This window comes from Periplaneta americana, chromosome 2 (assembly GCF_040183065.1).
Source record: "Periplaneta americana isolate PAMFEO1 chromosome 2, P.americana_PAMFEO1_priV1, whole genome shotgun sequence".
In the NCBI taxonomy this organism is placed as follows: domain Eukaryota; kingdom Metazoa; phylum Arthropoda; class Insecta; order Blattodea; family Blattidae; genus Periplaneta; species Periplaneta americana.
Window position 1 is genome coordinate 94,801,705 of NC_091118.1, and position 1,153,433 is coordinate 95,955,137.

The window sequence follows — 1,153,433 nt, forward strand, 5'->3', positions numbered from 1 at the left end:
ATTTTATTTTATGCATATTATTTGCGTGTACTTTTGTTTGCAGCATTATATTATTAATAACGTGGCAATTCTTATTTAAATTCCGAAGGAGTATTTAGTACATTTTTTAGTTGTTCTTTGCGAAACGTGTTATGTCCACTGATAATATTTTGTTGGTTTTTTGCGACATTTTGTTCCTTATTATCTTCTCTATCGATAAAGCTACAAACAAAGCGACTAAACGTGTTCTGTTCATGGTAGAAAACGATGGAGAAGTTAGGTGCAGATGCAAGGAATGTTTTGTCCTCCTACTATACAGTTACATAATGTATTAATTCCTCAAATATGTAAAATGTGTTTTGTTCAATCATAAATCCTCTGCTACCACTATTACATCTGCAACCAAAGTAATTACTGTCCAATAAATGAGTCCTTTGTATATAACTCATGCTATTTCTTCTTTGTTGTGGTACCATGTTATTTTAATGATTTGAAGAGAATTTTAAAAACAATGTTGTAATGTTTTCAGCATTGAAGAACAGCTATGTACTGATTATTGTTAACAGGAAAAGTGCTTTTGTAGATACGATTGGAGTTTTAATAGTTGCCATTTAATAGAGTGAATTGACAGTAATCATGAATGAGGAAAATAGAGTGGCAACCTCATACAACAAAGTAACACCTGCTGCTCCCGACAGAGCTCGAAAAAAAGACGAGAAATGAACAATCTTTGAAAGGAGACAAGGTGAAACGAATGAGATTAGCTATGTTCAGTTACTGCCTACTGTATTCAAATATTAGTATAAATAATTTATTTTATGCTCTATGATAACTTGTTTAGTTTATTATAGTTTCTATAATGCATGTAATTTTACAATATTACTTTATATTGTTTCTGATACACTGCAAAAGTTTCCCAAGACCCCCAAATTGTCAGCATCCACAAATTCAAAATTCAAATGCTTTGAATTTACATTACAGGATTGAGATGAATCAACCAGAAGTTCTTTCAGGAGCCAGATCTACACACAAAATGAAATGGTTCTGAAGTATGTGACGGTGCTATCACCAAAACGCAAACGATCTCGCAAGAATTCTTTTAGCAAGTCTGTATCAGTAAAATGTTACTGAGTAAATATGAAGAGAGGATAACGTTCACTCAGGTATGTACAGAGCGGTCTATGACATTCTCTACAACAAACACTCGGCAGCAAGTGAGCCTGGCACAGTGTCAGCACTTGTCATTCCCGGTGAACGGGGTCCGCCACAGTTGCACGCTACAGTTTTTCTTTCTTTGTCCCTGCTTTCTCTCTCTTTCCCTGCCTTCAAGGACACAGCACATGATCACATTGCAACAGATAGCTGCTCTTCAGTTGTCTATGAGCTCTGTTGGCGTTTGTATTGATGTACCTATGTCTTAGATGAAGATTGAAGATTGTGGCTTAATAACTGTGGCTTGTAAACTTTTGTGGTGCCATACTAAGCCACAATCTTCATTCTTCATCTAAGACGTACGTACATCAATTCAAACGTCAACAGAGCTCATAGACAACAGAAGAGCAGCTATCTGTTGCAATGTGTCCTTGAAGGCAGGGAAAGAGAGAGAAAGCAGGGACAGAGAGAGAAAGACTGTACCGTGCGACTGTGGTGGACCCCATTCACCGGGAATGACAAGCGCTGACGCTGGGCCCACTTGCCACTGAGTGCTGTAGAGAATGTCATAGACCGCTCTGTAGAAATAATTCTGTTCCTAGAAGCACTTCAAATAGGAAGGTCTCGTCTTCAAAATTTATGTAACAAATTTCTCAAGCAAGGTGATTGGTTAAAAAAACAAGAGGTGGCAATTTTCGAAATAACAAATTTGCCCATAAGAGACAATCAGTTAAAATATTAATTGAGAAATAGCCATCTCAGAGTCACTACTGCAGATCAAAAAATGTAAACCAGCCATTTAAGCATTTCAGCTATGTGGGATGAGTAAAGAAAGCTCATGACTAGGAGCTTCAGGTCAATTATGAATACTTTCGAAGTATATTTGTTAATGAGTACAACATAAGCTTTGCAAGTCCTGCAACTGATTGTTGTTCAACATGTTTATGAATGAAGGAGAAAATTAAAAACTGTGCAAATCCTGCAACAAAAGATGATTTTCGATTACACCTTAAACTGTATGAAAAGCGAACTGATGCATTTTTTCTTCTACTTAAGTCTAATGAAGAAGAGCATCTTACATTGAGCTATGACTGCCAAAGAAATTAGAATTAGTAGAATCTATTCCCATGATATCAGCCTCAACACTAAGTGCAAATTATATAAAACATTAATAAGACCAGTCTTGCTGTATGGATCTGAAACCTGGGCAGTTGGCAGTGCCAACAATTGTAGGCTGAGTATATTTGAGAGAAAGGTTCTGAGGACGATATACGGACCAGCAAATGATGAGGTCAGTTGGAGGAAAAGATATAACTATGAATTATACCAACTTTTAAAGAACCAAATGTTTGCAGAGAAATTAAAGCTAGGAGAGTCAGATGGCTGGGCCATATCTGTAGGAACGATGAAAATGATCCTTGCAAGAAATTGACTCTCACTATACCTTTTGGCACCAGAAAAGTAGGGAGACCTCAGCTAAGATGGCTGGATGAAGAGGAGAAGGATATAATAGCAGCAGGTGTTAAAGGATGGAAAACAAAGGTGTTAGATCGAAGGACATGGAAAAGCATCGTTGGGGGCGGTCAAGGCTGGAACCCGGCTGTAGAACCAAAGAAGAAGAAGAAGAAGAATCTATTCCCCATAGAATTGATGTAATTAAAAGTAAAAGTTGGCCTATAAAATACTGAAATTCCCTCTCTAAAGAGTGAATGTAAAAATAACGTGAATATTTAAAATAAGTGTTCTTTTTTTCTCAATAAGTTTTTATTACATTTATTTACTTCTCAGCATAAATTAGTTTAAAATTTTCTTGATATATTTTTAGCATAGAATGAATACTTCTCTATGTAGATGGGTTCTGTTAAATTGTTGTGCGTTTATCAATATGTTTCATCATATGAAGCCAGTTGTGTAGACCAATTTACAGACAGTCATCCACGGTGCGCCATAGAAGACTGGTCTTCACTACACCCACTTTGAGAAGAGGTTGTGGGAGATTTGTTAGGATACCTCAGAGGAACAGGAGCTTCCGGAGAATACCTGTGTTAATGGATGCGTGCTTATGCCGGAGATCGAACTTGGTTTCACAGGATTGAGTCCAGCGCTATAGCCACTGGACCATCATGACGGTTTTGTATAATATGTATAAATATTATGTATATATATATATATATATATATATAAAAGTGCTCTCCCCATGGGCAGGTCTTTCACTGCAAACCCAGCATTTTCCAATCTTTCCTCTTTTCTGCCTTCTTCTTAGTTTCCACATAAGATCCACATATCTTAATGTCGTCTATCATCTGGTATCTTCTTCTGCCCCCAACTTTTCTCCCGTTCACCATTCCTTTCAGTGCATCCTTCAGTAGGCAGTTTCTTTTCAGCCAGTGACCCAACCAATTCCTAAATATAATAATAAATTATTTGCAAATAAAATATAAATATTTTGTGTCTATTTATGGAATTATCCGATTTACATCTTGAACATATTGCAATATTTGGTTTTCCCCGTTTGTTATAATTCTTACAACTTTATATGCAGCATTCAGAAGCCACCAGACTGAGGATCCTGATTTATGAAGGGAGAGTAAATGTAAGTGAAGGAAAAATGGAGGTAGTGCTCAAATGGTATTAATAGAAATCAAACTACTTTTGTATATTCACTAATATAATTTTTTTTGTTTTATTTTGTTTCTTTTGTTTCAGGCCCCGCTCATATCCTGTGCCTCATCGTGGCGAGCGGGTGAAACAAAGAATGATGCATGATGCCAGTTTTATTAATGGCTGAAAGTATTTTTCCATTTTCCGTGACTTGCCTTATTTACGACACTCGATATTTTAATTAATTCATGTTTAGGCCTATAACAAACTTCTAAGATGTCACATAAAATTTCTTAGTAAAACTTTACCTACCAACACAATAAATACTGTAAAATGGAAAGGTCAATGCGTCCTTCTTTGGCTAAACAGGATAACTACAAGTATGCCCGTGTGCACCATTCTCGATTAAAATTTGACCATGGTTAAGTCGGCACTTGACCATCTTCAACGCCAATTTGCAGAGTATCAATCTCGATCAAAGTTAAACAAGCGAGTTGATGATGATCAAATTTGATCACGGGTATGGGACCGATTATCTTGAATTGAACGTGGTCAAGTCGAGAAAACCAAAATGACGGCACGATTTGACGTACTTCATGGAATTTAAGATGAAATGATGTATCTTGAACACGCAAATTACTGCGGAAATAACAGAATTGGTGTTGTTGTAGAAAGAGTAAGTTTGTAGATGAATAATAAAAATGTTCTTTTTTCTCAAAATAGACTAATATTTTATAGCCTATATGTTTCTCCTTTGGAAGATCGGGACTTTAATTGAGGACAAAATATTATTTAGGCCTAATTGTCCAATTTTATTAACATAATAATAAAGCAGTTAGGCTATTCTACCGGTAATAATATAGCAAAACTAAATGACCATTTTGTAGAATGCGAGATTATCACTTATTAGCTATAGATTTGCCGTTTGACCTAGGACCTACATGACGTTTTGGACAATTAGGCTATTTACGATTGAATTAAGAGAAATTACACGGATACCTTCCTTTCCCTCTTACTCCAAAATTCCAACCTTGTGAACACAAAATAAATGGATAAATTTCAGAACAAGGATAGTTTCCTTTCCCTCGTACTCCAAAATTCCAACCTTGTGCACACAAAATAAATTGGCACTAAAAACTTCCTTTTCGCATGCATGATGATGCGTAGCCTATTCGACATATACAGACGAATTGTTTGTTTTTTTTTTTTTAATTTTAAAATAATTGTTAGCGAGGTATCCTTTTTAGTAGCCTATTTCAAAATAATTGTCAGTGAGGTATCCGTATACTGAAATTTTCCCAAATAAATTTTTGGCACTGAAATGTGTCTTTTCGTAAGCAAGATGATGAGCATTCGACAAACACAAATCTCCTCTTTTTAGTAGCCTATTTCAAGATAATTGTCAGTGAGGTATCCGTATATTGAAATTTTCCCAATTATTATCAATAATATGAAATAACCACTGTATAAATTACGTTACAAATTATGTGGAATTATGTAAACATGTATAACTCATGTGAAAATTGTGAGGTTAAATCCAACCAGGTAGCTTGCTTTTCTCTTAGAGAACTTCCGTCAGTACTTTTATTCCGTAGGCTAATATGGATGCATAATTGCTGACGAGTTCTAAAGGAATTCCCAATTCGAACTGTGAGAAGTTCGGTGCTCTTTTCTTTTTTTCTTCCATGATTATTGAAACTTGTTATATGAAAACTGCGAGGATGTTTGAAAGCAGTCCGACAAACGAAAACGAAGCGATAATTGACAGAGAGCGTTCATTCGCTGTTTTATACGCGGTAACCTAGCACTCAGATTATTCTTCTCAAGTGAGCGTACCGTCAGCTGATGGTACTGAGTTGATCGAGGGAAAATGTCGGTGCACCGCATCTGTAACTTGATCATTGTCAAGAATTAACCATGTTTCCGTGATTGCTGATAAACAGACTAGATGATCGAGAATGGTGCACACGGCCAGTAGTGGTACATACATAAGGCCAGGTCATGGACGCTGTTGATTGGAGACTCATTAAAGTAAGTTAGAGATTACAAATTGACTTATTTTGTTTTTAAATATAAATGCATCATTGGTTATAATTTGTATCACACATCATTGACTTGAAATTATTTTTTTCAGTAGAAATATTCAACGAAGTTCACATGAAATAGGTTCATAGTGAAGTCTTCTTTGCATTTGTTTCCATTTTCTCCTTTCGTCCATTTTCCCTGTGACTCAAGGTTTCTTCATTTCCACACCTTCTCTGTATTCTATTGTTTCTCCTGCTGGTATCTTTATACAGCTTTTTAGATGAGTCCAGTATTCATTGCTATTCTCAAGTGTGGATTTGAATGTAGCAGCTTTCTCTTGAAAATTTCTTCGTCACCTGTTTTCCTCTTCTTCAGACGAAAATCTACTTCGCTTATCAACACGACATAGTCTTAGTTAATACGGTAAAGCCTTTGCATTTTTTTAGCAATTTTGGAATCTTTCCTGCACCACTATGTAGTCTAATCTGATATCTGATTGGGCATGTCCAGATGTATCTTCTTCGTTTATGTTGTTGGAATAATGTATTTTCAACATTCACTGTATTCCTCTTACAGAAATTCGCCAAAGATTCTCCTCTGTCATTTCTTTTCCCAATCCACATTTTCCAACTGTTCTTCCATCTTGTCCTTCTCATACTGCTGCGTTCCAGTCGCCCATTAGGATTACGCAGCTCCCTTCTTCTCCTTCTCAACTATCTCTTCTATCTTGTCATAGCTTTCTTCCACTTCCTAATCTGCTAATCCACTACGTGGCATGTAAATTTGCATAATAAATCCACAAAACCAGGGTCGTCTTATATGGCAGATAAAAGAAAAAGAGATACCGGTATTACAATTCTACATTAAAACCATTATAAAAAAACAACAGATCACATTCGTTGTCTGAGGCAAAGAGCTCGTAAAATATATCCTGACTTTCACTGTTGACAGCGCCATCATATAGGTCTCATTCTGAATGTAACGAGTCGGTTTCTACTTTGCCATCACCAGTCCATAACAAATCGTCCTCTGCTATCCATCGCATTAGAAATTCCATATTTCTTTTAAGAATTTTATCATTGTTTACACTTTTACTTTTTCCCATGGCAGTTGATAGTTTGGGGGTATTTTAAAGGACAGATCTAAGCAAAACCATAATATTGTGCTTCAAATTTATACCTCGTATTATCTGAAGACTATCTTATTTGCGGAAATATATGACAGTATGAATAACATTGGTGGACAACTGAATCCTATAAATTCAAAATTCCCTATATCTACTTTCACAAACTGAAGGATGAGTAGGATGAGTAGTGAAAAATTGAGGAAGTTTTCAACCCAACAGTGATTTTTAACAAACCTTTTGCTTTAAATTTAGTGGCTTTCTTAATTCAAACTATATAAATCATTATAATTTATCTCTGCAAGCAATATGTGGGCATAACTCAATTATGAACAAAATGGTCTTTAGGGGGTTTTGAATCTAGAGGATTCAAGTCATAGTTGTCCGGCTTTTTGTTACTGCTACAGAAAAAGATTTTTATAACTGTCATGAAAAACAGTCATGCTGTCTTCTCCTGTTATTCATCTTCTTGATTAATTCCTCGTCACATACAAGGGCACGAATTTGAGGTCCATTGATCTTACAAAGCAGAAAAGGCTGAAACTATAGGTTGCAAACAATTACAATCAGTATTCAATGCTCTGACAAACTGTTTCATCAAGTCAAACTTGATGTGAAGTGGGGGAAAAATGATTCTGTCTCGGCTAACGATTGGTTCATTCATAGTGTTTGACGTGTCTGCTTCCAGAGTTTCTACAATCATTTTGTCATGCACCTTATCACAAGGCTAATGATCTTCATCACCACGTTCATTTCCTTCATCTTCAGAAGAGGCAACACCATTAACAACTGGAACTAGGAGTTTCTCAGAGTGCAGAATAGATCACAATGCTGAGGGAATACTGGGATAGGCGATCACATGCTGGTTTTTCTTGCCAACACCCTTTGTATTGATCAGGCAAAAATAGCAGTTACTTGTGTGGTCCTTGGGTTCTCGCCAAATCATGGGAACCCCAAAAAGCATATCTTTTCATTTTTCTTTTGGCCATTCACGAAACATTTCCTAACAATAAACGCTCATTTCTTGTCTTGATCGCCAAGGAGAACTTCAAAATAGGTTTTAGAGGCACGTATCACAAAGGATGTTACATTGCGCTTTTGATGATAAAATGTGTAGCAGCCACATGCTTGAAGAAGTCATGATCTGATTTCAAAAGAAGAAAATAGATGTTTCATTAATATGTAATTTTTTTAGATTAAAAACTGTAAGATAAAAAGTGATGTTTGCAAAACATAATTGGTTAGGGTAGATCCAAGCGTCGTTGTTCATCTATCCCCAGTGTAAATGCCAATGGGTGTCCTTTTTTGCAAAAGTTCAAAGTTTCAAATTGCATAATAACTATAGCATATCGTTGGGTTACTTCTAAAACCTCTAAGTCCAATTTCTCCCAGATTTTGAAAGCTGTGTATATTTTCAAAGAGTGTCTGCTGATAACACTTCGTTAGTCTATAAATGTTTTTATATTTTGTAAACAACCAGTTGTTAGCTGGGATATAAAAAAATAAAAAGTTATTTTGCTCTCCTGTGTAATTTCCTCAAACGCAGTTAGGAAGTTTTCTAAGTAAGCGCACAATATACAGGAAGACTGATTTCAGATTTGAAATCAGCGTCAAAAAAGTACACAGAAACAGTTGAAAAATCAACTGCAACAGAAAATGAGAAAAAATTTGTTCCCCAGCATAATATTCCATAATGGTACTTTTAGTAAACTTTCTAGAAATCATAATTTCGCAAGTTAAATTTCAGACTTGTGTGAGATCCAATGGAAAGAAAATGTTTCATTACTGCTACAACACGCACACACACGCACGCACGCACGCACGCGCGCACACACAAACACACACACACACGTGTTCTGACCATAGGCAGGTCTTTCACTGCAAACCCAGCATTCTCCAATCTTACCATTTTCTGCCTTCCTCTTAGTCTCCGCATATGATCCACATATCTTAATGTCATCTATCATCTAATATCTTCTTCTGCCACGAACTCTTCTGCTGTTCACCATTCCTTCCAGTTATCCTTCAGTATAGGCAGTTTCTTCTCAGCCAGTGACCCAACTAATTCCTTTTTCTCTTTTTGATCAGTTTCAGCATCATTCTTTCTTCACCCACTCTTTACAACACAACTTCATTTCTTATTGTCTGTCCACTTCACACGCTCCATTCTTCTCCATATACACATTTCAAATGCTTCTAGTCGCTTCTCTTCACTTCGTCGTAATGTCCACGTTTCTGCCCCATACAATGCCACACTCCACACAAAGCACTTCACTAGTCTTTTCCTTAGTTCTTTCACCAGAGGTCCGCAGAAGATGCTTCTTTTTTATTAAAAGCTTCCTTTGCTATTGCTATCCTCTTTTTGACTTTCTGGCAGCAGCTCATGTTATTGCTTACAGTACACCCCAGTATTTGAAGCTGTTCACTTGCTCTACTACCTTATTTAGAATTCGCAAGTTCACCTTCTTTATTTTTCTTGCAACAACCATGGTCTTCATCCCATACTGGTCACAGCTGTCATTCAGCTCCAGTAGCATATCCCTTAATATCGTCTCTTCTTCTGATAACAACATCACATCATCAGAAAATCTTATGCACTTTATTCTTCTGCCTCCTACTTTTACCCCTCCCATGTTCTGAAAACAGTTCTTCACCAAATCCTCTAAGTAGATGTTGAACAGGGTAGATGATAAAGGGCATCCTCTCCCTATTTCACTTCCTTCTGACATTTCTTCTCCTATCATGACTTTGTCTCGTTGTTTCATATATAGGTTACTGAACAGCCTCCTATCTTTCCAATCCACACTTATTTTCTTCAGAATGTCCATCAGTTTGTTTCAATCCACTTTGCCAAATGTCTTTTCTAAGTCCACAAATACTATACACTTCTTTATTCTTCTCTAGGTATCTTTCGCCAATTGTTCCAATTGCATCCCTTGTACCTTTTCCTTTTCTGAAGCCAAACTGCTCTTCTTTAAACTGTCTTTCCATCTTAGAATATAAACGTTGATTCAGTATTCATAGGTAAATCTTCACCGAGTGCGATATCAAGCTGATAGTCCTAAACTCCTTATATTTCTTAGCATTATTTTTCTTCGGTATTGGCAGCAACACCATCTCAGTCATATCTTCAAGTCATTCGCCTTTCTCATATATTTCGTTGCATAATGATAGAATTTCCTTCTTGTCTTCACCCAAGCATTTCATTAACTCAATAGGGATTCCATCAACTCCTGTTGCTTTCCCATTCTTCATTCCCCTAAGCGATAGTTCAACTTCTTCTCTTAAAATAGAAAATCCTTTTTCGTCTTCTGATGTTGCTTCATCTTCTATTGCTAACTGCTCAATCATCTTCTATAGTCGCTAACTACTACAACATAATGTGGTTAAAACCTATATGTTTACATTGAAAGTTTTAGTTTATTTGAAGACTACTAGCATAAAAATCACAAAATATTTGTGAACTCGTACCAACTTTCAAGTTTCTTTTCATAACAATAGTGACAAACAAGCCATTACAATGTGCTCAATGTAAATAACATATACAGCACTGGAAGTTTTTTAGGAAAATATTAAGGGGAGAGTAGGTTATATTTATGAATGATACTTATTTGTTTAAAAAGGCAGCATGATATTGAAACATAAAATTGATTTAATAATAAATACTGCTTAAAAACTGTAAACACAGAGCACCATCTCAATATAACATTTCGTTTGTTCAATGAAACAGAAGACATTTTGCAGAAATTGTGTGGTGATTATTATTGGAAAACTCTACATTGTGATAATTTTACATATTTTCTGCTTAATATTCGTACACATTTCACTCCTTCTAATGATAATAAAAATAACTTAATAAACCAACACATCTCAAGGTTAACAGCACATTAGTTTTAATAACAATAATTGGACAATATTATGTACAAATCTCTAAAAATTAAGAAGTTGTTGCATATGTATATAAGCTCTTCAGACTGAATCTTCTTGTAGTGTCATTATCTTAAGAGGGATTTTATAGGGTATGTCATAAACAGTACACTAATTTGTGTGACACGTAACCAAAAACCTTCACAGTTTTACGGATTTTGACATCAGTTCTGTAATGAGTACAGTCTCCTCTTGAATTCTATGAAGGCAATGAAAGGATATCACTTCAAGTTAATGAAAGTGGCACAAGGAGTTGCTTTCATTCGCATAGCAATCTAGCACGACAGACTGAAGCAATGGACATGACACTGCACTTATTATAGAACCACCAACATGTGTCTATATTAAAGCTAGCAATTGTTTGTGATGCACCCTATATATGACTCTATTTACAAAGGAGTATTATTGACAGAAAGGAGTTGAAATTAATATTATATGTAAATATATTAATGAATACAGATTTTAGTGTTTTCTTCCTTTGTGCGAATTGATTGGAACTAAGAGCTGATTGTATTTAAGAAATAATGAACACAAATACTAACGAAAGATAAAAATAAAACGCATTACTTAATTTATACATATTCAAGAAAATGACTTCAGTATTACATGAGAACAGAACATAAAATTTATTTTTACATTCCTCCAAATTCTGCCAATATCTAGTATCAGCATGAACACATTTAATGCAGGAAACCCCTAAAAACTTCTTGGCATAAACTACCTTCTGGAAAAACTGTATTCCACAATAGAGAACTTTTTTTCACATTATAAAAATGTTTAAATATTATATAGTAGCGCTACATCATACATATTACATACTGAGCAATGATAAACATCTGTCAAACCATCTGCAGCTTGAAACTCTCAAAATAGCAAGAAATAATTAATACAAAAAGAGATGTACCTTCAGTGCACTGTTTTCCTGTAAGTCTGATAGTATAAACACCATTCTGGTAGAAAAAAAAACATATTTCAATATGAGTCGGACTTCAGTTAAAAATATTTCATTGTAAATGGAACAAAAAAATGTTCTATCTTACTTTGGTAACAATATCACATTCCTTTCATAATAATAATAATAATAATAATAATAATAATAATAATAATAATAATAATAATAATAATAGTTCTAGTAGTAGTAGTAATTATTATTATTATTATTATTATTATTATTATTATTATTATTATACGATTTCATACTTAGGCATCTATTTTTAGGTCATCGCAAATGTCTCATTCCTTTTGGTATATCAGTTGTTTTGGAATTCTGTCTTTAGCCCCTCTTAACAAGATGTTTCCAATTCGATCTGTAACTTTGAATTAGTTGCAAAATTGGCTGCATTTTTAATTAATCTGGACATCCAAGTACGATTTATGGTCCACAGGTTAATGACCGAAGTTCTTCTCGAGTAAGTTGCCTCTGTTTGTGATCTTTGTTAATCGTATTTTCCAGTGTGCATGCCTTGTTTCCATATACCAACAATGGACTTGCTAATGTTCTCTAAATCTTGACTCGAAACAGTTCTTGCACTAAAACAAAAAAACGAACCAGTTGCGCAACAGCCCATGTAGGGCCAAGGATTACTGGTACCAGCCGACTGCTGGCCTCACATCCACATGCCTCAGTGGTGGTGAAAGATCATCTAACCAGTACGGGCGTAAGGTGTGGTTAGTGCGATGATCCCCCAGCCATTATTGCTGGCTTTGGAAACCGGATTTCACTATACACTGTAATTCCCTAAATTCATCACGATGTTGGATTGCGCTGGCCGGCATTTCATGAAAAAATTTTCTTCTCTCACGAAAACTCCAACAAATGCTAGTCCAAATCATAGAGTTTGAAATCACGTGACCAAGGCGTACGACTTTTCTATTAAAGGGGATTTAAATACAGAATTTACCAGCCATCTCCTCCTCGGCCGGTCCCGTGATCACTTGATCACATTTCCGTCCCCCTCGCGTATGTGGTACCTAAGAGGTTACGTCCATTTTCGGTTTTCCCCTTCAAAATTTTCTAGAGCTCCTTCAGTGGAGTAGCATAACCCGGAGTGAGACTAGTGGCCAACAGGCTTGGAGCTCACATATTTAGTTTCGTACAGTCCCCAACCCCTTGCAAGGACGCGTTTTGCGTACCTTTTAAATTTGTCCTCCCAATTCTCCTCTCCTCTCTCTCTCTCTCTCTCTCAGAATTTACAATTTCCAAAATCGATATAATCTTTAATATTTTCATTAATATTTCTTATAATATAAGATTATTATAAGCTCATTTTAAAAAATGAATAATTTATTCAGTCACTCTTCTATATTGTTTGTTAAAAGTGTTAAATCTCTCAGCAACTTTTTCTTCACTATTATTCGTTGGTTACCAATACTTCCAAACAGGGCCATGCACAGGATTTTTAAAAGGATGTTTCAAGAGAGAAAACATTATTTTTTCCATAAAGTGGTTTGTAATAAACTGTTTATTAATTATAATATCATAATTTCAAATGGTGTGTGTTCCTCTAGTACGGTATTGCATATTACATTGAAATAGTTTACTAGTACCGGTACTTCACTTTATAACTCGTTGATTTCTTTTTAAATGTGGGGAAGCTAAACATGCAATCCATCTCCCTCGTGCAGGGCCTTGCATCCAAGTACGAATATGTCTATACTTAAACTTTCCGAGATTTTGTGAACGTGGAATGTTATTTCTGAAGCTGGGGATTTGAAAGGTGCAATTCATTTGTCCTCAATGATACATGAGAATGACGACTAACAAAATATAATTTTTATGTGGGTGAGAAATAACCTATAAAATTGTCTGCGGCACTCTATTTAAAGGTCGGGTACATATACGTGATAGAAATATATTACATGGGCTCCCCAGTTTTATTTCTCTTCTGAAAGAAGTCATAAGGAGCATTTTATTGTTCTTAAAAATCAAACTCCCGTGACCGAATTTAAATCCACGAAGTTCAGATCTAATGACAAGCTCTTAACCACTTGATCACGGGGATGATTATTAGATCAGAAATAATATAGGCCTAAATTATGACATTATAGTAGCCTACTTTTTAAGTTTTATAGTGCTCCAAGTATTTAATCTGTCTCAAGGTGAAACTTTCTTTAAAAAATTACTTCTGATAATGATATAAACAGGGTGAATTAAACACGCACTATAGAGGTTTCAATGCTAAAACTTATATATTGAGATCCAAGTGATGGAGTTCCCAGCCGCGCACACAAGGTCACGAATGTTGTGGAGTTTGACAGGGAATCCTACCAGCAGTCAACAGCCCAGTTTGGTGGAGTGTGGCGGTATTGTTCATATGCTGTATTCTTTGTGAAGTTTGTGAGTGAGTGTTAGTGTTTGGTAAATAAAGAAAATGTAATGGCTTTCACTGCAGCTCAGAGAATTCTTACTGTGGAACATTTAGTGGGAAAGGAAATTGTAAATTGGAGTTTAGACGAGAGTATCCAGAGACAAGAGTTCCTTCAAAATCGTAAGCTTACACACTTCTTCATAAGTGGAGATATGTGAGACATAAAAAGAGCTGTACCGATAGACAAACCATAGAAAATAGGGCTTTCGTGTGCAACTAGTACATTTTGCACATCTATGGAAGAAGCTAGGCTCTAAATAAAATTACAATGAAACATCATTTTTCTGAGCGGATTGAGCAAAGGACATACTCTTTTTTTTTAGGGGGGGGGGAACTAATTTTCAAAAGATATTGCCACCTACAGCCTTTTTTATGTCCAGTCTTCTTATTATATGGGATGAGTAGTGACAAAACTGGGCGACTGATGGCAGCCTCCACTTTTCATTGTGTATAACCTATATATTTATATACAAGGTGGGTCAAAAGTCGCTTTCCCCAATATTCGTTTTAAAAAAGTTTCTATTTGTACACATATTATAAAGATGTCATAACTTGAACAAACGAATAGCTGGTGTAATAAGTGGTGGGTTGGCAATCATGTTCATGTGTCAACTGTTTTTCCAATGTCATGTCTTGAAAACAATCTAGTTTTGCCGATATGCAGTTGATATGACAACAGGATGGAGCACCACCTCATATTGGTGTAGGAGCGAGGACTTCTTAAACCAGCAATTCCATGAATTCCACAACAGAATGGCCACCAGATCATGCAACCTGATGCCATGTGATTTTTCGCTGTGGGGTACCATATCCTGAAAAATGATGTTTTTGCTCAGAAACCGCAGGATCTGCATCAGTTGCGACAGATGATCGAACAGACATTCGTGAAACTCGATGAAAATCGTGAGTTATGTTCTGCCAACTGTAAATCAGTATCTAAACATTGTGAATTGTGTATCGAGAAACAGGGCCTCCATTTTGAACAAAATCTGAAAAGGAATGTGTTATCAAAATGTAAATTGAATGTAATTAAATATAAGAAAGTGTTTAGGGAATGCGACTTTTGACCCACCTTGTATATGTCAGTATAAATTCTACATAATCATGCATTCTCCTCTTCTGCTAACACTTGTAATACCAACTAAATATAAACTCTACAAATAAGAAAAAAGCAAGGTCTTTTGACAATTCTGACTATAGCATTAATCTCGATGTGATTTGAAAGGAAAAGTGTAAAACATAAAATTATCGACTATGGCAATAATATGTTTCATTATCCACAAATAACTATACCTAAAAACATGTTATCTGTACTACAAATAAATGGAAGTACATTTACAAACTTTCCAGGAGAACAGTGTAACACCAGAATCATTATATTTTTTTTTTCATAAAAGGATGAAATAATGTTAATTACTTTAGTAAAATTAATTAAAAATTTTTTTTTACATAACATTTTCAAAAAGATGTACTAGTAGTTGTGCACATTGCTGGATATAATTTACATAACATTAAAGATAACAAAATCTTATGGTGACAACAGCAAATACAAATGATACAAAAACTATTAGAGTAGTAGGGTAATATGATGAAACTGATTATATTACTTTCTATCTCTCCCCACATTATTACATAAATGACGCATATATACACAATTTTACATATGAAAGATCAAATACAAGTGAGAATTATTGACAAATTAAATGGCTTGGCAAATGTTTTCATTTCTCATATTATACTAACTCTTTACTATTTACTCATTTATCCCATTCTGTTAATGTTATGCATAAGAGCTACAGTATTTTAATTACTTTTGAGTTTGTAAAAAGAGATAAGAAGAACTTACAAATAGTTTCAAGAGAAATATCTTAAAAATCGAAGACTTTTATAGTAATGATTATAATATTTTTATAAGAACATTCTTCTGTAATACTAAATTACCTTCGTTTTAGTTTACTAAATTTTCCCAACAATTCATTACTTCATAGCTACAATTTTTGTTTTGATTATATTTTGTTTCACTGAAACTCATGAAGTTCAGTAGCAGTACAATGGAGAATATGCAATGATCGGATGTTTTAACAGACTCTTAACACAATCGTGTTATACAAAGGCATTCAGCTTGTAGGATTGTTAAAGGTGACAACAAAGCTGTCACGTTTATCTACACTGTACAGTCTCTAGAGTCCATGCAAAACGAACTATAACAGTTTCTAATATATCTAATTATATTGACCAAATATAAGTTAATATGAAAATGTTGTACAGATTACTCCATTTTGTATATTAAATAAGTAGCCTACTGTTGAGAGTACGGTACCGGTAATGGTAGAGAAGAGATCATATTAGTTGTATGAATAATAATAATAATAATAATAATAATAATAATAATAATAATAATAATTATATGGTATTTACAAAAAATGAAATTAGTGTTACCGGTACTTTGATGGTTAGGCCTAAGACTGTTTGAGAGAAAGACAATTGTTTATAAATCAGAAATCTTTGCACGATTTTCCTTATAACTTGGTAAATGGTTATGACAAAAAGTAACAGAATCCTTACTACAATGGAATAATTACCGTTATAAAGATATAAGCCTATCTCCTTTCTTACAAATTATTTTATTATCATAGATCCTAGGTCCCTCACTTTTTCCTTAGTAGTATGTACGGTACCATAAGTGTTTCATCAACATAGATTATGAAGTACACAGTTTTTAAAGTAAGAGTGTAGGTGCAGGTTATCATCATTCTACAATGAAAAAAAAAGCAGATGAAAATAAGTAAATGATTATAATTACAAATAGACCTATGTAACAATGTTACTGGTACCATAATTTTCAAACTGCACTCCCATCACTGTGGTATCAGTACCTAATGTTATCTCTATACAAAATTAGGTACGTACCTAATGTTAACTCTATACAAAATAACACTTAGGCTACATTTAACATACCGGTATAGGCCTACTTCGATAATATTTACATTACTGTACAAATTATGTATAATGGTAGCAATATGGAGTAATCTTTGTGGATAATATATTTAACTGCCTTCCAGACATCTGGTACGAAAGTGTTCTTTGGTACCACAGAACGTCCCATATTTCCATTGCACACATAAACAAATGAAACTTTTAATCATTGTAACTGCAATAATCACATTACCGGTATTTCACTGTTACATTCCAGAGGGAATATGGATCATAAATCTCTAGTATTATTTTCTATGTAATTCATTTTCATGCAATTCAGAAGAAGATATTAATTAAAGTTCATTACAGTCGTTTATACAGTAGCTCATAGATTGTTCTATTCCTAAACCATGTTCTTTAATTTAACATCTCTGCAATGAGACTTAAATTTTTCTTTCGTATTTAATCTGTTATATGTTTATCATTACGATTAGTAATTATTTTAAATTAATATTACTGTGTTGCTTGTTATATTAGAACTCAAGGATTATTGGTAGCTATAATATTAGGAGGCCTGATCATTATACACAAAGAAAGTAACACTTAAATAACAGCAACATGTTCAGAACATTGCAGGTTATGAAAGCAAATATAAAGACTAGTGGTAGAAGTGCAAAAGATAGGTAGCCTTATAAATATTAAAGTGTTGTGTGTGTTTGTATGCACATTTGTCCATGCGTAGTTATCTATACATTATTAAAAACAATAACATGAAAGCATATAACCTTCTTTTACAATTAGTCTAAACTCCAAAACTTCGACAGGAAAGTCACCCATGTGTTTAGAAAAATTGAAAAATATTACTACTAAGACTACAAAAAAAGATTCAGCTTTGTAAAAAGCATTTTTCATTATACAAAAATTATGTTTTTCATTCTTAACATTTTTTTTGAAATGTTGCATTTGCAAGTGTACACATAAAAACGGTGTCCATGCAAAACGAACACACACACATGAGCCAGCAAGTAAGGCAAAAGTGACTTTTAGATTCGATTAGTCTTATGTTTTGTGTGTTAACAATCAATAAAGAAGTACAGAAACCACTGAACAAAGTGATTAACTATAATAAGTAATATAATTAAAAAAAAATTAAAGTGCGAAATCCACTTTAATAATTAATGTTTCTCACTAAAAACAAGTGGAACTATAGTACCGGTATAATACAAACTCTAACGAACTACTTGAACTGGTCTACTGATGAGTGAACATTCCTCACATATAAAATATAAACCAAATAGGAGGAAAAACTAGTGAATTAGGTTAAATTTACATTTTCCATGATCAATAAGTGAATATTAAACCTCTGAAACATATATACAAGGTGAAAGACATCAAAAAGCTTGGGATATATTATATAATGTCCCGATTTTTCCAATGCCTGACAAATTAAACAAATATCGGCACAATGTAACAGACATTAGTTTTCAAAATAGTCTGACAAATTCTAATACATTATCAACAAAAAAAAAAAAATCATACTTTTCATATCAGCACGTCATCGAATGTGATTTAAATAGGTACACTTGACATAATTTCTGATTGGTGTACAGTATCACAGTTTCAGTATGTAACTGGTTATTTAAGATTTTGTAACCTTCGTTAGCATAAGTAATAAAAGTTGTAGACAAGTACACCTTACATGGTATGAAATGCAAAAGTATGAGTCAGAAAGAACCTGTAACGCCGGTAAGTCACATAAATTATTTCCTAATAATGATATGTGTATGTGCGTGCGCCTACACATAGTAAATTGGGTATTTTACATTTTATCTGTATGGCCACCAGCCAGAAATGTTTTTGTTTTTAACAATCTGGATCTTTAGAGAAGAGTATAAAATCAATTTATGAAATGTTGGTTACACCTCCATTTAAAACTTAAAAAAAGAGAAAAAGACTATTAGATAAACCATAAGTAAATAGTGCCTTTCTGACCCATTACATTTCACGATAATGTCATCTTGTTACGAACAAAGAAGAAATATGTTAGTCATAAAGAAAATAATTATTTGTGTATTAACCACTACTAGAATTATAATATGCAAATCCAATTTGTATTTATTGCAGTGGCGACTCATCATATAAAAATTTGGTCGTTGCAATTTGTTGAATGTCAGTCTTAGCAGACTTTTGACTTCCAACATCTTCCCTATAGAATGCAATGAAAAATGTTTTGTGTAGTACTAAAAAGACTATCGAATATATTTTTACTTCCATTTATAAATAAATACTCGACACACCACTTATGTGACCAATACAACATAATTATAGCAGCCACTCATAGATTTTTCGTATAAAGTTAGTGCATAGAAAGTCAGCAAAAACAGCAAGCATCTCATGATTACATTGCATGAGCATCCAACGAAGCACAGAAATTATCCATAATATACTGTAGCTTTAGGGAAATTACAAATTAGTATACATGCACTGTTTAATTGGGCTATATTTAGTGGTGTTGCAAAGGAATAAATAACCATGAAAGGTAATTTTATTAAAAAATAACATCATTATGTTTTCATATAGACCTAACAGGCAGTTGCGCAAACATGCAAAATTGTGAGAAGTCGCCACTGCTAGATTATTATTCACTACACACTGATGTGTTTTTAAGCTGTGACCTTGAGAAGTGACATCGATGCAAATTTCTGAGTCACATAAACAAAATGCTCGAAGAATGTCTTTCGGGAATTTCATTATATGTTTATAACAATGCAATTTCACATGAAAAGAACCTGTATTTTTCAATTTAAAATTAAACTCTCACAACAACAACAACAATTAAGAATCAGTGTTGTGGGCACCTGATTGAGGACACTCAGCATATTCCTTTAACATCAGTTCTTCACATAATATTGCACTACAGATTCCTTGCCTGTGTTATAATGTTGCACAACTAATTGGACTAATATAGGAACTAGAATAAATACCCAGTATCGTATTTCCCTTTATAAACACCTGTACCAGTACATCAAAATATGTTTCAATAGCTATCTTTATATTCTTACTGTAAAACGAAGAAAATAATAATATGAGTGGCAAAAATCGATTAAAAATAATCATATGAACATCATTATATGTTTCGTGTTCCTGTACTGATCTCTACTTTCTCTCTTTGTAATTATATTTTTTTCTCCTCCCATACTAATATTACAGTACCGGTACCTAGTATATTTTTAATACCGGTACACAAAATTTCAGTCTTCAACAAAACTTCTTAATATCTGGCTATTATAGGCTAGCTCTTTATACGAAAAATGTGTAGAATAAGCTAAATCTTTAAATGTTGACAAAATTCCAAAACTAATACATTTATTTGATGTTCAAGTTGTAGCAAGTTAATGGTCACTAAACTATTCCAAATAATTATGATGCCGAGACCAGCTTTCTGGAGCTGTAACTGACTGAGCAGTCCAAACCCTGGCTAAGAAAAATAAGAAGGAAGAGGAAAAAAAACTCCAAAATGGAAAGATTTTACAGACATGAAAAGGTCTGACAGTTCAACTCGTGAACGTGAATTTTTATAGTTCTTCTATAAATACAGATATTTTGTTAAAGTTCAATTTCAAAAAAACATTTAAATAAGCCCTAAACAACGCCCAAAATCAGAAATGCTATGGAACTAGGATTTGCACAGTTATTTCTGAAGATTAAGCAAATATTTTAAGAAAATATTTAAATTTCAATAACAATGAAGTGCTATGTTTAAGATATCACATACTGGTAAAGTAATTTCATTGAGTATATTGTATTAGAATATTCAATTACTTTGTGATCATTTCATGTAGTGAATGAGAAATATAATCTGTCCACTAGAATATTCTATGGAAAGTACATAAATAAATAAATAAACAAAAAACATGCCATAAACCAATTTCACTGTAAAAAAACAAAATAACTTTCATTAGAGATAAATACCACATTCTTCACAGACAATTATTAGAAATGCATACAGTATTTCTTATAATTCCATACCTTCTTACATGCAAGAAAATGCAACTAAATTAGTCACCAGTTTTAAAACAGTAAGTGGATTTTAAATCAGGTCAATTTTCTTAGTAAACATACTTTTTACTTTTTCTTAAACTGTGGGTTTTGTAATTAAGACTTAATAACACAGAAAAGAAATCTGAGTACTGCATACTTATATAATAGCTTATTTAAAAAAAGAAAGATTATCCTGTCTCCCTAGGCTATATTTCAGAAGTCTGTGCACTAGCTTTTGTTTAATTTTTTCTTAGAAAGTAGTAGTACCTATCAACAATAAACTGAAAGCTAAAACACAGACTTGTGATGCAACACTCTCACAGCTTGCAAGAAGTTATAACTGGAAGCATGAGCAGGTCGGAAGGAAATCTGCACTCTGCAGTCTCATAATACCAGGTAGAAAGACGGGAGAACAATAAATACAAAATTAAATCAATTTGAATTTTCACTCTGGCGTATGATGTTAAAGCTGCGATTAAAACAACACCATGCCTGAGATTATATAGTTTAATGTAATAGCACATTTTGAATAGGCCATAATTAATTCTTGACGTTCCTGATTACATGATAATAAAATTATTAACGTAACATAGACCTAAGCACAGATTGTTAAACACAAAATAATCCACCTCCCTCCCCCTGTTATCTAGGTTATTTTTACAGTTTGACGAATAAACTTATTTTAATTCAGGGAGACATTAAGAATGCAATAAGCAAGTAAATCTGTATCAAGATTCAAAATTATTAATGTGCAATTTATAATAAAAACATATTAAATAATAACTTTCAGAATTATTATTTAAGTTACAAATTAGGGAGTTCACAGCTCAAAACATAACCTAACAATCACTTCTACAATCATGTTACCAAGACCTACCAGTACAGTACATCTTTTATGAATACAAATTCTCACGCAGTCAGTGTAATGTAAATCTGTTCTATACCAGCATCATGTAATTGAAGAAAGAGTAAATAATTGACTAGCTTCTTTCCTTCTCTTTGGGCTGAAATTGTTCAATGAGTGCTGGCATAATACTTCAAAGGATATTCTGACCCAAGGTTCTTGATTCTCACTTACATTTCGTGCTTAGCCATGCCATGTTGTGTCATGTTTGCTAGTTGTTTTTAAGTTTAAATTTACATCTCTGAAGTCAGCTGAGTTATTAAGTTATGGTACCGGTACTTGTATGTTTTTTTCTTCACCATGAAGTACGCCATGATTCCATTTTTCTAATTTCTTCATCTATGATAAATTATATTCGTCATTTCATTTTAAATTAAAGTGTCACTAAGTAGCAAAAAAAGCACATACTAGTACCATAACGATATCATTCCAACAAACTTGTGAAAGTCTTTCAACTAGCAGGTTAACTTCTACACAACATAAATTGGGCGCACTATTACTTTTAGATCAATTTTTACAAAAATGTAATATTGTTTATAAAATAACAATATGCTAACAACAGCCTAAAATTCATTGCGTGAGCATTGTTATCAGAACCACCATTTTGTTTTTTCAAACTTGATAATTATTTTATTGTTATAATCTGTATTTACAGTTCAATAAATTAAAACACAAGAAGCTGAAAAGAACAAATTTTATTTGGCAGACAATATGCGAACAAATTATCAGTAACAGGGATTGATTTTTGGAGGAGGATTGCTAGGAAATCACACTCACAATCAGAGATAAAGTCAGACATATCGCTGTTCTGGAACAACAATGACGCAACTGCAAAATTGGGTAGATATTAAAAACTCCCATATCTGACTAGTACTATCTAAAAGTAACGAAAATGTATAATATTTTGCTATATTTCGATTGTCATTTTTTTTTTCCAAATATTTGTTATTTATTTGTAAGTTACGGGCATACGTATTTATATGGAAATAAGATTCTGTTTTTTGCTTCTCCTGAGAAACATTCTACATTCTACTTACGTCTTTGTTCCTCCGAAACAGCAATATGAAAAACAGACAAAACAGACAAATTAAGGAGATAGAAAATAATGTATTAAGAGGTGTCCACCACTCCTCAAAAAAAACAAACAAACAAACAAACAAACAAACAAACAAAAAACAAATTTAAATGTCCGGACATGTGAAAAGGATAAATGACAGAATAGTGAGGGTGATGAATTGGAGCAGTAGAAGGTAGTGAAACATAGGGCACAGTGGATGGAGATGTACGAAGGAGCATGATCAATACAGAGTTGGCAGAAGAAGGTGCTGATGACAGGAATATGTCTGGAAATAAAATTTTGTTTGGGTTAAAGGAAAACTACGGTACTTTATTGTAGAAAACTGACACTTTTTTTTTAAGTCCTAAATAATTCAGTTAAATTAATGAGGCAGAAACGAGTAAATTTGGGCTTTTTTATGTTTAACTGTATATTTATAATTATTACAGTACCGGTATATCATTTCTTACAGTGTATAAGTTACTTTTATAGAAACGAAGAGATCACTTCAGAAATTTCCCTCCTTGACTGATGATGCAGGTATACAAAGTTATTACATCACTGGCAGTCTAAAGTTCACGTAAGCTTATAACATCATAATGAGAGCTAATAATGTGTTTAAGATTTAAGGTAACTTTATTTTACAAATAGTTTGTTTTTGTGAAGTGTGCAAATAATCATAGTGTGGAACGACCACTGCATGCACTGATGAATCAACAGAATACATCATACAGCTGGTACTTCGTTGCACAGTGTCTGTGAAATTCTACATTATGTATATTATTATCATCAAACTTTCACAAGATAAAAAACTTTCCCAAGTAGTGAAGACTAATGTTAATTATAATATTTTGTCTGATAAGCAAAAGGTACCTATGAATTTTGGCACATAGTCACAATACTGTAGCAACCTAACTTCTTGCAAGAAAGTGAGAGAGAGGGATATTTATTATTATGATATGTAATGCTCAATCTTAAACCTATGATTACCCAACAGCACATCAATGGATTATTGAAAAGTTGCTTAGTAATACATTATATTTTTTTTTCTCGATTTTAAAATGTCTTATTAAGAGAGGTTATTCTAAAAATATTGTAAAGATAATTATGCACTTGAAACTCTATTCATATAAACAACAGCTGCAATATTTGTTACCATTAACATTACAATTACTATTCATTTACCTTTCGTAGCACCTTTAAATACTAAGTTTAATGCTGAGATAAGTGCATATTTTAACATAATGAGGTCTGTATTCAAGTTCTGTATGCTGGATAGGCCTTCATATCATAAAAAATGTACCTCAAATAATATATCATATTTTGTTTATGCCCATCCGAAACAACTCTCAAACAAATATAAATTATGCAATAATTATGCAGCAGCAGCAATGGAAATAAACAGAAAGAAGTAGTATTAGTAGTAGTAGTAGTAGTAGTAATAGTAGTAACTTAGTAGTAGTAGTGTGGTGGTGGTGGTGGTGGTGGTAGAAGTAGTTGTGATAGTGGTAGTAATAATAACAGATATTATGTGCACTACTGAATGTCAATACGAGTATATTCTGCATGTATCATAATGGTAATTTTGCCTAATCTTTCGTAATTTACTGGTTTGCTGCCAATTCAATTACTTTTTCGTTTTTTATTTTTCTAATTTCATGCATTACATTGGTATTCTACTGTCTACTTATATTAGCCCAGATACAAATATCTTATTTTTTTCAAGCATCTGAAAAAAGAAACAAAGAACTTCGAAATTTTTAAGAATATAATTAGGTTTGCAACTGAGTGCTGAGATTATATTTCTCCATTTTTTAACTACTGGTACTTTGAAGTTCGAAATATGTAAAAAATGACATCTCAACAGTCGTTTACTGACAATCCCATTCCAGGTAATAAAAATGTGTGAATGTTGGAAACATGAAGGTACCAATCTCGACAGTCAGTACAAGTTCACTTGGTAATTGCTAAATTGATCATGTGAGTTCCTGTAAATATTTTTTTCCAACTAAATCACTGCATCTCAACATACGATTGCAAAACCTCCACAAATCTCGTTAAGAACCAAATCACCATGAATGTCTGGACTCTCGATCTGAAGTTCTCCATAGGAACATAAGATACGTTATTTGTAAGTATTGGGTATTTGATTAAACATATGCTAATTTTGTATATTTATCACTTTAACGTATTATAGGAATTGGAACATACTTTTGATCAGTTCCCTAGATATCAAATGAAAATTTTATTGGGGGATTTCAATGCTAAAGTAGGACGGGAGGATATTTTTAGACCAACTATTGGAAAAGAGAGCCTACACGCAATTAGTAGTGACAATGGAGTTAGATTAGTCTACTTTGCCACATCGAAAGATTTAATTGTCAAAAGTACAACATTCCCCCATAAGGATATACATAAATATACTTGGACTTCTCCAGATGGATTGACACACAACCAAATAGATCACATCTTGATAGATAAACGGAGACATACTAGTATAGTAGATATTCGAACTTTCAGGGGTGCAGACTGTAATTCTGACCATTATTTCGTGATTGGAGAATTAAGAGAAAGATTATCAGTCGCCAAGCGAGTAGAGCAACAAGTTAATATTACTAAATTCAATATTTTGAAATTAAAGGACGAAGAAGCTAAGCAAAATTATCAGGTCGAAATTTCGAATAGGTTTGCCACTTTAGAAAGTTCCGACGAAGTTGAGAAAGAATTAGATGTTAATAGCGTGTGGGAAAATATCAGAGATAATATCAAAATTGCAGCTGAGCAGAGCATAGGTTATTATGAAACTAAGAAAAAGAAACCGTGGTTTGATGAAGATTGTTGCATGGTAATAGAAAGAAGGAAACAGGCAAAATTGAAATTCTTACAGGTTCCAGTTGAGGAGAAGAGAGATAATTATTTCAATGAAAGACGGGAAGCAAGTCATACACTTAGGAATAAAAAGAGAGGTTACTTGAAGGAAAAACTGAATGAGGTAGAAACAAATAGTAAGAATAAAAACATTCGAGATTTATATAAGGGTATAAAGGAATTTAAGAACGGATATCAGCCAAGGGTAAACGTGATCAAGGATGAGAACGGTGACTTGCTTGCAGACTCTCCATCAATCCTAAACAGATGGAAAAACTATTTTGCGCAACTACTAAATGTACATAGGCCAAATAGAAATGAACGGGACGAAATTGAAATACAAACTGCTGAGCCATTTATACCCGAACCCACGCTTTCAGAAGTCGAAATTGCGATAGAAAATCTGAAAAAGTACAAGCCTCCAGGTATCGATGAAATTCCAGCAGAATTAATACAAGAGGGTGGAAGTGCATTATATAGCGAAATTTATAAACTTGTACTTGCTATTTGAGAAAAGGAAATTGTACCAGAACAATGGAAGGAGTCCATAATTGTACCTATTTTTAAAAAGGGGGACAAATCCAACTGTGGTAACTTTCGAGGAATATCACTTTTGTTGATGTCGTACAAAATTTTGTCCAATATTCTTTTGAGAAGATTAACTCCGTACGTAGATGAAATTATTGGGGATCATCAGTGTGGTTTTAGGCGTAATAGATCGACTATTGATCAGATTTTTTGTATTCGACAGATAATGGAGAAAAAATGGGAGTATAAGGGTACATTACATCAGTTATTTATAGATTTCAAAAAGGCATATGACTCGGTTAAGAGGGAAGTATTATATGATATTCTTATTGAATTTGGTATTCCCAAGAAACTAGTTCGATTAATTAAAATGTGTCTCAGTGAAACATACAGCAGAGTCCGTATAGGTCAGTTTCTATCTGATGCTTTTCCAATTCACTGCGGGCTAAAGCAGGGAGATGCACTATCACCTTTACTTTTTAACTTCGCTCTAGAATATGCCATTAGGAAAGTTCAGGATAACAGGCAGGGTTTGGAATTGAACGGGTTACATCAGCTTCTTGTCTATGCGGATGACGTGAATATGTTAGGAGAAAATACACAAACGATTAGGGAAAACACGGAAATTTTACTTGAAGCAAGTAGAGCGATCGGTTTGGAAGTAAATGCCAAAAAGACAAAGTATATGATTATGTCTCGTGACCAGAATATTGTACGAAATGGAAATATAAAAATTGGAGATTTATCCTTCGAAGAGGTGGAAAAATTCAAATATCTTGGAGCAACAGTAACAAATATAAATGGCACTCGGGAGGAAATTAAACGCAGAATAAATATGGGAAATGCGTGTTATTATTCAGTTGAGAAGCTCTTATCATCCAGTCTGTTGTCCAAAAATCTGAAAGTTAGAATTTATAAAACAGTTATATTACCGGTTCTTCTGTATGGTTGTGAAACTTGGACTCTCACTCTGAGAGAAGAACATAGGTTAAGGGTGTTTGAGAATAAGGTGCTTAGGAAAATATTTGGGGCTAAGCGGGATGAAGTTACAGGATAATGGAGAAAGTTACACAACACAGAACTGCACGCATTGTATTCTTCACCTGACATAATTAGGAACATTAAATCCAGACGTTTGAGATGGGCAGGGCATGTAGCACGTATGGGCGAATCCAGAAATGCATATAGAGTGTTAGTTGGGAGACTGGAGGGAAAAAGACCTTTAGGAAGGCCGAGACGTAGATGGGAGGATAATATTAAAATGGATTTGAGGGAGATGGAGTATGATGATAGAGACTGGATTAATCTTGCACAGGATAGGGACCGCTGGCGGGCTTATGTGAGGGCGGCAATGAACCTTCGGGTTCCTTAAAAGCCATTTGCAAGTTTAACGTATTATACCTATTCATTTACCCATAATTTTTTCACGTAACTTATCTAACAGGGAATCAAGGCTGGTAATGGTTTCTAGGTAACTTATGCTACTGCAAAAGACACGTGAATCTTGAGAAATGCCAGCTGCTGGAACATCTTGACATCTCTGCCTGCAAATCTATTCTCACATTAACAACATGATTCCTGAACAATGCTTTTCACAGAAAAAGTAGCAAACTATAGGGGATGAAGTTGAGTTTCCAGAGACTAAAAACTGGAACTTCCAGCTAGGGGAAGGACATCCCAACAGAAAATTCCTAGTTCTCCTGGTAGGAACTTTTGTGATGCAATGGAAATCTATCCGTGTAAAATAAATGCTTATACAAGTACACAAAGTGACTCATTTTTACATGCATGAGAAGTTTTTTTTTTTTAAATGAGCAGTCAGGTGAATTTAAAAAGAAATCTCACAAGTGCAGTAATGCGTCACTTTGTTTTGTTATATACCTATATGATTTTTTTCATTGATGAATTGTTAAATTATTTGAATGTATAATAATTACCGGTACGTCACTGTGTTAATATTGTAAATTTTCGTGTTATTTTACCTGGTTGACTAGTTTCAACATTGTTTGCGCCATCCTCTGAATCCTAGTCAATCAGGTAACATAACACCACAATTTATGATATTAACACAGTGAAGTAGTTATTCGTTCAAATAGCTTAACAGTTCATCAGTGTTTATGTAAGTGTTAAAAGAGTGTATCCAAGAAAGATTTTTTCATTATCAAGTATTTTTAATAAACATTGATCTGAATTTTTCAGTTGGTTGCAGTTAAATTTTCAAATACTGAAATAACGATTATAATTCCGTTGCTAAGATTGACATTACTAAGGTACTGTACCAGTATACTAAGCAAATAACAAATAATCATCAGTCGCCATTATCTATTGGAAGAAACCTTCAACTGCATATGATGTGGGTATAAAGTCACCAATAGTAGGCCTACCATAATAAATTATATTACTTTAAACTTTTGCACACCATACAAAAATACACACTTTGAATACTCAAAGGTATGACATTCTTTGGATTAGTAGTGTAAAAACGTATTTTCTCATAAGACTCAGAACGAAAATGACCGAACTGCTTTTAATGGAAAACAAGCATCGATAAATGGACAATGCTGGATTTTTAATCTTTGAACCTGAGATAAATAGAAGTAAGCAGGTATATATATATATATATATATATATATATATATATATATATATATATATGGAGATATAGTATAAGAAATAGCAATGAGACAACAGGATATGTGTGTTCTATTAGAAACAAAACAAAACAAAAAAAAATTAAGGCACTAAATATCTCGAAAGTATTTAATGATAGGCCTACTATATATCAGTAGTCTTGTGTTCCGGATAATGAATTGGTAAAATGCAGTGTGACAGTTTTAATAAAAAGAGACATTTAGGTTGTAAGTTATATCATAATATAATATGCTTGGATCTCAAATAGGATAGCAACAATGAGATCTGAAATTGAAAAAAAAAATTATATGCCATTCATAGGAGTACATGCACTCATTGATAATTCTGATTAATCTCTAGTTTTATACACACTGAAGTAAATAAAATGGTTACGGTATTTAATAGCATTGGGTGACCTATATGCTAGATCATCAGTTCCCAATGTGTGCTCTGTGGAGCCCTTTGGGCTTCGCGAGTGATTCTCAGGGGCTCAATCTGCGACAGTTATGAAGATGACAAAAATTGCTTCTTCCATCTTGCAGTGTAGGCTACTCAAAATCCTGTGTGAAAATATGGGAAGTATACACAAGTCATTGTTATTCCACACAGAAGTGCGATGGTTGTCGTGTGGTAGAGCATTGTCCCATTTACTTGAACTTCGAATAGAAGTTTCTTCACTTTTGAATGACCAAAACAGTTTGCTAACAGATTATTTGAATGATCTACATGGAAAACGTCGAGAATAAGGATCTGACATGTTTCTCATTGACTTTAAACTTTCCTTATATAAGAAAATAACATAACTCATTCTTAGCAATAATAAAAGAACACCTTGACACTTTGCTTCAAAATATGAATTTATACTTTCCAAAGGACACTCAGGAATCGATTCTAAATAAATATAAGTGGATTGTAGATCAATTCTCAATGAAGTTAAAACTAGCAGCCCTCACTGTGGCAGATGTGAGATCCTTATAGACAAGGTTTCGGACAGCCAATGCCAGGCATCTTTTAAAAGCAAACCACTTCCCGAATTTTGGGCTCAGGGGAGGATATTTCGATATTAAGTTCAAAAGCTAAATTGCTCTTACACTGCCTTTTGGTACTACGTACCTCTGTGAAGTCTTCAACTCACTTTTGTGACACTGAACATTGACAAACTCTGCCGCAAGAAACAGGCACATTCTTCACATTAACTTCGGGTGTAGATGTAACATTGTACAGTAACATTTTTAATTATCTTAACTAGTTGTTATATCATTTCGTGCAGTATGTCACAAAGAAATTATAAAAAAGTTACAAGAGCTCAAGTTTCTAGCTGATACAGCTGTTGATACAACTGACATGTCGAGCAAAATGCAGTTAATAATCGTCTTCTGTTACATTTCAATAGGAAAACCCGTGAAAAGATTCTGGAAATTTAAAAATCCATTACATAATGATGCACAAATTTTGGCTTCTTCCATGGAGACGACATCCGTGATTTCAACGCACGAAATTACAGACAAATGTATGAAGGATTTGCACCTGATTCAAAATCAATTAGGCTCTAGTTCGATAAGTTGCTTACGACCGGCAGTGTCCTAAAAAAATCTGGTGCAGCTTGGCATTCCGTGACAGAAGAAAAGGTGGAAGAAATTCGAGCGGGATTTCAGAGAAGCCCGAGTAAATCCATTCACCAGGCAACAAGGCAATTCAATGTGCCTCTGATAACTGTGCATCGAGTTCTGCATAAGTGGCTTCGGTTGTATCCATATAAAATGCAGATTGTGCAACAACTGAAACCAAACAACAGACCATGTCGTAAGGAATTTCCTATGGAAATTCTCGACTGTATTGACATGAATCCTCACTTCCTTGACAACGTGCCGTTTTCAGACAAGGCAATGTTTCACATATCGGGAGTTGTCAATCGGCATAATGTATGGATATGGGGATTGGAAAACCCACATTTGTACAAAGAACATGTCCGTGACAGTCCGAAACTGAACATTTCGTGTAGTCTAATGAAGGACAAGATCATGGGCCATTTTTTTTTCCGTGAACCTACAGTCACAGGCCCTGTGTACTTGAACATTTCGTGTACCCACAGGTAGTTGCTCTACAACCTAATATCATCTTTCAACAAGATAGGGCTCCCCCATACTGGAGTATGGATGTTCGGGGGTCCCTCAATGCAACATTTCCTAATCGATGGATTGGACATGACGGACCGATATGGTGGCCACCACATTCACCGGATCTAACACCATTGGATTTCTTCTTCTGGGATTATGTGAAGGACCATGTATTTGCAATGCCAGTGAATGATATAGCAAAATTACGAACCCGAATCCGTGATGTGATTGCCACAGAACAGGTGAAATGTTAGTGAGAACACTCCAAGAAGTTGAGTACAGGTTAGATATTATTCGTGCTACCAATGGGGCACATGTAGAGGTGTACTAGTGTGAGTAAAATAAAACCTATTAGTTTGTCTTGAATTCTCTGTAATTTAATTGCCCTATCATTTTTTCGTTTTATGATTAATTGAAATCAGGGAGGTTTGAATGGAACACCGTGTATAATGCATATAGGAAGATTGTTTTCGCTTGCAATGCTCTCCATCGAAAGGGACTTCATACTAGGAATCAGACACTTCAAGTAATAACTGATCACTTTTCCGATAGGAAGGGCAGAAGGATAGATTTTCAAAACAGAGAGGACTATATTTATCAGCAAAATTGAATATTTATAAAATCATAATACTGGTACTGTAATTAGGACTAATATTTTATTTATATGGTACTTTAGCTAAAGTTGTTCTTGCTGACATATGAACATTAGGCCTATTGTGAAACACCAGATTTTTAGGTCATGATCCACCACTGGTGATATAATAATAATAATAATAATAATAATAATAATAATAATAATGGCTCGTACAATTTAAGAATAGGTCTAATTGTTGAGAAGATACATATCTACATCTATTGTTAAGCTTCAATTATAACATTTATTTTGTGATGTTCCCAAAATTAAGGAATTTTTCAGGTGCCATCAAAACTTCTGCCTTAGGAAGAAAGAGTAATAACATATGCATAAATCGATAACAATATGTTTTACTTATAATAATAATAATAATAATAATAATAATGATTTATTTAACCTGGCAGAGTTAAGGCCATATGGCCTTCTCTAACACTCAACCAGGAGTAAAGACTGCGTTACAAAAACACTACAAATTAACAAATTACACTACAATTTTACACACAAAACTGAATAAGATAATAATAATAATAAAAAATAAACAACAAATAAGAAGAAATCAGACATAATATATAACATACAGAAAGAAAGAAAAAAGCATAATAATATGTGAACAGCAGGTCAAAATAAATGAGGCATACAAAAAAAAAGACAATTATTCATAATAATAATAATAATAATAATAATAATAATAATAATAATAATAATAAAGAAGAATAGTAATAATAATAATAATAATAATAATAATAATAATAATACTAATAGTAGTAATAAAATAGTGCAGTACAAAGTATACAGTGAATACAATATTTCTAAGTACACACAATAAGGAAAATTAAGATTATATATAGCTCAACTTATCACATTAGAGATATAACATTATCGGAAAATATGAAAACAAAAATATAAAATAAGTTGAATATCATTAGAACATAAAAAAATGTGAATACGTGGAAACATGCAATACAACACTTGTCATAATAGTAAGTTAGTTTGGCAACTCGTCATAAGATAATTTTCTAACTTGGATTTGAAAGAATTCAATGTTCGGCAGCCCTTGACTTCAGGCGGCAGAGAGTTCCTGTGACGAGAGGTAGCAACAGTCAAGGATGAGGAATACAGAGACGATGCGTGAAGTGGAATTTCTAGCGTGTTATCGCGTTGTGCTCGAGTATTAATATTATGATAGCGAGAGAGAGTATGAAATCGAGCGAATAAATAATAGGGGGATGAAGAGTGCATAATTCGATATAAGAGAGAAAGTGAGTGCAGATTTCTCCTCTCATGTAACCTAAGCCATGATAACTTCTTGAAAGAAGGTGAGATATAATCATAGTATCGAACATTACAAATGAAGCGGACGCACGCGTTATGAACACGCTGTAGTTTCTGAGCGGAATCAATCCTGAGATCACTGAACAAAACGTCGCAATAATCGAAGTGAGGTAGAATGAGTGTCTGTACCAGCGTCTGTTTTAATTTAGATGGATAATGATACAATCTTTTTAGTGAATGGAGAATAGAGAATGCCTTCTTACATGTATATTTAATATGCGTATCCCAATTTAGATTAGATTCGAAATGTACTCCGAGATTTTTTACGGTAGAGCTAAACGGGATGATTGTTTTATTCAGTTTCACAGATGGAATATTCAGGTCGTTGACTTCAGGAATTAATCTACGGTTCGCGAACAGAATAGCCTGTGATTTACATGCGTTTAGGTTAAGCCCAAATTGTTGAGACCAGGAAGAGATGGAATCAAGATCTTCATTCAGACTATTAATGCTATCGTTTAGTGCGTCGGGACGGGCTGAAATATACAATTGAACGTCGTCTGCATATATTTGATATCTGCAGTGCTTAAATGAGTTGGAAATTCCATTTATATAAATAGAGAAGAGCAAGGGGCCTAATACTGATCCCTGAGGAACTCCTGTGTCTACAGTATGCCAGGATGAGAAACGATTATTAGATATGACACGCTGCTGGCGGCCAGTAAGGTAGGAGTACATCCAGGTGATAGCACTATCAGAAAGGTGTAGCGTTTGTAGTTTAGTCAATAGTAGATCACAATGTGTCTAAATAGGTGTATGCGAATGGATGTGGTCACTTAACATGTCAGTAAAAATATATTTTAAATTGAATCTTAAACTGATGGTCAACTTGTGTGAAGTTTCGAAAAACATTTTATCAGTACTGGTAGTTACAAAATAGAGAAATAGTATAGCAAAAATAGTTACTTAAAATAGATAGACGGACAGGTGGACAGATGTGGCAAAATTCTACAGTGAGTCCCAGCGATCAGTATTTCTGTTGACCAGCCAGAAGCAGGTCCCCCCTACTCCCGTGAGTTAAACAATGCTTTACCGGATTGAAACTTATGTACCAGTACTAGGATATGTTGAAAACAGCGTCTATATCAGCCATTTTCAACTGGTGTGCTGCAACACACTCGTGTGCTGCAAATGATCCACTGATGTGCAGTGGGAAAATGAAGATAGTGAAGGTTACTGTAGCAAAAATTGGAAAAGTAAAAGTGAAAAGAGTAGTAAAAAAGTGAGTTCACAAGAGTCAACTATCAGTGAACCCAGCATAAACACATTCCCTCCTAAAACCCTCAAATCCCTCTCCGGTTGGGAAGTGAGTTTACTGTGGAATTTTAAATTACACCTTTAGTGTGCTACATGTTGGAAAAGGTTAGAAATGCTGTCCATATATAAACCAGTAAGTAAACGTCAGTCACTTTGCTCTCTCAAACAGACATAAAAAAATCTATGTTCTCTTGTTGTTCCTATTTTGTGTAACACGTTTAATGTGATGCAGTTTGAGGCAGTACCAAAATTGAATAGAACTGCTCACTGACAGACTTGGACATAGAGACCCAGGGTTCCTAGGCAGTTAACAGAGTCGGAGCCCCTTTTTGGTAATTTAGCAACAACAAACTTTACTTTTATTTTTTATTTACTTAACGTACTTTGACGTTAGAAAATAGACACGCAGAATAGGAGATTTAGAAGTGAAATAGGCAAGTATCAACTATACTTTTTTACACATTATAATTTTTACATTTATAATTTCAAGATACATTGCCATGTGACGAACTTTCTTCTCTCCAAAAGAACTGATGACCTCACTAAAGTTCACAGACTGCATGATTTCTAACTCTTATGTACAGCACACAGAGTGAATTAAGCCTGTTCTATGGTAGATCTTATATAATTCTTTACTCTCTTTAGTGCCGAAAACTAGGATGCACAAAATATAATTGTTTTAGTACAAGTATATACAGATATATTAATTTGTCCTACAGAATTTATCTGTAATATTGACACTTATATACTTTATAAAATATGAAGTAAGCAAAGAAAATAATATTGATGTATTATCATCATTGGCAAGCTGACAATAATCAATAAGTTAGGAATTACACATCTTATCTTAAGCCTGCTCATGGATATAAGTATTATTATGATCAAGATGCAAGACAAGCAACTCAGTGCAATCAAGCGTTGAATAATAATAATAATAATAATAATAATAATAATAATAATAATAATAATAAATGTTGTATCCTCCATCTAGGATTCTATCCCCACAACCCTCAACAGAAATATTAATTCGCAACCCGGCACAAATGACAGTTCTATTGAACAGTTTGACCTTGGTGTACACAACAGCAACTGGAGCGCTATTCTCACATTTGGATAAATGTCAAAAAAGCCTTTGTCCAGGATGTATTTTCCGTGTCTTGTGTCCTCAATGTGTACAATTTCGTCTCCTATGTATACAGGGTGGAAGTGAAATAACCTTGCAGATTAAAAGGGATGATAGGGTACCTATATTACGTTTTGTGATTAAATGCTTGGTTAATTAGAAAATTAAGTTTGAAGTTTCAGCAGTCTAACAACATCACCACGAACACACGGTTCTCGTGATAGAGATGTAAGAGGTCAATGAACTCGGTAACTCAGAGTGTCTTACTTGATGAGTTGATGCTGTATTGCAACCAACTCGCAGCGTGCAATTGCTTGAATTTAGAGGTTTTTAAAATTAAATTTACACGAAAACCATCCACAATATTGAAATATGCCAGAGGGATAAATTATTCTTCATTAGTTTTCCTATTGATATGAACAAAAATCACGATCCTATTCGCAATAGTTACTGAATAAGAGGTTGTTAAACAATTTTTCTGAAAAAAACTATTAACTTTCTACCAATATGATATTACAGTTATTTGTTACATACATCTGAAAATCTGCAAGGCTATTTCACTTCCACCCTGTATATATATGAAAGTTTTAGTGTACAACAAATACCACTAGCACTATTATTATTATTATTATTATTATTATTATTATTATTATTATTATCCCTGGCCGAGGCCCCCTCCGAGGTTGGGGCCCTAGGCAGCTGCCTAGTTTGCCTAGGCAGAAGTTCGCTGCTGCTCATTGAAAATATACACAAAGTGAATATCATTATAAAAATAATATTACTATGTCAGCCATAGCATAAGTTAATTTGCATGTTGTAAAAGACTTGCTTAAGATCAGTCTACAGGTCTGGATGTTCTATGTTTCTTATATTTTACCGAATCATAATTTCCAAATAAAGATACGAGAGAATTGATGTTGCTGTACAATTTATAATAAAATCTTGAGGAAGTCTCAATAAACAGTATTTTTAAGAAAGGTATTTCTATCTTCTATCACATATCTGAACTGCTTTCGTGAACCAGTTACTGCCATGTATGATACAGACAGATGCGTTTTACACATTTTGGAGAGGCATACGAGTATACTTTTCTTATTCTTTCCCAAAATTTATGTCGATAGAATGATTTGGTTGTTAACTGCTGTACCGGTATTGGTTAATAAAAAATCATACAACTTAGGTGAGACAATACACCATTTCTTACAATCCTAATGAAACCTCGAAGTCTGATAATCCTATCTGCCAAATATCTGAATGCACATTTAAAAATTTCAGGCCTATGCACTTTAAATAGTTCTTCAATAAAATTCTACTGATACTGAAATAAATTAAGTACGTTATTCATTTGGGCAGAGTTTAAAATATAATTTAATATTTTTATCAATGTTAAATGTTATGCTTTATTTAACGACGCTTGCAACTGCAGAGGTTATATCAGCATTGCCGGATGTGCTGGAATTTTGTCACGCAGGATTTTTTATCAATAAATGGAAAAATAAATCAATAATAAAGGCATATTATGTAATCAATACAAATATCGCTTAGATGGGATATTTGTATTGATTACATAACATGCACTTATTATTGATTTATTTTCTCTTTAGTGATAAAAAGTATTAAATTGTCATATTTTAAACTCTACCCAAATGAATAACATATTTAAATTCATGCAACGTAAAGAAAATCGCTACTGCTGGTACCTAACCACAAAATTGAATATTCAGACGTTCAAAGTCATTACTAATGTCAACATTAATATAATAGTAAAAATATCAATGATATAGAATAGGCCTACATTTCAAAATAAGAAATTGTATTCTGGTGGAAAACGTTTATAACAAGTTTACACAACAAGGGAATATGGAAAAGCTTCGCTTATAAAACGCTTTTAAGCAGGTACTCTTCAGGATGCAAACTGAATAGGCCTACAACAAACTTTTAGATTTATCTTATAGTACCGTCGCTCTTATTTCCGGCAGCCAATCACGTTGCAGATCAGCTACATTTAAACGTGTGCGCCTTGTGATTCGCTTCTGATAACGTTATACACTTTCTAAGGCTCGATAAATACCGGTACTCAAAATAATAGCCCGCCATTTTGGCTCTTTCGTTGACGTTCGCAGAAAGCATACGAGGGCGTTATTCGCCGCTTAATTATTTGCTCAATTACAGTGCGTTTGATTTATCATCATAGGAGCTACGACATGATGTTTAATGGTGTGGCAAATAAAGTCCTCGTCTGGTAGCTCGGCAACAAAAGAACAAAAATGGCGAACGATACTGTCTACCTAGACTTTATAGAGCCTTCACTTCCTAAAGCGCAAGCAAAGAGGAGGAGTCACGCCGGAAATAACAGCAACACGACTATAGTACTAGTGTAACAAAAAATAGGCTATTATCAATTTCAAACTAAAGTGTCAAGCATGAGAATTTTATTCTTATTTTTATATAAATGGTTTGCACGTTTTTATAATACAAAGAAATTAACGAAGATGCCAAGTTTGATATCCATATCTTTAATTTGTATTAGGCCACAAAAGAAAAATGGTTACTTTCGGGTTCACTTCAGCATAATGTTAGTTTCATGAATGTCGCTTCTATGGCCCAAAAATAAAATTAATCGTATTGTACATTACACATATTAATAAAACAAATGTTATTTTACTTACCAGAAGGTGTACATTTGTTTTGAAAAAATTGTTTGTTCGGTAATTTGCAAGAATTGTACGGTAATACAAAAATTCAATATAAATATACATACGTAGCCTATTAAATTTTCTCCGAAATCAAATTGTACTTCATCTTTAAATTTATCATTGTTCTGTATTCTCTCCGTAAATCATATTGTATCCTATTTTTAATTTAACCTCTGCTTTGTATTCTGGATCCTAGTGGTCAGCCATAGATGTCAGCCAGATGTCCAAAACTATGGAATTAGTAGTAGGCTATATTGAACGGAATAAAAGATTATCCTTCTAAGCTGCTACTGTAAATTGATCTACAAAAGAAATCTGCTATACTAAAATTTTCTTTCATATATTTAGGATTTTGGCTGAAAGGGGAGCTTTTATAGAAGTCAATCTCACAGATTTTATATACATTTTTTAAATACAGTATATCTGCATATTCTTAAGCAAGCAGCCTAGTGTGGAGGTTCATTTGTGCAAGTCAATGGAAGTAAGCATAGCAGATGCATTTACCTGTGTAATAAGTGAAAGAAGCCGGAGTGAACTGGAGGATATTGAAATGAAACAAGATTTAGTAGCATAGTTGTGAAATATACGAGAAGATAATAGGAATGATTTGGGAGTGTTTTGGAATGGATTTGAGCGAAGGACAAATTGTGGAAGTATTTGGAATAGGGAGAATAAATCTAAATCGTAATCCAGATCAAGTTAGGCCTATACTAGTTAAATTCAAGAGAATGATAACGAAGGATAAGATCGTGCTAGGGAACACTTCCATCAGAATGGACAATGACTGGAGTTATGAAGTAAGGAGCAGAAGACGGGTTTTGGCCCCTTCCCTGAAAGAAGCTAGAAAAAGAGGTCAGTTTGCAAAACTGTGTAGAGACAAATTAAAGATTAACAACTTGATCTTCAGTGTAGAAAAATGTCTTGAAAGCATTAAGGAGTCGGAAGTATATTCGGAAGAAATTGAGAGTAATAGACGAGTCCTGAAGGAGAAAATTAGGGGAATAGTGTCGAGGAGCATTGGAAATGATATCAGCTTTGGACAATATTAATGAAAATAGCAAGGTAAGCACGACACCGAGGTCATCAGACAAACATGGAATGTGAAAAGAAGTAATCTTATGCGATCAAGAGAAGCCTATGACGTCATCTGACAAGCAGGAAATATCAACACGTAGTGGAATTCTACAAACGCCTCAGAATTCGTGTAGTCAGCATTTTGCGGCGATTCCAAGGCGAGTACGAGAGTTGCGGAGTCAAGTAAAAACAACTACAAGAAAGCAAAGAAAAATGGAACGAATCCAGGGAACAGTGATGAAGGAATAAAGGTGAATAGTAAAAAGACACATTATGATTTAAGGAATTGGTGTAGTGGGGAAGTAATGGGAGAAAATACAAGAAAAAAGTAGATAGTAGGGGGGACAAGGATATCAATAGTAAGTGAAGTGAAGTGGGGGGAGGGTATAAGTGTGGGGGACAGTAGTGGAGAAATGTGGAAATAATAGATAAATAGGCTGGTAAACAAGAGGTGACAAGAAACATTTAAAAGGAACATGAGCGGAAGACAATGAAGTAAATGACGTGCGTAAATTTGCTATGTAATAAGTTAGCATGGCACTGTATACAACATTGTGAAGTACCATGTCACCGGAAGTAAGTGCTTAACGATAAATATATATTATATCATATCATTGGTCTCCAACATCTAATATTTGTTATAGCATTCCATCTCAATTAAAAAAAAAAAAAATTAAAATATATCCTCCTTTATTCTCTACTGAAAGTTGAAGTTGATAGAATACTGCCTATACAAACAAGTGTTATAATATGCACCAATTATATCTTATATAGATTATAAACCATACCAGATTGTACTATTTCGGCACTTTTAAAGTTTCAGAATTTCACTTTTTACAATACAGAACATCTCCTCTTGAGCACTAACCACTCCTTCTGTCTTAAAAAGTTGTTGGTATATTTTGGGCTACATAGTCATATACAGAAATTGTATTATTTAACTGGCTTAGCAATTTTAATTTCTTTGTCTTTTGTTTTGGATCTTCTGTCTTAATTTTTAATTTATATTGCATGATTATTAATGCAATCAGTAACAGTCAAGCAAGAAGAAAGTAAATTATAGCTAGCTTATTGTAAGCTCTTCTCTCTGGGCAGGGCTTTTGATGGAGAAGTGAGAGCCATAAAAACTGCTCTCCAACAATTATTGCCTCGGTTATCAACATTTTCAAATACTGTAATTCTGTGTGACTCCCAAGCTGCAATATCCGCCATCACCAACAACTCTAACTCTCCACCTTGTCCTGATACACACGAATGCAGGAAAATAATTAGGAACTTTACTGACCAAAACAAAAAAGTGATCCTGCAGTGGATACTATCCCATTGTGGTATCCCCGGGAATGAAATAGCCGATTCTCTTGCAAAAAAAAAGGCACTAAAAACCTGCCCTATGTTTGTGAAGTACCCTACAGTCGAGCATCAACCATCATACGACAGAAGGTAAAGGACACTTATAAAAAATCTCTGAAAGATAACATAAGCACCTCTGAATGGAAAGACAATGTCACTTCGGTACCAGATTGGCCAAGGAGAGAAGCAGTTGCCAAATTTCGATTAGCAACTGGACATGATTGCTTGGGTAAACATCTATGTCGCATTGGTTTACTCCACAATCCTAACTGCCCACTCTGCAACCAGAACATCGTAATGGACTCAGACCATCTAATGGATTGTCCCAATCTGTCCCTAACTACAATGGTAGAGAAGTATTGGGAAGCAAGAGAGAAGATGATGGCCCTCCAAATATAAAAATTGTTACTCTTCCTATCATGTTCTATATCTATTTATGTACTCTTCTCACTGTTTGTTTGTTTATTTGTATATTTGTTTACTTGTTTCTATGGATATTGCATGTTGCCATTATCAGGGCTAAAGATAAACTCTACAGCCCTGCATTAAATAAATAAAATAGTTAGCTTACCTTTCCTTTACATTAATTGGAGTTAAGTCACTCTTGCAACGGAAACATTTATATGTACTATAATAGTCTAGTCGTTCTTATTTCCAGTGGCAGTGAATCATAAAATAGTTTCGGTCAGATAGCACGTTGGTTTAATAGAATTTGTTACCTATGACGTTATGCTAGTGACAAATGCTATCACATTGTGAAATACGCTGTACGAGTATTCTACAGTGGTCAGTTGTTTTTAAAATATTATTAAAGACATGCCCATTATTCAAAGAGAAAAATGTATTAAGTTTTCACTTCCAGTAGGCCTACAGTACTGGAATATTAGAACATATTAAAACCACAAGAATATTGCTCAACTGTCCAAACTCCTCTATGCTTAACTGAGAAACCATGCACTTGTTTAGACGTTCCTTCTTGAAATTTTCGCTAATATTAACAATAAATTCTCTACCTTGTGAACTGATAGTCTGTCGACTCTTCCATGACATTTCATACATTAAAACCCTGCACTTAACACATAAATTACAAAAAAAAAAAAAAAAAAAAAATTATAATACAACATAAACTGATGACTTCACAAAATTAAATAATTAATTTTCCGGCTTGCTATACTCTGAAAATATGGTTATATGAAGGGATAAGGCCAAAATTTACCAATGCAGTAGACAGGGTGAGACCATGCCAGAAATAAGAACAATGGGACTATAGCCAGCACAGAATGGCTGATGGGATGGCAGAGGTGACGTCATTATGCCATCTAGTTCCGGTATAGTATTACAAAATAAAACATTATGAGAATTCACATTACATATCTATGTTACAATAGAATCATTAAAATCATTACTTTAGGTTACCTCATATTATTAGAGTTTAAGTTAGTGCTTAAAGACATATTGTTCTCATTCAATATATTATATTTAACCCACTGAAACTAAAGCGCTTAACAATACAAGATTTAAAAAGGCAGTGAAACTTATTTTGCTTTCTCTTCACATGCCATTTACCATCACCGTTTTTTTTTTTTTTTGTATACTGCTCTTTTTATGTACTGGTATTTCATGTAACTGGGCGAGGTTACAGAAGAAGAAGAAGAAGAAGAAGAAGAAGAAGAAGAAGAAGAAGAAGAGGAAGAAGAAGAGGAAACAGGAAAAGAAAAATATAAACATGACAACGGTGCAAACAGTAGGCTATTTACAAAATCATCATATCAGTTCTTTCATACTTTGTAAATATTTGCTACGAGACTACGAGACCTATTGCATTTTTATACGAAAGAGAGATGCAGTACCATAATGAAAATTGTTTGAAAATAAAAATAGTACCCAGCATATATTTTAACAGTCCCTCATGTTTAGAATTAAAGAGCACCAATATCTATCATATCTAAATTCACTATAAAAATTACAAATTTAACACAAAAAAAAACATTGTAATGATAAAAACTGCACATTAAATTGAAATTGTCATTTTGATCAGATAATGGACGGACGAGAAAAGAGCAAAGGTCGTCTTCTTTCCCATTGCCCCCGAATAATAATATTCTCATTTTAACATAATGACAAATGATAAAATGAAAAGAAAAACAAAACACTATTTTAATTTCTCTATAAATGTCATATTTTTGTAACTGGAGTTAAGAACACCGATCAAAATACCCCTCATTTCTCGTGAAAAACAACAACTGAATAGACTACAGTGGACTATAGTGGACTTTATGTTGTCAGCAAACAGCTGGATACATTCAGAAGATTGACCGATTGTAACTGGAGTTAAAATACAGTGCACTAAAAACTGGTTGAAAGAAATAGGAAATTTCAGTATGGTCGATGAAGTATGACAGAATCAATATCTAATATAAGAAAATATAATAAAAAGACTTCAATTAAAAAGTTAATGATTTTACTTATCAAATAAAGGCATAATGGATATGAAGAATTTGTAATCGATAAAAGTTAGTATTATATTAATTTTAACACTTACAGTATCTGTAACAAGAAATTTCAATCAGAAACCAGTACCGTAAATGTTGGCACTAAATATTCCATTAAACATAATTTCTCACCTATTCACTAGATATAATATTTATACCTAAAGAATATTTAAGTATATACAAGTCCCATTAAAGTATGAGAGAACTGAATTCATCAGGGGGGGAAAAATGGTAAAGGTATCCCCATAACATGCCATGAAGGCACTTGGGGGGCATGGAGGTAGAGCCCCATGCTTTCCATGACCTCGGCACTAGAATGAGATGGTGTGGTCAGCACTAGAGTCGGGCAGACTGCCTCATATTATCACCCGTTCTCGGTTGCGTAATCTCCACAGTCTCGCTTTAGTGCGCGCGTACCGAATGTAGCCAAATGACTCATTGATAGAGTACACGAGATTCTCTTGGTCCCGAGATTACCGATACTAGATCACTCCCGACAGTCTCGGAGGTCTAGACGGGACTGTAGTACTGATAAGCAAGCGATATCGCTCGGGCCGCGCTCCTATAGGAAGCATTGGCTTATACATTTCCCGGTTCTTTAAATATATATATCATGTCGTAGCTCCTATAATACTTGATCAATCGCGCTGTAATTTTTTGGATTGATAGCTCAATGTCTAAGGAAAACATAGGGAAAAAATCGAACTGAAAATATGTTTTGGAAAGTGAGAAAAAAAATATTAACTTCGATGGAGATTGATGTGTTCAGAATAGACATTTGCAACTTCACCTTTGTAGGCTGAAAACTTTTTTGTTTTTCACGTTAGATGGGGGGTCAAAGCGAGAGAAATGTTGAGAAAGGATGGAAATTACTTTTAAAAGTGATGGCCATTCAAAATTTTTACCGGTTCTCGAATAACGGCGAGTTAACCTGTTAGCGCAGGACTCATGACTCAAACGTTTGTTCCGTAAAATTTGTACGGAACCCTTCAACGCATGAAAACTCGTTATTGTCAGGGGCGTATTTTGCGGGCTACCGGGGCTACCGGCGGTAGCCCAAGGAAATTACAAAAGAAAAAGTTTATAATATAACATAATGTAATAATTTTGTATTATTAGTTTTACCATAGTAATTAAAATTAAAGTAATTGTTAGATATATTTTGTGTAATAATAGGGTCAGCGGTAGCCCAAACCCTTTAACCAGTATACGCCACTGGTTATTGTACGGATAGTATTAATTGGTATTTTAATAAAGGTAGTTGAAAATGAGGCTATATAGTCCAAGATGGTTTACACTTTATAGTAATTAGGCTATCTTTTATAGCAACTAAATAAAAAAATTGTTTGTAACACAATGATATGAAACATGAAAATATTAAAAGCTGGTTCACAATAAACCGAGAACGAAAACGGCAACGAGAACTAGAACGGAAATATTTTTAAAATAAATGTATTTAAAGGTAAGCATTCACAATTAACTATTCTGAATGCTCACATTTAAATACTGTACATTTATTTTAACATTATTTCCGTTCTCGTTTCCGTTCCCGGTTTATTGTGAACCAGCCTATACTATAGAAAACTACACTTTCTATTGGTGTGCACGTTATAAATTATTGTTACAGAATAATCATTATTGTATTCTAGCCATGTTACAATATAAAATTATATAGGCCTATAAGATTTACAATAATTATCCTATGTTATAGGAACGAGAATAACAAATTAAGAATTAATCAGATTTCTAATACTTGTACCAAATGATAACTTACAAGACAGTAATAAATAATAACCATCATAATAATCCTGATAATCATAATCTTAATCATCCTAATGATTACGATAATGATGATGATGACAGTAATACTAATAATAATAATAATAATAATAATAATAATAATAATAATAATAATAATAATAATATAATGATAATAATAATAATAATAATAATAATAATAATAATAATCGCTGTAGAGTAACGGTTGGCACACCTGACTGTGAAACGATCGGCTTCCGGTTCGAATCTTGGTTGGGACAAGTTAAGACTGGTTCACAATAAACCGAGAACGGAAACGACAACGATAACGGAAATATTGTTAAAATAAATACATTTAAATGTGAGCATTCACAATTAACTTTCACGTTCCCGTTTCCGGGCTCCGGCAATCTTCTCGTTAATTGTGAATGTTCACATTTAAATACATTTATTTTAACACTAGTTGTACCCATGCGCTCCGCTGCACTTATTAGAAATAAATATAAAGTAATTACATAATTAAAATAGAACATTGGGTCCAGGGAACATTCGTGTTTGATAGAAGAATAAAGCGTTTAATATGTTACTTAATTTAAATTGTATTTAAATAATTAAAATGCTATCATTTTGGTCCAGAGACCACTCATTTGGTGCAAATAAAACTCGTTTAACATTTTTCTAAATTTGTCTTGAATGCATCCTTTAATAAATCACTCCAAATTAATAGAGTTGATTGTGTAAAAATGTAAGAATTCACGATCTCCTATGCACTACTGCCATAGAACGAATAAATATGTTTTTCTTCCTACTAAAAAATTTAATAGTTTGCACATAGCAGTTACGGAACAACGACGCTATAATCTGAGGCGGCGGTGAAAATGTATTGTATTGTTATTTTAAAACTCTTTTATATCCTTAAATATCAGACCTATCAAAATTTTGCCAGGAATAAAACTTATCAACAATCATTTTTGAAGAACCTTCTGTTATGTAACATTTTTCACAAAAATCAATAATAAGCGAGATATTTCGGTTTATTTAATTCAGGCCCCCTTACAACCGCCCTTTTAAATAAAGTATTTTGAATGCTACATAGCCTAAAATCTAAGTTACAACGAAATTAATTTATATTCCAATTTTCACTGAAATCCGTTCAGCCATTATCGCCTGAAAAGGTAACAAACATCCAGACAGACAGACAGACAGACAGACAGACAGACTTAAATATCAGTCCTATCAAAATTTTGCCTGGAATAAAACTTATCGGAAATCGTTTTTAAAGAAATTTTTGTTATGTAACATTTTTCACAAAAATCAATAATAAGCGAGATATTTCGGTTTATTTAATTCAGGCCCCCTTATAACCCCCCCCCTTTTAAATAAAGTATTTTGAATGCCATATAGCCTAAAATCTAAGTTACAACGAACTTAATTTATGTTCCAATTTTCATCGAAATCCGTTCAGCCATTATCGCGTGAAAAGGTAACAAACATCCAGACAGACAGACAGACAGACAGACAGACAGACATACAAACAAAAATTTCAAAAAAGCGATTTTCGGTTTCAGGATGATTAATTAATTATATATGTTAACACCAGTTATTTTTGGAAAAGCGAACATTACCAGAAAAATTTCGCTTACAGATTTATTATTAGTATAGATTATTTCTCGTTGTCGTTTCCGTTCCCGGTTTATTGTGAACCAGCCTTTACCTGGCTGAGGTTTCTCGCCTCAACCCATTGAGAGCAAATGCTGGGTAACTTACGGCGCTGGACCCTGGACTCATTTCGCTGGCATTATCATCTCATTCAGACGCTAGATAGCTATAGCAGTTGATAAAGCGTCGTAAAGTAACTAATTTAATAATAATAATAATAATAATAATAATAATAATAATAATAATAACCCTCTTTTATTCTCTGTTGTTATGATAAAGCAATATAAATGACACTCAGGAGGAAACGCAGAATAAATATGAGGGGAAATGCCTGTTATTATTCGGTTGAGAAGCTTTTATCATCATCCAGTCTGCTGTCAAAAAATCTGAAAGTTAGAATTTATAAAACAGTTACATTACCGGTTGTTCTGTATGGTTGTGAAATTTGGACTCTCACTTTGAGGAACAGAGGTTAAGGGTGTTCGAGAATAAGATTCTTAGGAAGATATTTGGGGCTAAGAGGGATGGAGAATGGAGGAAGTTGCACAACGCAGAACTGCACGCATTGTACTATCACCTGACATAATTAGGAATATTAAATTCAGAGGTTTGAAATGGGCAGAACATCTAGCATATATGGGCGAATCCAGAAATGGATATAGAGTGTTAGTTAGATGGCCGGAGGGAAAGGACGTTTGGAGAGGCAGAGACGTAGATAGGAAGATAATATAAAAATGGATATGATGGTAGAGACTGAATTAATCTTGCTCAGGATAGAGACCGATGGCGGGCTTATGTGAGAGCGGCAATGAACCTCCGGGTTCCTTAAAATGCATTTGTAAGTAATTATGATCAATTTGTGAAAGGATCTACTCTGTTTCGTAATTCTGTCCTTCCTCTTGCAAAAGTGTTTCCATTTCACATGCAGCATTTTATCAGTTGGGAAACAAAAATATCTTTTGTCAGAGTCTTTGGTCCTTTATAATAATATAAATAAGTATTAATTATTTTATTTCGTCCTTACACAGCACAATAATTACCCATGCTGATGAAGATGCCGTTGCATAACAACGAAACATCCAGATGTGAACGCGCAATATAATAATACAGTCGTGTGTTATCCATTACTATAGCGTATACAAAACACTATCGAAGATTAAATATGCAATGTCAACGAAATGCTGATAGCGAGAAAGTATATCATAGCTCCAATCATAACTTGTTATTGTTTTAGACTAGCTTAGGATTAGGTAACGACTGAAAGTGCTACATTATTTTGCTTCTCCAGAAAGGCAATAAGTAGTTCATTAAAATAGTGTGCCTTCTCTAAGAATGTCGACAATCATAATGTGCTGTATTATTGCATACCACACTCCTGTGCCTTCTTAAATTACTTCATGAACATTAATATTTTTAAGAAAGAGTCACGAATTTCAGTGATGAGCGGCAATTAAGCCGGCAGTCAGTGTACGAATTTCGTAACGATAAGTCGGCCGTGCGATAACAGGCCAGGACCCGGTATTCCTCGTTCCCGAGAGTGCCAATCTCGAGAATACGATTCTCGGAACTGGCGTTATCGGCCAGCCAGTCTCGCCTACGAGACGAGCGGAGTAAGAGGCTGTTTGCCCGACTCTAGTCAGCACCACGCTCTGACCGCCTTTTACCCCAGGGAAAGACCCAGTACTCAATTTTATAGGAGGCTGAGTGAACCTCGGGGCCATTTTGAAAGTTTGGCAACGAGAAAAAATGATATCTTTGAAATACTACAGGCACTTTTATTTTCTACTCTTTTTGGTTTTTAAATATTTAAAAAACGATTTTTAACTTCTAGATCACATTACACTAAATTTATAAATAACACTGAAACAATTATGAACTTTGTGCAATCACAAATGTGTGATCCAGAAACTGAACACGTAAAGCAAGTGATTACTGAAATTTTTAAACAATCATTACAATGTAAATCAAATTCTGCCAATGACCCTCGCATCTAACTCCGCCAACTCTTCATTTCTTCCAGAGAAAAAAATAAATCAGTAGACCAAAGTACCAGGAATTTCGATACAATAGAGTTGAAGTTCAATAAAAATTTCAGAACTGGCATTTCGTAGGTAATTGTTTTGCTGAGAGATATTTCAGTCAATCTGTCTTTGAAGTTCAGACATTTAAATAAAAACATTGTACCGGTAAAAAAAACAAAAACATTTGTGGTCAAAGTAATACAATTTATTTTTTGACAATATTACCATCACACAAACAAATAAATATAAACCAAACACAATCAGCAAGAATATTAAATCTCAGAGCACATAGTATATTGTTAAACGTGACTAGGGTTGCCAACTTTTTTTTAAGGAAATACGGGAGATTAAGGAATCGACAAAATTTCATATAGAAAATTGACAAATTATTCCGTTGAGTTACTAAAAAAAACAATTTTTTCTATACTTCGCCAACTAGGCTTAAATTAAGAGCATTTTGAGACAGATTTTGTCTCACGTAATAGTTGAAGTCGATTGCAGTTTGCTACTCTGATTTGATTAGATGTGTTGTGCTCCTGTCTCAAACATCTGTCTAGTTATTGTTCATGAGATGAAACACCCTCTTTGTATGAGCATTACTACTTGGCATGCTTAGAACAAAACTAGCCAGTTTTTCTAAATTTATAATACTGATTTTGTTTGATTTTAAACAGGTGGTACTAAAACCCATTTCTGGCAAATATTACCTTCTAAAAAGACTGCAAATTTTAATGCATTTCTTGAACAACAAAATTCATCATATAAACAACCATCATTCATGGCAAAATCAAATGTTTATAATAATGACTTTTACTCGTACATTATGCAAAAATAAGGGAGAAAAATGCTCGAAGAGAAGAAAAATACGAGAGGCGGGAGACTTAAAAATTAGGGGCAAATATGGGAGATCCCGGGAAATATGGGAGAGTTGGCAACCCTAAATGTGACAAAAGTATCAAAGAAAAGCATGTAGCTACCAATTAAGTACATTATTATTAGGTATTTTTGTAGAAATAATTCAAAATTTTAATTTCATCCTCTGGTTTCATTGATCCTGCTATAGGAAAAGTTACAATAAATTGAGACCATTTCAGATGTCCACTCTGAGCAACATAAATGTGTCATGGTATATAATAAATTTCCTCATAAAATATATATATATATATACCGGTAATTAATTTATTAAAGAAATGAGTGATAAATATGACTAAAGATTTGAATTAATTTCATACAAGCTGATTCTGATATATACAATAAACATAGGTACCGATACCGGTAATGTTTTATGAGTCTGTAAGTAAAACTACTAATTGCAAAAAAGAATTTTGAGACTTTATTATTAGATTATATTGAGTTTGATAAATAAAACTTAATTGAATTATTCAACTGATACCTATATACCGGTATGAATTCAAAAAGATTGTTTTTAACACTTGCATAAAAATAATAACGAAAAGCATATTACTTAAAGGAAAAAAGGAAAAAACTCAAAAAAAGAATTAACATACTGTATGTTATATAGGTCTGAAAGTATAAAATAGTTTTGTCAGTCAAAATATGTATTTCATTGTGGTAAATACAGGTATGTCTGAAATTTCAATTGACTGGATAGTTACCAGTATAACAGCACCTATTAAAGAGTGCTTTCCTCCTTGAATGATAACAGAACTTAAATCTTACCTTCGAAATGTCTCTTTTCTTAACACAGTTCAGTACAGGAAAGAGTCCAACAAGAACTTTTCCAAGTGACAAACCGCCACTGTTTGATCAAAAATTATGTAAATATTTTTGTACCAGTACTGAGAGTAACTCTTGCCAACTAAGATTTAATTGAGTATTTAAAAAAAAGTTATTAATGTAAGCATAAAAATACAATGCAAATTAAATAAATATATTATACTCAAAGCATTCTCAATTATGTATGGTTCAAGCTTCTCAATATGTTCAGCGTGGTGATAGGGACATGGCGCAAATACCCAAAAATACCGCACCACGTTTTCCACTGCATGTAATTTCAACAAAACTTTATCCAAAATTATGTGATAAGGGATTAAGTTTGTTCCAGATTTATGTTATCTTTCTTTAAGAAGCCCTTTACTTTAATATCTAAAATAAGAGAACAGAGATGTTAGCTCTGTCAGTAGATTGAAGAATGCCTTAGGAGTGGAAGGACATTAAATTTTTCTCTTCATCGTAACATTCACAATAACTTCATGACTCATTCACCCTGCTCCTCTCTTTAGTGCTGCCTTCAATTTTCTATCTCCGTACACACCATATATACTCATAGGATTTATATAGGATAGTATGTACACAGTGCTTTTGGTTAACAGTGCCAAAATAATGCAAGTTGTGAAAGATTCTTTAGTTTTGTATTTTGAGATACAATGTCATCTTAAAGTACTATTAAACCACAAATCTCAGGAAAGTTCCCAAAGCATATAAATTTTCTAGGATGTCATCCAGTACTGACAGCTGATAATGACTATAGTTTCTGAATAAGCGTCATCCTATTTGGAAGACGTTTGTTTCCACAAATCGCACATCGAGTCGTTGGTCTGTGAAATGTCAGTGCGCAATGAGGACGAACTGAGTGCTACCTGTGACGTCATGGACAGACGCTAGGAATATCTGATAGGATGCTGCAGAATTTCTTACATCAGTTACATCGCTATAATGCTCATTACTTTAAAAAACTGATAGTTAAAATGCATCTGCGTAATGAAAACAAACAAATAACAAAGCATCTTTGATGGCTGTGAAATGTCATGCTAGCCCATGAAATTTATTAAATAACGAAACTACTTGTAGAAACGCTTCTCACACCTACGATGGGACATCACACCTGAAAGTTTCAAGGTCTCATGAAGCCTTCAGCAGGCATCTCCAATCACAAGTGTCCTACCTCAATGTACGGGTAGTGTCTCAGGATTCTTTAACATACAACATTGACCTGACAAGGGAAGTGTCACACTCTGCATACCGAAACTTGCCTCGAAACTTTGGTAACATATCCGATGTGCTGCGAGAAGACCACGTGAAAAATATTAGCTGCCTGTTTCCACTGCAAGGTCCCGAAATAAACCCCGGAATTATGCATATAAGCAATAGGTAAGTGGATAATAGTCGCTACAAGCTGGAATGGACAGCCCTTCCTGTGTGCAAGCCACTGGAGCCGTGGCAACCAGCAGTGAACAGAAGCACGTGAGTCAAGGTCAGTAATACAAGCAGACGTGTACTGGGTTAATATTAAATGTATCCAGTACGATGTTGAGGGTTGTGTAAGAAAGGAGAACTGTTGCAATGAGTTCCACAGAGCAAGACATAAATCTGGTTAATATATTTGAGTTCGCCACGAGTTATTTCCGTAAGAATGATGTTTCATCTTCGGAAAATTTAAATCCGAAAGAAAAGGAAATGGCTCAGTTCATTCTTGAACTGACTGAACATAGTTATATAGGAGTGGACCGGTATGAGGAGACAACTCTTGATGTATGTGAAGAAAGTGATAGTAATATCGATTGCAAGATCCTTGCTCCTGCCACAGGTAATGTTGCAGGCCCAAGTTTGATATTCGAGTCAGACAGTGAATCCCCAAAAGCCACTGATACAGTCAGTCTCCCTGCAAATCGTCCAGTTCAAGCTATGTCTCAAATCCTGTAAAAAAAATGTAAATGTAGGTGTAAGCATGCACTACAAGAGGAAAGCTGTGCAATTCTGGCTGAATGAAGGTGGTAAAAAGCGCCATTCAATATCATATGTTTGCAGGAACTTCCATTGCATTATGTCGGAACGACAACTGTATTTATGGAAGCAACAGGTGGAAAATATATCGACACATCCCATAGAACATAAAAAATCTATGTATGAAAATAATTGTGTTTTAACATTCAACCAATACCAGTCACTTCTGTCTCTTGTTTATTCTTCATTGATACCATGAGACGTGAGAGAGTTTACTTCATTTCACACACGCACTTCACTCCGCTCGCCAGTGAGCTAGGAATGTTCAACTGTGCCGCGTTATCGTCTGACCAAAGAAGGATTCCAGCTTCGATTTCGGGGCCTTGCAGTGGAAACAGGCAGGTAATGTTTTGCACGTGGTCTTCTCGTAGCACATCAGTTATGTCACTAAAGTTTCGAGACAAGTTTCAGGATGCAGGGTGTAATACTTCCCTTGTGAGACACTCTAAAATAACTAAGCATTTCAGTAGAACAAAGTTTTTCAATGCCAAAAGGACTATTACTTGGCTTCTTCTTTGTTATAAAATATTAAGCCTATTAATTACAATTTTTTTATAACTTATAACATAACAAATACAATAGCTTTACAGATATACCCATAGTCATTCATACTGGATACTTAGTGAAAAGAAAACAATGCGACGAAAGTATGATTTCATATAATAATATACTCATACAAAATATGCTTCACATAAAGTAAAGACTAGTATAATTATATTAGTAAATTTGAGGGAGGGTGAAAATAAATTTTAACTGCTTAAATCAATTCCATCAGCTCCAATAAACAAACTTATAGAATGTCCAATAAGACTATTAAAGATTTTAGTAGTTTAATATTTATGCAATTATTCAAACAAACAACAAAGTAAGCAAAGTGTAAGGAACCATATTCTGCTTTTTATGTTACAAATAGCAATACACAAGAAAAAAAAATATTAAATATAACTGTGTGTTAGAAGTACAAAATATTTACAAAACATTTCAAAGAATACAAAGAGTAGGTACTAAGCACTATATAATGTAGGCTCTAATCAAATCAAATCAAATCGCTTTTTGTAGTTTTTTTTCTTTTCAATTAAATTCTGGAGTTAATTTGGAACATGATGATTTGTAACGCAACATGTTCCTCACTATTCGTTTTCTCTTCTTCAGTAACAATGTTTCACTGCATGATCTTGTAATACGTCAAGCACAGTAATCCAAATGCCATTCAACAGTTATTTTTTAGCTCTTTATCTCCATCTTTTCATGAATTAGGAATAGGAAATAAGTAACGTTTAAAAGTTTTTTAGATAGCCTACCATAAAAACAATCATGAACAGAAGAATTCTACAAAAAGTAGTAGTAGTAATAATAACGATAATAATAATAATAATAATAATAATAATAATAATAATAATAATAATAATAATAATAATAATAATAATAATAATAATAAAAGCATTAAACAATTAATTAATTGTAAGTTATAGTAGAAGAGAGTAAAATTATATTTTAAGCGCAAGTGTGGTATACATTATTTTATCCATTACTGGTACCTAAATTTCATGACTGGTATATAAATTTAATTTTAAAATTCACACCTTCTCTTTGTAATGTGTTGTTTTTGAAGAAGTTATAAAAGAATGAATGTAAGGATTTTATTGTTGCTAATATGAAACTTATTTTCAGTATTTGATCTTTTTCCCATCGATCAACAAACACTTTTTGACTTCGATCCCAGTAGAAGGAAAATATACTTAATAGCGGCAATTACAAAAATAATACTAACGAATAATACATTTTACATTACTACTTCATTGGTGCCTAAAAGCAGAATCTGACTTAACATATAGTATATTATGTCAATCAATAATGTCATTTTTTAGCAAATGTATAGATCTACAGTACATTCCAAACGATTCACTACGAGCCTGCATGGTGGTAAGTGTGGTCTGCTGATGTAGTGTTAAATTGGAACCCATTATATGGAGTAAAAAAGACTTCAAGCGCATGCCAGCTGTGTGAAGAAAACTTATTCCAGAACAGACCTCAGTGAGCAGTTATCTGTTAGGCATTTACATATGCAGTTGTGGAATAGAATGCGTAAGATTATAGATGTTTCACTTTGTGGTGGCAGCTCTCCTATATCCTTGTTTTTGTGAATGTTTGTTGTTTGTTGTTTTTCAGAATCGTTGAGATAAGAGGTCAGAAGGTGTGTATGTTCTAATCTTTTTTCTAGTTAGAGTTTTTTCCTCTGTAAGAACATTACATTTCTTATTTGTCCTTTTATGTAATATTGAATCCGTTTCCCTGAACTTTTTAACGAGGTTTAATATTCAGGTTCTATGCGAAACAGAGACACCTGGAAATTTTCTTATAAATTACCTTCTTACTTTCCGACAATCACTTTTTTTCATGTCAGTCTGCTCCATAAAAATTCTTTGCTAGATTGTAAACTTTTCTGGTGTCATTTGTATAAACTACACTAATATTATAGATCTACCACTGTGGTGACAGTCTGTTGTTTGGAGCAGCCATCACATTGAGTGACACATGCAGCATAAATGTAAAGAAAGATATCTTGGTACAATCAGAGTGTAATAAAAATCTTGTTTACACAAGCTGAATACTTCTTCTCATTAATGTAGTATGATGAGATAGGTGGAAGTAAACTTTTCTCACCACACGATTATAATGATTACAAAATTCCCACATCGTGCATGGAACTCCTCTACATGATGTGGAAGTTGATGTGCTGTCAGTGCTCAAAGAATAGTAGGATCTATATTTTTTGACGACACAATTAATGCCCAGGAACAAAGGTCAGATATATTAAAGCCATTTTTTGAACAACTGAATGACAAAGTGTCTGTATGCATATTTATACCTGTTTTTTGAAAGATGGGACATGACAATTAAGTGACCGAGCTTGGAACTAAAGCCCTATGTTGCCAATACGGACTACCATGCTGTCAGCTGATGGGATTAACGTTAGATGGCTGACGTTAAAACATTCATTGACAATTTACGCAAAGGTAAAAAAAATACAAAAATCGACAAAGAATGAAAAATGAAACATATCAATGCTAACATTGTGTACACAACAAATGGTGCCAAGAGAGCTATTGAGACTCACCACGTGGGAACTGTATCTTTGACAACACAACCATTGTTACCATAGCAACAGGCCTACCACGCTATGTGACATACAGTTGTTTTTCTGATCGCAGCGCTAATGTAATGTTCCATCTTAAAAAAAAAAAAAAAAAGCAGGTATAAACAAGATTTTTACCTCTGACTGAGGTTCTGGCTGATATGTATATCTACAGTATTATCAGGCAGTACATCTCATTTGACGATATGAGTCAGAGGAAGAAGAATTGTTTGTATGCATCTGAAGTCTGATTAGTGGAATATGTAGCTAATTGGCGATGTATGCATTGGAGGGGAAAAGGAACTGACTACTCTACCCCATTATTTCCTGGCCTAGTTGCCTCATGAGTGATGCCTTATTGGTGTTACTTATGAGATTCAAATCTGTCTTTGGACGTTGACTAAACAACAACAAACAAGATTTAGCAATTCCACATACGGCAGATGGGATATTGAATTATATAGAGGATATATTCGAAAACAGAATTATAAGCAAAGGTTGTGGCACCCAAGATCTTCCAATTTGTCGGGTTGTGATTTTTATTTATGGCGTAACCTACAAAAAAAAGTTTACAAAAGCAATTCACACACAATTCAGGTACTGAAGACAGATCACAAAAGAAATTGAGGAGATCACAGGAGAAGAACTGTATGTGTAAATGTCAATTTCCTGAAGAAATGCATGGAATGTGTAACAGTAGAAGGGAGTGATTTCCAGCACCTCTTACAACCAAGGTATGTGGAAAAATGGGAAATTTTAATAGCTAATATTATTTTTCAGAAATTGAAGAATTGTGTATATTTTACTCCATGAGAGCGGGTACTGAAATATCATCGCACTGCCGCATCAGCATGCTGCATTATCTGCCATGCAGGATCAAAATGAAATATTTGGAATACTCTGTATATTGTAAAATAAAGAGAATACAAAAAAAAAATAAATAAATAAATAAGAAATAAGTTGAGTGACCATGATTTTAAAAATTAAAACTTCTAAGGCAAAGTACATTTTTACTGAACTGCACTAAGCAGTGTTTTATTTTCCGAATTTATCTCCCTCCTTTAAATTTAAAATTGCTGCAGTATCTACGAGTTACTGATAAAAAGTACATTATTTTTTTTTAAGTTGGTCATAGATGGAATACAAGTACATGACATCCCTACTGCTTCTTTCTTTGAAACAATCTAGGTTATGGCTGTCAGATTAGGAATCCATTTACATCAACTCAGCTTAACATAGCATATACTTATGAGGTTCCTTTCAGCCTAAATAAAGATGTAATTAATGTAACAAATGGAAAAAATTACACCATTTCTTGTAAAAGCTATGAATTAAAGTCTTGCTTCAATTAATAATATGAAAAATATATTGGATGTTTATAATTATGTTCATGGGTTAGGTATATTAGTTCTACAACATCCAATAAAGAGATAACAATAGTATAATCTAATAGCTATTAACTCCATTCGTATAAAATTACATATATAACAATTTATATTCTCCAAATCGGACTTTTTAATTTTCATTCGTGATTTAGGCCATCTGGCAAAAGTTTACACTGATCAATTTTTTATAACTATGCGAGCACCTTCAGTTCGAGTAAATGACATACTCCAATACCGAACATGCCACACGTCTGTGTAAATGGATTCTAAATCTGAGATATTCTAAACCTGACCCAGGGAAGACACTGATCCTTACTGAGATAATTCTCAGAAGCAAGCATCTTGATGCCTTTGCAGTAAATACTAACAAATTATAGCAATTTAACTCAATTGAAGTTATTTCGTATTCAGCGTGTGACCAGCTTTTATTCATGTTGATAGCAGGCTAAAAAACAAGTCTCTCAATATTAGTAAAGTTTTAAGCCAACGGAAATATTTACATAATTATGATGTTTAAGAGTGTTTCTATTACAGAAATAAATGTGCTTTGAATAATATTTCCATTTTTACTTGCACTTAAAGAATAGATTAATATACAGTATATGTTTGAAAAACTTTAAGTACAAGTATACAAATTTGACAATCCAGCACATTTGGTTTCATCTAAGAAACTTTTCAATAATCTGATTTTGTGCAACAAAATGTCAACAAAGTAAACATTTCACTCTAAGTTGTGCGGAAATATTCTATTTCTTCAGAGTTAATATAAAGTTTCTCTAGAACACATTGAACAAAATAAATCTGTTAACTTGTGAAAAATTTATCAACTCTTATCCATTAATATACTAGCTGTTTCTTTCCCACCAATACTGGTACTGTACACATTCTTTAATTCCACCACTAAAATTGTAGTGATTCATTTCATTTTTACAATTTATCTACTACAGTTTCCATCTGCAATACATCACTTCATCTTTCAGTCAACAAGATTGCAATTTATTAACGAATTAAGTGAATTTCTTCAGATAATACACAATGAACGTGTGCTGATAATTTTATTTTATTATAAAGTTTGTAATGTGCAACATGTATCTTTGCAAATCAATACATTGAAATTGGCTGTTTTATCATTTTATCCATTATAACTAATAATTAATAATGAAACAATAAATCAGCTAAAAACTGCCAAGGATCAGCTGAGTGGGTAAAGCCAACAGTTTTATTACACTTCACTTCAGATAGATGGCCAATCAAATTTGCAGAGTGTTCACTTATAGCTCTATACATATTCATGTGCGAATTACAAAGGAAAAGAAACTTCTAAGTTCTTTGATTTCTCAAAGTACTTAGAAATTAGCTTTAAACAGGCAATCACACACAGAACGAAGGAAAAGAAAGATGACAAGAACAATTATTAAATCATAATAATTTCTTATCAAATGGCGGGTACTAGATTGATCATAGTCACTGGCCTCTAGGAGTAATGCATCGGAGCAGTCCTGTCAGCAACTGAAATCTGTACACTGTTGGAAAAAGTTTGAGGAGGATTCAGCACACGATTCTGGATAGGAAAATTACATGTGATTATTAGAGCTTCTTTTTACCCTATCAACAGTGGAATGGGCAAGGTTAGAGAACAAATTCTTTTCAGGACCGCAGATACCCATTACAGGCTAATTCTGTTCATGCTACACCATGGTAGTTATTTATGATTCATGCTGAAATAGTGGAAAAATGAGTATCCCGCGAAAATCTACTTAAAATGCAATGCTTGTTTTGACATTTTACTTTCACTCATCAGACTTCCAACCTGATTTCTAACATGGAAAGTAAATGCTGTAACTAGGGTTCTATATATTAGTCCCCTTTGAGGGGAAAAGCTCGGTCTGGGAACTGTCCTCGTACATAGGCTGCTTTATGGGCTCATTGTACTACCTGGGATGAAATGGTGTGCATGCTATAAAGGACCTTGTGGGCCACCTCCAAATTCCCCTACAGCCTACAGAATTCTTTCTACCTTTCTACCATGAGTCCAGAGGAGAGCCGCGGTACATAGCACTACCACCAGCAACTAATGACCACATGCCATGGGGTCCACGTTCAGTGGTGGCCCACAGCCGATTCTACTCAGAGCAAGCCCAAAATATGAGAGAGAAATGGAGATTATGATGAAAGAGGGAGAAGTGTAATTATGATGGTGAATGTGTCCGAGGTCCAACGTTGAAAGCTGTCCACCAATTCTGTTTCAATTGACTGAGAGAAAATGTTGGAAAGAAACTCAACCAGGTAAATTATCCGAACCAGGTTTTGAAATCGGGCCTGCTGGTTTCACGGTCAGAAATGCTGTTACTCTATAGTGGTGGACCATACCTAGGGTTGCCAGTTTTCATACTGAAAATAAAAGAGAATTTGGTATTTACTGCAGGATTGCCAGCATTTCCAAACTAAGGGCGAAAATTATTTAAAATTATTGTCTAACTTACACCAAGACGATATTATGAACATTTTTACCTTTTAAATGGTTATATTATGTTTCAATTCATTTACATATTATATAACTGACCTCAAAAATATTCATTTCGAGTAACACTCAAATTACTACTTCTATTTATAATTTGATTTGCATTTATTCATAGATTTTAACATCATCTTTCACATATCTGAAGAAATCTTTACAAGAAAAGTTGAAATTGTAATTCAGATTTAACGAGATCAGCAGAAGTTTTGCTTTTTTACATCTGACGACCATTATTATTCTTACATATGAAAACACTAAGTATGGGGTTGAATCCTGGAATAGGCCCTACTCGTCATTCTTGATACCCATTGAGGAATAAATCAACACTTGAAGGTAATAAACAATACACATTGTACTTCTTATGACACAGGGATGATGCCGCACAAGAGAAAAGGAAGTAGACAAGTAGCGTGGCTGCAGCAACTTCTTTTCAGAGACAAAAACTTACATCACAGAATCTTACTAATGTAGGGGAAAAATAATAAACAGGAAATATTAAATGTGAAGGAATCCAGTCCATAGTGAACAGTGGATCAGTATACACGTGTGTGGAGGGAGTTCGGCAGTGAAGAAATATTGTAGTAGAGGCATTGACACCGACATCGCGTAACAGTGTAATATTGGCGAATATTGAAGAAAATAACCAAGCAGTAGTAAAACTGGAAGCAAACATTGAAGAGATCTACAAGAAGTTGGAAACTGTACAGAAGGAAAACGAGCTAATGACAAGTAAGCGAAATATCTAGAAGAAGATCAGAGAAGAAAGAACTTAATATTTTTTGGAATCGAGGAAAAGAAGAAGGAACAGGCATTGGAAATATACGAGACAGTAATGAAAGTGTGCTGGGATTGGTTCAGGACTGCTGTGAGCAGTGGCGTGTGGTGATAAATAATCCTGGTGGTGCACAAATATTTATTATGATTATGATTATGATTATCATATTATTATTATTATTATTATACCCTATTATTATTATTATTATTATTATTACTATTATTATTACTATTATTATTATTATTATTATTATTATTATTATTATTATTATTGGTACTAACTACGACATAACTATTAATATATGTTATATAGGTATAATTTACATAATTTAGTTAGTCAAGAAATTGCAGTTAATCAGTTCCCTATGTAGGTCCAGTAATAGCAAAGTAAAGTGTTCAATTTCTATTGCAGCACACCGTAAATAATATATTTTTTTTCGCTATATTACGTTTTATAACACAGTTCACACGTTCACAAGCATTCGATACGTGTGTCGTCTCATCAGCCTTAACTGCTAAAAGTCAGCAGCATTCTTTATTTCTTTGAAATCTCATCATGGCATACATCCAAAATGGCTTATTTCGTGCTGTATAGTGTTTGATGTGCTTTCAAACACTGTTCCTCTTTCCAAATGTTCCTTAAGAGTGCGTCTAATTCAGAACTAAAACTGACGAGGCCAAGAAAAATACTAGCATTTCAAGATGAGTTTCCGTCTTCGTGACCTCTTAAAGCCAACTCAGAAGCTCCACAAAACCGCATGCACTTATCTGTTCTTGGTAACTTTATCATTGTGAAGTTCGACAATCTAATTGAATCCAATTGTGTCTGTATGTTTGTTTGATCCAATACTGCTAATTTAACATTATTGTTGATGTGTGCAGCTGAAGAATCGTGTTTTTAAATTTTCGTTCATGTGCTTTAAATCAATCATATCTGCAGAACGATAATCAAAATTATGTAGTTACTACGCACAGTCCTAAATTAAAACAGAAAAATAAATAAAATTCATAAAACGCACTTATTTTTGTCAGTAAATGTTCGCCGTCTATCAATAGGCAAGGAAAACAAAATACAGCGTCTTTTACATTGCAGCCACATATTGCATTTTTCGTTAAGTCCGAATGTTGAATTTTCTTGTCACTTCTCTATTACTGTTCTTCGTCACTTATAATTTTAATTCATGTGTAGGTCTACCCATCTTCTTTATTTTTATCTTTTCGTGTAAAGTTCTTACAGAAAATTACATATTTAAAAGATTTTGCACACTATTCATTGCAATATTTATGATAGAACGGGCCAACAGCTACTGCAGACAGCTTGAGAACACATCTGAAAGTGCTCCTAACCCCGCCTACGCACACTGTACTGCCTCCCTACCATGCTCCAAAGCCTGCCAGTGAAACTCTACTACTGCGCATGCTCGATTGGAACAGTGTGCCGCAAGTGTCGAGCGGTAAACATAAGTCCCAGGCGTCAACAAGACCGGTACACGTGCAGTGTTATTTTTACATAGTATTATAATAAAGAATTATGTCGCTCACATAGTCTATGGCAGCTCATTGATATAACTTTAAAAACGTGTGTTATTTGAAGAAGTGGTGCATTGCTCCTGTGCTCCTTAAGAGAAATCGCCACTGGCTGTGAGTGATGGACAAATAAGAGAAGCATACAGAATCGGGAAAAATGGAAATAGACCTATTCTAGTTAAATTCTCAAGTATAATGGCAAAAGAAAAACTTTCGAGCAAACGAACGTACTTAAAAAAACTCAAATATTAGACTGGAACATGATTTTGAATATGAAGTAAGATGCAAGGCTACAAGGAAAAATGGTCATTTCGCTAGATTATACAGAGACAAATTAAAGATAAATGGGAAGATGTTTGATGTGCAATTCTGTTTGGAAAATTTGAACCATACAGAAATAGAGACAATGAAAGAGAAGATAAGGACCATTATAGTAAAACACACGGTGGGAGAACTATTTGAAAAATTAGAAGGTGGAGAGGTCATCACACAGGAAAGAATAGCAAGCGATGGAATGAATCAGTCAGCAAGTCACATGAACCAGGAAGAGAGGCCAGCGACCAGAGTAATGCATAGTGTAGCAACAGCAGCAGACGAGGATGTCAACAAGCGATTAAAGAAGAAACAAGAGGGTTGCACTAAAATAATGATGACGGCATCAGGTAGACAGGGGAGAACAGAAAAACAGAAAAGACGGTAAGGCAAGGGTATAATAGTGAAAAAGGATAAGATACAAGTAATAACCAGAGAGTGATAATAAGTAAGTAGTGATACAAATATAATAAAGAAAGTGGGCATGGAAATGTAATGAAACTGTAGAAACTATTTCGTCTGAAAATATACAGATTAGATTAGTGAGAATAAGTGGTCAGTGAACGTTAGTGATTCAAGTGAATACATAAGTTAACAACTATGGAAGAGTTCAACTAATGTAAACAATGTTGGAAACAATTAATAAGAGCTTGAGAGAAGTGACTGTTTAGTTAAATGAGATTAGTAAGAATAAGATAGATAACTAAGAAAGGGAAGGGTAAATAGAAAAAGAAGGGAGGGAAACAGAAGTGAGTGACGTTATAGAAAAGTGATGAGGGTCATTTATATGTAATAGCCAGATGTTTAAAAAAGCGTAAGCAGAATATTATGTACCTAAGGGAGTGATGACACAAATGCAAAAATGTGAAGGGCCATCACGACCGATGTATGCTGGTGGAATAAATATATCATATCATATCAAATGTGAACGAATCAGAGGCTTCGTGAGACATGAACATTTTAGCAGAAAAATGCAATAAATAAAACGAAATTAAACTTCATGTAGATATGGGAGAAATTTTCTTAAATACATGAACCGAGAGACTGAAGAAAATTGTGTGAAATATAGAAAACCCCAAGAAATATGAGAAACCTGGCAACCCTAGCTGTAGTTCATCAGCTATCAGCGTATACCGATCACACGTTAAAAAAGTTATGATTTTTATTCAACTTCACAGAATCAATCTAATTAAATACATGTAAACAATATATTAAGTTCAACACAATTTGCCCCATTTTTTAAATTGTAATGCTTATTTTTTATTGAATCTTAAAAAATAATTACGGCCACAAATTTTGTTAGTATTCTGCAGAAAATATATTCATCAACGTTGCTGTCGCCGTAATTGTCGTTCCAACTTACTACATAATTTGAACATAGGCCTAATTGTTTTTTTTTTTTATTTTATTTCTCATAATTGATTCTGCTATCATTTATTTGGTCACTGGAATCCTCACTCTTGTCCCTTATATTGTTCTTTGAGCAGCTCTTGTAGTTAGTCATACATTCACATTGTTCTATTAATTTTTATCGTACCATTGGTATTTGTTATGTTTAATTCCCTTTCGTAAAGAAGTCAGCATTTTTATATGGCTCTTTTTGATTCCATACATTACAACTCAATCAAGACCAATCAGTTCATATTGTAGTTGATCTTGAACTCAATATATAGTACATGTTTCCTCCCACAAAACTGTATACAAACCATAATTACTTAATTCTGTAAAAGGTAATTTCACAAATTCGTAAATAGTTTTCGTACTTGTACCTGAAATAAAAGTAAAACAAAATCTTTAGTACGGATAATGGAGTTTAATATTTTATCACAAATATTCTCATCAAAGTTTTGTTATTCTAATATTATTCGTTACTGGTACCTATCTATTAAGCATTAGTCAGTAAGTTAACTCGGAACCAATATACTGTACTCACTTTTAATTACAATGTTCATGACAATCATGACTATTGTATTTGCATCATTGAAATATAAGATTCCATAAAGCTGATAAAGTAAACGGAAAAAATATATATATATATGTTCAAATACCCTACGGATGTGAAAAATTTTATAAAAATTATACAACTACTGATACAGAACATATCACTATGTTTTATAATAAGCCACTAAGCAACTTCTTCAGCCATTCACAGTACAGTAAGAAAAATATTTCTCTACGTATCAATACCTAAACACGGAAGTGAAAGCATGATATGCATTTTACATATGCACTTATCTCAGCTTTCAGGATTGAAATATGGTGACCATCATGACCAGGCTTCGCATTTTTGTCACGCTGAATTTATCGAGGAATACAGTCTTTTATGGAGGGAGTTCAAATGTTTGGCACTCACTGCATAAGTAGCAGTACAGTAGGCCTATGGTGAATGTAAAATATAATGGAACGTATCATGACAACACTGCAACTTAATTTTAATGGTTCGCACAATCGAAACATTTTGAACAAATGTTTGCCACGCCATTAATTACAATTGAATTTCAAAATTAATAAATTGACAATAAATATACAACAGAAGTTTTATACATATATACAAATAATAATTTACACTTATTTATTGAAATAACTACTATTACAATGACAAAAAATATACATTCTAAGAATATGTTACCATTCCTTAAACAAAAATAATCATTTTCAAATTCCGAAATAAACAACAGCAGTATAGATATGTTGTTGTTGTTTTCTAATGTCAGACGTTTGACAAAGTCATTTGACCTCTTGCACTCCAATATTTTTCAAAGATATTGTCATGATCAGCCACTGAAGCACAGATAGATATTGGTGGTGGGATTTGTCACTTGGTGCACCTCCTCTATGACTGAACAGGATCACAATGAACTCATTAAGATACAAACATACATAACAACGTGCGCTTCTATATTACACAAGTCAGAACTCGTAGAGCTCTTGTAACCTGCTAGTGCCTTTGACTAACATCATTAATGTACCAGGAGAAACTACTCCATCCAATATAGCTCTTGTGACAAACATGCGAAGCCTGGTCATGACAGTCTATCAGATATCAATAGAATGATCACATGCACTGAAATTGCTGCACAGGTTTCTGCTTAGGGGAACAGTGATTTCTAAAGTCAATACAGTGTAATTTACAATCACAACTCACAATGAGAAATTTAAAATATTAACATAATCACTAATAAAATGAATAAAGCAACAACACAATAATTGGGAGAGATAACGTTTCAGTCTACATGTCGATAGAATTCTGTCATGCCTTTGCTCTGAAAACATTACTCAAATTCAAATTATTCATAACGATATATTCACTCAACAACCACACAGGCAATAAACAGAAATAGAGAGTGTAGAAATATAGTAAAGAATAATAATTCTAGCAAGACCTGACTATAGGCCTACTTCTTAATACTTTATACGAGGCGTGTTCTTAAAGTAAGTTCCGTTTTCAATTATAGCCATCGCATCTCTGCAATTGTTATTTTGCGCATGCGTGTTTTCTTCTTCAGTCCTCAGGCAAGCTGTGCATGCAGTTTCAGAGCTTCAGTCCATGTGTGTGGTTAGTTGTGATCAGTTGAAATGTTTAAAGTGATCGAGCACCCCGCCGACTGTGAGATGCGGTCTGTTATCCATTTCTTGAATGCGAGGAACATCAAACCAGCTGACATTCATCGTCAACTTTGTGAGGTGTATGGTGATGATACCATTAGTGATGGAATGGTCAGGAGATGGGTTAGGAAGTTCAATGAGGGCCGCGTCTCTGTGCATGATGAGCAGCGTACCGGTCGGCCATCTTTGATCAATGACGATTTGGTGCGTGCTGTCGATGAAAAAATTCATGAAGACAGGAGGTTCACAATTTCTTCGCTTTCCTTGAATTTTCCACAAATGTCGCGGAGTGTTCTCTACAAAATTGTGACAGATCGTTTACTATATCGAAAATTGTGCTCACGATGGGTACCCAAGATGCTCACTGAGGAACACAAAACCAAACGAGCTTCCAGTGCATTGAGCTTTCTCACACGTTACAGTGAGCAAGGCGATGAGTTTCTTGACCATATCGTGACAGGTGACGAGACTTGGGTGTCTCACATGACACCTGAATCGAAGCAGCAGTCCATGGAATGGAGGCACACTGCATGGCCAAGGAAAAAGAAATTCAAACAAACCATGTCAACACGCATGATCATGTGCACTGTTTTTTGGGACAGAAAAGGAGTCCTACTCATCGAATTCTTGCCTCAGGATGAAACCATTAATAGAGAAACCTATTGTCAGACCTTGAAGAAGCTCCGTCGCACAATTCAGAACAAGAGACGTGGGATGCTGAGCAACAGAGTTGTGTTGCTTCATGACAACGCTCGGCCACACACAGCTCGTGACACCCAAAATCTCATCTCGAAATTTGGCTGGGAACAAATTGACCATCCCCCCTACAGCCCAGATTTGGCTCCGAGTGACTTTCATCTCTTCCTGCACCTCAAGAAGTTCCTCGGTGGTCAACGTTTTGATGGCGACGATGAAGTGAAAACAGCAGTGTGGGAGTGGTTCGCATCGCAGGCGGGCGAATTCTACAATGAGGGGATAGAAAGACTTGTGCCACGACTCGATAAATGCCTCAATAATGATGGAGATTATGTTGAGAAGTAATTGAAGTGTGGGGAATACAACGCAACAAAAATGGTTTGTAAATATCTTCCTGTTTACTTGCTTCAGCCTTTTGGAACTTACTTTAAGAACACGCCTCGTATATAAATTTATTATTTCTTTCTTTTAATTCTTGTTGTTTTTAAAAGTTATCAATCAGTTTAAGCCTATTTAAATTATCTTTTATTTTAATTTCTTGTGCTAAATCAATGTTCATAAAATCTTTCGTAATCACTGATAACTGGGGAGTATGTTAATATCAGAGACTGGATGCACTTTTACTTGTCATTATGTGCTCTGTTCCTTATAATTAGACGGTGGGCTTGGGATAGCTTTACGGTGGCAATAGGTTGATGCACAACGGAGCTTAGACATGTGACGTTACTCTCATAGGTACATTCCGGTCCGCCGAACCTAAGCCAGCAGAGTACTGTGCAAAGTCATAGTGAACAGTTGTCTGATGTTAGTGTCGAGGTTGTTTGTCACAGTGTTTACAGTAGAGCATCTCGTTTAGGCACAGTGAAAACGTAAACAAAGTGCAGGTAACGTGTGGAGGAGGTTGAGCCGTACAATAAACACGAGGGATGCACAAGTTTTAGTTACAATTAATTATATTAATTAACATTAATTGACATATTTTCTAAAAACACACAAAATAAAAGAACACAAATTGCATAACGTTATCATATACACATTTTAACAAACAAGGAATTGTAATGTTGAAATAATTCAATATAACAAAACAAATTACTTATATGATGTTGCTTTCAAGCAGCATTCTTTACGGTCATAAATTTCATTCTCTGTATGACGAACATAATATCACCGTCTTCTGTGGCCGAATTAACAAAACTACAGTATATTGGTCTGAAGTGACAACATTATTTCCTAAACATAATAATTATCCTTTCTCAAAGTTCAATTTATTCAGGTGCAGTACAGAAGATGGTGATATTACGTTAGTCATACAGAGAATGAAATTTATGACCGTAAAGAATGCTGCTTGAAAGCAACATCATATAAGTAATTTGATTTGTTATATTGAATTATTTCAACATTACAATTGCTTGTTTGTTAAAATGTGTGTATGATAAAGTTATGCAATTTGTGTTCTTTTGTTTTGTGTGTTTTTGGAAAATATAATTTCAATTAATGCTCCTCCACAAATGTAACTAAAACCTTGTGCACTCCTCGTGTTTATCCTACGGCTTGTCCTCTCCCACACGTTACCTGCACTTTCTTTACGTTTTCACTGTGCCTAAACGAGACACTCTACTATTTGGTAATGTGTACAAGTGCAGTGTCGAAACACCAGTCATATTATTTGCATTCACCTTTGACATCCTGTGATGTTGAACGGTCATTCTCAAAATATGAAAAACTGTTTGAGTGATCGCCGCAGGATGTTTCAGTTTGCAAATCTTCGAATGTATTTTGTTGTTCATTGTAATGCCAGCAACGAAACCGAAGAAGACGGAACCTTGCACGTCTAAGGTACCGGTATGTATTCATGTACTTTATTTTCAATCATAACCAGACTGTACTACCTTTGTTTATGTCCGCAGTGTGTGCCCAGTACCGAGTGTGAAAAAGCTATAATCAATGCTTACATACAAGTATCCCGGTTCCACCCTCTACTTATAATAATTATTGCCAATATATGAGCATTTCTTATGTTATGCTCTATCAATATGAATCATAATTTATGACATAATATTAGTACCAAAATTGAAGATAAATAATAACCAGTTTAGAAGCCACATAGAGCTGTATAAGTTGTGCTGCATACGGAATAATGAATAACTTACCAGTATGACATATCACAAAAATAATTGTAAATTACAAACTCTGATACATAAAAAGTTAAAACTACCGATATGTTCTCATGTTTACTGCAGTAAACTCAAACAGGATTGATTTCATAGCCATATTTAAGAATCCAGACACAAACAAAATGAAAACCAAAGACAAGACAGCGAGTCTTACTGGGCCTACATGTACGATATTACTAAGCATGTTACTAGGATTCGGATTCTATAATATACCAGTAATCAACATTAAATTTTCTTATAATTTCATTTTATAACTGAGCAGATCTGTTACTTATCTGAGTAAAACATTTCAAACAACTTTATAAGAGCGCCCAGCACTTTTTACAAAATATCGTACCTAAGTCAAACCTGCTGGGCAATAACTTAAAATGGGTGGGAGCATTTCAATTAATGTATGATCATACACCTGCGCAGCTAGCAGGAAACAATATAAGTTGGATAACTAACTGGTACTGTTAATTGTGTGATATACAAAATATAGATAGAACGTCTTCACCAGTAACCACACTAAAACCAGCCTTAATTCTAAATCAAGAAAACTAAGCAGTTCGTACAAATAACTGGAATTCACATTGTTATATTGTACCGTACATCTTATAACTTTCGGAATAATCATTATTTTAAAGACTTTTTCCAAACTCGAACTAGCTGAAGAAATTCACATTTATAATATAAAACAGAAAACTGCAATCAATTACGTGATCCTTAGAGGACTAAGTTATATTAACTCTGTACAGCCAGAACTAATCAGCACAGAACTTACTGAGAGAAATATTATATTGGCACTCTGCCATGATAACATTTGTAATTACATCACTTTGGTGTGTAGAATATTTACTTTGAGCATCATTAATAGTTTGGGTACATTTTGCAAAATGATTTGTTAGGAACCCCAAGGTGGTAAGTTAGTCTTTATGATACATATTCGGGAAGGTTGCATATATATTTTTTTTTGTGATTTTTTAAAGTCATTCTTACATTGCACTCTTCTATTTCAACATGCAAATAGCATTCAAAAGTACAAGCCTATACAGCATGCTTAAGACACATTGCAAGTAATTCACTGTCATCAAAAACTCAAAAGGTAAAGCAAACAATCTCACATTTTTCGATCCTTTCCTGTCAGCGTAATGGGACCCTTCGTGAATATCTTGTTTTATTGTACATCATTATATTCTAAAAATTATATAGATGCCATAGAAAGACTGAGTGAAATAAGGACATACCCAAATAAAAACGAAACTAGTAAATATGACTCTTATTTCACTCAATTTTGTCTTTCTGAAGCCCATTACTACCAAATTACCTTCACACAAACATTTCCTCTTTATAATAACGTCAGGTTATCTGAACTTGTGTACAGTGGCTATGCTTGAACACTGTATGTACACAATAGAATTCAGGCAAGTGTCAAAGAACTGAATTAAATATAGTCTATAATCTTAACATTTGTTAGGAAAGTTAAGTTAGTATGAATCTTACACCAAATAATGACTAAAGTTAAACACTGCATTTGTATGTCTTCAATTGTAACAAATAAAGGTGAAACTAGAAAGCATCTATGACAAAAATAATGTCACTGTTAATCAATGTCAAGATTTCCTATTTTAAGTAGACTAAATTTAAGTCATATTTGACTCCATGCCTGATTTCAAACATCCCACAAGACTATAAGTGTATATAAACTGGAATAGGTAACGCTAGCAGAACGCTGAAAAACAGCTTTGATGTGAGTTGCATACCTTGTAATATGAATATGGTACAAATCATTCTACACTATGATGAAAAGTTTCTAATGGGATACAAAGGATATTAATAATGAAAACTTCATATCTTTCTGGTGGAATTATACTATTTTCTGATGTTATAAATTCAAGCTTCACCCAACTGCAGAATCCCCTTAATCCATTTACATCTGAGGAATTTTTTTAATAGATTAGAAAGTCATCAAATATGGAAGAGTGGGCTTCCATGTGAAATACTAGCAATGAGAATCGAGCAATGCGATTGATTATATCTAAAGGAGAATGAACACTATGAAATGGAGGTGGTTTTTGTTTCTTCTTCTAACCGATGCCAAACATATCCAAGCCAAAATTACCTGCACCATTCCTGAGCACCAAGAATTTGTTTCATTGATTACCTTCTTTCTATATATACTTTTTGTGCTTGCAGGACTTGGTTACTGGAAGAATCCTCCGAGCTAAGAGCACCCCGTTATTATGAAGCGGTTTTGGTCTTGTTGAGAAGGTACCGCAGCTGTTCTTGTGCTCGCTGCAATGGGGATTTGGACCGGTCAAATGGCTGGTGGTGTGGTGGTAGGTGCAACTGGAGGGGGTCCCGTAATCTTTTGATGTCTGCTTCTATTCTTGAGACGTTGTCTTTCAGCTGGTTGTAGCGGTCCAGGTCCAGTCCCACTTTACGGGCGCGTTTATGCAGTATTATCAAATGTTGGCGATCCTTCACATCAGGCAGTAGGTACTCCTACAATAGAAAAGACAAGTAGTGCTCAGTTCCTCACATACCGAGTTGATAATGGGACAATGGTGAAATGAGAAGGAGAGAAGAAACTGAAATATCTATTAAATTGAGAAAAATTCGTTCCAGGACTGGCAATCGAATCCACACCTCTCAGCTCTGTGCGCTGAGCGCTCTTTCTACTGAGCTATGCCAGGACATGATCCACGGTGCTGGCCGAACTCTTCTCATTCATATCATCAATAACCTATTATAGAAACTGAAGTATTCGCAGGCTGCTTCCCTCCTACTAATTACAGAATCTGCAGCACTTCCTTCAAAACTCGGTTTTTTTTTTTAAGCGGGGGACAAAATACGTCAAAGAACTTATAATGGTTACCCCTGAGAACTTCATCTACAATGCATTTCTTGTGTTTACCTCTGATTGAAAACCTAGCACTGGAAGCTTTATCAACCTTGAGAAAGTCTTCAGAATCTTCATAATGATACAACGTAGTTACTTCCGATTAGAGCATCAAATGCCATTTCAATCTCACAAGGTATATATATATATATATATATATATACACACATATACGTTCACTTGGGTGGAGAATTTTGCCTGCATTCTGGGATCTGGATATTTTACGTGTCATAAATTTACGAATTTTATTGCTTTTAGAAATGTATGGTCCTTTATCAGTCACATAAAAGTATTAAATCACATAGAATGACATGTTGAAATTAATTACTTTTATCATATGGTTTCAATCTAAGAATCTTTAAATCGAAATGCGCTTTTAGTCTTTCATGGTGACTGTGATAAGAATTAGGCTTTTGGGTATTCCACCATCTTCTGGAACTTGAGTGGCATCATTATGTCAAGTTCCAGGACACGGTGAAATACCCATAAACCTAATTTCAATCTTTAAATAAATTATTCACATATTAAATATTAGAACTAAAACTAGACTAAGCTAAAAACTAAACACAAACTTAACTAAAATTTAAACTGAACTAAATGGAACTACAGTGTAATGAAACCAAAACGAAATTACAAAGAACTGAACTAAACGAAAAGTAAAACAACATTAGAAACGAGTTCTGATCTCACCTGTTTAGTTAGGACATAGTAAGCATATGCAGCCATGGCTGTGCCATATGTAACAAAATACGTGACGGGCTCCATGATATCCCATGAGTACTCCCACCAGGTTAAACGGGCTAGTATGCCAAACTGCACGGACATGAGGCCCAGCCCCACCCATGTCAGGATGGTTGTGCGTCGCTCCGCGATGGCCTCAAGCTCCTGGCGTTTCTGTGGAAAGGAAAAGGAGATTTTCCAGGCATCTTCTCACCTTATTATCCCAACATTATTTCATTCTTCATTTTAAAATGTCTTTTAGCTTCGGAGATAAGATTTCATTAAGCTTTAACTAACAACTGGGGTAATTGCAAAATTGTATTTCAAAATACGTACAGTAAATTTGTATGTGCGAAATAAAGTCTGCTCAATTCACCTTGTAGGTTTCTGGACGTAACGATGTTACAGGAACTAGTCTTATGCATTGATCAATAGGAGAATTCTATTCTCTTGTTCAATCAAAAGTTATTGTCAGTCTTAAACGAACACTGTACTAAAAATTTACATTTTAAGTTAGTATATTTAAAGAACGAAAAATGTTAAAAGGTATTAACTGTGACAACTAGATATTTCTAAGACAATTGGTTCTCTTCATACTCAGATTAAAGAATTTCGCGTGACATCACACTGTGGACATGCTGTATGCTGTGTGTGCTAAGTCACGTCATTATTCCTGAGTTCTAAATCTTGAAAAATACATTCTTTTCAGTTTCTCTGCTTGGTTTTTTTCTTTTTTTTGGAGAACTATGTTTTGAGGGGTTAACTTTATGGTTATGTCTGGAAATACTTAAGCGTTGTCTTTATTTTAATTCACATTAGGAGTTATAAACGAAATTAGCTCGAATTTTTTATTAGTATTATTTTCTTTTAGAATATTACAACATCCAAAAAAAAAAAAATTCTGTTACAGGACTCTTATTTGGTTCTAGGGGAACAATTCTAAAAATTTTTGTTAACTGAAAAAATAAATAGAAAATATGAAAAGAACTGCAAGATCAAATAGTTGTCACAATTTACTCTGTGGCAATTTTTAGAAACAATTTTAAGGAATTACTTCTACATAAAACAACAATGCATTATATATCAATATGTAATACTATATTCTTCTTCATTGTTGAAATATTTTATCATTTTGTTTGAAAATTGCTAATTTACAAGGTATGTCACAATTTCATAATTTACTTTACGTATTACAGGAAATTTATGTCTTCACGGAACATGTCTTCTGAACCCATGTACTCATATTGTATAATGGTATAATCTGTATGTACTTTTGTTAGTGTGTGTATAATTTGCAAATTCTAATATGAATCAGATTGTCAAATAATAATTTTATAGATCCATTCTGCTGCAGATCACATAATGTAATTTTCAAGGCTGCCAGCATGTTTAAAATGGATTCTATGCTTCACATCGTCTATAAACTTTCTATTAATGATGATTCCAGAAATGATATTATAATCTTCAGAACTACAGAGTTTGGCAGACAAAACTAGCCCGTCTCATTTCATTTGAAATTATGTTGGCTATCCTATCTTCCGCATGTTTACTTACATTGTTGTTTGTTACATGCTATAACTTACAAATGATTTATAAACTGTGTTGTTTGTTGTTGTAATGTAAAGAGTTGTTTTGTGAATAAGACAAGTTGTTTCGTGAATAAGCATGACATATTCAATACAAGAGCGAACATGTACATACATAAGAGCTCTATTACGGAAACACGAGAATTATTCAGGGACAAATATCCACTTCGTCCAATACCAGCGAAAAGCAGCATTCAAGATTTTGTGCGCAAATGGTGTATGACTGGATCCATTGCAAATGTAACAAGGAACAGAGCGCCTTCTGTCCGGACACCTTTACTTTACAATTCAGGAAGTGATGAATAGAAGTCCTTGAAAGTCCACCACGAAATTAACTCAATAGATCCACACGAGTAGGAGAACTTGGTGACGTGTGTTGAAGGCTTTGAAATTCAAACCCCAAGTGACAGCTGTGCAACAACTGAAGGAGCCTGATAAGGATAAACGTGTAAATTTCTACCACTGATTGTTGAATATAGTTACAGATGGTCGTTTGGACCCGATGTTGTTTATCATGACTGATGAGACTTGGTTTCATCTATCGGGATATGTAAACTCCCAGAACAGCAGATATTGGGCGACAGAAAATCCTAACCTAGTGTACCCTACATAACGAAAAGATCTGTGTGTGGTGTGCTGTGACTGTGAAATATATTATCGGTCCAATATTTTTCGAACCACAGTCAACACAAATGTATACTTGACCTTCTTAAATGAATTTTATCCTCAACTAACAGAAGAGAAGAGTAATTACTGTTTCTTTCAACAAGATGAAGCAACATCTCACACATCTTAGAAATCACTTACGCATATTCATCAGATGTTAACTGAAGAGTGGACTGTGGGCAAAGTCTTGTGGTCACCGTGGTCACCAAATTTGTCGACATGTGACTTTTATTTATGGGGGTACTTGAAGGGAAAAGTGTACGAGCAGAATCCCCATACTATTGATGAACTGAAGGATAACATTAGGAAATAGCATCCGGACTATCACTCTTGAGGAATTTCCACGTATCTATATGAACCTGTTATGACGTACACAGAAGTGGCTAGATGTTGGTGGAGGGCACTTTCAACATCTATTATGAAGGTTAGTACAAGACACATTCATTTATTCATTTTATTCTATTTCTTTGAAAAAAGTTTGTTTCAAATCAAATGAGACGAGACGGGCCGGTTTTATCTGCCCAACTCTTTATATCTGATCCAGTGTGTCCTCCTTTCTTGCTCCTCACAGTACTTCTCGTGGCCATCCTCCCATGTGTGAATACTGAACTTCACTAGCAGGTAGCAGAGAACCACCAGAGATGGCTATGTATAGATTTCTTCCAATCATGTAACACAGAAATTTTACTGTCCTGGTACACTTTATTTTCTTCATTAAAGATTTTCCTAGATTCCAAACGCCAAATTCATGGTGTATGTTAAGAAACTTTGTTTTCATTATAGCTCTCTCGCCTATATGTCTGTCAGATAAAAACAATTTTACAGGCAACTTCTCACTCACTCACTCACTCACTCACTCGCTCGCTCAGGTACCAGTATCAGTAATAGTTTTTCGCATGCAGACTCTTTCATCATTCTGAACAATCATGAAAATCAAAATTTTGTCCAATATTCTTTTGAGAAGATTAACTCCTTATGCAAATGAAATTATTGGCGATCATCAGTGTGGTTTTACGCGTAATAGATCCATTACTGATCGGATTTTTTGTATTCGACAGATATAGGAGAAAAAATGGGAGTTTAAGGGCACCTTACATCAGTTACTCATAGATTTCAAAAAGGCATATGACTCGGTAGAGAGAGAAATTTTATACACGAGGCGCATCCAGAAAGTAAGTTTCCCGATTTTTTCCCCTTGAAAGTAAACGTAATTAGCCGTGTCAATTGTGCATGCGTAACAGATCTATGATGTATCAATCATATGCCAGCTGGACAGGTCTCGCCTGGTGCCAGTAGCGTGGCAGCAGTGGTCCGAAATGGAAGCTCTTATTCCTTCTCCCGCCGCCTGCGAGGTTCGGTCGGTGATAAAGTTCTTTAATGCACAAAGCATTGTGCCAATTGAAATTCATCGGCAGCTCTGTCAGGTCTATGGGCCGAACATCATGAGTAAGCAGATGGTGCGTCGCTGGTGTAGGCAGTTTTCCGAAGGTCGTCAAAGTGTCCATGATGAAGAGCGCAGTGGGCGACCGTCCCTCATCAGTGATGATCGTGTTGAGCTGGTGCGGCAGTGCATCATGGAGAACCATCACTTCACAATTACGGAGCTGAGCAGCCATTTTCCGCAGATATCGCGATCCTTGTTGCATGAGATTGTCACTAAGCACCTGCTGTTCAAAAAAGTGTGTGCCAGGTGGGTGCCGAAAAACCTGATACCCGAACACAAAATGCAATGTTTAGGAGCAGCACTGACATTTCTGCAACGGTATCACGATGACGGTGACGAGTTCCTCGACAGGATCGTCATGGGTGATGAGACTTGGATTTCGCACTTCACCCCGGAAACCAAGCAGCAGTCAATGCATTGGCAGCATAGTGAATCTCCAGTCAGAACGAAATTCAAACAGACGCTGTCGGTACAGAAAGTGATGTGCATGGTGTTCTGGGACAGGAAGGGCATTCTGCTCATGACTTCCTTCCAAGAGGTGAAACAGTGAACGCTGACCATTACTGTGAAACACTGCGATAATTGCGACGTGCCATTCAAAACAAGAGGCGTGGAATGCTTACTGCAGGTGTTGTGCTCCTCCATGACAATGCTCGTCCACATACGGCTCGGCGCACAGCAGCTGTTTTGACGGAATTTGGCTGGGAGTTATTTGATCATCCACCCTACAGTCCTGATCTTGCTCCCAGCGATTTTCACGTTTTCTTGCACCTCAAGGAATTCCTGTCCTCCGGTGAGCGTTTTGGCAATGACAAAGAGCTGAAGACGTCTGTCACACGCTGGTTCCATTCACAGGCAGCAGAGTTCTACGACAGAGGGATACAAAAGTTGATCCCACGATACGACAAATGTCTCAATTCTGATGGTGGCTGTTGAAAAAAGCTGAAACATTGCTGTACCTGTTGCCAATAAATGTTTTCCTGAAAGTGTGTGTTCTTTTTTTTTTAAATAGGGAAACTTACTTTCAGAATGCGCCTCGTATAATACCCTTATTGAATTTGGTATTTCTAAGAATCTAGTTCGATTAATTAAAATGTGTCTCAGTGAAATGTACAGCATAGTCCATATAGGCCAGTATCTGTATGACACTTCTCCAATTCACTGTGAGCTAAAACAAGAAGATACACTATCGCCTTTACTTTTTAACTTTGCTCTAGAATATGCCATTAGGAAAGTTCAGGAAAACAGAGGGAGTTTGGAATTGAACAGGTTACATCAGCTGCTTGTTTATGCAAATGACATGAACATGTTAAGAGAAAGTCCATAAACTATTAGGAAGAACAAGGGAATTTTACTTGAAGCAAGTAAGGAGATAGGTTTGGAAGTAAACCTAAAAAGACAAATTACATGATTATGTCTCGTGGCCAGAACATAGTACGAAATGGAAATACAAAAATGGGAAATTTATCCCTTGAAAAGGTGGAAAAATTCAGTACTTTGGAGCAACAGTAACAAATATAAATGACACTCGAGAAGAGATTAAATGCAGAAAAAAATATAAGGAAAATGCCTGTTATTATTTGGTTGAATAGCTATTGTCATCCAGTCTGCTCTCGAAAACGCTGAAAGTTAGAATTTATAAAACAGTTATATTATCAGTTGTTGTGTATGGTTATGAAACTTGGCCTCTCACTTTGAGAGAGGTACTGGTACATAAGTTATGGGTGTTCAAGAATAAGGTGCTTAGGGAAATATTTGGGGCTAAGAGGGATGAAGTTACAGGAGAGCAGAGAAAGTTACACAATACAGAACTGCACACATTGTATTCTTCATCTGACATATTATTAGAAACATTAAATCCAGACGTTTGAGATGGGCAGGGCATGTAACACATATGGGTGAATCCAGAAATGCATATACCCATAGAGTGTTAGTTGGATGACTTAAGGGAAAATGACCTTCGGGAACGCCGAGACATAAATGGGAGGATAATATAAAAATGGATTTGAGGGAGGTGGGAAAAGATGCTAGGGACTGGATTAATCTTGTTCAAGATAGGACCGATGGCAGGCTTATGTGTGGGCGACAATGAACCTCGGTGTTCCTTAAAAGCCAATTCTAAGTAAGTAAGTATTTGAGAATTACTCAAGTTCATTATGCTGTATGTACAATATTTTGCGGTAAATCCCGGAGAAGTATAATTACTGTCCATCTCCAGCTAAAAATAGATACTGGTAGTCTTCTTTCACTGCAGCACTACAATTAGCTTATTTTTCTTCAAGACATGCATGGTGAATAACAGGTTGCATAAATTGTTGTACAAATCTATAGAAATAACACCAGATGAACAGTAAAAGTTTTATTGCTTGTACGAAATTAGTATATATATAAAACATTATTTTAGTGCATATAAATAAATTCCTGATGCAATGTCTATATTACCACAATGTGATTTTTTCGCCTGATGATGAACAGTTATAGGAATGACCAACATACATAGTTTTAACGCTACACCTAGCAAGCCCCATTCCTCTTTGTGCTAGTTATGAGTCACGGGTGCAAATTAACAACATAAAAATTGTTGGAAAATGCTACATTTAAGCACTTTTAAACATCACAGGCGGGCTTGTAAACAAGCAGGCATTACAGATATGTTAAAGAGGTTCAAATCATCAAGTGTTACTTCATCGTCTTCATAGTTGCGATGTTGATTACACTACTCTTCATGTCACATGGCCGCTATTTAAAATTGTCGTAAGGTTAAGAAAACTTTTAGTATTTTTTACAATATTACGTTTTACAATAATATTATGAACTGATGAATGTATATTACCGTATTCAGTACTAAAAATGAACACTGTACGTATTTCAAAACTTTATTTTTAAATACCGGTATCTAATATGAAATTACTAAATTTCAACATGGAAAAAAATGTTTGTGCAGTACAGTACAGTACATTATGTCTTTACATAACCCATAAACGTATTTTCAAATTATCCAGCATTGACTTTGTCCCATAGTTGCCGGATACGAGGAATTCTACTGTATTATGTATTATCACTAACGCTAAAAAAAAATTTGAGAAGTGGCAATATTATATAGAAAAAATGATACTGGTACCGGTACAATTAAACATTTTTGTGCCTTGATAATAAAATTGATACTTACTTCCTCTAGGGGTTCCAGTTCTACTTTAAGTTCCTCCAATTGTCCACAAAGTTCACGTTCCTTGTTCAACTGGTGTTCCTCTACATTCAGCGCCTCGTACAACTGATTCACCAGATTCCGAACATCAGATAATCGACGAACTTCTTCCTAAACAAACCATAATATAAACTTTTTCCTGGAAAGTGTTAGCATGCGTTAATTTTCTTCAGTTAACGAGAATGATTTTTCACAAAAATATTCCACTTTTCTTTTTGTTATAATCAACTTCATAAATAAGTTTACAATAATAAGTTAATTGCCAGAAAAATATAATACAATTATATAAAATGAAGTACTACATTTACAGGAAATTTAATTTCGATAATAATTTGATTTTTTTTTTCAAAATAATACTGTATTCAGACTTAATTTCACCGTAATTTGAAAAAGTATACATGAGTGGGTGTAACGTAATTTTCTCCTGAAAAATTACATTTTAGTTCTCTTGTAGAAAATAATATGGCAAGGTAAGGTAATGTAAGATAAGATAAGTTAAGATAAGATAGGTAATGTAAGATAAGATAAGGTAAAGTAAGATAAGGTAAGGTAAAGGTAAAGTAAAGTAAAGAAAAGAAGGAATCACTGCACATCCAGAAGATTTGTCAAAAATCACTTTTTAGGCCTCAGGGATACATAAAACAAGAATTTCAGTGAAATGTTCTTAATCAACTTTGCCAGCATCACGGTACTTTCTCTTTATGGTTGGCTAGTTCATTGTGCGCCCTATATGCGATTATTGTTCCAGTCCAACAATTGGCCCGGGTGGCATATTTTGTGGATCCGATAATGACAAGCGGGCCATCCTGTGTCAACTCTCACAGAGCCAGTTCCTATTTCAGATAAATCCCATGGCCCAGAGCCCCAAGTTCGTAAGTTCTATATCAGCACCAGAGGCCTGTAATATTTGAGCCGTTCAGAGCAGAAGTGGTGTAAGTCAAAATTGGGTGATGAGGTTTAAAGTAAAAATTCTATAAAAGATAGCGCAAAGTAGTAATGAATTTGTACAGAAGTATCAAGTGTGGATACTTTTTGAAAAGATCTTAATGAGCACTATTCAAAAATAAAAAAATATATTGGGTGTTCCATTTAAAATAAGAGAATTGGAGTTACTTCCGGTTAAACCGGAATTAGAAAAACTCGGTAATACCACAGTCTAATAGATACAGTCACGCAACTCATACGTATAAAATATGCCAACATTTGACAGCTGGCGCGACAGTAGCCCTCTAGCGGCAGGCAAGTTAAAAGTGTGCACACGACATACGATAACACATCAGAAAACGGGTTTTGCGTAATTTATTTTATATTTTTATGCTATACAATAAGTGTATATGGTTCTTACTAATTCTACTTTAGAATCCTGGAAGAATTTCACACGCAGTTAATCTACAAGTTTCAGAAGCTGGGAATAAACGTAATTCTTTCTGCTCCTTACAACTGAATCATGGCCCTGATCACGTATCATGATTTGAAATAATATAATTGTTTGTACGTGGATGGTTAATTCAATTCATTCCTAAATATATTTATAAACCATTGGAACTCTATATTTCCTGTGAGAAGAGTCAAAATTGTAGGGCATATTTCATATTTGAAATATAAGTGCAGTGAAGTGACGTATCGTGTAGATTAACGTCGACAAGTGTTGTACCGGATAGTGAAGTGATAAAGTGTAGTGTTGGTCCATTGAAATATTGTAGTGTGGTGATACTTCAAAGTAGAAATAATTTAAAACATAAATAGTGAAGTTTCATCTAGACCGAAATATAAGTGCAGTTACGTGTCGTGTAGTTTCAACGTCGAAAAGTGTGGTATAGTGAAGTGATAAAGTGTAGTGTTGGCCTATTGAAATATTATAGTGTGGTGATACTAAAGGGTAGAAATAACCTAAAAGTAATATACGTAAGTACATTAAATTGAAAAGTGAGTGAAATTGAATTTGTAAATAAGGTACAGTATATACATAATGTGTGCTATGGCTGCTCTGTCTGGAAACTGTCGTAGTTGTAGAAGGATTGTAGTGAAAGGATTGGTATGTAATAATTGTAATTTCTGTTTTCATTGGAAATGTATAGATATAGATCCTGATAATTTTGTTGACAAAGGTAGTTGGGAATGTAGTGATTGTATATATGATAGAAAGATGCGCGATCAACTGGAGAGAATCAGAGCCCTAGAATTGGAATTAGATGAGGCAAAGTGTGAAATTAATAAATTGAGAGCTTTGAAGGATAGCATTAGTGTTTCGAATAAAGAGAGATCTCACACTTGGATGAAACCGAAGAATTCCAAATCTAGGAGTAGACGTTTCTCTGCGGATGATGCTGCATCAATCAAACTGACCAACAAATTCAGTGCTCTTCAAGCAATGAATGTTGATCAGGAGAACTCAGACCCAGTATCGACACTAGTAAAGGTAAGTCAGAAAACAGATAAGGTTAATGATTGTAGGAGTAAAGTATTGATTTTAGGAAGCAGCCATGCAAGAGGTATTTCCTCACTTTTGAAGTCGAAACTGGGCGATGAGTTTGAAGTATCTAGTGTATGTAAGCCTAATGCTCCTCTCAAGAATGTTGTTGAGGATATGATGAAATTGAGTTCAGAATTTTCTAAGAGGGATCATGTAGTTATAGTGGGTGGGCCAGGTAATAGTATTGATAACGATTGTAACTATTCTATTGAGAAAGATGTCAACAACATAATTGAGATGAGCAGCCATACCAATGTGGGATTTCTCAGTCTTTTCAGCAGGTACGACAAGCCGTATCTTCACAGGAGGGTGCGGAGCGTGAATATGCGGCTTGAGCGGGCTCTGATGAGACCTGGGGCATCACACATTGGTTTGATAGATGTAAGCCCTATAAGAAGGTATGAATATACGTCACATGGCCTGCATCTGAATGGTAGAGGCAAGGAGCACCTTTCGGTTCTTATTGCTAATAGCATCAGAGGCAGCCATGTTAAAAAGCAGAGTTGTAATATTCCTGTGTTAGTTAATGCTAGGGCTTCTCCTTTTTTAGGTTAAACCTCCCACCGGTAAGGTGTTTGAAACAAGTTCAACTAAATTGTAAATGCTCTGATGTTTCTAGTAATGAACACAGTAACTTCACTATTTTCCATCAAAATATTAGGGGATTAAAACAAAAAACTGATGAATTGATCACTTCTTTAGCAACTCAAAAGCATAAACCTCAGATATTATGTATAACTGAACATCACATGAAGCAACAGGAAATACTACAACTGTCTTTACATGGATATGTATTAGGTTCCCATTTCTGTAGACATGTCTTCCAAAAAGGGGGTGCCTGTATTTTTATCAGAGAGGATCTATTATTTAGTAAAATTGATATATCTGATTTTTGCCTTGAACAAGATATTGAAATCTGTGGAATACAAATTGGTTATGAGATATCAAATTTAATTATCTTATGTGTTTATAGGGCGCCAATGGGAGATTATAAGAAATTTACAACTAACTTAGATTCATTATTGAAAAGACTTTATAAACCACATACCGAATTTGTAATCTGTGGTGACATAAACATAGATTATCTATCAGAAAGCTCACGTAAAAGAAAATTAAACTCACTTCTTGAAACTTATAATCTTAGTCACACAGTAAGTTTTCCAACCAGAACACAAGCTGGAAGTAGTACTGCCATTGATAATATATTTATAGATAAAAGTAGATTGAATTCCTATTCAACAGTACCATTAGTCAATGGCCTGTCAGATCACGATGCACAAATTCTAAGTGTTTTCAATATGAGTGAAAAATTCCAAAGTGTTAATCTAAAAATAAAAAAAAGGATTATAAATGCTGAATCTCTTCATCATTTAAATACATGTCTACAAAATGAATCTTGGGAAAATGTATATAGTACCGATACCATTGATATTAATACTAAATTTAATGCATTTTTCACTACATTTACGAATTATTTCAATGAATGTTTTCCAGTCAAGGTGGTGAAAAAATGTAAAAGTAAAAACACGTGGATAACTCAGGGAATTAAAATATCATGTGCTAGAAAAAGGAATCTATATTTAATGAGTAGGAATAGTGATGATCCTCATGTTCTTAATTACTACAAGAATTACTGTAAAACTTTGACAAAAGTTATAAAAGATGCGAAGAAAATGTATCTGAATGAAAAAATACAAAATTCAGATAATAAGATTAAACCTATTTGGGATATTATTAAAAATGAAACTAATCGATATTCAAAGAGTGAAAATATTACTTGCATTAAAATCAATGATAGTAAAATAGATAACCCAAAATCAATTGCAAATCATTTTAACGACTTCTATATAAATATTATTCAGAACTTAAACATTCAAGATTGTGCAGAAGATGCTGCACTTGGTTACCTAACTGATGCATTTAACACTGAGTTTTTAGGTCTCAAATTTATTCCCACTACCGCAGCAGAAATCATGCATGTGATAAAACAACTAAAAACAAAATATTCCTCTGGATATGATGAAATTCCAAGTAAAGTTCTGGAAGCTTGTTCTGAAATATTATCCCCTCCGTTAAACTATCTATGCAATTTGTCAATGCAATGTGGTATTTTTCCAGAAAGACTCAAATATTCAATAGTAAAACCAATATACAAAAAGGGAGATAAATGTACTATTGCTAATTACAGACCCATATCATTATTAACAACATTTTCAAAAGTGTTTGAGAAAGTTATGTATAATAGATTATATCATTACCTGGAGTCCAACAATATATTAGTTTTAGAACAGTTTGGATTTAGAAAACAAAAATCGACAGAGAATGCTGCTTTTAGTTTGGTGGATGAAATACTAAATTCATTAAATTCGAAACTACATGTAGGTGGGATTTTTTGTGACTTGGCTAAAGCATTTGATTGTGTAGACCATAGTATATTAGTAAAAAAATTGAAGTTTTATGGCATTAAAGATGAGATGTTGGGTTGGTTTACATCGTACTTATCAAATAGAAAACAAAAAGTAGAAATAAATGTACCAAATAGTCATAAAGTTACTTATTCAGAATTTAGAAATATTAAACATGGTGTTCCGCAGGGGTCAATTTTAGGTCCATTGTTGTTTCTAGTTTATATTAATGATTTAGCCTTGACCATAAACAATTCATCCCATGTAATTTTATTTGCAGATGATACAAGTGTAATTATTTCAAGCAAACAATACGATCATTTTATAAACACTTCTAATACAGTGCTGAATCTAATGAATGAATGGTTCCATGCAAATAAACTAGCACTTAATGTTGATAAAACCAGTGCAGTCAAATTTAGTACACACAATAGTGCTCAGGTTTCCTACAGTATTCGATTAAATGGAACTCATCTCAAAGAATCTATAAGCACAAAGTTTCTTGGTTTAGAATTGGATAATCACTTGAACTGGAAAACGCATATAGAATGTATTACTCGTAAATTGAGCTCTGCCTGTTATGCATTAAGATCCTTATCTACTATTGGTGATATAAACTTACTTAAAATGTCATACTTTGCATATTTTCACTCTGTAATGAAATATGGATTAATACTCTGGGGTAACTCGTCTGAAGCTAAACACGTTTTTGTTTTACAAAAGAAAGCTATAAGAATAATGGCCGGTGTGCATAAAAGGACCTCATGTAAAAATATTTTCCGAAACTTAGAAATCTTGACTTTACCTTGTGAATACATTCTTTCCCTAATGATGCTGTATATTAAGAACCAAGATAAATTCAGTACTAATGAAGACATTCATCATTTTAATACAAGACATAAATCAGATCTTCATCTACCCTCTGTTAGTCTAAGCTGTTTTAAAAAAGGAGTTCGCTATTCATGTATAACAGTCTTCAATGCACTGCCTAATTATCTTAAAGATTTGAAGAACAACGAGAAAAGGTTCAGAAAAGAATTAACCAAATTTCTACATACTCATACCTTCTACACAATTGATGAATTGTTTATGCTCGTGAATTGAATTATTCTGCTTAAATGACATGTACAATTTTATATAGCTCAACTAAAATATGTTTTTATATTGACTTAATCTGTTTACTATGTATTGTATTTTTTGTTTAGCATAACTGATGAATTGTATGTACTGTAAATTGAATAGTATACTGTATAGGTCAACTGATGAATTGTTTAAGCTTATAAATTGAATTAATCTACTCCATATGAATTGCATAGCTTAACGAAAATAAGTTTGTAAATTGAACTAATTTGATTGTATATGTTTGTATAGTTTGGCTGATGAATTGTATATGTTCTTAAATGATTACTAGTCAGTGTAGCTCTACTGATGAATTGTATACAGACCTACTGTAAATTGAATGGTAATATGTATAGCTCAACTGATGAATTGTTTATGATTATAAATTGAATTAATCTACTTGATATTAATTGCACAAATTTGTATAGCTTAATGAAAGTATGCTACTTTGTATTGTATATATTTGTATAGATTTGGCCGATGAATTGTACATGCTTTAAATTGAATAGTAATCTATATAGCTCTACTGATAAATTGTTTGTGTTTGTAATTTGAAGTAGTTTGCATGATATGTATTATCAATTTCTGTATATCACAACTGGTTGAATTGTTTATGCCTTAAATTTAATTAAATTGTTTTGTATTATAATATAGCTCAACTTATGAATGATCGTTTGCGTTTGTAAATTTAATAATCTGATTGGCTATGTATTGTATACTTTTAGTAGAGCCATCGATGTTGGTCAGTCGACAGACTCGCTGGGCTGCTGATCCGGAGCTGCGTTCGGGCTTGGGTTGGACCCCCCTTTGGACTTTGGTTTCTTCGGAGGTTTTCCCCAGCCGTGGGACTGAAGCCGGATGGTCTATGGCGAGTCCTTGACATCAACCCCTTTGATTTGATTACCCCCTTTGATTTGATTACCTGGTTGGGTTTTTCCGAGGTTTCCCCCACCGAAAAGGCAAATGCCGGGTAATATTTTGGCGAATCCTCGGACCTCATCTCATCTCACTACATCTCGCCAAAATGTAAAAAAATGTAAAAAAATGTAAAAAAATGTAAAAAAATTGTACAAAATTGTAAAAATTGTAGAAAATTACTAAATTGTAAAACTATAAAAATTTGTAAAAATTGTAATTGTAATATTGTAAAATGTTGACATGTTCCACATCTTAAAGCTTCATTGCTCATGTAAGATCTATGGAATAAAATAAATGAATGAATGAATGAATGAGTAGGGTACATCGCGTGGTGAACTCCTCTCCCTATTTCCTGAGAAATTAACTATTTTCCATATCGCAAATTGGGGTAAACTCGGCCGCGGAGGTAAACTTAAAAATAAAAAAGGGGAAGATTTAAACCTTAATTTGACAGACATTGAATTATGAAGTTCATTATTTTTCAATTTTTTTAATTATTATTTTGAGTCGCTAATAGTGCTGATATTACGGTTTAAATTTTTATGGAAAGTTTACCGCATTTTACATTATATTTCCAGTTTTCACACATAAGCTTAATTTTAACTTACCCTACCTATATAATACGTAATTTACATGCACTTACTGTTATTATGACGTAGGTGAGAACAAATGAATACACAACTTTGTTGAAAAAATTGTAACTTCAATTAACTCAGAAAATGTAGGCCTAATTTTATTTTCAGAGCAGAAGTGGTATAAGTCAAAAATGGGTAATGTGGGTTAAAGTAAACATTCTGCAAAATACAGCGCAAAGTAGCAGTCAATATTGAATTTATTTAAACTATTAGTAGTCAGTGAATAGCACGAAGGATATATTAATTGCTACTTTGCGCTGTATTTTACAGAATGTTTACTTTAAACCTCATTACCTAATTTTGACTTATACCACTTCGGCTCAAATAATCACTGGAAATGTAAAATCAACACCAATAACAGTCATGCAAATTATTACAGAAAAGATTGCTTTTTATATTAAATTTAAAAAGGCTCTTTTATTTCTTGAGAACTTAATACGTCTGCCACATGAATCTACACCAACACATCAGAAATTTATCGACACAGTCTGGATTTATTCAAGAAGTGAATATTTTGCAAAAGGATTATAATACACCATGAATTCTTGAAAAAATTAACACCATAATCCCTACTTGAATGCAATATAACATTCAACTTTTGAAAAATATAAAGAAAAAAAACCACGAATACAAAAATTATGGCATTACTTGCATTAAAAACTGTAGATACATTATCCAAAATCGGAATGGTTACACATTTACACATGATCTCTGCAAAACAATAATATACTGTAACAGGTATTTACTTTGTTTTTATTTAAACTCTCCTTCCAGACATACAAATAGGTAATTGATAAGTAATAAATGTTTTATAGAACACAATACGTAGGCTACCTACAGCGTGGATTATAGGTTATGACTGAGTTATGATTTTCTCTTGGTCTTTAGGGAATCTGAAGAACGACAAATTCGGAGATTTAAACTTGTTGTTACTGCAATTTTCGTCATTGCACACATTGCCTTTATTCCGACGCATGATTAAAACATAATTATAACATCTCGCATACCTTTAAAGCACGTGCTGGCTGTAACAACCCTATGACCAGTGCCTTGCCTGCCGCACGAGCGCTAGTGTTGTGAATGTTGGCAAAAAAAGTGTTGAAGTTGCGCGACTGTATATATTAGACTGTGGTAATACCATTATTGAGTTCTTAGTATATGATTATCCCCACATACCAAGTTTCATGTCAGTGAACCATATGCTTTAAAAGTTATTTAGGTGGTGCGGGACTTTTAACTAACCCTGTTTATGTATTTACACTGTATATAAACTTATATGTATAATATACAAATGGTGTAATTGCATTCATTAGATTAACGTTTATAATATTATAATTTGTAATTTTGTATTATCTGTGATCATTAACACTTAATCTCAGGATACTGAGATATACTTTGCATACTTCCTCTCAGTAATGAGTTTTGGAATAATATTCTGGGGAAATTCCACAGATAGTAACAATATATTTCTATTACAAAAAAGAGTAATTAGAATAATAGTAGGTGCCAAATCTAGGGAATCTTGTAGGACTATTTTCAAAAAACTACAAATAATGCCCATGGCTTGTCAGTATATCTTTTCATTAATAATCTTCCTCGTATGTAATCGTGAAAACTTTGTAACTAATTCAACAGTTCATAGCATAAATACGTAAAAAAAAATGTCTTTCATACTCCATCGGCAAGTCTATCGTGCTATCAAAAAGGAGTGCGTTATATGGCAGTAAAAATTTTTAATAGCCTCCCTATCGATATAAAAAATGAAACTCAAAACATAAAATTATTTAGGGCCAAATTAAAGAAGTACCTAATTTCTCACGCCTTCTATTCTGTAGGTGAATACAGGACATTCAATAACACTTCATGAAATTGATACTAAAACTATGTGTTGTACTAGTAGACAATATTGTAAATCTCGTCAGTATATATTTCATCTAGACTGTGACTATAAATTAAGATTTTATAATAGTATTAAGTTTTTTGACTTGTTCCATATTTTAGCTGTAAGCATGTATGAATACCATGGAATGTTAATAAATACAATACATTACAACTAGGTATATTTCAGCATTATTCAGATAAAAAAAAATCGTTGGTATACACTAAGAAACGAACCCTCTCTCTTCTATACAATACGGAGAAGACTTACTGTCTGAGGTATTGAGAGCCGAAAGTTTTCATTTGTGCTCGGTGTGTCGATCTAGTCATGAAGGTTCAAATGTAGATTTAACTACACGATTTATGTATATATTTATCTATTATGTACGTCACATTACCATATATTTTTGCAGTTTTTGAAGTGAATTTTGGAACGATGCTAGCAACAAACCAAATGGCCTGAATTTAAGTAACTCAAATACACGTTTAATATCAGTGCTCTACGCTCCGATCATGCGCAGTGTCTTACATCTGAGACTTAAGAATATTCCATCGTCTCGTTCCTTTTTTGGGCAACTGTACAGTACCGGTACATCGCGATATATAAAGCAGTTTTGTTCTTCTGCAGAAATTCAACATTCGCGAGTTTATGAACATTGAACAAATTGCAGTTGGTGACGATACCAGCGAACTCATTGTACAAATTGCAATAATAATAATAATAATAATAATAATAATAATAATAGCTAATTTTATGTTTACGACATTCACTGTAATTTTCTATTATCTACTTTCCTTTTCACTGGACGTTTATTGACTAATCATCGTACGAAGATCCAGAAATTATGCTGACTCGAAAGAAGTAAATCGTTTCAAGAAGACTGTCACTATTCATCTTCTTAATGTCTGGGTGACAACACTCAATTTAAGCGTCCACATAAACAAAGTAACGGCATAATTTTGCTTTCACTTTGACATCCATTTCTTGTAACTTGATTATATGAGTTATGTGTAGCTACTACCATATTATTTTAAGGTTTCTCCAACCTAACCTAAATTTTAATCCCACAAAATGAAAGCATAGCTAATCATGAAGTCATGTTAACTGCAGCTGCCTTGGAAACTTGATGTACCTACAGTAACATGAATTGCTACGAGTAGTTACCTTAGTCAGCCTTTCTTGTCGTGGGGTATTTACTACATATACGTTATCGTTGACAATTAGTTTGAAGTCGTCCTCCATTAGAGCTTCTATCGTATTGGAGGATGCAATTCGAACATCATCTGTAAGAAAATAAGAAATCCTTATTCAAGAAGTCAATGTATTCAAGTACTATATCCACAACTATGTAACATAATAAACATTTCATTGAATGATTCTGTAATCAAACAAAAAGCAGTTAAAACATTTAGATAAATTCTGACTTATCTTGGAACATCCATTTCGAGAAGTTATTAAATAAATTAAGTAAATTAAGTTAAGCGTTCAGACTTCTAAGTAAAACTTGTTCTAATGAACTTCTTAAAATGAATGTGTATACAGTTTTTGGTGATCTTAAGAGTATGACATTCATAACTTTACTATAGTATACACTCATGTTTATCTTAAGATGAAATGTTAGAGATAATTAAATCCCGCTTCATACTCCTGGTATATAAATATTCAATAATAAGAAATAAAAATATCTTACCCGTGCTGTTCATTTATATACTAAAAACAGTTTCTATTTTACACACACACATTATTACCTAAAAAAGCTTCGCTTGTTATAGATTCGATACCAGAGCAGCAGATGATCAGCATTTATTTTCCTATGGACTTACCAGGAGTGGAAATAGTATTTCACGTACGGAAATTGCACATGGGTACAATAAACTACCTTTCTATTTAAACAGTCCCAATCTAAAGTTATTTAAAAATAAAGTTAAATCCATTTTCTTGAACAGTACGTCATATTCAGAACAAGAGTAGGCTACAAGGAACTAGATACATTTTGTAAACAACAAACAGAGCACGAGATAAACTTATACGAGAAGAAAAATAACTTGTGTAAAAAAAAAGTATAGTAATACATCTCGAGATACAACAGAATTTTAAGATACATGCAGAAGTAGGGTAAAGGTTGGTGGTAATATCGTGATACTAATAATAGTATGACAGTTCTTTTTGAGAATTTTTTTACAATTTTACTGAGCGAGAGGAAGATCGGTTTTTTTCGTCACAGTATTAAGGGAATGTTCGGGGACAAGTTTCTGCACAAAACAGGTTCTTCTCTCGCTCAGTAAAATTGTAAAAAATTCTTAAAAACTGTTATCATAATATTGTCATTTTCATAACATATTATTTACGGAGATTTTGACAGTACGGTATGCAGCTAGATTAGATTTATTGCCTGATATATCTAGCACTTAGTATTGTTTGCACTAGCTGTTATAGCTCTGGATTGAAGAATTTGAAAAAAAATCATATCTCGAAAACTAGGCTTTCTCCGGATGTAGAAATTTATATGAAGGTTTATTACTTCAAATCGAACGTATGGGGGAGCAATCGTTGTGAAAATCCATTATCACTTGGTGAGCTTTCCATGTTAGTTCATACGTCTCATCTTCTTCGTCGCTACAATATTTTGCCTGTTCGCATGTAATATTTAACTTACCTTAACTAAAACAGACTGAGTCTTAACATTACAACTAGGTAAAGTTGCTTAAACGCGAATGGCTCGTGTTGTTCTTGGCGGTTAAAAAGCCGCAACATCCATGAACTAAGAACCTAGCGTGAACAGGGAGGGGTACAATCACTCTCCAAAATCTTACTCATCTCGATAGTCTGTTTCCAACCTCTGTCTTAAAGGTTGGACAGCTGGGTCTCGAACAGTTAAGGTAGTAGCCTCAGAAATGAGACTGTTCACAACACCAGAGTAGCCGAAGCCAGGATGGTTTTAATTACAATATCTGAGAAGTTTGAAAAGTATAAACCTTTAACACAAACTGTATAACGGTAGAGAAGTGACAGACCTAAACTGCTGACAGCTACACGATCGATGCCACGGTCCTCATGACACAGCATGGCCAGGAAGTCGCCAACAGTGTTGCTGATGGGTCGGAGAGTGAATCGACATCGTTCCCTGCGAGATGGCAGCGGGACAGTTACCTGCGGCAGTCCACGGAAGTACTCCACGGTCACCTCTGCAACAACAAGAAAACGAAACACGGTCATTAAATTAAAACTACGCTTAGGTTACTGCGAGCACTAAGAGAGTATAAGCACAGTCTAGTATATACAGTCACGAAGCTTGAGTTGTGAAGGTACTAGGAACGACAGACTGTGTAGGTACTATTTCGCATTGTCTGTAATGAAGCGATAGTAGCGATCCTAGTGGTTAGCAACTATCTATGGATGCATATTTACTACGTATAGAGCTTCGTGACTGTATATATTAGACTGTGGTTTAAGGTACCGGTACATCATGCTTCATGGTTTGTCGAAATTATACATTTTGCAGTTCGTATGAGAAGTTTAATGCTAACAAACTGGTGTTATTTGCATAAATTGTTGATATATCTATGACGAATATTGAACAATAACAACAAATATTATTACGATGTACCGAAGTACATATGATATTTCCGTGCAGAAATCCTGCGTCATCATATGATGAAGGATGAGTGGAACAGAGAAATATCATATGTACTTCGGTACATCCTAATAATCCTAATATTATATGATATGCGAAAAATAATCACTTAGTGATTTAAGACGGCGCTTATTTCGTCGGATCCCGGCGACTTAGTCACTTATAACGAGTGCACCTCTGCACATGTGTGGACATTGTGCCACTGTCATACATGTATGACGCAGTGCATGAGGGTTGGCCACCAGAGGGAACCCAAGAGGTGGAACTTAAACTGAGAGGATTCAATCCGACATCGGGATGGGAATCCGGTGTGGCTCAGTGGATAGAGCGTCAGCACGTACAGCTAAAAACCCAGGTTCAAATCCCGGTGCCGGAGAGAATTTTTCTCTGTTCCACTCATCCTTCATCAAATAACAACAAAAACTTCGTACTTCAGAATAAAATAAACATGTTACCCCGGTTTTCGGAAACATAAAATAAAAATATAAATAACAAGTATAAAACAGTACTAGGCATAGGCGGAGAGAGAACAAAGCAAAACCACAGAATCCTGATACAACGAGATTATGGGGGACATCATTTATCTTCTCCCCCCATTGTAGCTTGACCTTGGTACAGTTTATTAGAATATGATCATTTAATAAAGGTACGGTATTGTAAAATAAAAAAAAAATTGTAACAAAATATACAGACAATTTTACTTTTTCTTTCCTCTTGTAAGGAAGATGGACTCGAAGGCTTGCACTTCAGCCTGAGGCTTATTGTGCTTACCACTCCTATTCTATGAATGATTGGGTAGCCGAACGGCCGCGGTCTTGTACAGATATAGCACTCCACACCGTGAACTCAACCCGGGCTATTGTATGGATGATGATATGCGAATTAATGATGAGTCCGAGGTCTAACATCGAAAATTACCCAGCAATTCTGCTTCAATTGGTTGAGGAAAACCCCAACCAAGTAACTTGTCCAAACCTCTCGTTTCATGGCCAGACGTGCTAACCATTACTCCACAGCGGTGGACCAATTTTACATTTACTTTATCTGTTTATTTAAAAGAGCAAGATATCATATGAAATGTGAATTCTAATTATTTTATTTAATCTCGTCTTTAAGTTTAACCGGGATCATTTTTCTTTTTTTCTGCATTGTTGTGCAGTATGTTATTCATATTTCTTCAAGTGGCTGCTTGAACAACTGCAGATTTCCAACACATCAGTACAGGCTGTTACAAAAAAACATTATAATGCTTCCATTCCTCAGATAAGGTATAGAAATTCTTAGACATTCAGAAATAAAAGTCTAGATACATAATTCGTCAATTTAAGCACAGAAATTTAATCATAAAAAAAAGAAAAATCTTTTGAATTCAGTATTTTCTAACGTTAATAGAAAAAAAAAAGAGTTCGGCCAAGTTTGGCGGGACAGTGCCCCCCATGCCCCCCCGCTCCTAATAACTCCGCCTATGGTACTAGGGTACCACCACATCTACTCTATGCAATGTATTCGAACACCTTTAATCAACAATAATGTTCGCAACACGCCTTATTTTTACATATATTAAGTACACGTACACTTTAAGATTGTTCTGATACAGTTTTGATTAACAGTAATTGCAATTATGTTTTACTTTTCAAAAACCCAGTATATGCCTAACTCAAGACAGCGATGATAATGATGATGACGGGGAGGATATAGTAGGGGCGTAATAAACAACCATATACTTAAGAGAGAAGATCTTAAAATCTTGATACGAGGTTTAAGACAAGTCTGCACTGCAAGTAGGTTTGCTTCCTACATCCTGTTCAGCCTCGTGCTTTTCAGAGACTTTGGTTCCGGAAGTAGACAGGCATCACGTAAGATGATGTTACTCATTAATCTACTAAACCATCAGGGTTTTCAGTGCGTGAAGAGGTTATTTGCGGGCCCACTTCTCGCTGTACACTCACTCAAACCATAGGTAGTAGCGTCGCGTGGGTGTTCACATAGATGAGACTTACAGGATCCAGCAAAAGTTTATCTCTGACGTTCACTGATTGCATGGCTGTGCTGTTCGAAAGTAATCAACCATCTCTTTGCTTTTGTTTGCGTTTTCATAGCTATCATACTATGTTACCAAATTTATTTCCTTGGTTCCTTTTCTAAAATTTCTACGAGTTTTTACTTTCCTGCCTTTCGGTGTGAGCTTGTATCTCAGAAAGGTGATATAGCACGAACTTTCTGTGCTATAAAAATAAACTTTATTTTTCTCTATAACATTTGAAACTAATTATTAATTCACTATTTGTTTATAATTTATTTGAACTAAATGCATAGATAAAAATCTTGCAGTTAATCTTCCTTTACTTCGACGTGAGACATCTATGTTCGAGCTTTAAGAGTGAAAAATTGCAACGTTCTGACATCAAATGTTTACCCTGACGTCACTCGTGGTACCATGTAAACAGAAGTGGAAGATGAACTTCGAGTCTCGTGATCTTTCCATTTTCTATTAATATGCCAAGAGAAAAAGTCACTATTTTTTCACAAGTCCTCCAGCATTCCTTCACTCCACATGCTAACCTATAGGCCTAAGACGGACAAGTACATGACGAAATAACTAACAACTTTTGTAATACGAGCACATGAATGTCGTGATGAAATTTAACACAAAATGTATTGAACTTACCACACCAGCACATTATCTAAATTCAGATTCTGTAACATTTTTACTCGATCAGAGTAACTTAATAAAATATGAAGTTTTAGATAATACGTCTTCGTTTTTATCTCCTTTACAATATTAAAAGTATATAAAACCCACTAATTTACATACTGCAAAGATTTCTCTACAATACAGAGTAAATGCCGTACTTTTGCTACTCCTATCTTTACAAAAACCTGACTGTTCTTCCTGAAAAATAATTTCTGTATGTATGCAGTTAATCAGTTTCTTAAAATTGTCGCACGTACGTACATAGTTCGATACAACAGTGTACTATGTCTCATCCTTGTTTTGAACATTGCTTGTGAATACTTATTCGTCCATCTTCCCTTTAATTTTTCTTTAGATCAGTGAATTATAATGAATACATTAAAGGCCATTCGTTATATCGTGAAAACAACTGTATGCGTGCCGCCGTAGCTTATACCAAGAACCTTATGGTAGGGGTAAATGAGCTAGCTGCAAGTGGAAGCATTACGAGGGAGGGAAGCTTCCCAGTCCAATTTATTCTTCCCCGACGCTCAGGTAGGTTTCATGAAATGACGAATGGCCTATACACTACAAATGTCCAGCCGTAGCCCAGCCAGCTGTGTTTCTGGGACTCGATTTACATCACACTGTGTGAAGTCTGTGGTAAACAACGAAGGTTGGCTCAGATTTTGTTAGAGCGCAGTTTTACAGTTTCTCCTTACATTTTAATTATATCATTGCTCTATTACTACCCTACCATTTACCATCTTCAGTTACGATATATATATATATATATATATATATATAAAATTAATAAAAGTTGAAGTATTTCCTTCTCCTTCTAACATAGATAGCTTTTTTTTTTGTTCCGAACGTACTGCAGCTTCAAGCTTATTGTGCTTGTAGGTGGAATTGGTGATGGCGGGATATTTGACAAGTTCGAGGATACGCCATGGGATTACCCGACATTCAATTTACAATAGGGTAAAACCTCGGAAAAAATAAATGAGGTAATCAGCCCAAGCCGGGTTTGAACCAAAATGGCTACCGTCTGAGGTACGCCGTTGGCTATGAATGCTGTCTGATGTGTCCCTTATTTCCATGGAAAATACCCTTTTTCCCCAAAGGTAAAAGATGTCATTCTTCGTTATCAAACTCATCATAACCGATAAAGATAAAAATAAGAGGTGAAGTTAAGGTATACATAAAAGGTAAAGGTAAAGATAAAGTTGAATAAGCAAAATTAAACGGTAAAAATAAGTTGAGAGATAAATGTGAAGATAAGGGATAAAGATGAAGATAACTGGTAAAGCTATTCATGAAATCTCAAGGTGAAGATAAAAGTTAAATATAAGCGGTAAAATATATAGGTAAATGTTAAGAAGAAGTTAAATGTAGGAGGCACAGGTAAAGATAAAGTTAAGAATAAAAGTTAAAGATAGGCCTAAACTGTAACACTTTTTAAAATTTTTATAAGTGGTAAAGTTAAAGATATGAGACAAAATACAGGTAACAAATTACGGATGAAGTTACATATAAGAGATAAAAATAAAAATTGAAGATGAATGTAAATATGAGAAGTGAAAGTAGAGAAAAACGCTAAAGATAAAGTTAAATATAAAGGTTAAAGGAAGATAAGAGGTAAAAGTAAAGATGAAGTTAAAAGAGGTGAAGTTAAAGATAAAAGATAAAACTAAAGACAAAGGTTGAAGATAAAGTTCAACATAAGAGATACAATTAAAAGTAATAGGTGAAAGTAGAAATAAAAGTTAAAGTTAAAAATATAAGCGGTAAAAGTAAAGATACAAGTTAAAGAATTAAATTATGTTTTATTTAACGACGCTCGCAACTGTCAAGGTTATATCAGCGTCGCCGGTATGCCGGAATTTTGTTCCGTAGGAGTTCTTTTACATGCCAGTAAATCTACTGACATGAGCCAGTCGCATTTAAGCACACTTAAATGCCATCTACTTGGGCCGGGATCGAACCCGCAACCTCGAGCACAGAAGGCCAGCGCTATACCGACTATGCTACCCAGGCCGACTGAATAATATATATTATAGATGAAGGTAAAGATAACTTCTATCTTTACCGTCTAGGATTTCCTGCGTCAAAACATGTCTCCTTCTCCTATGCTTTTGTCTTGTATACTTCCAGCTTCTCTAAAATTTCTAACAAGATTATGCACTGCAGGAAAACTAAAACTTTTACACCTGGAAAATTCTCTTCAAACCTTCTTTGCTCCTGTCCGGCAGAGTTAGTGAGTATACGAGGAATATAAATAAACGCTGTCTGCTGTGAAGTAAAACGAGAAACTTCCATTTCAATCATACAATAGACATAAAAGATATTTTTGCTCATACTGACTTTCAGATCCCGCAGGAGAGTGAGTGCAATTATCTTACTATCATCTTAGACTTTGACCTTGATATTAGTCATCGTACACAGCGTGAGACGCGTAAGAGAAACACAGAGCCAGTAAAGTGCTGCCTGGTAATAAGCTTATAAACTGGACCCTCTGTATGAAGGTAAAAGTCGTATCTTTTGAGCCTATGAAGGCCCACGCGAGAGCAGTAAAGAAAACTCCAACTTCCACGAGCAGAGTACGGGATAGTAGTGATCAATATTTTGTTCCGGCCACTTTGTTTCCACTACTCATTTTATTGGAAAGTGAGTGAGCTATCAAGCCTTTCTGTAAGGTCTGGAAAGAAGAAAATTCTTTACCTCCGCAGCTATACATCTGAGAGAACTTGTGGCACAGCGACCCGGTTCCTGCCAGTTAGTGGAGCGCGCCCAATCCCTCATCTCGTGCTGGGGTGCATTCTGTTCCGTCTTACTTACTCCGGAGCTGCTCTCGTGTCTCGTGCAACGCACTGTAGATGAGGACTGTCAGACAACAATATCTTCATTACTACAAGAACTGTGGTACGAAAAAAAAATCCGAAAATAGCCCTACTTGTTTCCATCGACACTGCCATTAACAACATTTCCCTCAGCTACGCTTTCGCTATAAACTTCTTTGATCTTTCACACAATCGTTTATACTTGTTATTAATTTCCTTCAGTGCCATCTTCGTCATAATTTTCCTTTTCACCACCGTTTATTCAATCAACTTATTTTCCACCTTATTTTCAACTTTCTCATCATCATCGTAATTTTCATCTTCACCGCCATCTTCTTTCTCTTCGTATTTTGTTCTCCCTTCATGATATTTTTCTTTGTTTTTATTAAAATCGTAGTTTTCATAATCAAAACCATCACCACCACCACTACCATCGTCAAAACTTTCTTTTCTTACTGTCTTCTTCCTTCATATTTTTCGTCTTCCTTATAATCATAGTTTTCATAATCCAACAATCATCATCATTATCATTATCAATATCTTCAAAATCATCATCACCACCACTACCAATACCTGTTGTTCATACTTTCTCCTTTTCTTCTTGAGCTTCATCCCATTTTCAAGAAAATCATTGATAACAACCATAATCACTACCATTATTTTAATATTTTTCTTCCTAATTATCTCTTTTGACGTATTCCTCATTAACTTCACCATACCTATACACAGAGCCTGAATTGTATGTAATATGAAAGTGAGAAATATGTAATAAATATGTATACAAAATATGTAGGCTCTATGTAATAAAAAAAAAATGTGCAACTTTCTTCTTTAAAATCCGAACTAGACATTGCACGTCTATTAGCTCTTCAAGCGAGTGAGTCTGGAGCTTGGTTACACGCATTACCATCTCCGCACATCGGCACTCTAATAGATAGTACATCCTTTAAAATCGCAATGGCTTTACGCCTTGGTTATAAACTCTGCCAGCCACACCAATGTATTTGCGGAGGAATTGCAGATATTTACGGCCATCATGCACTCAGCTGTGCGAGGAGCAAGGGTCGCATTCCCAGACATACGTATATCACTCAATGATATCATTAAAAGATCTCCGACTTCTTGTGGCATCCCGTCTCTTTTGGAACCACCAGACAGGCCTATTAGACGCGCAGATGGTAAACAACCCGATGGTCTCACCTTAATTTCATGGTCTAGAGGAAAATCTTTAATTTGAGACTCCACTTGCGTTGACACTCTAGCTTCATCTCACTTGCCGAATACCTCCAAACGTGCAGCATCTGCTGCTGAATTAGCCGTGAAGAAAAAAGTCAATAAATATGCTCATCTTTTAGACAATTTATCTTCATCCCCTTTGCTGTGGAGACCTTCGGTCCTTGGAGTCGTGACGCTAAAGTTTTGGTATCTCAAATCGGCCAAATTTTGATCTCCATTACTGGTGATCGCCGTTGCACTACTTATTTGCGTCAACGCTCAGGTATTGCTATTCAACGCGGAAATGCAATGAGCGTTTTAGGTACTCTTCCCGAATCCAGCCCTTTGGACGAACTCTTTCTTCTGTAAAATTTATTAAGTATTCTGTGTGTAAATACTTGTATTTAGTATTATGAATTTAATATTAGCACATCTTGAAACACTGTATTAAATCAATCTATTTTGTATTGTCAGTCTGTTAAACATTATGTTACATATTAAAAAGTAAAACTTAAATATCTGAGCTTTATTAAATAGATTTACTTTACGCTGATTCTGATGTAAGAAAGGTGAGCTTAAAACACTTGTTTTTGTGAGATCTATTGATTGTCATATTTTGAGACACCTATTGATTTTCACATTTATTTCGATGTAATATGCATTGTTTTGTTTCTATCCGTCCTTCGAACAGTGACAAATCAATACGTTTGCAATTAAAAGAAAACAAAATTTTATACCCACAAAACGAAACGAAACAAAACAAAGCATAATGAACAGGATAGGAATGGACGATTTACCTCCATACACATTTTTATTACATAAATTTTCGGTTGATTCTTTGGAGGCACAATTAATAGGATGTAATTAAATGTATTTAAATAGCAGTACAGTAATTATAAAATAGGTCCCACACTTCGCATTGGGATTTGTTTCTTACACTAACATTATTTACCTTCATTCTCTGACAGATATGCAAATTATCAACATGGCAAAACAATGTTAATTCTTTAACGAATTGATAAAATTGAAATCCTTAAACAATTCCCAAACTCGTATTACTTGAGCAGATAGAGATTAAAATGATAAAACATATGAATTTGTATTATTTTTAAATAGGCAATATAATTCAAAATATGCAAAATATTTAAAATACAGTAGTGGCAAAAAACCGGACCGACCATTGTAGCTGATTTCAGAGTCTTGTTCACTCGAGAGCACGATAGACTAGTAACTAAGACTTTCGTGGTTCGAATGCTGGCTGGGAAGGAAACTTTTTTTGTTCCTTATTCAAATTTATTCCCAATACTTTTCGATTGCTGGTAAAATTCATGTTCTGGGAATAATAAGTTAATTAAGTATTAAAATATCGCTGCAATCGAAAAGTATTGGGAATAAATTTGAATAAGGAACAAAAAAAAAGTTTCCTTCTGAGGCAGGATTCGAACCACGAAAGTCTTAGTTACCAGTCTATCGTGCTCTGGAGTGAACAAGACTCTGAAATCAGCTACAAGGGTCGGTCCGGTTTTTTTGCCACTACTATACATAAAAATAATACACAGCATACATTAAATATCTAAAAATGCTAAGGGCATTCATTAAATAATGGCAACATAGTAGTTACTGTTTCACACTGAATTTATTTAGATTACTTTTGGCATTACATACTCAAATATAATCCCCTGCCATGTAAACAATACGTTGCCAAATTCTTGGAAGACGGCGCACTCCATCTGCAGCATCATTTCTGGAGATCTCTTAATGATCGATTTAAAGGTCTTGTGATGTCAACTCTTGATTGAAAGCGAATGCCTCGCAGGGGTTCTTTCATCTTCGAAAATAATTCATAATCACAAGGGCTCGTGACTGGTGAATTTGGTAGGTGTTGTAGTAATTCCCAATTTCATCTGCTTAACAAATTGCGCACTGTGTCAGCGACATGACAGCGGGCATTATCATGTAACACAATGGGCCTCTGCTGAATGGCTAGGGCTAGAAGTAGTTTACGACGCAATGCTGGGCGCAAATGATGTTCCAAGTAATAAGAATAGTAAATTGCATTAACGTTCGTACGAGGAAGTACAGGATGCACTAAAATAATGCCTTCATAATTATGACACACAATAACCATTACTTTCAAAGGATCCTGCAATGCGCGGCATCTTTTTGGGCGTGGTGATTCCGTACGTCGTCGTTCATTTGATTGTCGTTTGAGCTCAGGTGTATAAGAATGTGCTCATGTCTCATCGAAGAAAGGCTTCACCTTCATGTCCATATCGCTCCAGATGCAGTCTTGCTGTCTCCATTCGCTGCCACTTTCCAATTTCAGTTAGACTGTGCGGAACCAAGCGGGCACAAACTTTCCTCATTTTCAACTTCTTTATTAGGATTTTGTGGACAGACGATGCTGCAATACCAAGTTCCATGGAAATCTCCACACATGTCCAGCGTATGTCCTCTTTCAATAAAGACCCTACCAGCCTCAATATGGAAATCGTCTGCTGCAACGATGGGTCTACCAGCGCGTTGTCTGCGTTAACAATTCTCCCTACCTTGACGAAATGCTTCCATCCATATTGCAATAGTTCGGTATATTAGGACTTCTCTCCCACAAGCTTCTTGTAATGCCGTAAAGCTCTGGGTTGCATTTTTCCTCTTGCAACTTGTATTTTTATTAAGCATCTTTGTTCATGTCTACTGAATATCTTTAGGGCGGTATTACTTAATACAAATCAAAACAGTCCCTGTATTCACAAAACATACTTACTTAAAGACTTGTAATACTCCACATTTATGCAACAATCGTTCCTCTATTACGCACTAAAAGATTCCGATGTTCACCGCTAGAAGCGTTGTTGCCATTACTTATTGAATGTCCTAGTATGCCACTTAAAATGTCTGAATTTGTATATTTTTAATGTGATTCGACGATATATTTGTTTTTATATTTGATGACTTAGCTTTCTTCATATGCCGTGTCCAAGTCAACTCCACGTGGAATATAAAACAACGTTGTCATATCGGGCTTTCATTTCAAAACTTCCCAGTCTAAATAATTACTAATATTTATTTCAATTAAATTAAATTTAATTTAAACAAAGAACGCGTTGATTTAGATATTGAGGGGGAAATTTAAAACCAGTGTTAATTGCATTTTACGTTCACCCTCTCATCCCGCACACCCCTCCCCCTTGAAATTCCACATGGCACCTCTATATTGTTGTTTGTTGTTTAGTAACTGTCCGAAGACAAGTTTGAACCTCATGAGAGACTTATTATTGGGATGTACCGAAGTACATATGATATTTCCGTGCAGGAATTCTGCGTTATCATATAATGAGAGAAAAATTATCTCCGGCACCGGGATCTGAAACCGGGTTTTCAGCTCTACGTGCTGACGCTCTATCCACTAAACCACACCGGATTCCAATTCCGATGCCGGATTGAATCCTCTCAGTTTAAGTTTCACCTCTTAGTTTCCCTTTAGTGGCCAACCCTCATGCACTGTCACAAATGTGTGACAGTGGCACAGTGCGTATAGAATCACTTAGTGATTTAAGACGGCGCTCATTCCGTCGGATCCCGGCCACTTAGTCACTCGTGGTGAGTGCACCTCGGCACATTAGTGTGTTGGACATTGTGCCCCCTCCAATTGCATACATCGCTAACTAATAACTTGTTACATTAGACCTAAGATGTATACAAACAATAATTATTGTTCTTTCTCTGACATATATCGTCAAATGAGATGTACTGTCTGATAATAAATGTAGATACCAGCCAGAATCTCAATACGACTAGTGCTGCTCAACGGACGAATACTACTGACGGAGGAATCGAATATTATGAATAAAGCTCTCGTCCGGTGATCTCCGGTACTACCGTAGGTGGTAGAGAGAGTATACGGAGGGATGCGGAGCTCCGGAGGAAAGCGACAATCGAAAGAGAATTCTCAAGGACGACCAGCAGGCCGACTGAACGACGAGACTGGCGGTATTTGTCAGTGGGATAAAATGGCACTGAAGCGGGTATCCGTGGAAATTCTTTCATTCAATTTAAATTAGCAGAATTTTGTCAAGGGGGTTATTATTAAAATTGTTTACAATTTACATGATCGGTCTTTTAAATGTGTGTATTATTATTATTATTATTATTATTATTATTATTATTATTACTGTTATTATTACTTACTTACAAAAGGCTTTAGAGGACACGGAGGTTCATTGCCACCCTCACATAAGCCCACCTTCGGCCCCTATCCTGAGTAAGATTAATCCAATCTCTACCATCATATCCTATCCCTCAAATCCATTTTAATATTATCCTCCCATCTACGGTTCGGCTTCCCCAAAGGTCTTTTTCTTCTCAGGCCTCCCAAACTAACACTCCATATGCCTTCTGGATTAGCCTATATGTGTTACATGCCCTGCCCATCTCAAACGCCTCGATTTAATGTTTCTCATTATGACAGGAAAAGAATAAAATGCGTCCAGTTCTGCGTTGTATAACTTTCTCCATTCTCCCGTAATTTCATCCCTCTTAGCCCCAGTTATTTTTCTAAGCACCTTATTCTCGAACACCCTTAATCTCTGTTCCTCTCTCAAAGTGAGAGTACATGTCCCACAACCATACAGAACAACCGATAATACTCGTATAACTGTTTTATAAATTCTAACTTGCAGTTTTTTTTATAGCAGACTGGATGACAATAGTTTCTCAACCGAATAATAACACGCATTTTCCATATTTATTCTGCGTTTAATTTCCTCTAGAGTATCATTTATATTTGTTACTGTGCTTCAATATATTTGCATTTTGTCACCTTTTCAAAGGATATATTTCCAGTTTTTATATTTTCATTTCGTACTATGTTCTGGTCACGAGACATAATCATATACATAGTCTTTTCGGGATTTACTTCAAAATCTATCTCTTTACTTGCTTCAAGTAAAATTCCCGTGTTTTCCTAATAGTTTTTCTCTTAACATATTCACGTGATCCGCATAAACAAACAGCTGATTTTATCCGTTCAATTCCAAACCATATCTGTTATCCTAGACTTTCCTACTGGGATATTCTAGAGCAAGGTTAAAAAGTAAAGGTGATAGTGCATCTCCTTGCTTTAGCCCGTAGTGAATTGAAAAAGCACCAGACAGAAACTGGCCTATATGGACTCTGCTGTAAGTTTCATTGAAACTCATTTTAATTAATCGAACTAGTTTCTTGGGAATACCAGATTCAATAAGAATACGTATTATATAAAACTTCTCTCTTAACCGAGTCACATGCCTTTTTTAAATCTATAAATATCTTATGTACTATTCCCTTATACTCTCATTTTTTCTCCAATATCTGTCGAATAAAAAAAAACTTGATCAATAGTCGATTTATTACTCCTAAAACGACACAATAATTTCATCCATATATGGAGTTAATCTTCTCAAAAGAATATTGGACAAAATTTTGTATGACGTCAAGAAAAGTGATATTACTCGATGATGATGATGATGATGATTATTATGATATTATATTATATTACTATTATTATGTTACGGTATATTTATTAATATTATACTATGTTCTAACAGAACATATTCATGAATATTATGTAAATACGGTATATTTATTAATATCTATACTAATAATAAATCTGTAGCCGAAATTTTTCTGGTAATTTTCGATTTTCCAAAAATAATTGGTCCTAACATATATAATTAACCACCCTGAAACCGAAAATCGCGTTTTTTAAATTTTTGTTTGTATGTCTGTCTATATGTTTGTTACCTTTTCACGCGATAATGGCTGAACCGATTTATATGAAAATTGGAATATAAATTAAGTTCGTTGTAACTTAGATTTTAGGCTATATGACATTCAAAATACTTTATTTAAAAGGGGGCTTATAAGGGGGCCTGAATTAAATAAATCGAAATATCTCGCTTATTATTGATTATTGTGAAAAATGTTACATAAAAAAGTTTCTTTAAAAATGATTTCCGATAAGTTTTATTCTTTACAATATTTTGATAGGACTGATATTTAATGAGATAAATGAGTTTTAAAATTAAAATAACGCCATCTAAGACGGTGCAATGAATTAAGAACAAATGACTTCGTCTATAAGGGGCCTTGGACAACAACAATCGAAAGCTATTAAACATAGCCTACAGAGAATGTTTCTGTGTTTGTATGAAGTAATATCAGAAGCTATATTAACCGATTTGTATAATTAATTATTATTTCACCATTGGAAAGTGTAGTTTCTCTAGATGGACATAATGCTATAATGTTATTACAGTAACGTCTGAGTAAATCGAGGACAGGTAAGATTAAAATAGCTTCTTATGCACAGAAAATTTGATAGGCTATTTTGTACATTCGTTTTCTGTATTTCTTAAAATAATATTTATGTACACTCATTTTAATCTCAGAGAATTAACGAACAACGAAGGTGTATTGATTTAGTACGCAGTAATAGTACGTTAGCTTAGCAATCAATTATTTTATAATTCAAATTTTAACTATGCTCAATTGAATCGTGTTAAAATACATAAAATATATATGCAATAAATGCAATGCAAAAAAAAATTGGGTAATGAGCGAAGCAGATTATCTTGCGCTGTTGTAAAAGTTGTTCCCTGGATCAAACGTCCTATTTTAATTATGTAATTACTTTATATTTATTTCTAACAGGTGCAGCGGAGCGCACGGGTACGGCTAGTTATATAATATAATATTCTAACAGAACATATTCATGAATATTATGTAAAAGTGTCTTCCAGAGTTAAAGGCAACGAAGAGCTTGAATAAATTATTTTTAAACAGTGAACCTTAACACATTCATACCACACGTTTCTTCGGTTCCATTCCGAAATTCCATTTAATATATTTTACGTTAAACTCAATAGATTAGACTAATTGGAAGTAATTATTTGTGAATATGTTTCTAGGAGAATTATAATAAATTGCTTACATTAGCTACTGAAAAACTTTACTTTTGCTGTAGATTTCACAATAATTGCATTTAATGACATTAATTTGATCAATAACATAAAACTAAAGCCTTGGTTTTTGTGGACTGACGCATGCGAGTTGCGAGGTGCGACGCCCGCATCGCACAAATTCGGACTACACGAAAGGTAGTGAGTGGTTTCTATATTTCGTGTAGTCCGGATTTGTGCGATGTGGGCCTCGCACCTCGCAACTCGCATGCGTCGGTTCAGAAAAACCAAGGCTTAACACGCTCTTCCATAAATGCTATGAATTTCAATTGTAGAAAAAAATCTGTCGGCTAAAGTAGTACTTCAAGCAAAAAGAAGAAGAAGAAGAAGAAGAAGAAGAAGAAGAAGAAGAAGAAGAAAGAGAAAGAGAGAGAGAAAGCGAGTAAAAAATTAGAGAATAAACAAAAATTACACACTTATTAAAAAAATATTCCGATTCGAACCACTACATGATCCGAATAAAGGAATGCTCAGCGGAAAGTGTATGTCTGCGCCACAGCACATATAACCTGCGCGGCATCAATCGGAGGTAACCCGAAGGTCTCCGACTGAAAGCGCGCAAACAACTGCTCCGGATAAACCTAATCATGCGCAGCACTAAATCAGACGCTACTCGTATTTAATTTTGAAAGAGTATTCAATTGTTTATACATCTCATTTTTTTTTCCTAATGCCACCACGTTGTCATTAAATTTGACATTTCTGGTCTCTCCTGACACTGGGTTATTTGTAACCCACTTCTGAGGTTGGGGCGCCTGGAAGGCGGAGTTACGCTGCCTCGACGATATTATGATAGGATGATTATGACGTACCAGGAGAGATCTTACATCTGAGCCTAACCTAATTTTAAGACCATGGACGAACACAAACATTCCCTTTAAGGAAAAATTCCTGTATCCTAACCGGGAATCGAACCCGGGACCTCATGAACTTAGTCAGAGGCTCTGACCACTAGCCCATGAGGTTGGTCGCATCTCATTTATTTGTTCATACATATTTTGTTTTCTGTTGTCACCTGGCAACCTGGATTATTATTGTCGGTTGTAGGATGAAAACAGTTTATTTTGGACTATTTCGTTTATATGACGTCATTCCATTTTCGACCAATGAAGTGTAATGAAATTTTGAATTCCAACCAATCACAGTCAGATTTTGCGATAATTTTTGCAGCTAGATTTATCGCTATCAATTTATCGCATGGTCGTTTTTTTGTTTTGTCGTTGTCGCCAACTGTTTCCCCGTGAATTGATGATCATGAATAGATTAAGATACAACTACACAGTTAAACGTTTCTTTCAACTTTAAAGCAATGAATGCAAGATTAATATTTAATATTAATTAATATATTTACGCAGTGAAGACGACGTTCAAAACAACGCACAATATAGACACAAAATCTTCATGCATCTTAATTTAACGTACGTTTTAAACTTGATTCTTTCAATATTCTTCCCAGATTGCATGCATACGCGATTGGAATATTGAACTGTGTAGATGCAGCTTTAGTTCCGTTACATAGTACAGCGAGAATGCATTTGTCGAGCTATAAAAAATGCTTTCCTGTAGCACGTAGTAACGGTCGAAATAAGGCAAAGCTGACACTGGTCCTGCTCACACAGCTAACCTTACCTATTGTAGCCTATAAAATACATCTTCATCTTCTAATTCCATGTCCATTGTAGGCTATTCGAAAAAAATTATATTCCTTCATTCAGATTAGATAAATGCGTTTTCAACAATTCTTCATTTAATTAATGTATTAATTAGGTTACTATAATTATATTATAAAATTTTTAATTAAACCATGATTTTAGCAGATAATGAAAATGTATTTATGTTATAATAATAAGAGAAAAGTTCAGTACATGTAATTAACATTGTTAAACCTATATTTCGCTTTTCGCAATTGGCATTACTGAATAATAACATCGAATATCTTTATTGCAGTAATCGATATTCATCTATTTCAACTTCACAATGTCTGAATAGGTTAAGTATTCGTAAATATACAATTATTAACATTTTGTGATCGAATTTTAGGGATATATTATTTACATTTTTATTTTATTCACGAAATAGTCCTAATAAATGTCACTCGAGGTCTGAGATTTCCCAGATAAATCCACTCGCTTCGCTCGTGGATTTATCGGCAGATCTCAGACCTCTCGTGACATTACTACAGATAATTTCCTAAATTTAATTACTTAAATTTACTAAATTAAATATTCAAAATGTGCTCCATTGTTGTCTAGACAGTAAAGGCCCATTCACAATGAAAATTAAACATAACGTAAGCGTTAGCTTAAAAATGTAAACGTTACGGTAAAATCAAGAGCATTCACGATGGGAACATGAACATAACCGCAAGGATACTTGGTAACCATGGAAACATAACAACGACGCCATTTCCTCATATTCTGTCGTATACTTCAGTGCTCCACGATTGTGTTCTGTTTGCAAATCACGTAAGCATAAGCATGAAAGTTTGGAGTTTGCAAACTTTCATGTTAACGTCTTACGGCAATGTTTATGTCAATGCTTATGTGAATCATTGTGAATGATCCCATTTGGTAGCCTGGGCGCAAACGTCTGTGTTTATGTTACGGTTATGTTTAATTTTCATTGTGAATGGGCCTTAATACAGCCTATTTCGGAACTCCTCTACATAGCGTTGCCACAGTATCAACACCATTATCCTAAATAACGTAAATCCAAACTTTGGCTTTTATTATTCTCTATCCAGTTTAAAATTTTTAAAGAATAGATTTATAACACACAACGATAATATTCCTTAAACAATAGTCTTTGTGGTTTTATTCTCTTCGGCAATAACAACAATCCAGACTAACAGGCGACTATATAAAATAAAATATATTAGAACAAATTAATGAAAGTGATGTATAAATCGAATACTCTTTCAAATTTAAGTAATACAGGTATGCCATCTGAAGGGAGTGTGGAACTGAGGGGGTGAAATTTAAAATGCAATTAACACTGGTTTTAAACTTCCCCCTCAATATCTAAACTAAGGCGTTCTTTGTTTAATTTAAATTTAATTGAAATAAATTGTTATTTAAACCGTGAAGTTTTGAAATAAAAGTCCTGTATGGGCCTATATAGGGATAGAATGTGTAATTACATAAGATCCTGACTCTATGGACAATGATCATTACCAATATCACTACTTCCATTTTCTCTCTTTTTTCTCACATTTTTTAAAAATAATTTTTCGTTCTTTTTGCAATCTAAGTCTTCACTGTCATCATCTCCTTCTTAAACTCTTTTTATTATATTTTATCTCACATCACATTTCATTCATCCTTAAATTCTTTTAATTCACTTCAGCATTTCATCATTGCCATTTCCACAGTCTTCTTCTCTTTCTTTCTCTTCATCTTTCCTTTAAACTTCACTACAATAACCTTCACGGTCATTAACATCTTCACCGCTACCACTATCACTATTATTACTATCTCTCTAAAAAGGAAGGGATTGCGATTTATGTCCCGATACATTCTATGAGATGCATAGTGGATACATTTATAACTTGGCAGGTTTTCTTTTCTTTTGTGGATAACACTAGTCAACTTTCTTTCTATAACCTCGATCAAAATACGTGAATAAGGGGTAATTTGAGCACCTGAATTAGGAAAAATCATTCAAATTACTCTATTGGGTCACATTTCTGAGTTATCGGTATGTCCCTCTAATACATACCTGCACAAACAGCGCTCAACGAGCGCGCGTGCTCCTTCGGAGCGGGAGAGCTGTGTTTACCGCTCGCCGAATCGGAGAGGAAGATAGACATAGACTTGCTCTAGGTAGAGGAGAGGGAAACGACCGCTCAGCTATCTAGTGGAGTACAGTGCGTATTCTCAGTAACTGTTTCACGTTGCTTACCTACTGCTACAGTACAGTATGAAGAAATCTAAAAGACGGAAAAGTGGTGATGAGGAAAATTCTTTCAATGTTGCATGCTTATTTTTTCATAGCTGCTGGAGTAAATACTCGGTGCTTTATCTGCCACAACATTTTGAAAGGTAGAAAGGAACGTAACATGATGCGTCATTACGACTCCAGACATAAAGATACTAAATATATTAATCTTCAACAATTTAAATATCTCTCTTCAGGGAAAAGTCCAGCTCAGTGTTGATATGTTGAATAAATGACGGGATTTCAGTCGTAAACTTACGCTTTTCGTAAGTCAGTTTCGGGAAGGTAATATGGCTTACTTTCGAACGATAGAAACTGCTCATGGTGAAGCCATGTTAAACGATTATGTGCAAATATTAATTGAAATTCAAAATGAATTTAATTCTATGTTCCAAGATCTTGTCTTAAGGTCCACACCTGTGGAGTAACGGTTAGCGCATCTAGCCGCGAAACCAGGTGGCCAGGGCTCAATTCCCGGTCGGGACAAGTTACCTGGTTGAGGTTTTTCCGGGGTTTTCCCTCAACCCAGTATGAGCAAACACTGAGTAACTTTCGGTGTTGAACCCCGGACTCATTTCACCGGCATTATCACCTTCTCATTCAGACGCTAAATAACATAAGCTGTTGATAAAGCGTCGTAAAATAACCTACTAAAAGTCTTGTCTTAATTGGAAAGAAGTTTAAAGTTATCATATTAAATTCCTTCAACACCAGTTGAAACAATGTCATATAAGTTACAGGTGGGCCTGGTTGGCGCAGTTGGTATAGCGCTGGCCTTCTATGCTCGAGTTGCAGGTTCGATTCCGGGCCAGGTCGATTGCATTTAAGTGTGCTCATATAACCTCGGCAGTTGCGAGCGTCGTTAAATAAAACATAACACTTAGCGATTTACAGCTCGGACTTATTGATCTTCAATGTGGCCTAAGGGCCAAAGATCTTTTGAATAATACTACTAGCCTGGTTGAGTTTTACAAGACTAAACATTAGCAATAATATCCACGACTACACAGGCTGGGTGTGAAAATGATTGCTATGTTTGGCTCAACATTTATATTTGTGAGCAACTGTTTTCTATAATCAACATTAATAAAGGCAGGCATCGAACATCTGTAACTGTGTTTCATTACGACCAGTAGGCTACTGTTCCTTTCAGGCGCCAACAGCATAAAACCTCGTTTTCATGTACTGATAAATAAAAATATAACAAAATGATATTGTACATTTAAGTAGGTATAACATTTCTATTATTTCTGTAAAATAAATATTTCTGTATTAATTACTAAGTCCAAGATAGTTTTGCAAACACTGAAGGGGAATTCATTTCATGAACCTCGTAGTACTTCCTTTTGTGTATATTTTGTACGAGATCACCACTTCTTCCAGTCCACCCTATTCAGAGCGCAGCTAATACCTGCATTCCGCTCATGAGCTGTGAGCCGGCTCGGAGAGCGCAAACCTTGTGCAGCCTGCTCTAATATGTATTAATTTGCGTATATTTAAGAACACCCTGGCCGATGTGCAGTTATTATTCCTAAAAATTGGCTCTTATCGCACATATTAATAAAAAATATCAAACCAAATTTGATCTTAACTTATAAGACACGTAAAAAATTTTAAATAAATTATAACAACTCGTACTTTGAATCAGAAGTATGATTTTGTCGACTTTCTTTTGTAGGTCGAATCTGGCGTTTTCCTTTAGGTGTAGAGAAACGAGAAGTGGTTCCACTAATTCTTCATCATAGCTGGGTTCCAACGTCTTTGGTAGCGTTTTGACGTGAACACATGTTTAAAATCAGGCCGACATATGGGCTACCAGAACGAAAACGGCGATGTAGCCTAACGTTTGCAGGGTGATCCAGTCCGACACTATAACTTAGTGACTAATAACACGACTGAAATAAATGTGGTCTCGTTCGATCGGGCATACGATTAAGATGCGACCATGACCTTGAGTTTGCGCCGCGTATGCGTATGGCACCGGTTGGGGCCTGTGGCGACTGGAGACTTGTGGACATAGGCGAAAATTTCCAGGCAGTAGCTACAATCTCGCGACTCCGATGTGCTAGCGCGCTGATTTTTATGCCATACAAAAGATCTCGTGTGATTTACGTGAACACGTCTGGCTTAAATCGGCCCTGAGCCATTTTGGGATAAACAATTAAATGTTTGGTTTCTGTAGTAAAACTTGAAATTTTTGTGAAGTAAAAGTAGGAGTCGCGGTCACATGATCTTTAGACTCTCCAAATCATAGGCATTGTAAAAGGCATAGCTCTCGTCTTTCCATTCTGCCACTCGAATAAAATGACAAAGCAAGAACAACATATCTTGGTGGCCCAAAGCCTGATAATTTTTCTTCACCTGTTCATTTTTCTATATACGCTTTTAACACTTATATCTTGATAACCTAGCGGACAACAAACTAGAGTTTGTAAGCTTTTGTAACAGTGGGTGTAATTTTTTTCTTTTGTCATTTAGGAGTGAATTTTCCAGAAGAACCTTAACAAAAATTATTCAGATGGTTTTTACATACTTTCTTCAAAACTGCTTGAATGAAAAGACAGGATATTGAGGTACGGATTGAAGGACCGCTCAGGTACCATTGTTCTCTCCCGCGGTAAACCTAGCCTATATTCATCACGGGTTTCTGACCTACGCAGTTATTCATAAAACAATATACAAGTCCTTACTGAAAGACAAAATTATTTTTTCAGCGATCAGTGGCGGTTTTTGAGATTAAGTAACGTGTACGATAATGTCTGTTTGTTATATTTGTTTTCGTTCATAACTTCATTTCATTGTAACTCAAAAAAACAGAGCCCTACAGAGATTATTTGGTGATATATTCGAATTTAGAGTATAAAAGTCATGATCGCGTGTTTTCGTTCAGGTTACAAAATGGCTCTTCAGTAGTTTAACCATTTTCTCCTTCCAGTCTTATAACATCAATGTTTTAGTGTCGTCTTAACATGTAATGGTCTCTATAATTTAAAAGTCGTAATATGATCTCAATGAATAATGACAGACTTGCAAGAAGAATTTTTAAAACAAAATCAGAGGACAAGAGAGGAGTTGGAAGGCCTAAATCGAGATGGGAGGGCAAGGATCTTAATAGGAAGGAATGGAAGAAGCTTCTGGAGAAGGTCAGGGCCAACATTGGGCTGTCGAGCCATTGATGATGATGATGATGATAACATGAAATGAATAATAATAATAATAATAATAATAATAATAATAATAATAAACACTGTCCAAAATTCATTATGGTGTATTTTCCTTCCACAATAAAGAGGACTGTACAGCTATAAAAAAAAAGTGGCCGCACTCGTGAACAGCGAATATTTTCTAAGTCCACTTCGGATCACGGTGATGTTACACGATGCTCGCGCTTGTAGAAGCAGTTTCGGAACTATGGAGTTATTTGATATGTGCGTCTTGTAGAATAGCAGTAAAGTGCTCACTTAATGATTCGAAGATTTTGAGTTCGCGCCTTGTTCAAATTATCATTTTATTTTATTATCATTCTTTAGCGATATAAATAATATTTAAGTTATCATTTGTATTCTGTTATCGTTCTTTAGTGATATAAATAATATTCAAGTTATCATTTATATTCTGTTGTAGTTCTTTAGCGTTATAAATATTCAAGTTATCATTTGTATTCTGTTATCGTTCTTTAGCGATATAAATAATATTCAAGTTATAATTTATATTCTGTTATAGTTCTTTAGCGTTATAAATAATATTCAAGATATCATTTGTATTCTGTTATCGTTCTTCAGCGATATAAATAATAATCAAATTATCATTCATATTCTGATATAGTTCTTTAGCGTTATAAATAATAGCTTTCCAAGTTATCATTTATAATCTATTATCGTTCTTTAGCGATATAAATAATATTCAAGTTATCATTTATATTCTGTTACGTATTTTAGCGATATAAATAATATAAATTTAATGGTAGATTTGAAAAAATACAGTTGCATAATACCAGTATTAGTTTTTTCGTCTTATATTATTACATTATACTATCCTGTAACACAATAAAATGAAAAGGAATGACGAGGATTTGAGCCTGAGACGTTGACATCTGAATTCAGACGTTCTTCCAACTGAGCCACGGGGGCATAAGTAAAGAAGCATAATAATATGAGGAAAAATTGCCCCAATCCCCCTCCAAGACATGCTAATGATTTGTGGAATCTCGTTCAGGACATGTCCACTCGACTGCAAAATGTGATCAAGATTAGAGGAAGCTGGACTAAATATTGAATCGTGGCTTTTGGTTTGGCTTTCTAACTTTTAATTGTTTCAATTTTCTAAGGCAGACGCCAGTATGCTTATTTTGTTTATGCCATGAAAGGTATTTTTTTGAGTATAAAATTTGTTTTCTTTCTTTCCATTTCCAGCCATAATGTCATAATAAATAATTACAAAGTCATGGCATACTGCAATTATGAACCCGATGTTAATTAGGCCTACTAAAACAGTCATAAAAGAGAGAGCAGCAATTATATTTCCTCTCCATTAAAAAAAAAAAACATGGAAATCACTCAGTGGTGTTCGAACGTACGACCTCACGAATACCAGCCCGGAACACTACCATTATGCTACAAATGTAACACACAGAATACTTTAATTATAACTGTATATAGTAGGCATCGTGGTCCAACAACATGTAACATCGCCTGTCTCCGAATTGTAGCGGAGATACCCGAAGGGAACTTAGTATCCAGAGAGCGGCCACTTTTTCTTTTGACAGCTGTCATTTTATATTTTGCAGTGTCCTATTTTCACGTAGCAGGCTTGGAGCAGGCTCTGGGTTTGAGACAAGCAACACAGATAGGGAAAGTGCACACAGACCTATGTTCAGTATTCATAGGAGGAAAGTAAATCTTCTCCATTCTTCTCTGTGTTCGAACGTGAATCTCCTTTTTTCGCAGCCATACTCCATCTCTATGTCAAAGTATATAGCAATTTGTTTTATTAGATTTATTTTTTTTATCTTTGGAATTATTCTAATTTTTATAGGATTTTATTTTATTATTAATGATATAATTTATTTTATTGAATGGGATATTATTAGATTTAATTCTGGATCTGTTGTTATAACATTTTTATTTGATTGAATATCTTTAATATTTATGGGTTTTGTCTTTTTTATTTCTTCTTTTGCTTGCATTTTCGCATAAAAATGGCCAAAGAGACAAGTTTGGAAATAACATAGTTTTTTTCTTCGAAGAATTACTGATGCTAGTGAAAGCTTGAAAATAGTATGAATGCCAATTTAAGGATAAAACTGAACATATTTAATATAATATACGAATTAGATGAGTTAAAATAGAATGAAAGACAGAACAATGTAAACTGGAAGATGTATTTTATGAAGAGAAACCTGCAGACATAAGATCAAGATGAAGCCAACCTAATACTTTATGCTTTCGAGTCTTTGTTGAGTGTTACACATACATGATAATAATAATAATAATAATAATAATAATAATAATAATAATAATAATAATAATAATATCCTTTTTCTACAGACATGAAAACAAGAATTATAAAAAAGCTGTCTTGGAGACGAAGCAAAACTTGTAGGAGACGATGACGATGACGATAATGATGATGATGATGATGATTATTATTATTGTTATTATTATTATTATTATTATTGTTATTATTATTATTATTATTATTATTATTATTATTATTATTATTATTATTACATTTAAAATTGAGTAACGGTCAAAATTACTCTTACGAATTAAATTAATTTATTGTTTATTTAACAACGCTCGCAACTGCAGAGGTTATATCAGCGTCGCCGGTTTGCCGGAATTTTGTCTCTCAGGAGTTCTTTTACATGCCAGTGAATCTACCGACATGAGCCTGTCGCATTTAAACACACTTAAATGTCATCGACCTGGGAGTCGGGATCAAACCTGCAACCTCGAGCACAGACTACGCTACCCAGGCCGACTACTCTTACGATAAATGTTAACTGAACATTTCTGCCCTCCAATATAATAATCCACAATGTTGGCATCTCAATCCAGTATCGTGAAAATACGGCGTTGTTGCATTCCTATAAGTTGAAGTTGAGATTTGGCAGCTCTGATAAATCAGAACATAAGACCTGAGATTACTGCAAATAAAGAACACAGATACAGTGAAACAAATGAATGGACAAGAACACGATAGATCTTAGTAAAGGCGACATTCAACTGCTGCTCGCAACAGGAAACAAAAGAAGGTAGTCACGCTAGTTCTCTTCTTAATAAAAGTCTAATAGACGTTCCGCGTGGGAGATGTTTTAGGTGAAACACTTTTAAACATCTCTCAGAAGTTCTGCTCTTCAGTTACCAGAACCTCAAGATCCAGGAAGCAACCGCTGTTGATATTTCATATACCAGGAGTACTGTGCAGTGCACTCTCTATAATTTGAATAACTCTTTTTATTGAGGTTATAAAACACTTGACACAAATTATAATCCCCGTTTATTGTTTTTGAAGGTTACTGTACTATTTTGTGGCTTTGTTTTGATTGCTTGTGAGTGCTTCTACCCCAAAGAAATATTAATTCCTTATTTTAAGGATTGTGTTAGATCAAACATTACGGAAGTGTAACTAAAACAATTTGTGGTATTGAAAAGTGAAGGACTTTAATTTTAAACGAGTAGCCTTAGTGACGTCACAATAGGTGGTGTTCAATCTTCGTACGCCGATGGCGTCGTCCAACAGGGCAATGGCGCCGTTGGCGAAGCGTCGTGGATGGAGAAGAAAACGTCGGCAAAGAAATCGCCCAAGGAGAGACAATCATGGATACACGAACACGAAATACGGTAAGTCAACCGTAACTTCAAGGCATAGATGTAATTTAATTTTCTTTGAAGTAATTTGCCTGATATTTCGTGGATTGATGGTAATTTAAAGGATTTTTTATTCGTTTCTTAAAGCCTACAATAGGACCTTTCGTACCCAGAAATGTCACACTCCAAGATACCAGAGATATGATTCCTTCCAAACAAGACTGCAATATTTTCCACTGCTACAGTTACGATATATTTGTGTTGTGTGACTGATGGTTTCCAAAGCATATCCGATGTTTTTCGTTGCTTATCACCTTCGCATCTTATTCCCAACGACAAAACTTGCTCGGTATAAAACGATAACTATAGGCCTATTCGTTATTTATTTTTTGTTTTAAATTTCTTACCGACATCTCTTATTCATGAGAATGTACGAGTATAATAATATCACTATGGCGTTTCGGTAGGTTGCATTACTTATTTTCCGTATCTTTAAGAGTCGTCAGTAACGGTAGGCATTGTTTTAAGTTAAAGTATTAGATTAAATCGTGTAATTAATAAATTAATACCTCTATCCTGTTTATTTCTCCCCTTTATTCATCTTCGTCATTGCGTAATATCTTGAATTCTATTTTATATTTTCGTCTGATATTTTACGTGGTAAAAGAACACATTACAGTAATAATTTTGATGTAATTATCTCAAGTTTCCTTTCTTAGATTGTTTGTTTTTACCTTGCCTATTGCAAACGGTAATCTCAGTTCTTATTTAAGGTCTACAATGAACGACAATCGTGTTCTTCGGTAGCGCAACAAAAAAAAAATGGTCTGAATCACTTACAAGAACTTGACTAATGCTCTTCAGATTCTAAGGAGTAAAAAGGCAGTTCTCAAAATACTTACATCTGACTCCATTCAATTGAGGATATCGGATCAGGATCAGAATCCTTCCTCCACTATCTACAAGTGATATAATCGATGATAAACCGATTGATATTATGAGTAACCCTATATGAATCGTTTACTGTAAAAACACCAGAACCGACATTTTTTACAAAATGCGTTTTTTTGTGGATTTTAATTGCCAACATGAATGCGTATCTTTTAATATAAAAACCTTGTATCTAGCATGACTTGTAAAAAATTGGACAAGAAATATGCATTTATTGTAAAAACCCCACAACTAACATCATATATGGTGTTTTTTAAATAAACTAGTCTGCCACGCTAGCTGACAGCAGCACTGTTGCAACCCAACGGCTGATTTCAGTCACAGCCGGATCAGTGTTTTGTTCTGTCTATTGCTGATTAAGTGTTGCCCTTACTATTATTATCTGTTTTGAGTATTTTGTTACAAGATGGATAGTTCAATTGATGAAAATGTTGCTAGTGAGGATTATTGAGAACTCGTCTAAGTTCAAGGTAAAACGAGTCACAGCTAATGATGTGGTTAACTTCAAAGCTTGGTGGCGAAAATTTTATAAGCTATCTAGCATGCCTGATTCATCTTACGTACCAAAGTATAAAAAGGTACATTTTAAAATTTCGAAGGAGAATGAGTTTTTTTCACTGCAATGAACAAAAAGGTAAAGTTCTTTGTAAACAGTTCATTGACAGCATTGTACCGGCAGAAGTATTCCCCATTCGAATTCCTGAGAAAAGTGTCTGCTGAAAATTGAACTGCCAACACTCCTAGCTCATAACGGCTTACAACCGATCAATGTTAAAAAAAAATGGAGGACCTTAAAAAGATTTTGCAGTATATACCGAATGAAGTGAAAGGATTTTACACAGAACTGTACACGTGGACTACCACCAACAAAGATAGTAATGACAGTGGAAGCGAAGAGTAGAAAAATAATAAGTCCTGATAAGAAAAATTTCTGTTGCGACAGAAAAAACTTTAATTTTTTGTGATTTTATATTGTAGTTTTTACATACATTATAAAGTTTGTTCATACCTACTTTCATGCACTCTGATTCTTGGACAAAGGCAATATTTTGCTTAGTTTCAGTTTGTTTGTTGGAAAAACCCCACAATATCCCAATTAATTTCATTTTTTGGGGGACTTTATATATATTATAAAATACAACTAATGGTGAATAAACCTCATATTTAGCAACTAATATCACTTGTTAAATACATTTTGGCAATAAAAATAAAGGTAATGAAACTAATCAGTTTTTATTGGTTTCCCAAAAGTTTTGTTTTTGTCACTTGTGGGGTTTTAGAAATAAACGATTCATATTTAATTCGCATTTTATACTGCAGAGGCTATTCAGAAACGATGGGAAGAAGATATGGCTTTAATGTTTCAGGGGTGGAAAAAGAAGGGCAGGCAAAGTGACAGTATTGCATAGTATTTTTGTTCACTACAGAGCTCAAAAAGTCCGCCCAGAATCAAACCGTGATCCTATTTAGTGACAAGTCGTGAGCTTATATAACTATGGCTGGGCCGTAGAATATGAATTCTACTTTACTCGTATTTTCGGCAAAATTATGATCTCTTTCTGTTGGCCTCAGCTCTGGCGCAGTCTCAGTTTTTCATTGCAGTTGGTCCCTCGACTGTTTCAATAACGCGTGATATAAGATTCGGGGTGGGGTTGCGGACTCGGCTAATCTGCGCCCTCTGCAACGCAAAAATTGCGGGAACGTCGTGTGATTCAAAGAACTGGATGGATAGGGCTCAGGGGACCGCGTGACGTTCATTGAATGGGGAGTGCCCTGGAGTGCTGCCAGAAATCTCCGGGGCCTCCTCATCAGTCAATACTGCAAGAGAAATTCCCAAATAGCGCAGATTTCATAAATGCGTAAGTTTGGTTTGCCTCTCTCGTTCTTGTTACCAGTCACTCACATACCAACAGCAGAAGATAGTGATAGGCAAATATAGGCCTAAAATTTTACATAATATGGGGAGCATAGTATCAAAGTTAGACAACTTCATTTTTTGTCGATTTCGAGAGATCGATTGTTTCTTATAGAATTTTGTATGCCGAATGCGATTCTGGTACTGTTTAGGTTAAAAAAACGGAGAGAACAAAGCCAAAATAGCACTTAATTGTGCATTTTAGAGTCAAAATGTAGACAACTCCACAGTGGCTTGGTTTCAAATTAGGGCAATTTCTTCAGCAGACAATGTGAAGCCCAAATTCGTACCACCTTTTCCCATCACGTATCGCGAATCCAACATGGCTGATTGTTTACATAATCGGTTTGTGGATGAATAAGACGTACTGTTTTACGTAAATTTTCTTTCTAAAATTATGTTACATTGTTATTTCAATAAGAATATGGAAGTTCATGTCAAAGAAGTTCCTCAAAAGGAAGCGAGGAAGCTTCGTTTGGTTGCATAAACAGACAACTCCACTTTTTAAACTTAAATTGTGATCTGAATATTAATTTTAATCACATTTTGAGACTGCAAAAATGTTTCTACGACCCACGAGAATGTTAAAAAAAATGTACGTATAACAGTGACATTGGTTTCCAAGGATCTAGTTTTTCGCCTCTCCTATAAAAAAAAGTAAAAGTGGAGTTGTCCAACTTTGATACCAAGCTTCTCATATGATATATGATATATATGATGTCAACATTTACAACCATGTAATGTGGATCTCACAATTTTTGTATCCGGTGCCACAATTACATTCGTTACAGATATACTTTTTGTAGACGCTCTTATACTTGATTCGACCCCCATTTAAATTGATCAGTATTAAATCCTAACAACTTAATTTAGATCATTCAAAATTTACACTTTTACGACTCTGTTCTTGATTTTCAGTACACTTACATCGTACCCACACTGTTTCAATAATACTTGTTACTAAAACGTACTATACCATTGTCCAATAAGTTCGTTATTATGTCTGGTTCTTGTGTACATTTCATTTTCAGATACCACTAATTTTCTACATGTATACTTCACTATCCTAGCTAGTCTCCCCCGCCACACTCCTAATTTATTTTCATTATCTCTATCGCTTTACTTAATTCCTATTACACTTCTCTAATTCATTCACAATTGACACTTTATCACTCTGTTCTTGATTTTCAGATCACTTAAGACTATATCGAGGACACACTGTTTCTAATAATACTTGTTACTAAAACATATTACACTATTATCAATATGCTCGATTTTTGTCTGTTTCATGCGTACCTTTCATATTCCGATCTCACTAATTTTCCACATAATATACTTCGCCATCCTAGCTAGCCTCCTCCACCATACAGTACTCTTAACCTATTTTCACTAACTCAATCGTCTTATCTACTTACAATTGAACTTCCTCTTCCACTCCTCTAAGCTTCTCATATATATATATATATATATATATATATATATATATATATATATATATATATATCAGTCGTTTCAAACTTTAACAGTAGCTCAGTTAACTCACATTTCACTAATGGAGACGTTCTGAGATTTGCTGTAAAAAAATGCGGTAGGTTTTCTTTCTGCATTTCGGTTTATTCTTCATCACTCACCAAAACATTTTTACGTCAATTTTCTAGTTTCCTGAATATAATTAACTCGCTGAACACGAATATACCTTTCGTATTGCACTAATAAAGATTTAAAAAAGTGTAATTAACTTTCTTTTTAAATTCGTTCATTATTATGCTTACAGAAATAAATTAGTGTGACATCCAATAGTTGTGTCAAGTGTGGGCTCCACTTATTTAGTTGTAATCAGAAAAATATATTTCCAAAATTCTTGCTTTGGAGTTATCTAAAATAGGCACAGAGAATCTGTTTTTCTGTAACGTCAGTATGTTTTCGACAAATAAAGACTGTAAACTGTCACCTGAGTCAATTTGTTATGTTTATGGCCATTACATTTGCCATAAACTGGTAAAATATAGATTTATCCAATGAAAAAGTTCTACAGTGCTTACAAAGCATGACTTGAAACGCTGGTCGAAGGTTGTAGCCTATATGTCGTTTGCAATTCCTCAAATTTGAATAAGATTTTCAGGCTATTCTTGAAACATCTACTTTGTACGGTAGATAATATGCATACGGTAATATTACAGTAACACAAAGTTATAAAACAAGAAACTTTGAATATCTCACTACACATTCATACAAATCAACTTGTCAATATTCATCTGACGAAGAAAACAAAAGAGCATTACTTTCAGGAAGTGGTTACAACTCTTGTAAAGAAAGCATAAGTATACAACCATTTCCTGACAATATGAAATGGTAACATTATAAGGGATTTCTAACAACAGATATAAAAAGGGTCAAGAAGATGACACATGTTGATCTAAATGAAGGGTTGGAAAGCAATGGTGGATCCTTAATGTTTAGGTGACGGGTTTGGACTTTTTCCATTGCTGGTTGTCACAATCAAAAAATTAAGACAACGTTTCGAAGGGTGGTTCTCCCTTCGTCTTCAGGTGGAAGGAAGGAGAGATGGGAAAAAAACCTACTGTTGGGATCGTTACGTACAGCTATTCTGTATGACTGAAGGGAGAACCACCCTTAGAAACGTTGTGTCTTGATTTTTTGATTGTGACAACCAGCAATGGAAAAAGTCCAAACCCCTCACCTAAACATTAAGATGACACATAACTTTCTCATCAAGCCTTTGTCGCGTTTCATAACAATTCAGTTCATTCACCGAGTTGCAAATGATTTTACTATTTATGGTTTAAGTAATTTTACAGTTATTCGAAATGTCGTTTCCTGCATTGCAAACAAGTCATTCTTTACAATCACAGAAGAAGACATTGAAAGCCATGTTTCATATCATATAATTAGTGTAAGAAGACACACAATTAATTTTGCACACATTTACATAAAGCATTTTTTGTATTATTGCAGTAATTTATAATACTATGCTTTATGCAAATTAAAGCCAAATAAGAAATGTATATAATTACGGCCGGGTAGTCTTGCTTACTTCCACTGCAAATATGGGCTATTTAGCCTGTTCCGTCTCAAAAATCATCTAGAGTTTCCAATAGACCCTTGTCGTCCCACGTGGTTTGTATTGTAAAATCTATTTTGTAATTCTATATGGATTAACACGTATATATTACAAATTTTGTTCCAAGTTAAAAGAAAAACGGTAGTAATGACATTTCTGCTACAGTCCCTGGCCAAATTAATACGATCACTAAATAATAACGTTCTTTTTACGGAGACATGTACTTTTCAACACATTAAAGCGTATTTAGGAAGATAGTGAGTATTTTTTTGGCGAAAGGGACTCTTTCAAGAGAGAAAAAAGTGCTAAAATGATTGTGTATTGGTATCTCTGTTAACATGTTGGAACCATTTTATGATTTTAGTAGAAACAGCGAGAAACTCTCTATTTTTCATTATAATTGAAGTTACTTGTATTGCTAAAAATAAAATAGCAATTTGAAACTGATATACTGTTTTTATAGCTGAGTATATGTAATTAAATTTCATATCCGTTTTGAAACTCTTTGACAGTATTTATGCTCAATTATGGTTAAATTAATTATTTTTTAATCTGAACTAAAAATTTAATAATTTAAGAAATGGGTACAACCCTAGATCATAATACCCAAATTGCTCGGCGTTATAGGCTTTGGCGGTAATAACTTTTGTCAGGTTTACTATGCTGTCATCTAGTTGTTACATAAGGAGTCACGTCATAACTCCATTTGAATTACATTAGCGACTGTACTGCCATCTCGTGTTCGTTTACGGCGGACGGGTGGCGATCCTGGCAGTTGTTTTCTTCAAAGTGCAACCAATTTTAACATAGGAATGAGCAATCTATATGTGATCTGGGTTACAACTTAGGACCTGACATGAACTAAAAGGGGAATTGTTAAAGGTCTTTTGACTGAAACTAATATTTCCCAATGAGTAATAGCAAGAAAATGTGGAATTTTGAAAACTTCACTGTGTAATATAAACCGTAAGTTACTTGATCTGATAACTTTGCAACTCAACCACAAGGGTAAATGTGAAAAGAAAAAAGAAGCTGTCTCCTCGTGGTGAACGACTTTTGAGAAAAATAGTATTAGAAGACATTACATCAACAACCACCAGCATCAGAATGAAAATAGAGAATGTAGAAGTCTCCATGTCTACCAGAACAGTTCGTAGGAGACTAGCTGACTTGGGCTACAAAAGTTTTAAATCTATTCGAAAACCAAGAGTTTCTACCAGTATGATGAAGCAACGGTTGGAATGGACTAAGAAGTATAAGCATTTCGCCGTGGAGGATTGGAGATCATTAAGTTTCTTAAATTTCCCTTGATTAAAGAAATTATATTTCTAGTTTTAAAATTTGTATACAGTATTTTTTTTTTTTTTTTTTTTTTTTTTTTTTTTTTTTTTTTTTTTTGGCTACGTTTCAGTGACGAAAACACACTCCAAATTTTAGTGAACAAGACACAATTTGTTAGAACCAGGTCTTGAGAAAAATACAATGAATACTGTGTGATGAACAGCAAGCATCGAAATTGAGTAATGATCAAAGTTCTGCAGACTTGTTTGATTCCACAACTAGGGGATCGGTTAAACAAAAATGAAGAGCCAATTTTTATACAAGATAATGCACCCTGTCACATGGCGAACACTGTCAAGGCTTTTTTTTAAAGAACCTTAATATACCTCTATGAGTTTGGCTGGACAACTCGCCAGATCTCAATCCCATAGAAAATATTTGGATCCTTCTGAAGAGGAAAGAGGCAAGACCATGATACTAATAAGTAAGGAGCGGATTCCTATGTAATTAAATATTTTTCTTGCGTGTGATAAAACACAATTAACAAAGTTAAAAATTCCGAATGTCAAGTTTCAAGTTTAAAACCCGAATTTTATTTCACACAAAAGCACATATTTTCACAAACAATTTATGTAAATACATATTTTCAGGAAATTTATTATAAACACATAGGGTAAATCTTGGAGTTTTTTTACTTAAATAATTTTTTACAAGAACTTTTAAATATTTTAAAACTAAATACATTATATCACTCAAAAATACGTCATCTTTTTAAGAATTCTTGGTTGCTTCGTGTTTCTATGGGGTGTGTGGTGTATCCGTGATCCATTTTTGTAATAGTATCGCCTCAAGTTCTGAGAACTGCTAGGTAGCATATCAGTGTTGTTATATGAGAATAAATTAACATGGACAAGCAGGAGAGATCTTGCAACACATAATTAGGAATGTTTATTGTTGCTGAAGATGATTTCATTCCGCGCTTTGTTTGTGAAACACAACGGATAAGACCTCGGGTATAAATATTATTTAATTTAAACAAATCTCTCGCCTCTCGCTCATGCCTATGAAGTAAGGAAATACATCTTGTTGTGACTCCCCGTTATCGGACCATAAGCATAAGCTGCGTAGTGTAGACGTGTTGGCGTCGCTATTGGAAGCTTTTCTCCGACATTGTCAGTCAGTAGCTAGAAACATTTTTTTTACGTTAAGACGTGTGTATATTAGCCTCCTAAGATGCCTAAAATCAAATCGAGTTTAAGATCGCGTCTACAGCAATATGTAGATGAATTTAAAAACATTTTTACTACCGACGGAAAAGTGTTATTTTGCCAACCATGTGGCACATCACTAAGTGCAGATCAGAGCTCTCAGGTAACCCAACATTCGTCTGGAAACAAGCACATTGCCGCTGCTTCACGTGTGCATTCACGGCAAAACAGTGGATTTAAAAAAAATGTGTAAAGTTGCTCAAGTATTGGAGGGTGTGCCTGTAGGTGAAATTGACGGTGTAGGTGTTTGTGACATTCCTCTCTTTAAATATGCACGTCTGACGTCCTATGATGTGGAAAGATCGTTTTCACAGTATAAGTCGTTGTTCAGACATAATGGGCATGCATTTGTGATGGAGAATTTGGAAATGACCTTTGTTGTTCACTGCAGTTCTCGGACAGCTACTAGCAACTGATACTCAAGTGTGATTGGTGAGTACCTAGTAACATTTTTTTTTTCAAGCTAAGTAAGGTATTTTTGTCATATTTAAAAATATATTTTTTTATTTTTAGCAAATATTTTCGTACTTTTTAGCACATAAAAATAAATATATTTAAATTTTTAGCACATAAAAATCCGCTCCCTACTAATAAGATTCATTTAACTGAAAAGGTAATGTACCACTGACATCACAACCAGCGCTTATATGAGTTTGCTATACATAGCATGCCTTGCAGGATATAGGCTGTGATTTGAGGCTATGAGATGTTTGACAAAATATTATTTCAATGATTGACTCAGGGTAAAATGTATTAGGATATTTAATGTTCACCTGTCATCAGCGTTATCCTTCAGTGTACAATGTACAGTCACAAATAACGCAAGAAAGATAAATAAAACGTTATTTTAATAGTCTTAGCTCATTTCCTTGGCTTTTCTCAAGTAGTCGTATTCATTTGGCCAGGGACTGTAGGCTATATGTTTGTTGCAAATATTCGTCGACAGGAGCAAAATTGTTGAGCGCTAGATCAAGACTGAAATAGCATAAATTTTATAAGAATTTAATATTGTAGAACACAGTCATTTCCTAATCAAATTCAAGTTCAGCCCATAATGTCCCCTCGGGGCACGGGCCTCTTCCTAGGAAAGCGGCTGATTAAGGCGATCACGGTTGATTTCCTAATAAGGTACATTAATTGATTGTGGCTAATGTCTTTATTTACTATATTGTTAATATGATACATTTTCGTGAATAATAATAATAATAATAATAATAATAATAATAATAATAATAATAATCTATACTAATAATAAATCTGTAAGCGAAATTTTTCTAGTAATTTTCGATTTTTCAAAAATAATTGGTGTTAACATGTATAATTAATCATCCTGAAACCGAAAATCGCTTTTCTGAAATTTTTGTTTGTATGTCTGTCTGTCTGTCTGTCTATCTGTCTATCTGTCTGTCTGTCTGTCTGGATGTTTGTTACCTTTTCACGCGATAATGGCTGAACGGATTTCGATGAAAATTGGAATATAAATTAAGTTCGTTGTAACTTAGATATTAGACTATATAGCATTCAAAATACTTTATTTAAAAGGGGGTTATAAGGGGGCCTGAATTAAATAAACCGAAATATCTCGCTTATTATTGATTTTTGTGAAAAATGTTACATACAAAAATTTCTTTAAAAATGATTTCCGATAAGTTTTATCCCAGACAAAATTTTGATAGGACTGATATTTAAGGATATACAAGAGTTTTAAAATAACAGTACAATACATTTCCACCACCGCCTCAGATTATAGTGTCGTTGTTCCGTAACTTCTATGTGCAAAATATTAAATTTTTTAGTAGGAAGAAAAACAAATTTATTCATTCTAAGGCAGTAGTGCATAAGAGATCGTGAATTCTTACATTTTCGAAAGAAAGAAATATAATTAAGTTATATATAGCAGATTGTATTATTTTCTGCATCACTATTTAAGTTATTTAATAGAGCAAAAATCTGAAAATCGATATGTGACATAGGAGTTATGGTAGGAACGACAACGATGGCTACAATGAAATCAAAACAAATGACTCCGTCTATTTAAGGCGCCTCAATTACCAATACCAAAAACATTAATCAAAGTCTATAATCAGTTACATGAACACAAGCCATCTACAGCACACAATAGAAACAGGAACTCAACAAGAGTAAAAACGGCCTGCTGATATACCCACACTTTCTAAACACACGACATAACCACAGATGTTAAGGCGTGAATAAAATGCACTTAACAAAAAGAAAAGGATGCACAGTAAGGTTAACATAAAAATGATCTTCGTACACAATCAACTCTATTAATTTGGACTGATTTATTAAAGGATGCATTCAAGACTAATTTAGAAAAATGTTAAACGAATTATATTTGGACCAAAATGATAGCATTTTAATTATTTAAATATAATTTAAATTAAGTAGCATATTAAACGATTTATTCTTCTATCAAACACGAATGTTCCCTGGACCCAATGTTCTATTTTAATTATGTAATTAGTTTATATTTATTTCTAATAAGTGCAGCGGAGCGCACGGGTACAGCTAGTAATAATAATAATAATAATAATAATAATAATAATAATAATAATAATAATAATAATAATACTTACAAATGGCTTTTAAGGAACCCGCAGGTTCATTGCCGCCCTCACATGAGCCCGCCATCGGTCCCTATCCTGTGCAAGATTAATTCAGTCTCTATCATCATATCCCAACTCCCTCAAAACCATTTGAATATTATCCTCCCATCTACGTTTCGGCCTCCCTAAAGGTCTTTTTCCCTCCGGTCTCTTAACTAACACTCTATATGCATTTCTGGATTCGCCCATACGTGCTACAAGCCCTGCCCATCTCAAACGTCTGGATTTAATGTACCTAATTGTGAAGAATACAATGCGTTGTGTAACTTTCTCCATTCTCCTTTAACTTCATCCCTTTTAGCCCCAAATATAATAATAATAATAATAATAATAATAATAATAATAATAATAATAATAATAATAATAAATAAGCTGTGAAAACTCTTGTCTGATGAGTTCACAATATTGTACCACTGGACCCTGTTCTGATAAACAATTTTCCAATTACAAATTTCTAAAATTTGTAGGTTCTTCTTCAGATTGTCCAAATATCTAAGCATGTTGGAAACATGGTCTATTTTTCTTCTTTCTGTACATATTGTTATTCAAGTACGAAAATCATTCAATGAATTGGCGAGCGGTCGGGCAAGTAGATAGATAAGACTCTTTCACCTACTTGATAGTACCTTTCTTTACTACTCTTCCTATCTTCCTACACAGTTATATTTGTTAGAAGTATGAACAACTCTCGACAGATTAAGGTATACTTGGCTCGGAAACATGACGGCCTCTCTTCTTGGAATTGGTAATCCCTCATAAACCCCCATCCTCTACTCAACCCCTAGCCGCGTGGCAGAAATACAATAGATCCCAGCATTGCCAAATCTAACAGCCATTGCCTCTACCTGATGGCTTTCACCCGTTCTCAGTGTCTTTGTCGACGTGTTGTTTTATACCGTTGTGCGCCTCAATATGTCTAATTTATTCCGGCCATGATTAATGAGTGTTGGAGCAGATGATCCGCAGCTAGGCCTCCTGATACACCTGAAGATCACGACAAGAACAACAAATAACACCGTCGAAGAAAACAGAATATCTTATTTGCAGAGGAGCGTAGCTAAGAAAACAAAGTGTTAAAATTGTGTCTAACGTTAGAAATTCTATCCATAAAGTAATCGAAAGTTCAGGCAATTTAATAAGTATAAATCTTAATCACTTAACATCGGACGCAACCGGCGGAGTTGGATATATGGGCATAGAAATTAAGAATTACGGTTCACCAACTAAAGAGAAAATAAACAAATTAAAACAGAATTCGGTAAGATAGACGATTTTATACGTGATTTACTTCGCCGAACATAAGTGAACAGTACGCGAAAGAGATATGGCCAACAGCAACACCGTCCTTAGCAACCTAAATATGACATTATTCACAACAGTGCTTAAAAGTTTTCTAACTTACAGCAGTGAATTAAATGTTTTTAAATCACTCTCTACATGACAACCAACATATTAGCATTAATTAAAATGAATGTAAATGAACTTCTTCGCCAACAACACATTACAAAAAAAAGCCCTACAATTTAAAATTAAATTTACATACCAGTAATGAATAAACTATTGTATAATACACTAGAGTAAACAGATTTTATGCGTTCGTGGAAATTATCACCCAAGGCGAAGCAGATAAAATCTAACTTTACTCTTTTGTACTATAAATTCTATAACTATTCAATGATCACAATTTCAGAAAATTTTACCAGCGCAACATTCTTAATTAAGTATAAAATTCTGGAACTTCAATAACATGAGAATTTAACACTTATTATAGAAGTCTGCATTTTTTTGTTTATTTAGGCAAAACATGTTAGTGAAAATATAAATATAAAATGTTTTTAAAATAAGTTTGTTCATTTTTATACCAATTTTGTTTTAGTAATTATAAATTAAGGTATATTTACGAAGATAATATAGTCTTTCTGAAAATCGCGGTTTCACGGAACACAGTTTGAAAAACGTTCGCAAATCACAATGACTTCAAGAATTGACAACTCGGCTAAGGGTTTATCCCTTGCGCGTGCCTGCAGTTAACTGGTGAAGGGGATGAGGGAAGGTCGTGCGAAGTATATACGATGACTACATACTAGCCAAAGTGAGAGGGGACTTGTTGAGCACGCTACACCTAAGTATTTGAATTGCTTGAACAAAGAAGGAGCTCTTGCATGAGCAGTCGGTTTTCCAAATCGGTGGCCACAGTCTTTCTAACCGCATCCAGACCTATAAGCCGTATTGATACCAGGATCGGGGGTGGGGGAGGCCCGTGTCATTAATCTTGCTTCTACCCCGATACCCAACACAGATGTAGCCACGGCGAACAGATCCCAATGAATTCCCAGGCCTCGCAACAGTTGCCTCTATCGACTGTAGAGTCTAGCTTTAATAGCACACACATAGTTTTGAATTGATATAAAGTATTTATCAAGTCTCTGTGACTCAGTGGTTGCGTTACGTCTATAAATCTAGATGATTCGAGTTTCATTTCCTGTAAAAAGGTGAAAATTTGTGAAGAAGAATAATATCTGTAAATGATGCCGAATCTTTGAATAAATTTAATGTCAATCGTCAACACACGGCAAGAAATATTTCAGAAGAATAATGAAAAACAGTGGTCGGCAGATTATGAGTTTGTGACGATGGAGCATGTTCACTCTTGCTGAGCACGTCAAGTGGAGCAGTTGAGTAAAACCATGATTTTTAACAACCATGCAATGACGCCTGCGTCAACGTGGTAAGGCACAACGTGAAACCAAAAGTTTGACGTGTGCGTGACGCGCATTATCGTGGTTTTTAACAGACTGTCATTTTGTGCATCTCGCTAGGAGTATCATGAAATTCGCGCGTTTCGTGTTGACGTGGATCCCACTTGTCGCCACTGTTGCTTCAAGAGGAGGAGGGTAGTGATGATGATTTAGGACTAGGCCTACTGGTTTACTGTGCAACTGAGTGTGCCACAAATATATTTAATAGCAGGAAAGGCTACATTTCCAGGCATTTCCCTTGGCAATCCTGTCCTTCTACGACTTTTGCTAACGTCATAAATAACAGGAAAAGTACGCAAACAATCCATTAACCCTTAAATTGGCAAAGCTTCATTTCTCACACTAGTTTATTAAACCTTGTCGGACTGTAAAGAAAACAACTATCGCAATGTCCATATTTTATATGTTGTACAATATTATAGTATTGTGAAATTTTAATTTTCCTACCAATTCTTTCTTACCAACGCCTGCAAATTGCTTGCAAAGACAAACAACATATATGTTTCAAATACACGTGATTTGACCAATGAAATACAAGCAAGTCTGGATAAACTTGGATTGGCAAATATTGACTCCTCTGATCAGATAAACGTATCATCTTTACGAAAACTCCTACGAGACAAAGAATTTGATTCCTGGTGTACGTTGCCTCAGAAAGGAAAGGGAGTTATTCTATATAAAGAATACACGCCTGGTAATAAATGGCTATCTAAACCGAATGGATTGACCAGCAGCAAATGGAAGGACGCTATTAAGATGACTGCCAATGTATGTCCAATACGTGCTCTTCCAGGTAGGTCTCCGAATGGAACCCACTGCCGACATTGTCGGAGTGAGAAAGAAACACGTGCTTACATTCTGGGAGCCTGTCCTCATGGAGAACTACTGAGGAATAGTCGTCACCACAAGATTCGATCCCTCCTAGCATCGGCCCTACGAGGAAAAAACTACCAAGTAGAGGAGGAGGTCCATGGTTTGTCCACAAATGGATCTACAAGGCGCATTGACATCATCGCTATCCCGACAAGATCAACAAGCGGATTCATAATTGATCCAACTGTAAGGATGGAAACATACGAAAATCAACCTGCTGAGGTACATCAGGAAAAATGCGACATATACGACACCACTATACCATATTATAAGGAAAAATATCATCTAACGTCGATCGAAGTTATTGGATTACTGATTGGGGCTAGAGGAACCATCACAAAAAGATTCGCGCATTTTTGCAAGCAGTTTGGTCTAGGAAAAACTCTTGTCACTGAAGTATCTATGTCTGCAGTGAAGGGATCTATAAAAATCCTAAGAAACCATCTCTACAGTTATATAGATTGAGCTCTTTGCTATGGCGATCTGCTCACTTAAGTTGGGTCTTGCAACCAGTGCTAAATAGACGACTGTGATCATCCAATAGCTAATAGATACTAGGAAATTTTATGTTTCTTCTGGAATTAATGACGTTTTGTTTAGTCTTTTCCAATTATTTCTAATTGTGCTATTTCTTATTCTTTTTCTTCTCCATTGTTTTATTTTTTTTTCCATTATAACAATAATTTTATGGTAAGCTTTGTCTTCTAGGCAGCCTTCAGTTGGAGGAAGCTGAATAAAATTTATTCGAAATAAAATGGTCTATTAAAATTATAGCATGTCATAGGATAGTAGTTAAGTATAACATATGGGTTGCATTCAAAAAGTATTGATTATTCAATCTATCTTAAATAAGAAGCAAATAATTTCAATCAGCCTATTAATCTGTTGTATCCTATAACATGCTTTGTCAATTTAAGAGTTAAAGATTTCTCTTCAAACTCTTCTTTGGAACTGTAGGCCCAAAATACAAGAATAATACTGTACAGAAATTCCAACCTCTTATAAAGGTATGGCTGTAGGGTCGGAAGTACAGTATATACACTATAAAGGAGTATTGCTAGTTCGTATTTATTTAACTACGCCCCCATATGCGTCTGATATCAGATGTTTCTGGATACTTAGTTGTGGTGTGGGAAGCAATGCATAATATGTCCAATCACAGAAGCCTTAAAATTTTTAGTAGGTTATTTTACGACGCCGTATCAACATAAAGTTATTTATCGTCTGAATGGAATGAAGGTGATAATGCCGGTGAACTGAGTTATAATAATAATAATAATAATAATAATAATAATAATAATAATAATAATGTTTTATTTTCGCTGGCAGAGTTAAGGCCATAAGGCCTTCTCTTCCACTCAACCAGCCTTAATCAATACAATACATAAATTTAAATTACAAATATTTACACTACACTTAAAAGGTTCTCCAGCAATATTCTTCACTACACATTTATTTAAATTTAGATAAATCTATAAGGTAAAGTAGTAAATTTATGAGCTAATTTAATTCAATGAATTATAATTAATTTAATATTTGAGATAGCTAGTAAAATGATGAAAATTGATTTAATATAAGCTTACTACGACTATGTTACAGGGAGAATATATATATATTTCTATTTCTATAATGAGAATATTAATGTAATTGCCATTAGAGGTTTTGTAAATCTATTTAGAGAAATTAATGATAATAATAATAAGAATGGACAGATGTTAATTTCATTATAAGTAACAAATATTAATCAGCAATTCATCTGTTAAGTAAGAATTTATGTAATTTTGACCTAAATGAAGTTATTGTCCAACAACCCCTTATATCACTCGGAAGCGAGTTCCAATTTCTAGCAACTGAAACTGTATAGGATGAAGAATATAAAGATGTCTTGTGGTAGGGTATAATGAGTAAATTGTTATGATGAGATCTTGTACTTAACTGATGATATGCGGATAAATTTTGAAAACGAGAAGCCAAATAGATTGGGGTAGCGGTGCGCAGAATTTGAAATAAGAGAACAAGAGAATGCAGGGCTCGTCGATCGCTTAGCCTTAGCCAAGACAGAGTTTGGAAAGACGGGGAAACATGATCATACTTACGAATATTACAAATATAACGGACGCACGCATTATGCACACGTTGTAGCCTGCTGTTCAAATTTGCATTTAGGTTACTTAATATAATATCGCAGTAGTCAAAGTGTGGCATCACGAGTGTTTGTACAAGGATTAATTTTAATTTATCAGGAAGAAAGTGCTTCAGTCGCTTTAATGAGTGAATAATGGAAAATATTTTTTTGGAAATGTGATTCACTTGTTCATTCCATTCCAGGTGACAATCCATATAAATACCAAGGTTCTTCAAAGTCGTACTGTGTGGAATAGTAGTATTATTTACAATTATCGGTGGCAAATTTTGTTTGTCACACTTCGATCTTTGATGTTGTATTAAGATTGCCTGCGATTTACTTGCATTTAAATGAGTCCGTGCGTTTTCGACCATATGGATATAGAATTCAAGTCATCATTAATTTTAGTTATGGCGTCATTTATGTAGTTAGGTCGAGTATGCAGATAGATTTGTATGTCATCAGCATAAATATGGTGTCGGCAGGATGTTAGATTAGAAGAAATATCATTAATATGAATAGAAAATAGTAAAGGTCCTAGGACAGAGCCTTGTGGTACGCCAGTCTCCGTGGTACGCCAAGTGGAATAACGATTATTAATAGACACGCACTGTTGGCGTTCACGAAGATAGGAGTCCATCCACGCTAAGGCATTATCAGAAAAATGCAGTACTCTTAATTTTGCAATTAGTAAGTCAACGTCTACAGTGTCGAAGGCTTTGGAGTAGTCTAAAAGTGTTCGGGGTCCAGCACCGATAGTAACCCAGCATTTGCTTATATTGGGTTGAGGGAAAACCCCGGAAAAAACCTCAACCAGGTAACTTGTCTCGATCGGGATTCGAACATGGGCCACCCAGAAGCTTTTAAAGAAAACAAAACAAATTTAAGCGCAGAGTCTCTTGATGACTACTGCAACGGTAAATAACATGTGTGAAGGGCTAGGCGCGCAGTTCAATAGGTGAGTACTTGCTTCCTTTAGGTATTATTTGATATTGGAAGATTTAACCGTAATGTGCACCATGCTTACCAAAATATAGTTGATGTCATTTTATCATATCTGACGTGTATCCTATAAAACAGCATTACCAACTCCCCTGTTGCCATTTCGCTGAATTCATTACTCGGCGTGAGAGACGTGTACGGGGGCTAGGTTAAATATAATATTTACGAAGGAGCAATATTACTATATAGTGCATAATTAAATTCCGAACCCTAATCATTATACCACAGTGCATAACACATTACTGGGTGTCACGTCGAAGTCAAAATCTGCCGCATTACACAATGTGTCTTGCGCAGAATAGCTGCGCAATAGTCACGAGCGTGGCTGTTAAAATCCAGCCTCCTAAATAAACACAGATTTGACTTCTGCATGCCGCATCGCGCTCTCGGAGGCGTCATTGCGCGAGTGTTAAAACCCAAGGCTTTACACAGTCTCGAAGCGGCAAACAAGTGCAGTTCCGTGGCGGCATGTACATTATACTTCGGTAGAATTAGTGAAGTGAATTAATACGAAATTACTGTCCGTAGGCATGAAACACAAATCCCCAAAACAAAAAGGGTCTGACTAACTTCTATAGAAACTTCCCCAGGCAAGTGTCCCCCCCCCACCTTGCATAGACTTGCAGCTAAGATGTTGTGCATATATGAGTCTACTTAATTAAGTGAACAGTTCTTTTCGTGCATAGAAATCTGAATACCTCAGCACGGGAACCAAATATCAGATCTGAACTTGAAAAGCGTTCTTCACCTATGTATTAGCCAAACAATGACCCCAAATATCTCAAAACTATCGATGGAGAAAATAACAAAAAAAGCCAGAAAATATGGTAGGCTTGCACATTAAAGTGCCTCATAAAAGCAGGCTACCTGTGGGAGATTAATTATGTGTTTTAGAGAAAATTCCTTCTAACATGGTTATTGTACTAAATACGTCTATTTTAATTTGTGTAGTAGCCCGAATTAAATGACAAATTTTCTCTGTTATCATTTTGGAAGAAACATAAAAATTTGGCACAAAGGATTATAGTGTATTAGTAGAAAGTTATCATTTTCATTTGTGGGAAAAAAACGTTTCTATACTTCAGTTAAAATGTTACAACAGTTTAGTAGAAAATGTATCTCTATTAAACTTATTTATAAAATGAAATATTTTGTCTATTGTAGTTACCATATTAATTTAATCTTATTATAGAAATTCTACTTCCAGAATATAATCTCCCGACTTTACCGCTCCTGATTCTTTATGGGAGTACTTGAAAGAGTTTTCTCCGGTAGACTCCACAACATCGACCACTTGAAATCACGTATAATTAAGAAACGTGTAAAAAATCATGAATCCCTTTCGGACAGACTACCTATTTTGGAAATCTCATTTTGTAAGAATTTTATCTCGCTATCACTAATTCCAATAAACGTTAGAAAACCGGTTGATACAGGGTCGTTAAATAACCTGTAGTAGAAGTAGCAGCAATAGTAATATAAATAGCAGTAGCAGTAGTTGTAGTAGTAGCTCTAGTTGTAGCAAACTTTGCAGTTTCGTAATTAAAAATACATACGCTTACACCTATGTTAGAAAATCTAAATGCCTCCTTACATCTGACTCCGAACTCAGTGTTATTTTTCACGCAAGACGCTTGGAGCATAGTTCCCAATTAAGGAGAATGTTTTCTGGAGACGACTTCCCCCTCGACAAGACGCTGTGTATAATACCTCCACCTTGTTTACTCTAGCCACCTATTCCTAAATCCGGACATCTTAAGCAACATGACGAAGTCGATGTCTCTGCTGACAACATGGCGTCAGATTTAAATATCATTAGTATAAGACGCTGTGTAATGCTCTTGAGGGGAGGAGTAATTACTTACGGAAATGAAATGGATCTGCTCTCCCGCCAGAGCGTCCAGCAACGATCGAACTACTGGTTGTGCAAAAACTCAGCATTCGGTTTAGTCCTATGGTTCAATTTCCTTCCCATTTGAATTGGTCACTTCATCTCAGTCGTATTTTGCAGCGTTTCTGTTTATAATGAAGCATCAGCTAAATAATTATGACCTCTTCCATAATTAACATATGATACAGCCATTTATATTACCTGACATTAAAAATATTATAATTATGATATTAACCACAAGAATACTTCTTACACAAATAAGACGTCCATTAGCAATAGGACTTATATTACTAATTCAAACAATTATTGTATGTATAATAAGAAGAACATCACAAAGACTTTGATTTCCATACATCTTATTTCTCACGGACTACACGCAATTATTGGAACAACCTTCTTAATAACATGCCTATTACGACACTTAAGGCAGTGGACAGCTGAAAATGGTGAATTTTGCAATTTTTTGTTTTTCGTAGATTCGTGTTCTTTGAAATCTCCTCTTTTAAATGTGTGTTTTCTCATTCCAAATAGTTTTAATAATCATTTAAGCAAAACATGACGTGAGCGTGGCTGTCTGGTTTTTGACATTTCACGGATTTGAACTGTTACATGCAGGGATTCTTTGAAAAATTTTGTGTTATGGCTAACCTGGTAGCCAGTCTGCTTGTAGATGTCTCTGATGACTTCATTTCATGTTCCTCTTTATTTGTTTTGAATTTTGATCATATGTTTTGAACAGGTTTTGTAGGGATAACTCTGAAATTTTACTGGATATTGTGTTTGATTTGTATTTATAATATTAGGAGTAATTTATTAAACATGGGAAGAAACGAATACAAAGTTTTTAAAAAGAGAAAAATTGTGGGCAAACCAAAGATGGAAGTGTTGTAGTGTTAGTAGGTGAAACAACTACACATGTAAATAAAAACAAATGAAGATTGTGAAGTGAACAGTTCACACACAAAAAAAAAAACTAAAAAGTGCAGAAAAGTATCATAATAATTATTTATTAGCTCAGTGTTCTGAAAATGACGTCAATGAAATATTTAATTTGAATATATTACATGATATTTTTTCTAAACTATACATGTTGTAATCAGTGTGGTAAAGGAAGATTAGAACTAAAAACAAAAATACACGTTGGACTAGTTGCTGAAATGGAACTGAAGTGTACAATGTGTGAATTCAATAAGTTATTTTGTAGTTCTCCTGTGTCTGAAAGGGAAGGTGAGTGCACTAATCCAAAAATTATACGACATTAATTTACGCCTAGTGTTTGGCTTACGAGCAATTGGTAAGGGACCAGCAGCAGGTAATGTCCTCTGTGGAATATTGAATTTACCTCCTCCTCCAGCAAAATTTTCAAAATACAATGTTCAAATTGGGGTTCGAATCCCCGTCGGGGCAAATTACCCGATTGAGGATTTTTTCCCGGGTTTTCCCTCAACTCAATACGAGCAAATGCTGGGTAACTTTCGGTGCTGGACGCCGGACTCATTTCACCGGCATTATCACCTTCAATTCAATCAGACGCTAAATAACCTGAGATGTTGGTACAGCGTCGTAAAATAACCTAATAAAATAAATTCATCTTTAGGGACTAGGAAAGCTTAGTAAAGACAGTAATTCTTTTTTTTTTTTTTCTTGAGTTGCCGAGATCTCCTTAAGTCTGAAGCAAAAAGGAAAACCCGAGCAATGCCGGGTGCTTTTAGCTAGTAATGTAATAACGTTGAACTTCTACTCTCTGTACATGTTTATTCAGACACCAAGATGATAATTTTTAGCAAAAGGATTAGTTTATTGTAAGTATATACCTTCTTAGGATATATCCACACTGTGTATCAGAGAAAGCACTATATTAAGTTCCTCACTTTGCCTCATCCAAATACAAACTGCGCGCCAGCGTAAATGATCTTATCGCAGACATGCAACTTTCGCTCTGTTACGAGGGTCCCCTAACAGATGTAAGCTTCTATCTACACTTTGATATTATACTTTGGAGTATTATAAACACGTCTATATAAGAATATAGCATTAAAGACGGGGTGTGAATAGAGATGGGAACGATATATCGGTTTTTACGAAATACGGATATTTTCGTTTCGATATAGCGATATATCGATATCAAAATTTTGATTCAATATATCGTATAATATATCGGTTTTCTCATAAATTTATCGATTTTTTTTGTGGAATTATTGTCATCAACAACAACAAAATCCACACTAGACAACTCCGATAGTTGGCGCTAATGAAGGTGCACAGTTAGATAGTTGTGCAACCTCACTCAGTCAGTACCTTGTTCTAATTGGCTGGACTGGAATTCAAATTCAAACTGTTTAATATGCAGCACCAAATTCAAAATGCAGCGTGTGCGAACGTGAGACAGACGGGAGGTTTATCTACTACTGTTTCAATATTGTTATTAATGTTCTCCAATGCAGGAGAGAAACTCCCACCCTGAAAGGGAACCGTCTGACCTCAAAACAGGTATCAAAAACTTTTATTTCTATAATCTGAAATGGAAAGAGGAACAAGGATTTAATACCGATGTGACATTTGTTTATGTCCAAGATGTTTATGCACAACCTAGTGCTGACATTCTGTTTTCTTATTATATCTTTTAGTGCATAAAATTTTATCCTTATAATCATCACCATTGTTGTTTGGAATGTTGGAGTGTAATAATAATTTGCAATGGTATCATTACTATAGAAGGATTGTATCAAATAAAGTATGAAGTTTGTTAAAACTTGTAACATTTTAAGTACTGTTTACTTACATCAAAAATAATTAAAAACTCTGTTTACTTACATTTAAAAATGATTACGTTGTTAGGTAGAAAGGAGCATTATATCTGTGTCCTGGATTGAATCCTATATAACATTAGAATAATTGAATCGTGTTCTAATATCAAAATACACAACCGTGTAGAGTTCACTTAATTCTTTCCCACTATAGACTATCATTTAAGTTCCCTTGCCTCCATTATAATTTTGATTGAGGTTAGGACCTACATCATATGGTATTCAAAATGTATTGTTTATTGTAACAATTTTATATTTATGCTTTTGACTGTTATGATGTTAATTTCAATGGTAAAGAGGAATGTTAAAATTTAAGTAATTTTATTGTAAAACAGTAAATGTACACCTTAAAATGCAATTTGCTTATGGAATAGCGATATATCGATAATCGTTCGATATATCGATATATTTTCTGTGATATATATCGTTTATCGGATTTAGGTTTGCAATATATTGCAATATCAATATATCGGTATTTAATTTATTTTCTCCATCACTAGGTGTGAAAAATGAATTTTGGCCGGCTAGATGCTTGAAATTACACACTGTGCATCGTTCGGACAGTCTTTCATCATAAATGGAAAAAGAGGGTGTTAGTACCGACAGACTTTGACTTGAGTGAATACTAGTGGTAAGCGCCTAAGCCACAAGTCAGGTCCTAGCATGGCTAACTAGTATCACCACACTATTTCCCAAGTTGAGCAACCAGCAACACTACAAGACACAGCGCGAACACCGCCTTTATATTGTAGAAATCGTGTTTATATAGTAATGTTAGGCTACGCGTGACATACACAAGAGATAAAAATTATACAATTGTTGCTAATTGTTTGAAATATATACAGTATTTTTCTTTCATACATTAGCTAGTTTATATATTTCTCTACCAAATGGCACTGATTTTAAATTATTTAACCATATGTGGGAGAAACTGCAGTTTGTGTCCTGCTAGCAGTAGCGGCCATACCATGCTGAAAATATCATTTCTCGTCCGATCACCTAAGTCAAGCAAATTTCAGCGCGGTCAGTAGCCTACTTGGATGAGTGACCGCTTGGGAACACAATGTGTCGTTGGCTATATTCTGTCATTTTGTAGCTCCATTATTTGTTTATATTTTACCTACTCTAAATTGCTAATTATAATAAATGATTGAGTGATAAAATGAAACTTATAGGTATCTGAAACATTCTGCGAAAAGGAAAAGAAGCTCAGTTAAAATTTGATGTTTTTAGAAGGGGAAAATTAAAATTAGGGGAAAATTAACACTACATTTTTCATCAAATCACCGTGCTCCAATTCACATTAACAGGATTACAATATTTGATGGTTTTAATTATGAATTATTTTTCAGAATGGTTTGGGTTGCATTCAAAAAGTATTGATTACACTGGATAACAACGAAAATGTTTCTCTCGATATTTTAATTGTTTCTGGTTCAGTTTTTTTGCGCTGATTTCAAATCTGTAATTACTTTTTCTGAAATGATAACGGTTCCAGAAATATAACGATATTCTTAATTATGTTTGTTATTCGTTAAAGCATGACTTCTAGAGGTGATTGCAGGAATTCACTGGAGTCTTTCTGTTAGGTTTGTGGATATTACATCAGTACAAAGCAGAAGAAGCATAACATAAGACCTGGCACCAAATATTATACAGGTCACAATGTTTACTTTGAAGTACCAATACGAGACCAAGACAATTCATGGGCACCACATGTGTGCTGTGGTTCCTGTAATATGACTTTGGAAGGATGGCTACAAGGATTTCGAAAATATATGCCTTTCGCTGTTTCCAGAGTTTGGAGGGAACCAACCAACCAACCACCATGACAATTGCTACTTTTGCATGTTCGATATGTCATATTTGAAAAATTTAAAACAACGAGAGAGATTGCAGTATCCGGGTATCTCATCTTCTATTGCTCGTATCCCGCATGGTCAAGGTTTACCTCCAGCTGTTGACTCAAACGAATTTGTATGGCCATATACCCATTCCCGAAAGAGACTCAGACTACAACGACAGTGGCGTTCCAGCCAAAATCATCATTTTCGAAATCAGAAGGAACTAGATAACCTTGTACGTGATCTTGAATTACCAAATCGAAAGGAGAGCTCCTAGCATCCTGTCTACAAGAATGTAATTTGCTTTATGAAAGCTGCAGGATCACAAAATATAGGAAGCGGCATCAAAATTTCGCACAATACTACAGTAATGATGGTCATCTCTGTTACTGTTGTGACATCATTGGTATCTTTGGTGAAATTGGAGTACCGCACAATCCCATTGAATGGCATCTCTTCATAGGCAGCTCACATACAGTACTAGTTTGAAGGCTGTGTTGCTGCACAACGGCAACTTATATCCTAGCATACCAGTTGATCACTCTGTTATATTGAAGGAGAACTACAGCAATGTTAAAGAGGTACTAGAAAGGATCGCGTACGAGCGCCACAAGTGGGATATTTGCAATGATTTCAAGATGATAGGTTTCTTTACTGGGACTCCAAGGTGGATTCACTAAGTATCCATGCTTCCTCTGTTTATGGGACAATCGAGCAATAGGAAAACACTATATCCAATGAGAGTAGCCTTTACGTAACAAACTTGTTCCAGGATAACTGAATGTCCTACATGAATCTCTTATTGTGAGGGAAAAGATTTTGCTACATCCTCTCCACATTAAATTGGGAATGGGGAAGCAGTTTGTTAAAGGTATGGACTAATAGCCATATGCTTTGCAATATATTCGCTCCATATTTCCACGTTTATCTGATGCAAAGGTAATTGCTGGAGTGTTTCCTGGACCTCACATTAGACAGATGCTGGAGTCCATAGAGTTGAAACAAAAATGATACCACTCAAATCAAGTACCTGGCAAGCATTTTGTGATGTGCAATAAGAAGAGTCCAAATTACCGAGAGCAGATTGAGAACTTGCTACATACATATCATAACTTAGGTGCAGAATGTCAACAAAGCTGCATTAAGTTATCTGCACTCCCATTTGAACTTCTTTATGCAGAATCTAGGCGATGAATCTGAAGAACATGGAAAACGATTCCACCAAGACATGCAAACTATGGAATTGCGACATCAAGGAAAACGGGATACAGGCATGATGGGAGACTACGTGTGGGGTTTGGTCAGGGATAGTAATCAGCAACACAAAAGGAAAGCACGATCACATCTGCATTTCTAACATACTTAATTCAAGACTATTATTGTATAAATATGTACTGTCCATCGTAAATATTGTACTATATAGTCATTATTCTTTCTGATAGGCCTAATAAATATGCATATTACTTAAACATATACAGTTAATTTCCCAAAGAATTATTGATGCTACAATGAAAATACTGATATTTCTGAACTCAGCGTGTGTGATTTATCGATATGAAACCAAAAAACCAGGAGAAACAAAAATTTGTTCAAAATTTGTTACCCAGTGTTATTCAATCTATCTAAAATAAGAAGCAAATAATTGCAATCAGTTTCGACGTTTAAAACAAAAGATTTTATAGCCTCAAAGAAAATAAAGTCATAATAAATATTAAGATTTCATCCAAAAACAATAAAATAACCATCAATTATTATATATAAGGGAATTCGGGGGAATATGGGCACGTGGGGAATATGGGCAATATTAAGTTTTCATGTCAAAACTCTTGCAAAGAATGATGTTTCTTCGCTAATAACGGTTCGTATAAAGTGAGAGTATTGTAATGGTTGCTGTACGATGCGCGCTATGCAGTACTGTCTCGTATTGTTGTTAAAACAGCCATCTAAATCGTGAGTATTGACTTCCAAGTATACTAAAATTTCACAATACTTATTTTAGATATGTTATATGCAGTAGATTACACATGAACTTTAGAAAATAGTTTAAATCTAATAGTATACATACAAAATACACATCTTTAACTGCCGTTTTCTTGCGTCAGAAGTTGTTTTGTGAATATTTTACGGTAGTGCCAACTGTTCAAAGTAAACCCTACATGTCGGAGTAATATGGGCGCTAATGTTCGGGGGAATATGGGCAAGCATAACAGTTCATGAAAATGATTCTTCAATCTTGATGAAAATGGCCTACAAATGATTACAAGAGCGAAAGATATCATTGCACCCAAAGCACACAAAGTGATGCATTGCATTTACTCTAAAGAAAAGGGAAAAACCATTACCCTTGTGGCATGCTTCAATGCAGCAGGGAACTACTTTTCTCCAAGTATCATTATAAATCGAGTGAGGACAATAATGACTGAAAGAAGAGCTGCCTGCTGCCAGTAAGTTGTACTCCAACAAGCAGTCTGCCTACATTAACGGAGATACGAGGTATAATCATTAAATTCCGAGACCTTTCCCATAAGTGGAAATAAAACTATCTCATTTAAATGTGGCTGCCATCACCTTCAAGGTAGTCCTCTTGGGCAGCTATATACTGATCCCAGCGTGTCTGCCATTTTTGGAATGCCTCCTGGAAGTCGCGTTCTTGAAGTCTGTCAAGCACCTTCTGCGATTCGCGTTGGATCTCCTCCACAATGCTAAAACGGTGACCCTTTAGCTTGAATTTCATTTTCGGAAACAAAAAAAAAAGTCGCAGGTGGCCAAATCTGGTGAATACGGGGGTGAGGAACGACGACCATCTCATTAAGAGTGCAAGACTGGAGTGTTGCGAGAGCTCTGTGAGCTGGAGCAGTGTCGTCATCGAGCATCCATTTGTTCTTTGTCCAGAGCTGTAGTCATTCATATTCAAAATAGACGTGAGGATCATTATGCACAATTTGTCGAAATTTTTTGACATTTTCGCCAGTGTTGCACGTGCGTGGTCGACCTGACATCTCGTCGTCCTTTAGCGATGTTTTGCCATTTCTGAAGCACGAGTGTCACTCGAAACATCTTGCCTGAATCACTGCTTCATTCCAGTAGGCTTGCTTCAACATTCCATGGGTTACAGTTGCCGATTTCCCAAAGAATTTGACGTTGGCTCTCTGCTTCAGTTCCGAGTCCATCGCATTTCGCAAGTGCGCGGATGCACGTGCTAACAAAACCTTGTGTAACACAGGTTTCAATGAAGAGAGCGCTTCGAAACTTCGTGTCGCGTCTTTTCAAGGTCGTCTAGTGTCACTGCTGCGCACGCGTGTCAATCACGTGATCCCTTCGCCCACAGCAGACAAAATCTCGGAATTTAATTATCACACGTCGTATATTTTTTCTCAATAATCAAGAACTTCGTTGCTTATTTCAACATCAGTAAGCATGCACCTGCAATTTTGATAGTAGATGCACGTGATTCACATAGTTGTAATCCTGACACTCTTAACTTTGCAACAGAAAATGGATTATGCATGTTTTGTCTTCCTCCACACACCACAGCCTGGCTTCAATCAGCAGATAGTGGTCTGTTTGGTCCTCTGAAGAAAGCTTACAACAGTAGTGCTACAGCTTTCTTCAGGCAACATAGGAGACATTTTACGAAGGTCGAGTTTGCTTCCATTGTCAAAGAATCATGGAACAGATGTGTCAATGTATGTCTGCTGTAAATGCCCTCCGAGCTTCAGGCCCTTTTTCACTGCACATGAGTGTCATTCCTGATTATGCTTTACATTGGCACTGCAGCATCAGGTGACAAACCTACAATTCATACAATTCCTTCAACTGATTCAAATGTATTAGAATCTCCAAACGTCATTCATCGCCAAAGAGTCACATCATCTGCCAAAGGCGTTACGCAATAACCATCACAAATTGCATATACAATATATAATATAGTTAATACAGTTATATTTTCAAGTATTTTAAGTGTTTTTCACTTCTTTCAGTTGAATATGATTCACATCATTAATGCCCTTTTTACCCCCACACTCGGGGGAATATGGGCAAAACACATTAACTTGCATTTTCCAGTTTTACTTGTATACAATTAGGAGTAAGCAGTTAGGATTCTTATATAATATAGCTAAATAGTTAAGAAACATATCCCAGCTGTAAAATTATTTATTAGAAAAACCCGAGAGATATTGCACCCGAAATAGTACTAAGGTGTCCATATTCCCCCGGTTTCCCTTACATCAAGAATTATAATATGAACAGTTATCAGAACAATATTTTTATTAATTCTACTAATTGGCCTATATCACGAATGAAATCAAGGCTGTTACTTTTATTTTATTGCTAAAATCTTCATTATTCTTCAAGAGATGTTTCTGCCAATGATTTGAGTAATATATCCTCTATTTGCAGATCTCTTTCGTTATTTCCAGCAAGATTAAGAGAAGTTAAAACTCTGTGTCTTTACTAACACTTTTACGTTGTTTGATTTGTTTCTCTAACACATCTCACTGCAGAGAAAGAACCCTAGCGCTATGTCCATTTCAGAGAAATATTATTCTAACCCCTAACTAGGCGCATTCAAAACCCTCACTAATTGATTACACTAAGGTTTCAATTAAAAAATCCAGGCATTACCGAAACTCGAACCCGAACCACCTGCAAAACAGGTTGTTCTACCACCACGAAGCCATTACAGGAACAACTGCTCGTATGTTGCATAGTTTTCGATACCAGATTAATTTTTGTAGTGCACTAGTCCATAATTGTTCAGGGTGATTCAGGACCTCTGCAACAAATCCTGGGGATCGATAGATCTCGCAATGAGTATCATTTTTCGTAAAACAACCCATGTTCTCCGATGCCTTGTGTAAGAGCTACGCGACATAAAAAATACAGGTCTTAGTGACATTTGCAGTTAATTATGAAATGAATTATTCATTTATTTCTTGAAGTACCTTGCGGACAGGTTACAAGTGTCCTTTCATTTTGCTGCCCTGTTTGAATGGAGCGCTCTTCGGAACACGCTTCCGCTGCTCATGGAGGATATACCCTTCACAATGTCAGAGGACATGTTATTCAACATAACGTCCCAACGCATTTCAACCTAGTTGTATAAGCACATCTGAACAACATCTACGGAGAACAATGGATAGGGAGGGCTGGACCAGTTGCATGGCCAGCATGATCACCCGACTTTACGCCCTTAATTTTTTTTGGGGTGGGACATGTGAAGTAATACACCACTCAAATTGACACGACTATGCGAGTATTAGCTGCTTTTGATCAAATTCGGCACAGACCGATAACCACTGCTACGACGGTGTAATGAATGTAATCAGATTCAGGGTAGACACTTCGAACACCTGTAACTTGTTAGCAAACATACTTGAAAAATAATTAATTTCATGATTGTTAATGTTACTAGAAACCTTTGTTTCGATGTCGCTTGGCTCCTAAACGAGGCATCGGAGAACATGTGTTGTTTTACAAAATATGATCTTCATTGCGAGATCTATCGATTCCCAGAGTTTGTAGCAGAGGTCCTGAATCACGCTGTATGTAATACAGTTCATCATACCTTTACGAGCCTAAAAAACTTTTATAGGCCCTAGGGCCAAAAAGCTTTTATAGGCCTTAGGGACAAAAAAGTCGTTTTACTTGTACTTAAACTCATATTTTAATTGGGAACTACTTATCTTCAGCTTGTTTGGCTGTAATAATAACTCCAGAAGGAATTTCGGTTTCAAAAGATCCCGACATCATTTCCAACATAACAGAACATTGCTTATTAAATTCAGAGACTGGTAACTTAACAACAAAGAAATAATAACATCATGCATGACCGCCCTCAACGAATAATTTTTATTCTACAATTATTTTTTTCCAGTATATACAGTCCCTCAGATACCAAAACAAAACACGCTAAACAAGACATAGGAAGACAAAGAGAATTTCTAACTTAAAACTCTAATAAAAAAGTTTTAATTTATCCAATTACGGACTAGTGCGTCACAAAATAATGTATGAACCTTTGACGAAATTTCATGTTTAAACTCTGGCCACTTGCACCCTCGGGTCAGAGGCCGCCCTCGGCAGCAACCCCATAGCCCTCGCTATAAACATCTTCATTTCGCCCTTGATAAGTTATATAAACTACTATTGTGGCACACATATTTTCATACTGGGTAATCTATTAAAGTGATACGTTTAAAGTCCATTTGAATCACATGAGAGAAAAACTGTAACATCTTTTTTTCAGCAATCATAGACGTCATTTCCCAAGAAGTTCCGAAAATTTATTATAGGCGCAGCAACATGGCTTCCGTTATTGCATCAGTCGATGGATGAGAATTTCCAAATGAAATATAACGAAATTATGACGTCATACGCTGATAACAGTCAGTAGTGTAAGCTATTAGAGTCCACATATACAAAGGTGGTTGGTACTAAAAATAAAAAAATGAAAGAATGCATTATTATACAGGGTTAGTTAAAAGTCCCGCACCACTTAAATAACTTTTGAAGCATACGATTCAGTGACATGAAACTTGATATGTGAGGATAACCATATACTAAGAACTCAATAATGGTATTACTGAGTTTTTTTCTACTTCCCGTTTAATCGGAAGTAACTCCAACTCTCTTATTTTAAATCGAACACCCAATATATTATTTTATTGTTGAATAGTACTCATTAAGAGCTTTTCAAAAATTACCCACACTTTATACTTCTGTACAAATTCAGTGTTACTAAGTCAAGGAAACAGAAAAGTGTATCGAATATTAAAATAATAAACGCACCACCTAAATAACTTTTGAAGCATGCGGTTCAGTGATATGAAACTTGGTATGTGAGGATAACTATATGCTAAGAACTCAATAATGGTAATACCGAGTTTTTTCTACTTCTGGTTAAACCGGAAGTAACTCCAACTCTCTTATTTTAAATGAAACAACTCAATATATATTTTTATTTTTGAATAGTGCTCATTAAGAGCTTTTCAAAAAGTACCCAGACTCAAAACGTCTGTACAAATTCAGTGTTGCTAAGTCAAGAAAACAGAAAAATGTATCGAATATTAAAATGATAAAATACTCCTTCCTTAACAAAAACAAAACAAAGCTAGCTCACCTTCTAAATTATATGTTGAAATTGGTAGACCTCATCTGCTTTACAATGTGTCACTCGATCATAGAAACCATTTAAGGAATGATTAAACCAGGCTTTAGGAATATCTTGCACCACTTCCATTTTTATTTAGCAACACTGAGTTTGTACAGAAGTATCAAAGATGTAAAGATTGAAACTGATAGCGTTTACAAGAGTCAGTATTGCTTTATTTCGGAACCGAAAAATTTGTCCGAAAAGAAAATGAAAGTAAAAATGGTGAACCGGTGAAACCAAGACTTGTCAAAAGGAGTGGAAAAGAACGTGTGAGGCAGTAGTTCTAAAATTTTTAAGGCGCGACTCATTTTTGGGCGAGACTTCAGTTTGCGACCACCGTCCCCCACTACCCTACTAGTTCTTGATTCTATTCCAAAAATACAAATCCCTGTAAAATCATAAACAGCTATATTTACTCAAAACACAGTGGATACCACCGGAAGTACGATTTTAAACAACAACTTTTTGAGTATTTTCCGAAAGAAACACAAAACAAATACGATAGTCACAGATAGACATTGAATTCTTTGCGTTCAACTAAAGGAAATATATATATATGAAGGAAAAACTCACTGAAATATGTAGAATACCTACTGTTCAAATGTTGAAACTAAACCTTTTTTCGCGGGCGTTGATCAGTTTTGCATCAAAGAATACCTCGAGTTTGCACAAGAAGCCCTGAAATTTTTTATAACATTAATTGCAACCTCGTAATCAACTTGCTGTAAAGTGTAGATAGAAACAGCTTTAAACTTAAATATTACAATAAAACATCCAAAACAATGTCAACATAAATATGTGGATTGATTAATCAGGTAAGGTGAGTTGGGGTAAGTGCATTTCTGGGGCAAGTGCAACTTCAGTCCATATCTCTGTAATTTATTTGAGATTTGTTCTGCCACCTCAGGGATTGTTAACCTTACTCCCTGAACACGGTTCACTGCCGAAATACATAACTTAACAGAAAACATTAATAAAATAAAGTTTGAAAAGTGCATCTGTAGTTCAAAGAACATAGAATACGCACTAGCCCGTTGATATGTTCTATCCATTACCACGGAAAGTTACAGCCTGGAGATGCTCTTGGGGCAACTGCATACCCTCAACATTAAGTTATAATGGTATTTATTGTTTAATAAAACATGCTTCGACAATTTACGCAACTGACAATATGAAAATACATAGAATTAACCACTTAATGTATCAATAAAATCTTATTTTAAAATTACAAAGGGCTGAGGTGTTACTATGCACCAAAGTTGAACTTTCATATTTAGGGGATGCACTTATCCCAACTTACCTTATGTAATAAAGTATTAAGCCTAATACTATGTTTTTCTTCGTTGCCTATTTTTTGCCTATTTAGTTGTTTATAATGCCTTTTTGTCTGCCTCTTTTAAAGGTTTATAATGTTGAACTTCTGGTTTTAGGTGATCAATATTAAAGGCAATGATAAAAATATTGTAGTTATTTTAATAATATTTAATTTAATTCTTATTAGCAATAAATTGGTTACATTTGTAATACTATGTGTAACAGGCTATGGTATGAACAAGACCTGAAACCTACGAACTTACTCACACATCAAGAATGAAGACGTTTGATCAATCTAAAAAATTCATAAATCGCGTAACTTTATTTTTTTACCTATTATTTTGGACAAATAACTATTATTATCTTTGTTCGGGTACTTAAGAATGTCATTTTAGTTATATCTGTAGAGACTTTTATTCATTTAGTAAGTTTAAATGGCTTTGTACCTTCCTGTACAAAAAAACATGCTTGTACAGTTTTCTGTACTTTTCTCGACGATAGCAATTTCCTTTTTCCAGTATCCTCTTTCGCATCACAACTCTGACTCTTATATTCAGGTATTTCTAGATCTAATCCTCTCTCTCTTTTACCTCGTCGATACCATTCACCTATCTTTATACGGAGTCTGTAACACCCCAACCTTTTATACATCAATGTTAATTTAATTATTCCAAATTTATAAAATCCATCAGAGAATTCTGAACATTAATTACTTAATTAAATGTTCCTGATTTTCTTTCTGCTCGCGAACCTCGAAAATGGTCCCCAACTTCCATTTCTGTAGAAAGCACTTTTCATTGTCTTTGCTTTCAAGTGTCAGTCTCCGATCCATAATATGTTGTTACATTTTATTTTCAAGGGGTACTGACATATAGGGTTGGCCTTGGACTTTAGTTATGAACAAATCGAAAGGGATAACTATGAGAAAGAGTACGTTGTTTGATAAATAATTACTTCATATTTGGTAATAAAAAGTTTAGCCGATTCTACATTGTGAATTTTTAAAAAAAGATATGTGGGATTTCAATTTTTATAAAACAGAGTACTGATCGGTGATAAAGTCGGCGACGGATACGTTGAGGGATCAGTGCCGTCATACAATGTGGTTACGGAACTAAGAGAGGAAGAAATGAGATCAAAGATGAACACAGTGTTGGAAGGCCTGTTTCTGTGAATATCGAAGCCGTGCATGACATGATTTCGGAGAGCCGACGAATTGGGCTGAAACGTATAACACAATTTTTCTTTAATTTCATACGAACGTGTCTTTCACATCGTACATCATGATTTGGATATAAGAAAATTATCTGTTAAATGGATCCCTAAATGCCTGAACTCTCATCACTGATCAGAAATGGCTCAGAGTGACAATTTCCAAGACGCTTCGCCGCCGTTTTGACAATGATTGTGCTAACGTTTTGGATCGTATTGTAACTATGGACAAAACATCGGTCCATCATTACGATACAGAAATAAAATTCACTAACAATCAAAAGAATGCAGAAACTCCAGTTTTCCTCGCCCAAAGAAATTTCACGTTAAAAATTGGCAGGCAAGTACCTCGCATCAATTTTATGGGATAAAAACGGAATAATTACGTCAGACCACTTAGAAGAAGGTAAAACCAGTCTACTATATACAGTCACGAAGCTTGAGTTTTGAGGGTGCTAGAAACAATAAACTGTGACGGTACTATTTTGCATTGCTTGTAATGAGGCGATATTAGCGATCCTAGTGGTGAGCAACTATCTAATGTTTGCATATTTACTACGTATTGAGCTTCGCGACTGTATATACTAGACTGTGGTAAAACTATGACGGGAGCGCATTATTCTTCATTATTAACTACGCTTCTCACTTACTTACAAATGGCTTTTAAGGAATCCGCAGGTTCATTGCCGCCCTCACATAAGCCCGCCATCGGTCCCTATCCTGTGGAAGATTAATCCAGTCTCTATAGTCATATCCCACCTCCCTCAAATCCATTTTAATATTATCCTCCCATCTATGTCTCGGTATCCCCAAAGGTCTTTTTCCCTCCGGCCTCCCAACTAACATTCTATATGCATTTCTGGATTCGCCCATACGTGCTACATGCCCTGCCCATCTCAAACGTCTGTATTTAATGTTCCTAATTATATCAGATTAACTACGCTTCAGTAAAAAAAAAATTGTGGAAAAACGCGGTGATAAATTTCCAAAGATGTGCTGTTTTTAAAAGTCTCTCGTTGTGTTGTAGAATATTGATGAAGATTGTTTTAAATTGATTTAGCCCCTTCAGGCTATCACTTGCTACTTCCGAAAAGAAATACTAGAAAGAAAGAAGTTTCCAACGAATGAATCAGCAGTAGCCTAAGCACTGTGAAAGAGTGGCTTGTAAGAACGAGACAAACTTTTTTTTCAAGCACAGAATTGTTTTATGGTCGTTGCACTTAAATGTTAAGTATTTTAAAGTGATCATGCTGAATTAGTAAAAATTTGTTTTGAGATAAGGTAACTTCTTCCATGTTAGGATAAGATCTTAGAATACCCTCACTCGAACTCAGAGTCACTCATTTATTCACTGGTAGGATTACTTTCATTCACGCTTATATTCACTCCACACTGAGGCTGAGGTACTGCGCTACAACTGCTATTACAGGATAAGGACTTGCTGACATCTTAAGACACCAGGTATTAGAATTCCATGAGGAAATGCATTCTACCTCTGAAGATGATTCAACAAGACGAACAGATATCGTTGTACTAATGGAAAAAGCAACACAGGAAAAATACCATACCCGACTATTAGGTTTGAAAGAGATTAACAACAGCCAAAATTTACTAATGGTGAAAAGGAAAACCAAATATGAACCTCGCATTCCTATTTTTGCAAGCAATATAACATCATGGCTAATCGTTGCCCAATACATGGAATTCTTTTTGGAGTTCGTGGTACCATCTAAAGTAGCCCAGGGAGCGGATTCATATGCACTAAGAAACGGCAAAATATGCATGCACGCATGCATTTAAAAACCAGGATATATGCACTAAAAATAAGAGAAATATTCACTGTTAAAAGTGGGGGGGGGGGAACTTTTAGATTTTAAGCAATTTGCTATTATTGATTTCCTGTTGTATTACTCGACCGAGGCGAGTGGAGCTGCGGGCGTAATGTGAACTATTGCGATGCGGTATTACGAAACAGGAGCAGTAGCGCCACGGCTCCGGGCTGCAGGACTCCACGGCCTTGGTCGAGTAATACATATGAATATTAAGACATCATTTCATTTATTTCTGCTGGAGTTGCATAATATTCTTCCAAATTGTTAAGCAACAAGCTTTTTATATTATCTTCGCACAATAATAATTTTAAATGATGAGAAGTTTGTTTCAACATCATGACTGCCGCGGAATTGCCCACAATGATTCGCTGATAACAGTGCACTGTCTGTATGTTGTCATATTGCAATAAATGTTTTTTACTCGGTTATTTAACGATGCTGTATCAACTACGAGGTTATTTAGCGTCGATGGAATTGGTGATAGCGAGATGATATTTGGCGAGATGAGGCCGAGTATTTGCCATAGATTACCTGACATTTGCCGTACGATTCGGGAAAACCTCGGAAAAAACCCAACCAGGTAATCAGCCGAAGCGGGAATCGAACCCGCGCCCGAACGCAGCTCCGGATCGGCAGGCAAACGTCTTAGCTGACTGGGCTACGCCGGTGGCTAATAAATGAAATATATCTGTAATGTGTTTCAATGTATGCGTTTCTTCTGTATTCCATTTTTGCTGATTTTCCGTGTTCTTAATTTTGGTTTAAGCATTGAAATGCTTAAAAACAATAAAATATGCTTTTATATGCGCTAAAAACTGAAATATGCATTATATGCTTAAATATGCACTATAAAATATTGACATTTAGTTTTAAATAACTTGAAACACATGTATACAGAGTGTTAAAAAAAAGTATTCAATATTTCAGGAGGTGATAGTATGCATCAAAAAAAGAAAATAATGTCTAATAAACATGGATCCTACGACACATACTTTCTGAGATCTGAACACTTGTTCATAAGAGGTGCTCAATGTGACGTCCATTCACGGCAATGCATTTTTCTGCCATACAACACAGCAGACTACCAGATAATCATACCGTAGTTGACACCCCTGGCATGGAATACCGATACGTCGCAAGGAATACTGAAAAAAAAGTCTGGTTGCGGATGAGCGGGGTTCAGCAGAGATGGTGTTGTGTATTTTGGTAATCAGCATGTGCAGGCTGGTGAAAATCCCCATGGTGTTGAAGAAACAAGGCATCAGCACCGATTCTCAATGAAGTAATGGGCAAGCGTTCTTGGTGATAAATTAATAGGGCCATACGTGCTACCACAGAGATTAACCGGGGATCGTTATCAGGACTTTCTTATTAACGGGCAGAGGAATGCATTGCCATGAATGGACGTCACATTGAGCAACTCCTATGAACAAGAGTTCATATCTCAGAAAGTATGTGTTGTAGAACCCATGCTTATTAAACATTATTTTCTTGTTTTGATGCATACTAGCACCTCCAAAAATATTGGATATATTTTAACACTCTGTATAATAGTAGCATATAATATGCAACTAAGGAATAAAACATGCAAATATGCTCAAATCCGACCCTTACTTGTGGCCTTTTAAAATAAATTATGTTTACATTTTACAATATTGAGAAAATGCTTAGAGAAATATTGAAGGATTCAATTCAAATGTTGTAATTTAATTTCTTTTTCAAATAATATAATTTCACCTGTTTCATTATCTTTTGACAGTTATTGTATACTTTTTCAGTGCTTCACTGTATTTTTTCTTTCATTGTAAACTTCTATTTATGAATTTATTTTCTGGATCCTTGTGGTCACCTTTATTGAAGGGTAGTTAGTTTTATTTCTAATAAATCCTATACATAACATCAGTCATAGGTATAGAGAATCACGCTGGTTACGGGCAACCTGTTGCAATAGTTTTAAACTGGCTCGGAAGTACTCACTTATGATTACACGTACTTGCGGCTTCTATTATTGTCGTGTTACAAACTGCCGACCTGCACGTTACTAAGAGCACGCGGCGCTGTTCACACGGGGCCCACAAACAAAAGTACGAAATACAAGTAAATTACATATACGGTGCTTATTATTCAACACCGGTACTTCGCTGGTATCCAGTCAACAGCTTGCAGGAAATTAAGTGAAAGCTCAGAACGGAATATGTGACAAACATTGCCATAATTCTGATCTAAAATGAAAGATGGCGCATGGCATAAGAAGTGTCAAGATTAAGGTTTGTTGGGCTGAGAAGGAAGCGGGTCGTGGCTTTTTGCAATTGATATTATTCCGGCATTTGCCTGGAGAGACTTGGAAAACCACGAAAAACTCAAGTCAGAATAGTCGAAACTTGGCATCGAACTCCGTATCACCCGAATGGAAGGCAGACGTGCTAAATACGGCATCGATTAAAGTACCACTACCACCAGTAAATGGTAACGCAAACATATTGTCGATTTTCATAAACAGAAAAATAATATTAGAAATGGTTACACTGTACAGATAGGTTTCGCTATGTCATGTGTATTTGTGGGAAATGAATTACGTACACACACAAACGCATGCACACACACATATACTTAAGCCATACAATGTATAAATGAAGTCAAATATATTACCTTGGGGATTATTATTCATTTAATGTTTTGCCCAAGGGCAGGTCTTTCACTGCAAACCCAGCATTCTCCAATCTTTCCTATTTTCTGCCTTCCTCTTTGTCTCCTTATATTGTTTATTGTTGGAAAAATAACATATACAAAAATACAATCTTAATTCTTATTATGATCCATAATATCTTAATGTCATATATCATCTGATATCTTCTTCTGTCCCGAACTCTTCTCCCCTTCACCATTCCTTCCAGTGCATGCTTCAGAACGCAGTTTCTTCTCAGCCAGTGACCCAACCAATTCCATTTCCTCTTCCTAATCAGTTTCAGCATCATTCATGCTTCATCCACTCTTTCCAGCAAGCTTCATTTCTTATTCTATCTGTACACGTTACACGCTCCATCCTTCTCCATATCCACATTTCAAATGCTTCTATTTGTTTCTCTTCACTTCTTCGTAATGTCCACGTTTCTGTCCCATACAATACCACATTCCATACAAAGCACTTCACTAGTCTCTTCCTTAGTTTTTTTTCCAGAGGTCTGCAGAAGATGCTCCTTTTTCTATTGAAAGCTCCTTGAGGATTATTAAAGAAGTATACAGAAAACTGAAGTTTAACTCTTTGAATGTAGGATATAGAAAATGATTACATTTACATGCGTCCTTTGAATAATAGTTAAAAAAAGTTTATTTGTAATATGATAAAACAAATAAACTGTTGGAAAATTCGTACAATTTACAATACAGTATGATAAAAAGAGTGTCACCTCCGTGACGCTCATTCTTTTATCCTCACTAGCACTACATTGCTTTCCCCTCATTCGCAATGAGTAACTTTGCACACATGTCATAGAAGAAGAAAGTAACTTTGTCGTGATTGAAGGTCTACAAGTTTGAAACTGAAAATCCCACAAATACAGTAAGTTAGCAGAAACTAAGGATTAACAATGCGATAAGTATTTGGCTGGCGAAATGTCAGTAGTGTAGGCCTACCTAAACACAAATATCAAGAGTCCCTATGTTTTATCAACAATGATTCTGAACGCAGCAAGTATTATTTTTGTGCAAAAAGAAAACAAATTGCAGTGTTCATATAACGATGCGATAATGATAATCTGTCCGAATTTTGCGCATGTTTTTTTTTGTGATCTAAAGTCCTAAAACAATTCGGAAAACCGCAGTAGGGGACAATAGTTTATATGCTCGCTTGAAATTACATGTCACACAACCCCAACCATTTTCGCTATCAGATAGGCCTACACAGGGGACAATGTTTTTTTTGTGGAGGCGGCCGACAGATTTCTGCGAGCTAAATTGATGGTTACTGACACGAGATTATCGCCATACAATATGGCCGATTACACCATGTGGGAAGCGACACATGGGACGGCAGTGACAGAGCGAGCGAAGGGCTTTAATGGCTTGCATACCACAATAACAGAAAATCAATTCTGCAATGACAGAGCACGTCGTAAGTAAAGGTCGTCGTCATCATCATAGTCATAATCATCAATGCCAACCCTCCTCACCATCAGAGTTACGAGGGTGGATGGAAAAGTAACGCACAATAATAAAAAAAAACGTTTAATACATAAACAAAAATAAAAAATAGACAAATGAACTAAAATCTTTTAGCTACCGGTACTTTTATACATAGTCGTCAAGTTTCTCAACACATTTCTCCCATCATGGTACCAGTTTCAGTATACCCTGTTCATAGAAGTCCGTTCGGTTGGAGTATAGCCATCTGCGGACAGTTGATTGCACTTCTGCATCGGTCGCAAAGCGATGGCCGACCAGGAATTTCTTCATGGGACCAAACAGATGAAAGTCCGACGGTGCAAGGTCTGGACTGTATGGTGGATGCTGGAGCACGTCCCAACCAAATGTGTTGATTTTCTCACGAACAGAAGCCGCAACATGTGGACGAACATTGTCATGAAGTTTGAAATCTTCAGCATTAATATTACGGTGTTTGTCACGAAGGGTACGACACAACTTTACCAACGTTTGAATTAGGCTGAAGCATTCACAGTGGACCGTGTTTAGCAAAGTCCACCAACAAAACACCATGCGTATCTCAGAACGCTGTCACAAGCACTTTGCAGATTGCGTCTCTTTGAATTTTTTCTTTGCTGGGGAAGCAGCATGTTTCCACTTCATAGAGGCCTGCTTTGTTTCGGGCGTGTAGTGGTATGCCCAGGACTCATCACCAGTGACAATTCCTTTCAGAAAGTCATACCCTTCTGCAGCGTAATGCCATAAGTGGTCCAAGCATGTCATCATTCGCTGGCCCTTGTGGGCGTCTGTCAGGTTCTTAGGCAACCAGCGGGCACAAACTTTATGAAATTTCAATGTGTCATGCACGACATCGTACACCGTACCGTATGAAATGTTGAACTGCTGAGATAAGGTTCGCAGTTGGATACGCCGGTCGTTCAAACTTGCCGCCTCAATGAATGCCTGTGACATTCCGTTGGGTTGCAACTGTTACCGGCTGCCCCGAACGTGGCGAATCACAAAGGTTCTCACGGCCGTCTGCGAAGAATTCGCACCACTTGGAGATGTTGCTACGGTCCATACAGTCCTCCCCGTATACACCACACATGTTCTTGCGAATTTCACTCGCATTATGTCCTTTAGCCCACAAAAATCGCACAAAACTTCGCTACTCTTCACAAATTGACGACAGTAACATGCGCGCCATCTTTGTTACGTAGTTCACGCTTCTCTCGCTAGAGTTGCACATGCAAAACAAATTGTGTTTTTAGTGAAAACTTCAAACTATATCTCGGTGAAATGTCAACATCTCAGCCACAATACCAAAGCAGAAAAAAATTATTGTGAGTTACTTTCCGATCCACCCTCGTATCAGACTTTAAAAAAATGTTTTAATTTATAGTCGCTCTAACTGTGACTGTTGACATCTCGGAAATGGATTTAAACCCGTAACCTTCCGAAAACAAGTCCAGTGTTTTGCCAGTGAGCCACCTTCTACGGTACCACACTTATGCTTTATTTAATTGTTGTACTTTACTTTTTACAAATTATGGTTTATCTATGTCTTTTTACTATTTTTACACAAATTATGATTCTATATAGTCACATAGAGTAAACTGTGCGTTGTTTGAGTGATTTTCGAATCTGAACGATAATAATGTTTTTTATATTACTACACATTTTATTTGACGAAGACCATGGCCATAGGAAGAAAAGTAAAGAAGATAAAATTCCTAATTCTAAATGAGGCAGTAGAGCAAGTGGACAGCTTCAAATACTTGTGGTGTGCTATAAGCAGTAACTTGAGCTGCTGCCAAGAAGTCAAAAGGATAGTAATGGCAAAGGAAGCTTTTAATGCAAAAAAGAGCATAATCTGCTGACCTCTGGAGAAAGAGCTAAGAACGACACTAGTGAAGTGCTTCGTGTGGAGTGTAGCATTGTATGGGGCAGAAACATGGATATTACGACGAAGTGAAGAGAAGCGAATAGAAGCATTTGAAATGTGGATTAGAAAAAGGATGGAGCATATGAAGTGGACAGACAGAATAATAAACGTAGCTGTGTTGGAAAGAGTTGGTGAAGAAATAATGATGCTGAAACAGACCAGAAAGAGGAAAAGAAATTGGCTGGGTCACTGGTTGATAAGAAATTGACTTTTGAAGGATGCACTAGAAGGTATGGTGAACAGAAGAAAAGTTCGGAGCAGAAGAAGATATCAAATGATAGACGACATTAAGATATATGGATCATATGAAGAAACAAAGAGGAAGGCAGAAAATAGGAACTTGAGAATGCTGGGTTTGCTGTGAAAGACCTGCCTTTGTACAGGACACTATGAGTGAATGAATATTTATTTTTAAAGTGTATGTTGAAAGAAGAACACAAACTTCAAACCTCAAAGAATTTTTGTCTTTCTGTCTTCTTTTTAAAGTATATTTTACAGAGCTGAAGAAACAGAATGGAATAAAAGTAAAAACACGAACAACGATCCTGGAAACTAAATTTTAAAATATCTAGCAGTTGATTTTATTTGTTGCAAAATGCGGTTAAGAATTCTACTTCTACAAAAAAGATAACTCTTCTTTCATACAACATAGTCGTCTCGAATGACATTAAGATACTAACTATACAAGGTAAATGAAAAGTTCTATTTTAGTACTAAGTGAATACACGAATAAATGAGGACAAATGAATAAATAAATAAATACAAGAATTAACACATAAATAAATTATATATAACTATAAGAATTCAGAACTTTCCGTTCTGCTAGCCTGGAGATATGAATTACACTTATGTAGGCCGAGTAGTTGAAAAAGGAATCTATTTACTCTTATTATAAATGACAGGCGAAGTTAATGAATTTTTGCATGAACGAGAAATGGTTGATACAGATACGGAATTAAAGAAATGGGCCGAGTTTTAGTAGTAGTACTCCTCTATGTCGGCAACAAACTTCGCAAGACTGTTCACAAGTAGCATACATTTAGGCGCTCTTGTTTACTGCACATGCGCAATGCGTTGTATCTGTAACTTAGTAAAATTAGGCGGACCAAATTTTATTTCTGGGTCTATATATATTTGCTTGAAGTCTTCTAATTCGGCGGCAGGATTCTTTTACATACATACATATTGTAGATATACGGTGCAGGATTTCTCGCGTTGCTGTCCTTTTGAGGAATGGAACATTAAAGGTTTTTATCGTTATAAATCCACCGCCCTTGGCCGGATTTGAATCCCAACAGACATGTGAATATGACTAACAATGGTGTTTTTTTTCGTTTAATGATATTTTCAGCACTGTACGTGACACACCTATAGCTAGGCAATGAGTCACAAAAGATATTGCAATCATCTACAATGACAATGCCCATACATTCACGTGACTGAAGTCCAAACGTAACTTAGTAACGACTGACCACAGTCCGATTATGCACAAATAAGAAACAGAAGGCTTTCTACGAGTACCTCGGCATGTTCTGAATTTCTGTTTAGATCATTTTTCATTATCTTTCCTCCTCTGTTGCTCAAGCAGTAGTATTTCTAATTATAAATCCAGTGAACACGAGTTTGATTACCAGGAAAGAAGTACCGGTAGATATCTATTTTCCTTTTTATAGAAATTTAATGTACCGGTAGTTCCTTGTCTAGTGTTTGATTCGGGGAACTCGATTTCCTTGCGTTGACGATAAGTAGATAAAGGCACAACCGAATTCCTTGCCGTTGTGAAAGCGTGTACATCAGGGATGAGATGATATTAGCTCGCAATCACAGTAGAAGAGCTCGACCTTGATCACGAGCGCATAGGGTCCCAACATAGACATCAGGGATGTACAGTTTCCCTGGAAAAGGATGAGACGATTGAATATTCCCAAGTCTCAGATGTAAGACACTGCGCATGATCGGAGACAAGAGCACCGATACACAAGATAACGATTATTGAGTTACTTAAATTCAGGCTATTTGGTTTGTTACTAGCATCGTTCCGAAATTCAATTAAAAAACTGCAAAAAATATGATAATATTACGTAAATGAAAGATAAATATATACATAAATCGTGTAGTTAAATCGACAATGGACCTTCATGACTAGATCGACACTCCGCACAGAAAGGAACGCTTTCATGTCGTTTCCATAGCTCAGACGGTAAGACTTCTGCGTGTTGTGTAGAAGAGTGCGAGTTCGATTCTTAGTCTACACAACAATTTTTTTTGTCTAAATAACGTTGAAATAGCTAAGTCACGTTGAAATATAGTTTTACAAAGTCCTGAGATTAAGTGTTAATGATCGCAAACAATACATAATTACAAGTTATAATATTATAAACGTTAATCTAATGAATGCATTTATACAAACACATATATACAATGTAAATGCATATATATTAAAAACTAACAATTAAAATGAAATTAAAAAAATATATAATAATAGACAAACTTCTACAAAGGTTTAGAGTCCTTAGGCTATGTCATTTGTTGAGTAATTATTACAATAATTTATTAATAGCTTTCCCATATGTGTAAGAAATGCACTCGCACAAAACAATTTTTGTTAAAAGTATGGCTTTGGATTATTTCATTCTCACCCCTGCAGTTAATTTTAACTATTTTATCTACGTGTTTGCATTCAATTTTATTCATGTTATGATTGAATGTATAAGCACTGTTGCAGTTATTGACTAATTACATATATTAATAATAATTATTAAATACATCTGTTAAGTAACCAATTGCAGTATCTTTTGCAAAATCTTGAATGTTTAAGTTGTCAATAATATTTCTGTACTATATACTATAATACGTTAAAAGAATTTGCAATAGATTTGGGATCCTCTACTTTATAATCATTGGTTTTAATGAAAAAATATTTTCTTTCTTAGGATATCTACAAGTTTAAATTTAATAATATTACGAATAGGTTTAATTGCATTATCTGAATTTTGTACTTTTCTACTCAAATATATTCTATTTCCCTCTTTCATAATTTTTGATAAATTACACTGTACTTCTTGCAGTATTTAAGAACATGAAGATCATTACATTGCAACTCATTACATATAGATTCTTCTTTTTAATACATGAGATTTTGAAGTCCCTGCGTTATCTACATGTTTTAACTTTTGAATTTTTTCACAACATTGAGTGGAGAACATCCACTGAAGTGATTATGAAATTAAGTGAAAAATTCAATATATTTACTCTTAATATCAGTAGTACCAGTATCATATATGTTTCTCCAAGATTCATTTTGTAGACATAAATGTAAATAATCACTAGATACAGCAATTACGATCCTTTCTTAGTTTTTAAATTAATATTTTGAAATTGTTCAGTGACATTGGAAATACATAGGATTTGTTTATCATGGTCAGACAAGCCATTGATTATAGGTTCTGTCGAATAGGAATTCAGTCTAATTCTGTGTACAAAACGTTTATCAATGGCTGTGTTACTTCAGCTTGTATGCTATGGGAAAATGACCCTACGAATAAGGTTTCCAGTTTCAAGGAGTGAATTTAATTTACTTTTACGGAAAAGTTCCGAGAGATAATCTATGTTTATGTCACTACAGATCACAAATTCCATATGAGATTTCTAAAGTCTTTTCTTTACAAATTCAGTGTTGGCTATAAATATTAAGAAATATGAATGATTGTAGTTAGAAGTCTGATTTACATTATAAAAAGCAATAAGTTACATTCCTCGGCAAGATTCGAACTTTCGATGTTTGGTTTTGTCGTCCAACGCACAACCACGCACCTATTCAATGCTTATGTTAGTAACATACAATTTAGCTGTAGCAATGTGGTGTCATAACTTGGGGTTTGTTTATTTAATGTAATTAGATTTAATTTGATTAGTTTCGCAACAATTGGACTTCCTATTATATCCTGTTATTTAGATATTTAATTTAGGGTTGATTTATTAACTCTTATTATGCAAGATGCCTCTTATTTCAATAATTCTATATCATGTTAAATAGTCATTGTCTACACTAAAGTATTATCGTCATCTCTCATTTCTCATCGTAATGACGAACCGACGTGACATGAGACAGCGAGTTATAGCTCTAGTTGAGGCTGGATATGGGGCTAGATCTGCTGGCCGTTTGGTCGGTGTTCCTGGAAGTACAGCCGCGAGATGGGTTCATCGTTACCAAAATTTTGGGGAGGTCGAAAATCGCCCTATTCCTGGATTTCTTCATTGGAAGAGAATGCTCTTTTATTCGAGACAGTTCGACAGGACCCCTTTCTGACTGCTAACGAAATAAGAGCAGCATCTAACTTTCCCGGCTCTTCACAGACTGTGATCAGCAGGTTGAGGAACCGCGGTATTAGGAGCCGGAGGGCTGCGCAAATGGAAATATTGGGGGAAGCACAAGCTGTCGACCGTCTTGCCTTCGCTACCAATCGAGTGGATTTCGATTGGAGAAATGTAATTTTCTCCGACGAAACAACCATCTCGAGTGATTACGAAGGTCCTGTCCGTGTCTATCGTGAGGATGGTCTCCGACATGATCAGCGCTATGTGCACCGACGTGAAAGATCGGGGCGCTTTAGCATATCGTGTTGGGGGTGGATGTCTTACGATGGACCTGGCGTTATAGAACGCATCGATGGCCGGTTTAATGCGGAAACTTACGAGCACATTCTGGAAAATATATTCCTTCCCTCCGCCCGAGAACGTTTTCCCGAAGGAACATTGCTGTTCCAGCAGGATAACCATCCCGTGCACTATGCCGCAAGCATTCAAAGATGGTTTCAAAGGAGACCCGAGATCGAAATCATTAATTGGCCTCCGAAGTCACCTGATTTGAATGTCATCGAAAATTTATGGGCGGAATTGAAAAAGAGAAGGATAGCCACCTATGCCCACCGACGCCCTCGAAATCGAGACGAATTGTGGGATCAAGTTGTTGACACCTGGGAAGATCTCGCCTGGGATCAGAACTTATTCCACAATCTCGTGACATCCATGCCGGATCGACTTAGAGCTTAATAGAAGCTGATGGCATGTGGACAAGATTTTAAGTTAACAGGTCTCTTTTTGTTTCTTATGATTTTTGTTTGAGGAAGAATACTTTTAACTTCCAAGTAAGATTTATTTTTTTTGACGAGGTTCAGCCCACTTGTAAGACCCAGAAATTGGGCATAAATTATTCCATATTTTTCGACAAATTAGACAGTCGAGGAACTCTGAACAAATTAATTACACCTCAATAAAAAAAAAAGTTTTACCGGGGATCGAACACGAGACGTTTCGGTTATACAATGGAACCGGCACGCTACTATATGAGCTACCGAGACAAGACAGTGATAGCAGCAGTCCAGAATGTAGATCCCTTAGCAGGCATTTGCCATTCGGTACAGTGAAGCAATGATATTTTGGGACTCGAGCTATGTTGTGAAATCCTGGCCTTAAATGGCAGTCTTCTTCGTGATCCTTAGTCTGGTCCTTGTCCTTGTTGTGGTCCTTGTAACAATTCTTGTACTATCTGTCATGTTATGTATCCCTACGTCGATATCGAGTGAACCGCGCTGTAGAACTTTAACTTCCGACGACCAAGAATCGTCTCATTCTTTTTCAGGGTAACTGTACATGGACATACATTGAATAAAGGAAGTAATTATTACGTTATTACGTCACTTAATTTCTGGCTATGTAATAGTTATTTAATATACATGTACATATATAAACAAATCGCAAAAGAGAGAAGTTTTAAAAACAAAAAGACAAAGAGAAAAAGTTAATTGTTTGTAAACTATTTTCTCGTTAAAAGCAGTTGCTTACTCTGTAAATATTTCACTTCACTGGTTACGAGAAACTAATAGGATCTATTTACTTGACGTGTGTGAAATAGAATATATTGATTGTGTGATTGTGAAAATGTAGTCCATACTCTCCATCGTGATTACAGAATGAGTTTTCTTAGAGTGATTTGTGAAATGCACATAACGCGGAGAAACAAATTCATTAAATTATGCTATTGAAAAGCCATCGCAATTTTTGGAGCCAATCATTTTAAGGGGACACGTATGATTTTTTTAAAACTTCCACAATTTTCACCTAAAAAACTACATAAACAGATCTACAATATTATCATGTCATTAGGTCTAATAGTTTTGAAATTATATATTGTTTTTCAATATAAGTTATTTTATATTGATGTCACTAAAAAAGGCTCCTTGCATGAAAGTTTTCAAAATGATTAGTTCATATGTGCTCAAAATCTTGAAAATAGTTATAGGAATAAAAATTAATTAGCTTAGTTTTGGTGTTATATTATTTTAAATATATTTTATATTGACGTCACTAAAAAGGCTCCTTGAATCAATGTTTTCAAAATGTTTAGTTCATATGTGTTCAAAATCTTGAAAATAGTTATGGGAATAAAAATTAATTAGCTTTTTGTGCTCAGTCTAAATAGAGAAACACAATTCATTTTTTAAATTTATAAATTTGCTACTACAGCATATTTAATCTAAGTGCAATATGAATATGCCCCGAAGGAACGTAATATTAATATTTCATACAAATGCTAGTTAAATTTCATTTATGAACATTTAATTCACCTGTGTGAGAAGTTTCAGACCAATATGACAATAACTCTTGTGCAATGAGCTTTTTTATGCAATAAATTGCTTAAAATTTTAAAGTCGAGAAAACAGCATTAAAAAGACAAAGAAACATTTCTCTCAACTCACGCACCATATATTTGGCCACACGTAATTATATGGTTAGATCATTTAAAACAGTCTCAAATATAATTACGAACATAAAAACAAAAAAACGTGGATTTTCTTAATTTTTCAACATTATTTCAACACAGTGTCCCTTTAAATGGAGTAGAACCTGTGATGTCTTGTCTGAAATCAATCTCTCTTCTCCAGAATAATGTCTAAGTATATCTGTGTTTGTGTTGTGTTCCGTACTGACGTTTGGCATCTTTTTTAAAAATATATTTTTTTTACTTATTAAACACTGTACTGCACCGCCATGTCCATTATATACAGTATATAAAAACTGAACATTTGACTTACCATTAAAATTTTTATTGTAATCTCTCTTGCGATCTGTCATGGTCTGGAACGTTGTATGTGCTGTACGTCCTTTCTTACTGCTGTAGTAGCAAGCAGAAAAGCGCCGCTCCTATGAAGAGACCTTAAAAAAGCCCGCGCTCGGAATTACTAGTAGGTCTAAGAATCGCATTCCTTGTATATCGACGGAACGATACATTGAAAGTTGCTCTAAACGTTTTTACAAAACACTAGCCATCCATAATATATAGCCTACTATGTACAAACTATCGTGTGTATTCCAATTATATTTTCTTGTTTTCCAGTAAACTACATACATATATAAGATAGTTTTAGCCGATTACGTTTCAATTTTTCATCCCACAACATTTACGTAAATCTGTAAAAAGCCTTGCACTTGATTGTTTCCGGGTTTTATCTAATGTACATGTAAAGGGTTGCCGATTCCATTTAGGTCAAACATGGATGCAGAAGATTAGTTCCCTGGGTCTGAGCACTATCTGTACGTAAGGAACGTAATTCGGAAATCAGTGCTTGAATGCAAGTAATATTTAACCACACAATAAATTTTCAATGCTATTTCTTTTCCTACAGAGAAGGGCCCGAGGGCTTGCACCGCAGCCTGAGGCTTACTGTGCTTGACTTCTTAAGTACGCAGGACCGCAATCCTGTGAATATCGTGATTCACTCTTTGGTGCCATCTATCAATTCAGCTACACACCAACCAGTTCCGAGGATTACGCTACGAAAACCCCTCCATGCCCTTCGAACTATTGCAGCTTCCTCAGATGGATACCGTCTGTATGCAAGTCACGATACTACATCCTACTACATCTTTGGTCACCAGAAACTACTGAAATATGATGAAGTTGATATTAATAAAGGCGACATGAGTACGAAGTTCAAACCCGAAAGTTACCCAGCAATTCTGCTTCAATGATTAAGGGGAAAACCTATCCACCGTTGTGGCTCAGGGGTTAGCGAGTCTAACTCCGAACCCAGCGGGCCCGGGTTCGATCCCCGGTCGGGACGTGTTGCCTGGGTAAGGTTTTTTCGGGGGTTTCCCCTCACTCCTATGGATGAATATCAGGTAACTTGATCAGGCGATTGGAACCTCACTCATCTTCGCCATTCCCTTCCCTCCCCTACCATCCTGTCATTCATCATCTCGTCACTTCTTCTGGTATTCAGATCGCTCTACAAGCGGCCCTCCGAAGCTGCTGGCTCTCTCTACCGGCCTCCGTGGATTGTATTCATGTCATGATGGATAGCTTCTGCAACAGAACCCGAGGCAGACCTTCTCGGGGGAGGACTTCTGCCTCGGACCGCTAAGGGAGCCTTGGGCGGGGGTTGCCGAAGCAGGAGTGGTGCATGAACTCTGTTGGCTGTAGGGACCGGTCGTTAAGAGGGTCAAGTGGTTAGGTCGGTGAGCGTAGAAGATGGGTGGGCACGCAACTCATCTCATGTAGGGGGTGTACAATAGACCTGAGGTCGTAGTACGTGGGATGTTCTCTCTCTCTCTCTCTCTCTCTCTCTCTCAGTGGGAAGGAAAATGTTTTAAGAAATAGCAAGGCATTCGGTTGCCTTTTCAAATGATCCACATGAAATTCCAGTAGTTTCGCGTTCTCCGCTATGAATTCGAATTCATTGGTTCGTTTTCCGTTTACTTCAGCGGTGGTTTTGCGTCATGTTGAACATATGATAATGAAAGTGGTGGTGGTGGTGGTGATGACTGTGGTCATCATTATCGTGTTGGCAATGATTGAAAAACTGTTGGCCAAGAGATAAATGTGAGAAAAGTGCAATTGTTGCAATTATTAAAAATTCAAATCTGCTCACTGGAAATAAAGCTCAGAAAACCTTCAGGCAATCGGCGTAGCTCAGCCATAAGAGGGTCGAACTCTTGCTCGAACCTGGCTTCGTATACCGCTTTAGCTGACTGATAACTAAGCTTTAATTTTTTTGAAGTTTTTCCCAATTGTAAGGAGGTCAGGTAAACTTAACGGCGGATCATAGGGTTCATCTCGTCAATATCATCTCTCTATCCACCTATCTACAGTCGGTACAGGGGTGATAGGACACATTATATGTTCAAAAACAGAATAGTAATCTGTTGATCTAAAAGAGACGTTAAAAATGGTTAAAAGGTATTAATTTCTTATGGGATAAAATATAAATGAGTATAATCATTTTCAGACGTCCTATATCAAGCCAGGCAACCTAATAGAGCAAGGACGGATAGGGTTGGTGATTTCACACTCAACGAACAGCTGATAAGATCTTGCCACAACTGGAACAGAGTTCAACTACCTTGAGAAGTCTATTGTTGCCGGAAGCTGGTATAACTCACACTAATTCAACAGCACTTGAAACTCAATGTAACTTTACAGTAATTAAGCAGATAAGAAGTTTGAGCGGTAAAGAAGCTGGCCATAAACATCTATCGCTGCACTCCTACAACACAAATTTCAAGTAAATAAGAGTAGTAAATGTCGCAAAGCCAAAACCCAGACATTTCAGTAATGAAACCTAAATGAAAAGATGGCTCCCCAATATTTAAAAATAAAGATATCCGTATGCGTGTGACTTGAGGAGCACAGAAAGCAGAAAGGTGGAGTTATTATGTTTTCTTTTCCTCGATACTGAAGTACAGGATGTGGTCAGCATCACCTCTAGCCTCGGTATTAAATTCTAAAGGAGGTTCAACGAAGTCATTCTGGAAGTTACGAGATGAAAAACCCCCACTTCACCTGGGCCTGAACACAAACTCTTTCAACCTGTACAGCGCTCCACCAGCAGAGCCAACTTAGTTTCAAACTGTCTAATACTTCGTGCTCAAATATGCAAATGAGAATTGTAGGAATTAGTTTAATAGCCTTTTGTGGAAAGTACTTGATTTGTCAACCGAGGAAGTACGTTCTCTTTATACCTATAACATGAACGTGAACCCAGAAGTCATGATAGTTTCAACAGACATTCCTTCTTAACCTTTTAATTGTAAAAAAATATAGATATGTGCTGTGAGGTTGAAAAAAATTAATTCAATATCTTCACATAGGTCTAAATACAGAGTGTTAGGTAACCACTGCACCAAAATGAAACTGGTAATAGATCATGAGGAGAGATTTGAAAAGCTAAATAAGTTTTTTTTTTAACATTCATCGTTTTAGAGAAAATCGTTATGTTTCTATGACAGATTTGGCAACATCACGGCTACTGCAATAACTCCAGCAAGCGCCGTCTCCACTATGGCAGGGCCGAGTTAGTAGTTTAAGACGACGTAGATCCGTAGCAGACGTAAAAAGAAACAACTTCTAGCATTCGTCTTCCTCTCTCTTTAAGGTAGGAAGGGAATTAGGTAATGCACTCGTGGCTATGTGATCACAATTTTAAACGGAAATACGCATCTTGTGATATCAGAAATAATTTATAATAATTTTTACGGACAATTTTGTCGTACATGAAATTAACACTCCCGAAAATAAATCGTTACAGGACACGGTATTATTTACATGTGATTTTATACTGAAAAAGGTTAAATTAACGTACGGTAAATGTCAACACAGCAAGTGAAGGTCAGATTACGTCATTGAAACATCCCTTACCTTCCCTTCCCCCTCTGCTGTATTCAGTCAGAGGCACGCGACACTGCGCAATGATTTTATTAAAAATTCATGGCTAAAGGGTTTGATTTACAAAAAAAGACTCAACACACTAACTATTCTGATTATTCTCATCTATCTGCTTGTATAGCAATCAGCCATTTCTCTTGGGCCGTTACCGCAATACAGCGCTGCAAACATAGGGTAAAGACTATTTTTTTGCTTCTTTAACGTGCTTCATCTAAGTTGTGTGATAGAAGTTTTGTTATATTTAACATGTAGAATCACCTCTAAAATTTTGGTGCATCGGTCCTCTTCCATCGGTCTTCTTAGTTCAGTGTTTTTTTCTAGTTGCTGGACAGCTATTCATATCCAATATACAGAATGCTAAAAAAATACTATTACAAACTTCAGGGGGCTATTCTTCACCAATCACAATAAGAAAAATGTCCACACATATAAACAAATCTGTCTCATTCCTCAGCTATTGTCCACGGTGTATGACACGGCGGATCTCTGTGTATCGCGTCATGCTATCGGGTTGTGTTGTGGTTCGTATTATGTTAATGTTCTTTTGTTTGGTAGACAATGGCAGTAACTCGATACTTATGTGATCTATGTTATATATCCATGTGCGACGCCACCTGGAACACTTTTCTTCAGGTCGTTGGATAGACCGTGGTGGACCTACTGCATGGCCATCCCAGTCACCAGATTTTAACCCGATAGGTTACTTTTTATGGAGCCACTTGAAGTGTGTGTGCAGTGTATGTGATCCCAGTGCCTAATGTGGACGACCTGTGAAGACAGTATGAAGAAGTGTATAACACATTTCGGAGGACGCCAGAGATGTTCGCCAGTGTTCGACGATCACTGCAGGCTGTTCCCAGGCGTATATGAATATGGGTGGGATGCATTTTGAATAACGGTGACATCAGGTGGCTGTAACTTTGTAACCGATCGTTGAAGAGCACGGATGTATGTGAACTTTGTTATGAATTTCTCTCTAATAAATCAATTCAGGTTTGTAATAGTATTTTTAATATCCTGTATACGATCATGCAGAAAGTTTACAGTAGAGTACAACAATTTCGTGTCAGGAATATTACCGAAACATTTTAGACCCATTATGTCGGAATTGCACAAACTACCATTTTACACAAGATCGGCGCCGTAAATTCTCTTCTTGAATATAATTTTTCACTACTTACATACCAAATAGTCAGGTGAAACAGTACAGAATTTCGTCTCAAAGATATCTGGTTTAGAAGAATGATTGTCAAGTACGGAATTATGTATCGAATCGAACACTTCAGACAAATGTTTAGAGTTTAGAAGATCTACACAGATTACTGTAAAAAAGCTAACATAAATTCAGTCGTTTAGCAGATATAAAAAGTGGCACAAGAGTGCCGAAGTACGATATTGTCTCACACTATATTAATCATTATTACTTCTTATAGCGAAGAACGTAAACTCGTTCGGTCAAAAAATCCTCAAAGTCCTTGTGAACAGGTAGATATGGATTCAGATTCTCAGTTTGGCAGCAATAAATGAGAGGCAGATTTCACTGATGGTGTTTGTGAACTAGTAAAGAAAACTAAATATGGAATGAAGAAATACGACAATTTAAAAAAAAAAGGTGATTATCTGGTTACTGCATAAAATGCATAATGAGAAAGTACATGTAATTTGCACACGCACCGTTTATTACTCAATGCGTGACACCCTTGGCCAATTTTATGCTACATGTAGCGTAAATGATACACAAAGCAACTAATTTAGCGCGCGTACCACTTAAAAGAGTACGCTTTCTAACGGGCCGTAAGGAATGACCTGGAATTCGAATGCGCGAAAAAAAAAAATACCGTAAATTAATAAATGTATACAATTTATTTTCTATTCTCACTTTCCTTTTTGTGTCCCATTCTCATCATTTCTATCTTATCTCTCTCCCTACTTTAAATTATTTTTCCTATTCTTCTCTTCCACCACTTTCATTTATTCCCTCAATCTTTACTTATATCTTTTCATTTTTTCTGTGCTTTTAAATATCTTCTTGTCATTTAATTCTAGTTCTTATTATGGACGTCAATTAAAATACTGATTGATGTTTTTATATCAGGACTATCCAAGAAAGGTGTCAGGATGGGAATTAATAGTTCTCCCTCAGAATCTATGCATTTTCTGTTCTCTTTTCTTTGTCAACCGCCAATTGCTAGCAACCACCTACTGTGTCTCGCTCAGTTGCCACACGGGTAGATCGTTTACAAAAACTTGCCCGAAGCTGGAGTGCTCCAACGCCAACAAACCAACCAACATCAGAAGGGATGACGACTCTTCCTAATCCCAACACTAACAACAGGAAGAGAATAAGTGGGCAGAATAGTTTTGATTGGGTGTGAAGCTCATGAGATGATGTGACGATGTAAGCAATCTCATGTTCCATATGTACAGTTCAGAGTTTTCGCCTAATGAAATTCAAGAAACTGCATTTGGAAATTATTGTGTTCAATTCGTATTTAAATAAATATCGTGTTTTATTTTTAGAATTACGAGGATGAATCGAAAATTTTTTGCCCTTATTTTTTCTTTCCAGTCACATTAATAAACATACAGGGGAAATCAAAATACAGACAGTGCTCTACACTTTATACCAGATTCTTTGGAGCAGACCATAATAAGGGTTTCGATGCATCTCATATTATCGCTGTGCTCTCATTGGTCGGCAAGTCATTACTTAGCTGTGAGCGTTATAGACACTAGCGCGTGCATATATCCTGGTTACGAGACGGTATTCAGAGACGCGTCCACTACTACAGTTCTATTGCGTCTAGCATCTGTGCGGTGTATGAGCAGACGACAGCAGTACAACTAGTGACTGATGCAAGAAGGTGTGTTCAAAGACACATTACTTTAATTTTCACTTTCGTTATATGAACGTAGTCGGTCACTTAATTCATACACAGACATTTAGTATCGTGTGAACAGCGCTCTCTTGCATTTCGTTCCGTTGGTTATATCTGCTCCAAACACATCTGGTATAGAGTGTAAGTATCTTTACTATTTTCCACATACCGTAGTCACCACTGCGTTCAGGCATTTGTTCCATTGCAACACTAGTCTGGAGATGCAGCTGTTGTAGAATTCGGCAGGTCGAGCGCGGAACCACCTCGGTTTCCTTTTGTAATATTGTATTTGAGGCGTGTAGTTGCAAAATCAGACACATCACTTTTTTTTAGAAATGAGTTAATGTTATATTTCATATCTTCATATGATTCTACAACTGCTATAGCACTGTTATGCTCCAAAGCCAGATACATCACATGGATTTGTATGATGAAAAATAGTAATGGTTGCAAATCCTTGGTTCCTTGCAAACGTTTTTCCTTCATACTGAAAAATTATGTTTTATTGATGTATCTGTTTTTGCAACTAAACGCCTCATTTTATATCCTCTTCAATTTTGTTTTGCGGGGTTAATAAAGTTTATACGAGTAAATATTTAAAATAGTCAATTTGTCCATAGTTCTGTCCATTAATCAAAATAAAATTATTATCCTGTCCATTTTCTAAAATAACTTTCTTGTTGTTCACACATTTGGTTTCCTCGTAATTTTTAAGCCCACATTTTTCCGCATTTGTCAGAAGTTTTTAAAACTTCATGAAGTACTTTCAAAAATGTTCCTGTCATTACCACATCATCAGCATATCGATGGTGTTTAGGCTATGTAAAATGCCTTAATCCAATTTTTTTAAATTTGACTCTTTTGCTGTAATTAGTTAAAATTTAATTACAAATCATGAAAATATGCTTTTTGACAATTATGACAATAATGTAACGCCAAATAATGTGTTAAATTTAATTATAGCTGTTTCTGAAAAAATTTTCTTTTGTGGGATGAGCCCTTTTACCTGAACACTATCGACTGGACAGTTCTATTAAAAATGATTCCTTTGGGGTTATTTCCAGCCTCCTCACCAATGTCTCCAGATCAATATAGAATACTATTGTGGAAAGGGAATCATCTGTTCTCCGTTATAAAACTCTGAGTTAATATATTTTGTATTTTGACTTTATTACTATTTTCAGTGTTAATTTACTGACATTAATCAATTTATTTGGAATACCAAATTATTTAATATGTTGTAACTGGTGAATTTTTATTCAACTTTGTAGGTCTGCTTAAAAACAACAGATGCTAATTAGGAATGATTAGATTACGATGTTGTAATAAAGAAGCAATTAAGGAATCAATTGCCCTCGGTGATCAAATGGTTGGCATTTCCGTTACTGGATGCAAGGCATGCGTGCTGAAGTCCGACTAAGAGCGATGATTTCAAAGGACGACAAATTCCTCGCCATGGCTTCCTTCGGAAAGAAAGTAAATTTGGTGATGCTGTGTTTTAGATTTACGGCATACTAAAGAACCTCGTCCTTGAACGAGAAGGTTACAGGCAAGATAATCAGGCGTTCTATCAGACAATAAACATTATAATCTGTCCTCTGAAAATGGCAAAAAAATATTTAAAAATTAAAACATCGGTCACCCAAGTTTTCTTCCTTCCCTGAATAGACGACTGTGTAGGTCTATAAATATACACATCGGTCTGTATCCGTGAAGTGTAGGCCTGTTCATTATCATCTCTTATCATGCATTATTCATTTACATTTTTTTAAATAGTTAGTTACTTGTGGGTGCTGTACTTTGGTACTACTTATTCAGTTATTCTACAGAATATAGTTTTATATTAGAGAATTGAGCTGGCTACATGGAATAAGTAAATTGAGCCCGAGGCCAAGAAGAAAAAGAAGAAGTTCTATGAGATTATTGCAGTCTCTAATGCTCGAATCATACAAATAAGTATGAAATCAACTTCTGTCATCGTTGCGAAGGTTTTGGAGATCTATACAAGGTATGTAATATTAGTGGAAAAACTGAGCTATATCAAGGAGGACTGGTTGAAAATGCAGTGGGAGTATTTAGAATTAATCAGTCTTCATGTTTTTTTCTTGTTCAAGCCGGCAGCTCCTTATTCTGGTCTTCCCATCGATTTTCGGTTGCCCATTTGTTATTTTCTCTTGGAGTCGGAAACACTTTGTACAGGACTACTTCAGAATTCAATGTTCATCTTGCTCTTCAAAGCGGGTAACAAGTTGGAGCAGCAATTGTCAGTGTCTTCAAGCAGACTTTTTATTTCACGGTTGTTCCTTATGGTTACATTTTCATCATCCTTCCTTGTCACTCCAGTTACACTCATCGCAAATCTCACTTCAACTTCTGAACTCTACTTCTCCCTCTGCTTGTCATTACTCAAGTTCCGCGTTGATAGATATGAGCTTTGCTGCTACTGTTTTGTATAACTTTAACTCAGTATTTTACTTTTATTGTTTTAGAGTTCAGTTTATAGTTCCCCACATAATTCAAATTGCTTATTTTATGAGCTATATAGGGTGTTTCAAAAATACGGGGCATAATTTCAGGTATGTATTTCCCACATGTAGACAATCAAAATAGTTCATTACAACATGTGTCCGGAAATGCTTTATTTCCGAGTTATGGCCTTCACAACATTGAAATTCACCGGAACGTTTTTCTTTCCGCAGGTCGTTGCCGTCAAAGGAGACATTAAGAGGGCACTCTCACAGTTCATTCCGAGGCGAAGGTTACATTCAGTGTTGTGTAGGCGTTAGACTGTGCGACATGTATTCAAATCAAGAGCTGGCAGAGATACACTTCATGTACGGTAAGGCGGACGGCAATGCTGCGCTGGCTCGTCGTTTGTACCAGGAGAGGTACCCACAGCGATAATATCCAGATCGGAAGACATTTGTACGTCTCCATTACCGTCTGTGCGAGTATGGAAAATTTAACTCTCCTGGTTTGAGAAGGGGACGACCAAGATATACAATTCCAGAAGTACAGGAGGAGATTCTGGAGGCTGTGAACATGACTCCTTCTATCAGCACACGAAGGGTAGCGTTGCAAGTCAATGTTCCTCATACGACTGTCTAGAGACTGTTGAAAGAGTATCAATTGTATCCTTATCATTTGCAACGTGTACAGGCTTTGTCACTAGCAGATTACCCTGCACGAGTTAGGTTCTGTCAGTGGTTCTTGCAGCAGTGTGGTGTAAATCCGAACTTTCCTTATTTACAGATGAAGCACAGTTCACACGAGATGGCATAACAAATTTCCATAATCAGCATGTATGGGCGTATGAAAACCCACGTGCAACTGTTCCATCTCATCACCAGGTGCGGTTCTCCCTCAACATGTGGGCCGGTATCATTGGTGATCGATTAGTTGGACCCCATGTACTTGTAAACAGACTTACGGGGCAGGCGTACACAAACTTCGTGGAAAACACCATACCTCATGTTTTAAAAGACACTCCAATGATCAATCGTCAACACATTCACTTCTTGCATGATGGCGCTCCTGCACACTTCAGTCGTACGACTCGCCGGTACTTGGATCGAAGGTTTCCTGATCGATGGATAGGTAGAGGTGGCCCAATTGCTTGGCCTCCACGCTCACCTGATCTGAACCCTCTCGATTTATACTTGTGGGGCCATTTAAAATCATTGGTTTATTCATCTCCGGTGCCTGATTTGGAATCCCTTCGGAATCGAATTGTGGCATGTTCTGAGGACATACGCAATACTCCTGGAGTTTGGGATCGTGTTCGCAGATCAATGAGATATCGATGTGAGATCTGTATTCAAGCAGGAGGTGGACATTTTGAACATCTTCTGTAATGACAACGACATGCGGAAAGAAAAACGTTCCGGTGAATTTCAATGTTGTGAAGGCCATAACTCGGAAATGAAGCATTTTCGGACACATGTTGTAATGTACTATTTTGATTGTCTACATGTGGGAAATACATACCTGAAATTATGCCCCATATTTTTGAAACACCCTTTATTATTTCACCGAGAAAAGATACAGTGCAAACAAGAAAATTATATATAAATATACTTGCTCAACAATAAAAACTTATGAAAATACTGACACTTCTAATATTAGCATTTCTTTACCTTCAAATAAGGCGTCAATACCAGACACAAGCAGTATGTTGGAATTATCATGTACCTCCAGCTTGAGGTTCACAAGAACAAACTACAGTAGGCCTTACATTAGTGATGTCAATGAGAGCGCATACAGAATGTTGGATAGTTTTTGAGTTATGTGGGAAACGCTTCATCACTGCACAGTAAACTGAATTTTGAACAAAATGTAGACTAAATAATTTTTTAATAGTAAAAATATTTTTTCATATAGCAGAAGGACAATGTTTTACACATGCTAATTTTCATTATTGTATATGATAAAGTAATGGAGGAAAAAAAGTTGAATATTTCCAAAATTTTACTGCTGTAAGCTGTGCCTAACCCCTCAAGTCCACAACGTTTGATCTTGCTACTTAATTTCAACGTTTGCACACACGCATTGTGAGGGAGAAACAAATACGAATTTAACGTTTGGCTTTACGTAGGCTAGACCCGGGACGAGTTCGTACACTTAGGCACGGTTTGACCCATTGTGCGCCTTTATATGCGATGATTGTCCAAGTCCGACAGGTGGCCTGAGTGGCAATCGTGAACCCGTCGCTGACAGGTGGGCCATCCTACCTCAGCCCCTGATAGTCAGATCCCGCTTCGCGAAGGAATAGCCTGATAATCTCCGGGGGCCCACAGTCCCAAGCCCTTCCTGATCAGTCGACGTTAACAGATGGACCATCCTGACTCAGCCCCTAATAGAGACAGGTCCCGTCCACCTACGCGTAGCTTGAGTCCCAGGAGCCGGGAACCCCACGCTCTCCCTATATCAGCATCGGAAACCCGTACTACCCCCCAAGACTTAACCCCAGCCTATTTTGATTATTGCGAATGATAGATGAATGGAAAGCATTGGTGGAATGATAGAGGGAAACGAGAGTACGCCGAGAAAACCCTGTACAACGTCTGCTTTGTAGACCATAAATTTTATCACGATCTGGCCGGGGATCGAACCCGGGCCGCCTGGATGGAAGGCCAGCATGCAAGTACTGTAGCCACAGACGCGGCGAATATAATGTTATCGGTAATGGGTTTGATAAACATGTGTGTGCTCACAAAACACCACTAATTGTAAAGAGACTCATGAGAGGTCATCGAATTAGGTCCATTTACAGTACGATTATTTAGTCCTGACAGTCACCGGCAATCTGTTACGCCAAAGGATGTTCAGGTTAGTCTGTTATCTGCAGTCAGAGCGATCGGATGTCACGCATGCGTATAGCATTGTGTTTCCAGTACTGTTAAGCTGTACTTCATTCCTTTACCGACTTGCTCGCCCTTATCTCTACTCCGGAACTCTCCCCACTACTCCTATTACTTCCCCTCTTTCGCGTCGCTGAGCTGTCAGGACTAAATAATCGGTCTATAGATAATGTTTGTACCAGAAAGGGAATGCCAATTTATTTATCTGGCTCTTGCTTGGAAGGAAAATGAAAATGTTACGTGAAGATATCTATGGGATGGAAGTTGCGCCCAGTGAAGACAGAGAGCTGTAATTTCAAGCAGATACTTCCCGTTTGAGTTCTCGACCGAGCTTGTAAATGTGTCTTATGCCAGATCATAATCAATTCTTTGTCTGTAATTATCTTCAACCTTCATTCTCTCAAGTTTACAGGCGTCTCTACATGTTTCGAATACAATAAAATTTCAGTGTAATTACGATATTAATTTCGCCATTTTTAAGAAGGAATGAAATATTAAACAAATCTGCCTTCAAGTACGAGTAGTTTCGTAACAGCTCTAACAAGGAATAGCTATTGTTAGGAAACGGGATTAAAAAGAAATTTAAAAGTTAGGTCACAGACATAGGCTAACTAAAGCGTGTATTTTTACCTTCATAGGCTACTATATTCATTCCAGTTACATTCACTGGTTGATATAGCTTCTTAAATCAGGCCTGTCCAGACTTTGAGCCCCAGGCGCCTATTTAGCTGCGCCAGTGCGCCGACAAACACTACAGAGCACCAAGACTCCACCACGCGATTATCAGTAGTAGTGGAGGACAACCACAAACACACCCTCCGAAAATGGGTTGGCTGATTTGGCGATTTTAAGAATATTTTGTAGCTCGCACGGAGAGACGGTCTTAGGCCCATCACTTCAGATTCTTGCAAAAGCAAAAGCACTATGAGAATGTCAAGCTGCCATGAGAGTTATTGCACACACAAAATGGCCACAATTTAAAACCAGCTACCTCTATAGGTGGTGTCAACTGTAACGCCTGCTTAGAGCGCGGTCTTTCGGCTACCCAATCATTCACAAGAATAGGAGTGGAATCCACAATATCATAAATATCAGCCTCGCCTCGGGCTGCAGTGTAAGCCTTCGGGTCCCTCCTAAAAAAAAGGCCTGCTTAAGTTTGCGCAGCATCATTTCATGATAGATACCTACCAGAATGCCGTAAGCACTGACGTACGCAGAATGCTGTCAAAGGGGTCAGTAATAAAATTGTTTATAATTTACATTACCGGTATTTTAAAGTTTGTGAATTATTATTATTATTATTATTATTATTATTATTATTATTATTATTATATTAATTACGGCATATTTATTTATATTATGCTAAGCTGAAATGTAACTTTTTCATACCTTTCCTGTATAATAATAATAATAGCCTACTTGTGTCATTATTATACTTACACAATAATCATATATATGTATATATATATAATCATATATATGTATATATATATAATCATATATATATATATATATATATATATATATATATATATATATATATATATACTGGTGTTCATTTCGAAGTGTGTCATGACGTCACTGTTGTGAGTCAGGGATTTGATGCGAGTTTCAGCTTTTATGTCAGAGAAGTTGCCTATATTCAAGGCATTCAATCTGAACTTAAGAACGTGTACGGTATAACTTCAACGTCGTAGCAACAGATGGCGGTCTGTACGGTCTGTGTGCTACCATAACCTCTTTCGAACTGTGTTTTGCGCGGGAAAGTCGTACGCACGGTATCTGTTATCATCGGTTGCGTACGGCAACATTCCACAACACAAATCAAACGCTCCGTGTCCATGTTGATCATCGAAGTTAATGTCAATGAATACGTAAGTAATCGTCTTGACCCTCTCCTCATATCCCGACAGTAAGAAAAAAACTCACCTCAGTAGAATACGTGTTTCTAAACAGTTCACATTCCTGCCACTACCGGCGCTATCGTACGTATCGGTACGTACTCTTCAGATTGAACGCCGTAATTGCTAGGCAACGTCTCTGCTACATACGGAATTCACTTTTGCGGAAGTGTAGGAAGATTGAATTCTCTAGGCTCATCGGCTAGCCACATGACGCCATACAGCGAGCCATGACACACTTTGAACTGAACACCCAGTATATAATCAATAGTTATCTATATATGATAGGTAGGAGGTAGGTTTCTCTATAATAGAGATATCTCTATATATAATTTGAACTGGTACTGGAAACTACGAGAAAACGGCTGCACGGATTGTAATGAATGACCCGTCAGTTTCAAGCTTGGCATCCAAGGATTTGCAGAAAAATAGTAACTTTCAGCGAAGTAATAGCTTTCCTAGATAATTTTTCTATTTTCCAAAATCCATCTTTCGTAAGTTTTGAGAACTAATTGTATTCCAGCATAAAACAAAACACACACTTACTTACTGGCTTTTAAGGAACCCGAAGGTTCATTGCCGCCCTCACATAAACCCGTCATCGGTCCCTATCCTGAGCAAGATTAATCCAGTCTCTATCATCATATCCCACCTCTCTCAAATGCATTTTAATATTATCTTCCCATCGGCCTCCCCAAAGGTCTTTTTCCCTCCGGCCTCTCAACTAACACTCTATATGCATTTCTGGATCCGGCCATACGTGCTACATGCCCTGCCCATCTCAAACGTCTGGATTTAATGCTCCTAATTATGTCAGGTGAAGAATACAATGCGCGCAGTTCTGTATTGTGTAGCTTTCTCCATTCTCCTGTAACTTCATCCCTCTTAGCCCCAAATATTGTCCTAAGAACCTTATTCTCAAACACCCTTAACCTATGTTCCTCTCTCAAAGTGAGAGTCCAAGTTTCACAATCATAAAGAATAATCGGTAATATAATTGTTTTATAAATTCTAACTTTCAGATTTTTTCACAGCAGACTGGATGATAAAAGTTTCTCAACCGAATAATAACAGGCATTTCCCATATTTATTCTGTGTTTAATGTCCTCCCGAGGATCATTTATATTTGTTATTGTTGCTCCCAGGTATTTGAATTTTTCCACCTCTTCAAAGGATAAATATCCAATTTTTATATTTCCATTTCGTACAATATTCTCGTCACGAGACATAATCATATACTTTGTGTTTTCGGGATTTACTTCCAAACCTATCTCTTTAATTGTTTCAAGCAAAATTCCCGTATTTTCCCTAATCGTTTGTGGATTTTCTCCTAACATATTCATGTCATCCGCATAGACAAGCAGCTGATGTAACCCGTTCAATTCCATACCCTGTCTGTTATCCTGAACTTTTCTAATGGCATAGTGTAGAGCTAAGTTAAAAATAAAGGTGATAGTGCATCTCCTTGCTTTATCCCACAGTGAATTGGAAACGCATCTGACAGAAACTGGCCTATATAGACTCTGCTGTACGTTTCTCTGAAACACAATATAATTAATCGAAATAGTTTCTTGGGAATACCGAATTCAATAACAATATCATATAAAACTTCTCTCTTAACCGAGTCATATGCCCTTTTGAAATCTACGAATAACTCGTGCACTGTACCCTTATATTCTCATTTTTTTCTCCAGCATCTGTCGAATACAAAATATCTGATCAATAGTTGATCTATTACGCCTAAATCCACACTGATAATCCCCAATAATTTCATCTATATATGGAGTTAATCTTCTCAGAAGAATATTGTACAAAATTTTGTACGACGTCAACAAAAGTGATATTCCTCGAAAGTTACTACAGTTAGGCTTGTCTCCCTTCTTAAAGATAGGTACGATTATGGAGTCCTTCCATTGTTCTGGTACAATTTCCTTTTCCCAAATAGCAAGTACAAGTTTCTAAATTTCGTTAGATAACGCGCTTCCACCCTCTTGTATTAATTCTGCTGGAATTTGATCGATACCTGGAGATTTATAATTTTTCAGATTTTCTATCGCAATGTCGACTTCAGAAAGTGTGGGTTCCGGTATAAATGACTCAGCAGTTTGTATTTCAATTTCGTCCCGAACATTTCCATTTGGCCTATGTATATTTAGTAGTTGCTGAAAATAGTTTTTCCATCTGTTCAGAATTGAATGAAGATCTGCAAGCAAGTCACCATTCTCATCCTTGATCACGTTTGCCCTTGCCTGCTATCCATTCTTAAATTCTTTTATGCCGTTATATAAATCCCTAATGTTTTTATTTTTACTATTTCTTTCTACCTCATTCAATTTTTCCTTCAAGTAATTTCTCTTTTTATTCCTAAGTGTACGATTTGCTTCGAATTATGAATGCCGAATTATACTTTGAGCTGTACTTAACAGGGCGTTTCTTTTCATTAATTTATAAGTTCCACATTTATGTAGTCGGAAGTTGTAGGATTATCAATGTTGAGATTTACTTTAATAACACATTTAATTGGGTTGAGTGATTCTGTGAGGAAGTGCTTATTATCAGTCGTGTTTTAATGTTTCGGGTTTGTGTAGTGGGGTATGGTGCTTCATTCGGCTATAAATTGAGAGTAATTTGAAAATGTATCCTCAGTGTGTCAATTATTATACTGATCATTTTTGTTATATATCGAGAAGAGTACAATAAAATCAAACAGACAAACCGTAACAACTTTAATTGAAAAGGGCTTATGGGCTATATTTTGGCTGCAGGGTAGACCAACAGAAAAAAAGGTTCTCCTCATTCGTGTTGTGTAAATTATGTATCTCATATTAGAGAATGGTTAGAAAAACCAAAAATGCTAATGTCACTTGCAGTTCTCATGCTCTAAGCACTTTAATAAAGACTGGCTTCTTCTAACAAAACTTGTACCAGGAGAAAAATAATGTCATATACAACTCATTGACTGAATTATCCAAAGTAATTTTGTCCCCGCTTCATATGAAGCTAGAACTCGTTAACATTTTCGTAAAAGTAGCTGTAAAAAAAAGAAAAAGTTCAGCTACTTCATTAATACATTTACTCGGATTAGCGAAGATGTATTTATCGGATCTCAAATTAGAGAGCTAATGCCCACATAACTTTGGCTGCAGTGGAATTAGAAGCATGGCTGACTTTAAAATATGTCTGTGTAAACTTTTCAGACAGTAACAAATAATAAAATTATAGAGGATTAGTTGAAACTGTTAGAAGCATACAGAAATCCTGGGTGCAATATGTGTCTATAAATTAACTTGTTACATTTCAAATGCTGAGCATGTTAGTGAGAAACACGGTGAAAGTTTTCATCTACACATACTGAAATTGAAAAAAAAAAAAAAAAAAAAAAAGTTACGAGGAGAGGTGGGAACACAACTTCAATCAACCAATCATTCAAAATCCTGTATCTCCTCATGAGGAGCATAGGGCATTCACAAAGTGCCTCTATCGGACCCTATTTGTAGCCAACTTCTTCACTTCGCTCCATGTTTTCCCCTCCCTAGTAATTTCCTCCAAAACTGTTCTCTTCCATGTATTTTTTGGCCTTCCTCTTGTTCTACTACCCTGGAGGTTCCAATCCAAAGCCATTCTTTCTACTGCTCCATCTTCTTTCCTGCTTGAGCGCCCTATCCAATTTCACTTTCGTCTTTTGATTTCTATTGTGATTTCTTTCTGATTTGTTATCTTCCATAGTTCTAAGTTTGTGATCATATCTGGCCATCTAAATTTTTTAATTCTTCGTAAACATCTATTAACAAATGTTTGCAGTTTATTTTGTATAATTTTACTTGTTTTCCATGTCTCACAACCATATAATGACTGATTTCACATTACTGTTAAAGACTTTAATTTTTGTCGATCTAGATATAATATAAGATTTGCATATTGGGTACAACTGGACAAATGCACTATTTGCATTTTTTATTCGGTTCTTTACATCCTCAAAGGCTCCACCATCCTTGTCAATTATACTACCCAAATATGGGAACACAACTTGGTGGAGAGTTATTGCTGGATACTTATGAGAGAAACGTCAGAAGAATAAATAAAGTGAGTCCACACAGGAATTGGCTTCATACACGAGTTGAAAAGCACATCCAAGTATATGTTTTGTTTTCTGTAACACTTAAAATAATTAACAGTGATAAATTACATACTAATTTTATTACTTACATCTTTTCGTTTAATATTATGTGCCATTAATTTTCGTATGCTAATAACAGGAGCAGTTTTGCGCCTCTGGCGCATGGCGGCCATCCAGGTCACCAGCCTGATGCTAAGTCATCGACATCAACATACAGCAAAGTTTGCATTATTTAGGAAGATGACGTCGAGAAAATCTTCCATGACATGCTGTTTAAATAAAGTTTTATCAGTATTAGTCAACTAATTCAAAAGTTATTGGATGAATCACAATATGCATAATAGTGATCCTATAAATCAAAGGCATGTTAAGAATTTGTATTTAGAACTGATACAACCACAAAACCATTGCATCATTAAACTGAAATGTTCCATTCATTAATCAGAGTTAACCTTTAACGGTTGGAATGAGTGGAGACAATAGTGAGGCGTCCTTGTGTAACCTGAGGTCAGTGAATTAGAGGCAGTAGCACGCCACCTCGTGCCCGTACACGTTCATGTCATGACAAATGAAACGCGAATACCGTGACGCGGATTCGGCAGCACAATGACGAAGTCACACAATACAGCGCGTGGATTAATGTTGTGTATGACATTCCAGCCACCACATCCAATAGGTTGCATTCTTTCTTATACTGGGATCTGCACTGTTTACTTTCAAATATAGATATACTAGTGGCTTGTGCAGCAAATGCTGCAAACTAAGTTCATTAGACGTTCAAATAAAATTTTTCCAGATTTATTTTCAATGAATACCAGACATTTTGGAAGTTATTTGCTTCCATAATAATGAAACATACTCCTTCTGAACATTTTTTATGCCAAATACTTTTTCTTGAATATATCCATCTCAGTTTTTGAGTTTCAACGTGAAAACCCAAGTAAAATTGTCAGGACGATTAGAAGGTTTTTCATGTGGGAGTAAAGCGATAGCTATTTCAGGTTATTGATTGTTGGTTTGTAGGCCTCTTATTTCATCAGTATGTAATACCTTTTGGTCTTTCCTTAGGAACTGTAATTTTTGCGCTCTCTCGAGCCAATACTGAAGAGAATGACGCATAGAAATATCTACACCATACCGCCATTAAGTATATGAAAAATAACCAACCCCACTTGATTAATAACTACAAAAATATTTTATTTTTATTAACAATATTATCTTACGTAAGTTTTGTAGCCGCCACTCAGTAAATTATAGAAAATATCAAGACCTAATTTAAGATATTCTCTAAATCTACTCATATAACCCCAAAACGTTTCACTTTCATATCAATAATATAGGATTAATATGTATAATTAATGAAAAATAGTCACATCATGGCATTAACTATAATAATATTTCATTTCTAATGATAATAATGTCATCAAACTACCTCAAGTTTTGTAGATTTTAATATCCAATACACAGCTGAACTCAGAAAATTATACACCGCAAAATCGGATCTGTAGGCTAAATTATTTTTAGTAAGTCTTGAAGTTTTTAATAAACAATTGAATTTGAACTTTAACTCTAATATTTAATATGTCAGCAATCCTGCAGGTCATGGTCTTAATGTAATAGCCTGTTGTTTATTGTAATGTGTTTTGTTTTATTCTGAAATGCACATGGTCGACTTGATGCTCCCTTTGCTTCTCTGTAATGGAGCATCAAGTCGGCCGTGGAAATGCAATAATTAGTTCTCAAAATTGACGAAAGATGGATTTTTGAAAATAGGAAAATTATGTAGGAAAGCCAACGCTTCACTGAAAGTTACTATTTTTCTGAAAATCCTTGGATGCCAAGCTTCAAAATGATGGGTCATTCATTAAAATTCGTTCAGCTGTTTTCCCGTAATTTCCATTACCAGTTCGAATTATATATATATATATATATATATATATATATATATATATATACAGGGTGATTAAAAATACGGGGCATAATTTCAGGTATGTATTTCCCACATGTAGACAATCAAAATAGTTCATTACAACATGTGTCCGAAAATGCTTCATTTCCGAGTTATGGCCTTCACAACCAATGCACACTTCAGTCGTACGGCTCGCCGGTACTTGGATCGAAGGTTTCCTGATCCATGGATAGGTAGAGGTGGCCCAATTGCTTGGCCTCCACGCTCACCTGATCTGAACCCTCTCGAGTTCTACTTGTGGGGCCATTTAAAATCATTGGTTTATTCGTCTCCGGTGTCTGATTCGGAATCCCTTCGGAATCGAATTGTGGCATGTTCTGAGGATATACGCAATACTCCTGGAGTTTGGGATCGTGTTCGCAGGTCAATGAGACATCGATGTGAGGTCTGTATTCAAGCAGGAGGTGGACATTTTGAACATCTTCTGTAATGACAACGACCTGCGGAAAGAAAAACGTTCCGGTGAATTTCAATGTTGTGAAGGCCATAACTCGGAAATGAAGCATTTCCGGACACATGTTGTAATGAACTATTTTGATTGTCTACATGTGGGAAATACATACCTGAAATTATGCCCCGTATTTTTTAAACACCCTGTATATATATATGTACAGGTTGGCCCTCTCGAACGTCCCTGATTTTTATTGTCCATGAAATGAAGACCAAAGGCACAGAACATTTTTTATCGTGCTTATTGAGAAGTTCAATTCGAATACTTTCGTCACTGATGTGGATGGCACTGTCGATGTGGAAATTACGAAGCATAAGAATTACCCCTATAAGACAAGAATTTGCAAATGACATCCGACAGCTCTTCAACGAAAAACAATTTTTTTAGTCATGTTATGTTTTCTGACGACGCAACTTTCCATTTGTCTGAAAAAGTTAACCGGCACAATATCCGAATATGGGGCTCTCAAAAGCCCTCGTATAGTCATGAAGCATATTCCAGACATGCTCTGAATTAAATGTACGGTGTGTTCTAATGTAGAATATGATAATTAGAACGTTCTTTCCCATTAAGCATATTGCCACAGCATCTCAGTAATACAAAAATATGTATTTCCACAAATTGCACACAAACAGTCCAGGGTAATTCTCCATCAACAGCGAGCACAAAATTACTGGAGCATTATTGTGCGATGGATTGGATACAGTGGTAAAATAGCGGGTCTTCTCGTTCTCCCGACATTGCTCCGTTAAATATTTTTTCTTTGGGTCTACGTCAAGGACATTGTGTGACTGGCCTCAACAAATTTATGTGATCGCATTGTGGAAGAAGTAGCAACTATCACATCAGATATGCCATAGAGAACCTGGACTGAAATTGAGTACTGTTCAAGCTAACGAAAGGGCTTCTGTAGAAACCTACTACTGAATGACTTTTTCAAATTGCTTGAGTTGTACTACCTACTGAAGGTGACACAAATGCTCTCGTATTTAACTTTTCTTTTGAGAAGTGGTTGAAATCAGGGAAGCTCGACTGAGTCACCTGGTACAATGTTTGTGAAGTTTTTGTATAGGTCTGTTTGCTTAAATCTTTTTTTTTAAGTATTCCTTCAGTAATTTCTATTGCCTTCACCCTTCCTAGTATTTGCACGTAGCACCTGCATTGCAAGCCAAGGCAGCAATGATAAATATGCAAAATAATAACAAGTGATTCTCAAGTTAGCTACAGAAGTGAAACAACAGCGCAATATACTAAGAGGAAGTCCAAGAGCATAATAGGTATACTACAGATCAAAAAAGACAAAAGGAGGTTAGCTTTCAGTACGACTATGTAAAAATTCGATATCCCTTGCTTTCTCTCAAAGAGGAAAATTAATGGATAAGGAATGGTGAACAGGAGAAGAGTTCGGGGCAGAAGAAAATATCAGATGATACACGACATTAAGATATATGGATTATGTGAGGAGACAAAGAGGAAGGCAGAAAATAGGAAAAATTGGAAAAAAAAGCTGGGTTCACAGTGAAAGACCTACCCTAGGGCAAAACACTGAATGAATGAAAATGATCTAATTATTGAAGAGAGGAAATATCACAGATAAATACAGCCTAGAGGAGCCTGATTCGTTATTTAGTTGCTATCTTCAGATGTGGCCGATGGAGTCCTCCCTAGATTATGTCAGTTTAGCAGTGTTAGGTTCTTAGGTGATGAAAAAGTTTTGGGTGGTGATACAGCGGTTATGATTGGCGAAATAATTATTTTAATCAAGATGACAAATACAAATACAACTGCGAATAAATACTCTAAAATTAAATGTACAAGGTTTCTCATTTAAGCCATTCATTTTTATTTAGGTACCCCTAATATCAGTCCGGTCATGTGGGAAGTATTTAATGGTTTTGCAGGCGGAATCAGTGGCGTGTATAACGTCCATTGACATCGTCATGTAAATGTTACGGATTTTAGTTTTCATGTGATAATTTTATGTTAAACATGTACAGTCAACCCGTTATGTTAATTATTTACTTTTTTTCTGCTTTCCAACATTTCTTACAGTCGCGTTTTTCATTGGATAGTGTTTTATCGAGTCATTTGCTCTTCTCATATTTTTTCTTAATACGTAGACCTAAGTTATCTCCAATCCCTCAAATTAATTTCTTTTGTTTTATTCCGAATAAAAAGCGGACATAATACGAAGGTACCTGTAAAGAACAGACAGCATAGAATTTTAACACAATTTATTAATTTATTTAAAGCTATTTTGAGTATGTCACGTCTAGCGACACTACCATGAGAACGTCACAACCTGGTAGACGTTAGATTCAGACTATGGCATACCAAATGATCTACGACATACGAGATCAGTGACAACCCGCATAGAGCTGGACAATATCGACGTATACTGCTTGCTGGAATACTTTATATTAAATTTTTGTCGCTATCATTCACTTCTGCTGTCATGAGTTTCAGAGATTCGAACCGTGAATGATTACCGAAGACAGGATTCAAGCTTCTGTAGCTACGGTACTGCTATGGAACATTCTGGTTCATAAGATGTTTAATAGATAATATATTTCCGTTTTAAAGTAGTGTTAACTAGAAGTTTCTAAAAATCACCTCCTATCGGAGTTCGACATTAAAGAGTACGAAAAGAAGAACCGGGAATCGAACCTCACAGGCACTCTCAATACTCATAGAGCCCATTACTCTGTCTGAGAATCATTAACTACCTTGAGAGATCCGCGTATTAGAAGTTAGTGTTTCTTTACTCAAACACATCATATAAATAAATATATTAATAAATCTACCCGTTTATATTTATTATTTTAGTTGCTTTCAATCATTATTGAAACTAAAATATAAACGCTGCGAGTTAGAGAATTTCAACGACGAAAAGTGTCTAACCCTAGTCGTGTTGTGCGTGATGCCTAAAAAAATTCATGAATGGCTTCAGTCATACACCCTGTACATTAAAAGTTGTTGGCTCTAGGAGTAGGCTATATTTAATGCGCGTGTTTTGTTAGTAAATATAGCTGAATGAAGAGAGCATTCTACGTTAAAACCCGCTATTATTCCGTTCTAAACTGTTGGTAAAGGAAGTAATTACGGTGATTATGAAGACCTCTGGTTAAGTTTTAAAAAGATCACACCTATTCAAAACTTCACTGGTCCACAGCTTTCTTTGTGTACAACAATCATAATTAGAGCTACAACTTCATAAGTGCATTTTTTTTATTCTCTCACTTAACTTCGCAGCCACTGGTGTAACTCAGACGCTTTTGGCTGCTGATCCAGAGCTGTGGGTTCGATTCCTGCTTGGGTCATTAGCTGGTTGTTTTTTCCAAGGTTTCCCTGAATTATTGTAAGGCGAATGTCAGGTAATCACGAGGAGTGATCCTCGACTTCATCTCGACAAATATCATCTCGCTATCGCCAATGAAATCGACACCAAATAACTTTGCATTTGGTACAGCGTCGTTAAACAACCGACTAAATATGTAAAACTTGAACTTATTGACCAACTGCGCGGTTTTATTGCGTCGATGGAATTGATTATAGCGAGATGTTATTTCGTCAACATAAGTTCCAGGATTTCCATGGCATTACTTGACATTCTCTTTAGAGATACTGAAAATCTCGGGAATCAGCCAGGTAATCAGCCCAAATGGGAAACGCACCCACGCCCGAGAGAAGCATCGAAATAATACAAGTCAGCACGCTAATTCGTAAGATATACCGGTGGTGGACCTACGAATTATTATTGTTGCATTATTTATTGATAAAGTATATTAAGGGGACCGGGAATCTCCTATCTTAACACATAGGGGAGACCCGAGCAAAGAGAATAATGCCTATTTCTTAGAAACGCCAACAGGTAACGATTTCTGCTATGTTGGAGAAGAATCCCAACCAGATTTTGCTGCTGGAACTGAATTTTCGTCATTCTAGTTAGTGAGAGAAGACGTCAGCGTATGTTTCAAGAAAATTGACTGTTTTCTTAAAATATTTCAAGGTAAGAGAAACATATGTACAACATACAATACTGCAGAAACTCTTTGTTATGTGATAGTAATAAATAAATAAATAAATAAATATATATATATATATATATATATATATATATATATATATATATATATATATATAGGCGATACAATTACTTCTAAAGTACCGCACTTACGAAGAAGATTATTGACGTTTATGTTTGTATAACCTTAAATGAAAAACGAAGTGGCGTCTGCGGGCAAAGTGAACAGGGCAAAGTGGATAACTTATCCGCTTTGCCCTGCCACTTTTGTTTCACTATTATAAGTGTTAGCTGTATTTTTGTGTGTATTTTTCTATTGTAATAAAGCGTGTTAGATCATTTTACATAGTGGGGGCATTAAGTCACACTAATTAAATTATAAATCAGCAACACTGATCTTAATTTTTACTTTAAAAGGTCGTAATATATTTTCAGAGAGTTTAAATTTTCTAGAGGAAGACAAAACAAGCGAAATGGTCTGAAGAAGCCATGAAGAAAGCACTTGAAGAAATAAAATCTTCCAATCAGTGGTTCTGCTATCTGGCCATACAATCATAATGTGTTTGTTGATGAAGAATTTGTTTCAGATCAACTTACAGATCGCCCACTTGAGACAGAAATCAGCGAAACGACAGCTGCCTCAGATTTAACAAATTCTGCGGTGCCAGCTTCTTCAGCGGCTGAAGAAACAGTTAATGCTCACTCAGAATCAAACGCCTCTATGATGTCGTTATCTTCAGAGATTGAAGGAATATTCAATACATCAATTACACTCAGATTTTCAGCTCCGGTTACACCAAAACCCTCAACATCGTCAGCAGGAGAATCCAAGTCCGTTCTTTTGATTTAGACCAGTGCCAAAAGTGGATGCTCGATAGATACGAGGTAAACGAAGAAAATGTCAGCGCTCTTAAGCTCTTACATCTATACCGATTAAAAACGTTAGAAGAGAAATAACTTACGGCCAGGAGCAAAAGCAGAAGAAATTTAAGCCTTCAGTGCCAATGAAACGTCGACTTGTTCAAATTTGTATTTTGTACTAATCTAACGTGCTGTAAAGGGCTGTAATAACATTTCTTATCGTCTAATATGACTCATTAACATCGTGTTTATGTGTTGATTTAATTTTATTATCAGTGAATAAAAATTAAATAGAAATGTGAAAATGTTATAGGGATATTCACTTTGCCCGGGTTAACTATTCGCTTTGCCCGTGTACCCGGACAAAGCGAATAATTAACTATATTTTCTTTCTCAAATCATATCACTGTCCGTAGGTACGGCAAACGAATTGCTGTTTTGTAGATATGTGGACAACATGTGTCACAATCAATGTCATGAAGTTTTTATTTCAGGAGCACCAAAATATGGCCTGTGGCATTGTTATTCTTAGCTTATACGCTTTGCCCGGGTTTCCCCTATTTTAAATTAATGACATTTACTATGCCTTTTCTCTAAAACTGTTGGGAGTAAAACAATGAAACTTTTAGAGCTTATTTCTAACATTCTTATAAGTAATCCGATGGAAGTAAAAATAATATTTTATAACTTTATGAATTTTTTCTGAATATGTAAATTTTTACCTACTTTTTTGTATGTTTTTCAAGAAATCTGCTTTAAAAACCATTATTTTTCAAAACCTCTATGACAATTTATGCTACAATACCAACTAAATACACACAGAAAATTTGAAATAAATCTAACCCCTAGAAGCTGAGATATGGTACACTTTATACAGAAAAATACAAACTTACGGAAAATGGCTGCCGAAGTTATCAGAACATCCAAGCTACATATTTCTCATCTTAGATAAAAAAAATAAATATATTTCAATAATAATAATAATAATAATAATAATAATAATAATAATAATAATAATATGCATAAATGATATACTGTTGGAAAGAAGATTTTTCAGAATATAAATCAATAAAAAAAAAACAGAAATTGAAATTTTGAGCATATTACAGGTACCCGCCAAAGTTATCAGAACACCCGAGCTGCATATCCCTCATCGTAGATATATATTTTAAAAATATATTTCCATAATAATAATAATAATAATAATAATAATAATAATAATAATAATAATAATGTGCATAAATGATATACCGTTGGAAAGAGGATTTTTCAGAGAATATAAATCAATGAAAAAATTGAAATTTTGAGCATATTGCAGGGTCCCGGCCCCAACTGCCTTCTGTATTTTGTACAATAATCAGATCGTCTGCTTGAGCTAAAATGTTAATACCTGCCCTTCCAATTCTAACCTCATGACGCTTCTTCTTTACATATGTGTCGGATTTCGTCCACATAAATGTTAGAGCAGGCGATAATACATACCCTTGTATTACACCCTTTAATCATTGTACATATGTTCACCAGTGTATTTAGGTAGGCTGAACTTGAAACATGTGCCATTGTAGAGATTTCTTATATAGTTCATTAAATGAGTTGGATATCCATATTTTTTTCCACAGTTTTTGCCTATCTACTTTATCAAAGGCCTTCTCTAAACCTATAAAGATGCCAAATAAGTGGTTAGATTTTACTCTATTATTTTCTCAATAAGTTGCCTAACAGTAAACAAGTATAATACGTACCTGTGCATGATCTTCAGAGTCTGAATTCACTTTGCTTCTTCACTATTAATGTCTCTATTATACATTTTAATATCTCGCGATATTAAGTAAGCTATTAAAGAAAATAATGCACTTGTGAAACAACATAGCTCAAATTATGCTTTTTTAAGTTGATGGTCGTCTAACATAAATGAAGCTATGCGGAGACTAAGACGAAGGCATGAAATAGCAGACTGAAGAATGCTGGGTTTGCAGCGAAAGACCTGCCTTGGGTAGAACACTATGAATGAATGAGGTAGGTGGGTTTCATATAGAAGGCAGTGCATCAATGAGATTTTGAGTGAATATGTCCCTATTCAATCTTAACCATAGATCATAAACACAGTAATTTCCTCCTTTATCAACAGTTTTGTGAGAGTGGCAAGAGACGATTATTCCATCGGAAACAGGAACCTGGAAGACTCCAAAAATGAGATGAAGAGACACATTTTTGATAAGACAGGAAAATAGCCTAAGAAAAGTAGAAGAAGAAGAATAATAATAAGACTAACAGTCGGGAAGAAAATACAGTGAACGCTCGATAACTCGGACCCCGATATTTCGGACTTCGGATAACTTCGATCAAATTTTTCGAAAATAAAATTGTAATTATGAACGTGATAGACACATTCTGGTAGGACTGTGCGTGAGATAGAGGAGAAGGTCCAAATATGAGCTACCAGTTTCATTTTATGTAATTTCTCGAAATAAGTACAGGAATAAAGCAGAAAATTGCTTGCAAGTAAATACTGGAAATATATTCCTTAATACTAAATCAATAACAAATGAATATAAATAGTAGTTTTAGCACAGAAAAAATATTTTACTGAAGTTGCAAAATTCATGATTTTAATAGAGTGGTCCAAATATGGGCTACCAATAATATTTTTTTTAAACACTTAACTCAAATATTGGGAATTAACGTAAATAATAATTATATTGTTTGACATCATTTAAATGAGATTTAAGAGTTATGAAACTGTAAGATTACATATGTATTGTGTAATCAATTAAAAAAAATTCAAACTGAGGAAGAAAATATTGTTCATCATTCAAACAGCACAACTTATTTACAAAAGTCACACATGTACTCTTCTTTCTCTGCACAGTTACTATGTGCCCACATGCAATACATAAAACACCTTATCCACAGTTCACCGGCAGTGTCATCGGAAAACTTTCCATCACAGAACATGCATGCTGTATCTTCATCGCCCTCTGGTTTTGTTTTGCCTACAGGACAATCAAGATCACTCTCACCACTCTCGACAAGTTCCATAGGCATACCTACATTGGGCTCAGAATCAAAATTCTCTTGTTGGGATTTCCTTGCTTTCCTTTTCCTTTCCCTTTGTTCTTCTTTCTTTTGAGACCCACTTGTGTCTTTCCTCCAGCTTCCACTTCATCAAGATTTAAACATCTCTTTGCTGACTGAAGTCTGGCAGTAGTTTTATGCAGTGATTCTGAAAGCCCAGATTTGTATGGGGTTCCAGTTATAAGGCAAGAACCCGCACTCTTTGCCCCACGATTACTCGCCTTCTTTGACGCCACAGGAAGCGGTGATATATCAAAAGGGCTCACTAGAGTAGCCGTTGATGGTCCAGGAAGTTGACTGGGTGTCCCGGGCTGATCTGACTTGTCAACAGGAGGCGAGATAGAAGCTAGCTGTTGAGACGAAGTCGATGGCTGCGGTACAGATTGTTGTAGAGATGCTGACATGTTGCCATCTTTACTGCACGTCTTCCCTGATTCCGCTACAGCTGCTAGGAAGTCTGCCTCAGAAAATATGTTTCTGTTTGGTGGACAGATTCCTGTCTCCTTGAAAACCATTGATGGCAATTTCCCCAGTCTGAACCTACAGATATGCCTTTCCAAAGAGTTCCATGATGTCGTAGGCTGTGACAGGTCTTTGGTTTTTACGCAGCCACAACCTTATTTCCTCACTGTAATAATTCTTCAAAGGGCCCATGAATGTTTTGTAAAGGGGCTGCATTTTATGGCTTGAGTGAGGCGGAAGGGAAATGATTGTGATATGATTAGCTAGTGCCATATCAATGACATCCAAGTTTCGAACATGACTGTAATGGCCATCCAGTACAAGGAGTACTGGAGATTCTTCTTTTGGGACAACTTTCTCAATGAAATGGATGAGCCACTGTGTAAAAATATTACTTTGTACCCACCCAGACGGTGGGCAAAACCAATGGCTCCCGGTGGACTTCCTCTCATGAGCTGATCTGACATGTTCTTCCTGGGAAAAATCACTGCTGGTGGTACAAAGTGCTCACTGGCACTCATGCAGGCAATGACGGTGATTGTAGCACTCCTTTCCGCTGAAGTCAACGCTCCTACTTGCCTCTTTCCTTTTCTTCCAATGACATACGGTATTTTGCTTTGCACTATTGTCAGGCCTGTTTCGTCCACGTTGTATACCCGGTCCTCCGGATAATTATGTTTATTGTAGGCTTCTAACAGAAGATCAAAAAATTTTCCTACATTTTCCCTATTAAACCCTAATGCTCTGGCAAATGAGGTGCCGCATGGTTTCCGAAGAGAGAGAGAGAGAGCATTCTTATGGCGTTGCAAAATAAGATCTACCCAAGACCTTCCTGCTTCATCTGATACGAAAGGGTGAGACAGATTGTTCTTTAACGCAATCTGAAACGCCATTCTCCTCAGATCACCAAGACTGCACCCAAAAAATCTTTTTTCCATAGCAAGTAGATAAGCTACAAGAAGTTTCTCCAGTTCCTCTCCAAGAAAGGGATTTCGTCCTAATTTTGTTCTCGTAGCATCGGCAGGAGTGACTAGTGTCTTTTTAGACAACATTTGTAACGTTGTGCGAGGAACATGGAAATATTTCGATGCTTTTAGAGTTCCCATCTTCCCCTCCCTCACTGCAACTATTGCTTTCTCCATGTCCTCAGCTTCCCATAATTTTTTAACACCTTTTGGTACATATTTTGGTTTTGATCGTGGCATCCTGAAAATTCAAACCGATTTTAAGTCTTTCTGTCTATTAAAAAAATGTGGTCTGAATATGGGCTACTAGCCCGTTTTCGGACCATACAAAGTAGCCCATATTTAGACCATCATGCTACTAAATTTAAAAAAAAATTATAATGGTTATACCTTGATGGAAGTAAACGAAATTTGCATCGCTGTACAAAGTCCTATCTATATACTATGCAACTGATGTAACAGAATATTCGTAAGTTATGTAGAATAGTAGCAAAAAATTATAAAGACTTACTGGTGAAAATTCTAGTAGCACCGGAACCACAAACAACACTTTAACACAACCTACACACTTTCCCTTGTCTAGCGGACTGGAATCGGCCAACAACCCCGCTTTGTGACCTTCAGAGGAACCAATTCCCATATTCACTTCCAGAGTGCAGCATCATACAGTGCCGAAAACCACCCTAGCCCGTTTTTATAATAGCCCATTCTTGGACCTTCTCCTCTAATGGTTCGCAAGCAACATCAAACGTTTTCACAAAAGAAGATTGACATCTTTTTCAAACGTTCTGCTGGGAAAAACAACAACAAAGTGGCAGATCAATCGCCATCATGCTCCTATAATAGACCAATCGAATTACAGTAGACTCTGATTAATGCACTTTGTCCATTACCTGTGTTATTTGTGTCTCCGTTTTACCTGGCATGTATTGATAACCTTGTTGTATTAAAGTTCAGTATAATATTGCTACTTAGTGTTCATTCCTAACGTACTCGTACAACTTTATTTCCCTTCGAAAGATGGACTTTTCGTAACTCGGACAGAACTCTGTCCCCTTTAGTACGAGTTATCGAGCGTTGACTGTACTGTAGTAGCGGGTCGGGGTATTCAACTTTGTTAGATTCCCGATTAAAGACAATAGAAAACGTTATTCTTCATGTACCGCATTAATTGGAATCAAGTATTAACGGACTAATAAAATAACATTGGTCTGTATATCGGTCATTGTTACATCTTAATAAATAATTACGTGTAAGTGGAATCGATGTTGTTTCATGCAGAGATGACATGATTCTAAGAATAGACTAATATTCCTCGCCAAACAAGTCATTAACCTACTTCTGAACATTAATTACTGAAGTCCAATCAGACCATATCCACACGTATGAAGAGTTTCAGTCTAATAAGTTTCAAATCAGATAACATATATTTAGCATACTTTATCGTTACATACAACAGAAAGACTAAGACATTCCAAATGACTAAACAGGAGAAAAAGCTTACAGAAACAAACTCACAAGACCATATGGCAAAAGACCCACAATTAGGACTCGTATTACCGGTTAAAATCTGTATAGGTCTACCAGTCGGCCAGCTTTGGTACTGTAAATTTGAATTTGGAGTAGCAGTGTTCTAAACATATTTTTATAAATTTTGAGAACAATTAGGTGCTGTGAAGTAACTAAGGAATAAATCAGTAATCGTACTTGAACTAAAATTTTAAATTGAACTTCCACAAATAAGTAATAACTTATAACAAAATTACTTTAATAGCTATGTTAAAAACACAGTAAGAATGCTCTTATAAAATTGTTTCAGTATCGTAAAAATGTTTTCAGAACTTCTAATGCAAAAATGTATGCAGTTTATACACTGACGTGAAATATATCATTTTTGCTTTGTGTAGAACAAAGTATCAAGGAAATGAGATCTGATTCTCAAGAAGTTCTCACGTTTCAATTACATTTGGATTGCGTACAATCTCTCAGTTGCATATTCAGTAATATTAGCGATGTGTTGTGGTTTTATAGCTTTCATGTGCACTTAATCATAAACAACTGGTTTATAATTAATATTGCAAAACCTTTACTCGGGTATTAATGCTAGTATTTAAACGTCACAAAAGTCCCCGGATCTAGGGTACGCGTATTGGAAATCGTGCTTATAACATAATTAAGAAATCGACATTAAATCATTTTTTAGACATCCACTAGCCCTACTCAACGCCAGGCAAGCGTGTTAAAAATTGGCTATCATATGCTAGCGTCGAAAAGTAATTTTACCACTAGCAAGAAGAGTATTTTTAACAATGATTTTCAATTGTCTTTGCACCGAATGTCAGTTGCTTTCAATCAGATGTCACATGTCAGCTTTCGCAACCGATCAATAAAGCGGCTCAAACAAAGTCGGGCCTAATTTTTAAAATAATTGTTTTCGGATAAGAAATGTAAACATATCCTATGAAATATATTGCTCGAACAACAATTTTATTATAACTGTCTGAAAAAAAAAGGATTAAATGTAATTAAAAAAATTACAAGGCTCGGTTTTGAACCGAGGACCTCTCGATCTGCAGCCGAATGCACTACCACTGAATTATACTACTGCTTACTTCTTTATGTGATAAAGTTCAACTATTATAATATCCAAACTTAAATGCAATCTTTAAAATTTGTAGGTACAGTAAATAGCTATTTTCTCTCACTTCAACCGTAAGTATTCTCAGTTCTCGAAACCGATCAGAAATTAAACCTTCGTTAAGTTCTATATATTGTGTTGTAGTGCTGGCTAACATAAGACGGTGATGTTGGTGAACTGATAAGACGATAACAGGGAAAACGGGAAAAACCCGAGAAATGCCTCTGTCAACAATAAATAAATTTTCTATGGATCCGGATCTCAGGCCTGAAATAGTTGCGGATTCAAGAGTAGCGAGAAAATTCATATACAGTGAAACCTGCCTTTGCGGTCACTCCATTTAAACGGCCACCTGGCCAAAAGGCCAATTTTCTCTGGAACCAATTGCATTTTCCATAAGATCAATACAAATTCTCTCTTTATTTAGCGGCCACCTCATGCGCCGGCCAGCGGCCGGGGTCTATTTGGATTGGAACCTGACTATAACGGTCACTGTCCAACAAAAAATCTTTTCACGGATACTGTCTGACCTGTTTTTTCGATGGTTAGAGGACAGGAAGCAATAGCTAAGTGTACAACAGTACACCCTCCATATCTATGGGGTTAGTTGGTTACTGTTTTATGACTCTTTCGTCACTTTCCACTCCGACCCTGCACAACTATAAATTCTTACTCGTTTTTTTAAGGATTGAAACACGGACTTTTTCTATGGAAAATGTCACGGTATGTTTTAGGTAGTTAACCATTCGATTTTTTTCTACTCTTTCTATCTTTCTCTATATGGACTAGCTTTTACGAATTTTTCTTCTTTTCATTCACTTGATTCAGAGGAACTGTGGTTAGTTTGAGAGAGAAATCATGTCTAACAATAAATTTAGAGTGGTGTTAAGTTTAGAGGTGAGACGAAAAATGATTGAAGAAAGTGAAAAGGGAACATCTGCGAGAAAAATTGCAGAAATATTCAAATGTGGAATGACACAAATAAACGGTGTAATTAAGAATAAAGATGAAATATTAAAAGAATGGGAGGAAGAGAGAATCTGTGTTTAGTAATGTGAATGATTTCGTTCACGAATGGTTCATGTGTGCGAGGGCGAAGAAATTGGCAATAAGTAGGCTTATGATTCAAGAGAAAGCTCTTGAAATTGCCAAAGAACTCAATGTAAGAAATTTTGTTGCTAGTAATGGGTGGTTAGTGTTTCAGAAAACGGCATAACATTGCATTTCGTTGTGTCAAGTGAAGGCGGTGACATTGCAACCAATGTTATTGAAGAATGGAAAAAAAAAAAAAAAAAAAAAAAAGACTGCCTTCAATTCTTGCGGAATATGAACTCAGATACATTTACAATGTTGACGAAACAGGTTTTTCTTCAGGGCCCTCCCTAACAAAACTTAAGTTTTAAGAAAAAAGAGTGTAAAGTGGGGAAGTTGGCAAAAGACAGAATAACTCTGCTCTTTTTTTCTTTTAATGCTGCAAGAACCACTCTTAATGATAGGGAAATCATTAAAACCGAGATGTTTGAAAAATATTGACATGGGCTTATTGGAGTGAAGTGGACTGCCAACAATAAAGCTTGGATAACATCATCATTGTTTGAGAATTAGCTATGCGATTTCAAATCTAAGATTAAACAACAAAATCGCATTGTGATCCGTGAAATTGGTGTTTCTTCCCAATACACCTCCAGTTCCTTGATCAAGGTATTATCCAGCCATTTAAACTGAGGTACCGCAAGCGAGTTTTGAAAAGGCTAGTTGCAAGAATGGAAGAGGCTGACATTAATACGCATGATTGTTGTACGCGCACAGTCCTAAAAAGTCAGTGAAATTCAGCATTTACATGCTGATTCATAAAAAAACCGCAACCTTAATCCAGCGGGCACCTGATAAAACGGCCATTTTACAAGGTAACTTCAGATAGCCGCTTGAGAGAGGTTTCACTGTATTATGTTATACAGAATGTTCGAAAAATGCCGAGCAAGAAAAACAAGACGTGAAGGAGGGATTATGACATGTAGGCCTATGTACAATCAGGACGTGATGGGCCACCGGCGTAGCTCAGGCGGTAGCGCGTTTGTCTGCTGGTCCGGAGCTGCGCTCGTGCGTGGGTTCGATTCCCGCTTGGGCTGATTACCTGGTTGAGCTTTTCCGAGATTTTTCCCAACAGTAAGGCAAATGTCAGGTAATCTACGGCGAATCCTCGGCCTCATCTCGCTATCACCAATTCCATCGAAACTAAATAACTCCGTAGTTGATACAGCGTCGTTGAAAATCAATGTTAAAATACTCTTCGCACTAGTGACGTAGACTACCATATTATGAAAATCATTTTTAACACGCGTTGAGTAGTGATATCTAACAATGACTTCATGTCGCATTCTTATTTATTTTATAGGCAGGATTTGCGTATCCTATAATTCTAGAACCAAATAAAAAGTGATGAACGTCAGTAGTTTCGTAAACATTCGCACTATTCCTCATTACCGGTACGAAAATTAATTGGAGTCTGTTTTGCATCAAGTAATTTTTAGTCACTTCGTTTAATATGCATGAAAAATAAAATGAAAGAATTAAAATCTCAAAATATAAGTCTATTACAAGGTAAAAACTGTGTGTCTTCCTTTTAGAAAATGTAATTTCTGCCTTTAATGTAAAAGAGATTCGCAATGTAGAAAGCATTTGCGCCTTCTTTTGTATCACTGAAGAGCCAGTAAGCCAATTAAAGAAGAATTTACTCCGAGTTCTAGCAAATATTTTCCTATATAATAAACCCTCATAAATTTGATAAAACAAAACGGATGTCTCTAAAGTACGCCGTGAAAGACTGCACTCACATTTATACTGTACTTAGCTGAGGAGGTCGACTTGTAGCGTACTCTAGTTGTTTCGAGAACTTTTACTTCGTTGTACTTAATTACACTCAGGGACGAAAAAAACCGGACGTCTTTTATGTCATAATATGTTGATCACATATTTTTTGTGTATAATATTATTGGTAAGCATTTGTTGTTATAGCGATGCATGGAGTATGTGTAGTGTTTTTGTTGTCATGTAGGTAAATAAACAAGCCATTCTTAGCCAATATTCTGTTTTTGTGTAGAAAGTCTTATTTATAGCAAATTTATCTTGTGTACATTTTGTACATTATTACGTTAATTCTTTACGACGTGTTGTGAACGTTTCTAATGATAAGTACAGTCGTCAGATTTGTCTTTTTAAAAAATACTACCAGAAGATGTGCCTTCAGCAATAGCACTAAACGATGACGGACGCAGTGTACATTACATCGCAAATGTAATGAATATGGCCAGAAGCAGAGTCCATGATGTCATAAAACGGTTTACAGCAGGCCTGCACAAACAGCGCTCAACGAGCGCGCGCGCTCCTTCGGAGCGGGAGAGCGGTGTTTACCGCTCGCCGAAACGGAGAGGAAGATACGTCAAAATGACATAGACTTGCTATAGCTAGAGGAGAGGAAAACGACCACTCAGTTATCTAGTGGAGTGCAGTGTGTAAGCCTAATCTCAGTAACTGTTTTACGTTGTTTACCTACTGCTACAGTACAGTATGGAGGAATCTAGAAGACGGAACATAACATTTAACATTTAACGATTTACAGCTCGAACTTTTGATCTTCAATGTGACCTAAGAGCTAAAGATCGTTTGAATAATACTAATAGCCTGGTTGAGTTTTACAAGACTAAACATTAACAATAATATCCACGACTACACAGGCTGGCTGTGAAAATGATTGCTATGTTTGGCTCAACATTTATATTTGTGAGCAACTGTTTTCTATAATCAACTTTAATAAAGGCAGACATTGAACATCTGTAACTGATGTTTCATTATGATCAGTAGGCTATTGTTCCTTTCAGCTACCAACAGCATAAAACCTCGTTTTTATGTACTGATAAATAAAAATATAACAAAATGATATTGTACATTTAAGTAGCTATAGAATTTCTATTACTTCTGTAAAATAAATATTTCTTTATTAATTAATAATAGTCCAAGATAGTTTTGCAAACACTGAACGGGAATTCTTTTCATAAGCACTCGTAATAGCACTTCCTTTTGTGTATATTTTATATGAGATCACCCCTTTTCCAGTCCACCCTTATACAGAGCGAAGCTAATATCTGCATTCCGCTCATGAGCTGTGAGCCGGCTCGGAGAGCGCAAACCTTGTGCAGGCCTGGTTTAGAGAGACACAAGAGTATCCAGGAGACCAGGTTCGGCCATCTACGAGGTACAAATCAAAATGAAGATAAGCATATGGTGATGTTAGTCCTTAGGAAGCGCACCCTGCCAGCTACGATTGTAACCCAACAATTTGTTTGTATGCATGGACGACCGATTTGAACCAAAACAGAAGAAGGTTGAAAGCAGAAGGACTGATATCAAGTATACCTGCAATTGGTCCTAGGTTGCTCAGGATGCACGCGTTGAAAGATTGCATTTTGCACGTGATCATAGAAGTTGGAGAAATGAACAATGGAGCTGTGTCTTGTTTACAGACGAGTCCCGTTTCAATTTGCGTTCACCTGATGAACGAATAAGAGTTTGGAGACAGACGAACGATTTTCTCAATGCTGCTTTTCTGAAAAATCATCATTTGGGGTTGGTGCAGATGATGATTTGTGCAGAAATATCTATGAACGCTTGTACTGAGTTAGTCTTAATAGAAAATGGAAGTTTAACAGTGATAGATAAATCAATCAATATTTGGTTGTTCATGTAGTGACATTTGGTCCCTATAAAGACCACAATTTTCTCTTAATGCACGATAATGCACGCCCAAATGTTGCCCACGTGGTCAGAGATTATTTCAAGAGGTGGAAATACATGTGTTGCCATGGCCATCAAGGAGTTCCGACATGTATCCGATTGAACGGAGTGTCGGAAAGACAGCCACCGCCAGAAAGCTTACAGGATTTGCGGCGAGCACTTCTTCAAGAATGGGAGAACATTACACAAGAATACATTGTTAACCTGATCCAAAATATGTCAAGAAGTATGAATGCAGTTACTCAAGCCAGAGGAGATAACACGCATTATTAAAATATGTTTTTAACGTTTCAAGCACTGAAGAATTAACTCAAAATTGAAACAAAAGTTGCCATGATGATTTATGTCTTTCGTGGCTTTTCTCCAGAGGGTTAAGTTTTCATCCTGTTATTGTGATTTAGTGTGTTGAATTAAACAAAATTTTGTTTAAATGCGTCTTCTTTCATTTTAAAATAATTAACTACAAAGACAATTGTGTATTTTATTACAAAATATAAGCACATTTAAAAGTGTCCAGGTTTTTTTCCCCCTGAATGTATTAGACTAATCAGTTCATTTACTGATTTTTTTCTCCCCAATGTACGAGTATGAAGCACAGACAAAATATTATGGCAATGCAAAAACTGAAATAATTGTTTTCAACATCCCGAACATGCCGTCACGGCGGTTCAGTGCTAACACGCTAGGTTTATCAGCCATGGAGCCCGGGTTCAAATCTCGATCGATCCACCCTGAATGTATAACTTGTATTGGGCAAGCCCGTGGTCCAGGCAACACAAGGGTTTTCTCCTGTACTCCTGTTCCCTTGTAACATTTCAACAATTCTCTATAATCATCATCATTATCATTCATTACGAGTGCAATGTAGATTCACCGCCTGTGCTGCACTATAAATAGTGATTCATTTTGAATAATGATTACTTTAACTGCTACCCAATATGAATGACAATGAACGTGTATTTTTATTGACGTTCATGTTTTAGTGTAAACATGTTTTCGACCGTCTTGAAATATGCAACGACTACGACACTTCAATACCATGTGAAAGACACCTAGAAAATAAGCATGTATTGCCTCTTGTCACACTTGAAAATTAGTCGCACCAGCCACACGATAACAAGAGTTACACAATGTGTTCGTTACTATTATAATTAGTACAATAAATCCTACCTAGAGTTGAGTTGCATCAGTCGTAGTACTTCGGCTGCAATCAGCCTACAGCATCCATCTTCTTACCAAAACGTAGGCGTTAATTAAACAGTAAATTATACTGGAACCTCAATCAGCTTCAGAACCTTACAATCTCTTCTGGTAATATTCTTTCTTCAATATTTATTTTAAACAATGAATACTTTCTGAGGTTTAATAGATTTATTACTCTACCGTATTGCATTTTAATCCGGAGAGGGGAAGCAGAGCGCTGCTAGTCGGTTCTTTTCCGATAGTTTCAGAAACGAAAAGAAGTGCAGTCACTCTCCTAACACTAGACAGCAATTCACAATTAGAATGACAAAGTAAGAGAATACAAGTAATACAAATGCAGTAGAAAACAGACATAAGCCTACTTACATCCATCCCACGGGGCGGAGGATGTTGGTGCATGCAGATCTGTCTGAAGGCAATGTTACATGTCAAGATCGCAGTCTGTGTCACTACACTGCACTTCGACTGTCACTAGAATTGCCTCTCGAGATATAATACGACTGGCCAGAATGTCATCGATGAGTTTTTTTTTTTCAGTTTGATAGTACTTATTTTAAATTTTAATTACAAAGCGATCTAATTTTTGCCATTAACATAACGACAGATAACACTGTCTTTGTAATGAGGCACACTTCACGATGCAATAGGCAATCAAATTCACCAACTTCAATTTACTTAGATTTGCTTGTGTGTTTCTTTCCTGATGATTTAATTTTTTTTTTATTCGTGAGTAACTTACATGCTAATTTTGAATTTCTTTGTATTTTACAATCGTGCATTCAGACTCTCCTGAAGCAGAAGCACGTTATGTTGCAATACTTCAATTTCCCGGTTTACTTTTCTCCGTCAAAAAACTTCATTACATTTCCGATTACGCAATGAATAGTAGGTTCTCTTTTGAACTCTTCACAAGTAAATCATATGCTAGAAAGAAGAATACAGTCAAATCTTCCTATAACGATGTTTGGGGGAACAAAGAAAAAATTGTTATAAGAAGGATTTTAAAAATAAGACAAATTAGTCAGAGGCTTTCTATTCAGCTTGCTTGTGTGTATATTATGGTACAAAGTGCTAAAATTATCAATTAAACCCTCTTAATACGCTGCCTATTGTAAAGTACCGTCCTATATTTTTTTAAAGAAATCACTTACGTCAGTTTGTTTCAGAGTTCTCTTCATGGAAATTGACATACATAAAGACCTTATTAACTCCAAAGACAATAAATATTGCACTCTTCTGGAACACCACTAATGCTGTATCACTTAGTACCAAACTTTTCATTTTACCGGGCTTTATCGTAGTAGAGAGAAAAATACTACACTGGGGACCATTAAAGTGTATCGTTCAATAGAGATATATCACAACAGAGGATATCCTTATATAGAGAGAATTTTTCCATTGAAGGAATACATTTTATGCCGAGAACTAAATTTTTAATCGCAATAGAGGGGTTTGTCGTTATAATGATAATCGTTATACGGAGATTTGACTGTATACAGACGGTGCACCACTATATTTACGGTTCCATAAGAGAAACTACCCCCCTTTATAGGGAGTGTATTTAAATATAATTAATAACTTATCTCCTATCTAACAGATTTTTATGAAAATTTATACAGAAGTTACAGGTAGAATATATTTTTTGTCTATAAAGTCTGATTGTGTTTCTACAAAAGGAACTGCACCTTTATAGTGGTGCATTTAGACAAAATTGATAACTTATTCCTTATATAATATACTTTTTATGAAACTTTGCACAACAATTAGGTCTACAGATAGCATAAAGAGGTAATCAGAGTTTGTACACAAAAAATATATGCTATCTGTAACTTCTGTACATAGTTTGATAAACATGTTATGTAGAAGAGAAGTTAATTCTGTGTGAATGCATCCCTATAAAGGGGTAGTTCTTCTTATGCTACCTGTAACTTCCGTACAATGTTTCATAAAAATCTGTTAGATAGGACAGAAGTTATTAATTTTGTCTAAAACCACCTCCTATAAAGGGGTAATTCCTCTTATACAAACGTAATCAGAGTTTGTACACAAAAAATATGTGCTGCCTTCTTACCTATAATGTCTGTACGAAGTTTCATAACAATCCGTTACAATGCAGAGAAGTTATTAATTTTGTCCAGCTAGATAGCCTATGTGCTTTAGCACGCTGTGCAACGTATCGCTGTACGACCAACAGAACAGCCATTTACAATATATCTGACCATTTGAAAGATTCGCCCACTATTACTTTCTAGGCGTGAGAAAATCTACATTGCAATAACTACTTCATAATGATTAACGGAAGATTCCACATGTTTTTCTTTTTTTTTTTTATAATGTTCAAACTCTTGCCAATCGATTTTGTCACTACCATTCTAAAAAGCCTTTCAGGCATTCTTTTCTACCGCAACCATGGTTGTCCAAAATTTATTTTCCTCTATTCCTGCCACTCTAAAGCATGCGTTGTTCCGGTAACTATGTTATATCACTGTAAATGTGTATGAACTCCTGTGTAACCCAGTGATTTTAACAGATTTTGTAAACATTAGCATTTTTCTAACACTAAGAGTATTCTCTGCAATAACAATAATGCATACAATATTAAAAATAAAAATGAAGATTAGGTAATATGACATGTTGATATTAAAGGGAAATTGCTTCCATATTTACAATCAGCACCACAAATTTAGACAATAACAAACATTACAGTATTAGATAAAATATCCTATCAGTAACATTTTGTAGGCTGGTGTAATAGAAACGTATGGAGATCCCTAAAGCTGTGGATCTATGGTGTGAATTGCAGCTTTTCATGCAGTGAAATGAAAAATTCCAGACCACGTTGCACACTCGAAACTTGACAATTATCGGCGACCGATGCGGCGCAGAGTGACTAATAGCAGTACGGTACGGAATCCAATAACAAGCATCCCTGCTAATTGTGCCTAAAAGCGCTCCCCTTCATCAAATCTTTGGAATTTCCACTTTTTTGTACATTTATTACCTTCGCTCCAATCATTTTTACACTTTTTTAACTCCAATTTAACGACGGTGTTGGAAGGCTGAGATTCAATCAATGAAATTAAACGAAGGAATGAAGAAATCCAATAACCGATCGATACCAATTCATACTGGACTAAAGGAAATATATTCAGTGAATGAATGAATCAGTCAATAAAATGCACAGAAGAAATTATATGAGCCAAAGTAATGCAAAAGTGAGATAAGATAAGAAGGATAAACGTTTGATATAAGGCAAGAATAAACGAGAGATACGAGAAGGAACAATAAACGAATGATATGAAAGGGAGAAATAAACGAGTGATATGAGAAGGAAGAATAAATGAGTGGTCTGAGAAGAAAAAAATAACAATTGATACGAGAAGGAAGAATAAACTATTAATACACTAGTAACGGGAACAAAACATGAACGAATGACAAGTGAAGGAAGAACAAACGAGTGATACATTACTAGCGAGAAGAAAAAATAAACGAATGATACAAGAAGGAAGAATAAACGAGTGATATGAGAGAGAGGAATGAGGAATAAACGAGTGATATAAAAATGAACATTAAACGAGTGATATGAGAAGGAAGAATAAATGAGTGGCCTAAAAAGGAAGAATAAACGAGTAATATGAGAAGGAAGAATAAACGAGTGACACGAGAAGGAAAATAAACGAGTGATATGAGAAGGAGAAATAAACGAGTGATATGAGAAGTAAGAATAAACGAGTAATATGAGAAGGAAGAATAAACGAGTGACACGAGAAGGAAAATAAACGAGTGATATGAGAAGGAGAAATAAACGAGTGATATGAGAAGTAAGAATAAATGAGTGGCTTGAGAAGGAAGAATAAACGAGTGACACGACAAGGAACAATAAACGAGTGATATGAGTAGGAGAAATAAACGAGTGATATGAGTAGGAGAAATAAACGAGTGATATGAGAAGGAAGAATAAAGGAGCGGCCTGGGAAGGAAGAATAAATGAGTGATATGAGAAGGAAGAATAAACAATTGATATGAAAAGAAAGAATAAATGATTGGCCTGAGAAGGAAGGATAAACGAGTGATATGAGAAGGAAGAATAAACGAGTGGCCTGAGAAGGAAAAATAAACAAGTGATATGAGAAGGAAGAATAAACGAGTGATATGAGAAGTAAGAATAAATGAGTAATATGAGAAGGAAGAATAAACGAGTGATATGAGGAGAAATAAACGAGTGATATGAGAAGTAAGAATAAACGAGTAATATGAGAAGGAAGAATAAACGAGTGACACGAGAAGGAAAATAAACGAGTGATATGAGAAGGAGAAATAAACGAGTGATATGAGAAGTAAGAATAAATGAGTGATATGAGAAGGAAGAATAAACGAATGACACGAGAAGGAACAATAAACGAGTGATATGAGAAGGAGAAATAAACAAGTGATATGAGAAGGAAGAATAAATGAGTGGCCTGAGAAGGAAGAATAAACAAGTGATATGAGATGCAAGAATAACAATTGATATGAGAAGAAAGAATAAATGATTGGCCTGAGAAGGAAGAATAAACGAGTGACACGAGAAGGAACAATAAACGAGTGATATGAGAAGGAGAAATAAACGAGTGATATGAGAATGAAGAATAAATGAATGGCCTGAGAAGGAAGAATAAATGAGCGATATGAGAAGGAAGAATAAACAATTGATATGAGAAGAAAGAATAAATGATTGGCCTGAGAAGGAAGAATAAACGAGTGATATGAGAAGGAAGAATAAACGAGTGGCATGAGAAGGAAAAATAAACGAGTGATATGAGAAGGAAGAATAAACGAGTGGTATGAGAAGGAAAAATAAACGAGTGATGCGAGAAGGAAGAATAAACGAGTGACACGAGAAGGAACAATAAACGAGTGATATGAGAAGGAGAAATAAACGAGTGATATGAGAAAGAACAATAAATGAGTGGCCTGAGAAGGAAGAATAAACAAATAGTATGAGAAGGAAGAATAAAGGAGTGACACAAGAAGGAACAATAAACGAGTGATATGAGAAGGAAGAATATAGAGGGATATTATATAGAGGTATATACGAGTGACTAAGAAGGAAGACAGCGGTGAGAAGGAAGAATAAACGAATGATATTAGATAGAGGAATAAATTAGTGATGTGAGAAATAAGAGTAAACAAGTAAACAAGTGATTTGAGAAAGAGGAATAAACGAGTGATACGATAAATAGAAATAGAGACTGATACGACATGAGATACACAAATACACGAGTGGTATGAGAGAGGGAAATAAGCTTATTGAAATACTGCTCATTCTGTACAGTAGACATCCCGCGTAGGCCTACCGTCACCTGCATTGCGATTATCATACCGCAAATCAATGAACAGAATGGTACGGACTTATTGAGTTCGACTCCCGGCGGGGGGACTATGATTTCAGTCAGTCGCTTCATTCGATTTGTGTGTTGACCTCCATTCGACAAGGAGGGAGAAGAACTCCCGAGTAGTCAATGCAGTCGGGGCAACTTCCCTTCCCTTATTTCCCCGAAAGCCGTACTGAGCAGAAAGGGAGAATCACTTCTCATTAAAATTCCTGAACGCTTGCCTTCGTTCTCATAGTTTGTGTTTGCTGACATCGATGAACGACCATTTCTTACATTTTAACAAGATAGGCAACGCATGTATGTACTACAGTAATTCACACATTTGTCATGATTAAAATCTTATATTACGTATTTGATACAGTAACAGAGAAGAGTATTCAGTTCAACTTATCTCAAAGGAGTGTTCAAGATACACGCAAATAATATCTAAATTAAAAACAATTATGTAGTAACATGCTAATTCTTCTTCTTATTTTTCTGTGATGCTAATTTATTACTAATACTGTATATTCTGACATGCCAATCCAAAAAGTTTCTGGACACTCTAACGGAAGAAGTCAGCATTGTTTAATCTTCTCGTAAGGTACTTGGCGATCTGTTTATTCCGCAGTTATCACAGGAAGAAAGCACCACCATATTCCAGTACTGCTACGACTACTAATACCAATAATTAATAATAATAATAATAATAATAATAATAATAATAATAATAATAATAATAATAATAATAATAATAATAATAAAAGTTTTAAAGGGTATTTTCTGGTCATCTTGCTATAATAGTGCATGTCCATCGTTCTAAAGAACACAGAACAAAGGACGATCGGCTGTTGCAGATACATATGAACACGAGCACTACTCATTTCATTCTCAAAATTATTAAACATTAGACTACTACATCCTCTTTTTTATATCCCCTTTTTATACTTATGTAATTTATATATTCTATTTGTATTAGCCTATTATTTAACTGTTCTGTGACCGATCACAGTGGCGTGTGAGAATGTAAGACCGGGGAAATTTCTTGTGCACGATTAGATACAGTATTTAGCGACAAGCTTATGGTCTCGAACTTCAAGATTCATTGGGAGATACATTCTTTGCTGTTGTTAAAATGCAGTCCTAAATAAATTGTTGGAGATTTTTTTATTAGGAAGGGAGGTAAAGCTTGTATTATGTTCTATTACACTTCCTTACGCATGACATTTTATGTTACAAATAAACACAGTGAAGGTTTTAGTAAAGAAATACTGTCTAGATCTGCTTTAGAACAGCTAAATGTAAAAATGGAATATCAACAGGTTGAGACTGATATCAAATATCGTTAGCACGTTTTACGTGCGAATTACACAATTGCACAACATACGATCGATAGCTAAGAGCATTTATGGATAAATTTGAAATGTGGCAGTATCATGTATAACATAGACAACTTCACTTTCTTTGACTATAAACTATCTTGAAGAGTGATAAGAAAATCACCTTATCAAATATAAGACCCTACTTCAAGACCTACAGCAGGTAAGTTTGGAGAAGCAGTGATAATTGACAAGGAATCGAGATTTTTCTCAAATCCTTTTGGCTTACAGCCGATAAAAGATCCTGAAAGTTTATAGCTTGAACTGATAAATCTACAGAACAGCATGTCACTCGGATTCCAGCGAAATCAGGAATCGAACTGTCCGTAATGCTGCCTAAGTCTGAATTTCCAAATATATTCTTTTCTTCCATATATATTGTAAGTGCTTGAGGCAGAATTTAATACAAGATAGAAGTGTAAAAGCTCTCAATGTACAGAAAGAGCTCAGAAGTAAGTTTATTTCATCTGCCGTGACATGTAAAAAATTACTTCCTTGAATTTGTGATTGTTTGCGAATACAGACTTGCCTTTGTGAGAACAGAGGAATACTCTTTAACGTACAAAGACTTGTAAATTCTCGCGTTCTATGTTTAAAATAAAACATATAATAAGAAATATTAACAAACAGGGCAATAATAAATAAGTATTGCAGTTATATTTGTTTTATTTTGAAAAGGTTGTATTCAGTTTGTGTTTCTAGTACTACACTAATTTACAAAGCTAGGAAATAATATAATTTAGTTATGTATGTTTAGGTACAGTCTGTCTAAAATTAATATAACTATTGTACCATGCGTCATTCTGAAATTTATATCATGGAGTAGATATCACGACCACCTACATGAGCCGCCAGAGCGCACCGTGGCAATGAACTGCTTTTGCAGAGAAACTACAAACAACTTGTAACTGCTGCGGCTGGCTCCGTCTGTCTTCCTCTCTTTTAAGGTTTTTTAACACTTCGTGAGCACGAGTTGCCCATCCATGTTCATAGCATTCTCCGATCACTGGTAGCTGACAGGTGACTACAGAAGAGGCTAGCTTAAAAACGCACGAAGCACCCTACATAAACAGCGAGTCTTACCAGAGTCGATAAGAAACTGTAGGGGTGGGGTTAGTACAATGGACCACAATTTGTCTTAACTGTGTTCTAGGTCATAATGACCCCTCCCGCACATAAACACTTAAATGAAACCGATAAGTATGCAAAAAGAGAGACGTGAGCGGCTATCCTCGGTTTTGTATACAATCGTCTCTATTTTAAACATTATCACGTCACGATGACGTACTGTTGGTTAATTCAGACAGCTGATGCAGTCAGCCAGCAGTCCGGTAGAAACGTGGATGGACCTCGTGTCGAGTTTCACAAAGTCAGGCTTGGATCAAGGGGAAAGGAGAATGCATGAGATAATTCACAGCACGCGAAGCTACCGTCTCACAAACGGTGAAGTTATAGAGTAGTTTCCATAGAAATCAGAACAGCAAAAGATGGACATAATTACTATTTCTTTACAGCCGACGTTTAAGCCAGGACTGATGCGAAACGATCAGTCGATTACAGATTCGGCAGATTGGAATGACAGATCTCCGAAATATGTGAGATGTTAAAATCAAACCGTATTTTGTTTAGGCAGTTACAGAATTGGCAGTAACTCAACAACCAAATTCCGAAGCTCTTACATTAATTTCATATTTTATAATACTTATTCTGGGTGCTAAAATTAAATAAACAATAACCCAGTATTTTATAATCGGTTATTTAGTCACTTGTACCCACTGCATGATTATCTAGCTTCTCTAGCGTCGATGAAGTAGGTGACAGCGAAATGGCAGACTATATTGGCCAGGATACGTCACTGCATTATGACACATTCGCCTTACAGTTGGGAAAAAATCTGAGAAAACCCAACCAGGTAATCAGCCCAAGCGGGTTTGAAATCCACGCCAGAACGCAGCTTCGGAGGAATACCGTTCGCTACCCCTGGACTACACCGGTGACCCAACTTATACACATATGTAGGTTGTAAACAATATAAACTGCCAAAATTAAATTAATCTCTGTGGTAGCACGTATGGCCCTATTAATCTATCACCAAGAACGCCTGCCCATAAGTTGATTGAAAATCGGTGCTGATGCCCTGTTTCTTCAACTGCATGGGGATTTTCATCAGCCTACACATGCTGGAAAATTCACAATATCATCTCTGCTGAATCCCGCTCATATCCGCAACCAGACTTTTGTTTTCAGTATACTTGCGACGTATCATTATTCCATGCCAGGGGTGTCCACTACGATATGATTATCTGGTAGTCTGCTGTATTGGAGGGCAGAGAAATGCATTGCCATGAATGGACGTCACACTGAGCACCTCCTATGAACAAGTGTTCAGATCTCAGAAAGTATGTGTTGTAGGACCCATGTTTATTCGACATTATTTTCTTGTTTTGATGCATTACTATCACCTCCTAAAATATTGGATACTTTTTTTAATCACCCTGCATAGGCAGTACATATTGGTCTACTGAACAAAATATTTAGGGAAATTTAATTGATTCTTATAATTTTATTTTTAATTTGTAAAATACCATGTTTTTAAGATCGATAGTAGTTTAATTATTGGTTTACATTTCGACTGAACGTGAGTGGCATTGACAATGACCTTGCGCCCAACACATACCAAACAAACAGAGTAACAAACGACTGCTGCAGCGAACATACCAGGCAAAGTAGCCTAAATAATGAGTATCTATTCCTTTTTTCCAAAAAAAGTCAGGTTCACAAAATACATTTTTTCTGGGAAAACAATGAAAGTTACAGAAAAACAACATCCGACCAGGATTAATATTTGCAAATTCGTTAAACTCACCAATACTGTCCGGTTAATTTAATTAATAGACAAGTAATGTGCGTTTCCTATTTCCTATTATCTTGCATTTTATTTCCATAACAACATGGGTAATAATTCCTCTAGGTTGGTTTAGTTTATAGTTTACCTCCGTGCCTACGCTTCCTTGCTTATTGCGGAAGGTATAACTTTTCCTGTAAAGCAGCGATCATCAGCACAGTGCACCCTGGGGCTAGCGCCTCTTACCCGCGAGCACGCTAGTGCATCCGTGGCTGCTGGCGGGTATGCAGTATTCCAGTGGCGGAGTTTCGTTCGTGCCAGAAATTATGTCAGCAATAATAGTTTAATGATGCACACAGTGTTCACGTATGCATTACAATAAGCATATTTTATATAATTAATAAATACTCAGCATGTTCGTTTATAATGTCAATATCCTAAAAAATATAGTATAAGTCTCTTCTGAAATATTGTGGGGTCTAGTGAAACAAGAGGACGAGCCGCAAATCCTGATATGTCATCATATCTCATCATTTCACTGGGACTTTTACCTTTCATTTGAGCCCAAGACTAAATATGTGAATGAGATAGACAGATCCGAGATATTGATACAGACGGTTTTTCGAAAAATTCGTAATTTAATATCTGTCGAAATTAGATTTCTAGAAAAAAATATACATGGAACAAATTTATTTTAGAGATAAAAGTGCCCGAAAAATTAAAAAAAAAATTGGAGATAGCAATATGAAATCTTGATAGGTTTGAAATTGAATGGCTCTTGTGCTAGGGCAGGAAAATGAAACAAGACAGCTTCAGTCCACATAATAATAATAATAATAATAATAATAATAATAATAATAATAATAATAATAATAATAATAATAATACCAATAATAAATATAAAGACTGCTATGATATTCATTTCATTTTTCTGAATTTCAAAATATTTCATACTAGTGTTTAATCAGCATAAATGCTATTTCTATAACAAAACTATTTATATTAAATTTCAAAACTCACGATTAACTCGAAAACTTTAAGCAATGAAAACATTTCGAAAACAAATCTGAAATCACCGCGATGATTTCTATGAGAATCCGCAGTTCTAACAGACAAAAGTTCAGTCACTCTGCATACGGAAGTCCGCCAGACCAAAAAGCTCCCTTGTAAAGCCGTAGGAACACGAAAAGTAGTAAAGATTGTGAATAGCAACCACTTTTAAAACTAATTTTCATTCTTTCTAAACATTTCTCTCGCTTTGACCCCCATCTAAAGTGAAAAATAAAAGTTTGCCACTTACCAATATGTTAGGGTGTTAATGTCTATTTTGAACAGGTCACTTCGAAGTTAATATTTTTTCTCACTTTCCAAAAAAAAAAAAAATATTGATTTCGAATTTTTCCCTATGTTTTCCTTAGACATTTATCTATGAATCCTAAAAATTACAGCGCGATTGATTGACTATCATAGGAGCTAGTGATGTTTAACGGTGCGGAAAACAGCGTACTCGTCTACAGCTACTGACTACTCTCCGCTGATCGCACGCACCAGCTACGACTGCTTTCTCCCTTTCCTTTCTGCACCACGATGTATATTCTGATACACTACTTACCCTATACCCATTTCAACGAGTGCTGACGACCACTGCTTGTAAAGTCTAATAGAAACTGCAACATAAGGTAATGCAAGCCGCGCCTGTAGATCAGCGCTAGAGCGCTCGGGAGGCCCCAGCAATGTCGGCATGGAATTTGTGAAGGACAAAGCAGACATTCTAGAGGGTTTTTCTTTTCTTTCGGAATGCTCCAGTTTCATTCTATCACTTCGTCAACACTCTCCACCTTCCTCTCATTTCATCTATCATCTGCAATAGTTAAAAATAGGTTGTAATTAAGTTTTGAGGTAGTACGAGTTTCCGAAGCATAGCAATATAGAAAGGGCATAGAGCTCCAGGCCCCTGGGGCTTTTCACTAGAGTATGCATTTGGTTACTTTGAGTACAAGTTTGGTGTACATGGATTATAGGCCTACTAGCTGCGCTTGGAACGGAGAGCTCTGACTCGTCTCCTCGCTCCATTTCGTGGGTTTGGTTTACATCTACTTATTCCTATAGGCACTGAACAATAAGAATAGTACTCACGTATTACTCGATCGAGGCCAGTGGAGTCCTGCAGCCCGGAGCCGTGGCGCTACTGCTCCTGTGTTCGTAGTACCGCATCGCGATAGTTCACATTACGCCCGCGGCTCTACTCGCCTTCGTTGAGTAATACAAAATATATATTTGCTTAAAGCCACCTTATCGGCAATATAAGACTCTCACAATACGCAAAACGAATCTAAATTCTAGACAGGCCTCCTTTTTTGTTTCATAATATATTTTTCATCCAAGAAGTAAAAAGTAATGTTCATTATTTTTCTCATATTTTCAGTTTTTTTTTTTTTTTTTATATTTAAGTTGAACTTTTAAAATAAATTCAAAGTGAAAATGAGTTCAGAAGTAAACAATACAAGTTTTTGGAAGGGTTGAAATTTGAATTTTCACAATTGAAAATGAGTTAATATTGACATATGTCAAATAATATACTTCGGCCCTAATATTTCAACTTTTGCTCGTTTATAAATGTTTCTAGGTTCCTTTTGTCTCCATGTATTACAGTCTCTAATGACAAATTGTAGAAATTAATTATGATTAGGCATAGTTCTTTTATACGTGTACGTTTTAACTGGGCATAGACTCTCTACTTACACATGTATAAATACATATATAAAAAATATGGAAATTACAATAATAAAATAAGCCACAGTAAAAAAAAAAAAAACAAAATTATTTACGACCACTTGCTTCACGAGTCTCTACACATTACGAGTGACTGTAAACATTTAAAATATTTCAAATGAAAAATTTGTCCTCCTTCCTGATAAAATACATCTTCTCCTTCCCCAATGAAGTGCTCGCTACCAAATCCTTCCCTTAGAGCGCTGATCTCCAAGCGCCTAGCTTTGTTTGGTTCGTTTTGGCACGTTCACTGTCACTAAACAGCAAATCTGAATTGTGTAAACTGCACTATACTCCATAATACCGATATCTGTACTGTTGTGAATTGCTCGGAGCCTCTAGGTAATCAAACGCAGAACTCTACTTATCAGATACTCGTCTGAAAATAGGAGCTGGCTGAGGCAGGATTGTCCACCTGTCAGCACCGGATTCACGAATATCATCCTGGCCATTGTAAGCCCAAGTGTATGTATCTATCTCAAGTCCGGACCTGGAATTCCAGCCATCCGAGTAATGTAAACGTCGCGGATGACATATCACAACTACTTCGATAAATTGGCGTCTTTGCTGAACAAAGCTCGAAATGGCTACCTTCCTCGGTGTAAATGCGAAGTGTGGCGATAAAATCGAAAAGTATTAGAACAGCTCAGCAAGACTGCTCAATTGTCAATTTCGAATTTTAGATATTATGTAAAGTATCGAGTGGTGCATGGAGAGCTTAACAACCACGTAAACAGTAACAAAAATAGTGATGCAATGCAACTAAGGTGAGGAGAATGTGAGGCATGAAGACTTCATTGTAGGAATTATAGGCCTATTTACTTTTCTTCGTTATACCCCTGATCACATATAACAGATTGATTGGCCTAATCCAATTTCAAGAGAGCAACTTTTATTAATTTCACTATGCTGCCATCTAGGGACTCCAAAAGAAGTCACGTTATAACCCTTATTGGAATTCCATGGAGTAATAGCTTGGAACTGTACTTCCATCTAGCGGTCGTTACCAAAAAAAAATGAATTTTCGACAGTGGAGGCTCTAGTGGTTGTTCTCTTTTTATGTTGCCACTTCATAACATGGGAATGGCCAATATGTACTTATATGTGATTAGGAGTTACATTAAAAAAAGGTTTGCATAAAGCTTATCAAAACTACGGAAAAGGGGAAAAATTTGAAAAAAAAAATCTCATATGTGAATTTGTCTCTACCATTCCGGATAACCTGTACAGTATAACAACATCGGTCTGTAGAAGCTAAATGCAACCTGGAGTTGATCTCCTATAGGCCTACGTGAGCGACAAATTATACTTGTCGGGAATTAGAATCAATAGTAGAAGTAAATTCCGAAAATACAAAGTATATGATTATGTCTAGTGACCAGAATATTGTACGAAATGGAAACACAAAAATTGGAGATTTATCCTTCGAAGAGGTGGAAAAATTCAAATATCTTGGAGCAACAGTAACAAATATAAATGACACTCGAGAGGAAATTAAACGTAGAATAAATATAGGAAATGCCTGTTATTATTCGGTTGAGAAACTTTTGTCATCTAGTCTACTGTCAAAAAATGTGAAAGTTAGAATTTATAAAACAGTTATATTACCGGTTGTTCTGTATGGCTGTGAAAATTGGACTCTCACTTTGAGAGGAACAGAGATTAAGGGTGTTTGAGAATTAGGTGCTTATGAAAATATTTGGGGCTAAGAGGGATGAAGTTACAGGAGAATGGAGAAAGTTACAAAACGCAGAACTGCACGCATTGTATTCTTCACCTGACAAAATTAGGAACATTAAATCCAGACGTTGGAGATGGGCAGGGCATGTAACACGTATGGGCGAATCCAAATATGCATATAGAGTGTTAATTGGGAGACCGGATGGAAAAAGACCTTTGGGGAGACCGAGACGTAGATGGGAGGATAATACTGTATTAAAGTGGATTTGAGGGAGGTGGGACATGGTGATAGAGACTGGATTAATCTTGCACGGGATAGGGACCGATGATGGGCTTATGTGAGGGCGGCAATGAACCTCCGGGTTTCTTAAAAGCCATACATACATTTCCGTAATACTAATTTCAGTTGTAAAAGTTACAAAAATTTCAAAATAGGCCGATAAAATTAATTTAAATAGGATTTTTAATTCCTTTAACGGACCACGACTAAGATAGAACTCGTACATAAAACTCGATATGAATTTTACAATCTAGTCATCAGCTGCATCACAACTGATCCAATGCATGCGAACAACAAACGATTAGTTTCCAGCAACAGGGAAAGTGGCAGACTATGTCACTGACTGTGTAACACCTGTCAGCTTGAACCGATTTCACAAACAGACCAATGCAACTCTCACTCGCAACCTGCATCGTGCACAGTAGCATTACGGTTACGACTTGGCTCGGCTTGGCTTTTCGAGGGCTGGACCCGGGACTGCTCCTTAAGCTTCGGCGGATGATCGATTTGGCGCCGAAAAGTGGAATTGTGGACTGTGTTGCTGAAAAGAATTATTCATTGAAACCTATCATACAGCATCATCTGCATCATTATACGTGCAAACTTTACAGATATTGAACATCGGCCCCTTTAGGCGAGAAGCCAGAGTAGCCAGCTACAGATGGACATAATTTACATGTTAACAAAATTCCTCAGCCTATTCACATCCAGGATACGAAGCCTAACGTGTACAGTGTAAACAGTAGATAATTTTTATTATATACATGTCCAGGTCTTATCAGACGTAATCGCAGAGCCGTCCGACGGAAAGACTGGGAAGACAATGAGAAGCATGCAGCGTCATTATCATACGGAATAACGCAACAATGCTGCTATAGCTGCATTTTTTTTAAGAGTCAAGGCTCTGCAAGCAATTTGTTTAATACTATTATGGCCAGTTTCATCAAGAAATGTTTAATTTGGCTTAACTAGTGTTCAATTAACAGCCTGTTTATTTTTTATTTTATTTAATGTATTTTCCATTTCGTCAACATCATTTTGTTTAAAACAACCAACACTTAACTGTAATAGTCGTTATGTCTATTTTAACCACTCAATAGCAGTTGGTAGTGATTTTGCACATATAAGGCAATTTTTTATTGGGTGATATTATTCTTTAAATTCTGTACTGTAGAGTAAGTCATGAAACATGTATAAAATCATAACCTGGTACAGTAGGCCATGATCGATAAATAAAAGACAAATGAAAGTTGTAGGTGACTATTATTGAATAACATTATTACAAAGTAAGGTTGTAGCACTAATGCTAACATATGACTTTTGAAAGAAGCAGTTTTAATATAATACTCACTGTGTATTTTGAAACACTATTGACATTGGCTATAGTTAGTTGAAAACAGCTGGAATCATAGAATCAGGAGTGAATAGTAGATGCTGAATTGGAGTAAGTGGTCTATTTCTGTGTGCAAGAAATTAAAGTCTGGTTTCAATTTCTTTTAGAGGCCTACTTGTTTTGAAAATCTATATTGTCACCAATTGAGTATCATTCATAGTATATAAATAATCATTTCTAGTTATCATTTTCTAAATATTCAATATATAATAGCTCAGTATCAAAATAAGTAGCCAATATGATAATCAGTTCACTTATATTAGCTTTCGAAAATGTCTTTTAAATGTTATGTTAACAGTCATTCACGAAATATTCCTTAAAGAGAACATAAAATATTATTTTCACAATTTCTATTTGAACAGCTGTGGTGTCATCAGCTATATTCAACTATCTGTTAAATGAGTTAACTGCCTAAAATATTACATTTAAAGTTAACAAAAACTTAACAATCTGTTAAGCTAAACTAGTGTTGAAGACAGGAAAAAACTAAATTTAGTAAACTGTTTAGAGTTTAACATTCGTCAAATGTTCTAACAATACTTGGAGAAACCGGCCATTACTCTTTCAGCTTAACAGTACGATATATAGGTACTTCTCCCAAAGACTTCGCTACTGTTATAACACGCGTAGGTTTAAGCTATCTCTCATTGCGAACCTCGCAGCTGGTGTAGAAAAGGAGTCTCTATAGACTATGGATACTACGGCAATACAAAGTGGATGATCCGTTATGAACTTGGCTCTATTTACCAACGAAGTGTTACACTTTTTACATAAATACGTTACAAGTTTCAGTACCGATATCTGAAACTAACAGGTTGATACTTAGGTTCGTAGTGTTTATTGTTTTCCACGGCAATAGCATCTTTAAGGAATTTAGTTACATTTATTTGCCGACAGGAGGGACAAGTTTATCGCCTCAAACGCCACCTAGTATGCAACTAGTAATAACCAGGACGCGAGAGAGGAGAAATTTATCCCAGAGGCTCTAATTAGGCTTGGAGGTCTTTAACGTGCCGGAAACCCCAACACGGGACACACGGTTTAAAGTCCCTCAGGGACTTGTGTTTCGGATTTTTGCGTCCTGAAAAATTCATCGCCCCAGCAAGTTTGAAAGCACAACCCTTGAGTTTAGGAGAGAGCGCTTTATCCCTATGCCAGTAGGGATGACATATAATTCTTTATGTGTTGTAAATTTGCGACACTGGCCTTCGGGGTTTATTTCCTTTTACAAGGAAGCAATTTTATTGCACCGGCAATTCCAACACAGGTTACAAATAGCAACTTTGGATATCAGACAAAGTAGATTCCTATTACACCGTGTGGCATGAAAGTCACTTGCCAAATGTGAAAAATAATATTATTTTCAAATGATAAATATAGGCATAACAAATTATTTTCTTTGGAACATATCTCTTAGTAATTACATTTCACCATGGAATACCAAACAGTATAACATTATTATATTGCATTATCCTTAGGTAAATATAGCCAGGTTTGTAGTCATATACGAAATCCATTAGAATTCCTTTCAACAATTCGTCACTTGTGTACTGATACACATTTCCATCAATCATGTAGCCTAGTACTGCACAAGACACCACAATTTCTTTAGCACTAGGGTTATTGAATTCATGCATCCGTCTTTTGTATTCTTTCAATCAGTATCGTACATTCTGTGTATGAACATACCCATCCATAAAAAATAGGCATGTCATTTGTCACTGAATAAAACATGCTGAAGGAAGGATTGGTAAATACGCAAACACCGCATGATCCAGCTGCAGTAAGCCTGCATCTTCCGTACATCATCTTGCATTGTGTGTACATGCTGCAATTTCTAGGAGTGGAAACGTGCCGATTTAAATATCGTGCGAACAGATACTCTGATACAATACCACTCTCTCAAGTCTAATAGAGCACTGACCTTTTAGGGCTGACCAAAATCTTTGCAATCACATCCAATAAATGTTGTTCGTCGGTAGTCGATTTAGGAATCCCACTTCATTTTATGTCGATCATACTAAACGTTATTTTAATTTATGTAATAAATTGCCTATACATTGGTGTGGTGATGAAACTTGCCCGCAGCTTCCCTTGTCCACTCGCTGTTCACGAGTCAGCATGGTTTCTTCTTCAACGCTTAATGAATATAATTTAGCTATAGGGTATAATTCAAAATAATAATGATCTCTCATGCAGCTCCTATTAACTCCAAATAACTCAATAAACGAAACAAAATGCAGAGACATCATTTTATTTTTACTAACATTTATAATATTAATCTGGCTATACCTTTGGATTAACGGCTGAGAACCGGAAACACAGTTTGCTACCTCCTTTTACGACTGGAGTTCGATGATACTGGCGTAAAATACAAACAAATCACTTTACTAAGTATAAGAGGGAAGAAAAGTAGTTCATACATTTACGTAAACTAGGAAATATCGCGATTTTGAGTTTGATAATTTTCATTAGGTTTTTGTTTAATCAAAATATAATAACTTACTGTATTAACAATAAGAGTTATTACTCACGAACTGAGCTATCCATTCGGACATATTCATTATGCAGTGTATATTATACTGTCTACAGCACATTAGCGTACAATTTAGAGAATGAAGTTAAATTGAAAAATAATCATAATGTGGATATTTCAACACATTTTTGAAAATGGTGGCCGATTCATTTCGATACAGGCTTCAGTTCTTTTGTGAATATTATGGCACTACACACTAATTATTGTACCTAATTGCAATTACCAGTTTCATATTGAAATAATTCTGTACCTACTCTATAAAAGAGTACCTTACGTACTGTAAATTCAGTCTTCATTTCAGCCCGATCCGAAAAGATAAAATTACTCAGACATGCTATCTACTGTCCGTCCAAGTGGTTTTGTCGCAGGGTCGTAGAAGGGGGGGGATTACGTGACAGTTAATTATTTAAGGAGACCTTTTATTTAAGTTATTTTAAACAGTTGTATAATATTACGTAGACGTCCAATTCATAACAGAAATTAATGTTTTCAGAAAAGAGCTAAGATAGCCCAGCCACTAGCCTTTACAGAGGGGCGAGCAGAAGCGGGAGGGGGGAACCGGGATGCGACGTAGGCAAACGGACGACAGTACCTGTGCGAAAATGTGATTCAATATTGAAAGCTCTTTCGTCACTGGAAAACGCGAACATATTTCTGGAACGTACTATACTCACTAACTCAGTATACGCGGCCTTGATTCTGTATGGAGGACGATTGGAAGTTTACTAGTAGAGGGGGTGGGAGTGAATTACATTAAAAAACTCAGGTACAATAAAAACTGAAGTAAAAATAAAATGATGTCCCTGTACAAAGTAGCAGTAACTTATTGTTTACCATGGCCTACCTCATGATTAAATCACAAAACATATATATATATATATATATATATATATATATATATATATATATACATAAACGAAATATAGCAGCCACTTTAAAATAAAATAATGCATTTCATTTGGCAAATGACTTTTTGTATCACACAGTATTAGAGCAAACTCAGTAAGTCAGTAGTCTGCAATGAACATAACAGATACGTAGATTGGGTCTTGTTTAAAAAAATTACATTAATTTTTTTACATTTCTGAACTACTTCTCTTTGTGATGGAAGCTCACAAAGAAAGCAAACATTACGAGTCCCGATTTTATTTCGAACACACTCGCTGCTTTCAATCAGCTTTCCCTGCACGAGATCGTCATCTACGTCATATTTTAAACGACGAGCAGTTTCCACTCTCCTGAATAAAAATCTGCATCTGTGAGACCCATTAAACCCGTTTAGATGATAATGAAGCCCTCGCAACACAAAACTCTCTTTCTTTCTTCCTTTCTTCGAGTCGTAGCGCGGACTGGGAGCAGGAATAATCATTACAGAATCCCTGCTCTTCACTGCAGCACGGAGGCTGTTGTGCGAGCTCTGATGCATTGACACGACTGTATGAAAAATGACACAACCAAGCCTCCATTCACATTCGTTCCTTTACTAACGACGAACAGAGATAACAAAATATTACAACAGAACTGAATTTTCTGGGTTGGCATTCATTATATTAAGGTTAAAACCTGTTGTCCGAACAAGCAAATACTGGGAGTGCTAAATACGATTTCCAAGTTTAAGTTAACTTAAACACACGATTTGCAGGGTACAACACTTCGGCACTGCCAACACTACTATATGTTATGACTAGAGATCGGATTTTAAAAGGAAAATTTTTCATCAAATAAGGACAAAAAAGGGAAAGTTACAGCCAGAAAAAAAACACATTTATGGATATACATGGCACACACACAATCTTACATTTCTCTCTTCACAACATCAGGCAAGTGTTGTATTTTATATACTAAAAAAGGACTTCAAAAAGGACTATATTACTCCCTCAAAAAGGTGCTGTTTTAATGGAAAACACACTTCAGCACATTCATGGATACACATAGCACACACAATCTTATATTTATCGCTTCACAGCATAAGGAAAGTGTTGTATTTGATCACATTCAACATTTCAATATGTTTCAATATGATTCTACATCTTTGAATGCAGAATGTCTTTGTAAATATAAAATGACCGCTCAACATCAACTGAAACCAGAGGTGAAAATTTTCTTTTTATCCTGAACTCTAAATCAGCACACTTTATTAGTTTTTCAATGTCTGGAATCAGAAGGAGAACGATATTTATTTTCGCTTGCTCAAGGCCTATCGGAAAAACTAGGCTATAGGAAAATTATCTAAATTTTTGCGATATTCTGTCAAAAAATGACCAAAATAAGAGATGTTTTTAAAAAGGGAGAAAAAAGAGAATATGGACTAAAAAAGGGAAAAAGGGAAGTCAAAACCACATAATTTAGTCGGTGGAAGATAATTTTGAACATTGTAATCAATTAGCCTATTTCATGTTTCGTGTTGAAATAAAAAAAAGGGATTCCGTTTAAAATCTGAACTGAATATTAAGAAAAGTAGGAATGATATTTCTCAGGACAGCTGAACATGCTTTGTTAGGTCGCCAAAGACACGACTGAATTCTATAGGAAATAGAAACAATCATATATTCAGGGGATGATGTTGTTGTTGTGTAGTCAGCTGTTCATAGACAGATGTGAACCTCATACGTGACATCAATAAGGCACCACGTATGAGACAACTAAGCCTGGAGATAATGGGGTAGGGTGGTCAGTTTTCTTCCGCCTCCATTTCACACATCACTGACTAGATACATACTACACTAATCAGACTAGGATGTATACAAACAATTGTTCTTCCTCTGACACATCGTCAAGTAAGATGTACTGCCTGATAGGCATAATAAATGTACAGTCTTAGAAAAAAGTTTTGTCGCACAGATACTTTGTAAGTCCCAGAAAGGAGGCAGTGAGCATGATCAGACATACAACGAAACAAAACTAATTATATTACCTCAACTAGTCCTTCTCTTGTGACCCAGGTCGCACGTCCTCTGATCATGCGTACTGTCCCCTTTCTGAGTTTTACAAAGTATCTGTGCGACAAAACGTTTTTCTAAGACTACATATCAGTCAGTACCTCAATCGGAAGTATTCTGGGTATGGTCCTTAGGAAACTTCTTCCTCTCCGGGTATTTTAAGTAAACTCGTTTTCTATACATTAATTTCTTATCCACGTGTAATGTGCATTTGATGTCAACTTAAAATGACCTGGAGCATGGCCTTCTAAACGTCAAGGACTTAAAATTACCTGGAGCATGGCCTTCTATACGCCAAGGATAATGGCACACGGCCATGCCTACACACATTGTTGTGATAGACTGGAATGATAAAATGCCACGCAGCCGCTTAACATCTTTTTACGTTATTTTGGAAAATTACAAAATAACGTAAAAAGATTACCTGTACATGCAGGATTATGTTTTGTAAAAAAAAAAAAAAAAAAAAAACGTTATTGGAGAAGAGAAAAATTGCTGCCTGGTTTGAACTTGGAAACAGTGGCGCCCAACTGAAACGTTTATTCCGTAGAAGAAGTGTTTCCAGGCAGGTGAATCGGTCGCACAGGCCAAATCCGTTGGCCTCCGCGATCACCTGATTTTACTCCCCTGGACTTCTTTCTCTGGGGATTCATCAAGGATCGTGTCTATGCGAACAAGTCATGCACCATTCCTGAATTAGTGGAACGAATTGAACACACGATACAAATGGTTACGCGTGACATGCTTACCAGAGTCTATGAAGAGTTGATACAATATGATTTATATTTATACATTAGCAGAACGGAAGACATTTTGAAAATTATACACCATAATTTGGCAACAATTGAAACTGTTTTTACATTTATGTGTTTTAATAAAGGTTTAAAACATTAACCATTCCTTCGTTAATGGCTCTGGCCGCGAGGAGTGGGGATGTTTGTTTCCAAATAGATTGTACAGCACCAGAAATGGCTCTTTCTCGTGAGGATGAACATCATTTTAAAAAATTATCCAAAATAGTTATTTTTCGATAGACTCGTTAATTATGAAAGGCCCTGTATAATAATGATGATATTGAAGAAGACGATTATTCTCTTAGTGTTTTCCGTTGTGATTCAAACAGTATAGAAAATCTATAAATTTAGAGATCCGGATCAGTTTCCCAGAAAGAAGTACAAATTGCATGCCTTTGAGAGAGACGAAGTTTAGACACACCGAAGAATATGGCTCAAAATCTGCCAAGAGAATGTTATTGTGTGGTGGACAGGGGGGGGGGGTTGAAGTAGTTTTCCCAGCAGTGCTCTCGTGTACGCTATCGATTCCACCATTTCTTTTTATATCACATTTATCCGTTCAATAGGTGCAAGAAGCTTTACGAAGTTTCATGGAGCAAGTACTCATAGAAATCGTTCGGTATGGCATAGCGAGAGAGAGAGAGCAAGAAATGTGGAGATGCATACAGACGGACACACAGACAGACAGAGGAACTATACCAAGTGCGCGTCCCTTATCTTGTATTTATTTGCTCTTCTCAAGCCGAGTCCACACTACTCTATCGTGTTCTCGCGTGACTTGCAAGCTCTACGTGGCTCGGTGAGACTTCGGATCGAGCTCCTCTGGTTTACGTCCATGCTAGAGTTGAACAACGATCGAGAAAGAAAGACTAACAGCGCCCGCAAAGCCGAAAACCCGCACGACAGTATTGCCTATACCAAACCTTCATCACCACTATCAACACCAGCTGCTGTCACACACTGACTTTATCACCTACTGACGTATAGCTAATTCTACCTCAATGAAGGAGAAAGCAATGGTGGATTAATCAGAAAGATAAGATATGGACTTCTTCCATTGCTGATTATAAATATAGGAATTCATGGCGTTTCGAAGGTTGGCGCTTCATGCGTTTGAGACTAATTTATCACAGAGTTGTTATTGGTTTGGTTTACCGATGTATACCGGAACGCGGTTCCTTGGCGAGGACTGTTATTGCGGCCCCCGGTGTTAGAATCGTATCATCACAATTAAACTACACAAGCTGTAGGTCAATTACGCCACATTCCACGCAGTCTGAAAACTAATTGCAATAATTCATTCGCAAACGTGGATTATCTTGTTTTAAAGTATACACTGGGGTATAGTGATAATCAGTTTCGAAGTACGGTTTATAATCCTTTACTTTATTGCGCGGTCTAGTCAATGTTTTTATTCACTATCCACCTTCAACAATTGGATATTCATGTGTAGCTAGTCTTTCTGGTCATGAGTCAGCACGTCGCAAAACCACAGTCCCCTTGAAAAGGAGAGACAGTTTGCCTTCTCTACCAGGAATCGGGCTAGGGGTTTGCTGGATTCGTATCTAGAAACGTTTCCTATGTGGTATAAACATCATAAATTGGGTACGTAGGCTTACATTTTCATTTCATACTTATGTATGTGGATCTAAACATGCCAGAAGATTTTTTGTCTCACATACAATTCGTCTCAATGTGTCTCTATCTGTGGCCCACTCAACAGATCTTCCTGTAGTTACTAGAGCTCGCAGGGTTTTGGTTCTTCCACTAAGCCTAGATTCTCCAAGTGGGCGTCTGCCACATCGTTCTAATTCGAGGAACATCTTATTAGGGAGATCTCACCTAACTGCAGAATATCCCCTAGCGAACACAATTGTCTGATTTTGATAACTGTTGTAACATTCGGTTCTTGATACATACTTACAATTTCTCTACTTTCTCAAATTCTCTATTGTCCATTTTCCGCGACTAGACCAGGCATTTATGTAAGTTTAAGCATTCAATGGTCTAAATAATTCAATTGCTACTGAATTTCACATATGGACTATAGATCGTTAAGAATCCAGGATTTCGAAAAACATCGGAACAGCCGAAAATGTACAAGATTTTAATATTGTGTATTTTTCTACTTTTGAACAGAGAACGCTATTACTGGATATTAATTTAGTATATTTGTTCATTTTCATCATGTCTACTAATCGTATTACAGAATACGTGCTGGTTCGAGTCCTCATGGAGAAGGAATTTTCCGATGAAAATTTTCGACCAGTGTATGGAATCGGAATCCACCAGCATTGTGATTAATTTGGGGAGCTACAATAGATAAAGAAATCCGGTTTCGAAAACCAGCTATAATGGCTGGTGGGTCATCGTGCTGACCACACAATACCTCCGTTCTAATCGGATGATCGTTCACCTCTACAGAGATATGTGGACATGAGGCGAGCAGCCATGTGGTTGGCCTTGGTCCTTCATGAGCTGTTCGCGCCACGGATTGCATTTGTTAATTTTGCTGTCAAAATTTTGTAACTTCCGTGTATCAAATAAAATATTCAACAGAAATTAAACTGGAAATATATTTCAGTAAACCTTTCTTCCGTAACTAATTTCCTCTCAAATACGTCCCTGCACACTCTACAGCTTTTGTTTTGTGCGTGTGTGTGTAAACACTGTACTTATTCATAATTATAGGCCTATTACTCATAAATTAAATATGACCATTACGTAGGAAATACTCCACAAGATCTAAGAACCCTAATACTCGTGAACGATGTCCATCTTGGATATCTTGTTACCATGGTAACCAGCCTGAAAAGAAATAATAATGCGAGCGTGGGAAGATCCCATGGAGTGTGACGGAATTCTCCCACGAGTCTGTAGACCTCGCAGGACGCTAAACACCTCCGACATGAGGAACGTGTTTAGGGTCCAGTTGCAGCAGCGAGCGCGTATCCCTGTATCGATTCGACGCATCGCGTCGGACTGCCCAACAAGACGCCCGCAGTCTCGTATTAATATGCGTGGCAAACCAGGAGACGCGAAAATACTGCACCGGGAGGATAGGAAGAAGTTCTGAAAAAGTGGCTATGAGAAAGGCGGAAGAATGCAGATTTTTGGGAATTCTGATTTCTTTGTTCTGTCTTCATCTTCCGTCAGTTCAAGGACGGTCTTGACTTTCCAGTTCCGAGACCAATGGAACTGTTCTCTCCATCTAGTTCCAGGACGTTGTGTGTCGCGTTTTCCTAGAGATCTACAGGGACATCATTTTATTTTTACTAACATTTTTAATATTAACCTGGCTATATCTTTGGATTAAAGGTCTAGAACCGGGAACACCGCTTGCTCCCCCTTCCAAGGCTGGAGTTCGATGATACTGGCGTAAAATACAAATCACTTTAATAGGTATAGGAGATGTAAACTAGGAAATATCGTGATTTTGAGTTTGATCATTTACATTAGGTTTTTGTTTAATCAAAATACAGTACTGTATTAACAATAAGTGTTTTTACTAACGAACTGAGCTATCCATTCGGACGTATTCATTATGCAGTGTATATTGTAGTGTTACAGCACATTAGCGTACACAATAGAGAATGAAGTTAAATTGAAAAATAATCATAATATGGATAGTTAAACACATTTTTGAAATTGGTGGCCGTTCATTTCGATACCGGCTTCAGTTCTAATGTGCATATTATCGCACTATAGACTATTGTACCTAATTCCAATTACCAGTTTCGTCCTTCGTACTAGTAACTCAAGTTGAAATAATCCTGTACCTACTCTATAAAAGAGTACCTTACGTACTGTAAATTTAATCTTCATTTTTGCCCGATCCGAAAAGATAAAATTACTCAGACATGTTATCTACTGTCCGTACAAGTGGTTTTGTCGCAGGGTCGTAGAAAGGAGGGGGAATCACGTGACAGTTAATTACTTAACGAGACCCTTCTATTAAGTTATTTTAAACAGTTGTATAATATTACGTAGACGTCCAATTCTTAACAGAAATTAATGTTTACAGAAAAGAGCTAAGACAGCCCGCTACTACACTTTACAGAGGGGCGAACAGAAGCAGGTGGGGGAAACCGGGATGCGACGTAGGCAAACGGACGACAGTACCTGTGCGAAAATATGATTCAATATTGAAAACTCTTTCGTCACTGGAAAACGCGAACATATTTCTGGAACGTACTATACTCACTAACTCAGTACTGCACACGCGGCCTTGGTTCTGTGTGGAGAACCATTGGAAGTTTACTAGTAGAGGGGGTGGGAGTGAAGTACATTCAAAAATTCAGATACAATAAAAATTGAGGTAAAAATAAAATGATGTCCCTGTATATAATAAAACTTGGCATTCTTTGTATGTGATAAGTCTTACCATTTTGACTAATAATTCCACGCTAATGTTTTTTAGCCAATCAAAAGTTCATTGATAGTCAACTGACCAATTACAATCGAACTACACTGATAGTTTTATGCTGCTCAAAACTCATAAATAATTTTTTTCGAAGAGTTCAATTGTTTTATTCAAACATGTTGAAAAGTTTAAGAGAAAATGCAAGCAATTAAGCGCTTACATTATACGCAGATCAACATGGAACTGTCATTAATTATAACAACTGTACTATTACTATTACCATAAAGTGAGTTCGCAATAAAATTACGTATAATGTATAAATTTCAAATAAAATAAGTAATACCTAGTTCAATAAAAGACATTAAAGGTATAAGTATAATAATTTTCAAAATAAAAACATAGCTAATAACTTGCGAATTTCACATCAAAGTGTTACAATATATTAATCTCAACACGAATTTCACAATATGGTGTTAGAATATATTAATCTCAAATATTCACTTCTTTTATTGCAAGGAGGCTAAGGTTTTTATTGTCTCAAATATTTATCAATGAATTTCATATTTAGAAGGCTTGTGTATGTATCTATAACCTCTGTTTTCATAGAAAAAAATAATGAAATGCACTCATGAAGGAAGACTAATTTGCATGTGAAAATTGTGGTCGTATACCACATAACAATTACAATAAACAATTATATGAAATAATAAAATATATACAAGTATACAAGGGTTTTTATTAGCTAAGTGAAGTAAGAAATTAAATAATATAAAAACGTTCGTCGCAATATAATAGTCAACTAACTTAATAAGAGATTACATGTATATTATTAACGACAATGAGGAATGGGGTTTGGTACTACACAATGCATGTAAAATTAGTAATTTATAAATAAGTCTGAAGGAAATCTACGAATATGTGAACTCACTTCTCAATAACGAAAATGTACTGAAGTGAAGCGGCATTCAAGTAAAGAATCAATGATTTTTGTCTAAAATTATTATATTTCATGTACGGTCTTAGAAAAAAGTTTCGTCGCACAGATACAGTCCCAGAAAGGAGGAAGTGCGCATGATCAGACATTCAACGAAACAATCTAATTTTATTACCTCAATTAGTCAGCCTCTTGTGGCCCAGGTCGCACGTCCTCTGGTCATGCGCACTACCTCCTTACCGGAACCTAGGAAGTATTTTTTCTAAAGCTATACATCATTCCCGAATAAAAAGAAATATACTCAATACGAACAAAATTCGTGAAATACTTTAGCAGACGTCGCTACACAGAAACAATTAGCAATTCCAAACCACTTTTCTGTATTAAGGGGTTAGGTACAGCTTATAGCAGTAAAATTTTTGGAAATATTCAACATTTTTTTCTCTATTTTTGTACCTTGTACAATAATGAAGTTTCATACGTGTAAAACACTGTCCTGCTATATGAAAAAAAAAATACTTTTACGATTAAAAAAATTGTTTATATATATATATATATATATATATATATATATATATATATATATATATATATATATATATATATATTTTTTTTTTCAAAATTCAAAATGTGCAGTTCACTGTGCAGTGAAAAATCGTTTCCCTCATAACTCATAAACTTGTTAACTTTTCATGTTCTCTCTCTTTTATTTTATTGCTGAAACTCATGTTTACAATATCATCCTCTTTCAACTACAAAGGCATCACTTTATTTTTACTTCAATTTTTTACTCTACTTCACTCCCACCCCCTCTACGAGTAAACTTCCAACCGTTCTCCACACAGAACCAAGGCCGCTTATGCGATCATAGTAAGCAGTACTGAGTTATGGGGTGTAGTACGTTCCAGAAATAGGTTCGCGTTTTCCAGTGACGAAAGAGCTTTCAATATTGAATTTCGCACAGATACTGTCGTTCGTTTGCCTACGTCGCATCTCGGTTTCCCACACTCGCTTCTGCTCACCCCTCTGTAACGGCTAGTGGCTGGGCTGTCTTAGCTCTTTTCTGAAAACATTGATTTCTGTTAGGAATTGGACATCTAAGTAATATTATACAACTGTTTAAAATAATTTGCAGTTCATTTTTATGTTCAGATAGGTCTGGTAATATAGTAATATATATATATATATATATATATATATATATATATATATATATATATATATATATATTTCAATCATAAGACATATCTCTTTGCAAATGTTTATTTGCTATGAAGATATTAAATATATATTAACGTTTTCGTCGAAAGTGTTGTATATACCTGTAACATGAGTTATATGTATATACAACCACTTTCGACTCTTTCAAACTTGTATTGTATTGAAATCAATTATTACAACCTTATATATATAGCCTCATACATAAAACTCATGAAGATTCAATTACCATGTACATTATACTGCTCGTTTGTCAATTCATTCAAGTTTCAGATCACGTATTTTATTATATCTGATGATGCCAAATAAGGCGAAAACGTTAATATATATTTAATACCTTCATAGCAAATAAACATTTGCAAAGAGATATGTCTTATGATTGAACTTATATATATATATATATATATATATATATATATATATATATATGTTGTACTATGTTTAAAATAACTTAAATAAAAGGGCCTCGTTAAGTAATTAAATGTCACGTGATTTCCCCCTTTCTACGATCCTGCGACAAAACCATTTGGACGGACAGTAGATAGCATGTCTGAGTAATTTTATCTTTTCGGATCGGGCAGAAGTAAAGATTCAATTTACAGTACGTAAGGTACTCTTTTATAGATTAGGTAAAGAATTATTTCAACATGAGTTACTAGTACGAAGGACAAAACTGGTAGGCTTAATTGAAATTGGGTACAATAGTCTAAAGTGCGATAATATGCACAAAAGAACTGAAGCCTGTATGGAAATGAATGGCCACCATTTTCAAAATTGTGTTTAAATATTCATATAACGATTCTTTTTCAATTTAACTTTATTCTCTATATTGTACACTAATGTGCTGTAGACAGTACAATATACACTGTATAATGAATACGTCCGAATGGATAGCTCAATTCGTGAGTAAAAACACGCATTGTTAATGCAGTACTGTATTTTGATTAAACTAAAACGTAATGACAATTATCAAACTCAAAATCGTGATATTTCCTAGTTTACGTAAATGGATGAACTACTTTCCTTCCCTCCTATACCTAGTAAAGCGATTTGCTTGTATTTTACGTCAGTATCATCGAACTCCAGTCGTGGAAAGGGGTAGCAAACTGTGTTTCCGGTTCTCAACCGTTAATCCAAAGGTATAGCCAGGTTAATATTTGATACGTGTATATTAGAAATGTTAGTAAAAATAAAATGATGTCCCTGTACATTCCTTAATAAATAATATATATTTTTTTAAATTTTGTGTTAGAAGAAAATACTGATATTTGACCATTTTGTAAAATGAATTTATTTTTTATCAACCTATCAAAGATAGAGACGTGATCTTGCATCATATTGTAGATATGACATCCATAAAAACGCACAAGAAATTTCATCACAGAATGTTGGATAGTTTTTTAGTTATATGGGAAACGCTGCATCACTGCATAGTGAACCGAATTTTGAAAAAAAAAAATGTAATTAATTTTTTAATCGTAAAAATACCTTTTTCATATAGCAGAAGGCCAGTTTTTTTACACATACTAATTTTCATTATTGTACAAGATACAGTAATCGAGGAAAAACACGTTGAAAATTTCCCAAATTTTACTGCTGTAAGCTGTACCTAAGCCCTTAAATCTTCAAATATATTTTTGCAGCTAAATGTTACTTCCCCTTTATATATACATATAGTATAATGTTAACACAGTAAAAATTGAGATACAAGAAAAGAATTAAATGAGTGTATGAAAGGAGAGAGAGGAAGAAGGAATAAAGATACGCAGACACATTAACCTGCATAAAAGTGTCGAAAGAATTTAAAATTGAGTAACAGGTAAAATAAGGGGGTTGGAAATATGGTAGCCTACCACTCTAATAAAGGTTATAGTTGTTTATTCTGTAAACTTTCTTAATGGACACCGCACCTCAGTGGTTTCGCCAGCACCCAATTAGGCAGCTATATAGAGACCATTACGCGGTTGACCGCTTCGGGAACAGGGAGACCACCTGGCGACTCCTCCCAAGATCAATGCAATGCAGGACCGAAGTCTAGACCTGCGACGAATCGGGCGCCCACTCAAGTCTCGGAGAAGACAAGTGCAATTCATCTTGATAAACTGTAACAAATATGCTGACATTGTCTTCACAATTCGAGATAGTAACACGATCCCCGATGCTGGAAATTCTCAATGATATATCTCGTACTCTATTCTATTCAGTCATATTCCGGGATAATACTTCAATACGTCACTATGAGCCATTCCAAATATCTTTCTCTTGAATGAATTACTGATATTTCATCTTTATAGATAGAGTGACCAGACGTCCTCTTTTGTCCGAACATGTCCTTTTTAGGCCCTTGTCCGGGATCCGGGGGGATTAAAAAAATCAAGAAATGTCCTCCTTTTCGTAACTTATATGCCTGATATTTTGAAATTATCAAATTTGATGCCTTTTTAAAGTAATTTGCCTGTAGGTGACAGCAGCATCGACGAAATATACTCTTTGCCAACGATCATAACTCTCTTTGCTCCTCCTTCTTATGGTCGTTGCTTACAGGTAGCTAGTAAATCGAGAAATCGAGGTGCGAATATAAATCTAAATAGATATTTTCTCTTTCCTTTAATAATTATTATAGTTCCCTTGACTTTCGTATGTAGTTAACTGTAAAATCATTATTATTAAGTTTTTTCGTAATTATTTTGTAATAAAGTAGATATTAATTAACATACTTTTAAGCATAATGAAAGCCTAAATCTGTACTGTAAATATTTTTTAATAAAATATATATTGATGCAATTTAAAGTACAATACAGACCCAAGCCTAAATCTAAGTACATATTTTCTGCCCTCTTTTCTCGAACTATGTCCTTTTTGAAGCTTTGTGTCCTCTTTTTTTTTTATCGATGTGAATCTGATCACCCTATTCATAAAAGTACATGTGTACGAGTTGCTAGAACATAGGAAGGTAGAGCTCATAAGCTTCTTGAACGACACAAATGATATGGTCGTCATCAGTGTCCGACAACTTTTAAACACCAGAAAATACCCGGTATTAATTTTACGGCAGATCGAGTGAACTACGTAGTCGTTCTGACATTGCATTGCAATACTTACATATTTTTAGTTCTGTCCCTATATGACGAAAAACTATTTCTCTAAAGATACTCTATAAACAATTTGAATTACAAGAAGGATTAGAGTCCAATGCGAAACGAAGCACAAGAATAATACAAGAGAAAAATGATAGTGATGATATTAAACCCACGAAGTTATGCACTGACTGCAATGAGATAAGTTATACATGTTTTATATTATTCTTGAATAAATTATCTAATACATATCCATGCTTGCCTAGTTATTAATGAGGATAAACTCGGCACACTTCAATTCAATTGAAATATATGTAGGCCTACAATTTTTAACACAAGAGGAATGTAGTGCTTTAAGTACCTAATTAAGATAGTATTCTGTTTGTTGTAGAGCAGTGATTCTGAATCCGCCGCAGAACAGTTAATGTGGGCCGCGAATAATAATAATAATATTAATAATAATAATAATAATAATAATAATAATATTATTATTATTATTAATATTATTATATTATTATTAATATCATATTATTAATATTATATTATTATTATTATTATTATTATTATTATTATTATTATTATTATTATTAAGAGAAGAGATTGGTGACATTTTGGTCATTTTTCAAGGAAAAAACATTTTCAATTATTTGCAGAAGAAATAATCATTGACTTTCATATATATATGTTGGCTATTTTTATCAACAGTAATCTCACTAGACGTTTTGATTTATCTAGAGAAAATCAAAACTCGAGTGGGATTTAATTGACTATTACACGATTAGAAGAAAGTATATAAAGATTAGAAGTAACGAAGTACTCCAATACAATAAAATATTACGAGTAGGCTAATTGACTTACGAAAATACAACTGTCTTCAAATGTATTATTGTACCATCTCAACATTACAAATATTACGCTAGATGCATGCTAGATGGCAGTAGTGAGCAATGCCTTCTCGTCGAGAAGTTCTCGATCTATTATACACGATGACAATGTTACTAGTCAAGAAGACTTTGTTGATTCAGTTTTATTTTTATTAAAATGCAACATTCCACTTCAATTATCCGAATCCCAGTAATCAACGTCACTTGGCAGATGATTTTCAATAAATCTTAATATTAAACAATCTCTGATACGTGACTATCCATAATATCATAGCAGAAGCTATAACATGACCTAACTAATATACACAAGTCTTAGAAAAGTTTTAATTAACGACGATGACATAAAAAATAAACATGAATAATTTTAAAAGGAATAATTATTGAATGTACAATTTTCAAATTTTAATGTGGTTGGTGGTTCAATTGATGTTGGACATGTGCGTAATAGAAGTGGAACTCGTTGATTTAGGCGTACATGGTGTATTCAACTTATTCAGAATTTCCGAATGAATAATTTTAAAAGGAATAATTATTGAGTGTACAATTTTCAAATTTGAATGTGGTTGGTGGTTCAATTGATGTTATATTGGACGTGTGCGTAATAGAAGTGGAACTCGTTGATTTAGGCCTACATGGTGTATTCAACTTATTCAGGATTTCCGAATGGTGCTCTTCATTTATTTGTATATCGGATTTCAGAAGATGCATAGGAATGATCAGTGATTTTTATTAATTCTTGTTCTTGAATGCCAATACGAGTCATATTTTAAACTGCTGTGCATCGACTGGAGTCCAGACCAGCGCAGTTTCAAACAAAGAAACAAATGCTAGGGACGCGATAAAATTAAACAAATGCTAGGGACGCGATAAAATTGTGCGATAAGCTGCCATGATTGGTTGAAATACGTCCTTTCGTACCGTTTTATTGGTCAAAAGTAGTATGACGTAGTAAGAGTGTAATAGTCACCATAATAGTCCTCAAAATTCATGCTTTAGTTACCTATTTCACAATTACAAACAGGTTCTCGTGAAGGAAAATCGATATTTTAAAGTAATTTTTCCACACGTTTACTTTCACTGTATTTACTCACATTCAAATAATACTGTACTGTAGACTCGCAATAAATTCATGCTAAAAAATTAAAATTCTTACTATATGTTCAGAAAAGTGTGATTAAGAAAATAGTAACTAGACTTTCCTGTATACAGAATGTCCCATTTATCTTGTGCACCTATTATAACTTTTTTGTTTGGATAGGTATTGGAATTTTTGTTTTTGAGCGTTATGTTAGAACGAGGGACTAACATGAGTGTGGAGATTTGGTGCATGTAATTACATTATGGTACAAGATACACGTGACGACATCAATTTTTCAAATAGCATTACATACTTTAATCATGTTGCATTGATTACACACATTAAGACGAGATTGAAAATGCATCACAATGTCACCTTCCTAATCAATAACAAAAAGAAACAAAAACATACTTTCAATGTGATAATGTTATGCTTTGAGAGTCACACAAGATGTTCCAAATGGTGACCATTCACATTAATGCACATTCGAAGGCGTTCCCCGAAAGACCGTATAACTGCCCTGCACGTTGCTGGCTGAATGGACACACAAGCCTGTCGAATGCGTTGCTGCATGTCGTCTGGTGTTGTAAGAATGTTCTGGTACACACTGTCCTTTACAGTTCCCCACAGGAAGAAGTCGAGTGGCGAACGGTTCGGAGAACGTGTAGGCCACTGTATGTGGATTGTGGCGTCGACAGTTGTTGTGGTTTGTTTACATGTTAAGAGAGCAAACACACGACTTGTACGGACGTCAGTCGTCTTTCGTTTTGTGTAAGTTAATGCACAAGATGAATGAGGCACCGCAACAAACGGCACATTCTGATGGCATTCATTCTGCATTTTGTTGTTATTGATTGGGAAGGTGACGTTGTGATGCATTTTTGAACTCGTCTTAATGTGTGTAATCAATGTAACATGATTAAAGTACGTAGTGCTATTTAAAAAATCGACGACGTCACGTGTATCTTGTACCATGATGTAGTTACATGCACCAAATCTCTACAATCATGTTAGCCCCTCTTTCTAACATAACTCTCAGAAACAAAAATCCCAATACCTATCCAAATAAAAAAGTTCTAACAGGGCACAAGATAAATGGGACACCCTGTATAAAAAAATTAAGTCTCTAGATTAGAAAATGTAGAAACAGAAATGTCATCCATTTCATTTCTTAACTGCTCTTTGGTCCTCCAAAAGGCGATTGTCCCCAAGATGACAATCACTGTTCTATTGTACATTTAGGCCAAGGGGCCGCATTAAAGTAAAGTGAGGAAAAAGGAGACTCATCATGAAAAAGATTGACAAACACTGTTGTAGAGTATTTTTAATATATAGACCTACTCATACATAAATGAAAGGCAATAACAGCTTCGAATCTCACTTATGATATGGATGATGCTCTACGGAAAGTTTATGTTCCTGTGTTGTCATAAGTGGAGGTCAGGTAACATGTCACAAGAGTCCCACCACGTTCGTTTAGTGTCAAATGAAAGATTAGTATTGAAGAAATTTGTGTAAACTGATATCTTTTTAAATTTTAAACTTTCGGAAGAAATATGAGTTTACTATATCTGGAATCAATAACTACTACCATTAACCTTAAGAAATCCACGCTGTGTATTATGAACAATAGAGAATTAATACACATTGCTGACATTATCAAAAACATCTGAATAATACAGAGTGTAATAAGAAATATGTTACAAACTTGGTGTGATATAGCTCACTGAAAGCAACATTTTTATTAAGCAACACCCCTCTTCCGACGCATTCGTAAGGAGTTATGCGTCCTAGAATCCAGAACTCCTGGCGCTTGACTATAAGCAATCCAATGGTAAGAACTACAGAATTGAGCAAACAACACTACAAATGATTTTAATGTCATTTTATATAAGTATTAATAAGTACAATATTGTTTAATTGGATGGTTTTCCCCATCTACAATCTTATCAAGTTGATAAGTTTGTAGACGAAAAACCATCCAATTAAACAATATTGTACTTATCTTATCAAGTTGATAAGTTTGTAGACGGAAAAACCATCCAATTAAACAATATTGTACTTATCTTATCAAGTTGATAAGTTTGTAGACGGAAAAACCATCCAATCAAACAATATTGTACTACAAATGTTCAAAGTGCCTTCTCCTACTTTATTGTTATCATGACATCTATCCAACATTGACCGCCTTACATTTGCACACATGAGAGAACCATTCCTCATCTGCTGGAAAGCTTCACTGACCCGATTAATCAGTATCTCTTTCGTGTCAAAAGCGCACAGATTCGCAACTCCTTTGACATATTCTCACATGTAAAACAGGATTCAAGTCCCACACTCCCGAGTCATATGTCCCCAAAGGTTTTCTTGAGATGCTCCTACTTTGCAGAACTGAAGAGTAAAAGGGCATCATCATGTTGAAGTCACTTCGTTCCGACAAACAATGAGTGGGATGTCTTTCAAAAGTTAATAAGTGTGGTTTGCAGGTAAGCATGATAAACTAGTCAAGTCTTACGAATTGGGAATATGTGAGGTCCTACCATGCGGATGTCTGCATTCCTGCCCAGATGTTGAAAGAAAACTGCTGAAGGTGATATGACATTAAATCGTAGCTTATGCGAGTTCTCATCATCTCAGAAGTGTCTGTTTCTGTTGCTGCAGTAACACTTTGTTGGAGTATTGGAGAAAACATTACATGAAATGGTGATGAGTAAGGCTAGGATTTGTATGTAATTACATGTTTTTTCCCTTTGCATATACATAACTACAAATGATAAATGTTCACGAATTAGAACTTTACCCACCATATATGAAAATTTATCATTACATATTTTACATATTTCATAATAATTACATATTTTTACTTTCTTTTATGTAAAACTACATATTCTGTCTCTTAATTAAAATAAAAATGTCGTAAGAGCAATAGGTCTTAAAACAGTCTATATGACAATATTTGTTCACATTAGAAACTCTGGTACCTGACACAAACGGATTTTTCAAGTTATTCAAAAGCTGCTGAGAAACTGTCAGGGAAGAATTCTATTCACTTAATACCGTAGATAAGGATAGCTACACCGCTGGTTTTCCAGCATTCCAAGAAATTGTAAAGGGACTGGCGGAGAAAAGGATATGGAAATTTACCTCACACCCTGCTTTCCTTCTTCAAAGTTTGCATTACTGTAGAAAGGTCATCCACCTTATTTTATTTTAGTTGTCCAGTGAGTGCCTGAGGCACTCCTTTTCTACCTGTTGTTTGGAAAGAGCGTTGCTATCTTTCCTCCCACCCCGCAAAGAAAAAGTGCACCTCACAAAATTTATTCTTAAATTTGTACATTAGTATTGGTTTGGCAACAACAGCGTTTCATTACATTTCACAATTGATGGCTCCTGTAGCGTCAAAATTATCATCGAAGTTAAAATCGTGGGTTAAAATAGACGATTCGTTCACTACTGACGGTGATGTGGTTCTGTGCCAGGCTTGTAATAAGAAGATAGGATGTTCAATGAAATCCTAACTTGAGCAACATGTCCGCAGTGCCCTGCATACTAAGAATAAAGCACTGCAAACATCTAAAAAAGCAAGTGCTTCTGTCTCAAATGCAACAGTCTTCAAATGGAAGGAATGAATTCTTCCATGACATGTGTAGTGCTATGGTTGCCGCAAATATCCCATGGTACAAACACCAGGTACCTAAATATCGCGCATTTTAGAGAAGTATTGCGGGAGGCAGATACCTAACGATTCTGCGCTCCGAAAAAAACTGCCTGCATTTGTGTTACGAGGAAGTGCTTGCATATGTGCGACGTTATATAGGCAGTAACTATATATGGATCGCCGTCGATGAAACTGCCGATATAAAAGGACCCTATGTTGCCAACCTTGTGATTGGTAAGCTGGATAGAGAAATATCCCCCACACCTTTTCTGATTTCTTCGAAAGTGTTGGAACACAAATCATGCAACAGTGGCTCGTTTTGTGAATGATGGACTTAAAGTGTTGTAGCCTGAAGGCGTTCAAGAAGATAAAGTTCTTGTTCTTTATTCTGATGCTGCTGCGTACATGCTAAAAGCGAAAACTGCTTTACGTGTGTTCTATCAAAATATGATCCATTTCACCTGTCTCGCCCATGGACTGCAACGTGTCGCCGAAGAAGTGCGAAGTAACTATCCACAAATGAACAGAATTATTTCAGACACCAAGAAAGTGTTCGTTAAAGCCCCCCAACGTGTGTTGTACTATAGGGAACAATTGCCAAATATGAAATTGCCCCCTGAACCTGTCCTGACTAGGTGGGGTACGTGGATCGAGGCTGCTTGCTTTTATAGTGAACATTTTAAAGAAGTGAAGTCTGTGATAGATTCGTTTCCAGGGAAATCGGCAGTTTCAGTGAGAGAGGCCCAAAGTGCCTTCAGTGATTCTAAAGTACAGTGCCAATTAGCATATATTCAAAGCAATTTTGGATTCATTGCTGACAGCATTATAAAATTAGAAACTCGTGGGATGCCTTTGAAGACATCACTGGACATTGTGGAAGGTGTTAAGTCAAAGTTAAGTGCTGTTGAAGGGATTGTTGAAGAAATTTGTATCTGTTATGGGAAGAAACACTGGCTTCTCGACATTGACTGCAGAGTGCAAGATCCTCAGCGGGGAAGAAGAGAATCCTCCAGACGACATCTCTCCTTAAAAATTTCATCTACTTAAATTTGCACCAGCAACGTCCTGTGAGGTGGAAAGATCATTTTCTGCGTAAAGGAACATCCTCTCTGACCGACGGCATTCCATGACAATGGAAAGCTTCGAGATGTATCTGATAGTTAATTGCACTTCGAAATGAAGTAAGTAGATTGAGTTCTGTAAAATAATGTTTATTGGACAGATCGCTTAAACAGTGACTATGAAAATAATTGTGTAACGTCTATTATATATTCGCATTTTTCATACAGAATAATGGAATTTATTAAATTTTACATATAATTTCGACATGTTTAATTAATTAATTAGTTAATTATTGTATCACACTTTATTTTGCAAAATATATAATTAGGCTAATGAAATGAAGGGCGCTTGAAATACCTTAATGTTTAATGTAAAATTTATATAAAATTGAATTTTAATGTACTTTAATATTACATATTTTAAGAAATTGTTGTGTAATATTACATATTTAACTACATATTTCACCTAATATTGTTACATAAATATGTACATATTTTGCATGTTGATATTACATAAAAATTCTAGCCTTAGTGATGAGAATGAAAAAATACGGATGCAGACACACGCTACACTGATTTGTGACTAACCCCCGCGTCATGGACAATGGCACGAGGGTTTGTTGAAGGCTCGTTGGCAATTCTGTCAAACAGATCTTCTTGAAACTGCGGTGTCACGCTGCAAATATAGATCAAAGCACATAATTACTAATTACAAGAGTTGTGGAATAAGTATTCACTTGAAATCATCTGAAAGAAGAAACGGCATCTAACTTGATGGTGATCCGATTATATCTAATTGAAATATGGGGGAACAAGGAGAGATGAGCACAAAGCATTAGGGTAATTGAAACGTCTGCAGAAGAGACGGAACTATTACTAATAGCGACCCGTACAACACAGGGGTGACAACATTACATCTTCACGAAGAAAACAAGTTTTAGGAAATGCGAAAATGATGAATATTGTCCCCTTTCCACTTATCCACTTCTACTCTCCTTGCCCACCACCATAATAAGACTCTTCTTCTTTTCTTCTTCTTCTTCGCAACATTTTACCTCATTTCACTATTTATTAATCGTTTCTCCTTTTTCTTTTACTTTCACGTTTGAATTTATCCCTCTTTTTTCTATTCATTCTCTTTTTCATTGTTAATTTCTTCTTCTATATGATCACCACTATGCTAATCTTACCCGTCATTCACGTATTCTCCTCTTTTCACCGCCAGTCCTTCCTCTCGCGATTCCTCGCCTTGTCCCATAGCACCACTGTCATTCTTACTGCCATACATTATCACAATACTCAACCTCATCTTCTGTTCTTCCTCCATTCTTTCTACTGCCAGTTTTTTCCTTTTTATTCTGTTTGTCCTTATCCTATTCCTCTACATATTCATAAAACATAAACATTTGTTGTCCTCAGTGGTCTAATGAATACCGTGATTGCCTTGAATATGAAGTTCGCGGATTCAAACCAGGCCCAGGCGATCAAACCCATAGCATGGCTTCCTTCGAAAGGTAAGTGAATTTGAAGGTCTCGTGTCGTAGATTAGAGGCTCGTGAAATAATCCTATCCCTGATAGAGGACTCGAGCCAAAGTTTGTTGATTTATTTGTAGGTGACGTAGGAAATTTGGAGGTAGCACAATGGACTAATATCAGTGGCCCAGGCGAGAAGCGTTAGTTCACAGCGTACCATGCCACATCCCAGACATTAACATCATCGTCACCACCGCCACCACCACCACCACCACCACCACCACCACCACCACCACCATCATCATCATCATCATCATCCTCGACTCTCTTTTCCATCTTTTGTTGCTGTCTTCACTGTCACATTTTCTTATTCTTATCTTCTTATACACCGCCATTTTCAAACGCTGGTGTCCCGCGAGAAAATGAAAATAGTGAAAGTTGTCGTAGTAGAAATTGGAAAAATAAATGTGAAAATAGTAAAAAAAGAAAAACGTAAATCCACATGAGTCAACTATCAGCGAAAGTGACACAAGTCAACATTCAGTAAACAGAGTGTAGATGTTGGCAGAAAAGAGAATGACTTACGCGCCGTCAGGGTTACAAGATCGTACAAACCTTGAATTGAATTTATATTTAGTGTGCGACCTTAATAGATCTATTGCGTTGACCCTCAAGCTAGGAGAATTCTCAGGTTCCTAGCAGGCAATCCCACACGTCTCTTGGCCAGTCACCAGTCGGTGTTCGGGGAATGCTAAGTTTTTTTTTTTTTATTTTAGTACGTTATTTTACGACGTTTTATCAACATCTAGGTTATTTAGCGTCTGAATGAGATGGTGATAATGCCGGTGAAATGAGTCCGGGGTCCAACACCGAAAGTTACCCAGCATTTGCTCATATTGGGTTGAGGGAGAACTCCGGAAAAAACCTCAACCAGGTAACTTGCCCCGACCGGAAATCGAACGCGGGCTACCTGGTTTCGCGGCCAGACGCGCTGACCGTTACTCCACAGGTGTGGACGGGAATGCTAAGTAATGATGACGGAATGGAGAAATGTTGACGGAATAATGTAGATGCCAAGTATGGAGAAACGGGAGAACCTCCCAAAAAAAAAAAACTCCAATTGTGACCTTTTCCACTACAGGTGTCACTATGGACCAACCTTAAAACATATCGTATTTTATTTGTTTTTATGAAAAAAAATTCCCTCTCTACTTAGGAACCACTAGTTTAGATTATATGATTGTGCCGCGGTATTTTCAATTACAACTTTAGTGTGCTACATGTTGAAAAGGGTTTAAAACGCTCTTCTACACCAATGTCACCACCAACAATATGATCATTATCATCATCATTGCTTATTCCATTTCTACACTTTCCTATTCTTTCTCTTTTCTTCTATTTCTTCTTTCTCCTCAGTTTACTATTTATTTTCTCTCTACTCCTCTTTCATTTTCAACCCTGTACTAGTATGACCTTTGACAAAGACATCAATAATTATTCTCGAGATTGCTATTAGTTAGTCTAGAACTAGTGTCAAAAGTTCAAACATCTTGGAGCAACAGTAACAAACATAAATGACACTCGGGAGGAAATTAAACGCAGAAAAATATGGGAAATGCCTGTTATTATTCTGTTGAGAAGCTTTTGTCATCTAGTCTGCTGTAAAAAAATCTGAAAGTTAGAATTTATAAAACAATTATATTAGCGGTTGTTTTGTATGGTTGTGGAACTTGGACTCTCACTTTGAGAGAGGAACAGAGAATAAGGGTGTTTGAGAATAAGGTGCTTAGGAAAATATTTGGGGCTAACAGGGATGAAGTTACAAGAGAATGGAGAAAGTTACACAACGCAGAACTGCATGCATTGTATTCTTCACCTGACATAATTAGGAACATTAAATCAGACGTTTGAGATGGGCAGGGCATGTAGCATGTATGAGCGAATCCAGAAATGCATATAGAGTGTTAGATGGTAGACCGGAGGGAAAAAGACCTTTGGGGAAGCCGAGACGTAGATGGGAGGATAATATTAAAATAGATTTGAGGGAGGTGGGATATTATGATATAGACTTGATTAATCTTGCACAGGATAGGGACCGATGGCGGGCTTATTTGAGGGCGGCAATGAACCTGCGGGTGCCTTAAAAGCCATTTGTAAGTAAGGAAGGACTAGTGTCAACAAGATAACCTGAAAAATGATCTGCCTAGAAGTATTTTTGTCCATTAAAGTGATAGATCTACTTTTATTTGTTCCAAACTCAAATTGTGTCTAAACCGTCTTAGTAGCTCAATTGGTAAAGCACTTTCTTACAATGAATGCGGACTCGGGTTCGAATTCCAGTGGTGATTGAGTGGAGAAAGTCAATGTTCCTGAAGGTTATTCTCGGGGTTCTTCCGTTTCCCTTTACCGTTCAATGCCCTGTCCATATCAATATACATTAGGAATAAGAATACTTTGAAATCCCATAAGGGCAGTAGTGTGTAGAGTGAGCTCGAAAGTAAAGTTCACTTGGGGAGCCCGTCCAAGAGAGCTTAGTTACACTAGATACCTGTAAACTAAACACACAAGTATACAAACTTAACATGTATCCTCTAATCTAAGACATACACTATAAGTAGGTAATGGTGCACAGTTTATTTAGTGTTCATAATGGCCCTTTTCATTGTTTTCCATACATGCCTGTCCCTCGCTATCCACTTGCTCCTTGAACTCTTCTCCTTTTTTTTTTTTTCAATGCGCGGCTCCCACATGGTCGAGGCATAGGTCTATCTATTACAGCCCATCCTACTAACGCGTCCGAACCATTTCCATTTGAATTCATTATCATCATTTTAATATCGTTAACCAAAACGGTGTTGGCGTGACGTAATAATCTCACTGGCGTACATAATATGGCATCAGCATGAGCAGGAGCAGGAGCACTACGACTTCGGGGTTGAAGGGACTCCATCACACGCTACATCAGTGATGTCAAAGCAAGGGTATTTTTCTGACCTTGACGTCGTGCGCGGATATGATGCGCTAGGTATGGAAGGAGAAAGAATTATGTATATGACTAAGTAGCCTGTTGGGTTAAAAAACAGTGGTGTAGAAACTTCAAATGGAACGTCAAATTTTATGTCGTTTTTTATACGGCTTCTCTCTGTTTGATATTATCTATAGGCCTATTGTATGTAAAACAAAAGTACTAACACCAATTTATTAATATTGCAGTTATGTTTTAAACGTTAATAATATAATAGAGATAAGAAGGAATATTCGTAGTACAACTGTACTGTATTAAGCAAATGAAACACATCTTTCATAAAAAAAAAAGTGATATCCGAAAGAAAGAGATTGAGTATGACATTATAAGTTGGAATTGGTATTGACGGTATCTTTAGCCTTGTAAAAGTAATCAATAAATTAATTAAAACAATATTATAGTACAAAGCAAAGTTATCTAGGTACTGTAAATGTACTGTAAATGTTCTAAATGTAAAATAATATTACATAACAAAACTTTTATCGCATTATGCTTTTAAGTTGATTCTGGTGCGCAACTTCCTATCATCAGAATATTAAATTATATTCTCGAAATCTGCTGAAGCTATAGAGCTGTCGTTTTTACAACACAGGGACACATACGGTATCTTTTGTTTATGATGTAACAATAGTTGCTTTGTTAATTCATTTCCTTACAAACATTTTCCATGCGAATATTTTCAAAATTTTCAATTCTCTATCTTCAGTAATACGTATTTTCGATATATTAGATTTACGAAAACTTTGTTTCAGTACCTGTAAGGTTACTAAATAAACATATCTTTAAAATTTCACTTTTTTGTAAAAAAAAAAAGTTAAGAAATGGTTGCGTTTGAGTAAAAAAAGCAAACTTGTGAAAAAGAACATTAAAATTAAAATTTGCATACATTCCTATAAAGCACTTATAGTTCTCAGACAAATATACGAGTAAAAATTAACATGGATATAGTTTTAATAAGTTCTCTTCCTTTTATCCATTGGATCAGTGCTGGCTATCCCCTGTATATAGCTCGACCAAGCGGCATATACTACCTCTTTCGTCTGTCTCTTTCCTTTTCGGTGTAAAGCGCTCAGGCTCTCCTGAGCTCTAAAGCGCGCGCTTGCACCTATGGACATTAGTTGACATGACCGCCCTACAGGGATGAATGGACGGATGACACCACGATATCTACAAGAAACAATCATTTTTAAGTAAAGGACTGGTAAGACACTATAAGCCCATTCGGGCTTCTCCTCCGTACAAAGAAAAAAAAAACTATCTACAATGTCATTGTCGATTCTTGGCGCTACTCTACAATCGTCGTTCTGATATAGGCTATGTTATCAAAAGTTGAGGAATAATGATGGATCTATATACAGAATTCCACCACCATCACCGCCGCCGCCGCCGCCACCACCACCACCACCCGACTGCAGGTTCTTTCAGCTTGTAGAATTGTAATTGAAAACATATTGAAATCAACGTGACTCCAACATTAAAACGTGCTCTTTTCAATTTATTCTATATTTTCAGATTAGAAAATTTTAATTTTTCTAGATAAAGCTTTCGTTCGTATTTTCTGGCTGCGCTTATGATCTCTTAATGTAGGTTTACACAAGTAATTCATCTTGTAAATCCCAATTCGACCGTTTTAATTAATCGCAGTTTTTTCTTATCAGAGCCCAAGTCCTGTAGAATATAACATCTTATATGCACTAAATTATTCCATGTGGCCAGAGGCTTAACTTCATGATCCTATGGAAACCGTCCTTTGTATTTTTATCGCCTAAAATCCATTGTTCCAGCTAACAAGTATTATAATGATCTCAGAAAACATCTGAAGTCCTAATTGCTGTTCAGGAAAACTAAGTCATAATGCATACAGTATTAATAAGAACAGTATTAATATATGCCGCTGAGTCTTGGACATTAACGAAATCTGATGAGAGGCAGCTTGGAATATCTGAAAGAAGGATCCTGAGGCATATTTTTGGGCCAGTGGCAGAAAATGGGGTCTGGAGAAGGAGATATAATCATGAATTACATAACTTATACATAAGTTACAATGAACCAGACATTGTTAAATGTATAACAATCAGAAGGCTGGAGTGGGCAGGAAATGTACTTCGTGCCAATGACAGAATGATAAAGAGGATATTTAATGCAGTGCCAGAAGGGATCAGGAAAGTTGGAAGGTCTAAGTTATGATGGGAAGAAGGAGTGAGAGAGGATGCAAAGATTACTGGAATTAAGAACTGGGGGAGCTCGGCACTAAATAGGGAAGAATGGGGAAAACTTCTTCAGAAGGCCAAGACCCACAGAGGACTGTCCTGCCAATGATGATGATGATGATGATGATGATGATGATGATGATGATGATGATGATGATGGTGATGATGAAAATCCATCCTTCATGGCCAGGTTTGAAGCTCCGTACGCTAGGACTAGAGATAAGTACGGTATCTATTGCATAATTGAGGTCGATCCTAACGATATGTAGCCTACTTACTTATGGCTTTTAAGGAACCCAGAAGTTCATTGCTGCCTTCACACAAGCCCTCCATCGGTCCCTATCCTGTACAAGATTAATCCAGTCTCTACCATCATATCCCACATTTCTCAAATCCATTTTAATATCCTCCCATCTATGTCTCGTCCTCCCCAAAGGTCTTTTTCCCTCCGGCCTCCCAACTAACACTCTATATGCATTTCTGAATTCGCCCATACGTGCTACATGCCCTGTCCATCTCAAACGTCTGGATTTAATGTTCCTAATTATGTCAGATGAAGACTGCAATGCGTACAGTTCTGCGTTATGTACTAAATTAAATAAAAATCCCCTGTCTGGAAAATCCGGGTACATTTATCTACAATCAGTCTAATAACAGCCTACATATTGCTTTGACCTACATAGGACGCTTACGAACAAATAAGAAATATGAGCAGGACTGAAAGAAGCTCCATACGAAACACTTATAAAAAAGCGACCTATTTCGCAATTACATTTGCGGCTCCTTCATGTGGCAAATAGTTTTTATGACACCCGAGTAGTACATGGTGTGGCACCGAGTACAGTGCGGAAATGTCTGGAGCGGAAATTTAAAATGTTCTCGCGTAATTTCGGAAATGCGATGTGTAATTATGAACTGTGCTCCCTCTAGCATGTCTCGCATTGTTTCCCTCCCCTTCTGGACGGAGTAGCTCAACTTCATGCGGTCTTAACCTCCACGCGATAACTACGCGGTAAGTCGTATGAGAACGTACCGCTAGAAATCTTGCTCAGTCTCTCATTATGAAAGTAGTCTACAGTAAAATATATCTACATACATACCAAATCAAACAGGATTTGTTGTGAAATTATGCTACTGTGGGGTAGGACTTCTCGAGCTTCTAATCGTATTTTACGAAATGCAGGGAAAAATAAATGGGCAGTCTAGAACTAGAAATTGTGGGAAACAAAAGATTGTGGCGTACCCTGGGGAACGACTCTATCGAAAATTTGATCTACATAACTACATATGAGTGAATGAAGTAAGTTAAGTACCCACCACCATTAGTTAAAATTTAAAATAGATACATCGGTCATTCAATAAATTAGTGGCAACAATGTTTGCATGTGGCGCTATCAGCGGTAAATGATGCAAGCTGATAACAATGAGAAAGAAGAGCATCTGAGGTGTGTTATCTGTCAGTTTGAAGACAATAATCTCATTTATAAGATATTTGTAGTGAGTTTAATTTGTAGACTGTTATCCGTAGCGCTCTAAAATGTTTAGAAAATCGAACAAAGATGCTTTTATTAAAATTCAGAATTGCAAGAGGCAAGAATGCTCGACAATGTCATACAGCATTACTGAAAGCTGTAGAGATACTTCACCATATCGTACCGTGACTAGGTGGGCACATGTATTTCGCAACGGGAGGGAAAATGTTCATAAAAAATGTGGAGCTGGCAGACCGTAATCGGCAAGTGAACGCTGTAAGAGCGCTGCTGGAAGAACATAGTTGTTGGTTATTTTGACGGAATTCTTCTCACTCATTCAGTTCCTGTCGGAAATCGTGTGAATGGTACATATTACAGTTACTTTCTGGAACACCATTTACAACCAGCTGTCCGCAGTAAACGCCCAAATCTTCTGAATTCTCATCCTACTGTGTTACATGATGGTGTTCGCTCTCACATAGCTGCTGCTGCTGTGGTTAATTTACTTCGCAGATGGAACTGAGAAGTTCCGAAGCATCCTCAATACTCTCCAGATACGAGTCCATATGATTTTGATTTTTTTTTCCCCCGAAAATGGAATTACCACTTAGAGGAGTTCGCTTTAGAACCAGACAGACAATTATAGCAGCAGTAGAGCAGTCTGTTCGAAGATTAGTACAAGAAGACGCTGTGGATTGCATCCGTCGTCTCTCCGAGGTGTCGAGGCGGGTCTGCATGTTGAATGAGATTACTTCTGAGCACTGCAACAATGTGACTGTTCCAAAAATGTTTTATTTGTTGTTAATTCAAATGTTGCGACTAATTATTGTTTCTACGTCTGGGAACTCAAATGGAATTTGTAACGGACGCAAATTGTGTTGAGAGACGTTTCTGCCAAGGTAACATTTATTATACAGGATGAATCTTAAGTAATGTCATTAATTCTGGTGGTGATTCCCTGAGTAAAGAGCAACAAAAAAGTGAAATGCCATTTTTTCTACAATTTGAATAGTTTTCCAGAAAAACGTGCATTTTAAAATGCATGAATTATGACATATTGCAACACTGCGCGCTGAAACATACATTTGTTTTGTTCTAAACAACATCTTCACCTGGCATGTTGAAGGTCAATGTCATTGAAAGTCGTTGTTTTTAAAACCATAAGGAAAAATACAGACGATAAAATATAATTTAATTTTTGTGTTTCAACTGTGTTAGAGAAAGGAGAATGAACAATGCTCATTTCGAGTTATACAAAATCTCGGAAAATTTAAAATAAACTGTAAAACCTAAATTTAATTAAATGCTCAACACAGACAATAAGACACGCTTATTTCAAAGTAAAGTGGAAAGATAAGAAACAGTCCTATACTCCCATTTGAATTGAACATTCTAGAGATAGTATGCAATAATGATGCATAATTCACGTTATAAAATCAAAATTAAAAAAAAGATAATTTCTAAAGGAAATAAATAAAAATACGATATTCTTATTTTACGTTAAAGCAACGAACAAAATTAAAATAGTAATATTATGAAACAAGTTTATAACGTTATAGTTTATTACAAGAACAAATGTTATGAAACGAAGTAGTGAGTATCATACTTCTGCGAATGTAATAATTGTATAACAAGAATAACAGGGTTAAAAATTAATTCTGGTAAAACTAAATACTGTACATGAATATATCACGTACCTCAAATAATAGAGAGTCACTTATAATAGATGATTGGGCGTTTAAAAAAGTTACTGATTTTAAATACTTAGGAAGTATAATTAATGAAACAGGATTTTTTGAAAAATAAAGTGAGCATAGACTCGTTACGGCAAATAAGTGTTACTATTCCCTTCATAAATTGCTTAGTTCCAAACTCCTTTCTAGATTATCAAAATTAAGATGCTGTAAAACAATAATCCTACCAATTCTCCTATATTGCTGTGAAACTTGAATATTAACAAAAAAAAATCCTTTTTAGTTTTGAGAACAAAATCTTGAGGAAGATTTTTTGTCCCATTCAAGAAAATAACACATGGAGAATTTTGAACAACAGGGAACTAAGGGATATTTATAAAGATCAGGACATAATAGCCTTAATAAAAAGTCGAAGACTACGTTGGCTTGGACACGTTCTATGGCGTGATGAAGACTATCTTCTACGAAAAGCTTTAGACTATTCTCCAAGATGTAAGAGACCTCTTGGTAGACCTCGTCTCCGTTGGCAGGACCAAGTATATGATAATCTTTCTACAGTGGGAGGACGACAAGAAAATGCAGAGAACAGAGACGAATGACGATATATCGTGAATGAGGCTAAAAACCTTTTAGGTTTTGAAATGCCCTAAATAGATTGGTTGATTGATTGATTGATTGATTGATTGATTGATTGATAACTGTGTAACATAGATGCATTTCATACGCTATTATTTTGTAGGATAACACTATAAAACATTATTAATAAAGAAATAACATCAGATTTGTAATGATGTATAGTTTGATATCATGTTCAATGAAAAAAAGAGCTTGTTATGACAAATTTGACATATTAAATAATACAGCACTGGCAAATCGTTTCATAATGTTAATTTTATGATATAAGTTATAGCTTCTTTAATAGAAATCCCGACGTTTTGGTTGTCATGGTAATATTTTTACGGCACTAGTACGATAATGTGGCACATTATGCACGATTTTTACTAACGTTAAAGACTGTGTAAAATGCTGATTACAACAAATTTCATTTTTAAACTTTTCGATTTAATTTTAATTAAACATTCAGTTAATACAGCCAATAAAAAGCTGATGTAATTCATGACTTAAAAATATCCTTTTGTTATACTACGATCATTCTCTTCAGCCAGTTAGAAAAGGTCAGGTACTTTAGACGCATAGTAAGTGCTGTACGAATCCCAAATCCGAGCATCCAAACGTCCAATATGTACACATACGAGACAGCCAGAAAGTGAGTCTGCCGTAGCCTAATAAAGATCATTCTTCCGAGAAGCAAGAGTCTCTGGCACCGTGTACTTAGATATAACAGAGAAGTTCATGTTACCACTCTAGTCAAGTGATTAATCTGCAGTCAAAAGCATTCCTTCAATGGGTTCGGTTCCTTCACATTACAATCTGAAAGTCTGGAAGTCCTTCAGTAACATATTTCCAGGTCACTGCGTTGAACTTAACACAACGAATCTATTTCGTGGTCACCGTGTTCACCTGATACTAGTGCACTGAATTTAATTTCTTTTATTGAGGATATGTTAAGGACTATGTATGTGTTTAAACAGCATGACCTCTCAACTTTAAGGCGCACGTCTGTGATATAATTGCTATCGTAATAATGGACATGTTTGAAAGAACATGACGAATAACTCATTTCAGATCGGATGTTGTCCGTGCTATTAATAGGTCACATGTAGAGATTTACTAACAAATGTTCGTTACTTTTTTAGTTTCTCTTGCATTTCGTGTATCACTATTTCTTACCAATGTTTATTATTGTCACACTAACATTACTTATCCAACTTTCATTATTTACTTTCATGTTGTTTTATGGTCTAGATATTAATGTAATAACTATGTAACCAATTGTATTGAATTAGAATTAGAGTCTGGCTGGGCGGAAGAGAAGGCCTACTGGTCTTAGCTCTGCCAGATTAAATAAATAAATTATTATTAATTATTAGTTTGATTTATCTAACTTTCCTACTTTAGACAATATAGACTACGTTAAAATATGAGAGATATAAATTGAAGACGGTGTATATTAAAAAATACCACAACACAAGAACTGTATTACAGCAGGATGTGTTGAACAAAGATGAATTCCAACTTTTTTCTCATTACGTGAAATACAATAAAAATATATTCTCAGATACGAATCTAGGACAGAATTTATAACGGACAAAGAGTGCGTTATGACAGGGCTTGTTGATGTAAAAATTGTTAGAAATTTTCTTTCATATCTATGTTTAGTTTGCATAGGCATAGGCGTTTGACAGCTGCCAAACTAGAGAGATCTATGTGCACGGAGAGCAGCTGTTGTTCTGGAAACGTAAGCAGACGTTATACATTTCATTTAATTAGTGCTGCCAACCCCTTTGTAATTATCGCACCAGAGATGGAAGATCACAGATTTCAACACGAAAATTACACAATAATTTTGTCAAACAAAAAAGTACTTAAAATAAGCCAGCGTAGCATACACAGCAGGAAATGTAATTATTCTTGTTTAAGGTTCAAGGTTCGCACAGACATGGCATTAAGTGTATTTATTCTGTTCTGTTCTATTCTGCTCATATTCACGTCTGCAGCTTCGAGCTCCATGTACTGTACATCCATAGTGAGTAATGTACTAATTTATTAATATTATAGTGTGAACACAATAGCCCGGCGTACTCTGCGTATGTAGTAGATTATAGCGCATGATTGAACAACACCGGATCAGCAACTGATTAAGCAATATGTTTAGCGTTTCATGTAGCAGAAAATGTCAAAGAGCTTTTCCCCTTGCAAGCTGAAAAATACAGGGGAGGAAATCATGTGGCTAACATGTGAAAAATAAAAATCCCAGCTGATTTAAGATTAATAGAACAAAGATCAACTGTTCCAAAAAATGTAAACAGTTAAGTGTATGGCAAAATCAGAGAACAACATAATACTTGAATGAGAAATACTGAATGATTTAATAAGCTTTAACATTGCCTACGCGTTCTAACAAAAAAAAAAAAAAAAAAAAAAAAAATTTCGGCGTTACGAATTATAAAATCTTTAGCAATTTTCGCACTGCAATTTACAGTAAAATGTATACAAGAAATATATTTTATTTTGGTGACTGCAGACGAAGCAGATACAATTATTTGCCTGCATACCATTTATGCACAGTATATTTCAGAACATTCGCACATTGCGGGAAGTTATTTTTAGTTGGTTATTTAACGACGCTGTATCAACTACGAGGTTATTTAGCGTCGATAAGATTGGTGATAGTGAGATAGTATTTGGCGAGATGAGTGAGAGTCCAAATTTCACAACCATATAGTAGAACCGGTAATATAAATGTTTTATAAATTTGTGGCGGCAGATTTAAAATTTAGATAGATTGAGTTGATTTTAGAACGAACTTTAAAAGTAAAACCAAGCGTGTTTTAAAAGCGTTGTAGTAAAGCGCTTTCGCTTTACCAATTGACGAGAAAAAAGTGCTCCTCTTCATTACAAAATGGCAGTTGCAAATTTCATTTGCGAGATTACAACTATTTGCGGAGTTATTTTGTATGAAAGGCCTATTTAACCTTCAGTGTTGTTATATATGACAGACGAAATAAAAATGATAAAATAATTTGTAATACTAACAGCTAATAAATTAACATGTGAGGTAAACGTTAAACGCTGCAGCTAAGTAAAAAAGAAGATAGAAAGAAACGGGTTCCATGAAGCGCTGCTTAAAGCACTTAAAATAACACATATAATTATTTACTATTATGGAAAGTGGATAAAATAATCAATAAAACGTGGAATCTTAAACTGAAGAATATAATGTTTATTATTTATTTTATAACATTACTAGCCTTCAATACAACCATGTTCTCTTTGGTGAAGAGTAATATTATTGATAAATTAAAGTAATTAGGTAACATAATTCGTAGAAATAAATACAGTTAAAATGATTACTGATGAGGTAACACAAATCGAATAAACACAAATACATGACAAACATAATTCACTTCCTTTTTAACCTAGTTTAATATTAATCATACACTCTAATATGATGATGATAATGATAATAATAATAGTAATAATAATAATAATAATAATAATAATAATAATAATAATAATATCAACAACAATACTTGTGGCTTTTAAGGAACCTGGAGGTTCATTGCCGCCCTCGCATAAACCCGTCATCGGTCCCTATCCTGAGCAAGTTTAATCAAGTCTCTATAATCATATCCCACCTCCCTCAAATACATTTCAATATTATCCTCCCATATACGTCTCGGTCTCCCCAAAGGCCTTATTTCCTCCGGCCTCTCAACTAACATTCTATATGCATCTATAGTGCTCATGTCCTGTCTATCTTAAACGTCTGGATTTAATGCTCCTAATAATGTCAGGTGAAGAATAAAATGCATGCAGTTCTGCGTTATGTAACTTTCTCCATTCTCCTGTAACTTCATCCCTCTTAGCCCCAAATATTTTCCTAAGCATCTTATTCTCAAACGCCCTTAACATCTGTTCCTCTCTCAAAGTGAGAGTCCAAATTTCACAACCATATAGTAGAACCGGTAATATAATTGTTTTATAAATTCTAACTTTCAGCTTTTCTGAGAGCAGACTGGATGATAAAAGCTTCTCAACCAAATAATAAAACACATTTCCCATATTTATTCTGCGCTTAATTTCCTCCCGAGTGTCATTTATATTTGTTACTATTGCTCCAAGATATTTGAATTTTTCCAGCTCTTCAAAGCATAAATTTGCAACTTTTATATTTCCATTTCGTACAATATTCTGGTCGCGAGACATAATCATATACTTCGTCTTTTCGGGATTTACTTTCATATCTATCTCTTTACTTGCTTCAAGTAAAATTCCCGTGTTTTCCCTAATTTTTTGTGGATTTTACCCTAATATAGTCACGTAATCGTCATAAACAAGGAGCTGATGTAACCCGTTCAATTTCATACTTTCGCTGTTATCCTGAACTTTATTATTATTATTATTATTATTATTATTATTATTATTATTTACAGTAATATGATCAGACTGTCAGTGTTCATTAGGCCCACTTGACAGGTCATATAGTAGGATGAATTCCTCTTCAACACTTTCAGCTCGCCTTGGGGATAAGGAAATAATTTGTCCTGCAGCAGAAAATATTTAAATAGGCTACAATAGTATCTACGTTGTTTGCTAGAATTAAGTAAAACACGTGAACTCTGTTTGAACGTTTGAGCTGACCGGTAACGGCTACGGTTAACCGAGTAACTTCGGTGCTCCGCTGCCAAGCACATAAACCGATAGAACCGAGTAACTCAACAGTTCTACTCGCTCCGTCCCCAGCTCTACTGTAGATACAAATGCCGAGAGGAAAAGATCATCTCTTTGGTTTAATGCTTAGTTTGTGAACCAGGAGGTCCCAAGTTTGATTCCCGGTTATAACCAAGAAAATTTTCAAGGTTATATAATCTGGTTCGGGCCCACCCAGCCTCTTGAACGGAAAATGGGCAAACACGATAGATAGCGAATGCCGGTTAATATATATATATATATATATATATATATATATATATATATATATATATATATATATATATATTAGTAACACCGTTGCAGCATTGAACGTGCAGCACATCTAGCCTATCCCGTCTAGTAATTACGCAATTGACTAGGCTACTACTGAATGAATAGATTTTAGAGAACCAGAAACGCGGCAATCCGGCTCTGGGGCAAACCGCACGTAGACTCGGATTACACCGACAGCTTGTTATCGGTGATACGCAGAGCTGTATAGATAATTCGACACTCTACAAACTGTCACCAAGTATAAGCAGCTTACTCAGCCGAATTATGAAAGCAGGTGCTGAAATTGTCTGCTATTTAAGATCTTTTATTACAATATCTCTGCCTCTGTGCAACGTCACAGTTTTGGTGAGGGGGAAGAGAGATAGCAGAAGTTGTGTGTTTTTAATGCTGTGATGTCCACGACCAAGATACCAAGATAAGCCACTTAAAATTCAACGGTCACTCACCGACAGATATACAATGCAACATCTGTACCTTGTTGCAGACTTTTGTCGCATCTATTTAAGAGTGACGCATCACCTATTGCAGTTCCTGTAAAGAAATGGCGGATATGTTTTCGTGGATGCAATTTTTCAGTTCTTCCAAGTTATGTGGATTATTTTTCTACACCTTGTCTTTCAGAGTTCCCCAGAGATTCACAAGGGGCTAGTTCGAAGGATCGACTGATCCGCACATTCCTACTGATATTTCTATCCTCGTATGAAGTTCGTTCATAGAATAGTGAGCTGTATGTGCTATTGCAGAACCCTGTTCAAGAGGGAGAGCGCCTTTGCCTTTTTTTTCACCAAGACTGTATGATTATAATATCAATTTAATGTTATATGTTATAATATGTAACCTAACCAATTAAATGTTTTCTTCTAAATTCGTAGGAACTCCAGAAGTATCTCAGATCAATGAATGAGTACAGGCGACTTTTCTCTCTTAATCGTTTAATCTACAGTAGTAGATTTTAAAAATTCAATGGATACTGACGGTGGAACTACTATCTCGGATGAGGAGTAGATACTTTTGGTATCAGATATGCTAACGATGTATATACAGGATGGCGCAGGGAAACGGGAAATTTTTAATTAACGTAAATGGCACGAATAAACATAATACAAACCTTATTTATTGATGGAAGTGCATGTAGCTTACATAATATGCCATTTATGTTGCCATTATTACACAATGTCACTTGTCATGTTACTTCTTGAAGATGACATCGGGAAGATATGCTCCATTTCGGCGTACACATTCTGATAACCTGGTGTGGAAACTCTGGAATGCTCGATGTATCATGTCTCGAGAAATGCCAGTGATTTCGTCTTCAATCCTCTGTTTTAGTTCAGCGATGGTTGCAGGACGTGTGCGGTACACATTGCTTTTAAAATGTCTCTACAGAAAGAAATCGCAAACACTGAGATCAGGGGATCTCGCAGGTCATGTAATGTCGCCGTTATGTGAATGACGTGCCTTCCAAACAATTGGCGAACGGCTTCCATCGATTGTCGAGCAGTATGTGACGTGGTTCCGTCCTGCTGAAGCCACACGTTTTCGATGTTAAGATCGTGCAGTCTCGGTGCAAAGAATGTTTCAAGCATAGCAACATACTGCTCGCTGAACTAGAACAGAGGATTGAAGACGAAATCACTGACATTCCTCGAGACATGATACACCGAGGATTCCAGAGCTTTCACACCAGGCTATCAGAATGTGTACACCGAAATGGAGCACATCTTTCCGATGTCATCTTCAAGAAGTAACATAACAAGTGGCACAGTGTAATAATGACAACATAAAGAGCATATTATGTACATGCACTTCCATCAATAAATAATGTTTGTCCTGTGTTTATTCGTGCTATTTACGTTAATTCAAAATTTATCGTCTCCCTGCGCCAACCTGTATTTCACTTCAAATATCTAGTATTATATTCTGCAAAATCACGATATTGTATCTGTACTTCGTGTAATGAGAACGCACAATTTACTTCCTAGAAATGGAACAGGAAATACGCCATTAAGGTAACAATGAAGGCGGAGTCGTCCTTCAGTGCCACTCGTCGCAATTACCAAATTACTCAGCTTCGACTCCCGACAATTCCCAACTCTTCCGCTATGACTATACATGACTGGATTCCTGGGATAGATGTCACTATACAGTGTACCCTTAGCCTAGCTACTAGAACGTCGGCTTTCCACAACGCGAATTCAAGTTCAATGATAAACAAGGACTGTGTTTGGAGCAAATTTCCGAGGAGTGTTTGTTTCCCCTACAAACATTCTACTCATCCTAAAGCGACATAGGCCTAGCTTTCTTCATACACTACAGGCGACGTTTATGATTGCAAAGTGATAATTATGCAGTTTCGAAGCATTAGCATTGTAGGAATACGTTTGGATCAATAATGAAAATTAAAGTACTCGTAACTGAGTAGAGGGAAAATCCCGCTTTTTAGGAATTTGTGTAAGGTACGTCTTTGTCCTGTCTTCACTCAAATCGATTTGATGCAGGATGCTGAATACATTTGGAGGGAATTTTGATAACGAAGGTTGGTAGCATTATTGTGGTACAATCCTCACGAAACAGGAGAGATTTGGTTTAATCATTTCTGTTACTGAGAAATGTATGCCTTCGCTCTTTGGTGAATAAGAGTAGAGTACTTGTTGAGACAGTCATGAATGACTACGTACAGTTTTTGACCGACGAATCGTAGCAGGAGGTGATAAATTGTAAGGAAATGTAATAGAGTTGTCACAAGAAATTAAGAACTGAAATATAAACTCAAACTAGCACACAGTACTTTTGAAAATACAGATCGATGACAGGGTCGAAGAACACTCAATGGTCCTCTTCGCGGAGTACAGTAGATACGAAGGCACTAAATTAGTTGGCAGCATACAAACTGTGTGGGTGGTATAAAGAATTAAGATTTAATATGGCAAAGAGAAGGGAACTTAGAAGAATGTAGTTGTGACAACGGTTACCTCAGTTAATATAATTATAAAATGTGGGCGAAAATGTCGTTTGCAATGATATCGTTTATTTTTATAATCGAAATCTGCCGTTTCAAGAAAAGAATTCAGACTTGCAGTTGTTATGTTAATAATAATTACTAGACATCAACTTTTCAGAAAATATCTGTTTTATATCAATGAACGTTTTGATAATTTGAAAGAATAATCTATATAGCCTACTCGTATGTCAGTGAAATAACGTAGGCTATTTATAACTATAATGGATGACAATCAGTTTCCTCGAAGTTGAGTCACAGACCATTATGAGTGCATAATTTATGGAATTCCCACACATTGTCAAATTCTCCCTTCAATTCACGTGTGTGATTTGCATTTTTCCTTTTATCACGTACTTCAGTGTTAGATTCTTACGACGTCTAAAAACTAAACTCTTCACTGGGTCGCATTTCCTCAGGATTTCAAAACTTTAAATATGAAAGTTGAAAGATTAGTATAAATGAAATAATGTAATTATTGGAAGAAAGGTGTTACTGCCACAACTGATAGAAATACACAATGTAAAACTTCATTAGACAACTTAATATTTAATGATTAACGCATGTCTGCTAGCTCATTTCCTTTTATGTCTTGATGTGATGCAATCCAAATAATTTTGCTATTTTACTCTTATTAGAAAGTGTTTAGGAAATGTTATGAATTTCGATTAGCAATGAGTGAAGAAAAATGAGGTGTTCGGTTCCCCAAATTGCATTTTTGGAATATTGAAGATAATGTACTGTACCTAGAGAGTTTTAGGATGTGATGACTGAATATACAATACATTAGTGCTCCTTTGATTGCAAGCAGTTCCGAGGTGAATACTAAGTATCAGTCAAGGAGTTTATGAAGCATTTTACGATCAGGACTTATTATAGCTGCATATCTAACACCATTTTCTGTTACTAATCCATCGGTATAGATATGTTTCGTATCTGGGTATTTATCTACCATTTCTTTGAAGAGTTTTTTTTACAGATTTTGTTGTAGTATCACAATTCGCGTATCGACAATCATTTAGGTCATCAATTCATTGGAAACGGTTTTTGCCGTAGGGGAAGCTGAAGAGAAGTTGTGGTTGATATAACTGGAGAGATAATATAGTTTGAATTTTGCAATATATATTGAACTCTAGTGTGGTACACCGCATTTCACATTTGACGGTCGCTGGAATTTATTTATTCCTAGGTGTACATAATCATACATCCTGAATCCTTTTCTGGATGAAACAGTAATTGTAGAGAGAGTAAGTATTTCTCTGCGGAGAGCAGGGGAAGTTCGTCAGAATTATCAGGCTAGGGCTGTAGAATGGACTGTGTCTAGCAATTTTAAGGCTGAAGGCTAAAGGCTGAAGGTTTGGCTGAGGCATACAATATAAAACCATAATCCAGATTAAATCGATTGACGGTTCGGTAAGTGTTGATAAATTGAAAATCTGCACCGTATTTTTAGCTGCTATGCATCTTCGTTCACATTCATTTTTAATGCGTTCAGGTGTATAGACTAAATCAGTGGTATTCAATCTATAGAACGCGTACCGGGGTACGCGGGGTTGTTTCAAGGGGTACGCATCTCACTGATTACGTATGTAAAAATGCTTATATATTTATTTTATTATACTTGTTGATAAAGTCATTTCGTTCTCAATGTTCTGCCAAAGGGCAGGTCTTTCATTGCAAACCCAGCATTCTCCAATCTTTCCTATTTTCTGCCTTCCTCTTTGTATCCGCATATGATCCATATATCTTAATGCCGTCTATCATCTAATATCTTCTTCCACGAACTCTTCTCCCGTTCACCATTTCTTCCAGTGCATCCTTTAATAGGCAGTTTCTTCTCAGCGAGTGACCCAATCAATTTCTTTTCCTCTTCCTGAACAGCTTCAGCATCATTATTTATTCACCCACTCTTTCCAACACAGCTTCAATTCTTATTCTGTCTGTCCACTTCACACGTCCATATTATAGTTTCTTTTGCAATACCAACTCTTGTTTTTCCTTACTTGAATAACATTTTACGTAAATCAATACTATTATTATTGCATCAATAACTACTGCATAATAATAATAATAATAATAATAATAATAATAATAATAATAATAAAATTATTATTTATTTTTAGTACAACATCAATCATAGTCTCTTCTTAATTCTGATATAATTGCAATGCGGGATACAAATATATTTTGGGGGTACGCTAGCAAAAAGATTGAATACCATTGGATTAAGTCAATTTGACATGAAAACTACTCCTAAAATTTTACGTGTTTCTACATAATCAATTTTACAATTGTTCATATACAATGTTGGGGTGAATGTATTTATTGTTCCTGGTTTAAGATGATAACACTTTGCTTTTGGTACCGAAAATTTGCAATCAGCTTGTTAAACCCATTCTTGGATTAATTGGAGTGTTTCTTTGGCTGTGTTTATATTAGTATCGGAACAGGATATTATGAGACCGTTTGCAAATAAATTTGCTTCAAAAGTGATTTGAATATGGTTTAAAAAATAATTTGTTATTAAAAATGTGGCACGCAAGATGAATCCCTGAGGCACTCCATTTATAATATTTATTAGTTTTAATAGCATATTATTTGCGTTTATATGTATTTACCTTTTCTGGAGAAAGTTAAATACGAAGAGTATTATGTTGCCTGTTATGTAATTCTGCAACAATCTTGTTAATAGAATTTTTCCAGGTCATGCCATAGGCCTTTTCGACGTCGAGCCTGATCAAACTAATACGATGCACTATAATTCGAAAGGCATTCTGTATGTCTGTCTCAAGGGCAATTATGGTCCTTCTAAGGAGTTGATGATATTCAGATGTTTGTACATAGTGCAAGTTAATGCTATGGGTCTATAGTTGTCGAGTAAATTGTTATCCTGATTCTGTGTAGGTAAAGGTATGGCTGTATCGAATCGCCATTGTCTCAAAATACCTTACTGGTCCAAATATAGCTAAAAATTTCAAGTAAATAATTTAGCCCTTTGGGTGAAAGTTGTCTTATTAAATATATACCGGAGGCGATAAATTTCCTCCCACGCTAAAAAAATTACATAAATTTCCTATTTACATGAGCTACGGTATGTAAATTGCCTTCAATTTACCAGAGAGAGTGCACGTGCTTCCCGTTTGTAAATACGTCACAGTAATCAACGTTTTCTTTCCCATTTGCAGACTTAGGACTGTCAGTAATAGGCTATAGGCTTACAGTACGTGCATAATTCGCACAAAAAAAATGTGGTTCAGTATCACTAAAATATTGATCAGCTTCAGTTAGAAAAACTTCGTCATAAAATTTAAAATATACATTAAATACTGACTTCTTTAAACAGGCACGAATGTAAAACAAATAGCACTTACAAAGTCAAGTTCAGTAATCTGTTCTTGCCATAGTTCAAGTAGCCTATTCTATTTTGTGAAAATAATTATTTGCGCAGAACGGATTTATTTCTTTTTCCCAGGCTTTTAACCGACACATAGGTCTCGCTCTGTATTTGTTTAAGAACTTCTATGAAGTGATAACTATTTGGATTGCTGGCATTGAAAAGACTGTTAGGTTTTCAATGGAATGACGTCATTTCGGCAGAAAAACAATTAGTACCGTGCGAGAGAACTCAGTGGCGGATTTGAAGATTCGACGTCCTAGACAAGTTGGAAGCAACTTACGTACAATATCAGTAAACAGGGGGAAATTTACGTACTTATAAAAAGGTAAACAGTCCCCTTGGAGGCATTTATATCACCCCATATATACAAGATAAGTTATCTGGGCCAGGGCTGGAATTTCCACGTGAGAGAAAGAGCATGTATTTCATGCAGTCTGTTTTGTCGTAACTGTTATGTTTTAGAAATGTTATGTCAAGATGAGGTTCTGCAGTCAGACGTTTTGTTTGTAAGGTTTGCAAGGCTCGTAGTTTTTATCGCTAGAGATATCAGTGTGTTTGCAATTTCGTATGCATCATTGACTGAAGTATGTGAACAACGTTTTTAAGAATGATAGTGGACGATTTCTTGTTTCCGTGAATTATTTTAATTTCAGATCATGGTTTTTGCGTCACAGTTTGTTGGTCAAGTTTGAAACGTAGTAAAAAATTATTGTTAATTTAAGGAATTACAAATTTCGAAAAGGTATTAGACATAATTGCAACTACAGAACAAATAACAATAATAATAATAATAATAATAATAATAATAATAATAATAATAATAATAATAATAATAATCTATATATTAATAATAAATCTGTAGCCAAACATTTTTCTGGTAATTTTCGATTTTACAAAAATAATTGGTGTTAACATGTATAATTAACCATCCTGAAACCGAAAATCGCTTTTTTGAAATTTCTGTTTCTATGTCTGTCTGTCTGTCTGTCTATCTGTCTGTTTGTTATCTTTTCACGCCATAATGGCTGAACCGATTTATATGAAAATTGGTATATAAATTAAGTTCGTTGTAACTTAGATTTTAGGCTATATGGCATTCAAAATACTTTATTTAAAAGGGGGGTTATAAGGGAGCCTGAATTAAATAAATCGAAATATCTCGCTTATTATCGATTTTCATGAAAAATATTACATAACAAAAGTTTCTTTAAATATAATTTATATATAAAATATTTAATAGGACTGACATTTAATGAGATAAATGAGTTTTAAAATTACAATAACAACGCCATCTAAGGCGCTGTACTGAAATGAAAACAAATGACTTCGTCTATAAGGGGCCTTGGACAACAACAATCGAAAGCTATTAAACATAGCCTAAGAGAATGTTTCTGTGTTTGTATGAAGTAATAGCGGAAGCTAATTAATTGTTTAATTATTATTTCACCATTGGAAAGTGTAGTTTCTCTAGATGGACATAATTCTACAATGTTATTATAGTAACTTCTGAAACATATAGCAAGTAATATGAAGTATACACATTAAAACTAAATGATATGTCTATCTTCATTAAACTATGGTTGCATGTAATAACAATTAAAAACATGCTAAAGGAATTGTCACTGCACCAAATGATTGCTCTCTGGACCAAAATGACCGCATTTTAATTATTTAAGTACAATTTAAATTAAGTAATATATTAAACGATTTATCCTTCTATCAAACACGAATGTTCCCTGGATCGAACGTCCTATTTTAATTATGTAATTACTTTATATTTATTTCTAACAGGTGCAGCGGAGCGCACGGGCACGGCTAATAATAATAATAATAATAATAATAATAATAATAATAATAATAATAATAAAAACGTGCGAATTCTAAATTAGGCAGTCGAAGAAGTGTACAGCTTCAAATATTTGGAGTGTACTATAAGCAGTAACATGAGCTGCTGCTAGGAAGTCAAAGGAAATTAGCAATGGGAAAGGAAGCTTTTAACAGAAAAAAGAGCATCTTCTGCGGACTTCTGGGTCAAGAACTAAGAAAGAGACTATTGAAATGCTTTATGTGGAGTGTGATATTGTATGGGGCTGAAGCATGGATATTACGACGAAGAGGATTAAAATGACTAGAAGCATTTCAAGTATGGATATACTAGAGAAGAATGGAGCGTGTGATATGGACAGACAAAATAAGAAATGAAGCTAGAAAGACTAGGTAAAGAAAGAATAATACTGAAACTGATCAAGAAGAGAAAAAGATATTGTCTGGGTCACTGGCTAAGAAGAGACTGTCTACTCAAGGATGCACTGGAAGGAATGGTGAATGGAAGAAAAGTTCGAGGCGGAAGAAATCAGATGATAGACAACATTAAGATATTGCTATGGATCATATGCGGACACTAAGAGGAAGCCGGAAAATAGGAAAGATTGGAAAATGCTGGGTTCCAGTGAAATACCTGTCTCGGCAGAAAAATATCAATGAATAAATAAATTAATAATAATAATAACAATAATAGGAAATAGTTCTTTACACAACTATTGGGATATGGGTTTGATTATCATTCGAGTGTATTTTGCAGAACGAGAGGATAGTAGGATCATCATTCAGTTGTATTCTAATGCACTATGGTTTAATGTAAATTATGCTTAGAATTCCATAGATCATAGTTGGTCTAAAAAACAACATAGTAAAATATAACAATATTAATTTGTTATGATACCAATACTGTAGATGTAAGATCAAATAGAATGAACGAATATCTGTGATGAAGGAAAATAATTCTTTTACGAAAATGAGAGATTCTGAGGAGAGTTTGCCTTCAGATATTGAATTAGCAGCTTCGACAATTGTTTCATCACTTCTGCCAAATAAATCGAATGTGAAGTATGAGTTGACATATGAAAAGACCAACTTTTTTTTGCAAGAGCCGTTTTGAAGCATGACATGTAAGTACCTAGCTATTTTAGTTCATTACTAATTGAGTGCTATAATAAGATGATTACTGCACTCAGTGCGATAATGACTGCCATTACCATAGTGATATGGCGCTTGATAAGTACTTAGGGGATGTTATTAAAATATGATCGCGGATAAAAATTATTAATTGCTTCTAAATTCTCTGACAATAATATTGTACACAGTAGATAAACTGTAAAGTTTGAGTATATCATAAGTGTTTCAATTTCAGGCGCCTAAAAGCTCATGTTTGTGCATATTAACGATATTATAATACGTTCTCTGAAACTACGGGGGTCTTTAAATAATAATAATAATAATAATAATAATAATAATAATAATAATAATAATAATAACGTAGTTCATTTACCTATTATTGATATTTTTGTAATTAACACTTAAAAGGTAAAGGTAACCCTGTTATTCGCCAAGAAAACGCAATGGAAGCATGAATGAATATACCTATACAATGTCTTCATGTTTTCATTACCTCGGCACTGAAATGAGGTGGTGTGGTCAGCACCATGCTATGACTGTCTTTTAACCCGGAAAAGACACGATAATCAATTTAAAAGGAGACTGAACGAACCCAAATCCGTTCTGGAAGCTTTGACAGCGAGAAAATCCTACTACCGCCCAGGATTGAATTCAGGACATATAATTCGAAAGCAGTTGCCCTATCATGTGAGCTACCTGGTTTCCAATTACCATTAACACATATTTTATAAATGACGGCCGTGGATGAAGGATCACAATTTGATAAATACTGTATATAAATCCATACTACAGGTTATAGGCCTATACAACTGTAAGTCTGTTCACCTGGTAAATCTACGTAAGCATAGTCTAGAATATTATTATTAATTAATACTGCTCTGAAGTAATCGAAGGACTTATGTTTCAAACACTAACTAAATAAACGTGACTCTGAATTGTCACGACACACTCTAGCCAATCAGAGATTATTGTTTTCTTGTTTACTTTTATAATCAGCATATTTAGATACACGATAACGACATTACTAATAGACTCGCAACACAGCCTGTGTCACTCCTATTATTTCTAGTCTGTTAACTTAATAACTCCACTGCATACGTGGAATTTGCACTGTTCCTTTTTATACAAATAGTAGACCAATTTTAATATCTGGAAGGCCACCGGCATAGCTTAGATGGTACCTAGTGCGCTTGCCTGATGATCCTGGGCTGCGCTCAGGCGTGGGTTCGATTCCAGCAAGGCCTGATTACCTGGTTGTTTTTTTTTTTCAAGTTTCCAAATGTAAGGCGAATGTCAAGTAATCCCTGGCGTATCCTCGGCCTCATATCGCCAAATGCCATCTCGCTATCACCAATTACATCAATGCTAAGTAACCTAGTATTTTAGACAGCTTCGTTAAATAACGATTTTTTAAAAGTCTGAAACATAATCTTTCTAGACTAGAGCGGAATTGAAAAAAAAATAATAATAATAAGATAATTTCCTATATTACGTTATACAAGGAGCACAGTTACATTTAAAATGAAGTGACGTACCAGTGCATTGGTCATGAGTTCGATCCCAGCTGGCTGTCTTAATGCAAGCTGTAAATAAAGTTCTGTAGATTCTTCGCATGAGATATAATCTTTACAAACAATATCAAGGTAACATAGAAGCTTACATTAAATAATATTATTGTGATGACCGAAGTACACATGATATTTCCGTGCAAGAATTCTGCGTTATCATATGATGGATGGGTGGAGCGGAGAAAAATTCTTAAGACGGCGCTCATTTCGTCGGATCTCGGCCACTTAGTCACTCGTAATGAGTGCACCTCTGAACAAAGTGTGTTGGGCACTGTGCCACTATCACACATCTGTAACACAGTGCATGAGGGTTGGCCACTAAAGGAAAACTGAGACGTGGAACTTAAACTGAGAGGATTCAATCCGGCATCGGAACTGGAATCCGGTGTGGCCTAGTGGATAAAGCGTCAGCATGTAGAGCTGAAAACCTGGATTCGAGTTCCGGTGCCGGAGAGAATTTTTCTCCGCTTCATTACATTAAAGAAGACAAAATGATTTACCATGATCTGTTAACAACGAACGTTTGGTGTTATTGTTTAATGCTACTTAAATTCTGTAATTACCAAGCGAAACGTTTCCGCTTTTTCACGATGATCTCCTCTATCACGCCTAAAAGTTTGTAATAGAGTCACAGAATCACCCTGTATGTTAGATAGCTATACGTATTATACTTCAATCGCTTCTAATATTATTTCCTATCTACAAAAAGAGGCGCCTGAAAGTGATATAAATATTACAATTTATTAGTGATTTACAATGAGACTACAAGTAACTACATTGTATCGTTTTCATTTAAAACCGTCAGATTTTCTTGTGTCAGTAGAAATTCACTACATATTTATTCATCTGGCGTAAATAGTAAAATAATAACCTAAATTCACATTTAAAGATGAAAATAATTTTGCATATCACAAAGAATTTATTTTAGGAATAGGTTTTCTCGTCGGCACTACGAGTAATTCACCGTTTTACTTGTCACTTTATTCTATCTTGTTTGTTGTTTGTCAACTGTCCGAACATAGGTTTGAACCTCACAAGTAATACCAACATGGCACCACTTATAAGACAACTAGGTCAGAAGAAAATGGGGTAGGATGGCCAGTTCCTTTCTATGTAACACAAAAATTCACGAAGAAAATCGCCTGCTTATCTTGAAGTGGATAGTAAATTGCCTATTTTTGATTTCGAATGAAGACCTGTTAATTTTTGGCAGAATATACCGGGTGTTTCAAAATGAATATCGGGGTTTAAGGCTTTGTACTATTTATTACATTTAACGTACAATTATAAATAATACACCAAATGAAAGAGAAACTCAGTTTTGCTACAAGTGCTCAATGTGAGCACCATTCGTCACACGGCACACATCGGGTCGATAAGCGAGTTTTTCCCTAACCTTGATCAGTGTGTCTGGAGTAATTTTTACAACTGCTTCAATCCTCTGTCTTAAGTCTGGTAGGTCATCTGGTAGCGGAGGTACATACACACGATCCTTTATGAATCCCCTAAGATAAAAATCGCATGGCGTAAGATCTGGTGAACATGGAGGCCATGCGAAACAAGCTCTGTCATTCGGCCCCTTTCGGCCAATCCAACGGTCGGGTACAACGTCGTTTAACCAATCGCGTACTTCCATATGCGTCTGCTTAAAATTCTCGATACAAACGTCGCTGGAATTGCTAATTCACGACTAGCCTTCCGAACAGATTTCTTGGAACTACGCGTGAAAGTCTCTCTCACTCATTCAACACGCTTTCTAACGGCAGACAGAGGAAACAGTGCTTGCGCGTACAAAACTGTTTGAGTTGCTCTTTCATTTCATGTATTATTTATAATTGTATGTTAAATGCAATAAATACTACAAAGCCTTAAAACCCCGATATTCATTTTGAAACACGGTGTATTTCACGTGCATTATTCCCGTATAAATTGACTTGTAATTACAGAATGTGAATAAAATTCTGACAATAGTTCAGAAGAAATCGGCATATCCCAATTTTTTGTACCAAGGACGCTGATAACTTGCCATTGCATATGCTTTATAAGGAGAAAATTGTTGTTGTTAGAACAGGCTTGGCATTGATGTTAGGCCTAAGCATTATTGTAATTAGTTCACATTCCTTGGCTAAAGAGATCATTCAGATGCAATGAACCGATGTTATAACATAGAGAAGAACCATGATGGTGTGAACATGACATGAAAAATTGAATTACTCAGAGAAAATCTGTCCTATAATCACACTAACACGAAATTCAAGAGATCCACAGAAGATAAATTCCTGTTCTTTCATTGTGAAAGCGCCAGATCACCGACTGTTGCTAGGTGATGCAAGTAGGGACACTTCTTGATTTGTAGCACTAGAACGAAAGATCTGCATGTGAATAGAAGCACCATCTATGCAGAGATCAATAGTGTCTCTCACGAGATAACATGTTACGCAGGCAGTGAAATACTGGCGGGTCACCTTGGGCAAATGGATTCGTTGTGCACACCTGCAAGCCGCGAGTTATTCTCGTTCATTGGGAATCATTAGTTTTAACCGGCATCGAGACGTCTCTATTTTCAACTACATTAGAGCTTTCTCGACTGCGTAACGTGTCCAAGGAGTCGAAAACAAAGAATAATAGCCTCTTATGACGTCAATACAATAACAAGAAAATATAGAAGTGATTTTAATAACCATTCTAACGATATTGGTGTCCTGTAACTGATTTACAGACTACTCAGCTAAAGGAATGAACGTGAAGTGCGGATCTGAACTCCGGAGGTTGAATTCAGAACCGAAGATAATATATCCATTCACTAATTTTCCTATATCGCATCATCAATACTTCTTCGCCTATTTCTCGGTACGTTTTAATTTCTTGTCCTCATATCACAGCCTGGGTACTCGTTCTAAAAATAATCCTTTATTATCTATGCCTTGCCATAAAACAGCTCACTATTCTTCCTCTTTCACAGCATCAGCAATTGGTTTCTGGAACTCCCTACCCAGCTCCTTCAGGAACTGTCGAACGATACTGCAATTTAAAAGTAAATTGTTTAAACACGTGACCAGTATTCATGTTTAATTCTCCTTTGTGTGTATGTGTGTATATGTGTAATTTTCCTCAGTGTTGTATAGTTATAATTTACATTTAAATTTGTTATTCTTGTAATTTATAATATTGGTTCACTTACCGCTTACATATTCATTGAATGTAACTTCTAGCCTTATATTATTTTGTAATTATTATTTAGTGTGTTTGCATTATTTTACTCAACTAGTGCTTGTATGATTATAACAATTTTTTATTAGTGTTCTTTAAATATTAGTCTGAAGTTTTATCAGCTTCTTTTGTTTCTGGCTAAGTGGAAGAGAAGGCCTGATGGCCTTAACTTCGCCAGAATAAATAATGATAATAATAATAATAATAACAATAATAATAATACTGCACGCAATGTATTCTTCACCTGACATAATTAGGAACATTAAATCCAGACGTTTGAGATGGGCAGGGCATGTAGCACGTATGGGCGAATCCAGAAATGCATATAGAGTGTTAGTTGGGAGACCGGAGGGAAAAAGACCTTTAGGGAGGCCGAGACGTAGATGGGAGGATAATATTAAAATGGATTTGAGGGAGGTGGGATATGATGATAGAGACTGGATTAATCTTGCACAGGATAGGGACCGATGGCGGGCTTATGTGAGGGCGGCAATGAACCTTTGGGTTCCTTAAAAGCCATTTGTAAGTAAGTAAGTAATAACAATAATAATAATAATAATAATAATAATTATAATAATAATTATAATAATAATAATGATAATAATAATAATAATTATTATTATTATTATTATTATTAATTCAGAGTCAAGTGTCATATTTTTTGGGACGATACTCATTATCATTTTTGAATGATATTTTAATGAAAAATAATAAAATTGACACGCTGTATAATTGAATTACTAAAATATTTACAATAATTATTGTCCAAGTTTTCGCTTCAATTATCACTCATAATGTTAATGTGCGAATTTTCGCATTCACTCTCTGTCTTCAAAAAGCATATCATATTCGGCTCCAAGGATATTACTGATAGACCTACCGTTTTATTGAATATTTTCACAATATCCTTTTTTTTTTACCTATTCCCGTAATATTTCGTTCATTCATACATATTCCCATAATCTTTCATTAATTTTTCCTTTTCTAGTTAGGGCCTAGTCTGGGTCTGATAATTAAGTGAATCACGGTAGTAGTCTCATCTAAATGTAAGTTAGACCTTAGGACCAAAAGACGCAGTCCAATTTAAGCAGTATCTTTCAAATAAAAAAAATACGTCTTGCGATCTGAAGAATACATGTGAATAAATTTAAGAATACATGTGAATAAATTTAGGCTACGAATCTGCCGGACCAGAAGCGTTTCCGACTACATATCTAAGGGCATGAAAGAGGAGATTTATCTGCTCTTTAAGGCGCATTGTATTTTGTCTACGACTATCTACTACGACGATGTTCTTGGTCCATGCTGAAAGCAAGATCCGGGAGTGTTGCTACATAGAGTGTATAAAAAACAACAGAGACAGCAGGACGAGTCAAGACAAGAACTTTTGAAATTGATGTGTCTCATTCTCAAAAGCAAAAATGAAAGAGGGCCCCCAGAGGCAGCCATGCTAAACACACAACTAAGGAATCTAGCTATCAATATATTTCTAGATTTATTTAATAAAATCTTCATCAGAGTTAGACTTAGTGATGACCAACCCGTGCTCTTCGTGCGAGAGCGCTCTCCGCTGCACAAGAGCAGTTTGAGACAGCAGATGCAAAGACATTCGAGGGATAGAGATAGGCTACTGTGGCTAAGCGTTGAAGCACCTCTGTCGCCACTCCTTCCCCCAAATACTCACATTTTTTACCGAGTGAAAATGCTATTTACGTTTTACATTAATTACTAACCTTTATTACTTACCTACTTACTTACAAATGGCTCTTAAGGAACCCGGAGGTTCATTGCCACCCTCACATATGAATATAATATATTCATTTTTTGGTCTAACTAAGCTCTCATTCTCTGACGCCCTCTGTCCATAGGCTACATATGTACGTATCTTAAGTCGTCGTCGTCTTCCTAACAAGTATCAGGCCGAGTGGCCTCTTACGGTCTCAATCTAGAATTTGCAGTCCATCTCTTCTTCGGATGACCTAGAGATCTTTTGCCATGCGGATGGTAATGAAACAGTGCTTTTGGAATTCTGCATCGATCCATTCGTTCGAGTTGACCTTTCCACTGAAGTTGATATTTGCTGATAAACTGCATAATGAGTTCTATTTGAAGTTCTTGCATTATGTTCTCATTTTTTATGGTCCCAGCGAGTATATCCAGCTGTTGCTCTCATGAACCTCATCTCACTTGCTGTTATTCTACTGACATCTTTATACTTCACTACCATAGCTTAATACTGGCTGTGCTAAGGTTTTATACAAACCTATTCTTGTGTGTCTTTGTACTAGTGAAGGTTTCATGATTTTATTAATGACCCCCACTGTTTTATTATATTTACATATATTTTCAGCAATATCTACTTCATCATAAGGTGATAGTGTATAGCCAAGGTAAGTGAAAGTATTTACTCTTTCTATTATTTTATTATTCAAACAGATTTTACTTGGTACAGGGAATTTCCCACAAAATGACATGATTTTCGTTTTTTCAATATTAATTTCCACGTTATATTTTTCACTAACCATATTTAAATTGTGTCCTGAATATTGTAAATCATCTTCAGTTGATGCTATGAGAACTAGATCATCAGCGAAAAGTAAAGCATCAAGCTGCAAATTTCGATTAATTGGAATAAATCCATGGCGTGTCGTGTCTATGCAGAGGAAATGCTGCATAGATGGAAACCCCACCAATTGTACCTCTCTGGGCTAGAAACTCATTGAGCGTCTTTTTCACATTGCTTTCAAGTCTCAACAGAAGCCTCTGATGACGTAGGCTATCTTAAGTTTGTGTGATATTCTCAGCTGAAGTATTACCAGTCTCGTATAAAAATTATAACATTTCGTAAGTGATTTATAATTCATAAAACGGTTAATTCTATTTTTTAATTGAACGTTTTAAAGCATTTTATAAGAATACAGCTCTGAATTTACATTTTATAACATTAGGTATTATTACAGAAATTACTAACTTGCTTTTATTTTCATCTCTATTCTTTTCAGGTAACATTGCCAAAATCTTCTTTGCTCTGAAACATAATGCTATTTCACAGAGACCATGTGCACAATCTAAGCTGATAAGATACATTCAAGTGTTGATAGTACATAGGAAAGCAAAACTGGGGGGGGGGGGGAGGAAAAACTCTTGCTCAGCACACAAGCGATCAAAGTTATCAGACTTTCAACGTAGGAATATTAAAAACAACAATCATGTCTATTCAGAGTGGGATGTTACCTTTAAGTTTGCTTATTTTAAATTACTTTATGTACAATGAAAATCAAGTGAATTACATTAGCCAATATTATTAAACTAATCACTGTAGTCAAACATGGGGAAAGTAGTATAACTCAACTTATACTGTTTTGCCCAGACACGGAAGAGATAAATGTACTTATACTGTTTGGTTCAATGATAATGACTAGGGCGGATGTTGATAACCTAAAAATCTACTTAAAATAATCATTAAAATGCCCTCAAACTAATGGAAAAATGACATTAAATTAAAAGAGAATGACATTTAAATATAATTCACCGTACTCGCACCACAGCTTGGTGAAACTTAGTCACCTTGTTTCAATGATTGCCCTGCAAATCTCGGAGAGAGGAAGTAACTTCCTGGAATTTGGCCAAGATAAAGGAAAAGAACAAGCAACAAAATGAAGGTTTTAAGGGAAACCTATAGACTTTAATGAGGGTTTACAATGTGTTTCAATCAGGGGTGGTCCATGTCAGGGTCTTCATTCTCCGTCTCCTCCTCCTTCCGCGCTTTACTTTTGTTACTAGATCTTCCAGATGAGGGAGTGTGAATGACAAAACAAATGTGGGCGCAGCGTGCATTTTTGCAATCTTTGCGTTAAAAATACTGTCTACTACAGTCGACATCCCTTTCGAACTATGTTGAGGACACAACGTCCTGTCCAGGACATGGTGAAAGTTTCGCCTCTTCCAAATATAAATTCTAAAGACACCCTCGTACCGACAAAAGAACAGTAGCGGTCAGTCATCACTTAAACCAAATACTCTAATATTGTCGGACCATTGGATCTATGCCCCTTCAGCGCTGTCGTCGTTCTTGAAAAAGTTAACGCCTCTACTCACCCCATTCCACCCGTTTCTCTCCCACTACGTCAAACAGCAGGCCACGAACCTTGCCGAATAGGGATGTTGCCAAACTTTCGTCAAACAGTGTCATGTATCTTGAATATTGCTTACAATACTGTAGGTCTAAGGTTAATTATTACTTATTCATAATTTCATTTAAGTAGGTCTGATGACGCTGATTGACTTATGCAAAATGCTATTACTTGCTTAATAATATTTCTTTCACCATTCCGTGCTACAGTATTCATGTTGAGTTGACAACACTGGACTGCAAGTGCAAATAAACTGTCCCGCAAGAAGGCTCAAAATTGTGAGTAGTGGGGGAGAGAAAGAGAGAGGGATAGAAAAGAGAGAAATAGGAATACAGGGAGAGAAATGAATTGCCGAGGCTGAAAAGGAATTGAGGTTCAGTTCGCATATCTTACGGGGGCACAGATCCGATGGTCGGACTATAACAATAATACTGGAAAGCTTGACTGTTTAGCATTGCAAGCGGCGGCGAAAAGTGACTGTGCTGCTACCTAGCGGCTTGGATTGTTTATACACTCCTTGCGGCGTGCTAGGTTACGTGAGGAAAAACGGAGAGATGTGCATTTGATGTCAATAACAAATGCAAATCAATAGTTTTATTTAGAGTCACAAGGTTCATAACATTTTAAATTAATAAGAAGTTACAAAGTTATTGGATTAGAAATGAAATGAGACAATTCTCGTATTTTTAAATGATTTAGTTGTGCATGACTTTAGAAACTTTCATACATCGCGTATTTCGTTCCTTGGCTAATGGTTATCCATTTTATTTTTGATGTAACAATTTATTAGCACAATGAAATGTTTGTCAGTGGAGATACTGGCACAGTCGCTGCTTTAGGGATGAAGCCTGTATTTGCATTTTATTTTTTACATCAAGCAGATGTCATTTTAAAATCTCTCCAGGCATAGTACCTTTTGATAGAAAATAAATTATACGTAGTTTGCTTTAAAAGTTTGCACATCCCTCGAATAATGAAAACCAGTGCTTGATTTGCAAATGGTACTTCTGAAATTTTTACGTCGGTTGAAGTTTGTTGATTAGGCCTATCTATACCTAATTCAACGAATCTCTGAAAGTGTCTGTTTTAGCATTGTAAGTTGTTTTCCTTCAAAGATCTTTTATCTTCAACAATAATAGTTACAACTTTTTCACTCAGTGGTAGAATATTGGATTTTATTTTTAATAATTAATTGTAGAATGGTACGATTTATACCGGGCCTATACCAAATTCTTGAAGTCAATTTTTGAGAGATCTAACTGTTGGTAAACATAATTTAATTCTTAGAAATCTTTAGCCTTGAGGTGAACATTAATGGAATGTTGCGGCAAAACTTTTATCGTAACTGGAATATCGTTTCCCCATTCCCTTCTTTTTAAGTACACTTGTGACTAATGAATTCATCATCTTGAACAATTTTAATTAAATCGTCATTTGGACATGCTGTGTTCAGAGCTGTCATTTCCACTTGAGCCATTTTTTAGGATTTCTTGCCTCGTAAAAAAATGATCTTAATTTACTGAAATATTAACAATGACTTTAAAATATAGGACTAGGCAAATTATTTGTCCGAATAACTACCTGAATCACTTATTATGAAAAAAAAACACGAGTCCACTTTCTTTACAAAATCAACAATACACATTTTTGTTACGCATCTCAAGACACACTATTTGGATTAAAAAAAGTAAAGACTTTCAATTTTTTATACGGAGAAATTATAAAGAAATTGTGTTTTACATGAACAATTTAAAGTAGATTTTTGCAGTTTAGTAACTGTTTCTGTTAACACAGAGAATGTCATTGCTAATGCACTAATGCACTATCTAATTATACGATGGAGGAGTATGGTCTGACATTTCTGTCCATCATAAGAAAACTCGTAGCTTCCTCGATGCAAGATCTAATATGTTTATTTGGGACATTCGCGATTCTTTCATTGTGCTTTGATTTTGACTCATATTTTCGGAAGCAGGAGCTGTTAAATTCAGTGGAGGAAAATCTATTATCTTCACTCTCTTATTAAAAACAGAGTATTAAAAATTAACAGCCCTACGACTAATTTGAAACTTCGGTATATTTTTTCAATTTATTACACTCTAATTTTACTTACTCCTAAAGTTTCGAATTATGGTTATTGAAGTCCGATAATCAAAAGTGATCTGAAAATATTTTGTGATTTTTGTACATAATATATTCTATCTCTCCAATTTTAAACATTTCGTCTAGAACTGTTGACAGCGTTTTTAGTTAGTGCTCGCATTTTGCTTATGATATTGTTTGTGTTTTGTTTTTTAAAGAGGTTTAGATAAGGACGCAAATAGTGATAGTAGCTGACGCGCCCTAATAAACCTCATTAAATACTGTCTGTCTATATGAGTTTGGCACGCCTAAAAGACAAAAGCAAATAACTGTAGTACCGGTAGTAGAAACAGTAATAAAGATAATAATAATAATAATAATAATAATAATAATAATATAATCATCATCTTATAACAGAAAAATAATATTCTACTAGTGTTTACATGAATACTCCCACTCTCTATCTTTTGGAAATCTGAAGAAAGATCTAACATATTTTGCTAGGCATAGTTTTTACAAAACATAGAACAAACATTTCCACATTTAACTGACATTGGATAGGCTAGAACTATAATGAGAATAATCCTTAGGACATTATGTGTTTGTTGAAGAACAAAGCTCATATCATAGTTCAACGCGCCATTCGTCACGTCATCCTCGCTGCCTACAATCCCTGCCGCTAGATAGCACTGGTGAGTCATTCGCCACTTTTACCGTGAACTTTCCGGTATTATCATTGTAGAGTATTTGCTTAAACTAAGCTGCTGTAAAGCATTTTATATTACTTCCGTTGTGTGAAGTGAAGCTTTCAGCGGAATGAGGGATGGACTTTAGAGTCAGTTCCAAACTAAACTCAAATTTCACTGTTATTTACTTATTCAGTAGGTAATTACTACTGACCTATTTGATTAGAAAATGATTTAACATACCTATCGGTAAAGAAGAAAGAAAAATGCATTCCAAATGATCTAAAAGTTCTTCAAATTATTAAAAATGAACAAAAAATGCAAAAAAAAAAAAATATAAATATGACCTAATAGTTCAAAACCGTAAAAAAATGCAATATAAGAAATTATTTTTTATGTTGATATTAACATAGAAAGGCTTTCTATATTAATAGGCATTGTTCTAATGTGAAAAATCAGAAGATGACTTTTCATCAACATCCGCCCCCTAATAATGACTCAGCGTAAAATTTCCACACAGCCATATCACTTTGTCCAGACCTGAAGAGCGATATAATACATCCCTGGAAATACATCTCATTTTTTTTTTCAAATCTTTTACTTTTACTACTTTTCCCTGGCATATATATGGAAGATATGTTTCAATGAATTGAGAAACAATTGTAATTACTAATCTTTATTGCAGATATTAATGTATAGACCATGGCATAATTTTAATTGCATCACGTGATATACGCAGTTCCGTTAGCCAAAGTATATTTGTACTAAATAATTTTGCATTGAATGTTAAAAATGCTGTCTCAAAAGTTATCATAGAACATATCTACAGCCAAATGTTCAGTACAGTATGAATTTTGGAAATTTCACCGAGTGCTTTTTCTATTAAAGATCTAGGTTTAATCCTTAACATACAATTTAAATTCTGAAAAACAAGTTAATAAGAACACAGATGAAGTATATGGACAATCAGGATTTATTGTTCGTAATTCAAGAGATATTTTAAAGATGAACACGTTTTACAATCACTTTATAATAGTTGAATACGTATAAAAATTAAATATGCATCAGTTATGTGGTCACTTTTATATAAAATAACATTAATTACCGTATATAGAAACAAATTCAGAAACTTTTCTTTTTATAGGCCTATATGTATTTTAAGAAAATAAACATGGTAGTAATTAGTAACAATTTTTATAATGCATTATTAAAATAATTTCATTATATAGGTCTAAAATACTGGTAGAAGAATGGTGATGCAACAATTATTCTTATATTCTGTAATTCAAATGTGTAACATATTTTTAATTCCCTATCTCTTAAAAATAACCTTACGGATTTTTATTTTATCATCATTACAACAGAGTCTATACAAAATTGTTTTATGAACTTTTGTACACACCATTTCATTAAAATTCATACTAAAATTCGTGATTTTATGTAGGTCTAATATTGTTTTTTATCTTCAGACTTAGTGAGTGTGAATTTTGTGCATTATACAGCACAATTGTGCTGTTGTTTGGCATAATAAATAAATATAATTTTACAGTGTTCAATCTGTTACAGTAATCTTCATAGAAGTTACATTGATTCACTTCGTGCTTTGTTCTAGTTTTATGGTACACGAAAGTTACTGCAAATACATGGCTTTTAAGGGATTAGGTACACTTTACGACAGTAAAATTTCTGAAATATTCAACATTCTTTTCCTCTATTACCGTATCTTGTACAATAATGAAAATTAATATGTGTAAAACACTGTCCTTCTGCTATATAAAAAAATATTTTCAAATTAAAAAAATATATATATATATATATATATATATATATATAATGGAATGTAGTTGAAAGAGCATGATATTGTAAACATGAGTTTCAGCAATAAAATAAATGAGAGAGAACATGAAAAAGTTAAAAAGCTTACGAGTTCTGAGGAAAACGCTTCATCACTGCACAGTGACTGCCACCAATTTGAATTTTGAAAAAATATATAATTCATTTTTTTAAATCGTGGAAATATTATTTTCATATAGCAGAAGGACAGTGTTTTATACATACTAATTTTCATTATTGTACAAGATACAGTAATGGAGGAAAAAAATGTTGAATATTTCCAAAATTTTACTTCTGTAAGCTCTACCTAAACCCTTAAAGTGAATTGAAAATTGATTAGAATCAAGGGAATGATCATTAGGACTCGAATACTCCCATTTTTACAGCTTGCTTGACAATACGTGCGTTATAAATCTATAATATTGCTACGTTCCTCCTTCAAACCGGCTTCAAGTTACCGCATGGCAATTGTCTCCTATCGCTCTAATATCTTTGAACTCCTGCTCACGGCTGGCTTGCTTGCTCGCTGCCGCACTCACTGCTCCGTATGAACACCGGAGTTGGTCACTACTGATTGTTACTTACATTAGATTGCAAGATTGCTCAAAAGTTGTAAGCAGATAAACATGCTGCTCTTGCTCATTATTATTATTATTATTATTATTATTATTATTATTATTATTATTATTATTATTATTTTAAAAGTTCACCTTGAGTTGATCTGTTCGTGGTAAGTGATGCAGCTACTTTACTTTCCTATTAGTTATGGATACATTTACTCCTAAATACTGTCATCTCAGTGAAAATTGCAGGCAGTGTAGAAGTAGGGTTACCATCCGTCCGGCAAAAAGAGGACATGACCTCTTTTTTTATCATTTTATCCTGTCCGGCAGGCATTTAAAAAAAATTTGAAATGTCTGGCATTTCGCATTTCAACTAGAATTAATAAGAATATTGAACAATGTGCGATATTATGCACAGAATATCTAAACAAATGGTGAAAAACCTATGAAAGAATTGAACTGCTTTCAACGATTGAAGCTAGAGCACACAAAAAAAAAAAACAAAAAAAATACGATGACCTATTGACATGCATTGACTTCTTACACTCCAAAAATATCACTATTCATGATTCTAAGCTATTTTATCAATTTGATTCTGCAATGTACAAAGATATTCAATCAAATGAATTTGGACAAAGATTTAAGTTTAAACAATGGTGCAAATTCAATTCCAATAGTTCTGCGAGCACTGAAACTTTCTCAGAACTCATAAAAATATGTCAGTTCTATTTATTCAGCCTAAGTCACAATGGAAGTGTTGAGACAGTATTTTCCCTAATATCTGCTCAATGGACAAAAGAACGAAATCACATGCTAACGGAAACAGTCAGAGTGAAATATAATTTCAAGGACATGTCCTGTGAACAGTTCCATAGTTATTTGTTTCAAGATATAAGTTGGTCCCTTCAGCCTCTTGTGCACGAAGTGGGCTCCACCGATAAGTAGGGTATAGTTGTAATACTGATCAAGCAACTAGTGAGAAAACTAAGGTGAGCCATTGTTTTTATATTTACTTAATTTTGTTCATACCAATTTTTAAAAAGTCCTCCTTTTTTTTTTTAGCAATGCCCTCTTATTTTAGATTCCATGTCCTCCTATAGAATTTCTTCTCATGGTAATCCTATGTAGAAGGAAGCGTTGCATACTTATGGACGAACTACGAAGTTAACAGGCAGAAAGCAGACGGATACTGAAAATAACTACTTTAATCAAAACCTACATATCGGTTTCCCTAAGCAGTAAAATGCCTTCTTTATAAGTTCATAAATTGAGAAGATTAGCGAGGATGTAAAGATCGTTCTAGGACGACATAGCCTACATTTTGCAGACTTTCTATTTTCGTCATATTTTACCTCCTTTCATACCGTCTTGCGGTGTAGGGGAGATTACAAATTTTTTTGAACAAACACTTGGTATTGTGGGACTCCTTGGTCGTGTGATCAGCACGGTACAGAACCACCATTGAGGCTACACAGCACATCCAATCCCGCAGACAGAAGATAAATTTCTTCCATTATCCACGCCAGGAATCTAACCACGAATCGTTTGCGTGGGAAACGAATACCAGTACGCTATCTACTGACCAAAGCATAAACAAAGGATCAGATTAAACTCACTCATGTATCGACATAATTCTTTTGGAAAGTAGGCCTCGCCTGAATATGCGTGAAGTAAGTCTAATTATACAAGACAAAATCAATGCAACATGGCACATACTTTCTTATAATTTTACGTGTTTCGCAATAATTCAGTCCCTTTATCATATTTCGAAAGTCTAATAATGTTTATAGTCACGCAACCTATGGGTAAAGCATTAAGTGCCGGAAGTGTCATCGGCACAATTCTAAATTTTCGCTTGCAATACCTGAATACTGTGCAGATGAGTTGCTTTGGTGACATCTGTCAAGTATTCCCATAGGATGTTAAATCCGGAGAACGCGCTGGCCACAATATGAGATCAGTCAGCCTGAAAAACACTCTTACAAGTAAACTAAGTCATTATGTTTCTGACTGCATGGACTGTGGCAATGCCCTGTTAAAATCACATGATTCGCTTTTTCTTTGCCGATAATGTGTTGAAAAATTCCTACAAAATCATAATGTAGCGGTCACTGTTCACTGTGTGTTGGAAGAATGTAATGAAAATGCGACTACGTGACATGGCACACTAGACACCAACTTTCTGTAAGTGCAGAGCCACTCATGTAGCTCAAGTGGGTTTTCTGCGGCTCATATTGGAAAATTCTGGGTACTGACGCATCCATAGGTATGGAATCACGCCGTATTAGACCAATATCAATCAACCAGTTCATCCCCATACAGCATTACGAATTTCAGGAACCATTGACAATAAGCTTGACGAAGTTGCAGGTCTTCAGTCAGCAGTTGCAGGACGTCACGGATTGTGTAGTGATTCATTTTCAAATATTTGCGCAACGTCATGTTGACATTGTTGACGGACTGTCTTGAAACACGGACTTCCGGGGACTTTCAACATATGCAGCTTGCACGTCGAACAACTTTTCTTCCGTTAATACCTACTATTCGATGCGTCTGCGACATTCCCTGACTCCTGAAACTTGCCAGCAGCATGATAGAGGATTGTTTTGGGGTAACACTGTTCCGCATTTTCCTGAGAAGACCTTCTGCTCCAGGCAAAACCACCGGAGTGGATATATTGCTTGACAATGAACACAGGATGAACCGCAAGTAATGTCATTAATTTCAAGGGGGTTTTTTTTTAGATATTTAAAACAAAATTCAATACAATTTTGCTCATTTTTAAGATAAACATTTCATAGCGTGTTTTGGGAAAGCCATTGATTTAATTCCCGATATGCTCAGTCAATTTAAGAATGTATCATACTACACTGCTCTCCTAAACTGACTGACAGTATATTAATTCAGTAGCTTTCCCAAAATATGCTATGAAATGTTTCATTGAATATTTCTTTTCTAGAAAAGGAAGCAGAAACGAGTAAAATTCTATTCAACTTTTTCGTTTTGAAATATCTCAAAGAATAACTCCTTGAAATTAATTACACTATTTACGGTTCACTCTGTAATCCATGACTATTCAGTGTTCTTCACCATTTGGAAAAACATTATTACCTATTATTCAAAAATATAAATGAAGTCATTATAGTCGAACAAAGTAAAAACTTTCGTTTCCAGGATTGGACATGAAATTCATTCTTTATAATCATAAAAATAAGACGTATGACTTCATTTATACGTGTATATAGACTCGTAATAAATTACATAAAATAGCTAAACGTCTATTGTAATCATTTGTAACAGACCTCGATAATTTTTATATTCATGAAAATGTACAATATCGAGTGTAGTTCAATTTACATAGTACAAAATATCCCGAGAAAAGTCTTTGAGTTTGATTCGAATTGTCTTTGGTGATGTTGGTTTCAAACAAAGACCGATTAATATATTCTAAAGGAGATACTTCATGTGCATCGTTCCCGTGTAATTTGATTCATAGACCCTGAATATTGAACAAAATCTTATATTATCAGTTATAAGGCAGTGGTCGTTAGCACTCGCTGAAATGGGTAAAGGGTATTCGGTGCAACATCAAATGTCCCGTCGTGCAGCAGGCAGAGAAGGATAGAGCATACCCGCCAGCAGCACCATAGTGCAGTCTCTTATCCGCGGGTAAGACATGCTAGCCCGAGGATGGTCTGTGCTGATGACCACTGGTTTAAGGGAAATCTCTGTTTGCAGGCAGAGAGAGACAAATGACTTGCCCAAAACGACTTTCTCAGTATGAGGAATTATACTGTATATAAGCGTATTTGTGAGGAAGTCTGGAAATAGACTTTTGCAGCTTCACAAGATTTTTTTTTTACTTCGTATAGCGAGACAGTAACAATAACAAAAATGTTTAAAAGATTTAAATTTATATTAACAAATTATTTAAACTTTGGTAGAAGCGATTATGCTACATACTCGGAAGGACTACAAAAAACACTGTACAAGATCAGTAGTATAAACTTTCATTCTTCCTTTATTGCAAAGTCGTCGGTTGAATTCTATAAGGCACAGGAATAATACATACCGTATGTTGAACTGTACGCAGTCGAACACCCTTAATTCAATGCACAGTCCTCTCCGTTTAACACATTTCATGTTAATGACACAGGCTTAAAATGCACACAAGCGCAAGACTGCGAAGGGGGCGATTAGTCATTTCCGTTAAGCTTATCCAACTGTGTCGGCAAAGTAATGTTCTTCTAAAGTAATTTCTCACTGAGGGCCAATGACTGCGACAGGAAGAAGGAAGTCGTAAGCAATTCCTGACTAAAAAGCCTGTTAGGACTCAGTCGTTGTCCATTCAGCCCACGACTTCTTACACAGAGCACAGGAGTTCGATCCAGGACAGATAATATGGAAAAGGTATCTCTTTAGTGTTTCGGCTCTTCTTGTCATTAACATTCCATCATTGTTTTTTTACCGCAGAATTATCATCATCATCATAGTTAAAATTGGACGATAAATGAAGACTAATCAACTACATGTTTTTCTTTCCTATTGACGTGCTCACTATCAAATTCTTCTATTGTAGCACTCATTTCCAATTGCCTAGTTGTGTTTTGTTTTCGTATGTTCACTGAGCAGCAAACCAGAACTAAGTAGCGTTGGATGACGTCAAGCTATACTCCATAAGTCTTACATATCTACACGGTTACTGGCTGCTCGGAGGTATTGGGTAACCAAAAGCAGGACTCCAATCATTACATATGAGAACCAAATTCTATAAGTATAAACACCAAGCGAAGCTAATATGTACGTCATTGCAGTTCATCCCACCAGAGGCCTGACCGAATATCAAACACATCTAAAAGCATCATCTTTGCCATATAAAAGTAACGACTAAACGAACCTCTAAAACATATCTTAAATTAATTAAAAGTATTCACGCTTCATACATTTTAAGAGATGGTTTTACATGTCTTATACCGGTATTTCACTGGTGCACATTTTATACAGTAATGTCATACCGGTATTAAGGATATGCAGTTTTGTTTTGCAGTAGGCCTATTTGAAATTACCGAATGAGTACCGAATTTTATCGGTACTTTCTGTAGTCATTCGGTCTCTAAGATTAGCAGTAGGCCTAATCGGGGCTTCAGAGAAGAAACTTGTAATACGTAATTAAACTTTAGAGTTGCTGTTGAAAAAGACAATTTACACTTTAAACTCTGATGATAGGAACGGAACATCACATGTTCTTCTACAAAATACGACAACATTGGTCACTTCCGTCGGAAATTAGCTTTGACTGGCTCTAGACTTGAAGTCATGAGAAGAAATATTATCTCCATTATCTCGAAAAACAAATCGGAGGAAGTATATTTTTTTCTTATTGTAGGAAATTAGTTTGAGATTGTGTTATATCATCTGCTTTTATATCATCAGTTCATCACCATTGCATGTTCTTGGCTGATACCTTGAAAAGTAATACGACCTATGGTTTCATGCGCATAAAATTTGCATTAGACTACTGAATCGGTCAATTCTCAATGAATATACTCAAGAAATCTCTTGTCTATAGCAACATATACAGATTCAGTCATTCGTTCGTTCGTTCATTCATTCATTTATTCATTCAGTTTCCTGCCCAAGGGCAGTTCTTTCAATGCAAACCCAGCATTTTTCAATCTTTCCTATTTTCTACATTTCTCTTTGTCTCCGCATATGATCCATATATCTTAATGTCGTCTATCATCTGATATCTTTTTCTGTCCCCAATTCTTCTCCCGTTCACCACTCCTTCCAATGCATTTTTCAGTAGGCAGTTTCTTCTCAGCCAGTCACCCAACCAATTCCTTTTTCTCTTCCTGATCAGTTTCTAAACATTGTTGTTCTGTTTCGATATTGTAACTGTAAAAATTGCATGGAAATAATGTGAGAGCAAAATAACTTCTGAAATACACACCAAAAGAAAGTATTTTTATTGTGACTCAAGGAACGACAGATACAGACCCAATACGTAGTGTCCCGTGAGAGTGGTTTTTATTTGTAAGAAAAATTAGTTTTAAAATTTCGAGATTTCGTTGTTATTATCAATTTGGTGATGTTATTTTAAAATTATATTTACCGGTATATAAAAGTTTTATAATCCTGGCTTAAGATATGAACACGATAAGAGCGATATATGCTGCATTTTCAGCATCAATTTTCAGGTTTTACAATTTATATACATTTTATTCATTTGTTATCAAACTGGCAGAACGAGAAGTTCCATCGAAAAAGGACTGAAAATATGAAAATATTACTTAAAAATATATTGTTATTGAGATTTCACGAATAAAACAAGCATTGCTGGAATTCGTTTTAGAATTTGAATAAGGTTTTGCACACGTTATTATACCAATTCGAATAATTTTGCGATTCAAAAATGTGGTTTTTGAGGTTAAGAGAATGAGAAAAAGCGTAAATAAATGGTACAAAAACTGACAAAATAAGAACAATTCTCGTTATCACGAGTAGAGGATTTCACGGATCTCTACTAATAGGTCACATGATGTCTCACGTGAAGAATATATCTTCGAGTCCATCATAGTAAGGAGGTGCCTTCGATCTGAGATCTCTTTACCCAAGTGGCTTAGATGTCAGTTGACAAAATGGAAATTATTGGACGGAAGAGTGGCTCTGATTGATTTCTCCTGCAGCTCTGACAGCTGAACCGTTGCAATTGCGCAGCCTGGAGACATGGAAAAATAGCGAGTATATCTGGCTATAATTCCAATAAAGCAACGCCCAAAGACGGCTGACTTGACAGTGGCTTTTACTAACGAGGCTACTGTCACAATCGGCAGCTATGTGAAGTTCGTAGTGCCCATCACATCACCGACCCTTAGAAGATTCTGGAGTTTAAGGACGTATTTAAATAAATAATCATTATCCACCTAAATAAATTTACAGTTTACTTCAATGTCCTATCTTGTTGGTACTATTAACTGACAATACCTTATTTAACTTCTCTTTTTATCCGCAGAGTATGTTCAGAAGCGCTGTGACGAAAAAGAATGACACAGGAAACCAAAAGCACACGGTTCTCCGAAATTCACAGTCGCGTCATCCATCTACAGCCAACTATTTTATAACTTACACAGCTTAGTCAATAAATCTTTTGTTTTCTCGTGTCAAACGTCATCTTATCCACACCATACCATAAGGAGAAATTTAGAGCGACTATTCTAAATGATATCACTTATAAATTGACTGAATAATAAGGATGAACGTATTATGCTGTCAAAGACTGACGTAGCCTAAGTACTAAGTACAATCACGCCCATCCCAATGGCTCTATCATAACTAGGAGGCGAATGTTAATGAAAAGTCATCTTCTGATGTTTCACATTAGAACGATGCGTATTAATATAGAAATCCTTTCTATGTTGATATCAACGTAAAAAAATAATTTCTTATATTGCACTTTTGACGTTTTTGAACTAATAGGTCATTTTTATATTTGTTTCGGCATTTTTTGGTCATTTTTAATACTTTCAAGACCTTTTAGATCATTTGGAATGCTTTTTTAGTTTTTTTTTTATATACCGATAAGTCGTTAAATCATTTTCTAAGCAAATAGGTCAATAGTAATTACCTACTGAATAAATGAATAACAGTGAAGTTTGGGTTTTATAGTTTGGAATAGACTCTAACGTCGTCCATCCCTCATTCCACTGAAGGCTTCATTTCACACAATGGAACTAATATAAAATGTTTGACAACAGCTTAGTTTAAGTGAAGGTTTTGACCGCTACTGTTCTTTTGTCGGTTTCAGAGTGTCTTTGGAATTTATGTTTGGAAGGCGGAAAACTTTCACCATGTCCTGTACAGGACGTTGTGTCCTCAACATGGTTCGGAAGGGATGTCTACTGTAGTAGACGGTATTTTTAGCAAAAATATTGCAAGAATGCACGCTGTGCTCACAATTTGTTTCGTCATTCATACTCCCTCATCTGGAAGATCTGGTAACAAAGTGAAGCGCGGAAGAAGGTGGAGACAGAGAATGAAGGCAGTAACATGGACCACCCCTGATTGAAACACATTGTAAACCCTCATTAAAATTTATAATTTTCCCTTAAAAACCTTCATTTTGTTGCATGTTCTTTTCCTTTATCTTAGCCAAATTCCAGGAAGTTGCCTCCTCTGTCCGAAATTTGCAGGGCAGTCATTGAAACAAGGTGACTAATTTTTAAGAAGTTGTGGTGCGAGTACGGTGAGTAATATTTAAATGTCATTTTCTTTTTAATTTCATGTCATTTTTCCATTAGTTTAAGGGCATTTTAATGATCATTTTAAGTAGATTTTTAGGTCATCAACATCCGTCCCCTAATCATAACCAATACTCACAAATCTTCCGTAAGCCTGGAAAAATTAATCATATATGGTTACCCATTTCTTTAACATATTTTTTCTATTTCAACGAAGGAGCATTTCTATTAAGAGTCATTATAAATGAAACAATTACCTCGGTCTCCTAAATTGAAACACTCACATCCTGCCACCGGTTTTCTCGTGGTTTCCCCCAAGATGTGAAGACAAATCGAGTTAAAGCTAAAAGAAATGAGTCAAGAATCTATTACCCATTCGTATATATTTCGGATTTTCTAATTCTGTCGTTCATTTAACTTGACTTTGGCGGTGTTTCTTTCCTTCCTCAGCTCGATGATCGGACGGTGGCTGTTCTGGGATGCGGCATTAGTCGCTTTCTTTGGTGTTGCGAGTGATGACTGTCCTCGACTGGCTGTAGGCCTACCATTTAACGTTCATGCTAATTAATACTGTTATTTTTCGTCTATGCCTCCATGAAAAATTTACTTAAGTTTCTTAAGTGGGACGGCGTGATCGAAGTGAGACAGATGGGCTTAAGAAGTACAGTGAAAGTAAGGGTAAAAATAGATGTATGAAGAGCAAAGTTAACTAGAAAGACAAGAATATAAAGATAGTTGAAAAATAAAGACTATGTTTACTTACAATACAAAAAGGAGCAGAATAGGAAAACGAATGAATGAGTAAAATACACAGAAGAACAATTAATACAAGGATGAGGGATAGAGAAGAAAAAATTAACGAATAAAAATAGAAGTAGAATAAGACAAACCGAAATACTCCAGAAAAATGAAACTGTTTTATAGATGCTACACCCATCAAAAATCTCTGGAAAATTATTGGTACAATCCTCAACAAAACTGTTTAAGCTTAGCGCGCTGTGATACACAACTGAAGTATGCTTCAGGAGCTCGTCTAAGGGCTCCGCTTGTTATGAAAGTAACGACAAATGGCGGAAAGTGACTATTTGACAGATCGATAACCTACTCTATTTTGTAACGATGTTTCGCAAGTCCGTCTATGTGACAACATGCATTATGTACGTCTCCATAAAGCGGGCAGTTATATCAATTCGAATACAGATAATCTTTAACATGTGGTCTACCCAACACGCAAACCTCGAGTATTACGTCTGAAATGCCAGGAACACGTGCCAGGTGCGAGTTAAAGAACTTACCAATCACGCTATTTTCCCATCATAGGACTGTACAGACGGTAAGAATATTGCCATCATTTTTCAAAGGAGTGGTATTGGAAGGGAAAAGTTAGTATAAGTGCGATGTACATAGAGCGTTTCCACATTACTTTCAGGAACCAAAATATTGATGTTTCTGTAGTTTCTTTATGTCAGCCAATTCGTTCAGGTAAAGCACCATTACATAAATATGATGATGATACGTACTAACTTCTTCAGATCGTCAGCTTTGCTCTGAGGATAACATGAGTTTCCCATCCAAGCGGTCCGTGGTTCTATTCCTGATATAGGCAATGGAAGAGAAGATATTTATCTTCCATCCAAGGAATATTTGTTTGTTCCCTGTAACATGTTGCCCTGTGTTGTCCCAGCGGTGGTTCTGTACACGACCAGGAAGATTCGCGTCGCGATGAGAGCCTGTCAAGTGTTTGTTAAAAGACTGCACCTTTCGCTACACTGCATTGGATTGTTTCGTATATAGGTTAATGTGATAAATTACCTAAATTATGTAGGCTGTATGCCACTAAAAACGTTCATCTGGTCTGCATTTTTTCAAGAATTATCTAAATTGTAAGGCGAATGTTAGACAATTCCATTGAGTATCTCCGTACTTCTCATCCAAAACCACTTCGCTATGACCAATTCAATGGATTGTATAAAATTGTGTAGCTGATAGGCCTAAAAAGTCGATAAATAACAGATTAAACGGGTATATATTAGTGTTCATGAAATGTATCAGTTCGTACACAGGCTTGTTAGCTCAAAGAGTCGAAAATATTAGTGGCTTCCAACATTGAAATTTTCCTCTTTTCTCGTATCGCAGAGTATCAAAATAGTTCCGCTGTGACGGGTCACTGGATAAAAGCAAAGAAAGTTCATCAAAGTTTCACTGGATGATGGCTCATTCTATTCCTTAATGTTGCTGACAGATGACCTAAATCTGCAGTTCCGAAGATCGTCTCATCCTATTGTTGTACGTATGGCAGTTACAGTTTCAACAGAACATGACGCTAACTGCTAAATAATGAGACGGGGACCTGTCTCCTGCCCTGAATCCTCTGTCACTGAAACTTGCAAACACTTTACAACCCATTGCAATCCATTTAAGTCCTTGTATGTCGGACAGCAGAACGAATACGTCTTACTTTTTAGTGGTTTTGTTCTTATCCTTGTCTCTTGAAAGCAACAGATTCTGTGTTCTCTTCAGATCTGTGAAATTAAAACGTCATCTCGTTCTATAGGCATATAATGCGTGCACCATTATTTTAAAGGATTTCCAGAAGAATCCACTACAATCTCATCGTCCGCATACAGTGAGGTAAAAACTGAAATTAAGCATAGGCCGCGCCACCGAATTTGGCATGTGAAATAAGTAATGGGAAACTTAAGTGCGAGTGTCTAACCTTTGTAGCAGTCAATAGGCGATAAAGCTGACAATTGTGACTGGCATATTGTTGATGTGACGTGTATTTAGGAGGTACCGATCTCAGCTGTAGTGACAACAGAAACATACTGACTGGACACTGTACTCAAGGACACACCGCAGGAAAGTTAAGTGCAAGTATCTTACTTTTGCTGCAGTCTAGGCAGCAAGACTGACAACTGTGGTTGGCAAATTGCAGACATAACGTGTATAGGAGGTTATACCATTTTCAGCTACACTATCGATAGATGCTTGCAGACTGTGCATTGTACTCAAGGACACGCGCCAAAAACGCTGGCATCAGCAATAGCTGCTACTAGTGTCGTGCAATGTTCGAACATAAGCGGGGATATCAAGATACTACGAACTTCGCCCTATTCCTTAGGCATCCAGCAGTACATAGAAATGAAGCATGTAAACTAAAATAACCGAGTATACTGAAAATCGGTCAGAGGTCATATGGTCAGTTCAAGTTTGCCGAATCTCTGTAGAACCGAAGCTCCCTTTGCGTTTGTTCAATCTTTCCCCTTCCTTACATATGTTCGGTGTCTTTCTTCTTAGTTCCTCCTCTCCCTGCGCATTTATGCTTTAGCTGCATAAGGATGTCAGGCACATATCTTACGAAATTACGCATAACAATGGGTATAATGCAATTTTTGTTGTTATTAATATGACTGAACATTCACAAAAATATACACTTAAATAAAACTAAATATATTTTTAAAAACGCATATGTTCATAGTACCGACTAGTATTGTGCAATGTTCAAACAAGAGGGGGAAAACAAGACATCACAAACTTCGTCTTATGTCATATGCCAACTAATCACAAAATATGCGCTCAAATCCTTAAGCAGTTTAAAATAGTGTCTTGCAATGTTCAAACATGAGAGCGGCAAATAATATTTTACAAATTTAGTCTTATTTCAAGCGGTTAAAACAAAAAGGGGTGGGAGTGGAGGACAGGTATTTCTTTTATAACAAGGCGGAACACGACAGGCCTTCTCCTGCAGAGCGAATATCAGCAAATAAAGAACTCCGTCATACTCGACAAAATGAACCGAACATAGTCTCTATCATGCACGACGATAATAGGTAGTATGAAAATGAAATAATTTATTTTATATGGTGGGTCCCTATCACCACGGCATGGCGCGTCCTCAGGTTGCGGATAGAGGAGACGGCCTCCAGATATGGAGGGTAGCTGCGAATATATTGAATAAGCAGTCGTGGACAGCCGATAAGGGGTGGTCCTCCAGCTTGGGGGTTGGGCGAAGGGCTAACAACCCATCACCGTAAAAAACAGCTTGTTACGAATTCCTACAGTAAGCCTCGGAATAGGACTGATTCTCTGGCACGACCACAGCAAAGGAATAAGGTTTTGAGATTTGGCACTTGGAACGTAACTAGTCTTTATAGAACAGGAGGGGTAACATTAGTAGCAAAAGAACTAGCTAGATATAGAATAGACTTTGTGGGAGTACAAGAGGTTAGGTTAGATGGGAATGGCATATCACAAATAGGAGATTACTTGTTGTATTATGGGGAAGGAAACAATAATCACCAATTAGGAACAGGATTCTTTGTACATAAAAGAATAAACTCAGCAGTAAAAAAGGTCGAATTTATCAGTGACAGGTTATCGTATTTAGTACTTAAGGGTAGATGGTGCGACATCATAGTTATAAATGCTCACGCCCCTACAGAAGAGAAAGACGACTATATAAAGGATAGCTTCTATGAGGAATTGGAACATACTTTTGATCAGTTCCCTAGATATCATATGAAAACTTTATTGGGGGATTTCAACGCTAAAGTAGGACGGGAGGATATTTTTAGACCAACTATTGGAAAAGAGAGCCTACACGCAATTAGTAGTGACAATGGAGTTAGATTAGTCAACTTTGCCACATCGAAAAATTTAATTGTCAAAAGTACAACATTCCCCCATAAGGATATACATAAATATACTTGGACTTCTCCAGATGGATTGACACACAACCAAATAGATCACATCTTGATAGATAAACGGAGACATACTAGTATAGTAGATATTCGAACTTTCAGAGGTGCAGACTGTAATTCTGACCATTATTTGGTGATTGGAGAATTAAGAGAAAGATTATCAGTAGCCAAGCGAGTAGAGCAACAAGTTAATATTACTAAATTCAATATTTTGAAATTAAAGGACGAGGAAGCTAAGCAAAATTATCAGGTCGAAATTTCGAATAGGTTTGCCACTTTAGAAAGTTCCGACGAAGTTGAGAAAGAATTAGATGTTAATAGCGTGTGGGAAAATATCAGAGATAGTATCAAAATTGCAGCTGAGCAGAGCATAGGTTATTATGAAACTAAGAAAAAGAAACCGTGGTTTGATGAAGATTGTTGCATGGTAGTAGAAAGAAGGAAACAGGCAAAATTGAAATTCTTACAGGATCCAGTTGAGGAGAATAGAGATAATTATTTCAATGAAAGACGGGAAGCAAGTCGTACACTTAGGAATAAAAAGAGAGGTTACTTGAAGGAAAAACTGAATGAGGTAGAAACAAATAGTAAGAATAAAAACATTCGAGATTTATATAAGGGTATAAAGGAATTTAAGAACGGATATCAGTCAAGGGTAAACGTGATCAAGGATGAGAATGGTGACTTGCTTGCAGACTCTTCATCAATCCTAAACAGATGGAAAAACTATTTTGCGCAACTACTAAATGTACATAGGCCAAATAGAAATGATCGGGACGATATTGAAATACAAACTGCTGAGCCATTTATACCCGAACCCACGATTTCAGAAGTCGAAATTGCGATAGAAAATCTGAAAAAGTACAAGTCTCCAGGTATCGATCAAATTCCAGCAGAATTAATACAAGAGGGTGGAAGTGCATTATATAGCGAAATTTATAAACTTGTACTTGCTATTTGGGAAAAGGAAATTGTACCAGAACAATGGAAGGAGTCCATAATTGTACCTATTTTTAAAAAGGGGGACAAAACCAACTGTGGTAACTTTCGAGGAATATCACTTTTGTTGACGTCGTACAAAATTTTGTCCAATATTCTTTTGAGGAGATTAACTCCGTACGTAGATGAAATTATTGGGGATCATCAGTGCGGTTTTCGGCGTAATAGATCGACTATTGATCAGATTTTTTGTATTCGGCAGATAATGGAGAAAAAATGGGAGTATAAGGGTACAGTACATCAGTTATTCATAGATTTCAAAAAGGCATATGACTCGGTTAAGAGGGAAGTATTATATGATATTCTTATTGAATTTGGTATTCCCAAGAAACTAGTTCGATTAATTAAAATGTGTCTCAGTGAAACATACAGCAGAGTCCGTATAGGTCAGTTTCTATCTGATCCTTTTCCAATTCACTGCGGGCTAAAGCAGGGAGATGCACTATCACCTTTACTTTTTAACTTCGCTTTAGAATATGCCATTAGGAAAGTTCAGGATAACAGGCAGGGTTTGGAATTGAACGGGCTACATCAGCTTCTTGTCTATGCAGATGACGTGAATATGTTAGGAGAAAATACACAAACGGTTAGGGAAAACACGGAAATTTTACTTGAAGCAAGTAAAGCGATCGGTTTGGAAGTAAATCCCGAAAAGACAAAGTATATGATTATGTCTCGTGACGGGAATATTGTACGAAATGGAAATATAAATATTGGAGATTTATCCTTCGAAGAGGTGGAAAAATTCAAATATCTTGGAGCAACAGTAACAAATATAAATGACACTCGGGAGGAAATTAAACGCAGAATAAATATGGGAAATGCGTGTTATTATTCGGTTGAGAAGCTCTTATCATCCAGTCTGCTGTCCAAAAATCTGAAAGTTAGAATTTATAAAACAGTTATATTACCGGTTCTTCTATATGGCTGTGAAACTTGGACTCTCACTCTGAGAGAGGAACATAGGTTAAGGGTGTTTGAGAATAAGGTGCTTAGGAAAATATTTGGGGCTAAGCGGGATGAAGTTACAGGAGAATGGAGAAAGTTACACAACACAGAACTGCACGCATTGTATTCTTCACCTGACATAATTAGGAACTTGAAATCCAGACGTTTGAGATGGGCAGGGCATGTAGCACGTATGGGCGAATCCAGAAATGCATATAGAGTGTTAGTTGGGAGACCGGAGGGAAAAAGACCTTTAGGGAGGCCGAGACGTAGATGGGAGGATAATATTAAAATGGATTTGAGGGAGGTGGGGAATGATGATAGAGACTGGCTTAATCTTGCACAGGATAGGGACCGATGGCGGGCTTATGTGAGGGCGGCAATGAACCTTCGGGTTCCTTAAAAGCCATTTGTAAGTAAGTAAGTAAGTAACAGGCTGGATAGTATGTTATAATTATGTATAATATTATGAAAACATTTAACGTGTTGGATATTATTTATTAACAGAGTGGATAGTATAAGTTGTAATTATGTATAGTACCAAAATGAAATCTTTTTTTTTATTAACAGGTAGAGTAGTGTAAGTTTATTATGTATAATAAATGAAATAATATTATTTAGTCTCAGATTGAATATTGCACGCTACAACGAATTATGTGTACTACGGAAATGAAACCATATACGCCTATTGTATTTATTAACAGGCTGGATTTATGAGTTATAATGATGTGTAGTATGAAAATGAAATCACTTATTTTTGGACTTATACAATTTATTTTACATTATGTTCAAGTTATAATACTTTCATCATCCGTATATTCATGTTATAATACTTTCATCATCCGTATAGTCACATAGGCCTATCTATTGTTACCGAAAAATTGTGATTTTTTTTACTATTATGTGAAGAATGTAATTATAGCTACTTTCTGTCGATAATTGGAATAGTAAAAACTTTCATATATTTTTAAAACAAAATGTGATTTATTTATATGTACGTATATTTCTGTGGATGTTTTATGATCATTTTGCAATAAAAATTACTTCTCCTTACATCTAAATAAAACTTCAAGATTTGTTCTAAAATCCTTACGCAGCTAAAAGTATGAAGAGATGGGTTAGGGAGGACAGTAGAGGCCAGCGAGCTTGAAGGGGCAGTTTCGAGCGAGCGGGATAGATCTGCTTCTTCAAAGCAAACTTCGGTTCTTGTAACGCTCGACAAACTTGAACTGAACACAGCGCTTGAAATGTATGACACTATCCTAGCTGCTACTATACAGAGTGATTCACTAAAAGAGCGCAAAAATGAGACAGGAAATACCTAGGAGATGCTCTACAGAACATTCTGAGAGAGGTTCTTGGGGTCTGCGAAGTAAAGTTAAGGAGATTTGAGCTTAAAGATGTCTATAGCTATCGCTTACTGTTTTTCATATTATCTGTATTTATTATTTACATTTATTTACAATTATTATTTTCATTCCTTCACAAGTATGATTACATTTCTTTACATTTTAAAATTATTTTAATATGATTTACAAAAATTAGTTAACAGCGTACAATTTTGTACCTCACATAAGGTGCTCGAAATGACGGCCACCAACATTCAGTATTTACATTTAAATATCCATTTACTATTTACATGTAATATTTATATTAAGAGGAAATTTTACAAATATGAAACAGGGGTACAAAATAATATGAAATATTGTCATATACAACTGAGACGTGTTGTATTCCAAATTACCACGCACCGATACCTTGGCGGGAATATGTTACTTTGCAGTTGTTAGAAGCGGACCTGTTGAAACGTTTATCATTATCGCGTTTTCGAGGAAATTGAACATTTTTGGCGGTAAGTTATTTTCTAGAATATACATTGTTATTCCTCAGTGTTACAAATATTAATGATATACAATATTCTTAAACAAAAATAATCTCTACGTTTATAGCAATGTATATTTAATTGATTTCGTTTTTAAATTATGACATGTTTTAAAATAAGACTTACATAAGTGTATCACAAATACGAAATATAGTATTATTAGTATTCCATTTTATATTCTGGCTTTCTGATCCGTTACTAGTGTTGGCATCTGTAGGAGGAGGGAAAACCTCACCTTCCAACAAACTTGGAAAACAGCGGACTGAAAAGACAATGCAAGGAGCCATAAAACAAGTTCGAGAAAAGATGTGAGAAACGATTCATCTGGATTCAGTATTATGGCTGGGACACACATTCTAATGAAGATGCGGAATGCTTGTTCTGTGCTTTGCTTATTGGAGACAATTTTAACTTTGCAATTTTGTTATCTTGTAACCTGTTATTAGTATTCCATATTTGTACCTCTGTTTTTATGAAGGAAATATGTTACATTTTGAGGAATTTTTTTTTTTCAAACATTTTATACAGTAACATCTTACGAACTTCTAAGTAAGTTAGGTATATGAAAATAATTTACAATTAATGTAAACAAATCCAAATAATAACTGTAATAAGTAAACAATTGTAAATAAATGTACATAATAACGTAAATAATACATGTAGCCTAGATAATATGGAAAACAAGAGATAGACATAATTAAATATTCAAATCTCCTTAATTTGTCTTGGTAGAATCTAATCTCCCTATCTCAAAACGTTCTATAGAGCATCCCCATTCTCTGTTCAAATTTTGCACGCTTTCACTGAATCCTTCTGTACATAAATCATTCCGGCAGCGCAAATTGCTTCATCAGCATTGAACTTTCACCCTACACAATAACAGACCACATGCTCAGTAGCAAGAATTAATACTTACATAACTACAATTTTAAAATGTCATTGTCCACTAATATAATTGTACACTGATCCGCATAAATCCTTATTTGAAGATAAACTCAACATGTAGTACTTGACTAATCGTTATTTCAATCTTTTTAGATTTAGAAAATCATCATCATCATCATCATCATCATCATCATCATGCACCTCTCATAGAAACTGTCTGATCATCTCTTCGTAGGTCTTTTTCTTTTTCCTTGTGGTCTACAGTTTAACATCTTCTTGAAAATGCTGTACTCTGTACTATTCGCAGGACATGTTCTCGTGTTCGCCATCGTATCATTTAACTTGAATATGTCCAGTTCTCTCCTGATGTCTGCACTGAGCTGATGATCTGTTCCTTTCTATCCCGTAACTCCCCTTAAAAATCACATCCTTAAGACGTCAATTTTATGTTTCTAACTTTTTGTTTGTATTCAACACTCTGATCCACACAGAAGAGCTGACCCTGCTAAAACTTAATAACTTTTTTTAAACAGTTTCTTTCCGAGTTTTGTTTAAAAGAACCCTTTTCATAGTCCCACGTGCGAGTATATAACCAAAATGCATTTCTTAAATATTTATTTTTCAACGACGTAGCTCCATATAAAATCTTACAATTCTGCTTTTAATTTACATCTATTACTCTCACTTGCCAGAGTAAGTTATATAAAGAGTGATTCCGGGATGGTGTTACAAACTTTCAGGGTTGATAGGGAAGGGCACATGTATCAATTTGAGATAAAGAACCATGGTCCGGAAATGACTGAGTCGAAAGTTATAAGCAAAAATAGTTGTGTGGAAATGGAATTGTAATTTGGCACCACGTGCCCTCCTTCCTTTAACCTTTGGAACAGTCGTGGAAAGATGGTATGGGCCGGATGTCTCCTACGTGGGTACTTGTGCCGATACAATCTGTGAGCTTGTCTACTGTTCCCATTGGCTCATCCGTATTCGAAAATCAGGTCTGCATATTCCGCTCTCGTGTACTCCTCCATTTCACTAGGACTGATCGACTGGACACAGCACCTTGTACACATACACTGGACGTGACTATCAGGACTGACCATGTCCGTTACACATTACGCTATCTGCATTGCTTTAGTGTAGTTTCCTATCCCCATCCCTCAGAGAGCGCACTGAAAGGAATACTGTGTGGAAGTAGGCAACGTAAACAACGTCAGATGGGACAGTATGTGTAAAATGTACAGATAAATACACATAAATAAGGTGTACAGAGGAATAAAATTATTTCATTTCCACACAACTATTTTTGTTGTAACTTTCGACTCAGTCATTTCCGGACCAGGGTTCCTGATCTCAAATTGATACATATGCCCTTCCCCATCATCCCTGAAAGTTTGTAACACTATCCCGGAAACACCCTGCATATCAGAGGATCTGTTTGAAAGCCACTTGCTAAGATATCATTAGTCAACAGTTTGAACTAAGACTTGATACTTGGTTGAATATAGAGATTTGAAAAACATTATACAGTGTGTTCACAGAAACATTCTGGGGATATAAACTGCTATAATTCTGTCATTATGTGTTTTACGAAATTCATACTGGTGTCATTAGAAAGAACAGCTCAAAGAATTTCAGCAAATGCGTAATTGATAATTGTTGACCGAAACAACAGATGGCAGCACAAGAAGAAAGAAAAAACGCCGTTTTCGTTATTTCGCTTGGATGTCATTAAGGCATTGTTGGATATAAGCAAATTCAAAGTCACGTTCAACCTCCAAAATGAAATGTGGATTCTAACATTGTGCTTGTTTACTTTTCCATTGACGTGCAACGTTGCCTCGTCACTAAAAATGAGTTTGGCTGAAAGGTCTTCATCATCCGCCATTAGTGTCAATAATTTTTCACGGAAAACACAGAATTTACACAGACTTGTTTATATCCAACAATGCCTTAGTGCCTTAATGACATTGCGGAAACGTCGTTTTTTTTTCTTTCTTGTTGTGCTGTCATCTGTTGTTTCGATCAACAATTATCAATTACGCATTTCCTGAAATTCTTTGAGATGTTCTTTGTAATGACACCGGTATGAATTTCGTAAAACACATAGTGACAGAATTATACGTAGCAGTTTATAACCCCGGAATGTTTCTGCGGACACTCTGTAGTTTTAACGTCACTTGCACTGAGGACTCAAGCTTGTTGGCTCGCAATTTTCAAAGATAAGAGAGCACCTTTTCGATCCATCTGTCTGCAAGCAAACAGTGTGAAAGGAAGCAAATTCTTCTAAAATTTATTTTAAAAACATAACTGTTTTTCCCATATTATATAATGAATAATTACAAAAAAAAAAACAATAAACTTCGAAGAGCCACTGGTGTAGCTCAGACGGCATTGTTTCAATTCTCGCTTACGCTGACGGTGATTATTTCTTTGGATATTTTTTCCAATAGATCTAGTGATATTATTATGAAGAATGTGATCGCGCACATGTTTTATTTTAGTATCTTAATTTTTCTGCATTCTCAATAAATTTAACACAGTTCTGTTACCGTAAGAGAATAAAGGGAATAACGTTGAATGAGGCTTTATCATTTTTAATCGGTTATTTAACTCTGGTTTATCAAATGATCGGCAATTTAGCGATGAGGTGAAATCATGGCGAGATGAGGCTCAGGACGCGCCACAATATTATCTGACATTCGCATTACTGTTAGGAAAAGCTCGACAAATATTCAACTAGATAATCAATTAAGGAGGGATTCGAAGCCTTGTCCGAGCGCAGCCACAGAGTAAGAGTTCCGAGTTCTTAGGAATTACTATTATAGTCCAACAACTACAAATATATCATTTTATTCGTGTCCGTCCTCTGTATATTCTCGGATAGGTACACTAAAAATTATTCGTTTAGTAGTAGGTTATTTTACGACGCTTTATCAACATCTTAGGTTATTTAGCGTCTGAATGAGATGAAGGTGATAATGCCGGTGAATTGAGTCCGGGGTCCAGCACCGAAAGTTACCCAGCATTTGCTCATATTGGATTGAGGAAAAACCCCGAAAAAAACCTCAACCAGGTAACTTGCCCCGACCAGGAATCGAACCTGGGCCACCTGATTTCGCGGTCAGACGCGCTAGCAGTTACTCCACAGGTGTGGACAATTATTCGTCTACTGAGCATATTTTGTGAAGGGTGTTTTTCGAAAACTACCAACAGACTTCAAGGGGATGTTAGGAGAATGAATCTGGTTGTTTTGGGAGAGGAATCCATAAACAATAAAGTTTCCTTTCTAAATGATTGGAAAATCACACATGCCGGGTCTTATGAAAGATCAATAATACAATATAATATTTAGGATTCATTTAATTATCAGACGGTACATTAATTAGAGGATATGTTCAAAGAGTCAAACGCTGGAATAGGGACTGATGTACCCGCTCTAGCATTCCAGAAGTAGTACACACCTCATCACAGGCGGCAATAATACCAGCAAGAAGGTCTAATAATTCAGGTGTTGTGTTCAATACACATTTGATGTGTCTACAAAAAAAGTCTATCGGCACAAGATCAGATGATCTGGCTGACCATGAGATAAGACTACTCCAACTACGAACCAGAGCATAAAAGGGAAGGGATAATATGAGCTAATGATGACATAGTCGTCAGACATGGTTTTTTTTACCAACAAATAAACCCTTATAACTCCAAAACAGAGCTCCAGTGGCCAATGATTCTTTATCTCAAAATGTTTAGACATCCCCTTCGAATATTCCTTGAAGTTTATCGGTAGAGTTCAGAAACGCCCTATAGTTCGTTCCCTATGTTTTTTGTCTTCTGACATCTGCAGTTTCAAATATGACGTTGGTTTGCAGGAAAATCTGTCAGTAAAGAGGAAACTGGTCACCGAATTGTGACAGAAGTCCTCTCATTCTGGGACAGGTTACATTAAAATTAATGAGGCGGTGTTCTACATAGTCACATACACTCTCAACGAGTTATTAGATGCTGAGCAGAGTAATTTAGTGGGGGAAAACAGCTGCTAAAGGAAGATATGCCAAGGTATTTTCGTTGTCCTTAAAATTGTACACCTTCCTGCACACCGAATGCCATCTACAAAAGAAAAACTAGTATTTGTACATCAGACTATATTTTCGTTTCTTTTGCTCTACAACGAAAAAAAAAAAGTCTAAAAAGATAACTTAATCATGTTCCATTTTTAAAAGAACTTATTTACAAAAGTTACAAAGATGGACGGAAAAGACACAAATATTTGTTTAATATTCATCCCAGAACTTGCTTTGAACTTCGAATAGGGTGTGAACATGAAGTGCAAAGATACATAAAGAAAAACTAAGAGAATTTTCAACGCCCAATATTTCGTTAAGAAGGAGAACGTCATCTGCGAAAAGGAAAGTGGATCGAAGAAACATGGAGAAGTCTTCAGACGAGTTTCTTTGATGTCAATAATATATATGTCAGACTGGAATATAGAAGAGATGAAAGGAATATAAATTATGGAGGCAAACCGTAGCTTGTGATTTTCTATCAAAGAATGAAAAAGACATCAGAAAAGGAGGAAGTTTCAGCGCTACACATACAATTTCTTTTAGATAATTAACCAAGACTTCAGACTACGCATATTGAGAAATGCAAAGAATTAGAATAAAATATAAGACAAGACAGCGACTAAAATAAAACGACTCGACGAGAGTGAGCAAACTCAATAGGAGATGTCTTCCTATAATATTTGCCGTCAACTATAAAAATGGTAGACTATGTATAACAAGTAGGTACTCGTATTTTGAAGTGAAAGCATTCATATTTTAAATATTGCAGTTATTTGGAGAACTATTATTGCGAATAAAAAATATAACAATCATCTCAAAGACTTCAAGCAGAGTCCTGACATCCTGCTGAATCCATGTCACGGAAAATAGATGACATGTCCAAAGCTACGTTACCAGTTAAAAGGAATTTCAAAATTGCGTATTTCTGCGACAATCCAGAAATCATTTTTTGCAGTATCATAACTAAGTGAAGTACATCTGCGAAGATAACCAATTATTTGATTTGATTTTCTTCGTTAAATTGGCGGGGTGGAGGCAGGACCGAAAAGCTTGGTCGCCAAGCCGTTCCCGTTTAAGATACGTTGGGTCGCCAATAGGCTACACCGGCCTACCATTTGCTATTACAAATGATTAGATGCGAGACCACTACTTCGAGATCAAACAAAATTTCTTATATGTTGCGTATCGTTCAACAAAGTTCTATCGCAAGGAATTTTTTTTAAATACGAAAAAAAAAAAAAAAAAAAAATGAGTCGCTCGGTATAGAGATTTTCTGTGAAAGACGTTCCTTTTACAATATGTTAGCAAACAAATTCTGTTTTGAAACGAAATTTAAAACGTATTCTTGTCTCTCGTTTGTTTTATAATATAATTATCAACATTTATGTCATATGTCCGCCGAGTTAGCTCTGTGGTAGCGTGTCATCTGCAATAATTAAAATAGGCTGTGGTAAAGTCTTGGAGGTAGTACGAGTATTCTGTGATGGTATATGAAGTTTTCGAGGCTCCGGGCCCTGAGGTTTGCCAGGCTTTAATATGGGGATGAGACCAGAATCTGTCAGAGCTGAGACAGGATGGCCCGCCTGTAAGCTTCAGATTCTCGAATACCAGGACATCTGTCCTGACACATATCGCATGTAGGACGCACAATGCGCCAACGTAAGCCGAAGTGTATGGATCCATCCCTGCTCCGGCTTTAGAAAAGCCAGCTAGTTGGCCAATCCTCTACAGAAGTAACTTGGCAAACTGTAGATGACTCTGCCGCTTTCCATCTTGTTCTTAGAGCACCATGGAAGGATATACGTTTATACTTTGCACCAGTAGTGTGTGTAATGGTGCTGACAGAGTACCCAGCGAAAACTTGACACGAACATAGATACAAGCCACAAATTCAATTCAATTTAGACAGAATCAATATTATTATTATTATTATTATTATTATTATTATTATTATTATTACTACTACTACTACTACTATTATTATAAGTAATACTAGTATTAGTAATAACAATAAGAATAAGGTAATATGAATGAAATAAAAACAGAGCTTTACATCGATCTGCTTTAAGTCAAACAGTTTCCACACTTGGACGTACATTTACGATGTCGGACGATTTGCATTGTCCTAGAGTTAAGTTAAATTATGTTTGGTTACTCACTGATGTGGATGTAATCGACAGAATAGTGAAAAGAGACCCATTCTCCGAGCACCATGGGAGACTGACAATTGAGTTATGCTTATTACAATCGATTCCGTCGCTTCTCTCACACTTCGCGACTCGTTAAAAATGTATCACCCCATAAAATAAGCTTTAAATTACACTGGTTGGCAGAGAGTTCCCTGATATGCATAATGAATGACCAGGAAATGGTTTCACATGAAGTATTTCCTAAAAATCCTTTTAATCTCTCAGTTGAGAGTGGGTAAGATCGCAGAATTTAGTGCTGCACATCGGCAGGCTGACATTACAGTTGATTTGACTGTGCAGCGACCCACAATAAAGGAATTATCAGATCGAAATGAATCTTTTCGACACTGTACTGCACATATTGCGCATAGTATTAAATGTTATAATTTTCAAGGCACAGTAGTGCAGATTAGGTTTGATTCAGGCCTTTTTTTTTACTTAAATCATAATCTAAACGTAGGCTATGATGTGGTTTTAGCAAGAAACTGCACTGTTAGATTCAAGTTTGGCTTTCAACGCATGAACCCCGGGTTCAAATTCGGCTTTTGTATTGTATAAAACCGGTTTGAAACAGGTTTTCACGGAGTATTCTGGTTTTCCAGTCCTTCATTCCTACATTTATTCATAATTCACTACCACTCTTTGCGGCTGCTGCAGCGTTTTATATTCTTACAACAGCAGACATCCATGAACAAGAAGAGTTTCGCTTTGATATCTTCCATTGGTGACAAAATATGTAACATACGACGTACCGAAGGTTGGCTCTACCTTGTTAGATAATGCAGTGAGACGGACCGTGTGGATTGGCACAATGACACAATTAAAGCAGGAGAAATGGGATGAGAAATAATACTATTAAAAAGTGCGCTATCGTGCGTCCTTGGAAGAGAATTTGGAGCTGTGAGAAAGAATGAGAAAGAATCTATGTGAGCTCCAAGGCTGTTGGTGACTTGTGTTACTCCGTTTTTCACCTTTCCGTTGAAGGAATTTTAAATGGGGTGAACTGAAAATGGACGTAATCTAATAACTATCATATGAGAGAGAGGACAATATGGAAAACCTCGAGGCACATTAAATAGAGATTGGAGCGAGACGGAGAGTGTAAAAAACCACGACGCACGAAGTTCATCTTATGCTTGTTTCCATGCTACTACGAATGACAGAATTAACCATGTATGTCAAAAGTTACAATTTTTTCTCTCGAAGTCTGTCTAATATAGACGTTTCACATAAAAGTCGAATATAGACGATGCACGTAAAAAAACTGTGAAATAAAAATTGCAAAGCAATTGATGGAAAAACTTCTGTTGTAAAAATTTCAGGATTTGTGGACATACTCGTTTGTTTTTCAGATCTGAATTCCTAGCGTGATGAATCCGTAATATTCGAATGTATGTTGCTTTCTTTTATTACATTCAGAACTTGAATTTTCCGCACGTGTCCAGCACACGTGTGCAAGCCACCTTTCATCTGAGCTATCCGACAGAGCCCAGCGTTCCCTGTTATTTTCTCAGCCACTCTATAATTACGTATCATTAGATTTTCTCTGTTGATACTTGAATTGAGTGTAAGCATACTACATAACACATAATTTATATCATCAGCGAGTGAAAATCTACGTTCGAATGGGTGTAATGATAGATATCTCACAAAATTCAACATAACGTTTCTTTTAATTATATAAACTAGTGTTCGATTATGGCTAGAATCCTGCGTTTGGTTACCTAGAGTCATCAAGCAATCCCGGAACAGTGTAGTTGCGTATTGGGTATAGATAAGTGGCACTGAACCCCAGAAAGACAGTTCAGATCTGCTCTTCAGTCAGTAAGGCAGGCAGTCAATATCCCGATTCAAAACAAGAAGCAAGTAAATTTAGTCGGTTTAAATAATTTTGTTTTTACTGCGATTTATTATATTATTGTAATTTCAATCATGTATTTATTTAATTGATTACTTGTTTATTTACTTAATTTATTTGTTTATTTGTTTTTGTGTGTTTGTTTATTACACAACGCAGAACTGCACGCATTATATTCTTCACCTAACATAATTAGGAACATTAAATCCAGACGCTTGAGATGGGAGAGCATGTAGCATATATAAGCGAATTTAGAAATGTATATATAGAGTATTAGTTAGGAGACCTGAGGGGAAAAAAACCTTTGAGGAGGCCGAGACGTAGATGGGAAGATAATATTAAAATGTATTTGAGGGAGGTGGAATATGTTGGTAGAGACTGGATTAATGTTGCTGAGGATAGGGAACGATGGCGGACTTATGTGTGGGCGGCAATGAATCTCCAGGTTCTCGAAACGCCATTTGTATGTAAGTAAGTATTTGTTTGTTTGTTTGTTTGTGTGTTTATTTGTGTGTTTATTTATTTATGTAATCTGTCACTAGAAACTGTAACACATGGAGACACAAAAGAGAAAACCTACAAACATTTCTAAATGAACGACAGTTGAAACATCAGGGCCGAAATGTATTTTAATATTAACTTATTTTGAATTGTGAATATTCAAATTTCAGTTCTTTCAATAACTTGTATTATTTACTTGTAAACTCATATTCACTTTGAGAAATATATATATATATATATATATATATATATATATATATACACTTCTTTTAAAAAGTGTAATTTAAATGTTCAAAACTCTGTAAATAGGAGAAAAATATGAGCATTGGTTTTTACTTTATGGGTGAAAAATATATTATGAAACAGGAAGTATCTAGAATCTAGATGTGTATTACTTATTGTGAGAATGATCTTTTATTGTCCATAAAGCGGCTTTATATAAATGTTTACTTTGTTATTAAATCCACGTGACAAAATATTTTGTATGTGAGTACTATTCTCGTTGCTCAGTGCCTATAGGAAAAAGCATTCGTAAACACACGAAACGGTCTAACCCGCAGGGCGAAGTTAGTATGATCCATATACACTTAACTTATATACTTAAAGTAACCAAACGCAGGTCTCTAATAATGACATAAATGTGTGTATGAGTGTGTCTAATGCCTACCCACTTCACTTTGCGTGATTCAGGTTCCTCATACTGCGGGTAGATGGCAGGACTGTGACTCATTTTCAAATTGCACACCACTTCGGCGGGCCAAGTTATGCATGATGTGTATCTGTGAAGAGTTATGTCGTGTACTAGGATGAGTATATGTGTAAGTGTTCGTGTAAGTGTAGTGTAGGGAATGGGTGAGGATGATGATGGTGAGTAAGGGAGAAGTGGAAACCCGGTGCCGGCACGTAGCCTACTCCTGTTGAATAGCACCAAGAGGACCGTCAGGCTTAACGTCTCCATCCGACGGACGAATCACTATCAACAGTGACATATGCATTCCCTTCATATGAACTGTGGAGAAATTTGGGATTTAACCCAGTCATATTGGTACACAATTTTATTAGAAGTTGTGCACCACCATATCTCCTAGTCCCGAGGTAGAAATTTTACAAGAAAATTTCTGACCCCGCCGGGAATCGACATATTAGTCGCTATAGCATCTTGTGAGAAGACATAACATAATATACAGTGTGTTCGCAGAAACATTCCGGGGTTATAAACTGTTATACAGTATTCTGTTACTATGTGTTTTACGAAATTCATACCGGTGTCATTAGAACGGGCAGCTCAAAGAATTTCAGGAAGTGCGTAATTGATAATTGTTGATCGAAACAACAGATGGCAGCACAATAAGAAAGAAAAAACGCCGTTTCCGCTGTTTCGCTTGTCATTAAGGTATTGTTGGATATAAGCAAATTGTGTTAAATGATCTGAATGTTAAATTTTCAAGTCTGTGAATTCTACAGCATTTAGAGGGTTATTTAGGTTATGGCGAATCCACAAGAACGTAGTTGGTGTGTATTGGAATATAATAGCAACGTTCCACGTCAATGGAAAAGTAAACAAGCACAATGTTAGCATTTGGGGGAGCGAGAATTCACATTTCATTTTGGAGGTTGAACGTGACTCCCCTAAAATGTGTTTTGTGCCGTTTCGAAACACTGTCACCGGTATAAATTATCTTGATATGCTTACTGAGTGGGTGTTTCCACAATTGAAAGAAGAAGGCAACGAATTTATTTTCCAACAAGATGGAGCACCTCCTCACTGGCATCTTTATGTACGGAATGTTCTAAATCAACAACTTGCAGGAAGATGGATTGGGCGCGCTGGGAACTAAGATGTCTTCTGCAGCTGGCCTCCGAGGTCCCCTGACTTGACCGTCTGTGACTTTTTTATGGGGTAAAGTAAAGAATCTTGTCTATATACCTCCACTACCTCAAAATCTGCAAGAGCTCCAGCTTCGTATCAGTGCCGCCATCGAGTCCATCTCTATAGATATGTAGGAACGTGTGTGGCATGAGTGGGAATATCGCCTTGATGTCTTCAGCGTGACACGTGGAGCACACATCGAGTGTCTCTGAAGTAGGTACAAAAATTTTTGAGTGTCTCTTTCTAATGATACCATTTTCGTATAAATCCGGCAACTGACAGCGACGCTATAGCAGTTTATAACCTCGGAATGTTTCTGCGGACACACTGTACAAGTCATTTATTAGTAATCTCCGTCTACATCTTTCAGATAATTTTTAAGTGAATATGTTACATTTCCACTTCACTCAATAATTTTATTAGTAAAGGGTTTCTTCAAGGCAAGACATTTGGGTGTTCCGTCGTGCACTTCGATTTAAAATCTGCAATGTTTCGGAACTGTATACAGATTTCATCTTCAGTGCTTCTTGTTCTGAGTTTCACTTGTGTTCCTTTTCATTTTCTTACGTTCCTAACTGATGGAATTGCAATAATGCTGAGACATCGGTATAAGATACCCGGAAGATTTTGTAAGATCTGTGATAGGGGAATTTTTTCTCTATCCTTCTGAGTTCACAACACTTATATTGTGTCCATGCTATTCTCCCTTAACCTCTGAATAAATTTTGCAGTTCGAAAACATGAAAAAGCAGGATTAGAGGTGCAACACATCCAAAACCAGACACAACTCAGCTGATGATAAAAAAGAAATAAGAACTCCTACACCATAATTCAAAACCAAAAGTATGATGTGATAACTTGCCTACAATAAATTTGGCATCATATCTTAAAAATTAACAATGGAGGATTTGAGCAGAGAATCCGGCGCTTCTCTCTGTACCACGTAGGCACGTAGGCATTAAAGGAAGTTGCATGTAATAATCTTGCAACACATCACCATGCAACAAATATTCATTTCGGAAAAGGTAAAGCACAACAACAAGTGTATTCTTGGGAACGGGGGTTAGAAAAAGAGGCATAAGCCGCCAATTAACCAAATGTGAAAATATAATTCTTATATATAAACTTATACGAGTATTATACATTCCTTAGTTAATTTTGTTGCCTAATACAGGATATAGTTTGCTTAGACTTAGGGTGTAATACTTTTCAGACAGCCATTTCTAAAAGCAAGCATTTTAATGCTAAGCAAGCCTGTTAAAAACTGGCTATTATACGGTAGTGAACGAAAAGTACTTTTAACACTGACTTTTTACTGTTTGAGACGATTGTCAATTGTATCCCACAAGATGACTCACGGTATCAATTGCAACCGATCAATAAAGCGGGTCAAACAATGGTAGACCTATATTTAAAAGTGATTGTTTTTTATTAAGAAACGTACATGAGTTGAATAGATTGCTTCAACAAGTATTTTACTGATCATCATATTAAACAATATTAAGAAGTAAGGGGAACGCGAGTTTGAACTGGGGACATCTCGATCTGCAGTCGAATGCTCTGCCACTAAGACATACCACTGCTTGCTTTTATTGTCATCACGTTTCACTATTACAGTGGGGGCGATTACACCAGTGAATAAATGGGGGTATTGTCTCTACACTAGCACGGACGAACGGCTGCATGAAAAATAATGTACGACACGTGTTACAAACATTTTATTGCATTCGTACGGTTACTCAACTCGGTTTGCGGACTCGTTTTGTAAACATTATAATTCACAAAATAGAATGTCATTTTTAACACCTGTATCATACATAAATGTTATGCCTACATAGTTTGCAATTCTTGTAAACAATAGTTAGTACATAAACAAAGTCTACTTATTTTATTCTTCTCAGATATTTGATGAATTTGTTTTTATAAGTGTTGTATTGCCAAATATTTCAAAATAATATACTTCCAAGTTTGTGATTAATACGTATTATTATCTATATTATGCTATTTTATATTCACATCCAGCCGCCACGGTGGTCTAGGCTACAGTAGAGCGCTGAAATTATAACCCTGTGCATCTGAGTTCGATCCCCGGCATACCCTCGATTTATAACTTGTGTTGGGCAAGCCCGTGATACAGGTAACACATGAGTTTTCTCCGGGAGCTGCGGTTCCCCTGTGGCATCCCAACAAATCTCCATCATCATTGCATCTCACCGCGGGTGTAGCGTAGGCAAGCCTCCTATGGCGCAGCCTGGGCAACGACTCTGTCGGCAAATTTGATCTATACAACTAGCTTCATATGGGTGAATGACGAACAGTCTAGTACTCGCCATTAGTAAAAAAATACTACTCACATCCATTTTTCATATTAAAAAGAGAAGGTCAATCAAACGCTTCATGTCCATCGCACACGACATAATTGAATAAGTCTCGGCGTTTCCCCGCCTTTTACTCATACCGACTCCTAAGAGTTATCCGAATATTCATTGGAATAATATTTCGATAACATCAACGAGCGACAATTTTCGTTCCTGTTATCTTGATCATAACAATGTATAACTTCTTTCACTCGCTCTGTCTTCTAATCGGTTGTCATTAAGTTTTACATTTGCATATTGGAGTAAATGTACTTACACAGCAAGACATCAGGTTCAAGACAACTTGCCAGGACCGCTAATTCGTATGAACTGCAAACTTACCTGCAACAGAAAAGAGAATCAGACATAAGTAAGTTACACAACACGTTATATTCGTAACGCTTGGAACAGATTGGACAGCGGTTCATGCAATTACTAAGACACAACTTACAGCTGTGTGAAAGCCATGGTTGTAAGTTAGAATCCCTCATACAGCTTAGAACTTAGATCAGCGGTGACCAAAACTCGAACAGGAGTGATTACACGCGAGAGACAGTCTAAGAAGTAAGGACACGGGGGAGAGGTACATGGCATGAAAAGTACAATCAGTGGTGGTTCGTGTACTAACATTGATTTCTTCATCAACCCCGCGAATAAAAATAGCAAGCTTTGTTGTATCAGTAATGTCACTACAGTCATCAAGAACCAATAAAACATATACACAAATTTTCTTCCTTTTTAAATATATTCCTCATGAACACAATCAGAAATTTCCTGAATTCTCTTCTGGATATTTAGTGGAGAAATGCGCAGTTTTTCAAAATTAATTAACAACTTTCATTGGCCAAATTATTTCAGCCACCTTGATCATTACGCTTTTATAAAACTCTTCTTCGTTGAAAGGCTTAAGAGAACGAGCTATTTCGTTCGCCACTAGATAGCTGGCTTCCTTACATTTATTTATGTCATCTTTCTCTTCATGACGATGATTGAAGGCTGATTTCAGTTCTTTGAGTTTAATAGCTCACTTCATTACTACACTAGCACGTAATATTCAATCAGTTGCTCTATATTATTATTATTATTATTATTATTATTATTATTATTATTATTATTATTATTACTATTATTATTATTATTAAATCAATAACTATTAAATAACTGATAATAGTCATCATAAAATTAAAAAAGAAATTGAAATGGAGATATAGCGTAGTAATTAGTTTATCATTCAAGGGAAAATGTAGGCCTATATATTGAAGTAAGTATATAAGAATTATGGTAACACTTGCTGATTAATAATAATAATAATAATAATAATAATAATAATAATAATAATAATGCCTGTTTATTCAGCGTAATGCCCTGCAATGTCGCTTCTAGGCCTATATACTACTACTAATTGAACCGTTGAGCAAAACAACATATAATATTTTCTCCAACAGAAAAGCGAATAAATTCCTCTTCCCATTCTGTACGAAACCTTCTGTTCATGCTCGTAGAGACAGAGAGTTTGTAGAGCAACATGGTACCGATACTGCTTACCTTCAGTACGTGAGCGAGACAGAGAGCAATGTACAGGAAACTCCCCTTACTAGTATGAATGTCTTTGATTACACGATGTGATCACGATACCCAGTTTGGTCACCGCTGACTTAGATGTTAGTGTGCTGTATCACAGCCTGTGTTGTTTTGGAGAGAGAATCGTCGTTGTGGCGACTCCAAATCATGTAGTCCCACCATCTAATGGCATATATATGTCTACATTATTATGAGCATCCAGCGAGCTGTTGCATCCCGCATTATAACAGAATAGAACAGAAAAAGTAAAGAATAGAAATATTTGAAGTCGGAACGAACCACAGATTTATACCGTGGGGTTCGGAAGAAGGTATAAGAAGAGAAGTACGAGTATAAGGAAAAAAAGAAGCAGATTACTATTTTTCGTCCAGTTACTATCAGCTGACAGTTTCGGCTGGAATATACAGTGCGATCGAGTAGTCTCTCCGCAGTGCTTGTGTAGCCGAGAATCCACTAGGCAGAGAATTCAAGTGGCAGCACTGGCCGCTAAGCATATAATGGACTGGGAGAATAAGGTTGTCAAACCAACGAGTTAGAAAGAGAGAGATATAGAGTGGCCATTGCGCCACCATGTTTGAAGAAAATTGAACGACCGTCCGCCATTAACTTAAGCCCCAAAACAAAGTGGGCGTGGCGATATATTGTAACATTGCAATCGACAGCTGTCAAAATTTCGATTGCATAAATCAGTTAAACTGAAGTGGAAAAACCTAGTATTTCGTCAAATATGTGTTAGTAACTTATGTACGCTAAATTCAAAACACTTGAGCTATTCCTAGAAGGAAAGCTTAAAAGAATAACCTAAGCAAAATATTGTCATGTACGTATGACAAGAAGCCCTAGCAAATATACTGAAGAAAATGTTAATATTCCTAGGTTCTTTTAAATGCGACCCGCAAGATTGTCTATAAAATGAACGAGTATGATTCGGATGATTTTATTAAATTGTTTTCCCAGTCTCTACACGTTGCAAAACTATTTATTATACCATAAGATATAGAATGAAAGTAGGCCCTAACTCTACTGTAGTAAACGACCTTTACCTCCAAGCTTGTAACTTGGGTAAAACATGACCAAACACGCTATCAGTTTGTTTTTTTTTTTTTTTTTTTTTTTTTTTTTTTTTTTTTTTTTTTCACAGTAGAGTATATATTATTATCGAAATGTGAACGTGAAGCCAACGGCCGGCTGGTCTGTCTGCCTTTCAAGGGCTGTGGCACCACAGATAATTATTAGTGTATAATTGAGCACCCACGTGCAATAATGGGGTAAGTAGTTACGAAATATATTCATACTTACCCCATTATTGCATCTAGGTGCTCAATTATGTTCTTTCATGTCCTTCCAGTCAAAATACTAACAACAATACGGCCTACCACAGAGCTTTGCGTTATTTTGGATGCGAGTGTCGAAATACAATTTTAATATTTTATTGCTATTACTGGGTTTGAAACGGAATTGTAGAGGTTTTATCCGTATTTAGTTTAACTTTATTACTAGTGAAACATTTATTTGATTAATAGTTTGTCTTTGAAATAGGCCTACTTTTTATAAGCTACAGCTCATCGTCTTCTTCTATAAGCAGTAAGGACACAAGGAGCAGAAATAAAGGATGCCGGTGTCGAAACAAAATTTTAATATTTTATAGCTATTTGTTTTTCACTGGGTCTGAAACAGAATTGTAGTGGTTTTATCCGTATTTAGTTTAAGTATATTACTAGTGAACCATTTATTTGGTTTATCGTTTGTCTTCGAAATAGGCCTACTTTTTATAAGCTACAGCTCATCGTCTTCTCTATAAGCAGGACGGACACAAGGAACAGAAATAAAAGATATTACATAATTTAAATAATTTCGAGGGAAAAATTGTTCCGGAGCCGGGTATCGAACCCGGGACCTTTGGTTTAACGTACCAACGCTCTACCACTGAGCTACTCGGGAACTCTAACCGACACCGATCCAATTTTTCCCTCTATATCCACAGACCTCAAAGTGGGCTGACAACCGTCAAGCAACCAACTTCGAGTGCACACTAACTCCGTGTGACTTAAATTGTGGTTTTTCTGTTAACGAACAGTGACGTGTATTATGCAAATCAAGATTTTCAGGTATAACTCCCTGTAAAGTTGATTTGAATAATTTCGAGGGAAAAATTGTTCCGGAGCCGGGTATCGAACCCGGGACCTTTGGTTTAACGTACCAACGCTCTGCCACTGAGCTACTCGGGAACTCTAACCGACACCGATCCAATTTTTCCCTTTATATCCACAGACCTCAAAGTGGGCTGACAACCGTCAAGCAACCAACTTCGAGTGCACACTAACTCCGTGTGACTTAAATTGTGGTTTTTCTGTTAACGAACAGTGACGTGTATTATGCAAATCAAGATTTTCAGGTATAACTCCCTGTAAAGTTGATTTGAATAATTTCGAGGGAAAAATTGTTCCGGAGCCGGGTATCGAACCCAGGACCTTTGGTTTAACGTACCAACGCTCTACCACTGAGCTACTCGGGAACTCTAACCGACACCGAGTTAGTGTGCACTCGAAGTTGGTTGCTTGACGGTTGTCAGCCCACTTTGAGGTCTGTGGATATAGAGGGAAAAATTGGATCGGTGTCGGTTAGAGTTCCCGAGTAGCTCAGTGGTAGAGCGTTGGTACGTTAAACCAAAGGTCCCGGGTTCGATACCCGGCTCCGGAACAATTTTTCCCTCGAAATTATTCAAATCAACTTTACAGGGAGTTATACCTGAAAATCTTGATTTACATAATTTAGTTCATTAAGAAAGCACTCAACACTTAAAGATTTTTTCTTCAGAAAATATATTAATCACATATTAAATGTAAGAGAAAAACACTTTTCAATAATTACAGATATAATAATAAAAATAATACACTGTAGTTACTTAGGCATTAGGTATATACAACAGAGAAACCTACACTTTTCCTTTAGAAAACACAGATTTGTTAAATCAGTGGGTAAAAAACACGACAAGGGTTAAATGGCATCCCACGAAACACAGCTTCCTATACTCTCCACATTCAGAAGACAAATATATGTACATGACAAGCAATAGGAGGCAGTTGTTGACAAGGCAGTACAAACAATTGCTGGTTTTCCTGCACATTTATAGAACAACATGAACTCCAGATCCTCACCTACGAAACGTAAATCTTATGATATAATAAAGACAGTATTAATTTCATTTTTTTTTTTAAGAAAATGCAGTTCACAAAAACTACAGTAAATAATTTAGGGACTTGAACAATAGGTTGTGTGAAACTGCATCATAAATTATAAACAAGTGTTTTGATGAGTAGGTACTGAAAGAACTTCTAGAAATTAACAGCTCGGAGAGACACCATTTGTCTCGTTTCATATTTATTATCCACTGTTTCAACAGTTCCTTCTTTTTTTTTTTCCAAAGGGAATCTGCAAGAAAAGAAAAATACTGTACACATCGCATGTTATGCCGGACGAAAAAAATGCTGCTAATCAACAAAACTATGGACTTAACTTAAAATTTACATGAAATATGATAAATCAGTTATCTTTTTCCTTTTGACATTGCAGTTATATGCAGCACACACAACAGGCCTGTTTTTTCTATGTTTTTTCGTAGCTCTACCTCCGTATACACAACATTGTAAGCAGTCGAATTTTTACAACGGTGGGCGTTTAGTTCAGATCTGCCGTGTTTCGCGGTGGCACCGCAAAGAGCACTGTACAGGACAACATGGCCACTCTATATTCTTCTCTTTCTAACTCGTTGCGTCAAACCGGAATGAATGGGGAAGTGCCAACTTTCTACAAGGTTACTAGAACTAATGAAGCTGCGGAGGGACTTTTCGATCGCACTGTATCATGAGTATAATATAGATTAGGGAAATATTTTGTCTAGAAGAGCCCGCCTAGACGGTTAAATTAAATGTTCATAACTCTTAACCTTAATAAATTTTTCCTGCACATTTTATCAGAATGTCATTGGCAATGAGAAAAATGGGACGAAAACATTTAAAATGTACACGGAAACGCGTCCTTTCAAGGGAGTATGGGGCTGAAAGAAACTGAATATATGAGCTCACGTCACAATCAGTAATCAGGTGCAACGTTAGTTTAGAAGAAAATTCTAACACAAAGGTGTACGGTTCATTATTTTTTGTTGAAAAGACAGTGGTCGGAACGTCATAGACATGCCGTGCTACAAAACTGGCTGTTCCTTCAGTTCAATTTAATTACGTTTTCCAACAAGACAGGGCACCGCACATTTAACAATGACGTTCGGAGAACACGAATGAGGTACTCCCACATCGATGGACAGAATTCGCTGGAGCAGATAAATTTGCTCTATACTACTGCCCCACCAGGTCCCCGGACCTAATACCTTGGAATTTATCTTTATGAGACTATGTGAAAGACATCGTCTTATGTGCCACTTTTGCCTCGAGATCTCAGAGTACTGCGAAACCGAATCACGACTGCTGTGGAAACAAAACAACGGATGTGTTGAAGCGAGTGTGGTGAGAATTGGAATATCGTGTGTCATGTAACACGAGGGGCGCATATTGAGGAATTGTGACCTAAGAGACCAAAACGGGGAGAATTCTATTTTCTTTTGGTGCAAACATTCAATAACCAAAATTACAGACATCTCAAATATCATATTAATTTTGAGTTTACCTATTTTAGCACCCATTAAAATCCAACTGCAGTTGACGTAAAGTCACAAACATAACGACAGCATTTTTTTAAAAAGTCATCTCAAAATGGCTGACCCTCTACCCTACAATATTGGTATATTGTAACCAAGGTTCAACAGAGTTCCATTAAATTACTGCGTTCCCCGCTTGGGAGCTCCCCTTCTAAGACTGATTCAGAGTGAAAAAAATATGGTATGGTTAGAGCTTTTCCCGCTCTGGTATGGTTATAAAAGAGAACGATCACTAACAGAACTTGGACTGCTAGTAAAGAAAACTGAAGTAGTCGAAGTAAGCCTATCTCATAACTAGAGACAGTCAAAATTCGTGACTCGCGAAATCGCGATAAATCTAAAAACCAAATAAACATAGTTTAAAACATGGTTCACATAAAAAATATCATATAATTACACGTTTCAACTCGCGAAACACTCGTAAAAAATAGAAAAATCCTATGACTCGCGAATTTAGCACATTTTCTGTCGTTATTCGCGAAAAGACGCAATTTTCAACAATTAATAAATACATTATCTAAATTTGGAAATTTTAGAAGTTCTGTTTGAAAAATGCACAAGGTTTGGAATGAGGCGCTACATGGTGTAAGTTGAAATGGTTCGTAAACCGTTTGATAAGTGGCATATGCTATCGAAGAGGTATAAAACTATCGCTCGTCGATTAATATATGTCATTTCTTGTGTAGGGAACTTTTTCAACCGGTATCAGAACTGTTTTACAAACAGAATTTGTTAAGCACTGATGCAACTGAAAGCAGTTTGAAACCTCTCTTGATCAGATAGCCAACGTTAAAGAATCTATCACCTGATGTAGCAGTACATGCAGACAGTGAACTGAAGGACATAGTTAAAAATAGTCCTGGACTTTCAGTGTGAGAAGGTTTGCTGTCGTTACGTGAAGATCAGAGTGATTTTGTGGACAGAGCACTCCAAGCTATATGGGTTCCAGCTTCTAATGTTGACTGATTTTTTTTTTTTTTTCGTGTGTGCTACCAAATAGAAGAAGAAACCTTACAATGACAAACTTAGAACTGTTGTCTGCGTACAACTGTGAATGTTAAATAATATTAAAAATCTTAGAATTGTTGTCAACGCAAAACTTTGAATATGTAATTATAATTGTCAATTATCTTAAGCAACATAATAATTTAATAAAACAGGGTGAAAATTTCAGGTTCACTCAAGAAATTTTCGTTTTCACTCAAGAATTTTTATTCTTTTTAATCAAGTATTTTAGCCCCTTTTATTCAACAATTTTGACTGTCTCTACTCATAACTGCTTTGCCGGCCACAAATCTCAGACGATCTTCCGGGGATATAACCCTGGTAACTTTTTGTGGTAGGTAGTCCACAAACTGATTGTGTTACGAAAGCGCACAAAAAATCGTAAGCTGCGTTTCCTCTCAGTTACTCACTGCTTCTACATGACGTCAATTCAAGCTGTGTGGAGGTATTTGTTTTTATTAACGACCTGTTGGCGTCGCTTTCAGGCACAGACGCATTGTAATTAATGATTACGGCGTTCATGCATTCTTCATAAGCTGGCCCGTGTGTGGAGCCGTGACGGATCTGTGGCTCCACTCCACCTTCAAAAAGAAACCGCAAAACATAAAAAGCCTAATTAGAATTACAGTTCAGACTTTTGGTGTTGCCTCAATATTAAAACTTCCATTTAGACGAATTAGAAATAAAAGGGTAAAGAGAGACAGGGAGGCAATAAGAGTCTTAAATCAGCAACTAACAGGCGCGGCGGTTCAAGTTTGGACTCAATGTCATTAGAGACCTGTGATTGATTATAGTAATTATATTATTAGCAGGGAAAGAGATTTCGAGTACTATAAAGTAATGGTGAAATATTGTATATAATATAGTCAAAGTTGTTGGGAATTTAACCTAGCTACTGCACTGATCAAGCAGGAGTACAGTTCAGTCAATGAAAATTATACGCAACTTGTTGCAAAATTATTTCAGAACCTGCACAGTATTTGCTCCGCCAGAGTATAAACTGCACGCACTAAACAGTGCAGTTGTGTTCAAGTGTGTCAGTCAGCATTTCATACACATTTCTTGAGGAGATATGTCGAATAATAGAACAAGTACAGCGTATACAAAATTAAGAGCACGTATTTCAGAATTTGATAGTGTGTTTATTATTTCAAACAATAAACAATTCTGCAAATTTTGTAAACGCTATGTGCCAGGTTCTAGGAATTTAACGTAAAGCGCCATGTAATTACTATTAAACACAAACGTACTTATGATAAATTTACTTCTGAGACTCGAGTTACACTGCCTCGGGTGCTGCGCGACTCCGCAATTCGTGCCTTAAATTTTCCCTCCCTCGCGTATCGCTAGATGACGTCACACGCTCCAACTCAAGGTTGTGGTAGATACATTAATTCTTCATCTGTCAATTACCATATATTTCATTTGAGTTTGTCGTATAGCATAGAAATAAAATTATAGGCGCGACAAAACTCGTCTGGATATGTGACGGTCGACGTTCTGGGATCGCATCCTAGTACTAGACCGAACTTATAGATATATTCACGTCAACACAGTTGATATAGCACACCTAGTGAAGTTTCAAATGTGTTATCCTAATGATGTCATTGAAGATGTATATTTAAGTGACGTCCCTAATTTCAAGTATGCTGCAACTGTATCAGGCAACGTGAAACGCAGTTTTTCCATGTATAGGCCTAAGTTTTTTCTTCCATGTAAAGGATGTCATTCTCAATGGAAAATTTGAAAATGATATTCACTGTGTACTTTTTAAGGGCATCAATCAATTGATGTATATTTTGGAAAACCAACAAAAAACTATATTAAAAAGTTTAACAAAGTCATTGTATTTTTTTTCTGATTGTTAATAATGTACCTATGTGATATTTTGAGAAGAGATTTTAATAGATTAATGATTTTTTAAAATTACTTTAACTTTCACATGATGGAAATTAGTGACATATCTTAAAAAAAAAAAACAAATTGATTCAATTATTTAGTTCGAAATGAAATGTAGCTATATCATATATGTAGGCCAATATATTTATTTACACTATGTAATACATTCATTTGTTCTCAAATTATTTTGTAATAAGTTGCGTGCAATTTTCGATGACCGAACTGTACTTCTACTTTGCCAATGCAGTAGCTCGGTTCCAGTTCACTGAACCGTCTCGCTATACTCGTATATATATTTTTTAGTAGGTTATTTTACGACGCTTTATCAACATCTTAGGTTATTTAGCGTCTGAATGAGATGAAGGTGATAATGCCGGTGAAATGAGTCCGGGGACCAGCACTGAAAGTTACCCAGCATTTGCTCATATTGGGCTGAGGGAAAACTCCGGAAAAAACCTCAACCAGGTAACTTGCCCCGACCGGGCAAATCGAACCCGGGCCACCTGGTTTCGCGGCCAGACGCGCTAACCGTTACTCCACAGGTGTGGACTATACTCGTATATACTACGTTTCAGCATTACTCCAAATTCCTTGCCCTAATTATTAGTAATTCCAAAAAAATCGTAATGAATCAACGGTCGTGCAGTGCTACTGTATACTGTATTTTAAAACACATTTTAATCCAAGCAGTGCCAAACACATTCACTTCACCGACGACAAAAGATTTGTCTGCGTGGGTAACTGTGCGGGTAACGTTACCTTGTATTACAGATAGTGGCTGAATTTAAGTCAGCATCAACAGTAGGGCGTATCGAAAAAAAAAATCGAAATTCAAAACGTAAGGGTGTACAAAAGTTATCTTGTAGACTCTACTATAAGCAGTAAAAAACCAGGTCTCTGATTAAATTTTTCACCTAGTCGCAGGAGAGAGAGAAACAGAGATTAAGGGTGTTTGAGAATAAGGTTCTTAGGAAAATATTTGGGGCCAAGAGGGATGAAGTTACAGGACAATGGAGAAAGTTACACAACGCAGAACTGCAGCATTGTATTCTTCACCTGACATAATTAGGAATTAAATCCAGACGTTTGAGATGGGCAGGGCATGTAGCACGAATGGGCGAATCCAGAAATGCATATAGAGTGTTAGTTGGGAGGCCGGAAGGAAAAAGACCTTTGGGGAGACCGAGACGTAGATGGGAGGATAATATAAAACTGGATTTGAGGAAGGTGGGAGATAATGCTCGGTGGGCTACTGGATTAATCTTGCTCACGATAGGAACCGATGGTGGGCTTATGTGAGAGCGGCAATGAATCTTCGGGTTCCTTAAAAGCCATTTGTAAGTAAATAAGTAAGTAAGTAAGTCGCAGGAGATCTAAAGATTAGCGTATAAAGTAAAATTTTTATTTGTTTTTTTTTTTTGTTTTTTTTTTTTTCGTAATTCTTCACTGCATAGTCAATGGGGCTTAAGTCACTTCCTTTTCTACAGTTTTTAATTTCTCAAAACCTATTAAAAAGAAAAACTTCAGTTCTCATTTGATATTACCGACTTGTGACTGAGTGGAATACAAGTCATAATACAATAAAATGATTAATTTGCCTTAGGTCTTATTTTCTAACATTTTGTCGGTATGAAAGGTTTATATCGACATATGACTTTAGTATCATCACTATATGATGTACCGGAGAAATATTATGTTTACTACTTAATATTTTTATGCCACTGTACTTAAACTAACATATGCCTACACTGTATTAATGAGGAAGCTTATAAAATTTATATTTAAACTGTTGTTACTTTCTAGAATATGAAAGAATACCATTAACGAGTTATTGAAAGTGTTGTTAACAGAAAGAGAATGGTTCTTCTTGTACAAAAGCATCCTCACATTGATAAAGGTAGGTAAATGTTTTAATAGGAGTATTTTCTGTAGGTATTTCTATTTTTAATATAAAATAGGCACATTGACTCGCTGTATAGATTAGAATCGAAATAAAATCATGATTTTAGTGACCGATATTTATTTACTACATACAACTGGTGCAGGTTATTTTTTGTCTAGTGCAAAACAATTTTATTCCAATTTCACTTCTCACAATAATAATAATGATAATAATAATAATAATAATAATAATAATAATAATACAATACATACATACATACATACATACATACATACATACATACATACATACATACATACATACATACATACACACATTAAGAATATTGAATGCCCTGAATTCTTAGAACACTTTCAGTAACTCTTTAACGGTATTATTTCATATTATAGAATGTAAATACAGTGGAAATCCGTATAAATCTTACAAGCTTCTTCACACATGTTAAAGTACAGAGGCATAAAAATCTTAAGTGATCGACATAATATTTCTCCAGTGCTGAGGATAGGGATCGATGGCGGGCTTAAGTGAGGGCACCAATGAACCTCCGAGTTCCTTAAAAGTCATTTGTAAGTAAGTATTTCACCCATACATAAGTCCGTAATACCAAATGAAAACCAAATTTTTCTTCGTAATAGCTTTTCAGAAACTAAAAATTACAAAAAGAAAAAGAGAGGAAGTGATTTAAGCCCCATTGACCGTGCACCGAAAAATTATGAAAATAAATGAATACAAATTTTACTTCATACGCTAATCTTTAGATCTCCTGCGGCTCAGTTAGAAGTTCTTCTAGGAAATTCAACTTTTTTTCTGCGAAACGTTGGCACCATAATGCAACTTTTGCGAACTCTTAAATTTTTAATTTCGGAAGAAAAAAAAACGTTCGGTCTTTTTCGATACGCCTAATTAACAGCATGAAAATGTCGAGTTTTATCAAATTTAAGCATAACGCTAGCCTTAATCTGTCAAAAAAAAAAAATCCTGTTAGTGTATGATGAAAAAATATATACGGTAGTGAAGTATGGAATATTTCGTCAAAGTCAGGAAAAGTCCCTCTCATTGGTTCTGAAAATCGTTTTCCAGGACTTATTTCAGCAGAAAGTAATGCTTTTAGCTAAAAAGATTACTTTGAATGAGAACATATTGTGTAATTCGCCACAGCTGTGTTAGCGGTGTTCACATTACACATAGAATATGAAATTGGCATTTATTACACATTCGAATGCTTGAGTTAAAGTCTGGTTGCACATGGAGCAGCGTCTGTGGCTCAAATACTAGCGCGCTGGTCTTCCATCCAACCCGGGCCTGGGTTCAATCGCCAACCAGGGCGTGATGGAATTTGTGGTGAACAAAGCTGACGTTGCAAAGGATTTTGCTCGTAGTACTCCCGTTTCCCATCTACTATTCCGCCAAACTCTACACCTTCTCTCATTTCATCATCACCTGCGATAGTAAAAATAGGCTGGGGTAAATCTTGGGGTACTACGTGTTTCCGATACTGATACAGAAAAAGCTTGGAGCTCCGCACCCCGGGGCTTATCAGCTACTCACACGGAACCTAGCTCTATCAGGGATTGAGCCAGAATGGCCCACCTGTCAGTGTCGGATTCATGAATACCACCCAGACCACCTGTCGGACTTGGACAATCATCGCATAAGCAGAGCGTACAATGAGCCAAAGCGTGTCTCAGAGTACGGATCCAGCCTTCGTAAAGATAGTCAACCAGGTTGCATATGGAACATCTACTACCTATGTGTCAGAAGCAGTTGTACTACTATTTTAGAGTATACGGTATATGTTTGAAACCAGGCCTGATATAATTAAGTAAATAAATGACACAAGCTAAAATATACTTATTAAGAAAAGCAAAACATTTAAACAGAAGAGATTCTGCATACAGCAGGATATTAGGGACAGGTAAATTCAACAAATAAGTTACGTAGAATGACAGGACTAGACAGACAGAGTTAAAAACGATCGGCTACTTCACGACTCTGAATTAACTCTGTAGCCTGTCTAGCGTCGACGGTGATAGACGAATTTGGTAAGCCTAGAATTCGTCATGGGATTACCCGACATTTGGGCAAAAGCTCGGAAGAAACACATAGACGACAGGTAATAAACCCTGGCAGAATTCGAACTCAAGTCCGAGCACAGTCTCGGATCTACAGTCCAGCTCGCTATCGTTTGAGTTATGTTGGAAGCCGAACGGAAGGATAGGTAAACAGCTAGATAGATAGATTATATTGACAAAATTAAGCTTAATTAAAATACTATTTGAAAATACGTCCCGCGCCGTAGCGTCGCGGCCTAAGGCATCCTGCCTAGGACTCGCGTTACGGAATGCGCGCTGGTTCGAGTCCTCATGGGGAAAGAAATTTTCTCATGAAATTTCGGCCAGTGTATGGGACCGGTGCCCACCCAGCATCGTGATGAACTTGGGGAGCTACGATAGGTAGCGAAATCCGGTTGCGAATGCCAGCTATAACGGCTGGGGGGGGATCATCGTGCTAACCACACGATACCTCCATTCTGGTTGGATGATCGTCCACCTCTGCTTCGACATGTGGGAGTGAGGCCAGCAGCCGGCTGGTCGGTCTAGGCCCTTCACGGGCTGTAGCGCCACGGATTATTATTATTATTTGAAAATATATCTCGGTTCCGCGAATTCTTTTTAAATCACTCTCGGCGGACCACAGTTTGGGAGTCGCTAAGATAATATAGGTCCCAGATGGATAGGATTAGACAGATAATACTGTTTGAGTAAGAGAAGACAAGACAGACAGATGGACAGACAGGCAGATAGAGACCAATTTAGTAATTTTACATTAAAAACAGATACGTAAACAAACATGTAACAGAAAAGATAGAAAAATTGTCACAAATAAATACAAAATAGATCATTATAAACACTTAACATAATATATATCTATGCCAAGTTTCTGTCTCCGTGAGCCTGAACACAGCTGAGTTAGTTGTTCATGACCGCACCGCTGGACAGATAATGGTCAGCTGGACGTGAAAGCAAGTGTGACCCCACTAAAAGCCTCGACAGCAGCTGCGCCATGTTTTATCTATGAAGGGAGGGAGGATGAAATAAGTGGTCACTCCAAGACCTTGCGTCCTCATTCATGAGGAGTGACGACACCAATTCCTGAAAATTCATGGAGCAATTCCATTTTCCATTGGGCTATGCCCAGCTACTGTAAGGCTGCATTCTTGAAAATTACGAATCTTTTTTTTTTCCATTAGACAAAATTAAATTTACACATGACGATTAACGTAAGGTATCGTTAACTTTTTTAGAACATGTATATAGTCAGTCGGTAGTTTACTTAAAAACCAGGCTTTCTTTATTTTATAATAATTTTTTCACTCCACAGCTGATGTAAAAATGTTGGAATGATTAACAAAAAAATAAAATAACAATAATAATAATAATAATAATAATAATAATAATAATAATAATAATAATAATAATAATAATACTCACAAAATGCTTCTTAAGAACCCGGAAGTTCAATGCAGCCCTCACATTAGCCCGCCATAGCTCCCTATCCTGAGCAAGATCCCTCACATTAATTTTAATATTATCCTCCCATCTACGTCTCGGCCTCCCCAAAGGTCTTTTTGCCTCAGGTCTTCCGACTAACACTCTATATGTATTTCTAGATTCACCCATACTTGCTAATGCCCTGCCCATCTCAAACGTCTGGATTTAATGTTCCTAATTATGTCAGGTGAAAAATACAATGCGTGCAGTTCTGTGTTGTGTAACTTTCTCCATTCTCCTGTAACGTCATCCCTCTTAGCCCCAAATATTTTTCTAAACACCTTATTCTTGAACAGCCTTAATCTGTTCTCAAAGTGAGAGTGCAAGTTTTACAACCATACAGAACAAATTAAGTTTCTTTTTTTTTTTTTAAGCAGACTGGATGACAAAAATTTCTCAACCGAATAACAGTAGGCATTTCCCATATTTATTCTGCATTTAATTTCCTCCCGGATGTCATTTACATTTTTTACTGTTCCTCCAAGATACTTGAATTTTTTCTTCATCATCATCATCATCCAAACATGGATTAAGCCTAATAGACTAGCTCCGTTCTCATGAAGGATTGAACTGTTTAATCCAAAGTTTTCTAGGGGTAACTTCTTCCTCTTGGCCTATAAGATAGGATTTTTTCTGGACTGCAAGAGTCATCTATTCTGTTAACATGCTCCAGCTAATTGGTTCTGTGTTTGGCCATGTTGTCCTGTAATTTGAATATTTTCAGTTTCTCTTTAATGTTTTAGTTTCTCTTTTTGTACAATTGTGTGTAGCCCACCAATATTCTTACGAATTTAATTTCGCCAGATTCAGTTCTTCATTCTTGTTTTCTTGTTAATGCCCAAAATTCAGAATACACAGAAAGAGCGAAATCGCCATCACTTTATAAAATTTCAATTACTGCGTTTCTTTTGCAAAATAGAAAATAATAGAAAATTCTACAATTAAGACAGCGGTAAATGGAAATGAAGACATTGTTATGGAAGAGAACCAGCGTGGAGGAAGGAGAAGCACTTGCTCAAACCTAAATGAAGTTAAAAGGATACACAGCCAGACTTAATCAGTTTAGATGAAAAAACATGACATAGATTCGACTCTCGAGAAATGAACAAAATTGGACCTCTCCATGGAAATGCAAAAGGGCTTTGCACTTAGGGAGCTTCGGTCTTTATATATATATATATATATATATATATATATATATATATATATTTACACTAAACTGTTCCAGGTACAAATCTTTCCCAATTTCAATCAAAATTATTACCTAAGAATACTTGGCTTTCACAGGGTTTGTGGGATAATCCAGTTTGCTCTTTCATCATTTCACTAATACAGTGAACTCTCCTAAGTTTAACTGAAGAGAATTAAAAGTTCAATTCAATAAGGGTAGTGGGTGTGGCAGATGAAATGAATACACATTCTTATTGGTTAGCTATCAACGAATACAGTACTGTACTTGCATTTCCTGCCCGCCCCGAGACTTGTGTATGCGCTTCTAGTACCACAGTAGGTTTCGACAGTTCCGTCTCACAAACGGCAAAATTCTCAAATAGAAAAAGAAGAGTTCATTAATTTAAAATCAGTGATTAAATATGGATGTCCTAATCTATAAAATATTCTGTTTTCCTTTAACAAAAGTATCACTACAAGACACAACCAATTCCCATTCAAATGGCAAACCCATTTCTAGTGCCCATATAGGGGCGTGTCTAATTCTCCTACGTAAGCAGTCGAACTATACGTTGTCGAACTTAAGAGCTTCCACTGTACTTTATAATTCGCAATTACTCTCATCGCTGGCGTAGTGGGCATACGACAAGTACTGAGTCGCATAATCTTCACACAAAACCAAGTCGGGATTCTATGGTGAGTGTTCCACCTGGATGTAGCAAGAAGAATGCCCCACTTTCGGCTCATTCCCAGGGCGGGTCAATTCGTGGCGCTAACTGTAGTGATACTGATACTGTATTTGCGATCATTAAAATCAGAATATGAGCATTTTGCAGAGATTTTTCTTTCCTCACAATTCACATCATTTCACTTCACTGAAACATTATGGCACAGAGTGGCGTGCGAGTTTCGATAACATCAGATGAAAATGGTCAGCAGAATCAAATAACTTCTCTGTTTAACGGTCACGACAATGGTTCGATATCGGTTACAAGGAAAAGTATTTCGCAAGACCAGCCTGTGATCCCTAATTCACGACACCCGATAGTGCATAAAGATGGCCAGTTAAATCTTATGACTTTATGGATCTGCCTAGCCATCTCTTTGTTATCTCTCGGCTGCCGAACCACCACATGGGTTTCAGCCATCCCACTCATTCTCTTCGGGGGTTGTATGTAAAACATATCAATTATTCGCAAAGCAGGAGAAATTCTACTTCCTCCGTAGATGAAATTTTAAAAAAATGTATTAAGACTGACAATAATGACAGATAGAGGATGGGTCAATAGTTTTACAAACGCCATATTTTGAAATGTCTAATTAAAATTGTCATACTTCACACCTCTAAGTGGTGAGCGATTAGCTAGTATAGGCCTATTATATATAAAAATTCCATACTTTAGGGGTGCTATTCATAGACATTTCGCTAGCCCGCGCTACGAGCGTGCTAAACTAGCCCCGGCTATCGACTGGTTACTTGTACAGGATTCATATCATATCGCTAACAATGGTTTATGAATACGAAAAAGTTAGTTCTCTGATCATCCACCGGAAGCCCGCGCTAAGAATGTCTATGAATACGGCCCTAGGTTTCTCATCGCCTCGCAACGGAAATTTGCGAGAAAAGTGGAAACTCTACGAAGTCGGCACAAGCATTATGGACCTTAATGCCTGAACACCAGAAGAAATTTGAAATGGGAGTCAAGAGCATAAGTATGACATTAGTTCTAACCCCAGATCATAATATACTCCAGATAGGTCGGCCTTATAGGCTTTGACGTTAACAACTTTTGTCAGCTTTACTACGCTGCCATCTAGTTGTTACATAAGGAGTCACGTCATAATTCCCATTTGAATTGCATTAGCGACTGTACTGCCATCTCGTGTTCGTTTACGGCGGACGGGTGGCGATCCTGGCAGTTGTTCTCTTAAAAGTGCAAACGAATTTAACATAGCGATGACCTATCTGTTACATATGTGATCTGGGGTTCTAACCAGAAGTTCGCCAATCGCTAATGAAAGACATTTCTCCCGTGACTATATATTTCTCCGCGAGCTGCTGTCACAATGTCGTATTGAAAGCGATAGCATATAAGCAGGATCGTCTTCCTCAGATGGAAGAGCGCCAAACTGTCAATGTCGACATAGCAACATTCGGTCGGTGTCTGGAACTATGTAATCCGGAGACAACTCCCCCTCATAACCGCTCGAAAAGCGGATTACTTGTAGAGAGAAGATTTGATTGGATGATTAACTTTTTTTTTTTTTTTTTTTTTTTTTTTTGAGGGCTATTCCACTCTTCAACGGTTACTACCATGAATTCCCTTCCGCCACCCTTCACAGTCCATCCAGTCTTCCTCCTGCGGATGCTGGTTTCTCAAAATATGCACAACTCCTGCTCTTCATGTTGTTCTCGGTCACGCACACGTCCGTCTTCCATGGGGTGACCACAGGAGAATTATCTTCGGCCACATTTCCTCCTTCATTCTTCTTACACGTCCATACCACTGGAGGATTCAATTCTTTTAGTTACTGGCTCTTCCATGTTCATCACCTATCTTATATCTTTATTCCTTTTCCTCTGTAACCTGGATACCCTTGCTCTTCTTATCCCATCCACTTTCACTGATTGATTGGATGAGAGTATGGTAAAATAAGGCGACTCGATGAGAAAAATTGTGGGCCTAATGATACTACTCCGTCCAGCCGCCATTTCTGACTAGACCTATTGTAACATTTAAACATTACATATGGTACCAATATAAATACCTAATAATAAATAACTACTGTACAGTAAGGTCCGAAAGTCTTGTCACCCCCCCCCCCTTGTTTGTATAATATGTTGATGTGTATCCACTTTGAACATGTTACAGTAGATGTGTGACAATGGTTGATACTTTACGTTCCAGCTTGTTTAGTGATCCAGAACATCAGTAGGCATATGGGAACCATCATTGTCACGGCACAAAGTGATGCGACGTCATGTCCTGTGTGAAATTTTCCGCAACAAAGGCAGTGTGATTTCCCTGAATGCCTCCCTAACAGCTCGCTTAAAATCTTCAATTGTCTGGTATCGATGTTTCGAGACATGCTGCTTAATTATTCCCCATAGGGAAATCACACCGCCTTTGCTACGGAAAATTTCACACAGGACATGGCGCCCATCATTTTGTGCCGCGACAATGATGGTCCCATACTGATGTTCTGGATCACTAAACAAGTTGAAACGTAAAGTATCAACCATTGTCACACATCTGCTATGACATGTTCAAAATGGATGCACATCAACGTACAAACAAGGGGGGGGGGGGTGACAAGACTTTCGAACCTTACTGTACAATTTACATGGTACTTTCATTGCTTCAAGCAGGGTTGCCACTTGTTCTGATTATAACTTTGTTGTTTCGCGTCCCGTCATGATGCCAGATTTCGAAACTATTAAAGTCTATAATTTAACTCAGTAAAGTGATTCTGCCCGTTTTATTACATGTAATTTATTTTAATATTTGAGTATTCTTTATGGGGCACATATACTTACGGGCAGAAGCAAAGATCCTCCAAAGTTATAAAATCATCAGAAAGTTATTTCCTTCAGTTTTATGAAAATGTTATCTAGTTTCTTCAAAAGAACTTCGATTTTTCTGAAAACAACTCTGTACAGAAACTTGAATCATTATCACTGAAAGGAAACAGTGGAATTCCTTCCAAAAGCATTCAAGAAGCAGCTTCTGCACTCCGAGCTAGTGTTAATGTGGATGCTCTTTGTAGATTATAGTGTCTTAAAAACATACTGATAAAAGTTTTAGAAGAAGAAGGGGACTACAAGAGTATGGGCTTGAAGTGGATGGGGATTTTTAAACAGTGCAGGCTGGCCGCTTTTGCAGAGGTGGTATCATGAGCTTTGGCTATACCGCCCTCCAATGCCTATGTAGAGAGTTTCCTCTCATGACTTCAAAGTGGACTGAAGTTACGAACAAGTGCTCTTTTGATTTAATTAAGAAGAACCTCTCATCAATACGTACATTAATATGACTTGTTTAGAATTTCTATATTAGTGAAAAAACGAGAAATAATTATTGGAGTCTGCTAGGAGCAACCAAAAGTATAAATGGACGTACTCTTAAATGAATGTAATCATATAGTTATATGAATTACCTGCTTGCTATCTTCACAATTTCAAGTATGTTACTAACAATAAAACTAGGTTAATTGGGTTAGTGGTTGATATGACTGCACTAAGTTTCACGGTACTAAAACAAGATTAGTAATGTTTTTGTGTAAAACAATAGGCAGATATTACAGGTTAGAAAAAAATTGAAACTTGTGTGTCAGGAATTCCTAAATTGTGTCCCTAATTCTGAAAATGAAAAGTGGCAACCCTGCAGTCATGGGCCTTGGACAAGTCCATATCTGTTTTTCTTAGCTCCGACACCATGATTACAGTACTTGCTGGGAATATACAGGTGATTCACGAGGATTTTACAGCCACTTACGGAGCTTATTTCCGAAGACATTCTGAGCAAAAAATGTCCTATAAACATTTGTCCTAATCTCAATATTTTCAGAGTTACACTAATTTGAAGTTGTTTGTAAAATATCATTATTCCTCAGTTTTAAGGGTAAACAAATATTACAGATAAAGAATGAACTATTCAGGAGTATCATTTCTTTAATCAGCTAGTATTCTGAAGCTAAAAATGTGTTGTGAATTTCATAATAGATTCGTACAGATTTTTTCCCCCGATTTTTAACTATAAAATTAGGCCTACATTTTCTTACGCATTTATCACAATTGTTAGAAATCACGCCGCTCTTGTAAATTCTTGAAGACTACACATTAGGATGCATAATTAAACTGTAAAGAATCAGGTTCCTAAAGTCGTATGATTTGTAAAAATTTTTGTGATAAATGCGTAAGAATGATGTAATTTTAGTTAAAAATTGCAAAACAAAATCTGTACAAAACAATTAACAACATATTTTTATTTTCAGAATACCAGCCAATTAAAGAAGTGATTACTTCTGAATAGTTCATTCTCATCTGTAATATTTTTCTACCCTTAAAACTAAAGAAAAAAATATATTTTACTAACAACTTCAAATTATTGTAACTCTGAAAATATTGAGTTTAGGACACATGTTTATATGACATTTCTTGCTCAGAATGTCTTCGGAAATAAGCTCCGTAAGGGACGGTAAATCCTAGTGAATCACTCTGTATAATGTGACATCAGCACGATGACAAGTTTCTACGCAACATAAAACACAAAATTTTTCTGTTTGCCCACAAAAAACGGACTATATCTCGCTGCTCTTCACACGTAGACGATGCAGCAAACGCGCTATCTTTACTCGGTAGTTATTTAATACCGCTCATTCTGCCAGAGCGACAACTGATCGAGCTAATATAGCAAAAATTATTCCTAGATTTCCAAAAGCTTCCTTTTTGCCTCTTTCATAGCAAATAATATGTGAAATTATACCAAACCCTGGTAGGATTAAAATATATACTTCTGAGTGACCAAAGAATCAGAATAAGTGTTGATATAAAATTGGTACCAAAATAATATTCCGCAGAAAAATTGTTGTGCGTTACTTTCTGATCCTGCCTCGTATCCTAGATCATATATTATGTAACAGATAAGTCTGCCTTATAGGCTTTGACGTTAACAACTTTTATCAGGTTTACTACGCTGCCATCTATTTGTTACATAAGGAGTCACGTCATAATTCCCATTTGAATTGCATTAGCGACTGTACTGCCATCTCGTGTTCGTTTACGGCGGACGGGTGGCGATCCTGACGGTTCTCTTCAAAGTGCTGCCGATTTTAACATAGCGATGAGTTATCTGTTACATATATGATCTAGGCTCGTATCAAAGACGTTCATCGTCGTCATTGCCATCATCACCGACGTCCCAAGATTAAGTCATTCATACATTCCGACGTTTTTCATAATGACCATCATGACGCAACGTTAGAGCTTGTAATAGAAGATAAGGAACACAGTCAACATAGGCCTAATCCCTACAAGAAGAAATATTTCCATGTATCAAACACACATGTAGGCATACAGCACAATAACAAAAATATTCGCCATCAAAAGTATCATGAAAATTAATGGAGTCATCAATATGACAATTCACGTTTCAGGATCTTAAACTTAATTCGTTTCACTTTATTGTCGTTTGAAGACTGTGCACTTAGCAATTATTGAGCAGTGTTTGGTCATCAACACGTAAACTCAAAGCTTACTACAACACAGGAAGAGGAATTTTTAATCGGGTGTGTTGCATTTATAGCCATCATCGGTACTTGAGTCACCGCTACGAAATCGAAGATGTTATTTAAAAAAATTATTTTGGATCTTATTGTCACTTTATAGTATGAATGACGCTGGACGAGCGCCGCAACCCTACAAAAACCTCCGTGGCGCATCTGCGCCGTGTTTCATCCGTGAGGGTAGTAGCCATTCATGAGAAATAATGGAACCAATTTCGTGAATATTCAATCGAGCAATTTCTGTGTGCGGTAAGTGTAAGAGCTGGTACAGTCGCATCTTGTTCCTAGACTATGCTATGTTGTTAGTAGACTTGTAAACAGTGCAAATCCTGCGAGATTACTGTAACACTGGGAAAGTAGCCGTATGAAAGCTATCTTCAAAGTAAGTTTCCTGTACTACTCTTGGTTCAACATTGTTCAGTCAGCTCATAAATTCTTTCGTGAGATAATTGTCACTCAAAACTGAATTAACCCGGTACGATTTTTAATTCGGACAGAAACTATAAGATAATTTTTATGGAGTAGTTTGTTAGCCTTTAATTATTTTTGGACTAAAAATTCGTTTGCGTACTTCCAGCATGGATTCATGGACGAACAGATTAGTAGACTGTATGGTAAGAAAATATACACATACATAAACATACTCCTAAACAGACTATATACAGCACATACAAAACACATCCTCCTTTCTCTGATTGAGATTCTGGCTGAATGTATATCTATTATCAGACAGTAGGCCTACATCTCACTTGACGATATGTGTCAGAGGAAGAACAATTTTGTTTTTATACATCTGAAATCTGATTAGTGTAATATGTTACTAGTTAGCGATGTATACAATGGAGAGGGAAAAGAACTGGCCACCCTAGCCCATTATCTCCTGGTTTAGTTGCCTCATGCCTCATTGGCTTCACTTATGAGGTAATCCGTGAGCATACGTATTATACGTACAGCTCGATTCATTGTTATTGGCCCCTGTCCTTTGTTGTTTGGCTGATGAGCGAGCTGTGTGTTGCGTCATAAGTAAGCACGGTCTTCGTTGCCCGCGTTCATAAGTTACCTGCGCTTGGATAGTGTGGTGTATGCCTAGCTTGATGTGTGATGGGAGGGGAAGATACGGACATTCCCTCCGTTGTACAGGTTCAGTGCGGTGAAGGACAAAGTTGCACCTTCTTTACATGACAGCGTTGTTGTAAATAAATGCATTGTAACACATCCTCAGAACTTTAATAACATTATATTATTAATAGAATGCAATACTGTACAACAGTTTTCATTTATGATTCACCTATTGATGCGTCCACAGTTCCATTACAATAACGAACAATACATTTCCGTAAAGTATCGAAAGAAAAACCTCTTCGCCTATCACTTAAAGCATTTTGAACTGAGAAAATGTGCGTTCCACATCGCAAGGCGTGAGTGGTGCGAAACGAAAATATGACCTGTCACACGTATCATCTGAGTGCTCGCCATTAACCGACAAAGTATCTTTTATTTCACACATTGCTGAAAATCCACAGTTATTTTTCAACACGGTCCCAAATTTCGTCTTACCCGGTTCCAAACTTGGATGTGGTTTTGCTTCACACAGACTTTGGTACAAATGTTCTACGAGTTGGAGGCCACTGGACATTTCGAGGGTTGACGATTCTAGTTGTTTTATTGTTGTGGGAACATCTTTGTAAAAATCTTTTATGTACAACAGATCTTCATAGAGTGCTTCCGAAAACAACGACTTTGCAACCTTTATTGACATACTCGCTTCATCATCAAATGTTTGTATTACACCATGAACTTCCTTGTAGTGTTCACAGTAGTACAATGCCGCCTTCGACCAAGTTCCCCACCGAGTTAAAATGGGCTGTGGTGGCAAAGAAATTCCTGATATGATATCTTTGAATTTCTGTTTTCGAGACGGGGACTTCAAAAAGATTTTATTTCCGTTGGAGATAAAGTTGTCAATATCAGGGAATAACGACCTAATTTCTTCAGCTACCCTATGCAGACCATGGGCCAAGCAAGTTAAATGTAGCAGGTTTGGATATCTTGTCCGGATTTTGCGTACTGCTTTTAACATGTATGCTGCAGCATCGGTCACAAAAAGGACATTTTCTCTTTGTATTCCATCAGGCCACGAAAGATTCATAGCAGTCTCAAAGAGAGTATCAATTGTGGAACTGTTTACTGCAGTAAGCACCTCGGTTGTTAACAAGTATTTTTGTGAAGGTTTGTCCGGAGATAATATTCCAACAATAACATTGCCAATAGACCTTCCTTCCACATCTGCCGTTTCGTCTACAGAAACCCATATTTTATTATTTGCGACAGATTTCCTAATGCCGTTGATGACATGATCACAGCACGGCGATAAATATCTTTTGCGTAGAGTTTACTCGCATGGAACATTTCGCCCAGTATATTTCTGCAGAAATGATTTGAAAGTTGTGTAACGGAATATTGCAATTACCATCATATTGCAGAGGTCGTTACAAAACTCTCTCTGAGTAGGCTTATATGAATTTGAACTCGATGTTGTATCATATCTGCCAAACAGGGTTATACTTTTTTATGTTGTTTAGACTTACAGTGCTTCTGGATGAAAATTTTTCTGTGGCCTTTAAACTGTACATGGAATACTTTGCAAAATATATTTACTCCTTGTATAGTGAAATACTCACGGCCAGATTCCTCGACATATTGTAACAACTTCTGTTTCCTTACGCCTGACATTACTGGCACTCTTGTTTACAACTCTGCACGATCTACAGGTGCCCGACCCACAGCTGTACGTATTGAGAATGCGTCGAGATTCCGTACTCATCGCGAGTGATGTGGACGTGACGTCAGACTCTCGGTATAGCCCTTGTGCAGACAACTTTTATCGCGGCAGCGGGCAATAAAAAGGCAACGAGGTCCGCGCTTTAGTCATAAGAAATAAATGTAATCACAAATGTGCATAGGAGGGGAAGAGGGAAGAGGATAAATGAAAATAACATCTATGCTCGTAGCTGAGGGACACTCATGTCAAGAAAATGTAAGTCATCATGACATTGTTTAGTCAATAGACGCAGTGTTGCCATACCTACTGATTTAGCAGAAGATTTCCTGTTTTTCCATGGACTCTACTGTTCTACTGATTTCTTTGTCAAAAGTCCGAATTTCTCCTGCCTTTTGGGCATGCTAAAGTCACCAGTGGTACTATGCTCGGATTTTTAATACGCTCGCAACTACACATACACACAAATACACACACACACACACTCTCTCTCTCTCTCTCTCTCTCAATATACGGAGTGGAAGGTATCCACTGCACCAAAATGAAACTTGTAATAGGCCTAGATCACGAGGAGAGACTTGAAAAATCTAAATAAGTTTTTTTCTCAAACATTCACCATTTTAGACGAAATCGTTATACTTCTATGAAACATTTGGCAACATCACGGCTATTGCAATAACTCTAACCAGCACGGCTTGTACTCCTTACCTTCCTCTCCTCCTCAGCTGTACTCAGTGACACGCGGCATCCGCTGAGCTGAAAGATTTATTTTAACGATTTTCGCAATTATTCCATTTAATTCATGACTAAACGGTTTAATTTGTGAAAAAGAATCAATACTGTACATTACTGTTAAGATTATTTTTACGTATCTACTTTTATAGCAATCAATCATTTCTCCCAGGCCGTTACCGCAATAGAGCGCTGTAAACATTGAGCAAATACTATTTTTTTTTTCCTGCTTAAAGGTGCTTCATCGAAGGAAAGTTGTATTAGAAGTTTTGATATATATGTAACATGTAGAATCACCTCTTAAATTTTGGTGCATCGGTCCTCTTCCACCCGTAAGAGGAAAAATAGGTTTGGAAATGCATGCAGAAACACAAAGCATTTGAAAAGCTCAAACACTTCAGGACAAAAAACAATCAGGTTTTACGAGTGATTTTACAAAAATAAACACTATGGCGAGAGAAAATAATAAACACTCAGGCGAGAGAAGCAGAAGTGAGACCAATCTGTTTTTGTAGTAGAACATAATCTGTTGGTCAATATTATGGAGCACTTACCAGCACTAATTAAGTCTATTTGTCCAGATTCAGAAACTGCGACAAGGTAACTTGTGCGCGTACAAAATCTACAGCTATTGTCCAAAATATAACGGGAGTGAAAAACACAGAAAGATAATGCAAATTGCCGATGAATCCACAGACAAAAGTTCAACAAAATATAATATCCTGTGTATTGTTGCACGTGTTGACGGACTTAGTTACATAAATTGACTACAGATGGCTGTAGTTACATTAGCAAAATTGTTCATTTCATGTATTGTGTAGTAATACAACAGTATCATCTTTTTATAGTATATATTGTTTTGTAATTAATATAACAGAATGAGGAAATTAATCGTTAATTAATCTACTATTATCTCCTGTTTTTTTCGATGATTTTTTTTCCTGATTTTCGTGAGTTGGTCGCGGCAACACTGAACAGACGTAGTGGTTATAACTGGACGTGTGGAAGAATATCGTTTTTAAGGCGGAGTGTACCGCAACATGATAAGAAGGAAATGTTGGATGTTACGACTGTACAGCCTGACCTGTCTGACCCAGCCCGCTAGCAGTGATGAGTATCGGTCTTAGTCCAGCTACTTACTTTTTGCAGGGGCCAAAATCCCTGAATCAACCTACACATACATACATACATACATACATACATACATACATACATACATACATACATACATACATACATACATACATACATACATAGGCGTACATTAATATGTGTGTGGACAGACAAATTCACACGTTACTTTTCAGTATGAAGGCCGCTGAAAACGTGAACTTCATCAAAATATCTAGTTAAATTTTTTGCATTATCACGACACTCTCTACTTCTGTCGGATAATGAGGCTGCCATTCTGTGTCCACGCAGAGTGACGGGTGATCTCCTCGGTTGGTTACGTCTGTCTGGAGGACGCTGCAAACAGCGCTCTCCAGCGGCCAGGTGCTCCAACGTGGTCTGCCGAGTGAAGCAGACTCAGTTACTATGGTAATGTCCTTGCTACCGGAAGCGCCCCACAGGAAGTGGCAGTCCTGCTCCACTGCAGGCACACCGGATAGAGTGTTGTGTGTGTGCTGAAGGCTCGCACATGTTTCGCACTTGAGTGGACGTCAGTGTGTGTTTCGACTCTCTCGTGTTTTCACCAAGTTTCTTTTCGAATTGCAAGGTTTTCGGGTATGTAATAATTAATTATGTTCGCATATCATAAGTTTAGCCTGTTTCCTCTGTTCTACATGGCAATTACAGAAACGGAAGGGTAGCACTTTATCATCGTCATCGTTTGTTCATTTCGCAAGAACTGCAATGATTTCATTGAAGGCAGATAAGAATTTGCTAAAAATGTTGTGGCACTTATGTCACTTTTTGCTTTATACTTTACATTACTAAGTTTACGTTATTTTCTTAAATCCATATTTTTATTTTTACTTTACTTTTATCTGTATTCATATTTAATTATGTTTATGATAATCAATGCAGATGTTTAAACATCCGCAAATTTTTGTTTCAATGAATTTACGATTTAAGAAGCAATTATGTAGATAGCAATCGCTGCTTCGAATCAAGTACTTTTCGAGATATTACTTCGCATGTTACTACTTACTGTGCAAGACAAAATTAAAAAGAAAATTGTTTGAGGTAATTGTGTCTGTGATTTTAAAATAAAATGTCGATATTTTTGTAATAAAAATTACTACACTGAACACTTCGAGTGCATAATTACCAGATGAATTTCGTTCGTAAGGGAGCACAATTTGTCTAATAAAATGAAAAAACTGTCCATATACAGACAATATCATAAAATGAGACCGGGGTTCAATATGACAAAGATATACTGACATTTCTGATAGACAAAGGGAGTGTGAGACACATTTTGTATAAGTGCTTAGATATTATCTGCCACTGATTCTTATTGCCGTAGTGACATCTCTAAAGTCATCCAACTGTTAGAACTAAAGGTTGCATACAGACCGACAGATAGAAGTATGGTACACTGAAAACTATTTCTTCGATATCAAGGTTATTGAAAATATTAACTTTTGTGAAAATATAGAAATGAATCCTTGCAACATCCCAAGTTTTATCTTAGCTTCAGACACTAAGAATAAATGTTAAGGTTATTCTTTGTGGGTAAATTGTTCAAGTTGAGCTTCGTAGACAAAATTTTAATTCCATGAAATGCAGAAGGAATATATACATGTAATGTGTACGGTATTCAACTTATCGCATATTACTTTTCGGAAAGATTTTCTTCCATCTCGACTGCCTAAGGAATTAGATAGATCTACATAAGATGTTAAACATTATACACATGTACGCATATGGGATCGCAAGGGTGCCAATATACGAGTAATTTACTTAATTCAAATTTATTTATTTATTTACTCATTCCTTTATTTATTCAAGCAGTCGGGTAGCTCAGTTGGTAGAGCAATTCATTACAGACTGGAACATTGTGTTAAATCCCGAGTTGTGACGGGGTTTTTCTCGTTACTTCCAGAATGGCGTCTGAGGTTCACTCAGCCTCATACAGAATTGAGTATCATGTCTTTCGTGAGGTCGGATGGCACCATCCCATTCCAGTGCTAAGGACAGGGAAGCATGGATCTCTACGCCCATGCCCCCAAGCACCTTTCGAAGACATAGGGCTATAGCTAATACAGTAATAAATAGGAAAAGTTTAGAAAAAGTCTAACCTCGTGTTCAAAATACTGGGTGAACAGTATACAGCCTCGCGCGGCCTTGAGTCCCCCATCTCCGTGCATAGCCGGCCGGCCGTGAAACCTGTTCTGCTCTATACTGTTCACCCAGTATAAGTTTAGTAAATACTTAGAGAAACTAAAGAAAATCATAAAAGATCAGATAGGTTATCCGAGTTGTAGTTCCTAAATATCAGCATGCAGGCATGATTCAATTCAGTTCTCATCGAAGATATTCAATGAAGTGCAATGCGTCCGCAAACTCACTCCGCAGCGAGGAGACGGTGATGTATACGCTAGGAACTGCAGTTATGTTGGTAGGTGGGATTCACCGCTAGCGGCTGCAGTTATGTTGGAAGGTGGGATTCACTCCACTCGAAGGTCAACACTGAACATGTGTGAATGATTTTGCTGCCTACTTAAAACTTCCCACTAGGAGATCGAGCGTCTCTCCTCGCTGCGGAGTGAGTTTGCAGACACATTGTGGTTCCGTTCTTTCTTGTGAGGGTGACATCAGTGAATTATGCTCAAATCGTTCCGGATCTTCGGTCATGAAGACAGATTCTATAAGTAAAACGTCGTGTTTTCATAGATATTTACGAAAATAGGAATAACGTAAATATGATGGGCTATATCTCGAAAGGCATGTCGTCAATAGTTCCCAGCATTAAAAATATATTCAAAAGATGTACAGCGTAAGACTTATGCTAATTCCAATTCAATTGTTCATGTGTACTTACAGACGTAGACAAATTATTCGACTAAATTAATTATATGTGTAACAAAGCTGTATTTATCATCAGAAATAATGAACAAAAATATATTTTGCACAGAAAAATGAATAGAAAATTGAGTCTGGAGGTTACTAATATTTTGTGAACATTCCCTTATTCTTTACTAACACGTTGATTTTGTCAGTGATGCTGGAAACCAAAGTTTGACACTTTCTTTGAATATCAGCAGCATTTCGCCAGACATCAGACAGTGCTTAAATGAGTCCATGTTTTGCTGTAAGCCTCTTTTTGTTCGCTTTCTTCCTCAGTATAGCTCACAGATTTTCAATTTCGTTCATGTTCGGTCTTCTTGCAGGCCATGGGAGAACAGACTCTTGAATATCTTCTGCAGTATATAATTAAAACACCAGTAATACCAAACAGCCAGACAAAATATATTTAACCATTGGAAAAATATACCAGAAGATGTAACAATCATATTTACAACAACAGAGACTCTGTGAATTATACTGATAGTTGATATGACGAATTAGAATTATGTTTCCAAGAAAAACGTTTTAATCTAATAATTTTTCCACGTCTGTAAAATACATTACAGTTATTACACAAAGTGTGCCAGTGCCTTTCATTTAGAATGATAAAGGAATAAGTCTACTTACTCCAATTTCTGTAAAAAAACAAGAGTATACTGTACATTACAGTACAATAGAGTTTAGAGTTATTTCGACAATACAGACAGAAAAGAAATGTAATACGATGTGCTTTACACATCTCTGACAGCGTAAAAAATACTGTAATCTGATAATGATGACGGTTCTATTGCTAATGCTGTAACGATGATGATGATGGTGATAATAATAATAATAATAATAATAATAATAATAATAATAATCTTCCCGTTTTAGCCACCAACGTAGCTATCGGCATAGCTCAGACGGTAGCGCGTTTGCCTACTGATTCGGAGTTTCCCTCGGACGTGGACTCAATTCCTACCTGGGCTGTTTACCTGGTTGGTTTTTCCGAGATATTCCCAACTGTAAGCCGAATGCCAGGTAATGCCAAGGCGAATCCTCGGACCTATCTCGTCAATTACCTTTTCACCATCAGCAATTCCATCGACGCTAATTAACCTAATAGTTGATACAGCGTATTTAAATAACAGATCAAAAACACCGAATTGGGAACTAAATAGGCCTATTTGTCTGTATTAACGAGATAGGAGCTTTAACAACATCTCTCAGGAGAATTCTTTATCATTACGTCACAGTGGAATGATGGTAGTGGATGCAGTTTTATCTTCAATAGTAAGAAGCGCCAATTTCAGCTCAGTATTGAATACAGTGAATAGGTGCGTCTCGTGTTTACCGTGTTCTCTCAACCGGTAAATTTGCAAAGTGTCGACCACAAGGCAAGTAATTGAATTCGTGAATAACAGCGGAACGGAACAAGCGTATGTCTCACTACACTCGATGGCATACGAAGAAGAAGAGAGGAAGTGGTTGTGAAGGTGACACTGATAACAAGAAAATTAATAAAAAAGATGGTAAGTTGATGACAGAGAAAAGGGGAACAAGGATGATAAAGATAACGAAGACTGAGGTCAGGATGGAGGTCTTAATGATAATGAATATTACGATGAAGAAACTGAAGAATGAAGATGGTATTAATGTTGAGAAAACGGAAACTAGGCCTTTGAAGATAATGGTGATTCATTATTATTATTATTATTATTATTATTATTATTATTATTATTATTGATGTGACATCTTTTGAGATACTACGTAACACTGCAAATATTCCAGACACTTGAAATATGAATATTCCCTCATACTGTGCAATAGCGAAACTGACAGTTGGAAATGTTCCAGTGGTACACACATTAAAAAAATCTGGGAAGTCCCTCGCAATTCCATAACTCATCACAGCCGACCTGTACTGAAAAGCACGAAAGCGCGGCCTGCTTGTTATGATAACAAGATAAAGGAAAGATCGACATTATGATCGGTGGGCGTCGAAATTTCCGTTACCCTTTCTCTAAAAGTTACTTGAAGGAAGAAAGAAGGCCGTATGATACTTCCAAATCCTAAACGCATGAGTGGCATGTTCGAATTGCAAGTGTCAAGATACAGAGACATCCATAAGTTGCCATTTCCTATTGTACCAAGCGTAACGACGTGATCGATGGAAATGCGCGCTATTGTATCTACCACGAGCGTTCAAAGTTTAGAAAATACCATTGGGTATATAGGCGTCTTCTTAGCGGACATTACCCTTCTTTTCAGTATAATTAAAATGTTAATTTTCTAACGTATGCCTATATAAAACAACAGAAGTAAATCTAAATGTTGTAATTAAGCTTTCCTCCAAATATATGTAAATGCTTTATGTTGCTTAAAAATACAGTTACACATTCGTTTGTTCTATTTCCAATAGTCGAATAAATGGAACAGATTTACTTGTGTTATTTGATATAGGCCTATGTTACAAAATACGTAAATAACTTATTTCAGTTATATTATAAAGAGAGGGGATGTCCGTTAAGAAGACGCCTATTAGCGTCGTGCATTACAGGCATTATGTTCGGTTCAAGTTTGTCGAGTATGGCGAAATTCGATATTCGCCGATGTTCCCTGTGCAGGAGGAGGCCTGTCGTGTTTGTTTCACCTTGTTATAAACATATTCGCTGTTCCCCACTCATGCTTTAGCCCCTTAAGGATTTCAGCACAGATCTTGCGATTAGCTTTTCATATAAAACAAGATGAAGTTTTAATGGCTTTCTTGCCTCTCTCATGTTCCAACATTGCAGAACACTAACCCCTATATATATATATATATATATATATATATATATATATATATATATATATATATATATATATATATATATATATCCAATAGTACTCATTTTCTTAGCTCCGAACGCTCTATAACACAGACGGGCAAATGTGTGTTGCAACACAAAACAAACTCTGTGATCGCAGTGAAGTCAGGCTACCCTCAAGCGAACAGCAAAACAACCGTAGATATCCAGGGCTGGTAGATATCAGTGCTGTACTTCTTGTTTTCCCCACTTCGTAATTTTGTTGTCATGCAGGCTGCATCAATTGCTCCCTACATTTTGCCCGCCTCTGCTATATTCTGGCATACCGTTTTTATGACCGTTTGTTGTTATATTAAAATTTTATATTAAATTGTGAAGGGTTATAGTATCGAGTACTTAGTTTCGTATAGACGTATAGTTTATTTCTTTCAAACCAAAAAGAATGTGGCATTTATTTTAAATCGACACAAACATAATACGTTACCAATTAAAATTGTATAAACAAACTGAATAATAGATGTCTAAATTAGTTAATCTCACAATGAATTTAAGTAATGGAAGATTAGGACTGAAATTGTCGTTTCCACAAACTTTAATTCTTAATTCCCCAAAAAATTCACTAGAATAAAAGAAATTCACTGATTTGTTGAGGGATAATGAGATATAGCCACAAGATTTCATAAATATCGCAAGGTAAACTCAATAGATAAAACCAATATACTATAGGGACATATCGTCGTTGTTCTTGCAATAACTCCTATGTGACATATTTATCGATTTTCAGATTGTTACTCTATTAAAACTTAAATAGTGATACAGAAAATAATAAAATCTCCTATATGTAATTATATTTCTATGTTTCAAAATATACGAGTTCACAGTCTCCTATGTACGGCTGCTATAGGATGAATAAATGTGTTTTTTCTTCTTACTGAAAAATTTTATATTTCGCACATAAGAGTTATTGCAGGAACAACGACGAAATGTTTTCATTTTGAAATTGATCATTATCATAGTTATATAAAACATCACCATCATCATCATCATCATCATCAACCATTTGCTTCCGACGTTTAGAGTCTCGGGACCGTTCCGTTCCCCTGAAACGATTGTAAATTTTCACTAGGTCTACAGATTCAGTAAGAGCGGGACTCCACTGTAATTAATTGAGCATAAAGCAAGACACTTGCTTAAAACAAAACATACATAACAAACAGTATTTAACTAGTCAATATAGAAGAGATATATAATAACATATTAATATAAATATGTTTTAGTATATTTTTATTTTCCACATTTGGTATAGAAATAGAAAACTGTCTCGAACATGGAAGATTAATGTTGTCGATATGATGTACTCTATTGTCTTAACTTGCAGGCAGATACGATGATAATCTCATCATAGTTCTGATATTAAATTGAAAAAAGTAGGCTTATTAAAATCTAACAGTCGTCTTAAATAAATATATACTTACTTAGTTACTTAATTAATTAAATGGCTTTTAAAGAACCCGAAGGTTCATTGTCGCACTCACACAAGCCCGCATATAAATATATAAGTAAACAAAGAGGTAGATAGAAAGATGAGAGATAGACGGACATACAGAATTACAGACAGACATACTGAGAAAAATACAGACAGACAGACAGACAGGTAGGCAGGCAGAGCAGACGGACCGACAGGCAGAGAGATGGATGGATCGATAGATGGATGGATGAATTGGTGGACGGACGAATGAAGAAATGAATGAATGAAATTTAAATTACGTTTTATTTAACGACGCTCGCAACTGCCGAGGTTATATCAGCGTCGCCCATGTGCCGGAATTTTGGTTCGCAGAAATTCTTTTACATGCCACTAAATCTAGTGGCATGAGCCTGTCGCATTTAAGCACACTTCAATGCTATCGACCTGGGCTGGGATCGAACCCGCAACCTCGGGCACAGAAGGCCAGCGCTATACTGACTGTGCCACCCTGGGCGACTTAATGGATGGATTACGGATAGATAGATAGAGACACAGACAGACAGGTAGGTAGGTAGGCAGGCAGACAGACAGGAGGATCAGATAGACAAATACATGTTCAGAAAGTAAAAATCCAATGGCTACATTGCATGCGAATTAATATTTAACACACACAGAAGTTCTCGTTAAATTTTATGAATGCTAGTGAACTAGTAAAAATGTATATGAGTTCAATGAGCTCATATTTTTTGTTGTTCATATGCAGCACCAACTAATTAGTGTGAGAGTTATCTGTGTTATAACTTATACCACATTTTGGATTCACTGCCAATATGGTAAATTTATTATTTTTAAAACAGTCTCTGTTATACATCATTTGCGTCATGAGTGTTTATATTTTGTATTGAAATTTATATACCCCAAAGCAGAGGTCCATCGGTAAATCAATTGCCATTTATCACAGAAATAGTGTCTGCCAACTCGGTTAAATGGGATGCGTTTCCGTTGGCTCATTTCATTAACAGCGTCGTGCATATTACATTAGTATAATAAAAACTCACAATTATATACAACTGCATCACCCATAACAAAGTATAAGTCACGGAAGTTCACAAAAGGAATAATTATCTTAGATGACATTATCAACTTCTTCATTAACAATAATTATCGTCATTATCATCGAGTTGGGTCACTTGTTTATGCGTTCCAACCTGATGTCTGACACCCAATAGTTTCTTAATTAGTCTTTGTTTGCTTTTATCTGCTGCTTCTCACTTGGTAAATAATATTGGTAGGCCTATATAGTTTGTTTCCTCTCATTTAACCCTCGTGCTGTATAGAGTCATTCAGGACTTCTCCAACAAACTCTGGGGATCGATAGATCTCGTAATGAGGATCATTTTTTGTAAAACAACCCATCTTTTCCGATGCCTCGTTTAGGAGCCAAGCGACATCGAAACAATGACAGGTTTTAGTGGCATTAACAATTATGAAATGAATTATTTTTCAAGTATGTTTGCTAAAAAGTTACAGGTGTTCAAAGTGTCTACCCTGAACCTGATTACATTCATTACACCGTCGTAGCAGTGGTTATCGGCCTTTGCCGAATTTGATCAAAAGCAGCTAATACTCGCATAGTCGTGTCAATTCGAGTGGTGTATTCCTTCACTTGTCCCAAAGAAAAAAAATTAAGGGTGTGAAGTCAGGTGATCACGCTGGCCACGTAACAGGTTCGGATCTCGCTATCCATTGCTACCCGTAGATATTATTCAGATGTGCTCGTATAACCAAGATGAAGTGCGTTGGGATATTATGTTTAATCACATGTCCCCTCACATCGCGAAGGGTATATCATCCATGAGCAGCGAAAGCGTGTTCTGAAGAGCGCTCCATTCAAACGGGGCAGCAACATGACAGTACACTTGTAACCTGTCCGGAAAGTACCTGAAGAAATAAATGAATAATTAATTTCACAATTAACTGTAAATGTCACTAAAATCTGTCTTTTTTTATGTCGCGTAGCTCCTATACGAGGCATCGGAGAACATGGGTTCTTTTACGAAAAACGATTCTTATTGAGAGATCTATCGAGTACCAGAGTTTGTTGCACAGGTATACCCATCTTTTACTAATTTATTAAAGCTACTCGTAAAATCAGAGACATTTAAACTGTGTTGATATTTTATTTGTTTTCATGGCATGTTGAAGAGAATCGAAGTATTTATTCTCTGATACATTAATTTCTAATGCTTATACTCCTGATCTTATACTACAATGGTCCAGTTTTAGCAGCCACATAAACTAATTCGGAAGGGTTAAAGATGGTGAATATTAATATTCTAGAAGAAATATGGATTTTACAATGTGTGTGTGGATGTAATATTACCAACGTTTCTGAACTAATTAAAGGTTCCATCATCTTGGTAATATAGAATCACACTTGAAGGATTGCCTTCTCTGTCAGTTGCGTGGATTAGCCAACACAGTAGCCAACTATCGGATGTGATAGAAGTACTATAGGCCATTCGGTATTTCGTGAAACCAAGCTGGGCGTAAGGGGAAAGGCGAGGTGTATTGGAAAGCTTCCCTCCCTCGCTACGCTTCCACTTGCAGGTAGGTAGCTCCCTTAACCCCACCATAAGGTTTTTACTATGAGTTACGGCGCACACAAGCATTTGGTTTTATGAGATAACGAATGACCTGTACATTACTTTAATGATGACTAGGAGCGGATGTTCAGGACCTGAAAATCTACTTTAAATGATCAATAAAATGCCCGTAAAATAATGGAAAATTACATATAATTAAAAGAAAATGACATTTAAATATTATTCACCATACTCGCACCACGACTTCTTAAAAATTAGTCACCTTGTTTCAATGACTGCTCTGCAAATGTCGGAGAAAGGAGGCAACTTCCTGAAATTTGACTGAGATAAAGGAAAAGAGCATGCAACAAAATGAAAGTTTTAAGGGAAAACTATAGAATTTAATGAGGATTTGCAATGTGTTTCAATCAGGGGTGATCCATGTCAGTGCCTTCATTCTCTGTCTTTTCCTCCTTCCGTTCTTCACTTTTATTACCAGACCTTCCAGATGGGAGTGTAAATGACAAAACAAATTATAGGCGCAAGGTGCATTCTTGCAATCTTTGTGTTAAAAATACTGTACTGTCTACTGTATTATATCCCTTCTGAACCATATTGGGACACAACGTCCTATTGTTCAGGAAACGATGAAAGTTTCTCCCCCTTCCAAACATAAATTCTAAACACAGCCTCGTACCAACAAAAAAAAAAAAAAACAGTAGCGGTCAAAGTCCTCACTTAAACTAAGCTGTTGTCAAGCATTTTATATTATTTCTATTGTGTGAGGTGAAGTCTTCAGTTAAATGACGGATGGACTTTAGAGTTTGTTCCAAACTATAAAACTAAAACTTCACTGTTATTCACTTATTCAGTAAGTAATTACTCGTACTAGTAGGGCCTACTACTGATCTGTTTGCGTAGAAAAAGATTTAAAAGTCCTACATGTAAAGGAGGAAATAAATTGCATTAAAATAATCTAAAAGTTCTTCAAAACATAAAAAATGACAAAAAAATTCCGAAAAAAAAAATATATATATATTAAAATGATCTATTAGTCCAAAAACGTCAAAAAATGCAATGTAAGAAATTATTTTTTTTTTACGTTGATATTAACATAGGAAGGATTTCTATATTAATAGGCATCGTCCTAATGTGAATCATTGGAGACATTAATTTCAAACACAACACAGTCAATGAGAAAGACTAAATATCGCATATTTTAATCTAATTAGTCCTAGCTACTGTTTCTTTCGCTATATATTCCATGACTATATTTGTTACTCTTTATTTAATAGCTACAGTTCACCACAGTGGACTTACACCTATATCTTAACAGGAAGTTCATTTAATTTATTTACCGTACATTTACAATAAATGAAGGCTATGAGGAGATGGGGTGTCGATAATAAAGAATGGATTAATGTTAATAGCAGGCGCAACCTATATAAAAGCTTTTTTTCACAACGGCTTTATCCAACATAAACCTCATACAAAATGCACGGAATTGAATCCCGGTTCTTTTTAGTGAGGAGTAGTCATAGCTGCAGCTGGGCCTGTTTGTAGATGATATGGAAACTTTAATGGCATTGTTATAAAAGTGGCACATTGAAGGAAAATAACGGGTTTCCATAATAAAAGGTTTGCTGGAAAAACAGCAATGCAGACTGCGAGAATGAAAGCCATAATGTCTCTGCAATGCATACATAAAGGAGTTCACAGTCCCAGTAGTCACGAGGCTCGGCATTCGATATGCTAAATGCAAAAATGGCAACTACAGCTTAAATTTATCCCCGAGATATTATAAGCAGTCCGAATGAATTCGTTTTGCCACGGACGTTGTACACATGCGTTGTCATGACCATTATAAAGCACAAAGTTTTTTTTTTTTTCTTTTTTTTAATAATGAGGTAGCGAAATAACGCAATTCGTTATTCACAACTCATTTTAGAGAATATTCAGAGATTATGAGATTATATTATGGTAATGATGGTTGATGGCTATGGGCAATAAACAGAATACTGTATAGGACATACACTGGGTCTAAAAAGTATTGGCACACTCAATTTTTTCCCTATAACATCCGTATAAAGGATAAGTTTTAAAAAATTATATATTTACCCCTTAATATAATGTAAAACTGAAAATATTTCACTGAAATCACTACAATAATAGCACAAAATAAGATCTATTTTCTGATTCCAAAGAAAGTATTGGCACATTATACTAATACATGTAATAGTTTTCTGTAATGTATTTTCAATATCCTGTATGCAAGCCATGAGCACGGATGACAGCTTTCATATGTCTCGACATTGAATGAACCAAATTTCTCGTTTCAGGGAAATTTGAGACCATACATCCAAGAGAATCATGTTCATTCATTCACAGTGTTCTGCCCAAGAGCAGGTCTTTCACTGCAAACTCAGCACTCTCCAGTCTTTCCTATTTTCTGTCTTCTTCTTAGTCACCCGAAATGACGTATTTTAAATGAACAATCTAGGGGAAAAACCTAGTAACTCCCAAATTCTCGATTTTCTGTTTTCTTTGCCATGTAATAATTCAAGTAGTGTAAGATTTGTGTGTTTTAACTGTACCGAATAAGAACGTGATTAGTCCAGAGAAATTTGAAAATGATAACCCAAGGACAATAAAATATAGTAGGTCTTGAAACTTTTAATTTGCTCTTATGTAAAAACAGTAAATTGTGCTCTTATCACTTTTTTCCCCCGTACTCTTCAAATGTAAATGACTGTCTATAAGAAAGAGCTATAGCACGTTACTTTTTTCTTCAACATTTGGCATAATTTTCTATGTCCATTACCGAACCGTGTTCATATTTGGAAGAGCAAATCAAAATTTATATCTGAACTATCTTATAACAACTCCAGTGCGATTCGGAAGATAGCGGCATGAGAAGCGGGACCTCCAAGGGATAGAATAGGCATATTCAATTTCAACTAAGGTGAAACGGACTTCAGAAGTTGTGATGAGTGAAACCCATATGAGGGAATGTATCCTAATTCCTAATTACGTAATTTAAAAAAAAGGTTCCAGATTGAGGACTCGGAAGACTAGTAATCCATTAAACAAGAAATGTATTGTTCATAAAATGCAAATCAGACACACCAAAGAACTTGGATCCAATAGGCGAACTACTGCAGTAGTAACAACTCAAACCAGACATTTATGACCGTTATTGTAACAACAAAGACTGCATTAAAAATTGACACATTTCGATAACTCAGCATAGGAATTATTGCAGAGATATAAAAATAAGAAAGAACATGTAGACAGAATGTGTAACGATCGTTTGCCAGAACTCATAAACAGATTGAGAGAAGTAGCAAAAGAATGACCTCACAACAGATAAATAGACCAGTTCTAATGGACGCGTTGATACACTGGAAAGGGGAAAATCGTACCCAATCCATAAAGGGAATAGCAAGACAACTATTTCATAACTATATTACACTGTTCAATGTATATATGTATGTATGTATGTATGTATGTATGTATGTATGTATGTATGTATGTATGTATGTATGTATGTATGTATGTATGTATGTATGTATTTTTTATTGAGAACATCAACTGCATGCCCCATTACATAGTAATATTACATGCATTATACTAAATAATTTACATGTGTAATTACAATATTATGCTACAATTTGCTTTTTCATAATATGAGAGTCGAATTTACACATCACCTTAACTAAATTTAATCACAAACTTATAAGATTTAAATTTCTTTATACATGCCTGGGTTAATTTACATTTAAAATTACAGTATTGTGTCATACTTTGCTTATAATAACTATTCCTAATGATTATCTTACATGTTTCCATAATATGAAAATAAAGTACAACTTATCTTAATGTTTATCATATAGCCTACCTAAAAACTTGAAATATTTATTTTATACCTAAAGTGAGCCATATGTATGTATGTAGGGGAGAGTCGGGTAGTATCGGACATCGGGTAGTATCGGACAATGCGTTTCTTTCATCTACCACCATATTATGGTAGTACCTGAATGACACGGTTACGTTTCTCTACGCGACATCACAGAAACGTAACCATGTCAATCAGGTACTATCATCGTGTGGTAGATGAAAGAAACTCACTGTCCGATATTACCCGATGTCCGATACTACTCGACTCTCCCGTATGTATGTATGTATGTATGTATGTATGTATGTATGTATGTATGTATGTATGTATGTATGTATGTATGTATGTATGTATGTATGTATGTATGTATGCATGCATGCATGCATGCATGTATGTATGTATGTATGTATGTATGTATGTATGTCTATGTAATGCGTGTGTACGTACGCACGCTTATGCATTTCATGCTTCAAGTATATCGTCGTTGTTCATGCAATAATTCCTATGTGCAAAATATAAAATTTTTCAGTAGGAAGAAAAAACACATTTATTAATGCTATAGCATCCGTACATAGGAGATTGTGAATTCTTACATTTTCGAAATAAGGAAATATAATTAAATATAGGAGATTTTATTATTTCTGTTTCATTATTTAAGTTATTTAATAGAGCAAAATTCTGAAAAATCGATAAATATGTCACATAGGAGTTATTGCGGGAACAACGACGATATGCTGTTTGTTAATAGGAATTACTCCGTATACATTCTTTGACCGAAGATTCAGGAGACCTATAGATACTAATCTGTCACATATTTTCGGTAAAACTATCGAGGACAAGAACCTGCGAACTCTTCATGTAAAAAAAAAAAAAAATTAAAAAAAAAAACGTAGAATTCAAAATTCGCTTGAGTACACATATTTACCTGCTAAGATGACAGACTCTAATACCAATTTCACAAAACTGGATTCGGTCGAAGAATTTTCGCACAATAGTCACGTATCGTTAAACTTCTTCCAGTAGGAGCCCATTTGTTCCATGAGAAGAAATGTACAAACAGAATGTACCTGGCGGCAATTTCACATATGCGAAAGAGTTACCGATATTACAAACGTATTAGTTACTATACTTCAAATCATTATTGATGTGTTTCAGCTCTCTATGTCTGCAGCTCGGTTTCAAATTCCAGCTATTTCATCCGAAACATTATTATAGTGAACATAGAGGATAATGCGACAGGTTTTATCGAGTACTCTGCTTCCCAATTCATCATTCTATCAATGTTCAGTAATTAGGTGATTATCATTGTCTTATTACAGCAATGCCATCCTTTCCTACTGCGTGCTGTTCTTCAATTTCGTTCCAGCAACAGCACGCGTTAAAACCTTGCCTCCCCTAATATCCTCCTCCTACCTGCAGTCTTACGCTAGACATCATAGAGGAGTACAAATTTAATACAGTGCATCGTTCGACCCATGCTAAAGAGTGAAGACCACTGAAGTCATCATCACAATATCCTCAATTACATCAATTTTTACTCTTATTTTAAACAAAAAAAATTGTCTCAGAAATAGTTTTCGGCAGTACGTATAGACGTAAACATTTTTGTTTTCTTTCATGAAACTTAACAAATCTAGACTAAGGAGTAGACTGATAGAAAATCATTTATGTTCAGTTTCAAGAACTGCAACTGCTAATGTAATACTACCTGATGCATGGAATGTTATATCTAAAATAATAAACGTCAAACGACTGCAGCAGGTCTTTCAAGTGTAAAAAATTAACTCTTGTAATAAAAAAATTGTGTTTCGACATTATAATTACACATCAATTTCATCAAATCATCTCTTAGGGTGCTATTCATAGACATTTCGCTAGCCCGCGCTACGAGCGTGCTAAACTAGCTCCGGCTATCGACTGGTTACTTGTACGGGATTCATATCAATTCATATCGCAAACACTGGTTTATGAATACGAAAAACGTTAGTTCGCTGATCATCCACCGGAAGCCCGCGCTAAGTATGTCTGTGAATACGGCCGTAGATTTCTAAAATAGGCTATTGTAGGCCTATATATATCTCAAAATATTGTTCTTTCTAAAATATATATCTCTCAAAATATTATTCTTTAGGTCAAAATATTACATTGCGAGATTATATTATACCTATATTCTGTATATAAAATAAAAAACCATATAATTAATATGTTCCGAATTTTTTAGATGTAATTTTCAAGTCCTATAAAAAACCGGGTATGATATAAGCGGGCGGACACCTGTCAAGGGGTGAAAAATCCTCCTATATAAATTAAACTATATTATATATATATATATATATATATATATATATACACGACCGATAAAGACATACATTTTAGCTCACCGTGACATTCCAAGGGCTTCAGACTGGGAACAAGGGAATTCCCTATTTACCGTCAACTGACTTTAAAAGTCAAGTGAAAGCGCACATGGATAATATATTACATGAAATATATGTCAGCACAGCTTCAGATCAATGTAAAACACTGAGTCGACGCTAAGCGGGAGTATAGAGACCAAGGAGTGTGTTTTTTTTTAGCTAAACTTCAAGACAATGTTAATTAAAAACAAAAACAGGTGAACGTAAGCCGCATGATGAAATGTTTTCTTTTCGATGCCTCATCTTCAGCTGGTTTGAATTGAGTGGCAGGCATTTTGGCTAAGAAGGTAATTAATTCATGTACGCCTAAGTGACGCTATGTAAAGATTTATCTTTAGGTACGAGAAAAGTTTAGTAAAGATAATTCGTTTTGGCTTTCTATAGTTGAGTTGCGAGATCTCCGAAAGGCTAGCAGCTAAAAAGAAAGCAAGAACAACACCGGGTGCTTTAAGCTAGTATATGATAAATAAGAGTATACCTCATTAAATCCTAGAACTTCCGTCAAAACATGTTTACAAAGTAACTGTATTAACATAACGACGAGTTTCAGGCAGTAGTCCGGCAGTGGCACCGGGATACCCCAAAGAATGGTTTGCTGTACAAATAGGCCTACATAAACTGCTACAATGCCGGGAAAGGTGCATAGACATTGGCGGGGAATACCTAGCCATTTCGTAACTCGCGAGTCAACCCCTCAATGCACAAGCAGAGCGGAGGGTAAGGCATGATCTCACTCCCCTTAGTCATCACTTAAGGCTGGTTCACAATAAACCGGGAACGAGAACCAGAATGAAAACGAAAAGCAGAGGACGTGAATATGAAAATTTTTGATTCACAATAAACCGAGAGCGTAGACGACTATGCATATAGATATGCATGTCAATAACGATATGTAAAGTCGATATTACGCATTCTGATGTTATTTGTGTATAATTGACCAATGGCGTTCTCTCACAAGTACAGGCAGCCAACATAAACACAGGTTAACAACTTCGAAATTTCAACTGAAACATTTCATTAGGTACGGTACTATAAAGCCTGGTTCAGACGGTGCTAGTTTCTGTGATGGATTCCAAGGTGGCTGCGCTGATGGGTGCCCTACGTGGTCACTTGCTGGCTCCCGTGTTGCCTACGGTGATGGTAGTTGTTCACACGGAGCTGGCTCTTTTCACGGTTCAAATTGGAAAATCATCTGATGTTTCATCTGTTGCCAACACTCATGGTCAAAAAAAAACTAAACCGTGAGTGGAAAACAACTAAAGTCCTACATTAACAGTAGTAAATGTCGTAATAAAGTAATTAATCCATAAGTGCAAAACAGCTAAAGTCCGATATTTAATTGTTGTTTCTTAGAAACTAAAGAATATAGAAAAAACAGGTTTAGTTGGAAAACAACGAACATGGCGACATGGTTCCAATGGTGATATTATTTGATCATCTGCAAACCATCACGAAAAATTGCAAGGAACTTACCCTCGAAATCCAGCAAGCTAGCCATTCAAGGAGCCACCAGAGCGCATTACTTCCGGCATGTGACCACGTAGGCTACCCATCCGCGCAGCCACCTTGGAATCCATCACAGAAACACGCACCGTCTGAACCGGGCTTAAATATGCCCATGCATCTTTATTATCACAACCTATTTTAAGTCTACCATAACGTAAAATAATTAGAGAAGAAACATTTGTAACAGAACAAAAATGAACACAACAGTAGTTATTGAATTGAAGCATGAATATGTAGTGTATAATACAACAAATACAGTAATAAAATCTGATTCACTTACGATCGGTGTTCAAAGATGCAGCTATTGAAAGCCACGTATTCTTCTTCATTTTCTCATCCTTATAAGAGGCGCGCCGCTTACCGTAAACGTGAGGATTTTCCTCAACACTCAATATTAGAATCTCATCAAATAAAACTTGCTCCATGATGCACAGCACAGAACAAAATAATGCATAGGTTATGTCACGGTCTTCTTGTTACAAAATATACGACGACAAAATAGCTTTTAGATGGCAATAGAATGAATCTAGTGGGCTGTGATAGGAAACGTGAACGCCAAAGTTGAAACTTGGCCAACTCTCTGTTCCCGATCCCGGGCTCCGGCAAGCTTTTCGTTAATTGTGAATGCTCACATTTAAATGTACACATTTTAACAATTTTACCGTTTTCGTTTTCGTTCCGATTCTCGTTTCCGGTTTATTGTGAACCAGCCTTTACTCATTCAACGTTAAGCAGTCTGGGTATCCTCCCCCTCCTACCTTCCTTTTTGCTGTGAATTGCAGGCTGCAGTTTATATGACGTAATCTTTGTCGACCATTGTCTGTAGTTATTTTGTTTCAATAAATGATTACTGTGAAGGAAAACCATTTAGTGTCAATCATTTTTTAACGATCCAAGTAAATGGTTAATTGTGGCGAACACATAGCCTAATACATTGTTATGCAACTGTCTTGTTATTCTTCTGTATTATTATTATTATTATTATTATTATTATTATTATTATTATTAATCACAAGGAAGGAACAGAAACAATCACATGAAGCGCCATATAAGCTGCAGAAAAAAGGCGGTTCACCAAGATCTTTTAGTGCCTAATAGGCCTATTTGCAATACGGGCAACAGCTTTGTTTGTTTATTTATATATATATATATATATATATATATATATATATATATATATATTTGTTTCCTAACTTTTTTTTTAATTCTTAGATGTTATTTTTTATTTAGAATTCTATTTCATTATGAATGATTTAATTTATTTTATTTAATGGGATATTATTTGCTTAAATTCAGGATTTATTGTTATAACATTTTATTTGATTGAGTAACTTTAATGTTTATATGATTTGTATTTTTTATTTCTACTTTATTTATTTTGTATAATGATGATTATATAGGAGATATACATAAATACTAATCATTTTATTTTATTAATTCTTATATTTGCTATATCAATAATACTTCTAGTTATTAGTTATAATTTAATTAGAATTTTCTTCAGTTTGGATGGCTTAGGTTTAGTTTCGTATTGTTTAGTACATGGATTTTTTTTTTTTTTTTTTTTTTATAGTTTCTGACCAGTTACGAACCTGCAAAATCCGGATCTAATTGAATACATGGTAATAATTTTCTGGATGTTATATGCCAGTGAAATTAAATTAACAGCGTGGAGTATGTCTTAATTATTACGAGACAGTCCACAACTTGCAGGCAACAGTTGGACGCGTCCGAATCAGAAGTGACGCTTTGCAGGTGGGACTGTGTAACATGCAAATTACTTTAAGGAGATTTCAAATTCAATCTTGACTCACAATGTGTGAAACGAATGCATCGACCTTGTGGTCTTGCGGTGGAAGGCAACAGCCTTTCCATTACTGCATGTTAGTCACTTTAATATGATGATCACGACATATTTTTAGCCACAGTATTCAGGTTCGGCGTGCAAATAAACAAGTCTGTTATTTAGGGACTTTCCACGTCGAAAATTCGAATTGCAGTCACAAGTGCAACAGAATTGTTTCCTTGAATACTTTCGATTTCATCCCCACCGCTAAACACACTTCTATCTCAGTCATTTTCTTCTCCGTCTCTTCTTTCATCTCCATATTTTAATACTTTTCCATCTTCTTCTCTTTCTTGTTACCCCCATGGACATTTCCATTCCTAATTTCTCCTCCTTTTTTCTTCTCTGCACTTCGCCTGTTCCGATTTAATTTATTTTCCAACTTCTTCTTCATCTTCTCTTTCATCTATATATTTTTATACCTCTCCGTCCCCACCTCTTCCTCGTTACCCCCACCAGCTTTATCATTCTTTCTTCGTCCTTCTCTTCCACATATCCCCTATCCCGACTTCATTTTATCTCCATCTTCTTCTTCTTATTCTGTCTGTCTTGCCTTCTCTTTCATATCTGTGCTTTTATTTCTCTCCGTCTCTCTCTCTTCCTCCTTAATTCCATCAACAGTTTCATTCTTTCCGTCTTTCCTTTCCTCCATGCATGATCACTTAGATTCCATACTAAATGACAATATCATGAACAAATTCAGACAAATTCAGATGTATCTCGCATTCTTGCAAAGAGTTTCGGGACATGATGTATCTAAGAGTTTCGGGACATGATATAGCTAAGAGTTTCGGGACATGATGTATCTAAGAGTTTCGGGACATGATGTACGTATCTATGTAAACTACAAGCCTACTGGTCACTTGTGTTACTTAAGGAACTTGTAGACTATAACTTTGAAAAGAAGTCCAAAAAGAGGAAGTGACCTACTGGATTACGTAACGGGAAAAGCGGAGCACAAATCTCCTGCTGGTTTAAGAAAAATATGTAGGAAGTTTAGATCCATTAAAAACGTTATGACTTCTAGGACTTCACAGCAAATCCTTTCACCTCCCTCTTTCTCTTCTTACGCCCTTTGTTCCTGATGGTTTGCACTCTCGACAATGCTGTCTCTTTTTTTTCCATTTGCCCTTCAGAAAACTGTTGCTTCATTTTGGTATTTTTATCAGTAATGGATGATGTATGAAATTATGGATTGTACGTCTTCATTTTCATTGTGGAATGTAATACCGCCCTTTGGAAAGCCATAAAGTAAGTTTTGTATTCTCTATTGATTCTCAACTTATCAGCGAATATCTATTATATGAATGGCATCACATATCGACTAAAATTTTAAGTTGATACCTATATCTTGTCTCGTGTTATTTTGAGTATTCATTTTGAAACATAGAAAATTAAAACAGTCAATTGTTCAAAGGATATCTCATCGATTGCAGATGGCAATGCTACATTAGAATTTTATTATTCAAACTGCAAAAGTATAGACTGCCAGTCCTACGATGAGGTGCCTCTGCCTCATAGAATATAATAGGCTTCATAGCCTTCCTCGGGACAATGTTTTCTTTTAATAAAGAATAGTCTATATGAGTATTCTTCGTCGTATTTTACGTAGCCTACAGTATATTTAGTTCTTTTTCAGTCCATCATCCAGTATACAGTATATTGTGTGGTGTGGAACTTCAGAAATTGACTTAGATCCTCTATTTTTTGTTACTAAAGAGAATAATCCAAATCTTAAAAACCTACTGACTATCCTTATTCTAAATTAATCTTTTCTGAATTTAAAACTCATAAGATTAAACAATTTTACAAATATACATAATTGAAACATTACAAAAATCGTAAAGATTAATGATTATTATATACCATTTACTTATGTCTACAATAGCATAACAATACTAGGCGGAACGTTAATTTACCATTAAGAGAGCAAAAATTTGTTCACAACGGCAAGTTTAAAACAGAGTATTATAAAAGAATTGGATATCTGCTTATAAATTATATTTAAATTGATTGTATATATAAAGTGTTTTGTGTTTTTATGTTTTTTATATAATATTTCTGTGCATTAATTTTCGTATGTCTTGTATAGATGGAACTACACCAGAACATGAGCTTACAGTAGCTCATACAGGTGAGCCTGATTTTTTATATATTCTGTGTAATTTAGTATACATAAATATGAAATATTCATATTAATTACATAACAGAGTGATAGATAATGACAGTAGGACAAAGAGCGAATAATTAAATGAAATCTGCCCTACAGCTTTTCTTTACCTTGACTAGTCTCACAGGTTCCGCTACGGGGTCAAAGCACGATCCTGTTGATTAGAAGCCACCAGGGGATTGACCAATGTCTGTAGGCCATCTTAAATTTTGTCAATTTTTAATTTTGTCTAACACTAGAACGTCTAACGTATTTTATGCACTATTCGCAAGATGATGCTTCAACAATGGAAAAATAGCGGCGTAAGAAAGTCAAAATTATCCTGATATCAAAGATGAGATCGCTTAGGAGTTTTCAATGTTATATTAACGCATACTTCTCCGTTATGTCGGCAATTTCATTCTTGGGGTTGTGCGTCCATTATCCGGTATGTTTAACTAGCCTATACACGGAACGAATATAGTGTATGACCCTTCCATGATTTAAACCATGCGATCAAAAGTGTGGAATTTGTAAAGACAATTGAAATGTAGAAACCATAGACTATTATCTCAAAATAAAAGACCCAAATTCTTCTTCACAACTCAGACACAGTGAATGCCTGAAATATAGGATCACTCAAAAGTCAGGAAAGATTATATTATTTTTAAAGAAAGTTCGGATTCAATAATTGTTTGATTATTATTTCTATGGCAAAAGAAATGAACAAATAATTCAAAGTATTCTTGAGTGACTTAATGTGTGTCTTTTGCATATTAATATCAGAAAATAATGCTTTTACCTCCATAAATATGAATTTATCTTATTTATTGTTACTCTGAATGTAGTAGTAGGCCTAGTAATAATAATAATAATAATAATAATAATAATAATAATAATAATATACTAATAATACTTTTAATTGATCTTAGGTGAACTGCATATTTTCTTAAAGGCTAAGTGCATATTAATATTTAAGAATTTATTATCGATCCATACTTTCCTTGCATTGCTATGGATGTAATGGAGGTTGTTTCAGCGCACTGAGAAAAATTCAGAATTTCAAATGGATTGAGGTATGGACCCTTCAATATATCGTCACTGTGGAAGCTTGTAAAAATGTTGAAGTTATTCTGCAAGTTTTTCTTCGGAATGCTCTTCATTTCATAGAAGGGAGGCTATTAAGGGGAGAGAAGAAAAATGGCGACCACATCTCAATGTTTCCATATTGGTTTATACCTGAATAAGCTCCATTCATTTTCTATAAACTTATTCCTTAACAAAGTTAGAGGACTTTCAAATCTTTCCTGATTTTAAATGATTTATACTATATTATTATAAGGTCATTTCCTCACCAAACGTCTCACAGAATCTGTCTCAAATGAAATCTGCTCTTCTAACTCCGGAGTTGATAACTTAACCGTTGTAGAATGTCGTTACTGGTAAGCTCCAAATAAATAAGTTAAGGTGGAAAATACCACAACTAATTATCCTATGAAAACAACGAAGCAGTGAAACAAGTACCTAATATTAACTATTTAGACTTTAATGTTCCTACCAATACGGAAGTGGAGGTGAATTATGAAGTAGGTGAATTGAATCCCATGTGCGGAACCATCAAGAGAATAATAATAAATATAACTGGGAAAGAGACCTAATACAATTTTTACAAAACAATGAGTGTGCCTACAGATGTATGAATGCGATATGAATGAAAACGGTAGCCTAAAGTACTGAAAGAGAACAAAAGAATCTGAAATGATATGCTGCGGGTGTTACAAGTAGACATAGGATTACAAGCGGTCACATACACTGTCGAAACTAAGGAACTGTAGGTCTACAATCAACACAAACAAAAAGCGACACATCATACAAATCATTCCATACACGCCAAAGAAAGTAAACGAGCTGATCAATGAATATGGGATTGAGACAGAACTTAAGATGATGACGATACTGACAGAAACCTTGATTTTATTGGTGAAAACCTGACAGGTGACAGCTGGACCTCAGTATCTGCTATTAGCCAAGGTTCTGGACTTGCAAGGAAGAGAAAGTTACAATGATTTCACTGAAATTCATTGCATTCGTGACTTCGGAAGTACATGCTGAGCACGGTAACAAGATATGTGACCTTCATAGCATGTGATTCTATCCGTTGTCCACTCACGGAATACTGTAATTTAGACAGCGAGATGTATAGGAATTACTTCAATCCATTATTTTATTTTATAATACTATTTTGTATGAACTTCGCTTGAGCGATACGACGTGCATAAACAGTATAAATTGCAAGCATAACGATGATACGAGCATGGCCAAAGAATGGACGAGGAATGGCTTCTGAAGATTATGACACGTTTTAAATTAGAAGGTAGGTGGGGGATGGACAGAATAAAACTGTGAGGACTAGTTACAATAAAATGTAATACCAAACTATATCTGTGTACTGCACATTTTTATGATTACGGATATAGCAAAGAATGTACATGTAGATGGACAGAAGAGAACTGTAAGGAATAGCTACAGTAAAATATAATTAATCCAAATTATATCTGTATACTGTAAATTTGTATCATTACGGATATAGTGAAGGATATACATGACATCTCTCTTTGTAGTAAACAAGTCCGTCAACATGCAACAAAGGTATGCTGACTGAACAAAGCTAAGTGGTAGCAAAGCAGAATAAAGAGTAACAAGGTTCGAGTTTTTCGCGGACATGGCGTGAAGCACTAACATCATCAAACATGTCCACGCACCTTACTGCGTCCAGCTATTTCCTCCTCACAAAGAACGGAAGAGAGGTGAGTGTGGAGACATGTAGAAATTCCACTCGTTTCAATTTAAATGTGCGAAATCCCACCGGAACCATAAACTTAGGAACATTGCGAAATCAAGTTATTTCAGAACACTGGAAAAGTTAATTGTAACACTTGGGACTCCCAGTGACTATACTACTAGTAAATCTCCCGCTGATGTGTCTCAAGTAGCGTTTCTAGCAACAAATTCAGCGACCTAAGCATCGATATAAACCAGGCTTGCAGAAATGAGCGCCAATTGTGGTGTTACGTCACTCATCGAAATACGTCACTCATCGCTTCCTTCCACTCCCGCGTCACTGACTTCGTAGGGGAGGGGATTTGTATTCAGTGTCTGTGTTATGTGATTGGGTACGGATCACACAGATGTTATTCAACGCAGGTGGACTGTGGACGGGGAACCAACGCTTTCCCCATGCTTTCAACCCCTCTCTCGCCAGTTCTGTATCCCTGATTTAAACCAAAAAAGGGGACATTTATCCGAAATACGTCACTCATCGCTTCCTTCCACTCCCGCGTCACTGACTTCGTAGGGGAGGGGATTTGTATTCAGTGTCTGTGTTATGTGATTGGGTACGGATCACACAGATGTTATTCAACGCAGGTGGACTGTGGACGGGGAACCAACGCTTTCCCCATGCTTTCAACCCCTCTCTCGCCAGTTCTGTATCCCTGATTTAAACCAAAAAAGGGGACATTTATCGAAGTCAAGCGTATGTCCGTTTATTTCTGTTTATTATTTGCTGTCTTAAACTGTAATAATGTGCTTATTGAAGACAAGACCGAGGTATAAGTACCTCTATTTTTAATGTGTAGGCATAAGTCACTTCATAATCTTTCTAGTAACGAACCAAAGAACTCAATTTTTGCAAGCAGATTGTTGTTGTTTCGTCAACTGTCCGAAGACAAGTCTGAACCTCACAAATGATACTAATAAGAAATCACTCATGAGGTAACTAGGCAATGAGATAATGGGATAGAGTTGCCAGTTCCTTTCCCCCTCTATTGCATACATTGCCGATTAGCTACATATTACACTCATCAGAATTCTGATGTATACAATTTGTTCTTCTTCTGGCACGTATCGTCAAGTAAGATGTACTGCCTAGTAATATATGTACATATCAGCCAGATCCTTAACCAGAGGAATTCAGGCAGATAATGAAGCTTAAATAAAGTTATATATAATAATAATTTAAGTTTCTCTTATGAAAAGGCTGCCAGGTTTGACATAGCGTATTACATATAATTTGGAAACACACCTAAAAGGTAAAATGATTTACATTTCAAACGGTTAGGGAATCGAATATACAAAACGTCAGAAAAATTTATATGTATTGTAAGTAGCGTTTGTGCTCATTTGCAGTTAAGAAAGGGATAGTAGTATCAAGTAAAAATGTTCGAGTTTTTCGCGGATATGGCGTCAAGCACTAACATAATCAAACATGTCCACGCACCTTACTGCGTTCAGCTATATGCGTAATTAAGTTATTTCAGAAAAAAATATAGAGTATGCTTACAAAATACTAAATTCTTCAGGGAGTTAATTAAATTAAATGACTACATAAAAAGAATGTAGCCTATAGCCTATAAGCTTATACAGTATTTTATTATATAGATTTCGTGTGTTTTCACACTATAGGCGCGCCCTAAGCCAAACGGCTAGAGAGTCAGCTTTCCATGCTGGTAATCAGAGTTGGAATTCCGACGGGTCCAATTGGAATTTGTGGTGAACAAATACGGTTCATGGTATATTTTCGCAGGGTACCCCCGTTTCCAATACCGGCTATTTCACAATTACTCCATTAATAACCATCATCATGCTTCATAGTTGTTCTCCTATAGTTTACCGACGACAACGCTAAAGTTACGGTATAAAGAAGTATAGGCTCGGCGCGTCACTCCTAGATGGGAAAGCTTGGGTGAATAACGCAGAGCCAAGTACCGCCGCTAGAGGAAAAAATCTTCACATTAAGAAGGGTACAGACTTCAGCACGCATACGGTGAGAACACAAATATGTATGCGCCCTCATTTCATGCGCGCTCAGAACTTTCGTGGCGTCTCTTGCTGCCACGCATGAATTATTTCTCAATATGTATGTACGCTCCGATCATTCTCTGTAAAATGTCTGAGGAACTAGTCATTGCGAGTGTTGCATTTCTGTGCTCAACTTTTAATTTTTCTGGTATGCCGGTGTTTCTCTGATAAACGATTGAATCCTAAAAGTGGTCTTAAGAAGCACGTTTGATCCAATCTCGCTTCCGTATTTTTAAGTTCTTTTTAAATGAAATATTGAGTCTAATTTTAATATACTTAGTAATATTCGCTGAAAATTAATTTTTTTTACTTCCAATTAATATTTTATGTGCTTTTACTCTGACATCGATAACAAATATAACCTATTGTGATAATACTTCTAACTAGCTTATGTCAAAATGGATACTTGTTCTTTTTTTTTTTTAATTTGAATTGTGACTGTCTATGTAGTCTTTACAAACATACGTACATACATACATACATACATATACATAGTCTACATACATTCATATATTACATACATACACAGACTGTACATAGAATTTTGAAAAGCTATTGGAAACCCAGAGCCTAACATTAATTGTATTTCTTGAGTGTTCAGTGTAGGCGTCGAGATTTTTCTCTTGATCATTTAATACTAGCCTTCGTATTACAGTGTAGATAATTTGCTACTGAAATTATATAAAATTAGATTTGCCCAGCCAACGGCTGGTAATCCTAACCCCAGACTCATGAAAATCCCCGAAAATGATGTGCATATGAATTAATATATTAATAATCATATAAACAGTATTGCACTGACATCAAATTTATATCAGTAATGCTTCCTGCAGTAAACTCTTCGGAAGTGTTCAACAAAGCGAAGGCATTCACCATCATAAGATTAAACGATATGGTTGCAGCACATTAAGCACAGTAATGGACACAAGTCTGACTTATGGTCACTTAAACTGTGTCTCCGCTTTCTGGTGGAGCGGTGTAGATCCATAAAACAGCTGCAGACCGGAAAGCAATTAAAATGGCATGGCGCGAGAGAATCGAAACCCGGGACCCCGCAGGGCAGACATGATGCAAGATACACCGTACGTACCAGCCGGGGGTTCGACCCATCCCACTAGCCTTCCTGCTACAACTTCGCTAACTTTCTATTTAAGGGTTGATACCTAATTTTAAAAGTTAACGAGTTGGACATAAAAAAAGTAGCAGTTCAAAATAATTATGATTTGAGATAAGAACTGTAGTTACTGTAAATAAAAAGAAGCGAAACCTGCAGCTTATTCTACGCAACCTCTCGCCATATTTCTTCTTTTCCAATCAAGGTTTAGGTTATACACCTGTTCCGGCTTCATTTGTCGAGCCATCTCTTCCGTGGTCTTCCTGCCTCTCTTTTCTTTTGGTTCGTAGTTAAGTATTTCTTTCAGTAGTCTGATTTATTGCATATTATCAACTTATTTGTAAATTACTCTGTTTTAGCAGTAATAGTTAATTTAGATCTAATATATTTGATTGTTACATGGTCCTTAAAATGCAGCCCCCAAAGTATCTTAAAAATCTCATTTCGGTTGACTGAGTTTTGTTCAAATTTTTTGTGTATGTACTCAAATTTCAGATCCAAAGAATTGCTATTACTTCATGAAAGTTTCTCCAATTTTATTTTATACAGTCCTATATTTAAGCGACATTCTGGGTCGGGTATATCCATAATATCTAAAATATATTTTGTATGAAAAAGGTTATAGGCCTATCAGTACGCTGTGGGGTGGGAGGACTAATAATTTGCAACAAGAAAAGTAAGTTTTATTTTTCGGACTTTTGGACCTCTTCTGTGACGTAAATAGACGGAGGCTTCGCAACCAAGTTACACTGACAAGTGAGACCGACTTGAAGGTAGACATTACAAAATTAGCAATGTGTTCGGAACTTCACTCATTTACTATGATTAGGACCAGGAAGTTTATGCTAAAATCTTACTAAATATGCATGCAAGCATGCCTTTAAAAACCTTACAATATGCCAATAAGTATGTACTATTTTATTTAGTTTAGTAGGTTATTTACGACGCTTTATCAACAGCTTAGGTTATTTAGCGTCTGAATGAGATGAAGGTGATAATGCCGGCGAAATGAGTCCGGAGTCCAGCACCGAAAGTTACCCAGCATTTGCTAATATTGGGTTGAGGGGTATTACCGTGCAGGAATTCTGCATTGAGGGAAAACCCCGGAAAAAACCTCAACCAGGTAACTTGCCCCGACTATTAAAATTATCCATTTGTTGATATGATTAATAATAATAATAATAATAATAATAGTAATAAGCGATAGAGTTGGAAGCAAATCCCGAAAAGACTAAGTATATGATTATGTCTTGTGACCAGAATATTCTACGAAATGAAACTATAAAAATTGGAGATTTATCCTTCGAAGAGGTGGAAACATTCAAATATCTTGGAGCAACAGTAACAAATATAAATGACACTCGGGAGGAAATTAAACGGAAAATAAATATGGGAAATGCGTGTTATTATTCGGTTGAGAAGCTTTTGTCATCTAGTCTTCTGTCAAAAAATCTGAAAGTTAGAATTTATAAAACAGTTATATTACCGGTTGTTCTGTGTGATTGTGAAACTTGGACTCTCACTTTGAGAGAGGAACAGAGATTAAGGGTGTTTGAGAATAAGGTTCTTAAGAAAATATTTGGGGCTAAGAAGGATGAAGTTACAGGAGAATGGAGAAAGTTACACAACGCAGAGCTGCATGCATTGTATACTTCACCTGACATAATTAGGAACATAAAATCCAGACATTTGAGATGGGCAGGACATGTAGCACGTATGGGCGAATCCAGAAATGCATATAGAGTGTTAGTTGGGAGGCCGGAGGGAAAAAGACCTTTGGGGAGGCTGAGACGTAGGTGGGAAGATAATATTAAAATGGATTTGGGGGAGGTGGGATATGATGGTAGAGACTGGATTAATCTTGCTCAGGATAGGGACCAATGGCTGGCTTATGTGAGGGCGGCAATGAACCTCCGGGTTCCTTAAAAGCCAGTAACTAATAATAATAGTGATAATAATAATAATTTATAGGTAAAACTAGATGAGATTAAACACATTTATTGTTGAGAGCGGCACATTACTGTGTTGTGAAATTCGCTAGAGGTGCCGCGAAACTTTCAATACTTTCCTGGTAAAACTAATTATAATAATTTCACTCAATACCAGTTTTAAAAAATAGAATATGATGCTTTTATGTAAAAAAAAAATATAAATTAAGCATTTTTATGCAACATGAAATCAGCTTTAATGAGCTTAAACGTGAAAATATGCCACAATAATATAAATATCATGAAATATTATGCATTTATAAAAAAAGGCCAAAATATGCAAATGTATGCAACATGAAATTTGGTTTGATAAGCTTAAATGTTGATCATTCGTGAAGATAATTAATCAGCAATTAATTACAGCCAATGGAAAAATATATGCAAACGTATGAACTTCCTGGCCCTTATTATGATTAGTTGATTTCATTAGCTGCATATTGTTTTGGCACAGTTCATTTGAAGGGTCAAGGAAAAAACATCGATGTCCCCCTTTTCACATTAGTTAAGTAGTACACTCTGTTGTCCTTGAGAGGTACTACGACCCTAATAAGCTAATAAGCAACAGTCCTTGTAAAGCAGATTTGAAGATATGTACTGCTGGGAAACAACAGTCGATGTCAACACGTTAAAACGTCATTTTCTCGGAACAGCTTATTATGGATATCGACGTTTCTTTCCCCAACCCTTCCTTTCCTATAACTGAACTTGTAAGTATTTTAACAGTAAAAAAGCACACTGTAAACAGTGCCTAATAGGAACAACGTGAATTTACAGTTTTTGTAAATAACCAGTCCTCTCATTTCTAAAGTACTGACAACACTTTGAATAAAACAGTATTAAAATATATTTAAATACTTTAACGTGGTTTAAAACACGACATATTCAAGTGATATTTCTGACTAGTTCTGATTATGGCAGGTTATTTGCTAGGTTAATGTATTCTCAGTCTGCGTTCCATCATTTCTCCACTATTAATCATAACTGTAATTTTAGAATAATGGAGCTCCCTTAGTGTACCTCGGGCAAAATCTACGACAGCTTAGTGATCTACCAGTTTTTATGTTTCTATAGAAGAAAACTCGAGGTCAAGTGAAAGAGAATTAAAATACTCACCGTTTGATAAAAGAATCAGGCTATGTAGATGACCCTGGTTCAATGCCCGAATAGGAAGACAGATTCTAAAGAGGAATACTGAAATTTAACTGAATGAGTGAAGATAAAAATATGACAGGCGATTCGCAGAAAAGCCATATTTGTGGTTCATACTGACCACGAAGTCAGGGAGGTTCGTATTGTGGGAGTGTCAGTGTTGGCCCAAAGACACCCTCCACTATACCGCATTGGATTGTTAAGTCTGTACAAAAGAGCAGCTTAAATAAGGCAAAGAAGACGTTATATTTCATGTGCATAATTCCCGGATAAATTGATCTGTAGGTAATGAAGTCCAATTCAGAAATCGCTATACGCAAACAGATGCAGATACAAGACATATCGTGTCCAAAACAACTTTCTCGGTATCAAGGATGCTTAAAACATGTATTTACGAAAAAATGTCGACTTGGATTTTTTCCAGTATTACAATACTTTCTCCAAAAAGGAATTAAATAAATTTATAACGACGAAAATGGTAATTTTTATCCGCTTTTACTATGTTATGTCGAAGTTTATGTCATTCAAAAAATGTCGTAAAGAGATACCTTACTATAATAGCGCGGTAAAGTGCCACTTCACTGCACTAATGTGATAAAGTGAAACACACGTTGAAACAGACGAAAAGTAGGTCTTTCCGGCATGTCGTGTCGCCTCGTTTCATAAACACACGAGGGCAGTAAAGATAACTTTACGAATGTGTATCATACAATGTTTTACTATGATAGCACAAATTAGCATTAAATAAATATTTTAAGTTGGAGAGGTTATAAGATCACGATTTCTTGCCCGTCTAAATTCGGAACCAATAAGAATTAAGTATCCATGGAATAAGTTTTTTTATTCAAGGTAACGATTTCATGGTCATCTAAATTGGTCATAATCAACAAAGCAGTTAGAAAAAGTTGAATGCTACTTCTATAGCTGCGATAATTTCGAGAACATTGTAAATTATTTGTACAGACCGAGAAACAAAATTTGGGCCACCTGAATTTTCCAAGTTCCAGTTATAAAATACTGCGCATGCTCAGGTGGCTCAAATTTAGTTTCTGGGACTATACAATGTTCGACTCTTACGTATTACGGGCCATTCACAATTTAAAGTAAACGCAAACTCAAAGTGAACGCTAAAGCTTGCGGTCAAGTTATTTAATGTAACCATTCACACTGAGTTTCGTAAATGTTAACATTAGAAGTGAACGAAAACGTGAACGCAAAAGCTTGAAAAGGCGAACGGAGAAGCTTTTCGTTTGCGATGACGTCTGCTATTATATTGAAACAAAAACAATTTCTGAAGGCACATAAAAAGAGCGCTATCGGAGGACGCTGGAAGAAACAAATAAAATAAAATGGCATCGTTTGACGAAAGATTAATCCTCTTTCAATCATACCGCTATCTGTATGACAAACCACATCATTCATACAAAGATAATACGCTGAAAGAAAATAGGTATATGGAAGACAATCGCCATTAACATGAAATGCAAGTGTATGTATTTCACAACATCACAGCTATGCAATCTATAATATTAACCATATCTAGGCTAAATACTAATTTGTAATGGTCAGCGGTACTATGTCCTACTATCTGGAACGAATAAATATCTCACATTTCCAATTCTTTTGTACATACGAACATAAAATATTCGACTGCACTTTAATGTGATTCTTCTCTGTGATTGCAGTCATCTGTTTACGGATATATTTCATAGCCTTATGGCAACGTCAAATTTCCATTGTGAATGATGACTCCACTGGTTACCGATATTACAGTATCGAAAAGCAGTTTGCGTTCTCGCGTTAATGTTTTCATTGTGGATGGGCCTAGTTCTTTCCAGAAGTTTTTGTTACTAGGTTATTGATTTTAACACAGCATTCTGGACACGTTTCTGAGTTACATTTCTGAAGGCAGAAATAAGTAACTATGGAATCATAGCCTATTAGACTGATGAAAAGTGAAGTTACTTCAGATCCTTGAAATAGTGCAATGAGTACTACATAATATTATGTATTCGTAACTTCAGAATAATACGGTCTAAAACGTAAATATGAATGTTAAATTTGTTACTTATTTATGTTACGTGTAATATTTACGTCATGAAATAATAAGGTAATGCATTTTGTTATTGAATGAAGTTTGTACATTGAATATTGCATTTTCTTTGGCAGTGCGTAAAATGAATAGAAGTGACCAAAGTTATTACATTTTTACGCACTAAGTGTTTGAAAGGCTCACTTTACGCAGTGATAACACGGGGTAAAATGCAACTTTACGCATTATCGTAGGAAAAAATATGTTACATTAAAGTTATATCCTATTAATTTGTTTATAGTGGAATTGTTACCATAACTAATGTAAATTCAATTGTTTCAGTAATCGCATTATAAATAAAGTCCTGTCGCGTCTCTCCCCAGCGAGATGATCAAATCTAATAAAACGTCAAAATGTTAGTTGAATAGTGGAAAGTGAAATAACAGTGGAATAGTGAATTTAATAATTAACACCGAATTTTGAAAGCAGAAGAAACTTTGTGTGTAGACTGTAACATAACATATTATTATTATACCAGATGGATTTTCTAACTCGGCCTTAGACCTCGTTACACAATTTTCCTATCTCGTACTTCCTGTAATATGATACGTTATGGATACTTATATCGTAAATAACTACTATTAAACAGCCTATACTATTTCAGTCATTTTGTATACATAGGTTGTTGTCTGTTGCTGTTTAGTCAACTGTCCGAAAACAGGTTTGCACCTCGTAAGTGAGATCTATAAGGCATTACTCATAAGACAACTAAGCCAGGAGATAATGGGGTAGGTTGGCCAGTTACTTTCCCCTCCATTGCATGCATCACTGACTAGTTACATGTTATACTAATCAGACTCCCGATATATACATACAGTAGTTAATTTATTGTTCTTCCTCTGACACATATCGTCAAGTGAGATGTACTGTCTGATAACAAACGTACAGATACCGAATTAAAATTTGGAGCGAGTCTTGATGGGAGCACAGTCTAGTATATACAGTCACGAAGCTCAATACATAGTAAATATGCACCCATAGATAGTTGCTAACTACTAGGATCGCTACTACCGCCTCATTACAGACAATGCGAAATAGTACATGCACAGTCTATTGTTCCTAGTACCCTCATAAACTCAAGCTTTGTGACTGTATATACTAGGCTGTGATGGGAGTCCACCTGTATGTAGCATGGAATCGACTAGTCTTTTCAAATAGCGATTGTTCTCAGCCACAGCATCCCAGGCATCGTGGACGATCTTCCACAAATCATCAATATTGGACCAATTTTTCTGCATATATGCTTCTTTACTTGTGCCCCCGTAGCTCGGTCGGAAGAACGTCGGAATATAGATGTGAACGTCTGCTTCAAATCCTCGTCACTCCTTTTCATTTCATTGTGTTACAGGATAGTATAATGTAATAATTAAAGGGAGGAAAAATGTGCGTTATGCCTTAAGTTCATTGTCAACGGACTATACTGTTATCATTCACTCACGTAAATAACGGCAAGAGACTACACTCTGGTAACGAGAACCTCATCACTCCATTTAATCGATCTATAAACATTGGAATATAGTTATTATGATTTAAAAACTTACGTCCAATGTTAACTGCCACCGCCTGGATGATAAAAGGATGCATTACACTGAACCATATTATATGTACATTCATAAATTAACGAAAGAGAAAGTTCGACGCCAGAGGTACAAATGAACAAAGCGCCGTAGTATCGTCGTTTTTCCCTACACTCAACAGATAACTGTATAACCGTTTTTTTTTTTGGCAGAATTTGTTGGTGTTACAAATTCTCCTTAAATTCAGATTGTGTAGGCTATGTGTTTCTTTATTTGATGTCGAAGATCTCTGTACGTTTTCTGTATGTTCTCTTGCTGCTACACTGCCGCTCTATGTAATATTTCCTACGTATTTTTAATTCATCATTGCACATGGCACAGAAAATATTTTCCCATTACGGAATGAAAATTTCTCTTCCATATTTATTTGTTAGACGGTTTAATTCCAAATCCTTCGACTTAGGCAATTTAAATCACTTTTACACAACACTGTCACCTACACAAAGGCAATAAACAATACTGTGAAGACCTGGGTTCCTTCCTCACACGACTAGAAGTTGACACAACGTCATTTCTTGGTTCCTACTTGTAGTACATTTATGTTATTGCACGTGTATTTGTGACGTCATTCATACTTCAGACCAAACTAACCTGTATCGCGTGGTAACGCACATTTTTCCGCCCTCTAGTAATAATATAAGGAGAAAAACTAACGATTTTATTAAGCAGCTATAGGTCTATTGTTCCAAGCCTAACATTAAATTTCTATTATTTATATCGCTAAAGATCGAAAACAGAATATAAATGAACTTGAATATTATTTATATCGCTGAAGAATGATAACAGAATATAAATGATAACTTGAATAGGTATTATTTATATCGCTAAAGAACCATAACAGAATATAAATGAACTTGAATATTATTTACATCGCTAAAGAACCATAACAGAATATAAATGATAACTTGAATAGGTATTATTTATATCGCTAAAGAACCATAACAGAATATAAATGATAACTTGAATATTATTTATATCGCTAAAGAACGATAACAGAATACAAATGATAACTTGAACATTATTTATATCGCTAAAGAATGATAACAGAATATAAATGACAACTTGAATATTATTTATATCGCTAAAGAACCATAACAGAATATAAATGATAACTTGAATAGGTATTATTTATATCGCTAAAGAACGATAACAGAATACAAATGATAACTTGAATATTATTTATATCGCTAAAGAACGATAACTTGAATATTATTTATAACGCTAGCGTACGATAATAAAATAAAATGAAAACTTGAACAAGGCTCGAACTCACAACATTCGAATCATTAAGCGAGCACTCTACCGCAGCATATAGTGGATTTAGAAAATATTCGCCGTTCACGAGTGCTGTCACTTTTTTTGACAGCTGTACAGTAGTCAATTTTTATACCTAAGAATCTAACTCCCGTCTTCTTTCGTGAGAATGTGCTGCTGTCTGCACATTAGCAAGGAAGGGATAGAAAATGTGGATTGGTCCTTATAATAAGATAACAATTTTAAAACACTGTACGTTTCAAATGTTACGGATAAAATGAGTTGAAGTTTACCAAATATTTTATTCGTCTGGAACAGAATCGCATAGATTTCGACTCCACAAATTGTAAAAGCTATAAATAAAGTTACGTACTATCCCTTCGTCAAAGTCACAGTTATATAATGGCACTAGATGTATTTTCTCATGCAGATAAGAGACCTTGAATTTTTCTCGTAATAGGAGACGGAACATTCCCACGTCAAAATAAGAAGGTCTTGTCCACATGAAAATACACGTGGGTACAAACATCCTCTGCTATGAGCTACAATGCCTGTTAATACCGGTATTAGCTACTTGAAAGAAATTCCATTACATGCACAGGAAATTGTCGTAATAAAATAATATGTATAACAGAAAAATTGAGTAAACTTGTCAGTCACGAAGGTTTACACAGTACATGAACTACTTGTTACATATTCGACACGATATCACGACCAGGTTTGATTCATTACGCCTCGTGACTCCATCGGTCGAAGATCGGTGATCAAAACCAAGTATTACAGTGACTTAATATCGGTTTAAGCCGTTTAAGGGAACTGGGTACAGCAGGTAACAGTATTTTCGTGTGTAAATATGAATATATAAATTATTTTTTCCCTATGTTTCTATCAAACACAGACTAATGTCATTTGCACCGTGCGATAAACAAATGTTATTGAGTTGTGAGCTGGCCACAGAAACAAATGATTTTTCATTTTTTTTAATATAGAGGTGGCAGAAAGAAAGAGTATCAAAAAAAATTATTGTTCTAAATTCAGGAATCATTTACTCAGAAACTACTTAAGATAACGGGCTGAAATTTTGTATGCTAATGTAAACTATATAGTTCTTCAAAATGAATTAAATATTTTAAAGTAGTAGTCCATTCAAGTAGTGAAAAAAAAGAGAGACATGTCATATTTTATACGACAAAATAAATGTCACATTGTGCTTGTGTGATTGAAAAAGTAGTATTTTTATTCCACTCATTATCTCAAATAATAGTCTATGTTTTTGACATGGGGAAAGTTTGAAAAGTGTGAGATTAGAACTTTTTCTAGTAGCTGTTGACAATCGCATATTCAATAGACTTTCCTTTCTGCCATGCCTATATTAAAACAATGAAAGATAATTTCTTCTTGTGGCCAACTCACAACTAACTAACATTTGTTTATCATGCGGTGCAAAGGACATCAGTCTGTGTTTGATAGAATCAGAGGAAAAAAAACAATTTATATATTTATATTTATACGCGAAAATGCTGTTACCAGCTTTACCCAGTACCCTTACAAAATGTCAGGGACAGTGTACGTTGACAAAGAAGCAATGTTTGCACGTAGAATACGTCTGAGTGGTTCGCTGGGATAGATTCGATTACAGTGTTCGTTTTCTAAAAGATTTTGTCACTGACAAGCTTAACATTGGCTAAGATACGCTATGATATGAAGGGTTCAGAACTATAGTGGGCTAAGCGCCATTTACTAAAACCGTAGAAAACAAGGGTTAAAATGAAGTTATTACCATAATTCAATGGAAACATATAGCAAGTAATATAAGGTATACACATTAAAACTAAATGATATATCAATCTTCATTAAACTATGGTATTCACTTAACTTTAACACTTGTTTTTTTTTCGTTTTTAATAAATGGTGCTTGGCCCACTATGACTCTGAACCCTTCATATGATCATATGCTTCGACATTTCAGTGAAACTGGTTCTTGATCGCAACTATTTCAAAATTACTTTGCGTTCAGACTCCTCCAAACCACAGAAATTGCTATTATCCTAGCAGAACTTGTAATTCTGAATCGAAAGGCACAAAGGAACGCTGTGCAATGTGTCATTTCCTAGTTATGGCCGTTAACTGGCGTGGGACCAATGTTGCCAACTTTAGGAGGCGCGAAAATCGTACGCGAGATAAACATTTTACCGTAGTTTCCCCTGTAGTATAGTATAATAGAGTTTATTATGTAATCGCTTTACTTTTTATACATACCTAAATTTTCATTATCTTCACAGGTTATTTTGTCTACTTTTTAGTTGTAAAAGAAGGTATAAATAATTTATATAATAATAATAATAATAATAATAATAATAATAATAATAATAATAATAATAATAATAATAATTGCACCTTTTAATGTGTATGACATTTATTATTAGCTACACTTACTAGTGCGCTTTTCACATTTCGCTCTGCACTGTACCGTAGGAGAGGAAAGAAGTCACTGTCACTTGCACAGGCCCAGGCCCAGCCCAAAAGAGAGAAGAAAAGTGTGTGAATCCCCAATGCGTCATAGCACTCAGCCACTCAGTCAGGATCAGTACATTTGCACCTGAGTCAGGATCGAAGCTCATAAGCGGAGGAGTAAAATCACAGGAAATATTGTGTTTTCCCTTTCTATATTATGTTCCACTACAGATTTTTTACTGTTAGTTGGGAGGCCGAAGGGAAAAAGACTTTTGGGGAGGCCGAGACGTAGTTAAGAGTATAATATTAAAACGGATTTGAGGGAGGTGGGATATGATGATAGAGACTGGATTAATCTTGCATACGATAGAGACCGATGGGGGGGCGGCAATGAACCTGCGGGTTCCTTAAAAGCCATTAGTAAGTAAGTAAAGATATTTTACAAAGTTTTAGCAAGACCCTACGCAATGCGTACGGCCCAAGAGTTGGACCGTACACCGTACGGAAAGGGCAAAATACCGCATTTGTACGGTCCAAACCGTACGGTTGGCAACACTGAGCGGGACACAACTTTTCTCCCTCTATATTGTTGCTATCCCCCACTACTATAGGGATGATTCATCGCTTGGACTGTGCATGTTAGAAACGTTCGTCACTACTTATACTCTAAAGTGCAATTTGTTTTATTTTGGATATCTGTATTAGTTCTGTTACACCAGCAGTTCCTAATTTTGTGACACACAACTGATAAGGAACACATCTTGGTTCGAACAAACAGAATCGCACAAGAATGCAGTTGAAGTCACGTACATGCCCCTACTTTCAGTGGTGACAGTCGTTTGTCTGAAAAACTCCGAAGTTTCTCACTAGAGCTCCATTGCATCCGCTTTGCGCGCAGTCCGTGGCGCCAGATGAGAATGTGCCGGTGTTTCTTTTTAGTATGGTTTATTTAACGACGCTTGCAATTGTCGAGGTTATATCAGCGTCCCCAGTATGCCGGAATTTTGTCCCGCAGGAGTTCTTTTAGATGTCAATAAATCTACTGACATGAGCCTGTCACATTTAATCACACTTAAATGCCATCGACCTAGGCTGGAAAACCTCCTACAAAATGAAAGAATTATAACGTTAGATGGCAGTTATGATAACGATCAGCAGTGCATTGAATGCAGTGGGGATAGTCCAGTTCGACAGGAGAAGAAAAATGTTGTTTTATTTAACAACACTCACAACTGCCGAGGTTATATCAGCGTCACCAGTGTGCCGGAATTTTGTCTCGCAGGAGTTCATTTGCATGCTAGTAAATCTACTGACATGAGCCTGTCGCATTTAAGCACACTTATATGCCATCAACCTGGCCCAGGATCGAACCCGCAACCTCGGGAACAGAAGGCCAGAGTTATACCAACTGCGCCACCCAGGCAGACACAGGAGAAGAAGGTAGCAGCCAGAGTGAATATGAACTTTCACCTCCCAAAAAGAGCAAAGTGTCAGTGTCGTGATATACAGTAGATATTCTATTCCAAGACAAAATGTTCAATCAAGCCTTCTAGGCAATAAAAGAGGTTAATAAATATCTAGCTAATTAAGAACGTGAAAATTTACTGTAGCGACAAGTTTCCAGTTCTTGCTTTCAGAAATAAAGTTGGTTTTTAACAATGTCTACCCAGCCTTAAGAGGCGGGGAACTGTACGTCATCGCCATGGCAACATCTCACCTGAAAGGATTTGAAGTTCGATCCAAGTCTGTAGAGATGGATTTAAAGAACTGCAAGTTGTGAGACTCTCGGAATGAGAGTAGAACAGAACTCCCTGACTCTGCAAACATCAGAAAAACTTCTTGTAACATAGCCTATGAGAACAGACCAGCTCTTTTTCACGTACCTTATACGCAGTGTCACTAACTTAAAAAATATTGACAAAACAATTTTCCGTAGCATCTCAGTCGAACAACGTAAGGAATATGTCGCTTTAAAATATGAAAGATATGTGAGTAAAAAGACAATCACATTATTATTTTGCTCTTACACAACGCATCATCATCATCATCATCATCATCATCATCATCATCATCATCATCATCATCATCATCTTCGTGGTTTCATGTTCAAATGAATTTCTTGTTCGTAATTTTCATTATCGTAACATTCAACTTTACCATAATATTCTCCTCTTTCGACTTTAACACTTCCTTCTATCTTCATGTACTCTTCTTCTTCTTCTTTTTCTTCTTCACACTGTCCATTACAAACATTTTATTTTGTTTCCTTGCCGTAGCTTTAATTTGTATTTCCTCCTCCTCTTCTTCACGCAGTATCCTTTCTCACCATTTGCCAGGTTTTATTTAATCTGTAGATTTGAAATTACAAGCTACTCTGAAGTAGAGTAAAGTAATATTTTTAATTAATGTTCGTTCAACTATTTTGTCATTCTTAAATTTCGTTGTAGTAGTACATTTATTGTTACTTCTCTTTTCCACATGTCTTCTGTTGGTAGGCGACATTCTTTCATTTCAGCTTGGTCTGAATTTCTCTTTGCAGCTTTCGTTGTAAGGCTATAATCTATCTTTTCTTGTTCAGTGAGTAATTTCACTCCTGTATGTCTTTTAATTAAGTTACAGGCTAGTGCAACAAAATAATAAATAATAAATGAAGACATGAATTGAATAGGAATCCATGTCCATATTTGCGAAAATTGTGTTTTTGCTTACTTACAAATGGTTTTTAGAGAACCCGCAGATTCATTACCGCCCTCACATAAGCCCGCCATCGGTCCCTATCCTGTGCAAGATTGCTCCATATGGTGAAGAATGGGAAATAATACGATCAACCCAGTCCCTAGCATCATATTCCACCTCCCTCAAATCCATTTTAATATTATCCTCCTACCTACGTCTCGGCCTCTCCAAAGATCTTTTTTTTTCCCCTGAGGTCTCCCAACTAACACTCTATATGAATTTCAGAATTCACCCATAAGTGCTACATGCCCTGCCCATCTAAAACGTCTGGATTAAAGTTCCTAATTATGTTAGGTGAAGAATATTATGCGTGCAGTATTGAGTTATGTAACTTTCGTGTTTTTACTAGAATAACCATTTATGCATCTACCCCTATAACATAATAAGAATTAAAGTCCAGACTTGTTCCTTTATGGCTTTATTAGGTGTTCATAGAGGCCGGGAAGAGTATGTGTCAATAGCTTAAACGTACTGTACAATATATTATGGCTCATTTTCCTAGAAAGTTTGAAAATGGCACTTAAATCCTTATTTACTTCAAGTCATCAAATATTATTATTTCAGACATGATAAAGGAACTGAACTGTTTCGAAACGCGTAAAATGTATGGGACAGTATGTGCCAATTTCGTGAAAGTACATTTTTCTGGTTTAAAATTATACAGTGAATACTATGGTAACTATTGCTGTTGTTCCATTGGTTGTAAAACGGAAAGGAACAGTATAATGCCATTTACTTTGCCACGATGTCGATTATGTTAATGTTTACAGTGGCGACACTTCTCTATTACATTTGTGGATGTCACGTTCATTTTATTCCGTCTAGAGCAGCGGTGATCAAAACTCGAGCTGCAGTGATTACATGCGACAGACAGCCTTTGAAGTAAGGAGACAGAGAAAAGGTACTTGGCATGAAAACTACAACCAGTGGTGGTTGCTGTACTAACGTCTTGATCAATCCCGCGGATAAAAATCTCAAGCTTTGCTGTATCAGTAATGTCACTACTGTTATCAAGAGCCAGTGAATAATATACGATTTTTCTTGTTTATTTTTTAACCTCCTCTTGAATATAATCAGGAATTTTCTAAATTCTTCTCTTGATACTTGGTCGAGAAATTCGTAGTTTTTCAAAATTAAAAACTTCTTATGGACAAGTTATTTAAGCTATTTTAATCATTACTCTTTTGAGAAATTCTGTTGTATTAAAAGGCTTTACAGCACGAGATATTTCAAACCCCATTAGGTAGCTGACTTCTTTACATTTATTTATCTCATCTTTCTCTTTCTGGCTATGATTTAAGACATGTCAATTTCTGGCACTTCACAGTTCGTTGGCACATAATATTGAATCCGTTTTTCTACAATATTATTATTAAATGAATGACTAATAATAGTTACCCTCATATAATGATTAAGAAGATTAAAATTGAGATAAAACCTAATAATTTTATCCTTCTCGGGTGAAGATCTACTGGAGAATTAAAGAAACACATACATAGTGGTCAGTAATAATAATAATAATAATAATAATAATAATAATAATAACAATAATACATTATTCACCGTGGAAATTAATGTCTCTATAGGCCTATACTCCTAATTGAACCGTTGAGCAAAGTAAACATATTACATTTTGTCCGACAGAACAACTAAAAAGTTCTCCTCATTCTTTACGAAATCACCTCTTACTGCTTGTAGAGACAGAATTTGTAGAGACATGATACCGCCACTGCTTGCCTTCAGTACGTGAATGAAACACACAGCAATGTACAGGAAACTCCTCGTACCCGTTTGAATGTCTGTGATTACACGATGTAATCACGACACCCGCTTTGGTCACCATTGGTCTAGAGTAATTTCGTGAAACCTTTACTTTACGGGACATACAGTAAGTCAAGTGTCTTGTCATTGGGCATGGATACGCGGCCATGAATAACGAGGAGGGGATTACGATTCCTGAATAAGCAAGCAAAGCAAACACAAGCATGTACATCAGAGGTGAACTTCGACTGATTATGCACTGGAAGAAGCAAGCGATAGCATTAAACGTAAGTCAACTGCTTCTATTCAAGCTGCTGTTGTTTAGTCAACTATCCGAAGACAGGTCTGAACCTCACAAGCGATACCAAGAAGGCACCACTTATGAGGAAACTAAGCCAGGAGATAATGGGGTAGGGTGGTCAATTTCTTTCTCCCTCCATTGCATACATTGCCGACTACTAGCTACATATTACACTAGTCTTCAGACTTCAGATGCATACAAACAATATTGTTCTTCCCCTGACAGATATCGTCAAGTGAGATGTAGCCTACTGCCTGATAAAAGACGTACATATGAACCAGAACCTCAATCAGAGGAGAATTCAAGCTGTGTGAAATGTTATTTGACACATGATCCTGTTCTGTTATTAGTGCTTTTGACGTTTCTATTACATTTTATACAATACAGCGCCATCTAATTATTCTCATTTCATTTTATATTATTATTATTATTATTATTATTATTATTATTATTATTATTATTATTATTATTATTATTTCCCATCATGAATAACCATTAGCAACCAAATCTTATATACGCAATTTTATTATTTTTTTTCGTCGCTTATTGTATAATTACATTATATTATAGAATGAAGTCAATTATTTATTTTCATATACTTAGGTTGAGGAAACGAAGAGTGGAAGAAATGAATCATCTATACGTATTACCTACGATATCAAAATTAACTGCAAACTGTAGAGATTATTTAAACCATTAATACTGGCTTCAGCTGAAGATTTCATGACTTGAAATGCCTGAAAATGGATTTCTTAATATTATCTACGTTCTATGAAATTTCTGTTGATGATGTGCCCTCGAAATTACAGCTGAAATCGATATACCTCCAATATGACAGTGAAATAGAATTTATGAACAATGAATCCTTAGCAGAATTTTACAAAAAGTGTCCTCATTCAAGATTTCCCCATCTTTACAAACATGCTGCTAGAAATTTAAGTAGTACGTTTTGTTCAACATAAACTGTTAACGACTGTTTTCGTTCATGAAAATGAATTAACCTGTACGAAGATGACATTTATCGGATTACAATCTGAAATATACTCTAAGAACATGTAGTGTCAAGGCATTGCCGAGAAAAGGGCGATGAAGTTTCGATAAACAAAATCATCACATAATTAACCATATGCAAGAGATATGTTCTATGTATTGTACAGTAGCATTTTTAGTTAAAATATCATTTTTTAGTCCATTTATGATTGCCCTAATATTTATGTTAAAGCTTGGTGGATACATTTTGATTGTAGTTTTATACTTAGTTTTTTATTTTAATTTGTTTACGCTTGCTCATTAATACTAATCTACAAAGTGTTTCATTTTTATAATATTATTAATTTTGAATTCGTAGATAAAGTAAAATTCATTTGAACAATTATTTTTCATTTGTAATATACCGGCACCGACAAATTAACATAAATATTACTGTACATAAACAAATAAAAACTTCACATTTCATTTTATTTCTAACCTTACATTGCATTATAATATTTACCCTACCATATTCAATTATTTTCCTCCATTTTCTTCGACATAAACTAATCAAAAAAATCTCGGTATGTAACGATAGTACGCCACTGTACAACACTTTCAGATTTATCGTTGCACACCCTTAACAATGCGAGTAAGGGCTGATATCTGAGCTAGAGCAAAGCATTCAAGCCCTACAGGGCATGACTTCTAGAGTAACACAATTATTAATTGATGTTCCCAATGTACTATCATCTCCCGATCGGTATTCAATAAAACTCTGAGAGTTTTTTTTATAAGATGAGACCTTCAAATATTTTCGCTGACTCTTGATTAAATTTTCATTTACGAATAAAGCTGTGAAGATAATTCTCACACACCCGGTACATGGAACATGCTTGTGCAAGTACACACATTCTGACGCAGCCACAGCTGTAGAAAATGGGACGTATGAAAATTTCAAGGTGAAGTCACGCGGATTCAAATATCAGATGTCACAATCCGCATGTGAAGGAAAATGTAGGGGTTTGATTGAAGCACAGCGTTCGCGTCAATATTTACAGGAGGAAAGCCGAGAAATGAAGTGCAAAGAAAGAGACAGGCAGGAAAACGACTTTTCAAGAAGAGAACGCACAATTTAGCTTGTTTCAAAGAGTAATAAAATCGAAGCCGCATATAAACTATACATTGGAATTCACTTTCATTACAATAAACAGCTAAACGGGGAGTATTGCAAGTTATACAATATTTCTGCTCCTTCCACTAGAAGTTTAGGCTATTCTGTCATTTTCGTTTGCTTGAAATTGCACTTTCTATCTCATTTACTATCTTACGATATTTTATTTCCAATTGAGTTTTAGTAGGGGAAATATTTCTTCGAAAGTCAATTGTCTCTCTTTCTCTGGAGATCTTCACACAATTGCTTCTTGCAAGTCTTCATAAAGTGAATTCTCGTACTGGAATGCCAGCAGGAACGTCGCGCAATCGGCACTGGATCAGAGTAACAATGGAACTACGTGTTCTCACTCTTCTTCTCGCATCTTTATCGTGGTGACATGTATTACTAAGAGTTGAGAAAGGAATAACAGTGGTTCTGAATTTTTCACTTAGCTCATCTTGATTCACGAAGAAGGGATCTTTTACATTTAATAGCCTTTATCTATTACTTGAGACCAAGGATTTACCTTGTTCATGTTGATAGCGGCCTGGTATGTCGGTCCAACGTTGCGTGTAATTTCTTGTTAACTGTCTGTGCAGAGATCACAAGTCATTGCGCACTGTTCATTGTTCATCGCTACCTTAATTTGTGGCATTACATATTTTTGCCTTACGTAGCCCGCCACATGCCTAATCTTCATTCTATACAAGAAGACTGCGCATGTGAATAAATACACGTGTCTGAAGCCCTTCCTACTAGCTGCAGAACAAAGAACCTATTTATGACGCTTAGAATGTGACGTTACTTAGTTCCTGCCTGAAAACATAACCTGTTATATATTTTCGAAGGCTTCATGGGAAATTTGATTTTTTTACTAAACGCGAGAAGAAAATACGATATATGAAGTAGTAAAATAATAAAAGATGTCAAGGAATAATGTGGTTTGTAGGCGGGCTTCATAACGTATCAGGCGTCATAACACAATAAGGAGGTTGTGTAATTTCTCTACGGCTGCGTCACCAACGGTATCTTCATATACCAGAATCTTCGCGTTGTTGGGTCCATAGACATGGACGACAGCCACTAATCCACCAAGGAGGTAGAATGGTGTATTCTATAATAATTTACAGCAATTCAATCGCAGTCTCATCACTTAAGTAATAGTCTCCCATGCAAAGGAGAAGTGTTCGATCCTCGATAATTAATAGAAACTCAGTCGCAGAGCAATCGGTTAACTTCCTACTAAAGGACTGATGTTCGATCTTTGATAATCTTGCACAGGATAGGGACCGATGGCGGGCTTATGTGAGGGTGGCAATGGACCTGCGGATTCCTTAAAAGCCCTTTGTAAGTAAGTAAGTAAGTAAGAGGTAAATGAACAAGCATGTTTTTTTTCTATGGAAAAGTAACGTATTTGGATAACAAAATTTAATTAAAAGAAGTAATTTCAGAGAATTCTAGGATTTTGGTACTTTACAGTAAATGGAACGGTCTGGTCTTTTGATATGTAGTTACCGCAGTATGTAGTGATTGTATATGTAGTGTTGTTTTCGTAATATACAGTGTAAATACGTGCACTTAACAGAAGTACGCATTATCTACTTGAACAGTTTCCGGAATACGCAATGTATGAATGTTTTCATATGTGTGTAGCCTATGTGTGCGTGTTGTTTCCGAAGTATGGAGTATATGTGCGATTTCCGTTACACGAAAAGTGCAATTATTGTAACTTCCGGAGAATACGGAATCCTGGAGCATCTGTAGTGTGTGAAAACACGTAAGAAGCTACTGTATGTCTACTTATGGACAATTAATTCTTAAGAGTTATTCCATCTGATACATGGCATCACACTTAACAGTGTTTGTCAATGAAAAGACTGAGTGACCTTGACGGTGCTCTATGTTCCAGAAGGTGCTCTTCGCATCACCACCGCACAGCACGCTGCTGTTCGCGCCACTCCCCCAACCAGACGCGGCCCGTGAAGTTGCAGGCGACCAGCAGAGCGCGCCAGTCGCTGGAGGTGATCAGCGAGGAGGTGGCGCAGCAGTACACCAGGCGCAGAAGGCAGCTCATCCCGCGCGCCCGCCTCGTGCACCACAAGGAGAGCCCCAGGAGGTAGCAAGATAGTAAATAACTTATCTGACCTTATGTCCGTAAGTGAAAATTCCCAGTTTGCACAACTGCGGTTTACATTTCTCAGAAGAAATTCCGGGGTCACGTAAAAATTGAGATTTTTTACGGCAATACAAACATGTATTTAGCATCCCGTCTATTTATATGTCTATTTTACTACTTCCCTGTAAATCATTACAAATGCATTTTGTGCATATGCATTATTCGTTATGTGACTTATCTTCATAGCATACACAATTAACTTTTACAAGTTTTCTTTTAAAATTAAATTTGAATTTATCTCTCCAGAAATAATCATCTTCCTCTTAACTCATTATCTTTCGGACGTTTTCCAGTATTTCTTATTATAGACTCTTTAGCTACAGTATACAATCATTTATATTCTTAAAAATTAAAATGTAATAACTTCTTGAAAGTGATAGCTGCCCACTCAAAATTAAATTACATAAACAGAACAAAAACAGCTATTATACTAATGCATTAAACTTATTAGCATACATAAATTAAAATATTATATTCTGTGGATTGATCAGTAGGCTGTATCTTCACAGTAACCTTTAGAAAGGGCAGCTGTTATAACTTTTTCTTATCTCTCTCTCCCCTTAAAAATAATCATCCTCAGACGGGTCTGAACGCGCGAACTTCGGCTCTAACAGCACGCATGGTATACGCTAGAAAGCCGATAACTTGGAAGTTAAACCTACACATTATTAATAGCAATAACTTATTTTAAATACGATCTTACGCTACTAACAAGTTCCATTTGCCAGTCATCCCTGAAATGGGATGAAATTTGTTTATTCGCAAATGGAATAAACAGACAAATTAAGTAAACAGCGATTGTCATAGTACTAATTATACTAGGTCGAGTGAAAAACACATGCAACTAGAAGAGAAGTTAATTACAAAGCAGGCCATTGTCGAGTAGGCAGTTCCCTCAGAGCTCAGAACGCTGGAATTCGACACAACGCAAACCACACTCTGCATTTAAAGGAGACAGCTCCGTACTCGTAACGCAGTGACCACAAACTGATAGAACAGATCGCAATAATAATAATAATAATAATAATAATAATAATAATAATAATAATAATAATGATAATAATAATAATAATATCATCATCACTATCATTACCAGGTGCAGCATTATAAATCAGATTCTAACTGGGGATACATCATTCCAGCCTCATAAAGATGTAAATTGTTTGATTCATCGATTTTCGGTCGAACTATATTTATTCTACTTGCAAGGTTGTGTGTTAACACTTGCGTTGGTATCCTGTCATCCACCAGCCCACTATAATGCGCTAATCGATGCAGTCTGTACTGTTTATCTTATTCATACGAGTGACATAATTAGTGATTTTTAAACACGTTCGTTGTCCAAAAAGGTGCAGAAGTTTCAGTCCTCAGAGATCTACTGCTGTCTCTCGTTTATGTATTTTTATTATAAGCTAGTGTTCGAAAGAGAATTGGCATACCTTAGCCGGGAGAAACTTCATTAAGTGCTTCTTTACACCCTTATAATTCCTCAAACAACTCCACACTGCTAAGTAATGCATTTATTTGATTACTTGTATCTTAAATGTTATTTACATATGATAAATGAAAAGCATACGAGTAGCACTTGCAAATATTTTGTTCTAACCACAGTCCCATTTTTAACTAAATACTGACATAGACCTATTCTTTGCTTACTTTAATCAATTTCGTAATAAATTATTATTTGCAGTCCATCTTCTGAGCTGGCCAAGACTGCCTGACTATTCGCGAGAAGAATCTTATCACGTCCTATGTTATATTAGTAATTTTAAATTCATAAGCCAAATGTGTAAGGTATTATTCTTTTACTGCTTACTTTTGTTTCTAAACTTTTGTATTGCCGAGTATTGTACATATATTGTTCCTAAAGAATTTCGTTATTCGTTAGCTATAAGTCACTACTTCCCTATATTTTATTTATTGCAATTGTTCCTGGATCATGTATGTAATTTGTAACCGTAAATCAACGCTTGCAATATCCCATCACTACTCGTAATTGCTTTATTGTTCAAGAATTATGTATTAATATGAAACTGAAAGCCAGGTATTGTTTTATCAGTCTACTATAGATTATCTTTTAAAGTTATGTAGGTATTTACAGTACTCTGAAACGGTTAGATATTCCTGTATATATTTCGCATTGATTATTCCTCAAACAGTCGGCCTGGTTGGCGTAGTTGGTATAGCGCTGGCCTTCTATGCCCGAGGTTGCAGGTTCGATCCCGGAATAGTATGCTTAAATGCGACAGGCTTATGTTAGTAGATTTACTGGCATGTAAAAGAACTCCTGCGGGACAAAATTCCGGCACACCGGGGACGCTGATATAACCTCGGCAGTTGCAAGCGTCGTTAAATAAAACATAATATTAACATTCCTCAAATATCTAATTAATCTTTAACAGGAGTCAATCTTTCACTAATGTACATGCTTCTATATAATCCATGTAATTTGTAACTGTGTCCACTATTTTGTATTATCACTTTACTAATATTTATTAGTTATAAAATATGTACCTTGATGCCAACTATAATGCTAATATACCTCAGGGTGAAATAGGGTTTATTACATTGGATAATAAAAAAATGTGTATGGTGCCCTTTATGTGAGATAAAATGTCTCGAAAATAAAGGGTACTGTTTTCTCAAAAACTTCAATTAAAATTCAAAATTACTTATGTTCTACTAGGCAGAAATGCCAGGAAGCTTGGCAATTTTCTATTTCATCCTTTAAAAAAAAAAAAAAAGAGCTATGAAGCTGCTTCAGTTTAACGACTAGAGAGTTCGACCCTCTTTGTTGATGATCCGACTTACGTATATGTGTGCTAGGTTGCCTGCCCCACAGGCTGCGAGTATTGACTGGACTGACTGGAGCCCTATATTAGAGTTCGGTCTCAAAGAGGACGAGGGCGTATTGACAAATTCTCTCTAGCTACAAACAAACAAAGGAGAAACATTCAGGACTTACATACTCAGTCTAATTTCCGTACTTTAATTAACTTTTTTTAATCAAATTTATTCGAACGTTTTTTTTTCTCGACGTATACAAGACTGAGGCCCAATTGTATAAAACTCCCTGACTAAAGATCAACTTTGATCGAAGATCGAAAAGTAAACCGAGTTCAGACACTTCTTCTATTGTATAAAACTTTTCTGCGATCAAATTACCTTGGTTCAAATGCAATCTAAGTTCACGTGAAAAGGATTTGGCAACATCGCATAAACAGGTGAAATACGTGATGCGCGGACCATGTTATACAGGTTTGTTCAGTGTTGCCAATCTAGCGATTTTAACTCTTTTTCAACAACAATTTCTTTTAACTTTTATATTGCTTAAATAGGGATTTAGTGACCTTTTTAGCACCCCATAGTGACAAAATTTAATTCTCTTTGTTGATAATGAGAAATCTAGCGACTTTACAACTACTTTTTCGCGACTTTCCGTATTACACTCTGTTGGAGACACTGGTTTTCTTTTGCAATGTAAATAATGGCGGACAATAAGAAGAAGGTTGACTGTTCTCCAAGTTGTTATCATGTTATGGTGTTTGATACTGCTAAACATAATAAAGCTTTATAAAACGACAATTTTCGTTCAGTAATACAGTTAATTGAACATTTATGAATGTACCTATCATATCCATTAATAATTAATGATTGTTATAAACATAATATAATTATAGGTTATGTTATTTGATACTGCTGAACACGATAGAGCCTTATAAAATATAAGAATGTTTGTGTATTAAGGCAAGAAATTGAAAGAAATATATATAAATGTACCTAACATATCTATTAATATTAATAATAATGGATATTTTATTTGCACAATCTGTCACTCGTATATTTCAAACAGAAAAGAAATAACTGAACTTGGATCATCTAACTTAATCGGAGAAATTTCTTCAGTCAAAGTTGACTTTAGTTTGAGACAAATTAATCTCAGATTAGACTTTATACAACACAAAATTCCAAGTTCAGCTGAAACAAGGATCAATTTAACCTCTGATCTAAGATTAAATGGTTTATACAATCGGGCCTAAGAATCAACCTTGCAGGCTTGAAAGTATATAAAAAAGCAATGCTTTTATAAAGCCAGTACTTTGTGACATCTATAACCTTTGAAGAATCTTATTCTAAAACTGCATCCTAATATCATATCTTGACCTAACACTAAACAAAATGGAACTCTTCTGGAATGCGGTTAAGAACAACTTCGGACCTTTATCAAGACAAGACATTACACTGACGATGGATAAACACCCATGTCGTAAACAGTATATGCACCAGTTGAAACACAACTCGAGTGGCAAGCGAGGGCCATGGGTTCTAATACTGCTTAACTCATAGATGTCTGTGTCAATGTAATGTACCGTGATTTCTAACGTGAATATTCGAGATCGTGACTATAGCTTGCAGTAATATAATCGACTACATTCTATACAAAAAAGTAACACGAGAAGAAAGGATAAGAATCCTAGAAGAAACTTAAAACTAAATTTTACGTCTTTTTTTTTTTTTTACTTGTTCTATGAGTGTGAAAATATTGCAATTTTAAGGGCGGTGTAAAATTAGTTCCGCGCCGTAACGTCGTGGTTTAAGGCACCATGTCTGGACTCGCGTTACGGAATGAGAGCTGGTTCGAATCTTCATGGGGGAGATGAGATAAGGAATAAGGAAATAGTTCCTCATGAAAATTTCGTTCAGTGTATGAGATTGGTGCCCACCAAGAATCGTGCTTAATTTTGAGAGAGAAATCAGGTTTCAAAACCAGCTATAACGACTGGGAGGGATCATCATGCTGCATACACAGCTAGTTGGATGATCGATGGCCTCTGTTGAGGCATGTGGACGTGAGACCAAGCAAACAATCGACTGATAGAGCTTGATCCGTTATGGGCTGTCGCGCCACGGATTTTTTTTTTTGGAGGTGCAAAATTACAGTAGCCTACTTTCCACAACACATATCCATTAATTACTTGCTCACATTAAATTAAACACCTGTCTTCTCTCACGTAGGCGTCACATCTACCAGAACACTTTTGTCTTAAACGTTTTTTTATATAACTACTTTTGTATATGAAGGAAGTATGCACCCTCAACTAATCCCTCGTAATTTCGAGGACTAGCCATCATATTAGATCGGCGTCAAGCTCAAATCATTCAATGTTTTAAAATTCTGAAATTGCGGTAACTGAATAATATTCAGCCAGTCCATTTTTCTTACACCCTTCCTCTGATCACAGATATAGAATAGGATGTACATATATATTATGTATGTATGTATGTATGTATGTATGTATGTATGTATGTATGTATGTATGTATGTATGTGTGTATGTATGTATGTATGTATGTATGCACGGATGCACGTACGCACGCACGTATGTACAGTATGTATCTGAGTTTTTCATGGCTCTTTTGATTTTTTCGGTTATAGTAATGTATGGGCGTTTTAGATTTGGGATTAGACGCTTATATAGCAGGACTTTCTTGACATGCGTTCAGTAAAAGACGGAAATTGAACTTAAGACAACAGCTCAATGCAACGTTAAAGACCCAGCTTCAGTCGCTGCGTACACCACGAACAGCAAGATGCTATTTAATTATTCTTTAAACAATAGAGATATAATAGAGTAAAGATGTAACAGAAAATGTAACGTTGTACCAGCTGCAGCCCAGGTAACGACTGCTCAATGCCTTGTTTCTCCGGTACTACATGACTTTGGGGCAGAATTTAGTAACATATTCTTCCCGAATATAAAATAATAATTATTGTCACACACTTTTCCAGTGTAAGGCATGAAGCTTTCGGCCGCATCCGGTAACTTCTTGATACAATTTTTAGATATACCAACTATAATAGAATCCTGCAGTATTCTTTAGTAGGCTCTCATTAGCCTATGCAGTGTGGAAGTAATAACTATGCACATTTTAACAACTTATTCCTTGGATAGAGCATAACAAAAAATTCTAATGGCATGTTAGTCCCAAATGAATACTTTTCTCAGAAAATAATAACTTTACCCTAAATGTTAACACTGTTTTACTCGATAATTACTAACCGTACGAATCTGATTTTTACTCTTATCACTAGAGAAACTGATAAGGAATGATTTATCTCTTTGCGATTTGCAATAAAATGGACGGGTTTCTTGCAAATTAAATAAAATTATTAACACGTGTTTTTATTTTATGCCATTAGGAAGTCTGGCAATGCTACTGGTGTTACTAAGGGATGACGGATCTCTGCTGTTGAGACTACGTGCGTGTGTGCTTTCGTACGTGAGCCGGCGACGCGCTGTTGCCAAACTACGCAGACTTCCAGCCTATTTTTTTAATTAACCATGCGCTTAATTGCAAAATGCATAATAATTTAATTATTTTAATGCATTCTATTGCACACTTCAATCTGCACAGTTATATCACTTCTGTCCAGTATATTATGCAACAAGTTTAATAAAAATCGGCTCATTAAAACAACAGCACATGGAATCGAATTGTGCAGAATAACCTTAAATCAAAAATTGAAGTTTGCACATTTATCTATTCAACCCATTAATTGTAGGCCAATGTTAAGCGATGGATAATTAATGACTATTTCGGTAACCATAGCTGTAGTTTCGTCCAAACTTTGATATTACCGTACATTTTACTGTTTTCACCGATGATATGCAAATTTAATGTTTGACTGCGACATTTACTTTATGATAAACTCACGAGAACAGAAAACAAAATAAATGCATTCTGATCCATCTGTGAATATATTTACGCAAAGTTGAATAAAGATATATGGAAGCATGCACGACTATAACTCGGTGGCAACATTACAATTTCTGTGCAGCAGAAAACATGGGTGCGCAGAAAAAATCAGTTAGCCGACATGAAGATAAATCGAAGGTTGAATTAGATAAGACATCAAATGAAAACTATACATTGTCACAAATACCGGACGATACATTTTTCAAATTACAAAGAAAAGTGGCTCGTTCGTATAAAGAGAAAGACAAAATTAGATTCGAATTGTTACAGTGTAAACAGAAAAGTAACACAAGTATTATGGATTCAGTAGATCTTACAAGATTATTGAACGAATCATAAAGCATATTCGAATTGTTACAGTGTAAACAGAAAAGTTGACAATGGATTAGGTGTAAGCAGAATAGTGAGAAAGTGGAAGTGAGCGCAAATAGGAATGAGCGAAAATAGTGAGAAAGGGTTAAGAGAAGTGAACAAGTGACAGCATATAATTAGTACTAACATTTGAACGTTGGAACAGTCAATGAATAAAAGGTCAAAGAACAAATAGGACAAATAATCCAATATGATAATTTATAGAGAAAAAGTGAAATTGAGATTTTAGTGAATAGTAGTTAGAGGAAAAGGGGGGTGTGAAAAGAGTATACAATATTAGATATATTAGGATTAATGAGCTAATAGAGAATAGCATTTGAAATGTAGGAGAAATACTGTAGGGGAGATTGACCAAGTAACAAAAAAGGTACATAGTGTAATTGGGAGTAGACGTGTACTGCAAATAATGTGTTATTGTAATAATATGTTAATGGTGGCACCGGATACAGAAATGTGAGGCACACCATTACATGTAAAGAAGTGCTGTGACGAAATATATATCATATCATATCATATCATATCATATCATATCATATCGTATCGTATCGTATCATATCATATCATATCATATCATATCATATCACATCACATCACATCATATATCATATCACATCATATCATATCATATCATATCATATCATATCATATCATATCATATCATATCATATCATATCATATCATATCATATCATATCATATCATATCATATCATATCATAAACAGAAAAGTAACACAAGTATTATGGATATCAGTAGATCTTACAAGATTATTGAACTAATCATAAAGCATATTCGAATTGTTACAGTGTAAACAGAAAATTAACACAAGTATTATGGATATCAGTAGATCTAACAAGATTATGGAAAGAATCATAAAGCATATTTGAATTGTTACAGTGTAAACAGAAAAGTAACACAAGTATTATGGATATCAGTAGATCTAACAAGATTATGGAAAGAATCATAAAGCATATTTGAATTGTTACAGTGTAAACAGAAAAGTAACACAAGTATTATGGATATCAGTAGATCTAACAAGATTATTGAACTAATCATAAAGCATATTCGAATTGTTACAGTGTAAACAGAAAATTAACACAAGTATTATGGATATCAGTAGATCTAACAAGATTATGGAAAGAATCATAAAGCATATTTGAATTGTTACAGTGTAAACAGAAAATTAACACAAGTATTATGGATATCAGTAGATCTAACAAGATTATGGAAAGAATCATAAAGCATATTTGAATTGTTACAGTGTAAACAGAAAAGTAACACAAGTATTATGGATATCAGTAGATCTAACAAGATTATGGAAAGAATCATAAAGCATATTTGAATTGTTACAGTGTAAACAGAAAAGTAACACAAGTATTATGGATATCAGTAGATCTAACAAGATTATTGAACTAATCATAAAGCATATTCGAATTGTTACAGTGTAAACAGAAAATTAACACAAGTATTATGGATATCAGTAGATCTAACAAGATTATGGAAAGAATCATAAAGCATATTTGAATTGTTACAGTGTAAACAGAAAATTAACACAAGTATTATGGATATCAGTAGATCTAACAAGATTATGGAAAGAATCATAAAGCATATTTGAATTGTTACAGTGTAAACAGAAAAGTAACACAAGTATTATGGATATCAGTAGATCTAACAAGATTATGGAACGAATCATAAAGCATATTCGAATTGTTACAGTGTAAACAGAAAAGTAACACAAGTATTATGGATATCAGTAGATCTAACAAGATTATGGAACGAATCATAAAGCATATTCGAATTGTTACAGTGTAAACAGAAAAGTAACACAAGTATTATGGATATCAGTAGATCTAACAAGATTATGGAACGAATCATAAAGCATATTCGAATTGTTACAGTGTAAACAGAAAAGTAACACAAGTATTATGGATATCAGTAGATCTAACAAGATTATTGAACTAATCATAAAGCATATTCGAATTGTTACAGTGTAAACAGAAAATTAACACAAGTATTATGGATATCAGTAGATCTAACAAGATTATGGAAAGAATCATAAAGCATATTCGAATTGTTACAGTGTAAACAGAAAATTAACACAAGTATTATGGATATCAGTAGATCTAACAAGATTATGGAAAGAATCATAAAGCATATTTGAATTGTTACAGTGTAAACAGAAAAGTAACACAAGTATTATGGATATCAGTAGATCTAACAAGATTATGGAACGAATCATAAAGCATATTCGAATTGTTACAGTGTAAACAGAAAAGTAACACAAGTATTATGGATATCAGTAGATCTTACAAGATTATTGAACTAATCATAAAGCATATTCGAATTGTTACAGTGTAAACAGAAAATTAACACAAGTATTATGGATATCAGTAGATCTAACAAGATTATGGAAAGAATCATAAAGCATATTTGAATTGTTACAGTGTAAACAGAAAAGTAACACAAGTATTATGGATATCAGTAGATCTAACAAGATTATGGAACGAATCATAAAGCATATTCGAATTGTTACAGTGTAAACAGAAAAGTAACAAAAGTATTATGGATATCAGTAGATCTAACAAGATTATGGAACGAATCATAAAGCATATTCGAATTGTTACAGTGTAAACAGAAAAGTAACAAAAGTATTATGGATATCAGTAGATCTAACAAGATTATGGAACGAATCATAAAGCATATTCGAATTGTTACAGTGTAAACAGAAAAGTAACAAAAGTATTATGGATATCAGTAGATCTAACAAGATTATGGAACGAATCATAAAGCATATTCGAATTGTTACAGTGTAAACAGAAAAGTAACAAAAGTATTATGGATATCAATAGATCTAACAAGATTATGGAACGAATCATAAAGCATATTCGAATTGTTACAGTGTAAACAGAAAAGTAACAAAAGTATTATGGATATCAGTAGATCTAACAAGATTATGGAACGAATCATAAAGCATATTCGAATTGTTACAGTGTAAACAGAAAAGTAACAAAAGTATTATGGATATCAGTAGATCCAAGAAGATTATGGAACGAATCATAAAGCATATTAGTTTAATTTGTCGTCCTCGGTAGCGTAGTTGGTATAACGCTGGCCTATGCTCGAGGTTGCGGGTTCGATTCCGGCCCAGGTCGATGGCATTTAAGTGTGTTTACATGCGACAGGTTCATGTCAGTAGATTTATTGACATGTAAAGAACGCCTGCGGAACAAAATTCCGGCACACCGGCAGTTGCGAGCGTCGTTAAATAAACCATAATTTAAATTTATTTTAATAATTTAATTCGTACCACGACAATGACAAGGGTTGTATCCTTATTTCGTTAAGATTGTAAGTGTACAGTACTTCAAAATTTCTTCTAAACAAGAGAAACTAAGAGAAGAATCTTTGATTTGGCGATGATGTGGCAATGGTGAGGTGATAATTATTAGAGAAATCGGAGTATTCGAAGAAAACCTGGTACACACTTACTTTATTCACCAGAAACCTTATACAATCTGGCTAGAAAAGCACTTCAATATATTACCATGGGAATTTATTATCTGGCTAAGTTATAGGTATGCCTAATTCGCTAAAACTGGGACATAGCACTCTTCAACAACATCAAAATCCTATGAAAACAACCAAAATGTCGAAAGAAAGTAAGAAGTAAATGAAAAATAAATAAATGAAAATGTAAGAGAATGACTTCACAAAGCCACTTCATTCTACTTTAATGTTTGCAAAATATTCATACTAATTACTGAAGCAGCGTCACTTTCGCATTACCAGAAAGGATGCAAAATCGTCATAATTCCAACCCTTGTAACAGACGTCATGGGTTAAAACTACAAAGCTGAAAGTTGAAGCTGTTCATTTCAGTATTTACGAGTATAGTCGTTTGAACTATGAGTTTATATTCAAGCACTTTTCCTTTTGGTACTGAACTCTCTTTCATTCTATTTACATGCGAGAATCAATTCTGTCAGTACTTGTTCACTAGCTTAAGCATTTATAATTTTGCTCTCATATCTTTAATTTGGCTTTTTGTCTAGAAGGGTGTAATTTACTAGAGATATTAAGGAACTTATTTCTAATATTTTACGTAAATACATAAATCATTCATTTTAACATTAACCTTGAAGTCATTCTGTTTCGTTAGGAATACTCATAATAGAACTAATAGAAAATCCATTAGAACGGAAGGAATATATATTTTAATGGCACTGTGAAAGAAAAACTCAATTGGCAATTAGACATAAAAGCAATCACAAACAGGCATTATGAAAACAATAATACCTAGCAGAACGCAGAATCAAAGTAACGTGATAAGGAAAACAAGTCCGCGGAAACCTCGAATATTCGCATGATCAAGGTCCGTGACGGGAAGACTGCTACACAATGCAGAGTGCTGATGTAACCACAGCATTGTTAAGAATGGTAAAGTGACCTTCAAGGGAAGAATGCCTTCTGACCTAGCTAAAAACTCGTTGTCATAGTTACATAAAATGCATAATCACTTCCCACGCGTGAAAGAAAACTCCATCCGCAATATCGGGCGCTCCATCTCCACCAGGGATAGTACAAAGGAGCCTATTTTCTTCTGGATATCTCCGCGCTCCCCTTCCAATACTCGGGAATTCCTTTCTTCTTCCTTGATCTTGGAGATTCAATTCAGATCTTTTTATATTCCTGCTTCTCTTCTCGAGATGCGACCAGTATCCTTCCGTCACTTTGATCTGGATTATCATCAGTTTACCATTTGATTTGCCAGGGATATCGTATACAAAACATTACAATGCTGTGCATTATCTTGCGGTTACATGGTTAGTTGATTCTTTATTTAAATACGTTTCGAAGTACAACGCATATTCAACGTCGCTCAGGTAATACAACTGACGAAAGGAACAATAGGAATTGTAAGCTAAATAGGATTCGCGGAAAACTTGTGTCGTATCAGAACTATACAAACAGATATGAAATAATTTTATCACTCGACAAACTATGTTCACAGATACGAGATAGAATCGGTAAAATGATAGAGTATTTAATGAATAGGCATTGCAAGAGAAATGAAGTACCGATATTTAAGAAAACACGTCTCGTTTTACAATTCCCATCAAGTAGTTGAAAGTTACAAGATCATTAATTATTATGCAATGAAATCTTTAAACTACGAAGAGTATTCAGCAGTAACGTTGAAACAGTAATAAGGTGTAATGAAAGAATGTGAACTGTAGGATAAATTATTTTCGTAAAAATTACCTCTATAAAAAGAGAATTTCAAGAAAAGTATAATACTCTTCTAGCTAGGAAAAAAATCAGATAGGCCTACGTTCAAATAGTGACATAGTAACAATAAATTATGGATAATTCCAGAGTACAAGACACTAAGCTAGAGATGAGCGTTCGTGTGCATTTGTATCTCGCTCAAGGAGTTAAAACACTCGTGTACTGTATTCTGAAAATTGCCTAATCGATTGCCCGCTGTGGAGTAATGATTAACGTGTTTCACCCTGAAACAAGCGGACCCGGGCTCAAATCCTGTTTGGGACAAGTTACCTGGTTGAGGTTTTTCCGGGATTTCCCCTCAATCCATTAAGAGTAAATGCTGGGTAGCTTTCGGCGCTGAACCCTGGCCTCATTTCTTTGGCATTATCACCTTCATTTCACTCAGACGCTAGGTAACTAACCATCGCAGGTGACAAAACGCCGTAAAATAAACCAATTAAAATAAAGGCTGCCTAACTTCTAAGCTCTCTTGACTCCTTGTTTCGCTGAAGTCAGTCACGGACAAACATCGATCGCAGCACTTAAACAGCAAACTGAAATAGTGAGTCAGTTACAGTATAGCTAGCACGAATGAAGTTAAATGACGCTCAGGGTATCAATTAAATCCTTTGTGAGAAAGTGATTATGGAGGTAGAAATATTACCACTGTCCAAAAATTCCATACAGAGTGGCATTATAAGATATGAATCCTATAGTTCCAAAATCTGTTCTCTCCTTAAAAATAAAAAAATGAGTTAGCAATGCCAGTGCATTGCATATTACGAAATGTAGCTATTTTAATGTCGTTTCCGTTCCAAAAATATCTGGTCCTAGTTAAAAATATGATGAAAAATTTCGTTTTATTCCACAAGCTTCCTTATCCTCAATGGGATTGTTCTAAAACTTGCCTACTCCAGGCCCATTTCAAAAGCTGCTTCATCCTCATAAAATATGGAGTCGGTCATCTGTTTTGTTTATTCCAAATCATAGCTTACCCACTGATTACTATGCTATTTATTATGTATTACAGCTATTTATTCCGCTTAAAACAATATGGATTTTATTTTATAAAATAGTTATTAGGAGGGAGCAATTCTTTCGTAATGATTCAAGCAGTTACATGAGTGTTGTTCAGTACAAGAACTCAACCCTACAGTGCTTTCAGCATTTAGAAATCATATTACAAAAGCAAAATTAGCTGATGTTGAAAATCTGCTGAAAAAAACATTTTGGAGGTTTCTGAAAATACCTACCAGGCTTATTATTTTACCATGTGAATAACGAATCTACTGTTTCGAGAATGTGAATAAAATGTTTCTACTAAATGTTCCTTAAATCAAAAGCGCTGTCATTATTGTAAATTAAAGAGTGGCTGAGGATTGACAGAGTCTTTTATACTACAGAGAAAACGGAAACTTCCCAATGAAATTCGGTCAGAGATGATATTGTCAGATTGGCCTTACGAAGTCGGGAATGTCATGTACTGTATAATAATGACCTTTCCCCTGATATTTCTTGTAGATGATTTTCTCGTCCTGAGTTTTTCAATAGCTTGGTGTAGTACTGACAAGCAAATATTCTGATGGAGGCACATAAAAAGTTACATTTTTTTCTTCCACCATGTTAATAATGTCAAAAGAAATGCTTATAAAAATTTTTGCCACTCGACCGCAATTATGAGACCGCCCAGAAACTGATTTTCCCTGGGGCAGTTTACAGAAAAAAATACAATTGCATGGAAAGATTTATTGAAACAGATACAGCAATTGTTGCGCTATTTGTCAACATATCCACCACTGAAAGTGAGACATTTTTCATACAATGGGATCAATTTTTGTAACATTGTGTTGCAGAAGTCAGCCGCCTGGGATCGGAACCAGCGTTTGACAGTCGTCTGCACATCTCTGTGAATCCCATGATATGATCAAATAATGTCTCAATTCCGGTGGAAAATATGTTGAAAAATATCTCATCAACAATTGCTGTGTTTGTTCCAATAAATTTTTCGAATGAAATTGTGTTTTCTTTCTGCTAACGACACCTGGCGAACATATTTTTACGGCCCTCGTAATTGCGGTCGAGTGGCCAAAATTTATATAAGCACTTCTTTTGATATTATTAACATGGTGAAAGAAAAAATAATAACTTTTTTATCTGCCCCCATCAGAATGTTTGCTTGTTAGCACATACGAGTGTTCCACAGGGAACAGCATTAATTGAATTTATTCGTATATATGGCCTCAGGTCCGTGTCGCGCGAAGCTCAATACGTAGTAAATATGCATCCATAGATAGTTGCTAACCACTAGGATCGCTAATATCGCCTCATTACAGACAATGTGAAATAGTACTGGCACAATCTATTGTTCCTAGCACTCTCACAACTCAAGCTTCGTGACTGTATATACTAGACTGTGATTAAAGTATACTTAGAAAGTATTTTGCCACTTTCCTGGAGAGATTGCACAGATCAAGAAAATGCCTGTCACAATACCCCCTTCAGGAATAGAATCCCGGAAATCTCGACCAAAAAATCGAGGAACTATACAATCTCAAGATTCTGTGTGATATAAAGCAGCTTTTGTGTTTGGAAACTTTAAACAGCAGACGCGGGCTCGAACAATGTGGCACGGGAGGTTCTGTTCTTTTAGAAAGTGAACTTCGGGCGTAGTTCGAAAGTGTCAGAATGACATTTGAAATATTAGCGAGGTTTAATTGGATTTCTATAAGGTTTATAGAAAGTCTGTGAAATAAGTTTCCTCTTCAATAGAACTGCAGCAAATGGATCCATCGTCTTTAAACGCAAATTCCTTAAGGTGTTTCCAGGTAGTTTGTTCCAACTTTAGCCACTAACTTTATTAATTTCCTTTACATCATTTATTCGAGCAACTATCGTATATTGTGCAGCGTGTGAGGTGCGGAATAATGGAAAACATTAAGCTCGTGGAACTAGCTTTTGTTTTGACGTGGCATCAGGTTAGTTTGCACTGAAGCCAATATCTCGGAAAGGAAAAGTTCTACTCCACGACCACGAGGCGTCTTACTTCTAGCATTAACTCTGGATATGCGGTGATATTATATAACTTTAAATGAAATTATTATTATTATTATTATTATTATTATTATTATTATTATTATTATTATTGTCATCATTATCACAAATATATTCGATTTTGGAAAAGGAAAACAAGTTATACTATATAGGCTAGGGCTAGATGATGATCACATGATAAGTGTGTAAATATATTATTTCCCTGTCTAGCTGAGACCGAAACAGGTCAACTTATGGCCTAAATTCGTGTTTAGTAAATGCTGATGAAATATATTATTTAAAGACACAGTATCAACTGCGTGGTTATCCAACACTGACGACATTGGTTCATAGCGACATGATACTTTGGAGAAATGGCTACGAGATTTCTCCATGGAATTACCCGATATTCGTCCAAGCGCAGATTTGAGGCACAAGTCCCGCTTGCTTTCCCCCAGACCGCGCAGAATTGCTTTTGTTTGTGTAATATATGTAGGCCCTAATTGTTGAGCTGAAGAAGCAAGATTTTATGTAGTTCTAGAATAATATCTCAAGTATATAATGACATGGATTTATAATTTTTTATGAATTATCTTATTTGCCTATAATTTTTATTTATAGTGCGGGAAACTTTTGCTCTCCCTTAAACATATACACAAATTGTGAAAGTGAAAGTGCAAGTGAAAGTGAGTGAAAAAAAGCTCTTATGAATTAAGCAATTTATGACTTCGATTTACAGTAAATGTTTTACTATTTGTGGTTTGCAATAGTATGTTTTCATTCATTACTTTGTACAGAAAAGTCTGAAGTTTAAATAGCCAAAGTGTTAGTCTAATGAAAATGTATATTTCTCATATAAGCTATTTCCATTAAGTCTCATATTTGTGTCTTTTAGAATGTTCATGATATGTTGTGTAATAACATAGTAACGTAACTCCAAGTTCATTAAAAAATCAATACAAAACGGGGGAAATTTCCTCCTCCCCATCTAGACATCCGCGTGATATATCATACCTTAGTAGTGCTAGGTTAATGAGAATAACTTTTTTTTGCAGGTTGCAGAACAGCAGATCTCCCTCGTTGTACGCACAGTTCATACCTCGAGTCCGCTCCCGTCAAGAGCTGACTCTGCTGCTGACACCGCCCCCCGACTTCAGAACCGACGACTTTAATTTCAGCGAAGGGAGCCTCCGCGCCACCGCACGACCCGAGGACAGCCGACAGAGGCAGGCGCTACTTGACAGGGAGCTCTTCAAGACATCTTCCGACGTGGTGACCTCCGACCACGAGCGAACTTCAACCTACAGAAGATCTGCTCCTCCCAGTGACCTCATTGGCATTCCGTTAGATGAGCCGGGATACAAACCTAGGCCAAGGAACAACGCACAGCTCTACCAGGATTCCGCCAGCCACACTCTCAAGGTCGAGTACGTGGACCCCCACCAACAAGAGGAGTGGGTTGCGACTCTACCCAGAGGAAGAATCAACGACAGGACTACAGTCAGGAGCAAAGGGAATGTCAGGAACATCACCAGTGTAACAATTAGTGACAGCGAGAATTTTTTCAACTCTGTACACCACTCTGCTAAAGCAGATTACGCATCTGTCTCCCAGTTCTTACGTGAGAATTCAGCCAACACTTCGCACTACGATACAATCAAGAGACTCAGACCGGTGAAAGAGTCCTTCAGAGAAAACACTCATGATCCTATAATCGAAATAGAAGAGGGAGTTGAAGATTCTACCAGTAACGAACCAAATTTGACTCATATCCCCATTAACTTGGAAGTAAGAATTGAAGGGCAGAGACAAGAATCTGCAGAAAGAAATCAAAATACGAGTGAAAAAACTGCGAATGACATTGAAGTTTTCACTGGCGAACTTTCAAAGAAAAATCAAAGTCGTGAGCGTGAATCTGTGAAAAGACACCATGTTTCTGCCCACCAATATGCAAACATAGGCTACATAGAAGTATCTGTAAAGGAAGAAAGTGGCACAAAGAAAATAAACCATTCCTCCGAAGAATCCACAAACAAAAGGAGAGACACATTCAATGATTCTACAAAAGCACTTCAGGAAGTGAAGGAAGAATCTAAAGACATAGCCACAACCTATACTGGGAAGCCTGTAAAAATACAATCACCTTCAGAAGAGTCGCAGAAGATAAAAGAAGATTCTACTAAATACGTTAAGAAAAACAAAGACTCGCCAAAAGAGTCAATAGAGCAGAAAGATCCAGTCGAAGAGTCAGTTCAGAGATCTAAACCTCGTATAGCTGATTATGTGAGAAAAGATACAAATTCTACACTCGAATGCAGCAATAAAACACGAAATTCTACAGAAAGTTCATCAAAGAAAACTCCAGCTTCCATAGGCGAATCAGAAAAGCTAAATCAAGATTCAACGAACGGATCTGCAATTACAATATGGTGTTCTTTAGGGGAAAACAATGACAAAGAATCAACACAAAAATCCATTCATAAATCACAACATGAAGAAAGCGTAAACAAAACTACGAATCAGACAGAGATTAAGACGAGAATCTTCCATTCAACACGAAAGTCCGAACATATTTATGGTCAACTAGAAATTAAAGGAAAGACAACGAAAGATGAAAAATCAGAGAAAGGCGATACATTAGAAGAGGCTAAAAGTGAGAAGCAGCAAACAACAGTGACAAAGGAGAGTTTAAAAGATAAGAGATCGGGGAATTTGACTTACAAGAAAAATAACAGATTTGATGTTTCTGCCGAGAGAAATAGCGGTAACAGTTTAACGAGAGATTTCAAAGGCAATAAATGCGACAGTGTAAAAATTACATACTGTGAAGGATTTAGAACAAAAATTAAGCAGAATGGCATGACTAACCATGTTACAAATGGACACGAATCTGATGAGACGGGTACAAAGACACACACTGAATCGGATGAGAAACGTAGAAAACCGGACTGCTCAATCAGCGATTCAAGCAAGTTACTAAGTTCTCCTGGGGAGATAAACAAACAGACAGAAAAGTTCACAAGCGAAACGAACAAGGGGACTGGAAATTCCGTAATTGGAGAACTAAAAATAACTGTTGACATTTCACAAGAAACAAATACAATAAATAATTTAACAGGAAATAAAATAGGGCAAACGTTGAACAAATATAAGCAAGAGGTCTACGAAAACGAGAAAAATAAAGACGCAGGAGCCTCTGTGCGAGAAAGAGGAAAGAAGTTGCCAGAAGCGACTGCAAACGGAGAGAGAGTCACTGACAACGAGCAAGAGCAAGCAAAACAAACAAATCATAAGCCGGAAGAAAGTAACCTGCATGGTGGCAAAGACTTAACTGAGGAAGCTATAGAAGGAAAAATAAAAACTGGAACGAAGGGTGAAAGTGAAGAAACGCAGGATAAAGAAGTCTCTACAAAGAAAACAATTCACAAAAACTGCGGAACATTTATCAAGCAGCGGAACAGCACCATGTCCCGCAGGCCGCAAGTGATGAAGATAACGGACTCCGCAACCACTCGCGGGATAACGGCTGCAGGTGGGGGAAAACAGGTGAGTTCTTCCCACAAACCACTGCGTTCTCATTTGTTTCTCATTTTCACAAAGAAGCAGAAGCTTCAGGCTCTTTCAGAGTTAAGAACTAATGCCTGTAGGCCTAGTTATCATCCATTTGTTAGAAATATGAGTACGTGCATGTGTATAACGCATCCCTATGTCCATTGCATCAAATCTACGCGTACTTCTCATGGTTGTGTAATTGTTTTGTTTGCCTTCGATCTTCAGATTCGTGGAAACATCACAATTATTACACGACTTTACTGTTTGCTTCACAATTGAAGAGTTCAGAACCATAGTGGGCCAAGCGCCATTTACTAAAACCGTAGAAAACAAGGGTTAAAATGAACTTATTACCATAATTCAATGGAAACATATAGCAAGTAATATAAAGTATACACATTAAAACTAAATGATATGCCAATCTTCATTACACTATGGCATTCATTTAACTTTAACCCTTGTTTTTTCCGTTTTTAATAAATGGCGCTTGGCCCACTATGGCTCTGAGCCCTTCAATTACAGATGAAAATGAACGGGAAAACAGTGAAATGACGGAAGAGAAAACTCTCCGACAAAACCTGTCACATTGTCTTTCTCCATTTCAACTTTAAATTGAAGTATCCGTGGTTTGAAGATGAGTCGTCGGTATATAAAAACGATGCCTTAATCATTAGGCTAAATTTTCTCCCTCGCTTAATTCTGTTACATTGAGAATATCAGAGAGGAGCAAATACAACTACAAATGCAAAACGAATTCTTGCAGCCCGTCTTTCATTATAGTTTTAATAACAGATATTAATTATCTCAAATTTCCTTATAAAGTATACTAAATTACACACATACAAACAACAACATAAAAAAAGGTTCATTATAGGAATGTTACAATTTACAACTTACTTATTCCAAGCAAATTAAATCAGCTTTACCTACAATTAATATAACTTAATCCTGAAGGGGACAAGGTAGCCTATGTGTTTTCATAGTGCGCAATGCTGATTTTAAGTGATTATTTGTCCGAAAGTATATAAGCTGTTATTTTTTAATTTTTACGTGTTACTCTACATGCTTTTAGGTTTATATTGGTGGTTAGTTTATTATATTAACTGCTATAATTGAGTTTAAAAAAAATTGCATTCAAATGAAACAAAGAAAAAAAAACAAAAAAAAAGTTAAATTCATGCACCTTTTTTCTTGAAAACTGGTTAATGTACATGGCTAAAATTTTTCATACATATTTGCAATATACTTATCTACGTTCACTAGCAAAATTATAGATCTAGCTCGATTTTATACATTTAAAAAATAATACACTTTTATAAAAATTCTACCGAGAAAAACCTGAAATTTTCAACACAAAAATATATATAAATCTTGTAATACATAATATATCAATGTAAAAGTGCTACTATTAAGTCATTATATGATGTACAATGAGCATGCAAAATTTCATCTCTGTAGCACTAATAGTTTCTGAGATATAGGTGCATATCTGTGGTGTTTGGGTAAAGGGAGATAAGTCATAAAAATGAGTTCGGAGATAAATGAAAATTAAACTTGGAACTCTTATTACAAATCATTTTCTACACAAATAAAACACATCAACTGCTTGTATTCTTTGATTTTTGCACACCCACGTGTATAATTTAACTTGTGTGTTCATCTGGGGAACAAAATTCCACCTGAACAAAAAAATGACTTTTACCCCTTTACCCGAACACCACAGATATATACATAAAAATGTTGTTTTAAGAAAACCACGTTTAAAAATTAACATCTATTTCTGACTTACTTACACATCAACACTAATTATAATATTACCACTACTATTTAGGCCTACATCATTACTGTTATTTACAACAGTGCCACTACTGGTATTTACATCCTGCACAACGTTTTCACTTTCACATTTCAGTGAAGGGGCGTGGCACTACTGATTTAATGAGACACCCACTTCAATTAAAAACTGTTTTTTGTATGTTAGACACAACGCAACATTATAAAACTATATATATATGAATTCCTTTAAAAACAAAAAAAATTCATTTTTTTTTTGTTTCTGAGTACTTGTCCCCTTAAGCCCAATCACATATGTGACATTGTTCATCTCAGTTTTCATGAGTAAACAGGATTTTCTTCAAACGCCTAAAATCTTAAAGTTTTCTTATCTTTCTACTAAATTCATAAATTAATAATATTGCATCAATAATTGAATAGGAGCCCAGAACAAGGTTGTAACCCTCATTTCTCATAAGTTGACTTTTTCGTGAATAATGGTTGTTAATGATGTGCTATGTGTAATGCTTATACTCGTATTAAAATCAGCACATATGTCTGATTGTCAATCTTGCTCTAAAAAATTAAAAGTATGTACAGTACAATGTGTTTTTCCCCATTTTTAAAGAATTTCGTATTTGCTGGTTACAACCTTGTTCTGGGCGTCTATTCAATTAATGTACTATATACTAGGAACAATATCTTTACGCAATCATATTACTTATTATACAGAATGTGACAGTCTTTATGCTTATAAACTATCAGTCTTGTCAATAAGTGAATTTGTGCAATTGCAATGCGAGGCCCGTTGTATCTCAGTTTATTGACATACAGCTTCTTAAATTTACTAAGTTTCCATTCTAAGAATATCCTTGCAGGTCTTCGATGCTCAAAGCGGGTATAGGACAGAGTTCTTCAGAATACTTGTCTTTCTGCCAAACTGATTATAACAGTGTTCCATTATCGTTGCATTGCATAGCATTACTGTAGAATTAAATAGAGAAAATAAAGGAAATGCAGTAATTTCAAGAGGAAAATCTATGAGATACCTATGCACGATTTGTTTGCAATTGTGAAGTAATGTGAAGGATCACTGAGTGGATCTGGGAGCTCCTAGCGCATAGATAATTTTTACCTCAGGGGCATTCTCAGGGTTAAAGAAATTCTGAATGGGAAAAGGAGGACAAGAGACTGTAACTTATTAACCATACAAAATAAAACATTTGCAATTAAGCAAAACAATAAACAAAACAGTGTAGCATCAATTGTTGATTTGCGCAGTTCCCGACACAATAATACGAAATTTGTTACTTTAAAGTCCGTGCTGTGTGTATAAATGTTAGTAACAGACTATGCTATGATGTTATGCTAAAGGTACGAGTATTTCCACACGAGTCAGGCGTCAAAACAAACTCTACTTGTTTGACGGTTTATCTGACGGTACTTAAACAAGAGATCCATAAAATAAAGGAATACCAAGCTAGTGAAATGCTGGCACAGAGCACTAAAGCTCTCTTAGCGTAGTAAGTATGTCGCATAAAATTAATGGGAATTAGTTGGCAACATGTGTTAATTATGTAAACGCGGCGCTTATACTGCATCCAAGACGATTCAAACACAGCCGGTAATGTATCATTTTATGCTATTAGGGACTCCCAACACATTATGACCAAACAAACCACCGGTGGATATTTAAAATACCTTATCACGTGCCTACTTCTCTTTGCGTCCGCAATAAACAGTATTATCGCGAGTTATACAACAATAATTCATCCACACAAGTCATGCTTAATTTCAAAGATCATTATATCACTCCATTCTAAAAATAAACTGGTATCTACAAAAATTTGTCAAAGAGCTAAGGCCTCCTATGATATAAACTAAGTTAAATTCGTAGTACACAAGAAAGTTGTTGTGGGAAAGAATTTCTTTGGGATATTTCCAAATTCTCTGCCATCATTTGTCAATTCTTCAACATCATCAAAGAATGGTGAAGTAATCTTTTTGCGTCTATTTATTTCGTATCGTGAATACCATAACATTACAAGCTCTTTTCAAGAGGTCGAAGTTACAGTAGGTTCATTATTTCGACCACAGCTGTAAAAATGATTCACTTTCGTTGCATAATACCTACGTAGTATCTTACTTCCAGCTATTTTGAGAGCTCGCCATTCAGACGTGGCGCGTAGTCAAAATGACGAATAAAACGGTAACTTGTGAGAATGATTATGAAGATGAAAACCCATTCAATTCTAATAATAATAATAATAATAATAATAATAATAATAATAATAATAATAATGATAGTTACATAACTTCTCTCGATATTTCGGCAATTTTCCTGACACATTTCTCCTATTAAAATGACTGATCAGAAATTTATATTCCTTCACTCTTGTATGAGTAGTTATTAATACGGAACCATTGACTTCAACTACATCCGACTAAAAGTTATGAACGTGAACAGATATTACACTGTGTCATTTTGATTATGAAATACCAATAGATACGTGCAGTTCTAACCAACGTGATTACTTATGAGTACATTATTTAACTTTACTAATTTATTCATTTAAATAAACACAAATCATATGGCGAAATCTGTAGCCTATATATGTATAACAAACAATTAGATGAACATTTAAGATATTTATTCAGATTTTCATGAAAATATTTATTGTATCATTCTCACTGTGAGACGCTGTATAATTCGATGGTTTGTTACTGCCACAGACATTCTTACCACAAACTACCTGAAAGTTCATTACCGACATGTATTGGCTACAAAATTTCGTCTCAAACACAAATACCGTTGTGATAGGCCTATTCTGTTCCTGAATGGTACGTCGCTGACAAAATATCCTTGTCACATTCAGTATATGAACATTAATGACATAAATTCCCCTGTCAGAAGCAGGTCAAGCGGTACAGTTATTGACAAAAAGCAATTTGTTGTATAGCCTGTGATATGTTCGTACTAATATAGATACGGTACCTTTGTCACATTCTGTATCGTAGAATATGAATAATTTAGCAGAAATTACCTTTTGAACAGTTTGTCACTGGCATAGAACTACGTTATTTCGTATTGTTACAGGATGAAGTACGGTATGGAAGTATCAGGGTGCAGCCGTCACAGAATCAACCAAAGTCTCAACCTGTAAAACTGGAAGAGGGTGAAAGTGAAGACAACAGCAAGAACATCACCCGCAAGATAAGAAGCATATTTGAAGGAGAAACTGAGAAAGAATACCCATATAAGGTAGCACCAAAACAAACAAAAGAAATGAATACACAAGAGATATCACCACCCGTCGAGAATAAGTGCGAAATAGTACCCAGCAGCACCACCAAGCCGATGCTGATAGCGACATTATCAGTGGAAGTTCCAAGCGATTCTTCGGAGAAGACCTCAAGCAGAGTCAGTAACTCTCCGTCACCTGACATTATAGATCCTCACAAAAGTCTTGCAAACGGAAAGACACCAGCATTTAGAGCGTTCAGCTGCAGCGGAGAGGAAACTCTTTCAACTATCGGCAGGTCAGTCCCGGAGTATCTCGAAGCGACACAGCAAAAAACAGACAACAAATATACATGTCGCAGTAACTTACAGAAAGCGCATACACTGGAACGAGACAGCAAAGTGGCAGCGTTCGATGGACTTCTCCAGTATCTACAAGACTACAGACACGGTTTGCGAGAACTCCTAGTTAACAACAACGTCGTGATCATAGAACCTGTTAGGCAATCAAAAGTGAGGTTGGAAGACCGGAAGTACTCTGCCAGGAAGTCGACATCTGAAAGCACGTGCAGGATTACTGGAGCCACCATCAAGAATCCCAATGGAACTTCGAACATCTCTACGGCGTCAAACACGTTGCCTAGGCAACAGAAATCGCAGCAGCCAGTACTGAGGCGTCACTTCTTCTACCACCCAATCAGAGCTAACAGAGAATTGGTCGATGAGGAACTGCCAGATCCTGATAAAGTTAGACACGCTAGAGAAATGTTTGAGAGGACTCTGAAGATGAAGACACCGGCCGGACAGGCATTTAGCAACGTTAACGACGCGGTTACCAATAAGAGTATTAACAGAAATCAACCAACAAAGATCATCGGCATACAGAAAAGCGAAGGAAGAAATGCAAATAAAGTTAAAAGGAAATATCTAACGGTGGATACTGTCTTCAGACACAACGTGCTTCATAAAAGGTGGACGGATTCGGGAAGCTTATCCTCTGGGGTAAGCAGTGACTTGAGTTGCTATGAGACAGATCTGGAGTCTCCAAGTTCCAGAGGTGAAACGTTTAGTCGTAACAGCAGTCACAAGGAAGAGCCCACAGATGCCTTTAGCAGCGATGATAACGAGTATGCGGATGATAGATATTCTAAACATTGTTACCTTGAAGACGCGGATGAAGGCCATTACGTTCCGCCCGAAGTGATGGAAAAGATCAGAGCGTGTGGCACTACTGTCACATATTACGGCGGTCAGGTAATTTCTGCAAGTAACGGCCCACTGAGAAGTCCTATGACCTTGGCCATCATGGATGAAATACAGAAGAGTAAAACTTGCACAAAGAAAGGAAAGGGAATTCGTATCATACAAGACGACTATTTGGGCGTCAAGTTCAGACTTGTGAAAAGCAATAGTTGTGGCAGTCGTTTGGAGTTAGCTGGTACTGAGGATGATGAAAAATGTGATGCAGAGGACTGGAATGTGACGGAAGAACAGAGTGCAGAAGAGGATCACGACCTAACAAGCAAGCAAGAAACTCCAAAAGAAACGTGTGAAATAACACATGAAACTTCAGAGAGTAAACAAGGGGACGAGAAAAGTGAAGTAGAATCAAAGATGCAAGAACACAGGCATACAGACTTTGTAAAGTCGTCGACGATAGAATGTTTGGATAGTGTGTTTTCAAGAATAAACGAAGGGAGGTCCATATTCCGAAATACAACCAACGATACTTTCCTCAGAGGAGGCCCACCAAAGATGTGCTTCTCTCCAGAGAAAGCGAAACTTATTGAAAAAGGAAGTCACGTATTTGATGAAATGGAATTTGAGGAGTTCGAGATTGCCGAAGATTCTTTAAATGTGATAGAAGATAACCATTCTGACAGTGATAAAAATATTAAGAAACTAGAACAACCTCATGTGCAAGAAAATCATTCTGGTTCGAAAGAAATTAATGATACCACAAAACCTTCTCCAGAACAAACAGAAGTTACAGTTAATGCTTCACAAAACACAACGCCAAAGACGAACGAAGATGTTCAGATGACTACGTGGGCTTCAAGATCAGTGTTATTTGATTTTAGAAATTCTGGGTCCGAAGGTGGCAACATAGGTTCATCTGAGAATAAGTCAGGATCCAATCAAAGCTCGTGCTAACATTCGTGAGTAGTGTGTGAAGTTGTTCTAAGTTTCTGTGACAGGGTCACATTAACGTTTTGCTTCTTCAACACGTACAAACAAGATCCAAACAAGTTTCTATTTCAAAGTCCAATAATATATGATACATGTTATAAAAGTAGTGAAAATAAGTCCATGATGCATCTGTTTTCACAGAACAAAGTTTAAGATTCATAGGCATGTCCAAATCTACAGCAAAACTGCAATCATTCTGAAAGTGTAGCTAACAAACGATAATGTAATTAATGCTTCCAAACACTCTATCAAGATCCGATAGTGATATACTATTGTGTTACCATACAAGAGACGGGGGTTCGAATTCCGGCGAGTCTACTTTGAATTCATGGGAGACAAAACGATATCAGGGCAGGATTTCTCTGGTATTCCCGTTTTCTTGCTACCATAACAGAAATTATACGTGAACATCTCCCCTTATATGAGAAAGTGCCCAAGCAGAAAGGCTCAGTGACTCTAGCAAGAGAATAGAAGAGAAAATTTAATATGTTTATTGATGATTTTTTATTTATTTGATTATGAAAAGATTTACTATAGATAAGAATTAATAAAATTATCTCTGAATTAAAATAAGGACTTGGACATGTCTAAGTTCTGTGAAAAAAATTATATATCCAATTATAAAATTAGTAATAGGTGAGAAGAATGTGATCCTTTCCTAGCATTTACTATAAAAATTCAATCAAGAATTAACTATGTATATAGATTGTAGTAATTGTACAGATAAATATATGTAATTTGTGATGTAAAGAACAGTTTAATTAGTAATAAAACACATGCTCGACTTTATAAAACTGGATGTCTTTAAAAAAATCTACCTTTATGTGGCATAGAGATGTACTTTTTAGTAATTCAAAGGTCATTAGTGACAAAAGTAGAGTTTCCAGAAGATAACTGATTAACACGTTCTTATCAAAATACTGAATCACATACACACATTAGTTGCTTATGAAACTTCTTTTAAAAGTTTCTAAAAATATTAAATAGGATCCAACAGCAGTCCAGGACTATTGCCTTGAAAAAGGACTGTGTCTTTTCTACTATTGATAAATCGCTAAGTTACACTATTTAATGTAAAATTTATTTGTAAGATGCATATATCCCAACTGCTGCACATTCTTTCTTCTGTAAATGCAAAATACACCACTCTGCTGAAAATATGAAATAACCGTTTGAAAAGTAATAGTACCTAAAGCCGATAGTATGTAACGATCACTAACAGAGTGCTTTTAAACAGAACTTTTGATATTTTCCAGAAAAAGTACTTGAAATATTCTAAAATTAATTACATTTCTCTATTTTATAGTATTAAAAAGTTATTTGTGTCTACTGCCTATTCATCCACTGTGTCGATATAATTAAATGTTACATTTGAGAACATGTGACGAAATTGGTGAGAGATGACTGAATCTTAGGAAACTGATTTGTTTGGGCCAGGATAATTTAACGTTTTCGTAACTTTATCTGCTTAGATTGAAATGGCATATAAATCATAAATTGAATTCATCAGAAGATAGGAGTTTTAGATGAGAAGTGACTAACTACATTAAGTCGACACGAAGATTAATTTGATCAATGGTGAAATATGACAATGAAAGAGCTGGTTAATTTGTTGCTAGTAAATTCAATCTTCTTCTTCTTCATCTTCATCATCATCATCATCATCATCATCATCATCATCGTCGTCGTCGTCGTCGTCGTCGTGAATTTTACGGGTAGTCCTGCAGCAGACTTGTCCCGTTCCTGAGCGAAATATAAGTAGCAGTAGTTTTCTTTTACTTCTGCAACTCTTCCTTGTACGTCTGACTCGTCGCTTATCAGAGTTATCAGTAAATCTCTGATTTGTAAAGTTCTGCTTACAAGGCGTTTACTAGTATTTAAATATTAGGGTGCTATTCATAGACATTTGGCTAGCCCGCGCTACGACCATGCTAAACTAGCCCAGACTATCGACTGGTTACTTGTACGGGATTCATAATTATCATATCGCTAACACTGGTTTATGAATACGAAAAACGTCAGTTCGCTGATCATCCACCGGAAGCCCGCGCTAAGAATGTCTATGAATACGGCATGATTTCTTGCTAGTCCTCTGCTGATAAGTTTAGTCTGGAGAGAGTTGGTTCCATTATGAGGTAGTCTTTCACTAGAGAGATTGCCAAAGAGACCTTTCTACCCCTCTCTTCCACGTGCTAGACACTTCGGTTCAAAGGCAGAGGCATTGCTCCACACTTTTATGTTATTTCTATTTCTCTTACTTTCCATTATCTTTCCTCCCTTCTTTTTATGTTATTCTGCTCTTTTCTTCTTTTTCTCTTCGTTCTCCTCCGTTACCTGTTTCTCCTCCTACCTTATTTTTTCTGTCCTCGTCCTAGCTTGAGCTTTTAATAATTATATTTCCTTCTTCACTGCAAGACTTCTAGGGTGCTATTCATAGACATTTCGCTACCCCGCGCTACGAGAGTGCTAAACTAGCCCCGGCTATCGACTGATTACTTGTACAGGATTCATATCATATAATATATCGCTAATACTGGTTTATGAATACGAGAAACGTTAGTTCGCTGATTATTCACCGGAAGCCCGCGCTAAGAATGTCTATGAGTATGGCCCCTAAAATCTGTTCATTGTATTTTTAATCCTGATGTTAACAAAACAAGTTGTATTCATCCACAAAACGATGGTTGTCTTCAAAGTAATAACGCGAGATACTGCTACTACTTTCAAGGTCATGTGAATACTGAATCATTAAAATGGTCTACAAGAAAAATAAGATTATGTTAAACTGTAAAATTAATATTATTATAATAATAATTCTAAACTGAACATTACTTGCATTAACAGTCGCTGTCAGATAATGGAAAGAGGCCTTCTAGATGTGTGTCAAGTTCGCTTTCCTCTATAGAGATTGAGTTACTAACATTTAGTACATAGTACACGTCTGTCGAGTACTCACCCACATACATCTTCGCCGATTACATGACAAAGTTCACTTTCCATTTTTCTGAAATCACGTCTATTAACTCCTTTCCCAACATCTGGTGTACCTGTGATATTCCTTGTCTTTTTACCGAAGGACTAGCTATGACTTGCCATTCTGTTCAATGTTACTCAGAAAAATCAATTTCCGACTGCACACTACATTTGTTTTTAGATGACTAAATTTCAAGTATTCAACTCTGAGAGAACATGGAGGGATAACACACTGCTATCATTAAATTATAAATCACAGGCTCTCCTACAAAAAAATAACCCAATAAGATACAATGGCCTCATTAAGTAATCTTACATCATAGTTTTGAGTTACAGACAATACAACTCGCCAAGCTGCAGTGAGATACGAAAAAGTTATCAGAGGTCACAGATAGCATCTATCCTAGTTGACATTGATGTATAGAAGCAGCAGGAGAGCAATTCGTTGTGAAACTGTCTATACTCTGCAATAACACCTACCAATGATGTATTTTAAATCATTATGTTTCCATTTCCTGATGGACTCTTTTCTGTAATAATATACAGTATATGTACATTATATACGTATAATACACTTTGCAGTAACATGTATTTATCTGTTGAAATAAATGGAAATAGGTCTAGATATGTGCTTCAACGAAAAAAAATATAGCCTACTATACTATGATTATGCGCAAGATTACCAAATCGCTCGTAGGTATCATTTTAACAATGGTGACATCTTTTTAGTCAGACACACCTGCATTTTTTGACATCAGAATTAAAAATACAGTGAATAGACTGCATGTATTCAAGCTTTCCAGCTTTAAAACGTATTTCCTGTTCATGTTTTACATGTGTCACCGAGCTCTTCATAGTTAAAATTTCTCATGTTCTTGGAAAGAACTATCTATATCCGATTAAGACGTAATCTAACAATTTGTCTTTATATTTAATAATCACATCTGAAAATTTCTTTATCCATTATCATTTGGTACAATTTTCACCGATTTCAAGAATTACAAGTTTTCCTGTCTATATCTGGCTGACTTTTCATGCACTTTCCAAGTTCCATTTAAAAAATAGTAATGGAATGACCATAGTTTTTATAGAACTTTTGTGTTAATTTGGCTAAGTTTCTCTTTCAAATTTGAATTTCACGTTGTTTATTATGATAATCAACATAATTACGCACCTCTCGCACTTATATGATGCCTCCATCGAGATATATTGAAAACCTGGTCAGAATGTTCTTTTGAATTGCCATGATATTCTGTATTTAAAATTATACTACTGAACTGTATATGAGTCATTCCACATCTAATCGCACAAAATTATACAAATTTTGACCTTCATACTTCTGATTGCGTTTATATTTTTTTTACCAACTCTATGGGTCTCATAAACCAACAAGTGTATTTTTATTTCCTCCTAAGTCCACATGTTTTTAAAATATTACATGTTAAAATTCGTTAAAAATGTCGCACAATGCAACATTTAAAGCGTCATATTTCTGACGATATTGATGTTAATTTTTTTTTGAAAAGTGCATTTAAAAGCTTAAAGTACTGTCTTTTATTAAATATTTACTAACTAATTTTAATATAATTATTTCAAATATTTTTTTATAATTCAATTTTTAAAACATATACTTCAATGTGAAATAGGCCTATTAAAAATCTAAAAAAATGCCTACTAGGTGCACTGAAGTATTCTTACTAATTCCAGAAAAAATCAGAATGGGATCTCCAATAGTTTAATGGAAATTTAATTACTTATGACAGAATGTGTAGCGGTCGGCGCAGCAGCAGTGGACGGGAAGCGTTAAAGCGCGCTAAGAGGTTTATCGGAGCTGGATGATTGACTGAAAGTTGCAACATTACACCCAGTACGGATCAAGTTACTCGAGGAAACACTACTAATTTACTTATTATGATATCTTCAAATAATTGTACATTATGCTTTTCAAATGTTTCTTTTCATTCAGACTTTAAATTTTCATTCGCCTACCTTCTTTCTTGAAAGAAAATTGTTTTACTAAATCTTCAGTTTTTGACAACGGAATAAAAGAATATAATTTTAATGTACCAATTATTGGTTTTAGATTATGGTATCTGGCCTGCAAATTTTCAGTGTGGTTTTTGTGCTTATTGAATGGACAAAATATAAATGACACGTTAGAAATGTTTTTTGTGACTAATCAAACATTTTTTTTTTGTGTTGTTATATGATCTTGTATAGGCTAACTCTCGTGGCAAGTCTTTTAACAGTATCTCCAATGCCAACACATGGACCTTTACCATGCGACATTGCAAAGAAGTGTCATTCAGCACTAATTCCATAATCGTCTTCATGTAAGCAATTATTTTTAAAATTATTATTATTTTTTTTTTTTTGTATTGTGAACTTCATCCATTGGAAAAGTAGATGATTTTTTTCATATCGTTGAATTCTTGCTTTAAGAAATTGATTGCTTCGGATTGAAAAAAGTGAAAGGGATCGGTGTCATGTTTCATGGTTTCTGAGATGACATTGCTTTTGTAACGAATTTATGTATCTCCTTTGAAATATACTACGAAAGGATTTATTTATTTATTTATTTATTTATTTAAATATACAGAATATACAGAATATAATTACAAACAAGAGAAATAGAAATAAAATAATACAATCAATATAAAAAAGTAGATGCAGTAGTATTAACAAAATTTGAGACCGCACGTGTTCGGTCACAGTTCAGATATAATATTAATAGGCCTATAAGAGAATATAAAATAAAATAAAGTAGGAAGTAAAATTAAAATTGTACTGTATTGTGGCTTGGCATATGTTCCAATGCACACCTTGTATTGAATCTTGTATTACAAATTAATAATTTTCAGAAAAGTCTGCAATAACTATGTAATTTTCAGGTTGTACTTTCTTTGCATTTCGTCAAAAATAAAATATGGCTGACTTTTGAATGGATGATGATGCATCTTCTACATGAAAAACTTTACATGCTAGGGAGCCTTTTACTTTTGAAACTTTTCACGGGGGTATCGTTTTGTTGTATCTTTCTTTTCTTGATAGGGGATTCTATTGACATCAAACTCGTGTTTAATTCCTCAATATTACTGATTTCTAGCACTGTATCCATAGAACTGCTAGAAGAAATACTGGGATAATCACTTTCTCTGTCCGCACTTTCATTTGATTCATGTTTATTAATATCACAAGAACTACCGGCTTCACATATAATTTCACCTGACCTATGCGGAAACTGATTGATTTTTACGGAACAAATCACATATTTGCACACTCAAAGACTCCCTTAAATTGAGCTTTATCAATAAGTCTCGACTTACGCGTCTTAGTGTACTTTTCTTTTTAAAAGCGTGATTAGGAAGGTAAATGGATTTAAACACTTGTTATATATTACGCGATCTTTACCATCACTCATATCGTATAGAAGACACGTCACTGCGCGAAATTCAAACCCAAACTGATTATTTTTCTCTCCTGCCATCTGTTTACTGCCATAAAGTTTACTGCCTTACCCAGCCTTGCTATCATCAAACACTTGGCTATAATACAGTATAAACATACAGCCCTGTGAAGGGATTCCCCTCTTAGCTGAGCTGACAATAATAAAAAAAAATTAGATAAGATATTTACTGTTCTTTAAGGAATTTATCATTTGATGATTAGTATGGTGGCATCAGATGCAACGGGGAATTTCCACGGGCAGCCTTCTAGCCTATGGGTGCAAGCAGTTCATTAGCTGGGCATCGCGAGCGCGTGCATGCCTCCGCAAAATAAATTGTTACAAATGTATGGGTGCCGATCCCATATTTATAAATGCAGTAGTTTACAGATAATACATCAGCGAACAAGTCTATATTTTTTCAGATTTTTAACTTGGCTATTTAATATAGTAATTTTGCTTTGAAAAAGAAACGATTAAAAAAATTGGCCAAATTTTAAATTTATTTGTGATAGGCCTAAAGTAATAAAAATTGTTGTATTTCGTCTTTCAAATGCGCCAAACCGCCAATCTCAATTATATGTAGACACAGAGTTCCAAGCGAGTTTATGCAACAATGCCCGCATAATTTGCGTAACTTCAAATATTCATAATTACACAAATAATTAATAATTGTGAAAATAAAAAAATACGGGTCTCCTTATTTGATGTCTGGAATTCATGAAAAAAAATTCGACCATTTCCGAGAAGGTCGTGTTTTATTGCTGTGCGATTTGACGTGGAATGACTCATATCTGGTTATGGAACAGAAAACGCATATATATTCTTTAATTCGTCTGTATGAATTACCATAATCAGATGTTTATGTCCTCACAAAAAAAAATGATTAGTTGGAAAAACGAGATTAAAGATTATGTTTTGTTTAACGACGCTGGCAAGTGCCGAGGTTATAGGCTTATCAGTGTCGCCGGTGTGCCGAAATTTTGTCCCGCAGGAATTCTTTTACACGCCAGTAAAGCTATTGGCATGAGCTGTCGCATTTAAACACACTTAAATGCCATCGACCTGAGCTGAGATCGAACCCGCAATCTCGGCAGCACTCTACCGACTGCGCCACTCATGGCGACAGGAAAAACTGAAAAGAGGTTAGTAAAATTGTTTCCTGACTTTCAAATATCACAATGACTTAAATACCGTTTAGAAAGACTAGAAAATTCTACAGTGTGAACTAATATGCAGGAACTTATTTTGCCATCAACTCTGAGGAACTGGCAAGAAATAATACTACATGCCTTGTTACAACTGTGGCAACCAAGGTTCAAGTCACATAAAGTCGCTGTTGTAAACAAGTGATTGTTTGGAACACGCAGGTGCCTCACGTAAGTATTTTTCTGTCGTGTGCTCAATAATAATAACAATGGTACTTTTGAATGAAATAGAGCGAATTAAGAGCATGATAGTAAAAGTATGCACGCCAGCACAAACTTATGTACACTGCAAGTATACATGTCAAGGACGTGTGCTCTCTTTCAAGAAATTCTAAAAATGTCACGTATTTACGAATGACTTCAGTAATTGCTTACATACAGCACTGATCACGTATATAGTTGGTCTCAAAAGTATTCGTCAATCCGACCTATTGATAAAAAGTTAATAAAGAAAGCACTAAATACCAACTTTAAAACTCGTAAAAATTATCAATTAAACTTTAATAAATGCTAACATTATGCAGCCAGAATAAGCTTTGTGTTATTTCATAATAATTAAATAAAAATCATTTTCAAAAATACTCCAGGATATAGTGCCACAAAAGTATTCGTCCGCCTTGTACTATACAGTGCATTATTTCATGATGTGCTAGTCTGTGGGTCAGTCAGTATTACATGCAGTGTCTGTGAGTAAACAGAATCGAAATGGTGAATAGAAAGGAAAGGATCTTTGTTGAACGCGAACGAATTATTCCACTAGGCTACATGAAGAAGGGAACTCTCAAAGATAGACTGCCATAAAACAGGAATACTGCGAACAACGACAACCAGTATCATTAAGAGATATAATACATAATCATCCGTAATCAATGCACCAAGAACAGAACGACCAAGGAAGCTGACACGGCGTCAAGAGAGAAGAATTGCGAGGACTGAGCAGAAAAATCCTCATGTTTTTGGCCTTATACTTCCTCGGAGGTATATCTTCAACAGATAAGAACATCAACATCGAAACAGACTGTATTACATAGAGCTGGTTTGATGAACGTATAAGCTGAAAAAAGCCATGGGTAAGTAAAGTGAACCATAAGAAGAAGTAAGAGTTTGCAAAGCAGTATGTTAGCAAGCCAGAGTTTTGGAAACAAGTATTATTTACTGATGAGTGTAATTTTTCCCTTATTTGATTCCTCTGACAAGCGAAGGTATGGAGAAAGAAGGAGGAGCTTCAATCTAAGAATCTAAAGCCTCCAATGAAACATGGGAGAGGATATGGGAGTGTATGTCGGAGTGAAATGGCTCCAGCTATGGACAACATGGAGTATTTGAACATCCTAAAACAGCATGTGACGCCAAGTGTGCAAAAATTAGGAATCGATGACGACTTCTTTTTTCAGCACACTGCTTGGGTTGTTAAGGAATGGTGCTACGGAGTATACAGTACACCTCATGGTTACATACACCTCCCTAGTTTTTGGATTTAAATGCGATAGAGCATTTAAGGGCGGAACTTAAGTAAAACATTAGCAAAAGGCAGGTTACAAGTACAGACAGTTGGAGACAATGCTTCGCTGAAGAATAGGACACAATAGGATCAAAAGTGACACAAAACTTTGTACAATCCATGCCAAAAAGACTTCAAACAGTCATTGCATCCAAAGGATAGTCCACAAAGTACTGATATGCAATTAAAGGTTTGTGAATTTATTATTTATTGTAGTGGACGATTACTTTTGTGACACTGCTTTCCAAGGAAATGTTATTTGTTTCATTTGTTTTCAATAAATCACTGTTTAAAAGATATTTATTATGTTATGTCTTAATGTGCTATCCAATGCAGATTTTAATTTCAAAATGCACTGTTTTTTAATTTCCACACTTTTCACTTTCCTTTTCATTGCAAGTAATGACAGGACGAATACTTTTGAGACCAACTGTATATCAGATTGGCCATTCCCATGTTATGTAATGGCAACCGTTCCCGCCTGTTTACCCGAATCCGCAATCCCGAATATCCACTAGAATCTCCACTGTTGAACATGATTTTTTTATAACGACCGCTAGATGGAAGTACTGCTGCAAGCTATTGCTTCATGCAATTCCATAAGGGTTGTGACGTGACTTATTTTGCAGTCGCTAGATGACAGCATAGTAGAATTGATCAAAATTGTTTTGAAAGTGCATTCGGCTGATTATTCTGTTATATGTTATCAGGGCATACAGTAAGGAATAACTTACAAGAGGTGGCGTATAATTCATACTTGATATCAATTCTTAATAATTATTTAAAATTTGAAAGGCGTTCTAAAGTAAGAAACCAACACACTAAGCTAGTAAATCTAAGACAACGCTACTTTCATTCTATATTTCCGAAAGTATCTTCTGGGTGTTTGGTAAGAAACTACAGGTCAGTTACCTCCATATATCTCCGCATTTTATCCTACTGCCACCAAACCAGTGAAGATATAAACAAGGTGCGCATCCGGAATAATGCACGGAGTTCAATGAGAAGTAAGCAGTTTTCTAAAGTCTATTTACAAATGTGCAAATTTAACTATCATAGTTTGTACAGCAATTGATAAAATAATATCTACTCTTCCCTTTACTCCACTTCTGCGTGGGTTGGTTCAATTCTGCAGAAGGTGTCCAGTTCTAATTCTTACTTTTGTCTCTCATAAATTGCACAGGCGATGTGACCAGGAATTAAAAACGTCACAGAAACTGAATCAACGAGAGCACCTGTCCTTCAACAGTATAATTAAGATAGGCTAAATATTATAGTACGAGGGCGGTTCAATAAGTAATGCACATCATTTTTTTCTCTGCTGCTTTTCATTGGAAAATATCTAAATTTTAAATACATCATCTTTAAAGCTTCCTGTATTTCGTTATGTTGTTTCGCAGTTTTCCGGTGGATAGCTGTGATGTAGTTTAAAATGGCGACTGCACGTGAAACACGTACAAAGCAGAGAGCTGTGATTTAATTTCTCTTTGCGGAGCAGGATACCATTGCAAACATTCATAGGCGCGTACATGTTTATTGGGGTTCAAGAAGTGGATAGGAGTACTGCCAGTCGTTGTGTTACCGCAGTGACAGCGACAGAACAAGGTAAAGCGACACTGTCAGATCTTCCACGCACAAGACGACCACATTGATTGACACATTGCCAGCTCGTGAAACAATAAACTCAGAGGTTTACATCAAGGCTCTGAAGAAGTTGAAGAGACGATTTAGGCGTGTTCGTCCTCATGAAAATGTCAACAAAATTCTCCTTCTCCATAACAATGCGAAGTCACACACAAGCGTGCACACTCGTAAAGAAATCACGAAACTTGAAGACGTCAGGACGTGGCTGCGAAGAAGACCAGCTGAATGGTATTGAAATGGCATACAGGCTCTAACATCTAGGTGGCGAAGGGCCATAGATTTGAATGGAGACTCCGTGGAAAAATACGTATTCGTAGCAAATTAATTGGGGAATAATGTGGTCTATTTGGATTTGTAATAAAACAAACTCTGAATGAGAAAAAAATTGTAAGAATTACTTATATAACCGCCTAGTATTTACCGGGAATCAATTTACAGTCTCTTTGGAAAGAAAACTGATGCAGCTTTGGTTGGACCTATATTCACATGCGATGAATTTCTTCATAAACAACTTAATACTTGATATAATACGAAAATAAATTTTTACTGGGTAATTTTGTCAACAAATGTAATGAACACGACATAGTTGTAGGCCTAACATCTTATAGCCTACACATTCACCTTTAATGTGATCTTGCAATGGTACACACTGTCCTGATTATGTGAGAGTGAGAACTTCCTATTTAAAGATAATAATCTACGAAAAGCTTTAGTATCACTTAAAGAATACACTACGGCTGCTACTTCACCACTTATTAGTTGTATTTTAAGAGCTCAATAAATTGCGTACAATTGTAATATATTTTCTTGTTTTTGTTTGAACGCTGACACAATTACGTTAGCTGCTACCACATAACATACTTCATGTTTCCACAAAAACAGACTGCTTGTCGTCAATCAGAAATACGTACAGTATATAGGGGAGTTACTTGGGTGTATAATGCAGTCAGGAATAAAATGTACAGTAGCAATCTACGGGCGCATGACCAATTAAATAAATTTTATTATTACTGCATATTTAAGAAATCCTTTCACAATAAGCATAAATGATAAGAAATGACAATAACAGAAAGCGAAAGGGAATACAAATAATTAGAGGCACATATGCCTCGCAAAGTTTATGCTAAGGGGACTGAACCTTTACCCTTCCATAAGAACCCTCAAACCAAATGAATAACAAGTGTTAATCCTACACGAATTCCGTCAAATCAAATAACGGACTGTTCACAGACGACTTCATGAAGGCTCTAGACTTTAAAATAAACAGTTTCAGACAGCGTGGTTAAATAGTGGCTACAAGCTACCTGAAATATTTCCTCTGCCGCCTTTAGGAAATTGCCAAGAGAGGAAATGATGGAGCATGAAGTCGGATTACAGCCCGTGCATGACGTCAATATCAAATACCTTACACTAGGAAGTAACAAGATATTTTCCTTTTCACTCATAATCCAGAAAGCAATTTTATAAAATTGGCCAAAAAATGGTTTAGATGTATTGCACCAACTACTTCTGTTACTAGTGCTACTACTAGTACTGCTACTGCTAATATTCTTGTTACTATTAGCCTCCTACTACCACTATTACTGCTACCACCATCACCACCACCGTATACTACCACCACTACCTCCGTATACCATTTTATTTTCGGAATCAACACATTCAGATACATAACAGTAATGTTATTTCAAGTTATGAAAAAAACAGTATCACTTATATTTCCTAATCATTTTCATTAGTCATTCATTGCTTTCAACGAATGTACTCTTTCAATATTATAAACAAAGAGTTAATATTCACAAGTAACGTGACTTCCTTGACATGTGGTCAGAATGGTGCAAGGTCACTACTTGAAACAAGACAGCATAAATACTGGGTGATTCACGAGGATTTGCCGTCACTTACGGAGCTTATTTCCGAAGACATTCTGAGCAAAAAATGTTATATAAACATTTGTCCTACTCTCAATAATTTCACAGCTACACTAATTTGAAGTTGTTTATAAAATACTATTATTCTTTAATTTTAAGGATAAAAGAATATTACTGATAAAGAATAAACTATTCAGGAGTATCACTTCTTTAATTAGCTAGTATTCTGAGCCTAAAATATGTTGTGAATTCCATAGTTGCTTCGTACAGATTATTTTTCCCATTTTTAACTCCAATATACATTTTGGTACGCATTTACCATAACAATTGTTACAAAACACGTCACTCTTGTAAATTCTTCATGCCTGAACAATAGGATGCATAATTATACTGTAAAGAATTAAGTTTCTAAAGTCGTATGGTCTGTAACAATTTTTATGGTAAGTGCGTAAGAATGATGTAATTTTTAGTTAAAAATTGAAAAACAAAATCTGTACAAAGCAATTAACAACATATCTTTTGCTTCAGAATACCCGCCAATTAAAGAAATGATACTTCTGAATAGTCCATTCTCTATTTGTAATATTTTTTTACCCTTAAAACTAAAGGAAAAAGTTATTTTATTAACAACTTCAAATTAGTGTAACTCTGAAAATATTGAGATTAGAACAAATGTTTATATGACATTTTTTGCTCAGAATGTCTTCAGAAATAAGCTCCGTAAGGGACGGTAAATCCTCGTGAATTACCATGTATAAGGTAAGGAAACTAATTTCTTTGCTGGTTATCTAATTCAGTTCCATTAGATTCGCAGCTATAATCGTATCATAATTTCTTTGTAGTAGTAAGCCCAATAACATCTACTTTTTTGCAAACCACAATTATTATTTTCACATATACGAAATTAAAATTCTCCAATTTTCTACATATAGATTAAGCAATGTCTCCAACGACAGTTTACGAAAAATCGCTAAGCAGCAGAGCTAAAGTTACCGTATTTTTGCTACTGTTAATGGATATGTTTATCTTTCATACTAAAATAGATTGTAGAAGCTTTCTAAACCATATTAAACAATAGAAAAAATGGCCAAGAAACATCTAAAAGTCCCTAAAATTAGCTATACTGGAGTTTCGTGATGTGATTGTTCGATTATACAAACGTGTTGATTTATCTATTGTTATTTAAATGACCATAGGACGTGCCAAAGTCTACAGATATGAAATCTGTTCAGAATGGCCTCTTTGTAGATTACTAATGAGAATAAAAGTGTATTTTTGTGAGAAAGGGGAGAAAAAGATCTCCAAACTGAAAGCTTAGAAACTCTATGAATGTTTGCTATTGCATGGAACTGACACCCAGTACATATCCATCTAATGAATAACAAAACAAAGTTGTTTTGAGGTTAGGCTCCACTTTGCCTTGTATCTTTGAGCAATACTTCCATTGCATCGGGATTCATTTCAAATCTTCCAATGTATTCATTACATAGTGCAGGGATGCATAACTCACAGAGAAAGGGGTGGAAGCATGGGGAAAGCATTGGTTCCCCTTCCACAGTCCACCGGCGTTGAATGACTTCTCCGTGACTCGTCTACAACCATGGGCGGATTACAACAAACTCATGCGCACGGAAAAAATGATTAAAGTATTTCCGACCATAACAATTATAACAACAAACTGTTCACAAACTAAACTAGTATTTTCCGACCGATATTGCTTGTAAGTCCACCTCTAGACAGTGAACACAAATCTTCTGTACCTTGTCTGTGGATGACGCGTGGTCTTGAGGGAAGGGATGAATGACGTAGTTCGGCTTGTAACGTATGCTACAACAGGAGCGCAGTACTGCATCGCTGATATAGTGATATGAATGTGTTGTTAGTTCATAGCCGGAAACTATTACGTCTTCTGGGTTAAACTCAACATCTCCATCTGTCACGAGTTCTTGCCAAATAGCATTACAATTGCTTTAGTTTAACTCTTAATGGTGCCCAGTTACTCATGAAATTAATTTAATAGATATGTACTTACAGTAATGTACTTACAGAAATTTACTTATTTCCTTTATGCATAACTTGCTGCACCTTTAAACTTTACACACTTAAGGATAATAAAATGGCAGAAAATTCGATAGCTTTACAATAAAATGTATGCTAAATTTGATTTGTAAAGATCTGACTTTGACTTTACAAACTTAGACTGTGAAACAGAAGTTTACAGTTATTTACAAACGAAATTTACAATTTATAAGAATTGTAAACAATGTGAAACAGGCCCCAGATAACACTCCTTGTGTGTAGCCTATAATACGTCTCACAGGGTTGGGAAATAACGCGTAGAAATTGATTTGTACACGACGCGTAAAATACGCGTAAACATGCATAATTTATGTGAAAAACTTAAAAAATCAATAAACCCAAAACTTCCTGTCCTACATTAAATAATCAAAGTGTTAGTCGAATTTCCAGGCTACCAGCGTGCGTTATTTCCGAGCTCTTCATATTGAGTCTTCATTTCTTCTATCCTTTGAAATGAGATCTCACAGTGTTTCCGCTTGTTGCTTAACTACTCGCCGCGCCACAGTATACTAACCTACAAAGGCTGTCGACGGTGTCATCACGTGCATTTTGTCATTACTCCCACGGTTCCCACCGACATATTTTGTCTTTATATTTTTTGCTCAATCCCTTATACTATTGTGGTAATGCCGACTTCGTTTATTTTTCTTCATTTCCTGACCGAAGAAGTCCTGTTCACAGAGGTCAATATTAAAAGAGAAAACACAAAATTCGGTGTCGTTTTAGAACTTTTTGTCGACACTTTCCCAAAGGCGGCACATTTAATTGTTACTGCACACTTCTAGATTGTTTGTGATCATATTTTGATATGATAGACTAGAAATTTTAAAAGGCTGGGATAACGTAGTCAGCTTCAATTCAATAAGTATGAAAAACTTTGTTTTATTCCCACAAAACTTGAAAATAAGAACGGTATTAAATGTTATATTTTCTGGCTCGGCAATTAAAAACACAGTAACACAGCGTCTTCATAGACGAGTATATAACGTTTTTATTTACTTTCATGAAAATAATTTATTACGTGACGTAGAAAATTGAGTAAAATTAGTTTTTGTATAAGACGTAAATTTATGTAAAATATGTATCATGTAATTCATGCGGCCAACCCTAATGTCTCATACGGAAATGATAAGAATTAGAACCAATTAGTGTTACACAATTAGGTACATTTTTAAAGTTCTTTTTCTTTGTGTTTCGTTGTGTTTATTTTATTTATTTCTTCCTCTTTTCCGTTCTCTTTTCCACTCATACTGTCTTTGTCTCGTTCCCTTTCTCTTTTTTCTTTTTGCCTGTGATATATTTTCTTCATTTTTTTTTTCCTTCTGTGATTTTTATGTCCTCTTTCGTTCACTCTTTCTATAGTACCTATCGCCCTATATCCACGTCTGATTTTTTACGACACCTGCGGGTTTCCTGTCAAACGAAAGTCACTATACACAATAAAGCACACTACATACTGATATCTTTCATATATCTTCGTCCTACCAAGTATTTTAACCCATAACCGTTGCTTTCACGAAGCGTTAAGACTACAGAGATAACATGGCTTTGAGATTTTGAAGTTGGAACGTATTTGTAATGAAATACGCGCCACATTATAACTATGATTGCCAAGTACACTGAAGCGCAGCTGTGTTCAACTTTCTCACGCGACGAAAACGTGCCACGCCCTACCTTCTACATGTGGCCTAATGGTTATTATGGTAGTTAAAGTCTGATGCATGGACAAGAGCAACATCGTTTCGGTGCTAAACTGTTCAGGCGATTAAAGCAACGAAATGCAAGACAAGTGTAAAGCTCTCCACAGAAATTTCATGGAGGGATATCGGCAGCAAGAAAGTACAGAGAGCCCCAATAAAACACGGTATGTTGCTGCTGTTGTTGTTTAGTCAACTGTCCGAAGACAGGTTTGAAATTCACAAGTGACACCAATAAGGTATCATTCGTGAGGCAACTAAGCAAGGAAATAATGGGGTAGGGTGGCCAGTTCCTTTCCCCCTCCACTGCATTAATCGTTCACTAGCTAGGCCTACATATTACACTTAATCAGACTTAAGATGTATACAAACAATACAATTGTTCTTCCTCTGACGTATATCGTCAAGTGAGATGTACTGCATGATAAAAGATGTACAGTTTTAGACGAAAAAAAAAAAAATAACCGGCTGTCATACGCCAAGTCCCCTTCGGAAGACTTCGATTGATTCCGCGAGAGCTTAGGTTTGCAGGTGAAGGAATGACTTATGCACGACTCCGCTCTGTTTTCCTTTGTTTTGTTTGTTGCTTTTTCTGTCTGTTTATGGGTCAAGTGTTAGGAATAATCTATAACGAAGATATATTCAAGAAGTAAATTAGGTATAAAATAAACATCCTTTCCCTAATCATGTGAGCCAAGCGCTAACCAAGTGGACTTAGACAAATTCACACTACAAGGAGAGCGATCATTTTTTGTGTCTAAGGCTGTACATATGAACCAAAGCTCAATCAGGGGAAATAAGAAATATGAACGATTAGTAATTTGTTCATGGTAGCGTTGGAAAACACTGAGAAAACTTGAGAGTTTGTGTTTTTTTTTTTCCTCTCTGTGAGGCCGGGAGGGGAATATCCCTGTACACCGCGACCTGAGGTCTATTGTGCGCCCCTGGGATGATTTGCAAGCCCACCGACAGCACCCACGCCGAACCGACCTAACCGCTAACACCCTAACGACCAGTCCCGCCATTCTTCTAATCCGTGTACCATTCCACCCCAACAGCCCCCCTCCACATTCCCCCCTCAAACGGTTGAGGTGTACGCCACCCCTTGCGTCCGTCCCACGGTCTGAGGTGTAGGCCACCTCTCTCGTCTGGAGGGGAGTGGGTTCCACTGCTGGGTCCCCAACTACCATGCTTGACATCCATGGAGGCCGGCCGATAGTGTGAGCAGCTTCGGAGGTTCGCCGCAGGCGCTATCAGAAAACCAAGGAAGACAACCGGAACGATGAGGAAAGGATGATAAGGTAGGAAATGCAGTGGCGAGAATGAGTGGGATTCCATACGTCTGATGAAGATACCTCATATTTATCCATTGGAGTGAGGGAAAAAAACCGAAAAAAAAAACATCACCCAGGCAACTCCTCCTAAGCGGGGAATCGAACCCGAACTAAAGAGAAACGTGGAAAACTTCATTAAGTCTATATCTGACGACATGTGCCAGAGAGTAATTGACAATTTTAAAGAACGATTAAATCACTGTATTGCCATTCGTGGTAATCATTTTGAAAATGTTATTCATCGTGCATGAGACTCTCATGAGCTGTCTTTAAACATGTGCAATAATAATTGAAATATAAAAATCAGTTCAAGGTTATTAATTGAATACCTAACATTCTAAATGTGCTAAGTGACAAAAACAACTTTCTGAGATATTGATGGGGAAAAAAAAAAAAAAACACTGCGAAATGCATGTTGAGATACCGTCCTTTGGCACACGAATGAGTCACTTACAGTTGAACTAGGACAAAGACAATTTAGTACGATATTCTCATATGGATGTTCCTCCCTTAGATTGAATAAAATGAAATTTTAAACACTTGCACTTAGCACAATCTTCAATTATTAAAATCGTACATATTTTATTGGCGCTTTCGGTAGTTTCCTTTCAGTTTTCAGTGATTATTAAAGCCTGGACTACATGAAAATTGCATGTTACGTATAAATCAGGAACATTCACAAAACTGATAACCCTTGACAATCACTTAGTCATTCCCTGCGATAGTCGAGTGGTCAGATCTCATTGAAAAATCCATAGTGGCACTATGGCGGACTAGGTCGCAATTTGGTTTTTTCTGGCGTTCTCCCGTTTTTCCCCATATCAGGCATCTACATCATTCCGTCAACATTTCTCCATTTCATCATTCCATAGCATTCCCCGATCACAGAGTGGCGACGCGCGGAGGGGGCTGCTTTAGGGACGAGGAGAAATTGCCTGCTCGAAACCTGAGTACGCAGCGAACCTTAGTGTAGTCAGCCGGTGTGGGTTTGGGAATGCGCCTAGCTTGAGGGTTAGAGCAACAGATCGTAACAGATCTCAGTGTTGGGCCATAGTGTCCCCCTGCCGTAAATTCCATTCCATGACTTGGTGATGCTTTTACATGCATTTCAGTTGTAAAATATTTAAGAAGGATTTATAGAACAAAACATATAGTTTTTGTATATCTGCAGTTCTTAAAGTTCAGAGTCATTAACAAAGCAGCAATAAGGCTTTTGTAATTATTGTACTGTATTCTGATTTTGTAAAGTGAAAGAAGCGAGAACGTTTCATGACATAGAAAATATTTTCACTTGATAGCACAGGCGTAAAGGTTACTTTCATCAAGTATTTAGCGATGTTGTTATCAACTGCTACGTTATCTAGCATCGGTATAATTGCTGGCACTGAGATGGGATTTTCGTAAGATGAGACCGAGAATTCGTCCCCTCTGAATCTTGAATTATTTAATTATCTTTTCAATCTTCTATTATTACTTAGTCATCGCCTGTGGTTAAATGGTATCATGGTTGTTGGCTGGGTAGTCCACGTCCATCCGAAAGCGACGGTTCTTTCAACGTTATAAAAATTCTCACAATGGCTTCCTTCGGAAGAAAAATAAAACCGCAGGTCAGTGTCACACCAATACGACACGTAAAATAACTCTGTTCAAGACTTAAACAACCACGTGCAAAAAGATCAGTCATTTCTCGCGCAAGTCTAGGCTACATTCAATCCTATCAGTTCTTTTTTTGATTATCAAAGGAGTAAAAAATTCTCTGTCTTGCAAGACTCCCACTTCTGAAATAAAATTCATAGTGCCATAGTAGCAGAGTTTCGGAAATTAATTGAGCAAATAAGGGGGTATTGGAAACCAACGAAGCAATTTTTCTTCTTCCTCTGATCGATATAAGATTAGGTCGTCGGAATCTGTTGCAAGGTTACAGAAAACTGTTTTTTCCCACAACATGCGTTCGAAAACTCAACGACCCTTTGTTGAAATCTATTAGTCATTGTGGAAAATTCACTACAAAACATTTTGCTCTTCGTAACTTTCATATACATTTCATATTTTGTATTTTCTTTTAAACAAAAAGCATCAACAATAGTGAGCTTATGTACGGGGGGAAGTCAAAAAGTAACCTTAGTAACTGTTTTATTAATTGAATATGTACAATAAGACTACAAACACTTCATCACTTTTCAACATGGTATAACAGGAACACTTGCATTGAATGTAGTGGGGACTATGTTGAAAAGTGATGAAGCGTTTGTAGTCTTATTGTACATATTCAATTAATAAAACAATTACTTTTTGACTCTCCCTCGTAATATCGAAAAGAATCTACGGTGGAGTGGGAATGAAAGAAATTATAAAACAAATTCACAATCATTATGTTTTAAGAATTTAAAGCCTGTTGCATGTAAGAATCTGCCACCTGAAGGAAAACTGTCAACTAACCAGCTATAGTTTCTTCTTCTTGTGGCGCTACATAATCATCTACATATTTCGGCCTTTCCTTGAACCAACATGAGCGTCCTGATTCAAAATGCACAATGCATAAATGCCCCATCACCAAACTGTCCATCTGTATTAAATGTCCACGGTATCTATATGTCCGATACATAAAATGTTACTTCTTTAGGTCGGTATATGTAACATCAGCTCTTTGTTCTTGCACACTTTTCACAATCACTTATTTATAGTTAGTTATTTAACTACGCTGTATGAACTGCTCAGTTGTATAGCGTCAATGGAATTGGTGATAGCGAGATGAGGCCGAGGATTCTCAATGCGATTATCTAATATTCGCCTTACAGTTGGTAATCTTCGGAAAAAAAAACAACCATGTAATCAATTTAAGTGGGAATCAAACCCATGTCCAAGCACAACTCCAGTTCAGCAGGCAGACTCACCTACTGCCTAAGTTATACTTTCTATCACTTCACTCACGAATTCATTTACAATCCCGGAGCACATACCTAGTTGTAGAATAAAGACATGCATCACCACTTTTAAACCATTCATTTTTCCTAAATTTATAGTTTTCAATAATAACCAGGCAGCGGATTTTCGGTCCCGATACTGAACGGTAGGTATACATCAGTTGCAGGAAGGTCATTGAACTCATTGCTACGCGCTCTACATCCGCCAAGAGACGTGACGTCTTGTCGCTGTGTAGGAAACAAAAAATCATCTATCTGATAACATAAACATTTAGTTTTTTAATATTTCTGTCCATATTTAAATTCATATGGAATTCCTAAATGTATAGTGAAGACTATGCATCGATTCAGTCCGCCCTCGGCGAAAATATGACTTACGTAAAAATAACTGAAACTCATGCATCAATATAGCTAGGATTTATAAAGGCATATGTATAAAATCACCAGCTTAGTATGTATATTGTAAGAAATAAGATTATGTCTAATGCATACCCTTGAAGGTTTACAGACCTTAACGATAATTTTCATTGTTTTGCAAACAAATCCTACCATGAACGGTAAAAAGTTGCATGAACTGTAATACAGAGTCTTTCATAAGTAACGAATCTATCGAAAAATCAACTATTTTGGATTGTTTTTTGAAATGATGTTCATCCTCACGAGAAAGAACTCTTCCCGGTGCCGTACAATCGATTTGGAAACAAACATCCCCTCCCCCGCCGCCAGAGTAAGCTACTTATCCATGTTTAATGTGACTTTGATGCAAACTTAAAATGACCTGAAGCATGACCTTCTATACGCCAAGGACTTAAAAGATCTGGAGCATGGCCTTGTATATACGCCAAAGATGACACACGGCCATGCCTATAAACATTGTTGTGATAGACTGGAATGATAAAATGCCACGCAGCCGCTTAACGTTATTGCTGAAGAGAAAAATTGCTCCCTGGTTTGAACTTGGAAAGTGTCGCTCAAATTAAGTGTTTATTCTGTAGACGAAGTGCTTCCAGGCAGGTGGCTCGGTCGCACAGGCCCAATCCGTTGCCCTTCACGATGACCTGATTTGACTCCCCTGGACTTCCATTTTTGGGGATTCATCAAGGATCGTGTCTAAGACTAAGTCATTCACCATTCCTGAATTAGTGGAACGAATTGAACAGACGATACAAATGGTTACGCCTAAAATGCTCACCAGAGTCCATGAAGTGTTGATACGTCGCTTACATTTCTGCATTTAACAGAACGGAAGACTTTCGAAAATTGTACATCATAATTTGTCAACAATTGAAACTGTTTTCACATGTAAAGTAAATCCATGGCGCTAAAGCCCATGAAGGTCCAAGACCGACCAGCCTGCTGCTGGCCTCACGTCCACATGCCGAAGCAGAGGTGGACGATCATCCAACCAGTATGGAGGTATCGTGTGGTTAGCACGATTCTCCCCCAGCCGTTATAGCTGGTTTGCAAAACCGGATTTTCGCTACCTATCGTAGCTCCCCAAGTGCATCACGATGCTGAGTGGGCACCGGTCCCATACACTGACCGAAATTTCATGAGAAAATTTCTTCCTCCATGAGGACTCGAACCAGCGCGCATTCCGTAACGCGAATGTTTTTACATGTATGTGTTTTAATAAAGGTTTAAAACACAAACCATTCTTTCGTTTAATAGCTCTGGCGGGGTGTTTGTTTCCATATCGACTGTACGACACCGGGAAGGGCTCTTTCTCGGGAAGATGAACATCTTTTCAAAAAACTATTCAAAATAGTTAATTTTTCGATAGACTCGTTACTTATGAAAGACCCTGTAGAACAGTCTTCAAGATGCTGTCAATAAATGGACTATGAAGCACATAGATGTTGGAAGTTCCTGGCCGTGGTAAACATTGTTACACTTTCAAGATTTCAGAATTTCTCCCAGAATCGTGGAATAGAGTACAAATCTCTCTTCTCTAGTAGTATAAATGTATTGATGGTTTATTTTCAAGTACTGTAAGGTATTTATGTTCTGCAGCCGATTGCGGTTCTCTCCCTTATTTATAGTTCGTCTCAAGTTCGTTCTGTTTAGAAGTTTTGCCACAACATCTTCACTTATAATTTCTCCAGTTACATCGCAAATGAATCTTGATGGATCCTCGTGTGGGCGCTCTATGGCTCTATTCTGAAGTTTGGCAGATATTTTCTTTACTTCCACATCCACTCTACTGGCCTCGTGTAGTTGGTTTGCCCTACTATTACGTTGTAGAGCTCTGAATTTTTAACACATCATGTACTTATTACAAATCCGTCTTATATAACATATTCTGCTGTGAAATAACTGTATGTCATTTATTAAGAATGTGCAACAAAATTATAAAGAGTTACTGCATCTAGACATCATAATGTTAATTTTGTTCACCCTCGTCATTTGGTCGCTTCTATGTATAACATAGCCTATACTGTATATTGCAGCAAGTAGGCTATATCACGCCAAAGAATCGAAGATCGTTCGCGCGCTATTTCTTATTCATCCCAGTTCTAAGTTCTCATGTTCACTTTATACGGAGTGTCCCGAATTGATGTATGCAGTACACTCTTTGAAGTGCTATTTCAGAGCAAAGAAATGAGATAGAAATACGATTTTTGCGGTTTATGATTCAGAAGGCAGTGGAATGCATGTAAACATGTTCATCTGTTTATAAACAAACATGGCGGTGAAATTATTGTTCGATGAACGTAAGTGAATACTGAAATGTTATTGGAAAGTGGAGAATGTTGTTGAGGTTCAACGATGTTGGAGGGTTGAATTTGAAACACAGCCACCAACAAGGTTAAGCGTCACAAGAATCCGAGACAATATACATATATTATTCATATATGAGGTCTCGCCGTCCTCATTGATACATTTAATAGACAAATCCGAGACAAATTTGAAGGCGAAGGAACGATGCAAGATGTGTTGAAAGGGCGGTGCGGAAGAAAGAGAAGTTCCACCGATAACGAGAGTGTCGATGCAGTCATGCAGGCTTTTTCACAATCCCCGAAGTCAATGAGGCAATGTTCTCGTGAGATTGGTATCAGTAAATCCAGTGTTCATCGAATTTTGCGAGCTCAAAAATGGAAGTCTTACATTCCGAGACTTGTCCACGCACTAAATGAGGACGATCCACATAGGCGACTGGAATTTTGTGAGTGGTTCTTGAACATGTGTGACGAAAGGGAAGATTTTCAATAGTTGTTTGGTTAAATGAAGCCACATTTAAACTTAATGGCACAATTAACCGGCACAATAACGAAAACCCACACATCTTTCAAGAAAAGGCCGTCAATCTTCCAGGAGTGACAGTAAGGTGTGGTCTGTCTTCCAGAGGAATAATTGGGCCGTACGTCTTCGAAGGGACTGTCACGGGTGAGAAATACCTGAAAATGTTGGAAACCACGATTTCACGTCTTAATGACCTCTCTGAGAATGGAAATGAGTTTTACTTTCAACAAGACGGGGCTCCAGGTCACTTTCATGTCATGTCAATGTGAGGAATTTTTTCGATCGCACACTCAATCAGAGATGGATAGGACGAAGAGGAAATGTTGCGGAGTTCCCGCCTCGATCTCCGGATTTAACCCCTCCAGACTTCTACCTATGGGGAGCTCTAAAGGACACAGTAAAACCACAAACACTGGATGAACTGAGAGTTCAGATTGAACATGCCTGTAATGATATTCAATTAGTAACAACCCAGTTGGTATGTCGATCTGTTGTACGTTGTTGTTGGGACTGTACTGTGGCGGAGAGGGCCATGACCTTAAGAAATACAAAACCGCAACAATCGTATTTCTGTTTGAACTCGTTCCTGACAAATAATGTTTCAAAATGTGTATGCATAATTTAAGACATTCTGTATAAATGCTGTATATTATAGAATGATCCGATGTTTTTGTTTCTTGTTGATGATTTTCCGTTTCCAGTTCTATAGAAGCTTGTGCGCCACTATCAGTATTACATTGGCATTATACATAGTCCTACCGTGACTACATCATTACTTTATATGGTCGGTAGAGATTATCAAATTAAGTAATAATATATTACGAAATCGTGTGCAATAAAGCTTTTACTGTGATTTACAAGTGACATTACGATGTCGATGTTAGGCAATTCTCTGAACGAATGTAATTTGGAAAGCCTAGATTTACTTAAATAATGAACCTGAAACTTCATCCTTGTAACGGCATTTGTTAATTTAATCGCGTTAATACAGCAAATTCATACAACTTTATCCCATAACAGTGGCTTATTTCATCACGAACATACATTAATGAACAACTAGCATTTATACTACGTACTTTTGCTTGGATGAGGCATTGTAACGTCGCTGTGCGAATAACAGCATCCACTTCAACACTCCTGTTGTTATTAGGATGATGTCAAAGGTGACTATAATCCACAACGAAAGTGTTATTACAGCGTTTACACGTCTAGCAGATAATACGAAATTTATAGGCACGCATGCAAAGAGGGGTTGTGTAACTACCCGGAAATGTAATTACAATTATTGCAGTTTACAACTCGTAACAGAGACGTTTCCTGAAATGTGTCCCCATTCTAATGTTGCTTAATTTTTCTTCTGCAAATCCTTCAAGTTAGTATCAAGGCTGTAGAGTTAATTAATAAAAGCTCTTATAAAAGCGGAATGGAAACATATTGCAATGGTAATTGACACCACAGACGCTTAATCATAATTTTTAGAATAAAAACGCTGTTTTTAGACGTATAAACAACATTAACTGTAGATTTAATGAAGGTGGTTATTTCATGCGTGAACATAAATCGATTATTAAAGTATCAAAATAAAGGCACAAAGCAATATACCAACAACATATGAAGAGTCCACTGCAAAATGAGGGAATGTTGTAAATTTGTGAAAAATGAGATGAAGGTTCAGTACTATAGATCAAAGGGAGTAGAATATATTATACTCTATAGCACTGCAAGAAAGATGGTAATTCCAGATCTACATGTATTGAAGAATTGGTATACCACACAAAGAGTGGGAATGTCAAAGTTTAAATTGCATTTCCTGCAGAATGCAATACATCCGACATTCCCCCTTTTTGCAGTGGACTCTTCATATGTTTGAACAAGTCACTAAATCATCTTAAACATATCTTCGGCAGACCGCATGTTAGGAAGGTTTCAACGATTTCTTGAAATATGAGTGTATTAAAAGGGTACTTACTCGGTACGATTTTACTCACCACGCGGCCGTGGCTTGCATCATATTGACGAAAGCACTGTATACGCAACGGACAAAGTGCAAAGTAGCTACTCGTAAGTTTAAATAATGAAATAGATGCGTAAGAAGCAATGGCAGCGTACAAAAATTGAGCCCTGAGTATAAAAGTGGACCGTGTCCACATTTCACATTTGAAGAAACTGGTATATTTTACACATTATCAATGGTACACTGGAAACAGTTAATTTACTAGTTTTTGTGTTATATCATTGATAATATGTAAAATAAACCAGTTAACGAACAAAAATGTTCTTTCCTTGAAATACGAAATATGGACATGGTCCACTTTCTTACTGAAGGACTCAATTGTTATAGTATGATTAAAGTGATAATCGTTCGAAACTTTTCCTTTCGGTTGTCACACTACTACCACCACTAGTGATGGGTGAAATAAATTAAATACCGATATATTGATATTGCAAACCTAATTTCGATAAACGATATATGAAGACTATATCGCAGAAAATATAACGATATATCGAACATTTTCAATACCATAATTATAATGTAGGTCCTAACCTAAATCAAAATTATGGTGGTGGCAAGGGAGCTTAAATTATATAGTGGGAAAAAGTTAAGTGAACTCTACATGGATGAGTATTTGATATTGGAACACGATTCAATACATAGAATTCACTCCAGGACACAGATATAATGATCTTTTCTTTCTAACAACGTAATCATTTTTAAATGCAAGTAAATAGAACTTATAATTCGCGGGTGCTCGTGAAAAGGGGGTTAAGTCAAATTGTAAGGCATGTAAACTTCTCTCCTTTGGTACTGAACAAAACCGCCTTGTCACAAAATACGGAGTACTGTAACTCCATCAAGGATGGAAGAATCATTTAACTCCTTTAACACAAGAAAAAAGTAATTGTGGAGAGTTGAAATTTGTACTTATCCCAGTTTAGCGAAATCATACTTAACCTCCTTTACACGAGTATTCGAGAATTAGATCTATTTTTAAATGTAAGTAAACCGTATTTAAAATGTTACAAGTTTTAACAAACTTCACAATTGATTTGAAACAATCCTTCTATAGTAAATTCCTATTGCAAGTTATTGTTACACTCCAACATTCCAAGCAACAATGGTGATGATTATAGGGATAGAATTTTTATGCACTAAAAGATATAAGAACACAGAATGTCAGCACTAGGTTGTGCATAGAAATCATAGACATAAACAAATGTCACATCGGTATTAAATCCTTGTTTCTCTTTCCATTTCAGAATATATAAATAAAAGTTTTGATATCCGTTTTGAAGTCAGACGGTTCCCTTTCAGGGTGTGAGTTGCTCCTGCCTTGGAGAAAATTAATAACAATATTAAAACAGTAGTAGATAAACCTCTCGTCTGTCTTACGTTCGCATACGCTACATTTTGAATTTAGTGCTGCACATTAAACAGTTTGAATTCGAATTCCAATCCAGCCAATTAGAACAAGGTATTGAGTGAGGTTGCACAATTATGTAACTGTCCACCTTTAGTAACGCCATCTCCCGGGAATTATCGGAGTTGTCTAGTGTGGATTTTGTTGTTGATAATGATAATTTCACAAAAAAAAATCGATTAATTTATGATAACCGATATATTATACGATATATTGAATCAAAATTTCGATACCGATATATCGCTTTATCGAAACGAAAATATCGGTGTTTCGTAAAAACCGATATATCGTTCTCATTAGAGACCTGCAAAACTGCGCACACAACCGGTTTAGATACGACCGGTAGGAGCTCAACCGGCTACGATGAACATCGGGCCGAATAACTCGGTTGTCGAGCGGTTACGCCTGATGTATTGCAGAGTAGACAGAACATCAGGCGGATTTACATGAAACTAACGCTTTTCGAGTACACAACCGGAGTAACAAGAAAATTTACGTTGTCTTATTGAAAAAAAAGTGTTTCCAAGTATTCCTACAGTTCATTCGACACTATAACACATATATTTTCTTTATTATTCTGAACTTACAGTAACTTTATAAGTATCGTTTATATTTTAAACTTTTAGAGTTTTACTAATGAAAGTTGCTTATATATATTTTAAACAATGTTATAGTTTTTCACAGAACAAGACGTGCACAAGTCATGTATATTTTTCTTACCAATAAACGCTATATAGCTGGCGTTTTTCTATACCAGTGTTAAACAGTATACGACATAACTTCATCATTTGATTACGTCGTAACTCTTTCTCGTCACATATTGACTGAATCTTGTTCGACTTGTGTAACCCAATGATCGATATTACATAAGTTCATGTAAGATCGCGAATTATTTAGAACACAAATCTCACACAGAAAGAAATGGTAAGGAGGAAGAAAATACGATCTCCAAATAACACCAGATACATTTCATCATACAATAACTCTTTAACATTTTCTGAGTATACAGAGTAATAATATTGAAGGATATTTATTTTGCTTAATTACAAAAATATGTTTGCTTCAAATAGGAATACAAATAATTTGACACTTCAATACATTTATTTTTGTATTTCGAACTTGCAGTAATTTGACTAGTAACAAATAAATGAACAATGGACACAGTGACATCGAAGGAAATAGACGTAATGTATAATGTGAAATATCATAATGTAAACATATTCAAAAATATAATTGCAATTCATTATAAAACAAAATAGGAAATAAGTACACAAGTCCATTATGACGTTTGTACTTTAAACTAAAAAAAATGTATAGGCCTACCTCTAAAACAATAGTTGCATGCTTTTTAATTATTCTAATCAGTTGCAATATTATTTATTAAGAAATCAATTTAAAAAGATAAACAGTGACGTTATTTTCAACAATACGATTACTTTGGCTCCCAATGGTTGTTGTTCTGTACAAAATAAGTATAATTTACACATTTCTAAACTACGAATAACAAAAGAATAGCAAGGTTTAGAAACAAATCATTCTGTATAGAAAAGATCTACTTCAGAGAAAACAAGTGTCATTCAAAGAACTATTTTATTACACACGTGCTAATATCAACTATTTGATGTTCACAATTATTATTAGGGCCTATTATCATAGACTACATGATCAGAGTTGATTTCTTGTGTTTATGTATTAATAAATCTGTTTTACTAGTCTAAAGTTACGCTCGGTGGAAACACTTATTCATGGAATGGCCAATATTCGTTTCACAAGTGTTGTTAGAGAGACTAGAGTTGTTTGGTGATCTTTCCATCAATTTAGTATGTAGAAAATGAAATGAGCATAATGTGTAATATGAGATATAATAAGTAAATAAATCCAAAATAGAATTACAATTAATCACAAAACATAAAATTAAATAATTATTAACTCTAAATGCATTCCTCCAAAACAGTAGCTATTCATATACAGGGTAGAAGTGAAATAACCCTGCAGATTGTACGGGGCGATAAGGTTCACTTAAATGAAAGAAAAACCTATATTACGTTTACTATGAAGTAAACATACTAAAAGCAAATGTTGTAGTATGTTTCAGAAGATATAAAGTTATTTTTGTTTTAGTTTTACTAATGATCGAGTTTACTGTTTTTAAGTATGTCATTATTGTAATATTATAATTCAGTTTTCTAGTGTAAGCAAAAATTACAACCTTGGTAATCTATGGATACCGAAAGTTTTTTTCTGCAATTTACGCTTTATAACGTCTGTAGTTTCACGCTGCATGCTGTTTGTTCCTCTTGATGATCCGCAGCTATAATATCTGGATGGTTCACTGTGATCTTCATTTTATACGCCAGAGCCGTCCACCCAGAGAGAGATCGAATCAACTCGAATACTCGTTAAATCGAATACTGAGGCAGTACGCAAGCAGATGTACTTCGCATACTGCCTATAAAGCCAGGTGTTCAGTAGCGCTATGTAAGTTCCTTCCGTTTTGCAGGACTCTAGTTTCCATCTCTAACTACCACTACTACCACCACCACAACCACCACCATCACCAATATTATTATTATTATTATTATTATTATTCACATATTTATCTATCGATCACTCTATCACAATGAATCATTACACTATTTACGTGAGGCGCGGTGTGTTCTTTTATTTTTTAAGAGAACAATAATACAAGACTAAGAGTACTATTCAATTTCCACACATACATGTACCTAGTACATTACGACGAAGTGAAGCGACAAGAAGCACTTAAAATGTGGATATGGAGAAGAATGGAGTGTGTGAAGTGGACAGACAGAATTAGAAACAAGCTGTTGAAAAGAGTGGATGAAGAAAGAATAACGCTGAAACTGATCAGGAAGAGAAGAAGAAATTGGTTGGGTCACTAGCTGACAAGAAACTGCATACTGAAGGATGCACTGGAAGGAATGGTGAACGGGAGAAGAGTTCGGGGCAGAAAAAGATATCAAATAATAGACGACATTAAGATATATGGATCATATACGGACACTAAGAGGAAGGCAGAAAGTAGGAAAGGCTGGAGAATGCTGGGTTTGTAGTGAAAGATCTGCCATTGGACAGAACAAAATGAATGAATGTACCCAGTGATTAATATCATGTAGTCTCAATTTTTTGTCGGGTCCCTAGTTTCAATATTCTCTTTTTTTAATCTCTTTACCAACCCGAGAAATTTGTATTATAATAAATGGAAATTTCTGAAATCAAGTTTTATAGTAAACAGTGATCAGTATAGATACATAAATATATCAAATGTTTTTAAGAATATCAGTATAAGATGAATGTAAATTATACAGTCTTTTCCATTACATATTAACGAACTCTTTACTAAAAAGCCATTTCATGAAAATTTGTTTCAAAGGAATAATTCCTGTAATTCTGTTTTGTGACATTTTATAGGAGTGGAAAACAAATATCACTTCCAACATTACACCTGCTTAAATTAAACATCACTATGTTAACACGAGTTGTCCATTTGGTGCCGGGTATTCCTAGCAGCTAGGATCGCCAGGATAGGTATAAAGAGACAGCTTGGGGAGTGGGACGTGTCCAGTTGTGGGCTTGTCGGACATAATTTATGGATCAAACACAGCAGGCGATCTACAGATTTAGCACAATATGACTCTGATCATGTAACCTGGAATAATTTTATGACGTCAAACGTAAGACTCATTACACAGTTGGAAATAATGCAATCATCAGGAATGTCTCAAATTCATACTCATCTTATTCTTGGTCTTCCCATTCTCCATTTTAATCACACACTCATTTAATAGTTAGATCATCACTTAATATCATCATATACACAGTCCAATGTGTCATTCCTATACTAGTACACAGAGTGGAATAAGACTTTATGCATTCATACCATGAGGATAAAAAGCATGTGGTTATGAGAAAATCTGCATAATTTCAAGTGTACTCTTGGCTACCACTTCCTGTATATTCATGTTTTTAGTAAAATATAAGTTAATATAAGAACTAGTTCGATTAATTAAAATGTGTCTCAATGAAACTTACAGCACAGTCCATATAGGCCAGCTTCTGTCTGATGCTTTTCCAATTCACTGCGGGTTAAAGCAAGTAGATGCACTATCACCTATACTTTTTAACTTTGCTCTAGAATATGCCATTAGGAAAGTTCAAGATAACAGACAGGGTTTGGAATTGAACGGGTTACATCAGCTTCTTGTCTATGCCGATGACGTGAATATGTTAGGAGAAAATCCACAAATGATTACGAAAAAAACGGAAACTTTACTTGAAGCAAGTACAGCGATAGGTTTGGAAGTAAATCCCGAAAATACATAGTATATGATTATGTCTCGTGACCAGAATATTCTACGAAATAGAAATACAAGAATTGGAGATTTATTCTTCGAAGAGGTGGAAAAATTCAAATATCTTGGACCAACAGTAACATATACAAATGACATTCGGGAGGAAATTAAACGCAGAATAAATATGGGAAATGCCTGTTATTATTCGGTTGAGAAGCTTTTGTCATTTAGTCTGCTGTCAAAAAATCTGAAACTTACAATTTATAATTTGTTCTATATAGTTGTGAAACTCGGGCTCTCACTTTGAGAGAGAAACAGAGATTAAGGGCGTTTGAGAATAAGGTTCTTAGGAAAATATCTGGGGCTGAAAGAGATTAAGTTACAGGAGAATGGAGAAAGCTACACAACGCAAGCATTGTATTCTTCACCTGACATAATTAGAAACATTAAATCCAGACGTTTGAGATGGGCAGGGCATGTAGCACGTATGGACGAATCCAGAAATGCATATAGTGTTAGTTGGGTGACCGGAGGGAAAAAGACCTTTGGGGAGGCCGAGACGTAGATGGGAGGATAATATTAAAATGGATTTGAGGGAGGTGGGATATGATGATAGGCACTGGATTAATCTTGCACAGGATAGGACCGATGGCGGGCTTATATGAGGGCAGCAATGAACGTGCGAGTTCCTTGAAAGCCATTTGTAAGTAAGTATGGTTTGCATGATGTGGCCAGTTGTTATTGTTGTTGCTCTTGTTGTTTAGTCAGCTGTCCGAAGACAGATTTGAAACTCTCAAGTGACACCAATAAGACATCACTTATGAAGCAACTAAGCCAAGAGATTTTCTCCTAACATGACCATAAGGATTGGTTCAATGGGTATTCTTTTCTCGAAGACCACGAACAAATATTCAAAATACCAAAGAACACTTTTGTTTGTTTTTCTTAAAACATTCATTTCTGCAAATAATTTCAGTCAATCCTATATTTAACCAGATCAGGTTCGTTAAATAATTCATCTGGATTAAATTTCCTATAGTATCCATTTTATTCCACTACCCCAAAATATATACTCATATAACTGAGGATCTTTCTCTCAAAAACACCAAACACAACTTCTTTCTTTCTAGTGTCTGAAACCCATGCTCAGGTTACTACAGGAATTACCAGTACCTAAAGCTGTGCAATTACTATTTCCATAAGAGCATTATGTTACTCCTTACAGATCCAAATAATAATAATAATAATAATAATAATAATAATAATAATAATAATAATAATAATAATAATAATAATACGTAAATTGACAATCAAAAAGGGAATGTTTCTCTTCATGTTAAAATACATTGGCTCAGAAAGCACATTACCTACCAACAATTAAAAAAAAAAACTTCTTTGAATATACTGTACATACATACATACATACAAACAAACTTGTTTTTCTCGAATCGTGTGTCACATGAAAGGTAAACGTGGCTAACGAGAAAGACTATCGTGTTCTCGGTCGCCCTGTCACTTCCCCACGAGGTTCTCTCCATTTTACAAAAGGAGTTGTTATACGAGCTTAGTTATAATTTTTATAAGGCAAATAATGAATTAACTTCTAAAATATGCAAATAATGAATTAACTTCTAAAATATAAATTGAATCTTTCGATAATAAGTACCGGTATGAAAAAATGATCAATGAAATTATAAATACAACGTATAAAAGACTTTTCACTGTGTAAATACTTACAAAACACAGCATCATTCTCTTACAGGGAGACAAAGTACGGCTTTGTGTACACTAATTTATATACTCTAGTTAATGAGTTTCGGTTCGGTGAGTGTGAAAAGATATGTCACTTGCACCACGACCCTAGACACAAAACAATGGGTTTACAATTCAATCTGACACATCCAGCGGCGAGTAGTGACGGTTTCGTATTTCTCGCTGCTCAACAGAAAACTTTGTTATAATCTGTCCTAACTTCAACAGAAGGACTTCTCCCAACAAATTATATTCAATATTAATGTATTACTTGTACTTCGTAAATAATTCGCACATTCAAGAAGAAAGTTTCATTCTGCAAAAAACGTATTCGGTGGTCGAGCAATTATAATATTCGCAATTTCTTTCGAGGTTTGCAGTTTCGAAGTCGGATGTCGGAGATGAACTTATAAGGACAATAAATTTCGTAGTACAGTTTCCTTCTGGAGGATTCCGAAAGTCCATTATTCTAAATTTAGGCCTACAACTTGTGAGAATTCTCTTCTAGGGTGACAAGATTCGAGGTAAGATTTACTGCGCATTTCTGAGCCACGTAAAAAAATTCAAATCTGTCATTTATCATCCTTCCTATTCTGTGATCCTGTCAGGTGATCAACATAGGAAATGGAGTGTAATAATTACCATATCCGGGGCATTAAAATGAGATTGTATTTGAAATCATCATTTTGATAATATTATTACACGGTAGGCCTAATAATGAAATAAGAATTGTAACGACAGAAGAACTATTTGGAGAAAACTCGCAACCAAACGGAACTTTGTATTTCATAGATATTACAGAATAAGTAAGAAATCGACCTCTTGTGAGCAGCTTCAGCCAACACAGCTACAACGAACAGCTTTTGTAAAAAGTCGCTAGCTAACAGATAGAGCAACGACAAACCTCTTCTTGTGAGAAGCCAACTACTGACCGAACTGCGGCGCTCCTGTTAGAAACCATCAGCAGGCCAATCTGCAGCTAATCCCTTTCGGGCAGTGTTGCCAATTCAGCGGTTTTCCTGCTAGATCTAGCGTTTTTCGGCGTTAGTTTAGGATAAAATTTATGAAATTTGTATTGCTGATATAGGGATTTAGCGGGTATTTTTAGCACTCACAGCGACAAAATAATATAATTTTACATTGACAATATAGCAATTTAGAAGTTTCTGCACGGCTTCACAGCTGATTTTTAAGAATCGTGTTGGTAACACTACTTTCAGGAGAAGTCGGCAGCCGACGAGCTGCAGTGGAACCTTCTGGTGACAAGCCTTCAGTTGACTCGCCCGCGGTAGACTCCTCATGAAACTGAATATGGCACTCGCCTGTGTTGCCAACTCCAATTTGCGAAAAGCCGCTGCACACTTACAAAAACACACCATATGTGTCATAAAACCCACAAGATTTTCGTTCCTACACATTTATTTGCAATTAATGTTAAACAATGCGCAGATAAGATATAATAGTATGAATAATTATTATTAAACATTATAAAAACATACACCACTCCGTCTTAGTGCAGCTCTAATTTCAAAATTTACTGAAATTCCCATCCTATTTCTAATTTTGGGTCAATGATAATACTTTGATTCCACTTCTGAATTTCACCAAGCAAGACACATCCTAACATTGATGGCGCGAACTCGGTAATTCTTTTAACGGGTTTTTATTTGATATTTCTTTGTACTGGAAAGCTTTACAAGTAGTAGTAATGCTGAAATTGTTTCATCTCATTAAATTCATTATGCGCCACTATACTTTAACGTTTTCAGTAACGTTTTGGGCTGTATTGAATTAAGAAAACCTTAATTTGTTGTACAACATAATGGAAACTTACTCTAGTAACATTTTTCAGTATTTCCATACGATACATTCATAAAGTCTTTTCAGCAGTTGCTTGATTGGAGGAACAACGAAAGAAACGCGCCGTCATCGAAATAATTTCTCACTTAGTGTATTAAGACCGAGTTCTGTTTTTAGTTCCAGCCATTGGGTTGTTATGCGGTTAAGTGCAGAGTACATTGATAAAAATCTAATATTATAAGACAAGTATTTTGAAAAGATAACGGCCATTGTCAAAAGAGTCGCGAATGTTTAATATGCAATTTGCATTATATATGTGTTTGAGAATTATTGTAAAATCACTAAAAACTTCCACTGACATTAAAATAAAGTAGGTTTCTCATTGCTCACCGTTAATGAATTTTAGACACTGACAGAGGACTAAAAAAACTAGATTTAGTGGGTAAACCCCCGTATTGGCAACACTGGCACACACAACTCATCTATAGTTACTGTTCTACACCGTGAACATTTCTGAGGTCTGTTTGCAATGGAGAGGGAGAGGAACTGGCCACCCTACCCCATTATCTCCTGGCTTAGTCGCTTCTTGAGTGATGTCTTATTGGTGTCACTTTTGAGGTTCAAACCTGTCTTCGGACAGTTGACTAAACAATAAAGAAGTGAGAGCATTGTTCTATTGTGCTTATAACTGTTTCGACAAAATTAGTGACACGAGATACTCAATGGGTGAATGTTCAGCCCAGAGATATGACCTAGGTACATAAAATAAATAAATAAAAATAAAATAAAATAAGCCTATAAAATCTCATGAGGACATAGGTCTCCTGCTTTCGAAAACACTCAGTAGGTGAGTTAATCCTAGCAAGCTGTTGTGTGCTAACACGTGGTTCTACTCACTCACAGGAATAACAACTACATCTTGACTGCCAACTGGTGCATAGATTAAAACTATAGAGCGTTCGGAGTTTAGAAAATACCATTGAGTATAGGCGTCTTCTTAGTTATGTAAGCAATATACAGCGTGTGTATTTCAAGTAATGCTTAGTTAGAGTATTGAGACTTACTTCTGTTACTTTATATATGTTAGGAAATACGTAAATATCTTACTTTACTTATGAGGGAAGATGTCTGCAAAGAAGACACCTATATACCCTGTGGTATTTTCTAACCTCCGAACCCTGTACAGGGTGATTCACGAAGATTTACCGTCCTTTACGGAGCTTATTTCCGAAGACATTCTGAGCAAAAAATGTCATATAAACATGGGTCCTGTTCTCAATATTTACAGAGTTACGTTGTGATAAGTGAGTAAGAATAATGTAATTTTGTAATAAGTGAGTAAGGATAATGTAATTTTGTGATAAGTGAGTAAGAATAATGTAATTTTCTAGTTAAAAATAGAAAAAGATGTCTGTATGAAGCAACTAAGGAGTTCACAGCACATTTTTAGCTTCATAATACTTGCCAATTAAAGAAATGATACTTCTGAATGGTTCATTGTCTATTTGTATTATTCTTTTACATTCAAGCTAAAGAAAAAAAACGTACTTTACAAACAACTTTAAACTAGTGTAACTCTGAAAATATTGAGAAAATGAACTATGTTTATATGACTTTTTTGCTCAAAATGTCTTCAGAAATAAGCTCCGTACAGGACGGTAAATCCTCGTGAATCAGCCTGTATACGTGAGAACTGAGACTAACACAGCGAGAGTAGATTGCACAATTTACCTTAAAATTAATGTTCCTACTATCCTAACCTTTTCTAATCTTCACCTTTATCTAAACTTATACTGAAGTAATAGATTGCACATCTATATAATATTATATGCTCTATATTGGACATAGACATTGCTCAAGTCTTCTCCATTCTAGGTTATCCCACGTTCCTCTTACCTGTCCTGAGGTCTCTCATAGTCGCTATATAAGCCCATCTAATTTGAGGCAGTCATGAAACGTGGCCTCACCACTTCCACGTATCAAGACTGCCCGAAGCTTGAAGGATCAGGAAATTCCCTTCTACAGCTACCAGATCTTGAAAACTATTACCTTATACTACATGGGCTAGCTCACAACATGTCTCAGCGAGATCACCTTTCCACGCAGTACCGATACTAACCCATGGTCATGGGTGTTACACAGAGAAAAATACACATTCGATTGACCATTTTCATTCTTTAAATTTTCAAATCACACCATATGAAATGTAGAGTCACGTGAAATAGAGAGTATTAGTGAAATGAAATGTCTGAAGTTAAGAGAAAAGAGAGAGCACAGAGAGAAAACTTTCACACTTCAATCTTTTTTGCCATAGGTATCAATACAGTCAATGTAGAGCTGCTGGAGGGGCTCTCGAAAAATTGTCTTCCTCGCATAACTCGCCAAATAATCCTATCTTTAGTATGTTGTCCAACATACTGTCTCCTTCTTCCTAATGTTTTCTTTAAATTTCTTTTAAGGTCTCTGCAAGCGCCTTTTCTCGAACGAGACATATTGGATGCTTCGTTCACTGCAAATCTCATAAGAACTGCCGGGAGCTCAACTCTTGGAAGCTCTGGTCACATAGGCTACGATGCGTTCACATTGTTATTTACTTATTTACAAATGCCTTTCAGAGAACCTAGAGTCCTGGAGTTTCATTGCAGCCCTCATATAAGTCCCCCATCGGTCCCTGTCATGAGCAAGATTAATCCAGTCTCTAGCATCATATCCACCTCCCTTAAATCCATTTTAATATTTATTTAATGCAGGGCTGTAGAGTTTTTAATATTATTCTTCCATTTACCTTTCGGCCTTCCCAAAGGTCTTTTCCAATCATGTCTTTCAACTAACACTCTATATGCATTTCCGGATTCACTCTTACGTGCTATATGCCCTGCTCATTTCAAACGTCTGGATTTAATGCCCCTAATTATATTAAATTAATAATGCAATGCGTGCAGTTCTGCGTTGTGTAACTTTATAACTTATATTGTTACTATAAACTTATTTGTAACTTCAGATTTTATAGTCATGATAAAGCGATTGTTGAGAAGTGATTAAATTATTACAAGGAGAATCGAAGTATTATAAGAAAACCTGTATTACAGCCCCTTTGTCCACAATGCACCTAGCGCATTTTGAAAAGGTGTAACTCTCGAGTCTTTTGATGACGAGATTTCAGTCAACCGAAATATAACAGGGTTTTCTTTCTACACGACTGAATTAACGTTGAAAGTTTTCTTTCAAATAAATATTTTCATCGAAATTTGTATTGGGTCAGCGTAAGAAAGAAAGGAGAAAACAAACCTTAAAGTAGAAGAAACGATGAGAATAAATAATGAAAAGAAGTTGCTGTTTAATCAACTGTCCGAAGACAGGTTTGAATCTCATAAGTGATACCAACAAGACATTACTTATGAGGCAACTAGACCAGGAGGCAACGGGGTAGGGTGGCCAGTTCCTTTCTTCCTCCATCGCATACATCGCCGATTAGCTACATATTACAACTTCAGATGCATACAAACAATTGTTCTGCCTCTGACACATATCGTCAAGTGAGAGGACTGCCTTATAACAGATGTACATGTCAGTCAGAACCTCAATCAGAGGAATACAATTTAATTACACAAGTGTGATGTCGACTTCAAAAACAAAGATTGAATTATCTTCAGAAACAAACAGATTTCTCCACATAAGACACAAAAGGAAACACAACTTGTAGTTGGGGAAAGAACAATATATACAATTCCAAGTCTGTCTCCGATTGTGAGGTATTAAAGCTGTAAGAGCTTTAAACGGATTACTGCTGCAGAATGCAGTTCCACAGATCAGGAGACTGCTCACAAACAAATAAAGACATAACTATCTAACCACGAGACTGAAACACTGTGGAAATAATATGAAACGGGAAAATGGGACTTAAAGTCAAAAGCAAAATACATCTAACTCCTTCAATAGACTGAGAACTTAAGGATTACTCTGAATTGTGAAGACTAAAAAAAGACGACGCAAGATAAATCATCTACTTGTCGATTGTAAAGGCAAAGATGACAATGTAGTCCTCACAAAGCTTTCCGCTCAGTTAGTGAAGAAGATGTAAAATCATTTACTTCTAAACTCTCTCAAGTGTAAAATGTTTCCATCATCAGTTCTTCAGTACGAAGACGAGACAAAAAGCAACATTATCACAGCAAGAATACTTACAAAATTGTGCAGAATACTATAAAGATAAATAATAACACCATTTTACAAAATTAAAATTATTATGAATATTTATGATCAAGAGTATGGACATATTCCAGTACTTGCATCTTTTCTTTATTGTCTATTCCCTTTACGTTACAGTGTTGAAGTTATTTCTTTTAACACTGTATTAGGCGGACAAACAACTAAACTCTCGTGGCATGAGATGTGCACGGTGAAGGATCTCTACATGAGGTAATAGAAAACAAACATCCATGCGCTAGGCAGGTTTCGTAGCTATGGCCACGGCTTCGACGCAAAGTCAAAGTTGCACGCAAGCCTTATTTATTGTATACATCACGGTGAGTCTTCTTACATTTGCATGCAATTAAAAATAGACTAATTCATTCCTTTAGTGTTCTGCAGGTCTTTCACTGCAAACCCAGCTTTTTCCAATTAAATGTGTGAAATGGACAGACACAATAATAAATGAAGCTGTGCTAGAAAGAGCGGGTGAAGAAAGTATAATGCTGAAACTGATCAGGAAGAGAAAAAGGAATTGGTTGGGTCACCGGCTGAGAAGAAACGGTCTAATGAAGGATGCACTGGAAGGAATGGTGAACGGGAGAAAAGTTCGGTGCAAAAAAAGATATCAGATGACAGATGATATTATGATATATGGATCATATGTGGAAACTAAGAGGAAGGCACAAAATAGGAAAGATTGGAGAATACTGGATTTGCAATGAAAGATCTGCTCTTGTGCAAAAACTATGAATTAATTAATTCTAAATAATTAAAACTCTATATTTTTTACTGATTACAAATTTATAACCATTTTTATATACAGCAATAATAAAATGTATTACAAGTTAGCTTAACGATTTTAATAATGTCGTTTTCATTTTTTAGTTTTCTAGAGTTAGGAATAATTCAACCAGGACGAATAAAAGACAGTAATGTAGACTATATGTCCAGGTTGTCTCACATACATAAAGTGCAGTTGGTTCGGTGGCCTATACAGGTTATTACAGGGGAACATGTTTTGGTTCACGTAGATCATATTGGCTTCTTAAGAATACATTTATGGACCGATGTATGTCTGTTTGTAAGTGATGGCAGCATCAACCGCCATAACTAACACCTCTAACTCTACCACAACCCTCATTGCCGGAAAGAACTGCATATTCACGGTCGCTTCACTATAAATTCTGGATGGAAATAGTTGACAACTTGTCCATTGACCCCATATAATCGAAATAAATGTCGGTGCTGCAAGCTACTCAGCATTTCTTGAGATACAATTGGATAATCTGTTAGAGATCGTGTCACTGGCCATTCAATAAGACGTGCTATTTCACCAAGATATCCATCCCACTTATTTATATTATCCAGGCTGATGAAAGGACTAGATACATAATCTTTTATGAGAATGGTCTCCAAGACGTCCGGATTTAACTCACATGGGCTAGTATCTATGGGGATACTTCTGAGATCGTATTTATCACGAGTTCCCCTGACGGGGATGAGTTTATAAACATAATTCGTGCAGCAAGTGCAACTATAACACCTCAAATGTTACTGAAAGTGAGAGAGGTGTTAATCAGGGGAGTCACATTGTGTGCAAAGCAATAAGGACCTTATTTTGAACACCTTACGTGAATTTTCACACGAAGAATGACGTCCCAATTCTGTTCTAAAGCTGTCAAGCCACTAGTACGAGTAAAAATATACCTGAAAGGTTATTATCTGCGGTGTTTCATACCATTTATTTATAAAATACGTTCACAATAGCAACCCACTATTATTCTACCTACATAAGTAAGTCGCAGACAAACTTATTCGTCCCTGCTGCCTAACAGCTCTGTATGTAGCTATCAGAGACAACTTGTACAAGAATGCAATTTGATTAAGTACAAGTGCTTCACACAAAGTATACTTACTTCTAGAGTTCATATTGATTCGTTAGGACACGCGGTGTAATAATAGGTAGTAATTTACTTGACTGAGTGGCTTGTTTCGTAGAGGAAATATGTCTAGGACAAAAAGCGTATGACTATAAGGGAAATGGAAATAATCTGTCATATACGTTTGTAGTGTCATGTTTGTTCACATTAATTAGAGGAGTATATCGCGTGAGCTCAAATAACATTTTAAACTGTTCTAAAAGCACACATGGTTCAACTTTTCATGTCATACTTTCTTCATTTATTGAGCAATTTCGATGTTGGGATGTGGCACACAAACGTAATTAATGTCCAACCCTGTGGAGTAACGGTTAGCGCGTCTGGCCGCGAAACCAGGTGACCCGGGTTCGATTCCCGATCGGGGTAAGTTACCTGGTTGAGGTTTTTCCGTGGTTTTCCCTCAACCCAACATGAGCAAATGCTGGGTAACTTTTGGTGCTGGACCCCGGACTCATTTCACCGGCATTATCACCTTCATCTCATTCAGATACTAAATAACCTGAGATGTTGATAAAACGTCGTAAAATAACCTACTAAAAAAAGCTTAATTAAATTCAATAACGGTTACTATGTTAAGTTTATGAAGTAGCACAAGGATACTTCTCTCCAGCCAGATTCCACAGAGTGCGTCAAAACACATAGTAGTCTTTTTTTTTTTAACTTTAATAACTGTCATGCTGTTTGAATGGCCTGTCATAGCGACTGTTACAGTGTTTAGTACTGTATGGAATTTAGTTCAGATGCAGTGTTAGTCTTTTCATCACCGCATTGCTACGGTATAGCAGAACTCGTTACAGCTACGCAATGAAGTTTCCGGCTATAATTTCATACTTACAATACACCTAGTCGCAATACCATGTTTTTGAGCATACCAAATGGAGTAAAGGATGGTTATATATATAATCATCTGACTATATATATATATATATATATATATATATATATATACACACACAGTATATATCCTGAGGTTCATTGCCATCCTCACATAAGCTCGCCATCGGTCCCTATTCTGTGCAAAATTAATCCAATCTCTATCATTATATCCCATCTCCCTCAAATCCATTTTAATATTATCCTCCCATCTACGTCTCGGCCATCCCCAAAGTTCCTTTTCCCTCCGGCCTCCCAAGTAACAGTCTATATGAATTTCTGGATTCGCCCATATGTGCTACATGCCTTGTCCATCTCAAACGTTTCGATTTAATGTTCCTAATTATGTCAGGTGAAGAATACAATGCTTGCAGTTCTTCGTTGTGTAACTTACTCCATTCTCCTGTAACTTCATCCCTCTTAGCCCCAAATATTTTCCTAAGAAGCTTATTTTCAAACACCCTTAATCTCCGTTCCTCTCTCAAAGTGAGAGTACAAGTTTCACAACCATACAGAACAACCGGTAATATAACTGTTTTATAAATTCTAACTTTCAGATTTTTTGACAACAGATTATATGACAAAAATTTCTCAACAGAACAATAACAGGCATTTCACATATTTAGTCTGCGTTTAATTTCGTCCCGTGTGTCATTTACATTTCTTACTGTTGCTCCAAGATATTTGAATTTTTTCACCTCTTTAAGGATAAATTTCCAATTTTTGTATTTCCATTTCGTACAATATTCTGGTCACTAAACCTAATCATATACTTTGTCTTTTCGGTATTTACTTCAAAATCTATCGCTTTACTTGCTTCAAGTAAAATTTCCGTGTTTTCCCTAATCGTTTGTGGATTTTCTCCTAACATAATCACGTCATCCGCATAGACAAGAAGCTGATGTAACCCGTTCAGTTCAAAACCCTCTCTGTTATATATAATAGTACATTATGCAACGATCCTATAATGATAGTAATTAAGACGCAAGTACGTTTGTTTATGAAACGAGCGCAAGCGAGTTTCATAATTTTCATACGAGCGTCTTAATTACTATTATAGGCAAGTTTCATACGACTTTTTATGCTCGACCATATTTCTAACTTGAAATTCTTTAGAAGTATTCATTTTATTTGTATCTGAGAGAAGATCGGAAGTGACCTTGTTCATAGCTCGTTAATTATAAGATGTGCGCAGACGCGAAAGTATTGATTTTTTCCGAGGAAAATAATGTCATTGACCTTGATGTAATGTTAACATGAACTAATTTTGATATAACCTGGAAATTGATTTAGAATTAAAAAACGAGATGACAAATTGAATTTATTTGAATATGATTTACAATTAACGCTAATTATTATAGTAACAGAACATAACCTTCTGCGACAGTATTGGATTTCCAGCCTCCGTGACGTTTCCCTCGTTGTCTTTCGATTGCACATCCGAGAATAATCGAAAACCTGAACTTGAATAGGTGTACTTTAATGACATGCATTAAAGGACTGCTACCAGGTGTATAATTACTACATTTCGGCATGGTCGAGCATAAAAAATACTAAATTATCAGAATTTTCACTTTAGGCTCGTACACCGGGAATCTATTTTATACACTCTAGTTTAGCATGGGGAAGTTAACAAAAGTTTTACATTTGTTAAAGAAACTAGTGACTTGAGTTTCTCAAAATTGTCTAAGATGTGCTTAATTTTCTTTCTTTCAGTCGATAATCTGATATGCTTTAATTTTCTGATGAAATAGTACCAACATTTTGAGTGTTCTCATTTTGGAAAAGAAAGCCATTAAAACTTCATGTAAATCAAATTATCTTGAACATTGTCGACCACTTTTCATACAATAACAGATATTAACAGATATATACATATATATATATATATATATATATATATATATATATATATACACACACACACAAGATCTAGCCCTGTACACTCGATATAATGTCTATAATTACTCATTACTGGCCAATATACATGATCAAGAAATTAAAAATAGTGAACAAATTAATATTTCATACTGTAGTTTACACAAGACTAATACAAAATGTTATGTTATGGGTACGAAATTATATAATAAGCTTTCCAGTCAATATTATGTTACCAATCAAAGCATTTAAAACTAGATTTTATCATTATTGTTTACCAAAAAATATTTTTAATAAATATATTTATTTCCATATTATTAATAAGAATACATTTTCCCGTTCAACGTCTACTTAGAGGATTTAGTGAAGAACTGTTTTCAGAACATGGGAGGGGTGTTGGTAAGAGGAAGAAGAATAAAGTAATATAAGATTTGCTGATGAAATGGTTTTGTTAACAGAAGAAGAGGCAATGGTAAGAGATATGCTACAAGAGCTGACAGCTGTGAACAGTATAGAATGAAGACAAATGCAAGCAATATGAAGACCATGATTATCGGAAGAAAACAAAGGATGTTAAAGTGCGAATTCTAAATGAGGCAGTAGAGCAAGTGGACAACTTCAAATACTTAGAGTGTACTATAGCCTAAGCAGTAGCATGAGTTGCTGCCAGGAAGTCAAAAGGAGGATATCAATGGCAAAGGAAACTTTTAGTAGAAAAAGGAGCACCTTCTGCAGAATCTGGAAAAAGAACTGAAGTGGAGACCAGTGAAGTGCTTTGTGTGGAGTGTGGCATTGCAATGGAGCAGAAACATGGACATTACGACGAAGTGAAGAGAGGCGTCTAGAATTATTTGAAATGTGGATATGGAGAAGAATAAAGCGTGTGAAATAGTTAGACGGAATAAGAAATGAAGCTGTATTGGAAACAGTGAGTGAAGAAATAATGATGCTGAAACTGATCAGGAAGAGAAAAAAGAATTGGCTGGATCGCTGCTGAGAAGAAACTGTCTACTCAAGAACGTACTGGAAGGAATGGTGAAAGGGATTAAAGTTGGGGCAGAAGAAGATATCAGATGATAGATGACATTAATATATATGGTTCATATGCAGAGACTAAGGAGAAGACAGAAAATAGAAAAGATTGGAGAATGCTGGGTTTGAAGTGAAAGACATGCGCTTGGGCAGAAAACTATGAATACATAAGTGTGAATTCGTTAATCAATTTTTATTGTTTTAATATATTTTGTATTTTCAAATGACGGAATAAATAAATTTAGTTACATCTTGTTAGTATTAATATGTCCTGTGTGAATTGTTTTAATTAATTTTTGTTTAAATTATATATATATATATATATATATATATATATATATATATATATATATATGTGTGTGTGTGTGTGTGTGTGTTTTTCAAATGTATCGTATGCGACGAAACCTATTACGTGTATATTTAATGGCCTAATAAATTGAATTGAAGTGAATTGAATTGAATTGAATATGCTTCATAGTACGAAGAGATCAGTTCGTTTGCATGGCAGTAATGTTCGTGGAATAATATACAAAGATTTAAAACTTCTACTCTACAAGATTCAGGTGACACAGAACCTCACAGAGCAAGATAAATTCAGCTTACGTCTGTTTTCCAATACATTTTTAAACTGTTTAATGGCAATCGCAACACAGTGAACATGTTACTGATATCAAACGAAGCACACTTCCATATGTATGGTTATACTATTAACGAGAATGATCGATATTGGGCCCAGAATAGCCTTCAGGAACTGCTTCAACAACCCATATACAGTGAAGAGATCAGGCTATGGATGCGGAATTTCTTCGGATGGCATCACTGGTCCTCATTTCTTTGAGAACAGAGAAGGACAAACAGTCACTGTATTCCAATTGATGTAAGTCCATTCTGGAAACGTTCTTACAGAATACTTTAAATACTTACCAACGTAATTGGTTGTTTTAGCAAAATAGAGCAACTGCTCACACAGCTAGGATCTAAAATAGTCGTCGCCCTGGGTAGCACAGGCAATATTGCACTGGACTTCTGTGCCCGATGTTGCGGGTTCGATTCCGGGCCAGATCGATGGCATTTAAGTGTGCTGATATAACCTCGGCAGTTGCGATCGTCGTTAAATAAAACATTTTTTTTCTAAATGGTCATCTTTAGTAGGTTGTGCCCAGGGAAACACATTTCATACTTGATTATTTTCTTTGAGGTTACCTGAAAAGCAAAGTTTACGAAACAAACAACCACAGTGTCCTTACAATTGAAAGAGAGAATTCGGGAGTGTCTTGAGGGAATTCCTAATGAAATGTTTCAACGTGCATTGACGCCCTTGCCCATCTCGACTGCAAGAGTGTACTGAAGAGAACGGAGGTCACTTGCTAAGTGTCACATTGAATAGAATAATGGTACAATATGCATCTCCGCAGGCATTGTAATAAGTAGGGCTATGAAAAGGGAGCAGTTAAAGCTAGTGATGATACCGAGTATAGCTGCGGCGGGCGGAATGGGGTGAATTTCCCCTACAACTTGACGTAAGCAGCGTACAAGTCTGTACAGCTGCTTACGTCAAGTTGTATGGAAAATTCACCCCATTCCACCCGCCGCAGCTATACTCGGTACCATCACTAGCTTTATCTGCTCCTTTTCACAGCCCTAGTAATAAGTATGTAATAGAATATATTATTTTTTTTTTACTTTTGATTGTAATTAGGCCTATAAATTCTTGTTAAGTGAAGTTTTTACCCACTCTGCATTAGGATACAAGTATGCGCCTGCAATATTACGTATAGACTGCTAGCTTCACAGTAGCGCTCGAGAAGTTGCCGCTCGAACACGGCGATTTCACTTACATTACTTCACGGTGGAAATTTTAGCACTTCTTAATTCCTTCATTCCTAATCGGTTACCTAATGGTCAAAATATATTTAATCATCATTAATTTTACACCCTACAGTATGTCACTACAGTACCCGCTTTTTATTTATCTTACTATTAATTTATGGTCATAGTGTTTACTCGACCCTCTCTCGTGTGAAACTTGGTTTTCCTTAGGAATAGGAATCTTGAAATCGGAACTCCATTATTTTGGACATATTTCTTTGAGTAAGTTCCGAGCGTTGACTGCCATAATATAGCAATGTTAGCACACTACGAGTATTATGATTCTTCTGCTCTGGTCTCACTTTTAACGCTTTCGCATAGTCGCTACATTTCATTTCGTATACGAGTATCATTTTGTTATTGAAAACCGAATCTTTCACTATGACGCAATTACGAATACGAAGCACTCCATAAGGAACGACGATTTACAAAGCTACAAATTTGGGCTGATTTACTATTCTCTGCATCATTTGAATTATTTTCAATAAGTATACGCTATTCGGCACAGCGTAGGATTTACACAAACTTATTATGTCCACCCTCGTATTTTGTACGCTCCTTTTTCCTTTATTTTTCAGATGACTGTGCAGTGTCGCGAGACGTTGCTCTTCAGAGAAATATTAACTCTCAAAATAAATTTGTCCGCAAAGCAGGAAAACTTGACGCAAGAAACAGCTGGAAGGTAAAGTGTACCTGGACCTTTCACATTCAGGGAGATAATTCCTTTACATCAGCGGTGACCAAAACTCGAACTGCAGTGATTACATGCGACAGACAGTCTATGAAGTAAGGAGACGGAGGAAAGGTACTTGGCATGAAAACTACAACCAGTGGTGGTTGCTGTACTAACATCTTGATCAATCCCGCGGATAGAAATCTCAAGCTTTGCTGCATCAGTAATGTCACTGCTGTCATCAAGAGCCAATGAATAATATACGATTTTCTTGCTTCTTTTTTAACTTTCTCTTGAATATAATTAGGAATTTTCTAAATTCTTCTTTCGATATTTGTCGAGAAATTCGTAGTTTTTCAAAATTAAAAACTTATTACGAACAAGTCATTTAAGCTATTTTAATCATTACTCTCTTGAGAAATTCTACTCTATTAAAAAGCTTTAGAGCACGAGATATTTCAAACACCAATAGGTAGCTGACTTCCTTACATTTATTTATCTAGTCTTTCTCTTCCTGACTATGATTTAAGACATGTCAATTCCTGGCGTTTAACAGTTCGTTGACACATAATATTGAATTAGTTTTTCTACAATACTATTATTGAATGAATAACTAATAAATAGTTACCCTCATTTAAAGATTAAGAATATTAAAATTGACATAGAACTTAATAATTTTATCCTTCTAGGGAGAAGATCTAAAAATATCAATATTCATAAACGTACAAAAGTATATAGAAACACATACTTAGAGATCATTAATAATAATAATAATAATAATAATAATAATAATAATAATAATAATAATAATAATACATTATTCAGCACGTTACATTTTCTCCGACAGAACAACAAAAAAGTTCTCCTTCTCAATCTTTACGAAACCACCTCTTACTGCTTGTATTGACAGAGTTTGTAGAGCGACATGATACCCCCACAGCTTGCTTTCAGTAGGTGAATGAAATACACAGCAATGTACAGGAAACTCCTCGTACCCGCTTGAATGTCTGTGATTACACGATATAATCACGACACCCGCTTTGATCACGTTGCTTTACATGTAGTATCTATGATACAGAATTTCTGGTTTAATTCCTCTTCTGAAGGAAATCTGCTAAGATTTTTATAGCCGAGGAAGGCATCAATAACACTGCCCGACAATGAAAATGTATCGGGCTCAAAAATAGCTAATTCTTATGTATTTCCACCTGCTGCATTAAAAAAATCACCATAAAAATGACAGATTAGCTCTTGGTTTGGAGATAAAGTGGCATTTCATTTTTTAGAACCAACATAGATATTGTTGCTGTGACTGTGAATTGCATATTGTTTCTGCTGTAATTAATGCAGAATTTCTGGTTTGGAAGTGCTTTTAAAGTGTAAAATTTGTAAAAATGCCACGGAAATGTATAAATATAGTGAATAATTTTTGTTACATTTGTGGTGAAATAACACTTTCGTCACAGAAACGCAATCTGACGCCTCTTGTGAAGACTGTCTATCAGCATTATTTCGGTATGAGGGTAGGGCACCAGGATAAGTCATGGGCTCCACATATATGTTGCAACTCTTGTTCAGTTACACTGCGAGAATGGCTGAGAAATAAGAAACGATATATGGCTTTTGCTGTGCCTATGGTTTGGGGGGAGCCTAGAAACCATACAGATGACTGCTATTTCTGCTTGACTCCACCTATAAAGGCAGGATTGTCTATGAACAAAAGAAGAACAGTTCAATACCCGAATCTTCGATCTGCTTTCGATCTATTCCGCATTCCGACAGTTTACTAGTTCCTACTCCACCCGAAAATTGTGTGTTTGAAGTAGAACATGAAGACAGTATGGAACAAGAAGAACCCAACACGCCTTCCACATCCCATGACCCTGATTTTGAGGAAAAAGATGATAAACCGCACAGAATGAGTCAAGCGGAATTGAGTGATCTCATTAGAGACCTTGACCTGTCAAAGGAGAAGGCAGAAATTCTAGGGTCTAGGCTACAGCAATGGAATCTTTTCGAACGTGATGTCAGGGTCTCACAGTACAGACAACGTCACAGGGATCTGCTTTCCCTTTTTGAGAAGAAAAACAATCCTGTTTGCTCCGACATTAATGGCTTAATGAAATGTTTTAATTTGAACCATGATTCAACTGAATGGAAGCTATTCATAGACTTCTCCAAGCTTATGCAAATCTGGGCTTTCAGGTAGTAGCTCTCTGTAAAGCAGGTTTGAATAATTTCAAGGAAAAATTGTTCCGGGGCCAGGTATCGATCCCGGGACCCATCGCTTAGCGCACGAATGCTCTCCCGACTGAGCTACCCCAGGAACTATACACGACACCGTCACAATTTTTGCTTTATATCCATACAACTCAAATGGGCTGACAAGAAGCCAGAACCCAACTTTGAGTGCACACAATTTGTGTGTGACCTAAATTGTGGCTTCCTGTTAACGTACCTCCAGTAACGAAACATTATGTTGACCCGAGTGTGAAAAAGCTGGGTATTTTCATTGATTCATGTACAGCTCAAACCGAAACAACACTGTTGTCATATATCTAGATCACTTAGTGGAAAGTGGACGTTTTCAATATTTGATACATGTTTTTTTCAGTGGGTTATTTTACGACGCTGTATCAACAGCTCAGGTTATTTAGCGTCTGAATGAAATGAAGGTGATAATGCCGGTGAGATGAGTCCGGGGCCCAGAACCGATAGTTACCCAGCATTTGCTCATATTGGATTGAGGGAAAACACCAGAAATAACGTCAAGCAGGTAACTTGCCCCGACCGGGATTCGAACCCTGGCCACCTGCTTTCACGGTCAGAAGCGCTAACTGTTACTACACAGGTGTGGACTGAGACATGTTTATCCTACAAAAGGCCACTCCTATCTACCCTGCGATAGGCATTTTGCTCGAATAGAGTTAAAGAAGATGAAGCAGGATACTGTATGCACTCCTCAGCAATGGATGGATATAATGGAGAAGAGTGCAAGTAATATAAACATTGCTCGTGTCGATCAATCCATGATTATCGATTACGAAACCTTGGTTGAAAAAGTGAAAGAACCTAGGCCACTGTGGAAACATGAAGAAAAATGGAAAGTGACATCATACAAGAATATTCAGTATCGCAGTAATGATCTGACTTGTTTGCACATCATCTAGTGGACTAGTGACACAGACTATTCAATTCAAACAAAATCGTGTTTCTAATTTGACAGTTTGGAAGAAAGCTTACAACACTGAAATTGCTATTTTAAACCTGCGAAAGCAAGATACATTTTGAAATATATCTTCCACTGACGCACTGCATCGGCCATACTTTGAGCGTCTACTTCATTATGGAAACTCAGGCAATGATAATGCTGCCTCAGAAAGTGAAGCCTGGGACTCAGAGTGAACACTTTTAGCGTCATGTATCTTCTGAAATCTTTGTAAATATGATTTAACAAAAATTAAAATGTTGTCATTTATCTTTTATGCAATTAAACAAAAATTAACATTTCATAGTTAAGAAGAGTTCAAATGATTTTCAAAACATCACTAAAACATGATTTTTATAATTTTTTATCCTGAAGCTATTCTTAGATTTTATGTAATACTTTGCAAGTCACAAAGTCATTATAATACCTAAACATAGAAAAAAAAATCAAAGTAATATCTTTAGTAGGTTTAAAAATATACAAAAAAACTGTTTATCTCAAATGTTTCATAAGTGGACTTGTGTTTTTTTTATTCATGACTTCAATTTGTATCATCTCGTGGGGTGCGGCGACTTGTGCCGGGGGATGGATTTGCTTGCTTTTTCCACTCTGGAATTAATCCCATCCGAGATTTCTCAGTCTTATTAGGTACACACAAGATGCCTTTCTTTAGCATCGGAAAGGGTTGTTATGTACCCCGTCCCCAAAAGGCTCGATTTTCTTGGGCATTGCTACTGTGATACACCGTGCACTCTGATTATGAAATCATTCACTACCGGTCTGTCATCTCTCACCGCAATTCAGCTGTCGATGTGATTCCTGACGCACATAATGTCATTCAAATTCGTTATCAGAAATCAGAAACAACCCTGCATTTATTGTATCAGGTGGTTGTAAATAAACTGGTGTTCAGCGTGGCACAGCACGGACTTCAATGATCGTAGAAGTGTGAAAGCTCGTAGATATGCTAATTAAGCAATGCGCTCGCGAATTAAGCCAAAAATTAGTTCCAAGTCTTGCTACTAGGTGAAAATATAGCGCTGTAAACAGTCAGAACGTGCAATTGTCTGTAACTCTGACGTCAGTATGTTCTTCCGGTGGCATTGCGTTCCCTTTTGCATGTCAATTAATGGACTGAAGAACTTCCGAGGGAAGTTAAAACTTCGATAAGTATTAGCCGTACGGATTTCACTTTCATTCTTACAATTAGAGGCTAGTGATAAGGTTCAATAAAATGGACGGTTTTCGTACTGATTAAGTAAAATTATTAATACGTTTCGTTATATCCTACCATTAGGAAGTCTGGAAACCCTACTGCTGTGACTAAGGCTGGTATTCATAGTCGACACTTTCGATTAAAGTGTCCTTTGGAAGACGCAAAATATCACTTTTCCGTTGCACAGTCGACACTTTGGTGCAAAGGAACACTTTGGATGAAAGTGTACTTCCGACCACACATTGAGCCGAAAGTGTAGAAAAATGGCAGACGTCTTGGAAGTTGTCGAATTATTTATTAAAACGTGCGGAAGAGGCAGCACAATTAGTGGACAATGTACGAAAGGGCTACATTAGAGATAAACCTAAAGACAATCCCATGGAATTTTATAACGATATAGAATTATAAAAAACGGTTCCGATTTGATAAGGAAACTGTTATTGAGATTGCTTATCTTTTCTATGATCGGTTGACAAAAATGAATAATAGAGGTTTGCCAGTGCCTCCAATAATACAGTTATTGACAAGCATTAAAATTCTATGCTACAGATATATACCATACATTAATATCTATAATATTATAGTTCAGGTATTTCTGTAGTAACATTCGTATATTTATAACCTCAATTCGATGAAGTGATATGTAGGTAGATATGCCTATATAACCTAGTCTTTATTACTGAAACGAATTCTTTAACGTAAATAATATTAAACTAACTTCAATCTAATGTAGGTATACTATCTTAAATTAGCATTGAGAGACCTCACGTGCCTGCCTTCTAAGCAGATTCCATAATTATATTGGGTTTAAAATGATTTTGATTTTTGTTGACTACCGGTACCTGTATTTTGAGATAAGATTTATCTTGATGTTGATATAATCATTACTGTTTTGATAATATTGTGACAGCGACGTGAGAATCGAACTCACGACCAGCGTCCCGCATGAAAGCAGATCGCACAGGCTCCACGGAACATTGAGTGACGTCGCGCGGTGGAGAGAAGAGAGAGGGTGTATTACGTCACGCGACGAGTTTGCGCGCGCATCTGGTGCTGGTAGAGAGGAGAGGGCCCTGGATTTCTCTGGAATGCCATCTCTAGAGACGGGTGGAACCTTCGAGGTTACGTCGCTGTGGTTATAAATTACGGTCGCGAAGGAACGACGGCAGTTTCCAGTTTTCAGTTATTCAGTCAGTGAGAAAGCCAGAGCAAGGAAGCCAGTCTTGTGTACCAGAGTTCGACTCGAGTGTGCGTCCGCAACTGCGTCAGCAGCCGAAGGCCTGAGTTCGAGTGCAGTGGACCGCAGTTGGAGGGACCTGAGTTCGAGTGCAGTGGACCGCAGTTGGAGGGGCCCGAGTTCGAGTACAGTGAACTGTCTCTGAAGGTCTGTGGTTCGAGATACTGTGAACTCGAGTGACTGAGATAGAAGAACTGTGAACTGAGAACTGGTAGTTCTGATTTGTAAATAGTGCTTGTAAATATTAGTTAAGATTAACAGTTCATTGTTGTGCGTAATAGTCCAAGTAAATTGTCATTGTCGTCGGTGGAGTGCTATAACGAATACTGTGTTGAGTGAAGATCCAATTGTTGACGAGAGCGTTTAAGGTGAATTGTAGAAAGGAATTATTGTTGTGACGAATAAATTACATTGTTGTTACTAATAAAATTCACAATATATTATGTTTTCACGCCGGTAACCAATACATCAGATATGGCTGCTTCTGCTGAGATACTGTCTCTAGTTCATGTGCAGTCATAATCTCACCATGAAAAGAGATCTCATACTATTAGGCCTATTTTGTTTTGCAATGTAGAAAAATTTGGCATTCAAAATATTCCTGAAAAGCAGGCAATAATGGAAAAGAGAGATAAAATAATAATAATAACAAAATAATAATAATAATAATAATAATAATAATAATAATAATAGCAGTAGTAATTTTACACACACACGCACGCACGCACGCACACACACACAAAACTAACCTATTCAGTCCTACTTAATCTAACTAGGCCTATATAAACTAATAGAAGATATGTACAAAATCTAACAGAACTATATAAATCAGTGGAACGGATACATACAAAACCTAACTTAGCGACATAAATCAATGAAAAAGATAGGTACAAAACCTAATCTAACTATATATATATATATATATATATATATATATATATATATATATATATCAATGGATCAGCTATGTACTGTACAAAACCTAACCTAATTTCACCAGCAGTATCACTACCTATTTAATAAAATAATATATATCTGAACTGACTGAAATAATCTAAACTATCGGCAACAAAAACTAGAAACTGAAATAAAACAACTTTAAATATATATTTTCTTTCTGGCGCGATCAATTAGGCTCCCAATTCAAATCACAAGCATTGTAATTTGTAGGTTACACATTAATTTTTTATTGTTTGTTCACTTGTTTTGAAAGGCATTGTGGGACTTCTGTTACCAACCAAATTGTAACTCTACACTTTGCTGCGTAAAGTGACACTTTGTGAAGTGCACTTCTTCAATCGTCTAGGAATAGCACTAATATGAAAGAGCCACTTTCGTCAAAAGTGTTACTTTGCAAAGTGGTGACATAAAGTGTCGACTATGAATACCAGCCTAAAGGACGGAATGCTGCTATTCAGACCTGAGTCTGTGTGTATGTGTGTGTGTGTGTGTGTTCGCAGGTGAGGCAGCAATGCGCTGTTGCAGAACTATGCAGATTTTCAACCTAATTTTTTAATTGACTAAGCACTTAATTGTAGAACGCATAACAGGTTTTTATTTATTGTAATGCATTTTATTGTCACCTTCAATCTCCATAGTTATGTCACTTCCCTCCTATATAATACAATACATAATATTAGCTTCGAGAAGCTACTTCATCGTATCATCTCTCCACATGAAAATGTAATGCAATTTCAGCAGGGAAATTTCTAAAAAAACAATTAATGTCTGGAGTTGAAACCGAGACGAGTATTGGGTTATGACACTGTAAAGCAAATACCAAAGTAATAATTAAAGTGGAAGATGTCTGGAACACATTTTCAAGTAGCGTAGTATTAATGTCAAGAAGGTGAATTAGAAATTATGTTAAGTAAAGCTGCAAGGCGCTGTGTCTAGATTCCTGGAGCCTTGAAACTTCCACAGAGACTCCTTTTCGTAATAAATGGAACGTAACAAGATGACGCCTTCCGAACCGCAACTGTCATCACCTCGAGACTCCCCGCAGACTCGACGCCAACTTCTGCAGTTTATGAAGTGCCATTACATAAGCAGTCGCAGAAAACAAGTGCGGCAGTTATACACAGAACAGGCACAGCCGCGGAGTACGCTGGGCCAGCTAGAGTTTATCTCTGAAGGAAAAAGTGTAATTTTGCAGGTGATGATTTCTTCCATGGCGGTTTGCGAATTTAGTTCCAATTTTAAACAGATTTATGTAAATAGCAAACATATCCAGTGCATACAAATAAATGCATACGTATATGACTGATGACAGCAATGGCAAAGCAAGCTTTCAAGAGAAACATTATTTGCGGACTTTTGGAAAAAGAACTAAGGAAGAGACTGGTGAAGTGCTTTCTGTGAGGTTTGGCATTGTATGGAGCGGAATTATGGACATTATGATCAAGTGAAGAGAATCGAATAGAAGAATTTTAAATGTAGATATGGAGAAGGATGGAGCGTGTAAAATGGACAGACAGAATAAGAACAGAAGCTGTGTCGGAAAGAGTGGGTGAAGGAAGAATATGCTGAAAGTGATCAGGAAGAGGAAAAGGAATTGGATGGGTCACTGACTGAGAAGAAACTGTCTACTGAAGGATGCACTGGAAGTAATGGTGAACGGAAGAAGAGTTCGGGGAAAAGAAGATATCAGATAATAGAATACATTAAGATATATGGATCATACGTGAGGACTAAGAGGAAGGCAGAAAGTAGGGATGATTGGAAAATGCTGAGTTTGCAATGAAAGATCTGCCATTTGGCAGAACACTATGTATGTGTAGGCCTATGTACGACTGATGATACCGTTAATAACAGGATAAGGCGATTACAATCCTCACTGTATTATGTGTCCTTCGTATTTTAGTGTTCCTCATGGAGACGAAAACGATATTAAAAAGCACGCGAACACTGCCTTGCAGAAAGCGACTAGAAATCATATGACAAAATCTTGGTGATTTCTGAAGTTGGCTTTTAATATCCCGATTTCGCTCAGAAAAAACTTGGCAACCCTAATTTTTACTCTTAACCGGATCATTTGAAGACGCTCTGCCAAATTTTTGTAGTAATTTAAACACAGTTGATTAAATTTCCTTCTTGAAATTCGTTTACAGCACAAAAGTAAGTTATGAAACAGTATGAGCAGGGGCGTAGCGTCCATGGATGTGGGAGATGTGTTACATACCCTGCAATTTCCTTCAAGGTGACTCTGAATTATGAATTATAATACTGTAACATGTAATCGTTTTCGGACAGATCAAGTTTTCCCAGAATGTTTGATTTTGAATTCGCACTATGTTTTAATCACCTTGAACAGAAGGCGCAACCATTGGTAAGAATTATATTGTAACTCTATGGGCACGGCCCGCTTGATGTTTAAAAACACTTCGCAACGTCTCAACGACATCTGTCGTCAGCCCGAGGAAACTCGTGCTCGTGACCCCTGGGATGTATAGCGTTGTAATACATATTGTCGTATAGTCATGCTTGTGTTATAATATTATTTCCAGTGACTTATAAAGAATGATGAGTGAGTTATTTGTTCCAAAATGTTACTCTTTTCATTTGTGAAGACTGAAGACTGTTTTGAAAGCTTAATTGTTTAGTGTTGAAATAAATTATTTAGGTTAAGATCTTTGTGTTACGTGCTTATGGGCTCAAGATATGTACGCTGACAATATACATCCAAGAGGTCACGCAGTGAGTGAAAGGGAAATTGTTTCGTGTTCAATGTCGCAATGCATCAAATATGGAAACAAATTTTTGTATAATTGACAAATTGAAGTTAAGGAGCTTCCAGACCCCTGGGATGTATAGCGTTGTGAAAAAGAGGACGTAATTAAAGCAGGTCCTTCAAAACCAGTACTGAATATCACTACGAACATAAAAAAGTGTGTAAGACATTTTAATGTAAAGATTTATGAAAGTGAGTCGTGGCTGTGAGGTTGTAAGGCTTTAAACAAACTGTTTTACTGGTCTTGTCTTCTCTTTTCTAATGAAAAGTCCGTTTGAAATGCCAATGGCTATGAAGATTTAAATAATATTGATAAGGCAGCCAAGAAACATAACTATTTTTGTAACCATATAATATTTGAAAAAACGACTAAAAATGTTCGGGGAAACTCCAAGGAGAGCCACCAGCGTAACTCGGTCGGCTAAGGTGCTTGCTTGCCGATCCAGAGTTGCAATCGGGCGTGGGTTCGATTCCCGCTTGCGCTGATTACCTGGTTGGGATTTTTCCGAGGTTTTCTCCAACCGTAAGGTAAATGTCAGGTAATCTACGGCGAATCCTCGGCCTCATCTCGCCAAATATCATTTCACTATCACCAACTTCATCAACGCTAAATAACCTCGTAGTTGATACAGCGTTGTTATATAACCAAGTAAAATAACTTCAAGGATAGTAAACGTGAGTTTATTAATTCTATTTTTACTGCATAGTCCTAACTAAGTTTATTAAAACACTTTTCAGTGTGTCTATTATTTGTCGATGTTTTACTAGGTGCGTAATATACGTGTGAATTTGTATTAGCAAGGAAGATATATGCAGTGTTTATACTACATGATACAATTGTATTCGGTATATACGCTATGCTGGATACAGATATGGGAAATTCCATTTTCAAACTATATTAACTGGGTTACATACCCCAGTCTGAAAACCAGGCTACGCCACTGAGTATGAGCCACATTACTTTGTTCTGCTATCTACCATCCATATCTAGATGGGTTTCAGTGGTTTTATATCAATATTACCCTATAATTTTTATTACAGTTCTCAAACTTTAATTCAACGAGCTTCCCCGAAACTTATTTACAGTAAAATATACACTGAAAGTTCCGAAATGAGCGCTATGTGATTTATAAATAATAGGCTATGTTATTCTCCAGGCATGTATATTAACGTGTTCCTTCTGGCAGAATAAAACATGTTTGATTAGTTCAAATGAAAGTCGGCCGAGGCTCACTGTGTGCTACAGGAGTATCGGTCGGAGTTAGCTTTAGGGGTATTGACAGTTATGGTTATAGACGGTCTATTGGTAGGAGTGGTTGACATAACTGTAATTGTTGTTGCTCCGAACAATTAAAACAAAACTCGAATGGTGCAAGATTGAAGCGTCCAAAAGTAAACAGCCTGCTGTAATTCGATTTTTCAGAAGGGCATACATCTCCTGAAATCCACCGCAGAATGGTTGTAGTATGTGGAGAGACATGTCTAGGGGAATCTGTTGTAAAAGATTGGTGTGCGGTTTAGTTCCGACCGAACATCTCTACAGAACAATACACAACCAGAGCAAGCGTTCAAGGCTATCACGCCAAATTCAGTTCAACATATCGATGTTCTTGTCCGACAGAATAAGAGAATAACAATAAGCAAACTTATTTTATTACTGAATATCAACAGGGAAATGGCTGATAAATTCTCCAGTAATGCAAAGTTTGCGCGCAGTGGGTGCCACACTCCGTAACTCCTCAGCAGGAAGCCGAACATGTGAGAATCTGCCAACAGAACATCAGAAGGAAGGGATCAGTCCTTGCATCGCATCGTAACAGGTGACGAGTCCTGATGTCATTATTTTGAGCCACACTGCCATCGGTCTAGAATGAAATGGAAATACATCAGATTTCCTCGCTCTAAAAGGCCATTTACAAATAAATGAAGACAAAATTGTGATATAGATTTTTTGCATTATCGAGGTCCATTTCCAGTGGAAGTTCCGGAGAGTGGGCAAATGATCAATGCCAAGCACTATACAGACACTCTTAGGCATCTTAGACAAAACATGAAGAATAAACGTCCAGGTCTTTTGACAAGAAAATTGATCTTATTGCATGAAAATTCTTGAGATCACATTGTAAGATCAAGAAGAGAAGAGTTGAAAATTTTTCACTGGGAAATACTATCACATCCGCCTTACAGTCTACAGTCCAGAGTAATCTCCATGCGATATTAATAATTTGGAGATTTGAAGAAAAGCCTGAATGAAACTACACTTCCATCCAACGAAGCGGTGTTAAATTGTGTTAAACACTGGTTTATCTTCAAACCACAGGGATGGTATGAAAGTGGTGTCCATCACCTGGTGTCACAGTGGTAGAAGCGTGTTAACAACCGTGGCGAATATTAAGCAGTAAGTTTAATTTCTTTCTAAAAGCGATGGCAGGGTTTAATTTGAACGACCTAACATATTGAAAGCATACTGTGGTTTAATGGTAGCACTAACGGCTAGCAAGCTAGTGGACCAGGGCTCATTTTTCCGTCCTGCATTTATCTTCCGATATCTTAAGCGGTAGTCTTTGCTATGTTGACTACAGAACTACATAATACGGATACTACGACTTCAAATATCGAGTATTGGTTCATATTCATCAAATCAATGGGGATGATCCAACCAAACAACCTATTACTTGAAAATAGATATCGATAGCGGCGGTGATTATTATTATTATTATTATTATTATTGTTATTATTATTATTATTATTATCATTATCATTATCATCATCATCATCATCATTTGAACAAAATTACTAGAACCGAAGCTAAATATTTAGGCATGTTTAATGACCTCTAGCTTCAGAGTTTACTTAGTCAATAGACAAGAGCCAATCGTATGTTTTGATAATGGAAACAAGCAAAACGAGAACGAGGGGAGAAGTTAGTATTCGAAAGAAAAGCTTAGATGCTTCTTCCACAAAATGTCTCGGAGTATCTATCGGGATTCGAAATTCTATTCATATAGATAGGCCCTAGTGGCAAACCTAGAGTTGAACTCTCTTATGTAGAATTCGGGTCAAATCCTCTACACGAACTCCGCAAACATTTCCGGATCATAATGTATTTTCACTTTAGCAGTAGACATTTTATATAATAAACTATCTAAACGTGGAAAAAATATAGGCGACCTTCTTATCGAAATGGCGACTGTCTGAGTTAAAATACGATAATCATACGTTGTACATCCACTTGAATTGCTGGCCACGTTTTAAAGTTCAGTGCTGGACCCGAATCAAATCTTGTGTCGGAGTTTAATATGGGCCAAGCTTCGGATGTGATGTAAAAATTCATGCCACCCTGGACCACTCTTTATTCCTGGCATGACCAGCAACAGACATCACCGCTCTAGCACGGTGCATGTAATTTATAAAAGGAGTACAGTTCAGTTCAAAATGTATCCTAGCCATGGACGACGGAAAAAAATAATTCTGAAAATATGTTAAATTTCTTTGTAATCTATTTACAGAGACTCAATCATACTATATTTCGGTTATTTAAATGACGCTCTTTTAACAAAAGGAACCGCTATTATTTTCAGAAGATCGTTAACAACTAAGATGGAAAAACGGCTATGGAAAAGTTTCTATTTTGTTCTGGTTTACCTATTTTCATATCAAAATTTATCTGCTATCACTCTATAATCATCTCACCTAGTCTGAATACTTTCCACAGAAAGAAATGCATGTTAAATTGTCACGTATAATACAGGCGACTGAATAATTTTAGTGTACATATAACAAAATCCTAGTAATAAGTTACATGCACATATAGTTGAGATTAAAGAAGGGCTGGAAGTAGTAGGGTCGAATTCCAATAGCGGGAAAGAAATTACTATCTTCAGTGACAACCTCAGAGCCTTCCTGAAGTCGAGATAATTTTCTACGAAATGAATGCTAGCTAATTTTTTTCTTGCAAATTAAAATTATAGGTGCCCGGACGTCCGATAATTTGTCATAAAAAGAATTTGGGGTACGATTCTGAGAATGCTTGTTTCACTTGTATTAAGACAAGCGGTGTGGATAGCTTTTCTATTAGTCCTTATAATTCCGTTTTATATGGGGTTCTCTTCCATTATTAAATACCGTACATTCTTTAGTTGGAAAGAAATACAACTTTTTTAATTGGTTACTTTACGACGATTTATCAACTGTTGTGGTTATCTAGTGTCTGAATGAGATGGTGATAAATGCCAGCGAAATGAGTCCAGAATCCAGCGCCAGAAGTTACCCAGCATTTGCTTTTAATGGGTTGAGGGAAAACCCCGGGAAAACCTCAACCAGGTAACTTTCCCAACTAGGATTTGAATCCGAGCCCGCTCGTTTCACGGTAAGACATGCTAACCGTTACTCCACACCGATGGACAAATGGAACATAATATATCAATAGCAAAACATCTCTTATTTGACACGTTGATGACTAACAATGCTTATATAACACTTCCAATTTGCTTCGGTACAACATTTTAGCTTACAATATGCGCCTTTATTTGTTTCATATTTTTATTTTATCGTGAGCTACCAAAGTTGGAGACCAGGGTTTAAATCCCGGTGACTAACAAATTTATGGTGGCAAGGGCGGTAGTCTATTTGGGGAAAGTTTCCTTTCCGTTCCCCCTACAATTCGTTACCACCACCACCACCGTCACCGCCACCGCCACCGCCCCCACCACCACCACCACCACCACCACCACCATCACCACCACCACCACCACCACCGTTCATCACCATCCTAAGAATAGCCTTTATTAAACACAATGTATGTATTATGGATTAATTAATTGACAATGTATGTACCTTTCAGCCATCATTTATTTGTTCTGGAGGCCTTGCTCGAGACTTCGCAGAGTGAGGATGATTGTGGAATAACGATAATTGGACGGAGATTAGCAATCGAGATACAAGCGCCAAAAATCTTGTTTCGAGATATTGGCCATTGAAATAAATCTGTTTTCCTTTATAAAACATTTTATGCAAGACGTATTATAACATTCATACTATTACAAAAAAAATTAGCACAAATAATACCAAAAAAGGCTAACCGATTTTTAATATGAGACCAGCTGTTGAATTAATACTTCAAAGCAAAATAAATAAATGAATTTTATGCAATAAACGAATTTTTGCTTATAAATAGCAGCAAAATTCAGATAACGCATTTTTTTTTTCAGAGTTAAATTAGCCTGCCGTCAACAGATTTGTGCAAATATCTCATTTTTTTTTTCAAATTGTCGGTTGGTCTACTATTGAGTAACTTTGTCCAATTGTGAGGGGAGAACCCAGGAAACATCCTCGCGCTCGCTTTGTCTGTCACAAATTTCTTTACGACCCAAACGGGGAACGATCCCAGGTCATCACAGTAGAAAGCAGATCGACTAACCAGTCGGACACGGGTGGAGCTTACCCATCCTAATGCAACGTAAAATCACTTTTCATGAAAAAGTGATTTATAGCTTTGATGCAATAGTCACTAAGTAGGAAGCTAGCTTCGAAGTGGTTCAGAATAAACAGTACACGCAGTTGAACAAAAATGTGATTTTATAAAGAGAAATATTCTTTATTGTTAATATTCACCTACGATCTTCAAAATGTTGAATAGAAGCAGAGCAATGTGGAAATATAGAGCCTACTGTAACGCTCTTCTCTGTATATTTAGAGCCCAGCGCATACACGAAGACGGAGGGAACACTAAATGCACTAATATGAATACGGTATACAATACATAGCTTAATAAACACAAAGGAGAGAACAGATTATATAATGCTATAAGTACGGTAGGCTACGTTATTTCTAAGGACTTGAGTATCTCAACTATTACGTTTTTTCATAGATATTTAAGCTAATTGCATACATTTGCATAGACGTTTATGAAAATTGCTGAAGATTGCGTAATCTTCGCTGTATTTCTAAGAAAAAGACCTGAACTTAACCCACCCCGGTCGGCCGTCACCTTCCCTAACGGCTGCTCTCATCTCTATCGCACAGCCATTTCCCCCACTGCCATTTTTAACGCTAAAGGCAAGGGGCACTTAAAGGCCTAGGCCTCGAGAAATTGCGGTGTAATGGTTTATTCAGAGACGAGATTATGGAGGGAGATATATTACGACATAGGACATAATATTCTGCAACATTCGAATGTCTTCATCAATGAGTACGAACTACACTTAACTGCACCCTCGACAAAAGCAAGTCCAGATGCGACTTTCGTAATATTCTTTCGTCATAGAGTCTGAGTTAGATTTAAGAGATATCGTCTGAAATTTTCGCAAATAAGAGAGATATTCTCTTTAAATATTGATTCCGCAGACAATCTGTACTACGTCATATAATACTGCAAATAGTGAATAAGACAACAACAGTGGCTAGTACCGTAGCTAAGTATTTGAGTGAGAGCTCATTTCAAAGATTCGGTTTTCAGCCCCGCTCTTGAATGGAGACATAGGCCTACTTTAGTGAACAATGTCGGAGGATGAGTATCCTCGTTTACAGCAACTTTACACATTTCATCCTACCAGTGCTCTTCATTTCATCTATTTCTTCATTTTCTATAACTTAAATGTAACCTCATACTCAGAAATGGCCGGAAAATATAAACAGATCACTTTCGCTCCAAGCTTACTGTTTGAGACAGAACACGCCAGTTTTTATGCTGATAAGCAGGGAAAGGATTTATATGTAAATACATATTTACTTATAAAGCTAATATAATTTATATTTTGCATTATCTTTATGTTTCACAATATGTAGGGTTGAAAAATCCTACTTTTATTTTCCATATTTTTCCATATTTTAGAGTTTAGTACATATTTTCGTTAATTTCCATATATTTTCCATATTTCATATAAAACAGTCCATATTATATTAGGTTTAACAATAAAACAAAACAAAATTCCATTAACTTTTAAAAATACATTTCAACAATAGAGATTTAAACACATGTTCAGTAATCCCTTTAACATCAGAGTTATTTGAAAATTAGCAGTCCTATCAACAATGGGAAAGTAAGTTACAAAACTGTATTAATTTAATTTAAAATTTTTAACAGACTTCAGTTGTGCAGCTCAACAGTTAAATGCCAGTCAGAGTACACATAGGTTCAGTTTTGTAAATCATACTATAAAGACGGTAAATATGCCAAAAGTACGTCATTCAGTCAATTTAAAATCAAAACTAACAAGTTACATTTCAGAATTTAAAGAAGATGGTTTATCAACTGACAATAAAATATTATTTTGTAATTTGTGTCAGTGTGCAGTATCATCTACACAAAAGTTCCTGGTGCAACAACACATTACAACTAGTAAACATCAGGCCAACAAACAACTAAATTCCAAGCAGAGACAATTGTTTTTAACACAACCAACAACATCGAATGTAAGATCTGAGTTTAACATCGACCTGTGCCGTTCTCTCATCTCTGCTGATATTCCTCTCTACAAACTAAAGAATAAGGTCTTCAGGGAATTCCTTGAAAAATATACTCAACATACAATCCCGGATGAGTCAACACTTAGGAAGACGTATGCTCCATCCATCTACGATGAGACAATACAGAAGATAAGAGATGAAATTAAAGATAGTTCAATTTGGGTTTCCATTGATGAGACTCCCGACAAAGAAGGTAGACTTGTTGGTAATGTAGTTATCGGTTTGTTAAGTGAACAATATTCTGAACGAATTCTTTTACATTGTGATGTTCTAGAAAAGTGCAATAACAAAACTATAGTTAAACTGTTCAACGAAGCTATGGGTATCCTGTGGCCAAAGGGTATTATGTACGATAATGTGTTATTCTTTATTAGCGATGCTGCCCCTTATATGGTCAAAGCTGGACAAGCATTATCTGTTGTATATCCTAAATTGACTCATTTTACTTGTGTGGCGCATGCATTTCATCGTGTGGCAGAAGTGGTCAGAGACAATTTCCCTAAAGTAGATTTGTTGATTTCATCAGTGAAAAAAGTATTTCTCAAAGCTCCCAGTAGAGTTAACGTGTTGAAAGAAATGTACCCTGAAATTCCATTGCCACCAAAGCCAATTTTAACTAGATGGGGTACATGGCTAGAAGCAGTTGAATATTATGCCGAACATATAGACTCTATTAACAATGTTCTCCTTGCATTGGACTCTGAAGATGCAGTCTCAATTGATACTGCGAAAACAGTTACCTGTGACATAAGTGTGAAGAATGACTTAGCTCACATTCAGCATACATTTTCATGCATCATAAAAACGCTCAAAAGTCTCCAAAATAGGCACCTTTCACTATCTGAAAGTTTTGAAATTATAAATAGTACTGTGGAACAACTGAATCGTGGTAGAGGTAAAGTTGCAGATGCAGTAAGAGCTAAGGTGGACACTGTACTTTCAAAAAACCCTGGATATGAAGAACTACAAAAGGTTGTTGCTGTGATGAGTGGTGAATCAACAGTGAAGATTAACTTGGACTTATCCCCAGCAGACATTGTGAAATTGAATTATGTACCAGTTACTTCTTGTGACGTCGAACGCTCTTTTAGTCAGTATAAATCTATCCTCAGAGACAATAGAAGAAGATTCACTTTTCAGCACTTGAAAGAAATGTTTGTAACCTATTGTTATGGTAACAGACAATAAAAATTGTGTTTTGTTGAAACTACATTGGAAGATAAGGTACGTCCATTATATTTTTTGTTTAGTTTGATTAAAATGTACCAATATTTAACGTACATAGTCATTTTTTTATAATTTTAAGTCCATATTTAATTCCATATTTTGGTAAAAATCCATATTTAATTCCATATTTTGGTAAAAATAACTACATATATATTTACATATTTCATATATTTTTAGTCCATATAAATCCGTTCCCTGCTGATAAGTAACAGACCCACTGGCGGACAGGAAAGGAGCTATCTTTGCGTATTACCTCTTCAAAGACTAACTCCTTTCCTACTGTCCGCCACTTTCGTTAAGGAAACCGAGGGAGGCTATTAAAAGACAGGCATTAGAGTGGAATCCCCAAGGAGCCCGAACAGTGGGTCGCCCAAGAGGCACATGGAGATCTGTGAGAGAAGAGGTTGAGAGCGCTGGAAGAGTGTGGAATGAGGTCAGGGCTATTGCTGCCAATGTGTCCGATGGAGATCTCTCACTGATGCCCTATGCTCCACCAGGGAGTGAAAGGACCTACTGCTGCTGCTGCTGCTGCTCCTGCTACTACTGTCCGCCTTTGGGTCTGCCGTGTTGAGTATGGCTCGTAAGTTGAAGACCTTTAAATTGCCTAAAGAGACCTTTAGAAAGACCTAAAGATATCCTAAAAAAGACCTAAACACTGGAAAAAGGGACGTAAAAATTTGATCCAAATTAATTAATAATTTCAGTTTCAATTACATATTAAATGAATATAATGTTTCAAAAATACAAAATTCTGGTGGTATGCAACATACAGTGCGAAAAAAACTATATGAATAAAATCCTTCTTGTTCCAGACATATATATTTTTTAGATTAACATAATTTGAAAAAGGAATTCCGTGTTTGTTAAAAAAAAAGTACTTGAAGTATTTAAAATGAACGACTTTTGCCATCTAGAATGAATTCAGCGAACCCGCAATGGATATTCTCGAGAAAGAAATCGAAATTAGTATAACTAGAATACCTGGCTTAACCACACTAGGATTACAAAATTGGACTTAGGAAACTTTACCTCAGTTAGCATTGCAGTATATCACAGTAGTCATCTTCAGGTTCTTACGTGTAAAGGATCGTCAGTTTTCTGACAGCACGTTGCGAAACATCGAGAAACTTCTCTCCACATCAACGGATGTCATTGGTGCATAGCATACTTGAAGCAAGTGAGATGTCTGGTGAATTGTAAAAATGACAGTAGACTAAAAATGTAGTCGAAAGAAGCTGAAGTTGAAAAAAAAAAGCCATTAATACCTAAAAATGAGGCTAAAAAGGACCAATAAGCCGAAAAATGCCGAAAAAGGGCAAAAAAGGACAAATAAAATACATCATTTTCTGGCCTACAATGACCCAAAATGAACATATACAGTATTATGTTGGATCTCGTCTTCGGATACTCGAAAAAAAAAAGTATTTTTCCTCAACTTCCGAGCCCTACTTATGAACACAACGGCGAGCGTGTTCTGTCTCAAACAGTAAACTTGCAGCGCAAGTGGTCTGCTTACATTTTTCGGCCATTCCTGAGCATGAGGATAGATATAAACTATATACTCGTGTGTGACAGAGTATGACGTAAAATTTAGGTGACAGCAGATAGAGATAGCCAGATTACCATTTTCTCTCAGTTCCTCCCAACCACTTGAAGATATACTTCCTCAGTCTATGTTTTGAATATATATTATGTTAATTATGGAAATTCCTTCTTCATCATGGTAAGTAATTCATGCCTATTCCTGCACATTAATGAAAATCCCACCATCGCAATTAATCATTTTGGCTGTTGTCAGACATTTCTTTCATTTTGAGCTAATACTCTCCAGCCATTTTTGATAATCTGTTTTCCACTCATTTGAACTCTACTGAGCGGCTGGATTTGGTACTCACGATGTATAAGAAAGGAACTGAAATATGACAAAGATATTATTTGAAAGCTTTTTTTTATTTGACTAGCAAATGTCTGATACAGTAGACACGAACTCGACTAGTGATGGTTGTAAATTTAAAATGGCAATCTGCCATTGAATGAATGTTTACATGCGCTCAAATATGTGTACAAAAAAACTAATTTCTTACTTATACGGTATATAAACTCATATGTATTTTCTCTTCTGATTTTGTATAGCATTGTGGTGACAACAATTTTATATGCAGATTTCGTTGTTGTTTTGTTCTATCTTTTATACAATTCCAATTTATCCTTTTTTGTACTTTATCATAATAAGCATCTATTTAGCGAATGTCTTTAAAAAATTAGATAATCTCTTACGTTTTGAAACCTCTACAGTGAGTTCAAAGTATTTTTTTTTTTGCTCAATATCTGAGTCTATTTTATATAAGTAAGCAGGTAGAGATGAGGTGAGGTGAGGTGAGGTGAGGTGAGGTGAGGTGAAAGATCTCAACGTACGTATTTACAGTCTGGAATGTCGTAAAGATAGGCTAACAAAGTTTATAACGGTCACTAGTTCAAGAGATCAATCCCATATAAGACTTACGCCTACTACTGCAGTTACTTTGCACTTCAGACAATGTACTGTACTTCAGGATTTCAAGCAGGAAGGCTATACCACCAATTTTTCCTCGGTAAAGACAAAACGATTCTTCATTTCATGTGTATGCAAAATGAGACATCTAACTACACCAATTTGCATATCTCCTAAACAAATAGTGCTATTTAAATGCTTTTTACTACGAAATTAAATGGCTCAGAAACTTATATCGTATGCAGGGTTTGTAAAAATTATAGGGAAGTGCGTTTTCATCACAAATTTATTTTTAAATGGAACAACAATGTTTATATTACTAGCAGAAATTAAACTATATAAATTAAGAATGACACTGATCTTTGTTGCAGTTATATAGTGCTAACAATTAAAGAAATATTAATGAAAACTTTGCACAAAAACTATCCATGATATCCGTTTTATAAGTACGGCATTTCCACATTAAAATCTCTTTTTGCAATAACAGTTCCCTATTTGATCAATAATGTAGACTCTTGCTTATTTTGGCATTTTGTTTCGTTGCCAACGAATAGAATTGAGGTTACTTGTCATTTGTGTGGTATTACACATAAGAAAGTTATGCTGGAGATCATACTGAGGACAGTATTTACAAATGCAGAACAAGTCAATATGATCCCAGTGTATGGCCAGTGCAGAAAAAATGCAGTGAGCTCTTGTAATTTGTGCGCCAGGATATATATTCAGAGACGTTAACTATCTCGACCAACGTTCACGGATCTCTTTCGTCCATTAAATCAAACAGAATGTATCGTACCTTCAGCGTTGTCATCCTTCAAACGCAAAATTACGGAATTGTAGACTTAAAATTATCGAATTTTCTACAAATTATAGCAAATATACAATATTAATAATGTCATACTATCAAAACTTTATACATACTAAATAGCATTCAATCACTTCTCACACAGAAGAAGCCCAACGGCAGCTACGAACATACTATTGTTTTTCACTTTTTATGGTTTATTTAACGACGCTAGCAACTACAGAGGTTATATCAGCATCGCCGGTCTGCCGGAATTTTTGTCCCGCAGGAGTTTTACATGCCAGTAAATCTACTGACATGAGCCTGTCACATTTAAACACACTTAAATGCCATCGACCTCGGCCGGGATCGAACCCGCAACCTCGAGCATAGAAGGCCAGCGCTATACCAACTGTGCTACCGTGGGCGACCAGACTATCAAAATATTAAGACGTTCTGCCCTGATAATCTCGATGGAAAACGGGACAGATTTAAAACGTTTATCCATAGAGTACAAAAATAATAGAATAAATTCAAATATGTTCCATTAATGTGATAATTTCATCCTATTGAAAGCAAAGTAGAATGCATTCTGAGGAATGATATATGATTAACGAACAATATTACATTATCCTAATTATTATCGCACATCGCATCAGGGTTAAAAATATCGGTGTAGAGCCTCTCGATCCCGGTCTCTAAATAAACAACCCGTTTCGTCCCCGGCTGAAATGTGTTTCGTTAATCCAGGAACCCATCTCGTCCCCGAATTAAATATATTTCCAATTCCAATTCTCATGCATCGACTACTCGTATACACGACTGAGTAAAATGTTCACGGAGTAAACCAATTCTCATGCACCGACTATTGGCAACCCTGTGAAAGATGCGATGTGTGGTTGTTTAGTGTTACGGAAATTCTGCATTACTATACTGCCTGTATCAGTACTTACTCGTCCACCACACAGTAGGCCTACACACCGATATCTGCGTTCCTTTATTTCCTGTATCAGTACCTACTCAACACAATATGTCGCAAATGAGTGAAATCTTGACTCAGCGATGTAAAACAATTCTCGTGGTAAATAATTATGAATTTAAAATGCACAGACTATTGGCTTCAGGGGAGACAAATACTTATGTTATGTGTAAAAACTTAAATGATCCTTCCAAACAACCGCTTCATATCCGCAAAAAAAAAAAAAAAATCAGAAAAGTACCTGGTCAATTTTAAGAATGGGTAATACGCAAGTGACTTTTATTTATTAAGTAATTTCATTATTTGATGACATTATTTTATCAAATGGACACAATTTTACTCATGAAAAACAAAATTTTTAACCACACCAACCTGCAAAATGATTGCGCAATCCCAAGTCTGCACAAAATGGTAGAGAATATTTTGTCGTTACCTTTTCACCTCTTCTTATATACCCGAGACGATTTGGGTTATAGGATTAACGCGCCGAGAATGTTGAGGACGAGTTGGACTACTGCATTAACTAACGCACCGAAAATTACGTCGGGACGAGTCAGTCGATGCTGGAACGAGATGGGCTATGCCCAAAAATATCGCAAAACGCATAATTTGTCGCATGGTTGGCAACGTTGCATACCATGCAATCATGTTCGAAACATGAGAGTGGCTCGAGAAGAGGATGAAGTTGATGTTCTAGCTGCTGTTGCCGTAAATCCACAAATTAGTTCTCGCATTATCTCTACAGGACGTGGAATCAATAAACAAAATATGTTATGCATCCTTCATCGCCTTAAATTCCTTCCGTATCACGTCTTTCTGCATCAAAAGCTTTCTGCATTTGACAATCGTGTAAATTTTTGTCAACGGCATTCAGACACGATATTATCACAGTCTAGTATATACAGTCACGAAGCTCAATACGTAGTAAATATGCATCCATAGATAGTTGCTAACTACTAGGATCGATACTATCGCCTCGTCACAGACATACCTGCACAGTCTATTGTTCCTAGTACCCTCGTAATTCAAGTTTCGTGACTGCATATACTAGACTGTGATATTATGTTGTACTATACCTTATTTACTGATGAAACAACGTTCAGAAATTACAGGCAAGTCAACCTTTTAAGCATGAACTATTGGTCAGTCAATAATACCCACTGGATCTGTCAAGTGGAGAAGCAATGTCAATGGAGTGTAAACGTGTAGAGTGGAATAATTTAGCCATCACCTCATCAGATTTTTTTTTTACATATAAAGATACTGAATATGGACAAATATGTCAACCTACTAATATACGAATTTCCAACCATGTTAGAAGACATTCCATATAATGGAACAAGTCGTATCAGTAAAATGAGTGTCCAGTTCACAGTGCAAGGCGTAGTAGGGCAGCTCTTGACCTGAAGTTCGAAGACCATTGGATTGGACGCGGAGGGCATGTACAGTGACCGGCCTATTCCCCCGATTTGACACCTTTTGATTATTCTATTTGTGGAATGTTGAAGGATGTTATCTACAAATTGCTATGTATTGACATCATATCACATACAAAGTCGTATTGAAACAATCTGCAATAAGATTAGTATAACAGAGCATTTCAAGAAGGGTGAAACTCTTAATTTTCGTTCAAATTTTAATAACTACTTGTTATCGTCTAATATCTAAACCCAGCTCTGTGCTCGGAATACTCCTAAACTTGAGTATAGAAACTCCACATTGTTTAAGATGGTAGAATGCAAAACTATAAGAGCATTGCGCATGAAAATTGCAATATAAGCAGTGTACATTTTCGAACAATATAACTGTTTGAACCTATGATTTTAATTCAAACTGTATTTGAAACTCGGGCAGTAGTGAGATTCGGACCCAATGCAACCACTCTGAATATTTATACACTAATCTGAGGCATGAAGTAGCATGCTATTGCAGACATTCTACAAGATGAATTGCAACCTTCTATCACAGTCGCCCTTTAATTAATTCCTGCTAGGGTTGGACTTTATAAGGGTTATATTGGTACTGTGCAATATTCTCCAGGGAGCTGGTTTCGAGTTATCTATTTCACGGAGAGAAGAATGTGGTTTCTCTTTCACCATTAGTAAAACGTAGTTTCAAGTCATTGAGTGGAATGTTTATCAGATATTTTATGTCTCCTCTAAATTTTGCTTCTATTCTAGCCACAGTTGACTGAGAAATAGGTGGTCAATTTGGACGAGTTTCGTCAAAACGTCTGCATACTTCTTGTTGTGTACGTCTTCTGTCATCAAAACCTAACATCATCAGACCTCGATTCTCTCATTTTCTGTTAAGGACATCTTGTTATATGTTGATTTCATGAATAAAACTGCTTTAATAACACATCGACTTATAAAATACATCATAGTAACCACTACAATAGTGTATCCACATAAAATTAATGAAGTATTGCATAAAAACGATTTTTCAGATGATATTAAAGAAATATAGGATTTGACTTAATAATGATATCGATGACGTCATATATCGTGCAACAATAGTCGCAAAAATATTTTGTTCCCATAAAAATATTCCTTTCTAAATGTAAGTTTCGATGTGTAGGATGTTTTTGTCCAAAATCCCCTCAATCAATTTTAATTGCAAACATGCGTTACTTTTGAAAAAAACCTGTATATTTAAATGTTTAGAAATATTCTTTTATTAAAAAAATATTAGTTCTTATGTTTTAAGTAATACATCTATACTTTGTAAGTGACACTCTGCTTTCTAATCTGACCATCAATAAAGAAAACCCATCTGCTGCAGATCATAGAGAAAAATGTCACTTTTAACAGAAAAAGTTTGAAAGAGTTCGTAAGACGTTCATCCAAAGGAGATTTTCTTAGAAACATAAGAACCCTGAACGAATGTAATAGAATATAAAAGTATTGATATCATTGCCATTAAGAACTCGGCACACATTCTCGATCCCACCATCAGATCTGAGACACATGCAGATCAACCGCATGAGGTGGACAGTGAAAAGAAACAATCTATGAACCAACAATAATGTTCTATAAAGATAAATATAGCCTGTCCCACATAGATGTAATAGGTCTGATGGTGGGAGCACGAGGTACCATACTTTGCCAACAAATCTAAAAACCTAGTCTAACACACAGCATTGTGAAGGAAATAGCCATTGGTGCCCTCAAAGAATCGGTTCAGATATTGAGAAATCACTTGTATGGAAGTGATAATAGAAATTTCAAGTTATCTTAACCGATGGCTAGCCTATTGATTGGTTTAGATATCAATGTCAATAAATCCGTAGCTATTATTTTTCTCGTGGTATATGACATTCAAATGATTCTAACATTTCTGATGATACTACTACCCATTGCGTACTGCAAATGAGTATTATAGGCTACTTAGATGTACATTTTTCTGACATTTTGTATATTCGATTCTCTAACCGTTTCAAACGTAAATCATTTTATCTTTTAGGTGTTTTTCCAAATTATATATAATAGTTTTGTTAAACCTGGTAACATTTTGATAAAGAAAGCTTCATTTATTATTATTATTATTATTATTATTATTATTATTATTATTATTATTATTATAGCGGAAAGAAAGCAAAGAAAAAAGGAGTACAGAAAAAAAAAATTGCAATTTTAAATGAAATAGCTCCGATAAACCATAACGTTATTCATCGCCCTTTTTTAATTGCTGACTTTGGCAAGTCACAACCCAGATGGTGGCACCAACTACAAGAACTCTTCATGGTTACCTATCCAATAAGATGTTTCACTAAAGGAAACCAATAGCTTTGGGCTCCTGAGGATATGATAAAATGCAGTAATATAGATTTCAAGGAAGGATGAAATAGTGACGTGTATGAAGAAGGATTCAGTCTGAGCCTTTCCCCTTCTTGAAATAATATTGGGAAACACGAAGTTTCAAAGATTGAATCTATCTTCATCGCCAGAAGAGGAGGAGGAGGAGGAGGATATAAATTCCAATCGTTGGGGCTGTTACTACTTGTTAAGGATAACAGACTGGCCGGCAACTGAATTCGGAAACGAGTGGACATAGAACACTGTAACAAGAATAACAAGGGGTTCAAATAGAAATCGACGAATGGGAGTAAAACAACGGAGGAAACCAAGACATAAAAAATATATTGATTTACAAAAGGCACTGAGGATGGTAAAAAAAAAGCCTATGGCAAAACAACGAGAATACAGGAGACGGACATAAAAGATTCCTTTCCCAAGGATGAAAGTAGATCCAATCTTGAAAACGTGTTTTCTTATTAGTTCCAATATCGAAAACTCAAATATTATACATTCTTATACTCCTGCTGCTGCTTCTTCCTCTTCTTCAGACTCTAAGGCTTAAACGTTGATTGTGAGCTCAAAACAATTCAATGATTTATACACTTTTTTTAGTCTGCCAATATTTCGTGTTCCCTTCGGTGTATGATAGGTCCATATGATTTCCTTCACTGCAGACTCTATTGTTATGATTTTTTTTTTTGGTAAGAGCAATATATACAGGAGAATGAAGAAAGTTACACAACGCAGAACTGCACGCATTGTATTCTTCACCTGACATAATTAGAAACATTAAATCCAAACGTTTCAGATGGGCAGGGCATGCAGCACGTATGGGCGAATACAGAAATGCATAATATAGAGTTTTAGTTGGGAAGCCGGAAGGAATAAGACCTTTGGACAGGCCGAGACGTAAATGGGAGGGTAATATTAAAATGGATTTGAGGGAGGTGGGATATGATGGTAGGACTGGATTAATCTTGCTCAGGATAGGGACCGATGGCGGGCTTATGTGAGGGCGGCAATGAACCTCCGGGTTCCTTAAAAACCATAAGTAAGAGGTAAGTAAGTAACAGCAATATCCGGAAAAACATCTCATAATACTTGCATTTATGCTTCTCTGGGTGTAACTCGTAAAAATATATAATTTTAAATTGATTTGCAAAGTGCGAAATTTCACCCAATGGTCCTATCGGTGCGAAATTAGAATTTAAGGACAAATATCGCGAAATCATCATCATCATCATCATCATCATCATCATCATCATCATCATCTTCCAAAACAAGTATAGGCCTACGGTCTCAAAGAGGACTTTTCAGCCATCACTTCCTTGGACAACCCAGTGTTTTCTCATCCCTTGAGTCTGATAGTGTAGCATGGTTTTTGGTGCTCTGTGGGATTGCATACTTCGTAGACGATTCATGCAATTATTCTGATATTGTTGTATACATTTCACAACTAGTAATATCGTGAAATAATAAGAAATATTTCTTTTATATGTATCAAATATGAATGAGGTCTTGCCCACCTCATTGCATATTACATGACTAGTGTGAACTAGTCAGTTTGTTTTATTACCATTAAGTACGAGAAAAATTCGTACCGGCACCGGGAATCGAACCCAGGACCTCTCAGCTGTGCGCGCTGAGTGCTCTTAACCAACTGAGCCATGCCGGGACACGATCCACGACGCCGGCCGAACTCCTCTCGTAGTATTACAGAAAATGTTGTTGAATATGGCCATAAAGTCATTTAATATGCGCTCCTGTATATATATATATATATATATATATATATATATATATAATATATATATATATATATGACGTGTATCGTCTTAAATGCAGGTAGTAAGGCCGTAACATAATACTACGAGAGGAGTTCGGCCGGCGTCGTGGATCGTGTCCCGGCATGGCTCAGTTGGTTAAGAGCACTCAGCGCGCACAGCTGAGAGGTCCTGGGTTCGGTTCCCGGTTCCGGTACGAATTTTTCTCGTACTTAATGGTAATATTTCTTTTTTTAAGTTTATTTATACACGCTTTAACATCACTGGACCTATCGCGTGTTTAGGATCTGTGGGTATACGAGTAAGTCGTTGTTACCATTGCGGAGTTAGTGTTTATATTGTGTATTCTAGATGGCTTGTGTTCAGGTAACTGATTTTTAGATTTTCATTAATGTTTATGATACTGGTGATGAATCATGGTATGTAAATTTCTAATCCGCGATTTGAGTTTGTGACTGAGTGAAGCCATGAAAAACCCCAGTCAGATTGGTCGGCCACGGGGTTGAATTCGGGATCTCCCACCTCCCGAATGCGAGTCTAAACGCTACCGTTTGAGCCAACTCACTCGGTTACGAAATATATTTGAATAACGAAACAAATTTCCCCATTCATTTGTTTGAAATATTGTAGTTTATTTAAATATAAGAGAAGAGCATTATTCAACGCAGCTTGACTTATGAGGTCACTGTGTCTTCCTCGGTAATTTAAAATTGTCTTGTGCTGCGCTCTGTGGTTATAGTGGAGATCTAATGCGTCCATTACAACGAAGTGATTAAGTAATGTAAAAGTGACAGAAATGTAAGTGTATAAATAAAATTAATTTGTATAATGTGTGCAGAATTATGAAGCAATTAAGGAAAATGAGTCTTACGTGAGTAATATAAACACACGTTCCAACTTCAGGTAAGCAGTGGGTCTCTACTACACGTTGCACAAAAATATATTTGTTTTTTTTGGAAAAAGTTTCGTGATTCTTTTTGCAGTTAAAACAATTAACTGAAAACCAAAATTACACACGGTGATTATTTATTTATGGTTTGTTATTTGTTTGTTTATTTATTTGTTTATTATTTGGATTTTATGTGCTCTACTAATATTTAATTCCTGCGAATTAAATGTTTTTGTGAAATATGCCCTATGGAAAAATTTATTAACGCGAAATATTCACCGCTTTGGAGCATCCTATTCCTCATCCGTTCGTTCTACATGTTCTATATAATGCTCTATTTGCTCATTCAAGTCATAAATTTGCATTTTTTTTATTTCCTCATTTCTGAGTCTGTCTCTCTTGTAACTCCAAAAACTGAACGCAGAAACCTCGTTTCCATTGCTTGTAATCTACCGTATTTTCACCTTTAGTTGTAATGTCTCTGCATTATATGATCATGCTCCTCAAACTGCCATAGTCTCAAGGAATTTTATCGTTGCGTCTTTCCTTACTTTATCTCTCAGTGTCCTTTTATTGTTCTACGCATTTTGAGGCCACATACTTTATAATGAAAATAATTTCCTGTTGATTTCTTAACTAGGACTATGAATCTCGAAGAGACAGGCTGAGCCAAAGCACTTCGAGAATAATTTCTCATAATATGACATCGTTTACCATGAAATTCTTTGTTACATGGCAATATTCGAATCACAGCATCCGGTATCTCTCCTATCCGTTCATGCAGGATTAAAAATTTCCTTCATTTCATTATCGCTACCACTTACACAAAAAATATAAAGAAATAGTAATGGTTGTAGTAATAAAAATAGAAAATAATAAAAATAATAAATTCAAATTAGGACATTGCACGGTTTACTTACCTTCCAATACACAAAATGGTACACCGGATTACAAGCTTTTTCAGTATATTATTAGGGGATAATATTTGAAAATATTATAATTCATCAATTTGTGATCTAAACAAGGACATTTTATTATATTTAAAAACAATCTGATAACATATAACATGGAAATTTCACGAGAAAAGACAAACGTATTTCCAATTATGAGAAAACAAACTACTGACAGAACTGGCCATAGACAAGATCACTGAAAACATCAGCCTTCAAATAAATATGATGTACCGTACTTACTGGCTTTTAAGGAACCCGGAGGTTCATTGCCGCCCTCACATAAGCCCGCCATTGGTCCCTATCCTGAGCAAGATTAATCCAGTCTCTACCATCATATCCCACCTCCCTCAAATCCATTTTAATATTATCTTCCCATCTACGTCTCGGCCTCCCTAAAGGTCTTTTTCCCTCCGGCCTCCCAACTAACACTCTATATGCATTTCTGGATTCGCCCATACGTACTACATGCCCTGCCCTTCTCAAAAGTCTGGATTTAATGTTCCTAATTATGTCAGGCGAAGAATACAATGCGTGCAGTTCTATGTTGTGTAACTTTCCCCATTCTCCTGTAACTTCATCCCTCTTAGTCCCAAATATTTTCCTAAGCACCTTATTCTCAAACACCCTTAACCTATGTTCCTCTCTCAAAGTGAGAGTCCAAGTTTCACAACCATACAGAACAACCGGTAATATAACTGTTTTATAAATTCTAACTTACAGATTTTATTGAAAACAGACTGGATGATAAAAGCTTCTCAATCGAATAACAGGCATTTCCCATATTTATTCTGTGCTTAATTTCCTCCCGAGTATCATTTATATTTGCTACTGTTGCTCCCTAGTACTTGAATTTTTCCACCTCTTCAAAGGAGAAATTTCCAATTTTTATATTTCCATTTCGTACAATATTCTCGTCAACGCTTTATCAACATCTTAGGTTATTTAGCGTCTGAATGAGATGAAGGTGATAGTGAAATGAGTCCGGGATACAACACCGAAAGTTATCCAGCATTTTCTCATACTAGGTTGAGGAAAAAAACCGGAAAAACCTCAACCAGGTAACTTGTCACGATCGGGAATCGAACCCGGGTCACTTGATTTCGCGGCCAGACGATATGATATTGAATAATTGATTTGTTTTCTTAGTCTTAGTAGCTCTATTCATTTATATGATTACTATTAATATATTTTTGTGTGTTCAAATATTATAATATGTGTATAATATAACATGTGTTCTCATTGTAATATTACATTCATTAATTATTTAGTTTTTAGTCTTATTACTCTTTTCATGATATTTTCATCTTTTATAATTAACCTACGCAGCTACTGTAATTGGAGCATTGCTCTATTGTAGCACAAAATATAATTATAAACAAGCATATAAACAAATAAATATAGATCCCTAAAGATAATCTACAGTAATTTTTACAGCAAATGTTATCTTAAAGCCAACACTAATTTATGGTAGACACATTCGGACAAATAAAGGATTCAAAGGACCGAAATAAGATTACTCAAGTCCACCTCAAATTTCATACTATTGCAAGAATTTAAAAATACAGTAAAGAGAAAAATTGAAAGTTAGATACTGTATGTAACGATAATGGAAAAGCTATGATGTCGTTTAGAGAGAAAGTTCACTGAGGCAGGCATATCTTTACCGCGCTGAGGCAAAACGAGACAGAGACCACTCCAGAACCTGATGGAAAGATTCAATTAGATTCGGAACCGATGAGCAGCAATGACCCTTCCTTGAAAGGAAGACAGGAAGTGTGCTATCGTTGCTAGGATTAGAGTATATCAGACATCTCACATCTCCTCTCTCTTTCTTCCTATGTATTTACTGACGCTAGTGACGCCAGTGTACTCTATATTTAGCGACGATCTGAAACAGTAGGCGTTAAACAGAGTTCGTCTATAGATCTTTGTGCACAATAAAACTTTTAAATAGAAGCAAAAGCGGTGTACCACGATATTTACAGAGATGTTTACGGGCAGATGAATGGAAAACTTATGTTGAAGTATTTTGCTTTTTAACACTCTCACATAACACAGCATTATTCCACAATCATCAAATGTTCATGCAATAGAACTATAAATAATATCATTGGCTAAGAAGTGATGCTTCGTATCTTAAAATTTACATGTGAACAAAAAAAAAAAGTTTTAAGAATTAATTTTTCTCAAACTTTTTATAGATTTTCTTTGTTCATTTTCGGGCATTCCTCGCTCCACATGTGCACGAAGGGTTGTTCAGTTATTTGAATTTGTAGAAGTACGCACCGGTTTTTCCATGTCCAGTTATGAAAGTTGTATGTTTCTGCTTTGCAAGATCTTCTGCTCGAGAACAAAATATTAGTAATATTAGTTAAATGTCCAATTTAGTGATAATCTTTCTTTCTTTCTTTCTTTCTTTCTTTCTTTCTTTCTTTCTTTCTTTCTTTCTCTCAATTTAGCCTCTCCCTTCTAGGTGCATTTACACGACCCACGCGAGCTGTCGGGAGAGGAATTGCTCTATGGATCACATACATACTTTTTTGACCACACAAGGACATGGAGGGCCTCCCCGGACGAGGGATCAGCTCAATGCCAGGGCCACCTCCGATACAACACAAACATTTAAGACGTTACACATCATTCACTCACACATATGAAAGGATTAAGGGAAAGATCGCCGTCCATGGCCGGACTTTCAAGAGATACAATCCCGGCATTTGCCTAGAAATAATTGAGGAAACCATGAAAAACCTCAGTTGGGATTGCTGGCCCCTGGGATCGAACCCCGGACCTCCCGAATGCGAGGCCAGCCCTCTATCATTCCGCTAGCCCGCTCGGTATTTAGTGATAATAATAATAATAATAATAATAATAATAATAATAATAATAATAGTTATCATCATCCAAACTAGTACAAGACCCAAGGCCTATTACGTTCTCAGTGAATCATTCTCCAGGGCTGTAGAAGCCCTGGTCATTCTCGGTGTCTACTTTTATTTTTGTCGGCCCAAAGTTATCTTCCCCTGGGGAAGTCATTGAAGAATTGCTTTCGGAAGTCTAATACAATTAATAGTAGTAGTAGTAGTAATAATAATAATAATAATAATAATAATAATAATAATAATAATAATAAGAAGAAGAAGAAGAAGAAGAAGAAGAAGAAGAAAAAGAATAATGTAGTTCATCTAAATAATGTCGTTAAAATGATTACTTCTGAAGATACGAGGTATCCTTTCTTAACCAACGATATACCTAGTTTCCTACATCATGCAAGGCCAGTTGTTTATACGAGTATAAAACTGCCGAAGGAAGTCTCTAAAGTGGTCTTAAAGTGGTTCAGAATTGCAGGTCACTCACAAAAATAATGATAAAATTTAACAAAACTGCTACATGTTCATTCTAGGACAAATGTCACAAGTCAGCTTCTATTTATGTCAATCGTTTGTGTTTTTGAGGCAGTTCCCAGTAAGAATGAATCATCATCATTAACTATCATTGATAAGGTCTTCTTCACCGCTTTCTTGGAAGTCCAAGGTCTCTTTTTTCATAAGGATTGTAGTAGGTAAATAGCCTCTGAGGTAGTCTATTGCAATGTTGCCAAGTGTAGGGTCAAATCCCTATCGTAGGGATATTTTAATCCTAGTAGGGATTGAGGGATTTTTTTTTTGTAAAATTAGTCAAATTGTAGGGATTTTATCCTTTTGTTAATATTTATAACAATATACATTTATTTTAATTAATTTCAATTTTATAGTTCTACGAATCTGAAATACACTTCGACCTGTACTTACACAAAGCATATATTATTACGTCAACCATAGTCACATATGAACACCTACTCTCTTATATCAGAAAGGGAGTTCCCCGTTGTTTTCTATTAGGGATTGCGTAATTCCTGATTACATTTTGTCACTCCATTTTCTGTTGCTGCATCATTGTAGAAGAGCCATATGTATCACGGGATCATCTGTGTGAGTTTCTACTTTTCTTGTGAAATGCATGTGAGAAATCGTGGTGAATTTACTGTTTTCCAATGTTAATTTTTTCGGCGACGAATCATGTCCATGTATCCCATGTACGGGAATTGAGTGGTGAATTAGGCTAACGTGAGAAAACGTAGAATGACCCGACATTTCGAGACTTCTGGTTATCGGAAACAGATGCTAAAGGATTGTTTTGCAAGACTGAAAATGTTAATAAGGCTAAAATAAATGTAAAGAATATAAAAATGAACTTGTAGCCGAAAAGGTGAACTCTTAAAACACGGTTTGTCAAAAGTTGACAAAGAGAATGCAGCACAAATTTGAAATAGGCCTATTATCAAATGTGCCTGAACATTATGAATAGGTTGAAAATTCTGAACTTCGATATGTGTTTGATGTGGTTGAACATAATCGTAGTTTTAATTTAATCGACCGCTTTGTATAAATCAATCAGAGCGCTCTTCCACATAGCAAAATTGTGAAAGAAAGGTCTTGTTGAGATCCAGTTGGATCTGATGCGAATCTAGAATACTCAAGGTAAGCCATGTTACATTATTATTTATTAGTTTAAATACAATTTATTTACAATTGCTTATACACTCAGGGACAAAAAAAAAACCGGACACTTTAATATTTGCTGGTATTTTGCAAAACATTATCTTCTCATACAATATTATGATAGCCATCTGTTGTTATAGAGACGTGTATACATTGTTGATTGTTTTTTGTTTTATAAACAAGCCATTACAACCAAATATTCCAATTTTGCTTTCGGAGTCTCAGCTATAACAATTTTGTCTCAACCATTTTGTGCTTCATTATCGTTATCATTCGATATTTCTTTATTTTTACATTTTCTGAGTTTAAGTGGGGTTGTAACATTTGTCTTAAAACAAGATGCGACCTGAAGATGTAGCCCTTTACGATGATGGACGCAGTGTACGTTACATTGCAAATGTTATGATTATGGCTAGAAGCACAACCCATGATGCCATAAAATGGTATAGAGAGACCCTAGAATATACCAGAAGACCAGATTTGGGTCGTCCAAGAGCTACAAATCCAAATGAAGATAGGTATATGGTGTTGAGAGTTCTTAGGGAGCGCAACCTGCCAGCTACTAGTGTAGCCCAGCAATTTGTTAACATGCATGGACGCCCAATTTCGGCCAAAACAGTTAGAAGGAGGTTGAAAGCAAGTGGACTGGACTGATATCAAGTAGACCTGCAACTGGTCCCAGACTTCTCAGGATGCATCGAGTTGAACGACTGCGTTTTGCAAATGATCACAGGGATTGGAGAAATGGACAGTGGAGCTGTTTTCTGTTCACCGATGAGTCCCGTTTCAATCTGTGCTCACCTGATGGATGTGAAAGAGTTTGGAGAAGGAGGGGAGAACGATTTTCACAGTGTTGCATTTCCGAAAATGTGCCGTATGGAGGTGGTGGAGTGATGGTTTGGGCAGGAGTGTGTACGGATGCTCGTACAGAGTTGGGTTTTGTTGAAAATGGAAGACTAACAGCTGATAGGTATATAAATGAATGTTTGGCTGATCATGTTGTGCCATTCGGCCAATTTGTAGGCGATAATTTTGTTTTAATGCATGATAATGCACGGCCGCATATTGCCCATGCGGTCGGAGATTATCTCCAAGAAGTGGGAATCCATGTTCTTCCATGGCCAGCAAGGAGTCCAGACATGAACCCAATTGAACACGTGTGGGACATGCTGGGACGGCATGTTAAGAATAGACGACCGAGACCAGAATCGTTACAAGAGTTGAGGCGAGCACTTGGCGAAGAATGGGAACTTATTCCTCAAGAAGACATTGCTAACCAAACTGAGAGCATGCCAAGACGTATGGATGCAGTTATTCAAGCCAGAGGGGGCAATACCCGTTACTAGAAAGAGTTTTTAATGTTTAAGGCACCATAAAATGAAAAAACAGACCAAACGATGCCATAGTTATACGCCCTTTGTAATTTTTTGTAAATTTTCTCATCAGAGATTTTTTTTTCAAATGTTGTCGTATAAGGTGCTAAATGAAACATTATTTTTTTAAATGGGTTTTGTTTCATTTTGAAATAATTGGCAACAAAATACAAGTAAATATAGAAGTGTCCGGCTTTTTTTGTCCCTGAGTGTATTACATAAAATCACTTTTGTAGGTTTTTTTTTTCCGTAAAGTAGAGATATTTTATGACAGTAGGGATTTTTGGTTACAATAACTGGCAACACTGGTCTGTTGTTGGGCATCCGTGATACATGTTCATACAGTTGTTTCGGTATGTTGATATGGTATCGGTGAAGACGGTTATATTTAATTCCTTTCTGACGTCGACGTTCGTTCTGAGATCACATAGAGTATGTTCTGCCAAAAATCTTAGCAGTCTCATTTCTGCAGCTTCTATTCTTCGGAGTTTACCAAATTTTAAGGTCCATGTTTCTGAGCCCCATAATAAAGCAGGAATTGCCATTACTTTATGAAATTTCAAAATTCAATAATTTAAAACTTGTGCGCTAATTTTTAATAGACAAGAAAAACACATAGGTATAGACATAAATAGAGACCTATTGGTTATTTTGAATATAAGGTAGGTGTACGTCGATCATAATAGCTTCGCTAGATACAGAGAGCAATTTGCGAGTTAACAGTGCACGCTGCAGTTCAGCAGTTTTCCCGCACCCTCCGGTACTGTGTGTTTACATCTGTTTATTCGTGTGCGTATGTGTACAAGTCGGTGAAAAACAGGAATAATACTCATGTATTAAATACCACTTGGATTTAATAACAATAATAACAAAGCATGAATTTAAAGACAGTATACAATAAAATCTAGCCTACAGGTAAAAGGCACGAAGATTCAAAATGGGTAACAATTAAGTCTAAACAGACTAAGAAGAGTTATGACGACGTGCATCAACCTCGGTTAAAAACGCACTAACCATAGGTTACGAAACTACGGTTAAACAGTGACCGTGGTTAAAATGTAATTTATGTGCACCATTCATAAACACTGGTTATTTAAACATGGTAAGCTGACACATTATTTAAACATGGTAAAGTGTGTAATGGTAGGCCTATACTGTTATACAAAGTGACGAAAGGAAAGCATCCATACCTCTGTAAAGATGACAGTCAACGTCTAAAAACAACTGCGCATACTCCGTTCTACATCGAAATGAACGTTTCTTATGTTTCGCGTTGTACATGTTCGTTTTTAGGCGCTGTTATTAACTTATTTGAGCCTTGCATTTCTTTGTTTTCTAGTTCTGTTAGGTTAAAATCTTACAGAATGAAAAATAAAAGGCAAAAACGATTATATCCCAATGTGAGTTTGAAGTAATAATCGACTTAATTACTAATTTAAATATACAAGGTGGTGCATAAGTAGATATACAGTAATACAAGGTGGGCCAGTCAAACGGAAAGATTTGATGAGAGTATACTGTTCCTATGGAGAGGGTGAGAATGAATATAACCGTCCCTTCTCTACCTACTTACTTTACAATTTATGACTCAGGCGATGACATCACCATCTTCGCGTTCCCTAGTAACCAAGTTGTTTGTCTCTACCATGTTTTGTTAAATGATGCTCATCGTTACTGCAAACTGCAATTAATTGATTTCAATGGAGCGTTGGACCAGGGAACAGCGCGACTACGCACTAACGAGAGTTTGGTGCAAACCCGACGAGCTTTCAGTTTGCATTTCAACATACCGCGCAATCAGCCTGTACCGTCAGATAGATATATTCGAACTTGGGTGAATAACGCGGAGGCAACTGGATCAACGACAAAAAAGGGGCGGTAGTGTTAAAAGAGTTCGAATCCCAGAGAACATTGAAACAGTTTTACGGGGGATTTAAGAAGTTCACAACGATCGATCAGGTCGATCTGGTTGGCGAGTTGGTATAGCGCTGGCCTCCTAAGCCCAAGGTTGCGGGTTCGATTCCGGGCCAGGTCGATGACATTTAAGTGTGCTTAAATGCGACAGGCTCATGTCAGTAGATTTACTGGCATGTAAAAGAACTCCTGCGGGACAAAATTCCGGCACATCCGGCGACGCTGATATAACCTCTGCAGTTGCGAGCGTCGTTAAATAAACCATAACACGATCGATCAGACACCGTGCAATAACTGTTGGTATAAGACTTACAACAATGAAAAGGATTCTCCATAAGGATCTGCGGTATCACCCAAACAAAATTCAAATTGTTCAGACTCTTCATCCTGGTGATAATCAACAGAGAATTCGATTTTGTGAAGCTTTGCCTGTTAGATTGACAGAGGATGAAGACCTTGTGGATAACTTGTGGATGAGTGACGAGGCGCAATTCCATCTCACATCAGTGGATTTGTGAATAGACAAAACTTTCGATATTGGTCGGAGGCAAACCCTTGCTTTCTTCATGAGAAACCTCTCCATGCTGAAAAGGTAACAGTATGGTGCGCGGTTTCATCAACTAGAATAATCGTCCATTCTTTTTTGAGAATGAGGCCGGAAATGCAGTGACTGTTAATTCAGTGCGATATGTTGAAATGATACAGAACTTTTTTTACACCACAACTCGCCCATTTTCCAGTGAATGAAAAAACACTGTTTCAACAGGACGGAACAACAAGCCACACCGCAAGAATTTCGATGGATGCTGTGAATGCTATGTTCCCGGACCGCGACACTTCTCAGAAAGGAGATATCGCTTGGCCACCTAGGTCACCTGATTTAACGGTATGTAATTTCTTCCTACAGGGACACCTCAAAACGAAGGTGTTTGGGGGCAATCCAGCCAGAACAATTCCAGCCCTAAAACACCATATACGAGAAGAGGTCGCTGCGATACCTGTGAATATGCTGAGAGGGGTTATGCAACAGTTCGTGGCCAGACTCGAAGGATGTGTGTGTTTCAATGGAGGTCACTTGGCTAACGTAATTTTTAAGAAATAACTTTTTCTCTTGTTGCATACCTAATGGTTATTCATATACTTGTCATTTCTACTCATTAAATTGATATAATAGTAACTTTTCAATCTATTTCTGCGCCTTGAAATCTTTCCGTTTGACTGGCCCACCTTGCACAATAGTTTTATTAAGTACAAATGAGGATTAGGCCTACATATCAACAACAACAACAATCACATGACATCAATCGACAATCGACATCAATTTAACTGCCTGATCGATCCGTTAGAGCTTACGTATTACTGTATACCTACTTATGCACCACCTTGTATTATATCAAAAAAAGTTTGAATATCCGTAAAGGAAAAGGATGAAGAAGATTACTAGGAATATGTGTACAGTCCAGGGTCCCAATTACACCAGGGAACTGTACAAAATCCTAAGATTCATCCACAACCTCTCTTCGTTTATCCTACAACGTAGAAAAAGAGATATACTCGAGCGTTCCCTCTGAAAATATTGATATGTTCAACATCTCAATTCCAAAGAATCGCAATATAATCAGCTGATTCATAGAAAAATACGACTGTTAGTGATTCATTTGTTGCAGCAGAAATGACACGATAGATGTTGATAAATGAAATCTCTCCTGAAATTTTATGTCACCTAATTCATCGTAAGAAAGCTCTCTTTCTACTAATCAAACTTCACACTCATCATCATTCCTATCCAACTAATTCAAGTACAAATAATCGTCTTCGAAATAATCATCTATTGACCTCGACGCCATTTTGTTTTACTAGGTCTACTAAACACTGGTTGTCTCCTTTAACTGCTCGAATATGGCCGGTGACAGATTACCGTGGTTAACCTCCTGTTTCAGTCCTAACCGAGGTCGATACACCGTAAAAAGCTTAACCAGGAGTTCGGTGCAATTTTAACAGATGGTTATAATAACCGAAGTGATGCACGTGGCCATTAGTGTCTTAGTTGTCAAATGCTCAAGATCAGAAGACAATTATATAAACAAACAAGCAACAGTCGCAGGTGCAACATTATGTTTTGAAATAAAGTGTTCCACGTAGTTTGACAAGTTTGTAAAAAAGGTGCGCAGAACCACCGGGCTTGTCACGTGAAAATAGCAGGAGAGTGTCAAATATAAAATAGATTGTAATGGGTGTTGTCTTATCTCAAAGAATGTCTCAATTAAGAGGAAATATTACCTGATGTAAAGTAAATGGGGAAAGAAAATTATGTGTCCATGTAATTAAAAATGAGTACTGACAAACCAAAGGACTCGTCGAGATGTCAACTCCAGTGAAAGTGAATGTAGTGACACACACCCCGAAACTGACGACATGTAACATTGCCTTCACATCAAACCTGCACGGACCTGTACCGAAAACCTGATAGGTAGGACGTACAAAAAAAGCTGAAGAGTTGATCAGTGTTAAGAATGCGAATAACAGTGACCTGGTAAGGTGAAGATGCGCGGGAAATGAGGAGAGATATGGTGCCATTACTCATTTAAAAATATAAACTTAGTACCAAGTTAAAATTAATGCAGTGAAGGCAGTAGAAAAAGACATTTCTGTAATACTGTGCAATAATTATTTTCTGCTCATTCACTGTTATAAAGTAGTCTCCTAACTTCACCACGATGAAAGGTGCTTACTGAATGAAAATGAATTGAGCCGTTCAGAGCAGAAGTGGTGTAAGTCAAAAATAGATAATGAGGGTTAAAGTAAACATTCTGTAAAATACAGCGCAAAGTAACAATTAATATTCAATTTATTTAAACTATTAGTAATCAGTGGATAGCACGAAGGAACATATTAACTGCTACTTTGCGCTGTATTTTACAGAATTTTTACTTTAAACATCATTACCCAATTTTGACTTACACCACTTTTGCTCTGAACGGCTCAATTGTGGATGGATGATACATCGTATGTGGCGGGAATTACAACTAGAGTTGCCAACTTTTTTCCAGAAGAAAATACGAAGATTTAAGAGTATTTTGAGACAGATTTTGTCTCGCATAATAGTTGAAGTCGACTGCAGTTTTCAGCTCTGATTTTATTAGATGTGTCGGACTCCTGTCTCGAACATCTGTCCAATTGTTCATGAAGTAAAACACTCTCTTTGTACGAGCATTACTATTTGGTAAGCTTAGAACAAAACTCGCAGTTTTTCCAAATGTATAACATTAACAATTAGTGTAATATATAGCTATGTATACAATGGAGGGGGGAAAGGAACTGGCCACCCTACCCCATTATCTCCTGGCCTAGTTGCCTTATAAGTGGTGCCATGTTGGTACCACTTGTGAAGTTTAAACCTGTCTTCGGACAGTTGACTAAACAACATGGTTTGATTTTAAACGAGCGAACACTAAAACCCATTCTGGGCAAGCATTACTTTCTATTAAGACTGTATATTTCAATGTACCTCTTGAACAACAAAACTCGTCATATAAACAATCATCATTCACGATAAAATCAAATGATTAGAATAATGATTTTTATATTATGCAAAAATAAGGGGAAAAAATGCTCGAAGAGAAGGAAAATACGGGAGCTGGGAGGCTGTCGAAAATTAGGGGCAAATGCGGGAGATTCCTGGAAATACGAGAGGTTTCGCAACGCTAGTCACAACCGTCCGTGATTCGCAGAAATGATAACAGTAACAGCACCTGCTCTCATACGGTGCAAGCCATATCATCAGCTCGTAGCAGTAGCCTAACTACTGTACTGTGTTTCGTAAGAACATTTTTACTAACTTTTCAGTCTATAGTGTTTTTCATTATATTTTATTAAAGATTTTGGCATTATGTGAGGTTGTGGGGAGACAGTGGAGAATGGGTGGAGTAGTCGGTACTGTACTTTGTTACAGCTTCCATTGACAAACGCATGTAGAAAACGAGAATGCAACAACTCAAAGTTAATTTCACGTTATAAAAATACAAAATAATTGTTTAAAGATGTAGAAAATTGACTTTACAGTACGGATAAATAAAATGGACCTATTAATTATCTACTGTTTGCAACCACAATACAATAATGAGAAATTATAAAGGTATATAAAAGTTAGCTTAAAGGATTATGTATCTATAAAATTCAGACTTCGGTGATAACAGTACATCAGGCGGTCATTGTAAACCACAACCGAAGCCATAATCATTACACTCAAAGTATCTCAATAATTATCTGCTTGAAAAACATCATACCACCTTATATCTTAAGTTTGAAATATATTCTGATCTTAATGTTCAAATAACGGACTGAGATAATTCATAACAACAACTGGTACAACTTTATTTTATCACAAACTTACGATAATGTATAATACCACCGCCATCTTAAATTACAAGCAATGGTGTTTATAAATTTGGCAATGCTGTGCAAAGGCTGACGAAAATGTAAACACGCATTGGTCTATTGTTGCGAATTACTTACTTACTTTCTGTGAGAGAGGAAAAGGGAAGTGAAGTGAATGATACATATTTTGACCATTTACGGAGGGGAGGGCTATCTGTGCTAACAGATTTGGTTGCTTGTATCTTTTTCCATGTGGCCTTCATATTCCAGCACATTATTAACTCTCCAGAATTAGCCACCAAATTTTTTAAAGTAGGTCAGCAAAGAAATATCCTTGTTAAACTATCAAAACTGAGCTTGGAGAACAATGCTGTTTACAGTGACACAGATGAATGCAATTTTGAATGCAACGATGAAGTTTGTGAATATTGTGTTAAACAATTATACGAAGTGTGTAAATAATGAAACTGAACAAAGCAGCAAGAAAAAAAAACTGCAGCCTCTAGGGTACTAGAAGTTATAGTATGCAATACCTTGTTTAAAATTATGTATTAATATATCATTAAGAATTTGAGATTTAGTTTTTCTTTTAATATAAAGTTTTACTTCAATGCAATGTTGTGATTTATATATGGAACTATTTTATCCTCTGGTTTGTTCATTAGAACTGTCGTCTGCTGTAGGACTACCACTTGACAGCTCTGCTGTGTTGCCACATCTATGAACATGGCTTGTAAATTTAAGTGGCGGTGATCATACCGTTTTAGTAGCAACATGTTTGTGTACTCCCTACGACACAAAACAAAATTTAAGTTAAAAGATAAAATCGCCAATATTGACTATGCAAATGCCGTAAATTATGTTGCAACGTTACCTGGATGAAACAACTGCCGACCAAATTCAACGCCAGAGAACTGGGTTTTAACCTCGGAAAGGAAGGTGGAATTTATGTCAGCAGACAAATAAGATATTTGAACAGCTATTCTTATTCTATTTCCTTACAACAAATTATTATTCACATCACCAACGTAGTAAACAATAAAAAAATTAGTGCAACTATTATTCAAGAAATTATGTTACTTTATCTGCAATATGTCACGTTCTAAATATGTGGACGTCGAGAATAAACTTGCAAGATTCCAGCACGTGTTAGGAATGATGAAGTGGACCTTCCGAGCAAAATCAAGACTAGATGCAAATATAAAGATTCAGAGAATGATGACAATCCTGTCAAGATTTAGTGTTTCGGACTTAAAAGATGAGAGCTAAGAACTGCAATAACCGAAGTGAGAATTCTCAGATCAATTAATTAAAATAAATTAAGAGATTAGAAAAGCGTGTAGGATATCCGAATTGAGTTTCATTAGAAAAATTTAATTTCTATATAGGTTGGCCTAATATTGAATCAATTTTAAGAATGGAACTACTGACTTTCATATGTGTTGTTTGACAATGAACCAACATAAAAAAGAAAATTAATGTCAAGCAAATGCTCGAATAACACACTAAACAACTCAATACGGTTTTTCAACTTTATATTGAGATTTCAGTTCTTCAATGTTTCCGAACTACCTACTTACAAATTCCATCTCGAGAGATAAGAGCCTGAAGATGGAGCTATGAAATAGATCCGAAACGTCATTAAAAATAAATAGAAATACATTGCTGCAAATCATATTTTTTTTCGTAACTCATTATCCGTCAAAGCCTGAAATGCCAAATTCGTAACCTCTTCTAATAATCACAACAAACCTACGGCCTAATCCATGTTGTTTAAATCAGTGGTATTCAAACTTTTATCTCCTCGTGCCCCTAAAGACACTTTTCCATTCACGCTTGTACCCCAAAAGTTGTTAATTCAAATTATACGTAACTAATATCTAAACTTAATTAACAATTATTAAATCATCTATTTTTAAACTATAAAAGAGATAAACAGGCTATTAAACAAAATAATTAAAGGAACAACATCACAAATATCATAAAAAAAGTTATCTTATTATATTACTCGTATTAACCTAAGTTGTTCTGTCGCGTTAACGAGATGCCTGATGTTTTCTCCTCGATTCCTGGTCGAATCTTCCCGAATGCGAGTATCAGAGATGGTTCTGGATTCAAGCGATTTCTATATTTAATTCTGATTGTCAATGCAGAGAAACCCTAATCACACAAATAAGTAGAGGGGAATGGCAGAACTTGTGAAATGACAGAGTCACTAAGTTCCATATACCTATCTTTGAGAGCCTAGCACCAAAAGTCACAAATTGACAAGTTTTAGAATTTTATTTTCAGTGCAATACCAACGGACATTTCTAGCAAACGTTGCTTCAACTTTAAGGAAAGTTCAGAAGAATTGAAGACTGTGGTGGAAAACGGATTTGTAATCATTAGCTATGAACATTCATGGAACGTATACGCTTATTATAAATTTCGCGCGTCCCCTAAAAAGTCTTCGGGTACGCGTACCTCAGGTTGAATATTACTGCTTTAAATCAATCAGGGACATAATCAAACTTCATTTTGGTTTATGGGATAAACAACCAATATGGATTCTTGGTTTTAGCACTAACATCTAGATAAGGATCAGCGAAATTCAACTTAGGCTATCTAAATTCACAGAACTCTTTACACAGAAATTTGCAACAAACAGCAATTTAGTATTTATAAACCAAATACATTTGGATTTACATTTCCATGTTTAATAGTTTATAATATATCATTTTCCTTACACCCCATCGTCCTCTAAGCACAGGAATGCATTGTGGAAGGATTCGAGGAGCTGTATAGGGGCATTCTCCTTCCCATGCGGCGTTGACGATGCCTGTTAGTAGCGAGGTTAAGAAAAATACGCAGCCTTAATAAAAAAATGATGCGAAACATTGCTTCTTTCCAGCCTGAACGGCGCCTAGGACATTTCTTATAATGGCTCTGTGCCGACTGCAGTGATTCCTCGGCATCGAGTAGGACACTGCAGCATTCAGCATCGCTTTGAGCACACTAACTTGAAGACTTTGGTGCAGAGACGTAACTTGTTTTATACTGTCATCCAAGACATTGGTTTATAATGCTACTGGAGGATAAGCGAACGTGCCATTACTTTTACATTATAAATGTTACACTGTAACTGACAAAACTTTTATTTTGCATAAACGTCTGTGCAATTAATTTTGCGCTACAAACATGCAACAGATTTATTTTGTCTTCATAACTACTCTGTACACAAGACTACCACCATTACATTAAAGTTAAGCGAAAATGATCACTACAGATCAAATAAGTTAAGAAATGCATGGTTTTGTACCCCCATAAAAACATTTCTCTTCATTACATTTCAATCATAGCGCACTATCTCGATAATTCGACTAACACTTCTTAACTTTAGGTTCTATTTCTTAACCCCTATGATTTGACAGTAATTTTTATGTAAGAAAATAACTAGACGAAAATCATGGCTATCGTTTTTGAAAGAACTATCTGTTTTAAGTTTTGATATTAGCATTCCTACAAAAAATATACAACATGAGTTTTATTCAGAGAGAATTATTTCGTACATGATGAAGATTAATAATATTGCTGAAAATTAAGCAGAAATTGTCCTAAAAAGAGTGAAAGACAAAACGCTGAAAATTAATTTTTCGGTATGAAGAATGCCGAAAAGGTATAAGTTACTAATGCAAACATTTCGTAATCGATGTTTGCAGCACTTCGCATAATTGGAATCTCAAAGGAATACACTTATAATAAGATATGTTAGTTCTTTCTTGTACATTTTATATTCTTATATTGTTTGTCTATCTGTATTCCTTAAGAATATATATTTTTTTTATTTACATGCTATTTTACAACCTGTGTTTTGCCATAGGCATATCACAAGATATTTACATTAGTGGTGACTACAATTTGATTGTTTAGCGTCTATTCTTGAAGTGTGCGGAAGATGTTGCTGATGAAGTTTGTGACGGCGACAGTGTTGATGTGGAACTTCAGTATCTGGGGCAGCGTTTGGGTTGTTAGAACACGAGGCCGGTCTCTTGAGTACAAGGAGCATTCTGTCAGAAGGTGTCTTGCTGTCTGAGGTGACTTTTCTGGGCAGTTACATAGGGGAGATGGTGCCTTGTTGATCCTGTGAAGATATGTACGGAAACAACCGTGGTTGGTCCGGAATTGGGTGATAATGTAATTAGGCCATAGGGATAGAGAATATTGAAATACAGTAATGTTATGAAACCAGATAAAATAAAATATGATTTCTGAACATCTTGATATTGTGACAGCGACGTGAGATTCGAACTCACGACCAGCGTCCCGCAAGAAAGCAGATCGCACAGGCTCCACGGAACATTGAGTGACGTCGCGCGGTGGAGAGAAGAGAGAGGGTGTATTACGTCAACGCGACGAGTTTGCGCGCGCATCTGGTGCTGGTAGAGAGGAGAGGGCTCTGGATTTTTCTGGAGTGCCATCTCTAGAGACGCGTGGAACTATCGAGGCTACGTCGCTGTGGTTATAAATTACGGTCGCGAAGGAACGACAGCAGTTTTCAGTTATTCAGTCAGTGAGTAAGCCAGAGCAAGCAAGCCAGACTTGTGTACCGGAGTTCGACTCGAGTGTGCGTCCGCATCTGCGTCAGCATCCGAAGGCCTGAGTTCGAGTGCAGTGGACCGCAGTTGGAGGGACCTGAGTTCGAGTACAGTGAACTGTCTCTGGAGGTCTGTGGTTCGAGATACTGTGAACTCGAGTGACTGAGCTAGAAGAACTGTGAACTGAGAACTGATAGTTCTGATTTGTAAATAGTGCTTTGTAAATATTAGTTAAGATTAACAGTTCATTGTTGTTCGTACTAGTCCAAGTAAATTGTCATTGTCGTCGGTGGAGTGCTATAACGAATACTGTGTTAAGTGAAAATCCAATTGTTGACGAGAGCGTTTAAGGCGAATTGTAGAAAGGAATTATTGTTGTGGCGAATAAATTACATTGTTGTAACTAATAAAATTTACAATATGATATTTTCATACCTTACTTCTTACGTTTAAGAAATTTTTGATAACGGGCGACAATTTTCTTACGTGAATAAACAACTGGAAATAATGAATAACTTAAATATAACGGTACCTTATTCCTTAGATTACATAAAAATAAAAAAAAATTGGCATCTTCATGTAATTTTGTGCGAAATGAGTTTTGATGAAAATGCGAGATTTTAACAAATGTTGTTCGCCCCGATGGTTGAATGGTTACTTCATTGCATGCTTCCTTGCTAACCTAACCGAATAACATTAAATCTTCTTCGATTTTCTCGACAAGCAAGAATAGTGACAAGCGAGATTTAATTTTGTCGTACACTAGAAATGGATATAGAATTTCACTGGAATCGTCTCGACGACATGGTTCTTTTAGAAACCGCAGATCTGTGATACTGGTCTCCCAGATTTATTTTCTTTCCAAAAAAAGTCACACAAATGATTTCAATCGACCGTATAAATCTATCGTTCTAAGCCGTGTTCAAACCCGCGATTCTCTGATCTAATTGCAAGAAAAATAATCGATATGCTATCAGAACAATGCTTCGGAAAATGTTGAACTACGGTGTTTCAAAACCTGAATTAACTTATTCTTTTACAAGCTTATTGTAACTTTCACGTCAATTATAATACAATGGTCACCATTTGAAACAGAATATCTGTTTTTACTTCAAGAGGTCGTCCTCAGAGCACGTTACTGCATGATTGTGACCGTCTGGCTTAATTTCCTACTTCATGGCTTCGTCTGTTAAAAGATCTCATCGGTTTTACAGATATCTTTGGCGGAGAATGACTGGTCTATATATTTTGTCTGTAGTACCATGGCAGAATGGTTCAGTCAGTAAATGACAATTGAAGTATTGGCCTATATTTTTAAATGAGACACCTGAAGCTATCACCGCTAGATGGCAGTATTATCGATGTGCGCACAAGCGAAACAAAAAGCAGCAGTTGCAAGAGTGTATCATTGGCGACTTGATAAGAGTACTGATGCACGCATTGTTTCTGGCAGATAGTGATGCACCAAAATTCACCTGTGACTATCCGGAATAGCATAGGCTATCATCCTACCTTCTCGGATCAGTCGCTAAACTTTTGTACAATACCTTCCATCACAATCTCACACTGGCCGACCGACTCGGTATTCGATACTTATCCACAATCTCAGAGAACTTCTACGTCCAATTGAAGAGTGTGATCCCAAAACGCGTTAAATCTATTTTTATGAAAGGACTGAGCCAGTTTTTTTTAGCCACTAGTCTACGGACTAAGCGAGTTTTTCATGCACAATAACACACACGTTTAGACAAGAATTGGCGTTGTTTTGGAAGAAAACAAGCTTAAAATATCATAGACGTCTCAAAATACTCATATATATCATAAAAATGGCCAAATGAAATGTGCGAGTTTTGGGATCACACATTCCAATTGTAGAGAACTACATGTAGGCCTAACAGGCAATGCTCACCATACAACGGTAGCATTTCTTTATGGATATTCTTCACTACCAGAACTTCTGACCCAAAAAATTCATATAAAGAAACGCTACTCGATAATGGTACACTCGTGCAGAGGTGCCGCCATCTTGCAACTGCTGCTTCCTTATTGCGCTTGTGGGTACATCCATCATTTTGACACCTGAATAATACTGTCATCAAGAGGTAACAGCTTTAGGCGTCTCATTAAAAAGTAGGTATCTACTTAGATTTGTAACTTACTGACTTACGTGTGTTCATATAACAAAATACGAAACATTCAATTTTACTTTCTTTCCGGAGAAGTTTTAATTCCAAAGCTATTATTCATAAGCAAACTTATTTTTGAACAGACCTTGCAGTAGTTCACTGCTAGAGCGTGGTCCTTACGGTTCTGTGAACTCGGGTTAGATCACTGGCGATGGCTGGAGTAATACTTGTGGTGTGGACAAGATTGGAGAATGAGACTTTTTCCCAGGTAATCCCGTTTCCCCTCAATACTACAAATGTAAGGTTAATTCAACCAACGCTCTCCATTAGGTGTTACTAATCCAATTGGTGGCGCGAACAGCCGATTGCTGATATTAAGTCCACAGACCTCAAGAGAGGTGAACGATCACCCAAACACAACGGTAATATCACGTGATCAGTACAATGGCCCTTACCCCAGTCGTTATAGCTATTTTCCGTAACCGGATTTCGCTACCTATTGTAGCTCCTCAAATTCATTACAATGCTGGGTGAACACCGGCCCCATACACACACTGGTCGAAATTTCATGAGAAACTTATTTCCCCATGAGGAACGGATCCAGCGCGCATTGCGTAACGTGAGTCCAAAGAGTTTGTAATACTTACTAGAGACACATACCCGTGAGTGGCAGGCAAGAAAAATGTCACAAATTGAATCGGCTAGAATCCGCCATTAAAGGGAGTGTTTGCGGCGCGGAATTCGAAAACAGTACCACAATACATTGATGTAGCCTGGTGATAGACACAGTTTTAAACATCTTCTACAAAGGATGAGTCGTGATGAAATAAACACGAATGGCAGAGGAGCGCTATATTTATTGAAGTATTATAACAATTCATCTTGGGCGATATTCAGAAAAATAAATTAAATCACCCATATACACTCGGGATAAGTATGTGAAATATTGAATAATGGCATTGTCAACAAATTTTCAGTATTACTAGTATTGTTTTAAGGACATAATAATGGATATTTACTGTAATATTTAAAATGATCTATATTTCAGTCCTTTCATGCACAGGAAGAGGAAGGTATCTGGTGCTTAGAAAATATTTAGTGGTGAAATATGAGATCATAAAAGTTCTGGAAACTGATTAAAAATATAATGAGAATAAATTTTATCATAAAAAAACTATTCATTGTGTAGTTGATGACCACCAAGTTAGAGGTCAGTACAGACTTTTTAATACAATTAGTAGCGGTAATAGGAGGCCTAGTAGTAGTGGTAATAGTAGGCCTAGTATTAGTGGTAATAGTAGGCCTAGTTTTTGTGGTAATAGTAGGCCTAGTAGTAGTGGTAATAATAGGCCTAGTAGTAGTGGTAATAATAGGCCTAGTAGTAGAGGTAATAGTAGGCCTAGGTTTGGTGGTATTAGTAGGCCTTAGTAGTAGCGAGACCTAGTTAGTAGTAGTGGTAATAATAGACCTAGTAGTAGTGGTAATAGTAGGCCTAGTAGTAGTGGTCATAGTAGACCTACTAGTAGTGGTAATAATAGGCCTTGCTAGGCCATCAGCTATATTTTCACTAATTTCTTTGCATTTAATACAACCAAAAATTAGAAGTACATACTGTACAATACGGAAATTACATGATTAATTCATTTATTGTGAAACAAAAAGTTTTAGACAGATATAGTCTGAGGATTTTCTTATGCACTCTGCTATTATAATCCACTGTAATATGATGGCACTTAACCCTTACATACATTGTTGCAACCAACCTTATAAACCTGATTAATGTGTTTCTGGAAAAACTTTATCCAAGAAATATTCCGACATTCTGTAAACACATTCAAAGGAGGAACTGCATTGGGAACATTCTTCCAAATATTAAGAGATGCATGCTTTCCTGGCATCCTACAACAGTAGCTATGTTCGAACAATTATTTGCGGCGCAGTATTTCACCATTTTCTTATTATTTCCCTTCAAGTGTACTTATATTTATTCGTACACATCAATAAGCATGAACTGCTCGCACTCCCGGCGAAGCATCAACTCCCTTTAATGGCGGCCGAACAGCGGTTCAATTTTGTACGCGAAACTAGCGCCGTTGGTGTCTCTAGTTATATATTACAACTCTTTGCGTGAGTCATAGGTCTGACGCCTTAGACCACGACGCTACGGTGTGGAACATTACGTCTTTCTGCTACCGAGTCTGGTGACCGTTATAATCCTGTCTGAGTCATTTTTTCGTTACTTCTGGAGCTCAAAATCATCCCTAATGTTCTCATTCCCCTTTCGCCGACCGGCTGGGGGTTATATGCATAGTAGACCGTGTATGGCCTACATGTGCCTTCTCTGTATACATACCAATCGATTGCGAACATATACGTCCTCTCTGATCCGAAATTTCTGTCTTGGTAGGTTATGAGCTATAATTAGAATTCGTTCCGTTTCATTAATCAGAGCAGAAATAATTAATTAGCTTCCATGACAGGTACCTCAGACGCGCTGTTTTTTTTCTTCTATCTAGTTAGAGCAGAGAACTTCTTGTGACGGTGATAATAGAAATAGAAGGTTAATAAATAACGGCTTTATAAAGCCGATCAACATCTGTTTTGCTCATTAAATGTGATGCTCGATACCACAGATCAGACACAGTTACCCAGGTCACAAGGCACATAAAAGCCATAGGCGGAAGCACGTTTGCCTGCTGACCCGAAATTGCGCCCGGATGTGGGTTCGATTCCTGTTTGGGTACTTGATTTGTCTCTTTTTTTTTTTTCGAGGTTTCTCCAACCGTAAGGTCAATGTCAGGTATGTCCTTATCTCGGTATCAGGAATTCCATCGACGCTAAATAACCCAGTAATTGATACGGCGTTGTAAGTAAAAAAAAGGCACATGAAATAGTAATGCGATTATTAGATAGCTTTACGAAAATTTACGTCCTAGTACGTACAAAATGTGCAATTTATTTTGTCGCCTTCGACACATTCGCTTTCATTTCTGCTGGCTGTCGAGTGGTTGGCAACTTGCTCGTAGGGCTACTGGATCAAAGGTTCAGAATCATATGCGCCAGGCCGAAGAGTTTTTAGTGGCCATAAAATTAATGTTCACGAAAATATAGCCTGGGAAAAATATTGCAGTATGCTACATTTTAAAGCGTATTGAAGAACCCTGGTAAATCTTCTTTTCATATTTCTAATGCCAAGTATTAGAAAGCGTCGAATTCCTACTTTCCCGTCTTCTGTGTTTCTCAATGAATTGTACATTGAACTCTGTTCCTCAATTTGATGGAAGAAGAACAAATAAGAAAAGATCAGTAAATTAAATTCCGCAAAGTACCCTGCTTTACGAGTACCTATGTCTCTGCAGATAAATATCTTGTGAAACTGCAAAAGATATATGATGGTTCCAAATATGGAAACTGTACAGAAAATTTATTTTTAGACAGTTATTTAACGACGCTGTATCAACTGCTAGGTTAGTCATTATCGAAGGGAATGGTGATTGCGAGGTGATATTTGGCGAGATAAGGCCAAGGATTCGCCATGGATTATCTGACGTTCGTCTTACATTTAAGGAAAACCTCGGAAAGAACCCATCCATGTAATCAGCCCAAACGGGAAACGAACTCACACCCGAGATCAGCCCCGGGCCAGCAGGCAAACACTCTAACACCTCAGCTTACAAGCAAACATTCTGATGGGGGCAGATAAAAAAGTTTTTTTTTCTTCCACAGTGTTATATGTTTATACAAAGTTTGGCCACTCGACCGCAATTACGAGGCTGTCCAGAAAGTTATTTTCCCTGGGCCCTTTTACAGAAAAAAGCACAACTGCATGGAAAGATTTATTGAAACAGATATAGCAATTGTTGTGCTAGTTGTCACACCATGGGATCAATTTTGTATCCTTGTGTCGTAGAAGTCAGCCACCTGGGAACGGTACCAGTATTTGAGAATCGTCTGCACCTCTCTGTCCATCCCAATTCCGGTGGGCAATATGTTGAAAAATAGCTCAACAATTGCTGTACCTGCTTCAATAAATTTTTCCAATGAAATTGTGTTTTCTTTCTGTTAACGACCCCTGGCGAATTTATTTTTTACGGTCCTCGTAACTGTGGTCGAGTGGCCAAAATTTGTATAAGTACTTACTTCTTTTGACATTATTAACTTGGCGAAAGAAAAAAAAAAATAACATTTTTATCTGCCCCCATCAGAATGTTTGCTTGTTAGCCAGTGGTTTATAGGAAATATTAAAGCAAAAATAATGAACATCTCTGTATACAGAATAGAATTCTATGTTAATAGGTTAAGAATGTGGACATCTGTACCACGACTGGGATCTACACACAATTTTTCATACGGCAGAAAGCTTGTGATAATGGAAAATTTCCTTCCCCTCTGCATTAATATCATACGAAATAATACCGGTACCGCACTTTAAAACAATTTCACCTATCTGTTACTCAGCATTCGGGCCGTAATTACAATACAGTAATTTTACGGAAACTCTTGACAATGAATTTCAAGATGTTAGTGGAAAAAAACACCTGACAAATTATTCCAACTTTCAATAATTGAGTAGCTTAACATAAACATATACAGGAGATAAGAAAATACATACGTACTCATTAGCCCGTACGTAATCCAGCACGCACAGTCACACAAGGATTACTTCTCACGCATGTAGACACGTAAGTACAGACCTTACATTATAACAGAGAGGAGGAGAAGAAGAAATGGCATTTACGCCACAATATTTACTCCGTGTTGTAGTGCATGAAAGTAAAGACGTTAGGAGTGGAGGGATACAAAAACCCTTGTGAATTATACAGCAAGATGTAGTTTATTATGATCGTCTGCACTTGTGAAGCAACTGGGTTCCAAGTGGCTCATTACTGGCAGCTGAGAGGGATATCGATAAAATGCACCTGTTAACAGTGCTCCATGAAGTGCCAGTAACAAGAACGGCTCAAGTATGGCAGAACCGAATAGTGGGCATCGGAGTCACAATCAATACGCGCCTTCGCTTCTGGGAAGTGCAGGACGAATTATTAAATACAGCGGGTTTCAGTCTGAACGAGATAGAAGAGGGAAAACGATGAAAGGAAAAGAAAATGGAATGGGAAAGAAAAATGCAAAATGAAGAAAAGATGCAGTGGATAAGATAAAAATACGGAGGGAACGATAGAACAGATTAGAAAGAAAGAAAGAAAGAAAGAAAGAAAGAAAGAAAGAAAGAAAGAAAGGAAGAAAGAAAGAAAGAAAGGAAACTGAGAAACTAGTAATAAGAGTACCGTAAGTATTCATTATTTAGTTAATGACTCGAATATTTGTTTATTTAAATTAATTTATTTCACTGATTGATTGAAGAAATGACGAACGGAATAAAGACAAAATGAAAGGAAATAAAGAAATAAAAAAAGAAGACAAAATAAAAGTCAAGAAGGATAACACATACGAGTGTCGTCATTCTCGAAGAAAAGACGAAAGCAATAAAGAAGCTAGTAAGAGGAAAAGAAAGACAAAATGAAAAGTCAATAAGCATAACAAATATGAGTGTCGCCATTCTCAAAGAAAAGACGAAGGGAATAAAGAAGCAAGTAAGAGAAGAAGAAAAAAAAAATGAAAAGTCAAGAAGGATAACAAAAACGAGTGTCGTCATTCTCGAAATGATGACAATACTGTCAAATGATTACTATTAAGCAAATATTAATGAAGAATTAACACAGTACATGTCATCTGATAATCAAAATTTCAAAGTCATCAAGCTATAGGCCTACTGCCTTCGTGCAAATTCGAGAAATATGTACCGGTACACCATAATATCCAAATGATGACAAACTTTCAAATGATTACTATTAAGCAAGTGTTAATGAAAAATTAACACGGTACATGTCATCTGACATTCAAAATTTCAAAGTCATCAAGCTATAGGCCTACTGCCTTCGTGCAAATAATATGGAGAAATATGTACCGGTACATCATAATATCCAAATGATGACAACACTTTCAAATGATTACTATTAAGCAAGTATTAATGAAAAATTAACACGGTACATGTCATCTGACATTCAAAATTTCAAAGTCATCAAAGAATAGACCTATTGCCTTCATGCAAATTATGTGGAGAAATACGTACACCATATTTCCAAATGATGACAACGCTTTCAAATGAAATTAACACGGTATATGTCATCTGACAATCAAACTTCCAAAGTTTCAAGTTCTGAGTTTCGGAAAAATTATTATTTATGTTGCCATGGGAGACATTGTTGAAAAATGGCAACTTTAAAACATAAATCGTTTTGCATTCCGCAGCTTGCGAAAACAGATTCAGTAACAATGGTAACAAAGGTTGTGCCGTAGACATTTCCGAAGCGATCATCTAACGCAGCGTTGGAGAAGAGTGACGTTATACCGCCCCTGATCTGGCCTATCGTTCTTGGCATCCCAGGTCGCCAGACCACATTGTTATTTTTTTTCTTTGGGAGTGTGTGAAAGATGCAGTTATGTGCCACCTCTATTTCAAGATTTTAAAGAAGTAGGATATTGGATCGTTGCAACAATTACATCCATAAACAGAGATAAGTCGGAGCGACTATGGCAAGAATTATACCAGGCATGTACAGTGCGTGGATTTCTAGCCTTTAAACGAGATGCAACAGTGACGTAGAATCTCAGACTCGCATGCAAGCGAACACTGAAAAGGTATTCTACGTGACTGTTGCACCTCGTTTAAGGGCTAGAAGTGCCCGCGCTGAACACGCCTGAATTAGACTATCGTGTTGTAAGTTATGCCGTGTAATAAGGGATTCTCAAAGTCAGTATTTACAACGTGGCCATAAAAACTTCTTTGATAGTTTCTTGAACAAATTATATGCACCAGGTTATTATATCTTAATAATAATAATCATCATATGAAAGCGTTACTACAGACAAAATTCTGAAACACTGTGTATTGTTGCCAAGTGACATTTATCAGTTACAGATTTGATTGCTCCTATTTTTAATTCCTGTATAATATCCATACTTCCTTTTAATTTAATTTCATGTTTACTTCAGCCATTCAGGAAAGTTTAATTTCGTTTTCTGTTAGCTTTTGTAAGAAAGTATCGGTTTTTCCAAGATACTGCAAGCCTTGAATCTTGTATGTTACTGAAAAATAAGGTTAAGGAATATGAATATTTGGTTAATAATTCTCATCGATCAACTGAAATCTAGTATTTTTTGCGTGTGTCTATACGTTATCAAAATAAAGAATAAATAAATAAATTATGTTTGAATTTCTTCAGTGTGCCACTACTTCTCTCCTCCTAGGAACAAAATTATATATGAGCTTTTTAGGATGGATATCGATTTTCTGTCTCCGAATTTTTTATACTACTTCACAAATACCGGAAATGCAGTTACGGAATTACTGCGAAATAGGATAACAAGCGTAATTTTCTCACGAGGAATGAAAGCGTTACCAAGCATAATAATGATCCGAACTGTTTGACCTATGTGATCTTCAACAAGCCACCCCGAAGAAATCGCTGAGTCAAGGCTGCACGGATCAGCAATTTAGTTTCACCTGGGAAATTAAGCGAATTACTGAACCATTTTAACAGGTGCATACTACGAATGAATAGCTGCTATCTGTGGGTAGATACACACTTGAACTCAGTTTCCAAATAGTTTCGTGCCGGCAGTGGCGTAGCCTACACGGCTAAGGTGCCGCTTTAACGCTGAGAAAAGTCATAGACGTGGTTCGAAACTCGACAAGAGAGTATAGCCTATATTTATCCGTTATCAATCTAACATTGACTGTCGTATCGTTTTTAGCCCATGAGAATTCTGCAACTAAATACCTACATTTAGTGATTTGACAGAAGTTAATAAGCTTGTAAGTTCATACATATGTATGTATACCTACTTTTTGCTGGTTGAGAAGGCCTTACGGCCTTAATTCTGCCAGCTAAAATAAATTATTATTATTATTATTACTATTATTATTACTATTACTATTACTATTATTATTATTATTATTATTATTATTATTATTACTATGAGTAGCATTAGTTCCTCTTTGGTGCAATTCAATGCTTTTTTTCTGAGTATAATTTTGAATTATAAGTCGTACTGAAAGGACACCTCACAACGTAAAAGGGGAAATTTTAGTAATTTTGTTCATCTGAGCGTACAGGGACTTGTACAGAGTACTGCTATGCTTGAATCAAAACATTGCTCGGTGTAGTCAGGTGGCTAACAAATAGAGTATAGCACACATATACGAAATCTACTTACCTCATTCTCTTCTTTGTAGAAGATGGTGATACATTTTAAATAAATATGAATTGTGTACTTTAAGTGTTACTAATTTTGTTGCAATGCACAACTGTCAACAACATTCGAATATTGTCAAATATAAACCTGTTTTGATTGTCTCTCAAACAAGATAATGTTCTGTTGACATCAAGCAAAGTTGAATATGAGAACTGTGCTACCCTGAGTTGATGTAAAGAACACGACGTGTATAACACACGACGTAGTTAACTTCAAAGGTTAGGTGTACGAACTTCCATTCCTATTAATCACTTGTAACATCACGGAAGTGATTTCAGAAAGCGCAGAGGACTTCGATCGGGGTATTTAAAGTGATTCTGATATCGAATTTCAAACCTAACTCGAAGGAATATGAAATTGTGAGTTAGGGGTAAGTTGCTATCATGATTTTACGTGGCTTTATTACCTCTACCAAAGTCGATTGCACAAATAAAACTTATTGCAGCTGACCGGGATCAATATAAAAAATGGATCAGAGGCAACCCCTCCACGGTGCTTAGGCGGCAATAAGGAGGTAGTGAAAGAAGAAGAAGAAGAAGAAGAAGAAGAAGAAGAAGAAAAGAAGAAGAAGATTGCCTCTACCACGGTCTTGTGCTCACTGGGAGGCATTTTTTTCCGAACTGCCTGTATAGTGAGTTGGCAAGCGATCAATGAGATTTGTAGAAGAAGAGTGTAACAAGCGATTTTATGTAACTCAAGAAAACTTATTTTTGCGTTAAATTACAAAAATAATAATTTCCACGAGATAGTAAAAGAAGATAACACGTTTTTTCATCCGAAGTACTACATTAATCTAAAATGTTAACTTTTAATACTAAATCATTCCAATAACAATTTAGATAACCCTTATTATAAACATAGTATTGTTTAAATTGAAAGGATTTTGTACGGAGACACACAGTTTTTATTGCCTATTCGAAAAGTAATTCTAGAAAACTTTTACTCCTTTCCAAATTTCTATCAAGGTTTGTTAACTAGAATTCACAGTAGTTCATGCTTTGCTTCCATACAGCAATATATTTTTTTCTATGTAATGTTGTGGTGTAGTGCAGTGATTCTCCAGCGAGGGGCCGCGGCCCTATGGGGCTCCTAAGAGTAGTTAATGGGGAATCGCAAACAATAATAATAATAATAATAATAATAATAATAATAATAGTAACAATAATTTAAAATTTTTCTATGAAAATTTATACATCCGATTATTTTTTCGTTAAATGAAAATATTTATTTAATTGTTTTGTTTTTAAATCGATACCAAATTTATAATCACTGCAATCTACATACTACTCTACATCTCAGGCCAGGAGGCCGCACTGAAGTAATGTGACGGAAAGGTAGGAGGCCTCATCATCAAGATGGTTGAGAAACAATCACAATCTAGTATATACAGTCAAGACGCTTGAGTTTATGAGGGTACTAGGAACAATAGACTGTGCAGGTACTATTTCGCACTGTTTGTAATGAGGCGATAGTAGCGATCCTAGTGGTTAGCAACTATCTATGGATGCATATTTACTACGAATTGAGCTTCGTGACTGTAAATACTAGACCAGGGGTCGTCAGCACAGAGCACGCTGGCGCTAGAGTCTTTTACCCGCAGGAAACGCAGTGAACTATAGTACACTCCGTAGCTGCTAGCGGGTATGCTCTCTATCTCTCCCTGTTGCACGACGGTCAGTCGGGACGGCACCGCGTACCCTTTTCACATTTCAGCGAGTGCTGACGACCACTGTACTAGACTGTGAAACAATGGTGTAGTGAATACCCTCTTACTTTCTTCGGGATTGTGGGTTACATCCTTGAACCTCAGGAGACTAAATATATGTAGAATTTCAAAGTTAAAGTACCGGGTAAGTACAAAATTGATTTATCTTTGTACATGTAACTCCGGATACGTCTGTCACAAGTTCACGCACGTATCTCACACAAGCAATGACACAGAAAGACGTAATATTCTGCTTTACATCGATATTTATAGACTGATCAGGTCAGTATCATCACTGTCTAGAGTTCAAGGTTCAATAATTATGAAGCACAACCATGCGTTAGAAGAATGATTGAATTACATGAGAATATCACAATGCAATTAATGCTCTCCGAAATTTTAAAAGAAAAATTTGACGCATTGACCTATATGGTTCAATACATGAGGAAGATATATGCAAAATTAGGTATAATCTAGAGAAAGCCACATACAGAGTGAGTCAGACAGAGCTAGACCGGCGTCAGCGGAAAGTCGTATGCGTAGTAACTGCTGCGCCATCGCAGTGATCAGACCTCTTGCTCGGGTACGTTTCGAGTTTAGTTACGTAAATACATCCACACAGTGAGGGTGCAGCTGTATACCGTACATTTAGAGTACAGTTGTGTGTCCGTTATGAAATATAGCCTTGAACAACGAGTGTTTATTTATGACAACTTTGTGAAATACGAATCTTGGAGAACAGTTGTAACAAACTTCCGTCATTTCATGATTCGCCAGAGCCTTCTAAAGCAATGATTTACAATTTATTGAAGAAATTTCTTACAACTTGATCAGTATTGAATAAGAAACGAACATATGTGAAGCGTATTCTCACTGAGGAGATGTTAGATGAAATTGGCCACTGACTAGAGAGAAGTCTTACGACAGCATTCCGCTGCGTAACTCAGCAAGCAGGGGTGTAACAGTCTTCAGTGATAAGAGGTACGAAGCAATTAAAATTAAAACCTTAAGAAATTGAAAATAAACCTTACATAATTCGTGTAGTTCAGAGTTTAACGGAATCCGATTATTATCAGAGCAGACATAGGTTTTGCATATGGTTCCAACAGACAGTGTATGATGGACTACTTGACCCTACCTTAATTTTGTATAGTGACGAAGCATGATTTCACCTCACTGGTTACGTGAACACTCAAAACAATCGTTATTGGGAGAGTGAAAATCCACATCGTTTTCACGAACTGCTACATGACATTAATTCGAGACATTTCGGAGAACGAACTGCGGCGAGTTGCTGAACATGTCTTCAGGAGATGTGCAGCCTGACAGATATTACAAGGACGTCATTTCGAACATGAATTATTGTGAATTCGGTAAGTACATCATTACGCAATATTAACCGTAAAAGCGCAGAACGAATTGTCCGCATATGGTAGCGTTGTTACGTATGAATCGGCTGCCGTGAGTGCGTTTAGGAGTCTAGCCCTGGCTGGTTCATCCTGTATTATAAGGAGATTTTGTGATATATATTCTAAATCTCAAGCTAAGCTGCCTAGGCCATGTGGAACGAAAGAAGAAGGAACCTCTTACAGACCGAAATAATAATAGGGATTATAAGAAGAGGAAGAGCAACGAAAAAATGACTGTAGAACGTTGAGCAAGTTGTGAAAGAAATTAGAATTAATAATAGGAAAGGTTTGTTTCCACAAAGAGTTGTATGCAGGCGAATCCTAAAGGGGGCCAAACACCACCAAGGCCTGCAGAACCGCGTAAGAAAAATATTGCAGTATACTCCTTTATTTCGCGTACCGCATTTTTTTAATTATCCGCCGTTGTGGCTATGTGGATAGTGTGCGCGCTTCCCAAGCATGCGGCCCTATGTTTGATTCTCGGCGTGGGCAATGCAAGAAATATATGTTCCGTCCAAGGGACTGGGTGTTTGTCCGTTGTATTGTGATTGTCCTGTGATGTCTCTGTAGTGCTCCTGCGTCATGCCGATTCCATGACCAGGGAGGCTCTAACTTGTGACATGTCTAGTGAACGAATCGAAGACTGTCCCTCCCCTACCCGCAATAGTGTGTAAATTGGAAAAAGGGGAGGTTAAAGAGAATTAGAAAGAAGAAAGAGCGAGCACTTTTTTAATTACATATCTTGTTAGATATAGTGGCAGAAATGCAAATATTCAGATAAAAGCCTGCCCCAAATTCGCATGACCTGCTCCTGGGATCAAACTCGCCATGTAACCTTTCGTCCATCCGACACGAAGGAAGCAACAACGCTGAGAAGTCGGGCTCAGCCACTCGGTCAGTGTATCTAAAAATATGGTTCTGAGAACTCATTCCACTCCTTTAAAATTGGAACAAAGGGCCCACATAGTGAGAGCTCGACGTCCGGCGCAAAGAAGAGACGTCTGTCATCTTGACAAATGGACGCCTCGACCTTAATGAACAAATAATCATGAGTCACTTCACTTCATTTCGACCGCAAGCCAAACTACATCACAGTTTAATTCGTACCACGCCACGATTAAACAGATGTTGCCTCTCATACTTTACATTAAGCACTGCCAACCTTTGTTCATTTTTATTTAGCGCTCCTTTAAATCAACAGAAGCTGCAAATTCAGAGACGATCATAATAACATCCTTTGTTATAGTTTAAGTATAGGACTGCATATTTTAGATTTTCTCCACGTAAAAAGAACCTTGTCCCTGACAGAAGACTCTAGCGAAAATATGTCAGTCATTTCTGTCCCTTTCGTTGTATTTCGATGCTGTATAACCGCTGCAGCGTCGGTAAATAAATTAAGACTATTACGACTTACGTAGTTGGGTTTTTCTCGGGGTTCTCCCGTTTCCCCATATGAGGCACATATATCATTCCGTCAACATTCCATTGCATTCCGGCTGGCGACGCACGGACGGCGCTGCTCTAGGGACGAATGAGGTTGCCTGCTCGAAACCTGGATACGCAGCCGAAGAGAGACAAAACAAACGACCCGCGCCCTGTTACTGTGCTGTACAAGAGAGACAAAACAATGGACAAGCGCCCTGTTACTGTGTTGAACATGTACAGCAGAGATAAAAGATAGACGCGCGTCCTGTTACTGTGTACAGAACAGACAAAACAAAGGACGCGCGCCCTGTTACTATGTTTTACAATAAAGAAAAGGCGTGTACCCTGTTACGGTGTTGTACAAGGGACACAAAACAAAGGGCGCGCCCTGTTATTGCGCTGTAGAAGAGAGACAAAACAAAGGACGTGCGCCCTGTTATAGCTCGCGCAAGGAACGATTACCGAAAAGAAGTGGTGGCATTACTGTCTGTTTTGACGTGTGTATATGGGTACGCCGAAGGAGCGAGAGATGCGGGCCGATGGAAGTACTGTCTCTTCCAAGAAGATGAACAAATGAGGACATCGTTGTGGAAATAAAGAACGTAGCAAGAGAAAAATTCTAAGCTAATTAAACGCGCAACATATGTTTACGAATGAAATAATAATACCGTGCGATACAAGACACGTATTCACATGCAATGGAACAAACTAAAGTCCTAATGTAACTATCACAACGCAAGACTGATTCCATCGATGTCATTTCTTTTCCGACTGTACTCTTGAATATCATTCAAGCTATCTCGTGCCTTTCCTGTCGCCCGATCTTCCTTATCGCATTGTTTCGTTCACATTCCTTCCGTCGGTATTCCCTGCTTGCGAGACCTTTTTTATACAGTGTTCCACAAGACAGAAAGGACGCGCGTTCTGTTACTGTGCTGTACAAGAGAGAAAGGACGTGTACCCTGTTATTGTGCTGGACAAAATGAATCAAACGAAGGACACGATCTCTGTTACTGTGCTGTACAAGAGTGACAAAACAAAGGACGAGCGTCCTGTTACTGTACGAGGAAGACAAAAGAAAGCGCGCCCTGTGACTGTGCTGTACAAGATACATAACAGAGGACGCGCGCCCTCTTACTATATAAGAGAGAGAAAATTGTCCCTTCCCTGCCGGAAATATAATCCGGATCACATGAACTTGTAGTTGCAATAACAGTAGTAGTAATAGTAGCAGTATTAATGAAATAATAGGGAGAGTTTTCACAGATGTTTCAGAATCAGAATACCTTGAATTTTAAATTGAAAGAGCATCTGGAAATGTGTAAATTGATATCAAGAATAAAAATAAAAAGCTGTACCACCATACATATAAAATAAAATGGAGAAGACTCCGAAAGTTATAATTGTCTGCTGGATTATACTTCCGAGTTACAGGAGTTTGTGGAGAAGGAATGTTTCACTTCGTGATGATACCCGTGTAATAATAATAATAATAATAATAATAATAATAATAATAATAATAATAATAATAATAATAATAATAATATATATACATATATATACATATATAATTTGAACAGTGATGAAATTAGAATACTGGAAGGATGCTATTAACTTTTGGTGTCATTATCATTTCTTAATATTGCCAGTAATTGAAAGGATGATAACAAAATTAGAAAAGGAGACCGCAGCTAATTCTTAATGTGAAATCTTTCTGTTTTGGCGAGAATGGTCAGCGTCGAATTCTATTATGATAAGATGCCAGTCAAGGAGATAACACAGGTCACGCACTCATCCACTCCAGGTTCGCGAACGTGACCTATCAGTCGCGGCCACGTGGGCGGGCGGCGCCTGCCTGCTATCTGCAGCGGAATCTAGTGCTGAGCCAAGCTTTTTGTTGACGTCCTCGTTTTGGCAACGACGTCGCTATAGAACCCCCTCCTGAAATTCAAATCTCGCTCATTGCCAGCTTAGAATTTCTCTCTATATTAAAATACGCACGACTATGTGTACTCATTTCAAAGATTTTGTACATCATACGCATAAATGCGTAAATTTGTATTTTTTAAAACTGTAATTTCAATTATGTCTCCTCTGGTTATAATTAGACTTCGGATTAGAGGTAAAAACCTATTTTAATCCTTAAAAGATAAGTTCACAAAAACTTGCAAGAACACGTTTCATATGAAACTATGCCTAAAACTGATATTTTAATAGCACCTAAAAATGCCCATTTTGACCTATTAAGTATGTTTTATCTCTAATAGGTCAAAACACTCATTCTTATTTCAAAAATTTTTATTTTAAATTCCAAAATGTATTTTTCAATGTGCGTTAATCGTGTCACAGAGCATATCAGGTTACAATATCCAAATGTAAATAAATGACTTCTACTGTAAAAAAGTTTTCGTCAAAGCGCCAACAAGGGTTCAGATTTTCCTTGAGAAATTGCCCAATGTCTCTCTGCCACCAGAACCTCTACTAACCTGCCGCGGAACATGGTTGAAAGCTGCAGAATACTACTACGATCACATTAGTGAAGTGAAAGATATTGTTTCAAGTCTAGAAGACGAGTCGGCAAGCACTGTTTCTGCAAAGGAAGTGATGGAAGATTCTGGTATTCAGAGGGACCTGGCATTTTTAAAGTTACACTTCACTTTCTTAGAGCACGTTATTGCATCACTGGAAGCAGCAGGAAACCACTCTATGAACAAATGGAAATATTTCATGATATGCAAGAAAGGATCAAAAGTGTTCTTGGTTCTGCTGGAAATAAAGTACGGGATAAACTGGAGCAAGTTCTGCAGAGAAATGTAGGATTGAAGGACTGTGCACTACTTCAGATATCCTAGCAGGGAAGAACACGGATTTACAATGCAACATTCCTGTCCATCTAGTGTCAAAATTAAAATACGCTCCTGTTACTTCAGTGGATGTGGAGCATACAAATTTGTGTTGAGTGAGAGATGGCATTATTTTTTAATTGATAATTTAGAAAAAGTATTGGTAATTTATTATGAAACTAATTATGGACATTAAAGGACAAGACTTGGTAAAAATTGATTTTATTTGACTTGTTTGTATACTGAATTTATGTCTAAAACATATTTTTCACATTTAATTGTTTAGTTTATGTATAACTAGTTACATATTTGTTGTTCTTGTAGTTCCAGTAGTAGTGGTGGTAAAGGTATGATTTGAAACATGTTTTTAAAGAAAACATTATTTTTTGTTAGAGGCTATTTCCAATTCTTTAGAGTCTATTTCCTACACTTTTAAGCCTATTTTAGTCATCTAAAATTTCATTTTAACGACCTAAAAATCCGTATTCTAGTTATAATACAAATATGTTCATGTCCATGTTAGTAACGCTTCAATAAGAAGAATAAGCCACCGGCGTAGCTCAGGCGGTAACCCGTTTGCCTGATGATCCGGAGTTACGCTTGGGCGTGGGTACGATTCCCGCTTGGACTGATTACCTGGTTGGGTTTTTCCGATATTTTCCAAAACTGTTAGGCGAATGTCAGGTAACCTTTGAAGATTCCTCCGCCTCATCTCGCCGAAAACCATCTCGATATCACCGATTCCATCGACATTAAATAACCTCAGTAATTGGTACAGCGTTGTTAAACAGCCGAGTGAAAAAACAATAACAATGATTATTTCAAGCAATATATAACAGATATCTGAGGCACAACAGGCAAAAGCCTAAATACTCAAAGTTAAGAAGAATAAGAAGAAGAAGAAGAAGAAGAAGAATGTATAATAATTTTAAGATTATGAAGTATAAGGACTGAATTATTACAAGATCTTATCTTGGACAATATTTCGTTTCGAGAAAGACTCATAATAAAGGTCAAAACTCTGTATAATGGCATTTAAAAGAAAACTAACACTTTGTTAATAAATTGATTACAGTTCAATTGATTACAGAGCAATGAAGTAAGGGTAATCAAGTAAATCTTACGTGTTCTGAGTATAATGTTAGTACGACATTAAATATTCTAACAGAAAAACAATCGATTAATTTAAATGCTTTATACCGAACATTCTTGTTTTAATATGGTTTAATCGGGTCCTTTTCGGTCTTGTTTTGGTGACAAATGATGACTCGCCACCACACATTGACCATATGAAACTATCCCCAAATCAAAATATTTTCCAGTTTTATTTTCTTACCGCTGAGCAATACTTTCATTGTCAGCAATTGCGCTACCGGTTTCCGTTATGCGGCTTGGATAATAGTTGAATAATTATCTCCTGAATATCCATTCACGATTACCAGTAGTAGTGATTATATTATTAAAAAAATTAAATATAGAAATGTATTTAAAAGTCGTACATGAAGTTTTCATAACGCTTATAGTCTTCTCTGTGAAAACATGTCCCTTCCCTTACGCTTTCTTTCTTCCAATTTATGTAAATTCCCTAACAAAATATGCACTGTACGACAAGTAGCAAATTTGGCACCTGAAAAATTATCTGAAAATCTTGTCTTCACTTGTCCGGCAGAGATAAGTGAGTAGGATGAGAAAATATAAATACTCGCTGTTGTACGCAATGCGAAACCCAGCAGGAAACGTTCTACATACAGACTGGTATGTCCCAGCGTTGCCGACCTTCAAATACAAAATTATGGGATTGTAGTCTAAAAATTATCGGCTTTTCCACAAAATGATCGCAAACATACTTCATGACATCGAAACTTTACACAATACTTTTTTTTTTAATTTATTTGACAATTTTTGTATATTGGTACTATCAATTGTGCTTAAATAATTAACGTTACAATAATATGAGACTTGTGGAGAGGGTGTAACACAATACTAAATAAACTTTCGATCACTTCTTGTCCAAAAGAAGCATCATCGATTAACTGATTAGAAAACTATTATGTAAGCCTACAACTGACTGGGGAAGAATCCGATTTCTCCCTTGAGAATTCTGAAGGAAAGCGGGACAGATCTAAAACGTTTATCCAGAGAGAACAAATAGCATAGATTAAACTCAAATGTTTCCTTAATGTGATCATTTCTTCCTATGGAAAGCACAGTGGAATGGATTCAAAGGACTGATATTCCGATTTACGAAAATGATCACATTATCCTAAAGTGTTATCGCATATCGAATCAGGGTTACAAATATCGCATAACACGATCATTTATAGCATGGTTGGTTAGCAACATTGGTATGTCCAGTAGTCTTGTGTTTTTCCTATATTATCTTAATGTTACCTGAATACATTGACCTTAACTAGCGTACAGAACGTGGGAGGCGAGAGTATTAGTGCCGTTTACCGGTATGAAAATAAAATAGGCGCAATCCACAACAATTATTACGAACTTAACACCAAACCACACTGCACTGAAACTCCATATGTACTTCGGTACACCATAGTAATATGATAAAGCGTAAGTAATCACTTGTGATTCAAGACGGCGCACAGTGTGTAATTTCAAGCAGCTAGCCGGCCAAAAATCAATTTTCACACCCTATCTTTAATGCTAAATTCTTATATAGACGTGTTTATAACACTCCAAAGTATACTATCCAAGTGTAGACAGATGCTTACATCTGTTCGGGGACCCTCACAACAGAGCGAAAGTTGCATGTCTCCGATAAGATCATTTACGCTGCAGAGGCGGGCGCGAAGTATCTGTTTGGATGGTGCAAAGTGGTAAAGTTAACACACTATTTTTTCTAATACAGAGTGTGGATATATCATAAGAAGGTATGTACTTACATATAAGCTAATTTTCGTGGCAAAAATTATCTTATTGTCTAGAATAAGTGTCTGGATAAACAAGTGCAAAGAGTTTGAGTTTTACCTTATTATATATTTCGAGTTGACTTTTAAAAGGTGTAGCCCTATATCACCTCGATAAAATTTTGTAGGGATATTCATTATACTTTTCTGAATACGACGTCGTGATTTTTTTCTGCAAACAGATGCAGACAGGGTAGCTATTAATTATTTTCAGACACCATGCGCTCCGTAATCCGGAGAGCTGTTTTCCAGATGTGGAACAAGAGCTAAATAAAAGTGAAATTCTCGAATATAATTGAACATTTTGGTCTCAAAGATTACTCTGAAGACATTTTACAGTAAATAAAAAATGAATTAAATTTCTATGCTCGAAAATTCGATTATGGTGGGAAAAATACAGCAGAAATGAGAAAAATGTCTAAAAATATAATGCGCTATGTTTCAACCAAGATGCAAAGTCTGAAAAAAAAAATATAATACTTTGCCATCTACTACAAAACAATTCCAATTTGATTCTGCCAGTACAAGCATTCGTGGACGTCCACGTAAACTTTTCGGAGACTTAGCGAAAGATCAAAACGGAAAAAAAACTAGTCCACATTTTAAAGAAAGATCGCCAGAAGAAAAGCTTTCTGTTGCCCATATGAATTTTAGAACTTCTAGGAAAAGAGATGCGGCCAATATTGTAGGAGAGCTTTCACTTTCATTACTTCAACGTGCGACAAAATAGAAAAAAAAATCGTAAAAATTGATTTTGCAGGAACGACCAACAATTGTCACCTAATAAGGATCTCGCTTTGATTACTGATCTACAGTTGACCTCAAATCAATATAAAGAATTAAGGGAAATACAAAATCTTGTAACAGTTAATTTAGATCCACCGTTTTACTTATTGCGAAACATTGAAGATAGGATAGGTTCAGGCATGTTGACATGACATGCTGTTGACATGATAAAACAAAGCAGTCGCAATAAAAACGATGCAAATACCGCAAGAATATTTTTCAGGGAGGTTTCCACTTTCGCATATATAACGGGAATAGATGAAAATCTAATAAGTCGTTTACACATAATATACCAGAAACCTTTTTCATGCGGTTTTGCAATGCTGATGAACGGGCACTTGACATGTATGCAAGGGAGACAAGGGAATTATATTTATGCTTGCACAAATAGTATTATATGCCTACAATCCTTCACAAACTTTTGGCTCATGGACAGAAGGTCACAGGACACTATTATACTTACTGGCAAACTATCTGAGGAAGCCCAGGAAACGAGGAACAAATACTATATTATACTTTTCAGAGAAGTCTTGGCAAGAAAAACATCAAGAAAGACACAAATACCGATCTTTTACTCAGGCTACTTATTTCTTTGGACCCTTACATCACCAGCTTAAAGAAATTAAGAAGAGGAAATTGCGGTCGATTTCAATAGTAGTGCTGCAGTTGTCTCCGAGCCTCCATTAGTGGGTGCTGTCGAAGGAGAGACTAGCAGCGAGGATATAGATTGTGATGGGGATGCATCTGACGTCCGAACGAGTAAGATATGTAGCAATATTCCTTCGCCTTACGCTTTCAATTTTAAGTGTATTCCACATTATGAACATTAATCCCATATTATGAACATTAATTTATTTTTTTCACTCGAATCGAATTTTTTTTACAATATTACTATTTTTATTTTCAGTAAAAATAGTTGCCATTTTCATTTTCATTATTAAAAACGTATTCACTTCAAATAATTGGAGGTATATATAAATTTTATGAAAATTGAGCGATTAGTTTTAGAGAAATGATTTTTGGCCGGCTAGACTCACTAAATTACACACTGTGCGGCGGCGCCATGTTCCGTCGGACCCCGGCCACTCAGACACTCGTAATGAGAGCACCTCTGTACTTGAGTTTGGACATTGTGTCTACTGTCACACATACTGTGACATGGTACACGAGGGTATGCCAACACAGGGGAACACAGTAGGTAAAACTTAAAATGAGAGGGATTCAATCCGGCATCGGAGCTTGAATCCGGTGTGACTTAGTGTAGAAAGCGCCAGCATGTAATGTTAGAAACCCGGGTTCGAGTCCCGGTGCCGTAGAGAATTTTTCTCCGTTCTACCAATTATTCATCATATGGAAACGTAAAATTACTGCATTTAAACTTCGTATGTATTTCGGTTCATCATAGTAATTCAACTGTAAAGCCAGGAAGTTCATGTAGTAAATTTTACAGCACCAAAAAATTTCCCGGAATAAAGTCAATGAATTCCAGGCAAAATTGTCGGAAATCGGTTCTGTGCATACGACAGCTTTAGAGAAATGGACCACATTTTGCATACAGGAACCATCTCACAAACAAATTTAATGTCTCAATAATTAAATACTCGTAATTCCAAGGATCCATATTTTGAACAAAGATATTTCGTAGCCTATGATACGCTTTTGATTAAAGCAATAAGTAGGCTATGTAGTTATATTTATTTGTGAATTTATCACTCACGTTTAGCTTTAAAGTGCATTGTTCTCAGTTTAGGTATAATGTGGGTTGGTTCCTTTCTGCAAAATGAATGATAGACAGACAGTTTCTCCTTGCTTTCCGTATCTGCTGATAATGATTAGTCATGCTGGATAAATGAGCCCGTGAACCATATGCCGAAAGTTAACTAGCATTTAGTCGAAGAGTTGGGAAAAATCCTCGAAAAACTGCCGCAAAAGAGTGAAATTTCATACGAGTTCAACACTTATAGGTATCCAAAACCTCACAAAATTCAAAAGACAGACATATAGAGACTATCATTCTTTCCAATTCCGATGGAATGCAAAATAAACTAATCTACTCCACCCTGTTTCTATGGTAGCATGAGCCACAGCCAATGCAAAGCACGTATTTCTTTTTGTTGTGTATTATTACGTAGTACCGTCCGAACAAGAAATCCCAAAGGGAAAATTTCCTTCAGCTATGCGCCCGTTCGTTGCCCTGCTCATAAAACGAGAGCTATAGTTGCAAAGCACACCAGAGACCTCTTGAGGCGAAAGCAGGTTTCGTTCCATTGTGGCGCTAGGCAGAATGATGGAAATTTAATAAAGCAAATGTTCCCGCTCTGCGGTACGCAAGTTTGTGGAGAATGTAAGGGATTTCGCTTTTCTTTTTCTCTGCAGAGGAGGTCGTGAAATCGGCTTCACGAGAAGTTCACTACCAACTGTCCGCATTATTGTAAAAGACCACGAAATCTCATGCCCGGTCAGACATGGGTAACCTCGGGTCACCGGATCATACGGCGAGAGAAATCCAGTTGTGCTCAGCCAAATTCAGTGGCGTGCGTGCGGATATAGATCTTGAGGCGACGAAAAACTATTCACAAATCGAGTTTTTATTCTCTCTAGAGATCGGTACACAGGAATCTCACAATTCGACTTCTTTCCAATCTGCAATAGACGGGCATTCAGTGGATCTTCGGTGGCGTGGAGTTAACACAACGCTGAGATAGCACAGAAAAACATCAACATTGCGGTTTAACCGGTAGCATACTACTACAGTCTAGTATAATACAGTCACGAAGCTTGAGTTGTGAGAGTACTAGGAAAAATAGACTGTACCGGTACTGTTTCGCATTGTCTGTGATGCGATAGTAGCGATCCTAGTGGTTAGCAACTATCTATGGATGCATATTCCCTAAGTATTGAGCTTCGTGATTGTATATACTAGAATGTGATACTACTGTCAGCAAAACTGTACAGCAGTGATGAATTCAGGGAGTGACTAGGGGGAGAATTTCCACACTCCATATTCTGGGATGTCCCTGCCGGAGATAATAGATTAGAATGTTTCATTTTCGCTGGCAGTGTAAGGCCTCCTCTTCCACTCAACCAGCCTGAATCAATACAATAGTGACATACATATTTAAATTATGAATATTTACAATACACTAAAGAATTATAATTGAATCAGTCGGAGCTAAAAGGAATTAAGTCACTTTTCACAACTTTTCAAGAGAAGCAAAAAACATTCCACTAATAACACAAATATTATATTTTTATATTATAGAAGATGAAAGAATATTTAAAAGTCTTAGTTCCTTCTTCCTCCGTTCGATGCGCATGACATCTGTTGTTCAAATTGTCGCAAACCCAAAACTGTATATTCTGACTTAATTCCTTTTAGCTCCGACCGATTCAATTAAGTTGAGATAACTTGTTGGTTAAATGATGAGAATTAATTTAATAGTATTTTACTATAACTATGTTATAGGAAGCAAAATATAAATCTAAGATATACTGATATAATGAGAATCATATTAGTGTAATGAGATTTTGTCATTACAGCCTTTTGGAGATTTTTTTAACTTTAAAATACAATTAATTCACTTACAAATGGATTTTAAGGAACACGGAGGTTCATTGCTGCATCACATAAGCCCACCATTGGTCCCTATCCTGAGCAACATTAATCCAGTCTCTATCATCATATTCTACCTCCCTCAAATCCATTTTATATTATCCTCCTATCTAGGTCTCGGCCTCCCCAAAGGTCCTTTTCCTTCCAGCCTCCCAACCAACACTCTACATGTATTTTTGTATTCGCCCATACGTGCTACATGTCCTGCCCATCTCAAACGTATGGATTTAACATTCATAATTATGTCAGGTGAAGAATACATTCATAATTATGTCAGGTGAAAAATACAATGTGTGCAGTTCTGCGTTATGTAACTTTCTCCGTTCTCCTGTAAGTTCATCCCTCTTAGCCCCAAATGTTTTCCTAAGCACCTTATCCTCGAATACCCTTCCCTTAGCCTCTCATAATTAATAGCCTCACAATTAATACGATATTATATTTCAATTTGATATGACTCTTCAGTAACTAAAATAAATTGTGAAGTAGATTTTCAGGTATAGTTGTTTCCTTCAAGATTGGTGGTCTGCCGGCCAACCTTGGTTTCAAAAATTTAAATCATCTGAATTTTCTCTCTTCATCTTTACAGTTAAAACGTCAGATATGTTGTATTTATATTGACGTAGCTTTCAATGTTAACTTTGTTTAGCAAAATTTAATAATTTTGTTTACTAAAATAGTTATAACTAGACATCGTGGAATTTCCACGAGAATCGTAAGGTTTACTACGCACGCGGTATAGACTGTATGAGAAGGGGACGTGCAACGGATGGAGTATGCCTCTGATGTAAGCACTGAGCAGTATACTGCGGTTACAATAGAACTTGTATCCTACATTCAAGGAATATAATGAATGATCATTGAAGTAGCAAATGTCTAAACATGTAAATACGCAATTATTTTGTAGTGAGATATATTAACTCTTAAAATTTAATGTAGGATACTCACATCATCCTTGAATATGTGCATTGCAGTGAAGAGTTACGTACATTTTGAGCGACTACAAAGTGAACCTCCTCCGATGGTCACTCAAACAGTTTTTATATTGGTAAAATGTAATACAGTAGGTGCATATTTGAAGAACAGGAAGTCACTACCTTTTAGTACACCAACTTCAGACGTCTTGTCGTGATCTGATAGTACATCATTTGTAATACGAAGTTGTGAATAGGCAGCCAGAATTTTTAGCAATAATGTTTCTCAACTTACATTACACTTTTTCTGAAATTAGTGAATTGTTATTTTGGATAACGGTTTGTGATACTTTATCACTTTATTAAGGGCGTCTGAGAGTTTTAGTTTAGACGATTCTAACAGGGTGATGCTTTTGGACACGATTTTAAAATTAGAATAAATGAACAGAATATCTTCCAATAGCTGTTCAGAAGGCAATGATCTTACAGCTGCAACAGCGGAACTGTCTGTGCTATCCAATGCATCAATTGCCTCCGTTATTTTGCCGTAATATTCTGCATAATAATTAACAGCATCCAACCACGTTTTCCAACGGGTCAAGACTGGCTGCGGGGGTAAGGGTATTCCAGGGGCATTGTTTGGAACAGCAACACTCTCATTTTAGTATGTTTGATTGAATTCTTGTCTGCACTGAACAAATGTTAAGCTTTGACTATTCCAACCACAGTAATGCAAAAACAAGTGCTTACATAGATATAAATTAGCTGTAGCTGCTTTATCTATTTGGACCGGTCACAACTCTTAACATGAACTGCTTATACTACGAGACCGGGAGGTTGCTCACCTCTTCTATACTACCGTACATCGGCAACCAGATTGCATGCTGCGTGTGGCATTTCAACGAAGTCTAGTTATAACGTATATTAGGCCTATACTAAATATAAATATTTCAGTGTACGATGGTAAAACAGCAGACATTGCGTACTTTTCTTAAAGAGAAAATATTTATTGAGAAATCAATGAAAAGTGTATTCGTTGCATTTAATGAAGAACATTTTGAATTTCTGGACGCGAAATCAAATATCAAAAACAATGGGAAACTAAATGTGATTGGTTGTATTTCAATCATACTTGGGATAGCACATTTTGTAAAACTGTATGAAATGCATTAAAATGACATCGAAGCTCTTCAAAAAGGAGATGTGATGTTGAATATCAGTGCCCTTTAAAACATTAGAAAAGCTACTGATAGACGTATTCGTCTAATTTAATGGCTGAGTAATTGCTACCTGTGGTCCTACTAAATCAGGCAGTTTATGTACAAAGGATTTAATACTGTCTTTATGTGACAATTTTACACGGAGGGATATAATTCATATTCATCATATTTTTACATAATTATATTAACATTTTTTAGTTAACGCATATATTAACATGTTGTAGTATTTAAATCAAATATAAACGACTGAAAGCTCTATTTCTTTAATAGAGCCTATTTCTCTATGTTCCCTTTTATATAGCGTCAGCTTACTTCTAAAACCCTGTAAGTCAAATTTCCTCCTCAATCTTGGATTATGAGTGAAATCTGTGCATATTTTCAGTGCCCATCTGCTAATAAAGTCTACAAATGTTATTATATTTTATAAATAACAAATGCAAAATAATTGTTAGCTGGGATATAAAAATAATAAGGAAGGTGTTTTGCTCTACTCTATAATTTCCTCTAACGGAGTTACGGGATTCTAGAAGTAAGGTAACGATAGACAACTTCTGTTAGGTAAGATCTGAATTATTGTTCTTTTGCTGTCTGTTCCACCTCCCTCCCCCCCGGTATAGTATAAATGCCCCCCCCGCGGAGAAAGGATTAAATTCAACACTGCTGTAGATAATACATAACCACGTCGATCCGATCAAAGTATCGGCCATTACATAAAATACAAAGTACAATATGTATAGTAGCCAAAACTATCGGTGTATATTTTTAAATTTATCTCAGGAAGCTGCATCACGTAGCTGTTATCTACCGCCATTAGAATAGAAAATGCGAAAATATATTTTTGAGAGATGATTCCGAGAATTTTCCGTGCGTTTATATTACCTGACATTGCCATACAGTAAGAGAAAATCACAGAAAAATCCAACAATGTTCAGTCCAAGTAGGATTCGAAACCATAACCTCCAGTAATACCGTTACCCCTCACCATGCCAGTAGTCTATCCGTGAATCAGGAGTCTATAAAGTAGGTTGGTACTACGAAGTGTAACTTTCAATATTGATGTCGTGATTATTTTATGTTAATCTCTGCAAATTGATAAGTTATTGATTTCACGAGGGCTGGAACCGGGTTGAATTTTTGTACTTAGGCAGTATTAGGCCCATTGTCTCTCCTATATGCGATGATTATCTAAGTCTCACGGATGGCCTTTGTGGCAAGTCACTTCAAATTTTAAAGCGTTATAAATAATATAATATTTGAAGTAAAAACAAAGACCACTGTGTTGAGCAAACAATGGGGATTGGCTTTTGCAAAACTTTCGGAATATGTACAGTATATCTTGCTTAAAAAACACTATTCTTTCATGAAGAGCATTTTGCAGACAATGTTTTGGAATATTATTCCTAAAGTCTTACGAAGTATTATCTTTCACTTGCTATATAGAAGTGTTGAGTGTGCTACGAAAACGCGTTCTGTAACATAATGACATCTGGAGACCATATTGTTGGAAAGTACTGATGACATCATCGCCAAAGAACCATGTTTTACGGGAGTGTAGATGTGGGGCGGTGCGCCATCTAGCATGAAGATTGTTTTCCGGTCGTTATTCCTCAGTCTAGGGTTGACGAAGTCCTGTAGCATATAGTAGCGCTCCCCGTTTACTGTGACAATCTCTATTATATACTGTCTTTTTCGAAAAAAATATGGACGAATAACGATTTTCGAAATAAAGCCATACCATAAAATTACTTTTTAATCATGGAAGTCTTATTGAATTAAAATCTGGAGTCATTTTCAGATCAAATTCTAAAATTACATGTGTTAACTCCACTATTAACAAATAAACGTGCTTCGTCTGTCCAGACAACTTTGTGCAGCCAATTATTGTTAAGTTGAATGTCTGCTAGCATAAATAAAGGAAAATAAAATTTTTTCTGCTCGTCACGTTGAGTGCGAATACTGGTTTAATTTATATGGGTCAGATTAAGAAGACGTTCTCTTGGAATTCTCCAAACTGTGCTATAGGCCTAACTCAATTGAAGATGCCTGGCTAGACCTACGTCACTAATATCAAACTAATCTCATAATAATTATTGCTACATATTTCATTGCGTGAATGAAGCACCTCAGCAGCAGTAACATCAATGATTACTTTTGGCCTTCCAGATTTTTTCATATCAGCAACAGTACTAGTTTCCTCAAAATCCTGATTAAATCTCCGCAATAACAAATGGAACACAGAACTTCTCTTAAACTGTTAGGTGTTCTAAATTTTCTAAACCTTGAGAAAGACTCCTATCGCTTTCATAATATTATTAGATCAGTTGTAACCTAAAATTTAATGACAGAACAACGGCTTCAAACTTCAAAACTGTTGTAGCAGTACTAATAAAATCATTCATGTTTCAATCAAGAAAATGGTAACTATGAAATGCAAAAAGCAACAATTGAAAAACTTCATTGTTTTCCAACACAGTGATGTGTTTGTTTTTTTTATCTACTTCAAATATTACAATACTTATCACGCTATAGAGTTTGAAGTAACTTTTGAATGGTCTTAGTACTGTATTTTTAAGATGAATTAAAATATTAAAAGGAACTTCGGCAAACAAATGAACAAGGATAGAATATAAAGTTCACAAAACATCACACTAAAAGAACCACTGAGTTATGACAGTGGAATGTTAATTTTGAAGAAAATGAATCTACAAAAACTAGAAGAAGCTCAAATTGCGCTTATTGAAAATGTTGCTGGGTTTGATTAGGCCAGACCACCAAAGAAATGCACTCAGTAGGGAGAAACTTAAGATATCTTGCATAACCTTACCTTACCAGCTTAAGAGATATCGTCAAAACTGGTAAGATCACCTACAACCTACGGAAGAGGACAGATTACCAAAAATAGTTTTCAAGTACACCATATCTCAATACGTCGCAGAGATCAGTCTCCAAAAAGTTAGTGGATAAACGAAGAACATCTTTCTTAAAGTTCAGTATAACAGGCAACATGGCACGCCATGGAACAATGATGGTTTTTTGGTGTGATTCATATTCTCTACAAAGCGCTCTCCGCTTTCAACTGCATTTCCTATAGGCTATATTATAGTCTGGTGAAGTGCAGTGAAGTTGTGAAAACTTCGTCTACGTAATAATTATTTCCATTAATATTGTGTAATTGATTTTTCTTTTCTGCATGATCATTATATTTTCTTCGTAGTGTATCTTGCAGAATGCAAAAAGAAACGGAAAAAAATGTTTACATCAAACAAACTAGAAAGAATTATAACTGCGAGCTCATCTAGCCAACATGTTTACATAACCGCATTTGAAGGTATGTAATGTTTATGTTTTCACATCAGTTAGTAAGGGAGGAGAATTGTTGGTAAAAGATAATAAAAAGAACACTAACATAAAAGCTGTGGTTTATTTCACACAAAGAAGACTTCACTGTTGAAAGACCGGTATCACTAGCACAAAAAGTTACCACGCCCATAAAAGAGCGACGAATAAGTAAACATTGCACTAGCGCAACATCCCTGCTTAGCAAAGGGCACTGTGCACACAATGTGCGTTCTAAATCAAGCGATGCTTAATCCTCATCTGTCATGAGTTACCCGCTAGTTTCTTAATACAACAATACGTCTTTTAGGAACTACAAAAAAATCACAGATACAAACAGGTAGCCTATAGGCCTATATTTCAAAACAGTTCACAATGGTTTCACGTAGAGGACAAACTTTTTCTAACAAGGGAAGTACCCCAGCTCGAACGGCTAAAACCGGCTGGAAATGCGTTTAAAATAGAATGTTGTACCTGTTCGAAAAGCTACCAATGCCATTCATCTGTAAAACTACGTGTGCGACCGCTATCGCCATCTAAAAGTTAGCGTACTAACCTCACTACGTCGGAGCTCTACAGAGAGCGAGACTATTACGGTGTTCAATAGTGAAGTGCACGTATTAACGGCAGATATGAGTAGGCTGAAGTCAATCCTGTGAACATTGTTTACCTTCTGCGTGAAAAGGTATGTCGAACTTATACACCGGATAATGAGAATGTAATTGGAGTGAGCATGAGCCGTTTGCACGCATATTACGTGACATTATAATGCAAAAATACTACGGGGAATTATCAGAAGTAGATACCGACATATTGGATAGGAATAGTGATTGTGAGTCTGATGGCGGAGAAGAAACAGCACATGGGTATGAGAGTTCCAACAGTTCTGGACCGTCCTCTCCAGCAAATAAAGGAACTGCAAGTCAAAATGAATACTTACCTTCACTCTAAAAAATATCACGACCTAGTGTGCTACAGTGTCTTGATGATCTAACATTGGACAATATTTATGATTATTTTAATCGCGGTTACAATTCTTGCAGGAAATTAATCAACCGTTATAGCTGCATTCGTTTCAAATCCAACTGCAAGGTAATTTTGGATTATGTGAGGCGCACTTCAAGGGAAACAAAACATTAAATATGAAGGCTGTAAAAGAGACTGTAAGAGCACAGTTTGACAGAGCCAGAGACTGTGATCGGTAGTCCACTACTGGCACATTCAATCGTGGGCTCTGGAAGCTGCTACAAGACAGCATCTTCTAGTTCGGAATATACGGACAGGTACACACTGCTTATGTTAATATATAGGGTATGGCAAAAGTCAGTTCAAATATTAAATCGCTATAAATATTATAATATTTAAGATAGGGAAAAAATAAAAACATCACAGTGTTGGACAAACAACGGGGTTTACAAAACATTGGGAAGATGTCCGCCGTTCTCTTGTTCAATGTACAGCATCCTGTCTGCCACACCATGCACAGCATTTTGCAGATAATGTCTTGGAATATTGGCAATTTCTTGCGAGATGGCATTTTTCAGTTGCAGTAGGGTTGTTGGATGTGTGAGGAAAACTCGTTCTTTAAGGTAACCCCACAACCAAAAGTCGGCCGGATTGAAATCTGGAGATCGCGGAGGCTACATGGTTTAAAAGTGCCTACTGATGACTTTTGTCAGAAACCGAACCTTAATTACGCGTGTTAACTCCATCATTAATTATTTTAGTTGGTTATTTTACTACGCTTTATCAACATCTTAGGTTATTTAGCGTCTGAATGAGATGAAAGTGATAATGCCGGTGAAGTGAGTCCGGGGTCCAGCACCGAAAGTTACCCAGCATTTGCTCATATTGAGTGGAAGGAACACCCCGGAAAAAACCTCAACCAGGTAACTTTCCCTGACCGGGAATCGAACCCGGGCCACCTGGTTTCCCGTCCAGATGCGATAACCGTTACTCTACAGGTGTGGACAATAATGGAATAAGACAGACTGTTACAGTAAACCAGGAGCGCTACTACAACATGTTACAGAACTTCGTCATCCCTAGACTGAGGAATCACGATATGGAAAACATAATCTTCATGCAAGATGGCGCTCCACCCCACATCTTTATCCCTAAAAAAAATTAATTACGCAGATGTTTGGCAATCGTGACATCAGTAGGCACTTTCCAACAATGTGACATCCGCGATCTCCAGATTTCAATCCGGCCGACTTTTGGTTGTGGGGCTACCTTAAAGAACGAGTTTTCCTGACACATCCAACAACCCTACTGCAACTGAAAGATGCCATCTCGCAAGAAATTGCCAATATTCCAAGACATTATCTGCAAAATGCTGTACATGGTGTCGCAGACAAAATGCTGTGCGTTGAACAAGAGAACGGCGAACATCTTCCCAATGTTTTGTAAACCTCTTTGTTTGTCCAGCACTGTGATGTTTATGTTTTTCCCCTATCTCATATTATAATATTTATAGCGGTTTAATGTTTGAACTGACTTTTGAAAAACCCTATACTCGTATATTATTTAAAGCAAATGCCGTGTAGCTTCTTGCCACGTAATATCTCATTTATATATTTTGTGGATCTGCTTGTCATAACTGTCTGTTACACGGTGTTGTTTCTTCAGCGATTTGTGCTTCTCTAGTCATTAGATTCGTTATTCTTCAATCATTGATTGCACACGACTGCGGAGTTTTACAGATAAATAACCTTGATGGGTGGTAGAACAAGCACAACTCTGTATTTTAAACGCATTCACACTCGGTTTTAGCCGTTCGAGCTGGGGTACTTCCCTTGTAAGTTTGACGAAACTAACTCCTGTATTACAAAGGCAATATTTATAATCTTAACATAAATTCTGTTATTTCCTCCATATTCTTCCTTTATGTTTAGACAACACAAGAACTACAAGGGAAATATTTTCATTATTCTTTCAAATCTTCGTTTTTAGCTACTAAGATTGACGTTACTTCATCTTCGCTGGTTCCATCTTCCTCGCTACAGTATTTGTCATTTTACCCTTGTCAGCTTAGCTCCCTCATTTTTTAAACAATTTAGACTTTATCCACTAAATCAGTAGTTTTCAACTTATTTTACTGTCGATACTCCTTGGATTTTAGAAATGCGCTGAGAGGCCAAGAAAGAAAATTCATCTACTCACATCTATTAGCGTAAAAAATATGACCTACTGCACGTAGTATGTTAGGAAATGCCAAGGATAAATGCAACTAATATGACTGTTACATAATAAATACAATAATCATTTACCAATTCTCATGCACTAAAAAAACTTCAACAAATTGGTGTCACAAAAAAACTTTCAACACTATACTGGAACAAAACCTACACACATACCAAAGTAAGAATATAGCATTTTAAAACTGTAATGAGACTACAATTTGAAAATGTTTTCTTTTGTCTTAATTTGCTGCGCTTAATTAAATTAATTTCAAAATATCTCCATAACGCCTTACAGCGTCGGGGATGCGTGTAAGTCAGACTGAGAGCCACAATGCATAACATAGGCTCGTAACGAGACTTCAGTGACGTGAGATCAGTGCTCAGGTCTCTACCATGGACAACACAGAACATCATACTGATACCACATTCATGTCCGAGGCGGCATTCTAACTTGCTACTGCAGTCTTCGTGCAGCATCAAGACTGCGTCTTAATCGCTGTGTACAGTAGTGGCAAAAAAAAACCGGACCGACCCTTGTAGCTGATTTCAGAGCCTTGTTCACTCCAGAGCACGATAGATGGTAACTAAGACTTTCGTGGTTCGAATCCTGCCTGGGAAGGTAACTTTTTTTGTTCCTTATTCAAATTTATTCCCAATATTTTTCGATTGCTTGTAAAATTCATGTTCTGGGAATAATAAGTCAATTAAGTAGTAAAATATCGCTGCAATCGAAAAGTACTGGAAATAAATTTGAATAAGAAACAAAAAAAGTTTCCTTTCCAGGCAGGATTCGAACCACGAAAGTCTTAGTTACCAGTCTATCGTGCTCTGGAGTGAACAAGGCTCTGAAATCAGCTACAAGGGCCGGTCCGGTTTTTTGCCACTACTGTACACCAATAAATTTGTCTTTATTATTTTCGTCAATAAAATTAGTGAAGACGAAAAGAGAGCCTAATTTCTCATCCAGTGTGTAGGTAGGTTAGCGAAAGTCTGATTACTAGAGACGAGAATTCCATGCAAATGCAATTTTTATAGGAACATAGGACATAGTCCAAACTTAGTAGGCCTACTTATCTATTTAATTACTTTCCGGTTCCAAATATGTGTACTTTTTTCGTGCATATTTGCATGTCCTGGCCTTTTTGGGGATAAAATTTAAGCAATTTTTAGCTTATGCAAATCTAGTCTTTCAGGTAAAGCTCCCTGTAAAGCAGATTTGAATAATTTCAAGGGAAAAATTGTTCCGGGGCCGGGTATCGATCCCGGGACCTCTGGTTGAACGTACCAGCGCTGTACCAACTGAGCTACCCGGGAGCTCCACCCGACACCGTCTCAACTTTTCCCTTTATATCCACCAACTAGCGTGGGCTGACGAAACGCCAGAGACCCACATCGAGTGCACACAATCTCTGTGTGACTTGGAATTGTGGTTTTCTGTTAACGTACACAGTGACATATATTATGCAAATCTAGTCTTTCAGGTAAAGCTCCCTGTAAAGCAGATTTGAATAATTTCAAGGGAAAATAAATTGTTCCGGAACCGGGTATCAATCCCGGGACCTCTGGTTGAACGTACCAACGCTCTACCAACTGAGCTACCCGGGAACTCCACCCGACACCGTCTCAACTTTTCCCTTTATATCCACACAACTCGCGTGGACTGACGAAACGCCAGAGACCCACATCGAGTGCACACAATCTCTGTGTGACTTGGAATTGTGGTTTTCTGTTAACGTACACAGTGACGTATATATTATGCAAATCTAGTCTTTCAGGTAAAGCTCCCTGTAAAGCAGATTGGAATAATTTCAAGGGAAAAATTGTTCCGGGGCCGGGAGCTTTACCTGAAAGACTAGATTTGCATAATATATACGTTACTGTGCACGTTAACAGAAAACCACAATTCCAAGTCACACAGAGATTGTGTGAATTCGATGTGGGTCTCTGGCGTTTCGTCAGCCCACGCGAATTGTGTGGATATAAAGGGAAAAGTTGAGACGGTGTCGGGTGGAGTTCCCGGGTAGCTCAGTTGGTAAAGCGCTGGTACGTTCAACCAGAGGTTCCGGAATCGATACCCGGCCCCGGAACAATTTTTCCCTTGAAATTATTCTATTTTTAGCTTAATTATGCATATAATACACATTATATTCAGTTTAAATACATGTTTTAATGGTTTTGAGTGTACACCTCAGTTCCTCGATTTTTATGTCCTTTATTTTAGCTTCAGGAATTTGGAGTGAAGAAGGAAAGGAAAGAAAAAACTAAATAACAGAAAAAGGTTAATTCAAGTTTGCACCCATAACTTTTTGCGATGTAAAGAGGTTACTCTCTGCCTACAAAAGCATATTGATTGAAAAGTGCAGAATCTCACAGAAACCAATTTATAAAAATGTTATTAGTTATTAACTGTGGCGGGGGGGGGGGGATGAAGTGAAATAAGAAATTTGCAACAAACATGAAAGTGCATATTTTAATGTATTTTCCGCTTGTTCGTGCATGATTCATAGTTTGATAGTGCATGAATGCATGCATATTTTGGGATTTGTAGTGGACGAAATTCTCGTCTCTACTGATTACAATTCCCAGAGAGAAAAAAAGTAACTTACATCACAGACTCGAAAAGTAATTTTTGTAGCAATAAATTCAGGATCTCGCGCTCGATTTATCAAGAAAGTGGACATTTATCTTATTATCATTGGGACTGCATTCCTTAAGTGGACATTTATCTTACTATCATTGGGATTGCATTCCTTGTGGGATGGGAAGTTGTTTCTATTACAGACAACGAAACGCAAATATTTGCACAATGTTGTAGCTCTGCGTTCTCTCTCTCTTTCCCTTTCACCGTCCGCACTCATTTCAAGCACATTAACCTGAATGGTCCACTGCTGTAGAGTAAAGGTTAGCATGCCTGACCGTGAAACGAGCGGGCCAAGGTTTCAAATTCTGGTTGAGGTTTTTTTCTCAAACCATGAAGAGCAAATGCTAGGTAACTTCCGGTGCGGACTCTGGACTCATTTCGCCGATATTACTACCTTCATAACATCCAGACCCTAGATAACCATAGTAGTTGATAAAGCTAAAATATCTTAATCTGGAATATGTTGAAACAGAAATTTTATAAAAATGTGCTTACTTTTAAAATAAATTATAATAATTATCTGTTATAAGATAGTGAAGCTCCTAGAGGTTAGTCGTCGCTGTCACTATCCTCATTGTCTTCGTCAGTATGTAGTTCATCATAGTCCTTGTCATCTAATTCTTGTAAATTTATTATAACGAAATTCTAAACTTCCGCCACGTTATATTTCTTTAATGACATTCTCCTCTTGTAAATTTTTAGTATCACATCTATTCTTTACTTTAAAGGGTCCTATGCGATGTTTTCAATGGAGAGGGAAAGGAACTGACCACCCTACCCCATTATTTCCTGGCCTAGTTGCCTCATAAGTGGTGCTTTTTGATATCACTTATAAGGTTCAGACCTTCTTCGGACAGTTGACTAAACAACAACAATACAGTAAGAATAGTAGGGGAAAAAAAAAAAAAAATTGAAAAATTTTTTATTGTCTCAATCGATAGAGTATAGTTTTCTGTATATATTACCAAATTTTCAGATATAAATTCCAATTATTAGCGTCAATATTATTTTTTTCTATAGTCCTAAAGGATCTGAATCATGGTGTCTGTATCGGTCAGCTGAGGCTGCTGGTTCTTCATGTGGCTACAAGCACTCTCATCTAATTCCAAAGATCATTACGGAGGCAAGCCTATCTTCAAGGAACTACGTGTAACTCAGTTACTAGTAGGTGCCTGAAATAAAGAACTTAGAATGCTAATGAGTGTTTCAATAACAAAGTGTGGACAATATGTCCAAAACCTAGTTATTGTGGCATGAAAGTACCTAGTTAAAATCGCTGTGTGTGAAGCAATATCCACCTTCAATAATGGAGACAATAGTAAGATTGCAGTACTCAATGAATTAGAAGTGAAAATACAGGGAGATTATTGTACTGCACGACTCTACTCCGCGGCTCGCGCGGCATTCGCCGGTAGCTTCTAAAGCGTCTGTCTTGCATTTCATACGCGCTCCGCTCCACAGCGTAAGAACCTCCCGTTAGAATATTTCACAAAAAATCTCTAAGTTTTTACGAGTTAAATCAGCAGAGAAAAGGTCACGAGAATCGACACTGAAGGCCAGAAGAATTAGGAGAAGCTTAAGAATGGAAGAACACACACAGCATGTTGACATGGAGGGTGTAAGATATGCAGCAGGTGCTTTTTAGTGCAGGATATAAGTAAAAGCATGTCCCAACTTTTAGAGTCATTTTCCCGATAATTACATTTATCGATAAAAACCTGATATCTCAAAAACCGTTTGTCTGATTTCATTCAAATTTTGTACACTTGTCCTTTGTAATAATCTCTATAGGTTGGACCACAATGGTTAAATTTGAATGGAAAATGAGAAATTTTAAAGTAAAAAACAGATTGAAAAAGAGACAATTTCTTAAATTCAAATTTTAAAATCTATAAATTTTAGTATGAAGTCAGCTGTGATGCTCATTGAGAACCAATCTTTAGATTATGATCTCATATTTAAGAAAAAAAAAATAGTAAATGCCTATTAATTTCTCACTTTATGTTAAATCATATTTTTTGTAAGACAATTTTTTTCTTGACAAATTCAAACTTTCAAACATATTCATGGTTACTAGATGTATTATATATGAAACTGAAGCTAAATCATGTAGAATAAGTGTGCAAAATTTGAAGAAAGTACACGAAGTGCTAGTGAAATTTTTTAATATTTGGTAAAAAATGCAACCACTACTGTATGAATCCCCTTAAATAGACCTTCTTAGAAATGCTCATCATAAGATTTGTTCGTTGAGTGCAGAAGACTTCGCTCTGCTAACTACAAAGTTTATGAGGAAGTTCACGGCCTGCTGCGAATTGTAGCACATGGAGAATAGACATCACAGCCACATAAGAAAACAGCAACGTGGGTTACATTGTGGATCCGATCATCCGTTTCGAAAACCATAAAAGTCAACGAGAAGAGATACCCGAGGAGCAAAATTCCATCCATGTTTCTACCATAGCTTACTTTAAGGATAAAATAATATTCTCTGTAAGAAAACGAGGTCATCAGACTTATGGTCGAAGCTCGTGGTACTAGTCTCCACTACTTTTTCCAAAGTCTGGTACCGCTTTGGTCTAAAGCAGGCATGTCAATTGATGCCCACAGGAGCAAGAGCGCTTTAGAGTCCAGGAGAGCCTGAGCGCTTTACAGCGGAAAGGAAAGAGACAGACGAAAGAGGTGGTATATGCCGCTTGGTCGAGCTATATTCAGGGATGGCCAGCACTGATAAAGGGAAGAGAACTTATTAAAACTGTATCCATGCTAATTTTTAGATTTGCCTGAGAAGTATAAGTGTACAAAATGTAAGTTTTAATTTTAATGCTCATTTTTCACAAGTTTGATTTTTTTATTCAAAAGAAATATTTTCTCAACTTTTCGTATAGAAAAGTGAAATTTTCAGGTATAGGCCTATTTATTTAGTAGCCTTACAGAATGTTTTTGTAAATCTAATATACCGTATATACGTATTACTGAAGATAGTGAAAATTTTGAAAATATTCGCATAGAAATTGTTTGTAATGAAATGAATTAACAAAGCAACTACTGTTACATCATAAGCAAAAGATACGTGCCCATGTGTTGCAAAAATGTCAGCTCTATAGCTTCAGCAGATTTCGAGAATAGTAATCTGCGTTACAATAGCGGTATGTTGAAGTTTTAATGTTCGAGGAAATTTTGAAAAAGCGAAACGTAATTGAGCTTTTTTAATTTCCGAGAATTGAAAGAAAACATACCGCTCGTGTATCGTACATTATTTTGTGCGAAGATCGTTTATTACATACCTAAAAGAGGAATTTCTAATTAGTTGCAATGAAATCTCCATCTTGGTTTCTGTTCAATGACGGCAAATTTACAAAACAAAAATATCTATCTTCAACATTGTTGATTAAAATGTTTTCTGTGTTTACTATACTCCAGCAGACCGTGATATACGTCTGTCTTTTTTTTTTTCCCAGTCTATGATGAGTCTGGAATCTTGTTGATTTTTCCACGGCTTCCTTAATGTTACTTGCATCACGAATGCAGTAACTTTAGTGGAGTTGTAGAGTTCACTTAATTTTTGAAAATATTTAAAAACAATAATTAACAGTGCAATTTAGGTGAAATTGCAGTGGTAAGTTTCCTATTTATAATTATTACTATATTGAACGTCTCTAAAAATAATATGTTAAAAGCCTAAAGCAGTAAAATAAATATGTCACTTAAGCGGTAAGAAGAGGGAAATTGTTATGTGTGTTAGGTTGGGAATACTGAATGTGGATTTTTAGACTTTCCGCGGATTGGTTTTGTGCGGAAACCAAGCAAATACGCACGATCTCGCACAAAATAATTTAATATTCTGATGATAGGAAGTTGCTCACAAATATCACCTTAATGCGACAAGAGTTTTGTTATGTAATATTAGTTACACTTTAAACAGATACAGTACCTAGTTAACTTTGCTTTATACTGTAATATTGTTTTGATTAGTTTATTGATTACTTTTGTAAGGCTAAAGATACCATCAATATAAATTCCAACTTATCATATCATACTCAATCTCTTTCTTTGGAATAGCACATTCATTATGAATGATGTGTTTCATCCACTTAATACAGTATAATATTATACTACTATGGAATTTAAGTGGATATTCCTTCTTAACTCTTTATTATGTTATTAAGATTTAAAATACAAGTGCAATATTAAGAAATCAGTGTTAGTACTTTTTTTTACAGACAATATAGATAATATTAAACAGAAAGAAGCCATATAAAAATAACGACATAAAATTTCACGTTCCGTTTGAAGTTTGTGCACCACTATTTTCTTAATCAAACAGGTTGCTTATTCATATACACAACCCTTCCTCTTTCCATACTTAGCGCTTGCTGCCCGCGCACGACGTCAAGGTCAGAAAAATGCGCTTGCTTTGACATCACTGGTCTAAAGAGAATTGTCCTCACGACTTTGCGTGGATCATTAGCCATTCAAAGAAGCCACCTATACAATATGTTTTGAACTGCATTCAAAAAAATTGTTATAGTCTACAATCTCTACCAATTAAGTATAAGTTTCGAATTCTATGTAATAAATTAATTTTCTCTGTCTTCATTTTCTGTTCCTTACAGTTCTTGTGCTTTATTTCTTTTTTTAAAATCCTATGTTTAGTATATTCTGTCCTATGTAACAGCTCTTAAATGTTAAGGGGAGTTACTGTATTCTTATAATATGTATACATAAATACATAATAAACTACAGTTCACAAAAATAGTAACGACAGAGATGAAGCGCTTTATAGGTCTACATACTGTACAACATTGTCAATGTAAGTCAAGATGTAGAAAACAGACGTTCTATGGAACTCGTGCTAAATAGTAGATTTTGAAAAGTAAAACATGCCAAGGTTACATATTGTACGTACATAGTCTACCACAAAACATATTTTTATACCAATGGTGTAGTCCAGATGCATTAGTACAATTGTCAATTCGAATCTAATATTTCCAATTTTTTTTTATATTAGCTATTGTTTTCTTCTTTTGTATATATTCTTGAAAAAACGTAAGCCTATCTTCCACTACGAAACTGGGTGGTTGTCCATTATCTTGTGATTGTTCTGTGACGTCTCTGCGGTAATCCTATGTTGTGTCAATCCCACATCCAGTGAGACCAGCAATGTGTGGATGCCTATTGTAGGTTCAGAGGGAATACTCTCTCTCTCCTACACTGCAATAGTCTGTGAGTCGGTACTACAGGAGAAATAAAACGGAGAAAGAAAGAAAGAAAGAAAGAAAGAAAGAAAGAAAGAAAGAAAGAAAGAAAGAAAGAAAGAATATATTCTTACATTATCACCATACTAATATGCTACCCTTGCACTGAATTTCACTTATTTAACGTTTCAAGAGCGTTTACAAAGAACAAAGTCGTCATTCAGTCCGCTCTCAGTAACTGATTGTTATAACCAGGCTTCGAGACTTGGGACCCGATACAATAAGTTTACTGTGCATACACTATAGGTTGTTGACTCGCTGCAGGTAGTGGAAAGTAGAGATGTGTTGAGGTAACAACGTTGCTATTTAGAATAGAGTACGGTAGTATGGGGAAACACACACATATGGACATTCTGAAAGTAAATATACATTACACAATGACAATGTCAAAAGAATGTGAAAAGGATTTATTCTCCTGTCTTTTATAAGCATTTGTGTTTAATTATACATAGTGTTAATGGTGGAAATAAACATGTAGCAATTTTAATTTCTTCATTTATCCTATTGGTCATCTTTAGGAAGTGCAGTTACAGTACCGAATTGCAATGTACTACAAGATACATTCTCAGTGTCTCAAACGTAAATATTTTTCGGTTATCTGCCAAACACAGTTTGTACTGTGAAAAGCTGCGCTCTACGTCGCATGACGTGATAGGAGCAAAACGAATAAACCTAACATCACTGCAGTCTCTAAGAGACAGTCCTTTATTCTCGGGTGACTCTTGTCCACTAATTTGCCGTTTATATTACACAATGTTCCATATCCGTTATTTTTACATAAAATTGATTTCCACTTCTGTTTTACACGTTCAGTACCAGGTATACTTGGTGTCTCATTAATTCTCTGTGTCATTTCCTCAATTAATTTGAGGGCTTCCGGCATCTCTTGCTCTGACTTTTCTAACCGTGTAGTAGTTCCAGGCACAGTTTCAAAATAGGTTTGTATGAAAACCAAATTATTCGTCAGAACCTTCAAATCCAGAGCGTTTTCCTTTGCGTCTTTGTTGGCATTCATTCTACAGTACCCCCACCCAATGTACGCTTTACCACTATACTCAGTACGCCGTTATGCGGATTTCCCACTGAACTGCTCTATCGGGTCCGAAGTTTCGAAGCCTGGTTATAACACTTATAAAAGACACTCGTTATTTGTCAGAGTCATATATGGCAACTGGAGTTCAGCTCAGGTAAGTCGTAAAGTTTCAGCTCTCATAAAAAGGTTCGAGATATATCACAGCTAAAAAAAACTTACTTTTAATCGATACTCGACAGTAGGTCCTTTAATTTTAGGTACAGTGGGTGATGGCGGATGAAGAACTGGACTACATCTAATCGGCCATGATGTGAGGATAATTAATTAATTTTAGGTACAGGCTAAAGTGCGATAAATGCATGTGTGAAGACTCAAGATCTACCCAATCCCAAATGAAAGATACGTTGGTTGAAATTCAAATACGGGAACTTGTTACTTGGAGTAATACATGGGGATCAGAGTTTTTTTTAAATAAATGACGAGAGTGTCAAGCATTTTTATACAGAATCGAAATGCCATTCAGCCTGGCCTCAAGAGCTAGACTCTATCGACACTTGTTAGCTGGTACGTCAGTACTCACCGCCAGTGATGCCGTTGGCGTCCTTGTCGATGGTGGAGCTGAGGACCGGCGGCAGGGTAGCAGACCGCGCCGTTGGGGGACTGTCTGCCGAGAAGGTGGGGTGCGACCTGGCCGTGCACAGCCTCCTGCTGCAATGGAGGCGCCGCGTCCAACTGCCCTGTAACACCAGCACGGATATTTACAACAAACAGCAGTAATGCAAGATCCGTGTCACTTCATAACAAGCTATGTACTCGTAAACAAACACTGAAATACGAATTGGTGACCCTCTGAAGTTGCAACAAAATTTTAGCTGTGGCTCTATGTCACTTGTAGCCTCTTATTTTGTTACTGTCGAGAGATGTCATTATTATTATTATTATTATTATTATTATTATTATTATTATTATTATCATACTGTCATATTTGTAATGGTTTTCTACATACAGAAACGGTCATAATAGTAAGTTGTTATTTTACTATTGCTAACTTAACTTGATTAGAAATCATCACCAAGTTGTCAAAATTATAGAAGGACAAATAGAAGGAAAGAACAAAAAGGGACGCCCACGGATAAACTACCTTTCAAATATTAAAGAAGATACCAGATGCTCCACATATCAAGAAGTGAAAATACCTGCCAAATATAGGGATGCATGGAGAGCTGTTACAAACCAATCGCAAGATTGAAGACTGCAGAAGAAGAACTTAACATGAGTGTTCGACAGATTATTGGACATGATGATAAAATAGCCGCTTTTGCAGATGGAAATAGACGAATAGAGGATATGTAATTGTCTTTTTACTGGATTTTTGTGTGGTATTACTCAGTATGGTTTGTGATTCTTGATTCAGCAAACGGTTCACATTCCTTCATACATACATACATACATGCATACATACATACATACATACATACATACATACATAGATATCATAGCTACATATACTCTATGATCGATTTAAGTCCCTGGTGATTCCGTAAGGAGATATTCAAAGCGGATTTCTAGTATGGTACGTTAGTCCACTCCTAATATATATATATATATATATATATATATATATATATATATATCCCCCTCTCTCTCTCCCTCTCTCTCTCTCTCTCTGAGCGATATTACTACGTCGCAGCGATGTGCTATTGGTTCTCGCCATATGCAAAAGGTTTGCATATCAGTTAGATTGAAGTCAGATGAACTCAACGTGTCCTCTTCTTCCTATCTATTCACGAGGAAACAATTCGTTCACGAAACCCTTTACAGTACTTCTCTTCCGCAGGAACAGCATCTTATTGAAATCGGATGTTCTACTGAAGCACACCGGGACAAAATTCTCTTTAAGCTGGGCTAATTCAATCACTCAAAGACTAACTGTAAATATTTATTAAGAGTTCAAATTTCCTTCTAAGAAAAACTGACCAATTTTGCTGTTTCCCGCTAAACCTTTACATATTTTGACTTTCCGTAGTACCGGTATGCTGTGTGCGTAATTAATGTTGAAAGAAGGTCTTGCAAATATAGTTACGACGATTGATGCATTTACACAGGAAGTGTCTCATTTCAAAATATTATTTGACTCACTAGATCTAGGTTTCATTTATCTCAACACTTAACGTTTCACAGAATTCATTCATTCTGACAAAATTGTCTTTACTTAATTCTTACAAAAGCTGAATTTCTTTATTTCACTGATTTCAACATCTACGCCAATAAAGACTGACATTATATTCAAGTACCTCCTGTTTTCTAGAATTATGTGGATATTCTTGGATGAATAACATCATATTAAGGGCATTTTCTCCTCGTATAATTGTCTTCACTCTTCAAGATTTAGGCTTACACGTTATGCTTCATGTTAAATTGAATTTTTGCACTATTTTCGAAACTGTTCATTGTGTTATGTTTCTATGAGGATGTAGTTCATTAAACAAATTACATACCTCTTATGTTGATTCCTCATTGTTCCCAAAACAATCCATCATTAGGACTTCTACCCAAGTTCATAATCGTCAAACGATTTCCTCGTATTTATCTGTGTTTGAGTTTTTTTTATTGCATAACTGACTAATAATGCGAATCACTTATTACCGAAACAAAAATCTATGGCGAAAATAGTAATTATTATGTACAGAATTATTTCGTTGTGAGCTCAGCTTAAGATTTCAAAGTCCAAGGCTATAATACAACAAAGTTGGTATGGCAAAGAACAGGAAGAGCCAGCTTATGTCCAAGAATTTCCCATTTCTTGTTACGCATACGCAAATCATTGCAGCAAGGTCCTAAATATTTAGAATTAAAATATGCAGGGTGAACCGTAAGTAATGTCATTAATTTGAGGGGGTTATTCTTTGAGATATTTCAAACAAAAAATTTTAAAGTAATTTTGCTCGTTTTACTTCCTTTTTAAGATAAATATTGTTTTATATGAAATATTTCATAGATAGTTTTGGGAAAGCCAATGATTTAATTCCCAACGTGCTGACTCGATTTAAGAGAGTAGGGTATTAAGATAATAAATGATTGAAAGAATTTTAATTTTGTCCCTTAATGCCCAGAAAATTGATCCGAACAAATGTAACATTTTGAAATTTCTTTTCAGAACGAAATGTTACATTGTTCAGATCATTCAGATTCCTACACATTTAAAGGATAAAACGATTCCGCTGCTTGAATCTCCATACTCACGAGTCAGAAGCTCTGAAGTTAAGACGGTCGTCAGGATCAATTTGAGCCTTCACTTGTATGCCCCAAAGCCTGATAGTTCTGTCATGTACGACATCGTTCGTACTTGACATTTCTTTGAAATGTTGCAGAACCATGGCATTATTATCTGCCATTCCAGGTTTCTTCTTCTTCTTCTTCTTCTTCTTCTTCTTCTCCTTCACTTTTGCATCGTAATCGTAAAGCATCTGCCGTGTGATGAGAAGGAATCGATTTTTTTTTTTACAGAGGTTGAAGGATCGTCTCTTTCCGCTGACTATCGTTCGTATAGTCGAGCGATTTCTGCTCGTAATCGTCGTCGACTATGTTTTGATTCTTTAGGAGAGGGACGTAAGAAGAAGTGCTGATTTGCGACGACGCGATGTCTCCGTCTCTTCAGGTCCTCCGCTTTCTGACGTCTAGTCATTAGTTCGTCTTCTATGTCACCATAATCTTGCTGCCCATCTTCCACGTCCGAATCTGGTATTTCATCAATAAGAGCGACGTGTACGTTTCCACGGCCTCCTGTTCGTCTTTTAATTCATTCTTCAACTGATGAAACATCCTGACGAATGATGAATACGACTGACGGTTTAGCGTCACTGATGCCAAACTCGCGCACCACCATCTGAACCACAACTTTCGGATCCATCCTGTATATGGCACAAAAGAAACGTAAGAGTGTTACACCAGAATTAGCTCGAGAAAAACTTACCTTCCCGTAATAAAAGTAGGTGATCGCATGCTAGCGATAATACGTAGTATTATTTAAAAGGCACAACAGCTGCAATATCTCGTTTGCAATGCAGTGACTTAAAAAACAACTTCATTTTAACCTTTAAGTGCGCACATTGCCACAGACTGTTTTGTTAAATTTACAGTCCCTAACTTTTGTTCCTACGGAGCTCAGGCGGAAAAATTTCACCTACGGACTTACTTTTGCCTCCTTTTTCCAAAAATAAGGCATTACCGCCTTTTCAATTCACCATGATAGAAGGTTCCCTTGTAAGTGGAGAGAAGAAAAAGGAGAAGAGACCAGAAATGGGCGAATTTACAGGGTTTTACTATAACTTCTCACACTATATACAACATTGTTTTATCATAGATAAATAGTAAATAAGAGGCACTAAGTTACATGACATTTCGTTATGTTCCGGAAGGTATGTTATAGTGCTGGCTGTCACAGCATACGTAGTACTATTTCAATATAGAAGGAGAAATGATAGTCCTCCGAAAATACCAAGTTCATTTGTCTATTGCGGATTTCATAATATGGTCTATCTAAGATCTGAACTTTCGTGGATAGTAGATTAATTATTTTTAGATCTTGTTTTAATTTCATTGAAAGTATCTATAAAAATTGTTTGAAATCATTTATATAATCCTTTTTAATGTCATTCTTATACAATCTTCTTAACAACTTTTGTTACACGTTGTAACATTGTTACATCATTCTCTATTGACACTGTACGTTTCTAATAATCAATTACTGTAAAATTGTCTTCGTTTTATTTCAATCTTCTTATCTCTGTTCTTTTAGTAAATTATATGTGGTATGCTTCGTCTTTAATGGCAGCTCAAAACTGAGAAGATTTAAAAATAAATAAATGACTTTGAAGATTTAAATTCTTTATTTAACTACAACTTTAATTTAAAGAAACATATGAGGAAGAAAAAGTGTGGAAGAAATGGTGGAACAAGAACAAGAACGAATACGCGGAGAAATATGCAACATAATCACATTCTCTGAGGCGGCACTTCATAATTACTCGTAGTATACAGTGCCGTCTTCCCATTTTAAATGACTCGTATACAGGTCACTAGGTCATTAATTGTTTTAATTTATTATTACATTTCTTCCACTCTGTCTTTTCTTGTCCGTCTTCATTTCTTCCCCTAACCTTTCTCCTCTCCCATTATTATACCAAAATATTATACTTATAACTTTGTACCCCCTTCCTCTATGGCATATTTTCCCTCTCTTCACATCTCTATTTGCATTCTTAGATCTCACTGCTAACTTTTTCACATTTCTACTTTATTTTGGGTCTTAATTTTCTTTTCTATCAATTTATTTCCCTTCCACATCATTACCTTAAGTCATACTGATTTTTCCCTATGTGTTCTCCTCTTCCTTCATCACTGCTTCCTGCTCTATCTCCTACCTCCATCACTTTACTATTCAACAGCCTCGAATTGGCTCTTAGTTTCTTCACTCTCTTCGGAATGGCCCCCAGCTGTTGTCCACTATTTTCCTTCAATTGCACTGAGGCGCAAATTTCGACATTATGATTTCGGCACAAATGAGTACTGGTATTAATTTGTGGTTTTGACTGTACAAAGAATGTTAGGATGCATCCATTTTATAACTGTGTCAGCTCTTTGTTACTTATAAGTTATTGCCTTATCGCTCCAATTCTCCTCTACGAGTTCAGTCTTCGTGCAAAGCGCTCTTTGTAAGAACGTTTAATTGGTGGTTATTGTGTGATGAATTTGATTCACTGTGATGAAATCAATTAATTAAAATGTTCTTTATGACAACATATATATTTTCATTCTTCCTTTAATTTTACTGTATAGCACAAAGGGTTTTTATGACGACTGCAAATATGCACTTTAAAATAATTTTCAAGTTTTAACGAAGCTTACAGTATAGAGACTCACATGGACTCACAAAGAAACTTTAACCATTATATTCTATGTTATTTTCTGTAGCGGCATCTATTTTCTCTTTTTGCGGAAACGTTCCAAAATGTCCGAAATTATTTTCTATGCCGCGGTGCGTGCGATTCTGCTGTGAGTTCGGTCTTATTGCTGTGCTCTCCCTCTAATAACGTTTCTGTGGGTGTTATTCCTTGGTATGGTATGGTTTATTGTCAGGGAATTTATCAATATAGAATACATTCTTTAGAATAAAACGCAAATTCTTATTCATATTCATTTTTACCCTGTAACACAGGAGTATCTTTTTTAACATTTGCACACAACAATTTTCAAAATTATTTTCAAGCTTTAACGAGAAATACGACAAAGAAGCTGACACAGGCTCAAGGGAATTTATGCATTTTATTAACTATTATTGTTGTGGCGATTCTGATTATTATTTCCTTACGTAAACAAGCACAATTAACAGAAACTAATCACTTTCAGTCGTACGGTTCTCCGTGATCCGGCAACTGTTCGGCGTTTTGTTGAGGAGTAACAAAAGAGACACGCTATACTGAAGTGTTTAATCATGTCATAACTATATTATGTTTCGAAAACTATCAACATGAAACCGAACTAAAAATTAAATTTTGCATAGGTACAAACTGTTTTATAGGATATAAAGCGCCGCAGTGTGAAAATTTTCAGTTCTAGCCGAACAAAAATCGATTTTTGGACTACAACAATATCTCAGATAAAAACTAAAGTTAATAAAAAGATAAGGTATCAATACCTTTCGTGTGACATCTGCCATCAAACTGTGGACTCAGCGGAAGTCTGAAGTTTCTCTTTTATGACATGACGTATCGCGCTGCTAGACGATTTCAGTGTGTCTCAGTAGAAACAGTGAAATTCGAGTATGGTTTAATAATATATTTTTAATTTATTATATTTTCCTGAGGCTGAAATATTGTTTAGAAATAAGTTTTTCATTTTGGACTAGGCCTACAAAAATCCTAAATTTCCTTTCTAAATTTTATATATAGACCTAGGTTATATAATATTTAGAATCTCGTCTTTCGGTTTTAAGACGACAGCTATTCAACGTCTGGCGAAATGCTTCTAAATCAGAGCGGATTATGGAGATAGTGTCATTTACACTTTGTGCTTACGACTTGGAGTTTGTACACAAATAATATATGCTACTTGTAACTCCTGCACAAACATTCATATAAATCTGTTTTATAGGAGAGATGCTATTAATTTTATTAAACCACTCTCTATAAAGGGGTAGTTCCTCGTTCACAAAAAATAATCAGACTTTGGACAGAAAAAAATATAAGCTACCTGTAACCCTTATACATAGTTTCATGAATATCTGTTAGACAAGACAGAAGTTATCAATTTTGTCTGAAACTACACTCTATAAAAGGGTAGTTACAATTACACAAATAGGCCTATAATAAAAATTTGCGTGTGAGAAATATATGGTATCCGTAACTCTGTACAAAGTTTCATAAATATCTGTTGGACAGGACAGGAGTTATAATTTTGTCCAGCTAGTTTAGCGCTCTTATACACCTGCTGCATCTGCTGAATTCCAATCCGCGTTACTCCTACTTCTTCTTCAGATGACGACATTACCTGCTTCCCTGGTACTTTTGCTTAACTCATCATTTTCATACATGTCTCACTGTTCTCGTGTACACTAACCATATTCGTGTCACTAACCTCTCACTTCGAAACGATATATATTTTTTTCCCTTTAAAATGTTCCTATTTCTTTCCCTTTTTTCTGTCCCTACATCCGGATCTTTTAAGCTTACTAAGCACTCCTCTACACGAAAAACCAAATTGTTTATTTTAATTTTGTCCTTGATAAGTGTCGCGAAATGTACATTCTTTCGTCCTGATTAAGAAAAAGGATTAAAACACTTTTGCTTCTCACTTCGTAGCTCCAGTCGTTATCTGTTCTAATCCTTGTGTTCCCGAACATCCTTCTATTCTTCAAAATACTCTCCTTGCAATCACGCCCTTAAATTTTACTAATATCGGACAAACTTGTTCTGAGTTTTGGATTTTCTTCTTTTTCACTCTAAATGATTTCTGTACTTGTCCATCACTCACAACACACTTCTATTTATTATCTTCTCATATGTGTATTTATACTCTGTTTTCTCTCTTTTTCTTCTATTCCGAAAAATAAGTTTCTTTCTCCTCTTCTCCTCCTCAAAGTCATCCCATTTGCTTTTTTCAAATTTCGTTTTCTAGTTGTATTTCTTCCATCTTCTTTCTTAGCTCTGCCATGCTCTTCTTCATTGTCATTAGGTCTTGTTTCACTGTACTATCCTCCATTTCACTATTACGCACACTTATTCACCGTTTATTCACAGGTCAACGCCTCTGCTACACGTTACTATCCCCTGACTTGCACAAAGCGAATCGACTTCCTCTGCACCTTGCTTAAGACAATTTTCATAATATACGGTCATAATGTAAACGAATCAAAGAAAAATGCATTCAGTTTCCTCTCGTGGGTCGAATCAGAATCAGACCAAATACGAAATTTGAAGGTTTAAGAAAAAATCGGAAATTCTAATTTTCATTAGGATACACAATAATCTACGAGTATTTATGGAGGTTTTTTTTTACATTCTTAACCGGCTTATCTTGAGGCACACCACTTCCGATTTTTTCTGGCTACATTATACGAACACACGGAGGAACTCCAGTGAAATGGAGTCGGTATGACGCTACGCCTCCATCTGCGACATTACATTGACAATCAACAAACATCCATATCGTAGAAGAGATTCGAAACCAAGACTACGTAAATGCACTAAAAATAGTTCTAAACCAATGCTCAGGTTATATTACTAATCTGTGCTTCTGGAACTGGCAACAGTTACTGTGGAACGTCATCGTACTTTTCCGCATGCCTATATTGTAATAAATTATGATTGTAATGCTTTGGTGGATGTACCGCAATGAATCGCCTGTAATTTCCTGTCTCGCGTGAATTGGTGCTATTGCTCGGGGACACCAAGCTCGCGTGTTTCCTAATAAAGCCACTGTTTCAGCATGGAGCGCTTCTTATGTATAACCTGTTGTATATCGTGTCCTTTCCATATAAATTTCCACGTTAGTGCTTTTCTATTAATATGTTTTCCCATTTTTCCATTTAGTTCATACTACTTTGAAATTCCACAATTCTTCAAGCAGTTGTCAGAGACATAAAACCTACTACAGTAATTTTATGTCCATTTTAATGCCGGGTAGTAGAATCCATCATATCTTACAGATGCTAGCTGCACTATATTGCAGTGGATTTACAGCTGGATGCAATTCAGATCAGAGCTAACAGACATGTCTTCGGAGATTAATCAATCGAAGTAGTCTTTTTCTTTCTCTCTTTCTCCTCCTCCTTGAACACTCTTTCTTCACACTTCAATTTCTATAAGGTGTGTCGGAAAAACTGTGTTCACCAGTAATATTTCCATGCATTCACAGCTTATCGAAGGCTAAAATTATTAACTCTCTTCCATTCTCAATCGCACTCGGTCGATATATTCTTCATATTCCAATATATTATTTTTTATACTTTCCAACTATCTGTGTATCGACAAGTTTAGCGCTTTTTCTTCTCTTCTATGCATTCCATTATGTAAGTTGTTAACAATCTTACCGATTTGAATTCGCACATCGTGCCATACATACATACATACATGTTCTGCCCGTGGACAGGTATTTCACTGCAAACCCAGCATTCTCTAATCTTTCCTATTTTCTGCTTTCCTCTTAGTCTCCGCATATGATCCACATAATATCTTACTGTCGTCTATCATCTGATATCTTCTTCTGCTCCGAACTCTTCTCCCGCTCACCATTCCTTCTAACGCATCCTTCAGTAGCCAGGTTCTTCACAGCCAGTGACCCAACCAATTTCTTTTTCTTTTTCTGATCAGTTTCAGCATAATTCTTTCTTCACTCATTATTTCCAACGTAACTTCATTTCTTATTCTCTCTGTTCACTTCACATGCTCCATTCTTCTCCATATCCACATTTCAAATGTTTCTATTCGTTTCTCTTCATTCCGTCGTAATGTCCATGTTTCTGCCCCATACAATGTCACACTCCACACAAAGCACTTCACTTGTCTCTTCCCTAGTTCTTTTTCCAGAGGTCCGCACAAGATGCTCCTTTTTCTATTAAAAGCTTCTTTTGCCATTGTTACCCTCCTTTTGACTTCCTGGCTGCAGCTTATGTCACTGCTTATAGCACACCCTAAGCATTTGAAGCTGTTCACTTTCTCTACTGTCTCGTTTAGAATTCGCAAGTTTACCTTCTTTATTTTTTTTCCAACAACCATGGTCTTCGTCTTATTTGCATTTACCTTCATTCCATACTGCTCATAGCTGTCATTCAGCTCCAGTAGCATATACCTTAGTATCGTCTCCTATTCTGCTAACAACACCATATCATCAGCAAATCTTATGCACTTTATTCTTCTTCCTTCTACTTTTACCCCTCCCTTGTTCTTCATCAAATCATCCAAGTAGATGTTGAATAGGGTAGATTATAAAGAGCATTCTTGTCGTACTCCTCTTCCTATTTCAGTTCGTTCAGACATTTCTTCTCCAATCCTGACTTTTACTCGTTGTTTCGTATATAGGTTACTGAAGAGTCTCCTGTATGTATGTATGTATGTATGTATGTATGTATGTATGTCTACACACAGATAATATATATATATATATATATATATATATATATATATATATATATAGGGTGTTTCCGTAATGAAGATAAAATTTTCAAATACAATGAAGAAGGGTAACTGGATAAATTTGAGATAAGAAACCCCGGTCCGGAAACGTCTCCGTCGCAGGTTTTAAGCCAAAGTCGTTTTTCGTAGGTTGCAGGCGATATAACAGTGCTAAGGGTAGGCAACCCGACCAACATCTAGGCGTACATCATGAGGAGTGGGGAAAGAAAACGCCATGAATGCAAGGCAGATGGCGTGAGTTTTAAACTTTAGTAATGAAATGAAACTGGCGTGATGTGTATCTGACGTGGTCAGTTCTAATGTACTAGGTACAAGTCTTTAGACTGCTGTCTGTGTTTACACGTTGAAGTGTACAGTACAATCGATCAGCTCTAGTGAGAGAAAAGTAAGAGCAGCACAAGAAGTCTGTAAGTGCACTAATTTCATGTTGTGTTCAGGGAAGACCCAATACTTATTCAGCACTATCACTGAATTCTTACAGTACATCCATTATGTACAGGTGTCTTGAAATTTCACTAGCAAGCGAGTTTCGAAGCAAATCTCACGAGTAAAGACGTAATTAAAATTACACCGTTGGATGAACCACCCGGTGTTCTTTTCGAAGAGTAAGTTTAGTCTCGATTAACTACTCACGAACTTCGAACAAGTTGCCAGAGTCTGGTGAAAAACTTGAGACAAAGCGAGAAGCCGTCAGCTCACTGTGCTACGGCTGGGCATGACTGAACTCAGACCCCTTGAATACTGCATCAGTATCTAACGCAGGGGTATTCTCATAGGTTAAAGAGCACTTGTTAAACTTTTGTATGTCGTGCTTCTCGTGGCCGCTCTCTTTTGTCACGTAACACTTTTCGTAGGAACTTGATTTCATAATGAAAACTCGAGAATAGTTTCAGCTAATGAGAAAACGTTATCGTAACAATTCTCTAGGTTTTGTAAGAGCCCACGCGAGTTTATGTAACTTATCAACACTTCTGTCAAACTAAGTGGCATAAAAACGCACGTTAAGAAAGAAATGACCCCTTATGCACGAGAGACAAAACCTATAACGAAACGTTGAGAACGGAAAATATGGTACCTATTTCAATGAATCCCATAAGCTATATGATTGAACAGTACAGAAGGGCCCACATGGACATAAACTGATGATTGTATTGAATGAATGAAATATGTCATACGATAACAAAATAGACATTCTATGTAGATCGAATTAAACATGATTTTAATACTTTTTAACATGTGTGTGTCCACCACAAGCATTAATAATAACTGCTTTGTACCAATATGGCATAGATTGTGCGAGATTTGGTAATACTGTATAATCAGTTCATTGTAACACATATGTTTTATTACTTCTTGTCAATAGGCTTCTTTCTGCACAATTTTGATTACAGTAACATACCAAATTCTCAATTGGGTTAATATCCGGACTATTTTCAGGCCGGTTTAGCAGTGTAATGCAGCGGTACCAAAACTCGAACGACAGTGGTTACACGCGAGACAGACGTACATGGCATGAAAACCACAACCAGTATTTATTCGTGCACTAACATTGATTTCTTCATCAACCTCGCGAATAAAAATTGCAAGCTTTGCAGGATCAGTAATGTCACTACTGTTATCAAGAACCAATAAAAATATATACAAATTTTCTTGATTTTTTTTTAATATTCCTCAATGAACACAATTAGAAATTTCCTGAATTCTCTTCTGGATATTTAGTGGAGAAATGCGCAGTTTTTCAAAATTAATTAACAACTTTCATTGGACAAATTATTTCAGCCACTTTGATCATTACGCTTTTATAAAACTCTCCTTCATTGGAAGGCTTAAGAGAACGAGCTATTTCGTTCGCCACTAGATAGCTGCCTTCCTTACATTTATTTATGTCATCTTTCTCTTCATGACGATGATTGAAGGCTGATTTCAGTTCTTGGATTTAATAGCTCACTTCATTACTACACTAGCACGTAATATTCAATCTGTTTCTCTATAGTATTATTATTATTATTATTATTATTATTATTATTATTATTATTATTATTATTATTAAATCAATAACTAGTAAATAACTGATAATAGTTATCAAAAGATTAAAAAAAGAAATTAAAATGGAGATATAGCATAGTAATTATTTTATCTTTCAAGAGAAGATGTAGGCCTATATATTGAGGCATGTATATAAGAATATTATGGTAACACTTGCTGATAAATAATAAAGAGTTAAAAAAAAAGTAAAGGTATCCCCGTAACATGTCATGAAGGCACTTGGGGGGCATGGAGGTAGAGCCCCATGCTTTCCATGACCTCGGCACTAGAATGACGTGGTGTGGTCGGCACCACGCTCTGACGGCCTTTTACCCCCAGGAAAGACCCGGTACTCAATTTTATAGGAGGCTGAGTGAACCTCGGGGCCGTTCTGAAAGTTTGGCAACGAGAAAAAATCGTGTCACCGCCTGGGATCGAACCCCGGACCTTCCAGTCCGTAGCCAGCTGCTCTACCAACTGATCTATAATAATAATAATAATAATAATAATAATAATAATAATAATAATAATAATAATAACAATAATAATAATAATAATAATAATACCTGTTATGCCTAAGTATTCAGCGTAATGCTCTGTAATGTCGCTTCTATATATACTACTACTAACTGAACAGTTGAGCAAAGCAACATATTACTTTTTTCCGACAGAACAGCGAATAAATTCCTCTTCCCATTCTGTACGAAACCTTCTGTTCCTGCTCGAAGAGACAGAGGGTTTGTAGAGCGACATGGTACTGACATTGCTTACCATCAGTACGTGAGCGAGAGAGAGAGCAATGTACAGGAAACTCCCCTTACCAGTATGAATGGCTTTGATTACACGATGTAATCACGATAGGCCTACACAGTTTGGTCACCGCTGGTGTAATGTGTGACTTATGAAGATATTATTTCGCCTTTAAGAGTGAAAAAAAGTTATTGACTTTGTAAATAAAACATATGCAACACGATTCAGTACATTAGATTATAAAATTTAGTACTTTACTTGCAAGTTTCGCTGTGTAGTATGATGCCGAGACTTGCTGGTAAATATAATCTTCTTGGCAAAAATTATCCCTGATTACTGGATTTAAACATTATTCTGAAAACTTAATACATCGCTGAGTATTTACTCTACCACTTACAGCCATCGGAGTAGCTCAGTCGGCTGAGGTGCTTGCCTCCCGTTCCCGAGTTGCGCTCGGGGGCGGGTTCGATTCCCGCTTGGAATGATTATCTTGTTGGGTTTTCTCCGAGGTTTTCCCCAACCGTAGGGCGAATGTCGGCCTCATCTCGCTATCACCAAACTCATCGATGCTAAATAACCAAGTAGTTGATACAGTGTCGTTAAATAACTAACTAAACAAAACCTACTACTTACGAACTTCAGTCTCCCAAGCTGTTTGTTTCTTATACAGCCCCGCACCAAATTTCATTGTTTACTGAATACAGTCAGGAAGGTTTCATTACTTCTGCGGAACTGAACTATGCAGGTTTAAATTAGATTCATATACGAGTACACATAAATATTAGCTATCACTTTCCACTTTTTAGTTGAAATTACAGAAGTGAAGTATGGAGGATCCTATTTCATTATTTCCCATTCACTGACCCGTGCAGCACCCGGTCATCGTCTACTACATATACGTGTCTCTCACAGTTATCGCAGTATAATTCCTGATTCGTTATTTTCGTCCTATATGAATCGTCCACGAACCATAACTCCTTTGGGAACTCCAAATTTCAGTTATCCTAGTCATGATCTTCATTTCTAAGACTTAAACATAAAAAAGGGAAGGAGTTTTATTATATTGTTAGTTTATTTCATAATTAGTGACGGTGATCTGCAGTTCCAAATTATTATTAGCTGCTGAGTTGAGGTTAAACTAATTGTGAAATTGTCATTGACAAGATAAGACAGACGGGTGAGGACCGTCTTTCAAGTATTATGCGTGAATACAACTGAATAAACAAGAGGTAGGAAACTTTTTGTTGTGCCCCTGGACATAACCACGTCCTGCAGCACTTTCTTCATTGGTATAAAATCCCTGATTATCTTCAGGAAATATTTTAAAGCAGTATAAAGATGTCGGAAAGCAAATTATTTCCATCTAGCTAGCGAGAGAAAAATATGTAAGGTATGCCTCTTGTCAGCAGGTGGACTTCGGTGAACGAGGACTGACGCTTTTGCGTTCGTGTAGGCCTATTTGTTTACATCTTGTGCTTACAATAATCCCATCTTGAAGAACTGTAAGTTCGATCTATATAGGCATGTCAAATAGATTACGCATGCTATAACACTAGAAATCTTTGTTTGTACGGAATTCCATTGAATTCACGTAGGTACATTAATCTTTCTTGTTTCAAAGACATCCGGATGTGTCAATTTTTACTATGCAATAATTATAACCAAACTTTGGTTTTCTAAAGGCTTGTGGAAGTCCCCACGCCTCTGTCTATTCAGTGATTTGAACTTGATGCTTGTTGTTAAAAATCGTCTTATGTGCAGTAGGCCTACCTTTCCGACACTAGACTCAACTGCAGCTCAGTACGCATGTCTTTCTTGTTCTCCATACCAGCTGAATCAACTGATCCTGCGAATTGCAATGTTATGCAATTCCGCAATTTTACAATAACTCTGTAAACACTGCCCCACTGTATCGTCAGTGTCACTAGTTCGACCGTTCATGCCATTTTGTTCTGCTCTACCGACGTATACTCCTACGATAATTGTTATCACTCTGGGCCTTCACGCTAGAGATCACGGGTTCAAATCAAGTCACCAAAAGGTATTTATTTTACAGAACTTCCTAAATTGAAAAAATTCGCGAACCTCACTTCCCTACGTAAGAATTTAGTAACTAGAACATTGTCAAAGTCAAAATTTGTTTTAAAATTCGCGATTCTCATTTCCTCGTCAGTGCACAACTATGTATTTCAATAGAAAGTATATTATAGGCCTACAAGTTACAAAATAATCCTGGAAATCTGCTATACCCACGTGACTTTAGGAGACGAGGTGACATCAGCAGGTGAGCAGGTCAGAAGGCCAGGTTACGTTACAGTACATTCATTGGAAGTTCATGTGAAAAGCGGTGTCAGTAGCCGTTTACTTGTAATGTGTAGTTCAGTCGTCGATTGAATAATATATTTCGAATTAAATCCTTTCATTTTTGCAAGTATTTCGCATTATAAGTAACTGTACTAGCGCCGCTTTTCAATGGTCTGCCAGCAACACTAGACTTATTATTCATCCTTGCACTTTAAAATCGTACTTTAATTAAAAATTAAGTAACATATATAAAAAGACAATGCATTTTCAGAACTTATATTTCAAAAGGAGTTAAAGGGAAATTTTAAATACAGTCCATAAAAGGAAATCTGTAAATAATAAAAAAAAATTAAGATGTCCAAGCAATTAAAAATACTAAATTGTATTCTTCACCTGATATAATTAGAAACATTAAATCCAGACGTTTGAGATGGGCAGGACATGTAGCACATATGGGCGAATCCAGAACTGCATATAGAGTGTTAGTTCAGTGGCCGGAGGAAAAACGACCTTTGGGGAGGCCGAGACGTAGATGGGAGGATAATATTAAAATAGATTTGAGGGAGATGGGATATGATGATAGAGACTGGATTAATCTTGCACAGGATAGGGACCGATGGCGGGCTTACGTGAGGGCGACAATGAACCTCCGGGTTCCTTAAAAGCCATTAAGTAAATAAGTAAACAGATACATAGATGGATAAGGGTTAGAATGATAGGAAATAAAGAACTCAGATCTTAAATAAGTAATTTATAAATATTCAGAATCACAAAATACAGTAGGCCCACTGTGCAAAACGTACTTGATGTGAGACGATCTGTCACGGAGCGGCTCTAGAACATAACTGATCCCCTCCACTGAGCAGTACTGATAAGTGGTCATGGCTCAGGTTCTTTTCTATCTTGTATACTACTGTACCCCAACCACGAGAAAGTCTTTGGGGACTGAGACGAAGCGGGGAAATGCTGTGAATGAATGTTGGTGTCATAAGATGTCATAAGGTCACAACATGGGTACTCGTATCTGTATTGGCTAGCTCTCACAGCACAAACAATAACATTGATACACACATATTGATACTACCCTAGTTACAAAATTAGATCACTGTTAATCTCCTGATCTTTTAATCTCTCCATACAGGAAATAACATATGGAGGAGAGCGCATGGTTTTTAAACTGACGTTATAACGGTAATATTATCTATCTACTTCGCTCCAATAGATGACGCAATAGTAAACACATTCCTTTCACGGTTGATCTCCTGGTTGGAGAACAGTATATGAACATGTTATTGCGCGAGTCTCCACAGAATGAAACAGAGACACGTCGTCTCTATCAACAAAGATTCACGTAGAAAAGGGTTCTTATAACACATACCAAAATTTTTCACTAATCAACTTATGGTAACATGTACGCTGCGTAGAACGTCGTTGACAGCGACTTCGTACTATTGGCGACAACCACCCACCTTGTGATCGATTACGTCATTAACTACCCTAAAGTTAAGAGGAAAAGGAACATACTTTTCAATGTCAGCCAATCTCAAGTGTGCAGAATACTACACGGGAGAAAATTTTCCACTCTTATCTCATGCAACTACATAAGGAACTGCGTGAAACGATAATGGACAGTGATTGACGTTCGCTGGGTAGTCTATAGGACAAGTAAAACAATACCCCACTTCTTGGCTGCTGTAATATTCACAGATTCGATTCCACAACACCAGTAACGTCAAACACCACAATATGCGACGTGAACGCTCAGTGGGTTTTCAACGTGTGGGTTAGTACCCTCGTGGGCCTCCCGATAGAGCCGTTCCTTTATTCCCACAATACGCCTACTGAGATCGCTCGTTCTCTTTCAGCAGCACGTGCTCCACTGGATGACGTGACGTTGCAAACGAAATTCATCGTGGAATATCAACACGACACGACAAAGCACGACCTCACTCGACCTGTTGCGTGAAAGATCACTTCGAAACTATCTCTCTGCAGCACAGTGGATCGGACGAAATAGATCATTAGTCTGGGCAGCACGGTCACCAGATCAAAAACCCTCAGACCTTTCCTTGTGCGGATATCAAAACGTGACTATGTATCAGGAACGACCGATGGACCTCCAGCAGCTGAGGGAGCGCATCATCGCAGTCTGTCGTAACATCACCCCAACCATGTTGCTACAGGTAAAACTGACGTTGCTGAAGAGAATATAAAATATGCATCGATAGGCAGGGTCGCCAATTCTAACACATCTTACAAACATTTCTCATATAGACCTAAAGACAAAATGTAAGCAAAATGAACTAATAATTTACTTGTTTACGCCTAGTGCAGTACTGTATCTTGCACCTCATTTTGGGGTTTAGCTGCTCATCCTATTTAACAATCTTGTCTACACTACTTGTTCTAGAGCATAGATGGCCAGAATGAAATCCAATCCAGATTTACTTATGCGGCCACCTCCTAAGCAGCTTAGAGGAGAGGGCGATGCGGCAATAACAAACACAGGCTTCGCCACTGGCGCAGTATTTATAACTAGTTTCACAGACAGTGCAATACTTAATAAACTCGTCACCTCTTAACAACAATAAAATTATAATGCAAATTGGCAGGACTTAAATCATTGTTTGAGAATACTGAAAATGAAACGTCATAACGTTTTTGTCTATCAGACTGACATGTAAACAAAAAATGTAACTTCAAAATAATTACCAATCTTCAACCTGTTCAACTAGTGCGAGAAACTCAGGTGTTAAGACTATATCTGTTATTGTCGGTCGCAGTTAATCAGAAAGTTGACTACCCGATACTCCAGACCTGCATTTAGAATTTAATGTTTTAATAACCGTAAACAGTTGCTCACACACATATAGCCTACTTGTATTACACATATAACAGATTGCTCATCCCCATGTTAAAATCGGTAGCACTTTGAAGAGAACAACTGCCAGGATCGCCACCCGTCCGCCGTAAACGAACATGAGATGGCAGTACAGTCGCTAATGCAATTCAAATGGGAGTTATGACGTTTTTTATTTTAGTTGGTTATTTAACGACGCTGTGTCAACTACTAGGTTATTTAGCGTGGATGAGATTGGTGATAGCGAGATGATATTTGGCGCGATAAGGCCGAGGATTCGCCATAGATTACCTTGCATTCATATTACGGTTGGGGAAAACCTCGGGAAAAAACCCAACCAGGCAATCAGCCCAAGCGGGGATCGAATCCGCGTCCGAACATAACTTCAGACCGGCAGGCAAGCGCCTTAACCGACTAAGCCACGCCGGTGGCTAGTTGTGACGTGACTCCTTATGTAACAACTAGATGGCAGCATAGTAATGCTGACAAAAGTTATCGTCAAAGCCTATAAGGCCGAGGAATCTGGGTATATAATTATGATTTAAGATAGTACTGAACATAGCATCAATGGCATATCCATTGTTTAAGAACATTGTACGTTGGCACCATATTCAAGACAAAAATACTCTTCTTCCCAGTAGCGGCTGGTGGTCAAAATAATGAGTGTACTACAATCTCTATATCGGCCTAGTGTATACACTTATATGCATTTATCTTAATTTGAGACTCGCCTAGTGACGAAATATGGAGTTCCTTCCTACTGCAGAACTTGTCAATTACCCTGCTGTTAAACGTTAAATCCCTCCATCCTGGACATTATACTCTGTTCTATTGACAGTATTGCGAGAGCAGTGAGGCAATCCTGGGACATAGTGTTCCTTAAAAACGTTTTTATGCGTTTCAAGCAAGAAAAACATCTTTCTGGCTCAGCAGTGGTCATTGGTGTTGTAACCAAAATATTTAACAACTTCGTTACTTCACAGAATGGATCCCGTGAGTTGTTGGAGACTATGTTTTGTAACAATTGAACAGCCATCTATATTTCGGAAGTCGGATCTTCCGTATGGAACTCCAAGTTGTGTCTTTAACATTATTTTGTTCAGTACAGTATAGCTGTTGACAGCAACTTCAAGTTCGCGTTCAGGAAAATTATGCAAAAAATTGTCAAAAAATTCGCTGTTTAACCATTTTGTTGCGTCTAGGTAGCTTAAAGATTGGAAACGATGAGTAGTTTCCTGAATTATACGGTTACCATACCTCCTTGGCATCAATTTTCTGGGATTCAATTTTCCGTCGCTTGCTGACTGATTCAGGAGGAACCTCAAAAAGCTGGTAGATGGCAGCAGCAGTCGAACATTTGAATTACCAGATACATTGTACATAGTTCCGAGTTTCTCCACAAACAAGCATTCTTCCCTTACGCTTTACTTTTGCAATCTCCAAGCTGTGTTGTGCTGAAGCTGACTACAGCACTTCCCCAAGTAAAAATAGCCAATCAGAGCAGTTATTTCAGCTTCGCATATGCGCATTAACTGTCTACATTCTCATGTAAGTTTTGAGTAGCACAACGAACCCCCTGAGGCACCAAAGAGCGAAGAGCGAAGACTAAACACACTATAACGCGTCATGAACATAGCAACGGGAAATTGTCAAGGCAGATCAAATACTATGGTACTGCAAACACTCTATTTGAGCAAAAATTATCATTGTACTGAAGCACATAAGGACGGGCCGCCCCTGCTTCTTCCCTTTGTGCATGGAATTTCCTCTTTCTTGAGATAGAGTCTCTGTAGTCCGACACTTCGCCTGTCTGGCACAACGAGCCCTGGATACGTGACATTTCATGTTGCTGCTCGTCGGTGTTGGCAATGTAAATGACTGGCTGTTTGGAAACGAAGACGAAAATAGTCAGCTAGTGAATGATTATGAGATTGTTCAAGAAGTGTCCACTACGTATAATGATTGAGAACAAGAAGAAACTTCGTCACAAATTCATACTGTACAACATAGCGATGCTGTGAGTCCGTTCAACACGTGTCACATGGGCTCAGGAAAACAACATAGCAGCAGCTGATGTTTTAGAGACTGCAAGGGAAAGCTCTAAAAACCTCTTAAAAAAAACAAACAAACAAAGATTAACGATTTAATTTTCCAGGATAGACCTATTGATGTAGAAGACGGACTTTAAAGAAATTACTATAATCATGGTTATAAATTGCTGTACATGTCTTTGTCATTTAATATGTCTTTATAAATTACATATTGCCTTTCTTTTAATATGTGCTCTTAGCAGTAAGCAGTATATAGACAATATTTTTTAAGTTTTTTTTTTAAATATATTACACGCTTTCATTTAAATAACTCTGTTTTTTCATTGTAAATCCAGTAATCCGACAGATCTTTATAATCCGACAAGGCCTGGTCCCTTATGTGTCGGACTACTGAGACTACTGTATATGGTTTGGAGAGCGACACTGCAATCCGTCATGTACACCAACAGTGAACAAGTAGCCTACTGACTGTTCAGACGTCAAGACGGAGGGAAGGAGTGCTGGTGTGGAGTGGAACCATACAGATTCAGTGTGCATGTAAACAGATTCACAAATGATCGCGATTCACGATTTGAGCATCTGATATGTTCTTGAGCAGGGGTTCTCAATCTTTCGAAGATTGTGAGCACCGCACACATGTAGGCCTAATACTAAATGAGCGAGCACCATGAAATCGAATAGGTTCAATAGACCTACACGAGTACATTATATATATATATATATATATATATATATATATATATATATATATAAAATATTTAACAGGATAACGATATCCTTGAACTACACTGTTACTCAGAATTTCAATAATATCCAAGGAGAAGTCGCTTGTAGCTAGCCTACACTTTAATAGTCCTGCAGATGTGAATTAGTTATTCGTGATCTTGCCTTGTTAAGGTATTTCATAAGTGAGAACGTTTTATTCACTTAAATACGTTGTCACGAATATGGGCAGACATTTGAGAGAAACAGTCCGCAGTATTTGAAGCCTTTTTATAGCTTCTGCTCCCCAAAGACTATGAATTTCTCCTTTTAAAACAAATATATTTTATCGCTGGAGGACTGGAGATCTATCAACTGAAGTTTCACACGAGCAGCTATATTATTCTCTTGAATAATTTTGATTACTCTGATTAAGTCCACACTGGATTTAAAGGGGTTATAGGACCTACACCATGAAATACTAGAAATCCTATCAGGTCTCCAACATATTTTAATGAATAGATACGAACACTAATTTTTCTGGCACGAACAACAAAGTTTAAATTGAAAACAGAACCACAGGAGCATTCATGCTCGCGAGCACATTTTAACTCGCATGACGAGAGCACCAAATGTCATTAAAAGAACACCATAGTGCTCGCGAGCACCAGGTTGAGAACGTCTGTTCTAGAGCAAAGGCGGGCAATGAGAGAGCTCGCTCTTTGAGCTAACGGGATGAGCGCCTGTAAGAGACAAGGGCTGTTGACTTCTAATAGTTTGTGCTGTAAGACTAGATGGCACCACATTACTTTGTGTCACGCTGCAGTCTAAGTATGGCAGCTTTGGCAGCGTCAGATTTTGAAAGGAGAGTTAACCCAGTTTCCCAAATTGTCAACGAGAACCTCTAGTTTGTCACAAGATCAATTACAGGCATTAGTAGGTATTCTAATATTTGATTGGAGACTTTGAGTAAGATAATGTCCCCTAAAGAGGTTACCAACCTCTTGTAGGGTAAGATCATGATGGGGTTGCCATCTCAGAGTACATGATCTCTGTGTACTAGCCCCATCAGGAGGGTTGCCTCTTACGCCAGTTTCGCCATGCTGAAGGTCTACTTCTCTGCCGATTCTGCCGTTGAGGTCTTCGCCGTAACCCTGGCAAGGAGCCCTCACATGGTACCTACTATCAGCCGGAGCCAGCTGAACCAAGGTTTTTTTACAAGGTGTTACTCCTTCCCCTCCTCCTTGTTCATCCGGGCTTGGGACCGGCATTGGCAATGTAAATTTTACAGCACTTTTATTTGCAGACGATCAAGTAATTGTCAGCCGCAATGAAAATGATCTGCAAATAGCAATTATTAAATTGGATGAAGTTGCCAGTAAATATAATATGATTATCTCCACAGATAAAACAAAAGTAATTGCATTCTTAGGATCTTATCCAATCAGAACAAAAATTGTACTAAACAATAAAACCATAGAACAAGTGAATACGGTCAAATATCTAGGCTGCAACGTCACTTAGGCCTATAACAAGAGCCGAGAAATAGATGATAAGCTAAATGCTTTTAATTAATTTTGTGGAACCATACGTCGAACTTTAGGTAGGAAAGTTCGGAAAGAAACATTACTAAAGTTTTACAAAGTGATGGCTTTACCAGCTTTACTGTATGGATGTGAGAACTGGGTTGTAAGGAAGAAAGACGAGAGAAGAATTGAGGCTGTTGAATTAAAATTTTTGAGGTTTGTGGCTGGCTATACACTACTCGATAAAAAGAGAAGTGAAGACATTAGATCTGAATTAAAAATGCACAATATTATAGATATAATAAGAAGACATCAAAACAATTGGAGGGAGCATATACATCGTATGCCAGAAACATCAATTACTAGAACAATATACAATCACGAACTCCGTGGGAGAAGAAACCCAGGAAGACCCACAAAAAGATGGCGGGACCAGTTTTGATTTGATTGGAGTGGAACGGATCTTATGGTCCATACCGTAATGCAGATGATGATGATGATGAGTAGGTATTCTTGAGAGTCAGATTTCGAGATCTACACGATTTATCAATGGATCTGAAAGTCTTCGTTGCGCCCTATTCAACTACTATAATAATAAATGCTGTTCCTTCAGATTTTCAGTGCGAGCTGCTCACAATTCGATGTGATAATGAGCTGAAGGCTAAATATGAATCACGAATAAGTCTATCACATTTTATGATCATTTTTCGCGAACAGATTTCCCACACATATGCACAAAATGCCTGCAAAACTGTTATCAATGTTTGGCTCAACATATCTGTGTGAGAAACTATTCTCTCTAATGAAGATAAATAAATCTCCAAGAAGAGCTACTCTAACTGATAAACATTTCACTGCAGTTCTTCGAATTGCAAGTGCAAGATAGATCGAACCAAACATAACTCGTCTTATTCAGCGAAAAGAGACGCGCTCTTCATCATCTGCTGAATGACATTTAAGATAGGCTATGCAAGAACAAATGTTTTGTTTATGATTATCGATATTTATTAATTTATTTCTGTATTTAACCTACAGTTTGTTTGTCACTCAATGTTTATGCTCTATTCCTAACAAAGTTTTTGTGTACTTCTAAGTATTTTATTTCCATGACTACAAGTATTAATTAGTCAAAAGAATATTTAGTTAACATCACATCTGAAAATAGTTTATTTTCTTTCCTAATCATAACCTAATGAAAGGAATATAACTAGACATATTTACTTAGCAATTGTCGTTTTATTTGAAAATTATAAGCTGATAAACTGAATAGAACTAGATATTGAGTACAATAAAACTGTTAAATGTTTCAATACGCGTCCCTTCCCTAGTTGTAACTACGAGACGTGCAAGCAGCTACCTGCAGTGAATTCCGTCCGAGCGCATACTTTGCTCTTTCTCCTGACTGTGCGGGAACGCTGCTCATTGAGCCGTATTGTGCTTGTCTCTGTTTTAGAGCATAAGTACCGTAAGAGGTAGTGAATTTTAGCATCACACAGTAACTGCAGGTTTGCCTGTAGTGGATAATGGCATCACGCTATAACTGTAGGTTTGCCTATCTATCTACCCGCAAGATCACGAGACTCATCCTGTATACAGAGTGTTCGTAAATTAATGTGCAACATTGCAGGGTCGCATTCCTCAAATAATTCAAGAACGATATAACTCAACACATCCCTACACTAAATCAAGTTACAAAGATAAAAGCGTGTGAATGGTTGGCTCTTCTTGCGGCATCAAGTGCTATAACATTCCACCACATTATCGGAAAATAAAAACAAAAATGAAATTTCTAACTCCAGGCTTATGTATCACCCAAACTACCGCAGAGTGAGCGAGAAGTTCGTATAGGCCTATCCCTGTCATCAATATAGATTTACAATGGTTTGACATGCCTGTTATGGATCCAAAACATCCATATTTTCTCCTCAATAATCTTTGTAAAGACGGCTGCATCTCCAGATCCGTTTGATATTTTCCTTGGCATTTGTGACGTCACAGTGAGCTATCAGATGTGAATTTCATACGGCGCGACGAAATATTCATTTTGTTTCTTCACCATTTCCGAACAAGTGAAGGTAATAGGAAGTTTCTTTTTTCCAATGAGTGTGCTATTTAACGAAGTCCTAAAAATCGGAATTTTTTTTGTTTTGTTTTAGTCCAAGGAGAATTCACATTTCTTTCAAGAAATCCATCTCATGTTATGACTTGCGCCAGCGTAACCATATTTTTTCGATGCTCAGATGAATCAGACGAGTTATCTGAGTATGACTAACGAATGGTTGTTTCCTGAACTCTAGAGACAAGACATATCTGACACAGTGTGGCTTTAACAAGATGGTGTATCAGCTCATTTTGCCATGACTGTGCGACTGAGACATTTCCGAAACAAGTGGATTGGTCGGGAATCCGAGAACTTTCCTTCAACTTTGCTATGACCACCACAAAGTCCAGATCTCACCACGCCAAACAATTTTCTTTGAGGAATCATAAAACAGGATATCTGTAAAAGGCGCTACATTTTAAACGCTTAGTTTAAGACTGCTGTGCGTAACACCTTCACGACTGTGTGCCACAAATGCTATGGAAAATAGACAAACGGACATGCAGACGTATCCGTCTGTGTAGAGATCAGGGAGGAGTACATACGAATGTTTTGAATCCATAATAGGCAAGTCAAATCATTTCAAATCTGTATTAATGACACGGGTATTCGGACTTTTCGCCCACTCTGCAGAATGTTCACTAAGGTATGTTAGGTTAAATCGATGTTCAAATGACTAAGGAATGCGTCCTCAAAATATTGAACATTTAGTTACGAACACTCTGTACATGCAATGTAAATGTCACTCAGCTGTATATGTGCCTTATTCCTCAGCTGTCACAATCCATATTAAGAATGACAAACAGTGGCTCTTTAATCTGCAACTGGCAATGCTAGAATCAACGTATAAAATATTACAATAATATATATATATATATATTTTTAATTGTAACTGCAAATTATTCTCCTCAAGCCGTGATGTAATCTGGGAGGTAAAATAGATTCAAGATTATAAATTATTTTCTAACGCTCAGGATATCCTTTTAGAGGAGCGGCTGTTCACGTTCTTCCGTCTATATCTAGAACACACGCTAGAGAAAAGCATTTACATTTCGCGACGGGGTGTTGTTAATTTATTCTGAAGGTGAATTTCTGTCTGGGGACCACACGCCATGGTATGACATAGATCATGAATTTTTAGTCTCCGAGATAGATGAGGGTCACTATTAAAATATTAAGTTGGTATTTAATACACTGTTTTATGTAATAAGTCCGCATTTCAATAACGCTCGTCTATTAAATAAAATATAATTGCAACGCTATAAAATAATTACAAGGATGAATAACATATAGATACCTATTATGTTTTATACGTTGTTGAATACGGTGTACCATTATTTATCGAATTGTTTTCCGTACCGTATTCCAGGAGGAATTTGTGATTGTTCTATCGGGTAGGTTTTCTGGGCTTGCTGATTCCCTCAGTTCTTCCAGAATCACAACGTACAGCAGGGATGAGACGATATTAGCTCTGAATCACGGTAGAAGAGCTCGACCTTGATCACGAGCGCATATAGCGTGCACAACATAGCGTCCCAACATAGACACAGGGATGTGCATGCACATGCAGCGAATAAAGGCAGTAATTATTATAATAACTTGCGTTACTAGATGTCTGGCTATTTAATAATTACTTAATATATATGTACATATGTAAACAAATCGCAAAGGAGAGGGGAGAACAAAAAGATGAAGAGAAGAAGTTAATTGTTTGTAAACCATTTTTATGTGAAAAGCAGCTGTTTATTCTGTAAATACTTCACTTCTTGGAATTAATAGGGTCTACCTGCTTCACGTGTGTGATCTGTAAGCACTATTGAGCATTTGTTTAAAAAATAATGAGAATAATGATTGAAATAATGTATATTATATTAATTGTGTGGTTGTGAAAATGTAGTCCATACTCTCCAGTCATGATTATGCAATGAGTTTTCTTAGAGTGATTTTTGGGATGCATATAACGCGGAAAAATAAATTAATTAAATTATGCTATTGAAGAGCCATCGTAATTTTTGGAGTCAATCATTTAAGAGGACAGTATGATTTTTAAAACTTCCACAATTTTCATCCAAAATTTGTGAAATGTAAACTACATAAAGAGATGTGCAACACTATTATATGTACAAAATTTGGTGCCATTAGGTCTAATAGTTTTGAAATTATATATATTTTTAATATGCCTATATTTTACATTGACGTCACTAAAAAAGGCTCTTTGCGTCAAAATTTTCCAACTTTTTACTTCATATTTGCTCAAAATCTCGAAAATAGTTATGGGAATAAAAATGAATTAGGTTTTAGGGCTCAGTTTAAATAGGGAGACAACTACATGTTCAAAATTTATGAATTTACCATTACAGCATATTAAATTTGATCTAAGTGCAATAAGAATATTCCCCGAAGGAACTTAACATTTCATACAAATGCTAATTAAATTTTATTTATCAAAATTTAATTGGCCTCTGTGAGAAATTTCAAACCTATATGACAATAACTGTTGTTCAAGGAGCTTTTTTATGCAATAAACTGCTTAAAAATTTAAAGTAGTAAAAACAGCATAAAAAAGTCTCTTACTTCACGCACCGTATGTTTGGTCACACTTCAGTATATGGTTAGATCATATAATTACGATCATAAAAACAAAAAACATGATTTTCTTAAATTTTCAGCATTATTTCACCCCAATGTCCCCTTAAATGATAGTTGTACATGTGTTGTCTTGTCTAAAAACAATTTCTCTCTTATCTAGAATAATGTATATATATATATATATATATATATATATATATATATATATATATATATTTATATGTGTTTGTGTTGTGTTTTGTACTGACGTTTGACATTTTTTTACAAATAATATACGTTTTTCGTTTTTTTTTAACTTATTAAACACTGTACTTCAATGCCACGTTCAACGGACAAAAAACTGAACCTTCTACTTATCATTAAAAAAAAAATTGTAATCTCGCTTCCGATCTACATGGTCTGCAACGTTGTATGTGCTGTACACCCTTTCTTACTGCTGTATTAGCAATGTGCCTCGGACTGAAAAGCGCCGTGCCTTTAGAGAGCTTAAAAAAGTTCGCGCTCGGAAATACTAGTAAGCATCGCATCACTGACGTACAGACAAAAAAGTAGCATATACGGGCGCAGACAGTAATCGCTAAAAGCGTAGAGTTGAATTGAACGCTGAGAGCGTCTATTTTGAGGAACTAAACTTATTAGTTGCCTTCAACATTGTTGTTTTTTCCAGTTTGTCTCGTGAAGATTTTATTATTTTTTTTAAGTCAAACTTTTAATTAAGAAATACTGCTATCCATCCAACAGCCTACATTAGGTAGACAAAAGCTAAGGTAAATATAATTATTTAATGAAGTAAAAGAACTTTCGGTGCTGGACCCCGGACTCATTTCACCGGCATTATCACCTTCATTTCATTCAGACGCTAAATAACCTAGATGTTGATACAGCGTCGTAAAATAACCCAATAAAATAAAATGAAGTAAAAGCAGACAAATTATTTTATATTGTATGAGGTCATGTCGTCATGTGGAGTGAATCGCCTAAAATAACAGAGAATATCATTTAACTACATCATGTCATGACTGACAAGTATTTCGTATTTTTATTCAGTTTTTTAAAGGCACTATATCAGCAGCAGAATATATAACTTACAGTGGAGATCAATCCTCAAGTACCTGAATGTCGGCGTGGCGTCCGAAGAAATGATGCAGACCTAAACCACACACGCACCCACGTACGCACGCACACACAGATTTCGACATTTTCCTAATTAAAGCCTTGTGAAATCAGAGCATTGACCTTATGAAGTTGCCTTCAGTACTCTAGGACGAGTTTACTAAAGTATCGCTCGCACATTTCTTCTCAGTCCCAATTTCCCTTCCCTTGCGAGGACCGCGGCGCCCCTATTCCCACTCGCTGAGCAGATTTTTTAAATCTTCAGCGATCCTGCCCTATTCCTATTTCGTCGCGTTATTCTACAAGCTAACTACAAGTTTACGTCCATTTTCAGCCTTTTCTTTAACATTCTCTAATATTCTTTTATATGGAACGGCGAAAATTGGAGTGAGACAAGTGGCCAACAGGCTTGGAGCTCACACAAACACTTCCTCTCAGCCCCTATTTCCCTTCCCTTACAAGCACGCGTTTTCGAATACCTTTTAAATGTTCCCTCATAGAAATTGTGTTCGTATATTTCAACGGCGTTTTACAGAAGCTCTCTATCAAGTAGTGCTGCTCATCGGAGTGATTACTACCGCGGAGGTATCGGAGATTACGAATAAAGCTCTCCACCGGTGATCTCCGGTACTATCGTAGGTGGAACAGGGAACATACGGAGGGATACGATGGTTCGGAGCGAAGCGAAGGTGGAAGACGTAGAGCTCAAGGACGACCAACGCGTATGGACTGAGGGTAGTTGTGAGTGGAATAAAATGGCACCAAATCGTATATCCGTCGCATGGAAATTCTTTAATTTAGTTGGAGATAATAATAAAGTCGCACGCTGCTAACTTTGTCGGCGAATTTACTCTAAGGGTGGTGGTACTTCGAATTTGTTAGACCATTTGAAGCGATCGCACAATCGCCAACTTGAAGAAACTAAGTAAATTTAACTATTCAAAACACTTTTGAACTCTTTTAAAAAGCGTATTTACTTTGATTTATATATAAAAGTTATAATAAATAATTTCGTGGTTTTGTGTGCAGACAGAGTAACACTGCGAATGAAAAACTGAAAAGCAGAAGAATTTCAGCAAAAAAGGACCCTCTAAGATTGATCCAGCATACTGTTACGAGATGAAACTCCAAACTTCAGTGATGAGCCTTTATGCTACTGTTCCAAAGGTCGACAGTCTAGAAAAAAAGTCTTGAAATGTCTATAAAACGTAACTTTCGAGGCAATAAAAATCATACATAATTATGGAATATTTAAAAGGCAACTTGAGTTATCAGATTAAAATACTAAGTTTCATTCTGAAACTAAAGAAACGTGTGGTAATGATATAATTACAATTATCCTTAAGTTGATATCCGCTTATATTTTTTATTACAGAGGAAGAGTTACGCGTTTTAGAAGAGACAGTTCAAATACTGACATCCTTTAACACAATAATCACAATCCTGTCTGGTGAAGAATCTTAATAAATTATTTTGGACTGTAAACTTTAACCCATTGATACCACACGTTTCTTTTTTTCCATTCTGAAACTCCCTTAATATATGTTACGTTAAACTAAACCGATTAGAATAATAATTGACAAAAATTGTTTGTGAATAAACGAATGTTTCCGGGAAAATTATAAATGTTTACATTAGGTACTGAAAAGCTTTACTTCTTCGTTAGATTTCAGTTAATGTTAATGTTATTAATTTGATCAATGACATAAAACTAATACGCCTTTCCACATATACTATGAATTTCAAAACTATAAAAAAAAATCTGTCAGCTAACATAGTACTTCAGGCAAAACAAGAAAAAAAGAAGAGCCGAAGAAAAAAAAAGAGAGAGAGAGAGGTAAATAAAAAAGAAAAAATAAACAACAAAAAATTACACACTTATTCTAAAAGATACGCACGCGGACGTCAGCGGACTTCAATCACTACCTGATCCGATTAAAGGAATACTCAGCGGAAAAGGTATGTCTGCGCCACAGCACATATACAACCTGCGCGGCATCAATCGGAGGTAACCGGAGGTTTCCGATTGAAAGCGCACGAACAACTGCTCCGGAGAAAAACCTAATCATAAGCAGCACTACTATCAAGCAGGAAAATTTGTTTTGCAATATATTATCTAAGAAGTGGTGATAAAGAGGTTCGGTTCTCAACAAAAAAATAATATTGCAAACGCAATAATACACTAGAAACATACCACCGAATTGCAATTTATTATTACAGGAAAAAAGCTAATGGAGTGTCCTCATACCTGTCACTATTATTATTATTATTATTATTATTATTATTATTATTATTATTATTATAATCACTCTCATAATTTGTGTCACTGTCGCCTTGCAAGTTAATAATGGTTAATTATAGAACATATGTATGTCCTGTTCCGTTCGCGAACTTATCTTCTTGCAGTTCCTATGCATGTTTCACACACGCAATCCATTTTCCCTAGCCACATTATTAAGTTCGTCATTAAGGTTATGGTATGCATACATCTTTGAGGTACAAATCATGAGAAAATCGAATGTTTTCAATCTAACACGAAGTTCAAGAAATCTGCGCTAGATGCTGCACATGTCAAAGAGCACTGCGTACTGCGTTCTATAGTGTTGCGTGATGCATTTGCAAGTGAATAAGCGACGAGCAATATCTAACAAAATAAAAAAGTATATACTAAAAATAAAAACCATATCTCTAATGAGAGCAAATATCAATAAAATACAAAATAATAGAACAAAGAGGTATTCACACAATCCTTGGGATTCTGTGAAGCTCTAGTTACTTCTTTCAACGTCTGAAATATTGAAGGTCTGTTTTCTTAGCGACTTTTCTTTTCACTTGGGCTCAAACAAGTTGTCTTGCAGAAAAATGATAGTGGTAAGGAGTAGGCTTTAAAACTTCATGCTGCCTTTCATTGGTCATTCGACAGAGTTCACACATTTTCTCGCTACTTTCGAAAGTCTACACTCTTTGCAACCATTACACACGAAACCATCCGTGAAGAACTTTATAAATCTATCCCATTGACGTCCGCTCCTTTTCAGAAAATCGTCCAGCTTCTTGAAATTTTCTTTCGAAGTTGTGCTAGTATACAATCTGTCACAAAATAGCTTCTTCAACCATTGTTGAGCCATCTATATACCTTACAAAATATTAACTTCGACATGTGTACTGGTAATGTCTGTGGTCTTTTCAGTTTGAAGAGCAAATTATTTTTTTGTTTTTGCATTTGTAAATACTATTTCCTTCACGTTTGATGCAATTTCAGCAATTACCCGTTATCATTTTTTCACCCATAACATTGACAGAATAGTCCTGTAAACTGCTAATTACATAAGGCCTTCGGTTATTCTCTGTGAGACTTACCTTTCATGTGAAAAGTACACTGGCGTTCTACTATGCTTCAATATAATTACTATTTGTGCAGAAAGCCAATTATATTTCTTTTATCAGCCTTAATTTCCAACTCTTTTCTTTCCAAATATTCAAAGTGTTGATTTTTTACTTCTCAAGCTTCGTATTGTAATATATTAATAAGAAAGGCTTCGTGCATGTTGAGACAAAATTTCGTAACATGACATTGTACTGTTGGAACTAACTCAATTTCGACATTGGTGAATCCAAAAATTAGACATCCACGATAACACTGTAGATGATGATGATGATGATGATGATGATAATCATAACAATAATAATAACTGTGTTCTGCCTTACGGAAAAGACGTGCTCGATAATAAAACAGTATATGGTATTGAGTCGTAGTCGGTATTTTCATGTACGCTTTTTCGTAAAAACTCCCTTGTGCATGATCTAACGAAGTGAACAACATGTTTACAATAATATACTTGGACACTACAAAAATTTAAGCGATTTTCTGACTTAACATGAAAAATATTCAAGGTATCACACGAAATCAGACATGTTGGAAAACAGATGAAAACACTAATTCGTAATTAAAACACTGAAGCTGAATACAAGGAAAAGATGCGAATTGCTGTCGGCAACAACAGAAGTAAGAAATTCATGGCTGGTAACATTAAATACTAAAGGCGACTACTTGTGGGACGCTTTTAGAATAAAAGGATTAGTTATTTTTACATACATATTACATATTTTTACCAGATCACAGTGTACCACTTCGAGTACACGTATCACAGTTTGAGAACAGCTGATCTATAGCTATATTACTGATCATCTTCATTCAGTTTTCTCATGAAGCAGAAGTTCTCAATAAAACAGCTACTAAAGCCTCAACTTCCGCTGTATATAACACTTGTACATTCCTAGTAAATTCATTAAAATGACAAAAATTCAGATTCCTCGTCTATTGTGTTCGGTCTTCTTTGCAACATTTAGGAAACTTAGGCAATCTCCACGCCCGTTTGCTGGATGTCTTGCGTGCAGGTAACATTATTATTTACTTTCTTAATTTCTCTCTCTTTCTCTCTCTCTTTTTCGTTTTTTTCTCTCTTCCCTTCTCTCTCAAATTTCTCTCTTTCTTTTATTTATTTATTTTTCTGTTTTAGTTTCTCTTTTTAATGTCGAATTACAATCCAATGCGTTGTAGGGGAGGGTAGGCACAAACATCCAGGTTCTGGACAGAAAATAAATCACTTTAATCACATACACCAGGATCGAACATGAAACGTGTACGCTATGCACAGACCCAAGACAGGGAAGTCTTCATATTCTCATTACGAAATGTTTCATTTCTAGAGCAGACTATGACAGACATAATAAGATGAATGTTTGCCGTTAATAATGAGTTCTACAGAGTTCTTCCGAGGTGATGTTACAAACTTTCAGGTATGATGGGGAAGGACACATGTATCAATTTGAGTTAAGGAACCATGGTCCGGCAATGACTGAGTCTAAAGTTACAAGCAAAAATAGTTGTGTGGAAATGGAATTCTAATTTCGCACCACGTGCCCTCCTTCCCTTAACTTTTAGAACAGTCGTGGAAAAATGATATGGGCCGAATGTCTCCTACGTGGGTACTTGTATCCAATACAATCTGTGAGCTTGTCTACTGTTCCCATTGGCTCATCCGTATTCGAAAATCAGGTCTGCTTATTCCGCTCTCTTGTACTCCTCCATTTCACTAGGACTGATCGACTGGACACTGTAACTTGTACACACATATACTGCTGTCTACAGACGTGCATATCAGGACCGACCATGTCCGTTACACCTTACGCTATCTGCATTACTTTAGTGTAGTTTCCTGTCCCCATCCCTCAGACTGCGCACTGAATGGAATATTGTAAGTAGACAACGTAAACAACGTCAGATGAATACAGTATGTGTAAGATGTACAGATAAATACACATAAATAAGGTGTACAGATGAATAAAATTATTTCATTTCCACAGAACTATTTTTGCTTGTAACTTTCGACTCGGTTATTTCCGGACCAGGGTTCCTTATCTCAAATTAATACATGTGCCCTTCGCCATTATCCCTGAAAGTTTGTAACACTACCTCGGAAACACCCTGTATATATTGTTTAATTAATTTTCCAAGTTCCACATCCTACAATAAGATATGGATCGCCATCCTCATTTTTCGTTCATTTTGACGTGTCCCGGATATAAAACACAAACATTTTAACGTTTTAACATGAAAATTTACTCTCACATCACTTGTGGGACCACGGTAACAGAAGTGTAAGCAGCGGTACTAGTTTATGCTGTTGCTAGTACCCATGCCCGGCTTACAAGCAAACATTCTGATGGGGACAGATAAAACAGTTTTTTTTTCTTCCACTATGTTAACAATGTCAAAAGAAGTGATTATACAAATATTAGCCACTCGACCGCAATTACAAGGCCTTTCAGAAAGTGATTTTTCTTGGGGCCGTTTACAGATAAAAACACAATTACATGGAAAGATTTATAGAAACAGATACAGCAATTATTGCTGTTTGTCAACATATCCCCCACTGGAATTGAGACATTTGTCATATAATGGGATCAATTTTTGTACCCTTGTGTCGTAGAAGTCAGCCGCCTGGGATCGGAACCAGAGTTCGACAACCGTCTGCACCTCTCTGTCGATCCCATGATATGACAAATGTCTCAATTCCAGTGGGGAATATGTTAAAAAATAGCTCAACAATTGCTGTGTCTGTTCCAATAAATTTTTCGAATGAAATTATGATTTCTTTGTCAACGGCCCCTAGCGAACTTATTGTTTACGGCTCTCGTAATTGCGGTCGAGTGACCAAAATTTGTATAGCCACTTTTTTGACATTATTACCATGGTGAAAGAAAGAAAAAACCTTCTTATCTGCCCTCATCAGAATGTTTGCTAGCTGCCCAGCTCCTTAACGTTCTACTAATTGACGGTCTTTTCGGCTTTTCCTCCTGAAAAATTACTGTTCCCTTAAGTGGGACAGTATGAACGAAATGACGGAAATGTCCTTTAGGCTAGGAGCTCACCTAGGTCAAGATGAGTCTCAAGAGCCCTTCCAAGGACGATCAATCATGTACTATTAGCTTATCCTTCCTCTTCTTTCCCTCATTGATTCAATGAATGAGGTTTTGCAAATAGCTAAGTGTCATGGAAATATTCGGTATATGGTTTTAGTATATAATATACAGGTACGAATATCAAATAACATACTCTACAGCGATAAACACAGTAGGCTAGATACAGTATGATATTTCTATATTTCAGTACTTCAGTAGTAGGAATGTTGACGTTTCATCCAATTTCTGTAGGATTTCCTAAGATCGCCTGTCAATTTTTTAAGTGTCCGTGGCAATTTCTATGAACAAAATATCACATCTGCTAAGATAGGTTTGGTGGCATTACAATGACTGTCAAATACGTGGTGCAGAAATCTAATCAGTGTAGTAGCTTTCCACGATGAAGCAGACGTGCATGCATTATGCGAAAATACAACTTAAAACCGCATACTTTAAATTTTATTGTGTTTTGAATACATGTAGGGGAGAGTAGCCATCGATGAACAGTTTTTTTTTTTCAATGGACCTTGCCATATTCTTGGTCATATTGACTGCGTTTGCGTGAAACGTCACCTCAAGGCTTCCTTTTCGTGTATGTCGCTCCTGAGTTATCTTTGGTGGCGGCAGCAAACAAGTAAGCTGATCAAGAAGCTCAGATATGTTTTTGTGATTTTTACTATAATTTTAAAGCAACTTTAATTACAGAGCACATTGGCTTAATGACATTAATTTATGAAATGACATATATAGCTGGAAACACTGTTCTGTCTGCATCCTTCTTAGTTGTATATTTATAATTTTTGTATAGCTTCTTCAGCGTTCTTGAAGGGTCATTATAAAATGGCAAAGTCGCTATGGATGAACCAGCTGGAGTTCCCATGAATGGACTGCATTGTAAAATGGATCATTCATGCAAACCAATTCCAATCCAAATGAACTTGACAATTTCATCCAATCTCAGCCATTTGATGCCGCTTTCTTCCACTAGAGAAGAAAATTAAAGAAGCGAGCCGAGAAAGACGACAATGAAGAACCCTTCAGGAAGCAATCAAAATCAAGACATCTGGTTTTGTTTCATGTGTGAAGAAACCACCGAGGAAAATATGATTCAGTATAAGTCTTGCAGGAAATGGGTACATGAAGCTTGTGCACATGTTATACAGGGATCAAAAGAAAAACTTTGTATGGCATGTGTGTCTTGAAAAGGAAGACTGTTTTATCTATAGTATAAGAATAATCTCAGACTCCAGAAAATAATTTTATTTGTACAATCAAACCATTATGTTCCTGTCTTGTAATTTAAAGTTGTCTGCTAACATTTTAACTACTCTATTAGCTGATTTGAAATAGCCTAAAACTTTAAAATAATGAAATGACAAGGACTGTGTTTTTCATGATTTTCAGTTTCAAAATACGATTACAATTGGATTGAAAGTAAGTTCAACATTCGTTAATGGAATCTATGTTTCTTACTTGTTATGATTTGTCATTTGTAGACAATATTTTGAGATACTGTTTAAATTTTTCTATTGGTTCATTCATGGGAACATGGTGGTCCATTCATAGAACCCTGTCGGCTTCAATGAACCAATAGCCGAATATTTTAAATGATCTAATCTTTAAACAGATATAAATAGGATGTAGACCTGAAGCTTCATTTTGTCATTCCTTATTAGTAATGTAATTGTTCAAGCCTATGAACGGAATTTTAAGGCATTGCTTTTGTTAGATAAAATACGAAATCGTGAGGTGGCCCACTAATGGCTACTTTCCCCTATATATACGAGCTACCCTTTCCAAGCAGAATGATATTCTCTGACCCGAGCCTTACCAAGAAGCGATACAGGTAGCTATACATCTTTAATTCCTCAGTCCTCTATTGTCATCCAAAATAAAAGCGACAACAAACAGTGGCCACCTTGTCTGGAAACGGCAATTCGATAATGGACGCTGAATTCCTGTGCATGTATTGACAACCCTGGCAGACAGTGACCTCTCCATCAGACCTACCGTACGCTCGGCTCAGGATTCTCAACACACTTCAGGGAGAGATCGACTGCGTTCTATACGATGGAGCATGCGCGGGAAACGCACACTGCAGAGGAGCCTGGGCCGCGCCGCGAGTTCACAGAGCCCACTGGGTCAGTCGCACCGCAAGGGGAGCCGAGGACAGCTGTAGCATCGCCTGCGGTATGAGTTCTCGCGGGCAATCGCGTCAACACACTGTATAGCCATGCCAGCGTCATACTTTTTGTACCTACGTCTCGTAATGTTTTTATGTAATGTACGAATAGACGTAATTCTGCAAGCTCATGTCCAAACAAATTTTCGATTACTTGCTATATTCGGGTAGAATTTTATGGATGAATTGACTGTAACATTTTTGTGAGAGTATTCTGAGTTCTCCGTCCTTCCTCACTCATAATTATTATTCCTCGGGGGCGGTTAAAATGTAAAGCTGCAAAGCGAAAAGGTCCCTGGTTCGATTCCCGATAGGGTCATTGTTTTTCTCCATTGACCTATTCCTTCCAGCCGCACTATGATCCTGAGGTTTACTCAGTCTCTAACAGAAATGAGTACCACGGGAATATCACGGGACGTAAAGGCGACGGGCATGTACAACTGACATCTCTACTGTCATTAATGCCGATTGTCTGTAAAGGTGGGAGTCTTAACCTCGCGCCATCCTCTGGACCGATCTGTTCTATAATGGGATAACTTTACCTTTACCTTGTTAAATGGGTTTACTAAAATATAGAATGCTTATCAGAAGCGGGAAAGAGTGAAGTATAAAGGCTATATTACAACAGATAAAACACGTTCTTACCATTTCGACACTGAAACAAATTAAATCAGCGTAAGTATCTCTCTTCTCCTTTCAACAAAATCTAGAGCAGAAACCAGTTGCGAATGCTACTGCTTCAATTTGTTGGGATGAAGAAGGAATTGGTATGGTCGATTACTCGAAATATGATGTCACTATCAATGCTGAATATTATCCCCACCTTCCAATAGGACTGCGGAGGAAACTGAAGTTCATAGGGCGAGAGAAAACGTTGAAATGTGTATTCTTCAATAGAGCGTTTGCAACTGAAGTGATATTGCAGGACGGTGGGTTTGAATTGTTGCGTCATCCGTCATATTTACTAGACATGACTTCATCAGACAATTTTTTGTTTCAAAACAAACTGGAATTCAAAGGAAGTAAATTCGAAAGTGGCACAATTGTAATGGAAGTAGTGAATGACTAGTTTCAGTAAAATAAAGTTCTACATTTTATTTTGAGGCGGATAAAAAGAACTTCTGCATCATGCTAGCAAACGTAGGCTATTGAGTTAAATGGGAATTATGTTAAATAATAAATATGCATCAATCAAATCCTTTAGTCTATATTCTGGTGGGCTAAAACCTTATCAATCCCATCTCGTACATTACACAACAAAGTATAGGTTAGAAAAACAGAATACTTACGTATAGAAGACAATTATGGATAAGTAAGGCGAGAGACAAAAGAAAATACAGATAGCAGAAACGAGATACATGAGGAAGGTTAAGTTTGCGTAAGAGAATATTACGTAAGTCGTGTGAGGCTGAAATTTTCATAAGAGTATTACATAAGAAATGAAGATATAAAAAATATTATATACAGTATAGTGAATGACAAGGTACTAGAATATAGCGACACAATACACAACATAAACCGAATTACAAGCGAACGAATACCATAAATAACAAGCCTTATGACACACACACACATACGCGCACGCACGCACACACACAAACACAGTAGAGGTGATAGGCGTCCGTAGAAAAAAAATGAGCTGAAATATGTGAGAAAAGGGATAATATTGTAAAGACCAGAAAACGGACTATTAACTATCAATATGTTATGAATAGGACTGGGGTATTTATGAAATGTTATATTTTTATTGTAGCCTCTATTTCACCACAGCCTGAAATTAAACTAGACTTGAATGTTTCTGACCACAATGAGATCATTTTTATTTCGCACATGAAAGGATACTCAGGCCATATTTCTTGTTTCGTTTCATATTTCGGTCATACTTATAATTTAAGGTCATCTTTCAGATAAAATTCCGCGGAAAAGACCATAAAAGAACGGGCCACTAATAATAATTAGGTTTTACTGTTAGTTACAATTTGAGCAGAAAAGATGACTTTGCTCTTTTGTAGTAAAACAATGAACTGCCGTATTGGACCTATATTCGTTTTTAAGCCTTGGTTTTTCTGAACCGAGGCATGCGAGGTGCGAGGCCACAAATCCGGACCACACTAGAGATAGTGAGTGGTTTCTATAAAGCCTTGGTTTCTCTGCACCGACGCATGCGAGACGGAGATGCGAGGCGGGCCTGGCACAAATCCGGACTAGAGAACAGATAGTGAGTGGTTTCTATAATTGTGAGATGTGAGGTCTGCGAGCCTCGCATTTATAGAAACCACTCACTATCTCTTCTGTAGTCCGGATATGTGCGAGGCGGGTCTCGCACCTCGCATCTCGCATGCGTCGGTTCAGAGAAACCAAGGCTTCACGCTTCAATATTCGAGTCTAAATGATAACGGAACAAAGTTGATCCTTGTCTACTTCAGATTGCATGTCGACAACCATTACAGGCCTGTGAATTATGACTGGAGATTTATGAACCTTCTCTTCCACTTTATGAACTGCTGCAGCATTCAGAGAGTATGTATTGTCATATCGAGGCTACAAAGAGAAAACATATATTACATTTTCTTGTATGTACGTAGTCTATGGAAAACATATTTGGCTGCCTTACAAATTCCTCGTAGTGATTTACTGTAATGACAGTCTGTGACTAATTCTACGTTAATCGAGCTTCCTTGTTCCTCATACCTAACCACCTCCTCTTGCTTTCGCTATCAGACCTAACCTTTTGCAGTCATTCCTTCAACTTCTTATTTGCGTCCTATATTCCTATGAGAAATCTGATTTAACATATTGTGTCAACTTTCTGCAGCATATTTTTCTGTCAAATCTCAATTTTATATAGCTTTGCTTTGCAAGGCCCGAAACGGGACGGATACATGTACTTCGGCTCAAAATCAGCACACTGTGCGTCCTATATTTGCAATTTAAGGGTTCAGAACCATAGTGGGCCAAGCGCCATTTACTAAAACCATAGAAAACAAAGGTTAAAATGAAGGTATTATCATAATTCAATGGAAACATATAGCAAGTAATATAAAGTATACACATTAAAACTAAATGATACGTCAATCTTCATTAAACTATGGTATTCACTTAACTTTAACCCTTACTTTCTCCGTTTTTAATAAATGGCGCTTGGCCCACTATGGCTCTGAACCCTTCATTATTTTTCCAAGTCCGTCGGGTGGCCATTATGTGGCGTTCGCGAATCCGATGGTGAAAGAAAAACTATCCTGATTCGGCCCTGCAGAAAGGGTCCATCCTCAAATGAGACTTCAAATCCGCAGACTCTGGAGTCCCAATTCCTTATAACCTACACCAGGGATGCAGAACTCACAGAGATAGGGCTGGAAGCATGGGGAAAGCTTTGGTTCCCCTTCCACAGTCCACCGGCGTTGAATGACTTCTCCGTGACTCGTCTACAACTATGTGGAGGATTATAACAAGCTCGTGCTCACGGACAAAATGACGAAAGTATTTCCGACCACAATAGATATAACAATAAACTGTTCACAAATGAGACAACGTGGTATCTGATTATTTTGAATACAGAAGTATTCATTTTTCCCATTGCTCTTTAAACTAATATTTTCCGACCGTTATTGCTACGAATTCCACGTCTAGACAGTGAATATAAATCTTCTGTACCTTGTCATGTGGATTACGCATGGCCTTGGGGGAAGGAACAATGACGTAGTCCGACTCGTGACGTATGCTACAATTGGAGCGCAGTTCTGCATCGCTGACTTACACCAACATAGGAAACTCACACATCACCAGACTTCACCCCAGCCTATTTTTAACTATTACAGATTACAGATAAGTGGGGAGGTGAAAAGTGTTCGTAGAGCGAAAGAGGGAGTCGAGATTGAACCGAGAGATCCCCTCCATACTGTCTGTTTTATCCACAACAAATGCTATCACGACCGGATGGAATACCAATGCGCTAGCGCTGAGCCACAGAAGCGGCCGTTCTATTCAGCCTCTGAAGTCAAAGACAGATTGTTATCGTAGAAATAACTGTCATCTTCTGATCAAGTCGTTCACAATCTATTTAATTTGCTTATCGCGTATAAGTTTATAACATGTCATTAAAGCATTCATATTGCACGGAAATGAGATGAAGTGAAAGTGTACCCGAAATTATATTTCAATTATCGACTTTTGCAATCTAGCCTGTGGGTCTTGTAACAGTTGTAATGCAATTAGGAAAAAAAATAAAAATAAAGCCAAATTAAAGCCGCAGAAATGAACTCTCAGTCGATGTAGCAGTGGGAACCAGCAGATGCAAACGGCGAGCTACAATCTATTACACCGTTAGTTGCAGTGATGCAGGTTTGATGTTCACGAAAATTGACTTCGTCCTTTTGCATGTTGCACAATTCTACATGCTTTATAATACACAAAAACAGACTCACCGTTAATATTATTTACCCTGTGCCAACGCTAATAATAATAATAATAATAATAATAATAATAATAATAATAATAATAATAATAATAATAATAATAATAATACTGAGCAATTCCACGAAAATGTCATACTGAGGCGAACTTCTTGAAATTGGTGTAGGACTATTTTTGTTGAAGAAATATGTTTCTTTATACTTTAAATTGCTTTATTTCGTAAGATAATGTTTAAAATACTCTTTCTTTTAGTCTATAACTTGCTGCAGATCTTGTCATATTCCAAACACTTAAAAAAAAAAAAACACGTATAGATACTCACGTTTCGTGTCACAATTTGGACATGTAAATTTGTTTTATTTCGATCCGTCTTTTTTGTATACTATATTTTGGTCTTTCCTTGAAGTAAATATGAAATTAGTTGGAGTATCCTAAGACTCTAAAGAACTTAAAATCAATATAATTATTTGTACTGTAAGTTACGGTCAGTCCGTCACAATAAACATACAAAAATTCTTCCACACAGCACAATAATTGACAGATTAAAATTTCCTTTGGTATTCTTCGTTATTACTACATAACCAATAAAAAAGTATTAGAACATTTTTTTCAAAAGTGATTTCGTTTTCCGCAACGGCATTGTGAGTGACTGACATGTCGCTCTCTCAGCTGTTATGCTGTTCATTGTCACAGCGTATTTAGTTAATTGGAAGGCCTTGGTGAAGTTATACGTGAACTGGTGTTAAATGTGCAGTAATTACACCTGAAAAGAGCAAAATGAGATTCAGGCAGTTCATTGGAGCAATAAGCAGGTCTCAATATTTACTGCTGTTGCCTGGTTTAAACAGGAAGGTGACAGGGAAGTTCAGAAGAAATCCTCTGCATTAGTGTCAGATTATGTAGCACATGACAAATATGCAGTGTATGTTTGCCTACGAAAAGTGTTTTCGGAAATTTTTGGCGATTCTTCCGAACATTGAGGTGGTAAAAATATTTTCAGATGGAGCAGCGAATCATTTAAACAGAAGTATACATTGAGCAATGTGACATTGGACTTAACATAGAATAGAACTTTTTTCAGTCATATCATGGCAAAAGGGGCCGTGGATGTGATTGGAGGCCAAGTAAAAAGGATGGCATGGATGGCTGTGAAATCGGGGAAGAAGATACAAAGCGCTACAGAATTTTGTAAGATTTTGAGCAATAAAAACATCCAAATTATTGTTCATGAGGTAGTAAAGATTGAGATAGACGAAGGAAAGTAGTATCTCGAAAAACGATTTGAACATATTGCACCTATTCCGGCAATTCATGGAGTTCATTACGTTAAAGTGTTAGATCCCTATGTCATAGAATATACACAATTGTCTTGTGAACAATCAGTGCGAAAGATCGACAGGTTCCGTGTGTGAAAAGAAACTAAAGTTTGTTCAGATAACAAGTGACATATTGACAGTGTTCCTGCCGTACATACTTGTATAAGTGAGTCAACGAGTGCCGTGGAGTGCTCCTAAGTGTTTAATTCCAATGGTTCAAATTCAATCTAAAAGTAAAACTCACCATTCTAATCTATTATTATGAACATAATATATAACAGCCATAGGCATGGGAAATATAAACTGTGATCTGCGTCACCTTATCGTAATCGATAAGGAGGTCAGTGCCAGATTATTAGGAACGCGCTTGAATAACGTAACATGCTGTCTTACGCTGGGGAGTTGATGCCATATAGAGTGATAAGCGCTGTCAAGGTTGCTGTGACACTCTTATAGTCCTAAAATTAAACACCAATGTATATGGCTTGTATATACAGTATTTAATCACAGAGAAAGAAATACATACGTTATTTAGTAGGCCTATGTAATACTTGTATCTGCATTAATTTGTGTCGTTTAAGATGCATGGTTAAGCAAACTAATTTTTGTATTCTGGAAAACATATTATCCATTTAAATTAATCGTTATGTTAATTTACTACTTATCAAGTTTCATATTATTTTGTACTAATTTACGGTTCCGGAAGTGCAACTTTATTTTAAAATTCAGATATGTCAGTCAGTTACAGAATGAGGTCACTCAGTTACACATCACTTTTTCGGCCACAACTCCATTACTAATCGTAGTTTGGAGGCCGTTTTCAGCTTAAACTGAAGATTACAATTTCCTTTACGAACTATATTTTGCTAAATTGTATCAGGAATGACAATTCAGAGAAATCAGTGGAGAACCATGTTCAACCGAAGAGAGAGTTGACATTTATGTCAGTCAGTTACACACACTTTGGATGTAAATAAATGGTATACTTTTTCTATTACAGATGTTTATTTTTATATGTATCTTAAGTGTACACTTTCATCTATCAAATCCTGCGGTGACAATCTAATTTCAACCCGTTAGACAGTTTAGGCAGGCATTTTGCTGTCAAAGTGTACTGTAAATGTCAGTCAGTTACACGTGGAATTGCTCTACTTACAAACTGCTTTTAAGAACCCACGGGTTCATTACCGCCCCCATATAACTCCGTTATCAGTCCCCATCCTGTGCTAGATTAATCCAGTCTCTACCATCATATCCCACCTCCCTCAAATCCACTTTAATATTATCTTCCCATCTACGTCTCAGCCTTCGCAAAGGTATTTTTCCCTCCGGCTTCCCAACTAACACTCTAAATGCATTTCCGGATTGGCCCATAAATGCTACATGCCCTGCCCATCTAAAACGTCTGGATTTAATGTTTCTAATTATGTCAGATGAAGAATACAATGCGTGCAGTTCTGCGTTCTGTAACTTTCTCCATTCTCCTGTAACTTCATGCCACTTAGCCTAAAATATTTTTCTAAGAATCTTATTCTCAATCATCCTTAATCTCTGTTCCTCTCCCAAAGTGAGAGTCCAAGTTTCACAACTATATAGAACAACCGGTAATATAACTTTTATAAATTCTAACTTTCAGGTTTTTTGACAGCAGACTAAATGACAAAAGCTTCTCCACCGAATAATGACAGGCATTTCCCATACCTATTCTGCATTTAATTTCCTCCCGAGTGTCATTTATATTTGTTACTGTTGCTCCAAGATATTTGAATTTTTCCACCTCTTCGAAGGATAAATCTCCAATTCTTATATTTCCATTTCGTACAATATTCTGGTCACGAGACAATCATATAGGCCTACTTCGTCTTTCGGGATTTACTTCCAAACCTATAGCTTTACTTGCTTCGAATAAAATTTCCGTGTTTTCCCTAATCGTTTGAGATTTTCTCCTAACATATTCACGTCATCCGCATAGACAAGAAGCTGATGTAACCCGTTCAATTCCAAATAATCTCTGTTATCCTGAATTTTCCTAATGGCACATTCTAGACCGAAGTTAAAATGTAAAGGTGATAGTGCATCTCCTTGCTTTAGCCCGCAGTGAATTGGAAAAACATCAGACAAAAGCTGACCTATACGGACTCTGCTGTAAGTTTCACTGAGACACACTAGTTTCTTGGGAATGCCAAATTCAATAAGAATGGTATATAGAACTTTGTGGGAGCTTAAAAATGGTTTATTTCAATTCAATCCCTATAAAATTGCCCGCTGTTTACCAATAAGATTTCAGTATCGATAAAATATACAAAATAAATAAAATATACAAACACGAGATTTGTCTCGTTATTTCAGAAGGTAAATTATCATCAAATCTCACCAATAGAGGACCAAGTAACGTGGACCATTCCAGATGGCTAACTATAGCCAAAATAGTACTTCGGTTTTATGTGACTACTGAAGATCCATCTTTTAACAGAATTTCTAATGAAAGCGTATGCTCCTACCTAGTCTAAAGCCTAGATCATATATACAACAGATTGCTCATCCCTATGTTAAAATCGGTAGCACTTCGAAGAGAACAGCCAGGATCGCCACCCGTCCGCCGTAAAAGAACACGAGATGGCAGTACAGTCGCTAATGCAATTCGAATGGGAGTTATGACGTGACTCTTTATGTAACAACTAGATGGCATCATAGTAAATCTGACAAAAGTTGTTACCGTCAAACCCTATAAGGCCAAGCAATCTGGGTATATATAATCTAGGTCTAAAATCAAGACTTTTCCACGGGTCAGAGATTCCCAAAAACATTTACTCGGCATGATTAAAAAATCGGCCTACTTAATGTCATTCAAGAAATGGGGTTTTGGCACGTTCTGAAAATACGAGTGTTTTACTTGCCATGACCCAAGACGAAAGAAAGCACATTTGAGAGATAGCAATAAAGTGCAAGAAACGAAGAGCAGCACTCGAATATACGTCAATTCGAAGTGCCAAGAATACATCGATTTATTTAATTGGTCAGATGAATGTTGGAGCGAGCCGCCAGTTGGCCAAATTTTGAAGGATGACGAACTTCAACGGATAATGAAAATGGGATCTATCACGGAGATTGCCAAATTTCATTTCCACTTTTAAGCAGTTGAGCGACATATAGAACTGATAACTCAATCCTCAGCGAGCGTTTATGGTGAAAAAGTTAGAGATGGGTTTATAAGGTGTCGTTTAAAGTCTCGTTGTTGTATGTCTCAAGCTGAGAGAAAAAGAAAACTTTTTCGCGCCACCCGAAGATGCTGCTAGGGAAACTGAAATCTTACATATCTATTTAATAGTCGGCTGCCATTGTGAATATAGGCTTTCATAAAATAAGAGAAAAAACGCTGTTTTGTATTTATACTTTTTTTTTTCGAGATTTCTCTTAATTCCAGCGCTGTGGTGCCACCTAAAGATGTAACTTGACCAACACCAGATTCTGCAGAGAAACTCATCTAACCAAGAGGCAGTTATGTGTTAATGAATATTATAAAGTAAAAATTTTACTTTATTTCACTTCATCCTAATGAGGAACAAGTAAAAAATTATACAAGAAAATAATACATAATCAAGCCGTTCAGAGCAGAAGTGATGTAAGTCAAAAATGGGTAATGAGGGTTAAAGTAAACATTCTGTAAAATACAGCGCAAAGTAGCAATTAATATTCAACTTATTTAAACTATTGGTAGTCAGTGGATAGCAAGAAGGACATATTAATTGCTACTTTGCGCTATATTTTACAGAATTTTTACTTTAAACCTCGGTACCCAATTTTGACTTACACTTTTGGTCTGAACGGCTCTACAGTAATAAATAGTTAGTATGGTATAGGCCAGCCAAAGTTCCGATTACCGATGGTAGGAGCCCGAACTACTAAGCGCGTTGCATCTTTCCTGTTGTAGCGATAGCAGCGACCTCATCTCCAATCGGTAATAAGAAGTTGGTGGGCCTTTAATTTAGTTTATCCTCTTTGATAACATAAAGTGAAAAACAACAACATTGAAACGAGTATTGTAATGACCAACTTTACCGCACTGAGTGTCATAAAGCAAAAATTGTATTTATTATACACATTAAAAAAACTAACAATGTGTGTACTTACTGATGTCCACAATTTTTTTCAATGAGATCGTACACCGCAGCATAGAATGTGTTCATAGAGAACTTGATTTCTCATTTTTACTTTTCATTGAAGAAATATGCCAGCATAATTTTTCAGAAACATTCTATATATTTTTCTTACACTACTGTTCAAACTTCTCATATTCCTCTTCATAATCGATCGCAATTTTGTTGGAATTAATAAATCAATAGCAACATTTCCTAATTCTATAACATGAGCACTCATATTTCTAGTATTGACTAGTTATGGTAACAATACCGACAATTATATTATTCAAATGTTTCTCGTACAAGACTCTTCATGAATCTGTCCTAAGCAAATGTACCTATATAACCGACCATAAAAAATGTTACATTTAGACAACATTCAATTTTGCATTATTTTTCTTATATCAAAGCGGATAAAAATTTGTACGATACACATGTTGTAACTTCATATTAAAATACTGCAGCCTCGTTTAACAAATTTTCAATCTCGTATTGTAAAATGAAACGTTATATTAGCATCGTAAATAACTAATACAAACATAAACTGTTCACAGCTGGATAGAAAGTGTGACAACGAATATAATATCTTATTAATTCTGTTCTAAACTTTTTCCCTTGGCTCTTCAAAACTTCAAGATAATTGAGCATTGTAATGAAGATTGTAATACATGAATAGTGAATTCCTTATCTGAAACAGCCGACAGAAAGTAGACGGAGATCTAATTTATGTCGTACTGAAATTATGAACATTACCAGGGAAAGAATGTATCAACAGGGTAAAGTCAATGTTTCAAAATTTTTGGAAAATTGTTTCATAGTATTTGATTATATGTTTATCTTGAAATGAATAATATCAAATTAAATTTGATTATGAAATATAAGTATGCAAAGTATATAATTTTAAGAACTTTTATACCATCAAGATCCGCGCCGTGGCGTAGTGGTCTAAGACATCCTGCCTAGGGCTCGCGTTACGGAATGCGATCTGGTTGGAGTCCTCATGGGGGAAGATATTTTCTCATGAAATTTCGGCCAGTGTATGTGACCGGTGCCCACCCAGTATTGTGATGCACTTGGGGAGCTACGATAGGTAGCGAAATCCGGTTGCGAAAGCCAGCTATAACGGCTGGGAGGATCATCGTGCTAACCACACGATACCTCCATTCTGGTTGGATGATCGTCCACTTCTGCTTCGGCATATGGGCGTGAGGCTAGGAGCCGGCTGGTCGGTCTAGGCCCTTCATGGGCTGTAGCGCCACGGATTTTTATTATGGATGGATAAGAATCTTAATGCATAACAGAGTTGAATGTAGGAATAGTAGGTTATATTCTGTATGCGTTTTTCAGTTCAAGTGACTATCCAATTGAAACCCACGAAACTCTGTACGTAGAGATCAATTCCATTTAATCTAATATTGAAGGAAAACTAAACACTTTCATGTGTAGGCCTACTAAATTTCATTACACTGACTTTATCAACAGTAAGTACAAAAGCCAACAGCACATGGTCACCCATCACAGTACTGACCACGCCCATAGTTGTTTGTCTTTCATGATCAGACGAGAACCGGTGTTTTCAAAATGGTCTGACTGTTGTTATTGTTGTTGTTGTTATTATTATTATTATTATTATTATTATTATTATTATTATTATTATTATTATTATTATTATTATTATTATTTCACTGCACCTGTAGTATATCTTGCTGTTAAGAATCTTGGATATACAGCTTTTCAATTAAATATTCAGTAACATTTTTTTAGTGATATGCAATTTTCATGGACGTTATTTTTCCTTCGCAGTTCTGTAATGCTGTTTCCCACGATATCTTCCAGACGATTTTGAAGTGAACATAATATATATTTTAGTACGGTCAGTAATTAATGGCAGAACGTTTGACTTGATGTTTCACCTGCATTGTATTTCATCATTTGATCCTCATATCCTAAGACCAATTCATCCTCGTTAGCCTATTATGTTTCCACTCGACACAACTTACCATATAATACTAACAGACCTACCATTTTTGTTCATTGCTGTCATTTTGGTTGGCTATATAATCTTTTAAAAGGCACACAATTATACAAAAGTGTGTTCCGATATAAATTTTAACGTAATTTCTGTTGTGTTTCAAAGATATGAAAATGTATTAACTATTAACAGAAACAACAGCCTATTTCTTTCGGCCAGCTATAGAAGGAACACAAACGTCAACATCGAAAAAAGATGTCGCGTACGAATGACATGAACACAAACCTATAGAAAAAATGTATTTCCTAATTATAACCATTTTTCTTCAATGGTAAAATTGTATATCAAATTAATTATAATTATGATTTCCTAATTTACAGAATTCAACTAAAGAAATATTTGGGTCACATTTCACGCCATGGAGTCTCGAGTAATCAAACATTTGTGCAAATTCTCATTACGATATGTCCAACCTTTAATAGATTATTAGTGGGCGATAAACACGCTCACAAATACACGCAGAGATAGACGATCTTACAACCACTTTGTGCGGCGTATGTCACAAAACGAGCAATATGCGGTCGATGTCAAACCATCATTTCCTTAATAACCTACTTCCTAGTAATGAGGGTAGCTATACAACACAGTCTCTCATATAGAGACGGCTACAAAGCAAGTTTAAAGCTAAAGCAACCACAAAATATCTTATAAATTAAATTACCAATTTTAATAGCATACTTCGAATTCTGTAATGATTTAAGACTTCCACGTTGTTCGATGTAATGTGAGTGTGTTGGGTTTTTGCACCGTGTCATACATGCAGAAAGACGCAAAGTTTCAGAGTTAACTGTATAAACCAAATGGATAGATTTGCCTTTCCTTGTGTTCCTAACGACGGAGATGATTCGTACGTAACTACGTAGCTCTGAAACGCTCGGCGTCCCTGCATTGATGACACGGTACAAAAAAAATCGTACCAATTTTTAAGATTTACATATGATGGGTCACTAATAATGTTTTTCATTGTATTTATGGATAAAAATCACAAATTCAACCAAATCAAGGTTTTTTCCAAAGAGTTCGGGTACTACTTGAATTTGTTTTCGTCGCCATAGCTACTTGGTGCCCGGAATTTTTCCACTCCTAACTTTTACAATAAATAATACACATGTATACTTCGGTCTATAATGTCTGACAAGCGACGTAAACATTGCCGGCAAGAGAGAGAGAGAAGGATAATTGCTACTGAATCAATGGCAGAGGTCTCATTCCACGCATATTCTTTATGTTTGGCGGTCTGAAGCGTTCTACTCCCGCTCAACTTCAAGACAAACGTGAAATGAGAATAAGTTTAGTTTTGATTTATGTTATGTGTCAAGTATGTGAATGATAGATCTGAGATTATATGAAGAAATGATTCCATGTATGTAAATTAATTATGAAAATATAAATAACTTATAAATTGCACGACCAGCTCCAAATACTTGGGATGTAGGCTACTATAAGCAGTAACATGAACTACAGCCACGAAGACAAAAGGAGGATAGCAATGGCAAAGGAAGCGTTTAATAGAAAAAGGAGCATCTTCTGGGGACCTCTGAAAAAAGATGTAAGGAAGAGACTCGTGAAGTGCTTTGTATGGAGTGTGGCATTGTATGGGGCAGAAACATGGACATTACAACGAAATGAAGAGAAGCGACTGGAAGCATTTCAAATGTGGATATGGAGCATATGCAGTGCACAGACAGAATAAGAAATGAAGTTGTGTTGGAAAGAGTAGGTGAAAAAATAATGATGCTGAAACTAATCACAAAGAGAAAAAGAAATTGGTTGGGTCACTAGCTGAGAAGAAACGGTCTACTGAAGAATGCACTGGAAGGAATGGTGAACAGGAGAAGAGTTCGGGGTAGAAGATGATATCAGATGATAGAAGACATTAAGATATGCGGATCATGTGCGGAGACTAAGAGGAAGGCAGAAAATAGGTAAGATTGAAGAATGCAGGGTTTGCAGTGAAAGACTGCCCATTTATGTATATAAACTGCACGAATGCTCAATTGAATAAAGACGGTTTAGCGTTCATTGTCTTCCAAATCTAAAATAACTCGTATTGCTCTCATTTGACACATTAAAATAGTCTTATGTCACGTCACCTCATTATGCGGATTTGAAACAATCCAAAATAGGCTAGATATAAAAACAAGAAACAAAGATTTTTGTAATGCTATGACGAGGCTTTGTGTTAATATAATTTACCTGAAAAATGCATAATACTATTGTAACGTTCAATTTCGCTTACACATGATGATTAAGTTGATTATGACATTGGACGTTGTTTTTCATACCGCCCGTAACACTTTAGAACACACCAAACATTAAATGTACTCTTTCTCTTCACAAAATGAAAAAAAAGTCTCCGATTCTTCGTGAAAATAATACCTTTTTGCAGGACTCTAACCGGAGTTCGACCAGTTCTACTTATGCCATAGGTGGATTATGGTATTAGAAGTGGTGATAGAGGTAATGATGGTGACTCGCGGTGGTACTGGTGATAATGTGGCGACAGTGATGGTGATGATAACGTCGATAGGGATTGTCGTGTCGAGATGATAACTATTTTAGCGGTAGTGATGATTACAGTAGTTACAGTCAGTGACGGCTCGTGCCAGATAAATTAGGTGAAGGCCAATTTAATTCTAGATAATTTCCTGGAATTGATGGATGGCCGCGATGTCACTGATAATGTTGTAAACGATTTTGTAAGCTATACGGTGGCCATAATGGATTAATGTAACATACTTACCATTTTCTTAAATTTCATGAAAATCACAGGACATAATACATACAAATATGCAACATTTTCGGCCTCTTAATCCCGAAGAATTCACTGTCCCAACAAAACTTCCACACAAAATAGACCACAAGTTCACATGATATAAAAAGACAAAAATCTAACATAACATTTTATAGAACAAATCAAATTAAAAGAGTACACAAGAAATGAACAAAATTAAAAATCAGAATAATATTCATAAACTGTAGCTATTGATAATTTAAATCAACTACAGAACACGGACTTCCAATATAGTAACATCATGTAGCTACACATAAATCACAGAAATATTCTGTTGAATAGAAAACTTTAGAAAATCAAACACCACAAATAAATCCGTAGGGACAAAATTACGTTTCTCATATCGCTTTCAAATCTTTTACCTTACACTTCGCTCCACAGTTACATTAATGTGAGGTGTCGGTCTGCCGTACTTTAAAATATTTTGTTTATCTTCTGCAGAACAACGAGAGAACGGTGTCTCCAAAAGATAACACACTAAATCATTTAAGTGATTCATGTTTTCATCGTATTAATACACTTGCTAACACCGTAACACTTCACTGTACTTGTCACGACAAAGAATACGTTTAGTCTAAAAACGAAGTCATTGATCAGCGCGGTTAAGAGATATTACAAGGAACTTTCAAATTGTGTGCCAACTTTCTTTATTACACAGTACTTAACAGATTTCAAAATCTACACAAATCGTAATATTCGAGAGAAGCTAACGTTAAAAAAAATATCGAAATATGTATGTTATATCTTAAATTTAAATAATATTTAATTTCTTTACACAATATTTTATGTTTTCTTATTTAGTTATACAATATTAGAATTTGCCAATGTTTGTACGAGAGAGCTATTCTTGGTGAATGCCTCTTTACCATGTCTTCATAACAGCCTCGCGTTAAGGGACAGCAGTTCACAGTATGGAACTCGTTGTCATGGCAACCGGGTTTATTTACCGAAGGTGAAAAGGAAAGTCTCATTCGGACCTTTAGCATTCAAATCCGTCACTATCTAGTCTGCTAGCCACGTGGCCAGGGGTTCTTCTGAAGTACTCCAGGAGGATATTAACTGAGCGGATTAAGCTGAATAAGACAGATTAAAAAGTAGAGTAAAGTATGGTTTAGTGAGAAATGCATTTTATTTTAATTTATTGATAAAATATAATTATTTATTAAAGCACGAAAAAAGGCGTGAAGGTGGTCTTCACCTACTTCACTTGAATAGCCGCCACTGGTTACAGTGATGATGATGATGATGATGATGATGATGATGATGATGATGATGATGATGATGATGATGATGATAGTGTAATAGCAAGAAAGAGCCAACAGTTCATTGAATAGAATACTCACTTAATTGGTAAAGTCTGAATGAAATGGCGCTTCTGCTTGTAGTTCGTTACTGGCCTTCGCAAAAAGCGATATTTCCTCCGTCTGCAAAAAAATCTGCAATTGGATGTGTTGGAAAAGAATCGAGAAGGTTAAATTAATAGGGGCTTCAAATCTGTCCCGCTGAATCGTGTTATTCGATACAGGAAGGCTGTACTGTTTGATCGGCAAACAACGGAACACAGCCTCATTGTTTTCAGCGAACACGGAGCTGGCAAAATGCCTTCCTTCACAAGAAGTTCCAGGCTGGGCCTGACAGGGATTCAGGATTTCAAACGGAAGGAAAAAATATGTAGCTAATAAAACGAGCAAAGCGAATGAAGAAGATTGAACTAATATAAAGCAGAAATTAATGAGTAAATATAAGGAAGGAAAAATACAAACAATGAGCTAATTACAATAGCAGAAAGAAAATATACATATTTAACATACAGCAAAAGGAAGAAACAAGGACAAACAAGAAAAAATAAGTAGCGGGAAGGGGAAAAGTAGACAAGAAAACAAACACATTAATAAATGAAAGGAACAGTAAAACAAAGAGAAACGACAATGAAATAAGATACAAAATAAAAACACACAAAGAAGAACAAGGATATGACTGAAGGTACAAAGAAAGAAATAAAGAATGAATGGAAAACAAAGACAGATTTTAATAGTGACTTGTAGCGCAAGAATGAATGCCATGAAGAACGTTAAACAAATAAATACTGAATGAAAGATAAAGAGAAATACAGAAATTAGGAAAGGGATAATTATATAAAAAGAAAAAAAGAACGGAAAAAGGAATGAAAGATGAAGATAAGGAAAAAAATCCAGAATAATGAAAACACTTAAAAAAACTGACAATGAATTATATTTTGTATTCCATGTTTATTTTTTATTGAGTTCTTTACGACGCTGTATCAACATCTAGGTTATTTAGTGTCCGAATGATATGAAGGTGATAATGCCGGTGAAAGGAGTCCGGGGTCCAACACCGAAAGTTACCCAGCATTTGCTCGTATTGGGTTGAGAGAAAACCCCGGAAAAAACCTCAACCAGGTAACTTGCCCCGACCGGGATTCGAACCCGGGCCACCTGATTTCGCAGCCAGACGAGCTGACCGTTACTCCACAGGTGTGGACGTCTATGTTTATGTAAAATAGACACAATTTCTTTTAAAACTCTTATAAATAAATTATGGTTGCCTCTACAAAACATTACATAATCAAGCATTTTTAAATAAAAATCTATAATGAAATCGATATTAAATCACTTTTATCCAGACTTATTAATTTGATTTTAAGGGTCTATCATTAATATGTAAAGGACATGTAGCACGTATGGGCGAATCCAAAAATGCATATATAGAGTGTTAGTTGGAAGGCCGGAGGGAAAAAGACCTTTGGGGAAGCCGAGACGTAGATGGGAAGATAATATTAAAATGGATTTGAGGGAGGTGGGATATGATGGTAGGTAGAGACCGGATTAATCTTGCTCAGGATAGGGACCAATGGCGGGCTTATGTGAGGGCGGCAATGAACCTCCGCGTAAAAGCCAGTAAATAAGTAAGTAAGTATCATTAGTATGTAAAACAAGATAAAAAAACTCGGTTACTTGAAGACGACACATAATTTCTCATTATGCTAAAGGTACGTTTTTTCCAAAAATCCAGTGCCTATGACACATCAGTTTTTAGTTTGTAGTTTACTTTACCATTTAAAGGATCCAAGAGATGTCCTATGCTGTGCACCTAACCAGAAAAAACTTTCAGTTTCTGTATTGCACACAAAAAACCTGTAACCCAATAATAATAATAATAATAATAATAATAATAATAATAATAATAATAATAATAATAATGATAATGTGTGGCGCGACAGCCCATAAACGGACAGGGCAGACCGGTCGTCTGCTGGCCTCGCGTCCACACCTCAGTGAATGATCATTGGAGCAGAACGGAAGTATCGTGTGGTCAGAACGATGATCGCCGTTACAGCCGGTTCTCAATACTGGATTTCGCTACCTATCGCAGCTCGCCAAATTAATCAAGATGCTGGATGTGCACCGGTCCTATACACTGGACGAAATTTCATGAGAAAATTCCTTCCTCATGAGGAATCGAATCAGAGCGCATTTCGTAATGCGAGTCCAGGCTTGATGTCTTATACCACGATACTAAAGCATGGGACGATGCAGTTCGATGTGTGTCCTAAATTAATTATACCGGTATGTAAATCGTAACTTCTTTTAAATTTTTTTTATTATTATTGAGAAGGATGATTGTTTTAAGTTCGCATGACCGCATTTCTGTTAAGTATCACATTCACTGTTTTATGCCGTATATAGATCCGCAACTTCCTCAGCTCGATGTCATCTGTGTGCAAGTTACGGTACTGAATCCTGCTGTAGACCGCGTTCCTATAGGTATCATGATTCACTCTTTGGTGCCAATCTATCGATTCAGCTACATATCAATCATCAGTCATCACATTCATCACCGAGATCCGTCTCTTCAGACTTCAGCAGCTTTCTAAGATCGATGTCATCTATATACAAGTAACAGTATTACCTACATCATGGTGCATACTATGTTGACCTAAAACTATTGAAAGATGATAGGTGAAGTTGAAATTAATAAATGTCAAATGAGTCCGCAGTACAACGCCAAAAGTTACCCAGCAATTCTGCTTCAATAAGTTGGGGGGGGGGGGGGCTCGGGGAAAAAAATAACCAGGAAATGGAACTCGGGCAAGCTCTTTTCACAGTCAGACATGCCAACCGTTACTCTACAGCGCACATAGGAGTATTCAGTACAAAAAAAAAACTGCCTAAAATTATTTCTTTACTATTACTGATTTGAAATAGTTTGGCATGTATTATGTTTACATCTTTTATATATTTTGGTGCGAGATATAGATATTTTAATTTGTTTTTAAATGAAAGATAGCAAGAAAATATAAAATTAATAAATATTTATTTACATCTGAAACATGAAAATATAAAATTGTTTTAGTCCAAACTTTAGTTGTTTTGCGTAAGTATTTATATCAGTTCCTTATACGTAGGTACCGGTACATGTGTTTGTGTTGACAGAAATTGAGTTCCGCACATTCTTGATCACGTATTGAAGTGCGTTTTTTTCCATGTGCACTAATGTTAATGATTCTTGAAATCGTGAGCATGACTATAAATATTGGTACTGTTATTTCATTAAATTTATTGTAGTCCATAGATCTTACATTAGCATTGAAGTTTTAAGATGTGGAACAAGTCAAAATTTTACAACATTACAGTTTTTTACAATATTACAATTTTTTGGCGAGATGTAGTGAGATTATGATTAATGTAGTTCGATTGAACGTGAGTGTTATTTATAATAACAGAAACATTGTCCGATCCATCGTCAGTTAAAATGTTATTTTTCGACTTTTGGGCCCCATGTGAGCAGTGGATGCTTCTTAGTGTTGCATTACAACTTAAATGAATCACCGGTATTAAATTTTATAGAAATATGAAACAGCCGGCATGCGAAACACAACTTTAATACGAATTTCTCAAAATTAATATTTTACACCTTGAACATTTTATATTTTATACGTTATATAATATAATAATAATAATAATAATAATAATAATAATAATAATAATAATAATAATAATAATAATAAAATCGTTAGCATTGATTTAGAGTTCACTACCATTTTGTGGTTTTGATTTGAAAATAATAGCCAATAGTTTTGGTTAGGAGAAATAACTGTACACGGATAGACATACATACAGATAACATATTGTTGCAAATGTTTTCTTTTTCTAAACGGCCCTAGGGAAACTCGACGCGTCTCGTATATTTCAGAGAAAATCTGGAAATACAGAGTGTTAAAAAAGTATCCAATATTTTAGGAGGTGCTAGGATGCATCAAAACAAGAAAAAAAAAGTCTCATAAACATGGGACCTACAACACATACTTTGAGATCTGAACACTTGTTCATTGGAGGTGCTTAATGTGACGTCCATTCATGGCAATGCATTCCTCTGCCCTTCGGCGTAAGGAATCAAGCACTTTTTGAAACTGACCTGGTTGTTCTTGATATCCAAAAGTCTAGGGGATTTAAATTTGAGGAACGAGCAGGCCAAGGTGTGGGGCCATCCCAATCAATCCAGCGGTCCTGAAATGTCAACGTCAGGCGTTCACGCTCATTGAGGAAAAATGTGCTGGTGTGCCATCATGCATGAACCACTCTATAGTCTTTGCTGACATGACACATACTTCAGCAAGGTAGGCAATACGTTAATAAGAAAGTCCTGATAACCAGCCCCAGTTAATCTCTGTAGTAGCACGTATGGCTCTTAATCTATCGCCAAGAACGCCTCCCATACGTTGATTGAGAATGGTGCTGATGCCTTGTTTCTTCAACTGCTTGCGAATTTTCATCAGCCCACACATGCTGATAACGAAAATTCACAACACCATATCTACTGAACCCCGCTCGTATCCGCAACCAAACTTCTCTTTTCAGTATTCGTTGCGACATATCAGTATTCCATACCAGGGGTGTCAACTACGATATGATTATCTGGTAGCCTGCTGTATTGTAGTGCAGAAAAATGCATTGCGTCACATTGAGCACCTCCTATGAACAAGTGTTCAGATCTCTGAAAATATGTATTGTAGGACCCATGTTTATTAGACATTTGTTTTTCTTATTTTGATGCATACTATCATCTCCTAAAATAATGGATACATTTTAACACCCTATATATTTCAGCAGAATAATAATAATTTATGTAATGAGAAACTATAAGGAAATGGGAAATGTCTGCAGAAAAATAACAGGTAGGAAACAAGTAAGAAAAATAATGAAAGAGAAGAGAGAATGATATCCTATAGGAAGGCAGCACACTATGAATGTGAATTGTAACTGTGAAAGAACCTATAGAAAAAAAATTATGATACGTGTTACAATTATGACAATATTGTAACGTTAATAATTATTGAGAAAACAGTAACAATATTGTGGCAATGACGATGATTGAGCCCGGTACACTTTCAGGTCTCGCATTCCGAGTGTATACCCAGGGAAGATGGATGTGGGGCAGGTGCGTGTCACATGGCACGACTACAAAGTGCTGTATTACGTAAACAGGTTGACGACAGAAACGTACGAACAGCCAAACTGTCAGGTGCTCTTCAACAATGTAATTACCACTGCCAACCATTTCACGTGTTATTTCCGGAGCAACCCACAGCAATCCTCGTACTGCTGAGAATCTGAAATTCGAACACTAATATCAAGGCAACACTTGAGAAGGAAGTGGTCCCTCCAGACCACAGCGAGCGAGCTGGTGGCTTGTCATCAAATAGTCGGGATCCGATTCTGATCCACTTCGTAAGACATAATTACTGTACGTTTACAGAGATGGTGCGGACAGGTTTTGTGCCTACATCGTGTAACCCTGACTCTCATTTCACTACAGTTTCAGTAACGCCCTCTGTTATCTCCATCGTAACAAACTCGTCCCTGTTGATTAAGCAATTAATATGATATGTATTTTGTGTCAAACAATTACATTCGTGTAATGTGAACCTCACAATTTTGTATATCATGCCACAATTACATTCATTGCTTATTATACACTTTCATTTATATCGCTCTTTTCATCTAACTTCATACCTACTACTGATTAAAAATACGACACATTTATCTTTTCCCACCTTGACTTGTTTTGGAGTTTATATTTCTAATCACTTTTTTTAGACTAATCATATACTCGCTATCACTTTCTGTCTTGTTACCATACTGCCTGCCTACATCGCTCCTTTTTTCTTATTCTATTTCCATTATAGCCTAATAATTTTAATCTATTTCATTTAAAGATTCTACGTACTCATTACATTCTCTATTTTCTTCCAGTTCAAATTAGTATCATACTATCCTTCCCTATTAATACTTATCAATAGTCATAACTATACACAATCACAGTTACGTTTTCTCTTTACTATTTACTAGAAACCTCTTAGTACTATCCCCATCTAATTACGTCTATTCTCACCTTCAATCAAATCTAATGACATAGCCCCCAAATTGCCACTTTTATTCCTCATTCATTGACCTTTCCACCAGATTCACTTACTTTAGACCCGTTTCTTTCACTATTAATATGTGCATTTCGAACTGGCGGCTCAAGGTCACGTACAAAAATACAAACCACGCACGAGTCACTGAAGTGAAAACTGCGAACTCAAGCACTGATAATTCCGGCTGTCCCAATTGATTTCAATAGAGAAGAATGGTCCAGGATTGGCGTAAGCACACATGACAAATGCAGTCCTTGAGCCGCCAGTTCGAAATGCACAAATAACAGTTTACTGCCCCTTATTCACTAGTTACCTGCTTGCTCTTCTTTATCTCACTTGTCTTCCTGCCTCGTCCTTCACCATACTTTCCGCTTATTTTCCTTCTCCCTATCTAGTAATTTCTTTAAACTATAACAGTTTCGTTTTTCACTTCATTAATATAACCTCTTATTACCACCCTCAAATAATTCCTATTATTCAGATTAAGCAAATAATAATAATAATAATAATAATAATAATAATAATAATAATAATAATAATAATAAACCGTGCCACAAGGAGGGAAAAAGCTGACAAAACGATTGCTAGTCTCAGGTCCATATACCTCAGCAGAGGTGAACAATCATTCAGTGCGAAAAAGAACCATACTGAGAGCGCAATTAGTGAACATTTTCAGCAAAAAATAAATTAAGCGCTAGCAGTGTCCGCTACTGCTAGTGTTTTATTTCATGATTCGAGAAGTATAATAGTTGTAGACTCATTTCAGCATCGGATTTACGAATGTCACCAAAGTCATCCGTTCGACTCCGAATAATTATTACATACAGGTAGGCGTAGGATGCAGAACGGATCACTATGAGCCTAAGCGTACGGCTCCGTCCTGTGTCCGGCCCTCCAAAGGCAAGCAAAGGAAGTCACACACAGAGTAACGCCACAGTCTAGTATATACAGTCACGAAGCTCAATACGTAGGGAATATGCATCCATAGATAGTTGCTAACCAATAGGATTGCTATTTTCGCCTCATAACAGACAATGCGAAATAGTACCGGCACAGTCTGTTGTTCCTAGTACTCTCAACAACTCAAGCTTCGTGACTGTATATATTAGACTGCGGTAACGCGCCGAACTTGTAGGCCCATATCTCTTTTATATCACTTAGAACAGGCCTGCACAAGGTTTCCGCTCTCCGAGCCGGCTCACAGCTCATGAGTCGAATGCAGATATTAGCTGCGCTCAGTATAGGGTGGACTGGAAGAAGGGGTGATCTCGTACAAAATATACACAAAAGAGAAGTAATAGTACGAGTGTTTATGAAATGAATTCCCATTCAGTGTTTGCAAAACTATCTTGGAATTATTAATTAATACAGAAATATTTATTTTACAGAAATAATATAAATTTCATAGCTACTTAAATGTACAATATCATGTTGTTATATTTTTGTTTATCAGTAGATCAAAACGAGGTTTTATGCTGTTGGCAGCTGAAAGGAACAGTAGCCTACTGATCGTAACGATCGTTACAGATGTTCGATGCCTGCCTTTATTAAAGTTGATTATAGAAAACAGTTGCCCACAAATATAAATGTTGAGCCAAACATAGCAATTATTTTCACAGCCAACCTGTGTAGTCGTGGATATTATTGCTAATGTTTAGGCTTGTAAAACTCAACCAGGCTAGTAGTATTATTCAAACGATCTTTAGCCCTTAGGCCACATTGAAGATCAATAAGTCCGAGCTGTAAATCGTTAAATGTTATGTTTTATTTAACAACGCTCGCAACTGCCGAGGTTATATGAGCACACTTAAATGTAATCGACCTGGCCCGGAATCGAACCCGCAACCTGGGCATAGAAGGCCAGTGCCATACCAACTGCGCCAACCAGGCCCACCTGTAACTTATATGGCATTATTTCAACTGGTGTTGAAGGAATTTATTACGATAACTTTAAACTTCTTTCCAATTAAGACAAGACTTTTAGTAGGTTATTTTACGACGCTTTATCAACAGCTTATGTTATTTAGCGTCTGAATGAGAAGAAGGTGATAATGCCGGTGAAATAAGTTCGGGGTCCAACACCGAAAGTTACTCAGCGTTTGCTCTTACTAAGGGAAAACTCCCGAAAAACCTCAACCAGGTAACTTGACCCGGGAATCGAACCCGGGCCACCTGGTTTCGCGGCTAGACGCGCTAACCATTACTCCACAGGTGTGGACCTTAAGACAAGATCTTGGAACCTAGAATTAAATTCATTTTGAATTTCAATTAATATTTGCACATAATCGTTTAACATGGCTTCATCACGAGCAGTTTCTATGTTCGAAAGTAAGCCATATTACCTTCCCGAAACTGACTTACGAAAAGTGTAAGTTTACGACTGAAATCCCGTAATTTATCCAACATATCAACACTGAGCTGGCCTTTTCCCTGAAGAGAGAGATTAAAATTGTTGCAGATTAATATCTTTAGTATCTTTATGTCTGGACTCGTAATGACGCAATATGTTAGGATTCTTTCTACCTTTCAAAATGTTGTGACAGATAAAGCACTGAGTATTTACTCCAGCAGCTATGAAAAAATAAGCATTTTCCCATGCAACATTGAAAGAATTTGTCTGATCACTACATTTCCGTCTTTTAGATTCCTCCATACTGTACTGTAGCAGTAGGTAAGCAACGTGAAACAGTTACTGTGAATACACACTGCACTCCACTAGATAGCTGAGTGGTCGTTTCCCTCTCCTCTATCTATAGCAGGTCTATGTCATTCTGACGTATCTTCCTCTCCGATTCGGCGAGCGGTAAACACAGCTCTCGCGCGCGCTCGTAGAGCGCTGTTTGTGCAGGTATGACTTAGAACATTGCTATATTACCCGTTATTCTGTATGGTTGTGAAATTTGCACTCTCACTTTGAGAGAGGAACAGAGGGTTAAGGATGTTCGAGAATAAGGTGCTTAGGAAGTTACAAGAGAATGGAGAAAGTTACACATCGCAGAACTGCACGCATTGTATTCTGCACCTGACATAATTAGGAATATTAAATCCAGACGTTTGAGATGAGCATGGCATGTAGCACGTATGGGCGAATCCAGAAATGCATATAGTGTGTTAGTTGGAAGGCCGGACGGAAAAAGACCTTTCGGCAGGCTTGGACGTATATAGGAGGATAACATTAAAATGGATTTTAGGGAGATGTAATATGATTGTAGAGACTGAATTAATCTTACTCAGAATAGGGACCGATGGCGGGCTTATGTAAGAGCAGCAATAAACCTTCGGGTTCCTTAAAAGCCGTAACTAAGTAAGGAGCATTATGAGAGGTGTTTTACGTAGCACCAATATGATGACAATTGAGGGAGGAATTTAGGGAATGCCGATAGGATAAACGGGTGTATCCCATAAAAATATAATTAAAAAATGTTTCAACCAACCAAACATTCCACTTGGACTCTCCATAATTTAAACCCGGGTCTACAGAGTGGAAATATGTACAGATCGGTTACCGGAGCGGGTTATTAAATTAATATTTTCAACTGAATGCAATAATTTTGCTTCAATATTTTCACCTTATATTTCTCATACATTTTGTTCAGGTCATAAAAAATGATTTTAAATTACCTTCCGAATAGCTGCCATTAAACAGTATTTTGCAAAAAGAAACTACGCTTTTTTTGTTGCCTAAAATAGAAAACAATAATTTGTTGCTTTAAATGACTTAGTGATTACCGTAACTGGTATTGGATCCGAGACTCGCGAATTCAAACCCAATCAAGAGAAATAAATATTCCTAGCATAGCTTCCCTTGGAAGGCAAATAAACTTGACAGGTCAGTATCTTAGATTTGAGACTCATAAAAGAGAGAGAGGGTTCCAGAAAAAAAAATACCGGCCACTTCTCGCAACGGAAATATCCAACATTCGAGGTAGTACTCATACAATGGACTCGCTTAGGTGGTTTATAATCCTCTCACCCACGTATATTTGTCTTGTATTCTGCTATGGCCAATCTGTCATGCAGGCAACTGCTCCAGGAATTTCCGTTGTTGAGTGTTCTGTGGAATGTTCTCTATAAAGATTGCAAGAAGTTGGCTACCTGGGAATAGTAGGCCTACTGCTCTGCACGTGCAACTATTTCCCTCGCTAATTCATGATCTTAATGTAGGGTAAAGGTTGGTAAACTGTGATACGAGTAATATTGTGATAATTCTTTTTGAGAATTTATTACAATTTTACTGAGCGAGAGAAGGACCGGTTTTGTGCAGCAACTTGTCCGCGAACGTTCCCTTAATACGTTGACGAAAAAAAAAAAAAAAAAAAACCCCGATCTCCCTCTAGCTCAGTAAAATTGTCATGAATTCTCAAAAAGAACTAACACAATATTACTCATATCACAATATTACCAACCTTTACCCTGTGTGTGAAGAAGCGGTAAAATTATTTTCGAGAAGAAAGAGAATACTATCGTGAAAGAACCTGTCCTAATAACTTCATACACAAATTTGAATATTCAGCATGGAAACCCAAAGCCTAGTTGTTCAAATAACTCTGCACCTATTCTTTACTTCAGCATGGTCCAAAATCTTGTTTAAGAGAACTGATGAACCAAGTTCACGTATCGTCACTTTAAATATAAGCATAAGAATATTTTTTATGTATCTCAATAAATCTAAAGAACGATTTCAATGAAACTACGTAGCAACACCATATTACTGAAGAAGCACACTTCAACACGATGGTTTATTCTCAATTTCTGTTTAATTGTCGGAGAATGCACATCATTAAATTTCTGAGGAACTCAAATTGTGAATTTGTTTCTTTGGAAAACAAATTCCGCAGAAATTCAGCAACATCTATTTCAAATAAAGGACAGACAGACAGATAGATTGATCATCAACATTTATATTAGTTATGGTGTACCACAACTTATGTATACGGGTTTCACCATAACTTTCTATTACATATACCTACAAATAGCATGCAATCCCGACAGCTGTTAAACTCATAACTCATCTACTCCCGCTATTAACTTAACACTAATCAGTCAATTTCTTCTTATTGATCCTAACTGTCCACCATCTGTTCGTTCCACACTTACGTTCCTTTCAGCATTCTAATCTTGCTAACTAAATTTATATATAATTCCGTCTTTCTACATTACATCTAACTCGTAACACTTCACAGACACAATCAACACTCAGAAAAAAAAAAAAAAAAAAAAAAAAAACATAGAAAATTGTAAATACTATTACTAAGATCATCTTTCATAAACTTCACTATATCACTTTCTAAGATTTACTTCTTTACAGTAAACTACATTCGGTAATTATATTTATTATCTAGCCTCTTTTTAATTTCCCAACATATTTTTTTTTTTCAATTTTATAACTTCCTAACTGATCTCTATATCTATGATCCCCTAAACATTTTCATCACACTAAACATGATTTACGAAATTAAATCACCAAATTTCCTGTTGTAATTTCATTCAGACCTTTTATTTATTTCTTACCGCTCATGCACCAACTTCTAAGATTGTGACTTTTTTGGCCCTTAAATGTACCCGTCAACTATAAAATACTGCCTTGTGGTGACGAAATCACTATCTCTTCACCCATAATACTTTTCGCATCCTGACGTCTTCTCTGAACGCTAACCGCACCTCTTGATCTCCCGTAGAACCCTCTTGATTCAGCTTCTCGTCTTCTTCTTCTCGCTGACTCACGTAGGCTAGACCATATGTTACTGCGATTTCCTACTCGGTCTACTGTTCCACTTGGCTCAGCAGATTCCTGACTGGGTCTTGCTCGGTCGTCACGTTCGTCCATCAGCTGTCTAGTCTCCGATGTTTGCTTTAATTCCGTCCATACTTCATTCTGCTGACTCGATCGTTCCTCGCCATCACGACTCAACTCATCTAAAATCTCTTCCGGTTGTTCGGTATTCACTCTAGTAGGGGACGAAATATGTATTGAACTATTTTTTTCTCTCGTTGGGAAATTTCTACTCTCGGATACCTGGGATTTCTGTGATTTGAAGTTCCTCTGACAATATTCCAAGTCATATAGTTTTCCATTAATCTTTATTTTATCCTTAACCAATATCGCAAACTGACCTCTCGATCTCGCCTCTTTCATAAATGGTAGTAACATTTTTTCTCTTACTCCTTGTTTCCACACTGTAGTCCTGCTCAATTTCTAAGTTCGTACCTTTCAGCATATTCAAGTGATCCAAGATAAATAATTTAGTACACATACTTGTAAATTTCACTAGTATGGGACGATTCTTCCCTCTCCCAATTCTGAAGGCTTCTTCAATCTGATCACTGTTTAGGTTCAGGCCAAAAATTTCATTACACAGATGAGTTACTAAATTATATGTTTCTAGTCCATTTTCACGCCGTTCTTCATCCATTCCAAAAATAATTAAGTTTTTCTTCAAATAACGACTAATAAATTATTCAAATTCAATATTCTTACATGGTTCATTATTTCGTAAACTTACTCTACATAATTTCCGCTGACGAAATGCTCTATGTCCTCTAACACCTACTTCATGAATATCATCTCCTTCAAGGATTAGAAATATGTGTATTCCGCCTCCATGATAGAAATGACTATTTGAATTTCAGAGCGTTGAGATCTTCTTTGTTCTGTTGGTCTGTATTTACGGACGAACGTATTAAACGATTTTTCCAATTATTATTTACCCAGTATCCTCAAATCTTCATTTCGTTATGTATCTAGTAGTTTCCATCCTGCAGAAATAACATATTGTCACTTTTATCCTGTTGATACAATCTTTCTCAATGCCTTAGATCTTAGATTAATGTTGAGATGCCCATTAATTTTAAGAATTTCAGTTATGTCTCTTTTCGTATTTAATAGACTAAATTTCAAACATTTATCTAACTTGTTACTTTATTTCTAAACGTCTTCATTACCTACAGGCCTGCAAGAAAACTCTCATCTACTAATTCTGTGGTTCCAAAGCAAAAGAGGTGATGTAAATTTTTGGTGAAAATTAAGATGGAATCTATTGTGGTAAAAGATGAAATCCATATCTCTACTATTTTTCTCTTTAACCCGTTGTTGTATAACATGACTCCTATGGCTTTACGAGGTCGTTCAAACGTTAAATGCTCTATTCTGAAAAACTGCAAGAAATAACATCACATTTTGTATGACTTGAGGCTTTCCCGGCGTTTGATGTAGAATAACTCTTCTCGGGTTCTCAGCCAGGTGAGTTGGAGATTAGCTTCCAAGCTTTCGACGGCTAGCTCTGCCATCTTCTTCAGGGACGAAGCTAATCTCCAACTCACCTGGCTGAGAACCCGAGAAGAGTTATTCAACATCACATTTTGTCTTGGAGCCATAGAATTTAGGAATACTCTATTTCTATATAAAAATGTATGTTGTTATTGTTTGCGCTCTAATGGGTTCAGTATGAATGAATGTCATCACCAATTATCTTTGAAGATATTTTCGTATCAAAGTCTTTTGCTAATTATTTATTAATTTAAAGTATAATAATTTATTTTTAGTTTAAGTTGCAGGAAACGTCATTCCGGGAGTCTACAATGTGTATTAAGGATGAAAATTCATGCCATGAACAGTTGACACGACTGCAAAGTTCTTGCCCAAACAACAGCCATTAGCGACAGGTTGTTGAATAAACATTTTCATACAATTATGATCAAATTTGTCGGAAGTAGTAACTCATTGATACCGAGTGTGAACAGAACCTGTCCAACAGCTTTGGAGAGAAGATTGTACAGAGGAGAAACTATCTGGAATACTGGAAATGTGTATTCTTGTAATGATCTCAAATGGAAAAAGTTAAAACTTCGTATGCTACAGTTATTATTATTAGTGGTACCTGTGAAATTGCACCGCTGAGGAATAACGATTAACACGTCTGACCGTGAAACGAGTGGACCAGGTTCAAATCCTGATTGGGAAAAGTTATCTGGTTAAGGTTTTCTTCCAACGAATTGAAGCGAAACTGTTGGTAACTTTCGACGTTGGACCAGGACGACTTATTTCGCCATCATAATAAATTACACTTCCCATCTTTCATAATTTCCGTTTATGTTCATAGGAGCAAGCCCGATGTAGAAACGGCTACGAGCCGCCGCTGAAATTGGACACCGTGGCATGTGGTCATTAGTTGCTGGTGCTAGTACTATGTACCGTGCAAGTCCCCACACTGCCGGCTGCGCAGAAGATAGGACTGGACCCAAATTGAAGCGATCGCTCGCCGCCATCTTGGGGCCGTGACGATAGCGGACGGAAAGCAATGCTGATAGAACGTAATCGTAAAACAAACTAAGATTTATTACTATACAACATAAAAACAACCAAACATGAGCCTAAGAGTAACAAGGATAAAGACAAATATAAATAGTAAAACGTAATTACCTGCATTCTTGTGGTATAACATCAAATAATCAAAGATATTAATCCTGCAACTGTCAGTCAATAATCTTTGTCGTCTTTATGAATTGGGCGCATTTCTATGTACATAATTCATCATATCCGTAGGATGGGCTTCCTGAAATATATTTCAATAACCGAGTGAGAACATTAACTTAATCTTGCACATTGTGTGCATCTTGCGGTCGTGAAAATAGCGGACGAAAAGTAATGCTGATAGAACGCAACCGCAAAAGACACTAAGATTTATTACTACACTATAAAAAAACAACCAAATATAAGCTAAAAGAGTAACAAGGATAAAAACAAATATAAACAGTGAAATGTAATCACCTGCATTCCTGTAGTAGTATACAACAGCAAATAATTGAAGAAACTAGAACTGTCATTCAGTAATAGTCATCTTTGTGAACAACAAATATTAAGCTGTTATGCTAAAATTGTCAATTAAAAATTCTTGTCTTCGTGATTAGGCCTATTCATATTTACACAATTCATCAAATCTGTACCGATGGAGTTCCTGAAATATTTAATTAATCGAGTTAGGACATTAACTTGATCTTGCACACTGTGTGCATTTTGCTTAGGCCTAATAATAAATATTTCAATAAACAAGGAAATGCATCAACTGTTATTATTAAATCGAATATGTGCAAGAATATCAAAATATTGTAACTAGGCCATATCTAGATAGTATGAAAATACTTAACCAGATTTATTTTGCACTCACCTATTGATTCATAAATAAAATTGATTTAGAGAGATGTTGTCTAACTATCTTCTTGTGCAAAGCAATTCTGTATGATTTTGCAGTGTGATGACATCTGATTTTCACATACAGATTTATTGTCAGATGCATTATTCTTAAAATGTGGTTTTCGGGATATTCGTTGTCTAAAACATGGTCATGTAACTGGGGGAAAAGGATTGAAGAATTGAGCTGGTCCAGAACTAATTTTTTCACTTGACTTGCCAAAGATCCTTTTGGAGGCAGACCATTGTTTTCTTTTAACAATAACCTAACTGCCTTTTCACACCAGCGACATACTGTTATCACATCCTCAGATGGAATATGAAGGCCTCCATTATTTTTCTTCAACAAAAATGACATTCCCTTGCTGTAGTTTTCATTTTCATAAAGCGCTTCTTCACAAGTGTCACAATTTATCGTTTTACTAATTTGCTTTACTACATAACCAGCTATGTATGTTACTACATTTTCTGAATATTCACTCAGTGCAAATGAAGTGAGGAAAAAGGTGCTATAGAGATCTTCTGCAGGTACCAGTAGATTATTACTGTTGTCATAGCGTCTCATATTTCCGAAATACAGGGGATCTTCAGTAACGGGCTCAACATGTGCCTTGCTTGCTCCACACCAAGGTAATAATTGGACATTACTCCTCTCGGTGACGTTCCCAGTATTTTTATTCTTTACTTCATTTACAACTAATAAATGTTTGTATGCTGCTTTGAACTGCAGAGCTGTAGGGTTGTTGTTGTGTCCAAGTCTGCTTCGGATTTTATTAAAAAAAAGTTATAAATGATCTTGACTGAACTTGTAGGTGGCTAAATATCTCATCTGATCTGTCTCAATCAAGCCATTGTAAATGTTTCTAACTCCTCGATACAATGACAAAAAACCTATGATTGCAGTTTTTCTTGCTGTCTTATATAAAGGGATGTCATACTGATCTTTCAGCCCTAGCAAAGTAAGATTCAGCATAATCCAAAAACTGAAAAGAAATGACTTTATTTCTTTTACACAGAACAGACTTGTATCCCTTGGCAAATTTATTCTTTGAATTAAAAAAATCAAATAGTTTATCAAAGAATAAACAGAATTCTGCTGTTGCCTCTGAACCCTGGAATTCATTAAGACCTAGGTCATTGCAAAGAAATAATAGGGCATTACCAACAGAGGCACTAAGCACTTGGACAGCAAGCTTAACCTTCATTTTCTGTTGGACATAATTAATGTGACGCATTGATACTTTGTTTGCCAAAGTCAATCCTTCAATATCCTGAATATTCTGTAATAGTTCAATAAATTTCCAGCTTATTATTTTGCCATTTTGATTTTTAATAGTTTTTAGTTCACCAAATAAATTTCTAACTAATTTTATCATGTGGCAACCATCCAACATGAACTGAATTTTATGTTCACCTATTTCGAAAGATGGATCTAGTGATTCTGCCAAAAAAACTGCAGCCTAACTTAGTTCCGACAGAAATATTTGAAGTTAAACCATCACACGTGATGGAAATAACATTCAAATTTATGTTTTGCCATTTTTTTACAGCTTCTTCAAGTATATTCTTCTTTATTTCAGCTGATAATCCATTTATCAGGTAGTAACCGATTGGCATTTTCCAGGAAGCGTTCAGAGCTACCACCATTAGTACAAGAACTTCCTTTGCTTCCTCTATTTCGGTTAAACATACACCATCTCCCAAATCAACATACCCAACAAATTCCTTACCATTCCACTCAATGCACTTTTTAATTGACATCTCGTCAAACATGAGAACAACCCATATTTGATGAGAAGAAAGCTTAGCGCGTTCCTCTAATGCAAGGAAAGCTTCCTGAGTAAAACCAGGATCCCCTCTTACTGTATTGTACCATGTGCGTAAGGTATTGACATGTGGTAAAGAATTATTTAGATTCTGCCTGAGATATTCATATGCAGCTGGTGAATAAAAGTGCATTGTTATGGCAAACTTCTTAAGTATATCAGAATATTCACCCTTCTGTTCACCAGCTGATCTAGAAATGATATCTAACATCACATCCGAAAAATTATCCTGCATGACTGATAGTGTGTGCTCAGTGGCAAGATTTTTTTCTTTCAATTCTTTTACTGCCACTTTCAATTTGTTGATTGAACCCTCTTGTTTGTGAGTTTTCTTTCTGTATGTGGAATTTAGACATCTTAAATTTTCAATTTGTTCATTCTTTCTTTCCAGCTCTTTTTCCATTAATTTATATTTTTTTTTTTTGGGGGGACTAAGAGCATAGTTGTGCTCTGTTACGACCTGATCAGTATTTATTAAAATAGTACCACTGTTACTTTCTTCATTTGTTTCATGTTTGTCTGATTCTAATGATCTCTTTAATACTCTACGGGGTGGTTGTTCAATCTGAAATAAATTTTAGAAGTGGTAAGAATTCTGAATGTGGACATACGGGTTCCAACACATAAAAAAACATTAACTTATGAGCATTTTAATTATGATTTGCAAAATATAGACATGGATCTATGTTATAAGTAACTTTCAGTACCGTACTTCAATATAAGTTACAAATAAATGAACATAAAAAAACGTTATTTTAAAGGTCAAAAATCTAACTAGGCTATGGCCTTTTAAACTTATTTTGTGATTACCTTTGTGAGATGGGCTGGAAAATTAAAAACTGATGGAACTGCGTCAGGTTTCAGTAATTTATTACCATTAGTCTTCCAGAAACAAGATTCTATGAAATGAACTGAACAAAGCCTGTGGTGAATTGATGGTATAAATTTATCGCGTTTAACAGCAGATAACCATTTACTGAGAAGCTCAGGCTTTTGCAATGGAAACCTAAAAAGAAAGTTTGCGCTTACTCCTACAAAACATTCTCTTCTATTAACACAATAAACATGTACTAATGTTTCTCAGTCATTTTACAATATCCTAATACAATATATGTAACTAACTTTCTTGTGAAAAGAAATTTCCGAATCCTTCTTACGTTGGTTCGTACAGTTGTATGCAGCACAACTATACACCATGATTCCACTTGCGGAATTTATATAGGAGTACGATGAAAATAAATGATAAAAGAACATTCTTTGTACAGTTGTATGCAGCACAAGAGCACACGATGGTTTCACTCATAACATGATTAAAATAATATATAAACACTATATGTATGGGCCTCATATGTAGCAAAATAGTAGGCCTACACTGTGATTTCACGTATATCACAGGAGAACGATTCATTTAAACTATATAAACACTATATACACACACACTATTGATTAAATTAATACGCACTTACTCCTAACATATTCAATAATACTGAATAACCTTCTATGTTATTTCAAATTAAGCGGAATTGTGATGTAAACACATTGTAATCACATGGCTCTCTGCCCCAAGATGGCTATGCGCGAAAGTGTTTAATTTTTGGTCGAGGAACAGCGCTCGTAGTGAGTCTAGGTTAAACTATAAAACGTCTTTGGTACCGTGGGATCTCCCCTACTCATGGCAGCTCGTGGGACGGGGTTGAGGGATCGTGGTAAGGCTTACGTCCTGCGTGCGAGGGCAGACCCCAACCCGTGCTCCTCCCTTCAAGGGAGACTAACAGGTAGAGAGGTACCGCTGGGAATACGTCCCATATGTTTTTCTTGGAATGAACACATAGTTCAAAAGATAAACATTAACAAATTGTATCAAGTAATCCTCGGAAATCCAAAACGAATATGCTATTGTGCAGAGGGTTGCGTGTACCCTTGTGCACATTTGTGGCTAATGTGCTGCAAGTTGGTACAGCCCACCTATAAATCATACTCTAACGGTGTTTGAGTGAAGATGTGTGTTAGGCATTTGAGTTAATGTCTCAGTTTATGCAGACAGTCGAGTTTATATACAAACTAGAGACCAGTGCAGAAGTAACACTGGGAGCTATGTTAACTGTTTAAGGAGATAATCTTCTTAAACAAGAACTTTAAGATTGCTGCATCCGCTATAAAGTAGGAAATAATTGTTGGAACGTTATTGTCGCAGAGGCAGAAACAATTTGAAAATTGATAAATGGCTAGTTCGGGTTGACACATAAACCATTTCCAACTTACAAAATAAATCCTACTCAAACCTTACAAAATAAATCCTACTCAAACCAGCAAGAATTATTTGACGAGCATTACACACGAGGCGGGCATGTAGGGCATTTGTTCCGCAATTATATCTCTAAGTAATTCTCAGAAAAAATTCAAATTAACTTCAAGCCGCGGCCATTATACCCACTACACATCGAATTTTGTGATTTCTGATTCCTATATTATTAAATGGGCTTTCGAAGTCAAATTTATGACAGACATCTAATTGAACATGACAGTGGGTATATTCAGCTTACAACAATAAGATATCCACGAACTTCAAAAAGAACAGAAAAATCTGAGAAAATATGTGAAGGGCACGTACCAGAAAGTGATTCACTGCACTGTTTCAGAACTTAAAATATTAATACAGAGAGGGAAACTTTCATTTTGATTGGGGAAAATAAATGTCCATACAAGGTAATAACGGGTCTAATACACTGGTTCATCAAATACGAGGTTCATTGCAACAGCCAATATATGCAGGAGGCCTTTCATTATTGTGTTAGTTTGATAGAATATTAATGTAGTCTATAATTTGATATGTGCATTTCTTGTTTTTAAAAGGACCTGTAATATTAAATTAGCAAAACTTTGATAACTCCTTTTTTTCGTGTACCCTTCCTATGTCCACTTTCATGAGGATTTAGACTTGGAAGCACCATACTTGCATTACATGAGTTATACGGCTAATTTCCGGCAAAGCTTTGATGAACTCCCACAAAACCACAAAATAGAGCAGTACAATAATCACTATCATCATAACTGACTACGTCATTGTGGAAAGGATGAATAAGAAAACTACTAAAATTCATAAACATATAATATAGGCCTAATATAATATAATATAATATAATATAATATAATATAATATAACAAGCAATACGACGTGACATGATATTTAATATCTGGCATGGCACCCATGATATATGATATGATATGATATGATATGATATGATATGATATGATATGATATATGATATGATATATGATATGATATGATCAATGGAAAAGATTGGAGAAGGTTGGGTTTGCAGCGAAAGACCTGACCTTGAACAGAAAACAATGAATGATATAAGATATGAAATAATTTATATGATATGTACGATACGATACGATATACAGGAAATTCTTTCAAATGTCTCGGAGAGTTGCCGCTTCCCGCTCTCAGGCGACCTTGTGACTAACACGCTGATGACGCAGTTCCCGATTGGCGGTCTCAGTGCTAGACTGGTTGCCGTTCAGGGTGGGTGCATACTCCATTGCTCTTTACTTTCTGAGCTGTCCTTTATTATTTGTGTGATGTTAGTGATTAGTGTGTGAAGTGTTCAGTTCCCATGCCATTTTCATTACGTAATCGTGTGTATATTTATAATACATAAAATACAGAAAATCTTGTGCTACAACGCAACGCAATTTCCTACAAAAAATTCCAAACAGACCCGTACCTTTTGTAAAAACAATTAAAAAACCCAGCTAAAAATTCAAAGAAACAGGTTCAATAAATGATAGTGAAAGACTATATAAGAGTTGAAATGGAGTCAATCAGTCCTGCTGAAATTGTGAAAGTTAATAATAAATCTATAAGAAGGTGTCAGTAATGTATAGCAGTCAACGGGACATTTTGAGCATAAAATATGAGCTGGGTAGGTACAAATAACTGTATATTGCTTGCCTGCCAGACGAATAGAGGGTGCATGCATAGCGGGAGACAGTTGCTCTGCGGCCGCGACACGGAAATTCCCACTCTCTGGGACGATTAAAAGATATTCCCTGTATATTACATGGTGTGGTAATGATATATGATATATGATAATTATGATATATGATATGGTATGATATGATATGATATGATATATGATATGATATGATATATGTTTTTTATGTTATGTTTTATTTAACGACGCTCGCAACTGCAGAGGTTATATCAGCGTCGCCGGATGTGCCGGAATTTTGTCCCGCAGGAGTTCTTTTACATGCCAGTAAATCTATTGACATAAGCCTGTCGCATTTAAGCACACTGGCCCGGAATCGAACCCGATATGATATATGATATGATTTATGCAAGACAAAGAGGAAGGCAGAAAATAGAAAAGACTGGAGGATGCTGAGTTTGCAGTGAAAGACCTGCCCTTGTGCAGAAAACTATGAATGAATGATATGGTATGATATCATATGAGATAATTGATATGATACATGTTATGAAATAATGATATATTCGATATGTAATAGGACAGGCCATGATATGATAGGCCTACTCGTATAGCCTAATACAATAAAATATGAATTAGTTTACTTGAAAAAAAAAACGACAAAAATAACAAAACAGTGCATACACATTAACGACAAAATGAAGTTTTAAACATAAAAATGAAAGATGTGTGCTAAAAAAGGGCAATTATTCAAATAAGATTTCTCTAATGTCTAATTATATTACTGGGTTTCTTTAACACATTGGATTGCTAACACAATGGCGTTATCCGTGATAGGCTGAAAATCTAAAACAAAGCCCCAGAGCGCGAGCCCCTAGTCTTAGGTATGGGAAGCATTCGCCATTGAATGTAGGCTATTTGTTTTGCAATTATGGCGAAAACTGTTTAATAGCAAGTGAATAATAATTACTATCGATAACTATTCTTAACAATTTGGCTTAAATAGTTCAAATTTGAATTTTTGTGAGTTGTCTCATTTTGAATACCAGTATTTCTAGACCATTGTGGTCTGGAGGAAGGCCATGATGATTTGGGGGAAAGCTAAAATACATTAGATAAATGGCATGAGATCTGAAAATGGAAACGTAATTGAAGAGTCCACTGCAAGAATGACGGATGACTTTTTTTTAATTTAATTTAATCTAATTTATTTATTTGGAATACACTTTGCAGGAGAAGCAATTGAAAGTTTGAAATGCTTAGCGCTCAATGCTTAACTGTGATTTTCCGATCATTACTGGACAATGACTATCAGTGTTAATGCCATATAACTCTGTATGTACATTCTATATGTCTTAAGCTATGCATTGACAATCTTGGTTCATTTTCGACAAGAAAGTGACATCCATCATTCTTGCAGTGGACTCTTCAATTCTGAGTGGTTCAAGGGCCAGCAGCAGGAGAGGAAGGAGTAGCTAAAATTTCAAAGGTGCTTCTACCACACGACGAGCTCTGACACATTCCTTCTTCAATTGCTATCCTGCAGAGCAATTGAGGGCCCATTAAAGTCAAAAGTTCATCACAAATGAAAATTCTCATTCTATAACTCAGTAGTACAGGATAATTCAGGATAATTCCTATAACGTTGAAAACTCGTATAACATTTTCCAAGAGACGATATTTCAGCGTAAATAGGATGTACCCAAAATTGACGTACATATCGTCGTTTTCAATTCTAGTCTACAGGACCCAAAATAAATAGCAGCTACTTCTACTACATCCATGAAGACGCTGTCCGGTGAACACACACGCTAACAACGCGACATTTTTGTCTTTCACTTTTGCCGTGCAATTGCCAGCCAGAAAGGTTGACGACAAAAATATCGTTCATCAATCTGTCGCCTGTGTACTCATAGCTTTAAGAAACAATGTCCTGGTTTCCTCCGCTGCCATCTCCTGTACTTAGATACGCGATGGGGTTCCTGGTTGGCAGCGTGCAATTATCATTGCGACTTCGGTAATCTTCAGAAAGTGATCTAATCCTTTAACAGTGACGACGCAGCTTCAATAAGAGAGTAACAATAGCTACTTAGTGGTCCATTCATGGAAAATAAGTTTAAAAACATGCAGACAAACTATGGATTCCTACTTTTTTGGATTGAATGCTTAGAAAAATCAAGGGAAAAATTAGCTAGTCAAATTGCACGTATGAAAAGTATTGTACATAAACTTAATAGCGTGCAAGATGAAACAGGGAAGCTTGTACAAAACATAATTAAAGCAATATTCACCAAAAACTATAAATTCAGTGCTCTACATAATATTTCTAATATTATTTGGTCAGAAATGTGCATTGCTTGAGCTCGATTTAGGTATTAATGATGTAAAAAGCTTCACATATGCAAGCGTTGTTTGAGCTTACCGACTCTGCTTATGCGTGTTGTCAGAACAATATAGCCTACCTACGGGTAGTCTAATCTAAAATCAATATTTTGAGTTGGGAACCGCCAGCCCTAATGATGATTACCCAATTACAGGAAGGTGCAGGAATAAGTGTGTTGGCCATGATGAACAGACTGGCTAAGTGACAGTTTCAACGTCTATATTAGAGTTTTCCCGATATTGTGATTTTCTCTGTAGTTTTAGATGCAGGCCTAATATAGTGCTCATCCCATGCCAAAAGAGTCCCATTACGTCTATATCTACTATAGGCCTACGAGATGAATCGAGAGAAAGCGAATATCAGCTAAGACAGTGGCCTATCAAGGGCTGTAAAGCCAAGAAAAAACAGAACAACTATATTTCACTTTTAGGGCATATAGTTCCGAAATGAAGTTTTCGCAAAGGGATATCGAACAAAGACATAATTAGCATCTTGCTCTGCAGTATTCAGCAGTCAGAAAGTATACATTTCATTTAAGCATTTGTTACAGTGGGCAGCGCTTCACAAGAAAGTTGTTAACAGTATTAAACTAAACAGTAGACAATTATGAAATACTCTTCACTAGTTCGTAAATCTTGCTTGAAGTTACAATAGAGCGAAGCAAAGTTTTTAATTTATCTACATAAACTTCCCACGTACTTTTTGTTCTGTAATTCATATGTATTTATCATTTATACAGCAACACGTCAAAAGCTTGTGGAATTCCTGGAGTACGTAATCTTTCACAATTATAAACTTCTGACTCGAAGTTCCCAGTAGCTTAAGATATTTACATGGAGCGGTGTAAGAACTGCTGCGTTCTTCAGGAAATTTGAAAAAATAGCCACAATTAATAGTCCAGTCTACATCCTGCTGCCTGCAGCCAACTTTTTAATTAGCAGTCACGAACAGTAAAATAGGTTAAAAGTTGTAATTAATTACGGTATATAAAAAACTCGTAGCCTGAGAGATAACGAATAAGTTGAAAAAATTGGCTATCCATGACCGAACAAAAATCTTTAGGCACAAAAAGTACATTAATATGTAAGGATGCAACAAGAATAAATAAAACATTGTACAAAAAAAGCGATAAAAGGAGAAATTATTGAGGGAAGAAGGAAGGATAGGAGTAAAGAAACGTAAAGGAGAAATAAAGAAAGGCAATAAGAAGCGAATAAAAAGAAAAGGATGAAGGATGAGTTGGGATGGAGCAAGCAAGAAAACATTAAAGGAAAGAGTAATGGAACGGAGAAAAATTCTCTCCGGCGCCGGGATTTGAACCCGGGTTTTCAGCTCTACGTGCTGATGCTTTATCCACTAAGCCACACCGGAAACCACCCCGGCGTCGGACAGAATTGTCTCAGATTAATCTCCAACTCTTGGGTTCCCTCTAGGGGCCGCCCTCTGCACTACGTCATAGGGTCTATGAACGTAGGACCGAAGTCCACACATGTGCTGAGGTGCACTCGTTATGAGTGACTAGTTGGCCGGGATCCGACGGAATAAACCCGTCTTAAATCACGCAGAATATCTGCATGGAAATATCATATGTACTTCGGTACATTAAAATAATATATAAAAGGAAAGGCAAAAAGGGGAGATATACAAGAGATATAAATATATACATAAGAAAAGAAATAAGCAAATATTCAGGACAATAAAACACTGAAGTACATTAAGAAAAAAGAAGAAAATAACTGAAGTATATTCAAAGAAAATCTATCCAAGACGAGACTTGTACATCACAAATGTTACAGAATGAATCATAAATCGAGCAAGCGCGCCAATGATCATTGTAAGAATGTAAAGTTCGAGCGTCCAGTTAATATCCAGACGGTGTCAAAAACGACGCTTTCCTTTGAAGAGATAAGATACGAATTTGTTTACTGTTACTTCTCAGATGCAGCTCCAATCACAAGAAGCGGTAACATACGTCTCCGCTAACTAATGATGCGTTAGCATTTGTAATTGGCGTCCTCATATCTACTCAACGCGAAGTAAAGAAAAACTCGTCATATCTCGAGCTGATTGATAATGACAAAAACGGTTAGTACTTTTAACTACAATATATCCTATAATAATTTAAAATGTATTCACTGTGGACGATTGTGGTAGAAATCAATGTATTGATCGGGCGTCGGAAACTGCACATCAAAATTTCCTACCTGGATTACGGTCATATAGGAACTGCACACCAACATTTTCTACCTGGGTTACGGTCATATAGGAACTGCACACCAACATTTTCTACCTGGATTACGGTCATATGGAAACTGCACACCAAAATGTTTTCTACCTGCTTTGCCGATACTATACATAGTTTTAATTTACCAAACTGTTTTAATTTTGTTCGAAATGGAGAGTATGTTTACATCTGAAAGTGATGGGGAAAATTTAGTGCTGGTATGAGGACTGTAAATTCTATAAAGCCAAGAAATTGAAAAACTATGAAGTAATGTAGAGATGTTGTGTTAGAAAATGCAATGCGAAAAGTTAGCCAATATCTTGCTAAACAATATGAAAATCGCCAAATAATTAATGCAGCTACGTAAAGAAAATCCATCTTAATAGTAAGCCATCAAAATATTTCATGCTGTTTGTCAAATCTTGACTACAGAAAACCTGAAAGTGTGTGACATATCTCGAATAGAAGATAACTTATACAGATCGCGGAGGAAACTACAGCCTGTTCTACCTAAATCGCAACCCGAAATTCATGACAGACCGAGTCATTTAAATTTTATTACTAACCTAGGCAAAGATTTCGTTCTTTTGAATGACAAAGACAGTGGAATAATTGTGTTTACCTGTGTTTCCAATCTCGCCTATGTATGTGGACTTGGATACGATGTACATGGACGGAACTTTTCGTTATTGTCTTCAGTTTACATACCAAACGTTTACAATTCACGGCGTAAACAACGATCAATATACCCCTTTCATTTTTTGTACTTAAAGTGTTCAAATGTACGAAAAGCTATTGCAGGTAATTATAAATAAATGTGCAGCGTGCAACATGAACTTCACTCCATCTAACGTAGTAATAGACTTTGAATTAGCTATACAAGCTGCAGTGGTGAAAACTTGGGAAAGCATTACTATTATACTCGTAGGTTGCCGCTTCCATCTTGCGCAAGCATGGTGACGTAAAATACAGCGTGTAGGACTGGCGAAGGAGTACAAAGATGACAGTGAGATAGGACAGTGGCTCAGGATGGTTTTTGGAATAATGTACTTGAATCCAGAGGAAGTCCGGGATATCTTCGCTATGGAACTGGCTGAGGCTGAGATAGATACTAGACTTGAGAAATTTGCATATTATTTACTAGAAACATACATCTCCGAAGATGCAGTTTTCCCTCCTACTATATGGGCGGCCATTGACTGCATCGACCTCTCGCACAACAAATGGCTGTGAATCATTTCACAAGGATTTTCATGTCAGTTTCTACCGCAGTCATCCTTCATTGTATAAATTCGTGAATCAACTTTTGGACATACAAACTGAGACTTATATTAAACTGCAGAGCAATGAAGGAAGCAATTAAGCGAAGTTTCAATGTAAAATGCAAAATAAACATATTTTGTAAATTGTGCAGTTTCCGGGTAGGATTAGTAAAACCCTCGTGAATCAGTGTGCAGAATCCGCGTAGGATTTGTGGGTCCCACGAAAAGCGGTGTGCAGTTTCCGGATCAAAGTGTGCAGTTTCCGCCTACCCGTATTGATATTGGTATAAAAATAAATGTAACTAGGAATAATCTTTACAACCAAAATGTGACAACACCGCTTGACATTAAAAGTACTTATGCGTGCAAAAAAGATACACCCGACACAACGCCTGCCGCTAGGGTATTAATTAAACAATTTTCAGTCATTGTCCAGGATTCACACCCGTATGCCACTCAGTTAACAATATGAACTCTCACTCGTTGTATAACGTTTAATTGATAAATAATGTAAACCTTAACATGACAATTTACAGTCCAAAGAATTAAACTTCCTACCATGTTTCAAACTCCATCTCCTAATACTGTTATCTTTGTTTTATGTAATAATAATAATAATAATAATAATAATAATAATAATAATAATAATAATAATGATAATGATAATAATAATACTCTTTCCTAAAGTCCGTCAAGGGCCTAGACCGACCAGCCTGCTGCTGACCTCACGCCCACATGCCGAAGCAGAGGTGGACGATCATCCAACCAGAATGGAGGTATCGTATGGTTAGCACGATGATCCCCACAGCCGTTATAGCTGGTATTCGCAACCGGATTTCGCTACCTATCGTAGCTCCCCAAGTGCATCACGATGCTGGGTGGGCACCGGTCCCATACACTGGCCGAAATTTCATGAGAAAATTTCTTTCCCCATGAGGACTCGAACCAGCGCGCATTCTGTAACGCGAGTCCTAGGCGGGATGCCTTAGACCGCGACGCCACGGCGCGGGGTTTACTTTATTCTCTACCACTCGTAGGGAAAATAATTTTGAATTATCATTTTGCACTAAACAAGTTTATACATCTATAAAACGAAAGACGAAAGACTTTCGTTTTATGTATAGTCATTCTTAAGTTATATTCATCATGATGCAATGTCGCTTCCCTTAAAAGCACATCGTTCTTGATAATGCGCAGTAAATCGGGGTTCGATTAAAAGGACGCGCCAAAGCACCTCTCCATTCACATCCAGTGAGTCGTTAATACGTGACGAGAAACAGAAGTCGTTTCAACGAAATCACGAGTTATCAATCGTAGCTCCGCACACGAGCCACTTACTCGTCGCGTTCTTGGCAAACTTTGTGAATGCTCCGTTTAATTAAGGGGATTCGTGTTCTGTTTGCTCCTAGCCTTTTGTCTACTCGACAGGGGACTAAGCCTCCACCCTTATCAGCCTGGACATGCGTATTACACAGTGCATAATGCTCTAAGCTTGTTCAAAAATGTTGCATTATTCTATTCAAATGTTACATCCAGGCTACTGTGTTGTTTTGAATTCGCTTGGGAGAAGATGAACTCGTGCAGGCCTGTGAATTAGAGCTTTGTACCACTATAACATAGACTTTAAATCTGGTGTTTAAAATGTCATTTATTTCTTTAAATTTACGAAGATCTGGTGGCTTTCTAACGACTGACACGAAAGACAAAAACCTCCTGGTTGGTATTCTCAAAACAAAAACTAAATTTAAGAAAATGAATATTTTTAAAGTACTTGAACATAATAAGGTCTATGAACAAGTGAAGATAGTAAATTAATAGCATATTTAAAGAAAATATTAAACTCAATGAAATACAGGGTCCTGCATTTGGTTCTGACGAGTTTCAACATGTTGTTGTAAAAGGACTATAAGATTTTAAAATTAAAAAAAAAAATAACACAGTATGTAGCTTGAATAATGCAATTTAATGGAATGTCTTAATTTTTTGAAAATTACACATTTCAAGTGATCCCCTTGGTATCTTATGACCTGTCGTAATCTTACACGAAAATTGTTCATGACACTTTGCAATAAACCTGGGGTTTCGTTGATTTCTTGCACTTCAGCTTGCATCCTGTCCTTCAGATCCTGGATAGAGTGTGGTCTGGTTTGAAACACTCTTGCTTTGTGGGTGACCGTACGGTGTGCTGTTTCTGCTGCAGTCATAATTTGTCCCTATTTTTTTGAAGATAGAAATGAGAGAACTGTTACGGTGAATGGTGAACGGTATCGACAGATATTACAGACATTTAGAGGCACACTAAACAGAGATGACATGTGGTTTCAACAAGATAGAGCTATGGCCCGTACTGCCAGAGACACATTGCGATTGTTGAGAAATTTCTTCCCAGGACGCATAATTTCTCGGTTTAGACATATTAATTGACCGGCTCGATCCCCAGATCTAACAGCTCCTGACTTCTTTTTGTGGGGACATTCTATCCAGGATCTGAAGAACAGGAAAGAGGCTGAAGTGCAAGAAATCAACGAAACCCCAGATTTATTGCAAAGTGTCATAAACAATTTTCGTGTATGATTACAACAGGTCATAAGATAGGAAAGGGATCACTTAAAATGTGTAATTTAAAAAAATGAAGAAATTCCAATAAATTGCATTATTCAAGCTACATACTGTGTTTTTTTTAACCCTTTACAACAGCGTGTTGAAACTCGTCAGAAACAAATACCGGACCTTGTATAACAAATTAACCCTTTCCTTTTCCCTCTGACTTCTGTCTGTTACTTTTGCACTTCTTTCTCTTCCTTAATGTTACTACTTTTATTCTTTATTTCCATCTCTATCTCCTTACTTGACTTTATGTAGTATGGTGTAGCCTATGCTTCAATTCAAACGCATGTAGACGACTTCACTTACCTCATTTTAGTTTATCTACGAAGAACTCCACACCAGATAAGGAATATTTCTGAAATTTATGAATATAGCTATTATTTCCAATAATCACAAGATATTTTTTTTATTTTCTTGGGTTATTTTACGACGCTGTATCAACATCTAGGTTATTTAGCGTCTGAATGATATGAAGGTGATAATGCTGGTGAAATGAGTCAGGGGTCCAGCACCGAAAGTTACCTAGCATTTGCTCGTATTGGGTTGAGGGAAAACCCCGGAAAAAACCTCAACCAGGTAACTTTCCCCGACCGGGATTCGAACCCGAGCCACCTAGTTTCGCGGCCAGACGCGCACAGGTGTGGACATCACAAGATATATTAATTTATCCAAAGGAAATTACAACGTAGCGTAATATTTCAGACTATTTCGAGAACAGAATAACAAATAAATTAATAATAATAATAATAATAATAATAATAATAATAATAATAATAATAATAATAATAATAATAATAATAATATCTTTCTAACAGGTGATATTCCTAGAAGGACTGTTCCGGCCCACAAACGTTTTCCCGCCATGTCTTCACAGGGCGCCCAATGATCATTTCCCTGTTGGTCTGTAGTTGACGATCGCTGGAGGAATTCTTGTTCTAGGCATACGTTTGACATGGTGAAGCCAGTTGTCTTCATATTGAGTAAGATCTACTGCAGTAGAGCCCGTTCGCAAACTCGTGGCACCAACATGCGCGAGCTTCTTTCTGAGGCTTCGAAGTGGGGGGTTCTGTGTGTGCGGGCGACTGCTTACTCATAAAGCGTACTGTTCATACATCCCCCCCCCCCACCAGCAAGACTCTTGAGCCAGTCCATGTAAGTGCATGTCAATTCGTCTTTCGCGCAGGAGCCACGAGTTTGCGATCAGGCTCTACAGGTTCCATTCCCAGTTTTTGTAGATTGTCGTCATTTCTTTCATGATCCCATTTAGTGAATCTTGCTGTTCGGCGCATAAACTTCATTTCACTGGCAGTAATTCTATTTTCATCGCTTTTTCGTAAGGTCCAAGTTTCGCTGCCATAAAAGAGGAAAGGTTTTGCTAAGATCTTGTACAGTCGAGTGCGGGTATGTTTCTGGACTAAAGGAGGTTTCATTATACTGCTGATAATGCCTGCAGATGTATTGAATTTAACAATTTTTTGTGAGATATCTAGATGAGGTAGAAAATAAAGTTTGAAACCAAGATAATTGAATTCATTAACCATTCCTAAAATGTTACCATTCAAACATATTTTGTTCTTACAGGTTCTTTGCCGCAGAAAGCTTGTATTTTCCGTGGATGCTTCCATGCGATATTTATATTAATAAAATATAGATGATAATAACGCAAACTATGCAAATCTGGCTTTCAGGTAGTACTTCCCTGTAAAGCAGGTTTGAATAATTTCAAAGGAAAAATTGTTCCGGGGCCAGTTATCGATCCCGGGACCCTTCGATTAGCGCACGAATGCTCTACCGACTGAGCTACCCCAGGAACTATACACGACACCGTCATAATTTTTCCTTTATATCTACACAACTCAAATATATATATTCGTTACTGGAGGTACGTTAACAGGAAGCCACAATTTAAGTCACACATAATTTGTGTGCACTCGAAGTTGGGTTCTGGCGTCTTGTCAGCCAATTTGTGTTGTGTGGATATAAAGGAAAAATTGTGACGGTGTCGTGTATAGTTCCTGGGGTAGCTCAGTCGGTAGAGCATTCGTGCGTTAAGCGAAGTGTCCCGGGATCGATACCCGCTCCCGGAACAATTTTTCCTTGAAATTATTCAATAACGGATACTATTACTGAATAAAACATTTACTTACATATATTATATTCATTCGCTGTCACAGCCCACTGCATTAAAAAACATAAAACTAATTAAAATATGTATTTACAAACACAGCAAGAGTCAAACTAATGCCAAACTACTCTTACTGCACATGAATAACAGAAACAAGGGTGGAATAGTGGAAATATTAATTTTTAATATGTGTGCCTAATGCCTATCGACTTGCGTGATTCAGGTTCCGCATATTGCGGATAGTAAGTATTAAAAAACTTAATAAAAACAAAAATATAGAAAAGCAGATAGGTTTATATCTCTTTTTGGTTAAAAAGGAGAGAATAGAAAGAATTAATTAAATAACTGGAAACCAATGAGTAAAGATTAAATAAGAAAATATGCTTATTGAAATATATTCAAATACAACTTACTAATATGGTTGAGTCTGGCACTAAAACTAGACGTAAGTGCAAGACAAGACAACTTATATCAATTATTTGATTTTAGAAATTGTGTTAAAAATTGTATATTTAATGTGTAAAATTATAAACTGTATATATGTTAGTGTTAATTATCATGTATGTAATACGGAAATTTAATAAAATGTATAAAAACATGCAAGCGAGATTTCGTAAAAGTAAATTTATTGGGTATATATAATGTCGAAGAAATTGACGTTGATTTATTGCGAGTTTATTATTTATTAATTAGGTTATGGATTCCCCTCATTAATTTGTATGGACACGCTACAATTTCCACTGACATAAATACTAACGTAGCCTACCAAGCAGGAAACAACTGCGAATCATCAGCCACAAGGCGAAAGTGACAATATAAAATCGACAATACTACAGTGACAGGAGATTCTGATTGGTTGAAATTCAACAGATTCTTATACTTATAGGCCAATTGGTGCAAAACAAGAGTCATCAAAATACTCTCGCTTTCTGTTATAGCTGGTTTTCTTCTCTATTTTATTTTCTTCTTTCATTCTATTATCTCGTGGATTTATTCATCCTGATTATCTTCTTTTATTTTCGAATTATATTCTTTTTACTTTTATTTTCTTATTTTGTTGTTATTCCTTTCTAAAGAAGAAGCATTACAAAAAGTACAATAATGAAATTAGAGTGGGAAAAGGAGAAGTAAAGAGGTGGTTAATGATTTAAAAGGGAAGACTAAAAAGTTCAAATAAAAGAAGCAAAATTGAAGTAAATTCAGATTAAGTAAAAAAAGAATAAAGAGCAGAAATGAAGAAGTGAATAAACTGAGAAGAGATGAAGTGAAAGTAATAACAGTATAAGGGGGAATACAAGAAAAAAAACAGCAGAAAGAGAAGCACACAAGGAAGTAGAAGAAGCAGGAAGTCAAGTGCACGAAGAAAAATTAGAAGCAGATGAAGGAAAACCAGAAGAAGAAACACAAAAAGTAAGAGCAGAATTAACATAAATCTGTATGTGCATGCACGAAAATGGAGCCCTCAACACTTGCAAACGTCTTGAAGAGCACTTCAAAGCTCTTCCCGACTAGAATCGCACTGTTGGGTTTTTGTGCAGTAGTGCTGAGGTACGGTAACGACTGCTCTCTCCGGCACTGTTGTAAATTGCGAAGTTGGCTGCATAATTGGACACGAGTTGTGGAAAAGTTTGCAGTAACTGACCAAACTAAGCTGCCGACCATGATGTCTCCCTTCATAGCCATAAACTATGAGGATGTCTGGTTCCAATACTATGCCAATGCCTCGTAGCACTAATCGCTAACAACACAATCATTTGCATTGCAACTATAAATCCTGCCAGTGCTGTTTCGCTATGTAATGTCACAAGACATATAGCTATGTCAAACTAATGCCATCACTTTACTACTAGTAAAACTACTTGGCTATATGGTCAGCATGGTACACAACACAGGCCGAAGACAAGTTAAAGGAACACATAACCCTTTCTTACGGTTTGTTATTAACGGAGAAAAATTCGCTCCGGCGCCGAGGATTGAACCCGGGTCTCCCAGTTCTACGCACTGGGCGTTCTAACCACTAAGCTACGCAGAAGTTCAACCCACCGCTCCGGAACGAATCGTTTTCCTTTGGTTCTTTTCTCTTAGTAAGTGTTCAACTTACATACAGACTCCGCCAAAAGATGTATACATTCTTTAAGGAACGAAAATTATTTATTATGTGTTTGTCTTGCATTTAAATACTGATCACTAGACATCGGATTTTTAGGCACTAAAAATTGCAGTTTTAGGCGCCTAAAATAAGCTCAAAATTTGTAAAATTAGGCTCTATTTTAATGAAAATAGGCATTTTAGGCACATCAAAGTATCATACTTATTTCTTTCACTGAAATTTTTAGTTATACACTAAAATACGCACAAAAAAGTATGTTTAAACTTTAAAAAAGATTACTATATTATATTTATAAACAGAGCTGCACAAATTTAATATATTGATACTAATGATATAATGATTATTGATATCAAGATTACTCATTTTAAGTTATTGAAATTCAGTTCCATGCTCAGACTTTATTATAATTATCTGCACAGTACACCACCAGAATTTTTCCTAAATTCTCCACAGTTAACCTATGCCTTTTGTTACTGAGAACCATTTTGAAAGCAGAAAAACTTCTTTCAACCGAAACTGATGTGAGAGGCGCAAATTTTAAATTAGGTACAATAGAAACATCAATACTTACTGGAACATTTACACTTTCCCCCGATATCACTCTTGATACTTTTTCCAACAATGAAAATCCTACATTCTTATTTAATACGTTGTCCCACTTATTTTTAACCTTTTTCCCAGTTTCGCCCAAAGCAGAATGTATGTTCACTTGAGCTTCCTTTACTATTGCTATTTGGCTACAAAGAGATTGTTTTTCACGTTCTAATTGTTCAATGCTTGCAGGTATGAAAGAAAAGTTTGATGTCATGTAGGCAATATCGTTTTTCACTCGTGAGTCATTCAGACAATCTTTCACTGCTTTCACACACGCTGCACTATCAGTTTCAGGTAATTTATCAATAACTGTGACCACTTCTTTAAAATACTTAGAATAAAACACCACTGACTGAATCCAGGTTCCCCATCGTGTAACAACCGGCTGAGGTGGGAGTGGGATATCTGGAAAGTTCTCTCTGAATATTGAAATCCTGGATGGGGCTTTACAAAAACATTTTTTTTGTGTTAGAAATAAACGAATTGACAAGAGGAAATTCATTCCGGATTGTTTCAGAAACCCTGTGAAGGCCATGTGCTAGACAGGTTACATGCGTGAGGTTAGCAAAAATGTTTTAAGAAGTGGAGCTGCAGCAACCATGTATGAGGCAGCATCAGTACAAAACAACAGAACTTTAGAATCGTCTATATTACCTGAGTATAAAGACTGTAGGCCTTTATTTACAAAATAAGCAATGGCTTGGCTATTCACTTTCGAAAGTTCCTTAACACATACGAGGTGTGGAATCGAAGGTCCATCAGGACTAAGTTTTCCTACTACCATATTTGCTATATACCTATTCATAGGATCTGAGGTTTCATCCACAGAGACCCATATGTAAGAATCACCTATATCCTCCCGAATGGAAGCTAAAGTTTCATTGTATATTCTGTCTAAGTAATTTTTTCTTAGGGTCGACTCAGATGGGATATTTTGTTTGCAGTATTTTTGTAAAAACTGTCTTAAAACCGGATTTTCAATTGCATTCCAGGGAATGTTAGCAGCAACAAACGCTCTGGTTAAATCAGCATAGAAATTACTGCTGAGATTGGATGAAGTAGGCTGTGTTAGTAAATTTGTTGCAGTTGATTTTTCTGCTGAGCTTTAGCCTTATGAGCCGCTCCTTGCACATGCTGCTTTAGGTGGCACTTCTTTTCTTGTGAAATCTAAAAATGTAAAGTAAACTGAATTAAAATAAAATCCTAATTGTTGTATTGCCGTATTTCTATCACAAAGTTAGTGGATTCGAACAATCAACATTTTAATGACCTGCAAATACTTTAACTATCGGAATTTAAAAGGTTAAAGTGTAGTGGTCTTAAAAAGAATTATACCTTAGGATAGTTCAGTCAATGTATAAATATTATAGGCCTACTCATTAAAATTAATAGAATTTATATATTTCAACTATTGTTACATACCTGTTTGCTACAAATCTTGCACAATATTATTTTTCCATCATAAGTGAATTCTGAATATTCTGTTAGCCATTGCCGGATCAATGTAGATTTTGCACTTATATTTTTCGGCATTATCGCGTTAAACTTCACAGGAAAACGTCCTACCGCTCAAAACTTCTCAACACAAATAAGCTGAGGGAAAGAGCAACTGTTAACGAGCATTCAAATGAACCGTTGTTATTGAGATTCAATTGGACAAAAATACAAAGTTCCACTTATTGTTGCATTTCCTGGTAGTGTTAACACTAGGAGGGCCAATCTTTTAAATATTTTGTAACGGTTTACCCTACTAATTCGCAGTTGTACGACTTTTCATAAATATTTCAAAAACACTCTTTCTCCAAAAATTGTGATTTTATGACACTCTGAAGGGCAGTACAGCTAATCGGTTTCAGACCGAAAACAGTCATTTTTATAGTAGGCCTATAGTATATCTCTGAATCGGTAGCAGCACATGTTGTGATTGTTGCCTGCTTCAAAACTAAGGTTGGTTCTTTGTCGGCATTTATGCCTCCAAACATGTTAAATTCGGTGAAATCTATTGCGAGTGTCGTGAGATTCAAAACATTTTGTTTCCTTTATCAATGGTTTCATGGCCGGTGTGAAGCAAACTTTCCACTTTTTAAATGCCTTAAATTCCGCAGTGAATGCATGTATAAATTATAAAAAGTAAGAGTAAAATGCGAAACTTTACAGTGAGTTAGGCATTTTTAGGCGAATATTAACAAATTAGGCTCTAATAGCCGTTTTAGGGCATTTTAGGGCACTATAAAACTCTTTGAATACCTTTCAATTTCCATAAAACACAAATATTAATAATTATTTTTACTTTTCTCCTAAATAAACAAAATAGGCATTTGCCTTAGAATCCGATGTCTGCTGATCACACATGTAGTACTGTCATCAATTAAGCACGTGGTTACTTTAGATGTTCAAAATGTTCGCCGTTGGCGTAACGCAACAATATCCCGATACAGTCTGACAAAGAGTGTGTACATTTTTTTGGCGGACTCTGTATAGTGACATATTTTTTAACTCAATAGTCATCAACACACAATTGAGTGAGTTGGTGGCCGGGACTTCTACAGTATATGCACTGTTAGGCGAATAATCTATGTACAGATTAATGTTTGGTCCTACAGAAATATCTATGATGGTTACCATTTGTTATTTAACGGAGAAAAATTCGCTCCAGAGCCTACGATCAAACCCGGATCTACCAGTTCTACCCACTGGGCGCTTTAATCACTGAGCTACGCCGCACCGGATCGCAGATATTTCTGTAGGACCAAAAATTAATCTCTGCAAAGATTATGTGCCTAACAATGCATAAACTTTAGCAGTCCCGACCGCCAAGTCACTCAATTAAGTGCGCTCCTCGTGTGATGACAGTTGACTTAAGAAATATATACAATGTCAATATATGAGGCGTTCAGAGGTAAGTGGATCAAGTCACAAATTAAAAAAATCGAGTTTAGTTCATTTTCTGACTACTTTATGTTGGATCTTTTCCGAGGAGTAGTGAATCAAGTTTTAATTTCAAGACTTCGCCAGTAAATGGCGGCAATCACATTTGCCTCAGATTATTTGTCCAGAAATTTCTGAGCCTTAGTGGATCAAGTCACCAAAGCGTTGCATCAATTAATATCACACCTATTTCTATCATATAATTCTAGAATTTAAACATGGATTCTGATTCACAAGAGGCCTTTGACTTTCCAGTATCATCTTGATACTCAAGTTAACGTTGGTGGGGTTTAACGACGCATTTAAAAACCTGGGGTCCACGGTATTTTAGATTTCCGGGAGAAAGAACCCTCAACAATAAAATTGATGATTCAGTCATAGTGACACATATAAAATCTTGTTCGGTCTTTCGGAACCATCACAGCAGCAAAAATAATCACAACAGAAAGTATGTCAAAATAAATTTGAATATCAGAAAAATGTGCGATTTGTACTGTACAAAATGGAACAGTGAAGGCAAAGAGCCTCTGAAGAAGTTTTACTATCATATCTTTCATGCATATTCAACTTACGTTTTAAATCTCCTGCTAAGGATAGATGTAGTCCATGTGACCAAACAGAACTCACCATACAAGCCGAAAGTGATCCTGATGTGCGTGAAAAGTTACGGTATCAGAAAAATATGCACTTGCTCAAAGTTAAGCAAGTTATAAATACACTTAAAACTGATGAAGCTGCAGCATCAGAAACATTTTACCTAAAAATAGCACTCTCGTATCCTAAACTGACAACATCCTTAACGTATAATAGGAATATGTGCTGTACAGTAGTGGTAAAAAAACCGGACCGACCCTTGTAGCTGATTTCAGAGTCACAGATTCAAATTTTGCTAGTTACTGTTTCCTTCAGTGCCTCAAACTTACAGACGAAAAAACTTTGAGAGTTTATTTTCATCTGGCATCAATATTACATTTCTACCTCTATTCGGCAAAGATAACTGCGTATTTTTACATTAAATAGCAGTACATACCTCTGGCTTCATAATCCAAATTGAAATTACCACAATTTGACACAATACACAGCACAGGATTCTTTTGTATCAGCTACAAGGGTCGGTCCGGTTTTTTTGCAACTACTGTACATGTACAATTTTGGTATCCATTCATTTAACAATCAGAATGGTTACATGAACGTGTGGAACGAAACCGAAGGTGGCAGAGGATCCCAAGAGGTAGTGACCGCCCTTGTGAAACATATAAAACAAGAAGCCAAAAACCATACTCATGTAAATCTCTAATCAAATTCATGTACAGGACAATATGGAAACATAAAGCTGGCTGTCACATTACATACTGTTCTCGCCAAGCTTAGACGACCTCATTCACACCACTCCGCTGACTCGTGCCTTACCCAAAACATAATAAATCATACGGTTCATGCCTGTTAGTTATGCAGCGTTGTCACATTATGACTCTGAATTACCCCAGCCGCTGTGCTGATTCAAGTACAAAGTTTTTTAACTCAGAAGTTAGTAGTTATCTCTAGCGGCAAGATAAACTGACCTATCTGCGCTGGATGAGGCCGTCTATGTTTGGCAACGCAGTTATAAAGCAATTCTGTTATCGGACGCGGCCAACTGCATAACATAAACATCGAGACCATGTTGATGTGGCTCCTTTGACTTCTTTCCTCTGAGCTGGGGTAGTCTAAGTTTGGAGAGTACAATACATACATACATACATACATACATACATACATACATACATACATACATACATACATACATACATACATACATACATACATACATACTGTTGTCCAACCAGGAGATTAACCGAGAAAGGAATGTGCTTACTATTGCGTCATCTATTGGAGCGAAGTAGATAGATAATATTACCGTTATAACGTCAGTTTAAAAAACATGCGCTCTCCTGCGTATGTTATTTCCTATATGGAGGGATTAAAAGACCAGGAGATTAACAGTGATCTCATTTTGTAACTAGGGTAGTATAGGGTCATCACTTTATTTTTACCAACATTTTTAACATTAACCTGGCTATCCTCGGAAACACTGTTACCCCCTTCCATTACAGGAGTTTGGTGTTACTAGTGCAATATGTAAACAAATCATTTTACTAGCTATAGGAGGAGAGTAAAGTAGTGTATCCACTTATGTTACAGGGAAATGCGATATTACTATTTTCAGTTTGTTTATTACTTTTACGGTATTTTATCAAAATACAGTAGAGTAGTAAGAGTTTTTGTTCACAAACTCAACTCTTCAGGCGGTTGTATTCATTATATAATGGCTACTTTATTCAGCATATTACCGTACTTTCGAGAACTCTAATTTCACTTCTGCTCAGTCCACACACATAAAGTTATTCAGTCATGCTACACACCGTACCTGTGCGAAATAAGCAGGGCCAGATGTTTATGGAGATCGCGAAAATCACGACATAATAGATATATAATATATTTTTACTAATCTTTACGAATTAAGTGATTCTGATTAATAATATCCGGATAAAATAATCACGACAAATCGCGAAATAGAGTTATAATAGCGAAATATGAACACATTCGCGAATTATTATTATTGTGTCGTTTTATAGCGAATTTCATATTCTGAGTTCTTTTTTCGGACTATTTTTTCTTTTGAATTTGTTATAATATACACGTAGAAGTAAGCAACATTACATGGTATTCTAGATGTTCCGATTACATTAGCGAACAAAAAAGACGGATAATTTAACATTTCACTAATAATTTGCAAGTGTTAATATGAGGGCTGCAAGTTTTTTTCGTGTTTAATGCATGTGTGTTAAATTCAGTCTCAATCCAACGAATATTGTCTATTGGCCATACCGCACCTTTACCAGAATCCAACGAACCTTTAATATTAATTATTTGGAAAGTAATATTCATACTGAGTTAATACTCCACTTTCAAAATAATTGTGTTTTTCAAAATTTCCATTAATACCCGCCAAACGTACAAATCAATCTCCAACAATCTCCGCCGACACCAGTATTAAAAAATACAAATGATAAAGTTAATCTCCATAAATACCTGCCCCTGGAAATAAGCTTCAATAATATAGGCTCTTTCTTCTATAGAAAACGCAACCATATTTCTGAAACACACTATATTCTGGACTGTTTACTTCACTGCTAGCAGACTTCGCATGTAACAGCGGCCGTTAAGTTTGTGTGGCTGACGGGAGCAAGAACATTAGTGCAAGGGTTGGGAGTCAAGTACATTCAGAAACGCAGGTACAATAAAAATGCAAGTAAAAATAAAGTGATGTCCATGTATAAGTATGTGTGTATCAGTGTTATCGTCTGTGCTGTGAGAGTTAGCCAATAGAGATACGTGGACCCACGTGTGTGACCTTATGACATCAACATTCATTCACAGCATTACTCCGCTGCGTCTCATTCCCCTGAGACTTTCTCGTGGTTGGAGTACAGTACAGTACATACATACGTGGTGTGTCTAAAAAGTTCGGTGAATGGTGCCATATCTGAGCGGCAACTTGGCGTATGTGCTTGCGCATGTGCATGGTTCTTCAGAGACTTGGGGAGAATCGATACACAGCATGCAATGCATGTGACTGGCAGTGTAAACAGACTGCGACCAGTTGAACGTAGTCAGCATGAGAGGAAGTGTCACAGCGCAATGGAGCAACGTGTAAACATCAAGTTCTGCTACAAATTGGGGAAGACTGCAACGGAGACACATGGAATGTTGGTGCAAGTGTATGGGAGGGAAGCCGTGAGCAGAAAATGTGTTTACGAATGGTTTAAATGCTTCCGTGAAGGCAAGGAAACAATTGAGGATGAGCCACGTTCAGGTCGCCCATCGACAAGCAGAACCCCAGAAATAATCGAAAAAGTGCGACAAATGTTGGCACAAAATCGGCGACTGACTCTAAGATTGATTGCGAAGGAATTGGACATTAGCAAGGACACGGTGCACACCATCGTCCGCGATGATTTGGGTAAGCGGAAGATCTGCTCCCGATTTGTGCCCCACAAGCTCACAGACGAGCAGAAAGCGAAACTAATGGAAACTTCTGGTGATTTCATTTCCATGTGTGACCAGGATCCATTGGTTCTGAAAACCATCGTCACGGGAGATGAGACCTGGTACTACCAGTTCGATCCGGAATCAAAACGGCGATCGATGTCATGGTGTTCACCAACTTCCCCGCAAAAAAAAAAAAAAAAAAAAAAAAAAAAAAAAAAAAAAAAAAAAAGCCGTCTGCAAAAATCCAAGGTGAAAACACTGTTGATCGCCTTCTTCGACAACAACAGCATCATCCACAAGGAATTTGTTCCTGCGGGTCAAACCATTAATGCTGCATTTTACCAGTCCGTTTTGAACCGCCGATTGCTACAGCGTATCCGGCGAGTTCGGCCAGAGTAGCACAGGACTGGCAAATGGATGCTGCTCCATGACAATGCCCCTGCACACTGTGCGATCCGTGTGCGCCAATTCCTGGCTCAGAAGATCGTTACTGTTCCTGAACATCCTCCGTAGTCCCCTGATCTGGCTCCTGCGGACTTCTTCCTGTTTCCCCGCTTGAAGGCGGCCATGAAAAGTGAACGTTTTGCGGACGTGAATGCCATCAAAGATCGTGTCACAGCCGTTCTGCGATCGATTCCACAGGAGACTTTGCTGATTGTTTCCAGAAGCTGTACGAACGTTGTCAAAAGTGTGTTGTAGCGGGTGGCGATTATTTTGAAGGGCAATAAAGAAAATTTGTTTGTATCTTTGTTTTGTTTGTTTTCTGATTGCATTCACCGAACTTTTTAGTCTTTGATGGCATTCACGTCCGCAAAACGTTCACCTTTCATGGCCGCCATCAAGCGGGGAAACAGGAAGAAGTCCGCAGGAGCCAGATCAGGGGACTACGGAGGATGTTCAGGAACAGTAACGATCTTCTGAGCCAGGAATTGGCGCACACGGATCGCACAGTGTGCAGGGGCATTGTCATGGAGCAGCATCCATTTGCCAGTCCTGTGCTACTCTGGCCGAACTCGCCGGATACGCTGTAGCAATCTGTTCAAAACGGACTGGTAAAATGCAGCATTAATGGTTTCACCCGCAGGAACAAATTCCTTGTGGATGATGCTGTTGTTGTCGAAGAAGGCGATCAACAGTGTTTTCACCTTGGATTTTTGCAGACGGCTTTTTTTTTTTTTTTGGTCGCGGGGAAGTTGGTGAACACCATGACATCGATCGCCGTTTTGATTCCGGATCGAACTGGTAGTACCAGGTCTCATCTCCCGTGACGATGGTTTTCAGAACCAATGGATCCTGATCACACATGGAAATGAAATCACCAGAAGCTTCCATTAGTTTCGCTTTCTGCTCGTCTGTGAGCTTGTGGGGCACAAATCGGGAGCAGATCTTCCGCTTACCCAAACCATCGCGGACGATGGTGTGCACCGTGTCCTTGCTAATGTCCAATTCCTTCGCAATCAATCTTAGAGTCAGTCACCGATTTTGTGCCAACATTTGTCGCACTTTCTCGATCATTTCTGGGGTTCTGCTTGTCGATGGGCGACCTGAACGTGGCTCATCCTCAATTGTTTCCTTCCCTTCACGGAAGCGTTTAAACCATCCGGAAACACATTTTCTGCTCACGGCTTCCCTCCCATACACCTGCACCAACATTCCATGTGTGTCCGTTGCAGTCTTACCCAATTTGTAGCTGAACTTGATGTTTACACGTTGCTCCATTGCGCTGTGACACTTCCTCTCACACTGACTACGTTCAACTGGTAGCAGTCTGTTTACACTGCCAGTCACATGCATTGCATGCTGGGTATCGATTCTCCCCAAGTCTCTGAAGAACCATTCACATGCGCAAGCACATGCGCCATGTTGCCGTTCAGATATGACACCATTCACCGAACTTTTTAGACACACCACGTACATATATATATACATACATTTTCTGCCTATGGCAAGGTCTTTCACTGCAAAACCCAGCATTCTCGAATCTTTCCTATTTTCCGCATATGATCCACATATCTTAATGTCGCCTATCATCTGACATCTTCTACTGCCCCGAACTCTTCTCCCGTTTACCATTCCTTCCAGTGCATCCCTCAGTAGGCAGTTTCTTCTCAGCCAGTGACCCAACCAATTCCTTTTTCTCTTCCTGATCAGTTTCACCATCATTCTTTCTTCACCCACTCTCTCCAACATAGCTTCATTTCTTAGTCTGTCTGTCCACTTCACACGCTCCATTCTTCTCCATACCCACATTTCAAATGCGTCTATTCATTTCTCTTCCCTTTGTAGTAATGTCTATGTTTCTGCCGTCTTACAATGCCACTCTCCACACAAAGCACTTCACTTGTCTCTTCCTTAGTTCTTTTTTCAGGGGTCCGCGGAAGATTCTCCTCTTTCTAAACTCAGAGACGACCCGCATCCGACTCTGCATCGGTAGCAAATTCGAAATGGGAAAATAAACGGAGATGGTGATGAAAGAGGGAAAGTGGAATGTGTTGGTGGAATAATAGAAACGGGAGTACCTCGAGAAAACACTGCAATGTCTCCTTTGTCCACCACGAATTCCATTACGACGTGGCCGGGGATCGAAAGAGCAACATTGGTACTATGGCTCGTTCCTTCTCAATTCTTCAGAGATTTAAGAGTAAATCTTAATATATTCACAGAACAGGGATAGTTGTGCACGTGGTTATCACAAAGCATGGCAGTAATTCAACCATTTAAAAATGTAATTTCACCTAATAAATTTAATGGAGGTAGAGTAGCCATATTACAATATCTTAATACAAATCACCTTATAGTTATTCTAGGTATAAACCCTATTGAATGTGAGAATATTAATTTTGCCTAGTTCCTTTTAAAATATCAACAATAAACATTTAGAACAGAAGAACACAAACACAAGATACAATACACACCCAGCACCAGTAAGAAGAAGATAAATTTCCGCCCTCCTGCAGGGACTAGAACTCGAGTCGTTGGATTTGCTTCTGGAAACAGTAACGCTTGAGCCACCGCGTGGGACACTATGAAAAGAAGAGTGTCGCGAAGAAGACACACGCTTTCTCATAATGTATTATGTAAATTTAGATACGTGTAATTGAGGTGTTGCAGTGTATGGCATAATATTTCGTTACTGCAGCTGGTAATTTACTGCCTAATGTGTTTCTGTGTCTGCAAGAACCTTGGGGAAAATTCGGTTCGAAAGTTAGCGTTGCTGTTAGTGCTCTTAAGGCAAAATGCAAAAATATGGCAGTGACGTGCTCTACATCTAGCAAATTGACTTCTAGTTTGTTCGAGCAGTATTAGTGTCCTCAAACCTTATGTAGGGAAAAACAAATGTCTCCTTCTGATTGATTCCTGGGGAGGACAAACTAATGGAACAATGTATGATGAGCGGTTTGTGGATGATAATAATATACCAACTTGCACTGTGGAAGTTATTCCACCTAAATGTACTCCATTGTGTCAGCCTTGCGATGTTTATTTTTACAGGCAAGTTAACGATTTCATTTCTCGTCTACAGAACTAGACTTACTTGTTGCAACAAAAACGGCAAATAACATCGAGGGAAGATGCCATTAAAATTCATTCTCTAATTCATAACCAGGTGTCTGTCCCTGAGTTTAATCATATGCTTCAATATGCATGGTATGCCTCAAAATTTACACAGGAAAGAAATTATGTGTTTATGAATGTGCGTGAAGTGTGTTTTCCTCCAGGCATTCGAAAGAAAAAGTGCGAATGCAATAATTATAGCTTCCTAAAGTGTGCTTGGTGTAGAAAATTTTTGTGTTTTGTATGTTTCTATGATAATTTCCACCCAGGAGTCTGCAATAGTACAGCGGCCAGTACTTCAGGGAGTTAACAATAAGTAGCCTACAGGTTAATGACATATTTTCTAGTGTATAATATTTTGTGCTTCTTTTATGGCTCATATTAATGAACATGTACAGTAGTGGCAAAAAAAAAACGGACTGACCCTTGTAGCTGATTTCAGAGCCTTGTTTACTCCAGAGCACGACAGACTGGTAACTAAGACTTTCGTGGTTCGAATTCTGCCTGGGAAGGAAACTTTTTTTTTGTTCCTTATTCAAATTTATTCCCAATATTTTTCGATTGCAGTGATATTTTACTACTTAATCAACTTATTATTCCCAGAACATGAATTTTACCAGCAATCGAAAAGTATTGGGAATAAATTTGAATAAGGAACAAAAAAAAGTTTCCTTCCCAGACAGGATTCGAACCACGAAAGTCTTAGTTACCAGTCTATCCTGCTCTGGAGTGAACAAGGCTCTGAAATCAGCTACAAGGGTCGGTCCGGTTTTTTTATGTCACTACTGTACACATTATGTAATATCATAACGTAGAATTCAAACAATTAATATACATAATATTAATTACGCTACACGAACAGTATTTATTGCGAAGTGTTACAACAGTCTTACATGTCGCAAAGTGGAGTATAACAATTCAATAATTTGAAAAGTATTCTCGCTCTCCCTCACACTCTCGCTCTGTCTAAGCAGCGCATGCGCAAGAAATGGTATGAGTGGATTACAGGCGCGCAGCGTGAAAACCTTCGAAGGAAAGCGCTGACTGTATTTATGCAACTTCAATACTGGGTTCCATGCTTGTTGACATCATACCGGGTTTCAAAGAAAGGACCTACATCCACCGTAAAAATGATACTTCAATGATTTTTTCAGGCCAAACGGGGGTCTATGGGAGAGAAAGCAGAAGCACGGTTATTTTTATTTTCAATGTACAGTACTTTCACCTAAAAAATTCCCTGTTCTGTGACATCGGTCTGACAATGGGCCCTTGTTAGAGTAGGCATTACAAAAGAGCGGTACCGTTATAATGCAAAATATTAGAAGTAACAGTAAAGATTTTCATTGGTTATTTAAAAAATCCGTGTCAATTGCACATTTATCTAGCGTCGATGAAATTGGTGATAGCGAGATGGTATTTGGCGAGATGAGGCCTAGGATTCGCCATGAAATTACCTTACACTCGCCTTTAAAGTTGGGAAAAATCTCGGTGAAAACCAAAGCTCTTGCCGTCCTTCCTCGCCCGAGCGTAACTTCGGAGCACGAGTCCCGCTCGTTAACCCCTCGACTACGTCGGACCTAATAATAAACATATCAGAAAACATAAGCAAAACTTTATTGATATACAGTAGACACATTGCTTTTGGAAACAAAACACTGTATCTTCAATTTATACACATATTGGAATGGTGATTTGATACCGGAAGATAACTACTGTTGTCAGGTAGAAGAGTTTGACTCTGTTAGTAGAGAGTGATTTGTTTTTAACTCCCCATAAATTAGATGTAGGATTCCGAGTCCATTTTGTCTTATAAAATGGGTTACTACAGGGACATCATTTTATCTTTACTTCAATTTTTATTGTACCTCAGTTTTTGAATGTACTTCACTCCCACTCCTACTAATGAAGTTCCAACTGTCCTCCACACAGAACCAAGGCCGCATAGTAAATAGTACTGAGTTAGGGAGTATAGTACTTTTCCAGAAAAATGTTGGCGTTTTCCAGTGACGAAAGAACTTTCAATATTGAATCATATTTTCGCACAGGTACTGTCGTCCATTTGTCTACGTCGCATCCTGATTTCCCCCACCTGCTTTTGCTCGCTCCTCTGTAAAGGCTAGTGGCTGGACTATATTAGCTCTTTCCTGAAAACATTAAGTTTTGTTAGGAATTGGACGTCTACGGAATATTCTACAACTGTTTAAAATAGCTTATGTAAAAGGGCCTTGTTAAGTAATTAATTGTCACATGATTTCCCCCCTTTCTAGAACCACTTGGACGGAAAGTAGATAGCATGTCTGAGTAATTTTATCTGTGCGAGTCGGGCAGAAGTGAAGATTGAATTTACAGTACGTAAGGTACTCTTTTATAGAGTAGGTACAGAATTATTTCAACATGAGTTATTAGTATGAAGGACGAAACTGGTAATTGGAATTAAACGCAATAATCTATAGTGCGACAATACGCACAAAAGAACTGAAGCCTGTATCGAAATGAACGGCCACCATTTTAAAAAAATGTGTTTAAATATCCATATTATTATTATTTTTCCATTTAACTTCATTTTCTATATTGCACAATGTACTGTAGACAGTATAATATACACTGCATAATGAATACGTTCGGACTATTCCATCTAAAATCGACCGAAATATAGAGAAACTTGACTTTGCAATTTTTAAACACAATGAAACTTTTTCTGTCCGTTGACAACTGTGATACAATGCTTTGTGCAAAGTTTGAGGCATCAGAACTTCATAGTGTTTAAATTTAAAATATTTAAATTTATCGTATTTTCATAAAATTTGCAACTTTAAACTGTTGAAGGTCCGAAACCCTTTCACCCAATGATCAAAATCATGGTTTATTTTGATGCTAAGAAATTAAAGTTTATATTGACATGTGAACAGTTTTTCTTACTTTTTATGGAAGTGGGGAAATTAAGATTTTTCTTCATTAAGACGCCTTTGCCCACAAAGAAATATATGGTTAGATTCCCATTTGAAAGTACAAATAAACACACATTTTTTACTGGTGCACCGTTGATAAGAAAGTATTGAAAATATCAAATAAAGAAAATAAATAGTACGCGCGTGAACTAACCAGCTGAGTGTAAGGCAGGAGCTAGCCGAGGCAGGCAAGGCCAGGAGATCTAAACACGTGATGTTTCGTCTAGTAGCGCAAAGCTGGACTAGCTTTATCACAGATTTTCATAAACACAGGAGTAAAATGACGCCCATCGCTCGCTTATCTTCAGCTCTCGGCCAGTGCGTGCGGTACTGCGCCGTTCAAGTTTAAGCGTGTGAAAATAATTTATTTAATACACTCGAAACTTATTGCCCAGCCACTAAGCAAACAATGCCGAATCCCTCTTAATAATGCAAGGTTTTTTCTCAGTATTTTTTACATTTTTACAAATGGGCAAAAAGCCTAAAAGTAAGTAAAATCAGATTATCTGTCTCTCTCTATACAATAAAAATAAGTATTACTTCTTATCATAACCTACCAAATGTCAGCTTCATTATGAGCTCCCGTTCAATGTTCTGCAGCTAAACGGTTCCAGAGTTTTGAGCGCTGAAAGAGGCTTGTTGTTATAAAATACGCTAAATTTGTCGCTCAATAGTACGAAAACCGTTTGACTTTCGATAGTACATTTTTGAAAATGCACTCTCCTCAGCACCTTGTATAAATAAGGAAAAAATTAGAGTATTAAAAAAATGAGAGGTTTTTTACTGATCGATTTCATATGGAATAGCCCGTTCGCATGGATAACTCAGTTCGTGAGTAAAAACACTTATTGTTGATACTGTACTGTATTTTGATTAAACAAAGACCTAATGAAAATTATCAAACTCAAAATTGTGATATTTCCTAGTTTACGTAAATGGATGAGCTACTTTACGTCCCTCCTATACCTAGTAAAGTGATTTGTTTGTATTTTACGCCAGTATCATAGAACTCCAGTCGTGGAAGGGGGTAGCAAACGGTGTTTCCGGTTGTCAACCGTTAATCCAAAGGTATAGCCAGGTTAATATTAAAAATGTTAGTAAAAATAAAATGATGTCCTTGTAGATCTTCTTCGGGCTAAAATACTACCGGAACGCTATGCTATGTCACCACCTTAAACAGCAGTGTCCAAATTCAGAAAAAAAAAAAAAAAGCTCTACCAACCTGCTTAACTTTTAACGGTATACATATGCAAACTTTATCCTTATGATCTTACCAACTGCTCTCAGCATCCTGTTAACTTCAGGGCCGTGCAGCCGAATTGTTATATCATCTTCAAGTACACAAAGCCAGAAAGAATGGGAGCTCTACGTTCTTAAGGATTAACGGTACCGTAGATATATTGTACTCTCTATCATTTAAATAATCTTACGAACAATGAATAGCATGTGCAGCTGGAGGTGACGTTAAATAAATGTGAAAGATAACTTACAAAAGATGTTATTCATAGAAAATCTAATTTCTCAATCCGACCGCATCCTCAATAACATAAGACTTTGAGGATAAAGCTGCTACGATCGTGAGGAGAAATATATGTCTGCTGGGACTCAAGTTTGCAAACTATGAAGCATAAAGGATCTGACGTTTACATATATATATTTCGGAACCCAATAAACAAGCGTATGTGGTTGCCTATCAGATGTCAGTTTCAGAGCAACAGGGGACTTTCTAGCATCGGGTCGAATCCAAAGCAACGAGTGGTTTCCTAGCAACGGAATGCTGGATAATAAAACAATATCGGTGTCCGTGTTTGTGTGTGGGGCAGAGATAGAGAGCCTGTCCAGGTCAGCGTTGGGAGACCTAAATAATTCTAGTGCAGGTCTTTTCAAATTGTGGCCCGTCAGACTGTTTGAACTGGTTCGGCAAGTAGCATCATCTTGGCACGATAATATTATACATGTACTGTATATTAAACGATGGCATTAAAACGTGGCACATACTTTGTTATTATATAGGCCTAGTTATATAATTAAATTTTACTTATGTGCACTTATGTTAAAAAATTTTGTGTTCAACCATTACCGCGACTACATACAATTCATCTCAAATTCACAAATCTTCCCAACTTAAGACAAAATGGTAATTTCAGTTCAAATGAGTAGAAAACGTTAGGCTCGTCATCTGCACAATCATATTTTCCTTAGAGGTGAGAAAGAGTTCTTCAAACGTGAAAAGGTGAACTTTCAATAGATAACTGTTAGTTTCTAAACTATCTCTGTGATATTGTAAATGGAATAATGCTTATTCGAAAGCTTCCCATTAATTTTATTTATTTATGTATTTACTCATTGGCTTATTTATTTATTTTATCTATCGGCTGCTTGAAGTGCATTTTTTTATTCAGTGCCATTCCGTTTTGCCACTTTGAATTTTCTTCACTGTCTACTACCACTCCTAGGTACGTGAATCTGGAAATACAATCAATCGGAATCTTATTCACATACCATTTCTCTTTCTTGCTATGAAAGTTGCCAATTTTGCAGTTTAGAACTTATGACTTCTTTTCGTTAATTTTTAGGTCCAAAGTTTTACAGATACTATCAATTTCTTTAATCGCCTTTTGAAGCTCAGTGACCGAAAATGCTCCAATAGCGCAGTTATCTAAAAAATTAGTCCAGGAATAGGTATGTTATCTAACACTGGGCAATAGCAATTCACATTTACCACATTAGCCTATCTAAAGTATTTTTAGTAAATATGTTAAATAAGAGCTCAGGTTGCATCCTTGTCTCACTCCTCTCGTTTGCTCAATCAATTTGTACAAATTTCCATCTGCTAGCCTAATCCTAAATCCAGCATCTCTATACACTGATTTTATTTATTTAGTTATTTACCTACTTAGTTACTTACCGAGTTACTTAGTTATCTATCAAGTTATTCATTTATTAGTCTGTTTGCCTATTTATTTATTTACTTAGTTACTTATCCAGTTATTTATTTTTGTAGAGTTAAGGTAACAGGCCATCTCTTTCACACCACCAAAAATACATGTACAAGTAAAATACAGACAATAAACTAAAGACAAATTAAAAATTAATCTACAACAGTAATGGCACAATTTAACAGCGATTCAAATCTATAAAAGAATTAATGACAACTTAACCAGAATGGTTATATTTATATCCTGCATTAGCAAATTAGAGATAACAAAAGAGTTAATAAATAATACACAACACAATTAAATTACAATATTATGATCATTTGTTAGATGGAAGTACAAAGCACATCTAGCAATTTATTAAAACTCGAATCCATGCAATAAAACACTCCTTTATAATTTAATTTTAAATTGTGATAATGACGGGCAATCCCTGACGTCACTAGGTAAAGAATTCCAGAGGGTGGTAATGATATGGAGAGGGAAGATAAATATAAATAAGTTCTATCATGAACAGAAAAAAGCTATTGTTGCTGATTACGAAGTATTTTGAGGAACTGAAACCGTAATGTCGTAATTGGAGTAGAAGTATTTGGAATGTTGAATAGTAGTGACAGGAACTGTATACGAGTATATGTATGAGTTCTCAGAAACGTTATTAATAGCGATTATTCTATTAGGTACAGTTCCCCAAAAAAAGGAATGAGACGACTCTTGGTCGTCGAAAGTTAAAGTTCTACAGCGCGGTTCACGCGATATCGACGTAGCCAGGAAGACATCTAGTCGTGCAGGTGTAGACCTATTTTCATCTTATTCCAAAGTGCACACCAGTGTAAAATGTTATAAGTTGTCTATTTTCTGGTGTTGCTCTCTTTTACGTCCTTGATCGTTTACTTTTTATCAAAGTTTGAAATATACCGTGTAACACGGAAGTCAGTTGTCAAAGTGGGAGAACAATATTAATTTTGAAATTACAAATGTAGATACACGGCAAAAACAGCAAGGACCATTGTAAGGACCACGACAAAGACAACGAGGACCATGACCACGACAAAGACAACAAGGATCACGATAGGAAACATGACCACAATAAGAACCGTGGCAAAGACAACAAGGATCACTATAAGATCTACGGCAATGATCACGATAAGGACCACGACACAGATCACGATAAGGATCACAAGTACGAAGACACGGCAAGGACCGTGATTCACGTCGTGATATTTAGGCCTACCGTGGTTCTTGTTGTTGACCTTGTCGTAGTCCTTATCGTGGTCTTTGTTGTCTTTGTCATGGTCCTTATGCTGATCCTTGTTGTTTTTGTCGTGGTCCTCAATGTGATCCTTGCCTCTGACATGGTCCTTATCGCGACGACTGTTGTCTTTATTGTGGTCCTTATCATAGCTTTTATTTTCTTCGTCAGGGTCTTTATGGTGGTTTTGTTTTCTATCGTGATCCTTATCGTGGTTCATTTCGTAGTCCTTATCGTGATCTTTGTTGTGGTGCTTGTCGCAGCTCGTGTTGTGATCCTTGTCGTCGTCCTCGTCTTTGTCCTAGTCGTGGTCCTTGTTTTTTATCATGCTCCTACATTTATCATTTCAAATAATAATGTATTTCCCCTTTAACAATTGACTATTGTTTCACATGGTAAATAATGTCGTCTCAAAGCGGGGGCTTAAGATGCTGTACGGCAGTATGACCGATCACAGATTTACTTAGGATATATTCTACCGAGCGCCATGTAGTTAATTTTGGGGTGAGCTATACTATAATAGAGGAGGCAAGACCTGACCTGTGAGCTTATCATGTGTCGTGACTATGTCACCAATGGGTGTAGAGGGGGGAAGATAAATGAACTTCCGTGTCAGTAGATTCGTATAATATTAACCATCATGAAACAAACTCTCTTTCTGATAGCTCATTCTTTCCCCTGAACACAGCTCATATGCCAAATCTCTCCTCCTCATCTATATAGTACAAAAATTTGTACAATTGTAATCTTACAAAATTGTGACTTATTCCACATCTTAACGCTTCAATGTTAATGTAAGATTTATAGAATACAGTAAATGAAATGAAATAAAATAAAAAAAAAACTTGATTTAAAGCCTTCTCGAGGAGAGAAAGTCAACACTCTCACCCGCATGTTTTCCCTCTTGGAACGTCTTCCTAAATGGCCCGGACTATAATATTCTTTGTCAGTATTTTGAATAGAAACCTGCCACTGGAGAGACTAAAAAGGTGCATAAAATAGTATGTCTGTCTTTCCATCTTATCTTGGTGACTGATACGGTTAATATTTAAATGTGGTTATTTAAAATCAACTTGTTGTTAAAGCATTTTACATTTTTCAATTTCATTGTAATTCTTAGCTTTTTGCATATGCATTTACATTGTATATAGGCCCATGTATAATATAAATAGTGCAATTGCAGTTATTAGATTAAGGTTTATAATATTATAATTTGTAATTTTGTATTGTCTGTGATCATTAACATCTAATCTCAGGAATCTGTAAAACTCTATTTCAACGTTATTCAGATAAAAAAAATCGTTGGTATAGACTAAAAATCAACCTGCTTTCTTCTGCACAAAACACAGAAGACTTAGCGTGTGAGCTACTGAGATGACATGAAATCTTTAATTTCTGCGCGGAGTATAAATCTAGTCTTGAAGGTTAAATTTCGATTTAAGTACATGATTTATGTATATATTTACCTATTAAAAATTTAAAATTCTTTCACGACACGTTAAAAAAAAAAAAGTTGTGTACCTTAGACAGACGGTCCGTTTCGACGCCGGTGCTGCGTCATCTTCAGTGTCTTACGAACTACTGTTGTTCCTGTTGATTTTGCAAACTGCTATTTGCATTCATCACTTGTAGGGGTGGGGGTGTGTTGCTATGGGGGGTGGTGGTTGTTTGTGCGTTATTTATCATGATATCGAACAATGTGTGGGTATTGAATTGTAATTGTATATTAAGTATTATGTTGTGCGTGTGTTATTGTATGTTTGTATATTTCGTGTTGTTCTAAGATGTTTAACTGTGGACTTTTTGGTGTGATGTGCAGAATTTCCATATCTGTTTCCATATTATTGTAGTCGTGATTATTGTTGATAATATGTTCTGCGTAATTTGATGTGATGTAGGGTTTGATTATAGCTTTAATGTGTTCATTATATTATCTTGTTTGAAAGGTTCTTCCTGTCTGTCCTATGTAAAAATGTGGACAACTATTGCATTTAGTTTGTAAACGCCAGTTGAATTATATTTATTTGAATGTCTGATGTGATTATTTAGATATTTCTGTGTTGTGTTATTTATTCTTTATGCTATCTTGTATTTTAGTTTTCTGAATGAAGTGGCAATTTTGTAGGTATTGGTATTGTGATATGTTAATGTTATGTATTTATTCTCACGCGGTGTTTGTGTTGGTTTGTTCTGTTTTTGTTTTGCCTTCTTTATTAGTGTGTCTATCATGTTAGGATTATATCCATTATCTTGTGCTATATATTTTATTGTGTTTAGTTCTTCACTACAGTTGTCATTGTTCATTGGTAAATTAATTAATCTGTGTGTGATTGTACGGAAAGCTGCATGTTATGTTGTATGGAATGGTTTGAAGAATTGTGTATGTGTGTTGTAGTTGTGGTGGGTTTCCTGTATATTTTGAATTCATGTCTATTATTTGTTTTGGTTATGGTGATATCCAAGAAATTTATAGTTTGGTTATGTTCTGTTTCTATTGTATACTTTAATTTGGGATGCATTTTGTTAAGTTGTTGATGTAAGTTTTCTATTTGTCTTTTGTTTCCATTATATAGGACTATAATGTCCATTTCAGATATTAAAAAGTCTGGGTTTCAAATGGGCGAAGATAGAGACGCAAAGTAAAGACAAACTGAGACACATAACATGGGCTTACTCCTGCTTGAACCCAGCGTGCATTGTTCTATGCGACAGATATGGGGATAGACAATGTATAAGGTCAGTAATGTACCTACTGCACTGTCCCAGAGAGACGATATCTGTCACACAGAGTGACAGGACAAGACCCAACACTCAGCAGTTTATAATAGATTTCCAACGCTACGTTCCTCCAATTAGATCGCAGTTAAATTACTCATCAAGTCGTGAACTTATTCATATAAAGTTGCGCAACTACATACCCAGCCAAAGAGACAAAATTATACAATTAACAATCGCTGTTAAGTTACGAAGTTGTGCACAATGCGAGATAAAAATAAACCAAAACGTCTTGCAATTAAGAATATTTCACCAAGACTCCTACTTCAGTTATTCCGGACGCAGTTTAACGGACTATAACATTAAGGATTTATGTAACAAATTATATGAATCTATTTACCAATATGACTCAAGTTACAGCAATTACAAAAATAATTTCAACGGAGCCGAGTTCCATTCTCGACAATGGATATTTATCGCCATCTGACAAGAACCGAATTTTGAGTCTCACATCTTGGGTTAAAGGAGGCCTTCCACCATGCTGATCATTGGATCAGGGAGTCTTGCTGTCTGTGAATGTCAAATATTTGTTCGCAAAAGAACTGTTGGAGATATATTATAATGCTGATTATTATTACTAGGTATCACATATCACATATAATAACCACACAAACACTATAAAAAAAAACATAAAATGTAAAAAAAAAAATTATGATTATTCCTACAACTTTATATGAATGTGGAACATCGGCAATAGAGAAAATATGATGAAAGCTCCAGAAATGCAAGATCTTGGAAGAAGGAATGAATATGTAAGGAGAGGAGAAATAAGACACGAAATCATACCACAAGTAACCCTAATACCACCATCACTATAATCGTCAATCAATGTAGCATACAGCTTTAGACCTGTTAAGAATTAAAAAAGATGGAGAAGAAAGCTGGACAGATTCTACATTCTAAATAAAACACATTCCGAAAGCATGAAATAGAGTTTGAAATGAACAAAGATGTGTGGAGAGAATTTCTCGGGGTACTCGTATCTACTCACCATTCCTCCGTAATACACAATCATCCCGATTGCTAAACAAGAGAACCAAGGCAGAAATAACGCACCAGGTCAACTTTTCAAGATAGCGACGTTGTTGAAGCTAATGCTGTAGATATCTATACAAATGTGTAGGCCTATAGTTGTCCTCAAGTTCGAGACTACGAACTGGGAGATAAATTGCAATATAGTGAAACAAATAGAAAAATAATACACATCATCATCACCATAAACGGAATTAGGTTCTGCACTATTAAGGACTGTTTCTAAGCAACTCAGACCATCCACATTTTTCTCATATTTACTCAAAGAATAAGGAAGAAATGTGGCATGGTATGGGGCAGAAAGAGAAGTGAAAAGAAACGACTACAAGCAGAAGAATCAGAGACCTGCACAAACGACCCAGCCCATGGGCTGCTTCCGCAGTGCACCGCACTGGGCTTCACAATCTCGCACGGAACAAGTCCGTGACGTCACCGCACTGGCCGGGCTGGTCTGCTTGCGTAGAGGTTTTGTGAGGTGGGCTGGTATCAAGGCATAGAGTCAAAGTCTCTTCTTCTATCAGTTACTTATTGCGTTTGCGTGAGCGTATGCGGCTCGATAAACGATTAGGTATTGTTTGAAACGTTTTTGTTTTAGTTTTTTATTTCGGTTCTTCAAGATGAGTTCAAATAATGGTACATCGCAAAGAAAATACAGTCTCTGTGTAGAATGTTCTCCGGGCTGAGATGCCGTGGTCTATTAGTAGAAGGGTAGACCACGGTATCTCAACTCGGAAAACCATCTGAGACACCGGCCGTGGAAGCACACATTCCAAAATACAGTCTCTTTAGAGAAATAGTAATGAAGGATAAAATCGCTGTTAGAGAGTTTAAAACAACAGAGTCGGGTGGAAATTAAAAAAGTACCCTTTAAATCTGTATTCGACAGCAGCGGAAAATAATTTAATTTCGTATTTTGTCCGGTATATGGGGAACTGTATGCTCATGCCACATGCGAAGCAAAAGCACAACCAATGCGCGCAAGCCGAAAAGCAGTAGAATGCAATCAACTGGTGAGTTGATGTCAATGCAGTGCTGAGCAATGCGGTGGGCTACGGTGGGCTTCGAAACCCAGTACGACGGGCTAGAAAGCGGGTGCGTCAAGCAGTGTTGGTCTTGAATGGGCTGGACTGCTACGCGTGCGGACTGGCAGTGCTGAGCTGTGGGCCACCGTGCATTACTCTGAGAAGAATGGAGCGTGTAAAATGGACAGACAAAATAACAAATGAAGCTGTTCTAGAAGGAGTTGATGAACAAAAATAATACTGAAACTGATCAGGAAGAGATAAAATACATTTGTCAAGTCAATAGCTAAGAAGAAACTGCATACTGAAGGACGCACTGGAAGCAGTGGTAAACAGGAGTGAAGTTCGGGGCAGAAAAAGGTATCAGATGACAGACAACATTACGGTATATGTATGGATTGTATGTGGATACAGGAGGAAGGCGGAAAACAGGAAAGATTGGAGAGTACTGGGTTTGCAATGAAATATCTGACCATAGGCAGAAAAAATACAAGAATGAATGAATGAGTGTCATATTATCAAATATGTTTGGAATTTTCATATATTCTAGGTACTGTTCAATTGTGGCGATCGAATATAGTGAATAATATACACATACAAAGAATAAAAATATCCACGCTCCATTACAAACGTATTGATAAGTGGAAAAGGAAACACAAGACGACCGTAAAAAAGCAGGAAAGAAATCTGAATTGAGGCTGAAAAACAAAGTCTTCCAATCAGTGAATGGTGATTGTGAAGATAGTGGCGCCGCTGATAACAGAGAACGACTTTGGAAAGGAGGACGAAGAGCGAAACGATGACGACGATAGCAACGATGAGGACGATAACGACGATGATGGTGATGATAATGAGGACAACGAAATTGGAGTTCTCAACGATGAAGAGAATTACCGTCATGACCAGGCATCGCATTTATGTTCCCAAAAGTACAGAGGATCGAGTAGTTCCTTCTGGTACATCTATTACGTCACGTCGATGCATAACGTGGCTCGTTAGCCATGGATGTATAAGCAGGGTAGTATTTTAAGCAGGTACGCATAGACTATGAATCATAGTGCAATACAGGCGCTCCTTCGTCAATGTTGTATATGTAAAACACCAAGTTACGGCTACATTGTGATCTGATTCTAATACTAAGTAAGTTGCATTTTCATTCAGACTTTTGGGTTAATATTATTTTAATTCATCAATCTATGTTATATTGTATTTCATTTTGTTCTGTATTTTGTATATATTGTGTAAAATGTAAATATTGTTAATTTGTATATTGATTTTTGTTGTTATAATTGTGTCACTATAACGTCCTGTGACGTAGAAAGAACATTTTCTTATGTATGACTTGAGGCTTTCCCGGCGTTTGATGTAGAATAACTCTTCTCGGGTTCTCAGCCAGGTGAGTTGGAGATTAGCTTCCAAGCTTTCGATGGCTAGCTCTGCCATCTTCTTCAGGGACGAAGTGATGTGGGACCACGTCTAGCCGGTATATATGCAAAAGTAGGGCTTCCCGCTGCGGGCCAATCAGGAGCTAGTTCCTAGTCCCGACCGCCAGGCGCATTCTGGTTGGTGGACACGTCAGCCAATCAGGAGCTACTTGCTGGTCCCGACTGTCTGCCGTGTGCTGGTGGTCTAAGGTATTGATGGCAGGTTTCCATGCTGTACTCAGCTGTAGACCCCCGTCTCTGTTGAAATTATTGCCATCTAGCTGGATTTCGATGGCTTCCTTGATAACTAAGTCCCAGTAACTTGATGTCTTGTCCAAGATGGTGGTGGCGCTGAAATCTATCTTGTGGCCAGTTTTTAGGCTGTGTTGGGCTACTGCAGACTTATCAGGATAATATAGTCTTATGCTGCGTTGGTGTTCCTTGCAGCGTTCCATAATAGTTCGTCCCGTCTGCCCGATGTAGCATTTCCCACACTCACAAGGTATTCTGTAGACACCAGGTGTCCTGAGACCAAGGTCGTCCTTAACTGGTCTCAGCAAGTTCTGGATCTTTGTGGGCGGCTTATGGATGGTTTTAATCCCGTGTTTTCTTAGCATTCTGCTAATTTTGCCCGAGATGGGGCCGTAGAACGGGATATATGCCATGCCCTTTGTCTCCTCTTGTTCCTCGGCAGGTGGTTTGTCCGAAAAGGCCCTTCTGAGGGCCAAGCCAATTTCCCTGTTGCCGAAGTTGTTCTGTAGGAACGTCTTACGTAGGTGACAGATCTCAGAAGGGAGACTCTCTTTGTCCGAAATCCCTCTCGCCCTGTGTAGAAGAGTCGACAGGACCGTTCGTTTCTGTGCCGGATGGTGGTGGCTGTGTCCATTGAGATATAGATCGGTATGAGTCGGTTTCCTGTATACTCTGTGACCCAGTGTGCCATCTGACTTCCTGGAGATGAGAATGTCTAGGAAGGGGAGACATCCGTCTTTTTCCACCTCTTTCGTGAACTGGATGTTCATGTGGATATTGTTCAGGTATTCTTGGAACTCCTGAAATTTTTCTTCTCCATGAGGCCAGACGACCAAAGTGTCATCTACATAGCGGTAGAAGTGAGCTGGTTTCAGGGGCGCGTTCTCCAGGGCTCTGTGCTCGAAGTCTTCCATGTACAAATTGGCTATGGCAGGTGACAGAGGTGAGCCAATGGCTACACCGTCGGATTGCTCATAGTACTGCCCTTTGTACATGAAGTAGGTGGAGCTGAGCGTATGGTTAAAGAGTCCAATTACCTCAGGCGGGAAGTGAGGTCTCAACAACTCCGAGAAGAGTTATTCTACATCAAACGCCGGGAAAGCCTCAAGTCATACATTGTTCACCTTTACGGGGAGGAAATGCATCGCAGCATCCGCAAGTTCGAACAGCTGCGTAAGAAGAGGGCCAGTGCACTTTGTTCTCTGGCCTTTCTACAGAGGTGCCGGGACCAGGACACCATCCCCCGATTTGCCGTGATTCGACACCATGTCAATTCACTGGCTGCTCGGAGAATCTTTTTGTTTTTCCTTTTTGCCAGCAATTGTGACACATTTTGCCATTTCAAATAAAATTACTAATTTCAACTGTAAGTTTTTTTTTTTTGTGGAATAAATTTAAATAATCTATATTTAAAAATTTGTTCCTATTCAATTTCGTTTTCGACATCGCAATGACTTCACGCAGTCCCAACTGCTCCAGCTTCAGTGCTAGTACTTAAGAAACCTTCAACCAGACCTGAAAAAGTAAACAAGCCCTAGCCGCCCTAGCCTGTTCCCCCACCTCCATTCAACACTCCCCTATCAGTCAATCTGTATCGCCTCCATCTAAATTTACTCATGATATGACAGTGGTAGGGCCTACTGGTATGATACAAATAAATCCTCGGCGCAACAGACCACAAGGTCGACCAGCCGACTGCTGGCCTCACGTCCACATGCTTCCCCAAAGGTGAACGATCATGCAACCAGAACGGAGATATCTTGTGGTTAGCACGATTATCCTCAGCCGGAATAGCTGGTTGTCATAAGCCGATGTTGCTACCTATCGTAGTTCTCCAAATGCATCACGATGCTGGGTGGGCACCGGTCCCACATACTGGCCGAAAATTCATGAGAAAATTTCTTTCTCCATGAGGACTCGAACAAGCGCATATTCCTTAACGCAAGTCCTATGCCTTAGACTACGTCGCATGGCATGAGACGTTGATGATAATGATGACAGATAAATATCAAACGCGCGAGAATCACAGTAAACTTGGTACATATAGCGCAAATTGTTACGTTAAGGGATTCGGGTTCCGTTAATCTTCAGTATTGTCTTAGAGAGAAGTCTACGTTACTGCACACTTACTTCACCGAGATATTCTATCATTGAAGGTTTCAAAAGGTCAAATAAAAGCTGTAAGTTTCGATGTGTACATTAGAAATGTTCTCCATTTTTGATTAAGGAATTTGATATTAAAATTTTGTGCAACTATACATATTTATGGTTACGTTGCGTTTACAGTTAATATTCATTGTGAATGTACACTTCCTGTTTTTACTTTTTTACAAATATTAGTAGGATGGCTGGCAGTGTAAATATGGACCTAGTCAATAAAGCCGTCGACAGACTAAACAGCACTTCGGCAGTGCATTCAAATTCCAGCGGTCATGAGAGACACTACACCATTTTTACTGTGTACATACTGCGGCTGGACGATCTGTTCCCGTTTATGAGCGAAATGCATTTCGGTCAATTATGCTCTGCCAACAACAATCTATTCTATCCCATCATACTTACTCTACAAAAACACACACACACACACATATGTTCTCTCTCGTGTGTAAATATCAGAAACAAGACATTCCGGTACTACATACATACAGGGACATATTTTACTTTTACTTCAATTTTTATTGCACCTGAGTTTTTTTAATGTATTTCACTCCCACCCCCTCTACTAATAAACTTCCAATCGTCTTCCACACAGAACCAGGCCGCGTATGCAGTCAAAGTCGCCTTACGGTGATAGTAAACTGAACTGAGTGAGTTTAGTAGTTCCAGAAATATGTTCGCGTTTTCCAGTGACGAAAGAGCTTTCAATATTGAATCACATTTTCGCACAGGTACTGTCGTCCGTACAATTTGTTGAAAATTTTATTCGAAGGGACCCGAAGGTAGATATTGCTTATGAAGGATTCACAATCAGGCCCTTTACGGCCTTACAAAACAATAAATAGTCAAGTGCAAGACGTCTAGCATAAAGGCTAGAAAAGTTAAAGTATTTACAAAGACGCTCATAACTGAATACAGATGAATTTGATAAAAACCTAAAAGCACATAGGGACATAAATTTTCTTTGAATGATTTCCAATTTAACAGAATCAATAGAAGTAATAGAATTCCAGACAACAGATGCATATTCGAGTTTAGATCTGATTAATGTATAGTATAGAATTACAAGAGTAGCTGGAGTAGAAAAAAAATAAGTTATAGACCTTATAAGTCCGAGCATTCTAATGGAATGATTATAAATAATTATGAAAATGTAATTTGGTATCGAGTAGAACTCGCAGGTGTCTAATACAATCTTTCCTTATTATGTTGATATTATTAAGAGTATAATTAAATTTAAGAGAAGTGGTTTTTCTAGAGAAGGAAATGACAAAAGTTTTCGATTCATTCATTTTCATTCCATTATCAGCAGACCACAGCTCAATAGCGTTTAGCTATGACTGCGGAAGCTGAGAACAGTATGGAAAATTAACTTTCTTTGTTTCTTCCTTTTTGTTATTTTGTATTGTTTAAAAAAACCGTGATGGCGTGATGTGACATAGGCCTATATTAAGAATAATTTAATGTCAACCAGTAGCGGCTGGTGGTCAAAATAATGAGTGTGCTACAATCTCTATATCGGCCTACTGTAGAGGCATACACTTATGTATTTATCTTAATTTGGAGTCTCGTCTAGTGATGAAATATGAAGTCCATACGACGTTCTTTCGTACTGCAGAACTTGTCATTTGGTGTTAAACCCCTCCATCTTGGACATCATACACTTTTCTATTGACAGTATTGCAAGAGCAGTTAGACGATCCTGGGACATAGTGTTCCTTAAAAACGTTTTTATGCGCTTCAAGGAAGAAAAACATATTTCTGGCTCAGCAGTGGTCATTGGTGTTGTAACCAAAATATTTAACAACTTCGATACTTCACAGAATGGATCCTGTAAATTGTTGGATACTATGTATTGTGACAATTGAACTGCCATCTATATTTCGGAAGTAAGGTCTTCCGTATAGAAATCCAACTTGTATCTGGAACACTCTTTTGTTCAGTTTAGTAGAGCTGTTGACAGCAACTTTAACTGGTAGATGGCAGCAGCAGTCGGACACTTGAATTACCAAATACATTGTACATAGTTCCGAATTCTTCCACAAACAAGCATTCTTTCGTTACGCTTTACTTTTGCAATCTCCAAGCTGTGTTGTGATCAAGCTCACTACAGCACTTTCCCGCGTAAAAATAGCCAATCAGAGCAGTGATTTCAGCTTCGCACATGCGCATAACTGTCTACATTTTTCATGTGGAGCTTCGAGTAGCACCACGAACCCCCTGAGGCACCAAAGAAGGCAGGAAGACTAAACACTTTATAACGCGTCATGAACATAACCACGGGAAATTGTCAAATGACAGATCAAATACTATGGTGGTATTACAAATACAGTATTTGAGCCAAAATTATCATTGTGCTGTAGCACTGTAGCACATAAGGACGGGCCGCACCTGATGTCAACATGTCACGTTTACACTGTTAAACTTTATCTAACCTCCTACAAGACGCTACTGGGCACACAGCATTGAGTACGATAAACATATCAATCCACTCGTGGGGGCATGCTTTCCAAGGCTCCAACCGCAGTTCGAAAACTTCTACTTGTGCTTCATTTGACCACAGTTGGCTTACTTGTTCCCGTGAGAAGTATGAGATATCGCAATCTTTATTTAAAAAAAAATTCTAAAACCCTCTCACAGATCTCCAGGTGCTTTAAAACTGCCAACTAGGACAGTAATAATAATAGTGATTTTTTCACATTATAAACTTACCATTAGAATTTGTATAGCTGTAAATGATTTAGCATATGTATTACTTTATTATGATTATTAATGCAGCAACTTTTCTCTGAATCAATTATCGGCTACTCGCTATTGGTTGGCACGTTAATATTAATGATAAATAAATGTGCGCCGTAGCATACAAGTAAGAACCTTATGGTGGGGGAAGTGAGCTTAGCTAGCAACGAGTAGAAGCATAGCGAGGGAGAGAAGCTTCTCAGTCCAGTTTTTTCTTCCCCTGACGCGCAGTTAGATTTCACGGTATAACGATTGGTCTGTGAATGAATGAATGAATGAATGAATGAATGAATGAATGAATGAATGAATGAATGAATGAATGAATGAATGAATGTATGTATGAATAAATAAATAAATAAATAAATAAATATCTACAAACCTTTGAGGATTTTGCTGCCCAACACTGTGTTCAATTTTTAACCAACATTTTTTGCCGAGTTAATGGGGAATCACTCTTTGGATTGGAAGGCAATTTCCCACAGGAATACTCCAAAATGCATGACACAACCTTTCCGAAGAGGCCACAATTTGGAGCTCCTAATGACTCCTATAACTGCAAAGATCGCTCATGCACGAAACGGTTCAAAATGTCAATCTCTGCGCAAACTACGTCGACCGCTATTGTCTGTGAGACCGCAGCAGGCTCCTCTATCAACCATCCAGCAAATGGCAAGTTACTAATATGACACAGCGTAACCGCTTCGTTAACTCACGCTTGCATGATCATCTTTGGTTGCATGCAGAAACCTAAACAAATCATTAGAGGTTGTGTGTGCTTTTAATCCCCCCTCCTATAATATGTGGTGACGTAAAGATGGGTGTCACCGTAAGAGAGGGCACAGCGGCCAGATCTTTACTTAGCCTATAACACTTGTACGCACTAAAATTAAATGTAATTATTTTAATTTGAATATCAGAAAGCATATAAAATAATAATAATAATAATAATAATAATAATAATAATAATAATAATAATAATAATAATAATAATAATAATAATAATAATAATAATAAACGGCAAATTATAATACTCTTTATTTAACATTTGACGATACATCACTCGGAGCAAACACTGTTAAGAAACATGTAAGATACTTAAATTAAATGGGGGGAGGGGGGAACAGAAAACAGAACTATGCGCATACAAAAAACTGTGTCAAAACCTGTTATGTACAATAACTGCAATAAAAGAAATATTACACATAAATTAAAACAAATTCTGCAAAGCATAACAAAATAAATAAAAAAAATTAATAACCCAAGTACATCCACATATTGAAATTGCATGTCTATTTAATTTTGAAATTATGATTAAAGGGGCAGTTTATGACTTCACTGACACATATAATACGACCTTAACCCGAAGCAGGCACCACTGCGCTGGCCGAGTGGTCAGACCTCCGACCTGTCACGCAGGCGGCCCGGGTTCGAGTCCCGGTCAGGTCTGGGATTTTTCAGTGCGGACAAGGTCACTGTTGGGGTTTTTCTCGGAGTTCTGCCGCTTCCCTATATTAGGCATCTACATCATTCCATCAACATTTCTCATCATTCCATAGCATTCCCCCGATCGCCGGCTAGCGACGCACGGAGGGGGCTGGCCTAGGAACGAGAGGGGTTGCCTGCTCGAAACCTGGGTACGCAGAGAACCTTAATGTAGTCAGCTGGTGTAGGTTTGTGATTGCGCCTAGCTTGAGGGTTAGCGCAATTGATCGTAACAGGTCGCAGTGCTGGGCCATAGTGTCCCCTTCTCGTAAATCCAATTCTATTCCATTCCATTCAACGTGTTGTCATTAAATTGCATGAGAACATAACATCTGTAAATGCTTCAAATTTGGTCCCACAAATCTAGTAAACTGATATATTTTCAATACAGGCTTATGTACATATTGCCGTCATATTGTAAGGCTTATTAAATTTTCCAAGACCACACTTTTTAATTCCTTTCTTTTTCAAAGTCATAATAATCCCACTATTAGTGTTCTATATTATGTGCTCTAACCCTTACCTTTACGTATGTAACACGATGTCAACAAGTGCAACTCTCAACAAATAAAACGCTTCCAACCTCCAGCCACAGGCAAAGACGAGACACTTGAACAGTTCTACCTATATAATATGAACAGTATTTACTAGAATTTCTGACTTCCACGGTCACTCAACTGTGAAGAAGAATTTGGGCGTTCTAATTGTGTGTTAAAAAATGTTATGTTTTATTTAACGACGCTCGCAACTGCAGAGGTTATATCAGCGTCGCCGGATGTGCCGGAATTTTGTCCCGCAGGAGTTCTTTTACATGCCAGTAAATCTACTGACATGAGCCTGTCGCATTTAAGCACACTTAAATGCCATCGACCTGGCCCGGGATCGAACCCGCAACCTTGGGCATAGAAGGCCAGCGCTATACCAACTTGCCAACTAGGTCGACTCTAATTGTGTGCTGAGAGTCAATATAATCTCCAACATTTCTGAACTACTAACAGACTTCATCTTCACAGTTCAATGAATTGATCTGTATTAAAAAAATCAATGTAATAGTTTAGGAGCGAAGAATGTGTACAGTGAATCAATTTAATATTGGGCCATGTTATCCTTACTATATGTGCAGAATCACATTTTGCACTAAAATAAATGTATTGTAAAATACATGGATATCAATATATTATACAATTAAAAGTAAGAAAACTGCGTTATTGTACTATAGTCACTATGAAATGGTAAAAATATTTCAATTATAAGGCGGCATTATTTGCACTATTTTCCTCGAAATACGGTAAAGTACATCAATTTAATATTGGGCCATTCAGTGTTATCCACTCAAGGTATTCAGTTCAGTCTCAGGAGCAGTCAGGTCTCTGTGCTGTATGGACGTACTGAAGCTAACAAGAGTGATATGGGGCGAAGAGGACCCAACATTACGTTTGAGCAGCGGCAACTGATTATATACCATCGTGCAAGAGGTAAAAGACAAAGACATAGGCAAAATGATAAATGTGCCCAAGAGTAATGTTGGAAATATTATAAGACGATACCAAAAGGAGGATAGGATAGAGAGTATATCACAAACAGGTCAACCAAAGTTGGGTATTAGAGACACTTTTAATTTCTACCAGGACAACGACCAAAACATAAAGCTTAGAAGAACAGAATGTGGTCGTTATATAACTGCCCGAAAGTAATAGAAACACCTCCTCAAGTCGAGACTTAAACCCAATCGAAAATTGTTGGCAAGAGCTGAAAAGGGGACCGTGAAAAACAGCAATAAAGTCAAAACGTGAGCTCAAAAAGAGACTGCAGGAACAGTAGGCACTTATTGACTCAAATTATACCCATAAAATAATTGAGAATATGCTGCAACGGTTGAAAGCGGTCATTAAACAGAAAGGGAACCAAACTAAGTAAGTACTAGGGATTAGGGTTTTGTACAATAGAGAAAACGTTTAATTTCTCTAGCCCAATATTAAACTGTGTGCATATATATTAGGGCCTAGGTTATTTTTTTTTCAGAAAGTCATTTTAATTCTTCAAGTAACAATTTGTATTTTTTTTTACGAAATAAGTTTGTGTTGTTCAAATAGAAATAATGTTCTGAGCTTCAATTTTTTCTATATATTTGTTTCAAATGTCAAATAAAGACCTACAAAGTAGTAGTGCGACATTGGCCAATATTAAATTGATTCACTGTAATGTATGTGTGTACAAGCCGAAAACCAGGTTTTCGATCTAAGAGACGCCAAAAACATGTAAAAAAATGATGTTAAAAGGCCATATTTTAAGCACTATAATTCCTTCTATGCCCGTATTATTTCATGTAATTAATTAAGAAGTAAAAACTATAGGGTACTTGTAAAAGTGTATGAAATTTGGATAACAGGCTAAGCCTTTTGAATTACAGAAAAATAGAGGGCATTATTTCTTCAAGGTCCAAATGGGAATCATCAGGAAGTTGACAGAATAATTTGTAAAAAAAAAAAAATATATGCCTTGTTAGAGACGATATCCCAGTAGATTTCTGGTATGAATAATCTCATACAAGATAGCCTGCCCTACGGAACGAAAGTCGGAAGACAGCACACTACCGCAAAGCTGTCCCATTCAATTCAACAAAAGTTATATACGACGATTATGCCACAAAACTTGTCACCACATAGAAAGCGCTATCTCTGCTGGCTGCCATGTACCGGCTGTGTTGCGGTACAGGTGTTCATTTCCTGCGAGATACCACATAACTCTGAAAACAAAGCTTTAGTTACGTCTGTGCTTTATTTTTGTGACAACTTTTGACGGAAGAGTACGCTACATGGAAATTGCTAGTAAAGTGAGAACAGAAGGATTGGAAATTGTGTTAGTAGTACCATTGTTCGTAGACAATAGTGTTTCAGCGAATCGTAAAGAATAACAAAACACTGAGAAAAAATGCATAATTTAATAGATCTGCAAGAAAATTCTAGTTCCCTCTGATAATGAACTCCATACTTAAAATTTGTATTACAACACAAAAAATTCATGAACCAGAATGTAAAAGAGCTAACAAATTAACTGCATATATTTTATACAAGTATTGACATAACAATAATAAATATGACACCAAAAGGAATTCTAAAATTAGGAGAATATGTTCTACACATATAAAAGGGGAGGGGGAAATTCAATTTATCTCTATATCTCCACCATAAACATTGCCCTGAATTTAAAAAAATGGCAACATTCTTACAGCGCGTATTGTTAATTTTTGTCGGAAATAATCTTATAATAAAACTTCTATACTTCCCCCACAAAATAATCTTCGCCTTATTACCTTCTTTCCTGGTGTTGTTTAAACCAATTGCATTTTCATATAGCTATTGTATGAAGCGTTTTTACATTTCTCCGTCCAAGCACGACTTGCTCATCTTCCTGTAATCCTGTGCTATTACATGCAAACAGGAATTATTACTTTAAAATCGTTCTTGTTGCTAAACTTAATACTTACGTCAGGAGCTTCTTTTAAACAATGTAAATTTAGTGAGTTCTATGACAAATGAGGAGTTGGGTGCAGTAACAACGTTAATTAGAAAAATAGCTTTTTAAAAAAAGGTAACCGATGTGCGCAAAAGCGAAACAAAAAGCAGCAGTGGAAATATGACGACACTTCTGGAGAAGTGTATCAATGTCAAGCAGCGCTCCGTTGTGCGATTTTTCTGTGAAAAAAGGTGCGGCAGATGCCCGTATGTACTCAGTACTGTCTGTCGCGTCAAGCTGTCTATAATTGGGTGAAGTTCTCTGAAGGGTAGACAAATACCGAACACAGATTCAGTCTGCTAGTGGAGACTTCCACGAAAATATGCAACAGGTTGGTGATATTTTGTCAGGGCAAAACAAATAAGATGAAAGGAGTGATATGCTAACCCGAAAAGTCACAGGTGATGAGTCTTGGATGCATCATTACCATTCGAGACAAAGAGTGCATCAATGCTCGGATCAAGTCGCCAATGGTACATTCGTGCAGAGATGTCACTATCTTGCAATTGCTGCATCTCTGTTTCGCTTGTGCGCACACCAATAATGCTGCCATCTAGCGGTGATAGCTTCAGACGCCTAATAAAAACGTAGTTTGCTTTTTATACCATCGATAGCAGTGGTTGGCATTTCTTGATTCGCGAGTCAACCCCTTTAACACACAAGAAGGGTGGAGGAGTAAGGTAAGATCTCCCTCCCCTTAGAGTTTACTTGTTCATTCAAGTAAACACGACAGGATAACTTATAGACTGATTTGTTTTTTGACATGTACAATCTAACTGCTGATTGCATAAAAGATGTATGAATACACAGATGACAGAATTCATTTCCGCATTTATTTGGAAAATTTATATTAGGCCTATACTAGCTGAAAGCACCAGGTGTTGTCCGGTTTTCTTTTTACTCATATTTTTAATTAAACTTGTTAGGCTTTTCGGAAATCTTAGAAACTCAACTACTTCTACAGAACCAAAACGAACTGTCGTTACTAAGCTTTCTTCGTCCATAAACATGAATTTGCCATTAAGAACAACTCGGCATATATTGTCGATACCACCACCAGATTTGAGATAGCCTACATGCAGATCAGCCGCATGAGGTGGACAGTGAAAAGAAACGCACCTATGAACAAACAATCCCGTTCTATGAAGATAAATATAGCCTGTCCCACATATAATAGGTTTCATGGTGGGAGCACGAACTGCCATACCCTCCTTCTTTGCCAAAAAATGTAAAAACCTAGGCCTAACACACAGCATTGTGAAGGAAATAGCCATTAGTACCTTCAAAGGATCGGTTCAGATATTGACAGATCACTTGTATGGAAGTGATAATAGAAATTTCAAGTTATCTTAACTGATGGCTATTGATTAGTTTAGATATCAATGTCAATACATCCGTAGATATTATTTTCGTCGCGGTATATGAGATTCAAATCATTCTAACATATCTGATGATTCTATTATCCCTTTCTTAACTGCAAATGACCATATATGCTATTTAGGTCTAAATTTTTCTGACGTCTTGTATATTCGATTCCCTAACCGTTTCAAATGTAAATTATTTTACATTTTAGGCGTGTTCCAAATTATATATAATACGCTTTGTCAAATCTGGCAACTTATTCATAAAGAAAGCTTAATTTATTATTATTATTATTATTATTATTATTATTATTATTACGTACTTACAAATGGCTTTTAAGGAACCCGCAGGTTCATTGCCACCCTCACATAAGCCCGCCATCGGTCCTATCCTGTGCAAGATTAATTCAGTCTCAATCAACAGATTCCACCTCCTTCATATCCACTTTAATAGAATCCTCCCACCTACGTCTCGGCCTTCCCAAAGGTTTTTTTTTCCCTTCGGCCTCACAACTAACACTCTATATGCATTTCTGGATTCGCCCATACGTGCTACATGTCCTGCCTCATGCCTCAAACGTCTGAATTTAATGTTCCTAATTATGTCAGGTGCACAATACAATGCATGTAGTTCTGCGTTGTGTAACGTTCTCCATTCTCCTGCAACTCCATCCCTTTTAGCCCCAAATATTTTCCTAATAACCTTATTCTCAAACACCCTTAATCTCTGTACCTCTCCCAAAGTGAGAGTCCAAGTTTCACAACCATACAGAACAACCGGTAATATAACTGTTTTATAGATTCTAACTTTCAGATTTTTTGACAGCTGACTAGATAACAAAAGCTACTCAACCGAATAATAACAGGCATTTCCCATACTTATTATCCGTTTAATTTCCTCCCAAGTGTCATTTATATTTGTTAGTGTTGCTCCAAAATATTTGAATTTTTCCACCTCTTCGAAGGATAAATCTTCAATTTTTATATTTCCATTGCGTAGAATATTCTGGTCACGAGACAAAATCATATACTTCGTCTTTTCGGGGTTTACTTCCAAACCTATCGCCTTACTTCCTTCAAGTAAAATTTCCGTGTTTTCCCTTATTGTTTGTGAATTTTCGTAACACCATTTACTTGATGATGCTACAGATTAGTGGTCATCAAGAATGACGTTATATAAAACACAGCCCGCAAAACACAACGAAGGAAGAGGTAGCGAGGAGGGAGGTATAAGACGACATGGCGGGGAACACGTTCAGAATTGCAAGTTGCGACACTAGATGGCAGTGAGACGTATGATTGTCGCACAGACAGCTGTGAATTCATGTGTGAGTTGACAGTCACGCCGTACATCCACAGTACGAGCAGGACGAATAGTGATATTCGTTCTGACATGAGTAATGTAGTCGCTTCTCCACTGGGCTGGCAGTATGATGAGGTTATCGTAAATAGAGCCATGTTACGCGTACTTACGCGTAGTGTAATGCAGTTGTGAGTCGACCGCCGTGTAAAATGGATGTGATCCGATAGGTTTTTAGGGTGGGTATGTATGCTGTAATGTTATTCCAACTATCGTAATAAACACGAGTAGCATAATGCTGTGTTGTTTATGGATGTTTGGTCGCTACCCTACCCTATTCTACCCTATGTGCACATTCAGCACATGCATATACCCTGCTGTGTCGTTTATGGATGTTTGATCATCTTACCCTACCCTACCTTACCCTATTAGTATATATTCCGGCCCTTTCATTAGCATAACTTATTTCAAAATTTCGAACAGCGCCCGCATTCTCACAAAGAAGTTATAATGACTTGTATTCCAACCCACGTATCGAACCCCATAATGACACATAAGAGTAAAAACAAAAAATTGTCTAGTCTTACAACTAAGCAATCGGTTCCGTATCCATTCTACTAATAGGTCTATATGCTGCAGACTACGAGAATTGATCTTATCGCGGCTTGGAATGTTCGAACATGGACGTCGGGATCACATAATTTCGCGTTTTGTGGTAGAAAACAGTGAAAGGAGCATGTATATATCCTAGATGACTGCAGAGAGATTGGTAAAAAAAAACGACAAGTGAATTCAATGTAAAAGAAAACTTGGACGACCAGTAGAACGATGGGCGGTTCCCTCTCTAATTGATAAGAGAGACAACTGCTGCCTGGAGTCAATCATCAGTGACGGAATTCTTTTACTTGTAGTATATCTACGACACTTGACCCAGAGATTTGCTTTCCTCCCGGATACCAATCTAAGATTTCATTCTTCTTTAAAATGCACCGCCTCGACCTGATTTCATCCCGCAAACCTCGGATTCAGAGGACAGCATGGTAATCAATAGACCATTGAGGACGAGAGTAAGAAGAGTATTTTAATGCTTCTCGCAAGAAGAAGGCAAATATTCACATCAACCTGTGATCTTAATTAGGCCTATGTCCTATTTATTACAGAGTTCATTTGCCACTCGTAGCACTTCCCTTTTACCCTTGAAGTAACAAGTTCATGGTAACTGACCTATACGAAATAGATCATCTTTTCAGGTCCTATCCTTCGTTTATTTTAGCCGGTTATTTAATAACGCTGTATCAACTGTTAGATTATTTAGCGAATATGGTATTGGTAATAAAGAAATGGTAGGCATACTTGGCGAGGCCAAGGATTCGCAATGGGATTACCTCACATTCTCCTTACAGTTTGATGAAAACTTCGGAAAAACTCAACTAGATAATTAGCCCCACGCGAAAATCGAACTCACGTCAGAGCGCAGCTCCCGGATCAGGAGGAAAACTCGCTACCGTCTGAGCTACAATGTTAAGTCTTTGATTTATGGTATACATCTATTTATTATCATTCCTTTAGAATTAGGTCCACTAACAAGGAGAACAGGACATAAGACAATTACTGTATGTCTAGCCAACCAACTGAAGACGTGAACTGACAAACATCCCAAGTCCATTGAAGTAAATTTTTCAGAAGAGTAAGAAAACTATAAGTATTAATGGAATTACAGCCTGATTTATTCATGATCACGATTTCATGGCCGTCTAAATCGGTCATAATCAACAAGCTGTTAGGAAAAGTTGAATGCTACATCTTGTTGCAATGAGTACTACAGATATAACTTCAGAATAATAAGGGCTATAATGTAAACACTCGTATGAATGTTATATTTGTTACTTATTTCTCTTTCTAGTAATATGTATGCCATGAAAGATAGAAGTAATGTACTAATTTCTTACCGAATAAAGTTTGTACACTGATTATTGCATAGCCTTTACCACTGCGTAAAGTGATTACTTAAGTTTTTTACGCAAAGTGTTTTAAGGGCTCACTTTACGCACTGATAACAGTGGGTAAAACGCAACTTCACGCACTATTACAGAAAAATGCAATTACTGTTCCTATCAAATAATTATGAAATCAAAAAATATATATTGTTTCTTCTGATACACTTTTTATTGTAAGAAAAGGCAAAAGTTTAGTCGATTTTCAATAATTCGCTGTATTACTAAAGTTTGGCAGAAGCACTTCAAATTTTTTACTTTGGTTGTACGCGGGGATTTAATAGCTAACGGATACTTATCACTAGAGCAACTCTCAACCGCAACTCAACTGTACTTCAATGCAACTGCAGTTGCTATTAAGGCCGGGATTACGATCGACGTTCGTTTGCGCTACGTTACGATGCGGTGAAGTACGTAGAAGTTCGACAAATGCAAGCTCCGTGTATTTCATTACGATCAACGTTAGAATGAACGAACGCATGACGGCGTTGTTTCAACATTGCCAAGGTCAAGCTTTCACAAACGCAAAGAAACGTAAGCTGAACGTCAACCAATCACGAATCAGAAGCCCTTCATATGTTTTCACCTCTTCTTTCGTCGTAGATGCCCCATATTGCTACTGAAATATTAAATAAAATCATATTAATTAAAAATTACATAATACGAGAAACGATCTTTGATTGAATATGTCACGTTACATGAATATATTTCCTCTATATGGCATAAAACACATTTTGTTTAAAATTAAACATTATAGGCAGCAAACATGAAAGCCTTCATGATACCTAATTCAACAAATACATTTCGTATCTCTCCGTAGCGTAATGGTCAAGAGACTGATCATGGTGTAGGTGGGCTCTGGTTCGAGCCTTAGTTAAACTTATTTTTTTTTTTAATCTTTTAATAATTTATTTACATTATTTTAGATACGTTATTTTATTTTAACCCGAAATAAAGGGGCTTTTACCTCACAAATAATATATTCGTAATTCGCACTAGTCCAGCTATTTAGTAGGGAAGACTGTTGTACCTTCAGCATAGTAAAGCTTTGAACATTTTTTTTTTTTTTTTTTTTTAATTTTTGCTGCTACCTCGAGGACTCAAACTGAAGTAGATTGTAGAGAAAGTCGCTCAGTAGTCCTGGTCGTAGTTTCGTTTGATTTATTGCAAAGTGTGAGATCTGTGGACGAAACAATTTTTTTTAGTACCAGAAGTAAACATTTCGTTCATTGATATATGTTTTCTAACACAAAACCAAGAAATAAAATCTCAATCCGAGAAGCCTACTCTGGTTTATGATTGTAAATACTACATTTTAAATATGAATGCCAGTTTTTACAGCTATATTTCCACCTATATTCCATGTGTTCCAACTTACAAAAGGGTGTATTCCAAGGTACATGAACATGTTGTACCTTCGAACACATTACACATCCCATTATTTTATTTTTTCCATCCTTAATAGATCTGTAAAACACGAAAGTACATACAGGAAGTTGTAAAGGAAACTTCAATAATTATTTCAAGCATTTTTCATTTAAGATATTTCATTTCCCAAAATTAAAAAAAAAAAAAGGTGAAAGTAAGTGTTTCAAGGTACAACAGTCTTCCCTAGTATATGGTTTTATTATTATTATTATTATTATTATTATTATTATTATTATTATTATTATTATTATTATTATTATTATCATCGTCATTCTATATTATTCTGTCGTAAAATATTTTTGTAATAGCGGTAGGCCTATTTTATTTGTCTCAAAGTTACCATAAAATTCAATGTTTATCATAATCAGCTGACTGACTGACTGACGTGTGCATTTCAGTACTCATTATGGCCGGCATAGCGTGATAGTTGTCACGAACGTCGATCATAATACACAGCCTCTGAACGTTCGGTAGAAATTCAACGTACAGATGAACGCAACGTAACGTAACGCAAACGAACGTCGATCGTAATCCCGGCCTAATACAGCAATGCGAACAATTAGGCTACATACGTTCCCTTCTTTCAAGCTCAACTAAAATACGATTTCAGTTATCAAGTGAGTTGATAGCAACTGTGTGTGTGTGTTGTTTATTTTGGTGACTGCAGTTGATAGTTACTGTTTGTATGTGCAAAATGGCGTGTTAACAAGCTAAGGATGATATCGAATTTGCAGTTACTAAACTCAAAGGTGTTCTGGTGCGAATAGATCTGAATCTTCAACGCAATTACGCTGCAACTATAATTCAATTTCGATTCGGTTGCGGTTGAGAGTTATTCCAGTGGGAAACCTCCCTAATGCTTGTCTATGGTCACATATGTAGCAGATTGGAAATCGGTCTAAGGCAGCTCTCATCGAATGAACAGGTACTGCTGCAAATTATCTCTTTATTCATTAATAAACATTTATAAAGGTCAGTCATATGGTATGGCAAAATACAGTCTCGGTATTCTGTGAAAATCTAGAAACTGAATTTTTTTTTCAATAACAAAACATTGTCTCTAAATGTAATAGGCCTATAATTGAGCCGTTCAGAGCAGAAGTGGTGTAAGTCAAAAATGGGTATTGAGGGTTAAGGTAAATATTCTGTAAAATACAGCGCAAGGTAGCAATTAATATTCAATTTATTTAAACTATTAGTAGTCAATGGTTAGCACGAAGGACATATTAATTGCTATTTTGAGCTGTATTTTACATAATTTTTACTTTAAACCTCATTACCCAATTCTGACTTACACCACTTCTGCTCTGAACGGCTCAATTAGAAAGTAAACAATTTTATTGTCATCTGTTACACACCGGTAGATGAATACAGAATGTACTTTTATTTAAAAAGTAAACATTGCAGTTATGGCCGCCGAGTTAGCTCTGTGGTAGCGTGTCTGCCTCCAGACTAGCCGGCCCGGGTTCGATTACCGGCGGGGTCAGAGATTTTCCATGTAAAATTTCTACCTCGAGACTAGGAGAGATGGTGGTGCACAACTTCTAATCACTAGATTGTGCACCAATATGCCTGGATTAAGTCCCAAATCTCTCCGAAGTACATATGAAGTGAAGGCATATGTCGGGGATATTAAGTCTGGCGGTCCCCTTGGTGCTATTCGACAGGAGTAGGCTACGTACCGGCACCGGATTTCCCCTTCTCCCTTCATCTTCATCATCATCATCATTCATTCCAGACACTGCACTTACACATACACTCACCCTAGTACACGACATATCTCTTCACAGATACACATCATGTACAGCGTGGCCCGCCGAAGTGGTGTACAGTTAGAAAATGGGTCATAGACCTGCTATCTATGCGCGATATGCGGAACCCGAATCACGTAAAGTGAAGTGGGTAGGCATTGTATGGATACATACATACATACATACATACATACATACATACATACATACATACATACATACATACATACATACATACATACATACATACATACATACATACATACATACATTGCAGTTATTCAGATATGGAGTCAACATTAAGGTCAAACTTTGATTTTAAAATGACTTTGAGCTCATTGTTGTCCAACTTTTTATTCACTAGGAGACATCTAGGAGAAATGATTTTCTTTTCTGCATTTTTCCAGACCTCGTGTTCACTCCATTTATTTCCACTCATACAAATTACTTCCTTCTCCTCTATATTAATTTCTTTATGCCATACACCAATGAATTCATGTTCAAATTCGCTTCCTCTACAGTCCGCAGTCTATGTCTTAGACCTCTGCCGTTTTCTGTTGTGGTTACTTACATTTTCTCATTTCCACTTCCCAGTTATCGATTATCCAAGTGAATTTAACTACGGTACTTTTGAATGCTCCAAAGTAAAGAGTTATTTTATTCCGTCTTCTCCTTTCATGCGAAGACCAGTATTTTCTAAATTTCTTCAGAAATGTAAAGTTCCACATCTGATACTCTCACTTCTAATTAGGTACGTTGAGATTTAAAGAGTGTTTTAGAAGCAGTCTAGTTACACTCGACGCATGTATACCGCAGATGAAATTGAAATAAAGATTCGGTATATATTAGCGCGGAAAGACACATGTTTTTGTTTTACTACGATTTTTTTCTTTATGTAGCTACCCCAGAGTAAGTCAGGGATAGACAAGATTACATGGGGGTGAGCAACTCGTGCTCTCAAAACTGTCAACACAACCTCAGTGAGGTGGAACGAACTCTGTTCTAGCTCTAGTGTCTGTACGCGCTTCTTGCAAGATGTTAGTTCGCTCTACTCTTCAGTAAGCGCCTGCTAGTTATGAATGAAAAATCCGATCAGATCGTTTCTCTTTTATTCACGACTGAGAAAGAAGTATTTTTTTTACTAAAAAGAAATATATAGCTATGTATCTTATATTATTTTTACTACACTTTTTTAAGCATAACATTTTACTATCGAACATTAAATCCAGACGTTTGAGATGGGCAAAGGATGTAGCACATATAGGTGAATCCATAAACGCATATAGAATGTTAGATGGGAGGCCGGAGGGAAAAATACCTTTGGGGAGGCCGAGATGTAGATGGCAGGATAATATTAAAATGGATTTGAAGGAGGTGAGAAATGATGGTAGAGACTGAATTAATCTTGCTCAGGATAGAGACCGATGACGGGCAATGAACCTCCTCCATAAAAGCCATGAGTAAGTAAGTAACATTTTAATATCAGACGACATTTTACAAATAAACATGGCGAAAGTTTTGGTGAAGTAATACTTTATGCATCTGCAAGAGAAAAAGTTTTAGAAGCGGTAAAGAGAAATATGGCATATCAACAAGGTGAGACCGATATCACATGAAGTCTGCACGTTATGCGTGAGAGTTATAGAACTGCGCGACATATGATCGACCAGCTAAGAGTATTTGTAAATTATATTTAAAATGAGGCAGTATCAAGCGGAACGTAAACAACTTTCCCACTTTCCTTCACTAGAAACGTCGTGAAGAGTGACGAAGAAAATCTTATCAAATATAGGGCTCTTCTTCAAGACGTTAAAACAGAATTCACTGGTGGGTTTAGAGAGATAGTGACAATGGACAAGGAATGGAGTGTTTCTGCAATCCTTTTGGCTTGCAGCCGATAGAAGCTCCTGAAGGTTTGGAGCTTGAATTGATAAATCTATAGAACAGCACGTCACTTAGTGTGTCGGTGAAATCAGGAATCTAACTGCCCGCTATGCTGCCTAAGTAAGAATTTCCAAATCCTGGTTAGTAACATTTGTTTCTACATAATACTTCCAAATTTGAACCAGATTTTAATGCAAGAAAGAAGTGTCAAAACTCTAAACGTACAGAAAGACCTCAGGAGTGAGTTTATTTCATTTTTCGTGACATGTAAAACAATTACGTCATTCAATTTATTATTGTTTAGGAATATAGGGTAATCTCTTCTAAAACTAGAAGCACACTCTTTAATTTATGGACACTTGTAAACGCTCACGTTCTATGTTTCAAATAAGACAAATCTTAATAAATAGTGTACTAATAAATACAGGTGTATATGGTATTCTAGTTAAGAAAGCTTGGCAAAAATAGAATTTTAGTATATGTGTTTGGCTACAGTTTTTATAAAACTACTGTAATTATTACACCATGGGTCATTCTGATATACAAATCATGGATTATACATCACGATCACCTGCATGAGCCGCCACAGCGCACTGTGTCAGTGAACTGCTTCAGCAGCATAAATATAAACAATTTGTAACTGCTGCGACTGCCTCCGTCTGTCTTTTTTTACGTCAAGGTTTCCAACAATTCGTGAGCACGAGTTGCTCATCCATGGGCAAGAACATTGGTAGAAACGTCACACATGAGCACGCTCTTACATTCATCATCACCTCAACAAATAGCTGGTTCAGACGATACGAAGATGAAGACTAAGAGATTTGTTTTACAAAAACAATGAGTTCCTCAAAGTGCAGAAATTCATCGGGCTTTAAAAGGAACCAAAGTGAATGTATGCCCTACCTAAGTATGATGGTGTCACTAATCCAGCACTGATGTCGGTCCATGCTTGTTCCCATTTGTGCCTTAAACAATGCACTAAATCTAGTTTTTCGTCGCCTTGATTTGTGAAATTCCCATCCTAAGTCTTTTACAATCTCTTCGCCATGTCCCTTTCCCATTTTGACATATTTTTCTGCCCTGCGTTGGACCTTTTCTATTGAATCGATTTGGTATTGTCTGTACGGATCCCAACCTACTGCCCCTTATATTAGGAAGTTTAAATGCAGAAAACAAAGAACGGACGTTGCAAAATTTTTCTTTTTTTAGACTGGAGCAGATTACCTGCGGCAATCTTTCAGGGCGGTCCTCTCAAAATCAATACATTTAAGGAAAGGTTAAGAAGATTAAACTGAAAATTTAGTTGTAGGTGCAGTGTAATTCTCTAAGATGTCCCATGTAATTAAGTTAATATGGAATAAATTAAGTTGATATATAATTAATTAAGTTGATATGTAATTAAGTTGATATGTAATTAAGGTGACTTGTAATTACTTAAGTTGATAATAGGTTTAATAGAAGTACTTATAAGTTAAGTTTCCTATAGCTTAGTTTTTAATTATAGACCTAGGTTTATTGCATTTATTCATTTATAGTTAGAATTAAATTTACATTCATTTTATTTTTATTGCTGTAAATTGTTGTAATATTATTGTATACTATATATCACTGCCACAGAGTGTATACCCAATTGTAGTGTTAATAAATACAAACATTTAGGCTACTTATATTCTTATACTCGTATTGGTTCAGTGCCGACGAAACGTTCCATAATGTCACAATATTGAAAAATAACTTTCAAGTATGAAAATACTTTTTCATAGGAATGTAGTTCCGAGATTCATTGTTGTTCAGAACAGAGGTAGCAAGTGAAGTCCATGACTATAGCGCTGGGTATTTGAAGATCTCCAAACTCTTAAGAAAGAAGTTGTCTGGTTGTAGTTTTCTGGCCATATATCATGTCAGCGCGAAGTGTATTACTATCACAAGTACCATAACGAAAAAGTGACACAGTGTGATTAATGTCTGTCGTGTTCTATACCTCTCAGGCGTTCTGTTGTATATCTCGATAATATTCGTCGTCCAACAGAATGAAATTGTGAATAATGGATTTAGTTGTGTAAGCCTCTAACTCATTTTGAAGAATTCTGCTAATGTTAACTTACATCCCATTTAAGATATTCTGCGTACTATTACAAAGATAATAAAATCAGTTCATCGCTGTCATATAGTGGTAATTCATTTTCTAAAAAAAAAAACATAATCATCTACAGAAAACTGTATACTGTATTGATTCAAGCAAAATACTTTACCAACTATAGTTTAGCGCACGATGGCAAATGTTGGAAAGAATTCCCTTAGAAGTAAGGACGTAACAGAACTATGGGAAAAATAATTCATCATTAAAAGTTTATTAAAATCGACAATGATTAACTTGTTACAAATCGCTTTCATCCAATCCATAAATTTTATCCTAATTCCTCCTCTTTGCTTAGCTCATTAGTTGAGGGCTTATCATTATCCAGATAAGGATGCGATCAACGGCGGATCCTGAAGCATTTGTGGTTAACAAAGCGGCAAGAGGGATTCTCTCACAAAACTTGGCAGCATTAAAAAAGCCTCCTCTCTTATAACGAAAATATAGGCAATTCCACTTTTTTAAGTTGAATTCATAGTAGGCTGCAAAATACATATCTACCATAAAATATGAACTCACACTGTCTATGATTCGCTGTTGGCTCAGTGCCCAGGAGACGAGATATTTAAAACGAACTGTGTGAATGCCAATGAAAAACATGATTTTAATTCCACAACCATCTAGTTTTCTTTCCGCTTATATATTTGTGGTAGGCTATAAATCACCCTCTATTTTCCATTTGTTTCTTTTGGTAATATCTTCCACTGTCAGATAATTCTACCGATTTTCACTTACTTTCGTACGAAGAATTTCACATGTACTGTCTCACACCTAGCTTAGTTCGGGAAACGTCCATTACTTCACTGAAGAAGGATATAGGCTACTAAGTTCCTATGCTGTTAGCTATAAGAGATACCGAAACGTTTCAAGATAATTAAGTGGAACGTAATGAATTCCATGTATGATATGAAATATGACAATGATTCTCCGACTTCTTGAGTAACAAGAACGACAACAAAGAATATAGGTCAGATCGTAATACCATTCCCTATGGCAGGCATGCCAGAAATCAGACTCTAAATGTGCAGTTTTGTGCGCGGATCGCCGGTTTGTGCAGACTGCATCATTCGAGCGTTGCTCTTACCCTTTCTTAGCTGTAGGGGTGTACAATAATCTGTTCTGCGCGTCTAGGGTTGGATTAAACTGGGATTTGAACATCATAAACACACTTAGCAGAAGGAAAAAAATAACACGGTTATTATCAGTGTTTATACTTGACAAATGTAATATAAGAAACTTTAGGCTTACTTAGTTATACTCCACAAAGTAGTGGTTTGTAAAGCATAATTTATTAATATGATTTTTATATAGTATTTGAAGAAGAAAACATTGCCGTAATTTCGAAAGAATAAAAAACGAACAAGTATTTCATTTTACGTAGAAGGTACTAATTATTTTAAAGTAATAGACCCTACTCTTTCATTGTTCGTCGAGCATTATTATTTATTGGGACCACTGGTACAAATTTTGAAGAAAATATTATATTCACAAATACATGCAGTAGGACATTGTGAAGTTTTTACACTAAAATAATTTCTTTGCTGTATGTCAATATAAATTAACATTAATATTAATAAATGATATAAATTAAGCTTAGAATTTAAATTCATATATAGTTTATTTGGAAAATGTTGAGAGAAAGTATCGACAAGTTGGAAGCGTTACTGAAAGAAATTAAAAGTGTAGTTCAAAAGCTGAGAAGCGACGATATTCATATTTATGTCAGGTTTAAAGGTTTATTAATGTAAGTATATTAGCATAATATAGTGACGTGACATAGAAAATTTGCCATTATATATTTTTCCAGAAAATTTTTCCGCTCTGCAAATAGTTGCTTTCTTCGCTCCTTACAACCTCAAGAGCCTCATATGTATTTCTCACTATATTCTCATCACTTACCAGCTTATGAAATGAAAGTCATAAGTCGTCTAATCTTTGATGGCTGTGTTAGTACAGACTCCGAAACAACGCCATTGTCAAGTTCGTTTTGCCGTGAGAGTACTGATTAAGAAATAAGCGCTGGCAATATCACATTTTGAGAACTTCGCTAATATGATCTAAACTGTCACAAGACTATTACCTCGACATGGGATGATGAAAGCCTTTCATTTTAAAATAATTACTGTTGGCTGAGGAAAACATTATAATAATTATGTTACATGATTCGTAATTTCTCTTCTTCGTTATCTGTGCCAAATCAGCACCCGTACTGAAACTGCGTTACTGAAAGAAAAGCTGATATGCTGTTGCAGGTCTGTATAGCCCTATCGCGTTCCCCTCCAAGGCGATTCACTCCCTCCAGGTAGGGGAATAGAAAGTGCACATTGCACAGAGACTACTGCACAATGTGCAGGGTTTTGGCATCATGCCTGCCGTATGGGATGAAATTTCTATTCATCATTCTAAATCCAATCATCGTTCGCCATAAATTTCAGTAGGCTACTTACTTACTTACTTACTGGCTTTTAAGGAACCCGGAGGTTCATTGCCGCCCTCACATAAGCCCGCCATTGTTTGGTGACATTAATTATTTTAGCCTCGCTCATAAAGTAGTATGAAATAATAAATATAAAACAAATTTGCGATTCCAATATTCCTTACACATGTTATAAATTTAACTGAAATAAAAGATGGACATATATTTATAATGTCCATGCTTACAAACTTCTCTGAAAAAAAAAAGTTATTTTCAGTTTTATTGAAATCGAATGGGTCTATAACGAAACATTTACATTTATTTGTTAGATATTATTTTTCCGAGAATTATATCGATGTTCCGGGATATAAACTTATAACCAGAGACGAGAATTTCATGTAAATGCATGTTTTTATAGGGACATAGGACATAGCTCAAACTTAGTACTTATCCATTTCATTACTTTCCGGTTCCAAATATGTGTACTTTTTCCGTGCATATTTGCATGTTTTGGCCTTTTTGGGGATAAAAACATGCAAAATGCATATTTAAGCAATTTTTAGTTTAATCATACATATCATATACATCATATTCAGTTTAAATGCATGTTTTAATGTTTTGAGTGGACACCACAGTTTCCCGATTTGTACGTCTCTTATTTCAGCTTCATCAATCAGGATTGACGAAGGAAAAGATAAAAAAAAGAAAAAGAAAAACAGAAAATTAAATAAAATGTTAAGATTTTCACAATTATCCTGGAAGGAAGTACACTTTTATAACACTTTACCGACGACTCTCTACAGATTGCGTGTCATAAATGGATTTATTGCGTTGGATATTTTGAGAACAGTAGAGAGGAAATAGCCTATAGAAGATTCAAGGAAACTGCCGACAAATAATTTAGGTCAAAGGGAGGTTGTAAATACTCTCTCTCTCTCTCTCTCTCTCTCTCTCTCTCTCTCTCTCTCTCTCTCTTCCTTTTCCAGTACCAGTAGCAATTTCGATTCTTCTAAAACTGGAATCATTCGACAAACTGTCTTTGCAGTGTGCGGACCTCGTAAGTGGTTGATGTGTTTATTTATTCTGTTTGCGTATGTTAATATGGTTCTAATATGCCTCCAGTTAGTCGTTAACTGTGCAAAAAAAAGTGAAGTGAAGTGAAGTGAAGTGAAGTGAAGTGAAGTGAAGTGAAGTGAAGTGAAGTGAAGTGAAGTGAAGTGAAGTGAAACAAGAAATTTGGAACAAAAATGAAAGTGCATATTTTAATGTATTTTCCGCTTGATCGTGCATGTTTATAGTTTGGTGGTGTATGAACGCATGCATATTTTGGGATTTTATAGTGCATGAAATTCTCGTCTCTACTTACACCCGATGGATAGAGTATTTTATATTTTAAGAATACTTCAATAATTCTATCTTACATCTGAGCTTCACTCATAAATCACAAGAACGAAATAAAGTGTCTTCTTCATAATACGTAAATGCATGAGAAAAACATTCTTACCGCTGCGAATCATATTTCGCTTTCGAATTTTCTTAAAATAATTCGAAGTGGTAACTGTTCACAGAAGAACTTAATTTTTATTCCACCAATGTTATTTTCATTCTTTCTTTTTCCATTATCATCGTATCATTTCATCACCTATGAATAAATTCTCTACGAATGCATACACGAATACAGCCTACTGTAATATTTAATAATAGTACAAAATATATAGGACTATTAAATAAAGTTATTCTACGGTAACTTAAGAATAAATGTTACGCTGTTAATTTTTAGTTAGAAACGCTAAATTTGAGCAACAGAGAGGGACTTTCTGTAACAATGATTAAAGATCAAGCTTCAAGAAAATATCATAATTCATAGCTTCAGTATCATTGATGGCTAATTAGTTTTTAATGTTATCAACGGATTATTAAAAACAGTTACAGAGGCAAGATTATAACTAATAAATACATCGAAATAAAACTAGTGTTTGTAACTATAATATAATTTAACAACAATTTTAATTGCACAGGCTATTTATTCACAAAAAGACGATTGTTGAATTAAAAAAAAAAACATTTGGAAAGAGAGGTTCGCTGATTCTATGGAATAAGAAACAATGAAAAACTAAAAAAGGAGAGGTTCGCCGATCCTAGGGAATAAGAAACATAATGAAAAACTAAGCAGAGGTTTGCCGATTCTACGGAACAAGGAACACAATGAAAAACTAAGAATAGTTCTGTCGATTCTAGGGAATAAGGAACACAACGAAAAACTAAGGAGAGGTTCGCTGATCCTAGGGAGTAAGGAACATAATGAAAAATTAAGGAGAGGTTGGCCGATTCTAGGGAATAAGAAACAATGACAAATTTAGGAGAGGTTCGCCGATTCTGAGGAACAAGGAACACAATGAAAAACTAATGAGAGGTTCGCCGATTCTAGGGAATAAGGAACATAATGAAAAACTAAGAAGGAGAAGTACGCCTATTCTAGGGAATAAGAAACAATGAAAAAATTAAGGAGACGTTCGCCGATTCTGAGGAACAAGGAACACAATGATAAACTAAGGAGAGGTACGCATATTCTGGGGAATAAGAAATACCTACAATAGAAAATCAAGAAAGAGAGTTTCGCCAATTCTATGGAATAAGAAACAATGAAAAATTAAGGAGAAGTTAATCGATTTTAGGGAATAAGAAACACAAAGAAAAACTAAGAGTAGTCGGCCTCATTGATACAGCGCTAGAATTGTAATTTTCTTAATAACATCACCATGATACAGCAATAATTGCAATGCTGAGACCGATTCTTAAAATAAATTCCAATAGACTTCCTATCAAAAAATTAGGAATAACCTATAATGGTCGGTTGGTTGTTAATACCTACAAACAAGGTTGATAACTCGAATATGTTTATCAGTGAGGGAACATTCCATTTCTGAGCTGGGAGTAACTGTCATATGGGATTTAGGCCATCGGTGTAGTTTCGGGATAACGAAAACTCGTGAACCGAGGTTGCACTTGATCACGAGATTCGGTCCCGTTTAGGCTAATTATCTGGTTGTTTTTATTTTTTTTCAGAGCATTTTCCCAACTGCTTAGCGAATTTTACATACTCTCACGGCGAATCTTCGGACTCATCTCGTGAAAACCATTCCGTTATCACCAATCCTACAATGCCAGATAACTTCATAGTTAATAAGAGTAGTTAAATTAGCGAATCACAAAGAGACAGGGGATAAGTGAACGCCTTATGATTGTGTGTAACAACTATACAGGAATTAGGGCAATGGAATTATAATAAATAAATACAATTTGCTGTAAGATTTAAGTGTCTTTTACGAACGAAATGAAATAAATTATAAATAACAGTCAATTCTCCAATAACAATCCATTAAAACGGTATGTAGTATTACAACAAGTAAAAAAAACTGTTTCTGAATCACAGATAATCATATGAGAATATCTGGTATATGTTATTGTTATTTATCTCTCTCCATGTGACTAATGGCAAAGTTGCATTAACTTCTATAATTACGCATGTATTGTGCACGCATCTGTTTCGCGTCCATGTCAAAGCACAACGAATAACATTATTTTTTAAATATATTGTAATCCCACGGGTTATAATAAACTCTTCTAAGTATTATGTATTCGTATATTGGAACTCTCTTTGACTATAGTTTATCGGCTATGACGTAAACATTTTCATGGTAACCGAATCTCCGTTCCGCAAAATCTTTCAATGTCAATGATAATGTGAGCAAGAGTGAAGAGAAACAGAGATTAATACATTTTGATACAGTGAGAAACAGTCCGTAAATCTATCATAGGCCTATAAAAGAACACTTCTGGAACAAGATTACTTTGTATGCCGTAAATTCAAGATACACATTATGTGCCTTCCAACTCGTCTACTCTTCCGAAGTACGCTAAGACGCGCTACCAAATTTGTCTCATTTAAAAGTTAATCACGTTTCAGACCCCGAACTACAGCTCTAATGTCAATAATGATAAGCACTCAAACTTCGAAGATAACTTGAAATAGATACAGAAATGAACACATATAAGGCAGTGTAATATGTAAACTTTCTAACAGAAATCGATGGTATGCAGTGCAGATAAACAAACATGAATATAAATATTGATGATTACGACACTAATTATGATAATAGTTAGATAATGCATATCACATGTACACGAAAGAATAACAATAATAAAAAAAAATTGACACAAAAAAATGTAGCCGGAAATTCACAGGATCCCTCTAATGGCGTGAAACGTTTAAGTTCTTGATAGGAAGTTGTTATGATATTTAGATTTTTAAGAAATCGGTTATTATTTATACGCATTTAGACTTTGATTGAGATTTAAATAAATTTAATACAATTTATGTGTTATATTATTATTTTTCCTTTATTTCTTTACTGAACAGCCCCATATAGCATACATCTCTGTAAGAATTTACAACGGAATTACTGTCTTTCACCCGAATGAACTGTTCCTAAGCAAGTGTCATCAGAATAATTTAACGTAACTCATTGCCGTTGCTAATGACTTCAGAATAATGTGACGTAGCTCATTGCCATTGCAAGCAACTGTCGTCAGATTTTGAAATATTTTAATAATTTGACACTCGAGCATAAACGTTTAACTTTAAAAGATAAATGTGACAGTGGTGGGATGATGATGATGATGATGATGATGATGATGATGATGGACGATAGGGGAAAGTAAGCAGGAGGGAAATAAAGACAGAAGGAAACAGACAATGAAAGAACCAGCTATGTCTATGTACAACCCTGAATCACAGATGTTGGTCCATTTCCACGCAGTTTATACTCGCGATGTCTTCCGCGTGTTCGAATTTGTCTCGCATTTCCATGCTCATAAATCTCAGCTCCTCGCCTGTGATAGTTCGGATTAGAATGTCACGCGAAACAAGCCACCGCATACACAAGCGCGGGGAACAGCCATTACAAATGCGCATGCGCGAAAATCGGGCCTATATTGTGTTCATTCTATTCGACGAATCTCAAGTAGGCCTATATCGCAGCAGTAGTGAGGAACATACAATGCAAATATACTGTACCTTCCTGTGTCCAAAATTTATTTCACTTTTATTGCCTTACTCCAACCTGTTCTGTCGTCCTAGTCCATTTCTTTTAAACCTTTTCTCTCATCCATCTTCTAAAATCATTCAACCAAGTGGTTCGACGACCTCTCTTTTTTCTTTTCCAGGTAGTATCAGTCTAGAATATTTCTATTATTATTATTATTATTATTATTATTATTATTATTATTATTATTATTATTATTATTAATAGTAGTAATAGTAGCCGAGAGGTAGATGGGGAGAACATATTAAAATGGATTTGAGGGAGGTGGGATATGATGATAGGGACTGGATTAATCTTGCATAGGATAGGGACCGATGGCGGGCTTATGTGAGGGCGGCAATGAACATTCAGGTTCCTTAAAAGCCATTTGTAAGCAGTAGCAGTAGTGGCGGTGGCGGTGGCGGTGGCGGTCGCGGCGGCGGTAGCGGTAGCAGTGGTAGTGGTAGTGGTAGTGGTGGTGGTAGTAGTAGTAGTAGTAGTAGTAGTAGTAGTAGTAGTAGTAGTAGTAGTAGTAGTAGTAGTAGTAGTAGTCATAAATAAATATACAATGGAAATATACTGTATCTTTCTGTCTCCAAAATTTATTTCACTTTTATTGCCTTCCTCCAACCTGTTCTGTCTTCCCAGTCCATTTCTTTTAAACCTTTTTCTCTCATCCATTTTCTAATATCATCCAACCAAGTGCTTCTGGGATGACCTCTCTTTCCTCTTCCAGGTGGTATCCAATCTAGAATCTTTCTCGTATCATCATTACCACCACCACCACCACCACCACCCCCACCACCACCCTCTAAGTAACATCATCAGCGGTAGTAGTAATAGTATAAAATTATTAATTATATCGTATATTATAATAATTATATTTGTATGATTTTTTATTTTATCCATATATAAAACCTATAGTATTGATACAAGATCCATGCAATACAATAAATGAAATGAATATCGGCCCACTGACCTATCACTCTCCTCTAAGAGAGGAGTCATAGTTCATCTTCAGATTCGGGAACGTCTTTCCACTTATTTCATAATGAACTTTAATCTTCTATTCCGATAGTCTATCAATTCCCTTCATATAACTCAATCAAGTTTCGCTAAAAACTTCTGTTCTTTTATTTATTTAGACGTTTCCTGGTACTCTCAATTATGGGATATTTCCGCTCTTTTACCCATGAACCGTATTTTCGTACTTCCTATTTCCTTCTTCTTTTTGTTAATATATCTACGAATCAGACTTACACACGAGCCATTATTTGACTGAATTTCGAGTACATATTTGTCACTGGTTTTTTTTTTTCAAGTATAGCCTAATCGTTACGTACATTTGTTCAAATTTATTAACTTACGTTCCATATATCCAGATTCCCTGTAGGAATAGCCTATATACTGTACAATAAATTAAACTATTCCAGCTCCATCATAATGTTGTTATTATTATTATTATTATTATTATTATTATTATTATTATTATTATTATTATTATTATCATATTCATCATCAACATCATCATCATCATCATCATCATCATCATCATCAATAGAGCTACTCTTTTCTCATTTGATACTGATGTTTTAGATTATCATCCCTGGTTATGTGTTGTAATTTAATATCCCACCACTTCCAGTTAACTTTGTTTACATTATTATTATTATTATTATTATTATTATTATTATTATTATTATTATTATTATTATTATTATACGAGATTTCATGGTTGTAATGGCGTGCTCAAAACAGCGGTCCCATGACAAGTTGCTATCTATCTACTCTTCACCCATAATGAGAATACGACTGGCTATTGTACCTGTTGATTGAATGGCAGTTTTTTGCAGCTATGAAAGGAGAAGTCCAGTTTTCTTCAGCTTTGTATGTATCTTGTTCGAAATAATTCCTTTAAATTCGAATCGTCATAAGTGCATGGATTGTTTTAATATCAAACTCCATTTCGTACATTCTTGTCTATTCTGCTTGTATTTATTTTGTACCAATGAAAGAGGTAGTTTTCCTTTCTTTGCTCACAATTTATCTCAGAGCGTGTGCCACTACTTTATCTGCAATGATAATTTTCCTACAGTAGGGTATCTTTAGTGCTTTCTATAAGGATGCATTGGAAGAAATGGTGAACGGAAGAAACGTTCGGCGCAGAGGAAGAAATCAGATGATAGACAACATTAAAATACATGGATCATATGCGGAGACTAAGAGGAAGGCGGAAAATGGGAAGGATTGGAGAATGTTAGGTTTCCAGTGAAAGACGTTAGGGTAAACGAAGCTTAGTAATTAATAGGGGTTTAACAGGATTTATACCTAGAATGACCTACCTTTGGACAGAAATCTATGAATGAATGAATTCCCAAAGCGTTATTTGGTTTGTTTTATGGAAAAATGGATGTGTCTTTCGTAAATTAGTAACGTAATCTTACCTTTACCAACAAAATTATGTTCTTTAAGGCAATAAATATACTCATTTTTCGGAGTTACAAGATCTTTCAGTCTAAAGTTAAATCTTGGATTCTTTTAGATGTATCTTCGCACTGTCATTACATATTATATAATAATTACATATAGTTTACTGTTTGTCTAACTCAGGTTTCTTCAAAATATATTTTCCGTAATTTTTAACGGGAATTCCAATCAAAATAGTTTAAATTTCGATGAACACTATTATTATACACACATGACTGCATATCAGCATTAAAAATTCGATTGTGTTAAAACAAAGGAACGCCTACCCCTCTTTTATTATGTCATCATGTGTTGTGTCGAGAGATCATGATGTCCAAGCCCAAGGTATTTCTATCATCTTAAGCGTCTCGTCTTTTGAATGGATAGGCAATACAAAATTTTCTACACCAGTCCAGAGGAGAGAAAGTTTCGGATTATGGTGCAGCTGCAGGTTCTCAAGTTAACTGATTTTTGTAATCTTATCTGTTCAGTTCACTGTAATTTATTTTTTTTTTAGTTTCTGTTATCAGAATATAGCCTATGTAGTGTCAGTCATTATCCTCCTCCTCCTACACCACCACAACCATGATCAACAATAACTGCTGCTGCTGTTGCTACTTCTCCTATTAGTAGGTCTCGCAAGCAGGGAATACCGACGGAAGGAATGCGAATCAAACACTGCGATAAGGAAGAGCGGGCGACAGGAAAGATCACGAGATAGCTTGAATGATATTCAAGAATACAAGTCGAAAGAGAAATGACATCGATAGAATCAGTCTTGCGTTGTGATAGTTACATTACGACTTTAGTTTATTCCATTGCATGTGAATACGTGTCTTGTATCGCACGGTGTTATTATTTCATTTGTAATCATATGTTGCGCGTTTAATTAGCTTCGAATTTTTTTCTTGCTACGTTCTTTATTTCCACAGCGATGTTCTCAGCTGTTCATCTTCGTGGAAGAGACAGTACTTCCATCGGCTCGCACCTCTCGCCCCCCTTGGCTTGCCTAAATACACATGTCTAAACAGACAGCAACGCCACCATTGTTTTTCGGTAATCGTTCCATGCGCGAGCTTACTACTGTTGTCACGCCAGGAGAAGGCGGCTGAAGTACTTAGACGGGGCGGAGGGGAAACAGTCGCGCATGCGCACCGCGCTGTTCACTGCAATATTCCTGTTTCACAAACATCTACTGCACGTGTCTATGAGTCTTTGCGACTTTGTGAAAATAATAGTGGGGTTTTTACTGTAGTGTTTTATTAGTTTCAACAAGACAATTGTTTTCAGTATACCACAAATCATGTATTGCTTTAGTTATCCTTTGCTTTTCGTGTTAATAGTGTTGATAATAATACGGTTAATAGAATTTATGTTATTGTATACTGTTATTTAGGTTTACAGCAGTTTTTTGTTTATTGTAAATATGTCGACGAAAAGAGGAAACAAGGACTGACAATCTATAGCGAAGAAAGGAATATTATTAGAAGTGCAAAATAATTCTGTGATGAAGAAAAAGAACAACAGTACCTTTGCATTCCTCTTACGAAACCTATAGCAAAGGTAGAAAAGTACTCTAATCTATCCACAAGAACAATACAGCGTATAAGGAATGAAATGAAAGACTGCACAGAAGAAAGTGCGTTGTCGACACCTGAGGGAGAAAAAAAATGTAAACGTCCAGACTACCGAAACGCAAATGTAGATGACTTCGACGGGAGATTGACAAATAAGATATAATTGAGAATTTTTATTTGAAAAAGAAAGAGGGACACCGGCGTAGCTCAGGAGGTAGCGCGTTTGCCTGCTGATCTGCAGTTGTGCTCGGGAGTGAGTTCGATTCCCGTTTGCGCTGACTACCTGGTTGAGTTTTTTCCGAGGTTTTCCCAAGCGGAAGGCGAATGTCAGGTAATCTATGGCGAATCCTTGGTTTCATTTTGCCAAATACCATCTCGCCATCATCAATTCAATCGACACTGAAGAAGCTAGTACATAGTTATTACAGTGTCGTTAAATAACCAACTAAAAAAAAAAGTAGTAACAACCTTTTACCCCTGCTACAAGAGAGAATTGATTTAAATGAAAGACAACATTAAGACGAATACTGAAGAAAAAGGATTTCAGGTGGAAGAAGTGTGCAGCAAAAAAACAAATTGAGGAAAACACTGTAAATTGGAATACGTGAAGATATCTACAGCAAATAAGAAAGCTTAGGAAAGTGGAAAAACCGATTTTGTATCTGGACGAAATGCGGATAGATAGGCCTACCAATTTAACGTTTCCCAAGTTCTGGCACGATAAAAATGTTACTGGAGTTTTGACTACCGTAAATGTGTCCAGAACACTCATTGTTGTTCATCAGGATGGGGGCGGTGGGGCTAATGGCTTTGTTGAGAGATTCGAATTAATATACACAGCTGGAACATAAACAGACTATTATCATGGACAGATCATACTCCAGAAATTTTGAAAAATGTGATAATGATAGTCATAGCGACAGCATCGAAGATGCGGAATCTTTTATGTCTGACTCCGTTCCCGTGTAGCCAAGTAAGTGGACGAAGTTTTCAGGTCAGAGTGTAGCGTGAAGTTCCCCCGTCCCGCCTATCTACTCCCCGCGCCAACTCGTAGCGCGAAGACAATACTGTACTGCTACTGCTATCGCTACCTTCATCGCCACTACTACCACTACCACCACCATCGGCAATATAACCAGTGGTTATTAACCACTATTAGCCTGTATCTTTACGTCTACTAACACTTCAAATGTATTTTTTCTTCTTTACTAATGACTTCATTGTTGTAGTTTATTACAAACCAACCAACAAGCTATTTCTTCTTTGAGACCATGTCCCCCATGCAGTTCCAAACGTGAGGTTATTTATACAGTTGATACTTTACATCCCATGAAGGCACTTCTGTGGTCGACACCACGCTCTGACAGCCTTTAACCTCCTGGGAAAGACTCGGTACTCAATTTGGTAGGAAGCTCAGTGGATTGAGGAGACGTTCTGGACTATTGCAACGAGAAAAATCCCGCTACTACCCTGTTTTGAACATGGGAACTTCCAGCTGCCCTACCAACTGATATGCAGAGTATGAGACATAAATGAGAGTGCGCACTATTCCAAACGATTTCAGAGAAATTCGTGAAAAAGAAAAGTATGACCAGTGAGATAATGCAGAGGATAATAACCACTCCACCGTCCAAAGGATGGAACAATCAGTATGCACTAGCAAACAATAGTAGGCCTACACGGTGATCGGTGATTGTCACGGTAACGTATTCCGCCCTATTGTTAGTGAGTGATAAGCCAGCAAGTTAGTTACTATACGTGTTGTTAGTAAGGCAAGCAAGTTATTACATAATGTTCTCAGTGTTTAGTGAAGAAGTTACACTTCTCAAAGTAGACCATATGAAGGACCAAATTTAGAAAAGACCAAGCAACGAAATCGTCAGTGAAATGACGTTGCACAGTGCAAATGAGTCGGGAGACATAATGGTGAAATTTGGAGGTACTCAAAATCATAAAGTAGCTACAATTCTTCATACACAGATTATATCAATGTTAAGGGACACTGGGACTGGGTTTTGAAACTTCTTGATCAATTGCTTTCAAATTCGATGGATTTGTTGCATATGTACACTTAAATAATAATATCAAATTTAATCGAATTTCAAGCATTAGTTCCTTAGACATCAATTTTCACTTATTTTAATGATATTAAATTATGTGTAAATTTAAAACATCCCTGACATCTTCAGAATTGTTATTGCGTATTGAAATTTTTATGTGAAGAACTTACATTCCATGAATAAGGAAACTAAGCATGGATTTTTAAATTCGAGTATTGGTTAATACGATAAGATTTCTTTATAGAAATCCTAATTTTTGCTTCACAATTTTATTCCATTTTTAGAAGTTAAAAATGCATATCATGAAAAGTTTTTTCAGCGAAGAGCAGATTCCATGCACAGGTTTGTGTATTGTAGTATGCTGAGTGTTCTTGCAAAGTTTCATTCAAATCGGAGCAAACGTAAGCAACTGGGGACATTTTTATTGACCAAAACCGTAGTTTTGACAAAACGCAATTTTCAGTCGGTCTGTTAGATTTAAAAGAGCTGCGAGTAGCATTTTAAAAATGTCCGCCAGTTCTCTGAAAATTACAGGTGGAGGCTAGATATAGGACAAATGTTAAATAAATGTATAAGGTAACTATTTACATAAAAATAACAAAAATATTTATTTCTGCCATTTTAGCCAAAATCTCAATCCTAGTGCCCCATAAAAGTAAAGGTTATGAAGACATAAACGAAATTTCCAATGAAGTTATTCGAAAAACATTAGCTTCTACTTCTGTATGTGCTCAATTAGCAACCATTGATTTAAAACGTGTTCGTCAAAATGTGTATGCTGTAAGAAGTCAATTATCTCCATTACCAAAATATTTACAAGATGTGCATGAAGCGTTGGACTGCATTCGAATTAAACGCAGTAAAAACGATGAGGTGAATCTCGTAAAAGACTTACAGTATCAAGTTAAGTAATTTTTTTCCATAAATTTCAATTTAAATCAAATTCCAAAACAGGGATTTTCTCCTATATGAATGAATGAATGAACAGTCGATTTGCTCCTAAGGGCTAAGGTCTCCTCTTGAGAGGGGTAGCTCGGTGAGACTCACGCGGGGAGCTAGTCCGTGTAAGTGGTTAGTTTCGTCGGAATTCGCTCAATTCTGGGCAGTCACTGGATCACTTCCGCACATCACCTCTTTATTCCCCTCTTATTTCTTTGCGATCGGGCACTGTGTGGTCATGTTCGTCACTTCGCACTTCACGCACTTCTTCTCTTCTTTCCGGTCGGACACTAGATGATCGTGTTTAGCACTTCCTGCCTCCTTCTTCGGATGTCTCTCCAGCTGCTGCGGTCTCGTGCAGTCCTAGTCCAGTGTGCTCCTGCTTCCTTCTTGAAGATGTCGTCCCATCTTGTTCCTGGTCTGCCTCGTCGTCTCTTGCCAGTGCAGGGGTGCACATTGTAAAAATGTAAGCCCATTTGGTGCTCAGGAGCCTCGCCACGTGGCCTCCCCATTTCAAGTTGGTGGCTCGTTGGGATACGTCTTCCAATTTGGCTATTTCCCTTATCCTGGTGTTTGGTACTTTATCTTTAAAGGATAATCCTAACACTTTCCTCTCCATCATTCATTGACAAACTTGAATGCATTTCTTTTGTGTTTCCGTCAAGTTCCAGGTTTGGTATCCCTATAGTAGTGATGAGAAGATGCAGGAGTCTAGTGTTTTGATCTTGATTTTTTTCTCTAACAGAATGAATTTTAGGGTCCAGAAAGCTTTCCATGCTATCGCTACTCTGCGTTTTAGTTCTTTGTCCATGTTGTTCTGTATTCCTACCAGTTGTCCTAGGTATACGTATTCTGGTACATACTGTAGTACTTTGGAATCAATTATGATTGGTATGTCTTGGCTATTTGTCATTACTCGTGTCTTATTCATGCTCATCGATAGGCCGGCTTTTTTGCTGCTATTTAGTTCTTGGATCATATCTTGTAGCTCGCTTGCAGTACTGGCGAATAGCACCACGTCATCAGCATACCTGTGAGCCTGTATCCATTAATTGTGATTTCTTATTTCTTTCCCTAGTTTAGTTCTCGGAATATCTCTTCCAGCAAGCTTGTAAATAACTTCGGGGAGATTGGGTCTCCTTGCCGCATACAGACCTATAAATATTTTCACTAAATCTTCACCATTCATGCAATATTCACTTTTCGTCACTACTTCGCGCAATTCATAAGCACATTTCAATCCTATTTACGTGCAACTCGGATACAGATTCTAACCAAAAAACGCAATTCCGACATCCCCAATCCATCCACGCTAAAAAGTTAGTAGTTGGTAAAACGTCGTTAAATAGCCGATTAACATTTATTTCTGTGCCAATATTACACAAAGAGTGGCTTATTCAAAGTTGGCACTCTCGATTTTATACTCTACCGTACCTATTTCTTTTTTAATTAATAGTCGCTTTAACTTCTAGATCATATAGCGACTGTCTGTTGTTGCTTTTGTACTGTTTCTATTATAGTAACTGGAGTCCAATACGGCATTTGCCTTTAATTTAATTGAAAATTATATTCAGTCGAAGGAAACCACGGGAAGAACTTCGACCAGATTAGTCGACATCGGGATCGAACACGGAATCTTCCGAATGCGATTCTAGTTCGTTGCCACTCAGCCATCTCGCTCGGCTTATCTATGCTCATATTTTATTACTAAAGTCCTGTGTTTGGTTTCCTAAAGCCTCCAAGCAACCCGCAACAGTGTAGGTATGTATGGAGTATAGCTTGACGTCATCCAACGCTACTTAGTTCAGATCTGCTGTTCAGTGAACATACGAAAACAAAACAAAGGTAGGCGGTTGGGAATGAGTGCTACAATAGAAGAATTTGGAAGCGAACACGTCATTAGGAAAGAAGAAAATGTATTTTACCAGAAAGAAGGAAAAATTGTTCATTTTAAACACTTAAAATGTTTACAGTCAATGGTTGTAATTTGTAGACTCGTAAATCACGCACTCATAATGTATTTTATTTTAAATTTGTGCTGAAATTTATATTTTTTCATTTGTTAATTCCAAAGGTTAATAGGTCTGATGTCTCTAGATGCGTTTTACTTATTGTAAAAATCAGGGGTAGAATAATTCCGGGCGCCAGGTAGCCATGGCGACTAAAATATTTCAAATGGTAACCTGAACTGTTTCTTGAGTTCACATTTTTTAAGACTTCGATTTATTTTATGTCACTACGTTTAATACATAATGTTCACAAAGGCCGTTTAGAAAGAAATTCGAATGTGCGTTTTAAATTAATATTGTTACATTTGTTACACATCTCAAGTTATTGACCTACATAGCTTCAGAGTGTCTCTGAGAGCGTGTGTTTGCATTGCATAGATATTTAATATTGTTTAATATATTTCAGTAAATGTATCTTTATCTTTGTTCTAGTATTATCGATGTACACCTAACTTGTATTCAAACTAACAAAACGCAGAGCTATAGTTATTATTACACAAGAAATAGGTTAAGTGAAACAAAGCAGATCTATATTTTAAAAGTTCTCTGTTATGAGTAAAATGATAGGTTGACTATTTAGCTGCACTTGATTAGGCTTATAGTGAGTAGACAAGATTATTTAAACGTTTAGGTTTACGACTTCTCAGCAAGGTTATGGTTGATCGTTTTGGGTCTTTTGTTATTTAACGACGCTGTATCTACTACTACACTACTTAGCGTCGATGGAATTCGCAGAAGCCATATGGTATTTGGCGAGTTGAGACCGAATATTCGCCACAGAATACCTGACATTCGTTTTACGATTGGATAAAACCTCGGAAAAACCCAAACCACGTTATCAGACAGTGGGACTCGAACCCACACCCGGGTGCAGCTCCGGATCAGCAGAGAAACGTACCTGCCAACTGAGCTATGCCGGTGGCATGGGTCAGTGTTGGAAGCGTATCAGAGATTGAGAGTGGCACTCCTCTTCATTGCGTAGTCTAGACCCTTGTGTAAGCTTCGAAGCAGAGATAGAGACCAGAGGGAGTTTTCTAACTTTCCAAATTAGTTAAGGATACTGTCGTGATAATTTGAAAAAACATTTGTTTCATATAATGATAATTTTAATATTGAGTAATGAGTGCATAGGTCCTCTAAATATAATTATAATGTATGACTAATTTAATGACATTTTGCTTAATTTGTTCAGGATGGAACTCTCTTCTATAACATTGTGGAAATTGTTTCGCCACTGTTTTCCTTCTCCTTCCTTTCCATTTCTTTATTTTTGTTTTTATTTTATTTTTTTTTTTTTTGTTTTTATGTTTTTATTTTTCATACGTTGGTTATATTGATGGGTACATTAATTTTTTTAATTTATTTATGTTTAGCTTTTGTCAGTAATTTAGATTCTTACCAGATTTCAGCAATCTCGTAGCGGTTTAGTGCTTGTCTATAAAAGGCCGTTATTGTACCAGCCATGCTAACTGAAATTTTATTTCTTTGTACGTATCTCTGGGTTCGAGGCTGTTCTTCTAATTGGCTCTTTTGAAAGTGAATGGTTTTTAGCGTCTCTGATCGCCTTCCCGGTGTGGGTGGCTTTGTAACAGGGGCAGAGTGTGTTCTAGACGCCACCAACGAGAGTTTCCAAAGTCTCTGGGCAGCACGTCAGAAATACCGCGCCGCACCGGCTGTCGTGATGACAATTTATGAGAAGGGATCAGCAAGAGTGGATGCGTAAGGACTAGCTACGACTGGATTGGAGAGGCGATGTTATAAGGTTTTCGGCAGATACTATAATTACCGTTCTATCTGAATGGAATGTGATGGAGACATTTGTCATTTTGGACATTTTCTGAATTCAGTGTTGCGTGGTAACCCTTCCCGGTATAGCCGGGTAGCCGAGTGCTGAAGTTATATTTTGGGAAGTGTATTTACGAGTAATTCCTGTGGAACGTTCCATGTTTTTTTTTCGGGTCTCTCCCCTTGTCTTACTATCGTCACTTTTTCTTCTTAGTTTCTGCAATCATTTACGTTATCTTACGTGACATCACCTGCATAGACTTGAGTTTTTCATTACCATATGACGAAGGATGGGTGGAGCGGAGAAAAATTCTCTCCGGCACCGGGACTCGAACCCGGATTTTCAGCTCTACGTGCTGACGCTTTATCCACTAAGACACACCACATTCCAGTTCCGATGCCGGATTTAATCCTCTCAGTTCCACCTATTAGTTTCCCTTTAGTGGCCAACCTTCAAGCACTGTGTCACAGATGTATGACAGTGGCACAATGTCCAACACACTATGTGCAGAGGTGCACTCATTACGAATGACTAAGTGGCCGGGATCCGACGGAATGAGCGCCTCTGCTCATAGTGTGTGGAACTTAAACTGATAGGATTCAATCGGGCATCGGAACTGGAATCCGGTGTGGCTTAGTGGATAAAGCGTCAGCACATAGAGCTGAAAACCCGGGTTCGAGTCCCGGTGCCGGAGAGAATTTTTCTCCGCTCCACCAATCCTTCATCATAACCTAGTTCTAGCTTAGTCAGATAGGGACTTCTTACGAAAGGCACCAGTGTGCAAAACTCGACAGATCATGTGATATTATCTGTATCCTCAAATGTCATGCAGTCGACATGATTGTTATTTGATTCGAATTTCACACCCGAGGGCGATCAGAAGAGACGTAAAGTTTGATTACTATTTCACAAATTTAACTAAATAGTAGATACTTAAATACATTAATAAATCACGTACACCAACTCTTTACAGCTGATTCCTCTCTATATACAGTAACCATTCTGCGATGGATTTCAGCAGGTGTGTGTTGTTCTGTACCTAGTCAAAAAACGAATTTCAGTACGCTGTTCATTTTTAGGCTTTTCAAATTTGCACCATTCGCTTTTCTTTTTCCATTTATTCGAACCAACAATGACAGGTATGTCAACCACATGTACCTATAGAAAGTCTATAATCACTGTTGCGAACACTCCTTAAAGCGAACTCCGGCCGATACTCCTGTTGCACACAGTGAACAAAGGCCGACTTTTATTTGAACCAACTAAATGCATTCATGTACATAACCATATAAATACTAGGGCTGGATAAAAAGTAATGGCAACAGTTCGATGTTTCTGACATGGCTTTATTCACAGGTGTACAACATTTACGTAACTTCTACATAGTCGCCCCCCTTATTTATTACCTTTTGCCAAATGTTTGGAAGGCGTCGTACACCATCAGCGCGTCCATCTTCGTTGATGTTCCGTATTGACCGCCCAATAGGACGGATAAGTTCATCTCTGGTATTGTACCGGTTCCCTCGCAGTGGTTCTTTCAATTTGGTGGAAAGATCGTAATCGCATGGACTCATATCGGGTGAGTACTGTGGATGTTCCAGAATCTCCCATTGCCAGCGGCGCAAGAGGTCCTTGACAACAGCAGCGGTGTGACTCCTTGCATTATCATGAAGAATGATGGGATTCTGTACCACCAAGTGTCGTCGTTTTCTCCTGAGGGCTGGACGAAGGTGGTGCTGCAGGAACCTGCAGTAGTAGTCCGCGTTTGCAGTCTGCCTTGCAGGTACAGCGTGGTGCAGTATTACCTCATCAATGTCATACATCACAATGAACATCACCTTCACAGCACTTAGTGTAGGGCGCTCTTTCTTCGGACGAGAAGAACCTGGATGCTTCCATTCATTTGATTGACGTTTCAAGTTTGGTTGGTTCGTATGAGCGAGCCCAGGTTTCATCCATAGCGACGATTCGTCCAAGAAAGTCGTCATCTCTCCTTTGGTACAGGTCAAACAAGGCCTGTGTGACTGCATAGCGGTGCCATTGTTAAACCTCGGAAATTTCATGGGGTAACCAACGCCCTGTAATTTTGCGGTAACCCATAATGTCTTCCAGAATGTGGAGCACAGTTTTGTGACATGCTCTGACTTCCGCTTCTAACTCACGCGCAGTCCATCGGCGTTCAGCATCCAACAGGGAAGCAAGGAGTTGAAGTGTGTTGTCCTCCACGAGGGGTCGTCTTGTACTTAGGTTGTCCTGCCTTCCCGGAACGCTTTAACCCATAGTGCCACTGTGCGATATGGCAAAGCACCGTCGGCACATGCTTCACGCAGTCCCTGAAAACATTCTTGTGCACTACGACCTTGTGTCACTTCAATTTTGATCCAGGAACGTTGCTCTAGTTTTGTAAACGTGGTCTTAGGGCGCTCGCACTATCCCTATGAAAGTCAAAGTTCTACACACTGCAGTAGATTGACAGAGTACTGTCGTTGCTGGCTGCACGAACTCATCTAACAGTCCTTGTTCATGTCCACACAGCTGGGAGCTCTCGGACGCACCATCGTCACGTGACAGCAGTGTTGCCATAACTTTTTATCCAACCTATGTATTAGTGTTGTGGGATTTAATCGATTAATCGGTCAATTTCTGTTGTAAGATTAATCGATCAAAAATATTTAATCGAATAATCGATTCGATTAAAATTAATCGGTTGTAGTTGATATTAATTATTATTTTGTTAATACAAATTCATAGTAAAAATTCCGACAATATTTCTCTCTCGGAATTTATTTTCTAACTGTAAACCACAAACACTTCAGAAAGACATGGAGATATGAGGACAGTGACCTAGTCTACCTCTATTGAAAGTTGAAACACAATGAAAAACCCTTATTAAGTTTTATGGTTTTCCAAGAAAACTTCCACCTTGTTGTCAGCTCATCTTCGTAGCATATGAAATACATACTTTTCGTCCCCCTCATCCCTTATAAAATAGCCATGTCTGCACTGTGTGCAAGTGAGAGTGTAACTACCTTCTTCTCTTTCTAAAATCTGGTAATTCGATTACAATAGGGGCCACTCTTCTGTTTCGACCGCTGTAATTTTGCAGTTGCAGTTTCTGTACTGAGTTTGCATATGAAGGTTGTGTGTTTAGTTTGATAAAGAAAAAAAAAACAGTTTTCTGTGGTTTGTGGAAAGTGTAAACTCCATTATGTCATATGAGAATTTGAGAGGTAAACTCGGTGAAACGTTTGGATTTAAATTGAACGATCGTGGAGGAGTGCTTGACAGAAAAAAAAAGTTTTTTCGTGTTTAGTGATGCAGGAAACATTGATACTAAACGTAGAGTGGCACTTCATTCGGAGTATGTGAATGCACTCACATGTTTAAAATCATGGGTGAAGCAGTATTAACTAGGTTCATACTGTTTGTTATTTATATTTGTCTCAAAAATTCCCGGAGAAATTGACACAATAAATTAAAAGCCTCATAATAAATATGTTAGTAAATAATTAAAATAGTTATTTTGTAATAAACGATACAATATTATACAGATATACAACATTTAACACTTATGCTTATTACTGAACACAAGTTAAATTTAACAATAATTGTGTATTACAGTATATTAAAACATTTTTCAACTCGATCAGAAGTCGATTAATCGATTAAATTCAAATAATAATAAATAGAAATAATTATATTAACAAAGGTACACATTTAAAAGAATTATCACTTTATAATATGTTTCAGAGTGTTATATTCAAGATTCATTCCGCATATAAATCCGAGTTGTAGTAATGGTAACCCATAAACTACCACCATATAACCGGAGCTACGAAGTTCATGTTTACTGTATTAATGGTCGTTTGTCTCGAGCATCACTCCAACGTCGAGGATATAACTCATACAAATTAGAGTCATAGCTATTCGTAATGGAGTAGAATCTATTTTAAGCAAGCAGTCTCTCTCGTATTACTCATCTGACAGCCAAAGGATTACCAGAGATCTCATCAACACGAAAGCAGACGCTAGGATGTAATGGAACAAAACCGACAGACTGACAATGAGCGCAGTATTGCGCGGTTCTCTCTGTACTTTTGTGTAAATACGAACCACTGAAACTGCCAGAACTCAGCGCTTCGTTATGTTTAAGCAGTCAGACAAAAGAAACAAACATCTACATTGACAAGAATACACAAAGTCTAATATTATGTAATTTGAAGCTTTCACGGGGCTGGGTGCGATGAAGGTTTTGTTTGCAATCCTCTGTCGAGATCTAATTTCTTTAGTATTTCAGAATTATTTGCAGGTTCAATTCTTAGGGCCGTGCCCCTCAAGAACCGAAATACTTGTTTATTCGCTTGTTTTCGATATGCTTGTCTATTCCAGACAGTAATTAGATGAAAACTGCACCACAAGTGTAAAAGGTCTGAAATGGTGATACCATGCATACACTCAAGATCAATGTAATGCCTAGTGCGGTAGTAAAGATAATAGCTGGCAAAAATGTGTCATTCTGGAAATCAGAGCGCATAGTTGCAGGTGTATGATATTAAGTTATCTGATAATAAATTAATAATACCTTATATATCAATTACGCCAACTTAATATACTGATGAAACAGTTATAAACCATTATAGTTATCAAAAATTTCACCGGTTAGATACAAGCATGTTTCGACTTCAGTGTGGAAAAAAAAAATGATTAATTTCTCTGGTTTATCCAGGGTTCCCTTGGTGTTCATATATCCTTCCCTGTATACAAAGAACATTTATTTATTTATTTATTTATTTATTTATTTATTTATTTATTTATTTATTTATTTATTTATTTATTTATTTATTTATTTATTCTGGTGTAGTAAGGCCATCTCTTCCACGCCACCACAAATACAATAACGAAATCATACAAAAAATAACACTCTAGGCCCAAAAAAAGTAAAGCCACACAAAAATGTACACAGTTTACAGTCACACAAACTTTAAATGAGTGATTAAGCATCATAAGTAATTATATCATAATGGAACAATATGGAGTCGGAACGGATTAAATACGTAGTAAAAACCGTGATGAAGAACAAGCTATAATTGAAAGCGGTCTGTAAAGTCTAATTTCCTCTGCTTCTATTGTCTTTGTCATGGAATGCGCGCTGGTTCGAGTCCTCATGGGGGAAGAAATTTTCTCATGAATTTTAGGTCAGAGTATGAGACAGGTGTTCACCCAGCATCGTGATGCACTTGGGGAGCTACGAAAGGTAGCGAAATCCGGTTACGAAAGCTAGCTATAATGACTGGGGGGATCATCGTGCTAACCACACAAAACCTCCATACTGGTTGAATGATCGCCCACCTCTGCTTCGGCATGTGGACGTGAGGCCAGTAGCCGGCTGGTCGGTCATGATTCTTTATGGGCTGTCATGTCTCGGATTATTATTATTATTATTATTATAATACTTACTTACTTACAAATGGCTTTTAAGGAACCCGAAGGTTCATTGCCGCCCTCACATAAGCCCGCCAGCGGTCCCTATCCTGTGCAAGATTAATCCAGTCTCTATCATCATACCCCACCTCCCTCAAATCCATTTTAATATTATCCTCCCATCTACGTCACGGCCTCCCTAAAGGTCTTTTTCCCTCCGGTCTCCCAACTAACACTCTATATGCATTTCTGGATTCGCCCATACGTGCTACATGCCCTGCCCATCTCAAACGTCTGGATTTAATGTTCCTAATTATGTCAGGTGAAGAATACAATGCGTGCAGTTCTGTGTTGTGTAACATTATTATTATTATTATTATTATTATTATTATTATTATTATTATTGCTGTTTGCGATCTGTAGAAATTCAAATCTCCTTAACCTTGCATAATTAGAACTTTGTGTACTTTCACTTTTCTACATAATGTTTTTTTCTTATTGAACTAGTTATATTTGGAAATAGAAAGTTTATTTTCACATAATTTATATTGCATCCAAGTTAGTTAAATATTTGATAGTTTTATAATACGTGCCAAATTGGTAATGCATTTAACAGCCTAGATGAATATTTACTCATTATACACTTCGTTATTTGAAAATATCATACATCAGTAATTATATACACAGATTATAGTTTGCAGAATTGCTATACGAGTTTTAATAACGGTCATTCGTCTCTATTACACTATTGACTGTTACAAATTCAAACAATCCTACAAACATGTTCACCGGCAGTGTAGTGTATGTAAACAGAGTGAATGTTCTACAGATGTATTCAGAGCATGCGTCATCTTGTACTACACTTAGGCCTACAGTTATGAGCTCGTGAGATGGCTTGCAAAGTGTGAGGGGTAGGAGTTGTTACTATTATCTTATCTGCGAAGCGCTGACAGGTGTGACTCCCGCCACATACGTGTTAATCACCCACGTACAATGCCTTTTTCATTGTGTAACCTGAACTTTTGTAAGTGTGATGAAGTTGATATAGGCCTACCACTACGTGGCAGTGCATGAGCAGAAAATAAGTGTTGCGCAATATTATACAGAGTGGACAAAATAAAACTGGCCCGGAAAATCTCTAAATGAACAACTGAGGATCCGAAAGTCCTGATTCCACTTCACTCAGAAACCACTGGCAGAACTCAACATGCGAAGGTTTTTCTGGATGCTTTAACGCATGCACAAAAGTAAATTTGTAAGGATCCAGATGCAGGTCCTTGTCGATAATGTTTCGACATTATCTTAATTCCCACTTGCACAGATAAACGGCGTTGCGATTTCGTCGGACTTTGTTCCAGGCTTTCTGCACTCGAGCAATGTTTTCTGGCGTTCGAATTCTTTTCGGATAGTTATGGTTTTTATTCGCTACAGAGCCCGTTTCATGCCATTTTGCCACTAAGTTTTGCATTGCAGCCTTTGATGGAGGTTTTGCCAAAACACGTCCAGTCTGAAACTCTTGTGCAAACAGTTACTGTTGTCACGCCAGGAGAAGGCGGCTGAAGTACTTAGACGGGGCGGAGGGGAAACAGTCGCGCATGCGCACCGCGCTGTTCACTGCAATATTCCTGTTTCACAAACATCTACTGCACGTATATTTGAGAGTGTCTGCGGGTCTGTGAAATAATAGTGGCGTTTGGTTGTGTTTTATTTGTTTCAACAAGAATAGTTTCAATATATCGCAAGTCTTTAATAATAGGTTTTTTTCTGGTGTTAATATAGTTGATTATAATACAGTTAGTGGAGTTTTTATTATTGTATAGTGGTAGTTTAGGCTTACATAGCGGTTTATTAATTGCAAAAAATTGTAAATATGTCGACAAAGAGGAAACAAGGACTGACAATCCATAGCGGAGAAAGAAATATTATTGCAAATGTGATAAAATGCTGTGATGAAGAAAAAGAACAACAATGTCTTAGCATTCCTGTTACGAAATCTGCAGAAAGGGCAAAAAAGTATTGTAATGTATCTATAAGAACGATACAGCGTATAAGGAAAGAAATGAAAGACTGCAAAGAAGAAGAAAGTGTTTTGTCGACACCTGGAAAAAAAACGGAAACGTCCAGACTATCGGAACGCAAATGTAGATGACTTTGACCGGAGAGTGATAAAGGACATAATTGAGGATTTTTATCTGAACAAGAAAGTAGTATCAAGCTGCAAGAAACTTTTGCCTGTGTTAAAAGACAGAATTGATTTCAAATGGAAGGCGACAACATTACGACGAATACTAAAGGAAATGGGTTTCAGATGGAAGAAGTGTGCATCGAGACGAAAATTTTTAATTGAAAGGGAAAACATTGTAAATTGGAGGTGTAGATACCTACTACAGACAATTAGAAAGCTTAGGGAAGAGGGTAAACCAATCTTGTACCTGGACGAGACATGGGTAGACACCAATTTAACGTTTCGCAAGTGCTGGCAGCATAAAGACGTTACGGGAGTTTTGACTACCGTTAATGCGTCTAACAGACTCATTGTTGTCTATCTGGGTGGGATTAATGGCTTTGTTGAAGGATGCGAATTAGTATACAAGGCGGGGACAGCAACAGGCGACTATCATGGACAGATGAACTCTAACAATTTCGAAAAGTGGGTGATTGAAAAAGTTATTCCCAATCTGTCTACTCCATCTGTAATAGTCATGGACAATGCGCCCTATCATGGAAAACAATTAGATAAGGTACCAACCAAATCAGCGGAAAAAAAAGAAATGTTGGACTACCTGCGAAGGCATGGAGTGCCATGTGAAGAAAATATGAGGAAGTTCACTCTTTTTTCGTTAATTGAACAAATTCATCCTAAGCAAAAGGTGTACCAAATAGATACGATATTTGCAAATCATGGTCACACTGTAGTCAGGTTACCACCGTATATGTGTGACCTAAGCGCTATTGAATTAGCTTGGAGTAGTGTTAAGAACTATGTAAGGTCACATAACACAACGGGTGATATGACACTGAAAAGACTGCAAGAACTTGTGCAAGAAGGACTCAAATCTGTAACTAAAGAAGACTGGACTGGATACTGTAAACATGTGAATGATATTGAAAACTACTACTGGGAGAAAGACGCAATAATGGAGGACGTTATAGACGAGTTCATCATTAATGTTGGCGACGCGGACACCAGTGACGATGACAGCAGTGATGAGAGTGATGATGACAGCCATAACGACAGCAACACCGAAGATGAAGATGAAGAATCTTTTATGTCTGACTTCGTTCCCCTGTAGCCAGGTAAGTGGACTGACGTTTTCAGGTCAGAGTGTAGCGTGAAGTTCCCCCGTCCCGCCTATCCACTCCACCCGCCAACTCGTAGCGCGAAGACAGTACGCACACCTCTTCCATGAATTGTGCTTCGCATAACACTCGACAATGAACACTCGTTGTTTTATCGTAATTTTGTGTTGCATTCAACCGGCTACTAAACACGTCTGCTCCTCTCACTCAAACGTAACGACACAGCTAAGATCGGGACAGAGCATGCGGGAGATGCGCATGCGCGGACATGTGACAGCAACCCACTGTTGCATCGAGATCACGGTTTCCTGCATTGTCAGGGTCATTTCCACGTCAGTCTTATGCATATACAGTAAATTCATATATATCATATATATTTTCTGCGGGCCAGTTTTATTTTGCCCTCCCAGTACTTATCGACATATTTATCTAATACCTTCACCTCATTCACTTTAACTTCGTACTAAGTCTATATCTTTTGAATGCGTAATAGCACCATATATTTCCTCATTGCCCACGCATCTCAGACTACAAGGTCACTATTAAACGCATTCTTGACACTAGCCCAGATCACATATAACTTAACAGATTAATCAGCCTTATGGGGTTTGAAGGCAACAACTTTTATCAATTTCACTATGTTGCCATCTAGGGACTCCAAAAGAAGTCAAATTATAACTCTCATTTCAATTGTATGCAGCAACTGTATTACCATCTAGCGGTCGTTACCAATCGACAGTGGCGATCCTGGTGGTTGTTCTCTTTTATGTGTTGCCATTTCATAACTATCCTCTGATAGAGGTTCTGGCTGAAATGTACATCTATTATCAGGCAGCTCACTTCACGATATGTGTCAGAGGAAGAACAATGTTTGTATGCATCTGAAGTCTGATTCGTGTAATATGTAGCTAATCGACGATTTATGCAATAGAGGGGGAAAGAAACTTGCCATCCTACCCTATTATCTTCTGGTCTAGTTGTCTCATAAGAGGTGCCTTCTTGGTATCACTTGTGAGGTTCAGACCTGTCTTCGAACAGTTGACTAAACAACACAACATTTCATAGACCAATCTAATATACCTATATGTGATCAGGGACACTAGCCAACTCGTCAGCTCGTAACTATAAACAGACACGCCCCATTCACAAGTAGCGAATATGTTAAAATATTTTAAGCTATCCTGTTACAGGATTATTTACGCTTGAACTAAACATATTCTGTCTCTTTCTAAACAAAACGTCCAACTACAGCATTTCTGCGTCACACTTCTCTATGTTGCGATTTTCCTATATTTGAGGTGTTTTTTTTATTTTGTTTATAGTAGGTTTAACATTAAATCGACGGATTTACAGGAAAAATTTGTTAACTGATCGACATCACTTGATTAAAAGAAATTTCATCCATTTCAATGTATTAAATAACTCGTGAAAAATTTAGCTATGTGCCGTGTGATACAACAAATACTGAATTTGATTTGAGGATATGCAATCAAGTTTGCATAATTTTAAACAACAGCTTTTTGAGTATTTTCCGAAATAAACTCAAAACTAATACGACAGTCACAGATGGATACTGAATCTGTTTTTAAACAATTGTGTTCAACTGGCTGAAATTATGTAATTACACATAATACAGGTTCAATCGTGGATCATTCCTATAGTAAAGAGCAACAATAAAAGTCAAATAACATTCTGCTATGTTTTGAATAGTTGTCTGAAAAAACGTGCATTTTGAAATACACGAATTATGACATCGTGCAATATTATAATCAGTAGGTATTGCACATCAGGTTGTGTTGCTCTGAACAACCCCTACACCTGGCTTGTTAAGCATAGGGAAGTGAAGGTCATTGCCATGTACAGTTTCCCTAGAAAAGGATGAGACGATTGAATATTCCTAAGTTTCAGATGTAAGACACTGCGCATGATCGGAGACCAGAGCACTGATACACAAGATAACGAATATTGAGTTACTTAAATTCAGACTATTTGGTTTCTTACTAGCATCGTTCCGAAATTCACTTCAAAAACTGCAAAAATAGGATAATATTACGTAAATAAAAGATAAATATATACATAAATCGTGTAGTTAAATCGACAATAGACCTTCATGACTAGATCGACACTCCGCACAGAAAGGAAAGATTTCGTGTCGTTTCCATAGCTCAGACTCTATAAGACTTCTGCGTCTCGTGTAGAAGAGTGCGAGTTCAATTCCTAGTCTACACAACGATTTTTTTTTTTTTGTTTAAATAACTTTGAAATAGAGTTTTACAAGTTTTAAGTGTTAATGATTACAGACAATACAAAATTACAAGTTATAATATTGTAAACGTTAATCTAATGAATGCATTTATACATACACACACATACAATATAAATGCATATATATTAAAAACTAACAATTAAAATGAAATTAAAAAATATTTCTAAGCCACACAGACAAACTTTTACAAAGGTTTAGAGTCCTTAGGCTATGTCATTTGTTGAGTAGTTATTACAATATTTTATTAGTAGCTTTCCCATATGTGTAAGAAATGCACTTGAACAGAACAATTTTTGTTAAAAGTGTGGCTTTGGATTATTTCATTCTCACCCCTTCAGTTGATTTTAACTATTTTATCTACGTGTTTGCAATAGTGTTTAATTTAATGTTCATTCAGTTTTATTCATGTTATGATTGAATGAAAAAACGCTATTGCAGTTATTGACTAATTACATATATTAATACCAATTATTAAATGCATCTCTTAAATAACCAATTGCAGTATCTTTTGCAAAATCTTGAATGTTTAAGTTGTCAATAATATTTCTGTACTATATACTATAAGACATTAAAAGAATTTGCAAAAGATTTGGGGTCCTCTAGTTTATAATCACTGGTTTTAATGAAAAAATATTTTCTTTCTTAGAATATCTGCAAGTTTAACTTCAATAATATTCCGAATAGCTTTAATTGCATTATCTGAATGTTGTACTTTTCTATTCGAATGGATTCTATTTCCCTCTTTCATAATTTTTGATAAATTACACCGTACTTCTTGTAGTATTTAAGAACATGAGGATCATTACATTGCAACTCATTACATATAGATTCTTCTTTTTAATACATGAGATTTTTAAGTCCCTGCGTTATCTACATGTTTTTACTTTTGAATTTTTTCACAATATTGAGAGGAGAACATCCACTACAGTGATTCTGAAATTAAAGTGAAAAATACAATACATTTACTCTTAATATCAGTAGTACCAGTATCATATACGTTTTTCCAAGATTCATTTCGTAGACATAAATGTAAATAACCACTAGATACAGCATTTACGACCCTTTTTTAGTTTTTAAATTAATATTTTGAAATTGTTCAGTGACATTGGAAACACTTAGGATTAATTTATCATGTTCAGACAAGCCATTGATTATAGGTTCTGTCGAATAGGAATTCAGTCTAATTCTGTGTACAAAACTTTTATCAATGGCTGTGGTACTTCAGCTTGTATGCTGGTGGGAAAATGGCTCCAGTTTCAAGGAGAGATAATCTATGTTTATGTCACTACAGATCACAAATTCCATATGAGATTTCTAAAGTCTTTTCTTTAAAAATTCAATGTTGGCTATAAATATTAATAAATAATATAAGGAATATGAATGATTGCAGTTAGTAGTCTGATTTACATTATAAAAAGCAAGAAGTTACATTCCGCGGCAACATTCGAACTTTCGATGTTTGGTTTTGTCGTCCAACGCATAAGCACGGGCCTATTCAATGGTTATGTTAATAACATAGAATTTAGCTGTAGCAATGTGGTGTTATAACTTGGGATTTGTTTACTTAACGTAATTAGATTTAATTTGATTAGTTTCGCAACAATAATTGGACTTCCTGTTATATCCTGTTATTTAAATATTTAATTTAGGGTTGATTTATTAACTCTTACTGTGCAAGATGTCCCTTATTTCAATAATTCTATATCACGCTAAATAGTCATTGTCTACACTAAAGTATTATCGTCATCCCTCATTTCTCCATATTTTTCGACAAATTATACAGTCGGGGAACTCTGAACAAATTAATTACACCTCAATAAAAAAAAAGAGTTTTACCTGGGATCGAACACGAAACATTCCGGCTACACGGTGGAACCGACACGCTACTATATGAGCTACCGAGACAAGACAGTGACAGCAGCAGTCTAGAATGTAGGGCCTAGATCCGATAGCAGGCATTTGCCATTCGGTACAGAGAAGCAATGATATTTTGTTACCCGAGCTATGTTGTGAAATCGTGGCCTTAAATGGCTGTCTTCTTCGTGATCCTTAAACTGATCCTTGTCCTTGTTGTGGACCTTGTAACAATTCTTGTTCTATTTGTGATGGTACTTATCGCTATACGTCGATATCGAGTGAACAGCGCTGTAGAACTTTAACTTCCGACGACCAAGAATCGTCTCATTCTTTTTAAGGGTAACTGTACATTCTTTTTAAACCTTAAGAAAAAATACAGATAATATACCGTTTAATTTTTGTGTTTACACTGTGTTAGAAAACAGAGAATGAACAATGCTCATTTCATATTAAAAACGTAATCTTGGAAAATTTGAAATAAACTCTACAACAATTTTAATTAAATGCTCAGCCAACATAGACAATAAGATACGATTATTTAAAACTAATTGAAAAGATTAAGTATTTCTACACTCCCATTTCAATTGAATATTCTACACAACGAAAACAATAATGATGCTTAGTTCACGTTATAAAAACAAAATTTTAAAATATTTAAAAACAAAAATACAAGCTTATCTTACATTAAATGAACGAAATTAAAAATATTATTTTTAAACTCTTCGATTTAATGTTAATTAAATATTCGGTGAAGAAAATAATAAGAAAACCTTATTTTACGTTATACAAACTACTTAACGATTAAAAAAACTGATTGTCGTACTGCAAGCATTTTCTTCAGGCAATTAGAAATAGTCCATCCTCCTTTAATTTTTTAAGTAGTAAGATAAATCAAATTTCCCGAGCCGTCTTTGAAAGCAATTGTGTGTGTTATGGTAACATTTCTCGTTGTCTCACCTGTCTCTCGCACACGAGAGCTGTTCAGAGTACCTGAGCCTACGTATATCTGCCTCTGTCAAGGCAATAACCTTCACAGTAACGTCAGAGTGCATTACGATTTAAAATTCCTTTGCAGAACTGAAAGTTTCATTTGTTCAGATCAAATTTCTGCACATTTAAAGGACAAACTAAAATTCTTTCAATAATTTATTATTATAACACACTGCTCTCTTAAATTGGCTGAGCATATTGCAAATTAATGCAATAGCTTTCCCAAAATACGGTATGAAATGTTTCATATAATTTTTTTTTCGAAAAGAACGCAAAAAACGTGCAAAATTGTATCGAACTTCTTTGTTTGAAATATCTTAAAGAATAACCCCTTCAAATTAATGACATTACTTACGGCTCATCTTGCACATTTAGGAAAGACTCATTGAAATGTGTATGTCTCTACACAGATATGTAACAAAAGTTTCATTGTTCGAAGCAAAAATGAACATAAATTTGTTAGTATAAGAGAAATTGCAAAAACGTATCAGACAAAAAAAAAAAACACAATTTTTATCTATTGACGGAATGTTCAAATATGCTTTTTTTTCGCAGATTGTAGGCCAGTTTTGGATCAAAAGTATGAAAGAATACCACGAGCTTTCAAAAGAAGCTCTAAAAATATTTGATTGCATTTTCAACATCTTATTTATGCAAAATAAGTTTCTCGTCTATGATTTCCATCAAACAAAATGCGAGAAATCTCCTTGATACTGAAAATGTATCCAATACAGAGTTCAGATTTGAGAAGCCACTTTCTTGGAAAAAACAGGCACATTTATCCCATTAATTATTATTATTATTATTATTATTATTATTAATATTATTATTAATACATCGTTTGCTTTATAAATACTGAAACTTTTTTCATGTGTTTATGTTCAATGTCGCTTATGTTTAAGTTTCTAAATGCAACAGAAATGTATCTTACTGTTATTAAGGTGTTTTTGTTTTATTTTATAAATCATCTCGCAACCCCCACATATCTCTAAACAAACCCCCCCTCTGGGGTTTGTTACACGAGTAGGCTGTTACAAAAGAAACATTACAGTGATTCCATTCCTCAATTGGGGTATACAAATTCTTATACATTCAGAAATTTAAAATAAACATTATAGTGCAGACACATCTGAAGACATAAATTCGTCAATTTAAGCACAGAAACTTAATCATAAAGAAACAAGAAAAATCTTTTGAATTCAATATTTTTTAACGTTAATAGGAAAAAAAAAAGAAAGTTCTGACAACTTTGGGGAGCAGTGCCTATGCCACCATAACTCCGCCTATGTATACAGTACTTACATAGAATACATTTTTTCACAATTCAATGCACCAAATTACAAGGTACATTCGCAACGTATCAAAAGAAAACTTTTTTCAAGGAACGGTTTGAAATATTGTTGAAAGGAATGTTGGCACGTACCAATATTAGGCCCTATACACAAATCTCGATGAAATTTGTTTTCATGTTTTATGTCTGATTGTGATGTTGAAGGCCAGTTTTGACTGTATGATTAAATAGTTTCCATGTGCCTTTTGCTATTACACTGTTTTTGAATGAATTGAGTTCTTCTGTACTTTTCCATTTTAACAATTTGCAAAATTCAGTACTTTTTTTTCTTTAATAAGAAATATTCCTTTCCGAACTTCTCTATAAGTTCGTTCTGAAGGGAACGCTTGGTGCTCTTAGTGTATGACATGTTCCTCAGTAGTGTGAATTATAAAACCGCGAAATTAACTGTAACAAAAATATGCATGTCTAAATAATCAAATAAATAAATGAAAAAAATATATATACTTGTTTACTCACAGGATCTCAAGTACGTGTGGTGACTGCAAGGACCCACGCCAAGCAGAAAGAGAAAGGCGTAATATAATTTCTTGCGAAACCAACTGTACTCTCATAGTGCCATTCCACCCCATGGGTCATGACGTCATGTATACTCCGTGCATTCCAAACTTCAGTCTCTCGAATCGGTGACCCTAGGCCGCAGTCTGCTTCTTATATACTCTTCAGTTATTGTCTTGTTGAACTCCACTATACAAAAAAACACTTAAGAAATTAAGTCCGTAATTAAGGCAATTATTGTGTCCAAAATACCGTCATCCACCGTGAATTTTTTTCGTCCCTTGCGATAGAGCAGTCGGATCTCCCCACGACACAAGTGCGCTACGACCGGTTACAATACCGGTAAGTTCTGTATGCCGCGCACTTTACTATAAAGCATTCAAAATTTATGTACGATGTAAACTTAATTCAAAGAAATTTTGAACAGATTTACGTACCTATAAAATATACCTTTGGATTGTCAAAAGACTATTTTTGATCACATTCATCGTGAAAACCTAAAAACGCATGTAAGATTTAGGTGTTGTGGATTAACTTAGAACTTTTTAAGGAATCGGCTTATGATAGTTAAATAATTATAAACTTCCCGTTATTTCAGAAAATAGTCCTCAAAAATGTCTAATGCTTACGAAAAATGTCATAAAAATATTCAATGAAAACGTTAAATATCACATAACAATAATATTATTTAATTATTTACTCATCATTTCATAACAAGAATCGACATAGACATATACAGATATCAGTAACTAATGTCGAAAATACTGGGCATGAAAACGTAGAATCCGAGTAACATAAACAATATGTTTATTTTCCCTGAATTGCAATACTCCTTTCATATTGTAACACCAAGAGGCCAAAAACCTCCGTTTAAAACATACCGAGATTATGTGCTATTTTAAAGCAATGTTGCAAATGACGACACAAGTAAATTCCTACATGTATGAACTTGGTACTATGGTCTGTAAAGTCATGAATATTCAGAAACGTTTAGTGATCCATGTCCTATTTAGTTCTGAGTTGATTATCGTCGAATAACCATCCATTCCTTTACGTAGAGCAACGAGCTCGGGCGATGTGCTGGGAGATGGAATGAATCATAATATTCCACGATTCTAAAAGCGCTCAGCATCAGAATCAAATGAAGAGATGTTTGAGATTTACATAAAAACCATTACTCAGACGGAGAACTGCGTTATGTTATTTCATCTTCAAACATTGACAAAGACCGTAATACTACCTTCGTACACGCCCAGAAAGAGTAGTCTGAAGGTTTATCAGCTTTTCATGAAATACCTACTTTAAATAATTCTAATGCTTACGGAACTCCATTTTCATATAACTTTATCACTATTGTTGCGGTCCCAGGTTCGATTCCCGGTTAGGACGACTTGCCTGGGTGAGCTTTTTCGGGGTTTTCCCCCCCCCCCCTCACTCCTATGGATGAATATCAGGTAACTTTATCAGGCGAATGGAACCCCACTCATCTTCGCCACTTCCTTTCCTCCCTCATCATCCCGTTTCTGGTTTTCAGATCACTCTACAGCTCTCTCGACCGGCCTCCGTGAAATGTAGCTCAACGATGTTGGATGGCTTCTGCGACGAGCACCCGAGGCGGACCTACTCGGGGGAGAAGTTTCGCCTCGGACCGTCAGGGGGACCTTGGAGGAAGTTGCCGAAGCAGGAATGGTATATGGATTTCTGTTGGCTGTAGGGACCGGTCGTCAGGGAGTCATGTGGTTGGCTTGGTGCGCGTAGGGGTTCTATGGCAGGCAACTCATTCCATATCGTGGGTTAGCGCAATAGATCTCAATAGGTCGCAGTGCTGGGCCATCCGTGCCCCCCTCACTTAAATTCCATTCCATCACTATTGTTGAAAATTATATGCAACAAAAACCGTAAAACGTGCATGTAAATATGCACTTTAAAATGCCGAAACATGCACTTATATGTGCACTAAAAGCTGAAAAGCCGCAAACGTACCATAATATAGTATGTCACGAAAAACAGTCACTTTAATATCTTAGTTATTGCCTTGTTGGCTATTGCTAATTAAATTAAAACTCATTTTATGCAGGAAAAATATTCGGAACTGTTTGATTTGCTTGAGGAATAGGCACAAAGTACCGAAATTGAGCAGAAAAAACAGTTTTTTAATTTGCACAAGACAAAATTGCAGACCAACTTACTCGTATTAATACTCGTACATCACAACACACACTATACAAGGAATATAAAACACACCAACTTCAGTTGTCCCCAATCAACTGTACAGTAAATTGAAGTCTATACAAAATACATAGGCTACCTTAAAGTCGTAAATACCAAGTACCTAGATAAAATGTAAATTATTGCTTTCCGCTCAATTTTAGTAATTTGTACGTGTTTCCCCAAGTCAAATCAGGGAATTCTGAATAAATTTTGTCGAGAAAATGCGCCGTCAGATGAAGTAAATAATTACTACACGTTTTACAGAAGTCCAGACAACTAGGCAACAGTTTTCGCTACAAACAATTGAAAATATGTACATATATGTACGAACAACAATGCGTCAATCATAATAAATAAGCATGAAGCATGTCAGTTAATTTTAAATTTCATTAAGATATGCAGCTGCGGAGCACATACGCATTTGCATACACACTGATTGAGTGACTGTGTTACTAACTCTTAGGGATGTTAGAAGATGAACAACTTTCATATAGAAACCTACGTTCGGAAACGTTTTGTTTAGTAGTTACAAACCTAGAAATATTAGTCAGTGTAACCAGCTAGAATCGAATTCAAGGCCATCCTTTTGAAGTTTTGTTGCAGATGACCGTTCCTGCAAACGTTGGTGATTTCTCATAAACATGGTATATGATAATTGGCATCGTAAATGATATTTTGACTGATTAGATTAAATATTGCAACTTCCCTCGCAACTTGCTGATATGCATTTCATTTATGGAAGAGCAAAAGGCGATGGAAAGAAATTTACAAAGTTTAATCAGTCAACATATAATTTACGATACCAACTAGCGTATACCATGTTTATGAGAAATCGTCGTTTGCAGGAACAGATCGTCTGCAACTAAACTTCAAAAGGATCGTCTTGAGTTCAATTCTAAGCTGTTTGCACCAACATAGCTATCTAGGCTTGTAACAACAAAATGAAATCTTTCCGAACGTAGGTTCTTATATGAAAGTTGTTCATAATTGTCTCCTCTATCATCTCTAAAAGTATGTAACATAGTCACTGAATCACCTTGTATATTTCTCATCACTACTTATCACTCTAAGAATATCTAAGTCACTTTGCCGCCATTTTGAAGAAGATACTCCTAACTTTTTGGACCTTATTATAACTATAGGCGAAACATGGATTCATCATTACGATCCGGAAACAAAAGAACAATCAACATAATAGAAACACACTGGTTCTCCCAGCCAAAGAAATTTTGCATTAAAATCGTTAGGAAAGGTTCTTGCACCAGTCTTTTGAGATAAAGATGAACTAATTACGACAGATCACTTAGAACAAGGTAAAACTGTGATGGGAGCGTATTATTCTTCATTAATGACTACGCTGATGGTGTTGTGGTTAGCACGCCTGCCTTGCAACCGAGAGGTCCGGAGTTCGATCGAATTATGGTTTCCCAAGTCTTTGTAGTCACAACTAAAAGTTTTGTCAGGGAGAGAACATACGTAAAATCAAACACGGAACGACTGAAGAAGATAACTCTAAAACTGACCGGTAACAGTCTTCAGAGTCAAATGTTTGAACAACAAAAAGAACAAGAAAATGATGATAACCATGACAAAAATATGTGAAATATAATTTACACTATAGGCATTTATGTGGAAATAATTTCTGTTATTTAGTTAACTGTCCAAAGATAGATCTGGACCCCACAAGCGACATCAACAAGGTATCATTCATGAGGCACCTAGCACAGGAGATAAATGGGTAGAGTGGCTATAGAAATATTTAGCGACTTTTTTCATCCGTGGTATCAAGCCAAAGAGTGGCAATTTTCCGGGACTTGTAAAACAAAATAATTTCATGTGTAGTTAAAGGTATACGGGTCACTGAAAACATCACGCGATATCACAACACACGCACGCAATTCTCACGCACTGCAGGTCAAAGGGAGCATAAACACGCTGCACAGGGGCTCCATCCCCTGACAGGATCCTCATACTGGTAGTTTCTATACTGTTTACGTCTCTACTTCCAATAATTTTTCCAGACACAGTTTCTGAATTTTGTAATTCAAATTAATATTATACAAGTATATAGGCCTACTGTAAGTGTAGTGACTGTTGAAAATGACTACAATTTCATCTCCAAATAACTTCTCGAACAACTATCAAAGTATTGGAAGAGAACGGATGGAACAAGCATAGGCCTATTAATTTCAATTCATCCTGCGTATATAGATTAAATATATAACACAACCCGTTTAGAGATAAGTATTTACAAATGTGGTACGACTTTAATGTTAAATTCTGTATAATAAGTAATGTAGAAAGATATACCAAATGGGTTTGTTTGAATTACTTGACAGTTAATATCATGTCCCGATATCAAAAGAATGTTAAACGGAAGAGGCTCGATTAATGTGTAAAAATAAACAATATTTTCTGCAACAAGATAAATATGTATGTATGTATGTATGTATGTATGTATGTATGTATGTATGTATGTATGTATGTATGTATGTATGTATGTATGTATGTATGTTCTATGTAGGCCTATGTAAGAAAACTGATCGATACTCGTTCACTTCATTATTCGACAATATAGCTATTTGCAGTTTGATCGATGTCTAATAAAAATAATCACAACTGAAAATAAATCTTCAAAATAAACTCACCGCACGCCGCGCCGGCAGAATGCAGAACTGAGAACTGAGCTTAACTGTTGGACTCCAACTTACCTGAAACAGGAAGATGCAACAACTTAATTTGATGTAATAATAGCTATTTTCTATGGTTATGTTCGGTAAAAATCTCGAACATTAAACCTTAAGTTCATTTTGACATAAAGCAGATAATAATTAGCATTGCTCCACGAAAAAAAAAAAAAAAAATGCTGTATCATACTCTGACACCGATTGCAGATATAATGGATCTTGTGACTTACATTGCTAGACCTATATATTTATAATGTAAATGTACTTTGATGTGTAACCAAATGAATACAAAATTAACAATACATATAAAATAACTGTTGAAAAAAGCATAATGTAATAAATAAATAAATAAATAAATAAATAAATATATATATATATATATATATATATATATATATATATATATATATATACTGTAGAGTATTATAATACCACATGATATTCGGCCATATAATATAACAGCTATAATTAATTAATTAATCAATTATATAAGTATCTCATATTTGTACTGTACAGAATAGTAAGTCGTGGTATACAGGTACAATATACTATAGTCCAATAACTGTGAAACACTTAATAATAATTGTTCACTTTTAACCACGAAACTCATGTTAATGGGCGAAATTCATTGGTTAGACTCCGAAGTCCCAGCGTTTGGAATCGAACCTTGGTTCGCTTCATTTGTAACCGCAACCTGTCTTTTACATTTGTGATAAAACTATAGTCCTTCCCCAATATACATTATTCATTTTGTGAGAAGCCTCCGAGACTTCACCACCTTAAGCAGGAATGAAGAATGCGCCAATAGCGGACGTGAGATGGCCACAACTCTCGCTAGAGAACGAAGTCGCTTTTTATTCTGGGAAGAACAATAAAATATAAAATGTGTCACGAACCACCAGACATGGAAGAGTGCAACACAGTGGATTTGAACGTCGCTATATTCCTTGCCATATGCAACACAAACCTTAACTTTTTGCTTTTTCATCATTTTCTTTTCTCGTTATTTTCTTCTCTTTATTATCAACGAAATCTTTTGCTTTTCTTTCTCTTCAATCTTCTTTTCCTCAACGTTGCCACCCGTCACTTCTCCTACATCTTCACAATTCCCCTTCCAAAGTTTGCGTCATTTTGGATAGATCCATATAGTGGAAGTGGGCACTTTAATTCAATTGCTTATGTCTGTATGTCAGTATTTCTATTTTCTTTTTACATAATTATGTATGTCATGATGGTATTTCTATCGGAGATGTCTTTTCAATATTTAACTCATAATTGTTATTATCTACGATTTATTAAGTCAGCAATGAAAATTCCTACTTAATAAAAAAAAAGGCTGTTGATACTGTCTCGAAAGAAACCTGGCTGAATAACAACAATATATGGACGAATATCTTCAAATCCTTCTAACTCCAGAGTAGATTTCCTTCCAGTATTGGGTACAGGATCCAAAAAAGCGAAATTATACGGAGTGACGCCTAGGCTAATAAAAGGAAGAATTGCTAAAAAGACTCTCCCACTCATATCGTTACACGAGTCAGTTCATGTACAATTTTCTGTGTCATTTCCTGTTCATATCAACAAAGTGGTACTGAAGAATGATGTAAACGAAATTAACAAATTCGCTAAATCAGCCATCTGGCCAACGCCCAGACTTCTTCACGTTTATCTTCTCTGAGCAAGCCGTCAATGCAAGCCGCGGTACGCTCTTTTGTTTTTGACGTTCTGTCACAGACCTCACTATCCGGCTACGAAGTTTGTCCCGTGTGAAATCTGGGACACCATTTAGACTTGCTACGAACAAAAGTAACATGCGGACAATAAACTTCAATTGTCAGTGAATTTCGTCAGTGCGCAGAATTTTGACCACAAAAACCGTACCGGTAACATGCATTTCACTATCGGATCAACTTTCTAAATGCGTGCTCTTTCCGAGCAAAGACAATCACACCCTTTGGGGCGGAGGAAAAATTCAAATATTTATCTTGTAATATTTTACATAAAATATGTAGCCCAAATCAAACACATTTCTGTAGGATATAGTACCCATCCTTTGGAATTAGGGCAAAAGAAAGTAACAGCGAAAAAACCTACCTTCAACTCAGAATCAATAGCACTGTGAAATTCCCAGATATCATTACAGATTTTAAATATACAACATTCCTCTCTCCCCAAATATCTGAACTGCATCATGGAGAAGTATGTTCAATTAGTCACACGGATATCAAATGTAATTTTGAGGTTAAGAAATGTAAATGAAACTAATATGAAATACTGCTGACATAAAAAGTGACAATAACGCCAATTATTAACTTGTGTATGATAAACATTCGCATATTATAGAATAATTAAAAATGCAACCAACTTTTTAATTTCTTTAAATTACAAAATTAATTTAAAACGTCACAAAAGAATCACAAGCTAACTATTAATATCAAAGCTAAATAGAGAGAATTATGATGAGTGAAGAAAGGATGGATTGAAATAGCAACGAACTACACGATCTAATCTACATAGGCTTTTTTCGCCAGTACTGACTTATTAGCAACAGGCATTTTATAGGAAGCTTACTTACTTACTTACTGGCTTTTAAAGAACCCGGAGGTTCATTGCCGCCCTCACATAAGCCCGCCATTGGTCCCTATCCTGAGCAAGATTAATCCAGTCTCTACCATCATATCCCACCTCCCTCAAATCCATTTTAATATTATCTTCCCATCTACGTCTCGGCCTCCCCAAAGGTCTTTTTCCCTCCGGCCTCCCAACTAACACTCTATATGCATTTCTGGATTCGCCCATACGTGCTACATGTCCTGTCCATCTCAAACGTCTGGATTTTATGTTCCTAATTATGTCAGATGAAGAATACAATGCGTGCAGCTCTGAGTTGTGTAACTTTCTCCATTCTCCTGTAACTTCATCCCTCTTAGCCCCAAATTTTTTCTAAGAACCTTATTCTCAAACACCCTTAATCTCTGTTCCTCTCTCAAAGTGATAGTCCAAGTTTCACAACCATATAGAACAACCGGTAATATAACTGTTTTATAAATTCTAACTTTCAGATTTTTTGACAGAAGACTAGATGACAAAAGCTTCTCAACCGAATATAACACGCATTTCCCATATTTATTCTGCGTTTAATTTCCTCCCGAGTGTCATTCATATTTGTTACTGTTGCTCCAAGATATTTGAATTTTTCCACCTCTTCGAATGATAAATCTCCAATTTTTATAGTTCCATTTCGTACAATATTCTGGTCACGAGACATAATCATATACTTAGTCTTTTCGGGATTTACTTCCAACCCTATCGCTTTACTTGCTTCAACTAGAATTTCCGCGTTTTCCCTAATCTTTTTTATAGGAAGCTACTCTGAAAAAAAACTGACATGAAGTTATTAAGCTACCTGCAGTTACAGATGGGAAATACGGGTCGCCGTAGTCAATAATATAATTGATGGTTGTCTGAAAGTTATAATGGCAAGTCAATGGAATATGGTAATGAAGTTAAAAGTACAATTTCAGAGGAAATTTATAACTTTTGATTTAAACTTTGTAAGGCACGCGTTCGTCTAAATTTCGCATTTCATTCGCGCGCAAATTCAACGTCAACGGTAATTATAACTTAATTCTTTTGAAGTCTCGGTCGACGTATTTGTTTAATAAAAGATTCTCCCCTTTCCGAATTACAATTAGATTTCAATTCTATGTTGGCTAATGTGTCCTATCACTTTACTTTCAGCAGAGTGGATATGTATGGAATGTTGTAAAGAAAAGGTAACTGAAAGTAACCAGAGCATCATTTCACAAAGACATGTTCCCAATTGGCATCCTTCATTGACTGCATGGAGTATATCGATGGCTAAGGAGTGATACGTATCTACAAAAATGGTAATTTAGTTTAACTGCATTATTATTTAGATTAACTACATTAATGTTATGTTCACAAAATTGGACAGTTAACTAATATATCGATGGTGTTCGGGTAAAGGGGATTAAGTTATTTTTGATACAAATGGAGTTTTGTTCCCCGAGTGTATACACAAGCGAAATTCTACAAGTCGATGTGCAGAAGACAAAATAATACTAGCATTTGATATGTTTTACTTGTGTAGAAAATTATTTGCAATAAGGGTCGGAAGTATAATTTTCATTTATCTGAAAACTCATTTTTATGACTTATCTCACATCACCCAAACACCATCGATATTGTCCTCGAGGAGAAAATCGTACATAGCAGAAACATATAAAGAATGAACCGTAAGTAATGTCATTAATTTCAGGGTGTTGTTCTTTGAGATAGGATATCAAACAAAAAAGTTAAATGCAATTTTGCTCGTTTTTGTTTCCTTTTCGTGATAAAAATTGTTTTATATGAAATTTTCATAGCAGGTTATGGGAAACCCATTGATTTAATTTCCAATATGCTCAGTCAATTTAGGAGAGCAATGTCTTATGATAATAAATGATTCAAGAACTTGAGTTTTGTCCTTTAAATGTGTAGAAATTCGATCAGAATAAATGTAACTTTCGTTCTGCAAAGGAATTTTAAAATGTCACATTTGTTCGGATCAAATTTCTGCACATTTAAAGAACAAAACTAAAATTCTTTCAATCATTTATTATCATAATACACTGTTCTCTTAAATTGACTGAGTATACCGAGAATTAAATCAATTGTTTTCACAAAATAAGCCATAAAATGTGTTATATGAAACAAATTTTATCTCGAAAAGGAAGAAAAAATAAGAAAAATTGTATTTAACTTTTTGTGTTTCAAATATCTCAAAGAACACCCTAAAATTAATGGCATTATTTATGGTTCACCCGGAATGAAAAAGTATGTATATTTTGATAGTTTTTTTATTTTTTATTTTTTGTATTGACTTGAAAATTTACAGATACGAGGTATCACTTCTTAGCCATCGATACAAAAAACAATGACGAACGCCATGTGGGATGTGTAGGACTGTCCAGAAAAAGTTTTTGATTTTACTCTGGTTATTTTCAGTTACTTTCTTTTTGTAACACCTTATATTACATTTCATTTCTTCACAGGGACTCACATACTTCTGATAAACATATACATATGCATAACATATTTATCATATTTAAAAAGAGATAGTCACATATAGAGAAAACTAAAGGAGTCCACATGAAACCTTTATAAATTGAGATGTAAATGACAAATCATCGAGACACGATATCTGGATGCGGTTTTCTGCATGCTGATCAGAAATTGTCGAAGTTTTTATAGGGATTTTGTTGGATTGTTGAAGTGAGTGTTTTGGTTGCAGTGTGAATTTTGGTAAAATATGAAATCTGACAGTGAAGGAGATGTGGGCACTTCAGGATTATGGCACAATGTGTATCCTGGTTTATCGAGACACTACTCGTAGAATATTGTGTTGTCAGCACCACGTTCTTCTGTTGTCTTTAACCCCTAAGGAAGGATCCGGTACAATATTTTATGGGCGATTAAGTGTCATTGCAGCTCTTCTATACGTTCTGGGATACAGATGTTGTACCTTCACCTGAACCTTAACCAAAGGCATGATTTATAATTTCGATATAATAACAATAAAATCACGATACAGTTCCGTTCCGTTCTCTCTCCTGTATCATTCACGTTGTTAGTCCACGGTACTTGCAAATCGTGGTCTGGTAAGTCACTACTTCACACGTAATAGGTAGTAGGCTACATATTAAAATTTATGAAACGTTGAAAAATGTTGAAAAAAATTTCAATTAGTGATATGGTTATTATTGCCATATTATTTATTTGACGAGGATTAGCGTGAAAAACGTAAACCTGCTAAAAAGATGAGAATTTGAGTGCATCCTATTTTAGAAAGCAGGAGAAGTGAAAGAAAATGTTATACACTACACCAGGGAGGACGACAAGATTATGTCATATAAAATGCATCCCGCAATACACAGCAAAGGGGAAGGTAGGAGGGAAGGATACCCAAACTGTTTAACGTTGGATGAACAAGTATTGACTATATTACATATTACAATAATCAAACTTCAGGTGCAGGCCTATACATGAAACATACCATACCGTCAAGTGAAGTGTAATGCCTGACAATAGATGTAGCTACGCATATATCAGCCAGAATCTCAATCAGAGGTAAAAAAAAAAACTCATGATGAACGAAAATTTCCCATGTGTTGCGGCAAGGATGAATTTCTTGCGCACGAAGTAAGCTACAACAGAAAATCCTGTCTACATATTACCTTAATGGGTCAACCAAAATCATACGCTAATATAAGGTACACTTGGCAGTACTCATCTAGAAATGAGGGCCTCAATCTTCCTGTAGGGAAGCAGAGTAGCCTCTAAATATTTCACGTGGAAGTAGCTAAAATAGGTTTCATAGCAAATGGGAGTCTGGGTCAGTGAATGCCAGTCACTAGGAAATGACGTCAGACCCATTTCGAGAATTGTTTTTGAACAGATTACTAAATTATTTTTTGAGGGAGGCAGTATAATTATAAGGAACAATGCGCCATAATGTTTTGATTATATAAATATACTGTAGAAAACACCCAATATCTCTACAAGAAAATTCAATAACAAAGTGGCTACAATGTAAAGGAGTTAATATCTCTACCTCAGAAATACAGTCTAATTTTTTGCAAACAGCGGAGTCTTTGAAAAATTAATGAGAAAATACACGAATTCGATAAACTGTCCAAACAAAGGGGACCTGAAGTCTTAAGGCTCCCATCTTAAGAATAATCAGAATGCAAGTGAACTTGTGTGGGCCCAGGTGAAAGCGGAAGTCGAAAAGAAAAAACACGACATTCAAAATTTCGGCCATGAAAAAACTTGTTAATGATGAACTTCATAATATGATTAGGAGAAATTGGATCGCTTGTATGAAGAGAAATTACAAGAAGTGAATTTCGCAAACGAAATGTACGATCAAGACATTTTTGAGAACGAAAGTAACTTAAAAGACGAATGTGACATAGATGATGACACTAATATGGATGATGATGATGATGATTAATTCTGCCCCTGGAATATAAAGTGTCAATTAAAGAGGTAGGGTAAACATTGGTAATTTCGTGGCAGTGGTTACTTCGTGATACTTTTTCTTTGCTCTTTCGTGAACTAACCAATGGTGTTACGAGATTCAAATTTCCGCCAGGGGATTGCATATGTTGTCTGGTTTCCAGAAACAAATAGCTACGCTTTGTGTGACTATTGTAGCTGCTTCAATGAGCTTTTATGTTTGGGGAGAGCAAGTTAGCGTCGACTTCTCAGGCGTACAAATTTTGTGGATGTTTGTAATTACATTACAGGCTTATTGCTGAAAGTAAGCTTATGATATTTGGTAAAATGATTTATTATATCGTAATCAAATTTTAGGAAATGTTGTTGGAATTTTAGATACAGCTGTAGTCGCCATATAGGCTTAGCTTTACAGATAGAAATCTTAGCTGTTTAAGGCGAAATTTTGTTGAGCATTAAGCGTTACATTTTATACTATTTTAAAAATTGTATTACAATACGAATTTTAGAAATCTGAAGATAAGATGTGATAACAAAAAAGAAAAGGGGGACGCAATGGATTCAGTGTAGCTTCTGTTTGATTTGTTATCATGCTAAGTGCCAATGATAAGTGCTGGATGACTTACTTGCAAGAATTGTGACAGAAGATGAAACATGGCTCCACCATTTTGGACCGGAGACAGAGGCAGACAGTGGAGTGGCATCATGCAAATTCACCAAAGAAATAGAAATTCAAAAGTGCACCTTCGGCAGGAAAAGTCATGGCTACTGTGTTTATCGATTCAGAAGGACTCTTGCTTGTGGACATCATGCCACACGGAACCATAATTAATTCTGACGCGTATGTGGCAACTCTCAAGAAACTTCAAGCTCGACTGAGTCGTGTTCGACGACATCGGGAGAAGCAGGATGTTCTGCTATTGCCCGACAACGCACAGCCATATGTCAGTCACAAGGCCACAGACCAGATCGGAAAAATTCGGATAGACAACACTGAAACATCCCCCTTACAGTCCTGAACTGGCACTGTGCGATTACCATCTCTTTAATAAACTGAAGGATTCCTTCGCGGAACGAGGTTAGAAGATGACTCCCTTGTGCACGCTGCTAAAGAATGGCTCAGACGTGTTGGTCCAGACTTTTACCGTGCTGGTCTACAGGCCCTCGTTCCTAGGTTACGTAAGGCAGTTGAAAGGGATGGGGATTATGTGGAAAAGTCACATTTTGTTCCTAAAGGATGTATCTACATTCTGTGAAAATAACAAACTGTAGGATAAAAATATAATTTTTAAACAAATGTTATGCATTACTTTTGGAGTTATCCTAGTAATATAGGCTATAGTAAAGTCCGTAATAAAAGTGTTCACCCTTTCAGGGCAAAGAAGATCCCTTTTCAATTTCAATTTTCACTTTGATTTCATTCTTATTATATGCTGATATGTATTTCTATGTTTTCTTGCCATGAATATTAGACGGAATTACTATGTTTGAAGTCTTGTAACAATAAATGAGAATTTCGTTTGACTTTAATCAATTTTTACACAATTTTTCTACCTCTCACAAAATTATCAATGTAATATCAGGAAATTACTAAGGTTATCACGAAATAACCAACGTTTTTAGCTGAAATTGTAAAAGTGGTTTTTAGCACTTGTTCAAGAACGTGTCCAATCTTTTATGTCTCCAAATTTGTACAGCAAATTATAGTCTTTTAGATGAAAAAATCGGAATAAGGATATATTTACACATTTGCATTTTAAATTAAGTTTCATTAAATTATCACGAAATTACCAATGTTTACCCTATAAGTTTTTTAAATGTATTACTGCGTTACAACATAGTCGTTATTGAATACCTATCAACCGCCACTTTCTAAACAATTTTATTGTAAAACATTATTTCTGGTTTGTGTAGGAGCTTCTGGAAGACGCTCTTGAAATTTACGAACATATCCTCTGCACTATCTCTCTGAAAGAAAAGAGAGCCCGCATTATCGACCCTGTAGGTTGATAACGTCATATTTCCACGTTATTGGCGTTCGCGAAACGTCAGGAGGCTTAAATTCCACTATAGTGTGAATTAATGTTTTGGTTGTTAATTGAGCAAATAAAATGATAGAAATATAATAACGCTCCTGTGAATGAGCCATGTCCTCTCAGCAAAAGAGGATATTTCGGTTTATTGAAGTACCAGCACCTAACATGTTTGCAGGATTTCTGACAAAATGCAGCTCATATTAATACCATGCTGACCAAACAAGGCAGAAGGAAGAGGAAATTACAGTTAAATTATACACTAAAAGCACCTCATTCAGAGCACGACCATCACAAAGGCATTAATATTATTCATCCATAATGAACTCTCACAGTCATGAGTACAGATTACGGCAGCACTAATGGGTGCGACACACGGCTTTACAAACACTGCTAGGTTATTAGAGATGATAGGACCACCACAATGTTTTCGTCAACAAATAGGTTTTCCAAGCTTTTAAAAATTATCCCTACGATCACTCTATGGACCATACATTTTTCATTCTATTTTTGGCTTCGTTATTGACCTGGTTTCTAGTGTTTCTAGAGGACACAAGACTGTAAAGCCAGCGTTTACACATATATTCTCAATCAATATAAAGTGAAAAATGTAGCTAATCCTTCAAGATATAGATTTCGAGATTTTCATGGAAATGTAGATAATCAACGTCCCCATACCGAAAAAATGATACTAAAGCACCATCTCTCTTTCTCTGTGCAGTTATTTCTTCTAAATTATTCGACCAATTTTGTTCACATTTAGTAAGGATCTATGAGTTAACCTAGACATACGATCACAACACTCCTCAATATTATCCATTCCCTCCCACCGAACATCCTCATATTCATCTTCTTTCACTGTGGCTGTTCCTCGGCTTTGGAATTCCCTACCGAGTAATGTCAGGGACTGTCAGACATCAAACCAATTTAAGAATATGCTAACGAAATATTTTTCTAACAATTCTTGTTAACAATAATAGCTGTTTCAGGTTTCTCAATGTTTAATGGTTATATATATCACAGATAAATATCTAAATTATTTCATTATTATTATTATTATTATTATTACTATTTCTTACCAATGTTTATTATTGTCACACTAACATTACTTATCCAACTTTCATTATTTACTTTCATGTTATTTTATGGTCTAGCTATTAATGTAATAACTATGTAAGCAATTGTATTCAATTAGAATTAGAGTCTGGCTGGGCGGAAGAGAAGGCCTACTGGCCTTAGCTCTGCCAGATTAAATAAATAAATTATTATTATTATTATTATTATTATTATTATTATTATTATTATTATTAATATTATTATTATTAATTTATTCGGAAATTATGTACATTATTCATATCTTCAGTCAAAAAATTAATGAACTAAAGACACTTACAACGACGATTTGATCCAAATTCACTGCCTCCGTAATTTGTTACACTCATATTATGTAGAACGAACTGTCGAACTGAACGGAAGCGGCTCGTTCCGGACGAAAAAATAATGTCATAGAAACAAATTATAATTATTTGTTATACACACAGTTATTTTAGTGTTCGTTCCCATTTCGGTCTAAATGCCTACATCTTCCGATATACAACAATATGCAGGTAGGTCAGAGTCCCTATTATTTGAACAATTAGCAGTCAGTAATAAATTTTCTTGTTGGACATGGGTGAAATTCCACAGAAGTAATTAGTTTTACAATGATCTAATTATGCTTATTGCTACTAATTTGAAAAGGAGTAATTATACTTACAATCTCACTGTATAACAATAATGAACTACGAGGCAGTCAAAAAGTAACCTTAATAATTGTTTTATTAATTGAGTATGTACAATAAGACTACAAACACTTCATGGCTTTTCAACATAGTGTTTGTAGTCTTATTGTATATATTTAATTAATAAAACAGTTATTAAGGTTACTTTTTGACTCTCCCTCGTATATAATGCTTTTAAATAACCGAGCGCAGTGATGTACAGCCGCTTCAAAAAAGATTGAGCACACACTTGATATTGCATATGACAGAGTTCAGACGCTGCGTTTACACGAACACGTTTTCTGCATTTCAGGTAATTTTACATGTTAATGGGACTCCTATTCGGATATGGAAGAAAGAGAAAGGACAAGTTGGAGAGCTGAGTGGTAGCTACGTGATCAGCGGTACAGTACTGATTGATACCAAGCTCATACATGGTTATTTGCTAAAGAAGAAACCTCTTCCAGTTCGTAACTCTTGCAGTGAAACTCTTTCTGTCAAGACATCATCCAGGACAGAAAGAGTTTCACTGCAAGTGTTACAAACTGGAAGAGGTTTCTTCTTTAGCAAATAACTATGTATGAGCTTGGTATGTTCAATACGTAGTCGGTTGATGAGAACTTGGTTCCTTTGGGATAGACGTTTGGTTGGCTAGGGTAAACTGGAAGCAGTTCTAATTTCCCTGAGTTTGCTAGTAGATGTTTGAAGCCAATTGGAGTACCATAGATCATATATTTTTTTCTTTGAGTGAGTGGCTATTTCATTATGCCAAGTGTCAATGCTCATAACCTGTATAGGAAGACGAGTTTCCACATCGGTCTGATCATTTCCACGCAAACCTTGATGGGAAGGGATCCAGATTACGATAATTTGCTTTGACTGAATGTAGATCTCAGTGTAATAATGTTGGATTTCATTGATCAGTGGAGATTTAGAGGAAAAATAAATTTTACCTTTCTGTTTGAGTGAGCAATAAATAATAATAATAAATAATTTTGATTATTATTCAAGAAAATAAAGTAAAATAGTAATGTAATTGACGAAATGATAAAATAAATAAATTGCTGTGAAACGTGTAAACATTATAATGACAAAGTACTATTATCTTGACTATTACACTTTTACTACGTCACTCTACTTTCGACCAATAAAACGTTACGAAAGGACGTCTTTCAACCAATCATGGCTGCTTATCGCACAATTTTATCGCGTCCCTAGCATTTGTTTAATTTTATTGCGTCCCTAGCATTTGTTTCTTTGTTTGCCAACATTTCACACTGCGCTGGTCTGGACGTCAAAAAAAAATATATAGAAAATTACAAACCACTCCAGTCGATGCACAGCAGTTTCAAATATGACTCGCATTGGCATCCAAGAACAAGAATTAATAAAAATCACTGATCATACCTATGCATCTTCTGAAATCCTATTTACAAATAAATGAAGAGCACATTCGGAAATCCTGAATAAGTTGAATACACCATGTAGGCCTACATCAACGAGTTCCACTTCTATTAAAAGCACACTTCCAATATAACATCAATTGAACCACCAACCACATTCAAATTTGAAAATTGTACATTCAATAATTATTCCTTTTAAAATTATTATTGCAAATCAAGATTTCAGGTATAACTCCCTGTAAAGTTGATTTGAATAATTTCGAGGGAAAAATTGTTCCGGAGCCGGGTATCGAACCCGGGACCTTTGGTTTAACGTACCAACGCTCTACCACTGAGCTACCCGGGAACTCTAACCGACACCGATCCAATTTTTCCCTCTATATCCACAGACCTCAATTTGCATAATACACGTCACTGTTCGTTAACAGAAAACCACAATTTAAGTCACACGGAGTTAGTGTGCACTCGAAGTTGGTTGCTTGACGGTTGTCAGCCCACTTTGAGGTCTGTGGATATAGAGGGAAAAATTGGATCGGTGTCGGTTAGAGTTCCCGGGTACCTCAGTGGTAGAGCGTTGGTACGTTAAACCAAAGGTCCCGGGTTCGATACCCGGCTCCGGAACAATTTTTCCCTCGAAATTATTCAAAATTATTCATGTTTATTTTTTATGTCATCGTCGTTAATTAAAACTTTTCTAACACTTGTGTATAATATTTAGGTTATGTTATAGCTTCTGCTATATGATATTATGGATAGTCACGTATCAGAGATTGTTTGATATTAAGATTTATTGAAACTCATCTGTCAAGTGACGTTGATTACTGGGATTCGAATAATTGAAGTGGAATGCAACTGTTTTAATAAAAATGAAAGTGAATCAACAAAGCCTTCTTGACTAGTAACACTGCCATCGTGATATAGATCGATAACTTCTCGTCGAGAAGGGATTGCTAGTAATCATAACTCACTACTGCCATCTAGCATGCATCTAGCGTAATATTTGTAATGTTGAGATGGTACAATAATACATTTGAAGACAGTTGTATTTTCGTAAGTCAATTAATATTTTATTGTATTGGAGTACTTCGTTACTTCTAATCTTTATATATTTTCTTCTAATCGTGTAATAGCCAATTAAATCCCACTCGAGTTTGATTTTCTCTAGATAAATCAAAACCTCTAGTGAGATTACTGTTGATAACACTTCTTGTGGGTTACTTTTCAGAGTTCTTATCACTATATGGGCCTCTATTCTTTCAGTAAGTATATCCTTTCTAGGTTCGATGTCGTCCTTTCACCCATTTTTCGAAATGTAATAAAGAACACGGGAATTATAACCATGTAAATGTCACTGAAATGCACTCGAGACAATGAGTAAAGTATGGATACAATTTCTATCTCGATATTTCACGGAGGTAATGTAATCACAATCATACTCAGGTTGTCTTTTTCTTTGAAAAGATCCAGAACTCAATTTTATAGGGACTGAGTGAATTCCGGATCTGTTATGGAAGTAATGACCATATTAAAAAACTTCATCATCATTTGAGAATGAACCAGGACCGTTCCAGACCATAGTTCATCGTTCTAATCAAAGAGCTATCTCAGCTCCTCTTCAATGTGTGTAAACTGCAGGTTCTTTTGTGTCAGTAAAGTTTATTCTATCGACAAGTTTTCTTTCTTTAGTTAGACTCATATCTACGAATGGCTATGTTTACAGATCTGATAAGTCTGTATATACGATAGGGTATGAAGTTATTTAATATTCTTTTAAAGCTAAGTATGTAGATCACATAGAGGAGAGGAGATGATGGTATGGTGATAAAATAACACGATGGTGAAGAGTTCTCATCAAGAGAGGCCGGGATTCGGGCCCAGAGAAATCCTGTAAGATGTGTCGTGGAGAATCATTCTGAAGAAGATTTTCTCCTATCATCTGCGTTTTCCTATTATTCTCATATATTCTCATACACTATATAATAATAATAATAATAATAATAATAACAATAATAATCTTGTTCTTCACATCAGGGATTAGGCGTTTGCCCGTTTCGTCTTATCATATGTTTTCCTCGGGCGTCCAATGCTTCTTTTCCCCCGTGTTTTGTAATTATCTATAATTAATGGTATTCTTTCGGCAGTCATCCGGTTCACATGTTGCATCCAATCTACTCTATTACTTCTTATTAATTTCTTGTATATATTACGTTCTTCCCGTATGTATTCGTTTCGTATGAGATCTCTTCTCGTACATCCTTTGACTTTCCTCAGAAATCTCATCTCTGCTGCTCGTATTTTACTTTTACCTCTTTGCTTTAAAATCCAAGACTCGCTGTCATACATCAATTTCGAAACAGCCATTACTTTGTAAAATTTTAGTTTAGTTTCTTTCCTTGTCTTCTATAATATTCTTGTTTGAATTTATTTACTTTATTTTTTACATCATTGTCGACATCGAAGCTTATACCGCATCATAAATAATAATTAAAACGAGATACTTGTTCCAAACAATAACAATAATAATACTTACTTAGGATTTGAGGAAGGTGGTATATGATAGTAGGACAAGATTAACTTTGCTCAGGATAGGGATCAATGACGGGCTTATGTGAGGACAGCAATGAATCTCCGAGTTCTTTAAAGTCATGATGATGATGATGATGATGATGATGATGATGATAATAATAATAATAATAATAATAATAATAATAATAATAGCGAAATGATTCAATAAGAATGACTACCTATGTGAAACAGTGCACTTGGTAAATCTGTACTGCCACACGAGACATTTCGCGTGATTTGTAGGAGCTCGAAAAACAGTCCTCTTCCTGACAGATATTCCTCCGAACTAGTTCCGAGCGCCCGAAGTTGTTATGACAACACTGATTAACTAGGATGGCAGAAATACTGAATTACCTAGTTATACAGAGTGGAAGGAGTTCAATGTGACTCCTTTTAAGTGACGAACCCTTAGCATAATATGAATGCGAAATTCCTCTACGATTTTGTTCCTTTGCATTTGGGTTTCTCAGAAATAATTATTTTACATGATAATTTTTTATCTAATTATCTTTAAACATATTTAGAAACACATTTTATAAACCTCTTTACATTAGAGTTTTCACTTCCAAAAAACATTCAGCATAATATTCCTATCACGTATATACAGAATGAACCGAAAGTAATGTCATTAATTTCAAGGGGTTATTCTTTGAGATATTTCAAACAAAAAAGTTTAATACAATTTTTCTCGTTTTTCTTCCTTTTCGAGAAAAAAAAATTGTTTCATGTGAAATATTTCATAGTCTGATTGCATTCCCTATACGCTCAGTTAACTTAAGAGAGCACTGTATTATAATTGATTGAAAGAATTTTAGTTTTATCCTTTAAATATGCAGAAATTTAATCCGAACAAATGGAACATTTTAAAACTCCTTTGCCGAACGAAAAGTTACATTTATTCGGATCAAATTTCTGCACATGTAAGAAACAAAATTAAAATCTGTTCAATCTTTTATTATCATAATGCACTGTTCTCTTAAACTGACTGAGCATATTGGGAATTAAATCAATGGCTTTCCCAAAATCGCAATGAAATGTTTCATACAAAAAAAAATAATTATTTCGAAAAAGAAGCAAAAACGAGCAAAATTGTACTAAACTTTTTTGTTTGCAATATCTCAAAGAATAATGTCCTGAAATTAATGGCATTACTTACGGTTCACTCTGTATATAGAAACTATCGTACAAATTTCAGATAGGTCATTACTACAATTTCATGATACCTCACTTTCGACATTGAAATTGTTTTAAATCTCCCATACATAATACTGCAATAATTTAAAAGTGAAAAGTGAAAACATAACAAAAAATTAAGCTATTTCAAAGGGTACTGCAACATTTACATTTCAGACCTGTCTTCGGACAGTTGACTAAACAACAACAATACATTTTGTGCCTCATTGGTCACGTATTTTTAAAGAAAGAGATAAATTCTGAGCTTTTATTTTTCTGGGGAATACCAGACCTTGCTAATTTTAGTTAGTCAATTGGAGTTCATTCGCAAATCATACCTGCAGGGCCCAGGAAAGAGAGTGCATTCGGGCCATCCGTTTGACTTAGACAATCATCGCATATAGGACGTACAATGGGCCTAAACGACCTACGTGCAAAGATCCATCCCGGATCCAGCTCTCGTGATATCAATCAATCAACACGAAACAGATATGGATACACAACATATTCCCATCAATTGATATAGTGGAAGTCTCATCCATCGCTGAAACGGAAAGAAAGAAAGAAAGAAAGAAAGAAAGAAAGAAAGAAAGAAAGAAAGAAAGAAAGAAAGAAAGAAAGAAAGAAAGAAAGAAAGAAAGAAAGAAAGAAAGAAAGAAAGAAAGAAAGAAAGAAAGGAATGCACAAAAAAGGAACGAAAGAGGAGAAAAAAAACCCTTGGACACAAAGTATTCAGTCTTTTCCCCAGAAGTATCTGAAGTATCGAGGGCCTAACTTTAATAGAGATCTACTGATTGTAATCTTGAGACATCTAGTAACTGATTCATACACTATTTTTACAGATTTCTTTTTCAGTGTTACATTTTAATTCTTGTGAAAATTTAACGCAAAAATCTTTTCTGCTGGTTTTCCCCACTTTTAGTTTTTAGTACCTATTCACAGATACATAAAACAGGCTGCTTTTATATGCTTCCAATAATGAATCACTTTCTGGTTGCTCCATCTCTTGATAATAAAATAAATGTGCAATAAAAATAACTTTAGTGTTCTGTCGGCTTGCGTGCATTTAAATGGCATGGTTGAACCTGACTGGAATAGAGTGTATTAGCGATCGATAATCATTTAAAAGTGATCTACCCATGTGTTGTTAGGAAGGCCGATAAAAAAATTAATCTAAAGTTTGATTCACAAAATGTTAACGGAAGGAACCTGTCAAAAGTTAACTACGCCACTATTTTGTAATAAACACTGAGAACCGTTCATGAGCATGAATCGTCAACAGAATTAATGGATAGAGTTAGCGAAAGTTTATCGGCGGGGACGCATTCTGCAGGTGAAATCGAGGACCTTAAAAACTGGTCATGAGTTAAAAGCACGTTATAAAAAGTTGTAAATTTAGGTAGGATTCAAATTAAGGGATTTCAAATGTACTTAAAGACACGCGTTCAGGTCGCTATGGCAACCCTGTAACAAACTCAACATAAGTTACATGTCTCCAGGGTCTCCCTCCCAGCCGGTAGGAAGTATCAATTACTTAAAATTTTAACCCGCACGCTCTGTCGATGCGCTAACCTTATTCGATGGCAGTAACACAATTTAAGACTATTGCCTGCGGGTAAGTATGACGCAAGCCCAACACAAAGAATACATACAAATCATCCACACCAGTGGCGAGGCGTGAGATATCTGCACAAGTAAGCGCTCGTAAGCCAAATTGGTAGCTTACAAGCAAACATTCTGATGGGGGCAGATAAAGTTAAATTTTTTTCTTCCACTATGTTAATAATGTCAAAAGAAGTGCATATACAAATTTTGGCCACTCGACCGCAATCATGAGGCCGTCCAGAAAGTGATTTTCCCTGGGACCGTTTACAGAAAAAAGCACAATTGCACGGAAAGATTTATTGAAGCCGATACAGAAATTGTTGCCCTATTTGTCAACATATCCCCCACAGGAATAGAGACATTTGTCATACCATGGGATCAATTTTTATATCCTTGTGTCGTAGAAGTCAGCCGCCTGGGATCGGAACCGCGTTTGACAGCCTTCTGCACCTATCTGTCGATCGCATGACATGATAAATATCTCAATTCCGATGAGGAATATGTTGAAAAATAGCTCAATAACTGATGTGTCTGTTCCAATAAATTGTTTCAATGAACTTGTGTTTTCTTTCTGATAACGGCCTCTGGCAAACTTATTTTTTTACGGCCCTCGTAATTGCGGTCGAGTGGCCAACATTTGTATAAGATCTTCTTTTGACATTATTAACATGGTGAAAGAAAAAAACTTAACTTTTTTATCTGCTCCCATCAGAATGCTTGCTTGTTAGCTAAAAAAGCAAATTATTATTATTATTATTATTATTATTATTATTATTATTATTATTATTATTATTTATTATTTTTTTTCGGTGAATACAGTACATACTAAGCCTCCTTTCGCCTCTCAAAAATCGACTCTAGAGGTGAGGCTGAAGAAAGCTGGGTATTCATAAACAGTGTGGCGTGTTATATCTTATAAGGCAAGCCATATCGCATAGCTCTTCAACAGGCCCTGAAACAGTGGCGGCTCATGATAATATAAATAGGTGGTCACGAAGTCATATAGTTTGGCTTGCTCAGTAACAAGTACATTACTTTATTACAAAAAAATAAACAGTAGCAGATATGATAAGATATATTTAAGTTCATCTTAAAATTACATCTGAGACATATTTAAAAATTGTATTAATAATCTAATATTTAAATAATACGTTTATATAATTTGCAACAAAATTTCTGTAAAATACAATTAATGCACTTATTTATTTTCCTTCAGAATATTGGAGAATGAGCAGCGACATCAAATGAATTATGAATTATAAAAATAATTTGAACAGATTTTTAAGTAACTATTTATGGTGAAACTGAATTGCATATTGTATCACTAGTAAATATTTATTTTAAAATTGCAATTTTCTTTTTATATGAAATTAATTTACTTAAAAATTCCATTCTGTGTTCTTTATTAAGAGCAAACTTGCCGATAAGCTTTTAACTGAAATCTATAAAATATTTAGAATAAAGTTCCTTTTTTATAAAATATATAGGTTTTTCTCATAAAAAGACTGATTTCTTTTTTAAGTGTACAGAAGCACAGCTTCCGAAGACATCAAAGAGAGTTCAATAAGCACTTTTAACATGACAATACATTCACTTTAGGCATACTATAAAGTGTTATTTTTATAAACTCAAATACACTGCCTCGGACATTAAATGAAATTTTTTTGTACTGTTAATTACATAAAGCTCCATCTTTTGTGAAGTTTACCAGTTTCTTTATTCCATATTTATTTCATTTTTGTCTCGGAGAATTTAGATTGATAGTTCCAAAACATTCTGATTCAAATAATGTTGCACCAACAAGATGCCCTACGATTTCATTTTTCTTTAACTTGACAACAATACTTCACAGACTTCTTTAGCTCTCATATTCTTCTTTTTTCCACCTACGTGTTTCTGGATGTTAAATTTGAGATTCCTAGCTATTTTTCTTCAAAACTCGTGTACTTTCTAGCAAGACTCGAATCAATATCCTTATTTATTTCAAATTAACGGATAGTATTGCTGTCATGTGAGCAGATACTAGACTAACAGTGTTCTTGTTTGTAATTTTATCTCCATTTAAAACCATCCTCATGTACTCGACGATTTTTTTCTTGTGTTCAAAAACTGTGTTCATACAGAGAAATACAACTTCCACTTTGTAGGGGCAGGGCGAGGCAAACGCATTTTGGATCACTTCATTAAGTGCGGATATTCGTTGAAGGATGGTACAGGAAAAGGTACAGTTATTTTGCGAGTCAACCTACAACACATGTACGAGTACATATTATACAACCTTGAACTTGACCAAAGTAAATTTATGGATATGACAGAACGAATGTAGAGTGAAAGTAAGTTTCTTTTGCAAGTATTTGCACAACAGTAGAGCCTCCCATTAAAGCTGCACCGTTTGACGACTATGAAATTAGCTTATACTTAATATCATTAATTCCCAGTCTTTCAAATTGGCTTCAGATACATGAAGCCACTATTTTGGCGTCATATTTAGGTGGAACAATGAAATTCAGAAATCTTTCTACAGTTTTGCCATTCACAATGTAGGTCTGTCTGTAAACTACAATCATCTGAAACGTGTTTAAGACATCACTAGTTTCGTCTGTAATGAGAGATAAAAATTGGATTATCTGATTTCTCAGTTTACCTCTTCATAACGTAGGACAGATTAGTCGTGTTCTTGCAATTCCAATATGCCACAAAATCTGTCAATATTGAATGATAATTACATGATATCCGTTGCACTTGACTTTCTCATTAACCAAAGAAATTGTTTGTCTATACTCACTCTCCTATTTATATATTATATTTACTGACACAAAAAGTGTCAAGCTCAACACATTCTTCGAAGATTCGTGCTTCTTTTTTTTCTACCCATCAATTCGTTTATATTCGTCACACACGATTTCGTCTGTGAGCCTTCTCCAACGAACAACAGTCATGGAAAATTTCACAACAAATCTTTTCGATCTCAATAAATAATCACAGATGTTTTACATAAACTGCCTTGCTAAACGTTCTTGTAAATTCTCTATTTTTTTACTTTTCATCGCCTCTACAATATTCAGGGATGGAGTAGGCTTACCAAACGTTTCAATTTCCAATTTACCTTCTATAAAATGCAGTGAAAAGAGTTTAAATATTAAACTAACTACACGCCATGTACAGAGCAAATTCAGCCAGAGTTGCAGCGAAACTGCAACCTGAAAAGCGAAGTGTGAACGGACTGACACAGTTCAAGGTCTTTTGCGTGCCAGATCATCCGGCCGGCAGCGCACGCCTTTGACGCTGTTGCACTGGACTTGCAAACTTCGCATTACGAGCCTCGTGAAATGCTTTATGCTACTCATTGCTAATATGTGAGTCGGATTCCCAGTGATACACGTTTCATATTTTGCTAAATAAATTAAAATTATTTATGAAAATATTTAAATCAAATTCACGTGAAAACAACTGGTGGTTGATCAAACCTACAACATAACCAAAACCCGGCACCACCTAAAACCCAAAGACTATATAGGCCTAGATCTTTCTGTATTAACGTTGAGAGCCTGTTGAGTGCCGACGTATTTGTGAGTAAAGTGATGTTCAATATTCGAAATTGGATATTAAAAAATCCACGTCAGTGTTGAACTTCAATGAGGCTCCCTCAAAGCGAACCTGTTTTGTAAAGAAACAAATTTTCAACCCCCCATTTTTCAGGATTTTGTCCGAATGGCTTATGCATTAGTTAAATGAGAACAGTGCGACTTATATTATACAGCTGGAAGGGGCTCTGGCTCATTTTCGTACGGAGGTGTAAAATTTATTGAACAACCTGCTGCTGCTGCGGTAGATCGGAAGTGAAAACAATGTTGACAAGAATTTCCTCTCCTCGCCAGCTTGTTCCCTTCACCCCACACAGTGCGATTTTTTCTGTGAGGCTGTGTGAATAATGAAGTATACGTCCGTCCTCTATCTCAAAGCAGTGAACTGAAGGTATGCAGTAACGAAGGCATCCAAAACATGACCAGAAACAAGCCCCGGCGCGTGTGGCAGGAATTCGAATATCGAAATATCTGCAGGGTGACAAGAGGGAAGCATCTCCAACATTTGTAAGCCCTGTATTATGTTTTTATAAACTGTGATGTGTTTTCTGATAGAATTGTATCGTGTAAACTAAAAATCGAAGTTATTTTAAATTCTGCAGCATTTATATTGCTGCTATAATACAAGGTGGGCCAGTCAAACGGAAAGATTTGATGAGAGTATACTGTTCATATGGAGAGGGTGAGAACGAATATAATCGTCCCTTCTCTATCTACTTACTTCACAATTTAAGACTTCTTAGGCAGTGATGTCACTATCTCCGCGTTCCCTAGTAACCAAGTTGTTCGTCTCTACCATGTTTTCTTAAATGGTGCTCATCGTTACTGCAAACTGCAATTAATTGATTTCATTGGTCATGAGAAACCTCTCCATGCTGAAAAGGTAACAGTATGGTGCGCAGTTTCATCAACTGGAATAATCGGCCCATTCTTTTTTTAAGAATGAGGCCGGAAATGCAGTAATGTTAATTCAGTGCAATATGTTGAAATGATACAGAACTTTATTTTTTACACCACAACTCGCCCATTTTCTAGTGAATAAAAACACACTGTTTCAACAGGACGGAGCAACAAGTCATACCGCAAGAATTTCGATGGATGCTGTGAATGATTTGTTCCCGGGCCGCGTCATTTCTCGGAATGGGGATATCGCTTGGTCGTCTACGTCACCTGATTTAACGGTATGTGATTTATTCCTATGGAGACACCTCAAAACGAAGGTGTCTGGGGGCAATCCATCCAGAACAATTCCAGACCTAAAACAACGTATACAAAAAGAGGTCGTTGCGATACCTGTCAATATGCTGAGAGGGGTTATGCAACAGTTCGTGGCCAGACTCGAAGAATGTGTGCGTCTCAATGGAGGTCACATGGCTGACGTAAGTTTTAAGAAATATTTGTTTTTCTTGTTGCATACCTAATGGTTATTCATGTACTTGTCATTTATACTCATTAAATTGATATAATAGTAACTTTTCATTCTTTTTTTGTGCCTTAAAATCTTTCCGTTTGACTGGCCCACCTTGAATATTTTGTACTTCGCAAGGGACAAGGGAAAACCATTTTCACCGCTGTCAGGAAGAAACAACTCGGCATGAATTAGATTTTTACATAATTAGAGAAGATTAGGTAATATTAGAAAGAAGGATCAATAATTAATCTCATGCAGTCTAATGTCAAATCTACTGTATTTTGTCTATCTTCATTTCTGAATATCTTTAACTTTTTTAACAAAGGTCACATGATGTTAACTGGGACTCTAGAATTCACTCTGTTTTATCAAATATATCCCATAAATGCGAGACATTATACAGGCTATGTTAGGAATGAAATCCAAAGAGGCATAACAAATGTCTATCAGTTTTGTCTGACAAAAAAAAAAACCTACAACAAGAATGATTCAATTCTCCTCAAATATCGCATAGATGGCATTTCAGGTAAGAATCCATTTAAGATGAATTTTGATTAATTTCGTGAAAATTTGTAAGACGTTCTCACATTTTATTAATTAGGGTATTAAAGTTACTCGAATATTTAATCTTCTTAGTACTGTAATATTTATTTATCACCCGTACTTTCAACATGGAGCTGTTACAGTTCAGGGCAGAAAATTTTATACGTCCTCTTCACTGGGGGGGGGGGGGGGGACTTGCTACCCGGTTACAAAACAAAACTCCAGCTGCGCGATAATTCATAGCGCGCAAGAGCATTTCAGTCACTGCATGCGAGCAGAGATGCAAAACTGTGCTACAATTGAAGCACACGTCATAAGCCGGAACACGTAACTCATCCCCTCCCTGCAACCCTCGCGTCATTGTACGGTAGGGTGAGAAGAGAGAACAGTTTGTTTGCCAAACGTCATAGAAACGTCATTGAAGGCTCCGGCCTTGTGGATGAAGGAACGAACTCTTTCCCCATGCTTCCACCCCTTTCTTCCCCATTTCTGCAACCCTGAAAGAGGTTCAGTTACCGTAATTTGTTTCTGATCTTTTCTTGCCAGTCAATTGCTCGTTTAATTTTCCTGAATTGTTTCATAACCTGGGGCCACGGCAGCTTAATTGAATTCTGTTCGCAGGTACAGTGTATAAACGGTTTGGGGTCATACCATACGAGTTTTCAGGGGTGAACTTTCACTTAGTTTTAAAAAATAAAGTTATATGGAAATTATCAATGAAATCTATTACGGATTTAATTCAATTATTCCGCAAAGTGCACCATGAATATTAAATAATTATTCTTGAGTGAAAAGATAATTACCACGCAAATGCTACAGATCAAGGAATATCCATCCTATTACCATCTTCAGCCAACAGTGGTTGTAGGTATTTAATTTAATTTCTGCATGAAAGTCTTATGTTAAATATATAAACTTACACTAACAAGTGAACTATTAATGAGCTCATGTCCAAATATTCCCTCAAACTATGCACACAGATATCCTCAGCAGGTAAACAAATATAAAAATTTATGTCAATAATACTGCCCTTCTAAGTAAAAAGGCACTAACTGCAGGTAAATTAAACAATTATTGAGTTCGGTGAGCTCTAACTGATCCATTTATTGAAAACGCAATATTTTCATTATAAAAAGGAAAATCGCAAGCTGTAAAATGTAGCATATAGGCCTACATGTATTTCATTTCCATCAGAACACAACAACTTCATAGGCGATACTGCACTGTTGCTAATCATGAATTATATACTACGAAAAATCGGGGGAAAATACCTAGAGAAGACTAAAGAATAAAGAAGTGTGTGTAGTATTTGTGGATTTAGAAAAGGCTTTTGACAGAGTAGATTGAAAAAAATTGATGGGTATTCTAAAGAAAATTAGTATGGATTGGAAAGAGAGAAGGCTGTTCAGTAATCTTTATAAAATGTCAGAAGAAAGTGAAATAGGGAGAGGAGTACGTCAAGGATGCCCCTTATCACCTACTCTGTTCAATATCTACTTGGAGGATTTAGTGAAAAACTATTTTCAGAATATGGGAAGAGTGATAGTAGGAGGAAGAAGAATAAAGTGCATAAGATTTGCTGATGATATGGCGTTGTTTTTTTATTTTTTATTTTATTGGGTTATTTTACGACGCTGTATCAACATCTAGGTTATTTAGCGTCTGAATGATAAGAAGGTGATAATGCCGGTGTTCAGCACCGAAAGTTACCCAGCATTTGCTCGTATTGGGTTGAGGGAAAACCCCGGAAAAAACCTCAACCAGGTAATTGCCCCGACCGGGATTCGAACCCGGGCCACCTGGTTTCGCAGCCAGACGCGCTGACCGTTACTCCACAAGTGTGGACTATGGCGTTGTTAGCGGAAGTGGAAATGGTACTAAAGCATATGATACCGGAGCTAAATGGCAGCTGTGTGCAGTATGGGATGGAGATAAATGCAAATAAGACGAAGATCATGGTTATAGGAAGAAAAATAAAGAAGGTAAACTTGAGAATTCTAAATGAGCCAGTAAAGCAAGTGGACAGCTTCAAATATTTGGGGTGTAGTATAAGCAATAACATGAACTGCAGCCAAGAAGTTAAAAGGAGGATAGTAATGGCAAAGGAAGCTTTTTAATATAAAACGGAGCATCTTGTGCGGACCTTTGGAAAAATAACTAAGGAAGAGACTAATGAAGTGCTTTGTATGGAGTGTGGCATTGTATGGGGCAGAAACACAGACATTAAGACGAAGTGAAGAGAAACGAATAGAAGTATTTGAAATGTAGATATGGAGAAGAATATAACGTGTGAAGTGGACAGACAGAATAAGACATGAAGCTGTGTTGGAAAGAGTGGGTGAAGAAAGAATGATCAGGAAGAGGAAAAGGAATTGGTTGGGTCACTGGCTGAGAAGAAACTGCTTACTGAAGGATGCACTGGAAGGAATGGTGAACGGGAGAAGAGTTCGGGGCAGAAGAAGATATCAGATGACAGACGACATTAAGATATATGGATCATATGAGGAGGCAAAGAGGAAGCCAGAAAATAGGAAAGATTGGAGAAAGGTGGGTTTGCAGTGAAAGATCTGCTGCCCTAGGGCAGATCACTATGAATGAATGAATACTGCGCTTTTGCTAACGATTATATTCTAGAGATTAACCCTTATAAAATGCTTATAAATTAGTTACTGCGGTGTTATAAAAATCTTAATGATATATATTTAAGTTAAAGTAATGCTTAGCAAGATCGCAGTATCTGCTTTTTTTCTATGACAATATGAAATATACGAATTGTGAGATGTATAATACTTTTCAGAGCCTTCCAAATGTAATACTGATAGCTTTGAGCTTAGATCAAAGACAAGCAATATGGTTTATTCTTGGCAATGCTTCAAACTTTGAACTCGTTTATCTCCATTCCACCATTTCTGTATATACCTACTACTTCCCGCTTAGGAGGGCAGAATGGCTTTAAGAGTGTGAAAAACTTATTGGAATATTGCACTAAGAAATGGAGTGTACTTGGAGAGAGTAGTTAAGTTGCCATACTCCGTAAATGCGTATCAGGTCAAGAAATATGTGAGATAAGCTCGTATACTTAACGCACTTCACGAGCAGTGTGAGCACTATAATAGGCCTACTCAAAACCGAAGGATACTCAATTTTCGATAATCTTTTACCCAGTATCTTAATTTCTATTCTTCTTTTGTACGCCAGCTATTTTTTAAATTTGTTTACACACTCGCTAGCAAAAAAGTGGATCACTTTGAAAAATTTTGTTTTTGTTAAACTTTTAAGGGATATTTAATGTTGTGGTGTTTCTCTTTATAAAGAAGTGTTTTCATCACTCTCTGGTAAGTGTGTGGTGAATGTGGTCCTAATTGATCGACTCTTAGATATAATTTTCCCTTCCATTAACTTTTATGGTTTTATGACGCTCCCTTTTAACATGATTCCTCACACTTAATAAAGCTTTAAAGTTACTATAAACATCCGATAAAATATTCTTTGTAAATTCAGGGGAGTTCCATGCCATTTTATTCAGTTTCTGTTTGAAAGTGCATTTAGTATTTAACATGTAAAGAACATGGTGTTTGATTAGTATTATGAATATCATTCATTATTTATGACACAAGGCTAACATTATATTCAATAAAACAAAATTTTTCTAAGTGATCCACTTTTTTGCCGGCGAGTGTATTATGCTGTGGAGATCTGAGAATGTATAGCTGAGTACCTATAGTTTGAGCAAAGGTTTCGATGTGCGCTCATTAACAGTTTCCTTGTAATAATGATTTACTTGTCATTATTGTTGGTTTATGAGCACAATTAATATTCCTATTCCGCTTCCAATACACGTATAATAAATTAAGGAAACACAACGCAAAGTTGCGAGAGACAAAATATCTAAATTTAATGTTACACTAGTCTAACCTCCTTCTGATGGGTTTCTGGAGTGATGGAACATCTACGTGAATTTATTCCAAAGCTTCTGGACATTTCCCTCACTTCGTATTACGCTTTATATTGAAGAAACTTCGAAATTGTTGAAGAATATAAGTCAAGAAGAAGACCTAACTTAATCGAACGTATAAACGGGAGATAACTAGGGACTAGTTCATGATGCGCAACTATTTCAGCTGTAGGGACCCATAAAATCACAGTTATGTTCTGGAATAATAATAGTAACAGATATTCTCAAATTATTTACTCACTTGAAGCAATAACTGATCAATTACAATTTTCCGTCAATGTATTTTTTTACAGATACAATTGCATGATCGTGTAGCGTTTATGGAGTAGTTGTGGAATGAGAATGCTAGGAGAAAACGAATACCCAGAGTCCATAAACCTCATAATTATTAATTGTGACTTTAGAAGCGTCACCATGATCTGAAGTAAACTATAAATATATAAGAAATGTTTATGACTGGGTTCCAATTCCGAATATTTGATAACAACTAAACGATTCTTCGCAAATAGTCTCAGCTCAACTGGTATCAATTTTCAATTTCTGCTCCCGAGAACTGAGATACCAAAAATTACGAAAGTAATAAACAGACCATGATGATCTTAATTAAATCACCACCATTACAGATTATCTCTATTGACCTTTATCTACTTCTCGCGAATGAAGTGCCACTTTAATACAATAATTTAAGAAAATCGTAAATTTATAAAATTACAGTAAAATATTTGTGACAATAAAAATTAAATAGTTCTTTTTAATTCTTCTGTCCTGCATTTTTCTTCCTTGACGGGTGTCTCTTAAGTATTTTCATGTACCTGCGAGTAATTTTGGAATCCTGCAATCAGATATTCTCCCTTTTTAAAACGTACAGTGTGTTTGACATCAGATCATATTAATATTGCTTGAAATTTACTTTTTACATGACTACGTTACACAGTATTATTTAATTTATATGAATTCCAGAGACCACTGTCTTTGAGGTATGAGGAGTTCTAGATTATGGATCGTTCAGAATTTCATAATGTTCCTTTATGATGCAACCATTTTTCTGTTTATATATTTCCATTTTTGTATTTTTATATGACATTTACGATTCATTTTTAATTAATACTTACATTTTTGGCCAGGTTTGACATAGAATTTAAAAAGAATTATGTAACACATTTACAATAAAATTTTTCAATCTATTTATGAAAATATTAACAAAATATCTAAAGATTATACGAAATATATTTCGTATGAGTTTTATTTTAGTTATGCAAGAATCAAATTTATACTTTTTTAAACAACAACAAAAATATAGGTTATACTGAATTGCTTTAATACTTTAGACAGTGCGAAATTCTCTAATACATAAAGTTCTGACTATCCATATTTTCAACACCAAAATATGATTACCAAAATCTGAAATATTACTAGATGTCAGAGTTCAAAGTTCGTATAACATTATTACAGTTCCAGGGAGGTCAAAACTTTTAATCAATTCTGCAAGCAGAGATGGAAGGCGTAATTGTTTCCTCTTATAATGGCAGGCAGGGTAGCAGAAAGCAGAGTAACTCAACGCTGCGGGTTTGAATGAGAAGTCACTTGCTTACACGAAGTTACATACAAAACCGCTGCAGTGTTACACTTGTGAGGGGGATCTAACTTGCACAATCGGACAAGTGGTCAGACGTTAGAGAAGAGAGTCTCATGGACAACTGTCATCCACAAAATGAATTACGCTACATCACATTAACAACAGCAATTAAACATTTATTAAATGTCTCTTTACAACCATAGAATCAATTCTGAGACGACCGGAAATTGTTGCATGAAAATGATGGCATGAGAAGTAACCGAAGTACTCGCAGAAGACCGAGCCTACAGCTGCCGTTTTGATCACAAGTCCCTCGGAATTCGATAGGAATCGAACCTCTGTGATCTTTGAAGAGAATTTATCTCCTTCACAAGAGATTTAAATCCACACCCCTAGCTCGCAAGCAGATTTAAAGAACTCTTTTATCTTGTGCACACTATGGCCACATAGTTCATTCCATGACATGAAAGTCTTTGTTTATTATCCATAACTCTTAGCTTGAAATCAATATCTATTGACAATGAGAAGCACTCACATTTTCTTCTGCAATACATTATAAATGCCAGGTGTAACCACAACAACCAGTGTTGCCACGTTTTAAATTTACTCTTCAAGTAGACCTATGTGTAGGAGACAACAAATTTATGCGGAAATAATTTAAAATAGAATAATTATCTTAAACATACCTATACCGCTATAGCGTAGATGGATAGGATTAATTCCAGAGAGGAAAAAGCAAGCAAATCCACCCCCCGCCACTAGCCGCACCCCCCAAAATGATACAAATTAATCCCATCCGAACTTTACAAGTCTTATTAGGTATACAGAAGATGCCTTTCTTGGAAATAACGAAACCACGTTTTTTGCAGGCTTCTTTTATTTTTACTAAACTGTACTTGATATTGGAAAGGGTCGCAATGTACCCCTCCCAAAAAGGCTCGATTATCTTGGTCATTGCTGCTGGGAGACACCGTGCACTCTGACTATGAAATCACTCACTATAGTCTGTCACCTCTCACCACGTCATTCAAAATTCGTTTCCAGAGATCGGAAACAACCCTCTGTATTTGAAGAAAGATCATATTCTAGAGACGAAAAGCAGTCTTTTTGACAATAGACTATGAAAGTAGTCAATGTCTGACAACCCTTTTACATTATGTACACTAGAATACGCTACTTTTACTATTTATACTACCACAAAGAATGTAGGCTTACATTGATAAAACATTATTTACACTATTATACACTACTTAAAGAAAAAATATTATGAAATAAAATACCTTGCATTACAATACACAACACTGTAGAGATACGGAAATAAAATTTCGAGCTCCCTTATTGTATAAGTTTCGCTTACAACACAATGCCCATGTGCAGTAAACAAGAGTCCCTGTATAAATGTAATTTTGTGGACAGACGTGCGAAATTGTTGTCTACATACAGGTGAACTCCCATCAAGACTCGCTTCAAATTTTTATTCTGTATCTGTATATACTAGTGTAAATAATATTTGATCAATGTAGAACTACATTCTTTATGTAGTAAAAATATTAAAAACAGCGTATTCTAGTGTACTTAGTGTAAATAATAAAAATTGTAAATATGACTGCAATTGTTAAAGTGGTTCATATTTTTTTCCCGCGTACTTTTACCAAAAAAAAAGTCGAATGAGCAGTCGAAAGTACTTTCGCTTGCTAGACGTTACAGTAAAAACTCCAGTAATACTTATTCTTGTAGCCTACTGGGACAAAGTACGGTCCCTAGTTATAATCACTTGATCATCTGCAAATATGCACTCGTATAATGAATTTCTTAGATTAAATTGTGTGAATAACATTTTAAAATATGGAGGCCTATCCATTACCTAGTAATTCCATATTATATGTATACGTATGTACTGTACAAATAGTCACATGCACGCACAACGCTAGTCAAACCTTTAAGTAAGGGAATGACATTTCTGCCGTCTCTCGGCAGTACAGTGTGGCAAGAGATCTTTCGCGTAACTAGTGAATTACTTAAGGAAATTGAAATGTGGAGGTTGCGAACAAAACCGGTCATTTCCACCGATAACAAAAAATGAGTTTTTTACGGTTTCGCTATGTTTAGAGGGGCATCTTTCTGAATATGTTACCGTTTTTATACTAACTCGGTCATTTACATGAGAAACAGTATGGAAAAAATAAAGTACTTTCAATCAAAACCGGATAATTTCATATGATATTAATCATTGTTCTTTTTTTTTTTTGTATAAAAACGGACATTTCCAACATTCTGTATCTGTTGCAATTCAATCCATTCAAAATCGGTCATTTCCACTTCTATGTGCAAGAGTGATAATATCTTATTGCTAATTAAACTTACTCCAAAAGTGTTATAATATATTCATTTTTCCATGGTGCAGTAGAATGAAAGTGAATATCTAGGGACTATAAATGTCAAATAGCTTTTTCTCGAACAAAAGTAAACATTTCCTTCATATTTCCTAACAAAACCGGACATTTCCAAAATATTTTTGTCTATAAAATGCACAGAAAATGACTAAAATAATGATTATTGACACCATTAGAACAACGGATGTAACATGCACGACACATAAAATTGTCATTCCCTTTGGAGTAAAGTGAAGGCTCGATACAGTTGTTTCCATTTCCTGAAAAAAAATTACTATTTTGGAAATGGCCGGTTTTGTTCGCAACCTCCACAAATAATCTTACTTGAATTTCAGAGAAGCTTTTCATCAAAATTTCCTCCATTACGTTCTATACAGAGATCGGGGAAAACCACACTTTCCACACAGCAATGTCGCAGCTCGTTCAGAATTCCGGTAATTTGGGTTTGAACTCCTAGCCAGGACACAATGCATGGAATTTCTTTCTGTTATCGCATTACGCTTGCAACACAATTCTGCTGGCATTTTAGTTTAAATTGTCAATCTCAACTGTCTGAACTGTACTTAGAAGTACGTACTTTTAACCATGGTTAGATAGATACAAAGAACAGAAACGCAATTTCCCAGTTTAAAAGTATTTACTTTAGAAGAGAAATAAGGCTGAAAACTGAAAGAAAATGAGTACATTTCCAATATTTTCCTTTTTTTATTGCTTGCAGCAGTTTTAGAGTCGATGTGGTTCTAACGGAGCAATTATTGTTGAATGAGAATGGCAGAAAAATAGAATACTCTGCTCCGAAGCAGCTTTCTCCCACAAATGTCACACCATCTTAGGAGATCAGATTCCGAACAGATGTGTCTGTTACAGTTAGATTCGTTAGCGCCTTGAGTCTGTTTTGTTCGGCAGGCTGGCAACCCCGGTCGATACAGTGTTGCAGTTGTAGGAGAGCTGCGGGAATCTCCACATCTTCCAGAACAGACAGGGACTTGGAGCAATACTTCTATCCATCGTATCAGCCACCGGTTGTATACAAGTGAGAATCGCTCCATCAACCTGAACAGAGGGCCTTTAATCCTTCCCTTATATCATCTCAACCATCCCCTTCTATTCTATCCGTCATACCTTCTCCACTTTCTTCCCCGTGTATATTTTCTTTATCTAGACTAGACTATGTTGTTTAGTCAACTGTCCGAAGGCAGATTTGAACCTCATAAGTGACACCAACAAGGTATCACTCACGAGGCAACGCAGCCAGGAGATAATGAGATAGAGTGGCCAATTCCTTTCCCTCTCCATTGCATACATCTCTACTCGTAACATAATCTACACAATATTTAGTATAAAAGTACAGAAACAAAGTGCTTATGGAAGTACTATAATGGCAAAGTGATGAATATATTATAGACTACCTATTAGCAATATGTTTACTTTCATTGAGATAATAAATCATATGCACACACGATCAGGTTCCAGCAGCATGAGGTCAGCATGGCGGCAGATTTCCACCCAAGACAACATAAGATGTTGCAGTAACAACGGAAAGACATTCATGATCACATTACCGTGATTTCAACCAGTGCCGACGTTGTACCACAGTCTAGTTTATACAGTCACGAAGCTTGAGTTGATGAGGGTACTAGGAACAACAGAATGTTTCACATTGTATGTGATGAAGAGATAGTAGCGATCCTAGTGGTTAGCAACTATCTATGGATGCATATTCCCTATGTATTAAGCTTCGTAACTGTATATACTAGACTGTGGTTGTACTCTAGCTTCTGCACACGTCACATCCGACAAGGTTTCTAATCTCAAGCGCCGACACCTCGCATGCATCGGTTCAGAAAAACTAAGGTTTTACACGTGAAGTACACATACAGATACCGCTCTTCAATCTTGTGATTAAACTACAGGATTGTGAGTGTAATTAAATGTTACCACTGTATTTAATCTTACCTTAAATTACAACAAATATTCGAAATGTACCTAGTTCAAATGCTAGTAGACAATAAAAGTTTGAAAAGTATCCCCAGGTTCATCTTGTGTAATGTAATGTTATGAAGAACATTACAAGTGTCATGTAATGGGCGCTTAAGTAACTGAACAGATGCTCCCGAACTTCAATAAGAATTGTTTGGAGAATATGCATATAGCGAGAAATTTTAGACATGCTTCGTAGGTAAAAAAATGTCAGTTCTGGATTCACAATCCCGTCGGGTACAGACTGAAGAAACCAATAAGTAAATTTTAATTTTAGCATTCATATCTCGATTTTTGATTCTTTGAATCATTGAAATCTCATATGGCCATAATTTAAACAATATTTTGTTGCTCTATGTGCACACTGTACTGTTAGAGATTGAGAGATTTTCTTGGAGTTCTTTCTCATGACGTAATTTCTTCCACTTTCTCTTCTGTTAAAACATTCCTTCTCCTGTTTGTTTTTTGTCCAACATCGAACTTACAACAAAATCTCCTTACAAAAGACGACTTCAAATCGACATTATTGATACAATCTATACTTACGGAAAGTATTCACTAATTACGTTAACACGCGCTTTCCCGGACAGAACTTCTGTTTTAAAGCATATGTCTACTGCGATAATACAGCTGATCGCCGGAGAATCGTGTGATAAGGTAGAGAGTCTGGCTTGCTTGCTTGCTTTACGAGGAGTGGACTCAGGACAGGTCCGGACACTTCGGCACGCTTGGCCCATTGTGCGCCCTATGTATGCGATGATTGTCCAAGTCCGACAGGTGGATTCACTGGCATTTGTGAATCCGACGTTGGCAGGTGGGCCACCCTCTTTCAGCCAGGTCCCGTTTCGTCGACGAGTAGTCTGATAAATCCCAGGAGCCCCGAGTCCCAAGCCCTTCCTATATCAGCATCGGAAACAAGCACTACCCACAAGCCTTCACCTTAGCCTACCTTTATTATTTCAGATGATAGATGAAATGAGGGGGAGATGGAGTGTGTTGGTAGAACGAGAGGGAAGCAGGAGTACCACCGAGAAAAGTCTTCTGCAACGTCACGTCTGGTTGGAAGACCAACGCGCTAGCACTTGAGCCACAGACGCGACACAAGTACAGAGTCAGCCCGATCATTCGAGTACCGAAATCGTGAGTGGACTTTCAGATACGGAGTTTCTAGCAAAGCGGGGAGCTTAAGATTACAAATCCTGTATTATAAAAATGTCATAGTTATGCACATATATGTCTCCATTTTCTACACAGCTACGTTACTGACAAATAAACTAAAATCTACTGTATTTGTTAAAGATATTTAGGCAAAATATGAAATAAGTACTACGAGTATATTACTCGTATCAGAGATTTGAGAGGAAAGCATCAGCAAAACATTTTTCTTTATTTACGACCCTCGTAATATAGGCCTAAGAATGTAACACGCGTGAAAGCAAGTAGTGTTGATAAACATAACATTTTCGCAATGAGTACGAACGATCCGTGAAAGGCTCACAAATTTCATTGACAGTGACGCTATTTAAAACAATTGTTATCCGACTCTTCTTTCGCAATGATACCACCTTTGACAAGGCCTAGCATAGTTACTCTAGATCAGCGGTTATCAGCACAGAGCACCCTGGGGCTAGCGTCCCTTACCCGCGGAGAACACACTGCACTATGGTGCATTCGTAGCTGCTAGTGGATATGCTCTCTACCTCTTCCTGCTACACGACGGGGCACACGGAACGGCTCCGCTTACCCTTTACCCATTTCAGCAAGTGCTGACTACCACTGCTCTAGATCCATCGATCGTCGATATAGCATTTACAGAACAAAACATAAAGCAGATGAATTACCAATATCTAGGTTCTATTCGTGATCCGAACCCACGACTGTATTCCAAAAAAATTGAAATTATGTACATTCAATGACATGAAACCGAACTTCAGTCACTAACAACGATAGGCCTAAATGAAGTCTCAAGAAATGTTCATTTACCCACACAGCAATATAACAGAAAACAACAGATTGGTCAACGTTCAGATATAAGCTGAAGTTTGTTTACTCATCTCATGAAATTGAAGTTTAATTTTGTTATAACGACTGAGTGAAAGAAAAGGGAATCGTAAGTAATGCTCCTTTCGCATTGTATGATTTCACAATTGTTATTAGTAAATTATAGGGCCTATATATAGTTTTAACATGATTTATATTTAAGAAATCGAATTTTCGAGATTGAGATATTCTCCTTCTTTTATCACATTAACCTATTCAGTACCGAATGTCGAAGTATTTGAAGATAAGAATGATGTCCAGCACAAATCCGCTTTTAAAACGCATCATCAGTAAAATACTGTCGTATGTCGAAAATCACACATTACTTTCGTAAATTACTTCCAACATTGTTGCACTGGTTGGAGGTATGAAAATTTTATAATAAAGTTGTTAATTATCAAAGGTTTTGTTCCAATTTTATTAAAATATGTTTACAGCAGTATTTTACTAGGAAGTAGCATATCTTTAGAAATCACCGTTTTAGAGTTGCGACTCTAAGGGTGCTATTCATAGACATTTCGCTAGCCCGCGCTACGAGCGTGCTAAACAGGATTCATATCATATCATATCGCTAACACTGGTTTATGAATACGAAAAACGTTAGTTCGCTGATCATCCACCGAAAGCCCGCGCTAAAAATGTCTATGAATAGGGCCCTATTTTCCTGGCAGTGCGAATAGGTCTATAAAATTTAATTTTTCCTAATGGTTACAATTCCTATTAATTTTTCCAGTGTAATATATTCCATTCCACCCATAGAAATAGAAATATAAATATATTTTTAAATTTACTTATATTTTAAATGGTTTTATTTAACGACGCTCGCAACTGCCGAGGTTATATCAGCGTCGTCGGTGTGCCGGAATTTTATCCCGCAGGAGTTCTTTTACATGTCACTAAATCTAGTGACATGAGCCTGTTGTATTTAAGCACTTAAATGCCAAATTCCATCGATCTGGGCCGGGATCGAACCCGCAACCTCGGAAGAAAAAAGACCAGCGCTATACCGCCTGTGCCACTGAGGGCGACTTTTTTTTATTTACTTAGATGTAAACTTTTCTATATAACTCACATATCTATATTAATCTAATCTAAGTAATAAATAAATATGTATATCAATTGCAATACAGACATCAAAATTCCGTCCATTTTATAGCATCCTTACATTACAATTACTTCTTTCATCGCTGGTTATTATACAGAGTGATTCACGAGGATTTACCGTCCCTTACTGAACTCATCTCCGAAGACATTCTGAGCAAAAAAAATGTCATATAACATTTGTCTTATTCTCAATATTTTCAGACTTAGCTAATTTGAAGTTGTTTGTAAAATACCATTATTCTTAAGTAAAACAATATTGCAGATGTATGACTTGAAGATAGCAGAGCTAACCGTCGAAAGCTTGGAAGCAAATCTCCAACTCACCTGGCTGAGAACCCGAGAAGAGTTATTCTAATATTGCAGATAATAATCAACTATTCAGGAGTAACATTGCTTTAATTAGCTAATATTCTGAATGAGTATAGGATAGATGGGGCCGTCAATTTACTTATCATATAATATCTAGTGTATTAACTATATTACATTTTATTGATTAACGTTTCCGGCATACTATGTCATCATCAGAGCATGAGAAGTTATCACTTAATATATGCTTCATATTGGTGCAACATAGGTTAAATGCAATATATTCAAATAACAAACAACAATAATAATCATGATTACACTAGTTATATAGGCAATACTCGTGATTGGATATGTCCAAATTCAGCTGCTTAATTGGACACTATGTAAATGTCATTATGTCATATTATGTTAAAATACAAGAACAATAATTGGATAAAATTATAACAAATCTATAAAATTATAAACCATTGACACTTGATGTAATTCTTAATGAGAAGATATCATTTCTCGTAGTTCATTTTTTGCGCGTGTTGTAATCAAACAAGTTGGGAACATTCATGATTGCAAATAGCTGTTTGGATTGTGTTGCGTAAATTGTATTAGCTAATAATATCAAAATAATGACAGCTCAAAATTCACATAGGGTACAAATATTGTGCGTGCAAATAAAAAAAGTAATACGCGACGCATCACTGAGAATTCGCTATGACTTAACTATTATCTGTGCATTTCGAACTGGCGAATCAAGGTCATGTATAAACGTAAAAAAGTACAAACCACGCACGAGTTAATGAACTGAAAACTGCGAACTGAAGCACTGGTAATTCCGGCTGTCCCGACTTTAGTTGAGGAGAATGGTCCAGGATTGGGGTAACCACACATGGCGAATGCAGTCCATTACTTGACCTTGAGCCGCCAGTTCGAAATGTACAGATAATGCACCCCCTATCACACTGAACAACAAGAATTTTGCTCGGATTTAAAACAATGTGTTCCTTATGGTCTGATGTGCGCTGAATCCGAGAATACATCTCTTTGCTTCATATCACGTAGGCCTAAGGTTTTTAAGATATACTATTATTTCACTTTTCGATAAGCGCTCCTCCAGGAAACATCTGGCGCTGGTTGGGGGGTATAAACCGAAACAAAAGCTGATGTATTTTATGAGTTTATGACTTATTTATGGTTTATTATGGTTGTTGGCATGTTATTTTGTACTTCTAATAAATAAACAGATATTGGTCCCTTCTATTAACTAAATTTCATAACAGTTCAAAGTGAGGACTATACAATGAATAAACAAGGGTATGGTTTTCAGTATTTAAAGGAAAGCTTTACTAGTTTGAGTGAAGGAAAATTAAAAGAGGGCATTTTCATCGGTCCACAAATTCACAAAGTTATGGCTGACCCTTTGAGGAAAAACTTTCCGTTACAGAAAGAATGGCATGGAGCGCTTTCAAAGACGTTTGCTCAAATTTCCTTGGAAATTCTAGTGCAGAGAACTACATAGAACTTGTTGTGGAAATCATGTTAAGTGCATATGACAAAATGGAGTGTAATATGTCTCTCATAATACACTTTTTACATTCTCATTTGGATTTCTTTCCCCTTAACTTTGGAGCGATAAACAACGAGCATGGGGAAAGATTTCATCAAGAAATATCTGAAATTGAAAGGCGATATAAAAGAAGATCATCACCCAGCGTGCTTGCAGGCTATTGTTTCCTTGTAAAATACAGTCCCGGGCCTAGTTATAAAAGAAGTCATCCATAAAATTATTTTAAATATAAGTTCAAATTCCGAGATTTTTCTCATTATATGCATGAAATATTTCATTGTTGTTGTGTTTTAAACTATGTTACATAATTGTTGTATCCAGTACACATTTTGCAAGTATTATGAGGAATTTTGAATGCCTAGTGTGTTGTAATTTTATCAGTAGCAGCAAAAAATGAAAAATAAGTTTTGTCATAAAAAAATTCAATTCATTTTCCCCGGAAAATGGTACGTGATGGGGCAATTTGGATTTTAAATTCAGATTTAGGGCACACATATTAGTAATATTCACCTATTTATATTTCGGAGCAAGACAAAAAGTAAAATTTTGTTTTTCAGTGATCATTGGCTAGTCGGCACAGATCGGTTTGAAGTAGCTCCTCCTTACATGTCTTCTAAATGTGAAAACACTTTAGTTATCCGTACGTCAGAATAGCTTCGCGGATACAGACGTCATTAAAGTCCACAGTGATAAATGACAACAAATTTATAAGGTTTGTTTCCTTCTCGAATACCACCATCATAATTACAGTAGTAACAATATTATAGATTATAGCATACTATGTGTAAACAGTCGTCGCCAGTTTTCAATATTATTCAATAACTGTCACGAGTTCTGTATGTTTATGGGTTGCCGTACTTCGTCATAATGCCAGACACTCTCTCAAATTAAGCCAGAGGATAGACAGACACCCAAGGGACACATTAACCCTTGCGTGCGTTATCTTCATGCATAATGCACTAATTAACAGCTCCGACCAGGGGTGAACAAGTTCCAGACCGCGGACTGCAGAATCAAAGGACTTAGCAGCCTTATACCTACAAGTAGCTACGTGGTTGGGTGGTGGTTGTTGGCTGGTTGCTAATATCTCCACTTTGATCTCTCTCGTGTCTGTTAATCCGGTAAGATCCAGAAAGGAATGTATTCCTTTGGTAAAGACACAGATAAGGAAAACGTCATTACTTATTGTGTTATAGCTGAAGATGGTATCCAGAAGTTTTACTTTTGACGTTGTGGAGAAATGACGAGTAAAATGTATTTGACATTTTAGATTTATTTTATATGCTGCATATAGCTACAGTACGGGTGTATCAAATTTGTTTCTCTTCTGAAGAATGTCATGCTGGAAATTTATCGCTTAAAAATCCATCTCTTTCGGTCGAGTTTGAAGCCGCGGACCGACTACCGAGAAGATGATTTACTAAAAAGCAATTGAACGATTTTTCACCCACTTATTTTAAAAGAGAAAAATTTAATTTGATACTACATATTTATTCCAAGAGAATTGAAACTGTACGTATTTCATTTGGTTTTGATGACAATAATTGAGTGATAAGAAAAGCGAAGAATGAAGGAAAATGAATGCCTCTTAATGAAATTACTTTTCAATGTAAAAAGAAACGGATGAGTCTCATTATCTCAATGGGGCATAGTATTATTTCTAAAAATCTACGAACCCGATGGAATGGAAAACGAAACCTTTGTTCGACCGAGAAAATGATCAACGAGGGAAACGTTGCTGATGTAACTGGCTTTAAGTTAATATAGTGTATAGATGTAACAGCTGTAAGCTAATAAAATGTGTAGATGTAACAGATTTTAAGCTAATATACGAGTATGTAGATGAATAGATTTTAAGCTAATGGACATATGTGTAGATGAAACAGATTTTAAACTAATATAATTATGTAGATGTAACAGCCTTAAGTTAATATTTGTAGATGTATAAAGGTTTAAACTAATATGTGTAGATGCAACAGGTTTTAAGTTAATATGTGCAGATATAAAACCCTTTTTATTAAGTGTAGATGTAACAGATGTTAAGCTAATAGGCCTATGTGTAGATGTAACAGATTTTAAGCTAATATATGTAGATATACCAGTCTTTAAGTTAATATCTGTAGGTGTATAAAGGTTTACACTAATATGTGTAGATGTAACAGATTTTAAGCTAATATATGTAGATGTAAAAGATTTTAAGCTAATAGATCTATATGTAGATGTAACAGATTTTAAGCTAATATATGTAGATACAACCGTCTTTAAGTTAATATTTGTAGATGTATAAAGGTTTAAACTAATATGTGTAGATGCAACAGGTTTTAAGTTAATATGTGCAGATATAAAACCCTTTTTAATATGTGTAGATGTAACAGATTTTAAGCTAATATATGTAGATATACCAGTCTTTAAGTTAATATTTGTAGGTGTATAAAGGTTTAAACTAATATGTGTAGATGTAACATATTTTAAGCTAATATATGTAGATGTAACAGATTTTAAGCTAATATGCCTATGTGTAGATGTAACAGATTTTAAGCTAATATATGTAAATATAACCGTCTTTAAGTTAATATTTGTAGGTGTATACAGGTTTAAACTAATATGTGTAGATGCAACAGATTTTAAGTTAATATGTACAGATATACACACTAGAGCTGGGGACGGAGCGAGTAGAACTGTTGAATAACTCGGTTCTATCGGTTTATGTGCTTGGCAGCGGAGCACCGAAGTTACTCGGTTAACCGTAGCCGTTACCGTTCAGTTCAAACGTCCGAACAGAGTTCACGTGTTTCACTTAGTTCTACCAGACAACAACGTAGATACGATTGTATTTAAATATTTTCTGTTGTAGGACAAATTATTTCCTTATCCCCAATGCGGGCTGAAACTCTACTATTGAAGATGAGTTCATCCTATTATATGACCTGTCAAGTGAGCCTAATGAACACTACCAGTTTGAACATATTACTGTACATAATAATGATAATAATAATAATAATAATAATAATAATAATAATATTATTATTATTATTATTATTATTTGCTCCACAGATTTCGGAACATTGACTATATAATACACCAGGTCGATTAATTAAGAATCTAACTTGGTTCAGGCGACCTGGTGTTGCATCAGCTTTTACACCATTGTTCATGAGTGTAAAACATCTGCTGCTGTTACAATAATTCGAATAAATGTATTCATGGGCAATTATTATTATTATTATTATTATTATTATTATTATTATTATTATTATTATTATATTAGTGTGTTTGATTAATATTGAAATATGTTAAAAAAGGAAGTGCATTATATTTTTTCTATTTGTGTTTATTGGATTTGTGTTACCTCATCAGTCATTTTATTTGTATTTATTTCTACGAATTATATTACCTAATTACTTTAATTTATCAATAATAGTACTCTTCATCAAAGAGAATATGGTTGTACGGAAGGCTAGCAATGTTATAAAATAAATAAACATTATGTTCTTCAGTTCAAGATTCCACGTTTTATTGATTATTTTATCCACTTTCCATAATAGTAAATAATTATGTGTGTTATTTTAAGTGCTTTAAGCAGCGCTTCATGGAACCTGTTTCTTTCTATCTTCTTTTTTACTTAGCTGAAGCGTTTAACGTTTACCTCACATGTTAATTTATTAGCTGTTAGTATTATAAATTATTTTATCAATTTTATTTCGTCTGTCATATATAACAACACTGAAGGTTAAATAGGCCTTTCATACAAAATAACTCCGCAAATAGTTGTAATCACGCAAATAAAATTTTCAACCGCCATTTTGCAAAGAAGAGAAGCACTTTTTCTCTCGTCAATTGGCAAAGAGAAAGCGCTTTACTACAACGCTTGTAAAACACTCAACCTATCTCAATTTTAAATCTGTCGCCACAAATTTGTACTCTGTATTGTACTTGGATCAACCGAGTAATGATGTCACAGTAACTGCTCCGAACCGAACCGCTCCGTCCTCAGCCCTAATATAAACCCTTTTTAATATGCGTAGATGTAACAGTTTTTAAGCTACTGTAATAGGCTATGTAGATATGTACAAAGCTTTGAGCTAATATATGTATATGTAACGGGTTATAAGCTACTAGATATATACCATTAAGTACGAGAAAAATTCGTACCGGCACCGGGAATCGAACCCAGATATATGTAAATGTAATAGGCTTTAAGCTAAAATGTGTAGGTGTAATAGATTTGAAGATGTTATGTGTATATGAAACAGGTTTTTATCTACTGTATGTATATTTAACAGGCTTCTAATAAGTGTAGATGTAACAAGGTTTAAGGTAATAATTGCACATGTACGACGTTTTAAGCTAATGTATGTATGTGTATGTATTTATTTACACTGCAAGTGGGCAAGCACCCGGTGGCAGTGGTATACACAATATTAACAATACACTATAAAATTACAATACAATACACAATATAATTATACAATACAAATACAATTATATACACAATACAATAAGAATACACAATACAATTTAACACAATAATTAACTTACAATTAATAATACATAAAATAACCTAATTAATAAGTGAACCTAATTGTACAATACAACCTACATATGTATAGGCCCTACACAAGTTTCACATTGGTACTGATAATAATCTTTCACTTTACTCTTATCTCACTCACTGTAGTGGCACTATGACACATTTCATTGACACTTTAGGACACATTTCACTGACACTATAGAACACATTTCATTGACACTATAAATTATCACTGATCGGAACTATTCACTGCACTTTAAAACCGTAACTTCACTGACTCACCACGCTTCAATGATACAAGTGTATATAAGTGTAGACAAGTGTATATGTAACAGGATTCATGCTAATATGTGTAGATTTAACAGGCTTTCATATAATATGTGTAGATGTAACAGGCTTCAAGCCAATATGCGTAAACAGGCTTTCATAAATATGTGTAGATGTAATAGTTTCCAAGCTAATATGTGTAGATTTAATAGGCTTTAATATAATATGTGTAGATGTAATAAACTTTAAGCTAACAAATGTAGATGTAACAACTTTTTAAGTTAATAAATGTATGTGTATAGGCTATGTAATTAGCTTTAAGGTTATAAGTGTGGATGTAGTTGTCTTTTACACTAATATATGTCAATATTAGATAATACGTAGTGGAGAGTAAGATGATGAAGGAGGCTACTCTTTGAGGCTGGCAGCCCTTGAACAGCTTCGGTTTCAGATATCTATAACCTTTTCCTCGATCTGTAACTACACGAACAAACAATGACACTTTCATAATGTTGAATCGGCATGTCGTCAGATCTTCGCCTAAAACAACACAAAACATCTAATTAAAATTTGACAAAATTCCATGCCTTATGAGGTATTCGAAGCCACTCCTGCAACTTTCATGAAGCGTTCACTTTAGATAGTGCACACTTTTAGTCAATTATTTAACAACTCTGTATCAACTATTAGGTAATTCAGCGGCCATGAAATGGGTGACAGCGAAATAGTATTTCCGGAGATGAAGCCGAGGATTCGCCATGGGATTATATGACATTCGTATAATTGGGAAAATTATAGAAGATAAAAAACAACCAGGTAATCAGCCTAAATGGAATTGGCACCCACGCGGGAGAACAGCTTCAGATCAGGAATCAAACGTACTTATCACCTGAGCTACACCGGTGGCTAATAGCGTCGGCTAAAATAATTACAAATAGTGCTGAAATATGAAAAAAGCACAATACTGCTGCACAAACATAAAAATCTGAAGATTAAGCAACAAATGTGTAAAATTATAAGCTGTTTGAACAAGAAGACTATTACAGGCAGTCAATTAAAATTTTATTAATCAAATCTAATTCCGTATTAATGCATGGCACACTAATCCAAACCACAGAAAAAAGAAACGAGTAGTATATAAAATGTATTTTCTGGGTGAAGAAAATGTAAAGACGGAGTATTCTCAAGTGCATGATGTATTATAAACCACAAAGAAAAATAAATATTGGCAGATATAAGAATCGATGGATATAATTAGACCAACCACAGAAACATATTTAATATAAAAGAAATGCACAATGGTTCACATACTGAAATTGATTGTGACTGAATATATATTATTATGCTATGAAGATATGTTTTCATGTAGGCCTAACGCCACTTTCACAGTAATAAGAATATTCGCTGTTGATGATGGTAGAGTTGGCGGCGGCGGTGATGATTATGACGATGGTGGTGGTGAAGCAACTGAGAAACGATATTGGAAGATAAAAAGTGAACGAACCACTGCGATAAAAGCTATGTCCACTACAAATCTCATAGGGCACATTTGAAGCGGAGTTGGCACTTATTTATAGTTCTATTTTATGAGACTGAAGTAACTGCAGCTTTAATTTATTGCCAATATAAATAATACGCTGAACTTGACTAGAGAACTGGAACGGATTTGGAAAACAGCAGTCATAACTCTTACTTGTTCTCAGTAACTTTCAAGGATTAGCACTGTCTTGTGTAGGCCTACGGTATAGGAACCGCAATTAATTATGGAGGAAGATATACGAATGAGAGTGGAATCGTACATTACAGAAGATTTTAATAGAATGGGATGGAATGGCATAGCATGGGATGGGATGGGATGGATTTGCATCAATTTTCGTCTGCATTTTTTTTTTTTGTTTCTATCTCCTAATTGTTGGCAGATTACTCATCCACAATGTAATTTCTTCTTATCACTCCTAAACAGCGGTCTTAAAAATTAAATCTGTACCGCTTATATCTTACGTTCTTTGGCTTTCCCCAACACCCAACAATAACTTCCTTACATTAAAGTCGGTTTATTTAATGCTGTGTGGAATCTTAAGAGAATATACATTCTCATTTGTTTATGTTTAATCTGCAGTCCGAGGACTGGTTGAAACCTCATAAGTGACACCACTAAGGCATCAGTCATGAGTCAACTAAGCCAGGAGATAATGCAGTATACTGACCAGTTCCTTTCCTCCTCCACTGCAAACATCGCTGACTAGTAACATAGCTCACTAATAAGACTAGAGACGTATGCAACAATAATAGTTCTTCCTTTGATACATAATAGTTAGGTGACATGTACGGATTATCAGCCATAATCTTAATCGCAGGTAAATTTGTTTACAAGTGTAATAGTTATGACATCCTCTACCTCTTTCTTTCTTGTATCCATTATTATTATTATTATTATTATTATTATTATTATTATTATTATTATTATTATTATTATTATTATTATTATTATTGAATACTCATACTTACATTGAATAAGAATCTAACTCAAATAAAGAAAATATATCTTACATCCTTATTGCGGGGGATGTATTCAATTGTTTTCCAAATATTTCAAACTTCTGACTAAATCAATTATTTAATCTGCTATTAGAAATATCACTATTCTTATGTGATTTTCCTGGAAAGCCATAACTTCCATCTTGCTTATAGAGCTCTTCATATCACATATATCTCAAAATCTTAAGATCGCTGTTAGACTTAATGGATATTCAAAAATGACTTAAATCCATAGGCCTATAGCATCTTCTTCAGGAAGGAAACTGCGGCGGTAATATAACAGACTTATGGCACATATCACCATTTATTATTCTGCTTTTCTTAATACAGTGTTGAGGACAAACCAGCAGGGTCACATCTATGTTAAATTCAACACTGCAAGAGTTTACTTTTATATACCTAGCTTATGGAGGTCAGATGGCGGACAGATTCTGTGAGACAGAGGTCTATTTTTTTAAGTAGGATATTTTACGACGCTTTATCAACATCTTAGGTTATTTAGCGTCTGAATGAGGTGAAGATGATAATGCCGGTCAAATGAGTCCGGGGTCCAGCACCGAAAGTTACCCAGCAGTTGTTCATATTAGGTTGAGGATAAACCCCGGAAAAACCTCAACCAAGCAACTTGCCCCGACCGGGAATCGAACCTGGGTCACCTGGTTTCGCGGCCAGACGCACTAACCGTTACTCCACAGGTGTGGACTACAGAGGTCTATGTTTAATGAAGCCACTGTTGGGAAGGTTTTCCTCCCAGTACTTCGGATTCCACAATTATTCTCATTCCAACTACAATAACGGAATATCATCATTTCATTTGTGCATAGAATTTGCAGTTGAACAATAACATCGAATAAAGAATTTTGATTCACATTCTCATGAAAACTTCTGTTATATATTCATAGGGACAATATATCTTATGTGAGTAGCCTCTGCCATTGAAAAACACTTTAATTCGAGAATTAAGTTTAAAAAAACCGCTAATCTGTCCTATTTTTCATTTCATAAGAACACTGAATTAATCTGCGAATAGCCTCTGTAGTTGAAAAACAACTTCAATTAAGGAAGTAAGCTTAATAAATCCATCCACCTCTCATATTTTCTTTTCATTAAATTTAATAAAGAATTTTGACTAACATTACCATCAACCTTGTTCATTTTATTGGAAAACTGAATTAACAGTAAAGTGTCCTCACATTAAACTGAATTCTTTACATCGTGAAGCTTTGGTGATGCGTAATGGAAAAACTCCCAACAAGCTACCAACCTAATCAAACTTGAAAATGAGGGCGATAATTACAGCAAGCATGCTATAGTCGACTATTGGCAGGGAGGGACTCTTGAGTATGCACTCAATCGCCGCAATTACGACGTACACACTACACAGTACACACGCTGCCCTCTCACGTCTCCAGGCAACAACAAGCGCAAACCTCTACACTTGTGTTTCTCTGGAAGTCCACATTTTATACACATTACAATTTACAGTGCTTTTAAGCTACAGGAGATAACGGTATCGTGTATTAACTCATTATAACTTACGGAATCTACAAATATTTTGATGTAGGCCTATATAATGTTGATATAATTTATATCAGTTATTAGTCCCACTCTGGTATTGTCAACACCATTCTTCTACATAGAGTGATTGCCTGAATCCGATTTTGTGCCCTTCAGATATTCAATACTGATAATCCCGAAGAACCAGCTTCCCACCATCTTGTAATAACTATAGTTCGAAGTTATATGCACACAGAATAGAACAGTGTTTATAAAGAAACTGGCAAGGCAGTCCTATGCCCTCTTACACATACTATGTCAGTCGAAAGGAGCTATTGTAATACGTAATATAGACCCAGCAAGGGAGGAAAGATCTTGGCTTGAAGGGCAAATGTTGGATACAATACAATGAATGTATTATCGTATCTCTGGTGTAGAAAAATAACATTTTTCTTAGGTCTAGAAACGGTTATTTAGACCAATACTATTTACAAATGTATTTTGTAATAATAATAATAATAATAATAATAATAATAATAATAATAATTCATTATCAGAACATGGTTTGGAAGTAAATCCCGAAAAGACAAAGTATATGATTATGTTTCGTGACCAGAATATTGTACGAAATGGAAATATAAAGATGGGAAATTTATCCCTCGAAGAGGTGGAAAAATTCAAGTATCTTGCAGCAACAGTAACAAATATAAATGACACTCGGGAGGAAATTAAACGCAGAATAAATATGGGAAATGCCTGTTATTATTCGGTTGAGAAGCTTTTGTCATCCAGTCTGCTGTCAAAAAATCTGAAAGTTAGAATTTATAAAACAGTTATATTACCGGTTGTTCGGGTATCGTTGTGAAACTTGGACTCTCACTTTGAGAAACAGCGATTAAGAGTGTTTGAGAATAAGGTGCTTAGGAAAATATTTGGGGATAAGAGGGATGAAGTTACAGGAAAATGGAGACACTTACACAACGCATAACTGCATGCATTGTATTCTTCACCTGACATAATTAGGAACATTAAATCCAGACGTTTGAGATGGGCAGGGCATGTAGCACGTATGGGCGAATCCAGAAATGTATATACAGTGTTAGTTGGGAGACCGGAGGGAATAAGACCTTTGGGGATGCCGAGACGTAGATGGGAGGATAATATTAAAATGGATTTGAGGGAGGTAGGATATGGTGATAGAGATTGGATTAATCTTGCACAGGATGGGGACCGATGGGGGGGGGGCTTATGCGAGGACGGCAATGAACCTGCGGGTTCCTTAAAAGCCATTTATAAGTAAGTACATGCATTTTTGTGTGTGTGCTTTTTCTTAAATTTTCCAACGAGAACATTAACAATATTAAATTTCCGTTATTACTTTCAGATAGAATCTTATTAGAAAGGGAATTAAAAAAAAATATGCATGAATTACAGTAGGCCTATAAGGAAAAAAGTGACAAATAGAGTAATTAGGTATAAAGTATGTCATAGAAATAAACTTGTCTTTTTTTAATTGCGTTATTTTACCACGCTTTATAAACTGTTATGGTTATCTAGCATGTGAATGAGATGACGGTGATAATGCCAAACAAATCAGTCCAGGGTTCAGTGCCGAAAGTCACCCAGCATTTGCTCTTAATGGACTAAGGGAAAACTTGTCTTAAAATAATACGATTAATATTAAAGAAACAACTATTAGATAACAATATGTTCAACTAAATATAAATCTAATCCCTGTACGGGGGAGAGGGAAATTGAGGGTATAGAAGCTTAATATATTATTTCCAAGAAAGGAAAGTAATATTGTACTTAAAATGAAAATAACTCGAGTATTTAGTATGAATTTAATATTAGTAAGAAGACTGAATGAAAGTTTTCTAGGTAAACTTGATCATAAAAGAGTAAACTTAGAATAATATGAATTAAAGTGAAATATCATCAAATCATAAGATATTTAAAATATATAAGTTATTATGATTAACGTTTCCTTCTTAAGCACAATTATTACATTTTACGTTAATGAGTTACATGATTGTTTTGCAAATATAACTATTAACTTCTTGTTAAATTATGTACAGTAGCGCTCAAAAGTATTTTGTAGTTAAGGTTTTATGTTGTCAGTACTTTTTGCATGCAGTTACAACAACGCAAAGCACACAGCTGTGTCATTATGAGTAGCGTCACGTTGCTGTGGTTACGTATCTAGGAAACAGCAAGTTCATAGAATGCCAATTAGCTCTTAAGTATTTTGTGGTTTCATTTGGTGGCATGGTATACATTAAATATTGCTTTTTGGTAGGCTATTTTACGACGCTTTATCAACACCTCAGGTTATTTCGCGTTTGAATGAGATGAAGGTGATAATGCCGGTGAAATGTGTCCGGAGTCCAGCACCTAAAGTTAAAGTTGGTTGAGGGAAAACCCCGGTAAAAACCTCAACCAGATAACTTGCCCCGACTGGAAATCGAACCTGGGCCACCTAGACGCCCTAGGTGTGGACTAAATATTGGTGTTTAGGTATTTAGACAGTGCTTGTTTATTTGTACAAGACCATTGCAAGCATGCCTAAACAAAAGGAGACAAGCTGTTTTAAACGCTTTGATGATGGGAAAACCGCAGTCTAGCGTTGCTAACGATTTTGGTATATCACAACTCATAAGTGTGTAGAGTCGATGTCAAAAACAAGAAGGGTCAGTAGACAAGAAGTCAAGGTCTGGTCGTCTCGAAAAACAACAGTGAGGAAGGACAGAATAATTTGTAAGCAGTCGGTTGCTGATCCACGAAAATCGGCTCGACAAATTAGGGATGATCTAGAGCTGGTGATTTAAATGGTAGACGACCACCACGAAAACAACTCATAAATCCAAAAAAAATAGGAAGGCCAGGTTAGAGTTTGCAAAAATGTATAAAAAATGGAACACTACAGACTGGTATAAGGTGCTATGGAGTGATGAGAGTACATTTAATGTATTTTCTTCTGAGAGTGTGCAGTGTGAACATCGACCAAAACACCAAAGAGACAACAAAAAATGCTAGGTACCGACCGTTAAGCACGATGGTAGTAGCATCATGGTGTGGGGATATTTTTCTAGAAGTGGAGTTTGTCGGCTGGTCCAAATAGAAGGGAATATGGATCGTTTCATGTATAGTGACATTTTAGAGAAGAATATGGTTCCAAATGGGAGGAAGAATATGCCACATAATTGAATTTTTCAAGAGGATAATGATCCAAAACACACTTCCAGACATTAAAAAAATTCTTCACCGGTAAAAAAAATCAAACTTTTGGATTGGCCAAGTCAGAGTCCGAATCTTAATCCTACTTACATCTCTGGGAAGTGTTCGTCGTAGAAGTTACTCAAATAAGGATCAGTTCTCTGCTGCCTTATTGGAAGAATGGTCACAACTTCCACTCGAGCGATTGCAAAATCTTGTGGAACCAATGCCAAACAGATGTGCTGCTGACGTCAAAGATGGGGGTATGCAACGAAATACTGATTTTTTTCTCAGAGTCCAGAATATTTTTGTTTTATTATAATATACTTGGACTTACACATAACTTTTGATCCTGAAGAATTTTTAATTCTTTTTTAAGCAAAATAACTCTGTTTAAGCTAAATGTATTTTTGTACTAAATGGATTAGAAATACATACTTTTCAATTACCCACTACCATTTTTATATGCAATACTTATCTTTATGTAATTGTGCCATATGCTTTCTACAAAATACTTTCAAGCGCTACTGTATATGTCTCGTACATAATCCGTCAATAAAGAGACTGTGTATATTTCTGTTTCTAGTTTAAAAAAATGATCACTTTTCTTAGTCCTTCGAAAAGATCAATAAAGTTACATTTACATGAAAATTTCAATGGGGAAGCATCAATGTCCATGCGTCCTTGCAAGGGAATTTGGGACTGAAAAAAACTGAATACGTAAGCTCCAAGCCCGTTGGCTACTTGTCTCAATCCGATTTTCATCATTTGATTGAATGAACTTTAGAGAATTTTGAAGTGGAAAGCCGAAAATTTCATCATTTGATTGAATGAACTTTAGAGAATTATGAAGTGGAAAGCCGAAAATGGACCTAACTCATGCCTGAATTCGTGTTAAGGAGTGAACGTTGCTCGAGTCCTCATGGGGGAAGGAATTTTCTTATAAAATTTCAGCCGGTCTCTACCCACCATCGTGAAGAATTTGGGAAGTTACGGTTTCGAAAACCAACTATAAAAGTAGACGATCATCGTACTGATCACACGATACCTCCATACTGGTTGGATAATCATTCACCTCTGCTGAAGCACGTGGGCGCGAGACTAGCAGGTATACCGTCGTATCACGAATTAGGCCTACTATAAATAGGCCTACTGAAGGAGAGTTGGAAGAATATTCACTAACGTTAATGATTCGTTAAAGAGTTCTCCAACGTATCGGTCTAATTTGGGTCCTCTATAAGATCAACGCTTCCTTAGTATGCTGTTAATAAGCTACCAGCTTCCGGAAATATAAGAAATTTGGAATTTGGACATAAGTGACACTATCTTGTCGTCATAAATCAAAACAGATATTTTACATGAAAAAAGTAGGTTGTTTACTCGCTTATTAATAGAGACAGTCAACTGTGAGCAGGAAGAAGTGGATTCCAGTGGCAGGTCCTTCACCACTACTTGCATCCGCGAACTCACGGCTCTTCGTCGGATTAAAACTTACGTACTATTTTAGTAATAGAACATTCGTTACTCATCCTCCAATCAAGAGTAATAGAACATTCGTTACTCATCCTCCACTCAAGAGTAGTAGAACATTCGTTACAGTGTTGCTCATCTTGTGCGATACATAATTCACACTATCTGATTCACAGAACTTGTTTCATTAAAGTTATATACCAAATTATTATCATTGTTTTTATATACGGAATTGGACGACCAGGAAACTTACGTCTAAAATTTGCCTTCGTTCTGTCACAAGATTTCTTTTCCGTATGAACGTTTTCAAAATGTGTACATGTTCACGTACTGAATCTGTAACCAATGCAAAACATAACACGATGTAACAAACTGCACATTTTTAGCTGGCTCACTGCGTGCCTTTGTCAAGGACAAACAGACACAGCTAATTTCGAGGACGGCGATTCACCAACCATGCAGCTTTCACGTGGTGATCTTTATACCTTTTTTGTCTCATTCCCTCTCTCTTAATAACAGCTGATGTGTAAAGGATAACATAAACACAAGTCAGGAGTAATAAAATCAGCTAAACGTTAATTCATTCACTAGCCATGCAGATAAGGAGAGACGAAACCTTGAGAATAGTCGAATCGGCATTTTTAATGGTTAGTCACAAAACATGAGTTTGTCCAATTATGAAAACTTATTACATTTATTAATATGACATTGTACGTAAGTCTTAATCAGGCGAAGCGCTGTGAGTACGCGAGTGCAAGCAGTGCAGTGGCCACAGCAGGGTCGTTGTTTGGCCGATGGAAACACCGAGAACGTTTGCTTGGACTCACTATAGGCTTAAGTGTACATGCTCCAAGACAGTCGACCATTTTTAAAGTTAAATGCAGAACTTCCCACATTTAATCTGGTAGAAAGTTATGATAAAATTGACTTATGTCGGTTCAGGCTGTCGAAGGATAGGTTTATATACAATTTGCATTAAAATGAATTTTTATGACGGTGCCATCTTTCGTGCAAAAACTGGTCCACAACAAACGAGAACGGAAACGACGAGAACGAACAATATTGTTAAAATACATATATTTAAATGTGAGAATTCATAATTAACGAAAAGCTTACCGGAGCCCGGGAACGAGAACGTCAAAGTTGGAAAAGTTTTAAAAGCTATTTGGTCGTAATATATTTTGTAGCAAGGAAGCCGTGACATAATTTCTTCTTCATCCATTGTTTGTAACTAAGAAATTCAGTAGAATCACATTCAATATATATTACATGTATATGACTGTGACCAGACAACCACGTGAATTGAATTCTTAAATATTCAGTGCCATAAATTTTGAAGTTGGTTAACCTGTGTTCATGTTGGCTGGCTTGTACTCATGAAAGGTCAATTATACAAAAATAACATCAAAATGCATAATATCGACTTTCCATATCGTTAAGCATAACCGTATCATTTCTCGGTTTATTGTGAACAAACAATCTTCACGTTCACGTCCTCTGCTTCCCGTTCTCGTTATGGTTTTCGTTCCCTGTTTATTGTGGATCAGCTTCAATTTGTGTGACTGTACGTCGCCGGCAACGTTGACACGCTGGAAATACTGACTCGCTAATGTAGAAATAATATTATCAGTCCGTCAAATGTCACGTAAGGATCTACAATTTAGCGACCTACTAATATTAAAGATTTATCACCCAACGCTAATACGGTGCAGTACAAGTTATTTACTGTTTTGCTTTTTGGAAACCAGTTACTGTCAAGCAACTAACAATACTGTAAAAAAAAAAAAATGTTCAACGAGGAGTTACAGATATTCAGCCCTAGATACTGTGGATGTTTATCTAGCTCCTGATCGTTTTTGCACTGCATATCTTTCTGAGATTACCTTCTGCATCCTTTCAACTTTTTTATATTTCATTTCTGGTCTTGTACGTTACGTTTTTAAATTATAAATATTATTCACATTTTACTCCCACATACTGTTTTTAGAAGCGGTGCTATCTTTTATAGAATTCAACTCTGCCTCTCCTCGTCAGAATAGTTTTCTAAAATACAACTTCTTATTTCGAAGTTGGATCAGAAAGTTGCTTATAGTAATAAAATATGCATTGAGATGAAAACTGTAACACGTGATGTTACGGCCATCTTGTATGTAAGGAAGCTTGACATCTTTGCTAAAGAAATGTCGCTGGTAGGAATAGCTTATTTAGAAAATGAATTATTTAAACGTGTTTATTGGGGACGCCTCGCAACACAGGGAGGCGCTCATGAATTTTGTAACGTGTGGTGGCACAACTTCATTCAAATTAAATCACGTATAACCGTCTATCGGCGTGCTCACGCTCATGACACTAAAATTCTTTAAACCAATGTCGGAAGCAGCTGACTAACGTTGATTTTACACTGTTTCCAGCCATTTCATTTGAAAAGAGTACATCTACATTTTTAACTTTAAAATATTACAAATAATATCCCACTAATTTTGCGGCTTTTGTAACAACATAGCATTCTCAGTACGGCACAAAAGTACCCAAAACTAAAAGTTAAAAGCTAAATGCTTTCATGACCTTGACGTTAGGCAGTTTTCTATCAAGCAGCTGGGGTAATTTAAGATATTTACTAGGTTGTGATGTGATTTCTTTTGGTTTAATTATGTTAACATTACAAATTTGTGTACTGATAATGAGAGCAATTGGAATAACAATTATTTTATTAACTAGAGTTCAATGATGACGAGATACAGTACGAGATAATATTTGTATTGAAACAATCAGAAACATAATTCAAGCATACCAGAATTCATGTGACGATAGAAAGAATGGCACCCACCGCCGGCGTCACCACGATGCAATATGATGCAAGATCACTTCTCTACCTTTGATAGATTCTCTGATAAAAATAAATTCATTATAAAAAATGCTCAAATATCAGTATTTCCTTCTAACATAAAATAAAAAAAAATATTTATTAAGGAATATAGTAAACATGAGTTTCAGCAATAAAATAAAAGAGAGAGAACATGAAAAAGTTAACAAGTTTATGAGTTATGAGGGAAACGCTTGATCACTACACAGTGAACTGTCAGCATTTCGAATTTTAAAAAACAAATATATAAATAATTTTTTTTAATCGTAAAATTATTTCTTTCATATGGCAGAAGGACAGTGTTTTATACATACCAATTTTCATTATTATACAAGATACAGCAATGGAGGCAAAAAATGTTGAACATCACCAAAATTTTACTGCTGTACCTAACCCCTTAACTTGGACTTAACGTTAAAATGTAAGTTAGAAACCTAAATAGTCATTAATTATAACCATCACAATACATTCAAGTCATCTGAATGTATCCTTACTGACGCCATTTTAAATTCCTGGTATCGCTAAGCTTTACGTTTAAGTTTACGTCGAAAAGAATCACAAGGCAGGACTGATACAGTAATAAAGGGCCCTGCTTTGAATTTGCAAGGAATAGAATAGCACTGCAATATCTGCAATTGGCACTTATATTTCATGATGCAGCGTGTAAACGAAACTTATTTCCACGGCAATATCAAGCAATCTATTCCATTAATCAGTAATACCATTCGAGAATCAATATGATTAATTTATATTACGTAAACGATCAAAATGGTAAATGATCAAGTTTTATTGCTTATGTCCCTGTTTAATAAGAACAATGTGTTTTCGTACATTATGACTGAAATCTAAGTGAAGGCAAAGCGAACCTAGCGCGTTGTGTTTCAAGTCCCTCGACAAATTCACGCTTGTCACTGTTGAATTAAGACCTGCTATTGTGGCTGAGATACTGTTGCTGAACAACTTGGAAACAATGTTTAGAAGCTGTACAAAACTGTATTTTAACAGAACTTACACAATTTCCAAGAGTTCCGAAACGATGTACTGTATTCACGTGCGTAACAGACCTTATGGCATGAAGAAGAAAGAAGGAAGATTAAGAAGAGATTTAGAAGACAAAGATGGAGTCAAACATGGGGAAAAGGAAAATGATGCAAAGAATGAGACAAAGAAGAAAAATAAAAGACTAAGACGCTATTGGGTCCACCGTTGTGGCTGAGAGGTTAGCGAGTCTAACTCCGAACCCCGGTCGAGACGAGTTGCTTCAGTGAGGTTTTTTCAGGGTTTATCCCTCTGTCCTATGGATGAATATCAGGTAACTTTATCAGGCGATTGGAATTCCACTCATCTTCACCACTTTCATTCCTCCCCGATCATCCTTTCATTCATTATCGCGTTACTTTTCTGGTTTTCAGAGCGCTCTACAGGCGGCCCTCCGAAGCTGCTGGCTCTCTCGACCGGCCTCCGTGAATTGTAATCATGTGATGATGGATAGCTTCTACAACGGAACCCGGAGTGGTACATGGACTCTGTTGGCTGTAGGGACCGGTCGTTAATGAGGTCAAGTGGTTAGGTCGGTGCGCGTAGAGGATCGGTGGGCACGCAACTTATTCCATTTAGGGGTGTGCACAATAGACCTCAGGTCGTAATGCGTGGGATGTTCTCTCCCTCCCTCCTAACAAAAAAAAAGAAGCTATTGGAGGAGGAGTGATACAAATAAGGGAGAAAGGAAGAAGAGGACAAATAACAAAAAATTTATTTAACCTTTTTATAGCTCATAGAAACTAACACAAGCGATGTTAAATATATAACATGTCCGCCACAGTGGTTCAGTGCTAGCGCGCTGGGCTTATAAGCCAGAGGGCGCAGGTTCAAATCCAGATGGATACACCCTGAATTTGTAATCTGTGCTGGGCAAGCCCGTGGTTCAGGCAACACAGGGGTTATTTCCGGGCACTTCAGTTTCCCTGTGACAGCCCAACAATTCTCCATCATCAGTGATTACGAGTGTAATGTACACTAATGCGATTACATGTGTCCAGTATTATACGAGGCTTCTTATCAGATAAGACGCTTCCTTACAAAACCTTTTATCAAAAAACACAAGTGATTGACTGATTTAAGACGGTTCTGAAACGTTATTGGCCAATATCGCAAATTCATCCTATAAGTTGAGTAGTCTCTCTAATCCCCTCTGCCAACAAACTAAAATAAGTATAATTATAACTCAAAAACATCCAGAAAACACTGTATATATGTGCATTTCTGAGAGTTCAATAACACCTATGAGAACTAAAACTGTGAGAATCAATAAGAGTTTTACCTAGTCCGAAGGAAATGGTACCTACCAACCAGCTACGATTTAAAAAAAATGGTACAGAATACCATAGCAATAGCACAAACGTATTATGTAAATCGAGAAAAATAATATTTTCATGATTTCAGAGTTCAAGAACATCAAAATTGGCTAAATTTACGTCCGTCTGAGACAATTTCACTGTGTAATTGTAACTGAAATTGTTTTTATTTTAGTTAGGAAACAATAGGAAAGAGTTTAAACTCCCATTACTATAACCATGTTTCACAGGAAATGTTGAAGATGAGAGAGGAAAGACGTACAAAAAGTAAATAAAACTTTATTTAACTTTTTTCAGACAGTAGAATTATGAGAAGGGCGGAATAAATGTATCAGAAATGACAAAAAACAAGTTCTTCATCTAGAACGGGGAAGAGACGAGCTCATATACCACAGCCATCAATCACCGGGCGAGACGGTGATGTCTGGTAGTGTTACAACTATGGCGGTAGTTCCAAACGTGAGATGACACATTATGTCACACCGACACTTGAATTTCATCAGAAAGCTTGACAAATCAACTGGAATCCCTTCCAATGAAAAATTCATAGTCCACTCTCAAAACCCATCACTTACATTGACAAATATATAACATTTCACAATGAAAATGAACTAAGAAATGAAAATAACAAAATGCTGCATGAAAGTGATCAAATATCACTTAATGATGAAAGTCGATCATTCTGTGTAACAGTAGGGGCAAGAGTCTCAAAAACACAGTCTACATACTTCTCCTTCCTCAGATCCCATATTTGTATTACATTTCTCAATTTACTAAGAAGTGCATCACTGCTTCCGATTTCCTACAAAAGCGAATATTTTTAATTAGTTATTTTACGCCGCTTTATCAACTGCTAAGACTATCTAGCGCCTGAATGAAATGAAAGTGATAATGCCATCGAAATGTGTCCAGAGTCAGTGCCGAAAGTTACCCAGCATTTGCTCTTAATGGGTTGAGGGAAAACCCCGGAAAAAATTTCAATGAAGTAACTTGTCCCAACCAGGTTTTGAACCTATGCGGTTTACGGTCAAGCATGCTAATCGTTACTCCAAAGCAGTGGACCTAAAAGCGAAGATTTGAAAACAAATAATATGTAGACTATTAACTAACACACATTAACCCGTCAGTGCATGGGTTGAGTCTGTAAGATCCGCACACAAATATTCCGCTGCTTTTTCTGACAGAAGGCAAAAGCTGAACACTTGTGAGATTCATTGCTTTCCCATTTTAAACATCTTCAGTGGCAATAAACACTTGTTTTATTTAGTGTTCTGTGTGGTAATATCAGTCTAGTATATAGTCACGAAGCTTGAGTTGTTGAGAGTACTTGGATTAATAGATTGTGCCGGTACTATTTTGCATTGTCTGTAATGAGGCGATAGTAGCGATCCTAGTGGCTAGCAACTATCTATGAATGCATATTCCCTACGTATTGAGCTTCGTGACAGTATATACTAGACTGTGGTAATATTGTGCTAAGTGGACCTGAGGGATCTAGTCCGTACAGTCAAGCAAGTTCTTCTTTCCAATCGATCATTGCCTATATTTTTGTTGTAATCTGACTGACAATCTTGTGACTGAATCGTATTTCCAAAACCAGGAACAAAACCAAGTTCTTGTTTTTAAAAGCAAAACAGAGATCATGTTTCCACCAAACCGACTGAAAAAGTTTCATTTCTCTTCCATCCACTACAGACAGAAACAGGGCAGTCAATTATGTTCTTTGACGATAACCTTATCACCATGGGTGGAGGGCTTTGTATAATTCAGTCTCTACAGAAGAAAGAACGAAGGAAGCCAAGGTACTCGATGAGATCACTTTGAAGTGGTGAAAAGTTTATGGAACAGAGAAAACAGTGGTCGACTTGAGTGGGGAGAGACGACATACGGATACACACAATTTTGTGCGAATGTCTACAACGGACTCTGAGGTTTTGAGAAACTTGCTGGGTCCAAAAACTTGTAATCAAAATACAAATTATAGAGACGTCATTTCGGTCACGGATCGTCTGGCAATAACTTTAAGAATTCTAGCCACAGGTGACAGATTTTAAAGTGTAATTTGCAAAGTACTTGCTTCCTCTACATCTCGAATTTTACCTGAAGTATGCGATGCTCTCTGCGAAGTTCTGGAAGACTATGCCTACGTTAGGGTAAGGTAACAGACAGAAAAACAAAAGGGCAAACTTTTCATTATTTCCGAATCGAAAGAGAACTTCCAGAAGCTTAGAAAAATTCCTGCAACAGTCTCTCCAAAATGTTTCCATTTTTGCAACTCATGTTGTATTTCAGAGAACATGACACTGTCTCTGTTTTGTCTTTCTTTGTCGGTCTCACGGAAACTCACCTTCATTATTATTGTCATTATTATCGAGATACAAAAATTCTAACGACTGCAAAGCTGTATAGAATCGTTGTAGTGAAATTTCAAGGGATGGTGTTCTTGCAATAGTATACCCTCTCACTCACAAGTGCCTGATACCTTTGCATAAAATTGATGAAGTATCCTGTGAATTGGCTGACCATCACACATATGTGCTAGATTTAGCCTCCTCACATTATAATCTATTTCCGAGAAAAAACATTGAAAGGAAAAAAGTTTCCCTAGAATGCAGCAGTAACAGTAAGTACTGTGGAACATCATTTGTAGATCAACGCAAAATTTTTTTAAAGGCTTAGGACTGCTTTATGACCATTGTGTTAAATTTATAGCTAACCATAAAAGGTAATTATGCTGAATGAATAAAAATTTATCTCAGATATAGAAACATTTTCTGTGTTAGCTAAAAACTCTTCAACATCTCTTCATGCTTGCGATGAATGTTCCAGTCTGAGAGGTAACCTGGGTGGCATTCATGAATCCGACGCCGAGAGGAGAGCCATTGTGTCAGCCCTTAAAAATAACTATATTCTATTCCCAGACGAGTGAGACGGTAAGCCTTATGGCCCAGAGCTCCAAGACCTTAAAATTCATTTCAACATCTAAGATCTATACTCCTCGCATTTCAGGAGAATAACCGAACCTTGTTTGTGCCAGCCGGCCATTCACTGAGCCTTGTTTGTCCCAGTCGGCCAATGACACCACCCACATTCACCTGCTATTTCAAGGACACTGAGTTGCTAGCTTACCCTCTCCTCTTACTCCGCAAGAACTATACTCCCCTCGCAGAGATTCTCTGGTGCAATTTGGACCTAGTACTATCCCTAAGACTTCCATCACTCCCAGACCGGGTATCGAACAGGGTAACCTGGATGGAAAACCAGCGCGCTAACTGTGGGTTTCTTCTGTTTGATACGATGGAAACGTTTTAAATTTTCTTTAATTCCTAGTTCCTTCAGGTAAATTTTTAGTGTTCGAGTCTTTTTTCCTATCAATCATGGTCCGCATCTGGTGCAAGATATAAAAGTCCCCCCCCCCCCACCCAAACTAAATATTTTCCTTAATCGTATTGCATAACGCCTCAATTAGATTTTGTCGTGTTGAACTTTCTCTCAGCGGAACGAGATGGAACTAACATGAGTAGTCATTTGTTGCGAGATTTTCTTAGGCTTCCCACATTGGCTTTCGTCAGTACTTTCATATAATACGAGAGAACGGACTACTAAATCATATTTTTGCTCATTTTACACCATCACCTAATTTTGCAATACTCTCTACTATCACTTTAACAGTATATACAGATAATTAATTTCATCTCACTGAAATTATTAACTTTAGGACACATTATGTCAGAAACTTTACTTTAAAAAGTTTTAACGAAATCTCCCTCCTCGGCAATTTCCCAAGAAAGTACGTAACTGGATAAAAGTTGTTTTTCTCTTATATGTAGTTAGATCGTGACGTTCGTTAAGACTGTTGCTTCTTGCTTTACTTGAATTTGCTTCTTTTAAATCGTGGAATTGCTTCGCTCGACCGAGACCTAGAATATGAAAATTAGATTACATAGACTATGTCGAAATATAGTAAATAAGAGTAGTCTATCATTTCAATTTTTTAACCAGTAGTTCATGTCTCTAGGATGAAATGAGTTAAGGGACTGTTAATATGTACCGTACTGGATCATAATCCAACCACTGCAATTATTTTGATTCAAGAGGTGATATTATGCCATTTTTAATTCTGAAATTACTTTTGTAAAATGTATTTTTTATATTTGCTTCATAAATCTCAGAAAATACGTGTTACAGAGCATACGAAGTACTATTTTTCTTCTTGCCGGACAGCAAAAAATACTTGTTCTTCATATTCTTCTCGGAATTTGCACTTTTGTGCATCCTTCAACTGCATGGAAAGATATGTGCTGAAAGCCTAGTCCACCAGCAATAACTACTTGTTTGGGTTTGTTTCCAAGATGAGAGATGTGGACTGGGAAGCAAGCGCTAGTCGTCTACTCTAAGCTACCCCTATAAGATGATTACGTCATTCACCGACCTTTTTTTTATGAAATGAGTTTCCTTCTTGGAAGAAGACTAACTATTGAAAACGTTTGGTCCAATGATGGCTTGGGAACATAACGCTATTCAACAACTATGGATTTTAGAAGATTCGGGTTTAGGTTTGATGATTTGGAGACGAGCAACAGTGAAGGAAAGCTGTAAATTAACAGCTCAAAGATGAAATATTTCAGGCTTTCAATGAAAAGTAAAGTAAATCTATTTATTAGCTGTAGTTATGACTTTATATGAAATACTTATACCGTTTAGAGAATGCGGTAGTTTTAGAATACATATTCCCTCAAAGCTACGCAAAAATACAATGAAAACATTTGCTTTCTGTGATGATAATATGTTTTATACGTACAAAAGACCATTACAAGCGATGATGTGAAGAGAATGAAGACTTCAGTTTTGACATAGAATTACGTTTTTTTCACTAGATATGGGGAGGGGTAACGAGAAAATTGACCTATAACATAAAAATGCAACCCCCCACTTGTTCTATTTGCCTTCTGCACGTTTTCCTTGTATTCCGCATCTTCTCCATATCTTCCTTTGTTCTCCTTGTCTTTCTCCCGTCTCCTTCTGTTTTCATTTCCCTTGTTCTTCTTGTCTTCCCCTCAATATCCTTGCTTTCTTCTTTTTCATCGTATGTTCCCATTGTTCTTCCCTTTTCCCCCTTCTATTTCCATTGCTCTCTTTGTACTCCCCTTCTCCTTGTATTTCCCTTTCTATTCCTTGTAGACCTCTCTCTCGTGTATTCCTTGCATTCCCCTTTTTACTCCCTGTATTCCTTGAATTCTCTTTGTATTTCCTGTTTTCTCCATGCCATCCTCGTTCAGAGCGCTGTTCGTCTACAACTCCTACGTAAAGATAATAATAATAATAATAATAATAATAATAATAATAATAATAATAATAATAATAATATAATAATAATAATGTTTTATTTTCGCTGGCAGAGTTAAGGCCATAAGGCCTTCTCTTCCACTAAGATATGCAGCGTAGTAAAGCTATGTAGGCCTATGGACAAATAATGTCACTCACATGCAGTTCTACGTAAAGATGTGCAATGTAGCAAATCTATGCATCCATCCATTCTTGGAAGATTCGTCATTTTACATTGACAACTGGTTTACTTTATGGTAGTCAAGAAAATGAAAACTGAGCATAAATTAGCTACGTTTTATGGACAGTATTGAAGTTCACGAGAAACTGCCACAAGAATTAGTTCCAGTCGAGAAGCGATCTTACAGCAGTCTCCTTCCGAAGAAGTGAAAACACATGTAATTTCATTCATGAACACTGATTAAAGTAAAGGAGAATTGAGGAACCCTGACATTGCGAATATGAGAGAATGGCTTTCTCTAGTGTCGCTCGCATTATTTATAAGGCAATTAGGGGATAATGTTCTTTTTGTATTTATTGTGTGCTTGTTTTTTATGTCTTACCTTTATATTTTTATTATTTGGATTATTTACAGCAATTTTAATAAGGAATTGAATTGTATATATATATATATATATATATATATATATATATATATATATATACGTTTACTGTGTTTTCTTCCTTCCATATCTTACATTTATTTTAGTTTTATTTATTTTTTATACAAACTGTGCATATTTATAGCACGAATGGCCGTACAGGATCGTGCGAAGGATCCTGTGTGCATGAGTTTGTATAATTGTATCAATAAATGAATTCGTTCATTCATTAAACCAAACCCATACACCAGTGAAACTATGTTTCATAGTGAAGGGTTAGACTAACATACAAGTTTTGCATTAAAGTATAATGTAAGCTCTACGATGGGTTGTGTATACCAGATCACGTGAAGCTTCTGATACTTAGAAAATTAGAATAATACGGACAAAACTGGCATCTTTTCCACATTTTATAACATAGGCTATAAGGAGCTAGAAAAACTGACAATATCGCAATAAGCAGGATAAGGGAGAATAGATCACGAGGAGAAATAAGGAGTGGAAAGAACGTGTACAAAAAGTAGCATCACCTAAAGCATAAATACTACCAGAAACTATTCAGATTGTGCTTAATAGGACCACGTTGGGACCATACGTTTTGGTCCAATAATCCGGCTAGTCTTCTTAACCGGAATTACATATATTGACGTGTACTGTATTTGTCCCTCTAAGCTTGGTCCTAATATGCAGCTGGTCCTACTAACCGCAGAGCCTATTACGTGGAATCCACTGTATATAGATTATACGGAGGCAATGGGATGATGATACCGGAATAAAAGAGCAACTGGCGGAACAAAAATAAGGGAAACCGAAGTGCTTGGATAAATCCTATCCTACATTTACTTAACCAAGCATTAAGAACCCAGAATCTGAAAAAAAAAAAAAATGGGTTACAGTAATATCTTATGATACACAGATCTGTTAGCATAACGACGCGTCGACCATTTATAAGCCAATATACGTGTTATGTTGAGGTTCAACTTGTATTGCCAACTAAATGTGGGTTAGAAATATTATTCAACTCTACTAATCGATAGCCCCTTGGGAGCAATTGTATATGCATTAAAATTGAAAGTGGGGAAAAATTGTCATGTAGGCCCACATGTACACAAATTGCATTAAGGCATAGCAGTGCTGTTTATTGGTTACTCAAATGAAAAGTACACTATGAAATACAATGGTCACTTGAACAAAACAAAAATGAACACACAAAATTATCTTTTATCATATTTCTTGCCGCCCAAGCCCTTCAAAAACCATAATTTAATTATATCTTAATGCTTTTAGACGTCACACATCATACAGATAAATGGCGAACTAAGTGTGTATATGGTATACCATTACCATAAGCGTTAGATTCATCACAGACCACATAATTTTACACATTACTTTCCGATAATATTGAGTGCTTATAATTAAACTGTTCAGCGAGGCACAGCACGGACTGTAATGATCGTAGGAGTGTGAAACCTCGTAGATATGCTAATTAAGCAATGTGCTCGCGAATTATTAAAAAAATAATTAATTCCGACTCTTGCCACCAGGTGAAAATATGGCACTGTAAGCAGTCAGAACGTGGTATGGGCGCAGGAAAGTTCAAACACACGATAACGGTGGTTCTGACACGTTTATTAGGAACTATGGTTACAAACACTGTTCAACATGGCCTCCCACTTCAGCAATATATTGCATTCATAACATGGTCGACAGTTGCTTGCAACATATCTGGTGAAATCAGAGCGACATGTAGTTGTATGCTAGCCTTTAGATCAGACAGACCGAATATGTCCCTGATAGACATGATCTTTCAAATATCCTCACAACTAGAAGTCATGTGAATTTAAATCGGGGGATCTTGAAGGCCAAGCTTCTGGAAATTGCCTAGAGATGATGCGATCGTTACTGAAAGTTTCTCGCAGAAAATCTTTCACCTGACGAGCGACATGTGGTCTTGCCCCATCTTGCATGAAAACAATGGTGTGGTCACAGTTGCGTTCTTGCAAAGTAGAATCACGTGTTGCACAAGCAGGTTCCTATAATGTGCAGATGTCATTGTACGCCTAACAGGCCCGCAAGATGTTCATATGTTTGATCTTTCCTGCCTTTTTCCTGCGCTCATACCACGTTCTGAGTGCTTATAGCGTCATATTTTTACCTGGTGGCAAGAATTGGAACTATTTTTTTGCACAATTCGCGAGCGCATTGCTTAATTAGCATATCTACGAGGTTTCACACACCTACGGTCATTATAGTCCGTGTTGTGCCAGCTCAACACCGTCAGTTTAATTATAACCACCTTGTACATATTACCATTATCCGAAAAATCAGCTTGTCTGTACTTCCCGTGTCTCACGTCCTGAACCGAGAGCTCCCTAGTGCTTATAACCAGCCTCTTAGGTCTGCTCGGACCGGCACGGCAGTTGCAGCGTGTGGCACGGTAGCATATTACATGTGCTGAAAACATTATCCTATGTCATTGCAGGGGTCTTTACTGGTTATAACACTGGAGACTCTAATCGTGGTTACCACTATCGCTATTATCTCTGATGGCGATGGCGATGTATGTACACACTAGGCCACTCTTCGTTCAGTCTGGACAATTGCTGAATTGCTACAGAGCAGCATTTCTCAAAGTATGTTCCGCGATTCCGTGAGCCCTATATGATTTTAAATTTTATTTTATACTTTTTTTACTTCGTTATTTAACGACATTGTATCAACTACTACGTTATTTTGCATCGATGGGATTGATGATAGCAAAATTATATTTGGCGAGATGAGGTCGGGGATTCGTCAAAGATTACATGACATTCGCCTTACGGTTGGGGAAAACCTCGGGGAAAAATCGAACCAGGTAATCAGCCCAAGAGGGAATCGAACCCGCGCCCGAGCGTAACTCTGGATCGATAGGCAAGCGCCTTAGCCGACTGGGCTGCTCCGATGGCTATTTTATACTTTGTGGATACCATAAAAATATATAAATGTTACGAAAATATGAATCAATAATAACATGAAACCACCGATGATGATGATAATAATAATAATAATAATAATAATAATAATAATAATAATAATAATAATAATAATAATAATATTCCAATAATATGCATAATAGCAACATGTTTAGGCCTAATGAACATCTAAAACGGAAAATATCCATAATACTCGTACTTATCACTTTCATCACTGGATTCTCTGCGTATGTGTCCACTGAAACAAAATACCGAAAAGACAAAATGCAGAAGTACAGTAGAAATGAGACAACTTTCCGCCATAAAACCAGATTGCAGGCTTAAAAAGCAAATACATTCGTCCCACTGAACAGAATTATTGAGATACTAGCTCCCACTTGTCTGTTAACTATTAAATAGGCCTACTAATAAAATATTACAAGGATTCCGCAGTTACACTTTAGATTAAAAGGGGTTTCGCGATGGAAAAACGTTTGAGGAACACTGCCATAGAGCAAAGAGTTTACGGATGTGTACACGTGACAACCGTAATCGCCATTAGGTCAATCTCAAGTAGAGTCTGTAGTCTACAACTGGTATTAGTGTTTAGTTACAAGATTGATAAGTAGGGCATAATTTGTTTTGTGAGGGGACAGCCTATACATTCGCTTGTTCATGGCTGATCTTGCTCCATAGCTGACTAAAGGAAGCCTGAAAAGGCCGATGTGTTGAACGTAGAGTAGTAGGCACGTGCGGTACCCAGGACCTCCCACTCACACCCTCTGCGTCTCGCCCCGCAAAGAAACAGCTCAGGAGTGAGGCACGGGCAGTATTTCAGAAATTATTTTTGGATACATTACAGAGATGATTATTACATGCAATTTATTTGCTAGTGGATCTGGACCTATATACAGAGAGCGCAATGGATAGCTGGAAAATGTAAACAAGCCGGATGTTCCCTCCCCATACATGCCAGCCATACAGGGAGGTAAAGAGTAATAATATTTTAGAAAACATCGTCGCACAACAGACACAATTTTTATTAATAATAAGCATATATAATTCTATTGCATATGATTTCCTAGCGTACCTATGTTTTATAGACTTAGATAGGCCTAAAGGCTTTAAAAGTAGAAATTAAAGATGCAAAAATAATACTACAAACTGAAATATTGTCGAAACACCAAAAAACACAATCGGAATCCAAGTAATAATGGACACTCAGACGGTGCTGTACTATCTAAAATACTAAGATAAGGCAGCTCTAAGGACAGTTTTTTTTTTTTTATTTGGTGATGAATGAAATAATATCTAGCATTAAAACAAAAATGACATCAGAGAATCGAACGAAACGACATCAATATTTTGCATTACGGACGGCATTCTGTTAGTAACAGAAAATAACGATGATCTTCAAATACTATACCAATTCAATGTCTCTAAAAATCAAACATGAAAATATATATGAAAATAAAATTACTTGTAATCTACAAAATTCCTACACGTTCGGAATTTACATAGATAGGGATAGTTTCCAGTACCACAGAAACATTGAACAGACCCAGAAACACAATTTGGGCCACTTGTACAAGAAATTTCAAATAAAACCACGAAAACAACCAAAATGTCAGTATATTTAAATAGTTTCAGATGGCATAACAAATCCATGAACACAGAGGGTAAAACCAAAATTTTCAAACTGTTGTGAGACCAATACTTACGACAAAGAAACTCGATCCGAAACTAAAAGAATTGAAGAAATAATAAGCTTACAAGCAAACATTCTGATGGGGGCAGATAAAAAAGTTAAAATTTTTCTTCCACCATGTTAATAATGCCAAAAGAAGTGCTTATACCAATTCTGGCCACTCGACAGCAATTACAAGGCCATCCAGAAAGTGATTTTCCCTGGGGTATAGAAAAAAGCACAACTGCATGGAAAGATTTATTGAAACAGATAGAGCAATTGTTGCACTATCTGTCAACATGTCCCTCACTGGAACTGAGAAATTTGTCATATCATGGGATCAATTTTTGTATCCTTATGTCGCAGAAGTCAGCCGTCTGGGATCGGAACCAGTGTGTGACAGCCGTCTGCACCGCTCTTTCGATTCCATGATATGACAATTGTCTCAATTCCGGTGGGGAATATGTTGAAAAAATAGCTCAACAATTGCTGTGTCTATTCCAATAAATTTTTCCAATGAAATTATGTTTTCTTTTTGTTAACAGCTCCTGGCGAACTCATTTTTACGGCCCTCGTAATTGCGGTCGAGTGGCCAAAATTTGTATAAGCACTTCTTTTGACATTATTAACATGGTGAAAGAAAATATTTTAACTTTTTTATCTGCCCCCATCAGAATGTTTGCTTGTAAGTTGGAATTAAAATCTTAACAGCGATTACAGACGCCGAGCTTTATCAAAGACAAACTAAAAATAAGAACAATAAAAACACAGAGGAATGTTTACATAAAAGCAACAATACGTGAAAACATACGAGTAAAATTTCTCTTTGATTAAAATAAACTTCCTTTCAAGACTCGGAATGTTCTGAAAAGGAGGTAGATGTTTCCGCAGGTGCTCGAATCTGAGGCTTATTGGCTCAGGTTTACTTAAGTCCGAGGTGAAGCCCTCGAGGGAATTCGCACGGACCTAAAAGCTTAGAGAGTGGAGGAAGAAGTTATAATTCCAGGTCTTTTGCAGTATATACCTTAAGTACACTCTACACATAGAGGTGATGGCAGCGAAAGTGATCAAGCAGTTTACACAATATAAGCTAGTACATTACTTGACTTTTCCTCCGCTTTAAAACGACAGGATTCCGTAGTGAAACTGGGTTGAGTCAATGCTGTAATAATTATTATATTTGTTTGTTATTAAGATAAACTCTTTGTTGTCAATTATAAAAGTAAGATTTAAATCAATCTAATTCTTTATTTTATTCTATTGTATAGTAGTTTCGTTTAGAAAAAAGTCAGAATCCTGACTTATTTATCAAAGGCAGAAATTATAGTTCAAACCAAACTCTCAATGACATCCAAGATGGAAAGTTCAATTTTAAATCCAGATTGAGCATTAGTAAACAGCAAATTATAATCTAACTATTTTGTTAATTGTGGTTTCACGACATATTCAGTAATTTTTATACAGGACAACTGAAATAGATCTAAAACTAGACCGAACTTTTGAAAAAGGCTATAGGCATACAAAGTTCTCAGAACAATCGCACTTCTGCATCGAACTTTTAAGTACTACCGACTGTGAAGTCACAATATTATCCCACAATTCAGAACACAGCGAAACTTGTCTTAGTGTTAAGACACCAGATGTAAATCTGAAAATGGCGCCAACATAGGTGGCTCTAAATCAGTGGCGACCAACTCGTGCTCTTCCCCCAAGAGCACTTTTCGCTGCACACAAGCAGTATGCGAATGCATATCGTGCCCACAGTGCTTCGTAAGAGCAGCTGAGTTGGTCGCCACTGATCTATATTAATGTTGTTATGCCCCAGTGCTAAAGAACACCCTGTAGCATGATTTCCTGTGGAGTATTAAATTAGAAACAGGAACAATGTCAGCGGAATACACGGTCTTAAGATGCTTAGCCAGCGTTATAGAGTCTTGTCGGGTGTGTGGTAAATCACTGCCTACAATGAACGCCACAGATCATATCTGGACTAATCGCATTGGTCCAGTAGAACAAGCATGCATTTTAATTGGTTAAAATTATATCACGCATTGTTCGAACTCTTTTCTTGCGCGTAGTCTCATTATAGCGACTTATCACTATAATGCACTGACTCAAATTAAATGTAAGAGATGTTTGATTAAGACGACATTTGTAAGTACGTGAAATCAAAAGTGCTTTTAAGCCCATCTCACCTGGTGGATGGCGTGGTCGGTACCCCGGGCGGGAAACGGATAACGAAACATAAAAAGGGTTGGTGAGGAGATGCTGCAGTTAGTTGAGATTGACGGAGGGCGTTAATCAGGTTTTTTTTTTTGGGGGGGGGAGTAAAGAAGAGACGGTAGCGTGATGGCGTCGGCAGAAGCAAACGAAATTCCTTGTAAGTAACTTTGTGCATTTTGTAAATATATAATAAATCATGTAAAGTTTACAATATTGCAATCATTTCAGACTAAGTTTAGTAATCATATAGTTTTCCTATAGTATCCTGAGGGCTCCAGCTCTTCCAGCGAAATAGTTTTCTATTGTTGAGTAAAATGGTGGTGTCAGAAATCCTGATGAGAAGGAGCAAAAGTCGAACGCAGTAGCCATCCGGCTAGGAAACAGTGCGACCTAAGTGACGGTCGCACAACAATATGAATATTACACTTTTACTACGTCATACTACTTTTGATCAATAAAACGGTACGAAAGGACGTGCTTCAACCAATCATGGCTGTTTATCGCTATAATTTTGTCACTTCCGTAGCATTTGTTTCTTTGTTTGCTAACATTTCAAACTGAAAATTCTCTACGGTACTATAAAACATGCTTTGTGATCGTCATTTGTTTACCGCATAGATATTACACTGAAAATTGTGGCTCCATTCAAAAGTTTTGGTGAAGCCAACTTTAGTGAAATAGCATTTTAGTAAGTCAATTAATAGTCTATCTATTTTGTTGTATTATAGTACTTTATTTCTTCTAATCTTTATATACTTTCTTTTGTTTTTATCATCTCCATAACATTTTTTTCTTTGTTTTCCAGCATTTCAAACTGCAAATTCTTTACGGTACTATAAAACATGCTTCGCGATCATCATTTGTTTACCGCATAGATCAGGGATCGGCAGAAATGTAATCGTGATCACTAGCAATAGTGACGTCACAGGGGCAGCGATGTAAACTGTCTCTGCAATGATTCTATACGCATTCGTTAGGAGTGGATACCTAGCTGAACGTCCCAAACGGTTTATAACTCTCAAGAAGTTCGCCTTCGATCTTGATGGTGTGAACTTTTGTGATCACTATGGCGCGTCATTTTTCATTCGATATTCATAGTGCAAGTTAATGGTTTGTTTTGAACATTTGTTGAATGTCGACGATGTCCATTTTGTGAAGTGTAATACATACATTCCATAGAGGGTTGATTTCTGCACCTCCCGGACACTCATTTTCTGTCACCCTCCTGATGCACATGGTGGGACATTAGCAGCTAATATTTTTCCTGTCATAATTATTAATACAACACTTTCAAATGAGTCTTACTAGAGATTGCATTTCCGACCTCGCATTCAAGGGGTTCCTTGTTGGAGGCCACCGAGTATTCTGTACTAGCTTCTATATTTACGTTTTTTATGTGTGTCCACCTACTCTACCAATCATATCAATAAATTGCTCCGACTTCATGTCAGGGAAGACAACTATGTGGAAAACATCCATATACAGCCACTTATCGATAATGACTAACGAGTGTAACTTAATATAATGTTAGGATAAAGAAAAATTAACTTAATAATTATATATATTTAGATCAAAGAAAATAACTTACAAATAAGCAAGACTCTAGACCGTCTAGACAATTGAAAAATATATTTCATTAATCCTAAAAAGGAGTCTTGCTACAGTCCGAGCGTCCAATTAATACCCAGGTGATAACAAAGAGGAAGTTTTCTTTTGGATAACATAAGAGTTTGTTTATTGATAAGACCTGGTCAGATGTCGCTCCAATCACAAGAAGCGGTAACATGTCTACCAATGTCTAGCAATTGTAAATTGACGTTTTCATATCTACTCCACGTGGAGCATTTTTAGTAGATTATTTTACGACGCTTTATCAACATCTTAGGTTATTTAGCGTCTGAATTATATGAAGATGATAATGCCGGTGAAATGAGTCCGGGGTCCAGTACCGATAGTTACACAGCATTTGCTCATAATAGGTTGAAGGAAAAATTTCATTTCCTATCAAAAATGTTCGATTAATAAATGAAATTTGATATGATCTAGCAATTATAATACCATTTATGGTATTTATTGAAACCGCAACCAGGTAACTTGCCCCGACCGGGTATAGAACCTGGGCCACCTGGTTTCGCGGCCAGACACGCTAACCGTTACTCCACAGATGTGGACTCATGTGGAGTAAAAACCAATGTTGTTGTATCTGGAGTTGAGTATATGATAAAAAAAGGTTAGTAATTTCAATTTTAATTACAAATAATATTATAGCTTAAAATGTATTCACTGTGGATGATGGTGGTAGAAATCAATGTACTGATGTCAGTATAAAAGTAATTATAACCAGGAATTATCTTTGGAAAGAAAATGTGACACCACTTGACATTACAAGTATTTCTGCGTCCAAGAAAAAGATAATTATATACAACATACCTTCAGCCTAAGTATTAATAATGGACGCACGTCTCCTGATACACGAGTAGAAACACTCATAGAGTGAAGAAGGGACAAGCCGAAGGTTGTAGCAGAGGAAGCAAAGAAAAAGACGAAAGAAAGTAAATATGAAACGACAAGAGCAACGAGTGGGCAACAAATTAAGTTCGCGCGTTTACTCTTCTCCATTAAATCAAATTCATATTTCTCTGTTATCTGACTAAACGTAAGTGGTCTTTGTGTAGTCCATATTATTCTTCAGGTAGCGCGTAATGTTCTTCTTAATGAAGTCCGAAAAACATGATTTTTTTCAATTATAATAAATGGAGGTTTCGACAGATTTTGTACACTAATTTTGGAATGAGAAGTGATTACGCAGCTCGGTGAAAATCGGTTATGCACGTATATGTACATTATTAGGAAGGCTTAGGAAACAAACTGCGAATGCTTAAAAGTCTCCTTTGATTAGCAGCGAAGTCAATGGTACGCTAAATAAAAAAGAAATAATGACAGGCAGAGTTGGGAGGTTTTAGAACGGGACTACACAAGGTGAGCCGTTGAGGTGACAAATCGGATTTGCAGATTGTGAAAAGCTACTTACAGTACGTGCAGCACAAACAGAAACAGACTAAGTTAGTATAGATTGTAATCCTGTTGTTGTATCACATCAAAACTTGCAAGCTGTCCACTCAAAACACCGATGCACCAGTTCTTTACAAAGGAGACACATTACTCGGGATCTGTTGTTACACTCTGTGGAATTAGCATACTAATCATTGTGAACTATGTTACAACACTTGTGTGGAGTTACAAATTAAACTTCCAACTCCTTCTGCTAGTACATTGTTTTCACTCCAAGGTTGGAAATGCTACACTGGAAGTTTTGAAAGTCTTTTTTCTTTTAACAATTTGAACATCCTTTACTATATATGTAGTTTTCACTTCACAGTTCAAGGTGATATGCCCGGGGGAGAGGGTACAATTTAAACTTCTTTTCCTACGCAGTTTTCATTCCAAAATTTAAAGGTTTACTGTACATGCGAAACCCATTATAACTTGACTTACACCGAAGAGTTTTCACTTCAGAGTTCAAAGGGAGTTTCAAAAGCGGTTCTTAAATTTCTACTTCTTTCGTTATATGCATACTCGTAGTTTTCACATCACAGATTACAGTAATATACAGAGAATTTTAAAAAAAATCTAAAAATACTGCTCATGTTCTCATACACTGTTCACATCTCTGTTGAAAATTCCGTGTAGGGAGTTTACAAGATAATTACAACTTCAATTAATTTTGCCTTTTGCTCAAAGTACTAAATATGATTTCAGGGATTTCTTCCGAACTTAAACTCATTCTGTTACGTAGTCTTCCAACCTATGAATCAAAGCAAGGCTGCAACGTTGATACACAAAACTATCGACACCAAACTTCATATTTCATAAAAATTGCTATGTGAATAAGAAGTGGTATGCAGGATGCAGTGATGCTGGCGCAACGTCTCAAATGGAAATGGGGCGGACACATGAATAGGTTGGACTGCAGCAGGTGGACCTAGAGGTTTAGAAGAAAATCTTTAATTTGGGACTCCACTTACGTTGACATTCTAGCTTCATCTCACTTCCCGAATACCTCCAGACGCGCAGCATCTGCTACTGAATTGGCCGTGAAGAAAAAATGTCAATAAATATGCACATCTTTCAGACAATTATATCTTTATCCCCTTTGCTGTGGAGATCTTCGGTCCTTGGAGTCATGACACTAAAGTTCTGGTATTTCAAATTGGCTAAGTTTTGTTCTTCATTACTGGTGATCACCGTTCCACTAATTATTTGCGTCAACGCTTAAGTAACTTATAGCTATTCAACACGGAAATGCAATGAGCGTTTTAGATATTCTTCCCGAATCCAGCCCTTTGGACGAACTTTTTCTTCTTTAAAATTTATTAAATATTCTGTGTGTGAAATTTTATTTACTATAAATAAGTGCGTAATCCAATTATTGTCACGAACTGGTCTGGTTCAGTAAAATGCTTATTTCATTAAGTGGGTCATTTAGAAAATAAAAGGGATAAAAGTATTTTGTACATGTTAATTGTTTTAAAATTAATGTACTTCATTCTCTACTTTTAACGTAGAAATTTATTATTGTAAATGGTTAATCAAATGATCAGTTTGTTAATTCTAACACAAGATACACAACTTTCTGATTATGTACAGTTATACTATACAGTATGTTATATACTTGTTACAATTCAAACTGACACGCAAGCATGAGTTACGTATCGGTGTTGTAATAGTAATATGCGTTACAAGAGCGGTATGTTGAAGTTTTCATGTTCGAGGAAAAGTTTGAAAAAGCGAAACGTAGTTGAGCTTTTTTAATTTCCGAGAATTGAAAGAAAACATACCGCTCGTGTATCGTACATTATTTTGTGCGAAGATCGTTTATTACATAGGTACCTGAAAGAAGAATTTCTAATTAGTTGCAATGAAATCTCCATCTTGGTTTCTGTTCAATGACGGCAAATTTGCAATATATATATATATATATATATATATATATATATATATATATATATATATATATTCAACATTGTTGCTTTAAAATGTTTTCTGTGTTTACTATACTCCAGCAGGCCGTGATATATACGTCTGTCTTTTTTTTCCCCAGTCTATAAATGGGAACTTAAAACAAACGGTAAGGTTATGTAATGATTTATTTTTAATTTTAATATTTTAACAATATTATTTATATAACATATTGCAGTAATAACATCGGCAAGTTTAATTTTGCCGGTCAAAGTAGCCGCCATGATGAGTCTGGAATCTTGTTGATTTTTTCACGGCTTCCTTAATGTTACTTGCATCACGAATGCAGTAACTTTAGTGGAGTTGTAGAGTTTACTTAATTTTTGCAAATATTTAAAAACAATAATTAACATTGCAATTTAGGTGAAATTGCAGTGGTAAGTTTCCAATTTATAATTATTACTATATTGAAGTCTCTAAAAATAATATGTTAAAAGCCTAAGGCAGTAAAATCAATATGTCACTTAAGCGGTAAGAAGAGGGAAATTGTTGTGTGTTAGGTTGGGAATACTGAATGTGAAATTTTAGACTTTCCGCGGATTGGTTTTGTGCGGAAACCAAGCAAATACGCACGATCTCGCACAAATTATTATATTGAATTATCTATATGGAATTGAATTAAAATTACGATTGTATCCTTCTTTATAAATATATTAATCACATTTAAGGTTGTATTATGCATGATAATGATGATGATGATGATGATGATAATGATAATGATAATGATAATGATAATAATAATAATAATAATAATAATAATAATAATAACAGTACCGGTATTAATAATAATAGCGATTTAGAATTGCGAAAAAAAAAACATTAAGTATATTGTTTTCATACTGCACAGAGAAAAAGAGTTCATCTCATTCCATCAAATAAAAGAGTAATTCATTCATAAATGAGCCATAAATGTTATGTTTTATTTAACGACGCTCGCAATTGCAGAGGTTATATCAGCGTCGCCGGATGTGCCGGAATTTTGTCCCGCAGGAGTTCTTTTACATGCCAGTAAATCTACTGACATGCGCCTGTCGCATTTAAGCACACTTAAATGCCATCGACCTGGCCCGGGATCGAACCCGCAACCTTGGGCATAGAAGGCCAGCGCTATACCAACTCGCCAACCAGGTCGACTAAATGAGCCATAAATTTCGTGCTGAAGGGAAAATAGCAGTGTTCGTACAATGACGACATGTATCATATTTACACGATAATTGAAACACTCCCAAGTGCTGCAAAGAGTTCCACAACTTTGCCTGTAGATTTTGGCAGTGTATAATTTGCAATCGTCCGACCTTCGTGACTGCCGTCTTCCTTCTGCATTTCCGCTCTAAGTAATTCACAGAGAGGATACCGCAGGACTAGTTTAATAGCAAGTAAATTGTGATGCAAGCGCCCGCAAAGTTCAGAAATAAAACCCGCGTTGAGTACATCCATGACGTGGTGCTCGCAGCTTCAATATTTTACTACGTTATAAAACATGTAAAGTAGAACGAGAGCTTTCAAGTCATCTACAGTCACGTAAATGCTAAAGTAATTGACAGCCACGTGCAATCATTTCGTATCACAACTCGGGCTGCTTTCCAGAAAAAAAAAAAAAAAAACAAGCCTTATATGGCAGTCTTCGTGATAAATGGGAGCCCTTTTGAATAACTTCCATATATGTACACCGAGTGATGGTCAAAGTATAATGCTTCAGTTGGAAATTATAAAAGAGGGAAATTCTGAATTTTAATTAAAAAAACTTCGACATACTATTAAAAGATAACTTCAATGTAAGCCTGCATTTAATGTTTTGGACTAAACTTGGTTCATACATATTATAATAGGCTAGCTCAAGGATATCTTCTGTATATTTTAAGTTTGATTCCTATACAAAAATTGTGCCATTGGTAAATTACAAAATTAGGGCAAAGCCATCATCATCACCTTCGTAATTTTTTGTATCAAAGATCAGGCCTACAGTTGCGGCCTTGTAGAATACTGGTACGGTAGTTTTGGTAGAATATTCTACAGTAGAAATGGTCGTAGTATTGGTAAAAGAAAAACGTGAATGCATGTATAGCAATCAAAGTATTTTTTTTTAATTAAGAATTACAGAATCATGTTACAACGAACAAAATGTCTTTGTAGGATTGGTGTGAATGGTAATTTGGACGTAGGTGAAGGATATCAAATAGGTATTTATCTAGAATTTCCAAACGTGTGGAATGTATTTGTTTTACTTCTACTGTAAACAGTGACACACAATTTTCTATATTAGTGTTACCATATTAAAAATAGACTTCTGAAATACTATGTTTCTGGAACACGTAAAGATCTAGAAGATACCTCAATGACTGAATATTAAGAATTTCTATGAGAAAAATCACATTGTAACTTAAATTATAGGAATTATCTTTAATTTAATTTAATTAGAAATGAGACGTCAATGCAAAAGATTTGAATTGTTACAAATGATGATTTGAGGAATCACAAATTATTGTTAGAGTGGGTTTGTTTTATTTCAAATCTCAGCTATATAATTTGATATAATGCTCAAATTAACTTTTTTATAATTTTCAATTTGTAGTGCAGTTTTTCAGTTGCTACTAAATTATGGTATACTGATAGGTCTACGCAATATTTGCATTTTACTTCCTTGTTGATCTTTTTTGTATCGTACAGTTCAAACACTCCCTTCAAACCTACGATGCATTATGATAATATTTACTTGAACACTTACGTGCTCCTGCCTACAAAAATTCTTAATATACTGTACACTCATTTAACTTTTAAATCTCAACGAGTAAAAGACATGTGTCTCACTTCTATTGACTTATTGTTTACATTATATTATGATCATCTCTTTCAATTTTTTGTGTACTACATTTAGTGTATTTGTAATGTTCTTTGTATCGTAGTTTTACTCTAGTTGAGTGGTAGAGAAAGCTCTACGGCAGTCATGTCAACTGATCCCCATATGCGCAAGCGCGCGCTTTAGAGCTCAGGAGAGTCTGAGCGCTTTACAGCGGAAAGGAAAGAGACAGACGAAAGAGGTAGTATATGCCGCTTAGTCAAGCTATATACAGGAACGGTCAGCACTGATTCAATGGATAAAGGGAAGAGAACTTATTAAAAACTGAATCCATATTAATTTTTAGATTTTTCTAAGAAGTATAAGTGCATTATAAGGATGCAAGTTTTAATTTTAATACTCATTTTTCACAAGTTCGCTTTATTATTCAAAATGAATATTTTCTTAACTTTTTTTTACAGAAAAATGAAATTTTCAGATATGTTTATTTAGTAGCCTTACAGGTACTGAAACAATGTTTTCATAAATATAATATATCGTAAATACGTAATATTAAAGATAGTGTATTGAAAATTTTGAAAATATTCACATGGAAAATGTTTGTACGGAAATGAATTAACAAATCAATTACTGATACATCATAAACAAAATATATGTGCCCATGTGTTGTAAAAACGTCAGCTCTGTAGCTTCAGCAGATTTCGAGAAAATAACTTAATATTCCGATGATAGGAAGTTGCGCACCAATATCACCTTAAAAGCATAATGCGATAAGAGTTTTGTTATGTAATATTACAGTTACAACATATACCTAGGTAACTTTTCTTTGTGCTATAATATTGTTTTGATTAGTTTATTGATTACTTTTATAAAGCTAAAGATACCATCAATATCAATTCCAACTTACCATGCCATACTCAATCTCTTTCTTTACAATATCACTTTATTTATTAATGTGTTTCATTCATTTAGTATAGTGTAAATTGTACTACTACGGAATTTATGTGAATATTCGTTCTTAACTCTTTATTATATTATTAACATTTAAAACACAAGTGCAATATTAAGAAATTGGTGTTAGTACTTTTGTTTTTTAGACAATATAGAAAATATCAAACAGAAAGAAGCCATTGAAAGTAACACCATAAAATTTCACGTTCCGTTTGAAGTTTGTGCACCATTGTTTTCTTAATCCAACAGGCTGCTTATTCATATACGTAATTCTTCCTCTTTCCATACCTAGCGTTTGATGCCCGCGCACGACATGAAGGCCAGAAAAATGCGCTTGCTTTGACATCACTGCTCTACGGCGTTAACTCTGCCAGGTTAAGTGAAATTATTATTATTATTATTATTATTATTATTATTATTAACATAGTCACTTTAAGGAAAAATTGTCATGTTCTGAACGAGAATCGAACGCGATATATCATGATTTGTAGTCACGAACTCAGACTGTTAGACCACGAAGCCGTATGTTATAGAATCTGCTTATTATATGGCAATTTTACAGCGTTGATAGATAATATGACCTGGTGTTTATGCAACTTAAAGAACCTTGGTTTATCTAAAATTGTATTGTATTCTACAAATGTTACAAGAAAAACTATAGTACCGGTACTATACACTTCCACTTGATATTCTATGGTAGTTTACCGCAGCTTTCCGACTCTATACTAAAAGCCAGGTTATGAACCGACTAAACCGAAAGCAACGTTCTGTTGCTCGCTTTCTGAGCTCTATTGCCACATAGTGGCGCGAGATTCAAAGCATGTTCAGCGTTTGTCACCGATATGTTTAAAATAACTACTGTCTATAGTTCTCGATAACACTATCAACAATATTAGTACGGTAATTAAAATTACTCTTTTTAAGAAAGCACGAGCTAATGACGCTGGTACGAAATGCGACTCGTAATGCACGAGGCACTCCAAAGGAACTGGGAAGTTTGGCTACACTGTGTCCGTGATTCCGTTGCCAGATTTTCGTTAGCAGACGACATTTTCATGTGAGGTCCAATGAAAAGCTCCGTTCTCCTCCCCCCCCCTCCACCCCGCCATACTCAACGTGTCATCGCTGCACAGGCTACCCCTCTAACCCCCACTTTCCTCTCGCCCATCCAACTATTTCCTGTTTAGTCGGTTCATAACCTGGCTTTTAGTATATACTGTTTTCGCTGTAAGAAAAATCCTAATGTAAACATAAGCACGTTGCTGTCATACTCGTGATTGGCTCCCAGTCGAAACACTCACATGACACAGGAAAATATAGTTCTTATTTGGAAACCATAATCTTGTATTATTTGAAAATAAAAAATTGAATTCTAGTTGTTAAATACGATGAAACATAACTTCACTCATAAGTTATGTAAAACGCTTTGTAAAAGTACTTTTATATTTTGTTATGTACTATGAACGCGGATGAATACCAACAGTAACACCGAGGTAGTCTGTTCTTGTAACAAGCTGGCGTCACTAGAGTTCGTAGTTGTTCACGTAAGCACGTGGTACTGAAGTATGGCTTCTGCATCCTCGGTGTGTTTGGTTATTAAACATAAGAGTGGAAACCATCTCAAAAGCGAAGAAAAACAAATAGTCTTAAGTGTATATAATAAGTTATGTGAGTTTTAATTACAGTAATTATAAAGTAGTAGTGAGGTTAGGCCTATTTGACGAGTAACGGGAAATGTCCAACATGAAACAGAATGTACAACAGTAGGCGGGAACATGTACTGAGAATCTATGGCGCCAAACAGTGGCCAATGAAGCCTCATTTCAGTCACGTGCTGTTGTTTATATTAGGATTTTTCTTACAGCGAAAAGATTATAGTTAGGCCTCGATCTGTAGCGGCTTCACACCATCATCTCTTGGACGTCCTACATCATTATTCCCATTTTGATTGTGATGAAAGATTAGTTTGACAAATCTTTACTCATCTATAATGTTTGAAGATCTTCCATTTCTTTCTATAAGAATATACAGATTAATGTATGAGATGGGATTTGGTTGTGGTATTATATCTACGATCTCGAACTCAATGCACTCTTTCGTCAAATTAAGTTATACGAGTATCAATAGGCAGTAGCATTGCTTCGAAACACTACAACAGTTGTTTCTTTTCTTTTCTAAAGGCGAAAGTAATGTTTACAGTGCCACATAGTTTAGTAGGGGTTGAGAATGTCAATGCATGAAATATGCACAGGTCAAAAGCTTAAAAAGTTATAAATGAAAATAAAACTAACCTTTCCGATTAAATTAGCTGAATTTTGTGAAGACCTGTGCAGATGTCATGTTATATCACACAAAAGCCTATGAATATTTAGCAACGAATGACAATGTGTCACGGGAAGGGATAAATGGAGAGAGAGAAAAAAAAAAGGCTGCTTACAGTGATCGGTCATACAATGACCCTACGTTTATCAGTAGAATTTTTCGTCACTCGGCGTGTGTTCAAATGGAGATTGCAAGACGTCTATGTAGAATGATAATATCTTAAAAAAAAATAGGTCTTTGTATTACATAAATCGTAATCGCACCTAAAAGCAGTAAGAGAGCAAGAGATTTCCATTTAATGATAATTATACAAATTTTACGTCTTGTTTTCGTAGCAGGTACTTCACTTATTCGGGAAATACATTGAAACAATGACAAACAGAAGAAATAGTTCATTTATACGTCGTTATTTTAAATTAAAATGCCTATTCAGAGACAGTGTAATGATGTGGAAATAACTGAACAATAAGAGCATGAAAATGGCACAAGAAAGAGAAACCTGCACCACAGCCACTTTGTTTATAACAGATCTCAAACGATCTAACGCAGTTCCGAGTCCATGTCATGGTAAGAAGCCGTCAGGCGGCTTCAGGGCAGTTTGCACTATGAAATATGTTTGGTTCAATTTCTGGCATCTTCAAAATGAGATGCATACATCTTATTCTGTATCGTGCTTAAAAAAGAACATTTGGAATGGCTGTATGCTGAATCACGTCACAACAAAGACCCGCCAAAATAAACAACTCGGCAGGAAGATCTCGTACTGTAAGATCAGTGAAGAGAAGGCGAGATACAGCCGTAGCCCAATCATCTGAACACTTGTGACTAGGCACATTCAGATTAGACCCTTAACAGATCCTTTCATATTAGTGATAGCGAAACATGATATAGGGCTAGATTTTAGACATCATCTTATAAGATCCAAAATTGCTGCCGCATTAAGAAATAAGGGCTGGATAGTAGAAGAAGAAATCTCCTGTCTACCTGAAAATGGGTCAACGAGACGAGTCGATATTTTAGCGTACAAAGCTGACACTAAACAGAACATCATTGTGAACCCCACGATACATTTTGAAATAGGATATCATCAGTCAGCCGAGGTCCACCATGAGAAGAAGTCGATCTATGAGCCTACAATCAACTATTTCAAGCTGAAATATTCCTTAATTCACGTTGAGGTATTCGGCTTGCTCATAGGTGCTCGAGGGACTATACCAGTTTATTTCGAAGAATTTAGACGGAAATTTGCTCTGCCAACATCTCTGACATTGTGATAACAGTGTTAAAAATATTGCCATATCCTGATTAATCACATGGTACTACATTAATAGTAATTTTTCATGCCCTTTTCTGTATCTTTTTTTTTATTTGATTATCTATGTTTACATATGTATATTTATTTTTTGAGGATATACTGAGTCCGTAAGGGCTACCATCATAGGCGGGGGGGGGGGATTTTGTAATTAAATAATTATTCTGATACAGATTCTTCATATTCTTATCATTGCCTCATCGCTTTTAAAGTTATGTAACACGTGCCATTTAATTACACATGTTACATTATACATATTATGCAGTAATTTTATAATAACCGCATAATTAGGCAGAGATGTGTCAAATTATTCACGTTCTGATTTATACATTTCTCATTTGCAGTAAAAATATTACCAATACGGAAAATCTCTGCCAACTCACAGCAATCTAATCAAAAATGTCATCGACAGTTGAAACGCTTCCATTCGCCGACTCAGTCCAATCATAATCTTTCTAACTGTCTGGCTTAGCTTTTCAAGGGCCATACTCGGAACAGAAACTTGTACTTAACAGTTACATTGGTTCATTGTGTGCCCTTTGAGTTATATGCAGATGGCCAGGTGATATTCATCAATTTGATACTGACAGATGAGCCATCTGTCTCAGCCCCGGCAGAACCAGGTCCCATTCTCAAACTTGATAAGCCTCACGACCAGAAGTCCGAAGCCCTTCTGATATCGGCATCGGAAACTCGTACAGCTCTCAAGACTTCATCTCAGTCTATTTTTTGCAGACGATAGATACACTGAGTGGACTGTTGGTGTTATGATAGAAGGAAAAATCGAGTATCCCGAAAAAACTCCTCTGCAATGTTTTCTTTGTCCACCACACATTCCGTCACGATCTGTCCGAGGATCTAAACCGGGCAGCCCGCATGAAGACAGCGAGCTAACGCTTCAGCCAGACGCAGCCATTCGTATACTCACCGGATGATTTGAGTGAGTGAGTGAGTGAGTGAGTGAGTGAGTGAGTGAGTGAGTGAGTGAGTGAGTGAGTGAGTGAGTGAGTGAGTGAGTGAGTGAGTGAGTGAGTGGTACATGTACGTCAATGAGGTGAGTGAATGGCCCTAGGGCGGTCTGTCTGATCTGAAGGCACAGCTGAGCAGACGTAGGCAGGTTCCTAACAACCGCTAGATAAAGCTTACACAAACCGCTCCCCTAAATCCAGGAGAACCATTCCCAGGTGGTTTCCGTTTGTACGGTTATTTCAGACAAAAAAAGAAAGGATATTTAGGGTGGCTTTCAAGCGTCCTTCACAAATATTGGGAATAAATCTGACTAGGTTTCCGAGAAACATCAGAAAAAAAAAATAACGGACATTCAGCACTGCTTTTAAAAATTAAGCTTTCTTGTATATTTTCCATTTTTGTTATCCATGTTGTCTTTTAACAGATTAAAACAATACAATTAAATCAAATTTCAATTTGCTATTTCTCCTTATTTAAAAAAATATATTAAAAATTGCTGTTAACAGAGAAAATTTAAAGTTCAATTATTGTGAAATGTCTTTTTTCTTCTGTTACTTTTTACTCGGTTATTCAATAAAATGTCTTAACATTAACTTATGTGGAATGCCCCCTTGAACACGAGGTTGTAACTTACTCTTTCTGGAGGTACTAGAGAGTTCTTATATAAAAAAAATCAGTATGTATCTTTCTTCTGGCAATAAAGTATTATTATTACTAAAGTATTATCATTATTATTATTATTATTATTATTATTATTAAATGAAATACTATTTATTGAAAATAAAGTACTTAAAAATAAATTGAACAAAATTTACTGAAAATGTACTCCTTACAATATAGATTCACCTGAGAATACACTGTTATAAATCATGGTCACTCATATGTAGTACAATACTTTTCTGAACAATTGATTTCTTGTAACAATGCTGTGAAGCATTGATTGTCATGAAACGTAACAAAATACCTACTCATAAATGATTTCTCAATAAGCATTGCTTTTACCATCTTTATATGAACCTTGCTTTTCTCATCAGTCCACAGTGAGTTCATGCGGAAGAACAATTTTTCAAAATTTGTATTTGCACCGAGGATACACATAATACACTTTGACCACTTTTTAAATTCGGAAGCTATTCATCAACAATTTTAAAAAGATTTACCCAGACTGTTCTGATTTCAATTCACTATCTTACTTCGAATTCCGAACGTTTTTCACTATTATGATCTCATAAAACAAGTAAGATTCAACGTCTGATCTGGTAACAATTTTCTTTATAGTATGAACTGATTTAAGAACAATGTATACATTATGCTACCTCCAATGTTGAAAATGTAGCGAATTCCAATCTCACCGACGGTGATGGAGATTTATATTAATAATAAAATATCAGTTGATATTCCCAGTTTTGTTTCTTCAGTCACTAATGTTTAAGAAAACGTTCGGGACACAAGGACACATAGGCGAAAAAGGGATGTTCCTCTATTTTATGAGACATATGGGAACCCTACCTCTGACCTCACCAGGAGTAACAACTGAGGGTAGGCGTAGGTTGAAATGAAAATATGAAATTTAAACTGTCAAAAGAAGTAAGAGAACCGAGAATTATACTCATCCTATCATCTTCAATAACTCAAGTATCACTCCAGTCAGTGTCGGGGATCGAGCCTGAGCTACCGGAGGGCCAGATGGACGTGAGCAGACAGCACGACAAACACTTTTTTTCGGTGCCAAGGTGCATGAAAACACGCAACTTTGTAAAACTCTCTAAATTAATTCTTGCACCAAAACAATATTTGAAGGCTTCAGAGCTATAGTGGGCCAAGCGCCATATGTAAAAGAACTGAGAAAACAAGGGTTAAAATTAAGTGAATACTATAATTTCATTAAACATACAGCAAGTAATGTAAAGTGTGCATATTAAAACTAAATGGTATGTCAATCTTCATTAAATTATGGTATTCACTTAAGTCTAACCCTTGCTTTCTCCGTTTTTTATAAATGGCACTTGGTCCACTATGGCTCTGAACCCTTCATTTTCTTCATACTTCGTGTGATGAAGTAAACGATATAAAAGGAAATACATGTGAAAAGACTGCATCATTTCCGACAGAGGTAAGAATCATTATGTCAATTCTTATTCCGTTGAAAGTCTTTTCATTCTAATTCAACCGAAAGATGGAAATTTTATGTTTCACAGGATAACAGCGATCTTGTAGTGTGTTGATTCCCACTGCCGCATTGTCCCTCTATTTGATCCGCATCTTATTCTTTGTATCTTCAGTAGCACGATACGGTAAAGTGTTAGCGTGCGGCAGATTTCAACACAGCTGAAATATAGCGTGACATCCAAGGCAAGGCAGAGATTTATAAATCAATCGGTACTTGACCTACCTCGTTCCTGCGTTCACAACTCTCTGCGCCTGAAATAAGTAAGTACCATACCAACTCCAAAACGAAGTTCAACGACTTGATTTTGATGAGCACTGCGTTGCGTAGTCCGCAATAAAGAGGTAATAATCATATTATTCTTCAAATATCTAGAGTAATGTTATTTAATGTTACAATAGGCTATTCTGGCTATTCATACATACCGCAGTAATTAAAACAACCTCTTATTAAGTAATTATTTATTATTAAATTATGCAGGTCAAATTATTATCGATCCGTCATTTAGTAGTAAGTCACAAGATTTTTTTCTAGCAGAATTATCTACGTCATCAAGTCTCTGCCCCATTATAAATACAACACGCACTAACAATGAAGAATATTTTACATTCAACTAAAAATAAACTTATTACTGCAGTCGGCAGACGATACTTTGAAACAGTGGTTGCCAAACACCACGAAACTGTGACGTAATAGAAATGCAATCCGCACACTACTATCGCAGGGAGAGGGGTAGAGTGGGTATCTCCTCAGGTAATGCAGTGAATGGCAGTGCAGAGACGGACTGTAACCAGGAAACAAAAACAATACAATATTCTTCTACTTATTGACTACACACACTTTTTCCGTGTTAAATTTTTATCTTCCTATAAATTATTTTTATATTATTAATAAAATAAAATATATTTTATATACCATAAAAAGAACGTGTACTTTACATCAGCAAATATTTGAAATTAGAAAAACGTACCAGGCTGATCACGAAGTTATAAATTACACTACATACGTCGAAAAAACGTCGAAGTATTTTACCCCGATTAAGATAAGACATAGAAGCCGATATTTTTTATTGTTTGTTTATTAATGAAATATTCAACTTACAGATAAGGGCGTGTTAGTCTTTATGACAAGAAGAATAATGACAATGTACATTGTTCTTTCATACTTCATTAAAAATTTTGCAACAAATGAAGTATCTCATATTTTGGTCATCAGCACAAAAGAAATATTGTTCCTCCCACGCTCCTTAAAATTAAGTTTTGACATACACTCAGGGACAAAAAAAACCGGACACTTTAATATTTGCTGGTATTTTGCAAAACATTATCTTCTCATACAATATTATGGTAGCCACCTGTTGTTATGGAGACGTGTATACATTATTGATTGTTTTTTGTTTTATAAACAAGCCATTACAACCAAATATTCCAATTTTGCTTTCGGAGTCTCAGCTATAACAATTTTGTCTTAACCGTTTTGTGCTTCATTATCGTTATCATTCGTTATTTCTTTATTTTTACATTTCCTGAGTTTAAGTGGGGTTGTAACATTTGTATTAAAACAAGATGCGACCTGAAGATGTGGCTCGAGCTGTAGCCATTTACGATGATGGACGCAGTGTACGTTACATTGCAAATGTTATGAATATGGCTAGAAGCACAACTCATGATACCATAAAACGGTATAGAGAGACCCTAGAATATATCAGAAGACCAGGTTCGGGTCGTCCAAGAGCTACAAATCCAAATAAAGACAGGTATATGGTGTTGAGAGTTCTTAGGGAGCGCAACCTGCCAGCTACTAGTGTAGCTCAGCAATTTGTTAACATGCATGGACGCCCAATTTCGGCCAAAACAGTTAGAAGGAGGTTGAAAGCAAGTGGACTGGACTGATATCAAGTAGACCTGCAACTGGTCCCAGACTTCTCAGGATGCATCGAGTTGAACGAATGCGTTCTGCAAATGATCACAGGGATTGGAGAAATGGACAGTGCAGCTGTGTTCTGTTCACCGATGAGTCCCGTTTCAATCTGTGCTCACCTGATGGACGTGAAAGAGTTTGGAGAAAGAGGGGAGAACGATTTTTACAGTGTTGCATTTCCGAAAATGTATCGTATGGAGGTGGTGGAGTGATGGTTTGGACAGAAGTGTGTACGGATGCTCGAACAGAGTTGGTTTTTGTTGAAAATGGAAGACTAACAGCTGATAGGTATATAAATGAATGTTTGGCTGATCATGTTGTGCCTTTGGCCAATTTGTAGGCGATAATTTTGTTTTAATGCATGCCAATGCACGGCCGCATATTGCCCATGCGGTCGGAGATTATCTCCAAGAAGTGGGAATCCATGTTCTTCCATGGCCAGCAAGGAGTCCAGACATGAACCCAATTGAACACGTGTGGGACATGCTGGGATGGCGTGTTAAGAATAGACGACCAAGACCAGAATCGCTACAAGAGTTGAGGTGAGCACTTGACGAAGAATGGGAACTTATTCCTCAAGAAGACATTGCTAACCAAATTGAGAGCATGCGAAGACGTATGGATGCAGCTATTCAAGCCAGAGGGGTAATACCCGTTACTAAAAAGAGTTTTTAATGTTTAAGGCACCATAAAATGAAAAACAGTTAGACCAAACGATGCCATAGTTATACGCCCTTTGTAATTTTTTGTAAATTTTCTCATCAGAGATTTTTTTTTTTCAAATGTTGTCGTATAAGGTGCTAAATGAAACATTATTTTGTTTAAATGGGTTTTGTTTCATTTTGAAATAATTGGAACAAAATACAAGCAAATATAGAAGTGTCCGGTTTTTTTTTGTCCTTGAGTGTATTATCTGTTTTATGTTTTGAAAAAGATATCGAAACATATTATCCTACACACATGTAACATTACTTGTGTACGTCCGCTACTGATATCTGTCCCAGCCAGCATTGAGGATGACTGCCTTGACACTTTCATGTTTGCTGATGATTTGGCACTTGGAATTTCTCAGGATACTGATGTCCTGATGAAAAGACAGCTTGACAACACATAGTTCACGATAAAAGACTGGTATGATGCCAATAAACTTAGCTTCAACTCCAATAAGACTGTAGATATTAAATTTTCTTTTAACAGAAATATTACTGACTTGTCTTCCTCACTTAAATTCCTAGGCATTCACCTCGCAGCCGGTCTGGGCTGGAGTACACACATAGAATATCTTGTTAATAAAATTAATAAAGGAATTTTCATGTTACGAATCCTCAGACAAACATTATGTTATAATTCTTTACTTACGGTTTATTATGCCCATATTTACAGACACTTAAGTTACGGGACGCTTTTGTGGGGGTAACCATACTTCGGTTTCTAAGTTGTTTATTCTTCAAAAGAGTGCAGTGAGAATTATTTGTGGTGTCTCTTCTAGAACTTATTGTAAACCACTTTTTGTACAACTAGGAATACTTACGTTGCCGTCAATTTTTATTCTCGATTGCCTTCTGTATGTTAAGCGTAATGTCCATAATCTTCCTACTTGTTCATTTATTCATAATTATTCTACCCGTTCCAGACTTGACATAATTATATTTCACCAAGTACAAATATAGTACTACAAGCAATAGTTTTATTTCCATATATTATACACTTTATAACTCTTTACCATTGCATATAAGAAACACGTCATATTTTACTTTCAGAAGGTTGGTGAGGACATTGATGGCAAATCCAATCTACAGTGTCAATGAATTTAGCAATACTTATTACGTTTTAGATATTATTTTGTTTTAACCTCATGTAATTTACAAATCTGTACTTTAACCTGACTTTATACTATTTCTTTTAACACTTTTAACCTGTTTTTGTGATTATCTGGTGATTGTATATTCATTTTTTATTTTATTTCTACATTTATTCATATTATAGTAGCCATTCATTTTATATTTCTACTCTGACATTGTCTATGGCTATTAATTTGCTGAATGACATTAAATCTGTCTGTCTGTCTATCTACTTCTATCGAAGTGAAGGCTGTAAACAGAAGGTATGATGCCCTGGTTAGGCTTGAGTAGAGGGAGAGGCATGTGTCGCAACACAGCTTTTGGCGATCACTGCTTTAAAAAAACAATTTACAAACCAATCTAAAAAGGACAGTATCATACAGGGTGATTCAGTAACTATGATCCGCGCTTTACAAATCAGTTCTATAGGTTAATTAGAAAAAAATATGTTTTATGAATATAGGTCTGAACATCAATATTTATCACTATTTCTTTTTTGTTCAAAATGACCCACAGAATTGATTTCTAAAGCGCACGTCGTACTTCATGAATCAACCTTTACATGATACGTCACAAACAATCTGAGATAATGCATGTCTGCTACTTCTTGGTCTATCGCCGCGTCTGTGATTACATTGCTAGCGCGCCAGCCTTCCATCCACGCGGGTTCGGTCCATGACCAGAACTGGATAGAATTTCTGGTAGACAAAACATATGTTGCAGAGGGAATGGCTGCGTTCAGCCGGGACAGCGCTGAGGTAGCGCTGAAATAGCGACAGCACTGAACGCCTTGCTGGCCGACAGCGCTGAAATAGCGGCCGCCATATTTCGTAGCAATTTTTTTTTCGCTGCAAGCCTGCTGCTAGCCAGCGAAAGTGGAGGGGGTAGACATCAACCAATGGTGTCGGAGTAGACAGAACAATGGCGTGTTTCTTCGTAAACATAGCGGACATTTTGCAGTCTGGTCGTTCAGCCACTACAGTCCATGAGGATTTACTTGTCTAGTCCCTTTTAGAAAGAGAAAGAATACTCACCATCTCTCTCTACCCTCATTTATGGTGACGGCGGTATGGTCGACACTCCTTCCAGCGACCAGGAGTTAGCAGCGGCGGCACTCTCTTCCTCTTCAAATTCTGACTCCTCTCCGCCAGAAAGTTCCTCGTCCGTGTCCGTGTCGTCCAAATTTATTACGAATCGATCGCTAATTTCGTCTACTAGTCCGTCCTTCTCCCAATAAAATTGTTCGACTTTTTCCACGTGTTCACAGGCCTTTCTCCAATTATCTTCCGTCACTTTTGCAAGAGCGCTCTCAAACAACAATTTCACATCTTTACTTTTGAACGAAATATTACGCTTCGCAACGTCATTTTTAACCTGCCCCCATATTAATTCGATCGCGTTTAAATCACAATGGTATGGTGGCTGTCTCACTACAGTATGGGAGTGCATTGTCGCAATTTGGTCGATTTCGTATGTTTTGAAATTATCTTTTTTAGTTTTTACAAGTTCATATAATACAGGTTTCGTGGATCGTAAATCAAATTCAATGTTATTGTTACGAAGCCAGGACTGCATTTCAGATTTCGGTGTTGATGAAATTGGTGCCTTATTGAGTTCTGTTGAATGATAGGGGGCATTGTCCATTACAATGATGCTATTGAGAGGAATGTTTGGTAATAATTGATTAATGAACCAGTTCTTAAATACAGTGCTGTCCATCTCCTCGTGGTAGTCTTTAGTTGATTTAGATTTGAAAGTTAGAAGCGCGTTTGGAATGAAACCTGTCGAACATCCGGCGTGTAAAATAATAAACCGTTGACCTTTTCCTATTGGGGTTTGAAGTGGGAAGTCAATTTCGTGATCATCGCTTTTCCAAACTTTGCTTTTCGTATGGTTCACATTAACCCAAGTTTCGTCTAGATAAACAACGGCGCGTCCGGTGGCGCGTAATTCTTTCATTTTTCTTAAGAATTTAAATCTCTTTAAAATAACATCTGACCTTTCCATTAAAAATTTTCTGCCTTGAGTATTTTTAACATACCTAAATTTCATTTTTTTAAGAATTTCTCTCAAACTCCATATGCTTCCAGTGAATAAGCTTTCCTTAATTAATGCGTCATTTATATCCTTCAAACTAGGCAAAAAATCAGTCCGATACAAAGAATAAGTTACTCGTCTTATAGCGGCGGCAGAAAATGAGTCAATTGCAGTTTTCTGAGGGGTCCTGTTTGGGCGTTTCTTTCCTGGAGTTCGCAGAACACTTCCACTTTCTAGTGCCTCCCTTTGTTTTTTTAAAATCCTGCTAACACTACGGGACGATATACCTGTCGCTGCAGCAGTTCTTTCGATAACACTCGACACAGATATTGTTTGCTTTCCGCGTTTCAGTGCCTCATATTCTTCAGTAAAGAATTTGTGTACATTAATAACCATGTTCATACTGTCCGACTTCAAGGCTTTCCCGCGTTTTCCCATATTGCCTACCATGATTATTAAAAACAAGAGCACAACACACATTACAATGTTTAAGATAACAGGGAAACCATGCAATTCCGAAAACATTTTGTTTAAATTGTGAATTATTGTATATTATATTATATTATATTATATTATATTATATTATATTATATTAAATTGACACAACGAGACACACACTTACTTCACTATTCACTAAACACTACTGAATAAATGAACTCGAACAACGCCAAGCCGCCACTGAGAGACCCACTAATTGGATTTGCAAAAGTGTGTTCTAGAAGGGCCAAGGGAGAAGGAGGGAAGGGAATTCCAAGAATTCTACAAAAGAAAACCTTTCCCCCCTTACATCTGTTGACAGTCGATAGACAAGGACCGCAGACAAGGATAGTAGAAATCACGCCAACTTAACCCTCATGCACTGTAACAGCTGCTGTAACTCAGCAAAAATGAATCGCTACCCCAGCGCTGTCCCGGCTGAACGCAGCCATTGTCTTGGGTTATTCCCGTTTCTCTCTTTCATTACACTATAACACTCTTCACTTCTCCCTCATTTCATTTAACATATTTGATAGTAAAAGTAGGCAGGGCGATGTCTGGAGGTAGAACGGGTTTCCGATGCTGATGTAGGTTCTAAGGGTTTGTTGGCTTCGGACTCTGAATTCGGGTTCGTCAGTAAATGATAGGACGTTATCTGCAGGGTTCAGAAAGAATGGCCCGCCTGTCAGCGTTGGATTCATGAATGCCAGCCGTGTCATTCGTTGGACTTAGAAAATCAACACATATAAGATATAAAATGGGCGTAAACGGCCCAGGCGCAAGTATCCATCCCGAATTCAGTCCTCGTGAAATCAATCAATCAATCAATCTTGGTATATCACTCTAACTTCGTAGGTAATTAATATAATCCATACAAGCGCCTTTAGGGACAAGCATTGTTGGAACCTTCCACCTGGATTAACTCCTTGGATTTATATCTCTAAGATGACTAATAAATAATTAGAGACAGAGCGACAATAACTCTGATTAAGAAAATGAAATTATTACGTAGGTCTATAGCAGCTGAGTAAAAGTTATGAAACAATATATACTTGTAGCTTTCCTATTTTTAATTTCATGAAGAATCTCTACGTACAAAAGTTACAGCTATGAAAAATGAAATCTTTCAAACATATTAAAACAATATTTTTTTTTTATTTATTATGAACAGTGTGACAAGAATATATTTTAATGATATTATGCATTTATTTTTCAATTTTTGGATTCTTGAGGTCTCAAAACGAACAAAGTTGTATTATTAACATTATTTATAAACTGTTGTTTTTGTAAAAAAAAAAAAAAAAAAAAAAAAAACCTGCATCAAATTGATGATCCCAATGTACGCCTATGCGTAGATAACAGTGTTAAACTGATATATCATAACTTGCCAACATTTCTCTTTGTTGTGTGCATATACACTGGGATCAGAGGCGGCTTTCGAAGGGGGGCTGCGGAGCTCCAGCACCCCCAGACATTTGTGACTCTTGTCTCGTTTTATGTTGTGAAATACATTTATTATACAGTCTCATTTAGCGGCTCGATTTTTTTTTTTTAATTTCGCTCTCATTGACATGCATGCAATCGCTAGTGAAGTCACTTCCTCCCCTGGTGCAGCCAGAGCGAAACGAGAGACAAGGACGGATTGGTGAAGCCACTTCCTCCCCTGGAGCTGCCAGTCTCGTCTCGGATGCTTTGCGCGTAGTTTTACCCCTCCCCCTACTGCCCCTCGCCATGAATCCAGAGTTTCCAGCAAAGAGTTTGGTTTCCAGGCGCTACAAAATATGCAGCAGTTTGTCAGTAGCGCGCAGTTTTAAATATATTTTCTTCAATGTTGTGAGTATAGCAAGTGCAACAATGTTTAATTCTGTACAATATTTACAGTCTATTCAGTTCACTACCTTAGCAGTTCAGGAGAAATGTGAAATGAAGTGTCCATCAGTTGAATCTCATAATGGAAAGAGCCGCTAAACAAAATAGCCTACAACGCCCGCATATTTTTTTGCTAATTTACCCAGTATCCCTGCTTTCTTCTCACGAGCTCCACAGGTCTGTATTAGATTAATGTGTTTCAAAGACAATTCCATCAGCTGGGGCAACAAGATGGAGTTTTAAAATAAGAACAGTAAATGTTGTTCATAAGAAGAAGGAGCCATTGCTAGAATGTTTTCAAACCATAATGGAATCTGAAACATCTAACAACATCACAATAAATGAGGCAAGCGCCCTGGTGCGTACTCTTGAAGATCCTGAATTCAATTTCTGGCTTTTTTTTTTCCATTTCTTGATATATCATGTAGATATATTATACAACTAACTACAACATCGCCAGTTAGATATTTCTAAGGTTCAAATCTGCATATAAAAAATTAAATTATGCTTTATTTCACGACACTCGCAACTGCAAGCGTTATATCAGTGTCGCCGGTGTGCCGGAATTTTGTTCCACAGGATTCTTTTAAATGCCAGTAAATCTACTGACATGAGCCTGTCTCATTTAAACACATTTAAATGCAATCGACCTGGGCCGGGATCGAACCCGCAACCGACTATGCTACCGAGGCCGACTCTGCATATCAAGCTTTGTTAATGCCATGTAGACAATACGGAACAGTGCACAGTTGAGTAGTAAGATCTGTGAAAATGAAATCCCTAAAAGCCGTCGTAAGATAGAAAGGATTCAGACAAGGGTTGCGGCAGCCAAGGAAGTGTGTGACTTCATTTTCACACAAGCTAACACCCGATTTCAGTTCATAGATCATCTGATATTATCTTCTCTTCCGTGTCAAGAAAAATTTGAATGCTACAAAAGCTCATTTCCTGAAAATGACCTAAATGTATGTGTGAAGCTTTTTCCAATGTTCGATAAAGACAAACTAAAAACGGAACTCACTGTGTTGTATCAGAGACAAGAATTCAAAAATATCAGTGATGCAGTCAAACCTTTGCAGTTTCTTCTATCTGAGAACTTGCAGGCCTCATTTTCAGAAGTTGTGAAACTACTACGCATAGCTATCACCATACCAATGACAGCTTCCGAACCAGAACGTTGCTTTTCGTGTTTGAAGAGAGTAACATCCTATCTTAGAAATACGATGAGAGAAGAGAGACTGACCGCATTAGCTATGTTTTCCATTGTAAAGACCATGTTAAACGACACATCGGATTTTAATAAGAAGATGATTCAAAAGTTTGCAACCTACAAGACAAGGCGCATGGAACTAATTGTTTAATAATGTAAGTTGCATGGTTTATTTTTGTATGCAGCCCCCCTGAATTCAATATCCACGAGCCGCCACTGACTGGGATCACAAATTTAAGGAAATTTTTACAAAAATAATAGTTTATAAATGATAAGTAAAATACGATTGTGTACGTTTTGAGACCTGAAGAATCCAAAAATGGAGAAATAGGTACAGTTACCCTTAAAAGGAATGAGACGACTCTTGGTCGTCGGAAGTTAAAGTTCTACAGCGCGGTTCACTTGATATCGACGTAACGATACGTACCATGACAAATACAACAAGAATTGTTGCAAGGACCACAACAAGGACAAGGACCAGAATAAGGATCACGAAGTAGACAGCCATTTAAGGCCACGATTTCACAACATAGCTCGGGTCACAAAATATCATTGCTTCTCTGTACCGAATGGCAAATGCCTGCTATGGGATCTACATTCTAGACTGCTGCTGTCACTGACTTGTCTCGGTAGGTAGCTCATATCGTAGCGTGTCAGTTCCACTGCTTAACCGAAACACGAAACGTCTCGTGTTCGATCCCAGGTAAAACTTTTTTTTATTGAGGTGTAATTAATTTCTTTAGAGTTCCCCGACTGTCTAATTTGTCGAAAAATATGGATAATTTATGCCCAATTTCTGGATCTTACAAGTGGGCTGAACCTCGTCAAAAAAATAAATCTTACTTGGAAGTTATAAGTATTCATCCTCAAACAAAAATCATAAGAGACAAAAAGAGACCTGTTAACTTAAAATCTTGTCCACATGCCATCAGCTTCCATTACAGCTCTACGTCGGTCCGGCATGGATGTCACGAGATTGTGGAATAGGTTCTAATCCCCGGCGAGATGTTGCCAGGTGTCAACAACTTGATCCCACAATTCGTCTCGATTTGGAGAGCATCGGTGGGCATAGGTGGCTATCCTTTTTTTTTTCAATTCCGCCCATAAATTTTCGATGACATTCAAATCAGGTGACTTCGGAGGCCAATTATTGATTTCGATCTAGGGTCTCCTTTGAAACCATCTTTGAATGCTTGCGACATAGTACACAGGATGGTTATCCTGCTGGAACAGCAACGTACCTTCGGAAAAACGTTCTAGGGACGGAAGGAAGGAATATATTTTCCAGAATGTGCTCGTAAGTTCCCGCATTAAACCGGCCATCGATGCGTTCTATAACGCCAGGTCCATCGTAAGACATCCACCCCCAACACGATAAGCTAAAGCGCCCCGATCTTTCACGTCAGTGCACATAGCGCTGATCATGTCGAAGACCATCCTCACGATAGACACAGACAGGACCTTCGTAATCACTCGAGATGGTTGTTTCGTCGGAGAAAATTACATTTCTCCAATCGAAATCCACTCGATTGGTAGCGAAGGCAAGACGGTCGACAGCTTGTGCTTACCCCAATATTTCCATTTGCGTAGCCCTCCGGCTCCTAATACCGCGGTTTCTCAACCTGCTGATCACAGTCTGTGAAGAATCGGGAAAGTTAGATGCTGCTCTTATTTCGGTAGCAGTCCGAATGGGGTCCTGTCGAACTGTCTCGAATAAGAGAGCATCCTCTTCCAATGAAGAAATCCGCGGACGCCCAGGAATAGGGCGATTGGTAACGATGAACCCATCTCGCGGCTGTACTTCCAGGAACACCGACCAAACGACCAGCAGATCTAGCCCCAAATCCAGCCTCAACTAGAGCTATAACTCGCTGTCTCATGTCACGTCGGTTCGCTATTAAGATGAGAAATGAGGGCTGACGATAATACTTTAGTGTAGACATTGAGTAATTAACGTGATATAGAATTATTGAAATAAGGGGCATCTTGCACAGTTAGAGTTAATAAATCTAACCTAAATTAAATATTTAAATAACAGGATATAACAGGAAGTCCAATTGTTGCGAAACTAATGAAATTAAATCTAATTACATTAAGTAACCAAACCCCAAGTTATGACACCACATTGCTACAGCTAAATTGCAGGTTATTAACATAAGCATTGAATAGGTCCGTGCTTATGCGTTGGACGACAAAACCAGTTCGAATCTTGCCGAGGAATGTAACTTCTTGGTTTTTATAATGTAAACCAGACTTATAACTACAATCATTCATATTTCTTAATGTTTATTAATATTTATAGCCAACATTGAATTTGTAAAGAAAAGACTTTAGAAATCTCATAAGGAATTTGTGATCTGTAGTGACATAAACATAGATTATCTTTCGGAACTTTTCTGTAAAAGTAAATTAAATTCACTCCTTGAAACTGGAAACCTTAGTCGTAGTCATTTTCCCACCAGCATACAAGCTGAAGTAGCACAGCCATTGATAAAGGTTTTGTACGCAGAATTAGACTGAATTCCTATTCGACAGAACCTATAATCAATGGCTTGTCTGACCATGATAAACAAATCCTATGTGTTTCCAATGTTACTGAACAATTTCAAAATATTAATTTAAAAACTAAAAAAGTGTCGTAAATGCTGTATCTAGTGATTATTTACACTTATGTCTACAAAATGAATCTTGGAAAAATGTATATGTTACTGGTACAACTGATATTAAGAGCAAATATATTGTATTTTTCACTTAATTTCAGAATCACTTCAGTGGATGTTCTCCACTCAATGTTGTGAAAAAATTCAAAAGTAAAAACATGTAGATAACGCAGGGACTTTCTATTGCAAATTATTTTAACGTCTTGTAGTACTATATAGTAAAGAAATATTATTGACTACTTAAACATTCAAGATTTTGCAAAAGATACTGCAATTAGTTACTTACCAGATGCATTTAATAATTAGTATTAATATATGTAATTAGTCAATAACTGCAACAGTGCTTTTTCATTCAATCATAACATGAATGAAATTGAATGCACATTAAATTAAACACTATTGCAAACACGTATATAAAATAGTTAAAATCAACTGAATGGGTGAGAATGAAATAATCCAAAGCCACACTTTTAACAAAAATTGTTTTGTGCGAGTGCATTTATTACACATATGGGAAAGCCACCAATAAAATATTGTAATAATTACTCAACAAATGACATAGCCTAAGGACTCTAAACCTTTGTAAAGGTTTGTCAGTGTGGCTTAGGAATATTTTTTAATTTCATTTTAATTGTTAGTTTTTAGTATATATATGCATTTACATTGTGTGTGTGTGTATATATACGGTATATATAAATGCATTCCTTAGATTAACGTTTATATTATAACTTGTAATTTTGTATTGTTTGTGATCATTAACACTTAATCTGAGGACTTTGTAACACTCTATTTCAACGTTACTTAGCTATTTCAACGTTATTGTGACAGCCCATCGAGGCTCGATCACGCGTCCCACAGAGGGCAGGGTGCGCATGGAAGGTTCGGGTGACGTGGAGAAGGGAGCTGCAGCCATGCAAACTAGAGGTTGCGCGCGCATCTGCTTTTGGGGCATGTGCTACGCGCGGTGAAGGAGGGGAGCAGCAGCGTCCGAGATGACTCGAGAATGGACACACGCGTCGAAATATCGAGAACTCGTACTTTCCATAAACTGTGGTGTGAGTATAAATTACGCACGCAAGTGTTTGAGTCATCCAGTCATTCAGTGAGTAAGCCAGCGTTGTTACAGAGCAGATTTGGACAGTAAGCGAGCAGTGAAGCCAGCTTCGAGACCAGAATGCGACTTGAGTTGTGTCCGTAACTGTGGAGCCTGAAGCCCGGAGTTCGAGTGCAGTGGACCGCAGATGGGGGACCTGAGTTCGAAGTGCAGCGGATCGTCTCTGAAGATCTGGGGTTCGAGATTCTGTGAACGCGTGTGACTGAGCTAGAAGAACTAGCCAAGACAAACGAGCTGTGAACTGAGAACTGACAGTTCTGTGTTGTAAATAGTGCTTTGTGATTATTAGTTAAGATTAACAGTTCATTGTTGTTCGTAATAGTCCGAGTAAATTGCCATTGTCGTTTGTGGAGTGCACTAACGGATACTGTATTACAGTGTGGAGAGCAAATCCCATTGTTGACGGGAGTGAAGTTAAATTGTAGCGAGTGATAATTATTGTTGTTTTGAATAAAAGTTACATTGCTGAGTTGAAATAAATTTACATGATTTTGACAAAAAAAATCGTTGATGTACACTAAGAATCGAACTCGCTCTCTTCTACACAACATGCAGAAGTCAGCGTCTGAGCTATTGCAAAGACACGAAAGCTTTCCTTTCTGTGCGGAGTGTCGATATAGTCCTGAAGGTCCATTGTCGATTTAACTACACGATTTATGTATATATTTATCTTTTATTTACGTAATATTATCATATTTTTTGCAGTTTTTGAAGTGAATTTCGGAACGATGCTAGTAAAAAACCAAATAGCCTGAATCTAAGTAACTCAATATTCGTTATCTTGTGTATCAGAGCTCTGGTCTCTGATCATGCGCAGTGTTTTACATCTGAGACTTAGGAATATTCAATCGTCTCATTCTTTTCCAGGGAAACTGTACACTGTGTCAAAAAAAAATACTCCTTGGCATACCCTTTACAAAGGGTTTTTCCAAATCATTCAAAATATTCTTTCTTTCACTCCCTACAACATTTACATAAATATCTTTAACACTGGTGAACAAGCTGATAACTCGTAAAAAGTGAATTTTACAGAACAAAAAATAACTTTGCAGTGATGCTGTAAATCAGATATTTGCTTAAATCCTAAACTAAATTAAGGAATTACGTAAAAACTGAATTTTACAGAACAAAAAAAAAACTACTCTGCAGTGATGCTGTAAATCAGATATTTGCTTATATCCTAAACTGAAATTAAATAATTACGTAGAAACTGAATGTTACAGAACAAAAAAAACTACTTTACAGTGATTCTGTAAATCAGATATTTGCTTAAACCCTGAACTGAAATCAAATAATACGTAGAAATTCAATTATACAGAACAAAAAAACTTCTTTGCAGTGATGCTGTAAATCAGATATTTGCTTAAATCCAAAACTAAAATTAAAGAATTACGTAGAAACTGAATTTTACAGAACAAAAAAAAAACTACTTTACAGTGATGGTGTAAATCAGGTATTTGCTAAAAACTGAATTTTACAGAACAAAAAACAACTTTGCAGGGATGCTGTAAATGAGATATTTGCTTCTTTTTTGTTCTGTAAAATTAAGTTTTTACGAGTTATCAGCTTATTCACCGGAGTCAAAGATACAGTTTCTTCACAAAATTAAAAATATGAAGGATGTGAACACTGTTACACATTTTTTACTCACTTTTTACAAAGAAAAATAATTTATCAAGATCAGTGTGGAATATAATACATGGGAGAATAAATAAAATATTGTTTTGAATCTAACAACACTAATATTGGGTGCTCCTCGGGCGAAAGCAATACTTTGAAGAAATATAATTTTAAAGGTCCTCTGCAGGAGATCCTCTAGGAGAGAAGATGTAGGTCTGTTTCGTAGATTTTCGACACGTAAAAGAAACCTTCCATAAATTTACAGCAGCAGCAGTATCCCTTTGGGAGATGGGAGAATACAAGACAAGAAAATTTCAAAGAATGACCGATGTTTTTAAACTGTACTTACATAACGAGCTAATTGTAACTCAGACGTGCTAAAAGAAAACTGGAGTTCTATTGTGTATGAAGCAGGTTGTCTTAGAGTATTTCAGTTTATCTGCCAACTCTTATTCTCCCGGAGCTCCATTATAGCCGCACCTGAATACTTTGCGTGCTTTTAACGATCGTGTACAATTAAATACGATATGAAAGGTTTCATCTGAAATAAATTATTTACCGTCATAAATTTTCGACAAATTAAATGCGTAGCATGAGAAAATCTTTGCATTATGCATCATGTTACATGTAGGCTATAAGTACTAACACTTTAAGGAAATTAATATTTTCGTAACAGTGATGTCGGTGTCGTCATTCCACTCGAAAAGCATTTTCTCTCTAACACTAAATCCGACGAGAATTATTTCCATGTTCACTGTTCTGATATCACAGCATATCGCCCCATATAACATCTCATACATTTTTATTAATGCAATCCAAAGCAATTAAAGCTCCAAAATGCTTGCATTAAAATTTATGGGCTTTAGGCTGAATTTAATATCCCCATATTATCCACCCCTAACCCAAGACGTTTCCCTCATCCCATCTCAACCTTCTTACATTGAGTTCAGTGATAAAAAGATTTACTACCTAAAATAATATTGTCCACAAACTAGCATGTAGCCACTGCCTTATTCTGCATAGAAAATTGTTAAGCTACCATGAAAAAACTGTTGGGAACGTAGGTACACTTTTTATTAGGTAGTATTTATGTAAAAAAATATATTTAAAGAACAAAATCATAACTTACCAAGGTTTTGTTTATTTTTTTTATAATCTTGCTTCTGAAAATATTCATATGTAATCCTGAGGTAAAAAATTACATATTCTACAGGTGTATCAAGTGAACCGAGTCAAATGGTAGCTTACTTGTGACAGAAGCTTAAAGTGAGTGTATCTTTTGATAGACAAATCAACGTTGGCAAGCCTATTTAAGCCATATTAGATGCCGAAACGTAGATGAAATGTATACTCCTAGCATTAAAATTAAGCCAATGGAGATGGTTAGAGTAAACAGATGGAAAGTGAAGAAAAGAGATATATTATGCATCAGCGCATTCTGAAATCTAACTGTGAAGACATCACTTCCATTAGCCAGTTGTATATACATCGCGTACAAAGATTCAAGTGAAGGATTTAATGTATTTTAAATCGAGAATACAGACCCAGAAAAAAATTTGGGCCAACTGAATTTTTCAAGTTCCTGTTATAACTTAGCCTACTACATATGCTCAGTAAAATTCAGGTGACTCAAATTTTGTTTCTGCGTCTGTACCACCTAGTCGCCACTACACTTTAAGCTCAAATATTGATGCAGCTCGTTTGCACAGTTCTAAACTTAATTGAAAGGGCGTATTCACATAGTATTTCATAACGGTACGTACTGTCCATCCGAGGGATTATGTCGTATCCCGGTCCTCCCACCCGTTTCTGCTAGCCCCTCTGTAAAGGCTAGTGACTGGGTTATTAGACTCTTTCCTGAAAATATCTGTTGTACGGAATTGAAAGTCTACGTAATACTATACAACTATTTAAAATAATTTAAAGAAATGTAATTAACTACCACGTGATTTCCTCCATTTCGACGACCATGCAACATAACCACTCGGACGGACAGTATTCGAATGAGGCTGAAGTTGAGAGTAGAATTTTTCAAGGATCGGTTCTTGGACCAGTTTTGTTTTTGGTCACGGTTAATGAATTATCTTTAAATATTATTAGCAACTACACCCTACTTGCTGATGACTCCACTCTACTTTGTTCGGATAATATTATAGAATTTAGAGTGTTAGTTGGGAGGCCGGAGGGAAAAAGACCTTTGGGGAGGCCGAGACGTAGATGGGAAGATAATATTAAAATGGATTTGAGGGAGGTAGGATATGATGGTAGAGACTGGATTAATCTTGCTCAGGATAGGGACCAATGGCGGGCTTATGTAAGGGCGGCAATGAACCTACGGGTTCCTTAAAAGCCAGTAAGTAAGTAAGTAATATTATAGAATTAAATAAATTGCAGTGACCTAACCACTGAATAAAGCATCTAAATGGTTCGAGGCTAATGGCTTGTCTCAATGTAAACAAAAATAGAAAATATTTCATTTTATTTAAGTAAATTTGACAAATTATGTATTGATTCTCATGTGAAACTTTTAAGAATAACTTTGGATTCTAAAATGACATGGGCTTCACACACTGATTCTGCCTGTATCAAACTGTCAAGAGTTTAGTACCTTTTAAAATACAAAATTTAAATTATGGTTTATTTAAGGACGCTCGCAGCTGCAGAGGTTATATCAGTGTCCTCGGTGTGGCGGAATTTTGTCCCGCAGGAGTTCTTTAACATGCCAGTAAATCTACTGACATAAGCCTATCGCATTTAAACACACTTAAATGCCATCGACCTCGGCCGGGATCGAACCCGCAATCTCGAGCATAGAAGGCCAGCGTTATACCAACTACGCTACAGAGGGCGACTTTAAAATACATAATTTATATAAAAAAGAATCTCATAGGAAAAATGTATTTGAAAACGCTTTTTTTACTCTTTTCCATGGTGTAGGCTATTAACTTATGGATCTTTTATGGGGAAATGGTAGTGGTATATAAAAATACTGATTTAATACATAAAAACAGGCTTTACGAATTTTGACTGATTCTCTTTATGACGCTCACTGCAGGCCACTATTTAAAAGTGAAAAATTTAATTATAATTATAATCAATCAATATATTTATAACAGTCTTAATACTGTATTAGGAAAGGACTAAAAGATTAAGACGAGATTCGATTTTCTTAAATATTTTACTAGACGAAATTATAATTTAATTGAAGCTTGTGTTAGACTAATCGAGTCGAAGAGTTGTCTATATTTCATGGCCATTTTTCTATTTCACAGATTGTCTAAAAATCCACACTTTATGTTTTATTGTATTTAAGAATTTGTTCTACAGTGTTTAAAATCCCGTTTGTAATATTAGAAAATATTTTAAAGTACTGCAAATATTATTATTTTATTTTATTTTAGTTGTGCTTAATTTTGTTTTATTCAATAGATATGTTCTATCTCCTATTTAGTTATTTTATTATACACTCTAAGTATTTATATTGTATACTGATCATGTCTTCAGCATATTATGCCCATATATGTAGGCTACAGTCCCGCGCCGTGGCGTCGCGGTCTAAGGCGTCCTCCCTAGGACTCGCGTTACGGAATGCGTGCTGGTTCGAGTCCTCATGCGGGAAGAAGTTTTCTCATGAAATTTCGGCCAGTGTATAGGACCTGTGCCCACCCAGCATCGTGATGCACTTGGGGAGCTACGATAGGTAGCGAAATCCGGTTGCGAATGCCAGCTATAACGGCTGGGGGGATCATCGTGCTAACCACACGATACCTCCACTCTGGCTGGATGATCGTTCACCTCTGCTTCGGCATGTGGGCGTGAGGCCAGCAGCCGGCTGGTCGGTCTAGGCCCTTCACGGGCTGTAGCGCCACGGATTATTTATTATTATGTAGGCTACATAACAATAAAATCTGAATGACTGGTTGAAAGTGCGCCATATATACCGCAGCCATAGTGTAAGAGACATTAATTCTTTAAACTACTTTGTAGTATGACATTCTACAGATATTTCAGACACAATGTCGTTTGTTTTTTCTACACGAATCTTTTCTTGACTCTCACAACTGCGCCAAGTGGCGACCATTGACCTGTCCTAGACACAAGTATTACGGCGTGGCAGTGGCAGTACAAGAAATTCTACTGTGATCGTAAATACCCCTTACATCTCATGCAACTAGGATCCTATTATAGCAACCATTTCCCCGCTTTGAGTATACTGTGCTTTCGTAAAGGAAACTTTGGTGTACTTTTCCTCGAAAACTACTCCGACTTTGTTTACCAGGGTGCCGTATCTGAAAGTACTCATTTTTAGGTCCCTTTACCATTTTCATCATTTTGACACGGTTTACGTTAAATACTCTGAATTTCGTGTACAGTTCATCAAGTGATATGGCTTGCAGATACTGGAAATGCGTGAGAAAATAATGGGAAGATTATGCTAGTTTAGCAAAAGACGCTATACACACACAAACTAATAGACACATAGCCAGACGACATGCCAAAGAGCATCCATTATTTATCATAGATATAGGCCTAAAATAAGTGAAGAGTACAGGGGAAAATCAAGCAAAGTCATAATTCTCAGAAGAGTGGTGTCATCATCTAAGTCAGTGTATTATTGCAAACTTCAGTGTTTTTCTTCTCAAAACTGGTAAAGAAGAATTATCACCACGGATACAGTCATCCTTTCCTACTTTTTCATTAATTGTGACTGATTAATTTTCCCCTGTACTCTTCAAGTGCATTTTCATAGTGTTTAAATGTTGTAACATCACAATAGTACCTCTAATTTGTATACCTATACATTTCAAATAAATATATTAACATTCAAACTCTTAATTACAAGAAGTATAACATTATCATTCAAAATTAATATGCTTCAAGTAAGTCGGTGAACAAATAAATACGTATTCACGAAAACTGACTATTCCAAACAACGAAAACAAATATATTGGAGTAATATATTCCATACTTCATTGGTTTAACTCTGATTGAGGTTCTGGCTGATACATCTATTGTCAGGAAATAAGTAGGCTACATCTCACTTGACGGAATGTGTCAGAAATAATAAATTGCTGCATATATCTCAAGTTTCATTACTGAGCTATGTTAGCGATGTATACAATGGAAGGGGAAAGGAACTGGCAACCCTATCCCATTTGGCCTAGTTGGCTCATGAGTGATGTCTTATTGGTGTCACTTATGAGGTTCCATCAGTTTTCGGACTGCTAACTAAACATAGTCTACGAGTACATCCCTGACGTAAGCATCAATATACAAGCACATTCCTTCACTACTTTTGTTCAACAGAGATTCCTCAGATGCATGATAATACTCGCAGCAGTGGTCATACAAATTGTACTAGGAGCTACGCTCATTTCCAGGCCCGGACAGTTCAATCCTCCCTCATTCTTATCAGGATTCAGGCTCCGCTGCACAAAACTTCCCTCACTTCAATTTTGTTACATGCAAACGAAATACGCATTTTAATTCGAACACATCCTTTCAGAGTAAAAATTAATTTGTGAATAATAACCAAGATAAAAAAAGTCTAACTCTTCTTTGTGGCGTTTCAAACTAGATATCTAGTTGATCCGAGTTTGATTGCGAGAGGGAAACAGAAGTCTGTTCCTCATGATGTGTTTGCCCAGCGTTGTCTTAAGCCAGTGGTCGTCAGCACTCGCTGAAATGGTTAAAGGGTAAGAAGTGTATCGAAATATGCACCATTGTGCAGAAGGTAGAAGTAGACAGCATCCCGCCAGCAGCCACAAATACATGCCAGTAAGAGTAAGAGACGCTAACCGATTATGCACTGCGCTGATGACCACTGTCTTAAGCTGTGATATTTTAATTACATAATCAGACAATCCCACTTTATACTTACAGAGTGACAGTTACTCATAGATTACAGGAAGGGAATCCAGCCATTCGCGCAAATTTTTAAAGGTACTGTTGATCCATCTCAATCAATAATGACGGACGAAGATTGGGTATATTTAAGCGGTTGTCCATTCTCAGAATAGAAGGCAATGGGACACTGAAAATCCTCATTTAGTGCATGAAGTTTCTCTTCACTATCAGAAAGTGTGATGTGGCATTTCTGCACGCAGGGTAATTGGCTCCTTTTTGTTCTACAGTGTGATTTATATAGAACTGACACATTTCTTTCTTTAATTATTCCGTTGGAAATTCATTCAATGACCCAATTTTAGCACCAAATTAAGCAGAATGTTCTGGAGTTTCGATTCCTTGTCACTAGATGCGCAGATGTTTATGTTTTATTCCTATTGTTGGCAGCACTGACCCAATTTTAGCACCAAAATTAAGCAGAATGTTCTGGAGTTTCGATTCCTTGTCAATAGATGCGCAGATGTTTATGTTTTATTCCTATTGTTGGCAGCACTAGATGCGCAGATGTTTATGTTTTATTCCTATTGTTGGCAGCTGTTTTCGACATTTTGTGTCAACGTGAAAATGCAGTACACATTAAATCAACGACTCTTCCTTGTGAAGCAATACTGGATTACGAATTCAATTACAGCTACTCAAAGGGCATACCAGAGAGAATTTGGTGTTCGCAATCCTCCCAAAAGAAACACAATACTGGGACTGGTGAGTGAAAAGGTCAAGCATCGTTCATCTAGGCTTCCCACGGTTGTTGTTGACGTAAGAGCACGACTGGAGCAGTCACCCAAAAAATCATTAAGACGTTTGTCTTTGAGTTTGTTGAGCAACTGGACTAATTGCCACCGAGATCTCCGGATTTGACAACGCCGGACTTCCTTCTATGGGGTTACTTAAAAGACAGGGTTTACGCCACACGTCCCCAGACATTGGACGATCTGAAGCACAACATCACACAGGAGATTCAAGCTATTGACAACAGAGTTCTCCAACGAGTGGCCAGTAACATGGAACGACGTGTTGAGTTGTGCCTTATGCAGGATGGAGGACATTTTCAACATTTGCTATAGAGGTAAATAATCTCCCAAAATTCCTCTATATTTTAGGTATAATAAGTTGTCGCTAGCACAATTCGTTTTGAAACAATTAATGAAAGAAATGTGTCAGTTCTATATAAATCACTCTGTATGATACAGTCAACTCGCTCTGTTATGTGCCAGATATTCTGCGGCCTTTTTTCTGCAATACTGACTGAAGATGAAACACAGTATGCTTACTTCCAGCAAGATAACTCCACTGCACGTGCAGCTGTTATGTTATATAGTTAGAAGCATTAGAAAGTGTTTGATGATCGCGTAATTAGTCGCGGATGTTCACCGGCACGTTTCCCGGATTTAAATGCTAGTAGTTTTCATCTGTAGGGTATTTAAAATAGTGACATTACAAATAGAGAGTTGCTGAAGGTATTTCAGGATTTTCTACAGAGATGTGATTCTTGCATCAAGAAAGATGGACGTCATTTTTCAACATACGCTTCGATAAAAGGTAAGATCAACATAACGTTTTGTTATTACATCTTACGGAGCATTATTTGTACGAGACTATAGTTCTAAATCAAATTGTATATGCTGCGCACTATATAAATTACACTAACTAGACTAAACAAATATACATAGGCGAAGGCTCATGGCCGCTCGTTCGATTTAAGTCGGGGGCACACTAGGTGTCCAACGCCCTCCAACGTTGGATGCATGAACGTTTGACATATAGTGTGGCCTTTACACGAATGTCGAATATTAGAAACCGCGCGTCCAACGTTGGCGTTGGACGACATTCGCGTTGTTGCTGGTTTCTTTGTCCAGCGTCCAAGGACCTTCTAGCGTTCTCCTTTATAGTTGTGATACCGTCATAATAATGTATTTAACATATGATTCACAGTTTGGGTATTTTCAAGCTGGTCACATTGTCGCTACAAGGTATTATTATATCTTTAAAAATTGCAAATAAATTTCCGACATAAGCTCTCAATCTGGAAAGGAGTCTTTTAACAGACTTGTCTCTGGTTGGTTGATCAACAAACCCTTTTATGATATTAATGAGTTTTTTAATGTTAATGTTGTTGAGTGTTCCCGATACAATTTTATTGTTTTTATGTTTGTTGTTTATTGTTGCTTATATATTTTCTTAATTATGAAATAAATACTAGTATAAGGACATTCTTCTTTATATTAGTAGTATCAAAATTAATTAATTGAAATATAGTAAATGTAAATTAAAATGTAACTAATAATATTATAATAAAATAAGGTAAAACAACAAGAATACACTACGATGGTTGCTGCAACACCAATAGTATCGACATCCATCATGAAACAACTGACTTACAATCACACATTGTTTGGCCTTAACACTGGGACCAACATTGGACGCATAGTTTGACCCGGTAATGGATGCAAACGTACACGTGCACAAATGTTGGGGCCAACATACATGTTGGCCTATACTCGTATAGGCTAATGTGGCCCCAGTTTTAGCCAGGCAAGATGTCTTGGGAAATGGATTATGGAGGATGCAAACATTTTTGAATCGTCGAATATTAAGTATTAACACTCTGTTGATAATTCAAAATTATTATTCACAACAGAAATTAAATGCTTAAACACGACTGCGTAAACGACATCAACTTCAAAGATATTTTTATTCTCACTTGGACAATAGAGTGTACTGAGCCAATGACCTGCAGATTGTGTGAAGAAATTGTTAACAATATCTTAATATTCCAATTAGTAAGTCAATACTATCGCATTCCATTGATCCCTCCACAAAAGATCGCCGGTCATTATTCATTCCACATTAATGAACAAAAATCGGCACCGTTCAGTACTTGGGTTGTACGAGTAAAACTGTTAAAATTTAAATACGCACACGAAAGAAAAACCTAGGTAGGCATAAGCATATTATGTGGAACAATTAAAAGAGGTTAAAAATAATAATGAAAAATAAACAACAATTTCACATATCGGTGACAAGTCCTTTCTTATGTATGTTTAGTCAGTAATCCGAAGGCTGGTTGAAACCTCATACATGATAGCAATAAGGCACCACTCATGATGCAACTAAGCCAGGAGATAATGGGGTAGGATAACCAGTTTCTTTTTCCCTTTGTATATATCAGTGACCAGTAACATTTTTTATGTATGGTACAGAAAAGTGGACACCAACACGAACTATCCTTATAATAAAAATAATCACCTACTGCAATGAATCTCTTTATGCCTAAAGATGGATGATCAGAGAAAAGATAAGGAATCAGAAAATAATTAACATCGGAAATAAATGACGGGTTCGCGGGAAGAACGATGAGGATCCATAAAATGAAAATTTTTAGTTAGAGGTGACATCTATTGGATTATGTTGAGAACTAATAGACTCTTACATGGTTATTACAAAATCTCCAGGTACAACAAAAAAAAAAAAATTAAAAGTAAATGACATTACGCATACGAATTAAAGCAGAGTGTTTTAGAGTTTAAAATTCATTTTTCTTTAAAGTTTGTTATTTGGACCCTCATCGTTCTTTCCGCCAACCCTTCAAATGGTTGTGATTGTGAAGTTCAAGGAATGATAGATAACTGCATTACAAAGTGCATGTACAGAGTTGATCATAAACTCTGCCTAGATGTCTGACATAGAAGAAAACTGAAATAAACACACTTGGCTATTATACGAGTAACGTCTTTAATTATTAATTGTTTGCACATACTCCACATCTATAATTTTCGACGACTGCAGAGTCTAAACATATCATCACAATTCAAAAAGATGTTCTCGCATATTACACTGCTCCGTCGATTTAGTAGAATGCGTTTGAGTCTAAAGAAAGCAGGAAAACACTACAACGTGGTCTGTTGTGACGAGAATCCAAGCCCCCGAATACCGGTAAGGCAGCTTGAAGCGAACATGTTCACGTCTGAGTATATTTCACAAAGTAAATATTATTCAACACCTTGAAAACGACGCAAGTATTAAGGATATTGTTGGAGAGCTTAAGGTAATCTTCCTTTCTTTCTTTCTTCCTTTCTTTCATTCTTTTCTTTCTTTCTTTCTTTCTTCCTTTCTTTATTTCTTTCTTCCTTTCTTTTTTATTTCTTTCTTCCTTTCTTTCTTTCCTTTCTTTCTTTTCTTTATTTCTTTCTTTCCTTCTTTTCTTTCTTTCTGCTGTTCTTTCTTTCATTCTTTCCTTTCTTTATTTATTTAATATTGTATTTTGTGATAGATAATATTCTAGCAAATAAAATTAATTTGTATTAATGTTGGATCAGATTCACTTTTTTTAAATGAATTAACAACTCTTGAATACTCATTCTCGTAAGATCGATTATTTACTGTCCGTAATATTCCTGGATTTTCATGTTGTACCTAAACTGATGCTTGCCGATTGCAGAACACTTGCTTCGCTTATTATATCTACAGTAAGTATCTACATCGACGAAGCAGTATATTTGTGTCAATGTATAACACCGAAACACGACATACCTATCTATAGACCTACCTCATGAATTATATTTTTACTGATTAGTTTATTTACACACTGCAGCAAAGAGCAAGTCTGAAATCATATTCTTTACGTGGAATGTGTCGAGAACATTTTATTCCGACGTGTAGTACGTTAAACATCGCTTCATAATAATTTCTCCTATCGCACAAAAAGTATTTGCATACATTAAAATCTTATACGCTGCTTCCTCGCGTAGCTGCAAAAACAGACATGCCTTTACACTGACACTGGCAAAGACTAATTACGGAATTAGTCCTCGATCTGCTGCTGATGCTTGTAGCGAGAAGTTAGCTAACAGCTGCGTTACAACATAAGAACGCGCTGTATAAGCAAGTCCAGAACGTAAGACACATCGATCGCAAGGTCGCTAACAGGAAGCTCCTAAGAATAAGGGTCACAGCCAATGCGCATCACAATCAGGGCCAGATATAGCTCATTCAGTTACTGTTAATGATTTGACATCCCAACGAAATGAATTTGAATTCTCAGTAGATATTCTGACAACTATGGTAAACAGATCTGCTGTACGTAGGTCAAGGTATCTACGAGCATTTTCGATTCCTCTAGCAATCTCAAATCAACACCACTATTCCATTAACTACGTAACATGTAATGAAGATCTTTGGGTAGTTCCTATAATTCTGTCAACATTACCAAAATCATAAGCATCGTCTATTGTAAAACTTTGTCCTCCAGGGCTGTTTGTCCTCCAGAGAATAAAGACACATATAACGAGAGCATTTGCTTCAATTACTTTGACGCAAAACCATCGCACAACAAGACAAATACAAGAGGCAAAAATATCAATTTCCTGAGATTATATATATATATATATATATATATATATATATATATATATATATATATATATATATATATATATATATATAAGTTGGAAATCGAACAGCAGTTCACGGAATTCACACCAGAAGATAATATTCATTACAATAATTGTTCTACAAACAGAATTATGTTTCAAAGGTTCAAGTTGCAGTGTATCTGGCTGCAAATCTTGTGGCACCGGATTCGATTTTTCGTAGGGGAGTGGATATTTCCTTATCTTCAGTAGATAGAATATGCGGTCCTTTCTCTTATTATTGCTGTACGTTTTCTTAGTGGTGGTCCCTCGCTATGCTGAACAAGAAGTCCTACTTTTCAATGCTAGTGATGAATAATAATTTAATCAGTAACGTTCATCAAGAAATTTTGCATCAGTATAAGATACCAGTTTAATAGATGTACTCAAATCAATATACAGAAATACAAGAGTACAAATCTTACAAAACGCAAAGGATATGAGCTATCTCTCTCTCTCTCTCTCTCTCTCTCTCTCTCTCTCTCTCTCTCTAACCTAATGGAATCCGAGTAAACAATAGAAGCAGTACTGAAACAATTTTATTTTCCGACGATTAAGCACTATTAGCAGAATCGGAAGACGCTTTACGGAAGAATTTATGAGGCGCTCAGCGCACAAATTGCCCAACCCACAAAATACTCATACTCAACGGTTAGAGATGCCGTAAAAATGTTCAGAGAAACAGAAAGTTGCTCTAGGAAGCCTGGATCTGGCCGAAAACGCAAAACTACTGCCAGTGACGATCGATTTATAGTGCTGCAGATTTTGAGAAATCGTCATACAAAGGCGGTGCAAGTCCGAAATCGGGTCCAGACCGCAACGAGGGTCAACAAAAGTGTGTGGACCGTTCGCAGACGTCTTCGGGAAGTATCTCTAGAGTCATGCCGACCTGCAACAGCTCCAGCATTGACCCCAGATCATCGAGCAGCACGGCTTCAATTTGCCCGAGAACATGCAGAATGGACAATGGTGGAATGGAGGAGAGTATTGTTCTCCAACGAGTCCAGATTCTCCCTGAGATCACCAACGGCAGGGAGAGAGTCTGGAGGCGAGTTGTAGAGCGTTATGCAGCGGCGCTTTCTCCGATAGAACAGCATTCAATGGAGACTCTATAATGGTATGGCCCGGTATCTCCGTGGAAGTCGGAGTTGGCTTTTGTGAGGAATGGAAACCTAAATGCTGACCGTTACACTGAAGAGATCCTTTCCGAGCATGCGGTGCCTTACACACCTTTCATTGGAGATGAATTTCGACTGATGCACGACAACGCTCGTCCGCACACTGCGCTAAGGGTAACCGCTTACCTCAAGAAAGTGGGAATTTCCAAATTAGAATGGCCAGCGCGGAGCCCTGATTTAAATCCCATCGAACACATATCGGATAAGTTGGACTGGCGTGTCCGAAGTCGAGTGCCAGCTCCAGAGACCTTACAAGATCTTGAAGCAGCACTCCTAGAGGAATGGTATAATTTTGGACAAGAGGACTTCGCCAGTGTCATAAGAAGATATTGCCGAAAGAATGGAAGCTGTAATTAGAGTTAGAGGAGGATAAACCAGATGTTGAAGGTTCGTTTTCTGTGAGATAAAGAGCAGAAAGTGAGGATAAACAAACTTAAGAATGTTAGTCTTAATTCTGAGAACTGTGCTTACAATTTTTAAAACTCATACATTTTCCCTACACCACTGTTCTTTGTTATACGTCGAAACATTCTCCAAGTTGTTCTTCTTAAACTATGACAATGCTCTTGTTATTGTAATACTGTAATATAGCTTGAAATATTATTTTCATTCATATTTTGAAGTGAGCAGTTTTTTTTTTGCACCTCAGTGTATGTATAACTGCTGTAAGAAATAGCTATAGACTATGCACCTTACGTTTGAAGGATACTTTACATTATAATTTATTGTTAGACTGAAAGCAAAAAATAAACGTAAGGTGATCCAAGAAAAATTACTTGAACGAATGGCGCCTCAACAGACATAGGCCTACTAGGAAGTTTCAAGTTCCAATCATGAAGATGGAAAAGAAGAAAATTTGTTGTAATGATGAACCTACTACTGTTGATAATGGTGTTGATAGCGAGAATGATTCTACACTGATAATACAAACAAATCTTGCAGTAGGGACCATAATTTAGAAAGAAGATTGTATGCTGATATGAATAACTGCATTCTTATTTTTATATAATGTTAAAACGCGATATATTTTACATTAAAATTCTTTACAGTTTGTTCCCCCATTCTCTGTTCCACATTTATATGTGGCGTCAATCACTGCATGTTTACATTTCTCAACATGTCACAATCACACTAGTTGTGTCTGTGCCACCCGTGAGGGGCCACTAAATAAAAATAATAAACTAGGAGTGCATAACACGTCTCTCTGCGGGTGACCGAATGTAAATAATTTCACAAACTGTTGAGCACGAATTGCTAATTCCCTGGATGTGCACGAGATAGGGCAGCAGTATCAATTGCGGCCGCTTCAAGAAACTGTATATGCCCATTTGATAAACAAAAGTAGAAATTATAACCAAACAAATAAATAAACAAAAGGGTATCGCACTGTATATGTGGCAAATATTTCCTACACTTTAGTACCAACCAAAATAATGCCTATTTTCCGTGCATTTTACTAAAATGAATTGTCTACGACCATATTTTTTACATCTACTCTATCTTCGGGAGATACCTATTAGACTTAGTGCTTCAAACACTTTTTAAATAAAATTGCATGAGTAAATAAATGGTCTGACCATTACGCTCTTCATGCATAGTTGTCATATGTTCACCGTTGTGGAGTAACGGTTAGCACGTCTGACCATAAAACGAACGGGCCAGGGTTCAAATCTTGGTTGGGACAATTTACCTGGTTGGGTTTTTTCCGAGGTTTTCCCCTCAACGAATTTAAGCAGAATTGCTGGGTAGCTTTCGGCATTGAACCTGGGACTCATTTCGCCACCATTAATTAATTCACATATCATCGTCATCGTCATCATCATCATCATCATCATACAATAGCCCCGGTTAAGTTCATGGTGCGGCGCATAGTAGTCCAGAGCACAAATCTAGCTGGACAAAATTAACAACTTCTCTCCTATGTACCATAGTTTCATGAAACTCCACAGAGTAGTTACAGGTAGCATATATTTATTGTGTACAAAATCTGATTATGATTGTATAAAAGGAACTAGCCTTTTCCAAGGGGTGCACACAAAATTAATAACTTCTCTCCTATTTAACATATTTTCATAAAACTTTATATATAGCTATAGGTAGCATGTAAGTTTTTATACAAAATCTAATTATGATTGTATAAAAGGAACTACCTCTTTATAGAGATACATATAGACAAAATTAAGAATTTTGCAATTCATTTTTAATTTTCAGAGAAGTCATATTTTAAGATACAAAATTAAGAACTTCTCTCCTATGAAACATATTTTGATGATACTTTACATACTAGTTACAGGTAGCATATATTTATTTTATATAAAATCTGATTATGCTTATATAAGAGAAACTACCCGTACATATTTAGACAAAATTCAAAATTTCTCTTCTATGTAACATATTTCCATGAAACTTCACAAGTACTTACGGGTAGTGTATATTTTTCATATATAAAATCTGATTATGATTGTGTAAGAGGAACTACACTTTTAAAGAGGGTGAATTTAAACAGACTTAACTTCTTTCCTAAATAACATGTTTCCACGAAACTGTACACAGTATTTACACGTAGTATATATTTTTCATATACACAATCTGATTATGATTGTACAAGAGGAACTACCTCTTTATACGGGGTGCATTTAGACAAAATTAATAACTTCTCTCTAACCTAACATATTTTCATGACATTGGTAACAAATTTAATTTATTCAAAATATGATTATGATTATATAAGAGAAAAATACCCTTTTATAGGGAGTGCATTTAAATAAAATTAATAATAATAAAATTAATAATTTTAAGTCTTGCAGTTTTTAATATCCAATACACAGTTACATACACAGTTGCAGTACTCAGAAAATTACACACAACATATTTTCATGAAACTTTATACATTAGTTACAGGTAGTATACATTTTTCGCATACAAAATCTAATTACGATTCTATAATAGGAACTACCCCGTCATAGGGGGTCCATTTAGATGAAAGTAATAACTTCTCTCCTATATAACATATTTCCCTTTTTTTTGATGAACCGGTCTCTCATCACAGTGTGACCTATTGGAGCCTGTATATTTACATCGGTTGCATTTCTCTTGTAATAATGAATACTCTTCGAGATAACTATCTTTGTTAGCATCAAATGTAATATTAATATGCCTGCATTCTGAGTTTTGACCTGCTAAGTGAATAATGAAATTTCGTGAGTCTGGCATCAATGTACAAATCCAATATTTGCTGGCCTGCAAGTTTCTTAGGAAGATTGGAGGTTATGCCTGAGGAAACTTTTTTTTAGCATTGTAGCTCTCTTTGGAGATAAATTTGATATTTGGTTAACTATTTCTGCAGCATCCCTTTCTGGGATCGTAGACTAATTTCTGAAGCAAACTTTAATTTTTCATGCGAAGTGTTTCCAGAAGACCCTCAACCCTTTTTTCCTTAGTCTTATGGCTTGCTTCTTTAAAATTCATTCTAGGTCGAATATCGATTTTCTTACTTTTGTCCAGCTAGATCTGTATTCTGGATCACTGTGCAGCGTGATGTTCTTGTCCAACAGCGCGGCCGTTCGGCAGAAAGTATCATTCGCAGAATAGGAGTGGTAAGCACAATAAGCCTCAGGCTGCAGTGTAAGCCTTTGGATTCTTTTCCGCAAAAGAAATAAAAAAAATGTTCGTTAAACGAAGTGGTAACTGAAAAGCAATGTAACATTACAGTAGTCTATTCAAAATAAGAACTGCCATGATGTAAACAGTGAAGTATTTAGGAAGGAAGGCAGAAAAAGGTCTTTACTTTTCATGTTTTCTTGCGTATCTATACGATTTTGCAATTTATAGCAAAGACGTGTCGTATATAATATCCCTTATTCTTTCTTAAAATAATACATGACAATGCTTTATAAAATGTGAAATTGTCCATAAAAGTGCTCTGTATTATTGACAAACAAATGTTTGTTATGGCGATGCATAACAAATACGGCGGCGAATAATATTGTGTTTGTCCAATAAATTGAAACCTGCAAAAACGTGTAAATAACTGAGATATTTTGTTTGATGTATATCGTCGATTTTTTTTATCGCAAACAAACGTTTAAATGCGAAAAATACATTTTAAATCAATAAGGTATAACAAAACAAGTTGGAGTAAGGTTAACCGAGCACGTGCCGGAGTAACACATTTGTTAATAGCAAGTCTTACGTTGGATGGATGGACTATAGATAAAATGTTCACTACTACTTTATTATAAGAGGCTAGGCTTTTCGTTTACAAAGTTTTTCAATTACGAGTACTTTATTATAATGATAATTCCAAGGGTGCACCATACAGCCAATCAACCAGTTCATTTACACTCGATTGACCTATCAGAATCTGATTTAGTGCTGCTTATGATTAGGTTTTCTCCGGAGCGGTTGTTTGCGCGCTTTCAATCGGAGACCTCCGGTTACCTGTGATTGCTGCCGGGCAGGTTGTATATGTGTTGTGGCGCAGACATACACTTTCCGCTGAGCATTCCTTTAATCGGATCAGGTATGATTCGAGTCCGCTGATGTCCGCGTATCTTTTAAAATAAGTTGTAATTTGTTGTTGTATATTCTCTCTTTTATGCTAATCTCTCTCTCTTTCTTCGGCTCTTTTTTGTGTTGCTTAAAGTGCTACGTTAGCTGACAGATTTTTTTTTCTAGTTTTGAAATTCGTAGTATATGTGGAAAGACGTATTAGTTTTATGTCATTGATCAAATTAATAACATTCAATCTAACTGCAAAACTAACGCAGAAGTAAAGCTTTTCAGTAGGTAATGTAAACATTTATACTTTAATTATCCTAGAAACTCTCGTTTAATCGCAAACAGGGTTTGTCAATTATTATTCTAATCCGTTTAGTTTAACGTAAAATATATTAAGGGAGCTTCGGAATGGAACAAAAGAAACGTGGGCTATCAGTGAGTTAAAGTTTACTGTCCAACATAGTTTATTCAGATTCTTCACCGGACAGGATTGTGATCATTGTGTTAAAGGATGTCAGTATTTGAACTGCCTCTTCTAAAACGCGCCACTCTTTCTCTGTAATAAATATATAAGCGGATATCAACTTAAGAATAATTGTAGTTATATTATTACCACATGTTTCTTTAGTTTCATTCAGAAGTATTTTAATCCAAACAGTAACATATAACTCAAGTTGTCTAAACAACAAAATATAACTCAAGTCGTCTTGTAAATATTTCATATGTTTTTTATTGCCTCGAAAGTTAAGTTTTAGAGGAATTTCAAGACTTTCCTAGACTGTGACCCTTTGGGAACAATAGCAATTTAAAAATAAATCGTAACAAATGTTTTGCGTAATTGTTTTCATCAAGTTCGAATTGTGCGATCTCTTCAAACGGTCTAACAAATTCGAAGTTCCACCACCCTTAGAGTAAATTCGCCCACAAAGTTTACAGTGTGTGACTTTATTATTACCTTCAACTAAATTAAAGAATTTAATTAAATTTATTATTATAATTATAAGTTATTGTTAGTATTAATTATTAATATTATTATTAATTGTATTTTTAATTAATAAGTTTATTATTGTAATTATTGAGTGTAATTATTTACCACTGCCACCGGGTATATACCCATTGCAGTGTGAATAAATACATACATACATACATACATACATACATACATACATACATACATACATACATACATACATACATACATACATACAATTTCCATGCGACGGATATCCGATTTGGTGCCATTTTATTCCACTCACAACTACCGTCAGTCCGTACGCGCCAGTCGTCCTTGAGCTAACTGTCGCTTCGCTCCGAACCACCGCATCCCTCCGTATGTCCCCTGTTCACCTACGGTAGTATCGGAGATCACCGGTGAAGAGCTTTATTCGTAATCTCCGATTCCTCCGCGGTAGTAGTCACTCCAATGAGCAGCATTGATCTGATTATACTGATTGTACATAGCATGGTGCTTTAAAATTAATAAACAATAATTTTTTCTCCTACGTTCATTTGTTTATCCTACGTTCATTTCTTACAATCATCTTTCCTTCGATAGTAAGCCTGTACTCATGCATATTCACTCCAAGAAAATATCAGCAATTAAACGCTAACATCTAACTCTCAACATGAAACAGTTATTAATTATAACAACTATATCATTAATTGAGCCGTTCAGAGCAAACGTGGTGTAAGTCAAAATTGGGTAATGAGGTTTAAAGTAAAAATTCTGTAAAATACAGCGCAAAGTAGCAATTAATATGTCCTTCTTGCTATCAACTGACTACTAATAGTTTAAATAAATTGAATATTAATTGCTACTTTGCGCTGTATTTTACAGAATGTTTACTTTAACCCTCATTACCCATTTTTGACTTACACCACTTCTGTTCTGAACGGCTCAATTAATACAAATAAGAGTTCATGGAAAAAGAGTTAATATAATTATTAGGCCTATAACCTTATAAAAATGTAAAAAAAACTTATACTCATGCATATGTGCATAACCTCAAAGGTTTAGTTTTCTTCTATAATTAATTTTTGTTTTATTCCTACCATATCTGATTCATTAAATTACGGTACAGAAAACATGCATTCTGCCATTGATTAAACAGTGTGCAGCGAAATTTCAGACCAGCATGAGAATGGTGGAAATGACTTTCTTGCAAGAATTGTGACAGGAGATGAAAAGACCACAGACCAGATCAGAAAAATTGGATGGACAACACTGAAGCATCCGTCTTACAGTCCTGATCTGGCACCATACGATTACCATCTCTTTGGTAAACTGAAGGAATACCTTTGCGAAACGAGGTTTTAAGTTGACGACTCCCTTGTACATGCTGCTGAACAGTGGCTCAGACGTGTTGGTCCAGACTTTTACCGTGCAGGTATACAGGCTCTCGTTCCAAGGTGGCATAAGGAAGTTGAAAGGGATGGGGATTATGTGGAAACGTGACATTTTGTTCCTGAAGGATGTATCTATATTCTGTGAAAATAGCAAAGCAATAGGATAAAAATGTAATTTTTAAATTAATGTTGTGCATTACTTCTGGAGTGACCCTCGTATAAACACTCACCGCGTAAATACATATGTCGTTATTTCATTATTGAATTATTTATTTTTGGTGCAAGGGACATTATCTTTTTTATGTACTTATTTACCTACACTTGTATCATAAATAAAAACATGTTATAGAATTATTTTTAATGTGTACATTCTTTGTACTTACCCGGTACTCTGAATATTTAATTTAAGATATTCTCTACGCCTACTTATATAACCCCAAAAGGTTTCACTTTCGTATGAATAAAATAGCATTAATGTGTATCTTTACTAACAAATACATCCTGGCATTAACTATAATATTTCATTTTTAATGGTAAAAATGCCATAAAACCCTTTTAAGTTTTGTAGTTTCTAATATCCAATACACAGTTACATACACAGATGCAGTACTCACAAAATTACACACAAGAGAATCACACCGTAAATTATTTTTTAGTAAGTACTGAAATTTTTAATAAATCAATATAGAAACATTCTCCAAAAATTATACAAATGAAGACCGACATATTGGCAATATGATGTCACAGAATCTGAGCTCTAAATATGTCAGCAATCCTGCAGGTCACGGCCTTCGTGTGATATTGTTTTTTGTCGTGTGTGTTTTTTGTCTTATTCTGAAAACCCATTACTTCTCAAAACTGACGACAGATGGATTTTGGAAAATAGGAAAATTATGCAGGAACATTCACACTTCACTAAAAACTACTATTTTTCCGCATACATAGATTTTTCAATGCAAAATTCCAGCCTGACAGGGATTCGAACTCAGGCCGCCTGCGTGACGGACTGAAAGTCCGACTACTCAGCCACCGCAGAAGTTGTCACTGTTATTCTCAAACTGTTTCTTAACAAACTCATTTCTGAGTCTCAATTCTATTTTTGTCTTGCTGCCTTAACACCCAACTCTTGCTTCAGTGGTACAGGGCAGCTTTCGAATAATTCTGAGGTCCTTTCTCATTCGTTTTTTCAAAATACTACATCTACTAAAAAGTACATTTGTTAAGTTCGTTGTATTTCTGGACGTTTGCCTCTAAATCAACATTTATCATCATCATCATCATCATCATGCTATGAAGGCAATGTTACATGTCATCAAGATCAGAGCCTCTGCCAATACACTCAATCTCACTAGAGTTGCTTCTCGACTCATAAAATAAGACTGTCCACAATGCCATCGATCAATCATTTAGTTTTCCAGCAATTATATTCACTGCGGAATATACAGTATACTGTATTTCTCTCAGGTATTAAAATTAGGTACTTAATTTTAACAAATGAAAGAAATACAGTATATATTCCGAAATGATATTGTGTTAAAAGTTGGGTAATCAGTAGTCTATGTATAATTATATTCAATTTTAATTACACGATCATATAATTTTTCTTCCATTATAATAACAACAGGTAACATTGCCTCTTAATTGGAACATGCCTTGCAAAATGACAAATGCCAATTAAATTCGATTCGGAGTCTCACACACGCCAACTAACAGACGACCTCATTTGCGTGACTGATCTGCGTTGGTTTTAGGCACATTTTTAGTTACCTGTGGAATTATACATAAATCGGGACATCCTATCGTATCACACGAAATTACAGGTTATCAGTGTAAGTAGTAACCAGTAAGAGTTTAAGAGTCATAATCCTGCAGTGCTTGGGAAAAGTGACATAAGTCAGTTTTCACAAATTTTTTTTTGGTAATTTATTGACGACTTACACTGGTTTATGTCGATTCGATTTTTTTCTATATGAATTATTGTAATGGGAGGAATACCTATGTATTTTTTTTTTCAAGCGAACAGATGTTCCGTAAGTTGTCAATAAATTATCAAAAAAGGTTTGTGGAAACTCACTTGTGTCACTTTTCCCGAGCACTACAGAATTCATTAACGCAACACTTCAGTTCGTTACTGCAGCAGTTCACAGAACTATAATCTAATGTAGGTAATACGTTTTACATAAATAAATTAAAGAAATCAAATATAAGCGTTAATTACAAATTACAACTCAAACCAACTGAACAGTTTATTATATATTGTGATAAATTAAATATTTTATCCATTCATTTAGTATTCTGCCCAAAGGCAAGTCTTTCACTGCAAACTCAGCTTTCTCCAGTCCTTCCTATTTTCTGCCTTACTCTTTGTTACCTCATATGATCCATATATCTTAATGTCGTCTTTCATCTGATATGTTCTTCTACCGCCAACTCTTCTCCTGTTCACCATTCCTTCCAGTGCATCCTTCAACAGACAGTTTCTTCTCAGCCAGTGACCCAACCAATTCCTTTTCCTCTTCCTGATCAGTTTCAGTATCATTCTTTCTTCACCCGCTCCTTCCAACGCAGCTTCATTTCTTATTCTGTCCACTTCACGCGTTCCTTTCATCTCCATATCCACATCCCAAATGCTTCTATTCGCTTCTCTTCACTTCGTCGTAATGTACATGTTTCTGCCTCATATAATGCCACACTCCATACAAAGCACTTCATTAGTCTCTTCCTAGTTCTTTTTCCAGAGGTCCACAGAAGATGCTCATTTTTCTATTAAAAGCTTCCTTCGCCATTGCTAATCTCCTTTTGACTTCCTGGCAGCAGCTCATGTTGCTGTTTACAGTACAGTCCAAGTATTTGAAGCTGTCCACTTCCTCTACTGCCTCATTTAGAATTCGCAAGCTTATCTTCTGTATTTTTTTAACAAACTTTTAAAACTTATAAAGGTATGGTTTTCTTTGAAGGAAAATTCAATTTGAAGTTAAGATTTGCTGTGTAGTTTTGGTTTTCAATTACTGGAAAATTAAAAAATATTTTATTGTGAAGATTTTTTGCACAACACATGCATCCATTTGATTTATTTTATTTTATTAGGTTATTTTACGACGCTGTATCAACATCTAGGTTATTTAGCGACTGAATGATATGAAGGTGATAATGCCGGTGAAATGAGTCCGGGGTCCAGCACCGAAAGTTACCCAGCATTTGCTCGTATTGGGTTGAGGGAAAACCCCGGAAAAAACCTCAACCAGGTAACTTGTCCCGACCGGGATTCGAACCCGGGCCACCTGGTTTCGCAGCCAAACGCGCTGACCGTTACTCCACAGGTGTGGACTGCATCCATTTGAAACGTTCGAAGAAATAACGAAACTTTCAGTGACGGAGAACAAATTATTCGTGTGAACAAGTCAAGCTACTCTATATTCGTTCAAAAACTGTATTGAAAAACAATCCTATTGTGTTATATCCGCTAATACTTCGTGTTCACAGTAAAGTTAATTACAGAATTATGATTACACCATCGTTAATTGTCTCACATACGGATTTTAGTAGCTCTCACAGTCTTAAATTGTGCTCCAAATGACTGTGGATATACTCGTAGTCATAATGAGATATTATTTAGAGCCATCTCAATAAAAATATGAAACTGTTATATGAATGTAGTACAGGATTAAGACGGATGGCGATGATGGATGGTAATAATGGTAATAATAATAATAATAATAATAATAATAATAATAATAATAATAATAATAATAATAATAATCATTATATCATCACATAGACACTTCACTCAACACAGATGTTAAAGGATCTTTGATCGAAACTTTGATATCTTCTTCTAAATGTATCACTAATAGCTTTGTAGAATAAGTTAAATAAAATAATTAAAACAGTACAAACGGGGAGGCATATTTCTTTTCCAGTCATATGCATCTATATTCCGGTTTAATACAGGTGCATAAGAGAAGTGAAACAATTCGTGTTATCTCGTGGAGTGACACAGCTTACAACTTCGAGTTACAGTTCCAGTTCTCTTTCTGCCAGCTGATTTTTGGATGTTGATTGATCCGGCTTACTGGCCAGGGTGTTAGTGTTGCAGAAAGCCAGTGCAAGTCTCCCTTTTCTTGATCCCTGTTTCTGCCAGGATTCTCTTACGCCTGAAGCGATACGTCTATACCTTTTTTCTGCAAATGTCAATCAAGAGTTTATAGAAGATCTCCAGATACCCAGATGCGCAGCTCGGCTCACTAACAGTCCATCCCAGAAAACAGTTCGGGTAACTTCTTTTCAATTCAGCAGTTTTATTGTTGTTGCGCAGAACATGTTTATTATCCAAACATTACGATCCAATTCGCAATGGTTAAATAACGAATTATCTGCATAGCATCTCTGAGCTTGAAACAATGACAGGACCATCTGTAGCTTAATCAGTTATCTGACAACTTGTTAACAACTGAGATTCATTTAATCAAGTATGAATGAGATATAGATTTAATTGTAACACGATTCTGTAAAATTGTTTGGAGAAAAAGTGGTTATGTGATAAGTTTTCTTCAAACACTTCAGTTTCCTCCGCCATTTACAGCTGAATCTTACTTCATATTAATCCCATCATCCTTTAATAACCTATAAGGACGTTAAATAATTAATAAAAAATGCAGAATTTGAGTAGCATTACAACGATGACTGTCTAGATAAATGAGAAAGATTGGCCCGATTGGTCACGGTAACATAACACGTTCTAGTGTTCATGAAGAATGCGTGTTGAATTAACTTGTAGGGTATAGGTGCCTAATTCCGTGATACCCCTAATCCCGTGATAACATTTCAATTGACTGCCATGGAGTTGTGTCTCTGACTTTTAAATTTTTGAAATACCTGACAGATGCTAGGAGATGTCTTCTTTTCAATACTATTGACTATCCGCCTTTTGAATAGAAGCAGTCGACTGCAGAAGCTTTTGTTCAGTGAAAGGTGATTGACCAGTAAGGTTTTCTTTCTCTTGTGACCGCTCCTGAAAAAACATTTTATGCTCGACCATGCCGAAATGTAGTAATTATACACCTGGTAGTAGCAATTTAATGCACCTCATTAAAGTACACCATTCATTATAGTTCAGTTGTTCAGCCAATGAGAAATCACCATTGTACCATTATAAAAGCGCAAGTATCGATCATTCTCGGATATGCAATCGAAAGACAACTAGCGAAAAGTAACGGAGACTGGAAATCCAATACTGTCGCAGAAGGTTATGTTCTGTTATTATAATAATTAGCGTTAATTGTAAATAATATTCAAATAAATTCAATTTGTCATCTCGTTTTTAAATTCTAAATCAATTTCCAGGTTATATCAAGACTAATGTTTATGTTATTCTCTGGATTATATCAAGGTCAATGACATTCGTTCCTCGGAAAAAATCAATACTTTCGCGTCTGCGCACATCTCACAATTTAGAAGGTCAGTTCCGCTCCTCACTTACATAACCATGACATGAATACTTATGAATAATTTCAAGTTAGAAATATGGTCGAGCATGAAACTTGCCTATAATGGTAATTAAGACGCTCGTATGAAAATTATTAAACTCGCTTGCGCTCGTTTCATAAACAAACATACTCGCGTCTTAATTACTACCATTATAGGCTCGTTGCATAATGTACTATTATATTTGAGGTAAGAATTAATATAGCATTATAAAAACGATATATTACTGTAGTCAGCTGAATCAATGTGTATGATTATTTAAACATTGTGAGACAGTAACATTGCTACAGAAGCTTTCCCATTTTCGGATTTATTTTCATTTCTCCTCCCTGGCTCACTCGACCAGTGGTACCAACGCTAAATTGTGAAAATTAATGTCTATGAAAGAAAATAATTCGTGGAAATAATAATAGAAATAAGTTATAGAAAACATCAATAATTATAATTATAATACAATAATAGGGCATATATGTAACTTAATTACTGATGTTGTTAGGTATATAAAATAATAAGAAGTAATTGTGTTACAATTCAATTTATTCAAATTTAATTTTGTATTGACTTTAACTTTCAGTTTATTTTGTTTATAATAAATTAATAAGTAATATGTATTCCTGTAGTTACACATGTATTTTCTATGAAATTTGTCACTTAGGTCCTTTTTCTATGTTGTAATTTCTAGCTTAATCCATATTAAAACAATATAGGCTACCGTGACTTTAAAGTGTTTTTCCAAATACACGTTTGTTTTCTGAGCAGTTAATGAGGACTATTTTAGTATCACGGAATTAGGATATCACTCACGGAATTAGGAAACCACTATCACGGAATTTAGATCCCTGTCACGGATTTAGAAGCCACTGTATGAAGAATCATATATTATATATCAAACTTGTGAAACTGTCGACACTGAATGTTGTAAAAACTGTAGCTAAAGGTCCAAATAACGTCATTTAGGTGTTATTCGAAAAATTTTAGTACAATTTTGGCATAAACATAAACTTTATTAAATATGTCACGGAATTAGGCAACCTTACCCTATGTCATATTATGTTTTGTTTCATGCGAAGAAGAGATGCAGCACTGATCTCATGTCACAGAAGTCTCGTTACTTGTTCCCCTATTAGGCCTAATTTGCTTAGCAGGTTAAGTGAAATGAGAAAATAACTCGACATAGAAAAGTGGAACAAGACCGATACTAAACACAAGAGAGACATTACATGAAATTAAGGCAATGGACCATTGAACGTTGCTTTGGGGTCAAAAATCACATTTTTTAATTGTTATGTTAGAAACTTCTTTGCAGTTTTAATATCATACCTGCCAATTTTGGTGCTCCTATGGGCATTAGAACATGTGTTTATGTGACCATGTTTTAAAGCTTGCACTGCGTTTAAATCTCCCCAGCATCGCCCCGCCCACCACTATGTACTTTCGACAGAAACATTTATAATTTTGGAGCATCTGGTTCTGTTTCAATAAGTTTGTGTGTGATTGATGCATTGTGTCTGGCTTGTGGCTTGGTTAAATTTACTATTCTGTTGAGGAACGCATGGTTCAATATTTTACCTGTTTCTAGAGATATTTAATTAAGCTGCTAAAACTTTGAAAATTCTAACATTATTCTTTACTACAACTTGTTTTTCTCCTAAGTGTTTTAAGATACAGTCATGAAATTTGGTAGTTACGTTCAGAAAAGTGTGGAGCATGTACCCTGATACTACTTTTTTTCTCAGTATAACATAGGACACAAGATATAAATTTTTACATAATATATCTCTATTATTCTACGGGGGAAAAGTGAATAAGTAATTTTTTCTTAATCTAAAGGGGGCACAAAAAAACAAATACCGGAGTGTATGGATCTTATTATTGTCTACACTTTAGCCATTAGGACACTAAAATATGTTACAAACTGAATGGGTGGATAGCAGTGACGTATTAATTTTTTTTTTTTCAAATAAATTAATTACTGTAGCTACAGCTTTCACCCAATCTATATAGAACTTTGACCACATACTTATTGACATAGTCCTACTTAGTGGTTAAAAATGAAAAAAAAAATCCTACTAGTAGTTTCAAAAATACAAATTTCAGTGGTCCATCGCCTTAAAACCTGTAATGCTGCTAACACAAAATTGCAGCTTGACAAATTTCTCTCATACTCCATTAAAACCGAATAATCCAAAGATTGAACAAATAAGTCTTACACTCAGAAATACGAATAGAACTTTGCAGAGATTCGAACTCGGATCTCCGAAGTGAAAAGCTGATAAAATTAGTTACTTACGCAGAAAACATTTGTATGCGAATTTAGTCTCTAGAAACGATGTGCGGTGACCAGATGAATGTCCTCTTGTCAGAATCCCCCCTCAACTACACCACGACAGTGTTATCGCTGCAAGTTTCGTTTAATAAGATCAACAATGAACTACAAGCGCTGTCAACAACTGGTCCCGTCTCGTGGTGGTTAACCATTCAACAACCTTTGTACAAACTGATGCCAACACTCAGTACATTCATCAACCTGCCAGATTCAGTGAGGGAGTACAACGATTAACAGCCGGTTTCAGCAACCATAATCAAGATATTTGTTACATGTCAAATGTTTAACGACCTTCACGGTACCTGTTCTCTCATCTTAATCCTTCGTAACCTCTGAAGTTCGTCAAATCAATTACCAGACTTCAAGAGATACTTCGGTTCCTAAATAACAATATACTCAGTGAATAAGAGCATAGATGGCCTACATGAATACAATATTAAGGTATGAAAAGGGCGTTATTCCATTCTATACTATTCTACGAAATCCGTATTTTTTTAATTAGAGATAATTTTATTGCTTAGGTACTGTATGCAGAACAATGCAGAAAATGCAAAAATATCGTACATGAATGATCTTTATCAGAAAGACTTTTCATTTTTTGGACAATAACAAAAAAATATGTAAACAGGGTGTAGTCAGTCCATACACGTCATGTTAAAAATTCTAGACCAATATGAATGTGATTACTTCACTACAAACATTATTTTTAATTATTATCCATCATATTTTTGTATTTTACATTTTTAATCAATATTTCCGTATTCTATTGCATATTAGTATCATAATTAATTCTCTCATAATAATTTATCATCAATGTTTACTTAATAGGATTGAGATTAGTCCATCTTATTTTGTATTTCTTTCAGTACTAAGAGTACAGTTCATGTTCACAATTTATTTATACATAAAAAACTCGACCAATGAATTCCAACAAATACGTCTGATACGCAGATGATTCTTAGTATGATAGACCAGCCAGAGACATAGCTCAGGCGATAGTACTCGTTTGAATGCTGATCCGGGCGTGGCGCTTAGCCTGATTACTTGATTGGGTTTCCCCCCCCCCCCAGAGATTTTCCCCATCTTTAAGGCGAATGTCAGGTAATTCCATGGCAAATATTCGGCCATATCTTGCCAAATACCATCTCACTATCAATTTCATCTAATAATTGTTATAGTGTAGTTAATTAACTGCCTTAAAAAGTAGTACATGAAACAAGCATCATCAAACTGGCAGATACTCATTTAGAATTCAATCAACATTGATTTTACGAGAAGTTAAAGGATTTAAGGTTCATTCACAATGAAAATTAAACATAACGTAAACGTTAACTTAACGTTACAGTAAAATCAAGAAGCCATACCATCATTCACGATGGGAACATAAACATAACAGCAAACATACTTGGTAACCATGGAAACATAACAACGACGCCATTTCCTCATATTCTGTCGTATACTTCAGCGCTCCACGATTGTGTTCTGTTTGCAAATCACGTAAGCATAAGCATGTAAGTTTGGAGTTTGCAAGCTTTCATGTTACCGTCTTACGGTAATGTTTATGTCAATGCTTATGTGAATCATTGTCAATAATCCCATTTGGTAGCCTGGGCGCAAACTTCTGTGTTTATGTTACGGTTATGTTTAATTTTCATTGTGAATGGGCCTTAACAGTCGATAATTTGTTTGTCAAGAGAAATCTGATGAAAGTTGATGAAATGCAAGATCTAGTTGAGAGACTTTGGATAACCTCGCCTGAAGACTGGTTAAATGTAGAAGTTTCTGTACAAATAGTGAACAAAAAGCAATTCAGGCTATTTTCTTGACATTCGACTACTCCAGCCAGACCCGGCATGTCAGACTAGGAAGAATTAACACAGTTGTAAGATATCAGTTTCAATCTTTTATTGAAATAACAATGTACCGACTATTTTAGTCAAAAATATTGTATTCATTTATCCAAGAGACATATAATAATAATAATAATAATAATAATAATGATTTATTTTAGCTGGCAGAGTTAAGGCCGTAAGGCCTTCTCTTCCACACAACCAGCAAAAAGTGTATATACATATGCATGAACTTACAAAGAATTCAACAAATTGATTTAGATGAGAGTTACATGTATACAAGAGTTATTTACGAATTAAACAACAAAATACTATGAACTATTAATTAAACACTGAAATAAACTGGGTAGCAGAATTAAACTAAAATACATAGAATGTTAATATATTTCAAATTATGTTAGATAATAGAAAGAGATTATTATGAGACAATTTTGAAAATGCAGCACAATCAGGATGATGTCTAAAGAAAAAAAGCAACAGTGTAGTCAGTAATATTTTAAATCAGTATGATTGGAGTGAAATGCTAATAAGGTTATCTTTTAAGCTGTTCTTAAAGGTGTTTGTTGTCTTGCAGCCCCTAATACTTTGTGACAAGGAATTCCATTGACGCGAGGTGGATATTGTAAAAGATGAGGAATAACAAGATGTTCTATGAAGAGGTATATTTAGCGTGCCACAGATAAGTGATCTGGTATTTACGTCGTGGTTAGAGTATAGATAAGAGAAACGAGACGAAAGGTAATTTGGTGTTGAGGTGTGCAGAATTCGAAAGAGTAAAGACAAAGAGTGTAAAGTTCTGCGTTCTTTAAGTCGGAGCCACGAGAGACTTGCGAAGGACGGTGATATGTGATCATATCGTCGGATGTTGCACACGTATCTGATGCACATATTCTGAGCTCGCTGTAACTTGACTGACAGTTCAGAACTTAGATCACTTAACAAAACGTCACAATAATCGAAGTGCGGCATTACTATTGTTTGTACTAGGGTAAGTTTTAGGCTACTAGCACCAAGTACCTATTACAGACTGATTTCCGAAGGAAAGTGAGAGGGAGGAAGAGAGAGAGAGAGAAAGAGAGAGAGATTCTTACAAATATCAGCTACAGTAGAGTGTCTCGTTTAGGCATAGTGAAAACGTAAACAAAGTGCAGCCGTGCGATAAACTCGAGGGATGCACAAGGTTTTAGTTAAAATGTGTATATGATAACGTTTTGCAATTTGTATTCTCTTGTTTTGTGTGTTTTTGGAAAATATGTCAATTAATGGTCCGCCATAAATGTTGTAACTAAAACCTTGTGCAACCCTCGAGTTTATCGTACGGCTCGTCCTCCCCCACACGTTACCTGCACTTTGTTTACGTTTTCACTGAGCCTAAACGAGACACTACTCCAGTGATGTCAAAGCAAGAGCATTTTTCTCAGCTTGACATCGTGTGCGGGCAGCAAGTGCTAAGTATGGAAAGAGGAAGGGTTGTGTATATGAATAAGCAGCCTGTTGGATTAAGAAAACAGTGGTGCACAAACTTCAAACGGAACGTGAAATTTTATGCCGTTATTTTTATATGTCTTCTTTCTGTTTGATATTATCTATATTGTCTGTAAAACAAAAGTACTAACACTGATTTCTTAATATTGCAGTTGTGTTTTAAATGTTAATAACATAATAAAGAGTTAAGAAGGAATTCACATAAATTCAATAGTAGTACAACTATACTGTACTAAATGGATGAAATACATCATTCATAAAGAAAGTGATATCCCCCCCCCCCAAAAAAAGAGATTGAGTATGACATAAGTTGGAATTGATATTGATGGTACTTTTAGCCTTATAAAAGTAATCAATAAATCAATCAAAACAATATTACAGTACAAAGCAAAGTTACCTAGGTGCTGTATATGTTTTAAGTGTAACTAATATTCCATAACAAAACTATTATCGCATTATGCTTTTAAGGTGATATTGGTGAGCAACTTCCTATCATCAGAATATTAAATTATTTTCTCGAAATATGCTGAAGCTATACAGCTGACATTTTTACAACACATGGGCACGTATCTTTTGTTTATGATGTAACAGTAGTTGCTTTGTTAATTAATTCCCTTACAAACAATTTCCATGTGAATATTTTCAAAATGTTCAATACACTATATTCAGTAATACGTATTTACGGTATATTAGATTTACGAAAACATTCTGTAAGGCTACTAAATAAATAGGCCTTTATCTGAAAATTTCACTTTTCTATAAAGGAAAGTTGAGAAAATATTTCTTTTGAATAAAAAAAATCTAACTTGTGAAAAATGAACATTAAAATTAAAACTTACATTCTTATGATGCACTTATACATCTCAGACAAATATAAAAATTAACATGGATACAGTTTCAATAAGTTCTCTTCCCTTTGTCTATTTAATCAGTGCTGGCCATCCTTGAATATAGTTCGACCAAGCGGCATATACTACCTTTTCGTCTGTCTCTTTCCTTTCCGCCGTAAAGCGCTCAGGCTCTCCTGAGCTCTAAAGCGCGCGTTTGCTCCTATGGGCATCAACTGACATGACTGCTCTACTGTGTATGTCTGGGTGTTAAAAAATCCATGTAACAACAAATGTTAACCAAACTTCAAACACATTTAATATTGAAGTATATTAAGATACATGAAAAAATATTAAGATATATGAATTATAAGAAGAGACAAAGAGGAAGGAGAAAATAAGAAAGACTGGAGAATGCTGGGTTTGCAGTGAAAGACACTATGAATGAAATGAACTAAAAAATGAAAATGTGACTAACAGTAAAACGTTTTACAAGAAGAGCATGATTTTTACCTCCGGGAGACATACAGTATACTTTAGTCCACTTCTATACGCACTAAGAATATGTTCGAATTTGAATATGACGTATAAATGTTTTGATGCAGTCAGATTTTCTTCTGCAACTTGCACTGTTTCACTACGAAAGCTTATATTTATTGTATTTGTGTGATATTTATTAAATCAAGCACAACACTTATACAGTATAGTTGAAATTTTACAACAAAGCTTACCATATTAACAATTTTAAACTAAAGTGTCTGCCATGGAAGAAGATAGGCCTACATACTGAAACTACCGATTTCCTTACATGATGTGGCAATACAGTTTCTACCAAAAGTATAAGGACACTCCTTCAAAATGATGTTTCACTCCTGTCCTTATACTTATGTGAAACAACCTAATGTTTGCACAGAAATCAAATGCCCGTGAAAAATAAAGTTTTATACAGCAAAGCTAATGTCTCTATCTTCCAAACTTTGGAATACACAACAATTTTTCTGTTATGAAAATGTATTTAAAAAATTAAATTTTTCTTAGGAAAAAATAATTACTCCAGAATGAATGTACTTACATCAATTGATCTTGTAATAGAGTTAAACATATCTGAAAGGCTTCTTCTGCAATAATTACTTTTTGTTTAAAAACACTGTGTCACCTCATTCACGCATTGAAATCCAGATTTTTTTTTATAAAAAACTCATTTTCTCAAATTTTCTTGAACTTGAAATTCGTGGCAAATTGCCCCTGCAGCGTCACTGCTACTTACATCTCATAATATTGGGAATTGTTAACGTTGGTCAATCAGCTTATTCCCTCCATTTTTAGTAAGCAGCTCTGGATTTGTTACGAGTATTGGAAAGGTTAGATGTCTTCCTTGGAAAAAAAAAAAAAAAAAAACGAAAATACGCCAAAATTCAGAGAGTGTGGACGTGAAGAGGTAAATTATTAGGATGTAGAAAAATAACTTGAGATAATATCTATAAATTCATTGATCTAATTTCACCTATTCTGGGGTAATTAATTCTTTCCTACTGAAAGTATAATTTTCCAATAAGTTTTCATAACAGAAAAGATGTTGTATAATCCACAGTTTTAAAGATAGAGAGATTGGGTTTGCACTAAAAAAAGTTCATTTTTCACAGGAATTTGGTCTCTGGATAAACAAGTAATTTTGACGTAAGTGTAAGGACAAAAGTGAAACGCCTCTTTTGAAGGGATGTCCTTAAAATGTTGGTAGAAACTGTAATAGAGCAATGTTAGAATTCAAATAACGAGATAGTCTAAAAGGTCAAACACTACTAATCTGACAGATGTTCTCCCGGAATTTTTCGTGTGAATACTCGTATGCAAGGTAAATTAAACGTGTCTGGCATTCTATTTTATCACAAAATCCTCTGTAAAGTTTCCAAAGACTCTGTTGAGTTGTCGACAACACTTCCGGCAGTGTGGATCGATCCACATGCAGAGACGAGACTTCTCTTAATCGTGGACGATTAAGTTAACTGAGAAACACATTTTGTAATATGAAGAGGAAACAAATGTACGGGTACTCTGAACATTTGAAGTTTATTATATTTTCAGTTGTTACTAATTATTGTTTTATATTTTCGTTCACATCATACATAGCATTTCAAGTTCATGAGACTGTTGCAAATATTTTCTACGATGAAGACGTGTTGCTTTTGACGAGCTTCGAGGCACTGTGCTGTTTTAGGCAGCAATAACGGAAGGTTTCTTTTTCTTTTCATCAGCTGACAATATTACACTTCTTTTGAAAGCATGGAACAATTAGCAAGTCTTTTTTTAAGACGCTTCATTAACTAAATCTTGTTTACAAAGTAAACCGCCAGACGCAGTTTGCGCTGTCGAACTTTCACATTGCTGCCGTCACTTCCAAATCTCGCAGTTGTCACAAGATAAATGGGATATGCAGCAGCAGCCGCCAGGTAACAAAAAAAAAATCCTTCCAACCATGGCCACGTTCGTAATACGTGATGTATAGTGAGTGGAACTCGTCATCAGCGGATAGTTTCCAAGACCTAGGGACTCCTGGTTCTAGGATTTATTAGTTATTCGTCTGGGATGGAACTGCGCTTGGGCTCTGGTACGTTACCCTCTAGGACTAATTATTCGGTTGGGTTTTCCCGAAATTTTCTCGAACTATGAGATAAATGTCAGATAATTCCAAGGCGAATACACGTCGCCAAATACCACTTCACTATTACCAAAATCCACCAACATTAGATGACTTCCAAGTTGATACAGTGTCGTTTATTCATTCATACTTTTCTGCCCAAGGTCAGGTCTGTCACTGCAAACCCAGCATTCTCAAATCTTCACTATTTTCCGCCTTCCTCGTAGTCTTTGCACACGACCCATGTATCTTTATGTTGTCTATCATCTGATATCTTCTTCTGCTCCGAACTTTTCTTCTGTCCATCATTCCTTTCAGTGTATCGTTCAATAGACAGCTTTTTCTTAGCCAGTGAACCAGCCAATTTATTATTATCTTCTCAATAAGTTTCAGCATTATTCTTTCTTCACCCAGTCTTTCTAGCACAGCTTCATTTCTTATTTTGTCTGTCCATTTCACATGCTTCATTTTTCCCCTATCCACATATCAAATACTTCTAGTCGCTTCTCTTCACTTCGTCGTAATGCCCATGGTTTTGACCCATTCAATGCCACACTCCACACAAAGTACTTCACTAGTCTCTTTCTTGGTTCTTTTTCCAGAGCTCCACGGAATATGCTTCATTTACCGTTGTTATCCTCCTTTAGACTTCATGGCAAAAGCTTGTATTACTATTTATAGTACATTCAAGTATTTGAAACTGTCCAATTGTTCTCCTGTTTCATTTCGAATTCGCACGTTTAACTTCTTTAATTTTCTTCCGATAACCATGGTCTTCATCTTGTTGCATTCATTTTTAATCTCATACTGCTCACAGATGTCACTTAGTTCCTGTAGCATACCTTTTAGTATTACCTCGTCTTCTGTTAACAATGCCGTATCATTAGCAAATCTTTTTCACTCTATTCTTCTTCTTAGACTATTATCATCTCTCCCATGTTCTGAAAAAACTTCTGAGCGCCGCTATATAACCAATTAAAGAATTTTTACCCTTTATATCCATACGCCTCAAGTGGGGTGACAAGGAGCCAGAAAGCCGACTTTGAGTTCACACAAACTCTGTGTGATTTGAATTGTGGTTTTCTGTTAACGTACCTACAGTGACGTATATATTATGCAAATCTGGCTTTCAGGTTCAGCTCCCTGTGAAGCAGACTTGAATAATTTCAAGGGAAAAATTGTTCCGGAGTCGGGTATCAATCCCGGGATCTTTCTCTTAGAGCACGAACGCTCTACCGACTGAGCTATCTGAGCTAAGCAAAAAGTCCCGGGATCGATACCTGACCCCGGAACACTTTTTCCCTTGAAATTATTCAAGTCTGCTTCACAGGGAGCTATAGGCCTACCTGAAAGCCAGATTTGCACAATCAAAGAATTACTTCCAATCATATTGGAGAGATCACTGTTCTCGGACAGATTGCTTGCTTGAACTACTTTCTCCTTGAAAGTCTCGAAGACATTTTTGTAACATCACAATACTTTCATCAAGTGTCTCATATTACGACAATGCAAAAATAAACTACAAACTAAAAACGGAAGGAAAAAAAAAACACCGTCTATACATTTTTCATAGATCTCATCTTCAACTTGTACTTGCAATAACGAATAGGTAAGTGCAGAATGAAATTTCCCTTTCCTTATTGCGTTTTGAATGCCTATTGTCGATGGCAAAGTTAATTAAACTTTCGAACGTTGGTAGATATTACTTCCACCACCAGATCTCATTTTTCCTGACTGAGTGCGCATACAGATTCCCAAACCATCTCTGTCTCCGTCGTCTGCTTGTCTGCCTCTCTCCCCGTTCTGTGAATGAACTGACTTGTAATTAAGACAATGGTGGCATGCGACAGTTTCCTGCAAACACTGTTGATTAGCTTCAGTTCGTTCACAATACCGGAACATTTATGTGTGCAACTTTATTGTCGTCTGTATGACTACCTGGTTAGAATGTCTCAGACTATTGAGCAACCTACATGTACGCTGTTGTATTAGCTGAATCAAGATAGGTTGCTACTCTGTAAATTATAAAAGGACCCTTGACAGCTTACATAATTACTCTGCGAAACAATCTGCAACATGCGGTTTGAGGATACCATGTGGTCCGCTATTTCATAATTATTCCACTTCTTTCTCTTCACTTTTCTTGCCGCCTTTCATGTTCTATCTCGTGGTGTTTATGTGTTCATATTTAACTCATACACTACAAACGTCATGGAGGAGAGTCCTTGCAAGTGATATTGAGGTATGGCTAAGAATCTTCGAGAGCTCCAAGGCATTTGACTACTTCTCTCACTCCATGAATCACTGTTTCACTGCAAAAAACTTACAAAATTAAAAAAATTTTAACGTGTTTGAACGTGAACTCTAGAGCGTTCTGGAAGTTATACTGATATTAAAAATTTCAATTTTACGTGTACATCAAATTGGAGTTTCCAGTCTGTAATCTGTAGCATAATCGACAACATGTAACTCTAAAATGTGACTTTTTATGTAGGCTATGTAGTTAAATGTAATTAACTAACGGTTTAAGAAGTATCACTTTTTGTAGTTAATGCGCGTGCGCGTCTTCAGGTTTTCAATGTAATGGTGACTTCGAGCATTACGCCTATGTTGGATGTAAGATCCCTAATGTTCTGGAACAAGTCAAATATGATCTAAGATTTTCAATGTGTTCAACGTAGGGCGAGTTCTTTTGTTTCTTGTGCATCGTGACACAGATGAGAAAGAAACGTCCTACTTCACAAAGCTACTCGTACATGTGGGCTCCATCATCAAGAAAGCCAAAGAAAGAGGACCTATTTGTTTTGATCAGTATCAAGAACGCTCAGCAGTGCTGAGTCCAACATAATGTTCCTCCATTCTTTTATGTTTTCTGATAACAGACCCAACACGTAAATTAGAAATGCTAGATCAGGAGTAAAAACACATATCCTCACAACACTAAGTACTGTTTGAGATGTGGAAACTCCATCTCCCGTTTTCATATTTTTTGCCTTCTCAAAATTTGGACTGCATTTCCGTGTCACCTGTATTGACTTTTCTTACATGTTCTTACCACTTTAAACGCTTCTCTTCTGTTCTTCCACACCATTTCTTACATTCACACTTTTTTCATTTTAGGAGGCAATTTAATAGTATTCCACTTCAACTTTCAGGAGGTATACTTTTTACTTTCTTATACTTTTTATTTTCTTATGCGAATATATATATATATATATATATATATATATATATATATATATATATAAGTTTTGTGATGCTGCAAAAAAAAATAGATTTAGTTTCGCGAAATGCAAGTTCTTATCGTTACTGATGAAGAATACGTGATTTTGGTTCTGCCATCAGCCTCTCTATGTGTCCGTTTCCTAAACTAACAGATGAATTTTGTTTATATTCAGTATTCATTTATTTATAGTTCTTTAGTTCTGTCTGATATCTTTTTCTGCCCCGAATTTTCTCATCTTCATTTCTTCCATTGCGTCTTTCAGTAGGCAGTCTCTTTCTAGCCAGCAACCCAAACCAATTTATTTTTCTCTTGCTGATCATCTGCAGCAATATTCTTTCTTCATCCACTTTTTCTAGCACAGCTTCATTTATTATTCTCTCTGTTCATTTCATACGCTCTATTCTTCTCCATATCCATATCTGAAATACTTCTAGCAGTTTCTCTTCACTTCGCTGTAACGTCCATGTCTTTTCCCCATACAATACCACACTCCACACGAAGCATTTCACTAGTGCCTTTCTTAGTTCTTTTTCCAGAGGTCCGTAGAAGTTGTTCTATCTTCTATTAAAAACTTCCTTTGCCATTGCTATCTTCCTTTTGACTTCCTGGCAGCAGCACGAATCAGTTTATCCGGGAATGATGCACATGAAACTTAATTTTTAGTAGAAAGTTCCTAGCCCTTTATTTGAGATTAAAAACACAAAATGGCGATGAAGTCGAAATGCATCCTAATGATTTTTTTTTATTTTATTAATTCCATAAGATGAAGAGATAATACAAATGGATTACGCAGTATGTTCTCAGATCCTGAAGTTTCGAATAAATTAATTATTATTACACGCAGATTTATGTGTAATTTCCGTTGTGAATTACTTTCGAGTTCGTGAAGGATTTCACACCACACTAAGCTAAGCAGGACTTAGCCATTACCCTTAGTGAAGAGTTCGTCACTGTTACAGGATTGGAACCCTTGTCCATAACGTAGGGAATGAAAGCAGATTCGAGTCCTCATGGGGAAGGAATTTTCACATGAAATTACGGCCAGTGTATGGGATTGGTGCCCATTCTGAGTCACGATGAATTAGGGAGGCTAAACTAGATAGCGAAATGCGGTTTCGAAAAGCAGCTATAACGGCTGTGGGAATCATCGTGCTAACCACACGTCACCTCCGTACTAGTTTGATGAACGTTCACCTCTGTTGAGGCATGTAGCTGGCTGCTCGGCCTTAGTTCTTCATGGACTGTCGCGTCACGGATTAGGTCTGTATTACACTATCAAATTTCTGTTTCACAGAATATGATGAAATGTTTGATCAAATATATATGATCAAATGTAAGATTTTGACTATATTACACTATGTCAAAACTTTGATCATATCTTTCAGTACAGTTCTAATAATGGATCCAAAATAGTTCTATGCTTGTTGTAACTGTAAAATATGCAATAATGGTTATTGCATTAATACTAAAGAAATCAATGAAAAAATGTTTTTGTCGGCTTAGAGCGTAAACTTGCTAACCAACAAAAATGAAATTTTACAGGGGAAACAAAAGACTGAGTATAAATTAACTCTGATACTTTAGGACCAAATCCAAAGTACAGGTGGCGAAGTTTCAGAGTTAATTTATACTGAGTTTTTTGTTTCCCCTGTAAAATTTCCTTTATGTTAGTTAGCAGGTTTACACTCTAAGCCGACGATTTGGGTTATAGATTAGGATAGAGAGAAAAGATACAAAAAGAATCCATCAAACTCTACTGAGAGAACTTCAGTATGAAGATGTGAAATCCTATATATACTAAGTATTTAATAATGGATGATGAAACATTTCATGTGACTCATAATGTAATATTAAAAGTTTTGTGGTTTTCACAGACCATGTGTACTTAATGTCCGCCATTTTCTTTCTTCCCAGTCATAGATTTTATCAAAGGTATGATGATGACCATAACTTTTATCACAGAACTATGTCGTAGCTAGATGTGATTAAAGATGCTATATTACACTGTAAAACATTTTATCATATATATTCTATGAAACTTCTGTGACACAGAAATTTGATAGTGTAATATAGGCCTTACATTACATATAGCCACTGTCAAGAGTTGCATTTTATAAAAAGTAACTAAAATTATAAATTGTTGTAACAAACAGAGACGAAGAAAAGAGTCTTGGTGTCTTATCTTTGATATTGGGTATTTAATTCAGAAAAAGAAGATGATCTTATTTTGGTGCATATTAAGTTATTTAATTCACGTAGGCCTATGTCTTTCGAATAGGACTTCAAGAAAATAACTATAAACACTAATATTCGCAACATGACACAAGAATTGAATTATTTTCAAAATTCATCTTATTTTAATATTTCTTTGCTTCAGATCCACAGAGAAAAATATTTCACATTGGTAAGTGCTGTAAATTCTAATCACCATTTTAAATTCGATTGCTGAACTAGCGTTATTCGATTGTTAATGCCGGTGTTGCTGTTTCCTGTAACCAGTAAGCAGAAAGAATCTTCGAATTCTGAATCTTTGTAAAGGGTTATGCTTCTATGTTGGCATATCTTAGTACTCTGGGGTTGGCACTATCTCTGCGGATTTCCGTGGTCACTTGCTGCTTAGAAATTTATGCAGATTGTCTCCTCGTACAGACCATTGCTACTGTACAGGTGATAAAGAGGTTGTGATTTAAGAATGAAAGAAGGAATAGTCGTATCAGAAGCAATAGTACCTACTCCAAGAAGAAAACCTATCACAACAGCGTAATTGTTAATAAAAATACTTCACTTGGCTCACCAGGCTTTGAAATCGTGACTCCAAAATGGACGGAGTTACGCAATAACAGACCAACAGACAAAAACCTGCTTTCGAGATACTGATCATTGAAATAAATCTGGTTTTTATTAAACATTTTATGCAAGAAGTATTGTAACATTCATACTATTCATATTACAAAAAATAGCAGAAATAGTAAAAAAAAAGGCTAACCGATTTTTAATAAGACCAGCAGTTGATATAAAGCAAAGCAAAGCAAGCAAAGCAAAGCAAGGCAAGCAAAGCAAAGTAAAGCAAGCAAAGCAAAGCAAAGCAAGCAAGCAAATAAATAAATAAATAAAATAGAATAAAATAAATAAAATAAATAAATAAATAATAAAATAAATTAAATAAACAAACAAACAAACAAACAAACAAATAAATAAATAAATTTTATGCAATAAACTAATTTTGCTTGTAAATATCAGAAAAATGCAGATATCGCATTCTTGATTTTTTCCGAGTTAAATAATGCGTCAACAACAGATTTGTGCAAATATCTTCATTTTTTCAAATTGTCGGTTGGTCTATTGGTGCGTAATTCTGTCCAAATGATGCCCATTCATTTGTAAATTTATTACGTTCTAGATTTGGAACACTGTTTCTTTTATTTGTTTTTATCATCAGACAGAGTTCAATTTCAGTTTTACTTCATTAATGGGTTGAAACTGCTATTATCGCTGCTAGTACAAAATTTCGCAGTAGCAGTAGCAGTAGTATATATTTTAGGATTTTCTACAATATTGTAGTAACAGTAGTAAATATTTTAGGATTTTCTACAATGCTGTAGTTTTCCTCAATCAAATAAATTTATAAATCACCATCTACCATTGTTAATTGAGGGGCTCACAACCACAGTGGACCAAGTCCACCAGTGATCAATTTGTGGATTAATACAATCTCGGATGAAGAAAACTTAGATTTATTCATTGCCATAACAAACAAAGTCCATAACTCATTTGTTACTCCACAGAGGACAGCATTTCCTATGGAAGGTGAAGGTTGCTAAGCGTGAGCCAGGAACTTATGACTCAATATCTCAGAACTATTCCAGATGGACTTGGTTCACTTTGGTTGTGAACCCCTCAATTATTTAATGTTTTGCTGCACTGTTCTCTATCAAATGGATTTGCATTTGTAATCCATTCATCCCAATACTTCTTATTTCTTCCTTCTGGTTCCTATCACATCACTTCCTTCGGTATTCTTCCATCTTCCAATCTCATTACATGCCCTACCATTGTAATCTTTAATCATTTATAATTTCTGCTACATTCGTTTGTACATTCATTATCTCCCTTAGTACGGTATTCCTCACCTTTTCCCTTCTCAATTTCTAGCTGGTCTTCTACAAAAATTCATTTCAGTAACTCTTAATTTTCTTTTTTGTACCCTATTCATCGTCCAAATCTGAGCTCAGTACAGCATTATACTCTCCACTATTGCCTTATAAATGATTTTCTTTTTGTTTTGACCAATGTGTTGCTGCTCCAGAGTAATGGATTTAACATCTCAATAGCTCGTCCCTTGACATATCCGCCTATGTATTTCTAGTTTTTATGATCCATCTTGTTGCAGTCTTGAACCACCTTTATGTGGGACAAGTCTGGAGGCCGGAAAGTGGCAGCCCCTATACTGAACTGTGCTTGCATAGAGCTTCTAACTCTATCAAGCGAGATACTTCTTACTAAAAGCTTCAAGTGAAATGATACAATAAGAGAAGAACTCAAATCTTATTTCTCCCAGAAGAAAATAAAATCACAAAATTATAGGAAACAGTAACCAGAACATGTCAATAAAATGGCATCAGAAAAGATCCCTAGAAGAATGATGTCCTATAGACCGGAAGGGAGAATATATCCGCGAAGACCTAGGAAGCATTGGACAGTACACTGTGAGGCCGGAACAGGCATATGCCTATTCTTTGAATTGAGGTAGTAATAATAAACAGCCCATGTCATAGATTATGCATTTTAACGTGTTGCGGTTACAAGTAGTATGAAATAGGTATTACTTTATTCAAACGTTTTGTCTTAAAGTCATACATAAAAATTACTTTCGTACAACTAGTTATATTCCACCTTTCACATGATTGTCTCTTAGATGATTTTGCTTCAGGTCTTACTAATGCAATATTTATGGCATTCTATTAGGCGTTTTTTTCTATATGACCTAGCAACTTCTCTCTCAAGCAATGTTTCTGTTGGTACCTTTCATTTTGCATTTATTTATAATTTCATTATTAGGCTAAATTTGTGGGGGCTATTTTTTGCATAGCCTCCAGCCGTTCTTTAAAGAGAGCACTCATGTTATTTCCAGTGGTGAGATAAATCTGTTTCAGACGCAAATTTATAATTTCTAGGATTCTATAAACAATTTAACGTCCATTAATCCTCTCGTCCAAAAGAAATAACAGAAGCGTAGGACTAAGCTTTCAGTTACTATGGGTGTCAAAATAAATTCTCAAGATTCTCACGTTTGATCCACATGTCTGTATTTTGAACGAGACTGTATGCCACACTTCCACCTCCTAACTAAATCGATATGCTACCTCGGGGGCTGAAAACCAACTTTGACCTGGCACAATTTCGGCCAAGTTCGGTCGTTTCCGCTATAGTTCACGTTGTCACCCCGTAACCTAACATGCATATTCTGACACAACAATGTTAACACACTGACACAGAACAACTCGACACTGTCACGAGTTCTATCGAAACACAGGTAACAATCGCAAATGAAGAGCAGAACGCTTTACATCTGTCAATGGGACAAAGTGCGGCAGATATAGGCCTAATATACGCTGTTTGCTGACATTAATTTACAAAGCTTCTCTCAGATAAATACTATACAGGCATAAACAGTCGTAAATTCACAAAGGTTACATAGATTTTGTCTACTTCATCATCCGATGTGAATGAACAGCAACATTTTATATAAAAATCCGGAGAACCTAAATTTGGTTTCTACTATGAAATTACGGTTTTTACATAAGAACTAAAGCTTCGGTCTCTATCTTCTGTCTTCCCTTTCTAAATGTTTAAGTGGGTTATCATTTCTGCAATAGTCTACGTGCATCTTGATATTTAGCGGGAGCGTACCGATGTAGCAGGCCTGGTGGCGCAAGCGGTGGAGGCACGGACTGTCTCTACCGCTTGGTCCGAAGGACAGTGGGTTCGAGTCCCACCTCGGGCATGAGTGTTGTGTAATGATTTAAGAAAAAAAGAAAGAAAAGGAAAAGCAAACAGAAAAAAGGAAAACTGCAAAAGAAAAAAATATATAGGCCTATACAAGAGTGGCATGATTTGTAATAATTTTGTCATAAATGCGAAAAAAAAAATATATATATAATTTTGCAGTTAAAAACAGGAAAAAATTTTCTGTACGAAACAACTATGAAATTCACAACACATTTTTAGCTTCAGAATAATAGCTAATTAAAGAAATGATACTCCGAAGAGTTCATTCTTTTCCTGTAATTTGTTTTACCGCTAAAACTAAAGAATAATGGTACTTTACTAACAACTTCAAATTAGTGTAACTCTGAAAATATTGAGATTAGGACACATGTTTATACGACATTTTTTTGCTCAGAATGTCTTCGGAAATAAGCTCCGTAAGTGACAGTACATCCTCGTGAATCACCCTCTATATATAGCCTAATCCGCAACATCTCTTTGGTCCTTAGTAGCAGTCGGGCGATACGGCCCGCAACATATAATTACTGTAAAAATGAAGTTAGAATATCGTATATGTACTACATTGAAGATATTACTGATGGCTTGAAAAGCGAATGCTGCATTAGGCCGGGTGCACACAGAATCTGACGCGGCGCGGCTCGATGCAACATTTTCTCTGATGGTACTTGAGTCCCATTGATTTCTCATAATGTGATGCACACAGAATCGGACGCGACAAGACGGTCGCGAGCAGACACGAGGGGACAACACTGGATGACTGCTTGAACTTGGTCGCGAGCAGACGGTCTGATAGGTTGCATCGTACTGCGCATGCGTGAGTAGTCCATGATCTCGACGTAGAAATTTTTCAAGAAGATACCTAATCATTAGAGATGGTAGATATTGCAATCACGATTAATGCGAAATGTGCCCTAATTCTGTTGAAATATGCACTCAATATCACCGAATCAGCAAATATTTTGGACAAATACGGCACTGTAGATACGCGAAAGGTACGGCAAAGAGAAAAAGCGTTTGAGAACTGGAGCCAGAAAAAACATAAAGGCAAAGGCGTACTCTTATACCAACAATATACCCCGGCCAATAAGTGGATCCGGAATCACAAGGGTCTTTCCTGTAGTGAGTGGAGGGAAGCAATCAAGATGAATGCGAACTTATCAGCTGTGCGTAGTGTACCTGGCAGGTCTTCGGGCAGTAACCTCTGTCAACGTTGCGACAGGGAGGTTGAAACCCTTGCCCATGTCCTGGGGGCCTGTCCAGACGGTGAACTTCTACGAAATACGCGGCATCATACAGTAAGATCTAAGAACTGCCTTAAGGAACAAAGGTTATCTAGTATATGAAGAAGTACACGGCATATCCAGTGAGGGCAGTAATCGAAGAATCGATATAATTGCATTTAAACCTCCCTCTCTTGAAAGTTACATCATAAATCCTACTGTGAGATTCGAATCGCGTGAACATCAGCCAGAAGAAGTACACGAGGAAAAAAGGAATATATATGAACCTTCCATCACTTTTTATAGGCTAAGGGCAAATACCATCTGGAATCCATCGTCATTGCAGAACTAATGATAGGAGCCCGTGGGACCATATCCCGGTTCCTAGTTGACTTTTGTAAATCTTTTGGCCTGCATAAAGATATTTTAAGAGATCTAACAATTGCAACACTCAAAGGATCAATAGCTATTTTCAGGCATCATACATATGGATCATGACTTTAATTCGCATCTTCTTGACGTTACTTCGTTTATTATCATGTGTTTCAATCTAATTCAAATTGTTATTTTTCACTCTAACAACAATGTACTGTATTACTAAGCCTCAAGGCAATTAGGCGATGTTAACCCTTAAATTGGCGGTCAGGGCCGACATTTCTTTCAACACGGCTCAGTCGGCGGAGAAGGCACCCCTCCCGTTTGGGGAATTAAACGAGGATGCCAGTCCAGAGGCATTAAGATGGCAGCCCCATCACTGGACTAACCCATCAACAGGCTCGTAACCTGTTATGGGGACATTTTCATACTGACAATCCTCAACAAATGAAGGAATGGATAAGGAACGAATACCGAAACATGTGTTGGATTATAAACCACAAGGGAGAACAGATTTTGGTCGGCCAAGAACAAGGTGGAAAGTTGAGGACGGAACAGGAGACTCTCCTACTTCATGAAGAGAAGAAGAAGAAGAAGAAGAAGAAGAAGAACCCTTAAATTGGCAAAACGTCTATTCTTACACTAGTTTATTAAACCGTGCCGGACTGTAAAGAAAACAACTATCGCAATGTCCATATTTTATATGTTGTGCAATATTATAGTATTGTGAAATTTTACTTTTCCTACCCATTTTTTTTCTATTGTTCTATTAAAATTACAGCACATAGCCTATTAACCTGTTGTATCCTATAGGATTAAAGGGTTAAACGTATAGTGTAGTTTTTTAATCCGCCATAAAATGCGAAATGATACAAAATGAGCAACATTTTATCCCTTTATTCTGCTCTTCTTGTTCCAAAATAATGAAAATGCACCATAACACAATTTTCTAGACACATATCACATCTTTCTTTGACAAAAATATCGTCAAGTGAGATGTGCTGACTGATAATAGATGAACATAACAACCAGAACCATAACCAGAGGTACCGTGATATCGTGTACCTTATAATTTGCCTTTCTCTTTTCCCCTCAATGGTTCATTTGTTCATTTGACTATTACGGTTCAAAATGTGACAGTTAAACAGCAGAAATTGTATTTTAAAATGCTTCAATGTAGGTAAGCCAATACGAAGGATCATTATGCCTGAAAAGTAATGTTAATAAAAAGACGTATTCCGTATCTATCCTCTCATACGTAAATTTTCTTTCAGTCTGTACAATTTTTAATCATCCTGTACTTTCTTTTTTCTTCGGTTATTTGTTACGTCTCTCGCTTTTTTTCTCTTCTTCTGTCAATTATTCCTTTTACCGCCATGTGTCTTCTTCTTTCTTTGTACCTTCTTCCCTTCTCTTGTTTCTCTTCTCTCTTAATGTTACCCTTTTTCTCTACTAATCTGCTTCATTTTATTCATCCTCCTTCCTCGCTCTTCCTCTTCTTCTTCTTCTTCTTCTTCTTCTTCTTCTTCTTCTTCTTCTTCTCTTACTCTGCTTTCATATCTCCTCCTACACTTTCTTTTCAAGTCCTTTTCCTATTCGTTTCTTTTATTTCTTCTATCTACTCAAAATGCATTTAAAACCCGCAATATAAACGAAACAAGAAGAAATTCATACCAGTGGCACGACTTTCACTTCGTTCCACAAAATAATATCCAAATTACCTTAATATGATCTCAGCTTGTTATATGACTCCAGTTTTTCCTGTCTTTCTTCCGTTATTCTGTTTAAGTACAACACTATTGCACTAAGGCGTGTAAAAATCGAGTCACAAAAAACTGAAACGTGACGGTATTGAAATATGTAGACAAAAAAGATACCAGTCCTTGACTCTTGACATACATCCTTATATGCAAAATCAATCACTACACCAGCACCTGGCGAAGTAGCGTGCCGCACGCCTGCGAAGCTGGGAGGAAAATACTACTTACTACATCCGGATAACACCACTTCTCTCATTTTATACAAAATTATATACAATGCAATTACAAACTCCCTTCGTTCAACATTTACGTTACATGACTGGATGTGCATCGTAGTATGAACCGATCGACGCATTTTTTTTTCTTTTTTTTTCGAGACATGGGTCCAATCAATTCGTCATGAAGTGAAGTTATTTGTGCGAAAACGTATTGAAAGGGGTTTTCTTCAGCTACTACTCTTGTTTCTACTGCCATCATTCCACTTCCACCTCCATTTCGTAACTCATCATTAAAACCCGAATTAACATTTAAAATGGATGGTGCATACAACCCTAATATATACCCAGATTACTAGGCCTTATAGGCTTTGACAATAACAACTTTTGTCGGGTTTACTATGCTGCCATCATGTCATAACTCCCATTTGAATTGCATTAGTGACTGTACTGCCATCCCGTCTTCGTTTACGGCGGACGGGTGGCGATCCTGGCGGTTGTTCTATTCAAAGTGCTACCGATTTTAACAAAGGGATGAGCAATCTATTATATATGTGATCTGGGATACAACATAGATCTGACATACATTTTATTGTTCATACATAACTATATATTCTGATGAATAAATATTTCGCATTCATATATTGCTACTTTTTAGAGGAACATACTCGTACATGCTTCTACTAATACATGCTCTTCAAAACTCATATATCTTAAGAAAGGTTATTTTATCCCACTGTGATGACTAACGAAAGGATGTCGGCGGGGGAGGGGGGGGGGCGAGAGATGAGAGTGCGGTATGGTAAGTGAATCGTCGATCATGCAATTCGTGAACACATTTCGGTAGTAATATGAATCTGCCAATCTACGTAAATGATATGATATGATATATTTATTTGTCAGTCAACTTTACAATTCACAGTTATGGTGGACCTTCACATTTCTGTTTTTCGATCCACCATCCCTTTAATACATACAACTCTTTTCTATTAGTGTATTCTTTGCCGAGAATTTCTTGATTACTTTCTAATGTTCTGTCAAGACTGAATTGCTATATGTCCTTCCCTCTCTATCCTCTTCTATTCTCTCCCTCCTACCTAGACAGTCTCGCTTCCATTTCTCGCTCACCTATTAAATATTGCATATTCCTTCCTTAATAATAATTTGCGTTATTTATTTATTTTCTTCTCTACCCTCAAATCCTACCTACTCTTAATCAATGTTTTCCAGCTATTTTCTCCTACATTACTTGCAGACTTTTTCGTTTAGGCCTACTCTATTTTACAACACTTACATCACTTTTTTTTCCTACCCTCTGTTTATTTACGTATTGATCCCTTTCTCTTCGCTTCACTCCTAAATGTCCTATTTTATTCCTCTTTCCATATATTTATTTCTATAATACTCCTATAGTTATAGTACCCCTCATACTACTCTCAAACCATAACATTGAAAAACATCAAATATCTAATTCACTTAATTGCACTTGCAATTTCTCTTTCATTCCACTTTACATTTGTTCAGATGTTTTTTTTTTTTTCACTTTAATTCTTTTGTATTCATTGTTTGATAGTCTATCTTATTACACTCTTACACTATCTTCTTACACTTAACACTTTTTTCTCTGTTCCTTTTCATACACTTTTGTCAACCCTAACTTTTTTGCACTCACTTTTTAGCACTCTTTTTCTTCGCTAATAACCTCTCCAAAGCCCTATCTATTCTGGCCTCACAATCACTAATATATGGTAGTCGCTTCATTCCTTCACTCGTTCTTATCATGTCGTCTCTTGCATTTCCTCCATTAGTCTTGTCTATGCTCCTGACCTCAGACACTTCCAGCTGTTTCCCTAATCCTTCGTCCGCAGTATTTTGTATCTGCTTCACGTTTTGTTTTCCTCCTTGGTTTATTCTGGTCAGCTGTTTCGTACTAGAAGTAGGCGTCAGATATCGACATTATACATCTCTCGTTTCATTGATATAGAAAGTTTTGTGTCGTTTGCATTTTTTCATTCTTCCTAGTGTGCTGCCTTGACGTACGGGTCATTCCATGTCAAATCAACACAAAAAAGTGGACTTTTCAACCCGACCACCTCAGATTTTCATTAAATTTGGTGGGATGGTAAAAAACCTTAAGTTAATTAATTATGTAAAATTTTAGCCCTCAATAATGCACGATATCCATACAGCAATTCTGTCAATACGAGAAAAAAATGTAAAAATGTCGCATACTATGTCAACAGAAATAATTCATAACTTCTCTTCTAATTGAGGTAGAATCTTAAACTTGGGCTTATTTTAAAGCTAAGGGATCATACGTTTCAATAAAAATAGGTTTGCATCAAAGTAATCAATTCTTTATTGAATGGTCACGTGAAACACATTTTAACATCGAATATCTATAAATGCGGGACATAAATTATTTCGCGAAAAATGTATGTTATAGAGGTAAGAGTATTCTCCCCTTGGTGTAAGTTTAATTTTGGAAACGTTTCAGGAATATCAGTAAAAAAATATACCAATGTATTGGTTTGTAGCACTTAAACCCATCTTACACCAACACTGCATGCGCGCGAGTTCGTACTTGTCTGATTATCTGCGTCATGAGTGGCAGTTTATACCGTTGCTTACGACATTACACAAGCTGGCGCATAGCACGATCGAGAGTAGGTCTTTGTGAGTCATGGCAATTTCTGCCGCTAGGTTCGCCTCGCTGCCCTAAGAAACGATGAATAGTACCATTACAAAGCATTGTGTCTCGTGAAAATAGTTCGATTAATTGTGCATTACTGATTGAGTACGAGTATTATAAATATGCCAAGCATATTACAGTGTTATTTGAAGTTTGTTCAGCTAAGTTATATTCGAAAATTGGCAGTTATCCGTCACAATTCTAATTACTTTAAATCCAATATCTTCCACTACTTTTAGGGCTTCCATAGTCAATTTTGCCAACTCATCTCCGGTTAAATTGTGTGTAAAATAAAATGACACTGGTATTCTGTACTTTGTAGACAGACGCTTGAACAGAATGCACAGCAATTTATTGGCCAGCTTATTTTCAATCCCAATAGCATTTTTCTCAGTGTCTGTCATTCCTATCAACATATCCAAATTTCTGTCATACATCAATTTCGGTTTAATACTCATTTCGTCAATAATGAGAGATCCAACTTTTTCATTTTCATGCTCCAATGACTTTTCCTCTGCAATTAGCCGAGCCTTTATTAAAGAGGTGACACCTGTTTCTCCTTTTGAGTGACCAATATAAGTTTCTAATGTCTTTTGATGGGTTAAGTGTAAAATACCCAAGTTTCTTAGTAATCTATAGCCGATAGATGACCTGTTAGATAGCAATATGCAGATTTTCAGTGTGTTTTCATGAAATTTACACTTTTATTTTCCGAAAGCCTGAATTTGTTCACTCAAAAAGCTTGCTTTCAAACTACCTTCTTTAGCAGCTTCTTTTATTTTGGTAAGTTGCTTTTCAATTCCTTGTTCTTCCTTCTCGTTTTGTTTCTGTAAACTCCAGAGCTTGCTTTTTAAATTACATATTGTCTGTCTTAGTTTTCCAATAAGCTGATTTTGTTTCCGAATTGTCCTAGTAATTTTTTTACGTTGTAATGCAATGGCTTTGGGAATTTTTTTTACTTTCAATTGAGCACTGTGTGGCTATAGTTTTTTATGTGCTTCATAGATTTCTTCAATTGAAACATTTGCTTCATTGAAAGCTGATGTACTATGTTCAACATTGGGTTTATTTTTCTTAGCAGGATGGATGTTATTCACCAATTCTGTTATCCTTCTTTTGTTGCGTCTACTTATGTTTGAAACATTTTGTTTATGTTTTGGAAAATCAACAAAGACGGATGGTACCACATTAGGAAGCAAACGTTTTAATGTTGTGCTAATGCTAAAATCAGCTTCTTTGAAATGTCTGCTGCAGACACGCGATTTCTTGTTTGGCGTCCAAAGAGTCCTTGGTTTGTCCCGTTCGCGAGAAATGGCTACACACCACTTCTTTCTTAGTCCTTCATCTTGTGGAAAACAATGAAACGAAAAATCACATTCCGGTTCTTTATTCTGGTTCGATTTGCACAATGGCACACAGCAGTAAACCATTTCAATCACACAAATTACAGGCTAACTTCCTAATTTAATAAATGCTAATTCAAAATATATTTACACGCACTAAAATACTACAGCGTTTACTATTACTATGCTCAATAGATTAATCAGTAGGCCTATAGAAATGTTTTCACCACTGCAAGAAAAAATCGCGCAATAATTATACTTCTCAATTATTGTGACGTTCGTATTTTTTTTAAGAGAGGGAAAAGTTAGGCCTTCTTGCAAATGCTTAATTATGAATTCAAGGAAATTAAAGATAATGCAGTACCTTAATTAGTTGCAATATCTTATTTAATAACAATATTAATAATATTAGATGAAATGGGTAGGCTATAGTGTGTATATGTAAGATCATCATCATCATCATCATCATCATCAACAACAAGATAGGCCATTTGGCCTGTTTCGTCTCAGAAGTTGTCTTCCCAACGACGCCTAGGTCTGCCGATTATGTAAGATGTCAAGTTAATTTATTTCCGGAAATGTTTGGTGTATGAACTGAAGTACAGAGCAGACAGTCCCTCAGTTTATATGTAATATCTTTTAATATCAAGAATGACAGCCTTTTATTGTAATATAATTGAGGAGTAGAAGTTTGGAAATTACGTCTATTGTCTATAAAATATTGTACGAAGCATTTAATAAGCAATGGTGAGTCCTTTAAATGTCCCAAATGTCAATGTCATTTAAGTGTTCTGCTATGAATATTTAGGGCAGAACAGCGCTCCGAGCGGCGGAATTGGCATTACGAGGGAACCACTTTAGACTCGTTTTTCAAGCGCTATGCGCCAGCTTGTATAATCTCGTAAGCAACGGTTTATACAGTCTTCAATTTATACAAAACGTGCGATCTGTTCAAGTGCAGTGCCGTTAGTTTTTGCAGTACAGTATGTGGTAGTTATGTGCGATGTAATGGAGTCGCGTTTTAAGTTATAGGCCTATGTTTGCTGCAATCCCTTCGAGAAATCAGGGCATTGTGATTAGAGGAACAATTTCAGAAGTGTTATATCGTGGATGCTTAATGTATTTCCTGATTTAAAACAGGAACAAAAGGTGTGCGCTATGTGTCGCAAAGAAATAAAAATATAATATCCTATTACGCAGAATCCTCAGAATGACTCTAGTAATGAAGAATACGTCGATTCTACAGCAAATGTAAGTTTATTAAATACAAGTCTTTTTGACCAAGGTGTGTCCTTATTAAACAAAAAAGGCTACAACAAGAGAAATATAAGAGACAGACATTTGAAAATATTGTAAAAGATAAAGTCTTCGATATTAACGAGGCCGAGGAACCAGGACCTTTCTGTTTCTGAAAGTTTGTCTCAGTTGCAGGAAAATTTTCAAAATTCAGGTAAAAGTGAGAAAATCACCATTTTAACACTACTATCTAAAAGCTGGAGCGTAAATAATATAAAAAAGTTTCTTTCAGCTTTCGAATACATAATTCGGAAAGCAAAAGTCCTGGCAAAGGGAAAGGGAATTTTGTGTTCACCAAATCCGAAACCTGGAAAACCCTTGCTCGCGGCTGTTGCCGGTAAAGTGAAAGAATTCTGTTGTTCTGACGAGATAAGCAGATTGATGCCTGGTAAGAAATATTTGTTGTGATTAAAGAATCAGAGAGTAAATCACATGAGCAGAAATGAATTATATGCAGTGTTTAAAAATTCTAACCCTGAAATGAAGGTAATATTCTCCAAATTTTCAGCTCTTAGACCAAGAAATTGTACTTAACTGGAGTTAGTGGAACTATACTGTCTGTGTTTGTGTCCTTATCAGAATGTGAAACTTATGCCGGAAGCAATTTATTAAAGTTTCAGGTCTACGTGGATTTCTAGAAAATTTTTCTTTATACCTTCCAACTTATCAACATTGGTGTGCAATCCTCCTCATATAAATTGCTTGTTCAGGAAATGTACAGAATGTCCTGAACCATTCAAAATAAGGAAGAGTTTACAGAAATGCTTCGAATAAAACTTCAGTGAATCAGTGACCTACAAGCAGTGGATGACGACTGACCGATCAACGCTTGAGACCATAATGAAACCCACAGACAAATTTTTCGACTGTCTCTTGGAGAAACTTGGTGATTTACTGACTCACTCATTTATATCATCTGAACAAAGTAAGTTTCTACGTGATATGAAATCATTTCTACAGCCATGCCTGCTTGTTGTGTTATGCGACTTCGCTGAAAACTATTATTTCGTAATCCAAGATGAAATTCAGTCATATCACAGGACTAATGTGCAGACAACCATTCATACTTTCGTAATATAGCATAACGAATCGTCATCCGATACAGTCTCTATTAAAAATCTGGCAATAATTTCACACTGCCCGAAATATGACACTACAGCTGTACATCTGTTTCAAAAATATCTAATGGAGTCATTAAAACAAACATCTGTAATTCACCACAAAAATTATGTATTTCTCCTATGGATTCTCTGCTCAGTATAAAAATAGGAAAAAATTTCCTGAACCTCACATTACATGAAGAACATTTTGGATTTTCAACAGAATTGCATTATTTTTGCATATCGCAAGGCAAAGGAGCATGTGACGTTGTAGGTAGGACACTTAAAAAGGTTTGCGGCTTGTGCTAGTTTGCAGAGACCATCCGATAAACAAATAACTACACCTAGGGAATTGTACGACTGGACAAGGGATCATCTCCCAAACATTAATACCGTTTATGTGACTGAAAAAAGCTATACTCAAGAGGAAAAAATGCTTGCTCTTCGATTTGCAAAATCCACCGCAGTGCCTGGAAAACAAGTTTCATACAGTCCTGCTGTTTAGGATGGGTATAATACTTGCTAAGCAGTTTTAAAATGCAGCTGAAACAACGCAGCATCCTGTCTGGAAAGATGATCAGGCTATTTCATCTCAGTAATGAAAGGTAAGCATTTCTTACAGAACTTCAGGTTTAACAAAATCCATGTGACAATTTATTTGATGTAATAATTAAAAAAATTCTAATTATGTACTATATGTTAAATTACATAGCAATATTCAAGAATATGATCAAATATAATTAAATACAACGAATGTGTGAGACATAATTATCGCGACTTATACGGTTAGCTTACGCTTGCTGTGACATAATAATTTTTATCTTTGTAACCTATGATGATTCCAAGTTGAAACTTATCACATCATTATATCGCTAATTGAGGCGTACTATATATTTTTCCCTTAAAATAGAACCCCCGCATTTTTAAATATGAATATATGAAAATTGTTTCACAATGTTTTTTAGTGTAATTGAATACATGCAGAAAACAATATAAGCAATAAAAACTATCACATATTAAGAATGCATCACCCAATTTTTGTAAATTTATCTGGAGACGTTGTTGAGATATATAATTTTAATTGAAGCGGCGTGCTTACAAAAATATGATTTTTCTTCATGTTTGAAACGCCACCGACAGAAAACGAAAAGCACAGGACATATGAAACTCGGCAGTTTTAGTTAACGCGGCAGGTAAAGCAAACCCTCAAATTTTGAAATAATTCTGAGTCGGTCGGGTTGAGCGCCTTGTTGAATGACCCGTACGCATATTTTCACGTTCATTGAACCTCCGTTTCACTGCGCCTTGATTCACCTGGCTTTGCTCGATTTCAGTCCAAAACTCTGGTTTGTCACAATTCTTTTCACAGTATTCGAGAATGTACACTTTATCATTGATTTTCAATTTATCATCGATCATGATCGCAAAATGTCCTTTACTTCTAGCTGTTTTCAGATATGGTAACAATAATTTTCTTCTTCTTCTTACTTCGTAACTAAGATCATTTACAAAGCGCAATTTTGTTCCCCTCGCATTTTTCACTCTGTTCATAATCATTTCTTTTGTCCTTAAATTTTGAAATTTCAGCAAAATTGGCCGAAATTTTCCCTTCCTCACTCTATAAACTTCTTCTATATGGCCATCTATATCTACTTCGGAAAGCTCCCAACACACTCTCCGGACTGCAGTGTAAGTTTCCTCTCCATACTTTCTTTCGTCCTCATTTATACCTAAAATTAACAAATTCTTCTTCCTCTGGCTATTTTCTAAATCACTAATCTTCTTTTCCAACTGGCTATTTAACTGTTGAAGCTCTTCAATTCTTTTGTTGTTATTCTCCATGTTTGTCTTCAAATTTGTGATTGACTGAAATCCTGTACCTGTAGTTTTATTTCCTGATTAATTTTTATGAATCCTAACTTCATTTCTTCTTTAATTAACTCTCTCATCTCTTCGTTCTTCACACTCTTTGGCCCCGGATTCACTTCAATTCCTCCCATTATTAATATCATCACTATTACTGCTCCAATCGCCCATTTTAGTTCTTTCTTCTTCCCACTCTCCCATCTTCTCTCTTCTTTAACTCTTCTTATGCTAAACATTCCAATTCTTGATCTATACACATATAAATCCACACCCATTTTACTTTCGTCTACTGCTGTTCCTGTTGCTCGACGACTCTTTTTACTTTAGCTTAGAGCATTGCTCTCTCTATGTTGATTCTGCAATTCCTCGCACGATAGTACGTCCACTCGGCTTGAAATCTAGTTGCTGACTGAATCTATGTAAATGTATGGTTTACAAGTAAGATACAAATTAGGAATTAATCATTTATTTTTCATTACAAAGGTACCTACAGTATGTGAACATTGTATTAAATAAGTTTATAATTATACTCAACAATATTTGCAATGCAGTTGACTACTAAATACTACATTATAATATAGTATCTTATATAATATTTCAGTCAATAAAATTTATAATGAGGGTAAATAAAAATAGACAATACTGGAAATGGCAGAATACGGATGTATTAGAAATATTTAAGTGACATATCATTAGTAGGATTCATACCTTTACAATGGTTTTACATTAAATTACAACAAAACAATAAAATATAATATAGGCCTGTATGTCTTTTTCTTAAATAATGCATGTGAAGTAAGAGAATGGAATAACAATATTTAAAAAAATATATATTCTTGCAATACAATAGTTAACTCTCTTAATAAGAGATAACGAAATGATTAATTCATTCACAGTATTATGCCCAGGGGCACGTATTTCACTGCAAACCATTCTCCAATCTTTCCTATTTTTCGCCTTCCTCTTAGTCTCCGAATATGATCCTTGTATCTTAATGTTGGCTATTGTCTGATATCTTCTTTTGTTCCGAACGTTTCTTCCGTTCACCATTCCTTCTAGTGCATCCTTCAGTAGGCAGTTTCTTCTTAGCTAGTGGCCAGCTAATTTAATTTTCTCTTCCTGATCAGTTTCAGCATTATTCTTTCTTCATCCACTTTTTCTAGCACAGATTAATTTTTTTATTCTGTCTACCTTATAGGTTTATCTAAATTTAAATAAATACGTAGTGAAGAATATTGCTTTTAAGTGTAGTGTAAATATTTGTAATTTAAATATGTATTGTATTGACTAAGGCTGGTTGAGTGGAAGAGAAGGCCTTATGGCCTTAACTCTGCCAGTGAAAATAAAACATTATTATTATTATTATTATTATTATTATTATTATTATTATTATTATTATCCATTTCACTTGCTTAATTCTTCTCTATATTCACATTTAAAATGCTTCCAGTCATTTCTCTTCACTTCGTCATAATGTCCATGTTTCTGCTCCATATAATGCCACACTTTCCATACAAGACATATCGCTAATCTGTTACTAAGTTATTTTTCCACAGGTTCGCAGAAGATACTCCTTTTTCTATTTCTATTAAAAGCTTCCTTTGCCATTGTTATATTTCGTTGCACAATGATAGAATCGAAGAAATGATGAAGTATGTCAAAAAACTCCATCTAATACAGTCTTTACCCATCACAAAATCTGTGTGGACTTGTAGGATTAAGACATCTGCTTGAATTTGTCAGATTAGAATCCGAGTTTGGATTACGCAAAGCTGGCGTTCTAACCGCAACAGATCAATCAAATGTGTATTTTAGTCAACTCTCCAGCATATTTCAGCATTTTTCTTGGACCAATATGCAGAAACTCGTCATAATCATCACCATCATCATTATGTTTCTGCTAAGACTTCGATATTTATCTGAAATATTGTAAATGTTGTTATTCTTTCACTAAGTTTCATCGAACTCCGTGTCAAGCTGTTTTTAGTAGGTTATTACAACGTGTTCATAATTCTTGTGTTCGCTTCGTCTGCGATGTCCGTCGCGCTGACCACATTACCAAGTCTCCTTTTCCAAGTCCTTCACACTTCTACACCTACCTACCTTGCCTCCCGTTTCAGTTACCTGTCATCATATCACAATCTCTTCACACGCACGCAAAATAGCCGCATACTAGCCATACCAACACATCATACACAATCTCGCTCTCGCGCTTGTGGAATACTCTACCCAGTGACATCAGAGACTGTCGGAATTTAGTAGCGTTCAAAAGCAAGCTTATTAAGCACTTTCTTACTGCGCAGAGTACGTTAAATTTTTACTTAATCAATAAAAGAAATGCTTCTCTCTTCTTAACTTTTACAATAAACGGTCTAGTTTTTATTAATCAGTTCATCTTTTAGTACTTTGATTTTTATTGTATTTGTAAATTTAATATTAATTGTAATTATAATTGTAATTGTATTCTTAATATTGTAGTTGTAATCCCCTGGTAGAGGGGAAGAGAAGGTCTGATGGCCTTATCTCTACCAGGTTAAATAAATAAATAAATTTTACGACGCTGTATTAACATCTCAGGTTATTTAGCGTTTGAACGAAATGAAGGCGATAATGCCGGTGAAATGAGTCCGGGGTTCAGCACCGAGAATTACCCAGCATTTTCTCATATTGGGTTGACGAAAAACTCGGGAAACAACCAGATAACTTGTCCCAACAGAGATTCGAAGAAGGGCCACCTGCTTTCGCGGTCAGAAGCGCTAACCGTTAATCCACAGTTTGGATCTCAAACTGGTTTTGTTAAGTGATTTTCTTCTTCTGTGATCAGTCCTTTTCAAACTTACAATAAGGTGTATTTTGAATAATACAAGTCTATGTTAAAAATTAATACGAAGTAGTATTTTGTTTAACGACGCTTTCAACTCCAAAGGTTATTCAGCCTTGAAATTCAACCTGGCGAGAAATGACAAACAAATTTTGCAGCAGTCCTCCATCAGGAACAGTGTGCTTTTATGTGCTGTAAATCTACGACACGGGACCCATAGCTTTACGTCCCTCACGGAGAATGCAATACTAAGTATTTTTTCGCTCTTTGAAATCTACCGCTTTCGGCCGGTATGAACCTCGAACACAATGGCTCGGATGCAGTAGGACTAGATCAGCGGTGACCAAAACTCGAACTGCAGAGATTACATGCGACAGACAGTCTATGAAGTAAGGAGACGGAGGAAAGGTACTTTGTATGAAAACTACAACCAGTGGTGGTTTCTGTACTAACATCTTGCTTTGCTGTATCAGTAATGTCACTGCTGTCAACAAGAGCCAGTGCATAATATACGATTTTTCTTGCTTCTTTTTTTAACCTTCCTCTTGAATATAATCAGGAATTTTCTAAATTCTTCTCTCGATACTTGGTCGAGAAATTCGTAGTTTTTTTTTAATTAAAACCCTTTTATGGACAAGTTATTTAAGATATTTTAATCATTACACTTTTGAGAAATTCTGTTCTATTCAAAGGCTTTAGAGCAGAGCCGGGCATGAGAGCGGCTCCATTTAGTCGGCCAGAGCTGCTCTCGCTCCGCAAGGCACTTCAATTCCAAGCCAGAGCAGAACACTCACGCAGTGGCGGACTCGCATTACAGCTACCTTCCCTGCATTAATATAACAAGAGCCACGGTTGTTCTAGTCATTTGGTCTGTCAGTACATAAGTTTAATAGTTTATAAGGATACTACATCAATCTACTGTACAGTACAAACTTTATAACGTTCTTATTAATTTAATAATCTATGCACACACACAAATCATTAGGCTTATTTACATAACCCATACACACATACTGCAATCTCCTCACCACGATTCTAAGAAACAGGCGTATGGCTTCCACTTCCCCTATTTGCTGTGGACAGAGTTCAACTGCCAATATAATTAAACATCGCTTGCTGAATTCACCTTCGTTGAATGTTTTCAATTCCCTTGCAATTTCGTGGCAAATTTTGTATCTAATTCTCATAGCCGATTCACTAAGTGCATTATTATCATTTTGTTAATACATAATATAATATAATATAATATAATATAATATAATATAATATAATATAATATAATATAATATAATATAATATAATATAATATAATATACTTACTGGCTTTTAAGGAACCCGGAGGTTCATTGCCGCCCTCACGTAAGCCCGCCATTGGTCCCTATCCTGAGCAAGATTAATCCAGTCTCTATCATCATATCCTACCTCCCTCAAATCCATTTTGATATTATCTTCCCACCTACGTCTCGGCCTCCCCAAAGGTCTTTTTCCTTCCGGCCTCCCAACTAACACTCTATATGCAATTCTGGATTCGCCCATACGTGCTACATGTCCTGCCCATCTCAAATTATAATGTAATATAATATATTATATATAAATATATACTATAATATATGATATGATATGATATGATATGATATGATATGATATGATATATGATATATGATATTATATATGATACGATACGATATGATATATGATAAGATATGATATGATATATGATATGATATGATATATATGATATATCATAAACTGTAATATACTATAGGCTACTATGATATATCATAATACTATTGCATAATTTAAAATAATATATTACCAAATTTATAATAACTTATAATGCAATATAAATATCAAATAGATACTCTGATATAATGTACCTGAGAAATATTTTCTTTAAGCTGTTGTATTAATTTATGGCGTTCGTTACCAATATATTTGCCATATTCAGTAGCATGTTGTAAAGAATAATGCCTTTGGATATTGACCTTCTTAATCAGTTAGGTTATATTAAAAAAATAATGCATTACTAATGTCATTTCGGAATATTCTGTGATACAGTACTTATTATCATTATCATGTTCATCAGCCGCTTTAATGTATGAGCGGAAGCTTCGTCTTCAAAGTTCGCGATCATACTGCAGAGTCACCACTACATCGACACTGAATGACGTACAGTATGCATACGTCACCACGCTCGGAAGGACGGCTCTTTAAAGTACATAGCACTCATTTCTCAGAATCACGTAATGTGCCCAGCCCTGCTTCAAAGCATACCTGCACAAACAGCGCTCAACGAGCGCGCGCGCTCCTTCGGAGCGGGAGAGCGGTGTTTACCGCTCGCCGAAACGAAGAGGAAAATATGTCAGAATGACATAGACTTGCATTAGGTAGACGAGAGGGAAACGACCACTCAGTTGTCTAGTGGAGTGCAGTGTGTAGGCCTATTCTCAGTAACCGTTTCACGTTGCTTACCTACTGCTACGGTACAGTATGGAGAAATCTAAAAGACGGAACATAACATTTAACATTTAACGATTTACAGTTCGAACTTATTGATCTTCAATGTGACCTAAGGGCTAAAGATCGTTTGAATAATACTACTAGCCTGGTTGAGTTTTACAAGACTAGGCTATACATTAGCAATAATATCCACGACTACATAGGCTGGCTGTGAAAATGATTGCTATGTTTGGCTCAACATTTATATTTGTGAGCAACTGTTTTCTATAATAAACTTTAATAAAGGCAGGCATCGAACACCTGCAACTGATGTTTCATTACGATCAGTAGGCTACTGCTCCTTTCAGCTGCCAACAACATAAAACCTCGTTTTGATGTACTGATAAATGAAAATATAACAAAATGATATTGCACATTTAAGTACCTATAGAATTTCTATTATTTCTGTAAAATAAATATTTATTTATTAATGAATAATAGTCCAAGATAGTTTTGCAAACACTGAACGGGAACTCATTTCATAAACACTAGCATTAGTAATTCCTTTTGTGTACATTTTGTACGAGATCACCCCTTCTTCCAGTATACCCTTATTCAGAGCGCAGCTAATATCTGCATTCCGCTCATGAGCTGTGAGCCGGCTCGGAGAGCGCATACCTTGTGCAGGCCTGCTTTAGAGCAAGAGATATTTCAAACCCCATTAGGTAACTGACTTCCTTACATTTATTTATCTCATCTTTCTCTTCTTGGCTATAATTTAAGACTTGTCAATTGCTGGCGTTTAACAGTTCGTTGGTACATAATATTGAAGCAGTTTTTCTACAATATAAGACCTATTATTAAATGAATAACTAATAAATAGTTACCCTCATCTAAAGATTAAGAAGATTAAAATTGAGATAAAGCCTAATAATTTTATCCTTCTAGGGAGAAGATCTAAAAATATCAATATTCATGCACGTATTAAAAAATATTATAAAAACACATAATTAGTGATCTGTAATAATAATAATAATAATAATAATAATAATAATAATAATAATAATAATAATAATAATAATAATCATACATTATTCAGCGTGGCAATTAATGATTCTATATAGTTCTAATTGAACCGTTGAGCAAAGTAAACATATTACAATTTGTCCGACAGAACAATAAAAAAGTCCTCCTCATTCTTTGCGCAACCACCTCTTACTGCTTGGAGAGACAGAGTTTGTAGAGCGACATGATACCGGCACTGAATGCCTTCAGTACGTGAATGAAACACAGCAATGTACAGGAAACTCCTCGTACCCGTTTGAATGTATGTGATTACACGATGTAATCACGACACCCGCTTTGGAAACCGCTGGACTACACCAACGATTGCGAAGAAATTACATAAAACTGAAGATAAAAAAAACTTCAATCTGAAAAGCTAAATACTGTAGTTTATGTATGCATTCTTATTTTAAGTGATAACTTAAAACTGCAGAACTATTTCCTATTATTCAAATTCTTACAGGACCATTGTCAGATCATTACTTTTTGTAGTGAATTTTGTAGGATATCTCGATCATAGAGGAGATGATAAGCTAATGTAACTAAATGACAGCTGTAAGCAGTATGAGGTGAAGATAAATTCAAACAAGACGAAGATCATGGTTATCGGAAGAGAAATAAAGGAGGTACATGTGCAAATTCTAAATGAGGCAGTAGAACAAGTGGACAGCTTCAAATATTTGAGGTGTACTGTAGTAACTTGAGCTGCTGACAGGAAGTCAAAAGGACAGAAATGGCAAAGGAAACTTTTAATAAAAAAGAACATCTGCAGACTCTGGAAAAAGAACTGAGGAAGAGAATTTATGTGGATTGTGGCAATTTAGAAGATAAAAACATGGACATTATGACGAAGTGAAGGGAAATGACTGAAAGCATTTGATATGCGAATAGACCTATACAGAAGAATGGAGCGTGTGAAATGGACAGACAAAATAAAAAATGAAGCTATGCTAGAAAGAGTGAGGTGTAGAAACAATGTTGAAACTGATCAAAAAGAGAAAAGAGAATTGGTTGGGTCACTGGATAAGAAGAAACTGCCTACTGTAGGATGAACTGAAAGGAACGGTGAACAGAAGAAAAATTCGGGGCAGACATCTGATGACAGGCAACATTAAGATACACAGATCGTATGCGGAGACGAAGGCGAGAAAGAGGAAAGATTAGAGAATGATGGGTATGCAGTGAAGGATCTGCTCTTCTCAGAAAACTATGAATCAATGCCGCTCAATCATAAACATCATTAATTTAAAGCATGTTTTGGTAGTGTACATATAATCAAAATCATAACCTTAATCATTGGAGTTGCATGCACACTGCAAAATACTGCTATGTTAATTTCATCACCAGATTAATTACATTATTCTGTGTCTACAATTATATCAGCATTGCAATTATTTCTTACTGGAATACGTAATGATAACGCTTATTAACTTCGCATTATGGGTCTCAGTGGGAACTGTACACGTGTTAGCTACAACAGGCACATGATATTGATGAGGGCGTTTAAACGATTTCATTACCAAGTTCAAAACAAAATTGAAGTCCAATGGCACCATACTAACATCCAGCAGGTTACTAGATTCTTCTTTTTACACTTTCTGCAGACTATGGAAAGAGGCCTTTCACAACGTCATTTTATTAAGGAATAATGGCATCAGTGAGGGTCAGGTATGTAGTGTTTGGTTCCCCGGTATGTGAAGAGAAATTTGGAAAGGTATCAAATTGACCTTCAAGTTTTTCCCGGTATGAATTAAACACGTCCAGACCATTAGCAGAAATTTTGGCTCAGAATATATTATGTATTAATTAGAGCTTACTTTGAACTAAACACACAGATTTAGGAAACAAATTAGATTAATTATTTAATTGTTTTGTCTTTTATTAAGCTAATTGTGTTTAAAATTTAAATTTAATACTCGTGTACGTTTGTAATTTCTATATTTATATTAACCTATTACATGTATTCTTATTTGACACTATATTAATGTTTTTTACCGAATGAACATTCTTTAATTTTGTAAAATATTTATTTATTTGTCTAATGGCTAGTACATGATATTTACTATCATTGACTGAGGGAAAAACAAGAAAGTGGTGAACAAAACTACGGATTAAGCAATCAAAAACATTCGAGCTCTGGCTTCCCAGTAGCGGTCGACTTCCTTGGAGGATTTCAGAGCAGGGCATTTTGCAAGATGTTGTCTATCCATGTCTTCCTGTTGACGGCACAAAATGCAGGCTGATGATGGCAGGATGCCAAGACGATAGAGGTGTTTACCCAGGATGTCATGTTCAGTGTTAAGGCGAAAGCTTGCAACTGCCAGTCTTCTGGGTTCAGGAGGTATATCCTTCAGTACTTTCCTACGTTGTTGCGAAATGTTTATGTCCAATTCTTGTTGGTGATTATTTTTGTGTAGTTTCTTGATATATTGTTTTACTGAGCTAAATGACAAAGGTTTCCGTGGGTTTATTTTGAGATTGGCACCCTTCTTAGCTAATGTGTCAGCCTGTTCATTCCCATGTAGATTACAATGTCCTGGGATCCACTGTAACACAACTATTTTGCCATGTTCTTTTAAAGTTGCAAGTATTTTTTGACAATTATTGATTTGTTCTGCGTAGGGGTGGTCAGTTTTATTTATGGACAAAATGGCTGCTTTTGAGTCCGAGAGGATGACTGCGTTTGTGAATTTATCCATATGGAATGAAAGTTGATTTAAGGCAACATGTATAGCTTCAATTTCTCCATCATAGGCAGACAGATTATAACCAACTGGGAGATAGAAGCAAAAAAGATTACTAAAAATATCGGGGCCTACACTTCCTTGAGAGTGTTTCTGAGCCATCGGTATAAATTCTTATCAAATAGCATTCCGGATATCTGATGTTGACGGTTTCAAGGACCATTTGTGTTAATTTTTTTACTGTGTTGATTTTTGGTGATTTGTTCTAGGAGGTTTATTTCTGATTGGATTATATCTATCAGAAGTGGGTTTTGTGGAAGCATTAGAGGTTGAAGGAGATTGGGTATATCGAGTTCTTCTTTTAGTTTCTCTGCATATTGGATGAATCCGTTTTGCGTTTTCACATACCTTTCTGTGTTAAAGTATGTGGACCAATAGTAGTCATTACTTCTGGTCAGTTTTTCATCAAGAATAATGGCTCTTTCTTCTATTGTTGTTACACGAGGTTTAATGTCTATGAGGTAAAGCATGATTAGAGTTAATGGGAGTAGATTTCACTCCTCCTGTGATAAGTCTGAGTGCCTGGTTTTGTACTTTGACAAGTGGGTTTAGTGTAGTTTTTGGTGCAGTGACTAGAGGTTCGCAGCAGTATAAAAGACTAGGCTCAATATACATCTTGTAGGTTGTTACGAGTGTTTGTCTTTTGGATCCCCATGTACTTCCAGCTAGCCGTTTCAAAATAGTCAAACGTTCTATAAACTGTTCTTTCAGATGTTGTACTTGTGGTTTCCAGTAATTTATTATCAAAGGTGACTTCAAGGTAAGTAGACATATCTGTTTGGATAAGGTAATTGTTTTTGTATATTAGTTCTGGGTGAAGGTTTTGGTGAGCCAAGGAGAAAGTTTGAAATTTTGTCTTATTAATGTTGACTTTCATGTTATTTTGAGAGCACCAATTTTCTAGTTTAATAAGACCTGCATTCAGAGCTTGTTCAGTTTTAATTTTAGCTTTCAATTTCGAAGTTTCCACCCAAAAGACTAAATCATCTGCATACATGAGACATTTCACTCCTGTAATTTTGTCGAGTTCCAAAATCAGATCGTTGACATAGATGTTGAATAATGTGCAGCTAGTTGCAGCACCTTGTGGAACACCAGATTTTGTAAAATATGTATTTTGTATAACTGATCTGTACTTGCCCGAGCACGAGCTTCTACTCTTTCGGGCAGCAATGCCTAATGTAGCTGAAACCTAATGTATTATATAAATAAAATATATAAATAAATTGATAAAATAAAATAATTAATTAGTAAATAAAAAGACCAATACAGACACACGAAATACGGGTTAATGCCATACGACCCAAATTTGCATAAAAAAAACTAAATGCACCCGGTTCTGTGCTACTGATAGTTATGTGAACTAGTTACACAAGAAGACATGTAAGTTGTATGTAATAGTTAATTTTCATGAAATAATAAACTTACGAGTCGATACTAGACAGAAAACAGGCGAATATTTCAAGCCGATTGTACACTTGAGTATGGCTACTTCATAAATTAATTCCGAGGAAGATAAAGATAATGTGTCATCAAGTTACGAAGATGAGATCTTTCACAAATGATAGCCTTTTATAGGTCATTCGTTATCTTTTGAAACCTATCTGTGCGTGAGGTAAGAAGAAAGTGGGCTGCGAAGCTTCTCTCCCTCCCTACGCTTCCACTTGTAATTAGCTAGGTCACTTACCGACACCGTAAGGTTCTTACTCTAAATTACGGAGCAAGAATGAATTTGGTTTCACGAGACATGAATTACCTACACCAGCAGGCATGCCTTTCTATAGGTCTCTCGAGCATTGAAAACATAGTACTACGACTCAACATTTTCAGTTTAACTGCAATAATTTCATGGCAACATTTTGTGTTGAATTACTGATTATTTCGCCGGCGATGAGCGTAAACACTCTCACAAATCTGGAAATGTTGCTGGCCAGGTTTGGAAACAGGTATAACAGGTAATTCAGAGGTTCTTTAACAGCATGAACCGTCACAGCTGCTAGGTTCAAGTAACCCGAGAGTATTTTACCCCTATAAGGAAATGGCATAATACGCCAACAGATGATACTGCACAACAAATAGCACGATCTGTATTATGTATTAGGCTGCTGGATAGAATTCACGCAGATTAACTGGAGGCCGATAACGATCCTTTTATTTATTTTTTATTTCACAAAGCTTTTTAATTGAAAATGAGGATTGTTACCCACAAATGGTTAGTGAACTCTCCATTTTTAGCTGTTAAAAGATGTAAATTATTCAGAAATTTCCTGCAAAAATACAAGTCGCGTAGCTTCAGTCGTTTACAAATTGGATCTTACAGGAGTCAGAACTCGGTTTTTGGTACAAAAACCACCTTATATTACTATTAGAAATGTTACGAAATACGTAACGCATGTCGACGCACTGAGCGCCTGAGGCCCCTGACGATAGAACGATATCGATGTTTCCGGGTGTACGGATGTGTTATTTCCGGTGGCTTTTGTTTCAGCGTCGAACTAGTCTCTTCAAAATGCTGAGCACATGTTTTGACGGCATGGGACAACGAAAAGGAATCCTGCCGCCAATACTGAACTTGAGTGTTTAATTCCTAGTCACTTTCGTTAAAAGAAATCACAAGAAAAGTAGCATTGTTTATCACTACTCTGCTCTGTCGTTCACAAATATCTCTTTCCCCAATTCTATAATATTTAAAAAAAAAAAAGCCCAGTCTCTTAAAATCGTCCGTTTGTCTTCTACATTTTTCTGTATTACCGGTGATTCATGTCTTGTCGAATATGCTAAAGTAAAATGTAACTGTGGTAGTGGCAAGAGCGACGACAGAAATGTTTATCCATCAAAGACGCCAATTTTCACTCTTGAAGAATGAACACCTTCAGTATACGGTTCCAATGAGCCGAAGGATCTCGCTGAGTAAGCTCACTGCTGATAATGGAGGATGGATCTAAACAACTGTGGAGAACACAACCTTGAATTCAAATCTTCGCCCTTCATTGTGGGAGATATAAAATAAACGGGTAATTATAAGCCATTCGTTATCTCATGAAACCTACTTTAAAAAAGAATGTGGACTTAGAAACTTCCCTCCCTCGCTATGTGTCCATTTGCAGCTAACTACCTGACTTACGTCCACTATAAGGTACTTACTATGAGCTATGGTGCACGCATGCATTTGGTTTCACGAGATAAATGATCTATAAGTGAATATAGTTACTATATACAATAACAGTGCCACTCACGAGCCTCTAGGGCGGTGTCATCAACTGATTTACACTGTGCATCTCCCTAGCTCGCTCGCTCGCCCTGAATAACCAAGCGTGTGGTAACGGAGCAGAGGTGCAGTGGCTATGTCTTTGTTTTTAATGAGCAAGACATTGGACATGTATATAATTTATTTCAAGAAATAGTCTGCCCAGGCATCCTGGGTTGCCAAAAACACAGAATAACACACATATAAGAATAGTAATGATTACAGTAAGATAGATGAGCCAAATTTAAATGTGAACTAGGAGCTTAAGTTTAAGAAATAATAAATTTGTACATATATTTGTAACAATCACACACTAACGAATAGAAAAGGGGGGGGGGTATTATGATATTCCGTATAAATGATTTTTCAGAATTGCCACAGACCCTTTAATGGTTGAAGTAATTATTTTTGGAATGATGTCATGGATTCCAAATGTTTTGATAGTGTTTACAGTTGATCGTGGGATGGTGCCCCTCGCTCCGATCATTAAACCATGTACTTCCCAGGTGCCTTCCATCTGATATTTTTCTCGAAAATACGGAATAGTAGGCTCATAAATTTGTTGTTTTTCTTTGTTGACCTCAGATGGTTGGGTCTGGCTCATCTCAAATCTAACAGTTGGGTCCAGTATAAAGCCTTTACTATTAGTCTTGTCTAGAGCCACGATGTCCGCTCTTCTAATTCCGCCGCCTTCAGACGCAACGCAGTGCACCTCTTCATGGACTTCGAAGGATTTGTTTCTAAGGGCTTGTGCTATTAGTTTTCGGATGTTATGATGGCGTGAATTTCTCAGGAGTTCTCCATGCTGACAGGATCCTAGGACGTGTGCTAAGGTTTCAATCTCGTTGCAGTATCTGCAACGGAAACCGTCCAAGGATCTCCCATGAAGACTTCTCACTGGTGCTACGTTTGCATTCATCTTAATTGCGTCCCGCCATTCAGAGGAAGATAGACCCTCCTTAGAAAAAATCCATTTATTTCCGGGAGTATATTCTTGAAATAAAATAACACCTTTTCCTTTATGTGAAAGCGCACACCATTTGTCGTACTCTTGTTTCCTAAGATTTTGTCGTAGTTTATGGACATTGATGTTACTTATATCCAGATCTTCAGGTGGAATTTTTAACTTCCTGGAACATACTTTCTTTTCTGCTGCTATGTTCCTTGTAGAAACGACAAGAGGATTCGAGGTTCTCAATAATGTGTTGCAAATATTGAGATGCTGTAAATATGCTTCCCATTGAGCTTTGAAAAGGCTGAGACCCTTATATTTACGTTAGGTGTACAACATCGCGTCGGGCGTGTCTCCTGGCAAACATAAAATTTCCTTCACCGAACTTTTAATTAACTTATCCACATCTTCGAGAAACCGGTCAGAAAGCTGGTGAAGGGGAGCATTTTGAAGAGGATAAACAAGTATAGGCCAAATATACATATTTAAAACATTGAGTTTTTGTTCTGGTTTCAGAAGATAAGTAGATGTTAAAGCTTGGATCTTATTATTTAAATTATTGATTACTTTGGCAATGTCAAACTTAATTTCATCAGAAAAATTAATCCCAAGGTATTTGATTCGTTCATCTTCATCAATACTATTAACAATTGATCCTCCAAGATTCAATGTCGTACTACTTAATTTTCCTTTCTCGATAACGATGGTTTGAGTTTTAGATTCATTTAGACTTAATCCGATCTGCTGTAATGACCGTTTTGTCATGGTAAATATTTCAGATGCAGCAATTGTACTTTTAGCAACAAGTGCAATATCATCCGCAAATCCTAATGTTACTACATTACTTAGATCCGATACAAGGTCATATCCAAATTCTTCAGCCACACTAGGCTCGGATAATTCATAAAAAATGTGGTCTATGCTGAGATTAAAAAGCATTGGGGAAAGAGGAGCGCCTTGCATAACCCCTTGTTTAAACGGTATGGGTTTTGTTTTATGGATTCCAACCTCTATCTGGGTTTCATTTCCACACTGTAAATTTATAATTAAATCCTGTAATTTTTGGGGAAGGGCAGAATTGTGAATGACAGATTCCAAATGCCGATGTCCAACAGTATCGTAAGCTTTATGCACATCAAGAAACAAGATGGTGACATCTTCTTTTTCGATTTTGGCCTTACGAAGAACTGAATTTAATATAGAGGCATTAATCTGTGCACCAGCAGTAGATACAAATCCTCGTTGGTTTTCATTAAATTCTACGTATTGTTGCATTCTTGAACAAAGATACCTCTCCAAAACTCTTCGAATTACTGAACAAATGGTTATAGGTCGATAATTATTTGGGTCCTTTTTTTCTCCACCTTTATATATAAGAACAGTTCTAGCTTTCCGAAAAAAATTAGGTACCCAATTGTGTGATAACATTTTAGTTCCTATTAATGCTAAAATTACTGCAACTTTTTCACATTTAATAGTTCGCATCAATATTTTATCTGGTCCTGCAGAAGTGTCAATCGAAATACCTTGCATAGCTTTAAGAATTTCTTCCTTACTAACAGTATCCAGAAATTTGTTGTTAATATCATCTTTGTCAACTTCAGTAATATGGTTCGGATAATTATCCAAGTGATGGTGGTTTACATTATTAAATTTATTATTAAACGTAGTTTCAATCTCATTTACCGGAATACTTAAAGGACATTTCTTTGGTTCAAATATTCGACGAACTGCTTTCTTTCTTTGGTTATAATATAGGAATTGTGTCACCTGGTAATTGTATTTTTCTAGTCTGACTTGCTTTTCTCGTTTGGATTTCCTTTGCGGATTTGTGGTTTCAGTATAGTGTCTATTATTATTTTTGAAGTCACCACGTCTGCGTGCTATATAATACCGCGTGGCGGGGTGTTTGGGACCTGGGAGAAAATGATGAGCAGTACCAAGAAAATCTTTGAAATCTTCCGTATATTTTTGAAAGTTTTCCTCGTCCATATTACTCTGAAAAATTTGAATCCACTCATCCAAATTTTGTTGAAACCCATGAACATCATTTTTGTCTGAAACATTCTCACTCTCGAGATTAGGGAGTGGTATCTCCGGTATATCAAGGGAAACATTCTGATTATTAGAATTATAACTAGAACATAGATTAGTACGAAATTCTTCCGGATGAGCTTTAGCAATATGCTGCTTAACACCTTTGAAAAATTTATTACAATGAGGACAGATGTTAAGTGCAGTTGACCGTATACCATGAGCCACTTTCATGTGTTTATGAATACCCCTTTTATCATACAACTTTTTGCAATAAATACATCCAATTTTATTTTGTCGTAATGATGAATCATTATCATCAGGTTGATTAGTAGCACTAATATGTGTAGAAATATCGTAAGGATTTTCTGCTGCTGCTGGGGTAATATTCAGCGAAGAATCTTCTGATGTGTGACATCTCGAAATGTGGGTATTGATGCCTCGATGAGTAAAAGATTTATCACATAAAGTACAAGTGACAGAAGAAGTGTTAGTAAAATCAAATGGAGTAGACAGAGGGATGTTGGTTGACATCACTGATAAATTAAACTAAAACGCGTAAATAAACTACACAAAAACGAAATAAAACGAATTAATGTTTGTAAGCACTGTTGCTATGTAAAATCAACAAGCCTATAAAGTCACTAGAAAACACACTGAATTTCTTGAAGATTCACATGATGAAAAACTTTCCTAATATACACATGAACAAACGAAATAAGAAAGTCTTCGGATAATCAAGAATTAATCCAGTTAAGGATATTAATCACATAATAAACGTTTGAAATGAAAGAGCACACATTGATCAAACCATGGCCTTCCAAGTTACAGCAGTGAGCATTAATTTTTTATTGCATTAGAATATTTAACATATGCAAACAGAATAGGATATTAAATAGCAGCAGCATTGTGACATATTACCGGTACTGGAACAATTTCAGTTAAATAATATTCATATTAATTAAAAAAAACTTGTATGTATTTCTAAATTAAACAATTATTGCCACTACGTACATAAATATGCATTAACTAAACTATAAACATAATGAATTGTACTATTTTGGGTTTGAAAGGAGATAAATAATTTAAATAAGTGAATAAATAAATTATTAAAGAAACAAACTCTGCCTACCACATAAATGTGTATGTGGGGAAGTTGTCGAGACTTTCGGTCATCAAGCTCTGAGCTGTGTCAAGAGTAAGGGACGTTTTTTTAGACATTCAACAATTAACAACATAATCAAGAGAGCATTAACATCTTCTGGTATCCCTGCTATTTTAGAACCCACTGGGATTAGTCACACGGATGGAAAGCGCCCTGATGGATTAACCTTGGTCCCGTGGAGCAGAGGAAAATCGCTAATGTGGGATACGACATGCGTGGATACCTTAGCTCCATAGCACTTGCCGTCTACTTCTAAAATCGCAAGCTCAGCAGCAGAATCTGCCGTACGCAGTAAACGTCGTAAATACGTACATCTAGTAGACAATTACATCTTCATCGTCTTTGCTGTCGAAACAATAGGCCCCTGGTTTAAAGAAGCAAAAGACCTAGTTTCCAAAATTGGTAGAAGTTTGGTGACTGTTACTGGAGACCCTCATTGCATCAATTACCTACGGCAATGGATAGGAATAGCCATCCAACGTGGAAACGCAGCCAGAATTTTGGGAAGCTTTCCAGACGCCAATTCTCTGGATGAGATTTTCTTTATTTGAATGTCTGAAAGAAAGACAAGGGTGAAGTACGAAGCCCCACAGGATGAAGATAAAACTCCACTCACGGCAAGAATCTTTCCAGACTCCTAAAATTATTTTTAATGTTTTAACATCTGTTAACATTCAAACCCAAAGGTTCTAGTAGTGAAGGAAGTTGTGTTACTATAAGAATTAACCAGCTTTGAGTTGAAATACTTATATTTCGTAGTATTAAAATGTTTAATCACTCTCCTATAAAGCTTATATATATATATATATATATATATATATATATATATATATATATATATGCGTATGTGTGAATCTAGATCATTGTTGAATTGTTGTGCAGCTGTTTTGTTTCTTGCTTTAGTTCATGCAAATTGATTAACTGCTGTGTTCGAATAGTAACGTTTCCTGGAAGAAACAGAGTAAATTTTGAGTGCTACTATTTGTAAAACACGAATAGAAGTTTACTCAACAATGGCAGCGATTTTTCGGGATTTTTGGATCCTCTTTTCACCCACCAACTTCTCAATGTTTGGAAACACTGTTTGAGTGCTGCACAGTCTCAGTGCACATTTTAAATTGTGATCTGACAATTGATTTCTATGTCGAGGTTTGTTAATGTTCATCAAAGAAACTGTTCCCAAATGTACGTTGACTCAAATAAGCACAAGATTCGAGCAGCATGTCTGTGCAATCGTGGAAATCGGACCTGTGGAAGATTGTTATAAAAGTCACATAAACGTCTCTTGGTTGCAAATTTCTCCAATTCCCGATCATATTGTAGAGCCAAGTGTTCCAACTGAAATTCAGTTGAAGCACAGCCAACCTTCATGGAATGTGTAGTCGCGAATATTAAAAAAATAAATTAATTAAAGACTTTCCAAATCCTGGAATTTTGAGTGCAATTCCTGATTTAGTTGTCCTAGTATTTGTGCATATTCTTACGGTGTGTTACAGAAGTGTGAACTGTCCTTAGTTTTGAGAAGTACCCGAGGTTCTTATTCTTTAACTGACGTTCCTAAAGTGACAATGTAAGTTTAAAGGCCGTAACTTTCTTGCCATCAGAAGTGAAAATTTGTAACTTGGACGCACAGCTGATTCGCTAAAATTATGATCCGCGGGTTTGTCGGGATTTTGATCGCTTTCTGTAGACTGAGCTCCTTCAAGGCGTTTAATTTGGCCACACGCTCTTCTCCTTCAAACTTGTCATATTCATTAACGTGATGCGAATAATGTCTTTGCAAGTTGAACTTTTTTATGTCATGGAGAACCTCTCCACAAACTAGATATTTAGCCGTTTCATCACAGTTCACAAACGAATACATTTCTTCCCAGAAGGGGATAAACACAGGAGGTGTAGAAGATCTACGATTACCACTAGTTTCCGCACCTGACGTGTTTGCAGATTATGAAACAGTCGAGCCGCCACCGTCACTCAGAAGACCTCGACGCGTCCTGCTGCTCGCTCCTGCAATACACTTGCCCCAGAACTCTGCCCGCGCACCAAAACACCGCAGTTGACGACCACTGCTCTAGGGAGAGGCTTTGGTCTTTCGAGAGGAAATATAGGATGTGATATCAGCCTATCCATTTATTAATAATGAACTTGATACCAATCTTTATTATCTTTATTATTATTATTATTATTATTATTATTATTATTATTATCATCATCATCATCATCATTATAACGGAGATAGGAATTATAAACGGAAGTATACAAAAGGTTAAAAAATTCTCGTTCTTGCTCCTGCTATCAGAAATGGTGATGATCAGTATGACAGCAATGATTATCAACGAAACGAAAGAAGGATAGAATCGTTGTTGTACCGTCTCTGCTGCTGTCAGCAATAATGTTGAATACGATATGATCGTGATGACAAAAAGAAGAAGTAAGATAAGGAAGCCAATAACATTTTTATTCGTACTGACTACAATATGTTACTGTTATTATTATTATTATTATTATTATTATTATTATTATTATTATTATTATTATTATTGGAATTATGATGAGAAATAGTGATTATTATTGAAGAAATTTAAAAAAAAGTGTCTCATCATGTCTCTCATTGCAGTTGCCTTTTCTATCGTCATTAATGATGACGATGATGATGACGATGATGATGATGATGATGATTGTTACGATTATGATGGCGGCAGGACATTAACTACGCAACCTAAAATCTATAATCCCCATTAGTACTGATCCCGGTAAATACGTCTGACATAAATACACATCCGACGTCACGAACATGATGTAATACATGATTAATTAAATTCACTCATCAATTCCAATCCATCAAGTAACGAGCCGAATCTAGTGTAAATGCATCGATTACTTCTCTCTTAACACATTCCCTATCGTCATACTGGGACAGCATGTAAATAGAAGTTATTTTCACTTGCGTATTGTACAAAGAGTAAAAGTCAAGTATTGCAATAATAAGGGTGTTTTCGCATCCTCTTGGTCCGTTATGCGGTTAACGTTAAGTTGACGTTAGTGACGTATTTGGTGACGTACGTTAACGTTCGTAAGAGTTCGGAAAGAACCATAAGGGATCGGTACAGTATTCCTTTAACGTAAGACTATACTATACGATATTTCTCGTTTCGTTAAATTGCGAGTATATATCTTATTGTTCCTCCTATATAGTCAATCAGTCGCGCTGTAATTGTTTTAATTGACTGCATGGGAAGCATAGAAAAAAATCGAAATGAAAACTTTTTTTTTTTCAAAAATGAGAAAAGATACTTACTTCGATGTGAAATGTTAAGAATAGATATTTACGCCTTCATAAGTTGATAAGCGGCAAAATGTCTTATTTTTCACGTTAGATGAGGAATCAAAGTGAGAGAGATGTTAAGAAAGAATGGATATTACTTTTAAAAGTAGTCGCTAGGGAAAATTTTTACTGGTTTCCCAGTTATGTCAAGTTAATCAAAGGAGCGTTTTCAATAGGCGGAGAACTCACGACTTAACCTTTTGTCTCCGGAATCTCAACAAAAAAAGTTCTTTCCTGAGCCTTCTTGTACTTCGGTCTGAATAATTTATCCATATTGAGCTGTTGTAAGTAGATGAATATCGTCCAAAGTGGTAAATCTCAAACGAGATGCCAAGTTTTAACACCGAATTAGGCCTACGGTAAACTTCGTTCACGTCCACGTTATCTGTCTAGACTCTAGACTCTAGAGATAGCGGGTCCACTATTGAAATAACGTGAGGTGAATGGTTCTCATTGGCCCTTTCATCAGCGACGTCAACATAACGTTAACCGTTCAGCGGACCGGGAGTTAACTAAATTTAAACTCGGTACATAGAGAACGGTATTTGACAGTCGATGGTCTGTCTCTGATTATGTTCAGTTATTTTATCCTGAACTATTGGAGGCTTTTTGTTCATATTCTGTATCCATCAGAGCTTCACAAGGGAATGGTGCACATGAAATAGAAGGGTATAAAGGGGATCTTATATTTTGAATAGCCATAACGGTTCTGAAAGTTAAAAGTGCACATAAAATAAATAATTTGTTTCCGTAAAGTGATGAGGTTCATCTGTAAGTAAATAATTGAGGCATTGAGATCAAAAACGGAACTAGTCATGCAGAGGTCATTTTGAGAAAAACACAAAAAACTTCACAGCCTGCATTGCATTTTCTTTAACCCTTTCTTTTTGATATTGTTACTTTGCACTTGGCCAGATCTACTTGTCCCACAAGGAGTTAATTTATTTAGAATACGTAATATATAAAAATAGTTTTGAAAACATCTAGCATGTCCACTTTTTGATCTAAAGGAACATACTTTCATAAAAAAAATAGTAAATAAAGACGGTAACCTTTTTTTGGTAGCTTATTACGTGATATATAGAAAATAGTTTTCAAAACTTCTGGCATGTCCCCTTTTTGATTCAAAGGAACATACTTTCATAAAAATAGTAAATAAAGACGGTAATCTTTTTTTTAATTACATTACGTAATATATAGAAAATAGTTTTGAAAACTTCTGGCATGTCCCCTTTTTGATCTAAAGGAACATACTTTCATAAATGTAGTAAATAAAGACTAATTTTTTGTATTATTTTACGTAACATATTGAAAATAGTTTCGAAAACCTATGGCATGTCCCCTTTCTGATCTAAAGGAACATACTTTCATAAAAACAGTAAATAAAGACGGTAATCCTTTTCGTACTATATTACGTAATATATAGAAAACAGTTTTTAAAACTTCTGGCATGTCCCCTTTTTGATATAATGGACATACGTTCATAAAAATAGTAAATAAAGGCGATAGTCTTCTTTCCTATTATATAACGTAACATATAGAAAATATGTTATGAAAACTTCTGGCATGCCCCTTATTTAATCTAAAGGAACATACTTTCATAACAAATAGTAAATAAAGACGGTAATATTTTTTATATTATAATTATTACGTAATATATAGAAAATAGTTTTGCAAACTTCTGGCATGTCCCCTTTTTCATTTAAAGGAACATACTTTCATAAAAATAGTAAACAAAGACGGCAATCTTTTATTAGTAGTATATTACGTAATATATAGAAAAAAGTTTCGAAAACTTCTAGCATGTCCACTTTTAGATCTAAAGCAACATACTTTCATAACAAATAGTAAATAAAGACGGTAATATTTTTTGTATTATATTACGTAATATACAGAAAATAGTTTTGAAAACTTCTGGCATGTCCCCTTTTTCATCTAAAGGAACATACTTTCATAAAAAATAGTAAATAAAGACGGTAATTTCCTTTTGGCACTATTACGTAATACATAGAAAACAGTTTTGAAAAATTCTGGCATGTCCCCTTTTTGATCTAATGGAACATACTTTCATAAAAATAGTAAATAAATACGATAATCTTTTTTTCTATTATATTACGAAACATATAGAAAATTGTTTTGAAAACTTCTGGCATATCCTCTTTTTGATCTAAAGGAACATACTTTCATAAAATAGTAAACAAAGACGATAATCCTTTTTAGTAGTATATTACGTAATATATAGAAAATAGTTTTTAAAACTTCTAGCATGTCCACTTTTAGACCTAAAGCAACATATTTTCATAACAAATAGTAAATAAAGGCGGTAACCTTCTCTTGGTAGTATATTACGTAATATATATAAAATAGTTTTGATAACTTCTCGCACGTCCCCTTCTTGATCTAAAGGAACATACTTTCATAAAAATAGTAAATAATGACGGTAAGTTTTTTGGTAGTATATTACGTAATATATAGAAAATATTTTTGAAAACTTCTAGCATGTCCACTTTTTGATCTAAAGGAACATACAACATACTTTCATAAAAAAAATATAAATAAAGACGGCAATGTTTTTTTGTTAGTATATTATGTAATATATAGAAAATAGTTTTGAAAACTTCTGGCTTGTCCCCTTTCTGAACTAAAGGAACATACTTTTATAAAAATAGTAAATAAAGACGGTAATCTTTTTTTTGTATTATATTACGTAATATATAGAAAATAGTTTTGAAAACTTCTGGTATGTCCCCTTTTTAATTTAAAGGAATATACTTTGATTAAATGGCGATCTTTCTCGTGTTAATTATGTAAGCATGTGCGGCTTACAGCTGTTTCGGTGCTATTCGACACAATCCTCAGAGCCTACTAGATCTCGGCTCTACCTCAACTTCGCTGCCTGTTGTGTGGGTGCGTTCGTGTGATGAAGAGTTGTGTCAAATAGTGTGCACATGCTTAAATAATTAACACGAGTAAGATCGCCATTTAATCAATTATTTATATCCAAGTGTTAAAAGTAATACGAAAGATTCAACATGGAATATAGTTTAATAAAAATAGTAAATAAAGACTGTAATCTTTTTTTTTTTATACATTAAGTAATATATAGAAAATAGTTTTGAAAACTTCTGGCATGTCCCCTTTTTGATCTAAAGGAACATGCTTTCATAAAAATAGTAAATAAAGACGGCAATCTTTTTTGGTATTATATTACGTAATATATAGAAAATAGGTTTGAAAACTTCTGGGATGTCCCCTTTTTGATCTAAAGGAACATACTTTCATAAAAATAGTAAATAAAGAGTGTAACCCTTTATTTGTTATATTACGTAATATATAGAAAATAGTTTTGAAACCTTCTCGCATGTCCCCTTCTTGAACTAAAGGAACATTCTTTCATAAAAATAGTAAATAAAGACGGTAATCTTTTTTGGTAGTATATTACATAATATATAGAAAATAGTTTTGAAAACTTCTGTCATGTCCTCTTTTTGATCTAAAGGAACATATTTTCATAAAAAAGTAGTAAACAAAGACGGTAATCTTTTTTTTTTTTGGTATCATATTGCTATTGTTATATAAACATTAAAGCAAACAACTATATTTATAAACAAGTTGACACCCCAGGAAAACACTATCCAATTGGGGCATTTCTTATTGTTTAGTTATTTATTATCAAAATGTTAAATCTTATAATGCAGGTATAATTACTGCATTGTCTAATCGGATTGGGGCACCTTCTATGTCTCACAACTCACTCCCAGAATCTTGGAATGCTGAATCATTTTGTTTAACACTGTATCTCGAAGTGAATGAAACACTTAGAAGGGAACTTAGTCATTTGATAAGTCTCGTTTTTCAACTTAACGCTAGAATTTTACAATGTTACACGCCATTGACAATTTCCATTTTTATATTAAACGATGGAGGGTCGCTCATGTAATATGGCAGCACTCTTACCTCGGATACCCAAAAATTAATGACAAGTACCGTTTTTTGATCTCAGCACCTCAATTTTAAATGTTGCATATATTTGCCATGGTGCTCAACAAGTCGTCCATTTATTATTTTATTACATGTTTCTCGTATCCAAAACTTATATTGCAATAACTGAGATTTAAAGTTCGAGACTATTTATAAATTTATCCCGTAAAGTATATATTACAGTGTGATAAAAAATTTAAATTATGGTTTATTTAACGACGTTCGCAACTGCAGAGATTATACCGGTGTTTCCGAATTTTGTCCCGCAGGAGTTCTTTTACATGCCAGTAAATGCACTGATATGAGCCTGTCGCATTTACACACACTTAAATATCATCTACCTGGGCCGGGATCGGACCCGCAACCTTAAGTACAGAATGCCAGCGCTATACTGATTACGCTACCCGGTCGACTAGTGTGATTAAAGCATTGAGGTAAAGAATACATCAAGTATGATGTATAGGGACAATTTCACATTCCATATTAAATAGTTATAAGAATATTTGTTTTTTTATTTCGAGACAGAACTATGTAATAAATTTTAGGTCACACTATTAACGAATAGATCAGTCTCTAATGAAAAATGTATCAATCATAGGAAATATTAGGAATATTAACAAATAAATAAACAAATAAAATATAATAAATAAATTATGTAAATAAATAGGCTTACATAAACTGTCAATTATTCCCATGACAATAAAATTATTCTAATGATATAACTAAAAATACAGTTAACTGCGGTTATAAAACTATTAATGATGGGATTAATGTCAAGAAAGGAGTCATTTTCAAAACTGTTTTTTAAAATACTACATCGACTTCAGACATACACTGAAGCAATGTTTTTTCTTATCTTCAGGGAATTCGAGACAGTTGTCGAACAGGAGGTAAAACTTCAGACATGCTGAAGATGTTCTCATCATAGTGTTACCTCTTGTGATCACGAATTTTCATTGTTCTTCATTTGGACCGATGTGCTATTGAAACAGTAGAAAAAATACCAGTGAAATTGCATATATAATAAACATGAAAAGGTTTATGTACATGAACAATGTTTTTACCTTTTTCTAAGGAACCACATTAAAATTATTCAGATTTTTTTTTTGTAGTCCTAAAGTTGAAGAACTGATTTTTCTCATTTAATTTATTTAATAATAGGATCCAGAACCTCCTAATGCCGTTAGGTTTTTAAGGAGACTAATTGGACTGAAAATCTCTGTGTTCTTTAAAGCCCTTGCTTTCTATTCGGCTCCGAACATTGCCAACTTCTTGTATCGAACTATGACCTGGGTCAGAAAATTTGTCTTCTATTTTCATAAGCTTTAGAGCATAATTTCTTTTACAAGTTTCCAAAAACGCTTAACAGCAAATGTCGTAAGATAATTTTTATTTTCTGTTGCGCAAGAGTCAGACTATAGAATTAATTTTTTAAGTTGTGTTCATTAACAATTTCTGTCAGAATCACATACAAAACAATAGCAATATCATTGCCACTTCTTTCTGAAATTGTTTCATTCAAAACTGTGCTATTGACTGAATGGTGAGCAGTTAAGTTGTATACATTGAATTTTCTTTTATAGAAGAAATTCGAAATGTTTGTTTTGACAGAGAAAATAATTATATTTTCCAAATCAAAGCATATGACCCCAGTACTACTTCCAGAAATCTTTTAGTTCATCCTATTCCTATCTCATTATTCCTTTGTGACTACCTTCTGATGTAAATGCTCTTCGTATTTTTTGTGTTATCTCCATCGTGTAAATTTTCGTTTTTGTATCTATGCTTCACACAGATCGCAATGTCTTTTTTTATGAAAGCAAATGAATTAGTTGATGCGATAAATATGAATGGGGAGTGGATATTCAAGTTTCTCTGTTTAAAAATCGTATAGTTTTTGTAGTGTCGAATCAATTCAGCCTCTAAATATTATTTCTGCGAGATCGTGCGTATTTGCTTGTTTTCCGCACAGAACCAATACGCGGTAAGTGTGAAATACCACATTCAGTATTCCCAACGTAACACACATAACAATTTCCCTCTTCTTACCGCTTAAGAGCGACATTCATTTTACTGCTTCAGGCTTTTAACATATTATTTTTAGAGACGTTTAACATAGTAATAATTATAAATTGGAAACTTACCACTGCAATTTCACCTAAATTGCAATGTTAATTATTGTTTTTAAATATTTGCAAAAATTAAGTAAAGTCTACTACTCCACGAAACTTATTGCATTCCTGATACAAGTAACATTAAGGAAGCCGTGAAAAAATCAACGAGATTCCAGATGCCGATGTTATTACTACAATATGTTATATAAATAATTTTGTTAAAATATTAAAATGAAAAATAAATCATTACATAACCTTACCGTTTGTTTTAAGTTCGCATTTATAGACTGGGAGAAAAAAAAAAGACAGACGTATATCACGGCTTGCTGGAGTATAGTAAACACAGAAAACATTTTACAGCAACAGTTGAAGAAAGGTATTTTGGTGTTCCGAAGTTGGCATCATTAAACAGAAACCAACATGGCGATTTCATTGCAACTAATTAGAAATTCGTCTTTCAGGTATGTAATAAACGATCTTCGCACAAAATAATGTACGATACACGAGCGGTATGTTTGTTTTCATGTTCTCGGAAATTAAAAAAGCTCAACTACGTTTCGCTTTTTCAATCTTTTCCTCGACCATGAAAACGTCAACATACCGCTCTTGTAACATATATTACTATTCTCTGTGTGTGTGTGTGTGTGTGTGTGTGTGTGTGTGTGCGACTGGTCATAACTACCATGTTGCTAGCAATAACGCTTTGAATACATGATCATTCACATTCTTTTGATTTAATTGGATTGTAGAAATACAACCATGTACAGTAATAGACGGTATCGGGTAAGGACCCTGGGTAGCTCAGTCGGTAGAGCGTTGGCGCACTCAGCCAAAGGTCCAGGAATCGATACCTGGACCCGGAACAATTTTTCCCTTGAAATTATTCAAGTCTGCTTCACAGGGATCTTTGCCTGAAAGCTAGACTTGCACAACCATGTAATAGTCAATGTTACTGAAAAATGGGTATAGAACTAAGTAATAATGTACTTGCTTGTTACATTACACAAGAAATAAACATGTTTGGTACGGAAATAGAATTAATTATCCCATATTTTGCTTCATGAAAATAACAAACTCCATTTTTCCTGCAGGAGTAGAGATAGAACCTTGTAATAATTAGTGAGATAAATTAATAACAAACTCCAAGCCTTTCTACTTTGACATTACACGCGCTGAATATAAAGGAAAAAAGATACAGAAAGATTGTAAAAATATTGATTTTGAGATTTTCAAAAAATTATTCATATTCATCATCCTATATATCTTGTACAATGATTTCTCCTAAACTAATGGCAGAACCTTGTTCACATTCAACATCTACAAGCCAATTCAAACAGGAATGCTGCAAAGGAAGTGCATTTTTTTTTATTTATCCCTTTCATTTTTTAAGGATAGACCCGAAGGCTTGCAGTCAGTCTGAGACTTATTGTGCTTATCACATTTGCTATATGAATGATATTTGTTGCCGAACGGCTGCCATCTTGTAAGAATATAGCACGCTTCATCGTGAACTTAAGGCTATGGTAAAGATGATAATGATATGTGAATAAATTATGACTAAATGAGTTCGAGGTCCAATGCCGAAAGTTAACCAGCAATTCTGCTACAATTGGTTAAAGAAAACATAGAGAAAAAATCCAACCAGGTAACTTGTCCCAATCAGAATTTGAATTCGGGCACGCTCGTTTCACGATCAGATACGCTAACCGTTACTCCACAGCGATGGACATAATTTTTACAAAAAGAAAAAATATGGGTCTTTATTAGGGAAAATAACAGAGCGATCCTACTCAAAATTGCATCGAGCGATTTTTTGATGATTGCACTTCTTACGCACTATGAAACTGTGCAAGAAGGAACTGCCCTAAAAACATTCTCATTAGACTAATTATCACGAGGGTGCTTCGAAAAGTAAAGTAACAAGAGCTCTCATGGACAAACTTTACAGTATTTCATAGACAGACATAAAAGGCAAGCACAGTGATCCGGAAGAGCAGAAAAACTGGCAAAGTTCATATAGTAAATATGTTACATAAATTAATGCAAATGATATTACGAGTGGCTATTTCAACGCTTTTAGAGCTTATTAAGCAGAAAGTATTTATACCCATCAGTAAATGCATTACTGCCGTATCAATTACGTATATATTTAGCTTAAAATTTATATATTTTAATACATCAATAATGTTATTAAATACATAGCATGCCTTAAAACGCTTTCCATGTCGCTGTTTTCACCTTCGTCGTCCTCGTCGGAAATAGCGTATATCAATTCTGGAAGAAAAATCTAGGGATATCTCAAATGGCGGCTCTTTAACAAGATGAATTACATCAGATGGAAGAGATTTTTCAGGTTTTCTTGGCAGTTTTTGAAGTGATGTCATGATTGGATCAGAAGTTAACATCAGTCTTAAAAAAGTCGTCTTGAACAACCCTAGAGGTTTTTCTTCAATGACGTTCACTGAAGAATTTAATATCGTTATTTCTGGCCTCTTGAGGTACTTCTGGCATTTTCCCAATGGGAAACGTACGGAAGAAATGTCAGTGGGCCCATGCAGAAGACATACAAATGTGGCATGTAATACTAAGGATATTTTTCTACAAAAAGATGAAAAAAGAGAAATAAAGTTTAGTAACATAAATGTGGGAATTGATCTCTGCTTTCAAAATGAAATTATGGTTTTGGAGTAGAGTGTTTAAATAACGGGGTAGTTAGTCATTTCCCCACGTTAGAAGTAACCAACATGAAAGATGAACGTGCATTACAGGAATATGGTGACATTCTGCAACATCTCCAGGAGGAATTCAATATACGTTACAAAGATGTGGAAAAAATTACACCATTTTTCTGCTTTTGAAACCCCACTTTCTATTGATCTTCACACCATTTCAAATGCTGGTATTCAAATGGAACTCATTACTCTCAGGTGTACTAGACGTCTTGTTGAGAAATTTGGTAATTCCAGCTCAGTTACTTTAGTTCAATTTTATAAAGAATTGGATCTGTCAAAGATCTGCGCGAAAATGGTGCAAAAATTATTACAATGTTCGAAAGCACTTATGCTTGTGAGCAAAGCTTTTCAGGTATGAAGAGACTCAGGGTCGATGTTTAAAACACGGACGAAATCGTGGTTCCAAACCTGGGCTTTTAAACCGCGATTGAGATCTGAATCCTTATGCGATTTTTAAAACGAAGTCGAGACGAGGCTTGAGAAGAAACCGAGGTTCGTGGGTTTTATATATGGCAACGCAGCTGATAATCGATTTTTATTCCTTTAAACAGTCGATATTACAAAGAAATGAACATCGGGATTAATACTTTTATTGAATTGCAGTAAGTCACATTCTTTTGTTTTCAGCTAAGGTACTGTTACATTTACGAATTTACAGAGTATAGGCCTAGGCTATGTGCGTTCAAAATACTATCATTACTTACTATTTAATAGGGAACCGATTTTTAGGTACCAGAATGATATTTCCCAAATAATTAGCACAAATCGAGCGTTGGTGTTGTGGTTTATCATTTGTTCATAGTTACTACCAATATTAACTACCTGAAAACCCGGGTCTAACGAATTAATAACCTAAATATTAACTTGGTTAAAATTTCAATTGAAACTAAAATGTTGTATGATTCTATTTTCACATATAGAGTAATAGGCCTACTATGTGGAAAGCCCCAGTAGCATAAAACTTAAAATAAGAAGACAATATCACGTTTGCTTCATAAATGTTCTTGTAGGCCCAAATCATATTCCGAGTATTAAATTAAATGTCCAAAACTACTGTAAAGACTAAGAATTAAGTTATATTGCCTTATAGACATAAAGGTGTAATTAATATACAATATTATATCTTACTTCCCTCAAAGCAAGAAGAAGGTGTAAAAAACTTGTTAACCTGGCGCCTCTTGGATTTCGTTGCAGATTATTATTATTTAGCATTATCGCTCAATTTTGCGTTGATTCCTTCTAAAATCGCATGAAATTATCGTCGTTATATAGTTACAAAGAATTATTCCTGTCTCTCATCACTCTAATGCGGGATTTAATATTCGTAGTAACAAATTTTCCTTTCATAGTCATCCAGCTGATCTACTTCTTCCATCTCTATACATGAAGCCGTGGTTTTAAACCTACTCCAGCCGTGGTCTGTGTTTCAGACCATGGGTTTCCAGCCATGGCTCAGAAAAATGAAAAAGACCTCGTTTTATAAATCCAAACGCAGTTTAAACCCATGGTCGTGGTCTAGACTTCGTTTTAGAAATCGACCCTCAGAGTTCTGCACTTTACGCGTAAATATAAATTGAACGTAGAAAATTGTAACATTAGTAAGTATCCTAGTAAGTATCGTAGTTTTATAAGTACCGGTAGGTCTGTCTCTCTCTTCATCGAACTGTAGGCAACGACGTCACAACGAGACAGTTACTACAATCGCCACAAACCTCATGCGAGTCAGAATAAGAACAACTTGCCCCAATAGCACTATTAACTATAAATTTACCTTGTTTTCTTACAGATGTACTGAAGCCATATAAAATGAATGTCACGATGGTGATACACACTTCCTCGTCTTAATCTTTATCATGCTTCAAATTATACAGGGTGTTAAAAAAATACGGGGCATAATTTCAGGTATGTATTTCCCACATGTAGACAATCAAAATAGTTCATTACAACATGTGTCCGGAAATGCTTCATTTCCGAGTTATGGCCTTCACAACATTGAAATTCACCGGAACGTTTTTCTTTCCGCAGGTTGTTGTCATTATAGAAGATGTTCAAAATGTCCACCTCCTGCTTGAATACAGACCTCACATCGATGTCTCATTGACCTGCGAACACGATCCCAAAATCCAGGAGTATTGCGTATGTCCTCAGAACATGCCACAATTCGATTCCGAAAGGATTCCAAATCAGGCACCGGAGACGAATAAACCAATGATTTTAAATGGCCCCACAAGTAGAAATCGAGAGGGTTCAGATCAGGTGAGCGTGGAGGCCAAGCAATTGGGCCACCTCTACCTATCCATCGATCAGGAAACCTTCGATCCAAGTACCGGCGAGCCGTACGACTGAAGTGTGCAGGAGCGCCATCATGCAAGAAGTGAATGTGTTGACGATAGATCAATGGAGTGTCTTCTGAAACATGAGGTATGGTGTTTTCCAGGAAGTTTGTGTACGCCTGCCCCGTAAGTCTGCTTACAAGTACATGGGGTCCAACTAATCGATCACCGATGATACCGGCCCACATGTTGTGGGAGAACCGCACCTGGTGATGAGATGGAACAGTTGCACGTGGGTTTTCATACGCCCATACATGCTGATTGTGGAAATTTGTTATGCCATCTCGTGTGAACTGTGCTTCATCTGTAAATATGGAAAGTTCGGATTTACACCACACTGCTGCAAGAACCACTGACAGAACCTAACTCGTGCAGGGTAATCTGCTGGTGACAGGGCCTGTACACGTTGCAAATGATAAGGATACAATTGATACTCTTTCAACAGTCTCCAGACAGTCGTATGAGGAACATTGACTTGCAACGCTACCCTTCGTGTGCTGATAGAAGGAGTCATGTTCACAGCCTCCAGAATCTCCCCCTGTACTTCTGAAGTTGCAGATCTTGGTCGTCGTCCCCTTCCCAAACCAGGAAAGTTAAATTTTCCATATTCGCACAGACGGTAATGGAGACGTACAAATGTTTCCCGATCTGGATATTGTCGCTGTGGGTACTTCTCCTGGTACAAACGACGAGCCAGCGCAGCACTGCCGTCCGCCTTACCGTACATGAAGTGTATCTCTGCCAGCTCTTGATTTGAATACATGTCGCACAGTCTAACGCCTACACAACACTGAATGTGACCTTCGCCTCGGAATGAACTGTCAGAGTGCCCTCTTAATGTCTCCTTTGACGGCAACGTCCTGCGGAAAGAAAAACGTTCCGGTGAATTTGAATGTTGTGAATGCCATAACTCGGAAATAAAGCATTTCCGGACACATGTTGTAATGAACTATTTTGATTGTCTACATGTGGGAAATACATACCTGAAATTATGCCCCGTATTTTTTGAAACACCCTGTATTATTATTTGAAGTATATGTTCTTGAACTGTCAATAAAATAAAAAGACATGTTCAAATGAAACAAACCGGTAAGCTCGCATATAAGAAGATGAAATTTCGTTTGTTGATTTGCATACAGAAATATTTCTTATAAGAAAAGACGCTGGACTACATATTTTGTCAACTGTACAACTTAAGTTAGGCATGGATATAAGGGAGAGGAAAATTAATTCGACATGCCATTACACTAAATATTTCAAATCAAGTCAAATACGTAATATAGGCATTCATATGGTCACTATGGCTTACTACGCATTATAAATAATCACTTACAAGGTCTATATCGCCTATACTGTTTGTACAAGACGAGTCTACCTACATTCGGATTAATAATAATAATAATAATAATAATAATAATAATAATAATAGTTTTATTTTCCCTGGCAGAGTTAAGGCCATCGGGCCTTCTCTTCCACTCAATCAGGATCATATCACATACAGAAAAATACATACCGGTATACAAATATTAACTTAAAAATAATAATAAACATAATTAAGTAAAAAAGAGAGATTGAATACGTATACACAATCAGTATTAACTTTAAAATAACAATAATAAAAAATATATAATAAAAAAGAGACAATACATAATCACAAACAGGAAAATACATTCTACTAAACAGTATTAACTTTAAAAAAAATTAATACATATTAATATAATCTCACAACTAAAGGAATAGTAGAATCAGTATGATCAGCACAACACGTGTTACATTGAGACAATGACAATTACCTAGATATAAGTGTTAATGGAAAAATAAAGTAATGAGTGTGTAAAATAATAATAATAATAATAATAATAATAATAGTAGTAGTAGTAGTAGTAGTAGTAGTAGTAGTAGTAGTAGTAGTAGTAGTAGTAACAATAATAATAATAAATTAATAAAAATTATACCTAAAAACTAATTCGTTGCATTTAAAATATTTCTAAACCTAATTTTAATCAACTGAGGACTAAGAATACCCCTGATTTCCAGCGGCAGCGAATTCCATGAGCGGGCCATGGCTACTGAGAAAAACTTGAGTACAGAGATGTCTGATGACGTGGTATAGATAGCAACAGATTGTACTGTGAACGTGTATTTCGATTATGATGTGAAGCTAGGAGAGTAAACCGAGAGGCAAGGTAGTTGGGTGTGGAATTATGTATAATTCGATATAGCAGGCAAAGAGAATGTACTAAACGTCGATCTTGCAAGCGGAGCCAGGAGAGTCGTAGAAAATATTCCGATATATGATCATATCGGCGGATATTGAAAATAAATCGGACGCAGACATTATGTACACGTTGAAGTTTTTGAGAAAGTTCAGCACTTAGGTCGCTATATAAAACATCACAATAGTCAAAGTGAGGCATTACAAGAGTCTGTACTAGAATTTGTTTGAGTTTAGTTGGAAGGAAATTTTTCAGGCGTTTCAAAGAATGCATGATAGAGAAAACTTTTCTACAGATATATCTTATTTGCGTATTCCAGTTCATAGTAGAGTCGAAATAGATGCCGAGGTTTTTTACAGTAGCACTGAAAGGAATTATTTTGTTGTTGAGAGAGACAGGCTGAAGGGTGTTCATATTAATGGAGGATAAAAGCCTTTGCTGCCCCAAAAGAATGGCTTGGGTTTTATCTGGATTGATATTTAGCCCAAATTTGCTTGTCCAATTATTAATTGACAAAAGATCGTCATTGAGGCTCGACAAACGTTCATTAACAGTATCAGGCCGAGAGTGTATACATACTTGAAGGTCGCCCGCATACAAATGATATTGGCAGTGCTCCAGAACTGAAGAAATGTCATTAATATATAGAGTGAAAAGCAGAGGACCTAGTACAGACCCCTGAGGGACACCTGCTCTCACTTGCCGCCAAGAAGAAGAACGATTATCATGATATACACATTGCTGGCGGTCGCGAACGTAGGAGTCCATCCATGTGACTGCACTCTCAGAAAGATGCATCTGTCTTAGCTTTGAAATCAATATGTCAATGTCGACAGTGTCAAAAGCTCGGCTGAAGTCAATTAGTGTCAATACAGTAATTTCACGTCTGTCTATAGCTTCACGAATTCTTCAGAGATCTTGAGTAGAGCAGTAGTCGTACTATGGTGATTTCTAAAACCTGATTGACAGGTGTCAAATAGATTGTGTGTACCAAGGTAAGCAGTCAGCTCTTTGTAAACATTGCGTTCTAGGGCCTTCGACAATGTGGGAAGAATGCTGATTGGTCTATAGTCATTTGCGGTCATTGGTTTGGCGGTTTTAGGAAACGGATGAACGAGGGCGTATTTCCATTGTTGTGGGTAGGTAGAGGTGATGAGGGAAGCGTTGAAAATGTGAGACAAGGTAGGGAGAATTATATCTAAAATCAAATTTAACATCAAAATATTAATGCGATCTGTGCCTTGAGCTTTAGTTTCAGTTTTAATCCTTTGTAGTGCTATTTTTACGTCTAGATCAATGACATTAGTGAAATAAAATTTGTCGCGGTCTGGGATAGGAGAGGTTGAAAGTTCATCGATGACTTGTTTCAGGTCAATATTGGGATGTGAAGTGGAAGCGGATGTAAAATGGTCATTAAGTACATCTAGGGGAATATTGATGGGATCCGTTGGCGTCTTATTCTGTCCTATTCCCATTTGTCGTAAGTTGTTCCATAGTTCACGTGCATTTGTGGACGGCTCGATTAAGCTATGGGTGTGTCGGAGTGTGGAGTTACGTATCATTTGTGTGGTTTGATTTCTAAATTGCTTGTATATTTGCCAGTTTTGATCAGTTTTATTGCGTTTAAATTTACGAAAGGCTTCATCTCTTCTACTCATGTGATCACGAAGTGATTGTGTGAGCCATGGTGCATGACAGAGCTTCAGACACTTTGTTTTTGTAGGTGCGTGTTTATCATACAACTGCAATACTAAAGAATTGAAAGTGTCGATTTTTTCGTCTACGGTGCGTATGTTCCAGATAGAACTCCAGGGTAGCTGAATGGCGTCGGCTGTGAGCTTTGTGACATCTATATTTTTTAGGGCTCTGTAGCCTACGTTAAAATTTTAGAGGTTTTTTTCGGGCACTGCAATGAGTATTCAGCAAAGATTAAATCATGTGCAGATAAACCAGGAACAGGTAACTGCCCATGTTTCAGTATTCTCTGTGATGTTACAATTAAGTCTAGGAGAGTATCTGATGTGCTGGTATGGTTTGTAGTATTACTACATAAACGTAAAGCAGTGGCGAGATGATAGGCTGTAAAGTGTAGGCGCAATGTTTTTCATCGGGATCATTTTAGACAAAAGAAATATTGGCAGACATATGTGGATTCAAAGATTTCCAGCATTTTAGCTGAGAAATTACGTAAGATAGGAGACTTATCATTAGATACAATAATTCATACAATTCCTTCCTGGTTTTTCCTAACATTTGGAAAAAGATATTGTTCTCTATGACTCCCCTATGTATTTGAAATGCAATAAAATGATCGGACTGAATTTTCAACTACTAGCGATTGTGGGTTGCTTTCCTATTAATAAATTATTCTTGTACAATCTTGAAAACTTTCTCACCATTTCAACCTGCAAAACAAATTATATTAAAATAATGCATTACACTTCAGAAGGATGGCGTACCATTGAGTGAGTGAAGTGAACAAAGCTTGGAGCTCACATAGTTACTCCATAGTCTCGAGATACCATCCAAAGAAACATTATCTTGAGCATATTTTGGAATTTTTTTCTGTACCAACATCTGTTAATGCAGTTTTTAGATTGTCAGGTTTGTTATATAAACATACACAGTTTTAGGTTTTCTTATAGCACAGTGAGGAACAACAAAGTTCATATTATGTTCAATGCATTCAAAAGCTATTAAGGAATGATTTTACTTTTTATCAAAGTATGAGTATACCGTTACTCACAAAGCATCGCAATTTCATGCAACAAACTTCGGTTCAAATTACGTCGAGTGCAGATAGAATATAATTATGATGACAAAGATTTCTGCGCATGTTCTTCTTTTCTTTTCGGGATACTAAATGCTTTGACATCATGCAAACAATTCTCGATCATCTCTTTATCACACTCCAATGGGAAACGCACAGTCCTATTAGCTAACATTCTATCATATACCCTTTATCACATAAGGCAGCTATCAGATCTGCCGAGCTTTTGAGTTGAAAACAGATAGAGCAAAATGTTCTATCAATCCTAAATTGTTTCACTTAAATTCTACTGCTTTCTTGTCAGTCTGACAAAATGTATCTATAGTGACATCACTTATGATTTATTAAGAAAGTGTATTACATAAAAACAATACAATCAAAATATGAAGAAACTCTTCTAATACCTATATAGACATCTCCTACTGTGACAGCAGAGTTACGAAGCTTCCGTTCCGTGGAATGAACCAAAAGTGGAGTATATAGTACTCTTGTCGAAACGTGTTTCACGGAAGAGTGCTCGGAAGAAAGTTAATACGGTTTGACAGGAAAGTATTTCAAAGTCTGTGCGGATCTAGGTTCACAAAGGAACAGAAGTCGATAAGATTTTCTAAAATTCATATCCTTAAAAGATAACCCACAGTGAACATCACCTCTATGTAACAAAGGTCTCCCTTCTCTTAATTAGTTTTTAACCCATGTGGTTAGTCAGCTATGAAACCCATTCCATAGTATGAGTCACAGGATGGGATGTTACGGTGCTTATGGGCAAGGACGGAAACATTTTCATAGGGCGGTTATGATGGTGGAATGATGGCAAGAGACACGAAGTAATCCTTGTCGTCGTCATCGTCATCATTATGTTTTAAGACCTGACGTTTTCGTCCTTTACGTTCCTACTGAGAGCAAAGGACTTGCACCTAAGGGGCCACCAACGCAGCATTCGAAGTTAGCAAACTCAACTTCTATTCCGAGGCTGCGCTCGGGAATGGATTCGAATACCACTTGAGGTGATTACATGGTTGATTTATTAATGGCCGCTGCCGGTTGAGCGTGAGTGAGCTGGCAACGTTGCGCATATGTCGCACATTTGGCTCGTTATCGAACTTACGTTGGGTTTGAACAATATGCCATAGCGTTGATGTCAGCATCTCAGTTTGTGGTTAGACAGCTGCGATATCGGACGCGTATCGAGCCGACAATAAAAATCTAAATTTAGACCGAAGTAGAAGGCCCAAAGTGGATAGACTTAAAATTTTCAAAGATTCCACAAAAAAAAAAAAAAAAAAAAAAAAGTTGCAAAGTACTACCACAACAGACGAGTAGCATTTAGGGAGGAAGCCGAAGACTTTGGGATTATAAGACCACCAATCAAGACAGAGGCTAAACGAAAGCTCGTGATCATTGCATTAGTTGTCGCCTAATAAATTACAGCATAGACAACCTCGCTTCATTTCTCGCATAACCTATACGTAGTTTTACGTAAAGATACACAGCATAGTAAAACTACTCAATTGCCGACAGGTGATTGAACCCACACGTAGTTATACGTAAAGATATGCATCTTAATAAAGCTTTACATCTATCCATTCTTTTTATCAGAGGTTTCCCGTAACTTTGAAGCGAATTCCAGGTAAATCCTGGCGAATACTCGGACCCATCTCGCTATCACGAATTCCACGGACGCTAGATAATTGCGCAGTTGATATAGCGTTGTTAACTTCATTTTTCATACAATGGAAAGTGATCCGCGAAAAGTTTTAAAGCGGTCGGATTAGCAGACCAATGATATTTAAGGGTTGCTTGTGTCCTTCCTCCAAATACCTGGAATTCTGAAGTTGCAGTAGTACAAGCTATACAAAGAAAGTGCTATCACAGTCTAATATATACAGTTGCGCAACTCATACGTATCAAATATGCCAAGATTTGACAGCTGGCGCGACAGTAGCCCTCTAGCGGCAGGCAAGTTAAAAGTGTGCACACGACATATGATAACACATTAGAAAACGGGTTTTGCGTAATTTATTTTATATTTTTATGCTATACAGTAAGTGTATATGGCTCTTATTAGTTTTACTTTAGAATCCTTGAAGAATTTCACACACAGTTAATCTACAAGTTTCAGAAGCTGGGAATAAACGTAATTCTTTCTGCTCCTTACAACTGAATCCTGGCCCTGATCATGTATCATGGTTTGAAATAATATAATTGTTCGTACGTGGACGGTTAATTCAATTGATTCCTAAATATATTTATGAATCATTGGAACTCTATATCTCCTGTGAGAAGAGTCAAAATTAGTAGCTTCAAAATTGTAGGGTACATCGCGTGGTGAACTCCTCTCCCTTTTTCCTAAGAAATTAACTATTTTCCATACCGCAAATTGGGGTGAACTCGGCCGCTGAAGTAAACTTGAAAATAAAAAAAGGGAGGATTTAAACCTTAATATGACAGACATTGATTTATGAAGTTGATTATTTTTCAATTTCTTAAGAACCGATATTTCCTTTATTATTTTGAGTCACAAATAGTGCTGATATTGTGGTTTAAATTTGTATGGCAATTTTACCGCATTTTACATTACATTTCCAGTTTTCACCACATAAGTTTAATTTTAACTTATCCTACCTCTATAATACGTAAATCACATGCACTTACTGTTAATATGACGTAGGTGAGAACAAATAAATGAACACACAATTTTGTTGAAAAAATTGTAACTTCAATTAACTCAGAAAATGAAGGCCTAATTTTATTATCAGAGCAGAAGTGGTGTAAGTCAAAAATGGGTAACGATTCTGTAAATTACAGCGCAAAGTAGCAGTTAATATTGAGTTTATTTAAACTATTAGTAGTCAGTGAATAGCACGAAGGATATATTAATTGCTACTTTGCGCTGTATTTTACAGAATTTTTACTTTAAACCTAATTACCTAATTTTGACTTACACCACTTCTGCTCTGAACGGCTCAAATAATCACTGGAAATGTAAAATAAACACCAATAAGAGTCATGCAAGTTATTACAGAAAAGATTGCTTTTTACATTGAATTAAAAAATGCTCTTTTATTTCTTGAGAACTTAATACGTCTGCCACATGAATCTACACCAACACATCAGAAATTTATCGACACAGTCTGAATTCGTTCAAGAAATGAATATTTTGCAAAAGAATTATAATACGCCATGAATTCTTGAAAAATTAACACCATAATCCCTACTTGAATGCAATATAACATTCAACTTTTGAAAAATATAAAGAAAAAAACACGAATACAAAAATTATGTAATTACTTGCATTAAAAACTGTAGATACATTATTCAAAATCGGAATGGTTACACATGATCTCTGCAAAACAATAATATACTGTAACAGGTATTTACTTTGTTTTTGTTTAAACTCTCCTTCCTGACATACAAATAGGTAACTGATAACTAATAAATGTTTTATAGAACACAATACGTAGGCTACCTACAGCGTGGATTATAGGTTATGACTGAGTTATGATTTTCTCTTGGTCTTTAGGGAATCTGAAGAACGACAAATTCGGAGATTTAAACTTGTTGTTACTGCAATTTTCGTCATTGCACACATTGCCTTTATTCCGACGCATGATTAAAACGTTATTATAACGTCTCGCATACCTTTAAAGCACGTGCTGGCTGTATCAATCCTATGACCAGTGCCTTGCCTGCCGCTTGAGCGCTAGTGTCGTGAATGTTGGCAAAAAAAGTGTTGAAGTTGCACGACTGTGGTGCTATTGTTACGTCACTCAGTCTACTCGTCCCTTACTACTGTCTGCAGGTCTAATAATGAGTGCCGGTAGTGATTTCTGTGTTTCTATTTGTGTTTGATTATCATAAATTTCTTAATAGTCGTAAGGATAAAGTATGTGCCCTCGGATACAAAAGAAATCGTGTCATGTTCATACGGGTTTTCAAAGAGAATTATGATCGAGCTAAAAATGGAAGGCCTTTGACTTCGGTTAAGAGGTTGTTTAAAGAACAGTTAGAGCAACGGGTGTCTAAAAGTTCTGTATTTATATCGGTATTTGAAAGAGAACGAAGGTGTCGACAAGCTTAAGAGTCCAGCAAAAGGGCGAAAACAACAACGCCGTGCCATTAAAATGGACGAGTTTAATAAAGAACCTTTAAGAAAAATATAATTCTCGTTATACTCGTACAAAGATGTATTCATGCCAATAAAATGGAATTCTAGAAGCAGCGAAAGGTAAGTTAAATCCTATAATTTCACGTTCCTCATTGAGGAAATTTCTTAAGGACATTGGACTTACATACAAAAAAAAAATGCAGCAGTCGTAACTGCATAATGGAACGCGGAGATATTTCAGCTCGTCATAACAACTTCATAGGGCCTAAGCAAAATGAGAGATGTAAGTAGTGCGGGAAGACCTATAATATTCTTAGATGCGACATGAACGAACATATATATCACGAAGGAAAAGATTTGGTTGACAGATAATTGAAAAGAAAATCTGAAAGTGCTGGTCGGAATAGGATCTAGAATGATCCTGTTGCATGCCGGGGAAGAAAAGGATTTATATCCAATACCCTGTTATTATTTAAATATAAATCAACTAAAGACTATCTCGAAAAGATAGATAGAGATCGGTTTAAAGAATGGTTTCTACATCTGCTTCTTCCCAAAATTTCGTCCAATTTCGCCATAGTTATGGATAATGTCAGTACTTATGATTCACAGGAACTGTCCAAAGCTTCCAATTCTAACAGAACAGAAGAAATGAAACAGTAGTTACTAAACTAGAAATATAATTTGACGATAGAATGATAAAACTCATTAAGTATTATAAACTGCAATGTAAGACGTTATTGAAAAATAGCTGAAGATGATGAACATACCATAGCAGTATTGCGAATTCAATCCCATTGAATTAATATGAGACAAAGGTTGAAGAATTCATTCGTAAAAGCAGAACACTTAACTGTGGAGATTGTTCAAACTGTTTTTCATGATATTGACAATTGGATTAAGGCCTGCAGGTATGCAGGAAGTGTGGAAGATTTATACGGAACGGAACAAAATAATTGACACTACTTCAGACAGACTTATCTTTCTTTAGAATATGATGAATATGATGATGGTGGTGATGATGATGATGATGATGATGATGATGATGATGATGATGATGATGATGATGATGATGATGAAGAATCAGGAACAAGTACACCAGTAAATAAAAATTTTATTGAATTCATTTTTTTCCTTACTATGTAACTCGTGTTGCGACTTAACTCTGTACACTTAGTTAAATACGTAGTTGAAAATAATGATACAATTACTTCATGTGTTTCAAATTATTTTCTTTCAGGTATAACGTAAAATGCATAAATATATATGCTATCCTGCGTCTTGCAAGAAGTCATGGGGCTCGTTCAATAAGTCTGTGAACTTCAACTGCTACACCGCTTGTTTCACTACGGGATCCGTCGTCCCAATGGAAGGTGTTAAAGAATTTATAAAGGAGAAGGCTGAAAAGAGATGTACCGTAACCTACTAGAGCACAACATTCATGCACAAACGGAGAAATAATACATGAAAAATGTAAAAGCAACTTTAATTTTCGCAGTAATACTCCAAATTCTCTCTTATAAACCACAAATCTGACACGATCTTCCTGAAATCTGTGCTAAGAGAAATAGCAATCTTATTGACTGTGAGAGATGACTGAACCTCATAATGATTCGATTAATTCAAAGAACCAATTAATTAATGAAATAAATATGAAGTTCATTCAAATTCTATTAAACAAATATAAGCGTAAGTTGACTGAGTCAAACTGTAAGAATGAGCAGTTTGCACGCATCCTCTAACCCAGGGGTGCTCACGGAAGGCTCTTAAGCATCGCCAGAGGCGAGAGGGTGCAGACTGGGCAGGTATAAGTGGACCAGGCAACATGGAACTCGGCGGAGCCAGCGGGGCAAGAAGATGAGGATGTAGGATCGTTTTTCAAACAAAATATAAAGAATATACATCAATTTATTGCATTTACACTGACAAAGGAAATTGTAAACAGAAACAGCATTTTAGGAACAGACGTAAACTTATAATGCTAGGCATTACCAGTGGTGTAGCGTCAATGTAAGCTAAAAAGCTTAGCTTCCCCAGTTAATAATAATTTCATAATAAACCTGCAGTTTATGGACAAAATTATTTATTAATTTTAATAGAATTTATATTTACGCGTTAAATATTGTGATGCGGCAGCTCAGGATGATTTTTGATGCAGCAGTAAACAAGAAGCCTGCACACACCAGCTTCCAAGCAGACTGGTTTCTTCTGTGTAATCCACCCCGCAGATTTTCCATCCCTTTCTAACTAAACTACCCTAGTCGCAAGGCTCGTAAGAAGCTAGCTTTAAAATAAGTAGTTTCCGAGTTATCCCTTTTCGTCAGTTGTGTTCAGTTGAAGTGTTAGTGTGCATTGTGGCTGATATAATAAATAATGAGCGAAATAACAGTTCCTGACACTAATTTACTTGAATTTTTTAGGACAATTGTATTATCAAGACTGACTTACGAACAAAGGTGGATTTAAAAAAGAAATGACAGACTCCCTTGCTGTCAATGAAGGACACAACCAAAAGACAGACGCATACTTACGTAATGATTCTAATATTGTGATTTCTCTAAGTATGACAGGGAGTGAGCTAATGTTATACTTATACGTGTCTATTTGTTAAGAGATATGTGTAAACCGTGAAATCATATTTTACTATGTATCATTTGAGGTCATGCCTTATTGTGTTACTTACAATGTTCCAACCAATCTTCGACTGCTGACTTGAAATTGACTACTATTTATTTTAAGACTGTATTTTCGTAATACGTTTTCTCATATTGCATGAAAGACAACTTGAGTTAGCTTCCCCTGCTCAAAATTCCATGCTACGCCACTGGGCATTACATGTGTGTTTGTGCCACCAGACGAGTAATATCTGGAACAATCGATCTACTCTAATGCAGCCGAATAATAGATGTCAGATGCTGATCGCTTAGCTGTGATCTGTGACTGGTTTCACACATTTTTAGAACAGAGAAAACCTGGTACGTCCTACCAAATATACTCATTTTTTGCATGCTTGCGCAAACATGGAAAACGATCAGATGAGATATAATAATACGAGTATCTTCAGTTATTTTGAACTTCACCTTGAGATCTATTAATTCCATTTGAAGCGTAGAGGGAACTATGGATATATCAATGGAAAATGGGAACATAAATATTTGAAAATACAAATGGAGAGATTCTATTTCACCGAATCATTCTTCAAATGTCTTATCTAAGCTAGTCAAAGACTCTACAAATGCAGCATATTGTGAATCCGTAACATTAGACACAAATTTGCTTAGATTTGGAAAATGAGAAAAATTGCGTTCTTGAATTTGTTGTGTCCACAAATTCAGTTTCATTCGAAATGCCTTAATTTTATTGAACAAATCAATAACCAGAAGATCTTTACCTTACACGGAAATACGTAGGTCATTTAAATGATTTGTCATATCTGTCAGGAAAGCCAGGTATACAAGCCAAGAGGGTCGACCAGCTGTAGAAAAGCTCGAGCTAGCGCGCTGTTACGTCATCACAGCGTAATGCACCTCGCGTGCAGGTTGCCCTCTGTGAGCACGACTGCTCTAACCTATGACCACAACTCTGTCATTCTGCCCAACTTGAATAAAGCATAGGTCAACCGTCAATATTACGGTAAGCTGTTCGCTGTCATATATTCTTGTCAACGTGTTTACTGAAAGTGGATGCGGGTAGGGACGATTTGTTGTGCATGCAAAAACATGCATAGCCATGTTTCAAAGAGCAGCAGCCCCAATTTCGCCCTGTAATTGAATCACAGACACAGGTGTTGTGCACCGTGCAGATCCCATCTACACTAAACAATGCACTTCCCCTCCTTTTACTTTTAAACTTGGGCCCAGCCATAATTCTGTCAATTAGCTTGTGGTTTCTCACAACAGGGACCAAGGTTCGATACCGAATATACTCTATCACAGGTTAAAGAAAATTGTAATCCTCGAAAACTGAATTATAATGATATAATGAATATAGTTTCCTAGGTGCCAAGCCTGGTCTAGCGTTATTAAATAACTGCTGCTTTGAGTTATATTCTCTAGCCCTGATTCAAACTGATCATATATAATATGGGCTGGTTCACTTATTTGTTGTGGCACATCAATTGCACTCTAAAAAATTAAAAAGTAATCAATTGCGCTCGTAACCTTTGTAAGCAAACATAACAGTTGCGTTCGAACCATTTCGTTGTAAACACATTAGTTGTTCTCGTACCCTCTTTAAGCAAACACAGCAGTTGCGTTCGTACCCTCTTTAAGCAAACATATCAGTTGCGCTCGTACCTTCTTTAAGCAAACTGATCAGTTCCGCTCGAACCATTTCGTTGTAAACGCATCAGTTGCTCTGGTACTCTCTTTAAGCAAACATATCAGTTGCGCTCGTACCCTCTTTAAGCAAACAGATCAGTTGCGCTCGAATCATTTCGTTCTAAACACATCAAGTCCACACCTGTGGAGTAACGGTCAGCGCGTCTGGCCGCGAAACCAGGTGGCCCGGGTTCGATTCCCGGTCGGGGCAAGTTGCCTGTTGAGGTTTTTCCCGGGGGTTTCCCTCAACCCAATATGAGCAAATGCTGGATAACTTTCGGTGCTGGACCCCAGACTCATTTCACCGGCATTGTCACTTTCATCTCATTCAGACGCTAAATAACCTTAGATGTTGATAAAGCGTCGTAAAATAACCTACTAAAAAAATAAACATCAGTTGCTCTCGTACCCTCTATAAGCAAACACATCAATTGCGTCGTACCCTCTTTAAGCAAACATATCAGTTGCGCTCGTACCCTCTTTAAGCAAACACATCAGTTGTGCCCGTACCATTTCGTTCTAAACACATCAGTTGTGCTCGGAGCACATTCATCCTCAATTGGTGAAAACAACAAACATTGACTTTGTCGATTCTTTGGTTACAAACTTCATAGCATCTGATGCATTATTTCCTCCCGACATTTGGGCTTCAAAAACAATTATTCTGAAAGAACTACAATACATGTGAGCCGTTTCGTAGAGATTTCGCTTAATTTTCACAGTGTACATCTACATAATATACACAGTGAAAGTGATATAACTGTGCAGATTGAGGAGCAATAGAATACATTAAATTAAATAATTCTATTATGCGTTTTTTTTAATCCAGTCCATGGTTAATTAGAAAATCAGACAAAGTCTGCGTAGTTTGGCAAGAGCGAGTCGCCAGCTCATGTACGAAAGCACACACGCACTCGGTCCCTTAGTCACCCCAGTAGGATTGGCAGACTTACAAATTGCAGGAAATAAGTATAAGTGTTAATTTGTTTTAATTTAGTTGGTTATTTAACGACCCTGTATCAACTACTAGGTTACTTAGCGTCGATGAGTTTGGTGATAGCGAGATCATATTTGGCGAGATGAGGCAGAGGATTCGCCATAGATTACCTTGCATTCACATTACGGTTGGTGAAAACCTCGGAAAAAACCCAACCAGGTAATCAGCCCAAGCGATGATCGAACCCGCGCTCGAGCTTCAGACCGCCAGGCAAGCGTCTTAACTGACTGAGCCACGCCGGTGGCTCATAAGTGTTAATCTTTTTATTTAACTTGTAATAAAATTAGTTTTGTTTCGTTGTACGTCTGTTTATGTGCACTTCCTCCTTTCTAGGACTTTTACAGTATTTGTACGACAAAACTTTTTTTCTAAGACTACAGTAGGGTGGAGTGAAAAAAAAAATGAAATTTTGAATTCGATTATGTAATACCCACCAAAAGTTGTGATTTATATAGTATTACTGTTCTATAAAACTTCAGCCAATTTAAATAATATCTTGAGGGCTGTGCCAAGCTTTGAAGTTAAAGTATATAAAAATCTTTAAATAAAAAGCCATTTTCTTCAATTTTCGAAGTTGTGAACCAGTTAATAATTAATTAGTCAGACCATGGTTATTGCTGAATCTATATTAATGCTTTTCATTTAACTGTTGCGGATGTACTACAAATGTCAAATGCGGGTGCCTCTTTCTACTATGACAAAAATAATGATTGATATGGTGTTTTTGATTGTTCAGCTGTAACTACATCGGCTGACAAGCAAACATTCTGATGGAAGCAGATAAAGTGTCGACCTGGTTGGCGAGTTGATATAGCGCTGGTCTTTTATGCCCAAGGTTGCGGGTTCGATCCCGGGCCAGGTCGATGGCATTTAGGTAAGTGTGCTTAAATGCGACAGGCTCATGTCAGTAGATTTACTGGCATGTAAAAGAACTACTGCGGGACAAAATTCCGGCACATCCGGCGACGCTGATATAACCTCTGCAGTTGCTAGTGTCGTTAAATAAAACATAACATAAAAAGTTATTTTTTTTCACCATGTTAATAATGTCAAAAGAAGTGCTTATACAAATTTTGGCCACTCGACCGCAATTACGAGACCGTTCAGAAAGTGATTTCCCCTGGGACCGTTTATAGAAAAAAAAAAAGCAATTAAATAGAAATATTTATTGAAACAGATGCAGCAATTGTGCGCTATTTGTCAATTACATTTGTCCTACCATGGGATCTTAGAAGTCAGCCGCCTGGGATCGGAATCAGCGTTTGACAGCCGTCTGCACCTTTCTGTCGATCCCATGATAATATGACAAATAATGTCTCAATTCCAGTGGGAATATGTTGAAAAATAGCTCAAAAATTGCTGTGTCTGTTCCAGTAAATTTTTCAAGTGAAATCGTGTTTTCTTTCTGTTAACAGCCCCTGGTGAACTTAATTTTTTACGATCTTCGTAATTGTGGTCGAGTGGCCAAAATTTGCATAAGCACTTCTTTTGACTTCATTAACAGTAGTGAAAGAAAAAAATTATCATTTTTATCTGCCCCATCAGAATGTTTGCTTGTGAGTTGCAAGACGTAGGCATCGTTACAAAACAAATACAAATTTTGTTATTGCCAGGAGTAAAGTTCAAAGGCTCCATCGGAAGAATTGTTCCAATTTACAAAGTAATTTCACACTTACTACTTTAGACGTGAAAGAATTGGTGAACGAAACAAAAAACGTGCCAAGGAATATTTAAAATAATCGAAGAGTAGTAAAAGAGGAGATATATTACTACTTAAAGAACAAGGATATTGGGACATATTATATCAACATCGAGTTCGGGTCCTTAATATCTTCTCCGAAGTCACGCATCAGTTCCAAATGTCTCTTAGCAATTGGTTGCGATGGAAGGCAGTTACACGACGTGCATAAAAATGATGTTATACGATTCTTACAATTAGGGTTGGAATATAAACACCCACTTGGGTGACTTACATACAAACTACATAGCAATGAACTTATTTTTCGTCACTTGTTTGAGAATCTCGATTGAACTACTATCGTGCCGAAATAATACTACGGAAGTATACGGAAAACATTGGAATCTTGTGAATTGTTGCCTGTATACATTTTTTTTCAACTAAGGGAGATATACCACAAATAGAAACAACGAATATCCACATTATATCATTACTGGTACCTATCAGAAATACCACTGTTTCTGGTAACTGCCCATCAGAACAGGCATTACAAAGTCCAGGAAAAATTTCACATGTCGATTGTTTACAACTGCAAGTCTTATATTGTGTCTCTACATTTCCCCTGGTAAACCTTCACACAATTTAATAATCATTGCAACCTACATCGTTCGGGTCTATATGCCCACATGGTTCGATATTAAAAAAATTCTTTATATACTTCAAAGAATTAATTAGATCTAATACAGTACGGCATTCATAGTACCTGGATGACGAACTAAAAGCAATTATCTATAAGGTAATTAAGATGTATACATATTTCTGCCATCCGGAAAACTGGATACTTGCAATAATCAAAGATAGTAAGTAGTCAACATGTAAGTGAATTGGTTTATGAAGAATTTTGAAGGATAGAAAAAATGAAGCAAATATGGGAATTAATGAATCTGCATTGGCTTCCTTTATTTCCTTTCCACACTAAGCGAGTTAAGAGATGCATGAAGCTTGTAACTGAAGTTTCTAGTTCTACTATAGGTCAAGAAACCAGACATGGATTTGTAAAGTCACGAATTTATTCAAGCGCAGTTTTACCCAGGTTTGAAACAAAATCAGAATAAAGTGTAGAAAAATAAAAACGTATTATACTATTACTTATAATTTTTTGATGATCTTATTTAAATACTCAATTTATATGATTTTTTCTTAATTTTTACATAATTATGTTATGACATTATTTATAACTTTTTAATAGTGTTATTATAGTTTCATATTTATTATAGTGAAGATTACATTATGCAATTTACAATACATGTTTTATTACTAACTATGTAATATTAAATTATGAAATTTTAGAACTATAAAACATAATTTTCGTTACAGTCATCTGGGGTGATTGTGTCATTTTCAGCACCTTTTCCCCTTTTAAACTTTTGTAATGTGTGAAACGTTTTTGTCATTTCTAAAATATTATTCTCAAACTGTTTAGTATCTAATGAATAATTTAAAGCCAGTTTTCAAAGTTATTGAAATTTCCTAAGCCTACGTATTTGTTACTAAAAATGAGACAATCTCACCTCGATCTGGGGTGACTGTGTCGGATTTTAACAACCACTTTACAGAAAATAGTGACACAATGTCACCCTAATATTATTAAAGAAAAATGAATATCAATAAACAATAATAATTTCTATGTATAAAAAATCATCATTTTTAGCAAACTTACAGCAAAACAATGAATCGTTTAAAATTTCTTACAATACTCGTAACTCGTTCCTAACATTGTCTTTCGAATTAAGGAGGTTAGAAGGAAAAAGAAAAAGAAAGAGATAGAGGAAGAAAAAAAGTGAGAACAATAAGAGGAATGAAATAAAATGAAAAGGGGACAAAGAAAGGGAATAGGAAAAGAAGAAGAAAAATTTATGGGAAAAATGAAACAAAGAAAGAACCAAAAAGCAGAAGGAAAGGATGAAAAGCAAAGAGCTACAAAATAACTAAGAAAGAATAAGCACTGAGAGTAAACGAAATGAAATATAGAACTAAAAAAAAGGAAGAACAAAAGGAAAAATACCGTAAAAAGGAGAATGGAAAGGGGAAAAATAAAATGTACCGAAAAGAAAAAAGGAAGAAAAGAGGAAACAAAAAGAAGAAAAGAGTAACGTAAGATGAAGGGAATACACACAATGTAGAAGAAACAAAAAGACAAGACGAAAGTAAATGTAACAAAATGAAGGAGAGATAAGTAGTAGGACACAAGCAAGATATTCCGAAAGAAAATTAATGAAGATTGTCAACAAAATTATCGACCTGAATAAATGCTATCACTAACACAAATGTAAAGTTCTTTCAGATTTAAAAGAAAAAAGTTGTAAGCAGTGCACCTCTTTTGGAAAGATTGCTATCTCCTTGAAGAAGCGGCGAGGGAATATAAGATAATACCCTGACAAACAGCTATTCGTCGGAGCAGAAAATGTTTGAAACGAAGTCTGCAGCTAATAATGAAATACGATCTGCATCCTTTAGACAGTTTAGACGTTCTAAGAAAAGTAAGTACAAACATAAAACAAGTGAAGGCTTTTTTTCGTGTATATGGCGTAAGTGGAGGAAAAAACTGAACAAAAAGATAATTGTAAGTAAATTTATGTTATGTGTTCGTCTATAACTTATCTTTTTATTGTTTAATAAGAACTAAAACACTTCACAACATAGTTGTGCAATGTTACTGGCGGAAATGGGGGACAAACGTTTTCATTTTTACGGCATCTTCAGGTCCCAGTATATAGGTTAATATTATTTTTGAACACCAGGTGTTTCAGACCACCCATATCAGTCTTTTTTCTCGAAAACTATGTGATACTGGATGTTCACAAAAAAATGTTGATAACCAAAACCTATGTAAAGAATCGATTGGTGGTAGTATCATTTCCCGTAACAAACCAGAAGTAGGGGTACCTGTGGTCAACTTCGAAATTTGAAATTAGAACATGGGGCATTGAAGGTACCATTGGAAACTACTTTTAAAAAGAAACAACTTTTATTAAAAAACTTTTTTTTCTAACTTTTATTGTTTACTCATAAAGCAACAAAAATGGTTTCTTCTGAGAAATGCTGCATGTTGCTTCTGTACATACACTCTTCATAGTAAGTATTCAATATGTACGCCCCCCTGTGCTAAACAATGTTCTGATAACCTCGTAACTTCTGTGATTGCACTTCAGCACAGCTTCTCTAATTCTTTGTTTCATGTCTTCTCCAGTTGTTGGACGCACCTGGTAGAATATTTCTTTAATTCTCTCCCACAAAAAGGAATCATTTGGAGCGAAGTCAGGAGAGCGGGGTGACCAAGCTACTGATCCTCCTCCTCCAATCCACCGTAGGGGAAATAACTGGTTAATTACTCGTCGAACCTTACATGACAAGTGAGCCATACAGTCGTCCTGCTGAAGCCACATCATTAACCGAAGCGCAAGGGGAACACCATGAAGCAAGTGATGCATAATGTTTTGGGAGGAAGAGTGCGTCCTACCATTCAAGTTCTCCTCAAAAAAGGTATGGTCATATTACTCGGTGTCCGAAGAGGCCACACCTGTGTTGAGGCTTCACACGTGCTGGTAATCCACTTCACGTAGCCAGTGTGGATTAACCGAAGACCATTAATGGGCATTGTAGAGATTCACCTGACCATTACTTTTGAAAGTTGCCTCATCAGTCCACAGAATTCTGAGCTCGAAATCACGGTCCGTGTTTAGAAACCAGTTGCAGAAATCAACACGAGTCTGGAAGTCATGTCCCCCAAGTTCCTGATGAAGATAAATATGGTATGAATGAAATTGGCTGTCTTTCAGAATTCTAAACACTATATTATAGTGCAACCCTGAGTCACGGGCAAGCCTTCAACATGCAGTAAGTCAGCCGATGTTGCTGTTCTGGTGAACAAGTGCGTTCCACGCTTGACATTGCAGCATAAGTTAGTCAGTTCAGTAGAATTGATCGACGACGATAGTTTTTAAGGGATGTAAAAATCAGCCACATAGCTTCTTTCCAAAAGCAACTACAGCTGGAAGTTCAGCGCCGTAAAATTATGAAATGTAAAAAACATACTCAGATCCTAGCTGAGGGATCCTGACAAAAGTTATTACCTAGACTTCGTCATACCAATAAATCCTGAGCACAAGTCCTCTAGAAGGGAGTTCAAGCAGTGTATTCCATGTCGGAGTTTTCTGGCACGTTGAAGACATCCAAGACTAAGTTAGAGCTTCTGGACCAAAATTCTCGTCTCTTGTGTCCTAGTAATAACTTAGTTGCATACTAGGTGTCGTTTGAGGCGATAGCTTAGCAATGGTCACTCTGCCTCTTTCTGCAAATAATTCTAACTAAATTCCTTGTAAATAGGCCTCCTAGTGAAAGCTCCGTCAGGAGGTACCAATGTTTCGGTATGGCAACAATAAGTTAAATTCATATATTTTATCAGCGAATGAAGGAACATGATTCCCAGAGAGAGTCAACAACGCACTCGGCAATATAGCACAGCTGCGCACCGAAAGAATAATATTAATCAAAGCTAACAAAATTTTCCACACAAAAGTGGTTTTGTTGTAACATGGGTTATAATAGGAGCTGTCTCTTTTTTTAGCAGCATATTTATTTTATCACGCCTGAATTCTTTGATGTCTGATTAAAATAGCTGATTTTTAAGGATATTTTTTATTACTACTTGCATTTGATTGAGATTCTGGCTTATATGCACACTTAGCGGCAAAAAGAATGGGCCGACTCTTGGTCGATAGAAATGCTAAGTTCTATCGCGCGGTTCACTCGTGTAAACGTAACCCACTGCAAGGCACTGCTGTGGCGTCTCTTCATTGAAAGTCGTCCGTCTATAATGTAGTAAACCTTACGAGCAGTGTGTGGCCCAGTGGTAAGAAGTCTGACATCCGTACCAGAGGTTGTGAGTTCGCCTCCCGGTACGGTAAAATTATTATTTTTTTATTTTAACTTTTACTTAATTTATTAGTTGAAATGTGAAATGGCATTTGTTAATAAACTTCGTTATGCCTGCCTTGTAAAATATTATTGTCCATCACCTGTGGGCTATCAATAGGTGAGACCTGGCCTGTATTAACAAAAATACTTGTTTCACATCCTAAAAAACCGGACGCACATCAAACACAAATAAATAATTTAATTAACAAAACAAGGCCTGTGGTGGGGACTAGTATCTCGTCCACAAATCACCTGCGTCAACAACTGCCCTTATTCTGCGCGGCATGGAGTCCACAATATTATGGAACAGGCCTAAATTCTTGGCCATCTTCTCCCAAGCATCTAGAACTCTGTCCCACAATTCTTCACGTGTCCGAACGGGTGGTTGTTCTGCTCAATTAGAGCGTAGTATCCTTTTGACTGCAACCCACAAATTTTGAATCGGATTCATATCTGGTGAATTAGGAGGCCAGCCGACTGGGTCGACATCACGCCTCCTCGTAAACCATCTTTGAATCCGGTTGGCGGTGTGTATCGGATGATTATCCTGCTGGAAGAAAAGTGTTCCTTCTGGATATCGTTTTCGGGCGGAAGGGATCATTACATTTGCCAGAATGTGTTCGTAGACTTCTGCCGTAAACCGCCCGTGGATGCGTTCCAGAAGTTTTGCCCCATCGTATGACATCCACCCCCAACACGCGACCCTCATGCAACCCGATTTGTTAATAATTTGTCTCACGAAGCGTTCATCGTATCGGTGGCCAATCATACAATAAACTAGGGCATTACTATCGTTGCTATAGGAGACAATTACCTTGTCGGAGAAAATTACATTTCTTCAATCGAAGTCCTGTCGGAGAGTAGCATACGTAGAATAACCTATGCGAACCAGAGCAATGAGTTATTGTTTCTGTGCCATCTTCAAGCGTAATGACGAGACAGAACGTTGTATTAACAGACAGCAGTATTGCTTGAAAGAGAGAGGGAGGTTTATTATTTATTAGAGTTTGGGCATATTCTAAGAGATATCGCCACATAATTATAGCTTTGCGAGACACATATGATGGCAAATTTGTAATTAAAAAAAGAAGACTGGGGGAGATTCGAACCTTGAGCTACTACTATCAACTTGTTCAATAGACCAATGCCGTAACGACTTACGCTACTGTGACTGTTAATATCATTTCGGCATAATATGTGGTTTTCCTGTTCATATTCGCTCCGGTTAATTTTGTATTTATCAATTTTATTATTATTTCACTCTTCAATGGCCCTGATGTATCTAGAATCAACCCGCCATTAGATGTTATTACATATTTTAGACTCTTAAACAAGATACGGCAAATTTAAATGGCTCAATTATGTGTTACCTGGTGAACTATAGCTTTGACGAGACGAGCATGCGCAATGTTACGTCTCTGGAACTTAGAAATTGTCGGCCGGCCCATTCTTTTTGCTGCTAAGTGTACATATTGTGACAGCGACGTGAGATTCGAACTCACGACCAGCGTCCCGCAAGAAAGCAGATCGCGCGGGGACGGCGCGCGGCGGAGAGAAGTAAGGGGGAAGGGCCTACGCGGCGAGAGAGTGGAGAGGGAGTTTGCGCGCGCATCTTCTGCTTGCCTAGAGAGGCCGAGAAATCCGTCGAAGTGGAAGACTCGCGAATTCGAACTTTCGAGGCTACGTCGCTGTGGTTATAAATTACGGTCGCGAAGGAACGACAGAGTTTTCAGTTATTCAGTCAGTGAGTAAGCCAGAGCAAGCAAGCCAGACTTGTGTGCCGGAGTTCGACTCGAGTGTGCGTCCGCATCTGCGTCAGCATCCGAAGGCCTGAGTTCGAGTGCAGTGGACCGCAGTTGGAGGGACCTGAGTTCGAGTGCAGTGGACCGCAGTTGGAGGGACCTGAGTTCGAGTACAGTGAACTGTCTCTGAAGGTCTGTGGTTCGAGATACTGTGAACTCGAGTGACTGAGCTAGAAGAACTGTGAACTGAGAGCTGATAGTTCTGATTTGTAAATAGTGCTTTGTAAATATTAGTTAAGATTAACAGTTCATTGTTGTTCGTAATAGTCCAAGTAAATTGTCATTGTCGTCGGTGGAGTGCTATAACGAATACTGTGTTGAGTGAAAATCCAATTGTTGACGATAGCGTTTAAGGCGAATTGTAGAAAGGAATTATTGTTGGAAGAATAAACATTTCATTGTTGTGAGTTAAATAAATTCACAATATATTATCAGGCAGTACATCTCACTTGACGAACAATAATTGTTTGTATACATCTGAAGTCTGATTAGTGTAATACCTATGTAGCTATTCGGCGATGTATGCAAAAAAAAAAAAGGAGGGAGGGAAAAAGGAACTGGCCACCCTACCCCATTATATCCTGGTCTAGTTGCTTCATATGTGGTGTCTTGGTGGTATCACTTGTGAGGTTCAGACCTGTCTTCGGACAGTTGTCTAGACAACAAACAATTTATTACTACATTTCTTCTTTTACACCTAGGCTTTTTTCACAGAATATATTGTATGTATTGGTTTGTATATTTTAAAAACATATATAAACACCGGAAGACTGGGATGTTTATAGTAGAATGATTTATAATAATTAATGTGGAACGATTAGCATGCATTTGTCTTTAATTTATCTGATGCTGAATTACTTGCCCACGTTTGAGGGGGAACGGAGCTAGTGGAGCAGTGTATTCCTAACAAATACATAATTGCTACAGGCAACTATTTGTTCATCCTAAATACCAGTAAAGTAAGTTTCTACTTCATCAGGAGGTAGGAAACATCAAGCCAGACGTGTGTCACGACCACTTACGTACAAAATAAACCTACTGTTACAACTAGTCCTGCGTTTGGTTACCTAATGCCTCCAAGCAACCCGCAACAGTATAGGTATGTATGGAGTATAGGTCGGTATCCAACGCTACTAGGTTCAGCTCTGGTGTTCAGTGAACGTATGAAAACAAAACAAAGCTAGGCGGTTGAAAATGAGTGCTCGAATAGAAGAATTTGGTAGCGAGCACGTCATTAAGAAAGAATGAATTGTATTTTATTAGGAAGAAGGAAAAATTGTTCATTTGAAACACTTAAAATTTTTAGTGATTTTGATTGTAACTGTCGACCTGGGTGGCGCAGACTGTAAAGCACTGGCCTTACAATGTGACCACATTCCAAGGACTACCGCATGAATATCAATTTCGAAATCAACATATGCTTCCTCTTTTCATGCTGCATATCTTCAAAATGGACATCAATTTATTTTATTGTCAACAAAGAAAAAACTGTTGCCATGAAACTAGAGTAGCACATTGCGTTTCATCTCACCCCAAAAAACCAGTCAAATACGGGACGCAAATATGACATGACATGTCCTCTACCTGATAGGTTCGGGGCGTAACTATATCCACAAAATACAAATCCTATTTATTTTTTGCATTTACTCTGACTGCGGGGCGCGATAGGGACAAAGCAGAACAGCAGGCAGTGTTTAGAAAAAAATCAACAGTAGTTCATATTAGGCGTTCCATAAGAGAAGGGGGAACCCGCCAAATGTATCTGTAGAAATAATTGATGTTCAAAGTATTTTACCTGTAAGCGAGATAAGGGCGAAGCCGCCAAGGACACGTCTGTAAATAATGATTATTACTTTGTACACTGAAAAGCGAATACCTTTATTGAAAATTGCAATTAAATGTCCAATTTAATATTTCAACTTAATAGTGATCATAGATGACATTATAAACTCATCAATATTATGGGAATAATTTGAAAACAGTATATTAGAAAAAGTAAAGAGCGTAGAATGAACTCAATAGTGGCAGACATTAATAACAATATAATAATAATAATAATAATAATAATAATAATAATAATAATAATAATAATAATAATAATAATAATAAATAAAAACAATCGCACTGTGATGTGAAATTTACAAAGTGTCTGAAATTATTAATAAACAAAAATAAGTACATGCCTGTCATGTTATTATCCTTGCTATCAAAAGTGGTCTCACTTGTTTTGGGAACAGAGGTGCTAATAATCCATTAAACATCTTCATCAAGATGTTCCTCTGAGTCAGTCACGTTTTGTTTGCCGATCACGGCGTCCAGAAACGTTCTCTGGCACTTAGCTTTCAGATCCTTTACTTTCTCAGAAGTGAGCTTTGGCAAAACCAGCTGAGAGACGTCGGCCTGTTCTTAATGCCACATCTTTTCACATCAACACACTGGTTACGAGCTTAGAAATATAGGCATTCTGGAGGTCATAATTACCCAACTCCCAGAAATCACGAAATACAGGTTGTATTTTGTCCATACCTAATGCGTTGAAGCATCCACAAGTGCATAGCGGGCCTATACCGCGAGCTTGTACATGTCGAGATGTTTTCGTACTAATGTACGATTCACCTTTGTTCCTTTTAATCTTGGCTTGTCCGTTCATCCATTTTTCGACGTGCCTCTGGAGTTTCCTATAATAACCAGATATGTCTGGTTGATTATCACTGTCACTATTACTCATACTAAGGTATTACAATGTCCATAAATACACGCAATTCCTCACTACGGTTATACTCGTCTGTGTGGTTACAACAACAATGAGAGAATGAATGGTGCCCGCCTTCAGGCAGAGTGGCGTATTTGCCTTTCTCGTACGGAGTAATATGAATATTATGAACCTGCCACAGGCTACGCAGTTTCTCCAACCTTACAAATAATGATAAATTTCGATGTAGTATGGGCGAGCTGGCCAACGTCTGCCAGGCTTATATTGCAGATATGTCTTAAATATTTGGAGGTGTAAAAACACAAATTCGACCCTTGGCGGGCTCGCCCTTCTCTTACGGAACGCCTCATACTCTAGGAAGGCAATATTTCAATTAAGCCTAAGCAAAATTATTGAGTTAAAGAACATATTCTACAATGTTTAGTTTATACGAGTATAGGGGTAAGCCATTTAAAATAAGTTTTCATGAAGATACCGTAGTTAGGTTTCTGCTATGAAATAATTAGAACATGTTTACTAACAGCGTCAAAATTATAATAAACCCTTCCAAATTAAAGAAATATCAAATAAAACGTGAAAATTCAAGTGACAAGCAAACATGTCTAGCGCCTGTTCCGTGCACGATGCGTGATTTATTAGCAGCGAAAAGAAGAATGTCCGACCCCCAGTTTATGACCACAAGTTTCTTATAGCACTTCCGTCCTACCCTGAAACGTTTTAACGTAAATTCATTAAAACCCTGTATATTTCGGGTATATCAACCTCAGAAAATATTTTTTTTTTTGTTCTGAAAGTAGCGCTGACTATAATAGAGTTCAGTTTGTAATCTTGAAGCACAACACGAGTAATTAAATCCCTCCGTCCTTTATTTGAATACACGACTTAAGAGCCAACGTAACATTTACAGATAATGTGTTGACAGATGTTAAAGTATCTTCAGCCTGGAGCTTATTACGTGCGGTTCCTAAAGCACTCATTTGCATTTCTGTTTCAAATATAACGAAATACAGCCTAATTTAAGTACTTTTGGCAAATTATTTTACAAGAAAAATCTGTCATATGCCAACTACAATCAAGCAGTTTGGTATGATCAAAAAGATTTTAAATATAGATAAATTACACTAGGATAAATTAATAACAATACGTTTAAATAAATAACGAATAAACAATAATCATAGTTTGATACCGATACATTCGAGAAATATGCTTGAAGCAACTTTTGAATACAGGAATGTATAGCCTAATTAGTGAACAAATCTGTTTTTAGAAATGAAGGGGAGATGAACATGAATCATTTTTTAATTTCCAATAATATATGGCTATACGACTACTGTACCGAAACACATCTGCCAACATGAACGTCATAAGCTAATGAGTTGCAATTAGTACCAAGCCCAGCTACGTAGCTGTTATTCCTTTAAAAGGTCTTCTTAAGGCCGATTTTATACTTTACTATAACATAGTTGCTATGGAATATACACTTCAAATTCTATAATTTGACATTATCGCGTCTTGCTATTTTCTATTAGCTGACAAATTGTAAATTTCATTGTACTGTTACAATTTGAAGTGTTGTGTCATGAATTATAGTCTACGCTCAAAGGGTTGAAAGATTGATTATTAAAATATAGACCTCTTCCAAATACAAATATTGGACATTATGAAAAAAAATATATACAGTCACATTTGATTTCGAAAAGTTGTTAAATAAAAATGTCACATTCAGAAATTCATTCAAGCTATGAAAGGACCTGCAAGTATCATGTTCACCTTGAAATTGGGAACAATTAAGTAATTTTTCTACGTATTCAATTGTTCATCAGTAATGTGATCGAACTTTCATAAAATTTTCACATACAGATGTCTTTATACTGTATTTATAGCTCTAAAATTCTCCTACTACAAGCAAATTGTCCATATGATCCAAATGAGTCATTGTAGAATAAGTGATCCTGAGGGTCAAAAATTAATTTAATTATTTTCTGCTTGCTTTTGATATCAAGTGTTCCTTTTAAACCTAACTTTTCAATTTATGGACGTAAAAATGCCGAAATTATCTTTAAAAAAGCAAATTTGTAACTCAAATTCAGTCTTCATGAAATATTTTTATTTTTAGTAAGAGGAAACGTGTGTTTATTCATGCAAAAAATACATCTAAAGTGACTCTGATTGTTCCGTACGGAACTTGGAATAGCTCATGTTTATCCCTATTAAACAGATTTACATCACTTGTCTTTCTTTATAGCTTTTCTACATGTTCCGTGCGGTTGCCACAACTACCTCTCTTGTCTTCCGACAGAGGGCAGTACCTTCGGCCATATAGTGCACTACCAATCCTGGGCCATAAGCTTGAAACGGTAGAACCAAAAAGGTGTACTAGTGTGGCCGTCAAATTACCCATAGTTCATCTCTTTTTACGGTGTGTTTATCAGATGTTTTGTTCATATTATTACGATTACAAATTGTTTCATGTTGTTATGAATATTTCAAAAGTGTAGTCAAATTCAGCAGAGATTTTTTTTTTTATAAATAAGCTAATATTCTGCTAGGCTCAACTGTAAAATATGTCCGTCGATATGTCCTCTTATGCTTTAACATGTGAAGGAGTGCCAACATCCTTTTTGATAAAAGAAATAATGTCGAAATGAAATGTTCAGTCCATGTCACAACCGTACCACTTTTAATAAATGTAAGTACAGTCAACTCTGGATATATGTAGTAAACTCGGTTATAGTGAACATTCGGCTATAGTAGCGAACCTAAATCGTTGGTCCCGGCCTACATACATTAAAAAGTACATTAATATTTCCGTTTATAATGAACCCTCGCTTCGGTTATAGTGAACCTTAAACATTTAATTTACAATAGTTGTATTCTGACAAATTTTTATTTGAAGTCAGACCTTCCTGTATAAAATCGAACAAATGAGTTGAGAACAACATTCTAAGTTTCTTTCTCCTTTAGTCAAAGGACAAAGGTAGGATTAGTGATTCATATACAATAAGCTGTACTGTAAATCCAGGCAAGGCGTGACGACCTTGCCTCACTCCACCGTCATAGGATTGCCATTCTGTTCTTAGGCACACTACTCTACTGTTATTTCTAATTCTCCACCATCAAAGGGTTGCCTTTTGTTCTCAGAAACATTTACATTATGATGGATAGCATCGAAATAACGGAAAATGAAATTGCCTTCATTTATTAAAAGGGGACGGACATTATGTTCAGAGCATAAATGAAGGTAAGATTCCGATGGCTTTCAAACTCCATCAACTCCCTTCCAGTTTCCATTAAGTGACCCGGGAAATTTCAAGGCTGAGTACGTAGTCAAACCATAACAGCATTTGTCATTTCTACCTGATCAGTCTGTTTCTAGTATTCGAACAGTGAATATACTGTATAAAAATGTCGAAACGCGTTTTCTTTGGAAGCTAAGGCGAATATTATAAGTGACTTGAACGTAGTCTTTCGCAAGCAAACGTGGATCGACAGCATAGTTTAAGTAAATCACCTGTGAGTAACAGTATACATTGTAAACCATTTCACAAAAATGAAAAAAAAAATTACTATATAGTATTTTATTTTCTTGTTCACAATTTCATTCAGTCCTGTCATTTAAGTTTAGGAGAGAGCCACTTCGGATTTAGTGAACATCGGATATAGTGAGCGAAATATGCAAGCCCGCAGAGGTTCACAATATCCAGAGTTGAGTGTACAGTGAAATGTACATTGATACAATAATCTGCTAATACTCCTGTTACCTCCACATCCATTTTAAACGTTTTACGTAAGACCGAAACCGATAGTACCAACAAAATATTTGGCGATTGGCGGTATTTCGCGGAGGATTATGGGGCATAGAAGGTGTAGTTTGAAGTCATATCCGTCGCACCGATTTCAAGCATATCTGCTTGGATTGCTCCCTCCTTTCTTTTTATCCTCTCAGTGCACTACTTATCGGACAGGTGAGTGCGATTATTACAGATTACAGGATTGAGTATAATGCAAATCGTGGTCTTTGTAATTGGTACTATCGTGGCACTTAACCGAAGACACAGGAGAGCCACGAAAAACCCACGTCAGGATAACCTGATGAACTGAATCCCGGCCATCTTAATGCTTAAATTGAACACTTTGAACTTTAGAAAGGTGTAAGTTGCAACAGCCGATCCCTTACAAACAAGCGTTAAACAGTGAATTGTTCAGACAATAGTGCCACTCATTTCTTAAGATACTGAATATTTGAAAAAGATGCACTCTCGAGAGCAATCTTACTTGGTGTGATGGTGCTCATTCCTGACTCTTCTTACAAAATAATGAAGCGGCCTTGCGTGATCTGACTCGAAACACAGCAGGGATCTTACCTGCAATAAGAGAAATAAAATTGGAGTACAAGAATAAATACAAATACTACGTTCTATCGCCACCACCGACAACGTAACAAATTAATCATTGTCATCGTAACCTATATAATCATAATCATAACATCATCTTTACACTTTTAGGTACTGAACCATTTCGAACAGTTCCAGTCGTATTGTTCCTCCTGATATTCATAGCCTACCATCTCCTGCAGTTCTTCCTTTAGACTCTTTGCTGGGGATTATCCATTTTTAACATATTTAGCACATCATTTCCACTACATTTAGTATTTGGAACATTGTTAAATCCATATTTATTAGCACTGATATTAATAATAATTAGAGACGGGATTTGTAAGTACTAAAATGAATATTTCAACTAGCTTTAATTGAAAAGCAAGCAATATCCCCACTCTGGTATAAATTTAACGATACCGCTGCAAACCGAGTTGGGTCAGACGGTAGCATTTGAAACTCGCATTCGGGAGATCCCGGCTCAAAACCGTGGCCGACCAATCTGACTGGGATTTTCATAGTTCCTCTCAATCATAAAGGCAAATGTCGGATTGAAAATTTGCATGCCACGATTTCTCACCGCCTCAATCACAAATGTCATAAATATTAATCAAAATCTATTATCAGTTATATGAACACAAGCCATCTACAACATACAAAAGAAACAGGAACTCAACAACAGTGAAAACGGTATACCCACAGATTCTAAGGATGCGATATGATCACAGATGTTAGTGTAGGCTATAAATAAACTTAACACAAAAAATATCACTGTGGTTGAAAGTAGTACCCAATAACTGTAGTGAATGGGGCGAACTTAGTGTGCGTTATAATTGGCTATAGCTTCCGCTGACACATACCTTTAGCGAAAAATATAGAGTGAAAATGAAAGCTTTCACTTTTTCAAACTCCCCAGCAGCCACTGACATACAGGAATGATCAAATATGTGTCAAAATTAACACTTTTTTTATTTTTAGCCTAAAAATACTTCATAGTATTGATTTTATTTGAGCGAAATTCAGGGTCGTTAGGAAGAAAATAATTGATTTTACGCTATATTTAAATAGCCGTTGCAGTCCAGTCCCATTACTCTGTGCTCACACTTCTCCGTTGAATATTTGGAGTTCATTTATTTTACATTTTTCAACATTTAATATGGAACATCTCAGACAATAATAAAGATAACTGAATAAAATTATCAAGGCATATTTTCACATTATACATGAATAATTCTGTAAGAAGAAATTGACAAATTGCAAATTAAAGAATAAGTTAAAAATAGACGTGGTAGCATTGTAAGTGGGTTATTCACAATAAGTTTAACAAACGTTTTTTCTACGATAGTACGTAAAGTTGCATTTTTTCTACAGTTATCAGTTCGTAAAGTGAGCCTTTGAAATAGTGCGACAGTCCGTGCTCCGACGTGTCCATGCGTGTGTAGAAGCAAGTGGGGCACATTTTGAACATTTCCTACGAGTTGACAATGTTTTATTGTATGTAAATGTAATCCATAAGAAACATTGTACTTCGTACTTTGCATATCTCATAAATCGGACATACAGTATGTTTATATGACTTTATTTTTTCTTGTTTTTGTGTGAAAAGCCCGTCCCCAAAGTTTGTTGCAGTTTTTTTTATTCACCATGTATAGGCCTAAATATATTACGAGACATGCCAAAATGTACTAGTGTTTCATTTATTTAGCAGATTTATTTCTACTGGCAGAGTTAAGGCCATAGGGCCTTCTATTCCACTCAACCAGTGTAAGACCAATAGCAAATATAAAAACGGCACACACTCTTTGACTCCACATTACACTACACAAACACATCCCCACATGAAACAAAACAAAGGACGCCAAGACCAGCAACAACCAGTTCTGATGATGGCCAATAACAGGCTGAAACATGTTAACAAGGTAATATAAAATTTAACACAAGAAAGACAAATAATAGGCCTACGTTTTCCGAAAATATATATATTAAAAATAAAATCATATATTAGAAAAAATTACATTTTAGCATAGCTCACAGTCTAGCTGACAACCGAGTTCTGAAATTAGTAAATGTCTGAAAGCTCATTAAGGTATGAGGTAGGGAGTTCCAATGACGAGAAATTGAAACGGTGAATGATGAAGAGTATCGGAAAGAATTACGATGAGATATACTCAATGTACAGGTGATCTGAGCTCGAATATTTAGGTTATCGTTGGAGCGTACATACACAAGACGAGACGACAGATAACTTGGGGTTGACGTACGCAGAATTTGAAATAGAAGAGAAAGACAGTGTAAAGTTCTGCGATCGTTGAGCCGGAGCCAAGATAAAGATTCGAAGAATGAAGAAATATGATTGTATCGTCGGACATGGCACACATATCTTACACACATATTATGAACACGTTGTAATTTGTTCGACAGTTCGGTGCTTAAGTCAGAGAACAACACGTCACAATAGTCAAAGTGCGGCATTACGAGTGTTTGAACTAATGTTTGTTTCAGTGGCGAGAGAAAGAAATGCTACAACCGTCACTGTCCTTTATTATTCAAACATTGCTATTTGCAGTTACTTTCCTAGCATATTTCACTTTTGCACTTTCTATTTTCCTTGCTAGAGCACATCTCGAATGAACTTTTAAACATTTGCACAACTTCTAATCACTAAATTGTGCACCAATATGCCTAGGTTAAATCCCAAATCTCTCCGCAGTGCACGTGAAAAGAAGGCACATGTCACTGTTGATAGTGATTCGTCCGTCGGATGGGGACGTTAAGCCTGGCGGTCCCCTCGGTGCTATTCGACAGGTGTAGGCTACGTGCCGGCACTGGGTTTCCCCTTCTCCTTTCCTGAGCATCACCATCCTCACCTATTCCATACACAACACTTACACATACACCTAGCCTAGTACACGACATAATTCTTCACAGATACATATCATGTATAACGTGGGCCGCAGAAGTGGTGTGCAACTTGAAAATGGGTAACAGTCCTACCATCTATCCGCAGTATGAGGAAACCGAATCACGCAAGTGACGTGGGTAGGCATTAGATACACACATGCACATTTTGGAACTGTCATTTATTATACTATTTGTTGTTGTTGTTTCCATTCTCGTTCTAAACTTATAGTAATCTACATATTCCTCAAGATTTTTTCCTGAAATCTTAATTTCTATAACTATGCTGGTCGCCTTTTTTTTCAGCCCATTATATTAGTATGCATCTAGGCTTTTTCAATATAATTATCATTGTATACCCTTTGTCTCAAATATTAGCGGACTTTTCAACCAAAGCATCTACCAACAGAGGGAATCAGCTTACTAACTACACAATTTTGAAGGCGTTTCATTCTTAAAGTTTTTGAAAAATATAATTTCTATATGCATATAACAGATATGAGCAGTAAATATTCTTAGATTAGACTATATATATATATATATATATATATGTAGTAGCAGTAGTAGTAGTAGTTCTGTAGTGGTCAGATCTTCAGCCTGTCACGCAGGAGGTCCGAGTTCGATTCCCGGTTAGGTCTGGGATAGTGACACTTGTGGCAGTTGGGGTTTTTCTCGCAGTTCTCTCTTTTTTCCCATACTAGGCATCGACATCATTGTGTCAACATCTCTCCATTCCGTCATCATTCCATAGCATTTCCCCGTCAGCTGGCGACGCTGGCTGGAGGTGGCTGGCTTAGGGATGTGTGTGGCTGTCAGCTAGCAACCTGGGTACGAAGGAGGCCTGCATAGGACATGTGAGGTTGCCTGCTCGAAACTTGGGTATGCAGCGAACCTTAGTGTGGTCAACCGGTGTGGGTTGAGAATGCGCCTTGCTTGAGATTCAGCGCAATACATCAAATAAGGTCGCACTTCTAGGTCGTAGAGCCTCCTCAAATTCAGTTCATTTCAGTAGTAGCAGTAGTGGTAGCAGTGTATGCAATAGAGAACTATTATAAATGCTTCGATTTTTCTTATTCAGATGAATTTCATATAGTAACTGATTTAACTAATTTCTGATACTGTAATTTGGTTCCGGCACTGAAATTTGAGTAGACGTACATACTCGTATTTAGCTAAAGGAGCTCTGTGATAGGAACAGTTTTGCAAACATTTAGTTCCAGTTTGTGCACAATAACCAAATCGTTGGTTACGATGCATGCTGGAAGATCGCGAGTTCGATTTCCAATGGGTTCATATATTTCCCCCATTGACATAATCCATCGGACCACACTAACGCCCTTGGGTTTACTTTGCCTCTAACAGAAATGAGTACCAGGGATATTTCCTTGGGGACTGTCATTTCTAATCGGCGAAGCGACTTCCGACCCCGGTCTGTAAATAAACAACCCATCTCGTCCCCGGCTGAAATGTGTTTCGTTAATCCAGGAACTCGTCTCGTCCCCGAATTAAATATATTTCCAATTCCAATTCTCATGCATCGACTACTCGTATACACGACTGAGTGAAATGTTCACGGGATAAACCAATTCTCATGCACCGACTACTGGCAACCCTACGAAGGATGACGATGTGTGGTTGTTAGTGTTACGGCAATTCTGCGTTTCTGTATTACCTGTATCAGTACCTACTCGTCAACTACACAGTATACACCGATATCAGTGTTTCTGTATTTCCTATACCAGTACCTTCTCAACACAACATGTCGCAACTGAGTGAAATCTTGAGTCGGTGGGGTAAAACAATTCTCGTGGTAAATAATTATAAATTTAATATGCACAGATCTTTGGCTTCAGGGGAGACAAAATAGCGGTGTGACTCGGCAGTATAAAGCATTTTTAAATACTATTGGTGAGGTCGTCCTCTGATGGGATTCTACATACAGTAAGTACATGGCTTGTAAGGTTTCTTTACGCATTTTAATTTTTTATAGGAGAGCCTAATGGGAAAATTGTAACGACAAGTGTAGATATACATAACCATGGATCGTACTCGGAAAACAAAATAGTTCGTCTTCAGATAACAGAGCTGCTAAAAGGAAAGCTACTGAAAACATAAACGAGAGACCTCAAGAATTAATTCGCTCCTGTCTTCATGAAACACAAAATAATTTTCATTTACAAGATATTAACAATATACGAGTAAGAAAACACGATTATGCTGCAGGGAGGAAAGTGGTGCCACCTGTGCCAAAAAATATTAATGAAGTTCACTCTGCTATTACTCATATTAATAACAAAACTCAGAAAAACGAGAACTTTATTCTTCTGAATGATGTAGAAAACTTCGTAATATTTGTTTGCTCACATAATCTAATATTTTAATAAAAAGTAAGACACTATAAATGGACGGCACTTTTAAATATTGCCCGGAAAATTTTCTATAGTTATTTACCTTGCATGGTAATTTTAATTGATACTACATCCCTTTAGCGTTTTGTCTACTAAAAAATAAAGAAGGAAATACCTACGAGAAGTGTTTTCTGGCAATCACAGACCTTTGTAGTAAACATAATTTGTCTTTGTAGCCTACTGCAGTGGTATTAGATTTAGAAAAGGCCATTCACAATGCTGTCAACAAAGTATGGCCTTAAGCAAAAATAAGTGGCTGTAGGTATCATTTGACGAAGGCTTGATGGACGAAAATTCAGAATTTTGGTATGTCAAATGACTATAAAGAAAATATTGAAATTGGGGCATGTCTGAAGTGGTGTTTTGGCCTTGTGTGCTTAGATCCATCTGAAGTTGAAGAATCGTTTGTCTTCGATATGCTATCAATCGCGCCGAATGATCAACGATTGACGACGAGTATTGGACGAACACTTAACTACTTGTTTCCATGTTCTTCATTTCCACCGACAAAATGGGCTGATTTTTCTGCTGCTCTAACCAAAACTACAAATGTTTGTGAATCCTTTCACTCACACGTTGCCAATGCTTTCTACTCTCCACATCCTTCCACAGCCACTTTTATAAAAGCTCTACTTGACTTTAACTCAGATGCCTACGAGTTAAACATCCTCCTCATATCCGCAAAAAGTTGGATTTATCAGAAAAGTATCTGGTCAAGTATAAGAATGGGGAATACTCATTTGTACGGATAATGTCGCATAATTTAGTTAAAATGAAACCTTGTTTAGTTTTAAGCATGTGACTTTTTAAGTAATTTTTATTATTTGATGGCATTTTTTTATAAAACGAAGACTACTTTACTCATGAAAGATAACATTTTTAATTATGACAACCTCCAAATGGTTGCGCAGTCCCAAGTCTGCACAAAGTGGTAGGGAATATTTTGACTTTACCCGGTTTCACCTCTTCCTATACCAGCGGTGACCAAAACTCGAGGTCCACACCTGTGGAGTAACGGTCAGCGCGTCTAGCCGCGAAACCAGATGGCCAGGGTTCGATTCCCGGTCGGGGTAAGTTACCTGGTTGAGGTTTTTTCCGGGGTTTTCCCTCAACCCAATGTGAGCAAATGCTGGGTAACTTTCGGTGCTGGACCCCGGACTCATTTCACCGGCATTATCACCTTCATCTCATTTAGACGCTAAATAACCTCAGCTGTTCATAAAGCGTCGTAAAACAACCTCCTTAAAAAAAAAAAACAAAACTGGAGTGCAGTGATTACATGCGACAGACAGCCTATGTAGTAAGGATACAGAGGAAAGGTACTTGACATGAAAACTACAACCAGTGGTGGTTCCTGTACTAACATCTTGATTAATCCCGCGGATAAAACTCTCAAGCTTTTCTATATCAGTAATGTCACTGCTGCCATCAAGAGCCAGTGAATAACATATGATTTTTCTTGCTTCTTTTTTAACCTTCCTCTTGAATATAATCAGGAATTTTCTAAATTCTTCTCTCGATACTTGGTCGAGAAATTCGTAGTTTTCAAAATTAAAAACTTCTTATGGACAAGTTATTTACGCTATTTTAATCATTACTCTTCTGAGAAATTCTGTTCTATTACAAGGATTTAGAGCAGGAGATATTTCAAACCACATTAGGTAGCTGACTTCCTTACATTTATTTATGTCATCTTTCTCTTCCCGCCTATGATTTAAGACATTTCAATTCTTGGCGTTTAACAGTTCGGGCACATGATATTGAATCAGTTTTTATACAATATTATTATTTAATGAATAACTAATAAATAGTTACCTTCATCTAAAGATTAAGAAGATTAAAATTGAGATAAAACCTAATAATTTTATCCTTCTGGGGAGAAGATCTAAAAATAATATTCATGCACGTACCGAAGAATTATGGAAACACATACTTAGTGCTCAGCAGCAGCAGCAGCAGCAGCGGCAGCGGCAGCGGTAGTAGTAGTAGTAGTAGTAGTAGTAGTAGTAGTAGTAGTAGTAGTAGTAGTAGCAGTAGTAGCAGTAGTAGCAGTAGTAGTAGTAGTAGTAAAAATAATAATAATAATAATAATAATTTATCCAGCGTGGCAATTAATGTTTCTATATATTCCTAATTGAACCCTTGAGCAAAGTAAACATATTACATTTTGTCCGACAGAACAACAAAAAAGTTCTCCTCATTCTTTACAAAAACCACCTCTTACTGCTTGTACAGAGTTTGTAGAACGACATGATACCGCCAATGTTGCCTTCAGTACATGAATGAAAAACATAGCAATGTACAGGAAACTCTACGTACCCGTTTGAATGTCTGTGATTACACGATGTAATCACGACACCTGCTTTGGTCACCGCTGTCTTACACACTTACGACGAATTGGGCTATAGCCGAGAATTAAGTGGGGGAAAAGTTAGACTATTGCATTAACGCACCGAAAATTACGTCGGGACGAACTCCTCATTTCTGGGATGAGAAGGGATAGTAATGCTGAATGTATAAAAAAAAAAGTGGGATCCTGAATCTCTCGTCTCCCTCTAGGGCTCTATGGCCTGTAATAAGGATACCTTCACCTTTGTGAGCAATTAACTGCCACATTTTGGTAAATTAGCAACTTTTTATTTAAGAACACAAACTTCAAATTTACTTTCAGAAAACATTTTCTCAAACGGTCCTGAAATGGACAACCTTAATATTCTTGCAAAGTTTCACTCAACCATGTTAAATAAATAATTTGCTGAACAAGGTATCTAAATGAAATTAACATGTTTAATATGACTTTGCAAAGTATCCGCGCTTAATTAATACACAGGAAGTGTCAAAGATGACGCTTTCCTTTGAAGAGATAAGTTTGTGTTTTGATTAGGCCTTCTCAGATGTCCCTCCAATCACAAGGAACGGTAACATATGTCTACCAATGATGGATTAGCATTTTAATTGACGCGCTTATATAAACTCCACGTGGGGTAAATAACAAAGTTGTAATATCTCGAGTTGATTGATAACGACAAAGAAGTTAATAATTTTAATTTAAATTTTAATTAAGACTCATCTTATAGCTTAAAATTTATTCATGTGGATGGTGGTGGTAGAAATCAATACTTTGATGTCGGTATAAAAATAACTAAGTAGGAATAATCTTTACAACAGAAATGTGGCAGGACTGCTTGATATTACAAGCAGGTACTGATGCGTGCAAAAAAGATATATTGAAAACAAAGCCCGTCGCTCGGATATTAATTCAACGATTTTACTTATTAAAAAACTGATTATTACGGGCCATATTCATAGACATTCTTAGCGCGGGCTTACGGTGGATGATCAGCGAACTACTGTTTTTCGTATTTATAAACCAGTGTTAGCGATATGATATGATATGAATCCTGTACAAGTAATCAGTCGATAGTCGGGGCTAGTTTAGCACGCTCGTAGCGCGGGCTAGCGAAATATCTAATGCATAGCACCCTAATATTTGATTTACAGTCCACCGTCTGGGCTCTTAGATAGTATATGACAGACAGACAGACAGACAGATAGATAGAGAGAGACAGAGAGACAGACAGACAGATAGCTACTTTATTGCTTGGACATAAATACATTAAGCATAGAAACGTAAATATAAACAACATTATACAAAAGTATTTGCCAATTTAAAATAGTCGCTAATGCTATACAAACTATGTTCATACAATTTTCTTTTAATTAACGATTTGAATAAATCGTAATTTAAATTTTTAGTGGAACTTGTTAACCTATTGTACAACTTCAGAGACATATAATAAAAATTATTTTGTGTAGTCTTGTATCTGCATAAATCAAGTCTTATATCGATGCAACTTCTCGTATGGTGTTCGTGAAAATTCTAGTTCAATGGAAAATTAATGATATTCAATTTAGTATATAACAAACACTGCAATACATATAGCGATGGGAGAGTGAGAATTTTATAGGATTGAAGTAAAGGTTTACAGTGTTTTTTTGGTCCAACACCACAAATAATAATCACTGCTTCTTAATTTAAAAATATTAAAAGATGAACTGTGATTCCTCCATAATAAAATACCATATTGAAGATGACTATGAATATATGAAAAATGTACAGTTAATAGCACTTTCGTATCCACAGTTTTAGACAAACATCTTAACATAAATATTCCTTTAGATATCTTACCCGAAATCATATATGGCTATCCCAACACAAACCGCATTCAATATACAGTAAATACCCAAAAATGATATGTTATTATGAAAAGCATTACTTTTTCTATCGAAGCTAAATTTAAGATGGCACTTTACTTTCATTAATACATAAATAATTTGAAGAACGCCATGACTTAATTAAGATATCATTCTCATCTAACAAATCATGAGAGTCAGAATAACAATCAGTAGCTAACTGAATAGCCACATCATCAGCAAATAGATAGGAGTTAACAGAGTTACTATTAACGACACAAGGTAAATCATTAATATAAGTAATAAACAATATAGCACCTAAAGCAGGTATACCATAATACTAAAGACTTGAAATGCGATAGTGAACCATCATAAGCTACACACTGTAACCTATTATTTAAGTAAGAATTTATAAGATTCATTGCCTCTGAACCAACTATGCATAAGTATAAGTGGTTAGATTATAGTGTCAACAAATATTAATGACACCATTAAATATTTAGCGGTCATATATAAAGATGAAATCATTTTAGATGAGAAAGACATTATGAATAAATTACATACTAGTATATCCAAACTAGTACATTCAACACTTCTCAAACCTGACCAAAAGATAAACATAATAAACAAGTATATATGGCAAGTCTGATTTATCCTCTACAATGTGCTCCATTATCACAGCTCAAAATAGTTTTTTTTTTTTTGCTTGATACTGATAAATTGATAAAAAGTGCTGTCAAGGGAATAATTGGATTGCCAATCGACAACTCAGTATGATTTATAGTTTTAAGAAAGTTCGTGGTCTGGGCATTATGAAATCTTCGTGGGAAGTTTTCTTGCAACATATTAATGTATGCAACCTGTTAGATTCCATTGATCTTCTTTTTGCGACTACAACAAATTTCGCACAAGAAATAAGAGTCAGTAAACAACACCTTGGTTTCCCTTCTGAGGAACAGCCTAATGTGCGACATCTACGGAAGAAACTACGAAATCAACAGTTTGAAGAATGGAAAAACTTAACCACCATATATTTCACATTTTTCAGAATGGTCAAAATCAAATTCCTGGATTTTAACCAAGAAACACCTTTCCACCTTTCAATGGACTAACGCCAAAAAAATGAATTGTAATGTCATCGCAGTACGTAGTGTCCCTTGTAGGAGCCAAGAATCCCGTTGCCGTCATTGCAACGAGTACAAAACCCTTCCTCATGTTCTTTGTTTCTGCAAAAAAAAAGGGGGGGGAACTGTTGCGAAACATTCGACATCACTGAGTTAGAAACAGAATTGCTGAATGTCTCAAGAAGTCTGGAAAGTTTGACGTTTATAAAGAAGTACATTGTATTTCCTCCACTGGCTCCACCAAACGCGCGCCGACATCATAGCACTTGATAACAAGCAAAAGATTGGCTTCATAATCGATCCGACTATCAGAATTACAACCACAAGAAGTAGTTTGGTAAAGAAGAGACATTATGAACCCTGCCTTACTTATTTGGAAGAGAAATACAACATACCCGTTTGTCGCTGGGAAATAATTGGCAATTGGCTTGGTCTTTGGGGCAAGGAGCACTATCTCCAGATTTTGTATCAATTTCTTTCATCGTTTTCATATTGATGTTTTGGAACTTCACGATATAGCCATTAATGTTTTAAGATATGCCTTGTTAATTGTAAATAACCATCTGTACAGTAATACATATGAAAAAATAAATTATTTGTCAAGGATAGCTGCCCAAAAAATAATAAAATATTGTTGATCTACAATTAATTCAGGTGTTGTTACCACTCGGTACCTCTCTTTCGAGGGCAGCTATCCTTTTTGGATTCTTCTCTCTCATCCGTTGTTAGCTTCCCAGATAAAATATAGTTATTTTCCGTTCACGAGACTGGGTGTTTGTCCCTTGTCATAATTATGCTCTCCTGTCAGCGGAGAACCTGTACTATGCTGACCACACGACCAGGGAGCCCAACAATGTGTGCCTGTCTAGTATTGGTCAAAATATATCTCCCCTACACCGCAGTGATTGTAAGTCGGTATGAAAGGAGGGAGGCGGTGAAACACGAAGAAGGAAGAACTGATTACAAATAGGCCTACAGCTAATTTATTCGTTTTGAGATTATTTACGCTATTCACACGTCGAGATGTCATTGTCTCTTATTCTGGTTCGAGATATCTAACCAACCCGGTCCAGAGGCCAGCAAAGCAACCACTAGATCACCAAGAAGTTATTTTGTGTCATAATGCAATTCTACAGAGCCTGCAAAAGAAATTTCAACACTCTGCTTCAAAGAGCTATATTGTGCTAACTCATCAAACCGTCGTGTGTAATTCGGGGCACGTGGTCTATGCATGCATTAGCATATTGGTTCGTCGGATACAGTGAGCCAAGCTTACGCCGGGGTTTTCGCAATGCGACATGCGTATTTTTTTATTATTTTGCCCGTCCGCTCGCCGGGTTAAGGAGGGGGTGCAGTTAACGCTAACAATAGCCAGAAATACTCGATTGCGCTATGCAGTCACTACTTATGCCTAAATGACGTCAAAGGAATTACCTAACTCGTAAAACCTTTGTGCTGAAGCGTATATGCACAGACATTGCATAGTTACAGTACCGGCAGCATTAACTGAAAGCAATTTAACTGACTAGAGTCCGATTTGAGGCAAATCCTATGCCATTTCTCACAGGAAAACAACTTTCAGGTAGGTTTTTAAGCTATAGTTTTACGGTATTATACGTATCGCAATGAATCATGCACCTAAAAGCACAAGACTTCTCTCTACCCTTCTTTTAGTATTTAGTTTCTCCTCTTGCGCTGACTTCGAAGTGGACGTAAATGTAACTGAACAGTATTAGGTAACTGCAGTTCACGTTGAGCAACGAAGTCCTGTGGATGTCACTCAGAAATATCCGATATTTTAGAAAAGTATATAAAAATCACTGTAACAGTTGTGTTACTCATCAAGTTTATCGAAAACCAAGACATACAGTTAAGAACTGTGCTACTGCGCAGAGCGTATCACATCTCATATTTACGGCTCTCGACCAATAGGAAAACGATGGGTAATATCCGACTGGGAGGAATTTATCTGATGCATAGCATTCCATATCCTATATTTTCAGACAGATCTTTGCTAAATGAAACGGTTTCCACAGAATACCTCAGTTTCCTCTGTAGTTGTCATTCTATTTCCGATACTTTCCCGCCGGAAGCAGCCCAAGTTTATACATATAACGGTTTCTCAATAAATGGATCATTATTCGGATATTTTTTACTATATACAGCGATTGTATCATAATTTCTCTCGTATACTTCCATGTCTTTTATCAATTTAATTTGACAACAGCCATATTAACAACTATACTCCCTGTACTCAGTTCACATTCTACCCATCTAACAATATAACCGAATTACCAATGCAGTACAGTATATCCCTTGAGATTTAAAATACTTGAAACACGAGTGGTTGTAGAATGTCTACCAAATTAGTGGCAATTCTACTGCAAAACTACGTAATGAATTGGTGTGTGGATAAGCTTCAGGGTTTCTACCGCGTTGTCTTGGTGTTATTGGCTGATGTTTCGACCGCTGTGTTGTGGCCATCTTCAGAGCAGTTGCAGTCCAACAACTGCTCTGAAGATGACCACAACACAGCGGTCGAAACATCAGCCAGTAACACCAAGACAACGCGGTAGAAACCCTGAAGCTTATCCACACACCATGTACACCAGCCACGGAAGCCTATGCGAATACATAATGAATTATTTAATCTAAGTGGAAAAATATCAGACTCAGAGTGACTCAGGAGAAACAGTGACAATTTTGGGAATGTGGTAGTGTGGGCTATTTTGAGTAAAAAAGTTCACATAAACGCGTGTCAAATTTTCAAAACATGTGGAAACACAGCTGTTTGCATGGTATTGACGGAAATGGTGTATATGAAGGAACGACAAATGAACAGTACGTGTTGCTCTTGTGAAATTGTATGAGGGCAGCACTATTCATATCGGATGTAGACAAACAGCTGTTTCTAGTTTCCTTGGCTACAAGGATGGGCATGTTCTTCCAGCACGACGGAGCCCCTGTACATTTTAGCAGTCAGGTGACATCTTCTAAATCTCATATTCTCCGAACGTGCTTACTGTTATCAACAGAGGGGAAAAGTGCACTGAACTACTGAACTGTACTCGTATTGATATCATGTATATAAGTAATAAATATAATCATTGGGTTATCTGTCTTTCCTCTTTGCCATTTGTATGGTTTGATATGCATAACATTCAAACAGCTGTCTCTTCACATCCATTGAAAATTGGACAAGTTTACACAAACTTTATTACTCAGAAGAGCCTAGTCCATACTACCATTAGTAAAATATTTACTACCACCTTGTGTAATAAAAAATCAGACTAAAGGAATCGCTGGCTTTCACATACGAAGTTGTCACTATTGTTTAAAATATCCTTAGAGATTTCTATTCGAACTTCAGGACGGATATTTAAAAACTTGTGATACAGTGCATATACGCGGGACAGAAAGCCCCATTTCCCCGTGAAATGCACCAACATTGACTGTAAGAAGTTGAAGATAATGTCTTCTGCTTTGGAATGTAGATCGTTAGTCGACCGTTGTCAGATACCAGTTCAACTGAACTCCTCTACGCGTGATATTTTTATGGGACATTGACTCGTCCAAGTCAGGCCCTCGTTCTCATCGGTCTCCTACACAAACAAATGAATTGTAACTGCACCTATACTACTTATATCGATCTACGTGCCTATCTACGTAACCTGCCTGGCTGGCTTTACAAGGATTGGATCCGTCCCAGATCCGAACCTACACTTAGGAACACTTTGGCCCATTGTGCGCTCTATACAAGATGTTTAAAAAATACGGGGCATAATTTCAGGTATGTATTTCCCACATGTAGACAATCAAAATTGTTCATTACAACATGTGTCCGGAAATGCTTCATTTCCGAGTTACGGCCTTCACAACATTGAAATTCACCGGAACGTTTTTCTTTCCGCAGGTCGTTGTCATTACAGAAGATGTTCAAAATGTCCACCTCCTGCTTGAATACAGACCTCACATCGATGTCTCATTGACCTGCGAACACGATCCCAAACTTCAGAAGTATTGCATATGTCCTCAGAACATGCCACAATTCGATTCCGAAGGGATTCTAAATCAGGTACCGGAGACGAATAAACCAATGATTTTAAATGGCCCCACAAGTAGAAATCGAGAGGGTTCAGATCAGGTGAGCGTGGAGGCCAAGCAATTGGGCCACCTCTACCTATCCATCGATCAGGAAACCTTCGATCCAAGTACCGGCGAGCCGTACGACTGAAGTGTGCAGGAGCGCCATCATGCACGAAGTGAATGTGTTGACGATTGATCAGTGGAGTGTCTTCTAAAACATGAGGTATGGTGTTTTCCAGGAAGTTTGTGTACGCCTGCCCCGTAAGTCTGCTTACAAGTACATGGGGTCCAACTAATCGATCATCAATGATACCGGCCCACATGTTGAGGGAGAACCGCACCTGGTGATGAGATGGAACAGTTGCACGTGGGTTTTCATACGCCCATACATGCTGATTGTGGAAATTTGTTATGCCATCTCGTGTGAACTGTGCTTCATCTGTAAATAAGGGAAGTTCGGATTTACACCACACTGCTGCAAGAACCACTGACAGAACCTAACTTGTGCAGGGTAATCTGCTGGTGACAGGGCCTGTACACGTTGCAAATGATAAGGATACAATTGATACTCTTTCAACAGTCTCCAGACAGTCGTATGAGGAACATTGACTTGCAACGCTACCCTTCGTGTGCTGATAGAAGGAGTCATGTTCACAGCCTCCAGAATCTCCTCCTGTACTTCTGGAGTTGTAGATCTTGGTCGTCGTCCCCTTCCCAAACCAGGAGAGTTAAATTTTCCATACTCGCACAGACGGTAATGGAGACGTATAAATGTCTTCCGATCTGGACATTGTCGCTGTGGGTACCTCTCCTGGTACAAACGACGAGCCAGGGGAGCATTGCCGTCCGCCTTACCGTACATGAAGTGTATCTCTGCCAGCTCTTGATTTGAATACATGTCGCACAGTCTAACGCCTACACAACACTGAATGTAACCTTCGCCTCGGAATGAACTGTCAGAGTGCCCTCTTAATGTCTCCTTTGACGGCAGCGACCTGTGGAAAGAAAAACGTTCCGGTGAATTTCAATGTTGTGAAGGCCATAACTCTGAAATAAAGCATATCCGGACACATGTTGTAATGAACTATTTTGATTGTCTACATGTGGGAAATGCATACCTGAAATTATGCCCCGTATTTTTTAAACACCCTGTATAGGTTACAATGATTGTCCAAGTCCGACAGGTGGCCCAAGTGACATTCGTGAATCCAACAGGTGGGCCATCCTGTATCAACCTCTCATAGAGCCAAGTCCCGTCCGCATACGAGTAGCCTGATAAGCCCTAGATCTAGGGAGCCCCAAGCCCTTCCTGTATTAGCATCGGAAACCCGTACTATACCCAGACTTCACCCCAACTTACTTTTACTATTGCAGATGATACAACTGCAGAGAGTGAAGTGAAAAGCGTGGTGAAATGATAAAGGGAAGCGGAAGTACCCCGATAAAAGTTCTCTGCAACATGTGCTTTCCCACCACAAATTCTATCACGGCCTGACCGGGGATCGAACCGGGCCACATGCATGAAAGACTAGCAAGCTAGCACTTGAGTTACAGACGCGGCTACTTACCTACCTACATAAATACAATACCAACTACCCATATTTACGTGTCTACCCACCAACCTATTTACGTAACTACCTGCATGTCTATGTGGACCTATACGGAGTGTCTCAAATTGATGTATACACTCTTTTAAATACTTTTTCACAGCAAAGAAATGAGATAGAGATACGATTTTTGCGGTTTATGATTCAGAAGGCAATGGAAAGCATGGAAACATGTTCATCTGTTTATAAACAAATATGGCGGTGCAATTATCGTTCGACGAATGTAAGCGGGTACTGAAATGTTATTGCAAAGTGGAGAATGTTGCTGAGGTTCAACGACGTTGGAGGGTTGAATTTGGTATACAACCACCAAGAATCCAAGACAAGTTTGAAGTCAACGGAACGGTGCAAGATATGATGAAAGGGCGGTGCGGAAGAAAGAGAAGTTCCATCAATAACGACAGTGTTGATGCAGTCATGCAGGCTTTTGCACAATCCCCAAAGAAGTCAATGATGCAATGTTCTCGTGAGATTGATATCAGTGTTCGTCGAATTTTGCGAGCTCAAAAATGAAAGCCTTACATTCCGAGAATTGTCCACGCACTAAATGAGGACGACCCATAACGGCGTCTGGAATTTTGTGAATGGTTCTTGAACATGTGTGATGAAAGGGAAGATTTTCAATACTTAATTGTTTGGTCAGATGAAGCCACATTTAAACATAATGGTACAATTAACCGGCACAATTGTGTGTACTGGGCTAAAGAAAACCAACACACCATTCAAGAAAAGGCCGTCCATCTGCCAGAAGTAACAGTATGGTGTGGTCTGTCTTCCAGAGGAATAATTGGGCCCTACTTCTTCGAAGGGACCTTCAATGGTGAGAAATAACGGCTAGTTGGAAACCACGATTCCACGTCTTAATGACCTCTTTGAGAATGAAAATGGGTTTTACTTTCAACAAGACGGAGCTCCAGCTCACTTTCATGTCAATGTGAGTAATTTTCTCGATCGCACACTCAATCAGAGATGGATAGGACGAAGAGGAAGTGCTGCGGAGTTATCGCCTCAATCTCTGGATTTAACACCTCTAGTCTTCTACCTATGGGGAGCTCTGAAGGACACAGTGTACGCCACAAAACCACAAACACTGGAGGAACTGGGAGTTGAGATTGAACATGCCTGTAATATTCCATTAGCAACAACCCAGTTGTTTTTTTTTTATTTTATTGGGTTATTTTACGGCGCTGTATCAACATCTAGGTTATTTAGCGTCTGAATGAAATGAAGGTGATAATGCTGGTGAAATGAGTCCAGGGTCCAGCACCGAAAGTTACCTCGCATTTGCTCGTATTGGGTCGAGGGAAAAAACCCCGGAAAAACCTCAACCAGGTAACTTGCCCCGACCGGGACTAGAACCCGGGCCACCTGGTTTCGCGACCAGACGCGCTGACCGTTACTCCACAGGTGTGGACACACAGTTGGTATGTCGCTCTGTTGTACGTCGTTGTTGGGAATGTACTGTGGCGGAAGGGGGCCATTTTGAATATATATACTGACTTAAGAATACAAAACCGCAAAAATCGTTTTATGTCTCATCTCGTTACTGAGAAATAGTATTTCAAAATGTGCATACAGCAATTTGGGACACACTATATATACCTACATAGGCCTATACGTACGTGTTTGTGTGTGTGTGTGTGTGTGTGTGTGTCAGTACTTGGATACTATCCTACCTACGTATCTATCTACTTAAGTATCTTCCTACCTATCTACCTATAAATATAGGTATGTAACTTAATCCGATTTTAGTTGGAGTACTCAGACTTCAGATGGCAAGGCTGAGCTCAACTTTAAGGGATAGATATGAACCGATGATAATTAGTGAAATGATGGCAGAGAAAACGAGGGAATCTGCTTGTCGAACAGTCTCTGACCACCAAAATTCCATTTCCACTCGCCAGTTACAATGCGATTAGCAGAAATCACTGAAAATAAACCGAATACTAAACCATCGGTTAACATTTCACCTACATACCTGAAATGGCTGCACAGACTAGAAGTAGAATCATTCTGAACTACGGGGAATGGTGACTGATGACGAACTGTGGGCTCCAAGGGGTGGAACTCATTCGTGAAACCCGACGAATTAAGTACGGTTCGCTTGAAGAACAAATCCCGAGGGCGCGGCCATGCGGTTCGGCCTCGCCCATTGTTTACATTGTCTCATTTGTTTTGCAACAGTCGGTCTTCCAACTCTTTATATATCAGTTCAAAGTTAAACATCAAAGACAAATTCAAGTTATTCTCTTACTATGAGAACTGATACATGGCAAATTTATAGCAATCTTTATTATTTATTCATCCCCTCGATTCGAATGCATTAATTATAAAATTTTACCATGTTTTGATTTGAATCTTCCTTACTCGCCTCTAGGAGGTCCTCATAATTGGACAATTTGATAAAAATTGAGATATTTGCACAAATCTGTTGTTGACTGGAATATTTAACTGGGGAAAAATCAAGAATACGATATCTGCATTTTGCTATTATTCACAAACGAAATTCGTTTATTGCATAAAACGTATGATTTATTTTGCATTACAATATTAAATCAACTGCTGATCTCTTATTAAAAATCGGTTAGCCTTTTTAGTAATACTTGTGCTATTTTTATAATAGTATGCATGTTACAATAATACTTCTTGCGTAAGATGTTTAATAGAAACCAGATTTATTTCAATGGCCAATGTCTCGAAAACTAAGTTTCTGGCGGTTGGTCTCTTATTGCGTAACTCCATGTAATTGTTTTATAGTAGCTTTCAGATGTAATGATTAATTTGTTCACGATGCGTCTCATCTACTGTATGAGAATTAATTGTCCTGAGACTATAAACTTGCATCGACTGGCATCAGATACTTAAGAGTCGAATAGCAGTTTTCGAAGTTCCACCTGACTCCAACTGGAAATTGGAAAATGTGTTAAATATCTTCCTCCTTCTCACATCGGCTACATCTGGAATTACAGGCTCTATACATATAGTTAGTTGTGACATGCATTTTGAAGTGAATAAGTCTTTAAAATAAAACCGAGATATGGGGTAGGCTATATAACAGGACGGAAACGACGATGTAACGAACTAACGTGTGCAGCAGAGTGATCCATTCCGACACCGCAACTTTGTGACTAATAACACGAATGGAATAAATTTAATGTGGTCTCTTTCGATCGGGTATATTCCTACGATGCGAGCATGAACTTGGTGGAGGCTCGCAGCGACTGGCGGCCATTCTGGGCGTGCGCGAAAATTTCCGAGCAGTAGATCTATATCTCGCGACTCCGATGTGTTAGAGTCCTGATTTTGGTGCCAAACGAAAGATCTCGTCTATATACATACGTCGATTTAAGACAGACGTATTCACATAACACACACACCCATAGTTTTCAGGCTATGGTATTCTATTGTAAGTCTATATAAGTTACCATGTGTATGCATTTTCTATTTAATACAAATTTCAATTCAAGTAAAACTGAGAGCCCTTCAATCGGTCACATATATGTAAGATCGCACGGAGAAAACTGAAATGTATAATTCTCCTTTAATGTTCTATTTCCTGTACTTGTAGGAAGGCTGAGAAATAGCTTTTGTCCCACATAAAAAACTGAAGCTTTCTTTACGGTTGACGCAGAATTCTTTTCTTTGCCTTAGTATGTTCGAAAACCCAAAACCAATATAAGATTAATTTTAATCTTGGTATGAAGCCATAGGCAAGCAAATACTTCAACTCTACACATAACGTAAAATGTTATTAATATATAATTTACAGCTGTCACAAGGAGTGATTTTGATTTAAAAAGGTGTCGAACTTAATCACTTAAATTTTTTTCTTCGTTCAACTTACATTCGCCATCTACAGATCCATAGAGATCTTCACCGAAAGATTCATTCGCCATCTATGAATATCCAAACATACATAAAGCTTAGAAGCCAACAAGCATGTAAAAAAACAAGAGAAGTTTTCAAGAAGGCAAATGATGGCACTGCAGCAGAAATTCATCGCAAAGTTTCAGTTCCTACACTAAATTGTGCACCAATATGCCTGGGTTAAATCCCAAATCTCTCCGCAGTGCATATGAAGGAAAGGCATATGTCACTGTTGATAGTGATTCGTCCGTCGTATGGGGACGTTAAGCCTGGTGGCCTCCCTTGGTGCTATTCGATAGGAGTAGGCTACGTGCAGGCATCGGGTTTCCCCTTCTCCCTTCCTCACCAGCATCTTCACCCATTCTCTACGCTACACTTACACGAACACTTAACATACACTTATCCTTGTACACGACATAATTCTTCACAGATACACATCATGCATAACGTGGTCCGCAGAAGTGGTGTGCAATTTGAAAATGGGTCACAGTCCTGCCATCTATCCGCAGTATGCGGAACCCGAATCACGCAAAGTGAAGTAGGTAGGCATTGAACACACACACACACACACACACAGAGCTTCAGTTCCTAAGTTCCCATCAATGTAAAGGAAATGTCTGTCATATCAGATACGTCGTAAAAGACTGAACACTAACAGACAAAAGCTATAGCTATACAAACAACATTTTTAACCATATCTGTAACATATTTTGCATGGCCTCTGTTACATTATCCCTCTATAGTCCATACAGTATGGGGAACTATACTCATATTTATTAACAGATTGTTACTCTAAAGAACATTCAAAGTGAAAGCTACATTAAAGTTTAGAAGCCAACAAGCATGTAAAAAGAAGAGTTTGAATGAAGATATAATGGCACTGCAGCAGAAATCCATCGCAAGACTTCAGTTCCAAAGTTTCCATCAATATAAAGAAATGCCTATCACATAAAATAAAAGGCTGAACATTAACAGACGAAAGCTATAGCTATACAAACAACATCTTTAATCATATCTGTAACGAATTTTACATGGCCTCCATTACGGTATCCCTCTATAGTATCGGGAACTATATTCGCATTTAATAACAAACTGTTACCCTAATGGACATTGAAAGCGAAACATATATTAAAGCTTAGAAGCCAACAAGCATGTAAAAAGATGAGAACCAAAAGAAGAGAAGAGTTTTTAAGGATTCAAATGATAGCACTGCAGCATAAATCCATCACAAGGCTTCAGTTTGTAAAGACAGTTTCTTTGTAGATTCTGCTAGAGTAAAGGATGTATCTGTCACATCAAATGAGAGGCTGAACTTCAGAAGACGAAAGCTATAGCTTTACAAACAACGTTTTTAAACAAAAGTCTACGTGTCACATTATTTTACGTAGCCTATATTGTAGTATCTCTCTATAGTACTGGGAGCTACACTCGCATTTATTAACAAATTGTTACAAGCAGTCCTAAGGCTGCAAAACGGGAAGAAAAATGTTTATAGTACAGTATATTGCAGCTTCGACCAACTCAAGTTTTTCGGTGTCGCACCAGGACTATTACCTAAAACTTGTCGGGCAACAACTGGAAGTTAACCTAACACTTTTGGGGTCGCATTTGGACTAGAAAACAGATTCTAGGTCTCATATTATGCACATCCCCTTAAAAAAATGAATTCTTAACTATTTCCACTGCCTCCATTCCTTGGATTATCAAAATGAGCTCTCGCACGTCTGAAAAGCAGTTATGTGTGTTTTATCCAAAGGTTTGTACGCTTGAGCAATGGGGGAAAATTCGCTTATATCCACCCGATAATGCAAAAGTACATATTTAGTTGAACGATCAGAAATGTGCAGTGCAGTTATTTTCTTCGTTCCGCTGCCAACAAATAAATACCATCCGGCAGGTAGGCAAAGCTATATTCTCGAGAATGTCGTCGGCAAACGCGATTATTAAAGCACATAATACGATGTGTTAAGTCGTAATTCGTACTAACACATATTGACAGGATATTAGTGCACTTTCATTCAAGTGTCCCTTTTGAGTTGTGCATTAAGAGATTACACTGTCCCGCGCTATAGGGTCATGGTCTGAGCTAAGGTATCATGCCTAGGACCAAAGCCGTCTCTATATACAGAGTGTCCCATTTATCTTGTGCACCTATTATAACTTTTTTTGTTTGAATAGATATTGGAATTTTTGTTTTTGAGAGTTACGTTAGAACGAGAACGAGGGGCTAACATGAGTGTAGAGATTTGGCGCATGTAACTACATCATTGTACAAGATACACGTGACGTCATCAATTTTTGAAATAGCACTACATACCTTAATCATGTTACATTGATTAGGCTACACACATTAAGAAGAATTCAAAAATGTATTACAATGTCACCTTCCCAATCAATAACAACAAAATGCAAAATGAATGCCGTCAGAATGTGCCGTTTGTTGTGGTGCCCCATTCATCTTGTGCATTAACTTACACAAACCGAAAGACGACTGACGTCCGTACACGTCGTGTGTTGTGTGTTTGCTGTCTTAACATGTAACCAAACCACAACTACTGTCGACGCCACAATCCACATACAGTGACCTGCACGTTCTCCGGACCTGTCGCCACTCGACTACTTCCTGTGAGGAACTGTAAGGACAGTGTGTACCAGAACATTCTGACAACACCAGACGACATGCAGCAACGCATTCGACAAGATTGTGTCCATTCAGCCAGCAATATGCCGGGCAGTCATACGGTCTTTCGGGGAACGCCTTCGAATGTGCATTAATGTGAATGGTCACAATTTGGAACATCTTCTGTGACTCTCAAAGCATAACATTATCACATTGGAAGTACGTTTCTGTTTCGTTTTGTTATTATTGATTAGGTAGGTGACATTGTGATACATTTCTGAACTCGTAACAATGTGTGTAATCAATGTAACATAATTGAAGTATGTAGTGCTATTTGAAAAACTGATGACGGCACGTGTATCTTGTACCATAATGTAGTTACATGCACCAAATCTCCACACTCATGTTAGCCCCCCGTTCTAATATAACGCTCAAAAACAAAAATTCCAATACCTATCCAAACAAAAAAGTTATAATAGGCGCACAAGATAAATATCACACCCTGTATAATCACAAGGTCCTTGTTAGGACCTGCGTTACGGAATGCGTGCTGTTTCGAGTGCTCGTGGGGAAGGAATTTTCTCACGAAATTTCGGCCAGCTGGGGAGCTATATAGGTAGCGAGCGATATCCAGTTAGAAAACGAGCTAAAATGGCTGGAAGGGAGACTATCATGCTAACCACACGATCACACGATACCTCCGTTATAGTAGGATGATCATTCACCTCTACTGAGGCATATATGAACGTGAGGCCAGTAGCCGACTGATCGGCCTTGGCCCTTCATGGGTTGTAACGACACGGAGTACGTTTTTGAAGAAAAGTCACTACATTGTATTGGGTGTTTTAGGTTGTTGAAGCCTTCATTTACGTAAAATGGTAAATTCCAAATAGGCTAAATATTGGAACAAAAGATGTTTATGCGCGATGAAAATGTTAAACAGAGTACGCTAGAAAAGTTAGACGGCGAATTCTTTGTGTGTGTGGAGTACTGTAAGTGGACTTACCCTTATTTTGAAAATGTAAGGGGGTTATAGTGTGTACATTGAATTATGTATACAGTTTGTTTCAAAAGTTATGGTCAAAAATTTATGTATGAGAAGTAAACACAAAGACAGACAAAAAAGGTCCAGTAAACTTGGGTCCACAAATTGACCGTTTACGAGATAGTGTCATTTTTTGCTGGTTGAGGCCGCCAGTGAATCCAGCACCTGCACACTGTAAAGCAACAACATTCATCCTTCTTACGATTTCGCACTCTCCTCATTCTACTTCCAAGTATGAGATGATATCTAAACAGACGATATAGTAAAAGGTGGATATAGAGGAGGACCTGTACTTAGATCACCGGATTTAAATTCTTTGGATTTCTGTGTATGGGGTTTTGCAAAAAGCCTAGTTTACATACAGACATCACCACACTTGAATAATTGCAGCATCGGATTGTAGATACCTTCCGGCAAATGACGAATGACTCGAGCGCATTCGCGGATCTTTGCGGAGAAGGTTAGAAAAATGCATTCACGTGCATGGTCAGCATTTTGAACACTTGCTGTAAAATTATTCAGCCAGTATGTTCATACCGTGTTGTACCTTGTTTATCTACAAACTTCAGTGTTGTTGAAAGAAAAATTTTTTCTTGTATGTTCAATCATATTTCTGTGGTGTTGAAGCCAAAGTTATGAATGTTCAGTCTCGTGACTGATAAATTAATAAAACTGTCGCTGCTTTTGTTGGAATCAGTACTTAGCAACCAACACAAAATGGCATTATCTCGTTAGTAGTTAATTTTCTGCTTACTGGTACTTGTTTGCTTCTCTTCGTTTTTACTTCTCATCCCTAAATTTTCATAATCACTTCTGAAACACCCAGTATATTGGAATCATTTCTAATGAAGGCTTACTATGTGCAGTACCTTGAACTCTTTAAGTTGATAAGAATAATAAAAATAGCAACTCTTAATTAAGTTTTGTGAAAATTGCAACCTTTTGGTAGACCGCCCTTCAGTGATTCGCTCAGACGTAGCAAATTAATGCTTTTACCACTAGAGCAGTCAGCCTCTTAACAACAATGAGCAAGGGAGCGTCCTCTTTTAAATTAATACATAACGTCGTTGTTCCCGCAATAACTCCTATGTGCAAAATACACAATTTTTCAGCAGGAGGAAAATACACATTTATTCATCCTATGGCAGTCGTACATAGGGGATTGTGAATTCTTACATTTTCGAAAGAAAGAAATAAAATTATATATAGGGGATTTTATTATTTGCTGTATCACTATTTAAGCTATTTAATAGAACAAAAATCTGAAAATCGATCAATATATCACATAGGAGTTATTGCAGGAACAACGACAATAAACTATAAATAGGCATACTGTAACATACAGAATAGCTTATTTCTCTTAGTATGATGTTTTCAGTCGATATTAACTTGACCGTCTTATGTAAGTTTATTGTAGACAACATTACACAATTTAAAAAAAAAAAAAACAGAAGACAATAGTGAGTCTGTTATTGTTCAAAATCATTTCATCCGGGATGCTGTAAACACGTATTTCCGATGACAATTTCAAAACTGATTTCTGAAACAGCACAATACCTTCCCTTAATACTTAATAGTGCAACGAGAGTAGAAAGAAGATACAAGACAAATTAAGAAAAAGGATAAAAAGAGAACGTGAATCAATTAATGAGAACTATGTCATGAATTGAAAAAAGAGATGAAATTAAAAAGAAATAAGTAGAAAAAAAAAAGACACTGATGACAGAAAGAACAAAATTTGACTGGTCTCAAAAAGTCTTGCATTCTTTGGGTAGACCATAATTCAATGTACACACTATAATCCCCTTACATTTTCAAAATGAGATTAAATCCTCTTTTGTAGCAGCCTCCAAAACCAATTTCAAAGGAATTTTGAGGCTTTGTAGAGCCCTACAAGTATACTAGAGTAAGAACGAAAATTTCCTGCACGGACTGTGCAAAAAGCAATCCGATACAGCGGAACAGATCCAAGTGCAAACAGAAATGATGGAACGGAATAAAAACACAGACCGAAAGAGGAAATAGTAGTTGACGGATTATTTTACACCAATATCAACACAATACGAAACCACTGTTCGATGTCGCTCACAGAACAAGAGCCCTGCGGAGAAGTGACTTGTCAACTTCAACGGATTCTTCGACCGCGATATTAGAATTACCCTTTCATACAAATCTATAGTGGGAAGAATAGTATTGCGCACATTTCGCTTTTGTAATGTCATATTTTATTCTTAATACAATAATTTCTGTGGCATATATCTTCAAACATGTGGTCTACACAGCTACATTTGTCACTGCCTTGTGTAATTCAAAGAACTTCTACGAGGAAGTCACTGGAAATAAAATCGCCATCTCTTGTTTTGTTAAGCGTACTATTACATCAAATCCTGTTTCATATTAATTCACTTTTTACTGGGCCTGGCTTTCTTCTTACACCTTATTAGAGTCCATTATAGATCTCCTTGACATACCTCTCTGGCACTGTTGTTAACACATATTCCAGCCACCTAAGTTTCTTTCCGAATTGCATTAACAACATCAACTAAATAAAGATGAAAAGTTCATTTTTGTTCTTATCATAAATAAAGAACCTTCATCTTTAGTAATAGTTGAAGCGTAACCTAAATAAGGATATAAGCAGAACTAGACAATTCGAAGGCTGACTTGACTCCTGTCGCTATATGCAGTTTTGCTATCAACAGATTCCGTTTCGTGTACTGGTTGAAAACCAAAATATCCAGTGGTGTGTTTTCTCATGATGAGTACGGTCGACAGAATGGAAACATGGATCGAGTACCAGTAGTTGGTGCAGTTTTAAAATTTAAAAAATCGATAGCAAAATATGATAGGTTAAGTTCATTAAGTAGTGCATAATAATAATAATAATAATAATAATAATAATAATAATAATAAGTGCTGAGGAAATTGATCTTGAATTAGTAGCTTTCTGTAAGAATATTAGTTTTACCGTTGTACTTTTATAAATCGTATTGTCAATATGGTTAACAGCGTCATAAAGTAATTGAAACATTAAAACAAAATACTGAAACATTGGACGTTTATTCGCTTGCTCTTAATGAAACAACAGATAATAAGTACCATATATATATACCATATATATATATATATACCATATATATATATACCATATATATATATACCATATATATATATATATATATATATATATATATATATATATAGAGAGAGAGAGAGAGAGGGGGGGGAGACAGACAGATAGATATAGATTCTTATTCGGTAACTATTCCGAGTAGGATCGTGATTTTGTCCATATCAATAGGAAATCTAATAAAATATAATTTTAGTTATCCCTCTGGGGTATTTCAATAATGTACACGATTTTTGTGTAAATTTATTTAAAAAAACTCCTAAATTCAAACCACTATACGAAGCGAACGCATGGCAACGTCTTGGCAGCTTGTCAGCTTACGTACGGAGACTCACAGAGTTCGTTGAACTCTTACATCTGTATATGAGTAGAGTATTACCGGACTGTTCAAACTTCAAACTTAATTTTCTAATTAACCGTGCATTTAATCACAAAATGTAATGTAGGTTTTTTATTCATTTACGTGTACCTATCGTCTCCTTCAATCTGCAAGATTATTTCACTTCCACCCTGTATGTATGTATGTATATACACACACACACACATATATATATATATATATATATATATATATATATGAGAGAGAGAGCAGATAGAGATAGACTGGGTGTTACACGAATAACTGTACGCACACTAGACTTCGAGGAGATGGTGCTGGATCGTTTGTCAGAAGCACCATCAATCAGACAATAATTATTCAAGATATACATGCTTCAAAGGATATTGTGTGACGAGCACTGAGGGAGCAGCAATTATACACCTATCACCTATTACGAGTACAAGCAATGAGGCCAAGTGACTTCGAACCCAGAGTTCAGTTCTGTCAATGGTTTATCCATCGCTGTGCTACTATACCGAACCTCCTACAGTTTGTACTGTTCACAGATGAGGCTTGTTTCATCCATGATGGTGTTTTCAATAGCCGCAATAACCACGTCTCGTGTGACGATAAATCCTCGTGTTTGGTCACCAGCAACGATTCACTGTATCAACGTGTGGTCTGGAATTGTACAGGACTAGTCTACCTAATAGGGCCTTGCTTTCTGCTATCCCGTTTGAATGGTCCCATTTTATCAGAACGTAGCCATAAAAAGTGGCGGACAACAATAGTGTTATCATCAATTCCATGAAGAAAATGTTTGAGGAGTTCAAATCTTACATTAACGCGGAAGTGAGTGACCTGAAGAAATCAGTAGAATTTATTTCGAGTAAATTTGATGTCTTTAGCGAGGAGCTGAAGTCAGCAAAAGAAGAAGTCAGGAATCTAACGATGAGAACGAATTGTTGAAGCAGGAGATAAGTGAAATACAACAGTATTCAAGTAGAGACAATGTCGTTGTTTTTGGAGTCCCAGAATCTCCTAATGAAAACGTATATGAAGTGATAGACAATGTGTCAGTAGCCATTGGAGGCAGTCAATATGCCCCGGACATCTTGTTACAGTACTGTACTGTACTGCACATGAGGTGTTAGTTCTTGCTAAGTTGTTTAAGGAGGATGTCAAAAATTAAAGCAGCTTACAGAACCTTTCCTTAAATGTATTTCTCGTTCAAGATCTCGTGGCGCCCGAAAAAGGCATTTCTGACCATTGATTCCCTATCTCAAAATACTCAGTTTAAACTCTTCTATCATCTACATTATTCTGACCCAAAAGGATTCAGATACCCTGTATGTCAACAAAAGCCTTTTTATGAAAGGAAAAACTTCTGTATAAAAAGAGAGTAATTCGATCAATAAGTTATTACTTTCCATAACGTTTTGGGTAGTATAGGGTAGAACACAAATGGAAATATATGTCTTCTCGCAGAAACACAGGTGGGTTCGTCCTTAGCACATTTCAGCAACATCATTTCCGTAATCTTCAGTTCTGAATATTCCAGTATATCGGGTCCCAAAGGATCAAGACTTTTAAAGTAGTGCTGTTGATCGATCTAAATATTTAATCGATTATTTGAATTTAATCGATTAATCGCTTCATCGAGTTTTGTTCGAGTTGAAAAAATGTTTTAATATACTGTAATACACAATTATTATTTATTAAATTTAACTTGTGTTCGGTGATAAGCGTAAGTATTAAATTAATGTTGCATATCTGTATATATCGTATCGTTATAATAAAAACAACTATTTTAATTAATTACTAACATATTTATTATGAGGCTTATAATTTATTGTGTCAATTTCTCCGGGAATTTTTTAGACAAACATAACAAAAAGTATGAAGACTCACCTAGTTCATGCTGCTTCATCCATGATTTTAAACATGTGAATGCATTCACATGTTCCGAATTAAGTGCCGCTCTACGTTTAGTTACAATTGTTTCCTGCGCCACTAAACACGAATTTTTTTTTTCTGTCAAGCACTTCTCCACGATCGTTCAATTTAAATCCAAACGTTTCATCGAGTTTAACTCTCAAATTCTCAAATGACATAATTGAGATTACACTTCTCACAATCCACAGAAAACTGATTATTTCTTTATCAAACTAAACACACAACCTTCATATATAAACTCAGTACAGAAACTGCAACTGCAAAACTACAGCGGTCGAAACAGAAGACTGGCCTCTATTGTAATCGAATTACCATATTTTAAAAAGAGAAGAAGGCAGTTACGTTCTCACTTGCACACAGTATAGACATGGCTATTTTAAAAGAGATGAGGGAGACGAATTCCAGAAAAGTATGTATTTCATATGCTAGGAAGATGAGCTGACAAGGTGGAAGTTTTCTTGGAAAACCATACAACTTAATAAGGGTTTCGCGTTGTATTTCAACTTTCAATAGAGGTAGACTAGGTCACTGTTCTCATATTTCCATCTCTTTCTGAAGTGTCTGTACAAAGAGTTTCCCTACTCTATCTAGCTTACAGTTAGAAAATAAGTACTCTTGTACTTTTAAGTAAGCAATTTCCGAGAGAGGAATATTGTCGGAATTTTAGTATGAGTTTGTATTAACAAAATAATAATATCAACTACAACCGATTAATTTTAATCGACTCGATTACTCGATTAAATATTTTTGATCGATTAATCTCACAACAGAAATTGATCGATTAATCGATTAAATCCCACAACACTATTTTAAAATCTTCTCTGATCATTAACACGATTATGAAGTTTCTCGAGACAAACTCAGAGATTGTTGCTTTCACTTCGAGGGAATGTTAACTTGCGACACCTGCTTGCGTTTTCAACACGGGCGAAGTCCCCATCACACGGAGGGAAACTTACGTCCCGAACACAAGAACTTTCGGTGCATCTCTTCGAAATAACTATTTGATAGTAACTTCCGGGAAAGCGCAAGTTACGGTTCTGTCCAACGCGCGATCAGACCACCTGTGAGTTGGGTTGGAAGATTCCTGTACTTTGTTTCAAAATACAAGATGCTACTTCGGTCGATCCTCGTTTTCCGATTGTTTCATTCCATGGGTAGAACGGAACTTTATTTTGACCCGAGTAGCAAAGTTTCAAGTCAAGTGCCGGTCACTCATTCTTCCTTATTCTAAAATGAACTGCTTTGTTCATTTATTAATAATCACTATTATAGTTAATTAAAATTATATTTGCAATCCAGTGACTGTAATTTTAAGAAACTCAGTATTTATTATTTCTAATCAATACTCAACATTTCTTTTCGTACACAAAAGTATTTGACCCATTTCTAAATTTTATGCGCGCGACTGTAAATATGTACGTAAATTTAATTACTCCCTCGTATTTGTTAATTATGGTTTTAACTCTTCTAAAACAAGTGCAAGGATTGTGTGTGCTGCGTTTGTGGTTCAAATGCTAGCGCGATGGAAATCCGGGCGACCCCAGTTTAATTCCCGGTTAGGTCGTGATGGAATTTGTGGGGGACAAAGCAGACATTGCAGAGGTTTTTCTCCACCTCCCTCCCATTTCATATATTATCTTCAATAGTGAAAATAGGCTGGGGTGAAGCCTTCTTTTATACAATGTAGGCCTACTGTATATATATAAGTGGTATAGGTCATGTCTGTCCAAGTACAACAATTTCTTCTAAACCAGTTACGGGCGCCACGGTACTCTGAGACTCCGTAGAACAGATGTCGGACCATGAACATGAACATGAACATGAACATAATAATAATAATAATAATAATAATAATAACAATAATAAATAATAATAATATTAAATAATAATAATAATAATAATAATATTAAATAATAATAATAATAATAATAATATTAAATAATAATAATAATAATAATAATATTAAATAATAATAATAATAATATTAAATAATAATAATATTAAATAATAATAATATTATTATTATTATTATTATTATTATCATCATTTAACTGTTCTATGAAAATTTAAACATACAATATTTTGAATTAAAAAAAGACATAATTTAAGTGTTTTCTTTGTAAATTGATACAGAATTTAATATGCCTATTACTGAGTTCTACATTCTGCCCGTGTTTCTCAGTCTTTTGGATGAGGGCCACCATTTCCTCACATTACTTTAGTGTGACCTCCTGACCTATGGTGTACAATGTAGAACACAACATTGTGAAATATGATTTAAAAAAAATTACAACGATCCAAAAGGATTAAGATTAGGTCATTAGGATATTGTTAATGAATGTAGATCTGGAGTAACTATTAAACAATGTTATATTAAATTTAAAAATTACAACAATAATAATAATTATTATTATTATTATTATTATTATTATTATTATTATTATTATTATTTATCCGATGTCTACCCACTTCACTTTATGTGATTTGGGTTCCGCATATTGCGGATAGATGACAGGACTGTAATCCATTTTCTAGTTGCACACCACTTCGGCGGGTCACGCTGTACATGATGTGTATCTGTTGAGGATTATGTCGTGTACTACTCCCCATTAAGGTTTGGTTGATAGGTCTTTTCTCTCTAATCACATTCTCCACCAACAGTGCAGGAGAAGATGCTACTGTCCATCTCACTAAACTAACGTTCGACTAATCGACTTTCATCACAGTGACAAATTGTATTATTGGAAGTGTTTACCGGTAATCTATATTTCGAAAGTCTATACTAGGCGTTTGTATTTAATTTTATTGATGTTTATATTAACTGGCACATTAAAAAGCTACTGACAGCAGAAGATAAATGTTTTCTTCACCGCTAGTTCCTGCTTTACAGCATACCCAAAGGGAGAGTGTGCACTGTGTTACTCCGTCCTGACTTCATAATACACACTAACATTCCTTAATTAAATTAATTATTAGTTGAAAATATTGTAACAACGACACTAAAATATATTCAAACATACTGTAGAATTGTCAAACAAGTGTCACTGTATTTTATATTCATTACTGTACTTTATTTAACATTTTATTTTCTTGTGTGTACAGCTTGGGGTGCAGGTATAGGAGGTAACAGCTACCGCTCTGTCACTGACGGACTCGGTGCAAGAAGAAGGGGAAAGAAATGTCTTTGCATCCTCTCAACTTCTATGATATGTGGTTTAGGGTCAGTTTATGTGTAGGCGTTCGTGTGTAGTGTATGGAATGAGTGATGATAATGAAGATGAGGAAGAGAGAAGGGGAAACCCGGTACCGGCACGTAGTCTACTCCTGTCGAATAGCACAAAAGGGGCCGCCAGACTTAACGTCCCCATCCGAAGGACGAATCACTATCAACAGTGATACATGCCTTCTATTCACATGCACTACGGAGAGATTTGGGATCTAACCCAGGCATATTGTGCACAATTTAGTGATTAGAAGTTGTGCACCGCCATCTCTGCTAGTCCCGAGAAAGAAACTGTACATGAAAATTTCTGACCCTGCCGGGGATCGAACTCGAGCCAGCTAGTCTGGAATCGGACACGCTATCACAGAGCTAACTCCCCCATCTAAAGGAATGAGATGGTTGAAACTTCGATGATTTTTCGGGGGAAGAAAATTTTTGTTTTCTGCACAAAAAAGCCATTTCAGCGGGGGGATTTTTGATTTCTGCACAAAAAATAATAAATAATCACTTGCTTCTGCAATGACTAATGTAGTAATGACTGAATTTTAGTTTCAATCTTTCACTTATACGTTGGCCAATTTATCAACATAATCGTCCTTCAAATTCATGCTTTAGTTAAATTTCACAATAACATACGTTCTCGTGACGGAAAATCGACATTTAAAGCCATTTTCCACACTTTTATTTTTTCTGTATTTACTCAAATTCAAATATTGTACTAAAGGCCCGCAAAAATTTCGTACTAAGAGATTGAAATTTTTGCTGCACGTTCTAAAAAGTGTGGTTAACAAAACTGCCTCACTAAACTAAAGGAAAAGAGGGAGGCTCATCATAAAAAAAAGATTGAGAAACATTGTTGCAAACTATTTTCCAGACTTCTTCAAAATTCGGTATCCAAGCATCAATTGATCCGAAAATAATCCATATGAAAAAAAAAAAATTAATGGGGTTGTCTTTAAACTTAAAAACATATAACGGCGATCCGCTTTAAGAAACTCCACAATATATGTTACTAAAATTTTGTTTTACGTAGAAAACATTGACAAATGAAACGGAAACTTGGGAAAGAGCAACGCAGTTGACCACTAATTTTTTTCCTGTTTAAGGTTATTTTAAATGATTTAATCTGATATAGGACATTTCGTTTTATTTACCTTCCAAAACTGCCACTTAAAAATCGGCCAGATGTGAAGTGGTATAGTCCTACATGGGTTCAGAGGCAAGCAACACCGATTCTCTACAACAAGCAACAGCATAAATAAACAATACCGAGGAGCAAGCACACATCGATTCTCCACCTCATTGTAGGAGTGAAATATCACAGTACAGTCTTGTACTGACGATACGATTTTCCAATAGAAGGGAAGCGAAAGGAAGAGCTGAAAGGCTGTCCTGACTGCAGAGATATAATTCAGCTTTCAACGATTGTGCTCAATGTCCGTTTATTTGTTGGAAAGGCGAGATGGTTTCACAGCAATAAAGCTGTGTATCCCATTGGGATGTCAGGGTATAACAATACTGTCAGTCCAAATATACAGCACATTATCATAGGAAATGCGACCCAATAACCTACACTTTCTTGCCTTGTTCCATTAACTTATTACACTAGCAATGTACAAGCAGAGAATCTACGCTCTGGTGCTTTTGAGTCAATAAATTTTGTATGAAAAACTCTACAACAAAACCGAATGAGAGGAACAAAGCAATATATTTCTCTTTAGTCGCGATATTTTAAAACCAAGGTATGTAAATTATTTAAAAAATAAGTTCAATTATTTAAAAAATAAGTTCAATTATTTAATCTGTATAAACTAAATAAATAAATTGACGATATAGGCTTAGTATAAACAAATCTGTTGCGCGACAAAGTCACCAAGAGCCAAGGACAAGTCGATCACTTGCCTTACGTGACAGTCGTGCATAAACACTTGGGAAAAATGGAAATGATACATTTCTACTGAACACTGAACGCTGTAGGTACGTAGTATGCAAGGCTCCTCCATCTTCAGGACTGTCTCACTATTCCTTTAATGAATATTCAATTTCGTTCGCTCTCTTTATGGATGAACGGCTCTGGTGTATAAAAGGCAGATCACATTGAGTTATCCAGGTATCGTCAGTAGCAACAACATGCAGCGTGAAACTACAACTATCAGAAGCCTGAAAGTGCTTTTTATGAAAGTAATATTGTGTCTTCTTAAAAGTTATTTCTTTATAAAATAGTAATGTATCTGCTTAGAGTAATTAAAAATCATTATACTATACTGTATATGAACAACTATTTTTTAAATATAGCTTTCGGAGTTTAAAGTATAAATGTTACAATGGAATGTAAAATAATTACTTATTTCATTATTCATTTAGCCTATTAATTAAGTTACTTTACTTATTTAACATGGCAGAGATAAGGCCATCAGGCCTTCTCTTCCCCTCTATCAAGGGATTACAACTACAATATTAAAAATACAATAAAAATCAAAGTACTAAAAGATTAACCGATTAATAAAGGCTAGACAGTTCATTGTAGAAGTTAAGAAGAAATATTTTTTTTATTAATTAAGTAAAAATTAAACCTACTCTACGCAATAAGAAAATGCTCAATAAGTTTGTTTTTGAATACTGTTAAATTCCCACAGTCTCTTTGTAATTACTAGTCATTATGGGCCATATTCATAGACATTCTTAGCGCGGCCTTTCGGTGGATGATCAGCGAACTAAAGTTTTTCGTATTAATAAACCAGTGTCAGCGATATGATATGATATGAATCCTGTTTAGCACGCTCGTAGCCCGGGCTAGCGAAATGTCTATGAATAGCACCCTATAATTCTATTTTTGCATTTGTTTACATAGCCTATCATATTTCATATTGCGCACTATGCTTATTTGCGTTGCTGTTACCGGTATCAATTTATTAATTTATCTGTGTGAGATCTGAGTTTTATGAAATGGATATGAAGTTACTGCAAGTTCAAAATAATAAAAGAAGATAAATGTATTAAAATGTCCACTCAACTGTAGGCCTATTACAAGCAAACCATTTTTTTTAATTAGCCAAAGTAAATTTCCTTGGATTGATATTTTTATAGCAGAAAAGTCAAGTGTTAGTGTATGATGAAGTGCGTCTGGTGTTGTCTAGCCTGCAAAACATTATAGGTAATCGCTTGAAGTTCGAACATTCGGTCGGATGCTCAACCTTGTCGGATGTTGTCTGACCGGTCGAATATAAAGATACGGCCACACGAGCTACATTTGTAGCAAGTTTTCTGCGACAAATGTAGCTGGAATTATAGGCAGCATTGAGTTAAATGGAAGCGGCCACACGGAGCAGTAAATGTAGCAAGTTTGGCGCATCCCAAGGTCGTGTCGCAACTCGAATGGGTCCGGGTCCATTTTTTCTGCGACATTTACTGCTGTTGGGTGGCCACACGTAGCGACATGGGTGGCTACACGTGCAGCTACATTTGTAGCAACTTTCTGCGACAAATGTAGCTGGAATTATAGACCGCATTGAGTTAAATGGAAGCGGCCACACGGAGCAATAAGTGTAGCAAGTTTGGCGCCGTCTGACTTGTTAGATCTATTCGTGACCAATAATTTTCCACCTTAAACGAATTAACATTGTTGTTAGTTACTGGGAATTTATTATGAAATCCATATTTTTAAACTTTAAATTTATATTAATATTTATTTCCGCTTTACTAATTCCCAGAGGAGACTCAGTGAGTCAAAGAATATACATGTCAAAAGACTTTTATCTACTAATTGACAATAAATAAAGAATAAATATCATGTGAAAGAAAACAAAAAAAATTGTAATAAAAGTACAAACAATCGTGTAAAATGAATGATTATGCTTTAATTTTTTAGGAATGAGATAGAAAGCGAAAATCAAATATCATGTAAAGGACACACAGATTAAGATTTTAAAAAGAGTGAAATAACAAATCAAAGTTATTCATTTTACAGTAGAGAATTACAATAATTTAGCGCAATGTAAATTTACAAATGCGTATGGATACACGCGTAAGCTAATTTTAAATACTATTTTCTTAATCTTACTCCTGTTTTTTGTTACTTCACCAGAAGGAAAAGTAAATATCGCCACTAAGTTCCTTTCTGGTAATTGAATTTGCAGCCAGGCATACAATACCTTGGCATTTTATTCAGGCCTAATGTATTTAAAAATAAAACAAGTGGCATTGATGAGTGCAGTGAAATTTGTCTCTTGAATTAGCTATAAGATATCGCAATTTGTACCACCCCGCTTATCTTTTAGCGTTAAAATTTTCTTTTGTTGGTAAAAAAAACTTTGAGACATGAAACTGTAACATACCCTAAGATTCACCTTTCAGTTTCCCCCTCCCCCGAAATTTAATAATCTGAGAAACGTGATCTATCATGTTTAAGAGAACGTAAACTCTGTTTTCTACTGGATAAGATGTAGGCCTACAATGGGAGAAAGGAATTCTGAAATTTGAAGGAAAACCCGTTTTTTTTTAATGGTTGAAATTCTCAGTATGTATATGTAATCATAAAAACAGAATTAACTTGTGTTTATGAGGGAGTGAAGTAGAGAGGGAGATTGACTTTTAGATGGGAAATTATTATCATGACAGATTTATAACAATACGATACACTCCTATCTCACTGGCTGCCAGCAGTGTGTTGTCTTTAATAATCGGTTCTCCTCCTGGCAGACAGTAGAGTCAGGATTTCCCCAGGGTTCGGTATTGGGTCCATTGCTTTTCTGTCTCTATATTAACGATATCGCCAAGTCATTTAAATATTGCAGATATCATATTTATGCAGATAACGTTCAATTATACATTTCCGCCAGTCCTGATAGAATAAGTGACTGTATTAATAGACTCAATAAAGATCTCGAATCCGTTTCATCTTGGTCTCAACAGTTCGGACTTAAATACAGATAAATCACAGGCTAACTTATTTTCGAATAAAAGATTAATCCCCGATATTAATAAGCTGAACCTTCCTCCTGTGACTCTGAATAAAGCGATCATTCCATTCAGTTCAACTGTAAAAAACCTGGGAGTTCATTTTGAACCTAACCTTACCTGGGACATGCATATCAAACACACATGCAAGAAAGTATTTTCCACTCTTCACTCATTAAAACGATTGTACCACTAACCAGCTAAATTAAAGCAGACGCTTGTACAGACTCTTATTTTGCCTCATTTCGATTATTGTGACGCTTTATTCAGTGATCTTAGGGTGGATTTATTCCAGAAACTGCAACGTGTTCATAATGCGTGTGTTCGTTTCATTTGTAATGTCCGCTACTACGATCACATTTCGCCTTCTTTCGATAAATTATTGTGGCTCAGGTTAAATGAGAGGAGAAAGTTACATTCCCTTTCTCTCTTATACCGAATTTTGCACACCTCTACTCCCTCTTACTTATCTGTCCGATTCCACAGTCTTTCTCGGTATAACTTAAATACTCGGTCACAATATGATAACACGCTAGAAATACCACTGCACACATCATCTCTTTATTCTTCATCTTTCACTGTTGCTACTTCTCGTCACTGGAATTCTCTGCCGCCTGAAGTCAAGCGCTGCCGAACTTTAATTTCCTTTAAATGTAAATTAGAAAAGTATCTTATGATGAGTTGCCAGACCTAACGCGTTGCAAATATTTAATGGAAATGTGTTCCATTGTATTTATTTTTATTTTTATTTTTTTTGTTTCTTATTTTTATTCTCGAAATCGTGTTTATTTATCACTTAACGTCAATATGTATCCCACTATGTTGTTGTTTTTTATTTTTGTGTACATTTTATTCAATTGTCGGTTTCTGGTTTAATTATGTACATCCTACTTAATTGTAATCTAATACTAATACGTATACTAATGTGTTTATTTTTATTTTTACTGTGTACATTTTTTTATTGAATTATCGGCTTCTGTTTTTTATGTGATTCGTATTTGATTCTAACAACATTAATATGTATTTCACTGTGTTTATTTTTATTTTATGAGGTAAATTGTATGTAACTACCTCTTTTGATCTCATTATGTACCTAAATTGTATCAGTATGTAATTACTTAATTCCGATCCAGTTTTATTTTCAACTGTGTAAGCAAGTTTTAATCATTATGTACCTAAATTGTATCAGTATGTAATTACTTAATTCCGATCCAGTTTTATGTTCAACTGTGTAAGCAAGTTTTAATCCTGGTTGAGTGTAAGAGAAGGCCTTACGGCCTTAACTCTGCCAGGTTAAATAATTTACAATTCATTTTAATATATCAATATGCCTGGTAAATTATTAACAAGTATTTAATGAATTTCAATCTTAAGGCATATAAACTTGCAAATAAACATTTGCAAGTTTATATGCCTTAAGATTGAAATTCATTAAATACTTGTTAACAGGTTAAATAAATCCATTATTATTATTATTATTATTATTATTATTATTATTATTATTATTATATAGGGTAAACTAGGGTCTGTTGGACAGTCGGGTATGTTGGACACACTGTACTTTAACGTGTGGGGCTACTTCCGTCTTTGACTTCTAGCAGAATATGGTGCCCACAAGGGGCGAGGTAACACGTTAAAGTACAGACTGTCCAACATGCCCGACTGTCCAACAGACCCTAGTTTACCCTATGACATATTTTGTTATTAACAATACGGTGCCAATAAATATTGCTTCGCTTATGTATAATCCAGCTGAGTTGCCCTATTTTTAACTCTCTTCAAAATATCTTTCTTTAAAAAGTACATACATTTTTTTTCTTTCAATTTCGACCTAAAGAATTCTTCAGTAATAAAATGTATACAAAAGCGTTCTAGCAAACCCTTCACAGCAATTTTGTTTGGTAAAAAACGTACAATTCTTTTGCAGGACAGACCTCACAAATCAGTATTGTTTATAAAAACATTTCCACTTTGAGTTGTATTTTGGGATATAGGGGTCAAGTTTAAATTGCCGCAACGTCCAATAAGCATTCTGCAAAACCAAGAAAAAGAGAACTTTTATGATAGATGTGTTTACTTATACTCTATTCAAAATACCGTTCTTTGAGAGTACACATTTTTTTTTCTTTCATTTTCGACCAAAGGTTTCCTTCAATAATAAAATCCATACAATAGCGTTCCAGTAAACCCTTCACAGCGACTTCATTTGTTAAAAAACACAATTCCTGTACAAGACAGATCTCTCAAATACGTATGTTACAAACAGACTGCCTCTTTGAGTTGTGTTTTGGGTCATGTTTAAAACTCCTTTTTACTTGGAGATGCTTCAGAAATTCATGTATTGAAAAGGAAAGAGCATGTCTAATCTGTCGTACAATCCCAATGACCCTTCTACAGAACCACGAGAAATTAGGTCTTCATACAGCCTTTCAGCAAACCCTTCACCCACACCGTACTTCCGATTGTTACTGACGAACAATATTGCCTGTTGTAAAATCGACACAGGAATAAAAGTTAACTTTATGGCACTGCTATAAATTTTCTTCTCATGCGCATTACAATTGTGTGTGACCGTAATAATGTACACTAACATCACACACAAAGCGACTTTGGCTTCATAATCCATCTCGGAAGAAAGCTTTCTACTACACTACGGCTAAGTGCTGCAAAACGCAAAAGAACTGCTACAAATGTCGCTACGTGTGGCATGTCAAGTGGCCACACGTAGCGACATTTAACGCAGAAACTGGCAGTAATTGTAGCGCCCGTGTGGCCACTCATTTTGCGACAATTACGGCAGCTTCATTTGTAGCAGAAAACTTGCTACAAATGTAGCTCGTGTGGCCGTACCCTAAACCGGTTCTACCTCAGGTTCACACGCCTCAACAGGAGTGAATGGTCATCTGACCAATACAAGGACAACATATGGTCAGCACGATGATCCATCAGCCGTTATAGTTAGCTTGAAAAACAAAATTTCACTGCAGCTCTACAAATTCATTATTATGCTGAGTGGATACCGGTCTCACCGAAATTTCAAGAGAACATTTTTTCTCTCATAAAAACTCGAACCGAAGCTCATTTCGTAATGCTAGTCCAGGCAACTACGACGCTTAACAATACTATAGCCCACCTTCAAGGATTACGTCTCTTGGTTCCTTTCGTGTCAACTGAGTATAATTCATGAATCTACTCGAGATTCACAAACAGTGGAAAACTCTGACGCGGTCAGCGAGGCGTAAGGTCAATAGTCTTATTTAAAAATACGAGCCAAAACACAGAAAAAGGACACACAACTCCAATCATTCTAGGAAAACGGGTTTGGAAAACGTAACTCGCGGAAAACGGGAACGGTGAATTGCCACAAAATTGAGGTTGTGTCATTGTGAGACATGTGAATTGCCACAAAGCCACATTTGAATTGCCACAAAGCCAAAGCTGATACATTTGTAGTACACGAAAGAGATCTCTAACTCACTTTCTACGTCGTTTTCAAGAATAAAATCTTCGCGTCTATTTGTCTTTATGGTCACTGATTCCAGCATTTCTTGAACCTCTCGTATTGTTTTAGGTAATGCGGAATGTACAGCTGATCTGGCAAAATGTATATTTCGCCTAATAAATTTAAGATCTGCTGTTGTCATGATTTGCCAATTCAACAGGAATGATTTTTGAAGGTTTCTCAGATAAGTTTTCTATTGCTTTTCTTTTGCAAGTATTGTTTATTTCTTGTCGATTTAATTTTACTTCTGCTATCCTCGTATGATTATGAATAAAGTCACACTTACCCATGTCACATATTTCTTCAGTTAACCCTGCTGTGTACTGTAAACCTTCGCTCTGCAGTTTCTTTGGACACACCGCCATGTATGTTTGTTACTTTTAGATATATAATGAACATAAAATTTAAACTGTTGATCACTAAAAGTTGTTTACTTTTTTCACTCTAAGTCAAATGCAATGCCATCACTAAGCAGAGTAGAACAGACACTGATACGAAACATAAGCAACTTGACAGACACAGGTACCAACCGCAGGTAGTTTTGTGGCAATTAACATATCTCGCAGATACCAACTCTAAAATTGACCGCAAGTAATTCTGTGGCAATTAACATATCTCGATCTTATAAGTATCTTTACCTGTTCGGGTTTTATGGCAATTTACCCGGACCAGCGCAAAATAGCGACAAACTTACCGAAGATGAGAAAGTTTGCCCATATTCAAATGGGAAAGGATTTAAATATCCACTTGTCCTCAATGGTGTAGTTCAGAGGTCAGTAATGTAGTAATTTAGTACAACAGAACGCGACTTCTCAACTCCCACTCTCTAGTTCATCTGTACCAGCAGGGTTGGTTAAGTTTAGCGTACGAGGTGAATGAGCTAAAGAGGTTTGCGGCCATCACTGTAGCTAGAACGACCGAAAGCATAAAAATGCCGACCACTGATCTAGTTAGGCCCAGTTTCACCAAGCTTCGTTAAAATAACGCTAACAGCATGTTAACTAAGGTGTTGTTAACAATTAAACATCCTGTTAGTGTAATAACGTTTCACCAACCATTTGAAGTGCTTTGGTTAGGTAACATGATGTTAAGAGCAACGTAACAGGAATCAAAGAAGCAGTAATTATATGAAAGTTTACTGAATGTGCCTATTGTTATGGTGTAGTCATTTGTTTTAGCGGAAAATTTTATTTTTTACATTATGCAAGTATTAGAGAATAACATAATCACAACGGAAATCGAGAAAAAGAAACGTACAATGTTACCTCATATGATAAACATAATTATTTTAGTAGATCTAGCAATTAATTATAAGAATGTAATTAAAGACAAACGTAGTGATGGAACTTTCATTTGGAAAAAGGAATAAGCATGGGTTTCTTCAACCCAAGATTTCAATCGCCATTTGGATGTGAAAACGCTAACTGGGTATGAAACAAATCAATGTTATGAAAGCATTAAGAGAAATGCTAAGAAGAATCATGCACAAGATACAGAGGAACGTCTGAAAACTGGCGGTAATAGACTACTTTCACTCTCAGTTGATAATATGCGTGCGAAGATTCTTTTAATTATCCAGAATCAAGTAGACCAATAGAAAATGAACATGATTGTGATGCTGAATACAATAGTAAGCGTTAACATTAAACAGATTCTCACACGTCATTAGCGATAATTACATATGAACTGTTAAATCAGTGAAGTAAAGAAATATCGTTTTGAAAATCTGCAATTATATCTGAAAATTAATACGGAATAATAATCACACAAAAGCTTACATTAATAAGCACACATCTTCTCTTTATTGCGAATGCAGTGCTAATTATTAATATCAATCATTTTAGACGCTAAATAACTAAGATGTTGATAAGGCGTAGCAAAATAACATATAATAATAATAATAATAATAATAATAATAATAATAATAATAATAATAATAATAATCAATTATTTCAATATTTATGAATACAATCTATTCTAAACAATTAAGAATGCTGAAATAGTAATTGCCAGCTAATTTTTTTCACTGTAAATATATCTCGATATAATAATGCAGCTTGTAACATGTTCTCTGGCAGCTATGATTCAGGCTGTAACAGGATGTTAAGGAATTAACTGTGGGATTAGGCTGTGTTAATTTAACAGTGAATTTAGCATAATGTTAGCAGTAAAAACAGTTGATGAAACATCTCTACTGTTAAGTTTACTGTTAAACTGCCTTAACGACATGTTAGATATTAACACAGGTTGGTGAAACTGGGCCTTACTCTAGTAAGTTACTTAGCATGCTTTATATTGCATCCGAAATTTGCGGGTCTAAACCTGCCCGAGGGTCAGAGATTGTTAAGGGCGATAAAAACCTTAGAATTACTTCCTTCGAAAGAGAAGTAAATATGGGTTCCTGTGTCGTAGATTTACGACATATAAAAGAGCCGTGACCCCTGTAGAAGACTTCTGGTGAAATTTTTCGGACATTTCATGATCATATCAAAATAACGAAGTATGGTAATATAATAGACATGGGCTCGTCCCACCTGTAATCCATATTGTCCATAACGTCCTGGAAATCCAACCCAATTCAGAAATCCTATCACTTACGTCACAGAATATGAGAAAGCGAATTAGTTTAAAACTAGTTATAAAAAGCAACCATATAAAAATCACGTTTTGCTACAACCGCTAAATGTTTTGGCCTTTCTGCGAACCAACACTAGACTCACTCCCATGGTTGGTCTCCCTGAAAATATAGTCAGCATGACGTACAGCCATCGCAGAGACTTCACAAAAAAGTAAAACACAAGGGAGAAATATCCAGTCTCTCCTCCTACGTCGGCAATGCAACCACGGACCGCTTGGTTGCGAAGCGCATGCCCTATCCCTGTAGGCCTAATTATATGCTGTAGGTTGCTTTATTCCACCTGGCTTTGACAATAACATAATAAACAAAATAACAAAGTTTCATGATACTGTCGGACAATAAACTGAGACTAACAAGATAGAAACAATTGAAACTTCATGAACCTATAGCAGTATTATTACTGGTTCAGATCCCTGGATACTAAAGGGGATGTTAGCAAAGTCACTTAAGTAAAAATTAAATATCAACCCTCAGCTAAAGAATGAACAAAGAACACTTCACGAGTTAAGCAATCGTTATCTTAAAGGTAACAAATAGACCTATTTTCACTTTCTACATACAAATTTGGGGTACACGTATTTGGCAACAATTTAATTCTTTATCGTATCACCAATTACATTCCTCCTTATTGTTTGTTTTCTTGAATCATATTAAAAAAAAAAGCCATAGACAAGTTATTTACATTGTACCAAGTAACAAGTTTAATTTTAGCTTTCTGGATTGCACACAAAAGGTAAATTCAATAACCTTCAAAATTAAGATATCCGACTTAATTTATAAATCTAACGGTTTAAACAGATGTACTGGTATGGTATAAGTAGCATCGATTTTCAAGTCATTATATTTCGTAAAAGAGGAAAAAGCGAAAAGAACTACCGCCACATTTCTTAACGAACGAAAATTAGCTTAAATATATATTTTCATTAAATTCAAGCTAAACGACCTGGGACGGTTCCCTTGTGAGTTCAGCTCTAAATTTATATACATATAAATATAAATATATATATATATATATATATACACACACACACACACACACACACACACACACACAATGTTACGATTCGCAGTCTATGAGAATAAATTTGTAGCACTCGTTTTCGGATTGACTGATATGGTGCACAAGAAATATTGTCTTAGCATTATAGTTAACGATATGTTTTTAATTTCAGTGAACAGTTTATTTAAAATATTATTTTTGGAGATGAATGAATAAGTAATTACCTTTCCTCTGAAGTTTTAAAAGTTATTTCTTATTTCTGGTTAGAAGGCTAATATTTTTTGTTAAATTATTAGTCTGTCAGTGACAGTCTTAGAAAAACGTTTTGTCGCACAGATACTTTATAAAACCCAGAAAGGGGGCAGTGCGCATTATCAGAGGACGAGGAACCTGGTTCACAAGAGGACTAGTTGAGGTAATAAAATTAGTTTTGTTTCGTTGTGTGTTCGATCATGCACATTGCCTCCTTTCTGGGACATGGGTATCTGTGCGACAAAACTTTTTTTCTAACACTGTACGTTCTTAGCTTAGTTAGCTTTTCACATTTTTGTTATTCTGAAACGATCTGTCACAGTGGATGGTCGACGCGATCTACCAATGACAGTAGAATCTCCTGCAAAAATCTCCACTGACTGTGCAGCGTAACAATCAATTTCCGTCCAGCTTCGTCTCCAAACTTTTCCTCCCAACTATATACATACTCTCCACCCGCCCAACTTATCGTAAGCGATTGACATTCGAGAAGGCAAGAATCTGGAGCGTGCGAGAAGAAAAGGTGCTGCCGCATCACATCGGTGGCTCACAGGCAAACATTCTCAATGGGGGCAGATAAAAAAGTTATTTTTTTTCTTCCACCATGTTACTGTCAAAACAAGTGCTTCTACAAATTTTGGCACTCAAGCGCAAATTACAATGACCGTAAAAAAATAAGTTCGCTTGCGGTCTTTTACAGAAAGAAAACATAATTTCATTGGAAAAAATTATTGGAACAGATACAGCAACTGTTGAGCTATTTTTCACATATTCCCCATTGAAACTGAAACATTCGTCATATCCTGTTCCAATAAATCTGTCCTTAAAATTGTTTTCTCTTTTTAAACGGCCCCAGCGAAACTTATTTTTACGGCCCTCGTAATTGCGCTCGAGTGGCAAAAATTAGTATAAGCACTTGTTTTGACATTATTAATACAGTGAAAAAAAAAACTTTTTTATCTGCCCCCATGAGAATGTTTGCTTGTCAGCGTTATAACTAGAGCATTAATTTTTAGCCCCATTACACGACAGACAGCGAATGTTAAGTTAGGTACGGAGTATGGATGACGTCATTTGACCTACAAAATAGTTGCGGAGTTGTAAGACAGACTGTTCACGTAGAGCACACAGCGAACGTACCGTGTCAATTGTCTTTAGTTGTATAAGATCAGTGCATTTACAATGCCGAAAGCAAAACGTTCTTTACAGGATCGTTTGAATAAGATTGTGGAGGACTTTGGAAATGAATATATAAAGTCACATGCCGACTCTATAGTATGTGTTCTGTGTAAGACGTAAATAAGGGGAAGTAAAGGTAAGTACACTTGAAACAACATTGTAATTCGAAGAAATATAGCCTATTTGCCACGTAAATTTGTTCACCAGGGTAGGCAATGAACAGTCGTCTATCTCTACTGACAATCAGGTTAAGAGCTCGGAATTTTACAGAGCTTTATGTGAAATGATGGTTAAATGAATATACCATTTCATAAGCTCGAAAATAGTTACTTTAAGGACTTTCTGGAAAAATATACACAACGAATCGTTCGCTAAGTGTTGCAGGTCGTGGTAATTTCAGAATTCTCGAAAACAATTACACGTTTAGAAGCTCGCGATCTGAAAATGTCAGACGCCCTTAATTTAATAGAAGAACTTGAAAGAAACGTGAATGTTCTAGATGTACAGGGTAATACTGCTGGCGAAAAAGTTAAGAATAAACTTAAAGGCGTCCTACACAAGATCCCTGGTTATTCGGCATTGTGGCAAAAAACTGGCACAAGGGGGAGTAAAAGACAGTAACGTTCCTTATTTCCTGTTTACTCCAGTAACGTCTTGTGATGGCGAGAGAAGTTTCTCTAAATACAAACTGTTGTTGAGTGATCACAGGAGAAGCTTTAATTTCGATACTTTACGCATGCACTTAGTTATAAATTGCAACAGTTGAAGTTCATTTGTTTCGCTCAAGAATGATTAACAGAAGTGACTCCACCTTTATATTAATGCGAGTGTACGTGTCCAGTATGTCCCTGCTCCACCACTTCGATCTGATGTCAATAAACAACGACGAGATCTCCATGTGCACACAACTTAAAGGTAAGGGGCTAAAAATGAATGTTCTAGTTACAACGCTAGTTTTCAATTCCCGCCTCCCGGCTTCGATCCACGGTCTGGTCGTGATCGCATAATTAAAAGATAGACAAGGCAAATGTTGCGACATTCTTCACCTTCCCTCATGATATAGGAAGAGCTTGGTATATTGAGTTCTGGAAACCTATCAGGTACTCGTCCGGGAATAGGATCTGATTCTGTCAGCTCTGAGGCAGAAAAATCCGCCTGTCAACATCGGATTTACGAATAGCCTAGTGCCCAGGTGCATGAATTCTATCCGCGTTCAGCCCTCGAAAAGCCAGCCAGGGGGAGAGAAGAAATGGCCGAAAGCCGCCGTCGACTACGAATAAATAAACATTTAACAAGTAACTTCGGGGTACTAATACTTTTTGTTTCCGTGAATAGGACATGTCATTGTGTTTTTTAAAAATGTTCAAGTTATGTATATTTCCCACAGCAAAATCTTAAACAAATATGATGCCTGTTATATACATATCCTTTATACAGGTTATTTCCATACAAAGCAGGCCTTCTCTGTACGATACTTTCTACACTCACTGGAAATATACACTAAATAATTTCATGAGAGCTAATAGTTGTTTTTACGTTCGATTTCATTGTGGATAGTTGCCAAACAGGTACATCTTGCCTGGCCGTGACACATTTCACTGTCAGTACACACCAAATTTGCCTGACACGCAGGCGGTCCAGGTTCCAGTCCTGGTAAGGACTGGAATTTTCATTGAAAAATCCACAGTGGCACTTGTGGAGGACAAGGTCGCAGTTCGGGTTTTTCTCGGGGTTCTCCCTTTTCCCTATATTAGACAGTTAGTATACATCATTCCGTCAACGTTTCTCTATTCCGTCGTCATTCCATAATATTACCCGAACGCCGACTGGTGACGCAAGAATGGAACTGGCCTAGGAACGAGGGGGGCTGCCTGCTCGAAACCTGGGTACGGAGCGAACCTTAGTGTAGTCAGCCGGTGTTGGTTTGGGAATGCGCTTAGCTTGAGGGTTAGCACAATAAATCTTGAAAGGTTGCAGTACTGATTCGTAGTGGCCCTCCTCCAGAAGTTTCATTCCATTCCACACACCAAATTCAGTTTATCAGTTTACATTGCTTTTCTAGATCAGGCATGCTCACGGCGCACAGTGTGTAATTTAGAGAGTCTAGCCGGCCAAAAATCATTTCTCGAAAACTAATCGCTCAATTTTCATAAAATTTGGTCAATTATTGAAGTAGATAAGTTTTCAATAATGAAAACGAAAATAACGGCTGTTTTTACTGAAAATAAAATTAGTAATATTGTAAAAAAAAAAATCGAGTGAAAAAATAAATTAATGTTCATAATGTGGAATGCGCTTAAAATTGAAAGCGTAAGGCGAAGGAATATTGCTACACATCTTATTCGTTCAGACGTCAGATGCATCCCCATCAGAATCTGTATCCTCGCTGCTAGTCTCTCCTTCGGCAGCACCGAGTAATAGAGGCTCGGAGAGAACAGCAGCACTACTATTAAAATCGACCGCGATTTTCTCTTTTTAATTTCTTTAAGCTGATGATGTAAGGGTCCAAAGAAATAAGTAGCCTCAGTAAAAGATCAGTATTTGTGTCTTTCTTGATGTTTTTCTTGCAAAGACTTCTCTGAAAAGTCTAATATACAGTAGTATCTGTTCCTCGTTTCCTGGGCTTCCTCAGATAGTTTGCCAGTAGGTGTAATAGTGTCATGTGACCTTCTGTCCATGAGCGAAGAGTTTGTGAAGGGTTGTAGGCATATAATACTATTTGTGCAAGCATAAATATAATTCCCTTGTCTCCCTTGCATACATATCAAGTGCCCGTTCATCAGTATTGCAAAACCTCAAGAAAAATGTTTCTGATATGTGTGTAAATGACTTATTAAATTTCCATCTATTCCCGTAATATATGCGAAAGTGGAAACCTCCCTGAAAAATCTTCTTGCGGTATTTGCATCATTTTTATTGCGACTGCTTTGTTTTATCACGCCAATAAGTAGTCCCCTTTCCTGCCTGAACCTATCCTATCTTCAATGTTTCGCAATAAATAAAACGATGGATCTAAATTATCTGTTACAAGATTTTGCATTTCCCTTCATTCTCAATATTGATTAGAGGTCAACTGTAAATCAGCAATCAAAGCGAGATCCTTATTAGGTGACAATTGTTGGTCGTTCCTGCAAAATCAATTTTCACGGTTTTTTTTTCTCGATTTTGTCGCACGTTGAAGTGATGCAAGTAAAAGCTCTCCTACAATATTGGTCGCATCTCTTTTCCTAGAATTTCTGAAACTCATATGGGCAGCAGAAAGCTTTTCTTCTGGTGATCTTTCTTTAAAAAGTGGACTAAATTTTTTCCGTTTTGATCTTTCGCTCAATTCTCCGAAAAGTTTACGTGGACGTCCCCGAATGCTTGTACGGGCAAACTCAAATTGGAATTGTTTTGTAGTAGATTTCAAAGTATTATATATTTTATTCTTAGACTTTGCATCTTGGTTCAAACATAGCACATTATATTTTAAGAAAATTTTCTCATTCATGCTGTATTTTTCCCACCGTAATCGAATTTTCGAGCATAAAAAATTAATTTTTTTATTGACTGTAAAATGTCTTCAGAGTAATCTTTGAGACGAAAATGTTCAATTATATTTGAGAATTTCACTTTTTTCTCGCTCTTGTTCCATATCTGGAAAACAGCTCTCCGAATTACGGAGCGCATGGTGTCTGAAAATAATTAATAGTTTTTCTGTCTAAATCTGGTTGCAGAAAAAAATCACGACGTCTTGTTCAGAAAGCATAGGCCTAATGAATATCTCCACAAAATTTTAGCGAGGTGATAGAGGCCTACACCTTTTAAAATTCAACTCAAAGTAATGTAATGAGTTAGAACATCGACTCTCTGCACATGTTTATTCAGACACTTATTCTAGACAATAAGATAATAATTTTTAGCAAAAGAATTAGTTTATTTGTAAGTATATACCTTGTTATAATATATCCACACTGTATATTAAAGAACAATATTATATTAACTTCCTCACTTTGCATCATCCAAATACAAACTGCGCGCCTGCCTCTGCAACGTAAATGATCTTATCGGAGACATGCAAATTTCGCTCTGTTGTGAGGGTCCCCTAACAGATGTAAGCATCTGTCTACACTTGGATATTATATTTTGGAGTGTTATAAATATGTCTATATAAGAATTTAGAATTAAAGATGGGGTGTGAAAATTGATTTTTGGCCGGCTAGCTGCTTGAAATTACACACTGTGCGGCGGGCATATCGCCAGGTAAGCGTCCGGTGCACTAGACGGGCGGGCGCAGGAAACCTGTTGTAAATGTAAACAGACAGTACTGTGTTCTTAGATCTATTCTAACCAAGCAGTAACATTACTGGCGGTTTGTAATAAGGACAGGTCCACGATATAATAGAATACTGTAAATACCGTGGATATGTACTGATAGAGTAAAGAAAAGAACAAGTACTGGCACTATATTTAAAGTGACTTAAGATTCCGAATGGGAGAAACAGTTTCTTTTCGTTGAAACTGGCGAACATGCCAAATGTTTAGTATTGTGATAATAAAAAAATACCGTATATATAACGTTGAGCGACATTAACAACGCGAGACGTGCTCAAACATATAGACCCCTTAACAATACTGTTGGAGATGAACGTATGCAACTAACAGAACAATTGAAGAACTCAGTAAAAAGTTTAGTTGTTTTAATAAAGTAAAATATTGTTCCAGACATTTCCCTGCTTACTGCAAAACATAACACAAAACATGCAAGAAAATGCATACAGCAAAATCATAATGATAACAATTTGTTGTGTACATAATGCAAATACAGTGTCCCAAATTGATGTATACACATTTTGAAACAGTATTTCTCAGCAACGAGACGAGACAGAAATACGATTTTTGCGGTTTTGTATTCCTTAAGGCCGTATATGTTCAAAATGGCCCCCTTCCGCCACAGTACACTCCCAATGACGTACAACAGAACGACATACCAACTGGATAATATAAAAACAGAATATTAATTATGAAGAGATCATAAACCAAATTCCTAAACAAGAGAAATAAAAAAAATACAAGAATATATTACCATTTCAAAAATTAAACGGAAACATGGTACACTAATTAACAGATTTATATCCTTTGTTGAACTCGGGGGAACTGAAACAGTATCTCTACGTGATGAATAACAGAGTTTAAGGAAAGGGCATTCATGCACAGATGCTATTTTTATTTCTATAAACATTTTTTTTAAATCTCATGAATATAATAAACCAATTTTCATACGTTTTATTGATTTAGAAAAAGCATGACAGGTTCGAATTAAAACCAATTTTAGAGATTTTAGAGGAAAGAAATATACTAAATAGTCTTGTTCTTTTAATTAATTACATTATATTCTAGTAATGTTACCAGGATAAAATATGAAGGTCAACTTTCAGATCCAGATGAAAAGAGGAGTGATGCAAGAACTGGATAAAATTTTACCTCGAAATTTTGGAAGACGATATGAGGGGAAATATCAACTGAGTTTTATTATATTATTTTAGTTCTTTATGGCAGTAAATAAAATTGTGCGGTAAAAATACTACCCTCCATAACTGCTGTACAACGAATATTCCGCATCAGGAATAAATTACACTAGTCAACAGCCATTTTGTAACCTAAACAAAAACATGTGATCTTACATAAATTTTATATTCTAAAGTACAATATATACAAAAAAGTCTCTATAAGGCTCTGTTTTTTGAGATACAATCTACATATGAATGAAAACAAACATAAAAGTCAGACATTTTCGTGCATGTTACGTAGTTCTCAAAAATCGTCATGGATCGCAGAAAAAATAATTTTGTCCTTTAGTAAGGACTTGTATTTTATTCTATGAATAAGTGCCAAGGTCAAAATTCCTGATGACTGTAGGCTAGGTTTACCAGAGGGCGAGAGTAATGGTATGATTGTGAACGGTCCTTCAAGCAGTTGTAAAGCAAGTGTGATTAAATTAACAAGTGCGAGTATTGTCTAGTAAAATATTGTATTGTGGTGCTACGTCTTTTCATTAATTTTTAACGATTTAAACAGGGATAAAAACAAATCATAGTGGTGGAGGTTCACAGTAAGTAAACACGCAATAGGCCTAGCCCTATAATGTCAAGTTCAGAAGTTTACAGGTGTGTAAACTATCCGAATAATTTCTGTTGTATATTTTGTGGAAAATTCACTCCGAAATGACAAAAGAAAAAATTACACCACTATTACTAAAGCTTACAAAGACAGGAAGAAAGAGAGCTATGCCTTTTGTAGTTCCGAAGATTTGGTGGGGTCCTGAAGATTATGTAAACATTACGTGACCGATTGCTTCTTTTGCTTGATGAAAATTTCAGGATTTGCTGATGATCACCCTGCAAACATTAAAACACCGTTTACGTCCTGCTACCCCATGTGCTGGTCTGGTTTTAAAGACATGTTCACGAGCTCTTCGTTTGGCACAATATTCAGCGCGCTAGCGCATCGGAGTAGCGATATATACAATGGCCGCCAGTCGCCATCTGCGCACGATCGGCGTCAACTCAAGGTCATACTCGCATCGTAGTCGTATACTCGAAAGAATGAGACCACTTTTATTTTAATCGTGTTGTTAGTCACGAAGTTATAGCGTTGAAATGGATCATCCTGCAAATGTTACGTTACCTTTTCCGTCCTGGTACCCCAGGTCGGTCTCTGATTTTAAAGACATATTCAAGTCATAACACTACCAAGGACACTGAGGCCCAGCTATGATGGAAAACCTGTGGAAACACGGCTGGCTTTTCTAAAGGGAAACTCCCGATTCGACCTACAAACGAAAGTCAACAAAAACATAATTCTGATTCAAAGTACGAGCTCTTATTATTTATTTGAAAATCTTTACATGCGTTATAAGTTAAAATATTATTTAGTTCGTTGTTTTTATTAATAGATGCGATAAGAGCCAATTTGTATGTATAATAATAACTGCATATCGGCGTGGTTGTTCTTAAATATATGCAAATTAATGCATATTAGAGAGACGTACCAATAAGTCAGAAATGTGACCCGATAGAGCAATTTGGATGCTTTTTTCTAATTCAGGAGCTCAAATTAACCCTTGATCAGGTAGTTTGATCGATGTTATCGAAAAAAAAAGTTAAAATTTGTTGACTAGTGTTATTTCGGCAAATCGTTAAGTATATATGTATAGGCCTACAGAGTGAAAGTAAAATAGCCTTGCAAATTTTCAGACCGAATAGCTAATGTCGTATGTAACAAAAAACTATATCATCATATGGGTGGTAAGTTCATAGTTTTTTTTTTTTTTTTTTGCAAAAAATGTTTTTCCCCAAATATTTAACCTCTTATTCGGTAACTATTCCCAGTTAGATCGTGATTTTTGTCCATGTCGACAGGATAATTTATCCCTCTGGAGTATTGCAATAGCGTGAACGGTTTTCGTGTACATTTAATTTTAAGAACCACTAATTTCAAGCCACTGCACGATGCCAGCAAGTGGCAAAGTCGAGACAGAGAGCAGCTTACGTACCGATACACACCGAGTTCGTTGACCTCTTACATCTGTATCACGAGTAGAGTGTGTTATCGACGATGTTGCAGGACTGCTGAAACTTCAAATTTAATTTTCTAATTAACAGTACATTTAATCACAACACGTAATAAGGGTTTTCTATTCATTTAAGTGTACTGTATCGTCCCTTTCACTCTGCAAGGTTACTTCACTTCCACCCTGTATATAGGTCTATCTACTATATATTGATGTCCACACGTGTGGAGTACCGATCAGCGCGTCTGGCCGCAAAACCAGGTGGCCCGGGTTCGAATCCCGGTCGGGGCAAGTTATCTGGTTGAGTTTTTTTTCCGGGGTTTTCCCTCAATCCAATACGAGCAAATGCTGGGTAATTTTCGGTGCTGGACCCCGGACTCACTTCACCGGCATTAACACCTTCATTTCATTCAGACGCTAAATAACCTAGATGTTGGTACAGCATCGTAAAATAACCCAATTAATGTATATATTGATATTTTCTAAATTCAAAATTGCATGGTCTAAGGACAACAGAAAACTGGATTACAAAGAAGACTACCCCCTATTCACCTCATATCTACAGATATTCAAGAAACCTATCATAGACGGTTTTATAAACTTCAAACATATCAACATATCGCAGAATGGCAGAACGTAAAAAAAATTAATATCAAAGAAGAAGACGATAACGAAGCTATTCCGACTTCATTTTCGTAACGTAACTAGCCCATGGCTCAGCTTTCCTTTTCAAAGTATCGGTCAATGAAGCTAAAAAGAAAAAAAAAAGAGGGGACGAGTTGCGACGGATAATAGAGAATTTGCTGCGCTGATACAAAACTTGTCCCACAGCCGCTTTGTCCGTTACATTTCTTATAGGATATACTAGGGATTGAACTCGTGTACCCTTTGCTAAAAAGTTGCTATCTCAATGCTGCGGCCTGCTCGGTGAACCTGGTGTAATTGCTAATTCTAGACGGGTATAACTCAACAGAAAATATGGGGCGCGTATGTCTGGCCCCGTTATCTCGGCAGCCGCGGCCGGTATTGGCTTTTACTCTGGATGAAGAACTAAAGTCTAGTCGTGTGTTTTACTGTACACACGTGCATCTGCAAGCACTGCATCGGATTAAGTTGCGTTCACCGTTTGTTTCGCAATATACAGCCATTCCCCGCAACACGAGCATTAATTGCGGAGATGTATTAATTCAACCGCGAGGCTCAGGACGGGGTAGTGCAGGGAGAGAAGCCCGGGGGGTGCTGCAGAGGGAGGTGGCGCCAGACTGCCGGCGCCTCTTTCTTCTTTTATTTTTTTTTTCTATTCGCTTTTTCTGCGCATTCGCGGAAATGAAGGGGATCTCTTGTTACACATGTCACCTACTTCATATCTAAAGACCCCGAGGTCTACGCTCTTTGCGGTTTAAATAGAACACAAATTTAGATGATGGGTCACATAAAACTCGAGTTCATGACAGACATATTATGTGAGGCAGCAAATGAATTGTGTACATTAAAAACACTACATAATCTCTTCTTTATGTAGGTAATTGGTGATATATCTTTTGGACAGTAGCGGCCGTTGACCGAAATCCTCGGTGAGGCCAGATGCAACCAGTTTAAGTGCCTTCGATAGGAAATGTTTACTCGTGATATTAATTATTATTGTTATTATATTATTAATATCATTTTTACTGTATTATTACTATTATTATTATTATCATTATTATTATTAATGAAAACTAATAATGTCACTCACCAAATAAATTGTTATGCTGTGAGTTTATTTCAGTGATTGTGTGAGTGTGATGAAGCAACCCGTATTATGCTCAGCTGAAGAAGTATACGGTATGTTGAAATTTCCCTGAAAATATTTTTCAAATCCCTGAAGCTCTCACCAGACACACTGTTCATTTCTTTCTTTCCTTTTTATTTTTTTTTCCTTTATCAGCAACAAACAAGGTTTATTTTTATTTAAGTTTGTTTTGCACCACATTACTACTTAACCATTTATGTTGTCCATATCAGATACAAAAGAAACTCACGTTTAAGATTATCTGTCAGAAAAACTGTTAGCGATGGCGTAGGTATCTCGGTGGGCTATATCTTTATTTAAAACTTCCTTTCCTTCAATATCATTTCTTCTCAAAAAAGGACACTCTAACAATTAACTACATCAGGCATGTCAATTGATGCCCACAGGAGCAAGCGCGCGCTTTAGAGCCCAGAAGACCCTGAGCGCTTTACAGCGGAAAGGAAAGAATTTCTGTTTATGTTTTCCCGAAACACATAACAACATTGAACCACACTCATACTTTACTACGAAGTACAATTGTACAACATCTCGCTTGTCATAAACTAAGACATAAGAGAAGGGAACAGTGTGGGTCTCTGCCTGCTAAACAGCGGGAATTTTTATGTTATTTATGACCTATTTAGGAAGACAAGTCACCACTGCTATACCCACCTCATTCCATCCTTGAGACCGGTTCATGGATGGGAGAAGTGAAAGCTGACTAGGCCACAAGGCAAACAAATTTTGCCTCAGTTACAACGTTTCAAGTGCAACCTCAAAGCCAGCGAAAACATACGAAATGCTGAAGCCAAATCCGGCACGAGGGATCCTGGCCTCAGGAACAAATTTTACTGCAAAACAGGTCTATATACATCACAAATTTTTCAAATACATCTACAGCGATATATGCTTTATTCAAATCACTAATATATTATATAAAAACACAAAATTTGATTTCAATTAAGCCAAGTGGCCGAGGCCTGGCCTCACTTTCCTCAGTCAATCAGCCGCCACTGCTTTTGGATAAGAACCATTTTACACGTCGTCTCTCTCTGTGGCACTTCTCAGCACTGCAATGCTTTGTCAAAGCTAGGAAAAGAATACTGTACTTTAAACGGAAGCGGCCTAATGTGAAACACTGAGCCACTGTCGTAGGCGGTGGCCGACCATTGCAACCAGCAACTCTACAGTTTTGCAAGATTCAATTGACAAAACTATTCAAACCAACAACTCAATAGTGAGCCGCATTAATCAGAAGTGCGTTTAAGCCACTAAGCAGTGTTACTCTGAATCGCTGCTAAGGTCTGTGTGAAGTGAAACAAAGTTGTCTGTAAGCTATGGTTTGTAAGGCACTTAATCTTTATATCGATAGAAATTTCATAGGATAATTAACTTTTTAATTTGATAGACGGAGACTATTTAATAGCTATATTAAGTATCTAATTAGGTGACAGATGAGACAAATAGTATCTTGTTTGTGACCTGTCTAGGCTAGAAAGAGTTTGTGAGGGTAAGCGTAGATGTTAAACCATCCGGTGTTATTATCTAACTAGGTTTGTTGTCTAGCGGCAGCTTACGCACACTGATCTTCTGGATTGTCGACAAAACACAGTTACACTAGAACCCCCGATTATCCGTCACCCTATTAACCGATTGGTGAATTATCCGTCTGTCTTTCCCTCGTCCTTTTTTTCCTGCAGAAATATTTGAAGTATTGTATATTGTATTAGCACGTTATTATTTTCTAGAGTGTGTATGGTCTACTGTTCGAATTGTCGAACTTCTATGTAGAGCATTGATTATCCGAATACCGATCAACCGAAACATCGATTAACCGAAAGCGTTCCAGTCGCCAAATTCAAATTTGCGCGCAAGCCATATAGAAATTTTGGTAGCGCTATTTGCGAGATTTTTAAAAATTAAAATGCTAAATGCATTACATACATACTACAACTAAGTAAAATACTTTGCGAGATTTAGCGGCAAAAAAACCAGTCACAGATCTGAAGCAAAAAAGAAAAATGGACTTCTTTTCCTAAACTGTAGGCCTAATTTAATGAGCATTTTGAACTTGTCAAACTAGACTAGTCAATTCCCTGTGTTATTTGTAAGACGTGTGATACAAAATATATACTGTATGTATAATTTTGTGTTTAATATCGGTGTTTCTTCGTTTCATACTGCTCCTATGACACCAGTACAATTTATTTTCGTAAATGATCGGTTATCCGAAAAATCAGTTATCCGAACACTCCCCGTCCCCAATTGTTTCGGATAATCGATGCTCTACTGAACTTCTGATGCACTATCTAGCGTATTAAAAACAACACCATGGAGGAAATTACAAAAGTGTAGATATTAATCACTAAATTTACGAAAATCGTTTATGGTACAGATTATTCGGTTTTTTCGATTAACCGTTCAGCCCATCCCCTTCATTACTACGGATAATAGAGGTTCTACTGTATTTCCTTTCGATGGTGTGTTGCAAAGCCAGCCTCTTGCTTGCTTATAAAGAGAAAGATGTTCGTGAGGTGAATTAACTTCTATATAAATATAAAGTTCGTAAACTAGACACACTCTCATATAATAATAATAATAATAATAATAATAATAATAATAATAATAATAATAATAATAATGCTTTATTGCCAGAACAAAGATACATATTGCATTTTTATATAAAAACACTCTAGCACCCCCAGAAAGAGTAAGTTACATACTCGTGCTCATGGGACATTCCGCATAATGTTAAGACATTTTATTAAATAATAGAATAAAAATGAAAAAAAGAAAAAGAAAAAAAGCAGAAGAAAAAACACAGATATCACAATAATTTAACTTTAAATTTTCTCTCTGAACAGCAAACTTTTAATTGATTTTTAAAATAAGGAGCATTAGCAAATTGCATGTTTAGTAATTTAGCTATTATCTTGTTATAGCCTTGGACCGAAGTTGCTACTTTGATTATATTATGCCACAGTTGTGATAAATTTAGGTTCTGTCAAGCATACGATATGTTGTCTCATCTTTTGGTTGTATATTTATGTGAATATAAATTAAACATATTTCGGTTTTTATGTACGAAATTAAATAATACAGTTATAAATTTGACTAAAGTCAAGTATTTTAAATTCTGAATACAGCAGTTCTGAAGGATAATCAAGAGGTTTATTAAGACATTTTTATTATTCTTTTCCGTAAAAAGTTATTGGCATGAGGGAGGGACTATAAGCACTATAATGTCATATTGTAATATAGTCTAGCTAGTTTTAATGCGAGGTAAATCAGTCGTAAAGTATGGATAGGTCATAAAGTATACAGATAGAAAGTTCGTGAGCTATTACTATCTTAAATTGAAGTTCGTGAGCTTAACTGTGTTTCATAAATACAAAGTTCGAAGACTAAAATACCTCATACAAAAACATGAATTGCGCGAGCTATATCCGTTTCTCTAACACCAGAAGGTCTATGCACTAAATTACTGAAGGATACCGGTACGCAGTATTTTTTTTAGGTAAGCAAATGTTCAGCTCCCCATGCTTAACTCCTGGTTCTGGAGTATAATATACTATAATTCATACATGCATTTAGTTTCAAATTTACCATTAGATTGAGTTGTTATCGATTACTTCTTTTCTATGCTTGTCAAATTATTATTATTATTATTATTATTATTATTATTATTATTATTATTATTATTTATGTACCGAAGTACATATGATATTTCCGTGCAGGAATTCTGCGTTGTCATATGATGAAGGATGCATAGAACAGAGAAAAATTCTCTCCGGCATCGGGACCCGAACCCGGGATTTCAACTTTACGTGCTGACGCTTTACCCACTAAGCCATACCGGATTCCAGTTCCGATGCCGGATCGAATTCCCACAGTTAAAGTTCTACCTCTCAGATTTCCCTTTGGTGGCTCGTGTACTGTGTCACAGAATATGGACAGTGGCACAATGTCCAACGCACTTATGATATGCGTAAGTAATCACTTAGTGATTCAAAACGGCGCGGCGCTCATCCCGTCCACTTAGTCACTCGTAATGAGTGTACCTCTGCACATAGTGTTGGACATTGTGCCACTGTCACATATTCTGTGACACAGTACAAGAGGGTAGGCCACCAAAGGGAAAACTGAGAGGTATAACTTTAACCGAGGGGATTCGATCCGGCATTGGAACTGGAATCCAGTGTGGCTTAGTGGATAAAGCGTCAGCACGTAGAGCTGAAAAACCGAGTTCGGGTCCCGGTGCCAGAGAGAATTTTGCTCTGTTCTATCCATCCTTCATCATAATTTATATTTGTCAAGCACCTGACATCTCTTGGGACTTACAGGAAGCACAAGAAGATCTATTCAATCATTGAAATGCGTGTTTCAACTATTTGTAAAGTAAAATGGCGACCACCATTTCAACGTCAAGGCACCGTAGGACATGCTTTCGAAAGTAAGTACACAGTAGATGTTATATTTTATGGGTAAAAAATTATGATATAAGATGTGCATCGACCCGAAGTATAGTCTAATATACCTGCATTTGTGTCCTAACTGTAATCTGCAGAATTTTTTCAGCATTTTTCCTCATTTCAGTGACTTTTTTTAAAAGTGTAGAATTATATTAAACTTTAAGAATAAAACAAAAATATCTCAGGACTCAGGAGGATACATGTAGATAGTTATTGACTTGCATAATGTTACAGGTAACTGGACAGACAGTTGTCAGCTATCTGGTCTCTTATCTGCATACAGGTAGTTACACAGCTTTCTGATCTTTTCTTTAACTTAGATCCTAGATCATATATGTAACAGATAACTCCTCGCTACGTTAAAATCGGCAGCACTTTGAAGAGAACAACCGCCAGGATCGCCACCCGTCCGCCGTAAACGAACACGAGATGGCAGCACAGACGCTAATGCAATTCAAATGGGATTTATGACGTGACTCCTTATGTAACAACTAGATGGCAGCGTAGTAAACCTGACAAAAGTTGTTAACCTCAAAGCCTATAAGCCCGACATATCTGTTACATATAAGATCTAGGCTTAGATATCCGATGAGCTAACTTGTCTCTGAGATAGTGAAGTACATATCATGTCCTAGCTCGTGTGTTATTATGAATTTCGTTGCGAAGATTTAATTTCTTGACTTTTTTTTAATGTACATTGTGTTAATTCCTGTAAATCAGTATAAATCAGTAATTAACTCGTTAAAATTAGTAGTCAAAGTGCATGCAACATGTACCCAATTCAACTGAGATGTTTGTGGTATGCGAAATTCTCTTTGATTTTACAACTTTCATTTCGGAAAAAAAATTGTTCACATATACAACAAAAAAAATAGTCGTGATATTGATAGCAAATGACAAAAACAGGCCATTTTGTCATTTTGCCAAGTCTTTACATTGATTTCTCACAAAGTGTAATTTTATAGAGCTGCAACTTCTGCTTGTAGATATGGCCTCACCTTCATTATATCGACACTAAACGGATTTGCATATAATTGAAAATCAATCTTCGTGTTTTTTAAATCATCAAATCGTTTGTTATTAAAATGTACTTTCAGTCCATTCAAGAGGTCGCAAAAATGACTGCACATAAGGAAAATTATAGAAAAATGTTCGTGATAAATTTGCTTTCCATACATCTATCAGACGTACGAAAGAATTTACATGTACTAAAAATTTCGTTATTCCTATGCAAACGGCGATTTGAGGTCTTAAGGTGTTCTGACATATCGGCAAGAAACCAATTTTGATCCGTTAATTCAGGAATGTTTGTACCCTACAATAGAAGAGTTGTATAAAATTAATATCATACAAATTTTCCAAATAAATGCGGTAATGAATCATCTGCAATAATCATACATCTTCTTTTATGAAATCAGCTATCAGACTACGCATGTCAAAAAACAAGCCAGTTCACAACTCATCCTGTTCTGTTACACTGCTTAATTTTGAATGAACACGTGATCGCTAAGGGGAGAAAAATCATGCCTTACCTCTGAAACAATAAGTTCAATTTCAGCACATATGCAAGATATGTTGACGATACAATAATAATATACGAAAACACCCAAAATACAGATAGTCAAATGCTAGATGAATTTAACAAATGGCACCAAAACATAAAATTCACACTAGAACAAAGCAATAACAACAGCCTTAACTTTCTAGATTTAAATATAACAATAGCAGCCCCAACAATTACATTTAACATATACAGGAAGAAAACAACAACCACACATGCTATAAAAAACATTCAACACATCCAACCACATATAAAATTAGCAAATTCCGTTTCCTCATTGATAGATTACTCACAACACCGCTAAATAAAGATAATTACAATAAAGAACTTAAGTATATAAAACAAATAGCCTCTGAAAATGGATACGAAAACCAACTAATTAACAACTTAATACAAAAGAGAAAAACAAAATTACATAAAAAAGAATTCACAACATTACAACCCGAGAAAACACAAAACAAAAAACAATGGCATAGTCTAACATATTACGGCAAGATTTCAAACAAACTTAGTAACTTTTTTAAAAAACAAAATATTAACATAGCCCATCGTACCAACAACAAACTAAACAACATAATTCCTAATAACACCAACAATAATGAACCCCTCCTAAACAGTGGTATATACCAGCTAAACTGCAAAAATTGCACCAAAACATATATAGGACAGACTCGGCGTAACTTCAAAATAAGATTTCGTGAACACACCTCTGACTTCGTTTATAATAGAAACAGATCTAAATTCGCACAACACCTCATAGATGAAAACCACGAACTCGCAAATATTAACGACACTCTGAAAATACTAAAAATCACAAATGACCCCACAATAGAAAAAGCTGAACAATTTCATATCATAAAAGAACACAACTCAGGAAAACCCCTACTAAATGAACAAATAGTTAACATAAATAATCCACTTTTCAATTTATTCAAATTATTCCCGCCTAAACAATCGCACACACAGATCTCACCGATTCCCCCTCTACTTCCGGTAACAGACAACACAACTTAAATATACTGTGAGCAAGCCCACCGCTTTAGTATCAGCCTAGCATCAAGCACGAGCAGACCAACACGCGGTAAAACTGTAAGTTACTTTTCTTACATAACAGGCATCAACCCTAGCAGTTAACCTAAACCAACACCAGTTAAAGGAATTTCCAAATTAACAATTTCAAATATTCTCAATTTCAAATTCACAAACTAATACTTAATCATTGTTACAGACACGCCAGGCGATACTAAATCCATGGACTTGACAACCTTCAATTTGTTTTAACAATACATCTATGGGTACAAATTACAGTAATGCCATTAACTATTATAGAAGTGCCACAACATCACTTTCAGCAAACATAGCCATGTTAACGATACTACGTCTAGCTCAATGCTAAAAAACAAGATCACCACAACTGCCTCATTCAACTTCACATCGGCAAACACCGCACAACAAGTGATCACTAACTTCATACATTTAAAGTGATGCAAAAACTATGTGTTTTTAAACAGTTTTAAATAGTGTTTTAAACATTGACTCTAACATTTAATTTTTAATTTTGATAGTATGTTGTACCAACAAATAGTATATAAGAGCTAGGTAATTTATTCAACCATGGCAACATTTCATCGATATAGTACAGTACGCACAAAAACACTGGTTATTTAAGTTTACGACACATGTACCTAGAGGCTTGGTTAACAATTAGCATTATATACATACATCTGAAGATGGTACATAAGTACCGAAAACGTTAATGAAAATATGATTTATTAGTTTCTCTATTTAATTGTATGATAAGCAAAGGCGGAACACACACATAATTATAGTCAAATTGTGTCGTATAAGTTTTTGCCCGCTGAAATATGAAGATTTTCGACTTTCAGATATTCACAAGAAACAATATTTTTGAGAGGTCATAGAGCACACCTACCCGCGGTGCCTCCTGGGTAACTTTAAGGGGCTGCAGATATATGGGATTAAACTGACCGAAACCGATTGACTCGCGAGTCAAGAAATGCCGATAACTGCTATCAATGATATGAACACTGGAATACTTTATACTAAGGGGTTTCTGTTACCAATTAGTATAGTAGTAAATAACAATAATGAATAGAGGAACATGATTAAGATTTTCGTGATGAAAAAGAAGATAAAGACATGATAATGATAGTGTAGAGGATAATGATGAAGACAATGATAACGGTAACTACGTTAACGATGAATAATGAGAAAATCATCGCGGAATGAGATTAAAAGAGGCAGTGAAATGCTGAGAGAAATCTTGTTCTTCAGACACTTTTCTATAAATGAACTGAAAGTTTTCCCTACACAATAACCATAACTTCACGGGAAATCATTGCTTAGCTTACTAATATATCGTTCTAGAACTAGAATACCTATAAGTACAACTGGAAAGAGTGGATTCAGCCGTGCCCGTGTTATACAGTAAACAAGAGCAAAGAACTCGAAATTGAATGACAGTATACTCGTATTTAAGAGAATGTCATGTTAAAGTATACCGCTTTCCAAACTGTTCTCATTCACGATCAGAAATATATTAGTTCAAATTTATGAGAACTACAGAGTAAAAGCATTAATTATGTCTCGCGCGTCTGCGTTTATTTTTAACCTGCAGGTCCTGCAAGAGAGAAAGTTAATGTAAAGTGAATTATTTACCATCATCAAAAGTACTACAAGTATCACTTAAAACTATCAACTCTGTGATGTTGCTCCTAGTTTCATAATTATCCCAAACACACCAAAATTGAAACAGGTTAACTGAGCTCCAGAGCCACTCATGTAATAAAAGTAAGGACCATGCCGTGTATGCGAGGTTCTTGATGAAATGATGTGCACTTCTACAAAGAGAATATATTTTATTTAACAATCCTTCTCAGCCATGCAGTTTATCTATAAACGATATAGATATTATGTGTTTATTTAATGACGCTATATCAACTACTAGGTGATAGCGAGATGGTAATTGATGACTAGGGAAAGGAAGTTCATGCATTTGCATATTTATTCTCTATCGTTGTGTGAATATACTGAAAGATTATCTACATGAATCAGAAATTTCTGAATACAATGATATTACTTTTATTTTGCATATTTCGCCTTTATTTATAAAAGATCATATTTTAACATTTATGCAGGGAAACTGCATATTATGTATGTTTATTTGTCTTTCCCTCACTTTTAAAAGTGTGTAACCTCGTAAACACGACTAATTTATGTTATGAATTTTGAACGTAACGATGACGCCCTCATAGGGAGCCTCTTAAGTTAGCAATTGGTATTCCTTTACCGCAGTCTTTAGCAGATTTCGACAGAACAATTCCAGTTTAACATCAGTTTCAGGAAATGTAGGAGATAAAGTGAACGAGAAAACAGTAGGCCTAAATATTCTTTCGAAAAACCCTGGCTATTATCAACTTAAAGAAATTCAAGATATTCTCGAAAGAAAACCATCCCAAAAACCAACAAAAGTTTCTATAGACGAGTTCACAGCATTTGTGCAAGCCCCTCTTACTTCTTGTGACGTAAAACGAAGTTTTTCGCGCTACAAAGCTTTGCTAAGAGAAAACAGGGGAAGAACGACAACAGAAAACATATGTCACTGCTTAGTTGTGAACTGTAAACAGCATAAATCGAGCATTCAGGAATGAGTCAAGCACTTCAAAATCCATAGACTAAACGTTACCTATACCTTATTATTCTGTTAAAATAATCTCAGTCTGATAATGCATATTTTGTAGCATATTCATATATTTTTACGACATAAATGCATACATATTCTTCACATTTTTAGGGCATGAACTTCCTTTCCCTGTTAATGACATGAGGCAATCTGCCATGCGAATACAACATACGACTTACATTTAGGGGAAACTTCGGGGAGAAAGCCCAACTAGGAAGTCAGCCTAGGCGGGAATGTAACCCACGTGCGAGATAAAAATAGTAAGTACCCATAAAGTATTGGTGATACAAGAGTATTATGAGAACAGTGAAGGAAACAAAACGTTAATGAGCTTAGGTGAAAACGAAACGGAATTTATATTATTCATTCATAGCTTTCTGCACAAGGGTAGGTCTCTCATTGCAAACCCACCATTCTCCAATCTTTCCTATTTTCCTTCCTCTTTGTCTCCGCATATGATCCATATATCTTAGTGTTGTCTATTATCTGATATCTTCTTCTGTACTGAACTCTTCTCCCGTTTACCATTCCTTCCAGTGCAACCTACAATAGGCAATTCCTTTCTCTCTTCCTGACCAGTTTCAGCATAATTCTTTCTTCACCCACTCTTTCCAACACAGCTTCATTTCTTATCCTGTCTGTCCATTTCACACCCTCCATTCTTCTCCATATCTACATTTCAACTGCTTATATTCACTTCTCTTTACTTCGTCGTAATGCGCATGTTTATGCTCCAAACAATGCCACATCCCACACAAATCACTTCACTACATAGTCCCTTCTTTAGTTATATTTCCAAGGTCCGTAGAAGATGCTCCCTTCTATATTAAGAGCTTCCCTTGCCATTGCTATCCTCCAGTTTACTTCCTGGCAGCAGTTCATGTTACTGCTTATAGTACACCTCAAGTATTTGAAGCTCTCCACTTATCCTACTGCCTCATTTCGAATTCGCACGTTTACCTTATTTATTTTTCTTCCGACAGCCATGGTCTTAATCTTGTTTGCATTTATCTTCATCCCATACCGCTCACAGCTGTCATTTAGCTTCATAATTACATCTTATAAGCAAAAATTCTGATGAGGACAGATAAAAAGTTAATTTTTTTCTTCCACCATGTTAATGTCAGAAGAAGTGCTTATACAAATTTTGGCTACTCGATCGCAATTATACAGAAAAAAATACAATTGTTGCGCTATTTGTCAACATATCCCCCACTGGAATTGAGACATTTGATATATCATGGGATCAATTTCTGTATCCTTGTGTTGAAGTCAGCCGTCTCGGATCGGAACCAGCGTTTGACAGCCGTCTGCACCTCACTGTCGATCCCATGATATGACAAATGTCTCAATTCCGGTGGGGAATATGTTGAAAAATAGCTTAACAATTGCTGTGTCTGTTCCAATAAACTTTTCTTATGAAACTGTGTTTTCTTTCTGTTAACGGCCCCTGGCGAACTTATTTTTTTACGGGCCTCGTAATTGCGTTCGAGTGGCCAAAATTTATATAAGGACTCTTTTTGACATTATTAACGTGGTGAAAGAAAAAAAATAACTTTTTATCTGTTCTCATCAGAACGTTTGCTTGTTAGCTTGGCCTGACTTTTCGAGGGCTGGACCCGGGACGGTTATATCAGAATATAAAACCTGTACTCCTCCGAGACTTCACCCTTGTCTATTTTTACTATCGCAGATCACAAATGGAATGAGGGGGCAGGTGGACTGTTGCTAGAATGGTCGAATACTCCGAGGAAAACCTTCTGCAACATCTGTTTTGTCCATCACAAATATCATCACAACTTGACCGGGGATATAACCCAGGCCGCCTGGATGAAAGAGCAGCGCGCTAATACTTAAGCCACAAACGTGACATTATATCTTAGTAGACATAAACAACTTTCAGGGGTGAATTTTACAGTGCGAGTCTCGTGGGTTTATCCTTTTCATTTTTTTTCGTGAATTCAATAGGTGCCAATTTGTTTCCTCCTCCACTCAAGTCCTTCACTTTTATGCTGAAAGTTATTGTACAGAATAGTGTGTGCTGAAAGACCTCTTTGAAAACATGTTTGTATTGAGAGTTTTCCATACTCCTGTCGAGGTTTACACTTAACCCATTAGTTTGCACATTCACAACCAAACATTTGATGGACGCATTGCGGGACACCGTGATGTGAAGACATCTAAAACAGTATAGAACATTCATGCCCCTGGCAAGATTCGAAACTAAAGCTAAAGTTAAGGTTGCCGTTGAGTACACAGTGATTGAACGTTCATCGAACACAACTATAATCTAGGTATCCGTAAATTTTCTTGCAAGTCCTGTAACATTGTACACATATAAATACTCGTACACATTGTCACGACTCGTCCTCACCTTTCGAATTTTGAACAAGTATCTACAATATGTTGTTTTATGGTCCCCATTCAGTTACAGTCCGCCTGCATTCAGAATGACAGATCAAAACTGAAGCAGGCCACACATTATCAGTCCGAGCTGACAATTTGTAAACTGCCAGTACTTAATTTAGAAAACATATAGGCCTACCTATATAAAATGTCAGACGTAACGAGTCCAACAGAGTACCGGTAGGCAACTCCTATGTTATACCTGATGATGGCACCTGTATGTAATTACAAAACGTTGGAAATGTCAAGCTCCAGGAAACAATATAATACTCAAAAGTATAGGCTATTTCTGATCACATTCACTGCAAAAGCTTAAAAACATATAATTTGGACGTTTGTTTATAATGAACATACTTGATACTTTCCACAGTTAATATACTTCTCAATGTGAAATTATGCAAAACTTACATTCGAGACTTGCTTAATAAGAGAACACTTTCGGTATTTTTGTTCCTTAAACTGTGTTAAATTACACTGAATAACTAATTTTTACTTTTTGTCTTGCTCGAAATATAAATAGGTGAATATTACTAATATGTGTGCCCTAAATCTGAATTTAAAATCCAAATTGCCCCATCACCCTACAATTTTTCGGGGAAAATGAATTGAATTTTTTGTCAAAACTTTATTTTTTTTTTTATTTTTCGCTGCTACTGATAAAATTACAGCACATTAGGGATTCAAAATTCTTCATAATACTTGCAAAATGTGTACTGGTTACAAAAATGATGTAACATAGTTTAAAACACAACAATAAAATATTTCATGCATATAATGAGAAAAATCTCGGAATTTGAACTTACATTTAAAATAATTTTCTGGATGATTTCTGTTTATAACTAGACTCGGGACTTATTTTACAAGGAACCAACAATAGTCTGCAAGCATACTGCATGATGATCTTCCTTTATATCGCCTTTCCATTTCAGATATTTCTTGATGAAATCTTTCCTCATGCTCGTCGTTTACAGCTCCAAAGTTAGGAGGAAAGAAATCCAAATGAGAATGTAAAAAGTGTATCATGAGAGACATATTACACTCAATTTTGTCATATGCACTTAACATGATTTCCACAACAAGTTCTATGTAGTTCTCTGCCCTAGAATTTCCAAGGAAATTTGAGCAAACGTCTTTGAAAGCGCTCCATGCCATTCTTTCGGTAACGGAAAGTTTTTCCTCAAACAAAGGGTCAGCCATAACTTGTGAATTTGTGGACCGATGCAAATGCTCTCTTTTAATTTTCCTTCACTCGAATTGGTAAACGTTTCCTTTAAATACTGAAAACCATACCCTTGTTTGTTCAATGCATAGACCTCACTTTGAACAGTTATGAAATTTACTTAATAGAAGGGATCAATATCTGTTTATTAGAAGTACAAAATAACATGCCAACAACCATAATAAACCGTAAATAAGTCATAAACTCATGAAATACATTAGCTTTTGTTTTGGTTTATACCCCAATCATCGCCAGATGTTTCCTGGGGGAGCGCTTATCGAAAAGTGAAATCATAGTATATCTAAAAAACCTTACGTGATACGATGAAAAGAGATGCATTTTCGGATTCAGAGCACATCAAACCATAAGGGACACATTGTTTTAAGTCGGAGCAAAATTCTTGTTGTTCAGTGTTATCTAAATACGTTATTCCAGTATTAGGATTTTTATAAAGAAGTTAGTCTGAGCAAACAAAATACGATGTTTTTTAATTGACTCTGTGTTCCAATGTAACATACGTGTAATTGACTTATCCGGCACTTAAAATCATACCAGCCGTGTTCTTGCAACGACCCGTTTACTGAAGCACATCTGACCACATACCAGGTCCGCTAGCAAATACATATACATACCTTAAAACAGGGCTGGTTTATGGCGTGGAATACTCTGTAAATCAAAAAGGTTGCGCGATGCTAGTTAATCAGATGACATACGCAGTGCTGGAAAATGTGTTTGCTTGCTAAATGAGTAACTTATGCAAACAGGCTTGCAGGAATGTCAACCGTGCAACCTGCTAGCTTCTGTCACATTACACATTTTAATGGAACCATAAAGCACCATGTTCTTTGTAATAACCTGTTCCGTTCCAGACATTAACATATTTAAACTGCACATTATCGAAGCGAGTTGTGAATTAACACCTCCAGAGAAGAGCGACCATGCACAAAATAGGCTATACCATGTGCAAATGTCAAACAAAACTCCGAACTTTACAACACTTATATTTTCTACAGCTGTTAAATAACTCTTTTTCGGATTTGTTACATATACAAAACGGACGTGGTGTACACAGCTGCTAAGAGGGGCAACAGATGCGTAGAAATCATATCGTGGATTCAAAGTCCATCTATAATATGAATGTTTATTCCTTGCCCATGTATTGTCTTAGACAGGGAGCCTGTATTGTGCCGACACATATTAAGATGCGTCATGTTTCGAAAAATTCTGTCATTCATATCTAGAAACCTACATGATAAGTACAATGTAATGTATAGTTACAATTATCACTAATTAATCAGCTGTATTCCTAGAATTAGGACCTACCAAACAAGATTCGAGCTATAGGCTCAAAGAACGAAATTCGAAATGGTCAATATACAGCAGTGCGAAGCTAAGGTGTAAATGCTGGGTAGGCTGAAAAAATCTGCTTACCTTGTACCTTTTCATAGAGCAGATGTTTGTCGGCTTTTCTATCATTTTTTTTCTTCTGTGACACAGATCCCACAAGACCTCATTTTCAAACAGAACACACGTATAACAATATAACTTATTTGCCTCAGGGCACCCTGTTAGCCAAGGATATTTCTTATACCATGAAAACTGAACATTTATATTTGTCTTCCTCCATCCGCTATTTTAATACGTAAATGTGATGTCGATCTCCTATCTTTGTAAACATATTTTGTTTCATACGTTTCTTGACAACGGTTTCTCTTTTAATTCTATAAAATAAATAATGGCCTCAGTGTTCTCTCAGTGTTTACGCAAAATTAATATGTAAAACACACTTACACGCATACACTTTTGATTAATATAAACTCAACAACGCAGCGCTTTCACAGAACACCAATATAGCGCGACATAATATTGTGACGGAGGGCTAGCCTCCTTTCGTACGGAGATGAAGCGAATCGATATCCCTTCTCCGGTTCCCTCAAGCTTGCGAGTCAAGGTCGTAGGGACTTTAAACCACAAGCCTCGCGGCTCGCACTGCTCTCTTCATACTGGAATGACTGTCAACAGTGAACTTTATGGAAGAATTGGAGTGCAACCAAGTCGTTATTACGAACTTAAAGACAAGTGTTACTAGGAATAATAACTCAAATTTGTTGAGTAGGTTAAGCCTCAAAAGCCTCTTAATATATATATATATATATATATATATATATATATATATATATATATATATATATATGATCTTTTATTATTGAAATGTGAGAATAATAGATCCAAGTCTAGGGTCATCCAGGGTGGCGCAGTCGGTATAGTGCTTGCATTCTCTGCCAGAGGTTGTGGGTTCGATCCCGGCCCAGGTCGATGGCATTTAAGTGTGCTTAATTGCGACATGCTCATGTCAGCAGATTTACTGGCATGTAAAGGAACTCCTGCGGGTCAAAATTCCGGCTCACCGGCGACACTGATATAACCTCTGCAGTTGCGAACGCCGTTAAACAAAACATAATTTTTTTAATCCACGTCTACGAGATTGGCAAGAAAGACGATAGTACAACGAAATTAATGTATTATTATTATTATTATTATTATTATTATTATATTGAGTTAGCTATTTAACGACGCTGCATAGGTACTAGGTCATTTAGTGATAGCAAGACAACATTTGGCGAGATGAGACCGAGGATTCGGCTCGAGCGCGACGCAGCTTCAGATCTGAAGGCAAGTGCCTGTGCCGAGAGCTGCGCCTGTGGGCATTATTATTATTATTATTATTATTATTATTATTAGTAGTAGTAGTAGTAGTAGTAGTACTAGTAGCAGTAGCAGTATTTCGTGGTAATGTTAGTGAAGCAATTTATTGTGGTAATTTTTTACTCTCTTATAAGCGTGTGGAAAAAAAAAATCCTTAATTTCAGAAATACGATTACGTACTTACGGGTTCCATCTTCAGGAATGTCGTTTCAACCTTGAAAGATGTGCCCATACTCAAGTTCTCAATGTTCTGATCAATTCTGAGGCTGTCCGATCGTAACGGTCCCAACTGAGTACGTAAGACTACTTTCCATGGCCAAAACGATATATTCCTATATTTCGTTCCATAATGTCTGGCACGAGAAGTAAACATTGCCGGCAGAGGAGGAGAGAATTATAATTGCTATTCAACCAATGGTAGAAGTCTCATTCCATACTTGTCTTGAAGTTTTTGCAGGGGTAGAACGCTTCAGACCGCCCAACTTCAAGTCTCTCTGCCATTGGTTGAAAAACAATTATACTTCTCCTCCTCCTCTGCGGTCATTGTTTACTTCTCCTGTCAGACATTATGGAACGAAGTATAAAGGAGGAACTGACTACAGTTTCGAGACATGGCAGGTTTCATACGTCTCATTCCTTTACATGGATGTTACATCTACAATCTAATCACATATTAATAAATAATAATGTTATATCAGAAGCCCATTTCGTTCTCAAGAGTGATTTCAAACATTTGGTAACGCCCAACCACTACAAGCTTTCCTCCGTACTATCTAATTACGTCCCACTAATTCTAAGCTGTTCTGTAACATATCCAGAATTAATCTCTATATGCTAAAACTCACGGACATACTATACGTAAGAAGTAGGTTGCAGTTTTGAAGCCAAGTGGAAGCCATGGTTTTGTGTTAGAATTTCGCCTGCTTAAGTTAATGAATGAACACTTTATGATGTAACAGATACAGACTTGTTATTATGTTGATTTACGTTCATTTATAACTTTATCATCCATCGAAAGCTAACCACCACAAGATACGTAAAGAATCCCTACAGCCCTTCCCTCAAAAACTCTGTGAATTTAACTTCCTAATTGACAGATTACCTTCTCCAAATAAATTACAAAAAAGAATACAATTACCTATATTGTAAAACTACGGTAGTGATTGAAAATGGCTTTAATAAAAATCAGTAGTCAACAGAATTCAAAAGCGTAAAAGAATTCAGCAACACAAACTGCAAACTACCCTCCAACCAGTTAATAGAACACTTAAGAAAAAATGGACATCAATGACTTATTTGGTAACATAAATAACAAGGTCAGGAATTAAAAAAAATAAATAAAAGGTTAACGTGATGTTTAAGGCAACTAATGAACTAAGTAACCTCATTCCCAACTAATTACAGGAGAAGGCGGAGGTATTTACAAACTCAAATGCAAAAATTGCGATGAAACATATATTGATAAGACCACAAGAATTTTCAGAACTAGATATAGTGAGCACGTTGCTGACTTTTGAAATAATAATAAAAAAATCGAGTACTTTATGCTGAATAATCCGTTCCTTTCTGAAGAAAACTTTTTTGTAATAGACTAGATGAAAAGTGCGTAACAGCTTAATCTTCAACATCCTTCTCTCGACAATATATGTAAGTAGACTAAGCAGTTTCTTCCGTGTAAAGGTACAGTATATCATATCAAAATTAAATCTCAAATAGAATTTTACTATTTTTTCAGGTTTTCTCACATCACTGGTACGTCCAAGCTATAATATCTTCACGTATCAATTTTCCAACAAAGAAGTGTAGATCTATCTTACTATACACTTGCTCAAAACTACCCAAAAGATTAATGTACAAAAACTTTAATTTTAAACATTGTAGCATGGTGAACCTATATTGTACTTTATTTTAAACTTGTTAATGACATAAAAATTGTAAAATAATTTACTTATGGTATCAATACGTCTACAATTGAAAATATCGTGTACTATCTTTGTAAATTACCACAGTATTCAAATTAAAGTGTTCTTAAATGTATTCAAGTGACTTGATGATTTCTTACCGGGATTTTCTCTCAACCCAATATGAGCAAATGCTGGGTAGCTACTGGTGCTGGAACACGGATTCATTTTACCGGCATTATCACTTTCATCTCATTCAGACGCTAAATAACCAAAGATGTTGATAAAGCGTCGTTAAATAAGCTACTAAAAAATCTTACCAAGTCGGAAACGTTCGTCACTCTTGTTAGAATTCAAAATATGTCTTTAATTATATATATATATATATATATAACTTACAGACGCTTCTAACTAAAAGTTCATTAGCTTTCGAAGTGTACAGTTTAAAATCTGAATATCACATGGTGTATAATATTTTGCAGTTCACCGAATATAAATTGGAATGAATACGGGGATTATATTTTAATTTACACTGTTGTAATGTACAGCTGTCAAGAAAAAGTGGCCGCACCCGTGAACAGTGAATATTTTCTAAGTCCGCTTCGGATTACGGTGATGTTATACGATGCATGCAGTTTCGGAACTATAAAGTTTAAGCAGGAGTCATTCAACATCTGCGTCTCGTAGAGCAGCGGTAGTGTGTTCGCTCAATGATTCGAAGGTTGAGAGTTCGAGCCTTGTTCAAGTTACCATTTTATTTTGTTAGCGATATAAATAATAGGCCTATTCAAGTTATCATTTATATTATGTTATCATTCTTTAGCGATATAAATAATACTCAAGTTATCATTTATATTATGTTATCGTTCTTTAGCGATATAAATAATATTCAAGTTATCATATATATTCTATTATCGTTCTTTAGCGATATGAATAATATTCAAGGTGTCGTTTATATTCTGTTATCGTTCTTTAGCGATATGAATAATATTCAAGGTATCATTTATATTCTGTTATCGTTCTTTAGTGATATAAATACATTAGACAAGCAAATGTTGCAATGCCGGGTCATAATGGCCTTTCATAATATAAAAAACATGACTTATCAATGGTACACGGCGCATCCTGGCTTAACTAACTTCAATCTCTGTTTACGGTGTAATATCCTAATTTCCTTTATATTAAGTTAAATAAACTAACTTACTTCGCTCTTAAACGTTTCTCCACTTGTGATGGGTTGTCTTTTATTGCTAGACTGTCACTCCATTGGACTTCAGCAGGATTCCGCTTTGTGTTGCCCTAGCTATACTTTCTCTCTAGGTTAGGGCTGGGCATCGGGAGCGGATCCAGACACTAAACGGGGACGCTTAATATTCATCCGTTACCGAATCAACGCTGCGCGGTGTTCGGCGGGGAAGAAAGGGGATGAAGAGAAATTATATGGCTCCCCGTGAGAGAGTAGAATCCGCTCTTGATGCCTAGCCCTGGTCTAGGTGATGCGTGGTCTTAGTCTTTTCCTGCTTCGTTGCGGTGACCATGAAAAGATCTGCATTGGCCTGATCCTGATCCTGAATGTGATCGTATCATTGTAAAGGCTTATCTTCCCGTTTTTTGTTCATTTTTTCTCTTATTACATAATTTCAAATTCGTTGTAACATGGAAACTCAGCAACTCTTTCGCAATCCATCCATAGTTTTTGTTTTTGTCTTTCAGACAGGCACCATACTTCTCCTTAGTATGTTAAAATACTTTCAACGACGACCTTCAAAATCATAGTTTTTTTGTCTTCTGGTGAATTTTCAGACTCCAAAAAGGACACCATTAATTGTTCAAATTGCACTCCTTGCTTGACAGATACGGTTCTCAACATCGTTTTTATAAGTGTGAGGTTAAACATACGAGAACAAAATAATTGTCTTCCCTAATTCTTTTTAAAGATAAAAAATTTGAACTAAATAATAAAACTTCACTACTTCTATCATGATTAAAATAAATTACCAAATAAAAATTTCAATAACTTACTTAAAAATAATAGTTTAAATTACAATTTTAGCCGTCGTTCGTGACGAGAATTACAGTACCAGGTTGGCAGCAAATCGGATATTCATATACGTAGTATGACAGATCACGACACAGGAACATAAGCGTGCAAGGTGAACAAGTCCTGTTCTACATGAAGACCGCTCTAAAGATATGTTTATATAAGTGACAATATGCACGGGCAAAAAAAGAAATGGCGCGAGTATGTAACACTGAAGACAAGTGGCAAAAATCCACAAGAAATATATGTACTTAGACATGTGTAATAAGTGTTAATATTTGTGACTGAATAGTAACAGTGACAGAAGAGCCTTTTTCGGGAGGTCTCGGTATCGATGTCGATGTCGATGTCTATGTCATGAAGCTTCTTCAGCCGTTACTGAAGTTGGATCGATGATGGACAGTACGAGAACGAAGCGTGGAGGTAAGGATGACCCACAAACGGTGTTGCACATGGAGTACAGAGAGGCATTATCAGTCATCACTTAACACAAAATCACATCATTCTGAGTATCCTTCCACTTACCAAAGTGCAAAAATGATAGTGATGTGCCATTGATAATAATGATGATGATGATGATCATAATAATAATAATAATAATAATAATAATAATAATAATAATAATAATAATAATAAAAGGATATAACACAGAAGTGACATAACTTATTTATTGAAAGTATAACAGGGAATTTCATTCACATCTTACGAGTCAGAATTGAGGAACAGCGAAATTAATGGCAGCATTCAATCGCACTGTCCCAAGAAACTGAGGTCAAAGTCCAAAAATTTGAAGATGATGACTGATGTTAATGGTGTCACTCTTATCATGTGGGTCCTCAAGGCTGTCATCACATAGTAACACAAGTTTCTGATGTATTTCGTTCAACTACACAGAGAAGCAACCAGATCGACAAAAACCTCCCCGTGTGTTGCATAAGAAAGTATCTCGTCGTTGTTCCTGCAATAACTCCTAAGGAACTTTCATTTTTCTTCCGATTTTCAGATTTTTGTTGCATTAGTACAGTAAGTGAAACAGTGGTACAACAAATAAAATAAAAATCTATGTGTAAGTATACATCTTTCCTTCGAAAACGTGAGAAATCACAATACCCTATGTAGGCTACCACTGCCATAGGATGAAACATCAAGACCTATCTGTACATGACAAAACACAGAACGTATTGCGAATACAGGCGATTTGTTTCTTTTGCATATAAGGGATTTTACTTTATTCTGTTTGTGAACTTGTCTACTGTTTCGCGTTTCTTTTCCTACTGATGTGATGCTACATTCTTATCAGTGCACATTATTTGCATAGTCTTCATTATTTGATTGTGCACTTTTATAACAATTATACCCGTATTCATTTCAAAACTTCCCACATTGAATAATTTCAGATATGCAAGGAACATGATTTTGAGGGGAAAAACACGTCGATTTATGTATTTTTCGAGGGGGAGTTCAAAACCACTGCTGATTGAATTTTCTGTTCCATACCTTCACTACTTACCCCACTTATGAACTTCAAATTGCACCCCCACTTCAGACATAACATTTTAAAGGGGATTGGCCTAATAAACCCTAACCGCCTACCAAAAAAAATTATTTGGTCTGAGATAAAGACATCCATAGATTAGAAGTCTGCAGGTCTGCCGGTCCGAGATGAACCAGTCCCGTACCCGACTCGAGGTTAGTTTATAGTTATCAACCCGAGCCCGGCCGGAAAACTAGCAAATAAAGCAGAGGCCAGGAACAGCTGCGACAGAGATCACTCCAGTATAATAGGAGCAAAGAGGAATCTCCTAGTCTCCCAGGTAAAACAAATAAACAGTGCTCTGTGTCTAAGACAGAGAACAGACGAAACAAATGCAGTTACGAAAATATATAAGACGAACAAAATAATAACTTACGATACCGGCAGTCTACTGTTCTGGATGGGTACCAAGTGGACATCTAATCGTGCATGCATTAAAATCTTCGTATTATTTTTTAATCAAAATCATATTTCGCGAAAATAAATATATAATATAAAAAATATTTCGTTTCTTTAAGGCCGGAGCCCAGCCTGAACCCGACAACTATAATTGAATTTCAACCCGAGCCCGTGAAGACCTTTACCATAGATACAGATGTTGCAGCCATTCATAATTTTACAACAATATAGAGGGTCCCCCGCATCGGTCATGATGTTTGGGATATTCTGGACAGGCATTTCTCTGGGAGATGGATAGACCATGGAGGAACAATAGTCTGGCCTCCGCGCTGTTCTGATATCATCCCGTTGGATTTCTTCCTATGAGGATACGTCAAGGATTGTGTATACTAAATACCTGTTCAAAATTTTGTTACCCTTCGTATAAAGACAACTGAAGTTATGGAAACTGCTTATAGGCCTACTGATATACGCAGCGTGTCTGGGTAAATCTAGAATATCGCATTGAAATTTTGAAGGCAAACAAAGGGCACGAGTTGAGGTGCACTGAATGTAAGCAAAACTTTCATAGATGCAGAAAAAAACACTGCCTATTTCATGTGATTTCAGTGTTATGATTGACTTGTAATGATAAAGGGACTTTAGAAATACGGCGTATTTCTATCAACTGAAATACATAGACCTATTTAAATAAGAAATAAAATAATAAGACTTATAGTATGAAACAGTTAGGTCTCTTATATTACTTCAAAAGTAATTACATAAAACTGCTTACATAACACAATGAAAGTAAGTGTCTCACCTTCTGAGATTATAAGAAAATGCTTCACTTGAGCAATTCAGAAAATACATTTCATCGTCTTATTTTGGTGCGAAGTTTCATTTTTCATTTAATTTCATTTATTATATTCCATAGATCTTGCATTAGCAATGAAGCTTTAAGATGTGGAACAAGTCAAAATTTTACAATATTACAATTACCTACAAATTTTTATAAATTTTTACAATATTTTACAATTTTTACAGTTTTACAATTTTGTAATTTTCTACAATCTTATTACAATATTTTGGCGAGATGTAGTGAGATGAGGTAAGGCCCGAGGATTCGCCAAAAGATTACCTGGCATTTGCCTTATGGTTGGGGAAAACTTCGGAAAAAAACCCCACCAGGTAAATAGACCATAGGGGGCGAAATGAAGTGAGGCCGAGGAATCGCCATGGATCATCCGGCTTCAGTTCCACGGTTGGGAAAAACCTCGGAAGAAACCATTCAATGAGACCAAACCAAAGTAGCCCTAATTGGTTTCTTTTATGGACATCTTTGATTAGTATTTCAAGAAAATACAGAAATATAATTTTCAAAATAAGAAAATAATAATAAATTTGTGTTCGCAGAACAGGTACCGGCTATCGAATTGAGTACTTCCAGGACAGAATTCCAGTATGCAAGATGAAGCCCACAGGCTCATTTCCACACAACTGATGCAAACAAATCATGTGAAGCCGAACCAAATTTTCTGGAAGTCGTCCACTTCATTAACAGCATCATTCATGTATAAAAATTACGCCGATGGTAGAGCGCCAATCCAGCACGATCCGCACTGATGTAGCCTGACAAGTAAATGAATACGTCGACAAGCATCACGTCACCAAACAAAACAAGCTCACGAAGCACGTCCATTGAATTCCGTTTCGCTGGTATTTCGTAGTAATTTGTAGTGTTATAAAATCGAAATGGCTGCATTATTAATTTAATATACGCAATTATAATAGAATTATTATTATTATTATTATTATTATTATTATTATTATTATTATTATTATTATCATTATTATTATTATTATTATCATCATCATCATCATCATCATTCCTTGAGCATAAATATGTATTGTAGTCTCAAATTAATCCCGAATTGTTTCGTTCTCACATTACATTTTAGACGGACACGTGATGGGATTCATGTAGACCTAACATGGGGTGAGCACGACAATCGGACCTTCACATACGACAACACAGAAAGTCACACTAACAGCGATAAACATCCACAACCGCAACAGACGTAATAAATAACAAAATTAGGTAACAAGAAAGCCATTTTGATTATCTGGACTACGTTATTTCCTGCGATTAATACAATTATAATAATATAATAAAAGGTCTGAAAATGTTATATTATGCATCTACTAAACAAAATTATGGCACTAAATGCAATTGAATGTTTTTTTTAAACAGTCATAGTCCAAAAACATAAATTTTCAAGAGAAACAAAAAACTATCTGGCATGGAATTGTTAACACTTCAAGTATGAAATTCATGAAGCCATTTCTTAAGGTGTTATAGAAACTACGAAAAACTGAAGTACATTTGAGCCGTTCAGAACAGAAGTGGTGTAAATGAGGTTTAAAGTAAAAATTCCGTAAAATACAGCGCAAAGTAGCAATTGATATGTTCTTCGTGCTATCCACTGACTACTAATAGTTTAAATAAATTGAATATTCATTGCTACTTTGCGCTGTATTTTACAGAATGTTTGCTTTAATCCTCATTACCCATTATTTACTTACACCACTTCTCCTCACAACGGCTCATTTATAACTTAATTTGCCTCATAGAAATGCTTGTGTAAATGTAGGTAACTGTGGACAATGATTGTTTTAAGAAAAAAATACTCTGTTGTGGCTGGAGTGTGCCTCTCCTTTAATCTTCTTTTTTTTTATTATATCCTGCTTCTTCTCCTTTCGTCGCTTACGTTTCTTCCATGGGGTTACTTCTGCACCTAAATATTACTCCATAACTAATACAACAATTCACGTGCTAAAGTATTTTTCTCTGAGGTGACTTTTGCTGCGTACGTAAGAAGCAGTACAGTACTGGTTCCGAAGTCTGCTTTTTGTTGCAATGATTTGCTCTTTACCATTTCCACTGTTTTTTTTTTTCAGTACTTTCACAAGTCGTGGCACAAATCTCATTTATCACTCTCTGCTCCTCTATACCGGTACATCGCGTAATCTTTAGAAAATAACTCTGAACTGAAGAGACTCCGCATACACATTACCGAACTTGAATGTGGAGTTCGTAGAAATGTACAGTATTAAATAGCTACGACATCGGCTGATGAATGGACTAGCTCAGCAGTCTTGCTAAAATTCCTTTTCAAAACTTCTCAGATGTTGGTTATGACTTGTAATCACAATTCTTCTTCATTTAAATTTTACCAAAACAAAATCTCACTAAAGTAGTGCTGGGTTCGGTCCTTCGTAAATCCTACATATCAGCATTTCTCAAACTTTATTGAAAATTATGACCAATTGAAAATTTCTCTAAAATTCTGCACATAGCCACATCAAACTGCTACAGTCCACTTCTCTAAATTAATCGTTATGCATATAGTCTTATATGGTTTGAGCTATTTACCATCTTAAATATAAATTTGATTATTTTATTACAGATCCGTCTGTCTATAAAATGTACCTAAATGTTTATATCATTCAGTATGAACTAGCGGCAAATATGTTTCATAAATAAAATTAGGTCCCATAATGCACTTCAACCGGAAATGCGAATTCAGATGGAATAATCCAGTACTCAGAGAATCTCCTCCTCATACAGAATTGCAAAGGCCCAGCTGGAAAATCATTAGGTAATCCAAATAAAAAATGGAAAGGAAATTCTCTTCTGTGATCCTAACAGCCAAAAAGACTCGACGCTTACAAGGATAATGATGAAAACTCTTTAATATTTGTGTATATATAATAACCTATTTCCTTTTTAATTTCCTCTACTACTGTCGTTATTGTTATTGTTATTGTCACACTCATTTACAATTACTATAAATTAATTCACATTAACTTTAAGGCTAAAGTAGAATGTGCTTGTTCGAAGCAAACTTTCCACTACTTAATTTACAGAAGATAAAGTAGAACATTAGGTTCCTAAACTACGCATCAAATGCAACTAGCGTGCCAATTGACTTCGTAGTGTAAAGGATATCGTCAGAGACTAATACGTGTTTCGAATGGTAATAATATAGAATATCATTGAATGTCAACTGGTAAAATTCGAACTTACATCAGCGCACTATCCCACTGACGGTAAAACATGTAGGCCTACTACAAAAGTTATTCAGAAGAATAGCAATTCATATTCGTATGTGGGGAAAAGAACTAATGATGACTTATTTCTACCTCTTTTATTTTTATGAAAAAAGTAAACCGTAAACTTCGTGTTTCGGAAACTATTTTCACGTTCTATCATTTCAATAGGTTGAAATAAAATACCCTCTCCTGCAAACCCTGTCAACCCTTTACTATTCCCCTATCACGTACAATATCGTAGACTTTTTTTTTCACATATTTTTTCTACTCGCACATCAAAAACCAGAGTACACGTCACAATTCCCTCTGATTGAGGTTCTGGCTGATTGTACATCTATTACCAGACAGTACATCTCACTTGACTATATATGTCAGAGGAAGAACAATAATTTTTTGTTTGTATGCATCTCAAGTCTGATTAGTGTGATATGTAGCTAATTGGCGATGTATGCAATGGAGTGGGAAAGGAACTGGCCACCTTACCCCATTATCTCCTGGCCTAGTTGTCTCATAAGTGATGTCTTGTTGGTACACTGGTGAGGTTCAGATCTGTCTTCGGACAGTTGACTAAATAACGTCGCAGTTGCTCTTTGAATGAAAAAACTGCAGACTTGATATATGAAACACGTAATTTGCAACAACGTACTGCTCTTCGCGGTTTTCGTAACTTTGACAAATGACAGGGTTCTAAAATTACCTCCGATTTACGGGACATCTGATAGCGCGCACGATGGTAGAAGGGTTAACCATTTATAATGCAGTAACTCAACGGTTTCCTGCAGATGACTGAAACACGGTATTTTAGTCCGTCCCCTGTAGTAAAATGCAAGACCTCAGAACATACAATAATTGCACAATTTATTGATCAGCTCAATAGTCCATTCACTACACAGAGCTGAGAGGGAGGAAACTTTAAACCTCACTTTCCACAATGGATTCAAATTTATTAGCCCCCATAATTCCTCAACTATACAGCCTGTGTCTTCCACTTCATTGTTCCCACAAACGTTTAATGAATTCTACACTCAATAACTCATTTCACGGACTGAAAAGCGTTCCAGAATATCTTCACAAACAAAATCACAAAAACGTCAATTTTTCTTTTTGCATTCTCTCCTTTTCTCTCCTTTTGTCCTCACTTCCTTCTTTACTACTTTAAATGTCTAATCTTCTATTATTTGTTGCTTTACTAATTATTCATTCTTCATTTTCGTCCTTTCATCTTTCCTTGCATTTCTTCTTTACCACTCTGCTCGACTTCCTTGGTTTACTGGCTCGCTCGGTTGTTCTTTCGTATGTTTGTTTACTAATTTTTGCTTACTACTTTTTTATTTATTTACTTATATACTTACTTAGATACTTAGTTACTTATATACGTATGTATGTATTTATTTGTTCATTAGTTTACTTATTATAAGTATTTACTTACATATTTATTTTTTATTTTTTACTTATTAATTTAAAACAATGTTCTCTTTTTGTTATCCACACGCGATTAGGGAAAACACGGGAATTTTATTTGAAGCAAGTAAACAGATAGATTTGGAAGTAAGTCGGAAATACAAAGTATATGATTATGTCTCGTGACTAGAACATAGTACGAAATGGAAATATAAAAATTGGAAATTTATACTTTGAAGAAACGGAAAAGTTAAAATATCTTGGAGCAACAGTAACAAATATAAATGACACTCGGGAGGAAATTAAACGCAGAATAAATATGGGAAATGCCTATTATTATTCAGTTGAGAAGCTTTGGTCATTCAGTCTGCTCTCAAAAAACCTGAAACTTAGAATTTAAAAAACGATTATATTACCGGTTGTTCTGCATGTTTGTGAAACTTGGACTCTCACTTTGACAGAGGAACAGAAATTAAGGGTGTTTGAGAATAAGGTGCTTAGGAAAATATTTGGGGATAAGAGGGATGAAGTTACAGGAGAATGGAGAAAGTTACACAACGCAGAACTGCATGCATTGTATTCTTGTAGCACGTATGGGCGAATTCAGAAATGCATAGTGTGTGTTAGTCGGGAGACCGGAGGAAAATACCTTTGGGGAGGCCGAGACGTAGATGGGAGGATAATATAAAAATGAATTTGAGGGAGGTGGATATGATGGTAGAGACTGGATTAATCTTGCTCAAGATAGGGACCGATGGCGGACTTATGTGAGGGCGGCAATGAAACTCCGAGGTCCTTAAAAGCCATTTGTAAGTAAGTAAGTAAGTAATGGTTTATTTTTAACACTTATTTCCTTGCAAATCAAGATTTCAGGTATAACTCCCTGTAAAGTTGATTTGAATAATTTCGAGGGAAAAATTGTTCCGGAGCCGGGTATCGAACCCGGGATCTTTGGTTTAACGTACCAACGCTCTACCACTGAGCTACTCGGGAACTCTAACCGACACCGATCCAATTTTTCCTTCTATATCCACAGACCTCAAAGTGGGCTGACAACCGTCAAGCAACCAACTTCGAGTGCACACTAACTCCGTGTGACTTAAATTGTGGTTTTCTGTAACGAACAGTGACGTGTATTATGCAAATCAAGATTTCAGGTATAACTCCCTGTAAAGTTGATTTGAATAATTTCGAGGGAAAAATTGTTCCGGAGCCGGGTATCGAACCCGGGATCTTTGATTTAACGTATCAACGCTCTACAGAAAACCACAATTTAAGTCACACGGAGTTAGTGTGCACTCGAAGTTGGTTGCTTGACGGTTGTCAGCCCACTTTGAGGTCTGTGGATATAGAAGGAAAAATTGGATCGGTGTCGGTTAGAGTTCCCGAGTAGCTCAGTGGTAGAGCGTTGGTACGTTAAACCAAAGATCCCGGGTTCGATACGCGGCTCCGGAACAATTTTTCCCTCGAAATTATTCATTTATTTCCTTATTTAAAATACTTAAAACTGTTTAAAAAAATATATATTTATTTATTTATTTATTTATTTATTTATTTATTTATTTATTTATTTATTTATTTATTTATTTATTTATTTATTGTGTGCCTTTCCTTTTTGTCACTATCTTTTCTTATATTTTTCTTTGCTTATACCTTTTCTTTCTGTATTTTCCTATCCATGCCAATCCATGTCTACAAATCCTTACCTGTGAAGCAAAAGAGCGTATGTTCAATTTTGTCCATTTTAATGGCATTTTTGTGACTAGCAAACTTGAATGCATATGGAATAAAGGGGGTTGTCCTTTGTTCAATCCATAGTATGATTATGGCGTGTCGTAACGGTGGCTGTCCACGTAAGAGTCAGCAGAAAATAGGCGCATGTGGGACAACCACCTCATACTTCTATTTCGTAAAGAATTCTTGTGCGATTTGGGCGTATGTGGATGAATGCGATTACTTTCAGAAATTAATTAAGGATGCCAGTAATGAAGAAGCGAAGACTGAAGCCAACAAAGGTCTTGAAAATCATTACAAGGAAGCAGATAGTAGGTGCTCTCTGAAAAATGCTTTCAAAGTAGAGGCAAATTAGGACCAAAGAAAAATGTACTAACTGTGGACCTACAAAAACGTCTTCCAACTCCAAGTCTTACTAACTGCCAATCATTTTACTTACGCAAACTCTGGACTCTGAATTTAACTATAGGCCTACATGATGCTGTAGGCTATCTAATGGGATAGCCTCGTTCTTACTGAAATGGCCTCGATTGCATTTGAAAGAACAAACTGAGGTAGCCTATTAACTATTTGGTCAGACAACTCCACTGGCCAAAATCGAAAAGTGTGACACTAATGTATACCTGGCTTCTCTCTCAGCTTCTAAATCTTAAAGAGATCATCAAAAATACCTTTTGAAAGGTCACGCGCACGCGCACGCGCACACACGCACACGCACACGCGCACGCGCACGCGCACACGCACACGCGCACGCGCACGCGCACACGCACACACACGGAAGTTAATAAAATTCATTCAGTTATAGAACGAAAAAAAATGAAACTTTCTAATTTGGAAATTGCTGTTCCTCGTGCCTGGGCTCAATTCATCCAAACGGTTCAACTAAAGCAGCCGTTAACTGTCCATGAAATGCAAACTGAAGATTTCAAAGAATGTTATTCCCTGATGATAAACTCTTCTTCTCCGTTTATTCATCGTAAAAGATCTAGTAAGTGTGAGGTATTCCAAATCTCGAAAATAGTATGGCTTAAAGTTTCTGCTACAAAACCTGGAATTATCTCTTACAAGACATCTTTTTTCGAGGCCACATTTGAAGAAGCTGATATCAAACGTCATCGTAGAACTGTTCCTCAGCTTCCAGCAAAAATTCCACTCATTTGCACTGGATCCAAACCCATCAACTCTGCGAAATATGATGCAGACATCCAAATACTGACAAAATAGATCCCAGAATGTTGTTATGCATTTTACAGAGCTATTCCACATAATGAAAAAGAAAGTGAATGTCTCTCAGATGAGTAATTGCTTTGTTAGTTTGTAGAGAGTCAGGTTCATAAATTTTATTTTCAATTTTTTGTCTTTTATTCATGATTCACTTAATTTTTTCCCAACAATATCTTATTCTATGTAGGCTATATTAATCGGTGCAATTAATTTTTATGTACTATGTACTGTATGTTGGATCCAATAAATACAGTCTGAACCTTCAAATACTTCATATCGCATAAAAAATCATATAGGAAACCAGAAACACTACCAAAGAAATTTTATGGAAAAGCGGCGTATGTCCATTTTATTTTTATAAATAATTAATTTAGGACGAAACTATTAAATGAAATGTTACATAATTTCACATACAAAGTGATATCAAATGCCTAAATAACATATCTGAAAATCACAGTCCTAAGTTTTATATTTCATGAGCCATGTACAGTTTTTTGGCTCCCCTGAAAAGTTATGAAAATGGACATTTGCCTCTTTCTTTCTCAGGTACGGAAATATAGATCTGTCTATGAGTGTTGGTCTTTCTACATAACCATCTGTCAATATGTATCTGTCTGCCTGTGTAGTGTAAATCTCTTCTCCCACGCTTCTCTCTACCAATGGTCCTGTCTGCCTTAGTTGTCTCGCGTTTGTCTCTCTCTCAATCAGTCATTCATTCAATCTGACTCCTCGCTCAGCTACTCAGTCAGTCAATCAATCCTTTCTTTGTCAGTCAGTCTGTCTCTTTTTCTATTTCATATTGCCGGGCTTCTTCTTTCAGCAGTGTATCTATCTTCCTATCTCTCTGACACCAGAGACCGGCAAAGTAGCGTGAGGAGTGCCCGTAACTGTCTCATCCGTTTATTCAATCATAACATAGAAAATCGATTACAATGCTGTCCAGCAATTTTCCACATATTTTCTGGCTCACATTTCCATCAAACAAATATAGTCTCATAATCATGTATTTATTTAAATTTTGACCTGAGAGTTATTCCCTTGGTTTGAATTGTAAATGATTTAAAAATAGCTTGTAAGAGGGTCTTAGACTATAAGTGGCGTATTCATAGACATTCTTAGCGCGGGCTTTCGGTGGATGATCAGCGAACTAACGTTTTTCGTATTCATAAACCAGTGTTAGCGATATGATATGTTATGATATGAATCCTGTACAAGTAACCAGTCGATAGCCGGGGCTAGTTTAGCACGCTCGTAGCGTGGGCTATCGAAATGTCTATGAATAGCATCCGAAATGTTTAGTTTAAATGTAGTTCTGTTTATAAGTATGAATAGGGGTGTAACTGTTTATCTTATTTGAACTGTTTTATCAGTGAAGCGTGGTGAGCCAGTAAAGTTATGGTTTTACAGTGCAGTGAATAGTTTCGATCAGTGATAATTTATAGTGTCAATGAAATGTGTTCTATAGTGTCAGTGAAATATGTTATAGTATCAGTGAAACGTGTTCTAAAGTGTCATAGTGCCAGTACAATGAGTGAGATGAGAGTAAAGTGGAAGATTATTATCAGTACCTATGTGAAACTTATTTAGGGTCTAAACATATGTAGGTTGTAAAGGTAAAATTAGGGTGACTTATAATTAGGTTACTTTATGCATTATTATTAATTGTAATTATTGTGTATAATTCTATTGTGTATTGCTTATTGTTTATATTGTATGTACCACTGCCACCGGGTGCTTGCCCACTTGCAGTGTAAATAAATACATACATACTACATTATTTACCACTGACAAAGGCATGGAGCCACAGCACATTATGCTATAATAGTTTGTAAGAAATTAGCCTACATAACGTGTTTGTTGTGCACTGGTTCGCGTGAGGTGGACCTCAGCCTAGATCATATATGTAACAGATAACTCCTCGCTACGTTAAAATCGGCAGCACTTTGAAGAGAACAACCGCCAGGATCGCCACCCGTCCGCCGTAAACGAACACGAGATGGCAGCACAGTTGCTAATGCAATTCAAATGGGAATTATGACGTGACTCCTTATGTAACAACTAGATGGCAGCGTAGTAAACCTGACAAAATTTGTTAACTTCAAACCTATAAGCCCGACATATCTGTTACATATTATGATCTAGGACCTCAGTCATAGCCTCTATGGTCATCAGTTCCCCCACACCTCTCATTTATACTAGCTGGCGCAGATGAAAGTAACCCGCTTCCCGTTTGAATGCGAATGCGATATTTTTATAGCTTGAAATTCCATTATCGTATTCTATCGTATCGTATCATAACGAAATGAGTAAACAGTTACAGCAATGCACAATTTTATGTAATAATCGATCGTTGGCATTCTTTCTGCCAGTATTTCATCAGTCATCAGTCGAATTACACGTGTCTGTACGCATTCTGCAAAATGACTTACTCGATACAAGAATGAGTGGAAATTGTGGAAGAGTATATGAGAACAAGTTTGATTTAAGGAAACCCGCGAAATTTTCAGGACAAGCTTCCGGATAGAGGACAACTGGCAAAGAGAGCAATACAGGGTTTGGTTAAAAGGGCGCGCTACGGTATCTGTGCAAGTGTATCTGAACATGATTGGACGTGCACAGCTATGTTTTAATATTGCAGGAAGCCACCTTCAACAGATGAGTCCTTTTCAGTACTTCGCTTCTGTATTTTTCTTCTGTACTTACTCTATACTTACACGGGCCACTTTTATCTGCGCCACTCTGTACATGGGGATATGTGAAATAGCATGTTTTTCAGACAGAACCTGTATGTGTACATATGGATTAATTGAAACTAAGGATCAGCCATGTTATCCAACAAATATCACAAGAAACACTATTAAAAGTGACAACTGAACATCAGGATCAAGTGAGACACTATTTTCAAGTAAATGAAACAAACTTTGAACATTTGCGGTAGTGCACTGTGCAGTTGAACTAAGAACAGTAATCTTTACATACAAACCTAATCATGTTTCTGTAACATTTATTTTATTTTTTTTCCAATATCCAACTCCGATACACTGCAGCCTATTGGTATAGTCCAGATTAGCTTACTTAATACCGTAAGGGTGCAACCTAACCATTTTTCCCCTGTTACTACATATGCTAGTGAATTATAGTGATTTTCTAGCTCTCAGGTTGCATTTTCTCTTACCAACTTCGTTTCGAATTTCGGGTACTGACAAATACTACAACTGGTAGTTATTTTCTAGCTGTTATGTTGGCAGCAATAATTTCGGTTTGCAGTACCTATAGGAAACTGATGAAAATGCAAGTAAGGAAATACATTTTTAGGTTAACTCTCATGAATCGTAAATTCTTTAGTCTACGCAATAAATTTCATGTCAGACAAAATACATTTTAATATTAGATCATACTAGTCCTAATGACTAACATAATATGCTAGCAATCCAGGAGGAAAACGTCTTATTTCATAAATTATTTAATCATTTAGAAAATACCTCGCAACATAAAGATGAGACGTGGTAAATAATAAGCAAAACATTGTTATTGTTAATGTATTATTATTATTATTATTATTATTATTATTATTATTATTACTATTTCAGTACTTAGCATTGTGATTTTACCCTCTTTGGTGATATCTTGTATTAGTTGGCAACACTGAAAAGACGGCCAAATTAGACTTTTAGGAACCACACTTACGTGATCCTTACTATATATTGCGACTCCCCTTACATATTCTACTTCGTTTCCTATTAGGCTACTAGTTTGCGGTTCTGCCAACACATAGACTTATGCATGAATCGCGACGTTCACCGTTCGCACGAAGACACATTTGTCCGCAAAGGAAAGAAAGTTTAGGACGATAAAAAACTGAATAGCAATTTTGCTTGCAACTCTCTCAATTAAGTACAGGGTTCTTTTACATAGCGTAAATCTAGGATAAAGCATGACGCCGAATTTACTTCCCGTCGAAAAAGTGATGTAAAACCCATGAACGCCACTTAAAAATTCATCGCAATATACGGTACAGAAACCCGAGGAAGTCATCAAGCATGCTGATATTTTTACAATACTTGTATATGTATAAAGAATAGTACCTTCAATCTTGGAAATTATGTGTAGGCCTACATATATAAAAATCGGTATTTGAGGGAACATATTTGACCTAGTAAGCCTACTTCATTTTGTATAATCTCAATGGAGTTGTTTCTGAAATCAGACAACTACACGTAAAGTGTATAATACTTGTACAAAAGAAACCGCAAGAGCTCCCTACGAGTTTCCTATAAACTACTTCACTATTGTATGTAGAAAAATACGAGCTTCTTCCTCAAGTAAAGGGAGGAGAAGTAGTAAACCTACTATACTGGAGCTCCACAAAAGAAAATTCCTGTTCACTGTCCATTTAGATCTATGTACCCAATGACTATGTAATCTTCTTTTCACTTGATGAAGACTGAAACAAGTTTCAAATCGTGTTTTAAGATATTCAACAAAGTAATAGTCTAAGAACAGTCTTCCGAATGGCAAGTTACTATATTTGAAATCGTAAAACGCTATTAGGCCTACTTTACCCTGAACATGTATCCAACGTCTATAAATTTCATCTACGCATATCAGAATATATGACAATAAGTTATTCGAAGTACAATTTCTTATAACAAGTTTTGTCTTTCCATTTGATTTTAATCCTTATTAAATTTTATTGTTTCATTTTTTCTTTTCTTTATTTTTTTATTTATTTTATTTTTTTTAAGGATCACAAATCTTTCAGATGATCTTTAACCGCTAACTTTGCACAGGTATTAATCTAAATTGCCATAGATAATTATGATTATGGTGACAACATTTTACCCAAGCATAATTAAGAACACTCTTCTCTAACGATCGAAAAAATGGTCGAGACAACATATTCATTCAATCGTCAAAGAAATTAGAATTGCATAAATAAGCAGTAGTAATTGACGGTGAAAGACTAATAGGCCTAGTAATATAGTACGACTCCAATTCTGTGAGTGATTGTAAACGGACCGTTTAGTAAGCAATGATGTTGTCAGTTCAGTTCAGGCACTGGCACCGAGCACATCACAGACGGTAAGAGATTTCTGCCAAGAGGATGTCTTGAAACATGTAACAAAAACTGCAAGTTACTCGTATTCGTCAAATTGAAAGAGGCGAAAACTTATGGTCACCCTCATTGAGGGCAGATTATTTTCTTTAAATATTTATATAATGTGTCGCAAGTAATTAAAAAATTAGTGGGACAGAATTTCCGCTGAAACTCTATTAAAAAAAAAAAAGCTTGGAATACATTACTTATATATGAAGTCGAAAAAACACTTCTGAATAAAGAAACCTTCTGTAAAATCCATCAGTCATTATACTGCAGGCACGACTCTTATCAGGGCCGTTTTTAAAATACTAGTCATTTTTCTTTTAGAGCAGAGTAAACTATTCGAGTAAGTTTGTTAGGAATTCTTTCAGACAAAAAATATTATAACTAATAAAATAAAAAAGCTGTATATTTGATGTATGAAGATGTAATTTGTGTTCAGTATTAAAGCAAATCGAAGGTGTTGAACAGCAATCTCGTATCTTCGTAATATAAAAAAAGATTCTATTTTACAGGAGAACGAAGAAAAATTTTAATATCTTGATAAGGAACAAGTGTCTAACATAAGAGGATATTTAAATCTCTTCTTGTTAAGTTTTTATCCATTCCTTGACTTAAGATATGTTTGCAGAAAGTTCGGGAAAATGTATTTAATTGGAATCAAGTGAAATCTGTGTTCATTTTTTTTGACACACGAGGTTGCTGCTCAACACCGTCGAAATGTTTCATTATAAAACACTGCCTATTTATTTGTAGTACCTACTATAGTGATTATGGAGCTTTTCGTAGTGCGCCTGCATCGCTGCATCCTTGGTGAATCAAAAGAAGTGAGCACTTTCTGTGAAGGATTGTATACAGAATTATTGGAGGTGTACTGTAAATGAGAACTATTTAAATTTGTTTATTGTAACTTCCAATGTGTTTATTGTATCTTCCACAACACTATGGAACCAATCACACATCTACGCCCTATAAGGTCTCAATTGTCTGGAACCCATTTTCCCAGTGAACAGCGTGTTTCTCATTGGATGTTTTTTAACCGGTATAAATATAAAATTCTCGTGTACAACTTAAGATAGCAGTTAATTCGAAAAATATTAAATCCTAGACCAAAATGCTACAAAGTGTAGAATCAATTACCTACAGCACGACAAAGAAAAGTTTAGATGTAAGATACTGAACTAAATACAGTTTAGAATCAGGCTTTTATAACAAACGAGGCTTTCGGAACAGAGCTCGGTGTTTAATTTTATCTACGTACAATAATCAGCTGTTTAAATTCGTTCAGTGGCAATAGTAGTGAAATGCAAAATCCGAAGGTCTGTACAAAAACAAATTCTGAAATGCGCCTACGAATGCTCACAAAAACTACTAAAAAATACACGATATGCATACGAATTTGAGCAGAACGTCGGCTTTTATGCAGAAGAGCCAGGTTTAATTTTTTTAAGTAATCGAGTATGTGCTGAAGAAAGATATTTTAGGAAAATTTCTCACGGTCTCCCGTTTCCATTGCCATGTTTATACTAATTTGCAATTAAAAATCATTCATAAAGCGAAATATATGGCCATAGTCTCACTGCCACAGCAATGTGTCTACATTTCTGATGATCAAAAGCAGTCGTCAATAATTAACAATCCGTGAAAGGTGCTCGTGGAATTAATCAAGTGGACTTATGGAAATGTTTCATACTCTCACATAACTTCCACACACTTTCTGAACCAGATACGTGTGCGCACACGCACGCACACACAGCCTATGTAAATTCTTTTTCCAGCACCATCTACAATACCACTTTAATACGCTCTACATTCGATAATTATCATTATAAGTACACATTTTCTGGTTAAAAAGGTAAAAATGACCAACAAATTTTACATCTAAGGATAAAATCTATGTACAGTACATACTCAAATACACATAATTAAAATGATGAAGGAATATATAATTATCAAAGCATGTAAATATTTAATACTAAGTTCATAATGCTATAAACAACATGAATTTGGTGTAAAAACCCGAGTTCTATCTATCCATCCATCCATCCATCCATCCACCCACCCACCCACCCATCCATCCATCCATCTAATCTATCTATTCTATCTAATCTATCTATCTACCTATCAATATCTATCTGTCTGTCTGTCTGTCTGTCTGTCTGTCTGTCTGTCTGTCTGTCTGTCTGTCTGTCTGTCTGTCTGTCTCTCTATCTATCTATCTATCTATCTATCTATCTATCTATCTATCTATCTATCTATCTATCTATCTATCTATCTATCTATCTATCTACCTACCTACCTATCTACCTACTTACCTATCTATCTATTTATTTATGTCTATAACAGGGCAAAGCCCCAAATACAACAGACAGAAGAGATATTTGTTTAAAACATAGAATTGCACATAACATGAAAAAAGAGATAAAACACATACAAATGCAAGATACAAGTGTAAATACAAATTAAAAATAAAAAACAGACAGATAGGCCTATTACCTAAATAAAAGAGACAGATATAGATATAAATGAAAAATACAAAATAAAAATAGATAATTATATACATCATAGTCAAAAATGTAAAATGTAGCTATAATCGACAAATTACAGAGTAACAAATAGATAGCGATATTATTTAAAACTACCTTCAGTATATTAATGAGAAAATGTTTATAATTATTGTAAGAAATGCTGAAATCTAGATTCCATGTTTTACATATTTCATTGAAATTTGAACACATTTTTAACAACGGTGAATTTTTATGTACTGAAATGATTGGTTTTTTATAATATAGCAATTGTTTATAAAGAATGCAACTGCAACTCAGTCATTACGTAATGATTTATGATTCTTCATCCAAGAGACCAGATTTTTATCCCTAACACATCCTGTGAGATTTGTGGCGAATAGATTTGTTGTGACAATTCTATAGGTACCGTATGTGCCTATACCCGTGGAAATACATTTAGACTACATATGCAATTATTATTAATCCTTATATCTAAGAAGAAAGTAGATATATAAGACCCTTGATCTGTAACACATTTCATTGCCTCATAAAATGAAATAGAGCCATCGTTTTACCGAGGCTCGCATTTAGCGGCGCCGTAGACCCAGGCACATACCACTCGGCTGCCGACACACCAGGAAATTTCCGGTTACTCCAGTGTCTACAGTACTGAAGACAGGCCATAGGAAAACCAAGTCATATCTACACCGATTCAAAATAATAGATAACCCAACTTGTGTTTGTAACCAGGGAGCTCAAATGTAGACCACTTAATTTACAAGTGCAAAATACTTAAGAAGATAAAGGGACATTATGCGTAATAACATTACTATCGGGGAAGGAACGTGGCCTCCAAACAAAGACGAACTAGTAAACAAGTATTTGAAACTGTTCACAAGATTTATAAAAGCCAAAGACTTTGAGAAACTGTAGTCCAAAACACAATATCCTGCAAAAATGTTACTAAAATTATGTAAATAATCCTAATCTGATTTAAATGCATATTCCAAGCATGTAGTATTACTGGAAAATAATGGAGCATGCTGCTTAAAAAAAACACCAGTCCCCCAGGCAGTCGGCGAACCAATCAAGAATCTATATAGAATTTGAGAGTGTTGACAGAGAAATTAAACAATCAAATAAAAAATCTTAGTGTCTCATTGAGAGAATTAGTATGACTTATTCTTCGAGTTGTGGTAATTTCATTCTTTACTTAAAGTCTCTTTTTAACAACATATATTACTGAAGAGCAGGTAAAACGACGATTCGGTTATGAAACGTCAATGGCAAATTAACAATAGCAGGGTGCTCCATAGCCCCTCCGTCTAGCCCAATTTGAATAAGATAACCGGGATCGAACCCCGACACTTTTTAACGAGAAGCTGTCAATTGAGCTACGGCTGGCCTGCAGTAACAAAAATATCTCATCAGCAGGCTTAGGATCCGAGACAACCTAAGAATGAAGTGAACTTACAGTGCAAAGGAGTACAGTGCGTGGAGCTTTGTTTACCTGTGCGTTAGTGTACAATCCGGTTCGTGATCAGAGGTACAGTAATCTTCCGTTTCTACCTACGAAACGAACTCAGACCATCACAGTGCATTTTCAATTCATAGTCAACAGTTTTTTTCGAACTAGTTGCAAATATGTACAGTAGTGGCAAAAAAAAAAACCGGAGCGACCCTTGCGGCTGATTTCAGAGCCTTGTTCCCTCCAAAGCACAATAGACTGGTAACTAAGACTTTCGTGGTTCGAATCCTGCCTGGGAAGGAAATTTTTTTTAGTTCCTTATTAAAATTTATTCCCAATAGGCCTACTTTTCGATTGCAGCGATATTTTACTACTTAATTAACTTATTATTCCCAGAGCATGAATTGTACCAGCAATCGAAAAGTATTGGAGATAAATTTGAATATGGTACCAAAAAAAGTTTCCTTCTCAGGAAGGATTCGAACCACGAAAGTCTTAGTTACCAGTCTATCGTGCTCTGGAGTGAACAAGGCTCTGAAATCAGCTACAAGTGTCAGTCCGGTTTTTTTTGCCACTATGCACCCACAGAGAACCATAGTGACAAAGACAGCGAAGACTTCTACAGACTGCTAGAAGACACAATTGAGAAACACAGATCACACAGAAACTTCATATTAGGCGACTTCAACAGCAAAGTAGGGAACAAACTCCACGCACAAGAGGGCCCAATTGGGCCGTACGGCTACGGGACAAGGAACGCAAGAGGAGAACGACTGGTACAATTCGCCACAGAACAGAGAATAGTGATACTAAACACGTTCTTCAGAAAGCGTAGCGAAGCAAGGTGGACCTGGAGACACCCCAACGGTACGACAAAAAACGAACTGGACTACATACTAGCAGGTACGAGGGACATACAAGTCGTACCAAACCTGAAATTCTCGACTGACCACAGAATGGTACGCGCCACAGTGAATATAAAGAGAAACAGAAGATATTTTGGGAATACAATAGCGAGCACCATCGACAGCCTAGATAGGCACACTTTCGGCCCTGCACTACAGGAACGACTACAAGAAGTGGACCTATCCTCCCAGAGCGATCCACAGGATCTATACAACTCCATCGAAGCGGCCCTTACCCAAGCATCAATCACAGCCAGGAGAACAAATGGAACTAGGGAAAACAGTTCCAAGCTCAGCCCGTTAACAATTGCATTAATTGAACAAAGGAAGGAATTATATCCAAGCGGGGATGAAAACGAGGACAACAAAAACCAGTACGCAGAGATTGATAGGAAAACGAAAAGGGTGATCAGAAAGGACGTACGTGAACACAACACAGAGGCAGTAAGAGCAATACTGGAATCATCCAAATCAACAAGAAAAGCAAGAAAACTGAGAGGAAGTGGGAAGCAATGGCTCTTGGGAGCACGGGGACCCAGAGGCAACCGTCTAACAGAAAGAGAAGACATAGTGACGGCAGCCACAAACTACTACAGATCACTATACACCAGCTCCAAACAGGAAGCGAATCTAGAGCGACAGTATTCAGATGAACAATGTAGACGACAACGAGGTCCCACCAATACTTCAAAGCGAGGTCAGGACAGCGATAGGGGAACTCAAATCCGGAAAAGCGCCCGGAGAAGACAACATCCACAACGAACACTTGAAACTCGGTCAAGACTCCTTGCTAACACCGCTTACCACAGTCTTCAACGAAATACTCAAATCGGAGACAGTACCCCACCAATGGAAGGACAAGCAAAATTATTCTACTCCACAAAAAAGGTGCCAAGGATGACCTGAACAACTACCGTCCAATCAGCCTGATGTCAAATATCTACAAGCTGTTCTCTAAGATAATCAAAATGAGACTCACGAAAGTACTGGATGACAACCAAGCTCCAGACCAAGCAGGATTTCGCTCAGGTTACAGCACGGTGCATCATCTACAGACAATCAACCAGGTCATAGAAAAAACGGACGAATTCAATATTCCTCTCTATCTCGCATTTATAGATTTCAAGAAAGCATTTGACTCGGTAGAACACTCCTGTGTATTACAGGCGAGCACAAATATATCAACATCCTAACTAAGCTCTACGGAGACTCGCACGCCACCGTGATGACAGAACGAGAAGGACAAACATTCAGAATAGAAAGAGGAGTCCGACAAGGGGATCCGATCTCACCAAAGCTATTTACTAGCCTCCTGGAAGACATATTCCGTAAGCTAAAGTGGAAGAAAAGAGATGGAATCAATATAAACGGATATCGGCTCACGAACCTAAGATTCGCGGATGACATCGTACTTTTCGCTAAAAACGCCACCGACCTACAAGAGATGGTACAGGAACTAAGCGATTGCAGCGCACACGCAGGCCTAAGCATGAACATGGAAAAAAACCCAAGTCATGACGAACAGCCAACCACAACCAATCCAAGTCAACGCAACCAGATTACAGTACGTGGAGGAATACATCTATCTGGGCCAATTGGTCGGATTCAAAAGCTGCATGACGAGAGAACTAAAAAGAAGAATTGCATCAGCATGGAGAGTTTTTTGGTCACTGCAATTCGTACTCCTTGACAGGAAACTGAACCGCAAACTAAAGCTGGAGGTGCTGCAATCCTGTATCCTCCCAACCTTACTTTACGGCTGTCAGACCTGGAAACTGACAGTGAACCAGAAGACACATATTCAGATCTGCCAGCGCAAAATGGAGAGGAAAATCCTAGGACTCTCCCTCAGAGACAAGATTTCCAACACCAGACTCAAGTAGATAACAAACACCAGAGACATGGCACACCAAGGGGAGCGCCTGAAATGGAAATGGGGAGGCCACGTGTCGAGACTTCAAGGCTGCAGATGGGCGCATATTTCCACCACGTGGGACCCACGCATCGGGAGGTGAAACCGAGGAAGACCTGGGACCAGATGGGCGAACTTCTTCAAGAGCCTAGCTGGACCCCTGTGGTCCAGAACAGCCAAGAACCGAGAAGAATGTAGATCGCTACAGTTTGCAAGTATCGAGTGAGAGTGCAAGTGTACACACACGGACGATGAACAAAACCTATATAGAACAGAACCTACCGTCATGCGGATTAGCTCACCGCATGATCTCTAAAGAGCTCCCCTTTTTAGGAGGCCATAGCCCTTCACGGGAAATTCATAGGCTATTTCATTTCCTTTCATCATTTCATTTCATCATTTCACTGTACATGGTCATTCATTGCAACCCTAATGCCTTCAACGTCGCCGAGGGACATGAAAACTTGTGGGATATGTACTCTAGTTCACTTTCCACCGTCACTAGATTGTACTATTAACAGTAGAATACATATAAAGCAGCACATTGACGTCGTTGTTTATAGTATGTTTGTCTACTATGTTCAAGGAACTCTAGTCAAATTGTGCGTAAATTGGTTGCTGAAGTGTCCCGGACCCTAAGCCTGCTCTTCAGAAAATAACTCACTCACTGATACACACACACTCCTTTTTTGCATAAATAGTCAAAACAAAATATATATCTCTTGTGGAATATAGACGATCTTCATTAAGTTCACTACTTCCTATACAAACAAGAGAACAGAGAGAGAGAGAGTGGAAATGAGCTCTCGACCTGTGATACATTTCATTACTTTATAAATACTAGATGAAGTCGGGATTCATGTCTTACCTGAACAATTTACTTTTTTTAAGCCATTTATGTCGGCTTCTTGAGAGATCAATTAACAGCACTGTTAAGAATAAAAAGAAACTGGAAACAGGAGATTGTAATCACGTTCGAACACTGTAATCTGCGCAAATTGCATACAACAGTTGCAGTTAAGTGAAATTCTAAATCTACATTACCATCGTTGTAATTTCAATTGTATTTTAAAATTCGTCTTCAACTGCATACAGTGTATAGCAGTGTTGTTTGCATAACTCATATATTATTAAACTAACCTTTGAAATGACCTTAAATTCAAAATATATTAATAGAACAATAGGGGAACAACTTACAAAACTCCGTTGGTCTGCGCATGAGTCAATCTTAAAGAGTCACACACTATACTATTCACCTCCTCCTTCCTAATTGTCAGCCAATAGCAGCGCGTACTGATAGCAGTGATGCGTCAGATACTTGTCAATCTGTGGCGACGATGGTTCAGATTAATGGAGGGAAACTCCAGGCTCCGCCTCCGGCACAGCGGTAAGGTTTAGTAACCTCCTACAACGGAGTTTTGTCAATTGTAGGCCTATAAATTCATTATGTTTGATGAGTTAAAGACGAACACAATGACATGTATACAATTAATTTACATACATATGTTACATAAAAATTTAAAACTACATATTCCGTGAAATTCATGTAACACTGTTGTTTGTACACTTACTCCACGGACAGAGGGTAGTTACGTTTAGACACATAGTAAACAAGCATGCAGTGTGCACAGGGTTGTCTTTCAATGGAGGTCACTTGCTGTTAGTCTGTCATTCAGAATTGTGTACAATGGAGCATCGTAAGGAGCTCAGTTCCGATTATAGAAAGTTACTGTTTGCCTGGCTCTGAAGGGCTATTTGTTGAGGAAAAGAGGTAAAGTAGTGCATAAAAACATTCTACAGTACAATATATTGTAGAAAATTTTCGAAAACATGGCACTTGGGATAATTTGGCAAGAAAAACCAAGCAAAAATTGCTAAATGCACTTGACGAGAGATTCATAGTTAATCAAGTTGTCAAAAATCCAAGAATAAGTGTTCCACAAATTCGAGTCATAATTGAAGAGTCTTGAGACACGAAGATCAGTAATCAAACTATCCGGCGTGTGTTATGGAAAAATTTTTACCATGGCAGAAGACACGAAAGAGGCCCTACATTAGTGAGACAAATCGAGCTCGAAAATTAGACTTCGATAAAGAACGTGTTAGGCAAGGATGAGGAATTTTGGAACAGGATTATTTGGTCAGATAAATCTTTATGGCTCCGATAGCATTCATAGGATATGGAGAAAGCCCAACACAGATTACGACAGAAACAACATATTACCTACAGTAAAACACGGGGGTTGATGCATACTATTGTGAAGCTGTGTCTGCAAATGGTGGTGGGAATATTGAGTTCGAAGATGGGATTATGGATAAGTATGTGTACAATAACATTTAAAGTGAAATGTTAGGCAAAGTGCACAAAAAATGGGGATGCCCTTGTGTATATGTTCCAACAAGACAATGACAGTAAACAAACTGCTCATATCAACAAGGATTGGCTCATATGGAAGATATCCCAAGAACTGCCTCCTCAATCACGAGACTTAAACCCCATCGAACATTTGATGGAAATTTTGAAAAAGGAGTGTGAGAAAGCAGAAGTGTACAACCATAGAGGATTTCAAACGTGTAGTGAGAGAAAAATGGGCTTAAATCAAACCAGAACAGTGTAAAAACTTAGTAAAATGAATAAGATGGAGATGCCAAGCAGTAATAAACTCGAAAGGTTATTTACAAGATATTGTTTTTCAAAAGTGTAAATAATCAAAGTGTACAAACAAGACTGTTACATAGAAATTGAAAATATTTTTGTTTATTTTGTTTTGTTTAATGTATTCACAAGTTTATATTTTATTTTTTTTTTATTTCAATATATTCCAAAGTCCATGTGTAATAGTTCGCTCATATGAAAATAAATTAAATTATATATTTTCATAAGCTAAATTATCGTTTTATGTAAAAAATAGAACTGTACAAATAATACTGTTACTGTATATACTGTAGGTTACTGAAATATTAATACTACTAAGAGACGAAAATGAAGCAATGGTGAAATAAGACAGAGAAGCAACGAAGAGTCAACACTATCATCGTCTTCACTCATCACCACCTTTAAGGGTTTAATACATTTAGATCTGTCTTTACACCACTCTTTGAGACAACCCATTTGTATCTTGCGTTTTGAATTGTAGTTTCTTAGGACTCGTGGTAGTTTGTGAAAATATCATGTCCATTAATCTGTATTGTTGGAGTTTTATATTTAACTGGTCAACAGTAATTTAAGTCCATGCTGATCAGGAGGAGAAAAAGGAATTGGCTGGACCATTGCCTGAAAAGAAAGGGCCTACTGAAGGATGCACTGGAGGGAATGATGAACGGGAGAAAAGTTAGGGGCAGAAGATGATGTCAGAGGATAGATGACATGAATATATATGCATCTTATGCAGAGGTTAAGAGGAAGGCAGAAAATAATAGAGAATGCTGGGTTTGCAATGAAAGACCTGCTCTTGGGAAGAAAACTATGTATGAATGAATGAATTATCAATCAATGTCTTCACTCCTCTATTTATCCAGTAATTTCTAATCTCTTAACCGTTTTAGAAACTGTTCTTAGAATGTTGGACTTCTTTAAAAATTGGTTTTATGGTTTGAGGCTGACATACATAGAGAACAGTAGAGATTGTCATTACCTTTTATAATTTTATTTGTGTGTATTTCTCCTTAACTTTTTGTGTAGAATTCGTCTTACTGCACCAAAGAGGCGAAAGAATTAAGTCACATTCTTCTTATATCATAATACAGCATGAAACACCTTAAAGTAGGTTGTGTTCTAAACATTTGAATTTTGAACTTTGTTCCATTGATTTATTATTATTGTGTATAAGTGATCGTAGACCATAGATATCCGATTGTAACTCGTATGAGGTAACCCCTGGCGTAAGCAACCCGCAGCGCATATTATTTAAGGTCGTTTTTCCTATTTTATATGGAAAGTTATTGACCTTAGCAGAGCATACTTGACGTGCAATATCTCCTGGTTCTATAGGCCACTTGTCATAAGAACAGAAATAGTGTACAGACAGAAAACATTATGATACTGTACAACATTTACATCGAGATGCTCCCGAAAATCTCGTAAATGTTTTCAACATTCCTCATACAGAAAAAATGTTCCTCAGCATGTCGTCTAAGATATTGGTTGGATTTTGTTTTTATTCAATATCTACGAGCAAATTTACCTGAGAATAATGCTCATGAAATGCAGTTATTCTCTGTAATAAAATACGGGTTCTATATAAAAGGAAAAAAAAAAAAAACAAAGTGAGATTCACTTCAAGCACTGGAAGATTACTTTTCGTGGTTTTTTGCTTTTAAGTGGAACAACGTGACGAATGAGACTATGATATTAATATCGATAAAAACTGTCTCTAAGATAAATCACTTAGCTACAGACAAAATCATTTCTACTTTTCGTGGCAAATTTTGTCGAAGTCTAGATTCTTGGTCGGTTAGAAGGTTAGTAAGAGCCGGAAAACCTATCTGCTCTTTAGACACTAACACTGGGTTGCGAATAAATGTTTCGCATGTGTAATCCAAAGAAGTAATATATTGAATGTTCTGGATGAAAATGAAGTTCTAAGCCTTGTAATAAACCACTAATGTACTTTTAACGTTTAACACTTGTAAATGCCTATTTTCGTAAATCTAAAATTACATTAAAATAACTATAATATACGTAGAATTATTTTATGTAAATTTGTTCAAAATTACAGCTTCTTAAACAATACAATGTATAGGACTAAATGAAGGTAAATGCCTTACTTTTGGGATTAAAAAGAATTAATGTTGTGTGGAACCCAGTAAACAAAAGCTCATCCTCTCATTTGGGATAATATTAAATTTGTGCATGACTGCTGAATATGTGTAAAAAATACTATAAACGGTATTATCATTCACAATACGATAAAGGAACCGACTTGGTAAAATGGCAAAGTAGTTATATGTCATCTCTGTAACATTAATTTCTTTCATTTTATAGGATGATAGAAGTGCTTAGAGAAGGCTCTTCTCTAAAGACACCGTGCCCATCACAAATCTCTCACGCGTATTTTTTTTAATGCAAGCGGCAATTTGCATTCATGCAGCATCGTGATGGAGGAGGGGTAGAGGTTGACGCAAGCTAGATGTTATTAGCATTTCATATTGCTGGCAAAATTTTGTTACTATAGCTTATCAACAAAGATCACAGTTTAAGGACACAGATTTTCAATTGCCAGTTGTCTCCTTTCTCTTTTCATATTAATATTATTGGAAATTAACATAATTTTATTTTTTTAACATGCGTTTTTCATTTTTCAACTTTATTAAGTTTATTTCAAAGTGTTAGTTTAGGTAGCATATGTGAAAATATGTTCAACACAAAGGTATGAGTGCGTTGAGAGAGTGTTTGAAACGTGTTCTAGATTATGTAGCATGTGCATACCGTATTTCACATCTATGAATACAGTATTTTGTTTGAACCTTAGGAAATTCGACGCATGCTGTCACTGTGCATCACTTTACACCGTATCACTTTTCACAGCGCTTAGAAATGTAAAAAGTTTTCCATGCCTAGCCAACATTTCGGACAAAACTTCATTCTGAATGGGTAGCAACACAATTCGTCATTAGTAAGGCGATAACGCTGCTGTGAGCAACTGGGTTGACTCAATCGGTAGAGTGAGTTGCGGACTAAAAGGGTCGGTTCGATGCCAGACGAATAAATTTAATTTATCTTTGCAATGTAGCCTCCAGACCTTAAACTGTCATAAAATCAATATAAGAAACATTTTCCTTGAAATGGCAGCATGTTGAGGTGCTGACCAGCTCACTAATAAACAAGGCGGAAAGATCTATATTCATGTACCCCAATCCATCATGGTGTCTTATAAAATAATTAAGACATTTAATAAAGTGGACGCTTAAGTCAATGAACTAACGGGAAAAGAGAAAAACAGGGAAAGAAAGACAATCCCTTATTATCTATTACCGTTGTTTGCTAGGGATATCAAAATAATATTTAGTAATAGGTTATTTTACGACGCTGTATCAACATCTCAGGTTATTTAGCGTCTGAATGAGTTGAAGGTGATAATCCCGGTGAAATGAGTCCGGGGTCCAGCATTTGCTCATACTGGGTTGAGGGAAAACCCCGGAAAAACCTCAACCAGGTAACTTGCCCTGACCGGAAATTGAGCCCGGGCCACCTGGTTACGCGGCCAGACGCGCTAACCGTTACTTCACAGGTATAGACTCAAAATAATATTAAACGAAGGGAAAAAACCAGGTAAGTCAATTTGTTTTTTAGCAACCGAGTTAGTGGTGTCGTTCGATCCAGGATGAAAAGACGCTTCTCTAATAGGTATGAAATGGGAAAAGAATCAGTTTGGTCAAGAGTTATTTGCTCCCCCCCCCCAAAAAAAAAAATAGGAGATTCAAGTGAAACAGTGAGAGAACCAGATAAGTCACCCGATTTACTATCACTAGACCGCACGATATAATTTGTAGCACTCTGTGAAATCTCGTTATAATTACCTCATCGATTTCAGTTATTCGGACGGAAATGTTTCAATTCTCAAAGAAGCGCATTGCGATGCTGCCATCATTGGTGTTTTCCGATCCCTTGTTTTGGTTATCTATCACGAAGCTCAGTTCATCTTTAGATTTCTTTTGCAAGTCTCATTTTTCTTTTGGCTACAATATGTGTTTCTTCCTTCTGAACTCGCCATTTTTCAGTGGCTGCTTGTATGCTAAGTGAAGCAGGCACTCCATAAATCTAATCCACCCATGTAAATGGAAAGGCCAAATTCCAGGTTTTCTTCCGTAACTGGACTGGACATACACTTCTCTAAATCTTTGGTGGTTAGTACGCAGACGTAACATCGCTGTGTGTATGTAGTTTCGGTTACCACACTGCATACTTTACCATATATCATGGCAAATAGTAAGTGGTGTTAAACATCACACTTACGACCTTCAAATTCAACGCTGTGGGTTTTAGAGCTTTTATATCTTCCTTAGCTCGCTTTTTTCACATATAGCATTGTCCACAGATTATGATTGAAGAAAACAAATCGCAAAAGCCTGCAGTATCGAGTTATATTTAAATCCGCTCTTCTGGAATTTTCACTTTGTAATTGTAATATTACTAAAGGAGTCACAGATATGAAAACATCGGTATCGTCATCTTTCTCCAATTTCTGCTTATACTCGGTGGTGCCTGTGCCATCAATTCCTCATATCGTTAATAGTGACATATTGTTGAAAGATTCGTTACCCAAAAAAAAATCTATTATTTCTTGAGTCTTCATCAGTCGGGTAACGGTATGGTCCTGAAGAGAATGCAATTTTATCTCAGCAGATGTTGAAGTAATGGAAATACAATCCTTGTCCAGATAGCAACAATTTTTTTAATTCTGTATTTTGGAATGGCATGGGATTCTTCTTCTGTCTATGATCAGTACTACATTATATTGAATTCTTGTTACCTTTGCTTCAATTATCATAAAGCGTTCTTTGTCACAAGAGGTTTGTGGTTCCTGCATTTCTTACGAGCTTAAGTATACTTTGAAGCACGTCGAGGTGATGACGTTACGCATTACTTTTTAAGCTTTTACTTGAATGGAAGCGTCCACATCTCGACTGACAAGGAGACGACTGATGTATAACCTGTCCTCATTCCAGCACCGAAAGTTACCCAGCATTTGCTCATATTGGGCTGAGGGAAAACCCCGGAAAAAACCTCAACCAGGTAACTTGCCCCGACCGGGAATCGAATCCGGGCCACCTGGTTTCGCGGCCAGACGTGCTAGCCGTTATTCCACAGGTGTGGACGTTAGTGTATTAAGGAGCTGATTCGCGAATCACGAAATGCCGTCCACTGCCGTATAGACTAGATCGAACTTCAGCCATAAACTATGCATGGTTGTAGGACCAAGCAGAAGAAGAAGTACTTCAACTTTAATACAGATTATGCTGACACTCGATGAAGAATATCCTGGGTTTCAGAGTACTGTCACTTGCCGAGTCACACAGTTTAATGCGCCTTAATTGGACCTGCCGGTGCTCCGATTCCATCACAGACGCACGCAGTGTTCAGAATTAAATCTGCGCCGCATATGAACCCTGTTCCAGTAACTGCTTTATGGCTTTTAATTTCCGGAGCCACGGCATCCATCATCATAGGTTAGTGCAGTTGAAATGGAGCTGTAAACGTGACTCCAATTGCTCGTCCAAGCGAGGTGCTTAAAAATTGACGATGGATTCGCAATTCAAATGTGGTGTGCACCCACTTTTACAGCGTAGCTATACGATTTCAATATTTTATAACTGTTTTCGTAAAATAAAATAGATTGAATTCATCACCATCACCATATTTTCTCTTATTGGTCGTCATGAATATCATCACAATTTCAAAATCATCTTTTTCATGGCACAGTTATCAGCTTATCTTTGTTTCCAGGCGATGCCATCATTATCACCATCGTAATCATTTTTGCAATTTTCACAACTATTGTAACCTTTCTGTACCCATCATTAAGAAATACGATCTTCTGGAATTCACGAAACTGATATCGAAATTATTGGATGGTGTCGCATGATTAATCAACTTTGGTAATGATAAGAGTCATTGTTATTATTATTATTATTATTACTATTACTATTACTATTACTATTACTATTACTATTATTATTACTATTATTATTATTATTATTATTATTATTATTATTATTGGCGAAAAACATGACGATGATGAGGATGCAAACTACAATAGCTAATAGATATACTTAATGGAAAGGAAGGTGATAATGGATGATGATATCAGTGATAATCTTACAATAGATTATTTAACGACATTATATCAACTATGCAATTACACAACGATTCACGACGATTCAACAGCATTTAGGGATCCAATTCTATGAACTTCTTTTGGCATAAAATGTAATGAGCATGGCTCATAATCTTAAATGGAAGCTAACGTAGTTTGAAAATACAGAAAATGGGAAATGCCATGAGGAGAGCGAAAAGAAATTAATAACAAATACAAACGAAATGCTTTACAAAACATTTTTGAGACTAATGAAGCCGTCAGTGAGCCTCAGTTTTTAAAGGAGATGTTCGGAAAGTTCTCCTTCCACTTTGAGGCACTTTGCCGCACGGGAGTAAACCGCGCGCGTAGCGTTTCTTACATTGCAGCGTTGAAGCATGAGCAATGGTAAGTAGGCCTACGTACTTTCTAGACTCACTACAGACTTTGTTCACAGTGCGATGGAATACATTTTTAAAAATACGTACGGTACTATTGAAAATTGTACCCGCGCTCATAGCCTATAACTCTCCCCCCCCCCTTTCTATATAGTCTACAGAACACGATCACTAAGTGCCGTTGAATCGTCGTGAATATCTGTACAACGTTGGTGGAATTTGTGACAGCTAAATGATATTTGGCGAGGTAAGTCAGAGAATGTCATAGGATTACTTGACATTCGCTTTATAGTATTTATAGAAAAATCCATCCAGTTAAACATCCAAAGAGGGATTGCGATTCATTTTCAAGTCCAGACTAGAAACACATGTTCCGCTTGTTAACTCCAGACTTCTCACCCAGTGGTGATGTTGGTTTGGAAGTATGATGATTAGACCTATGGCAGTGATGTCAAAGCAAGCGCATTTTTCTCACCTTGACGTCGTGCGCGGGCATCAAGCGCTAGATATGGAAGGAGAAATAAGCAGCCTGTTGGATTAAGAAAACAGTGGTGCACAAACTTCAAACGGAACGTGAAATTTTATGTCTTATATTTATATGACTTCTTTCTGTTTAATATTATCTATATTGTCTGTAAAACAGAAGTACTAACACCAATTCCTTAATATTGCAGTTGCGTTTTAAACGTTAATAACATAATAAGCCGTTAAGAAGGAATATTCACATAAATTCCATAGCAGTACAACTGTACTGTACTATACTAGTGGATGAAACACATCATTTAAAGAAAGTGATATCCCTTCCCAAAAAAGAGATTGAGTATGACATGATAAGTTGGAATTGATATTAATGGTATCTTTAGCCTTATAAAAGTAAACAATGAACTAATCAAAACAATATTATAGTACAAAGCAAAGTTACCTAAGTACTGTATATGTTTTAAGTGTAACTAATATTCCATAACAAAACTCTTATCGCATTATGCTTTTAAGGCGATATTGGTGAGCAACTATCATCAGAATATTAAATTATTTTCCCTAAACCTCCTGGAGCTATAGAGCTAACATTTTTACAACACATGGGCACAAATCGTTTGCTTATGATGTAACAGTAGTTGCTTTGTTAATTAATTTCCTTACAAATAATTTCCATGCGAATATTTTCAATTTGTAAGACATTATCTTCAGTAATACGTATTTACGGTATATTAGATTTACGAGAACTTTGTTTCAGTACCTGTAAGGCTACTAAATAAATAGGACTATAAGTGAAAATTTCACTCTTCTATAAAAAAAGTTGAGAATTAAAAAAAAACTTGTGAAAATTGAGCATTAAAATTAAAACATACATTCTTATAATGCACTTATACTTCTCAGACAAATCTAAAAATTAACATGGATACAGTTTTAATAATTTCTCTTCCCTTTATCCATTCAATCAGTGCTAGCCATCCTTGCAAGTAGCTCGACCAAGCGGCATATACTACCTCTTTCGTCTGTCTCTTTCCTTTCCGCTGTAAAGCGCTCAGGCTCTCCTGAGCTCTTAAGCGCGCGCTTGCACCTATGGGCATCAATTGACATGACTAACCTATGGTAAAGAGGATAATGTCATGAAGTTTAGAACTTAATGTGACGCGAAAGAATACAAGGAAATATTAAAGAGACACGATGATGATGATGATGATGATGATGATGATCGTAATAGGGATCGGTATGAAAAGAATGATAAAGATAATGATAATATCCGTAAAGTTGTCGAGCACTTATTGAATACGAATGTGAGAGAGAAACACATCAAACAGGATCATCGAGATACCTCCACAGTCTAGTACAGACCAGGACAGGATACAGCACTGTGACGTCACCTCTCTCCGCTCTGCCGTCTCGCATTCGACGTCTGTGCAGGGTCTGTGAAATGTGGACAGCAGTTTGTAGGGAGGGTGGAGAGGGTATTTGGCGTGCAGGTAGCAGTGATTTAGGCAATAAATAAAAGTGATCTGCGTTCATAACACAGTTTAATGCCTGGATATCCCAATGGTAATGTTAACTCAATTGCACATCTTGTGTTCTGATTATAAATAATTCAATTTATGCTCTATTATGCGAAAATCAATCTATAGCAAAGACAGTCTCATATGCTGGACACTTTCCTGTATCTAATAGTCACGTAGTATTTCATTTCAGTTAATTTGGCGAAACAAATATATAGTAAAATAATACAAGTTTTTATTATGCACGTTCATTTGTACGTCAAGATATCCTTTATTTATAATGACTGCAACACACAACGTGTTTAAAAAAAATTAGAAATAATTAAACCTTTGCTGTATTTTATGAAAAAATTCATACAAATTACATTTTCTTTTCTCTGTAATTTGCAAGAAGGCACAGAACGATTAATTATGTTGACATTTTTCTGCATTTTTGTTTCTTTTTTTCTTGAACTAATTTATCAATATTGGGACATAATGACTGGGCAATATATAATTAAGACTGCATGTTAGGTTGTGATCTGACAAGGTACTTCTTGATTTAGGTTTAGCAAGTTTCATAACAGAAAAAATTGTTCGCATACAACAATACGAACCAAACACACATAATACCTGTGCAGCAAATACATACAAGCTCGGGAATCTGGCTTGGTAGAAATTCCTGTTAAAGTCAACCAAGTCCATGTTGTGTTTATATTTGTCCTTCAACAAATCGCCACATTGTAAATTTAACAGTTTCAATTGGTACCTGCTAGGAACATCTTTGACATCTGGGGAATAAGGGGTTGCAAATCTGAAATTATAGTAGAAACTGTTCTGCATCTTGAAACTTCGACTCAACTGGCGAAGAAGATCTTGTAGAATTTGCACATATTATTATGAGACTAATGTCCGGATCACGCACTTGAGATAACTTTGAAAAATGCACAGTTTCCAGCCAGCAGTTGATTTATCCATAGAGCCAACGACAATTTTAACGCTTCAACTTTATAGTGTATACCTGTTACGATGAGACCCTTGCCCTGAAGTGAGGTATTTAAATCGTTTAAGTGATCTGTTAGATCCGCATGGAAAGCAACCCGGGGACAGGCTGACTAGACTAGTCATGAATAATGCTATTTCTTTTCTTAACGCAAAGAAACACCGTTTATGTAGGCAACTTTGCATTACGATGCTCTCACCTGACGTCACACGAAATGAGGGATGTGCTCTTCCACCACGAACGTCACACAGTCTGAAACTGTCTTCCGCTGGTCTAGTATATACAGTCACGAAGCTTGAGTTTATGAGGGTACTAGGAACAATAGACTGTGCAGGTACTATTTCGCATTGTCTGTGATGAGGCGATAGTAGCAATCCTAGTGGTTAGCAACTATCTATGGATGTATATTTACTACGTATTGAGCTTCGTGACTGTATACTAGACTGTGATACCTCCCAGATTCTGATAGCGTTGCAACCAGTAAAACGACCTTTGTTTCACTTGCGAAATTGTGATTGAGACAAATTTCGAGACATCAATGAAAGAAGCATAAACCGAACGATGAGATTTAGAAACGAGCGCGTCGAAACCACGATTCTAAGATAGATGCAGTAAAAATACTAGATTGATGGTTCAGTTAATTTCCTCCTAGTTTTGTGGCAAAATTTATGATCCATTATGGCTAAATGTATTAACGTTGGAACGAGACTTTATTACCGTTATGTAACTCGTTTTTTTTTTAAGATTATCGCTGCCTTAAAAGAATTGAGGAAAGATGAAACCTTATATTATCTTGTTTACTACCTCACGGTCTAAATGTAAACTTATTAAGTGTGTTGTATGAATATAATGCTCTAAAAGTGCAACGCTCAGGCCATTTTCGGTGCTATTATATTTCTCTGATAGCCTCTTAAATAAGGAGAGGGTTGCGGACGGGAAACACTATAATATTTCAATGAAGCCCATTAAAAGTCACGGGGTATCGACGATAGATTCAACACGCTTAGACCAGCCATGTTTTTGGAAGAAGACTGTTTAATACTGTGCCACTGTCATGTTACTTACCTAAAAATCAGTTCCAACACATACTCCATGTGTGAAAAACAAAGAGAGATCGGGTTGTTATGCACGAGATGCTAGGATGAAATCATGCTACTTCCAGAACTTCAAGTTCGTCTTTTTCAGTCCTGTCGTTCACTGTTAAGTAACTTTGTACTAACTTTTTCTATAAATTAGCACACATTTAAACACATTTCGCATATATGAAACTAGTTAACTAGTTACAATCATGATTTAATGTATACCAGAAATGCAGTTAAACATCGGTGAATAAATAAAATAATACAATAAATAATGTTAATATAAAATTATATGACTCAATTAAAAGAGAAAAGGTTGAAGTAGGGAGTTTGCATTATAGTAGGTCATGCATACAAATTTGTGAATATCAATGGTAAATAATGCATAGTCAATAAAGTTAACTACATCACTTTTACCTCTGATTGAGGTTCTGGCTGATATGTACAGCTGTCAAAAAAAAAAAAAAAAAGTGGCCGGACTCGTGAACAGCGAATATTTTCAAAGTCCACTTCGGGTCGCGGCGATGTTACACGATGCATGTGCTTGTACAAGCAGATCCGGAACAATGGAAATGTTCCCTATCTGTGCCTCGTAGACCAGCGGTAGAGTGCTTGTTTAATGATTCAAAGGTTGTGGGTTCGGGCCTTCTTCAAGTTTTCATTTTATTTTTTAATCGTTCTTTAGCGATGTAAATGATATTCAAATTATCATTTATATTCAGTTATCGTTCTTGATGGATATCACGTTATTTATATTTTGTTATCGTTCTTTAGAGATATGAATAAAATTCAAGTCATCATTTGTATTCTGTTATCATTTTATAACGATATGAATAATAATAATTATTATTATTGTATCTCCAATGGGGGTTAGCCCTATTTTACATATGTATGTTAGGGCTATACTTTTATACACAAAAAAGATAAGCATAAAGAGAAATGGAAAAGAAAATTAAATTAGCTTAAGCGATGTAAACAAAACATAAACAATCCGTAAATTAGGCATTGCGATTGCAAAACAAATATCAGCTATCAATTTGAAACATACAAAAACATTAACAACACGCATACGTAACACTTCTATAACACAAATATGCAGCTTCCGTACCATAACATCATAAATTAATACACAATAGAAACACAAACACAATCAAACTACAATTACGACATTGCGACGACATCAAGCATCCCATAACTGACTCACATACATAACAAATCAAGCATCCGTTACAACACATACATTTCAACATAGTAACCACACTTTTAAAAGTTACAAATTTGGCTCCAAGAAGAATAAATAGGACACTGTTACTAATTACTATTCTTCTACAATTTCTTAAATACATCTGTAATAAATCTGTGAAATTCCGATATGAATAATATTCACGTTTTTTATATTCTCTTATCATTCTTTAGCCATATAAATAATATTCAAGTTATCATTTATATTCTGTTTTCCTTCATTATCATTATAAAATAATATTCAAGTTATTTATATTGTTATTGTTCTTTCGCAATATAAATAATCTGTATTTTATGTAAGTAATTATTATAACACAAATAACCATCTTTCTTTGTAAAATAGGTTATTTTATTTAGATAATTAAATACGTATTATATAATATCTTATATTAATTAAACAAACCGATATTTATCATTTATATTCTGTTATCGTTCTTTAGTGATACTGTATAAATAATATTCAAGTTATTTATATTGTAATCATTCTTTAGCGATATAAATAACATAAATTTAATATTAGGTTTGGAAAAATCCAGTTGCATAATACTTGTATTAGTTTTTCTTTTTGTATTATTACATTATACTATCTTGAACCACAATAAAATGAAAAGGAGTAACGAGGGCAAAAGTGTGGAAACATTTTCGGAAAAATTGGCCCAATCACACTCTAAGATTTTCTGATGATTCGTAGAAGCTAGTCCAGGATGCGGGGGGCAAAGGCTAATTGGGATTTCCCGTTCTCTGATCGGGTCAAACATTCTGATAGAATTAATATTTAACCCTTGCCGTGACTTTCGGTGAAGTCCGGAGGGCCCAATTAGTCAAATCCACTCTCCTCATCTCCACGCTTGGGCCCCCTGGAATTTAATAAGATGCGAAAGAGATAGTGGTGTGCGGAAAGCAACGGGATGTTACCGCATTTAGGCCTACCCTTCCCAAGAAAAACTGCAAACATGAATAAAGGAAGCTTTTAATATAAGAAGAAGGATCTTCTGCGGACCTCTGGAAAAGAACTAAGGAAGAGACTAGTGAAGTGCGTTGTGTGGAGTGTGGCATTGTATGGGGAAGGAACATGGACATTACGACGAAATGAAGAGAAACGAATTGAAGCATTTGAAATGTGGATGTGGAAAAGAACGGTCCGTGTGAAGTGGACAGACAGAATGAGAAATAAAATTGTGTTTGAAAAAGTGAGTGACGAAAGAATGATGCTGAAACTGATTAGAAAGAGAAAATGGAATTGGTTGGGTATCTGGTTGAAAAGAATAATAGACGACATTAGGATATGTGGATCGTATGCGGAGGCTAAGAGGAAGGCAGAAAATAGGAAAGATTGGAGATTGCTGGGTTTGCAATGAAAAACCTGCCCATGGACAGAACACTTATGTATGTTCAGAATGCCTGGAATATCGTGTCTAAGAACAGTCGCTATTTGCATAGACTAGTCAATTCCATGCCCACTCGACTGCAAGATGATCGAGATAAGAGGAAGATAGATTAAATATTGAATTGTGGCTTTTTGTTTTGTTTTTTGAACGCTTAATTGTTTGAATGTTTTAAGGCCGACGCCACTAAATTTGTTTTGTTTATGCCACGAAAGATATTTTATTGAGAATAAAATCTTTTTTCTTTCCATTTGCAGCCACAATATCATAATGATAATGATAAAGTCATGGCATAATATATTAATGAACCTGATGTTAATTACTAAAATAATCGTAAAAGAGAAAGGAGCCATTATGTATAGTTTGTCTCTCTCAAAAACAGAACAAAAAAGAACATAAAAAGCACGAGGTTGTAGTCGAACGCAGTACCTCATGAATAAGAGGCCTGACCGCTATCATTACGCTATCGAATAACACACAGAATACTTCAATTATAACTGTAGATATCAGGCAACGTGGTCCAACAACATGTAACATCGCCTGTCTCCGAATTGTAACGAAGATAACCGAAGGGAACTTTGTTTCAGGAGAGCGGCCACTTTTTCTTTTGACAGCTGTACATATATTAGCCTATCTGGCAGTACATCTCACTTGACGATATGTGTCAGAGGAAGAAAGAATTGTTTGTATGCATCTGAAGTCTGATTAGTGTAATATGTAGCTAATTGGCGATGTATGCAATGGAGGGGGAAAGGAACTGGCCACCCTACCCCATTACCTCCTGGCCTAGTTGCCTCATAAGTGATGCCTTGTTGGTGTCACTTGTGAGATGCAGACCTGTCTTCGGACAGTTCACTAAACAACATCACTTTAAAAGCTAATTTTCGGACGTCTGTAGTGATGAATTTCTTAAATAAATTAATTAAGCCTATTAGTCATACTATATAATTCAGTTTCTATCTGATGTTTTTCCAATTCACTGCGGGCTAAAGCAGGGAGATGCACTATCACCTTTACTTTTTAACTGCGCTTTAGAATATGCCATTAGGAAAGTTCAGGATAACAGGCAGGGTTTGGAATTGAATGGGTTACATCAGCTTCTTGTCTATGCGGATGACGTGAATATGTTAGGAGAAAATCCACAAACGATTAGGGAAAACACGGAAATTTTACTTGAAGCAAGTATAGCGATCGGTTTGGAAGTAAATCCCGAAAAGACTAAGTATATGATTATGTCTCGTGACCAGAATATTGTACGAAATGAAAATATAAAAATTGGAGATTTATCCTTCGAAGGGGTGGAAAAATTCAAGTATCTTGGAGCAACAGTAACAAATATAAATGACCTCGGGAGGAAATTAAACGCAGAATAAATATGGGAAATGCGCGTTATTATTCGGTTGAGAAGCTTTTATCATCTAGTCTGCTGTCAAAAAATCTGAAAGTTAGAATTTATAAAACAGTTATATTACCGGTTGTTCTGTATGGTTGTGAAACTTGGACTCTCACTCTGAGAGAGGAACATAGGTTAAGGATGTTTGACAATAAGGTTCTTAGGAAAATATTTGGGGCTAAGAGGGATGAAGTTACAGGAGAATGGAGAAAGTTACACAACACAGAACTGCACGCATTGTATTCTTCACCTGACATAATTAGGAACATTAAATCCAGACGTTTGGGATGGGCAGGGCATGTAGCACGTATGGGCGAATCCAGAAATGCATATAGAGTGTTAGTTGGGAGACCGGACGGAAAAAGACCTTTGGGAAGGCCGAGACGTAGATGGGAGGATAATATTAAAATGGATTTGAGGGAGGTGGGATATGATGATAGAGACTGGATTAATCTTGCACAGGATAGGGACCGATGGCGGGCTTATGTTAGGGCGGCAATGAACCTCCGGGTTCCTTAAAAGCCATTTGTAAGTAAGTCCTACTATATAATACTGTATACTGAATTTGTTAACATAGTGTTATATATTTACTCTGTAATTTGCCAATTATAGCTACATTTTACATTTTTGGCTATGATATCTATACTTAACTCTTTTTAATTTATTTTTATTTGGTATTTTTCATTTATATCTATACAGGTATCTGTGTCTTTTATTTTGGTAGTATCTATTTGTTTCTTTTTTGTTTCTTTTTCAATTTTTAATCTGTAATTACACTTCTATTGTAATTGGGGCTTTGCCCTGTTATAGACATAAATAAATAAATAAATAAATAAATAAATAAATAAATAAATAAATAAATAAATAAATAAATAAATAATGCTCATGAAATATACTAATTTTTACACAAACATTAACTTTTTGGAAAATAGCCTATAAAAGAAATTGGCTATATATAATTTTTTATTTTAAAAATAGAATTATATGATAAATGAAACAGTACGTTCCCAAATAGCCTACGTTTATGTTAGATAATCAATTGTCGCTTATTTAACTATTTACACATGGCAATTATTCTTTTCCTCGAAGGTGCGCCGATACTGCAAATCTATGTGTATACCTTTGTAATGTGTGAAATGTATATTTTAATGTTGCCACCAAAATGTGAGGTTTGGTGCAGGAGTCCAAGGTATGGGACAAGCAAAAACACTAAATTTAAAATCATCATTGAATTATGATATACAGTATACAACTGTACATGAACACTATCGTTAGTGAAAAAAGTTGGAAACAACCGGATATCTCCTCTCAGCGACAGTAATAAATATAGGCCTGCAATGCATCAAATCGTACGGTTGATGTTTAATCCATTCACTACAGAAATCGTTGTGACGACTAAGCCAGAAGACAGGCTACTGATATACACATGACGTTCATAGATCAGGAAAGCAGGAAAGAAAGCGGGCATATGACGCAAAAGTACAATAATAAAAATAAACAAATCCTTATTCCCCAAAAAATAATAAATGAGTCAATGAAAAAGTAATCAGGCAAGGAAAAGGAAGTGCGATATTACCGATGATTACAGGCAACTCTTACGATAAGTCCAGAGATTCTCTCCATAACATGGCTTTCGGATGAGGCATGATTTCACGTGACAGACTACGTCAACTCTCAAAACAGCAAATACCAAGCTGACGGGCCGCACAACGAGTTCATGAAGCAGATAACCAGTGTCACCGGTAATCGCATAATTTCGAAGCATCTGTGGCCCCCCAAATCGACGGATCTAATCTCTTTAGATTCCGATTAAAGTCAAGGACACTTCGAAAATTTGCTGTGACATGGAAGGGAAGAAGTCCCACCATTACTGTATAGTTCAGAAGAGACTTAATTGGTTTGCTGTTTTTGTTCTGAAGATATAACTGAATAAATCGGTAAAGGTTTATGTGGCTCACTCGGTATAAATGGTCGTAAATATCAAACTATTACTAGAAGCGAATAGAATTTACGAAGAACTCAATTACTATAAATCACGCAAAGTTATATATTATATTCACTTAAATATAACAGTTTAAATATGAATTTCAGACATCTTTCTTTATGAGATTATAACAATTAGTTTCTGTTTAAAATTCAGAAAATGAGAAATCATAATCGACTGCACAGTAAATGGTCCCACTTCTGTATGTTATTATATATATATATATATATATATATATATATATATATATATATATAATTTTAGTTTCAACAAGATGAATGAGATAATACGACTTAAAGTTAACTTGCTCTAGTTTATTATCTAATTTGACTAGCAATAATTTTACTGCTCCATTCTCAAATTCTAGATTTATAAAATATAAACAATTATGATGTTAATTGATGCAACGCTTTGGTGACTTGATCCACTATGGTTCAGAGCATCGTGAACAAATAATCCGAGCCAAAAGTGACTGGTGTCACTTACCTATTGGAATTAAGACTTGACCCATTACTACTCGGAAAAGACCCAACTTCAGATAATCAGAAAATGAATTAAACTCAATTTATAAAAATTTGTGACTTGATATACTTAACTCTGAACGCCTCATAATTTAGCATTATTACAAAAACAAAACGTTAATGGCGTTTTAATTTGATCATTAAACAACTTTCACAAATATGTATAGTTACAATCCTCTTCCTTACAGATCTCATTCCATAATTTCCATTACTATTTTTGTAAAACGGAAAACTGATACGCCAAATGAGCAATCTTACAAGAATCCATTTGGAAAATGTATTAGTATTTTTAATAACAATTCTGCAATGCTTTGGGAAAAAGAGGCATAAGTCAGTTTCCACAAGCATTTTTTATTAATTTATTGACAACTTACGAAACATCTGTTCGCTTGGGAAAAGAGATTTTTTATTTTAGTAGGATATTTTATGCTTGGGAAAAGAGACGTAAGTATTTCTCCCATTACAATAATTCATACGGAAGAAAATCAAATCGATATAAACCACTGTGAAGACAGTTTTTTTTTCCTTCTGCTGTAAAATTAACATTTTTGACATGTGCCACTTTTCCCGAGCACTACAGAATTAATATAGGTATAATGCGTGTTTACGAATAAGATTCTGATTGTTACTTTTATAAAATAGCGGACAGATATAGAACTCTTTAATGTACTATAGTAGGCCTACTACGCCACTTTTGCGGAAAAATCAGGAAAATTCAAGAAAATAACTTGCCGATCTCCCTACATTTCGGATTTCCCTATTATGAAATCAGAACATTCAAAATATGAACGTAGAAAAAAAAGAAAGAAAGAAAGAAAGAAAGAAAAAATACGATAGATTAAACTGAATTATTTATTAACGATAGTTTTTTTTCTTAAAAATAAACCAATCGTTCTACTATATTTCAATAATAATTAAAGGTATTAACTATTTCATAGTCATATTAATGAAAGGCTTTATAGTTGGATTATTTTGAACAACCCAGATTATACAGCATAATTCCTGTCGCTTGTGCCAGCGCAGGAAGTTTATAAACTCTCCCTCAACATCTGTTTGTTGATTCTCCGTCAGCACAAAGTTACACGCTGTAAACAGGGTCGCAAAATTAAATATTTGAAACTTGGCAGTTCATTTGGTCTCTTCATTAGACTCCAAATTATTAAAAACAAGTCAATGTCATGCAGATGATACACACTGTCTCAATATATTCTTTGCATGATATCTAACAATTCAGTTTCTTAACATGTTACCAAAAATACTCCCGTCTGGAGTTTTTTATATCACTTCTTAAGACAAAGACAGTGGCGTAATTCCGAAAAATTTAATATATGAATTAAATTAAATTGAAATGGTTATCTAAGATGTGTCAATCACGCTAGGTGATATTTCGGTAAAAACTCCATTTTAGAAAAATATACTGTATAATTATGAAAGTTATTTCAAACGGGGAAAACATCTGAATGTATGAAAAAAAATGGATTCCAAGAGCAGTTTTAAAATATTATCCTCGAAGAAGCAGATAGTTATAATATGGAGATATGCTTCTGAAAACGAAACATGCATAAAACCTAATACAGGACTGAAATAGAGAGAACAGAGGAGGACGATGAGGAGGAGGTGGTGTGGTGGTGGTGGTGGTGGTGGTGGTGGTGGTGGTGGTGGTGGTGGTGGTGCAGAAAGAAGATAAAATATACGTACTCTCTGCTACAGTGTAGCCTACAATATATATGGCTCAAGCGGTAGGGGCACGGCATGTCCCTATCGCTTGGTCCGAAGGGTTGTGGGTTCGAGTCCCGCCTCGGGCATGGGTGTTGTGATTGTATTAGTATAAGTAAAAACAAAGGTAAACAAACAGAAAAACAAAAATAGATAACTTTGGAAAAAACGGCCTCTGGCCAGTCGAAATTATATATATATATACGTACACGTAGCCTATAATTAATCAGTGTTTCTTATCCATTTCTAATTCAGTTCCTCAACGGCAAACTTTACATTAAATTATACCTAATAACTGGTTCCATTATCTTACACTCTAAATTTTTTCGGAATTAATTCTCACTTTGCCCTCCTCTTTGACTCACTTGGTGACACATTTTAATACAAATCCGGCAGATCCAGATTCGATTTCAGGCCGAAAAGAACAGATTGTTATTATTTTTGAAGCTGACTTTGTGTATATGTCGCGAACCTTCCGTTCCTCCTCTCTTGTTATATGAAATGTCCCGCTAACAACACCGAACACCTAAAGCACAAAAAGGCCCAGTCACGCAAGTAAATGATGGAGATTACGATTAACATAATAATCACAATAAATTCTAAATTAAAGGCTTACTTCAAAATTAAAAAGTTATTATGAGCCAAATTATTTTGGGATTACAGAGGGCATATTACAAAGTTTCAAATCACGAGAATGGGTTTAATATCGCTACGACACGAATATTTGTCTGTTGTGAATGTTATATAAGCTTACTACATACTCAGGTAGCAAACCACGTCGTGCTGACGCCATGTCAGAGGAGTCCTAGCGATATCTCTATATTTGTCTAGCATATGCATCAGAACTATCGACAATGCAAGGCAGTAAAGGACTTCAATATTTTGATATTCATATTTGCTGATATGTCATTGTTAGCAGAAGAGAAGACAATACTAAGAGATATGTTACAGAGCTAAATGACAGTATAGAGTGAATACAAACGCAAACAAGACGAAGATCATGGTTATCGGAAGAAAAACAAAGAACGTAAACATACGAATTCGAAACGAGGCAGTAGAGCGAGTGGACAGCTTCAAATACTTGGGGTGTACTATAAGCAATAATATTAGCTCCTGCCAGGAAGTCGGAGGAGGATAGCAATGGTACAGGAAGCTTTTAATAGAAAAAGGAGCATCTCCTGCGGATCTCTGGAGAAAGAGCTAAGGAAGAGACTAGTGAAGTGCTCTGTGTGGAGTATGGCATTGTATGGGGCAGAAACATGGAGATTACGACGAAGTAAAGAGAAGCGACTAGAAATATTTTAAATGTAGATATGGAAAAGAATAGAGCATGTAAAGTGGGCAGACAGAATAAGAAATGAAGCTGTGTTGGAAAGAGTGGGTGAAGAAAGAATGATGTTGAAGCTGATCAGGAAGAGAACACGGAATTGGTTACTGAAGAATGCACTGGAAGGAATGGTGAACGGGAGAAAAGTTCGGGCAGAAGAAGATAGGCCTATCAGATGATAGACGACATTAAGATATATGGATCATATGCGGAGATTAAGAGGAAAGCAGAAAATAGGAACGATTGGAGAATGCTGGGTTTGCAGTGAAAGATCTGCCGTTGGGCAGAAAATTATGAATTAATTAATGTTTGTAATTAATCTCGATAGGTTTCCTCTTGGATATCGGTATTAACGTAATAAATAGTGTTCCAACAAGAACACCGGATTTAATAATGGGGATAAATGCAAGAAAAACAGATACCAGAACAGATAATAATAATAATAATAATAATAATACCAAATCGGCCGAGAAAATACATATGGTCTTAGGACATACTCGTTTCCATCTAGGAGCTACGAGATGGAAGAGCGTATTTGATTCTTTAAAACAAATATCAGGAATCAAAGAACGTAGTCCTTTTTTGTACAAAGATGTGGATTTAAAAAGTGTGCTGAGAGAATCCGATTTTAAATACATTCAGGAATTTTTACTTTGTACACGTTCTGTGGCAAAAGAATTAGTTATTTTACAAGGCCAAAATAACACCTACTATGGAGTTCTTCTACCATGCTTTCTAGCAATGCGGTGACGATTACCAAAAAATGCATCAAAGACATTCATCTATTGCACTGCACTTGCTGTGGCTCTAATAAACAGTGTGTAAAAAAGATTTAAAGATTACTTTGAACTATCCAGTAAGGCAGCAGAAAATACTGACATTGTAGCTTTGTGTTATCCTAGATTTAAAAACAGATAATTGTCGTGTATCTCCACTCCATATAAAATTAAATGCAAAGGTTTGTTTATATCAGTTCTAGCAAAATAAACTATGAGCACACCCAACCAAACCAAAACTGGCGAGAACCAAAAATCCAGAAACAAAGAAAACCAATTTTTTGCGTTTGATTCTGATTCTGAAGTTGAAGTACAGAGACAGTGTCCAAAATCAAAGGCAGAACTCTTCATTCTACAATTTTTTGCTGAAGAATCTAAGAATTTGGACTTATTGCGAAGATATCCGGAAATAAGGAATGCTTTTATGACATACAACACTCCATTGGCTTCTTCCGGACCAGGGAAAAGAGTGTTTTCGTATGCTACCATGATCAATCTTTCTAAATCGCATAAACTTGCTCACCAAAAATTTGAACAACCTTTTATATTGAAGGTAAATCTAACAAACAAGTTGCAAGAAGATAAATCTAATTAAACATGTGAATTCAGTTCTGTAATGTATGGAATAAAAGTTCTTATTTTATAGTTTTGAAATCTTGTATTTATTTTTTCACTCATTAATTGCAAATATTAATTGCAATTACAGTTAACAATTGGCAATTAATATTTCAATTGTAACTAAAAAAGTGAGATCAAATTCAATTGTTAATTGTTCATTCAATTAAATTTTGTCCAACACTGCAATATACCTGCATTTGTACCCTAACTGTAACCTACAAAATTTTTCAGCATTTTTTCTCAGTTCAGTAACTTTTTTTTTTTTGAAGTGTAAAAGTGTATTGAACTATAAAAATAAAGCAACAAATTATCACGACTCAGGAGGTTATAACATTTTACCGAGTAATTCTGTTTGTGAAATCAGTTCCCAATCAGGTACATATGGTCGGATAATTACTCCTCTTTCACTATAACTGAAAATAAAATGTGAAAATTCCCCAGCGAATCATTAACATCGTTTATCACATCAAATGTGATTAAAACATGGCACCTTATAAATACTGCCCTTCAAAAAAATTCTACTCCACCGATTAGTATTTTATGAAGATCTCAGGTCATCGTATCTAGTGACTTTGGAAATCAAGAAACTGAGAAATTATTATAAGTATGGAATTATTAGGATCACTGATTTGGAAGCTTACTGTATAAAAAAAACCGTGACGATTAAGTTCTACGAAGTGATCATTTCCTGTTATGTTTATCAAAAACCTTGCTTTAAAAATAATAGTATTAACGATTATGTTGCTGATTACCAACAAACCCCGTCCAACCGTTTTGGAGAAATACTTCTTATACATGTCATATAATTAGAGTATAAACCGTGTCATCTGAGTAGAGTACATGATTACCAGTGTGCCAGAAGCAGGGCAATAAAATGAGCGCCGAAACCTCTGCCGCTTTGCTCACATCAGAATGTGATGCGCTGTACTGCAGTGATACGCCTGCAAGGGCTGCAACCCGCAGCACTCTAGAGACTGCAATGCACTGTTGCATGCAAGACGAATTTTCTAGTCTCCGCAAGATTTCAATGCTCTATTTTCGTCGCGGGCGTAGCAGACAAATTGAGAAACATGACATTCCATACAGAACACAGAACGTATAGCAAATAAATTTCTACACTTTAATGGGATTATACTCGTTAGTCATACAAAGTAACACTGTAGATTTGAGCCTTCTTGCATAAGAAGTGAAGGAGGACGTCTTAAAACAGAAAACACATTGAATAGACATCACTAATTGGGTTAATATTGCAAATCCGTTAGATATAATAATTATTTTTAAAATTATGTAACTTATGCTACTTAAAATATACTTTTCTGATCCAAATTAAGTAAACGTCCACTAAATGCAGTTTTAATGAACCTTCCCTAAATACGTCATAGCAATTTCTTTTTACTGTTATAGCCTGTTGTTATCGTATGCTACTATTTCAATTCTATGTTGTGCGGTAAAAAGAGTCCGAAATTGGTGGTTTTGAGTTATGACTTCCATGTGAAAACAAAAAAAATTACTTCAGATGATATAGAAGGCATTTGTCTATCCTCTTCCATAATGATGTAGTGTGTTAGATTTTCAATCCATCATAATGATAATGTTCTTCATTTTAAACTTTCCTTTTGAAAACTTGTAGTTTATGATTTGTGCCCTTTTCACCGCGCACCACAAAATTATTTGTCCAAATCTGAATATAGAAATTGATTTAATTGTAATTTTTTTTAAGACTGCATTTATTATTAATAGAAATGTACAACAATTATATTTCTTACTCAAATTATTTGTTGAAATTTGAACATTGGACGCCATGTTGATACTACGAATCCTCTGAATATGTGTCAAATCTGAAGAATTTTCAAATAAGGATTTAGACTTAAGAATCAATATCAGACTGCAGTGCCACTGAATAAGAAAAAAAAAAAAGGAGCAAGAATAGAAACAATCAGAAGTGCATAATAAGAATAAGAACATATTTGAGGTACTGGGATCATATTCTATGCAGATTACTAAAGAATACATCATCAATATTCTTGTATTAAGTTTTCGAACTCCAACAGGTTCCTCCATCTTTCTGAATGGTAAAAAATTTTGTACATCTATCGAAATATATTCGTAAAAGCAGTTTTAATATTGTTTAACCTTCATTTTGTGGGTATTTATAACATAAATGCACCTTCAGTAATTGAATACCTACCTAACAATTAAATGACATTCGAGTCTTTAGTTCTAATGTACAGATACGGAAATAAAATTTGGAGCTCATTTATTGTAAAAGTTTCGCTTACAACACACTGCGCATGTGCAGTAAACAATAGCCTCTGTATATGTATATGCTACTTGTGGAAAGTCGTATGAAATTGCTGCCTACATACAGGTGGACTCCTATAAGGACTCGCTCCAAATTTTAATTCCGTATCTGTACTTATAAGATAAGTCAAAGTCCCAGGACACATTTTATTTTGGAGCAGAAGGGAAAATTAAAGATCTGAATACCCCATGTAAGAAGGGTCAACCTTTGCTTGTATTTCCGAAACATGGTCTTAAAATCTGCCATCTTTGATCAAGTCCACAATTTTTTTAATAGAAAGAGGTCATGTGGCATATCAAACAAGCCCAAAATTTGCTCAGGAATTCATTTCTATAGTCAGATTTGACATATGTTGTAGTTTAAAAGTTATCAAAAGAGAAATTCGAAATTATCGGCGATGTTTCAGACAACTGGAGATGGCACTGACTCATTCACAAAAGAGGAGAGGATTTAGATGATCTTGATGTTTGAAAAACGAAGCTGCCGTAACATAGCCGCAGATTTCAACAATCGACATTCAGAAAGGCCACCAATTTCACACAGCACTGTCGCAATTCCTGATATCCAAATTTAGTAGTGATGGGCGAAGTTGTTCTTTTCCCGGAACAGTTCCGACGGTTCCGGTTCCGAAAAAATACTATGTTCCAAATAACAGTTCCGAAATAACAGTCACCAGTGGTGATGAGTCGGAGTCGTTCAAACGAACGGTACAGTACCCTCCCTCTTCACCATGCAGCTCACACTGGAGCACTCATAGGCATGACATAGTACACATTCTTATCTATAGATGGCACTGCAATGCACATTCGAATCGATTTTGGAAAATTGCTGTGCATCCGGACAGAACTCAAAAGCTTAATGTTAGTAATTACACAGCTGTTGACTACAAGGACAGAATGCAACACTTTGTTTTCGTACATAAAGTTATTAAGACATGGTAGCCAACTAAAAAAAAATAATATAACATTTAAAACATATGGTATGTAATTTCTGTTCTCTCTATTACATAATAAAAAAAAACAAATCATTAATTTTTATTTTTACTTTTCTTAATGCACAGTTATAATAATAATAACAATAATAATAATAATAATAATAATAATAATAATAATAAATATTACAATTTCATAAATAAAAAAGATATATATTGGCAGTAATGAAACCTGGAAACCCCGCAGTGGGTTAGTAAAATGTTGGAATCGCATCTTTACCAAAGTGTAATTTAAACTTCGCATTAAACCTCCTCTCCAAATCAGTACTTATATGGGCAGTTTCCAACAAATAATGCTACAACATTTTTGTCGTTCTTTGATAACAGAGAAGATAGCACAAAACTTGTGCTTGTCAGACTTAACCTCAACAAACGACATACAGACATTGTAACTAAACCACTCATTACCATTTACGACTTTAACCTTTGTATAGAATCAGCTGATCAATGAATTAATAATAGTATGCGTACTTTATGACTTTGTAGAATGATTATAAAACAGAATTAGTCAACTAATGGTGAAATAAACCATAAAGCGGGAATGAATATTACAGATTATTAAATACTTACTATAACATTACAGATGATTGGCCAGTCTTACAAATGTTGATATTAAAGTTCGCGCCACCGCAAGGATTCCAATTTCCATGCGCCCCCCTCCAACCACGTGAGAGTTTCAAGTACCAACTTTATCCAACGAAGTTCCAAGTACAACATAAAGAACAACGAGAACAGTGTAACTGCAGCTGTCGTTGGTTCATCGGAACAAGCTCCGACGTTCCGACTGTTATCTCGGAGTCGGAACATACCTTGTGCAACGCGGTACTGCGAGCCCGCAACAGCTGGGCAAGTGAGCAGCTCGGAGTCGGAACACTGTTATTTCGGAACAGGAGGTTCCGACCTACTGTTCATTTTTGCAATAATTCCGAGGGAATCGGAACATAGCAACGCGGTACTGCAAGCCCGCAACAGCTGGGCAAGTGAGCAGCTCGGAGTCGGAACACTGTTATTTCGGAACAGGAGGTTCCGACCTACTGTTCATTTTTGCAACAGTTCCGAGACCGGAACAGTTCCAAAATAACTGTTGTGTTATTTTTTACCCATCTCTAAAATTTAGAGCAACTGAGACTGTCCAAGTCAAGCCACATACCGGTCGACCAAAAACTGGAACCTTGGAACCTTGGAACCTACGAGGGAACTTCAAAACTGGCGTTGGCGTCATTTGTCAGGGTCATCCTCCGATAGTTTTTACAGCACCTGGACCTTGAACGGATGTCATTTATTGACACGAAAAATTCGAACAATGACTGGCTGATACCATTTTCTGCTGAGAGATGTATACTCTCGACAGATGACAAAACAGGCAGAAGACGCATTAAAAATCTTTTATAGAAGATTAAACACTAGCTAATAACCGGAAAGAAGTTGTACAGAATCGACAGAGTTAAACACGTAGCCATTGTCAAACAAATAACAAAACCAGGGCGTCAATTTCAAAGGAGGTTGCAGCGACCGGTAATACTATAGTATAGTATTATATTATCACATCTTTGGTAGCGACAGTTGTGCCACAAGTGCATTATACAAAGCTTACAATTTGAATGTTCGCAGTACATACAACCGTTAGCGTCTCGATTTACCGGCCAGAACAGTTAAGGAAAGAACACGATAGCATTACGATTAGTTGCGTAGTGTGTAATTCGAGCAAACTGAAGCTCCTAAAAGTTGAACAACGCGTGTTTCTTAGAAAGTGTTTCTTTTTTCAAATATGATTCCGCTAGCTTAGGGTTCGTCAGCACAGAGCACGCTGGGGCTAGCCTCTCTTACCCGCGGAAAACGCAGTGCACTACTGGGTGTTCATTTCAAAGTGTGTCATGACGTCACTGTTGTGAGTCAGCGATTTGAAGCGAGTTTCAGCTTTTATGTCAGAGAAGTTGACTATTATTCAAGGCGTTCAATCTGAACTTGAGAACATGTATGGTATAACTTGAACGTCGTAGCAACAGATGGCGGTCTGTACGGTCTGTGTGCTACCATAACCTCTTTCGAGCTGTGTTTTGCGCGGGCAAGTCGTACGCAGGCTATTTGTTATCATCGGTTGCGTACGGCAACATTCCACAATACAAATCAAATGCTCCGTGTCCATGTTGACCGTCGAAGTTAATGACAACAAATACGTAAGTAATCGTCTTAACCCTCTCCCCATATCCCGACAGTAAGGAAAAAACTCACCTCAGTACGTGTTTCCAAACAGTTCACATTCCTGCCACTACATGCGTTACCGTACGTATCGGTACGTACTCTTTAGAATGAACGCCGTACTTGCTAGGCAATTTCTCTGGCACATAGGTAATACGCCTCTGCGGAAGTGTAGGAAGATTGAATTCTCTAGGCTCATCGGCTAGCCACATGACGGCATACAGCGTAATTGTCATTGTCTCAATGTAACACGTGCTGTGCTGATCATACTAATTGTACTGTTCCTTTAGTTGTGAGATTATATTCATATGTACTAATTCTTTTTTTTTTCTTTTAACTTAATACTTGTATACTAGAATGTATTTTTCTGTTTGTGATTATGTATTCAGTCTCTTTTTTTTATTACATATATATTTTTTATTATTGTTATTTCAAAGTTAATACTGATTGTGTATATGTATTCAATCTCTCTTTTCTACTTAATTATGTTTATTATTATTTTTAAGTTCATATTTGTATACCGGTATGTATTTTTTCTGTATGTGATTTGATCCTGGTTGAGTGGAAGAAAAGGCCTGATGGCCTTAACTCTGCCAGGGAAAATAAAACTATTATTATTATTACAGCGAGTCATGACACACTTTTAATTGAACACGCAGTATAGTGCTCTCGTAGCTGCTAGCGGGTATGCTCTCTATCTCTCCCTGTTGTACGACGGTGCCACGGGACGGTACCGCGTACCATTGCACATTTCAGAGAGTGCTGACGACCACTGCGCTAGCTGTTCTCCAAGTCAGTTTATTCTAAGATATCCTGTAGTAAGGCCTCCCTCCAGACGTGGAATAGAAAATTAGTTATACATAAAAGTTTGAAAAAAACAGCACTAATTTTAGACAAAAAGAAATTAAAGCAATTCAAAATTTATACAGATATTCTTTGGCAAGAATAAAAAAAAATAAGGTACCAACTGAATTTCGTATTACTAAAAGATTACGCCAGGGATGCTGCCTGTCTCCAACAAATTTACCTGGAAGAAGCTCTGAAAGAATGGAAGAAGTAATGTGGGCATATGGGTGTTTTGGTTGGTGACAAAAATATATATACTCTACAATTTGCTGATGATCAAATTATACTAGCAGAAGACTATGATACTGAATACATGAGCAGAAAACTCATTGAAGAATATGAAAAATCTCATTATATGGCTATTGGGGGAAAGAAACAAAATCTGATACTTGAAAATAAAGGTGTTATTAAATATAGTAATAAATACAAATATTTAGGTGTTACAATCACAGATGATGGAAGGAACTATGTAGAAATGAAAGAACGTTTGAAGAAAGGAAAATATATAATATCCACTCTTAATAAAGTATTATGGGATAATAAAATCAGAATTGAAACTAAACATAAAATTTATAAATCAATTGTGAGAAGTACAACTTTATATGTGGCAGAAACTTGGCAACTGCAAAACGCATTCAAAAATACATTTTTGGCCTTAGAAATGGATTATTGGAGACGATCAGCAGGCATTTCAAGAAGAGATAAAATTAGAAACGATATAATCAGAGAGAAAATGCAAGTTAAGAATGATATTGTAGAGGATATTTTCACAAAACAACTAATATGGTATGGGCATATGATGCGAAAGAATACGGAAAGATTACCAAGGTTGGCATATGATTGGACCCCATCAAGAATTAGAAAAAGATGAAGATCTATGACAACATGGAAAAAGGGCATTCCGGAAGCTACGGAAAGAAGACAATTAGGAGAAGACCTATGGAGAGATAGACGGGAATGGTATCTTGCAGTGCGATACATTTATCAGTTATATATATATATATATATATATATATATATATATATATATATTGGCAGAAGGTGAAGTAGAAGAAATTGATGAAAATCTACAGCGGTCACAGAAGAAAGCACTTCCGACTAGTGCAACAATTGACTGTATCAGTAACTTCGGCACATATCGCTGTTAAATTACTGAATCTTCAGCCCAACCGAATTACAGAAGCACTGACGTTACAATTAAGAGATCCAATTTAAATATAATATTTTTCTCAACCTGTGAATGAATAAACGAATTAGATTTAAAAACTTTACCCTTCATGAAGCACCACTACATGATTCGAAAGTTTGTGTTTGGTACTCTATTGCAAGGAGAATAAGTAGTGCAATATTCTTATGTAGACAATAAATTCACACCGGTACAAACCTATAAAGAATTCTGAACTAGTTTTTCGAGGAACTAACGGAAGAAGAGAGCCCGTATGGTTGGTTCTCAGTAAGTGTAGGTTTAATTCTGAACTATGCAAATCAAGCTTTCAAGTATAACTCCATGTAAAGTTGATTTGAATAATTTCGAGGGAAAAATTGTTCCGGGGCCAGGTATCGAACCCGGGACCTTTGGTTTAACGTACCAACGCTCTACCAACTGAGCTATCCGGGAACTCTACAAGACAACCGATCCAATTTTTCCCTCTATATCCACAGACCTCAAAGTGGGCTGACAGTTGGTAGAGCGTTGGTACGTTAAACCAAAGGTCCCGGGTTCGATACCTGGCCCCGGAACAATTTTTCCCTCGAAATTATTCAAATCAACTTTACATGGAGTTATACCTGAAAGCTTGATTTGCATAATACACGTCACTGTTCGTTAACAGAAAACCACAATTTAAGTCACACAGAGTTAGTGTGCACTCAAAGTTGGTTGCTTGACGGTTGTCAGCCCACTTTGAGGTCTGTGGATATAGAGGGAAAAATTGGATCGGTGTCTGGTAGAGTTCCCGGGTAGCTTAGTTGGTAGAGCGTTGGTACGTTAAACCAAAGGTCCCGGGTTCGATACCTGGCCCCGGAACAATTTTTCCCTCGAAATTATTCAATTCTGAACTAGTTTTTCGAGGAACTAACGGAAGAAGAGAGCCCGTATGGTTGGTTCTCAGTAAGTGTAGGTTTGATGACAAAGTGATTACGGATAATTTGTGGCCCCTTTGATCCCCTGATCTAATGCCGTGTGACTTTTAGTTGTAGAGCAATTTGACAGAGAAGATGGAAGAAACAAATCCTCATAAATTGGAGACATTGAAAGATAACTGGCACCAGACTGAAATCATTGCAGTGGACGAACTCTAAGAAGTGAACGATAAATTTTCAACATCTGTTTAGAACAGCGAGGATAACAGTCAACAACTTCTATGAAGCAAGATGAATACTATTAATTCAGCACCGTCAGTGTAACCAGTACGTTCCTGGTCCGTTCCAGGTCGGTTAGCTGAGATACGAAAAGGTGTGTGTATGGCAAACATTTAAATTGTAAGCTCTGTACTAGCATTACAGTTAATGCTTAAACTGATCATGGGACACTGCTAGAATTTCTTATACTATACAATACAGGTTTACAACCAAAATACCCCTCGGCTGCATACAATCCCAGTGCATATTTTATCACGATTTTGTTATAGTTTACACCCATACGTTTACTTATTATAATGCATTTAACCTTTATAACATATGATCATAAAAAACTACAATAATTTCAGAATTTTAAATCATTACAACTGAGTCAACACACAAGCATAGTCCCCGTTCTGATTTATCGTATTTAAAGAACAGTTGCCCTTGCTCAGTATGAGTCTTCGCGCACCTTTTAAATGTATTTCCTCCTATTTTCCCCCATTTATATTGGCATAGAACAATAAAGATTTTTTTTTTCTGATTCTTCTGAAACTTGAGAAGTTTCTTTAGTGTTATTAAACTAGAAGTAAAAAATAATCACCTAATGGCGAAATAACAGTAACGAACGAAAAAGAACGTTCATCTCAACCGTGTAGTATTTTTTTACCCCTTTCTTCTAATTAGTTTTCAAAATGCAAACGAATTATCAATTATTATACTATCTTTCGTACATCTAGCGAGGTTTATAATAAATCCCTTATGTGAATCTTTGTCGACCTGGTATGCAATGAGACTGCCGTCACATGGTGCCAACTTAACGGGAAGTTGTGGTGAAACAATGGAGAAAATTAAGAAAATCCACTTAATAATTTATTGTGACTCTCTATTTAGACTGAGCTCAAAAAGCTAATTAATTTATGTTCCCATGACTATTTTCAAACTTTTGAGACAATATAAACTTAAAATTTTCAAACTTTGTAACAAGGAGCCTTTTTAGTGACGTCAATATAAAATAAATTTAAAAAATATAATCTGAAAACTATTAGCTCTAATCGCACCAAATTTAGTACAGATGATAGTATTGTACGCATATTTATGTAGTTTAAAATTCATAAATTTTGAATGAAAATTGTAAAAGTTTAGAAGTTTTAAAAATTACAAAAGTGTCCTCTTAACTCAAAAAGGAATATCACAATATGGGATTTGAACCCACTACCGAGGTACTCACGAAACTTGCACATTTTAGTTATTGCATATAAAACTTTTTTTAAAATTATGGTTTATTTAACAACGCTCGCAACTGCAGTGGTTATATCAGCGTCGCCGGGTGCCGGAATTTTTGTCCCGCAGGAGTTCTTTTACATGCCAGTAAATCTACTGACATGAGCCTATCACATTTAAACACACTTAAATGCCAACGACCTCGGCCGGGATCGAACGCGCAATCTCGAGCATATAAAGTCAGCGTTATACCAACTGCGCTACCGGGGGCATGTATCTCGACGAGATGAATTAATGTAAATTCTATGATAAGCTATATGTTTTATATTCCCGTCTGGAATTGACGCGAGACAGAAAAAATTATAGGCTATTTCTCATACACATTCTATACACCGATTAGTAATTTCTCGATCTAAGCATTCACACACAGCGCTTAGTACAAGCTGCAAGAACACTATTACTGTCTGATAATATATTCACACCAGTTCATATTAAGGCCATATTTTATTTTGTAGTAATACTATTGAATATAGCTATGAGTTGTCAGAACATTTAAATCATTTAAAATGATCTACTCATAGGCCTACGTCTCTCAAACGCATCAATGTGTCGTCCGTCAAAGACGTCTGTCATCTCATCAGGCGTTTTTCTGCAGTCTTATTCGAGATCCTGTTATTCCAAAATATCTCTATGCATTTGCAATCAAAAATTGGTGTATCGAGGAATAGGTGGTCGGTAATCTTATAAATATGAATACTCCAGAGATCTTTATGCCTTAAATGTAAGACATTCATAACTTTGCTTCTCTTTCGAAGTACATCATGCACAGTATTTCTATTGATCTTATACAATCATCGCCCACGTCCGGTTTCAAATTCGATAACTTCAAATCTGTAGACTATCAAGATTAGTTTGGGGAGTAACTCATACGATTAAAGTAAAATATCTTCGAATAACCAGACAAACGAGTTTATTGATCTCTTGAAAGCAATAAAAAGATCACAACAAACAACGTAAGTTTAAAACTGTTTTCCTAGTAATATAGTACTTTTCCGAAAGGTTTCAAGAAACGAGTAATGAGTTGATTATGAATTCCATATTCTTCCTCATTACACAATCATTTTATTCAAACTTCAGACAAATTGCGTGAAGGTGAAAAAGAGGGATGTCAATAAATTGTAATTTATGTGAAGCACCTCTCGTGCATGGGTAAGCGGCATGTGCAAAAAACGTAGTGAAAATAATCTTTAAGACCTCTTACAGCACTTAAAAGAGATACTTTCAGATACAATACAAGAGAACGGCAGCAAAATGAAAACATTACAATGTAGACTGAGAATAGCATCGAGAGCTTAAAGTTTAAACTTTCAGCATAATATTTTCTCCACAGCCTGTTTCTGCAACAAAGGATTTTCAGGGATATCGACTCGTCTAACGAAAAGTCATCAACTGATTTTAAAGCCACAAGATGAATTTCCCTCTTCATCCCTCTTCAACTTCCTTCATGCTAATTTGCGTGTTACGACTTTATATACATCATTTGACAAACAAGTCTTATCTGAAAAATTTTACTTTTTCAGGTATATCTGCCAATTGACATACATTATTACCTATTACGAATTATGCATGTATCGTAAAATACTAAGCATAAAGCGTTATTCAGAAAATTCAGTTAACAAATGCGAGTCGATAAGAAAATCATTTTCGTAAAAATTGAAATGTTGTACAGTATTTTAACAGAATTCTGACATATTAAGTTCACTTTTCTTTCATAAATTGACTCAAGTATCAGTATCAGTAAAACATGTCCAATAGTTTAGATGAAACGGCCTTAAATAGAGGGACATCTGGGTGACAGTAAAATGACTTGAAATTGTTCATTACCGGCACCTGACTTAATATTGTAAAATATTTTATCAATTCTTGGTTTATTTTACGACATTTTATCAATTGCAATGATTATCTAGCATCTGAATGAAATCAAGGTGATGATACCAACGAAATGAGTCCAAGGTCCAGCACCGAAGGTCACTCAGTATTTGCTCTTAATGGGTTGAAGGAAAACTCCGAAGAACACCAACGAGGTAACTTGTCCCAACCAGAAATTGAACCCTAGCCCGCTCGTTTCAACGGTGAGACATGCTAATCGTTACTCTGCAGCGGTATACAAGAGAATTCTGACATTTATCAAGAATTGTCACATTTTTGTTAGTTATTTAATGACGCTGTATTAACTACATGGTTATCTAGTGTCGATGAGTTTGGTAATAGTGAGATGGTATTTAACGAAATTAGGCCGAGGATTTGCCATAGATTACCTGACATTAGCCTTACGGTTGAGAAAAACCTCGGAAAAAACCCGACCAGGTAATCGGCCCAAGCGGGAATCGAACTCAAGCCCGAGCCCAAATACGAATCGTCAAGCAAGTGCCTCAGCCGACTGAGCTACTCCGATACCTTATGACATTTTCACATGGCTGGGTTCAAGAAATGGCAAAACAAAAAACAACTTCTTGTTCCATGGCCGGGGACTGGTCCATAGAGGCTAGTGAGACCCGATGCGGTGCAATATTGCCCGTGAGTTTGGACGGGGAGGGCTCAGGTAAAATAAACGGTGGTACGGCACGTCTAGATGTTGACGGGGCAGATACGTAGCTGCACCGCAGTGAGATCTGTTTTGTCAATATTGTGTTAAGTTGGGCGGCCGGAGGTAAAAATACCTTTGGGGAAGCCGAGACGTAGATGGGAAGATAATATTAAAATGGATTTGAGTGAGGTGGATATGATAAGAGACTGGATTAATCTTGCTCAGGATAGGGACCGATAGCGGGCTTATTATGAGGGCGGCAATGAACCTCCGGGTTCCTTAAAAGCCATTTGTAAGTTTAACAATACTAATTTATTTTGCATTTTGCGTATTTAATATGATAATATATGTAAACCAATATAACACATCTAGAACTTGTTTCATGATAATCGGTCAATTCAATGCGGAGTTTTATAATATTATTATTCTCTCTGCACATAATATTTCACATTCAGTGAAATATTTCGACATATTATCTGGCTTAATGTTGACATATAGGCCTATTCCGTTTTCTATTACCTTAAATGTACAATTAATACTAAAAATATACTGGGATGGTGATAATAAAACAGAGATCAACTTCGAATGGAAGGTCCTGCAATTATTTGTATCTCGCTGTAACTCTGTCCAAACGGGAACAGAAAATCACAATGAGAAGAAATATAATTCGTAATCAGATAATCTGTGACAGCTTGGATTCTCTTGGGTTTCAATGACATTAAAACATCCGTGAAAACATCAATAAGGTTCAGTTCAACGAATGGCAAACCAAAAAAAACAACATGAACTTGATAATCATTTTTTTTCTTGTATTCTGCACCTAACTCCAGTAATAATAACCCTTAAACCAATCTTGACATTACTTAAATCTGCAACATTTTAAAGTGACATTTGACCAAACTTGCAAAATTGCATTATGAATAGACTTTTGAAATCTTCATAAACTCTAAGAGAGCACAGCGTCACTTCCAGTTAAACACATTCATTAATCACAGCCTCGAATGTTTTAGAGTACCATAAGCAGTCACTATGGTCACTATGGAGTTTGTGTAACCCTTGGGACCTAGTTAATATATGAAGAGTCCACTGCAAGAATGATGGATGTCATTTGAAATACATTTTTCAGGAGAAGCAATTGAAAGTTTGAAATCCTTAGTGCTCAAAGCGTGTGATTTTCCGATCATTACTGGACAATTACTATCAGTGTTAATGCCATATAACTCTGTATGTACATTCTACATGTTTTAAGCTATGCATTGACAGTCTGGTTCATTTTCGATAAGAAAGTGAAATCCATCATTCTTACAATGGATTCTTCATATGCCTTGGACTCAATCGGTATTTTTAGATTTTACCTCAGTTAAGATTCAACCTTTGGACTACTCAGATACCAGTTGGAATGCAGCCTTTAGAAGAAAGGGCCTTAAACACAGGGAAATGGGGATAGCATTAAAATGACTTGAACTTTCTTAGTATCCGATCCTATAAACATATCATCCCGTGAAAATCTCTTAATACACTATTGTACTATCACGTACATCTCATAAAGAAGCACAGCAATGAAAAAATCTCAGAGCGTGATGGGGGAACAAGGGGATAAACAGAAGACAATGCATAAGGACTGGGAGTCAAAGAGTGCAGAGAAGAAAATATAACGATTTAATAAGAAAGTAATAGCATAAATTAATAAATCAGAAACAATGGGTTGAACATAAGAATTTACGATATAATACGTTATTAAGAAAATTGTATAAATATTGTAAATGCTAATGTAATTGCTCTACACGGAATGGAAATCTAATTAAAAAAAAATAAACTAATAAAATGCCCTAGACCTGGTAGAATAAATGTAGAACTGAATAAGGATGACTGTTCATTACTCAAATTAATAATTTTGTATATGACTAATATCTTTTGGTTAAATAGTGAAATCTTTGAAGATCGGCTTGTAGCAAAAGTTTCGCTATTGTTTCAAAAAAAGAGAATGGAATAAAACAGCCAATTACAGTTTATTTTGAAACACAGTTCGTAAAAAACATAGAGTTATCTAAATATAACAGATTAAAGGTAACTGCAGAAAGATTAACCAGAAGACAAAATGGTCTTATAACAGAAAGACCATGCAGTGACAATATATTTACCATTCGTCATATAATACAAACAAGAAGAGAATTCTAAATATCTGAACAAGTACAATAGTCTATTTCAATTACCTAGCCAGTTACATTACTTTTAATGATAGCAAGGACACAGTATTTAAATTTATTTTATTGCATAGACATAACAAAATGTGTGTGAAACAATTACAGGACTGAGAAAAACATTTAAATACACAACAATAAACATTTACAAGATTATGGCTGTTCCCACCTTATTGTATGGCAGTGAATCTTTGATAATGTTGTTGTTCAGTCAGGTGTGACAGGTCTGAACCCCACAAGTGACACCACCAAGGCATCATTCATGAGGAACTAGGCCAGGAGATAATGGAGTAGGATGGCCAGTTCCTTTCCCCCTCAATTGCATACATCGCTGACTAGCTACATATTACACTAATCAGTAGGGCTCGGAAGTTGAAGATCTATAAATTGCCTAAAAAGACCTTTAAAAAGACCTAAACATATCCTAAAAAGGACATAAAGGCTGGAAAAAGGGACGTGAAAAAGTTGATCCTAATTAATTAATAATTTACATATTTAATTAATATAATCTTTCAAAAACACAAAATTCTGGTAGTATGCAACATACTGTATAGTGCGAAAAACACTATATACATGAAATGCTGGTTCTTTCAGACATTATATATTTTTTAGATTAACATTAAATTTGAAAAAGGAATTCCATGTTTGTTAAAAAAAGTAGGCCTACTTGGACAATTTAGAATAAACGATTTTTGCCACCTAGAATGAATTCAGCGAACCCACAATGGCCATCCCAGAGAAAGAAATCAAAATTAGTATAACTAGAATATCTGGCTTAACCACACTAGGGTAACAGAAACTGGACTTCGGAAACTTTACCTCAGCATTGGAGTATATCACAGTAGTCATCTTCAGGTTCTTACGCGTAAAGGATCGTCAGTTTTCTGACAGCACGTTGCGAAACATCGAGAAACTTCTCTCCACATCAACGGATATCATTGGTGCATAGCCTACTCAAGTAGGCTTCAAAGCAAGTGAGATCTCGTGGTGAAGTGTAAAAATGGCAGTAAAAATGTAATCGAAAGACGTTCAAGTTGCGAAACAAAGTCATTAAGACCTAAAATGAGAGTAAAAAGACCATTAAGTCGAAAAATGCCGAAAAGGCAAAAAAGAACAAATAAAACCCACCATTTTCTGGCCTACAATAACCCAAAATGAACATACATTACGTTGGGTCTCGTCTTCGGACACTCGAAAAAAAAAAGTATTTTTCCTCAACTTCCGCGCCCTACTAATCAGACTTCAGATATATACAAACAATTCTTATTCTGACACATTTCGTCACGTGAACTGTACTGCCTGATAACAGATGTACACTTAGCGGGAAAAAGTACGGGCCGGCCGACAATTTCTAAGTTCCAGAGATATATCATTGCGCATGCTCGTCTCGTCAAAGCCGTAGTTCACTAGGTAACGCATAATTAAACCATTTAAATTTGCTGTATTTTGTTTAAGAGTCTAAAATATGTAATAAAATCGAATGGCGGGTTGATTCTAGATACATCAGGACCCTTGAAGAGTGAAATAATAATAATAAAATTGATAAATACAAAATCAACCGGAGCGAATATGAACAGGAAAACCACGTATTATCCCGAACTGATATCAACAGTCACAGTAGCGTAAGTGGTTAAGGCATTGGTCTATTGAACAAGTTGATAGTAGTAGCTCAAGGTTCGAATCTCCCCCAAATGTTATTTTTTTAATTACAAATTTGCCATCATATGGTCTCGCAAAGCTATAATTATGTGGCGATATCTCTTAGAATATGCCCAAACTCTAATAAATAATAAACCTCCCTCTCTCTTTCAAGCAATACTGCTATCTGTTAATACAACGTTCTGTCACGTCATTACGCTTGAAGATAGCACAGAAACAATAACTCATTGCCCTGGATCGCATAGGTTATTCTGCGTATGCTACTCTCCGACAGGACTTCGATTGGAGAAATGTCATTTTCTTCGACGAGGTAATTGTCTCCAATAGCAACGATAGTACTGTCCTGGTTTATTGTATGAATGGCCACCGATACGATGAACGCTTCGTGAGACGAATTATTAACAAGTCGGGTTGCGTGAGGGTCGCGTGTTGGGGGTGGATGTCATATGATGGGGCAGGACTTCTGGAACGCATCCACGGGCGGTTTACGGCAGAAGTCTACGAACACATTCTGGCAAATGTAATGATCCCTTCTGCCCGAAAACGATATCCAGAAGGAACACTTTTCTTCCAGCAGGATAATCATCCGATACACACCGCCAACCGAATTCAAAGATGGTTTATGAAGAGGCGTGATGTCTACCCAGTCGACTGGCCTCCAAATTCACCAGATATGAATCCGATTCAAAATGTGTGGGCTGCAGTCAAAAGGATCCTACGCTGTAATTGGGCAGAGCAAACACCCGTTCGGACACCTGAGGAATTGTGGGACAGAGTTCTGGGAGGAGATGGCCAAGAATTTAGACCCGTTCCATAATCTTGTGGACTCCATGCCGCGCAGAATGAGGGCAGTTGTTGACGCAGTTGGTTTGTGGACGGATACTAGTCCCCACCACAGGCCTTGTTTTGTTAATATATTAAAAATTGTTTGTTTTTGTTAATTTAATTATTTATTTGTGTTTGATATGCGTCCGGTTTTTTAGGATGTGAAAAAAAGTATTTTTGTTTATACAGACCAGGTCTCGCTATTAATAGCCCACAGGCATTAATATTTTTACAAGGCAGGCATAACGAAGTTTGTTAAAAATGCCATTTTACATTTAAACTAATAAATTAAGTAAAAGTTAAAATAAAAAATAATAATTTTACCGTGCCGGGAGGCGAACTCACAATCTCTGGTATGGATGTCAGATATCTTACCACTTGGCCACACACTGCTTGTAAGGTTTACTGCATTATAGACGGATGACTTTCAATGAAGAGACACCACAGCAATGCCTTGCTGTGGGTTACGTTTACACGAGTGAACCGCGCGATAGAACTTAGCATTTCTAAGCTAAGTGCACATATCAGCCAGAACCTCAATCAGAAAAAAACTTTGGTAATCATGTATTCAAATAGTAGAAATGGAGTTCTTAACATGCCTTCTACCCAGTTAAGAATTTGTAACAATATCGCAAAAAATACTCACCTTTGTTGACTTTACAGTGTACAGAAAGAAAACTGCAGGACGTTCAGGAACGACACTCACCTGCAATTAAAAAGGAGGAAAAGTTAGTAAGATTTTATCATACAGAATGCAAAATAACAAGTGCACTCGAACAAGAGATTATGACAGACCACATAAATTATAAACATAACTAACACAGGAACAACATCTTCAACTTGCAGTTTTTCGTCAAATATGACACGAAATGGGCACTATCTTTTTGGCATCATGACTAGCTTATTTCATTAGGCTTCCTCTTTTGCAGACATCTTAAGAAACAATACACACACACGTGCCGAATATTTCGGAAGATATTCCAGCTAAGCTTCAATGTACTATAATCATCATAATTAACGCAAAACAATTATAACATGTCCAAGACTGTTCTTCATCAAGTTAAAGTTCACACATTGATGGAGAACACTTAAAACACTCCTTATATTAAAACCCGCGGTGTGCAAGTGATCAACATTTAAATACGTTGTGATGTAGGGGGAAAAAAAGCTTTATCAATGTCTACATAAATATAACCATTTTCTTGAGATACAGCCTACCGTAAATCTTAATGTTGACAATGAATTTACATTTCATGTGATTTAAATTATTTTGTGACTTTGCTTAAGCAGTCCCAAATTTCCACCTCTCATACAACTATACCGCGTTCAGTCCGATGTATAGAGTATCTTTTTTCTGTTTGTCGTCCTCGATAGCATACCGATTACCATTCTACAAGATAAGGTCATCCGAAGTTCAAACATGACCCATAGCGATGCATTTTAAAGTACTATAATCAAATATTGTCTCTAAACATCTCCAACTTTTCCATTTATCTAATAATGTTCATAAACTCTCAAGCATTGCAGAGTGTAGAACTGCACATAAATGCAATAAGGGAGTGCAGTGGGTCTGAAGTGAATGTTTGCACAGTTCCCATCTCTCAACAAACTATTAACGAACAAGTTAAGTGCTTCAAACTCGGTCTTATTCACACTGCTGAGTGAGTTATTGGCACTTCCGCTGCTTCCATGTTACAATAACAGTATTATTCTGTTACTGAACTTGTATATCTAGAAGTGTGATGTACTTAACAAAAAGGCAGGTTTGTAAAAGAATGGACATGAGTCTCAAGTGATGTCGGTGAGGGACGTGTTGAAAGTGATAATGTGGGTGAAGTGAAAGAGACTATCACTACCACTACCACTACCACTACTGCTACTGAAATGTTTCTCTGTTCCTCCGGTAAGCGAGATGCAAAGTTCTTTAGCCATACCATTGGGTTTCTATTGAGGAAACTTCACTTCAGTCTTCAACCATTCTCAGTATTTCACCAGAAACCTGTCTTTTTTTCGTCCTGCACAACTTCCATCTTTTCATAAAATCATTGATAAAGTAATAGATTTCTTAATTCCCTTAAAAACATACTCATATAATGATTCCGAAGAGCTTTTCTTCTCGAACATTAATTCAAATAACTCTTTACGAGTCACCGAAGCCCGCTTTTGCTGGTCGTCACCTAAAGTAGTAGTAGTAGTAATAATAATAATAATAATAATAATAATAATAATAATAATAATAATAATAATAATAATATATTAAATGACTGCATTTACAGTTAAACAGCAATATGAGATTTAATGTTCAAATCTTGTTTTGTATTTTGGTCACAAAGTTCCGTGCGAGTAAGAGCCTATTTTTTTTTTAATCTCGGTATAAAAATGAAATTCATGACTGAAAATTTCATTTTCAATTCAGTAATTTCGAACATTATTATTACAGTATTAATATGGAATAAATTAATTAAACTTTACATAAAACAAAATTACAAGCCTTTGGGCAGACTTTCCATGTGTACTTAAAAATATTTTGCTTAAGCACAACACAGAAAGATCTTTTCTTGCAACTGGGTGCGGACTGCCCAGGTGTTTATCAGTCAACTTCCGCTATGTATTTACTGTTAATCTTTCCGAATCCCTTTAGTGTTTACAGTGACTTTGACAAATATAATTTCTTCCAGCTAGACTGAGATTCTGGCCCACTGTGCAACATTGCGATGAAGATGCAGAGGAAACCTAAGCACTCAAAATGGTCTGCCTCAGTGATCATTTTTCCATTACAATCTCACAATATCACCCGAGAGTAGGAATCTAGTCTCTGTTAACGAGAATGTAGAAGTCTGGTCAGGGTTGGGCGCGACTATGATTGTGGTGACGAAGATGATAACGTATATAAAAAAAAACTATTTTTCTAAATGTGGAAGAAAATACATGGGTGCAGGAAATGTTATGTTACACGAAAAACATATTCCGGTAGGTACGTAATTGGAGAACTTAGGGGACAAAATCTAGAGTGGAGACAGTTGATACCATAAATGCAACCCTGATACATACCAACACACTATCGAGCGATCGACCCGTTCGGTGTAATACACCACAGACTTCATGTTGTCCATATTATCTGTGAGAAGTGCAACATGAGACGTGCAGCGGACGCTATAAAGCTATGCACTCACTGTGCGGCACAGATTTATTGCCAATATAAAGCCATGCGCTGTGAAGCTGGCTTCCTCTTCCAGACAAGCGATTATGCTACTCGCTACCCTTCCTCTCATGTTACACTCTGCTTACTCCGATCAATTCATATTTGTTTGGGGTTCATGATGTTTTCCCTGACAGAAAAATAATTTACCTATACTAATAATAAATCTGTACAGTAACAAATTTTTCTGCTAATTGTCGCTTTTCCAAAAATAATTGGTGTTTACATGTATAATTAACCATCCTGACACCAAAAATCGCTTTTTTGAAATTTTTGTTTCTATGTCTGTCTGGATGTTTCTTACTTCTTCACGCGATAATGGCTGAAGGATTTACATGAAAATTGGAATATAAATGAAGTTCGTCCTAACTTAGATTTTAGGCTTTATGGCATTCAAAACACTTTATTTAAAAACGGGTTTTAAGGAGGCCTGAATTAAATAAATCGAAATATCTCGCTCATTTTCGACTTTTATGAAAAATATTACATAACAAAAGATTCTTTAAAAATTATGTCCGATAAATTTTATTCTATGAAAAATGTTGATAGAGTGATATTTAAGGAGATACAAGAGTTTTAAAATAACAATACGTTTTCATCACCGCCTTCTCAGACTATAGGCTACAATGAAAACAAATGACTCCGTCTATTTAAGGCGGTCTTGCTCACAACAAACGGAGTATATTATTCATTTAACACTATTTTTATACGGATGTATTTCTATTCTATGATGAGAATATATAAATGTTTATCAATATTAATATACAGAGAATGTTTGTCTCTTTGTATGAAGTAATCTCAGAAGCTAATTAACCGATTTGGACAATTCCTTCACTATTTGAAATTGTAGTTTCTCTAGATGGATGTAACGCTATACGAGGACTGAGGTTAGATTAAAATAGATACTTACACACAGAAAATGTGATATTTTGCCGAAATATTGTATAACTTGATTATTTAAATTTTATTTGGTTCACGTAAAATACTCTAATTTTATACACTTCAATTTCTTTTTGTCTACAGAACATAACAGTATTTTTAAGAGTTTTGTCATAAAGGCGAGTATTTTTACTGGACCAAAAATACATAACATACCGTATAGAGTGAAAATAAGTATTTCACCACTGAGCTCACTGAAGCTGAGTTATTTGAAAAAGTGTCACGAAATAGAGTTCCTGCGCTCATAATTTACCAATATTCGTTTCCTGTGTTTCTTAAAATAATATTTATGTACCACATTAATTTTCATTTTATTATTTAATACACAATGACGCACAACCGAGCGAGTTGATTCAGACGATAGAATTATGAGACTCGCATTCGGGAGATCACGGGTTCAAACTCTGTGGCCGATCAATCTGAACACAACACACTCTAAAAACAGGAACTCAACAAAAGTAAAAACGGCCTACTGATACACCCACACATTCTGAACATACGATATGACCACAAAGCGTTTATAAATAAAAAACTTAAAGAAAAAAGACGCACAGTCAGGCAAACATAAAAAATTTTCTTCGTACACAATCCACTCTATATTGACATTAATTTGGAGTGATTTATTAAAGGATGCAGTCAAGATTGATTTAGAAAAATGTTAAACGAATTATCCTTTCACCTAAAACGGATGTTCTCTGAACCAAATGATCCTATTTTAATTATTTGCATGTAATAACAATTAAGAAACATGTTAAAGGAATTATCCTTGCAGAAAATGAGTCCTCTCTGGACCAAAATGATCGTATTTTAATCATTTAAATATAATTTCAATTAAGTAACATATTAAACGATTTATCCTTCTATCAAACACGGATGTTACCCGGACCAAAGTACTATTTTAATTATGTAATTACTTTATATTTATTTCTAACAAGTGCACCGAAGCGCACGGGTATGGCTAGTTAGTAATATATCTATTTCTTCTCATATTATACCTGAAAATTTAAGGTACATTCGCAAATGCGTCAAGTGCAAGATATGATCAAGCACTAACGCTAATGGATGTCCATTGCCAGTGGATAATCTTTGTAAATGAGGAAAGAATGGGATAATACGCTAGTTTATTATTATTATTATTATTATTATTATTATTATTATTATTATTATTATTATTATTATTATTATTAGTATCACAAGCCCCGTACTTATATTTCACATAATCCTAAATAGAATGTTGATTGTTCATTTCATCTCGTATAACTATTTCTATTTTTTTTCTAATTTCGAATGTCTCGCTGATCTTCTCAAAAAAATCCATTTCCATTGTCATGAATTTTGATGGTAACTTTTTATTAAATGTCCATGTTTCAACAATATATAACAGTACTTGACTATTTAATTATATATTTACAATTTATTTTCCCTTGTTATATGTCTGTCCCATAGAATACCATTAAATATTGCTGTTACTGTTCTTTTTTTAGTAATTGTGTTTCTAATATCAGCTGGGATGGTGTCCGCCTGGAAGAAGAAGGAAAGGGAGATCTCGAAATTCATGGTTACAAGAGATCAGGACAGGGATGAGAAAGTGCAGAGTGAACGTCATGAATTGGATGCACAGAAAAGAGTGGAGAACAAGAATAAAACTTTAAAACTTTAGGCACAGAAAGATGTGTAAACATTAGAAATTTGTAAATAAATACACATTAATAAATTATTATTATTATGATTATTATTATTATGATTATTATGATTATTATTATTATTATTATTATTATTATTATTATTATTATTATTATTATATCAACCCCAATCACTTTTTAAGTTGCCAGGAGAACACACGTGTGTCAGTATGTCGAATCTGAGAGCAATGTACTGTATGTCTGCAGTAGGGTAAATATTGGCAATCTCCCTTGCCGGGCGGGTTAAAGAACTAAACTACATTCAAAATATACCAGAAAGACACTGTTGGTCTTATGGGGAAACGAGTGAAGGCAGTACATGGTATTTATATCAATTCTGATTGGATATTACAATACCTTGCAATAATATTGGGTGAGTGAAATTATCTCCCTTCTGGTACGTCCCAACATCCCTTACAGCTAAAGCCTTGGTTTTTCTGAACTGACGCATCCGACGTGCGAGGCGCGAGGCCCGCCTCACACAAATCCGGACTGCGTGGTTTCTAGAACTGCGAGATGTGAGGTATGCGCATTTCGCAGCTATATAAACCACTCCTATCTCTCGTGTAGTCCGGATTTGTGCAAGACGGGCCTCGCGCCTCGCATGTCGCATGCGTCGGTTCAGAAAAACCAAGGCTTATATGAGATTGGGTATCGTTACGTCGCAAAACCACCCGTAGTTCGTCGAAGATCAGGCCTTACATGAGTCTGACTTGGAATGGAATGGAATTTACGGGAAGGGGGCACTATGGCCCAGCACTGCGACCTGTTACAATCTATTGCTCTAACCCTCAAGCTAGGCTCATTCTCAAACTCTATCGGTTGATTACACTAAGGTTTGCTGCATACCCAAGTTTCGACCAGTCAACCTCCCTCGTCCCTATACCAGCCCCCTCCGTGTGTCGCCAGCCGGCGGTCGATAAAAATGCTATGGAATGATTGCGAAATGGACAAATGGTGACGGAATGATGTAGATGCCTAGTACGGGAGATCCCCGAGAAAAACCCTACTGCGACCTTGTCCGTCACAAGTGTCACTATGGGTTTTTCAATGAAAAATCCAGATCTGACCGGGACTTGAACCCGGCCGCCTGAGTGAAAGGCCGGAGGTCTGACCACTTACCCGGCATTAGTTGTACTCTTGTGTTTATAATCACAATTATAGTTTAAAATGGCTCACAGATGTAGTAGTGAATAGCAAGAGCTTATGCGCGATAATTATAATTCGGCTCATTAAATTTGAAGACGATATCATAAGACATTTCTTTGTGAATAAATTCCGGAAGACAGAAAGTGTTTCTGATAAAAAAAAAAGAAGCAGAAGATAGTACTGTGTCCTCACCGAAGAAAGATTGATGACATTTGTTGGATATTGCTTGTAAAATTATTAATCTTAAAAATCACTGTGTCGTGTTTCGCACGACGAGTATACTATCTTACATTTTATCATGAAGACTAGAATCGTGAAGAATGTTTTGATAGTGAAACCTGCCATAAGTGTGCAACAAAATGCTTCTAACAATCGTCGACAAAATAATCCTTCTAAATTGAAGTAAAGAAGCTTCCAATGTTGAAATTGGTCTTATTTTAATAATAATAATAATAATAATAATAATAATAATAATAATAATAATAATAATAATAATATTTGATTTTACCTGGCAGAGTAAAGGTCTCGAGGCCTTCTCTTCCACTCAACTAGGTCTACAATTTTAATGTGTAATTCTGTGTTGTTTGGGTAAAGGGAGATAAGTCATAAAATGAGTTTGGAGATACAGTGAAACCTCTCATTTACGGACATCGAAGGGATGTAACAGTCTGTCCACATCTGGCAGGTGTCCTTTATTGGGAGGGAGGCTCCCCAATCTAACAGTAAATTTATAATGTGCATTATGTATCTCTTCACGCTTTAAATGAAATGTATAACTGTAGTTTAATTTTAAATATAGTATAAGTTACTACAGTAAATTCTTTGCAACTTTGAACTACAATAGATAAGACCGAAAAGGGAAATTACAGTACTGTGCCATGCAATTTTATTCTAGGTCTACAGTTGTGCAGTACTGTAATTTACAGTTTTCAACTTAACCTGTACGTTCAGGTGTCGTGTCTCTCGAAACAGAACAACTGATTGAAGTGAAGAGAATAATCCTACTAATCTAATTATGTGTCGAATTCGAATACAATGTCATGATCGTGGAAACCTTGGACCCATCAGACAGGTTAAATTGTATGACTCTGTTTATCCACCCACTTCCAGCCAACAAAGGGTATCCGGCTGGGGTAGTGGTAGCATACGAGACCCTTTCATGTTTTAAGAAGTTTCTGTACAGTTCTCAAAACTAAATTTTCCATTCTTGTAACACATTAGTGGCCGTGTGCACCATTCTCGATCATCTAGCCCGTTTATCAGCAATCACAGAAACATGGTTAATTCTTGACAATGATCAAGTTACAGATGCAGTGCACCGACATTTTCCCTCGATCAACTCAGTACCGCCAGCTGACGGTACGCTCGCTTGAGAAGAATCATCTGAGCGCTAGGTTACCGCGTATAAAACAGCGAACGAACACACTCTCTCAATTATCGCTTCGTTTTTGTTTGTCGGACTGTTTCAAACATCCTTGCAGTTTTCAAATAACAAGTTTCAATAATCATGGAAGAAAAAAAGAAAAGAGCACCGAACTTCTCACAGTTCGAAGTGGGAATTCTTTTAGAATTCGTCAGCAATTCTGCATCCATATTAGAGAATAAAAGTACTGACGGAAGTTCTCTAAGGGTCATTCCATATCAAATCAACAAGGCACTCAACTCGACCGACTCAGATTTCTTTCAAAATTTGAGGGTTTGTTTGACCTGCCGTGCTAACTAAAACTGCCGAGTTTCATATGTCCTGTGCTTTTCGTTTTCTGTCAGTGGCGTTTCAAACATGAAGAAAACTCACATTTTTGTAAGCACGCCGCTTCAATTAAAATTATATATCTCAACAACGTCTCCAGATAAATTTACAAAAATTGGGTGATACATTCTTAATATGTGATAGTTTTTATTACTTATATTGTTTTCTGCATGTATTCAATTACACTAAAAAAACATGGTGAAACAATTTTCATATATTCATATTTAAAAATGCGGGGGTTCTATTTTAATGAAAAAAATATATAGTACGCCTCAATTAGTGATATAATGAAATGATAATTTTCAACTTGGAATCTTCATAGGTTATAAAGATAAAAATTATTATGTCACAGCAAGCGTAAGCTAACCGTATAAGTCGCGATAATTATGTCCCACACATTCGTTGTATTTAATTATATTTGATCCTATTCTTGAATGTCGCTATGTAATTTAACATGTAGTACATAATTCGAATTTTTTAAATTATTACCTGAAATAAATTATTGTCACATGGATTTTGTTAAACCTGAAGTTCTGTAAGAAATGCTTACCCTTCATTATTGAGATGAAATAGCCTGATCATCTTTCCAGACAGGATGCTGCGTTGTTTCAGCTGCATTTTAAAACTGCTTAGCAAGTATAATACCCATCCTAAACAGCAGGACTGTATGAAACTTGTGTTCCAGGCACTGCGGTGGATTTTGCAAATCGAAGAGCAAGCATTTTTTCCTGTTCAGTATAGCCTTTTTTAGTCACATAAACGGTATTAATGTTTGGGAGATGATGCCTTGTCCAGTCGTACAATTCCCTAGGTGTAGTTATTTGTTTATCGGATGGTCTCTGCAAACTAGCACAAGCCGCAAACCTTTTAAGTGTCCCACCTACTACGTCGCATGCTCTTTTGCCATGCGATATGCAAAAATAATGCAATTCTGTTGGAAATCCAAAATGTTCTTCATGTAATGTGAGGTTCAGGAAATTTTTTTCTATTTTTATACTGAGCAGAGAATCCATCGGAGAAATACATAATTTTTGTGGTGAATTACAGATGTTTGTTTTAATGACTCCATTAGATATTTTTGAAACAGATGTACAGCTGTAGTGTCATATTTCGGGCAGTGTGAAATTATTACCAGATTTTTAATAGAGACTGTATCGGATGACGATTCGTTATGATATATTACGAAAGCATGAATGGTTGTCTGCACATTAGTCCTGTGATATGACTGAATTTCATCTTGGATTATGAAATAATAGTTTTCAGCGAAGTCGCATAACACAACAAGCAGGCATGGCTGTAGAAATTATTTCATATCACGTAGAAACTTACTTTGTTCAGATGATATAAATGAGTGAGTCAGTAAATCACCAAGTTTCTCCAAGAGACAATCGAAAAATTTGTCTGTGGGTTTCATTATAGTCTCAAGCGTTGATCGGTCAGTCGTCATCCACTGCTTGTAGGTCACTGATTCACTGCAGTTTTATACGAAACATTTCTCTAAACCCTCTCTTATTTTGAATGGTTCAGGACATTCTGTACATTTCCTGAACAAGCAATTTATATGAGGAGGATTGCACACCATAGTAGCCAAGAAATGTTAAGTTGGAAAGTATAAAGAAAAATTTTCTTTAAATCCACGTAGACCTGAAACTTTAATAAATTGCTTCCGGCATAAGTTTTACATTCTGATAGCATACAAACACAGACAGTATAGTCCACTAACTCCAGCTAGAATACAATTTCTTTGTCAGGGTTAGAATTTTTAAACACTGCATATAATTAATTCCTTCTCATGTGATTTACTCCCTGATTCTTTAATCACAACAAATATTTCTTACCAGGCATCATTCTGCTTATCTCGTCGGAACAACAGAATTCTTAACTTTATCGGCAACAACCGGGAGCAAGGGTTTTCCAGGTTTCGGATTTGGTGAACACAAAATTCCCTTTCCCTTTGCCAGGACTTTGGCTTTCCGAATTATGTATTCGAAAGCTGAAAGAAACTCTTTTTTATATTATTTACGCTGCAGCTTTTAGGTAGTAGAGTTAAAATGGTGATTTTCTCACTTTTACCTGAATTTTGAAAATTTTCCTGCAACTGAGACAAAATTTCAGAATCAGAAAGGTCCTGGTTCCTCGGCATCTTTATATCGAAGACTTTGTCTTTTACAATATTTTCAAATTTCTGTCTCTTATATTTCTCTTGTTGTAGCCTTTCTTGTTTAATAAGGAACACAGCTTGGTCAAAAAGACTTGTATTTAATGAACTTACATTTGCTGTAGAGTCGACGTATTCTTCATTACTAGAGTCATTATGAGGATTCTGCGTAACAGCATCATATTATATTTTTATTTCTTTGCGACACATAGCGCACACCTTTTGTTCCTGTTTTAAATCAGGAAATACATTAAGCATCCACGATATAACACTTCTTAAATTTTTCCTCTAATTACAGTGCCCTGATTTCTCGAAGGGATTGCAGCAAACATAGGCCTATAACTTAAAACGCGACTCCATTACATCGCACAAAACTACCACATACTACGAAAACTAACGACACTGCACTTGAAACAGATTGCACGTTTTGTATAAATTGAAGACTGTATTGTATAAACTGCCACTCATGACGGCCTGACAGATCGATGACGCAGCTTATCAGACAAGTAGGAACTCGTGCGCATGCAGTGTTGGTGTAAGACGGGGTTAAGTGCTACAAACCAATACATTGATATATTTTTTTACTGATATTCCCGAAACGTTTCCAAAATGAAACTTACACCAAGGGGAGAATACTGTTACCTCTATAACATACATTTTTCGCGAAATAATTTATGTCCTGCATTTATAGATATTCCATGTTAAAATGTGTTTCACGTGACTATTCAATAAAGAATTCATTACTTTGATGCAAACCTATTTTTATTGAAACGTATGATCCCTTAGCTTTAAAATAAGCCCAAGTTTAAGATTCTACCTCAATTAGAAGACAAGTTATGAATTATTTTTGTTGACATAGTATGCGACATTTTTACATTTTTTTTCGTATTGACAGAATTGCTGTAGGGATATCGTGCATTACTGAGGGCTAAAATTTTACATAATTACTTAACTTAAGATTCTTTACCATCCTACCAAATTTAATGAACATCTGAGGTGGTCGGGTTGAAAAGTCCACTTTTTTTTTGTTTATTTGACATGGAATGCCCCCTAAGAGAAAAGCAGGCTACCTGGTTGGATTTAACCTCACAATTCAACATGAGTTATACGTGTTTAAATAATTCCACACAATTTGTAACGTAATTTATAAAGTGGTTATTTCATATCATTGATAATAATTGGGAAAATTTCAGTAGGCCTATACGGATACCTCACTGATAATTATCTTGAAATAGGCTACTAAAAAGAGCAGATGTGTATGTGTTTGTCGAATGCTCATCATCTTGCTTACGAAAAGACACATTTCAGTGCCAATAATTAAAAAAAAAAACAACAACAATTCGTCTGTATATGTCGAATACGCATCATTATGCATACGAAAAGGAAGTTTTTAGTGCCAATTTATTTTGTGTGCACTAGGTTGGAATTTTGGAGTAAGAGGGAAAGGAAAGTATCCTTGTTCTGAATTTTATCCGTTTATTTTTGTTCATGAAAGGTTGGAATTTTGGAGTAAGAGGGAAAGGAAGGTATCCGTGTAATTTCTCTTAATTCAAGTGTAAATAGCCTAATTGTCCAAAACGTCATGTAGGTCGTAATAGTTTCAAACGGCAAATCCATAGCTAATAAGTGATAATCTCGCATTCTACAAAATTGTCAGTTTTACTATTTTATTACCGGCATAGAATAACTACTTTATTATTATGTTAACAAAATTGGACAGTTAGGCCTAAATAATATTTTGTCCTCAAGTAAGGTCCCGATCTTCCAAAGCAGAAACATATATAAAACATTAGTCTATTTTGAGAAAAACATTTTTATTATTCATCTACAAACTTACTCTTTCTATAATAATATCAATTCTGTTATTTCCGCAGTGATTTACGTGTTCAAGATGCATAATTTCATCTTCAGTTCCATCAAGTACGTCAAATCGTGGCGCCATTTTGGTTTTCTCGACTTGGCCATGTTCAATTCAAGATAATCGGTCCCACGCCCGTGATCAAATTTGATCATCATCAACGCGCTTGTTTAACTTTCATCGAGATTAATACTCCGCAAATTGGCGTTGAAGATGATCAAGTGCCGACTTAGGCTAACCATAGTCAAATTTTAATCGAGAATGGTGCACACGGCCATAGGTCTTGAAAACCAAGTTGTCCGCAGTCAGGAGGTAAAGCAAGCTTTAGGACTGTGAAACAGCTATCCGTGTTCGTGTCTGAGAGTGTTCGTAAACGAGAGTTAAATTTATCATTATTTCTATATTATTTCAGTTGGGACATAAAAATCTGTCTGTATTTGAGGAGTGTCCATATCTTGGGAGTGTCAGTAAGGTGAGGTTTCATTGTAAATTAAAATTCAACTTCGGACTCTTATTGCAAATAATGTTCTACACAGAATACAAACTGCTAGTATTCTTTTGATTTTTGCACACTCGCTTGTATAATTTAACTTGTATGTTAATCTAGGGAACAAAATTTCATCGGCACAAAAAATGACATCTCCCTTTATCCGAACACTACATAATTAATCACTTGTCAAATAGGTTAAATATACAGTGCACACATCGAACAAATTGATTCAATTAAAAGCTGTGTGGACTTTTACTTAGGAATGGATACTGGGATTTCACCTGCGTCGATTTTTCTTTAAGAGGGTCTGCAGTATGTAAGATGTGACATGCTTGATACTCGTAAAAGGTTCATTTGCTGTCAGACTACTCGTACCACTGGTGAACTGAAAGATGTGTATAACCGCATTTTATTATATGCTTTAAAGGGCAGAGTAAAAGTTATTTTAGAATCTCTTTGGAGTTTTATTTTATTTAAGATAAACGTTTAAGCTTATACTCATTATAATAGAGATTTCTTTCAACAATTTAATGACAAACACCATTACTTTATGAATAAAATAGATATTTTCTTAGTTGTTTGTGGCTTCTTTTCTTCTATTTTATAAAATACAATTAACGACTTCACAGATGGAAAAAAGAGACACTTGGGAACACTTCGAAGAAACTAGTCCCTCTAAAGCCAAGCGTAAACTTTGTAGATAAGAACTTCATGGGATGATACATGTGATATATTTCGTCACACCCTGAAATTGCAGAACGTAACGATGTTAAAGCTAGTGAATCTGAATTTTCGAAGTATTCTAGAGCGATTAACTTTTAATAATATCAGTAAAACTATATTGCATATCATAAACTTAGTATATTGCTTATCACTACGACTTTTTCGTTCTACTTAATTGTTGTCATAACCTGTGTTTTTAAAACAGGCCTGATAGTTAATAAGAATAGGAGCTGACTAAAAGGAGACATAATGAACAAGTTAATTTTTCCTGAAACTATAATATGTAATTTTATTTTGGCTTCCAATTTTTTCAGTAGTTCTATAACCTTATTATATTTGTATATTATTTTAATGTACCGAAGTACATATGATATTTCCATGCAGATATTCTGCGTCATCATACGATGAAAGAGTAATGGAACGGAGAATAATTCTCTCCGGCGTCGGGATTTGAACCCGGGTTTTCAGCTCTACGTGCTGACGCTTTATCCACTAAGCCACACCGGATTCCACCCCGGCGTCGGACAGAATCGTCTCAGTTTTAAGTTTCAACTCTTGGGTTCCCTCTAGTGGCCGCCCTCTGCACTACGTCATAGATATCTATGAACCTAGGACCGAAGTCCACACATGTGCTGAGGTGCAGTCGTAATGAGTGACTAGTTGGCCGGGATCCGACGAAGTGATTTACGCATATCATACATATTACTTTAATGTACCGAAGTACATATGATATTTCCATGCAGATATTCTGCGTCATCATACGATGAAAGAGTAATGGAACGGAGAATAATTCTCTCCGGCGTCGGGATTTGAACCCGGGTTTTCAGCTCTACGTGCTGACGCTTTATCCACTAAGCCACACCGGATTCCACCCCGGCGTCGGACAGAATCGTCTCAGTTTTAAGTTCCAACTCTTGGGTTCCCTCTAGTGGCCGCCCTCTGCACTACGTCATAGATATCTATGAACCCAGGACCGAAGTCCACACATGTGCTGAGTTGCACTCGTAATGACATGTTTGACATGTTTCAATAAAAATGATCGACTTATTTCCTTTTATGATATGGGTATCATTGTCATTTAACGAAATAACTAACTTAATTAAGAAAACCTTAAATAGCACGCCTCAAGTATAATTAAAGAAAACATTTCTCCCTATGTGTATGTTTGAATATTCATAAGAACTTGATTCTGATCATTTCGATAACTTATTATTCTAAAATGTTATGGTTTCAAGACTAACGCAATTTCGCGTATTTTTTTTTCTGCTGTGAAGTTAAGTACATAGAGATTTTAGAGCAGTGGTCATCAGCACTCGCTGAAATGGGTAAAGTGTAATGAGTGAAACTTAATATGCTCCGTCGTGCCGAAGAGAGAGAGAGACAGAGACGGAGAGAGAGAGAGAGGAAGCATACCCGCCAGTAGCCATGGATGGATACCAGTGCAATGTCTTACACGCGGGCAAGAGACGCTAGCCCGAGGGTGCTGTGTGCTGATGACCGCTGCTTTAGAGGGTCAGTTATGCTGTGACGTCACCCTTACTACCCAACTCTTGTCCTTTCTTTTTCGTTGTAATACCGGGAAAACATTCACAACTTTCACAAGCCCACTGAAACCGGTGGAACATTCACCTTTCCCATTCCAACCAAAAAAACATCTCTTCTTTTATCTCTCTCACTAACCCTATACTACCCGCAGTATGTCTTCACCGATAGCGACTGACTGTTGGAATGGAAGTGATGGTACACTCGGTGCAATTAATAGTTGGAGAATGTAAAGTCTAATGCAAGGTCACATGCGCATTATCTCCCCGTGGGTTAGCCCATTGGGGGTGGATACAGGCTGCAACTTGTTTAAATTTTCCAGCTATCCATTTCGCTGTCTATACCTAAAGCGCATGCGTTACACTTATACAGGGACATCATTTTCAATTTTTATTGTACCTGAGTTTTTGAATGTACTTCACTCCCACCCCTTCTACTAGTAAACTTCCAACACAACCAAGGCCGCGTACATGCAGTCAAGCAGTACTGAGTATAGTACGTTCCAGAAATATGTTCGCGTTTTCTAGTGACGAAACACCTTTCAATATTGAATCATATTTTCGCACAGGTGCTGTCGTCCGTTTGCCTACGTCGCATCTCGATTTTCCCCACCTGCTTCTGCTCACGCCGCTGAAAAGGCTAGTGGCTGGGCTGTCTTAGTCTTTTCTGAAAACATTAACTTCTGTTAGGAATTGGACGTCTACGTAATATTATGCAACTGTTTAAAATAACTTAAATAAAAGGGCCTCGTTAAATAATTAATTGTCAAGTGATTTCCCTCCTTTCTACGATCCTCCGACATAACTACTTGGACGGACAGTAGATAGCATGTCTGAGTAATTTTATTTTTTCGAATCGGACAGAAGTGAAGATTGAATTTACAGTACGTAAGGTACGTTTTTACAGAGTAGGTACAGAATTATTTCAACATGAGTTATTAGTACGAAGGACGAAACTGGTAATTGGAATTAGGTACAACAGTCTATAGTGCGATAATATGCACAAAAGGACTGAACCCTGTATCGAAATGAACGGTCACCATTTTCAAAAATGTGTTTAAATATCCATATTATGATTATTTTACTATTTAACTTCATTCTCTATATTGTACGCTAATGTACTGTAGACAGTATAACATACACTGCAGAATGAATACGTTCGCATGGATAACTCAGTTCGTGAGTAAAAACACTTATTGTTAATACTGAACTGTATTTTGATTACACAAAAACTTAATGAAAATTATCAAACTCGAAATTGCGATATTTCCTAGTTTACGTAAATGGATTAACTATTTTTCTTCCCTCCTATACCTAGTAAAGTGATTTGTTTTTATTTTACGCAGTATCATCGAACTCCAGTCGTGGGAAGGGGTAGCAAAAGGTATAGCCAGGTTAATATTAAAAATGTTAGTAAAAATAAAATGATGTCCCTGTATATGATACTCTAGCTATAACACATCAGCTGAATTAGATGAGACGTTTGTAATTTGCCGTAAAGCAACGAGCGTTTTTACTTAATTTCTATGTCCACTGACATCACTCTGCCCTCAAGATTTAGCGTAAGATATGTACATATATTTTATTTTTTAGCACAATAAAAAGCTCATTATATATGTACACCTTAGAAGCAAAACTACCCTTTATATCTATCGGCTTTCATGATAATCCCGCCTTATTTTATTGCCACAGAAAATGTTAGAGATTAACGGTTTATTGCTAGTAAACTACGTTCGGCAGCCTCGCGTGCAGCTGTAGGACTGAATTCTAAGCCGTTGCGCTATAAATCAATGGCCTACCATAAACAGAAGAATAAACTAACTACTGCTTCCGATCCAATAAAATTTCTTATGGAGAATTTTGATAACTTCTTAGTTCGAAACTTTAAGTTTTTACATGATTTACTAATGCACAGAAAAATACAGTATTGGAACAGTTTAGGGATAATAGTCAAGTAGATACAGGCGAAACTCAAAAGTTGTCTAACCGCAGACTGCCATCAGAGATGATCGCTGAGGCTACCGTTGTAGTTTCAGGGTAACGAGCGTGACTCGTGAACTGTGCTCGGGCGTGGGTTCGAACCCCGTCTCGTAAAATGGTCTAGTTGGGTACTTATCAAGAATTTCTCGAACTGTTAAGACTGGTCCACAATAAGCCGGGAACGGAAACGACGAGAACGAGAACGGAAATATTGTTAAAATAAATAATGTATTTAAATGTGAGCATTCACAATTAACGAGAATCTTACCGGAGCCCGGGGACGGGAACGTCAAAATTAATCGTGAATGCTCACATTTAAATACATTTGTTTTAACAATATTTTCGTTCTCGTTCCCGGCTTATCGTGGACCAGCCTTTAGGGAAATGACATGTTATTTAATCACATGGCGAATCCTCGGACTCATCTCAGCAAATACCATTTCATTATCGTTAATCTCATCGAACTAGATAACTGCATAATAGATACTGTGATTAAAAAGGTAACCGCTAACATAAATAAATACTTCCTTTCCTTAACTGCGTGCATTTACTGATTTTGAAGAGTGCAGAAATCTTTCTCCAATACATTTACATAAATTTCATGAACTTTGTAATATTTTCTTCACCTTCTCTCTCGTTCTGTAAATGAATGAATAAATAAATAAATAAAATAAATATATAGGGTGATTCACGAGAATTTACCGCCACTTACAGACCTTATTTCCGAAGACATTTTGAGCAAAAAATGTCATATAAACATTTGTCCTAATCGCAATATTTTCAGAGTCAACTAATTTGAAATTGTTAGTAAAATACTTTTTTCTTTAGTTTCAAGGGTAAAAGAATATTACAAATAGAGAGTGAACTATTCAGAAGTATCATTTCTTTAATTGGCTAATGTTCTGAAGCTAAAAATGTGTTGTTAATTGCTTTGTAAAGATTTTGTTTTTCAAATTTTAACTAAAATTAGCTACATTATTCTTACGCACTTTTCACAAAAATTGTTACAAATCATACGATTTAGGAACTTGATTCTTTAGAGTTTAAGTATGCATCCTAATGTACTGTACAGTCCTGAAGAATTTACAAGAGTGACGTGATTTGTAACAATTGTGATAAATGGATACGAAGAATGGAATTTTGTAGTAAAAAGTCGAAAAACAATCTGTTTTATCTTCAGAATACTAGCTAATTAAAGATATGTTACTCCTTAACAGTTCAAGCTTTATCTGTATATATATTTCTAAATTACAGACATCAGCTCAAAGAATTTGAGTGACCACAAGGGTCCTGAATACAATAAACATGTACTAAAGAATAATGATATTTTACAAACAACTTCAAATTAATGTATCTCTGAAAATATTGAGATTAGTAGGCCTATACATGTTTATATTACTTTTTTGTTCAGGGTCCACTGATTCAATAGGTTATTTTACGACGCTTTATCAATATCTTAGGTTATTTAGCGTCTGAATGAGATGAAGGTGATAATGCCGGTGAAATGAGTCCGGGGTCCAGCACAGAAAGTTACCCAGCATTTGCTCATATTGGGTTCAGGGAAAACCCCGGAAAAAACCTCAACCAGGTAACTTGCCCCGACCGGGAATCGAACCCGAGCCACCTGGTTTCGCGGCCAGACGCGCTAACCGTTACTCCACAGGTGTGGACCACAGTTCATTGTTGGCAGCCCGCGATTGCGGGGAGTTATTGTATGTTTGCAATAAATTTATATATAGCCTATATTATTATTATTATTATTATTATTATTATTATTATTATTATTATTATTATTATTATTATTGACAGGATTAACAATAACCCTAAGAGAAGTGATAAAAATTGCATTTTGAGGGTTAAACTTACTATCTTTCCACAACATTAATTATTTATCTTAGAAGAGTATGGCAAAATTTGTAAGCGTTTCATGGTCAAGTTCGATTACTTGTATGTTTTCCACTTATTGGATTAGGTAGACTAATTCAACAGTATTTTCTAAACACCTAAAGTAGGCCTACTCGTGAAACATGGAAATGAGATGTAGCGTCCTCTCACACTTCCCTGACAGTGAACAAATGACACGCATCAGCTCTCAAGGTCCTCATGCACACTTCCCTACCAAGCAGTTTCCATTTGCCTTATCGCTAAGGAGTAGCGTTTTCATACATCATCGCTGATCCTTACAAAAGCTCTCGTATAAATTGTGCATGGAAAATGTGAGACGCCCTACTTTTCACCTATACAAAGCATAAAGAATGAGATTGCATCGGGCGGTATTATAAAGAGTTACGAGTCATTTGTGTCCTCAGAAAGGCGGCAAATGGAAGCTGTCATATGATATTTTAAAGGAATTACACTAGAGCAAAGATTGCCTTTGAAAAGGCACTTTGTTTATCAAGTATTATATTAAGAGTATATTACAATTACATTTACATTAATTTAACAACTTTTTTTTGTTATTCTTCTTCCTCCACATTATCTTCCTCCTACTCTTACGTTTCTTCCTTAGACAAGAACACCGACATTTTCCGTCCAGTGCAGTGATGCGACCTGCACAGCACGAAGACACAAGACAAAGTAGACTATATAGTTGACAAGGTCACATTCCTCTGGCTTCGCTCGCACATTTCTAATAAATTTAAATATTTTGAATATTGGGCACAAAGAGAACCGTATGGAATTTTGTACACTGGTTGATCTCGATCCGTGAGGCACAACAGACAATAGCCTCCCAAAACTATAATTTTGCCTATATTAGGAATATTTATTTTTTAGTCACTGACTCTACTGCAATATATGTAAAGTACAAAACCTTTACGTTACATGTTTTAATAATCGTATGAACGTTTTCGTTGGATTATGCCAACATTATCAGATACGACATTCATTCTAGCAATATCATTAGTCTCTACAAATACAATACATGTTAAATGGCATACAGAGTAATAAAAACATACTAAAAACCAACATAATTAGGATACAAAATGTCATTCTTTTCTGACTGCCCTTAATGTCAAATAGTTAAAAGTACACGTGTGAATTACAAATATATATATCTGTGTGTGTGTGTTTTTGCAAGTCTTCGCGAGTAAAACAATAAAAAATAAAAAATAGAATAAACTGCATGTTGTAAACTGTGAAGAGATGCAATTACAGTATTTGAACTATATTAGCGAATTTCATGTTCGTGTTCTTATATAGTTCAAATACTGTAACTGCATCTCTTCACAGTTTACAACATGCAGTTTATTCTATTTTTATTTTTTATTATTTTACTTGTGAAGACTTGCAAACACACACACACACACACACACATACATATATATATATATATGTATATATATATATATATATATATATATATATATATATATATTGTAATTCACACGTGTACTTTTAACTATTTGACAATAAGGGCAGTCACACAAGAATAATATTTTGTATCCTAATTATGTTGGTTTTTAGTATGTTTTTATTACTCTGTATGCCATTTAACATGTATTGTATTTGTAGAGACTAATGATATTGCTAGAATGAATGTCGTATCTGATAATGTTGGCATAATCCAACGAAAACGTTCATACGATTTTTAAAACATGTAACGTAAAGGTTTTGTACCTTACATATATTGCAGTAAAGTCAGTGACTGAAAAATAAATATTCCTAATGTATATTACAGACTTTTATGAAAATCAATCAAAATGAATTGCAAAATATAATTTTGCCGCCAAATGCCACATCATTATTCATTATATCTTCGAGCACACGATTTACACACATTAACACATGCATATTAGCTATAGAAGCTTCATCCCAGACCATTAGCATTGCTGAGCGAATATGAGAAGCCTCTTTGCTCTTAACGTTCACACCTGATACAGACAGAACCTTCATGTAAATTTAGAGGTAACTTGAATCGATGTGTACAGTGCGGTCTTAAAGTAGTAAAAGTGTTCCGATACTATTCCACGCATCAGAAATTACATGTGACCCCAAATTTGTACAATTATGAATCAAACACTGATAAACAAAGATTTTCCCATTGCCATCTCGTCCATCAATAAAATATGCATTACTGACACTTCCATAAGTTTTGTACCATAATTTTAGTAATTACAGCGCTTGGCTCATCATCTTCATTTGCTTGGCCTATCATTCGTCTTAACTGATCATCATTAATTTGTGAAGAGATAAGATTTAATTAATTTACTGGCAAATCTTACTGAGGTAAGACATCAGCAATGGTTGGCAAATCGACAGAATATACGGAAAGGTTTTGCAGTTTTAATATACTAGAAATGTCTGTAAGAGCAAACTGATAAGCCATATTACGGTAGGTGTTACTGAAAATAATTTTCTGATAACGACTTCTTACATTGGAAGGGACCTGAAAGATACATACATGTAGGAAATAATTATTATCGTTTCAATCCTCGTGTTTTCCTGCAAGTCGCATAATTATCATTCAGGATATCTCAAATCGTCAAAGTTGCATGTCGTTGTTTAGACTTACTACTTTGTCTCGCTTTATCGTTTTCCTACCAACACATACTTACAAATGGCTTTTAAGGAACCCGGAGGTTCATTGCCTCTGTCACATAAGTCCGCCATCGGTCCCTATCCTGTGCAAGATTAATCCAGTCTTTATCATCATATCCCACCTCCCTCAAATCCATTTTAATATTATCCTCCCATCTACGTCTCGGCCTCCCCAAAGGTCTTTATCCCTCCAGCCTCCCAATTAACACTACTTATGCATTTCTGGATTCGCCAATACATGCTACATGCCCTGCCCATCTCAAACGTCTGGATTTAATGTTCCTAATTATGTCAGATGAAGAATACAATGCGTGCAATTCTGCGTTGTGTAACTTTTTCCATTCTCCTGTAACGTCATCCTTCTTAGCCCCAAATATTTTCCTAAGAAGCTTATTCTCAAACACCCTTAATCTCTGTTCCTCTCTCAAAGTGAGAGTTCATGTTTCACAATCATACAGAACAACCGGCAATATAACTGTTTTATAAATTCTAACTTTCAGATTTTTTGACAGCAGACTAAATGACAAAAGCTTCTCAACCGAATAATAACACGCATTTCCCACATTTATTCCGCGTTTAATTTCCTCCCGAGTGTCATCTATATTTGTTAATGTTGCTCCAAGCTATTTGAATTTTTCCACCTCTTCGAAGGATAATCTCCAATTTTTATATTTCCATTTCGTACAATATTCTGGTCACGAGACATAATCATATACTTCGTATTTTCGGAGTTCACTTCCAAATCTATCGCTTTACTTGCTTCAAGTAAAATTTCCGTGTTTTTCCTAATCGTTCCTGAATTTTCTGCTAACATATTCACGTCATCCGCATAGACAAAAAGCTGATGTACCCCGTTCATTTCCAAACCCTTTCTGTTATCCTCAACTTTCCTAATGGCATATTCTAGAGCGAAGTTAAAAAGTAAAGGTTATAATGCATCTACCAAGAGAGAGGAAGTAGATATTGCTGAAAAAATATGTAAATATAATAAAACAATGGGGATCATTAATAAAATCATGAAACCTTCACTAGTACAAAGACACACAAGAATAGGCTTGTATAAAATCTTAGCACAGCCAGTATTAAGCTATGGTAGTGAAGCATGGACTGTGAAGTATAAAGATGTCAGTAGAATAAGAGCACGTGAGATGAGATTCATGACAGCAACAGCTGGATATACTCGCTGGGATCATTAAAAAATGAGGACATAATGCAAGAACTCCCAATAGAACCCCTTATACAGTTCATCAGCAAATATCAACTTCAGTGGAAGGGTCATCTCGAACGAATGGATCGATGCAGAATTCCAAAAGCAATGTTTCATTACCATCCGCATGGAAAAAGATCTGAGTCATCCGAAGAAGAGATGGGCTGAAAATTCTAGTTTGAGACCTTAACAGGCCACTCGGCCTAATACTTGTTAGGAAGGCGATGACCAAGGCATAAATTAATTATCACTACAGAACTATCGCGGATCGTCTTTCACTGATTATTTATTTATAATTTTTCTTTCAGAACATTACACTGTTTAGTTGTACGTAAAATGACAAACTTGCATAAAATCTCATTAACTTTTGAAGTATTCTCAGTCACAGGAAACACAAAATTAAAAAGTACCAACCTAACATTCTTACATAATTTCAGCATGCATACCGTCTATTATCATGTAGCTTATGCCAATTTCCAGAGTTTTCTCCACAATAATGCATAAAAACAAAAGGCAACCTATTAATTCAAGTTTAGTAGTAAGCTTATATTATATTTAAATAATTGGCATAATCCGTCCATCTTTTGCTTAAACTCAAATATCTCGAAACCTAAAGGAACTACGATAACAAGTGGGCTTAAAACACTCGGAAAGCGCGCATTATCGATTGGACTCTAATTTACTCGATTCGGTCAATTTGGGCCAAAGTTATAGTGGAACATTTGAACAGATAATAATATAGTTCAAAATATGAGAATCACTACAATTCTTATTTGCATTAAATATAATTTCCTTTTTTATTACGTGAGATTTTAATTAAATGAGTTGCCAATATGTTTTCACTTTCGTCTATTTCACAACCAATGACTGAAAAAACAATAATTGAAACAATTCATAAATATAGTTAAATTAAATTCACTATTAATATCAGAAACACTATATAAAATTTTCCAAGATTCTTTTTGAAGATATGAAGTCAAATGATTGTAATTCAGCATTAAACATTTCGTTTAAGTTTTAAAATTGATATTTCGTAATATTTTATAGTCATTGTTGACACTTCGGATTTGTGCATCACGATCAGACAGTCCACTAAAGGTTCTATAGTTCAGGATTTCAATCTAATCTTGTTTACACATTTGCTGGATTATTACCAGCTTGTATTCTGGTTAGGAAACTTACTGCATGACTACAATTATAAGTTTTTCGTTACGTGAATTTAAATTACTTTTACGGAAACTCTCCGGGAGATAAATTCCATACATGATTTGTAAAGACTTTGCAGTAGGCATAATAAATATAAATTGGATATAAAATGTTTAAAATATCATATTGCAGCTATATAAATTGAAAAGCAATAGAATTCGAGAACTGGCTGCCAATTTGAATCCCGTAGGTTTCAATAACTTGTCCATTACAGAAATAAAATATGGTACGTTATTGTAGTAAATAAAAGATCATCCCAAATAAAATAAGAAGGATCTCCTTCTTGAAAGATACATCTAAAAAATTTAAAGATTAATACTTTTCTATTTAAAAGGAGCTATCATATTGCAATATATTCTTTGTAGTTAAGAGAGATTAAATTAAGAATTGGAACTGAAAAATTCGCCAAACAGTCGCTTTGTCTAAACCCCACAGTATCTTCCGTGCATGAAACATCGGACCTCTTGGTGAATCTGCTAACAACTATCTACAGTCTGGGCCAAGTTATATCGTTAGCAGAGTGCCAGCAATGCAGTTTCACATGTTCATTTTGGAGTGAAAAGAGAAACTGAGTCGACAAACTACTGGCGAAGTGCAGAGAAAATCCGAGGATTATTGAGCCCTAGTGATGCTGCTCAAAGCGCTCTGACTTGGCTGTAAGTTGCCAGTCGATCACGGCGGAAGGAATCGTTATTCACGCTCGGATCATCCCCACATACAGAATGAAACTTGCCCTCGCGTTATTACTAACTTCCACTCACAATGCCCAAGCAAACACAAACAAACTTCACGGAAGAAGGGAAGAACCCCATCCTGAACCTACTACTATAAATGAGAAATTGGGATATTTTATAGAGTCATAATATGTCTCCATATCGTCGTTTTGTATACCACTCCCCCCTCTCTCACTCCCTACCCTCTCCCCGCCACAACACACAACATCATAACGACTCGTTCCAGTGATTCAAGCAACATTTTCATTTCTAAGTTCCATATTTCCTCAATAAGTATTTTTAAAAAGGAAGTATCAATATTTAGAGTCTGCACATTTTAGGGTCTCGAAACTCACAGTCATAAAATATTCAGGAAGTACAACTTTATGGCGTACACAAAATCAACAACTGCAATATATTTAACACACGAACGTTATAAATACATAAACTATAACTGAAAAAATTACTTTTGTTTGTATGTCATGTTCTGATAAAATCTCATTATGTAAATCAATTTATTCTGACAACCACGCGCAAGATTTATCATAAATTTGACTGATGATGGTGAATTTGTCGCGAATTTTCGCGAAAATGGCTGTTTCTGCGAAATCCCCATTTCTGTGATGAAAGCAAAAAAGGGCATTTTATAAATTATTTAAAAAGATATAGTTTATTAATTTTGAAGATATTAGCTGGAAATTCTATTATTCTCTGTAATGGGCTACACATCATTGATGACAATCGGCATTGACAATAAGTACCATAGGGATGTTAATCCTACGTGCTGACCTCATTTGCCGCCAAGGAAATACCCCTATTAGTCATTTCTGTTTAGAGGCTGAGTGTCCCTCAGGACTACAATGCGGTTAAAAGGATTACATCAATAAAGAAAATCTAACACCATATGAGAATCGAACTCATGTGTTTCCGGCTTGAATGGCAACATCTTAACAGCTAGGCTACCGTGTGCATCGAAATATATTTATCTAAATCACTGCCTGAGCATCTTATACTTTTTACCTAAATCGAATCGTTATTTTTATCCCAGGAAAAAGGAAAGAATTTCAAGTGATGCAATAAAACACTTAATTGAAATGCTTAATATTCTTTATTATTACATTTATATTGACTATTACACTTTTACTACATCATACTAGGCCTACTTTTGACAAATAAAACGGTTCGGAATGACGTGTTTCAACGAATCATGGCTGCTTATCCTATAATTTTACCACCTCCCTAGCATTTGTTCATTTTTACCACGTCCCTAGATTTGTTTCTTTGTTTGCCAACATTGTACTTTCAATAATTGTACCTTTTCAAATGATTCATGTTTATTTTAATTAAAATTTTCTATCGTTTATCTTGTTTATATTATTTACCTGTAGGTTATGTTATAGCTTCTGCTGAATGAGATTAAGCATAGTAACATATCAGAGATTGTTCAATATATTGATAATTGAAGTGGAATGCAACTGTTTTAAAAGATGAAACTGAATCAACAAAGCCTTCTTGATTGGTAATCTTCCATAGAGTTCAATGAAGATTGTACAGTTGGCACAACTGGTAACAAGAGAACAGCACATCATTACACACTACTGCCATCTAGCGGAACATTTGAATGATGAAATGGTACAAGACTACATTTTCAAGAAAGTTTAGTATTTTAGTAAGTTAATTAATATTTTACTGTATTATAATACTTTATTTATTCTAATCTTTAAAGTATATACTTCCTTCCAATCGTATAATAGTCAATTAAATCCCACTCGTGTTTTGACTTTCTCTAGATAAATCAAAACCTCTAGTGAGATTACTGTAGATTAAACTGTGCGCGGAGTACATTTTATCGGTAGAAAGTTCTCGGAAGAAGTTTTAATGTTACATTCACAGCATTTAACGAATATTACAGCTCGTTACGTGAACAGTCTCCCCAAGCTTGATAAAGACTGATGCGACAAATAAAAAAACTTGTGATGTACAAATTTTGTAAGATGCAATTTGCTTCAAGCGACCGACGAAGTTCTAGCAAAAGTATCATTTCTTACTCATGGTGGTCTGAAAAAATGCCCATACGGAGAATAAAGTCTAACTCTAAGAAAAATTCTCATGTCATCATCAATGTATATTATAACTTTTATCGTTCGCCATACAGCTAACAAGCAAACATTCTCATGGGGGGAGATAAAAAAGTAAAATTCTTTTCTTCATCCATGTTAAAAATGTCAAAACAAGTGTTAATACAAATTTTGGCCACTCCACCGCAATTACGAGGCCGTCCAGAAAGTGATTTTACCTGGGATCGTTTACAGAAAGAAAGAATAATTTCATAGAAAGATTTCTTGGAACAGATTACAGTAATTGCTGCGCTATTTTCCAACATATTCCTCACAAGAAATTAGACATTTGTCACACCGGTCGAATGCCAGGCTTCTACGACACAAGGATACAAAAATTGATCCCATGGTATGACAATGTCTCAATTACAGTGGGGAACATGTTGAAAAATAGCGCAACAATTGCTGTATCTGTTTCAATAAATCTTTCCATGAAATTGTGTTTTTTTTTCTATAAACAGCCCCACGAAAAATCACTTTCTGGACGGCCTCATAATTGCGGTGGAGTGGCCAAAATTTGTAAGAGCACTTGTTTTGACATTATTAACATGGAGGAAGAAAATAATTTTACTTTTTTATCTGCCCCCATGAGAATGTTTTCTTGTAAGCTACAACGTTCTGTAACCGGTAGGAGATCCAGATTTAATTTTTGTGGATAAAGTAGCTTTTGAAGGATTTCATAAGGGCACTTACTTTGTCATTTCACCAATTCTCAACTAAAAACTCATTACCATCGCTTTCAAAGAACGTGCTGGGTTACTTCCTGAAAAAAGAGGTAACAGAAAAAGCCATAGGCTATATTCTTTTGTAATCTTGAGAGAAAGTGGTTAAAGAAATTATCAGACAGACTGTACCGTTGACAAGAGCATTATATGTCCGTTCAAGAAGAATGCGTTTTACGTAGATACGTCTATATCGAAGCGACATTAGGGAAATTCGGGTGACGGAAGCGGATAACGAAATCAAGGAACAAAAAGTGTATGACTGCTTAAACTTCTGATAACTCAGAAATTAAAAGATTATGATACTGAACCCTGCATGTAAAATGATCAGAAAAAAAAGGAGTTTTAACATGTCCTATTATATAAATTTACATGTAAAATATTTCAATAATTATTAGCATTGTTTATTAGTTAGTACATCAAATATCTATGACAAAGTTGCGTTAAGAGAGCGGTAACTGCTATAGTATTTAAGATGAATCTAAATGTATTTACTGCGTCAAACGTTTCTTAACCGAGGTTCCATCGTCATTTATTTTTTTATTCCTGTATCTCGGGTGATATATAACTATATATAGTATGTATGGGTTCTACCCCAGATCATATATAGATTGCTCATTCCTATGTTAAAATCGGTTGCACTTTGAAGAGAACAACCGCCAGGATCGCCACCCTTCCGCCGACGAACAGGAAATGGCAGTACAGTCGCTAATGCAATTCAAATGGGAGTTATGACGTGACTCCTTATGTAACAACTACTGTAGATGGCAGCATAGTAAACCTGACAAAAGTTGTTACCGTCAAAACCTATAATGCCGAGTAATCTGGGTATATATGATCTAGGATTCTACCTAAGGGAAGGCGTATCCAGACTTTTTGTCACAGTCAAAACGTACCACGGACTTTTCGTTACGCTTTGACAAAATGTACCACGGAGTTGTTGCTGTAACACTTTACAGGTTATTTTTTTGCCGAACTTAGATATGTCACGCTATTTAAAATTTGCACATACCACACTTCATCGAACAACAATCTAAACTGCTTCTAAGGAAACAATTCGTACATGCCAACAGTCTGAACCGCTTCTGCAAACAATCAGGTACTTTATTATAAAATTTGCAGTTGCAAAATAGAATGAATATAAATTTAAAGTTTATTCCCATCTCAAAAGGAGGTAAGAAGCTTATTCATAAAGGATACATGTTTCTGAAACGCAGATCCACGAGGAATGGTATTAAATGGAGATGTATAGACAGAGATTGGTGTGCGGCGATAGTTACTACATCTGGTGTTGAAAATGGATCATCTGTTTTGGAAGAAACGGAACACAACCATGCTTCCGACTGGGGCCGCTGCAAAGCTGCGAAATTAAAAGAGAACATAAAGATCATAGTTTCCAGCTTGATTGAACTACATCTAACATCATGCAGAATGCGCTTGCGACTGCATCGAGCGAGTCTGCAACAAAGCTTCCTAAGAAGGGATCATTAAAGAGAACTGTAAGACGAATTAGAAGGCTCAACTTGCCCCGAAGCAAATTCCATAGAAGAAGTTAAAGATCCCCCTCAGAAGTATAAAGAAACCACGGATGGGGAACGGTGGGTTCTTCAATTAAATGCACAGACATGTGTCTTAATATTTTGCCCCGATAACCACACAGACACATATATACAGATATTATACAGATCAAACTACTGGATTTGTGAAGGAACCTTTAAAATTTTATCAAAAATAACTTGTTCCGAAATTATTTCAGTATTTGCACAGTATTTGCTCCGCCAGAGTATAAACTAAACAGTGCAGTTCTGTTCAAGTTTCAGTCAGCAGTTTGTGCACATTTCTTCCAAAGATATGCCGAATAATGGAACTTTATCAGAGATGCTTAAAATGAGAACCATTCACAGCCAAAAAATATCTCAGTCTATCACGAAAATAGTCCATTGTCAACCTCACAGTTATATGACTGTTCTGTTCCATCTCATATATACAATGGACTGTTTTCGTGATAGACGGATACCGGTAAGTTACTGTTTGGCTGTGAATTGTCCTCATTTTGAGCATCTGTGATAAAGTTTGGTTAGTCATAGTGTTTTGTTTAGTTTTACGGCCTACTTAACATGATTTTACATACTTATTTGTATCAAATTTGAAGTCCATGAAACAAGTTTAATAAACAGTTAAGAGACAAGAAACGGGAGAACGGGTAAAATTCTACGCATTCATACGTAAAATTGATGGAGGCTCGGAATATGTAAATATTAATATAGGGAACCATTAAAAATATTAAAATATGTCTGAATAATTAACTGTTTTCGAACACTGACATAATATTGTATGATTTATCTCCAACAGTTTTTATAAAGCTTTTTTTTTTTTTGTAAAATTAAAATTTAGGAAGTTGTTAACAATATACCATACTTATTGTTCACCCTGTATACAGTATATCATACTGACTGCAAAAAAAGCGAACTTTTCGTGAAATTTCAAGAGAACTATACTTAATACAATGTTTCATTTCAAACATATTTATAGACCACACATATCTCCCTTGAGAACAGTAGTTATCCTTAAAGAAATTCCGATGTCGAACACAAGTTTATGACTCTCCTACCACCCTGTCCACTCATCCCAGTATGTATCCCTGACTGTTCTGTGCAATAAATGGTCCTTGCAGAAATAAAGTTTATGGCTTTAAATGTATTTCAATTTTAACTCAAGCCGTATTCACATCATTATTTTTAGGATGTGCTATTGTTTAGGTTGTCACTCAGTTTAAATTTGAATTTTGTTACATTACATGTTTTTACGTTCAGAATTTATTTTGGTGAAATAGGAGCGAAGTATGCGCTATGTTGGTTAGATCCTTGATGTAAATGTTTTTACTTCCAGAGAATATTTAAAAAGTTCAGAGAACTTGACACCTTTTCTAGACGGCTTGGAGCAGGCATCAGAAGAGTTATGTCTGTTAGGAACGATATCTCTGCAACTAAAATTTTGGCTGGATCGCCATAAGATTGCTGTAGAAGCAAGCAATCATCTTTCAATGGCTGTGGAGAGTCTGTATCAATGAGAGAAAAACAGGACACATGAAGAGGCAGATCTCATCTCTAGAAAACCAGGCATTGAATTCTTGCTAACATACCAACATTGGGCCGCATGCCTTCACTCCACTCATCAGTAGAACGTCTGAACAGAAGAATGTTAGCAGCCTTTTTATTCACACAAGGAAATAACTGTCTCCAATCCTTTATAACATTTCTTTTCCATTAGCTGATAGTATGAGACTATCAACTATGTCACTGAAGAGAATAGCTCACCAATCCTCCTCTGCCATGACCTGATGTTGACGAGCGCAACAAAGGAGCGCTGCTCAATGTTTATGTTTCTGCAACAAATCCTTTTCTGTCTTGTAGAGATGACGTCTGTCTCTTTTAGTTTTCTTCTTATTGTTCTTTCACTGACACATCCTTCATCGCATTTTCGAGGAAATTTTCGCCTACAGAAGTCATATATTGATCCAATAAAACTTTCAGTTGCAGACACTGATCGTCCCTGACGGATCTCTCTTGTGATGCTTCTTTCGAGCCACCTGGAGGAAGTGTCAATTCTAGACTTCAGACACCTCACCAATATACAATAGCTATATTTCGTTCCGTATTTCATCACATAAACTGCTCTTACAAATTTCTGTCCACTTAAAGACATGTTACATCATATAATTCAGTTTTAAACTGACTGAAAAGATTTGACAAATGCATTTCCATCACACGACAATCAGATATGATCAGAGTTAAGAACGAAATTATTAGTAAACAATAAACCTGATTGCTACAAAACCAACATTCAGTTCACACTAGGATGCATATTAGGAATAAGGCTATGTGTACACAGGCGACAAATTGTTGAACGACATTTTTGTGTTCAATAAGTTTGAATGAGCGTAAGTACACAGGTAACGACGCGACGAAACTGTGTCTGAGCTATTGAAAGAGTTGTGGAGGGTCTACAACAGTGCGACGACTTGTGTGTCTGACGACTAGGATGTGCGTAATGTAATCAGATGGGACCTTGTACACCAGCAACAGTTCTGTCGACAGGTCGACGATCTTTACTTATTTCTCTACAGTTTCTTCCTTTGTGAGAGCGGACGGGGAATCTTAGAAGTATCTAGGGGCGGCACTACTCATAAATCCCTTACTATAACATTTTATCCAACAACTCTTAACAGATGATTATATAATTCAATTCTTAAAAAAAAAAAAAAAAAAAAAAAAAAAAAAAACCGCTGGGCATTTGTGTAGAATTTCGAAGGCCGTCAAAAGTTGCATTGGTTATAGCGTATTTAAATATGAACAAATTAAAGTAGATCTGCAATATAATATTAAAACAGTAATTTTTGGGCAGTTTAAAGGATTTCGTGAACTGACTTGCTTTGCTAAATTTAAATCTTCTTGTTCTTCACTTCTTCAAGTAATAACATTATTACTAACCAAGGCTCTATATATTAAACATTGATACATACAGTATACACATTATATAATATGAACTCGCTTAATTCTTTCCAAAAATCTCTGCATATAAGATATCAAAATATACAATACTGAATGCATAGCGCAATTTTCTTAGTGAAATTCACAGAATAACTCTACAACCTGTAAAATTCATTAAAGGAACTTAATTTTTCGCCATTAAATATACTCGTATTTGTTTTTGAAATTAAGCCGAACTGTTTTAATAGAAAGTGAATAATAATTACTAGGCCTATCGGTAAATACTCTTAACACAAACTTTGAACATCATATTTAAGGAACTTCTTGGAGATATCAGACAATTGCACATATCGATTTCCATTTCATTAAAAGAATCTTTAAAGATTACTTCATAATAACCACTTCCATTAAGGGGTGATATACAGGTCTGAGCACTAAGAATTATGGAAATTCAATTTTTTTTTCAGCAACTAATGACTCTTTCATCTTGCAATTTGACATGCTCAGTATTCACTGCTTCTGCAATTATAGACTATTTTCATTTTTACTAAAAGTTTCACCATTATGAGTAATTATCATAACAAAAAAGTGGCCGTTTTCGTGCAGTGATGTGCCGTTTTTATGATAATGTCCACAAATATGAATATTTCTGAGCCATTTTTTTCCCATTTATACCTGAATGTCAAATGAACAATATGAACTACAATCCTTGAAACGTCTACAATGGAAGTATTTTTTATTCCTTATGAGCAGTTAAATTTTTATTGCTTTTTAGGTATTTTTAAACAAACTATAAATGTTACAGGAATAATTATAGTTCATCTTGTTCACAAGTATGAAAGACATTGCATGCAAAATTTTACTGCGGTATCTTAAAAACTTGCCGAGTTATCACAAAAACGATTTTGAGCGTTAAATCTACCTGATGTGTGTAGAGCTAAATACGCGCACGCTCGCACGTTTATGGTCATATCTACCAAAATATTGTATATATCGTAAAATTTCCTTCATTGACATAAAGATAAATGTCTAATCTTTATAATTGAAAAATGACTTTTTTTGTATCCTCAAACCTATATATCCTACCTTTAAAGTCAATAAATTATATTGGTTGTCTAAAAATCAGTTTTTTTAATCTTGCATTGTACTGGCAATTTTCAGGATATTAAAATGTATAAGTAGAAAATAAGTGCGATGTTTTAAAATTGAATGCATTTTTGACATGTCACGTGCTACTGGTGGTGGTGGTGGTGGTGGTGGTGGTAATAATAGTAATTTGGTACTAATAATACAGAGCGTTCGCCTACGGGTGGGGCCAGGAAAGCGGCCTGCCTGCGGTGGCGCTTGCGGGAATCGTCTATCCGTAAGCTTCCGCTTTCTATATTATACTCTGTAGGGTTTTAATTTTAAAAGTTTAGCAGCAGTAAAGACTGATGTTTTTGAAACACTAACTTCCTGTGAAACAAGTCTTAGAGATTTATTAGGAGAGCGTGTAAATGATGCACTGATTTCATCAATTTTTTCTTCCGTCAATACTCTTTGTTTTCGCTTAGGAATTGTAGCATTTATCGACCCTGTTGTCCTTAATTTGTTAACAAGACGTCTAACAGTTTCTCTACCCTGAATTGGAGCACCCGAATATTTCACTTCAAATTGCCTACGCACCTCTCTACATGACTCTGTTTTCACATATGTATCATAGTACATAAAAACTCACTGTTCAAGCGTGAATTTTGCGTTTTGCATTACTAACAAATTTTACACAACGCTGAATATTTAAGCAACTGTGTCAAGAAACTGCACTGTACGTGTTAAATACTGCAACAGCTGGCTCACAACTGATAACTTGTCGACCTTGATCTCCTTGATTGTCGAGCGTGTCTCAATAACTGCGCGCACAAAGTGGCGTATCAGTACATGCCGCTTTCCTGGCCTCACCCATAGGCGAACGCTCTGTATAAAGTAAATATCATAATTATAAGATTGTTCTGTAAAATTAAGTTGGTTGCTAGGAGCAACGAGTGGATGAAAGTTTAAAAACCTCACTCATTGCTTTTAATAACACTAACATCAATAACAAAAAAAAAAACTGTCTAATAGATCATGTGAACTATCACCATACCAATGAGCAATTTTATTAAGAGATGTACTGGTGTTTTAATACTATCCCTTTGTAGAGTTTTTTACACTCTGAAATTTCACAAAAAAATATCCTGGAAACCTTTCAGCTTGTGCTAAATATAAAAACAATGAATGCATGTAAAATGCCACTTACGAGAAAAAAATGCGCTTTAGTCCTACGCAGTCCAACATTAGTTTTTAGTTTTCGCCAGTAGATTAACTTTTACACTTTTCATACTGCCAAGGAACGCTACCCTGAGGGGAAATGTACTCTGAAAAATTATTTCTCACATCCCAGAACAAGGAAGCTCCTCGCACGTTGCATGCGTTGATGGGTTGAAAAGGAACCTCGTATAAAATACCGTTAAAATTTATTCAACATTTTCTACTCACGTAATTATACAACAAGGAGTAGGCCTTACAATCCACTCATAGAGGTAAGCTGGTGTTTAGTGGCCTGTACAAAACACAAAATGCACTACTTCGATGTTAAAACTTCAAAGGTGGCTTCTACCACACGACGAGTTCCGACATATTTTCCAATTGCTGTCCTGCCGAGCTATTTAGGGTCCAACTAGAGCCAAAAGTTCATCAAAACTGGTGATTCTCATTTTTATAACTTAGTAGTCCAAACCTCAATTCCTATAACGTTGAAAACTTGTATAAAACTTTCCAAGTGACAGTATTTCACTGTAAACAGGACGTACACACAGTTGAAGTTTACGTCGTCATTTTCAATTGCAGTCTATAGGACCCAAAATAAATAGCAGCTACTAATGGTATATGGATTCTGTCGGATGTAGGGACCGGTCGTTAAGGGAGTCATGTGGTTAGGCGGTGCGCGTAGGGGATCTGTGGCATGCAACTCATTCCATATCGAGGGTTAGCGCAAGATCTCAATAGGTCGCAGTGCTGGGCCATCCGTGCCGTCCTCAGTTAAATTTAATTCCATTCCACTACTACATACATCCATGGTGACGCTGACAACATAACTGTGTCCAGTGAACACACACCCCAACGAAGCGACAATTCTGTCTTTCACAGTTGCCGTGCAGTTGCCAGCGAGAGAGGTTGACGACAAAAATATCGTTCAACAATTTTTCGCCTGTGTACACATAGCCTAAGAGGAACATAAACCACCCTTCGACATGAAGACTGCCCCAAGAAGAAAAAGAATAAACTATAGTACTGCTCCCAAGTGAAAAATGTGTAAGAATAACAATAACATATTTAAATGAGGTATTATTTAGGATATATTGATATTCATTATTTTGGATACATTGATATTCTATTAAGTGTTTCGTTACACAACTTAAAGCTTCAATGCTAATATAAGATCTATGGAATATAATAAATGAAATGAAAATGAAATAAAGTAACATACTTAGGTAAAATTGATTGACTATCTACTTAGGCAGAAATGTGACGAATTATGTAACCATTTCCATTTCATCCTTTTCTCCTACTTCTTTCTACTTTCTCCTCTTATTCCTCTAAGGTGAGTGCTATTATTCCTAATGCACTATTACAAAAATTAGCGAACGTTTTTTCACGTCCGGCTATGTAACTATTTCAAAGACTGGCGAAAACTCCCCAGTCGCGCCAGTGGCCGGAATACGGATGGGTCCCGGACAAGTGTGGTTTCTAGATGAAAGGGTTGAAACATGGCCGGAGACGACCGTTCTCTGACCCTAACACGGCCCGGTAATATGCTCCTCGACGTCTATACACAACCGTTCTGTGTCAATGTTGCCAAGTAGTATTACTGTTATAGCTGAATCTTTAATAGAGAATGACATTTTGATGTGTGTCGTCTGACTTCACTTTGCATACCGGTACTGATATTTATCCCAGACGATCGGACACGGCACTGACACTGTGTATAATGAAAGTCGTTTATACCAGGAGGACGATGTCCGGACACAAACATTTTCGAACTCATCCTTCGTGAAAACGAAAGTTTTGAAGTTCATCCTGGCGCGGCGGCCGTAGGAGACCAAACCATACGGCCTTCAAAACAGAATAAGATATTCTGAACTTGGTAAATGAGGATCCTGGATACAGCACACGAATATTAGAACGGAGATGAGATGTTTCCCTATGACTATCTGGAGAGTACTCGAGTGCTGCAAGAACAATTACTATATCCCTGCCACTTTCAGCGCGAACAAACCCTCCCACCAGCATAATACCCTACTCGAGGAAGGTTCTGCGAATGGTTCTTAAAGCAATGTGGTAGTAATACGGACTTCCCCGCTTTTGTGTCACAGACGAGGCAGAATTCTCAAGAAAGGAGATCCATAATTCCCATAATCAACACATTTGGAGAGATGAAAATCGACATGTGATTGTTTAATCCTGCCATCAACATCAGTTCTCATTGAGTATTTGGGCCGACATGTTTGATGATGTTTTATTAGGGCCTCATGACTTCTACCCAAACTTTTAGGGCAAAGCTACGGAGGTTTCCTGGAAAAAAACTCAGTTGTTCACTTGGACGATTTAGCACTAACACTCTATGCAGATATGTATTTATGAATGTATCTAAACAATATTATTTTTTGTTGCCGGATAAGTTAACGGTAGACCAATTACTTCATCTCCACGCTCACCTGATTTAAATGTTCTATATTTCTGGTTTTGGAGTTATGAAAGCTATGGCTTACCTTTCTGAGATTTAAAATGTGGATAATTTTCATGAATGTATTGAGCTAGCTTGTGAAATAATTCACACGCATTCAAGAATGAATGAGAAAGCGCCCTGAGTTCAGACTCAGGAAATAAGGTGGACATTTTGAATGCTTGCCGTAACATCCTGTTAATAGAGCTATGTGATGTAATGAAAATTAAGCACACAACACAACACAATACAAACACGCGCGCGCGCAACTGCAATATAAATTAACACTTACACAAACCAACTTGATATTTAAGGATACAAGACTTGGTTTGTGATCTCTACGAAAGCAAAAAAATATGTAGATCTGTACTACTATCCTTACCGAAATTGTTACATAAGGATGATTAGGTCTGTTAAATTCTCCTAAAACGTAGTGCCAGTTTCATCTTCAGTCTAAAAATTAAGCTACAGAAACAATAGGTTAAAGTAAAGTTGTCAAATTTGCATACCCATTAAGGACTAAAATAATAACTATTTTTCTTCCAGGAATCATTATCAAAACAAAATGGCGGTCTTACGATAAATCTCATCTTTAAAAAATCACTAGTAAAGTGGCGCATTTTCTTACGTAAGTACGAGAATATGCAAAATGAGGATTCAACACGCAAAACAAAATTGATGTAAAATCTGCATGTAAATCCATAACTAAATCTTTATTCAGTATTCAAGGTTTTTGCTATGAAATTCTTAAAATGAAGTCTAAATAAGATCACAACTGTATATCTTTTTCTCCTTTCCCTGTATACTTCAAAACATCAAATGCTAAAACCAAGGCAACGGAATACAAAAGAACGTACCCCCTTGTAGTAAGCTTGATAGAAATTATTTAATTATTTATGAAGCGGCATTACACCGAACCTTACGAATATGAAATCAAGATGCTACGAACATCATCTCTTTACCAACATCTCAGTTACTTCAGCTGAATATAGATTGAGGTGGAAGAGAAAAGTATTGAGATTTCAATCCGGGAGAAAAGCAACTACTTCCCTTTTTGCAGGTATGAATTGGTTTTGCAATGCATGACATGTTCATAGCGAGACGAAGGCATACACTCACAAACACCGTGCATAAAGGATTGGCTGGAATAATCTATGAGACTTCTCTAGTGACACTCAAGAAATGCAATAACTTCATCTCGGAGCACAAGAAGTAACTGCAGCACAAATTCAATACCTACGCGATATTGTAACACACTCTATGCAGCACAACATTGCTATGGCGAATTTCTTAACAAATGCTTAAATTAGTTCTATTCTCTGACACGTTGTATTGTTTCCGGCTACATATGCCTTCAATTCCGCCAGCAAAGTGGGAATTTAACTAAATTTTCAAAACAACGAGCCATACGAACCTTGTCTTGCATTTACTCGGTGACATTACGGTCCATTACCCACTTGATCAATAAGTGCAACTACTTTGGAAGGAAAGTATGTGATACACTCAATAACTAAACTAACAAATAACCAGTTGAAGGGGAGGAAAGACGCGGAGTTATCATGATACCATAAATACAAAATACCATGTCAGGTGTCAGTAATTAAGCTGGACGTTAACAACAATAGCATTCGATGGCCCAAAACTAGACTGTTCCAAGTCCATTTTACTATATTTTTTCAGGAGAGCTATTTTAAGCTCCTGACATTCAAAGCTTCATGGAACTATTTGGAATAACTTCATAGCAACCTTATGGAGAGGAATATTTACAATTTTGTTCGATTCATATACCCAGACCCAGAGAAGAACTGAAACACAATGAAACATAGATTTCTTTCTTATAAAAAGTTGGACTTAGAACAGTCTGGTTCTCAGCCATCGATATATATATATATATCCCATAAGGGTGGCCGTACTTCAGTAAGAGTTCCCAAAAGACACAACATACTAAAGAAATAAAAATAAAAACTTATATTATCAATAGGTTACTATTATTATTTTCAAAAGTAAGCTACCCTTGGGAAGATAAGGTAAGTTTATTCAATCATTACATTAGTCAACAAATTTCAACTTTTTGTTTGTAATATGAACAAATTCTGGTCATTTTTACTAAGTCGACTCTCCTGAACACGAACACAGATGCAATCATTCAAAAGTAACAATCGTAAGTACACACGATTCGTAGGCTCTCACCATAACATAGACAGTCTGCTATTAATTAGGCAATACAAAAGGCAAGTATAACAAGTTTTTTAGCATGTATGTGATGCCCAAGTCCTGTCAAGATCACCAAAACAGCAGTCAAAATAAAGTTTTATAAGCTGTTTTTATAATAAGGATAATACTTCTGGTTTACCAAGCCATTGTCGCATGATCAGAAATATAGCAAAAGTTGTCAGGACAGTTTACACACTTAGACAGCAATACTTACAGTGTTTATTAGTAAATTTCATATCACTTTACACAACGTTCCATATGTATTAATTTTTAATAAGAAAACCTAACAAAAACTCGAACCACTGGACAACGAAAATTATGTCTCACTATGAAACACTTCGAACACAACTGAATTAACTAAATGGTTGGTATTCACAGCTTTTAGCATCTTAGTTTTGATAGATTTATGATAAGGCACATAATTACTATTTACGAATATCTGAACCCCTCTCCTCGACAGCTGCGTAGTGCGTCTTGTGGCAGTTTTGTGATTAGAATTGTATAGAAAACAAATCTACAATTTTTAAGGAGGTCATGTTCGTGTTCCAAGGCTCAAAACTAACAAAATAACCCTAGTTTCGTTTAAGTCGCAATTTGTCTCTTGCCGTTCATTATACTCTTCGACCAATGTTCACCTTTCATTCTTAATACATGGCCATACCAATTCACAACTTGTTTTTAAGTCCCTGAATGACGTTAAACCTGCTTTCGTTGTCTAGTTATTTTATCTTGTATTTTTAATACCATAGATGTTCTTGCCTCTCTTCTACAGTATGACATTTCTGTCGCCAACAATATTTTTGCTGAAGTTTATGTCTAGTACCCAGAACAAACATCCATTTATGGAGATAAATACCGGTTTTTTTGACACCAATGTCCTTACTCCACAAAAGGCTAATTATACATCTTAGTACAATTTTTGTCACTTGCATTTGGTGTTCCATACTTTTCTAGCATTTTACACTATGATCTATAATTTATACAAGGTATATACATTATTTACATCCCTCTACTACGGTGTTATCAAAATGTAGGACTTCACTGTTACCATTAACAGCCATATGTTGTCTTCAGCGTGTTGACACCAAGCTCTCATTATGTAGTTCGTCTACTAATTTCTTTGGCATGTAGGTTAAGTCATCATCCTTATCGTGAGTTGTAATGACTTGGTCGTCTACAAAAAGAAGAGTATTCGTGGTTTTTTCTTCGAGTGAATTTCCGTTCTATTACATTTCTTATTCCACTGCTGCAATGCTATGTTCAAACAGACAAACGATGAAGAAGAGAGACTACATTCTTGTTTCAATCCACTTGATACAGAAAATTTTTCTGAAACTAGTCGATCCACCTTCGCTTGGGCTTGATTATTCTTGTACATTTTTCTACATTTTAGTACTTTTGGAATATTTATTCTTTCCATGGTAACCCAAAGAAGTTACTGTAGTACTGTATCATAAGCCTTCTCAAAATCTACGAATATTAAATGTGTTTTTTTTATTCTCTACACAGATTTACTAATATCCTTTTCCTTTTTTATGTTTTATGAATTACTTTGTCAGTATTGAGCATTGTAATTGGGCTTTGCCTGTTATGTTAAATAAATAAATAAATAAAAAGTAAGGCCCAACTTACATGTAAAATATCATAGGCTATATCAACTGTAGAATGAATGCTAATTGAAAAACGAACCGTGGTACGATTTCTTGTGACAGAAAGTAATTATCCAACACAGGGCATTAACATTGCATATTCAATTATCTATTACCGTCTGAACTATCATAAAAATTGTTGGTCAAGGATTTGGCTTGACTCTTCGAGGGACGGATCCTTGCACCTACTAAGGCTTACACTGGCCCATTATGCGTCCTATATACGAGATGATCCTCCGACATGTGAATCCGATACTGATATGTGGGCCATCGTGTCTCAGCCCTGACAGAACCAGGAGACCCAACTCTTCCTATATCAGCATCGGAAATCCGTCCATTTTTACTATTGCATATGATAGACGAAATGAATGGCAGACTGAGGGAGTTTGTGGAATGATAGAGGAAAGCGGGAGTACCCGGAAAAAGCCCTCTCCAATGTCTTTGTCCATTACAAATGCCATCACGACTTAGCCCGGGGTTGGAACGATGGAACCCTGGTCGTCTGAATGAAAAACCAGCGCGCCAGCGCTTGAGCTGCAGACTGGCCCCGAAGGAACTTGACAAATGAGAACAAAAATAAGAAGTTTAGGATACGCAATTGTCTGAAGAATCGCTATTTGAATGATGGAAATGAGTTCCTAGAAAGAACTGTGACGTCTTGTGAATAGTAGATATAGTATCATTTCGAACCAGAATCCAAGATATAATACATGGAGTGGAGTCATCCATCCCCACCTGTTAGGAAAAAGTTCAGGCTTCAAAATCTGCATCGAACGTAAAATAATGGCTCTGATTTGCGATATTAAAGGGGTAATTTACGGTGACTTTGGAAAATCTTACTACTGTGAATAGGATTACACCGTTTTACTGAGAAAAAATTAAGCCACCGTTACTGTCTAAACATTGTGGAATGTAAAGAAAGTTCTTCATTTTCAAGACAACGCTCTTTCCAACTCTACCCATATCACCGTCGAATGCAGTGACAATAATCACACTGAAGATGCTATCAGATCTCTCTTACAGTATAGATGTCACACCATTTCAGTCTCTCGCAAGCGAAGTTCATGTAGAACAATCAAATTTCATAATAAGAACAAGTTTAAACAAAAATGTAGGACTGCTTAAGGGACCAGGATAAATTCTTACATCCTGCAGGAATTCGAAGACCTGCAGAGTTGTAAGACAAAATTTACACCTGTAGAGGCACTAGGCCATATTGAAAAGTGACGAAAATTACAGGTTTCTAAAGTATATACCACATATTGAATTATTCTAACTTGTCTCTCTATTTACTGAATGACGTAGTACATTCCAACACGAACCTACACTGTATTAGAGGTTCAAGAATAATGCACCAATCATTTTTCGCCAGTGTTAAGATCGACATTGCTATTCGTCATGCTTATCACAGTTATCACTCTACCTGTTTAATAAATTCCGTCTTATAGCAGAACTACAATTCACATCGCTGAAATGCAGGTAGAGGTCTGAATTATTATACACGAAGGTAATATGGCTAAGGTTTATTGCTTTTTAAAGCATTCATTTATTCATTCGTTGATCCATATATAAATGTAGTCTATCATCTTATATATTCTTCTGCCACGAACTCTTCTCCTGTTCACCATTCTTTCCAGTGCATCCTTCAACAGACAGTTTTTTCTCATACAGTGACCCATACAAATCCTTTTTCTCTTCCTGATCAGTTTCAGGATCATTCTTTCTTCAACCACTCTTTCCAACACAGCTTCATTTCTTATTCTGTCTGTCCATTTCACACGCTTCATTCTTCTCCATATCCTTATTTCATGCTTTTAGTCGCTTTTCTTCACTTCGTCGTAATGTCCATGTTTCTGCCCCATACAATGCCACATTCCACACAAAGCACTTTACTAGTCTCTTCCTTAATTCTTTTTCCAGAGGTTCGCAGAAGATACTCCTTTGTCTATTAGAGATGTCGCCATGTAATTTGTCCGCGACGCAGAAACAAATTTCCGGTCAGTCACTCCTACCTTCAGATCACATGACGGGAGTCCTCCCCTCCCTATAGGCTACTTCTCTTCCCGATACTGCTCCCAGTAGCCGCTCAGACACCCTCGGCTCACATGCGGTTGATCAGGCTTAAGCTCTACCCTTCCACCATTATCTGCGCACGTCGCGGACAAATTACATGACGACATCTCTAAAAGGTTCCTTTGCATTGTTATCCTCCTTTCGACTTCCTGGCAGCAGCTCATTTTACTGCTTATAAAACCTTGTAGGCCTGCTTATTATAATCACTGGCTTTTCTCAACTGGTCTAGGATTAAAGAATAACTATTCTCAACTTGTACGTCTCACACTGCGGAGGATTCACTACCCACTGAACCTACGACATTATGAATCGACTTATCATTTTTTCCCCAGACATTTGGTCAATGGCTGGACTATGCATAGGCTAGCAGAACTACGTACTCTGTTTATATTAAACTTCATTCACTAATAAAGTAACTTTTATACGCATATGTATTATATGGTACCAAAGGCTTCAGGCCCTCATCCAATGTAAGTCGCATTCCTCCCTAAAAATCCATTGCTTTAGGTGGAAATCCAATAGCGTATCTTGGTTCCAAAGGCAACCCCTATACCATCGAAGATGACTACGAAGGTAATTTAACAGAATTTAAGGTAATTTAATGCAATATGTCCCTGCAGTATTATGGGGCTACAGATTGTGTTCAGAAAATATACAAAAAATGGAGGATCCTACACCTTAGCATTGATGTTAATGAAGGATGAGAGGAGAAGAGAAGAGAAAAATCCTCATATGTACTACGGTACTTCACAATAATATATGTGTAAGTAATCACATAGTTATTTAAGACGACGCTCATTACGTCGGATCCCGGCCACTTAGTCACTCATAATAAGTGCACCTCTGCACATAGTGTGTTGGACATTGTGTCATTGTCACACATTTGCGACACACTGCATGAGGGTTGGCCACAAAAGGGAAACTAAGAGGTGAACTTAAATTGAGAGGAATCAATCCGGCATCAGAACTGGAATCCGATATGGCTTAGTGGATAAAACGTCAGCACGTAGAGCTGAAAACCCGGGTTAGAGTCCCGGTCCTGGAGAGAATTGTTCTCCGCTCAATCCATCCTTCATCATATGGTAATGCAGAATTCCTCCACGGAAATATCATAATCGGTACATCACAATAATAAATTACGTTAATGTTCTAAAGACTTCTTCAATGTTCTAAAAAGTTTAGGGGGAAGCAAAATTAGATGAACAATACGATATTTTACATTTTAATGATGGCTACTCTGTAAAAATATTACGTTCTGCAACCACATGGTAGAATATATCTCTCAGATAATTTCGGAACTATTTTTCTTGAGCATGAAACCTGTAAATAATTCGAAACGTTGAAAGATTAATTTAAGAATGTTAGACAGTGTATATATAAAAGTGGAGAAGCTTCATTTTCACTTGGGACTCTAATCTAACCCACTTTTTTAATTTGCCACGGTATTCTTGCTACAAATTGTATTTTCATTCCATGTTATAGTTGCCCTGCAAATAGAAACATCTTCAATTAGGAATGAAGCTCGTTTCATACCAAAGGCAGAACTTCATATTACCTGTTTTGCAATTCCAGGCATCGAATATAAGACGATGTGTATTACTTCTTATAACTCTGTTGCTACCTTAACGCTCACGGAGTCTGGAATTCTTAGTTCACTTGGAAATAATTCCTGCAGAGTTGAGAACTACTGCAGGTTCAACATTAATACCTGGTAAGGAGGAGGGAAGGAGGGAGATAAACTCCTGAACAAAACTTTCCGAGCACATGAATGCAATAATAACAGAGCGACCCTCATATGAGTCACATTGGGAATTTCATGCCACACAGCTACATCTGCAACAATAGAATGAATAGTCACGTTATACTCGGATAAGATACAGACTCTCGGGTTATTTAATACCTCAGAGTAGAAAAGCATCTTGAATAAAGGCTGAACTCAATGAGAAAACCGCAACCAATTCCATTATAAAAATAGTAAAGAGTCAGTGGAATGTCCCATGTAATATACTCTTCAAGGAATGACCACTCATATAAATTGAGGAAAAGAAGACAGAGGACGACACTGGAAAGTTTTCTTTTTTCAATCGTTCTATGAGGAACTGGAATGCTTTACCTGGAGACTTACTAAAGGCTTTACCAATAACCAAAAATGTATTTAAAAATAGGCTTAAGAACTTCACTAATAGACGGTAGTATATTATACACACTATTTAAAGGCTGTAATTGATATTTTGTTATTTTAAGTGTTGTATCAGTGAAGAAGTGTGTTGTGTAAGTGAAGTGTGTTGTGTCAGTGAAGTGTTTGTCAGTGAAGTTTAATAGTTTATAACGGCAGTGCAAAGTATTGGAACAGTGAAATATTTTTGAAGTGTTAGTGAATACAGGAGAGAATCAGTGAAATGTGTCGTAGTGCCAGTGCAATGAGTGAGTTGTCAGAGAAATGAGTGTAGTGCTGAAAGATACTTGTGCAGGTATGAACATAGCATACTCGTGGGTTTTAGTTCGAACTTAGGGCTAAGATACAAATTAGATTTACTTTAAATGTTATTTTAAGTGATCGCGCTTCATTTAATTTAGGATGCTCCCTCTTACTATTACTATTATTATTATTATTATTATTATTATTATTATTATTATTATTATTATTATTATTATTAATTGTCATTATTGAGTGTTTATTAGCAGAGACCGGAAGTTTAGGCCTTATGAATCATTACAATAGGCAGGCAAAAAGACATCATAAATAGCTAAAATAGACAGGCAAAAAGACACAATACATAGCTAAAATAAGCAATAAAAGGCAATTACAAAAACCTTGCACTAGACCCACAACCTTGCACTTTCCACAAAGGGATTTCGGCATCAAGAAAAGCTTTATATAAGTCGAATGCAAATTGAGATTTTCGACTCGATGTTGCAAGTTGGAAGCAAAGAAATCTTCTTCCCAGTAGTCTTGGAAAGTGCACTTTTGTGTTTGGTTATAGGCCTACTGATATGTTGCGATATGAAATATTTAGCTATAGTCGCGGCGCTGTTATTCCCGGCGTGACTCCTCCTCTTTGCTTATGTCTTAGGAAGTGAAGGCTCTATAAAGTCTAGGTAGGTAGTATCGTTCGCAATTTTTGTTCTTTCGTTGCTGTGCTACCATACGAGGAATCTATTTGCCACACTGTTGAACATTATCATGTTGTAGCTCCTATGATTATAAATCAAACGCACTGTAATTCAGCAAATAATTTAGCGACAAATAACGTCTTCGTGTGCTTTCTGCGAACGCCAATGAAAGGGAAAAAATGGCGGGCGATTATATTAAGTATTTATTGAGCCTTAAGAATTGAATAACGTCTTCATAAGCGAATCATAAGACGCACACGTTTAAATGTAGCCGACCTGCAACACGATTGGCTGCCGGAAATTAGAGCAACGGGACTATAGCTACAACAACGTCGCAATGAAAACTGATAAAAAAATAACCGTTAAAAATAACGTTATACCCGCACTCATTGTTGCCTCGTCAAATAAACACAAGCGATAATTAAAACGCTTACTGTTATACATTTTTGCACGGCAGCACTCCTTGTTGCAAAGAGAATATGAACTGATTGAAAGACAATAATATACACTTTCTTGGTAGCGGTTATAGAAATAAATTGAAATACACCTGTAGGTAATTTCTAATAATAAATTAATAAATAATAGATAGATAATCAAATAAAGTCAAAAAAGCATTTATTTTATAAATTAGACATTTGTATTAAAAAAGGCAGATAAGGGCAACATAAGACTGTGACGTTTAAACACAAAGGTATAATTCGTACAGCTTTACTTTCAAAATGAAGATAGATTTCACACATTTAAAAAGGCATTCTGCCAAAGTTCCGGTCTCTGGTAATTAGTTACCACTGCCACCGGGTATATACACATTTGCAGTGTGAATAAATAGCCTACATACACATACATACACATATTTTGAGCACGTACAAAAGACTGCTATATTCCAACGCATAAAAAGATAACCGTATTTTAGACCCACGATTGGCAATGCAGCAGTGGATCTCCAGGTCAATACTGACAATGTATCAAGATAGCAATACGCAACAAAGGCTGGGATTTCATTTGTCATAAAATGAAAATGTAGAGTACCTAAGTCACAGACTCGTACCAATCATTTTACAAAAAGTTAAGTAAATAAATGCAAGGCTCGCTCAGATAACGTTTTCTGTTTTATATGTAATGAATATATAGTAGTATTAGCACCTGATTGCTATGTAGGTTTTGTTGAATGTTTGTGTTGTTATGCATAGATTTCGAATCAGTAAGTTGGGATAATAAAGCTAATCTTGTAATTCAATTTAATACGAAAATAACATGGAGAGTTATAAAAAGAAATGGTAGATACATCAATGCCTTTTTAATTGGTTATTTTGCAACCCTTTATCAACTATCTAGTATGTGAATGAGATGAAGGTGATAATACCAGCGAAATGAGCCTGGGGTCCAGTGCCGAGAGATACCCAGCATTTACTCTTAATGGGTTTAGGAAAAAAAAAACGGGAAAAAAACTCAAACAGATAACTTGTCCCAATCAGGATTTGAACCCGGGACCGCTCGTTTCACAGTCAGGCATATTAACCATTACTCCACAGCGGGGGACCAATGTTTTTTACAAGGCAAAGATAATGATGAGAAAGGACTGAAGTCTCACTTCCCTGCTTAAGTATTAATAGCAGACCGAGAAGAGTAATTCATCCACCACAAAGATTTAATTTATGAATCGTATTTCAAGAGAGGGAGATGTAATGAATATACAGTGCGTTTCAAAAGTCACGCATCTTTTCTGCTACAGTTAAATGGAAATGTTTTTCGAAAAACCCTCGGACACGTTTATTAGTTGATATTAGAGGAATAAATGATAATAAATTAATTTCTAATCCTATTCATGCCCCAAAAATAAATAAGAAGCAAGTATAATTGTAATTAAATTTGTTGGTTGATTATATAGTTTTGTTAACGAATTTATGATTTCATTTTGTATGCAGTATATTTTAAAAGATACTTTTTCACAAAAACAAACCATTCTTGATATCATTGTTGTGAGAGTTGTGACATCATCGGAAACATTTTAAACGACAGTCTGTATTTTTCTGTATACCATCTGAAAGATTCATTATTCCCCATAGTTACACAATCTATCAATTACTGTTTTATATAATAAGCGTTGCTATGGTAACAAAATAAATAGTTAAAATAAATGTGTTACAGAAGCAAATGTTCAATTAATTAAATGTTCAAAATGTTACCTATTTACGATCTGACAATGTAAAGACGCAGAACAAATTTCTGTTTAACATTTTCAATGACTGCTGGTGGTATTTCTCCACTCTCCACTCGTATCCTTCCACACTCCACTCGTATCCTTCTTTTCAACTCATCAATATCAGTAGCCTTCGTAGCAAATACCTTACGTTTCAAATAACCACATAGAAAGTAATCAAGAGGGGAAAGATACGGCGATCTTGCAGCCACTCTAGAAATCCTCTTCTTCCGACCCATCTATTAGGAAACACTTCATTCAGATATTGCCGTAGAGGTGCAGTATAATGAGGAGGAGCCCCATCTTGCTGTTACCATATGGAATCATTAGGTAAGTCTGGATTCTGGATGTTTAGGTGAAGAATGGCAAGGGCTGGTATTAACTCTTCACGCAAAAATTCCAAATACCCGTTCTCATTAAGTGTGTCATAAAAAAGCAAGGGATCACAATTCTGCAGCCTAGAATCCCTGATCACACATTTAGTTTCTGGGGAAATTGCGTGCGAGTTTCTACCGTCCAGCGTGAGTAAGTTCCTGTAATTTTGTCTATTCACTTCTCCATTCAGACAAAATGTAGATTTATCAGAGAAAAGCAAGCTTGATACGAAATCGGGGTCTCTGTCCCAAAGATTGGTCACTGCCTCACAGAATTGCAATCTTCTATCTCCGTCATCTTCCATTAGTTCCTGCAAGGGTTGCACTTTATAAGGATGATATTTATTACGACGCAACAGTCTCCAAATGGTTGTTCTCGATACTTCAAATATAAATTGTAATTCAGTAAGTGGAGAATGTCGATTATCTTCCGTCGTTATCAAAATATTTAGCTCCAATTATTCAGTAGTTAATAATGGTCTACCAGATCTTTGGACATCTCTCACTTGTTCATTTTCACTAAATTTGTTTTGTATTCTACTCACAGTAGACTGATAAATAGGAGATCCATCTGGATGTGTTTCATTGAAAAGTGCATTACTTCATCTTGTGTACGTTTCCTGTCACCATATCCAAGCATTAAAATCTCAATTCTCTCACTTTCACTTAATAACATCGTTATTTTCTATTCATTTCTACGAATAAACTGCTCCCATAACACCAGGAAACCCAACTATTTATGGTGTTACCATAGCAACGTTTGTTACATAAAACAATAATTGAATGGCTGCCTAGAATAACGTTGTAGGTCCGTTTTTGTCCAAACTGAGTTTTCGGCTGAAAAATGTTGTATCGCACATCTTGCATCAGTCCTGCCATCATCTTGCTGATATTGACATTACTTCGAGAGCTGTAGTATTTTGATTGTGTTGCTGAGCTGAATAACGTTGTAACGCAAATAAAATGACGGACAATCATACTTGTAGGATGCCACATGAATAGAGGATATTGCCAATGCAAGGCCAAGCAAACCATTTGAGGTTGTTCATATGCAACAAGAATACTTTAGGGATATAGGGCTAGTAAAGCAAACAATAAAGAAGGATCCAGACCTCAAGATAACAACAGCTGCCTGGTTTCAGTTCAGTTCTGATGATCCTATGTCTCTGAAAATGTGGAAATTCCATGATACATTGTAACCATGGACAGTGTATTCTCTAAAAGAAAAGCAAGCATGCAAAGAATAAGACAGTAAATCATATTTCACATGATAACTTTCCTCGTCTTTATCATGACCCTATTCCAATCACAAAAGATAAAAAAAAAAGATCTGATTGCAATGTCAAGTTTTCTTCTTCTTGGTCATGGTTACTCTGAATTCTACCATGGACAACTAACAGAATAAAGAAAAAAGGATTATCGTGTGTGTAATATTGATATTGTATGCCTAAACATATAATCTAAGTTGTGTAATTTGTCTCAAGTTCTTATGATATAAATTGGTATTATTATTATTATTATTATTATTATTATTATTATTATTATTATTATTTAATGTACTCAAATGTAACACCCATAACGAATTTACCAGGAAATAGGATATCATTTAAGTTTCTTTGCTTTAGAACGTTGTTCTTCTGGACTGGCATACGTTTTTCTACTGTAAATGTTCGAAACGTTGTGTTATTCGGAAGATGAAGAGAATATATATATATATATATATATATATATATATATATATATATATATATATATATAAATGGTGTGAATACTTACTGAAGTATTAATACAGACCTCACTCTGTCGTATTTTGTAATATTTAACAATGTTAGTATGGAATAAACATATTTTTAATTTCCTGACAAACTGTAAAATCTGACTTACAACGTTATTCTAGGCAGCCATTCAATTGATAGACTGTGTAACCATGGAGAATAATACAATTTTTCAGAAAAATACAGGCTGTCATTTAAAAATGTTTCTGATGACGACACAACTCGCACAACAATGATATCAAGGATGGTTTGTTTTTGTGAAGAAGTGACTTTTAAAATATACTGCAGTCCAATGTAACTTTCATTGTCACAACAATAATTACTTTCTATAACTGAATTGAAACACTCCCGTCAACAATGGGATTTCCACTCCACACAGCAACACAGTATTCGTTATTGCACTCCACAGACTACAATGACAATTTACTTGGATTGAGAGCAACAATGTACTGCTAATCTCAACTAATGTTCACAAAGCACTATTTACAAAACAAAACTGTCAGTTCTCAGTTCGTTTGCCTTGGCTAGTTATTCTAGCTCATTCACTCAAGTTCACAGTATATCGAACCCAAGACTTTCAGAGACAGTCCACTGAACTTCGAACTCAGGTCCCCCAACTGTGGTCCACCGCACGTCGAACCACAGACTCCGGATACGCCGCACTCGCCTGGACGCTCGCACAGTTGCGGACACACACTCAAGTCGAACTCTGGCTTCACTGCTACACAAGACTGACTGGCTTGCTGTCCAAAAACTGAACTCGCTGTCCAATATCAACCACAACTGACTCGCTCCTTGTTCGCGTCTCCTATTTATCACTAAACCATAGCTTCCAGAAACTACGATTTCGCGAACAATCTACAGATGGCGAGTGGATAGCGCTTCCTGAAACTTCTCTGGATTTCTCCCCTCAGTCGCAGTCGCTTTACTTCCCCCTCTCTGCCGCGGCCCAGCATGCCGTCGTTCACCCTTACGTCCATCCCTTCCAGTTTGCGTGGCTGCAGCCGCCGCGCGCCGCCCCCCAGTGCTCCGCGGAGATCGTCTCGTCTCCCGCGCGCCCTATCGAACGCGCGTTCGAATCCGGAGACAGCTGTCACAATACTGCATGACGTGTCCGAACGTTTTTCCAAAAACATTTCCACTTAGTCGTAGCAGAAAATATACGCGAATTTTGAAACGCACAGTATAGTACTGTTGTCACGCCAGGAGAAGGCGGCTGAAGTACTTAGACGGGGCGGAGGGGAAACAGTTGCGCTGTTCACTGCAATATTCCTGTTTCACAAACATCTACTGCACGTGTCTATGAATCTTTGCGACTTTGTGAAAATAATAGTGGGGTTTTTACTGTAGTGTTTTATTAGTTTCAATAAGACAATTGTTTTCAGTATACCACAAATCTTGTATTGCCTTAGTTATCCTTTGCTTTTCGTGTTAATAGTGTTGATAATAATATAGTTAATAGAAGTTATGTTATTGCATATTGTTATTTAGGTTTATAGCAGTTTTTTGTTTATTGTAAATATTTCGACAAAGAGAAAACAAGGATTGACAATCTATAGCGAAGAAAGGAATATTATTAGAAGTGCAAAATAATTCTGTGATGAAGAAAAAGAACAACAGTGCCTTTGCATTCCTCTTACGAAACCTACAGCAAAGGTAGAAAAGTACTCTAATCTATCCACAAGAACAATACAGCGTATAAGGAATGAAATGAAAGACTGCACAGAAGAAAATGCGTTGTCGACACCTGAGGGAGAAAAAAAATGTAAACGTCCAGACTACCGAAACGCAAATGTAGATGACTTCGACGGAGATTGACCAAAAAGATATAATTGAGAATTTTCATTTGAAAAAGAAAGAAGGCCACCGGCGTAGCTCAGGAGGTAGTGCGTTTGCCTGCTGATCTGCAGTTGTGCTCGAGAGTGAGTTCGATTCCCGTTTGCGCTGACTACCTGGTTGGGTTTTTTCCGAGGTATTCCCAAGTGGAAGGCGAATGTCAGGTAATCTATGGCGAATCCTTGGTTTCATTTCGCCAAATACCATCTCGCCATCATCAATTCAATCGACATTGAAGAAGCTAGTAGTTATTACAGTGTCGTTAAATAACAAGTAAAAAAAATAGTACCAAGCAGCAACAAACGTCTACCCTTTTACAAGAGAAAATTGATTTGAAATGAAAGACAAGATTAAGACGAATACTGAAGAAAAAGGATTTCAGGTGGATCACCTGAGGAAGAAAAAGAACAACACTGAGGAAAACACTGTAAATTAGAAAGCTTAAGAAAGTGGAAAAACCGATTTTGTATCTGGACGAAATGCGGATAAATAGGCCTACCAATTTAACGTTTCCCAAGTTCTGGCACGATAAAAATGTTACGGGAGTTTTGACTACCGTAAATGTGCCCAGAACACTAATTGTTGTTCATCAGGATGGGGGCGGTGGGGCTAATGGCTTTGTTGAGAGATTCGAATTAATATACACGGCTGGAACATAAACAGACGATTATCATGGACAGATCATACTCCAGAAATTTTGAAAAATGTGATAATGATAGTCATAGCGACAGCACCGAAGATGCGGAATCTTTTATGTCTGACTCCGGTCCCTTGTAGCCAAGTAAGTGGACGAAGTTTTCAGGTCAGAGTGTAGCGTAAAGTTCCCCCGTCCCGCCTATCTACTCCCCGCGCCAACTCGTAGCGCGAAGACAGTAGTTACTTAGCAACCTGGTTACTGCGTGTGTTTTGTTGAATGTTTTTGTTGTTATGTATAGACTGAGAATGAATAAGATGGATGTTGAAGCTAATCTTGTAACTTATTTTAATACGAATATAGTATTATACGAGTATACAAGTACAGTATGAATGCGAAAATATTTTGATTATGCAGCATGAATGCTTGAGGGGGAGACTGGTAAAATTTCTACCATTTCTGATCAAATGTAACTTTATCGCTTTACTGCAAAAAATAAATCTATAGACAGTAATTTATGTGCCCCCTTTACTGCAGGAATATCACATACTTATAACTGTCAGTAATGAGGTCTTATTTAAATAGTTAAACTTTATAAATACTTCGTTGCATGCTTTGAAAGTGGTTTTTCGATACTTCCACTTTCAGCACATTTCTACATACCGGTATTAGAAAACTGAAGGGTTCTACAACTTGAAAGCTATGAAACTGAATTTTTAATTCATGCTCTATCAAGCATGGTCAATTAATAACAGTATCTGTTTTTTACGGTTAATAGCTTTTTAAAATGAAAATATCTATACAATAACCTGAAAATAAATTACGTTTTGAATAAGAAAATATTTTCTTTCTTTTTTCTCGGAACACATTTCTAAAAAAATCGACACTCAATGTTTTTCTAAATATTATCAGATGTAGTACTATATACACAAACTTGAGGATCACATAGGTACATACAATTGATGCGAGGAAATAGATTTGAAAATATATCATTTTTTTATTGTACGACTCAAAAACTACTTAAGTAAGATGAATAACATTTTGTAACATGTATAGAATTTCCAAGAGAAACGTGTGTAAAAAATAAGCTTTCTAGTTAAAAAATTGTAGAAGTTAGAAATTTCACCCACATCTCCTTAAATCTTCCCACCCGTATCCTTCAGATTTCACTTCTCTCCATCAAATAGCATACATATACAAATGTAAAAAAAAAAATCAGGGTTACTTTGACGTTCGTTTGAATTGAAAGTACATTAGACTCAATGCAATTAATTAGATTCTGAATAAAATTACATGCAGAACAATCGATATCAGTATAATAGAGTAACGGGATAGATGTGTGGACCAAGTAATGTCATTAACAATAAGGATGCATAAAATTTTACTTCGACCACTAGTGAATAATGTAGCAGTTTAATAACCGATATCTCTTGATTATTAATGGAGAAAAATTCGTTCCGGCGCCGGGGATCGAACCTGGGTTCCCAGTTACGCACTGGGCACTGCAACAACTGAGCTATGTCTAGGTTCAATTCACAGCAAAGGCTCGAATCTCTCTCATTTGGTATTTTCCCTCAGTGACCTTAGTCCATGTTCGACATTGACACATATATTAAGTCAACTGTCATCACAGTCTACTATATACAGTCACGAAGCTTGGGATGATTTTTGCCAGAGAGTTGCATTTCTCGCGATAGTTGCTAGCCGCTTGGAGCGCTGTGAATACTAGGAACAATAGACTGTGTCACGTCACTGTCATCCAGCGTATTCCGAATCTCACATCAATGGCATCATTGGCATCAATGACGTCACGTTGCAGCGAAATATGGAACAAAACTGCTGGAAGGATCGATGGCTGTCATGGCGACTGTATAAGTTGTTGTCTGTGCTACGCTAGCAAAAGTTTTCGAAATTTTCGTACTGCCATCTCGTTCAAAGAAAAGATAGCATAAACAATTCATTTCTTGAACCGGTAGTAATAACGGGCCCGTTGACATGTTCGCTCATAAGCCATTAACATATTGTTTTTACGTTGTGCTCATTACAAACAATGCAGCAGAACTAAAGCAGAACACACCGCCATGACACAACAGTGCACGGTGTTATTCGTCTGCTAATTCCCGCCCTATACAAGAACCAATCAGATTCACTGATGGCGACTGATGGAGGCTGCCACCACCTCTGCAAGTTGATGGCACCGGTGTGACACCGGTGGAGCATCAATGACGTCATCGGTGGAATTCGGAACACCGTGATGCCATCGGATTGCTCACCGGTGAGATTCAGAATACGCTCATCGTGATCTAATACAGACCGTAAGGCAGATCATGTAACTCGCTTAACCCGATCACGAAGGGAGGCGTTTCAACCATATAAATTAATTGGAATGTAGTGTAATTTCATTAATAAAATTTAAAACAATGATTAGGGGACACTTCAGACATAATTCCTTGCGAGTTAAGGTATAATATTATTTTTGGTATGAAAATTACGTTGTTCGTATGTGTAATACCTGCCTTTATTTCGATTAAATATTGCGAAATTATTGTACATTCATTTATGCACGATTCAATATTTTTCAGTTGCACCGCACGATATGTTGAAATTATAGGTTATGTTTACTGTATCAGTTGCCCCTTTCTGTCTAATTTTAGTGGTCTCCAATGCCCTGCCACTACATATGTATGTTATGTCATATATGGATATTATAGGTTATGTTAACTATATTTAACTTATATTCCTATATTCGCAATTATACATTATAATTAAACATAATGTCATGTATGACACCCGTCACATTCTATTTGTCTGTATTTTAATACTACAATTGAGTACTGAATTATTGTATTTATCTTCTGCCTAAGAGACGAAGTAACACAATCGTACGTACACTAATTTCATAGGAGTGGTATGGTAACTGTTTTGTCTACAATTAAGGAAGGCAGATGTGCTACATTAAAATCACAATATAAATTCGTTTTTATTGAACTTCAAAATAGCTTCCATTCTAAACTTAAAATGTTGATGCGAATAGATTACGTTAACACGTAAAATTCTCTTCACATTAAAATAACACAGTTTTGTAATTATTTCTGGAACATATTATGCAACAAGAAGTAAACGGAACTTATGGACAAATTACACTAAATAAGCTTAGCAGTGATACGCAATAAAGTTATAATATAATATTTCACTAAGCTCCATACACTGAAATAGTAGACCCGAACATACATTACGGCCTGGTATAGATCGAAAAGGCATTGACTGTGCCGTATTATTTCACTTTGTTGTGAAAAGTTGTGTAAACTGTGAAATGTTTGTTATCGGTTGTAATAACTGTAAATGGCTAAAATGCAATAATTTGAATAATAATATGGGACAAGGAGACGTTTTTGGTACTATAAATATTGTAAGAAAAAGAGGTCAGAGTTATCCTTCTTCCGGAAGATCCAGGTAGGTGAGTTTATAAAATATAATATATACTTTATGAAAATAATATATAAACCTTATGTATTTCACATTTCAATAGTGGAAGGAAGGTGTTAATATTTTCAAAAGAATACGATATCGAAAGTACAATACATTTTATCGTCTGCTGGGGAAAGGGTCTATGATGAGGCAATAGTATCGATGCTGGTGGTGAGCAACTATCTATGTTTGCATATTTAGTAAGTATTGAGCTTCGTGACTGTATATAGTAGACTGTGCTGTCATCACACAAAGAGCGCACTCATTTGAGTGACTTCGTGGCCGAAACTCCATAGTATACAGGGTGTTTCAAAAATACGGGGCACAATTTCAGCTATGTATTTCCCACATGTAGACAATCAAAATAGTTCATTACAACATGTGTCCGGAAATGCTTCATTTTCGAGTTATGGCCTTCACAACATTGAAATTCACCGGAACATTTTTCTTTCCGCAGGTCGTTGTCATTACAGAAGATGTTCAAAATGTCCACCTCCTGCTTGAATACAAACCTTACATCGATGTCTCATTGACCTGCGAACACGATCCCAAACTCCAGGAGTATTGCGTATGTCCTCAGAACATCCCACAATTCGATTCCGAAGGGATTCCAAATCAAGCACCGGAGACGAATAAACCAATGATTTTAAATGGCCCCACAAGTAGAAATCGAGAGGGTTCAGATCAGGTGAGCGTAGAGGCCAAGCAATTGGGCCACCTCTACCTATCCATCGATCAGGAAACCTTCGATCCAAGCACCGGCGAGCTGTACGACTGAAGTGTGCAGGAGCGCCATCATGCAAGAAGTGAATGTGTTGACGATTGATCAGTGGAGTGTCTTCTAAAACATGAGGTATGGTGTTTTCCAGGAAGTTTGTGTACGCCTGCCCCGTAAGTTTGTTTACAAGTACATGGGGTCCAACTAATCGATCACCGATGATACCGGCCCACATTTGAGGGAGAACCGCACCTGGTGATGAGATGGAACAGTTGCACGTGGGTTTTCATACGCCCATACATGCTGATTGTGGAAATTTGTTATGCCATCTCGTGTGAACTGTGCTTCATCTGTCAATAATACTAAGGCAGGAAAGTTCGGATTTACACCACACTGCTGCAAGAACCACTGACAGAAGAACCTAACTCGTGCAGGCTAATTTGCTGGTGACAGGGCCTGTACACGTTGCAAATGATAAGGATACAATTGATACTCTTTCAACAGTCTCCAGACAGTCGTATGAGGAACATTGACTTGCAACGCTACCCTTCGTGTGCTGATAGAAGGAGTCATGTTCACAGCCTCCAGAATCTCCTCCTGTACTTCTGGAGTTGTAGATCTTGGTCGTCCCCTTCCCAAACCAGGAGAGTTAAATTTTCCATACTCGCACAGACGGTAATGGAGACGTACAAATGTCTTCCGATCTGGACATTGTCGCTGTGGGTACCTCTCTTGGTACAAACGACGAGCCAGCGCAGCATTGCCGTCCGCCTTACCGTACATGAAGTGTATCTCTGCCAGCTCTTGATTTGAATACATGTCGCACAGTCTAACGCCTACACAACACTGAATGTAAACTTCGCCTCGGAATGAACTGTCAGAGTGCCCTCTTAATGTCTCCTTTGACGGCAACGGCCTGCGGAAAGAAAAACGTTCCGGTGAATTTCAGTGTTGTGAAGGCCATAACTCGGAAATAAAGCATTTCCGGACACATGTTGTAATGAACTATTTTGATTGTCTACATGTGGGAAATACATACCTGAAATTATGCCCCGTATTTTTAAACACCCTGTATATCTAGGGCGAATGATATACGTAACGATTTTTTTTTTGGTCCTACAGAATTATTTGTTACGGTTACAATGGTTATTAATGGAGAAAAATTCGATACGGCGCCGAGGATCGAAGCCGGGTCCCCAGTTCTACGCACTGGGCGCTCTAAGCACTGAGCTACGCCGAAGTTCAATCCACTTGAAATTACTAGTGAATAAAGTAGCAAATTTTTAACTTTAACTAAAAATAGGAAAAGTCTGCTTTTTTGTCGGTGTTTAAAAAAAGATTATATTATATAGCAGAAATAAATCAAGACTGTTAAAACAAGACTCGCGGAAATTAACACGCTGGGCTAAGCCTCATGTGCCAAACATTGTAGATAAAGTACATTTTGATTTATTAGTCACATAAAATACGAGTATAACCATTAGTTTATTTAAGTTTATGTATTACTTTCCTGTCCCGCGCCGTAACTTCGTGGTTTAGCGTATTATGCCCGGATTCGCAATACTCTTCATGGGGAAGGAACTTCATATGAAATTTTGGCCAGTGTAAAGGGCCGGTGCCTACCCAGCATGTTATGAATTTGGGGAACTCATCGCGATTACTACAAGACACCTCCGTTCTGGTTGGATCATCGTTCACCTCTGTTGACGCATGTGAACGTGAGACCAGTAGCTGGCAGGTCTGCGTTGGCCTTTCATGAATTGTTCGCGCCACGAATTAATAATTAGTTTTCCTAGCAATGAATACTGAGATTCATTACTGTAACTTTAACCACTGAGTAAAATTTCTTGAATTTATTTTTAAGATATGAGTGGAAGTAAACGGACATCTCCGAAAATCACTCTGGACTAGGTCCTGCTTGCCATATTTAAATAGCTAGGTGGTATGCACTTCACTTAATGAAGATATTGACAGTAAACCTCGAAACCTCGATATTGCAATATCTTTAAAACCTTGTTCCTCTAGGAAGCATACATATTTGAGGACAAAGATGAAACAAAAAGTAGTTCTCGTCAAGAAGCCGAAAAAAGACAGTAATGATGTTGGTAGTGATGTGGATGATGATGGTAATGATGGTGGCAGTATAATAGTAATGGCACATTATATTTCTGGCTGTGACAGTGGCAGCGGTGATTATGAAAAATAAGAAGGAAAAATTAAGATGACAGCAATGATTAGGATTGTGATATGTTGAACTTGTGAAGTCTAAGTCTTTGTTTTTAATTTATTTCGAGCATCATATCTCAGGGAACTTCATTTCGGCACTTTAATTCATATTTCTTCGATGTACTGAATTTAGCGTTAACGTTCTGAAAGCGTATAGAAACAGGACAGTAGTGTGGTCGCTACTTCATAATATTTTAGTTGAGTGTCTTTTAGTTTTTGAGAGTGCGATCTATAGTGCCATACATATATTGAAATTAATTTAAAACTGTATCCAGAAGAATAATATCTTCTCCATTCCTCATGGAGTAGGTCTAAATATACTTTTAGGCACCTTATCTAAAAAAAGTTTCAGTGGTTTCAGAATAATTTATATAAAATGTAAATTGACAGACATCCTCTTTCGACAATGGATTGTCTAAAAATTCTTATTCATCTGCTAGCTATGTTACCTTCTCCGTTAATAGATAGTTTGATAAGGCTGAATTAGATGAGAAAATTTTAAAAAGCTTTATTGTGAGACACTCCCACACTACACTGGCGGCGCTGTGAAATTAAGCAACTCGTAAATCTGGAAAAAAAAGAACATACGGAAACCTTACTGTCACTAATGGTACAACTCAACAAACTTTACAATAATAAGTTGGGTCACAAACTGCAATATCCGCCCCAAGTTTTGTCTATGAGTTGTTACTACGACGCCCAGTTTCTAAGACTGAATGCGGCTGAAAAAGTAGCAGGTATACCAAAAATACGTTCTTCTCTTTTTTATTCTGAAAGTAAAGTGACTATTTAATAACGTCAAAAACTGAACAATGAAAGAAGTTTGAATCGGCATATCATTTTTTTAATTCCGCCATCATAACCATCGTCATCAATGACAATAGGGCTTAAGCCTTTAAGTCTATTCGATCTTCAAGATTTACGCTAAAATATTCCCTTCATTTTTTTAATGGTTGACCTACGCATCTTCCTTTCGTTGGTGCATCGTGTTCAGGTTGTATCGAATTCTGTTATTGCCCATACTTGTGTCAACCATTTATTTATTTCTTCTCTAGATTTATAACTTTGTAAAATTTATATACCGTAGTTTCCCCTAACTATGGTCCACATTTGTCACATTTTTCTTTGTATATTCAATACTATACATCCAGATTAAGTGAAATTTTGGCTTCGGACTCTTATAAGTGTATATTAAATAAAAATTGACATATGTGTTTGAAATTATTTAATTACAAGTGTTGAAAAAATAATAAGCATTGGTACATAGTTGTATTCTGAGTTGCCCAACTATGGTCAACTCATATATTCATGCTTGAAAACATGAATGGGCTATAACTGGATCTGTAATTATTCGTAAATCAATAAAATGAGTTTCTAATTTAAGGGTAGAAACATAATCTAGCACAGAAATATTAAAAATAAATGAAAAGTACATGGATTCTTTTTATTAGTACACATTGCATAAACACACAATAAACAAGTGAAATCTGAAAGTCATTTTCCTGCAATAATGAACAACTACACTCACCGGCAAAAATACGGGCCACCTAAAGTTTCTCAATTTTTTTTTTATGAGGTGAGAATCAGAAAACCCATTGTGAAATGAAGAAAATATTGTTTCCCAGAAAAAAAAAAACTCTTTTTTATTATCACTTGCGCTATTATTGTCAACGCCAAACAATGGATATAATTAAAAGGTGTAAAAACTTACAAATTGTTTCAATTTTCTCCCAAATGTTCAACTGATTTTGTGGCCACCCAGATGTTACTAATAGCGGATATTGCCTCCTCTCAGTAATTGCCGCTTCTTACTATACATGAAACAACAGCTCCATTGTTCTTCACTTCCAAAACTTTCCATGGCCACAATTCTTCCTCATAAGTAACTATAGGTACCATATAACTATGTGCCTTTAGCATTATTTTAACAGATTTCGTCTTCTTTTCCACATCTGACTCACTGTCTGTAAATATGGAGAGTACACCGGAAACATCATAATCTGTATCCAATTCAATTTCATTGCTCTCATAGTCACTTACAGGGACGGTTGTGATCCTTCTACCCTGAAGTTTTCGTTTTACCGGACCTATATCCGTGCTAGTACCATTGATGCTGGAACAGCCTGTTTCTTTATTTACTGGACTATAATTTTAAATGTTTTTTTTATTTTTATTGGGTTATTTTACGACGCTGTATCAACATCTAGGTTATTTAGCGTCTGAATGATATGAAGGTGATATGCCGGTGAAATGAGTCCGGGGTACAGCACCGAAAGTTACCCAGCATTTGCTCGTATTGGGTTGAGGGAAAACCCCGGAAAAAACCTCAACCAGGTAACTTGCCCCAACCGGGATTCGAACCCGGGCCACCTGGTTTCGCTGTCAGACGCGCTGACCGTTACTCCACAGGTGTGGACTTTTAAATGGTGTTTTAGAATATACTGAGATACCGTATTTGCAGAAGTAAATAATCAAATTGTTCACATTTCATTAATACAAATATTTCAAAATGAAATACAACTATGGTCCACGAAAAATTGTGGTACATAGTTGAGGACTGACTTGTAGCCTTGAGGTTAAACATTTTTCACGCAGAGTCCTTAACCTTTGCCAGTCTAATTATTACGTGAAAGTAAACACTATAAAGCCAGGTTTAATTGTACAAAAAATCATATATTTATAACGTACCAATTCTACAGAGGAGAGCTTAATAAAACAGAAAATCACAAACTGAATGATTTCGTGTCTTCACACATTCAATAGAACGATGCACACTGACCTTGTTAAGCATCCATATCATGCCACGTATAATGGTAGATAGAAGCATCTATGGGGAACATAATTCCATCACAGTGGCGCCTTAAATGGCAAACACCGAACTCTTGGGGGAGTAAGTAGTACATAATGCGTTTTGGACCATAGTTGGGTGCCTGGACCATAGTTATGGGAAATTACGGTACTCGTTTTGATGTTCGTATACGTTTTACATTTTTTTTTAAGTTAATAGCATGGGGTCATACGGGGCCATACATCGTATGAGAACCTACCATTTTTTTTAACTAATCGTATGGGGAAAATTTTGTCTGTACGGAGCTATACGACATATGGATGCCTAAGTTTTGTACGCGAAGATCTGTACATATCTTAGTTCATCTCTTGCTGTTCCTAATGTATTTTGTTTGATGTTCATAAACAAAAATTGTCCTCCTCTGCAGCAATGGAACACAGAATTATATAAAATAATGGTTGAAAAACAAGAAATGCTGCAGATACACACTCCAAGATTCATCGAGACAAGACGTGCATCTATGGTTGTGCTACATGGCGTATTCTTTGAATCAAGCAAGTTGTACAATTAAAATGTAAAGCAAAACAATTTCTTTACTTCTTCTTTGATATTAGAAAAATCATTAAATGACAGTCGGAGAGATAGAGAGAGAGGAGAGTAAAATATATTTCAAGGAAGAAAGGGGTGGGGCGTATGACCAAGAGAAAAATTACCATGACAACACTGGTTAACAGTACCCTAAAAAATAAGTTCGGATCACGTGTAGTTCAGTAGGTTAACTGTCTCTCACCAAAGAGGAACGCAGGCATAAATTTGCAATCAACAGAGCACATATGAGAGTTTTCTGTCGAGTACTTCGGTATCACATATCATCGTTCCAACACTGGTCATGGGATTATCTCAACATCCGCTTTGAAGACTTGGGCCACTTTGTCAATCTACCCTCACTGAAAGTTGCTAACACCACCATACACTAGGAGTGGATCTCTTTGATCATGTAGTCGACATGGCGTGTCATAACATACAGTCCTCACACAACCACTATATAATCAACATCTAAGAAGGCACGTCTACACTGATTCATTCTGATAATTGACTTGCGCCATACCACACGTTCGTTCATTACAATTACAGTATTGGACATCGACAATACATTGCCATATTTGAGGAACAGCATTACCGACAAAATCAAATATACATCATTAATCAACATCAAACAACCCAACGCATAATACATTGGCATTTATAAAACCATATAAACTTGAAAAATATTCAAATAATTACGTGACACAAACCATGATACATACGTTTCTGAATGGTGGAAATATATATATTATTGTGAAACAGAAATAAAATATAATAAATGTAATTACTGTAATTTTGCAACTCTTCACATTCATAATTTTTATCTTAGTTTTATATTTTATTATTTTTATCACTTTTAAATCATGTCATTTTATTATCTCATATGTGAAGACTTGCATTTATATATATATATATATATATATATATATATATATATATATATATATATATGTAAATCAATATTTTTTGTAATCTATACGTGTATTTTAAATAAGTGACAATCAAGGCAGTCATATAGAATGTCAATGTGTATCACAGCAATGTTGGTTTTTAATGTCTCATTTTGCATGCCACTAAGTATGTTTTGTATTTGTAGATATTATGTAGAGGGCATTGATATTGCTGAAATGTACCTCGTATCTGATGATGTTGGCGTAGACCAACGAAAACGTTCATACGTCTTTTAAATATGTAATGTAAAGGTGTAGCACCTTAAACATATGCTGTGAAGTCAGTGACTGAAATAAATACTTTTATGATACATGGGGAAGTTTCTCACACACACCTCAACAAAAGTTTGGAATAACATGGATACGACTATACTGAATTCTTACAGTCAAGCTTTTGATGGTTTTACAATAACTATTTAACAAAATAAGCATAATTCTCTCTGAATCAAACATTTTGAACAATAGGCTATATACAAAAAATATACAAATAAAAAGATAATCTTCTGAACTTAAGTCCTGGCGACAAAACTTTGAAAATCTCTTTATCTCACGGTAGTAATTGGTATGTCCACCCCGCATACGGATGAGTTCTTCCATCATGTGATGTATGCTCCGAATGAGGTTATCATGTTTTTCTTGGGGCAACCGGTCCCACTCGTCTATTGCAGCTGCAGTAAGTTCCGGAAGATTGTCAGGTGGGTTGGGAAGCTCTGAAATGGCCACTTTCGGCATGTCACATGCATGCTCAATTGCATTCATGTCTGGAGACTGTGCAGGCCAGTTCATTCGAGTGATGTGTCTTTGGAGATACCGAAACACTGCCCCATGACGGTGAGGTCTTGAACTGTCATCTGCTAGGATGAAGTGATCGCCGTCAGCAATTCTGAAGGGCCACATAAATGGTTCTATCTCCTCCTGAATGTATCGGGGGTCATTCAATTCGCCCTGGATGGGAATTAGAAGGGTTCGCCATCCCATCATTATTCCTTCCCAGAACATAATACTTCCGCCGGCATATGGATGGACTTCCTGGACATACCTACATTGATGGCGTCGTCTAGAGGTTCCCATATCCTTATACGTCTAGTGCCAGGTCTCAAACAAGCCTTCTCTCATCAGCAAACATGGCATTACCTCATTCTGCGATAGTCCAATGTTGATGAGCAAGAGCCCAGTTCCTTCGATAAGCTCGGTTCTGTTGGTTCAGTGCAAACCTTCTCATTGGCCTTCTGGAATGAATACCAACCTCATGCAGTCTTCTGCGTACTGTTTGGTCTGCGATACGAACCCCTGTTGCTCTAGAGAGGTCACATCTAACCAAGAGCTCTGGCAGATGATGTTGGACGTCTAAGAGCCGACACTTGGATGTAACAATTATGGCGTGGTATTGTAACGCGAGGACCGGACGGCCAGAACGAGGCCTATAGTTCACATTTCCCGTCTCTCTGTACTTTCTCCACACCTTAGACACGCTGCTTTGTGTGACATTTAACTGATCAGTAACATCTTGCTGTGTATGGCCTGCCGAAAGTAAAGTTACTATCTGAATCCTATGAAACGTTTGTATTCGTCTACGTGGCATGTCACTGCAAGGCTGAACACAAAATGACTTATGCGTTTGTTGATATGGGACAACGCACCATCTACTACAGCATTAGCGGTATGATCACGTGACTAGGATACGAACACAAAGCATGCCTGTAGTAAACACTGTCTAATATAAGGGCTCTGATAGTATAACTAATAAAGTGACTATGTAAAAGAGGCATAAAATATCTCCGAATACTCGTTTCGGCGGTATTCCAAACTTTTGTTGAGGTGTGTACTTCAATTTTCCCTGCTATTTCATTTCACAATGGCCATGGAATTTCTATGGGCAATATTACATGGAGAAAATAATTGAAGCGTCGGCTGGAACAACGTTATAAGTTACGTTTGGTAAAATTTACAGGAGCTGCAAAAATGTGTACGCGTACAACGTTGTTTTTATGAGGGTAGCAAACTTTTGAGTGGACACATTTCACGTACTTCATTGATGGACAGTTGCAAGCCAAGGAGTATAGCAAAGTAACATGACATACAACATTATTACACGGAAACACGCCGAATGAAAATTTTTTAACTTACAACGTTGTTCCAGCCGACGCTTCAATTATTATCTTAACATCTAGTTTGAAGGATTGGCCGTTTTATCAATCCGTCCTCATTGAAAATTGTGAACAATTCGATGCGTTCATTAGGTGCGGGTGTCCTTGATCATGCTGTTAAGATGGCGTACGACTACGTAATACCTCTGATCACATAGTCCTACATATCAGATTGGCCATTTCCATTATGGCAACATAAAAATAGAATAACTACCAGAGCCTCCACTGTCGAAAAGCCATATTTTGGTAACGACCGTTAGATGAAAGTACAATTGCAAGCTATTACTTCATGCAATTCCATAAAGATTATAACGTGACTTATTTTGCAGTCGCTAGATGGCAGCATAGTGAAATTGATAAAAGTTGTCTTGTAAGTCCATTAAGCTGATCACTCTGTTGTATGTGATCAGGAGTAATACCGAAGACGACAAACGAAAAACACCAGACAAACATTCAAACCCTCTAAAAGGGAGGCAAATCTCAATTTACATATCGGGAATCAATTTATAACCGGAAACTCCATCGCCTAAGCCAGGATACGAAGTAACAACAGAAATTCCTATGGTTCGTACTGCTGCTCTGCTTCAATTTTCAGGTATACAACGAGACGAAATTACTGTTAGAAATGAGAAGTTTCAAGAAAGAATAAAATTGTGACCAAGATAAGAATGACTATCTAGAAAGTATATATGTCTACCGTTTCAAAGAGACTTTAACAAACTTGTTTACTCAGGACATAGGAATATTTTATTATGATTTTACGCAACTTGCTTCTTTAATCAGTTATTTTATTAGTTGGATGTTTAACGACGCTGTATCAACTACTAGGTTAATTAGACTCGATTGAACTCTTTATAACGAGATGGTATTTGGCCAGACGAGAACAAGGATTCGCCATAGATTACGTGACATTCGCCTTATGGTTAGGAAAAGCCAATCTGCTAATCGGTCCAAGCGAGAATCGAACCCAAAACCGAGAGCAGCTCCGGATTAGCAAACAAAGACACTAGCACCTGAGCTACCTCGGTGCCCTTTAATCAGCTATTTAACGACATTGTATCAACTCCTAGATTATTTAGTGCCAGTTGAATCGGTGATACGAGATGACTTTAGGCGAGGTAGGGCCTGAGTCCGAAGAACTGTTTTGAGATTATTTGATATTCAGCATACATTTGTAGAAAACCTCGAAAAATAACCCAAACAAGTAATCAGCCCAAACGGAATTAGAACCCACTCCCGAATACAGCGTCGAACCACGGGTCCAGTTTGTTAAACTTTTAGCTTCGACGGTGGCCTGCATCTTTTTTTTTTTTTAATTGGTTTATTTTACGAAGCTTTATTAACTGCAATGAATATCTACCGTCTGAGTGAAATGAAAGTGATAATGCCAGCGAAATTATTCCAGGGTCCAATGCCGAAAGTTACCCAGCATTTGCTCTTAATATGTTGAGGGAAAGACCCAGAAAGAACCTCAACCGGGTAACTCGTCCCAACCAAGATTTGAACCCCGGCCCGCCCGTTTCACGGTCAGATGCTAACCATTACTCCATAGCGGTGGACTTAATTCGCCCAATGTTACATGGTATTTTGGAAACAATGATCGAATTATTCAGAATGAATGAAACGAGCACCCGGAACAGCTATTACGACGGCGTTATCTGTGATGCTGCTGTTCAGCTATGAATGGACTGCAGCAGATCGATGCAGTTTCTGTCAAGAGTACGCAACTGCGAGCTCCTTCGAACAAGTCGGCAGTGCCGAGCTGTCAAGAAGGCATAGCAAGCCGCAGACGAAGGGAAGACGAGCACAGTACAATAATACCAGCACTAAAGTGAGACGGTGGAGGATGTACAATAAATTTAGTTTACGTACACTTTTACCTATAAAAGCTATTCAGAGTCCATGAATACAGTGATAATATAGCGATGGCTAAATAAGAATCAAAGAGACAGTCGTAGTGACGCTTATCTTATTTACAATCACCTACCATTCAAGATTGCTCGTTCTTTGCCTCCTACCGTCCTCACTCTCGTGAAGATAATAATAATAATAATAATAATAATAATAATAATAATAATAATAATAATAATAATAATAATAATAATAATTCACCACTATACTGTACAGAGTTGTAAGCTCCGAAACCGGTTGTGGTGCTAGAGACGTCCAGTCGGAGCGTGAACTTGCTTATGCCTGTGGAAGCACCGGAGCACGCAACGAGTTATAGTGGAGCGCTCCGCTCCGTTTAGGCTGTGTCTGACAACGCTGGTTTAGACCCTTTTCCCTGAAAAAGATTTTAGTGCAAACACTCGTGATGCCCCACTTCGATTCCTGTGATATTCTGTTTACTGACCTAAACGTTACTTTGGCGCAGAGACTGCAACGTGTTTATGTATGTACGTCCGTTTCGTCTGCAATAATCGCCGGGCTGATCACGTAACACCATCCCTCGAAATGTGTCCCTGGCTCCGTCTAGAAGATCGTAGGAAAATCCACTGTCTTTCCCTTCTCTTTCATATATTGCATTTCTCCACTCCTGTCTATCTCGCGTCTCCTTTTCAAAATTTATCCACCCTACTATAATCTAGACACACGATCACAATACTCCTCAATAGTATCCATTCCCTCCCACCGAACATCCTCATACTCATTTTCTTTCACCGAGGCTGTTCCTCCACTTTGGAATTCCCTACTGTGTAATGTCAGAGATTGTCAGTCATCAAATCAATTTAAGAATAGACTAAGAAAATATTTTTCAAACAATTCTCGTTAACAAAAAAGTCGTTTGACTGCCTCCGTGGTCTGTTGGTCAGCATGCTGGCTTCCAGATCAGGAGGTCCTGGGTTCGATTGCCGGGCTAGGCTCTCGGTGAATTTTTCTTGAAGAGGAATTCCCTGGGTGTCTAGAGTCTGGAAATTTGTATGAATGTGAGTGTGATTGTGAGTGTGCCGGGTTAATATAAATTAACCAATCATCACAATATAAAAATACGTCAGGACGTCGCTAGGCAGTAACCTGAACACACGTTTCAGCGTCACATTGTTGACAAGTAACTCCATCTGTTAGCACAACCATAAAGCACCTAATAGATGCTATAGAGTTACCAACAACGAAAAAAAAATAAATAAAAAATAATAGTCGTTTCAAGTTTTTCAATGTTGAATGGCTACTATTATTATTATTATTATTATTATTATTATTATTATTATTATTATTACTATTTTATCAATGTTTATTATTGTCTCACTAACATTACTTATCTAACTTTCATTATATACTCTTACTGTCAATATTCACTTTCATGATGGTTTATGATCCGGGTATAAATGTAATAACTACTGTAAGCCTATTGTATTCAATCAGAATTAGAGTCTGGTTGGGCGGAAGAGAAGACCAACTAGCCTTAGCTCTGCCAGATTAAATAAATTATTATTATTATTATTATTATTATTATTATTATTATTATTATTATTATTATTATTATTATTACTATTATTATTATTATTATTATTATTATTATTATTATTATTATTATTATTATTATAACTTAGTTGGATTATTTTGCGAGGTTTTCTCAACTGTAAGATGTCAAGTAATTCCATGTAGATTATTCAGGCTTACTTCCCCAAAATGCTATCTCGCTATCACCAAATCCTTTGGCAGTAAATAACAGCGCAGTTGAGACAGCTTCATTAAAGAACTAATAAAAAAAGAACAAGTGACATATCCTATCCCTGTACAAGAGGCAGAGGTATCGTTACTCCTTTGCTAGGAGTCGAAACAAACATCATTGTATTTGTAGCTTAAAAAAGCCCACACACAGTTGGAGATAAAGGGAGACTTTCTTATTCTTTTTTCTGTGATTCCTGGTTAGGCTGCGATGTAGCCTGTTCCGTTTTCAATTCATCGTTTGTGAAGTCTTCTAGGATCCCGCGTGTCTTTAGATTTACAATTAAAGGCGTTTGTAATTCTCATTTGTATCTCGTGCAAGTAATTTATTTAATGGATAAAACATTCACTTTTATTGTTATATACATTTCCGGATGTGTTTGTAGAACTCCATTTCTGAAATAGAAGCACTGATAATGCAAAATTAGTCCCAACGATAGAATAACATGCAAGAATCGTGACTAATTCTGACGTCGGAGGAGAATAGAGTGTAAATTTTGTCTGGAGTACTATCAGATAGGAACAGGCATCTTAAATCTACGATATATTCTTCCTAGCTTTACTTTCCTCCTGAAGAAATCAAAGCTTAAAACCCAACATCCTTGGCAGAATTGAACCCGCGAACTCGGACCTATTGGCAAGCATGTAAGACACTCAAACAATCAAGGAACAAAACCGGAATTCATGGAATCTATATGGAGTCGTCGTCCACTATGGATAATAATCACAGACGAGAGTTTCAACGGCTGGACAGTGAAATCTTTAATTCGAACTCTAAGAAGAATTTTAAAAAATTCAAATTAATCAGCATATAAATTTTAAACACATATCAGAAAAGAAGTATACACTCTATAAGGATGTGCAGCGTACTTCAATTTAACTGCTGGCACGGTCTATTCATATTCACACAAAACTTTCTTCGCTAACAAATTAGTGTATACTCCAAGCAGAAGAGCCAGTGGCACATTGATTTCTGTACGTACAATAATTAATATTCCACAGATTTGTTCTCTTTCAAGTTGTTGATTAGTGGGTAAAATGGAATTGAATTGAATTTCAAGTACCGTGGCAATACGACACAGGACTGCGACCTAGAAGATCAATTGCGCTAACCCTCGAACTGGGGCATTCCAGTAACACACCAGCTGACTACACTAAGGTTCGCTGTGTATCAAGGTTTCGAGCAGACAACCCCACTCATCCTTAGACCAATATCTGTCACCGAACAGTGACAATATCACGTGAATAAATTTAATTATGGCGAAATAAGTCCGAAGTCCAACGCCGAAAGTTGCCGAGCAATTAACTGAAGGAAAACCTCGGAAAAAATTCAAACCACGATTTGAACCCAAGCTCCTCAATTCACAGCCAGACATGTTAACCGTTACTCCACATTAAGGGGTTAGGACAGTATTTTACACAAACCAATTGTCATTATTTTATAAGATACAGTAATGGAGGAAAAAATGTTGAACATTTCCAAAAAAGTTTACTGCTGTAAGCTGTACTTAACCCCTTAACGGACAAGGAGGGAAACATATACACATGTAAAGCGTTGGGAGAAGGAGTGATTTCCATTTCGCTACCAGGAATCTAAATCTGATCTATTACGTTGAAAGACGGAAACTCCATCATTTGAAAAAAAAAAAAAAAAAGATCCTTGATTTTCATACTGAAAATTAAAAACATGTGACCAGCGAAGTGCCGAATTAAAACTTTAACATCAATTATTCACGTAACACTCTCCTTTTCAGTAACACTGATATTCCTGCAACGAAACCAACCAGCTTTTGAATATTCAGAACCTGGCGTTTGCCAATGAATAATTCTGCTGTTCACAGAACTGACTTCAACATTCATGTCATTTATACATTCACAAACGCATATGACCCAAATCTCTATTTTCTTCATACGAGTATAACGACAGATAGTATCGCTAAATATTGTCGCCATTTTAATGAATAGACCCTCGTGTTGTTTTCATTTCATTTTACAAAGTTTTGTTTAAGCAAATAATTTAAGTGGCATTATATGCTGTACATTTATAACAACATTTAACAACAATTGCCTTAAGACAGACCACAAGCAAAAGAATCCAAAATTTCCTGAAGAGATCATTTTAAACAGAATGTTGATTTTAATTTAGTAATGCTCTTAAAATATAAACCCATAATATAGTACAGAAAAACAAAATTTACTCCGCAAAATTCGTCAATATTTTAAGAGAATACGATAATTTCGGAATTTTCGCATTTCACTGTTCAGCGTATTTAACAAACCTAGAACGTGATGCAGGCAATGTTAAGAAGCAGCTTATTACATTTTGAAATCTATGATTGTGGTTTATAGACTCTCCTAGGGCACCGGTGCCCTACATTGTTTTGATAACACCCACGTGAGTTCCGCCAAGAGTTTAGTGTGTACGATTCAAACTAAATTAAAGAACTTTAGACCAAATCGTAACAAGGAGAGAAGGAACAAAATACAGCTGTGGAGTAAGAAACTTCTAGCATTTTTTTTTAAATCGTTGCGGAATTTCATGTAACAATCATTCTTCATTAAACAAAAATAAAAATATATCAGTCTTGAATCTTCAGTTCTTGTAGGCCTAAATGTCAAAGTTATACGATAATATAATCGTTTTTACGAATTGTGAGGCTTTAATGAACTCTCAAGAACCTAAAATAACTACCGGGTTTATTTTTCGCTTTCCTAAGAATCAAGGCCTATTATAATATTACAGAAATCTAGTTCCGATATTTACACATCTACCACTGAATGAAGTCTGTCTGGCTGTGTACATCACTATTTTCTAAACTAGAAGAAGTTTCTTGATATTCAGTATCCACAGAATAAAGAACTTTATTTTTATATATACCTACATGTACAGGATAAATAAATAATATGCGGACAAACTTTGAGTGCGAGTACAAATAATTAACTTTTGCAGACAGTCGATTGATATTATCGATACAAGTCTACCAACTAATATACAATTGGTTTCAAAAAGAATGGGCCGACACTTGGTAGTTTAAATGTAACGTTTTTAAGTCAGGTTCACACGAGTAAACTCACTGCGTTCGAAGGCAATGCTGTGATGTTTGTTCCGGTTGATTCTTTCATTGTGATCCGTCTACAATGCAACAAGTGCTACGAGGTGGTGTAGCGTAGGGGTAAGGTTTCTGATATCGAAACCAGAAGTAGTAAGTTCGCTTCCCGGCAAGGTTGATTTTTGTATTGCATTATTTTATATTTTTAATGACAAGTATTAGTGAAATTTGTTAATAAACTTGGTTATGCAAGTCTTGCAAACATATTATCCATCATTCGTAGGTTATTATTAGACACCACCTGGTCTGTACATAAAATAAATAGTTTGCTTCCTCAAAAATCAGAAGCACATCAAATATAAATAAACAAAAAAATGCAAAAAAAAACATAAACAAAAAAAAAGACCTGCGTTAGGGACTAGTATTTCGTCCACAAACCACCTGGTCGGCCGCGCATCTCTACAAGGGAAGAGAACGCCATCTTAATCATAGAAGTTGAAAAGCACCCTTTTCGAAGTGCCTTTGAATTGAAGATGGCGTCCAACTTTCCCGGCTCTCCACTAACCGTGAGGAGACGTTTTAGAGAGCGTGGCATAAGTCTCGTCGAACTGCGACGAAAGAACATTTGAAAATGGATCATGTCGTGGATCGTCTAGCTTATGCTATTGTCCGACAGCTTTTCGAATGGAGAAATGTCAACGCTCCCTGTGAAGAATATAGGTAAACAAAAAATACAGAAAGCTAAACTCCAATATGAACTGAAGAATTGTAAACAGTATCACTCCAGTATTGCCATTATTAAAACAAACAACTAAATTCTATGTTTGCAATAGTAACATGTTTTAATGTTGTAGCTAACATATTTTTAAAAGCTATAAATCAGATATAAATGCAGACGGTTTTATTAACGAACAGGAGTGTTGCCCGGAGGAGTTGTGCTATTTACTAAACATTCAATCGACTTCCAGGCGATGTCGCCACTTGGTGCTTGTGTAAATGGTGTTTATAAAAACTTAATATGGTTAATTTCTAACGAAAAAATTAAGACGAACGGGATTCGAACCTACTACAACCAATGCTATCTGGTTCAGACCCATGCTTAAGCCACCTACGTTACAAACACTCACACTTTAATCTGGCTTATTACGTAGCTTTCTCGTTCAACTTCGTTTCGATAAATTTTCGATAGATTTAGTATTTATCAATTTTATTGCTATTTCACTCTTCAGAGGTCCTGATGCAGCTTCGTTTTATTTCACAACATATTTTAGAACAAAATACAGCACATTTACATGGTTTAATTATGTCATCTTGTGAACTGGAGCTTCAAGGAGACGGGCATGCGCACTGTTCTGTTTCTGGAACTTAGACATTTGTCGCCGGCCCATCCTTTTTGAACCTTATTGTACATTGTAACCCAAATGGCCATGCGTTTCCAAGGAAATATGGTTAGCCTGTCTTCCATATTTGACTTGTACGGCAGTTCAGATACATTTGAGAGCTTAGCCATGGCAGGATATCCATTTACTTAGTGAGCAGACATGTAGGGGAGGACCAATTCCATGGCCTTCGCGTTCGCCTGACCTCAGTCCTTTGGACTTCTATTTGTGGGGACACCTACAAGCTCTAGTTTTATGCAACGGACATTAAAATTCTTAGATACTTCATCAAAGTATTGTTGACACCTGTGAAACCATCCGAAATCGTCCTGGGGTATTTGAAAAGGTGCAACAGTCAATGATCCGACGTGTCCATACGTACGTGGAAGCAGGCGGAGGACATTTTGAACAATTGCTAAAAATTTTAAACTGAAAATTTGTACAAGTACATTGTTAATATATCATTGTAAGTGTAATCCGTTTGGATTGAAATATGGGTGTCTTTGTATTGGAATAACTCATAAACCAGTCATATCCGGACATTTGTTCATATGACCTTTTTTTATTGCTTTCATGTGAGGAATTCGCACTAAAATTTTGTCCACGTATTTTTAATTAATTCTGTATATGTAATACAAAAACATAATTTACTCATAATTAGCTCTGACCTTGGTTTATTTAACAAGGCGAAAATTCAAACGAAATGAAGACCGTATTCTCGGTATACGACCAAAAGAAGTTTAACTTGTGTTGAGTCACCAAAGTTTAGGGTTGAGATTGTACGAGTTCTTCATAAATGTCTGATACAGAATCAGAGATGTTCTCGATTCTGGCAGTGATAATGTTGTGTCTTTGAAAAAATAAATAAATAAATAATAAAGAGAGTAGGAAAGAAATAAAGAAAAAGAGAAAGAAAAGTAAAAAAGAAAAGGTATCTGTAAGAATATGATACTGAACAATTCGACAAAACAGGTTTCTGATTATTTTAACTGCTTCGTAATATGACGATAATGTGAAAGCAGATAAAGACATTTTTTTAATTAAATGCAACATTAACTCCTTTTCCGAAACATGAATTAATTCGGATTAAAATCGCAGTAGATGAAGTACGAAGCAATCAAAGTCACTGTAAATCATATAAATCAACATATTACACAAATAAAAATAAAAATAAAAATTGAATTAAGAGTGTACCGTAATAATTCTTTACATAAACACCATATTAATGGTGAAAATTAAATTATGGAATTGTACCTATCACTGCACGATAACGTATCGATTCACGCTAAATTATAGGTCTACCTTTGTATCGTGGTTGTAAATGATTAGCAAGCCGCAAACGTGGTATCCATGGTCGTGAATGTTCTGCGTTCCAATGTGCAATCCAAGTCTCGGGAGACCAGTCATTTGTTCATCTATCGCACTATGAAAAAGCCCAAAAGGATGTAAATCTCTAGACCAGGGCCGGGAAAGAGCCACTCTTAGAGAGCTTAGCTTCTCCCGCTACAGTTTCTCTTGTACAAGTACGATTATTTAGTCCTGATAGTCGTTGGCAATGTGCGCCTGGGTCAGGCGAGTCCATTTAGTTATGCCAAGGGGTGTTTGGGTTAGTCACTTGCCTTCAGAGCGATCGGATGTCATGCGTGTGGTAGAGCTCTGTATGTTTCCAGTACAGTTAAACTGTATTGCATTCCTTTACTGACAGCTCGCCCTTATCTCTACTCCGGAGCTCTCTCCACTACTCCTATTACTTCCCCTCTTTCGCGTCGTCGAGCTGTCAGGACTAAATAATCGGTCTGTACGTAGATACTCATGCTGACTGCTCTGTCTCCGTTATGAGTTTCCCACTCCTGCTCTAGACATACAGCACCTACATTAAAATTGCTTACTTGTGCTGTATCATCGAGGCTGGCGTATCGTCATATCAACAAAACCATTAGGCCTACATCAAGTAACAAGTACTACATGGGCGAATAAAACATTAAGTTAAATGTAGTTACAACTGTCCTTCAGTTGGCTCTATCGCTTCCGCCTACTCGGTAGGCGTCATCTTTTTCTCGTCACTGCACAGTTAGTTCAAAACTGCCACTCAACTTTCCATTTTCACGAAGCGAGAAGGAGCAATGGGCAGCGATCCATTTTTATGGGTCGGATGTGTACCATCAACAGAGATCTAAAGAGAACTTCAAGTGCGATAGAAGGTTATGTTTTGCTTCAAAAAAGTGACTGCGAATGGACTGTAATATTCAAACATACCACTATACGTGTTACTCAAAACGTCGCACAGTGTGTAATTTCAGCAGCTAGTCGGCCAAAAATCATATTTCACAGTCTTGTCTTTAATGCTCAATTCTTGGATAGGCATGTTTATAACACTCCACAACATAATATCGAAGTGTATACTGATGCTTACATATTTGGCAGAGGATCCTCTCAAGTAAGCGAAAGTTGCATTTCTCATACAAGATCATTTACGCTGCACAGGCAGGCGCGCAATTTGTGTTTGGTTGGCGCAAAGTGAGAACGTTAATACAGTATTTTTCTCTAATACACAGTGTGGATATATTATAAGAACGTATGTACTTAGTGTCTATAAGGTTTTTTTTTTTTTTTTTTTTTTTTTTGCTAAAAATTATCTTCAAGCTTTCAACAAAAGAGGAGCATCTTCTGCGGACCTCTGGAAAAAGAAATATGAAAGAAACCAGTGAATTGCTTTGTGTGGAATGTAGCATTGTATGGGGGCAGAAACATGAACATTACGACGAAGTGGAGAAAAGCGAATAGAAGCACTTGAAATGCGGATATGGAAAAGAATGGAGCGTGTGAAATGGACAGAGTAAGAAACTAAGCTGTGTTGAAAACAGTGGGCGAATAAAATTAATGCTGAAACTGATGAGGAAAAGAAAAAGAAATTGAATGGGTCACTGGCTGAGAAGAAACTGTCTACTGAAGGATGCACTGGAAGGAATGGTGAACGGGAGAAGAGTTCGGGGCAGAAGAAGGTATCAAATAATAGCCGACACTAAAATATATGAATCACATGCGGAATCTAAGACTGAAGAATGCTGAGTTTGCAGTGAAAGACTTTCCCTTGGTCAGAACACTATGAATTAATGAATGAATGTTTAGAATAAGAGTCTGGATAAACATATGCAAATAATCTAAGTTGTACCTTATTACATGATTCCGAATTTAATTTTAAAAGGTGTAGCCCTGTATCACCTCGATAAAATTTTGCAGAGATATTCATTACGCTTTTCTTAATACGACATCGTGATTTTTTCTGAGAACAGACGCATACAGAATAGTTATTAATTATTTTCAGACTCCATGCACTCCGTAATCCGGAGAGTTGTACAGCTAAGGTGTTCAGCAAGAGAGAGGAAAAAGCGAAATTGTCAAATAT

At 36.1% G+C, this 1,153,433-nt stretch overlaps 2 protein-coding genes and 1 non-coding gene across 3 annotated transcripts; 2 read left to right on the top strand and 1 right to left on the bottom strand.

The window, feature by feature from the left end:
* Positions 1 to 69,487: 69,487 nt before the first annotated feature.
* MCU (mitochondrial calcium uniporter) lies at positions 69,488 to 549,610 on the bottom strand. The gene is made up of 7 exons (XM_069819636.1): positions 549,605 to 549,610; positions 549,208 to 549,364; positions 91,451 to 91,621; positions 89,601 to 89,719; positions 78,972 to 79,118; positions 72,077 to 72,280; positions 69,488 to 70,989 (listed from the first exon to the last, which is right to left on the bottom strand). Exons 1-7 carry the CDS (start codon positions 549,608 to 549,610, stop codon positions 70,726 to 70,728), a joined length of 1,068 nt encoding a protein of 355 aa, XP_069675737.1. The 3' UTR covers positions 69,488 to 70,725.
* Positions 307,259 to 411,840, top strand: jv (javelin). Its single transcript, XM_069818154.1, has 4 exons — positions 307,259 to 307,381; positions 385,245 to 385,451; positions 401,993 to 404,483; positions 409,360 to 411,840. Exons 1-4 carry the CDS (start codon positions 307,323 to 307,325, stop codon positions 411,655 to 411,657), a joined length of 5,055 nt encoding a protein of 1,684 aa, XP_069674255.1. The 5' UTR covers positions 307,259 to 307,322; the 3' UTR covers positions 411,658 to 411,840.
* A 151,628-nt stretch (positions 549,611 to 701,238) lies between the features above and the next one.
* TRNAY-AUA (transfer RNA tyrosine (anticodon AUA)) lies at positions 701,239 to 701,310 on the top strand. The gene has a single exon. It is a non-coding gene; the product is annotated as a tRNA-Tyr (tRNA).
* Positions 701,311 to 1,153,433: the final 452,123 nt, after the last annotated feature.

Bases quoted from the DNA above. Each gene is read 5' to 3' on its own strand.
- jv (XM_069818154.1), top strand. From the start codon at position 307,323: ATGGCGGACTTATGTGTGGGCGGCAATGAATCTCCAGGTTCTCGAAAC. The intron at 385,452-401,992 runs GTAGCAAGATAG...TTTTTTTTGCAG, and splicing joins CACAAGGAGAGCCCCAGGAG to GTTGCAGAACAGCAGATCTC. The intron at 404,484-409,359 runs GTGAGTTCTTCC...GTATTGTTACAG, and splicing joins CTGCAGGTGGGGGAAAACAG to GATGAAGTACGGTATGGAAG.
- MCU (XM_069819636.1), bottom strand. The intron at 89,720-91,450 runs GTCTGTCACTTC...ATTTTCTTACAG, and splicing joins TGTAGCTGTCAGCAGTTTAG to ATGATGTTCGAATTGCATCC. The intron at 72,281-78,971 runs GTAAGTATCAAT...TCCTTTCCACAG, and splicing joins AACTGGAACCCCTAGAGGAA to AAACGCCAGGAGCTTGAGGC.